The sequence below is a fragment of the Panthera tigris genome, chromosome B1 (genome assembly GCF_018350195.1).
Source record: "Panthera tigris isolate Pti1 chromosome B1, P.tigris_Pti1_mat1.1, whole genome shotgun sequence".
NCBI lineage: Eukaryota > Metazoa > Chordata > Mammalia > Carnivora > Felidae > Panthera > Panthera tigris.
In genome coordinates, this window is record NC_056663.1 from 124,787,547 (window position 1) to 125,776,806 (window position 989,260).

At 37.7% G+C, this 989,260-nt stretch overlaps 2 protein-coding genes and 1 long non-coding RNA gene across 5 annotated transcripts; 2 read left to right on the plus strand and 1 right to left on the minus strand.

The window, feature by feature from the left end:
* The first annotated feature begins 179,342 nt into the window (after positions 1–179,342).
* Positions 179,343–484,986, plus strand: UNC5C (unc-5 netrin receptor C). Its single transcript, XM_015542240.2, has 18 exons — positions 179,343–179,480; positions 312,237–312,339; positions 332,237–332,458; positions 362,010–362,153; positions 385,265–385,368; positions 412,331–412,511; positions 416,094–416,261; positions 418,864–419,028; positions 436,967–437,023; positions 439,040–439,231; positions 439,957–440,301; positions 443,169–443,256; positions 453,378–453,546; positions 457,290–457,523; positions 472,049–472,198; positions 474,428–474,592; positions 480,796–480,974; positions 481,753–484,986. The coding sequence occupies exons 1-18, from the start codon at positions 179,343–179,345 to the stop codon at positions 481,916–481,918; spliced, it is 2,970 nt and encodes a 989-aa protein (XP_015397726.1). The 3' UTR covers positions 481,919–484,986.
* Positions 484,987–491,960: 6,974 nt separating this feature from the next.
* BMPR1B (bone morphogenetic protein receptor type 1B) lies at positions 491,961–903,967 on the minus strand. 3 transcript variants are annotated; one of them, XM_042984157.1, is made up of 13 exons: positions 903,630–903,967; positions 670,532–670,688; positions 651,221–651,315; positions 539,192–539,351; positions 529,841–529,943; positions 528,953–529,055; positions 519,146–519,242; positions 517,909–518,047; positions 513,667–513,859; positions 512,569–512,866; positions 501,181–501,356; positions 497,646–497,776; positions 491,961–495,829 (listed from the first exon to the last, which is right to left on the minus strand). In XM_042984157.1, exons 4-13 carry the CDS (start codon positions 539,332–539,334, stop codon positions 495,704–495,706), a joined length of 1,509 nt encoding a protein of 502 aa, XP_042840091.1. In that variant the 5' UTR covers positions 539,335–539,351; positions 651,221–651,315; positions 670,532–670,688; positions 903,630–903,967; the 3' UTR covers positions 491,961–495,703. The 3 variants fall into 3 exon arrangements, with proteins under 3 accessions (XP_042840091.1, XP_042840089.1, XP_042840092.1); XM_042984155.1 differs by lacking the exon at positions 903,630–903,967 and adding an exon at positions 903,497–903,551; XM_042984158.1 differs by lacking the exons at positions 539,192–539,351; positions 651,221–651,315; positions 670,532–670,688; positions 903,630–903,967 and adding an exon at positions 536,036–536,076.
* Positions 801,749–820,046, plus strand: LOC122237987. Its single transcript, XR_006216845.1, has 3 exons — positions 801,749–801,925; positions 817,675–817,791; positions 819,843–820,046. It is a non-coding gene; the product is annotated as an uncharacterized LOC122237987 (long non-coding RNA).
* Positions 903,968–989,260: the final 85,293 nt, after the last annotated feature.

The following is a 989,260-nucleotide window of genomic DNA, read 5'->3' on the forward strand; positions in this document are numbered from 1 at the left end:
GCTTCAGTATGTGGAAACTCTCCCATCATTGAAACTTAAACTTTCAGAAAAGCAGTAAGTTTTAAAAATAAATAAATATGCCCTGAAATAAAGTCTTATAAATAAAATCTTCCCTATTGTGTCTAATGCCAGGGAACAACTGTAAGTCACTGTGAGTTCTGACCTATGCATAGGAAGAAGAATGGGCACGCAGTCAGCAAATGTCATCATCCTCAGTCAGTTAGTGGAAGCTAACAGCCAGGTATAATGTCAACAAAGGCAGACAGGGTAACAGAGAGGTGAGAGAAAGAGACAGTTAAAGATGGCTTTGGAAACCACTGTTATCCCAAAAACATTGGTCACTTGCCAACATTATTCCACATGCTGAGGAGTAACATCAAAGGCTGCACACTGCAAGGAAAATAGACTCCACCAAAACAGACTAACTAGGTCACTAAATAAATTAAAAGAAAGAATAAAAACAAGTCTCTGACAGGAGAATATGAAAATTATCCACAGTGACTATCGTATCTAAAAGCCCAGTTTTCAACAACAACAACAACAACAACAACAACAAAAATTCCATGATATGCAAAGAACAAGAAAGCACGACCCATACAAAGGGAGGGAGATAGCAAGCAATAGTAAGTATCTCTGAAGAGTTCCAGTAGGTGGACTTAACAAAGACTTCAAAGCAATTATAAATAAGTTTAAAAACTAAAGGAAATCATGTTTAAAGAAGTTATGGAAGTCTGATGACAAGGTTTCATTAAAGAGAGTATTAAGAAAAAGAAATTATTTTTTAAAAGTGAACAAATGGAAATTCTGGAGTTTTTAATTAAAATAACAGAAACAGAAAGTCATTATGGTGATTCAAAATTAGATTGGAGCTGGCAGAAGAAAGAATCTATGAACTTGAAGATAGATCAATAGAAATTATGCAATTTGAAGAACAGAGAGAATAAGACAAAGAAAAGTGAACAGAGCTTCAGAAAATGTGAGACACCATTAAGCATGCTCACATATGCATAACGAGAGTACCGGGGGGAAGGAGAAGGAGACAGAAGAAAAATACTTAAAGAATGGGTAAAATTTTCCCAAATTGGAAGAAAAATTGATGAAAAACAATCCACATATCCAAGAAGCTCAATGAATTCCAAGTAGGATAAACATAAATTGATCTACACCCAGATATATCACAGTAAAAATGTGGAAGTCCAAATACAAAAAGAAAATCTTGAAAGCAGCAGCAAAAAAATTATTCATTACCTCCAAAATAAACCCAATACTATTAATAGCTAACTTGTCAGAAACAATGGAAGTCACAGGCTATAGGAATGATATATTCAAAGTGCTTAGGGGAAAGGGAGTCACCTGTGAATTGGAGACTTTATATCTAGAAAACTATCTTTCAAAATAGAAGGCAAAATAAGGATTTTCTGAGGTACCTGTACGGCTCAGTTGCTTAAGCGTCAAACTTTGGCTCAGGTCATAATTTCATGATTTCGAGTCCCCCATCAGGCTCTCTGCTGTCAACACAGAGTCTGCTTCAGATCCTCTGTCCTCCTCTCTCTCTGTCCCTCCCCTGTTCACTCATTCTTGCTCTCTCTCTCTCTCTCAAAAATAAATTACAGAAACATTAAAAATTACAAAAAAGACTTTCTCAGATAAACAAAAATGGAGAGAATTTGTTGCTAGCAGACCTTCACTAAAAGAAAAACTAAAAGTATTGGACACCTGGGTGGTTCAGTCAGTTGAGCAACCAACTTTGGCTCGGGTCATGATCTCACGGTTTGTAAGTTTGAGCCACGCACTGGGTTCACTACTGTCAGCATGGAGCCTGCTTCAGATCATCTGTCCCCCTCTTTCTCTTTGCCACTCACCTGCTCATGCTCTTTCTCTCTCCCTCTCTCTCTCAAAAATAAATAAACACTTAAAAACAAAAAGGAAAAAGGAAAAGTATACTGTAGTCTGAAGGCAAGCAATTCCAGATAGTAATTAAAATCTGCATGAAAAATTAAAACTGCTATCAAAGGTAATTATGTCATTATAAAAGACAGTATTTATGCATATCCTCCTTGTTTCTCTTAACTGATTTGAAAAGTACTTGTATAAAACAATATATATAAAAATTTGTGGGACCTATAAATATAGAAATATATAACAAAAGTAGCATAAAAATATGGGTAGAAATAAATTTTTAAAAAGTAAGGAAATGACACCAGAAAGCCACTTAAATCACAAGAAAATAAGTAGAACCCACAATGGTAAATAATAAGGTAAATGTAACAATAAATTTAAATATATACTTGCTCTTTTCTTTAATCATCTTCAAAGACATGCAAATACATATGTGTGTATATGTAGTTTTATATAACTAATTATATCAATGCATTTAGGAGTTTGCAACATATAGATATCATTATGTAGATAGATAGATAGATGATAGATGTGCAATCATAACACAAAAAGGGAGAGGAAGAAATAGAACTAGATAGGAGTAGCATTCTATATATTACTGGAATTAAGTTAATGTAAATCTGTAGCAGACTTTGATGAGTGAAGATACTTGTGGTGAGCCTTAGAGCAACCACTAAGAAAATAACTCCCAAGTAATGCAGGTTAAAAAAATCATTAAAGTAAAAAAAATACTATACTACAAAATAATGAGAAGCAAAGCAGTAAAGTAGAAACAGAGGAGCAAAAAACACACAAGACATTGAAAAATATAAAATGGCAAACGTAAATTCAATGTTATTGATAACACTAAATGTGAATTAATTAATCCAATCAAAAGAAAGTTCGTCAGACAATAAAAAATATTAAGATCCATCCCCCTATATGCTGTATAGAAAATACACTTTAGATTCCAAGTTACAAACAGGCTAGAAACAAAAGAAAGCAAAATTATATCATGAAAACAGCAATCATAGGAAAACTAAAGTAGCTACCCTAATCGCAGACAAAGTAAACTATAAGTCAAAAAAGTTAATAAAAATAAAGAGGGAGCATAGATTTAAATGTAAGGGGTAAAGAATGAGTCTGGAACAATGGGAAAAAATATTCATTACCTTGTGCAAGACAAAGTCTTCTTAGATATGATACCAAAAGGATAAGTAACAAAATTAAAAATTAACTAGACTTAACTAAAATTAAAAGTTTGAGGCTCCTAAGAACACCGTCAAGAAAGTGAAAAGATAATCCATAGAATGGGAAAAATTATCGGCAAATTATATAGCTGATAAGTACTCAGAACTAGAAATAAAAATATAATTTCATAATAAAAAGTCAACTCAATTAAAATCGGCCAGTAAGAACGTGAAAAGATACTCAATATCATTGGACAAATGTAAATCAAAACCACGATGCCATTTCACACTCTAGGAGAACTATAATATTTTATTTAAAAAATAGAAAATAGCATGTGTTGGCATTAATATGGAGAAATGATTCCTCATAACTTGCTGGTGGAAACGCAACTTTGTGCAGTTGTTTTAGAAAATTTCCCACCAGTTCCTCAAAATGTTAAGCACAGAGTTACCCTAAGCATAGCAATTCCACTCCTGGGTATATTCACAAGGGAAATGAAAGCATATTTTCATGCAAAACCTTGTACATAAATGTGCAGCTTTATTAATAGCAGCCAAAGAATCGAACGACTTCAAACATCCATCAACTAAAGAATAGATAAATAAAGTTGACATAGCCACACAACATAATATTATTTGGCAATATAGAGGAATAAAGTATTGATAAACAGCACTAAATGCATGAATCTTGAAAACATGTATACATTTATGATTCAATTTCTATTAAGAGTCTACAATAGAAAAACATAAAGAGACAAAGATTAGACTGGAGCAAGGGATAGGAAGATTGCATGGTGCTAGGTAAAGGATACAGAGTTTCCTACTATCGAGGTGATAAAAACGTTTTAAAATTAGATTGTGTTGATCGTTGTACAACTCAATAAAAAATTTTGAATTGTAAACTTGAAAATGGTGAATTATGTCTCAATAAAACTGTTAAAGTCTAAGACAGGGGGAAAAAAAGCAATGAACAGTATGAGATTTCATATTCCTTGTAAGCTAAAAAATTAGCCTGCCATGGTCTCAAGGATGCTGGAAAAGATAGCAGCTTCCTGGGTGAGACACAGAACAGCACTGCTCACAGTGCAGGAAACAGCATGAGCAGCATCATGTTTACTTGGATTCCTTTTGCCCCTGAATCCATGAGGTGACACAGAAAGCCTAGATGGATACCTGCAAATGTGAATTGCTTTACATGAGTGGAATCCTGAACTCAAGAAAATTGAATTTTTTTATAATGGACACTAAACCTGTCTACTTTGCTCTTCGTTTTAGAGGAAGACACTATCTCTATATCCCAAGGCTATAAGCAAACTTGCCCTCTGCTCTGGAGGAAGACACTATCAGAGGCTTCCAAGGAGATTGGCTGTACAAACCTATGCAAAAAGACAGTCCAAAACAAAGGGCACTGGGTGCAATGTTCACCAGACACATAGAAATGGGAAACAACAGTGGAAAATCGTTCCTAAATAATTAGTCCAGAGTTCTCCTTGTCAAGAGACAAAGGTAAAATTTGTGTCTGGAGGGAGACAGAGCAAAAGCCCAAGAGGGCCTATATTTTCATTAAACTGGTGCATAAGGCAGATGGATGGCTGAGGGGTAAGAAGTAGGATGAAGTGAAGAACTGTGAAAGAAAGCAAGAGAGAGGAATAGAAAGTATTGAGCAGAAAACAGAGTGGTTCTGGATATCAATTTGTTTTCATTCATTACATGACCCACTGTGTTATTTGGGAAACTCAGAATGTGGCACTGTGTGATGTTTTTTGGGACCCAAGCCCTGATTAACTGGTTACTCAGGCTGCAGTCACATTTCTACTTGTTTCAAAAATTAGCTCTAATTCTATCACTCCCTGCTTCATAAAGTTCAAACTTCTTATTAACTCTTGAGGTCTTTCCTTATTTCATGGAGCCCCTTCTTTTTTAAAATATTTTTTAAGTTTATTTATTTATTTACGGGGGGGGGGGGTTGCTGAGGGAGCGGCGGGGCAGGGGGGGAGGGAGAGAATCCCAAGCAGGCTCTGCACCTTCAGCTCAGAGCCCGACACAGGGCTCGAACTCATGAACCGTGAGATCATGACCTGAACTGGAATCTAGAGTCAAACGTTTAACCCACTGAGCCACCCAGGCATCCCCATGAAGCACCTTCTTAAAATAAAGGCAGTCCTTCATATCATAAATGCACCAGTCACTCATGCATAGAAGAAATTTATATTATTGTAAAATTTATTTGCCATAAGTTGCCAATATTTTCTGATTTTCCACATTGATAGGCTGCCTGGGAGGCCTAACGAACGTTCAACTAACAAATAAAGATTACGAAAATAGGAATGAATTAAATGAAATCCCAATGCTGCACTTTCTTTGAACATACTAAAGGTGGCCTATTGTTGGCCAGTCTGCCAACTAGTTACATTGTCAAGACAAAAGATTATTGAGGGCAAATGAGGTGAGGTAGTAGGGGAAGAGCTAGAATATAGTTACTTTGGTTTACCTCTGTTTTCCCCCTGTATTCATAAATGACAAAGGGTCTTTAACACTTTTGTGGGTAGAGTATTGTAAGGCTATCTACCCCATCTGTCGCAATGATTCCTAGCTTTCCTCCATCCATAATGAGAGCCTGAACCCATTTATCATAAGCCTGATTTCTATTATTCTAGGGACTTCACTGCTCTTGTATTACAGCCTAAAAACTGTTTAAAAAAAAAAAAAAAAAAAAAACCTCATGATTAAATTAAGTCCCCATCCGACCAAATGTATGTATTTCGCCTAGTTTCATCTTCATGAGAGAGAAGGAAAAATTTTGCATACTGAAAAATGAAAGTCTAAAAAATTGGCCATATAACGAATGAAAATAGCCAACAATAACTTGTTCTTCAATTTCATTAAATTATACTCCTATACATTCTCTGAAAGCAATTTGGATCTCCTTCACAATATTGATAATCAGGGAAGACATTTTCCACTTACCATGAATCAAAGAACTAAAGAAAGTTTCTTTAATTGAGAGTAATTCCTAACCATGTCTTATTTTCTATTTCACCATTGCCCATATATCGGATATCCTATTCACCATGGATATACATTAGAAATGAGAGTACAAAAACCACTGTCTCCATTATGAGTAGTTATTTTGTATCTAATGGTCAATCACCATGCATTCCAATTAACTTCTAATACACAGAGGTAGTAGAATTTAAAACAACATTTCCCAATCTCCCTTGCAGTTAGCAACCTGAGTATAATTTAGGCACTGCCAATCGGATCACATACAGGAAACTTTAATTAAAATTAACAAGAAGATAGAGGCAGGATATATCATGTCTATTTTGTTGTTGTAGATTGTGGTTAAAAGTTTCAGGTTCTTGAATCTGTTGTGGTTCCCTGATTCAACAAGGAGCTTCTAACTTCAGCATCATCTGGCTAAAGGACTGGAGGAGTCAGGGTAGCAAGGTTCTGAGCAGATATGTGTGGTGGAAGTTTCTGTTTTTAAACTTACTGAACGTGGCAGAAACAGTGGCAACTTTAGTGGCTTAGTTCTGTGGTATGGTTTTGGATGTTCACCACAGAATTGTCAGATCTTCACTCCTGAATTCGTTCCTGATATTATGTAAAGTCACAGGCAGCCATGAAGCTAACTGAGGTAAATAAAAGCATTTTTTAAAAGTCAATTATAATTACCTAAATTTCATAATGTACAGAAGTTTCAGAATAATAAAAAAAATAATAATCACAAATAGTGTCACCAAGTAAAAACACCATCCTTAGAAATTTAGAATATTTCCTCTAGTCTCTTCTTTATTCACCAGTGTCTGTTTTACAGCTCTGATTATATTGTAGAAACTATTTCACAAATTGCATTTTTTATAAAACAGTAAGAATTTCTCATGTCATTTAAACTCTTCAAAAATTACATTTAATTGCTGTGTAATATTTTATAAGAGGAAATGCTTCTTTCCACTTACAATATTTTATGCAGTAAGTGGAACAATTTTCCAAAACACTCATGTCATTTTGAAACACCCCTTACTCTTCCCCATGGAGACGAAACAAATTACCTGGCTCATTCCCTCATTCATTCATATCTTCATTGCTTCGGTCGAGAGATATTTTCTGAGGCTCTGTACAGCATCAAGAACTATTGCAAGTGCTAAGGAGAGAGCAACAAAGAGAAGAGAAAAAAACGCTGGCCTCATGACTGCAGGCACTTGGGATAGGGTTTGTGGGTAGCAAGGCAAAAATATATATATAATATAAATAAGTAGAATATGGTAAGTTAGATGATGTCACGTGGTAAGGCAAAAATTAAAGCAGGTTGAGGGGACGGGAAATTCCAAGAATTCCAATTGCAGAGAGGGCAGCTCTATTTGCTTCCTAGGCTGGGACAAAGCACCACAACCCAGATGTCTTAACACAACAGAAATTGATTGTCTCACAGCGCTGGAGACTAGAAGTCTGAAATCGAGGTGTCCGCAGGGCCACATTCCTTCTGAAACCTGTCAGGGAGATTTTCCTTGCCTCTTCATACCTGGCCTCTGGTGCGATGCCGGCCATCTTCCACATTCCTAGGCTTGCGGCTGGATTGCTCCAGCCTCACCTTCATGGTCACATGTTGTCCTCTCTGAGTTCACATGGTTTCCTTGTAAGGACACAAGTCATATCGGATTCTGTGTCCACTCTACTCCAGGATGACCTCACCTCAACTAATTCCATCTATAATGATCCTATTTCCAAATTAGAACACCTTTCTGAGGTACTGAGTATTAGGACTTCCACATGTATTTTTTTTTCCAGAGGACACCATTCGACCCATATAACACTAGCATGAGGGGTCGTGAAGAAAACTGACATTGAATAACAGCTAGGAAAAAAAAAAAAAGGAAGAGAATGAGCCATGGGGGTATCTTGGAGAACAATGTTCCAGGCAGCAAAAATAGGAAATGCAAAAGTCCTGAAGCAGAAGCATTCTGGTACGCTCAGAAAGCAACATGGTGGGCCACAATGACTGAAGAAGAATGAGAAGGAAGGAACCTGGTAGGATACCAGGTCAGGAAGCTAACCAGGGGCAGATGGTCTGCCTTGCAGGCCACAGGAGAAGCTTCAGCTTTTACTGTGAAATAGGTAAAGAGGCATTGGAGGGTTTCATGTAGATGAACAACATGTTCTGAACTAGTTCTAACAGAATCACTGTGGTGGGAAACGACTGAAAAGTGCAGGAGGGATGAAGGGGACCCAGTTCGGATGCAATAGCAATATGCCAGGTGAGAGATGATTGTGCCGGACTGGAACACTAGCTGCGGAGGAGGTATTTAATCCATCTCCTGACATTACACCATCTTTACATTCCTGGGATTCTCCCAGATCACTTATGATAATGAGCTAGGTTATTAGCAAAGCATAAAGTTCCTGTAATCAGACTCAAATTAAAAGCCGCTTCCACACTGAGGCACTTCACTATTTTGAGAAACAGCTTAATGGATATTTGCAATTCTATGGTCATCAATACTAACTGTTTAAGAGGTTGTGTATATAAGCACAAAAATTTTTCCATGTACTAAAGAGTTACATTGAAAAGACTTGCCATGAAAAAGGAGGTGGTTATATGCTCTTAACATCATTTTTATGCATGATTGTTGACAAACATCTAGAAGAATCTATTTGCAAAAATAAGGGAAATAAAATTAATAAACATAATGTGTCAAATAAATGCTGTGAACAAAATAACTAAATGACTCATTTATTCATTTTCTAAACCTGTTTAAATGCTCCTATTAGAAAATGTATGTGAATATGTCTTTTTAAGAATGAGGGTTGTTTTTTTTTTTTCGACATTCTCTAAAATGTGCAGAGATAAAATTTTCTTGATCTAAATTACAGAGATTCAATAATTAATCTCTTTAATATTTTTTATCTGTATAATTTAAGAAAGCTAAATGTAGAGGTGCGTGGGTGGTTCAGTCGTTGAGCATCAGACTTCAGCTCAGGTCGCGATCTCACGCTGGTGAGTTTGAGCCCCACGTCGGGCTCAGTGCTGACAGCTCAGAGCCCGGACCCTGCTTCAGATTCTGTGTCTCCCTCTCTCTCTGCCCTTCCCTGCTCCCTGGATCTCTGCCTCTCAAAAATAAACAAACGTTTAAAAAAATTTTTAAAAAGGAAAGCTAAGTGTAATTCCTAGTTGTGATAGGGAGCAAAAACAATTGACATCACTGAATCTTATTTCATGGGAAATTTGGGTTAGGACTTCTCAGAAAATAATTGCCACTCTGAATATCTGATTTATCAATATATAACTGTTTAAATAGCAGAGTTAATAATACTTGGTAGTAAGGGGACTTAAATTCTTCTTAGCGTGTACCTATTCAGCAGGCTCCAAATACACTCCTCTCTAACTAAAAAAAGCCATATGTCATGCCAATCTTCCCAGTTTTTTCTCTTGAGGATATTAAATCTACAGACAATTTGAAACGTTAGTGCAATGAACACTCATCTACTCTTCAGATATGTTAATCAAACTGTATACGTTTTGCCACATTTGCTTTATCCTTCCCTTTTTTCTCTTGTTATGAACCACTTGACAGAAAGTTGCAGACATCGTGACATTTAAGTGCTACTTCAGCATATAAATCCTAAGAATAAGACAATCAGTACATTACCACAACACCATTACATAGTAGACAAGTCAATATTCATGTAATACTACACAAAATACACTATATAGGTCAATTTTCCCCCAAATAAGTATTGTATAATCTGTTTTATTTTTTCTTATCTAAGAAGAATCAATCACTGCCTTTGATGTTATTTCTTTCAAGGTAGAATGGTGCCTTTTTTCATTTTTTGGAATTTTTGTTCGGTTTTGTTTTTTGTGACATCATGGGATTGGTTTGCATTTTGGTTTCGGTTTTTGGTCTTTGGTTTAGCATCCAGGGTAATTGCAGAGTGCTCTAAATTCTGGATTTGTCATTGTTTCTTCGTGATTAAATTCAGTGCAAGTATTTTGGCACAAATATGACATAAGTGATGTTTTATATTCATTATTATACCATATCAAGGAGCAATACCAGTTATGATGCCAAATTAGATTACTATTTGAGGCTGTGATCTATAGATATCTTCAATATAAAGTACTTAGTAAATTGTATTTAGTAAATTATCTGTTGGATGATACTTTGGCATCCTACCAATATGCTATTCCTAAAAACCTTTCACTCCATGGTCTTAACACCCACTGATCTCCTTTACCCGAATCAGCTATTACAGACAATGACTATTTTAATACAATAAAAATTCTTTTTTTAAAATCCAGGAACAGCCTATGTGTGTAATTATAGCTTTCATTATAGTGCCTCTTTACTCATCATACAACCAATTGCATGGCAACCCACAAATTTATCATACCAGTACCATAGACAAACAACAGACGTTTTGAAATATTTTGTTTCTATTTTGTTTTAATTATAAATATCCTTGTGGATTTCTCTGAACAAAGTGAACTTCATAGAAATGGCTCTGACGTACCAATAATGATTTTCTCTCAAACCATGGCAAAGACGAGTCAACATAATGGTGTACCCTTTTCCTTCAAAGTTCCTCTCCTATCTTGGAGAAAACATTTCCTCCTTCCTGTCTGGGTGGCTTCATCTAGGACATCACTGCTTACATGACTATTTAATTAAACCAATTACCACAAAGTGATCCCAGTTTCTTCATTACTGTCCTTTACTTAGTAGTGCTCAGCATTTACATCCACTTGACAATTAAAGCTCCAAAACAGTTACTAAAGCCCTTTATATCTGGTTTTCATTAGTTCATATTAAACGATTCATTGGCTTGATTTTCACTTCAGTGAGCCCTCACATAAAATCTAGTTAGACATGATGGTGATATAGCACGTGAAAGGAAATGAATTAATACATCAGCAAAAACACTGCCAAGCAGACTATTGTAACACATTTTATTATCTCATGTATATACTTGTCACTCATAGAAGAGATATATCAAAACGAGAAGAGTGAGGACTCTCAGCAGTTTTAAGGTTGAGGGGATGAAACGAAGTACAAGTACTGCTTCCACTTTTGGAAGCAGGTACGTAGTCAGCAAGTCTCTCTGGAGAGACATTATTCAGGGGACAGTTTCCTCCCATTATAGAAGCTCCCATTAATGCCCCTGCAATTAAGGTTTTTATAGCATTTACTATTTGAAGCCATAATTTCAGATTGGTACATAGAACTTGTGTGTGTGTGTGTGTGTGTGTGTGTGTGTGTGTGTGTGTGTGTGATTTATTTAACTTGCAGAAAATACTGACTGCAAACTCAGCTTTATGGTAGAAGAGGAATATGCCTGTCTGTACAGTACATGTGTGTATGTATGTACATGTATGTGTGTTACACAGATGGATGCCTTTCTGTATTTGAAATCACGAACCTAAACAATTTAGGAATTCAGTAATTCTAGAGCACCTGGGTGGCTCAGTCCGTTAAATGCCAAACTCTTGCTTTCAACTCAGGTCACAATCTCAGTTTGTGGGTTTGAGCCCCACTTCGGGTCCATGCTGATGATGTGGAGCCTGCTTGGGATTCTCCATCTCTCCCTCTCTCTCTGCCTCTCCCCTGCACTCACTCTCTCTCTCTCTCTCAAAATAAATAAAGAAATAAACTTAAAAATAATGATAATAAAAAAAGGAGATTCAATAATTCCAAAGAATATATCTTCTTGTTTGTCACAGGAGAATTTGGAGAGCATATCCAAAGCTGTAATTTCTCAAAAAAAAAATTGTGGAGAGTAAAAGAGAATATCTGATGACCTAAATCTAAGTGATTCATTTCTCATAAGCAAAATAGTTAATTATGAATAAAGTTTAAATACTTTTGCTCCTACTTGTTTGGGTCTGAAAATATGTCTGGGTAGTATGGAAAGCAGTAAGAACATAGAAACAAAGGTCCAAGAAACAGCATTCTATAAAAGACAACAACCATATTCATTATCCTGTAATAAAAAAAAATCTGCTTTATGATTATAGGTCTTCAAGTCATCAAAAATACACCGAGGCAAATTTTGCATATCCTAAGAGACAGATATGGTTTTTCGTAAATCCCAAAAAGCTGTGTACGTTTATAAGAATATATATACTGGGGGCTGTACATTAACTCATCAAAGGTAAATTGCTTTCACATTTTCCAATCAAGAATACAAGAGTGGTTTTTATGCCTGTAAATTGAATACAGCATAATAGCAAAAATAAGAGATGCAGCTTCATTTTACAGTGAAGTGAAGGCATACCTCTCTCCCTGTGACTAAATATAATGCGTGGTCATAGTAACTAGATAGTCAAACCAGTTCTCTCATTAATGACTGTTAAAAATCTTCAGCCTATTTCTTTAACATCTCTGGGCCATAAGCTTCTTGATGTAGGCCATTTTTGTCTATTCTTCTTACTCTTTATCTTAGGCTGGTAAGTGGTAGCTATTCAATGAGTAGTTGTTTCGTAGAAGAAAGGAGAATTTGGTTTTTTGTTGGTAGAAGGAAGGAGAATCACGTGGGAAGATAATCTTACTGCAACACAACTCTGTGAAATGTTCGGCAAAGACAGTATGAAAGCCTCAATTCAGAGTCCTCCTGTAGAGGATTTGCACATCTCAAAAGAATAGGCCAGAATTAGTACCCCCATCATGATCCTCATCCAACTGCTTAAGTATTGAACTACAATTTTCATGCGAACTTTCAGGCTACTCTTTTCTCACTAATACTCTTCCCATCAACTCCCATGGAGTCCCCCAAATTTTTTCTTTCTTTCTTTCTTTCTTTCTTTCTTTCTTTCTTTCTTTCTTTCCTTCTTTCTTTTTTTTAATGTTTATTTATTTTTGAGAGAGAGAGACAGAGTGCAAGTGGGGGAGGAAGAGAGTGAGAGGGAGACACAGGCTCCAGGCTCTGAGCTGTCCACAAAGAGCCCAACGTGGGGCTCGAATTCATGAATGGTGAGATCATGACCTGAGCCAAAGTAGGATGCTCCACTGACCGAACCACCCAGGCGCCCCCCCCCCCACAACTTTTCTTTAGACATGGATCCCAAAGAACCATCTTTAACCTTAAATTCTCCCCATAAGTTCTAATATCTCTATTAGCTAACTCACTTTATCTCCATGTCTTTCACAGATTTAAAACTTGGTATGACCATAAAGAGCCAGAGGCCTGGAATTAGAAGATCTGGTCTTAAGTCATGGCTTTGCTATCTATAAACTCAGCTGTAACTAAATTACATCATCTTTCCCTGTCTCTGAACTTTAGTTTCTTTCCTCTTCTACAAAATGGAGATTAAAGAAACTCTCTAAATTTGTGACAAGATTAAATGTATATAAAAACCTTTTTATAAATTCCAGAGGATTGTAGAAATATAAGGATATTACCATTGTCATTATTATTCCTTATGCCAAGGTTGTGCCAATTTTTCCACTGGTTAACAAGCTGGACCTCTTATTTGACTCCCTACTTGACTGGAAGAAACAGGAGACTATAACAGTCTAATTCATACTCTGCATCTGTTATCTCCTAATTCAGCCTGCTGCAGATTACTTTTCCTAAAGTACTACTCAGGTCATGTCACTCCCTTGGACATGGAAAATCTTCCCATGCCTCCCCTTTATCTATTCCGAAGTCCAAACTTTTTTGCTTTGCATTGAAGACCAAAACCTATTTTTCTTGTCTTATTCCTTTGACTCCTCTTCCTATTCATTATGCTCTTGTCAAATTTTGCTCTGCATATGAGTCCTCAAGCTTTCTCTCTTTCAAGACTTTCATTATTTCTGTTGCCTTGAATGCCATTCCTCTTCAAGGTGTTCAAATTCTGCTTTTAAAGGCTCAATACACATGGTGTGTTAGTTCTGTTTTTCTGAGAAACAAACTCCAAGATGTAATTATATATGCAAAACATTTTTTTTTTTGCATTTTTGCAGGAAGGTCTGTGAAAGCTAAAGATGAAAAAGAAGAAGGCAAAGACATGTAAGTCAGAAACATGTGAAGGAAAGGTAGAAGGAAGGAGAATCACATACGAAGAGAAGCTTACTGCAACAGTTTTATGAAAGTTTCTTTGCCTCAGCAGGAGAGGAGTGGTATATTCTCACAGCAACCACACATGGCAACCTCTGTGACATCATCACTCATCTTTCAACCATCATAGTCCTTTACCTCTCAAATTCTCAGGAAATATCACTTTCATCCTCAAATTGATATACATATGCCATAGGTTTCCTACTAAATTATAAGCTTACCTTTTGGGAATAAGCCATTTCTTTTTCATTTTTGTTTTTGTCTAAAGCATATATTGCATTTTGAAATATTTTGGCTTGGTAGCCATGCTATAGGTGCTCTGAAGAACTAAAATCCAGCTATGGAAAAAAACTGGGAAATGCCATATTTTGGTTATTTGGTTCGGTAACAAACTACTCTACAACCCAGTGGGTTAAAATAATAGAAATTTATTATTATTCGTGATTCGTTCTATGGGTTGGTGGATTGACCATGAATTCCCTCTGCTTCATGTTGAAGGAGTTCAGGATATGCCACCCTGAAATATGCCACTTTGGTATACAGATTATTTTCAGCTGAAGGCACTTTCAATAAACAGCAAATGCAGGAAGGACTTTCTGACCTCCCCCTTTTCTGGCTAAAACAACCCATGAAATTTCACATGGAAAAGTGCCCTTTCTTTACCAGCAAGACAATAACATCCTTATCACCAAGACACTTGGAGTCAACACTGAAATGGGTCTGTACAAACAAACTTGCTAAAATATCTCTTATCTTCCAATAGTATCACACCCCACCATGTATCTTCCTAGTTATCACCTCAGAACTTACTTTTCTGAGCCCCAAACCCTTTGTTGTTTCACAAATTTACCATTTCTCTGTCTAAAAGGTATAAAAACTTTCTGCTCCAATCACTTGTTCAGAAGTGAATTTTTGTTCAGAAGGAATTTTTCCTCCCCTACAGTGTGCTATCAGGTAGGCTCCTGGACAAAGTAAGAGGTACAAATGGTTTCATTCACATAGTTGACAACTGAGACAGTCATTCAGGGGCCCCTGTTCTTGTACATGTGGACCACCCCATATGGCTACTTGATACTCCTCATATATTATGGTATCTGGAACCCAATTAAAATATTCCGAGAGGAAAACATAATGCTTAATATTAATGTTTCATTGACCAGGGATAGTCACATGGCCATGCCTGGCATTGTTATGAGAGGGGACTCACAACGCCATAACTATCAAGGGTCCTTTGTCACTGGGGACCCCCAAAATTCAACCTTCCATAACACTAAGATAGTATAGAAGAAAGTGGTTTGTCAAAATTATATTTATGAATTGCAAAGATACAATAAAAAGATAGATGAAATTAAGAAATTTGGGGGAAAAATTGAAAATAGAGGTTAGGCTATATGATTTTGAAGGCCACTACTTTTTTATTATATATAAAAATTTTTTTAATGGATTTTGTACAACAGCGACATAAATCTCAGTCAAGAGGATTTAAACAAACAATACTTCTTTGGGAAATGTTCAGAGTAAAGACAGAGTTTTGTTGAATATCTTTAGTGCGCGCGCACACACACACACACACACACACACACCCTGTACAGTTTTGTCCTTGAGAATCTCATAATACAATAATTACATGCACACAATCCCTACGTATACTATATTTTATTAAAATTTGAAAAAATAGGAATAGTATTTAAAAGTCCACAATATAGTGAAAAGTAGGAAGGGAAAATATAAGACAGATATTGACACGAGCAATTTTAGAGTTGTAGAGCCTGTGTCCAATCACATTCCCTGGAGGACTTAGGCAAATACGGCATCTATGTAACAAAACAAATATAGAACAGATCAAGATAAAATTCTGTCAAATTATATAACTGTTTAAAATCAGCAGAGCTTTGGGGCACCTGGGTGGCTCAGTCGGTTAAGCGTTTGACTTTGGCTCAGATAGTGATCTTGTGGTTTGTGATTTCTAACCCCACAGTAGGCTCTGTGCAGACAACTCAGAGCCTGGAGCCTGCTTCAGATTCTGTGTCTGTGTCTTCCTCTCCCTCTGCCCCTCCTCTGCTCACATTCTCTCTCTCTCTCTCTCTCTCTCTCTCTCTCTCTCTCTCTCTCTCTCAGAAATAAACAAACATTAAAATTTTAAAAATAAAAATCAACAGAGTTTCAAGCTACAAGGCAACTGCATCACAGGTATACTCTATTCTCATCAGGTTCTGGACTTACTAATGAAAGGACATTGGGCTATTTTCAAAATTTAGAAACATAAGATATACAAGCTAAAGAAGGAAAGCAAGACACCAATATATTTTGCTTTTGCTTGTGTTATATAAAGCCATTATAATAACCTTGGTTTTTATTCGATAACCAGAAACTCAGTTAGAAATTTGCTTATATTTTTATTACTATGAAATGAGAAAATATGTTTAGCTCCAGGAAAAGAACTGTGTCTGCAGGAACTAGAAGAGTGTTTGGTTTATGGTAGGCAATCGACATTATTTGTTTAATAAATAAATGTCTGCAAGTTCATCTGGTGATTTGCTAGAGAAAATATCTTCAAACACAAGATTCATGAGGCCAAAAATACAAATGAAGTCTCTGTTGTTGAGAAGTAAAGAGTTTTATATCATCTCCATACTGAAATATCCCTTGCAATATCACTAGAGATGTGACTAAATATGAATCGGAGGTAAAATCAAATGGCATTCCTCAACAGTTCTAGAATATGACACCTTATACATTCCCAAACAAATGACCTGATACCTAGTGATAGACTCTAAATGTTAATTTGGGTATTGCTGGACCATGAACAGCTATAGTTCTCATATGCAACATGATTTTAGGCATCATTTTTGATGTATTGATGTTTTGGAAGTTGAGGCAGAGGCTCCCTGTATTGCAACTTCTACATTAACTGGCCTGTGTTGGATATATCTCCCACCTCATTACTGCTATCAGAACAGAATTGTACTGCTTCTGTCCCCACACATGGTGACTGAATCCCTGAAGACTATCTTAGATGTGAGAGCATATATTTCCTTTTCCTCCAGAAATCTTAATCACTTAAAAACATGATTCCCCAAGGTGCCTCGGTTGCTCAGTCAGTTAAGGGTCCAACTCTTGATTTCAGCTCAGGTCATGATCTCACGATTTGTAAGATGGAGTTCCTCACTGGGCTGTGCACTGACAGTACAGAGCCTGCTTGGGATTCTCTCTCTCCCGCTCTCTGCCCCTCCCCCGCTTGTGTGGGCTTGCCTCCCTCTCCCTCTCTCTCTCTCTCTCTCTCTCTCTCTCTCTCAAAATAAATAAATAATAAAAAAATTTTAAAGAATATAATTCCCTGTATTTTATAATATTCATTTTTTAAGGCATGCATAATGCTTTTGAGACAACAACATGTGTTTTTGAAAGTGAGAGGTCCCATACCAGGGTCCTCATACAGCTCTAAGGAATAATCTGATGATGGCAGTAAGTCAGTCATGGAACTGGGCTGAGAACAAAGCTTGCTGGTCATAATTCTATACCACCTCCTTTAGCACAACTATCAAAACCTCAGAGTATTTAAAGTACTGAAAAGCATTGCACACGTAAATTTTTTACTCATTTTAACGAATGCATTAATTGAAAATGTGTACATTTGAAGTATCACATCAGACAATTTGTATAGGCAAACAAAATAACCAAAATATTTCTTCTGATACCTAATATGTTTATAAAAGATTTAATTGCTTAAATACATTTTCCTATATTTAAGAAATATCAAATATTTTATATCAAATATCAAATATTTGTCCTATATTTACATGAAGACCTAGAACAGCTCTGTCAGGACTATAAGAGTACCTATGCTAAATAATACTACAAATTCAAAAAATATATTTGTACACATTACCAGGAGGCAACTGTTATGCATAAAATAACTTTCAAAAGTCTGCATAATAATCTATTAGTCTAAGTCTTAAATATGTGAGAATGTATTACACCTTTTTTTAAATTATGTGCAATTTTTAGGGATATCCAAAAATCTTAAAAACATGTAAGTGATTCATGAACACATGTTTGAAACATCTTAAACATCTTTGTAACAGTGTGAAAATGCCTGCAGTATCAGGCATAAAGTCTTCTGATAAACAAGTCCATTCATTCACATGTAATATTAACTCTAGTAGAACATGATTAAACATCATTGAATCCTCTAAACAGCATAAGCCCTGAATAATCCTTATCATTTCTTTCAAATTGTTGAAACATTTGAAAGATTAAATATTGTAATGAATTATTTTCAAGTTTTGAATCTTACTTTTAGTATTAAGACTTTATTATTGAGTAGGAAAACTAATTAAATGAGAATCACTCCTTATCTGGGAAGAACAGTTACCAAATTAATAAACCAGAATTTTACTGTAAAAGGTCATTATTTTTATGTCAACTAAGATTCTTTAACTTGATTAGCTATTAGATTACAGACCTTTTTAAATAAATATGTATACTGAATGGAAATGCAACATTTGGGGGCTGAAGAAGCTGGCACCCAGAAAGGCCAAAAGATACAGACAAAAAAAAAAAGCCCAAGAAAAGACTTCTCTCTCCAGCCAAAGAATCAAGAAAACAGCAACCTGGAAGATAGAAACCTTCTTCAGCCAACACCACGAGGAAAAACATGCTGTCACCACCTCACCATCACCACCCCTCCCTTCTCTCAGAGCTCCTCCCCTCCCCTTGGGATGTCATCAGGGGCCAATTGGAGAGCCTGGGCTGACAATCCTTGCCCAGCCTTAGCAGGTGGCATTACACTACCCCAATCATGCTTGTATCAGTGGAGGCCAAAGGGAGGACCTATACCACCACCCTGCACTGGCAGGAGAAACTCCCTCCCATCCCAACTAGAGTGTTGAGAGAGGGAGCTCGTGAAAGTGATTCTTTAAACCTATATGTGAAGTCCTAGGCTGATGTCTGAGGAATTCATATGAGAAACTGACCAGATTTAGCATTATAAAATATTCAAGAGCTGGGCAACTGTTCAGAAAAGCACTGAGGCTTTCTGACTAGCCCCTGAGTACCACACAAACAAAACAGAACAGATTAACACTGCAAAGATGGAAAACTAAATTACCATTGGAACCACAAACGTAGGCCAGAACTTTTATGTTGAACCTAAACACAGTGACTTCCTGATAAGACAGAAGATTTAAATATGATCCAAGGCCTAATACCATAATGCCCAAAATGTCCAGGGTATATTTGAAAAACACTTGGCATACCAACAACCAGGAAAATCACAACTGGCATACAAAAACATAATAGACATCAACCCCAAGGCAAATCAACTGTCAGAATCATCTGACAAGGATTTCAATGTAGCCACGTAAAAATACTTCAATGAGCAATTACAAACACTATTGAAACAAGGATAAAGAATAGAAAATTTCAACAAAACATTAGAAGGTTAAAAATATAAAGAAGAACCAAATGGAAATTAGAATAAAAAAACACAAAAAACAAAATAAAAATTTCACTGGATATGCAGTTTAGTAGAATAGAGATGACAGAAGAAAGAATCAATCAATTTGAAGACTAATCAATAAAAATTACCCAATCTGAACAACAGAAAGAAAATAGATTGAAAATTAAAAAATGAACAAATCTTCAGGGACATGTAGACAATAAAAAAGAACTAAAAGTTATGTTATTAATGTCCCAGAAAAAGAGAAAAATGTGTCCATCCCAAAAAATATTTGAAGTCATGACTGAAAATATCCAAATTTGGCAAGAGGTACAAACCTTCATTTTCAAGAAGATTAATAAATTTTAAAAACTAGAACATCAAGGCGCCTGGGTGGCTCAGTTGGTTAGTGTCCGACCTCAGCTAAGGTCATAATCTTGGGGTCCTGAGTTCGATCCCTGCATCAGGCTCTGTGCTGATAGCTCGAAGCCTGGAGCCTCCTTTGGAGTCTGTGTCTCCCTCTCTCTCTCTCTGCCCCTCTCGTGCTCACACTCTGCCTCTGTCTCTCGAAAGTGAATAAATGTTAAAAAAAATTTTTTTAACTAGAAAACCACACCAAACAGCATCATAATCTGATTTTTGAAAACTAAAAATAAAGAAAAATAATCTTGAAAACAGCTAATACAATATGACACATTACCTATAAAGGAACAACAAATACAATGATAGTGGACTTCTCATCTGAAACCGTGAAGGCCAGAAGGAACTGGCAAAACATTTTCAAGTGCTGAAAGAATTTCAACTCAGAACAAATTTCTGTATACCTCAGGAATGAAGAGGAAATAAAGACATTTCAGGTTAAGATAACTAAAATGATTTACTGCCAGCAAACCAGACTAACTGTGTGGCTAATGGAAGTTCTTTGATCAGAAAGGAAATAACAGAGGGAAACTTAGAATATCAGGGAAGGAGAAAGAGCAATCGAATGTTCTTTGTTCAGTAGAGTGTAATAATAGGCATATATATGAGACTGTTCTCATTTTAGGTATTTAAAATTAAGGCCTTTTGAAGACGTAGAACTGCTCTGTCCAATACACACACATATCGTATGTGGCTATCAGGCACTTGAAATCTACTCTGCGTGGACATGTGCTACATGTATACAATGCACCTTGAATCTCAAAGACCTAGTAAAAAAAAGTGTAAAATATTCCATTAACATTTTTGTTACCTATATGTTGAAATGATAGTATTTTGGATATATTGGATTAAATAAAATAAAATATTAAAATTGAAATTAATTTCATCTTTTGTTTAGTGTGGCTACTACAAAATAGAAGATTACATATGGGGCTCCCATTTGTGGTTTGTATTGTATTTTTATTGTCTGATGCTAACCTAAAGGGCTCGACATTCACATTCTTTCATGAAAAACTACTAGAAGATGCCATTAGTAAGACAAATTTGAAACTAGCAGAATCCAGTAAACCACCATCTTTTGTTCAAACATATTGTTGTATTTAAATAAATCTTGGTACAACATTTTAGGAGAGTATAAATTTAGGAGAATGTGATAAAGGACTGTTCACTAGGCATGTAAATTTTCTTAAATTAGGTGTATTATTCAGGAGAAAGAGTTACTAATTAAATATAGGCCTTGTTTAAAAGAAATTTTGGTGAAGATTTTATATTAGGATAACCTCTAAAAGAACAACTACAGTCTATAGCTGAAGACAGTCAAGGATTAAAGGAGGGGAAACAAAAAAAGCTTTCTCAAGCCAAAAGAAGTAAAAGATACGTAGACAAATAGAAAAGAAAGGAAAAGGATTACAACCAGAAGTTATAAAATGACATGTTAAAAGTCAATATAGATATAAAACTAATGGAAAATAAACCCACCTGTTAAGAGACACAGCATATCAAATAGGGAAAAAGAAAAATAATCATGCAAAAACATTTCAATTTCACTTAAATAAATGCAAATGGAAAAATCAATAAAATACCATTTTTACATATTAAATTGAAAAAAAAAATGTGGTCAAGCTTATCAAAAATGAACTTTCTTAAGTAGTACCGGTGAGAATATAAATTTTTATACCCTTTTAGAAAGAAAAGTTGACAAAATCATGTTCATTATAATGTAATACATAATACTAAAAATCAGATTTCATGTGGATGTCCTACAATGGAAGATTATTGAATAATTGATAGTATATTTGTGCTATTAAATAGTATACAGCTGTTAAAATTCTGTTTTCAAATAACATGTAGAAAATGGCAAGTGTTTAGAACTTAATCAAATAAAGCATGATACACAATTCAACCACAAGATTGTTAAGAAAACTATACATTTAATTAGTACACATAAATGTGCTTTTTTTTAAGTTTATTTATTTATTTTGAGAGAAAGAGAGGGGAGAGCATGAGAGCAGGGCAGGGGCAGAAAGAGAGGGAGGGAGAGAATCCCAAGCAGGCTCCCTGCTAGAAGCACGGAGCCCGAGGTCAGGCTTGATCCCAAGAACCGTGAGATCATTGACCTGAGCTGAGATCAAGAGTCAGACACTCAGTCAACTGAGCCACCCAGGCACCCCTGTTCATTTTTTAAAGCTCGTGTAATACAATATTAAAATAAAAATATTTTATTTTCTGCCAAGCTTCAAGAAAATAGATGCTACATTCCCAAATGAACTGTGAAACCATCATGTAGAACTTGCAAAAGGAGGTTGTGGAAAACCACTTGTTTCAACCCTCTCATTCACATCAAGAGAGAAAGTAGAAGATGGAAAGAGTTGGCTGGAGCATTTGGTGTGCTGCTGTGCTTGGCATTCATCCACTCTCTTCCCCAAGAAAGGAAAATGAGTGCAAGTTTCCCTTCACCTCAACTAAAGACAGAGGACAAAGAGAAAACTAACCAAGGAGGTTAATACTTGTCACCTGCAGTTGGTGTACATGGTGGACAGATGTCTGAATGAGTCTGAGAAATTTGAGGATGAGTAATTTTCTAACAAGTTTATCTTCTAAGGGAAGAAGTGCTTCTGCACTGCTGTCTGCTTGCTTCCCCAAGATTGTCCTGACAAAGTATTTCTAAGGAACCACACTTGGGTCTCAAGTGAGAGATAGCCTGTTGGGCTTGCATTGATCTTGCCAAGGATTGCCACCCAGAGGGACAATGGAATCCCAACAGTGAGAGAGAGCTTATGTAGCAGTAAAACACTGAAAACCAGGCAAAGAAAGCAAGAGGGAGAGGCCATAACCAGGTCAAGGAAACTGCATATGACGACTCCCATTAGGCAGAGGTGTGATGCAAAGCAGTCTCCAAAGAACACAAAACAGTAGCCCATGAGAGAATAGTTTTAAACATCTCCATGCTCAATGAGCACATTTCAGCTCTGAACAGTATTAGTCAAATAAAAAAGTGCCTAACTCCCTTCATTTCTTCTTGCCTCTCCCACTCCCCTGCAGGGGTCAAATATTGTGATTGACAAGATGAAGAAGGATGGACAAAGATATCAGTCAGGGACAAAGAAGAAAGCACCTCTCTCTCCTCCTGCAGTTGCCTAACCTACAGTGAGCCCAAGCTGAGAAGGGTGAAATACCTAGTATTTTGAATGAGGTTAAAATATTGAATACCACATCAGTGAAAATATTAATTACTATTTGGAGAATATTTTGTTATCTGAAAGTGACTAGATAAGCCTGGGGACTTGTCCTAAATTCCACCTAGGAAAAGAACTAGGACTAGGAGAAGAATGAGTCGACAGAATAAATGCAAAAAGACAGGAGAAGACAAGAATAAATACGTTTTGTGATTATATCCCACAAGATATGCTTGATCCACATGGCAGCTACATTGGGAAGAAAGAGGAACAACTAGAAGGAAATCTGTCCTTATTAGAAGTAGTATTTAGGGAGATAATAACAGAATTACTAGTGACTTTTCTTTTTCTTTTCTTTCTTTTTGATTTTTATAAAATCAACAAATTTTTCTTATCCTGTAACCAAATGGGATTCATAGTACATGGTTGCCTGGCTCCCCAGATCATAATTAAATGCCTTTTTTTAGTTACTACGTAAGTTTCTTTTAAAAAGATGGGATGATTTCTCTCAGAAGAGCTACTGCAGTCCTTCTAGAAAAATGCTAAGATGTGTTCAAGTTATAGTTTGTTCCTTAAAATCTCAACATAATACATTAAACATATATTTTTTGCTATTATATATATTTTTTAATTTTAATTTGCACTTAAACAACAATACATTAAAGAGGTTTATTTTTAGTCTGGAGTTAATATAGTTGGATCAGAAAACAAGACTAGGAGCTGGGGAAGGGAATCTATCATAATTGCACAGAACTAATGCTTCATAGAGCCTCATTCATATTTTCTAACTGCACTTAAAAATTTTATACACACACACATTTACACACAGTATTTTACATATTCTTTAACTTCTTTCTACTCATAAATTTATCACATTTTTTAATAAATTTAGTATAGAAATATATTTTATAGTATTACTTATTATCTTCTAGGGAAAAAATTTTAGTAATTTTCCCTGTAAGAAATCTTTAATTTGGGAGGCATGTATTCCTGGACAATGAGAATGACTTGATTTAAGACTTTTGCTGTAATATTTCTCATTTATAAAAATACCCAGTCTCCTTCATAAGAGTGTTAAGGTTTAATTAATCACTTGACTCACTGAGAATATAAAGTGCTATATCGGTGTGAAGTTTTTTCAGTTACAGTTTTTTCTGTCACCAGAAATGGGGAGCTATGAATTAATCTTTAGTTAATTCTCTAGGATAAAAAAATTCTTTATTTTTTTATTTTTTTTTATTTTTTAATATATGAAATTTACTGTCAAATTGGTTTCCATACAACACCCAGTGCTCATCCCAAAAGGTGCCCTCCTCAATACCCATCACCCACCCTGCCCTCCCTCCCACCCCCCATCAACCCTCAGTTTGTTCTCAGTTTTTAACAGTCTCTTATGCTTTGGCTCTCTCCCACTCTAACCTCCTTTTTTTTTTTTTCCTTCCCCTCCCCCATGGGTTTCTGTTATGTTTCTCAGGATCCACATAAGAGTGAAACCATATGGTATCTGTCTTTCTCTGTATGGCTTATTTCACTTAGCATCACACTCTCCAGTTCCATCCATGTTGCTACAAAAGGCCATATTTCATTTTTTCTCATTGCCACGTAGTATTCCATTGTGTATATAAACCACAATTTCTTTATCCATTCATCAGTTGATGGACATTTAGGCTCTTTCCATAATTTGGCTATTGTTGAGAGTGCCGCTATAAACATTGGGGTACAGGTGCCCCTATGCATCAGTACTCCTGTATCCCTTGGATAAATTCCTAGCAGTGCTATTGCTGGGTCATAGGGTAGGTCTATTTTTAATTTTCTGAGGAACCTCCACACTGCTTTCCAGAGCGGCTGCACCAATTTGCATTCCCACCAACAGTGCAAGAGGGTTCCTGTTTCTCCACATCCTCTCCAGCATCTATAGTCTCCTGATTTCTTCATTTTGGCCACTCTGACTGGCGTGAGGTGGTATCTGAGTGTGGTTTTGATTTGTATTTCCCTGATAAGGAGCGACGTTGAACATCTTTTCATGTGCCTGTTGGCCATCCGGATGTCTTCTTTAGAGAAGTGTCTATTCATGTTTTCTGCCCATTTCTTCACTGGGTTATTTGTTTTTCGGGTGTGGAGTTTGATGAGCTCTTTATAGATTTTGGATACTAGCCCTTTGTCCGATGTGTCATTTGCAAATATCTTTTCCCATTCCGTTGGTTGCCTTTTAGTTTTGTTGGTTGTTTCCTTTGCTGTGCAGAAGCTTTTTATCTTCATAAGGTCCCAGTAATTCACTTTTGCTTTTAATTCCCTTGCCTTTGGGGATGTGCCGAGTAAGAGATTGCTACGGCTGAGGTCAGAGAGGTCTTTTCCTGCTTTCTCCTCGAAGGTTTTGATGCTTTCCTGTCTCACATTCAGGTCCTTTATCCATTTTGAGTTTATTTTTGTGAATGGTGTGAGAAAGTGGTCTAGTTTCAACCTTCTGCATGTTGCTGTCCAGTTCTCCCAGCACCATTTGTTAAAGAGACTGTCTTTTTTCCATTGGATGTTCTTTCCTGCTTTGTCAAAGATGAGTTGGCCATACGTTTGTGGGTCTAGTTCTGGGGTTTCTATTCTATTCCATTGGTCTATGTGTCTGTTTTTATGCCAATACCATGCTGTCTTGATGATGACAGCTTTGTAGTAGAGGCTAAAGTCTGGGATTGTGATGCCTCCTGCTTTGGTCTTCTTCTTCAAAATTACTTTGGCTATTCGGGGCCTTTTGTGGTTCCATATGAATTTTAGGATTGCTTGTTCTAGTTTTGAGAAGAATGCTGGTGCAATTTTGATTGGGATTGCATTGAATGTGTAGATAGCTTTGGGTAGTATTGACATTTTGACAATATTTATTCTTCCAATCCATGAGCAGGGAATGTCTTTCCATTTCTTTATATCTTCTTCAATTACCTGCATAAGCTTTCTATAGTTTTCAGCATACAGATCTTTTACATCTTTGGTTAGATTTATTCCTAGGTATTTTATGCTTCTTGGTGCAATTGTGAATGGGATCAGTTTCTTCATTTGTCTTTCTGTTGCTTCATTGTTAGTGTATAAGAATGCAACTGATTTCTGCACATTGATTTTGTATCCTGCAACTTTGCTGAATTCATGTATCAGTTGTAGCAGACTTTTGGTGGAGTCTATCGGATTTTCCATGTATAATATCATGTCATCTGCAAAAAGCGAAAGCTTGACTTCATCTTTGCCAATTTTGATGCCTTTGATTTCCTTTTGTTGTCTGATTGCTGATGCTAGAACTTCCAGCACTATATTAAACAACAGCGGTGACAGTGGGCATCCCTGTCGTGTTCCTGATCTCAGGGAAAAAGCTCTCAGTTTTTCCCCATTGAGGATGATGTTAGCTGTGGGCTTTTCATAAATGGCCTTTATGATCTTTAAGTATGTTCCTTCTATCCCGACTTTCTCGAGGGTTTTTATTAAGAAAGGGTGCTGGATTTTGTCAAAGGCCTTTTCTGCATCGATTGACAGGATCATATGGTTCTTCTCTTTTTTTTTGTTAATGTGATGTATCACGTTGATCGATTTGCGAATGTTGAACCAGCCCTGCATCCCAGGAATGAATCCCACTTGATCATGGTGAATAATTCTTTTTATATGCTGTTGAATTCGATTTGCTAGTATCTTATTAAGAATTTTTGCATCCATATTCATCAGGGATATTGGCCTGTAGTTCTCTTTTTTTACTGGGTCTCTGTCTGGTTTAGGAATCAAAGTAATACTGGCTTCATAGAATGAGTCTGGAAGTTTTCCTTCCCTTTCTATTTCTTGGAATAGCTTGAGAAGGATAGGTATTATCTCTGCTTTAAATGTCTGGTAGAACTCCCCTGGGAAGCCATCTGGTCCTGGACTCTTATTTGTTGGGAGATTTTTGATAACCGATTCAATTTCTTCGCTGGTTATGGGTCTGTTCAAGCTTTCTATTTCCTCCTGATTGAGTTTTGGAAGAGTGTGGGTGTTTAGAAATTTGTCCATTTCTTCCAGGTTGTCCAATTTGCTGGCATATAATTTTTCATAGTATTCCCTGATAATTGTTTGTATCTCTGAGGGATTGGTTGTAATCATTCCATTTTCATTCATGATTTTATCTATTTGGGTCATCTCCCTTTTCTTTTTGAGAAGCCTGGCTAGTGGTTTGTCAATTTTGTTTATTTTTTCAAAAAACCAACTCTTGGTTTCGTTGATCTGCTCTACCGTTTTTTTAGATTCTATATTGTTTATTTCTGCTCTGATCTTTATTATTTCTCTTCTTCTGCTGGGTTTAGGCTGCCTTTGCTGTTCTGCTTCTATTTCCTTTAGGTATGCTGTTAGATTTTGTATTTGGGATTTTTCTTGTTTCTTGAGATAGGCCTGGATTGCAATGTATTTTCCTCTCAGGACTGCCTTCGCTGCATCCCAAAGCGTTTGGATTGTTGTATTTTCATTTTCGTTTGTTTCCATATATATTTTAATTTCTTCTCTAATTGCCTGGTTGACCCACTCATTCGTTAGTAGGGTGTTCTTTAACCTCCATGCTTTTGGAGGTTTTCCAGACTTTTTCCTGTGGTTGATTTCAAGCTTCATAGCATTGTGGTCTGAAAGTATGCATGGTATAATTTCAATTCTTGTAAACTTATGAAGGGCTGTTTTGTGACCCAGTATATGATCTATCTTGGAGAATGTTCCATGTGCACTCGAGAAGAAAGTATATTCTGTTGCTTTGGGATGCAGAGTTCTAAATATATCTGTCAAGTCCATCTGATCCAATGTATCATTCAGGGCCCTTGTTTCTTTATTGACTGTGTGTCTAGATGATCTATCCATTTCTGTAAGTGGGGTGTTAAAGTCCCCTGCAATGACCACATTCTTATCAATAAGGTTGCTTATGTTTATGAGTAATTGTTTTATATATCTGGGGGCTCCGGTATTTGGCGCATAGACATTTATAATAGTTAGCTCTTCCTGGTGGATAGACCCTGTGATTATTATATAATGCCCTTCTTCATCTCTTGTTACAGCCTTTAATTTAAAGTCTAGTTTGTCTGATATAAGTATGGCTACTCCAGCTTTCTTTTGGCTTCCAGGAGCATGATAAATAGTTCTCCATCCCCTCACTCTCAATCTAAAGGTGTCCTCAGATCTAAAATGAGTCTCTTGTAGACAGCAAATAGATGGGTCTTGTTTTTTTATCCATTCTGATACCCTATGTCTTTTAGTTGGCGCATTTAATCCATTTACATTCAGTGTTATTATAGAAAGATACGGGTTTAGAGTCATTGTGATGTCTGTATGTTTTATGCTTGTAGTGATGTCTCTGGTACTTTGTCTCACAGGATCCCCCTTAGGATCTCTTGTAGGGCTGGTTTCGTGGTGACAAATTCCTTCAGTTTTTGTTTGTTTGGGAAGACCTTTATCTCTCCTTCTATTCTAAATGACAGACTTGCTGGATAAAGGATTCTCGGCTGCATATTTTTTCTGTTTAGCACACTGTAGATATCGTGCCAAGCCTTTCTGGCCTGCCAAGTTTCAAAGGAGAGATCAGTCACGAGTCTTATAGGTCTCCCTTTATATGTGAGGGCACGTTTATCCCTTGCTGCTTTCAGAATTTTCTCTTTATCCTTGTATTTTGCCAGTTTCACTATGATATGTCGTGCAGAAGATCGATTCAAGTTACGTCTGAAGGGAGTTCTCTGTGCCTCTTGGATTTCAATGCCTTTTTCCTTCCCCAGTTCAGGGAAGTTCTCAGCTATAATTTGTTCAAGTACCCCTTCAGCACCTTTCCCTCTCTCTTCCTCCTCTGGGATACCAAGTATGCGTATATTATTTTTTTTTAGTGTATCACTTAGTTCTCTAATTTTCCCCTCATACTCCTGGATTTTTTTATCTCTCTTTCTTTCAGCTTCCTCTTTCTCCATAACTTTATCTTCTAGTTCACCTATTCTCTCCTCTGCCTCTTCAAGCCGAGCCATCGTGGTTTCCATTTTGTTTTGCATTTCGTTTAAAGCGTTTTTCAACTCCTCGTGACTGTTCCTTAGTCCCTCGATCTTTGTGGCAAGAGATTCTCTGCTGTCCTGTATACTGTTTTCAAGCCCAGCGATTAATTTTATGACTATTATTCTAAATTCACTTTCTGTTATATTATTTAAATCCTTTTTGATCAGTTCATTAGCTGTTGTTATTTCCTGGAGATTCTTCTGAGGGGAATTCTTCCGTTTGGTCATTTTGGAGAGTCCCTGGCGTGGTGAGGACCTGCAGTGCACTTCCCCTGTGCTGTGGTGTATAACTGGAGTTAGTGGGCGGGGCCGCAGTCCGACCCGATGTCTGCCCCCAGCCCACTGCTGGGGGCACAGTCAGACTGGTGTGTGCCTTCTCTTCCCCTCTCCTAGGGGCGGGATTCACTGTGGGGTGGCGTGTCCCGTCTGGGCTACTTGCACACTGCCAGGCTTGTGTTGCTGGGGATCTGGCGTATTAGCTGGGGTGGGTAGGCAAGGTGCACGGGGGCTGGAGGGGCAGGCTTAGCTCGCTTCTCCTTAGGTGATCCACTTCAGGAGGAGCCCTGTGGCAGCGGGAGGGAGTCAGATCCGCTGCAGGAGGTTTGGCTCCGCAGAAGCAGAGAGCTGGGTTTTTGCGCGGAGCGAGCAAGTTCCCTGGCAGGAACTGGTTCCCTTTGGGATTTTGGCTGGGGGATGGGCGGGGGAGATGGCACTGGCGCCTTTGTTCCCCGCCAAGCTGAGCTCTGCCGTCCGGGGGCTCAGCAGCTCTCCCTCCCTTTGTCCTCCAGCCTTCCCGCTTTCCGAGCAGAGCTGTTAACTTATGACCTCCCAGACGCTAAGTCGCGCTTGCTGTCGGAACACAGTCTGTCCGGCCCCTCCACTTTTGCCAGCCAGACTCGGGGGCTCTGCTTGGCCGGCGAGCCGCCCCTCCGCCCCGGCTCCCTCCCGCCAGTCCGTGGAGCGCGCACCGCCTCGCCGCCCTTCCTACCCTCTTCCGTGGGCCTCTAGTCTGCTCTTGACTCCGGAGACTCCCTTCTGCTAATCCTCTGGCGGTTTTCTGGGTTCTTTAGGCAGGTGTAGGTGGAATCTAAGTGATCGGCAGGACGCGCTGTGAGCCCCGCGTCCTCCTACGCCGCCATCTTCCGGAACCCTCTAAAAAAATTCTTTAATGTAAATAAATATTAAAAGTGATGATCTGAACTGTTAGTGTTAATAATCGTATGGTTTGGTGATGGTGGGCATAAAATTGAATGTCATAGAGAGGATCAATTTCCTACTTTTTCTAGCTTCTAGAGACCACCTAAATTCCTTAGCTAGTGGCCACTTTCTCCACCTTCAAAACCAGAAACGGTGAGTCAAGTCCTTCTTACATAGAATCACTCTGACCTCCTCTTCTAGTTCCCTCCTCCACATTTAAAAATATTTGTGATTACACTGGACACAATCCAATCCAATAATCCAGGGTGCATTACCCAGGTTAACGTCAGCTGATTAGTAACTTTAATCCAATCCATGACTTTTATTTTCCTTTGCCAAATAATGCAACATACTCAAAAGTTCCAAAGATTTGTGTGTGGACATCTCTGGGGACAATTGTTTTGGTTATCAAATATCTCAACAAAAAATAGGTATGAGAACTGTGAAAGAATGACCACACAAACATTTCAATTTTAGGGGCTTATTCTAAAATCTTAATCACACTACTGGGATGAATATTAAGAAAAATTTGTAACTTACTAAAACACACCAAAACTAAACATTTTTAGATGTATGCTAATTCTCCTGCAATGTATAGTGTTTAATAAGTTAAATCAATATTATAAACAAAAATGTTAATGTAAACTTTACTATAGATGAAATATATTTAAAACTCAGGTAGTGTTTATTAATTTTATTATCTTCCAATTGATTGTGTACCTTAGTAATAGAACCAAAAGCCTCTCTTTATTACTTGGGATAATCAGGAATATTGACAGGTTCATGTTTTATTAAAAGCTTCCCCTTTGTCATTGAAAATTAATAAATACCACTATTATATAATAAGATTATTACTTAGCTATCTAAATGAAAAGCCAAATTAACCTTTCAGGTAAAGGTTTAAGATAAAATATTTATGGTAAAATGAGTAGAAATTAAACTGATAGCTTCACTTTATTATTCCAAAAACCCCTCTCCAATAAAAAAGTTAATCCTGCTTAAAATTATCATTAATGATATTCATCATTTTGCAAACGATAAACCTATAGTTTCCAAGGCCTGGTAGAAAATTATTATTTATTCAACATTATTGAATCCATGTTCATGATCTGTTAAAACTTGGCTCGTCTGTCTATCTCTGTCCACTATGTTCATAATACATCATGGGCAACACTTGCTCTAGTTCAGAGAATTTTCCATAATAAAAATGCCCATGAAATAAGCAAATAAATCCCTTGATGAAAGCAATTTGTACAATGGGGACTTTCTGCTCCAAATGGGGAAAAGTAGGTGTTATCTCAAGGAAATAAATATATACTATCATCAAAACAAATCCCTAGCCATAGGCAAACAAGAATTATCTATCAACCTTTAGGGATATCTAAATAAAATATAATATTATCAAACAAATGAAATTTACTTAAGATTTTACATTCCAAACTAGGTGAAGGGAGGGAAGAAATGGTATGAGACCATTATAATTTAAAATACACAAGTACTCTCTCAGGGGAAGATAGATCTGTACACTAAGACTGACATCATTATAATGAGCACTCTTGTTCGCAATTTCTGATAAATGTGGCATAGATTTTTGTTTGCATATCTGTTTGGTTGCCTTTTTATTTATTTTTAATACTGAATTATGTCTTTTTGCTGTATTAAGGCAGATTTGGAATTTAAAATTACCTTAAGACATTATATCAAAGGCACTTTAAGTCTACAGCATGGCCAGATTAAACAGTCAAGTAGAGTTATAGTTCTCAGAGCAATTACTACTATAGCCCTTCCTTCAACAAGTATTAGGTTTTGAGTAGTGTATTGAAGATTGTAGGATTAGTAAGCAAGTTTCCCTACTGCTACTCCTCCCTCAGAATGGATGGGTTTATCATGGCAATTAAAGGCAAATATTCTCTTAAGATTGTGTGTACATAGGTATACAGTTCTTAAATAAAGATTGTTGGCAAATCCTAAATCAGGTAGTCCTTTTCAGAGTTCCCAAGAAATTTCGTTATCCATAAATTCAAAGTGTTCCTCTAGTCCTCTGTAAGTCCCAGACTTATATAATAATATCCCAATTATAAGCAAGTTCCTTGGCTTAGAGTTCTCAAGAAATCCCTGAGACTAAAATAAAATAAAATAAAATAAAATAAAATAAAAGTCATGTTTTATTACATCTTACTCATTGGGTTCCCATGATTGGAAGTGGTTTCCCAAAGACAATTTTTAATCCCACTTAAATTTATAAAGTGGTATTAGCTTATCATGTGCATTCAGTGATTAGTGGGTACCAAAAATGACTAGCTTGTAGCTATTGTAAACAATGGTTATTGAATAAATGCTGTGAATTTAAACCGAAATGTACTATAAACATAGAACATTTCATACATATATATAAAACTGCTTTCACATATTTCACAATGACATGTATTGACATGTATTTGTGTTAAAATGCTTAGCCACAAAATCACTGAAATCATAAAATATCATCACCATTACATAAAATATGTTTAAAATTTGCTGTGGACTGAATCTTGTCTTCTCAAAATTCAAATGTTGAAGCCTTAACTCCCAGTGTGACTGTATTTGGAAATAAGGCCTAGAAGGAGGTAAGTAACTTTAAATGAAGCCATGGGGTAGAGGCCCTGATCCAATGGGATTAGTGTCCTTATCAAAAGAGACTCCAGAGCACTCTCTCTGTCTCTCTGTTTCTCTGTTTCTCTGTGTACACTTGGAGGAATGGCCACACAAGGATACAACAAGAAGGTAGCTGCCTGCAAGCCAGCAAGAGAGCTTTCAACAGAAACTGAACCCACCCTGCTAGACCTCAGTCTAGAACATCTAGCCTCCAAAAGTACTAGAAATATATTTCTGTTGTTTAAACCACCTAGTCTGTGCTATTTTATTATGGCAACCTGAGCTAATACAGGTTGCAACTCATTACTTGGTTCTTGAGACTACACGCACACACGCACACACACTCACTCACATATGCCTATTTCTAATTTTGCCTAATTATAATTTTTCTTTGTGAGTTAATTCTTTGTTTAATTTCATTTAAAAAATGATTTCCTTATTACTACTTTGTGGGCTTTTTCCTACCCTTTTCATAGGATTTCCCATTTTCTGTTGTAGATGTATGGGTGATATCACTGGTTTTTTATTGCCTCTACTCTAGTTTGTTTTCCCAAAGCAGCCCTACAGCTTTTTCCAACAATGTCAAATACCTTTAGAGACAGTTTTTATAAAATTCTTTTGACTCAGCCAAAATCATCTTGAGGCTTCTCAGAAACTTTGTCAAATCCACAGACTATTTCTTTGTTATTCTTTATGACTTCCCAGTGCCTACTAGACATAGTAGATCTTACGTGTTACTGGCCAAATCAATGAACAAATAAAAGGATACTTCTTCAGCTTCTCTTGCCATCTAGGCACTGATGGGCTCAGACTCACTGGCTCTCACCAGGCACTTTCCTGGCCCATGATGCTCATTTACAGAGGTATCAAAACTTTGTGGCAAAGATAGCATCAACTGACTCTAGTTTCCAAAGGCAGCTGAAGTCAAGTTTCCTTCAGTAGTATCCAGTGTCGGATCTACACACCCTAAATGAGCAACAATGATCTGTAGTGTGTTTAAGGCATTGTTCTGGATTGCATAGCCCCCAAGCTTAATTTTCTGACCCACCTAAAGATTCAGTGAGTTCCCTGTAATCCTTTAGTAAATCATGTTTCTGCATGAGCCACCCAGAGTTGACTTAGTTGTTTTCAGTGAGGACCCTTGATTGACACTGAGTTTTACCCAGGCAGAGGAATCACTACTTTCAATGGATACCAGACCGGATCAGTGATCCAATAAAGGGTAAAAGCTACAATTTAGAGGAAAACAACTCTCTTGAGAAAATTGTGGTTGAAATTTCTTCCAATTAAATTGGGCTTTAAAATTTTGAATGTGAAAAATTTCAGAAAAAGAGGCTGTAGAGACGTAATGGCAGGCTATAATAAAAAGAGTAATACTGATATATCTTTTTTTTTTAATTTTTACCAAATGCTTTGCTCTTTTAATCACATAACATTAAAAGTGTGAATAATTTTATTTTATATTAACTTTCTTATTCATCATGGAACTCTTGCCTATACTGTATAATAAATACTTTCCCTTATGTTTGAACCTGAGTGGAGTTTAGAGTTCTGTATAGTGCAAACACAAAATGCAATATACTTAAAGTTTTATAATATAATGGAGTAAAAGAAATTCTTGATCTTTACATTTTTAGTCATTTACAAATGAAGGGGTGGGCAGAGAGAAAGGAAGAGAGACTCCCAAGCAGGCTCTACTGATAGTCTGGACGGTCCAAACTGGGGCTGGATCTCACAGTTCGTGAGATCATGACCTAAGCCGAAACCAAGAGTCAGACACATAACTGACTGAGATAGGCGCCCCTTATTATCCCCATTTTAATGTTGGTGTATTTAACTGAAGGACCAAAAAATTCAACACTACTCCAAAGTCACACACACACACACACACACACACACACACACACACGTACTGCCAAAAATTATATCCACTTCTCTTAAATCCAAGCTCTTGAAGAAGAAAAGAATTTAAAAAAATGAACTCTTTCTTCAACAACATCTTCAGTTAGTATGAGAATACATAATGGTAGTAGAAGTGAAAATTATCTTCTCTAAAGACCTAAATTTTATTTTGTTGAAGTTTCATCTTGATGATTGAATTATGAAACTACTCAGAACATGACTACCTTGCTGTTATTTTTCTGCTTCTTGAAGTAACAAACTGTTAATGGGTTTTCTCATCATCTTGCCCCATAATTTCTCTCCCATCCACCCATGAAGAATAGAAATTAACAAATAGCTTAATAGCCTTCAGAGATTCTGATCTGGTTTCCTATCTTTTTGATTATCCTAAAAGATGTGACAGCTAGCCCACAAAGCTAAGTCTGCTTTAAGCATGAGGAAACGTGTATGGCACAGTGATTTGCACGCAGTTAGATTTTCTTTATTTTCCCTTAAATCGACAACCACTTCTGATGGTTAGCTCTTCATTTTATTTTAATTTGGTCTACCCCAGATAAAAAGATGAAAGTATCCCACCTTGCACTACTTAAGAATGAAAATAAGAAAGGAAAATACATGCTTGTTTGCTTTTTAAAGTCCCGAAGCCTCAATTAACAGCTCAAGCAAATTCAGGAAATTCAGCTGGAAATTTCAGGAGGGCCACGCATGTGGTTGATGAGGCTTGACGGCAGAAAGAAAAGTGAAGGAGAAGAGAAGAAGCAGGTCTGTGATGGGAGGAACTTTTTAAGATCTCTTCTGACAGTTTTCATCACACTGAGAAGTAAAAAGCGAGTTAGTTCTGAATGAGGATAAGGTCATTCCAACAATTTTAGCTTAAACCTCAAGAAGGAGCGAAGGGAGCTGCCTTGTTTCCAGAGTTGGACAGAGTCCCTCAGTGTCTACTAAATGTGACAGATGAGCAAACCCCTTACAGAGGAGGGAAGCAGAAAGAACAGAACCCTGTGTCCCAGGTCTGAGGATCATGGGCAGTAGTGTGGGGGGCAGGGATTGTGGACAAGGACAGGACATAAGAGTAGTTTGCACACTTAACAAATTTCATAAGCATAAACCAAAATTAGTCATCCTTCCATTAATGGAAAATCTTAGAAGTGGACATGGTAAAATTTTACAATGTTTATGCTATAAACATTTATGCTATAGCAAAACAAATATAGGTATGAATCAATCTTTCACAATTTTACATGGCCAATTTTTGAAATATTAGTATTTATTTTCTTCTTCAGAAAGAGTCCATATGTAATCCTGGGAAGATGAATTGGAGAGAGACCGAAAGAATAAAATTGTGATATGCAGATGACACCAGGACTTTAATTAAGAAATTGTAGTAAATTTGCTATTCCTAAGGAGATACAGGAATGGCGTGTCAACCAAAGTACTTAAAAACAGCTCTCTAACTCCTGAAGCAGTTACATTCCCTAAGCATCTTGAATAGTCACTGGACTCCACTGAATACCAACAGAAGGATCTCATTTATCACTTCCTAACCCAAGCCATAATTCACCCTTGCAGTGCTATAACCCCTTCCTAGACTCATCTTCTTGGACAAAGGACTTCTTTCCTTGAGGCTAGTCCATTTAGTGATCACCCCCACATCACTTGTGACTCCCATAATCAATCATATCAAGAATGGAGGAGTCACTCATCACTAGGTTTTTTATGTTTCTGTTCATTATCGAATGTAGAAGCTTTATGCTGGTTTCAAGGCTTTGCAAGTCAACATCAATTACTTGTTCTTTGAAAGACCCCGTAGCCATTTTGGCATGGCATATACTGGCAACCTTTGCCCAAAGAATCACATCTAAGTAATTAGAAAGAGGTATAAACATACTGGTCACTTAAACCTACAGAAATGCAAGGTCAATTCTCAATTTTTACCACATTTTTTAGTCACTCTTTTTCTTTTTCACCACACAGATGCCTAGATTTCTCCACACAGACAGAATGAGTCTAGTCAGCTTGCCTCAGACGTTCCTTAACCTACTCTCATTGAAATGGGAGATGTGTGGTTTCTTCACATGGGATGATAAATGTATTGGGAAATACTTCATGTCTAATCCTGAATTGAGATAGCAGAACTATATAGAAAGAAGGAACAAAGCTTTGAAATACTATAAAATTGTTTGGATCTTTGCTCTGTCATTTATTTCCTGTGCGTCTGTGGACAAGATCTTCACCTCTCTGAGTCTCACTTTCTTTAATTTGGGGATTATAATACCCAATTTTCAGAGTACTGAGAATTCTGTGAGACAATGTATATGAAGTATCTATCTTATATTTTTTTAGTTTTAAAGTTTATTAATTATTATTATTATTATTAATGATTCATGTTTTAGAGTTACCTTTTTCCCTATGTGATATTCTAAAAATTCAGTGTTCCCAAAGCCCAGTCTCTCATTAAAAGGACAGTGGTCATAGGGGTGCCTGGGTGGCTCAATGGGTTAAGCAGCCGACTTCGGCTCAGGTCATGATCTCACAGTCCATGAGTTGGAGCCCCACATGTCAGCTGTGCTGACAGCTCAGAGCCTGGAGCCTGCTTTGGATCCTGTGTCTCCCTCTCTCTCTGCCCCTCCCCTGCTTGCACTCTGTCTCTCTCTCTCTCTGTCTCTCTGTTTCTCTCACTCTCTTAAAAATAAAATAAAAACATTAAAAAAATTAAAAGCATAGTAGCCATATAATAAGAAAAACTATTTATACATATGTATAATGCATACATGTACAAATGAATATATGTATATAAATGTATATAATGTATATAAAATATATATAAATTCTATACATGTGTAAATATGTATAGAATATGATATATAAATATATGGGATATCCATAGGCATATATGTATATGCTTTTATATATATATATATATATATATATATATATATATATGTGCAGACCTAATGGAATCATTCTTGCAGCCACAGAGCAAACCCTGCTGAATATAAGACCCAACATGTAATTATGCAATTGAAAAAGTACATATAAGTTGAACTTACAGATTTCTAACTGAAAGTTAGAGCACTGATTGGAAAAGATTGGGACACTGGGATTTGGAATGGAAACACATGGGTGAATTTGATTAATGCCGAACATCCTGAATTCACTAGTTTTTCTAAGTCTTCTTTACCAGCAAAAGCTTCACTTCCTCTGGTGTCTGAGAAAAGCAGCTCTCCTCACTTGAAGACCATGCAATACACTTACTGAGGCAGTAACATGGAAAGAAATGCTGTGCACTTCAATACCCACCCAAACCACCCATTAATGCCTCTAGATTTATATTTCATGTCAGAGTTAGTAGGCTTGAAGGAAACAAGAGTGAAGTCTAAGAAGATGGTTTATACTCAAAGTGATTATAACATTTTGTTAATTTATATCACCAGAAACTTTGGGAAATATATGAGGGTGATAATGAATTCTATGAGTGTTAAACCACAGAGGACAGAATTTAATTTTTGATCATGGCAAAAATTAGCAAAAATTGATTGATATGGATGCACATCTTATCGCAGACTGGATTTCATATGGTGGCTCCAGCAATAAAAGCAGCTCTAGCAAGTGGCTTTAAACTAAAGCATGGATTTGAGAGTAGCCTATATTGAACAAAGTTGATTTCCTTTTGTATAATGTGGAAGGGGGAATCAGAAGGCTTACGAAGACACATGTGAAAGTAGATCTATTATATGCAACTGCACACTAACACTCCATTACTTGAGAGGGCCCAAAGGATGCACCCTTTAACAAAGAATTGAGAAATGCATTAGACATGGTGGTTGGTTTCTCCCCATGAGTGATTCAAAAGATGAAGGCTGAAGCCACAATGTCTTTTATGACCTATCCTTAGAAGTCACACATCATCACTTTCAAAGTATGTTATTGGTCATACTGATTAACCTTGGGTAACTATACAAGGGCATGAATACCAGGAAGCAAAGATCTTTAAGGGCCATTTTGGAGACTAATCACTACATCTTGTTTGTGAATGTGATTTTAAAATAATGAAAATAATTTAAATAATTATGATGGAAAATTTAAATGACATAGAAATATCTTGAAATCTGAGGTTTAATTTTAAATATTTACATATTCTAATTATTTACTGCATTTCTGGCATAACCAAAGAGAGGAACTATTTCAAATTACTAAACATAAAAATTTGGCTATATATTCCTGAGTGACATATATTTTAAACACTGAAAAAAATAATTTCAAACTTTTATATGTGATCAAATTGTTGGTGGCAGTGCTGACAGGGTTTTACTGATATAGTATTGGTAGTGTTAAATGTTTCATGTAGAATAAAGCCGAAGAGTAATTATGTTGGAGTCATAGGGAAAGTGAATTTTCAGTATTGGTTGATAGAAGATGCAGATACAAGATCTATAAAATTATGTATCCAATTCTAATTCAGTTGGTCCTAAATTTGAATTCAAAAAGCCTAAATGAAGTCATTAAGTATCACATATGTATTTGTTAGCTCTCCCATTGAAAAGGCCTAGAAACTATGGTGAACTTCCTTGCCACCAGTGCTTAGACTCTAATATAATTTCCCATACAAAGGTGTCAGGGGCTCCTTGAAGAAGTATCTGATTCCATTTCTAGGGAAGAAAATGTACAAGATAAGTCTATAATATTTGTTAACCAGAAAGTAAAAGAAGGTATCAAAGACTATTGGTGTTTAATTAAAAGGACTCAATAGCCAGTTTGAAAGATCTCCCACTGGGGCGCCTGGGTAGGTCAGTTGGTTGAGCATTGACTTCGGTTTAGGCCATGATCTCACGGTTTGTGGGTTTGAACCCCGAGTCAGGCTCTGTGCTGACAGCTTGGAGCCTAGAGCCTGCTTTGGATTCTGTGTCTACCTCTCTCTCTGCCCCTCCCCCACTCACGCACTGCCTCACTCCTCTCTCAAAAAAAAATAAATGAAAAAAAAAGATCTCCCGTTGACCAATGAATTAAAATACATAAAATATGATTAAATATGTAGGTCATTAAGGTTCTTAAAAAAAAAGAGAGAGAATACAAAGGGGGAAAAGAAAGAAAAGTCATTGTTCACCTTTGGAAGATGCAAGGTTACCAATTCATTATTTTGAAAGCTGGTTAATACAGAATGAATTTATCCACCTTGTCCTATACCAACGGAATCCCAGGGTAACCAAATATGTCTTGAGAAGTTTTTCCTCATAATTATGTTTTAGCTTGTTACCAAGTGAAAGAGATATAATTAGAATACCACCATTTTGCAGTCCTTAATGAGTTGATGGATTTAGACAATTAATACATGTTAGAGAGGCATCAGTGCTTCCTCATGGAAATACATAAAACTACCCTGAAGTATTTTTGCAAGGAAATATAATCTAAATATGATTAGATCCATAGATCTAAACCTCCAGGTTTCAGGAAATACAAGAGTCAGAGAGATACGCTGTATGATTCCACAGCAAAATTCAAAATGTCATGAACTCAAACAAATGACTCTGTTTTTTAACATATAAATTTCAAAGGAAAGAAAAACAATCATTTAAAACTGAGAGACATAAAAAACATATCTACCAATTACAATGTGTGAAATCTTTTTGTCTTTTGATTTAAACAATTTGAGACAACTGGCAATATTTGAACACAAACTATGGAGTTTGCTAATATTAAGAAGTTTATTTTTTTAGTGTGGTAATGGTATTGTTTTTAAGACTTTGTCTTTTAGGTATATGTACTGATTATTTCTGGATAAAATTATATACTGACTGGGATTTGCTTCAAAATGAAATCTAGAAAGATAAATATGGATATAGATAGAACGAAATGGTCCTTAAATTGATAATTATTGAGTCTGGGTTAAAAGGCATATGGCATTAAATTATATTATTTTTATAGAAATATCATAATTTTATTTAAAATTATTACATGTTATATAATATACATTATAATTTTATATAATCCCTTTGTATTAGTCTTTATAATAAAAGATTTTAATTAAAATATTAATCTGTATGTTTTAGATGTGATATTAAAAGTATGACATTTAGTATTAATAGTTATGCCATCACATCTCACATAATGCCAGTTTCTTCCTGGCAACTCCCATGATTAAAGTATCTTTACTAAAGTATCCGGTTTTTTTCCATGCACTTCAGACACCAACAGCCTTACAGATTTGCACATGGCTTTTTGCCCAGGCTTTAGGACATGAGGCTAGAGCCAACAATAAAAGTAATGACTAAGCACTGTCTATTATTATTTAGATGCTCAAAGGGCTTTGAATTCAACAATTAACAAAATTATACTTGGCTGCAGATAGTCGCTTAATTTTATAGCCTATTGATTTTGATAGTCATAAGAGAGCATGGATTGTAGAGAGAAAATTGACAGGGATTGTAGAGATAAAGATAAAGTGATTGGGTTAAGGCCTCATTATCCTTGCATCTCCAGTTCTTTGCATAGTGCTTAGCACACAGCATATGATGAATAAATTTTAATTTATACTGAAGGAAGGAAGAATGAAGGATAGAGAAAAGGAGGAAAAGAGCATGGAAAGAAGCTACATCATTTATCTACTGCTGCTATAATGCTGTATAAAAAGAACCATAAATCCTCAGTGGCAAGCAACAATAAACTTTCAATGCCCAAGTGCCTGGGTTGCTTTCCAGTTGGATCCGCTGAATTTTGTTGTACTCACTTTATTGACATTGGACTTACCTAGGCAGGCCTCAGATGAGACAACTGGGATAATTTGACTCTACTACACATTTCTTACATGCCAGCACTTTCTAGACCAGGCATGGTGATGGCAACAAGGTAAGAGAGAGGTCAAGCTTGTTCCTTCAAGCACTTTTCCAGCTTCTGTTTGGTCATGTTTGCTATGTCCTACTGACCCAAACAGGCCACATGGTCAGCCCCAGAACACTGCAAAATTAGATGACAAAGACTGGATACAGGAAGCAGGGAAGAGTTGAGGCCATTTTTTGCCATCTACTGCAAAAGTAATGAAGATATTAAATACATAACAAGGCAAATTGGAGATCTGAATATTGCTTGTTTTCTTTTTCATTTTCTTTTTCCAACCCCTAAACAAAGATAACTGGAATTGGTACCAAATTAACTCAATTTACTTTGACTTTGATTTTTATGTATAGTTGGAACATTTATTTCATTCTTTTATTAATTATACAATTATTTATTGAGCTCCAGCTCTGTATAAAGCACACATCTGTTTAAAGCATTATCCTTTGCTCATGAGAATTCCTTGACTGATTAAAGGAGCAATTGATTAAAATTGCAATTTTAGTCACAAATTCATTGTCTACCATTTTTTCTTTGGCTCCGTAATTCCATACCCGATATGTTTTAGGTGGAGCGAGGGTTAGCCTGTTTATCCTCATATTTCATTGCATGTGGAGACAGCCTTCACTGGCTAATATTCTTGCCCTCTCTATCAAAATTCTGACTCCATCTCAGGTGGAATGATTTTTCTAACAGGCATGAACTAAGGAGATACTGAGTACTTGCAATTCCATCTTTCTGTTTCTCTTTCTCATAGGGGAACAAACTCATACCAAGAATATTTTCACTCCACTCTGCTCTTCTGAGAAGTCCCTATGGGAAGAATCCCACCTAATTGGGGGTTAAATATTAAGAAGTCCTCGGGGTGCCTGGGTGGCTCAGTTGGTTGGGTGGCTGACTTCAGCTCAGGCCGTGATCTCACGGCTAGTGGGTTCGGGCCCTGCGTTGGGCTCTGTGCTGAGAGCTCAGAGCTCGGATCCTGGGGCCTGCTTCAGATTCTGTGACTCCCTCTCTCTCTGCCCCTCCCCCATTCTCTCTCTCTCTCTCTCTCTCTCTCTCTCTCTCTCTCAAAAATAAACATTAAAAAATTTTTAGGAAGTCCTCTTGCCTTCAAATATAAGCCAAGTCCTCCTATATCCACTGCATCAATAAATAATGTATTTTGGGTTCTATATGCCTGATTCTGCCTCAGAAATTATAGGTGGAAAATGTATGGTATTTATGGCTCTCTGCCTCCAGAACACTTCCAACAAGTCATATTTTAATATTCTCCAGTGATATGTTGTATTTGTTATTAGGATGTTGGTAGTTTGTGAGTTTGATGTAATCCATAGGAAAATATGTCCAAACCACATTGTCAGTGGCCTCAGTACAAATTTTTCCAGGATAGCAAGCCATGCACAATACCAGTCATTTGATAGAAAGTAAAAAATATGATTAATTATCTAACCCATAAAATGTTTAATATCCAGAACCTAAAAATATTAAAATGACTACCTTTTTGTGTTTCTTACAGTGTCAAATTTTGTCTGCAGAGGTTAATTCAAAGTCACAGTCAGACTGAAAACTTCAATAACCTCCATTTCTAATAATATCTTTCTTTTTATTTCCCAAGTAACCTACTAACTTTAGTTTTGTATAATGTATTTTTACAAGTACTTTGCCACGCCAATTTTATAATACATATAAGAAAAAATCAAAGATGGCCAGCTAATCTTGGGGAAAAAAATGCTGGATATAAAGAGTTAAAGTGACATTAGCTCTGCCCCATGCTTGGAAACAAAGAATAGTTAATTTCTGTGATTCAATATGATTTACATTTGTTTGCTAACAACTTACATTAAAGTTTGTTTTTAAACATCAAAGAAGTATTTCCCTGTATGCAATACAAGGATTTGTTTAAGAGTAATGAAATTATTGTGATTGTCTTCAGAGATTACTTATTTGGTGCCACACAGAATGAGGAGTACTAATAAAGTGAATTAAACATTATGAGTTGTGCTGTACTTTTTCATGACCTATGGCACCTTCAAATGGTAAGCAAGGTCATAAGAAAGATAAAGATCTATCACATGTTATGCTTCACAAACTCTCTCCATAGTAATACAGAGTTCATTTTCTTTCCTGGTCAAAAAGTGTTTGGTTAAGGTTCACTACTGATTTGAAATTTAAATAAAATTTTTCTCATGAATGAGAGGATTTCGTTAGTCATGCGTGCACTGTCTTTTTTCAGATATGACCTCTGTTTTCAAATGAATGTCTTACTCCTCTTCAAAAGCTGATGGATTTGTGAGGACGAAAAAAGGTACTATAGCTTGAAAGATAACTATTTGCCTTAAGTGCTTATTTCAATATTTTTGATGCAAAAGCTAAGATGCATCAGAAACAATTTTCCTGGCTTTATTTGTATCCAGTTTACCATTTTGGAAATGGACTATGTATAGAAATGTCATGGAAGAATTGCGGCTTTTTATGCAGTCTTAAACATGGCTCTTAATTTAATTTAAATATACTAAAAGATGTGATAATGTGCGATCAAAAGTAACATCATTTTGCCTGTGTTATACTATGTAGTGTGTCTCTGTATTCAACCTACATGGCTGAGTAGCAAAATAAACGTGGAATACTTATATTGTATTCTTTTCATGTTACCTCTTTTGCAGTAGGAAATTGATTGATGTTTTTGATTAAGTCAAATTCAGCATAAAAGGAGGCATGGCTTATTTTACTCTATCTACAAATGATTTGAATCGCCAGCTCCAATCTAGTATGTAAATAGCTGTTACCTAGGTACCAGGGATGTCGTTCACTGGCATCAAAATTAAAACCTTCCTGTGTAGCACAAGGAAATAGACTCATTCGTTTTGCAAAAGAACACTCTTCCATGCCCCCAGGGGAGCCTTGAGGTTAACAAAAATAACTGCAGATTTAATGTTAACATTTATTTTTGTTCATAGAAACTTATATTTACAGAGCAAAGATTTAACATTTTAATCAGTGTTGTTAATAAGACTGGTTTTGTTTTCCATTCACAGTTGCTGCTGTGCTCAGATTATTTTATAGCTCAGATAATTCGAAATAGAAGCATAAATTTAAAAGGCTTAACCAAGGTTTACCATAAAAATATTCTGTTTTTGTATAATGGGTGAAACAGTAAAACAAAAACCACTTCTCAGAAAATAATTTATTGTTCTTTTATTTAATCGTTGAACACATATTAAGGGCCCACTCATTATATGCTGGCTACCACATTAAGTCTATGAGAAACAAACAAATGTTCAAGCACATTTGAACTTTGTACATATTTGAGGACACAGACGTGGGTTATAATCTCAATTTTATAGATGAACACACTTAAGTTTAGCAATTTTAAGTATTTTTTCCAGGCCACACAACTGGAAAGTGACAGAGAATGAATCTGGACTCATATTTTGGGCATTATATTATAGACGTCTCTTTTATTTACTGGATGCTTTATCCGTTCATCTCCTCCACTTGACTCTAATTTCCTTGAATTTTGAGTTCGTATTTCTACATTTTTTTTCCTTCTCTTGCAAGTGCCTTATGGCGACATTTTGTGACACATTAAATGTGATATTCACAGTAAATGCTCGGCCAGTCTCAGTCAAAAAGTCATTTTTTTTCAGTGGGACTTTCCTGATCATCCTAATTTAAAATTATACCTCCAGGGAAACCCCAGTTTTCCTTAAATTTCAACCCTGCTTATTTTCCTCATTCTGCTTATGACTATCCAACACAGATATATTTTCCTGGTTTATTATAATCTTTTTTTCTTCACTGGAATCTAAGCTCCATAAAAAAAAAAGTGGTTTCTTTTTTCCATTTTGTTCATTTTTATATCTGCTGAGGCAAAATAGTGCTTGGAAAATCCTAGACTTAATAACTATTTATTGAATGAATGAATGAATGAATGATCACCCTGTTCTTGGAAGGCAGAATAGACATCACAAAAACCAACTTGGAAGCCAATGAAAAAGTCCAGATGCTTAGTTTCACAAATAAAATGATAGAAATGGCAAGAAGGGAGTACTAAGAAACATTTAATTGTATAGGAACTGTTGGTCTTGTTTACCTAGAGACACCTCTTATATTAGATACCTTTCTTTTAAATGTGCGGACTTGGGGCGCCTGGGTGGCGCAGTCGGTCAAGCGTCCGACTTCAGCCAGGTCACGATCTCGCGGTCCGTGAGTTCGAGCCCCGCGTCGGGCTCTGGGCTGATGGCTCGAAGCCTGGAGCCTGTTTCCGATTCTGTGTCTCCCTCTCTCTCTGCCCCTCCCCCGTTCATGCTCTGTCTCTCTCTGTCCCAAAAATAAATAAAAAACGTTGAAAAAAAAATTAAAAAAAAATAAAAAATAAAAAATAAAAAAATAAATGTGCGGACTTAATGTGACTTCTAATGAATCCATGCAATCTTAGAGTCAGGGAAACTTAGACTGCAAAGTCATCTCATTTATTTCCTCAATGTACAGAAGAAGAGACTAAGAGTCTGGTTGGCTAAGTAACATATACAAGGTGCTCCAGTCCAAGATTTCTCCCCATATGACTTGGTTCTGTGGTAGACAGCAGCCGATAGATTTATAATATATCTACTATGATTTTTAAGGTAAAATTTAATTGGAAGCTTTGGTTGATTTTGGTGTGCATCAGAATCAATTGTGAACTAATGACTACTCCTGATTAAATCTTACATGTTACTAGCCATGTAACAAATGCCTCTCTAATCCAAATATCAATATACTGAGTATAGAAACCATGGAAAAACAAAGTCTAACCTTGAACAACATTCTTACCGGGCAATGAGAAAATAAAATTAAAAGCTATAAAATGCAGGGAAATTCCATATCAAGAGTTTGATGAGAATATGCCTTTTGTACTTGCAATACATCTATTAAATGTTACAGATTGATCTTTAGAGCCCACGGAGTATGAAGGCTTTTCTAATACTTAAAAATGTTACAAGAGAAAAAGTCTCATTTTAACACAATTGTAAATGAAATAAAAAAAGGTCATAGAGTACAAATTTAAGACATAATACAGTAGATAAATACTCTAGCATTTAAAAAATTTCCTCTTGTCCATAAAATTTACTTAAAAGAGTGGTTGAAGCACCATGCTGTTCCAATTCTCGAGTTGTGACACTATAAAGCCACAATGATGATAAAAGTATTTGTAGATAAAACTAAGCATACGTTTAATTTCTACATCCATGTCTTAAGAATATAACTGAACAACCAACAATGAAGTGGTGATGTTAACCAGGAGGCATTTAATACATTTCCATTAATTTTGCAAAACCCCAGGCAAATTATTAACATGGGTCCCAGACAGATGACTAGACTGGGTCTAGAAAGCTTAACTGTAAAACCAATTAAAGTAAGAAGTTTCACGGAAGTACTAAGATCTTACTTGGTCGCCCTAAATTCTTTTGTTTTACAGGATTTGATGCTCCATTTAAGTAACACAGGAAATGTAAGGCTTGAAAGATAATCAATTACTTACCACCTACATATTTTTCCCCACGCTCTTCACACTGCTGCCAGTGTTCATACCCCCGGGTTCAATCCTCATAAAGAAGAAGACAGTAAAATTGACCGACTTCCATGCGTTACAGGAATCAACAACCACTCCAGACTCACAGGTGTTGTTCTGAGGCCTTTCGAAATCGGCATAGGTGCTATTTTCTAGTATTCAATGGAGAACTGAGGTTGCATAAAAATGTTCATGCTTGTCCATGTTTGCCTAGTTCATTCTGTAGCATCACCCAAATCTGAAGCTTAATGGTGGTCTGACGCCTCATGACAGGAGTAACACCTTTGGGCTTCTGCTCTACGTTGCCTGTAGAACTATAGCCTCATAAGCAGCTACCATGGCCTGTCTCCTGACCTGGCCCCAGCTTTCAACCTGGACTTTACCTAGCTCACAGTTGTTCTGCAGTCACTCTGGGAGACTGCAGTATTTTCTCTCCCATCCTCTTTCTTCGTAGATGACCTTGGTTCCTATTTCACTGAGAAAATAGAAGCAATCAGAAGAGTTTCCACCCACTCTTACTGCCACATTTTATAGTCTAGCTATATTTCTCATTTTGTCATGGAGGCACCCTCCATGCACTTCTCACAGGTCAATCCCTTCCATGTGTGGGTACCATGTATTCAGAGACACCATTCCAGCCACTGTCCCCTTTTTTTTCCACTTTTTAAGATACTTCCTTTACTACTCATTGCCATCAGCATCTAAATGTACTAAAATATCTTTCTTTAAAACTGTTGCCCTTGAAGATATTTGCCTTCTAGTTGCTAGCCAAGTTCTCTTATGACACTTCATCATAAAATTCCTTTAAAGAGTAATTTACTCAGGAAAGGAGTTGGCTCTACACTCTCTTCTCTCACTCTCTGTTGAACCAATCCCATCTTCCCCCTTCTCCACCAAAGGTTATTGTGTCTGCTACATTGCTAAAGCCAACGTTCATTTTACTCCATATTAAGAGAACTTGACAGTATCAGTCATACTTATTCTCTTCACAGTTTCTGACACCTACATCTGTTTTCTTCTTCCACTACTGGCTGCTCCTTCTCAGTCTCTTCTATTTCTTCCTCTACATCCTCTATATCTACAACCCATAGGTGGGTTCTCTGATATGTACTCTTCTCTAAAGATACTGAGTCACTGGGGGAACTCATTCCATTCCGTGTCTTTAAGTATAAAGTATAAAACAACAATCCTTAACTACGTATCCCTAGCCTAGACCTCTCTCCGACGTATACATCCATCTGTTTCTTCCACATCTCCACTTACGTGTCCAATAGGTATCTCAAAATTAGCAAATCCTGAAGCAAACTTCTGATTTATCCCACTAAACCTTCTTTATCGACTCAGCAAATGTCAACTTTATCATTCCACTTGTTCTGAACAAAATCTCTGAAGTCATTGTTGACTCTTTCTTTCTCTCATACCTTGTAGCCAATCCATCAAAAAACATATCAGCTATAGCTTCAAAATATAGTATGTTTCTAACCATTCCTTACTGACTACTGCCACCACACTTGTCCTGACCTTCATCATTTCTGGGAATACCGAAATGGCCTTTGAGCTAAAATCCCAGTATTTATCTTGCCCTCTCCCCAGATGTATTCTCCAAAGAGATAAGTCTCAACCATTCTTTTAAAATCTAAATCAGATCATTCCATTCCCATGCTAAAAGCTCCCAGTCACTTCCTATCATATTCAGAATAAAAGGCAATAAGATCCTTCAGATGTGGTTCCCTGCTTTCCTCTCTGACTTTGCTTTCTCCACCCTCCCCTTCTTCCTCTGCTCCGTGACACTGACATCCTTTCTATTCTCTGAACAAGACCAACCTCGCCACCACCTTAGTGTCTTGGTTTTTGCAGTTCCTTTCACATGAAATTCTTGTCCCAATATCAACTCTCACACTTGCTTCTTCTCTCTGCTCTCTTTCATCTCATCAGTCAGGCTTTTCTTAAACTCTCCATGTAAAAAAGCAACACTCTTTAGAGTGGGAGAGAGCCAAAGCATAAGAGACTCTTAAAAACTGAGAACAAACTGAGGGTTGATGGGGGGGGGGGAGGAGGGGAGGGTGGGTGATGGACATTGAAGAGGGCATCTTTTGGGATGAGCACTGGGTGTTATATGGAAACCAATTTGACAATAAATTTAATATATTTTAAAAAAAGCAACACTCCCTCTCTCTGACTCTTCCTACCTCTCTTATTCTACTTTGCTCACCTTCACAACACCTTCTGCCACTGGACAAATGCCAGTCTACCATGCTAAAAGAATGGGTCAAGATAAAATCATTATTTTGTCACTGTTTGATTTCTGTTATCTAGAATAGAGCCTGGTAAACAGTAGATGTTCAATGAATATTTGTTGAATGGTGCAGGTCACTACTCTGCACCCAAAAGGATACTTCTACACTCTCTAAAGTCAGTAAACTCCTTTTCCAGACCTCCAAAATTCAGTGGAGGTCTACCCAGTTTTGTATTTCTGAAGAATGTGCCTTAGGAAGTTGGCTCTCTTGGTTTTACCATTCTCTTGACTTCCTACCTTGGCCCACTCTTCTAATTGCCAACATGAATTTAGAAAATTATCTCAGTACCATTTATTTTAGTAATCATCTTCTATAAACTCCCTAGTAATCTGATGTGAATAATTGCACCGGGGCCTAAGGTGAAGAGAAGTAAGGTCATAAGCCTGTACTATCAAGTCCAAAGGAGGCCTCAAACTGTCTGGTCTGATTAGAAGAACAGGTACAATACACAATAGGGTTTGCTTACTGTTTGTGAAGCAGCAAATAATACTTGGTCCCCATATTTATATAAGGAAGTCACTTTGAAAAGATTAAATCCCTAATACAGAAGCCAGGGCAGTAGTGCTAATTCCTCCCATAATTAAGGAAATAGCCTTCTTTGAAGGTTAGTTGGCCATATCGGTGCAACCTTTCAGCTGATAGCAAGTGGATCTGTGGGTGTCAGCACCACTGGAGCTGGCTGGATATATTTTAGAGCATGGTTCAGTGATCTTTTCCTGCAAAGGTCCAGATAGCAAATATTTTAGACCTTATTGGCCACATACTGTCTCTATCCTATATTCCTTTTTTTAACAATCCTTTAAAAAAATGTAAAATCTATTCTTAGCCCCAGAAGTATATAAAATAGGCCACATGCTGGATATGACCCATTGCCCATAATTTGCTGATTCTTATTTTAGAGTTTAACATCCTTTTCTAACAAGTGACATGAGTCAACTATAGGATTACCAGGACACGGGGGAGGAAAGTCCTATACAGAAGGGATATTTAATAAGAGACACAATCGGGGCATCTGGGTGGCTCAGTCAGTTGAACATCCAATTCCTGATTTTAGCTCAGGTCACGATCTCAGGGTCATGAGATTGAGCCCTGCTCAGAGTGGACCTGCTTTGGATTCTCAATCTCTCTCTCTCTCTCTCTCTCACTTCCTGTACACTTCTCTTCACCTTGCTCTCTTTCTCTCTCTCTCTCTCTCTCTCAAAAATTTTTGTTAAAACTGGGACACAATTAACAAGCAACTGACGAATGTCCTAGCAGTCAGCAGACAAGGCAAGTAAATTATAAGCATAGACCATAATAAGCTATAGGGAATGTTATTTCAAGTGGTCTTATCAGAGGCAATGGATAAAGATCTAGGTGAGGGGAATATAGATACTGTATAATATAGATCTTACATCAGGAAAATGAAGAGCTGAGAACTGGTATTAAAGACTTTAATATTATATCTGTCTTTGTGAAAAGTATGATGAACATATATTTGCCTGCTGGGAAGAGCCCAGATGAAGTAGTTTACAAGGCAGGTGGCTGCCATTTATTCAGTATTCATATTTTTATTGAAAACCTAGTATATACCAGATACTCTTCTAGGTACTGCAGGTATAGCAATAGATTGAGCAGGCAAGGTCCCTTGAATCATATAGCTTGCACTCAGGTCAGAAATGGAGACAATAAACAAGACCACCAAACAAAGAATATAATTTCAAATAGTGATGAGTTCTTAGTGTCAAGCAGTCAAGTATGGAGGTGGTCAGTTAGGACAAAGAGCCAAACAGAGTAACAATCAAGTCTTTATTCACTTACTGTAACAGTGTAAACAAAAGCCAAAAACAAGCACCAGCCCACCAATGTTCCATTTTTCCCCATATAACAACATATGACAAAGATCAGATGGATGAAGCACAAATGGGGGAATCATCTCACTGAAAAGGGGCCCCATACAAAAGCCTCCTTTCTCTTTATAGATCCATGGACTGAAAGGAGGGAGTAGGAGAAGGGCTGGGGAGAGAAAGATGTTGAGTCAAAATATGTGTGCATGACCCAAGGTCTGCAATAAGAAAGACTTCAAAAGGAGGAGGCTGGGCTAGGAATGCAGAGGTGATATGAGAGGATGATAATGTTTGGCCCATTCAGGCGGGGAGATAAGTCTTGACTACAACTTGCTCTAGAAAATTGCAATGCACTGACTATGGTGTGCAGAAGGCAATCCCCTACCTCTAGTTCATGAAGTTTGTCAGACAATGTTCTGTAACTGTCTGTGGTTTGGCCTGAAAGATCACACAGAGGATTGGGGCCTGGAAAAGACTCTTTGCTTAGGAGGAAGCTGTGTATATATGACTATGACTAAGAAGGTTTCATCAAAGAGGTAGACCATTAACTGGTACCCAAATGGCAAGAAGGAGTCCACCATATGAAGAGCTGAAGGACCAGCATCCTGGCAAAGAAAAGAGTAGCTGTAAAATGATGCAGGAAGGAGCTTGAACGAGGCAAGTAAAAGGGGCAGGCCTGTGTGCGTGGAACATTGTGAACAAGGAGAAGCTATTAGGAGATGAGGCATCTCATCTCCTGAGTTCCTACCATGTTCCAGGCATTTTGAAGATACTGCCTGAAAGAAATCACAGCCTTGGCCACCACCACATATGCATTCAGACCCAGGTACAGTCACGGCAAATAAAAAGAGAAAGCAATAAATAACAAACATTTAGTGAGCTTCACTCTATCAGGGACTGTGTCAGGAGCACTGTAATATTAAGTCTTCAAAGCAACCTTGTAAACTGGATTTTATGAAATGTGGTTTTACCTATAAAACAAACAAGTCTCGGAGAGATTAAGAAAATTGTCAAGTACAACCGCGTAACTGAAACTACAGCCCATGTTCTTCCTTCTATACTACAAGTGACTGGAAGTTTGGAGACTGGTCATTACAAACGAGGGCTCAAAGCCAGAGAAGCCCCAAGGTTTCAAATGACTGCCATTGAGGCTGTATCTCTTCCCTTGGGACTCTTTACCTTTGTCTAAGGAGTGATTTATTTGAGAGTCTTGGATGACGTTGAATATATAGCTACAATCAAAGTGGCTGATGTTACAAATGCTGGCAGCTGCTGACACAAGTTGGTAAGAAGATCATGATGGCAGTGAACCTCACAGCACCACACAAGCAGCCCCCCACCTTTGCCACCGGATATCCTGGTGCCATATGCCTCACATTGTACCGTGACCCAATTTTATACCCGCATAGTTTCAGAAACACTGCTCTGGCTAACATCTTGAACTGAAACACAGTCCTTTTAGAAGAATTCATGGTGAATTAAAAGGAAGAAGCGGTAGGACATGACAGATTAAACAAAACCTGAGACTGAAGAGCTCAAAGTTATTAGCGTGGCTCAGATATTAATTTCTGTGTATTCCTAGGTGATTTATTTCATCTTCTCTTCAATTGGGTTCTATTTTACTGAGAATATTAATGCAACAAGTTATAACAAAGAGAAATGTGAGTCTCAGTGTTTTTATCTTCGAAGTGGGAATAACATACTTACATTAGAGAATCTGAAACAGACGATCTGTGTTGCCTAAGTATGGAGTAGTCTGACTATACAATTATTAAAAAAATTTTAATGTTTATTTATTTTTGAGAGAGAGAGACAGAGCATGGGCAGGGGAAGGCAGAGAGAGAGAGAGAGAGGGAGACACACAATCCGAAGCAGCCTCCAGGCTCTGAGCTGTCAGCACAGAGCCCAACGCAGGGCTCGAACTCACGAACTGTGAGATCATGACCTGAGCCAAAGTCAGATGCCTAAGCAACTGAGCCACCCAGGTGTCCCTGACTATACAATTATTTAAGTCTTTTTCCAGTCCCAATATTTTTCCCCATTGCTTAGAACATTTCCCAAGGCTCAAGTGGAATGCCCCTATTATCACCTGCATTTGCTATAATGTGTCTTCACTTGCATTCCAGCATTGAGGTCTACAAAGAGAATGATTAATATTTGAAAGCAGCAGCACTGAGTGTTGTTATAGACTGTCATCCTAACCAGGGCATTTTAATGCAATTGTGCAATGAGACTGGAGTGGAGACCTCAGGTTAATGTCTACTGTCTTTCACTTTCAATTTAAACAGTAGATTAAAGATGATTTGCTCTTTTTGAACATGACAGAGACCTTTTGAGATGAAATGTCTTTAAGCCAATTTGGTTGCTGAAGTTGTTGGGCCCAAATCCCTGAGGGTAAACATTATGGTGACTGCTGAGAAATGCCTCTCAAGTTCTTAGAAATGCCTGCTTTTCAACTGCAGCAGAGACAGGAGAACCAAACAGCACCCAGAATCATTTCCTCCTTTACCAATTTATCTATTCATATCAAGAGAATACGCGCTGTAGTAAAAGAGATTAGAGCGTTTCTCCCTGACTTTTTTCCTTTTAGTGGTTGGTGCACCAGTGATTCCTTTTTCTTTCCTGAGATTTTGATACACATCCACATTCACCATAGTTTTTAAAGGCTGTATCCCCCAATTCTTAGTGTATTTTCTATTCAATTCAGTGCTACCACAAGCTGTCAAGTATTTCTGATGCAAGAATAGGCAATTAACCCCTCTTTTGTTTTGTGATTTTCCCAATTCTTTCAGTTAAATGAACCAACATAAACTAAAAAAAAAGAAAAAAGAAAGAAGCATGAAGTGAAGTGGATACATTGTGTGCTGGAAACTATAGAAAAATATCATTATTCTACCCATTCATATGCAGATTGACTTTTTTTGCTTCTATTGCAGATCTTTGTACATACTAAAGGCTTAAAAATTATTACATTTTGCTTTATTTCGTTTGTTTTTAGGGAGCATGAATGAATGATGCCTTTTTATCAAAATATTTCTCTGGATTAATTTTAATAAGTCTAAGCATACATATTTGCCAGAAAAATATGTGAGGTTTTAGTTATTATAAGTACAACCCCTTCAGTGACTAAGTCAGTTATATTTCATGATTTAAAATACTTTTAGGAGTTTCAAGTTTCACGATATTCTCTGCAAATCAGCCTTCAAACAAAAATATTGACAGTGTTTAAAACAGCAGAAAAGAGAGTACGACATTAGAGAAAGTACTCTCAAGAATTAAAATGAAGAGGGAAAAAAAAGCTAAATCCACCTAATATCTAAGACTAAGATAATCTCTCCTAATCTTTTCCAACTTGCTCAGTAACAAATGAGAAAGTTCAGCAGAATTTGATTACAAAAGATTCAGCAAGAAAAAAAAAGGAAAATTGTGTTATGTATTTGCATTCTTTCTTAGTTTCCTTCTTGTAATAAGATTAATAGATGGCTAATTGAATTGTAAACACACCAGAATAAAGTAAATTTTATAACTGCTTTTATACTTTTTAAATTTTAATTTGTAAAGATCACTTATTTTAGAGAAAGAAGTGTGCACTAAGAGCTTGCATTAGAGGAAACCTAGACAACGAAAAATAAGCAACGTCTTAAATAACACCCTGGCTTTTTTAAAGTGATAGATGACATTATTTCTCTTAAGTCAATCACACAATCAGATGTACCTCCTTTGCTCCTCCTGTTCTAGTTCTGGAAGCCTTGACTTTTCAGCACCTGCCAGCCAGGAGGATGTCGTGTAGTGCAGTTAGCTGGAGAGGGAACATGGGATTACTCCTTGACCACCTCCACTGGGCATAGCCTTCCTACCAGCCTTTGACTGTAGTACAGTGACAGAAATGACACTGTGACCTTTTTCATCCCAGTTGCTTTGTGATCAGAAAAGAAGATAGGTCAGAGAAACAGCTCTGGACTTCAAAATTCCATACTTCAACTTGATCTCAAAGAGTTTTTTATTTGAAAAGCTGATAATGCTAGTGTGGCATTACAGTACACAGTATTGTATAGTTCAATACCTCAGGCGAGAAAACAAGATCTCTAAATTATCTTTGTTGTGACTGTCTCTTCTACATTCATTGTCTCTCCCCCTCCTCCCTTCCTCCTCCTGTCACCCCTCTTGTTGTTTGAATCCTGAAGGATGCAGAAGGCACACACAGCTGGGCCTAAGAAAGTTGTATGCATATATGGGTTGTGTGTGTTAAACTATTTACACTGGTGTGTAGGAGGAAGGGAAAGATTCTGTTGCCTGATAAAGAGCAAGGATAACACAGGAATGGGAATTGAGAATAATAAACATTAAGAGCCTCACCAGCTGACATTTAAAATGTTTACAAATCACAAAATTTCCATTAGCATAAGCAGTGTTATTATAAAGCAATAAGACACAACATAAAGAGACACGCATACACAAATAATCTCTGTGCATTTCCTGCATTGGGTCAAATGATACTGGATGACCTCTAAGATTCTTATGGGATAAAGCTACCTTAGGCTTGATTCATGTGTAGTGTGGATATTGGTAGAGTTCAGAAAAAGCATAAAGTCTGAGGAAATTTTCTTTTTTCAATTGCAACTAATTTCTTCCACAGAACATTATGTTCCAGTGTTCCCTAACAGCACAGTCAACCCCTATAAAGTATCTATTTATATTAAAAGATTAAGCTCTAATAATGTGTTTAAATTTTTTTCTTAGTTCTCAACAAAGTATATTAGTTCAATGCAGACTCCTTGATTTTTGTAATCATGTTTGCTAATCTACAAAATTCAGTAATTTGCAATGGATCTCCCAGTCATTAGTGTCAATTAGCGAGGCCCTCCCTTGTACCAGATGGTACTGAGAGAACAGAACAAGAGAGTGGGAATAAAATGTGTTTTCTAAAACCCTCCTACATGCCACTTTAAACAAAAACTGTGATTTTTAAGAAAAAATATGCTAAGAGTTGCGAAAATAACGCCTTGTACTCATGGAGCATCTTAAACCCAGGGAATACACACACACACACACACACACACACACAAAAGGATTCACTAACGACACCCTTATGAGCTGAGTGGAAAGTCAGTATGGCAATAATTTCCCTTTACATCTGAAACAAAAATGGTAGTCTAAGCAGGCAAACAGAGCCCCGTTTTAGTTCTGCCCTGTGCTTATTTTTGAAACTTTATTCATGGGGTGCCTAGGTGGCTCAGTCAGTTAGTTAAGTGGCCAAATCTTGATTTCAGCTCAGGTCATGATCTCACAGTTCATGAGTTCGAGCCCCAAATAGGGCTTTGCACTCACACAGTAGAGCCTGCTTTGGATCTTCTGTCTCCCTCTCTCTGCCTCTCTCTCTCTCTTTCTCTCTCTCTCTCTCTATCCAAAAAATAAATATACATTAAAAAAGCTTTATTCACATATAAATGAGGAATTAGCAAATATTCCTTATTCTATCTTGTTAATTTAGGGTTTGGTTCCTGGGACAGGATGAAAAACTTTGAAATAGTCTCAGCCTTTAAAAGGCCTGATATTTCAGTTACTGTAAGCTCCTTACAAATGGAATCCAACTATTATTCATCATTACAAGTCTACCTTGATTGTGGGCACATTGCAGGCTCTCACCAAGTAGATGATGAGTGAATGAATAGGGGAATGGATGAATAACTGAACAAGTGAATATGGTCTACTCTTATCCATAAATTATTCTCTCTGACATTCAATATGGTCTTTCCGATCATACAATAACCACAATGCTTCTATATCTTTTCATGACTCTCTGGCTTAGATTAGTTTCCCTGCGGGAAAAGGGCAGACTAAAATGATTTGAGTGGAATCGTTTATTTGGGAAGTGATCCCAGGAAGCATAAGTACTGAAATAAAGGAGAGGAAGTTTATACAGAATGAGTCGATTATCACGGCCTGATGCACAGTTGGCCTCAGCCCTGTTGGGGACTTCTTGGAGACTTGCCCCAAAAGGGGCGAGGCCAATGGGGTTTTGACCCTTCAACTCTGTCCATCATTGGTTCAGGTCTACTCCTGGAAATGTGAACAACCAGGCACTTCATCTAGACCCACAAAAAGCTGAGAAACCAAACTCAGTGTTCAGAGTCAGAATCCATACAGATTCAGCAAACACAAATGGTGAGTGCTGAAGAAATATGGGCAAGGCATCCATAGTAACTGGCACACTCCCACAGGTCAACAGACTTTGCAGCCTTTTTCCACTACTCTGTGACCAAAAAAATGGCACAGACCTATATTTTGGCAATGCAAACCAATTGTAATTTTACTGTCACTTCGAGACAAATTACCTACACAGGTACAGATATGCATGCAGGTAAATGCAGCCTTCTTTTTCACCTTCATAACCAAACAACCTAAATTTGTGCCTTTCTTAGTTTGTTTTCTATGTATATAAACTGAATCAAGGCCCATGTGTACCTACCATGATGTGTACATATCAAAACAGGTCAAAAAGAAAAAAGAAAGATTATTCATTTTTGCCATCTGTCCTGCTAAAATCCATAGAGTCTATATGGTGAAATGGGCATCGTGTTACAACTCATGCAGGAAGATCACATTCCTAGACTCACCCAATACCAGTAACATTTTCCTAGCTCTTTTTAATTCTACCACTCCAGACGCCCATCCAGCATTTAGGACCTATCATCCCAAAAGACTTCCATAAAATATGCTTGATTAATATTCAAAAGTGAGAAGTTAACTCCACCTTGGCACACAACTGACCAGGACGTTCTGTCCCCATCAGAGTTGTTTACTAGAATAGCATCTGTAATAATTTGATTTCCTCCCAAATTATCCCACATATCTTCATATTTCACCTTCCTATTGAGAAAGTTTGGAGCACTCAGCATGAAATGACTTATGTGCTGTGGTTTGAAGGAGGAATATGCACCAAGTAGGAGTTTTTGGATGGAAGAAATACTTTGAGAAGGTTTCTTAGTATGCTACTCTACTTAAAGTCCACAGGCCCATATGGCCCCAACAGTCTGTGTCTCTGCCCACATAGGAGCTCCTGATGCGTTTCAGAATGTAGTCAAATGTTCCCCCAAAACACACACATATTTAGGGCATTTGTTAAAGTCCAAATAGTAAGAACAACCACAGAAGGGGTAATTAGTATAGTCACTGATGGATGTAACAGCTTTTTTCAGTTACAAAAGCTGCTGCTAAATCTTAAATCTGACTGAAATTCATGTCACTACCTCAAAATTCACTCCTTTTGCTAATTGTCATGAAGGCTATTACTGTGATCACTTTTTTTTTAAATATTTTCTAGTCCCTGCTGTCCAGTCAAGATACATTTGATGATTCCCTATTTCTTATTTTTCTTTATCTCTTGCTCTCTTCTGAATTGAAAAATATATTTTACAGATTATAAATACTAAGGCTTAAAAAGGTTAATCAGGTTGTCCCAGGACACACAGCTAGTAAGTGACAGAATCAGGATGTTCACACATGATTGACAACCAGAGCTTGAGCCATGTCACCACATAGTTCTGGCTCATGTGTCATTCTTGCAGCAGTGACATGACAGGGCACAACAGAGATGAAGGAGAAGATTTGTGATAGCAGTAATAAGAAAATAAGAGGGAACCCATCAAGAGTGGGAATAAAGGAAAAGATCACAAGAAAAAATAATAGTAATAGAGAAACAAACAAGTCAGGGAGATGTAATAATATTCTGCATGTAAGTGGTAATATATTTTCCTCAATCTTATCAAAGCATTTTTGTACATGTAAATTATCCAACATTCATACTATAATATTTGCTAATACCTACTACATTCTAGACACTATTCTAGGTACTGCAAATACCAAAACAAAACCCTAGACTTCATAGATTTTCCATTGTAGTGTGGCAGAGAAACAACAGACAGAGAAACAAATGGATAGGTTATATAACATCAGGCAGTGAAGGATGGATCATGGGGAAGAAGAAACTATTGAATTATGCAAACTGTTGAATTATTTAATTTATTTATCTATTGAATTAAACAACTCAACTAATGCATCTAGTTTACTATCCTAATCCCATTTCCAATGTAAGCATCCAGTTCAAGTATCTAGTTCAGGACTCTCATTTAAGCATCTGCTTCTTTGGTGAATTAATGAATTTGATGCTATTTCGGATAGGCAGGCTTCACTGAAGACAAAACCTTTGAATACCACTTAGTTGTAACTGCCATTTCAAACACTGCTTCTGGGAGGCAGAAAGACAGTATTCACTTTTCTAGGAGGAATTGAAGTCCCAGATCGCTGAAGTGACTTGCCTCCTCTGTCATTATAAAACCCAGAAGGAAATAGAGAAGTTCAGAGATTCAATTCACTGTTAATAATTATGGTGTTTGTTATAAGTATTATTTCATCTGCCCCTATTGGCTAGACAAGGCTTATACCATCATTGCAATTTCTTTTTTAACAGATGAGAAAAGTGTGGAATAGGGCTATTTAGAAACTTACCTCAAACTCAGAGATGGAAAAGTCTGAGCCCAAGTAGAAGTTAGTCTTCACATCTGTTCCTGTGTTCTTATGACACACCCTGTAACTTCCAATAGAGCAACAAGCTTCTAGTGAATATTGATCCAAACTTCTTCCTATAGCAATTTGCAGTAGTGGATATATTTCAACAAGTCTCACCTACTCACCCACTCGGGCTTCTTTAAAAGAGTAGTGTTGTATTACAAAGGAATACATATGAACCCATTTCTTACTAGTTTGTCATGTTCATCATTCTGAATATTTACTGATTTTTCTAGAGTTTTAGGTGTTTAGAAATCACAGGTCCTTGTAAAAATCTGATAAACACTAAGAACACTGCCTCTAAATAAATGTATAAAATTTTAGGATGTTTACAAACACTTTGAAGCATATTTTTGAGCCCACTGTGGGGTTCAGGTGAAGAATTTTTTATAAGGACTAATGGAATTGTAGACCCAAGCCACCCAAGCAAACACACAGATTAGCCAGATCTCTTTAGTTATGTCTCCCAGGTTTTTAAGTAAATGTAATGTTCATCAAGACAAATGTCCATCAAGAGTAAGAGGACTTCAGGCTAAGATGCCCCTAATCTATAGCAGGGTAACATAGACCTCAGCCATGCAGACTTAGCCTGATTCTGTGATCTTTGTAGTTTTAGAAATAATGCTTAATATCTTTGAACTTTGTTTCTTCAGCAATGAAATATGAAAATAATCACCGATCATTTTAAATTAGATAATGTGTATCAAATACCCAGATTGCTGCCTACACTTCTATAAGTATTACATAATTGACCATTCATTCATTAGTTGATTTACTGTTGTTATTACCATGGTGTTATGACAGTGAGTGAGTACCACATCAAGATGTTACTATACTTCAGCGTGATAGAATTTTGACAAAAGCTCGTATCTGAGATGAGAAGTTATTACTAAATAGAAAGTCCCAAAGCTGGCGAAAAGAAAAAACACCAGACATGATCGAACGATGAACCTCTATACATTGTACAGATATTTTGTAAGAACAGAATGCTATTTAGTTGAAACAAGGCATAATGAAACACAAAGCCTATATTGCACCTTTTTTCACATTTTAAATTTTTTTTCTGTGAGTAAAACACATTTATACAGAGGAGAGTTTCCTTGGACACATTTCCCATTAGCAGGATTAGATCTCCAAATTTTGAAACATTACACAATGGTAAAAAGGATTAGCAAAAAGGATCAGCAAAACATCCCCAAAATGTTTTCCATTGCATCTAGGGGATATGCTAAACAACATCTGAACAAAGATAGCTGACTTTTCACTGTCCCCAATGATATGTTTGGATTTATTTACAAGAAAGATGGGACAGTCGGTATTTATATATTTGGATATATTTGCCTTAAATATTTACACTGTGAAAACTGCTTAAGCATATTAAGGATGTTTTGTGAATTCCTCACAAAGTTTCAGTTCAAATGAAGTTTTTGTTGAAAATGTCAGTATAAGTGAAACCATTTGTTGACCAGAATGAGCCTTAAGGGATCAGGGTGACGGGCAGTAGCAAAGTATGCAGGTGTGGATATTCATTCTCACTGACCTCCTTTTTTCTCACTCTTGAAAGGAGATAGAGCAGAGCACATCTAGTCAGTTAGGTGGCGTGTATTTGCTCCACTCTCTCTATTTTCATGTAACCTCCGTATGGCAAAGAGTGCTAACTCCCTAAACTCACACACCATCTCGTTCTATCCTTCTTTCTTGGTAACAGATTCCCAGTTGTCACGGAGAAACCATATTCTTAGTCCCTTTGAAACGAGGTATGACCACTTAATATTTGGCCAACAAGATGTACAAAGAAGTGTTTCCTGGGACTTCTGGGAAATCTTTTTTAATGAGAGGAGGTTTGCGCTTTGCCACCCATTCCATTTCTCTACTGTCCGGTGATGTAGACCTATTGGTAGAATTTGTGTGGCCATCTAAACACAAACAGTGCCATTCTTAGGAAAGCAGGGCAGTAAAACAAATGGCATTTAGGAATCTGATGAGTGTGGAACTGCTATACTAGTCTATAACCACCTACTTCAGGATATGAAAGTGGTAACTTTCTATCTTTGTTTTTTCTGTAATTTACAACTGCCTTCATTTCCAACTTTCATTATCTTTATTACTAAGTTTTAAAACAGATTCTCTTTCCTCAAACTTGACATCTGGCTTTCATATCATTGATTGCCATCCATTTATTCACGTATTCAACAAATTTAAGAAGAATCTACCTTGTGCCAGTCCACTGGGCTAGCAGCTGGTGATTGAGCAAAGAATAGAATTGATACGATAGTGGGGCTTAGAGTCTAGCAGGGGAGCCAATTAGTAAACACATAATCAAATAAATAAATACATCAATTAAAATTGTGGTGTAAAAAAGGAAATGATGTGATGAGAGTTAAAACAAGGTCTGTTTTTTAATGCTAGGTTATTTTTGAGAGAGAGACAGACAGAGTGCTAGTGCGGGAGAATCAGAGAGAGACAGAGACACAGAATCCGATGCAGGCTCCAGCTCTGAGCTGTCAGCACACAGCCTGACTCAGGGCTTGAACTCAATAAGCCATGAGATCATGACCTGAGCTGAAGTCAGACGCTTAACCAACTGAGCCAGAAGCCCCGAAACAAGGTCTTAATTTGACTTGACTGAGATTCAACACAAAATTCTCTAGAAATGATATTAATTGAAACCAAAGGATGTGCAAAAAAAGAGTTGAAAGAGAAGTAAAAATGCCATCATCCAGGAAAAAGTTTAATTCATTTCAGGGACTAGAAGAAAGCCAGAATGGCTGAAGATTAAAAGTAAGAAGAGGCAAGAGATGTCACTGTCATTAACATTGGGATTTTGTTCTAAGGGTGATGAGGATTGATTGAAGGAATTAAGTAAAAAGTGATCTTCCCTTTGTTTTAGAAATATTATTTTATTTTTGTTGCAATTGGCAGAGTGGATTGGAGGAGACAAGAGTGGAAGATGAGAAGGTTAGAGTCAATTGCAGGGATTGGGGGATGGCTGTTGGTGACTTGGACCACAAGTAATGGCAGCAGAGATGAAGAGAAGGGTGCATAATTCAAATTTGTTTTGCTAGAAGTATTGGCAAAATAGAAAAAAAGATTAATATAAAGGGTAACAGAAACAAGGGCATTATGCCAAAAGCACCTACGGGGCAGAGAGTACCTTTTCCTGGAACAAGAAGAGAATATTTGAAACTCAAGAATTTACCCTTAAACTGGTTGAGTTTTACCTGTCTGTGAGACATGAAAGGAGGAATGTCAGATAGGAAATTGGATAAACAGGCGTGGGTCTTAAAAGAGTAACTTATTAAAATGCCAGTAATGTATATCTCTTCCCTACTCAAAACCCTTCAACAGCCTTTTATTGTCTACAGCTACTAAAGCATCCAAACCAATAAGAATAGCATTCTTTTCCATATATGATTAACCACTGACCTACTTTTCTTGTTATATATCCCACTATACCCTCCAAAACTCCTATGCCCCAGTCACACTGGTCCCTGGAAACACCAATAATTTTCACAACTGTGTGTATATTGTCTGCAGCTGGTGTACAGTCTTTATCCCTGCCTCTCTCCCATATTTTTAGCTTAATGTTACTCAAATTATTTCAAGGTTCAACTCAGAACCCAAGTCCTCTGAGAAATTTTCCTTAATTTCTCAATGTAGTATTCCTTCTTTACTATGATGTTGTTCGTCTACTTATCTGGATTAGCAAGAGATATTTAGCTGTTTTATATTTTCCAAACTGAACTTGTGTCGATTTCAAGCCCCTCTCCTACACGATGACAGAAAACTTAATTTAGTCAACTCCAGTTTTTCCCATGCAGTTTCTCAAACACAATAGATTTAACTTAATCACCAAAACATCAGTGGGTTCAAGATTCTACATCTCTTTCTTTCTTTTTTTTTTTTTTTTTCTAATGGGACATACTTAATTTCCTAGGATCTTTACATGGTAATTGGGAAGTCAGTTATTTCTTATCCTAAGACCTCCTCCACATTGAATGAGACTTTTTTATTTCTTCTGACATCTGGTTATCATTCATCTTTCCTGGTCCCTCTGGTTGCTGTCCTTCCATTCTGCATTCTCTTTATCCTTAACTTGAGTCTACTAACTTCAGTCCTAACTTCCACAAGACTCTGTGACAGCACAGGAAAAATGCAGTGTTCTTCCCCATTGACATAATCTCAGGAAATGTGTAAAATTTTCCTCAGACCCTCTACATTTCTGTGAAGACATATTCACTCTAGATGTCCATTTCATTGATACTCCCATTCAATGAGGATCTTCTGAGAAGCTGACAACACCTAGTGTTCCAGCCAAAAAAAAAAAACAACCCTCATTTCTACTATTCTTCAATTTCATAGAAGGATTATCTGAGGCTTCTATCACTTGCTCCCTCCCCCAAGACTTTCAGACCCAGGAGAATAGGTCATAGATCCCTTTTCCAATGTTCTCTCTTACTTCTTTTCAGACTTTCCTTCCCTGTCAAGGCTACTCTACCTAATTCCTGAGTGAGGGATAGACTTGCTCTCATGTCTGCCCTTTTAAATTTACTAAGAACATGAACTTTATTTTAACACTCTTAGGAGCTTAACCATTTGAAATTCAAATACCCTGCCTCTTAAATATCATAATGTCCAGCTCAAAAGTCTAATTACCTTGTTATGAGATTAGAAAGCCAATTTAGATATTCAAAATCCAAAAATGTAACTCATTGTTCTTTGTTTTCTATGTAACCATTGACTTGAAGCAATGCTTTCCTCTTAGGAGTAAGAGGATAGAGAGTGAGGAAATTACCAGGTTAATAAAATTTCAAATTTTAACTCCACCACAGATCTTCATTAAAGAACATTTCATTCTACTTATATTATAGTTCACTATACAAATTTACCCACTCTTTAAGAGACAGTTTTGTGAGGTGGGTAAGAGATCCTCACTCAGCTTTTGTGTCAAATGGCCTAGGTTTAAATCTCAGCTCCACCAATTACTAACAAAAAGCCTTTGGGCACTTTAATTAGTCTTTTGTGTGTCAGTGTCTTTATCTGTGATAGTAATGGTACAAAAATTCAAAGGGCTATTGTGAGGATTAAATTACATAATCCATATTAAGAATTTGTAATAGTCCCTTGAAATGTAACTAGAAGAGCTCAAAAAAGGTTCGTTCTAATAATTTTTGGTCCCCCCAAATACTCCCTTGATTTTCAGAGCCAAATAGACCATATGGATATCAAATCCACTCCTGTCAATCTGCAGAGGAGGAAAACAATTTTGCAGAGGGCAGAAAGCTTGGATACACTCAGTCTCCTGACTCCAGTACTGTACTCTGTCTTCTCTGCTTTATCTAGTATATCATACTGATCACTGCACTTAGTTGAGAGATCATAAAGTCAATTCTCCTTGAAGGATTATAGTATTAGTGACAATCACAACCTAAGATGTATAAAAAGGTCACTTTAATACCGGACATTGGTAATAGAAATATCTGAAAACATTTGGCTAGCTCCAAAATATGCAAGTCCGTGATTGGTCCTCTTTCTCTATATCCATGAGGAAGAAGAGCTCAAAGGACACTCACAGCAAATAAATGCACATTTATTACTGACCAAGCATCAGAGTTAATCTTCTACCTTCTTTTTATATTAAAAATTTTTTCTCAAACTCAAATTTTAGATTCAGGAATCTATGAATTCTTTGAATTTTAAATATATTTTCCTTTTAATGATAATCTGAGAATTAATAGAAATGTATTTGGGGGTCAATCTTATATCTTCCTTATAACAGAGTAAGGCCTCCATTTACAATTTGTGTATCTGGTGCATAGAAAAAGTTGGTGCCATGAGATTACATCGAGGGACACTGTTAATGCATATGTGCTGGTAACATGTTTAATTTTAAAGTGCCCGATGGAAATAAAACTTGAATCATTGCAAAATGGCAAGTTATCATCCCTTTATCATCATGTGTATGTTGTTTGCTTCAGTTGAAAAATATTATATTATGTTTGCAGGTTAGTGGGAATAATCCCTTAATAGGAAAAACTTGGTGATGCAAAAGGGGTGATAAATTTATAAGGGCAGACATCTCTGAGTAGAGGAAAATGAATGGGATCAAACACAAGTATAGTGCCCTCGAAAAGAGTAGAACTATCAGATGCCTTGTAACAGGAAGAAGATAGACTACACAGACACATGTATATGCATCTGGTCAATTTAGTGGCAGGAAGATAAATAAGTTTTCTTCTCATTGTGTGCATATTGTCAATGAAATAAAAAGCAGTCATCAGCTTTGTGAGAGTGAATTGACTGGGAAACACAGTGGTTACTGCCTGAAAGTGCTGACAACACATTTGAAATTTAACCTGAGCCACGGAAATGTTCCTATAATGAATGGAAGTACTCACTAAAGGAAAAAAGAGAGTATGAATAAAAATGTAACCAGTCTATTCGCACTGAAATACACAATGTTGGCAAAAGTAATTTTCATACCTTTATACAGTAATGTGGTAAAGGACGGCTGCAAAACAGCAAAAACACTCAGATTGACACTAGCCTTGCAAAGGTTGTCTGTTGTGAGTTGATGATGTACTTGAGAAAAATGGGGACAGCAAAGTAATCCACGAAATGGCTCAGACAACTGACAAGTATAGGAAGTGGCAGGAATGCCAAACCAGAAAATATAGACAAATGCTTCTAGACATATACTAGAGGCATAAAAGCAAAATCAATGTTTGAAATAGTTGGCAGCAAGTCAAGATCTTGATGTAATTGATATCCATGACATGTTTACTCAATTTCAAAAAAGAGAATCCCCCCCCCCGCAAAAAAACTGTTAAGCATGTATTAAGGGAAAAATGAAGTGTCACTCCGACCATCTAAAGAAAATTTTACAACCAATAGAGAATAGAAAGATGGGTGTGAACATTTAGGTGCCCCTCGTTGCTACTTCTCATGTGGCATACAGTTTGGGAGAAAAATACTCTCCAAATAAATATAAAGCTGGGATCACTGGGGCCATTTTATCTTTATGGTACCAAATTTATGCTCAAGGATGACAAGGAAATAGCAAAGAGTCCATAAACTCTGTTTTGGTATTTATTGAAAAGAGTTTCCTGAGCATTTCAGCCTGAAATAATCTTCTAACAGACAAGAAATAAAGGAGAATAGATACAGACACTGTTGCTGTACATTAGTTGATGAACTAGTAAAAGTATAAAAACTGCATCTCCAACCAAAATTTTGAAAAAACCATAAGTATATATATTGTATAAAACAGATTAATATTCATAACCTTGGTTGTGTAAGTAGCAACTTTCAGAAAACCAGAGGCTTGCCAAGATGTGCCCCAATTCTCAGAAAGCTTCCAGAAAAAGCAACAGATCACATGCAATTAAATTAACTTTATCTCCACAGCAAAGAAGTTACAGGCGTAGTGTTATTTTCAGAAATGCAACCTATTGAGATCAAGACAACGTTAGTTCTCAGTAATCTACTAGAGTTCTTTGGGAAGGACAAACAAATGTTTGAAGATGGAGAAACTTGCAGATAACCATTTTTGGCAGGAAAATTTTTCAAGATGTTATTAAGCCTATAATAGAATAGATTATATAATAGAATCAAATTTTGTTGGCAAGATAAGGAAGAGGTTTAAAAAAAATACTATAAAATAGCAAATTGAACCCAGACTTCTAATTCACCTCTCCTCCAAACCATTTCAGATCCCAAAGGAAATTATCAATAAAATATAAAAATAAGACTCAGCACTTGAAAATATCACCCATATTCCCCCCAAGATTTAAATGAGAAATAACTACTATATATATAGTGCATTTGGGTCCAAGAGGTGCCGTGACTACTTTGCTTGAGAACACAAGGAAGCAATTAGGGGAGATTTTGATCTTTCTAATTTGAAAATATGAGAGCTGGACTTGACAGAAGGCACTAATGCAAATTGGATGCACTCTCCCTTGGTTCATTCTTCCCACTGAAATTCCACAGCAGTGTGCTGGACAGGCAAGTTTTATACAGCCTCACCAAGTGGAAGGACAGCAGGGCATTAAATGTGAGGACAGCCGGCTTGCACCTGACATGAGAGTGAAAGCAACATGAGTAAAGAGGCCAGATATGATTGTGCCATACATTTGTGAAAAAGGACAGGCCAAATAGAAAAGGAGTAGAGATATTTGATCTTTCACATAAAAATTCATTAAACATGAAGTCTTCTGGAATTACACACCCAGATTATGTTCCCTTCCCAATGCACTCTGGCTCCAAGTCTCTCAACTAGTAACAACTAGTACATAAGCTTACATAGACTAGCCCTTCACATAATATTAATAATAATAATTTTTTTTAAGTAGGCTTCATGCCAAGCGCAGAGCCCAATGCAAGACTTGAACTCAGGATCCTGAGATCAAGAACTGAGCTAAGATCAAGAGTCAGATTCATAACAGACTAAGCCACCTAGGTACCCCAATAATAATAACAATAATAATTGTTAATAATTTGAATAAGCATGCATACAAAACACAAGTACACACACAGAGAAACTGTATAGATGACAATCTTCGACCCCTATTCAAGATAGAGATCACAGGAGAAGCAGGTTTGGGTGCAATGTCAGCGGAGTCAGTTCTGGACAGACAGTTTCAAGTGCCTAGGAAATACCGGAAGGAAGTGTTTGGATGGTATGTATGGTAAGCTACGTCTAAGATGGCCCCAGTGCTTCACTTCCTAGTACTCATGGCCTTTAGAAATCCCCTCACTGGAGAGGAACTGGACCAAATGACTGACTTCTAATGATGACAATATACGGCAAAAGTGATGGATTGACATTTCTAAGACTGGGTTATGAAAACGCTGGCTTCTTGCCTGACGTCTTTTTACTCCTCCACTCTGAGAGAAGCCAGCTGCCAAACTGTAAGTTGCCCAGTGGAGAGGCTTACTTATGGGGCAAGAAACTGAGAGACGTCTCAAGCCAACAGCTTGCAAGGAAGTGAATCATCCAAATAATCATGACAGTGCTCTTGCAAACAAATTCTCCTCCAGTTGAGCCTTTAGATGAGGCCATAGTCAAGGCTTATACCTGGATTGCAACCCTGTGAGAGATCATGAGCCACAAGACCCAGCTAAGTGATCCTAGATTCCTGACCCACAGAAAATATGGGATAAAATGTGTCTGCTGTTTTACGTCATTAACTTTGGGGGTAATCTGTCACACAGCAATAGATAACTAAAACAGTATAGTAATTAGATACAGAAGTTTGGAGCTCAAGACAGAGCATGATATAAAATCTTAGCTGGAATTTTGCAGTGTGTAGGTGATGGTTGAAGCCACGGCTAAGAATGAAATAACCCAGGGAACAACTAAAGAGTGGGTAGAAGACCCATGAGAGTAGTTTCCGTGCTACAGCTTCTCAATTAACTTGCTAATAGCCTCAAAAAAGAATGCCTTAGAGTTTCCGTGAGATTTTCTTGTTTCAAAACCAACTCACCACGTATATGAATGCACAGTGATAAATCACCGCAGTGAAATTCCACATGATTAGTAGTGAATTTCTGTTAGCTTGAAATCAAACTTTAAAAAAAAATCACTTTTTCATCTATGTATAATGAACACAAATATCACCCTGGCTGTCTCCTCTTAGAGCCAACTGCGAAACATAAAGGTATTAACTTATTGAGATATATTTATTCTAAGTCAGAGTGCTCACCAAAAATGCCTTTCAGTTGTTTTTAATCAAGGCTGCTTTCTGACAAAAGGCCAAATGTCAGCATCAGCCAGTTAAGCAGAGTTTTTGTTTGTTTTATTTTGTGTGTTTTGGATCTTATATCACACTGGGGAAAACAATGAAGAATAGCTGGAGAAACAATTACAGTTAAAAGTAAATCATTTAACTCAGTGATGGTAGGAACGATAAAACTGCTAATATGAGGAGACTTTAATTATCAACATTTCCATGTCAACATCAGCAGCCTGCTTAGAGCTGCCATAACTATTGACATTTAAATTCCAAAAATAACATAGAAACGATCTCTATGTGATAGATAAAAGCTATTTGTATAATGTACTTATCACTAATATGTCAACAAGAGTGATTATATTGCAACCAAAATTTGAGAAAAGTCTTAAGCCATGCTGAGTGTCCAAACGTCTGTCGTAAAAACTTATTTTTTTCTGAATTTGTTGTTCTTTCTAGATTAGGAAATGGACTGGTATGATCCACCTTCAAAATGTTTACATCTGCAATGAATACCACCATTCTTCACAATTTATGAAGATATATAGAAATTGTCATTTCCATGGGGGTCTCTATTTTGATTCCTATCCATTGTCTAATGTTCCATGTGATCATGTAAGTAGAATATAAAGGAACTAAAGTACAGAGCCTCCCCTCCTTCTCTTATTCAAATGTTATCCCATCCATTCTCCTGTGAACCAATACATAAATAAGCTGGAGTCCTGTGTTCTTTTGTCAAATGCCATCTTCACTCCCCACAGCAACCCCTAAAAGTTCTGCAAATTTCTCAATGTTGAATTTAAAACTTGGTGTTTTCAATGTGTCTAGCTGGCATTTAAAAACCTCAAACTGTGCTATGAACTGCAATGTAAAAATCTCTCTCATACAAAATGTAAAATGCCAAAGTGATATTTACAGAACTGTAAATATCTTCCTCATTGAATTTAGAACTGTTATATGTAAGGGCAAAAAGTCACTCCATAGTAGTCCTGAGAAAAATTAGAACAAAGTCAAATAGGTAAATTTTCAGTCATAGTCCAATCTCACCACCGCAAATGTCTCTGTTGTAAAAAGTCAAAAAGGAAACAAATGTGTCATGTCAAGACCTAAGGAATCATTCTTCCTTTAATACATGGAAACTTGGCCTTGAGATAAAAATTTACTAGAATTTTATCAAAATGGAATTCAAGACACCAGTGGTTATTAGATCTTTCTTGGCCCCCTTATCTATAATTGAAGTGAATGCCATTTCGCATTGCTCTTGAGAAGGTGCCTTGCCTGCTCCATAGGAGTCCCATTAAGTGTTAGTTCTAGTCTCTATCACAATTTAATGGAGCAGAGTTTGAATAGAGTTTAATAGGTGAGATAGGACATGTCCACACAAAACAAATGAAGTAGACTGTATGAAATTTCATAAAAGACATACACCTTCTCTTAAAAGGGAGGGGGTAGTGTCAGATATTGTACTTGAGTGGGACTAGGTAATGGAGAAAGGTGGAAAGACAAAGAGCAGAATTAGATATCACGTGACATTTTTCAAAAACATGTTTAAGAAATGGAAATAGTCTAGCTTATCCGCAGAGTAGTATACTTCAGAAAAAACCAAAAAAAAAAAAAAAAACCAGAAAATGAAGAAACAGACACTGTGGACGACTAGCCTGAAAAGGAAAAGAGTAGCATGCATCAAATTATGAATGATATCAATAGTTTAGAAGAGGCCTCTTAAAATAGTGATATAAAGTTACCAGGTAATACAACTCCATAGTTTCAGTGGGTTGCTTTTGTTGCTTTATAATTTTATCTGAATGATTAGAGATTGGCTCTAGGAAAATCCATTTGGAGGTTTTATATAGATGGGATCAGAAGGAGAGAAGCCAGTAGGTGAGGGAGATCAGTCAAGAGCTGCTGAGGTTAGCCCAGGTAATAATGTTATAAGCCAGAATAGACAGAATGACTAAAAGCAGAGGAGAAGTAGGAAACACACCAGAGGAGGCTATAAAGGCGGGCGTATAACTGGCTAAATAGTAGTCTCAAAGAATAACAGGTAAAAAAAAAAAATTCTTAGGTTTGAATTTCAACTTATTTGGAAAATAACAATATTCCAGCCAGAGGAAGGAATAAGTTTTGAAAGGAAAGATGAGGAGTTTACGTTTCGACATAATGAGTTTGAGGTGTGAAGACATCAAGGCAATTCTCTTCAGTAGGTAGTTGAAAATAAAATAAAATTCAAATTACAAAGACTGGAGATAGAAATTTAAGAATCAGTAAAGATGAACCTGAAAACATAGATGTAGATGAGATTGTAAGACAAGGAATAAAAGGATTAAGGGCAGGGATTTTAGGAAATACCTATAATTAGCAGTAAAAGAAAAGCTATTTGAAGAGTTTCTGGGAGCAGGAAGAAAACAAGATTATACCCTCATATTATGAGATAACATTGCATAACACTGAAGAAATTAGAGATACTAAGGTTCCAATCCCAGCTGTTTTCTGATCTGATAACAGAGATAATAATGGCACATACCTATACATTTGTATGAGATTAAATCCATAACTCAAGACAAGCAGTTAGTGGCATGTTTGGTACTCAGTTGATATTCAATAAACTTTTAGTAAAATTAAGACATAATGAGTAGTTTTTTTTCAAAAAAAAAAATTCTGAACTCATGAGATAAATATCATTACAGTCTCCATTTTACAGACATGGAAAAGAAGGCAACAATGCCCAAAGAGTCATAAAGGATGTCTCTAGGCTCTAACTCAGATCTGTCTGACTCCAGGACACCTATTTACCTGTAGAAATTGTTCTTCAATGAAACTATTTGGATTCAAATTCCTTGGAAAATGAGTTTTAATTATGTGTATTTAAGAGTGTGTATTCCAGCTTGCATTCTGAAACTTCCATTTTTGTTTACACAATCTGAGTTTTACTCAGAAGTCTGGAACAGTAGCTTAAAATAGCATTTATAGTCAAACATAAATGTTTGTATTATTAATACTTACACTTGGCTTCTAGCTCTCCCACATTTTGCCTCTAAAAAGTTGCATAGACAGCTTAAATTTGTTTCATTGTACTGTTCCAGAGTTTACAGGAAAGTACTAGAAATGGTGTTGCTTCTAGTTTATGAAACGTTTATATTCAGGACTTCCATTTTGAGATTAAATTGGGAAGTGGATTAACTAAACTAATACCATTAGGGTTTCCTTGATTAGACACCTGCTTTGCTGAGATATAAAAGTATGTTCAGCAAAGGCTAGTACATCAACCCCAAAGAATAAAGAATAAAGAACACCGAAAAGAATAAATCCTTTTTATTATGTTGTCTATTGACCACTTAAGCTAACACAGGCCAGACTAGAAAACTGAAGATAAATATACGTAAATACACACACAACCATTTGTATACACCTATAAATTGATTAAATCTCTACTCTTAAGTTCTCTAAAAGAGAAAAATCTCTCTTTTTCAAAATCTGACAAATACCAGCCAATGTATTCTTTATAAGAGGCACACCCAGGTCATAAGTAAAAGTATAGGAAAAGATATACATGCAAACACAGTCAGAAAAAAAGTTGATACAGCCCTATTAATATCAAATAAAGGAGGGTTTAAGATAAAGAGTACTTCAGGAGATATTAATCACTATATGAAAATAAAACTTTCAAATCACTGGGAATCTAATAATCCTAAATGTGTATGCCTTTAATAACATGGTTTCAAAATTAAAAATCAACCATTATAGGTAGAGATTTAAATATATCTCGTCCAGTGGCTGATAGATTAAGCAAACAAAAAGAAAATCAACAATGAAAATAAAATAATATTACTTACATCAAAATATATAAATTTCAGAAGCACAGTGATAAGTAAAAAGCAAGTCATAAAGAATATAGACTAGTGATCGCCTAGGGCTGGGGCTCTGAGGAGGTACAGGGAGTACCTGCTTATGGGTACAGGGTTTTCTTGGAGACTGATTAAAATGTTGTGAAATTAGATTGTTCTGATGCTTGAACAATTCTTTTTTTTTTTAATGTTCATTTATTTTTGAGAGATAGAGGGAGATTGTGAGTGCGGGAGGGGCAGAAAGAGAGGGAGACAGAGGATCCAAAGCAGGCTCTGTGCTGACAGCAGAGAGCCTGACACGGGGCTCAAACCCACAAACCGTGATATCATGACCTGAACCGAAGTCAGACACCCAACTGACTGAGCACCCAGACACCTCATGTTTGCACAATCAAACTCACAAACCATGCGATGATGACCTGAGCCAAAATCAAGTCAGACACTCAACCGACTAACCCATCCAGATGCTGCTATTTTATAATTTTAAAACACTGGTAATATAACTGATTTCATATCAGTTACAATAATTTTTCTACTTGAGATGAAATATGATGGCCACTGATACTTTGTAATGTACGTTAGTTGCTTATTTTTACAACTAACTGAGTTGGGGATTCAAATATCATTTCATTCTACAAATAAGGAAGAAAAACAAAGTTCCACTTTAATTGATTTTTAGAGTCACTGAGTGAATCTGTAAATTCTTGCTGGAGTCCAAACTGGCACTCATGTCTTCTGACTTTAGTTCAGTACTTTTTTTTAAATTTTTTTAGTGCCTATTTATTTTCATGAGAGATAGAGAGAGACAGAGTGTGAGCAGGGGAGAGGCGGAGAGAGAGGGAGACACGGAATCCGAAGCAGGCTCCAGGCTCTGAGCTGTCAGCACAGAGCCCAACACGGGGCTCGAACTCACAAACCGCCAGATCATGACCTGAGCTGAAGTCAGATGCTTAACCGACTGAGTCACCCACGCACCCCAGGTTCAGTACATTTTCAAGTACAACTGACATTCTGTTGGTGCTGTTTGCTTGCTTTTCTTTAATTTTCCTCTCTAGAAAAACTCTGTAGGGCTAACAAAAATAATTACAATGATAACTACCACTTATTGAGTCATTACTCTGAGCCAGGGTCTCCACTCTTATTATCTTCTTTAATACTTAACCAACTCTGTGATGCTGGTATTGGTACCTGAAGTTATAAGTGAGGAAATGGCAAAATAGAAAAATTTTTACTTACCCAAGATTATAAAATGAGTAATTGGTAAAGATGCTGTTCTAAAACCCATGTTTACATTGCATTAAAAAACAAAATTTTTAAACACTTTAATATATTGCCTGCTAAAATTCAATGCCAAAGGCCTTACTACAACTTAAAAGGGTGTGAGAAAAGTTACCTAATTTCTTTAAGAATACATGACATGTGTGTAGTTGAAAGTACATAACAACAATATAGGAACTATTACTCTAGAACCTGAAAGTTTTAACTTGTCTTCTGTCTACCTGTCTTTAAGTGAATAATTTAGGTCTCAAAGAGACTACTGCCTGTATCCATTTCCTGATACAAATGAGTAAACTTCCTAAATGTTTAATTCTACATGTCTTTTTTAACGATAAACTTCCTAAACTTCAGTCCTATTCATATCTCCAATGTCTGGAAGAAACGAATGCTTCAGTTGGGGGCTTAAATTGATTAATTTTAAGTTGTAGTTCAATTATTATCCTCAAAGTTGTGTCATGAGTTAGAGCAAGAGAAAATCGACAAAGAACAGATTATGGGCTTCCAAGATGAGCTGGAAACATCGCATCAATGTCACCAGCATGAAGCAAAGCCTTGGCTTATGTGACAGAATTTGTAAAACACATTTATAAAAATATATGTCTGATTTTGAGCCATGAAAGCATACTTTTTGATGTATAGGTGATTTGGATAGAATAGTTGACTTCTTCTTAGGGTTTATTACTATCAGTGTGAGAATATGATACCTGTTATTTCTAAGGTAGGGTCATTATTATCCCTGTCATATGCCCAAATATCAAGTCCAAACTCAGACAACTTTTATTTAAATACATGAGACTTTAAAATCCAATTGTTGATTTTAAAAATAAATGTGAGATACACCAACCAAATGACAACAACATCAGTGATTTTCAACTGTATTGGGGATACGGGTGAAAAGGGAAATTATATTTTCAAATAATATATGTTCCATGTCCTTTAAGTTTCTCCACAGGAAACTTGACTGTTGCATCCACCTTGAGAATAAAGTGATATATTATAGACTTTTCCACATGTGAATAGTGTTTTATCAACAAAATCTTAAAAATTATACTTTGCAATTTTTCTGTGAAGATTTTAAGATGGCTTCAGAATCATCAGACATATTTAACCATTCTGACATAATCAAATGGTACAAAAAATATATGACTACACAAAAGTTAAAAGGAAGCAGCAGTTCGATATTGTTTTTTTTTTTAAATAACGACTCTGATGGAGGATATTGGTATATTCTATTTCAGTGGCTTATTTGCATAAATAAAGATGGTAAGATTTCCTTTGGACTACATTCCATTAAGTTCTATATTATACTGAAAAAAAAATGACTTTGGTAAAATGCCTGGAAAGTATGTGTGTTTGCTCTAGTCTAATATGTGTGCTCAATTTTATATTATTGTTTCCTAATATATTTAACCTAGTATGGTCTTTGCATTAATTAATGCGTTTTAATTCTCTTTGATTAGCCTAGAATATGAAATGTAGACACATCAGAGGATTAATGATGAATAGGTATTAATTTTGGAGTTAGTATACAATGAAAAAGAGGATAAGATTTTGAAGTTTGAAAATAGAAATTATACTACATTTTAGAAATATTTTAATATGATAAAAATTTGGGGGGCACCTGGGTGGATCAGTCAGTTAAGAGGCCAACTCTCAATTGCAGCTCAGGTCATGATCCCAGGGTTGTGAAATCGATTCCCGCGTTGGGCTCAACACTGGGCATGGAGCTTGCTTGATATTATCTCTCTCCCTCTCCCTCTGCCCCTCTCTCCTGCTCAGGTGCGCTCTCTCTCTCTCTCTCTCTCTCTCTCTCTCTCTCTGTCAATAAATACATAAATAAACAAACAAATAAGATAAATATTTTTATGAAAATTAAATATTATCTCTAGGCTAACTCTAGGCCAGAGAGCTCTGACATGAAGTACTACATCACAATAAATACCTGGGCATGCCCAAGACAGAAAGATGACAAGATTTTGGTAATCAGGACATACTCCCTGCCAGGATGTTTTGTCTGAGAAATGGAGAAGAGACTCAGTTATGAGGAAAAATTCAATTTTTTGGCGACTTTTTTTACACTGGATATCTGAGAATCAGGGAATCCTGTTTTCTTTTTGTTGCAAGAGGCCTCCATGACGTGGGAATAAAGAGAATGGAAGACTTCTGTATTTGCTTTCTATTCAGAGGCCACACCACATAGCACGCTCAAACTGAGGAGGCCAGATCCATGGGGTGGGAAGCAAGTAACTATGATGTGACAACAGCTGTAACCTCAAGTTGTCATCACTTTAGGAGTAGACTTTTAACTCTTTTGCACAGTGGAAAGGACCTTGGGGGCCCCTAGTGAAGCCTCAAAATTATCTACTCTACTTAAGGCCAGTACCAAAAACAGTATAATTAATTGTACTTGAGAATTTCAAAGGCTGTGACTCATGGAGAAAACTGATCTTTGAAATACAGACCCTTGAGGAAGAAATCAATCCCAGTAAATACATACTGAGTGTATTGTAAAGTGATCTTTGGAACTGTGAAAACTGCAAATAAGTCATATACTCCTTTGAAAAATGGGTCAACAAAAGAGGACTGCTTGACAAGAATGAAGGGGACTTCTCATGAAAGGTACCTTGTATTGGTTATGTCATGGAAATTTGCAAAAATAAAACCTTCTGGGAGAGAGAAAGAGTAAAATCAAAAAGTAAAGAAAAGTTTGGGAAAGAGAAACGATGCTTGGCAAATAAAGGAGAAATGATTAAATAAAGGTCAAGAAAAGACCAAAAAAGATGATGAGGTCTTAAAAATAAAATCTAGTAAACACTGTAGTATCTCATTATACTACAGATGATCTATAATGTCTTTGGGTCACAGGTAAACACTGCATACTTAATAAAACAAAGCAGAATTATGAGTTTATTGTAAGTCTATCACCTGCAAGCTGGGTAACTCAAGGCTATGGAAGCAATGAGTTCTGAGTTGCTGACAGCCTAAGAGATTTTTTATGAGATAAATATGGAAGTTATTTGGCTTTTTTTTTTCTAACTGGTTGCCTAGTGGTCTTTTTTTTTTCTTATTTAGATCACAGGAACTAAGTCAGGAAAATAAAGATGTTCAAAGATGGCTTGAACAGACTTGCCATTTAGGGATTGGCTTGTGTCCTCTCCTGATTTTTTTAGAAGAGCTGCACATTCCTGTAAGGTTAGTGAAATCAACAGCCCCTGCCAGGGTGCAAAACCATTGCCAGAGAGACTGTGACAGGAAGAGGAAGTAATACCATAAGGGAGTCTAACCCTTCTCCTTCCTCTTGCTTTCCAGTCTTCCTCTAGTTCCCCCAATTGGAAGAGAGTAACAGGGAGCCAACTGGCAATGAAGAAATGTAGTTTTCCAAGGCCTAGTCTCAGTATAACATGGTCTCAGTATAACATAGACAAGGGTGTTTTCGAAGCAGAGAATAAAAAACTTAGTAACTTCCATAATTCATGCCCCTTGACTACTCAACATCTATCTTCTGCATAGGTTTGAACTCCCATGTAACAATAACAACCTTTTTTTTTTTTTTTTTTGCCTACAAAATACATCTCTTCCTTAAACAAAACCATCACTTTAAAAGGTGGACATGTAAACAGTCATTGTTTCTCTATGTATGTACTATGGGAGACTGTGTGACAATTACAGTATCCATCTCTGGGAATTATTAATACCTCCTTAAAAAACAGTCACATTTCTACCTGAATAGTCTGTAATTTAAAGACTAAACTGAAAAATTAAACAACACCAACCAGCCTTATATAAAACAATAAGATGACATACACACATAAAAATCATGGAATAATATGCTTAGAGTTTAAATCCTTCATTTCAATAATTAGCCATAAGGCCACGATTATCCTTTTTTCACTATCCATTATATATCACCTTTGCTCCCCGCCAAAACCTTGACTTGTTGGGGTTCTTTGAATTTGAATACTCAGTGTTCCTACCTCTTTTTTTCCTTTGGTGTAGTTTTTCATTTACTTTTACTATTTGACATGGGAATAATAAAAGGCATCTCAGGGAATTCACAGGGTTCCTGGTCTAGTCCACTATGCTCTCATTATAAAGGAGAATACCAATTTCTTCTTGATCATTATCACCACATCCATTAGAGTGACATCTACCCACATCTTCTTCTTCTATTGATTTAAAGCCATGAAAAGTCCATAATGGCTACATAATAGCCCAATTCAATGGACCTCTTGTCATGGTGTCTGGTTGGAGGCACCCTCTTTTGGAAACTAAAAGCTCCGAACCAACATAACTCCAAGTTGCATGGAATGAAAGTAAAGAAATTCTGTGAGTGGGTTGTAAGATTTAATAATGAGAAGAGGCATTTCCATATGAAGCTTTGATTCCAAGACTAATTATTCTGACTGGCAGAGTAAATAGGTTCAAGTACAGCCTGCTCCCTCTAGGATAGAACTCCATTGTTTCAGGGTACTGTCTCCTAATTGCTACAATCAAATATTATTGACAAAGTAACCAACAAATATATGGGATATAATTTTAACTTTTTGAAATTTAATGTTTACATTTTTGACAAAATATATTCAATTTTGAACTCTTTAAATGCAATTGTGCTATATTTTTTAAACATTTAGATCATTGTGATTTGATTACAAGTCAGGATCATGATAGAAATAGAAGGTATATATGGGGCGCCTGGGTGGCTCAGCTGAGCGGCTGACCTCAGCTTGGGTCATGATCTCCCAGTTCATGAGTTCGCATCCTACGTGGGGCCTTGTGCTGACAGCTCAGAGCCTGGAGCCTGCTTCGGATTCTCTGTCTCCCTATCTCTCTGCCTCTCTCCAGCTCGCACTCTTTCTCTGTCTCTCTCAAAAATAAATTAAAAACAAAAATAAAATAACGTTAAAAAAAAAAAGGAATAGAAGGTAAACAGAACTCAAAAATTTAAAAATGTGAACAGGAGAAAAATAGGAAATGTACAAAGAATTGGTCTGCTTAAATTTTTTTTAAATGCTAACAATAAAAATGAATATACTTCTGTCAAATAAGATATATAAAATCCACATTTGGAATATTACTAAATGTTTAATGATGATTTAATCATTAATCAAAATAATAAAAATAAGCATTACACAAGTATAAAAATTTATTATTTACCTTCTAATTTTCAACTTGAATAGGTCAAATGAAATCGGAAATATTGTATTATTTACTGGATGATGTAATTAATGATCAAAACAATGAGAAAGAAAAAGAGAATTAGTCGTACCTAATTTACCACTCAGAACCAACAAATGCAACTCTGGATTGCCCGTCCGTATACATGCAAAAAACTTATATTAATGAAGTTGGTAAACTGGGCAAGAAAAAACAAAAGTTTTTATCATTTGATATGTTTATTGAATGATAATTCTGGAAAATGGCAATCATATTCATTCTGAGAACATGATAATATTTCTAACAAAACATAGTCCTATTAAATTTATTATCAAAATTTTCCTTCCTATTATCTTGGTAATTTATATTTAAATTTATGCCAAAATTATTTCAAATGAAGAAATAAACTGCAGAAATCAGCTTTTGAAAAATTGGGGTAAAATACACATATTTACCATTTTATGCATTTTGAAGTGGATGGCTCAGGGACATTAAATGCATTCACAATATTGTGCACCCCTCATAACCATCCATCTCCAAAACCTTTTCATCACTCCAGACTGAAGTTCTGTACCTATTAAACCATAGTTCCCCATTCCTTTCTCCTTCCAGAGAAATAGGTTTTCCTATTCTAAATTCAAAAGCAAAATATTTTATTCCCACTATTACCTTTTCACAACCATTTGGAAGATCAACTTTGGGATACATCTATGACTGTAAACATTTAAACTGACAAAAGAATAAAACAGGAAATCTCACTTGCACAGAAATACACAAATACAAGCAATTACCAGAACGAGGGGGGAAAAGAATGACTAACCAGTAAGAAATCAATAGCATTCAACCCAGACAAGTAATTGCCGATATAGAACATGGCAATGTTGTTCTTAAAAGATGCATAATACTTATTCAAAATCTGGCTGAGCACCATAGTGCTTTTGTGGTGAGAGTGGTACAGTATTTTTGGAAAATGACTAGTTTTAACAGAAATTATTGAGAAATATAAAATCATATTGAGAAATATGATAGTAAAATGACCAAATATGAAGACAGATAAAATTATTAAAACAAATGATAACTATCTAGAAGAGATAATTCAAAATGCTATTATTAATGAAAAGGACATGAAAGTGAGAGAATGAGTCATACCTAAAGTAGAAAAGGAATAGTACATAATTCAACTAGTTGGTAAAGAAAAAAAATCATTTTTAACAACCAGTATTTACCATATAAACTATGAAACTACCAGATAAAAATATAGAAGTAAAAGTTAAAGAGATTCACACTGGTTTTCTAAATAATGAAAAAGTATATGTTTTGAATGAAATAAACTGAGAAAACAGCTTTCAGTTTTAGGCTTTGATTTTAAAGATAATTGCACAATGGTTCAAAAGAAAGGACCTATAAACTGGAATAGTTTTGTCTCTATGCCAAACATGGCTTATGGTTTGAAATTGTCACAAGGAAACATGGGTGTAATTATGACAATAGCAACAACCATGTTTTGAACAATTCAAGATTATATATTTTCCAGATCTGCCCAAAGGTGGCAGAACTTGATGAAACATGTATCTTATCTGATCTCACAATGACTCTCAGACACATTAGGGAATGCTGACTAAATTTTATTACTATCGTTAGAAACAATTTAACAAAGATAAAATTTATTAGCAGAGTAAAGGAAATATACTGATGGTCTCAAATCAAGATCAAATCATATTTTCTGGTAGAAATGAAATTTTTAATTTGAGCTACATGCAATTATTTAATATGAACTACTACTAATATTAGTAGTAGCAATAAGTTACAAAAACTAATTTAAACTTGATTATTTTACTTTAAATTTTATTAAGATAAAGGCAAGAAAATAAATTTTTATGGAATAATATATAAAATATATGAACTTTACATGAATCTATTGCTTGTCCAAACTTTGCCAACCTATTAAAAGACTACCTAGTAATGAACAATAATAAGTAAAATTCAATTGTCTTTGGGATTTTACTGACTTCCAGCGATTGTTTCAAAAATAGCCCTACATTTGTTATCAATTTCGTCATTTTGAATTTGTGCTTGCCAAGGTTGAGGGAACTACAGAAGTATCCCCAAGAATCCTCAGATAGCACTGGAAAATAATTACACACATTTGCTAGAACCCCGGACCTTCTACATCTCACTCACCCCACTCTTTTGTAGTTCAGGGAGCAGGTGGTGGGCCAATGCCATTGGACCAAGTACAAAACACGCAGGCCATTGAGTCTGATTTAAGGGCATGGATCTTTCCCACAGCTTTCAGATTATTACAAGCACTGAAACCAGCACATACAAATGAAATGGCTGATGCTTGTCCTTTTCCAGGAATCCCACCAGGAAGCAAACTCATTTGGCCCAGCAAAGGCCCAAGGCCAGGGTTGGGAAAAACTCAGAAAAGTCCCTAGTAGAATTCTCCAGTAATTGATGGAGATAATTAAAATTTTAAATTAATAAGAAATGTGAGAAAGAAAAATGAAAGAAGGAACATTACATCCTTATAGGTATGATTATTTTGATGAAGTTTAGTCTGAGGAGCTCTAGTTCAGGACACTTTTCAAATAACAGTCACAGTTCAATAGAGTTGAGCAGAATGGGATCATCACCCTATCAGACCTTAGTAGACATCAGGGAATTTTTGACCCACAGGGCCATAGAATTTGTCTCCTGAGGACAAAATTCACTGGAGTGAAAAACAGATACCTGGGCTTCCTGGCTTCATTCCTATACCTATATTTCACATCCAGATACCTACATCCATTCTAAGTTTAAATTTTTTTCTTAAATCATGTTTTATGAAATTGCATGTATTTAATCTCTTTTATAAAAGCTGTTTTTTCAGGATAAAATAAACTCTTATTTAGAGACTCTGTGGTTTGCTTTAAAAAGTATTAAGGACATCAGTCAGTATTCAGAAACTGCAGAGTTAACCAGAACAACAACAACAACAAAAAGAAGCTTTTTTTTGGAAACAGAGTTCCATTGTTAAATTTATGGAAGTCCTTGTCCTATGCACTTGTAGTTTGTAACAATTACGTGGTCTGGCTGGCCCGCTGAGTGCTCAGCCATGTTTGTTCTCCATTTTTCCCTTTTCAACAACCCAGGGTATATATTCAACAATGAAATCTTCCAAATGCTATTAAAAACGACACAACTTTTGAGGAAGCTTGGTGTTCAGATTTGCTGGAGAAATATCTAATCTTTGCATAATTAAACTGTTTAAGTCACATGCTTTTTTCCTACTTAAAGTATAATTTTCTGTCTGGGTGAATATTTGTTTTTTATATTAGTGCATCTGTTCCCTTTTGTGAATAGTGGAGAAAAGTAACCCTTTTCACATGTCAGTAAAAAATTTTCCTTGTATTATTTGGGGGACGGGGCATTCTTTTTGCTTTTGAGGAGTAATTTCCATTTCTGTTTCATGGAAGAAGGCTCTTAGCATCAAAAGCAGGCCCTAGTGACCCAGTGAGGTGGATGTCAACCACAGATAAAAAAGACAAGTATATTAAAAAGGCCATGTACCTTCAATGAGTTATTAGGTGAAAGATCTTTGCCTTTGGATTTTTCTCCCTGAAGACATTATCTCTTACTCTGAAAGAAAAGCGAAAAGGAACATCAATTTTCCTCTTTTAGAGAAGGCCAAATATAATTTTTAGAATTTATTATATTCTTAAAGGTTGCAAAGGTATATAGCATAAAGAACAGAAAAACATATCACTCCTTAGTTCAGAGTTTCTTGCTGATGATTCCATCTGAGGTAAACTTTTCTGAGAATGTGATTCTGCTCTGTGGTACCATGTAACTAACACTGAACACAGAGTCCCAGGTAGTAATGTGGCTTTTATACTACATGAAAAAGAAAAGCTGGATGCTCTCACTAAAATATTCAATGCCTGTCATACAATTTGCTCTGAACATCTAGGAAAGATGGGAGGGAGGGAAGGAAACAGGGGTGGGGGAAGGAGGGAGAAAGAAAGGAAAGGGAAAGGGAAAAGGAAAGGGAAAGGGAAAGGCTCAGGTCAAGATCTCTTGGTCCATGAGTTCGAGACCCATGTCGGGCTCTGTGCTGTCAGTTCAGAGCCTGGAGCCTGCATCGGATTCTGCGTCTCCCTCCCTCTCTGCCCCTCCCCCACTCACACTCTGTCTCTGTCTCTCAAAAAATGAATAAGCGTTAAAAAAAATTTATACATGTAGAATGCCTTACTCCATCAAACATATTGAAGCAATAATAAACCAGAAAGTACAGAGCTTTGTGCAGATAATTTATAAACATCAGTTCAAGTTCTTCACATTAAGGGATTCTTGTTTCTCTTCTTCCCTGTCTACCGATACAGTCAAAGAGTTCTGTGTGATCTCAGTCAATCACCAATATGTTATTTCTCAAGAGGCCAGCTATCCCTAGCTAGCTACATTTTGTTTCACCTATACCCTGATCTTTCTTCCCTGCACTATCCTCTATTAAAATTAACCAGGTCTTCCAGGAGGGTTTTTGAAATCAGATTTGGAGGCAGTAAAAAGCTAGAAAAGAGCAGAGAATTCTAATTGCTCTCAGACATATGCAGAAAAAAAATTTTTTTAATTAAAAAAAAAAACAAAACATGAATCGGGGCTACTCTAACTCCCCTGGCAAGACACTGACATACTGGGAGTTAAAATAATAACACAGTAGTCATAAATCTATAATAAATAGAAATTGTTACATAATCATTATTGTAGTGTTTAGGAATATGTTGAGTCTACCAGAAGAGATGTGCATACACACACACACATATATGGATTTTCTGGTATATACATAATTCTCAATGTTTTTATTCAAAAGTCTGTATTTTAATCAAAACAAAGTCTTCATTTATAAAATAAGTTTTACTGCTTTTCTGCTAAATGCCAGGCAATGTTCAGCCGGCAGTACAACAGTATACAAGCAGACATAATATCCCTGCCCTTATCATGCTAACATTTCATTATGCATTTTACTCTCCAGATTGGTCAACACTTATCCTCCAAATTAAGACTGGTTAAGTAAAAGAAGAGAAATAAAATTAAGAAGTGCCTTTAAAACTCATACAGTTATAGTTTATTCATTTTAAGTTGGGAACATAGTGAATAAATACTAGGATGCATGAGGATCATTTAATATTGACACCACTTAACTTCAGTCTCATACAGTTCAGCATGGTTCTAAGCAGTGATAACTTGCGGATCACTGGCAATATCCAAGTCTCTTAAGCTACAAGTTTGGCCCCTGCAGAGCTGATCGGAAAGCTGAGGGTTTGTACAGTTGATGTTGGCTCTATGCACAAGCGGACCTCCAATACCCTGAGCGGTTCTCTACCAACCTACCCACAACAGTCACCCTTTAAAATCAGTTCACTTGGGGTGCTTGGGTGACTTAGTCGATTAAGCATCCAACTCTTGATTTCAGCTCAGGTCATAATCTCACGACTGGTGAGTTCAGGCCCCGTGTTGGGCTCTGCTCTGACAGCACAGAGCCTGCTTGGTATTTTCTCTCTCCCTTTGCCTCTCCCCTGCTTGCTTTCTATATTTATCTTAAAATAAACAAAAATAAACTTAGGAGAGGAGCCAAGATACCGGAACAGCATGGAAGTTTTTTGTGTGTCTTGCGTCAATGAAATACAGCCAGACCAACACTAAACCATCCTGCACACCTAGAAAACTGATTGGAGGATTAACACAACAATCTGCACAACCTGAACCACAGAATTCAGCAGGTACACGGCGTGGAGATGTGAACTTGGGGAGCAAAAAGGTGCAGGGAGGGAGGTGCTTTTGTGAGCAGAGAGAGGATGGAGACTGGGGAGGGGAGAATACAGGAAATGCACCCCACCCCAAAAGCAGCTGGAGAGAAAATGAAAAATTGGAAACAGCTGCAGGGACTAAACTAAAAAGGGAGAAAAGAGAAAGAAGACGGTTTAAATTCCATTAAGACTGTAAACAAGGGGAGCGCAAAGGCTGCAACTCTGCAGCTCGATACCTGGTGGTGCTCTGGTGGGAAGGGCGAACCCCCAGGAACAGAGTGGGTCCGGGAAGTTCTCAGACCACACAGGGAAAAGTGGTTCCACTGCTGGAAGGACATTTGGTAGAGACTGAAGCCACCAGGTCCCAGCAGACCCCAGCAGGCGGCCACATTCACTGGTGCTGGGACAACGTCTTTAAGGGTGAAGCCTGGTGCCAGGTGTGTGTTCTGATTTTCCATAATCCCTGAAACGCTGCTGCTACACTATCTTGCGAACTTTTTCTGGGGCAGGCTGGCACCTGGCTGCAGTCTCGGGGCACCGGCAGCAGCAGGATCCGGACAGCGTTCCTGGGTGCATCAGACATTTGGCCATTGCTCATTCGGCCATTGCTCGGTGAGACCCTCCCGCAGAGGGGCGGAGCGGGTCAAAGCCGCAGTCCTTCCGAAGTAAGGGGCCGGGGAAAACAGCCGCATCTGAGACAAAATTCGGGAGAGAGGTACTGCCTGAGGCCTGGTCCCGGAGAGTGAAAAAGCAGGGAGAGGACGAGAGCTGAAGACAGAGAACAGGTGCACGATTACTGATCAACAACAGACTGGGTAGCTGGGCTGGCGGCATTTTCACCGCTCCCACACATGCGCATATGCACCTGACAAGCGCAGCAACAATCCACCCCAGTAGGCTAGCAGCGCCATCTAGTGGAGAACGGAGCCATTACACTGAGCCCCGCCCAGCTGGGCCTACTTCACTCTCAAGAACACAAGTCTCACCGCTGGCTTAGTTTATGGACTATAAAGTGCTACATAGACTGACTTCTAGGGGAAAACAAGTAATTTCAGTGCTACTTCAATCTGTTAGCAGGTTCCATCTATTCAATTTTCTTTCTTTTTTTTTCCCTCTTTTACACTTCTATTTCTTGAATAAAGAAAGAGAAAAAATTCATTTTTATTTTCAATTTTTATTAAAAATATTTTTCTTTATTACTATATTTTTTTACTTTTGTGTAAATTTTTTCAAATTCTATTTTACTTCCATCATTTTATTTTAGTCTACTTCAGTGTATTCACCTTTTCAAATTTTCAAACTATTTCCCTTTTTTTCTTTTTTCTTTTTCTTTTTTTCTCTTTTTCGTTTATTTTCTTTTTCTTGAATGCAGAAAGAGAAAAACTGCATTTTTACTTTCAATTTCTATTAAAAATATTTTTCTTTAATTTTTTACTATATTTTTTGCTTTTATGTAAATTTTTTCAAATTCTATTTACTTCCATCATTTTATTTTTAGTCTACAACAGTATATTCACTTTTTCAAATTTCCAAATGATTTCCTTTTTTTCTTTATTTTTTTATCTTTTTTCTCTTTTTCATTTCTTTTCTTGAATACAGAAAAAGGAAAGACGCAAATTTATTTTTAATTTTTATTAATTTTCTTTAATTTTTTTTCTACTTTATTCTTTACTTTTGTGTATATTTTTTCAAATTCCATTTTATTCCCATCATCTCATTTTAGTCTACTTCAGTGTATTCATTTTTCAAATTCTCAAACGATTTCCCTTTTTTCTCCCCCCCTTTTTTTTCTCTAATCTGTCAAATCACTTTCAACACCCAGACCAAAACACACCTAGAATCTAGCATCATTTATTTGATTTGTGTGTGTGTGTGTTTACTTTTTTAATTTTAATATTTTTTTAATTTTAATTTTTTTATTTTAATTTTTGTACCTCATTAATTCCTTTCCTCCCTTCAAAATGACAAAATGAAGGAATTCACCCAAAAAGAAAGAGCATGAAGAAACGACAGCCAGGGATTTAACTAACAGAGATACAAGCAAGATGTCTGAACCAGAATTTAGAATCACGACAATAAGAATACTAGCTGGAGTTGAAAATAGATTAGAATCCCTTTCTGCAGAGATAAAAGAAGTAAAAAATAGAATGAAATTAAAAAATTCTATAATTGAGCTGCAATCACAGATGGATGCAGCGGCGGCAAGGATGGATAAGGCAGAACAGAGAATCAGCGATATAGAGAATAATGAAGCAGAAAAAAATAGGGAGATGAAGGCAAAAGAGCATGATTTAAGAATCAGAGAAATCAGTGACTCATTAAAAAGGAACAACATCAGAATCATAGGGGTCCCAGAAGAGGAAGAGAGAAAAATAGGGGTACAAGGGTTATGTGAGCAAATCATAGTGGAAAATTTTCCTAACGTGGGGAAAGACAGACATCAAAATCCAGGAAGCATATTAGACTCAACAAAAAACGACCATCAACAAGGTGTATCATAGTCAAATTCACAAAATACTCAGGCAAGGAGAGAATCATGAAAACAGCAAGAGAAAAAAAGGCCCTAACCTACAAGGGAAGACAGATCAGGTTTGCAGCAGACCTATCCATAGAAACTTGGCAGGCCAGAAAGGAGTGGCAGGATATATTCACTGTGATGAATCAGAAAAATATGCAACCAAGAATTCTTTATCCAGCAAGCCTGTCATTCAAAATAGAATGAGATAAAAGTTTCCCAGACAAACAAAAATTAAAGAAGTTGGTGAACACTAAACCAGCCCTGCAAGAAATTTTAAAGGGGACTGTCTGAGGGGAGAAAAGATGAAATATAAATAAATAAATAGATAGATAGATAATAAAAATACCAAAAGCAACAAAGATTAGGAAGGACCAGAGAACATCACCAGAAACTCCAACTCCACAAGCAACATAATGGCAATAAATTCATATCTTTCAGTACTCACTCTAAATGTCAATAGACTCAATGCTCCAATCAAAACACATAGGGTAACAGAATGGATAAGAAAACAAGATCCATCTATATGCTGTTTACAAGAGACCCACTTTAGACATAAAGACACCTTCAGATTGAAAATAAAGGGATGCAGAACCATCTATCATACTAATGGTCAAAAAAAGAAAGCCAGAGTAGCCATACTTATATCAGACAATCTAGACTTTAAAATAAAGACTGTATCAAAAGATGCAGAAGGACATTATATCATAATCAAGGGGTCTATCCACCAAGAAGAACTAACAATTGTAAACATTTATGTGCCAAATGTGGAGGAACCCAAATATATAAATCGATGAATCACAAACATAAAGAAACTCATTGATAGTAATACCATAATCGTAGGAGACTTCAACACCCCACTCACGGTAAAGGACAGATCATGTAATCAAAGAATCAACTAGGAAACAATGGCTTTGAATGACACACTGGACCAGATGGACTTAACAGATATATTCAGAACATTTCATCCTAAAGCAGCAGAATATACATTCTTCTCCAGTGCACATGGAACATTCCCCAGAATAGACCATATACTGAGACACAATTCAGCCCTAAGTAAGTACAAAAAGATCAAGATCATACTGTGCATATTTTCAGTCCACAACACTATGAAACTCAACATCAACCACAAGAAAAAATTTGGAAAGGTAACAAATACTTGGAGACTAAAGAACATCCTACTAAAGAATGAATGGGCTAACCAAGCAGTTAAAGAGGAAATTAAAAAGTATAGGAAGTCAATGAAAATGATAACACCAAAACCCCAAACCTCTGGGACGCAGCAAAGGCAGTCATAAGAGGAAAGTATATAGCAATACAGGCGTTCCTAAAAAAGGAAGAAAGATCTTAGATACACAACCTAACCTTACACCTTAGAAAGCTGGGAAAAGAACAGTAAATAAAACCCAAAAACAGCAGAAGACAGGACATAACAAAGATTAGAGCAGAAATTAATACTATTGAAACCAAAAAAAAAAAAAAAAAACAGAACAGATCAATGAAACCAGAAGCTGGTTCTTTGAAAGAATTAACCAAATTGATAAACCACTATCCAGTTTGATCAAAAAGAAAAAGGAAAGGACCCAAATAAATAAAATCAAGAATGAAAGAGGAGAGATCACAACCAACACAGAAGAAGTAAAAACAATAATAAAAGAATGTTATGAGCAATTATATGCCAATAAAATGGGCAATCTGGAAGAAATGGACAAATTCCTAGAAACATATACACTACCAAAACTGAAACAGGAAGAAATAGAAAATTTGAACAGACCCATAACAAGTAAGGAAATCGAATTAGTAATCAAAAAATCTGCCAAAAAACAAGAGTCCAGGGCCAGATGGCTTTCCAGGGGAATTCTAGCAAACATTTAAGGAAGAGTTAACACCTATTCTCTTTTAGCTGTTCCCAAAAATAGAAATGGAAGGAAAACTTTCAAACTCTCTATGAAGCCAGCATTACCTTGATTCTAAAACCAGACAAAGACCCCACTAAAAAGGAGAACTATAGACCAATTTTCCTGATGAACATGGAGACAAAAATCCTCAACAAGATATTAGCCAACCGGATCCAACAATACATTAAAAAAATTATTCACCCCACGACCAAGTGGGATTTATACCTGGGATGCAGGGCTGATTCAATATTTGCAAAACAATTAATGTGATTCATTACATCAATAAAAGAAAGGACAGGAACCATATGATCCTCTCAATAGATGCGGAGAAAGCATTTGGCAAAATACAGCATCTTTCTTGATAAGAACCCTCAAGAAAGTAGGGATATAAACCCTGAAGAAAGTAGGGATATAAGGAGCATACCTCGAGATCATAAAAGCCATATATGAATGACCCAACACTAATATCATCCACAATGGTGAAAAACTGAGAGCTTTCCCCCTAAGGTCAGGAAAAAGACAGGGATGTCCACTCTCGCCACTGTTATTCAACATAGTATTGGAAGTCTTAGCCTCTGCAATCAGACAACACAAAGAAACAGTAGGCATCCAAATCGGCGAGGAGGAGGTCAAACTTTCACTCTTCATAGATGACATGATACTCTATATGGAAAACCCAAAAGATTCCACCAAAAAACTGCTAGAATTGATTCATGAATTCAGCAAAGTTGCAGGATATAAAATCAATGCACAGAAACCAGTTGCATTCCTATACACCAACAACGAAGCGACAGAAAGAGAAATCAAGGAATCAATCCCATTTACAGTTGCACAAAAAACATAAAATACGTAGGAATAAATCTAACCAAAGAGGTGAAAAATCTGTACACTGAAAACTATAGAAAGCTTTTGAAAGAAATTGAGGAAGACACAACAAAATGGAAAAAGATTCCATGCTCCTGGATAGGAAGAACAAATATTGTTAAAATGTCAATACTACCCAAAGCAATCTACATATTCAATGCAATCCCTATCAAAATAACACCAGCATTCTTCAAGAGCTAGAGCAAATAATTCTAAAATTTCTATGGAACCAGAAAAGACCCCGAATAGCCAAAGTGATCTTGCAAAAGAAAACCAAAGCAGAAGGCATCACAATCCCAGACTTCAAGCTATACTACAAAGCTGTAATCACAAGACAGTATGGTACTGGCACAAGAAAAGACACTCAGATCAGTGAAACAGAATAGAGAACCCAGAAATGGACCCACAAACGTATGGCCAACTAATCTTTGATAAAGCAGGAAAGAATATCCAATGGAATAAAGACAGTCTCTTCAGCAAGTGGTGCTGGGAAAACTGGACAGTGACATGCAGAAGAATGAACCTGGACCACTTTCTTACACCATACACAAAAATAAACTCAAAATGGATTGAAGACATCAATGTAAGACAGGAAGCCATCAAAATCCTCGAGGAGAAAGCAGGCAAAAACCTCTTTGATCTTGGCTGCAGCGACTTCTTACTCAACACGTCTCCGGAGTCAAGGGAAACAAAAGCAAAAATGAACTACTGGAACCTCATCAAAATAAAAAGCTTCTGCACAGAGAAGGAAACAATCAACAAAACTAAAAGGCAACCAACAGAATGGGAGCAGATATTTGCAAAAGACATATCAGATAAAGGGTTAGTATCCAAAATCTATAAAGAACTTATCAAACTCAACACCCAAAGAACAAATAATCCAGTGAAGAAATGGGCCAAAGACATGAATAGACACTTCTCCAAAGCAGACATCCAGATGGCCAACCGACACATGAAAAAATGCTCCACATCACTCATCATCAGGGAAATACAAATCAAAACCGCAATGAGATACCACTTCACACCTGTCAGAATGGCTAACATTAACAACTTGGGCAACAACAGATGTTGGCGAGGATGTGGAGAAAGAAGATCTCTTTTGCATTGTTGGTGGGAATGCAAGTTGGTGCAGCCACTCTGGAAAACAGTATGGAGGTTCCTCAAAAAACTAAAAATAGAACTACCCTATTACCCAGCAATTGCACTACTAGGCATTTATCCACAGGATACAGGTGTGCTGCTGCGAAGGGACACATGCACCCCCATGTTTATAGCAGCACTATCAACAATAGCCAAAGTATGGAAAGAGCCCAAATGTCCATTGATGGATGAATGCATAAAGAAGACGTGGTATATATATACAATGGAGTATTACTCAGCAATCAAGAAGAATGAAATCTTGCCATTTGCAACTACATGGATGGAACTGGAGGGTATTATGCTAAGTGAAATTAGTCAGAGAAAGACAAAAATCATATGACTTCACTCATATGAGGACTTTAAGAGACAAAATAGATGAACATAAGGGAAGGGAAACAAAAATAATATAAAAACAGGGAGGGGGACAAAACAGAAGACACTCATAAATACGGGGAACAAACTGAGGGTTGCTGGAGGGGTTGTGGGAGGGGAGATGGGCTAAATGGGTAAGGGGCACTAAGGAATCTACTCCTGAAATCATTGTTTCACTATATGCTAACTAATTTGGATGTAAATTTTTAAAAATAAAAAATTAAATTAAAAAAAGAAAAAAAAGAAAAAGAAACTTAAAAAAATAAAATCAGTTCACATAACATTATGTGTATGAAAAGACAATCGAAGGAGGAAATTCAGTCTTACATCCAAAATACAAACTAGATCACACATTAAAAAACTAAATAAAAATTACGGGGTGCCTCGGTGGCTCATTTGGTTCAGCATTCAACTTTGGCTCAGGTCATGATCTCACGATTCCTGAGTTTGAGCCATGTGTTGGGCTCTGTGATGACAGCTCAGAGCCTGGAGCCTGCTTCAGATTCTGTGTCTTCCTCTCTCTCTGCTCCTCCCCCACTCATGGTCTGTCTGTCTCTGTCTCTTAAAAAATTAATAAAGGTTAAAAAAATAATAATAAAACCAAACAAAATTCAAACCAAATCAATTTGAGGTTGTTGATTGGACAGAGAGGACCTGAGGTACTCTCTTAGCTGTCCATTTGAGTTGGTTCTACTGAAAGCATGGGTAGGACTTGATAATACTGATGAGGGAGCATGGGCAAGCTGAGGGCAAAATACAGGCTGGCACAGCACTCCCCCACCCCACCACAGTGGAATATGTGTGATATTCCTGGGACACTCCTGGCTACCCAAGAACAAAGTAAAGGGGTTTAAGTGCTTGCCATGGTGATGTGGGAAACTAAGGCAAGTGAAAAATTAAATTCCCTCACTGCCTACAGCCCACTGACAAGTTTTTGAAACCGGCAGAGTGACCTCCTCTAGGAACTCAGCTGCCTCCATGATACCACTGTGCTGGGGGTAAATGGATTCTTAGCTTAACATTATCCCAACTTTGAGGATCCTGTAAATCCACTTCCTTTATCTCAACTGCCCCAAGATGTATGCTGGCAATCATACTCCAAGCTTATGGCCTTCCGATATACATCCGAAGGGTCTCATGATTGCGGTTTTATTAAACGGTAATAAATGGCAGTTTCCCTAGCAACAGCTGGTCTCTCAAGGTCCTGGAAACCTTGCTTACAAAATTGTTTAGAGACTTACTCTATCTTCGACCCCCTCCCAACCTAAGGGTTTATGAGTTACCCATCACGATCCCAGTGCAGCTCTTACTGCCCATGGGTCCTGTCCCCTAGGCTTTAAAAAAATCACCTTTTTGCACCAAAAATGTCTTCAAGAATTCTTTCCTGGCCGTTGGCTACAGACCTCATGAACCCCTCATCATCCCTAAACTTCAATACCGTGTGGAGATTTCATGACATAAAAAAAAAAAAAGAAGGCAACAAAACATGAATTTTATGACAACCTTTTGATTCTCAAGCAGGAATCAGGCCCTGATCACAAGTGTGAACCCAAAGAAGTCATTCCATGAAGATTCCATGAAGATTTCTGGATTCTGTGAGCTTCAGCATCTCCTTACCACTTGTCTACCTTCTGCCAAGCAAGGCCACCAAGCAGTGGAGATAGAGACTGAGACTTCTCTAAGGTCAAAGGCTTAGATAACTCATTGACACGAACTTAGGAGTTCCCTGGGTTCTCCAAGCTCAAGCCTTGTGGGGCAGTTGTTTTATATTGTAGCTATGAGGTGGTGACAAGAGGAAAGTCAGTGAAACCAGACCTGCAAAACTTAACAAAAAGAATATGACAAATCAGTCCCCCTGACATGTATTAAAATATTTCAGCCAGATACAAATTCCATTTCCAATGATATACATATAAAGAAGCAACTTTTTATAACATCCAGATCTTGTCTTTAATACCTCCCTTCTAATTTTCTCATTCTACTTTCATTGGAGATGATAAGCTGGTCACCATATTATATATATAATGTATACATAGTTTTATATAACATAATACACATATACATAAAATACGTGCACAGCTTAGTATGATCATTGTTACACATGAGCCTTATTTTTTTCACTTTAAATAAAGTCAGTGTCTCCTTCTTATGCTCTTTGAAGCATTTTTATGACTCCTATTTTATCAACAAGTAATTCATTAAAGTTTGCATTTGGAAACGCTTAACACTGATATAAAAATTGTTCAGAGAGACAATGCATGCCATAGGTGAATGCCATATTCTACCTCAATGTTATGAAAAATAAATCTCCATTTCACCTTAATTTTTGCACCTTCTTAATTTTGATTAATACTGATTGCATTTCTTTTTTTTAATTTTTTTTAATGTTTATTTATTTTTGAGAGAGAGACAGAGTATGAGTGGGGGAGGAGCAGAGAGAGAAGGAGACACAGAATCCGAAGCAGGCTCCAGGCTCCGGGCTGTCAGCACAGAGCCCGATGTGAGGCTCAAACTCACGAACCGTGAGATCATGAGCTGAGCTGAAGCTGGACGCTTACAGACTGAGCCACCCAGGTGCCCCATGATTGCATTTCTATTTCAGCTGCTACTCAAATTGAAAACTTTGGGGTTTTCAAGATGGTGCCTTGCTTCTGTATCCTCCCTTCTTTGCTATTTCCTGAAAACTTCCAGCTGTATCTCCTTACTAAATCTTGAGGGAAGTCTTTCTGCCCTCTGAATTCCTTCCCAAGTTTTATCCTGACTCCTGTCAATTTGGACTTGTGTAATGAGATTTGCACCTCCTGCTCACCCCCTTATGTCTGCACTGTTCTATGGGACTGCTTGTTTCTGAGGTGAGAGTTAGTCTTTAAATCCAATATGCTTATCCCTTTCTGCAGCAAAACTCCTAGTCAATCCTTGCATAGTTTACATCTCAAAGGCATGTTTCAGATCCTCTGATTCTTAAGAATTAAACAGGAAACATTGGAGCCTGACCCTCAACTGACATAACGAGTCATAACGCTTTCTTCTTTTTAATGTTAAGCCATGTTCCTCAGCACACCCTTCTAATGGTTATATCCAGGCACATGCCGAACGCCTCTTTAGATGCTCCTTAGGCTCTGGAACCAGAGTGGCTGCGTTGGAAATCCTGGATTTGGCATTCTGGATCTGCTGCTCACTAGATGTATGATGCTGGGTGAGGCAATCAGCATCACGGTGCCTCAGTTTCCTCATCTGTGAAAAGGAACCAAGAGTAGCACCTCCCTCATATAGTTGTTGTGAGGACTGAGTAAGCACAAAGTTTTTATAACCGAGTCTGGAATCTAGCAAGCACTAAACAAATATTAGCAATTATTTTATTTGGAGGATAGATGAAACAGAAACACCTCAACATTATATTTCGGTTGAACCTTCAGTTCCGCCTTAGTGCCCCCCATGCCTCTCCTTTTCCTCTCATGCTCTCTCAAGTACTACTGCACTTTGACATATGGCAACACACCTGCTCCCAGAAATCTTTCCGTACATGCCTAATCTTCCTCTTATTGCTTTATTCTTAGTCATTTAGGAGTATGTATACATTTCATTGCATAATTTGTAACATGCATTACAACTGTCCCAAAATCATTTTTATATTGGTCTTTTTGTCTCCTCAATTAGATTTTAAACTCTATCCACTTTTCTTTCCTATTTAGTGCAGGACTCTGTTCCTCATAATAGCGTAATCATCCATTTTAAAAACTTGTCCTTATATGTGCTGGATACCATCACATGCGATATCACACAATCTTCACGATGGCCCCTGAGGTGAATATAATTATCCCCATATTGATGAGTAAACGGAAACACAGAGACTTAAGTAAAGTGCACAAGCAGGACTTAAACCTGAGATTTCCATGCCCGTAATCATTTCATCTCCTACAGAGAGTTCATTCAGTGCACTTAGAAAGCATTTCCAGGCTACACAAGTGACTCATCTGAATGCTGCCATGAAGTAACGTGAACTTCTCTTGGACAAAGCCTGGAGAATTAAATTGTAGAAGTGTATGTACTGGTAGTGATGCAGGCAGCCTGAGTCTGAGAACCCAGGGGAGAGTCCCACAGGACCAGCCAAGAGGGTTGGGTTCTGCAGGATAGAAATCAAATGTGAGCTGGAGAAAATGAAAACAGATTTTATTGAATAGGGTGACAGAGAATAACAGACGGAGTGTCTGGGAGACTCGGAAAGGAAAGGAGAATGAATCTTCTCGTTGCTTGGGGCTGGGGGTGTATATTGGAAAAGAGTCTAGGGTACATGTTTCTTCAGGAATCCATGGTAGGGTTCAATCAAAGGTGAGTGTCCAGTGAACAGTAGGTGTTATGCCAAAAATTACTGAAGGTAGGGGGTATTGATGCCATTGTCGGCTGAGGTTTGTTTGAAGCTAATGTCCTAGAACATGTTAAGGATCTGGCTCTTCTTAGGTGTTGGCAGATGTTTGGTGCTTAAAACAAAAGTCAGAGAATGATTAACTTTCTGGCTTCCCCCTCGAAGTGGGAAAGTAGCTTCTTTGGTTTATTAAGAGCCAAAATACAGAACATGAGTAAATGAGGCCTAACCAAAAAAACAGCAGAGATGAAGCCTTTCTAAAATGGCATCCCTTTAGCTTTCCTACTTCAGTAAGTGTATAAATTTTAGAGTCTGGCTCACTTGAGGTCAATTCCTGACTTCAACAATTTCTGGTGCATGGGCTTGGGCAATCTAATCTCCCTAAGTCCCAGTTTCCTCATTCATGAAACAGGATATTATCAACCTCAGAGTGTTTTCTAGGGAGTAAATAGATTAACTTTTATAAAGCATGTAGCATCGTGCTTGGCTCTTAAAGAGGGCTCAAAGCATGTGTGGAAAAAAAATTCCATGAAAGATCTAAAGGTGAATTGATGTTTGAAATGAATAATAAAAATAATAAGCATTTGAAGGGGCACAGGAGTAGGGTCTGGGGGGGTAGGGCTGGGTGTGGAAGGGTGAGTAGAGAATTTGTGATGTGGGGGAATTTAACAAAATGAAGCCCCTACCTCAAAAATTCATTTTTACTTCTGTATTAAAAAAAAATAATAATAACATGACCTAGCATTTTAGAAATTCTCAAGGAAACCTAATGATTCATTATATAATTTTGGTTCTGTAGAGTTGTCATAGAAATGTTTGGTTTGGTTTATCTTGCTTATACGTTCTTCCTCTCAGTATTCACGGATCACTGTGCTTATTATCTCTAGGGGACAACCAGCTTTACAACCCACACCAATAGATCTCCTTTCACTTCCTGAAAGTACATACTGATTGAGCCTTGATTTCAATACAATGGGTCTCAGTAAAGAAGGGAGACCAAAATAACAAATTTAAAGTCATGAGGAAGCAAAGACATTCAAGCTTCTGAGCAATTATAAACTTACTTCTGGATATCCTCCTATGACGTGTTTCTTACTGAATTCGTTCTGTGAGTCACCGATGTGGTAGAATACTAGAAAACAAGTTTCATAATCACGTAATCTCATGATCTTTCCCTGCCAGACTCACATTCTGTTTCTTAATTGTTTCTCTGTGCAATATACACTGGAGAGGGATGACATGATTTGATTACGCAAAGACTGCAGCATTCCAGTGCCTTCCCGTGCAATTAGGCAAGTCAACTTCCGCGTGGTTGCCACACAAAGTATTTCACGTTTGAATGAAGGCCACAATAAACAGACTGCTACAGATAACTTTAAACATATTTAATTCAATCAAGAGCAAGATTATTACTTAGTTAGCTTTCACAATATAGAGCTCGGGCCTCACAGAGTTGAGTCATTTTGTTTATGCATCTTCACTTTTGCAAGAGTCCCGAGCATCTCCAAATAGAAAAAGAAGTTACTTTTGGTGGATGTAATATGCTGCTCATAAAAGCATGTTTAATACAAGTTGTTGGTCATCTAAAATTACATAGTAAATCTGGCTTTTAGCAAAACAAATATTAGTACTGTTTCACCATACAAACATGGGCTTTATTGCCCACAAAAGGGAAGTTCCTTTTTGCTCGTTTTCAACCCACAGTAGCAACACTGCTATTCTTAAAAATATTCTTATCTCTTTTCATTAGCTTGCAATATATTTTTTTCATGGGGATAAGACTTTTAGGAAGATAATGTCTCTCTCTTTGTTGTAATATTCAGGAAAAAGGATACTTTGATAGATTTGAATATTCTAAAAGTTTAGTGCAGGCATCAAATTGAATTAAAATATATAAGTACAGGGGTGCCTGGGTGTCTCAGTGAGTTGAGTGTCCGACTCAGTTTTGGTTCAGGTCATGAACTCATGGTTCGTGAGTTCAAGCCCCACCTCGGGTTATGCACTGGCAGTGTGGAGCATAATTGGGATTCTCTCTCTCTCCCTCTCCCACTCTCTCTCTTTCTTAAAATAAGTAAACTTTAAAAATTAAATAAATAAACAAATTAATAAATATAAATAAAAGTTGAGGAAATTTGCTGAATATATATTGACCCTGGATCTTATACTAGAAATATTGTTATCATCATTATTATTATTTAATAAAATTTAATAAATATTATTATTAAAATAGGGTGCAAAAATCTAATTTTCTAAGATCTATTTATTTTTCTGTGCATTCTCCTGAAAAATCAACGTAGATAAAAATCTGATCTATTGAGTATATTTTCTTTGTTTTTTTAATTGAGTATATTTTCATTGAATTTATTCACATGTATATATCTATGTATGTATTTGACAAATATATATTTATATATATTAGTATGGTAACTGACATATAGGAGTGGCTTAGTAATTCTAAATCACTGAATTTGGATTTTTAGAATGTGGGGAGGGGCATTAGTAATGTTTTTATATAATAAAAATATTTAATAATACAACTAAATTGGATCATTAAACAGTTCCTAAAAATTCTACCTGATTGACAGGACATATTTTTCAATATTATTTAAGTAAGAAATATTGGGGGGAAAAGTTTTTTTTTTTGTTTTTTTTTTTAATTTTTTTTTTTTAACGTTTATTTATTTTTGAGACAGAGAGAGGCAAAGCATGAACGGGGGAGGGTCAGAGAGAGGGAGATACAGAATCTGAAACAGGCTCCAGGCTCTGAGCTGTCAGCACAGAGCCCAACGTGGGGCTCGAACTCACGGACGCGAGATCATGACCTGAGCCGAAGTCGGCCGCTTAACCGACTGAGCCACCCTGGCGCCCCTGGGGGGAAAAGTTTTATGCAACTCAAATATTTAGACAAACCTATGGAGTAAAGTTTAAATAATTGAATATACCCTAGTGAATATTTTTATATAAAGCACGATGCAATACATGTGGGGATTGTTGCTTTTATTTTTCCATGACTTGCTAACCAAATTCATGCCCATACTAGATAAACATTGGTAATCCAGAAAATCATCTGTTGTGAATAGAGATGCTTTATAAAGTTTAATATTCAGGTGATAGATATTTTATCCTTTATTTAGGCATTTGGGATTATTTAACCATGAATTTAATGGGCAAGGCAAAACAAAATACACATTTATCCAGTCTATGGTTGTGCCTCACAGATTATTGCTCGTTAGTATCTCACCTATCTTAACCCCATAAGACAATATTTGTACTAGTCAGACTTCACTACTCACACTACCCTTTTAACCCTCAAACCTCCTTTATTAATACCACCTCATTACCATATAATTGATCTATGACCTATTTCATAAAAGGCTGGAAATTGTCAGGAATGAACTACCTCAAATCAATATATTTCCTAAAGTCTCCTTCTAGAAGTCTTATGCTCTCCCTTCACTTTTTTTTTTTTTTTTTTGGTTAAACCAACCAGGATATCCCACATAATTGAAGTTTTTGTATCGTCAGTGATTTTTCTAAAGTACTTGTATTATTTGGTAGTGCATTTTTTTGAAATTTAATTTGCATTTTAAGTAATATTTTTATTAGCTTCTTTTCTTTTCATGGAGTCATTGGAATAACCAAGGACAAAAATAATACAACTTGATTTATTGGTTCACTGGAGATTTAATTTTCTGTGGGTCCCTGCTTTTACATTGGTTAAGGTTTAAGAGCTCAAAGTATTATTCCTTGGGGCACCTGGGTGGCTCAGTTGGTTAAGCATCCAACTTTGGCTCAGGTCATGATCTCATGGCTCATGAGTTCAAGCCCCATGTTGGGCTCTGTGCTGACAGCTCAGAGCCTGGAGCCTGTTTCGTGTTCTATGTCTCCCTCTCTCACTGCCCCTCCCCTGCTCATTCTGTCTCTCAAAAATAAATAAACATTAAAAAAAATTAAAAGAGCTCAAAGTATTATTCCTGCAACATGTTAAATGTTTGAGGTATGGATGTATAATGAAATAATGCAATAAATGTCTTGTGTCCATATTGATTTTGCAGATGAATCTGCTTTGAAGAATCTGGCACCCAGGTCTAATATCATTTAACTGCAGTAACCTTTTAGTTTTTTAAAAGAGTTGGCACCACCATAGTCAGGTATAATCCTTAGCAGACTCTTAGTGACAGAAGGAGAATTGATCCTTGTCTTCCCATGCTGTAAGGTCATTTCAAGGAATCAGGCTCTCAAGGGCTGCACTTCTAGGAAAGCTAGCCAGTGCCAACAAGTGGAGACACAATCTGATGTTTTCTACAATGTCTGGTATTATTCTCTAGAAGAAAGTGTTACTCGTGAATTAAAGAATTACTGAGGCACATGACTCTGAGACATGTGACAAACAAGAAGCAATATTTCATAACTTAACATTAGACTTATTAATATTACATTTTTTATGATACACTTTTTAGAGATTTAGATAAACTTATTGAAACAATTAATGTATTCTCTATTCAGTGAAAGTAGCTGAAAGACCATGAAAATGTGGAAAATCGAGGAAGGTATATAACATGAATGGTAGATGCTTCAGGAATAGTGTAAAAGTGTGATAGGAAAGATACTTTGAAAGGAATGAGCAAGTGAAGAAAGACAGGGGGGATGGGATCTTTCAGGGTCTCCTTTATTTCAAAATCCCTATATTTTCTTGGCCCATATCCTTAGCATCTGTTAAAGTGAGTAGTTCCCCTCAAAAGTCCCTTAAGCCTGTTCAAATCTCAAAATAGATGTTTGAGTCCTTGTATATAGCTTCCATTTGCCTAAGGTTTGACAGAAAGGAAGGAAAGGGGAAAGAAGATGAAAGAAGGGAGAGAGGTGGGAAGGAGAAAAGAAAGGGAAAGAAGGAAGGAAGGAAGGAGGGAAGGAGGGAAGAAGGGAAGGAGGGAGGGAGGGAGGGAGGAAGGAAATGAACAAATTATTCTTTAGCAAGAAATTTTGATGAAAAAATTAAAAACCCCAACTATGTTATATGGTGGTTTTGCTGTGTATTCACTACCTTTTCACTTCTGTCTTTTGCTCACTTTTTCAACCAAGGGGTAATTTTCCAAAACAAAACAAAGCAAAATAATAAACAGCAGTGGTGTGCTCCTTCTATTTTAAAAATATTTTCCTTTATATAATCTTACCATTGAGGATATGAAAGTGATTTTAAGTTCATCTTTCAAGATTTTTTAAAAATTGTTTCTTGTTTTCCTATAGAGATGATGGTAGAAACTATTTGGGAGAATTCTAACATCTTCTATTCGTGTTATATGATCAGTTTAGCAAAACTTTGCTTTCAGCATCCTGAACTCAATTTCACTGAGTTCTATCCAGAATGTTTCCATATTCAGAGTCACATTTTGCTTTCTGTGTTCATTTTCTTGTTGGGACTTTTATCCACACATCCAACAAAACTGTCTTGAGGGTCTATGTGTCTGTTGTGTGTTCACACTTGTCCAGCCCCTGAGACTTTAGCAATGAGCCTCTGCTCCCAGAGACTTAAGAGACTGATCAAATGGCACAGAGTGATTCAAGACATAAATATTCAGTTTATATGAAATCTTTTCAATAACTCGCCTAAATCATTAGGCAGTTAATCACATATACTGTACTCTCCTTAAAGAACCATAAGTAAGCAATTTAGAAAAATAATCCTGCCACTTTCATAAAAAAGAAAAAAATCCCTGATTTTTATAAATTTCTAAGCTTTACTTTTATTACAAATAAATTTTTGTTTCTTTGCTTTTCATTTTTCAACTTGGTAAAATGTCTGTAATGTTAATTGGGCTATTTGTCAATTGTCAGCATGTTAGTTTTTTCAAATTTAAATTCCGTTCTCAGCATTCATTTTTCATATCATTTAATATTACAGAGTGCACCCTTTTAAACTGTGTGCCCTACGTACAAAGCCATCTGGCATAAATAATACCTGAATCCTGGAGTAATGTTAACTTCTTTGACTAATAGGATTGGGCCCTATGAAAACAATATATAGACAAGTGAAAACAAGGTTGTTTTGGCCAACCCCGAACCAAATAAAAAACTTTTTAGACTACAAAAATTATCCGTATCATCCACAGTGGAAATTGACAATAACTTTTTAAATTAGTGTGTCCCCTTGGCCTAAATTTTATTGGATTAAGTGGCATTTAAGGGGAAAAAAACCCCATATATATATATATATATATATATATATATATATATATATCCTATACCCTTTTATCCTATCTCACACCTGATCACAGATTTTAAACTATCAAGTGACCCAAAGAAAAAGCATTACAACTATGAAGGACTCAAAAGCAATTTGGTAAAATGTTATTTGAAGTCTCTGAGGCCGCTAAAGGCCAAATGCATGGAAGTTTATTTTCCATTTTTACTGACTGTAGCTTTATCCAGACCAATGGTCCTTTCATTTCATGGTATTTTCCCAATCCATTGCTCTAAATTCTCAGCTCTCGCCACAATCGGGAGACGGAAGAAAGCAAAGTTACAATTACTGCTGTGAGATCCTATCTGGCAGTTGCCTCCACTGACACAGCTACTTTCCAAGCAGCTATAAATGCATTCAGCTGCCTTTGCCCTTTTTCCTAATCTCGGTGAGCTACAAAGGAGAAACTCGCACTGAGCTGTTATTTTTCCCCTAAGATCCATAACTTGGAGTGCCTTCAAGCCAAGATATCCTGATCGTAAGAGAATATAATCACAATCCAGTGCCCCCAGAAGTTTCCTAAGGATTTCCAGGTCTCTACTTCTACAGTTTGTTTAATACAAAACACTAGTTAGCAGTTATTTCTTACCAGAAATCACAGTCTAGCTAGTGAATTTTATCTGATGTAACATAAATTCATGGCTGTATTGCTTATATCTTGCTGAATAAGGAAATATATTGAAAATAATTGGGGTGAGGAAAAGTTTCTGTGTTTTCTTTTTTATGTTCAATTTTTACTATACTTTGTTGTACTTTGTGGATATACTGCTTCATATTGTTTCATTTATGTTGTCTCTCTAGGTGGACGATGAATTCCTCAGACCAGTGAAGAGGTTTCCTAATTGGTGAAAACCTCCTTTCATGCCTGACACTAAATAAAATGTGATGAAATAAAGGCTTTCTGAAATTACCAATTGGTTAATGAATGACCACTGCTTTGAAAGAAGTAAATTTTATCATTGTTTTCTATAAGATCTTAAGTTTGATTTCTAAAATATTAAAACTAATTTAGAACAAAGTCATTAATACTTTTAAGATAAAATATTAGTTTGCATCCATCCAAGGAGGATAGTATATAGTCTCCTTGTGTTTCCATATATAACATACATAATACATATGCATAAAATATACATGTATAAATATATACATATACTAGTATATTATGAACTAAGCTATGAGATCATAGGACATGAAATGAACCAAGACCTCTATATATTATAAATATAGAGTATTATATGTACAAACAACCATTTTTTATATAATTTTCTATCCAACCTTACATTTATAGGAGTTATTAGAAAAAACCTTAACATTGAAAAATCTGTAAAAATACAGTTATATACCCAGTGAAATAATGATGTTATCTAAGCCTATAGATAATGGCTCAATTTTTTAAGTTGGGTATAAACTAGCAAGAATCATTGTTTATTCTCCCTCAAGGGCAAGTCTCTCTGTTTTCTTAGTTTGTATAATCCAAACACCTAGAATAATACTTGGTGCATAATAAGGGCTTAATATTTGCTGAGCAAATGAATGAATGACCTATGATTGTGTATAAGAAGGCCACATGTGAGTTTATATTTGATGAATTTATCTAGGTGAAGGAAAAGGGGTGAAGAGTTTAGCAAGGAGAGAGAACAGCATGTACCAAGGTCCTGGGGCAGAAGATAATGAGTAATGTTCTGAAAATCCTCAGAGCAGCTGGAATATAGAAAGTGGGGAAAATAATTACAGATACCTTGGAGGTAGAAATAGGCTATAGTATAAAATTTTTTTCAGGCCAAGTTAAAGATGGTAGTATTTAGGGGAACCTGGGTGAGTCAGTCAGTTAAGTGTTTGACTCTTGATTTAGGCTCAGGTCATAATCTAATGGTTTGTGAGTTCAAGCCCCTTGTTGGGCTTTGTGCTGACAGCGTGGAACTTGCTTGGGATTCTCTGTCTCCTGTCTTCCTCTCTCTCTCTGCCCCTACCCCACTGTACTCTCTCTCAAAAATAAATAAATACACTTAAAAAAAAAAAAAGAATGGTATTATTTATCTTTAGAGCAATCAGAAGCATTGCAGGGATTCAGGCAGGGTGGAGTCATGATCTGATATGCATTTTGAGGAAATTATATTTATGGACTGAGAAAGGTTTAGAGGGTATCATGACTGGTAGCAGGGGATTCAGTCAGTAGTCTGTGGTACTCCAGGTAAGAAATTACATGGACTGCCCTAGATGGTAATGGTGAAATGGAAAGAAGCTTATAACTTGTATATAAGGTCACAAAGTACTATCCACTTTCTCCATACCACTTATCAAAGTTTGTAATTGCCATGTGTTTATATGACTATTGAGTGATGTCTGCCCCTACTAATCTCTTGACCTCTGTGAGGCTGGCACTGCGTCTAGTTTGGCTCTCCACTCTACCCCAGGACCTAACACCACACCTGACACAAAGTAACACTTAATAAGCATTTGTTAATTGCATGAATGAAAGTGCATTCAAAATTAAAACTCTCTTGTCACCTCATAAAAGTAAAGAGAGATTTGCTAAATAATCCATGTGTGAAACACTGAATTTTAAACTTTTAAAAATTTATTTATTTTTATTATTTTTATTTATTTTTCCTTTTTTTTTTTTTTTTTTTTTTTTTTTTAGAGAGAGAGAGAGCCTGCAAGAGTGGGAAAGGGGCAGAGGGAGACAGAGAGAGAGACAGAGACAGAGAGTGAGAGAATCTTAAGCAGGCTCCACGCTCAGCACGGAGCATGAGGCAGGGCTCATTCCCATGACCCAGGGATCATGACCTAAGCAGAAACTAAGAGTCAGATGGCCAACCTACTGAGCCATTCAGGCACCCCATTTTTTTTTTAATTTTTAAAAGAAACTTAAGAGTACTGTACAAACCTTAAGTATATAGATATCTTAGGGTTTAATCTGTTTTACAAAGTTTCTACAAGATGATCAGCTTTAGGAAACTCCACCATGAGTAACCCACTATCATGTGAGGCAATTTATTCCATTGCCACAGAAGGCTTTAAAAGTAATTCTATGACAAGATGAAACTCTATATTCTTTTCCTTTCCGCTATTGATCCTAATTCTGATTTCTGGGGCAATATAGGGAAAAAATATATAACCCCTTTATTATTTCAAAGTTGTTTAAATATTTAAAGATAGCTCTGTTGGGTCTACTGTCGAGTATTCAGTTGCTTCCACATGACATGCTTTCTAGACTTTTCCAATCCTAATGCCTTCTCCTGGACGCATCCCACCTTGCCAATTCTTCTCACATATGTACCTCCATTTGGGAAGCACCAGACTGTATAGGTACACAAACATACTATTTTTTTTTTAATGTATCAGGCAAGGAGTCAACGTATTACTACAGTTGTGATTTGACTACAGTTGTGTGCAATGGGTTTGTTGTTTTCCATGATCTGAGCATCATCTTTAAACACGTAAAAAAAGCTAAAACTGACTGGGATCAGTGTCATGTCTAAATTGGGATCTCCTCATTCGCAACTCATGCTTCCATCTGCAGGATTGTGTCCAGCCCCAATATGAACCTCAAGATTTTCATAGTGAAAACATGATCAGAAAAATATATGATATTTGCCATATTATACTTCCATTGATAAAAACCAGCAATTATAAATTTCTAATTTCCAGGCAGGATCTCAAAGCACTTAATTTAAACTCAAATACTTCTAGTCTGATTTTCATATAGAAGTATAGATAATGTTGTAATTGTAAATCAAGTCCTCTTTATATAAAATATGACCCATCCAAAGAATGCACATCTGTTTTCTGAAAAATAATTTGAAATTGAGAACTTTGTCAATTTTAATTAGGATAATAATACAAACCACACTAGGATGGCTATTTTGTCTCATTTAATGAGCACTTCAGTAAAAATCTAACAATGTATTTAAAACATAAAACAAAATCATATCCAATTATTAAGGGCAGCTGCCATTTTCATCTGTTTGTAGTTTTTCAACCAAGATATAAATAATTTGTTCTAGCCATTATATCAGATGTACTAGAGTCTAATTGCTATGGGATAATTGAGTAGGCTGTTAATTATGGAATCTAACCGAATAAGAATCCATTATAATCTATAATATCTACTATTCAATTATAATTACTGCTACAAATATTAACAATGGTATAATAAATATAATTTGAGGAAATGTTAAGAAATTTTTAATTTTGAAATGTATTACTTTGCATCAAGATCTTCTTGGATCTTCTAATAATACACGCATAGAACGTGCATGAATTTTTTAAAGGAACTGATAGGAATAAACACAGAAGACTGCATAGGGAAAATATACATCATTATTTATCATAAAACGAACATTTATTTTACATTGACAATTTTTACTCAGTACCTACTCCACATAAATAATATATTATCCTAACAAGCAATTTAACATCTATTGTATATATGTATCATATAATTTAACAAAAAGCAATGTTTAATAATATACATGTAACATCATAATAATATGTAATAATATAAAAATACTATATATAAGTATATAATATATGTACATTTTCATAGGTGCGTATATTTTTTGAACTGGTAATTATATTTATTCATTTTATGATAGGCTGGACAGTTATTAGTTTTTCAATAGATAAACACTGAATGTAATTAAATTCAGATTCATATTCACAGCAGGTTCTCTCCACATAACACGTCCGTGTGGTAGAACAATTATTAATTTTTACAATAAATAAGTCTCAGCTCATAAAATTCAAGAAAAAGCATACCATCTGCACAGTCACCTAAAAACTGAACTGGATGATCACTTGAGACTCCATCCATTTATACTAATCTTCATTTCTGGGTTGCAATTTTTATTAGTTGAATACATTTTCCTTTTATTGTGGATCAGAAGCATCCTGTAAATATATCGGAACTGGTCCAACAGCATTCAAACTTTTGCTTCAATATTTAAGTACCAGGAATTCTGAAAGCTGATACACTCCTTCACATAATTTTTATCTGATGTTTAATTTCTTCCTAAAAACTTAAATTGTTGCAATTTTCTAGCATGTTGTAATTATTGAAATTAAAGAAGTTTTTGTCATGTTAAAATGTACAAAGGGAATCCAAATATCATCGCAGATTTACCCTTGCTTTTTTAATCACACTTAAAAAATATATGAAAACTTGTAACCAATCAAAAAACATCATGACTTTTCTCTTGAATTCATATATCCATTCCATTCACCCAGAAAATTTTACTAAAGTGTAATAAATCATTAGGTTTTGTTTTTTATTGATCTCACATTATAATTCTCTAGAATAAAATATTTATGCAAATTAAAATTAAATTTAAAAATATTCTCTGTGACTACAAGGCTTTCAAGTGTTGAAAAATTTATTTTAGATTGAGTTACAATTATTTGTAGTACAAACATGAGTAATACCACAGGAATATATTACACGTTTTGTAATAATTATTATACATAGAGAGCAAATTTCTATTAGAACTGCATCTCTTAATGAGATGAATGCAGTTTTATTCCCTAATTAATTTGTGTATCCAGGGATGAACATTATTTATTGCTAGAATAAGATAGGGTTCACTATCAATTCTAATCTATTTGATCTATCATCAAATAGCAAATCAATTAGGTACTCTTTCAATTTTGTTGAAAGCAAAGAATTAGAAACCATATGGTTTGCAAATGGATTTGGTACTGTTATTAGATTCATTTACTTCCTCTGTACAAACACCAGAATTTGTCAATGTCATCTTATTTAGTGCTGTGAGTGGGGCTTCTACACGAAGATAATTCAACAGGGGCTGCAGCAACGCAGAATGGAGGAGAAGTATAACTTCTGTTTGTGAAGTGAGAGAAGGACATTTCCAAAGAAGGGAGTGGCAAAAGAAACCAGATTAGATACAGATATGCTTACTCAAGTTAATCTCTGTTTTTGGTACTTATGAAAGTTTGAAGACCTTGGTATAGTCCAGAATTCCATTAGCAAAACAATCCATTCTAAAACTATCTTGAGAAATATTAATAGCTATTGCTGTTAATGTCTTCCATGTGTGAGACACTCTTCAATCAAGGGTTTAATGTCCAGGATACTCTCATAGTAGAGAAGAGGCAGGAGTGTGGAGAAAGAGATTCTGGAGAGCGGTGTAACTAAGCACAATGGTAACGTGTGCCACACCATCTTGAGGACTCTGCCTCAAATTATTTTATTTTACTCATTTTTTTAATGTTTATTTATTTATTTTGAGAGAGAGGAAGAGATAGAGTGAGCAGGGGAGGGGCAGAGAGAGAAGGAGAGAGAGAATCCCAATTAGGCAGTGCAAAGCCAGATTGGGGGCTCGATCTCATGAACCGTGAGCCTAGATCAAAAGTCTGATGCTAAACTGACTGACCCACCCAGGCACCCCTCTGTCTCAAATGATTTTAACCAGAACTAACATTCTGGAGAAGTAGTCTATATTTTTAAGGCAAGACTTCACTCCTCCCATACCTAAACACAGACCCTTACCATTCCGTGTCAGGAGGATCCAATTCTACAATCACTGGAAACTAACAACATTCGTTGAGTAGATTTTGTTTTTATTAATAACGCTAATCATAATTGTTCTATTTACTTATTATATATGTCACATTTTAACATCTTGTCCAAATCCATATCAGAGAAAAAGAAACCTTATATCTATGGCATTCCCTTAAGCTAATCTGTAACACAACTGTCCAAAAAGAAAAAGGTGTTGATTAAATGTAAAATTTTCTGGTGTGCCTGGGTGGCTCAGTCGGTTAGGTGTCCAACTTCAGCTCAGGTCATGATCTCTCTGTCCATGAGTTTGAGCCCCGCATCGGGCTCTGTGCTGACAGCTCAGAACCTGAAGCCCACTTCTGAGTCTGTGTCTCCCTTTCTCTCTGCCTCTCCCCCACTCGCACTCTCTCTCAAAAAAAAAATAAATAAATAAATAAATAAATAAACATTAAAAAAATGTAAAGTTTTCTTTTTTTTAATTTAATGTTTATTTATTTTAGAGAGAGACAGAGTGTGAGCAGGCGGAAGGGTGGAGAGAGAGACAGAGACAGAGACAGAGACAGAGACAGAGACAGAGAGAGACAGACAACCTGAAGCAGGCTCCAGGCCTGAGCTGTCAGCATAGAGCCCAACAGGGAGCTCAAACTCATTAACCATGAGATCTTGACCTGAGCGGAAGCCAGATGCTTAACCAACTTAGCTGCCCAAACACCCTAAATGCAATGTTTTCTTAAAGACTCATACTAGCCACTAGTAGACCTTACCTTATAAAAAAGCTCATAGATTATCTGACCTGGAATTTTTCCCTGGATTGATATAAGCTTACCACAATGAAATGTGGAATTTATCTTTTTTCTTGTTTGGAAAGTATTGTATCAGTCTTCCAGCCTTATGCCATCTCCACCACTTATATGGATTCACCAACTATCACAAGAGTTTACACATCTATATATGTATATGCATCCTTCCCTGCTTTAGGATTTAATTTGTCTTCACATAGACAGTGCTAATGGAAGGCATCTAGATGATTTATCACCTGTCTTGATTTTAATTTCTTTTAAAAATGTACACTTTTCTATTCTCGCTGCTTTGAAAATATCTTTATTACAGAAAATGAGGAAGCAAGCTATTAATTTTATTAAGTAAATTAGAATGTCTTGCATCTCAGTACTAATTCCAATATTAGAACTTTTTTTATTTTCTTCAATTTGAACAATAATACATTTGAATATGGCATTTTAAATATGGGGCATCATCCACTTAAGCAGACACCGAAGCATGGATGATTAATGTGTGGAGTGCAACATTCCATTTATATCGGCATTTAAGCCACTGGTATGTATTCTGCTAAATGTATTCACTGAGGCTGTTGTTGTCCAAGTACATAATTTCCCTGAGGGCAGTTCTCACTCTAATATGGTCCTTATCACAAAAATTACAGTAGGATTTTTTTCTTCTGTTATCTCTATTTGAGATGTTATCAAAACTCAGCCACATCCTAAAATATTCTATTTTAAATGAGATTTTTTAAAAAATAGCATTCACAAAGGTAAGCTGCTATTTCATATATTTTTTATCAAAAGGAAATATGAAATTATTGCCAATATCCTGATATTTAATAGTTATAAATATTTAATAACTCAGGGTAGACTAAGAGAAAATTGGGAATTTTAAATTGCAGATTCTTAAAAGGTAACAATTTTTCATTTGGTCATTTAAGTAGTTACTGGGTGTCTATTATGTGTCGGGCACTGTGAGAGGCACTATCGAAACAGTGGAGAATAAGACAGAAAGATCCTTGATTTCATGGAGTTTTCATTTAGAGAAGATAGAGAAGTCTTGTGGTGGGGAGTGTGATGAAATAAACAAGAAAATGTGATCCACAGTGGAAATGGAGGTGGGCGCCCTCTTCAGGTAGTTGATGATGGAGGAGGTCTGAGACTTTGGGGGCAAGAAGTTGTAGTGAAAATGAAAGATCCCTGCCAAGCTTGAAATATCTTTGATCTACAGGTTGTTATCCTTTTAATTGACTCGGTCTAATTTTACAAATTGTCTTGCTCTGCTCTTTTTAAAGAAGAGGCAAACCATTTCTTCTTAATGTCCTTCCGTGTTATCTGTTTGCCAGATCCTCATCTTTATCCCTGAGTTAATGGAGGAATACAGTCTCCTAACTCAAGATTTATCTTGGAAGATTATATAAATTGGAAGTCTGGCCAAAATTAGAACTGATAAAATACAGATAGCATTGACTAGTATGCCCAATATGAAAAATCTCTATGGTCAAGGAAGGGGTCTGATACCAGAGCTGCCGTTTTTGTGCGGAGGGTGCATGAGAGTCGAAAGGCCGGAGTTAACACCAGACCCAGGTGATCTAAAATAGAAGAAATACATAATTATATAGGATGAATTGGAGCATGTGATCCTTCTGTTATTAAACGTGTGCAGGTCTCAAATGGGTGGATGTCAGGATTGGTATATATGTAGGCTATCGTATAAATCAAGGACTGTAGTATTTTGGGGGATCCCACTCCGGCAGGAATTGGGCTAGCATCTGAGCATACACAGCTCAAAATCATGAAAGCTATCTTCAGTGTCTTGACACTAATGAAGTGGGCATAGATTCGCAAGTAAATAATATGCCCAGGGAAGGAGTGATTCTCTCTCTCGCTCTCTCTCTCTCTCTCTCTCTCTCCCTTTTTTCTTCTCTCCCTCTCTCTCTCGGGACTGTGATTATTTCAGACATAATAACTAAGCTGATTTAGCAGATGAATAATAATTTAACAGGAAACAATTGGACATTAACAAGCTTTCTTCTGCTCATGTGAGACAAAAAGTTATCTTAAGTAAATCAGAAAAGCATGCAAGGTAGGCTAAACAGATCTTCTGAAGAAAGAGAATGAGATCATACATTGCTTCAAGCCCCACAGTCTGGCCATTAACTATAGAAGTCATAGTTTGGGGACTGGAGGTTTGTACAGAGTTAGATGGTATAAAGAATTCAGGGTGCAGTTTTCTATATGTGAACTTGAATGGAAAGAGATGTCTAGGTGTCCCCACATGCATCAGGAGAAAAGATGGTATCTGATGAATCCGTCAGGGACCCAGGAGGGCATGAAGTTAAACAAGATGCTTACAAAGTCAAAGCAGCACCATCCAGAAGGGATAAAAACCTACAATTTTGAAACACGACTCTTTATCTGCTCTTTGTATTATATTTTGTACTTCCTTATAAAGTAAGCAAAGCTGCTTTCAAAATGTCATACGGTCTCAACTGTTTTGAGGGAAATAGGCCGTTGTCTATGCGTCGGTCAAAATGTTAAACCTATGAGAGGATATAGATGGCAGCCTGAGAAAAAACTCCAGGATGAAGTGGTCTCATGTGGAGGCTGGGAGCAGGGAGGGGAAGACTCAGGAGAAAGTGGTCAGAAATGTCCTGAAAATGTCACCCTCGCCTCTACCCTTAAATCTGACAGAGTCCTTATAAAGGACCGACTACACCTTAGTATCTTGGCCTTTTATGAGGTAAACAGAATGAGGAGGGGCTAGGGAGGTAGCTGGTTCAAGGTATTCAGAGAGCCTGTTGTTCCAAAATTCTATGCAGAAGGGCCCGGAAGTAGAGCACCAGACGCGAGACACTGATTCCTGCGCAGAAACCCTTGTTCTCCACCCTGCTTAGACAGGGATGTGAGGACTTGTATATTCATACAATCACGTATGCCTTTATATATTTTATAAATATTCCCTGGCTACCTGCTAAGCTCTGTGCTTTCTGCCAGTGGCCAGGGAACAGCAGAACTCCTATGATGATGCTACAGGCAAATTTCAAGTCCTGCCTGGGGTTCAGAGACTCCCAACACTTGCAGGAGGGGAACCGCCGCAGCTACGTCACCTCAGCTTTCAGATGTGTAGAAGACCCCAGTAAGGCCTGACGGTACAGGACATTCCATAGGCCAATCTTCAGACAAGCCGGGGCAGATAGGAAGGAAGCTGCCGCTAGCTGATTTGGAAAAGTTTTCTCTAGCTTTGGAATTCTGAGTATAGACACTTGAATGGGACAAAAGCCAGTGAAACAATACAAAATAATAAATAAATAAATAAATAAATAAATAAATAAATAAGAGTAATTTTGCAGAAGAGATAAGAGTGAACTGAAAGGGATATGGCAAGATCATGTGACATAATAAAAAAGCATTGGACTTGGTGGGAAAATCGAATTTATGGTGCGCTTAGCATATTCTGTGCATTATACAGGTCATCTTATAGCCATGCATATAATGATGCTTCATTACAACTCTATTTATTCAGGTTTCATCATTCCCTAGTTAAAGATAAGTAAACCAAAGTTTTCTTTGTCAGGTTAGGTAACTTGCCCAAAATCATATAGCTAGTAAATACCAAAAGTGGAACTTATTAATCATTTATTTCCTATTCCACAATTTTTTCCAATATGGCCAGAAATTAGAAGACATGGTTATTGGTATTGAGTCCATCATTAAATTGTCTTGATTCGGACAGGTTAATTTGACATTCTGGAGCTCAGTTTCCTTATTTGCAAAATTATACTCCCTAGAGTATAGTTCTAATCATGATAGAAAACTCAGTCATGCTTTGGCTCTTTAAAAAGACAGCTGAAAAGGAGGGAAATGTAGAAAGAAAAAGACTGAACTAGTAAGAAAAATGGGCAGTAGAAGGACCCAGTATAAGAGATTAAAAATGTGAGAAGGAAATTGGGAGTCTGTCGGGGTTTGTGTGTGTGTGTGTGTGTGTGTGTGTGTTCACGCATGCATTTGTGTATGTGACCTACTAGGAAGCTAGTGACAGAGAAGCATTTGGCCTGAATCCCAGAAGAATGAGCTGGCTGACACACCCTTTACACATACACACAAACAATTCACCACCATCACCACTGCATACTGACTAGTAACCTTGAAAATCAGGGCAAGTTGCCTCACAAGGCAAACACAAAATGCAGAGATCATTGCTAGACAAGTGGCATTGGGCCTCTCTGCAGGCCTGCCCTCAAAGATGAGCTAGATTTTCTATGCCCCAGGATTCCCATGGATTCTGGCATGGTTCACACTTCGTATTTTTCTCTCTTTACACGTACGGTCCCTGTCCAGGAAATAGGCGAGCTTAGAAATGGGCAAGAAGGGCTCTGGTATCCATTGTCTCATCAAACCCCAACTCCTAACACAACCTTTCCAGGAGCCTACTCATCCAATGCTGACAATTTCTTCTCCTTAGGTCTTCCAAATTCATCTGATTTCAACATTATCTAAACAAAGCAAATGGAGTTATCCTTCCACCCTCCCATGAATGGGAAACTTCAGTGCCTCCTGGGGCACACAAGCAACTCCTTTTGGGTGTAGCAAAGGTTTTTACCCCTGAGGGAGATCAAGGCAACTTTCTGGCACTTCTCCTCAGCATCCATAACTTCTTTGCATTTAATAACCACCTGAAGGTCATAATGGTTTAAATGCTCAGACATCTGCAAACAGACTTTTGCCTCCTTTTCCTTAAGAGTTTAACAAGAAAATCTTGACTTTTAGCATGTGTAGGAATTACTGAGCAAATTCATATACATAAAATATATAGTATTCTTCATGATTGACTTAAGGCTTCTTCAAAGGTAGTTTTAGCTGTAATTATTTTAATTATTCTAAATCTCAAACTTTACTTCAATGGTTCCACTAATAATACTTGTGAATGTCATTGCTTACATTATAATGCCACATATGTGTGATCTGTTTTTATTGTGACCTTTATACATGGAAACTTACCCAAAATAGAAATGCTCTTTGAATGACCACGTGGGACCTGCTATTTAGTACCATCATACAAACGGAAATAATGTAGTATTTGCACTAATCACAAGTTTTAAAATGAGTCAATTTTAAGATATTGTTGGGAGCTTCAGGCTTTGAAAATTATGACATAAAATGCAAAGAAATGCAATCAGACAAGTTTCTACCAGAAAATGAAAAGAGTTCATTTTTTACTCTGCAGCTCAAATCAGCGTTAACATGACATTTATGTATCTTTAAGCTTTAAATCAGTGCTGCACAGTGGGGGCGAGGTGGGAGGCTATCAGAATCACCCAGGAAGCCTTTTCAAACTACACTAGCCCTCCTCTCCCCACAGCCCCTCCTCCCCCTGAGATTCTGCCTAAGATGTGTCTCTGAACTTGAGCAACACCATCTGTTCACTTACAAATAGGCATTTTTATCTCCAAAAGGGCAGGTTTTTACACATGAGCCTCTAACATGTATAGAAGCGCGGGGGGCAGGGGGGGGGGAGGAAGGGGACAGGAGGGACCCTGAAACATACATCAATGACAATCTTTCAACTGAATGCTGACATGTTAAAAAATGAATATGTCTATATTTCCTGTGTGATATATTCACTCAGTTAGCCCCTTATACTAATGAGATGAAAATTGCTACTTTAAATACTCATATAGGTCATACTCATATAGGTCAGTAAGTTTCATTCTGAGGGTTTTTCATAAATTTAAGCTTCATCCGGTGAGATTTTCACAGGTGCAAGCATTTGTAGAAGTAAAAGGGTGTGGCCGACTCAGCTCAAATCAACTACCACTATTAGAAAAGCATGGTGGATAACACTAACTTGGTATCACAAGGAGCACTAAAAGCCATTTATATGATACACACGTTTCCCATTCCTTAAATTCCTATGACAACTGTGTCACATTCCCTCGAGTGTATTTTTTCCCTTTAAAAAACATTGTGAAAATTTGTAGATATTGTTCTATTCTCCACAGAACTGACCTTTGAGGACTCCTTTGCTGCAAGCGTTATCTTGACTTTGTGAACATAAGGTACAAACATAAACACATACGCTGCTCAAGTTTTTATAATAACATAATTGAAACATTTTATTCTAGTATGCTCCTGCCGCGTTTTTGAGTTATGGAATACTGTTGACTTTTTTAACTAAATATTCATAAATTACAATGTTTCATTTTTTTAAAGAAAAATATGCATATGAATGGAGATAACACATTATGGTATTTACGGAATTAAAATATTCTAAATATTACAAAGATATTTAATACATAAGTATTTATATCTGTGAAATGACTGAAAGATTTCTGAAACTTCTTTGACAGCAGATGCTTATTTCCTGAAATATAATAATAATAATTTTTAATAGAGCTAACATTAATGTTTACTCAAACCCACACATGGTTATTAGTGCTTTATGTGAATTAATTTGTTCACCTCTTACAACATTATAAGACAGTTACTATTACTATCCCAATTATAGATAAGAATACTGATGCAATACTTAGGGAATTTTCTTTAAAAAAAACTTTTTTTAATGTTTATCTACTTTTGAGAAAGAGAGACAGATGGACAGACAGAGTGTGAGCTGGGGAGGGGCAGAGAGAGAGGGAGACAGAATCCGAAGTAGGCTCCAGGCTCTGAGCTGTCAGCACAGAGCCCGACACGGGGCTGGAACTCATGAGCCGTGAGATCATGACCTGAGCCAAAGTCAGATGTTTAACCAACTGAGCCACCCAGGTACCCCCTTAGGGAATTTTCTAAGGTCACAAAGTTAGTGAGCGGCACAGCAGGAACCTAGAACCCAGGCACTTTCACTAAAGGGTGAGGGTTCTGAAACACTTGACTGTCAAGGTCCACTGATGCTCTGTGGCTCATCCTCATGTTGAGTCCTGTTGGCTCTGCAGAGCACAATGATTCCCACCATGGCCCATGGCCTCCCAGAATGAGTATCATCGAATTTACCATATCTTTCAAATCAGTGCTATTATGTATTTTTTGTTTTTTGTTTTGTTTTGTTTTGTTTTTGTTTTCATTAAGGGCATCCTGAATGCTTCTCGCACACAAAATTGCCTTCAGAATGAAGTTTCTCTTTTTAAATTTTTTTCCACTGAGGCGTATTACGTTGATGTAAGATGATTGTGCTATATCCTCCTCTTATCCCATAGGATTTCTATACTCTCTTCCCTCATAAGTAGATCTCATGGAAAATGAAAGAAAAAAAATTGCTTGACTTCCTTCCTCTTCCTTTCTGTTTCTGCTTTTTGCCACAATACCTGGAGAAATACATAATGAGAGTTGGTCTTCTGGACTTTTCACTTCTGTGTATTATAACCTCTAAATCATCGAGTTTAATGACCTCCATCTTAATTAGAAGTGGCATCTTTTCTATACTACATAATCTACTTTTTAAACTCATTGTCCACAGACATGGAAATTCTATCTTGGAAATCAAAAACTAAATATGAATTCTTTTTCTTATGTACTTTCTGCCCAAACCATAGATGTGCCCACTACCTTCATCTTTCCCTTCTTCCCTTGTTAAATGAATAGGAAGTCTATTCTGTTCATTGAAAGGCAAAAGAGAAGAGCTCATTAACACATTTAAAAATATTATACTCTTACTATATGTTGACCAAGTTAGCTGTTGTTAAAGAATCCAAAGTGTCTCAGAACCAAACTCAAGTCATACATGCCATATACATTTCTATAAATAGAAATAAGCCATATATTTATAGAGATACTGATAGAAGGTGATATAAAAGTATGCAGGCATCAGAGAAGGGCTAACTACTTCCAACTGTAGGGCTCAGGGAAAACTTTATACCTGGATGAGCATTTGAACTGGACTTTATTTTTTTTTTATTTTTTTTTTAACGTTTACTTATTTTTGAGACAGAGAGAAACAGAGCATGAACGGGGGAGGGTCAGAGAGAGAGGGAGACACAGAATCAGAAGCAGGCTCCAGGCTCTGGGCTATCATCAGCCCACAGCCCGACGCGGGGCTCGAACTCACGGACCGTGAGATCGTGACCTGAGCTGAAGTTGGATGCTTAACCGAGTGAGCCACCCAGGCGCCCCTGAACTGGACTTTAAAGAATGGTTAGTCTACTTGTAAGAAAGGATATTTCAGGTAGAGTAAAGATAATGAGCAATGCAAAGAGACTTGAAGATATCAATTTCCCATGTAATTAGGCTGTGACCAGACAAAAGATTTAATTCTTGGAGCTCTTGGGTGTCTCAGTCAGATAGGTGTCCAACTCTTGATCTGCTCAGGTCACAATCTCACTGTCTTGAGATCAAGCCCTGCATCTAGCCCCATGTCAGGCTCTGTGCTGAGTATGGAGCCTGTTTAAGATTCTCTCTCTTCTTCTCCCTTTGCCCCTCCCTCACTCTCTCAGAAAGAAAGAAAGAAAGAAAGAAAGGGAGAAAGAAAGAAGAAAGAGGAAGGAAGGAAGGAAGGAAGGAAGGAAGGAAGGAAGGAAGGAAGGGAAGGAGGGACAGAGGGAGGGAAGGAGGGAAGGAGGGAAGGAGGGAGGGAGGAAGGGAGATAGATTTAATTCTTGGGAGAACGGAAGTTGACCATGCCAAGGGCATGTGAGTTTCCAGTACCTGTCTCTAGATATCAACACCTCTCCTCAGATAACTTATTTTAAATATTCTTGGGAGATTTCAGCATTCTCAGGTATTCAAATACATTTTCTTCAAGTTAGTTGGCTCTATCTCCAACAATCACAAATTTCTTCAATAGATTCTTCCTAATCTATAACCGCTGCTGTGTGTAGTCTTTGGATGAAGTAGTTAACAAAATGAAAAGTAAACCATTGCCTATAAATGGTCTCGTTGTATTTTTAAAAAGCAACATGTCAGCAGACAAAACCAAAACAAAACAAAAATGAACAAGCAAACAAACAAAAACAATAGATGAAGGATGAGGTCCTCTTTGACCTCACTGGTGTCAGAAATGCAAGGTAAAATTTACCTTTGAAACTCATAATCATCAAGAGATTTTCCTGGTTTCACAAAAATATAAAACAGCAAAAGACAATAAAAATGTCATTTGTTAAATTAAAATACACATACATTTATTGTATCATTTACTCATTTGTTTGTTTATTTATTTTTTTCATTATGCAGCCAGGGTCCTCTAAGAGTTAGGCATTGGAGTAGGTAGTGTTGATGATTCAAATACTACAGTAGAGTAAAATCCTTCGGAGAAGCTCAAAGTCTAGACAAGCAACATATGTCAACAAGCAAGAAAGTAATTTTAAAGGCTTTATTCTTAAGAGTACCTAACTTGTAATTTTCTCATAAATCGTAATGCTTTGTTGCCCACTGATCTTACTCTGTAATACCAGGCTGGTAGACCATATGGGTGATAATCTGAACCATTGTTGCTTCCTCACTGTTAACTTGATCTCATTCTTCTTAACTTTTGTTTCACAGGGTTCTATTTAACATACTTATGGAATACTCTCAAATTGTTTTACTCTTTCTTGCCCTATGTTTTTTTATTTATTTTCCTCAATTCTATAAGACAAAAAATGTATTTCCTTTTCTCTCTTCTTTGTTCAATATATTACTAAAACAAACCAAAGAAAAAAGCAATCATGATTAAGATAAGGCTAGTTAGCACTAATGTAACATCTATGTTAAGGAAAATAAAGTCTCCCTGTTTCCAGTTGAAATTAGACATGAAGTAGAAGGGACGGTTTCATTATTGACAGTTGTTGGAAATATGAGAGTAACAGAAATCTCACTAATATTTTACATTTTCTTCCTCTCTCTCCATAATTTATACAATAAGTATAAATACCACGTTTTGTTTAATTATAAATTGTTTGACTGAATTATATATTCTGTAATATCAGTGTTTTCCTTACACATGTTTAATAGGATTTTGTAGGCTGAATTCTAGACCATAATTATGGCATATTTCTATAAAATAAAGTACTACACATTTCTAACAACGAACTTGCAACTAAATTCAGAAAAAATAGAAAGTAAAAGATTTCTAATCTGTAAGAACTATTTTAGGTTACATATTATAAGAATTTCTTATGTATTTGTTTTTTAACATGTTTGTTGATTACCTTTTCTGTGCCAGACACAATGTTAGGGACTATGGAAAAAATAAATATGGTTATATAAGCAAAATATTGCTGCATCATTACAATATTGCTTGAACAAGCCATTTCAAGTTCCAGTGAACACAAGTAGTCCTAAGAAATTAATGTATCCTCCTCACCCTTTAAATCTTATTTCTAATTCATTAATGCCTTTAATTAAGTTGAAGGTAGTTTACTATTGCAAGTAGCTTTTCAGGGTTACATAGTTTATTTTTAATTATATCATGAATATTTAATACTATAAATTTTTCATCCTGTGTTCTAGAATTAGTAACCACCATCCCACTTGAATGTTGTGTATATGTCCTCTTCACTTGCTATCTGTCTACTACTAGTTATGTTTCCAGTCTCAGTGCTTCTCATCTTGATTTGGGGAATAAATTTTGTGATTTTTCTCCCCTCTTCAGTCAATTTTACACATTGATGCAAGACATTGTCATGGTAGCATCTCATTGCCTAAAACCCTTTGGTAGCTTTTTGGTATCCCCATACTGTAGGCTAATCCACATAGCAAACCATGAAAAGCCTTCCAAAAATTAGTTCTATCTTCCTTTCCAAATTTACCTTGTGGTATTTGCCTGCATCTAAACAAACTTGAATTCAAATCTAAATCTGACACTATTACAGCTAGGTAAGTCACTCAACTCTACTAAGCATTGATTTCCTCACTTGTGCTTAAAATGAAGATAGTAATAATACCTACTTCATGTATACTATTGTGTGTATTAAATGAATGTCTATATCTATATCATATATCTATATCTATATCTATATCTATATCTATATCTATATCTATATCTATCTATCTATCTGCCCAATGAGTGTTCAAAATTGTTAACCGAATTTTTGGTAATTATAATTTGTAGTAGCTTTAAATATAATGCTATACTGCTGTCTGTGCTCCAAAATAAGTCACTCAGTACTTGACATACATGTTCCACTCTTCTTTCCTTCTTTTGCCCCAGTTGTTTCTTCCATCTAGAATGCCATCCTCTGCAACTTAGCTAACGCAAATTCTATTTACCCTTCAAGGTTCAGGCCTGATGTAGTATCATTTAAGACTCTGCTGGTCATTTCAGTTTGAAGTAAGTGCCCTTTCCTCTTATCTCCATCAGCCATGTAGGCATACCTCTCCCGCTGTACTTCTCAGAATCACTCTATGTAGGTCTCTAGTCTGTCTTATACTCTACTAGCTTATTAGCACTACAGGGGAGATTATCATCTGATTTATCTTGAACTTCATCTGAGGACACGATTTCTTACACCATGCATATCAGACACCTCTTGCTGTGATAACGCTGCATTAAAAATCACCCCAGATCTCAGTAGCTGAAGAAACATGCATGGTTTTTTTTTTTTTCTTCTTGCTCATGTGTCATTGGGTCTACTGCAACTCCATTAAGCAGGCACCAGGCTCCAGGCTCCACATCTCTCCACATGTCTCTCATCCACCTTGGACTGATGGTTACCTAGGAAATGTTATTCTAATGACTAGTGACAGGAGCACATGAAAACAAGTAGAAGTAAACAATGAAAGGAATTGGCACACTTTAGTTTCTGCCCACATTCGCTGGCAAAAGCCAGTCTCGTGGCTAAGCCACCATTGGTGAAGCAGGTAAATCCATCCCACCTATGGAGAGTGAGACAGCAAAGGCAAAAGTCAATTCTCTTAACAGGAAAGGAGCAAAGAATCGGAACAATGCAATCCCAGCAACTATGTTTACTCCAGAACTCTGTTTTTTAAGGACAGAAGTTCCCCATAATGGACTTTGGGAAAGAGGGCCTAAGGCAATGAGGAATTAATAAACAGGTTTTTAGGACCGTAAAATGATAATATTTGCATTCTAGAAGGTCATTTTAGGGTGTGCAGAGAGCATGGATTGGATGGAATGTGAGGGCAGAGTAGCTACCAAGGAAGTAATTACAAGAGACCATTGGGGAACTTGCCAATACATTGTGTGTCTGTGGGGCTGGAGATAATGGAGTAGGTCCTGGAGACCTTCAAGTAGTATAATGGGATGGATTTAGTAATTGAATAGGTAATGTGGGCAGAAGGGAGGGACATACTGAGAACAGCTCCAAGTTTACACTAGGGTGGTATAATTCATGTATAGAGAGCCATACCACTAGTGCTGTTCTTTAGATGATTATGCAAATTAAGTACAATAGACAATATTGAACATATCCTATCACAATAATGTCCTAAGCATAGACACATTACAACGCACTTTTACACACATTTCATCTTCAGGACAACTTTATGTGTTCATATTTTTCCCATTTTGTATAACTAAAAAATTAAAGTATAAAGAAGTTACAAGACTATGTGAGCAAATATATTAGATAAATAGAAACTTAAATCCATGTTTCCTGATTCAGAATCTTCCCACCATTCCATAAAGTATCTTATGTTTTCAATCTATAACACAAGAGAAACCACCAGAGTCCAATTTGGTAGATAAATTTAAAATAAAGTGCGGTATTTGAAAGCTCTAATAAGCAATTATTATACCTATCCCTAGTAATCTTCTGAGTTACATATCATATTATTTTCCTTCTAACTTTGAGCCATTCATCGTTTTCTCTTCCTTAGAGCAATTAAAGTACGGGACACAAATGCAGAAATCATACGGGATTTTATTTCCTTCTCTTCATTTATTCTTTGGTTCCCTTTCTTCTTTTCTTTTTGCCTTCCTACTTTTGTTCCTTGTATCCTTATTCTTTCTTTTCTCTCTTTCCTTTCTCCCTTCTCAGTCTTTCATGTTATCTTTCTTCATTTTTTTGTTTCTTTTTTCGTTTGTCTGTTTGTCTCTTGTAAATGTTATCTCTATACCCCAACTATAAACTCCTTGAGGGAAAGATACTATTTCAGTACTATACACTTCTCGAAGCTCAGTAAATACACTCCAGTGGACTAAAGAATAGTCTTCTGGGCAAAATTGACTAGCCATTGACTAGCCATTCTGTTTCCTCATGTATAAAATGGAGATAATAATACAAGTACAATACATATTATTGTGCTTCACTTTATTGTGCTTTGCAGGTATTGCGGGTCTTTTTTTTTTTTCTTAACTGAAGATTTGTGGCAATACTGCGGTAAGCAAAACTATTGGCTCAATTTTTCCAACAGCATTTGCTCATTTCATGTCTCTGTGTCGCATTTTGGTAATTCTTGCAATATTTCAAAATTTTCAGTATTATTATACTTGTTAGTGGTGATCTATGATCAGTGAGTATGACTCACTAAAAGCTCAGATGATGGTTAGTGTTTCTTAGCAATAAAGGATTTTTAAAATTATGGTATATACATTGTTGCTTTTAGACATAATGCTTTTGCACATATAATAGACTATAGTATAATGTAAACATAACTTTTATATGCACTGGGCAACCAAAAAATTCATTCAACTCACTTTATTTCTATATTTGCTTTCTCGCAGTTGTCTAGAACTGAACTCACAATATCTCTGAGGTATGAGGGTTAAATGAGATAGCACACATAAAAGAGCTCAGAATTGAATCTGACACACTAAGTGATCAATAACTGTTAGCCATTACTAATATAGACATTTGTATCCATGGCTTTTGAATTATGAAAGGCAATGACTTCTCCTTTTTGCTTAAGCTGGTTTAAGTTGGGTTTCTACCACTCGCAACCAAAAGGGTCTTATCTAACACAATTACCATAAAGCATAAGGTCCCAGAGTGTATAGGCTTATGGCAGGCCAACTTCCTTTCTGTGGGCTGAGGCAGAGAAGGAGGATTGGCTCAACTGAATCTGGACCATCTGGCTCCTTTTAGTTGATGTCATCAGTAATTTTACCTGAGTATTTTTCCAACTCCTAGTTAAGAAAAGTTTTCTCATCAGCGTCTTATTTATATTCACTAAAATCCTCCTTCTTCTATGTTGCCAGTTAATAATATCTCTGGTATGATTATTTGTTTTTAAATACACATAAAAATACAAAAAGTGGGGAATTACACATGAGAGAACAAAATGAAAGAAAATATTTCTATAATTAAAATATATTTTCTATTGTTTTCAATGTCCCTAAGCCTTAGGCTGGAAACATTCACATACTAGTTTACAGAAAATAATATTATAACTAAGCAGTCTACATGCTAAATAGCATACTTTCTTGGTGTAGATTTCTGGAGGGATATGCAAGGGATTTGCATGTTTAATTCCCATTAGCACCTGTCACTGGGATTTATTATCCCAGAGTTAATTCTCCACTCACTGCAGCCAAGAAAAAGGAAGCCCTTGTACATGGATTTAAATGAAGCTTTTTATTTTTCAAAATGCGATGAATTTCATGTTTGTTCCTCAAACACCTGCAGTAGTCCAACCTGGAAAAAGTCATATTTAAATTCATTTTTGGTAAAAATTTGCCCAAACTTGATTTTATTCAACAATTAGAAAAGCCTGTTCATAATCTGAAATTTTTTCTTGGAGGAAAAAAAGAAGTTTTAATCAAGGACTTAGGTTGGTTTTAAAATTCATTGGCTCTCATTCTTCCATTCAATATTCAATAAACATTTATTGACCACCTATTATGTGCCAGGCAGTTTTCTAGGTTCTGAATATAGAGTGGTTAAAGTACTAGGAAAAAAATTCCTCCCCTTCAGGATCCTCCATTCTGTTGGGGAGTACGCAAACATACATATACACAAAAACATAGGCATACACACAGACACACATATACACACATATGTATACACATAGACACATACACATATATTTATGAAGACATATATACATGTACATATATATGTTTATATAGAAGGACTGCTATGTAGAAAATCAAAGCAAGTGAATTCAATTGAGTGTTAAAAGATATATGCTATTTTAGGTTGTTGGTCAGAGAAGGTCTCTAAGCAGTGACATTTGAGCCCAGATCTAAGTGAAGTAAGTTAATAATCCAATGCTCAGAAGCCTATGAAACACTGCATTATCTATTTCATAAAGAAAAAAAAAACAGGCAGAATGTTGATACACAAGGTAAGTTCCATCTGCAACCATAGATTGTAGAAAACTCACCTGCTTAATAAGGCTGATGCATCTGCTGGTATTTTTCCTGTCCTTGTTCTTATGCTCTTACTCCCCACTCTGTTTTCCATCTCATTTCTACATGCCACGTCTCAAACCATTCTCCTGCCCTCTTTAGGCTGAATTTCAGTATTGAACTACTTTTTCCTTCTTGTCTCTTCCTCTTTCTTTCAAAGAATTAATTCCATGCAGTATCTTTGAGCACTTCAGTGTCCCAAACAGGATTGCATAACAATTTAATTCTATTTAACTAACTAGACTTTGAGGATTCTTCCCTATTGAAACTTTATGACAATCAATCAATCAATCAAACAATATTGATTGAGCACCAACTATACATTGGGCTCTGTGTTAGGAGCCGGGGATGAAATGATGAACAAGGCAAAGTCTCTGCCTTACAAGAGTTAAATGCTAGCTAGAAAAGATAAGCAATAAAATTGTAAATGAGTAAGCAAAAAAACCTTTCAGATGTTACTACAATGATAGTATATGTGAGGATTTCTTAGTATCTAAGCTGCTGTCCTTCCTGGAAAAATTGTAAAGACAGATATGAAATATAATCACAGCTCCTTCTGGTGATATAATCCTCAAAATAAATAATGGGCATAAGCTGCCTAGCTGCACTGTCCATCATAGTTGCCACTAGCCATGTGCCTATTAAAATTAAATTAATAAATTACATTAAAATACCAGATTTGTACTAGCCACATTGCAAGTGCTCAATAGCCACATGTGTCTAATGACTATCATTTTGGAGAGCATAAATATGAACATGTTCCTCACTGAAGAAAGTTCTGTTGGACAGCACTTATCTAGATAGCATGCAGCTGATGAAGCTCTTTCATCAATGGCAAGAATAGTAGCTAACAATTTCGTGTCAGGTGCTTCACATATCTTGAACTCCTTGATTTCTCACAAAGCCCTATAAGAGAGTTACTGGTACTAGACCTATCTTATAGATACAGAAACTGAGGCACCTAGTTTTATTGTTCAATATCTGTCAGCTAGTCATAAGAAATGCTAAGAATTGAATCCAGACAGTCTGGAGTCAGAACCTACCCTCTTACCAAAAGATCCTGGTATCTGGTATGGGTAAGGGAAAGTGAAGAGGGTAAAGGAGAGATTTTAGCATGACGGGCAGCACCTCCACAGGGGGAAAAAATGGCCAGATTTGTCAATGTCTTTGCCAAGTATGACCTTTTCAGATCTATCAGACTCATCCAAGACAGGTCTTACTGGCTAAAGGTTTAGATGGAGGTTGGCAGGCAGAATCATGGAATGCCAGCACTGAAAAGAACTTTAAAGCCATGTAATGAAATATTTCATAGATGAAAAAACTGAGACATGCAGTTTACCTGACCTGTCCAGGATAACAAAGTGAGATCTCAAACTTCCTGCCTGTGTGTGTGTTTACACATTGCCCCCTTGGCACCAAGAGCTTAAAATTTCCATGATATATTATTTATTATTAGTTTAGGAGTGTACTAATCTTAGGAAGAGGTTTCGTTCTCCCCAGAATGTTGGACTTGCCAATGTGTATCGACCTTTTAATTCATCCACTTTTCCTTTTGTCTAGCCTGTCATTTTTTCCACCCATTCTTACATTCTTCCGTCATCATTGCAACAGGGATCCAAAACCTAACTACCCAGGCTAGTCTTTCCAAATAAATAAATAAATAAATAAATGGGGGAAAAGTATAAAAATGCATAGCATCAGTTTGAGTTCTTACACCGTTAGGAATTTGGAAAATATGTCATAGTTTCCACCATCACTTTAAGTGAGTACCTACAAATTTTGTTGTGCATCGTTTCTGGGAGTTTCAGTATCAGGCATCGTCTCACCACCCTTTACATACTCAACATTGCCAGCCACCAGGATGCACGCAAATAAAGCTCTATTGAAGAATGAGTTTTCCTTTAGCTTTTAGTTTCTGTTCCACTACGGAGAAGTCATGGGCACCCAGAACATAAAGCAGTCTGAGTGGCGCTGACAACCCCAGGATTGCAGCGGGGTGGGACGCTGCAAATCTTCTTGCCTTCTTCCCCACCACGCAGCACTTCAACTTGAGCCCGCACCCAGCTTAATCAATCACAAGACCCCAAGTCGTAGAGCGAGTCCAGTCCTGGGGAGTCTGGCTCAGGCTTTGCCGGCGCCGTGGAGAAGCTGGCAGGCGGCAGGCTGAGCTCCAGTGGACACAGCCAAGAGGCTCGGGGCGCGCCCGCTGCGCTCTTGGAGTCCGAGTCTGGCGCACCGCGGGAGGCAGGCGCGCTCCCACTCTCCGCAGCCGCCTCTGCCCTCAGGTTTCTCTCGCCCGGCTTCCGCGGGTGAACCAACAGCCGGTCTCCACCTCCGGCGCTGGGCGCGCATCTCCCTCCAATCCTTGCTTACATAACGCGGGCGGGCGCGCTCCCGCCGCCGCTTACCCCCCAGCGGAGTTGGGCTGCGCCCTCCACGCCTCCGTGGCGAGCGCCTCTGCGCGCCCGTGCGCCCCACGCTAGGAAGTGACTCTCCTTGGCCACCCAGCAGCGGCAGCCTGGACGTCTCTCCGCCGGCGTGAGCTAACTGAGATTGGAGACCAGAGAGCCTCACTGTGCCCAACTCCCTCCCTCAGCTCCCACCTCCTCCCACTTCTCGCTTCCTCTCCCTCCTCCACCTCCCCCCACCCCCTTGCCTGTGTGTGTTCGGCACTGAAGAGGGGACTCGGAGAGCAGTCCAGGCTCGGCGCGCGGCGGAGCTGCGGCTGCTCCTGCTGCTGGGGGCAGCGGCGAGGTGGCCGCCTTGCGCCTCCCCGGACTTCCCAAGTGGGGGCAGAGCAGCCGCTCGCGGAGCCGCCAGTTAGAAGGCACAGGGAAAGAGGGACCGCCAAACTCCTCCTCAGCGTCTCCTCTCCACCCCCTTTTGGCTCCTGCCCTTGGAGAAAGTGGAGTGTGGCTCTTGGTTATCATTATTTCTTCGGACTGCTTCGTGGTGCACGGATTCTCCTGCTTCGCAGTGGGGTTTTCCGCTGTTGGCGCGTCTCTCCGTGTGGTTCCGCCCGGCACACCTCTGTCGACGATGAGGAAAGGTCTCCCGGCGACAGCGGCCCGCTGTGGACTGGGACTGGGATACGTGCTGCAAATGCTCGTGCTACCTGCCCTGGCCCTGCTCAGTGCCAGCGGTACCGGCTCGGCCGCTCAAGGTAAGAGGGTCCGCCAAGCTCTGCGGCCACCTCCCTTCGCTTCTTCCTCCCCTCCTTCCTCTCCTCCTCCCCAGTTCTCCTGGCTTCCTTAAATCGCCTCCTTGCTCCCAACTGGAAATCAGCTTACATTCCACTTTCCCAACTAGTCAAGAAGCTTCATTATTTTTAATCCATCTTCCAAGATGGGCACGGATGGACCAGGGACGCTCGGGGTGTGGACACGCATCAGTCTCTGGGCATGTGGGCGCCTTGCGTATCTTTCGCACTTTCCGCTCCACATTCACACGTTGTGGCATATTGTACACACGGAGGTTTGGAGAGACTCTTGGTGCGGGTGGCTGTGTGGTATGCCATGGGTGCACCGCGATGCGCAGAGGCTCCCTGCGCTGAGCCACATCTGGGGTTGCGGGATCTTCAGGGAGTCTCTGAGCACGCTAGACGCCGAAGGGCGTTCAGCTAAGGAAATGTGTCCATTACCGCCGAGGACCCACCAGCGCCGGTGCCACTCTGCTGCTGCTTGGGGCGCTGTGGACATGCACAGCTCAACCCGGACCCGCCACCCAGCCTGCGGCAGACACCGGGTCGTGCACGCCTCCACACTCTTACCCTTTCCGTGTCTCCCTCCCAGTAAGCTATGGAGAAACTTAAAACCCAAGAGCTCTGGGGGAAACGGACTGGTTGTTCAAACCAAATACGAAACTCCCCCGGGGAAACGGGCCAGTTTATAACTCTGACATTTTAATTTAACGCGTCTGAGCTTTAAAATAAGTGTTCGGGGCCTTGGGCAAAACAGGGGTGGGGAGAGGAGCGGTCAGGAGTTGAGGGTGGATGAAGAAGGAGGGGAGGCGCGGGGGCTGATTGCCAAGCTCCCTTCGTGTCCCCCGGGTTTGAAGTGGTAGCGGCAGCTTCAAGCCTTCCGAGCCCAGGAAGCGGACTGGAAGGGAGACGGAGAGGAAAGAGCCAACGTTTGCCCCCTCTGGGGTGTGTTTCGGGTCACCTGGGCCCCCAACCTTCTGGCCCAGCCGAGCGCCCACCTCGGTCTTTTCGACCAGTTCTCTGGTGGTCGCTGGCTCAGGGGAGGCAGCTGTTTTTCGGTAGGGTGGGGGTGGAGGAAGCGTTTGCAGCATTCGGAGGTGATTCAGGGATCCCATCCTCTCGGTTACACTCCTTTCCAAATTTGGAGAGCAGAGGAGGTGCGGCGTTCGCCTCAACTCCCCCGGCGTTGCTCTGTGGCTCTGACACTCTGGAGGTTCCCGACTGCATGCCCTCTGATCTGCGAAGGCACTGGGGGAGAGGGCGTTGGAGGTGGAGGGGAGCGCTGAGCGTTAGCGAGTGTGGTCCGCACGAGGAGGTAAGTGATTAGCGAGGCTTTGTGAATTAGCGATTGCTACTTGGGGAGTAAATTTTGCCCTTGCCTAGCTAAGTAGCCACGCTCATAAATCCTTCCTTCCCTTCTTACCAGATGCCTCCCATCCCCGAGGTTCTGTCCTGGTTTTCTTATGCAAACTCCCAGAGCCCATCTGTCCATTTTACAAGGGAGTCTTCTGGAGAATCATAGGAACTTGTTGTAGGTTTCTTGAAATTGGTAGGAAGTTCTCTGGGTAGCAGCCAAGGGTGTTTAGAGAGGGGTGTTTGGAAGTTTAAGTGAACAACCTGATGAATAGTCGTGGAATCAACACCGAGACGCCCTTGTGGGATTCGACTACTGTTATTGGGCGCACAAAGGACCCAGCCACGGGGTGGGGCTCAAGGGGCGATGGCGGGGACTGGACGATGGGAGACCTGTTTGGGAAAAGGACAAGTTAAAGTCCCCCAAGATGCCAAACAGGAGATCTAGGATTCTTGCCGAGAGCTTACTACAGCCAAATTAAAAAGACTGGGTCGGAAAAAAAAAGATCAATAAAGATCATCACACAGGAGATTGTAAGTGGATTAATATTGAAAGAAGGGAGAGAGATTAAAAGAAAAAGATGCTCAAGACAGGCTGAGCGGGCATGTGGCACTTGCACTTTTCTGACAGATCAGGCAATCCAAGACTGAACCTGCTCCTCTAATCTTAAATGGGAAAATAAAACGTATCCTCGTGGGTATGTGCATTTCAGTGGTGTTCTCCATGTAGTTTAGTTATTTCGGTGCCTGGTGAACATGCTTATGTTTGAATCTTGTGGTCTAGAAAGACGCTATAGACTACTTTTATCTTTGTCATCCTCCATGTTTCAGGACACCAGCTCTTCCTGTGTTGTCGGTTAGGTATTAAAATGTAGAAAGCACCAAACTCTATCAGCTGCAATCACCATCATTCTAATCCATTTCCCCAGCCTGTTTACTGTTGAACTACTATTACACTTTATTCTCAGAAGCATACTTTTATATTGGTCTGGCAGTCAGACCTCCTTTTCCTTCTAATTTCTTCTTTCGCCTCTGTCTTTGGACTAGAACACCGGGGAAACCTAAGACAATGTTGCTTCCTCAAGGTCTGATTTTCATGTGTTGAACACTTGAAGATGGAAATGAACTATTTTTTTATGAATGGAAGTACATATGCAATTAAGATGAGAGAGTTAATTTAAGTACTTGACAATGTGGATGAGATTTATTCTGTTAGAGAAGTACTAGAAAAATGAGAAGTTTTAGAAAATATGTATGTCTTCACAAATTGCCAAAAAAACAACAGATGTTTAAGATTTAAAGCAAAAAAGCATAATAGGTATTATTTGCAAGTGTCCTGTGTTTTGTAACTGTGGTTTGCATAAAGACAACTGGCATTTTATTTAGATCCTTGGGAGATTCTCCAGGCTTTAGGCCACAACTTTCTCCTTTCTGGCTATGCCTTAATTGTTTCATTCAGGATTGCCGGAAACTCTTAGCTCCAGGGAATTTGTGTCATTTCTGACTTCCAAGAATGAAAGATTTTACTAGGAAAAGTGTGTAAGTGTGTGTGAGTGTGTGTGTGGTGTGTGGTATGTATTTGATCAGTGTACCTCAGAGTTAGTGCCCTCCTGTTATAGAAATGCATTTATTTCTGGATTACATAGCATCGATATTCTGCTTATCTAGCACCAACTAGTGTTATGAGTGTTAACATCACCAAACTCAGAACAGAAAATCAGTGAAGACTCTAATCATATTAGGAATATTTTATATTACTGTCAGTTACTTTATAATGTTTTTTTTTAAAGCAAATACTATACTTCTTCCTACAAAAGGGTAGAAATTACCTTCATGCATTTATGCATATTGGCTTTGGGGAGCTAGACAATTGGCATGAAGGATAACTGAATTTCATTACAGTTAAAAAATGTATTTTCTCCATGTACAGGAGCAGAGTAAATACATAAAATCACATTTGGAATTTTCAAAAAGAATCGCTTCTCGGCCTTTTGGCTAAGATCAAGTGTGGAATTTTCAAAAAGAAAGAGTAGGCTAGTTTACTTTTGTTTAGAAAAAAAACAATTTCGGGCATTCTACCTTAAGAAATGCTTAAAACGCTTCAGAGGACAAACTTTTCAAGTACTTGCAAAGAATGAAGATCTATTAGATTGTTAATATTCATTAATTTCTTTTCCTTCTGTATTCTGGATCCTGGGGATTCAGGGTTCAACAAGACAAGTTCCTGGGATATCTCCCGTTTTAGTCTGGGAGCCCGGAGTCCTGATCAAAATTCATACTGATCTTAAAGCAGACCCTCTAAAAACATAAAGGAGGCGTGAGCTCTATAGAGGCAAACCCTCCTAGCTTATTTAAAATTATTGTTGAGACTTAAAAATAACTGTTCTCTAATGTATGCTACCTTCTCCAATTAGTGCTAACAGCCAGAGTGTGCTCTATTAGGCCTTAACTGCATTTAGCACTTTTCTGATTTAGGTCATGGCTTTGCTGGAGCAGCAGAGGGAGTCACTCTCAGAAGAAACATTAAAATTACAGGCTGCAACCACTTCAAGAAGATAATGGGGAAGACAGTAGGGGTGGGGATTGAGCCATAGCCGCCATGCCTTGCAATTTTAACCTGCTTTTTTTTTTCAGTTTGACTTTTGTATTTGTGGCAGTTAAAAACAAACCTGTTCACATTTCCCCACAAATTAGAAACCTATTAGCTCATTTGGAGAGTGCATGAGAGAGTGCAGTTCTTAACAAACAGTCGTTGTGCCCATATTATGCCCCAGACAGTGCTATTTGTTAGGGAAACAGAGTCAAGAGATACCGTTTCAGCCTTCAAGGAAGACAGACTTATAAGCATATAATTATAACTCACTGTCTGAAAAGTAACAGTGAGCATAGGTATAGTACTTTTTGGAATCAAGTATCAACGATTGCAAACATAAGTCAGGCTAGAGTTCTAGGGGCAGTGGTAGTGGAGTTTCCAAAAATTCTATCCAGAAGAGCTTAAGGATGGCAGTTCGGTTTGAAGTGGGATGTTCTTATGCAAAATGTGCATTGCAGTTGTCTTATTGATATTAAATCTTACTTAGATTTAATGCACGTTTGGTCTGGTTTTGGGGAGGCACAAGCTAAGGGGCTGTTAGTGCTATGTGCCCATTCTTCGGGTTAGCTGATCGACGTCTCCTAATCCTGCTTCTCCCACCCCCTAGTTGTGTGGCCATGGGTGAGTTAATTCCCTTCATCTGTGCCTCAGTTTCCACAGATGTAAAGTGAAGATAATACATACTATAAGTCCTGTTATGATCGAATGAGCCAATACATGTGACTTGTTTAGAGCCATGCCCGGCCCACAGAAAGTATTATTCTTTGGCTTTTAACTCTGTAAACCACTGGCAAAGAAATCTAGAAGTTAAAGAAACTCAAGGCCAATGATTCTGAACTCAGACTGGGGATTGCTGCAGACACTGCTTCCCCAAAAGCAACAAATGAAGCTGTCTGAGGTGATGTTCCAAAATAGATCACTGCAAACTCCTGGACAGTGACGTGCATGGTTCCTTGAACAGTCTGGGGGAAGCTCTCTCCCTTCATAACCCCGTTTCTTCCTTTCTGCTCTCTCTGGGAAAATTAACCTAATGCCAGTTCTAAAAATGACATGTTGAGTCACCGCCTGTTAAGTCCTGGCTGCAAGCTCTACCCCTGACTTTCTATCTTTACAATGAATATGGAAAGATAACTTTTTGTAAATCCATGAATACTTTTGTGGGGAAAAAAAAACATGCCAAGTCCTAGGTTTTTAGATAAGGGTTTAGGGAAAATCAACCCTTTATGCAAATTTCAGTAGGTTTTTTCTTTAAAAAAAATAGGCGAAGGTGAATGGTCTAAAGAACATAATTGAATGCATATTGAAACAACACAAAGAAACATATAGAAAAATAGGTTGACTTGAAGGCAAAGCACATTCACCAGGACTTTTCATATGTTCGAATTGTATTTGCATAGAAAGTTTTGGTATCATAATTTAGAACAACCTGGATAATCTAGATGACATATTTTGAAATTTTACATTTAATTACTTCTCATCATTTAATGGTTATTGCTATTTCTTCATGTTTAGTGGAAATGTTGTTTTCTGACAAACTTTTATGATAACACTAGAGATTTGTGGGGAATTTTGTGTTACTTAGAGTTAAAACAGATCTTTCTCCTATAGTATTTTCATGCTGCTTTTAATTTTTGATTGCCTATTCTACACTTACAGATCCCCAGATTTCTCACTTGCTATCTTTGTTATCCTAACTTCTTAAAGTTATGTATGGACTCTTCTTTGATTTCATATTTTATCTGGATTTGGTATTGCTTTATGTATTTGTGGAAGAGGGCTAGGTGAATCCGACACCTCAGGTATTGTCCCCGTATTGCATAGTTCAGGGATATTTGCAGTAGAACAGAAACTCACAGAAACTCAGTGCTATTTTTATGTGACTTACTTTAAAGTGGAGTAAGTTTGTCTTGAGTAATATTAAAACACTACTCTTTCCTTTTTTCTAGGTCTTAAAAAGAAAATTAATATTTGAATAATTCATAGTTTTTCTTATTTTAAATATTTGTCATCCCCACATTTATGGAGATTGTAATAAAAAACATTTTTGGTAATAATTTTATAAGCTAACAGGATCAGAGATAGTAAACTTTTTTTTTTATCCTCTCTACCTGATTAGAGCTCTCAGGAGAATTTTTGCCTTTTCTTGAAAACCTAATACATCGATTATGTTGACAGTATTTTGATTCTTTATAAACAAAATGTTAGAAAACATTGTGCCATAATTTCAGATCTTTAAAAGGAGTTTTTGGTTGAAGGTGTAATGTGGTTTTTCATTTGGGGGATTCCTGCTGCCACAAAAGTTGCTACCTTAGGATTATATAATGAAGTTTTGAAATACACAGAATGTCTCCAGATGTTAGAGGTACTTAAAACATGTCTAACCTTCTACACGGAGTTCATAGTGTTAAAGTTATGGCAATGTTCATTTAATCGAAGTTACAATTTAGAAAATGAACTATAGCTTTAGAAGTGCCAAATATTCAGCTCTTTACCCTTAATGTCAGTATACCTTTTATTAGCAGTGAGCAAAAGTGCTTTGTGTGGCAAAAGTGATGTCTAATATCTGAAAATTCCAATGTTTGGAGAATGCCCTCTTTTAATTAAATGACAAACCATATCTCCTTGCAGTGTGGTAGGGGAATGTGAGAGTGAGGGGAACCAGGTGTTCTCTCATCCTAAATAGAGTTCTCTCATTCTAAATATGAAGGCCCAAAATAATCATGTTAACAGATGATATTGATTAATCAGATTTAACTCCAGACTCACCAGTCTTATTTATTTTAAAATGCTGTGAAGATAGGAGTGTTACTTTCATTAATCATTGTCATTTGGATCCTGTGGCTAGTTTCATTTCTCAGCAATTATGAAAGCCATAAAAATGCCTCATGTAGATAAACACGTATTATGTTTTCCTCTAAGGTTGTTAAACAACAGAAAGTCCCTCAGCACATTTAACACGTTTATTGATGAATGCTAACATTTCCCAGTTTTAGTCAATGTCTTAATCGATTATTTAATCATGAACTGCCTGAACACAACTATATATTTTTTTGTTTTTTCTGTTCAGACAAAAAACCTTACATATGAGCATTCCTTTCCAATAAAAAAACAGATTAGTGCTGGCATATTAAAATATATCTGCTGCCCAGTTATAAGGGCAAATATGTCCATGAATGGAAATGAAAGTGTTTTTCAAAATTCAAGAAAATTCGTGCGTATAGTAATATAAAAGAGTAGTACAGAAGTATGCCATTTGCATAGAAATGTCATCATTTTAAATTGATTCATAATGTATATTCTCTTAGACCATGGAAGTTTAGTGCAACATGATAGGGTGTGTGGTATAAGAATATCCACTCATAACCATAGGCACAGTGAATTATATTCATGTATAAAAATAAAGCTAAATGGAATAATTTTAGATAATTCCAATTGCTGAGTTGCAAGTGTATTACTTGTAATCAAATTGAATATTTTAAATCTTCTGTCTTAACTTTTTGGAATTTCAGGAGCCTAAAAAAAATCCTTTCTAGAACTAGATCAAAGAGTACTCTTTAACAAGTGGTATCCTCTAACTTTTGCAGGAAAGTGGAAACCCTAGTCAGTGACAAAAGCACTGCTGTTGAGTTCTGTGTGATTTTCAGAGCCCTGTATCATATCTGATCCAAACCAAGTAAATAACCAAATTGCTACCACAACAAAAACTTTATGATTGGGAAGATATAGTAAATAATGGTCATTTCACTTTGAGGATTATGTCTGTATGAAATATGTTGACATTTTAATTTAGCTTTTGATAAAGGGAAAATGATATATTCTGTCTTCCACTGAATAAAGAGTTTACCAGTGACAAACATCGTGGCCACCCAGCGGAAGTGCTCAAGTTGAGCAAGCAGCAATCTTGAAGTCATTCTAAATAAAACGGTAATTACGCCTGTCGTTTTCTTTAGCAACTTTCCTTCTTCCTTCTGGATCTCCATAAGATGATGACAGGATATAAGCTTTAAAATGTATTAGGGATCAAACTCGAGGATTGAAAGAGCCTAAGACATTTCCCTGCCAGACTACCACAGCCATCACTGCAGAGCTTGCAGCTTGGTGGAAAACAGAAGCCCGTTTCAGTAACCACTCTCAGAAGCTGAGGGAAAACAGGCAGGTTCAAATGATTTATTATTTTTGCTATCCGGAATAGAGACCTCAGATCAGTATTTCATCGTAATATTATTCAACAGTCCCCCTGACTTGCAACTTTTATCTAAATAAGCGTCTTGGTCCGCACCCATTTCAGTTAACGTAGCAGAAGAACTTGGAAAGTACTTAAAAGGTGTGTTCTTGAAAAAAGTTATGTTTAGATTTCCTTTGGACCTCTTTGAGCGGGATGTGCTTGCTTGAGAAATCTAGACTTAATTAGTGATATACTGATACATGGCGTCTGGCAGTATATTCTAATGACAGTCGAATATATAATTAATCCTTTAGTGGTCATTATACAATGTGCTCTCATTTCCTGAAACTTTCTGTTAAATATTACCATTAATAAGAATACCAACATTTTGTTTTAACTCTCAGGTACACAAGCCTTTTTAGAATTATGTAGGCATTCTTGAGGACCTCTCTTCCACAGAAGAATTTGCTTAATTGGAATTTTATCTTTAATATCATGATGGTACATTTAAAAGGTATTGCCAGTATATTTCTTTATTTATTGGTGAACGTAGGTATTTATTTTTGTTTAGATTTACATGTACATGCATACATTTATGTAGACTCAGAAAGATCACAGTGAAGAAAGTTATAGCTTACTGACTATAACAGAACTAAAAAAGTAAAGAGGAGTACTAGGAAAAGTGTTAGCAATAGATGTGTTTTCCCAGTAGGGGTGGGGGTAATCAGTTTGTTGGACTTATTCGAAATGACGATAATATGAAAGACACATGTCCCTTTTTATTGAATTATATAACTCTAAAATTATTTCCTGGGAGGTTATTTCCAGGCAGACTCTTAGCGAAATGAAGAGTTACAAGGAATAGACAGATATAGTTCAGTAATTCCCTGTGAGCATATATATAAGCTGGCACAAATTGTGTGTGTGTGTGTGTGTGTGTGTGTGTGTGTGTGTGTATAACTATTTTTGTCTTATGAGAGTGTTTTCGAATAGGCTTGGCAATATCTTTAGAGAGGAAACAGAACCTATCAAACAATGTAAACAAAACTTATTTTGCTTATAAAACAAATTCATAAAGGCAGTCATTGACTAGGGAATCAAATGTAATCACTGCTTTATAACTGAAAAAAAATTACACTCTACTTATCTGCAACAAGTTCCTTCCTCTCTGCCAGGTGCTAAGTCATTTGCATAGTGTCCACTAGAGATGGCTCTCATTTGCTCAGTGGCTTATCCATAGAGACAAGTTGTCTCCTGTCTTCCCCACTTTCACTGGCTTATTTCAACGTGTTGAGAAATTCCCCTTGTTTCTTACTCAGCAGACTATCATTTGTTGACCAAGGGAGGACAATAACTTCTATACACACGTGGGTAAAATCCTTCATCCGCACGCACGAGTCCCTCTCTGGGTACTCTTTAGAAGCGACATCATTTCCGTGGTAAGCACTTTGCCTTGGGTGACCTCTTTTGTGGACTGGTTGAAGGAGAGGTCAGTTATGTGGCCCTTCTCTGAATTCAGTGATGATTTGTTTCAACTTCTTAATCAAATATGGAGTTATGTTTCTAGGCTGCAGAATATTTGATTTTCTTGGATTCTCTTCAAAGCTGTACAGGTGACTTGATTTCCAGGTATCTCCATTATATCCGTTGAAAGTTATTCAAATTAACTGATGGATAAAGAAGATGTGGTTTACATATACAATGGAATACTACTTGGCAATGAGAAAAAATAAAATCATGCCATTTGCAGCAACATAGATGGAACTGAAGGGTATTACGCTAAGTGAAATAAGTCAGTCAGAGAAAGCAGATATCGTATGTTTTCACTCATATGTGAATGTTGAGAAACTTAACAGAAGTCCTTGGGGAAAGGAAGGGGGAAAAAACAGAGGGAGGGAGGCAAACCATAAGAGACTCTTAAATACAGAGAACAAACTGAAGGTTGATGGGGGGTGGGGGAGAGGGGAAAGTGGGTGATGGGCATTGAGGAAGGCACCTGTTGGGATGAGCACTGGGTGTTGTATGGAAGCCAATTTGACAGTAAATTATATTTTTTAAAAAAAGAAAGTTATTCGAATGAACTAAGATAAAGTTAGTTGAGGGGGGGAAGGGTTGTTACTACTGAAAGAATATACAGAATTTCACTCCAGATAGAGGGGTAGTTATGCTTCCTTGCTTATATTCAGTATTGTATTCAATGCAGATTAATATATAAATATTTATATGATGCATCAACATGTGAATACGTAATAATTTGTGCCATACATTTTCACATCACTTGGTGTTTCTGAACTAGAGTTTTAAAAATATAAATAAATGCTAGGGTTCAGAATATTTTTTGTATGACCTCTGTCATACGTATCATACATTCTTGGATGATGTGGGGTTCTCATAGGGAAATATGTAGTATTCTGCTAAGAATGGCAAAATAAATAAGAATGCCTCACAAAGTTTTGTGATTACAAGTCTAAATGCTAATGAGGGTGGTTGCCTGTTTAATGCTGAATTGCAAGGTTAAAAAGAGGGTCTTAAAGATAACAGCAGATTCCAGAGTCCTTGAGTTTGTTTTGCATTCAGTGACAGTCACTAAATTAGGGAAAGGAATGCTCAAACAACACACTTGAGGAAAAGTGATTTTTATAGAAAGGAGCCATTTCTGCTAATAGCCAGTAACTGCACGTAACCCCTCTGACATTAAAAGTCCATTAGCTAAGCCCAGTTTAAATAGCAGCTGATGCACTGTCAGCTAAATGTACATGGGAATTTTTTCATATAATGCAGTAATAGCAGTTCTATATTTTTTTCCCCTAAAACTACATACATTAAGTAAAACAAATGTCATCCGATAGCAGTGGCAGGGCTGCTAATAAACAGGCAAAGATTTGTGATGAAACAAAAGTAACAGTCTATATAACGAGAAGATAATAAATGGTTGGGATGGTTTTAAAAGGAAGTCTGAGAAAATTCATATGGAGAAGCTTAAGCTGACATCCAGAAAGAGTTGTTTCCTTAGAAGCACATATTAACGTGCACTACTTTGAGATATTCATTTTAAGTGAAGTGATTTTTTTTTTAAACTGTTAACCTCAGTGTTTAGTTTTTCAGTGTACTTTGAAACTACAGGAAGCCCCCTCCCTGAGGCACTGTTATGTGTATAAATGGAGCTGGGGAAGACACAAGGTGATTGAGGGAAGAAAACAAGGGAAAAAGTGAAACCAGAGGTATAATTTCCTCTGTGGTAATATTTTAAGGTAATGATTATGGTACTATTTTTAAAAGCAATGTGATGTTGCCTGCCATGAAATCAAAAGTTAAAATGTCCATTTTATACACCCCCTCCCCCATTGTTTCCATCTTTGGGATATCTTCTAATCTCCATTTAAGCATCTGAAAGACAAGAGGTTTTACTGCAAATTATGTTAGAATCCAAGAATCTTTCGCAAGTCATCTTAAGAGAATTTTCCAAGACCGTGTTCTGCAACTGTGAGCCCATTGTGGAGACGAAGCGTGAGGGTTGCTCAGTAATCTAATGTGTGAGTGGAGAACAGGGCAGTGATTATCAGTGGCTGTCATGCTCACACAACTATAAAGTATTACAAGAACCTCCATGCCGAACCCCCATTATCGGACCATTAGTGAAACACTGTGCAGGCAACAATGGAGAGCCCTGATTAAGCTTATAACTTCAATCACTTGAGCATAAGCTTTATGTATATTTTCACATGGTCATTTGGGTTCTCATCAGACTCTTAGTACTCAGAATTATTCACCAATTTGTTTATAAATTTGAGAATTATTTATAAATTTATTTAAGTCTACACTGAGACATTTATTTATAAATTTTAGTCAAACCTGAGGCATCGCATCATTTGTTCATTTATTTTTTTAAAAATGGTCAATTTTTCTCTATATGATTAAAAAAAAATCTCACATCAACCTACATTGCTTGACAATGAAAAGAAACATGAAAAAAAAGAGGACTACTGTTTAATCACGACGGGGTGGCAGAGATCTCTTTTTTATTCACAGATTTTCATATAAGCATTTTTTGTTTTTTATTTTGGAATGTTTATTTATTTTTGAGAAATAGAGAGACAGAGCTCAAGCAGAGGAGGGGCAGAGAGAGAGAGAGAGAGAGGGAGACACAGAATCAGAAGCAGGCTCCAGGCTCTGAGCTGTCAACACAGAGCCTGACGCGGGGCTCGAACCCATGAACCATGAGATCATGACCTGAGCTGAAGTCGGATGCTCAACCCACTGAACCACCCAGGCGCCCCAAGTGTCAGAGAATTAAAACCATGTTAGATGTATGCCTATGTGTGGACTCGGTAATCACCTGACATAGGAAATTAATCAACATCCATCGAAAAAATATTAATGGCTACAACCAAGACTATTCCTGTGGTAACTGTGCTAGGGAAATACTAATGGAAGCTCTTATGTAAATCTTGTGGTAAAGAGGAATGAACTGCTAAACTCTTAAGCTTGAAAATTGCATCCAAGTTAAAAACCTCTTAGTTTCACTCCACATTTGCAAGTAGAATATCAGAATAATAATCTTATTTGCACCATAGAATTGTGAGGATTAACAGTTATCAAAAGCAAAGAACTGACAACAGTGCCTGGGACCTCTTGCATTTTCATGATGTAAGCCTATGCTATCCAACAACTTTCATCTGGCACTACTATGAAAATAATTAAATGTATCACAAGAATGAGAGGATCGCACTCAGTAGGGAGTACCATCAGGAGGAAAAATGCCAGGTGAAGCCACAGAAAAAATGTCACAGGTAAAATTCTTATAAGAAATTGGTAGATTTTGAGGGACACCTGGGTGGCTCAAGCGGTTAAGCGTTCGACTTTGGCTCAGGTCATGATCTCCCATTTTGTGAGTTCGAGCCCCACTTCGGGCTCTGTGCTGACAGTTGGGAGCCTGGAGCCTGCTTCAGATTCTGTGTCTCCCTCTCTCTCTGCCCCTTCCCCACTTGTGCTCTGAAAAAAAAAAAAAAAAAAAAAAGAAAGGAAGAAAGAAAGAAAAAGAAAGAAATCGGTAGATTTTGAAATGAGACTTTTATACTCAGTTATGAAATTTTAATTTTACATGAAAACTTTTTGGAAAGTCAGCACATTTGTTTCAGTTTTATGGACAATCAAGTTAATATGGTATCTTTTTTCCTGTGCAAAATTCTGAATTTAGAATATATTCCATTAAAACTAGTACTGAGTAAACCTCAATGAAAAAACAGTTTATACTTTTTTCCACTATATTGACTTTACTTGTAAAGACAAATATAGGTTAAAAAACCAGAAAAAACAAAAGCAAATTCTTTACTTTTGGCTAACATTTAAATTCTTTCTAGAGGAATAAAAACAATTGTTCTTGTGCTTTATATTCTCTCTTTTTTTTAGTTTACTTATTTTGAGAGAGAGAGAGAGAGAGAGGGAGGGAGAAAGAGAGAGCAAGTGGTAGGGGAGCAGTGAGGGAGAGACAGAATCCCAAGCAGACACAGAGCCCAAGCCTGGGCTCGAAGTCACAAATCGTGACACGAACTGAGCTTAGATCAAGCGTCCGGCTACTTGAGCCACCCAGAAACTCCAATTGTGTTTTATATTCTTTAAAATGCTTCAGTGTTAAACTAAAATAAGACAAAACATAAAAACCCTTTTTTTTTTCATAAAAAAGTGTCAAATTTAACAGGAAGAACATAACCCAAACATAACCCAAAATAATGCAATTGTGGACCTTTCACAAATAGAATGTAATACATGCATTAACTAAACAAACAAGAATAACTCATTCACCACACCAAAATGATACACACACAGTAAACACTTTAGATAGACCCTGTAGAACACTGATTCCTTTGTAATTTTCTTTGACCGAAAAGCAAAGTTTAATACTTTTATTTTTTAACACTAACCATCCTCCCTCACTTTCCCAAGTGCAGTGCTGTAGGAAAACATCCAACTTTGTAAAGGGAAAAATAACAAGAATTCTAGAATCAACAATGTGGTTTAGTCCCTGCATAATTATAAAAACCTTTTATATTTATAGGATCTTATTCCATTTAAAGAACCCAGCAGAAGCAACCTAGAATGTTTTTAATGATTGATTAACCTGCTTATTTGTTTTTGTTTTGTTTTGATGTATGTAGCATTTGGTTTATAGTAGTTTCCTTTAAAGATTTCCAGGGGGACAAATTGCAATCACAAGAAAAGGTGAGACTGTATTTATAACTCCTTCTTCTAGGCTATATCTGTTTTTTTGTTTTGTTTTGTTTTGTTTTTTAATAAACACAAACTGATCTTCAAAACTCTAATTTTCTGAACATTAAACTATCTTAGGAAGTTCTGTTGTGTGAGTAATGAGGGTTTTTTAAGTTTATATGAAAAATATTTTGTGCCAGAATTCGTGTTTCCTTGCTACTGTTTTATTGAGGGGTGGTGGGGATGGGAGCAATTCAGAAAGCCAAGTTGTTATAACAAATTATTATTTTTTTTTTTAAGTTTATTTATTTTTGAGACAGAGAGAGACAGAGCATGAACGGGGGAGGGTCAGAGAAAGAGGGAAACACAGAATCGGAAGCAGGCTCCAGGCTCTGAGCCATCCACCCAGAGCCCGACGCGGGGCTCGAACTCACGGACCGTGAGATCGTGACCTGAGCTGAAGTCGGACGCTTAACCGACTGAGCCACCCAGGCGCCCCAACAAATTATTATTTAACAAAACTTAACTTATTTCACAGAGTCTCCTATATTTAGATATTTACAAACACTTTGACATGTCAACCCTTTAATGATGTTGTAGTATAAAAGATGACATATGTTACCTAAATATATTTCAAATGTGTCCATTTCTCCAACTAGATCACTGGGGTAGGTTCTCCTTGCTTCTTGTCCTACCCCACTCTCAGCTGTCCCCCACATGGGTGCCAGGCAAATCCTAACAAATGTCATCAGTAGAGCTCTTTGTCTTACAATCCTTTGGTGGCTTTTCACTGTGTCTAGAGCCCAATCTGAAGTTTTTAACATGCTGACAGACATATTTGTTCTTAGGCCTCTGCCTTCATTACTGAAATGCCTCCATGGTTATAGTCTCCTCAGGCTGTGCACCTTCCCCAAATCTGGCACAGATGTTGCAGTGCAGCTAGATGAGGGAACATCCTTCAGGGTTTGTTAGCAAGCTGGCAGTGAGTGAGCATCGTGGTTCTTTCCTTTGCTGTCAACAAGTGCTCATTCCTTATGTTCCATTCCTTCCCCTGGCTGATTTTGGTTCCATCTTCATCTCGGTTTAGATCTTTATTCCCTCGTGAAGCTCCCCTTCACATCCCATTGTAGCACTCGTTTCTTTTTCCTGCATCCCCAGCTAGCATGACGGCATGAGGAGGACAGGAACTGCGTTCCTCATGGAATCTCCAACATGTGATCGAGATCTTTTGGATGATGTTGGATGAAGACATATTTTGTCCATGCATAAATAACACATCTTAGAGCGGCTTTTGGTGCCGACTCATGGTGATGGAGTTAGTGGGGGACTTTCCGGGTTCTCTCCATCATCCACTTCTAAGAACTACCGGACAGTGAGCTGAATCTGAAGTCGATAGGTGGAAAGTGAGAAAAGTCTTGTGAGTGAAAGTTCACCATCTCTTAGATGCTACCTGAGAGGCCACACTCCTTACTTATCTTCAGAAGTCCATTCCTACCTTCGTATTGTCCGCCCTATAATTTGGGTCTATTAAGTAGCGAAGAACTTGGATTCTCTTATAGTTGAAGGAAATAAACCTCAGTCAGTTGATGGGTAAGCAGTCTGACTACTTGGTCGCATCAAGTTACCTAAACCTGGAGTGAGGAGTTACAAAGGTCTACGAGCAAAATAGCACCTGAGAACCCCCTGAGAACCTTTCTGATGATTTAATTGTAGAATTCTGGCATAGGGAATACTGCTAAATAAATTGATTGTGCTATCACGTGATGCAGTTGTTTTATGTTAGGATTATTGTTGTGTGGAAAATTACCCTATAGGGTGGTATTTTTTGTTCTTTTCATTATAAAGTGAACAAGCCTCTTGTATGCGTCTTAGTCTGTTCAGGCTGCTAAAGCAAAATACCACACAGACTGCGTGACTTATACACAATATAAATTTATTTCTCACAGTTCTGGAGGCTGGGAATCTAAGATCAAGGCACCATGATGGTCACATGGGTAAGAACCTACCTGCTGGTTCACAGTTGGCTATCTTCTCTCTGTGTCCTCACATGGTGGAAACGGTGAGGAATCTGTGAGGGATCTCTTGTTTAAGAACACTAATCCCGTTCATGAACACTCCACTCTCATAACCAAAGTATCTCTCAAAGGCCCTCACCCGGAATACCATCATCTTTGGGAGTTAGGATTTCAATATAAGAGTTTGAGGCGGGAGATGCAAACATCCAGACAAAGCAGTATAATAGTATGAATATGAGGTGGTGGGGAGGACTTTGTGATGGGGGGTGGGGGTAGAGTGGCCCAGATTCAACAAAAATAAGTCTGTTTTGGAGTGCATATTCAATCTAGCTGTTTCCCTGTAATTGACTATTATCTCACAGTTCTTTTGGTGGGACCACAGCCTATTATCTTTGGCCAGGATATTTTGGTTTTTAGACTAGAAAATAGTATAGTGAAATGTATCATTATATATAGCATTATTGAATCAGATATTCTCGTAGGCACTTTTAAAGGTGACCAAAACATGTTATGGATTATGCTACATTGCCAGCAAAGAGGAAATTATAACAAGTAACTGCTGCTTTTTCGTTAAGACTTTGGTAAACACAGACCCAACTTGTCCTGAATAATTACCGCAGAGAGCTGTTCAGTGGTCTTTAACTGGTAGTTGTTTGCAATCAAGCAGCCTGAATCTTGCCTTGACATAAAGCAGAGGAAGTGGTTAGGAGGCAGACATGTAATTATCAGCAGCAGGTGCCCATAATGGAATGCCACAGAGATGTTTAAAGGGCAAATATGACTTTAGGAAAGACTTCAGGACTGTCAATTTAGACCAAATGACATCTAAATAAAAACGGACTCAAAAGCAGTATTAAAAGAATATTATTTTGTAAACAATAGAAAATGAAATAAATTCCTTTTATGCAAATTAACCTCTTTCATATGCCTGAAACACTTCTTTCATATGCCTAAAGATATGAAGTCTAAATAAGATTTGACTCCATTTTCAGAAAAGGGATGATTTAACATTAGACTTTTTTTATTATTAAAAGGTATATTTAAGTTGTAAACAAAAGCTTTGCTCTTGCTCTCTATTTTATTTTTTTTAAAAACTTTTTTTTAATGTTTATTTATTTTTGAGACAGAGAGACAGAGCATGAATGGGGGAGGGTCAGAGAGAGAGAGACACAGAATCTGAAGCAGGCTCCAGGCTCTGAGCTGTCAGCACAGAGCCCAACGCGGGGCTCGAACTCACGGACCGTGAGATCATGACCTGAGCCGAAGTCGGACGCTTAACCGACCGAGCCACCCAAGCGCCCCTCTTGCTCTCTATTTTAATAAGTAGCACATACTTACTATAATTTATCACATGATGAATGAATGAAAAATTAGTTTCTTTTTAAAACACATTTTCATGGCCTCAAAGGACATCAAATCATTAATTTCATGAAGCTATATAACCAAAAAATTTTATTTCAATTATATAAGCTAACAGTTTTCTCCATTGTCACTTGTAAGTTAAGGAATAAAAACCGAGGAAACTCTGTACTTAATGGAATCCCAAACTTTCAATACACTAATGTTTTACTAGTTTACGGTATATTAATTTATAATACATTTGTAAATTGATACAAATTTCACCTTTCACTGTTAACATTTTTTATTATCACCTGTTTCTAAAAGAAATAAAATATCATCCATTCTAAGTGGTACTTAGAATAATGGCCCATACAATATAATATAGACAATAAAAGCTAGTAATCAAGAGTGGGAGGCCTGGGTGGCTCAGTCGATTAAGTGGCCAACTCTTAATTTTAGCTCAGGTCATGATCTCATGGTTTGTGGGATCGAGCCCTGCCTCGGGCTCTGCACTGACAGCATGGAGTCTGCTTGGGATTCTCTCTCTTCTCTCTCTCTGTCCCCCCAACAAAATAAATAAAAATAAATATTTAAAAAAAATGTAATCAAGTTATAAAAGAAACATTAAGTATGGATTTTTAATGCCAGCTCCCTTTTAAGAAATGTATGTAACTAAGATGTTTTGATAGTGTGCTATTATTTCAATATTTTCTTTCATCTTACCTATGGTTTATATTAACTTACAAGAAATTCTATTTGGAGAGGCATAGATAGACTAAGAAACCCAACAAAACATAATGCCAGCATGGTGGTTTACATTTGTGGAGAGTTTTCTTTTTCTTTCTTTTCCAAGTAAGCATACACTTTGGCTGTGTGTGTGGTTTTGTTGTTGTTGTCGTTTTTCTTTTTTTGTTTTTTTGTTTTGTTTTGTTTTTTTGTTTTTTGTTTTGTTGTTGTAATGGGAGTAAATGAACTTCATGGAACTAAACATCTTCTAATGGAGAGAGAAAATCATGACATATCTTATGAGCCCATTCATTCTCTCATGTGCTTACCACGTATTTTGGGGAATATTTGTTTTCCTGCCCAATGTAACCATATATTTATAACTATAAAAACAAATGGATAAGTCAGTCATTCACTGCCCTTGCCAGAAATGCCTTCAGCTTTCCACAGTTGTTGTATGTCAGGATCTTGCCCTACTTAAAAGGAAGACATAAGATTTATTCTGGAAATTTACCAAGACAGACCAGCCCTCAAAAATGTGAAGGAAAAGATCTCTGTAGCTAAATTGAAATAAATTTAAGTCACATTGGATGCATTATACTTAAGATAACTCCATCTAAAAATATATATGCGAGTTGTAGAGGGTCTCCGTTCTTATTCAGAGTGGACACCAAGTATGGAAGAGAGATTCAAGAATTATTGAAAAACAGATGAATAAAAAAAAGGGACACTGTTTTTATGATCTGTAGTTTATCTTCATACGGTGACTGATTTGGGGTTTTCTTCAGATTATCAGGTAGATTAAACTAAGCCTGATGCAAGGGTCTGCAGTTGATGTAGGTGGAATAATGCATCCAAATGGTTGCCCGCATTCCCACTAGTGAAATTTAAAATTTACATGAAGAGAAAGATGTGACAAGAACTGGTAGAGGCGGAAGTTAGAATATATTTCTATTTTAACATGTAGTGTATTCTCTCACATCATGGTTCAGGTTAGCATTTCTGTGGAGAAAAAAGTGTAGCACATCTGAGAATAAGTCTTCAGTTAGGAAGTATTCATTACTCTATCCCCACAGAGGTAAATGGAATAGATAATATACGGTACCTGTCTTTTATTTTACTATTATTATTTTTAATGTTTATTTATTTTTGAAGGAGAGAGAGAGAGAGAGAGAGCAAGCATGAGCTGGGGAGGGGCAGAGAGAGAGGGAGACACAGAATCCGAAGCAGGTTCCAGTCTCTGAGCTGTCAGCATAGAGCCCTATGTGGGGATGGAACTCATGAACCCAGAGATCATGACCTGAGCCGAAGTCAGACTCTTAACTGACTGAGCCACCCAGGCGCCACAGACATATGGCACCTGTCTTTAAGAAACTTAAAATCTTGTTAGGAAGATAAAATACTGCAGGAAAAGTTGGAAAATTGACATAACAAACTAAATAAAAATATTTTGAAAGAGATAAAAGGAGATACATGTGATTTGGTGCTATAACTTTCTGCTGGGATAAACTTAGCTAATTTTGAGAAAAGAATAAATCAATGTCTCTCATTCCCTTTAAAGTGCTACTCTCACTTAACTTTGAGGCCACAATAACTTACCTTTGTTATTGCTGTACAGGATTCTATTCTCTCTTCCCTTTTTCCCATTTTCTTTCCCTTTCAATTTTGAGAGTTCTTCCCTCTGGCTTCTCCTATGAACAGCACTTGTCTTTGCCTTGAAGTGAGGAGTTACAGAGACCTGGTCTCTGATTTCTTGAGTCCCCCTTTGCCTTTTCTCTCTCAGGGCTACATTACATTTCACAGTGCAAAATGACCCTCCAATCCAAATTTAGCAGTTTTATTACATACTCTGTAGCTAAGCTACTTTAGGCCAGACATTACCGCATCTCTCAGCAAGAGTTTGAGTTTGTCAAGTCGGGCAGGTTTGTTGTCTCCTTTTAAATACAGTTTTACATGTTTCACAACTTGTTTGGATATTGAGTAATGGTCTCCTTGGCGTTCTGATGTTTATGAAATGATGTCAGTGCTTGAAGGTAGAGGATTGCTATGTTAGATATTTCCCCTTCTCTGTAAAGGATACGTGAAGGGGAGGGGGACCTCTCCCAGGAATCCCTCTGGGTGAGATAATGGATAGAATTAAGCATAAGCCCACCTGTACAACTACTTCAAAGACAATTGTAGACATTTCTAAAAGTCTCTAAACTTCATCATGTACCTCCAAATTGGAAGGACCAGAGGGATTTTTATGAACAATAATCAAAGTTAGATTTTAAACTAAAAACATAAAAATGTTTTGCTTTACGTCTTTGACAAATAAATGTGAAACTATAGACAATTAGATAATTGATAGATATGGATTCAAGATTTGATAGTGTCATAAATTTTGGAGCTATAATGTTCTTACTTTGTAGTTCTCCCTTTAGTAAAGGCTTTTTAACTTTTTCTCATGCCTTTTGTCATTTGGAGAGATGAACAGGATTCCTGGGGTAAACAGTGTATGTGATGCCAGTGAATATTTCTGAAGCTCTGGTATTTTCCAGTTTTAGAAATGTGAAAACAGAAAGGTGGGAAGAATGCGAGAAGAGTGCAAAGTGATTTTGCAGGATAGTATTGCAGCCATGCATGTGGTAGGATCTTATTTAGGTTTCCGAAATGATTGGATTAAAAATACATATAAGGAGGGGCGTCTGTGTGGCTCAGTCTGTTAAGCGTCCAACTTGGGCTCAGGTCATGATCTCACAGTTTGTGAGTTCAAGCCCCGCATCCAGCTCTGTGCTGACAGCTCGGAGCCTGGAGCCTGCTTTGGATGCTGTATCTCCCTCCCTCTCTATTGTCTCTCCCACCACCACCCCCAGCTTGTGTTCTCTCTCTCTCAAAAATAAATAAATAAACTTTAAAAAAATACATATAAGGAAACTTCATATTTTAGATTGCTAGGAAAATCACTCCATATTCTCTCAGATGAACTCTTCATATCTTTTAGCAAATGCTGTTCTTCTTGTTTGACCCACTAATTTTAAGTCTATGAAAATAGACAATTCCTTTTTCCTAAAGTATATGACAATTATGTTATATGTTTAATATAATAATATATATGCTTTACTATGTTAAATGTATATATATAAAATATATTGAGATTAATATCTCTGTGTGTGCCAACTTGAAGATCATGAAGAAAGATTTGGCGAGTGAGAGCTACTCCAATATTTAAAAAATCCCAAGGTCTCACCGCTTAAGAAATAAGACTAAGGGGTCTTTCTTTAATTTAAATTTATTAACTCAATTTGGTAACACTGATCAGAAGCCCTATGTGCAATTATATATCTTGGTGATTAAAAGTCACAACATAAGGGTCACCTGGGTGGCTCAGTCGGTGAAGCATCTGATTCTTGATTTCGCTGAAGTCTTGATCTCAGAGTTCATGGGTTTGAGCCCTGTGTGGAGCTCTGTGCTGACAATGCAGAGCCTGCTTAAGATTCTCCCTCTCTCTGGCCCTCCCTTGCATTCGCATGCGTGTACCCCCCCCCCAAAATAAACTTTATAAATAGAAGTTAGTTAACTTATTATTTCTCAATAAATACAAGTTATGTGGTTAGAATAAAACAATGTCAAAGACAAGAAAAATATGTTAAGTCCTAAGTGGTGTAAAATTTAAAAAATACTGCTCTATTTTGTATATTTATGTGAGTGTGATGTGTTTTTATCATTAGTTATTAAAATACTTGGAATTGAAATTGATCACATTGATAGACTTGAGGTTAGCCAGTTTTTGTCATTTGATTTTATTTATTTGAATTTGTAGAGTTTCAATTGATTTTTAAATGTTATTTGATGTGAAACTTTATTCTAAAAAGCTATGATATCGTGCCTGTATTAAAGACATGTTTTGGTTCCTATTCTTGTTTTTTTTAGTACTACATATTCTTTAAAAAAAAAAAAAAACTACAAATGAACTCTCAGCTATTTCTGTTTCTGAGGGAATTAATACAAATAATTATTCTTTTCTTTTTTATTGTTAGTTTGTAATGTTGGTAACATAACTATCTTAGGATCATTTTCCAACCCATATATGTAGTTTCAGAGAGTCTAACAGTGCAAAAATGACATATTGTGAGAATATTCTACTTTGGAGAAGGAGAGGTCCATTTGGGGCTCAAAGTCCACTTTTTTTTTTAACTTGAATTACTCCACTATACAACATTTGGGATTTTGTTCATTAGCGGTGATTATTTACGTCGGGCTTTAATTATGATTTTAACACACAAATTTAAAACTTCATAGATATTTTAAGTAACACATTTGTGCTAGTATCACTGATTAGTTTAGTTATCTTAACCTATTTCTGACCATTCTTCATTAATTTTTTCATTGATTAACAAACCCAAATCTAGAATGTATCTTCACTAAAATTTATGTAGAAGTATATTCATTTATATTTAGTATTATAAACTCTTTTTTTAGAGCATTTCTTCATCAGATTCAGTCTTATCATTGAACCAACTTCTCCATTTATCTGCAGTGTGTTGAACAGAAGATTGGATGCATTATAGTGACCCAGAGATAGGGAGGCCACATAATTATTGCCTAAATTAGGTCATTTTTGTGAGTGAATGGGAAAGCTATTAAGAAGTATTCCTGGATGACAGTCATAAACTGGGTTTGTCCTAAGTAAATGGGATGAATAATCACCCTAGGAAAAGGACTCTGAGATCCTGCAGTACCTTTTAAATCACTAGGAAAAAAAGTGAGTTTGTATTCGCAGTGGTTTTAAGATTAAATATAGTTTACTTTATGTCTTTTAAAAGTTATTATCCTTTGGTGCTAGGTTGAAGAGAATAGCTGAGTAACCCGAACAGCTACTTTGTTGCCCTGTCGAATTCTTGTGCCTCATGCTTACATTCTTTCCTGAAGCCTGTTTGCAAGGTATTGTAGGAAGTGAAACAGTTTGCTTCCAATAAAAGATTAATTATTTGTGAAGGTAGTGGAAGTCAAGATTTTTTTTTAATCCTAGAATATATTTTGCAAGCGTTGATCTTACCCGGTTTTCTGCCATTCTTATTGGTTGTCATTTTACTACTGGGAATTGTCACCAAATGGTCATCCCCTTTGGGAGGCTCTATCAACATGTTCATTATGGGCAGCCCTTAGCTACTCAACAACAGAACACAAAACACAGAAAATCTTGAGAGTAACCTTCTGTAAGTTGATTTACTTGTCTTGGTTGGTTTCTACTTCAGAGCATATAGAAATTCAGCTGAGAGGACTGAAAATGTAATTTTGGACTGAAAAGAAGTAATATTTCCAAACAAGTATTTTGGACATTGGCAAGATATATTTGCTATATGTGTGTTTGTTTTTATAAATGGTTTTAGCTCACCGATAGGAAATTTACATAAGGTTTGTTTTTTTTTTTAAGTGCTTATTTTGGATGAGAATTTTGGTGATACCTTTTTGAGCTACATATATTTCACAAGTTTTTATCTTGGGGAATTTACAGAGGTCATTTTATTAAAATTTTCCATAATAAAAAACACAAAAAGAATAAATAATGATCAAATGCCCATAGTCATTGAGTTTCAAAATGCAGTTTTACAATTGTAAGAGGATAAGGTTGGAATTTTGCTTAAGAAGAAGAATAAAGCAGATCTAATTTATTGCAGTACTTGAACCTGCATCTATATTTTAGCAAGAATAAACTTGGGGAAACAATTAGTTGTATTTACTCAGTCAGAACTAATGCATAAGGCCAGCAACACAGGGGAGGGCATTCTCAAAATTGCTACTATTATGTATATTATACTTCCTTTTGGCATTTGAGCTTCCAAATGTATTCCATCAACTCTGTGTGCAATGTTTCTTTTTTTGACAGGGGCATGTGGAGGGAGGGCTTTCTCTAATTCAGCCAGGCTTCAGTGACCCACTAATTTGGCATCATTTTTAAAAAAAGGAACACATGAGAAGCTGAAACCCAGATGGGGAGCTGACTTGCCTTGTGTTCAGAAACTTGACCTACCCAGAACATATATTTTACAGATGAGGAAACAGACCCCTATAGAGCCCAGAGTTCACACAGGTGTTACTGCAGAACTGGGACTACAACTCATGTCCCCTGGCTCCCGGATCCAGCTGCTTTCCACCACGCAGCACTGCATCTTCAGCTGCCCCCATGCAGATTTATTTTTCATGCCTCTGAGTCTTACTCTTCCTTGGCAAGCCCAACCGCCACCAGCTCCAATGCCTACTGGGACCAGTGAGTTTATGTGCGTATGTGGGCTGAGTGGAGGGTGACAGATACTGCTGGGGACTATGGCAAACCAAGAATAAGTGTCCTGCCTGACATAGAAGGCTCCAGGTCCCTACTGCAGGAGGATGGGCCTGATATGGTAAGAGCTTCCAATGTGTCAAGAAAAGCCAGAAATCTCAGTTTTTATTGGAAATTTCCCAGGCAGGGCAGGCCAAAGAAAACTTGAATGCAGGTGGACATTTGCCAGCTGCCGGCCGGAGTGCAACCTCCACTGCAGTTGCAGTCCTGTCTCCTCTCCCGAAGTGCAGCAATAGCCCTAGGCCCTGTTGCTTACAGCTTGCAAGGTAGTGTTTGTGCATTACCTCTTTTAATCCTCTCAACAGCCCGGAGAAGTGCTGAAGATGAGGAAACTGAGGCTCTACTTGTTGGAAATCATTTACCAAAAGCCCAGCAGCTAAATGCGGAGCTAAGGATTGAAGCCTAAACACCCTCACTCTCGTAAGCCTCTATGATGGTCCAGCCCCATCACCGTTTGAATTAAAGCTACTGGTGAACCTTTCAGTTTTCCAAAGTCCATTGCAGTTCAGCTTTCAAAGGCTTATTGAATTACCGCTGCATAAAAAGCACTGTGTATGTACTCGGGAGGTGAACAGTAGTATTTGAATAAAGCATGATAAGGTCAGCTATATAAACAATGATTATTTTATTTTTCTTTACTTTGTAATTACTTTTTTAATGTTTATTTTTGAGAGAGAGAGAGAAAGCGAGCATGAGCAGGGAAGGGGCAGAGAGACAGAGAGGGAGACACAGAATCTGAAGCAGGCTTCAGGCTCTGAGCTGTCAGCACAGAGCCCAACTCAAGGCTCCAACTCACGGACCGTGAGATCATGATGTGAGCCAAAGTTGGATGCTTAACCGAGTGAGCCACCCAGGTGCCTCCAAACTAACAATTATTTTAAACGATGGAGTGTGATAATTTCAAGACTTTAAGTCAGATCTGTGGTATAATGAATTTTCAACTGCTTATTTGTTTGGCTCCTAGTTGGGTTGACATATATTTCTTGTTATTTTTCTTCTGGAAAAAATGAATTAATTATTTGTATACTTGCAATAGAGATTAAACTAAGGCTTTAAAAAACTTTATTAGGACACTGATACCTTTGACTTTTATTCCTAAAGGGAACATTGTTTCAATTTGATATAGTATGTATTTGGAATTGGAACTCTAATTGACTCTTTTTTAATAGTAATTTGATTTTTTTAATAGTAATCCTTTTATATGCAATTATTAAAATGAATTGTTACTATTTTGTTCCTTCAAATTTGAATACAGGAGGATCTTTTTCAGTTTAGTGAAACTAGTGGGATAATTTTTGAAAAGTAATTTCTTTTTTTTAAGTTTATTTATTTTGAGAGAGAGAGAGAGCACGTGTGCTTGTGTGCAAGTGGGGGAGGGGCAGAGAGTGTTGGAGAGAATCCCAAGCAAGCTCTCCTCACTCTCAGCACAGAGTCTCATGCAGGGCTCGATCTCATGGAACCACAAGATCATGACCTGAGCTGAAATCAAGAATTGGACGCTGAACCGACTGAGCCACCCAGGCACCGCTGAGAATTAATTTCTAATATTTTTATCATTATTCTCTCTGTCACTCTCTCTCTACAGTGTAACCATGCATTCTTTCACAGGTATACCCCAATCCATTGCACAGCCATATTTGATTCCAATTATAATCATAACTTTTCATCTGTCCTAACGTCTGTTTCTGCTACATACAGAGATGATCAGTTATGTCAAATGAGAGGTAATAGGAGATCTCTAAAGAAGGGCCACTGCCTTGGATACTCTTGGTTCTCTCTCTTGATCTCCTTCGCTGGCCCAGTGTGTGCCTCCCCAGCTGCTGTGGTATTGGTAGTTAAATGCTCACAGCTTCCCCTTTTTCCAAAGAATTACCTTTGGCTGAACCAGGAGCTGCCTTGCCTGGTAGGTTTCCTCAAGGTGGGAACAAAACTGTGGGGCAGCTTCTGTTCCCCTTCCAAGAGGCTGAGTCCTGACAATAACTGAGAGCAGATTTTTGCCTAGCTCCTCCTCTACCCTAGTCTGCTTCTCTCACTTGCATAGGATAATCCAGGCAAAGATAGATGTTGAAGTACCCGGCAGTGTTGTTGGACTACATTGCAATTTGCTAGAAAATGTGCCTACAAGTCAGGGCCCTTTTAATTTCTCGCTGTTTGCTCTGGTCCCTGTGGGTTTTCCAAAACCAGAAACTATAGAAGACTTTGGAGTCTTTAAATAGAACAATTATGAGAACATATGGCTAAGAATACAGGATATTCTCACCAGCAGTCTCCAATGTAGACACGAATTCACGGTTAGGAGAAAAAGAAAGAAGAGGTTAAGATGAAAATACTGTAGTGATTTTAAGAACCCTGCTGGGGATTGCAATAGCCCTTTGTATTGAAGGTTAACGTTGATGACAGGATCCACTGAGGTTTTGGAGGTTGACTCTCAACTCTGAACTTTAAGAAACTAATTGAAAACTCAGGACACTTTCTATTCACCATGGGCTAAAAAAATTATTTTTTTAGTAGGTGGTTTTTCATGTTAATGATTTCTTCATAAAGGTTAAATTGTTATAATTTTAATAAAGCCTCTCTTTCTCTCTTCACCCTTTCTTTTCCCTCTTTTCTAGGCTTACTTGGTCTCACCCTCTCCCACTCCTTCCCTCATACACATGGGGATGTTTTTGCTCTCTGTCTCTGTCTGTCTCATCTTCTTTAAGAATGGGTTTTATCCAGCCTTATCTATTTTTATTGAAAGAAATATTAACATTTACTTTAAAAATGATTATTTAAAGCCCCTGGCTATTTGTAGGGTACCAATGTATAACAGTTTAGAGTTGTTTTTGTTTGTTCATTTGTTTTAATTCTTCTATAGAGAAGGTGTTTTCCAAACATTATTTTACATACAACTTAATATTTGGAAATCAAATATGAAAACTATACCTTTATAAAATGCTTAAACAATATCTCTTTTTTACATGTAGCTGCTCAGCTAGGGACATATTTGTAGATGATCTGGGAAAATTGAGTATGATTTAGTATATACTATTAAATCAATCCAGAAATAAATTACTGGAAGGATTTGGTCATTTTTTTCTTCAGGAAAAAAATGCACATTTTTTGACATTTATTTTCAGTTTGATATTCATTAAGTTGAATTACACAATTTGTAACTGCCAGTTTTCTCATTCACCATGCCAAGACCAAATTGAATGATAGAATTAAATAGAAAATTATGTTTGCTTTTTCATAATTTTAATTCATTTTGTTTGCCTTTTACTCTGTGATACATAAAAATGGATAGGAACTTTAAAAAATATGTGTATATTTCTTTCTAGAGCCTATGTTTTTTGTCAGGTATTTTGGAAAATTGATGATGATCTCAGTACCTTTCTTCACATTTTTCCCACCGATGTTTCTACTAGTGGTACAAAGACAGGGGGGAGAATCATTATGTAATAAGGCTATGTAGTTGCACAAAGTACCTAAATTATCAAAAAGGAGCATATACTTCAAAATGTTTCTAAAAAAGTGTTTTAAGTGCAGCTTCCATAGTGAGTCCAGAAATCTGTTTCTTGTTGTTTCATTTTTAGTCACTTATCCAAAGAGATAGTGAAAATCTCTTCAGATCAAAGTATTTATATCAGAGTTCAGGTATAAACTCCTACCATATTTTCACCATTGTGGATTTGGGAGTTTGTTATAGTAACTAATATAACCTCCACAAATAGTGAGTCAATCAATAATAAAGAATGAAAAAGATAAGGCTTGAATTTTTCTCTTGATTTAAGTTTAGATCTAACTTGAGATAAATCCTTTCTTTTTGTCCTGTATTAATAGGAATATCTGAGGAGTGACACAAGAAAACAGTGATACATCCACAAATAAATATATTTTTAAGTTTTTAAAAATGCTTATTTTTGAGAGAGAGAGAGAGAGAGAGAAAGAGAGAGAGAGAGAGAGAGAGAGAGCGAGAGGTAGTGGGGGAGGGGCAGAGAGAAGGGGACAGCGAACCTTGAGATCATGACCTGAGTCAAAGTCGGATGCTTAACCAACTAATGAGCCACCCAGGAGCCCCTACAAATATGTGTCTCATTTTATATGTGGTGGTGGTGTTATCTGAAAAGAGATCTAAAAATGTCTTTCTAGTTTGGGTTATCTTGAGACCCGAGAAGCTCTGTGACTTTGGGAAAGTCATTTTACCTTTTTGAGCCTCAGTTTCTTCATCCCTCTCAATGTTTTGGGGGATTGATAGAGATTCCTGTATACTTCAGCTTGTTTGAAAGGCTAAGAATCCATCCTGGCGTTGCTCAAAGAACAGCTTTGTATGATTCCCAGTGGTGTGGGCACTAGTAATGTCTGGGTTAATGACTCCTCTGGGAGTAGAGCTTCATTATAAAGTCAGCATGTTCCAAAACCTCTTTATAAATCATTTCTATTAAAGATGCAGGCATTCACAGTTATGCACGACAAAAATACCTTCAGCTATGTTTGCAATTTAGTTTTGAAGGTAAGTAGGGCAGACATGGAATAAATGAGAATTCACAAAAAGTCTCCTCTTTTTGTTCCCTTATGCTTTTGGACAATTAAAACATTTAATGAATGCTCCCACAATTAATTCTATCACTTGTATTGACGTAGGCAACCATTTGGTGTGAGGCAGTTGGGTAGGTAAGTTGATTGTACTTCACTACTGTGAGTTCCAGTCAAAATACTGCCTCTGTCAACACTTAAGCCCTCCTCCCCCCCCAAAAAGGAAGTGTGGGTGGGCGTGTATGTATTCATGTTTGCTTTTCTGTTGAGGTTTCCTGAATTAGTAAGTGCAACAATATTTTGGGTTACTGGGTTTTTAAGTAATGGTAATGCTAGTGATGTTGAAATACTCTTAAGTCTATCCTATGGCCTATAATGGGAGACTCTGGAGATCTCCCATTGGAATGGGAGATCATTCCAATCACTCTGGAATGATAGGGTGGTGTGATGGCCTGAAGGGAGATCTCTGATTTCTCCCTCCAAATGGATTCTTATTTCTCTGGGGGATTCAGACCCATGCTGCCCTGCTCTGAATCCACGCACCCAAGCCCACTGCTGAGTGGGTTCAGGTGTCAGTTACCACTCTCCCAGATTTTTTTTTTCCTTAACCAGCTGCTTGCAGCTTAACAATGAACCCAAGCACCATCATCGAATTTTCTTTAACTCCTTTTCCTCTGCGTCCTGAAGCAACATTTCCCAAATGTGGATTTAACTTTGAAGCCATGTTTCCCAAAGTGTGATCCCCTAGAAAATAGGAACTGTTTCTCTAATCAAATTCTCTGTCTCTCTCTTTCTCTCTCTCAGCTTCAAGATGAATTTCAAATAAGGAACTTTTGGAAATAATACCATGAACCAATCTCTCTAATCCTCTGGCACTGAGGGACCCAAGTCAGTGTTTTTTGTGTTGCAAATATATTTTTAAATATTAAATTACATTTCTCCCTAGCTCCTCATTCATACCTCCTTTAAAAAATTACATGAGTTTAGTTTTAAGAACTTATAGCTTAGGAAAGCAACCTCTTTATCAAAGGGAGAGTCATATTTTACTCATTCTTTGACTCAGCAAGTAAACCCTACACAAAATAGGTATTTGATTGCTTGAAACAAATGAAACAGAAATAGAATTGTTAAAGACTAAGTGGCTAAAAAGACATTTTAAAGTGAAGTGATTGTCCTGCCTATTGAACACAACAAACACAGCTCTTCCAAAGTGAACTACTGTCGTTGGAGTTAATTTCCTAGACTTTCCTCCATATTTATATACCTGATGTGGGATCTTCATATAATTTTCTCTACAAACATGCATATTTAAAGTCAAAATATTTTTTAAATATTTTAATTATATTTTGTAGCATAAGTACTAAATCAGGTTTTTCCATGTATGTTATAGTTTGCAGAGTTTAAATCTTATCTTTGTATAAGGAGTCTTGTCTGCAGCGACCTCTTCTTAGGTTAATCAATTAACAGATAAATGGAGTGTGGCTGGAAGAAAGAGGAAAGGATCCCCTTCTTGTTCAGTATAAATATTAGGGGCTGGATAGTCTGTGATTTATTTGGAGTGAGAAAATGGGCCTTGTTTTTTCAGACACTGTCACCAGTGACACGTAAGCCAAACATAAAGGAGATTGTGTAGCCTTAGTTCTGGAAATCTGGTGGGGCAAGGCCTTCTCTCTGGTGCTTTATCAGTTCTGGGACAAGGACTCCAGGGTTATGTTGAGTAACACATACACTATCTCAGTCTTTTCTCCTCATTAGGGGAAAAAACATTCTGCCATAATGTGATCCACGATTAGAGTTAATGCAGTCTCTAACATCTCCCAGATGTTTTAACGTCACTCATGTCACTTGCAGAGTTTATAAATGTGATTTGCCTACTGGTTTATTCTTTTTTGGAGCAAACATTATCTTTCTGCTGGAGGAAAAAAAAAGCTAAATCAGAGACTCAATGAGTTACTTAACATGATTTACAGTATGTTTAGAAACAGTGCTAAAATGCAGAGTATGTAATCAATGGCACATTCTCATAAAGAATGTATTTGCCCTCCGTAGCAGAAATATGATCGTGCCAAAATGACCAGATGTCTCTTCTTAATGGTATCCCTTTTTGTATACTGTGCCTCAATTCCAGCTTCTCAGGACCATAAAATATTTCCCTTGTCCTTTACAAGAATAGAAATAGAATAATCCCAACCTGGAAGAGTGTATCCTTGTGGTACTGAATTTGTAGTTTCATTGTCAAAATTGTTGTCTTTATCATATTTTTAGGAGCACTGTATAATGGCTATCCTTTTTTTTTGTTTTGTTTCAAGTGCCTGTGTTGTTTCAGTGTTTTAGATGTGCGTGTGTGCGTGTGTGTGTGTGTGTGTGAGAGAGAGAGAGAGAGAGAGAGAGAGAGAGAGAGAGAGATGGCTGAAACAACTTCTTTGTCCTTTTTATAGTGCGTTCTAGCCACCCCACCTCAGGTAATCAAATATTCATATCTAGTCAGTGTGACTCCCAATGGAAGGTCATACAGGCTTAGAAACCCCTAATTCACAGGATAAAGCATAAATGAACAAGAGCCTTCAAAGAAGAAAGCATTATATTTGGGAGAAGCAAGAATTTTCTGAGTGAGTTATAAGGAAGAAGATAATAAATAGTGTCTTGCATTATTGTATTTTCATTATATACTTTCGTATTTGCATTATTAATAGTTGTTTGTATCTAGCTCTCCAGTTTATAAAGACATTTATGTGTTATTGCATTTAACCTTCATACTTAGTCTTTGAGTAAGGAGAAAAGGATCTTATCCCCCAATTTGCAGAGGACAAAACTGATCGGCAGTGACTGAGCCGTGAATACATCCTTCCCTTTCTTACATTCTTTCATTACCTCATGCTGCCTCTACACCTCTATCCTGGGCACCTTCAGTTCTCTTTTCGTAGTGCTCTCCATGTGTATGTACCATGGGGAACACAGTCACTTGGCATGCACTGTAGGTCCTTCAGGGCACACAGAAAGTGTCATTCCAAGAAGAGGTTTTTGAAGTGCATGGTTGAAATGAAGCCTTCTGTTGCTTGGCTCTCCAAGATAATAAACACCAGATGCAGACATTGAAGTAACAACGATTATCCAGACTGATGAGCATGCTACTTTGATTACAGGGGCACAGGACTTAGAGGCAATACTTGGGAAGGCTTTGGGAGCAGAGAGAGATTCTGTAAATCCATCCCTCTCTCCACTCCAAGGGGCCATGTGCCTGCTCTGGACAGGGTAGCTGACCACCACTGGGTATTTATACACATTTGTTTCCATACACATTCTGTCTACTGACCAGAGGTCTTGGAAAAAAGACACTGGACCCTATAATCTGAAATATTGGCCCAAGTTTCAGAAGTTTCACTAAAACTAAGGGCCATGTGTGTTTTTACTCTTCATCACATACTCAGTGCTCAGTACCCAACTCAGTTCTCAACCAAAGTTGAATGAATTAAGGATATTCCAAACTATAGAATATTCTAATCCTATCAGTACTGTTTTCATTTGCTTCACATCCAGAACACCCAGTCTAAGATTCACATTCAAGAATTTTCTGTGAGGAGCTATATTTTGGGAACAATTCAAGATGTCATGTTTTAGTCGAGTATCAAATATGTCTCATTTTTAATTTTATTTTAATTCAAATTAAATGACTATAAAAGAATTCTTTTTAAAGATTAGGTTTGAAACTATAAATGTTACTACTATAGTACTGAAAAAAAAAAAAAAAGGAAGATGTTTCTGCATGGGTGATCCAGCAAAAGCATATGTACAGTTACAGTTACTTAATTTTTTACTTGAACAGTCCTATGTGGACACAGTTTACAAACTGTAATATAAAATGTAACATGTGCATATATACATGTACTCTAAAATTAATATGTAAACATGCACAAAACCACATCAATTACAGATTGTTTGGTTAATGTTTATAAAAATTTTGCAACATCTATACATACTGTTTAGACTGCCAAGTTTCACTTGGCTGAAGTCACCATATAGCTCTAGAATAGGAAAATGTGATCTCTAAAAGTAAGAATTGCTGAAATTGATTTTTTTTGAGTGAAAATCGACCTTCACTTTAAGGTGCATTATTTAAAAAAAAAAATCCTATTATATATGTTAAGTGTTTTTTTTTTTTTCCCATTAAATCTGTGTTGAACATCTGTTGACTATTGGCTATGCATAGTAGATGATTAAAGCTACTTAACTGCATTATTCATGCTTAACATTCATTTATTTCTCTATCATAAAGGAAAATTTTAGAAGGTTTCAATTATCCCTTTTATTTGGCTAACAAACACTTCAGCTCACCAAGGAGAACCTAAGATCCGAAGCACAGATATCTTACTTTAAGGGCCAAGCTGTGGAATACTCTTAGAATCCTGTCATTGGATGGGCATTAAGGAGGGCATTTGTTAATATGAGCACTGGGTATTATATGTAAGTGATGGATCACTAAATTCTGTTCCTGGTACCGTTATTACACTATATGTTCACTAACCTGGATTAAAATTAAACAAACAAACAAACAAACAAATAATTCTGTCATTGGGATTTTATTCAGAATATAAGTCTGTGCTTGGGGTGCCTGGGTGGCTCAGTGGGTTGAGCATTGGACTTCAGCTCAGGTCATGATTCACATTGTGAGTTTGAGCCCCGCATGGGGCTCTGAGCTGATAGTGCGGAGCCTGCTTGGGGTTCTCGCTCCCTCTCTGCCCCACAGCCAGGCGCACACATGTTCTCTCTCTCTCTCTCTCTCTCTTTCTCTGTCTCTGTCTCTCACAAAATAAATAAATAAACTGAAAAAAAAAAAAAGAATGTAAGACTGTGCAGATTCCATCCTGCCAGTATCACCTACCAGCTGTTAAAATTTAGGCAGGATCCTTAACATTCTGAAACTCAGTTTGTGTGTCTGTAAAACAAAGGTAATAACTCCTCACCCTAAGACCCTTGTGATAATTTACTGAGATGATGTACGTGGAAGAAACGTGTTCTGTGAATGCACTATGATTAGGGATTGAATTGCAGTTAGTAAATTAATTGCATGTATATTAAAATATATATTGCTTAAGAAGTGAGATATTTTCGATGCTGCTTTTAAATCATTGTTAGCTTTCCATTTTACTTATGTAAAGCAATGGACTATTTTCTTATCATCTATATATTATAAGTTATCTTTTAGTCTTCTATGCAAATCAAAGGAATACCTCAAGAAGTTGTTAGAACCATATAGTTTACATGTACCAATTGCTTGCTTCAGAAACAAGAAATTGGATACATTTAAGATAGTATATTATTAAAAGGGGAAATAATAAGGAATACATTACCATTCATATGTTAATTCATTCTATAAATGTTTATTGAATTCTTACTGTTTGTTTGCCTGCACCTTTCTTATATCTAAAGATTTAGTGTAAATAAAACTGATGTGTGGTTCTTGCCCTCATAGAACATCTAGGCTGGTGTAAGAGAGAAGAATGATACAGAAAATTATTTAATTGTAATTGTGGTAAGCACCTTGAAGGAAAGATACAGTTAATTAGGGAAATGTATGAGAGCTTGTGGAGGTTTTCAAGGAAGGCTTCTTAGGGGAGGTTATTTGACACTTAGAAGACTCTAAGAATTAACCCAGAATAAAAAGAATTCCCATCCACTGCAAAGGCCAATAGAACTAAAACGTTTGGAAATTAGTCAAAGCATACTGAGGTCATGCATATTTTTTTTTCAAAAATTGTTTTTAATGTTTATTTTTGAGAGGGAGAGAGACAGAGTGCAAGCTGGAGAGGTACAGAGAGCGAGGGAGACACAGAATCTGAAGTGGGCTCCAGGCTCTGAGCTGTCAGCACAGAGAACCTGATGCAGGGCTTGAACCCATGAGCCGCAAGATCATGACCTGTGCCAAAGTCGGACACTTAACCGACTGAGCTACCCAGGCACCCCCCCTTTTTTTTTCAAAAATTGTTTTTGATGTTTATTTATTTTTGAGAGGGAGAGAGACAGAGTGCAAGCAGGAGAGGGACAGAGAGAGTGGGAGGCACGCATATTTTTTTTAAGTGTCTGAATTTGTGTTTGTACTTAATTTGGAATACAAATTCTTTTTCTTCTTCCCTTAATACAAATTCCTGTGAGATACAAATTCCTATTTTGTTAGTTGAGTTACTTCTTAGTTAATCAAGCTTATCTGTAACAGATTTGATCTTGAGTTATTATACAGTATCTATAATTTTTGAACAATTATATAAATACTGTCTAGTAAAAGAGACCATGGAAAAATGAAGAAAAGGGTACTGAGACTGGCAATACTGTTACTCTCAGAAAACTCCTTTGGGAAACGGGGAGGAACAAGTTAAGTGGCTTGTCATGATGATTGGCAATACTTGAGTATCCAAGAAAAACATATTAGGCTTGAATTTTCTAACTCCTGGAATATTCCAAAGGGATTTGCTAAGCTGTTCTGAAGCTGTTGCCTTAGTACCCCCACCCAACACTGCCTGTTCCTGTCTTAAATTTAGTGTGATCTAATATATTCAGCTATAAAAATAAAGTATTTTAGGAGATGTACATTTTCATACTTTTGGTTCATGTGTCTTGATAATATATTAAGTTTGAACTTGGTGAGAAATGAACATGAATTGCTATTAAAATTCAACATAATTTGTCTACTTGAGGGAAAAGGAAAACTAGTGTCGATACGTAGCGCTGGCAGATCTTTCAGTATCTAAACGATGTCTATATCCTGAGATGATGTAACAGAAAGGGAAGTTTATCAGAGAATACTGCCCGCTGACTCAGTGGGATCATCATGTATGTGTTGCTGTAACCGTTGCCTTCTTATCACGTTATGAATGGAGGTACCACTTAGCACACTGGACCTGTGTGTGACTGGCATTCTGAACCTTAATCTGACTAATGCCCCCATTGCAGGATGTAAATAGATTACAAAGAAAAATTCAATATTTTTGCCTTTCTCCCACCAGAGGCAGCCCACATTAGTTGTTTCCTGCCATATAATTGCATTACATGCCGGGATGTGATCCATGGTTAATGGCCTCAGAGTCAACTGTCACTTTGCTTTTAGCCTCGGTCATTCAGAGTGATTTACATATTTAGCACCATGACAAGAACTAGGTTTGTCAAACCACTTGTGGAGGCATGATGCTAACCTCTATCAAGAAAATAGTATTTTTCCCCCCCAGAGGGACATGTTTGCTGAGAGTGAAGAACATATATACACCATCTATCAGGTAAATTAATTAATTTGTCAAGGATTTTTATGTCCTTAAAAATGTTGACTATATTACTGGGTCAGCACTTCTGAGAAATGATTTTTATTACCTAAAAAATGGCATTTCTGTTTTGATTTTCCAGTTAACCTAATTTTTTTTTTTAAATTGCTTTTACAAGACCAGTGCTGTGGAGCCCAAAAATTACTTTTAAATAATAGTAGCAAATACCTGAGCTTGTTTCCATGAACCTGACACGAAAGAGTTGAAAATCTAATTTATCATAGTCATTAACTAAACAAATATAATTCAGGTAGAGAATCTTTGAAAATGTGAAATGTGAAAAACGTGAAATGTGAAAAAGGCGAAATTTTGTGAAATGTGCAAAACGGTCAATTTTAGATTTTATTGTTATAGGTAAGCAGGTATCGATTTAAATGTGCTTAAATCATTCAGTTATGTCTGTGAAAGTTTTCTCCCTGGGTGGCTTGAATGACCAAGGATTTTCTGCATGTAAGTTGAAGTTCTCTCACTGCTTTATTTAATACATAAACTCATTTTAGAATGATGCTTAGTTTCCCTTACTAGTTTTGGGGGAAAGAGAGTAAGACGGTTGCTATCTGTGAATGAGAAATTCTCCATGCTTGTTTGAAAATAGTCTATTCTGTTTCTCTGTTTATATCCTGATCTATAAGTGGAGAAGCAACTGCCTGACTCCAAAATCCATTCTTCATCCCTTCATCAGAGTTCTTTTTGGGTTTTGGTTTTTGTTTATTGTTGTGCTTGTTGTTGTTGTTGTTGTTGTTGTTGTTTTTGCAAGTGAAATCCAAAAATAATGATTTTTTCATATATATTTTTAATTTTTTTCACGTGTTCCCTTCTCACGTTCAAGCTTGTCTTTGCTTAAAATCTTTAAATGGTCCCTTATCACCAGCTTTATTATGTCACAGTTCCTGTTGGCATGGGGCATGTTGGGCCCTTCACATTTGGGTCCTGCCTCCTTTCCCCCTCCCTTTTGACATTAAATAATTATTTGCCTTTTGCAAAGGAAAAAAGTGCACAGCAGATATCAAACATTCAGAGCGCCAAGGAAAACTCCAGCAGCACCCGGTCCTTCCAAATAAAAACATGTAACCTCCTCGTCTGAACCTCAAAGCCTCCCAGAGGCTGATAGAGGACTAAAGTAAAACCGTGCGCTGGGCCATCTGGTCCAGTAGGACGGACAAATCGAGAAGTCACAATTCACAAATTCAGTAAACACTCTGTTGGAAATTACAGGATCCATACATTCTTGGGTCTCAGTTTCCCTGTTTGCAAAGAGAAGGGATTCATTCATTTAGCAAGTACCTGAGAAGGCTATAACTAATATCTGGTGCCAGGGTTGGACTAAATGGTCTCTAAGGTCCCTTTCAGTTCTGAAAATCTTAACAATTCTTACCGTCACACTTGGTACACATTCTTTTGGCTCTGACTTGAAAATTTGTCTAGCCTCATTTTTATTTCCACGCTCCGTTTGCGTGCCTGGTGCCTGGCGTGCTGCTGTCCACTTGTCTAACAGATATTCCTCATTCATCCCTCGAATTTCTTCCCAAACAAGGTGATCGTGACAAAGCGATCTTCTTCCAGACAGTGCCCAGGATGTTACCCTGCTCCCAACTCTTAAGAAGAAAACTTCCCTCTCTTCACTTCCCCAGTCATGGCCTATATTTTCTATTTTTATCAGTTTTCCTATTGCATGAATCAACTTTGTGTCTTTGTATCTAGCAGGGACAGTGGAGTTTCTCTTTCTAGAATGTAGACAGGTCTAATTCCTGCTGTACCCGAGGAACCTGAATAGGAGCTCTGCAAATATCTTCTGAAGGTACGAATCAGTATAAATATTATGTGAAGAAACCACTAGTGAAACAGATACAGACTATTGCCAGTTGGTTAAACATCTCTCTACCAATTTCTATATCATGGGCTTTTTTTTCCTCCTATGTGGTTTAATTAGTTAAATGTTTAACACTCGTAACATTAGTTCTGTGTGCCTTATTTGTGGCCCATGGAAGAGAAGTGGCTTCCATTTCCCTTAGTCATTTGGCTGGCGGAGCATACCTGGTGTATCTAGCTTGCCATGAAAGTGTTAAGGTTAGAAAACGTTTTGACCCTGAGATTAACCGTGATGAAAAGCAGTATCCTGTTGCAGAAAACACACACCTACAAACACAATTAAAACTATGTGAGTATGGCTAAAGTCTCCTCTGTGGCATTTGGGTTTGGCTTCTACCATGGAACTCTTAGCTCCTGCTAATTTGACGGGGTCAGCAGTGGCACGCTCTGTCTTGCAATTATCAAAGGTTGTAAGGATTTTCTCTTGGGTGAATCACAAAATCATTAACTTCTCTATCGCTGAAAGCTTCCCAGCTATTCTTTCTGTCTTTCTGGATCAATATCCCCAGGGTATCAGTGTCCTTTTATATTCAACAGAAATTATGAAATCATTCAGCCTGTTTCTCAGGGCACTGGCTAATGGGGACCTGGAGAAGACTTTAATTGTCTCTGACAACTGCCCCACCACTTTTCTCTTTGTGTAACAATGCTGGGCCATCTAATAAAAGAAGGGAAAAACTGAGTTAGGAAAATGCTGAGTCAAATTTTGGACAGGGTTGTAGAACATTCTATGAGCTATAGATTTTATTTATTAGTGTACTTTATATCCAAAGCTGCTCCTTGATTTGATTTTCGCTATTAGAGATGTATAAATGACTCTGCTAAGAGCTTGTCTGGTGAAGTCTCAGTATCTGATTTTGCTATAGCACACTGTATTTATAATACAATTTTAAAGGTAAGAAATTAAGAAGGAAAGAAACACTGAAGGAATTTATAAAAATGATTTTTCAAATATATATGCATATGTGTAGAGGGAGAAAGAGAGACTCAAGGGTAGAGAGAGAGCCATATTTGATTGCTTTAATTCTGGATTCTCAGTGTCTGGCACACAGTAAGCACTGGAAAAAATAGTTGCTGAATGGAAGAGTAAAAGTATAAAAACTAGTTATATACTAGTTACTTTAAGGAGCTATATCCATTTCCTCTTTTATAACTGAGATCAGAGTGTTGCTTGCCCTCTAGTGGTCTGTTTCAGTGAAATCGGAAAATAAAGCCTCAGCCTAGCTTTTAAAAGTGAACATTTGCTTGATAATATAAAGTACGATAAGTGAATGCTAGGGGGATTTTTGTTTTTTGTAAATATATGTCCAATGGAGTTTTCTTCTGTCCGTGTTAGAACTTTTGCAGTGAAACATGTCAGGGAGAATTTGGGAAACCAGAAATAATAGAACTTTACCCTTTGGAAAGATGCATATATTTTATGTGAGACATTGGTATCTTAAACCTGATATTATTAAATTTTAGGTACGCTTCCAATTTATTGTACCTTACATAAAATACAGAGTTTAAATGGTCTTGCAAGAATCAAATATTTCGCAGATGGAAAAACAAATCTATCTAACAGAGCATAGTAATTATAGACATTAAATGCAAAAGCACTCTTCTTTTGTAATATTCTGATTATAACTACTTAAAAAGCTGTGGACCATTTTGATACTCATGTAGATGATTAATATATACTTAGTTTTTTTTCTAATAATTTCTTTTTTATTTAATTTTTTTAATGTTTATTTTTTTGAGAGAGAGAGAGAGAGAGAGAGAGAGAGAGAGAGTGAGTGGGGGAGGGGCAGAGAGAAAGAGAGGGAGACACAGAATCTGAAGCAGCCCCAGGCTCTGAGCTGTGAGCGCAGAGCCTGATGTGGCGCTCGAACCACGAACCGTGAGATCATGACCTGAGCCGAAGTCAGACGCTCAACTGACTGAGCTACTCAGGTGCCCAGAGAAAGAAAGAAAATCTTAAGCAGTCTCCACGCTCAGCCTGACATGGCGCTCCATGCCACAACCCTAGGATCATGACCTGAGCTAAAATCAAGAGTTGGCCACTCAACTGACTGAGCCACCAGGGGCCCCTGAATCAGATATTTAAAATACTGGATGCTAATCCTCAACTTCTTATTAAACCTCTTCCTTTTATTTGTATCAGCATCTTCTTTCCTTTCTTTGCTTCAGTTTATAGTTTATGTAATGAAAAAAAGATTAACTTTCTCTGGCTACAAGGCAGGGCCCACAAATTAGAAGTTGGAGGCTGAAATGTCTGCAAGAAAGCACAGAATTATAGACTAAGAGTCTGTAAGAAATCAATCCACGAATAAGGAAGCTTAAAATAAAACTTTAATCAGCATTGGATTATACTTCTTTGACTAACTGCCATCAGATACAACGTTATAATTACACCAAAAATATGGGTCTTTTTATGATTGCTAAAAAAAAAAAGCCTTTCAAAAAATCTGTCTCTGGGCTTCCAAAGTTTTTAATTGATAATAGTGTCATTAAGTCAAATGTAAACTTAATTTGGTGTTATTAAACATTTTTTATTGTTATTCCAGGGGTATAATATGTGGATTCTTTGACCTGATTGAAAATTAAGTTTCTACACTCTCAGTTCTCTAGGATTTACTTAAATTCACTTTTGAAATTTAGAATAATAGTAAGATATTGGGGATATAACACAGTTTAAAAATTAAGAGATTTTGGGGCAGCTGGATGGCTCAGTTGGTTGAGCATCTGACTTTGGCTCAGGTCATGATCTCATGGTTTGTGAGTTCAAGCCCTCCATCGGGCTCTGTCCTGACAGCTCAGAGCCTGGAGCTGCTTCAGATTCTGTGTCTCCCTCTCTGCCCCTCCCCCGGCTCATGCTCTATCTCTTTCTGTCTATCTCTCTCTCCCTCAAAAATAAATAAACATTTAAAAAATTTTAAAAAAATATGTGACTCCCTCTCTCTCTGCCCCTCGCTCCCTCATACTCTCTTTCTCTCAAAGATGAAGAAACATTAAAAAAAAATAAATAAAAAGTTAAAATTAAAATAAAAAGATTGTCAATTCTGTTCCTGACTCTGGAATATTCATGTCCAGATTTCTAATAGTTTCTAGAAGGAAAATAATTTCATCTTCAAATAAATTGGGAACAGTTAAAAATAGTTGTTTCTCCTAGGACTTTTCAGAGCCAATTAAACATTACTGTGCATTAGTAACGTTATAACATTCCTCTGTGTGAGGAACCCTTTTTTTTAGAAACTTTGGGCTGCAAGAAATTCTATCTGGTCTATCCTCTTTGGGAGCAAACAAGACTTGAGTAAGACATTGAGGAATGAGTAACATGGTAAAGGTGGAGAGAAAAGGAAACACAATAAGGGAAGAGAGGAACACCATGAGTCATAGTAAGAATGGAAACATAATTTCGAAGTATGTTTTATTAGTTTAACTTGACTGGACCAGAGAATTCATATTGGCAAATACTGTCCATTTAATCTCGCCCATTAACCTAGGGCCAGACTACATAGAACCTAACTGCTAAGTTAAGAGATTTGGGCTTTTTCATATAGTGTATAGGAAACTTTTAAAAGTTTTTGATGAGGAAGGTGATAATGGCAAAAAATAAAATCCAAAAAGACAAAAAACAGAGGCCATCATTTATTGAGCTCGTGTCTTGGAAACTTCTCTAAGTGCTCTACTCATATGAACCGATTTATGTCTCTCAACAACCCTATGTTGTAGGAAGATGTAAGGCAACAAAATGTTAAGTAGCTTTCACACGAATAGTAACCTGGTGAAAGTTGGAGCTGGTGTGCATTAATTCCCAAGTGTGATTGCGTTCCCGGTATGATTCCAGAATCTTTGCCTTTAAACCCTTTCCTATGGTAAAAGGCAGCATTGTATAGGGAAATTGGAATCATATGGAGGATGGATCCAAGGAGGAGACTGGAAGAAAAATTGGTCAGGAGGTTCTTGCAGTAAACCTAACATCTTTAACTAATGTGATGGTAGTGGTAATGGACAAGAAGGGGTGAAATTTAAAGATTCTAAGAAGGAAACATTAATGGTAAACATTTTGATTTAATTGATGACTTTACATTGATCCCGGGAAGCGAGGGTACCTGTGTCAGTTACAGCTGATTGCAGCATTTTGAACACAATGGGAAGATGAGAAGAGACTGTGGTACCATTGACAAAACTGAGAAACTCATACAGAAGGAACAGTCATAGGGGAAAATGATGAGCCTGAATTGTAAAGACTTTTAGCTGGGAATTATGTCAGCATCCTAGAATTATGTGATTGCATATTAGGAGGGAGAAAAGAAAAAATAATTATTTTTACAAAAAGAGGGAGAAATGTCTGTACACAGGGAATTGGAGTAATTAGCACCATGGGGAGGGTTGAGACTAGGAGATGGTATGAGTTTTGAAGGCCAAGTATGAGATAAGAAATGCTGAGGTTAGAGAAAGGGGTCTTTAGATATGTTCACTGTTACATGTCCGTGAAAGAAGAAAAAATCAGAGAAGGAAATTAAGAATTTTTAGAAAACGGAAACCCTAATGTTACAGAAGCTAAATAGAAAAAGACATTTGAAGTGAGGACCCTCAACACTGTTAAAGAGGACAAAAGAGAGAGAGAGAAAGAGAGAGCCAGAATGAGGGAGGAAGGGTTAAGTCATTTCATTGGGCTGCTCTGTTTGACTGTCATTAGAAAGATCTCAGTCATTCCAGAGTTACCAGCTGTCCTTTATCTATCCTCATTATCTGTTGGTGTATCATTAGCTCATTTTCTTTAGTCAGCTTAAATAGATAATCACTTTCCTTTGTATCTGTCAATCAATGTGTTCTGTATGACAAGAAGAAAGGAAAATGATGATACTCCAGTATTTTTTGGAATGTTTGATAATCTCAAATTCATGAGAGTAAAAACTTAAAAATGCATCACATTTATTAAGTCGTCAAATATTTATTAAGTTCCTACCCTGGACTTCGAAATAAAATTATGATTTTCAATCTGCTTAGAATGCAGTTTCTAATCATCTAGTGTATATGTATTTTGTATATACATAGACCATTCATTTTTTTAGGTCACTCATATTATACCTTACTTGTATTACACTTAATGGTATACTTGCCTTCAGAATCAAAGAGTGAAGGCATTAGAAGACAATAATCATGGAAGAAAGCCAGATATATGTTGTATACTATTATTGCCATATTCATAAGCAAACATTTTATTCTATTTCATTCTTCTTATTAATATGCTGCAGCTATTTTAAAAACTCAGTTTGGTGATGTGGTTTTTGATTAATTTTTCCTAGATTTACCATCTGTCTAGGCTGACTACATGGTCATTTTGTTAGGTCTTCCTTCCCTCTGTAGCAATTAGCCTTACTCGACATGCTGGATTAAAAAAAAAAAAAATGTAAAGTAACACGTAATATGTTATTACATTGAAGACCATTCAAAATAGCAACTTTAAAGTGTGTGAGTGACAGGATAAATTACTACTGAGTATTATGGTTAACATCACTATCACCTAGGGGCAAAAACCATCATGCAATGTTGGTGGTTTGGTGACATATTTTGACTGGAATGTGCTGTACTATTGGGCCTCAGTCAAATGTAGTAATTTAGGATAATTACTCATCTGAGGCAGATAAAAACAGCATCCTAAATACAAATACTCTCAGAGCACCATTGCTCTGAACTTATTGTCCCAGAGTTGAATATCCTGCAACTACCTTGTGATTTTCCTTCCAAGTTATTTTGTATTATTTTCATATAACAGAGTCTTGACGACTTTGAGTACATTTCCTGGGAAGGTCAAAAAAATAAATTTAGCCTCTTGTTAAAATCAGGATGAATTTATAATGAGGATAAAAATTAGGTGAAGTCAGTAAGTGAAACATACTCTTTATCCTTTTCTTTTTGTCAGATATTAGGAGAAAGGACACATATCAGCACAAACCTTCATCTTCTGTCAGCACTCACCTGAAAATGGCACTTCAGACTTACTCTTCCTTCACCATTGAAATGAATTTAGTCTTATGTTCTTTGAATCCACTCTTGGACTTCCTCAGAGGCAGAGACCAAATCAGAGCTGAGACCTTAGTATTTTCTCTTTTCAGAAGGCATAGTCTCTCACTCTTTGCAGAAGCTATGGTATTGCCTTTTTGACATCCCTTGTATTTCAGATTGAAGGCCAGAAGTTTTGCTTTTAGATATAAGGTTATGCATGCACATATTCCCACCCCCAACAGCATAGTAAGTGATAAATTCATCTGGCGATCACTGAAGTTTCTAGAACAAAAATGCAACGTGCTCCCATAACCTAAATTTGACACGTGTTGAGGAAGAACTTTTCATAATAATGATCAAACTAATTTGCTTTACTTGTTTAAAATATTATGTCACCCAATGACAGAACAAAAAAAAAGTGTTTATAAGGCATACTGCATAATTAGGAAGTAAATTCCTAAGATATATGGCTAATACGGCAGGGTTTGAATAGCACCATTTCTAAAGCTGAATCATGGTCTTTGATGAGAGTGGGCTATAACAATGCAGGCTTTGAGAGCCTTGCAAAATCTCAATTAAGTTGCTGAAATGTTTCCACAGTTTATTTTTCTAGGATCTTTTCCATGACTGCTTGCTCATAAAGACCCGGCTGTGGAAGGAAATTGGGCAGGAGCTCTTGAATTGGCCTCTTGTTTGCCTAGTTCTATTGACCTGTACTAGGGTGGTAACACTTTGGGGGCCTTAAGTTGTTCATTTGCTACTGTTCTTAATCGATAAATTGTTCTCTGTTAATGAATAATTAAAATAAAATTCTGACAATGGACCAATTGAAGGAGAAAGCAAAACCCTGAAATTGAGAAGTGAATATTTGATTTTTGTCTTTGATTTCCTGTCATATCTAACATTGTTATTTTTATTTTTTAAGAGAATAACAGGAATATTTGGATAAATAGGCTAATCCTCTGAGTTTTAGACTAGTTGAATTTGAGTAATTCAAGTAATATAGAAATTATTGGAAGGATTTGTAAACAAGTGAGGATGAGATATCTTAAGATCATGAAGAAACCACCCTGAAATTTAAACGGGAATGTATAATATCATAAGTCAGTGATTCATATAAGTGTGGGTATTGTACACATATGCTCACATATAATATCTTCACACAAAAAAACATTTTTTAAAGAGCCGTTAATTTGATTCTGGCACAAGGTTTGATTTTTCACTCCCTGTTCTAATGTGTCAGCATCTTTTTTGAAACCACAGCTCAGTTTTGTTACTGTTTGTAGACTTCAAGCAATGTATGTTTTTCTCCCATTTAAAAAATTTTCTATTCACCTTTAAATAATAGACAGAATCAGTAATGAACTACTCCCTATGCTATTCAATTTCATGGCCATGATTATAATTCATGCTAATTTTTTTCAAGAGTACTACTAAGAAGTAAGGTATGATTCACAAAGATGTGATTTGTGTAAGAAGTGTGTACATTCTTTATATATATTTGCCACAGTCTTAGGGTCAAGAGGAAATGATAGGTGCCCCAAATGGACAACTGGGGATTTGAAGACAGGAGGCTAAAGAAATGCTAAAAGTTTACAGTTTATTTTGTGCTATATTTGGAACTGAGTGGTAGGGAAATTTGCTCAGAGAGGAATGCTGTTTGCAGTAAGAAAGGGGACTAAGCCCAAGTGCATTAAGGCAGAGAAAAAAGGAGAACCTTTCTCAGGAGCTGAGAACCAGGAAGTGCCATCTTGTATTACCATCCATTGAATGTTCATTATTTCATAGAAAATGTCGGTGGGGCTTCAAGAACAGAAGTCTTGTTTTACTGTATAGTGTGATCAGAGCTAAGATAAAATCACACATTGTAAAAACTGTAGGAAGTAGATTTTCAGGGTTTTTAGCGGTATTGGATAGTGGTGATTGATTAATGACATTAATTTGAAGTTCCTCTTGGGTTGATATGAAGTGATAATCAGGGACTGAGGTGAAAGAGAAGAAAATGCCACAGGTCTCTGAAACTGAAGTGTCTTTGTTACACTGAGGATACCAGTGAAAAATTTCCACCGAGTATAAGCAAAATGAAATGGGAGAGGATAGGAGCAGTGTTAAATGTCTAGCGACAGTAAAGAATTTAGAGGAGTGGTGGGGGGTAAGGGGGGGGTGGTATTTTATGCTTTTTTAAAGCAGTTGGTTAGATGGTTTTGCATATTCTGCAAGTAAAAAGAGCAGAAATAAGAAGTACATAAATCATAGGGCTACTATTCTATTATTTTAGTGTCTCTTAATAAATTTGCTGACATTTTTATTTCATTTGGCTTCTATACTTCAGTAACTTTCAGAAGGTTTGTGTCCTAATAGCAGCCAAACAATATTAGAAAAAAGAAACTGAATTCATTACATTAGAAGAATTATGTCAAATGACTCTAGTAGACAGTAAATTAGAGTAAGTATCAGACTGACTGTCAACTTATTAATGTTAAGAAAGGGAAAAATTAGATATATTATTCAATAATTACAAATTTGAAGATAATTAAAAACATATGAATTAAATTTTTTTTCTCAGTAGGAAGTTAAGATATGGCATATATTGGGGGAATATTAATAAAAGTCAAAAGATTTTTTTTTAAGGAAGAGGGAATGTAAAGCTAGTCATAATCTAGGAAAACATCTTTTGCAAATCTGAGACAGGAGATGTGTGGGAGTCTTGGCAGGGCAGAGATAATAAAGGTTCTGTTAATATTTTCTAACCCCAAATATTCAAAATAACTGCACTAAAGTCTATGCTTTGCCCTAAAAAGAAGTTATAGGGAACAACTTTATTAAGAACTTCATACTCTGTAAATGTCCACTTCTATTTAATAATGATAAAAATGGTGACTGACATCTACCGAGTGCTGTCCATAATATGTCAAGCCTGGGCTGAACATTAGGCTTTGTCGTATAATGGTTCTGTGATTATGCCATGTGACTATAATTATGTGTAAGTGTTAGAAATGCTTATATGAGAATTATTTTTGTTACGTTTCTAACAAAGTTCTAATCCAAAGTTTTCACAAGGTGATCAGGGCTGATGGAAATCCAATGTCATAAAACAACCAACCAAACTAGGAAAAGTACTATTTTCATCAGTAAAATATCAGGTGTAAATGCTCATTAATTTGTGTCAAAACTAGTAACGAAGCATGACTACAACACCATGGTTAGAATTTCAAAATGAATATTCAAACTAATGAACCACATTTTTTGAATTAAAAAAAAATGGCTATTTCTCAGAAACCTGATTAATCCATGTAAGAGCTGGATTCATTTGTAGTCTTTACTTGACATTTTTTATAAATTGAGGGACAATAAATCTTTCTATTTTTACGGTAGCATTTTTCTGTGGCTGCATCACCACAGGCTTCCAATAAAGAAATAAACATTTCCAACATAAGAGGAAAGAAGCTTTGGTAACTGTACGTCTATTTCAAAACCCGTTTTACATGGAAAAGGTCATTCATCACTGTGAGAATATTTTCAAAGGTAGAATCAGATGTGAAATTCAAAACTGCCTCAAAGCTGAATTCTGCAAAAGGGCTTATAATGGACAAAAGGATCCTTGATCCTATGCGTGTTCTTAGGATTCTGATTTACTTTTTCAATATTTATACAAGTGATAGCTTATTATTTTGAAAGCTATTTTACTTCAAAATTATTTTATTTCAGCTATCTATGTATCAAGGAATTTATTAATTCCATATCAATAATTAAGCTTTCTATACTCTTTAGTGTGTAATAATACTAATAGTTGATAGGCTAGAAATGACTTTCCGATATGAAACGGTTTAAACGAATTAGTAATAAGAAGTACATTGCAAATGGGGACGCTTAGCCTTCTTAGCGAACTCCTTTCAACTTTTCTTAAGTAAATAGTAAAATTGTATGTAAATACTCTATTTGTGGAATGACTGATACTGGTTTCTGACAATAAAAGTTCTAAATACTGGTCTGATTCTCAGAATTCTGAGCCAGTGAAATATGCCTCCAGCTAGTCCTTCTTTTAAAGAGAGGCCCACACAGAACAGAGGAAATTGCATATTTATCTATAAAAATTAAAATCTGTGGCACCTGGGTGGCTCAGTCAGTTAAGCATCTGACTTCGGCTTACTCATCGGGCTCTCTGCTGTCAGCACAGAGCCCGCTTCAGATCCTTGTCCCCCTCTCTCTCTGCCCCTCCCCTGCTCGCACTCTCTCTTCTCTTTCTCTGTCTCTCTCTCACACAAATATAAATAAACATTAAAAAAATTAAATCTAATTGTACTGTCATCTATTTCAATATTTCAAACACAAAATGCTTTCTAAGAACTAAAATAAGTACATTAATTTGTACCTCTGTGTCAAAGGCAAAAAATAGAATCACGTCTTTTTTTTAATGCCTATGAGTATGGTACCTAAATTCTACAAATATTTATTGACACATTGGAAATAGTGTTATTCTAAGAGTTCATTTGCCAGTGGTCATGTAATACCATTTATAATTACTGTTAGTGTTAGAAAGCTGGAATATTTATTTTTCCATGTTTTAGCACATGGCTTGCCCAAGGGAGGGTATACCACGCTTATACATAAACCCAATCTAGGTGATATCCGTGGGACTGAATTTTCCCTCCTTAAATAACCAGTAAATGAAAATTGCTCTCTAGTATTTCAAAGAAGAAAGTGCTAAACACTATTAGCTAAAAGAGCTTTCTGCCTGACTGCATTAATTTCCTATTCATTTCATTAAAGAGAAAGTTTTGATAGGGCTTATAAATTACAGCATGTTCCTAGTAGACTAATAGCTTGAGGAAAAACATGTAATGGCTCTCCTTAATCAAAATAAGAGCAAGTTGTTGTTTATCCAGCTGAGGAACCTTGGATCAAGGGTACTCATTACATTATTTCGATGCCAAATCAAAAGTAACCCATAGAAACATGACCAATGAAATAAGCATAGAGAGTTTAGAAAAAAAAAGCTTTAATGTGGCATCCATTCATTAGCCAGCTTCTTTATTTAAGACTTCATATGGGCCAGTCATTGGGCTATAAGCCCCAGATCCACCATAGTAGACCTGATGATGAAGCACTCATCGTCCTTGTCATCATGAAATTTATTATCTGGGAGGAAACTAAATGGGTAGGATGGGACTTGTAGAAACTCCTAAGTCTTTTGCAACTGGAGAACCCTTCACAAATACTCTTCATGGAAAGATAAGGTGCTAAGAATGGAACCAAAATGGAAATTAAATTTATTTTCTATTAAAAAGAAAATTTTATTGCGCTTCCATGAGCCAGCTTTGAAAGGATTGACTGCTCCAGAAACAAAATAAATCTCCAGTGTTTATATCGTTTGTAGTGAGTCTCCATGTTCGCTGGTTTTCCAGACTACCATCAGAGTGCTTCAGCAATTAATGAGTCAGACACGAAAGGTGTATTAAGTGTTCAGAGGATAGGGGGAGTCATGCTCATGTGCCTTCTGGTTTCTGAAATCCAGGTCTGCACTTAATGGCCTAGGATGTAGCCAGTTAACCTTTCTGAAACATGGCCCTGTCTTGTCCTGTTAATCACAGTGAACGGCTGTCCTTTTACTCCTGTTTTTTCCTCCTCAGTGCTCCCACCTTCCATATGTGCACACACATACCACCAACCTCTAACTAGACATCAGTGTAGACTTACCTTAATGGCTTTGGCAAATGTCTGTAGCTGAGGGGAGGGAGCTCACTGGAATGTGTCTAGTCTCCTCATAAGATTTAAAGGAGTTTAGGTTTTCCTGTGATTGAGTGGGGTTCTCCTGCCTTTATCTCTCCACAACTTCACTTCTCTGTCCCAAATCACTGGCAGAAGTTAAGTGAATCAGTTATTTGAAAGCTGTCTGTTGACCTTTCCTTCCTGATTGATTGCATGAAAAGTACGCAGGAGTAAGGTTTCCAGGGAAGAAAACCCCCATGCTGCCTGTTCTTGTAAGCACTCCCAGAGATCACTAGGATTTCCCACAGAGACATAGGCCACTGGTGCAGAAGCAGGACCTGAGAACACTCTCAAGAAACCATAATGAAGCTGAAAGTCACATCCACCCTTCGTCCAGAGTCTGTGGGAATTATTTATAAAGAGAAGACAGTGGTTGAGCGGTTTGTTGGCCTTCAAAACATTCCCGATGGGGACAGCGGCCGGGTCCCCAGTTGCCCAAAGGTATGAAGCCGACTTTTCAACCTCCACCTATTGTATCCATAATATTCCTCCCACTTTGAACTCTGAAAATCACTGGATTTTTTTTTTCATGTTGGAAATAACATAAATGGGATCTAGAAAAAGTGTATTTTATTTTATTTTTTAAAGTTTATGTATTTATTTTGAGAGAGAGCGTGCGCGAGCAGGGGAGGGGCAGAGGGAGACAGGGAATCCCTAGTAGGCTCTGGGCTAATACCACTGTGCTGTTAGCGCGGAGCCTGACACAGGGCCGACACATGAACCATGAGATCATGACCTGAGCCGAAATCAAGAGTTGGATGCCTAACCAATTAAGCCACTCAGGTGCCCCAAGAAGTATATTTGAAAGCTGAATGCCTGAGAATATTTTTCTCGCCTGAGTGTATTTCACCTGGTTCTTGATAAACTTTCCTTTTCTTGATTTCCATGAGGGGAAAGAGGTTTCATTATCAAAACACTCTACGCATATAGAATGTTGTAAATTTGCACTTTTTTCATCTCTAATCATGAAGAAATGCATTTTTATTTGAATGGGACAATAGATACTCTGTAGCAAAAGATAGCAAAGTATCAGCAGTTAAGTAATTATGTTTTTCCCCACCTTAGAGACTTCATGAAGTTCTACATTACATTTCATATAAATCAACTCCAGAATAAAGTATTTAAAGGTAAAATCTGAACTCAGTTACAATAATACATGACCTTTGGGGCTCCTGGGTGGCTCAGTCGGTAAAGCAGCCGACTTCGGCTCAGGTCATGATCTGGCGGTCAGTGAGTTCGAGCCCCGCATCGGGCTCTGTGCTGACAGCTCAGGGCCTGGAGTCTGTTTCGGATTCTGTGTCTCCCTCTCTCTGACCCTCCCCCGTTCATGCTCTGTCTCTCTCTGTCTCAAAAATAAATAAACGTTAAAATTTTTTTTTTAAATAAAAAAAAAACAATAATACATGACCTTCAAAAAATATATTTCCCGATTTGAAAACATTATGGGTGGAATAAAATGATATCACAGAAGGGATTTTCTACCTTTTTTTTTCCTACACATGGAAGAGATTGGCTCAAAGTTTGAGCTACAACCAATCAGTGAATAAAAAATACTATAAGTAAATGATAGTATTAGCTCACATTTGTGTATACATTGAAACTTTTACAGCACTTTGACAAATAGTATCTCATTTGATATTTTTAGAGTAGAATGCTTCTCTTTTTATGATTACATAAAAATACATTTATGAATACATAAAATTACATTGTCATAGCTGAACTTAAAAATGCGCTAGTCTTTCTCTTCTTTGCTTAAGGCTCCTTGAAACATTTTTCCCTTTGCCAAAATAACTACTATAAAGATTCGTGATTTGAGGTTAGAAAATAAGAAATTCAAGGATCATTATAAGTGATAGGCAAAGTTGTGGGTGGAACTGAGGAAATAATCTAAAAGAAATAATTATTCAAAACATTGTCATATAATTCTACAACATTCAGGAAATAATAAACAACAGCTGCCATTTCTTCTCTACAGAGTTGTAGCATCTGCTATAGGTGCTTTCTACGTTAATAGTCTCTCTGATGGTTGGAAAGCCTGAAAGGTACATGTTATCATTCATATGTCACAGATAAGAAAACAGACTAGTGAAATGGTACTGGAACAATTATCTAAATCTTAGCCCAGATTCGCGAGATTTGCAAGATTGTGGTCTTTGCATTATGCACGCCATGATTATGATATAATATCTGCTCACAAAATAGAATATTATGTAACAACTTAAAAGCTTATCATAAAATTATGTGGGACTATATAAAAATGCTTATGAGGGAGTAAATAAAAATGTAGGACACAGTAAAATACATATATTTTAAAAGACTGGGGAAAAACATGGAAGATGAAAATGGTTTCTATATTATGTTTTTTCCCTTTGCTATTCTTTCTAAACTTTCCTCAATACCATTATAATTATATTACTCATAAGTATTATTTTTAAATAATAAATGAATCCAATGGTTGCATGATAAATGAGTGTGAAGAATATTAATTATTATTTGTGTCACATGTATGCCTTTTGTGCTATGAGTTTATACTTATTACATTAAGCCTTACAATTCGTTTACAGCCCTTGGAAACCATTAGTGATTTCCACATGAGTATGGTCTCCCGGATCAAGCACAGTGATTGTCCCATAGTGTTCACTAAATAAATCCCAGTGAATGATTGTTGAATAAATACGGGTCTTTCTTAAAGCCCATTAAATACAGTTTGTGGAATGAGCCTAGAATCAATGAATATAATTTCTAATAAATGCCTACATGAATATGTCAATATGCATTTATATCTTAACATATAATTTTAAATATTATTCCTTGTACTTGTTCTCAATGCCTGTTGTCCTTTAGTGCCCAATATTTATGTCACTTGATCAGATAGGGCTTTCCTGGATATGAAAAATATCTCTATTTTAAAACTAGATCTAAAGATAATTCTTTTGTTAGTAGCACACTTTAAAATATTTTAGGTTAAGGCTTACAAATGGACTGAGGATGGGCAGTTAATAATTCCCCAATAAAATTAAAACAACCTATAACTATTTCTCATTCAGTATTTTTCAGGTAGTTAACATCACAATATTCAGGTATGGTACAGTTTGAAATACAGTCAATACTTTTGATTTCTTACCAGATACTAAAATATCTCTTCTTAGCCAATCTGGATTATTCAGTAGTTTGAAAATGCCCTTAAATCCTAATTTCTGAAGTTCCCTAAATATCTCCTTTGAAAAATCAGGAAAGAACTAAACTCTAGACGTAGCACTAATGCCACATGAATGTCACTCTGCTGCTAAATAGATAAGTAAATATTTATGCAAAAAATTGTGCTGAATGGACAATACTGTTTTTCTCCAGAATAGTATCATCTTCTAGTACTTGGATTTTCAGTTCTCTAGTTGTAATCATTCCCATTAAAAAAACTATTTAACAAGGGTGCCTGGGACTCAGTGGGTTAGGTGTTTGACTCCTGACTTCGATCAGGGCATAATTTCACGCTTCATTATTTGAGCCCCATATCAGGCTCAGTGCTGGGCGTGGAGTCTGCTTAAGATTCTTTCTCTCCCTCTCCCTCTGCCCCTCCCCCAACTTGTGCCCACAGTCTCAAAAAAAAAAGAAAGAAAGAAAAAATTCTTTAGCATTTATTGAATTGCTCTTATGTGCAATATAAACGGGATAATGTATGTAAAATGCCTTGAAAAGTGCAAAGTCCTATACAAATGAAAAGTGTTACTATTACTATTATGTTCCTGAATAATTTCTGATTTCTTCATATGAAGAGAGCATTGCCAGGAATCTGGACCCTTTTCATGTGTTTGAAGTTTGGTTAATCTTTACATTAGAGCTCCTCCTCCTTTTTGGCCTTTTATGTTGTTTTTGTTACTGTGGTCAACAAAGAGATTTCCATTAAATTCATAATTTATAAATGAAGAGACTGATTTGGCCAGTGAAAGAATAGGAGTTTTAGAGTCAAAATTCTGGATTTTAAATCCTAAGTGTGCCATTAACAGCTGTTTAAACTTGGGTAGCCGTTTAATGTGCTGGAATCTCAGCTTCCTGTGCATAAAATACAGATTATAACCTGTATCCTGATTTACTGAGATTGTTGTGAGGGTCCACAGAAGTAATATATGTAAAGCTAGCAGGATCTTTATAAGTACATATCAATTAGTATCTCTTTATTATAAATATGTGGATCTCAACTCAACTCCATATAATATCCACCCTTTTCCTCAAAGGTTTTATCAATGCCAGAAGAAGATCAGTGCTTAATTTCATCTTGAAATTGACAAACTCTTCCCTTCTGGCATTAAAGACAACAGTTTTGTCAATTTCAGGGCAGCCTTTATAGACAACAGAACCTGATCTTTACACTGTCTGTCTTAAATCTGGCAAAGGTTACAGATGATAAAAAGAATATCCTACTGTTAAGAACATCCCTTAGAGAGGGGAGTGGGAAATGTGTTACTGTCTTCTTTTCAGTTAGGCTGAGAGAATAAGGTTTTATGCAGAAAAAGAAGAATTGAGAGCAGTAGCTTTTCTGAAACAAGGAAAATGAAAATGGATATGACACATTGGGGGAAAATAGAAAAACTGTTTCCAGCTTAATGACTAGATGACTTCCATTAAAAATAATTAGAAATGCCTACATAAGTGATATGCACAAGTATATATTACTGAGTCACTTTCATTACGTTTGGACAAACATCCTGTATAAATCCAATTTCCAAATATCTCTATATAAATATTAAATATTCAAATTTATAATGAAGTCAAGTTTTCCCCAATTAATTTTTCCAATCAAATTTAAAGAAAGATAATAATGAAATTACTTCCAGGTGCTAAAATTAATGAAGACATTCATAATAGGTTCTGACTTTAAAAAATTGTATCAGTTCTACATTTTGAGCGTATAAATACATTATATGAACATCTTCATTTTAAATTGGATTTTAAAATAAGTTTTAATTTTAGCTAAAATTTAGTTTAATAAGTTTTAACTTAACATTACCTCTTAGAAACAGAAGACACCCTCCTTCCTCCACCGAATTTGCTTTTATGTATCTAAATTTTACATCTCCAGTTTTGAGAATTCCATTAAATGTAGGAAGGTGTTCTAAACAGACGTACCCTTTGAGGGGCATTCCATACACTTCCTTTGATAAAAGCATTGAATTCTGTTAGCTATACTTAAGGGAGGGTGGCAATGAGATCTGAAAAAAAAAATCTCTAAAGCCCTAAGCAAATTATGGGATTTCTTTGGTTTAATTTTTAACAGCTGGGGGCGCCTGGGTGGCGCAGTCGGTTACGCGTCCGACTTCAGCCAGGTCACGATCTCGCGGTCCGTGAGTTCGAGCCCCGCGTCAGGCTCTGGGCTGATGGCTCGGAGCCTGGAGCCTGTTTCCGGTTCTGTGTCTCCCTCTCTCTCTGCCCCTCCCCCGTTCATGCTCTGTCTCTCTCTGTCCCAAAAATAAAAAAATTAAAAACGCTGAAAAAAAAAAAAAAATTTAATTTTTAACAGCTGAAAAACCTCATCGGTAAGTAATGTTTTTACAGTTTCTGAAATCTTTGAATCAGTCACGAGATGCGATTCTTCTTATACTGGTTGAATATCTTAACATACAGACTCCCCTTGACATTGTCATTAAGTTATAAATGTTTTGCTGTTTTTAAAATGTAAATGGTTTCAAATCATTTGACTTGTGCTTGTACATTCACCAAATAGCACCACTCCTTAAGCCAATGATTTAACGATATAGTCAGCCAATCTTTTTGTTGTTGTTGTTACTCACTGATCACATAACTGATTTTTCTTTCTTGCCCTTTTTAATCTGGGGAACATTTTTAAGAACTGCAGAGTGAGTTGAAATAACTGACTCCTACAGTTTTATATCTCTGTATTGAATTTTCATATCATAGTTTTTATTTAATTGTAAAATGTGCTGGGGCGCCTGGGTGGCTCCGTCGGTTGGGCATCCAACTTCGGCTCAGGTCATGATCTCGCGGTCCGTGAGTTCGAGCCCTGCATTGGGCTCTGGGCTGACAGCACAGAGCCTGGAGCCTGTTTTGGATTCTGTGTCTCCCTCTCTCTCTGACCCTCCCCTGCTCATGCTCTGTCTCTCCCCGTCTCAAAAATAAATAAATGTTAAAAAAAAATTTAATTATAAAATGTGCTACATACTTGACATTTTTGGTAGATTCAGTTTTTAAAACCTAAAGAAATGACATTGTAATTGAAATAAAATATTAACTGGGAATAGTAATGGAGATTTACTATCTATTATTTCCCTTGAGATTGTTTATTAATACTAGGATTGGCCTTTGGGTTGGAATAGTGTTGATTAGCCAGCCATCTTAACTTTGGGTTAACAAATTGATAATTTACAAAGCTCTCTGAAATAAGCAGGAATGTGGAGCAAACTTAACGTCAACATTTTAAAAATTCTTGACCCAGTTACTGGATGCCTAAAAAACCTAGACAACTTTTGTCCAATAGCACATAGTTACAAATGAATAGCTAAGCACAATTTAAAAATTTAAAAGAAAGATTTATTGAAAAACAGGCAATGTATTTATTTTTCACCTTGTACTACTATTGATTTTCCCCCAGATTAAAAAAATTGTTAAGGTTTAATAAAGTTCACTATCTATTGTTTCCACTTACTGACTAAAAAAATGCATTGCTGGATAAAGATTTGAGAAAACCCTCTTTAAAAATAGTGTACATGGTAACACCTTAGTTTGAAATTCAGTCTGTTTCTAACATAATTTCTACCATGTTTCCAGCCATGAATATTGCATTACAATTGGATTGGTATATTCACAGTTTTCCAAAGAGGTCTTGTGATTTCCTCCTTTGAAGATATATCCTTACTCTTGGTGTGGAACTCCTTCCACCTTCTTTTTAACTCTGTTATAGTCTGAGCTTTTAGTTCTGGACACATCTCACCCCTAACAACTCCAGCCTATGATCGTTTCACATTTACTTGAATTTATATTGCAATTATTATCTTTATTCTGATTTGGGATTAAGCTTGTATTACTTTGTAATCATGTTGGTTAATTTAGAGCTGTCCCCCAATATGTCAAATGCACTATAATTTCTCTATGACATATATCCAAACATAAAATAAAAGTTTAATAGTGATTTTTGAGCTATTCTCTAATTGACATGAGTTGTCTGAACTGATTAAAAATCGGGGTTATTTATTAATTTAAAAGCAATGTATTTTAAAAGAAATGCGCACTACCAATAAGTGTGCCTCACTAGCCAAATGTTATCCAATAGGGGACCTTAGACAACTGCTTTAATACATAGATGAGGAGTTAAACCTAAAAATCTCACCTCAATTAGTTGAAAAGTCCATCCTATTAAGCTGAACATTGCATTTGTAAGAATTTACTCTGTTTATCTCATCAGGTAATGAATTTATGTTAGAACAATAGTAGCCTTCACCACAAGCCACTCCACTAGTAGCCTAATCTCCATTAAAGGTGAAGTTGAAATTTTGTGTGTGTGTGAAACAGAGATAAATGATCAAATTTTAGATTTTTTTCTACATGGAATAAAATACATTGTTTAATCTTAACAGGGTTAAAAGTGTTTAATGTGCAAGGAGACATAAAGGCAAAACCTTTAAGCTATCTGATATATATCCTGAGAGAGATTATCATAAAAATAAAGGGCAGATAGTTCAGGTTTGTAATGCTGGAAGAGGATAGCTCAGTAACCATGGATGGTTTCTGCTAAATTGATTACACATTAAACGTAACAGGAAGTAGAAACAGCTTTTTAAGTTATACAACAAAGTGGTGTAAAGTGTTAGTTTGATTTTTTTTAATTGCAATAAATGGGAGAAACATGATAGAAACCAACATAGAGTCTTGAACTATCATCATCTTGGCTATTCAGATAGTGCAAGAAAAGAGTACTTTATTAAAATAGTGTGGCTAAGCATAAAATTAAAGTATAATTCATCCAAAAAACCCTATGCATTCTTATTTCAACAGTCTGTTGAAATGGGAAATCTATCCCATGTTACATTATTTATTTCTGTCATCCATATCCTTTCTCTTCCTCACAATTACAACACTCCCCCTCACACACACAGACACAACCACAGAATCCTATAAAATTTTGCACACTAAATAGTAACTAGAACATTAATATACTAATTTTAAGGGTTTTGGTATATTTTCTTCATCTTAAAGGTACATTTTGAGATAAGCCAAAATTTTCTGGCTAATCTTGATGTTTGCTAATCAGTGCCAGTGACAACCATTTTAGTGTTTGGACACATATTGATATTCAAATGGCAATTTCTGTTTGAGAGTAGAACAAAGCAGTAAATGTCTCAGGAATGTTTTAGTAAAAAAAAACGGAAGAAAACAAAATGCAGAAATAAAATCATCTTATTTGGAACACAACATTAACAAGTTTCAATATTTATGATTTATGGAGCTTTCAAATAAAAAAAAAACCTCATTTGATCTTGGGATCTATCTTATGTAGTAATGATTATCATTTCTAACCCTACAGTTTGGTAAAGGGGTTCACAATGAGTGAATGAATCAGCGTTTGTGTATACATTCTTTGTACCTGGCCAGTGGTCTTCTCTATCATAGCTTTACAGTAAACAGAATGAATTGTCCCAGAAATAGAACGACTATTTTGCTGACTTGTCCATTTACAGGTAGGCAGCTTTCTATATGTAGATCTTTAAAATGTTCATTAAAATAACAAATAATTGGCCGCTTTGCCTAACTCAGTTTCTTATCCTAAATCCTGCATTCTTTATTAGTCAGTGCATATAATCACTTCTACAGAACCCTGTCCCTTTTCTGTCTTTAAAGTGGCAATGCAGTACTGGCTGAAGAGATCGCCATTTGTGCCTGTGATTATTCTGTCAGTCTCCAGTTAAATAATGAACATGTTTACATTTCCTTCCATGTTTCATACACATGACTAATACACTCACCTACACCCCCCCCCCACCTACACCCCCCCCACATACATATGTACATACACATATACATACATACTATACATACACTTTTGGACCAGTCCTTGAAAATGTTTTATTTGCCAATATTAGAAACTTAGAAAGGAGGGAATTTGTGTATTCCTTTTATCTCACTTTTGTGCTACTACCTGCCATTTCATTTGTTCATTTACCAGGGTTTCTACTTAGGTTTCAACTTTATTTCATGAGCTAAGCATTGGAGAATTAAAGTAAACCTAGTCCCTGCCATGAAGACCCTTTCGTCTAGTGAGAAAAACAGAAAACATATAAAAATTACAAGCCTGATCTACTACAGTGAAATGAGACATGCCTGAGTATATACTAAGTCAGTAGGTGTTCAATTTAAAGCACTTTGTATTTGCAGAAAATTTTACCTTGTAAAGTGTTTTGTTATTTACCCTTTAGAACAAATTAAAAACTTCAGAGACTTAATGAATTATTTCTTAGATATTCTCTTAATCAATATGACAAAAGGTTAAATATTTTCAGAAACGAAATTTTTTCTTTCAGTATTACGATTATGGAGAGATAACTACTGAATGGTAATTTTCTTTTCCGTTTATATTTGTGGTTATGCTGACATTTCAGTAAGGTTTTATTGAAGCAGTAAGGTCACTCACTAAAACACAGATGATGAATCCAATATAAGTGTTAGTTACGTTTTATTTCATAGATACAGACATGCAGAATCTGAGTCATAGTCAAAATGTTAATTATTTTATAATGATTAGAATAAATTAATGTAGGGGCTCCTTTTATAAATTAATTAAAAGTTCACAGTGGGATCAGCAAGTCAGATAAGCAATAAAATGTGGTCGAATGCTTATTTTGGTATGAACTTTAGGAAGTTTATTGTCAGGAATGTCTTGAAAAGTTCAAAATATTTAGCATTGTCATGTTTTTAATCCCTTTTTCCTTTTAGTTACTTCTGTAAGGATTATCAGTAACTTGCTCTATATGAATTGGAGCAAGGAACCCTTTTTATCTTCTCAAAATATTTCTTTGACTGATGTGAAATCTTATTTTCCTCCTCCTTTCTTCACCCTGTGCATCCTATCCCCACTTCTCATTTTCCTTTCTTTTTTTTTTTTTTTTTAATATTTATTTATTTTTGGGAGACAGAGAGAGTGTGAGCAGGGGAGGGGCAGAGAGAGAAGGAGACACAGAATCTGAAGCAGGCTCCAAGCTGTCAGCACAGAGCCAGATGTGGGGCGTGAACCTACAAAGCGGGAGATCACAACCTGGGCCGAAGTCAGTTGCCCAACCAACTGAGCCACCCAGACGCCCCTGCACTTCTCATTTTCTGACCGTGTACATCACCATCTCCTATGGAGCTCTGCTTGCATTCATTCTGTCCCTTCAGAATGCCTGTGCACTGTCCACCTTAGAGCTTTGGATTCTTCTACTTGAAATGTCCTGTCACCGGAAATCCAGTGACTATGCTTTCTTAACAGGCATCTGTATTATATCACTCGATTATAACTTCTTAGGTCTTGAAAAGTCTATGTCTTATTATTTCTCCTCTCCCTCCCGCCCTTCCTTTTTTCCCTGACTTCTTTCCTTTCTATTACATTGTTATACCTTTATCCCCTTTGTGCATAAGTCAGTTTTTAACATTGCAGAGAAGAAATAAGCATCTGCCAACCAGCATGGTTTGGTCAAATTCTCATTGCTCTAACTGATCCTTCCCTTTCAGAGGATACCTTGGAAAGCTGGAGAGCAGGCATGCCCATGTGACAACGAGCTACTACTTTCTCTAACGTTATCGTTATCTAAAGTTATCTAAATATTTGAAATATTCTGTGCTAACAACTCTTGCCTTCTCCTGAGACTGTGAATAGAATTATTTCCAGATGGCCCCGGAGTTTCAGAGTATTGCTACAGTTAACAAAAAGCTTTTGTAAATGTTATATTAACCACTAAGGGGCATGTGCTACCATTAATTTGTGTTATGAGTTCCTGTTGTAAATGGTAGAATTTGCCTGTACATGCATTTTTCTCCCTAAATCATATATAATAATTAGAGTATTGGTTGCTATGAATCACAGATACCAAAGAACTGACATTAAAGTACTTAAAAGCATGTTAGGAGTGCCTCTTAACAAAGAACTAACTTTCAGACGCTATGAATGTAGTGCACTGTTTGATCTTAAGAAAAATTTCTTTAAAAATCTGCTAAAACATGGTAGGAAGACCTAGATTAGTGTCGTTAGGGAGCATATAAAATGTAATCCATCTGTCTGTTTCTTTTCTTATATTTATATCAAGTAAACTAATGCAAAATTCTCTTTAGAATATTTTTCCTGTTTAATTGTTATTATAAATAATAATGTTATGAATAATAGTGGTAGTATATTGCATTCAACACAACATTGTTTTCAGACTTCTCTATTTATGTTTACAGAAATACATTTAAGAAGTAAATTTAGCATCAGTATTCCTGCCATTGACTTAATGGTTATTTCCAGAGCATTTCTAGAATAGAGAGTAGAAAAGTCAATTGGGCTCAGTGTAGTTTGACTGAAGGAGGCTAAAGATTGCTTTATTGATTGGACCAGTGTATTAACCAAAGAAAAAAGAAAGGTTATCACCACGGTTAGTCCTAATATAAAACATCCGAAAAGTTTTGAAGAAAATGGGATGGGATTTACTGAAATTGTCTTCAACCTACTTGTAAGCAGTTGACTTAAATGAAAAAGACAAACCTAAAATTATACCACAGCCCAGGAGGAAGGAGTTAACCAATAACGAATTCAGGGTCATAAAGTATACTTCCTTTTTTTTTTTTTTTTTTTTTTTAACAAGGAACCTAAGGCTATAGTTTCTTTTGCTGCTTGCCAACTTATATGTGGTTACCAGGGAAACTTCCTGTTCTAAATTATGCTGTGTGGAACTTATATATATTCTCTTAATTTGGACCCCAAATTTAGATTCCATTTAAAATAACTAAGATGTGGTAGGCGGGAGTTCTCTAATATATCACTTAACATTTGTAGTTTCTTTCTTAAAACCAAAAACTTTGGTGGAACGTAAGTATTTGTAATAGTGTAAATCAATACATAGCACGTTTAACCGTATCATAAATCTAACCAGTCTGGTTTCTTTGTCTAAATAGAATGAATTAGGCAAATGGCAACGTTTTACTTTGAGTGATTTTATGTGTGAATATTAAAAAGTGTACTACAAAGTTTAGTGTTTATATACCATTTCGCTTTTGTATCTCTAGTGGCAAAATATGTGCTAGAGATTTATGGGCATATTTTCAAATGGGAATAAATATTTATAGAGTCTTAGAGAATATGCTACCTCAGTCCTTTAATAAAACCTTGCATTCAGATATTAGAGATGCCTATTCATTCACTCCTTTGTTTATTCAGCAAGCACATACTGTTCACCATTAAGAATAAAGCAATGTACTAAACACAAAGGATCCCAAATCAAAAGTTTTACTTACTTTTAAGGAGCCTAATGGGAAATAGGGCAATAAATCAATCATCATAGTATGCTGCAATAAGTTCTATAAAAAAGAAATGCTTTGGGGCCAAGGTCATGGTGGAGAAGCATCCAAATCAGATGGTGGGATCCAGGACCATCTGGATTCTTCCAAGATCTGGAAGAAGCAATATTTAAACTCTTTTTAAGCCAAGGAGTAACTCATATCATCAGATTTGCATTTGAGAATGATAACTCTGATAGCAACGTGGAAGCTGGTGGGGATGAATCTAGACTGGAGCTAAGAACACCGTATACTTGGGAGCCACTGCGTTATTCAGGTGTAGGATGATGAGAGCCTGAGTGGAGGCAGTGGCAGTAGGAATGTGAAGAAGGCATGTCAAAGAGTGTTGACGTGACAATGATTTGGAGTCAAAGAATGTTAGAGGGGAAAGAAACGGACTGTGGATGATGAATGTTTGTATTTTATAGGTTAGGAAATGATAGCCTAGAAAATGATATTTACGTATAGTCTAAAACTTAGACAAAGGGGATATTGTCAGTGGTGAGTATGCAGTATTTTCAGGAACATTTTGTACATTAAAGTTAAAGTTATAAAAACTTCTGTAATGGCTATAAATTCTGAAATTACACATTTTATTTTTTATGCATATTTGACATATTGAACTTGAACAAGTCAGAAACTTCCTGGAAAGGTAAGCCTGATTTTTTTTTTTTTTAAATCAAAGTTGATTAAATCAGTAAAAATTTTCAGCAAAAGTTGCCCCTTAAATAACCTGATGTTTATCAGAAAGATGCTTTAATTCATTTTAAAATAAATTTATAAAATGATGTTATCTAACGTTCTCTGAACTATCACAATATTCTTAATGGAAAAGATATTGGAGGATGGTATGATTAAATGAATCATTGAACCTGTGATTATTCTGTTACTAGTATTACTCATAAAAGTGACCATCTGGATGCAGCAGAAATATAGTTTACAGAATCCTACCTGATAACCTGGACCCTTTCAAAATCATAGCTGAGATTTAATGTCACAAAAAATTGTAAGAGAAAATGACCAGTTTTGATCAAAATGATATCTTCTTTTCCTTTCCCCTGTAAGAATAACTAAAAATCAAGATTTATTATATATCTGACCAGTATTCATTTAGGACCACATTACAGTCATCAATATGATAATCATTCAGTTTTCAAGCACTGTGTTGTGAAACACACAAAGCAAATATGAAGTATTTTACTAATTTGTGAGGAGGGAGTCTATATTATATAATATGACTCTGTTAATTTATCTTGGGGCCATATGAGGGTCCTTATACATGGTATTTTTAAAAACACTACAGAATGGATTACTTGGGGCAATAGGCATTGATCTTAGAAAAATCAATAATCATTTTAATTTATCATGACACAAGTGCCTAGACAGGTTCTCATACATCTTTGTTTTCTTACTACATGTTTGTGAATAAATAGTTTATGGTATTTAATTTTATGCATATAATTATTTTTTTTAATGTTTATTTATTTACTTTGAGAGAGAAAGAGCACAAGTGGGGGAGGGTCACAGAGAGAGTTGGAAAGAGAGACTCCCAAGCAGGCTCCTCATTGTCAGCGTAGAGCCCAATGCAGGGCTTACTCAAGAACTGTGAGATTATGACCTGAGGCAAAACCGAGAGTCAGACACTCAACCTGCTAAGCCACCCAGGTGCCCCTATGCATATCTTTAACTTGAGATACAATTTTAAGCCTACCTCATTTAGTGTCACTGTAATAGACATTGTCATATTCCATCTTAGTATAATTCCTAGGAATTTCCAATGCAGTTCATAGTGCATGAGCTTTTTTTTAAAATCATATGTCTTTTTATTGGAAATTGTTGGCAAAACATGTAATTAATAAAATAGCATGTTCCGTTACAGAAATTTACATATTTTCTCAAAATATAGGATCATACTAAAGACAGCAAGGCAGAATATAAATGTCATATCTTCACATTGCATTTGTTTTGAGACCATTTTAAAGTCGTTATGTTACATGTCATATCAGCCCAAAGAGATTATATATGCTTAAGTGGTTATATCTGTCATTTGTTAAACAATTTATAACCAAGGACAAAAATTTGGAAAGTGTTTTGAGGTTTAAAAGTAATTTGTTATAAAGATAACAGGAATTTGTCAAATGGTTTGGTTTTTACCGTCAAATTTTATCCAAAATCTCACCTCCTGTCCTTTCACCTTAGTCCAAGCTACTGTCATCCCTGGACTGAGTTACTATAATAGCCTCCTAAGTAGCTGATTTCATCAGAACAGAGTAGGCTTTTGAGTGGTAGCTCTCAGTTCTTCAAACCTCAGGGGCTTAATACCAAAAAACTTGACATATCTTGTTCACACATGTCTACTTTATGCTGGCGAGATTAAAGGGTCTGGGGAGAGCTTCTTGTAGTCCCTCAGATCCAGGCTGCCAGCTGCTGTGCCATTCACAATGTTGCTAGCTGAAAAGTAGAGGAAGAGAGAGACTGGAGAATCCTGAAGCCTCAGCATGGCAGTGACACATGTGTCAATACTGCTCACGTTTCTTCATCCAACACCAGGCCTGTGGCCCCACCTGACTGCAGAGGGGCTGGGAAATGTACCCCTTTGTAAGTCCAGGCAGAAGAAGGGGAAGCAGAAACTGCTGCACACTCATGGTATCTTTCACACAAGTTTAGAAGATTCACACCCCTCCTTGCTACAAGACAGTCTCAACAGAGCAGCAGAAATGATCGTTGTGATGTTTCTGATCATGTTCCTTCTCTTCTGGAAATCAATGAATGGTTCCCTATTTCATTCAGAGGAAAAACCAATATCCTTACTATGAATCACAAACCCAAACATATACCTGCCTGTGTATATACCCTCCTGTATGCCTCTTTACCAGAGAGACCCCTCTTCATCGCCCTGTTTTATTATTCTCCATAGCACTTAACCATTATTTAAAAAAAATTTTTTTTTAATGTTTTATTTGTTTTTGAGAGAGAGAGAGAGAGAGAGAGAGTGAGTGTGAGCAGGGGAGGGACAGAGAGAGGGACTCAAAGAATCCAAAGCTGTCTCCAGGCTCCTAGCTGTTAGCACAGAGCCGAATGCGGGGCTCGAACTCACGAACCGCGAGATCATGACCCAAGCCAAAGTCAGATACTTAACTGAATGAGCCACCCAGACGCCCCTACCATTCTTTAATATACTGGTAAATATACTGTTGATTTTGTCAATTTATTGTCTCTTCATACTAAAATGTAAACTACAAAATGGCAAGTACTGTTTACTCTATCATTTTAACCCCAATGCCTGAAATGGTGCCTGACATGTTAGAACATGAATGAAGGAATGAACTTCACTCCTAAGAACTGTATTGATTCTCATTCCTCTCTATAGTTAACGTGTTCGTCATGTATTATTCTTCAAGAACCATGTTCTCTTTTTATTTTCCTTTCTTTTTTACCTTGTTTCTGAGGTTTTGCTAAAATTAGTCAGACAAGGACTTGCCCCATGTTTAATGAGGTCCAGGTTGGAAATAGTCAAAATGAGAGATTTCAGCCAACCCTGGTTTATAGTTGCTTTATTCAGAGATCGTGTCAAGGAGAAGGAACCTGCAGGTCAGCAGAGGCCTGGTTTAGGGTGATGGTCAGGGTGACTTCTGAGTCACATTGAACTAAAAAATAGAATATAGTACCATACTTGGGTCTGTTTCTTCCTTTCATTTTATTCATTCTTAGAATAGGACCATATCTGATATTTGAATTGAGAAAAGCTTATTTTTTATACTAAAGTCAGATTCTAGCAACTTAAAATTATAATTATGTTTAAGATTTCTAGTGGGCAGTTGCCTTACCAACACGACAAGCAAAGAAAAATACACCTACAATAGGCACGTTTATATTGGTAGAGTTAAAGAGTGGGTATTTATAAAATAAAGAGAAAAAGTTAATAACATAATGGGAAAAGTGGTGATCTGACGTTAATAGTTGCAAAAAGAAGAATATTAATATCCTTTCTAGTTCACTTGACAGGAGATGAACTGTCAAAGAAGGGAAGACAGAACAGAGTCTGGGTGAATTATTTGCTTGTGTGAGACTGATGATTTATTATGCCTGAATGGAACTTGAGTTCTTTGCCAGTGGACAGTCTAATATACCAGAACCAAAACCCAGGAATCTACTATTAGCAGGAGGTCTTGAAAATACGGCAGCGATGGGCTCGTTTGTGGGAACTGCTAGAACTCCCTGCTGCTGTTCAGTGAGTTACATTGTGGTCATCTTAACATCCCCCTCGCCCCTCTTTTTCATCTGAGGCACATCAAGCAGTATGTGTGCAATGGCAGAAAAATGACAGGGGGTGGTCTTTGAGAAAATTCCCAGCGAGCTTCCATCGTATGTGCATGCAAATGATAACATTTATCGTTCATTTCTGAGCATATGGAAACCAGTGTTTTTAGGCAAGTGTTTCCTACAGTAATAAGTATTTCAAAAATAATCAACTGAAGCCCCACTGTATGTCAGAGTTCTCCGGGGAAACAGAACCAATATATATAAAAAGAGATTTATTATAAAGAATTGGCTCATGTGATTATAAAGGCTGAGAAGTCTGCAGATCTGCAGTCAGTAAGCTGGACACCCAGAAGAGCTGATAGTAATATTCCAGTCTGAATCTGAAGGTTTGAAAAGCGAGAAAGTCAGTGATACAAGTTCCAGTCCAAGTCTGAATAGCCTGATGTCCCAGCTCCAAGATGGGCAGAATGGGTGAATTCTCCCTTATTCAGCCTTTTTGTTCTATTCAGGCCTTCACAAGAGTGGATGAGGCCCTCTGACATCAGGGAAGGCTAACCAGTTTAACATTCAGATGTTAATCTCAACCAGAAACACCCTTGAAAACAAATCCAGCATAATATTTAACCAAATAATGGCACTCCTTGGCCCAATCCAGTTGACACATAAAATTAACCTTCATACCCATTAAAGTAAATTACTTTTTTGGAGTGGGGGGGGGGGGGAGCTTCTAGATGAAAAATTCATTTACATTCTTGGGTCCCTTATAAACTAAGTTAACCTATATGAATATGAGGACTTTTATGTCTGTGAAAGATAGTTCGTTTAGCATTTCAGACCTTCCACTGGGTATTGTAGTTATGTTCTGAACCTCTATATTGTTTTAAATACACATTTAGGTAACTGAGGGGAAGAAACTGTTCGCACAAATGATAACACAGTTTCTAACCTTTGCTGTGGTTTACACTATGAGATCTCAATCCTGACAAGACATTAGTATCAGCTAGGAGAGCTTTCAAACATACTCATCCTAGGTCTGCCAGCCAGAATGATTGAATCCGGATTCACTGGGGTGAGCCTGGCATCTGTGTTTGGTGAAAGCCCCCCAGGTGATTCTAACAGGCAGCCAGGATTGAAAACCCCTGATTCCATAAATCACCGTTGAGCTGCCTTTTGCATAGGAAGTGTCCTGTGCTGCCCGATATTGTCCAGAGGCCCCATCTACTGCCTTAGATTGTAGTGTCTGCCCTTTGTCAAGTAAATGCCAATTTCTGGGTCTCTTAGCTGCTCCTCTGGGGTAACTTCTAAGTTTCTTACCTCTACCATTGTTTCACAAAGTCTGTCAGTGGTTGACTGTTTCCTAAACACTCCCTAGGCTGCGATGGTTAGACAACTCAGGGGTCCTCTAAATGTATCACCTCTGAGTTCAGATTGGGCTTGTTGAAAGTTAATTAAAACTCTAGTCTTGCGTGACAACTTCAGGAAGCAGAAGACAGTTTGTTTAAAGGAATTTTCTCCGACCTTATGGAGTTGCATTAGGAAAACAAGCCTGAGGAGTATCTCTGCAAAACATTAATTTCTTTGTCTTATGCCTTGATTATAGGGCTTTGCAGTCATTCATTTTAAGGGTAACTGCCTGTCTTTCCCATATGTAAATATACAAAACATATCTCTTGCTTGTGGCATCATCTTTAATAACACACTAAAGGATCTTTCCAGTGGTCTAAAATTCCATGTCATATAAGCCCACACAGGAACAGTGATCTTAGTTTTTTAACCAAAAATGGAGACATATGGCAAGAAAGAGTGTACATGGAAAGATATTGGGATAGAATATTTAAAATCAAGAATGGCACATGTATGAGAGTTTTAAGCTCCAAATTTAGTAACAAATAATATTTATATAATTAAAGCAAAGGATAAATAAGCCATTGCTGAATCTTCATGACAAATTGAAGTTTACATCTTACTGTTCTTATTTTATGAACAAGGATGTGAGAAAGTTGCCCAAGTTCCCACGAGAAATGTCCTTGTCCTAGAACTTGGTCCTTCTCTTTATATTAGCTCCTTTCAGCTTGTGCAATTTTGATTTCATATGATTTTTTTTTATTTTGGTTAACGTGAGATATACAATTCCTAACAGCATATGAAGAAATTGTAGCATTTTAGAAACTATATCAATGTATGAATTTGTTTTTTAATTTAGAAAAGGCAATGGAGATGAAGGAAATATTCTCTGACAAAATTAACGGACACCCCAGGTCTAAAAAGTTATATTTCACTTGGTTATGTTAGATTTAATGTAATTTGTGTAATGTGTCATTGCCCTCTACCATCATCTTCAGGGGAAAAGAAAATAGCTCACTGTCTGTCATCCCCAACCTGTGACATTCCTTTTTACAACTGCAAAGTACCCTGTGGGGTTGGTAGATGCCAGGCCTTTTAAGACTTTACAAAGAGTGGAGACCAGCAGCTTTCAAACAGAAATATTTACTGAGGAGCTAATCCATGTATCAGAGATCTGAAGAAAGAGAGCATGACTAACAGCTGAAAATAGGGCTCATTACTGGAGCAATCTGCCATGAGCCTAGAGGGAAGGTCTCTAATTCTAGAAAAGATGTGTTTAAAGGGCAAGGCCAAGAAATGGAGTTAGATGGAATGATATATTTGAAGTAAATAGTTGGACACACTGACTCAAGTTACTGAATATTAAAGTTATTACAGTGCCTTACATGTTCTTCATTCAGACGTATTTGCTTACCTGACTAGGAAAGTTGGCCAGTACTTGATAGTGCGTCGTAATGCAGGGAAACGATATGTAGCTGGTATAATTATGTGAATGTTTAAAAGCACTTTTTATTCCTCTGAGGAATGTACTGGGGACTTTCTTGTTATCCTTAGAGAGCTTGCTGCCAAACAGAGAATGAAGAAGCTGGTAATAATTTTGTTTCAGGGTTAAGAAAGAAAGATAAATTTTGTAAAAACTTGTTTTGCTAAAAGACAGGAAAAGCTGACACACGATGGCTAACCATAAGTTCTCAGGTCTCCGGATGGGTTTGTTTTAGTGTGGGAGAACTGATTTTTAAAATTCTTTTGTGAGTTTAAAGGACAGTAAACTTAGTTGCCTTGATCATGCAAAAAGCTTTTATTCATGGCAAAAAGCCATATTTTTTGAAATATTTTGATATCACTGAAAATGAAAAGGCAAACAAAACAAATGGGATGTAGAGAAAATTAAAACAAAAAGATAACTTAATCACATAAAAAATTAATACTGACCATGCAGGTTACCTAGGAGCAAGACATGCTGTATGTTTTCTTGTTTGTTTTTGTTTGTTTGTTTTTTTAGTATTCTGAATGTCACGGAAGTAAAAAGAAAGGACCTAGCAAGTAAAGGAGGTTCATCAACGCCCCTTATGTATTTCCTATATGCCATCACTTAGTTCTCTGAGCAGCCCTTCAAACTGGGTGTCAGTATCACTTCCTCTTTATAGATTAGGAGGTTGGAGTGCAGATGGGAGAATCACTAAAGCAAGAACCCAAGTGCGTCTCTGATTCAGAGTCTATGTTCTCACATGTTGCCTGTGATTGTGGATCCTTCAAGGGGTCCCTAGAGTTTCTCATCTTTAAGTCCGTTTCCAGAGGAGAATATAAAGACACTTCTTAATTTAAAATTAGATTACGCCTTCATCTTCAGGAAAGCAGAGACATTTTCCCTAAGCTGCAAGTATACAGGGCAGGAGGTAGAAACCCAAGATGACTCCCAGATGGAGCTGTGTGTTAAAGTGCAAAGCAGGCTGTGGGAAAGACAAAAAGGTGGAAACTCCCTCATCAGAAATGTGTTTGGTGATATAGGTATACCAACATGCATTAAATATCAAGGCATTGTAAAGCAAACATAAAATGTTACAAACCAGGAAGAGCTAATCTGTGGTGGAAGAAGTCAGAATAGTAGCTACCCTTGGGGCTGATATGTGGTGCTTAGAAAACAGCACAAGGGAGCTGCTGTGATTCCCGTAAGCTTCCCTTTCTTAATCTGGTGCTGGATAGGCAGATGGGGTCAATTTGTGAAATTTATTGAGCTCTATGTTATAATCCATGTATTTCCCCGGGATTTTTTATTATACGTTATTTTTATTTTATACTTTTGCTTACATACCAGGTATTTTTTTTTTGTACATTTCTGGTCTTTAAGGTTTCAGTTTCTTTCCAGTCGTTCCATGTCTTTTTTTTTCTTAACTATATGAACAAAGTGTGTGTGTGCATGTGTGTGCACGCATGTGAGCGTGTGTGTGTGTGTGCGTGTGTGTGCGTGAAGTTCTGTTTGATTGCATCTCAACTTTGTGGCAGAGGGCCAGTCACAGAAGGCAAATCAACTCTGCGGAATGCAAGCACATTTTTGTGCGATATAAACAAAGTGGGAAAAAATAATAACACTAATGGTTTCTGAACGAAAGGAAAACATCGAGTCCAGAAACATTGAAGGAAGAATTTATCGTTGACGACTTAGGTGATATAAGCAAGGAATTTGATTATATGAAATATCACTGTCTTCAACACAGAGAAAATTGAAGGCTGAGGAAAAGTGTGTTGTGTGATTGTAGCCTACCAGGGTTGAAAAACCCTGTGATCTATGTAAAGGAGTTGGACCTTGAAAAGAAACAGATTGTCAGGTGGGAACTATTATCCTAACAAACATTTCCCTTCCAGAATTCTGCCAATCTGAGACTCCATGCTGACCTTACTCTCTCATAATTAAGTCTGTCATGGCTACTGTCTTCCCCCCGTGAAAGTTTTCAATACAAATGATATTAGACGTGGAATATGCCATAGAGGAGCAGAGACTTAATATTTCTTGAGTAATTTCGGCATAGGTCACTGCCTTTGAAAATCTGCGTGTATGTGACCATCTTGATAAGACTTCATCTTTTGATAGCTTTTTTGAAAATGAATACTTAACAATGGGTCACCTCAATTTAATGCAAAGTTACACCTGTATCAGGAAAACATGAAAGAAAATTAAACCTTTGTTAAAGACAGATGAATTCTAAATGGAATTTGCTCTTATCGCAAAATCTGAAGATAAATGCAGGGAAATTTCCCAGTAAAAAGAGAGAAGGATACAACACATTGTTCATAAAGCATAAAGAAGAAACAAGCCCTCAAGAGTCCAAAAGGAAATATAGTGCTCAGCTGTATAATGAAGACTTCAGTATTCACAGATGAACTTCCCATTCACAGATGTAAAAGTAAAACAGAATCCCCGGTTACCACAGATGGAGATAAGGCAGAAATCTTAGGCAAGTGTATCTTTATTAAAATCAGGTTGCAGATATTTGCAGTACAGCAGGTCTCTGATCGCTTGTTCCAAGGGGAAGTTTTAAGGCAAATGAAGTTTTAAGGTGAATAGAAAGTCGAAACACAAAAAATAGAAGATTTGGAACTAATTACCATCAGGTGAGCCTATCATCAGTTTATATTTCGAGGAACATATTAGAAGTTAAATTCCAAATGCTCTGTTCTGATGGCAGCAAAATATATGATATTTGAGTAACGGTTTTCTTATTAAACAATTTATGATCTTTTTATTTCAGTAAAGCGTAAAGGACATGATCAGAATTTGCTACAGATAAACGACAGCTTTGTTGAACAGGAACGTATTTTTTTTTTAATTTTACAACAATAGAATGGGCCAAATATCCCTTGTAAATTACATTAATGAGATAGATTGCTACTTTTAATGGAGGCTCTGTGCTCTACGCACTGCCTTATGCAGATTTGCTAGTTAATAAGCCTGAACAGTGTTTCTGTTCGTGGAAAATGAATCTGAAACGATTGTCAGATTATCTGTTTGGCATGCCTGGCTGGTGTCTGGAATGGCACTTTGCTAATGTGCTATTACTCAGTGTCATTAACCCACACAAATGATTGAAAGGTGAATTTATATGTGTATCATGGGGCTCAGCACAAGGAACAGGCTGCAGTGAAATGATGCTCCAAAGGATAAAATGAGCCATTCATTTTGGACTTCCATTCTTTAGTCTCCATGTCCTCACTCAGACACATACGATATTTAAATATATGGAGAATAATAAGACAAAGCTATCACCTAAAAAACACAACTTGGCATTGCATCCGTAGCTTAAAAGTAATATAGTGGAAACATGAATAGTCGTTTATCCCTCACTATCTGCATATCTGAGGGATCTTGGCAAAAAAAAAAAAAAAAAAAGACAGATAAATACTTTAGAACTTACTTCATATAAGAGTATTTTGGAAACGTTAATTAGAAAAGTAGAACTCATGATGGAAATGTGAAATGAAAGGATTTTCACTCCTTCATCATAGGAATTTAATTTACACTTTTGCGGATTAATTAAAGTACGTTAGCGTGGAAACTATTTTTTTTCTTTAATAACACATCTATGACAGACCGTTACAGCAAAGCCAGTAAGTGGAAGCTACGAAATATTTTCCATTTTGGTTTTTTTATTAAGTCTTGTTTGATATTCCTTCAGCAGATATTTTGATATGTGTGCAGGCTTTCAAATTCCAAGGGCTTTGGAAAGTTTGAATAGGTTTGTAAATAATGAGATGTACACTTATTCTTAAAGAAATAAATAGAAAATATGCAAAATATGCTCTGTGGTTCCTATTTTCTGCAGAGTTAGATTTTTTTAGATTTAACAGACACTTGAGGCCTTTATTTATTTATAGTTATAATATACTTCTATTATTTTTATTCATCCAAATTTAAACCAAAATCACCATTTCCAAGGAAAGTCTTTTTTTCTGCCTTTAATTTCAGCCTCCTCACTCCTGGCTTGCTGTGCGTCCCTCTCCTTCTCTTGGCCTTCATTAAAATAATCAGTTTTAAGTTTCAGTCCTTTTTCCTGTATTTAAATTTAAGAAGTTGTATGATGGATATTTTTAAATTTTCTAGTTTGGGTTTATTTTACTTGGATAATGGTTTCCATCTTTGTATCTCTTCTTTGATAAGAATAAAAATATTATAGTGCTTCCCGACACTCACAATAGATAGCTAGAACTTTTTCAGCACTATTAATCTATCTTGCTGAGAGATTAAATATTTCATACTTGTTTTTTCTTTTTTTTAAGAGTGCATGTCCTTGCAATTTAGAAAGAATAATTAGTAATTTCTGCCTTGCTAAGCAAATAGACCGTAGTGTAATTTGCACTTGGTGGAAATAAGTTTTCTTTATCATCTTCTTAAAATATTTAGCAAACCAGAATGTTGTTTATTTTCCTACTGTAGTAATAAATGTTTATTAAGCATAAAATTTGATAAATATCTGAACCATCTCAAAACCTATTATGAAATTGCCTTCCTTTGTTTTGTGTACTCGCTTATCATGACTTGAGTATCCTAACATGACAACTGGTTTCCACAGAGCAAGTGATCTCACAGAGAGCACGAGGGCAAGCAGGGAACCACACTGCCTTTTACAACCCACTCTGTAAAGATCTACACCTTCCCATCCACCTTATTCTGTTCATTAGAAGTGAGTCACTACATCCAGTCCACACTCAATTAAAATGCAGTTAGGGAGGAGCACCAAGGAACATATCTTAAAACCATTTGTTTATTAAGACAGAAAATATCTCTAGTCGCTGAAATTAACACTATAATGAGATTTATTAATGGCTTTTAAACGTATAAATAGTATGAGTTTCCTTTGAGCGTTGAGATTTTTTTTTAAATCTTATTTACCCTTGTATCCATAGTTCAGCCCAAACATAGATTCTGGCAGGTACTAGTAGGTGCTGAAAATCTATAGAATTAATTAATCAATGTCTCCAAAGGTTGGAATACATTTTCTTTTTTTTTTTAATTTTTTTTTTCAACGTTTTTTTTTATTTTTGGGACAGAGAGAGACAGAGCATGAACGGGGGAGGGGCAGAGAGAGAGGGAGACACAGAATCGGAAACAGGCTCCAGGCTCCGAGCCATCAGCCCAGAGCCTGACGCGGGGCTCGAACTCACGGACCGCGAGATCGTGACCTGGCTGAAGTCGGACGCTTAACCGACTGCGCCACCCAGGCGCCCCTGGAATACATTTTCTAAACATTTAAAGTTTTACTGCCAATATTTTATTCTTCTTGCTCTGTTTTCAATAATGTTACCTAAGGGAAAATAGAATTAAATGGGTTTATTCCTTTTATTTTTATTATTTATTTTTTTAAGTTTATTTATTTTGGGAGAGAAAACACATGCAAGCGGGGGAAGGGTAGAGAGACAGGGAGAGAGAGAATCCCAAACAGGCTTCTCATTGTTCGTGCGGACCTGGATGCAGGGCTCAAACTCATGAACTGTGAGATCATGAAGAGTCAGCCACTTAACTGACTGAGCCGCCAGGCACTCCTGTTCCCTTTAATTTTAAACATTATCTCTAAATGTTTTAAGTGTCCCAATTTTTCTCCTAATTCCTGTCCAACTTATGTGTAGTTTCTGTGTAGTATATTATATGTAGATTATTCTTATATATCTTATTTATTGTCTATTACCTTTACTAGATTTTGAGCTCCATAAAAGCCAAGATTTTTGCCTGTTTTGTTCAAGGCAGTGTCGCCAGCACTAGGCTGTTGTTCAGCATAGCATAGGCACTCTATAGATGTTTATTAAATGAATTAATTAAAATATTCACTGAGCTAAGGATGTCAAAACCTTAACTTATCATTTGCAAAGATTTAGTTTAGACACAGTTATACTTATTTGGAAATCTTCAAAATACCTTTCCTTGTCTCTCAGCTGAAGTTTTCAGTTTATAAGTAAAAATTTATTTTTGAAACACACACTTGTAGCCGTTGCCCTGATACAGACCCATTGGGAATAACCCAGTTTACTTGATTATCTTCTTGGCACCTAAGAAAAGGTAGGGTGAGATTTGGGGAAGTCCAATATTATAGTCAAAATATGGTAAAGAGAAGCCCTGAGTACTTGTGAAGAGGCACCAAGTAGAGGAAGATTGGTACATGCCCTGAAACATGGGAGAAAACACTCATTTGTAGCTCTGGTCCTGAAATTAGAAAGGAAATAAGCTGTGCAAATCCAAACCATTGCTTTTTTTTTTTTTTAATCCTTGGTACTTTGGGTCCATTTATATATATTTGTCACCATTAGGTTTTCTAATTTCTAGGATATAAATTGCTGTAGATCCTAAAATACACTACAGAATATTCTTTATTCATTTTTATCCATCCCACATGTTACCCAAAATGATAGTGCAGATCTACCTTAAAGAACCACTAAATGTGTTCAGAAAGGATGGGTGTAAGAGAAAGACTGTTTGCCTTCCTTTTTACATGGAAGAAAAGGCAGTATATATGATGGAGCTAGAACATTTTTTGTGAAATCCACATGATGGCATGGTGTACCACAATGATTCATATACTTTTATTTTTTTATTTTTATTTTTTAAAATTTATTTATTTATTGTGTGTGTGTGTGTGAGAGAGAGAGAGAGAGAGAGAGAGAGAGAGAGAACAAGCAGGGAGGGGCAGAGAGAGAGAAAGAGAGAGAGAATCCCAAGCAGGCTCTGCACTATCAGCATGGAGCCCAACATGGGGTTCGAACTCATGAACTGTGACATCATGACCCGAGCTGAAACCAAGAGTTGGGTGCTTCACGGACTAAGCCACCCAGGAACCCTGATTCATATAGAGTTCAGAGGTGCTTCAGAGACCAGGTATTCTAATCTCCTGTTACTGCGTCAGAGAATTTGGGTAATTATCTACATTAAAGCGTGTTGATAGACAGTTTTCAGTTCAGCCTCTTCCTTCATTTTTTGGGAGATGGAAGTTTTGGGCTTCAGTGTGGCATGAGAAGCTATCCCCTGACAGAAATGGTTGATGTAGGGACTGACTTCAAAATAACTTATCCATTTCCACTCATGAGTGTTCCTAAGTCTTTGTGGCTGTTCGTTTTAAATTTTTTATTGTTTACTTAACATAGCCTGCTGGTGACCCGTACCATCTTCCTTTGGAACTATGTGTCTTCATAGTAGGATGTCAGGCCATCACATGGTTCTCACTATCGCTGGGGACAGATGCTCAGCCTGGATTATCTCTCTGTGAAAAGCTCTGAAAGAATTTCCTTTTCATTATTTAATACCCAATTATGGTATTTCATTTGAACAGTAGAACTCTTCAGGTTCACTTACTTTGCCCAAGGTTGAAATGTAGCACTTAACCTCATTCAGGAAAGTAGTCAATTTTCTAAGTTCTGAAAATGATTCTTTTATTTATTTATTTTTAATTTTTTTTTTTTTTTTTTTTTTTTTTTTTTTTTTTTTTTTTAGTTTCACAACTTCTACAAAAGATTAGTAGTAAGAAACCCTCAATAGACCCAGGCTGAAACAAAAAACTATTTGGAAATGTTTTCATGCTCATGGTAAGAAAATAAGACAGTAATGTATAAAGAGAAATTCAGGGGCGCCTGGGTGGCTCAGTTGGTTGAGCGTCCGACTTCGCCTCAGGTCATGATCTCACAGTCTGTGAGTTCGAGCCCCATATCGGGCTCTGTGCTGATGTCTCAGAGCCTGGAGCCTGCTTCCAATTCTGTGTCTCCCTCTCTCTCTGCCCCTTCCCTGCTCATGCTCTGTCTCTCTCTGTCTCAAAAATAAATAAAACCATTAAGAAAAAAAATTTTTTTTAAAAAAATTAAAAAAAAGAAATTCAAACAAATAATTCCCATAAATTATTTCAATTACAAAATGATGATGAATTATTTATAATTAAGAAGTGCGTCTTTGACTTTGGTAGTATTATTAGTGAAATGTTACCTTATGTTTAATTATACCTTCTAGTGGAACGTGTGAGCACAGGTGATTATGTTCATAAGTTAAGATTTTAAAATAGCACTATTTTAGATTCTCTTCCTTTCCTAGCTTAAAAAACGCTTTCACATACCATGCAGATCACTGTCAAATAACAATTCCTAAGGTTCGGGAAGAAACTTCTCTAATCAGACTCTTCTTAATGATGCTGTGCTCAATCCTTGTCCTTTTTACCTGTCTTTGACTAATTCTCATGTCTTAAAGGAAGATGGAATGGCTCTCAAATGCTAAGATTAAAATGCCAGATGCAGCACATGAATCAATTGTAAAAAGTGACAAAAACGAAACAGTAACAATTTCATTTCCGTAGGAACCAATTCGTTATTACGCGGTCTGCCACTGCTACCCCTTGTGGCTCCTCTCAGCAGGCTGACCTCGCCTTCACCAAATATTTTTCCTTACAAGTAAACCAACACAGAGCTTGAAAGCTTTTCAGATGAGCCTGATGTTGTAGTTCAGTATCAATCCTTTCCAACTAGATATGACTGGGTCACAAAAATGAGAAGCTTCTTGTCATCCACATATCTAACACTTTTTGATATTTGGTATCAAATTTGGCATATTGGGCAATTTGATAAAAATGGTACCTTATGAATGCTAACTTAATTTGTATTGCTCTCTACATAAGCTTGTATTTTCAGCTTATTTAAGGGTACTTACATTAATATATTTCATCTTGCACTTCTTGAGAAAGCTTATTTACAGTAAGGATTAGCAATCATTTTGTTAAAATGCTCCTTAATCTATTATTAACTGGATATTAATAATTTAATAATATAGTCATAGAGTTTAAAAATACTTAGGATAGAAACCTCCATTTCGTTCACATATCTTTTTTCCTCCCTAGACTGTCCCCAGTGGGTAGGACTTGGTTCTTATTCATCTCTGTGTATGGAGAACCCAACAATGTAGTTTGAAAATGAAGAGTTGGGGGTAGTGGGTGGCTCAGTCGGTTAAGCTTCTGACTTCAGCTCAGGTCATGCTCTTGCAATTCTCGAGTTCAAGTCCCACATCGAGCTCTGTGCTGACAGTGCAAAGCCTGCTTGGGATCTTCTGTCTCCCTCTCTCTCTGCCTCTCTCTCTCTCTCTCTCTCTCTCTCTCTCTCTCTGTCTCTCTCTACATATCAAATAAATAAATATTTGAAAAAAATGAAGAATCAACATAGGTCTGCTGAGTAAATGAATTATAAGTTAAATGCGTGGAAATGTTGCTATAAGGCATAGGCAGAGATTTGCATTTGCAGTAACCTGAGTGTTACCATAGCCCACATTTTCGTAAACCCCTGTACCCTCTCTGCCTCCCAAGCCATGTACATAATGCAGGTTACTCATGGTTTTTACTTGGAGGGTTTTCCAGTACTGTGACTTCTTAGGCTTCCAGCTCTGCCCTCTGCTCTGTGCTTCACTTTCCTGCTTAGAATGGGTGTGTGCATCCTTCCACCTCATGGTTTGTTGTCTGAGCTTCAGCCTCTTCTGGTGCCTTATTCTGTGTTCACCATGGGTGGGCTTCTTGCCTTTTAAGTTAGGAGAGCCCGGTGTCTTCCTAAGCCGAGACCTCTCCTGCCCCTCCATCTTCCTGAGCACCATTCCTCCTGGCAACAGCAGCCGCTTGTTCTCACTTGTTAACGATGCTTCTACACATTTAGCTGCTCCATAGTCCCTGGGACCACTTGTTCCTTGCAAAGGTTGCAGTTTGATCCTGCAGCCTGGTTGGCAATCCAATCACTGACCTGTTTCATCAGCCCTTTCTTTAGCCTCTGGGTGACTGGAAGCCTGGTTTTTCTCCAACATAAAAGCCCAGAGTTTAGCCAGTGGGAGAGCACGGCACATTTGAGGGTGGCGGCTGGAGGACTCCGTGCCTCACCAGAAACACATCAAATGATCATCGGAGATATTTCCGGGTTTCCTTGTTTAAAAGGCAGACAGATCAAAGACGGTGCCACCCTCAAAGAGTTGAAGACTAGCAGAGCAGCCTCAAGCCCTTCACCCCTTCATGACCCCTAACACAGTTTATCAACTGTGTGTTATTTCACGTTCAAGTGCCTGAGTGTGGTGACTTCATGGTGTGTGATTTGACTATCCACCTTAATCGAGTAATAGGGAAAATCAAAGGCTACACTTACATATACACTTAAGTTTCCTGAATATACTCATCAACAAGAGGTGGGCCATTCATTAATTATTTGAATACATTGGAAGAAAATCCTCCGCATGAGTTGTTTTTAAATTTGCCACACAAACCCAGGAAACATGGTAATAATAATTGTAATTTTTTTTCTGGGGAGGATTTAAAATATTACAGATGTTAATTCTCCTCATTTCATCCAGAAAGCTTTCCCTGGCTTTCCTTTAAGACAGAATTGCCTCCCGTGTGTTTCTAGATTACAGAAACTTACCGTTGAACTAGGACTTACTCCTGAGGGTTTCAGTTTTGTATTCAAAGTTGAGTTGACTGTGTTCTCCACTATGATGCTTTTAGGCTGATAAGGGCCTTTATAGGCAGGGAATGGGTCTTGCTTATGATTTCATCGCTAGTGCCCAATATAGTACCTGGAACATATTTATCACTCAATAGATATTTCTTGAATTTATAAATAAATCCATAGTGGGCATTGTACCATTTTGTTCTGGGGCTGGTTGGAATGTCCCATGTTTCCATTTTTCGTTGTCTAAATTTATAATTATTTACTGTGCATCCACTGTGGTGTAATAAGTGTACACATACATATGTCAAACAGAAGGTATTTATGTAGACATGGAGGGAAAACGAGCCACTATTGAGGAAATACTTTGCCCATCCAATAACAGTTAAAATAGCAGCAATAGCTATTTTTGATTGTGGTTCTATTTTATGGTATTACAGCATATCATATTTTTTTCTCTATTCCCTCACCTAAAAAACCCCAAGGTTCTATCAAGTTGATTGAGGAGAGGATTGTGGGAATCAGTAAACAAGTACAAAGGCAATAAATAGTTCCAACTGCCAATCATATAACCACAAGATAAAAACGAGAAAATCAAAAGAAGTGAAGAAATGTTTCTTCTTATTTGGCTAAGTTTCCTCATATGAAAGGGCATCTGGGGCTAGCTGGGGAAGCAGTTTGATTTTACCAGCAGCATTACAGGCATGGTCAGTATTATCCCCCTGCGTCAGCTCTGATTGACATCCCCCTGTGTGGCAGAGCAGGGTCATACAAGGGATTAGAAAAACACCGGGTTTGAGCTGTGCCATGGCATTCGGAAGGTTGACCTGCCCAATTAAAGACCCAGAGTTGTTGTTAGTGATTTCTTTTTTGTAGAAAAAGACTAAGGATAATGTGACGGGAAACAATTCACCTGAGCAGAAAATAGTGAGAATGTATCGTTTTTAACACTACCGTGAATCCCATTTACCACCTTGAGATAATGTTTCAAAGGTAAAACTGAAGTGGTATTTAAGGTAATGTAAATACTGCATTCTCTCTTCTTAATTGTTTTGGATGAGCCAACAATTTATAATTTTGCTTAGGAGAATATTTTTATACCTGCATTTGATGATACTGTATTTATAATACGTATTTTAATCACAAAGAAGGCAATGATTTCTTTGTCTGATTTTTCCTCTTTTGACATCAGTTCAACTCATTCTTGCCTTTAGCTCTATATTGGAAAAGGACTGTACCACATCTTAACTTTATGGGAAGAATGAGTCTGACAGTATGTGAGTTATTATAAATTCATGCCTATGCTATTCTTGGAGGAAGAGATGTTTTACATTAAGAAATCTTCCCTTTAAGTCTTTCTGAAAGAATAAACAGAGGACCTGTTTATGTCATCAGAGGGTACTTAACTAGGTAGAACAGTTAGCCACTGTCAATAATTTAACGTTAAGATTTATGAATATTTTCTGTAATAATAAAATGTGACTTTTCAGAATATGATATAGCAGAATGTGAGAAAATATCTGAAATATTAAAGCCATCCATTGTGCCTACGTAGAAAATATTATGCTGTTCATAATTTTTGTGAATAACAAGCACCTTTTGTCTACATGTAAGGAAAGTAGAAGTCTAAGGTGGCCCACAGGAATACTTCCTTCTGGTGTGAACACCCTGAATAATCCTTTCCCATTGAGTGTGGGTGGGCCCATGAATAGGATGGGATATAACTGCCATCATTATTACATTATTTGGCAAAAGAGATTTTGTAGCTCTAACTAAGATCCATAAACTGTTGACAGTGAGTTGGCCAAAAGAGAAACAATCACGTTTGCTATTTAACTTACTCCACAGAGAAAAGTTATTATTATAAGTGTTTATATATTATATGTTTATAAATATATATTCTAGATATAAATGTTTACTATTATAATATAGAACTGTAATTACTTCAAATTTAATATTTACATATCCATATGTATAAGTAGAACTCTTTAAAAAGCAAGTTTATCACATGGAAATATGACAAATACACTTCATACTTTACAAAAATAGTTTGAATTTTGATACACAGGCAGTTTTAGAAGCAGGTGTGTAAGGTGTAGTTGCCTATGGACAGTCTGGATAAGAGGCTCTCTGGTAACCTGTTACTCTTTCTCCTTTTTAAAAATACAGTTTTCTTACATTTGAACCAAAGAAAAATTCATTTTCACAAGAAACAATGAAATTTTAATTTAGTATCTACCTTAATATATTTTGACTCATTGGCTATTGTGAAAAGTAACTTGAGTTGCTATTTAAAATGATTGGCAAGGTACTTAATGTTATATGAATTGTAGTTCTCACAAATTCCAAATCCATAAATAAGTAATAAATATGTTCCATCCACAGAAAATTATTGAAAAATACTTAGAAAGATATTTGAAAGAGTGCTAATTGCATGCAAAATTGAGAACTGCACTATTTAAAGAAATGAATGTGTTCAACACATTGTATTGCAATAAATACTGCCACAATAAATGATTGCTATTCTATATTGAGTCCTTTAAGGAAATTCTTTTAGGACATCCTGGGATCACATGGTCCACCATCATTGCAATATAATATGAATTAATGCCACATTCAAGTCCCTCATTTACTTCAGAAGGAGTTGGAGCCCACATTAACTACTCTGTCTCCAATTTTATTATCATTGATAAAACTGTGGGCAGAGCCATTCACATGGTTGTTAGCATATTTATAGTTTACAAAGAAGTTTGTCAAATCTATTGCATTGAAGCGACTTGTAATTATAGTCTATTTGTATACATTTATTGTATTTTGTCCTTTTACATTGTGACTTATGGATCTCAAATATTCTCAGTCAATTACATGTGCATAATCATTATTGAACGAAAGTAGACAATGGCAGGTTTGGAGCCAATATAGTCTGATACCCTAATGGGCCTTTAAGGGCTTTTAATACACTGATACTGGAACGATACAGTGTCAGTCTACTGAATTACTGTATGTTTTGATTTTTTAATCTTTAGGTACAAGCCAAAGTCAGTTCTTAAAATAAATTAACAATTACAATGCCTGTGGAAGGACTTGAATTGGATTCCAGGTGCATTTTACTATATTAAATATAGGAAAAGACTAGGGATTTGAAATTCAGGAGTTGAGAGGGACAAGAAAAACACTGAACCAATGTAGTACTTTTGCCTTTAATAGAAGACAAACTTTCAAATAGGACCCCGGTTTCCTTTTATTTATTTATTTTTTATTATTAAAATAGGTGTAGTGAGTAAACAACCCAGGAAAATTCCTACATGGTTCATTGGAGTCTGAGTAAAAAGGTGGTAGGAATGTCCACATAACTTTTCTGGAATTGCAAGATAAGAGAGGTCAGAAATCTTTTTAGAGCTAGCCAAAGGAAATTGTAATTTTAGAATTCATTTATTTATATATTAGTAGATAAAATCTTGGGATAAAAGTTAAACTGATGGTTATACATTGCTGCTATACCATTTACATTTGGGGCCACTGTGAACTTCAGTAAGTATTCTATTAAATAATAGTAATCATAGCACTGATTGAATCATTATGAGGATTAGAGGAATTAACATGTGTATGACTATATAGCAAGAATGCAATAAAAAAAACAAATCATTATAGGGGCACCTATGTGGCTTGGTTGGTTAAACGTCTGACTCTGGATGTCAGCTTAGGTCTTGATCTCTGGATTGTGAGTTTTAAGCCCTGTGTTTGGGCTCCATGCTGGATGTGGAACCTACTTAAAAAAAAAAGTACAAAATAGTAATTATATCTTTATTCATTTAAATCAAAATTATCTGTGTGACAGACAAGGTACATTTTTTATAATCAACCTACCCTGAGAAAATGAGTTTTAACTTTGAAAGGCCTTAGAAGCAATCTCCCTAAAGTTTTTCCCGTCTTCAGTTAGCTCTGGTAAGTGGCTGTATATCTTGAGGTTGAGAGGGAAACAAGGAGTGACAAACTTTGTAATTTTAGAAAGAAAAAGGAAGAAATGGAAAAAGCAGACTACAACTCTGTGTTAGCTTCTGTGAAAAGAGAAACTGATATGTAAAGGACATAATGGAAAATTCTATGTCATGTTTATTTTTCACCTGATTGAAAAATCACATCCAACAAAAAATGCTCTTTACTGGTAGAAAGTTGTGATGTAGACATCCTCTACACCATCTTTTTATTTCAGTGGCCTCTATTTCATGCCCAAAATAGACGCAGAAATGTAATCTTTAATGTAACAAATATTGTGGTACTATTTTCAAATGTAATATTATGAGGCAGGCCTGTTCATTTGTATCCTAGGTTCCATTTTTTGTTAGTTTGAAACAACTAAGCCTCTAAAAACAAAATCTGGCCTAGGTTAATAATGAACATTTGGAGCCTCATTTTCTTGTAAGTTGTATTGAAACAATGTCATTAAAAAGTTATAAGTGAGGGGGTAAAATGCAGACACACCCCACATGTTCGAGTAGAAACAAACATAAAGAAAATATAGATGAAAACACAAAGATATCTTTATCATGAGTAACTATTCTTAGACACCGGATGCTATATCATATATGCTATCTACTTTTTTCTTCCTATTCCTTTTTTTTTTTTAGTTTTTTTTTTAAATTTTTTTAAATGTTTATTTATTTTTGAGACAGAGAGAGACAGAGCATGAACGGGGGAGGGTCAGAGAGAGAGGGAGACACAGAATCTGAAACAGGCTCCAGGCTCTGAGCCATCAGCACAGAGCCTGACGCGGGGCTTGAACTCACGAACCACGAGATCATGACCTGAGCCGAAGTCGGACGCTTAACCAACTGAGCCACCCAGGCGCCCCTCCTATTCCTTATGAAACAAATTGATCCTAGACTGCAGATTTTGGACTCACTACTAAGGATAAATTCCCCTATGTTAGCACCACAAAGAAAGCTGTTCATATTTCTGAGTTCTGTAGGAGAGAACTCCAGAAATGGGTTAGCAAGTTTCTCTGTTCAGAGTCTCCTCAGGCTGAAATGAAGGTGTTAGTCTGTGCTGCAGTCCCATCCGGGGCTCAGACCTAGGTCTAAGGTCTTTTGGTTGTTGGGTAAATTCAATTCCTTCAGTTGTAGGACTGATGTCCCCATTTTCTTGTGGGCTGTCAGCTCTTACAGAGTGAATCTCTTTCTGTCTCTGTCTCACTGTGAATCGCAACCTCTCTCTCTCCAAAGTTTGTGACTGAGGATTCAGAAATAAATAGATAAAAATATCAGTATGACCCTATTACCACATGTGCTAAAATATTAACAGCATTAAATGCACACATAGAAAATGTCAGTGCAGAACAGAAACCTTTAAGCTGTGTGCTATTGTCTTCTTGGTTCCTTAGAGTATTATTTCTTGTGCCTTTTCCAGACAAATGAAAAGGACTCAAGTGGTAAGAATGCTTGATATGGTCACCACTGTTCTTTGACAGCAAAATTTGGCAGATGCATAATAAGAATAAGGCAAAGTTCGTTTGTTCGTTTGTTTATTGAAGAAACATTTTTTCAAAGAGTGTGTCACAAACGTGTGCTCTATATGCAAAGTGGTTCCTTTCTCTACTTATGCAATCCATGTGCATAAAAGGTTTGAAGGGAAATAACAAAATGAGTGTGCTCCTAGTGCTTCTGAATTCAAGTTGAATAAACTCGAAAAACAGTGTCAAGAAGCATGACTTAGATTACTTAGATTACTTTCAAATGTAAGTGGAGACATTTTTCAATTATGTTGAGTGATTTGTAATTCATTCAATAGTATCATGTATATAAAATGCAGAGTATTTTCTTGGCATACTGATGTTAGAGATGAATATAGTATCTTATGGCTTATGTTTACCCATACTAAATATTTTTGGTTTTAAATACGGACTTAGAAAATACTCTCATTTGCTTTTAATTTTCTAAAAAAAATAAATCCCTATCCCATATTTGTACAAGAAATATAATCTTTTAATAGTATTTGTTTAAATATGTTATCAATGAATGTGTTACACCCATTAAATGTAACAGAATATGCAATTATATTTTTAAAAATGAAACCTTCCTCCTTATACATAGGTACATAACTTCACCTTTTTCAAACTACATGAAATTTCTAATGTCCACATTTGGGTAAGTCTTTGAATATTTGTAACTTCCTTAATACATTTTGGCTCCAAGATTTTTTAAAATTAGGCAGTATCTTTTATCTAAAAATCAAGTCTAAGAAAAGCCATTTACTTCATTTTAAGAGGTTGCATTGAACACTAGAACCAAATTTATCTTTTGCATGCAAAAATTAAGAAAGTCACTGATAATGCACAGACTTAATGACAGTTGAGTTTACCTATTAGTCTGTTTCTACATTGCTTTGGTTAAGTTCCTTCAACTCAGTGAGCTCTCTATGCCTACAACTGATTTTCCTGCAATCCTCTGATCCTACTTACACACCTTTTTCCTACCTTGAGAATTTAAATGTAAAACTAATTTACCTTGTAATTTTGTTTAACTTGAGCAGATTTTCACTTTAATTTTGTGATTTTTATCTAGCTTAGATAGTTGGTGGTCTGCCCCATTTGTTAATATTATATTTGAAATTCATGTTTAACTGCCTTGTTATCACCATTGCCATCATACACACAGCAACTGAAGTTGAGGGTAAGGGTACCACTATGTGCAATCACTCAATAATATAGGGGGCTGTATGTTGTCCCCCTGGGATAAAACCCACAACTGTCACCCACAATCCTCATGGAGCAGCAGTCATTCTCTTAGCAAATAAACTAACGTCTAGAGCCTGGCTCTCACACTTGTGATGTCAGATACCAGTGGATTCAGCTATCTCTCATGGGTATACTGGGATATCAAACCCAAATTCCAATTTAAAATGAAAAGCATAATCATTCCATGGAGTAGAATACTTCCCCGGACCCTATAGTCTAGATAGATGGGAAATCAAATCATGTGGAATGCCAAGTTATGCATGTACAGTAAGAACTAATATCTCAAGGACAAGAATATCAAGGTCAGTATGACAAAAGCATTTTCTCTTTGTAGGCAAATGTGCATGGAAAAAGAAGTAATAACATGTTGTTTGGAATCAGGACAAGGAGAATTATATAAATCATATGGCTTTAGGCCATTACACGTAGACACCAAATGCAGTTGAAAAGGTTTTACTAATGGAAAAGGAACAATATAAGCTCCTGCATCTATCTCCTGCCTGGACATGACTTTGCCAATGGGAAGAAATTCTTGAAGTTTATTGCCCAAAGTTCATACTCTCCTGAACAATGTTTGAAAGATATTTTGAATATTGACCTCTGTGACTCCCCTTTTAATGTGATCCCTGAATGATTAATGGTCCTTTACCTTCTCCAGGGATTGAGACACTATTTTTAATACATATATACATTTTGCTACCCCTTTCTTGTTCTATTGCATTTCCATTTTATAGTTTAATGTTAAGAAGGCAATATAATTTCTTGTTATTTTCAGTTTTTTAAGGAAGATGTCATTCTGGACTGCAAATATTGGTATGTATATTTCTTAATGTCCTTCCCATAGATTTAATTATAAAATTATATATAGATGTTTAACAGATATTTGGATACTGGTATGTTGAAATCATTAGGAAATGAATTTTTTAGATATGGACATTTAAAGATATATGTATACGTTATTAATGAGTTGCAACCAGGAAATGATTAATTCGAAGTCAAATTCTATGTTCAAGAACACCAAGATATATTTTGCCAGGTTAAAACGTCAGTCAAGTATACCTGCAGCTAATTACATAGTGCTTCTAATTCACCTCTTCTTCAGTGCATGATTTTCCCTCCTCCACAAATCCCACTTGCTTGTTTTCTTACAAAGCTGCCAAGAAACTGTGAACAAATTTAATGTCTGAATAACTGCTTGCTCTCTTAATGACCTTGAAAAATTACTTGCATCATTAAAAATTCATAGAAAAGAAAGATTTTGAGAAGATTGGCATATGTAATCATAGTACCTTCTGTTATGCTACTATATTATTACAATCTTATGAACTTGAAAAGTATCTCAAAGACGTTAACTTTGCTATGGTTACCCAGTTATATCAAAATTTTCTGATTTTTTTTTCAGAGAATCTGTATATAGAGAGTAAGAAAGAGAAAAACAGAGAGAAGAGACAGAGTGATGCTTTAATTTTTTGTGATATCTCACAATGACTATTTTGAATTGTCCCACAATTTTTCAAATGAAATATTCCAATTGTTTTTTTGTAACTGAGGTGAAGTTCTCAGAGTATACAATTAACCATTTATAAAAAAATGTTTTAATGTTTATTTATTTTTGAAAGACACAGAGACAGAGCTTGAGTGGGGGAGGGGCAGAGAGAGGGAGACACAGAATCCGAAACAGGCTCCAGGCTCTGAGCTGTCAGCACAAAGCCCGACATGGGGCTGGAACTCAGGGACCATGAGATCATGACCTGAGCCGAAGTTGGATGCCCAACCAACTGCGCCACCCAGGCGCCCCTAACCATTTTAAACTGTATAATTTGGTGGCTTTTAGTGCATTCATAATGTGTCTCTCACTCAAAACTTTTCATCTCCCTAGAAGTCTCTGTATCCAATAATAGCTCTCCATTCTCTCCTTCTCCCCACTCCCCTGAGCCACTAATATGCTTCCTGTACCTCTGGTTTTGCTTATTCTGGATTTCAATGCTTTTAATTATAAGTATCTATAAATTTAAAATTCTGTGTATGCGTTGATTTTATACCCCATTTTTCTTGAGTAAAGAAATTTGGAGGGGAAGGATGTACAATTCTAAGAAGTCCTGGAAACTGACAAGATCGTAAAGTGTCATCAGAAGTCTTTTGGTACCTCTCCCACAGCAAGTTCCACACTGTATTGTGTGATATGCTTGCTTGCTTGTCTTCTGAAGTGATTACAGCCTTAAGAGGCTTGTAATCACTATAGCCTAGTGCTTAGCACAGTATCTTCATAATATTTGAGTGTTTGCTGCTCGTTGAAGGGAGAAGAGAAGACATATAGCTCACTGGTAATATTTTACCTAAAATAATAAAGAGGAAATAATTATACCAGATTCCTTTTTGTCTTTTTTTTTCTTCTTTTTGATTTTCCCCCCGTGTGTGTGTGTGTGTGTGTGTGTTGTTTCTGAGGTATGCCTTTTCTGGACTTTGAAAAATAAAAAATTGGCGCCAAAGTGTGTTTATAGAATTAAAATTGACCTTACCTTAGTTTATCCAACATTTAGCTTTATTAGCATATATGCAGTGATGATATGTATATGTGTGTATATATATACACACACATATATATACACATACACACACACACACATATATATGTATCCTATTACATATGTATTATTGTCTATATGTATGTGTATTATTGTCTAATATGAAAAAGAGTTACATTTAATTATCTGGACAAAGCAATCTGATATTATTTTGTCTCTTTTCTTTGTCTAGGCATTCCTTTCTTCTTGGTACATACAACCTCTGTCTTCCACCCTTAGCCCCACTTCCTTGCCCAGAGCATCAGTACTCAGTTGAGTGGGTTCAGTCAATGAATATTCACCCAGTACTCGAGTAAGATCTATCATTAGAATAGGTGCCCTAGGGGCACCTGGGTGGCTTAGTTGGTTAAGCATCTGACTCTTGATTTTGGCTCAGGTCATGATCTCACAGTTCGTGGGTTCGAGCCCCACATCGCGCTCTGCGCTGATGGTGCAAAGCCTGCTTAGGATTCTGTCTCCCTCTCTCTGTGCCCGTCCCTACCTCTCTCTCTCTTTCTCTCTCTCTCAAAATAAAAAGAATAGGTGCCTTATGGAAAGGGGAGCAAAACTGTATCCAAATAACTTCCTCCTGTATATTTTCCCTAAAATACGGTTTTTATTTTGTGTTCTGTAGTGGGAAACAGTATCATTTAAAAACTCCATGTTAACCCCATTCGGTTTCATACAAGACAGCTTGCTTCTTCTAATAGACAAATTGCCTACCATAGTGAGTGGTGGGTATTGTTTCAGCAATGAATAAGACAAGTATTTGCCTTTATCTCACCCTTTTTTTCACTTCATGTTGGGAGATAATTCTTCTTATACTGGCAGATCTGTATGATATGTCTGAAAAAAGTCAATGGGAAATAACAGCCTTTTCCATAATTATTTAAATGTCAGTGTCCATGAGCCTTCATTCTGTGTTGGGTTAGACAGACAGTTCCCTTACAGGTGGGGTATTAGGAGAGTATTTTAATCTTCTGTTTCCAAGGTTCTGTGAAGACAGTGCTACACGTTTGATTTGTGGGCAAGAACAGGTCAATGTTGATTTTACTGAATTCCTAAGGAAATTGTTTTCTGCTCATTTTGAATTTCCTCTGGGTAACACATCACATTATCTTGTATGGGGGTGTCTGCGGCTCACTGCTCAGTGCCATTAACATACATCTGGGCCACCCTTTGTGTGGAACCGTCCCCTGGTGAAACCCTCAGTTGTCTGGGATGGAGAAAGACTGCAATTTACAGAGTCCATTATCACCTCTGGACGTGTAGAATGATAATGGAAGTGACAGAGGTGCAGCTGAAAATTGGCTCTTAATATTTTATGTGTTCAAGCAAAGGATTGGAAATCTCATGCTGCTCTTTAGGGAAAATGAAGAATGTGGGATTTTTTTTTTCTATTAGAAAGTTTTATGCAAAGAGTTGACTGCAGGGTTTCAAAGAAGGTATTACAGCGCATTCATTTTGTGTGAACCAACTTCTTATTAGAGGTTTAGAGGGAAAAGATACTTCTGGGTGACAATTAAAATATGGAAACAAATTATATCCAACATTGAAGCACAGTTTTAGAACTGACAGTTATAAAATGATGCACCACTTTGTCTTCACTGGTGTACCATGTGTAAGAAATCACAGATATTTGCCTAAAGGTATCATTGCCAAATTGTGGAGTTGCTTTTTCTTATTTTCCCCTCAACACATTTTTTTCCTGACTTACAACTGAGAATAATGTTTCAAGAGCTATCAATGTCACATTGGTGTTGAAAACAGAAATTCTGTCAGAATTTTTAAGTGTTTACGACATATAAGATGGAAAATAAATACAGCTTCTGAACTAGTTACATTTCATATTTACCTCAGTGTATTACAATGCTTATCACAGCACTAACGAGATCCTTGTTGAAAGAATTCTTCCTTGAAAAATGTAGTTACTCTCTGGCTTGACTAAGATGAGAAATAATGCAGTACCCTTTTTATAAGTATTTCATTACTTGTCATCGATCTTATTTCAGACAAAAGTGCTAAGATGTTTTCTTAACGTTAAAAAAACAAATATTACTGAAACTTGAGTCCTGTGTGTATTTTCTTGATGTAGATTTATGATTATCAAGAATGTCTAATTCCTCTATCCTACCAATAATGTACATTAGTGATATTAGTGTACCATTATTGCCTTATCATCAGTGTGTCTCAGTTTTGCATTTTGGGGGATTTGGAGAGGATGGGATAAACCTGGTGGGTTTGTTTGTTTCAGTTGCTTTTCAGAAGTAACATCGTTTCTGTCAGCGCTCCTCTTCTGGAAATGAACATCACTTTACTCAACTGTAGGTAGGTAGGGGAAGTTTCAAGTTGCCATGGTGGATTTCAAGCCTCATTGAAATCAGCAACACCTGCCATTTTGAATAAGGTCTCTGTAGATCCATTTATTTAGATGTGTCATTTGATTCAGTTGCCACTGGAAACACCAAAGTCGCAAAATTTACAGACTGAAATTGAAGGAGAATTCTAAATGCTACAAACACCCTGTCAGAGATGCCTAACTAACTGCTTGGATTATAAGTTTCTCATACTTTCATGATACAAATATAGTCTTTATACTGTATTCAGTCACTATTAGTTAATATCATTAAGTTTCATCACTACAAATTTATTATTATGTGTCAAGCAGAATTGTAGGCACTTTTGCATATATTCTTTACACTGCATTTATTTTGGGGGCCTGCCAAGTTTATGAGGAAAAAGATGCTTATCTTAGTCGCTGTTAGCCCCAGATCTAATCCAGCTCCTGGAAATTAATAGGAACTCAATAAATATTTGTTGAATGAAAAAAGGACTTTAGTTCTAAATATGGTAATTAAAATAGCTACATAGACATTTTAAGGGATGGCTTCATAACCATTCTGGGGAAAGGGCAATGCTGCTTTCTTTGTTTTCGGGTACCTACATTGTAAATAAATAGAATTCCAGATATGAAAACTTCATCAAGGTGGGGGCTTAGTTGATTTGCTCATTAGGGGTAGGCCAGGTCACAGTGGTTTTCCCTCTTGTTACCACATACAGTTGCTCCCTCTGGGTCCTGCCGGGTCTAAAGTGTCAGTGTTGAAAATGTCTTTCTTTTTCTTTTTAAATAATATAAATCATAAAATGACCAAATGTTCATCTCCACAGCTTTTCTTTGTAAAAGTGTTATTCCCCAGGCGTTATTACGTCTCATAGTTCTATGTTAAAAATCTGCAGGAATTCTTGGTAGCTGTAATCCATCAAAGGAAATACATAGAAAATTCCGTTGCTGCACACTTGCTCACCCTGTTGAACGTTATGCACCCTTGTAACATGTCTGCATCTGTTGCCACCACTTTCTGTCAGCTCCACACTGAGTTTGAGTGTTTCTTGCACTATGTTTCTGGTCCAGCCAGGCCAGGAAAACAGGCTATGGCATTTTTGACAGTCTTTCCTTAAATAGTTTCATTATATACTATTATTAGAATTCGAAATGTATCTCCTACATACAATTTAATGTTCCTCAAACAATCTCAAGAGGTAGATCGGACAGATAATATTGTTATTATACCTCTTTCACAGATGAGGGAGCTAAGGCTCAACTAGGTCGTATGATTTGTCCTTGGTGACGAGATTTTCAAGTGTTGCATGAGGAGCTACAGCCCCAACTCTGTGTTCTTTCCACACAAGCTATAATACAGTGTTCAGAAATCCAGTTTAGGTCTCTTTTTTGAGTTAGAGAAAATCCTGACGATAGGAGAAATCACACTCGCAATTCTGCATTAGCTGGAAGAGTGCTCACATAAGTGGTTGCTTCCTCTCCTGGCAAAGTCCTTCTTCACCTTAATTTATCAAAGTTGTGTCCATCCTAGAAGGGGCTAACTCCAAGTCCCTTCTTCCTGGAAGAAGCTCATTGTTTCTGAATATTCCTTTACCTCTATTACAACATTCTTTGCAGTTTGCCTTGTGGTAGCCTTTAGTTTTCTACCCTTGTGTCTTAACGAACCTAGAGTTAGGCATACGTGAATTCTAATCTCATAATAACCTATAGCTAGTTGTGTGTCATTGGGCAAGTGGTTACGTTTTCTAGTATAACTTTCTTTGTCTACAGATTAGGTCACCTACCTCATAGGGGAGTTTTCAAGCTTAAAATATGTAAGTAGCTCTGTAAAATGTGCAACACACAGGAAATGCTGAATAAATAGTAACTTATTATTTTTGGCCTTGGTGTCTTACTAGAGTTTAATTCAGATATCCATATTTCAAAGAATCTGGCATGGTAGTTGAATTTTATATGAATATGTATCTATCTATCTATCATCTATCATCTATCTATACCTAATCTCTAATTACTCAGCTATTATTGGATAAACTAGATTCAGAGTAATCTAAGCAAATGTTTCTAGATAAAATATAACATTTTCAACAAGCTAGAGAGGAACTAAGTTGTTTTTTTTAATCTTGCTTCTGTGATTCAAGGTACTATAAATATCTTTAAAAAACAATTTTTATGTAGAGTCCATTCTTGACTAGGTCAAACAGAGAAATAAGCACAGATGATGGTAAACTTCTCCCAGTCTTCTTAACTTTGTGCATTGGACATAATAGAGAAATGCAGTGAGGACCATCCAGTGAAAATGGGTAGCCAAGAAGTAACAGTGGCACCCAAGGCTTATTCAGTCAATAGACATATTTAATGCTTCACCATTTGTACACCGGAAAATGAACTGATTTAAAAAAAAAAAAAATTGTGGTATAATTTACATAGAATGAAAATTACCCTGTTTATAATTCTTTTATTTTATTTATTTAGTTTTGAGAGAGAGAGCACAAATGAGGGAGGGCCAGAGAGAGCAGGAGAGAGAGAATCCCAAGCAGTCTCCGCACTGTCAGCGCATAGCCCGACACGAGTCTCAAACTCACGAGTCGTGAGATCATGACCTGATCCAAAATCAAGAGACAGACGCTTAACTGCCTGAGCCACCCAGGCTCCCCATTTAGGTTACAGTTCTATGAATTTTGAAAAATCCATTCAATTACATAACCACCACAGTTGTGTAGCCAGCACAGTCAAGATATAGAACATTTATCATTGTCAGTGAATCTGGAATTAGGCAGGCCTAAATTTAAACCTATATCTGCCATTCTCAGCCAGCATCCAAAAATATGTTTTCATGTCCACTTTTTGTCAGTTACTTTCCTTGCTCCCAGCTTCCGGCAACACTTGGCTGTTTTCTGTCCCTATAGTGTTTACTGTTCCACAATGTCATATAAGTATAATCATAAACATGTGTAGCTTCTTTTTCTGGTTTCTTTCATTTAGCCTAATTATTGAGATTCAGCCATGGGTTAGTATGTGTCATTTCATTCCTGAGTAGTATTCCATTGCATGGATGTACCATGGTTTGTTTATCCACCCACCAGTGGATAAGGCTGCCTACAGTTTTCAGTAATTATGAATAAAATCACTATAAGTATTTATGTACAGGTTTTTGTATGAATATAAATTTTCATTTCTCTTGGGTAATATCTAAGAGTGGATTGCTGGGTCATATGGTAAATGCTATAAACTTACCAGTTAGTGTATTTTACAAAATACAATGAAAGTCATGTCCTACTGATTTTTTTAATTTAGTAATTCTTGATTTATTCTGACTTCTCATATGAAGCATCATGTAAGATTTTCTTAAATAGGCATCATTTTGAGCATAGCTTATTGAGTAATGAGTAACTACTTATATAAGCATTTGTATTATTATACTATGTAGTCCTTCAGGGTGTATCACCATATGGGGTGCTATTTTTCCCTAAATGGATTCAGACAATGATTTGGGGATTCTAATTTACCATTTTGTAGACTTATTTTTCCTTCTGTCTTTACAACCTTCCAGTTTACCCCCTGGGTACGTCTTCCTGCACTCTAGTCTTCTTATTTACTATGTTTTATCTATTGTACCATACTAAGTTAACGTAAATAACTTGTTAGTTCAATTGCTCTTTACTTAAGGACAGATAGGCTCTGAATGAGAGCATCTGTTTTAGGCACTTTCATAAGTGTATCCTTCCTTCATTCTAGATACTTTATAAAATCTACTTTCCTAAAACCCAACCCGTTTTTTGCAGGTTCTTTTGTTATCTTCCAGAAATTTGATATTCCTGATGAGTGATTTGTATGGTATTATCTTAATGGTAAAATGGATTCACCTCCCAAATGTGCCCTATCCTCCACTCCAGCAGTGAACGCCTGTCCTGTACTAGGTGACTTAAGACTTATTTCCTACCTCTTCGAGAATGTATTCTTGTCTCTAACTCAGATTGCTCAGAAGAGTCATCTATTGCTATATTATACACTTTTTGCTTTATAATGATTTTAGGCTTATCTTAGCAACAAAATTGTCAATAACTTGACACCTTTTGCCCTGAGGTGGTTCCCTTTGTATTAGACATATAATTGCCAAATCAATAAATATTTACAGATTGATTGCTTGATTAGATGGTATAAAGCAGCATTACTAAGAGTATCATCTTACTGAATTTGCATACTTGATGTTCTGAGTCTTCCACAGGGTACTATGAACAACAACATAAAACCTTACATTCTGACTGTTGCTACCACAGGATGATAGAGAAAAGCCCTATTTGATTCCAGATGGAGTAAAACAGAAACCTAAATTTCATTCAGCTGTTCCCCCTCCCTTTTTCACTGTTATTTAATCACCTAAAAGAGAGGAAAAAAAAAAAGATTCATCCCTATAATTTTTTTAAGTTTATTTATTTCTTTTGAGAGAGAGGGAGAAAGGGAGAGAGAGTGAGCCAGCAGAGGAGGGACAGAGAGAGAGAGGCAGAGAGAGAATCCTAAGCAGACTCCACACCCAGCACAGAGCCTGACACAAGGTGCAATCCCACGACCATGAGATCATGACCTGAGCCGAAATCAAGAGTTGGATGCTTACCCCACTGAGCCACCTTGGCACTCCATCCCTATAATCAGTTTACCTAAGAAAATAAGGTGAGGGACGTATGGAATCAAGTAGATAAAAGTAAGGATGAAAGTGATATATATTTGTAAGTGAGGAGGGAAAGCATAACCCTTAGTAATTTCGTTTGCAAAGCATCCCCTGAAAGTTGAGATACACATGATACATGAATTGTCTCTAAACCTTCTCCTTTGCAAAAACAGAAGAGCAAAAGGCAACTAATAATGAAAATAAGTTGAGTGAGGTGACAGCTTTGTCATGTTTTAAATTGGATTCACTCTCTCCTTCCCTTCTGGAGTGACGCACTCAAGGCTCTGCCTCCACAGCTGTCAGTTTAGTTTCCTCCAACGTTATTAAATCCTGCAGTGAAGGTTCCATTAAAACAAATCTACCAACAGTGCCTATTTATATGCTTCTCTGTACATTTCTAAATATAATTGAAGACTGCTTCAATATAATATTTCAGTTAATTTTTTAATGGAAGTGAAATCTTGGATTTGCAGAGTCGTGATAATCCCCCTAAGACACATGAGGAGAGCTGTTCTCCGAGTTCCAGCAGTCAGTGAAGGAAAGAACTATTATTCCACTGCTCCAGTTCTGAGGACCATTCTCCTTAAACCTGTGGTACATTTAATGTGCTCTTGGGTAATTGTACTGGTTCCTAAAGGACTTCCTTGGGCAGTCCATTACGACTACCTGTTTCAGACAGGCAGGTATCCCCATTGTGTAAATGGGGTTGCTGAGGCCCACAGTGGACTTCCCAAGAACATATAGTAAATAAAGGGAAAGGAGGTTAATCAGAGGTAGGTCTCCATATAACCAGTGCTGGTTTCACTGTGGAACTCCATGTTAACAAGGTTGACCTTAATTTGGTTGCTTGTCTCTCCATTTCCAATATGATATATGGAGAAAGTTTTGTTCTATCAAACTTTTAGTAAATTTTCAGCATATATGGAGATGTACTGCTTTAATAGCACCATGATTGAAGACTAAAGAATTCATTTGGTCAGTATTTGAAAAGGGTGATCAAGTCTTAATGGATTAAAATACAATTATATAGGAAATAAAATATTTATGAATTAATTAAAATTTTTCTAAAGTTAGCTTGATTTAATCTTTAGTGAAAGAGTATTTGTATCATACAGTAAGGAATAGACTAAATGTTAACATCACTTAGACTTAAAATTCTGTGATCCCACAGAAATGGCATAAAGAACAATATTAAATCGAGACAACAAATAAACAGGCTACATAAACTTTGCTACACTTTTTTTTAAGTTGGTAGAATTCTCGGGGCAACTGGGTGGCTCAGTGGGTTGAGCATCAGACTTCAGCTCAGGTCATGGTCTCACTGTTCACGAGTACAAGCCCCACGTCGGGCCCTGTGCTGACAGCTTAGAGCCTGGAGCCTGCTTCAGATTCCATGTCTCCTTCTCTCCTGCCCCTCCCCTGCTCTCACTCTGTCTCCCTCTCTCTCTCAAAAATAAATAAACATTAAAAAAAAAGTTGGTAGAATTCTATATAGAAACATCAGTTTCCATGTTGTATCTCTAAAAAAGCATAAACTGAAAATAAAGGAATAAAATAACAAAAGGGAAATATTATTGAGAATCAAGTTTTCAGTGAGTTCCAAAAGGAGAAATTTATTAAATTCTCAAAGATTATGGGTTTTACAGAGGCCCGAGGGAGAAAGGTGACTGGCCAATTGCTTTGATTGTTCCTGTTAAAACCTGAATGTATTTAGGCTAGCAGGTAGATATCATTAGGTCATCCAAAGGAATCTCTTGAGAGTTAAGAAGTCTTTGGAAGTAGTACTTAAAACACTAATTCATACTGTGAGCAGTAAAAATAAGTAGTTTATTACCCTGTAAGTAGCTTCTAATTGAGCTTGAAAAATAACAACAAAAAGGAAGGACTCTGAAGCCCTCCCTAACCTCTCAGTGGCCCCTCTCATCTGGTCATGTACCAAACTCTTCTTGGCCTGTGTGACACTGGCCTCCTTGTTACCTCTTGGCTTATCCAAGCTGATTCTCAGCTCAAGTCTTTTGCTCCCACTCCTTGTAAAATTCCCCTGACAGAATGTTTCCTTATTCTTAACAGGTAGTTCTTTCCTAACCAGTGCCACCGAAATATTACCAGCTTCCTACTCACTCTATCTCCAATTCACATATTTCTTTACATGTTCCCTCCACTGGAGTGTAAGCTCCTTGAGAACAAGGACTGTCATGTTCATCGTTATGTTTTCTAAGCCTAGGAAGCACTTGTCAGACTTACCAGTATAATGTACCAGAAGAAGCTATACATATGTATTTTTGTGTGTGAGTGTGTGTGTGTATGTGTGTACATACTCATGCCTGGGACTCCTAAGAGAAAAATAAAGAACACCCCCACATATGTTTATTATTTAGCAAACTGACCATTACTTAGCAGATGATTTAGAATACATTGTTAATTATTCTTTGTAAGCTTGCTATTATTTTACCTAAATGTTACCTAAGTAACATTTTTCCAAGTGCCAATGACAGAGGCAGAAGAAAATATATATACATTGTTAAAAACAGTAGGGACTTTCAAGACTTTCTAATTCCCTCTCTTTTCGGGAAAGTCATACAGTGGTACAGTTAAGGTAAATGAGACCCAAAAAGGTGACACAGCACACAGGGTCACATGTCTGGTAAACTGTACAAGCCTTTCTCCAAACTGAGCTTTTGAAGGGACTTACCCAGGCTGCCTCTCTTCTCTGTGCTGGATTATCCATTTATCTACCTGCTTGGCATCTGTTGGTCTAGGTGGTTACCTATACTACTTGGCTTCATGTAAGTGTTTTATTCTGAAACAGTGTTGGAGAGTCCACTCTCCTAAGGCAGAATGTCTGCTTTGAATGCTAACAATACCATTAGTAGATCTAGATATATCATTCTAGTTGGGTAAGTTACATAACTGTGCATCATTTAATTCATCCATAACACTGTGATATCAATACTTATTTTTTCTGAGATCATTAAATAAAATAATATATATATGCACAAATATATATATACACAAATATATATATATGTATATATATATATATATATAATGGTAATTATACTTATTTTTAAAGATCTTTAGAACACTGGCTCGCAGTTATTGAAGATAAACAAAAATGAGTAATAACATATTAACAAATACCACCCAGCCAAGGTAATTTAGAAATACCCTTATTAGTTAAGTATTGATTTAAGAAAAAAACACCTTGGACAGATTTCTTAACCACTAACCAAGGAGTTCTCCTGCACTATTAATTAAATGTAAAACAATTTCAGTATTATCTTTGAAACATACAGTTTTAAAAGTTAAATTTACTACAAAGAGTAATAAATTCATTTGAAGTCCATTATGAATGATTTTTATATTATGTCTTGATTTAGCAGTGCTGTTGCTTCCTTTCATTAAGCAGAATAATGATGAGATGGCCATATTTGACTGTTCAGGAAGTGCATAAGAATGAAACACAGAAATGAAGTCTAGTGGCTTTAAATTGAAATTAACCCATTTGTATCCATTTTTGAACCAGTTTCTCAAACACTCTGGAATTTAAACTGTCTTCGTGAAAGAATGCCTCTGTGTGTGTGTGTGTGTGTGTGTGTGTGTGTGGTCTAAAATCAAATTCAGATATCAGGAATTCTAAATTCTAATGTTATATCAAGTGTATTTCCAATGGCCTCACAAGTTTTTCTTAGGGTTTTTCTTCCTCTTCTAATCAACTGAGTATGACTTAAACTTGTGAAATTCTTCTAAGTTCTTCAAAATGAGTGATTCTATATAAATGCAACATAATTCTCAAGAGTGCTAAAAACTACTGATGTTTGTAAAGTACCTTGAAGATGAAAATTGTGATATAAGCACTAAGTGTAGTTTATTAAAGAAAACCATGTTAGAGCTGTTTGCTGATGAGCACTCTTAAAATTTCATTTCACTGAACTCCTTTCAGAAGTTCACTGAGGCATGGTGAAATGTTATTCAAGCACTGCAGGAATCTTTCCCTTCCTTCTTTTTTTTTTTTTTTAATCTTTTTTAGTGTCAGGTGTTAGGAATTCTAATTTTCTCTTCTTAACCATCACCATTACTACCATTTAGAAATATATATATTTATATTTTATTTTATATATATATTATATATTTAAGGTGATATATATATACATATATATATATCACCTTAAATTGCATACAAGTGGGATTCATTATATATGCACTATTGCCTTTTTATTGTAAAGAAATAAGTAGAGCATTCTACTCATATTTACTTAACGAGTTATTTGTCAATTAAAATGAACATAGCAATATTTGAAATAGTTATGAGAGTATTGAATAGGGAAAATCCAATATCCTCCCTTCATGGTAAATGATATGAATTATCCCTACTGACTGACTATTGAAGATTATAAAAATTTGGGCTGTTTTGTTTTAATTTCTCACACTTAGAGACCAAAGTACTTTTTTCAATGTGACTGAATTCATCTGGGCTATCTCTTTTTCGTTTCCATTCCTTTCTCTAGTACAATTTTGTAGGGGAAAAATTTTTAAAGCCAATAAATACACAGATAAGTCATTTCCCACTGAAAATAATTTGACGCCTCCTTTTATCCCATTACATATCTTTCTGGCATCTTTATCCATGTAGAACAACAGTGAGACTATCTGTGATTTTAAAATGTGTGTATAGTAATACCAACAAAAGTAGATGAGGGTAGCTAGCTACCTTGCCAGACAAAGAATCAAAGTGGCAGAACTGCCATTGGAAAACAAGCAGCAACAGATGGCCAAATTTGTGACCATAGAGAGCTGGAAGACAGGAGAGAAATCTGAATAAGAGAAAACAATCAATATTATGGAAATGTACACTCCTGGCTTGTCCTCTCTTCCTGCACACTATCCTCTTTTCTCCCCCTTGGTAACATTCCAGCCTTTACTGGTGGGGAGTTGGTGAAGGAGTATTGCCATGAGATATAAGAGAAAGATTGACATTCCATTTCTTGGTACTTGTGGGGTCACTGCACACTCTAACATATGGGTTTATGTTTCCCACCCAATTAGCCAGTGAAAATTAGAATGTTCATTGTTTTAGGAAAATTCATAGACATCAGCATCTCCTAAATTTATTTGACCTCAGAAGACTTTTTTTTTTCTGAAATACCATTAACATCCCACTTATAAAAACCAGTGTTCCATAGAACACATTTTAAGGAATGATGCTCTAAAAATTTTTTAAAGGTTTAATTGCATTGTCAGCATAACACATTAACAAGGAAACATATGATAGTGCTTTTCCAAGTTTTCCTTCAAAAATAGTTCAAATAAAAATGACTTTGTTTCTGAAAGTATTTCATCTATCAGAAGAATATGTATGACCCCAAGCATATCAGATAACTAAGGGGTTTTCTGTGTTGTGTTAAATAAACTTTTTTCTTAAAACAGAAAGGAGAAGAGGAAAAAAGAATAACAAAAGCTCACATAGCACTTTTCTTTTTGCTAAATGATGTGGATTTTTCCTCTTGAGTTTATGGTTCTAATGGCCTCTGAACCCTTCTTTACGTCACTCTTGCCAGCCATGCTTATAAATCTTTAACATTCTAGAAGCTTAGGATGTTTCATTATTTATCTGTATTTGTTGGGGCCAGCTTTGATGAAGAAGACTATTTATAATGGACTGCTTATTGCAAGGGCCCGTAAAAGAAACATAAGCTGATTGTGGCCTGTGAACTTGAATATGCACCAGAAGTGTAATTTTTCTTGCTACATGACAGGGCAGAAGGAGACTGAAATCTGAGTTTTTGAGGATTTAGATTTTGAGGATAAAAAACATAGCTACCTTGTATCATCCTCATATGAGGAGAAGAAAGGACACGGCATTTAGAGATGACCCCAGTACTACAGGCCCCCAGTTTACTGCTGATTTACTTCACGGTTCATAGATAACATGAAAAGGAGAAGGTATCTGTAGCTCATCCCTAGAAAACTATCTTCAGAAACCAGTGCTACTATTCGTAAATTTTAAAATAAATCCATCAATAACAGCAGCTCATTAGGAAGCGATCCACATGGTAAGCATTTTCTGTTCCCACACATCTCAGATAATGTGTGCTTAGGTTCGTCAGACGCAAAATGCAGATCATAAGAATATATCTATCTTTTTAAGGATGTTTGAGTGGTAACTGCATTTCTGCTATCATTACTTATCAGGGAAAATATAAAAAGCACTTTTCACAAATTATCTTTTGTTTTGAGGAATGTATTTTTGCTCCATACAATACTTTTTAGTATATTTTTTATCATTTCATTTACAGATATTTTTAAAAAGAGATTTTACATGGTTGAATTATTAAGAGGGTACCTGTTCCCAGACAATTATCTTGACTCCAAAGCCATGGAATTCATTTTTCTAACCTGCACGGTTAAATTGTGGTACATGGTTCTTTCGGAGCCTTGTTTTAATAGAAGAGGAGCTATGGTTTTTGATTTTCACTTATATTACTAGCAGTGGGTGTAGAATCTCCAAGTTCAGGTCCAGGACTATCTTTATGAGAAATGTCTTGTGAAAAATAGTGATCTTTAGCAGTACAAATTTGATATTTTAGTTATGTTGATAGACTTCTCCAAAACTCTGATCTACTAGAACAGTGCCAATGTCTGTAAACGGAGTTCCTTTGCTGCAAAGTTTCTTTTACTATGAATTTTGTTACAGTGATAGAAAAGTAAATCCATACAGATTATTAATGAATTTAGAAGCATGAATGTGCAAAGTTTACTCCCAGCTCTGCCTTTATCTTTTCGCCCAAATAAACTACAGCTAAATTGTGAAATTAATCACACTGAAGGCCTGGGCTCTGATAAGGATCCTGCCGTTCTATAATATTTCTTTTGACACTGCAAAACAATTTACAAAGTTTTCCTAGTTGGGCTTTTGCTTTTATTACAGAATCATATGGCATCACGTGAGACCTTGTCATTGATGCTGTTATCATACTAGTGATTGAATACAGTAACATCTTTGCTAAGTTGCAGGGTTGCAGGAAAGCTAATTATAGTTTTACTTTAGACTGGTCCTTATTATCTACTCTACCCACTACAAAATATGGTGATCTGTGCTAATTCAAATTTTTCAGTAGTTTACTTTATAGATTTTTTTGTTTTATCATACCTATATTTGAGAAAAGAGTTATATCCTTTATTACAAGTTATTTAGCATTTCTTAGAAAATTCTAGATTTTTTATTCTTTTACGCTGTGGGTTCCTAATACAGTATGCCGCAGAATACAGACAGGCTTTGATTTCCTAATTTATATAATACTGTGATTTGTGAATTTTCAATAAATAAAAATACTGACCTTAATAATTTAAACTGTCTTGCATTTTTGAGTCCTTGAGAATTTTAGATTATACCAAAAGACTAAGATAATGCAAAACCACTTGTTCCAGTATTCTAAACCACCTAAATATGAAGTTTAGATAATATTTTAGTAAAATATAATGAATGTATTAGAATTGACATGATACACTTATGTAAATTTCACAATTAGAGTTGCATAATTTATTCTCATCAATCTTAGACCTATATTTGATGTTCAGCTATACTTTTATTCATTTTAAAATGGTTTCTGTTCTGCTTAATTGGTTTGGATTTGCTCTGTCAGGTTTTTTTCCCCTTTATTTCCTTAGTGAGAAAGTTAAGACCTGCTGTTTTACATTAAGTCTCTCTTTTTTTTTATAAGAAAGAAAAAGGCAAGCAAAAATCGTAAGTCTGATTAAAGGCAGTTTATTCAGAGTTTATGAGCACTTCAAAAAAATGTTTCCTGCCTTCACTGAACCATTATGAAAATCCCATGATACATCTGTCATAGAAAATAGACACTAGAAAATACATAAACCATGAAATTGCATTAAAGATCATTATTTCCAAGATCATAGTATTGACTGTGTTCTGGAAAAATAGAACATAATGTCATGGGGACACCAGCCCCACACCCTTCTTTAACTGGTTTGCTAATTCTATAGTTCCATTGGTTATGGAGCAGTTAGCACTATTCGAGAATACATTGGTAAAATATTGTTATACCAGTAGTGTTCTTTTAACTCTTGAGTTATTTCTAGAGTTGATTAACAGAAACAGCCTAGGGCCTTTTGTCATGAGTAACCCATTTATACATTTTTAGTAAGATGGCTGACTGGAAACGCTAGAAGAAGAGCTAGACCAATCATCCACAGCTGTTTCTGTACTTAGTTGTGTATCTTTGCACTATTCAGTGTTACAGCTGAATAATCACTGTGGTTCCAGTCCACCTTTAATTTCATAATTGTGTTTTTTTCCCCACCCTCTTATATTGAAGAACCTTTTCTAGCTTCAAAAAAGTTTAAGAGTCTACCTCCAAGAACATAATTCAGGGACTTTTTGAAGATACTATTATGTAATCGAGGAGCATTTTCTCCATTTCAGAGAAACAGACTGTGGGTATTTATTTTTAATCTAGTAGTTAATGATAGCTCCAGTTAGTTTTCTCATTGGATATTTTTTTCATTAAAGAAATGATAATGCTTATATCCCTAGTTTTTATCAATCCTGTAAATGGATAATCACAAGAAATTATTAGAATAAAAATTATTTTAAGTTAAATTTGCATTTAATGTTCTACAGGCCCTTTTAAATTGTGGAGAGGTACTTCATCAAAATCACACATAGCAAGGGGAAACCGTACAATAGGTTCTGCTGTGATACAATAGATGTAATCCTAAAATTCACTTCCCTGTGCAAAACCATGAAATAAAAATCACAAGTCCTTGGGGTACCTTGGTGGTTCTGTCAGTTAAGTGTCCAACTCTTGATCTCAGCTCAGGTCTTGATCTCAGGGTCAGGAGTTCAGGCCCTGCACTGGGCTCTGCACGGGGTGTGAAGCCTACTTAAAAGCAAAGCAAAACAAAACAAAACATCAGAAGTACTCCTGGGAAAAATGAGGTTGAGGCATAACACTCAACATTTGAATTAGGCATGAACACAGATAAACATGGAAACCTAATAATGATAGCATAGTTTTAAACATGTAAATGGTTGAATTGTATACTTAAAATGGTTAAAACTATAATTTCGTTGTGTGTATTTTACTGAAAGAAAGAAAGAAAGAAAGAAAAAGAAAGAAAGAAAGAAAGAAAGAAAGAAGAAAGGAAGAAAGAAAGAAATGCTACAATAAATAGGGACTTTACCTTGAAAGAGACTAGCAGTTTATTTATGGAAGAGTTGAAACTCTTAAGGACAGGAAGCCACAGCACCAGGTGTGGATCCTAACACATGGGGTAAACTGAAGTAGCTGGTAAATGTCTGAAGAGTGTGTGTGTGTGTGCACGTGCACATGGATTTTGTGTATTCCTAGGTGGCTCGGTTCAGTGAGGTACAGTTCTTTGTGTTCATCTCTTGTTTCTTACATGCAAAATAGTGCATAATCAAGTGGGAAATTATGTCATGCTCAAATTACTCCGTGTTGGGGATTTGCATTTTCAAAACAAGAGCTATAGTGGAACTGACTGTGCACTTGAAAGTTCAGCACACTGACTTTTTCATAGAAGACAAGAGCCTCATGGTGAAAAGAGGTGACTGTTCAATTTTGTCACTATCAGCCGTGCAATCAATATGCAACATTTTGATTTTTCCATCTACTGTCTTGCGAGAATAAACTTCGACCTCTCTGTCCAACTTGAGTCCTTCATTAGAATTTGCTTTGCATTGGGAAATAACATCTTACCTGGAAGGGATATCAGAATCAGGAAGACAACTGAGTGTTCATGTAACATTTAAAACTCTCGTTTGTCTGCTCTCTTGTTTTCTATCTCTGGAATCTGTGCTTACCAAACCAGTCAGTACAAACACATGATTCTCTATTCATTTAATGAATGAATGAATTTAAAGGAGTAAGTGAAAATGTGGGACATGCAAAATGTATTCAACCTATCCTATTTCCTGTTGTGTTTTTCTGCAAGACAAAAACCTCCTGTGATGTGTTCCTGTGCTCTGAGAAAAGTTAACAAATATTGGAAGGGAACAGGCTTTGACAGACTTCAGTGCTTCTGTGGCCCTTGCAATGTGCTTTCATATTCTGGAGCTAGACTCCAGTGCACAGAGTAGAAAAATAATAAGTCCTTTGAGCTGAAACTTCATAGTCACTGTGGGATATTCAAGAAGGAGACCATTGGGGAGAAAGATAATATAGTCATAGCTTTGAACTTGTCCTGGATTTTACTTGCCAGAAACCAAGTGAGAGTCACTCTGACACCTTATTATTACTAGTTCTTTCTCAGAGTAGGGAAAAGTGCTCCACAGTCCATGTTGATAAAAGTGAAGGGAGTTCACACATAAGAGAGAAGGTGGTCTTGAATTTAGTGTGAAAAAGAAGTATAGTAAGGCTAAGATCTACTCCAGGTGTCAACTTGGAGGCTACTTTCAATGGTAAGTCTTCCCTACTCTTCTGATCCAAGTTTGGTGTCTCTTCTTGCATTCTGTTTTCTGTTTCCTGTTGTGAGGTGAGGACAGAAACGTTTCTGTCTCATTCCCTATTAAATGCCCCAATGTTTAGTTAGGTCTAGTATAGAGTAGGTGCTTAATTAACATATAGGAATGAATGAATAAGAATTAAAACTCAAAAGCTTATTGTCTATAGGAAGAGATAGAAGATAAACATACAAATTGGCTAAGAAATAATATGGCACGTTATGGTAGAATGAGCAAGTGATATCTAAGAAAGAAGGACACAAAGTGATTGTACTTCATTCAGTTAATCGTTACCTGCTGTATACCTGCTATATTTCACTGTGTTAGAGAAATAGTGAATTAGAAATTAGAGTCCCTGCCATCAGGAGCTCAAGGGTCTAGTGAAGTACACAGACATTACATAAAGAAAGTATGAACAGGGGGTGCCTGGGTGACTCAGTTGGTTAAGCATCCGACTTCGGCTCAGGTTATGATCTCACGGTTCATGAGTTCAAGCCACGCGTCGGTCTTTTGCTGACAGCTCAGAGCCTGGAGCCTGCTTCAGATTCTGTGTCTCCCTCTCTCTCTGCCCCTCCCCTGCTCCTTCTCTGTTTCTCTCTCTCTCTCAAAAATAAATAAACATTTCAAAAAATTTAAAAACAAGAAACTGAGCAAAAGTTTAATTTAAGGTTTGATAAGAACGAATACAGAGCATAACTGGGAAGATATAATCCACAAGGCAAGCAGTAAGGGCATTTTCAAGGAGGTGATATTTAAAAGTGGCAATTGAAGAATGGGGAGGGACAGAAATAGAAGAATTAACCTGTGCTTGGGCTGTGAAGGCAACAGAGGCTCAGTTGTTGAGCAGGAAAGACGGCTTGTTCAACTGGAAACGAGTGAGCTGGGCCTGGGGAACTGGAGTTGCCATTAGAGAAATAGACTGGAACCAGACCATGATCAGTAGAGGGTTTAGATTTCAGTCAGAATGAAGCTGTGCATGTTTGTCCAAACTTTGTGAATTTGGACTTCATGTTTATGAATTCTAATTTGTGTAAATATCATGTTAAAAAAATTAAACAAATAGTAAACCCTGGTGAATGATATTCATATTTAAATACTTAGGGGAAAGTGTACTAGGGTCTGTAATTTACTTTGGAGTGCATCCAAAAAGTGATTGAGTGATACAAAAATGGATAGATGTACAGAAATACTATAAAACAAGTGAAGTTACTAATAAAATGTAGGTGACAGATACATAGATACTCACTATAAAATTCCTTCAACTTTGCTGTTTGTTTGTATTAATATTCATAATAAAATTTTGGAAAAAAATAAGTAAATGCTCAAAAACTGTTAACAAGGAAAGATTTAATAATCATGCAAAATGCCACAACCAAAAGGAAGGATTGTTCTACCACATTACATTTGATTCTTTGTCTATGAATTTTTATTGTAATGGAAACAGTACCTGCTTTCATGATAGTAGGCATATCCCATAGCTTTAAAAACGTTGCAGATTATTTGCATGTTTTTATACCACTTAAACTATCAAATCTTCTGATGAGATACTTCTTTAAATAAGTACAAAGACGAATCTGTGAGACGAGAACTCATCCATCCTCAACTGCCCACCAGCACCTATCAGTGTAGCAGAAAGGAAATCAGCACACTCAGGTCTGTTAGCATGATCAGCTCTCAGCAAAAGATGCTACTTAATTTTTTTTTCAGGTTCGTGGTTGACTTAAATAACATAAAAGAAAGAACTATTGTCTCTCTGAAAGTTACTTAAATGTGCCCAGGAGTCTCGGTCTACTCAGGAGTTTGGCATCTAACCTGATTGTAAAAATTTAAGTAGCATAGTCTGAAGGCTGTGGAACAGAGATCTCTTTTCCTTGATGAGTTGTTACCCACCATGAACAGTCCACTGATAAATTAGTGCATCACAGAATCACATTAGAAACCTTGTGCTTGATCTCCCTATGTTTTCAATGAAAACATTTCCCTTTTATTGATGTTTGTTCTTATTGACCCTTTGAGGTCAGAAGACAGAGTTTCTTTATTAAATCAGTAAATCAGGAGTATTTAATTGGCTCTAGAAACTTCTGAGTGGTCTTGGCCTATCCCAGCCCCAAACAGGGCTCTGACCAACCACTGTGAATTCTGCTTTTCCAAGAAGGTAGGGGGTGAGAGATTATAACAAGCTCTGTGTAAGTAGTCACTCACTCATTGCCTTCAAAGCAGTGATTTTCTTGGTGTAGGCAACATGCCAAAATCAATGTTTTTGACTCACATAAAGAAATAGTTTAGCATTTAGAAAACTATGGTTATTTCCCTTTTTCTGAAAAGCCATCAGACATTAAAAAAATAAAATACATTGTAGGTTTTTACAGAGGAACTTATTTTTATTCTCTGTGTTACATAGAAAATAATTAGATGATTGTTGGCATTAGTGACTGTGCTAAGATCAATGATAAGGCAGAAACGAGGAAAGCAGCCTTTCATAATGAGAGTAAATGGCCTGGAGTCTACAAGAAATTGCTGAGAATCCTCTTAGGGTGGCACCATTGCTAATTAAAACCTGAGAAACAACACTAAAATTGTTCAGGAAACACAGATACTCATTGCAAAACCAACCTTGAGGGTCATTCCAATTTCTAAACTATCTTCATTGGAATGTGAGTTTTAAAAAAAACGTCTCCAGAGCTGCAGAACCTCATTTATATTCATTCCTTTTACATATCTTTCATTTGGTTCCCTAAGTTTTCTGTTCTTATGCTTAACATCATTATTACTTGATATGGGGCAGTGAGAAGTGAGGGAAGCAAGTTGTTCAGAAATCATGCCTGTGGCAAGTATTTCTAGACTGGAGAATGTAGCCTCATTTATCATCATCATTATCACTAAAAAGCTATAGGTCAGGAATGTCTTACATCCCCTGTGTTTCAGCATTGTCTACTAAATTGGGGTTAATTAAAATGTCTCTTTTAAAAGTACTTCTCTTGAATACACACACACACACACACACACACACACACACACACGTTTCTGCTCCTGTATTTTTAAAAGGAGTCATTTTTCTATGTCTTTCAGGAAGGAATGGAATTGACATGTATTAAGATACAATTTCATTTTTTCTAGACTAGAAAAGGAAAACACATCACCTAAAATATTGTGACTTTCAGACATGCAGATGGTTCTACCACCATGGAAAGGCTATGTCCCATTGAAAAACTATTATGTTTGATTGACTCCTTATTCTCTTGAAACTTTTTAAAAAGCAAAAGTAACCTCAATCTCTGTTTTCACTTTCCAAATAATATATTTCCCTCTCTTGTGGTTCTGAAGCTAAGAGGGGTAGGAATTGCCTGTGAAACTTATTTAAATGTTTCTCAACTTCATTAGCAGAGATTTTGATACAGTAGGACCATGAGTGGACCCAGAAATCTAAGTTTTGACAATTCTCCAAAGAGTTTCCAATGTATGTGAACCTTGGACATGTTCTGAAAATGTGTGCTCTGCACTACCACTGCAGAGTGTTACGAAGGTGAGCAAGTGATACGAAACCGCACAGGAAAGGAAAGTAAGTCAACAAGGTGGCAGCCCTGGGATTTGAACTGAGTACTGAAGGTTGAGTGGGAGTTACCTCGTCGGGAAGTTGGGATTAATGGGGATGGGAGAATGAGGACATTGTAGGTAGAAGTAAATTCAAATGCAAAGATGTGGGGACTAGGGGGGAAATGGTGTTTTCCAAGGCCCACAAATGGATCTATCTGGATGTAGAATGATGTGTGAGTGGTTGAGAAGTCATGATACAAAGGTGTGGCTGGAGAAGGGGGTTGAGATTAGAGTATAGAGTCCTTGTAGCCAAGTCAAGGAATTGGGGCAACATCCTGTAAGCCACTGGTAGAACTCCTGTAAGTTGTGTGTCCTTAGCACCATTTCTGTGTTCTTTCATGTCTTGAGCTCTGTATAATCTTGCATCTGTCGTTATCCTAAGAAGACAGCTGCTTTCAATGCAATTACCATTTCCACTACAACTTCCAAGGGTGGAAACCCTGCAGAAATAACAGATCTTAATGTAACATGCACAAAGAATGGCTTTTTGAATATATCTTATTTGATTGTAACTGATGCCTAATAATTCAAACTGCTCTCTTCATTGGCTTTGTCTCATAATTCTTAGGAAGAGAACAGTCACATGGTGGTTAAAATAATGCCATGTGACGGGGCATCTGGGTGGCTCAATCAGTTAAGCGTCCAACTTCAGCTCAAGTCATGAACTCGTGGTTCATGAGTTTGAGGCCCACACTGGGCTCTCCACTGACAGCTCAGAGCCTGGAGCCTGCTTTGGATTTTGTGTCTCCCTTGCACTCTGTTCCTCCCCCACTCGCACTCTGTCTCTCTCTCTTTATCTCAAAAATAAATAAAGATTAAAAAAAAAACAGAATACCATATGACAAAGATAAAAGGAAAAATCTGGTCTAAACTTCTGCCATTTGGGTCCTGTAGCCTGTATTTTTTATACACATTTCTTTTCTACTTGGTAACTGAAAGTAAACCAAGCACTTTTTAATCATTCATTTTGAATACATTTTATCATGAAAACTACTTATTTATGTATGTATTTATTTATTTATTTATTTATTTATATTTATTCTGAGAGACAACAAGAGAGAGAATGAGCAGGGCAGGGGCAGAGAGAGAGGGGAGAGAGTAGATCCCATGCAGGGTCTGAGTTGTCAGCACAGAGCCCCATGTGGGGCTCAATCCCAGGACTGCAAGATCACCACCTGAGTGTAAATCAAGTGTCAGTCGCTCAACTGAATGAGCCACCCAGGCTCAGACTCATTGTATCATGAAATTTAAATAAATAAGTAAATATCACCGTCCTGCTCTACAAATTAATGCTAAGATACACATAGATCTTCAGGCTGAAGAAATCCCATATTCATGTCTTTTGACCATTAGTTTTCCATTAGGTGACTCACACTTATTTTCTCTTCATGGTTAAGTATATGTGTTTGTTTAAATGTGTGCTTGTGTGTCAAAAGTTGCCAGTCAAGAAATGCCAAGAAAATATGTGCTGAAATGTAAGAAAACAGCTAACTTGAGCTTAAACCTGATACGACGACTTCGCTGCTGTGAATATGACTTCTTTGGCCCCTCTCTGATCACATCAGTGTACAAACTAAAACACCTTTAAATGGAAAGCTTAGAGCCTGCCAGGATGCATTTTTTCCCTTTCCTTTTTCTCCACTGAATTTTGAAAATGGGAGGATTTGATTTTTTGATCTGCCAAGTAGCTGTCAACACAGAGCAATGAGATTTTATTTCCTCATGTTTGATTTTTTGTTCTGGATTAAAACTTGAACAAGAAAACAGCTACCAACCTAAATAAGTACTGGGGCACGAAAAATCTTTTGCTTCCTGAGTACTTGATAGAATGCAGACATAACCTCAAGACTGTGTGATAAAAGACAGTAAACTCCAGTTAGGTTTTGTTTGTTTGTTTTTGATCATTATTATTTAAAAGAAAATGCAAAGTGCTCCTTCAAATAGAAATCAAATTCTTAAGACAATATTTAAAGACAGTTTCAGACATGTCATCTAAATGCTATTTTTAAAATGCCCCCTAATGAACTAGAAGAGGCCTTCATTAGCAAATTTACTTGCATTTGGTCTAGGAGTAGTGAAAGGCTTGTTTAGGGTGGGCTCTGCTTTTTCAAATTGCCCTCCTTAAACAAACAGAGCAAGGGAAGAAAGCTTTTAGATGTATAACATGAACCATTACAAGAAGCTGAAAGTCAACCCCTGAAAGAAAGGAGCTGTTTAGTGGGTTTCCAGTTAAGGATCTGGGTGGTGCTGGAAGCAGAATGGAAGATAATAGACTCCTAGTGATGGGGCTGTCAGGGGACAGAAAACTGTAGCAGCTTTGTGGGAAAATAGAATTGCTGGGTTTGCCCACTTGACCTTTACTCTCAATAGATAGGCTTAAGAAGATCACAAAGGGCTTTGCAAAAAAAGTGGTCTGTTCAGTTCTTTTGGTGCCTGAAACTCCTCTTTTATTCTGGAGAGTTTTAAGTTTGTTTCTTGGTATCCTTAAAGGGATTCCTTGAAATCTCTATTATCATACCATAGGTATGTGTTTTAAATGAAGGCATTGCTCACTATATGGCCATCGAGTTCCCAATGCAGCAGCAAGATGGGAGTGTGTCGATGAGGAAGAATTGCTGAATAGGGACCCTATGCTCCACATTATTACTCTTATCAAAGGCAATCATTGAGTTCCCCTTCTGTTTCTGGGTAATTGCATTTAAATCAGAAGCACAATCACCATTTGAAAGCCCAATGTATATCAAATGCATATATGCTGCTATGTAGATGAAAGCCCTGTAGATTAATGGCCAGCATTTTTAGAAAATAGGGCTTGGCAGTAGTGGTTCATGTGAAAAAGATCTGGGAGATTTTTGTTAAGTACCAGTTGAATACATGCCAAGGTTATGATGTGGTAGCCAACAACCCCATTTAATCTTAGCTGCGTTTATGGAATTATAACTCCCTGCCCTAAGATGCATGGATACTGATTGCACATTAAAAAAAAAAAAAAAGTGCCCAGTTGTGAACATCACACTTCCAAACAAAATTGGCAAATTTGAGAACATTCAGAGTAGACTACTACTCAAACCCCTTTCAAAAAAGAAGTTGATCACATTCAACATAGAAAAGACCTGTTATTAGTATGGAAAGGAAATGATAGGCATGATCACAGATTTCAAACATCTAGGGCCTATTATGTAGAAGAATATCATTTGTGAGGTTCCTCAAACCATATAAATATATGCCAGAATAAAAAAAATGGCAGATGGCTTAAAGAGATGACAGAAATATTAAAAAAATAAAATAAAATTTACACACAAAAATAGAAGCAAATATTTAACCTCTTTTGGTATAGAAATGAATGATACCAAATGAAGAAACATAAAGGAAATGTTGGTAGTTATGAGAAGGACTATATAAATTATTCACAGCTTCTTTAAAGTTATAATAAAAAATTAAAAATATAAAGAAGCTGAAGAAATTTTAAAAATTATATTCACCAAGAATAGTTAATGGCATGGGTAAATGTTCACATTATAATGCTGAGTAAAAGATCATTAAATTGGGGTGCCTGGCTGGCTGAGTCGGTAGAGCATGTGACTCTTGAACGTGGGGTGATGAGTTCCAGCCCCACATTGGGCCTCGAGCTTACTTTAAAAAAAAAAAAAAATCACTATATCAAAGTTTAATTTTTAAAGTTGAAATATGTATTAAAATAACTATTAGGTGCATCTGGGTGGCTCAGTCGGTTAAGTATCCAACTCTTGATTTCTGCTCACGTCATGATCTCATGGTTCCTAGGTTCAAGCTCCTCGCAGCGCCTGGTCGGGATTCTCTCTCTCCTTCTCTCTGTGCCCCTCCCCCACTCACACATACTCTCTCTCTCTCAAAATAAATAAATCTGAAAACAAAAATAACTGCTAAGAAATCCTTTTCAGTGGATTTTTGCAGTGGGTGAATTATATGTTTTTTAAATTTATTTGTCATATTCCTATATTTTTAAAAACTTTAAAAATTAATCCTGTTTTATGTTTGTGGAAAGTTCTATAAAAAGCAAAGGGTACAAAAAAGAAAAGAAGTGAGTGAATATTTAGACATTATGGGTAGATAATGTTGACAAAAAGATATTTCTAACAGTTAAACATTTAAGAATATCTCATGACCTATGGGCCATGCCCTTCATTGGAAGACGTTATGAAGAAAAATCACTGTAAATCAGAGATATCATAGAATGGATTTCCTTAATTGGAGGAGGGAGGCTGGATTTGGGGATTTCAAATGCCCTTTCAACACTAAACTTCCCTTGGGAGTGGGGAGGAGGGGTTTCATTTGAAGGATTATGTAGATTGGAGCTGAAAAGTGACATAGAAATCTGAGACTTCAGGTTATTTAGACTTTTTTTTTAATGAAAAAATAGGATTCAGAGGGTCATTATAATGGACAAGAATGCAGCTGATTAAAGTTTTCTGAACAATATTCCACTTCTTCCCTCCCATAGAGATATAATAGTTCCTGGTTGAAAGTGTGTGGCTTTGGATGCCAGTTCGATCCCTTCTAGCTTCTGTACTTTTCATTGCCTCAGTTTCATCATAGGTAGAAGGGTTGTTATCCTTAAGTTGCAGAGAAGACTGAGCACTTTAATATAAACTAAAGCAGTAAGCAGAAGTCCTGACGTATGTGAAAAATTGGTATTACCTAGTCTTCATACATTAAAAATATATATATATTTATATAATAGTTTGGGTATTTCAATTTTGGCTTCTATGGATAGGCATGTATGTATGGGGTGGGTGCAGGAGAGGTATGGTAAGGGCTATTCCAGGGTATTTATTGATTTATTTTAGTACTATGTTAGTACCTTCAGAAGTCACCTGCCAGGTTTATTATCACCCAATATGATTTATTAAGAATTTCATGAATCAGAAAGAGAAGAAAGTAAAGCCCTTTAGAATTTTTCCTTCATGTAAGGGATGACAGTGTTTAACATCTGAATTAATGCTGGCCTTTTTATTTAGTATTTAATGTTTGTAAAGCTGATTGATTTTGTTGTATAGTTAACCTTCTAGCTTAGACCATGAACATAATTCTATTTGTTCTACAATAACTATACAGAAATGCTTGCTTCACTGTTGTTTGTGTTTTCAACTTTAGAAGATTTAGAGGTGTCAGGGAATGTTTACTTTAAAATTACTGGATCCTGGCTCTTAATTGTACCGATACAAATGCTCACATGTACAAATTACATCTTTCTTAGGCATACAGGAATGGGCACAGTTTTCACTTTTGTTTTTTCATTACATAAAACTTTAATTTACACACATTCTTTACATGGTGGAAGTCTTTACAAGTGTGCAGTATGTTGAGGTACTGCACTGACCACATACTAACAACTTACACCATTGGGATCACGCATGGTTGGGACAGGTCTCCCTGTGCCTCCCTCTGCCTCCTGGGACCTTCCCTGGTTCCCTGAAGATGTATGGCAGCTGTCCCAGCTCCTGTCCCTGATGAGGGCAGGAGTTTTCACTTTTTAAAGAAAAAGATGGAGATTACTCATGCCTTTGAATGTCTACTCTCCACTTGAAAGGGCATTTCTCCCTAAAATATTTTTGGAATATATCTGCTTTGTAAAATGTCTTTTGTCATTTATCTTCCCCAATTTCCAAACATATTTTACATATTGAAAACTAAGGCAGAAAAAAATTCAAGTGTATTGTTTGAATGGAAAAGAACAACATAAAACAGACTTTTATGTCTTGTGAATGTATTTTATTGCGAAAGCGTTTTCAGATCTTCTAGTGGTCCATAGATGGAATCTCTTACATGCAATTTTTTGACCTCATGATTCCGTGTTACTTATACCTATTTAAATTTTTCAAATATAACTATGTTGGGAAAGGTGAGCCAGGAGCAGGCACCTTGGTTCCTTTTGCCATATAAAAACACCCATTGGAATAAGCTGCCAGTGAACACAGGTGGAGGTGATGCCCGTGGACTCTGTCTTTAGTGTCGCAGACGTGCAAAATGCAGTTTTGTTTTCTCCAACTCCAAGGGAGATATTTCTATTGAGATATCTGCATGATTTTCAGCTCAGGAAATTCTCTCTAGCAGAAACTGTAATTCTTTCATATAGAAAGTTTCATCATTCCTGTGGGGCTTGTCCAAGGATTTTGTCTGCATTTGTAAATTTTACTCCCTGGAGGGTCGGAGGAAGAAGACTCACTGAGCTGAGACCACCACCACTTTATGTATATATTTCATAATAATGTTCCTGAGGTTTGAAAATCAACAGATTTAAAATTCTGAAATTGCAGACTGATATTTCTGTATTATATGCATGATGCCTATAATCATCTTAGGGATTTGATTTTCAAGAATCCTATTTTCAGTGACTCCCTCATTGTTTTTGTTTGTTGGTGTTGTTCTCATTTTTGTATCTGGGAAAGAAAACACACCTAACCACACACGTGTTAAACACACATATGAGTACAGCAGATTATTCACCCGCAGCCATTATCTGCAAAACTAATTAAAGGGAATAGCATATTAACATGCACACGGTAAAGCAAACTCCATTTTCTCTAGAGTATTCTCTCATCGAGATACAAGAACTTTATCTTTGGCACAGTGGGTCTCAACTAATTGAGATGTCATTAAAACAAAAGAAGTCAGTTAAGAAGGTTAAGGGAGAGGGGTGTTGTTGCAGAATTGTCATTTGCAAGAAGATATTCCTTAGTAAAAATACAGCCCCCAGTTGCAGATCTAATCAGTGGTGGGAATGGGGCTGGGGTGGGGGGGAGGAAAGATAGAGAAAAAGAATATCTCAGAGAGAAAGAAAAAAAAGAGCAAGCCCCTAATTGAAATGGGAAGCACTCTCATTTTAGAAAATGTTTTCTTAACAGATTGCTCTAGCCCTCTGCCTCAAGGTTTTTGATTAAATTAATGATGGTAGTGATAAGCTCCATTAATGTTGCTGTTTCCAGAGGGACATTTTCCACAGCCTTCTCTTTTGCTTCCTTCCCCAAATCTCAGGTATGACAATAGAATTGCTAATTGAGGCCAGAACAAGCCAAGAAGATGAACTTATTATTACTATGCAAATGCAGACAATCCAGGAAATTAATCTTTCATGTGTGCTACCTAAACGAGTAATGTTTCCATTATGGGCTTCATGTCACTCAGCTGGGAAGCTGTTGCTGTGGCTTGTTGTCGTCAGTGAGGTCTTGAACTTCTCTTTTTTGTTGCGTGTTGCCTGCTGTCTTGGGACCAGTCAGCACATCTGACATGTTGTGCTCAGTTGGCCCTTGCTGTTACCACAGATCTTCTACTAGTGCAAATAGATGAACTTGTTATGATCCATAGGACATAATCAACTTGATTTCCTGTCTTGGTAGTGAAGGAAAAGGCAGCCAAATCCTACATAATAAAGAAGGGAAGAAGGATTTCAGTAAAAGGAACCATAAAGTCCATAACAGGGGATATGATAGGGACTCTTACATGAAGCATAACAAGCTTAATGACAGCTTTAGAAAACACAATAAAAAGGGTGTTACTTCGGGGCCTGAAATAGTTACATTAAATTATTCATAAACATTTGTTTGCCGGACACCATTATATTTCATATTCCGATGAAAACTATTATGTTAACAATTAACATTGCGTGCGTGTGTGTGTGTGTGTGAAAGAGGGTATGTGGTAGAAGTGAGTGTGAAGCAATTTCAGTTTTAACTTTCTGATTCTTGTGTTGAGTCAAATATCAAATAATAGATATATTACATAAGAGCAGAAACGCAAAGAACATCTTTTTTGTTAAAACTACCATAGTACCTGAAATGATACTAAGCATTCAAATAGATGTCCAATCAATATGTTGAATTTAATATATTTCCTAAGCTTGTTGAAAAACAGGTAAATCTCAGAAATGGAGGAGGGAGATGAGTAACAGAGACAGGTGGGCTTGTTGAGGACCCCACTGTTGTCTCATTCTGTCTGTCTGCAGTGTTGTTGATTCGGACATTATCTTTCACAGTTTATTAGGTCTTTCGCTACTTTTATGAAGAATACATTACAGTTATAAAGTGGTATTTGATAGTAAAGAGACTTTTTTAGAGTAATTGGGAGTCAGGAAGTTTGTCCCAAAAAGATCCTGGGGAAGTTTGGGGGATGTGGAGTGATTTGGGAAATACATGCCTGATAACTTGGAGAGGGAAAAGGGTTGCTTACATTTGCCTAGGTAGAGTAAAAAGAGACATTACAGAGATTGAGGAGAATTAGATCTTTCAGAGAATTGGCCCCAAATCTGACCATCTCGTAGGTGGTAGACCTGAAGTGAAGTCCTGGGATTTGGCTTGCTAATACCAAGTGTTAATCATAGAATTTTGTAGAATTTCATCAAAGTAGCTTTTGTTCTTCTCCAGTGGAGAATTTTATTCATTTAAACTCTTTTAAAAACATGGCCTGAATTATTTAAATTTTCCTTTTCTAGTCCTTCTTTGGCTCTCCTGAACCCTCTCAATGTTTCTCAGAATGATGGTATATAGATGCCTCCATGAAAGATTAGAATGTTCTCTACTATGTTTATAGGACCTTTGTGTGGAAGCCAATGTTTTCTTGAGATTTTTTAGTATCATAGCTCATTGTAATAAAATCTAAAAGAGACTCTTATTTTAAAAAAGGAAAACAAAAGGAACAAGTAAATGAGCTTAAATCAACTTGAACGTCTGGAAACTAATCAGTAAAATATAGTTGCATAAAGTTTTATTGGGAAATATTTATCAATCCTCTTTTAAAAGATAAAAGTAGACAAGTGCTGGTAGCTAGGACAAATACATTTGTTGACTCTCTAGACTTATGAAAATATTGATTTTTTTGTTGTTTTTATTTGTCCCCTCTGACACAAATATATCTGACATTCTCAGTGAAACTGCTTACAAAATAGACTAAATCAGCTTGGATTTGATATCAGACATCTCCAATCTATGTAACAACAAAGAATAACTGGAATTGGAGCCTGTAGATACAGTCTTGGTACTTGTTTTAGTGAGTTTTCATCATATTCTGGAGGGTATAGATTTATAATATTGTTCAAGTAAGACTTGTCATTTAAACTAATCCATATTTTTTTCAGACACACAGTAACTGCGTAATAAGTGAACAAATTTTTAATGCTTACTAAGGCTTTGTTTTTATGTTTGATTATTTGTAATTATTCTCAGAACCTCTCAAGCAGAAATGTCGAAAATGCCATTTAGTCATAAAAAGACGACCAAATATTATGGAAATACTGTGTTGCATATCAAGTCCTTTTTTTAAAGTTTATTTATTGAGAGAGGGAGAGAGAGAGAGAGAGAGAGAGAGAGAGAGAGAGAGAGAGAGAAAGAAAACAAGCAGGGGAGGGGCAGAGAGGGGTGGGGGGTGGGGGACAAAGGATCCAAAGCAGGCCCTGTGCTGACAGCAGAGAGCCCAATGTGGGGTTGGAACTCATGAACCATGAGATCATGACCTGAGGTGAAGTTGGATGCTTAACTGACTGAGCCACCCAGGCACCCCAAGTCCTTTTAACCTCTTGTAGGCATGATCCATACATAACAATTTCTGTAAGAACTATTAGGCTATTCTGAGCTTATATTTTAGAAATTAAGGTCTAAGGACAAGAGTTCTTGTTTTGGGCTTTTTATATTCTGCAGTATATCCAGTGAAGCATCCAGAGTAGTCAGTATTTCATAAATGTTCAACATGTGTTAGAAAAGCACCATTCTAGGAATGAATTCCCTAGGGGCAGAGCTCTGAACCAGGAAAGTTTGAGGGTCTGCAGAGTAAGGTGTGCCTGCATTACTACATTACTGCAACACTCTGTCTTATGTGCAGTGGCGCTCAATAAATATCAGTTTACTTTAATTGAGTGGGCATAAATAGCATTTACCAGAAATCCTTTGCTGGCAGCCAGCTGCATTAGGCTGCAGAGAACCGTAGCATATTCTCCCTGGAGTTGGAGGGAATACAACCTCCTCTTTTTAGTATCCGCCTTTGTCAAAGAGAAGACTCAAGCTGTAAGATCAATTATGGTTTCATTCTGATCACTGATAAAATGGTTTAATAGAAAAGAAATTCATATTATCATAAGGAATCTGTGGGCAACAAGGCAAATGGAGTAAAGTACTAGATTTTTAGGTAATTATTTGGGTTCTTAGTGGTTTTCATCATCATAAGAAATTAAGAATTACTTTCTCTTTAGCTGTTTATATAATGGCAAGGTTGCTTTGTCATCTGAATTTCCCTGATATAAAACTGGGTGAGCTTGAGGGGTATTTAGAAACCGACCAATAAACCACAGGCATATAGTTCACTCTATCACCATCAATCATTTTTCACAAATTTGATATCTTAATATTTCAGCTGTCAGAATATTGACTTTGAGGAAGTCTAGATTTTTGTTTATATTATCTCAATCCCAAATAGCTCTCTATGAGAAAAAAATAGAGGACGTCCAAAATATCGAGATTATTTTGTCTCACCCAATGAGATGGATCCTCCCAAAACAAACTAAAGGCAGTGATACAGAAAGTGAGCAGTCATAAAACATTCTCAAGTCATGGGAGACAGGGATAGGGCTGGGGGAGAGGGGAAAGGGGAAGGGTAGAGTCAGTCTCAGATATTCTCCTGGTGTTGGCCTACAATTGTGATGCATGGAGACTGTCTTATAATCATTGCCCATTTTTCTAAAGAACTTTACATTTCCTGGGGCGCCTGGGTGGCTCAGTCTTTTGAGGGTCCTACTTTGGTTCTGGTCATGATTTTGTGGTTTGTGAATTTGAGCCCCATATTGGGTTCTCTGCTGTCAGTGCAGAGCCACTTGGGATGCTCTGTCCTCCTCTCTCTCTGCACCTCCCCTGCTCCCACTCTGTCTCTCTCACAAATTAAATAAATAAACAAACAAATAAATAAATAAATAAATAAATAAACAAACAAACATTTAAAAAAGAAAGATTTCCTCCTGTTAACACTGAACTACTATGGCTCCATAATGCTGGCATTATTTGATACCACCTTTTCTTTGTATAAAGAGTCAAGAGTCAAAGCCATGGGCAGCTGGTGCTTGTTCAGTAACAGATATTCATGTTGTAATAGAAGACAGGCCTCAGGTTACTGTGCACACTTCCATCCAGCAGCCTGCTAGCCTTATTCAGGTACACATTTTGAGTCACAGCGTGATTATTTGTAATGCATTTTTTTTTGCATCACTTCTTTCTTCTTTTTGTGTTTCTTGAAATTCCCAACCAGGTTTATTCTAAAAATTGCTTAAAAGATCACATAAAACTCCTCATTTCAAAAACTATCAACAAATCAAAGTGAAAACCTCCTGTTGTGACAATTCTAGTCAAACTTGTATAGTTCTAGAGTTGAATTCTGAAAGAGAACAGTAACCCCCAGACTGATATTTCAGAGGAAGACCCAGTTGTTTTTGAAGCATGTAAGTCATTCACTACAGCAAGACTGAAGCTATAAGACCATGTCTACAATCATGGGCAGGTGGGTTGGGTCCTCACTGCTCCTTCACCTAACTGGAGAAACTGGCTATCAGATGATTTTGGAGGATGCAGCCCATTCAGTACATAGTTCTCTGCTGACTTCTTCATCGTCATTGTCGTCGTCTTCTTCTTCTTCTTCTTCTTCTTCTTCTTCTTCTTCTTCTTCTTCTTTTTTAATTTGAGAGAGAGAGAGAGAGCAGGTGCGAGAGAGTGTGCAAGTGGGGGAGGGGCAGAGGGAAAGAGAGGTGGGGAGAGAGAGAATCTCAAACAAGCTCCACACTCAGTGCAGATCCCAATGTGGAGCTTGATCCCACAACCCTAGGATCATGACCTGAGCTGAAATCAAGAATCAGACCCTCAACTGGCTGAGCCACCCAGGTGTCCTATGTTGACTTCTTGCTCTTTCCTAAATTACCACATCTCCACACTGAAGAAGGAGTAATAATAACGTCTCTAATCACTTTGCATGATCATTAAATATCAGTTAAGTCATTTTCTTTGGGGGAAGAAGCCCCCAGAGACTATCTGGTGCTTGGAGGCAGAGGCAGCCTAGAAGGAGGAGTGCAGTTGCAGACAAGGAAGCAAAGGAAGACAGATGTCAGCTGCTTTAACTGTACCCAAGAATTAACCCCATGGCAAGAATGTAAGTCCATGTTGTGAAATTCTAGAGCATGGAAACATTCTAAGAAGTTTGGAGGAGAGAGAGATGCGTTTAAGTGAAATACTGAGTTAAATAGAAGATTATATAATTCTTGAGGAGCTAAAGCTAAACATACAGATTCACAAAACATTTAGCTAAGATCATAGATAAACCATAATTATTTATTTAGGGTATGTTTGAATGTATATCTCTAACCTGTTACAGTTGATGTTATGGAAGACAAAACAGGTATTGCTTATTCTGACATGTTCACTGTGTACAGAATTCTTTCCATGACATTGTTAGAGCATGCTTGGATTTTTAAGGGCACTCTGTCACATTCGCTTTGCATTTCCTGTGTTCATATTTAGTTGTTTTTATTGTGCTTGATAACAGGTCACAGAAGAGGAAATAACTGGTGTAGCTAGGACAAAATGACAGATATCTTTTAGGGGGAGTTGGGGGGGAGGACTTGGCATAATGCCAGAAGCAAAGACTGAGTCCTATGTATGCATGTTCACCTGTTCCTTCTCTTTGTGCTGTCCCCAGTACCTTCCTGCCTTGGCTCTACTTCTCGAATAATCATCATATGAATGATGAAATACAACTAAGAAATGTTATATCAATTATAGAGACTTCATAGGGTGCTAATTAGCTTAGGAACTGAGGATGCTTACCTTCTTTTTCCTCTAAATTAGTTTTAATCAATCTGAACAACATCCCAAGGAAGCATTTTGAGGGAGAATTACAAAATGGTCATCAAGAGGATGATTTTTCCTGCTCACTAAATGTGAAAATCATTATGCAACAAGTGCAGGATGTCAAACATTGGGAGTTTATTAATAATGAAAATAGCAGAATATAGGTCAAAGAGCTACGTGTGGGGGAGACACATTTAAAACAAATGATTAAACTTTATGCACATTCAGGGCTTACAGTGCTAATTTATGTAAAAAGATGTATTAAATCCCCACCTGGCAAGTCATTTCCATATACAATTTCTCTTCCCGTGTGCCGTTAGAGCTATAGTTTCTTCATACTGGAGAGGTCTTGATGGGGCTCATTGTGAAATGTATAAAGAACAATATGCTAGAGCAGAAGTGTGTGGAGATGACTCAGCTCAGTGGTTTCTGGCATTAAACAGACTCGGGTTTAATTCTTGTTTCTAGTACTTACTTTGGGCAGGTTGCTTGGCCTCAGTTTGTCACCAGTAAGAGAGGTGTCCTAGCATCTACCTCGTAGGGCTCTTCTCAGAAATAAATGAAACAATAGATTAAATGCTTCTTACATTCCTGTTACAGGAGTTTGAGCTATCATAAGCACTCATGTAGTTGTAATAAGTGTGTTCCATACAACTTTATTGAGTGTTTACTTTGTGATAGAAGAGGCATTCCACTAGGTGCTAGGTCCTTTCAAGAAGCTTTACATTGCATAAATGTACGGAGCTCTTTTTCAAGGTGCGAAAGCTATTTAATTATGTCAGATAGTGTGCTCTGTTGCCCTGTGATGTGGATATGGCCTGTGGAAATTTTGATAATAATGTCAAGGAAGTTTTGAAAGTGAAAGTCTATTTTTGAAATGCTAATGTAAGCATATTGAAGCATACTGGACCTTACTGTTCCTATTGTCAGAAAAATCCCATTTATCCTGAATCACATTATATCTCTTTTTAATTTTCATGCCTTTTCTTTCTATCCCCTAGAGCCAGAGAATTTAATAGCACTTATACAGATTTGCATCATAGCTGCATCCTTCTCCACTCATTTTTTGTTTGTTTAAATTATTGTCCCCAAGATAGTCTCTAATTATTTGGTGCTCCACTTGGTTCTTAAAGGCACACACCGTTCAAGGATGGACTGATGATGGACTTCCCTTAAATTAAACTTTCTAGGGGCACCTGGGTGACTCAGTTGGTTAAGCGTCTGATTCTTGATTTCGGCTCAAGTCATGATCTCATGGTTCCTGAGTTCAAGCCCACATGGGGCTCTGGGCTGACAGTGCAGAGCCTGCTTGGGATTCTCTCTCTCCCTCTCTCTCTTCCTCTCCCCTGCTCCTTCTCTCTCTCTAAAATAAATAAGTTAATTAATTAATTAATTAATTAATTTTTTAAAAATAATTAGACTTTGTATTTCTTTAGGGAAATTACAGCGCATACCACCATTTCAGGTGCTTCCTCACTCTAAAAAGTCCTCCTTAGCCTCTAATCTTTCAAACCCCTTAGTCTGAGTGCCACCCACAGAAACACTGACAGATACTTCTCTTGTGTCTGCTGATGAGCTGGTCCATTCCACAAAGTAAGTGCTTAGAGGTTTTTCTTTACATTGAATGAAATCTTTCCAACTTCCATTCTATTTCTGCCCTCTGGGCATTTGCAAACAAATTTATTCCAAATACCCCTTTTCTCTCACTTGATTTATCCTATTTTAATCTTAACTTATATAATCTGATGAAGTTGAATTTGAGGCTGGGGGGGAAAGTGACATTATTATCTTTCAGATACTGCTGGAGAAAAAAACCAACAATTTTAAAGTGATTTTTTTAAATTTTTTTTTTTAATTTTTTTTTAACGTTTATTCATTTTTGAGACAGAGAGAGACAGAGCATGAACGGGGGAGGGTCAGAGAGAGGGAGACACAGAATCTGAAACAGGCTCCAGGCTCTGAGCTGTCAGCACAGAGCCTGATGCAGGGCTCGAACTCGCAGACAGCAAGATCGTGACCTGAGCCGAAGTCGGCCGCTCAACCGACGGAGCCACCCAGGCGCCCCTTAAAGTGATTTTTGAAGCATTTGGAAAGTGGTCTCGAAGTGTCCCTTTTCAGAATGATAAGGTCATACTTAGGGTTGCCTTTGAGCACCTGTACTTCCAGAATTCAGGCAATAAACCCAACATTTTTATCCCATATTTTCTGATTACTCATAATGGACACTGGTCAAAGTTGTTAATCATCAAGTTTGTTTTGGAAATAAGTTATGATACATGTAAAAAGCCTTATTTAAAAAAATAATCTGCTTTGCCTTAAGAAAAATGAACCTATTAAAGTCAGGAAATTGACCTTATGCATAATGTGTAAATAATACCCAGGGACTAGAAAAGTGACCCGCACATAAGAGACCCTCAATAAATATCAACTCAATCAATGAATAATCAGTTTGGCATATTTATTTTGTTTTTCACTGACTTGCTTTTTTTTTTTCATGTTTGGTTTTGTTAGAAATCTGTTTTGGGAGAAAGTCAGGGTGTTTGTTATAAATCATTTGTGCTCTCAGCGCCATCTGAGATTTGGCTTCTAAGACTAGTTAAGATTTGGCTTCTAAGACAGGTTAAGACTAGTGGCTTCAAGTTTAGCAATTTTGGCGATTTTTTTTTTTGCCAAGTAATTTGAGAATCAGTGTTCTAATGTATTTGGGAACTCTGAAGCTGTGACTCAAAGAAGGAGGTAGGGTATAAGGACAGGTAGACGAGCCTGAGACAAATATTAATGGCTAATTAAACTTTTTCATTCCTAGTATTTTAAAACAATTATTTACTGGGTTTCTTTATATTCATGCTTCTGGCACAACCTCTAAGAGTTAATGGGATCTGTCATAAATCAGGATAAAGTAACAGAAAGATAAGAAAAAAAGAGAAATTCTTAGCTGTGGTGGCCAGGGCTCAAATGGATTTATAATCAAGGGAGAGGCTTAAGGTTATATGAATTTAATATGATGAGTAAATATTATTGTACTGAAGATTTGGGCTTTATTTTATTTCCCACTTGCAAAAGAAAGGTCACAATAATCTCCAAAATTCTTTTCTTTATATTTTCAGCATAATTATCCAGATCATTTTTTCTTCATCACTGCACTATATAACCTCCTAGAAGAAAATGTGTTTCAGTTCAAAGGAATTTTACTGCATCTGAAAATAATTACCTTAAAATATTAGGTCAAGAATTTCCACCTGCCCATGTACATCATGTAGATAAGGTCATAAGCATTCATATTCTCATATGAAGAAGTATTAAATTATCTTTTGCATGTTATCATATATTTATTTTATTAGAATAGAATGCAGACTCGGGGTTAGAAAAACTGACATCTCAAAAGTGTTTGCAGTCACATGGTCACACACTAATAAGAGCTACATTCGTGTTTAATACAAAATAGTTGGATCTAAGCACCTTAGTTGCTAGGTATTTTTTTATACTCTGCTTTTTGTCATCATCTGCCAGTAAATTCAAGGAATACCTTCTTTTGCCTCACAGAACTCACATCACTGCTGATGGTGTTCACAGGAAGACAAGTTCCGTACTCAGCTTGTGTAATGGGAAACTCACAAGCAGTCATGGAGGTGTTGGGGGCATAGAGTTGACTTTGTAGGCAGGTTAGATCTTTGGATACTGGCCTAATTTCTTTGTATGACCCTCTGTCTTTACATCTTATGTGCCCCCCCCCTTTTTTTAACTCTGCCTCTCTAAAAAAGACTATATTCTGGAAAAAAGAAAAGGTGCAAACTGGAATAAGGAAATTTGAGGGGATTCTAAAGAAATGATGAAAAAATCTTTCCTTAATTTCAGAATTCTTACCAACCATATCAGAATTCTTACCAACCATATGAGCTCTTCAGTAAGTTAACTTGGTGTGCTATTTGAGGTGATGTGTAGATCTGATCAAAAAGAATTGGCATTTGTCTAATGTGCCTCCACCATTTAATAAGGTACAGAGAAATTTGACAATGCATTTGGGTCTGAGTACAAATTAGAAAACAGCTTTCCTCTGAAGGTGAGGACTCATCTTTCCCACTTGCAGGCTGTGTCTCTTGGATTAAAAAGACAACCAGGGAGACGGGGAGCCACTCTGCGGTTAATCGAACACCTGTACGTTTTCAGGATTTGCAATGGGGAGCTGTGCAGTAGAATGACTCAGGGACAGGAAATTTCTGATTTTCTGCTTCCTTGGATGCTGCATAGACTCATACATAAGCTATGAGGAAAAGTTTGCTACTTTTCAGAGGAAACATGTTTTGAATGCAGAAATTATTATTGTTATAAGAGCAAAAATGGGGTGTATGACAGTGTTAGAAGACACTTTCCCCAAATTTTGTAGCTTTAAAACCTTAGTCCCCACCAATGGGAGAATGAATTCAGTTGTGATTATTCTGCATCTCATTGTCTTCAGTAAAGGTAATAAGACCCTCCACACAAATGTGGTATAATCAGAATAATTAGATGTTAGATCCAATCTGAATGATGAGGTTGATGAATAGCAATTCTGGGAAGGAGTGGAGCCCTCTGTGGGAAAATGGTTGGAGGCCAAACTCCACCATGGGTGGCCCTTGAGAAAGCAGGACTGACGAGGTAGGCAGAGAAATAAAGGGCACAAGCAAAAGCCAGTTAAGTTGCATAAGTGGTGTTATGAGAGATATTAGAAACAGAGGAGAGGCCATACAAAAAAGAACACTGAGCAGGATATTCCTCAGGTGTATCAAAGTAAGTAATAACTCCCCCAAACCAAGGAAGTGTAAGAGCAGGAAGCTACAGTGTTGCAAAGGGCATTTGGATATCAGTGTGGGGGACTGAGTATGGTGAAGGAAGGTGGGTTTATCAGAGGGTCACATGGGATTCTTCCATTCTGTACCAAGATTTGTTGTACTCATGATAGGAAAATGTTCTGCTCGCTTTCGTTCAGTTCCCGTAAGTGAAAGAAATAGGGAGAATCCTGGCTGTGCAGATGGAGGCAAGAGTCAGTGCCAAGGAAAATTATGAAGTGGATAAACATACTTCTGTTCTTCCTCCTCTGCTGCCTGTACAACCTGGCCTCACCCTCTTGCTATTGCCTATTCTCTTACCACCCATATTTTGCAGTCGTATGCTCTCAGGTCTATCTGGTGACAGTGGGTACCTAAACACCTAGTCAAGGTCAGGAGTTGGTGAATCATGTGCTAACTGTCACATGAGTATTCACATTTGAATAATCTCCCAAGAATAAGGCAATAAATCATTTACGGAATAAATCATGAATGATAGATTTTCAGGCTTCAGTAGTTTGGTGTGTGTTTTTTTTTTTTTTTGGAGATGTGTGACTTCCCACTATTTCTCATATTATACCAAATATGGTGACTTTCAGCTCAGTGTACTCTTATTCTATTCATGTATCCAACAGATATTTGTTAAGTGTCTGCTAATGCATGCCAGGCACAACTCTTGGTACTTGAAAAACAACCAGAAGATAAAGGTCAGCTCCTTCAAGGAGTGTACAGTCCAGAAAATGGAGAAAAAGCTAACAAAAGATTACACTAAAGTGTGAGAAAAGCAAAGCAGATCCCATTAGGAACGCTTGATGGGCCGGCTGAGTCAAATAGTGTATAAAGTGATATTAACCTGGTGAAGAGAAGGGCAGTTTTTAGAAGAGGGAAACATATGTATGAATATAAAGAGACTTAAAACAGCACAATACAGGTGAAGAATTGCAAGCCACTGGGCATGACTTAAACATGAGATGTTGGGAGAGGGAAGGGTAATAAGAGATGAGACTGAAGAAGCTCATGCGGGACCCTATGCCAAGCTATGCAGTTGACATCTGCATCCTGAAGGCAATGAGTAAACAGTTAAGACCGGATTAGAATTGTGGCTTAGAGAAGAACATTCCACAGCATTATGGAGAACTGGTGGAAGGGACTGGGGACAAGAGGCCAGGGAAAGCCAAGGAAGGTCTTGCAATTGTAAAGCCTGAAATGGTTAGGCCTTAATGAAGGCAGTAACAGTGGATACAGGCAGGAGGGGACCAGTTGGAAGGAAAATAATGACTGTGTAGGATCCATGATTGCTCTGCTGAAAGCCATCAGAAAAGGTCTAACTCAATAACCAGCTATATTCTGCTAGACATCATTTGGCCAGCTAGGAGGATTTACAACTTCTGAATAAAGAGAAGAGATTGAGATCTGATTTAATGGTGACTTTTTCATTTGCCTAATTTCCTTCAGTGTAATACAAGTTCATGTACGTTATGTGAATTATCTAAAATATATGTATTTTTCGTCTTGTGTGCTAGATTTATGGGTGGATATGAGGGAAGCTAAAGTTAAACATGCGTGTGATGAATTTTTGACAATAAGGAAACTAGAGCGTTACTATTCCTTGCAAGAACTTTGAACAGAAACAAACAACAACAAAAAAGTAATGTGCCAGAAAGCTCAAGGGAATGTATAAAAGTGAATTGCAAGGAAGAGAAACCTGGCCACCCAAAGGAAGATAACTTTCTCTTTAAAATTCTGCCCTATGTGCCCCTAATCAGATAGGCTGAATGACTGACACAGGACCCTTTATGGACATCCAAGTTTCTTTTGCCCCCTAGACCAAAAGCATAAATCTTGTTTCTCTAATAAAGACATTTAAGGCAGAAAGTTATGATAGCATCCTCAATATCTTAAAGTTAGATGTGTCAGGACATTGGAAGACATCCATCTTCCCTGTCCAGCAATTCTCTGGCTTATCCCGAGGGGCCATGGCATGTGTTTTCCTTGAAATTTTCAATAAAAGATAAGAAAATAATTTCTTTTGGATCATCAGTTTTCCCAGCTGAACTCCTGCAAGGTTGACTTGTAGAGACAATTAAACCAAGCATTTGCTCGGTTTACGTGGACATTGTTATTGCCGCATTTGTCGCTTTCCTGACAAATTGCATTATTCCTCTGCCCTCTGAACCATTAGCTGGTCCAGAGGGAACCAGGTGGTGATGAGGAGGGGTGGATCTCACATTTGTCAACCCCGAGGCAGAGCCAGGCTGAACTGAGAACTCCCTTTGATTCTTTACACTGGGTAAAGGAGGTGGGGGCTGAATTAGGGTGGGACACACATTTGAATGCTGTCATTTGCCTCTGAGCAGAAGGCTATCATCTCTTTAGTGTTCAGAGTGAATGTGATGCCCCCAGATTTGTTCAATAATTGCCCTGATTTCTGCCTGAGGCTTGACTTTCTTCTAGCTAAACACAGTCCTGTCCCCTAACACTGTCCCCCATTACTAACAAAGTGGCTCTTTCATGTGCTCTGGGCTGTAGCAGCATCGTTCTGCCTGCGCTTCAGCTGAGGCTGATTCAGCATCACAGACTTCCCTTTGTGAACATCTTGCCTCTCTTCCCTCTTCTTTCCCCTCCTCTAGGAGTTGAAAATATAATGGGGGTGGGGGGTTAGTTAACCCTGAAACATTTATTGAATCCTAAAGAAGCAGTAGAGCTTTTCATGATTGCACAAAAGTAAGAGAACACAGGTAACCCCTTGGATGGAATCTCTTTTTTATCAATGAGACTGTGACCTAGTATGGGCTGTCAGGCATTTGGAGTGAAAACAGGGACAGTACAACCCAGTGGCTTAGGGCTGTGTTTACGAACATGCATATATCATTAAGAGGTGCATTAGCACCTGTTGGTGTAGCCCAGGGTCTAGGGACTGCCTCCTCTGAGAATCAGTTGTGCCATCTGCAAAGTAGGGGGAACAATACCCATCCTGCAGATGAGGAAGCAAATACGAAACATATGGAAGAAACTGACATGACTTGCTAAAAATACCCCAAACCCATCAATGGCGGTCACCATTTTCACTGGCATGGGTGTTTTTGGTTTTTTGTTTGTTTGTTTTGTTTTTTAACTTACGCTGTGATCATCTGCTCTCAGAGGTTAGAGCCACAAGCCAGCTGGGTGTAGCAACATCCCTTCCATAGGAAGTCCCCAGAGCTGGATGGGGCCCCTCTTTGGTTCCAGGCCAAAGCTAGGTGCACACCACAGTAAATAAAAGGGACACTGGCTCACTCCCCAGGGACCACAACTTCCTGTGGCAAGTGAGGGATGGATCAGAGCTGACTCCAGCACAAGTCAAAAGATAAAGGGGACGCTTGTGATGGAAAGCAAAGGGGGCCGAGATAGAGAACAGTGGGGGAGGTGGGCACCTAGTTTAGTTTGGCTGAGCAAGGAGGATCTCTCTGAGAGCAGGATGAGAGCCAGGGGGCTTTCAAACTCTATTCCGACAGGTTTGACCCACTCCACGGAATAAGTACTTGTACTTTTAATTTACATTGATTTAAGACTACACAAAGATAAAAGGCTATTGTGAATTCAGTAAAGAGCTTTTACACAGATGTATGTTTTCTTTACTGGAGTGACACCAATGCACATTTGAAAAATAGAAGTATACAGATGTGTAGTATATGTTATTGATTCTTCTGAAGATAATGCCAGGTTTGCATTTAGACCCAAGGATTTAGACACTTTAAAATTATTCTGAGTCCCTTAGGTATTTTGAGACCAGCAGTTTAGGAATCACCGATGGAGTGGGGGAAAAAAAATTAGTGGAAAAGATAGGAGACCTGAGCCCTATTTTTTTCCTTTTTCAAAAACTAAACAAAGAGCAAAGAAGCTACTTTTTTTTTTTTTTTTGAGTCTGTTTCCTCATTATTGGAATGAGGGTAATAACTTGTGTCATTTAACCCTTTAATGATTGTGTGAGGTTGAACTAATCTGACAAGAAAGTTCTTGCAAAGCATTTTGAACTATGTAAAGATACTAGTATTAGCAATGGCTTGAAATAAGGAATTCTAATAATCTTCAATACAGTTCAGTCGTTTCAAAAAATAATTTGTCAAACTACCCACTTCACCTGCTTTTTCCAGGATTAATGTCCTGAGAAACTCTGCTGGCATCAGCTGCTTTAGCCTGTGTCCATTTCTCCAAATGATGTGAATGTGGGTCAAGTCATGTACCCAAAAAAGAATAAGGATTATTACCCTCAACCCTCTCATCTTTAGGGAGGTTATACCGTGTAGCCTACTTAAACATTATGAAAGAAGATTGTCCCTTTCTCATATTTGAAGTAGCTAGAAATGTCCCATTTTCTTTTTTCTTTTCCTTCTATGTAAACCCTTATATGTGATAGAATCTCAGAGAGACATTTCCAGACAATTGTTTTGTAACGTTTACTTATTTTGGAGAGATAGAGACAGAGAGATAGGGTAAGCAGAGGAGGAGCAGAGAGAGAGGGGGCATAGAGGATCAGAGGATGGAGGGCTCAAACTCAAGAACCATGACTTGAGCTGAAGTCAGATGCTTAACCAACTGAGCTACCCAGGCGCCCCCAGACAATTTTTTTTATATAAGAAATATCTTAATATGCTAAACACTCAGGTTTCACTGTTAAATAGCCAAGCCTGATTCTGCTTTTTATTAAATAGTTCAGTGTTAAATTAGTGTATTTCAAATAATGTGCTTCAAATACTTGGCTTCTTTTTATGTTTGATAACAAATGGTTTGACATGGAGAGAGGCAACCTCTAGAATTCTAACATGCAGAAGATCAGCAGTTCAAAAAAGTTTTTACAGTTTATCCTGTCTTTAATATTTTCAATTGAGAGTGAGTCACTCCAAGGGAAAACATTAATGACAACAGGCTGAATACATTTGTGTGATAAAGAACAGAGAAAGAAGATTACAAGTGAAAATCCTTCGTAGCTTGTATACAGAATATTATCCAGACAACAGGAAACATTTTTATTCTTCAGAAGTCTCAGAAACACCTTAAACCATTAAAAACAAGATTAGAAAATATGCATATTTAAAAGAGTATGAATATTCTATGACTGAAATATTCTTGCTGCAATTTTGCACTCAGATATGAAGTATCTGCTTTGAGATATTTACAGAAATTAACAATTCATTTAACAATAACCACATTCAACAATTCATTTAACAATGTAGAGGCATTTATTTTAATTTGCAGATTAATTAAATATGTGATGCATTTTCATAGTAGTCAAATGTGACATTTTTAAAAGTTAAATAATTCCTTATCCATTTCTCTCAAACCCTTGAGCCAACCACTTTTGACTCTTTTAATTGCTTCTTTTGGTTTTTACATAAATTATTCCTAAACCATTTGTTCTATTATTTCTTAACATCTTTAGCTATCTATGATTGACTTACAACAATTGCCAACTGCAATTTAGCTCTATTGTAACTCCTTTTCCACCTCAGATGCTCCCCTTCTCTGTGTCTCCAGTAGAGGAATGCAACAGTTTTGGGTTAAATTAATATTGTTTACAGCCTTGTGGTTTGTAAATATCATCATATGAATAGATTTATTTTCTTGCACAATTTTCTGTTTTTATTGAAAGTAATCATTGCCTCTCGGCAGCTCTCTCTGTCTCCCTGTTTTTGTTTCTCTGTCTCCTTAGATTTCTAACTACTAACATGGATGTGTCCCCAAGTGCTTCCATCAGATTCTAGAATTCCTTCCAGCAGAGCCAAACACTCATGTAATCTATCTACTGTCCCTTGGACCCAGTTGCTTTGGAGCCTCTGTCCTCTGCCCCAGCTCCAACTTTCTTGGTGCCATGCTGGGCCTGCCGCCCAACTGTCTACCTAAGATTTCCTTGCCCAATGCCCTGGGAATCGCTCTGCTTGTCACTTTCGCTGGGTACTCTGCCTCTTGCAATGCCTCCCATCCCCTCGTATGGTTTACCCCTAGTGTTGGTGAAACACACCCTTCAATGTCTTCCTAAGAATACAGGTGTGAGGGAGACAATTTGGGTGCCCTTTGTTATATCTGAAAATATCTTTTCTCTTCAAATAGTCAACTTATACTGTGTTGCATATAGAATTCCAGATAAGAAGTTTATTATCTAAAACCTTAGCTTTTAATAATTCATCATCTTATTTCCATATTTCATTTCATTTTTTACAACCTTCATTTTCTATTGTCTACTCTCCCATTCTCTTTGTTCTTGTGTAACTTTTCTCTTTCTTTATTGGAATGAGGAGTTTCAGGAGCAAGTTACAGTCATTCACGTATAAACAATGAAACCCCTCAAATATGCCCATTTAACACCATTTTTGTTAAATTTGCCATCTATAATCATTGAGTTATTTTCATTTTAAAAGCAAATGTTTATGGGGCACCTTGGTGGCTCAGTTGGCTGAGTGTCAGACTTTGGCTCAGGTCATGATCTCACGGTTTGTGAGTTTGAGCCCTGCAGCAGGCTCTGTGCTGACCGCTCAGAGCCTGAAGCCTGCTTCGGATTCTGTGTCTCCCTCTCTCTCTGCCCCTCTCCCACTTGCACTCTGTCTCTCGCCTTCAAAAATAAATAAACGTTAAAAAAAATTAAATAAATAAAAGCAAATGTTTACTTTTTTGAATGGGTATATTTTTTAAATAATGAAATTGCTGAAAACATAGTTTGGGGTTAACCAGCTTTTGAACCATATGTAAATTACTTTTACTTAACATGTTAAGCATTATAGTTTGAATTTTACTTTCATTGTTCAGGAGCATATCACTTTATCTCTCAGTGTTTGAGCTGCTCTATACATTATACTCAGAAATTTAAGCATGGAAATAAGGAATGAATAAACTTTGTTAATGAAGTAGGTGGCTTAAAAGACTATGAATAAACAAAGTCAGAAGTTGTGACCTATTTTTTTGGTTACATAACCTATTTCTTTTTTTGCCGCGTTCTGATAAATGTGGACTATGAATCAAGTGTGCTCTATTTGCATCACGTATAAACCATGCCTAAACTAGAGTTGTCAGGTTTCACTTTAGAGAAATGAGATCAGGGCTGCCCTAATGGAATCAAACAATGACTTTTCAGATGATTTCAAGGTCTTTGAAAAGCCTGCCACAGTTCTGGGCCTCATGGCATTGTCTCCAAGAAGCTCATGCTAGTTAATGCAGCAATTTAACTGGAGGCAGGCGAACTTGTTGTCCAGCCTAACATTGATATGCATGATGTATCCCTACTGGTAGGCAGCAGAGTGATGGAATGCAGAGAAATGGGAAGTAGAACTAGCAAATTGTTCATGTAGGAGTAGAGTTAGAAGTCAAGATATTGGGAAGACAGGTAATCTTAGAATCGTACCTTGATCTAGCATGAAAGTAGGGCTGTTTTTGTTTTTCAGACCTCACTATATTAAGATGAGAATCAGTTTTTTGCTAGTTGGCTAGCATATCATAACATTTGCCAATCCACATTTTTAGCAAAGAGAGTCTGCCTTAGGCCCCAGGTTTATGACAATCAAAAACATCGAACTAATGATGAAACATTGCTTTGTGTTCATTTTACACATTACAGTAGCCTTCTATCCATGGCAGTTGATACTGGTTCCCAATTACTGTGATGATGGACAGATTTTCCGTGTAATAAATATACTTAGGTAAAAACATAAATTTATTTCAGTAAAAAAAATCACAAATAATAAATAGTGAACGCATATCAAATTGTGAACATGGGGCACATGCAAATGAGGTTTAGCAAACATTGGCACAGGGCAAGGACACTGGAGGTATGGACTTTGTTTCTATCCACAGCAAAAGTATGACGCAGGCAAGTCATCTAACTTCTCCACCTAAAATGAGGATCTAGGCCAGGTATCTTATTATTAAACCCCTCATATTTCTTAAATTTTGTGATTGCAAGGATTTTTTTTCTGGCACTTGATATGTATATGCAATGTAATTGGGAGGACTGAAAACTTAGGAAGCAGCTAATGGTAATCATCAGTAGCATCCCAGTAAAGAACAGACGAATTCCGGAAGAATAGACTAACTTTGTTTCACGGAATTTTAGAGCTGGGAGTACCCTTAGTAAACATAAAGACAAATTCCCCCTGCTAAACCTTCTTTTAATAAATGAGAAAACTAAAGCGTCCCAGACAACTTAGGAGGCTCATTATCATATGGCTGAGCAGTTAGAGGCACGTAACTCCTTGGATCCCTGGACATTGGACTAGAACCTCGGATCCACTTTGGTCCTCTTCATATGATGTCATTATGGTCTTGTGATATGATTTTCTCAAACTTGTGCATGTAAGAAGTGAAGGTCATACGTGGATGCTGTAATTTCTTATATTTAGCACAGTCAGAAATGAAACAAGGCTTAGCCAAGTGGTCACTTGAAGAATCACGTGAGTTGCTTCATCAATACCAGCAGCTAATAAGAATAACTCAAGGCTACTAATTTTTTTCTGACATAGTCTGGGTAGTTCTGTCCAAAAATATGTATTTTTCCCTATAGTGGTTAGATCTAAATGAAATATGGGGTATAACCAGACCCCTTCCAGGGGAAGCATTATAGAGATTAGCAGACATTATAAACTACTTCAGAATTGTAAACAGTTGCATTATTAATTTGTTTTCCTAGTTGGTGATGCAAAATAAAACTATTCTTAAAAATGGAGGAGGGGAATGTTTATGTGCTGCTTTTTTGTTTTTTCCTCCCAGTCCTTTAGAGTCTATTGACTGTTCATCAATTTAATTATTGTGTTATATATGTCTAATGTACTTGCCACACAGGAGGCTAAGTAGTTTCCTTCCCCCAGGGTAGCTTTCTATGCCTGGAAAGCGATCTATCTGTGAGCCACACTGGCTTCTTTGGAAATATCCTCCTATTGATTACAAGAAAGAACTTTAAAAGCTGACTCAAGAAACACTACTGAGGAAAAACACCAGTGTTTCCACTTTAATTATGACCTAAAGCAAATCATTGAAATCAGGGATCCATAGAGCAGCAAAGAACAGAAGAACAGAATGGTGACACACAGAGATTGAGAGAAATGCAAGGGGATGGACTTGGGCCAGAAGAAAGGAACTTGGGAAATAGTGATTGGTCTGTAGCTTGTTATGCATATGGAAAGCATATACTTATTTTGTTTCCACAATAAAAGTATTATATCTAAAATATTTACCATGGCTCCTGAAGGGAAACAGGACTTCACAAGGTAGTAATTTTAAGAATCTTAGTAAATATTTATTAAGCACTATTGACTTTGCCACGCAGAAGCTTTCAGTGGCTTCCCACTGTCTGTCAAATTAAATGCCTTCTCTTCATCTCCACACCGAGCTTCTCCCCAAGTGTGAATCCCAGTTCCTGCACCAGGGCTGTGTTTCAGCTAAGCTGACATGTTCGAGAACATGCTCACTGTTGCTCAATGAACACATTTTTGCTTAGGTTGTTTCCTCAGATGTCCCCTTCCCAGGTGACTCTTTGGAAATGTTGTTAATATTGGCAGGCATCTTTCAAGGCTTTACTCGGAGAATCCTTATGTGATTCCCTCAACCAGAAGCCACCTTTTCTCTTCTTTTGTCTTTAATACCCACTGCATTTACTCTTCTTCCATTTAGTAATGATTGGCTCACTGTATAAAACTCCCTCTTTCTGCCTCCAAGACTGTACAGTTCTTGACATCCTCCTGTGCAAGTTAAAAGAATTTCCACTCATGACTGTACAGTTCTTGACATCTTCCTGTGCGTAGAAGTAATTTATACTTACCAAATTGAAAAGTTGAAGAATTGAAAATTAAAAAGTTAAAAGTTAAAGAATTTTTATCTAATACATAAAAAAATTGAATAACCCCAAATCTAGAGCAGTGTTAGGACCACAGAAGAAATGTCTCAGAGGCTCTAGATTCTTTTTTAACTTCAGAAAAGAAGAGCAATGTCTTTAGTCTTAGGAATTCTGGAGAAATTGCTGCCAAGGAGCCAGAATTTCGAATAGGTTTAGAAATATTTAGCTAAGTGGAGATAATAAGCTAGAGAAGCTGCCTAACTGAAGTGGAGAGGAGGAAAATACAGGATGGGATCACAAAATAGGTAGTAAATGTTTGTTATACTCTATATTGTGACAGAGGGTTTTTACAGCTTGCAAATCATTCTGTACATATTATTTTTATCCGTAAAAATACCTGCGACACTTAGGTGTTATAACCCTTTAAGGCCTTCTAGATTATCTGTTTATTTCTCTCCCCTATTGGTCTTGTGTGATCAGAAACAGGAGGAACTATTTGCATGCATTTTTATTCCCCTCAAGGCTAAGCAGCTCTTCAAGAAATAAACAAATGGAGAATGATTATGCCTATTATACAAAATAAGTCCCTGAGAGAAGTGTGCTTGATCACAGGGCTCAGACTTAAACATAAGTCTTCTTTGTCCATGCCCAGAGCTCTTTCTTCCATGTCAAAGCCTCTACCATGCCAGGACAGCAGGACCAGGCAGAAGAGAGAAACCTGGAAATGTACATCTGAGGGATGTTATACAGAGGGTAGGAGTCATTTAAAAAATAATAACCAGCTTAGTGAAACATAGATGATGTCTTTAAGTGGCATAATAGTATTGATTAGAAAGAATTCTGGAAAAAAAAATATGTAAGTAGGTAGAAATTAAATTAAATGAAGATGTTGCATTAGTAGCATGACATGTCACAAAATGAATAAAAATACAAATGATAGATTTTTAGGAACAGCTTTAGGGGGGAAAAAACTAGGTAACTGGTACCTGAAATTGCAGAAAGACTGAAGAAGAACTATTTCTCTGGTTCTCTGCTCATAACTGCTGTCTACATCTTGAAGAACCAACATAAGACAACACTTTCAAAAAGCTGTCCTTGACATACACTATCATATTCTGATAGCTTTTGGGCTCTCGGTTAAAAATCAGTATTTCTTGAATGTCAGCTATGGGGGCTCCTGGGTGGCTCAGTCAGTTGAGCGTCCGACTTTGGCTCAGGTCATGATCTCACAGTCGTGAGTTCGAGCCCCGTGTCGGGCTCTGTGCTGACAGCTCAGAGCCTGGAGCCTGCTTCGGATTCTGTGTCTTCCTCTCTCTCTGACCCTCCTCTGTTCATGCTCTGTCTCTGTCTCAAAAATAAATAAAAAAACATTTAAAAAAATTAAAAAAAAAAGAATGTCAGCTATGCATCTAGGGCATACACAGGTGAACAAAATGTTGTTCCTGGCCTGAGAGGGAAGTCTATCAGACACTGTCAATGCCCAGATCCATTCAACAACCTCACTTTTCTTGGGCCCTTGCCTGCTTGTCCTGTCCCTGATACCAGCCAGCAGTTCCATCCAGCCTCTCAGCGTTGAAGGCTAGAATAAAAATCTCATGAAGAGGCACTAAATGTAGATATTGAGTTCTTTGTATTATTATCTGGTCTGTATTGGGTTATTGGACTTTATATTTCATACAGTAGCTTCAATATGCCCCCCAAAAAGAGTTCTCCAACTTATGCATCCTGTAGTGTACATGGTTGGCACTTAGTTTAGGAACAAATTAAAATTCATTAGGTATGTTGAAAAGAAAAGAAATATAAATATGTCTACGATTCTAGCTCAAGGGCGGTGGGGAAGTATTTTATTTAGTAAGAAGACCATCTCTTAAAACAAGAAAAAAAAAAAAGAAGGCAGCATTGATTATCTCACAGTTTCTGCAGGTAAGGAGTCAAAGCACAGTTTACCTGGATTTTCTGCTCAGGGTCTCACCAGGCTGCAGTACAGGTGTGTGTTCTCATCAGAGACTTGATGGGGGCAGTGGGGCGGGGGGTGGGGGGGTGGGGGGGTGGGGGGGTGGGGAATAACCACTTCTTGGCTCCCTCAGGTTGTTGGAATCATTCATTTCCTTATGGCTGTAGCACTGAGGGCCACGTTTTCTTGCTCCTTTTTGTGAGGTCTGCCTTCAGCTCCTATAGTCTCCCCACAGCTATTTGCCATATGCCTCTCTCTGACCATGGCAGCCTCCTTCATCAAAGCCAACATGGGGAGCCTCTATCTGCTAAGACAGAGTCTTACATAACGTAATGTAATCGTGGGAGTGACACTCCATCCCCTTTACCATATGCTGCTAGTTAGAAGCAAGTCACAGGTTTCTTCTGTACTCAAGGAAAGGAGATTACACAAGGGTGTAACTCAGTGGGATCAGTTTAGGGTATGTCTACTGTAACAGTTTTGTCTTGTACAGTTTATTTATATGTAAAAGACTGGTTACTTTCATCTCTTAGGAACCAAAATCAATGACTGAAAAGTTAACTTTTGTTTTAGAAAATATATGAATATATGGAGGCATCATGCTAGGGATAAACAATGGAGGCACAGTCCCTATAGTTGAGGAACATATACTGTAATGGGGAAAGCCAATACATTAAAGACAAATAAAAATCCTGCTCCTATACATAATTTTAGTTCCTGATAAAAACTATGAAGGAGCAGGGTTAAGAAAAAAGATTAATGAGGGAAGCCACTTGGGTGTTAGAGAAGATAACAATAAAAATGTACTCTAGACTTGATGATCATGGCATGCTGCCTAAAGAAATGTCATTTGACCACTCGACAATGCCTAGTAGCTATCCAAGAGGGAAGAAAGGGAACTTCAGATAGGAAGAATGCAAGTTCAAAGGCCCTGTGGCAGGAAAAACTAAGCCTACGTGAGACAGTGGAAGAAGACTAGACTGGTGTACCTGTAAGAAATGCAGCGTGGGTAGATGAACATGGAGAGGTAGAAAGGAGCTTTGGGCCATAGTGAAGATTTTACATTTAACCTAAATGCAGTGGGAATCCATTGAAGGGTTTTCAGCAGGGAAGTGTCATGATCCCCTTTGAAAACACTAATGGCAAAACAATATTTTGCCTCTTTTCTTTCTTATCCTCAGTAACTTAAAAGAGTCCTTGCCTGCTGTATGCAGTACAGTACTTTTTTGTGAAGTCATTCATAAGGTTTCGTTGATAGTCTCTGGGGAAGGCCCTGTTTAAATCAAAGTAGATGGTACTTAATCATGTCTCAGTTAACATTTTTAGAATATTGTTTTTGGCATGGTAATCTCTGTGTCTTGCATTGCTTTTTTTTTCTTTTTTTTTTTTAGTGATTATATTTTTATTTTAGGAACATCGCAGGTGACATACTTCCTTTCATATTTGTTATCCTAATTTTGTCTACAATATTAGAAAGGCCTGTGATATAAATGCCATGTTAAAAGTAAATTGACCTTATTTTGGAAGATTTCAGTGAATTGCTATATTTTTCCCTTTGTTATTCACGGAATTCATGGAGCACGCTAATGTTTTCAGTTTTCGCTCAAGTAATAAACAGTCCTTTGCCTGTGATTTTTATCTAATTAGTTCTAAAGCTGCATTTATATCTGAGCGCCTTCTGCAGCAACCTCATTCCCGCATAGAATTCACTGTTGGCAGAAAAAGGACACACTGCTGAAGTTTTTTGCTACCAATTAAATAGCAAAAACCATCCCACTGAGAAAGCACATACTAAACTTTATCTCATTAAGACAAAGTCCAGATGCCTTGTTTACTCGTGGTTGCAAATCAATACCCTATTGTCTTCTAGAAATACGTAATGTGCAACAGAAACAAGAAACAGGAGGTGTGTATTTATTGCTTTGTCTCAACTACTAATTAAAATGCAAGCTTTTATTTTCAGATGGACAGTTCTAGCAAGTCAACAATAGGGTAATACAAACATTCAATAGGGAGAATTCTCTGCTGTGGTAGAACGTTACTTACTGCCTGGTGCTTAGCTGACACTCAGATAATTGCTGAATGAATGAATAATGAGTGATTAAATTAAGTTAGACTTCTGAATTGCTATTATTCTCACTAATTTGGTAGACAGTTTGCAGAGGATGGCCACCAGAATTGGGCAGGACTGGTATCACTACTGGGGATGATGGTTTCTTCATTGCGACTTGGATAAAATGAAGGATAGATCCAATTACTCACAAGTGCAGGATACCTTTCATTAAAATTCCGGGGAAATAATTTCTTCTGATTAGCCAAGTCATTTTGATGACCCAGGTAAATGGTTTTGATTATAGTCATGAAATTCTTTGTTTCAATTTGCATATGGTTAGCGATATAAATTTCTTCCTGCCCTTTGAGAGCAAGGATGTATGTTATCCACTGTAGCATTTTACATAGGAAGCAAAAAAAAAAAAAAAAAAAGTTACATTTGGCTAGTTCTGATTGGGAAATTGTGTCCCAAGGGTACAATAAAGATGCCAATTTTATGAAACAGATGTAGAAGTGGACACATTGAATTATGAAGATGGAACAGAATGCAGACAATTAATAATACTGCTGCTCTAAAATATAGATGAGAGTTTTAAAGAAATGTTTTTGATAGTTGTCTCGGTGTTGTACGAGGAGATGATCTCTGTTCTGCTTTGCACAGCTAATTTAAATGTGCTTTATTCCCTGAGGTCTATGTCTCAAATTCTGAAGGCCAGTAAAAATTCATACATTAGTTCTTCCCTATGTGGACATTTGTCCAAGGAACTGAGTTTTAAGGATACTGGCCCTATTGGGTACATTTGTGTCCTAGGCATATGATGACACAGACAAAATATATCAAAAGAGCTACTTAAGTTTCTATTTGTTGTATATCCTGACCAATGTACTTTTTTTTCTGCTTGGGAAGAATATATTTGGTATTCATTTGAAACTAATTGTTACTGTACTATCTAATAAAAAAATTAGGGATATAAAGAAATAGGTTCTTTGTCTAGAGCATAATTAACTAAATCCTATAGGTGCCTAAGTGTTTTCTTATTAACTTTTCTCAAATGTTACTATTTAAACATTATTTGGTGGGATGAGATTAACAGAAAAACAAGTGTGAATTCTCATATCCATACTTGTTTAGTTGAAAACATAACAGATTGGCAAAGGTTTAAATATATCATTTGATTAACCTTGGCATTGGTTAGACTTTCTCACTTTGTGTAAAGCACTTGCATTTCTCAGAAACATGAACGGAACCTATTTTATATTCAAGATAATTCTTCTTACTTTCCATGTGTCCAACCCCTACTTTTTCCTTCTGTACTCATTTCCTTCTTGGAGCACCCAGACAACACCCACAAGACTTTGTGCCTTTCTCTTTTCTCTCGCGCACCCAGACAACACCCACAAGACTTTGTGCCTTTCTCTTTTCTCACGCCCGTTCTCTGGCACTCAGCCTCCTGGCTTCCCTGAGTCTGAATGCATTGACCCCATGGGCTCTGCCATAGATCCTAGCACAGGGTAGAAGCTTAGTAAATATCAGTGTCTTTAAGCCCTTTGGCCTCAACTCCCTTACCTGTATAATAGGCATAATTATAGTACCTACCTCATAAAGCGTTTATGAAGATCAGATGAGCTAAATGTAAACTAAATTAGTTGAATGTAATACATAAAGCACTTAGAGCTAGGCACATAATACCATCATCATCATCATCATCATCATCCTTCTATAAAATTAAATGCCCATGGGGCGCCTGGGTGGCTCAGTGTATTAAACGTCTGACTTCAGCTCAGATCACGATTTCGTGGTTCGTGAGTTCGAGCCCTCATTGGGCTCTGGGATGACAGCGTGGAGCCTGCTTTGGATTCTCGCTTTTTTCTCTTCCTCTCTCTCTGTCCCTCCCCTGCTTGTGCTTTATCTCTCTCACTCTCTCAAAAATAAAAAAAAGTAAACACATAAAATTAAATGCCCATCACAAGTAGAGATGTTTCCCTCTTTGAAAAAAGAAAATATAGAGAGAATATAGAGAAAATATAGACAGAATATAAATAAAGAGAACATCTCTCTTTTTTCTCATCTCATACACATAGTAAGTGTTCCGGGGATCCTCAGGATCCTTTATCCAACACCTTTGCTTTACAGTTGAGAAAAAGGGGATGCAGAGAGTTGGAATATCTTACACAAGATCACATAGCCAGTTAACAAGCACTAGATCCTGAATCCAAGTGTTCTGGTAACTGGGATCAGGACGTGTATTCTATGCAGTAGAATCTCTCCTGTCTCTTCCCAAGGTCCTAAAGGCACAGACCCCAAGGTGAATATCCTGTGAGTTTATCCTAAGTTGAAACTCCTTGCCTAGGTATCAGTTGTCTGTCTATAGTAGTCTGCATGTTATTTCCTATGTCTCCTGCCACAGTGGCTCATTATGAAAAATATAGTAGTTGCTTGATGATGAAGTCAGAGAAACTCCTGCTTGGAAAGGAAAGTTACCCCCAGGTTCATTCCAGCTCAGTGAGAAGCAGAGATGGGTTCACAGGTGTGCACCAGGATTCCTTGCCACCCTTAGGAGGCCCCGTGCTTAGTTTAAGGCTCTGCTGCTGCTGTCTTGAAATTTTTAATATTTTTTGAACAAGGAATGCCACGTTTTATGATCTCTTGGCTTTACAGATTTTCTCATCATTCCTCCATAGCTGCAGTCCTTCATCTTTGTGGTAAATCCCTGGGCCTCAGGAAACTTCTGATCTGCTTTGAGTGGGAGGAAGTGAGATTTGTTTTGTTTTCTAAGTTGATTTATTTACTTTTAAAAGAGAGAGAGGGTGTGCATGTGTGCCTGCAAGTGGGAGAGGGGCAGAGAGCCAGGGAGAGAGAGAATCCCAGGCATGCTCCGGATTGTCAGCACAGAGCCCCACATGGGGCTCAATCCCACGGGAATCGTGAGATCATGACCCTAAGCCAAAATCAAGAGTCAGGTGCTTGCCCAGCTGAGTCACCCAGGTGCCCTGGTGAGATGGTTTTAATAGCAAAACTCGGGACTGTGAAACCCTCAATCAGTACTATAGATGAGAATTGTATTTTCTTTAGAACCTCATGCTGCCTTTTATTTAAGAAGAGAGCTCTTCAGCTTTGCTATGCCAGCAAAAGAGAAAAGACCAGCTCTGGGCTAGCTGTACCCTTAGGTCTTCGAGGACACTAAGACTTAGAAGTCTGTAGGTTTAACCTGGACTAATTCTTCTTGAGCTCTGTTTAAAGGAACTTTGTTCTATTTTTTTTTTAAATAAAGAACATTGCTTTATATATAAGTTATATATATATATATAAGTTAATCATACTTTATTTGAATCTGTGCAAAAGTCAAATAGCTTTACCATGACAAAGACCAGCATTTAACCATCCAACCGAATTAATGGCTTTATTGGAAAAGTAAGGTAAAAACATAAAACAAAAATCACAGAAGTATATTGCTAAAAGGTAGATAACTTTGGATCTAATTAGCAGTCAGCATTTCAATGTAGACAACTTGTAGAGCTCACACTATAGTAGTCTACAGGGCTAGGAGCCACTTTTTTTTAAATTTTAATTCCAGTATAGTTAGCATACAGTGTTACATTAGTTTCAGGTGTACAACGTAAGGATGCAACAATTCTGTATATCACTCAGTGCTCATCAAGGTAATCGTACTCTTCATTCCCATCAGCTGTTTCACCCACACCCTCCCCCACCCTCTGGCAACCATCTGTTTATTCTCTATAGTTAAGAGTCACAGGGCCACTTTTATACTGATACAAAGAAAGGCCCGGCCAAAAGACCTGCCCTCCGTGGAGGGCTCCTCCAAACCATTTACCTCCTGGCCAGGGAGGAGGGCTGAAGAAGCAGACTGGTGGGAAATAGGGGGCTCGCTGTGAATCTTTGCCCTTTGAATTAATTCTAGTTGACCTACTTGAGCAACGATTGAGGAATTTTTGATTCAGTTTGCCCCGATCTATCCCCCAGTGAGCATGAGCTTGTTATTTTTTAATGAAACCATTTTCACAGCCTGTTGTTTTAGGTGTCAGTAATAGAAGAGAGTGAGTTTTTTTTTTTTTTTCAGTTCTTATTCCATTTTTTCATCAATTCTTCTAGTGCTGCTTGTGCTGCTGAATTGCTCTGAAACCAGCATTTGCTGCAGAACGTACTTTCTGGCAAATAGTCGGATAACACTAACAAAGGATAAAAATAATCCCAGATAATGACAGATGAGAAAAAAATGTGTACAGAAAATATCTGTTCAGAATGATGACTATATATTTTGTCCTCCCCTCTAATTATATAAAGACATCTATTGGGAGGTACCTCTCTCGCCATTGAACTTTCCAGGCCTAACTCATCACCTATCTCTGGATATCAGAAAAAATATATATCACTTTATTGTTTTTGCTGCTAAAATGAACTCTTTAATTATATTATCAATTTAGTTCTTGTAAGTTACCGTTGTCCTCCTTCGGCAGTCAGGGTAGGTAAAGCTCAATCCTGGTTCTACCACAAGGATCTTTCCAACTAGACTTTTATTCATAGTACAAGAAGGGGTGAATGGCAAGTTAGCTCCCCCAGTTTGTGGGATTTCATTACTGCCTTTCAAAAATTGCTTTCGTAGGATTGAAGTTGCCTTCACAAATTATTCATGAAGCTTCGGGAGTGGAAAGGAGTCTCAGATAGCTAGAAAGCAGCTGGGTACAGAAGTCAAGCTTAGCTAACTGTTAAAATGACACCAATGGAGTCGCAATACTGCAGAAAATAGTAGATTTATTTCACAGGATCACTGTGAGCTTCTGTACATCAGAAGCACCACACCACTAAGGGCAATGCATTAACAGTATCGGTAGAGGTTTGCAGATCAGAGGTCTTTAGCTACTCAGCCAGACATCTGCATTTTTTCTATTTCTATTTCTTTTTTTTTAATGTTTATTTATTTTTGAGAGAGAGAGAGAGAGTGTGTGTGTGAGTGGGGGAGGAGCAGAGAGACAGGGAGACACAGAGTCTAAAGCAGGCTCCAGGCTCCGAGCTGTCAGCCCAGAGCCTGACACGGGGCTCCAACCCGTGAGATCATGACCTGAGCCGAAGTCGGACGCTTAACCAAATGAGCCACCCAGGCGCCCCTGTTTTTTTTCTATTTCTTAATAAAACTATCAGGGAATAGGTTTTAAAAACTGAGTACCATTATAACTTTAATCTCATTTACATTCAAAACTGTCCTCCAGGGTTGATGCCTAGAGGAGAGACATATAGTAAGCTCTCTTGAAAAAAGCGGTTGTATAGAAATTGCTTTTTAAATTTTGTTTTTAAAACAAGCACCTCTGAACTTTATGGAATAGCTGGCTATAATAAAATATCAGAAAAATTACCATTTTAGGTTTTTCATTTCAAATGAGTAAATGATCACAGAGAGGAAACACCAGCATGCTAAATAGTCTTCCCATAAACTTGGTAAAATTACACCCATATCCATATTTCAGAGGTAGGAAGTTGGTAATTAGACCACAGAAATAATATCCTCTTTCAATATTAAGAAGAAAAAAATTAAATATTTGGAAATGTTAATGGTACTCAATAAGACTTCCTAACGAAGTCTAGAGTACCGGTTGGAATGATTCTAATTTGGAAAATATTCCAGGAGAACCTTAAGATACAGTAAATGTCCTGTGGGTTAATAGTCCAGCCCACATAGTGTGTGTACTGTGAGCATTTTACAGGAAGAGTCTCTTGCCTACTTTCTTAATATTTACTCGTTGATTCCTCCAACAGTGCTCAACAGCCAGCTAGTATGATCTGGTCCCAAAAGTGCCATCTTGGAAAATTCACATTATTCACCTTCATTCAAAATTCTCTGTGTTATCCTTTGACCTCTTGAAAATAGTAACTCCTGGTATGTTGGTGGGGAAGGTAACACTGCGGTCCACAGACATGGTCCGCAGTCACAGACGTGACTTTGAGATTCCCCCTGAACCATCTAACTCCTCCATCTGTCCTACTCCTACCTTGCACTGTATCATGGAGTGACACATAACAGAGCGGTATACAATAAATCTCCACCAATGGCTATCATGTTTTCCCCCAAGGGTAGAAAACCCTTCTGTTTCTTTTCTCTTTCGCTTCCAGGTTAGAGGGTGCGTGTGTGGCCATCTAATACTGTGCATGCTTATCTGAAGGAATTTCCCTGGGGGGATGTATAATGTATATATCTTATTTATAGTCTCCTGGGAGATTTTTACTTTTAGATAGTCACAGTTAAATCAATATGGCCTCAGTCCTGTCCTTCTGAACCAGTAATATATGTTTAGCTGAATTGGTTTCTAAAACATCTGATAAATTAAAATTCTCTTATTTTCCATCTTGTGACACTTTAAATCACTTTACAATGATAAGATTTCTATAGTAGAATAGTCTATTAGTAAAGTGTTTAGATAATTCAAACTCTTAAAAATTGCTCTGCCAATTTTATAAATAATGCCAAAAAAGTGTAACATTTTTAGACTAATTAATGGCTAATCATTTTAACTGGAATGAATGCTTTCTCTTAGCCTAGAAATGTTATGTTGTATAATTGTTTTCTACTGACTCGCAGATGATGTTAGAAATAACTATTAATTACTCAATAATGAACCAAGTTTTGGGGGGAGGGGGTCCTTGGATGAAAATTGAATAAATTTTTAAGCTAATTAGTTCTTTTAGGCCTCAAAGATATATTTCTGTAAAAAAAATCTTAATTTATTTTTCAACCTATGTAAACATATTATCAGTACGTATCAAAAATACTTTTTTCCCTACAAAAATAGCATGGCTCATTTCATAATTTGTACAACGTGGTAGTTGAAAAAAGTTAAGAGATTTGTCATCATTAAAATAGTTATGACACTATCTAGTAAATACATTTTGTCTATCTTTAATAGATATTCTCACTGAGTTTTAAGAGTTTACATATAAAATAGGTGCTGTTGACAGTGAAAGACATAGAAAGAGTGAAAGATATATTAGAGAGAAAGAAATGACAGTTATCTGTCTAGCTCATCTTTTGTAAATGATTTAATATCTGAAAATTGTTCAGCATAATCTCTGCAATTGTCAGAAAATGACAATCAGTATAATATATGGGATAATGATTTAGATTAATTGTAGTCCCCGGCTACCAAGCTTCTAAAACTGTGTCGATTTGGAGGTCATTTAGCTTCTTTGCACCTCAGATTTCTCCTTGGCTAAAGGGGGCTAAGAAGCCTGTCACCAGGTTGTTGTGAATTAAATATGGAAGGTGCTATGGAAAATGGAAAGCCTTCTGTAACAGTTAGCTTCTTAGAATCCATTTAGAACCACCAACCTTTAGAGCTAGAAGAAGCCATTGGAGATCATGAATCTCCCCATTTCCATTGGGGAAATAAAGGAACGGGCCCAAGGAGGTAGTGACCTTTGCTTTATGTCACACAGGACTTGGTCCTCTATTCAGATCTCTGGACACACTGAGCCATCTTACTTGTATGTTTGTTTGGTTTGGTTATATTTACCTGTAGAGTATAGTCCAAAGGATAAACACCGTTGGGATCATTAAGAAGTATAGGGCTGTAACTTTATCTCTTTTGAAAATGTAGAAGCCAAGAATGAGAATACTATAGATTTCTGTAGTTGCGAACTCCCCTGATTAGAAGTTCTAGGGAGTTTGCCTGTTTGGAGACATGTTAGAAATGTACCTTGCATAAGGTGCCTGGCTAGTTTTCAGCTAGTTAAAACCAATCCTGGTTTTAACCACCAGTGGTGTCTGGAGAAAAAAAAATGAGTTAGACACCCCAAAGAATCTCTCAGTTTTCTTTTTATTTGAGGTGATTTATCTTTTGCTGAGTCTACTTAATAAAGAATCAAAATGATACTTCTTAATGGGGTGCCTGGGTGGCTCAGTTGGTTAAGCATCCAACTTTGATTTCAGCTCAGGTCATGATCTCGTCATGGTCATGAGATCTAGCTCCTTGTCAGTCTCCATGCTGAGTGTGGGGCCTACTCTCCCTCTCTCTCTCTGACCCCTCTTCTGCTTGCGTTCACTCCCTCTCTGTCAAAATAAATAAACATTGAAAAAAAAAAAGAATGATACTTCCTACTGAAAAAAAAAAAGAATGATACTTCCTACTGGAACTGAGATTATGATTAAGAAATAATGTATTTTTTGGGGTGCCTGGGTGGCTCAGTCGGTTAAGCATCCAACTTCGGCCTAGGTCATGATCTCATGGTCTGTGAGTTCAAGCTCCGCATTGGGCTCTGTGATGACAGCTCTGAACCTGGAGCCTGCTTGAGATTCTACGTCTCCCTCTCTCTGCCCCTACCCTGCTTGCACTTTGTCACTCGCTGTCTCTCAAAAATAAATAAACATTAAAAAATTTTTTTTAAAAAGAAAATAATGTATTTTCATAAGTTTTGGGGAACACCTTTAAAGTATTTTCAAGATAAGCAGTAAACCTGCAAATTCTAAAACAATAGAACTATCTAGAATAATATCCAATAGAACTATAGTGTGCCCTGCATATGTAATTATAAATTTTCTTATAATCACACTTTTTTTTTAATTTTTTTTTTAACGTTTTATTTATTTTTGAGACAGAGAGAGACAGAGCATGAACGGGGGAGGGGCAGAGAGAGAGGGAGACACAGAATTGGAAGCAGGCTCCAGGCTCTGAGCCATCAGCCCAGAGCCTGACGCGGGGCTCAAACTCACGGACCGCGAGATCATGACCTGAGCTGAAGTCGGCCACTTAACCGACTGAGCCACCCAGGCGCCCCTATAATCACACTTTTAAAAAGTAAGAAGAATCAGGTAAAATTAATCTTTTTTTTTTAAAAAATTAATGTTTATTTATTATTGAAAGGCAGAGAGAGTCAGAGCATGAGCAGGGGAGGGGCAGAGGGAGACACAGAATCTGAAGCAGGGTCCACACTCTGAGCTGTCAGCACAGAGCCTGACACCAGGCTGGAACTCACAAACCGGGAGATCATGACCTAAGGCAAAGTCAGACGCTTAACCAACTGAGCCACCCAGGCGCCCCTCAGGTAAAATTAATCTTAACATTTTTAACTCAGTATACCTAAAGTATCATTTTTAAAAGTTTACTATTTATTTATTTATTTATTTATTTATTTATTTATTTATTTATTTTGAGAGAGAGGGAGAGAGCAGGAGAGGGACAGAGAGAGAGATAATCCCAAGCAGATGCTGCACTGTCAGTGCAGAGCCTGACATGGGACTTGAACCCACAAACCATAAGATCATGACCTGAACTGAAATCAAGAGTTGATGGCTTAACCTACTAAGCCGCCCAGGCACCCCTAAAATATCATTTTTAAACTATTTAAAAACTATTAATGAGATATTTAACATTCTCTTTTTAAGTGTCTTTGAAATCCAGTGCATATTTATACTCACAGCACATCTCAACTCAGATGCTAAATTTTCATTGGAAATACATGATCTGTATTTGATTTCATAGAATTTGCATTTGAAAAAGTAAATTTACCTACCTGAGTTGCACCAAAGATACCTAAAAATTTTCTAGTAACTGAATTGAGTATCAATCAGTTTTAAATTTAAATTCATTAATGTAAATACAAATGTAAAATTCACTTAATCATTGTTTAGCCATTTCAAGTGCCTAATAGCCACATGTGGCCAGTGGCTACCATAGAGGATAGCAAAGTTCTAGAAGACTGTGTGTGCTCATGTTTTAGCCCATCCCTGTGTATGTGGGAGTAAAAGGGGGCAAAAATCCATCTAAAAATCTTTTTTATCTCATTTCATTGACTAATGCTTTATTTTGTTATGCAAACATCTTCCACATATGTTCTGTTATAAATACTTAGATTTTCCTTTTCAAATCGAACAGTAAAACATCCCTTATAAGAACTGATGGGAAGATAAGTGTTGGGAAATTGCCTTAACTGTGATGTTAGTATTTGAATTGGCCAGATTTCCTTTCCAACAGCTTTGAGTGCTTTGTGGGTTTGTCTAACCCTGTCCCCAGCTTTATAAGTACTTTCAGTGTAACCTGCTTTGTTTCACTTGATTGCTCTAGTATGGTTAAGGACAAGTGTTTTTGAATAATAACAGGGCTATCAAACTGCCAACTGGGAGATCCATGGAATATGCTTAGGGCAGCTTTTTTCCACATTTCCTTTACCTGACAACAAATTTTTAGAAAAAAAAAAAAAATGTTCAACTGCACAATGGATTCCTAACTGGAAGATTCTAGAAAATACTTATTTATATAACATATATGTCTATTTGTTACCATTATTATTTTTTTTTAGGAAAAAAAAACAAATGTTTTGGGGCCATAGAGAGAAATAATATACCAAAGAAATTGAAAGCATGGTTCAGGAGTCAGATCGGTTGTATTTATATCATGATTTCACCACTTATAAATTATGGGAATTTATGCAAAGCTACTTCGCCTTTTCGAATCTTAGTTTCCTCCTTGTAGAATGGAGATAGGAAGAGGACTTACTTAAAAGGGATATTAAAGAATCAAATGAGAATATATCCTCAGCCCTATGCCTGACAGAGTAAGTGCTCAGAATATGAATTATTCCTATACAAGACTGCTAGAACTATAGAACTGCATTGTCACACTTTAAAGCCATCTGCAAAGGTTAAGAAGAATAGCAAATGCTATACGTGACTGTGGTGAGGTATAGTCAGAGTGTATAAATACTAGATTGTGGAGAGTCACAGTCTTCATTCCCCAATTCAATTGTTTGTTTCTTTTTTTTTTTTTAATTTTTTTAGTAAGCTTTACACCCAACAAGGGGTTAGAACTCATGACCCTGAGATTAAGATTATGGTCTTCTGACTGAGCCATCAAGTCACCACTGTTTTAACCCCTGTGGGCAAGATCTTTCTGTCATGAAGCAAAAGGAATTGTTCATCAGTTTTGTAAGAATTGTGCTTTTCCTACCTGTTCCAAGATAACTCATTTGCATCTGTTTTGAAACAGGACTTTATAAACAAATTCTTTAAAATGATTCTGTGAATAATAGATCAGACTTTTAATCAAGGTATGGTTTTATGTTCTGAAAATTGTAGCAAAGATAAACATCATAAAGTACATTCACTAATTTATGTACTGCCAGATTGGTAAATTACGGTATTTTTTCGCCGTCCTGTTATTGTTGTTGTTGGTTGCTTTTAAATTTACATTATTCTTCATGTTCCTGGGCTCCTATTTCTCAGAGCCCTTTTCTGTATTATTGTTATTAATGTGGCATATGTAATGTTTATAGTGTTTACATAAAAATAGATCATCTCTGGTAGGTAATTTTCAATATTAAAGCAAATGTGCTTACTCATTGAATATGACAAATAACCCTCTGGAACAAATGGAGAACTATTCATCTCTTGAACAGAGTTCTTTACTTATCTACCTAACTGCCTTGGAAATATGACTTGGGAATCTTTACCATACTTTTGAGAAGCAGTCGATCATTTAGGCAATTTCCACTAATCAACAAACTCCTTGAGATAATCAGGTTAATACAAGTAAAAATATTTCAGGAAGGGGGTCTCCAGGTAGTAAAAACCTACATGGAACTGATGTTTAAGATGCATTATTATAGGCAAAAGAAAATCTTACTTTGTTCTTTAACAAAGCTAGTTATAGAAGTTCTTAGTTGGGTCAGCCATGGCAGAAACACAGGGTTTTAGAATGTATTTGACATTATTTTTAAAACCATTAATATTGAGCTGTTAGCTCTGTGTGTGGATGGAATTTCAGAGCACTTATATTTTTACATTTTAAAAGTAGAACTAGGTCAGAAATTGGCACAAAATTTAAAATGCCAGGATATTTAATTTGAGATATGACTGTTTATTCTTAAAGACATCGATTTCAAACAAATAGGACACAGTATCATATAGAACATAAATGCATTTTAAAATATTCTTTCTTTATGAGTTAGAATATATATTTTTTCTTTCAGATTTGAATTTAATTCTTGAAATCTCGTATTTTACTTATATGAGGAGTGAAAGAGAAGTGTAGGTAGAAGACTAGAGTTTATATTAGTTTAAGTATTGCCATACATGCCCAAGCATTGATAATACATATACCCTGTATTTTGTTGACATTTTGTACAGATTTCTTATCTTAGATTATAACCCATATGAATATCCATTAAGATCCACAAGAAGATCGTCCTAGAGAAAAAAAAATACCTTGCCATATTAAATTAAGCGTAAGAGGAACACAGACAAGGGTCTTTTTGGTGGGAAGAGAAAACAGGTCCAGCATCTGTCCTTCCCAGTAAGGCAAGGATGAGGTCATGGTGTCTCCTGCTGTCAACATTCTTGTCCTCAAGACAGATTAGCAAATCACAGCTCTGCAGAAGTTTGTTTGTATTTGTTAGGAAGAACATCATCATCAGAGAGACTGAGAAATCATCTGCATGTCAAAGGATAAGCAGGCATTAGAAAAGAACAGAGGACTTCAGAAAAATCAAAGGCATTGATGTTCAAACTATGCAACAGTGCTAAGTGTGCTCAGAAGAAAGAAATATTTGAAAGATCAGTGTTATGGTAAAGAAGAAGGTAAGACTGACAAAACGTGGACATGTGAATGCTTAGCCAACAGTATATGCAGAAACTGTATCTGAGCATAATAGTGGCGTCAAAGAGACCAGCTAAAAATTGGTTATAATAATACAAGAGTGCAAGGGTGGGGAGGTGGGGGATTAAAAGTTACCTGGAGGGAACATTAGAGAAACTACAGGAGGAGACACTGCAGTTTTTGATGGATGATTAGAAATGAGTCAAGACAAATTTCAGAATGGGTACCAGCAGGAACAATGGCACCATTTTCAGATGCTTTATGTAGAGAGAATGTTAGCTGTTGTTGGAGAGGACTGAGATTTTTTGATGTTTCAACTTTGTATAAATGTGGTTCAGCCCCTGAGCAACTTTTAGGTTTTGGCTTATGCAACAATTGTTATCCTACTAGAGCCTGATTTTTTTTTCTCACCTCATTACTAAAATATAGCCAAATAAAAGAATTCTGGATATACCAGAGCTCAAAAAGATAGATAGAAAACAAAACTGGGAAGGTGCATTTCTTAACATGTGTAATTTGAGGTTCCAAGAAGACATCCACATAAATTGCCTATTAGAAGTTATCATCATGGGATTGGAACTTCAGCCATTGGCCAGCATTGGAGGTAAAGTGTGGATGCCATCCACAAAAATAATAATTTTGCTGTAATATGAAGATTTACAAGTTAATAAGGACATTTTTGTTTCCTCATTTTAATGTGAGAATCATCAACTCAATTCATTGATATCAATAAAAATGGAAACTTCCGACACTTTTAATTGTAGAACCCTAGAATAATACACTGTGCTATTAAAAACCTTGTATGTTTTATAGTTCTGTGAAACATCATTGAAAGTCATTTGGCTTTAGTTCGTACTTATTTAGTGATGATAAAAATGAATTTTAATGAAAATATAATTTTTTGCAGGAATAAAATGAAATTGAGCAGTACAACATTATGTTCTATCATTTTTGCAAATTGTAATCTATGATTTTTTATAGTATGAACAATTCAACGTATCTATTCAATAGGGGAAAATTCATGAATAGCACAGTTGTATGTATTTTCAGAGCATATTTGAAATAAAATGAAGCCTTTATGAGTATGAAAGATTTTTTTTTCTTTAATTACAAAGCACTAAGGGGCACGAAGGGAATAGATGATATAAACAAGCAATCCATAATTGTTCCAATGGTTGAAGACATTTTGCCTCACTCTAGGAGATCTCCCATTGCCAATTCCTAAAGGGCTCCAGTCTTCCATCTGGGCATAGATGTAACATAAGGGAACCCATCTCCATTATCCCCCTTTTTAAACTCTGTCCTTTTCTTACATTCTCTAATTTATTGGTTGTACCAGTCAGCCGATGTCAAAAACTTCATTCTTAACTTTTCCCTCTCCTCCAGTACCCATGTCCAACCAAAGACCTCATCTTCTCAGTTCAACCTTGAAGGATCCTTTTAAATTTTCTTTCTCATTTTCACCCAAACTACACTTTTGGTACAGGCTCCACAATGTCACCAGATTTGCAGTATTCTCCTACTTACTCATCCTCTTTTCTGTCTTCCACCTCTTCTAATTTTTTTTCCACACAGCTATTGGAGTAACTATTTTTAAATGGAAATTAGGACTTGTTACTCTTTCTTAAAAAAATTTTTTTAGCGGCTTCTTGCCAGGATTCATTCAAGTTTCTTGTTTCTACCTGGCAGGCCCTTACCATCTCTCCAGACTTCATCCACACTCAGGTATACCCGGCCTGTGTTCCAGCTCTACCCAACTTCTTGTGCTTCCTCACAATGACTCAGTGAGGGCCCTACCTCTGTAACATGGCAAGGGTATTACCCACTTGCCCACCTAACCAGGTGGTCTTTCAAGATTCTGCTAAAATATATCTCCTCTGACCTCTTCCCTTGCAGACACAATTTGTTCTCTTTGCTTTCTACTTCTGTCTATTATTCCAATATTTGTAATTCTTTTTCAATTTGTCTCTCTGTTATACTGTGCAATCTTTAAGGAAAGAGAATCTACATTGTATTTGTGAGACCAAGCACAGAACCTAGTACATAATAGTTAACTCAGGAAATAATTCCTGGATGAAGTTGAAAAGTAGGCAGAGATGGGCTTAAAGTTAGGGCAACAATCAGTTCTCTTATTAACCCCACCATTGACACATTTTCATATAAAGTCTGTTGAAAAATATATACATACATATATTTCTACATGTACATATATGTGTTACATTTATATTTTAGCTATATCTAATTAGTTATTATAAAATATTTGAGTTTGAAACAGACTGTTCTAGTTACTTAATTTAGAGTAAATCATTTTTCACACCCTTCTAATTTAATTTAATAAATGACACTTTATTTTTTTAAATATTTTTAATGTTTGTTTATTTTTGAGAGAGAGAGAGACAGAGTGTGAGCTGGGGAGGGGCAGAGAGAGAGGGAGACACAGAATCTGAAGCAGGTTCCAGGCTCTGAGCTGTCAGCACAGAGCCTGACACCAGGCTCAAACCCATGAACTGTGAGATCATGATCTAAGCCAAAGTCAGACGCCTAACCTACTGAGCCACCCAGGCCCCCCAATAAATTACGCTTTATGAAGTAAATTAGTTAATGCTATTTGCAAAAGCGTTTAGTGTACTAAAGGAAAATAAGACTTTGAAAGAATCTATTCCTCTTTAAAAAAATAAATGAATAAAAGGGAGGGTGTTGGGGGGAAGAACAAAAAGAGGGAGAGAGACTCCCAAGCAGACTTTGTGCTGTCAACGCAGAGCCCTGCTCAGGGCTCAATCTCACAAACTGCGAGATAATGGCCTGAGCTGAAATCAAGAGTCAGAAGCTCAACTGACTGAGCCACCCAGATGCCCCTGGACCTCTTTTTAAGTGAAAGATGACAGAGAAAAATTTGAGTATCATGATGTGAAGAGGAAATGAGTGGGTTTTATTGAGAAGATGAAAAGGTTACATGTGCAGTTATTTTCCAGAGTAATGAGAATGTCTGTGTCTCAGCTTATTAAAAACTGGGAAGTTTATATTAAAGCTAGTTGTGCTTCAATTAAGTTAGCAAATATGGATGTCAATATTATCACAAATGCAATATTAGAACTGATGTTTGGTCCTGTCTTGAATGCAATGATTAAATTAAGTCTAGTATTCAACTCCCTTCTATTGAATAAGGAGGAAGTAGCCTGGCATTTTCCTTATCATAGAAATCTCCTTGGTATGCTGTTGTTTGGTATTTATATAAATAAGCTGGTAGAAAAGGTAAACAGACTCATCATTAAGTTGTACTGAATCAGTAAAGCGATAATTGAGTCTTAACATTCCCAAACAGAAATCTTGAGGATGACTATTATGGGAATAGTTTTTCAAAAGGAAAAAACATTAAATCACTGAAGGAGATTTATTGGTAACATCCCATTGTTTTTATGTATTTAACAACAACAATAAAGAAAATGCAGGGGCGCCTGGGTGGCGCAGTCGGTTAAGCGTCCGACTTCAGCCAGGTCACGATCTCGCGGTCCGTGAGTTCGAGCCCCGCGTCAGGCTCTGGGCTGATGGCTCGGAGCCTGGAGCCTGTTTCTGATTCTGTGTCTCCCTCTCTCTCTGCCCCTCCCCCGTTCATGCTCTGTCTCTCTCTGTCCCAAAAATAAAAAAATAAAAAATGAAAAAAAAAAAAAAAAAAAAAAAAAAAAAAAAAAAAAAGAAAATGCATGCACATATAGGGAGTACTTATCCATATATAACTGTTTATCAGTTTGGAAAATAAGTCTGGCTAAAAGTATATATATATATATTATATGTGTATATATATATATATGTATATGTATATATAATATGTATATATATGTATACATATATATGTATATATAATATGTATATATATGTATACATATATATGTATATATAATATATATGTATATATAATGTATATATATATGTATGTATATATATGTATGTATATGTATATATGTATATATGTATATGTATATATATGTATATATATGTATATGTAATATATATATACATTGTATAATTTTAATATATTCTAATATACTTTATTTTACTTTCAGTATACTTCTAATATATTATATTATGTTAGATAATGTATCTCAGATAATTTGCATGTCCTTTTTTGGAAGAAGAAAAATATGAGAACATGTTGACAATTTAGCTTCTTTTTCTTCATCCTCTTCTCTTTTTTTATTTCTTATTTTCACGCTTATCTTCAGCTTTGATATTGCATGCAGCTTTGATAGCGTTGCTTACTGTTTATTCTAGGAATGCTTCTGTGTAGGGCCTCTATTATCATATCCTGCTAACAATACAGTAAATGGAAATTTGGGGAAAGCAACAGTAGGAATTGCTGTGTATCTGCAATAAGTTAATCAGAGTTTGATCCTCCAAAACTAACACAGCCCACAAGACTGATAGCCCAATGCTACAGTAAATTGTTTCTTAGCAGGAAATCTACAGTAGAAGTGTAATTTGGACAATGGAGCATTTGACAGCTAACCCATCAAAAGCAGTGCACCCTGAGGAAGTTGCTCACTTCCAGCTTTACATTCAGCCAAGCATTGATAAAGCAGTGGCTAAGTAGGAAAATCAGTTTAGAATCAGATGATGGTAAGGATGTTTATCTAACTGCCAGAAGGGGGCATGGGCAGAAAGGAGATTACTCTACCTGGGGACTCCATACCATGTATTTGCCCAAAGTAGGGGATGGCTCACCTATGCTTTATGAATTGCCTTTGAGTGTCAGTTTGCTCATATATTAATAAGCATGATTAAAAGCTAAGGTATAATCTGTTCACAAAAGACTGATTTATATAAAGTGACACAAGATAGTTGTAAATTTTCTCTCATACAGCATTCTAGAAGTAATCAAATATGAAAGATGGTGTTCATGACTTCAAAGAGAAAAGATCTTTGAAGAACACATACATTATGTTTCTGTGTGGAAGTTTGTTTTGTACAGTGGGCCAGAAAGTGTTAAAAGATTAAAAAGAAATAAACGTACTTGTAATTCCCAAATTAGGAGAGCTCTTTGAATATGAACTTTTAATGTTTTTTCATATTAAGTGAAGGATACAGAGTTATTTCCCATACCCTATGGTTATCACCCATTCTATTCTGTTTTAAAAAAAGATTTCAGGTTCAAGATCACCACTCCATATCACAACTCTCTGTAAGAAAGGCAGAGATGCCAGTGACAGTGAGGCCAGGAAAGGCAGCAAAGCTGTGACAGGGAGAAGCCAGTGGTGACCATGAAACCAAGTTCATTGTCATATGTTCTGGGTAGTATATCACTGTAACAGGTGTACTAACTGGACCAGTGCAGGCATACCATCAAAAGCAGAGCCAAGCACCTGGGCTCAGGAGTAAGAAGCTAAGGGGAAGCAGCACTGAAAAATATTTCGAAGACCAACATGACAATGGATTACGAGCTTGCAATTGTAGGCTGTTATTATAACTCAGGGAAATGAGACACGTCAGATTAACACATACTAAATGCAAGACCTTTGTCACATGGAAAAGCCATAAAGAGTGGGAAGCAAAACAAATGCAAAGAAAAAAAAGCATTATAGAAGTGTGGCGAGCAGTTAAGAAGAAAAAGTGTTACTTTTTTAAAATTTTCTGATGTTTGTAATATTTGTCATATTTTCAGATTTTTAATTTATTATGACTTCTCATTTTAAGTAGAATGCTCACTTTGCATCTAGATTTTTACACATGATTTTGGATGATTCCTTTTAACATGGCCTCCCAAATTCTTTAAGCTTCAGGTGCCACAACACCTGGACATAGAACATATTCCTGCAGGTCAGGGATGATAATGCTGGCAAAGAGGACTTTATGTTTGCCAAGTGCACCCACTGGACTTTGAAACAGGCCACCTGTGACCTGAATCAACTCACGGAGTCAGTTGCAGTGTGGCTGGGAAACCCAGGCACCCGATTCTCACTCAGTTTCATCCGGGGCTCCTGAGTTTGCAGGTGGCTGTTTTAGTACCCTAGCATTTGGGCTTTGCTCTTTTCTTCTAGTAACAGCTGCTCCTGAATAGCTGACTCTCATGCACACATACACTCCCACTTACATTCAGCATTGTGGTCAACAGCCAGTCGCTGTCAAACTGATAATCGTACACTATGAGAAGCCCCCAATGCCTGAATATCTTAACGGCCTTTTAAATTTATGATTTTCATTTAACGTTTTAGCAGGGTTTGTTTTTTTTAAATTTTTTTTATTATTTTTTTTAACGTTTATTTATTTTTGAGACAGAGAGAGACAGAGCATGAATGGGGGAGGGTCAGAGAGAGAGGGAGACACAGAATCCGAAACAGGCTCCAGGCTCTGAGCAGTCAGCACAGAGCCTGACGCGGGGCTTGAACTCAGGGACCGCGAGATCACGACCTGAGCCGAAGTCGGACGCTTAACCGACTGAGCCACCCAGGCGCCCCGCAGCGTTTGTTTTTTAATGTCTAGTCACTTATGTTGTCATTTAGGTCATTGGTAAGTGTGTATGTAACATTTTGTGCAGTATTTCCAAATCCCCATTATTGATAAAACACTCAAGCTTTAGATGTAAAGTATCGAATAATTAAGTTGTACAATTTAATTTGACATTCTAATATCTGAGCTTTAGACATGTTCAAAATTTAGTAATTTTTGTTAGAGTTAATACTACTCAAAGTTAGTGTGTCATAGATAGGCATTTATGGTGGTGGTGGTGATTTCTTTTTGGGGAAGGCTAGAAAAGGCATGTTTATTTAAAAAGAGGAAATAAGAAGATAGAAGAATAGGAATAGTTTTTTTTAAACTCCTTCCATTTCCATTTTCTTTTAGTGTCATGGCACCCACACACAGACACGTATTTTCCTTTCACAGCAGATCTGCTATGAACTTCAAGCACCTTCATGAATAATTTCACAGAAATATACAATCAACACATCCAGCTCCATGATGTAGATCTTCAAAGTGGCTCTCTTAGAATCACTATGGATGTTCAGTAATGATGAGTGTTTCACACTCAGAAGCAAAGCATATGTCTCATTCTGTGCCCATAAGAAATTCACGTTGTTTCCTGTGGTTTGATGATAGTGGAGTAAAATTTTTCAAAAACACAGGACCCTAAAATAAAATGCTCAGTAAGAATCTATTTATGACAGTAATAATATTAGGTATTAGAATTTAAATCTATTTAAGTTATTAGTATCTTCTTTCCTTTTCCGGTATACCGAATAAAATCCTCTTTAGCATACATTGCATACTTAACAAATATTCATTACAATGAAGGCTTTAAATGGGTATGGGAAAATTGAACAAAATACGAACTTTCACATTTCACTTGTCACGTGGTCCCCGAGAGAGCGAGCCTTTCTTTAATGAGGTTAAATTAATTAAAGTGGGCTCAGTGCTATTAGCTACATGCAAAATTTGAAGCTAAATGCTTAATCATAGAAATTAGAGATGATCATTTAATGAATTCTGAATAAATAGTGTGGTTTTACTCCAGGATATTCACAAAAGGGAACTGTTTGTCACCATAGAAAAAAAGATGAGAAAAATAGCGTCACAGCAAAGCTGACGATTTTGTTTGTGAAGGTTTATTTTTTAAATTTATGACTAATTTTAAGAAGTTATGTTAGAGATGGTCACATAAGGAATAAAGAAGTCTTAGTAATTTGTATTTATAATTATATTAGTAATCTTGTGTTCTTTATAATGTATTATTTATATTCCATACAAATATAGCCATGTTCATGAGACAGAAAATCCAAATTGACAACCTTGATTTTTATTTTTAAATAAATTTCAACGTTCTATGTTATTTTAAACACTAAAATCAAAATAATTTTTAAGATACACTGAAAGTACATGGCAAGAAGCTAGGTACGAGAATGTAGCTAAAACAACAATTAAGGCCTGAGAAAACGGGACAAAATATGATTGCTTTCCATCAAAAAGAGTTAAGTCAACATAGAGGGCGTGAAAATAGAGTGAAGAACAAAGAAAAATTTCAAAACAGAAGCTCTAAAGAGGATGTTTCATAAAGCTTTCTAATGGAGAATGAGCAAAGTGATAAAGCGACCAATGCTACAATACCTCGTGCCTTTACGTCATCTAGCCGCTAGCCTTCCAGGGACTATTCCTGGCTCCTATCCCTCTCCTAGCCCCATCTTACAGCCCTGCTGTAGGCATAGTTGACAAAACCAACAAAGGCATGAGACAGCACTGCAGTCTTGTCGCCTCCTTATCGCCTCCTTATCTTAGGCTCTGTGCTCTTCCAAGTTTCCTTATCCTGCCTCAGAAGTGTCAAGGGGTTGTGATTCTGACGGCTACTGAGCACTGATCTACCACCATGTGAAACGAAATCATGTGAAACTGAATCCAAAATTCCACAAGGAATGGGGTCAACCTATCAGTGAAAATAATAGCCCATTTGAGCGCTTCTTCTTTCTCTGACCGGAAGGCAAGCTCTCCAGAGTCCACTGGGGATATTTCCTAAAAACACTTTGAAAGCTCACACATGTGTGCTGTGATTTTTAGAAAGCAGGATACTCCTCTTGGGAAATAGGAAGGCCTCCACCACAATGAAAAATGATAGAATGGAGAAAGATCCATGAGCAGGTTCAGAGAGGATTCTTTATAATTTAATGTGGTTTATGTTTTCTAAAGCTTTGATAACTGCTTATTAAAGACTTCAGCAAGTTTATAGAAATAGTGCTTGCTGCACAGTAGTCACCATATAGCACAAACCTAATTTAGGAAATTTTCCAATAGTGCACAGCACGCATCTGTGACTGAGACAAAAATCAATGCTTATGGATTTAGCAGTGTAATCCTATCACTTGTTCTGTGAGATATGATTTGAAATGTAAAGTACGTTAAGACTTAAGTGAACTTGGAGGCATGGAGTCTCTGGGGTGTTTCTTAGTATCCTATTTATTATTGATCAGACTATTTCTTTATTGTCTCTCTATTCCTTGCCCCAGTTACCTTTTTCCCCCTTGTTCACAAATAGTTTCTAAATTATGTGTCTCAGAACCAATAAATTCCCCTCAGTATGAATATTTATTTCTACTTTCAAAACAAGTAATAATTTTCAAGTTCTTATACCAGGAACATGATCGTGTGGCCAATCAGGGTAAGTCTTAAAATACTAATAAGATATTAGGTGACCATTCTAAGTTTTATGAAGAAAATTTAGGGTTTCTCTAGAAATACGATACAAAGTCAGTAAGTCACCTATTTCTAAGTTACCTTAGATGACCCTAAATTATCATGCTTAGTATCTATAGGAAGTCACTAATGTAAAATTTTTACAAATTCTGGTTTTTAATCTAAGTAAGATTTTAAAATCACATGCTTGCTCTCAAGCTATGGAAGAACAATTAAATGAAGTTTGAAGCAGTCATAGCTACCTGGAGTCATTCATTCATTCATTCGATAAATACTATCAGAGACCTATTGGTGTGCCAGTCATTGACAGGCACTGGGACAAAGTTCTGACTATAATGCTTATATTCCAGTGATCCCTCTTAAGCTCTCTGCAGGAAGCTATTACTAACTGGAATTTACATAAACCATGTTTGTTTGTTCATGCAAAGAGTTTGACTTTTTTTAGCTCCTGAAGTGGTCATCAGCCATAACAGCCTTAAGATATCACGAAAATTGTTGCAGCTACATGGGCTTTTATCAGTACTTTAATGTAGACTGATTTGAGATAAAATTCTGCCCCGCTTAGTAGATGTGCCTCCCATTAGTAGATTACATCTCTGGGAATCTGATTCTTAGTCCCTAACTGCAAGTGGGTTATAGTTTGCATTTACCGTATACTTTTGACATAGATGATGCAGTTGCAAACGAATTTGAATTCTAAAAGCTATATTTCTTCTTAAGTCATTATGCTGTACACCTTAAATATATATCATGCTGTATGTCAATTATAGCTCAATAGAACTGAAGAAGAAAAAACATATAATTTTCATTCCCATCAGCATATTCTTAATTTCGGGAACAGTGAGACCTGCCAATGAAAGGCCACTGTCTCTACAAACTACTAAATCACGTGTTTCTGTGAACGAGGTGGATTTAGACATGACTGAAAATAGTGTGTGACTCTGTGTGTGAAAGTAATTATGGGGTGAGGAGGAAATTTGTTCCCATTGGTGTGAGCACTTCTTGCGTGGATGCATATCTGTATCTTTACAGCTTGTCACTTTATTGAGAAGGAATCCTTCTGAATATCTCTGAGTACTGTGAACACTATAGATAGTATCTGCTTACACAGGCAGTCTGAGTCTTTTAAAAGTTATTTTGTCTTTAAAAGAGCAAATCCACAGAATGACCTTCAGCTACTATTAATCCATCTAAATGTAGGGCATGAATGCAGAACACATCTGCCATCTGTCAGCTGAGAATTCCCCTGCCACTGCCTGACCCCCACTCCCTGCAGAGCCCTCTTGGGGCTGACATAACTTAGGGAGAAGTCTCTCTTTGCTGGCAAGGAAGGAGTACATTTAGACCAATCATTAAAATCCATTACCTAACAAAGTGCATGTTCTTAAGGAACACAGTGATACTTGCCAAAGAATTAATCAGCAAAACAGACTGTGAGGAGGTGAGATTAACAGTCTCAGAAAAGATCAGAATCCATGAGATGCCAAAGCTTAGCCCCATTGGAGGGATTTTCTCAAACAATTCGAATTCTATCTAGATTTGGTCTCTTTGTTGCTCCGCACTGTGTTTTATCTGGGGCTGGAACAATGTCCAAGACTTTTCTTGGAGTTTGATAGGAAGAATCATTTATTTGAATAATTGATCATTCAATTAGTAGAGCAAATGTTGAACAGTTGGACAGCTCTTTTTATCAGTGTTGATGGGAAGTAATTGGCTGCAGTTCATTATAAAGCAGAAAATTGAAAAGTGTGATTTTAAAATAAGAATATTAAAGACAGCCTTCCCACCACAACAAGCCTTACCTACTTTTTGTCATAGCTGTTTGATTGACCTTTTCTTGGGTGCTATTACATTCCAGAATATAATCAAGCAAATGATTAAGCTCCCTGAATATTACGATTCAGTGCTTTGCTTATACAAATTCTGTATAATGTAAAAGAATTGTGCAGAGTTGAGGCCTGAGTAGAGAATGATTAGGACTTCATTGGGTTTAGCCTAAGACACCCTAGAAGAGATAGGCAACTGAAACTGTGGCCTAGGGACACTACGGGTACCCTCTGGCTATGATGACTCTTCCTTTCATTTGTAAAAAGAAACTGCCCTTTCAAGAAAAATGCTTGCTTAAATTATTAAATTTGAATTTCTAGCAATAAAATAATGGATGTATGGTGTATTATAGACAGTAACTTTAATTTATTTGAAAAGAAATCAGAAAATAATTCATCAAGGAAAACCCTGTATAATTGCAGCCTACACTTATTTCACATTAAGTTTAATCTAATGTCAGAAACTGTAATTTGATTCACAATGATATATTCATAACTTAGTTATCATAATAAAAATATAAAAACTCTATTTTATTCTTAAAATAGGAAACTTCTCAAAATATAAATAGATGACTGGTTTTCAAGCTGTCCCTGTTTTAAACTGACATAAATATTGGTACACCAGCATATTCACTTTTTCCTGTAGAACACAGGAACAATTTCAGAATTTATAACCAATCTATTTCCTTTTATTCTCTAGTATCAGATAACCTGTTTCTTGCAGTAGATACTATGAATCACCTTAAAGGTCAACAATACAAGACGCAGCGTAAACATCTCTCTCTGAAAAAGTGTGTGTGTGTGTGTGTGTGTGTGTGTGTGCACATGTTTATGACTTATATCTCAAAGGCAAATTTTTTAAAAAGATATATTTAAATCTCAAGGGCATTAATAAAAATGACTTAATGAATCAAATATCTTTTATGCTTATTCCTTTTATTTTAAAATATTTTTATAAAAGAAATATGAAGCAATGTAATTATTATATACTATATAATATAAAATAATATTAAATAGTGAGCACTCTTATTTTGTTTCTGGATTTAAAGGGACTTTCTTGAGAATTTTGACATTGAGAACACTGTCAAATTGTTCAATGAGAATTGAACAATGAGAATTGCTTTTCATTGTAAAATAGGTACTCTACTATTAGAAAATTGTCCTCCTAATCTTATTTTCAGTGGTTTTATTGGTTTTATTAGGAGTGAGTATTAAAAGTTATCAAATATCTTTTGGCTTGAATTAATTATGTTTGATTTTTGTTCAGATAAGCACATTGTATTGACATATTTTCCTTATAACAATCACCTTTGCATTCCTACTATTGTATCGTTGTGTTTCTTCTTCATTGCAGAAAGATTATCTGTATATTTCTTGACAATGGTTTTATTTAAAATAATCCATTGTTGTTTTTTTCACCCTATGTGGTGGTGTAGAAAATTCATTTTTCTCTGAAATTAAAGAATCTTAAGAGAAAGTACTGTGATTATGGTTTCTTCATATTAATTTTAACTAAGTTTTAAAATGTTTTATTCAATTATGTCCTTAATAACCAATTCTAATTTATTTTTATGTTGATTCAGAACCCCGATTATTTACTTTCTTTGTCTGTCATCTTCTCTCACATGTCTTTAATTTAGTTTTGTATTTGTTCATCTACTTCTTACCCAAATGTTAATTGAGGGTCAACTATGTGACAAGCCACTAGGCAAGGTGGGTGAAGGAAAGACAAATAGGATGAACTGTTCACTTCTTTCTCTATTAATTATTTTCCATATATGTTACTCCGATCTATGTTATTTGCCATGTCATTTCTACTCTTTAATGCTCTAAGTGCTGATTTAAATATTTAGAACTATAATTCAATCTATTATATTATTATAATTTAGCTCTCAAGATATTTTTAACTACCCGAGAATTAATATTGTGATTTTTTTTCCTGAACTCTGTATTTGCTTCATATGACCCACATATTCTGTTTGATTTCCATACTTTTCTCCTTCCTTCTTTTCCTGTTTCATGAGGGAGAGAGACAAATCATAAGAGGCTCTTAAAAACTGAGAATAAACTGAGGGTTGAGGCGCCTGGGTGGCTCAGTCGTTTAAGCGTCCGACTTCAGCTCAGGTCACTATCTCGCGGTCTGTGAGTTCGAGCCCCGCGTCGGGCTCTGGGCTGATGGCTCAGAGCCTGGAGCCTGTTTCAGATTCTGTGTCTCCCTCTCTCTGCCCCTCCCCCGTTCATGCTCTGTCTCTCTCTGTCTCAAAAATAAATAAACGTTAAAAAAAATTAAAAAAAAAATAAACTGAGGGTTGATGGGGAGTGGGAGGGAGGGAAGGTGGGTGATGGGCATTGAGGAGGGCACCTGTTGGGAGGAGCACTGGGTGTTGTATGGAAACCAATTTGACAATAAATTTCATATTAAAAAAAAAAATAGAAAGACTCTGACTGGTACTGACCATACCTCCAACAGGCCTGCTCTAGAGGCTTGCTGTTCTGGGCCTTGCACTCTAGATGGTCCCCACTCTGGCCCTTCCCCAGCTATGCCCCTCCTCACCCACCTGCCAGTCAAGGTTGCACTGAGGGTAACTAGGACTTCAGTATTCTCTGCTCAAATGGTTCTGGCTTGATTCTAAGGCCTCCCATATACCATATCCCTGGGTCTGCCCTCTCAAAAGGCAAACCTTGCGGTCAGTATGTAAATTCCTAGTTCTAAGGGATGGCCAAGTGGCAACTGTCGGTGAGGGTCGTGGACAGACTTCTATAAGTGTATAGGGATGGCCACGTGAGTGCCTGCAAGGCTGCTCATTGCAACGAAGGGATCCGGGGGTGGAAACAGAACACATCTGCTCCTTCCAGGCCCCTGTGGACCTCAGCACGGAACTCAGAGCACTTAAAGAATGATAATGGTAGAATTTAGCCATACAGTAAATCCCTGGAAGGTGTATTTATCAAGATTAGAGGATAACGAATATTTTATTTAATAGTTTGTTAGTTTGATTTATAACCTTGAAATATTTAGACATGTGGTATGTGGGCCTCCATTTGTACTCTTTTTCTGAGTCCCGCAAATGTTAGGGGAAGGTCTGTGTTGAAATATTATTTTCCTTTGTTTTCTTGGCTTAGTTTCCTAATTCATTGAGATGAGTTCTTGAGGCATGCTGCTTTGGCATTCTCTTTCTCTGACTTTTATTTTATTTATTTTATTTTATTTTATTTTATTTTATTTTATTTTATTTTATTTTTTGAGAAAGAGGGGAAGAAGGACAGAGGAAGAGAGAGAGAGAGAAAGAGAAAGAGAGAATCTTATACAGGCTCTGTGCTCAGCACAGATCCCAGTGCGGGGCTCCATTCCACAACCCTGGGATCCCAACTTGAGCTGAAGTCAAGAGTCTGACCTTGAACTGACTGAGCCACAGAGGTGCCTTTCTTTCATCTTAAATTTAGAGTGCACACTTCTCAAGTTTGTTTTGGCTTGTATACCTGCTTATAATATAATTGATGGGCTAATTTGAACCCATTCTTCGGATTTACCGAACAATGAACAATGACAGTTGGAGACAAGCTAGAGATCAGGTCTTATCTATGGTGATTTGATTAGAGATTGTATTCAAAACAACTTCCTTATATTTAGAATTGCTTCACAAACCAAGAGGAAGCAATGTATTTACCCTTGCTTTCTTATTTTGAAGCCTGACAGTTTAACAGCCAAAGAGGAATTAATGGAAGGATTCAACCCTTTTTTCACATTTGTAAAAACAGTCAGGGTCCTTCATTTCCTAGACCATAGACTAACAGCTAAACCATTTATTTCCCAGAAACTAGAGGTCCATTCATTTATTTAGCAGTCGTTTATTGAGTACCTACTATGTGCCTGTCACTGAGCTGGTGCTGAGGACACAGCAGGGAAACACACACTTTTATGATAGTTGGAAGGAGGAATTAGATAAAAATCATAACAGATCAACATATGCCATAGTATTGGGTGAAGATAAAGGCTGCAGAGAATGAAGGAGTAAATAAGGAGACACAGAATGGAGATAGCAGGCTTCTGGGGTAAGTGACTGTAGAGAGGGGTCCTGGATGAGTTGAGAGCGCAGATTGCAAGGAGAAATGTCCCATCTGCTGGAACCACAAATGATCCTAAAGCAAGAGATTGTTGGCAGGTGTCAGAGGAATACCAAATAAGCCTGAGTAGCTGGAACAGAGTGAAAAGGGAAAGTGTGTTAGGAAGGATGGGAAGCTAGTGTCAAGTTGTGTAGATATAGGGCATTCTAGGCCATGGCAAAAGCCAACTGGGGGTTGTAAATGCTATTGTTGCATGTGTCCATTTATATTTTAAAAACATCACTCTGGTGTTGGAGGATGATCATGTTCAGAAGTTTCAAGTCAAAGTAGGGAGAGCTTTAAGGAGGATATTATGGTAGGACTAGACAAAAGGTAATGGCGACTAGTACTTTATCGGTAACAGAGGATGCCACAGGAAACGGTTGAATTGCAGTTGATCTGGTTTTGCAGAAATCAGTTCTTAGCAACTCTTAGCTGACAGAAGTGCTGGCATAATCCTGCTACCCTTTTCTCTTTCCCTGCCCTCTCACGTGCTGGTGTAGCTTCCTCAGGGCCTAGAGGCTGGTGCCATCTCTTCCACTCAACTGTACAGAAATCTAAATGGTGCTCTTTTATTATATTTGTATCCTCTGAGCATCGTAGGTTGATTTCTGGATACTTTGCTTAGAAGCCAAGTGAGGAAGTCTCCCTCGTATTCACGAACCGCCAGCCACACATTAGGCCCAGCTTTATTTTAAGGGCTGTGTTTTATATCCATTTTTACTGTAAGGTGCCTTGGATCTGTTCCTGAATATAGCATGAGTCCTTTAAATAAAAGTGTAGCAGTACCCAAACAAGGGTGAAAAACTTGAATAGCCGGCCGTTCAATCTCGTAAAATATTTTTGAGTGTTTCTCAATTTTGTAGACAAAGGGAGAGGAAAGATGAAGAAATCTCTTTGGAATCAAAGGTACCTGACAGAGCACATCCTTCCTGTTTCAAAATTGTTTTTGTGTATGTGGTTGCAGAGGGAGGACCAGATTCAGTATCTGAAATATCATGGAGACCATTATGTCTGCACTTGTGTCTGTGGGTTCACCTAATTTAGGCCTCAAGTACAGGATGCCAAACGCTTAGAAAGCAGCTGTACTTCTAAATGTATTAAGCAATTTACTTTAGGTAATGTAGCCTATAAAATTTTAATTTTGGATTAAATAAGCCATATCTTTCAGTGTGCCCATTGCACCTTGATATTCACGAGATGAAATATGAGGCATATTTAGTGAATTTCTTCTCAGGATGCTCCACTGGAGGAGGGTCAATAGTTTCCTAATGAAAGTAGTCAATAGCAATTCTTCTTAGAAAGCTCAAGGAAATTAGCATTAAACAACAGGCATGGGTATCTTCGGTTTTACACAATTATGTGATACGGTTGTTACATGTTTTAGGAAATGGTTCGGGAGGCACTGCATTGAAGTAGTAATTGATTAAAAACAGTGTGATTGTCCAGGCTCTAATGCTCGTTGCATTGTAAGCTAGAAACTAGAAAGATGCATACCTTGAGAACCTTTCCCAAGAAATGCGGAACATCGCGTTTAGAACTAAATTGCCAAAGGTTAGTAAGGGTTATTGCATTTTAATGTTTTATTTGGAAGAGAACAGATGTTATGCTGGGTGAAAATCTGAATTAAATACCCATTTGATTTATTGCTTCTCAAGTGTCTGTATGCTGTATGCCATGAGGTTTTGAGCTTGCTTCCTTCTATGAAAAGCTATTGTATTTAACAAATACTATATAGCTCTTGTGTTTCCAGTGCTTTATACATATTAAATCACTTAACCTACATCACAATGCTTTGAAATTGGCAGTAAGATTATCCCCAATTCTCAAATGAAGAGAGGAACAGAGAAGTTAAGTGACCTGCCCAGATTTACACAGACATTAAATAGTGAAGTCGGGCAATCTGGATGTAGACACATGGCTGTTAACCTACAGAGTATGGTACAGCCTCCTTATTTAGAGTAACCAAAGGACTTGATTTTCCCTGACTCTAATACCAATCCCATTCGATTTTATACACACACACACACACACACACACACACACAAATCTTAAGTATTTTTCTTTCTTTCTTTTAACTATAGGTTCGGCAAATGTTGAAGCACAATGACAAGTCTGTCTTATGCAAAGTGTTCGCCTGTTTTTAAGTAGTCTGGATTTTCTCATTTTTTTCCATTTCTTCATTACTTTATGACACTATTTCTGTCAAGATATAACCCATGCACAAAATTTACCAAATGACATTATGGTGAGGAACGTATTGTACCCAGGAAAAAGCTGCTTAACCAAAGCATTACTGAAAACAGACAGACTTTCAGTTCACCTTTGACGATACTCACATTTCCCTGTTAAAACAAGGAAATTGGTTATAAACATCGAGCCAAGAAGGTTTATCTGTTTCCTCTATACCATTTTAATAAATAAAAAGTGAAAAGAAAATCAATGCTTGCCTATTTTCTCATGCCAACTCTGGTTTATTTCATTGTCTAATTAACATTTGACATACCATGTAGTGTCTTCAAGCACACAGAATTCGCTAGTGGCCTGAAGCAAATTCCTCTGCTGTGATTTTGTTAGATCTTTCAAGCTAAGCTGTGATAGACGGAGGGAGTTGGAAAAAAACACCAAGGACTATTTTAATACTCTAGAAGTCTTGCTTACATAGATGGCATGTTTTTTTAGGTCTATCCAAAATTGATGTCAGCTGTTCTAAAGGTATTCGATTAAAATGAGTCTCTAAAGTTCCTGTTATTGGCTTAATACAGGTCATTCAATCTCTCCTAGTTCTTTCTGCCTAAAGAATCAATACAGGTTTAAGCAATAGCACCTTGTCTCCTTTTGTCTTTATGTTTTCCTTGTTCCTTTCCCTATGTTCCTAAAACAATAGCCTTGCCATAACTCCAGCTGATAAATCCATGTTTTATTTACTCAGTTTATGTCTCATCTACAGCTTTGTTTAAGCAATCAGGTTACTGAACATGTATTAAGCTTTTACTGTTTGCAAGGCAGGATGGATGAGAAGATACATGGTTCTCAGAGTGATAACACAGAGATAGCAAACCATAACCCAAGTTAGGCTGGATTGAGTGCTGTGGAATCATGGAATGGGCACTGATTAATATACCTTAAGGAATCAAAACCATCAAAAAGAAGGCAATATCAGGCCCATGAGTTTATGGATAGGTGAGATTTTAGCCAGCTAAATGAGGAACAGTTAGGTGAGGGACATGGGTGCCTTGGAAACAAAATAAGAAACAGTTTCTTTCAGGGAATTTATTCATTCAGTCAGCAGATATTTATTGAATACTTACTAAGTTTAGAAACCGTTCTAGTCATTTTCAATGACAAATACATAGATGAGCAAAACAGACAAAAGTCCTCGTTCTGCCAGGGCCTGAAATCCAGGGAGTTAGAAATTAACAATAAAAAGAGAAATGAGTAAATGTTGGAAGAGAGAGATGTTGTAGGGAGGAAATGTGGAGCAAGTCAGAGGAACTGAAAGTGTGGAATAGGAGAGGGAAGGTTGCCCTTATAAATTCAATGAAGATTAAAGATAAGAATGACAGGCCAAGGATTAAGGATTAAGGCCAAGAATAAAAGTCCTATAGGACCAGAGTAGGGGGAGAGGTGTCAGATGAGGCTGGAAAAGTGGACCAGAGCTATATTATAAAGGACTTTGAATGCAGATAAAAGATAATTGACTTTAATGCCAGGGATAAAGGGGAAACGAAAGGATTTGGGAGAAAGTTGGTAATATGACTAGATTGCATTTTAGAAAAACAAATAAATAAGCAAATGCAGGTAGTATGGTGTTTTGTTCCAGGCAAGAACAGATAGGTGGTCTGAGTGAGGTTGACGAGGAGCCAAATGAAAGCTGGTGGAAAAGGAAAATGGGATGGGATTTGTAAACATGTCCGAGGTACAACTGAATGACTTGAAAATGAAGTAATTGTGAGAAGTAAGGCAGAGGGGAGAATTAAACTTGATTCCTAAGTTTCTAACTTTGTTGACTTAAGAAAAAAAAAAGTTATACTTAATTTTCTATATTTGAGCTAAGAAACACAGGACAGTCAGACTGATGGTTACCAGATCAAACTTGAATGAATATCAATTACCTTGCTCATGGTAAAGACATAAAAATGCCACCTTGGACATGTTGAATTTAGAAATGCAACTTGCATATTTATGTGAGGGCATCTAGCAAGATGGCAACTTGTACTTGAGGTCTAGAGGTACAGATTTATGAGTCCTGGAACTAAGATCAGAGAAGAGAATAAGATTATGCAGGGAAAGAAAAGGAAGTCAACTGTCCTAAGTCAAACAATCACAAAAATTGAAATGTTAATTCAAATTTCAAGTCTTCGATTTGATTAAAGAGATAGCATTGCTTTTCCAACCTTTTCAGTAATTTTCCTTGATAGCCTGTAACATACAGTCTATATTGTGCTATCAAACATTGATGAAGTAGTAAGTTATCCACCTAGGATCCGTCTCACAGTTCTGAGCATTTAACATCCTTTCACTTTGAAACTTTTTTTAAAAATTTCTTCTTTTCAAGCTCATCCATTGTCTGTTCAAATCAATAATTGAGACAGAGAGATAACTACAAAAGTTCACTTTTTTCTTTATCTTAACTTAATAATCTTAAACAAAACTTACTTTTTTCCTTATAATGTCCTCTCATTTTACTTGAAGAGTGTAATATATATGTATAAAATATTATTATAATAGAAGAAATATATACACTTACATATATAGAGAGGCATATGAATTATGAGTTACTGGAAGAATATCCTTTAGAGTGCTATAAATGGAGAATTCAACATTTAGATAGATGGCTACTCACTGAATAGTGTTTTAGTTTGTTATCAGACTGAAGAGATAGCACAGTTGATGTCAGCCATATGCCGTTTCTTGTCTGACTGATTTAAAGATTGTTCTGTTGCATAATTATGATAACCTATTTGCAAATTGCTTAAAATTAGTGTTAACAGTTGGAGGGTGAGTTATGAATAACAATTTCGTTGCTTTATTAAATGTTACTAAAATATAGAACTATTGTGCTCTGTATAACTGAAAACGTGTGGTGGTTTCTTTATTGGTTCTTTTCTTATCCATCTATATTTAGAACATTAGTTAAGCGAAGGGTAATGCCAAGGACTTAGAGATTAAAGACTTTCAGTTATTTGTTGATAAACAGTTACTGTAAATTTATTCAATCTAAAATTTCAGCTCACTAATATCAATCCTAAGTTTAATGAGCGTACTCTCGCAAGCAATTTAAAAAAATTATAGTATCACCAAGTTTGAAAATCCAACCTCAGTGGTCGCTTACGGATAATTGCTACAGTAATGCTAGTCGGTAACAGGCACCCAACTTTAACTCAGGAACATCTTTTTTCAGCTAAAGACAGTCTGTCTGTTAGCTCAGTACAAATGAGTGGTAGAAATGAGTAATGGTAAGTTTAGTGATAGAAGTTAGGACATTAAAAGCTTAGATCAATGTCTGTGATTCTTCATCTTATAAATTCTGGAAAGGAAGTATGAGAAATATACTTTTGTCTATCACCAGAGAGATTTGACATTATTTTCTGTCACCAGGCAACAATTGCCTGAGGGCTTCTGCAGGCAGAATTCCTAGATTAATACTCTGTCCACTGGTAATGAGTAGTAACATATCTCTAAAATTTCATATTTATCATTGCATAATTCCTTTCATGGTAGTGGGGGGAGGGTAGCTTAGTAGAAAGAGCTCAGGCTCTGTTGTCAGGCAGAACAGAATTCAGTTTTCTGTACAGCCACATACAAGTCACGTGACCTTGGGGAACCTGCCCTCACTTACCCTTGGTTTCCTTGTCTATACGTGAAGCTCATACTTGAGTAGTTTACTATTTAAGCATGAAGAAGGCCATGTTGGTTAAGTGCCAAGTACTGGACCTGAACACAGTAGGCTCTCAACAAATGTAACGCTGTGTAATTCAAAGATTTGGAAATTCTTTCTGAGAGGGGAGTGACAGCTAAATGAATGAAAGATATTAGCCATAGCAACAAAGAATGAATATCAAATATGTAATAATGGCAGCTCTATATTATTGAAGTCATGAGTTAATTGACATGTGGTAGGCATAGTCCCTTGAGTGTATTCCTTCTTTTCCTGTCCAGGTCTACCACACTTGCTATTTTTTTATTAGAAAAACAAGTCTATCAAAGCCTTTGGTATTTTGTTCCCAAGAATATGCCTCTTCTATTTATAATTACGATTTCAGGTAAATAATTCTGAGAGAAAAAGGCAGATACTATGCAATTAATATCCTAACTTAACTCTTCCAGAAATTCAGTGGAATTAGTAATTAGAAAACCAATTGTTTTTTAAAACTGGACAATGTGTTGTTATATGCATTTGAAATACACATGGATACCCACACGGGGTGCTAAAGTCAATGTTTACATAAACTGCTGGTCCACTTCTCAGTCTATCAGCAAGATTAACATTTTTTAAAAAGGTGCATTACATTAGGTATTTTTCCATTTTCAGTCATATGAGCAACTTTATTAACCCTTTAAAAGGAAGTGCTGAAGTTGATGGACCTCCACAAGGCAATCATTCCCTAGAACTCAGTCCTTTCATGTTTCCTGTTGGAAGTCTGTGCTTATAAATGGTATTATTAAATGGTGTGTTTTAATAGGGTTTGACTATTTCATATTTGAAGGGCCTTCTTTGTGGGATCCTTAGAGGCACATTACATTACTACAGTGTTACAAGGCAGAACAAAAGTCTGCTCCTCCTTCTATGAGCCACACAAGAGCGTGTTGCATTGGAGCCCAAGAGTTACAGGCTGAATGGTTTTCAGGGACCAAACAGAGCATTTGTGGTGCAAAAGTAGACTTTCTGCATCCATGAGGGTGTCAGAAAAATCACAAAGGACAATGGGAATCCGATGTGGTGTCTCCTCCTCAGCAGACTGAGCAAGCACCCTCGGTGTCACTTTGCATTGAGGAATTGGGGACAGTGCCAAGCTCTAAGAGTGCTGAGGCCAGACATGGTTGAGTTTCCCAAGAAACCTGATAGGATAATTCCACTTTATAGGTTTTCCAAACTGAAGTTTCCAGGTGCCACTACAGTGTGTGTACAAACAACCTAAGCAACACAGGTTCTCACACTCACTTAGCATCTCTTGGTGTAACACTACGGAGACTATTTTTCTGTCCTTCTTGCCACTGAGAGGATAGCATGACTGGCAGCTGCAGAAGTCCAACATCTTTTCAACTTCCCCGAAAGCCTCAGGGCCACACCACGTGTATGATGATCAGGTAGACCATGTAAAGACTAAAACAAATAAAACTACAGTTTTCCTTCCACACACTGCCTGCCTATTAATAAAATGAATGCCCACTTTGAACTTTATGTTCTTTTGAATTACATACTCTTTTGAACAACCTGGGGATTATTTTATTCATACAATTATTCATGTAGTGCTTTTCTTCTAATGCCTTTGTCCTACTGTGATAAAAAGTAAAACTGCACGCGGTATTTGCATGCAGTCGCCCACAATGGGTGGTGTAGTTTGCTACTTTTGCAACTCCTGAGGAATGAAAAGCACAAATCAAGCTGCCAAACATAAGTGAGCAAACGAAGGTTAACAGAACAAAACCGCAATTAGCTGAATATGAGAACAGATAAACCCTCCTTTTCCTGGAGGCCCTGGAGTCCACCCCAACTTGCTTGCAAAAGCGACAGGAAACCAGGTCACAAGGCCCCAGTGTGGCCAAGAATATGCAGCTTTCTCTTAGTAGAATATTGGTAAAGAGCAACTATGAGAATCAGAAATCACATGCTCAGAGTCAACCAAAAACCAAGCAATGCAGCCTCAGGGGTCAACTCTGTGAGCAGACAAATGCAAACTCTCTTTCTAGAGAGTGCTGTCCAATAAAAAAATAATGTGACCACGTATGAAATTTTAAATTTTGAGTAGCTATATTAAAAAATAAAAAGAAATAAGCAAAAGTAACTTTAATAATTTTATAATCTAATACATCCAAAGTAGAATCATTGTAATATGCATTCAATCTTGAAGCATTTTAATAAGACATTTTACCTTTATTTGTACTAAGTCTTTAAAATCCAATATGGGGGCGCCTGGGTGGCTCAGTCGGCTAAGCATCCGACTTCGGCTCAGGTCACGATCTCACTGTCTGTGGGTTTGAGCCCCGCGTCGGGCTCTGTGCTGACGGCTCAGAGCCTGGAGCCTGTTTCAGATTCTGTGTCTCCCTCTCTCTGACCCTCCCCCATTCATGCTCTGTCTCTCTCTGTGTCAAAAATAAATAAATGTTAAAAAAAAAAAAATTTAAATCCAATATGGATTTTTCACTGACATCACTTCTCAGTTTGGACTAGCCGTGTTTTAAGTGCCCAGTAGCCATATGTGGCCAGTGGCCAATGCCTTGGATAGTTCAACTCTAAACTAAACTTTTCTTACTGATAAAAAGCTTTTGAAACGGATGCTCATTGGGTCCATTCTAACCTTAAAACTGTACCCTGTATCCTCTTGTGGACAGCAAATAAACAAATCTCAGGACTATTCTGAAAACCAGAAAAACAATAGAATAACCTTGGACTAATTTTTTTTTTTTTAATTAGGCTTACAAAAGGCAGCCTTATCGGTGCTTACCATTCTACTCGTTTTCTTCCTCTAGAATGCCATCCTCATTTCCTCTTATTATACCTGCTGTTCCAGTTGAAGCTTTGTTGTTTTTTTTTTTTTATGTGTTTAGATTTGTGCTATTTTTTAAGTTTATTGAGAGAGAGAGAGAGAGAGAGAGAGAGAGAGAGAGAGAGAGAGAATCCCAAGCAGGTCCCTCCACTTTCCCAATGCGGGGCTTGACAAGGGGCTCGACATAGGGTCCATCCCATGGGATGGAGCCCCAGGGAATTATGGACCCGTAAGATCATGACCTGAGCTGAAATCAAGAGTGGGATACTCAACCAACTGAGCCACCCAGCCACTGCTAGATTTGTGCTGTTTAATACATAACTCTAGCTATGTTGAATGACCAAGGACTTGAAATATTGCTAGTATGACTGAGGAATTGAATTCTTCATTTTATTTAATTTTAATTAATTTAAATTTAAAACTGGTATTGGATTCAGTTATTAGAAAATGTTTAGGTATGTTTGGAATGCTTTGAATGCTTGATCTTACCATAGTTACTGAACTATATACATTTTATAAATACCAAATTCAAATCAAGTAATTTCAGTGAAAATTTAGCTCTCAAATTGAGATTGCTAAATTGTAAATAAAACATACACTGGATTTCATAGGCTTAGTACAAAAAAAGAATGTGAAATATCAGCAAATTTTTATCTTGGCTATATGTTATGGTGACAATATTTTTCATATATTGGGTTAAATAAAAGATGTTATTAAAATTAATCCCATTTGTTTCTTTTTACTTTTTGTAATATGGCTACTAGAAAATTTTAAATTGCCTATGTGGTTTGCATTGTATTTGTATTGGGTAGTTCTGGCTTAGGTCTTTATACTTACCCAGGCTTTGGGAATGCCTCAGACACCTGGTCTGGAGAATAATGGCTGAGAGTTGAACACATTCCTAAAACCTACAAATCATAGCCAGTTTACAGGTGGCCCTTGGAAAAGTCAAAGGGTTTAATGAAGTGCATCATAAATAAACATTGGCAGCCATCAGAGCTGGCCTACTTTTCAACATATTGCTCTATGAAATGGTTTTGCCTGTTTTGTTTCTGTTTTTTTTCTTAATTTCATGCACTTATATTTTTAAATCAATTCGTAACTCTTACCAATGCCATGAAGTGACCTGAAATGTAGTAGTAAGTCTATAATTTGTAAACAGTTTTGAAATTGACAGTTTAAAAAAAGATACTATAAAAACATAAGTTGTTTTACTTAGATTCCGTGGGTCTAGGGGAATAAACATAGACTTATTATCTTATTGAATTTGCTTTCCAAATACCGCAGTATTCAATTGAACTACTCAGTTATGATATATTATAATTTCATACATGGCAGGTAACTAGATTTAATGTTATTTTAGACGTCAAAATGTTTTTAAATCATGAAAGGGGTATTCATATACTATGTTGAACAGGCTGTCAGCACACCAAAGGCTAATTTAGACTGTGTCTGGGTTATTTTCATGGGCCCTAATGCTTCTGTGAAAGCATCTATTCACTGTACTGTATCTGTCTTTCATCAGAATGAATCTGTCAGCCATTTCTAGAGAAGATAATGTAAAATAATTTTCTGAATATACTATTTGTATTCCTTGCTGACACAGTCTGTAAAGTTCTCCATAGACAGAAGCTGATCAATTCAAAAAGAATTTCTGAAATACCTACTATGGGCTAAATATGATAAGCCATGTAATCCATTTTCCTGAAACAACTAAAATCTGTGAGTCATTCATATTAACCTATGTAAAAAGTGTAAACATCAGAAGAAAGATAAATTAGTATAATAAATAATAATGTTCAAATGTCTGGATATAATCAGGAAGACATAATTAATCTTAATATATTCCATGGGGCACCTGGGTGGCTTAGTCGGTTGAGCATCCAACTTCAGCTCAGGTCATGATCTGCTGGTATATGAGTTCCAGCCCCACACCGGGCTCTGTGCTCACAGCTTAGAGCTTGGGCCTGCTTCAGATTCTGTGTCTTCCTCTCTCTCTGTCCCTCCCTGACTCACTCTCTGTCTCTGTCTCTCAAAAAAATAAAATAAAATAAAATAAAATAAAATAAAATAAAATAAAATAAAATAAAAATGTGTGAATATATATATAATATATATAATGTGTATATATATACATATACAATATAGATACATAATATATATATAATGTGTATATATATACATACATATATATACAATATATATATAATGTGTATATATATGTATGTATATATGTGTATATATATGTATATGTGTGTGTGTGTGTGTATATATATATATACACATTCCAGGAAGAACCAATAAGGTTTGTGAGGAGAGGAGATCAAAATTGTAGAGGATTAAGTATAGATATTTAACATGTAGAATGTTTAGAAAATCGAATATCTAAATTCAAATAAAGTGGCACAAGGCAGTGTTAAAAAGGACAGGAGAAGTGAGAAGACCTGGGTTCTAGTTCTGACCTACCATTGGCCAAAGGTATAACTTGAGGATATGTTATTCAGGTTTCTGAGCCTCAGTATTATTGTATACAAAATGGGGATGAATAAACCCTTCCGTGCCTGATCACCAAAGTCGTAGTGAAGATAGATTAGTAAGTTTGTGAAGGGTTTTCTGAACTTTAAATGACTGGTCAAATGCATGACATTATAGGAACTTAACTTCCTAAACTTAAAATTCCTTTGAAGGCTTGTAATGTTTCTCTGCTTTCTTCAGGCCCTTATAGACTGATATCATTACAAATTATACTTGCATGTAAATAGAAATGTGTTGGCATAAACTGCCTCACAAAGAAAAGTTATTATTATTTAAAAATAACAAACTCAGGGAGCCTGGGTGGCTCAGTCGGTTAAGCATCTGACTTCAGTTCAGGTCATGATCTCATGACGTGGGTTCAAGCCCCACCTGGGGCTCTGTGGTGACAGCTCAAAGCCTGGAGCCTGCTTCGGATTCTGTGTCTCCCTCTGTCTCTGCCCCTCCCTAGTGCAGTCTCTCTCTCTCTCTCTCTCTCAAAAATAAATATATATTTAAAAAAATTTAAATAACAAACTCAATGCTTATTTCTGCTGTTTAATATAACAAAAGTAAGTTTAACAATTAAAAAATACACAATTTTAACTGGATTTAAGACGATCACAGAGGGTTTTAATATGAACTACTTTGCAAATTATTTTACAATAAGGTTTCTGGCTAGCATTTTATATTAACAAAGGTCCTACCAGTAATAGCTCCTTTTTACATTTTACAATGAATTGTATGAGTAGTTCAGTATTTTATTTTTTATTTAAATGGGAGATTTTAGACTATGAAGCGATTTTGCAAGACTTAAAGAATCCAGGGGGAAAAATGTTGTCTTTGTTATTGTTGGATGCTAAGATAGTTTAGATTCTTCAAGAGGTTTAAGATAAAAGGATATAGTGATTCATCTCTTACAATAAATTTTAGGTCAGATGTAATTTGAATGTTGGTTGGTGTTTTCAACATCACGTATATTTTCTCAGTATAAAACAATGCTTACCTTGACTTCATTTCTTAAAAATTATAAACTCATACTTTTCTTTTTGAAAAGTAGGTAATTCCAGGTCTGTTTTGTGATAGGACCAGATAGTGGTTTTGTAGCACATTTGCTCCACGATATTCTGTAGAGCCAAATTTTATTTCTCCTCAAATGGAAAAAGAAAATGTTATCATTTATAGTTAGGATATATATATAAAAAAAAAAATTACTTCTCAGGAAATTCTTTAGAGTGGAGAAATTCCAAGGGGGAAGCTACTTGGAGAAAAGTTAAACCCCGGATAAGAAAGAAGATACTGCTCTGTAGATGAGCCCTGAGGCTCAGATCTCTAGAAATGACCTTATCCCAGACCGCCCAGTCTCATTATCCTGCTTGCCTTTTATTTTGTTTATTCTCAGTAACTTTTCATATGCACTGATATTTAGGCATGTGCAGTTTTAATTCTGTGTATGTTAGAGATTGATCTGTTTGGAAAGATCACTTGACATTCTAGCTCATATTTGAGCGCTGAGAAGAACACTTTTAAATGTGGTATGAGCCATTAGAAGTAGCATTGTGGAGTGAAATCTTTAAACAGTATTACGGAATAAAATTTTCAATGAGGATGTGCTTATAAAAGCAAAGTGGGCCACTAGTTCTGCTAGAAAATTAGAAGAATGAATTATTTATATTCTTTGTTTTGTTTATACTGTGCTGTGCTCGATAAAGAATTTGGCAATGCTTAGAAAAATACATAAGCCACAATGGATAAGATAAATCACTGAGGAAGTTAGGAGGGCAGGAAAATCATCAAGGCAATGATGATAATGAATTTATGATAATGATGGCATGTTTATTCAGTGGGTACTCAATGCCAGGATCTGTTGTAAGCACTGTCCATTTAGAAGCTCAGTTAATCCTCATAGTAACCTTAGTAGTTAGAACAGCTTACAGATGAAGAGAAAGCACTAAGATACATGTCCCAAGTCACAGTGCTAAACCCGTGTTGGAAACCTGCCCCTAGACTCCCGGTCACTGAGCTCCATTAACCTTCTCCATAAAACCAGCATGTGGATTGACTTCGTTTTTACAAGTACTGCAGGTTTGGTTCTAAGCCTTTCAGCATCTAAACCGAGGCTGCAAATACAGTCATAGTGACTATTGGTTAAAAATATCAGTCATCCCGGGGAATTAAGAAGCGGAATACTTGGTAGACATGCTTAAAACTACCTCACTGCACCGTATACTGAATCATACTGAGACTTAAATAATGCCCTTATGCCAATAACACAGTGTAACTCTTGAACGTATCCACACCTCTGAACGTCAGCACATTAGTCAGAGCCAGGGAAGCATGATTGTACTTGGCCAGCTCAACTGAGAGCTAAATCTTTCAGCCTCCAGACATTGGGCATTTTGCGACATGCAGGCCAGAGGGTACTTAAGAAAGTTTCACGTCGTGGGTTAGGACTGCAGCAGCAGGTCGGACTGGGAACAACAGAGACGGGTAATTTCGAACATGCAGCAAGCTAGTGGCAGTCTTAGTAAGCTGATAAATACGGATGTGGATGTATATGGACTTGTCATCCCAATACTTTATTGCAAGAGTTTGGCCAGCATGATTCAAATGCCAGGTTACAGGTTGCTTCTTTCAACCGAGCGAGGTTTCACATCTAATAAAGTAGAGCAATCAACCCAAGCCCGGGGCTGAAGCTCTCTTGTCCTGTGAAGGAGAGGTGGCCCGGTCTGAGTTTGCCTCCGGGCTCACTTAGAGTGGCAGGGGGAGCTGTGGCTGTTATTTCACCAGAAAAGAAAAGCAGCATCTCCCTGAAGATCTCACATTTGTTGTTGGTGGTGTGTGTAGTTGTAACTGAACAATGAACTAAGTACCTTGGCACTGCTTCAGAAGGGGCATTATATCAAAGAACTAGTTTTTTTTCTCTCTCTCTTTTATAACTGAGAACAAGAGAGAAGCAAAACCTCTTTTGTCCAGTGCCTATTAATCACCATCAAAACATGCAGCTGTCGGCTTAATTTGGATACTAATTTACTTATAGTTTGATTTTACCACTTAAAATGAAGTATTATCGCTGAGGCAACAGTGTGAAAGTACGTTGTTGTCAACGACCTTGGAGTCCCAAAAGCTCCACTTGTTTTGCCAAATAATGAATCTGATGTTCAATGAATCTCCCACTGCCCAGAGACCTTTGTAATCCCGAGACACAACATTTTATGTTTACAGATGCTTGATTTAGTGGTGCCTCTGCCAGCTGATCGCTAACAAATGGTAGCACAGCCAAGGAAGACCAGTGAGATTTGCATCTGGCTTGTGGAATGGTAAACCTGTGGTGCCGGCAGTCTGTCACAGACTCTCCTTAAAAACTCAAATATAGTGGCCAATAACCAGTTCATTACAAAATGCACCAGCCAAGAACTATTAGGAAGACTGAAAATACCTGTTGGTGCAAGTGTTTGGCTGGCCCTCTCTACCAGCTGACAGGGGTGTATGGTTGAGCTAGGGTTTCTGTGTATTACTCAGGGGGATGACATTTTCATAAGCCATGGTGTGGATGGCGCCCCCTAGAGTTGTGTGACATGGTAGCTCTGCATTTTATATAGTCCACAGTTTTCACCTTTTTTACAGTAACCTATTCTTGTTTAACATATGTTTGTGTCCTTACTTGCCTGTCAACTCCTACAGAGCTAGTTTTATTTTCTTATTTTTCATATTGCCCAACTGTGGCAGAGTGCCCATGGCATAGGAAACGTTTTTTTTAAGCTTAGTCATTTAATTGAATGAAAGTGAAAATATATTTTGTAAAGCCAAGAATTTTTGCTTGTATATTTAAACAAAAAGGAACTTTTTACAAGTATGATTCATATTGGTATGTCAGCTCAGACTTCACCCTGTAATGTAGTGAGGACTCATCAGGAGACAAGTGAAAGAAGACCAAATCAAACATGTTTAAGGTTGAAAGAAAAAACTGAATTTAGTGGTTCACGTAGCAGAAATCCCAGAGTTAGATGCATCTGACTTCAGCTGCCACCAGATCCACTGACCCTAAAGATGACCTTAAGGGATTTTCGCTGCATCTCTCAGTTCTGCCTTTCTCCGTGTTGGTTTCATTCAAGCTTGCTTTTTCCATCCCACATCAAGGTCACCACTAACAATGCCATACTAGCAAACAGTCCTTTAAGCAATCGTTTTCTTTCCGTACAGCAAAATCCAAGATTCCATCTTGATGACAAGCCTCAAGTCGGGGGCTTGCTTACCTGGGACCAGTAGCTGTGGTCCCAGGATTGGGATCTCTGATGTGCTGGATGGGAAGTGAATGGGAAACTGAACCATAAGGCCTGAGAGTGTAGGAAACGTTTCTGTCACAAAACAAGAAGAAATGGATAATGAGCAAAGAAATGTTTCTACCACATTATCCTCCATTTAACAGGTGATGAAAGTAAGATTCCGAGAGGACATTGTCTTGACAATGTGAGTCTACTGGTACTGAATCCGGTATGTTTTGCATATGACCTTTCACTTATGCAGTCATTCCTGTAACGTATCAGGTTGATAGGTAATCAACGGTAAGGATTTTGTTTTTAGACCTGTAGCATAGGAATTTGAGAAGACAGAAGAACTGGAAGCAGCAAATGTGTAAATTGAACATAAGAGTCATGAGAATATTTTCTTGAGTCTTTAGTTCAGTTGGATTCAACATGATTTCCCAATTTATGAAAAAAGGCAGCTTGATTTTCCCGACAGATCATGCAAGTGGAAGTTTTCCCTAAAGTACTGGCAGTGATTTCAATAGAAACAATCAAGTGCGGATAGCTTCATTTCTCTGTTCTCCTGACTATTGAAAGGATTTATTTGCTTTGATATGGATGTGGTTCTGGTTTTGGTGAGAGTGAAGTGGCACTTTGGCCTGAGGGATGTGTATGTGTTCTAGAGAATCGCAGGCATTGGATCCGACCACAGCCCACACTGCCTTGGAGCCATTTTCATAAATACTGCATGATTCTGCGTCCACATTTGCACAAAACAGCATGTCATTGATGACCACATTTATGTGAGTTTAGTTTTGTTTACTTTTTGATTCACTTTTTATACCAGTCAGCCTGGAAGGTATGAAAAGGATAACGATTTCTCAAGAACTTGAGTTGAACCCATACAGAGGAAGAGGGAGTTAGGGGTCTGCCTTGAAATCAACCTGCTTATTTAAGTAGATTTAAAGAAAAACAGAGCATGAAAACAACAAATCAGCCTGACTTATCTAAGAGGAATGGATAAAATAGTCCCTGCAGGAGGAAACGTGTAACCCAATCCAGTAGTTTATCACATCTTCATGAAGCGCTGAAATAGCTCTATGAATTTATATTGTTTCCGAAAGCTATGTGAGCCGTGATGTCTTGCCCTGCCCCACTGTGAACCCTGAAATCAATCCATTGCTCTCTCAAACTTTGGGAAAATGATATGCTGCTAATGTCAATGAACTAGCTGCATTCACAGAATGGTTTTTCACTCCCTGAGTTTACTGAAGTGGAACACAGAGAGGATATGCCTTCCTGAGAATAACCACATGTGCTCAAAGACTTAGATTTTCCAGGCATGAGTGCATTGCTGATAAAACACCTCCTTAACATGAGGAAACCTTGTTATTCTTCCTTTCCGCAAATCATTTGCCTCCTTTATATTTGTAAAGATTGTCAACTCTTATTTCTTTTTCTGAGGTCTGATAGAACAGAGGCCTTGAACAAAGGAAAATGGATACTGTTCAAAGAATCTACCTCCTGTAACAAAAAAGGCCAGAGCTGTCTCCTCAGAGCCTCTATCTTCCTACAAATCACCCTCCCTTGCCTCAGTTTACATTAGTTCATGATCATTATTTATATGATATTCTGAAGAAGCACTTTATAGGTGGGTAAAATGCAAGTTAAGATATTTCTGACTTGAGAATAACAGCTAGAAGCTAAATTTTGCAGCCAAGTTGCGCTACATATCTTAAAGTATTTTTCTTACATATTTTTACAAATTGTCTTAGCTTGTTACTACTATTTGACAATAAATTTAACAGTGCTAATACATTATTCTGTAGCAGTTAACAATTTTCAGGTTGCTTACACATATTCTGTGCCTATTGTGTTTTATTATTCCTCTCTATGTAGTGGACGATGATTTGCTAAGTCTGTTTCCTTTAACATAGACAATAGTTTTTACAGGTGACTTAAAGCAGTTACATATGTTCGTTGACTAAACTAGAAAGTAAACCAATTAAAAGCATTAAGAACATATCATTGTGGGGGCGCCTGCGTGGCTCAGTTGGTTAAGCGTCCGACTTCGGCTCGGGTCATGATCTCACGGTTTGTGGGTTCAAGCCCCGCGCTGGGCTCTGTGCTGACGGCTGAAAGCCTGGAGCCTGCTTCGGATTCTGTGTCTCCCTCTCTCTCTGCCTCTCCCCTACTCACACTCTGTCTCTCTGTCTCTCAAAAATAAATAAATGTAAAGAAAAAAAATTAAAAAAAAAGAACATATCATTGTGATATATGAAGAGACTAACAGATACAGTATGTATACAATTATATTGAAAAAGTAGCATTTGTTTATTTCTCATTTTGACCTGTAACTAATAAATAGATGTTGGTGCCTTCTTGAGAAGCTGCACAGAGCTGATTATTCATCAGGTGATTCTCTAAGTGTGTGTTGAATGTTAGGCAAAGGAAATTTCTGCTACTTATGAGCTGTGTAGACCTGGGCTAGCTAGTTGACTTCTTTGTGCCTCTGCTTTTTCATCTTTACAATGGAGACAACAATATTATCCATGGTGTTGGGAGACTTACATGAGGGACTAAGTCTAACGTACTTACTGGGGTACCTGGCCTTTGTAAGTGCCTTATAAGAATTTGTTATTTTTATGGTTGTTTTGATGTTGTTACTAACAAGAATGCCGTAAGGGAATCATGGACAGTGATTTGACGAGTCAAAGTTTTCACATTGTGAGAGGCCACACCACTTAAAAGGCACTCAGGCTTACAAAACCCGAAGTACCTGGATTCTTGTCCCAGCTCTCCCATTCACAGATGGATGGTCTTGGGAAAGCCACTCAAACTTTCAAAATCCATGTTTTGTCTATGAGAAACATAAGGAGCTTATTATAAAAGTTATATCCTGTAGGGTAGCTAAAAAATGAGATCATTAAATAACTTAGAAAATAGTTCCATAAAGGAAACTGCCTTTCCATCTTAGACACAGTGTCTGGCTTTAAGCAAGTGATGCTGGAACCCATCATTAAATCTCATTCAGTCCTTTGCCCTAGAGCTGAGTGCCCTGGATCAACAACAAATGGTATGTGTCTGATCTTTATATTTTTAAACAAAATAAAAGTAATATTTTTTGTTTATTTGTAAAATGTATAAGAAGGTTTAAACTAATTCACTACTTGGCAAGTTTTAACTTGATCTTAGTGGAGAAAATACTTTAGCAGTGCTGTATTTCCAGTCTTATCTCCTTCATTCCTTTGATCTTCACTTTTGTTTTCGTCTAAATACATAACAATATTAACAGTGCTGCTTAATTCTGAGGTCCAGTAGGATTCCCAAAACAAACTTACTGGGAGTAAGTTCAACCATACTGGTGAGTTAATCCTTTTCCTCTTTGGTTGAAGAATTTAGTTATAGACCCCAAATAAAAGTACTTCCAAATAAAGTAGTACATTTTTTTTTTAAGCTTAACTCTCTTTAAATGAGACCAGAGTCTTAGGAACTTTTGTTTACTGGTAAACTTCTAAAAGTTTTGAAACATTTGTCATATTTCAAAATCTAGTCTTTATCTGAAACATCAAGGTAGATTTAGGTCTTGAAAGAGTTTTTATTTTATAAAAATAGCTTACCTCTTTCAACTTCATGTAAAGATGGCAGGCTAGGCTAAAGTGACAAAGAATGCCTTCAGGGGAACTTTGAATGAATAACTTTGAAGGAAAACTATTTTCACCAAAGACTTGTCCAGATTTAATTAGTTATGGGGGTTAAAGGCAGAGAGAAAAGGCCAGGAGCCTAAAGGGATTTTAGGAGTAAAGTGTCAAGGAGAAGTGAGGTCTCACATGGAGAAGGAAGTGTTGCTACTTTAAGGTTTAATAATTTTGTGACCCAGTGTCAAGTGTTGTGATTTCCAGTGGCAGGGGAGGTGAAAAAGGGAAACATTAACCAACCCTGTACCTTGCTGGAGGTGATTCATACCCGTACTCTCTTCTTCAGTGTACTGGGTATAATAGCTTTCCAAACAGTAAATTTTGGAAGAATGTCATTTGCTCCATCAAAAGGGATAAAAAGTAGGGATATTGGCTCATAATCAGTACCCTCACACAAGAAGTGAATTAATCCTTTCCTGGTGAAGTGATGAAATGTGAAATGATATCACGTGCCATTTGGAAACTATAATTTTTATAAAGAACGCACACCCGCGTGCACACATGCACAGACACACAGATCCAGAATTCAATTATCTGAGCTAAAGATAACAATGATAGTACTAAAGTCTGTGATGCTTGTTTGCGTTTTAAAACACGTGCAGAAATTTTGGTGTCATGCAGACATTACCAGAACCATAAATGTGCAGTGGTTTTTAGTTGTTGTTGTTTTTATTTTTAACATTGGATGTTAACTTAGCCTAAACATTATAGGTCAGTAGTTGGAGCATAGTTGGCATATGATAGCCCCAACTTTGGTAAGGCAGAGAATTTACTATAAAAAGCCGCAGTCAACACAAAAGACATGGAGCATGAGTCCATATATATTTTTAATATATATATCCACACACATTTGCACGTACATAAATAACTGCATGAAGAAAGGTCCAGAACAAAACACACTAGTGTCAACAGTTGCTAGAATTGGGGAGTGGGAAGGAGCTTGAGGAGTGAATTTCCAGTTTTTTTACGTTTCTCTATTATAGAATTTTAGCAATTGGAATAAATAAAATTTTAAATACGTAATTTTTAATAAAACGGTAGCTCAAAAATAAGAAGATAAAATAAGTTATCAGGTGAATTAGAAGGAGGTATTGGAATGGTGCTACAGAGCTTACATAATCAGAAAATATATGCCAGAGCCATGAAATCTTGATATTGGCCTGGGATGTCTACTCCTGCCAATTAATAGCCATGCAGTCTTAGACAAGTTGCTCAAACTGTCTGGGCCTCAGTTTCCTCTTCTATAAAATGAGACACTTGAACCAAAACTGTATGTGGATATTTAATTATGTGGCAAATTACTTCTCTATAGCCACAAGTGATACTCACCCATGTTTTCCCCACCCCCTGGTTCTGGTATAGCCACCCAGCCAGCGAGAGAGGGCACAAAGAAATGAATTCTCTCTGTATTTTCCCCCACCTCTGTACCCCTGGCCTCCCTCCCACAGTCCTGAACACAGTCATGATGGAAGCATAGACTTCTCGCCTAGAAGACGTCTAGAGTGCTCTCACTCTCGAAGCCCTGCTGTTTATGTGTACGGTGTACTCACACCTTGGATTTTTGTTCACACTGTACAGACCTACCTATCAACCTACCTCCCTACCCACACTTACAAAAAACAATAAATCATCGGGAAAGTGACAAGGACCAACACCTGGTTCCCGACCTGGTGTTCCTTTCACCACCTCCTGATGGCTCTTCCAACTCAGGGCCTGAAAGTGAACGTGTTTTGAGAAGTGATAAAGTAACTGGTGTTTTTATGTAGGGAGATTAGGAATGAGAAAGCAAATTCTGAAATTGCATTTATAAATTATGTCCAGTTTTAAAAGAGGAAAACTACAGTGAGACAAAACTATTTTCTCTACCCACAAGAAAGAATGCAGACTCTTAAGGGAACACTGGTACAAATTCTAAAATTTTTTTTTTTTTAACAAAGCAGGAAATAGAAGAGTGTTCACTTCTACACTTATATGTTTGAAAAAATCTAGAAACTTACAGTTTTAGGAATTTCTGTACCTTTTCATCAGTTTACTCAACAAATACGGTCTTTTAGTCCTGCTATGTACCAAATATGACTGGGTGCTACAGATTCATGAAAGAATTACACATAATTGTATTTAAATAACGCTCTGTGTAATGGGGCACAGAAAAGGTCAGTGTGATCTATCACTGTGCATTAAATGCAATGCTATGGCAATGCATATTGTGCAGTGTTAACACAGGGAGAAGGCAACAAGCCCATACCAAAAGGGTCTAGAATGGCCTCCTGGAGAGGATAAAGCTTAAGGTGAACTAAGAAAAACTAATGTTTACTAGGCACAGGAAAGAAAGGACACTTCAGGAAGACAGATCAGAGAGTGACTAGTGCTCAAGGGCGTTTAGGAGAATTAGACAAGCTTAGTATCCACAACAATAATACAACAAGAAAATAATACAAATAGTTACCATATGTGAAGATCTTATATGTGGTCAGCTCTATGCAAAATCATTCCTATTGCCTTATTTCATGTACCCCACACACTATCACCACATCTCTTTGCCTATATCCATTTGATAGACACAGAAACTGAGATTAGGTAAAATGCCAAAAATCATACACCTAGTAAAAAGTGGTGCTGAGATTCAAATCCAAATCTGTGGGGTCCCAAAGTCTATTTTCATAGCAATTACCGAATTCATAATTATGATAACCCAAAGTCCATGTGTTTTTCCCTGGATACAGAAAGCCCTGCACCCATTTATTCAAAAATTGTATATTCAGTTCCCAAGAGTGTAATAAGCACCACGTGTACAATGATGAATAACATCCAGTTAGTAGTCCCAAAGTTAATTTAAAATGCAGTGTTAGAAATAAATATTTCTCCCCAATAAAGTTGATGGTAGGGTTATGGGAGAGGTGTGTTCTAAGCTGGCAGAAGTAGGAAAGACACAGAAAACTTCCTGGAAGAAATTATGGTTGAGTAGAGCTTAGAGGCTGAGGAGGAGCAGGTAACATAAGAGAGGGGAGTCACTGAAGCAGAAGGTGTAGAAACCGCATGTTGTGTCCAGATGACAGTAGATGGTCTGTGTTTTTATAATGTAGAGGGCAAGGGATGGAGTATTGAGAAAGGAAGGTGGAATGGTGGGCACACATTAGATCATGGAGGAGCTTGTATACCATGTTCATGAGCTTGGATTTGTCTTAAAGGAAACAGAGAAGTGACTTAGATCTTGCCTTTCAGTGGTAGGCCAAGGATACCAACTATGAGACTTTGAAATGTTCTAGCAAGAAATAGTGATGGCAGTGGAATCAGAGATAGAAAAAGAGACAGATGAAAGAAACATGTAGGCCATAAAATCAGTAGGACTCGATCATTTTTATGTTGGCAGTGAGAAAGAGAAAGAGTCAAAGACAATTCTTAGTTTTGTAGCTTGGGGAAATCCTAGGAAAGATAGAGATTTCCTAACATTTTTTTAAATGTTTATTTATTTTTGAGAGAGAGACAGAGACAGAGCGTGACCAAGGGAGGGGCAGAGAGAAAGGGAGACAGACTCTGAAGCAGGCTGCAGGCTCTGAGCTGTCAGCACAGAGCCTGATGTGGGGCTCAAACTCACGAATCATTAGATCATGACCTGAGCCAAAGTTGGATGCTTAACCGAATGAGCCACCCAGGTGCCCCGAGATTTCCTAACTTTGAAGCTTCCTATATTCATGAACTTCATTATCTATGGAGTACTGTGTATATTCGGTGTATTATTAATTATTTCACTAAATTTAAGGGATATGTTCTTCATTCCAAAGTCACTAAAAAGAATTTCTAATTTGCATGAGAAATATAGATTTTTTTTTTTTAATTTTTTTTTCAACGTTTTTTTTTTAATTTATTTTTGGGACAGAGAGAGAGACAGAGCATGAACGGGGGAGGGGCAGAGAGAGAGGGAGACACAGAATCGGAAACAGGCTCCAGGCTCCGAGCCATCAGCCCAGAGCCTGACGCGGGGCTCGAACTCACAGACCGCGAGATCGTGACCTGGCTGAAGTCGGACGCTCAACCGACTGCGCCACCCAGGCGCCCCGAGAAATATAGATTTTTAATGGTTATGTTTTAAAAATATAAAGTATGTGTTATCAGCGATAACTTTTATTTTAGGTCTTAATTTTATGGCTGAACAATGTATGCATATTGCCATAGATTTTATTTTCATAGTTTCCAATATTTTGAATTTAATTCTTATTCTTTTTTTTCCTCAAGTTTATTTGAGAGAGAGTATGTGTGCGAACAGGGGAGGGACAGAGAGAAAAGGAGAGAGAATCCTAAGCACACTCCACACTGTCAGTGCAGAGCCAGATGGGGGACTCCATCTCACGAACCGTGAGATCGTGACCTGAGCCGAAATCAGGGGTTGGAGCCTTAACCAACTGAGCCACCAAGGCACTCCTGTTTAATTCTTATTCTTAATTTGGTGACATTTGTCTTCTTTGCTATCTCAGCCTGACACTCTGATATGTTTAGTTTCCCTTACATGTGAATTCTGAATGCTTACAAAATATTTTTGTGTGTATGAAACAAAATGAGTACACTTGTTAAATTTCTGGAAGTTGGGTTATGGGTGTTTAGGTTCTTTGCTCTATCATTTTTCATATACTTGAAAATATCCATCATAGTTAAAAAACATATATAGATTTTTTGATAAGTGTATAGATATAGACAGATTACATGTAGATAATTTGAATTATCATAATACTTTACTATGGAGAAGTAATTAATATTTTTCATAGTTCTCGAAGCAAGGAATCAATTTTAGGTGTGTTCACTTCAACTGAGTAAAATTTTAGAGCCTACTAGATATATGGTGGAGCTGGGCTATAATAAGGAATACAGAAATTACTGGCACTCACAAATCGCGTTCAAGGATTTGTACAATTGAACACTAAGGAATGGCTATCTCTGGAAGGACTAAGAATAGATCTTTCAGTGGTATTGAGATAGGCATTGAAGAGTCAGTAGGGAATAAGACATCATGTGCACAGCAATACGTGCACGTGGGGAAAAAATTTAAAAACCTACCTTAGTGTGGAATATAGAATCACCAATTTTAGCTGTGGGGGAATGGTGGTAAATAAGCTGAAAATTGAGTGAAGCTTTGGCCTTTTTCTGTTGAACACAATGTTTCCAGCAGAAGCTATTGTGATTCCACCTTCCATTTAGATGCGGTATAGCTGGAATTGAGAGAGGAAGGTCAGGAGCAAGTCCAGAGCAAGGCAAGTCAGTAACATTACTCTTGTAATAATTCATATGAATATAGTAAGGACTTAAATTTGAGCAGTGATAGTGAAAAGGAGAATAAGGATGGATGGTAAGAGAGACAATATAGAGCTGATATTCATTGTACATGTAGATGAATTGGACCTGATGGGGAGATGGGACGCCAAGCTTCTGACTGTTAGAATGATATGGTAGTCAGAAATAAGGAGTTGAGTCAAAAAGAGAAGCTGGTTTTAGAGGGAAGATGTTTATCTGATGTTGATGCTGAGGGTAGAGTGTTGAACAAAACAGATAAAATTTCTAATCCCATAAAGCTTTGACTTTTGTAGTGGGGGAAAAGAAAAGAGGCAACTAACTGAATAAACAAGCTAATTTGAGAGTGATGGGTGGTAAGAAGAAATCAAATAGAATGATGTGTTCTTGAAGAGACACATCAAGAGTTTGAGAGATTGGGTAGTCAAGAATCTCTTTGGCAGAAAATACTGAGACAAAACCTAAATGGCAAGAGGGAGAGAGAGCTTTTCTAAATGAAGAGCTTGTGCAAATGCTCTAGGGTAGGACTGAGTTTGGTGTGTTCAGAGATACAAATACCAGTCTGTCTGTCTCGAGAATGGTGAGGAAAGGACATGAGGACAAGAAATGAGACAGAGAGGCCACCAGCAATCAGTTTGGGTGGGTCCTCATTGGCCTTGGCAAAGAGTCTGATTTCATTCTTGGTCAATACAAAGGCATCAAAGGATTTTAAGAAGCAAGGGGGTGGAGTGGAAGATTGTGTGTGTGACATGATCTGATAATTGAAGCCAGAGTTGTGGATGAGATGCCCAAGGGAGAGACTAAAGGAGAGAAACTTGGTAAGTTTCTGACTGCACTCAAACAGCAAAGCAGAAGGAGAAAGGTCAAAGAGGTAGGATGGGAAGCAATCTAGTGCTAATGTGCAGTCCCCAAGAGAGGAGAAAGTTTCAAAAAGGAGGGAGTTGTGTAATGAAGTCAAGCACCAAATGAGGCCAGGAAGTTGAAGAGGCACAATAATTAGATATATCATTTTCCACACACAAAATGTTTTAGATTCAACTTTGATTATTTAGTGAGGGAATATATTTAGCCCAAGGCTGTTGCACCTCATGATGTATGACATAAATACTTGCATAGAAGATAGATCTAATTTTTTTTTTAATATGGGGAGTGGATCTGTACTTATGAATGCCAAGGGACCACCTGTCAAATACATGTATTTCTGTTGTATTTTGTGTAAGGACTTCTTCCCATTATTTCTGTTGATAGAGTAATTTCTATATTCTCCTATCTTATCATATAGGAACTTTTTACAGGACAATTCAAATGGAAAGGAAATGACAACCTAAAATCCTGTTGTCCATGCCAGGCACTGGACTAGGTATCAGTTATGCAGAAACGAATTAAGATAAGCACTTTCCTAAAGCTCTGAACTTGCTTTCTAGTGGGGAAGAAATAATAAACAAGAAAAGTAGAGAGCGATGGGAGATGATATCAGAGGCTGAGGTCCAGGATTTGGAGGTGAGAGGGCCTTCAGAAGAAGGGATGTCTGATGTCTGAAGAATGAGCAAGAGGTATGAAACCATGGCAATGTTGTGGGAAGTGTGATGGCCAGTTTGGTGTGTCAACTTGGAAAAGCTGTGGTCCCTGGTTATTCAGTCAAACACTCACCTAGGCATTGCGTGCCCTTCCTTCCTACCTTCTTTCCTTCCTTCCATCCGTTCCCAGAAGTGGCATCATTCTATGCAGATTGGCCAAAAACTTGCTTTACTTGCTTAACTAACTAATGGATGCCCTTCTAATTTAATACAGACAAATATGCTTCTTATTTTAATTGGAAAAACAGTTTTCTCTTAGAAGGATATATCATAAATAATTATTTAACCATTCCTCAGTTGATTGTTAGTTGTTCTCATTCAAATAATTCTCATCGAATAGTTAATTCCAGCTGCTTTTGTTGAAATATATCATGTATTTTTTAAAAATTCTTTTAAACATTTATTCATTTTTTGAGAGACAGAGCGTGAATGCGGGAGAGACAGAGAGGGAGACACAGAATCCAAAGCAAGCTCTAGGCTCTGAGCTGCCAGCACAGAGCCCAACATGGGGCTCAAACCCACGAACTGCGAGATCATGACCTGAGCCTCAGGCACATGCTTAACTGACTGAGCCATCCAGGTGCCCGTCGTGTATTTTTTAATAAACAGTACTGCAGTGAACATCTTTGTGTATGTGTGTATTATATATATATGCATACATCCACACACACACACACACACACACACACACACACACACACTTATATACATACATATATGCCATTATGTCTGTAAAATGTAAAGTTCCAAGAAGTGGGATAACCTATTTGGATGTGTGCAGAGATTAAATTTTTATTTATATTGTCAATTTTTCTCTACCATGGTGCAAATTTACACTATAGCCAATATATGCAAATGCACATTTCCTCAACTCCTCATCAGTCATTCACTGTTTTTTTAGCTAATCTGATAAGCAAAAATAAACTTACCACCTGGTTTTATGTTGTCTTTATTAAATTATTTGAAAAAGGGAGTAAAGGTATTTTTGAAAAAATTTTCTACAAGCATGGTATAGACTACATGGCAGAAGTAAAGACTGTAGGCAGGAAAACACTTGGAAAGATTTTATATTAGTAAAATTGAGAGATTATAAAGACTTAAACTGGGGCAGAAGGAGGTGCCTCTGTTTCACAGGTAAGTGTGTCGCCAATATCATGTTGACTTCATGTCACCGTTAATCATATATCAGCATGATTTTGCAAGTATTTCTTTAAAAGAAGAAAAAGGAAAGTTTTTTTTTCTTTTGGAGTTAGAATCGTGCAGTACCTCCAAATTGTGTAATACATTTAAGGCATTATATATTCAGCTACTTAAATTTAAATGATGAATCCATCAATATGTTGCATGAAGTATAGACCGTAGTCTTTGTCTTCCAAAGGATATTTTAATCAAAATATTAAAAATAAGCTGGAGTCTCATTCAGATAGTTAATTTCAGCTGCCTTTTGTTGTAATATATCATGAATTATCTCTCTGATGGATGGGCAGCCAAATGCAGATAAAATTAGCTTTGCAGTCATTCATTTTAAATTGCTCTTGAATCATTTGGAAGTAAATTCCATTTCAGAAGAATACGCTTCAGGTCTCAGACAAAGAGATAATAGTCCTATATTTTATGATATAAGCAATAATAGTTTAAGTCTTATGATTCAGAAATATAGAAACTTATGTATTAAGTTGATGAAAATTAAGGCTTGATACATAGCAATAAAACCAGCAACCTAAGCTTCCTAGATTGATGTTCATAGCATAATATTTTCCTGTCAAGATTTAGGTGGAATGAAAGTCTATAAAAATAATACATGGTACAAAGCTTTCTCTTCTTGTGTATAAATGAAAAAACAAAGGCTATATGAGATAACAGAAAAGGAAATATTGAGATTTACCTGATATCAAGATAAAAATGGTGGTATCATTATTGAGTAATGAGAGAGTGGAAAATTAAGTGTTAGAGAAGGTTAAAATGAATAATAACCTTACATCTAAATCGAAATGGCAATTATAGCTTTAAGTTAATAGTGAATTCAATGTACAGAATAAAAACAACTGTGGAAATTTTATTTTGTTAATTTGAATAAACTGCATGCAGAAAACTTGTTTAGCAATTTTATTAATCAAGTCATATGGCCCAAATTTCATAATGCCGTCAATATCAGCAACTGAGGTGTGCCTTTATACAACCTATCATAATTTGGGATAACTGTGGCATGTTGCCAGAAATAAGTTCATTGTCTGAAGTTGCTATTCACAAATTGAGTTCCCATTATCTCCCTGAAGACTTCAGGGCTCTTTGGATATTTATATTAAAAAAAAAAGTAGTAATAGGATGCACTCACTGATCTGCCTGCTGAAAAGACAAACTGTTCTTTTATAGCTTCCAGTTTTGTAGCATGACCTTAATAGTATCAGAAAGCTAGTTTATTTGTATAGTAAAATGAATTGCATGTCAGCAACTGATCTCAGTAAACAGTCTACCAACTCAAGGTAGAATCTCAAACCTTGTTATCCCCATGTATTAAATTTTAAAATCTCAAACCTTATTTTTCCCTTGTATTAAACAGTCTTCTAGTGCCCTGGAAGATTTAGCTTCAGTGTGGCAGAGATTTGACTTGTTTTGGGTCAGGCCTGTGAATGGGCACTGGAGTAATCCAAAGGGAAAGCCATGAGCAAATACAGTCACATGCTTTCCCTTGTGCTCCATTGCAAACACATTTGCTCGCAGACTTCTTTGGAGACTGAGTTTCTGTCTCTGGAAAGCCGTGATTCTTCTAGAAAACATCTAATCACGATAAGAAGCTGGAAAATAGCAAATGAGTTCTAAAACAAATATCCATTAATAAAGACAAAGTCTTAATTCTCAGATTTTCCCTGAGGTGGAATGCTCAGTTAACTGACATTTGTAGACAAGACCAACTTTGTGGGTATGTGACCTGCGCTGTCACACAGGATTCTTGGTTGGATGCTCATCTGCCATTGTTTCAGAATTCTTAATATATTTTTAATGAGGATCCCCAAATTTCCACTCTGCACCAGGCCACACAAATTTTGTAGCCAGTCCCGTTTGTAGATCTTACTATTGTTACAACCTCTTGTATTGTTAATTAATTTGAGACACTGTAAACTCTAAAATACTTTGTGAATCTGGGGCACCTGGGTGGCTCAGTCGGTTAAGTGTCTGACTTTGGCTCAGGTCATGATCTCATGGTTCATGAGTTTTAGACCCGCGTCAGGCTCTGTGCTGACAGCTCAGAGCCTGGAGCCTGCTTTGGATTCTGTGTCTCCTCTCTCTCTGCTCTTCCCCGTCTTGCACTCTGTCTCCCTCTCTGTCTCAAAAATAAATAAAACAATAAAAAAAATGCCTTGTGAATCTTTTCTGAATGGTCGCAGGTGCCATTTATACAATATTTATGCTTTTATAAGATTTTTATTGACCTCCTACAATGTGCCTGGCATTATGCTAGACTTAATGGAAAATAAAAAATGAAAATGACAATAACTCCTGCCTTCAGAGGAGCTCTCATTCTAGTGTTAAGCATTTGTTATATATTTCTGGCTTTGAAAATTGGTAATAATTGCATAAAACTGGTGGCCAAAACTGAAAAATAGGTTTCTCCATATATGTGCAAGGCAAATGCATACATGATCCAGAGGAGCTAAGTTTTCATGAAGAGGTATTTGTAGATGTTCATTTACCAACGATCATTTTTCCCTTGTAAAATACACATGGTATTTGGAGATGGTCACTTTTTCCTTGTAAAATACACATGGTATTTGAAGATGGTCATTTTTTCCTTATTAAATACACATGATATTTGGAAATGATTACTTTTTTCCTTGTAAAATACACATGGCATTTGAAGATGGTCATTTATTTTTTCCTTGTTAAATACATATAGATGTAACCATGCCGGATATTTAAATAGTCAGAAGTTTTCTTTTATAATTTTGGTTGAAGAAAATTGGCTCACTTGTTTGATTTTCAAAACTTAGTCTAGAAAAATATTTAAAAAGGGATTTCATAAAAAGACAATTTCTGAAATTAATCCTCATACTTGCCATTTTTTGCCTGGACCAAAGAAAGTATTGTCTTAGCATTCTCAACCCAATGCTAGAGAGATTGTTATCTGGACCAATTTCCATGGTTGGGCATGGTATCCAGGCCACTTGCTGCAAATGCAGAAGAGGAGAATTTCCCAGCAGCTTGTGAACCCACAGATAATCAGTCCATTCCCATTTTGTCAAATCTACCCCATTATATATATATCTTACTGGCTCAGAGTCTTGAAAATTATCTTTAGAAATGCCATTCCCATCTCCAGAATTAAGCACTAGGAGTAATGTACTATATTGCCTGATGTGAATTTATCTAGGAATGGACTTAAACACCATATGCGTATTATAAGAAATAGTAACAACCTTATATGATATTGCTGGTTAAGGCATCTCCCTAGGTCAAATTTAAGAGATAGGGTTTATGTAGAAAGTACAATGATACGTAAAAGAAACACTGAATTTAACACATAATGAAAATGTTTCAAATGATGGAAATCTTTCCTATTGCTATAAAATACAATAAGTGTTATGTAACAAACACCTTAAAAAAATCAACACTTTATGAAACTTCAAACCAAGTCATAGGATTATTTCACTTTGTTAGTAGTGATCCTCTTGTCTTAAAACACAGAATTAAGCAAATACAAAATTAGGTTGTCCATACATTTTTTAAATACATCATTACTATTTTTTCCAGCATTTCACAGGGCCCCTTTTGAGTTGAAAACATATGTGTTACTTTCTCAACTTCCATTAGTCTTCCCAGTAGTTTACAATAAAATAATCAGAAGGAAGAAATACACGCTTTTGGCAAGGAAGGGTAATCAATTTTTAGTGCCTATCTTTCTGTAGGATGTGAATACATAAGTACTTTGCTACATGATTGAATAAGGTAAGGTAGTAAACAGTCATCTGATATTTCACAATCATCATTCCTTCTAAAGGAACAATCTCACTTTCTGAAACAATAACTGAATGAAGACCTTTTTGTATTTTGCAAACCTAAATAAAAATATTTCTATAAAATACATATACGTTTTTGCATGTGTATACAGTTTTTTTACTATGTTTGTATGTGTACACAATTAGTTTTTACTATTGGTGTATACATTTTTTGTATTCATCAATAGTAAAAAAAGAAAATGAATTGATCCTCTGCCTTCATGAATAATAATTAAAAACAACAGCTAACATTTTACAGAATTTGAGTTTGATATTTTGTGGCATTCTGTTGATAATCAGAACTGTCCATCATCACATATAACAATAAGATCATTGGGGGAAAAATGAAATAAGAGAATAAGGCCTTCAAGATATCAGCTTTATGTTGATGAATCTGTCAATACCTCAGTTCCCTATTCCTTTGCCTTTCTGAACTGTGTTTATTTAAGCAGTCTTGAGTGTTCTTGCATATTGACTACAGAAGCTGAAATTGATGGAAACAAGTTTATTCTTTAGTTAACTGACAGTTTGGATCCTTGATGTTCAACAATGGAAAAACCAGAAATGATGCCCTGCCAGAAGAAAGCAAATGAAGGCAGTAAAGTGAGAAAGAAAGCTAGCTATAGGATGCATCATTTACATACCAGTGTCAGAAATTTAAAATTGTGAAGAGCTTTGAAAGCTAGTTGTGTCTGTGATGTAAGTGAAGCCAGTTTTCATTGCACAACATATTGGCAGAGATCAAACATGGTTACTATTTGACAGCTACCCATGACCTAGATGAGAAAAGTGCCAGGCCAGGTTTCTTAACAGACAAATGTCCATTTTACTAATGGCCTTCACGCAAAATAGGGCAACACCAGAATGAGTTATAAAATGAGTTTCAAGGTGACATATGAGCAACCATTGGATATATGTACTTTCAAAAACTTTTAATTTTGAGGGGCACCTGGGTGGCTCAGTCAGTTGAGCATCCGACTTCACTTCAGCTCAGGCCATGATCTCACAGTCATGAGTTCGATCCCCATGTTGGGCTCTGTGCTGACAGCTCAGAGCTTGGAGCCTGCTTCAGATTCTGTGTCTCCCTCTTTCTCTGCCCCTCCCCCACTCATTCTCTCTCTCTCTCTCTCTCTCTCTCTCTCTCTCTCTTTCCCTCCCCCCACCCTCTGAAAAAGATAAATATTAAAAGAAAAAAATTTTAAAAACTTTTAATTTTGACCTCACAGTGTTAACCCGACATATTATCCTAGGGTGCTTAATCAACTTATGGAATTAATAATAGTTTTGCTCTCCACTATCTGTCACAGGAAGAAAAATATCAGGTCTGACTTATTTTCAGTGTATTGGAAAGACTCTTTTTACCTTGACTTGTGAACTATGATAATAAGGTTTTTAATGGCACTTTTATTTTTTTCTATTTTTATTTGGAATCATACAGAACCCAAATTATGAAAAACATACCTCAAAGTGGGTAAATATCTTAAGTGGTTTGGGGGTTTTGTTTCTTCAGTGGTGTTGAAATAGCAGGGTGGGAGCAATATATTTAACAATTTTCTGTGCTATAAAAAAAAATGAGACCATTGACTATTGTTCTTCACGATAATAACTCAGTAATATTCTAATGAGGACAGGTTTAGCTAGTCATTTAATACATCTGATACTGGAGGTATAGTTTCTAAATAAGACCAAACAGAATTGCTAGACTCTGGGCTCTACTCTATTGGCTGGGCTCCACTCCGTCAGCCTATTGGCTGCTTTCTGGAGCTGAGAATAATCCTGAGTTCAACAAATAGTTTTGGTTGAATGAATGAATTCATTTGAAAGACTATGTCATGCAGTGGCACCTTTGAATCTGAACTTAAAGATCACTAATTCAGGTTCCTAATATTCCTTCTCAGCTCCTTGCAAAGAATTTTAAGGTTTACCTATGAGCCTTATATTTTTCAATGTTTCAAAAGAAACAAATGTTTCTTTTTTTAAATTTTTTTAATGTTTATTTATATTTAAGAGAGAGAGAGAGAGAGAGAGCACAAGCAGGGGAGGGGCAGAGAGTGAGGGAGACTGAATCTGAAGCAGGCTCCAGGCTCCAACCTGTCAGCACAGAGCCCGACACGGGGCTTGAACTCATGAGCCATGAGATCATGATCTGAGCCGAAGTCGGAGGCTTAACCGACTGAGCCACCCAGGCACCCCAAATGAATTTTTCTAATGCAATTGCTTCTGCTTTTGTCAGCTCTCAAGGAGAAGGAACACTGTGTGATGGGAGGTGTAGTACTACATTGGGAGGATCACATTTTCTGAGTGAGACAAACCTGAGTTCTGATCCCAGTTCTGCTATTTACAAACTACCTGCATGCTCAGGGCATTATATTTACCCTTCCTGATGTTGAGTTTTTTCATGTGTAAAAATTAGAATAATAATCTAAATCATTAATTGAGCAACAAGTCTGTAGGCCTAACATACTGCCTGATGCATAGCAGGCGCTCGGGTACCTAATTATTTATGAGTCACTATTTTTAAATGAATAGCAAGTAAATGGCAAGTGACTACAATGATTTGAATGTTTTCCACTTTCTTCTTGTTTTACCAGATGATGACTTTTTTCATGAACTCCCAGAAACCTTTCCATCCGATCCACCTGAGCCTCTACCACATTTTCTTATTGAGCCCGAAGAAGCTTATATTGTGAAGAATAAGCCTGTGAACCTGTATTGTAAAGCCAGCCCCGCCACCCAGATCTACTTCAAGTGCAATAGTGAATGGGTTCATCAGAAGGACCACATAGTAGATGAGAGAGTAGACGAAACCTCTGGTGAGTTTTCCGCTGCATTTGAACCACTGTTCAGGATGTACTTACTAACTACTTGGGCATGTTGTCATACTGTGCTTTCACTTGTGAGAATGAAAATGGAGTTACTATCCTTTGGCAAAAGTTTTGAATCAGTTTGGGTGGGATTTGGTGGTCTTGTTCCATGCACTGCAAAACAAAAGGGTATGGATACATCTTGACTCGATGCGTAATGGACATAGTTCATGCTTAAAAAGATAAATGAGGAAAACAAGTAGACTGGATGGATGCAAATGCCCTAGCAAAACATGAGTTTTACTTGTGTGTCAATTCTGGTGTCATGTCTAAATATCCCGGGATTGGGGAATATGTTCAACTAAGGATAAGTTTGTAATATTTGTTTACATGACTATCAAGTCTTAATTCACATACATAATTTCCCTTTATATTTTTAAACAACTTGCAAACGTTGCACCTTTGAAGTATCCTGTATCCTTAACTTACATCTAAAAATAAATCCTCAGTCAGTTAAGCATCTGATTCTTGATTTTGGTTCAGGTCATGATTCCAGTGTCGTGGGATCGAGCCCTGCCCTGGGCTCAGTGCTTAGTGTGAAACCTGCTTAAGATTCTCTTTCCCTCTACCCCTCTCCCCTACTCATGCTTGCGCATGTGCTCTCTCTCTCTAAAATACATACATACATAGAAATAAATCCTAATTATCTAACTCTTAGGTAAATTTAAATTGAGAGTGATTGAGAATAGTGATAGTGTGGGATCCAGGAAGAAGTGAAGTGGTAAGGATAGCCACCATCTGGGTGAGTCTTGATTAGAATACCTTTGTTCTTGGCATGGTGAAAACACCTGACTTTGTTGCTCTATAAATGTTATCCCTAACAGTAAAATACTAAAGGCATAGACATGGTAAAGGAGATTTTTAATAACCTGTGGGATTTAGATTGGCTAAAAAGGAAACTTTCTTGATAGCAATTTTTTTTTCTTGATAGCAATTTTTTACTCCACCATGGGTGACTTAAGATAGTTACAGAATCTCCTAGAGTTATTTTAAATTGGAAAGATGTATATCTTTGTACAGTGGTTTAAGTGCTTTTGTTCCCTAGCAGTGAGAATAACAATTTGAACTTTCAGATCCATTCTAGATCTATGATTTTATAATATTAAGACATGCATTTGAAATATTAAGAATTCACTGATCAACATTTCCAAGCCAAATAGTGATAAATATTACAAAAGTGAAACCATTTACATATCTTTATTTTCTTTCATAAATAACTCTACTTACCAAAATGGATACATGTTTTCAAAATCCAAATTGTAATTGATTCATATTTGTGTACAGATGTCAGATTAACCAAGGGCAGGCAGATACCAGCCCTTGAGGGACATCTGTGTTCCCTATCTCTAACAACATGAAGGGATAGTGAGATGATGGGACATAAAGAAATGGAGAAGACTGTGAGAGGACAGAGAAAAGGCATCTTTTAGAAAAGCAGGTTGTGCATATATTGATATAACATAAACGGTCTTAGAAAATCAGGTGGCAGCTTTACATAACTGTTTGTCAATTTGTGAATCAATATGCTTGCCGCATGCCATCTGATGGCTGTAGAAATAACTGGGTATCCAACTGTATGGTGGCTTTACTTCAGGGAATTGTCCCGCCTCTCATTCTAATTACTCAGAAAATAACTCCACCAGATGTCTACAAAATCTCAAGTGAATTAGTTTTATTTGTTTCAGCTCATTTACTTGTAAAGATTTCAAACACACAAGTTTGAATGGTAAGAGGAAAAAGAAAGACATCACAAAAGCTGAGATGAAAGTCACAAACCTGTTTAGGCTTGTCTTTACTAAATTAATGAAAATGCCTCTATAGGAAGAGTAGGAATAAAACCAAAACTGCTCTGATATTGAGCTCTTGTGCCAGCTTCATGCTGTGATGGTGATACATATGTGTGCATGTGTGGGTGTATATATTTTAGTAAGACGTTTCCCTTCTTAAAACATTGTATTTGCTATTATTTCCACATAAAAGTAATTAGTATTGCATATACCAGTTATTAAAAATATCTTCTAAAGCAGTTTATAAATGGAAATGTGTGGCATGTTTTCATTCGAATTCAGGACAGGACAGATGAGAGCTAAAGGCAGAACTGGCAGCTGTGAGGGGTGCCTGGGTGGCTCCGTCGGTTAAGCCTCCGACTTCAGCTCAGGTCACGATCTCACGGTTTGTGGGTTCAAGCCCCGGATCGGGCTCTGTGCTGACAGCTTGGAGCCTGAAGCTGCTTCGGATTCTGTGTCTCCCTCCCTCTTTGTCCCTCCCCTGTGTGCGCTCAGTCTCTCTCACGTGCTTAGAAAAACATAAACATTAAAATAAATTTTTTTAAAAATATGGCAGCTGCTATATCTTTCAGATTGATAGTTGGAATAAAATGCCATAGACCTTGCTGTCTTTCATGTTCATCCAGAACTTTACAAGAAATCCAGCATTGAGACAGTGGATTACCTTTAAAGTTAGGAAAAAGACAAAGATGCCCTCGGACACCGTATTATTTGGCATGCTCTTAACATACGAACCTGTGCAAATAGACAAGACAAATGATTGAAAAATATAAAAATTGTAGAGAAAGTGGGAAAATAATCATTTTTTGACAGATCATCTGGTTTTGTATATCTGGAAAACATGCATTTTTAAATAAAAAATTGAAAAAAACATCAAGAGAATACAGAAAAGCAGCTGATAAAAGATTCATATAACCCTTCAACTTTTCTTAGTACATCTGGCCAGTTCAAATTATAATGGAATAAAAGATAACATTTACAGTAACAACATAAAAGAAAATATGTGTGTATAAAGCTAACAAAAATTTGCGGAGTTTTAGAAAGAAAGCCTTTAAATTCTACTCAGAGTAGGAAAAATACCATGATTAAATAAATGGAAAGACATGTCTTGTTCTTGGATAGAAAAACAATATTTTTAAAATGTTTGCTATTTATAAATGAATCCTAAGATGACCAACGTTGTATGAAAAGTAATTTGTAAAAATAGCTGGAAGAGTTCTGAAATAGTATTATAATGAGGGAACCCCAACTCTTTGCAAATATAAAACTAAAGAAATTAAGAGTTTGAGCTGAACAGAAAATAAGACCTACAGATTAATAGATTAAAATAGAGACCAGGAAATTCTCAGTTAAGGCATTTTACAATGTGTTAACATGTAACACAAGGTGGGCAGTTGGAAACTGAATGAATGAATGAATGCATGCATGCATGAATGAATGAATCTTGGATTTTATCTCATTAATTAGAATACAATAAGTTCTTGATGTTAGGGCTTAATGTTATCATCATCATCACCACCACCACCATCATCGTCATTAACATCATTGGGAGAAAATTTTGGCAATTGTTTGGATGGTTGGTTGGTTGGTTGGTTGGTTTCAGTAGTGGGCAAAAGTCTTTTTAATAAAGGCAAAATTAAGAAATCATATAAGAAAGCTTTCTGATTTTGAATATCCAAAGCAAGAAAAGCACAAAGCTGAGGGACAAGCACACACACTTGATTATATCTGTGGATACACACACACACACACACACACACACATATATATATATATACACACATATATATATATTTTTTTAACGTTTATTTATTTTTGAGACAGAGAGAGACAGAGCATGAACGGGGGAAGGGCAGAGAGTGAGGGAGACACAGAATCCGAAGCGGGCTCCAGGCTCTGAGCCATCAGCCCAGAGCCCGACGCGGGGTCTCGAACTCACGGACCCGGGATCGTGACCTGAGCTGAAGTCGGACGCTTTACCGACTGAGCCACCCAGGCGCCCTGTCTGTGGACATATATTAATCAAAGAGGTAATTTAACTAACATGTTACTGGTTCTTAAAGTATATTTAAGAAAAATATCAGTAACGCAAATGGAAAATTGGGGAGAGGTTGAACAGGAGTATATAGTAAAGGAAATGCAAGTTGGTAAATAAGCATCTAAGATGGTGTCAAGATCAAAACAGTATCGAGTGTTGATAAAGGAATGGGATAGGGAATATTTCATCCTTCATTAATGAGGTTGCAAATTGGTACAGTCTTTTGGATTTTACCAGGCCAATTTGAAGATACCTACCAATATTTAAATGTATATACCCTTTTACTTGCTAATTACAAATTTAGGATTTAAAAATAAAATTCCAAATGAGCACAAAGACTGAAATGCAAGGCTGTTCATTGCACCCCTATTGCAGAGGCATACTGAGAACTGTTCATCCCTACATGGACTACTGTGATGTTTTTTCTCTTAAATAATGAGCTTTCTCCATACGTGAAGCTGTAGAAAAATCTCTCACATAAAATTTGAAGTGAGAACCAGAGTACAGAACACTGTATGTAATATGTCCTCATTATGTAAAGGATGCACATATATTTGTCTATGCATTGGCATGTTTTGGAGAAATATATAATAAGCAGTTGACAGCTCAAAATCTGGGGTGATAGGAGATTTCTTTTATAGTTTGTTTTCTTCAATCCCATGAATGTGTTATTTTCATAATAAATAATGAAACCTGAAAAAAAAACTGCAAACCGTTTTATTGCATCTCTTTGCCTGTTATCATAAATCTCCAATCTGTACAAGTATTGTGGGAATATTTGTAGGCTTCTTATATTAGAGCTCTTTGCTTTTCTGTGAGATCAGAAGCATTATAAATGGAATTGAAATTGAAATGCTTAGTTTGGGGGACTTTTTTCCCTGAAGTTGGATTTACCTGCAACTTTGGTTCTCAAGTCTTCACTTAATGTAGTCTGACTATAGTCTTATGGGGGGGTTAGTGGTGCTTAATAGCAAGAAATGTTAGAATACATCAAGTCTTGAAATATATTACAAATCAGAGAAATGTCTTGGCATTTAAAAGATCAAATTGGTTCTCAGATGATATAAGAGGGAGAGAAGTCACTGCAAATGAGTTTGTTTTTATAGATAACTCTGCCTTAGAATAATAATATTTGGAAGCATGTTTAGTGGAATCAGATACATTGCCTTCCAACTAAGAAAAATCAACCACATTCAATAAAATCCCCATCACAGGTAACTTCACATTGAGAAACTACAAAACAATAATCCTGAAAAAAAGAACAAAATTTCTTCTCCAACTTACAATATTCTTCCTTTTAAATTATGAAGGCATTAAATAGACTCTCCAGTTCTGAAACATGAAGCAAACAATTATTTGTACTTGCTGAGCAAGACTACCCCACTGATGACAAAATGTACTGATTAAAGATCATTTATTATGGTTAATGTTTCCCTTCCTTCACTTAAACCACATTTGCATTTCTTGCAAATATGTAATATAAGAAACAGAAAAGTGGAAAGCAGTATATATTAGGTGGTTTAGAAAATTTCAATAGTCAGAATCTCTTGATTAGTAATAAGTATCTGTTCTATCAGAATTTCTTAGAAATTTTGATCTGCTCAAAATTGTATGGTTACATTTTTAAGAAAAAACCAGGCTTGGATGCTTTCTATTTACTTGAAGTCTTTTCAACCCTTGTTTCCATGGTACCTAAGATATACCATCGAAAAGCAAATATTTCTCCTCTACAAAAAAGCAGGGGAGTTTAGAAAACCTTGCTTGGTTTGAAATTTTAATAATTCCCAAGATTTTCCCTTTTCCTCTTCAATTATATTCTCACATTAGCACAGTATTATCAGCAGGACCAACACAACAATGATAAAAATTTCCAAGCTTTGTATTGAACACCTTACATGTATTACGTTATTTAGATATCACAATAATCTTCTGAGATCATTTGTTGGCTTCTTTTGTAAATGGGAATACTGAGGTTTCGCAAGATAAAGAAACTAATGAGCCTCAAATCACATAGCTAGGAGATGGCAGAGGAAGGATATAAACCCAGGGCTGTCTGATTCCAAGCCTTTGCTCTTGTCCTTGTACCCAGTAGCGTCTCCCTAAATTCTGCCATAACTACCAAACACAGAACAGTTTGTCTAAAAAACATCTGTGAATACATGTTTCCATTTTCTCCAGAAAAGAAAATCCAGTACAGAATGTCCGCTAGACATTTATCTTCCATGCTTTCTCCTGCCTTCCTTGCCCATGTCAGATTTTCTGTATCTAAGACCTTTCTCATTCTTTAATGGAATAACTTGAACCAGTGCTTAGGATTTGATTCTTTTTATTCTTGAAGGTCTTCAATATTTTGCCAGTTAGCAAAAAGGAGAGCCTTAACAGAAAAAAAAGAAACTGATGAAGAGAAGCTATAACAGGGCACTAATTTAAGTGAATTTGTCTTTACTCCAAAAGGAGCTTTTACAAATATGCACTGCTCACTCAGGTCCCCATCTGTTGCAAAAGTGGCACAATTGAATTTTTTTTTCTCCTCTTGTATTCTTATTTCAGATGCCTCTTCTCTCCATCCTGTCACCAAAAATAGAAATGTCAGCTTTATCCCTTACTCCAGCAGCCAAAGTGATCATTAGCTACTGCCAGTTCCTTCTCAGAATTCTCCCACAAAACATCCTTCTGTTTTTAATTCTCACTGTTAACTCTCCCGGTATATATAGACCTTTATCATATACCTCTTAGATTACTTAGGTAACTTCCAACTCCTGTTTGGTTTCAGCCTTTTTCCTCAGCAAACCATTCTTCAGTTCGTCACAGGCCTAAAGCACAGATCCAAGTGATTATACCGTACCATTTCTTAAAATATATGATGGTTTTCCTATGTCCGTGGATTGAAGCTCATCTTCTTTGGTCTTATATTCAAAAAGTTCAGTATAATCAGTCCCCAATCAAACTCTCTACCCTTCTTCTAATAGTTTCTCTTCTACCACATGTCCTAGACACTGGGAAAATTTGACTTTTCCTCTTAAGCTATGTTCAGTGAGCCACCAGTGTCTTATAAGTGCTATTTGGGAAAACAAAAACAAATAAACAACAACCACAACAACACCCAACAAAAACTATGTGGTCAAATACGTTAGGAAACACTACAGTAATTATATGGCCTTTTTGGAGAAAAGTATAAAGTGTATTTTCCTATAAAAGTCCCAGGAAAGCTCTACAGTGGCAAACTTTTTTTAACCTCATCATATTTGGCAACTGAACTGCTTTTCACAGAACCTCTGTTAAAATATCATGAGCCCTTAATGTCCTACCAGGACTTGATTTAGGATATGCTGCTCTTAACATTTTCAGAGGGAAACAAGATGGGGTTTAAGTTGTATTAAATGAATGTAAACACTCTTTCCTTTACATTTTGATGTCTTAGAATCATAGAAACTTTAAGTTGTGAGACTATGGCAGCCATTTAAACCCAAAGCCATTATTGGCTTGCTCTTTATTAAATTGACTATAATCAATTTTCTGTTAATCTTGACTCAGTGGTCCTGCTTAAGTCATGTGGAACTTTAGAAACACATCTGGTCACTTTCTGGCTTCTTAGTAATAATGTTAGATACTTGAAAGGGACAGTTATGTTTCCCTTTCTCAAGTTACCTCTCCTCTTCCATCTGAACGTTATGAGCCCAAGAGTAAGCTCCGTGAAATCAAGGATTATGTCCATCTTTTTCATTATTCTACTTCCATCCTTAACTTGGCATTGGTACTTAGTAGGTGATCAGTAAGTATGTGTGTATGAATTAATGACCATTACCCCATCCTCTCCCCTATCCTACTTCTGTCAAAATCCTACTCATGCTTAAAGAAGTATCCCAAATGCAATATTGTGATGAATCCTTCTGTAAAACTCATGTCATATGTAACATGTCTACGTTTCTTTTATTTGTACTTCTGTTTTTATTATACTCATAAGTGTGAGTTGTGTATGTGTAGTAGGTTAAACCATTAGAGATGATCAATATGCAATCATTTTTGAGGTAAAAAATGTCCATTTCTTATAATACAATGCTATGTTACTTATTAAACAGTTATATATATAAGATATAAACATGTATTTCATATACACGTATAGTGATGTATGTATAAAAACACATGTAGTAATACATATGTACATAATATACATATGTAACTGTGTAGGTGTGTGTATATATCTATATCTGTCTCTTCAATTAGATTGGAATGATATGGTATGGCCTCTGTTTTGTAAAGTTCTGTCTGTTCTGAATTTTATAACACAAGGCACTAAACACAGGAGATAATAAAAGTTTGTTTTGTGGAATTATAGGTATTCATCCTACGAAATTTGAGTACCTGTTCTGAATTTTATAACACAAGGCACTAAGCACAGGAGAGAATAAAAGTTTGTTTCGTGGAATTATAGGTATTCATCCTATGAAATTTGAGTACCTGAAATTTAGTGAGACATACTGATGATGTTTTTATTTGAGAAATTTCATGAATAGGTGATTTGGGAAATTGATAAGATAGCATAATCTTCTGTAAGGAGAGTTATTTTACATATTAAGTATACACACCATACCAATTATTTTTCTCTATGTAAAATAACTCATTAACAGAGTGAACATTTTCAAAATGAAGTTATATGGCCTTTGTTTAAATTTTAGTAAGTAGTGAATAAAATTTGGAAGCTCTACTTGAACTTCATTCTATAATTTTCTATTAAGTCAGTGGGAGTACTGCCTTAGCAAGAATAGAGCCTTATATCTGTAATATATTTGTCTGCCAATGAAGGTAAATGATTCTGGAAAATAAACCAATTATTTATTTGATTTCCTTCCCAGAGGTACTCATTTCAGTACCGGAAACTAGCAACTTTTTTTTTCCATTGTTAGGCTGGCCTCAAAATAAAAATAGAAAATTGGTAAGGATCCATGTAGTACACAAAGGCTTTTCCACGGAGTCAGTCTGATACCCTGGCAAGAGACCTCAATCATCCTGAAATATATATTTTTCCTTACTCTTCATTTGTTTTTGCTCACAGTTGATTCATCCTTATTTCACATTGACTTTAAGTCTTTAAACACCTGAGTTAACATGGCCCACATAATCCCAGCTGCAATTACAAATACATGCTTGGGTCAGAGTTCCAGAACATAGATTCTAGTTGTTGCTTCCACTCCATTCTAGCATGATGATGAGTCTCGGCTGCCTGAATGATTCAGGCTCTCTCACTGTAGAGAAACCTGGGTTTTGTTTCCATTCTTTTCCTAACTTACAAACAGAAGAGAGTGCTTGAAAAATTTCAGACTACCTATTTAGGTTCCTTTTGTGTCTCATCTACTGTTTTTGTGAAGTTCTTAATGTTTGTTCGTTTTAGCCAATTCCAATATTTGCATGTATTGATATTGTAGACCCTTCACATACTTCAGACACCCTGGCTTCATGCGGAACTATGTAATTTTAATTTAATTCTGTCCCGCAGGGAACGTTTTTCTTATTTGAGTTACATACTGTATAGAAAATTTTAATAGCATGTATTTATTGAACAGATATGGCCCCAAACATGATTGCAAAGTAAGAGGCAAGAGCACATTACGTCTTTCAGTGCAGTTTTAGTGAGCTATCATTTCATTAGAGGGAGACAGAAATTTTCTAAAATCATATACAGCAAGAGTTTTTAAAGCAACGAACACAAAAGAATTCTCCTCTGCCAGTTAATGCTTAGGGCAAGGTTACTTGTGATGCATTACTCCTTTGTCCTCCCACAGCTGAAATGAAAGCGTTGATTAATACAATTTAATGAAGAATGTGTGTGTGTGTGTGTGTGTGTGTGTGTGTGTATACATGTAGATATGCATGTATATACATATGTATTTATGTGTGTGTTTGTGTCTGTGTATTTACCCCACTTTAGAAAAAAAAAACTAAATCAAACGCTACCCATCTCCAAGCCCACACAGAGGCTACAATAAGAAGCAGGAGTCCAAGGACCATTCTTCATCTAGATTACTTGCTACCCAATCAGGGCATTTCAGGAGTAAAAGTAGTGATTCTGTTGCTATAGCAGTTTTGCCATGTGCCCAGCAACAATGCATGTGCTGTGGCTTTGAGTTTTCATATGCTCACTTCAAAGTGAGAAGAGCACAAGTGTTAAAACCTGAAGTATATTTTTAACCTCACCTTTGGCTATAATATGTGAGGTGTTTAAGGAGAGTCTCTTATGCTTTATTTTTATAGGAAGAAACTTACTGAACAGAGTTTTGGATTGTTACATGAAATGAATTAAGCATCCTGTTTAAGGAAGTTTAAGAAACAATTTCAGCTTAGAAGAGAGGGTTAGCTTCTAAAAAGCATGGCTTTCACTCAAAATTAAAATACACTTTTTTGGTGTTGGTACCTACTGCGCTAATATAAATAAACCTCGCTGATAATTATGGGATAATGACCCAGGTTGTTGTCCTTTTTATTCTGTGATGTCACACATTGTAATCTGTTGTATTTGAATCTCTGTATCATTAAATCTTACTATCTAATATTAGCTCCAAAATTAGCTCAAAATTCTGATACTGGTTTTTTTGTCTCCTCACCCCAGCATATTTTTTTGGCATCTTCAAAGACACAAGAGAAAACTTTTTAATTAAAAAATGCCACAACCAAGGAAGAATCAAATGCTAAAACTTGAGGGGAGAGGGCTTTCCTCACTATGAACCCTTTAGTCTTCTCTCCCAGGTGTCATCAATCCAGAGTTATCCCTGTTGAAATACTCTTTCCAGTTCCTCCAAAAAGCACCATTTGGAGATACAAAATCAGATACAAAATCAGCATGTATACAATGAAAGCTACAATTAGCAAAATATCAGGGTCTGGCAAAAAAGCAAACACAGCCCATAGGAAGTATAATATCTAGCAATGAAAAACAATTCAGGTTAGGGAAGCCTTGGACTAGTTGCTAATTTCATCAAGGGTTTAACCTGATTTTAAAAATCTGCTTTGGGAGAAATCTCCAAGAACATGAAGGCAAGCGCAACAAGGAAAAATTAGGATGCTAGTTGTGGACCCTGGGTGCATTTGACAATCTCCAGGGGGGATTTTTGAAAACATGTATGTCCTGGCCCCACCTCCCAGAGAATGATTTAATTGGGAGCAGGGCATAGCTTATTCTTTGTTCACTAATTTTAAGCTCTGTAGAAATGCTAATGTACATCCTGGTTGAAGTGGGGCAAGAGGAGACACTACTGTGAACGCACAGCATAGAGGAGGTATAGAGACACATGTTTTGTTCAAAATCCATGCCCCAGATACTTTTCTTGGTGCTGTGAGTAGAGACACAACTAAGACCTGATGCACTTGAAGAGATCACAGTCTGAAAGGGGCAAAAGGGATGAGGAAAAAGAGAGAGAATAAAGAGTATGCTTTACCATTTGCTGGGGTTCTCCTCTCATCACAAGAATAAATTCATGAAACCCCTTGGTAGTTCCATGGTATAGAGTTACACGGTAGAGAGCCCCTGCTTTCTGCAATATCCTTTCGCCTGTCTCTGCCTATTAAACTTCTCGGACTGAGGGATTGCAGCCTCCTGAGGGAAGAGGGGGGGAACTCTAGGCTTGAGTGAATTAAAATTTAGCTGGAAAAACCCAGGGGAATGTTCTGTACAAGGCAATTCCAGGAATGGCAGCGAATGAATGGCATGCCTCTTTTTATAGCTACAGTCTTGATGATCCTAGACAATGATGCCCTCTGTATGAAGTGACGTTAGTGACTAAAAGGCTACCTCCCCATACCCGCTCTGTGGGGCATTTGTGAAACCAGAAAAACACTGCATGGCAGACAGCTTTTCCTCACCTTTTTGCTCCGTCAGATCTTGAATCCATTCTTTGAATGTAGACAGTAAATGCCCTTAGTCACTGTGTTAGTTTCCTAGGGCTGCCACAATAAATTAGCACAAAATTTGGGGCTTAAAACAACAGAAATTTATTCTCTCAGTTTTGGAGGCTAGAAGTCTGAAATGCTGCAGAGCAGCGCCCCCTCTGGTCACTAGAGAAAGGTCTGTTCTTTGTCTCTTCCAGCTTCTGGTGGCTGCCAGGCATTCCTGGGCTTGTGGCAGCATCACTCCAGTCTCTGCCTCCTTCCTCACATCACCTCCCGTTCTGTGTCTCTCTTCTCTGTGTGTCCACTTATTACTGGAACTGGGACCCACCTGGGGTAATTTAGGATCTCGAGATCCTTAATTTAATTGCATCTGCAAAGACTCTTAGCCTAGTAAGGTAATATTCACCTTTGCTAGGGATTCAGATGTGGGCATATCTTTTGGCAGGGGGTGAGGCTACAGTTCAAAAGCACAATGAAGCTTAACAGACATCCCACCAAGAACTGCAAATAAGCATATGTCATTAGGGACATATATGAGATACCACTCTGCCCCTATTAGGAGGGTCAAAATCCAGAACAATGACAACAGCAAACGTTGACAAGGATGTGGAGCAACAGGAACTCTCGTTCATTGTCAGTCAGAATACAAAATAATACATCCACTTGGAAGACATTTTGGCATTTTTAAATCAAAACTAAACATACTCTTTCCACATGATACAGCCATCAGAGCTTGATATTTACCCAGAAAAGTTGAAAACCTATGTCCACACAAAAACATAGATATTTATAGCAGTCCGAGATGTCCTTTAGTAGATGAGTGGGTAAGCAAACTGGTACATCCAGACAATGGAATATAATTCAGTACTTTAAAGAAATGAGCTATCATGGCATGAAAAACTATGGAGGAAACTTAAAATGCATATTACTAAGTGAAAGAAGCCAATCTGAAAGGCTATATACTGTATGGTTCCAACTATATGACATTATGGAAAAGGCAGAACTATGGAGGTGGTAAAAAGATCAGTGGTTGCCTCCCAGGTAGGGGGAGACAGGGACGAGTAGATGGATAGTAGAGGATTTGTAGGATAGTGAAACTACTCTGGATAGCACTATCAAGGTGGATACATCATTACCTTTGTCCAAATCCATAGAATGTACAATATCAAGAGTGAACCTGAATGTAAACTATGGATTTGGGGTGACAATCGCATGTCAGTGGAGGCTCATCAGTTATGTGCCACCCTGGTGGAGGATGTTACTAACAAGGGAGGCTATGCTTGTGTGGAAGCAGATTGTATAGGAGAAATATGCACCTTCTTCTCACTTTTCCTAGGAACCTAAAACTATTCTAAAAATAGTTGATTAAATACCATGAAAAGAAAAGGGTCGTGATGATAGAGACAGCAAATGGGGGTGATGGGAGCTGAAAGTGATGACATTTACCTGGCTGTTTCCCCTCCTTTGGCCAGTATTTCTGAGTTAACTAGAAATGTAACAGGCAACAGAAGCATTCCCTGGTTGTTCTTTCCCGGCTTTCTGCAGCTTCCCCCAATCTGTTGTGTTGTACTGCGGGCCAGATACAGGAAACACAGCACACAGCTAGGCTCCTGCTTTTCACTCCTTTTCCTCATGCCGTAGCATCCTTCCAACCCCCACACTCCAACAGTTCACCCTGTCTCGTGGAGACCTGAACATTCTCATCGCCACATTTTTCATGAAAATTCTTTTCCCTGCACAGTTGCCAAAACCACATGAAAATAGACAATACAATCACAAGAATTTCACCTGATCATTTCCTCTGTGCACGCGCGCACACACACACACACACACACACACACACACACACACACACTTTTGCTTGGCCTAGCAACACAATGGGGATGTAAACATGTTGTTAATGCAGTCGCTCTCAGTTGGCTTCCCAGATGGCTTAAGTTCAATAGATTTTTCCCCCTGATTTCCTCAGCTTCTCCTAGCTGGTGCTAAACAGCCATTATGCCTTTTCCTGCACATTGAGATTCATCTGCAGCTACTAAACTGCTTCCAAAGTGCTTCAATTTTGCATGAGTGCTAAGCTGGGGACTGGGAGACATTACCCAGTGCTGAAGGCCCAGATCATTAGAAAGAGCATGTAAATCCTCTGAACCAGAAATAAAAAGTGCAGAGATTTCCTTTGTAAAGTCCCAACTGCAGCTTTATGTAAAGCATGAACCTTTGGCAAGATTTTATGTGGTCCCTTTTTCCTCCTAAATTTTGTTTTTGCTTTTTTTTTTTTTCTTTACTTGGGCATATGTGTTCTATTTTTTTCAAGCAGAGACAATTATTTCATAGTCAGGAAGATGTGAGATCATAGCCATAAGCTATCATTATTTCTCTTCTTAGGACACCAGATCTGTCTTCACTTTTAATAGGGAAGGCACTTCAAAGTATTGCTGAAGGATCACCCACATAATAGATTTTAAAAACAAATTTGAAACCTGCTGAGTAGCAAGATGCTTTGAGGAAGGATGGGTTGGCATTTATAAGGTATGTGCAGGGGACATAAATCTGTATTATTTGAGTAAGTATAGATGTAGGATGTGTAGACATGCTGGATTGTGGAGAGAGGTTGGGATGGAATCCGAAGGGGATTGTGAAAAGTATTAATGAGAAAGAAGCGATTGTATTCTTCTCATTTGTCAAGAGATACTTCCCCATACATTGTTACCGAAAAGTCTTGTTTGTATTTGTCAAGGTGGACATATTTTTTTTTTAACGTTTATTTATTTTTTGAGACAGAGAGAGACAGACATGAATGGGGGAGGGGCAGAGAGAGAGGGAGACACAGAATCGGAAGCAGGCTCCAGGCTCTGAGCCATCAGCCCAGAGCCCGATGCGGGGCTCGAACTCGCAGACCGCGAGATGGTGACCTGAGCCGAAGTCAGACGCCTAACTGACTGAGCCACCCAGGCGCCCCATGGTGGACATATTTTTTATCTGTACTTGATCCGTATTTCCATCGCTGCTGTCCTCCCATGCTGCCTGTCATACCATCTTGCCGTAAATTGAAAGCGTGCCTGTGGTCACCTGGAGAGGTACCTTCAAGGGGATGACACTTGTAGGGCTGGTACTCTGAGCAGCCCGCCGTTCTGCACACTATGGGGCTGGGCCTGCGTCCCAAGCCCATGGAGACGTGATAAAAAGCACTTATGATGAAAAGGTTGACTCCCTATCCTCATTTGGTATTTCCTTTGCAGTGGAATTTTTTGAACAGTTATGACAACATTTTTTTGGTCTGTAGTGTATCCATTTAGTAAGAGTTAACCAGGCTCCTTTTACATGATTGCCTATAATTATTTCTCTTTTTCCATATATTTATGTAATAGGTCAGGCTATTCTTTGTAGGATTCTGAGAGCAAAAAAAAATGTGCATTTATGATCAGATACAGCAATTCATTATTTATTTCTAAACACATTTTCAAGGACATTTATTAGCCACTGATTTATTCAACACTGAATATGCAAGTGGGATCTGACAGAAATGTGACTAAATGGGCTTATAATAGAGTATGAAGTAAAAGCATTCTAATTTGTAGGTGAAAAGAAAATACTAGATGAAAGATATGCATATAAACATGCACAGTGAATTTAGGTGTATGCGTATACTATCTATATAACATATGCATTTTATGCTGAAACCCAGTTTTGTTTGTCAGCATGTTGTATGTATCTTTCAGACTGGATAGTCCTATCTATTAATTTCCCTTTACTAAAAACATGACTAATCATGAAAATGTCATCATCTTTATTAGTGTTAGTGTCATCACAAAACATTATTTACTATGATTCCACACCTCACGACACTGAACTGTACATATTAGGTAGCTAAATTTCATGTTCTCCCGTGAAGATTGTTTATCCACTAGGGTGTGTATCCTTTGAAGGAAATCATTTATAAAAAAAGGGAAGGGGAATTAAACTTTGCCTGAAGATATGAAAAGATACATGACTGAAGTTCTTTGTTCAGTTGGCAGTGTTAATGCAGTTACATAAATATCTCAGTGAATTGGAGCTCATGGTAGGAAACAATTATTTTTTCTTCTTCCTTTTTCTCTGTGATGCTGGTACAGAATGGACATGAGTACATTACAAGTTACACACAATATTCAGAATCAGGTGCCACTCTCCTGTTCAAGTTTAAGTTTTTCTATCTCTTATGAAAACATCAAAATAAGATTGCCTGTAAAGAAATGATACTGGTAATTAAACATTATAACCTAGTATTTCACACCAATTTGTTCAACATGATGTTAGAAGTGATATTTTGAAAACGATTGCAAGCGTGCCATCCTGAAAATAATATTTTTGTTACATGCTAAGCAAATTGCTCTGGTTTATAGCATTTTGAGCATAATATTAAAATCACACATTCAGATATTTGAAAACTCTCAGAATTAATAGAAGTTCTTCTCTGTATATCCAACAAGATGTTGCCAAATTAAAAAAAAAATTTTTTTAATAATTTGGAGCTAAGCACTGAATCTTGGTTTAAAAAAAAAAAAAGACCCAAAGCATTGTGGGATTAGTATTTTTGGTATCCATTTATCTAGTAGTCATTTAGAAAAACCCACTGTGGGGGTGCCTGGGTGGCTCAGTCTGTTAAGCATCTGACTTTGGCTCAGGTCATGATCTCACGGTCCATGAGTTCAAGCCCCGCGTCGGACTCTCTGCTGACAGCTTGGAGCCTGGAGCCTGCTTCAGATTCTGTGTCTCCCTCACTCTCTGCCCCTGCCCTGCTCATGCTCTGTCTCTCTCTGTCTCAAAAACAAATAAACATTAAAAATTTTTTTAATTAAAAAAAAAAAAGAAAAACCCGCTGTGTGCCAAGCATATTATTCATAGTCTGTATCATTTAAGGCTGTATCATGTAAGCTGCAGTAACAGACCCCACCAAAGATAGAATAGTTCAAAAACAATAGAATGGTACATTTGTTTACCTACCAGGAATGTACCCTTGCTTGTAGGGCAGCTCTGTTCCCTTTGGTCAGTTCTGGACCCAGATTCCTCTCCTCTTGTGGTTCTGTTGTGCTCTCTGGCCTCATGTTCTTCAGTAACCAGCCAGCAGGGAGGGAAAGCCAGCAGGGAGGAGACCCACAAGCTTCTTCACCAGTATGGCCAAGAAAAGGTACATGTATCTTCCACTCACATTCCATTGACCAGAATTGCTTTTGTGGCCCCTTCTAAGACTTTAAAGTTTAAGAAAATGAGAAATTTAATGCCCTACCCAAAGTTACTCATGACGGTAGCCACGCCAGGCCTCAAAACTGTTTTTCTTCCTTTTGGTCTAATCTATTTTTTTCTACATTGAGCTCCCTCTGTCAGTACAGACTTTCATACCACAGAAAACATTTTTTTAAATTTCACTTGACTTGATAATTACTGATATTTCAGTGTGATTGTGATTTCCTAAAAACTCAGCACCTTATTTTTCCTATTGAAGTAGCTTTGTCAATTATAATGTAGTAAGACTTCTAATACTACCATCCCGCTCTCCTGTCCTTCCTGGACATAGGGGAACACTACAAATCCTAGCATCCTTGCGGGTCCGCAGGGCCACGTGATTACTTCTGGCCAATGGTCTATGAGGGAAAGTTATGTTGCCCTGCTGAGCCAAGGTATTTAAGTGCAGGTGGGTGTTCTCTGTGCTCTATTCTCGTGGCTCAGTAGCCATGGTTGAGAGGATATAGATTCAACATGGGTGCAGGCCAGATCACTAAGAAAAGTTAATGTAGGAGAGCAGCCCTGGAGGCTGTTGTGATGGAAAAGTGGACTTATTTTGTAAAGACTCTGACATGAGGAGAGTTATTTAGTAAAAAGCGTAGCATAAATTATTCTAGCTTTGGAAATCTTGTTAGTTAGCTCGCATTAAGGGTAAACTCTGCAAAGAGCTTCACATGTATCACCTCATTTAATCCTTATAAGAACCCATTGAATTAGGAATTTTAATTCCTATTTTCCTGTTGAGGAAAATGACATTTAGTGAGGTAAAAGAATTTTCCCAAGGTCATACATCTAGCTACTTGAGAAAACAGAATTTGAACCATATCTTTTTCTAAAGGTTATCTCTCACTTAACTTAATTGCCAAGGATTAATTAAAAATAAGCTTTGAGGGGAGGCGCCTGAGTGGCTCAGTTAGTTAAGTGTCTGACTTTGGCTCAGGTCATGATCTCATGGTTCATGGGTTTGAGCTCCGCGTCAGGCTCTCTGCTGACAGCTCAGAGCCTGAAGCCTGCTTTGGATTCTGTGCCTCCCTCTCTCTCTGCCCCTCCCCTGTTCACACTCTGTATCTCTCTCTCAAAATCAAATAAACATTAAAAATAAACAAATAAGCTTTTATTGTCAAATCTGGATCAATATTGTTTTCTGGAATTCTACCTATAAGCTTATCAAAAACTAAGCATATGTAACTTGGACTCAACAAAAAAAAACAAGGAGACATTCTGTATTTTAAAAAAAAGGAAAAAAAAATTAAGTGTATTATACTTGGTTTCATTGTTTTTATTAAATCATGTCTCCTTTTGGAATGATAATAGAATGGTTTGAAAAAGGATCTTAGAATATATAGAAATATTTTGAAAATATCAGAACACAGTTATTTCTTAGTTCTTATATAAAGTTAAAATTGAAAATTGGTATTTCAGTGGCAGTTCATTCAAATACCTACTCCTGACTTGAAAATATGAAATGCTAATATTTTTCATTTCTACTTGGAATTTCACAGGTTAAACTTTCTTGTTGTAAATTAATGAGTCACTCTTGCATATTTGAGTTCTTTAAAAGACAAAGAAAAAATATTTTCACTGGTACTTGACCTGTGTTTACTCAGTTATTATAAATAATTTTGAAGAACCTAAAAACCATTATGAAAACTCTGCTCCTCCCACTCCATTCTCAGTGTGACTGCCAACCCAGTTCAAAGTTTAATTCAAAGTTGTGTCTGATGATGTCTTTCCGGCTAGGGAAGGAGGTACAAGTGCCATCATGACTGAAAGTTCCTTTTCTCTAAAATATATTTGGAGAGGTGCCTGGGTGGCTCTGTCAGTTAAGCATCCAACTTCGTCTCAGGTCATGATTGCACGGTCTGTGAGTTCGAGCCCTACGTTGGACTCTGTGCTGATATCTCAGAGCCTGGAGCCTGCTTCAGATTCTGTGTGTCCTTCTCTCTTTGCCCCTCCCTCCCCTCAAAAATAAATGAAAAAATTAAAAAAAAAATATTTTGATATAATCATATATCTTTTAAATAAGTATGTAATAGTGTACTAGGAAAAATCTTCTTTTGTTTATTCAGTAAATACTCATTGTATGCTCACAATGTGAGGCTGAATATTATTCTATGCCACAGGGACAGCATGTAACAGACACAAATCTCTACTCTGATAGAACTCATATTCTGGTTGGTAAGTGAAGAAAGACCTAGAAGGTGTGATTGCACTCATCAATTTTAAATCTTCACTAAAATGTAAAAGTTTGCTTATTCTGCCTCAAATTCGTGCTAACCTACCTGGTAATTTCCATTCAGTTGCTTAATGTCCCTGTCTCACCTGCATAATGCACTATGGATATAAGGAATTTCTAACAGATGAGCCAAGCAAGCATTCTGGTTACCGAAATAAGTAGACTTTTCCACTCATCTTACCAGGATAACTTTACTTTAACTACACTTTAATATAGTGGGAAGCCTAGAGGATTGGTAAAATCCTGGGTCACTTGGCTGAAAGACAAGAAACTTAAAGGCAAATCACCAGAATTCCTTCCTGCTGTTCAAACTTCATTTCTAAATATCAGAGCCAGATCTGTATTGCCCTGGGTGATTGGTGTCCCCACCTAGACCTGACTCTCCCAAATCTACTGAAAAGTTCCAAAACTAGCCATGTCTTTCTCATTTGGGTGTGTGCGTAATATAATTTCCCATCATAGTACTCCTCCCCTCCCTGAATCTATGTTAGTACCTCCAATGGTAATTTTGTGAATAAAATATAGTTATAGTGTCAAAATAATTGTTATTTTTATACTACATGTATACAATTTAACAGATTTGAATTACTTTTATAGCTGTTATTCCATTTCTTTTCTCAATAAGCCAACAAGACAAAAAAGTTATCTTGTTTTATAAGTTGAGAAACCAAGGCCTGATGAATTTAGGACTTTCCAAAAGTCAAATAGTAAATATTGAACAAGAATTTATTTTCTTAATCCAAGTGAATTACTAGGTTGTTGTATGTTAGGTGAATATTTGTCTAATCTCCCGGTTGTAACATTAATTATCCTGGATGAGTTGAATTTTTTTTAATGATCCTTTCTAGTTTGGTTTAAAGGTTTCCTTAAGAACATGAAATATATCAGGGTGCCTGGGTGACTCAGTCGGTTAAGTGTCCAACTTCGGCTTAGGTCGTGGTCTCACAGCTCATGATTTCGAGCCCTGCATCAGGCACTGTGCTGACAGTTCAGAGCCGGGAGCCTTCTTCAGATTCCGTGTCTCCGTCTCTCTCTGCACCTCTCCCACTCATGCTCTGTCTCTCTTTCTCTGTCTCTCAAAAATAAATAAACGTTAAAAAAATTTGTTAAAGAGTATGAAATATATTGCTTTTAAGACAAGTGAACAGCTGTCCTCAGTATACTGTGTGTGAACTGTTGTAAGTGGCAATCTATCCAGAGGTGATTGATCTCAATGTTTGCTTCTAAGTCACATGAGATAAGTACAAAATGAAAGCCCAACAGTATGAGTAATTATTATTTTGGATATATGTGCTAGTTTCCATCGTCAGACAGTGTTTTCAGAGGCTCACCAAGAATATTCCTTTTAAGCTCTTAAGGACTTGATGTAATATCACAGATCTAAGAACAATTTTTGTAATCATAATTAAAATTAAAATGATTAAAATTCCATTAAAAGTCAATCAGATTAGTCTTGTTTACTAGTCAAGACAGATTAGTTTTCCTTAAAGCATATGTCACTTGAATAAACATCATTTTACCAATTTACCATTTTTATAGGTTCCCACTCCATAGAATAAACTTCTCCAGCTGCCAATCAAGGCTCTCCATGAATTTCTCTTCTATCTAATTCCATGGCCTTATTTCTTTAGTTGGTTTCTGTAAACTCTTCTCCCCTGTAGTGCTCCATGCTTTTTCATCTGTGCCCTTTGGCTTTGTGCTATTCTATCCTCCTGAAGTGTCTTTGATTTTTCTCTAAGTCTTTAAACCCAATCCATGCTTCAGCATCAAACTTAAATATTCCACTTCCCCATGTTTACCCTGATCTCTCCATGTGAAACTATTTCACTATAGCTTTATTTAGGGGGGGGGTTCAGAATTTTCCAAATAGTAGATTACTTTTATTTAATAAATAAATATATAGAAAGTGCCAAACTATGTTGAAAGACATGATGATATGGGGCTCTGTGTTTATGTTGACTGTAGGGTTATATGGTTTAATAAATTTGGAGGAAGTGGTGGCAGTCCAAATTAAACATACTTTTTTATGGCAGAACTTCTGACCAATGCCTTTAATATGCTGATTAGCATTTTGAGTTTCTAAGAGGAAGACATAGTAAACAGAAATCCCCAAACTTATTTGACCAAAGAACCCTTTTTTTGAGACACAATTTGGGGAATGTTGGTATAGTGCAAGGAACAGGAACATTGGATTCAGATAAATAATGGATCTAAATCTTGATTTTGGTAATCATTGGATGCATGAAAAATTGTTTAAATTCTGACCTCTGCTCTTTACCTGTATTATAATAATACCCATTCCCAAGGATTATTATGCAGATTAACCAAGACACATGGTAGATGCCCAATAAATTTTAGCTACTTTTACTTTTCTGAGTTACAATTAAATTTACATGTGATTTATGTATAAGACATTTATTCATTTAACGTACATTAACTGGACAAATATGTGTGCCATTTAATGTGCGGATCCATATGCAATGCATATGACAGGGTCACTGTATTCAGTGAACTCCCATTTGTTTCCTGCATTAGACAGTAAACTAATCAGAAAGGATCCATAAAGAGTTCATCTCGATGGCTACGTTGGAAATGACAGTGCATAAAATAGGGGCTCAAGAACTGTCTCCACAATGAATTGTGAAGGACAGAGACCGTATCTGCCTTCTTTACCACTGTGTGCGCAGCACGCAGAACGCACGCAGCACTCTTCCCCACCCTTATGGACAAGATTTTTTTTAATTGTGGTAAAATTACTTCCATTGAAATTACTAGGTGTGCCTGGGTGGCTCACTCAGTTAAATGACCAACTCTTGGTTTTGGCTCAAATTATAATCTCACAGTTTGTGAGTTCAAGCCCTGTGTGGGGCTCTGACAGTGTGGAGCCTGTTGGGATTCTCTCTCTCTCCTTCTCTCTCTGCCCTTCCACTGCTTGCAGTCTCTCCCTCTCTTTCTCTCTCTCCCCCCCTCTCAAAATAAATAAACTTAAAAAACTGTTTTTAGTTGAGAAAAAAAGAAATTACTAATGTTTTGCATGAAATAAAAATAAAAAGTAATGCATGTACTTATGATTTAATTATTAAGAATTATACCTTAAAGAAAAATGTTGGAATATACATTCAAATACATATGTAATAAGTTTCATGTTTCACAAAAAATATTTAGAAGAGTAATGTATCTGCTATCTCTGTGTTCTCCCAAATTAAATTGCTGTCATGTTTTTACAAAATTGATTCTTTGTACTCTAAAGAACATTGACATACAAGGTAGAAGTTAAATTTTAGGGGCGTCGGGGTGGTTCAGTTGTTTGAGCGTCCGACTTCAGCTCAGGTCATGATCTCATGGTTTGTGGGTTCGAGCCCCACGTCAGGCTCTGTGCTGACAGCTCAGAGCCTGGAGACTGCTTCAGATTCTGTATCTCCCTCTCTCTGTGCCCCTCCCCTACTTGTGCTCTGTCTCTCTCTGTCTCTCAAAAATAAATAAATGTAAAAAAAAATTAAAAAAGAAAAAAAAGAGAAAACTTTTCAGCTCCCATTTTGGTCTCAGAAAGACTTCTTGGAAGAGACATTCAACAGGTTTTTTTTTATCACCAAAGTTAAGAATAGTAATTAAATGATCGGGCAGAACTAGTAGAATTAATCTATCAATTTATTACCACTCTGTATGTAAGAAAGAGCATTTTGCATACCCCCCACTCCAGTTACCATTACTCACAGCTCTAAGTTTGATGGTGGTTGGAAAGTCTAATCAAAAATAGGAGGACTGCTTCTCCTGTAACATCTAAAACCTGACACTTCGGCAAAGGAAAGGGAAAGCAGTGCTAATGTTGTCAGAGGAAGTACCATTTATAACTATTTTAATATCATCTTGCAGTTAACATCTCAAGCTTTAAGGTAAGCTGCATTTATCCATGGTTGTCACATAGCTTTCTAAAAGCACCGTAAATCTCCCCACTCCAGACACACCATCCAATAAATATTTTCTTCTCAGTTCTAGACAAAACCAAAACATAGCAAAACAAAACACAGGTCGTCTGGACACGGAATGCCAAACAGAACCAAGTACCTAGAAATTATCATGTAAAAAGGAAGTCAAGTCAATGACCTAGGTATGAAATGCTTCCAAACAAATCCCTTGAACCATTCAGTCCCAGTCATGTTACTCTTTGACTTGTAAATTCATCTTGACCACAAAGATAATAAATGTAACTTTAACAAAATTATAATAAATCTAATATACCAGTAAGTTGTAATTTCCATTTATACAAAGTAATTTTAGTTAATTAGATGGACTGTTTATATATTAAATATTATATTAAAAAGATCCAAGGAACACATTTCAGAGAAAAGTTGATGAATTATGTGTTTACAGTGTCTTCTTTTCCTGATGAAGTTTAAAGATTGTCAGATGACGTCATGTAGCATAAAACTATGTCCTGGTAGTAAAGGTCTGCCTTTCAAGTTATTATATTTTGATTATTTTAGTGAGAATTACAAGCTGATGAAATAATTGTCAGGGTTTTTTGTTGTTGTGTTTGTTTTTTTGTTTTTGTTTTTGTTTTTTGGTGTGACATCCTTTTAAATAATGCTGGTATTTTGTGTGATTTAATTTGTATTAAGACATCTAGAACAGATATGTATCTTAGTTTAGATCATATTAGTGAAAACTAATAGGATTAAGCTCTGGGAGAAAGCATGAAAAAGAGACCACACTAATTCAATAAAGTGTTGTAATATATCCCAGATCATCCCTACCTGTAACTTCATGCGTTTCCCACTACTCTCTGTCCTGTGAATGTACTATAATGAGATTTGGTAGAGTGACCTTTGCAGCTCTTCTCCCAACAGGGAGAGTGTGGAGGAAGCCGAATTGCCAGGTCTATGCAACATGATGTCTCAAACCTTCCCTTTGCTGTATGAAAGAAAAAGTAATTGAGAAGAATGAGAACTACAACTCGGGTATACATAACACCTAAGTCTAATGTGGGGTTAGGATGCTTTTTAGTGAAACATACATGGGGTATCAGAAGGCAAGGATTTGATGGCCACATTTTATTTTGTTGGTTTGTTTGTTTTGTGTGAAACAACTTCTTTATTTCAATTTTATGTTTACAAAAAGACAAAGAGGATAAGGAGTGGGGAGGCAGGAATAATGGTTGGTCACCTCCAGAGATAAAAGGAAGAGGCCTCTTATAGTCAACAAAAATGGATGAAACTGTTCATCCATGCCATTATTAGTAACAGCAATGGCCAAAAAGAAGTCCAAGCAGAGATCAAAGGCTTCTGTTAACAAGGTCAGTCTGTTTTGGGAGAGTCAGATGGTCTGTCCAGTCCATATCCATGAGGAAGAGAAAGCCCAAGTCAGTTTATTGAGGCCTCAGCTGTGGGTGGGATGGGGCCCATTTCTCTGGGAAGAACTGGGCCACTGACTCCAGGGAATATAAGGACCATGAGATACACACCAGGGAAAACCCCTATGAACTACAGGGGCCCACTGCAGGTAGGGTGTGGGGAAACTTGGGCATAAGTGGCTTGGGATCATCTTCAAAGGAAAATCCTGTCTGGGTAGGTGAGGGGACATCTGAATAGAAATAGTTTGAGAGGAACTGATCAGATTGTGATGACCACATCTTAAAAAATCTTTTGAGATGATGCATGATTTTGGAGTATCACCTAATAAATGAGATAAATGAACAGCAGGATGCTGGAGATACTGGAGATAAAAAAGTATTAAATAACATACTTTTTGACAACAGTGGACTTTTAATGTTTGTTGACAGTACTACAGATTATACTTCTGGGGGGGATATAGATACTGTTTTAAATAATTATACAACAGGATTTGTCATGCATTTGTGCTCACTTTATAATAATCTCTAGAAAAACACTATTTGTGCTGCCTGACCACTATTATAAAATTAAAATTATGCTAAAGATAAGGGATACATATAATTTACCAGATTTTATTACATATGCATGTATAGCCTCACAAAGATCCAATAAGAGGGTTGCATTTGCATCTGGATTTCTAAAATCATTTGAAATTCCCTATTAGCAAGTGCATATTCATATTCATTATAAGACTTCTTGATATAGCATGCTAATTACTTGCCTGCACTCTAGCTCCCACACCACAATAAATCCTCTTATAAAAGCAGATCACTGCAAACTTCAAACAGCATGCATCCTTGAGATGCCACTATTAAAGGAAGAATGCTGATGGAAAATCTTTGATCTTATCAGACGTGATGGAAAATACACATTTGTATTTGAGTAAATCTGTAGAAAGAAGCATTCCACCCCCATCCTTAAGTAACCTGAAACCAATTTCAAGTTCCCAAATGCTCTTCAAAGCAACCCGCCTTGGAAGTGATGCTGATGGCATTACAAATTTCAAGGCAGCTTGCTTTTTCCATCTCAAGACTTCAAGCAGATTTCAAATTTTACTTTCAAAGAGAACGGATATTACCTACTTTTAGCCAAACCACTAGCCTCTGGGCCGACGAGCAGAATGTCGTAGGTAAAGAACTTACCTATGGTAATGAAAAGATGGTACATTACCAAGGAACTCAGAGCTTGAATAATGCAGTTGATTGTAGGGAATTCTAAGCTGGAAGTGTTTAGAAGCTTCCTGCTTCAGTTCTTGTTCTAGTGTGGTTGACCAAAAGTTGGAATGTAAACTCTGGGCATGTGGCAGGACAAGTGTACCCAACAAATTAATCCAGCTCCTCCTGAATGGGGCGTCTATCAAGCTGCAGACAAAAATCGGTGTGTGTTTGACTCCTGCACCCACAGGGAGCCTGAGCCACACAATTCAGAACATTCATACTATGAATAATCCCAGTAGCAGGAGGGTCGGTCTGTGGCTTCTTAAAAGGCCTCAGATTTGTGGTCAGCAGAAACATCCATGAGCCTATTTGGGCTGAAGGATACAGTGGCCCTAGTGAAGTTCCCCTAGCATTTAATTAGGTTTCCTGTAATTGCTTTAAGTAAAAGGAGGGGGAATAAAGCCTGATGTTATCATCTTGGGACACAAAATATTTGTATGTGGTTTTAATATCCTGAGCCCATTTGTTGCTGCCCTGCATTTTGGAAAGAGCCGTTATAGTTCTAAGGAAATACACACTACAGGTTTACCAGCCCTTTGGTGACTGTAAATTTACTGCAACAGCTTTTAAAGGAAGAGTTTTCTTTCCAGTAACTGAATTTCTGCATGAAGAGAGAAGGTATAAACAAGTAAAACAGGCAAAAGTATTAAATGCCAGAGAGTGGAATAAAAAAGAAGGGTGGGGCAGAGGTGAGGGGGAAAGCTGTGTGCCATCCTTCCATGAACTCCTAGATATCAGAAAATGAGAATATAATTGCAGTAAGACAGGAAATGAGAGGGCCTAAGCAGAGACTAGGAAAGAGGAAGGGAAGTAGCATTATTCGTTAATAAGTTGGGATTTATGCTGTGGAGATTGTTCTATTATTTAGACATTGACTAAAATAACATACCGATCTTTTCATAGAGGAGTGAGGGACTTAGATATGCCAGTGTCTTGAAAATTCTTTTTAAACTGACCACTGTGGGGGTGCCTGGGTGGCTCAGTCAATTAAGCGTTCGACTTCGGCCAGGTCATGATCTCACAATTTGTGAATTCAAGCCCCATGTCAGGCTCTGTGCTGACAGCTCAGAGCCTGGAGCCTGCTTCAGATCCTGTGTCTCCTTCTCTCTGCCTCTCACCCACTGATGCTCTCTCTCTCTCTCTCAAAAAAATGAATAAACATTAAAAAATTTTTTAAACTGATCTCTGTATAAGCATAAAGGATACTAATTTCCAAGACTTTAAACAATAACTTTAAATATATTTAATACATTTTTGGCCACAGAGTTGCCCCTTCAGGATCTTGCCCTGCCTTGGCTTATAAAATTCACTTTCCTGGGCTTCATTTCAGTTCAGGGGCTCTTGAGTGGATCTAAGGACTTAGTTGTTTCTATGACTCAAGTCCCTGCAGTTCCTGATAGAAAATATTGCTTATTTCCCTAGTGGAACAGCATCCATTCATATTGAGTGTTCCTTATTTTTCCTGAGGGCTTTGACCCATTTGAGCATGGTCTCAGTTTTAGGACAAGTTCTGGAATACTCTTGTACTCTTCATGTCACCTATACCAAGAAGTCATGCAAATAGTTTAATAAATCATAACTTTTAGGAACTAAAAATTCCTAATATTCATATTTTTCATATTCATAACGTAGTCATATATATGTGGATGTGTGTATATATACACAAATATACACATATATGTGTGTGCATATATATTTATATTTACATTCTCATCTGATTACATCATCTGCATGCTTAACACACTTTGATGATGTCCATGACTTTCAGAAAGAAATCCCAAATTCTGAACATGGAGTGCAGCTGCGGTTCTCAAACTGTAGCATGCATCAGAATTCTTGGAGTGCTTGTTAAACCAAAATTGCTGGGCTCAACTCTCAAAGTTTCATACTCAATTTGAGTCTGGAGTGGGACCCAAGAATTTGACTTCCAACAAGTTCCCAGGTGCTGCTGATGAAACTGTTCCGGGGCTACACTTTGAGAACCACCGGTCTACAAGAATATATATTAACTGAACTTTTTCTTCTCCCTAGCTTCATCTCATGCCACCATCTCTGTGTCTGGTGCTCAGTTGTCTTCTCCTGGGTTCTCAATCTCCTCATTCTCTTTCCTGCGTCTTCCCATATCTTCCGACCCTCTCCTTAGATAATTTAACCAAGTTAACTCACATTGGATCCTTCGTACCAAGTTGAGTTCACTTGTTATTCACTCTCATTTTCACTATACTTCTTGTTTGCAGCATTGAACGCAGTTGTAATTAAATAATAAATTGTATAATCTGTAATTAATATGTACCCTCTGCACAATAATATAGGTTCATTGAGGGTAAGGACTATCTTACTCATCAGAGATTCACAAGTGCCTAGGGCAATACCTCTTCCATAATTGATATTAAATATTTGTGCAATGAATGAATGAATGAATGCATGCATGAATAGAAAGTACAAAGACATATATTTAATCTTTCTTACTGTGCTTATACTTAACCCAGTCAAATTCTTCTAGTCCCTCAGGATGCCCCTGCCAATACTCTCCATAGGTACCTCATGCGGAAAGTGTGTGCAGGCAAACTGGCAATTGTCCACGTGCATTGATCAGATGATCCTTCTTGCTCAGTGCAAAGAAGCACATTGCAGAATGACTCTAAGAAATAGGCTTAGGTACATTAAGATAAATACTCTTAAAATGATAATCTCAGATTCTTAGTTCATTTTTTGTTATTTAGGATGATATAATGCTGTAAAATAAAATCCAATTATTTGAGCATTTTAGCTGGAAGCCACTTTCAGAGGATTTTGGTTACATTACAATTATAGAGAAACATTTGGGCTTTCAAAATACTGTGCATGAAAACTTTAAAGTCACACATTCTTTGGATAAAATAGCAGGGATTTGTTAACTTAAGGCTGGTATTTTTTAAAGAAAACAGTGTGCCTTAATAGCTAAAATGCAACTATTAAAATAACTTAGTTTTAAATAATTGCCACATATTTATAAATACTAGCTTATATTATAATAAAACCTGGCATATATATTTTTATATATACATTTATGATTATAGTTTTAGGTCATTCTCATGTCATGTGAAGAGTTAGGGGAAGATTTAGTTACTGTAAAACTATACAAGGTGTTATAAAATGTATATAGCTTTTTGGTACCAGACAATATTATAAAAAAATGTGATATGTGTTTATATATATTTGTGGCTTATATACTTATGATTATAGTTTTAGGTTATTCTCTGTCATTTCATGTGAAGAGTTAGGAAGATTTAGTTATTGTAAGGTTATGTACAGCACACAGATTATCTTTCCACAACCTATATAATTTGGTTACCATCCTTAGGAGAATTGAAATTCAAGTTCATGTTTGAATAAACCAAGGAAGATATCTCAGTGGAGGGTGAATGTTTGTCAGGCTATTTGAGAAAAGGTGTAATTTTGTGGAGTGATAGATCTATTCGACTTTCATCTTCTGATGAAAGCAGATTTGAAATAGCAAATAAGAAAATTAAAAAGTTGAGAGTCCAATAACTGGGGCCAGAGGAAAAATCACAGGTGGACAGGGACAGTATCTGGTGTGTTGATCTATGGCATCAAGACAGATCACTCGGGGGAAATACACGGTATGATGGTTTGAGTTTTGTTAGTACTAGTCTTTTCCTGACTTCAGTCTTCCTTTCTCTTGGCAGGTCTCATTGTCCGGGAAGTGAGCATTGAAATTTCACGCCAGCAAGTGGAAGAACTCTTTGGGCCGGAAGATTACTGGTGCCAGTGTGTGGCCTGGAGCTCGGCGGGCACCACAAAGAGCAGGAAGGCCTATGTGCGCATTGCATGTGAGTCATGGCACACGGGCCACATGGGTTTCAGAAACCAGTGGAATGTGGAAAAATGTATACCGTAACTGCTCTAAATTCAAAGAACCGTAGTCAAAACTCCCAGATTTCTGCATTTGAGCTACACTTTCCCCTTAAGTCCCCAGGATACCATTTTGTTGTGGTTGTTGTTGTTTCAAGACGCTTTTAGTTTGTCTTTAGGGATGTGAAAGAATTAGTGGTACTTTCAAAAGATTCTGAATTTTCTTTTTGAATCTGGTAATAATTAGGCTACAGGAAAACCAAACTGTATTCCTTTAATAAGTTTATTCTGCCAGTGTGTTAAGACAATGTTGATTAGTTTTGTTATTGGAAATAGAAATGACCCATACAAAGCTTCTCTATTCATTTTTGGAACCATTCTAGTGCATCAAAACACAGCACTATTTTCCAAACTGTGTTAAATTCTAGAGTATTCATGTTTAGGGAGAGGTTAGGAAGTGCCTCACAAAAAAGCATTCCATAATCAAATAAATGTGGAAAATAGTTTTTTGGGGGCCAAGTTAAATAGGTTTATTCATTGCAAAATTCTTGGATTTTTAAATATGCTAATACATATTATCCCTAAGAAAAAGATGTAGCCTGCAGCTGTTTTTTGCAGGCCCCTTTTCTGAAGGAGTGCTATTCACATCTTGAGCAGCAATGAATGCTGCTTTAATCTGTCTTAAGGTTCCATACTGAGAAGTTTTCTCAAGTATGAGACCACTGAAATCCATGTCAATTATATGATCTGAACTCTTTTGAATGTCTGCATTTGACTAAATTCTGTTTTGTGGTGGATATCAGTATCACCCCCCAACACGTCACTGAGTCCCAATAGTCTTGGCTCTGAGGGTTCTCCCAGTTCCGTACCTGCCTCTTCCCTTACCTCCTACTTGATCTAGATCCCAACCATTGCAAACACGCCCCAGCTAGTCTCAATGGCTCCACTTATTTCCCTTTTCTAGGCCATCCTCCATATTACCACAGTGCAATCTTCCTGAAACTCAGGTCTCTGCCCAGATCACTTCCCTCCCTGCTAAAATGTTACAGTAGCTTGGAGATAAAGGAAAAATTCCTTACCATTAATGCCATATGCCGTCGTCCGAGTCTGCTAGGGCTGGCATACAGAGTACCACAGCCTGGGTGCCTTAACCAGCCGAAATCTTCTTCTCACAGTTCTGGAAGCTACAGGTCTGAGATCAAGGTGCCAGCAATGCTGTCTCCTCTGAAAGTTTCTCTCCTGGGCTCGTGGATGCTTGTCTCCACATGTTTGCACTGTCTTCCCTCTGCAACCGTCCTGGCCCGCATTTCTCTTCCTATAAAGACAGGAGTCCTATTGGATTAAAGCTACCCTAAAGGCCTCATTGTAACTTCATCACCTCTTTAAAGGCCTTATCTCCAAATAAAGTCACATTCTGGAGTCCTGACGGTTAGGACGTCAACGTGTGAACAGTTCGGCCCCTGACAACTATATTTCATGGTTTATATATGCAACCTGTATTTTCAGTGTCAACCACAAAGAATGTTTCCATTTTAGTCACAGTACATTTGAAATACTTTGATTTCCATGCTTTCCAGCTACTGTTCACAGTGAAGGGTTTCATCCTTCTCTTACTTCCCTTCATTTTTGTAAACATTCATTTATTTAACAATATTTAGTGAGCTTTTACTCTGTTCTTGGGACAGTTGTACCTATTGGGTATGGAGCCAAAAGCAAACATGTAATGATCCCTGCCCTCATGGAGGTTTACTTTCAGGTAAACAAGGGCGAACTCTAAATAAAGCAACTACTAATCAGGCACAGAGCAGATGGTAAGTGCTACAGAGAAAAGTAGGGGCGCCTGGGTGGGTTAAGCACCTGACTTCAGTTCAGGTCATGATCTTGCAGTTTGTGGGTTTGAGCCCCGTGTCAGGCTCTGTGCTGACAGCTCAGAGTCTAGAGCCTGCTTCAGATTCTGTGTCTTCCTGACTCTGTTCCTCCCCCACCATATGCTCTATATCAGAAAAATAAATAAACATTAAAAAAATTGTTTTAAATAGTAAAGCAGGAAAGGGGGGTATATTGTGCTCAGGGAGGGTAGTCATGGAATTCCTCTGGAAGAAGCTGACAGTTGAAGAAACCTGAAGGAGGAGGGGAAGGGGAGTTAGGCAGAGGGAGCCGCAAGTGTCACAAATACAAATACCCTGGGGCAGGAGTGTGCTGGTTATCCTAGGCAGATGGCCCAGGACACTGTAGGTGTAACATCTTTGGTTCTTATTTTGAGAAGAGAACTTTAGAATGTTTTCAGCAGAGGAATTCATGATGTGACTTCCATGTCAGCAGAATCATGACTTGTGCTTAGAATAGATGAAGAGTAGAAGCACAAAGACCAGTTATGAGGCTGTGTCTATGAGGGACCGTAAGCTTGCATAGATAAGCAGCAGTGAAAGTGGCATAACCTGGATCCTAGATACAATAGTCTCCCTTCCCCCGGGGTGGGGGGAGGGGGGAGGGGGAGGGGGAGAGATGTGTTCCAAGAACCTCAGTACATACCTGAAACCGCAGATAGTACCAAACCCTATACGTGTTATGTTTTTTCTATATATACCTATGAGAAAGTTTAATTTATAAACTAGGCATAGTAAGAGATTAACAACAATAAGTAAAGAAAAAAGAGAAAAATTATAAGGGTGCCTGGGTGGCTCAGTCGGTTAAGCGTCCGACTCTTGATTTTGGCTCGTCATTATCTCACAGTTCTTGAGTTCAAGCCCCACATTGGATTCTGTACTGACAGTATGGAACCTGCTTGGGATACTCTCTTTCCCTCTCTCTATGCCCCTCCTCCACTCACACTGTCTCTCTCAAAATAAATGAACATTTTTTTAAAAAAGAAAAATGATAACAATATACTATGGTAAAAGTTATGAGCATGCACTGTCTCAAAATATCTCATTGTGCTGTCCTTCTCCTTCTTGTGATGATGTGAGGTGATAAAATGCCTGCGTCAGGAGATGAACAGCACAGGTGTCGTGATGTGGTATTAGTCTACTGTCAGCCTTCTCATGATAAGTCAGAAAAGGGAACAACCGCTCCTCGACTGAAGTTGACAGTGGGTAACTTAAACCTCAGAAAGCAGAATGGTGGACAGGGAGGACTATTTTACATTTAAAGGCAGAGGTAATAGCTTTTGTTGAAAGATTGGATGTGAGATGTGAGAGAAAGAGAGGAAAGAATGATTCAAGAGATGTTTGAAGAGTTTGTTTCAGACGTCCTCATGAACTCTTTCCTGTCTCCTGGGTCTCCAGAGAGACAGGCATCCCTTTCTCTTATACCTTCAGAACACTTTGCCCATTCTCTTAACACAAGGCTTGTCTCAATTAAATTATATTCACTGGTTGGAATGTCTGTGTTTCATGCCAGCAAGTTCTTTGAGATAAATTCTGCTTAATTCAGTTTTGCTTAACTTTATATCTTTTGTGCTTAGCCTAACGCCTAGAACATCATAGATGTTTAATAAATTTTGTTGAATTAAAACTGTTAATAAAAATCTCCCGGTGAAGTTTATTAAAATGCTATACATTAATCTTTCCTCTCTGAGCATATCTATGGAGATTTTCCTCTGTCTTTTGTGGATTCTCTGTGAAGTAGATTCTGGGATAGGGACATGCACACAGAGAGGGTGTTAAAGAGTACTCTTTGGGACAATACTGGTGGAGATATGTGGGCAGTAGGATTGAGCAGAAGGGGGACTTGAGCTTCAGGACAAAGGATGGCCCCATAGAGAGCTCTGGAGCTCAAATGGCCCTTTAGAGTTGCCCCACCGTGAGATATAGGGGGTCAATGAGGCTTTATTCCTCCACATAGACTAGTCCATGGATGTGGGCCCCTACCCAATTGTGTGTCCTGGGTCAAGTCAGCTTTCAGCAGCTGAGGGCAACACTCCCAATGGGTGGGATCAGTCCTAAAAAGGGGTCTCAGTAGCATACCCCATATCCACTGCAATCATCTGCCACAAATCTTGAATACTTTATTAATCATGAAGAAAAAAGGTAGTTTCAAATATTTTTAAAGGAAATAAGAAACTAATTGTTTTGGTCAAATATTTAAATGAATTCAAAATTAGCTTCTAGGGGCAGCTGGGTGACTCAGTCGGTTGAGTGTCCCACTTTGGCTCAGGTCCTGATCTTGTAGTTCGTGAGTTCGAGCCCTACATCAGGCTCACTGCTGTCAGCTTGTCAGCACAGAGCCCTCTTCAGATCCCCATCTCTCCGCCCAACCCCGCTTGCACTTTCCATAAAATAAATAAATATATATAAAAGAAACCCAACAAAGTTAGCTTCTAATTACAATCAAAAGCAACACAATGATATGACTGTATCTTTATCTTTCATTGCTATGTGTTCATTAATACCAGTTACAATAAATATTTAAAATTGCCAATTTATATTCCATATTAAATTGGCTTGGCTAGAAGCTGAAGTTTAAGGACTGCATAGTTCCAAGTGATGAATATCTTGTGCCAATTTCATATATATATACAAATATATATACGTCATGTCATAGTACACGATATATATATATGTCATATGTATATCACACACACAATCTATATGTATGTCCCTATTCTCCACATAAATATTAAATATCTGTAAGAACCCCATCTTTCTTTGCAACATATTATACAAACTTCACTAAATATAATTTGACATTTTCAAATAATAACCAAAGTAAGAGATTAATTTGCCCATAACACCTTTTCATCTTCATGCAATAAGACTGAAGAGCAGTTTGCCTGTACTTCCATATTTTACTGAATTCATATGTGTGTGGCTGAGGATGACCATCCAACATGTAAAGATTTATTCATGTAGATTTTTATGACGCTAAAAAAGGAGGGGTTAAATTTCGGTGATCTCTGTCAGGGCTGATTCCTACAATGTGAGTTTGTGCTAATGTTGCACAAAGTTGCAAATTTTCTAGTTTGCCCTGTTTCAAGTGAGCTGTGGGGCTTTGCCCAGTAATATTTGACAGATGGCCATCACATAAACTTCAATTAAAGCTTAAATTTATCTCCGACAGAGATAACTGTGATGCTAAGGTTAAATAAATGCAATTACCTCTCACCTAATTAGATGTATACTCACGTATACGATGGAGAGGCTCATCATTCTTTCATTAAAAAGCTCTATTTTCAGAAGTTTCTAAAGCAGGAATGAATATTGGCTCTGTTTATCTGCTTATAATATTTTATTTATTCAAACTATATAAAATATAAAACCAATTTGCGACACAATTAAGACAGAGGGGCAAAAAAAGGAAACCTAAGAGTTAGAATTTAGCCAGGCATGAGCTGAGAACATGACATGCTTGCTCTAGAATCGTGCACATTTTCTGGAGGGCTGGGGTCTTATGTGGGAGCTGTGGCTTCCATTGCAAAGAGAGGACTTTCTTCTGAGAGACCTCAAACGGACACTGTAGTAACTATCCAAGGAGCCTTTATGGTAAGATAGCTACCAGTTTCATTAGGTCGTTTCTTCCAGCCTCTCTTTTTATAAAGCCAATGGGAAAATTCCTAGTATTAAGGTAGGACCATAATTCAGGCAAAATGTTAACAAACACTGTCATTCTTTGGGATATGTCTTGATTTCACTAAGGCTGCTGTTTTGCTGTGGTGATTGTTGGGGATGTGTTTGTTGTTGTTGTTGTTAGTGGGGAGGGATAATAGTGTCAGTAGCACAGTGGACTGGTTAGAGCACAAGTTTTGGACCCAGGCTGACTTACGTTCAAATCCTAGTTCCATCACTTACTAATATGACCTTGGTCACATGACTTAACCTCTCTGAGCCTTAGTTTCATCAACCGTGAAATGCAAATGATAGGGTTATTTCAAGATTAAATTGGATAAACTTGTAAAGCATCTGGAATAGTGCCAGACACAAAACAAATGCTCAGTGAATGATAATAGGTGTTCATAACAACAGACATAATGATTTAAACTTTATTTGTGCATTTTGAAACTTACCAATACTAAGTTAACATCAAAAACTAAACAGTATCTTTTTGTTTTACAACTTCATGTCTCAGGCCTTGGTTCTCAATCCTAGAGGACGAAATTCCCTGCCAATTCACATACAATTAGATTGTAATTTTCCCCCTTGCCTGAGGATGGAGGGACACTCCATATGGTCACCCCTCCCCTACAGTTCAGGAGTTACAGTGGATTTATGTGCACAGAGAATCCGTCTTCCTGGGAGTGGCAGGATGGTTCCTAAGAATGTCTTCTTTATTCTGTGTGCAAACCAATAAATCACAAAGGCCACTGGCTACAGATTGGAATTTGATAGTTCCTGGGAAGAATTAAGGAGGATTAGGTTGGCCCTCTCTGCTGTCTCTCATAGCTCCCTTGTCCTTTTCCCTGAGATCAGAGCCACCTTGTGACCACCTGTGGGGTTTGGACCAAGCCTTGTTCATATTTATGAGTCTGTAGTGTCTAGCATGCTATCCAGAACAGCATTGTCCAAGGATCTTTGAGATCTGATGTGTTTACAATTATAGAACTTCTGCATTAAGACTAGCCCCACATCAATTGCTTGATAGCCCCATGTAACTGGTACTGGACATAAGTACTATAGAATAACGATAAAAATGGTGACACTGTTTCAGTCACCTTATTTTTCTCCTTACATGGTTATCTTTTTTTTTTTTTTAGTGAAAGTACTTAAAGTCGATTCTCTCAGCAAATTTCAAATGCATAATACAATGTGATTAACTGTAGTCACCATGCTGCAGAAAAATATCCCTAGAACGTATTCATTTGTAACCGAAAGTCTATACCTTTTGACCAACACTCACATGGACTAGCTCATTCAGTCCTTGGAACAATCCTATGTGACAGGTATACTAATCACTATTTTACAGATGAGAAAACCGACAACAAAGGGAGATTTAAAAATCCTGCCTGAGTTCACAGCTGGTATATGAAGAAGTTGGTCTGACCAGCTGGACAGAGTCCAGGCTTTAATGAACACTCTGGGTACAAATAGGAGAGGGGAGGACAATAATGTTTATGTCAGGTAGTAGTTCACAAAACTGTCTTTTTTTCCATAGGCATAATGTCAGAAGCTCACTATTATTTAGTGCAGAAGTGTAATAAGGCCTCGGGTTCCTCTCTCTCTCCATTGCTTGGCCTACTCCAACCACACCAGTCTCCTTGTTTCCTGAGTGCAATACATCCATTTCAAATACAAGCTATTTGTAATATCTGTTCCTTACCACCTGGAAGAGTCTTCCTCAACTCTTAAATGGGACCCACTTTCTTCTTTCATTCAGATTTCTCTTCACTGGGGTCAACGCTGACCAATTTACCTAAAATCCACGGACTCCAACTCTGTCACTCTTCGAACCCCAAACCTGCTTTCTTCTTCTTGAGGGTGTTTCTCTTCATCATTATTTGTTTGCTTTGATGTTGACTGTCTCCACCACCAGAATATAAGCTGCACAATATCAGGCACTTTATTTTCTTTAGCACTGTGGCCCCAATGCCTAAAAATAGTGCTTTGCAAATGGTTGGTGCTAAGTAACTGAAGACATAAATAAATGGAATGAAATTGAATTACACTGAAAGCATAAGATGCGACAAAGTGATGATGTTATTCAATGCTAATGACATGTTCTTTTAGTAAAAATGTTTTCTCACCCAAGTAATTCAAGGACATCCGATAGACTGAAGTGATTGCCTCTGTGCTCCCCCTGCAAGCCTCCATCACATTTTTGTACTTAACTTATTTTCTTCATAGCACTTACTGAATTCTCATCTACTATATACTTGCTTATTTATTATGTTAGCGGGTTGTGGTCTATCTCCCTCACCCCCTTAGGAAGTGAGATCCACACAGGCAAAGGTTTTTGTTGGGTTTATTCACTGAGGAATTCAAAATGCCTACAGTGATGCTTGGCACAGTGGAGGAACTCAATATGTCTCTTAAGGGAATTCATTAATTAAAATTTCTATGGTGTGGGGGAGCAGTATCTTTAATTAAATATATGTACTCTTGTGAATTATTGCGTTGGTTTATATACACAGAAGCCATTGCTTGTGTCCTTATATGTTACTTTTCCATTTCCAACCTGTCTCCTCGGCAGAAAACAAAACTAAATTATACTAAATTATAGTTATTTAGCCAAATAACACATGTCTTGAACCAGGTGTTCTGAAAGATTTAGGTTATACCATGACAGAATCTGGTAGCCTAAAACCAAGTATCTTAATAGAGCCCAGCAGGCTTGCCTGCACACCAAAATAAATAGCTTGTTTCCTAACATGCAGTTCTGAACTGTGGTTTGATATGATCCATTGTGCAATCATTTAAGCACCCTAATGAGCCAATGATAAGTCACAGAGGCCAGACTTTGAATTAGAGAAGATTAACTGCACAATTTAGATTTTTTCTAGATAGTGAGAAGGAAATCTTTAACAATAAATTTCTTCTTGTTCCATATAAATCTCAACTGTTTTATTAAATAGTTCATCACGTGGTCCCCATGTGAAGATTAAAAACTATAACACATACCTGATTTCATCAGTCTATGTTTTTCCAAACATACTTTCTATTGTATTTGGACAGAAATTCCCAAGATTCGTAGAGGCCCCACAAATCCATAGACATTCACGGCTCATGTTTATTCTGAGAGGTAGACGACCAGTTGATAGAACACTGTCTCATAAGTTACATTTTGGGAGAAATCAGCTATCTATGTGTTATAGGCAGGGCTGGCAACCCACTGGACTAAAATGTGCCATTAAAGTAATGTTTTATGCTGTATGAAAAGGGAAGTTTACGGCTAAACTGCTTATTTGCAAGAAAAGCTTGTCTGCAATCATTGCATTCATTTCTTTGTACTCTGAGAAAAGAGCCTTAACTTTTTGATATGTCTGGTTCCTCATCCATAAAGTTGGCATGTTTCTTATTATTTATCCCTAAGACATACCTTAAAAAATATTGTGATGGCATATAATCATTTTTTTTCTAAAACTAAAGATGCAGTGTGAATATAAAAGAGTGGCTTGTATGGGTTTTTCCCTTCCTCTTCTCTGTAATGGATGTCATTTGGAGCTCTAGCTCTAAAATATTTATTTTTTAAAAAACCCTTTAGCAAAACTGAATACCAATATGTTTATTCTATAAATGCCCCAAAGCCAAGAAATAAAGAAGAATGGCTGAAATTATGTTTCCCTTCTGCAGGGAATTTGTGCACTTAGGATTTCTCTGTTTAAATGACCTCAGTGCAGTAAGGGATAGCCATCCCTGGGTAAAACTAAAGACATTAAATGACCTCAGTGCAGTAAGGGATAGCCATCCCTGGGTAAAACTAAAGACATTGCCAAGATAATCCTTCAGCTGATTTCCTTAAAGATCATTCCAACCTCTGTCCCTGGATTGAAGTATTATGAAAGTGTTCGTGGTAAATTCCTAAGGGTTGTCAAAAACATCACTTTTTTAAAAAATAGGTTACAAAATAAAACTCTGATATAAGCCCCCAGTAGTCCTATGAGTAGGAAGCCTTAGGTCACTTGACCAAGTCACTTATTTAGGAAATGGTGAATCTGAATTTTAAACACACTTGTGACAATGCTTGACTTTTCAACCCAATTATAGATGAAACTTCATATAGTTTATTTATGTTGGTTTGTTGGTTTTTGTTTGTTTTGTTTTATCTTTTACAATATTTGAGAAGAAAAGGCAAGTGGGAAAGAGAACTTCATCTAATATTTTGTAGACATTGTGTCCCTTACATTTAAAAATCATGGTAAGAGTTGCTAAATATATATATTAAAAAAAATCATGATTTTTTAAAAAATTCTAGCCAAGATAAGATAATCTATTCCTGAAAAAGAAAACCATGGCAAACTTTTTAGGGCTGTATGGCCTTAAGGTTGGCATTTGTTACTTTTAATAAGTGTCCAAAGCTCAGAAGACTAATCTAGTTCTCTCAAAATATGCTGTACTGGTCAGTTCACAGCACTTACTTCCCATTAACAGCCAGAGTTGGTGATTTAAGCATAAGTGGTACTCTACTATGACAACATAATTAGTGCCTTTTATCATTATTGGAAGAAAGATACTTCTTTTCCTTCTAAGAGCATAAGTATTATGACTATATGTGACCACAGAATTATCTTATTCACTAGAGGAGCACTTTGAAAGTACATTAAAACAAATTTTTCAAAAGTAAAAAAAAAAAAAAAAAAAAAGGTTCAGCACCTCTCTGTTCTTTCAGCATGTAAAAGAATTAATTGTATGAAAATGTGAATCATAGTAAATCAGCTATATTTGCTTGATGCGAAGACAGACCTGTGTCAGAAGGTACAAAAGATGGTCAGAAAGTATAACAGGTAACTGCAACATGGACCTCTTCTAAGCACAGAATTTCTCTAGATCGAGAGCTGCTTTGTCAAGACTTGCTCAGTCTGGGAGGCAAGAAGCTTAATTCTGATACTTGGAGTATGGCTTCTTGGTAGAAATAAATAAATACGTAAATAAACAAATCATTATTTAATTAAATATCAGTATAAGCAGGAACTCTATCAAAGTTTGACAGCTGGGGCTGGATGGAATGGATATCTGAGTGAGTACATTTGTAGACGGCTTTTAGGTAATAGCATTGTCCTCTTAAGGGTTTTTATGTGTATTACTTTATTCGATCTTCACAATAACCCTGTGAGATAAGTACTGTAGTTATTCTCATTCTAGGGATGAATAAACAAAAGCACATAAATCTCTGAACACACAGGACCAGGATTAAAGTCAGGCAGGTGGATCCAAGCTGCACACTCATAACCCCTGTGGTAGGCTGGATAATGGTCCCAAAGGCATCAGGGTCCTAGTCCCTGGAACCTGTAAACCTTACCTTACATGGAAAAGGACTCTTTGCAGATGTGCTTAACCATCCTGAAAGGGAGAGGTTATCCAGGATTATCCAGGTGGGCCCTAACTGCCATCACAGAGGTCCCTATAAGAGAAAGATAGAGAAAGATTTGACACAGATAGAAGAGGAGGGGCCATGGGATTGCAGAAGCAGAGACTGGAGCGATGCTGCTACAAACCAAGAATGCTGGCAGCCACAGAATCTGGAAGAGGCAAGCTTTGGAGTCTCCCAGAGAACTTTTGGAGGAAGTACAGCTTTACTGTCTCCTTGATTGTGGCCCAGTGAAACTGATTTCACATTGCTGGCCTCCAGACTATGGGAAAATAAATTTTGGGTATTTTAAGCCAGTAAATTTGTGGTCATTTCTATAAGAAATAAATGCAAGCATTATGTAGTACTCCTCCTTCAACAGACCTACATAATGGGGTAGCCTGCTTATAAATAGCTGCTGAACTTGAACAAGGAAGTTAACCTCTGAGGGTTTTAGATGTATTATCTATAAAGCAAGGGGGTTGAACTGTGTAATTTCAAAGAGTCTGTATAGTTACCATAAGAGAAATTGTTTCCAGATCTTCAGTAAACGGGTTTACCAGATTATTTTGGAAATCGATTTTAATTCAACATTTTTTAAGGATCTCCTATGTACTAAGCACCAAGCACCGAGATATATTTGACCCTAAAGAATTTTTAAAATGAAAAAAAAATAAAATAGCATTTAATTGGCTGGGATTATTTACTTTATCTTCTTAAAGTGAAACTTGGGGCACCTGGGTGGCTCAGTAGGTTAGGCCTCTGGCTCTTGATTTCGGCTCAGGTCATGATCTTAAGGTTTGTGAGATTGAGCCCCGGATCAGGTTCTGAACTCACTGCTCCTCCCCCATTCATGTGCTCTCTCTTTCTCCCTCTCTCAAAATCAATAAATAAATATTAAAAAAAATAAAGTGAGGGGGTCTGGGTGGCTCAGTTAGCTAAGCGACTGACTCCGGCTCAGGTCAGATCTCGTGGTTCGTGAGTTCAAGTCCCACGTCAGGCTCTGTGCTGACAGCTCAGAGCCTGGAGCTTGCTTCAGATTCTGTGTCTCATTCTCTCTCTGCCCCTCCCCCACTCGAGTTCTGTCTCTCTCCCTCTCTAAATAAATGAATAGGGGCGCCTGGGTGGCGCAGTCGGTTAAGCGTCCGACTTCAGCCAGGTCACGATCTCGCGGTCTGTGAGTTCGAGCCCCGCGTCAGGCTCTGGGCTGATGGCTCGGAGCCTGGAGCCTGTTTCCGATTCTGTGTCTCCCTCTCTCTCTGCCCCTCCCCCGTTCATGCTCTGTCTCTCTCTGTCCCAAAAATAAATAAAAAACGTTGAAAAAAAAATTTAAATAAATGAATAAATAAACAAGCAAACATTAAAAAAAACCTTTTTTTTAATAAATAAAAAAATAAAGTGAAATTTAACAGTGATGTAGTATCTGCTAGAAAGATGGCTATAACTATGCAGACACACCCCATATCAGAAAGTTTTGTGTAGTGAACTCTCAGTTGGGAATGCAAATTGCAACATATCTTGAATGGTAACTCCTGCTTAGTTGTAACCTCCCAGGGTTCTGTGCTGGGGAAGCTAAGTGAGGCTAAATCCAGACTCCAGAGAAAAGAATATAATGACTTACACTGTCATGGAAGGCACTGGTGCTGAACGTTTGCTATTTCTACTCCAAAGAACAAGAGCTGAGAAGAAATCATAACCACTCTGGACACATTCCTACTTACCTGAAAGAGATTCAGGGTTTTGTTTACATAGCAACCATAACAATGAAGACACTGGTTCAGAAAAGAATGTGGGAACATATTTATCCTATGTAGTCATCAAAAATTACAGAAATAATTACAAAGTGTCTTTCCAGCCATCAAGAAACCTCTTGTTTCTCCTGACTCATGTGCTAATAGTTTCCATTTATTTAAAATGGAATCGTTTTCATTTATTTAATATTCTGAAATCCTAACATTTATTGCCTAACATTATTTCTGAAAGTACGCAAGGGAACATAAATTAATAATTATACAATGTGAATTCGGAAAATGTTATATATGGAATCCTACTAGCAGAAACAGCTCTGCCCACCAAGGTCTGTTTCTTGGTTAAGCGTCTGAGAGTCAGAAGGAAGAAGAGCTATGGGGAGAAATCCAGAGGATTGTCTCTGAGGTAAGAAAGAAGCCGCAAGAAACATTAAGTTAACTTTGACACACTCACCACTGAATTTGCTAGACCAACGTCTCAAAGTGGCAGTTCATAGGCCCAATATAGCTTACCAACTTCTCGGTTCGGCCCTCAAAATATTGGCCCACGAAAGAATTCTTGATAAATTTTAAGTAGTTAACAACCTATAGGATTAGAAAAAAAGCTCACATAATGACTGGCATTACCAGCTTCTGTTACCAATGAAATATGGAGCCTGTGGGCCCGAGTCTGCATTCCTTATTGGCAACATGCAACTTACTGCTTGAGTAACAAGAGCAAAAAGTAAAGTGGATTGGTTTTGTATTCTTGTCACTATTAAAATTTAGAAATGAAAGATAGCCCGGGTAGGCATCATGTTTCAAGAAAAAAAAAAAATTCTGTGCCTAACTTTCTATCATTTATTGTCACCTGCATGGTCCCTAGATACATGTGAAATTTCAAAAGCTGTGCTAGACGCTGTCAGCCGTCAGCCTATACAAAAGCTTTCTGCTGCTGACACTCTGGAAATACCAGTAGAGGGACCATTAAGAACCAGGTGGTAAGAACCACACTGCAGAAGCAAGTTTGCTTGGTTTCCACAACCTCCCAAAGCCTCCCTCCTGCTGCCTACAAGATCTAGCCCAGCACCATACATATCATGGGTGTTCCATAAATAATCAACAGTCAGTCATTAAGTGGTTCACATATTTAAGTGGTTCACATATTTAAGTGCTGTGTATAAAACACACCTGTGGGACCATTTAAAAGTGTAGATTTCCAAGGCCCAACCTGAGATGAAATCTGCATTGTTATCAAGCACAGAATGGCAGTCCTTGGATTTCTCTTCGTGAAATATCATCTTCAATAATTAGTCCGTCACACTCATAATTTTTTTGTCTCACTTGATTATATTTATTTTGACTAGTAATGATAATACCTAATACCTGTGTAGTGTAATAAATTTGCTAATACAGTGGGGAAAGGTGGGGTGGGGGAATATTATCTTTTGGGCACATATATCCCAGGTACACACAATGTTAAGATTTTATAGGTCTTCCTATATAACCTATAATATAGTAATTATTATGCCCATTTTTCAGCTAAAGAAACTAAGGCAAGGAAAGGTTAAACAGTGTGCTCAAGGTCACACAGCTGGCTCTGAACCCAGTTTTCTCTATGCAAAGACTCTGCTCTTAGCTACAATGTTATCTTGCCTCCCAGAACTTTCAGATTTTCACAGTGACCTACAATAAAAAAATATATTTATATCATGGTCTTCTTACACATAGAAATACACACAGATATATATGTGTGTTTGTGTGTGGTTATATGTATATGTATATACATATATACACACACAATGCTATGTATGATACATCTTGGCATTTTCTGTTCATTCGGTTTCATATCTTTAATGTTGTTTTTCAATCCCCTAAATTGATTTCATAACTCTTTAAGGGGACATGACACATAAGTTTGAAAAACATAGCAATAAACCTTAAATTCCAAAAGACAATAAGGAATATTAGATACTATAGTTTATAGACAATATGGCTAAAGTATGCAAGAAAACGACATGCTGAAAATTTACTCATATGAGTAATAATCTTTCATTCCAGACCTCTCTGAGTATTAATAATAGAAATTGTTATCATTTATTACATGTTCTGTGCTTTATAATCCTTAGAAAACTTCTCACATTCAATATGTCTTTTAATATTCACAAAACTCTATGACGTATAAAACTCTATGAGGTATAAAAGAAATGAAACAACCAACAGTAATAATGCAATATTTCATTTATCTTATTATTATTCTGTGGAATTTAAGAATAGTCTATTGAAGTTTACCCATTGGAGAATTCTTTTTTTTTTTTTTTTTTTTTTAGGTAATGGATGCTTTGTTATTGGAAAATCAGTCATTAGTTTTCCTAATATAAATTAGGAATTCCTGGTGTTTTAAAAAAGCAGGAGATATATATTTCTTTTTTAAACAACTTATTGTCAAGTTAGCTAACATAGAGTGTATACAGTGTAGTCTTGGCTTCGGGAGTAGATTCCGTAATTCATCATTTAAACACAACACCCAGTGCTCATCCCAACAAGTGTCCTCCTCAATGCCCATCTCCCATTTTCCCCACCTCCCCTAACCCCCACCTCCATCAACCCTTAGTTCTCTATATTTAAGAGTCTCTTATGTTTTGCCTCCTTTGTTTGTAACTTATTTTTCCTTACTTTCCCCTATGGTCTTCTGTTAAGTTTCTCAAATTCCACATGTGAGTGAAAACATATGATATCTGTCTTTTTCTGACTGACTTATTTCATTTAGCATAATACCCTCCAGTTTCATCCACATTGTTGAAAATGGCAAGATTTCATTCTTTTTCATTGCCAAGTAGTATTCTATTGTATGTATATGGATAGAAAGATATAGCTATAGATACAGATATAGATGTAGATATGTATCTTCCACATCTTCTTTATCCATCCATCAGTTGATGGACGTTTCATCACATTAATGGAAGAAAGGGTAAGAACCAGATGATCCTGTAAATAGATACAGAAAAAGAACTTGACAAAATATAGCATCCTTTCTTAATAAAAATCCTCAAGAAAGTCGGGATAGAAGGAACATACCTTAACATCATAAAGCCATATATGGAAGGTCCACAGCTAATATCATCCTCAATGGGGAAAAACTGAGAACTTTCTCCCTGAGATTAGGAATATGACAGGGATGTCCACCCTCACCAATATAGTTTAACATAGTGTTTGAAGTCCTAGCCTCAGCAATCAGAAAACAAAGTGAAATAAAATGTATCCAAATTGGTAAAGAAGTCAAACTTGCACTTTTTGCAGATGACATGATACTCTACATGGAAAATCTGAAAGACTCCACCAAAAAACCACTAGAACTTGATGCGTGAAGTCAGCCAAGTCACAGGATGTAAAATCAATGTACAGCAATCAGTTGCATTTTATACACCAATAATGAAGCAACGGAAAGAAATATCAAGGAATCAATCCCATTTACAGTTGCACCAAGAACCATAAAATACCTAGGAATAAATCTAGCCAAAGAGGGAAAAGATCTGTATGCTGAAAACTGTAGAAAGCTTATGAAAGAAATTGAAGACACAAAGAAATGGAAAGTCATTCCATGCTCATGGATTGAAAGAACAAATATTGTTGAAATGTCAGTGCCGCCCAGAGCAATCTATACATTCAATGCTATCCCAATAAAAATAGCACCAGCATTTTTCACAGAGATAGAACAAACAACCCTAAAATTTTCATGGAACCACAAAAGACCCCCAATAGCCAAAGTAATATTGAAAACGAAAGCCAAAGCTGGAGGCATCACAATGCCAGACTACAAAGCTTGTACTATAAAGTTGTAATCATCAACACAGTATGATATTGGCACAAAAACAGACACATAGACCAATGGAATAGAATGGAGAGCCCAGAAATGGACCCTCAAATGTATGGCCAACTAATCTTTGACAAAGCAGGAAAGAATATCCAATGGAAAAAAGACAGTCTCTTTATCAAATGGTGTTGAGAGAACTGGACAGCAACATACAGAAGAATGAACCTGGACCACTTTCTTACACCACACCTTATACAAAAATAAATTCAAAATGAATGAAAGAGCTAAATGTGAGACAGGAAATCATCAAAATCCTACAGGAGAAGACAGGCAACAACCTCTTTGACCTCAGCCGCAGCAACTTCTTACTTGACATGTCTCTGAAGGCAAGGAAAATAAAAGCAAAAATGAACTATTGGGACCTCATCAATATAAAAAGCTTCTGCACAGCAAAGGAAACAATCAACAAAACTAAAAGGCAACCAATGGAATGGAAGAAGATATTTGCAAATGACATATCAGATAAAGGGTTAGTATCAAAAATCTATAAAGAACTTACCTAACTCAACACCTGAAAAACAAATAGTCCAGTGAAGATACGGGAAGAAAATACGAATAGACACTTTTCCAAAGAAGACATCCAGATGGCTAAGAGACACATGAAAAGATACTCAACATCACTCATCATCAGGGAAATACAAATCAAAACCACATTGAGATACCACCTTACACCAGTCAGAGTGACTAAAATTAACAATTCAGGAAGCAACAGGTGTTGGCGAGGATGTAGAGAAAGGACAACCCTCTTGCACTGTTGGTGGGAATGCAAACTGGTGCAGCTACTCTGGAAAACAGTATGGAGGTTCCTCAAAAAATTAAAAATAGAATTACCCTACGACTTAGTAGTACTAAAAATTTATCCAAAGGATACAGGAGTGCTGATTCATAGGGGCACATGTACCCTGTGCTATCCACAATAGCCAAATTATGGAGAACTCTTGACTTCATAGTGTCAGTCTACCACATTGCCAAGATTTGCCTTTTAAAAAATATTTTATTCAAAAATAAATAAATAAATAAATAAATAAATAAATAAATAAATAAAAAATATTTTATTGTAATGAATCTTTCTGTACAACAAAGTAATATTGCTGAGGAAATAAATATTTTTTAATAAATATAAACAATTAAAAAAAACTTAGAGTAAGGACATAGTCATTATCTTTAAAAAAAAAAAAAAAACAGTATCAGCAACCTGCCTACTCAGACACTATAGGGACATCTCTTGCTGATATTTTCTTTAGGTTTCCTTTCAAAATCAGTGGGGCTCACAGGTGTTTAGATGGTAGTGTGATGCATTATACTCAAAAATGGCCTGTGCAGCCTTGACTTTTCAGTCGTAGGCGTTACTCACCCTTTTTGGAGTGTCAGGCAGAGATGCTCAAGGGATGGAGATGTGATTTTCTGCCCCTTCCATAAATATGCACATTGACATGATGGGGCTTTCTTACATGCTATTTTGGGTAGGCGTTCCCCTCCCCATCTCTCCATGGAGACAGAAAATTACTTTTGTCAAAGTTATTCTCAATGCATTTACAATCATCCAAGTTTTAATTTTAGTTGGCTTTTATGATTGCTTCCTTGGATTTGTATAAAGAACTTTCTGGTATTTTTAATACTGAATCATCTGGAACCTATCATTTTCCCTGTTTTCTCTTAGCTATACCTATAGATCCAAGTATCCAAAAATTCCATGAAAATTGTTCTGGGGGAAAATTATAAGCTGTTGTCTTCAAAGATTCGCCAACTCCTTTATTATTTAAAAATGATTTCTCCTATTGTTTCTTTTAGATACTAGTCATTGGTATAGCTCCTTAAAGATCCATCACAACCAAGAAGTATTTTATTCAACACAGGAAAACCTTTTTCCCCTCAAACACATATTTAAAATGTTAATCTAGTCAGTCATTGGCCCTTTTATATAGCAAAAGAGACCTTCAGAAGCATCCAGACATTTATTTTTATTTTAGAAATTAGGAAAGGGAAAGGCCCAGTCTTCGAACTCCCAGTTAGTCTTCATTTCTGTTCACCACATTGCCAAAAAGCAGAGTTCATGTTTGTAGAATGCCATTAATTAGTGTATTCCACTTCATAAATAATTCGTAACCACAGTAGTATTATTTTGCAAAAGAAAAAAAAATCATTGAAAGCGTCAAGATTCTACAATAGAAAATGAGACGTCGTATGTGCCCATGCATGTAGGGGTTCTGAAAGGCTTTCTTTGATTACTGTGTAAATGGTAAATAGAAATCCATATAGTTTCAAGTCTGATTCTACATCTGCTAATTGGATTTTGCTGTATGGATTTAGTAAGCCAATATTCATGCTCTTAAGTAAACATCTCTCAGAATGCATGCATATGACAAAGCTGGTTTTTCTTTTAATCGCTGGAATCAACGACTAAATCGGAGGTAGGCCAAGTTGACTTTGCAAAAGTAATCTAGGTTATAATGAAAGGACTTTATACTTATTTTACTGTCAGCAGAACTAATGGAAAGAAAACAGAAATGTAGAATCCTAAAGGTCTTCCAAGGGCAGAAATTCATCTCTTTTCCTGACAGGAATACCCACATTATTCTGAACCGTTCTGTTTTACATCTAATTCCTGGCTGACAAATGTCCGTTTTTCATGCTTATTCATTCGTCACCCTTGTGTTCTCTCTGCCTGCAAGGCATCCAGCCTGCCTTCTATCACATCTTTGCAAATGATAAAGGATATGCTTAAAACGTTACCCACCCTCCCCTTGCAGAGGCATCCAGAAGTGAGCAGCTGCATTCCTGGACAACCACAATATATTCTATGCTCATTACACAACCTGAGAGCTAGAAAAGAGGGTTTATGGCAGAAATTAAAAGGATTTTGCAGGAAGAAGTATTGCCTCGTGGGGGGTTAAATGCGAGATCATTTTAGAAATTACATAAAATTTATATGGAGTTTAAAGCCAAACCATTAAAATGAAATAATTACAAGGTATTCAACGATGGCTCAGTTAAACCTGTCTCTCGAAGGATGTGCCTCTGATGTGTGGTCACCATTCTCAGTTAGGAAACAGGGATCCTCCTAAGAAGTGCCTTCATATGGCAGGAATTTGAAAACCATGCCAAAAACTACACCATATCCTAAGAATTACAGCATGCTGCATTCAAACCCATTGCCTCTTACTGGTGCTGCTGACTTCTGTCATCATAAAATTTTTGCAAAAGAGCAGTAGGTTCTCATGATGGTCATATTGCCAGTTCCCGTGCACCCCTCAACCCAGCTTGGCTTTCACTTGCCATTCACACCTAAATGTCCCAAACCAGTGGCTTCTTCACCCTTCTGAATCCTTCCCTGCATTTGTCCTGTTGGCCTCTCATCTTGTTAAAACGTTATTCTCCTCTTGGCTCCTCTGACACATGTCTGTTTGGTTTCTCTCTTGCCTCTTTGTTCATGCCATGTCATTTTGCTGGCAGCCTTTTCTTTTGAATGTTGGTGTCCTGTATGTTGAGCACTCAGTCTTTCTCCTGGTGATGTAATCTGTTTCCCATGCTTCGGTCGTCTCCTAGACAACAAAGCACAAATCGCTTACAAGGAGGTTTTTTATAAGTTCTAGTGTTTCTCAACTTGGGATGGATTTTGCCTACTGGGGACATTAGGCATCTGTCTGTGGGCATTTATTTTACCACAGCTGGAAGAGGTGCTCCTTGCTTTTAGTAGGTGACGTCCAAGGATGCTGCTAAGTATCTTGCTATGCACAGGACAACCTGACAACAGAGTATTATCCAGTCCCAAATGTCAGTAGTACTGAGCCTGAGAACACATGATCTGGATTTATTGCACTTTCCATTTGAATATCCTGTACACACCAAACTGAACCTGTACCAAGTACATCGCTATCTTTCTCTTCACTTTCCTTTCTAATTCTGTACTATATCATCTAGTGATGGTACCATCTTAACAATTGCAAGAGCTAAGAATATACTATTATTCTTGCCTCCTGGCACTCTCCAAATACTTGGGTCTTCTGAAATGTATGATCTTTTTATTTCCAGAATCTGCTTCTTCCTTCTCCTCTTCCTCCTCCTGCTTCCTCCTCCGCACTATCACTAGCCGAGTTCAAGACCCCGTCATTCCTCCTACTCTACTCAGATGGGTTCCTAACTACCTTCTGTCTCTTTACCACCACCTCTGTCACGTCTGTCACAATGAGGGGAGTATGATATCTGATCCCCTTCCTTTGCTTAAAAGCTTTTGAGGGCTTGCCATTGCTTAGCATGGCAGAAAGGCTCTCACAAGTAGATGTCAGCTTACCTTTTTAGTCTTGAGTCTTTTTATCTTACACATCATCATCTTAAGCACTTAAGCAAGTGTGTACCAAAGAATATAATACTAAATATTAAAATAATTTGTTTTAGCTATTTGGATGCATATGTACCTCATTCTTATTCTAAGCCCTCATTTTGTGATATGCTTATTAATTTAACCAAGAGAGTCGATAGGTTCTTAAATTTGAGAACTAATTCCAGTCATTATTTTTTCACCCTACCCCACATCAGATGGAAGTTTTTCAGAATGATTTTTTTTATAAACAAGATATATCTGGTCAAGAACATTTTGTCCCATAAAAATTGTCCACCGCTGCTATTATTCTTATTAGTACTTGGCATTTTGCCAAAATTTTTACCTTGATGCAGATCCAAAACAAAGAGAAACTACGTAAGAAAAGAAAGAGTTAAAAAAGAGAATAAAAGAAGAAGAGAGTAACAAGTTTTTAATGTTTGTGTTGGAAGGACACAGATTAACCAAAAGATGTCTGATGAAAGGGATGTCTGTAATAGCAAAATATGTACAAATCAAGTCTCAGAAGTTTCTAATGTAGCATTGGTTATTTTGCTGTAAGGCTTTCGGTAATTTGATAGATATGTTTCTTACATGTAAAATAAAGACATTATTTCCATAACTTATAAGTTCTAATAACTGTGGATTTTAAGTGTTTATTTTTGCAATATACTCAATTTCTTGATAATCAAATCAGAAGTGGCCTTCTGACAGAAATTTTGTCACCGTTTGGCAAGTCTCTTGTCTTACCTCAGATCACATATATCCATAATTTTCTCACAACCCCTAAGCTTTTGAAGGTTTTCTTATGCCGAGAAATTCAACAAATGGCAAGTTTTAACAATGGATTTTTTTTTCTGTCCGTGCTTCCTTCCAGATCGTGCTTTCTGATAGCTCCTTGAAAGACATTAGGAATATACCTCCAGAGTCTTTGGGTTTTCACAAACCACAGTTCAATAGGCTTAAATGGTACTTTTAGATTCTTAAGTCTTTATCAAAGATGTGACATGGAAGGATAGAAGCATTAATTTATAATCAAAATCAACTGGACAAAATTCCAATAACTTTTCATTGGAAGGAGATGAAACTGTATGTGTATGAAATAAAATGTTTAATATATTTTTTTGTTTATATAAATGTTGCTTCAAAGCTCTGTGGCGGAATCATTTATTTTTTAATTTTGGCATTTAAAATAATAAACTGATTTTTTTAATCAATAGTTTGTTTTTTTTAATGTTTATTTATTTTGAGAGAGCATGCACATATGTGCATCTGGGGGAGGGGCAGAGAGAGAGAGAGAGAGAGAGAGAGAGAGGGAGAATCCCAAGTGGGCTCCACGCTGTCAGCACAGAGCCCGATGTGGGGCTCAGTGATCTCACAAACTGTGAGATCATGACCTAAGCCAAAATCCAGAGTCAGATGTTTAACCGACTGAGGTACCCAGGCGCTCTAAAATGATAAACTGATTTCTAACATGTTTATTCCACCTATAACAATTTTTAAAAGTCTAATGCATATTTTAGCAACTATAACTATATAAATGTGTAATTAGACAGTTGGTATATTTGGGGAGAAATGACTATTTAATCTTCTAATTGAAGGATGGCTACATAATTACATATTACATATGTACAATTACATATGGCTACATAATTACATATTCTAGACTCATCCCCATAGTTACTCTTTTCTTTGCCTTGTGTTTGAGACATGTCAAGAAGCTATGTTCATTCTTTCAGGATTCCCGCATTCTGTTTTCGCCTCTGAAACAAAAAACTTCCTTTTGAGTTATTGATGAAAAGATCTGAGTTATTACAACTTTAATAGTATCTATTATGAAGAGAAAAATATGTATGTACATAACAGACTGCGTGTGTGTGAGAATCATGACAATGGGATTCTTTTGATAAAAAATGTGATCACCATATTTGGTTACCAAGCAATACTAGGGAAATGCAATTAATCAGTTTCACTTATTTTGAAAATTAGGTTCTCCAAAGCATTCCATTAAAGATTAAAGTAGAAGCAGTTAATAGCCTCTGAATTTCATGTTTTCCACCACACAGAATATAATAACCCCAACTATGGTATAGCACTAACAACATGTGGTGTGGTTAAAAAAATACAAAGACACATAAAATGCTAAACTGGAACATTTTTATAGCATTTTCCATAAATGGATAAATGTTAATTATTATTAGTTTTGTCATGTATTTTACTACCTGTGCTTTCCAGATCTACGGAAGACATTTGAGCAGGAACCCCTGGGAAAGGAGGTATCCCTGGAACAGGAAGTCTTGCTCCAGTGTCGACCACCTGAAGGGATCCCAGTGGCTGAGGTGAGTAACAAAAATTCTTTGCATTTAGCAAGTGGCATTTAGTTATTCTAACAGAGGCCTAATCCATGGCTAATGGTGCAGTGAATTAGGGTATGGCATGATGAATGTCTGGTAATGGAGTCCTAACTGCCTGCTGCTGGCAAAATAGATTGATTGAGAACTGATTAATGACTCGGGAGTCAATTAGAATGCCCCACTGGACAAAGCCACAGGCAGTTCGGTTTAATTTTGTCATTCTCTTTCAAGAAACCAGAAACATTGCTTTATTTTATCTGGCACTTATCATATGGAGAGGTGATAAGACTTAATAAAGTACCATCGGTTTTATTATTGTTCTTGAAAATATGCAAAAAGTGTAAGAAGAGTGTGTGTGTGTCTGTGAGCCTGTGCACCCCACATATATATTTCCTGTTCTGTGATGTAATCCAAAGGCCATATCTACGTACCATGAATAAAAACATGTCTGAGAAATAACAAGTGTCAATTAGTTTCCCACCATGAGCTTTCTTCCATCAAGCTCTTCTTTTTTTTTTTTTTTTTTTTTTTTGGCTAAAACAAAGCCTATTGACTATTAATAAAGTATTACAAATCAGATATATACCATGTTTTTCATTAGCACCAAATCATATGGTGTCCTTTGAAAATGCCTGTCTATGGGGGATAGGCCTACATGGCCCCAAGGGAGTGCCATGCCCTCCTTGAGACACTCACCATCATAGAGTATACTTGTTGAGGAAAATTGTCTAATACTGTATTTTCATTTGTTAACGAATAACTCTAAGCTCTCGAAAATGTTACCTTTTATGATTATTAGGAGACATCCTAATGGGCATCAAACACTATTGCCCTAGCTAATTGGGTATTCTGTGGGCCCAGAAACACATTCAGTTTGACAGGTGACATACATAGGTGCTAACCTGTTGGTCCTTGTTAACCTCCAAACTACTTTGAGTCCTTTGGAATTCTCACTGTTTTATTGCATGTGTGGAAAGAGGCATTTTTTAGTTGTTGCACCTGGGGCCCGAATATGAGCCAGCTGATTTGTTTTTTGTTTTTAGTTTTTTTGTAAAAATAAGTCTTGAATTCTCCTTTATGTATGAAATTGCAAAATAATATATTGACACAATATAGTTCAAAAAACGTTTCATAGTTAATAGTGTACTTACTATTAGCTTTCTCTTAGTTTTTCAGTCTTGTGAAGGTTGAAGCAAAGGTGGGAGCCAGCTCAGTTAGCTGATCTCACCACCACAAGATTAAACATCTGATTGCTCTTGGCAAATTATTATAAGTAGTAAATTAAGAAATTTAGGCAAAGCTCTTAGAAAACAGCTCCATTTTTTCTCTCACAGCCATTTATATCTCTCCATGTGTCAATGCAAAGACTCAAAGTAGTGTTCTTAAGGAAACTTTTTGTTTTATTTTGCAAGAAGGGAACTATTTTTTGCCCTGTTACTGGCATTCCGTGGTACTTTCTAACACTGCATCAGAGACTTTACATGATTATATCTGTTTTATCTGAGCTCATCAAAACCTTATCTTCCAACACTGATATATAATATGATTTACTGTGATGAAAGGAGGCAACTCTTCTCTATTCAGTATTTTATTTCACTTATTACAATCGTTCATCTGTCTCCTTAATTGTATTTTTAAAATTCTAAATGCAGTCCTCCACCAAACTACCTTAAAGACCAAAACATGTCCTGAGTAACATGTGTGTCCACAGCCTCATTTTTACCCAGCATTTCCTACAGATTGCTGATCCCTGCAAAGACTTTCAGTGAGGAGATCCTAGTAATTTTTTCATTTTTTTTGGTCTCTCCAACAAAGTGGTTCACTTTGTCAAGGAGTAAAGATTCATGACTGAAAACTAATTGGCTGTGAATTTTATTTGTATCATCAGTGGGGAAGAGACCAATTAACACTTGGCAAGCTCAAAAATCATATACCCATTTGACATTCAAAGAACTATATTTAATGCATTTTTTCCTTTTTTTTTTTTTCTGAAGTCAGAACAGACATCAAACGGTCTTGCTCAAGAGCAGGCTAATAAACTCCTAGGTAGATATTTTCCAACACCCTTAGAATCACCAAGATCAGAAAGCTAATAAATACCCTAATGGGACACATTACAATAGTCATTTGCTTAAGAGGAGCAGATAAATGAAAAAAAGAAAGGAATGAAATGTAACCTGGTGAATTAAAGTGTTATTAAATTATTTTGGTTGTATCATAAATGCATTCATTATTTAATATTTAAATTTTTTGAAGAATCTAAAAGCATAAATATAGCTTAGAGTGAAATGCTGATCTTAAAGATCAAACTCTTGCATTTTACCATAAGTAAAATTAATCATGAAGGTATACTGGCAAGGATTTGTGCTGCTTTTGTGTCCAAGACAAGTGATTCTGAAAAACTCAGATGGTAAATGCTCAATGGATACATGGTTTGATCAATTCAGTTGATGTTTGTTTTATATGTGTCTAGCTCCAATGAGCAAGTAGTCAGGTACATTCTTTGTAGAATATGAGGAAACAACTTTCTTCCTTCCCATACAAGTCAATAAATTTCTAAAGAACTCTACCAGTTAAAAAAAAATTTAATGTTTTTGTTTATATTTGAGAGAGAGAGACAGAGCATGAGCAGGGGAGGGGGCAGAGAGAGAGAGATGGAGACAGAATCCAAAGCAGGCTCCAGGCTCTGAGCTCTCAGCACAGAGCCCGACGCAGGGTTCAAACCCACGAAGCTGAGATCATGACCTGAGCCAAAGTTGGACGCTTAACTGACTGAGCCACCCAGGCACCCTGAGAACTCTACCAATCTTAAATTACAGTGGTATCACTTTTGATGCAGATAACATAGGCATTTCTGAGGTCATAAATAGCATTTAATATCATCCCCTATTTTGGCTCTGGTCTCTATTATAGAATGTTAAACTAATTTCCTCATAGAACTCTCGGTGTAAACCATTTTTAACTTTTTGACTTTGGGCAAGGTGTTTCAATTCTCTGTATATATGTTTTCTGAATTATAAAATGGAGATAACAATAATAGTATCTATCCAGAAGATAGTTTTGGAGTTCAGATGAGATGATACACATAAATCACTTGGACCATGTAGAAAGCTCAAGAAACATCAGCCATTTTTAGTATTATTATTATATGATCACTTACTGATTTACAGAAGACAAAATTCAAGCTCTGGAATTCAGAATAGCCACTAAGCACATTGTACCTATGCTGGGTGCTGTGGGGCTGTGAAGCTTCTGTCCTGTGAAAAATCACCAATATGCCCTCTTGTGTTCTCCAGCCAGGGCTTTGGTTAGAGTCCATAAATACTACAAATGAAGATCACATTGTAAGCTTCAAACAAGGAAAAGCCCTTATTTATTGTAAATATCTACTTCACAAATGACTTGTTAATGTAAATACCTACAGCAAGTCATGACATGGCTGCTGTCCTTGCTCTAATTTTTGAAGGTACTGGTGTCCATTTGGCCCTCATGATCCCAAGACATTGGATCAGCCTGCATATTTTATTTCAAAGAAGACATTTGGGCTGAGGCTACTTTTGGTAGTTCTCCTTTTCAGGGATAAAGGAAGGAGGGTGACAAAGTTTCAGAGGAGGAAGAGGCCAATCCAGATTTCTTATACCACATCTCTCTAAATGGTGACGCTTTGGGTAAGAAAAATTATGTTGTGGGCACCCCAGGATACAGCATATGGGTTCCAGAGCTCTAACCTTGGCTCTCCCTCCTCTGGTCTCCTTGCCACATCCTTTCTTTATATCTATTTTATTTAAGATATTTAACAACTGTATGACTTCCTTAGCCCTGAGGCAGAGTCTGAAGGCCTTGTGCTGTATCAGGCGTAAACCCTTCAGCTGCTGAATCATAGGGTGGTCCAGGGAGCCATCCAGTGCTGGGAAGGAGAAGGGGAGCGCTCAGTTCTTTAGCAGCACATACAGAGTTGTTTCAGCCATACCATAACACCTGGTATGGATGAACCAATGTGATTGGCTCCTATATACAATGATGTTTTATAGCTCCAACTACTACTTGCATTGAAATGTATCTGTTTACTCCTCTGCCTGCCTGACTAAACTGTGAAGAAATAAGGAGCAAACGGGTTTTGCTCATGTTTTATCTCTAATACCCACAGACTGAACCTATTTAGTAGATTCTCTAACTATATTTCATTAAATGAAGGAAAGAGTCCCTGTTGGATATGGCTACATTTCAGGAAACGGAGATGGAACTTTCCACAAAAAGGACGTTTGTCACCCCTGAAGTTGCAACCCTATTGAGAGAACTCAGTGTGGGGTGAGGGGTTTCATTAGTCTGAAGCCTGAGAGTGAAGTTCCAACCCACTAGGACCAGAAGGACAAAAAGGGGGGGCAATTGGAAGCTACTTTAGTTCAAGGAGTATAGGGCAGGTTAATAATAATCATATTAAAATTAAGAGTAGACCACATGGGAGAAAGGAAAACAACCACCAGAAACACTCTAAAATGATATTGCCCATGGTATTTTAGTGGTCCGTGCCAGGACCACACCAAAAGTACAATGTTTTTGTTACATTTCTGGGAAGGTATGTTGCCTCCCTTTCAATAGACAAGCCTCCCCATTTCCCTAAACAAGCCAGAAAATTAATACACTGATGAATGGGTGCTGGGTGTCCCAGTGTATCATAGCAGCACTCTGTAAAGTGAATCCCTCTTTCTCATCTTAGTTTATGCCTACAAAATGTTGTGTCACATGGTGAGCCAGAAATATACTCAGAGATACTTTATTTTATCAGATTATCTCTTTTGGAGAGTACTGGGATCAAAACATCAATGCATACAAGATTTGCTGGCATGGCAGAAGGAGCAAAACTGAATTTTTCACTAAAACCTGTGATTTGTATCACCTTTAACAAGGGGATAATTGCTTCTCTAATTATAACTGAGCCATTTCTCATAGGAGTTTAATTGGAGGCACAGGGCGCAATGTTCAACTTATTGACCCAGTTGTGCTTAGAAGCCGTCCTCTTATTTATCAACATTTGCATCTCTAATTAGCAAGTGGGAAAATATGGGTCGAAGTGCAAAAGAATAGCTTATTTTGCTGAGTTTAGTATTGATAAACAGGGAACAGATTTTTTTTTTAAAGCTAATACTGCCAGGGCAAAAAGCTGCTGGCAGCTGGAGGCTATGCCAAATGTGCAGCATCAGGTGCTATGCCATCTAATTGATTATTAATATGGCTGCTGAACATTTTGTTTCATGAGAGGCATGCATGTTTCACTGCCATTCCCTCATAATGGGGACTTCATGTGGCTGCATTTCCATGCAGGTGCATTGTCTTCCAAGCCGTGCTTTCTGTCCTTTGTAGGCGAAAGAGAGAAAAGAAGGGCTTGAATACAAATTTGAAGAGAGAGACTGCTTTCAGCGCTCAGTGATATCTGTTGGAGTTTTCCCCTAGCACGTGTGTAGCAACAAGCTGCTGATTTTTTTTTTTTTTTTTTTTTTTGCGAGCTGATTATATCAGCCTTGCAAAAAGTTTTGCGCAAGTATTAGGCTTCCTGACTACTAGGCAGCTTGCAAGCTTTGTATTGGTTCAATCTACAGTTGCCAGCATCACCTCTTTATTATGGTTACCCCTTAAGTTTTTCTTCCAATATCTGCCTCTAATAGTTATATGCAGAGCTGACCATAAGCCCAGATAACCACGTAAACCAAGTTAAAAATAATAACATTAAACGATGCCAGCATCCATTAAAAAAAAAAAAACAGTAAGAAATTATAAACCTTTTTTGGACTTATAATAGATTGTGGCTTCACTCCGTGCTCATACATAGTGGTTCCTTTGAGCTCTAGCACAGCATGCAGCTTTTGTTTTTTAATCATTCATTCATTCAAGAAATATTTATTGTCTCTTCCCTCTGTGCTGGGTACCCTTCTAGTTGCAGGAGATACAAGTCAGCCAAAGTCCCTAACGGGTTAAAACAAAACAAAAAATGACTACACAAGAATAGAAATAAATGACCAAGGAATTGCCAGATAGTTGCAAGTTAAAAGAAGTAAGACAAGGTCGTATTTCAGAGGTTGATGGTTATTGGGGATTGGAAGTCACTTCAGAGTCCAAGGAGAATCTCTGTGGAGGCACTCTATGAGCTGAGGTCTGAATGACAGGAAAGAACCAGTTTTAAAAATGTTTGGGTCAGGAAGTTCCATGCAGGGGGAGCAAAATACCCTGAGAAAGAGTTGATGTGGCTTTAGATTTAAAAAGAGGCCAGTGTAGGGATAAGGGCGCCTGGGTGGCACAATTGGTTAAGGGTCCCACTTCAGTTTGGGTCATGATCTCATGGTTCCTGAGTTCAAGCCCTGCATCGGGCTCTGTGCTGACACCTCAGAGCTTGGAGACTACTTCGGATTCTGTGTCTCCCTCTCTCTCTGCTCCTCCCCCTGCTCACACTCTGTCTCTCTCTCTCTCTCTCAAAAATAAATAAACATTAACAACACTAAATTAAAAAAAGAAAAGAGGCCAATGTTTCAGAGACACAGTGAAGCCTTGAGGAGGGTTTTGTGGACTTATAGGAGGATGACTTTGTGGAATTACAGAAATGGTGAGTAGTTTAGACTGATCTCTGAATGCATGAAAAACCCCTGGAGATTTTAAGTAAGGAATTGTCATGTTGTGGTATATATATATATATTCTCACTGGTTTTTTTTTTTTTTAATGGATGTTGGCATCGTTTAATGTTATTATTTTTAACTTGGTTTATGTGGTTATCTGGGCTTATGGTCAGCTCTGCATATAACTATGTCTTTCAAAGACATATATATATATATATATATATATATATATATATGTCTTTCAAAGATCATTCCTGCTGCTGCATGGAAAACAGACTTCCGTAGTGTAAGAATGGAAACAGGGACCCATTTAGGGGATCTTGCCTGAACCTAAAGCAAGAGAAAATGGTTGCTTGTCTTAAGGTGGGAGTAAAAGAGATGGAGAGAGACGGTGAAATAAAGGACATATTTTAATTTCTGCCAGAATACAAAATTCTTTTGGGGGGGAATAAAAATTTCTGAACATGATTTTTAAATTTGCTCTTACGAAATGAATAAGATCTAGAAAATGTTTTCAGGAGAAAGTAAAATCTTCCATGCTAAAGTGCAGCTGTTTTCAAACACAGTCTCTCTCTTACTGGCAACAGACAATGACCTAGAATGTATCTTTAATCACAAGGCACAATGATCTTTTATTTCTGTTACCCTTATTTCTTAAGAAAAGTGTATCTGTTTCTTCAGTAAGTTCTTTTGCTTGGAAACTTCTTTCAGTGATTCTCTCTGTAGGTCTATAGGCACTATTTACTGGGGGTAAATTCACTGGGGGTGAGAAATGGCAACCTAGTGACCAGAAAGTGTAGAAATCCCATACTTTTTTTTTTAATTTTTAAAGTGTTTTTTATTATTTTTGAGAGAGAGAGAGACAGAGCACAAGTGGGGGGAGGGACAGAGAAGGAGGGAGACACAGAATCCAAAGCAGGCTCCAGGCTCTGAGCTGTCAGCACAGAGCTCGACACAGGGCTGGAACCCACAAACCATGAGATCATGACCTGAGCTGAAGTTAGACACTTAACCAACTGAGCCACCCAGGCACGCCCCGAAAGCCGGTACTTCTAAAGGTGGCCAGACTTAGTAAGAGTCCCACTCTTATGTGGTAAATAAGAAATGCTGAGAATTCCTTATCCTGAAAGGCAAGTTTGTAGTAAAGACTCGTTAGGAACTATCTATAGACCAGTCAATGTATAGTTGCTTTGCCCTGAAAAAAAATAGCATTTTAAGGACATTTCAGTGCCATTTTGCTCCCTTGGAAGATATTATTAGATATAGTCATTCTACTCTGGGCATTTTGAGTGGTTGTCGCTGTTAGTTAATTTAATAGCTCATTAGGTCAGCGTGCTTTTATCTTCTCATAGTTGAACTTAGGCTTTAGGAATGGAAGTTTTCAGACTTCAAGACAAGTTTGCCTCCGCAGTATGGTCTGTGTACATTCAGCTCTCAAAAGCAATAAGCCAGACATATGTGCAATTAAGGGAGTGTTTCCTCAATAGGAAAACAAATTCCTTTCTTAGCAAATTCTTTCCCTTTGCAGAAGTTACAACTGAGCAAAATGTCACTACATTTTCCACTTGTTTTTTTTTATTCTTTGGCTTTTTTTTTAACAATTGTCTAAGGATAATTTCAACATGCTTGAAAGACCAACACTTTAAAGCATAAAAACACACATACTTTCACAAACCTATTGAAAGGTACAGAGTATTTTGGACAGTAGTCAACCCAGAAGTGAATAAGTTTCTTATTTTATTGCAAATCTGACAAGCCAATGAATGCCTAAACAAAGTAGCCTTCTATTCTTGACCAGAGAGAACATCTAGAACATTGTCTCCACAATAGCTGTGGGGGAGATGTAGGATGGAGGGAGAAAGCTCTCGTCCTTTTACACACTTTTTTTTTTAATGGCTTCTTGCTTCTTGTATTTTAAGGCACTTTTTATGCACAACTTTTATGGGTAAAGAACATAATGAAGATATATAATGAGGCATATGTATATGTATCTGTATCTGTATATGTATATGTATAATGAAGATGTTTTTAGTCATAAGAAGTACCTACAAGAGATGGTGAGAAGGTGTTGCCAGGGTAAGAAATCAGAAGAAAATAATTCTGGGATTGCAAACTCTGGAGCAATTGGAGCCAAACTCTAGGTGGTAAAAGTCTCCAGCAGGATATTACCTATAGTCATCCTTTAGAATTTTCTAGGTCTTGCTACTACTCAAAGTGAGATGCATAGATTATCTGTGTTGATATGACCTTGGAACTTCATAGAAAAGCAGAATTTCAGGCCCCACAGCAGGCTACTTACTCCGAATCTGCATTTTTAGCAAGAACGTTAGAAGCAGTCTGCAGTACTGGTTCTCAAACGAGGGTGCACTTTGGGGTCACCTGGGAATTGGTACATGGTACAGTCTGGCTATCAAGATTTTTTTTTTAATTTTTTTTTTTAAACGTTTATTCATTTTTGAGACAGAGAGACAGAGCATGAACGGGGGAGGGGCAGAGAGAGAGGGAGACAGAATCGGAAGCAGGCTCCAGGCTCTGAGCCATCAACCCAGAGCCCGACGCGGGGCTCGAACTCACGGACAGCGAGATCGTGACCTGAGCCAAAGTTGGCCGCTTAACCGACTGAGCCACCCAGGCGCCCCATGGCTATCAAGATTTTTAATAGCTCCCCACGTGATTCTGCAACCCAACAAAGTTGGAGAACCACTAGTCTAAAGAGCAAGGTTAAAACAAACAAATACAGGAAAACCATCAAACTTGTCACTTCTAAACCAGTCAGTGAAACTTGGCAGACTCTCAGCTTCTAGCTAATGCTCTTTCTAGAAGCTTGGCTTGGCTCAGTGTGCATTTGATAATCACCCCATAATTGCTTTTCCCATTTGTTTGATTAATGTACCTGCATCTAGTGACTCCAGGCTGAATCGCCATCCTCTGAGGTGTACACACTACACACTCTTCACAACTCTGTTGTGTCATTTCCAGTCTCCGTGTTCTGACTCGAGGGGCCCCAGTTTGAGTTCAACGGAGTAACCTTTCTGATAGATGAGGGTTTTTCTAGCTAATAGTTGCTGGAGTCACTTTTCATGTTGGGTGGCATGTGGCAGTTTCTCCCTGTTAATTAGAACAAATGTGCCAATTATGTTAATGTTTCTCCCGATACCAATCAGTGAATAATTAGACACAACACATCTGTCTTTCACAGGGGAGTAGAATAGGAGAGAAAACTGCAAGGTGCTTTGTTCTTTATTATTGACATATATGATTAGACAATTCTTTAGCCAATCACACTGTTAACAAGTTCATGTATCTAAAGGGCAAAGGGTGCCAGTAGCTTCTGGGGGAAAAGCTGAGCACCTCTCATTGTTAGTTTAATTTTGATCAGAAAATTGCTATCTCCAAAAAGAACTCTGTAAACAATTTAAGTGATCCTTCCTTTTTTTTTTTCCTTTGATTTCATTGCCCTATTTGGTAACATTTAGGTATGTCATTTACCCTGAAGTACAAAAAGAAACAAGTTCTTAAGTAGAAGTACTTAAAACTCTCAGAAAGGATTTAGCTTTATTGATATAAAAGCTCACACTGAAAGAAATCACAAAACTCAGCCTATAGGATTATGTTGAAGCTGTTGTAAAGATATGTAAATCATCAGATTTATGATTTGTTATAATTTCTGCTTATTTGTCTCCATGTACCTTAACTTTGCAGCTTTCTGATGAATGGAAAAATTTCCTTTGCTTCTATTGTTGTTCTACTGGCGTTTGGGCTCCATACTTGGCATGGTTTTACAGAGATGGAGTTGTAGCCAAATTATTTCTATTGCAAGCAATGCCTCTACCCTTGTGTTGATTCTGGCAGTATGAAGAAGAGACATATGAAACCAATCCATTAGTCTTCCTGAAGGTAGTCAAAGCATATTCTAGGTATGCTTTTACATAAAGCCTTTTGTTTAGTTCAGAATGTAAAGTGTGTACACTCTAGCGAATATGGCTCACGTTCCTAATGTTTAATAATATCGAACTGTGTACTTTTATTATCTAAAGGTAAAACATCAACATAGTTGTGATAAGGTCTCTACTACTGTGGTTTCAAATATGTTGTCACGATTGTTCTTTTAAAAATGGTTGGAAACTAAGAATGGAATTTAGATTGTAATTTTTTTTTCTTACTGTGGCACTGAATTGCTTAAACAAAACACAGGAACCACTAAAAGAAAACATTTAATCTGTTTGGAAATCGTTGCGATCGCTAATACTAGTTAGTGCCAGGCCTTCCTAAAAAGCCCCTGATGTGTGCATCATCCTGGGATACATTCTCTTTGCCCAGAGGTGTGGAAGGGACAAGGCAACAGGGAGGAGGACACGGCTGTTGATTTGTTTTTATTACATCATTTTGCCCAAATATTTGTGTTTTATTTTTTAATAGTAAAATAAGAATGTGGTTCCATTTTACACAGTTTTAGTAGTAAACCATGAAAAAAAATTACCAAAGATAAATAATGTTTGGAAAATAATTATTTTATGTAAGTGACTCCCCCACTTTGTATACTCTTAACATTAGAAGTTTGGGGACCTGTCTTGGGTAGCTTAGCTTTTATGCTGCTTATTTAGAAAGATAAATAAGGGGAGTGAATAAAGGTGGGGAAATGAGTATGGGAAGTCCAGATTAAACTAGAGATTATAATTTATCCTATATTTAATTATGAGTTATCAATGGATAATCTGTTGGGAATGTTAATCCACTTTTCTCTGTCTTTGCTGATGATAAATCAAAACTTAAATTTAAACTGAAGAATAAAGTTTTTAGGGGGGAGATTTGAAACATGAGGTTGTTGAATGCTTAAATGGCTGTTCAAAAAAGGTTGTAGAAGCCTGAGCCATTGAAAAATGATCCCCATGTTTTGCTGCAAAACCTTTTTTTTTTTTTACCCCCTCACAGCACTTATATAGCCAATAGTTCTGAATTTTATAAAACATCAGTAACAGTAAAGCTATAAAACCGTGCATCTAGGAGCCATAAAAAAAAGTTGATTCTTAAATCACACCACACACAGGAAGGGATGACAGTTTTATACATCTTTTCTGGGAACACACAATATGGGGTCAATATGCTCCAGTCCTGAAACTTATAATCAAATTGGGAATCACTCATATTCATTAATAAAATCATGTCAGGGTTTTGAGAACTCTCTGCCAGACCGAAGGCATCAATAGAACTGAAAGATCTAACTGTTGGAGGGATTTCTAAACATTTTATCCTCTCTAGAAGAGCTGGGAACCAGTTCTCATATAGGAGGGCTAGAAATATGGCCTCTCTTCTGGTACATACACTAGGCAGGATTGAGGCTGTAAATAAGGGGAAACTTTCCTCAGTGGGAGAGTTTTAGTAATGAAGACTCATAAACCAATACCAATAGCCCTATGCAGTGGAAGATTGAAAGATTTCTCTTAGTTTTTTTTTTTTTCTGATTAGTATTATGAATATGAAGATATGTCCTCCTTTTAAAAAAAAAAATAGTGTTTATTTATTTTTGAGAGACAGAGAGAGAGACAGAGCCTGAGCAGAGGAGGGGCAGACAGAGAAGGAGACACAGAATCCAAAGCAGACTCCAGGCTCTGAGCTGTCAGCACAGAGCCCGATGTGTGGCTTAAACCCACAAACTGCAAGATCATGACCTGAGCCAAAGTTGGACACTTAACCAATTGAGCCACCCGGATGCCCCTAAAGATATGTCCTTCTTAATAGAGAATTGAACACTGAATCATCAACATTTAAAAAACATTTATAGAGATATACTTCTGTTTGGGGTAAACTCAGTGAAGAAGCAATTAAATTAAATTTATGACTACCTCCCAATTCCAGGTGCTTTCTCTTCCATATCTCATTAAATCCTCCCACAGCCCTGGGAGGAAGGTCCTTACCTCTGTACATGTGAGGATCGTGCTTCTGGGAGCTTCCAGCCCCACAAGGCTGCAAGCTTGGCAAGTGGGAGGGCCTGGCTACAGAACCAAGTCTGGCAATTCCCAAGTCCGTATCTTTTCCTGTAACAAAAACAAGTTTTATTGGCTATGTTTTGGAAATTTAGTTCGTTAAAATTACACAAATTATGTGTAGGCCTATTCTATTGATTTTCATGAGCTAATCTCAAAATATCCAAATATCCAAAAGATGTCCAAAATATCCAAAATATCCAAAGATGTCTTTTGGGGAAAAGTCATTTATTTAAAAAGTGTTACATCATTCTCATCAATTTTCCAAAGGTAGAATAAGCATGTTGATTTGTGCTATTTGTTATTATTATCTACACACACTTCACAAAAAAATGAAAATTTTAGAATGCAAAAGAGAAATTGAACAAACTTCTGGTCCATTTTGTTAGAATATCTCAATGATTTTTAAACATATTTCATTTGGTGACAGAATTTTTTTCCAAAATTTTCTTCCAAAATATTTTCCTAAAATAGAATTAATTGGTATCTTCTCTCTATATATATGTTCTCAGGTCACTTTTTTTTTTTTGTTTGTTTGTTTGTTTGTTTGTTTGTTTTATCAAAGCACTGCTCTCAGTTCTGTTACAAGCAGTACTTCTCAGTACTTCAAAGTCATATTTATGCTTCTAGAAATCAAATATGTATATGCATTGCTAAGAATCAATAGAATCCAACACTGTGATCATCTTAAACTTTAATAGTCATAATTATTCCACATTTTGTCTAATTTCTAGCACCTGCAATAATCCTCAGTGCATTGTTGCTATTTGATGGATACTCAATGAATAGCTAATTTTCAGTAGATCCTACTGACTTTTATTTTCCTGTGCAGTTATGTCTTTGTTACATCTCTCTGAATGTGGCTACATAGCTCAATTAAGGGACTTCTTCCTTACAAAAATTTGCCACTGACAGTAGTAATTTTACTTTCTATATGGGCACACATTCTTGCCTCTGTTCATGTATTCATTCTTTCTTTTTTTCACCACACTTCAGTCATGAAGGCTTTATTCCTGCTTCACAAACAATGACTTTTATAATTGCTCTTCTGTATACCTGGAACACTCTGGCTCAGGATGACTGGCTGTTTCTAGAAATTCATGTTCTAATGCTGAGTTGGCTCTACCGAGAAGCCTTCCCTATCATCTAAAATGAAAGAGTCAGCAAACTATAGCCTGCAGGCCAAATACAGCCCACCATCTGTTTTTGTAAATAAAGGTTTTATTTACATGCTCATTTACATATTGTCTATGCCAACAGTTTAGAGACCTTGGCCCACAGAGCCTAAAATACTTAGTACATGTCCCTTCACAGAAAATGTTTTCTGACTCTTAATCTAAAGCACTGTATAGCACTCTTTTCTTTCTTTTTTTTTTTTTTCCCAGCCCTAAGGACCACTGAAACTATCCAGTGTATTTATTTGTTCATATATTGTATTCTTTCTTGGGAATCACTTGGAGGGTAGACTTTGTCTTTTTGGTTTATTGATGCATCCCAGGTATCAGAAATAGTGAGGTCACATAGTAGATACTCAACAAATATTCACTGGATAAACAATAAATACATTTTGAACATCTCTGCTAGGGTACTATAATAGATACTCTGAACACAAAAGTAAACATATATATTCAGAGATGTTCAAAATGTATCAGTATTGATCAGTATTGGAGATATCATATACACATGAGTAATCGTGCTCTCAAGAACTCCCAGGCACAAACTTTACACAGATTATTACAGTACAGTATGATAGATGGTTTGAAAAGATTGCTACAGGTGCACACTAAAGGAAGACAGACAAAAAGGGCTTCAGAATGAAAGTGTCTTCTGAGGTGAATATTGAAGAATGAGTAAAGTTCTCTCAGCAGAAAAGGAGGAGAAAAGCATTCTGGGTAGAGTGACAGAAAATACAGTGAGTGGCCACGTTAATGACGCTCACATGCTAAGGAACCTTTAGGAAGTTCAGTATGCCTAGAGAGTGGTACTAAGTGATGAAGGTGAAGCTAGAGCAGTAATTGAGGCCAGCTTGTAAAAGATTTCATATCAAGTTTGGATTTTAACCTGGAAACAATGACACAGTGGAGAACATTTTAATTGAAGCTATTATTTTTAAGATTAACTTTTTAGTAAGAACTGTTGGAATTAAAATAACATCACAGTACTTAAACTTAGGGACATAGAAGAGGGGCCAGGTTTGAAAACCATTTTAGGTAACGTCCATAACTTCATAGAATGGTTTTGAAGAAAGCTATGAGGATTACTGTAAGCTTCGAGTTTAGGATTGAGAGGATAATGGCTCCATATTTGAAAAGAAAACCAGAAGGACCAAGCTTATAGATGGTGTGAGGTGATACTGAGATCAATTCAGCACATGTTTTGTTTTTCATATTTGTTGAGCATTCAGATGGAGTTATCAAGAAAGCCATTGAAAATATGAATGGAGCTTACCAAAAACTGGGATTGAAGGGATTGATTTTTGAGTGAACAGCCATGAGAATGAATGAGATCACCAGTGTATATATAGGCCAGTTGTTTGCAAACCTGGCTGCACATTAACATCACCTGAGGAGCTCGGAGAAACACCAATGCCTGGGCCCCTCATAAGCCCAATTCAGTCAGAATCTCTGCAGGTGGGGCCCAGACGCAAGCAGATCTTAAAACCTCCCCGGGTGATTCTGATGCACAAAGTTGAGGACCACTACCATAAAATTAAAAGGAGGAAAATGAAAGAGAGAACCCTGCGGAGGACTATGTGAAACATAGTGGATGAAATAAAGGGACCCAGGAAAGAGGTTTGAGAAAGAACAGATAATTACGTGGCATGAAAGTAGCAGAGGGAAAGAGTGCTGTCGGACTGGGAAGTTAGGGGGGCTGCTGGTCTGAAAATGCAGTTGGGGTGCTAAGCATGAATCCAGACAGCACTAAAGTGAAAGGTCGGTGGGCAGATGAAGAGCTGAAGACAGTTTAGCCACAAAGGGAAAGAAAATGTGGAAGAATAGCTGGGAAAAGCAGGTATGTCCTAGAGTAATTTCATTGTTGGTTTGTTTTCAGGATGGACTGAAGACATGTGCATGTTTGTGGGTGACCTGATAGAAAAAAGGAAGAGCTTTGAGAGGAGTTCCTATCTTTGGGCCTATTCGGCCTATTAAAAAAGGAAGGAAGGAAGAGGAAGGAAGGAAGGAAGGAAGGAAGGAAGGAAGGAAGGAAGGAAGGAAGGAAGACATCTGCTTAAATTAAGGAAGATCACAAAAATATTGAGTAATATGTTGATGACCTAGGGCCTCAAAAAGTCAAAGAGGTGGAAAAAGTGACCAGTGAGTGCCACTTCTGAACACAGGATTCAGCAAGGCAGAGTTGGGAATAGTCTTGCAAGTGATACAGATGCCTTCTGGGAAACTTGCATGTTTTCCTGTTTGCTAACATTTTTCCCTAAAGTAAGATGACCTTATTTTTGTTTCTCTTTTCTTGGTTGAATGTTGAACAAGATCTCACAATATGAAGATTGCTCTTTACAGAACTATCTCAGTTTGTTCAACATCCTTGCCACAGACCATGTTGCCTAAAAAAATAATAAACCCCAGCGTGTTCAGTTAGGTTTAACACAGGTGAGTCACGGCATATGGATGCGTGCACATAGAATATGTCATTAGGATGGAATTTGATGGAATGCAGTTGGGTAAAAATGTGCACGTTAAAAATATTTTAAAGTATCTTTCGTTTTGTACCAGATGTTCCTTTTGTTTATTAAACTTGAATCTTAATTTGTAAAAGTCTTTTAAACTAGTAAAGACACTAAATCAGATAGTGTTCTATTATCAGCTATTAGGTTCAGTGACCCATTAGCTGGCATATTAGGTCCTCCTTCCTTCAATTTTGATGAATGCCAAGAATTGTGATTACCTCATTTGCAAACGGATTTGTTACCCTGTGATTTTAGTCCCTTACTCTCTCAAATACCACACTAATCTTCCCAACTAGTTTGCACCTAACTTGTGCTACCCTGGAGGCTTTGACACCCCCAACAATGTATCAGGTAAGATTGTGATGCAAGAGATGGCTTCGGTTTGAAAAGCAGGAGACAAGTTTTTAGCACAATGAGTATCAGGACGGAGTGCATATGGGAGTTAAAGATACAAATACAGGTCCGCTTGGGTGGCTGAGTTGGTTAAATGTCCAACTCTTGGTTTCTGCTCAGGTGATGATCTCATAGTCCATGAGTTCCAGCCCCACATTGGGCTCTGCACTGACAGTGCAGAGCCTACTTGGGATTCTCTCTCTCTCTCCCTTTTCTCTGCCCCTCTCCCCCCTCTCCCTCTCCCCCGCCCTCTCTCTCAAATAAACTTTTTTTTAAAAAAGATACAAACACAGATCCCCTTAAACATGTTTTTGTTTGTGTACCCCCATAGAAAATTTTGCATATTGCTGGTTACTTGAATTCCATTTTGAAATCCACGTGCCTTCAAACTCTTCTTTATCCTAACTGAAAAGAGTTTTCCTTTGGTTTATATGCCAAGTTTTGTAATACTTTATATGGTTTAGATCAAGGTGTTATTTCTCAGGTCATTTGCATGTAAAGAGAACCTTCTAATGGTGGGATTACAAACTAGCTTTCCTAAAGACATTTCAAGACACTGCCAAAAATTTGGGCTGCATCTTTTGAGAGCAGGGATGCTTTCCTGATGCCCCTGAAATCAAACTACATCCAGTCCCAATGTTAGCTTTGAAAGTGAACCTGTGTTTGGTCCCAGAAGAGTGAGCAGGGTAGCGATGATAGAGAGGTTAGGTCTGATGGCTCTTTTCTGTGATCACACTGTTTCCCTGTAGAGCACCAGTGAGAGGCCAACCCGGGCCCAGATCCTGGAGTAACTCGGGTGTTTCCGTTCATCATGTCTCACACACACACACACACACACACACACACACACACACACAAATAGGTACCTTGGAATTTCTCAGCGCATACTCAAACAAATTTGGGGGCTTTACAGGTCCAGATAGCAAAAACAAGAACGTATCTTATCACTAAAAAGAGAGGATAGAATGAATATCATGGGGTACTGAGAAAAAATAAGAGTGTTGCCAAAAAAGCCTATTTCATTAAGTCGACATGTGTGAAATTCTTTTCACGTTGCAAGGGCCAAATTGTTCATATAAAATAAACATTTGCCTAAAAAAATCATTTATTTCCTTAGACTCTGTAAGAATCAGTTTACTTTTTTAGAATATTAATATTTAAGACAAAAACTTGAAACCAACCTAGATGTCTATCTGGAGCCACTTAATTTCATAAAGCCGATGTTAAACTATTCTTTGTCTTTTCTCTGTATATCGTGTACTATATTGAGCTGTTGCTGTGGCTTAAAAACAAATGATAAACATTTTGAACGTTAAAAAAAAAGAATGAGTGATGATGACTAACTTGAAGTAGCAGGGAAACAGCATTGGGAAACTTAAAGGAAAAACCAAAACTATAAACATGTGGATGGTCTGGGTCTAGGTAAAAGTAATATATAAATTGCCTGTGATTTATACCTTATTATTAAGTACAGTAATGGGTATTTCTCAAATTAATCTTGGTAAAATTTCTTTTATCAAAAATCTGTTCTTGTTATACCTTTAAAACATTAATGTAGTGTGATGATTTGCTTTTAATCTAAAAGAATTAGAAAATACTAGTTGCACAGACTGATTAAAATGCCATGTTATACTTTCTCTAAAGCACATGCATGCTAATGACATCTCTAGAGTTATGGATTCACAAGGTTTAAATGGAAATATGTATTTAGGTTTAGCATACAAACTAGATTGGCCAATTTAATACTTAATCATTTATATATTTCTAGTACAGTCTTAAAGAGATGTAATCTAATGGTAAGTTGACTTTGTCTCAATAAAAAAGAAAATGTCAGAAAAAGCTAAAGGAATTCAGACATGAAGATATTTTCTTTTTTGTTTTTAAATTTACACCATTTCTCTGCTGTTATTTTAGAGAAGTTTGAGTTTTGTCCTATCTCCTTTAAGTATATCCTTAATTGATATTAATAATAACTTAAGAATTTACCGTACATCAGACACTATGTAATTTGTGTAATTAACTCATTTTTTAAGTTTATTTATTTATTTTGAGAGAAAGCGAGCGAGCATGTGCGGACGCGCAAGCAGGGGAGGGGTATGGAGGGGGAGAGAGATAATTCCAAGCAGGCTCCCCATGTTGTCAGCACAGAGCCTGACATGGGCTGGATCTCGTGAACCATGGGATCATGACCTGGGCTGAAATCCAGAGTGGAACGCCTAACCAACTGAGCCACCCAGGTGCCCCTGTTAACTCATTTGATCTTTATAAACCTTGTGGAATGCATTCGAGGATTATCCTCATCTTGTAAATGAGGACCCTGAGGCACATCTAAGGTAAGAAACTTAAGAGAGACACGAAGTGACAGTTCAATTTTGAACCCACGCAATCTGGTTTGAGAGCAACCCTCTCAGCTGGTACTTTAGAAACTGCTTCTTAAAGTAAGATTTTCAATTGCACACAATGGCATTAATCAACACGAAACATAACAGCAGAATATGCAAATAGGGCATCTAACATTGCCTTGTAAATATTTTTATTACCTGTTAATAAATTCCAATTTCTTTATAAACCCTTGAGTCGATGACTTCAAATGTGCCCCAGATTATTGAAAAGACTGCAGTTACTGAGTCACAAGGACAGAAACACTACTTTGCCTCACTGCAGCCCTGAAGACAAGTTATGGTTTATGGGCAAAGCCTTTTATTGTTTTCTGAACTACAACCTATTTTTCTCTCTTCTTGAATGTTTTATACATAGCTAAAAATAACTTCCAACTCAGAAAGACTTCTCCCATGTATAAATCAGATGGTTTGCTAAATGGGAGGGGTGGGAGGAAGCCACATCTCAGAGTGAAATCAACAAGAAACATTGAAATGCGCAAGATAGGAACAGAATTCAGAGGCCAGACCCAAGTACTGACTCCCAATTAACCAAGCTTAGCTTACAAATAAATAGCATTGCAACAATATAATTAATTACTATTCAATACAATGAAATTCAGCACAACCAGAGATTCTGTACTGTTTCTTGGGATTTCACATACAGTTTATGTAAGGAGGCTCCCTGTGAAATTACTGCAGATGAAGACCATCACTTTATCTGGTGGTGGTGGCTTCTGGAGACACTTCATGAGAAGGATATATTTTGCTAATATAAAGGTATATTTGTAAAGATTTAATTGATATATCTTCCTGACTCAGACAGCCTCTTTCATGATAAACAGAATTATTCTCACACATTGCACTTATCTGACTTGTCCCTTTATCCCCCAGCACTTGCCACCATGCCTAGTACATCGGTACTCAGTGTTTGTGGAATGCATTTGAGAAAAAAACAAGGTGCCTACTACCTCTTTGTTCATTGAAAATTAAAGTTCTTGGGAAGTTGTATTTTAGGCTCAGGTTTACTATGATCACCTAGATGAAGGTATGCAATAATTACTCAAACACCCTCTTTTAATTCTGCAACAGACATACAGGTGTAATGTGGATTAGAGGAGCATGCTACTTTCAAAGATACTTTAGTTAAAACATGCTGGCCACCGGACACTTCCAGACTCATAAACGACAGTGAGACATTGGGGGTCTCCTAGCGTAATTCTAGAGGTCTTCTTCTATCTTAGGACTTCTCCAGTGAGTTTGCTTGGAGGCCAGCACAGCTCTGTAAGATTTCACCTTAGGAAAGAGAAACGTGTGTTCTTAATCCCTACAGAACTTACTTAGAAGGGATGTTTAAAATGACACTCATTTATGGGTGTCTGGGTGGCTCAGTCAGTTGAGTGTCCAACTCTTGATTTTGGCTCAGGCTGTGATCTCATGGTTCATGAGTTCAAGCCCCACTTCAGGCTCTGCACTAACAGTGTGGAGCTTGCTTGGAATTCTCTCTCTCCCTCTCCCTCTGCCCCTCCCCTTCTCACTCACACTCTCTCTCTAAATAAATAAATAAATAAATAAAAATAAATAAACTTAAAAAATTTAATGGCACTCATTGAATATATTTAAGATTAATTTCTCCACTCTATAGAGATTTAAAACTGTATTTAACAGACTTGATCTCACTACATGTGTTAGTTTTGTTCATACATTCAGCAAATACCAACTAAGCACCCACTATATATCATTTAAGGCCACAGGAATGTAACAGTGATCAAAAATCAGATCAAAATTTGTGGAACTTAAGTTCTGGTGGAGGACACAACTGCTACATGAAATAGAGACTGTATGAAATGGTGAGAAGTGCCATGGAGAAAATAAAGAAAAGAGGGTGAGAGATTGGGAGTATAGACAGAGAGAGATGTTGCAGTTTTAAAAGTTGATCAGGAGAGGCACCTGGGTGGCTCCATCGGTTAAGTGTCCAACTTTGGCTCAGGTCGTGATCTCACAGTCTGAGTTCAAGCCCTGCATCAGGCTCTGCGCTGACAGCTCAGAGCCTGGAACCTGCTTCAAGTTCTGTGTCTCCTTCTCTCTCTGTCCCTCTCCCCCCCACCCCTACTCACACTATATCTCTCTCTGTGGTATCTCTCGGTCTCTCTTTCTCTCTCTCTCTCAAAAATAAACATTAAAAAATTTTTTTAAAATGTTGATCAGGAAATGACTCACTGAGAGGGTGACATCTGAAGAACTAAATAAGAGAAGGGAACATATTATGCAGATACCTGGGGAAGGGAAAGATGATTTCAAGCAGATTGACCAGCAGACTCAAAATTCCCAAAGCAGGAGTACCACTGATATGCATGAGGACTAGCAGAGGAGCCAGCGTGCTACAGATAGAGAAAGTGAACAAGGTGATCTCAGAAGGGTCAGGGGTCCTGGTGATGCTGGGCCTAGTGGGTCTTTATAAGAACTTTGGTTTTGACAGCAAACAAGATAGGAGCCTTTGGAGGGTTGGAGATGAGGTGTAGCACGATCGACTTAAGGTTTCAGGCTCATTCACTCTATTGTGTTGAATATTGAATGTTGATGGCCAAGAGGGAAAGCAAAGATAAGACAGGAAATTGTTGCAGTAATCCAAGAAGGAAATGATGAAGGCTTGAACTGGAAGAGGGTGGTGGTGAGGGGACAAGAAGTGGTCAGATCCTGATATACTGCCCTGACTTCCAGTGGGCAAAGAGAGAGGTAGAGAGGAGTCAAGGCCAAGTCTGAGGCTTTGTTTAGGTAACTGGAAGGATAGAGTTGACATGAACTAAGATGAGCAAGGCTGTGGGAGGAGCAGGGTTGGAAGTGCAGTTCAGGAGGTTGTTATTCAGGAGGAAACCAGGATTGAAAGGAGGTTATTAGACAACCCAGTGCAGTTGAAAGAAGTCATTTGGATATATGAGTCTGGAGTTCAAGGCCAGGGTCTAGACTGGAGATAAATTTAGAAGACCTCTGCATGAGACTGGATGAGCTCACCAAGGAAGTGAATATAGATAGAAGACAGAAAAAAAGAAGAGGTCCAAGGACAGAGCCTCCACAAGGGAACAGACCTTCGCTCCAGGAAGCTGTGAGGAATGGAGTGAGATAAGACAAAAACCAGGAAAAGTGCCCTGGCCAAGAAAGCAAGTGAGGAAGAGGGAGAAACCAGTTGGGTCAAACCTGCTGCTGAGTCACCTCACCAGTATATCTAACAAAATGAAAGTAATTGGTGACTTTGAAGAGAGTAGTACCTGCAAAATGGTGGAGGTGAATGCACATTAGAATAGATACAGCAGAGATGAAGAGGACAGGAAATGAAGAGAGTGATTATAAGCAAGTATTCCAAGGCGTTTTGTAAGGTGAGCAAAGACATGGGGGTGACTCCAGGCGGAAACGAGTGGGGAGGGTTCTAAGTGTATGTCTGTATGCTGATGGAGATGGCTCCTGTAGAGGGAATATTAATGATTTAAGAGACAGAGAGGAGAATTGCTGGGGCCTGCCCTTGACCAGGCACGAGGGAATGGAAGGCACAGTACAAATGAGAGGTGACAGGTGGGAGCACAGAGAGCTGACCCAGTAACAAGAGAGAGGGTGCAGAGCAGGGGTGGGGTGGTGAGTAGTGGGAGCTGTGGAAGCTGTCTCGTGATTGTCACTTTTTTTCAGTGAAGTAGAAATCGTGGTCATCAGCTGAAAGTGAGGATAGAGAGGGAGGTGGTGTTTAAGGAGAGTGGAGAAGGTGTGAAATAGCTGTCTAGGAGGATGGGACAGTGAACAGATGATGAAAATATAGTACGATTTTTTGGCAGAATTAAGGGCCCATTTGAGTTCTGTTATCATGAATTTCAGATGAGCCCACTCAACGTGGCTGTGCGCGGCCATATTCCTCGGCAAGTCTGTGAACGTGGTGTCGGGAAGAGTGGCCAAGTGAACGCCTTAGAAAAGGAGAGGGGTGGGAGAGCTGAGCTCCTGATGCAAGGGATTGTTGATAAGGATAAGGTAAACGGTTCGATTTAAAAGTGGTGAAGAGAGAGGAGGGAACGTGAGAGGGATGACAGCCAAGATAGGTCGCTTTGTTTAATAGATTGTAGGGCCCAGTGAAAGTTTGTCAAAATAGGAGTCTGAGAGGGAGTAAGTCAGAAAGATGGAGAATATGGTAAAAGAAACTGCATCGGAGTTTTAGAAGGCTTGCAGTTAATAATCAGTGGTAAGGACAAGAGCTGGCCAGTGGTTCTCTGACTTTAATGTGCATATAAATCCTTGAATTTCTTATTCACATGCACATTTTGACTCAGTAAGTCTGGGTAGGCAGACCTGAGATTCTGCATTTCTGTCAGCCTCCCAGGTGACCTGGGTGCTTCTTGTCCAGGGATCTCATCTGAAAGACAATCTTCTAGAGTGGTATTCCTCAACCCTAGCAGGAAATCACAGCCCCTTGAGGAGTCTCAAAAATACAGATGCTAGACCAGTCTTGACCAGTGAATCAGAGTTGCTCTGGGTCAGATTTAATTTCTCCGGATTGGATGTAAAATTGATATATTATGAATGTCCAAATTACTCTACAGTGAAACCAGGATTGAAAGTCTCTGGCCTATAAGTGTGGGTGTCTTAGAGACCAAGACTGTGGCAGGAAGGAGGGTCATGTAATTGAGAGGCCAAAATGTTGAAAGTGTTTGTGGTTATTAAAATCATTAGAAATTGTGACAGAAAAATTGTGCTGCATAAAATGACTGTGAGCCCAGAGGTCTTTAAATGACCACAAAAAATATAGAAGGTGGGTGACATAATCTGATGGCATGAAATTCAAAGCAATGGTGTTTGGAGAGAATGGTCTAGAAAAGACAGTGCAGAACAAGGAGGGCACTTTCTGATTCCCCGGCCCAGTGTGTGTTGGGTTTAGGAAATCAAATATCCACCACTTGAGAGAACTCCAGGATAAAAAAAAAAAAAAAAAAGCAAAACAGAAGCATCATAAAGAGCTAAGTTTTAGTTAGAGAAAAGTAGAGAAAATAATCTAAACAGAGTTTGAAATTTTGGAGAATTTTGCTTCTGCATTGCAAAGCAGCGTGATAGGGGGTCGATATTTTTTCAGGGTGGGTGATGGGGATGTGCAGGGCAGCATGAGGATTCCAGTGCCGGAGGTGATGACCTGAGCTTCCTGTAGAGATGTGGTCTCAAAGCAGGACATTGTGGCAGCTGCGAGTACTGGAATGTAGGGAACAGGAGGGTAGGCAAGGTACCGGAAGCCGGAGGAGCCCATGGCTCACCTTTTCATTTCTACAGCTATTTTCTAGCAGGAGTGAACTCTCTGTTTCTTTAAACTAGGCATTACAAGTGAGCCCAGTATGGAAAACAGGAAAACAGATCAAAGCAGAGCTTCTCTGGTTAAATCCAGAGTTGGGGAGGAAGGCAGTAACCTCCACAGGGCCCTGGGGGCCTCTCCAGTATGTCTGGGGTTCCTCAGGGGTCATCAAAACCCAGGTCGTACTCACTGTTCCAGCACTGGCAAGAGACTTGAGAAAAATGCAGAGTGATATATTTGCAAGTAAAGTTGGTTTACCCAGTAATCACAGAAGTTGTCTTAGATCTTGTCAACTGTGCAGATTGCTCTTTTTCTTCCATGTAATAAACTTTCAAATATACAAGTAGTTTGCAATATCCCTTGGGATCTCTTTATGTCACTTATGATCAGGGTAACCTCACTGTTGTTAACTGATGTGATTTAAACAGAAGAAACCATAGTTTTGAACAGTCATGGGTTCTCCTGTGAGAATAGTTGGAATCTTCAGAAGCAAACCATGAGACCAAGATTTGAATGCAGAGGGTTTTTTTTTTTTTTTTTTTTTTTAATGGGGCATTCATAGAAGAGAGAACCTTATAGCTGGGTGGAGCCACCAGGAGAGAAAATGAAGCCCAGTAAGTGTGTATAGAGATGGCAGGCGACATCTCAAGGGGACAGCTTCAGCCTAATTTCACAGGGGAACTCTGGAAGGTAGCAGCTCAGATTCTGACCCCAATTGGACACAAAGCATATTTCCATATCTGTGAGACAATGGCTAAGGTGGAGGTTGTGGGACAGGGAGGGGGAGGGGGGTGCTGTGAACCCCTAGGCACTTTCAGAGTCCACGAATGTCAGAGCCATCTTTCAAAGAAAGAGCAATTATGGGTCCTTGGAAGAAAAGCATGAAGAGCATGCTCTCTCTCTCTCTCTCTCTCTCTCTCTCTCTCTCTCTCTCAGGAGGGATCCAAGACCAACTCAGGGGATCCCAACAGTGCCTTCTATAAGTGGAAAGCTTTCTCTAGAATGGCATAGATAAAGATTAGATTAGAAAGTTAATGTCTGCTTTCAATGATCAATGATAATTAATAATTATATGAATTTTGCTCCCTTCCCTCTTGCACTTCTAGTGAGCTCAAACTACCACACACATAGGGCCAGATTTTGAGAAAATCCGAGTCAAGAAGCGTGTGAGTTTCAGATCAGATATATCCAAGCATGGGCCTGACTGAATGTGGTCTCTGTATGTGAAAACAAAATGCATGTTTTAAAACTCCACTGTTTTAGATGGATTTGATTCTATTTCTCACCACCATAGTATAAATACCAAGAGGGTTTTGCCCTTTCAAAATTTATATCACCACAAATAGTTGCTCTTATCTACATCCTCAAATGTTTATTTCAGGATTGTTGTTGGTTTTTAAACGTTTTTCCCTTTAAATTGTGGTCTCTTTCCTAAGGATTAGAGGAGCATTATTTTAGAGTCCCTCTGTTGGATGTAATTTAGAGCTGTGCAAAGTCAAGCCCACTGACAGATTTAGAGATTAATTTCCAGACCTCTTGTGGTGCTGGAGATACTCTTTAAGATTTTGAAAATGGCAACACTATTGACTCTCTACCACTAAAGATTACTTGTATCCATATCCACATGGATGCAAAAGAAAAGTTTAAGGGTGGCAAATATCAGTGTTGTTTTGCTTTATGGAAAATCCTGTGCATAGAAAAAAAACAAAAACAGCAGCAGCAGCACCAATTTATGGAACAAGAAATAGTTCATCCTCCATAAGGACAGTTTATACAGATATATCTCCCTCCTTTCATTCTGTAAGCATAATATTGCTTTTGCTAAACTGATGTGATCTTCATGGAAAAAATAGTCCAGTAGTTCTGAACAGTCATGTCTTAGGTCAGGTTCCCCAGAAGTAAACCATGAGTCAAAGATTTGATGTTAGTGATACAGAAAAGGAGAGCTTTGAGTATGATGTATACGCTCTTTGGATTATATTGAAGGTTGGTACAAAACCTTTTCTTCCTCAAGTATTTTGGCTTAAATGCATCTCCAAATATGTGTTTGCTCCATTTGAAAGTAAGTGCATTTTCGGGGAAATTTAATCCATATGTTTCAGAAAGGTTACACGTAAATCATCCAAATGTTGGTTTATTAGAGCTACATGATGTCGAAGATGCCTTTTGAGCTTTTTTAATAGTCTTTACATTCTTTTGTGAAAAGCAGCAAGTTAGTTGCCAAGAGTAAACAAATCAAATAGCAAAAGGTTTGAGTTCCGTTTGAAATGCTTAGCCTATTATTTTTGATTGGGTTCTGAACTTGGCAGTGCACATTCCCTGTTCTTGCCTGCGGGGCAAAGTGAAAACAATTTGAACATTGTATTTCCCAACTGGTTCATTGACATTTGAGAATAATGTAGTAAAGACAGAATCAGCAAGTTTGGCAGGTGAGTGATACCTCACATGACCTCAGAAAGTTACTTCCTCCAGGATTGCTGAAGTTCATAGCACAGAGCAATGTCATACAAATTCTAAAACACAGGTTAGGACAGACAGCCATCGAGGGATCCATACTGGGTACTTACCTATTTCTTTTGTGCATCTTTAGGTGGAATGGTTGAAAAATGAAGACATAATTGACCCCGTTGAAGATCGGAATTTTTATATTACTATTGATCACAACCTCATCATAAAGCAGGCCCGCCTCTCAGATACTGCAAACTATACTTGTGTTGCCAAAAACATTGTTGCCAAGAGGAAAAGCACGACTGCAACTGTCATAGTCTACGGTGAGTGAGCTGGTGGAGTCTCAATCTAGTCCATGTCAAACTACAGTTTCTCGTTTGAATTTAAACTATCAAGCAAGAGGCCCTTTCTCTTTTCTTTTTCTTTTTTTAAACATAATTTATTGTCAAGTTAGCTAACATATGGTGTATACAGTGTGCTCTTGACTTCGGGAGCAGATTCCCGTGATTCATTGCTTACATACCACACCCAGTGCTCATCCCAACAAGTGCCCTCCTCAGTGCCCATCACCCATTTTCAATCCCTATTGCCAGCTTGCAGCTTCAGCAGTGAGGTTTAACTGCTTCCCTGATAGGCATAGAAAGACCAGACTTGGAAATTCCTAGCCCTTGGTCAGTCAGCTTATGGAAAAGTGAAGGAAATCCACCTGAGTGCCTGCACCAAAGCCAGAAGATGCTCACCCATCTAAGTGTGCCCCCCTCCTCCATACCCTGGACCACCCAGATCTAGAGTGAGTTTGGAGATGAAGATGGTTAAGTCAGCCCACTGACAATTCTGTGGGCTTTGGCTTAGTCAGGTAAATTGTGGCTGACCTATTCCCCAGATACATCAGAGAACAACGTTGACTTCCTGGAACTTGCTTTACACACTCGGGGGGGGGGGGGGGCGGGTAGTTAGAGTGAAGGTGAGCACTGCTATGCAGTGGCCCTAATCCTAACCACATAGCAAGTTCAACATAATGATTTCTTCGGGAAGCCTCCCTTCTGCTCTCTGGCCCTTTCTAGTCCAGCTCATATCCAAGTTGACCTAATATTTCTCCAGAAATACTTAACAGTTTCACACCCAATTTTGCTGTAGCGTCTGATGCTTTTATCTCTTTGCGGTATAGCACTCAGTTGCCTTCCAGTCATTTTATGAGGAGTTTCATCTCCCCAGCTGTGTGTTAAGCTCCACTATAGACCAAGAGACTGCTCTGTGTATTTATGTATTTCTCACAGTGTTGGGCAGACAGTAGGTCCTCACATTCTGGGTGATTTATTGTGTCAGAGGAAACCAAACAACCCTGGGAAGTATTTTGAGGGTATGCCCCGTCTTAAATGAGATGCCTGTGTCTCACCACCACTTGGAACTTAAGGAAGCTTTTCAGGGCTGCGTCAGTGTGAAAGGACATTCCAGGGACTTTCACGTCTGGGTGACTGCAAAGGAGGGGCAGCCCTTGGCAGGTATCTGGCTCGTGGTACTTAGTGTAGATACTGCCATTTGGATGGATGTCCTCATGCTGTGGGGAGTTATGAGAAACAGAAACCACGTGAGGCTCCAGAGGCTGTATATTGTGACACTTTAAATCTTTCCTTTTTATTCCAAGACAGATACATACAATTTTTTAATTCTCTGGATACTCTGAGATTTAATTTCCTCGTCAAGATAATGGCTATGTTAAATTGTAGGTAGTTGCCTCTCTTCAGTCACAGTGAAAGGATTCCTACTTTTTATCTTTTTCTAAACTGGCTGAACAACTTGATTAACAGCATTTAAAGTGCAAAAGATAATGGAGCACATCACAGCACGTAGCAATCATAGATAACTAATGATGATGGACTATCTTTCTATGAGTTATATAGATGTTTAATATACATGCAGATCTCTTCCCCTATATATAACATGCTTTCAATATCTACAAATGCAAGCTGAACATGGTTTTTAGAAAGAATCAAACAGATGGAACTTAGGCACTTTGAGTTCAAAAAACATCATTGGACCCTAGGGGTCAGGAGACTTGTGCTCTAGGACTAGTTCTAGTAACTGAACTTCAGTTGGCCACTTGACCAGGATGCTAGGAACCGTCATGTCCTTGTCTGTAAAATGAGGGTATAAGTCTAGAGCTTTCACATTCCTCTTTTTTTTTTTTTTTTCTCTAGGAGCTTATCATTATTTGTTTCTCATTAAAATCCTACCAGAGCAGTATATGGATACTATAACCCCAAATATTGGCTTGCCAGTATGCTAGGAAGCAGTTTACAATGACAATTCCATGACACTGGGTTTTGTAAAGCTGAGCAGGTTAAGTTGCTTTTTGGAACACTAACTGAAACACAACCTATCAACCATCTGCTTGTCCTTTTCATGGCCTCATAAAGTAAGTCGTCCAAGGCTCATAGATTAGGCTCACCAGAAGTTTATAGCAAAACGTATACATCTAATGAGTATTTCATTTTTGAGTGTGTTGTATATATTTATTTTTGTTAGTATCATTTTGAGATGGCAAATATATATCTGTTATAGAAAATTTAGGAAACACAGAAAAGGTCAGAGAAGAAAATGCCAATAATCCTGTCATCTTGTCATCCAGAAATAGCTTTTAAAAAGATTGATATGCATACTACTGGTATTTTTATGCATAGATAAGGTTTTTTAAGTAAGGGATATAAATATATTTTTTACTTAAATGTGATGTTCAAATATTCATGTATTATTAAATAGACTTCTAGAGCACCATTTTTTAATGGCTGCCTAGATGTCAGTCACATGAACATACGTTTACTTTACCCTTTTCCTATTGTTGAACATTACAGTTGTTTACAATTATTTATCTTTATAGAAAAATAACTCTGCCATGAAAATTCTTTTGTCTGTGTATGTATGTATAACATATTCATAATTTTTCCCATTGTCTTGCATAGGATTCTAGCAGAGGAGATGTCGGGCGTGTGATATGCACATATAAGCTGTGTGCTGCGTCTAGCACTCTCTTTATGATCAGGAGTTCTAGTTACGTCAGGTTTTAACTTCTACTAGTTACGTCAGGTTTTAACTACCAGCAAATAATTTTTGTTAGAAAATGCTTAATTACAATAATGTACTCTAAACTCACATAATGGAAGTCCTAAAATATATTAGAGTATTTTCTACAGGGATATCTCCGGCGGTAAATAGTGAACACAGCAGTAGAATGTAGGTTTTATAATCATACACTGAACTCTCCATCAAACACCATAATTGACTTTTACACACAGAATAGGTGTCCATTTCAATTACATAAACTAAATGCCAATTCAATCAAATAGGTACTCAATTAGTTTAAAATCTAGCAATATTAAGACTTTATTTTTTAACGAGGTTCACCGCATTAATGAAACTGACCAAAAGTCCTTAAAAGGCTGTAAAGTTTACATGTGCTAAAGAAAAATAATCAATCATCTATTAAGAAAAAGCTACATGATTTTATTCAGCTCTTATGCTTCAGATCCACCTGCAACCTTGGCATAAGGATGTAAACATTTATTATTTGAGATAAGCTGTCAAAAATAATTTTTAAAGCTTGATTAGGTAAGAGGAATGTATTTTTTTTAAGAACAGTAGCCAAGAAAAATAGAACACGGTTCTATATACTCTTCTGAGTAGGTGAGTACATTTTGGTAATTCATTTTATTTATCTCTATGCTTAGATTCCTCAGCTATGCAGTAAAACTGAATGAAATGATGCCCAAGGTCTCTTCTATCTTTGAAATTTTAGATTGTTTTATGGTCACTTAGCAGATGACTTTTTGTCTATGTGTTGTGCATGGTTTGTGTGTCTGTGTGCATGAACACACATATGATTCAATTTTATATTTACCTTCTTCCAGTAAATGGTGGCTGGTCCACCTGGACAGAGTGGTCTGTGTGTAATAGCCGCTGTGGACGAGGGTATCAGAAACGCACAAGGACCTGCACCAACCCAGCACCACTCAATGGTGGTGCCTTCTGTGAAGGGCAGAGTGTGCAGAAAATAGCCTGTACCACCTTATGCCCAGGTAAATAAGACAGTGCTCGCGTTCCAAATGTATCCTCCCATTTTAGGATTGTTTTAGGAGATATAAACAAAGCCTTATTCACCTGAATATGTGATAAATGTTATTTCTATCCATCATACCATTGAATGCTTACACTGCTGAGAAATCAAGTATTTTTCTCCCAAACAGTATTTAACTTTATTAGCCAAACATGCAAAATAGAATAAAACATGAGATTAAACACTTACGGACATGATCCCTCTCTATTACTGGACAAAACTGCTGGAGCCAAGATTATAGATTCTATAATTCAAGGGATTTGGAGAGCCCTGAAAGCCACACATTTTAGGAATAACAACTCTTGATCTTCAGACAGCCATGGAAATTATTGGAATTAAAATTTAGAATATGTTTTAGACTGAGATATTTGATATTTGGTGTCAGTTTCTGGGCAAGGGCAAATAAAACATTTGGAATGAATTAAAAAGAAGACAAAGCTTTGTGACACCTGGGCTAATGGGTTTTGAAAATACAATGCAGTCAGCTCTTTATTATCTGTACATGTTGGTTGTGTATTTCTGTGAGTTATTTGCAGTGGCAACTATAGCAAGATTGCATCCCTCTGCTTCTGACCATCTTCTGATGCTGTCTCATGTTGTCACCAGCTTTTATCCTTAGGCAAATTAAAGTTAATATTGCCAAAATCAAAACCAAAATCAACTAAAATGTTTAATTATATGATATATTGAAAATTTAAGCTAAAATTATTTTGAAATAATCCATAAATTTAGTGCATTCCTTGGGTAGCTGTTATATTTCAATTTCATTATTTATTTGTATTTTATTTTATTATTTTTTTGTGCTTTCATGATTTAGAAACAATCTCCTTACGTCCCTTTATCTTGCCTACCTTTTGTCTTATTCATCCCTTAAAGAAACTTTCTCAGAGATGGGTTGTAGAAATGAACTGTAGAAAAATATAATCTATATTTTATACTCCCAAATGTCCACTCTCAAATATCCAAACAGTATCCCATACTGAATCCTTTGAGAGATTTTATTAATGTAACAAATCTTGACACTTAGCTAGGTTTAAAATTTCAATATTTACCTTGTAGTCTCTTATATTTTATCTAGATATTGACTTCCACAATTAAAAATGCACTGAGTATTTTGAGTTGAGATAGAAGTGTGTGTGTGTGTGTGTGTGTGTGTGTGTAAACTTTGGGCTGGTTTATGTCAAAGCAAATGTATTTTCTCCAAATAGCTGGGAGTTGCTTATACAGCCAACTCTGTATAATTGAAATATTGATGCTTTCATCATTTTTTTCATATGGGCATGTTTATATCTCCATACGCATTATACATAATATATTTACACAGTAATTTGAATATGAAATCATATAGATTTTCCAAACTGTGTAGGTTATTATAATTAATGTAATTTTTATGAATATGTAGGTGTAAGATATTATGTATATTAGATGTTCAATAAATGATTTTTGGCATTGTTTTATATTGAATTCTAGATAATCATAATTACTTATGTATTTCAGGAAAACTTTTTATTTAACCACTTTTTAATATTGTTATCTTATTTAAGAATTTCTTAAGAATGAATTTTAAGTGTGACTTTAGTGAGACTTACTATGTATTTATTCAACTTAGGATTTAAGTTGTATATTTTTAAAAGAGATAGCTTAGTATCATTGAAATTACTGACAAGTCAGACACAAAAATTAGAAAGAAAGTTAGTCAGTTATAAATGACTGAGTCACAGCAAAAAATTAGGAATCTGTATAAATATTAATTGTAAAATAGAAATAGAAATATATATATCATCAATAATGGAATGGAATCATCAAATAATAAGTGGAAAATAATATAGTCATTTCAGCAAAGCATTGCAGAACAGCATCAAGCTGCCTGGATGAAAAAATTTAAAAAAAAAAAGTAAGGCATGGATAGAGAATGGATAGATAGATAGATAGATAGATAGATAGATAGATAGATATGGATGGATAAATGGATGGATGGATGGGTGGATGGATGGATGGATGGGTTGGTCATTGGGTGGATATATGTATCCCCATTGTACCAACCTCTTCTCCATATCCTTACACAGGTTTACTTGCACTGACCACATGACACTATGTGCAAAGAAATCTTGGGTTCAAAAAGACGTCCCCTAAGTTTCAGTATAAAATCCAAAAGCTTCCCTTTTAATAGAGAAAAGGGCACCATCATGATCTACCTTTATGTACCTCCTAGTCCTCACCAGCTCCTGGTGACAACTTTGCTTTCTGTGTGTCCCTTTAAGCATTCCTTTGCTTGGTCAGTAAGGAAACAGTCACACACCCAGTAAGAAAAGTTCTCAGAACCCTGACAATGCATGTAGAGCGTGCTTACTTGCCAGCAGGTGACATGAATGCAGGACTCCTTGATGGGACATTTTCTTCAGTTTTCTGTTTTGTTGTTTTGTTTTGTTCTGTTTTGTTTCATTTTATATACTTGAGTTCTACTCCCTTCTCCCCTCAAGCAGCTGCTTCTCCCTCTGACCTTATGCTGGTTTTTGTGTGTGTGTGTGTGTGTGTGTGTGTGTGTGTGTGTGTGTGTGTGACAGTGGATGGCAGGTGGACTTCATGGAGCAAGTGGTCTACTTGTGGGACCGAGTGCACACACTGGCGCAGGAGGGAGTGCACGGCACCAGCCCCCAAGAACGGAGGCAAGGACTGTGATGGCCTCGTCTTGCAATCCAAGAACTGCACTGATGGGCTGTGCATGCAGAGTAAGTCTATTTGAGCAAACAGCAGTTGGGAGGCCTGATATTTAACCATTTGAATTTCTCGGAGGGAAATATTAGAAATTAAGAATTCTGAACAACAACAAAAACAATGCAGTAATATACCAATATAGTAGCTCTGTCTCAGAATTCAAAGAACTAATCTCCCAGGAACTCGAATGAATAATAACTGTCCGGTTAACAAATGACATACACAATATTGCTTTCTCATGAGCAAAGAGTGAGTTAGTCATTTCCATGGGGGAACTATCATTCTTTCCAGACCTGGGAGCCATTACTCAGCTTTATTAGAATGCATAAAAGGGCACCCTAAGCAACTCATAGTAGAATCACATGACTTCAAAAAAGTAAGCTATTTATTCCTAATTCATGGCCGTTACTGAACCAGTGTCCATGAATGTAAAATATATCTAAAGGACAGGAAATGGTCCTGCAATTTACCAATTTACAACAAATGCTTGGTGGGAACATGTCCACAAGCCCTTGAAAATTTGAGGTTTGTGTTAATGTTCGTTCAAAGAAAATAATGTTAATAAAACAAAAATTTTAAAACCAGGTGTAGAGGATTGGCCCAGGAATATAATGGGTGCTATAGGAGAAATATCCCCCAGTTTTCATGGCTTTGTTTCTTAGATTTTCTTAATGAGTTGATAGTTTGATGTCCATACTTGCAAACTCTTACCCCTTTAATGCAGGAGCCCTTAGATGTGCAAAATTTACCATCTTACATGACCATGAAGTAAGGTATTAAGAATTGTTCTGATCTCACGCCTATGCGGCTGAATGGATCAAACAATGTGCTATCCTTGGATCTTAACTAATAGCAGCCAGATGTTGACATTTCTTGTAACACATTACAAATTGCTTGCAGAATACAGGCAACCAAATATATTTGTGTAGATGTATTTGTGTTTGTCGTTTAAGAATAAAATATTTCACTTTCGCCACATTTATGAAATTGTGTTTACCTTCCAGGGTCTATACACACAAGGACCTTTAAAAAGAAACCTTACTTAAAATACAAATAAGTAATTATGTTGCTGACACAGAATAAAAATCCAACAGGCTTCTTCTTTTTCTGTCCACAGTATGTCGCATTCTTTGAGGACTGGCTGCTGCTGAGTATAAAGCACAGCTTCTGGTTATGATTTGCAGACTGCTACCGTGCATCTCACCAAGTTTGTGTTAGAAATACAAGAATGAAAAGAATATAGCTGTTTTCCTAACCATTTATCCAGAGATACAGGGTTTGTTCCTCTAGGCGTGACTTTGAGTTGAGGATTAAAATAAAAACATAGCACACACCACGTCATTCTTTTTTTAAATATTTTTATAATTTAATATCCTTCCTTTAGTGGTGAACAAATTGATTCATGTGATCAAAAGGTGGCAATATTTGAACTCTCTCTCCATGTGTGTCTCTCTCTCATCTCTTTCCTTTTCTCCCTCTCTCAAGTCTATATTTCCACTTTGGGTGATTTAACACCTACTGCTTCTATTGTGCATATTTTTAAATTCCCAAAGCAACCTATTTAACCAGAAATACGATGCTTAAAGATGGAACTTGGGGCCTTTAATTGGTTACACAAAATGACACGTATGAAATTATGACATTTGTCAAATACAAACATGAAACATTCAAATTAAGACTTTCATGACATAGCATCCCTTTAGCATCTAGCTTGTTTCCTATGGCATTTATAGAACCTTCTGTTTAATGATTGGGTATTTGTCAGTAATGATGGCAGTGAAGTGATTATGTAAATCAGGAACAGGAACAAGGCTACATGAGGAGTTTTGTTGTTTGCTTTTTTTTTTTTTTTTTTTTTTTTTATTTTATCAGATCCCTTGTTAGAGTGAAACATTTGAGTGTTTGGGTTAAAATCAGATAAAAAAAACCTGTTTATCTCCTTTTACAATTCTGATTTACTATAGTAACAGCCCCTACTAAGTCAAACTCATCTGCTCTCCTATATCTATCTACTCTAGTGCAACAGAAAATTGCAGTCTGTACTATTGATTTCCTCAGTGATAAAAACCACAAAGATAGTGGTACACTGTGTAATTATAGTATTCTAGAGTGAAAGTTACAGTTTCTACTTACCAGTAAGCTGGGTGTTTCTGGCATAACATTGCACCAAAATCTTGCAAAGAAATAATACTGCTCTTGGCACTCATTTTGAAAAAGAAAGGTTTTCTAATAGTGAAAGTACCAAGCTTGCAAGAGAGACATGGTCTATAATTAAGAAATAGGATGGGGAGCCTGGGTGGCTCAGTTGGTTAAGTGTCCAACTCTTGATTTTAACTCAGGTCATGATCTCCTGGTTCGTGAGATTGAGCCCCGCATGGGGCTCTGTGCTGACAGTGCAGAGCCCTGCTTGAGATTCTCTTTCTCCCTCTCTCTCTCTCTCTCTCTGGTCATCCCCAGTTTGCACATGCACACTTTCTCTCTCTCTCTCAAAATAAATAAACTTAAAAAGAAAGAAAGAGATAGACTGGAAGTAGAAAAGATAGCCAAAAAGTTGTACTTGACAATTAAGAATTATAATTTTGCATTTATTTACTTTAGGAGAATTAGTGTCTTCAATGCATTAATAGCCTTTCAACAATATTGCAATATTATCTCAAAATAAAGCTAGTTACCACTCAACAAAGTATACAATACAACCTCTGAAATTGTATTCCTAGTTGAAGGTGTATACAGATGATTCTGATATATATATATATGTAGACATACACAGCTAGGTGGGAGAAATTCAGACTGCATAATAGAGATCAGTAGAATTCAGAAGCCTAGATAATATAGGGTAGTTTATTTTAAAAGCCAAATTGATACTTAAGAACAATGTGGCATATATACAATATATTACTTTCAATGTTTATTCAGAAATGTGTTCAAAATAGTCATATTCAGTCACATTTCTTCCTTAATCATCTCCATCAATACAAATACCTTTGACTCAAAATATGTAGAAATATTAGGTAAAATATTAAAACTTAAAGGACATACATATACACACATATGGAGTGTCTGTATATGTGTGTGAGAGAGAATGAGTCAAGTTCAAAGGAAAGAGAAATCCTCAAAATAAAGTAGGAACTCAAAATGAGAGGGGTAACTGCATGAGTGGATACCAGAATAATCCAGAAGGACATTGGACAGGGGTGTGGATCCTAAGGATTGGGAGCTAGAGTCTTAGTTTTGGCACAGAGGCAGAGGCCCTGGGTTTGCAAAAGCCAGAGGCCAAGAGTTGAAAGCTAGAGCCCTAAATAAAGCTGGGTCGCATAAATGACTGCTCCCACCATGAAAAATAACTAGATTTTTTTTTACCCACCAGCCCAGGGAAGCCACAGGAAAATTCATGGCAGAGAAAATAAAAATTAAGACTTCACTTAAATAAAACCCATAGTAAAACCACAATCCTACACCCAGATCTGCCACGGAATCTAAGATACAATAGTACTAAAGGACTAAAAAACAAAAGATAAGTAATTAACATAATTGGTGAAATTTCTAGGGTACCAGCAGAAGCAAACAACAAGCCATTCTGTTGAGTTTTTCCCACAACCCAAGTGCATTGGTCTATGACAAAAGTAGCCCAAGCCTGAAAATGAGATTATAATACACAGTTTCACAGCACCCAAGGGAACAGTCTGCTGCAAGAGAGAGCATGCATCAGAGTTAAGTGAGTTAGTGTTCTCATAACATGGACACAGAACAACCTGAATGAGACTATAAAGTAAATAAAAGGAAAAACACAAACTGTATTTTTAAAAGGAATATAAGCACAAATGCAAGAATAGAATATGTAAAAAAGGGTAAACAGATTAGAGGGAAAATCAAAGGGAATGCCTAGAAAGGTAAACATAATTGAAAGTTAAAACTCAGGGGGAGGTTAAAAATCGGATCAGAGGCAACTTTAGATAAAGCTGAAGGGAAAATTAGTAAACTGGAATGAAGAGCTTATGAAACATCTCAGAATACAGGGAAGATAAAGTAAGTGATTTTATAAAAGGGAAGTAAAAACACATGTAAAATAGAATGAGAAAATCCAAATTGCTGAAGAAAACAAAATTAAAAAGCTTTTCAGACAATCAAGATGGAGAAGGCTTACTACTCACAAACTCTCACTGAGTAGACTACTAAAAATATTATAAAACAGAAATTGATTTTTTAAAAACAAGAGAGAGACCAATTAAGGGGCAGAAAATAAAATGAAAATAAGAAACTAAGTTATGGACAACATTAACACAGCATATGGGAAAGTGTGATCAAAGTTAAATGTTTCTAATTTCCATATAGTTAGATTCAAGTTTACCAGTTAAAATATTAATACTGACAGATAAAAGGTGAATTCGTAAATTCAAAATGAGACTTTTAAGGGCAGGAAATGAACAAGAAAAAAGAAAAAATACGGTAAATGAAAACAATAATTAAGATGGTGTCAGGGCGCCTGGGTGGCTCAGCTGGTTAAGCGTCCAACTTTGGCTCAGGTCATGATCTCGAGGTTCTGTGAGTTCAGACCCCACATCAGGCTCTGTGCTGACAGCTCGGGGCCTGTAGCCTGCTTCTGATTCTGTGTCTCCCTCCCCTCAGCTCCTCCCCTGCTCACACTCTGTCTCTCTCTCAAAAATAAATAAAGATTTTTTAAAAAATTTAAAAAGAGACGGTATATACCAAGGATCATCATATATCAAGGGTAGTAATGTAGATGAATTAAATTTACCTGTTAAGGGGGCACCTGTGGCTTAGTTGGTGAAGCGTCCAACATTGGCTCAGGTCATGATCTTGTGGGTTTGTGACTTTGAGCCCTGCCTTGGGCTCTGTGCTGACAGCTCAGAGCCTGGAGCCTGCTTCGGATTCTGTGTCTCTCTCTCTGGCCCTCCCCCACTTGCACACTCTCTCTCTCTCTCTCTCTCTCTCTCTCTCAAAAATAAATAAATAAACAAACATTAAAACAAAGTAAAAATAAATTTACTTGTTAATGGAAGTTCAAAATTGTAGTAGAAAATCTGGTTTTATACTGGATTATACTTAAATTCATAAAGATATGAAAGATAAGAAGTAGAACTTAGAGTATAGTTCAAACTTTATTTTAAAATGTTCAGTTAGGGGCGCCTGGATGGCTCAGTCAGTTAACATCCCGCTCTTGGTTTCAGCTCAGATCATGGTCTCAAAGTTCGTGGGTTTGAGCCCCGCATCAATTCCTCCTGGTGTGGAGCCTGCTTGGGATTCTCTGTCTTCTTCTCTCTCTGCACCTACCCTGCTTGCCCTCTCTCTCTCTCTCTCTCTGAAAATAAATAAATAAACATTAAAAATATATAGATAAATAAAATGTTCAGTCAATAGCTTTGACTATTTAATTGGGCTATTGTTGATTCACTTCCATCTCCCATTATTCCTAAATAATACATATCAGAGATTGGTTTTACTCATAGTTTTAATTTAGGTTTTTGTTTTTCTTAGACTCTATAGTTTTTAGAATGTTTAATTTTCTATTGAATAATTAATCACAAGTTTTCTAAATTGTTTCTCACATTCCTAGTTTTGTGTTTAAGACACTTTAGAAAATACATGTTTCCCCAATGCCAAATGAAACTGTTAATCAAAGTCTTTGAGGTTTCTTATAAGATTATTGAGTATTTTAAAGGTGTAACAATGCTAAATGTTAACAAATGTGTGAAGTGGAGTCTCTTATATTTTGTTAAATGGGAATATAAACTTTTATAATTATTTGGGGAAGCCACTTGACAATATGGGTTAAGAGCTGTTTATACCCTAGGGGGGCCTGGGTGGCTCAGTCGGTTAAGCATCGGACTTCAGGCTCAGGTCATGATCTCACATTTCTGTGGGTTCGAGCCCTGCATCAGGCTCTGTGCTGACAGCTCAGAGCCTGGAGCCTGCTTCAGATTCCATGTTTCCCTCTCTCTCTTCTCCTCTCCTGTTCACGCTCTGTCTCTCTCTCTCTCAAAAATAAGGGTGCCTGGGTGACTCAGTGGTTAAGCGTCCGACTTCAGTTCAGTTCATGATCTCACAGTCCATGAGTTCGAGCCCCGCGTCAGGCTCTGGGCTGACAGCTCAGAGCCTGGAGCCTGCTTCGGATTCTGTGTCTCCCTCTCTCTCTGCCCCTCCCCCGCTCATGCTCTGTCTCTCTCACTCTCAAAAGAGAATAAATGTTAAACAAAAAAATTTTTAAAAATAAAATAAAATAATAAAATAAATATTAAAAAAATATATAAATTGTTTATACCCTTTGTTCCAGTAATCCTACTTTAATGAATACATTTTAAGCAATTAATATGAAAACCTAAGAAGATATATGCCAAATATATCAAATATATTACAAATTCCTTGTAATTTATTGTAAAAAAAAATGCAAAACCTGAAAATCCAGTATTAGAGCACTTACATAACATGGAATATCATACAGCCACTAAAATGTTCATTATGGCTTAACATGGAAAAGCAGAATATGGATTTATACATGCATGTAGTCATAACTATGTAAAAGTTAGCTCAGGAAAAAGATGAATAAAATGTATGCATTTATATTTAGCCAGTGAGATTACAGGTAATTTTTTTCTCTTTCAATGTGCTTTTTATTCACCATTTGCTTTATACTTGGCTTTTCATTATGTTTATAATTATAAATGATTTAAAAAAAAAAAAGAGGTGTTGAAGATTGGCTAGACCAACTGCATGATCCTGGAAGCAGGAATCTTGGGATTTGAGATGTAGCAATATCACTGACTTGTCCTGGAAAATTGGTCCCCTTGCTTCAAATTAGATTCAATTCAAATTTGATTACCAAAATAGTATTTGCATAAAACACTCACATAAAACCCTAGTTGTATAAAACCCTGGGTGGCAAGAATTACTTATAGCCAGTAAATCAATTGCATAAATAAAAGGATTTCAAAGACATGGGGATTTGGAACTGAATTATAGTTTTGCATTATTTCCCAGTTGCCTATTATATACATATCACTCTGTCCTTGCAAGCACACTTATTCGTAAACTGTTTGATGAATTGGATTCATTATGTGATGCTGTGTAATTTCATTTGTGAAACAAGGTCATGGTCTTTAAGCAATTTCAGAAGCCCCACTCAATTTTTTAGGCCATCCATACACATTAGTTGATACTGAAGTGTAACGTATATCATGTATATGTTACACTGGATATACATTCATTGGGATGAAAAAGTAGTTCCTATCCTGGAGACCCTACATTCAAATTAAGAACTTCCAAAAATTGTGTTACTTCACTGGAATAAATTATTAAGGAAGACATCAGAATCAATTATTCCAGAAAGAAGTTGGACCTTTTTGGCTTATAAGCTCATTGTTCATTAAAAATAGATAAAAATTAAAAAAAAAAAAAGAAAAACTGGAGACCTTAGGTCTGCTAAATGGTATGGATCATATCAAACAAGAAAGGGTAGACTTGGTGTGTTTTTCACCATTGAAAAAAACTAAACACACATGCTTCATATGAGAAATTTAACAGATTACACTCATTTTACTTAGTAATGCTATAGAATACTGTATGTTATTCATAAGGCAGTATTGGAAGGTCCATTGTGCTGTCTGCAAATATAGGTTTCTTTATACCATTTCTAAAATTATATAAAAGCAGCCCCTGGTTCTGCAGTACATTTTTGAAATGGAATTCATATAAAATGGTTTCAGACACAGAAAGAGAGACAGAGACAGAGACAGAGAGATTGAGAGAACACTGGACAAAGAGAAAGAAAAAGAAATACAGAAGAAGAAAAAAGCACTTGAAAATCTCCAAAAATGATAAGCCAATGACAATATTTACCTTTTAAGTTGAAATACAATTACTCTTAACTTTTATAATCTCTATAATAAATTTGTAGTAAAATCTACATTGTCATGGTTGGCATATAATACTTTAATCCATGCTTATCTCTTCCTTTAGAAAACAGCACTCCAGGGGCACCTGGGTGGCTCAATCGGCTGAGCCTCTGACTTCTCTCAGATCGTGAACTCATGGTTCTGGGTTAGAGCCCCACATCAGGCTCTGCTCTGACAGCCCAGAGCCTAGAAAGCCTGCTTTTACATCTGTGTCTCCCTCTCTTTCTTTGCCCCTCCCACAATTATTCGCTCTCTCTCTCTCAAAAATACATAAATAAACATTTTAGAAAAGAAAAGAAAACAGCAATCCAAAACTATATATGCAGCTTGGTCCAGAAGTAGTGTTTTATATATCTATATTTATGAACATACTCCGATAATTACATGGCAGGAGCTATGGACTTTAGTTTTTAATCCCATATGAAGATTGGAGTCCCACATCGGGATGTGTAACAGCTCAAATCTGAATTTAGAATTACTTCTTCTTTCTGATGAGAGCTTATGGCACAGTAGACAAATTTAAAATAGCAACTTACAAATAAGAACTGCCTAGAATTGTGTCTGCACCAGTGAACTCCCTGACTTTGGGAAATTAAAATGTTATGCAGTCTGCAAATTTAGCATTTTCTACTCATTAAAAAATTTGCATGTAACACAGCTCTTCCATTAATTCTCACATACAGACAAAGTGGCAGAACTCTGTAAATTGTGGTGTGGACACACTGCATACCAGGACCTTCAGAATCCTAGGTGCATTTATTGTGGGGAAATACTTTACCTTACAAATAGTCTCTTTTTGACTTTAGAATGATGTGTTTATAACCGCCACGGCAGGCATTTGAGAAGGTACTAGTCAGTTTTCAGTGAGATTCTTGTCAACACAGCAATTTGATAGGAAAGCATAATGTGAGTGTCAGACAGTGAGTGCTTTTATCTACAGTTTGGAAGCAGTTGATGTCATAGCTGTGCTTGTATAATCCTTGATACGCGTGGTGTCCCAGCTGGCAAATAAATATTCTGTACGTGGACTAGCTGCCCAGCACAGTGCTCTGCCGTCTCCGGTGTCATGAGTGTGGTTTGCTTTAGCGTTTTTCCTTTCTGGTAAAACATTTTCCTGTTTTTGAAAGCAGGGATGTGGTTAGAAAGTTCAGCCCACAGAAACCTGCTGAACACCTGTGGGGACCCAAACAAATCAGTGGAAGAGGACAAGTGCAAGGTCTTCAGCTTCTAGGATGGAAAGGAAACTCCAAGGGAATCAAGAAGGGTGCCACGTTTCACGACCACAGCAAAGCGTAGATTCCTTCAAGGTCACGAAGGTCCAGAGCCAGGGCTTTTGCTTACGTTTTCCTTTTGCCTAAAAATCCAGCAGATAGAGTGATGTATACTACAGATCAGCCTCTTTGCTTCAGGACTCTTCCTCGTTTTACTTTTTCTGTCAGATGTGTCTCCCCTACCATAGATTACAGACAGCATCATCGCCTTTGAATTTGATAATTTATTCTTCTTCAGAAGCATTGATGAGCATAGGGTCTATTGCGTTAAAAACACTTAGGCAGCTGATCTGTGGGTTTGATTTTACTCAACTGCTGGGTGAAATTTCAGACGTTTCTTCTTCAACTACTGTGAGTCATGAGATAAGGCTTTTACATCCTGAGATGTTAATTCCCTGCTGTTCAATTTCAGAAGGGCGTGGTTGTTACCATAGGAACAGGACTGCAGATGAGTTTCTTGAGGCACTGTCCTGTAAGGCTGGGGGAGGGAATTACCAAGGCAATTTAGATAACTGACATCAGTGATAAGCAAATGTTCTTTTCAATTTTTGTTGTCATGTCCTAGGATTTATGTATTCATTTATTTGGAGTTCCTTAAGCCCCTGTCAATAAATAAACCCTCAGAAGAGTGGTAAATTATAATAAATGACCATGAGTGTCTTTGACAGACCTGACCTCTGACATCATTAGTGCAGTCCTGATGGGCTTGCTAGATAAGAACCAACCTAAAAGGGAAAAAAACAAAATCTGGACATGTTTGTTTTGAATGGCCCTTGAGGTTTTTAATATGAACATTCGCATCAGAAGAAATGTGAGAAAAATCACATATCTTGGCTGTGTGTAAAGCCACTGGCAAAAATAAAGACCAAGCAGCCAGGTCAAGGAGAGGGAAGAACCCATGGGGAAAACAGATTTTTCCAATGCTAGGATCGTAAAAATGAGGACAGAGCTTATGAAATGGTTTGGTATACTTCAGATACATAAATATGCTAAAACTAACCGGAAACTTGATGATTTAAAAACATGTACTTTTATAGAGCACACTTAATGATATTATAAACTACAATTGAGTTGCATCATATTTATAACTTTCATAATAGCCCCCCTGTAAGATATTAATTAATCTTCCATTCTAGTTAATCCTGGTGATGTCATAAAATCTATTTACATGTATTAAGGTCATAGAAGCAGCTCCATACTGAAATATATTGAAAAAATCTTGAGGGCAAGCAAGAACACCTTACAAAACTCCATCTATCTCCTTTTTGGCTAGAGATTTGATAGCAAATCTGAAGACAGAGTTTTAATTCCCAGACATCTACATCTAGGCTTTCCTTTTAGAGTGTTCCTTAAATCCGGCTCAGGGGTTCTCAAACTTTGGAGAGCATAAAAATTACTGAACCATTAAAAAAATTACTGCATCATATATATTTTAACTTCAAGAAATTTCAGAGTTAATTTTAATTTTATTCACTTTCCATCTAATGTACTGACTTCAGGCCCTGGCATAAGTTGCTTCTGACTCCAAGCTACTGGATCTGCTGACCAACCTAAAGCAAAATGACTTGTTTCAATTTAATTAAACTCAACATAAAAATATTTAAAAAATAACAATAACCTTACAAATAATAAAAACCTTACAACAATAACCTTACAAATAATAACCTTACAAATAACCTTACAAACCTTTGCTAATCCTCTAATAAGAACTCTATTTTGCAAAAGAAGAAATCGAGGCATAGAATTGAAACAGCCCACAGGTTAGCATAAGGGCCAAGGTAAGAACCCAAATCTGGCTCTGGTCGTACTAAACCTTTTTTTTCATGTGGGCTCTTGGATGCTGGAAGCAGGTGGTTGTCAGCTTTTGTTGTTTTAAAATATGATTTTCTTCTGATGTGTAGTGTCCCTGCAATTATTGGTGTTTATTCCTTTTTCCTGTTGGCATCTTTTTGAAGGGAATGATGTTTCTTCTTTAAATATTTACTTATTGTAACATTTTGTGCCAAATACAATGTGATTATCATACATTAACAGCTCCATCATTCTAGCATGGTTCTCCAACTACATCAGAGTCAAAACTCCCAAGTTCAGCGTGCCTCTTAGCTTGCCCCACTCTTGAAACAAAAGGTGTAGCCTGGAAGTTGCTTCATTTAGGCATGAAAATCTTATTTTAGCCTTTCCCATGAATATCGATGGTAATGTTTCCAATGAAGAGGTGTTTTAGAGTTTAAATAATTAGCATTACCTCATTCAACAACTGAATTGCAAATTAATCCATGAACATATCAAGCCCTTTTCTATTACATCCTTGTCTCTTCTCATTTGAATTTACTAATTAATGCCTGGACAGTACTTACATAGACTGTTGAGGCTATTGCCGGAGAACTGGGATCTGCCCCTTGCTTTTCTGGTTCACCAGCCTTGTGATGTTAGGCAAGTCCCTTCACCACTTGATGCTCTGGCTCCTTAGTATGCAGATAGAAAGGTGTTAGGATAGGAAATTCTAATCAATGATCTGTTTTAACTCCTGGGAGTTAGAAAGGGCATAGACTTGGGGTGCCTGGGTGGCTCAGTCAGTTGAGCATCCAACTTCGGCTCAGGTCATGATCTCACGGTTTGTGGGTTCGAGCCCTGCGTCGGGCTCTGTGTTGTAGGCTCAGAGCCTGGAGCCTGCTTCAATTCTGTGTCTCCCTCTCTCTCTGCCCCTTCCCCGCTCATGATCTGTCTCTCTCTGTCTCTCAAAAATGAATAAACGTTAAAAAATTTTTTTTAAAAAAGGGCATAGTCTTGATTTTGATGAATTTAAATCTGTCCGGTGATGCTCAGAGGTCCTGACATTTCTCACATCAGCATATTTGCTTGATAATTTTTCTCTTAGGATACTACTTATAAAAACAGTTTATATTATCTTTCTTAAAAAAAACTAATCATAAATTCATCATCATTTTGGCTCTTGTCTATTATCTCGATCACATGAAAAGAAAATTTTTTAAAAGAGTAGAAAAATCAAAGCTGTTGCTGTTTATTTGAGAAATGAAGATTTATGTATAGTTTCTGGCTTTGTTTCTGAAATTTCCCAAATTTAAACACACCAAATAGGCTATGTTCAGACATATTATTACATGATTATGAGCCATGTACTTAAGGATAAGTACTTGATGTTACTTCCTACAGTATAAAACCAAGGAAAGTTCACTTCCTTTTTTAAGATACTTGGGCATGGGTTCTCATCTTTTATAATAGTTGGACATCAGCTGAAAAATATGGGCAACCCCACCTCTAGTCTAGAGGATGAGCTTGTGAGAATTAGAAAAAGTCACTCCTTCCCCAAGTCACTTTACCACCATCAGCTGGAAAACCGTTATATTAACAATCCATATCTACAGCCCACACAGCTGTGAATGGAGCCACGGAGAGTCTTACAATGCATAACTTGCACACTGTCCACATAATTGATGATTGAGTGGAAGCCAAATTTTAATCTCAACACTTCAGCTTACTTTAAAATATCACTTCTCACCTTTGGGACTCAGTTTCCTAATCTGAAAAAGGTTGGACTAGATAACCGCTAAAATGGTGTCTTGAGCAATTACAAGATGTTTCCTAGAATAAGGAGCATTTCATTAACTCTTCAAGACATCTAACTATTGGGACGCTTGGGTGGCTCAGACAGTTAAGCGTCCTGACTTCGGTTCAGGTCATGATCTCACAGCTTGTGGGTTCGAGCTTTGCATCGGGCTCTGTGCTGACACCCCAGAGCCTGGAGCCTGCTTCGGATTCTATGTCTCCTTTCTCTCCGCCCCTCCCCATTTACGCGCTCTCTCTCTCTCTCTCTAACAAAAACAAATAAAAATTAAAAAAAAAAAAAAAGCATCCTACTCTTGCTTCGGTTTTCAAACTGTTTCCAACTTGCTTCAAGTTTCAGAATTCACTTAAAGTTTCTCTCCACAATCAGACTTCTTCTAATCTCTTTTCTCCCAGATCAGGAAAATCTCTCCATTGAAAGATCTATGTTCTTTAAAATTACGTTTAACAAAAAGAAGGTCGTAGATCACGAGCATCTCCCATGGCGGAAGCACTGCTGTGGGGGTGGCTTCCCCTAGGTGCAGTTACTCAGGCTCCCACAACCAGTGGGGCAAGTCCTGCATCCTCCCCTGAGCCCGGGGCCTCTGCTCCATCTTTCAGTCCAAGACAGAAGGTTTTGGAAGTTGTTACCGATGGAGGTGAGTTTTGTTCCAGACAGTTCTTCTTTAGGCTGTTCCTCCCATTGCAGGACATTCAGTATCCTTGGCCCTCACTCACTAAATACCATAAACAACACCCTAATCATTATGACAACCAAAACATACCAGCCCTGCCCCGTTTCCAAACACCGCCCTCCCCCCCACTTTAGAAGTGGCACCACCTCTGGTTGAGAAATTGTTTTAGCATCAAGTTGCACTCTGGCCCTGGAAATTTGCCTCTGAAACATGCCACTGCATGGATGCCAGAAGCCACAAAGGCCATAAACCTCTTTCATAGGAGAGCATGAAAGACTATACACTACTTTAAAAAGTGCATTGCTTATGGTTTCTCACAAAAACTGGGCTCTTTGTCTCTGGAATAACTAGGGAACCTGCAATTCAAACACATTCGCTAACGTCACTCATTAAATAATGGGCTGAGCTGACTCTACAAATAGAATCCCTTTAAGAACCTAGAGTCTTGGGGCACCTGGGTGGCTCAGTCAGTTAAGCATCCAACTTTGGCTCAGGTCATGATCTCACAGTTCGTGGGTTCGAGCCCCACGTCGGACTCTGTGCTGACAGCTCAGAGCCTGGACCCTGCTTCAGATTCTGTGTCTCCCTCTCTCTGCCCCTCCCCCATTTGTGTGTGTGCGCGCGTGCGTGTGTGTGGTCACTTGCTCTCTGTCTCCTGCTCTCTCAAAAATAAATAAAAAATTTTTAAAAAATCTTTCTTAAAAAAAGAACCTAGAGTCTTAGTGTTCCTACAGTGTACATCCTAATGACATTGATAGAGCTGTCATTTATCAATTGCTTGCAGTGTATCAGCCCTTTACAAGTCTCATTTCTCCTTTCCACAGTTCTGTGGGAGTAAGGATCCGTGTCCTCTTCCATGGATTAGAACACTGATACGTAGAGAAGTGAAACAGTTTGACCAAGCTCTCACAGCTAAGGAAACGGCAGAGCGAGGATGTAATCTGAAGTCCATGAGAATGAAAAGCTCCATTTCACTGCCTTGGCCAGCAGCTCCGGTGCCTTTTCAGATGGCCTTACTTTCAAGTAATAGGAAAGTTAACTGAAATCCCTAACTTATGAACCAGGCTGTTGATTGGGACACGAAAAACAATTATTTTGCACTGTGTTCTGCCAGAGATGTTATTTTTCATTATTGCTAGGACCGCTCTCAGCAGGGTCACCTCATTAGCCGAGGAAAATGTCCCCTGTTGCTCCGTGAGAGACGGATCAGATGGAGAAGCATAAAAACAAACTCTAGAAAGTGATTCTGTGTTCCCCTCGTTTAGGGGATGGAACAGTAATCCCCTTCTTTTCTGATTTCCAGCCTCCTAAGTGATGTTTTAGTTCTGTAGCTGCAGAAGTGTTCTGAAAAGGATGGAAAAAGTTTTATAGAGTTGCCTTCCAAAAACTCTTTATCAGTGTTTCCATAACAGAGTAAATTGGGGTGTTGAACCATTAGTGGGTATACTTAATGCTCTGGTCTGTTTTAAATTTCCCCATGTAGGAAAATAACAGTTTGGCTAGATTGGCCCTAAATGGCTATGAGGAATAACTAGTGGTGAGACTTCCATTTTTTTTCTTAATTTCTATTTTATTTTGGAACAACCTCAAAGCAAACACTTTATCAACTATATTGATACACCTATTGATAGACATCTCCCAAGCCACGTGTCATAGAAACCATCCATAAAGCCCTGTCACTTTGCTCCCTTTGCTCTCCATTACCTATAGGAAAACCAAAACAATCTTTTCAAAATTACATTTGATCATGGGATTTGTATTTCATTTAGGATAAAATCAAAATGCCTCATCCTGGCCCACCAGGCCTACAGGACCTGGCTACCCCTCACCCCTCTGAGCCTGCCTCCTCCCTTTTCCTTTCAATCGCTTCCCTCCACCCACTCCATTTTTTTAGTTTACTTATTTTATTTTGAGAGAGAGAGAGAGAGAGAGGAACAGAGAGAGAGGGAGAGAGAGGATCCCAAGCAGGCTGTGCACTGTCAGCACAGATCCCAACATGGGACTCGATCCCACAAACTGTGAGAACATGACCTGAACCGAAATCAAGAATCTGATGGTCAACTGACTGAGCCACCCAGGCACCCCTCCATTTTTATGTCAGGACTTCTGCATTCACGGCCCTTCTTTGAGGAGCATCAGTCCCTCATGATTTCAACTTGGCTGATTCTTTCTCACGTTCAAGTTTCAGCTCAAATCCCATTTCAACAAAAATTGCTCCCTGAAATCCTAAGGTGGTCATCCCTTTATCTCCAATCACATGACATTCTTTTTTTCTATCTCTTAAAATAAATTTTTCAACATTTGAGTTGATCTTATTTATTATTTTTACTTATTTTCCACTAAACTAGAACACAAGCAGGGACATTTCCCATTTTTGTTTGCCATTGTACCCGGTGCCTAGAATAGAACCCAGTATATAATAGGCTTCAAGAGTATTTGTTAGGTGAATGAATGAATGAATGAGTTCCAATTCTGTGCCTAGAATGAAATATAGTCCCAGATGAATGCCATAAATTACCAAAATATTTTTGAGTTGTCCAGCTCTACATTAATATGGGAAAGTTGAGATTAAAAGCAAAATTATAAAGTTCCTTATTTATTATTCCTTGGTCTGCTTTCAAAAACAGGCGTTCTGTTGGGAAGTAGAGGTAAAAGCCAAGGCAAACCCAGAACTGCCTCACAGGGAGAAATTTCAGACCATGTTATATCTCTGTTCTCCCTCTCTCAGATACAATTCTTCTGCGTACTCCAGCAGGCCCATGCTGATTGTGATCAAAATTTTCAAGATGAACAACGGACCATCCCCAGATATCCTATTTTACAGTTGTTGCCAGGCCCTCTAATCTGCAAGAAATGAATATTTTGACACCCCTCTCCTTAATACCTTCCCTACCAGAATGATGACATCAGTTACCTCCTCTCCTCTGCTAGCAGTGAACTCATATTGTCTTACATCTTTAGGTTTCAAAATAAATAACCTTTCTTCTAGTGCCTGTATATGTCCCAGATGTCCTTTTATTGAGTTCACAGAATACAAATGGAAAAAGGTTATTACTAGACAGAAGTGTTTAAAAATGAAAATCAAACCTAATACATGGACTCAGAAACTGGAATAAGAAATATAATATTTATAAAACTGAGTAGGAGGTTGCAATCATTGCTCTAAAATAAAGCATTAAAAATTAATTCAGAGCAAACTTGTCTGTGCTACAGCAAACCTCTCTTTCATTAAGGTAGCACGGCATGTTTCTCCTGAATTACTTCCCCAAATAGGTAAATAGCTTATAAGAGCTGAGTGTTCTGCAAACTACAGAAGATCTACCTAAAGCACGATTTAGAGTTACCTTTGGTATTAGAGCATTACAGACCTTTAATTTTGAGCAAATTAATTGTGATTCTTGCAGATTCTCTACAGTTTTTGCCCTTGAGCATTACTAGGAAGTTTAATTCGTGTCATCTTCATTTGATTAATCCAAATGGCGCTGTATCATTTGATCAATTCATATGTTATAGAATATTAAATATTAGGAAACTGGAGGTACCAGTTATAAGTTATACCTTTAAATTTTTACATATTAAAAGTTTTAAATTTGTATTCCACATTTTTAAAATGTTTCCCCAGCCTTCTTCTTGACATTATTTTTATCATCATCATCATCACCATCATCTTCCTTCATATCTTAGAATATACTCAAAAGAAAGAAAAATAAAAAAGGCTAGTGTTACCTGTGCATTTATTGTTGAGATGAGGTTTTTATTTTTCCCAATTTACACTATTCCTCTGAAGCCCTGAAATAAATAACCTTATAACCTTTAGGCCCTATTGATTTTTGAGTGATTTCAAATAAAAAGCATCCAGTTTCCGTTGCATTGAGAAACTGCTCAGTCCCTGGGCAAAACCTATTGGATTCCTATTAAACGGAGGAACAAGAAACAACCAAAAATCCAAAAGGTGGATTTGAGATGGAGGGAAGAAGGGTGGTCTCAGCTCAGCTCAGCTCAGCTCAGCTCAGCAAATGGGTATTTAACCTTTGACCAATGATGACAGGTCTTCTTTAGTTCTATTAGACCAAGAGCAAGCTGTTATGATTAAATAAAAAAAAAAAAAGAAAAAACTGCTTAGAGCCTTACTGAATATGTCCTGGGAATTAAAGCATATGGCAGGGATAAGGAAAAAAGATTTTCCTTATGCTAATGACCCTTGATGTCTGAAATAAATTAGATCCATTAGAGTTTATGCTCAATAAAAGAAAGACTTTAAGCACTCCAAAGTTAGTGACTCGAGACCAGTTTTGCTCTGAAATTCAATCTGCCTACTTATTAATTCTTGGTAAGGCTCCAGAGCAGACAGGAGATGCAAAATCATAATTCTGTACTGAACCAGAATTTTAAAGGACCACAGGTTTCTTTTCCTTTTCTTTTAATTAAACCATTTTTCATGCTTCTTATTTTGTTTCCCTCATTAATTTGATTTTGTTCCCATTTTTGTTTCATTTTTTTGTTCTTTTCAAGGTTTCCTTTATCCTATCTCAACTGAACAGCGAACCCAGAATGAATATGGATTTTCTTGTAAGTTTGATGTTTAGTTTTTATGTTGCTGAATAATCATTTAACGTTATTGCCCCCAGTTCAAGTTTACCTTTCTTTAGATCACAGATGTGCACACAGGAAATAGGCGCCTAATATATTCTAACATGAAAAACAAATTAGATTTTCACCACCGAGGAGAAGAAAGAAGGGTCATTTCAAGCCTCTGCCAGCTTTAAAATCTATCAGTCTACCATTCAAAGCTTCAGTCCCAATAGCTGACAAACCATATCATGAAATGTGCTGATCTAATAAAGGGCCGGGTTCAAATGCTAAAAAGTAAAGGGTTGAGAAAATGCAGATCTGTTGAGTTAGGAAGCACGAATGTTGGGTAAGTAATTACAGCCTGATAAAGTAAAACCCTAAGGATTTAGATGTAATGTTCTGGCTGGAGTTCAGAATACTGCTGCAGGACCTCAGATATTACCCAGCAGCAACGTCCGGTCAGCCCTTGGAAAGCAGTGCTCATACAACCAAGAGTGTTTGGGCTGTCACTAAAATTCTGGAAAGATCTGTCAATATTGACTTAGTTGATGGAAAAGTTGATATTCTGGAAACTTTGGGAAAGATAATAGTTAAAAAAGAAATGTCTCTCACATAGAGTATATTTAAACACAAAATGCTGAAAGAGAGCAGTTTCTAACAGGGAATCCCTTTAAACTGTCAACGTGTCAAAGAAACCGTGACACAAGAGTTTGGGTGAGCCACTGGCAATCTAAACGATGAGTCATTTCCCCTACATAAACTATGTGGCTGTGAGTCGTAGTGGACAGAATAGGGGCTCTTCAGCTTTTAGGAGGCCATGGGACTCACATATCTGAAAACTCCCTTCCTCCAAACTGCACGTGTATATAAAATTGAGCACAAAAAGGTTGTTCTTGACTATTTGCAATACCAGTGTAAAATCACCTCTTTTATAGTGAGTGGAGAAGCTTTGGTTACCTCTGCTGAAAATTTTTGTGGGTCACAAAATACTAAAAACAGAGACTTAAAGGTGTCTGTGGGGTTCTGGAAAGGTTTAATCTTGTTCGTTTTGTTTCAGTTATCAGCTTCTATCACCTTTTGCAGTTGGAGTGAAGTATGTTCTATGCCCCCAAGGCAAGATGAACATTTACAGGAATTTCCCTCTTGCTTTACCCAGAAACAGATCTCCCGACCGATTGCACACTGTGTTGGTCAAATGCTCAATTGCCTTCTAGGGTAGTCTGACCTTTATGATCACTGAACCAGGCCTTTATCTTACTCTGCACCATACAGACATTTTGATTCGGTAACAAGTGGCTAAATGTAAATCGCTGACCAGAGACCATGAGACCCTCATAGTTCTCAGAGGTAATACTGAATCTGTATCAAAAGTCTGGTGTTATCAACAATGACCTCTGCTCTCCAAATCTTCTGAAAGCACATCTTTAAAATCCAATGTGTTTGCTCCTAGTATTTATTTTGCTTAGTTACATATACCGTTCTCACCCATCTGTTCACTGATTTAGGGGAAAGTGAGAAGAATGTTATTTGTGGGAAGTAACCTTTTGACTTGAATGATACTTAAAAACATATTCTGATTCAATAAATATACAGATTCAGAACATGCCAGATATTTCTAACAGGATATTGATGTTTATTTTTTTAGAGAACTATCAGTGAATTCAAAGCAGCCTTCCAAACTTTTCCACCTGAAATTAGTAATGAACTTTTTTTCCCCTATGGGTTGGGATGGTTTTAGTTCCAGTTTCTTTTTATGCCTTCTAATAAATGGTCTGTTATGCTGCCCAATTTAAGATAGATTAGTGGGTGGGTAGATGCAGAGTGAGAAACGAAAAGAAATCAGAGATAATTTTCCACTGAAAGGCCACAGTCGTTTTATATAGCTTTTGAAATAGATTTGAAATTAACCTATAAAAAAGGCAATAAATGTCGGAAAAAATTACCGACAATATGTATGTGATCTGTGGGAAATTTCTCTAAGCAGTTGGTCCAATGTTTCCTTGTCCTCTCCAGCTGCTCCCGATTCAGATGATGTCGCTCTGTATGTTGGCATTGTGATAGCTGTGATAGTTTGCCTGGCCATTTCTGTAGTTGTGGCCCTATTTGTGTATCGCAAGAATCATCGTGACTTTGAGTCTGATATTATTGACTCTTCGGCGCTCAATGGAGGCTTTCAGCCTGTGAACATCAAGGCAGCGAGACAAGGTCAGTTAACGTTGCACTCCACACCTGTGATGTATGCATGTGACCAGCATCCCTGTGTGGTGCCAAAATCGCGGACTTTCAAGTCATGTAGTTTAGCCAGAGCATTAGCTCCATAAAGACATGGATTTGGGTCAACATTACTTCAGACAAAATCAGGGTCATTACTCTGTTGACTTCATTCATATAACAAACTAGAGGTGACAAGATGCACAAATCATTTTTTTGTCTTAACAGGTTTCTATGTCATACTTTTAAACTTTTACTTTAAAAGAATACACAGATTGGTTGACTGATTTCCTACATCCCCGTCCATTTTTTTTTTTTTTTTTTTTTTTGCCTTTTGACAATACAGCTTGCATAGCTATGAATATAGTGGTCTACAGATGACCTCAAATCCAGTATAGACAAGGAAAACTATTACCTAAGTCATTGAATGCAGATCACTGTCTTCGAATTCAATCTGTTGAAATAGCTAAATACCTTAGAAACAATGAGTAGACTTCAAGGCAAAATACAGAATGAACTCGTCTCCTAATTTGTAGCCAATAAAAAAATGGATTGTAGTTATCTCATTGCCCTGTTTTCAACAGAACCTTAGAGTCTAAACATCTCGAATATTCATTTGTTCATTTGTGTTTGGCTCAGAAAGTACCAAGGTGAGCCTGATTAGTAGAAGTTACCTGAATGGAGAATGCAAATGGACTTCCTTTCTCTTTCTGACTCAGATCTCCTGGTGGTACCCCCAGACCTCACATCAGCTGCCGCCATGTACAGAGGACCTGTCTATGCCTTGCATGATGTCTCAGACAAAATCCCAATGACCAACTCTCCAATTCTGGATCCACTGCCCAACCTGAAAATCAAAGTGTACAACACTTCCGGTGCTGTCACCCCTCAAGATGACCTGTCTGAGTTTGCATCAAAGCTGTCTCCTCAGATGACCCAATCTTTGTTGGAGAATGAGGCGCTCAACGTGAAGAATCAGAGTCTAGCAAGGCAGACGGATCCATCCTGTACTGCATTTGGCACCTTCAACTCTCTCGGGGGTCACCTGATTGTTCCCAATTCAGGTAATTCCTAGAGGTTGAAATCACATAGATCTTGAGAACGTATGTTTGTACCCAAATCTTTTTTTTTATCTATTTGTTTTCATTAGGCCTGAAAAGTTAGTTGGAGCCTAATCTAACCCAAATCTACTTTTGATGTAGATCAACATTACTTCAGACAAAATCAGCGAAACCATTCATCTTCCTCCAGCCAACTCGGAAAACACTTCCTCTAGAAATATTATACTCACAACTTTCTGCCAAGATTTAATTTGGAACTGTCATTGACCTTCTTTTTAATAGAGCTTCAGAAGGCAACGGCAAGCCAGAAGTGCTCACCGTTGTCATCACACTTTAAAAGGACAAATTAATTAGAAAACATATTAGTTGGTTCACTTCCAATTTACTGTAGGAAGCAATACTTCAGAATACTAATTTTGAGATCAGAGAACATCATAGTAGACATCAAATCTTCATTTATTAACTTAACTCTTTATTATACGATCTTCCACCTCAAGGTATTTGTAAGGTACTCGCTCCCTCTTCTGATCAATCTCTCTGGAATCACAGCCTCATTATGTGTAGTGTGTATCTGTAGTATAATTGAGTTTTCAGCTTATTATTTAGTTACCTGCTTCTACAGCATAAGTGCCATAAAGGACTTCAATGGTAAATTTAAGTTAGTGACTGATAATGTTTGATTAATGTTTGATATTCATTTATCGGTATTAGCAATGGGTTTTTATCTATTGGCCATAAGAGGGTTAAGGGATTCCTCTGTGACTCTACCTTAGCTCTTTTGACAATACAGCAATAAGAAACAATTTGATTGACCTGAAGTCCTCATGTGGCATAAGAAAATAATATAATGTAAAAATAGCCATACAGCCAAATAATGTACAGAACCGATTGGTCTGCAGATCTGAATATGAACTCATCTTTGATTCTTTCTCTTATTCAGTCCCTTATTTCAATGCCTTGCCAGTTTGTCACACCATACCTTTAAAAGTATATTTTAATAAATTAAAATACTTACGGGAATCTCATTTTTCCTTTTATCTATACATTTTACGTAGCTGAGATTATACGTTATATATGCTTTTTTTTTCGCCTTTTTCTCTTTAATTCTCATGCTATTGTATACTCTTTAAAATCATGATTTAAAATATATTTCTAAAAGTCTATCAGATGGATAGATCAAAATATGCTCTATTGTTTTTTATTGTTTAAACATTATATATTCTCAAGGCAGTTTTTTTTCATGATATTTGTTGGATTCTACCTTTCCTTCCCACTTTCACACCTGTCACTTTTTCATATATGAATTATTATAAAGGCTTCTTAAGTGGAAAGGAGGGAGGTTGCATGTATTAAATACTTTCTATGTCCTAAGCATTGGTGATTTACATACATTACTTTATAACAAGCTACCTAACTTGCATCAGGCATTATTCTTATCACTTTACATTCATAGCTTTATTTCATCCCTGTAACATAAAGGTACATTTTATTGCTCCCATTAGGAAAAATAAAAAACTACCAAGGGTTGGTAACCTCACATGTGGCCCTCCTGCTTCCACTGTGTGCTTCAGCAAACCATCCTGTCCCCTATTGTGACATTGTGCTTCCCACAGCACTGAGGTTTTATGTGACTTTCCTTCTCGAGAAGGCCGTGACTCAACATTTCCAACCGGTTACACAAACGCCTCTGAGTAACGATTCCTCCTGAACTCTCCATTCTTCATTCTTGAGACTTTCCAACATGGTCGGGCAAGTTTCCTTACTGCCCTGTGCTCATTTGGCATATTCCATTCCCTTGCTAATTAAAGTATAAATTACTCAAAGACAGGAACACTGTCTTTTACTTCGTGGCATTCACAGTACTGCCAAACACCATACTCACAGCGATGCTCCGTCAGTTTTTAGTGAGCTGAAAGTAAACTGCATTTATTGGAATAAAATCACAAAGACGGGTGTCTACAGGTTGTTGCCCACCCGGAATTATTCTTTGTGATGATCCCGCAGTGATGCAGGCCGGTGGTTCTTACAGTGTGTCCACGGGCATCTTACAGTGTGTCCACGGGCATCATGTCATTGGCATCACCCTACAGCTTTCTGGAAGTACAACTTCGGTAGGCCCTATAAGTCAAAAATGCCAGGATCCAGTAATCTGTGTTTTAGCAAGCACTGCAGGTGATTCTGATACAAGCTCAAATGGGAAAGAACTGCGATAGGCCCAGTGAATTTAGAACAAAGCGTGATCCCCTAGTCCTACAAAATGGTGTCCATTAGCAACTGAGTAAACACCCTCCTGACCTGCGTTGACTAAAAACTAGTCGTAGTTTGTCTGTTTGTTCGTTTTCTAGAGTTATGTGTGATGAAAGAGGTTCTCCACCAATTATTATTCTGTTACGGAAAAACACTGATGCCGGCCAGATATTTCAGAAATAAGTGTTTTTTGATATTATTGAGGTTAGCATTTCCCTGACTTTGAATTTCGTGGGGATTTTTTTTTTCTTAAATTAGAAACGATGCATCATTACAGCTGTTTGAAATTTTAAGAGCGGTTGTTGGTTTTCCCCTCATTTTACAAGGAAAACAACAGTGAAACCATCTGTCTATTCCTTAAATAAAACAAGAGTTTAAAAAATTACATCATTCCTTTGAGTAATTCCAGAACAGTTCAGAGGGAGCTGTGGTAACAAATAAGACCAATAAGGACGGAAAGCAGGGCAGCTATGAATATTTACATGTCTTTAGAGAAAAAGCAGGCTTGTAGCTGCATGGCCACAAAATCTCCTCATTCCCTTTCACTTGCTTCAAAGGCATTCTGTGAAGTTTCCTTTTGATTCATAGGTCTTATGTGACTGCTTTTCTCTTTTGCTATTCAGGAGTAAGCTTGCTGATTCCCGCTGGGGCCATTCCCCAAGGGAGAGTCTACGAAATGTATGTGACTGTACACAGGAAAGAAAATATGAGGTAAATATGCTTTTTCTGGTGCGCTTGACTTTATCAATGTCTGACCTGGAGGAGAATTGTGCAATAGAAAGAATAAACCCAACATGTCTCGAGTGCCCTGCTTCTAGCATACCCTTTTTTCCCTAGACCCATAAAACGTCGGCTTCTCTTTATCTTTGAAGCTTCAGACACTTGTGCAGATCTTGAGTATGGGCCGAAGGCCAGAGATCTTTTCTCAAGTGGACATGTGGCCATTATAGCTGGAAAAATGGCCAGAAATGTGATCCTTAGATTGTCTGGAGAGATGTGTGGATAGACACAGAGAATCAGCTTCATGTGGCCTGGCTCAGGAATCCACCCCATCCCCATTACAGGGTTAAAGGTCACAAAGATTAGAAAGTCCCTTAACCTCTGGCCTGTCACCCCCACGTCAGCCTAGCATTTTATTCTAACCTGCGGGTTCTTCTTTTTGTAACTCTCCCTAACTTAAGCCTTATCAGCCTCCTTTTTAGGTTTACCCTTATAAACTCCATATTGAGCCTTTCTAAATGCATCTAGGATTGACAGAAATTAGATTGAGTCAAAAGGCTTTGTTTTGAATGTATCATAGTCATAAAGATGAAGTTACTTTAAGTAAAAAATAACAAGAGGACTTTAAATGTCCTAAATTCAATTTTCAGTCTGGGCCTCTAACAAATCTAAGAATGGTCTCTCTTGGTTAGTTCCCACATAAAACGTATGTATTAAATAGTGCTTTAAGGTCTGACTGATTAATGCTTCTGAAGTACACTGAGATCTTAAAATAAGACTTTGTTGAAATGAAGATCCTTACATGTAATTATCATTGTTTTTCCCAAGGGGAAAGGCATCGGCTCTCCAGCCCTGAGCTCCAGATACAAAGCATGAGTGATAAATGTTGAACTAGTTTATCATTATAACACATTATACCTTTTGTCTTCCCTCTCTCATCCTCAGAAAAACACCCATTTTTAGTCTTGTTCTTCAAAAGCCGAAAAGCTCTTTTATCATGCTCTCAGGTAGAGATACTGGCGTTTATAATCCGGAGGACCCCCAACATTTTTTTCCTTGGGTGGTGTCCTTTCACCTACACAAGCACTAACCTAAGAAAATGATAAAGTTCCTTGAGCATTATTCATGCCTTAAATTTGAGCAACAGAAAATTACTAAAAGGCTTGTATTTACTCACATCAAATATTCATTTTTTTTCATTCTCCATGCCAAGTAACATTCACAGACCCTGAGAGCGCCCTTCTGTTGCAACAGGAGAAATAAAGATCAGCAAACTCTAAGATCCCTTTATGTACTTTTTTCTTCTTTCTCTTGTCCTAAGTCAAGGTTTGCACTAAGTACATCCATCACTCAAGGCCTTTGCCAACATGGACATTTTGTTTAAACAGAAATGAGGGATGGCTTGTGCTGTATCCTCCGAAGCAGTGAGGTGTCTGGGTCTCTTATTGTCCATGTAATCACCGCTATCTTCAGCTGCAAATCAGGCCTTAAGGGGTGCTGCAGGGACGCGCTGAGGCTGAAAGATGTGTGCATTGTGTGACTTGTGTGGTTTTCCTTCCCATGGTGTGGTCAGCACCCTGGCAAGAATAATTGTGCATATGAGATGAAAGAAAAAGAAAACAAAAAATTGATAAAGCTAGACACTTCTGCTTTGAGTTTTCCTTTTCCTTCGACTCAAAAGAAAAGGAAAAACTATAAATCATTTCTTGCCACCCGTACTGCCTGAAGTTAGGTGCAGAGAGAATTACTCTGTTCAACTTGGTGTGCATCAGAGAAGTTCTGTTTATATAAATGAAGCTAGAGAAACCTCAAGATCTCAAAAGAAAACATGCACGAGAGACCATGAAACAAGGAACAAACACAAGAAGATGACTGTGTCAAATAATGAGCAGTTCTTCTCGTCACTTATTTTCCGTCGTTTAGGATATATTAATAATAGACTACATGGTACCATTTATTCACCATACTTTAACTTTCATTTATTTCTGCACTGCAACCCTGTGATGAGTTCCAATTTAAAGATCGAAAAACTAGGGCTCGGGGAAATCAAGTCACAGAGCCAATTTTTTCCCAGTCAAAAGCCGAGGGACGGCCGAATTCTCAGGCAGGTGATCTCACCGCGAAGCTTTTCTGCTCTGTCCCATGCCATCCCTCTTTTACAGATAGCACCAAGACACTGCACCGGGCCTCTGCTTCTTACTGTGGTACAGTCTCACACACAGTTTCTTTCTCCTGCTCCCTGAAGGCCCTTTCTGCCCTCACACGATCGGAGACAGAACTTCTAACAGGGAAGACATTGGGAGGGCACCAGGAGCTATGAATGTTCCTTCAAGTCATTTATAGGACAAGTTTGATCATTTTTCTCCATTTTCTTTCTCCCTGATTTCCCTTTATTGCATCCCAAACTGGGGATTTTTCCAGCTGGATGTTTTCCAGCTGGTCATCTGCTGATGTGAACTGTCTAAAGGGAGGCGTGAACTTAATTACGTGTGGCAGAGTGGATATGACAAGGGGGCCTTATCATTACTGAATGTGCTCTAAGAGAAAACCCTGAATGGCAGATGAGCAGCCCAAATGAGCTGCAGCAATGGGACATGCTGTCTCTGACAAGGGAGCAAAGCTGTAAGGGCGTGCTCATGATTTCTACCTCTCCAGCTTTACACATCTCAGAAGACGCCACAAAGCGTCTGTTTCCCCTGTGGATACAATTTCCATGATTAATGGCACTAATGTGGACCTTTTTGCCTTATTTCCAGTAGTAGTTAAAAAAAAAAAAATAAGTCTGACTCAGACTGAAATTTTGCTCTTTGTCATTTCTTATTGAAAAATAATTGGAATTAAAAATATCAATGTTAATTGCCCTTTTCTCTGTATTCTGCCCTTGCTTAGCAATACTCTCAAAAGGCCAGAAAGTCAACTTAGACATTCCACATATGAAGGTAAAAAGAACTTTTTTGGGAAACCGTGGGGAGCCATGGAAGGTCTCTGAGCAGCCAAGCAATAAGAGAATAACAGTGCGTTTTAAAGATTGATCTGGTGAGGTAGGCTGGATGAGTTAGTTGGTGGAGGGAACAGGAAGACTCCCCGTAGGCCGGCTGCCTGGTTGGGCTATGGCAATAAACTAGGTGTGAAGGGGGAAGGGAAGAACCAGGCCTGAGTCTGGAGGATGGAAAGTGAAATATATTTCAGAAAGAAGATTTCACCACCGGTTAGAAGTGTCACAAAAGAGTAATGAAACACAAAGGATAGGTGTAGGAACCAAGCCTTGGGCACTGGGAAAATTGTGAGTGCAAGTGGTTCAAGGAGGAAGGACAAATTCTGAGCTAAATGTGGGCAGTGTGCGCGGGTAGGGATATGGGATTCACGCCGGAGATGTGGATGGGGAGTCACCAGTGGGTGGATCCTCTGAGGGTTAAAAATGCAGAGGCAGAAAGTAGAGACCAGGGGAAAGAACTTCAGGAAATATTCCTATTAAAGTTTGGATGTGATGAGCAAAACAAAATAGAACGTGGAAGGAAAAGGCAGATCAACACAGAGTTTACATCTGGTGTGGTGCTTCTACTGAGTGGCTATGCAATGAATATTTTTCAATGAAAGAATGAATGACTGGAAGTATTATAGAACAATCAAACGTAAAGAGATGTTCAAGATGAAAGAAGTGGTTGACATAGGTATACGTAAAATTAAAATGTACAGAAAAAGAAGAATAAAAGAAATCATTGGGGCGCCTGGGTGGTTCAGTCAGTTAAGCGTCTGACTCTTGGTTTCAGCTCAGGTCATGATCTCACAGTTCAGTTCGTAGGTTCAAGCCCCACATCAGGTTCTGCCCTGAAAGTGTGGAGCCTCCTTGGGATTTCTCTCTCGCTCTCTCTCCCTGCCCCTCCCCAGCTTGCTCTCTCTCTTTCTCATAAATAAATAAATAAACAAACAAACAAAAAGTTTAAAAAAAAGAAGAAGAAATCATTGGATTTGTCAACTGCAGGACGTTGGCGTAAGAAGAGTTCAAGGTGCGAGTTAGTGGTGAGGCAATGTAAACTATCTATCATATATAGGTACTGAATATAAATAATAAAGTAGTATGTTAGGATAGCGGGCCAAAATTCTCTTATGTAAGTAACCATATAGCAGAAAGTTTTGATTTATTTTAACATGTTTTTGGAAGTTGGTAAAACAGTATTTGACATTATTATTTCTCAGTGGAACTCAATGACATTCCTCTTTTGAGTCCTCAAGTCCTTATTTGAGCATACAGCCGTATAAAAGGCTACAGGTATAGGGGGAAGAGAGTGGAGTGCAGGCATATGTAAATTTTATTTTCTCACTGCTCTCCACGGTGTTCATATACTGCAATCTTACTTATAAAGAAATGATTTCAGGTGATTTATGAAAATACAGTCTTTTCAACGGGAGGGAAAAAAAAACTTGTAAATAAGTAGATTGAGAAAATGAGAAAAATTAAGATTTGAAAAGATAACAAAGTCAGGTAAGCAGTTAAAGTATAAAACATTTGGTGCAATTCCCAGCATATTTCCTGGTAATAGGTCATGAATTTACTATTCCAAACCTTTCAAGAGGGGAATGTGGTAAGTGATAAAATCCATGTGTCCATGAGGAAAAAATATGCCCAAGAGAAGCTCAATTATTTCTCCCTTCATTCCACATAAAGAAGACATTTTTTGTTAATACAATTAACAACATCCTTAAATGGAAATAGCAGTGAGTTTTCATAGGACTCCTGGTAGTGTCCCTCAATGTAAGTAGATGGTATAAGGCCCAACTATAAATTCAGTAAAATAATTCCACAAGGACTCATCAATTCAGTCAGAGCACGATACTTAGCTGTTGTGGCTTAATCCAGGGATAGATTCTGGCTTGTCTGGGGAAATGGTGGCACGCCCTTCAGAGTGGCTTCCATAAATATTTTTTTTTGCTCAATTGAGCTTTTGATAGCAAGTGAGTTAGATATTCCCTGTCAGATACCTAGAGTGCAAATATTTCAAGTTGCCAGTTATATGTGAAACCGTGTGCTTCAAAAGGCAGCTGAGCCTCGGGGGGGGGGGGGGGCGGGGAGGGGAGGGTGGCGGTGGGATTGTCATCCTGAGGGACCTGACAAAAGACATGCATATTACTAGAAAGCATCTTGTCTCCACACAGAGGTGGATGGAGACAGATTCTCTTCAAGAAGTAATTTTAGGCTTGCTCTTGCAAATAGACCAAAAAAAGTCTCAAGGCCCTGAACCCTGATAAGTAACCCAAAATATACCACTGTGTGAAAGAAACCAAATCACTTGTGTTTGAAATCTAGCTTTGCCTGTTACTAGTTTTGAGGCCGTAGGCAAGTGTGTGAATGTCTCTAGATTTCAATTTTTCTCTTGTGGAAAAAGAAGTAATACACATACTTATCCTGATTCCCTTGCAGGTGTGCCATGAGCAGCAAATGCAATTGCTTTTATGAAAGTTTTCTAAATTGTGCACTTCTGTGTAGGAGAAGTTCTCCTCACGGATAACAGCAAGCAAATCATGAGAAAATCTCTCTGACAGGAAACTAAAACACTTCTCTGAGGGCTTTGTCCTAGAGGCTTCAGAACCCATCCAGCATTTCCTATGATAGTATCCTCACTGGACTTTGAAAAGCCTTTGAAACTTTAATTATTGTTCATTACTAAATTTCTACTTAATTGCTGCTTCTGCAGCTAATTTTTGCTTTGTGCTCATTTCCATGTCATCTGCTGTTAATATTTACGGAATGTTTACTAAATATCTCAGATAACTCACGAGACATATAGGAGCGAAGCCCATTGCAAAAAAACATGGATCAGGCTTATTTATATTTAATTTCTACTAGCTTTGTTTTATGTATTGTAATATTCGTGCTTAATGTGGATTTAAACACTCTGACCTTTGGTTTCACAGAGTTAAATCTTAATCTTCCCTCAATCACTCCACAGAGTTAAATCTTAATCTTCCCTCAATCACTCCTTCCATATAGGCTTGGAAATGTTTCCAATTTCAACACCACTTCTTTCATCTTGAAAACGAAAAGATTCTTATCATTATTTCTTCTTTGTTTTTCATTCCCTGTTATGGATTCCGCTTCACCACTTCCCTATTCATTACATTCTTGCACCTCACTGGGTTAATAAATTCTTTTGACACCTACTGCCCCTTCCTTCCCTTGCTATCCCTCCCTCAAGAATGGTGCCCATCAATATTGCATGCCAGGGGTGTGCTTAGAGAGTACAGGTCTGACAGCTCCCCAACCCAGCAGGGAGGCTTCTCCCTTCTGTTCCAACTCAGTGATGAGAAGAACCCCTCCTCTTTCTGCCTCAAGCACCGGCTGCTAACAGCAGACTGAGGGGCAGATGTTTCCAATCTCCAACTATACAGCAAGGACCACTTGAAATGGATTCCACTTAAGTCTCCTTCCTTAAAAGTTTAATGCCCACTTCTCAAGGTACACTTGTGACCAAAAGGTAAGAGTTGTGCTCACGAAAATGTAGTCACTGTTTTTTGTTTTGGTTGTGTTTTGTTGCCATGGTAGGAAAAGTAGAATTAGCAAGCATAAGGTTATCGCTTAGGACCGATAGTATAATATCAGCTATGCCACAATGAAACCAAAATGTCACTCATGTACTAAGAAAATGAATTTCAGACTGGAATGAAGGAAGAAAAACTGGATTAAGAGGAAATGAAAACTAAGGGATGAAGCGGATGATAAAGACTTCTCAAGCTGCCAATAACCTTATTATTCCCAAAAGTACATTTCCAAGTACTTGGATAACTTTAGATTCAATAAAAATGTGCTGTTATTCAGTGAGGATGGAGATGATGTTAAAAGACAAAGGAGATAAAAGTTGCTTTTACTTTCTAAATAGGAAGAAAGAAAACCCTTAAGTTGGTGAGATCCTAATGACATTTTAGAATGAGAGGAGGGAGGGATAGCCCAGTTTTATTAAGGAGAAAATATGTCAAACTATAATTGAGTTCTTAGAACTGAGGATAATACTTGTCAGGAGCTAAGGACTCTAAGATTTGACGTTACCTTGGCTGCCACAGTCTGGTGGATGTTGATAGATGACACAGTACTTCTGGGCCAGAGACAAAGGACAGTTTGTTACAGCAATAACACTGTCCAGAGTTTTGTCGTTTTTGTGCCAGTTCACAAAACCCCAGTGCCAGAAGGGAGATGCAGAGAGGGTCAGATGATCTGTACACACTCAGTGGGTGCCTTCCAGGAAGGACCTCTGAGCTTAGAGAACATGGGTTTTTTTATAATGGGAAGTGGATGTGGTTGCCTTGTACTCCAGAGACCAGCACTATCGTTGCCTTCCAAGGTGATTGCTATACAATCGCCTTGAAGAGACATGCAGAAACATGAAAGATCCATGGAGAACTGTCTTCCAACAGTATATAAAATGTGTATATTATAAATTAAAGATGTATATATATTTATATATAAAAATATCAAGCAGCTCTTGTCATTCATTGAGTGTTAAATTAGGGTAGGCCATAGATTTAAGCTAACTTCTAGATTGTGTAGTATATAACCATAGATGAGGAAAAAAATCCTAAAGGAAAATCCTTCTCAAGTGGCCATCACAATTATACAGGAATTTGATATGTCCCTTATAATAGCCACGTGAATGAATGGAAAGATGTGAACTGGACAATGTATATTTTAATTGGTTTATATTTGACTAAACCAGAAAATTCAAATTATTGATGTCAGACTAGAAAGAGGTTTCAAGTAGTATGTTTAAAAAGGTCTTTATCTTTGCCCTATTCTTGTGCTACAATGTCAACAGTGATTGGAACGAGAAGATAAGTGGCAGGCAAATCAGTTCTACAGAGGATGAAAGACTAGAAGAGATAGCCTATACTTGGAGAAAAGACAGTGTTAAGAAATACATACCCTGAAATTTTCTCTGCAACTGTTAAGGTGAAATTAAATAACCAAATGTAAATTTCTGTACATATGTTCAAAAGCCATTGCTGCAACCACAAAACTGTAGAGACTTAGCCTAAGAGCCTTTCATGTTATGAATACACAGGGTAGTTAGCTTTAACAAATAACTTACCCTCCTTGGGGCTTCATTGCCTCATTTTATAAAGGAAATGCTTTATATTATCTCCATCTTCCTCTGTAACTCAAGCCTGCAATAACATTTATAAATAATTATTTGATTGAGAACAACCTAAGGCAACAATTTTGTTAGGCATTGATATAACTATGTATTCCAAATCAAGGAAAATAGGAGCCCCGCTATGCTGCCTACTTGCGTATGATATTCACTTCCAGATGCCTTACTTTAGTGAAGACATAGGAACACCAATGGACATCTATATAACGACAAAGGTAGAAATATAGGGAGATATCTGGAAACCATGCTTTTCTAGTTAAAAAACTGAGAATGTTTGGTCTAAAATAAAGAAGACTTTCTAGAGGCATCATAGCAATCTCTAAATATTTGAAAGGCTCTCATGCTGAAGTGGAGAGAAAGCAGGCCAAAGATATGTGGAAAGAAGGATCAGGAAGGCAAATTGTATTTCTCCTAAGAACGTTTTGTAGGTTTGAATCGATAATATGTGAGGTGACCCTCAATAGTAGTGGAGCACCATTTTGGATGTGTCTACAGCACCAGCCACAAGCCAGCATATTGTAGAGAGGCTCCTACTTTGTATGGAAGGTGGTGCTTGTTGACCCCAGGTGTCCTGCCTCCTCTGAAACACTCAGCTCATGATCTCTTATCCACACTATTCTGACAGAGTAGTTTTGAGTATTGTGTTGAGAAGGCATTGGCGTTAGTCCCCATGCTAACACTTGTTAGTTTTAAGACTTTGGGCAGTCTGCCCCATGCTTTGGGACTACTTGCTCACATATCAGCTTTGGGTTAATTTATCCGTTTATTTGTTGATTACAATCTTGTTAGGGAAATGACTGAAGAAAGTTAAAAAAAAAAAAAAAACATGTGGAAATAAAGAATTTGGATCTTTGGGGCACCTGGGTGGCTCAGTCAGCTAAGAGTCGAACTTCAGCTCAGGTCATGATCTCACAGTCTGTGAGCTCGAGCCCCGCGTTGAGCTCTGTGCTGACAGCTCAGACCCTGGAGCCTGCTTCAGATTCTGTGTCTCCCTCTCTCTGCCCCTCCCTTGCTCTCACTCTGTCTCTTTCTCAAAAATAAATAAACATTAAAAAAAAATTAGATCTTTGAGGTTCTTTCCACCCCGATTCTCTGAGTATGAAGTATACAAGTAGAAATATTTCATTTTAAATTCTAGAACTATAGAACACAGTTCTGTATTCTGCCTGGTCATATGTGAAACAATGAATCTGCTTTACTAGCCTGAATTATCCCTGAAAGTCATCTGGAAGAAATTTAGCTCTAGGGTGTCCTTACTCTGAAGTGATTTTTTTTTTTTGAAGTATTTTTCAAGTTAGGTCCTAAAAATAAATTAAAGGTATTTAAAACCCTGTGAGAGTAATGGCAAGTATTATCAGAAAAGATGGTTGTGGGGTCATCAGGCTGGCTCAGTCAGTTGAGCATCTGACTCTTGATTTCAGCTCATGTCATGATCTCACAGTTCATGGTATTGAGCCCCACATTGGACTTTGAGCTGACAGCACAGAGCCTGCTTGGGCTTCTCTCTCTCCCCTTCTCTCTGGCCCTGCCTCTCTTTCTCTCTCAATAAATAAATTGCTCCTTCTCTCTCTCAAATAAATAAATAAAGTTAATTTTTTAATTAAAAAAAAAAAAGAAAGGATGGTTGTGTAACCTCATAAGGACTCTATTCCTTCCTGTTCCATCCTGAAGGTATCTGCACATGAATTCAAAGAAAATTACCAAAGGCAGGTCTGTCTGTGTCTGGGGGAAGGGGATCAAAGAGACACTGGCAAATTCACTGTTATCATAAATTTCTCCAGTCTTGAAGATGAAAGTATTGGTATAAAGGACATATCTTCCCATATAATTCTGCCTCTGCACCCTCCCCCACCCCCGCAAAAATCCCAAGAAGAAATAATTTGCACAACTTCAGATCTAAAATCTCAATGAATACATAGTACATACATGCTATGGAAATGTCACTCATGCCAATCTCTGCTCTTCTTCTAGGCCACCCATGGAAGACACTCAGACACTCTTGACCCCTGTGGTGAGCTGTGGGCCTCCGGGAGCCCTGCTGACCCGCCCCGTCATCCTCACTATGCATCACTGTGCAGATCCCAATACTGAGGACTGGAAGATACAGCTCAAGAACCAGGCAGCACAGGGGCAGTGGGAGGTGAGCTTCTGTTGGGATAAAGATGGAACACAAGAGCAATTCATTTAGATAAACTGGAGTAATTATGGGAAAGTTTTTGTTTTTAAAGCAGAACATGAATGGAATTTTAGCTTATACTCAAAAAGACAGAGAGAGGCAGAGAGTGTGAGAAGGAAGGAAGAAGGAAAGACTAGTTCTTGAATGCTTTAGCTACTGATGGGTAGTCCCAGTGAAAATGATGGTCAAGCATTGGCTAACTTCTAAGGAAAGTACACTTGAGAGTCTTGCACAAGTCCCCCTTGGACCATACATACAGGGTATTGGGAAGGGAAACATATATATATATATATATATATATATATATATATATATATATATTTAAATTTGCAGGTAAAGAAACATTGCAACTGGGTCAGAAAATGGTAGGCATTGTAGACATATACCCGGAATATAGTTCTTCTAAACTTAACTTGGGGAAACAGAAAAACAATGCATTCCTGAAGCTCCACTAGAATGAAGAACACCTGTGACATCTTGGCTATGTGTGTCTGTTGCCATCACAACCTGTTAAGGACAGTGCCTTAAACAGATCCTGTTCTTTTCAGCAGAATCCTTCCATCAGCACCTGAAGTTACATGCAAAAGAATTTGTTATACCATGACCACTTTATACCTAATACCTTAAAAAAAAAAAAAAGCTTGCATGTTTTCATTATTATCCCTTGGAAAGACAGTACCTGTTGTTTAAATGGAAAATAGCCACATTAAAAATCACATTTGAGAGTATTCTTGAGAAAGCATATTTCAGGAATATATCAAAAAATGTCTAATAGTTTTGAAAGCTACCACTGTATTTTGTGTCACCATTACAAAATATCCAATCCATAAATATTATATACATTGTGATTACTTATGGTATTTTTCTTTTAGGAAAGAAGTTTTCAGAAAAAAATGTATGTGAAGATTCAGATTCAAGCCTTCAGTATTTTAGGGAAAAGTAGTGTTTGAGTTAGAAGGGTATCCCAGGGATACCCTTTCTGTGGTCATGTTCCCTTGGCCACATGATGGGATCACTCCTTGCCAGAGGGCTGAAAGTCCAGGACTGAAGTCTAGGGGTAAACTTTATGTTGAGTTATGACCAGACTTAACCAGATTTAACCTCAATTCCATTTAAGCTTGAAATGATTTATCTCAAAAACATCCCAACGTCTTAATCTCAAGTGATCCTAAACTGTGTGCACAATTCTCTGTTTAATGCCCTAATACGATGTCTATTTATGGACTTGAGTAATGATAACAGTAGCAAGAACAATAAAATGAAATAAAGAGACAAGAAGAGTAAAAGAGGGCAATGCTTAAGAATACACTCTTACACTGGTGAGGTTGTGGAGAAACAGGAACCCTCTTGCACTCTTGGTGGGAATACAAACTGGTGCAGCCGCTCTGGAAAACAGTGTGGAGGCTCCTCAAAAAAATAAAAATAGAACTACCCTATGACCCAGCAATAGCACTGCTATGAATCTCCCCAAGGGATACAGGAGTGCTGATGCATAGGGGCACATGTACCCCAATGTTTATGGCAGCACTTTCAACAATAGCCAAATTATAGAAAGAGCCTAAATGTCCATCAACTGATGAATGGTAAAGAAGATGTGGTTTACATATACAATGGAATACTACTTGGCAATGAGAAAGAATGAAATCTGGCCATTTGCAGCAATGTGGATGGAACTGGAGAGTATTATGCTAAGTGAAATAAGCCAGGCAGAGCAAGACAGATACCATATGTTTTCACTCATATGTGGATCTTGAGAAACGTAACAAAAGACCATGGGGGAGGGGGAGGGGGAGGGGGGGAGGGAGGGGGGGAGGGGTTACAGAGAGGGAGGGAGGCAAACCATAAGAGACTCTTAAGGACTGAAAACAAACCAAGGGTAGATGGGGGGGGGGGGGAGGGGAAAGTGGATGATGGGCAGGGAGGAGGGCACTTGTTGGGATGAGCACTGGGTGTTGTATGGAAACCAATTTGACAATAAATTATGCTTAAAAAAAAAAAAGAATACACTCTTATACCTGTGGCAGGGACGTGGAGCATCTTTATTCCTGACTGTATCTTACTGGAGGCTTTCTGTAACATGCTCATTGGATGATATTTGAGGCTTACCCTCACCTTGCTGGGGGGTGGGGGGGAGCACTTCTTTCCATGTGTCCTTTCGGGGCTAAAATAAACCTGAAGGTGCTGAATTTCTCTCTTTGCCAGTTCAGTGTAAGTTTTATCTTGGAGTACAGGTTCAGTTGAAGAAATAATTTCATGAATGGTATTCAACCCAACTCCTACTATAGCTCAGTTGATGTTGTAAGATCTAACTAATAAACAACCACCCCAGGCAGCTACTTCTTTCATATCGTTGAGACTCAATTTATGATGACACAGCCATTCATTTTTTGGACAAAAACCCATTTGCTCACCATGAGCCAGGCCCACTGAGCTATAGTGGGAATCAAGCAGACACAGTTCCTGCCTCTGTGAAGATTAAGTAGCCTAGTGCAGAGGCAGAATCATGCCCACATATGTATTTTATCTCACTCATATGAAGTTTTCTTTTAAATTTGAATTAATTAAAAGTTGGAAAATTTCACATAAAACTTTGAACTTCCAGTGTGTCTTGAAAGATTCCAGGCTGTTTTCTCACTGGGCCTACATTCCTGCATAGCTGTGATGAGCTGAAACAAGTGGGAACCGAGCTCTTTAGACAGACTTGTGCTCTGCTTTACCAGAATCTCCTCCACTCCCTATTGTCTTCTGCCTTACTTGCCGCACTTATTCCTAATACCTGGCTGCCCTGGGAGGCATGCGGAATTATGACCCTTAGGTTATGAGTCCTACACTTGGTCTTTCAGATGATTTCTTCCGTGGCCTCAGTCATTCAGATAAATCAAAACTTGGTTGAGTTAGTAACTGCTTTAACAATACTCATCACTTGTATTTATTTTTACTTCTTGCTAAATATTTTCAAAAACTAAAAGGATAGGCTCTGTAACCAGAGAGATGTGTCTTAAAGGCATTGAGTTTACTATGTTGTACTTTCCGTGGAGTCCAGTAACCCAGGTTATTGAGGAAAAGCAGTGTATCTTTTTGAAAAGTAATTGGTGGGTGAGTTTGGAAGAACACGGTAGAATGGTATTGTGTAATTCTTTAATCTCTCTAAATCTTTTCCAACCCCTAGATTTTGGGGGGAAAACCTATTACACTATCATGACATTGAAATAAAACAGTACTTTTGGAAACAATAAGAAACTTAGAGATTAAAACATTACATTCTCAATAAATAAATAATAAATAAAACATTAAATTCTCAGACATAAGTAATAAACTCAGGTACACTGAAATTAGGAGGATAACTAATGGATTTCTTTTGGAATTTTATGTTGATTCCAGTGAGGTAGATTCTCAGATCAAAAATGCTAACTAGAGGGCCATCGAAATAAAGAATATTGGCAGTATGAAGGCAAGGGGACGTAAGGGAGAGAATGATTAAGAATGGAAAAAGAGCTACATTAAAGCCTGAGGGTGACAAAAACTCCCCCCCCCAAAAAAAAAACAAAAAAAAACCCAAAAAAACAAAAAAACAAAAAAAAAACAAGAAAAGGATGAGCAAACCTTAGCAGAAGAGGTCCTGTTCTATCTGCCATACTGGCCACCATCATGGCGGCCAGCAGAACCCACAGTAGCTCAACCACAGCTCCTTCCTTCTTGTCCTGCAGGATGTGGTTGTGGTTGGGGAGGAAAACTTCACTACCCCCTGCTACATTCAGCTGGATGCAGAAGCTTGCCACCTCCTCACAGAGAACCTAAGCACCTACGCCCTGGTGGGGCAGTCCACCACCAAAGCTGCCGCAAAGCGCCTGAAGCTAGCCATCTTTGGACCACTCTGCTGCTCGTCTCTGGAGTACAGTGTTCGAGTCTACTGTCTGGATGACACCCAGGATGCCCTGAAGGTAAATCTCTCCTGACTGACCCTCCTTCTTTCCCTTCGCACTGAAGCCAAGGTTTGGTGTGGCGGCGCCCACCCAGAGACCATGTGTATGTGTTTGTGCACCTCAGTGCGCAGACACAAGTATCCGGCCCCAAAAGATGCAGTTTAAAAAAAATAATAAACATTTCTCTGAGGCCATGCTGATAAATGAGTGGTTTTCCATTGTGCTGATTCCTCCCAAGGGCTACTTTTGTTTACCTTCCTTGATTTCCTTTAATGAAAAATTTAGAAGAAGTAGGAGAATTTGGCAACGAGACGTGGATGGTAAATAATCTGCTTCCATGTTTATCTCAGCTGTGTGCTTCCTAGAAAAGGAATTGGCGTAATTGCTCACACTGTATGTTCCTCTTGTGTGCCACTTCATTTATATGCTTTCCCATTCTTTTTATGAGGACTGTGAGAAAGAGGGTTAGCATTTGACAACAGGCTGCTGCTTTGCAGAATAAATGAGCTTAATTCCTGGTGCTATTATTGCAATTCATTTTATCCCATTTGAAGCTTTAAAGGATATCGTAAGTGCCTTTGAAGAAGTTATGATCTGGAAGGAGGCATAAAAGAAGTCTGCCAAGGACTGGGAGACAAGTCTGAGTCTGATAAATGCTATAGATGAATGCAGGTTCTGTGGGAGTTCAGGAGGGGGGAGGGGATTATATTATTTTGAGGAGATCTGACAAGGAGCTAACATTTGAATTGGGCCCAAATGAAAGGTAGAGTTTCACCAGCATAGTGGGAAAAAATACAAACTTTCTAGGTGAAGGGAACAGCACGAAGAAACACAGGACAGTAAATACAGGTTCCATACTAGCATATTATTTCCAGTAAGCCTCAAATGACAGGTAAGAGTTTTATTGAGATGGACTTCAACTTCCAGAGAGAGGAGTTGCGATTCAGTGTCTTGAGTTATTGGAGAGGAAGTGGAGAGATTGAAACCAACAAAAGACATGATCAGAAATATATGTTAGAAATATTAGTGCGAAGGGTCACCTGGACGGCTCAGTCCATTTAGCATCTAACTCTTGATTTCCACTCTGGTCATGATCTCACCAACCATGAGATCGAGCCCCAGGTCAGGCTCTGTGATGACAGTGTGGAGCCTACTAGCGATTCTCTGTCTCTCCCCTTCCTTCCCCCACTGTCCCTCTCTCACTCTCTCTCTCAAAATAGATAAATAAAACTTAAAAAAAAAAAAGAAATATTAGTCTGACATCAGCAGAAAGATAGAGTCAAGAAGAAAAGCATGGTAGATCTGGGCTGATAGCAGAAGAGTGAGGAGAGGGGAACAGGTGTGGAAGGTCCTGTTCAAGTAACTCCTGTCGGACCTGGTGACCAGCAATGAATGGAGCAGAAGATCCAGTCTGCCTCTCAGTAATAGTAACACACCTAGGGGGCAGGTAGCTTTGGGGTGTGGCTCTGGTGACTTTACTTTTGGAATATTGAGTTAGAGGTATGAATTAGACATCAGGACAAAGATGCCCAAGGGACAGTTAGAAATGTGTGTGTGACTCTCTGGACAGAGAGCAGATCCTGAAGTAGAGACTCAGGAACCGACTCTACAATACTCATATTTGTCATCCCTGTGATCAGGGAGACTATCAAGGGAGAGCAGAGAGATACGTTAAACGACATTGTTAAAAATAACACGCATTACTGACAACTTCCTATGTGCTGGGCATGGTTCTAAATGTTTATTAACTCATTTAATCTTCACACAACCCTGTATGATACCATTAACCCCATTTTTTCAGACGTTCAATTGAGGGCACAGAAAAATTAAGCGATTTGCTCTAGGTCACACAGCTGTTGAGTGGAGAGAGCAGGCTTCACACCTGAGCAGGGGACTGCAGTCTAGGCTTCGCCCCTAATGTGGGTTGTTGGAGGAGCCACACCCTAGAAAACAGAGACCAAGGGGGGCCCTGCCATTGCCGGGGGTGAGGAAGGGAAGCCAGCAGAGGAGCTATTGAAGGATGAGCACCCAGGGGAGGAAAAGAGAAGTGGGAGAAAATGTGTCAAGGAAAAAACCAGGGGAAGAATTTTTGTTGTTGATGAAATTTCAAAGTATTTCCTTCTGGAGTTTCCATCCAGAAAGTAGTTCTGGGTCATGAAACCTGAGTGTTGCAGGTTGGGTCCATGGAGGGGATGAGACACAGGATATGTTTTTGATGGCTGACCTTGTAGGAGTTTCTGATGCTGAATAAATGATGTGAACATGCAGCTGTAGTGTGAAACTTATGGTTCTTTTATATTCCTTGCAGATGTGATACTTCTGACGCACTGTCAGGGTGGAAATCATCCTAGGCTTAAATTCTTTCACAGGGAAAACTATTTGTAGGGAGCCATGGGATCTGATTAAGGCACGTCTTGTAACAATTCTCGGAAAAACCATTGTCAAAAGCATGCCATAGAAGATCTACATCATACTTGAAATGTTTGATACACATATTTTATATTCATACACATAGTTCTTAGGACCTTTCTTGACCTTTCTTCCCAACAGAGACATGCAAATCCATGCCAAAAAAGTAATAATTCAGTAAAACTATTTTAATTGTTTTAATTAGTGGAAAGAGATGCAAATGGTCAACACTGAGAAAGATTGACAAACAGGATTAAGCAGTAAAAACAACCCAAGAGCAGTTTGAATCATGGTCAGTGCTTTCCAAATAGACATTTATGAATTCTCAGTAGCTGGGGATCCAGCACTTAGCCTGAAACAAATATGAATAATGGATAAGGCTTTCTTGCACCTCATGGCCTTTTAATAATGCAGAAATACCAAAATCCTAGTTATAGGTAAAGGGTCTATCCAACATACTGAAGAGACAATTAGTTCAGTCCCAGCAACACTGCCTAACACCCACGCTTGAATTGGAACCTTGGGGCTCATTTTCAGAAAGGCCCTTTGTTACCTGAATTCTGCCTTCTTGGCACCCTGCCTGCTGGTGTTCCCCAGCAGTCTCTGCCCTCTCCCTGCTTCTGTAACCATTGTTGCCCATAAATACTCTCTTCTGCATCGCCCTTTCCAAACACCTCCTCCTGCTGCTGGCCCACCTGCTCCCCGCTCACACCCTTCCTAAGTCAGTAGTTCTGCATCCCACATATATAGGAATCAGTTGGGGAGCTTTAAAAAAAGACTTGCTCCGGGGGTGCCTGGTGGTTCAGTTGGTTAAGCGTCCGACTCTTGATTTGGGCTCAGGTTATGATCTCATGATTTGTGAGCCCCACATCAGGCTCCATCCTGGCAGTGCGGAGCCTGCTTGGGATACTCTCTGTCCCTCTCTCTCTGCCCCTCCAGTGCTCGCTCTCTCTCTCGAAATAAATAAACTTAAAAAAAAAAAAAAAAAAAGACTCGCTCTGGGGTCCCAACCCAAAGGCTCTGATCTAATTGGTCTGGGTATTGGGGTTTTTCTTTCAATACTCCCTGGGTTATTCTGTTGTGCAGCCAAGATTAAGAACTATTATCCTAAACACTTCCATGGATCTTTTTGGAACTTTAATCCTCCTAAGAACAAACTCTCCTACACCCTTTGAATCATCCTCTCCACTCTTCCTTCACCTACTCACATTAAGGGCAACTGGATCTTCCCCATCACATGGCATCCCTCATATTCTCCATGGTGAAGACCACACCCTCTAAGTAACCACAAGGCATAAAGGAAGAGTTCCAGTACTTCTCCTACCCCATGATCACTTCTGGGGCATTGTTCTGCTCGTAGGGTTGACTTTTTCTACTGCTATTCTCATTCTGTTACTCTGTTACTCATGACCTATTTCTGTTCCTTAGCCCCCAATCTCCTGGTACCTATCTCCAGCCTAGCAGTACCTGCCTCATGGTCTTTCTTCCCATTCATTTTATTCCTATCAATCTCTCAGATTCAAAGTCACCACTAATCACAGTTTTTTGCCCAAAGTTATTCTGGTAACCTTGACATCATCCCACATTATCTGTCCGCCGGTTTAGGCATGCTGTGGATTTCACCCTCATTAACATCTCCACCTGCCAAGATCCCCACCTGCGAAGCTCCATGTTTCTGACCACAATATCTGACCTTCCATCTCTCGAACACAAAGGGCATGCAGGCCACCTTTGGTTCTTAAGGAAGACCTCCCTCAAACTCCTCTGGTGGCCTGGTTCACAGACCCTCCTCTGTTCTTACCCAGATCTCCAGGGAACTCACCTCCACTCTAAATCTCTTGCCAACTGGAGCTACAGTAGATTTTTCTGATTCCACAGCTAAAGATGACTGCCCCTGAACAAGCCCTCCCATTCTCCCTCCAGGTTGTTGAGTTGCTCTGAAAATGATAGATTTCTGCTTGAGTCTCTGCTGCTCTCAAGATGGCTGCCCTAAGCTTTCCCTTTCTGCTTGTCCACACTCCTTTCATTTATCCCTTCTTGACTCACCACTTTTCACATAGCGCTTCTTCCAAGTCTTCCCTGCTCTCTCCAAGTCCCTGATTATATGGCAACCCTTCCGTCCTTTGCAGTGACCCGACTCCTACTGCACCACTCAAGGGACACTCCCTTAGCTCCTGTCCTTTACTCTTCAAACCTTTTATTTCAACCTCCCTTTATCCCATCTGGGCTCTGATGAAAAGGAGCTCTGCTTCCTTGTTTGTGCTTTAATCCAACTCCTCTACCCCTGTCCATCTCCAGCACAGCAAATGGTGCCCTAAAGTGGGTCTCCCCAGACTTGATATTTTCTTATAGCTACCACTGTGTGCTGGGGATTTCTCCTGAATGGCAGAAGCCCTCCCAGAATGTTGGACTGGGTCAGAGAGGGAGCTCAGCAGAGGACATTCTCAGGGGTTCAGAACTCTACAGTCTGGAGAGCTATTAGAGAAAACTGTAGCTGGATGTCTGGAAGTGAACATATCTAGAATATTAGTTCCCACTCTTTTATCATATGTGCTTATACTGTCTATGTGGATGGGGAGCAAAAAAAAAAAAAAAAAGGAGACCACCACATCAGTCAGTCTCAAGCAACCCTGATGCATCCTTTCATGTCCCCACCTAGCTCTTTGAGTTCGGTAGCCTTGGTGACAATTTCCCTGAGTTTTGTTAAGCCCACAGCAGAAATGGTCACCTGAAGCTTAAAAGCTGTGTTTAACAATTCAGAAGCATTGCTGAGAATCAGGATGCTAGAGGTGAGTCCCAGAGTAAAAGTCAAGGCTGCTGGGAGACAGGGGGTTCTTTCATGTACCTTTCAGGTGGATTTTTCTCCCATGCAAGTGCTCAAAGGAACAGGGAGAGCAATGTGCAGGTTGAATTCATGTAGAGAGACAAAGATGCTATGAACTGTGAAAATGGCTTAGAGGCAATTCTGTGCCCACACAGAGAGGTCCCGTCTATTGTAAAGATTGAGTTGGGCCACAGATCAGTTTTTCTGTTTCCCTCCTCTTCACGTGATTAAAGTAATGATATTGGTGTTTTCCTCCCATTATTTACAAAGACTTAAATCCTCATATCAAAAGACCAGAAATTAGGGGCACCTGAGTGGCTTAGTCTGTTAACCATCTGACTCTGGCTCAGGTCATGATCTCACGGTTTGTGGGTTCGAGCCCCATGTCAGGCTCTGTGCTGACAGCTCAGAGCCTAGAGCTGCTTCAGATTCTGTGTCTCCCTCTCTTTCTGCCCCTCCCCCATTTACACTCTCTCTTTCTCAAATATAAATAAACATTAAAATTTTTTTCTTAAAAGACCAGAAAATAATAGAGAACAAGATGATATTTGGGTAAGTTTTAAAACACGGAGAAGTCCACAACTATGTGGAAATAAATCATTTCTGTCCCACTGTCCTGAATTACAATTCTGAAAATACAATTTCTGAGAGATTTATACTAAACCCTGAGATTCAGAACCTAAAAGAAGAGTTATTTGTATACACTATGGGCCACATATGATGCTTCTGGAATTTCTGACAAATGTATTTGACAAATGAATTTCTGACCAAATATGTAAATTAACATAAGCTGCTCGCTTCATGTAGTCATTTGGCATAGACTCTTGGGATTTCTTCAGCTTTCACATACCCCGATTCGGGCTGCAGTCTAGTATAGAAACTCTGTGAACTCTCATATTATGTGGAAAAGAAGAGAAAATGAAAGAAATACTGAAAATGAAAGGAAGTAGGAAATCTAGTCAAGGGCTATGCGATACTCAGTATCTTGGGCTGCAGTTGGAGACACTATCCTGGAAAAGCTTTTGTTTTCATCCTGGAACCTGGTGCCTTCCACTGTCCTTCTGACGCCCCCTCCACTGCAGCTGTGACCCCACACAACCCAGAACACCTCAAGCCTGTCTCTTCTGGGCTTATGAAGGCTGGCCCTCTGTTGAATTGGCCCCATTAGCCTTCTCTTTTCTTTCGGTTCCCTCAAACAACCTCAAAACTAACATGACCCATGTTTATACTTTCAGGATGCTGGCCTATGCAATTAAATTAACATATTTGTACATGTAACACAAATATTAGATAATACCAGAAAATGTAATAAGGTTACAAATGTGTTTTTCCTTTTTTCTTTTTTTTTTTTTCTTTCTGCTAAGTGTATGGAAGGAAATGTGGTGTGGTAGGGAAACTTGGGTGAGGCTGGCTAAGTCTCTTGGTTCTGCCCCTCCTCAGGTCTGTGGCTCTGGTCATTGAACTTGACCTCTTTAACAGTCATTTGCTGTACATCAGGCACCTTTACAAGATTCAAGGAGATCAAAGTTATTAAATTTCCTAGCACAAAACAGATATTTGATGATGTTCATTATCCCTAGATGGGCATCTGGATATAACGGTATTTTAAAGATAATGGCTCAGTGAAGATATTAAATCTAATCATGATGTAATTGTGGGGTGAGTTTCAGGTTTGTCATCAAGCTATTTGGCCAGCCATTAGGGACAGGGATCTTTTGGGTGAATCTAAATTTACTGAATCTTAATTACCTTCTCATGAGACTGGGCCCTGGCCCTATCATATATTTTAGAAATGACCTGCCACATTGAATTTATTTTTTGAGAAAGAGAAAGAAAAGAGAGAGAAGATGAAGTCATTATAGGCAGTATAAAGGCCCCCAAAGATACCTGTACACAATATTCAGAACCTATAAATATGTTACCTTACATGGCTAAAGGGACGTCACAAATATGATTAAGGGTATGAACTTCAAGATGAAGAGATTATCCTGGATTTTCTGGGTGGGTCTAATCTAATTACATGGTGCTTAAAAGTGGGGAACTTCAGGGGGCACCTGAATGAATGGCTTGGTCAGTTGAGTGTCCGACTTCGACTCAGGTCATGATCTCAAGATTTGTGAGTTAGGTTTGTGAGTTTGAGCCCAGCTGGGCTTGCCGCTCTCAGCACAGAGCCTGCTTAGGATCTTTTGTTTCCATCTCTCTGCCCCTCCCCCACTCGTGCTCTCTCTCCCTCAAAAAATAATAAACCATTAAAATTTTTTAAATGGTTTATTTATTATTGACAGAGAGAGAGAGAGACGGAGCATGAACAAGGGAGGGGCAGAATTCACACAGAATTCACACAGAATGTGAAGCAGGCTCCAAGCTCTGAGTTGTCAGCACAGAGCTTGACATGGGACTTGGACCCACCAACCGTGAGATCATGACCTGAGCCCAAGTAAGATGCCTAACCGACTGAGACACCCAGGTGCTCCAATAAATAAAATATTTTTAAAAAAAAAATTTTTTTTTTAAGTGGAAAACTTCTCTCAGCTACAGTTGAAGGGAACTATAACCATGAAGGAGAGACCAGAGAAATGTTCCAGTGGTGACTTTGAAGATGGAGGAAGAGGATCCTGAGCCCAAGAATGTAGTCAGTCTCTGGAAGGTAGAAAAGACAAAAAAGCAAATTCTCCCCTAGAGCTTCCAAAAAGGAAGGCAGCCTTACCAACACCTTGACTTTTTAGCTCAGTGGGTCTGGTGGTCAGACTTTGGATCTACACAACTGTAAAGTAATAAATGTGCGTTGTTTAGAGTCATTTAGGTTTATGGTAATTTCTTACTACAAAAATAGGAACTAATGTAGAAATCAAAGAATAACATGTTCAGTGGTGCAAAGGAATACAAGATGACTTCAGAAGCTCTAGAACAACCTAAAAAGTTCTATTGCTAATTACGGAGATGTGAGAGATCACCTTTTCCTTAGAAGTATGCCCAGAGGTGGACAAGGGACACCATCACTTCCTCGAGTGCCACACTCTGGCGTTTTGCTTTAAAAGTGTCACAAGGTGCCCTGACTGGGCAGGCTGGAAGTGGCAGCTCAGACCAAGCGTCCGTGGCAGCGGCAGCTGCGGGAGCAGCAAGCAGAGCCCTGAAAACCAAGTGACTTGACGGGAAATGTTTGCACATGGTCATGGGAGTCCAGCCTCGTTATTATGAGGGATGAAGTACGGCAGACAAACTCAGTGGGGGGAGCGCAGCACCCTGGTGTGAGCGCAGGAAGAATAGGTGGCAAAGTGAGGCAGTGGTGACCCGAGCAGGTGGGAGAGGTGGCCGACACTTGGATGTGCCCCACTGGGCTCCGCAGCCAGAGGCCCGCAGGCCAGAGGAGCAGTCAGCACGTGGGAACAGAGAGCAGCTTGGCCGAAAAGCTGGCAGGGCACAGCAGAGAAGGACAGCCGCTCTCTGTGGCCTCTGCCTGGGAAGCACGCAAGCCCACAGCTGTGGGGGCGACCGTGGATAAAGCCTCAGTAGCAAAAAGAGGAATTTCTCATCCCCGATGACAAGGGCAGGTCTTCACAAGGAATTCAAGAATTAACAGGAGCAAGGCAGGTTCCACGAAGTCTGAACGGAGATGTGATTTTTTTCTCAAACACAAGCCAGCACGACCCTTGAGGGTTGGTCTTCTGAGGTTTAGCGCATGGGCAGGCTGCAGGTCTGCTGGGTTTGGGCCTCGAGACCCCTGGCCCACGTGGTGCAAACGTGGTGAAGGCGGGGCACGGGTCTTGAACTGCACAACACAGTCTCCAGTGCTTGGTCGGGTGCTGGGGACAGAACGTGGAGTGCGGGTCCCTGTCTGCAGAGTGGCACGGCCAACCAGGGCTGAAAACCTGGGGAGTAGAAGGCTCACGTGCTCCGGTTCCCAGCGCCGCCGTCCCCGGGCTTCCTCCGCAGCACTAAGCACAGCCAATTCAAGGCTTTCTGTTTCCAAGAGTAAAGAGTGCACAGACAAATCACAGCCCCACAATACAGAGAACAAAGCCAGACAACATAAAACAAAGCCTTGATTTAACCTCCTTCCAACCTTCTTTCTTCCAGAAGAAATGTTAATGCCTTATAGGAGCTTCGAGTTTAATCACTTGCTTCCTCCTTTCTCTAGCTGATAAGATTTCTAATAAGAAAAGGAAAGGAGGGCCAGGAGGGCAAGGTGGGAAAACAGAGAGGGGTGGGGGAGCTAATGGCTAATGGCACTTCTTGAGGAACTGGAAGCTAAAACAAGTGTCTCCAACAAAGGAGGGGGTATGGATGGTTGGGAGCCTTGGGGAGAGAAGAGGCAGGTTTCTGAGTGAGAGGAGGGTGAGCACAGAGTGTGGGGAGCAGAGCCAGGGCCCCAGCACTGCACACAGTTCCTGGCAAAAAGTCCCCTCGGGCAGAGACTTCTCACATTCTTAAACAAGTGCTTCAAGTATCTCCAGTGCCAGCAGCTCTGTTGCCTGGGGGCTCTCCTGTGAGCTCCTTGAGAGACTGACACTCAAGTGGCCTGGAGGCAGATGTGGTCTAGCCCCAGCAATAATGCCGCACAAAAAATTCTGGGGTTAGGAAAACCAGAGTGTGGGAGCTGTAAGGCTCCTTCCACTCCCCTTGCCCAGTGAGGCCTTAATGAGAACCGATCCTCAAGGCTAAGAGCCTGGGAGAGCTCTGGGTACAGGCCAAAGATGCTCCCTTTGTACGTACGCACAGGCCTTTAAAACAGCTTAGATTTATTGTGGCTCTTAAGTGGCCCAGGCTAATAGCTTGGCATGGATAATGTCTTGGTTTAATTGGTTATTGTGCAAGCCGCTTGTTTCCACTGTGGAATCTCGTGTCCCTGCCTTTCGAGCGATCCCTCACGGGCCCCCTGAATCAATAGAGCCCTCACTCAGGGCCACTGAAGAGCCTGCGCTGGGCAGCCACGGAGCTGAGGAAGCAGCCATGCTGCAGGACTGCTCAGATCCCGGTGGGCACGGACTCACACGCACAGGGGCCTGCTCCTGGTGCCTTTACGACTGGGGTCTTGCGTGTGTTCCCGCAGAGAGATGGGCTAGAGACACCTCTGCCAATAACTGACTCCTGAGAGAGTCTTTTCAAGTTGCAGGGTGGAGACAGAAGTGACAAAGAAGTCAGAAAGTGACCTCTTCTCTTAGAAGCAGAGCAAGCTCATTAGAGCAACAGGTGGTCACCCAGGGCCAAAATAAGGCCCCGAGGTGGGGTGCTGCTAAGAGGGGGGGACGACCTTTGCAAAAGAAGATGACATTTAGATCTCTGAGAGCAAAGAGCCTAGATGATCCTAATTCCTAGTATGGCATTTCTTTCCAAGGTCACTGTATTTTTCTTAAGTCTAACTAAATCTTTTGACCTTAAATATATTTTGTTCTTGCTCTCTTTTAAGGTGGGTGAAATACCCTAACCTGTGATCCAAAGGCAACCTGTGGTCCAAATACCCTAACCTGTGATCCAGTCTGGAAGCTGTCTTAGAGCTAAGCAACAGCCATTAGGGTTACACAATTACATAGCAGTCTCCCCGCCGTGAGTGGTATAAGGCAGGGTCGGGGACTGGCTCAGCTGTGTGCCCCAGAGCCTGACATGCTTCCCGGCAGGGCATGTGTGTTTGACTGATGTTGAATGAATGCTCTCAGGAAGATTAAGGAGAGGAAAGCATTTAACTCTAAAGCTATATCTTATTGATTCGTACATTTGTTATTTTTATGTCATCTTACTTATGTGTATCATATATATAACAAAATGATTTCATGCAGAAGGAATACAGAAAATCAAGCTTTTTGAAATACAAGTTACAGCATATTTTTAACTGCGATCTGCTAAGTCATACATCTGAAATTATAACACTTAAGACCTTAACAATAGGAACACAAGCCTGACCATTGTATCAAGTGGGCTTGCTTCTTCCTCTGATACAAAATTTATGTAGTTGACCCTTGAACAATAATGAGAGCAATGGGCAACAACCCCCGTGCAACTGAAAATCTGCATATAACTTTTGACTCCCCCGAAAGTTAACTACTGTTGACTGGAAACCTTACCAGTAACGTGAATGGCGATTAACACATATTTTGTATGTTATGTGCTTTCCATACTGTATTCTTACAATAAAGTGAGCTAGAGAAAAGAAAATGTTATTAAGAAAATCATAAGAGAAAATACATTTACAGTACTGTTCATCATTTGTCCCCCCAAAAATCGGTAAGAGAACACCTGAAGTTCAAATCTGTGTTGCTCAAGGGTCAGCTGTATATGGGATTTGCTCTATGTGTTAAGTCATCTCTGACTCATGTAGTTGTAGATGATTTTAGTTTCCAAAGACTTGTTTTATTTATTGAATACAATATCTTTAATTCACATTTTAATATTTTCAATTTGTGCTTTGGTTCTTGAGTCTTCTCCTTTATTTTGTTATGTTTCCTTGAAGTCAAACATGCTGAGTGTGATATCAGTTGCTACGTTTCAGGGAACATTAAATTTAAGGTTGGTAAGGATATTCCTTACTGAATCATTTATTCCAGGGCCAATTTCTCCCAGAGGTAGCAGTGAAGAGCCAGCGGTCTCTTGTCAGAGAGGCCTCTGCTTTAAGCATGAGTACATTGCGATGGGTAGTTTATCTTTCACCAGGGTTCATGCCGAATCAAAGAGGGCAAAAAAGTTAGGTTCCTCCCAGAGAGGTCAGCAGCTTTGTTTGTATCAGAGAGCTTAAGAATGTAGAGATGTGTTCTTTGGCTCTGTTATCTTTAAAATGGCATTTTACTTGGTACTTTCTCTCAAAAAAGAAGAAGAAGAAGAGGAAGGAGGAGGAGGGGGAAAGGCTCAAGCCAGCCCAGTCTTTTCCCACAGTGAGAATGCTAAACATGACTTTTGAGATCAAGGCCAAAGAAACCAAGGACTGAGCCTTATTCTTGGGCTGACTCCAACCCAGACTTTGCATTCAAATGTGGTATTAGATTTCTTGACTCCAAGGTCATGGCCAATAGGCAGTTGAGGTTTTTTTCAATGGTCCTCCCCGCCAAGAAAACTGATAATGTTCTCCATATCCTCTGGCAATCTATGTTGATTGTAGGAATGGGGTGTGGATTATACATTGTTGGGTATAATTTCCTCCCAGAATACAATGCATCTTCTTTTAGACATCCCAGGGAGATAATTTGGACATAATGAAGATCTATAGTAATCAGATAATTACTATCGATTGCTCTTTAGACGTCTTGATGAGGTAATTAGGGTGTACTGGAAAGAAGCTAGAACTGATTGATTGGCATGACTGTAATCTCAAAGATTTCTAATTATGTTTCTTTTCTTCTAACGGCTTATAAACAAACATCATTTTAGCTTTAGAATTTGTCAGGTGCCAGGTTCACTGGGAACATCAGCTTTCCCTATTATGCTAACTAGACACCGAACATGATCAACATAAGCTCATTATGCCTTGCTGCCGAAGCAGAAGAAACTGCAATTAACCCTCACTTTTCTCATTCGTCTTCATTTCCACATGGCCAGATTCTTGTGGAGGAATGGAGGGTGAAGTGTTCCACGAGGAACGTGTGTGCAGTGCTGGGTTGGGTAGGTTGGTGTGGCTCAGTGGGGACCCTCGGAGCCCGCCGAGCTGTGGGTGCAGCAGACCCAGGGCACAACATATGTGTCCTGGTAGAAGTTTGACCGGTTGAGAGTTGGCCGACTGCTCAGACTCCTGTCACAAGTAATAGCTACTCATCAGTCAGCAAGGTGGAATACTCTAAATGTAAATATTTTGAAGCAGCTGGACCATGCTCGTCTCTCTGTCAACGTGCTGTTGCCTCTTCTCTTCCATTAAACACTAATTAGAGGAACCCATGTCTGAGACCATTTTCCACATGATCCTAGTATTTCCTACATCTTAGAGGACCTTTCAGCAGCTTGCATTGTTCAGAATAGTGGCCTGGCTCAAAGATGATGGATGCTAAGAACCACGAAGAAGCAGCTAGAAATGAGCTATTTACAGCTAATCAATGATGTTGGTAAGCTCTGCACTTATGGGGCTCCATGTGCATGGGTTAGAATTCATTCAACAAATGCAACGTGGATGTATTTCCGGGCAATCTGGTTCCCATCCTCACAATTTTCCACTGTGACCCATCTGTGCTCGGTACCCCAGTAGGTGCCTGATAGGTGCGTGTAGAAGGACCTGAATGAGCGCCTGTGTTCTTGAACCCCATGCTTTCAACTGAAATGTCACCAAAAAAATAAGTTAGTGGTTTGCATTTATATTTTTATAAAATCCATTATTTTCCTGAACGCTGAAAGAAAGGAAGGAAGAAAGAAAGATCACAAATTGCCTACATATGTGTGTCACTAAAACTTTTAAAGCGTGAGAGAAGCAAAGTACACAGGATGGTTCCAACCACAGAGACTCGGGATATTTTGTTCATTGGTAACTTATGGTTTGCTGCTGTTTGGATAATTGCAGCTGTACTTGGAAATGCTTCGTTAACTCCCATTAGCTTGTTTGAGGAATGGAAGTAGATTTAGAATTTGTCTTCATGTTACATCTTTATAGCATAAGTAAAGTTACATAGCAAATTTTTTGATCAGCTGTGGTTCTTGAAAGATGAGGCAATTGTTTTTCAACTTTGAGTAACTCTTTAGTTCAATATTCGGTGCTGACAGACTTTCCTAATTTGTATTAGTATATTTTCCTCTAATAGGACATATAATGAGTATATATATTTTTGATGATCAAGAAGTGTGCAATGGATAATTTTAAGCAAAAAATGTTATTATTTCTGTACGTAAAGAAACTATAAAAAATTGAAAAAATGCCCAAAATGAATTCCAGGTCTTTACTTGTTGGCTGGTTTTACCAGGTCCAAGACATGGGTTTGTTTTCTAGGGGGTTGCCCTTTAGGTTGCCCTAAAAGTTTATTGAAAATCTCCTTACTTCAACTGTTTATCTATATTCCTACCTCTTTTTTTCTTTCATTTGGAGTTCTTCCCATTTGGGGCTCTGATTGTTGTTTTCCAGGATTTGATTAAATCTTCCACTCATCCATTGGGAAATGCAGCCTGTACTGAATTTACTTCACAGCATATGATGTAGATTGTTGATGGTCAGGTGGATCCAGTCACATACAAACTGGCAGGGGCTTCAATTGGAGGGTCTCCAGGCTGCAGAAGAGGGAGTCTGTACCAGTTGGTTGTGGTGTGGGGGCGGCCCGGTGAGGAAACATTACACATTTGATGAGACGGCCGGCCAGCAGAAGACATACGATTCAGTGATTTGCTTTTGACTTTGGGCATGTCATTGTAGGAGGTATTGCAGCTTGAGAGACAGATGGGAGGACAGCTCCTAGAAGAACCTAAGGCTCTTCATTTTAAAGGCAGCACCCACAACCTGCGCCTGTCGATTCACGATATCACCCATTCCCTCTGGAAAAGCAAATTGCTGGCAAAATATCAGGTAAGGTTCCCAGGCTGAACCAAAGGACTGGAGACAGCTCCAAGAAAGAAGCCTAGGGGTGCCTGGGTGGCTCAGTTGGTTGTGTCTGACTCTTGGTTTGGGTTCAGGTCATGATCTCATGGTTCATGAGTTCAAGCCCGCATTGGGCTCAGTGCTGACAGTGCTGAGCCTGCTTGGGGTTCGTTCTCTCCCATTCTCTCTCTCCCTTCCTCTATCTCTCAAAAATACATAAGTAAACATTTTTAAAAAAGGAAAAAGGTCTAAAGTTATTTAGAAATCAGATATTACTCTCCTTGAAATTAATCCTGCATCGGTAGTTGTTTCTCTAAAATGGTGTTGAGTTTAGGATTTTTGAAAAATATTATAGAATATTTGAAAGAATTCTTTTCATATTTCTCCTTCAAATAATTGTACTGTTATTGTTTTATTTTTAGTAAAAAGGACTTCCAAGTCCATCATTTCATTTTCAGAATAAATGCTAATATCGAATTGACCAGAACAGCCTCAAAAATGCCTTCATAAGGAAAACCAGAAGAACCGTGTTATCACATGTGACACAAATTAGGCCTCAGCCTTGCTAGGAAAATACATTTACATTGAAAACTTGGAAGGAACACCAATTTGGAAGTGGAAATAGCACCTGAAAATAAAATGTGGTCAGGATTTTATTAAATAAGAGCATAAAAATACTGGTCCAAAATCTCACTGCATGGATACATGGGGAAAGCAGAGGCCTCTCCAAGGGTTGTCCATTGCCCCCCTACCCCCGCATCTCTGAGCCCGAGCTCCCAGGAGGCTGTGCAACGCAATCTCTAGCCTCATTCCCAGTCCCAGGAGATGCAGGCACACTTGGATAATCTGTGAATCCGTGTCTACATGCACGCAAATCCAATCCCACACCCCAGCACTGCAGCTAAGCTGGGTGCGACTTCCTGATATAAGTCAGTGAACATACTAAGAGTGAAGGGAAGGTTTCTAGTTCATTCTTAGTCTCATGTATCTAGTACTTAAATATAAACTGTGGGAAACAAACTTCTTAGCTTGCCAACAGTCTGAAGCTTTCATAAGGGGTGCATACCAGGCCCTTCTGTATAACTCAGCACTTGGTAGAGGGATCAGGCTTTTGACTTTCTCATTAAATATCTTCCTTTGCTTTCTTCTCTCTCTTATTTTGCAACTGCCATAAGACCCCAGAAATATTTCCCTTTTATGACCTGTATCCTTTGTGCAATCATAATGGAAAATACTATTTTAATAATAATGATAATCTGCTATTAGTTCAAGCTAAGCCTTGAACTGGCTGAATTTGTAACATCTTCCAGACACTCCTGCACTTTGGTTTATCTCATTCAACCCCAGTAGGTCTATGATTAGGCTACTCTTTCACTTACCTTTTCACAGATAAGGAAACTGAGGCACGGAAAGATTATCTCACCCCACGTCACCAAATAGGCAAGGGGAGAGTGTTCGCATTTGTACTGAATTTGGCTCCAGAGCCTTAGTTCTTAACCACCATTGTTCTCCCCCCACCCCCACCCCACCTTTTTTTTTTTTTTTTTAAACATATCAACCTTTTCTTTCCTTTATGGGAACAAGATTCTAGGATGGGCTCTTTAAGGTGGTCTAGAATTTTAGAAAATTTATGTCTGTTAGAGGCTTGGCGCTTTTTAGGCCAAGGATTTTCTGTGGCAGCTAATCGGCAGCCCACAGTTTCCCACTTGCAGTGAGTTCTGACTTTCCCCCCTGTCCTGTGCAGAGGGGGCATATAGGCATGAAAGCGAACTAGATCAGTGGTTTACCCTTTAGACTTTCTTTGCTTTTCTCCAGAATACCACGGCAGGGATTCCTTTTAATGAGCAATGACTGGAGTGTGTAGGTTTTATTTTGGGAATTGCTAAACTTTTGAAAAATCACTTACAATGGCTTCTTTTGTAAATGACAGAGAAGTGCAGACTGGTTAGGTAAATGGATTCTGGAGGCTGACCCCCTGGGTTCATATCTCAACTCTGTCACTTACTAGCTGTGGGATTGGAGGGTGGTAGATTTAACATCTCTGGGCCTCAGTTTTTTCATCTGAAAAGCGGGTTGGAGTGTCCCTACCCCTAAGCCTGTTGTGAGGGTGAAATAAGGTCACTTGTAATCCTGAGAAAAGGACTTGGCCATGCAGTGTCTGAGAGTCGCTTTTGGTATTAGCCCCTCATTGGTGGTTAACGTTTGTATACCCTTTAGGAAATTCCTTTTTATCATATATGGAGTGGGTCTCAAAGAAACCTCCACTGCACTTTCACCTTGGAAAGATTCAGCCTGAACACAGTGGAACTGGTTTGCAAACTCTGCGTGCGACAGGTGGAAGGAGAAGGGCAGATCTTCCAGCTAAACTGCACCGTGTCAGAGGTAAGAAGCTTTCTTGGCTGCTTCTGAAATCAGGGGAAAGAACGACCTTGGGAGGGAGAGGGGGTGTGGAGGATAAAGGTATCTCAGCATAGGCCATGTGGGAAGTCCTGAGAAGCTTCCTGTAGGTCCTATTTATTAATAGAATACTATTTTTAATGAACACAGGGAGCCAGATATATAAAAGAATATAATAGGAAATCCTTTTGGAGAAAGAAGGCTTTTATATTTAGTGACATGCATTTAAGGATCGTGTTCTAACTTTTTACAACAGATCTGAATTTCAAGTGTAAGGTTTAATTTAAGCAGCGTGTACACGGAGTAACTTTTCCCAGAGCGTCCCCTCGGAGCGCCATACTCTCCCCGTCCTCCTTTTGAACAGTAGAAACCCTGCACCCTGGAGGAACAAAGGAAAAGGAATCAGGCAAATGGTCAGAAGGCAACATTTCCTGGGGCCTCGAGGAGCCCAGCTCAGCGCTGCTTGCTGAACCACAAAGCGCAGGACTGTCGTATTTTTAAAACTACAGCGGGACGGCCTGTGATTTAAAAGACGGCTTCTCCCTCGCGGTGTCACGCGCGGTGACGAATGAAATGTGGCCCTGCGCCGTGTGGCGCGCTCCATGTTGCATTTGAGGGCTGTCTTCCATAGCAAACCAAGGAGGGGGGAGCCCGTCCGCTCCGGGATGCTCCAGCCTCCTTTCCCACAGCCTGCCCGGCCTCGGCCATCACTTCCTGCTGTAGTTTCGGGAGACTTTTGACTCATAAACAACTTTAGTCACAGACCCCGGTGACATTCATAAGGAATGATCTCGGTGTCAGGGCGCCATGGCAACCGCCCGGCCCTCCGGTGCGCAGGCCCGATCTCCCAGGCACACAGCACCACCCCTGCTGGCTCCGGAGGGTGTTTTCACTTTCTGGGCCCAGCGGGTCTGCAGAGTTCAATAACCGCCCAGCTCCAGGGACAACAAAGGCCGCGGAATTTGGGAGGGGGGCGAGGAGGTCTGCTCCTTTGATGCCTGCTTTCAGTTCAGTGCGAACGTTCGCGGCCTGATGAAAAGCTGGACGAGGCGCGGCCGCCAGTGAAAGAGAGCTGTTGGCGCGCCCCTCCCCCAGGGCCGCCAGCCCCACGCTGGGAAAAGAGTTTTGCATAGTGTAAGCCCAATTTAAGGACTTCCCTTGTCGTGCCAACGTAGAGGAAAGGTGATTTCTTTTGCAACTTGGTGGCGGTCAGCTCAGAGAGGCCATCCCTTCTGTGGCCTCGGAGGCCTTTGCCCGCGCGTGACGCACAAGCTCACATAACCAAGGGAGGGTCAGAAATGACTGGAGTCAGATGACTTTGGGTATTATGGGGCACTCTGCTGCTTTTACTTCTGGGTCACTGAGTCCCACCGTCGTGGTTAGCATTTGAATGCGGGTGCATGCGGCCCACAGAGGGGGACAGACGCGTGGGGCTGGGTACTGATGTTGAGGAGCAAGGCTCGGCTCTGAACAATTGATCTGGAGAGCCCTGAGCCCCCTATCCTCATCAAAAGCTCCAAGTAGGGGTACACTGTGACTGACAAACCGTAACCAAACAGAGAAAAGGCGCCATTTGTGGTGCCTTTCTCCCGCACAGCGCTGCTTCCTAGGGTCACACAGCTAGCTGGCAGGTGGGCTGGGGTTGCAGTTCCAAAGTGCTATCTTCCAAGAATGAGCTGACTTGCCAGGAATGTGCTGCCCCCGCCCCCCAGCCACCCACCACTCAAGGCAGTCACCAGCAGTCATTTATAAAGCCATAGCCCTTGGCCTCTCTAGTCAGGAAGGACCTGTTGCCCCCCAGGGAGACCAGGCTGTGCTTGACATAGACCATGGTGATGTCAAGAGCCAGACAGTTGTTCTTCACTGAGTGCTTTGGCCAGAGATTCCTGAAGGAGAGACAAAGCCTTTAGTCTCACAGAGATGGGGTTTAATAATGAAAATGTCTGAAAGAGTAAAAGTAGGGGCATGAATGCATGCCCAAATGTAAGTAATTAAAGGTTTTACTTTTTTTTTTTTTTTTTTTTTTTTTAAGAGGGATATAGGCAGAGTAAGAACAGGGAAGCTATTCATCAACACCAGAGGAAAAAGTAGTGTAGAGAAGAGAGGGAAATTTAAAGGCTCTTCAGACCTTCCATTTAGTTGTAGCTATATGCAAAGACCTCTGGTAGGAAATTCCCAAATGGACAGTCCCATGGGGATATGGGCCATTACTTAATCCCTCTTGCCTCAGTTTCCTCCTGTGTAAATTGATATAATAATAGCATGAAGTTTTGGGTCTGTTGTGAGAATGGAATGAGTGAATGGTAGTAAGTGCACTGAACAGAACTTGGCTTACAGCACATGTTCAGTTGATGTTCACCATTACTGCTCCCACCGATGCTATTAGGATCGCTGAATTCTTGAGTAAACTCTGCCTCTGCAAGCTGTGGCATCTGTCATCAAATTAAACTTTAGATTCCCTTTTTATCAAAATAATAAAATAAAACCTCTGCCAGCCACTGTAAAAAGAAATGAATGGAAAATAAATCTCAATAAGTAAATAAATAAATATTAGTCCTCAGGGTAAAGGAGATAGCTTTTATTCCCAGGCTGGTTTTTCATACCTTGCTTTAGTTCATAGCTTTCAACCCTGAAAAAGGTAGAACTTGAGGAGGCAGTATTAGTCAATTGTTTTACTAACAGATTTCCAGATAATAATAACAGTTATAATTTCCTACATTTGCTAGAATAATCTTTGTGTACATCAGTCTGCTGTACTCATCTCATGCACTTACTCTTCAGTTTTCTAGAACCCGTTTAAACAATCTTTAGGAAAATCTAGTTGCTGTTGTTTTGTTTTGTTTTGTTTTAAGAAAGAGAGGGCACAAATGGGGGAGGGGGCAGAGGGAGAGAGAGTATGTCAAGCAGGCTCCATGCTCAGTGTGGAGCCCGACACGGGGCTCAATCCCACGCCCCTGGGATTGTGACCTGGGCTGAAATCAAGAGCCGGATGCTCAACTGACTGAGCCAGCCAGGCACCCCAGGAAAACATTTTTTTTTTAAGTGGCTTTAGGAAGAAGAGTCAGAGTATGGGAGTGGAACGTTATTTCCACTGCCCAGTACTGAAAATGTGTGCCGTCACCCACAGCAGCTGTTCGGCTAATGTTGAAAAATCGTATGTCTAACTAAGGGAATCATAACATCAGAGACAGATGGTACCAATATCATAAACGATTATTGTAATAAGCATTCCATAAGAGTAAACTCTACTGTTACCTGGAAGTAAAGGAAGAACTAATATCTGAAGTTACTAGAAGAAATGGAAATGGAAGTATAGATGTATATTTTTCTTTTACCTCCAAGGCTGGTGTCAGCCATCTGGTAAGAGACGCAAAAAAGTTGTGCCCTATTGGGCTAATTTCATCCATGCAGAAATAAATAGGCACAGCAGACAGGGCTGGTGACTCAGACTTGGAAGGCCCACATGAAGTGGTAACGGTTTTTACTCATCAGGAAAAGGTTGACAACAAGAATACATGAACAAACCCTCCCGAGAGGCATGCCTGCCTTTACCTGGCCTTTACTTCAGGATTTAATGGTGAGAAGAGCCGTATTATTAGCCACATTTACCTGGAAGGATGCATAACACACTACTCTGTGGGTTGGGCCTCTGTCGGGATCTCTGTGGGATGGGCCTTTATCCCCTTTCTGTACGAGGAAAGATGTTTTCTTTCATTTCACCAAATTTGAATTGAGGAGCATCTGTGTGCAGGGCACTGTGCTGAGTACCAGGGGGATTCTGAGGATGACAAAAATACCCTCATCTCCAAGAAATTTAAGGAATCAAAAGAAATAACACATAAATATGGCCAACCTGCCCAGAGCAGATGTGTGGACCGGGAAAGGTGCTGCAAGAGGTCCCAGGTTGGTGACTTTCGGTGGGTTTGTTCAGGGGAGGTACCCCAACATGTGTTTGGGTCCAGACTTTGAGGGATTTACCCAGCAAAGAGTAAGGGAAAGGGCAGAACTATCAGAGGTCCATCCTTTAAAAAGGCACTAGGAAGAGTGAGTGGTCCAGTCTGAGGAGAGTTTGAGTTCTGTCCAGGCAACATGAGACCGGGTCAGACTGTGAAGTGGTGGGAGAACGGGAGGATGGGCCCCTACTGCATGTCAGGCCTGGACCCGTACTATGCAGGCATCGCCCCTCAGGCCTCATACCACCCAAGGGGGCAGGTGGCACAGGTATCCCTCACTGCGGGACTCCATGTGGTAGGAGGAGCATTTAAGGCTTTTTAATAAGAAAGAAAAGGGAGAAACATCAGCGTGGAACTTTGGGAAGATTAGTCTGGCATAGACCACAGGTAGTCAGTAAGGAGATGTGGCCAACAGCAAGCATACTCTCTGGGGAAGCAAGTCTGAGCTACACAAAGCATACTCCTTGTTGCTTCAGGCGCAAATTTAATCTTCACTGCCAGCAAGGGATAGTCATACCTGGGGATATGCGGCATTTCCTTCTAGGCTCTGTTGTTACTGTCCAGATAGGAAGCAAGCAGGATCTCAGCACGGGTGATGGCACTAAGCTGTGGAAATACCACGTGATTTCTCTTCCCCTCCACCTCCCAACCCATACATACATCATTTTTGCCTAATATGAGTGTTGAAGTCCTTTGGTTCAGAAATCCCCAACACAAATGCATTGATAAACACCATCACCTGCCCCTGGGTCATTCTTCTGCTCTCCTTTAAGTCCTGTGCCCTTGAGGTCAGGATTCCTCTGTCTTCAGGGTCCCTTGGAAGGAACTCTGTCAGATGTGGGGAAAGATCTACAAGTCGTGTCTTCACTGGGGGACCCCAAATCCCACATGTTGCTAATGTGTTTCATTCATACCAGTCTTTTAACTGGCATGTGCTGGAATGAGCACAGAGGAGCAAATGGAATCCTCAGTCTCCGTTTGTCAGTTTTGGGGTTTTGAGGCCAAATACTGTGATGGCGGCCAACCCCATCGTGTGTATTATGGCAAAAAAAAAAAAAAAAAAAAAAAAAAAGTTTTGCTCTAATGTGCCCTCCCGGCCCCTGGATGGACCCTGTGCAGTGGGATTGCACAAGCCGAGCCGTGAGCCTTGGCAGTTGGCCCCAGAATACAGAACGTACTGTCACTGAACACTGGGACACAGACAGCAGTGATCCCCACCGGGCAGGAGCAGTTTGGGGGGCTCTGGACAGTGGTGGCACTGACCCCCTGAGCCAAGCACTCTGCAAGACACCAGAGACTTCATGATGACTGAAACTGTGTCTAGTTTATCCTCCAGCAACTAATTATGTACACCAAGGAGTTACCTGCTCTGAGAGAGAGAGGGAGAGAGAGATGACATTTAAAGTAGATTAAGTGGATTTTCTTTTATTGCTTTAATAGTTCCCAGGCAACATTTGCTTTTGCTTTCCTAACCAGCAGAAGTGATCAGAAAATGATTAGAGTTTCTCCTGCAGATGAAATTCAGATTTTGCATTTGTGCTGTTTTATGAGCTGAAACTATTTTAAGAGCCAATTTATGATTTTCTCCCCTAAAATTAGATTGAACAAAAATAAGGGTGTACAGCAATTGGAGGATGCCATTAGCAGCTTGCCCTAAGGCAATCTACTGTGTTCACCATTTTCTGTAAAAAATTAGTCTTAATTTGATATCATTTGGAGGAGAGCTGTGTTCCATTTCATTCAACAAAAGCAGAACTGACTCTTCTTCTGCAGAGGTTAGAGAGAGAATTTACTTGGGCATTTGCCCAGGGCATTCCCCTCAGGGTCAAGACAGTTTCTAGAAGCTCTGAACTCCCAGCCTTCTAATCTCAGATCTGTTCATTCACAAAGAACTGCCCTTTCGAACATTTCTCCCCTCTTGAAATCTAAACCTTTAGGAGGATTGATAGTCCTCTCCCCTCTTTCATCCTGAACGGGATGAGAGAAAAGCTGCTATCGAATCCCACCAGAACTTCCACCAAGCCCAGCCCAGAGCGAAAACCTATACATTCAAGGCTATGCAAAGTCAGCACAGAAGTTACCTCTTCTTCTCGGCCAGGTCAGGTCCCGGCTTTCGGACAGGAAGAGGCCATTCTCTTCTTATTGCGCAAAGCAAGGCATTATGTCGATTGGTTCAATAGAGATTGCTTTTGTCTTTGGAAATAATGCTGTGTTGTTCCTGTGCCCAAACTACAGGAGCCTACTGGCATCGATCTGCCTCTGCTGGACCCAGCGAGCACCATCACCACCGTGACGGGACCCAGCGCTTTCAGCATCCCTCCACCTATCAGACAGAAGCTCTGTAGCAGCCTGGACGCCCCGCAGACGAGAGGTCATGACTGGCGGATGCTGGCCCATAAGCTGAACCTGGACAGGTGGGTATGGCTGGGCTCCTGTTTCTGTTAGACACAGAGCACCCGGGCTGATGCCCGTGAGACTTAGGGCAACCTTTGTTGTTTTCTACCCATACACCTGTTTACTTTTATTTTTACCTATTTACTTTTTGTCATTCTGCAAACCCGTATTAAGTGGCTTCTTTGCATCTTGCATCTTGGTCTCACAGACACCTTGTTGAGAGATATCCTGGGCTTATCTGACAAGACAAGGATCAGGTTTTGTGATCCACTTTGCAAAGCTGATGGGCTAAATGGCCCTAAATAATATATCCATTCACTTAAAGTAATTGTTATTCCTCAACTCCGGTTGAACAAGAGCTGATGCTTGATGGTTAATTAACATGCTAATCACCGCATTGATACTGAGTTATAAAGAGACCTCAGGAGCCCTTCTTCGTGGAATGTTGCCATCACCACCAAGCACAAGACATGGCATGATCTGTCAAAGATGATCAGAGCCTGGGTTGGAAAGAAAACATAAGTGTTTTGATTTCCTGTTTAGGATATGACCCGTAGACATCTCGCCTCTTAAATTATCTTACTCAGAGTTGAGGTTAACAAAGTTAAACATCACATCTGTCTGGGGCTGATCTAATTAAGCATGTGCTAGTTATTTAGGATGGCTCCCTGTAAACCACAGCTTCTCCAGTGGGACCCGGATACTTAAAAGACAAATGGAGAGACGGAAGGGTTTAGTACAGAGAAAATAGGTCTGTAAATCTCACCCTTCAGCACACTCTCCCATTCCCAATTACAGGTACTTGAATTACTTTGCTACCAAATCGAGCCCGACTGGCGTAATCCTGGATCTCTGGGAAGCACAGAACTTCCCAGATGGAAATTTGAGCATGCTGGCGGCTGTCCTGGAAGAAATGGGAAGGCATGAGACAGTGGTGTCTTTAGCAGCGGAAGGGCAGTACTGACTCGTGCTGGGACTGGAAATGAAGGACGGCAATGCACAGGGAGTCTGTGGCCGTCCAGGCCATCGCAGTTGAGAAGGAAATCCAGAATGGACCCAGACCGATGAGTTTCAAAGGCAAGACTGCAAGCGGGAGAGAGAAGGAAAACATAACACAACTGCTGATACACGTGCCCAATTTACTCGGACATCATCACAGGAGTTAAGAACAATTGTGTAAATTTGTACCTTGAATTTAGAAATCGACCTAATTTTCCTCTTAGTTGGGCTGTATGCTGTGTGGTACAGGATCTTACAGTTTCCTAGGAAACGCTTTTTATTGCTATCCAGGTATATGGATAAACTTTCTTAACAAACCCAATTTCTACAAACGTTGTTTACATCAAATTGGACAGGGATGCGGACACTGTCCATGGCTCGTTCTATTTTTGTTTAAATCATTTGAAGTTGAAGCTGTGGACGGTTTGTTGTGTCTATTTCAGATTAGTAATTTACAGAGAAATCACAGACTTTTGCTACAAACTGTGTGCATCAAGTGTCTCAGATAATCCTTCCATTGGTGTTCCGTTTCTAGAACTTGTAGAACCAGTGTTACTGTTTGTATCAGGGAGGTGGAGAATCTAAGTGTAAAGGAGAAATAACTAAGACTCTTTATTCCTTGAGGGCACCCATCTGGTGCCCTCCGGGAACAAAGCTGTAGCAATGCAGGGAAGACAGTGATTCATGTTCAGCCACACAAACAAGCATTTCTTCACCACGTGTGTGTTTGTAATACGCAATTTGAGGTGTTTTTTTAAAGGTATCATTATTATCATTATTATTATTAATGAGTATTTACAGGTATTCTAGTAAAAGGATTTTCTTTTAGCTTCTGTTTTTGTTAGCAGTACTGTTAGTATTTAGATATTGACTAGACCTGCTTCACTCTTCTCACATAAGGTGGGCGTGGTCACCAGTTTAATTAAAAGGCTTTGCTTCCTTGACCTTTTATCTTTCTTGCATCCTTCTGCACCAGAAAGATAGTCAGTGCTCACTGGCTTTGTCAGTCTCTTCTTTCAGCTCGCTCAGGCAAGGTCTTTCTCCTCCGAGTCTTGTTGGAAGAAGCGTTCTCTATTAAAGTTCACTGAATATTGTAGTTATGTGATTGCACACTGACTCCCCCAGGGTACTCTGTCTACTTTAGAGGCAGTGTGCATAGAGGAACAGCCTCCGAACTGGCAATCGGAAAACCAGTTCACATTCTGGCTTTGTCATTGTCTAGCTGTGCTACCTTGGGAAAGTCATTGAACCTCCCTGGACCTCAGTTTCCTCACGTGTCCAATGAAAGGGTGGAAGCATTAGATATTCTCAAGGTTCTAAAATGCTAGACTTCTGTGATGTCTCCAGTCTCATTCATCAGTCTGAGGCCCACACTGGACGCTGACCTGGATCAATAAAGAGCTAGCTAGTCTCTTGCCCAGGCTACAGTATGCCTTCCAAATGGTTCCAGCTTTGAAGAGGATGATCCTTACCTGTAACCTATTTGTCATGCTTCCCAGCCTCGTCTTTGTGCTGCTCACCAAGAGGTGGCATCCCTTTATTATCATTTTCTTTCCTCTTTGGGGACCACTTGCCTTCCTGACTCGTTGCAAGTTATGTTCTATTATTGTCTTAATCAAACGTTTTTAAAATTAAAAAAAAAATTAACCAAAAAGTAGTCAAACGACTACTTTGTGTAAACTATGGTATTTCCTGAGAATTATCACAGGCCCTTGGTTTTAACCCAGGGACTCCATTCATTCAACAGGTGGGAAATAAAGGGTCAATAGCCCAGAAGCCAAGCCACGACTGAACAACAAGCACCCATGTGTATGAATCAGAACCTTCAAAACATGGCCTTGGTTCACTTTTGGGCTAGAGGTATAGAGGTTACTGACTGGCATTGAACGAGAAATCATTTTAGATATTTTCCTCCTTCTTTACCCATATATTTCCTCTTCTATTTTGGTGACTTCTTAGTACGCCCAAGATTCCTCAAGGCATCCTCATCATTGAGGAACTACTGATACCTTGTTATGGAGCCTCTTCTCTCACCGTTTTTGTTTCTTATCTTCTGTTTGGGGCCTATTTTCCATAACCTGTCTCTCTCAGGCCACCCCTGCACCATAGATAAAAACATGTTACACTTATCGTGAAAGGAAGGGATTGCAGTAATAAATAAGTTCAGTGGATAATGTTTGTACCAATGCGTATTTGACCAAAAGATAGTAACACTGTATGCTACGTAAAAAGATTTTTAAATAGATATTTTTTTACAAAGAGGAGGACAAAAAATTGCTATTGTCCATTACTTCAGTTTGAAATAACTTCTCAAGATTGCTCATCAATACTGGTTTGGGGAGCTGTCATCTGTGGAAATCAAGAATTAGAAATCTGAAGGATGTTCAAAGGAACTTCCATGCCTAGTGGAAAGGAAAGAGTGGTTGATTCCTTGTAAGTGAGGTACTCATCTGTCATGGAACCTGTTATGTTCCCCATCAAGTGAATGGCAACTCCCTTACGTACAACACACCATTCATGTCCAATAATTTTCCCTACGAATTCTGATTTCCTTTTCCTTTGGAGTAAAATAATAGCAGTTAGGTTGCTCTCAAACTTAGAAGGTCCAGATTCAACAGTTCATTTCATAGAGAGCCACTCCATCATTCTATGTGACATGTCCTGCCTTTGATTCCTAGGGTTTCTATATAGCTTGTGAGGAAGGACGCGCTTATTACTTCTTTGGGATGGGGAAAGAAACTTATCATTTGTGCATAGTGCCATCTAGTGGTGCACAACGCAATCTATCCTAGTGTCACATAAAAATTCACGTAAAGTTGTTTGACAAAGGGAATTAATGGCTAAAGAGTCAGGATCTTTAGGACACACGTGGGTAAATTTTCACTTCAAATCTATAGTTTTCTTATTGTCACACTTCTTTACTTAAATCACCCATAAAAATTCCATGTCACTATGAGGCTAGTACACCAACTCTTTCACACACAGTATGTATCAAGTTGGTTTGGGGTAATAGGAATGATAGAAATAAATCTGTGTATAAAACAGTTTTTGAAGAGTTGTCATGTTTAACATTTACATTTTTTATTGAGATTTGGATGTTTTAAATCTCCTACATTTAGTTTTCTAATATTTATTTTTGGAAATGTAAGAAGAATCCACTTACAAATAAGTTTTATATATGCAAATGACAGAACTGTGTCTAAGGAAGGGAGATTTGTGATTGGTAACCAGGACTGGAAGGAAGATTCCTTTCTGCTGAATGTGGGTGTCTAAAGGCAGAGGTCTCATCCCATTTTCATTTTATTCTCACCACATTCATTCAGATTTCCTTAGTCTGATCTGGAAGGAATAAAAACTGGATTCAGTACTGGTAACTGGACACAGGGTGATGACAAACATGTAACAGAGAACAGCCTTTTCACAAACTGTGTGGACACCAATGTGGACACTCACCTCCGCTACAAGGAAAAAATCCCCATCCTCAGATGAGTTCTTCAAAGGCAGGGCAATATTTTGGGTGAGGTGTCCAATACTCAACTGTAAAACCATTGCCCATTTTCATATGTACTATTATTTTAGAGATATTACTCTCTTAACCTTTAAACAGTAGAGCCATTCTTTAGGAAGAAGTCATGGAGACTGAGTTTAGGACACTCTGGAAATTAGATACTCTGTAATTTTTTTTTTAAGATATTTATTTCTCATGTAAGTTAGATACCTTCAAAGTAAGCATTCAGATGGTGGAATCAAGACTTTTTACTTCTGGAGAGAAGCAAACGAGGCTCTCGTCCTTTGTATCCCCGTGTGTATGACTGTCAGGAACACGGCGGATATGCTTTCGGTCCACTTCTGTCATCCACGTATGAGGAAGGGAGCCAATAAGGTGATCACTAACTTCCTAGAATTCACAAGCCTTTGCCAGTATATGGTCTGCCCCCATGGGGTCAAGCAAATAAAAACTATATAAGGACCTGCAAGAGAGTGTAAAGAATGTAGAAGAAGTTTACATGTTGAATTTTCAGTCTTGAAGTTGAATGTGAGTTTTCTTTAGCTTTTGCTGAGCAGTTGCTCTGGACAAGTTATCTGTTTCACATAGAGACCTCAGTACAAGTCCAAGGGCCAATGAGGGAATGACCATGGAAACAGCTGAAATGAAACTGGGTTTTATCCATCTTCTTTGAGAATAGAGGAGCTTTTGTGAATCAGAATGTTGTTGCTTAAAGCCAATTATTTGTAAAGATGATAGTGGTCAATGAGCATTAGATTTTATAGATCCAATAAGGAAAATATTTTTATTATTATCTCAAGGTAATAAGACATTTTTTTTACCTTCCGAGTGCCTCATAGGACCAACTATTACACTTTGGGTTTTTTGTTTTTGTGTGGTTTTTTTTAACCTTGTTGAACTAATGTTGAATGAAATCCTTAGAACTTTGACTCTGTGCAATGAAGTGCTGTTTCTCTACCCTAAGAAATATATTTGTATAATCTCTGGCTGTAATGATCACTTTCAAAGATTTCCCTTGCATTCTCTAACGATTTTTTTTCAATGGAATAAGTCATAAGGGGAATAAATATATTGCAACCAATGTTAATTTAAACCTGTGTCCATACAGGTTAAGTTAGCTAAATGGAGTCATAAGTATTTCCAGAATTCATGCCTAAAACCTGCTATTTTCAAAAGGCAGGGGTGGGGGGAGGGGGGAATGGCAACGTATGTCACTGGGTAGGTTTTCCCTGTGAACTAAGACTAACAACTTTCTGATCCTTCAGGCTTACTGGCCTTGTGCTTGCCCCCATTTTCAGAAACCCTACTTAAAAAAAAAATCTGTCTTCAGAAGAGTTCAGGGCTCCCAGCTTTTCCAGTAGGCTTGTCCCCTCCTCCTATTGATTTGTGGTGGGATTACTAATGAGCTCATTCAACCAAATGTAACATATGCTCCTCGACCGATTTTAGAATGGCTGAGGGAGGCATCACCAAGACAAACCACTAGGAACTCCACAAATGTGCTGGTACACAAACCCCAGCAGCCGTCAGAACGCACTGTTGGTAAGAGGCTGTTTCCCAGCCAGCCATACACTTAGACTCGCGGGGATTGAAGAGATCTTCCAGAATCCAAAGTTGGGAATCTCTGCAGAATGTCGCAAGAGTTGTGGCCGGTACACCAGTTGTTCAGAAGACAACGAGGAAGCTGCCCTGAGACACAGTCAGCTGCCCACCAGCCAAAGTATTTGGCACTGTATACCAGCCTCTTAACATGCCATTTGAGATTTGTGCCTCGGCAATATTGTAAATTGCCGAAGGCCATCACACTTCAGGGCCCATTATAAATATTCTCAAATTCTATGTGTCATCCTTCAATTCCAAAGATCTGTTGGAATTGGGGCTATCAGAGCTGCTGTTGAGCCTGATGGCGCTGACCCAGGGTGCAGTAACCCTCATTTCTGGAGTTCAGAATGTGAATCATAGGCCGGTATCTCTGAGTGGTAGCCTAGGAGTTGATGAGCCATTGACCTCTGCACCTCGGCACGATGGTGAGGCAATATCCAAGAATCGTGACGTGAGCTATCTTCTCCAGGCTAAAACAAACCTGTTTTAGAACAGCTTAAAAGAGCAAGAAATCTACAGCCAGTGGAAAATGCCTTTGCCTTTTTATACTCTTAAGGTCTCATATGACGCCTGTAATCCTAGGGGCTTAAGTTCAAGTGCGTACCCCTCCAGGCCTTGGGAAAGAAAGAGGACAGCAATCAGAACAAGCTGAGTGGTTTGCGTTCTCCCCCTCACTCTTCCCTCAATCTGCTATTGGTACCGAATCCCTCGCCCTCCAGACAGAATGCATTCAGCCAATTGCAGGGAATATCATCAGTGTGTGTGTGTTGGGTGTCAGTGTTGTACATGTTCACCGAGTTTAACGTTGAGCTGTAGCAAGTTGGTGACCTTCCGCTTCGCTCTTTCTAAAGAAGACAGGCAGTGTTTGTCAGAGAGAAATCCCCAGCAGTCTGTGTTGAAGAGCCTGTGTCATCCACCTGCTGTTCCCTTTGGAACAGTTCAACTGCAGAAGTGTCGGATTGAGATTTTGTGCTTTGTCATTTTTCTTTTGGAAACACGACAACACAACTTTGGCTTTTCAGATACGGAACACTTCTTTTGTTGTTGTGGAGTTCCCTCTTGCTGTATCTTCTATGCAATTCCTTTTCTAGAAAACCCCTGGTGGAGGAGTGCTCTCTGGGCATCCCGTCCACCATGCCGCTGTGTGGTGAAGGTGAGGGATGCCGGCTCTGGGTGTGCCTCTTCTCTCTCCCTGCTGCCTCTCCCCATTTTTCCTGCAGTCCCTTGGTTTGTAAATTGCCTGCATTTATTCTGTCAGCCAACATGTACAAAATGTAAGAAAGAATTTTTAAACAGGTAATAAATTATATTTATAAGCAACAGAGTGCTACCTCCTTTGTTTCTTCATAACAAAACACTCCTGTGTGAAGGGTCACCCTGCGTTTCTTTCGGACACAAAAGCCCTTGGAGTCCACAAATATGGTAATCACAGCCTCCCTTGGGGACAGGATGAAGGTTCTGGAATCAGTGTTTCTCAAACCTCTCTGCACATTATAATCACCTGAGTAGCTTTAAAAACCACTAGTGCCTGGAGGTGCCTGGGTGGCTCAGTTGATTAAGTGCCATACTCTTGATTTCAGCTCAGGTCATGATACCACAGTCATGAGACCGAGCCCCGTGTTGGGCTCCGCGCTGAGTGTGGAGCCCGCTTAAGATTTATATTCCCTCTCTCTCGCTCTCTCCCTCTCTCTTCTCCTCCCCGTCTCAAGCTCACTCTCAAAATACACAAACACACCACTAGTACCTGGCTCCCAACCCTAGAGGTTCTGATTTTATAGGTCTAGGGGGTAGCCTGGTTGTCGAGAGCTTTTTAATGGCCCCCAGGTGATAGTGGTGAGCAGTAAATGGGGAGAACCAGTCTTAGAGCAGCATCAGAAGGTCCTGGGGACCTTGTGGATAAAAAGAATATGGGGCTCTACCCCAAGAGACCTGATTTTAAATGAAATCAGTTGTTTGCAAACAACTACGCTAATCGGTAGGGCATGAAAGATGAGCCCGGTAACACAGGATGCCCAGAGCTATGGCAAATGCCACCGGTACAGGACACCCCGTCACCCCTTTAGAGCGAGCCAGCAGAAGGTTCCAAGCGTGCGGTGGATGATGGCCATGAAACGAGTGGAATCAAAGGCGGCTCCTCCCTTAGTGAGAGAACTACTTGGAGCCGTGTCCTTGGACGGATTGCAATCTGCCCACCCCTGCTCAGCTGGGATCACAGGAGTGGATGACAATTGTACCAATGCTGAGAAAATGCCCCCTCCTGAGGCTTGGGAGACAGTGACTTCAGACAGATTTAAAGCTGGGGTCACAAACTCAAATGTTTGTCAGACTAAGGAAGTAGTGACTGTGTGTAAAACTGGAACCTCGGGAAAAGAAAAGGCAGAAGTGGGTTCTATGGCTGGACTAGAGATTTCAACTCCATCCAAAAAGATGAAAATACAGGGCCACCCGGGTGGCTCAGTCGGTTGAGCGTCTGACTTCAGCTCAGGTTCATGAGTTCGAGCCCCACATCGGGCTCGCTGCTGTCAGCGCAGGGCCCGCTTCGGATCCTCTGTTCCCCCCTCTCTATGCCCCTCCCCCGCTTGCACTTCCTCAAAAATAAACAGACACTTAAAAAACAAAGATGAAAATACAATTAAAGAATCAAACGGTACTTCTCAAAGAAAGCACAGGGTGGTAAGACTCCCCCATGCCGTCCACTGACCCCTACTCTGGAGCGTTGGCAGCTGGGATCCCTGTTGGGAAAGCTGAACCTATGAGAGCTACCAAATGAGTCTGTGAGGGCGCTGACATGCGACCTGGGCTGGGGACACTACGGAGCTCTCTAAGGCCTGGCCTCCCACTGTATCTGTCCTTCTGGGCCAGCACACAGGCACCAGGCAAAGAACCTTCTTCTGTCCCAGAGGTCCTGCAGCTCAGAACCTAGGGTAGAAATTACTTTCCAGAAACAAAAGTCCTTCTAAGAGTGGGGTTGTAACAAATGACTTGTGCCAAGAGAAGGTTCTGTTCTCCTGAGCTGGGATTTACTACCCATCTCCCTTCAAGTCCCATGCATGGCCATAGCATATAGAAGTGGGGCACAGAGAGGGGCGAAGAGGTGTGCCCACAGTGAACTGTGAATTCTTTAAACATCGCTAGCTTATATCCTGTTGAACTCACGTCGGTGAGGAAAAGCTTCTGCTACGTGCTGGGTGGGGCCTTCACGTACTTCACAAATTCATCTCATGTGCTTCTCATGAGAGCCCTAAGCAGATGGGTATTTTTATCCCATATACAGGGGAGAAAACGGTGCTCAGATTCTATACTTCCACAGAAGTGAGAAAGTGAAAACCACGGAACGTGAGCCAAGTCGATCTGAATCCCAGTGCTGGGATGAATTCCCTTGGCCCAAGTGCAGCTGGCTAAATGCAGCCAGTCACACGAACACTTTGGGGTCCCTGGTAACTAAGGGAGTATTCTTATACTGTCTGTGCCCAAACGATCCCGGGCTTCTCTCCTGACCCAGTCTCCAACGGATCCCTCAAAACTAAACTTTCTACCTTACCTGCCAAGATTCACAATCCAAGCAGAAATAACCCAATCCTTTCCCTCTCCCTTTGCAGAGGGCTTTCTCTGGTCCAAGGGGACACCGTTTCCAGGGCAAAGGCAATAGCCTCCTTCTTCCATACCCCACGTGTCACGGCTGGGAGGAAAGATGGGGTGTTTGTCATTCGCGGCCCTTGCATGGAACCCACTGCTTTGTGCTTCAGCCTACCAGGCCCGACCGGCCTCTGTCCGGACTCACTGCCCTCATAGACCATCCCCCATTTTCCTGTGGCCCTGGAGAACTTGGCCTCACAGGCTTCCTTTCCTTAGACTGCTACCATCCTCAGGGGCCCCAGGATCCATGAAGACCTATCCAAAAGCCTTACTGTTGGGTTCTTCTTTCGGTATCGATAATCTTGTCCACTAGCTAAATCCCTGCACTCCTGTGACCGCACCCTCCTGCCCGTCCTTAGCCTTGCTGCTCTCTCTCTGAAGCGTCATGTGGACTGCAGCCCCTGTCACTGCTGGTACACCACCCCAACCCCGGAAGGGTTCTCTGTCCTTGGACCTAGTTTCCCTCCACCCACCAGCTGCCTCCTCTTCAATCCCTTCTCTGGGCCACGTCAGCCATCTCCCTGGATGGTGGTGATCCGCGTTTTGCATGATCCATGACTACATGTGCCCGAAAACCTTCAACCCTGAGTGAATGTTTGTTGCAGGCCCCAGGCCTACGCTTCGGGACTGACAGAAACCACACAGGAAAGTGGCACCATGACTTTGTACCGCCAGCTAATATTCAGCAATGGCTGAGCGCTGACTTCATGCCGGATGCGTGGAGGGCTTCGTCTTCAGGATGGCGTCACACATTAGGTAATATTATTCTCAACTCGAAGGGACAGAAAAGGAGTCTCTGTGAGGTGCACACAGGTCTGTTGTCACACAACTGAGGGTATGAGAGGCTCCACACAGGCCGCCTGGCAATCCACAGCCCACCCTCTCGGCCGCTAAGCCACACGGTCAGTCCCATCCGCGAACCGGGCCCTCAGCGCTGCCTGTAACCATCTGGCTGCAATTTTCCACGGCGCAATTTTAAACTGTCTCACTTGTCCTAAACCCCTCACTTCCCTACCTTGCCTCTCGCTCTCAACAGATGACTGTGCCTCCTAATTACAGAGAAGACAGAAGCCATCAGACCATTTATCTCGCTCTCCCGCCACCAAACACATAAGCTTACCTGCATCATTTTCTTCCACGGCTGCCTTCCCGCCTGTTACAATGTGACATTTTCAAAGATGGAAAACAGGCACAAGTATAAGATAACAGACATGTTCTTTCCAAGGGGATAAAGAATCCATTTTATTTCAGTGGGGGGGGGGGGGGGAGGGGGGAATGTTAAAACAAAGCCATATACAATTTGTAACAAATACAATTGTTTGTTCCCTAGTCCTGAATAATTACAGTATATACAAATTCAATAAGGCACTGGTTCCCCAAAAGAACACAAATGAATCTTCTTTTGAAACAGACAGACAACAAAACCCCTTATATATTGCCAACTTTTCTCCAAAAAATATGGCATTGTTCTTTGTTTTGTTTTACAAGAGGAATCATAATTGCTAAATTAAACCACTTCTGATGCCACTTCTTTCATTTCCACTGCTATGCGACCGAGTTTTCTAAAGAGATGTAACTGCAGAACTATTCAAGTTTAAAAAAAAAAATTGCCTTCAGTGCCTTCCCGCTCACAAACAAAGAGGAACCAGAACAGACCAACGGCGTAAACCTCCGTAACATCTAATGACTATGCATGACTCTAGGAACACGAAATTCTGTCGTTATTCAGTATTTCCTGTACCTGAGTACACAACAATCGAAATGTGTCAAGGAATTCCCTGGAAACAAAATCTTGGCATGTTTTCTAAGAAGCTTTATGTTTGAAGAATAAACAGAACAGTCTCTAGTGGCCTGTGAGCGGTGCTGTCTGGCAAGGCCAAGCCCTGTCTCCTCATACACGACGTTCATAGCACTGTCACTTGTGACTTAACCAACTACATGCTTTCATAAATAAATATTATGTTTCATTTAGTACTTTATCATCCATAATATTTTACTCTCTAATCCACATAATGGAGTTGTGCCAGACTCCAAACTGAACATAATATTTATATATACATATATATTTATATACTATATACACACATACATAAACTATAAACCTGAACATCTTAGCATACAAAACTCACATTAGCTAGCAACTAATATTTTAGGATTCCCTTGGAGGGGAGGGAGTGATTAGAAGAAAATCTTAGTCTTTGAAATAGTCTTGAAAGGAAACAACTGACTACAGTAATTTTCAGGTTCCCACTTATTCTATTGAAAGACAAAAGAAAAAAACAAAATTCACTTCTGAGCTACTAAAAATTTAAAAATCAGAAAGTATGATTTGGAAGTGAGTAGGTAGTCCCTTTAAGAACAATTTAGTATTCCCTAAATAAGGTGGGTTTGGGTAAGATACAAAGAATAGTCTACTCATAAATAAATGCCTATCTCATTGAAAGACACTAACAACTAAATGGGTCTTTTTAAATATATCAAGACTAATTTTTAAATGTTCATAGTGAGTAAATCAGGTTGAGGATTAGAAAGCAAGCTATAGATTTTTCCAAAACAACTAAACAAATAATATAGAAGAAATTTGGATACTATTTTAATTTCTTCCCATTCTTCATTGGAACCAAGTCCCCCCTACAAATCTAGTTTACTTTCAAATCATCACCTCCCCACAAAGTATTTTGATTGAAGTTACCTATGTATAAAAATTTACCAAAAATAACACACATTTTTATCTAAGAGGTAAGCCCAACCTCGCTTAAATTTAGGGAAAATCAAGAAACACAACTGCGTCCCCACTCAACGGGCATCAATGTTTGCTTATTTGTTTGTAGATTATCTAATTTAGAGGCACTGAAGTTTCTCTCCAAGGCTCAGATGATTATCACACTTCATTGTACGCACGCATTCCTTCCAAGCTATCACAGGGGATACAATGTGACCCAAGGGAAAGGAACCTTTGGGTTGCGATTCAGGTGATTTTAATCTCACTAAAAGCAGCCTTCTGATTACAATTCTATTTGGAAATGAGTGTTTTTAATCTGGCAGAAACAAACATTGTTCCTATTCAAGGGTTAAGAAAATCTTCGTTACACACAAAACGCGGCTCTAAAGCACTGGGAAGAGAATGCTGACTACAGAACACTCTTTCTCCTGATGTTCTCCCCAACTGTAAGCACAGCTCACAACCACTCTGTGCTCTAAGACGTTTTCAGGTTGAACAAGTCACCAGCTGCAGGCCTACTCCAGAAGTGAGGAGAACATTTTCTCATTTTTCATGCAGCTGTCACATTTTCAAACACCCTCCATCCTTCAGGCACCAACTGGTGAAAATGTGTTATAAAACACTGCCCCCTGGAGTATTCTGGAAGGAACGTCGTGTTTAAAAAGACCAAGAAGTACTTCCCCAACTCTTTACTAAACACTGCAGAATCTCTAAGAAACAAAAGAAAACCACAGTAAGGAAACGTAGACGGATACAGGTGAGAGGGGTGTGCACAATTTTAAGCTTTATGTTCCTGTTGCTGAGGAATATTGGCCCTGTCAATGATCTGACTCACGTTCCTCAAAAGTTCAAACCCCACAGAGCCGAGTAGGTGAGGAGATGCTTTGCACAAGTGCCACAGAGAAGAAAAATAAATAAATTAATTAACAAGTGAACTGAACATCATGAAAATAAAATAAACTGAGTCAGCACTCTTAAGACGTGAAATTATCATTTAGGGTGAGTATGCTCGATCCATATCTATCTTAGAATAATAAATCACAGCAGCCATAATATTTTGTGCCCTCCACTTGCTCTCTTCTGCTGTCCCCTCTGGAGGTTATATTTCTACTTTTAAATTAAAATTTAGTTAAATTAATATGACATGCTTTCTCTCCTTCCCTTCACTCAGACACAAAAGAGACAGACAACAACAAAAAGAAACTGTCATTATCTATATACAAAATAAGACAGGCATACTTTCCCTTGTGCTTCTAAGGCGGGCTTTCCTGCACAGATAAGAGACAAGCCATTTGCACCCCCAAGCCTCATCTTCTACCTTACTGACATATTTTTCTTACAACACAGGAGCAAAATTAGCTCTATTTTAAAGAGGCTTGTTTACAACAAAACTGATGGCAATTTTATGTAATATCGATCCTTTCGTTTGAGAGATCAAAAACATGCATGGGTCAGTTCTCTGCACCTAAAAACAGCTCTGTTTGTGTTTAATGAAAAGGAAAGGATTTTACCGTGACAGAAACGCCTTAAAAGAACCAGAAACACAAAGTGGTTCTAAAGAAAAGCATCAACACTTACTACTTCTCACAGAGTCACATGAAACCTTCATTTGTTCCATATTGTCTGAAGCTACGAAGGGTCACCTGCAGGAACCCCCAAACGAGGTCCCAGACAGGTGGCATCTGTACCCAGGTGCATTCACATTGCTGTGGCGGCCCCTAAATTCAGGGCTGGCCAAAGTGGTCTGAGGAGGCAGAACCGGGGAGATTTTCAGAGGAGTTCCACTCTGTGTTCTCCAACTTCACAGACTGTCTCTTGGTTTGAAGAGTGCAACAAAATTATACTAATGGAAAAAGGTATTTTAAAACTTGCCTTCCGGCAGAATTTCTGGGAAGACCTTTTGTTGTTATTAAACTATAATAGTAAAAACCTTAAAACATCTACATTATTTGTTCTATTTTGGCAAAATTAAAGCATCTTTTGAAGAAAAAAAAAAAGGGCAATCCCAAAATACAGGGCTTTCTTAGAAAGCAACACGCGTCATATCTTGAACAAGTTACCCAAGCGGTTTCTCCCTCCTACAAACAGACACGGTAAGAACGTGTTTCTGGGAACTTCTCTTTGTCCAGGCTGCTCCCTGAGAGGTGAGGCTGAACCCACTGGGAAGCAGGATGGTGTTCAAGGCTTGTACTCTGGATGCTTCTGGAACAGCTTTTGCTCTGCCCACAAACAGAAGAGTATCTACTGGCTTTCTCAAGAGATGCTTGTTTTTTCCCCTCAAATCAGAGTTTAATGTCCTGGGACTCTGACATTTTGGCTAGTGTTTTCTTGACGCGCAGGGCGGTCAGTCGTGATGCAGGATTGTGAGCCCAGCATTCCATCATGAGCTTTCCCATCTGCCTCAGACACTGTGGGAAGGGAAAGGAAAGCTGGAGTAACACGAGACACAGGGATTATCAGCAAGGTGGCCATTTCATATCTGGCTTTTGGTCTGAGGCTTCAGAAGTTTGAATATATATTTTTTTATTTTTTTAATGTTTATTTTTGAGAAAAAGAGAGAGAGAGCGAGTGCAAGGGGGCAGGGGCAGAGAGAGAGGGAGACACAGAATCCGAGGCAGGCTCCAGGTTCTGAACTGTCAGCACAGAGCCCAACTCGGGGCTTGAACCCACGAACCGTGAGATCATGACCTGAGCCAAATTCAGGTGCTTAACCAACTGAGCCACCCAGGCACCCTGTAAATATAGTTTCAAAAGATACTCCTAAAAGCATGTAGACAAAATTCCATAAAAAATTCTTTTTTCATACAAATTCTAAATGACTAAAACACATTTTTCATGTATTCCTTATGACAGTAGCAAGCAGGTGGTTTTGCTGATTGTAGAAGAGTGTCTTTGAAGTCCGTATTAAACAAATACAAAAATACCCAGGGAGTCTGTGTTCCACTCCACACTCCTACATTGTTTATAACACTCGATGAGCTTAAATCTTTTATCTAATTCCATACTATTCAAACAAACATGGTTATTCCTAAATCACAGCTGTCTGCTACAATAAGAGCATCGCACTGTACCATTTAACAAGATTAATGACCTGTGCACAGCCTCGCTAAAACTTTCTCCTGTGTTCTCCTGTGCCACATCAATTATTGGTCTTCCTGTTGAAAAGCACAATTTCACTTCATTAGAAATCTTCAGTGAAGGGATTCTGAATAATACCAATGCCTGTAACCACCTTCAAAATAACAGAACTCCAGGATCTCATAAAGTTTTCTGCATAGCTCATTGGAAAACATCTGCATTATTTAGCATTTCAGTAATGAGACACAAAAACAATGAACCAAGGATTATTTTTAAATGCATTTAACATTCAAGAATTAGTTTATATACAGTGCTCTTTCCATTTGTTGGCACTGGCTTTGGTACATGTTTGGTGGGGTGGGTTTTGGGAGGGTTACTTTTTATTTCCCCCCTGGGGATGCTTCAAACTCCTCTCTGAATGTTCCAGCCTGCCTGAGCACTCCAGGACTTGGTGAATTTACAAGCTTGGAGCATGGATGGAGAGGAAGCGGAGGAGGAGATGAGTCAGGAAATGCAAGGCCACCTAACTTGCTTCCTCCTTCTGAAGAGCTGCCTTCCAGACCTGCTCAGGTCTCATCACTGTCCTCAGAGCCAGGCTGAATATGGGTTTGTTCAGACTGCATCATATCATGGCCTGTTAACAAAGGTCCGTGGCACAGTTGGGCAGCTCAACTAAGTCAACTAGTATCCCTTCAGTGTAAAGAAAACTAGATTCAGCAGATGCCTATCTTTTCTCTCCTCATGATGAGAGACTGTTGCAGGCTGGTTTGTCATGGAGAAAATCATGATGCTTTAAAGACACACACACACACACACACACACACACACACACACACACACAGAAAGAACATCCTTTATGCAAATGTCAGGACATCACAAACAAGTGAAATAATGTGTACCCACTGTGCAGGCTAAGTGTTAACCCAGTCAATATAGTTTAGAAGTAGCAAAAGCAAATTGGAGAAAAGAAACAGGTAATTTAACATACTACACTTAGCTCCACATAAATGACTGCAGTGAAGCACCATTTCTGTCGCCATCAAAACAAAGAAGGAGGATTCCTGCAGTGAATATACAGAATTTCAGCAAAAAGAGAAGAGTCTATTTAGAAGTTGGTCATAGCCACCTGTTTACCTCAAGCCTTACCTCATCACTGCTCCACCGGTTGGGGAATGAGGGACGTAGCTTCTTGATGCACACGATCTCTCTCATGTCCTCGTAAGAGGGGTCACTGGGCACCAGATCGTGATAGGGAAGCTGGTATTCTTCCACTATACCTGACAATATGAGTTGTTTTTGAACTATTATTATCGTCACTTTCTATGAGGTAGACCTAAACGGCCAACATGCAAACCGTTCTCAAAAAGTTCTGTCAGTACTAAAGACAAGTGTAGGCTGAAAAACTGCAAAATAAGTCTTGAAAAACTACATGTGCCCCAATGACACTTAATCTAATTAAAAACATAAATAGAAAACCTAATGAAACATATTATTACAGGTTTTTTCTAATTTCCCAAAGCTAAGTAAAACAAGCATCTCAAATTTATTTCCAATTTCATAAAGGGTCTTGTGTGCCAAATTAAAAAAAGAATCTATATTAAATCTCAATGCAAACTTGGCAGGCACCTCCCAAACTCATACCGCATAATATGGGACTGTTTCTATTATTGCAATATGAGATTATGAATCTCATAATACATTTGGCAGTGTGTCCTACTCGAACAAAATGGGAGATTTACATTTTTCTGCTTAATCATAAGAATGCACTTTTCCGCACTTAAAATTCAAAAAATTATACACACCTAAAAATACTAGCCATGATTTTTTAGGTGCAAGAACTGTCTGATTTTTAATTATTTTCTCCTTTAAATTTTCTGTGTTTCACCCAACTTTCTCTAAGAAATGCATTACTTTGAGAAAAAAAGAGGTATTGCATAAAGGAGGGTTAAGATACAAATCTATGTCATCTTAGGAAAATGGCACTTAGCGTGAGAAATTCTGTTTCATTTTTCCTGGTATCTACTTTCTACCTTATTCCTTTTGTCCTTTAGAAAAGCAGGCTACTTATATCTTCTTTTCAGTCCTATCTGATTAACTCCTCACAATAATTACCAGCAGCCTCTGTCCTTAGAGGATACTGCTCTGAACACTCTATGTGGAGCACCTTTCCTCCCCATCCTGAATCATCTATCACAGAAGCGTAATTGCTTTTATCTGAACAAGATGATACCGCCAGGTTGGCAGGTTATCCAGTGCATCATTAAATTCGCTGGGGTTTACTCTGACAAAAGCAGGAGTCTGTGTTAGGCCCTTTCTTGCAAACTCAAACCCATATATAAACCTAAAGGACGAGAAGGTTCAGCAGTTTCCTCAGACCATTCCAACTCACTGTCTTGTTCCTCGCTGAGACCACAGAGCATGACTGTATGTGTCGTCTACATTAACAGTTCCTTCCATTGTGTTTCATCTCTATAGGAGATACTGAAAGCACAGGGTCTAAAGCATAGGGGATACTCACACTTCATTTGAGTTCTTCCTCTTTTTCTAATTCTTAAGACAATGGCTCTGGCAACACCTTGAGGGCAAGGGCCACGTCTGTCTTATTCATCTCATATTTTCCTCAATGCCTAATGTTGGTGTCGTTATCAACATGGTGGTAAGCAAGTATATGTACCACAGCAAACTCAGAGCCAACCACATAAAATTATGAATTAATCAAAGTCTATCTTTGAACTATAGGCCTTCCTTCTTTCTCCTTATATGCAATTAAGTTATCAAAACTTCCGTATTAGCTGCCATTTAATGGTGTCTGAAACCTCAAAAATTCTTTTTCTTCCCAGGTTTAGAAGACCTACATCCAGATGTATCTAGGTCACCCAATAGTCCCTAGACTAGAAAGACAAGACCAAAACTTCCACCATCTTCATAAAGGAAAGTGTTGGAGAACAGAGTTTTGTGTGTGTTTGCCTTTCTGGAAAGAGAAAACAAACTCACTTATTAGGAACCCACTAGATATCAGGCATGTAGGTAAGTATGCTGTATAACTTATTAAATTTTTATAAACATGTTTGTGAGGTAGCATTATTACCCACATTATCCAGATGAGAAAAGTCGGTTTTGAGGGATTCAGTACCTTGCCCAAGGCCATACAGTTGGTATGGGGCAGAGCTGGGACTGGAATGTCTCTGACAAACATATGTCAATCTCATAAAGAGAAAAGGCAACATTTTAGTACCTCTCAAATCTCCATAGGCAAAGACAGACCTAGTAAAGCAATTAATACCGTGCTGTTTTTATAAGGCTAACTTGTTTTTAAGCTGAGAATCATTTCTCCTGTGTTCCAGCTCACAGGCTTCCAAATACAGGTTTCCCGTGGACCTGTTTGCTTTAGATGTTCAGGAAAACATAATTAGAGAAGTAGTCTTGTAGTCTACTTACCACTCCTCCAACTTCTACAAACCTATCATAAGTGTAAGCATAGTATTCAAAAATAGGCTCATCTACTCTTTATACATCATGAACCAAGGCACAGTTAGTTAACTTCTATTTTGGTTTGCTCTTTTCTTCTTCGTATATAATGTTAGGAAACATTTCCTATGTCAACTTTCCTTTTTGCAGTTCTCTCACTTTAGAGGGAACGTGTTCTATTTTAAATTAAGCTTCTAATAGGCTCAGAATTCCCAGAGTGATGAGAAGGCATTGCATCGTGATCTTTCCACCAAAATCTAAATGCCTGTTGATTAACTGTTTCTCCTCTATATTTAAATATGAATCCAAATAGAAGTTAAGCCCCTACCCACCAAAATGAAAATTTTAAATAAGAGCTAACATGTATTGAAAGCTACTGATGTACCAGGAAGTTTTAATTCTCTTTAATTCACCTCCTTCTTAAGAAGAGAGAACTGGAATCAAGCTGAGTAACTTGTCAAAGGTTCACAGATAGTAAACAGCAGGTTTGAGAATGAACCCCAGCCCCAGTGAAGTGTTCTCCACACTTTCAGAAGCATGGGCAAACTCAGGGTTTCACAAAAGTGAGTTTAAATTGGCTGTGATGAGCAGCAGCACGGTCTCTTACCAAGCACAGCCATGAGAGTAACCATAAACAGGGTACTTGATCATGAAGAGCCTAAGATTCAGCTTCTCGCCTAAAAAGTGGTGGAATCTATTTAAAGACAGATGATGCAGCAGTAAGCGAGATACTACACGCATTAATAATGCCTCTGAATATTTAGCAATGTCTTGTGTTGTTTTACTAGGGAATCCTTGTTTGTAGGAAACTTATCATGACCAGTAGTAATACTCTTATGCTTTCATTTCCTTTTGATAAAAACTGATGTTTTCAAACTGCTTTATGAAGAAGAACTATAGAAAGTCAAGTGTGGGGGGAGGTTAAGAATGGGTGTCCCACCCCACATTTCTGTCTGTACCTTAATCTGCGTAGAGGAAGCCACAAGGAATGGGGTATTGGAGTTGGGGATGGGGTCCAGCAGGTTGGTGACAAGAAGCTGGAAGGAGGCAGTCCGAGATGATTCTAAGACGTCAGATATCACTTACTGGGGGGACTGTGACTGTATCAACCGAAACAAGGTAGAAAATAAAAGGCAATCGTGGACAATATGCTAACTCCGATCTCTGATCAGAAAGGATCTGTAGTAGATCCAACAGCATCACTGTTACTTACCTCCTGATACACATCTCCTAGCAACCTCCCAGAGGATGAGTCCAAAACTGTACATGTCAGCCATAATGTAAGACTGAAAGTGATTTCTATTTAAGCTCTCGTCCAACACTTCTGGGGGCATATAGCGTTTGGTGCCAACTCGGGTGTTGGGTGGTATGTCAACTTCATTGGTATCACTGAGGAAAAAGGAAAGCAAAGCCCTATCAGCACTGAGCAGGACCAACAAATGACAAGTTGAAGGGATTCCTGAACAGGGTTTTAGCGAAAGGTGGGAAGGGATAGCCTTTCACAGAATAACGTTTCCCTGAAACTTATGTTTTGCCAGGAGTTGTATTATATATTCACACGTAAAAACCCAACGAAGATGGCAGAGTGAAGCTACGACATACAAGGCTGCGTTGCCACTGGATCAAATATACACTCAGAATAATTGCTATATATCTATTAAAAATGCCTAAAATATCTTCTTCCCCTTCATATTTTAATAGCTTTGCTCTGAAAATTGGCATGAGCACATGCCAAGGTGGTTCGTTTGAGACAGTATTTTTAAAACCAAGTGTCGCGAGGTTTTTAGAGGTGCAAACAAGTTAAAAAATGAGGGAGGAAGAGAACCAACAAAGACCTGAAAATGTTTTACTCTGATAAGCAGGATCTACAACATGTACTTCTTAATAAAAGGAGGAAAGGAATAACTGAACATAGTATCAGTAGGTGAATGAAAATTTCAGGACGCGATCCATTCACCATGATGTCCCATAGACTGGGAGAAAATTCACGATGGGTGGACACCAATCTGTAGAATGGCACTTGGGAACCACTGCCTCAGTGCTGCGAGCTGCAGCCGGAGTTCTGAATGGAGATGTGTAAAGTCAAACTACTGTTGCTCGATAGGCTGACAACTAACCAAGACGAGGTATGTAAAATCGCGACCAGCACAGTCCGAAGCATGTATCAGAGGTTAACTAGTATTCTCTCAGCAGACACTAGTGGAGCTAGGAAGAGCAATAAACCCCAGTTTTGGTGAAGAAACTATTAAACAGAAAAGACACAAAAAGTCATTGTTAAAACTGCCATTTGCGGGGGATCGTGGCTAAACCCGGCTATCTCCTAATTCCTAGGGAACGTGTTCTCCTTTTCATCACACTCCACTGACTCTCTAGCAGCTACGTGTTATTTCTATTCCATGAGGAAGTTACACAGAGCAAATATCACATTTATCAGGCTGGGTCACAGGCAATAACCCCAAACTTGCCCGAACACTACTGGCTTTCAGAAAGAACCTGTGGCTTTGATCTCCCTGCCTCCATCTTTACTGTCTACAACAGAAACTATGCAGTGTCACTTGGGAAAATTTAAAGGGTGGCAGATGTCTCTCTGCAGATCTCCAAACTGTTAACATTTACTAAAACGCATAAAGCTTCATCCTTAGAACCATTTTAAATTCATTTCCAGCTAAAAGCCTTAATATAAAGCTATTGCAACAGATGGGCCACCAGTATTCTCATTAGGCCCCTCAGGATCTTCTAGGAGCTACTGCTCTGAGAAAGCCTGTTTGTTTTTAAAATAAAAGTTAAAGTGTAAATTTTTAAAAATGAAAATAAATAAATTTACATATACATGCATATATATATATATGTGTATATATATATATATATATGTTATATAATATATATTAGTCTGTAATATAGACTTGGAAGAAAGTGAGCCAAGAAGCAGCTTAATGATAAAATGAAAAATATCAGATTTCAAAGATGCCACAAAAATTCCACTTTTAATTATACTGACATCTCTTCTGTGAGCACATAGTAGGTACTTCATTAATGTGTTCTAATTTATGATTTTGAATCATTAGAGGAAGACAGTGGTGGGCCTGGGTAGAGAATTCTGGTTTCTATACAAAGAAACAAACATGGGGGCTTGCAGATGGAAAGAAACTGGTAAAGGGCCTAAATTATATTCCAGAACGTGGACTGGGAGACGAAATCAAGACCAGTCTTATCATGGGCCCCACAAGAGTGTATCTGGGCCAAAGATATAGTGACCACACTTGATAAAGATTTTAGGCAACTCCTTCCCATTCTTACTCTTAGCTTCTTATGCTTTATTTGGATTTGCTAGGTCAGGAAGGGCTAACAGAATGTCTGACATGGAGACAATCTATTGTAAACTGAAAGGTAATAGTCACTTGATGACAGAATTAAGATTTCTGATAGGTAGACTACACAGAGTTCATCTCTACACTCTCATTCCCTCAAACACTGAACAAACATACAATCAAGGATTTGGTTGGTCCGTCAGATTCCCAAAAAATGTGCAGGCTTGGCACGACTGTCCCCTCTCTTCCTTCCTTTCCCCACCCTTCATGTTTCCCTAGTAGTATGTGAATAGATACCCTCCCTCAGAATATCTGAATAAGTATCTGTCTTCCAACCTAAAAGTGTAAACTCCTTGAGCCCTAACTATCTACCATAATCATTTCATAGCCCTAAAGAGAATTGTCCTGATCCCTCTCCATTCACAATGGGCTGTGCACATGGTTGGTAAATAATACACTTTAACTGAAAGAAAGAAAAGGCCAGTCCACAGTAAACTTTGCTATAGATACTTTAAAGAGAAATATAAAAAAATCTCTGGGGCACCTGGGTGGCTCAGTCGGTTGAGCGTCCGACTTCAGCTCAGGTCATGATCTCACGGACCATGAGTTCAAGCCCTGCATTGAGCTCTGTTCTGACAGCTCGGAGCCTGGAGCCTGCTTCACATTCTGGGTCTTCCTCTCTCTCTCTCTGCCCTCCCCTGCTCATGCTCTCTCTCTCTCTCTCTCTCTCTCTCTCTCTCTCTCTCTCAAAAATAAATAAACATTAAAAATATTTTTAAAAAATCTCTGTTGTATATAGACCATAAAATGAGACATTACCAATATCTAAGAGGTTAAATAAAATTTTGTTAAGCAAAGTAACGTTGCAAAAGATTACTGTTAACCTAATGGCAAATGCCTTCAGCACTACACTTAAATGACAAACACGCCAATTATAAGTACTTCATATCAAACATTATAAAGGGGCAGACCCTCCAAGACATATATAGCTCCAGCCCCTCTTCACTCAGGAGTGTTTCTATATTGGAAAGTAATTAAACTGCAGCTCTCTCTCAGGTTTTCAGTAACGTTATCTTAGCTGCTCCCAAATTAGGGAAGAGAAAAAGTAAGTTTGTTCATCTTCAAGACCAAAAATAGAAGCCAGGGATATTGACACTGGGGGAACGAGAATAAAGGAAGAAAAAGAGGCCGTAAGTAGAGATTCTTACATGCAGAGCATGTAAGAATAGGGGATAAAGTAACTGAAGGAAGGGGTCAAGGAGGAAGAAGGAAACAGGAAAGGTCAGGGCTCCTTCAGCTTTCCCTGGCTTCCTTTTCCATGAAGGGGCAGTTCATGAGAAAAGACAGATACTGTACAAGGAGGGCAGAGTCGGAGAAACGAACTCTAAATGCACAAAAGAATCCTCTGTGCTGCAGCGGCCACACGTACTTGTGGTCAAATCACAAAATCACTCAGAGCAAAGATAAATACCAACTTCAGGATACTAGCTACTTCCGGGTCGGGTAAAGGGGAACAAAATAGGGAGCAGAATGAAAAGGGCTATCTTCAACATTGCATTAAAAAAAAACAAAAAGACTAGATAAAAATAAGGCAACTTGTTAACTTTGTTAACATTATAACAATTGTTACATGAGTGCCTTATTATTTTTTATACTTTTCTGTATATATAAATATATTTTAATTAAATATATTATAAAGGAAAAGAATTCAGCAGGGTAAGGAACAAGAAAAATGTACCTTTCAAGGATTAAGGGATAGGCTGGAAACATAAGGCTCTGAAGAGCAAAAGTGGACCAAAGTAGAGAAGATGAGTTTCTACCAGGAAAAACCAAAAACATTCCATCAAAAACATGGGTGCCACATTCACTGTAGAGGAAAACATGATCTCTCCTGCCTTCCAATGGAGAAGAGTTAGAAATATTTGCACAAAGGGCTCATAACTGAAAAACTGGGTTTAGAGAACTACAGGGGTAGATATTTTTACTTACACTTTAATAATTAATCCTTCTACTAGATCCAACATTGGCTTTCATCCCTGTTAATGTACCAGTATGATACAGGCTTAAGTAGAATGTGAAAAAACATAAAAATATAATTTGAATGAGGCACCTGGGTGGCTCAGTGGGTTAAGCATCCTACTCTTGATTTTGGCTCAGGTCATGATCTCACAGTTCATGGGATCGAGCCCCACATCCGGCTCTGCACTGACAGCTCAGAGCCTGTTTGGGATTCTTTCTCTCCCTCTCGCTCAGCCCCTCCCCCAGTTATGTGTGCACACGCTGTCTCTCTCCTTCTCTCTCTCAAAATAAATAAACTTAAAAAAATATATCTAAATATAAATATATAAATATAAATATATATATTTATATTTATATCTTTTTTGAACAAAATAAATTAAGGGTTGTCAGGCAACTTCCTCCCCAGGAAAAAAAAAATTGTTTTAGAATCTTACATTACTGGGTACTTTTCTTTATGAACTTTAGGGACAGTGGGCTGGGACAGGATTAAATAAAAACACCTAAAATTTTCTGAATAAAAAATAAACAGTAATTTGGGAGGTTGGGGGTAAAGAGGCAAGTCAATTAGGGAGAAAAAGGGTTCTCCCCTCTGACCTAGAGTCATGACAAGATGTTAAGCTTCTGTAGGAAACAAAGATCAGGAAAATGTTCTGGTGGCATGAATTTCATGACTAAATTTTACACAGTGCCCTACAACATATCTCAGCAAAGCTCTCTTCAACCTTGAGTTGACAGTAAAGTGTCGTCAAGTGTCGTCAGTGAGTTGAGTGTTCGGCAAAGAAAAGAATCAGCCACTATATTATGTGGAGGTATAGCAAACATATATATAGAACATATATCAAAGATATAAGGCTGATAGGACAGAGAGGAAAACAGTTCCTTAGGGTCCCCAGATGCACTGTGAATGAAACCGAGTTCCCTAGTGTATTAAGTAGGATTAGGGCTGATGAAGTGTAATTTTATTTGATTCTCAAAATGTAGGATGCCCTCAGCTAGGACTACATAAAGAGGCATGAAAACAAACTTCCTATTTCTGACCAAAATCATTTGGATGACAGTGGTAGGATAAAGAAAGTGGCAGCATGGTGGTGTAAGAGGTCTACAGAGGAGACCAAACCTTCCAGCATTCAAACACTCTCAGTGGCTCCTTCTTGTCCAACGGGGATACAAAGTGATCGAGGGTCCTCAAGGCAACTGCTTTAGGCAGGGAGAGGGCAGCAAGGCACACTGACACTGTGAGACAATGGCAGCAGAGAAGGGAAGAGAAGGCAATGAAAGGATACAATACTAAGATTTTCCTCTTCTGAAGGTGACAAGGAGGGCTGATGAAGTAGGCACACGGGAGAAGCAATAGGACCTGCTGGAAGACAGATTTCATTACTGACGTGGTTTAGAACCTTGGGCGCACAGTGACAATTTTAATCGGTTTTATTGTCTATGGACAGTGCCACTCCCTACTGCGTATGTGGCCCCCTGGGTCTGGCCCTGGTACCCAGAGTGGCACGTGCACACTGCAGTTCTTAAAGTAACCAGCAGAGGGAACCGTGGAGCTCCTGTGAATGCAGAGAGGCTCAAAGTGGACACTCCAGCAAGGAGCCAGAGAGAGCTGGAGGATGAGCCTGGGCAAAGCATGGGACTGCGGAATAGGGCACGACTTACACTGTCAGCCATGATGCACCAGAGCAGGGGCAGGCAAAAGATTTTTATTTTGGTGGCAGAATATAATAAAGCAGATTTTTAAAAACACAGTCTTCGCCTTAACCTTGTTTTGGGTTAACTATTTTTCAGGTTCATTAAACCTCCCAATTATAAACACATAGCAGGAATTCTTGCAAGAAGAGTTGCGTAAAGGAAAAAGCCACAGGTTCGGCACAGTGCACATTCACCCTGTACCATCGGCTGAAGGGAGAGGTGCACGAAAGACATGAAGATCCCACTGTGGCCATGAGAAACCAGCTTGGGGAATCAAGATGTTAGCTCCAACCAGGTGGCTGTGGCTCATGAAGCCTTTGGTCACACGCAGGTGGTCTTCTGCTGGGTGTTGCTGGTGTCTAAAACAGAGAGATGAAAGAAGGAGAGAGGGAGAAGGGAGATAAAAAGGTAATAGGGAAGGAAGAGAAGCAAACATCGCATACCTTTAATAATCTAAAAAGGGGTTTAAAAAATAAGAATTCAGTGATCAAAAAAGAATGAAATCTTGCCATTTGCAAAACATGGATGGAACTAGAGTGTATTATGCTAAGTGAAATAAGTCAGCCAGAGAAAGATAAATACCGTAGGACTTCACTCATATGTGGAATTCAGGAAACAAAACAGATGAACAAAAGGGAAGGGAAGCAAAAATAAGATAAAAACAGAGAGAGAGGCAAACCATAAGAGACTCTTAAATACAGAGAACAAACTGAGGGTTGCTGGGGGGGGTGCGGTGGGGGAAGATGGGCTAGATGGGTGATGGGCATGAAGGAGGGCACTTGTGGGGATGAGCACTGCGTGTTGCATGTAAGTGATAAATGACTAAAGGCTACTCCTGAAATCATTATTGTACTATATGTTAACTAACTTGGATCTGAATTCAAAAGAAAAAAGAAAAAGAAAATAAACTACTCCAAAACAATAAATAAACAAGAAGAACTGAACTTCCAAGAACAATGAAAGAAGGACAGGAGGCATAAGACTTGTAAGGGAAGCCAATGGTTTGCTTGAGGCTTGCAAATGACATCTGAAATTAACCACTCGGGAAACATAGTAGAGCCTCCAGAACCTCCTGGTAGGAAGACAGAAGCAGCCTCCCAACGCATGAAAGACCCTCCTGAGCCTTCAGAGGAAGGGACTGTGCACATCCCTGGGTGTTTCCTACAGCATCTGGTAGGTAACAGTGGTGCTGGCCGGCCACGCTGAACTCTGCCCAGTCAGATGCTAACCAATGAGGACAGTTTTCTGCTGCACTTTCAAAAAGACTCAATGCTTCTACAATTAAATCCTGAGACATCTCAGGATTTCTGAGCAACAGAACTTTCAAGCTAAAAACCCTTCAAAAGAGGGTGGACATGGCTGCAAAACCCTGACAGAGAGCGGGGATTCTGCCACTAATCAGCGGAGTTCTCGGACTCCGACGAGTCATTTAGGCATGCCACTTTTTAAATATACCACTAAGTACACAAACCAGAGGCAGGGTTAGTGCTAATGGCATCAGAAGGACGCAGAGGAAATGCAGTGCCCCCTGGGCTGGGTCACTCCACCTCCTTTGCATTTGGACAAGTTGACAAATATCAGCTGGGAGATCCGTGTTACAGACTGATCTCCATTGTAGTTTTTCTATTTAAAATTTAATAGCAGAGAAGTTCTAAACCAGGATTTGTTTTCCCCTAAGAAAATATATTATTCTGACACTGAAGGACCAGTGGGGTTGCTTGATCCTCCAAAGTAAAAAGTGAAAAGATTGATAAGTTCCTTTAAGGGATTTCACATGTCATTGTTTTGTCCTCCCAAGAGAGATTTGGGGTTACGATGATGTCTGCTTCAGCATCACCTGGATTAAGTCTCTGTTGGGCAAGAAATACATCAGCACTTACGTCATTTTCAAGAGAGTGCATGAAAAAAAAAATGAAGACAGCCTAAAAAAAATTATACGAGCAGGAAATCTCTGAAGCATAGTCCACTCTCTCTGTGGCTCTCAACTTCCTTGGGAACCTCCCAGAAATTACTTAAAAGCCTGAGAGAACACTTACCATGTAGAGACCATGGTAAAGATTAAATTCTCACAGGAAGTTCACTTATGAAGTCTGAGAACTCCACACTGGGTTACCTCTGACCCCACTTGTAATAAGATCTCTAACGATTTCTGTGTGTGCACGTGCCCCAAAATAGGAAAATCAGGAAAAGAGCAGAAACCAAAGAAATATATAAAACAAGGTTTAAAAGTAAAGCTCAAAAATTGAGAAAAGCAAAGTTCCTTTGAAACACAGAAAATAAAATGTGAAAAGGACCTCTGAAATTATCAAATGCAGCCTCCATTTAATGGAAGGAAACTGAGGTCCAGAAAAGTAAATGGGCCCACAACTGCTCTAGCCATGAGATTTGTGCCTCCAACAGCCACGGTTTCACAGCTGAGCCAGTGTCCTCAAGCCTTCCTCTCTTGATGAACAAGTCAATATATGCCAAACAGAGCTCTGAATTATCCCTTAAAGCACTCCCCTCTGCTTCCTGGAATCAGGGTTCACATGAAATTTGAAAGATCATTTAGTTTATTCTCCTTATATTAGCAGAGCTGAGTTTCAGAAATATAACACTCGCTTTTCTTGCCTATTTTAAGATCTTCAGAGAAGAAAAGTCCTCAATTACTCTGATATTGCCAAGATGTATTGCTTCAAAACAATGTTGGAATACCTATAACAAATAATTCACTATGTCATGTCAAATGGGAAATACATTAATGAATCTGGCACGGATCCTGCTCTCAAGATGCCCAGTGACAAATAGGCAAGATGAGGCAGGTACTAATATACTTATACTATCAGGCAGACAAGGGCTGGGAAATTACCAGGGAGTAGAAAAGATGATGTCATTATTCCTAGCTAGAGGATGGTTAAAGTGACTTAAAGGCAGCTCTGAGACCGGATTAAGGTACACGAAGAAGCAGGGGCATTTCAGACTGGAAACTATGCAAGGCACAGTAAACATGCAGTACATATGGAGAAAACAAATACATCAGTTTTGCAAAAGCACACATACAAACTGGAGGGTTTGTAGGACGTAAAACAAGGAAGGTAGGGGCACCCGGGTGGCTCATTGGGTTGAGCATCCGACTTTGGCTCAGGTTATGATCTCATGGTTCATGAGTTCAAGACCCACATCAGGCTCCATACTGATAGCACAGAGCCCATTTCAGATCCTCTACCCCCCTCTCCCTTTGTCCCTCCCCCATTCTATCTCTCTCTCTCTCTCTCTCAAAAATAAATAAACATTAAAAAAAAAAACAACAACCAGGAAAGTAGATTTAATCCAGAGTGTGTAGGACCTCTGGAGCTAAGAACAGATGCTTTTTTTCTTCAACCTGTAGTTCACAAGGGATTGTGTATCTGTCCATTAATACAAAATTTGGGAGCAGCACCTGTGTAATGGGCACCAAGGAAAGGCAGGAGGGATGTAAATTTGAGGAAAAAAAACATGGTATCTACCTTCATGGAGCTTAGTCTTCATTGGGAATAACAGACAAGCAGTCCATGAGTATTGCACAAGAGTATGAGAAATGTCATGACAGCGTGCACAGGGTCACACGGAGGGCAGAAGACTAACTAAAAGTCAGACTTAAAAGGGAATAATAAAAGGTGTCCCAAAGAAATAAACTGCAAAGATAAGTAGTAGTTATGCAAACAAAAGAGGAGATGCTGGGCACTCAGGTAAAGATAAAAACATGTTAAAACACCTGAAGGTGTGAGAAAGAATGAAGCATTCAGAATATATACTACAGTTGAACCCAAAGCTATAGGAAACCATGAAATTATTATGCTGTCCAAAATTATGTTTCAAGAAAATAAATCTGGCAGCAGCATGTAGGGAAAAAAAATGGAAAAATAGAAAAGACAAAGACTACAAAAACTACAAAGTGCTTCACTCCAGAATCTAGAAAAATGGTAGAGGACCCAAACGGGATTCAGTCCTAGTGGGAATATCATGGAGAGAGAATCCATTCAACTGAGCAAACCAAAAACTGAAGGAACAAAGGAAATGTCAGGCACCACACATTTTAGAATGGATCAACCACAACTGAGAACTAGAAAGGAAAGCAGGTATCAGCAGGAAATCTAGCAGTAGGGAAATATGTAAGAGACAGACCAAGAACAGAACCCACAGACAAAGAAAATGAACGTGGAATAAAGGCACATCAAGAAAATAGCAGGAAGAAAGGTTTGCACACTGTGGACAGTGGAATGACAATAAGAAAGGCTTCTGGTGACAAAGATCAATGGTACCCCTTAAAACAGGAGCTCAGGAGAGAAGGGAGAAGACACAAAATCACACAAGACATTGTGAATTACTGGATTCTGCAAGCAGATTACTCTATGGAACTCAAGAAATTTAACAGGGGAGGACCGAAGAGAGGCCGGGAATTTGAGAAGCATCATAGGATTGATTGATTGATTGACTGATTGATTGATTGATTTGGTAGAGGAGACTTAAAAAAGGCTGTAGATTAGAAAAAAGAATTCAGAAGAGAGAAGGGATTTTTTTCATGTTGTCAGGAGGTTCTTAATTTCCTCCTGCTTTGATTTTAAAGGTGAGAACTTCAATACCATCCTCTAAATGGTGGAGACCTTCCCGTATTGGGGGCCTATTAGTAAGTCACACCTCAGTCTTTACAAAAATACCAATCTATTAGTCTTTTCTCATGAGTTTTATTGTCCAAACATTTCATCATCTCCATGGCTTTTCCACTGTGCCCTTCTCCATATTCTATCAAGTCTTCTTTGGGGGAAAAAAAATCCATGAGAGGATCCAACGAATTAATAAAGGCTAAACCTAGATTAAGTTTTTAAAAGGGTAGTTAGTTCTATGATGACCCCTCTACGCCAGCAGTTTGCAAACTCATTCTGTTTTGTATTCAAAGCAAAGGAATCATTTCTTCTAACTAAATCATCTGCAAGATAAAAGGGGCTGCACTGATTAGGGGCAAAATAGAGCCCCACTTACTGGGTACTCTTCCTCCCCACTCTGTACAAGCTGCTGCTGTCACTCCAAGGAGCCCCAGCGGTCTGAAACCACTGTGTTATGACACATGTTGGTTTATGTGTTAGTCACTTTAAGTCATGGTACAGTAGTGCTGAACGCTGACCGTGCTTTGTTAGTTTCTAACATTTCTCATGGAATAGCTATGCAAACAATCTTTCTTCCATAAGATAAAAAAAAACCACGGCCTTTATCACCACATAACATGTAGATCTTTACTAAAACCTTTTCCTACCTACAAACGTATGCAGAATGCTCACCAAATCATCCCAGACATTAGGTACTCTTTTCTAAAGAGCTTCATGACAGCTACAAACCTAATGTAAACACTGTCTAGAAGCCAGGTCACCGAGGAGCAGAGAAACAACAGGACACAAATACGTGTTTCTTCAAATTAATGTTTCTACTTTTTCTCTCCAAAGAAACATCAAAATTAAGAAGGTTCCTCCTCTAAATTTCTTAGCAGCACCAAATGCCAGAATGTACAATCTATAAAAAAGGGATAGAAGAGAATCATAAAAAGTGTATTCATTCACTTTAATACTAACCTAATAAATTTGACGGCCAGGCCCAGGTCAGCTATACAGCACGTTCCGTTTTTCTTCACCAGGATGTTCTTACTTTTCAGATCTCGGTGGGCGATTGCCGGTTTGCCTTGGGTACTAAAGATTTCAGTGTGTAAATGACATAAGCCACTGACAGCAGAATAGGCTAACTTCAGCATTGATTTTGTATCTAGAGTGGTGGACTTCAGATAGTCATAGAGGGAACCGTTTTCATGATAGTCTGTAATTAGGTACAACTGGGTCCAAGACCCTGTCCCTTTGATATCTGCAGCAATGAACCCTAAAAGGAAGAAAGACAAAAAGGTTTGAAGCCAAGTGTTTTCTGAATACTATCAAGAATAATTCATATTCCCAAATACCATTCCTTGTCACAGAGGTGTCTTTGTTTAGTATTTCGTTCAGCTTTATGGTTATGCCTATGACAGTATTAAATTATGAATACCAACCAGAGGCCATCAAAACAGTAGAGGTAGAGGAACATTAAGCGTTTGTACCTGAAAACATGAGCCCTTTCTAGTCAGTCATTGATATTTACGTTATTATATTACAGTAAATAGTATACATAAGCCACGGTTTACAAAACAGGTCTGGAGTCAGGGCTTACACTCCATATTAAATTATACTCTTTCCAACTTGGATGATGCAGGTACATTACTTCTAACTTGAGAAAATGTTTTAAAAATCAATTCTCAATATAAACTCTGGATACGCGCACACACACACACACACACACACACCCTACAGATAAAACTTCTCTAACTTTTCACAACATTTAAACATGTGCTCCTTCAAATCCCTAAGAAACCCTAAGAAATTCTGGTATTACATTTGCATTTCCTGTCCCTGAAGAAAAAATTATTGGAGAGTATTCCATTTCCAGCCCACTATTCATTCACAGAAGTGGCTTAGTCATTCCTCCTGTGAGGTCTCCCAGTAGAAACTTATGACGTTCTTGGGCTCAGGCCAAGAAGAAAATGTCTATATATTTCATCATAGGTCTAGACAGATGAGTTAATAGGCAGATGTTAACAGAAAATAGAGGAAATCTAGGAAACCCTGAATACCGCTGTACCGACTCACCCAAAATGTTTTCATGCCTCATCAACACTGTCTGATATATTTCTGTCTCTCGGAACCAGCTGGCCTCCTCCGTGGTGAAGAACACTTTCACAGCTACCTTTTCGCCACGCCACTTTCCCATCCAAACTTCCCCATAGCGACCTTTTCCAATCTGTTTCACCATCTGAATCTGCTTAGCTATAGTCCTTTGGACCTGTTAAATCCCAAAACACACTGTTAGTGTATTCGCAGCACTACAGATTTGTTTAATCTTTTTTTTTTTCCTCCTCCAGAGAAGAAACAATTACTGCATGCAAAATATATTTAGCCAGTAGTTTTTCTTTACATAGACACATTATTTATATTTATTTATTATTTTATACTCTCCCCTTTTAAATGTTTTTGAGATTGATTATGGATTCTGAATTTTTGAATTATTGCTTCTACATTATTAAATATTTCATTCTACCTATTATCATTCTCATAGAGGAAAAAAACCTGAATGGTTCACCGTCACTAGCAGAATAAAAACACTTTTCACTCCCACTACTGTAGCGGGATACTGGACACTCTGAAAGGACTCACCCACCATACACTTGATCTTGGATAAATTACAATGAAACACAATTGCAATGCATTGTTGGACACAAAGAAATAAAGGAAATCTCCAAGTAAGAAGGTCAGGGTAGAGGGAGGAGGGTGGGGAGGAGGAGGGAGGGAAGAGCTGAGACCAGAGCAGGGAACAGTAACCATTAGCACATACAAAAGCCAAGCTGCTGTCTGGGTGAAGAATAACATGAGCACTGCGATCTGGAATCTAAACTCTGACCCCTTTAAAAGTAGAGAAACTGAACCTAGGGCTTTGGCATTAAGTTGGGACCACTGAGTGACAGTAAATTTGCCTGAGGTTGGTAGCACCCCATGGCTTCCAGCAAGAACAAACAGAAATACTCTCCAGAGAAAATCACTTGCAGAATATTTTTCATCCCACCACTACAGCCAGCTGTTAGATACCTTGAAGGAACACTTGCCACCATACAACTTGATCGTGGTAAGATGTAAGAAATAAAAAACTATAATGAGTTATTGGCCTCGCAAAGAAATACAGGAAATTCCCAAGACGAGGCAGGTAGGGAAGAAAGAAAATGAAGGGGGAGAAGGAAGGGAGACAGGAAAAGAAGATCCCACAGAATAAATTCCTTAAAACCAAAAGAAACAGCCACTATAAATAAGAGTCAAGAAAAACAACCCAAGTAGATTGAACCCCTTCAGATTTCAGATACAGGAATTTTCAGACGTACAATGCCACGGAACACTGTATGAAATATGTAAAGAAACAGAAGACAAATGAAAAAGAAGGAAGCAGCAAATAATTGTTGAAAATTACACTCTGAAGTGGAACCGTTAATTGTCACAGTCGAAAATGTAAAATGGACAGGTAGAAGAAAAAGAGCAGGTTAGATCTGGAGAGGAAGTTAAGCTTGAAGAGAGCTCTAAAGAACTAGAGAGAGCAGTAGAAACAAAGAGAAAGAAAATATGAGAGGAAAGTGGTCTAAGGGTTAAATGTCTCTTTACATATGATCTGCGGCCCATCTGTACTCACATGAAAATACTGTAAGAACTCCATGCACTGAAATGGCTAAGTATTGATGATAATTTACATAATTTGGGAGGCATATATAAAGAACCTAATACAAAACTCTCACAAGATCTGACCAGAAAACTGGAATGAATTCTTAGCAGAAATGTGCTTTGAATCAAGTAAAGTTGAAATGTTTCTTTATACGTTTACACTTTTAAGGACCAATACAACTGAGTCCACCCAGATAATCCAGAATAATCTCATCTCAAGGTGACTTGATTAGCAACCTTAAGTCCCCTTTGCCACGTAAAATAACAGATTCCAGGGATTAGGACATTTTGGGGGGCATTATGCCTACCAGAGATGTCTACCAACTAGGGTCGGTTCTGTTTTTGCATCATGGATGATTTTATTAATTCAAGAGGTCATGCTAACCATTGCCAGAGGCATTAACAGCACCCATATCAGACTAGAAGCTTTTAGGAAAAAAGATAAAATCTGTTTTTTAATGCTGTTTTCTAAACGAAGGATTGAAAAATTAAAGCATTGCTGACATGCAATTAAGCCACTCAGCCTGAAGTAAATAAGGAACTCTCCAGAAGAGTTCAAACATGCTATTCAAGGAAATGTTCAATGTATTTCCACTTCTAAATGGGGGAACAGCGGCACCAAGGGCACTAAGCAGCTGAGAGACAAATCCGCAAATAGTTAAATTACTGACTAGGGAGGACACTTCCCACATTTATTACAGAAATTTTGTATTTAATTTACAGATGTTACAGAGCACTGTGTATGGAAATCTACAGAACATTTTCTGACATAAACAGTTTTGCATGCACTTCTTTTCTAACAATAATATAGCTTCTCGTAATTTAATAAATGTACTAATGGAATTGGCAATGCTTGAAAGAATAGGAACTTATCTCAAAGATAAAAAGTGTCACTAAATTATACTCAGAAATTTAAAATGTACTTTAGTTTTGAGATTTATTATAACTTCTAAGGAGGAAAACACTGGAAAACAAATAGGTTTCAGTTCCAAGAGCATAAACATCTGATTCATTAATACTGAAGGGGATTTTCATATTTGTACTTTTCTTTTAAAAAATTATAATATACAGATTTTAAAATATAAGAACCGTATCTGCTACATATTAAATTCTAACAATTAAAAAAACAGTAAATTTGATAATAAAAACCTCTACAGTAAAATAAATATTTACATCCTAAGTAGTATCAGTTTGGTCATAATGACTACCTCACAAGTTATCTTCTGTCTGGTCTATTACCTGCAGAGGACATATTAATCAAAGAGAAAAGTGTTTCAGTTATGCAAAATAAGTAAGCCCTGGAGATCTGTTGCACAGCACAATGCCTACAATTAACAGTAGTGTATTGTATTCTTAAAAATTTGCTAAGAGGGTGCCTGGCTGGCTCAGTCAGTTAAGCCATGATCTGACTTAGCCTCAGATCATGATCTCATGGTTTTTGGGTTCGAGCCCCGCATCGGGCTCTGTGCAGACAGCTCAGAGCCTGGAGCCTGCTTCAGATTCTGTGTGTGTCTCTCTCTCTTCTCTTCCTCTACTTGTGCTTGCACTCTTTCTTCTCAAAAATAAATAAACATTAAAAAAAAATTTAATTTGCTAAGAGAGTAGTTCTTACATTATATGTTCTTACATTAAAAAAAATAACAACAAATAAACAAGACAAAATAACAAGAACAAAATAACAAGAGGGCAGGAGGAAACTTTTGGAGATGATGAATAGGCTCATGGCATAAATTAGGGTTATGGTTTCACAGATGTATACTTATCCCCAAACTCTTCAAATCGTATACATGAAATATATACTTTTATACATTAAGTACATATAGCTTTTATATCTCAAAAAAGTTATAATTCTTGACTTGAGATTAAAAAAAAACTTTTAGTACTACAATAAGAGGTCATGAAAACAATCAAGTAAATATGATATCCAAAGTCAGAACCAGACAATAAAGATTAGGTAAATCAATCTTAAGAGTTTGTTAAATATATACATACATATATATATATATATATATATATATATATATATATATATATATATATAAATATAATTGTTATTTTCTATCCCAACAATCTTTTTTGCATGGTCTATAAAGGAATCAAATGTTTTCTCATTAAAACAAATGCCTTGGATTCACTGTATGTTTTCTTCAAGTTTGGCGATGTTGACTATCAGAAAATTATACCTCTCATGAATGGAAAAGCCAGGACTTCATCCTGAAACATAAGTCCTCCAGCTGAAATGCAGTCTTCTTCCCCTGGAGAAGTACTCAGATCCCAGTTCGTTGTAATACTTTTGCCTTCAAAAGCCAGGCCAAAGTTCAGTAACACTATCCTTACTGAAAGCAGAGGGAAGATGGCTCCATACTTAAATGTTTTCTAATCTTCTCCTTATCAGAATGTCTAAGGGTCTGGATTGTAACCATACACTTACACTGAAAAACAATCACCTTACCCCCAATATGTCAAAATGTTATCAGAAAGCCCTTCATCTGAGATCTGATGTCTAACTGATAGTGTAGAGCTTCTCTTTGTCCACTACCCTATCTGTTTCAGTAAAATGAAACCCCATACTTATTGACATTTCCTCTCAGAAGACATTTCCTTTAAATTCAGGATATGTTCTTCTCATACCAGCAGAGGGAGGCCTGATCCACTTCCTGAGCTTTGAGACTGCTCAATTAAGTCTCTCAGGGATTCTCCAGGAGGAATGTACGTTTCGTCCTGTTCTAACCCAATGCTGTACCGAGGCCTGGTTTCTTGTCTTTTATACCTAAAGATGCACAGAGGAAGATAATTTAAGATACTGAATTGCAATGATGGGTAAAACACTGCAAACAAAACAGTCATCACAGCAGATTTCATTTTAGCACAAGAGAAGATAAATTTTAGTATTTATTATCCTTACATGATAAATGCTAGTACTTCTTTACCAATACAAGATACATGCTTACTATTTATTACCCTTAGTTATGATTTTCAAAATATAAATCATAATTATTTTGCTAACCTATTTTTTAAGTAAGCTACATGTTTTTACTTGGTCTCAACCATCTATAATTCTTCTTCTCCATTCAACTGCCTATTTCCCAGCAGGGGTTCAATATTTTTCTGTGGTTCCACTACTCATTGCCTAAAATTTCTCCCCTTAAGGTCCCTAATTAAAGCTGAAAATTTGGGGTTTACAAAAGACATAACAGAAAACTACTTCATCTAAGATAATGTATAAAGCAATAATACAGACAAATGAAAGAAATTTAAACTTTAGAAACATCTTGTCAATAATTATGCCTCCAATTAGAAATGAATTTACTTGAATCAACTCCTATTTGCAGAACAGTATCATAAATGAGTGTTACAAAAAGCAAATGATAAAAATTTAAAGGTCCTTGATATCTCACAAAGTAGAAAATAAGTTCTTAGTGAACAAAAAGTAACTCTCACTTAACTTTAATAACTGAGCTTATTTTAGCTGAATCACTAATAAAAATGTGGTTTAAAATTTTTCAGTATTAAGGGAAAATTGTTAACTTGGGAAATAAGGAATTACTAGAATGATTCTAGGTTCAACATGGCCATTTCTTCACTTATGATCAAACCTTAGTAACAAGTAGCTCCTGAATTCCCTAACTATCCTAAATTCCCTAAGGGTGAAATTTATCTGGGTGGCTTTGATGTCTGAAACAGAAATGAGAAGGTATCTATTAACAGCTTCATTAGGACAAATATTTTCAAAAGTAACTGATAGTATCAGGGAAATCTAAGATTTAATTCGGTCAAAGAAAGCTACGGCGAAAAATAACAGGTGGAACAGTCGTATGAGGATCATATTTCAAACTCAGAATTCTACATCCACGTGTCAGAAACTTACCTGAAGTAACAGAACAAAATAATAAGGACCAATAGCAAACTACAGACAGTTACAGATATAAGTAAGGCCTTGTGGTGTATAGGTCCATCAACAAAATCTGAAATTAAAAAGAAAGAGAGCCATAATATGGAGAATATTTTTTACTTAAAAATTAGGAAGCAACTCTTTCCTAAAAGCATTTGCTAAGCCCCATATACAAGATATAAAAGATCCTTTTAATCTGCCAATTGATAAGAATACTGTATATTGTATAGTAAATATATATGTGTGTATTAATATATATCTGTATTTGTATTAATATGTTTGTATATTTGTATATATTAATATATATAAATATATAATTGTATAGTAAATACATATATATATATATATATATATATATATATATATATACGTATTCCAAATTAAATAAGTTCAACTACTGTGAATCATTGTTCACCTAGGCATTTATTTCAAGAGCGTGAATTTCCTCCTCTCTGGAAGGAATAGGCTTGACACAGAATAGAAGTATAGAGTATGAATGAATGTAAATGGATCAATACCCCCAAAATAGAAGTAGGTAGTTCAACTTTATTTCAGATCCAGCTGATGGGTTTACAGGCTTTTCTCGTGTGATTTCTGGAGTGTTCCATATCATGAATTTGGATAAAAAAACTGGTCTATATTCTTTGTACATGAAAAACACGGTCATCTTATGATGGATACGAGGGAACAGGATTCCTCAAAAGTTGCCAAATACAGAAGATATGATGTGCACCACTTCAAACAAAGATGCCTTTCAAAACCACATTGCTAAATTTTCCATAAATTGCATCATATTTTAAAATAATGGGTATGTTCTACTCAAAGAATTATTGTGTGATCCTTTTATAGAACAAATTATTAAATATTATTCATGTTGTTTTAACTGCAGTTCTTGACAAATCAGATTTACTTACAGCATGATTTCTTAAACTTGGAAAGCTTTATACAAATGCATATTTACTGACTGTAACCTCAGAGATTTTTGTTCCAAGTATTTTATTTTTTTACAATCATCCCAGATGATTTATATGCAAGTAGTCTCTGAAACATATTTTGAGAAAACTGACCTAAAACCAGGTGCACTTATGTAGTAACAGAATTAGCAGTGTTCTTACTATGGGGACCATACTCCCTTGAGAGAGTGATTACTTTTATTTAATTTTTAAGGGTATTATTGTAATTTATGACTTTGGTTGCTATGAACAAGAGGTTTTCCAACTGCACTCTATACTTTTAACTGTATGGCTACCTAAATGTTTTGCCTGGGGACCCTATCTCACCCAATGTAACATTTTTTTTTCACTTAAAAATATTACATAGTCCATGAATAAAAACTAAAAAGCACCAACTAATGAAATAACTAAAATCGCCATCATCTCACTACTTAGGAAAATTACTATTAGCATTTAACACATGCTTTTGCAGTATCATTTCAATGAATAGAAAAAAAAAGCTTATGAGCAAACTATTTCACAAGAAGGCATTATATACACCCTTGTCCGTGGCAGCATTATTCACAATAGCTAAAATGTGGAAGAAACCCAACTGTCCACTGACAGGTGAAAAGATGAGCAAACTGTGGTACATGCTTACATACACGGAATATTATTCGACCTTATTGTGTTACGATATATGCTACAATTTGCTGACTCGTAAGGACATTATACCAAGTGAAATAAGCCAGTAACTTAAAGACAAACATTGTGTATGATTCCACTTCTACGAGATACTTAGAGGAGTCAAAATCATAAAGAGAAAGAGTAGAATGGTGGTGGTTGCCAGGAGCTGGGGGAAGCTGATGTTTAATACGTACAGAGTTTCAGTTTTACAAGATGAACAGAGCTATGGAGATGGATGAGGTTGATAGTTGTACAACATTACAAAAATATTTAGTACCACTGGATTGTATACTGAAAAGCAGTTACAATGGTAAATTCTATGGTGTATTTTACCATAGAGAAAAATTGGAGAAAAACAAAACAAAACACTGTTGCTTCAGAACTAGATTGTTTTCGTTAATAATACTGTGAATATTTTCAAAAACAATAAAAATTTTCTCCACATAAGTTTTAAACACTGCATGGTATATATGCAGGCACATCCTGATTAGAAAGTCAGTCTTCTGGGGCACCTGGGTGGCTCAGTCAGTTAAGCGTCCGACTTTAGCTCAGGTCATGATCTCACAGCTCGTGGGTTCAAGCCCCGCGTCGGGCTCTGTGCTGACAGCTCAGCCAGGAGCCTGCTTCAGACTCTCTGTCTCCCTCTCCCTCTGCCCCCCCCCTCCCTGTTTGTGCTCTGTCTCTCTCTGTGTGTCTGAAAAATAAATAAACTTTAAAAAAATCTTAAAAGAAAAAAATTTTTTGACGAAGTCAATCTTCTGATGTTGTATATTTAGAAGACCATGAAGATTTTGCTCTAATACACCTTTGCTGAAATACACAAAACCCTGTGAACACTCTTACAAGTACATCATGACAGATGTCAATGGTGATTTCTTTAATCTAGATTCCCAGAAGTAGAGTTATTAATTCAACCAATATATATTTCAAGGCTTTGCAAATACATTGTCAAAATGTCCTTTAAAAAATATTACAAAGCTTTATATTTCACCATCAGTGTGACCATATGTTTTAATTATTTTGAAGTAATTTCAGTCTTATATAAAACCTGTAAGGACAAAGAAGTCGAATATGTTCTTCACAGAGATTTCCCATTTTTAAAATTTTACCATACCTGTTTTATAATTGTCTTGCTCTCTCAGTACGGGTGTCTGTGTGTCCATCTTTATATATATATATATATATATATATATATATATATATATATACACACACACACATATATATATACACATATATATATGCATATATATACATAATATGTATATATAAATATGTATATATATTTGTATTCATATTTATGTTTATTTACTCATATGTATGTATAATGCAAAGATCATCTAAAGTTACAGACATAATGCCCTACCCATAAACACTTCAGAATGCACTTCCTAAGGACAAGGACAAGGTCTTACAAAATGGTAATAAAATTGTCAAAATGAGGAAATTAACATGAATACAGAAATTGAAAATAAATCTTACTTTGAAATATTTGGATTTTTGTTATAAACTATAATCCACAGGTCTTCATACTAGGCTGATAATCTTGTCATCAGCCTAAAATACGCTGAACAATTATTCATGATCTATACTACTTATAAAGTATTAATGGAAGCAGTCTGCATCTGAAAAGACTAAATAAGAGACCATTAAAGAAATGCAGTTTTGTATTTACAACTTCAGAGACACTGCCAACGGTCCAGAGAGTAAGATGTTCAGGAACCTGACCCACACTGCAGGACAGGTCCAAAAAGCCATTTAGGCTTTAACACCAGCAGAAATTATACAAAGTAGCACATGCACTGTCTGGCAAGTGGTGCTTAGGAAATCTTGAAAATAACTTGAGGACTTTTCAAATCAAAGAGGCCAAGGTTTTTACACAATGAATTGCATAGCAAATTTCCCTCCACCAGGTTACGGGCAAAGTCAACAATAAACCCAAGGTGAGCACAACACTACTCCAGTGAGAGCACAATTCACTGTGTTTATACATACGCAGAGGTACAAATGCCATGGTACATATACATGCAAACACTGTCCCTGGAAAGTTAGTTTAAAATGTGTTTCCAATTTTACGGATAACAAGAGCAAAAAGCCTGAGCTTGCAGAAAACCAAGAGAATGCCTGATACTCAATTAAAACGAGAAGAACCAACTACTTAAGCACAATGTATTATCAGTATATGCACACAGAACACTTTTTCATTCCAGTGATTAATTGTACTGAAACTCAGCCTCGCTGCCTTTTGCTTTCCATGCAAATGCAGAGTACACTCTGAACTGTAAGAACATTGTATTTATTACCCATCTTATTAGATTTCTGATTTATGAGAGCAATGAGACTAGAAAGGATCTAAGGGATTTTTTCCTTAACCATCAAGTGCTTTCTTTCTAAGGCTAGCATTACTCCCATTTTCCTTTTCTTTGCCCCAATAACCCCATCCCCTGCAGCCTCCTTGTCTTCTGTCACGAACAGGTGATCCTTATCAATAAACCTTTTGTTTCTGTTGGTCATGCTGGTCATGTTTGAATCTGCCATTACCTGTGCTCAGAGCATTAACAATGTAAACATTCAAGTCACTGCCAGGGTCTTGGAAAGCGAACACTTCCAGATTCCTATCAGGAAAGGAACAGAGCACACAGTTCTCTCTAGGGCAGCAGAGTTTTACCTGTGCTGTCACTTCAACTGCTCAAGGAAGTAGAACGGAGAACCCTCCAGGGAAGTCTGGTTCACTCTTAGAAGCAAGTAAGAATCACCAGTGGTTTCTTAACAAAATAGCATTCTGTCACTGCTTGTTTTTTCTCTGATAAGTAAGCAGTTTGCAACTGTTTAAAACAGCAGGACCTTTTTTTTTTTTTTTTTTTTTTTTTTTTTTTTTTTTTTTTTTAAGTCCAAAGGATGGTTCCTAATTGCAATAAGACATAGAAGAAAAAACCAGGTCGCTAGGAAAGATCTTGGAAATAAGACTGCCCAAAGATATCTCTGCCGGGGCTCTCAAAATTATAATCATGGATAAATTAAAGACAGCTTTCTATTCATAGAGCACAAAGCGCCTGAAAAGTATATTTTTTCAGAGGATTTTGGTCAACAAGGGATACTGCAAAAGTATCTTACTTACATCTCACATTGGGATTCTCTCTTATAGTAACATTTAGAAATAAATGGACTATAATGACAAAGATATAATTTACTAGTTATTTTCCTGAATAAAAATAGTTACGATTACACTTCTTGGTAGCACAACAGGTTAAGACAGATTTTTGTTAATGGTAATTTTATTATTTTTTTTTTAATTTAAGTACAGTTGACATGCAATGTTCCAGTAGTTTCAGGTGTACAACATAGTGATGCAGCAGTTCTATATATTAAGCTATGCTTACAAGGACAGGTGTATTACCATGCACACAATACATTATTACAGTATTATTGACTAAATTTCCCATGCTGTACTTTTCATGCCCCTGACTTATATATTTCATAGCTGGAAGTTTGTGCCTCTTAATCTTGGTCAGCTATTCTGCCCACCCTCCCAACTCCCTCCCCCTGTAGCAACCCCCAGTTTATTCTCTATATTTTAGATTCTGAAGACATCATTTTTATATCCAGATTACTGTGTTCAATGAGAAAGAAAAGGACTAATTATTTCTAAATTCCTTTCATCTGTCTCATATACAAAGCTACCTAGAAACAGTTAGGAGCTGAACACTTCGAGAGATGTTAGAGCTACTCCCTAGCAAGAAATTTAGCTCAGACTCATGCATTGGATCATACTGCCATGGGCATAATATATGTATTAGAAGGAAAATTCTGAAACTCATCTTTGCATTCTTGACACTATTATATATTCAATCTATCTGTGATGTGGAGAACAAAGGAGATGTTCCATTGGTTAAATATCTGTTACCTACAGACTTTGATTTGTAATTGGCAGTATCTAACCTATGCAATAGCTTTTTTTTAAGTTTTTTTTTCAATGTTTATTTATTTTTGACAGAGAGAGAGAGGGAGACAGAGTGTAAGTAGAGGAGGACAGAGAGAGAGGAAGACACAGAATCTGAAGCAGGTTCCAGGTTCTGAGCTGTCAGCACAGAGCCTGATGCAGGACCCAGGAACCATGAGATCATGACTTAAGTTGAAGCTGACACTTAACAAACTGAGCCACCCAGGTGCCCCAGCAATAGCATTTTAAAACAAATCTGTAAACTTCTCAGAATATATTTTTTAACTAAGAAAAGAAATACGATACATTTTAACTCTGAAAATTGTGTAGTATAATTTGACTTAAACTACATTGAGATTACCATATGTCAAAACAAAATGTTATTTCTGAGACATTTTCTATGAGGTATACATGTAGTATATATGAGGAATTACTATATTTAGACACATGAACATATCTATTTCAAAAAATTATATAACTTTGATTTTATAGAAGCAAAATTAAAGGATCCCATTTAAAAAAGGAACAGCTTCTGCTCATTTCAACACCATTCACTTCTTTAAGTGCTCATTTAAAGGAATTAAAAAATAAGTAACTATAGTAAGTAATTTGGAGTAAGGGTAAAAAACCTCATCAATTTCTCCTGCCTTCACACAATTGCAAGAGAGCATTTTACTCCCAATATCTTGGTCAAACCATCTGATGCTGTGAGTCTGGACACACATCATTCCTCTCAGCATCCTGGTGCCCTGATCACCAATTCTGCAGACAGGGAGCCAGACAGCAGGGCACCACGACCTCTCCCTTTAAGCCTCTCCATCAAAACAGACATCTCTTCCTACCCTTAGCACCAGCTGCAGTGTTACTGGGCTTCCCAGATCATATTTTAGTGTTTATGATACAGGTGCTGCATTTGATCTAGTTACTTCCCATATTTCCTCCTTCCAGAGAAAGAATGTTATCCTGGGGTGTTCTGCTTTTCTGGGGCTGAAAGCGAATAAACAAAGCAAAAGGAAACCCAGCATTCATTAAAGAATTTAGCTGTATTCTGGCTGTCCTTCATCTTCCTTTTTGAAAGAGAAGATGACAAATAAAATTTCGAGGACATAAATAAACATTGATAAATATTATTGCATGGGATTGTGTATCTCTAATATCCTGCTGAATGTATCTAAGTTAAAAAAAAAAAGAGCCTGAGAAACCTCTGGATAGGTAGGAAAGATTTTCTTGTTTGTTTTTAGTAAGGACAATTTATTTGTAGGTTTTTACCCCTATGCTCAGTACTTCTCTAATCTCTAATAACAGAACCTTGCCTAAGCTTGTTATTATGTAGCACCCAGTAATACAGGTCTTTTGCGATGAGGTTAATCATTTAACTTTTTTGGAAGAGCAGTTATATAAGAAGCAAGAACAACAACAACGAAAATGGTCAGCTCGATATTTTAGCCTTCTAGTCTTTTGATAACATAGCCTCTGCTTTCTAGCAATTTGACATAAAGATTTATAATAAATCTACTATATATGGATTCAGTAGTTATGTATATGTAAAGTACTTAGAAAAGAGCCAAAGTAAGTGTTCCATTCTCATTAGCAAATATCACAATCATGAGGATGATTCCCATGGCTTTTAGGCCAGAAAATCAGCCTGGGCTCTGAGCTTTCAAGGGTCCTACTCTGGCTCCCTCCAACCATGACCCTTCCCATTAAGCAATGAGTCTCCAGGACCCGGGGGATGTGTCCACTCAGAACCTGTCCCATCCCATTCTTCTTTTAAACCACTGGCCATGGCCAGTGTATGGTGGAGGTTAAAAAAAAAAAAAAAAAAAAAAAGGCAGCAGCTCTATGGCATAGCTATGTTACAAATGCTAGTGCTCTCAGACCACTACCTACAGTGACTTTTACTAGACCCCAGAATGACTGCACCAGAAGGGTAAGATGGAATCTGCCCAGAACTCACCTAGGTACTACCGGGGATCCTCAAATTTCAAGCAATAAACTCCACACAAGCCTATCACTTTACATAATTTTCAGTATTATGCACCAACCATTCCTGAATCCTCTTTCCCATTCTGCTCTAAAACAAGGATTTGTCTTCTCAATGCTGCTGCCTTTCTACTCAAAGCCGTTTCACTCAGTTCTCCAGAGATTTATTCCACTATTTTAAAAGTCTCAGCCTCCTCAGAGAAAATTCCCTCATCTGCCTAGTGCTAACTAGAATCTGGCTCCATCTACAGGACGATACATGCACTGCAGCCCTTTCAGCAATAGAAGGGTTGGAATTTTCCTAAACTTATTGCAAGTTCTAAGACACATTGCTTCCACTTGCACGTGAAAAGCCTTTCCTCCTTGGGGGAAGAGATTCTGAAATCTAGCACCACTGCCTTCATTTCCAGCCATTTCTCACCCTCCTCCCTCCCTTGTCCCCAGTACATAAGCCGCTATACCAGGGCTATTCAAAATGTTGTCTATAGACTGCCAACTTTCTGCAACTGGTTCACAAGGAAATAGCTACAAAAACCAGAAAGCAAACATTTAGAACTTGACCACAATTTGATATCAGCAGACTTCTCTTTGAAGGTGTTGTCAAAGGCATGCTGAGACACAAGCGGTGTTTTTTCTACCAAAAGTATTACCCAAACTTTAATGTGCATACAAATCATTTGAGGAATATTGTTTAAAAATACATTTTGTAGTCTGGGGTGGGGTCAGAGATTCCACACGCGTAATGAGTTCTGACGGACACTGATGAGCTGATCTACAGACCTATTTTCAATAACAAAGCTTTAGAAAACTTAATTATGAGATTTTCTCCAACCAACCACATTGTTTGCTATGCCTGCATTTTGCAAATGCTTCTCAAGCCTTACAAACAAAAACTCTGTGTTTACTACTGCCTCTATTTAGTCACTGCTCCTAACAGGCAGTGCAACCTTGGGAAAGTTAGGTGACCCCTCTGTGCTGCAATGTCCTTATCTTTACACAAGGAGTAAGTCTAAGTACCTCATAGGATTGTTGTGGGACTCAAATGGGTTAAATGATGTGATACTGAACATGCCTGGCTCATGTTAGCCATTATAATATTTTTAAAATTTTTATTCCTGTCTTATCCATCCAGTGATCTCCTATTCATCCTTACAGTCTTGTTCAAGTGTCACTTCTATGAAGGTCTTTTGACATCCTCCTACCCCACAATAAACCACTCACTTGTTTGTGTCCTTAATACACTTTACAATCTGACTCCACTAAAACATTCCTGACTGAATACAATTTAATTATTTACATATTTCTCTCTCACAGGCCAGTGTGCACGTCTTGAGAGCAAGAATTTTCTTCATCCATTTCTGTATCCCTAACACCTAGCATGTTGACTGGCAATCTATATAAAAAATCTGTCTGTGAATGTTTTATGTGAATGATTATGAATAATCCTTTAAAGCTTTCTAGGCTTTAGCAGAAACAAGCGTTATAAAATGTTATCATCAAAGCCATGAAATGTCAGTATATTTTGTTAGGAAGATTTTCTCAAGAAGTAAAATCAATCATGAGAAATCATTTTAAACCACTGATATAAGACTTAGGCTTTAGGACACGGTGACAATTCCAATTATCTATTTTGTGGTGAGAGTAAAGAGGAGAAAGGAAACATGGGAGCAGTTTTTAACAAAAAGCCCTTCCAGCTGCAGTATTTGTCTTTTGCAACGAGCGACACTTAAATGTGGAAGTTTTGAAATTAAATTTTCTAGATATCTCCTCCATTCTATCAATATATTGATATATGATTTGGCTAAAAACTAGCTGCTCTAGGACAGATAAAAGGAAATTTTCCAGCAAATAATCCAATTCAATCTTTTATTTTTTTTAATGCATGTTAGCCTAATGGCAGTTTTCGAGTGAAGTATAACTTCTGATTAACACTTCAAGGTAGGCATAGAACCCTGTCTCCCTCCTCTATGCTTCTAAAACACACTGCAAGCTCTGGAACCCCTAGATTTCACAGGGAAGTGGGGACAAGTGAAAGAAACGAGATTCTCAAGCATGAAGCCCCATACGACTACTTTTCCAAGAACTACTTGCCCCTGTCTTTGAATTACGTCATCTTGCCTTGGTCCCCTACCCCAGCCGTGGAATGATCAGGTACACTAATTTAGGAAAGGCAGAGTAATTCTCGTCTTTATTTTCTTTGTGGCTAAAGCTCTTCCAGCCCCAAAGCTTTCTTCTCCTTACCTCTACTCTTCAGTGGAGGCAGCGTAGGGTGCAGGTCTTTGTTACACTCGTTCCGCTCTGTGCAGCACTCAATGGATCTTCTCTGATGAGGAATGGGGGTGTCCTAAAGTTGAGCCCAAACAGCTATGAGTGGGGTTCCCCTAAATTTCAAAGTCACATAATCTAAATTTTTTTTAGCTTATTTGTTTATTTGGAGAGAGAGAGAGAGAGAGAGAGAGAGAGAGACAGAGACAGACAGCTCGAGCAGGGGAGGGGCAGAGAGAGAGGAAGACAGAGAATACCAAGCAGGCTCCACACTGTCAGCACAGAGCCTGAAACAGGGCTCGAACCCACAAACTGTGAGATCGTGACCTGAGCCGAAATCAAGAGTCAGACGCTTAACCAACTGAGCCACCCAGGCACCCCCTCAAAGTCACATAATCTAAAACTTGAGACACTAACACCATTCAGGGAATTCACTTAAAATTCTGATAATTTTCCTGAAACATTCTGAAAATGTTTTTTTATATTAGAAAATTTCTCTCAAATTTCCATATATTATCTTACTGCGGCTTTTGCATTTCAACAAAACTACTACTGCATTTGTAATAACCAGGGTGCATAGTTATAAACTGAGGAAGATGGCTTGCATTAATGCAATTAACTAAACTGGAATCTGAGCAGGATGATCTAAAGAGTCATTAAGCAAGAAGCTAACAGCAAAAATAAAAATAATACTTGCTTCTGAAACGAAAGGAGGATTGGCCCAATGAGACAATTTTCAGATTATTTTCCAACTTACTAAAAACAGGGTGGGCAAGAAAAACAATTCTTTTATATAGCTTGAAACCTAACTGTTTGAAAGCTAGCAATGAAAGTTACAAGGCAGAAGCATGTGATCTTCCTTACCCGGCACTGAAAATCTGAGCCTTCTAGTCCTAGGCATCCAGAAGTGACCACAGGCATCCCAGAATCATCTTCTTCTATCATTGTGAAACAATATCCATCTGTGCTGAAGACCAAACAGGCAAAGTAAGTGTGTGTGTGTGTGTGTGTGTGTGTGTGTGTGTGTGTGTGTCTAGGGGAAAAGGAAAGGAACATGTTAATCATTTGTTTTACTACACACAAGGAGAAAGTCAATGATCATTACAAGTTACAACCTGTTAAGAAAATTCCAAAACTTTCTTTTATGAAACTGGATTTAATAATCATAAAACATTTGGTAATATCTTCTCTGTCTAGAAACTTGTGAGAAAGAAGGAAATAAACTTGCCATATAACATATACTATTAGTAACCATATACCCCAATTACTACACACTCATTTTGGTCCTCCATCGCCTGCACAAATCCAAAAACACAACTATTTTTCTCACCTTCTATATGAAGGAACTGAGGCTCAGAGAGCTTGAGCAATTTCTCAAAGGCCTTACAGACAGTGAGAGGCAAGGCAGAGGTTTGACCCCACGCAGGTGAACATTTATGTTGGTTCTATTTGCTCTAAATGAAACAAACTTGTCTCTCACTAAGGCACCAAAAGAAAGACAGGTAGAAGCTGGGATCAGCACAACATAACCAAGGTGATTGAGACTGTGCCACTGGGTCCCTCTGCTTTGGGACTGATCTGTCATGAGAAACATCAGGCTTTGTTGTAAGCAGGTGGGGCTTAGATCGGGGGTACGGTGAGGGTGGACAACAGAAAGAAGGGCTGTTAACAAGATCATGGAAACCAAAGAAACAAAAACTAAATTTCTGCATGGTTTTCTACATTAAAGGCGACATTCACTTATTCTACTTCATGCAATCCTCTCAACAACAATGGAAAATAATACTATTTCTATTTACAGATGAGAAATTAAAGGTAGAGAGTTTAATAAACTTGTACAAGGTTGCAGAACAAACAGTAACAGAATCAGGCCTTGCATCAAGGACCTCTTGGTAAATCCCCACACGTTTTCCACTATCCTCTCCTGGGACCAAATCTGAAAAACAAGAACTATTATATACAGAACTATTTACAAACAGACTTTACTGTCTTCACAAGTTAGGGTGACTCCTAATATATGTCATCAACCACTATTGCGTGTGTTAAGAAATGAAGTACTAAACTATATCTCCATCTTTTTCTCATACATATGCTTGCTCAGCGCCCAAGACAGATATGGCAGTGTAGTCCTGAAAGGTCACAGGAAGAATGCTCTGAGAACAGCATTAGCCATGATTTGTGGATTTGTCTATTCTATATTAGTGGTAGCAGCATTCTGCCATACATTAGCCCTTCAGTTATCATCAACACCCTTAGAACTGTTTACTTGGTTTATAACCCTCGTGATCCAAAATACTTCAGTTTATAAGAACTAGAACAGCAAAGTTCAAATATACTAATGAATGGCTAGGAAGGGCCGATGGTAAATCTCTTTGTTTGACTAAGGTCAAATGCATGAAAATTATTGTGGAATACAGACTCTGCCTCTGAACAACCCTTGCTCTCAATTCTTTGGGGCTTTTTAGCCAATTTGCTGAAATTGCTATGAAAATCTAAAGCATGTAATCACTGAAGGCAATAAATAAAAGAGCTGTCCCTTAGAAATGTAAGCAATATGAGCAAACAATACCCAGATGATTTTTTTTATTCCTTTCCTTCCCATTTAGACCATATGTGTGACTTAGTTTTCTCATCACAAGTAAAATTCAGGAATTATCAGAAATAAAGTCATCTTAATTTTCTGACATTAGGAATTCACAGGGCTAGAAAGAGTGATACAATATGTTAAATCTAAACAAAAAAAAAAAATTCTCCTTATTTATGACTTCCCCTTACTCAAAATCTGAATATATGGAAAGGCACTCATCAGAATCAAAAAAAAAAAAAAAAAAAAAAGAATAAGAAATGCTGGTTAAGCTGTTAGCGAGTTATTCTTACAATGTCCTGGGAAATGTAAAGAAACATCAGGGAGAGTAAATTCAAGCTTTAAAAATATACTCCCTTGTCTGCAAGAGAGTAGAACTAAAAATATAAACAGGGTGTGGAGAAGGAGAGAAACCCTGGAGAAAAGTCAGTGTCCCCTAAGTCATAAATTCAGACAGAAATCAAATATTTAGTTGGAGGACAAGCAAAAAGGTTAGAGAACCATTTCAAGTGCATATTATCTGCAACAAAGCAAAATTTATAAGCTTCTCATTGACATTACCAGCTAGTTAGGAACACTAACTGGAAATGAGCAGTACAATTACAGAAACTTCAGAATCACTTGAGAACTTTCAATTCTTGAGCAAACACAAACGTAAACAAAGCTATGTTCCAGAGTCAAAGCTGTTCAACTCCCTCTGCTGAGAGAGGGCTGCAGAATGTCACAAAAGGCAATTAAGTCCTCCCATGGGCTTACTTGAACATTCTGCTGCCTGGCTGCCATGTTTAGGCTTAGTTTTTAAAGGTTGCATACTGATTATTATTATTATCTCATCATTCCCACAGTGTTTAAGAAGAAATGAAGACTCATGAAGAAAACAAAAGTAGGAATAATTTTAAACAAAACTGAAAGTACTGAGATGTATACAGGGATATAGGATGAATCATTTAGTTACAGTAATGATTATGAATTTAACAAAAAGGCTCCTGGGTGGCTCAGTCAGCTGAGCTTCCGACTTCGGCTCAGTTCATGATCGTGTGGTCCATGGGTTCGAGCCTTACATTAGGCTCTGTGCTGACAGCTCAGAGCCTGGAGCCTACTTCAGATTCTGTGTCTCCCTGTTTCTCTGCCCCTCCCCCACTCACATTCTATCCCTCTCAAAAATAAATAAACATTAAAGAAAAGTTTTAAAAAAGACCATTGATGTAATATTTTAAAAATGCTGTCCCTGTGTTATAGGTAAAGACGAGCAATGAACAAAATAAAACAGCTGCGTACAAAGGCGATCAGTTGTCAATACTGACTGCTTCTCCATATTTATGCCATTTTTTTTAATTTGAGGGAGAGAGAGAGAGCACGAGTGGGAGAGACAGGCAGAGGGAGAGTGAAAGAGAGAGATTATGAGTGGAAGAGAGGGACAGGGGGAGGAAAGAAGGGAGGGAGGGAGGGAGGGAGGGAGGGAGAGAGGGAGAGAGAGAGAGAGAGAGAGAGAGAGAGAGAGAGAGAGAGAGAGAAAGAATCTTAAACAGGCTCCACACTCAGCATGGAGCTCAGTGTGGGACTCGATTCCATGACCCTGGGGATCATGACCTGAGCCGAAATCAAGAGTTGGGATGCTCAACTGACTGAGCCATGCAGGTGCCCCAATATTTATGCCAATTTTATGTCAGTATGGGAGAAATACTAGAATTCCTAAATTTAAGTTTCAGTTAGAATTGATTAGAAAGACTGTTTGGTTTTAGTCCATTTTAAATCAGTCCTTGAGAACATTCCATCTTCTAAAATACCTATTTCACATTCATGAGAATAAAGAGAAGTTTTCAAAGTTTTCTGTCACAGATAAACTCAAAGATACATACAAATTTTAAAGCGGCTATTTAAATCATGCAAATTTTAGTTAATTAGAACAGCTGAAAGCTGCTTACAACTTTGTTAACAGTAGTTCACTTGACAAACATTTATTGAGCGTACGATGATCCAGGCAGAGTTGGATATCCAGAACTCAGGGTGAGGAAGATGTAGCCTTTGCTTTGAAGGAGCTCATAGTCTATGAATGCCACAATCCTAGGAGAAGCCAAGTGATTCAAATTCTAGCAGTAAAGACAGAAATCAAAAGCTAGAAGTGTTTCCTACTGAATTGGGGAAAAAAAGCAAAGAAGGATGTTGAACGGTGGTAATTATCAAAGTAATGGAATCCTAAAGTTTATATGTTTTCTCCTTACCACCTTAGACAGATGGATTCCCATAGTAGTAAGGGATAAAGGGTAAAATATATATGGCTACTACTGGTCCCCTGCTATGATTTTTCCTCCGAGATGTCACTGAACTGGAGGAAGGTGAAGTTACATTAATGATAAAGTTGCAATGTGAGAAATGACTTTTACTTTATCTTCAGAAATGGGTAACTATCGGGGCACCTGGGTGGCTCAGTCCGTTAGTGTTCGACTCAGTTTCAGCTCAGGTCATGATCTCACAGTTCTTGAGTTCAAGCCCCGCATCAAGCTCTGTGCTGACTGTGCACAGCCTGCTTGGGATTCTCTCTCTCCTTTTCTCTCTGCCCCTCCCCTCCTCGCTCGTATGTGCACTCTTTCTCCCTCCCTCTCAAAATAAATAAACTTAAAAAATTTTAATAAACAAAAGGATGTGTAATGATCTTACATCCTTCTCTAGCAGCCATACCGAGTGATTTGGCATTTTGTTTATTTTCTTCTATGAGGTACAAGATCTTCTGAATTTGTCTCTATTTTTGTATGAACCGAGCATTTGTATATTCTCACCTGTGCAGATGCTCTTCGTCTCTCACTTAGATTTGTCTGATTGCCTTCCAGCAGGCCTGCCCATCCCCTCCCTCTGGACTCTAAACAGTTCTGTACAGCACTTCCTGATAAATCTTACATTTTCCTTCTCTGCTTTAAAATCATCAACAGTTCTCTATGTAGAAGTTTAAAGAGCTCCGAGCTATTCATTTTCCATTAACTCCAACAACAAATGGGCCCATTTAACAGTCTCATTTATGACTAAGAAGCACAAAAGCAGAATTATTCCTTATAAAAATCTTCATAAGTGCATCTGAAATCATTGCCTTTACCAACTAAATTATAAATTCTAAGGAAGAACGTATTCTCATAAGTGTGATGGTTTTAACTGACATCTACTGAAAATTTTTTTAAAGATCATAAAACTCAATATTCAGATGGTCTGAGCAATGGTGGAATAAACTGGATGCAATGGAAGATGTATAAACAAACGAGAACAACTTGCACTTTAAACACTCTGAGATCTTAGGTCAGGAGCGCCTGTCGGAAAACTCACACCATCACATTCAGCAAGAGGTCTGAAAGTCCTGGGTTGATGCAAACTTTATAAAAAGGCTCACAAGCCCCTAACCTTTCCCTTCTTCCCGTTGTGACTCCGCAAGGCACGGTTGGGGTCTTATCTAATTCCTCATTTAGGCAGCCTGGTGTCATTTGCACATCCTTTGTGCAAACATCCAATTACTTACTACACCTGTAAACCCTGAAAACTGTCCAGGCAGAATTCTCGGTCAAACCTAACAAGTAAGTATTTAACTATGGTGAAGTCTTTAAAATCATCTCTGAAAAAGAGTGGAAAATAACTTTTACAAATGGATACACTTGTGTGAGCGCCTGGATGAACTTGAGAGAGGTGGTAAGTAGTAACAAAAATGACTATCTGAGGCAAAAAGACAGGTAAAACAAGAAAGGATGTGTAAAGCAGGATCAGATTATATAGAGAAAAAAACAGACAAACAAGGCTGGAAAATGATACAAAACTTTTGCAGGGTGAAAGTCAGGTAAAAAAGAGTTATTCCAGGAGACTTTGAAGCATTCAAGGCATACAGTGATTATCTAAGATCCCGGGAATAAATCTGGAAATGGAATGAGAAGGATTAACAATGTACCATAACAGCTGGAAAGATATTTAGAAGATAGGTATTATCTTGAGGGAGATAAAATAACAGCTTCCCTTCTTGAGTTATGGATATAAAAAAAGGTTCTAATACTTTATTTAGCTTATTTGCACAACATCCTCTAACATGTATGCTGTGAAGCAATGGAAAGGGCATGGATTTTGGAAGTAGATACACCCACACATGATGGGAATCAAGGCCAAGAATGACTCTGTGTTTGGCGGGTAACGTGATTGATGCTACTCACAGAGAGATTAAAAACTCTCTAAACTTAACACATATTTTCTGAATTATTATGTGGGATTTCAAAATCTCTTTTAAGTATGATATACTTCTGATCTGGGCCACTTTTTATATTATTCTGTCCAGGAATATGGGAGTGGTAATGAGCAGGAGACCTCCCTAGGATACCCAAATTGGCTAAGAACTGCCTACAAGACCTCAGACCACACAGTTTTGACAAGCCCTTATCTAAGCTCAAGAAAGCATATCCTTGTCTTTAGAACTCCTTTACCTAGGAGTGCAAGATTTAATGCAATATTACCCCAAGTATGTTCCCTTCCAGGTCAGCAAACTGCTTGCTACTGGTCTGTGAGGAGGTTAATACAGAAATGGAAACTTGCAGAGTAATACATTTAGCTCTCTTGAATCTAAATAACAGAAAAATAGGAAAAATTGAGCATGCAAGGTGCAAATATTTTTATATTTATTTTTCTAGTAATTCATTTTTATTGTACTCTAGAAAAATACCAGTGCAACTTATGGGGTTGGGTGGGGAGCATCTTTCACCAGAGATAGTGTGAGAAGTACTGATTTGGAAGTCCAAGAGTAGATAGTGGGAATGGAGGAATGGAGGCCCGAATTTATTCTAGGTCTTAGGACTCAGGAATAAAAGCAGCCCCTGTGATTCACATGATTGATCTCAGTTCACAGGAGACTCAACTGGAGTTAACATCCTGTTAGCAAAAAGGATGTGCATTTTGCCCAAGAGTGAATATTCGCTCCTCTGAGATCCAGTTCAGGGGTTGGCTGCTGGTCAAGAATTCAGGACTTTGGAATGAGTATTTCTAAACTGCAGTTATCAAGGTCAATAAATCTGACCTCCATGTTTTAGTTCTTACCCTCTTGACCTCTGACAGCTTCTAACATGGCTGACCTTACTTCCTCCCTCGGTAAACTTGGCTTCAATGACACCATACTCACTGTTTCATGTTCATTCTGGATCTTGTGGGGAGAGCCTCCTTGACCCAACCATTAAACATCTCAAGGCTCAGTCCTACTCTGTTCGATCGGATTGTTTTACTACCGTACTCAATTCTTCACGCTCCACTCTACCCATAGCTTCTCTCTGACATTGAGCTTGACTGTGTCACTTGATTTGGTAAATGGAATGTTAGAGGACAAGCAGAAGTTTTAAGAGGTTGCTCCCTCACAGTCAAGTGAAAAAGAATATGCTCTGGTTAGCTTCTGGTCCAAGAAGGATGAACAAACATGTAGAGCAGGCGGGAAGTGAAGCAGCAGCCCAATGCCAAGTCCACCTAATCCAGCAGGTCCCAGCACAGCTGCAGCCCATTTGTAGACCCAGGAATGAAAAGACAAATGTCTTTAGTTGTAAGTTACTATGATTCTGAGCTCACTTATTTCACAGCAAAAACTGCCTCACATTCTACTCACTCACTCTAGACTCTCCCCAAACCCTATCTTCACTCCAAATCCATATCCCATGGCCTACTCTCTGATGTCTCCATTTTGTAGCTATCAAAAACCTTAAACTCAGCATGTCCAGATTAGAACTTGATTATTTCCCTCTGTCCTCTTTCATTAAAAGCCTACACCGTGTATATAAATGTACATCCAGACTGGTGAAGCCTCTCTGGGCCCCTTCCTAGATCCAATTCATCAACATAAAACTTTCCTTCTAAATATTTCCCCAATACATGTACCTCATTCTTGCACCAGCATCAACCTAGTCCAAGATCATTCTCTCTCACATGAACTGTCCTTCCTAAATCCACATCAATACCCACTGCCACACCTGCTTAAACAAATCCCCCTCAATGGCTTCCCAACGCTTCCAGGAATAAGACGAACATCCTTAATAGAGCCAACCAGGCCATGGGTAATCTCTCCCGGGTCCACACTCAACTACTGCCACACCTCCTTCTGCTCCCTGCACTTTAGGAAAACCAGTCTTCTTCGAACATGCCAAGTTGCTCCTTCCCACACAGAGAATCTGGAAGAAATCTTCCAAATGAACTTTCTTCCAAATCAACTTAGGACACTTCATTGATGTATAAGGAAAATAGGACAAAATATTTAAAGTTGGAATAACTGTGGAAAGCCTGCCCATATAATCACCAGAGCTACATCTCCAATGACACACACAGATTTACTCTTAATTACTACAGACCCAGGCAAAATAGTAAAGTATCCCCCTAATATGTTTTCTCCTAATAATTTTCTTTTCTTCAGAAAACTCTGACATTTTCCTGATACTTTTTCCACTTACTACAAAGAGGTAGTGTTTCCCAGGAAATACTGTCTGAGCTCTGGAATCATTTTATCATGGCACAAGACTCGGTAATCCAAGTTTGTTCTATCGTGTAAGAGCCAAGTTAACAGACCTCCCTGGGTCCTGAATTCTTTATACCTAATGGTAAGAAATAAGCATCCCCTACCATGCTGAGTTGTTCTGATAATTAAAGGAGATATATATTTATGAGCATACCAAACTTTCCTCTCTGTCATTCAGTTAGTAGATACTTCTTGAGCTGCATATCTCAGGATACACTTTCTTCCTCAGGAAGAAAAAAAAAAAGCATCCAGCTCATCTTCATGTTCTTTCCTGGGTAATGAGGCCCCAAATGATTACTTAGGTATTCTGCCTGGACTTCAAACCTAGGAGTCCATTTTCCCATTTGGTCCATTACCCTTCTCAAGGGATATTCTGCTTCTCTGGCATTTTAACTCTTGAGATCAGTACTTGTCTGGTTACTCTGCCACATCTTCCTAGGCATACTGGCCTCATTAGCTATGCCTCTCCACCCACTGTTGTCCTCACGAGGGGTGTAAATGCAGGCTATGGTGTTTGGAAAAATGGATGTGGCTGCATAAGGATGCGTAAGAAAGACAAAGCTAGAGTCCAGTTCCAAATAAGGTTTTGTTACAAACATGATTATCCACTAAGGAGTTTAGTTCTCCAATACTCTTACAATGTCTTTCCTGACATCTGGTAGACTCATGTAAGCTCTATCACTATACTGCTTCCCAGAGTCTGTGAATATTCCTAATGACGCAGGTGTTCTTTCCATAAGACCAACCACCACTGACATGATGAATGGTTAAAGAAAAATCATCAGACAGTTGACACCCTCTGCTATTGAATTTATTTGGGGGACAAGGTCTTTTGAAGGCAAACAATTGGCTTTTGCTGCTTGACACTTGTCCCAAGCCTGGGATCTATGCTCTATGTTTATGTGCATATGTGATGTTTGCAGCAAGGGAGAAGAATCCCAGAACACCATTTCGGGTCAAGATGCAATTTGATATTTTTTTCTAAACACAGGCACTGCCCTGTAAGTTAATGGAGTCAGGCACTATTCCTCAAAATGTGTTCTTAGAAAACACCAGCCTACAATTCTGTAGTTTAAAAAGTATGACTCTCCGTTAAAACTACATTTAAATAATTTATATGACCAACCTGCAAATATTGTTGACTGAGTCTTCTGGACAATGGTGGTGACATTTGCAACGCAAGATCTTTGGACGAGGGGTGGGGGCTGTACTCTCACCATCCTCTTTCTTGGTGCCCACATTTAACTTTCCTGAACTTCGCAAAAGCATGTTATCAAGTAAGTTTGCTGAAAAGAAGAAAGAATAAGAGTTTAAGTATCTGTGGGATAGACCAAAGTCTGCTATCCAAAGAACAATGAGATTAAACAAAATATTCCCTATTTATGATACTTACAGATTTAAACATAAAACAGATGTTTTTTTTTTTGTTTTTTGTTTTTTTTTTTAATATTTTTTTTTAAGTTTATTTATTTTTGAGACAGAGAGAGACAGAGCATGAACGGGGGAGGGTCAGAGAGAGAGGGAGACACAGAATCGGAAGCAGGCTCCAGGCTCTGAGCCATCAGCCCAGAGCCCGACGCGGGGCTCGAACCCACGGACCGCGAGATCGTGACCTGAGCCGAAGTCGGACGCTAACCGACTGAGCCACCCAGGCGCCCTAAAACAGATGTTTTAATGATTTCGACATTAGAAATCATATAATTATTACAATTATATATGTCTCATATAAAATACAGAAATTCTCATAACCCTTTCAAGATAGCATCCTACACATTAAATTAGAATAGTCGTCTTTGAGTGCAAAGAGCTCAATGAGACACTAGCATATATATTATCTCTACTCCGTATGGTAACAGTATGGGTAAATATTATCATTCCCATCTGCAGAGGAGAAAATTAAGACTTTAAGTGATCTGAACACACCTAATAAATCATCAGGTAAGCATTTAAACCCAGATTGTCTGGTCCCTAAAACTGCCTTCCTACCCATCTCTTTACTTTAGGTATATCATGTATTTTTTAAATAAATTATTAGAAATATTTAACATTCAAAATTGGGTAGGATGGTGAAAACTTAGTTATCTCTAATATATATCAAATGATACCTCTTCCCTATCAGCTTTTACATGGAAAGTGTCTTCCTATTAGAGTAGCGATGGTTGTACATCTTTGATGGAAGACATAATAGTAGACATGATCTCTAGAGACAGATTTTCTGAGGTCAAAATTAGGCTTTACTATTTACCAGTTGGTTGACCTTGGACAACTTTATAAATAATCTCGTTGTGCTCCACTTATCATTAAAGTGGAGGTTATTACAACCACCTACCTCATGTTAGCAGCTTAGAGTGTATATGTCACGTAGTAACATATTACTGTTAGCTAATATTATTGGAAGGATCTATTTTTTTTTTTAAATAGTAAGACGGTTCATTAATACAGGGTGACCTATGACTAAGATGGTTTTCATATTTTTCCTCTTTACCACCACTTTTGAAAAGTAATGAAGCTCCAAAAGGAGGCATGCATTAACTGATACCTATGATATTTTAGCCATTGTGGCAGGAGCTCTCATACATGCTACGTCACTGCATAAATGGTCAACCTGAGCAATGTTTGATTTAAAATCTCTCTCACCACAAATTGAGCTTGCTTATAATTAAAACAAATCAAATTAGAACAAATTATCTAAAAGATGCTGGGTTAAAACACTGAAATTCTAGGCCAAAGATGCAATATACTCAATAGCATACTATCTCTATTCTGTTTAGCAATAATACACATGCATACATATGCAAATGTTAATTTCTTAAACCACAAACTAATGCCTCTAGCCACTGGTTCCATCAGAAAATGAGAGTTTTAAAAGAAGATGGGATAATTTTTGCATGGTAAGATAATTAGTTGAATGCTTAGTGAAAATTGAAGGGGAAAGCAATAAAGTATGTTAAATCAGTTTACCAGCAATTCCTCCAATCATTAATTCTAAATTCATTAGATTCTTCAAATTTATATAAAATGTGCACCTAACTTTCTCCAACAGTTTCTTATATTTTAGCCTAGAGAAGACCTGTAGATGGCCACGTGTATATGAGGAGTTTGTTACATACCAAATCCTCATTCCATAGGTCTCAGGTGAGCCAAGGGAAGTGAATATTCAAGATCCCATGTGATTCTGAGACAGATCATGTGCAGACTCCACTCTGAGAAACCCGGGACTAGATTAAGCAAATAATATTTACTTAATCCAACCATATAATTTACCGCAAGAGATGTATACTTTCTCTATACAATAGGACACTTATCTTTAAATACTAAAATAAATCAAACATATTGTATGTTAGTATCTTATATTTAAAGTCCTTTGTTACAAGTTCGCCTGCATAAATGCCTCAGTACTGCTTGCAATCCAGGTGCACTGGGTGCAGATAAGCCTATATATCACCCTGCCACGCTGGCTTCCTTCTTTTTAAACCTGGTTCTCAATCTTCCTACTTTATGACCTGAGCAACCGCAAAGTAACTCAAAGTGATGAACATAAGATATTTAAAACTTATTACACCCTGCTGCCTTCATACCAGACCTCTTCTCCTTGAAGTTATAAAACAAAATAATTAAAATTAATTTATTATGCATATGTCTAATTAGCAAGCATGTATCAGGTGCCTTTCCTGATCCAGGCACAGACTGAGAATACAGGGTGAACTAAACATAGGCAGGATTTCCCATTTGGTGGCAAAAGTGGCTAAATGGAATCTTTACACTGAATGGTCTTCATTAGAAAAGGAGACATCTTCATACTACTGGCAATAAGATGTCATTTGGTAAGAAACATTTCAAGAAAGGATTCAGAATTTCCTCACATTTTAAATTTATTTAAAGACTGATATGAATTTTAGCTAGAAGGAGGTTCTTTGCAATATTGCTTATAACAGCCCATATTTACAACAGGGGATAAGATAGACCTCTAAAAAGAGAGTCACTAAAATGCTGATGTGGAGTATATTTATCGGCAAGAAAAATATTAAAATGTTATCTTTTGTTGGAAAGGGCAGATGACACAGAGTATTTTATTTAAAAAAAATTGAACATTTATTTATATTTGAGACAGAGAGAGACAGAGAATGCACGGGGGTTGGGTCAGAGAGAGAGGGAGACACAGAATCTGAAACAGGCTCCAGGCTCTGAGCTGTCAGCACAGACCCCGACGCGGGCCTTGAACTCACGGACCGTGAGATCATGACCTGAGCTGAAGTCAGACGCTTAACCAACTGAGCCACCCAGGAGCCCCACACAGAGTATTTTAATTATGACATCCCACTAGAATAACAAGAAAAAAGGCTAAAAAATTGAGCCTACAATATAAAAGAGACCAGTACAAGACTGGTAAGCAGAAGGAAAGCAGTAACTGATCTGACAAAGCTAAAAATGCTGATTCCTAAGCCTAAGGTGGAGAAAAACCAAGAAGCAAAACAATTTTACCACTTAAGCTCAAAAAGGCTCAAGAGTGGTACCACCAGTTGCTTTTAGAGGTAGAGTTCAGCTGGGGCACCTGGGTGGCTCAGTTGGTTAAGCGTCCAACCTTGGCTCAGGTCATGATCTCACAGTCCATGAGTTCGAGTCCCGCATCAGGCTCTCTGCTGACAGCTCAGAGCCTGGAGCCTGTTTCAGATTCTGTGTATCCCTCTCTCTCTGCCCCTTCCCTGCTCTTACTCTGTGTCTTTCTCTCTCTCTCTCAAAAATAAATAAAAATTTAAAAAGAAAGAAAGAAGTAGAGTTCAGTTACCCTCTCTAATTCCCAAAGGCTGGTAACAACATCTCCACCCATCCCACCCCCACATCCCCAACAAAGACTGAAAGAGTAAATCTATTACGCATATCACCGAGATGCCTTATTTTTGTGTTTTATCATCAAGGTGAGGAACTGTAAGTATGGAAAGAGCCCATATGTTCACTATATATATATACACACACACACATATGTATACATATATGTGTGTATATATATATATGTATATATGATGGAGTGTTTCATATATATATACATATATATATATGTGTGTGTATATATATATATGTGTGTATATATATATATATATACACACATATATATATATATGACGGAGTGTTACTCAGCAATCAAAAAGAATGAAATCTTGCCATTTGCAATGTGGATGGAACTAGAGGGTATATGCTAAGCAAAATTAGTCAGAGAAAGACAAATATATTACTTCACTCATGTGGAATTTAAGATACAAAAGAGATGAACATAGGGGAAGGGAAGCAAAAATAATTTAAAAAAACAGGGAAGGGAACAAAACATAAGAGACTCTTAAATACAGAGAACAAACAGGGTTGCTGGAGGGGTTGTGGGTGGGGGGATGGGCTAAATGGGCAAAGAGCATTAAGGAGAACACTTGTTGGGATGAGCACTGGGTGTTATACATAGAGGATGAATCACTCACTGGATTCTACTCTTGAAATCATTATTGCACTATACGTTAACTAACTTGGATGTAAATTAAAAAACTAGAAAATTTAAAAACAAAAAAAAAATTTTAAAGGTGAGGGACTGTAGAAGACTAAGCACAGGGGAGGGGAGGGGTGCCACTTTACTGCAAACATTCAGTGAACGTTTACACTGGCTATGGACTCCTCCCGTCCTTTCCCTCTACATGGCTTCCAGAACATGATGCAGCCTGGCTTATCTCTTCTTTACTCAGGAATTTGGCCAGGTCAAAAACAAGAAAATACCTAAAGACAGGGATATTAGAAGTTTCTCAGCAAAACAGCCCTGCAATATTGTCTTATGGTGAGGCCCACTGGTGACAAAATCTACCCAACGAACAGAGTTGGCAGTCAGCATTTATAGTGATCCATTCTCATATGCATATGCCACTAATTCAGGGTCACCAGATATATGAAGAAAACCTCAAACATCAAAAATTGAAAAAACACACACAGAAGAAAGCCACTTGGAAGAAACATACAGTGGAAGAAAAAAACTTTAAAAACCTTTAATTAATACTGTCATCTTTATAAAAAAAAATACATTGCATCAGTGAAACAAGAATGTGTTGCTACAAAAAGGAAGTAACAAACAAGGAACTCTAAAAATGATTGCCTAAATAAAAATCTCAGTCGGTGAGCTGAGATAAGATCAGGAAATTTCCCGCAATACAAGGCAAAACACAGAGATGGAAGAGCTCCCTAAATTAAAGCATCGATCCAGGAGATTCAAAACCTGAATATATCTAGAAAGAGAGGCTTGAGAAAATAAAGGGGAGGAAATCATCAAATAAATAAGTCAGGTACAGTTCCCATTAACTGAAAATCACGATTTTCTAGTTTGAAAGGAACCATAGAGCATACATATAGACCTACACCAAGGTATGTTATCATAAAATTTTATAACGCCAGAGACAAAGGGAGGGTTTGTATATCACATATTGTATATATACAAAAGGTAAAAATAAAAGAGATGAAAAATAAGCGTGGCATTGAACTTTCTACAGCAAAACTGGAAACTAGGGTAAAAAATAGGGTGATGTCTTCAAAATTCTGAGGGAAAAGTGTTTCAAATCCAGAAATCAATACCTGGGAAAATTATAAATCAAATACGAGTAAAGGAAAATGGCATCGGAAGATTTTTCAAAGTCTCAAAGATTCCACCTCTCACCCACCTTTCTCAAGAAGCTATTGGAGGAGATGCTCTGCCCAAATTAAAGTGTGAAACGAGAAAACAGAAAAAAAAAGAATTTCTGCGATAGGAGACGATCCCACCCAAGAGAACAGAGAAGCATACTCTCAAAATAAAGGTAAAGGTGGAGAGTAAAAGAAAAGATCTATGACTGGACAGAAGGAACAACCAGGTCTGACTAAACTCGGGTCAAAAAATTCTGGGAGACAGAGATCCAAAAAGTTAAAATTAACAGAGTAACTCAGGTATTTTAAATTTAAACTGAGAATTTGGAAATGAATTTGTGATGGAGACACAGGAATATAAAGAAACAACTAACATTTAACCCCTATATATATATATAGCATAGGGGATGGAAATATGTATGTAATGGGGGAGAGAGTGGTAAACCTTCCAAAGTGGAAAGTCAAAGGTAATGCCTAAAATTGAATAATCAAGAGGTAGTAGTACAATTATTTATTTAGGGATATGAGAAAAATACCAAAAGAAAAAAATGTAAAAAGGAATAGGTGTAGTCCCTACTAAACAGGAGAAGTTGGGAGGATGCTTCAAGAAAAAAGAAGGCAGTCTCTTTATGTTAAAAGAAAAAAACAGCAGGTTTTGAAATAACGTATCTCATATGAGTCAGACACTTAACCGACTGAACCACCCAGGCGCCCCAGTAGTTGGAGCTATTTAAAAGCATTTGCAATTTGCTTCTCAGTTCAAAATAGGGAAGTAATTAGTCTTCTCTCCTGATGTGGAATAAAGAAATCAGTGAACAAGGAAAAACCAAAAAATCAAAACCAAAAAAAAAATCCACTAACAAGAAATATCCCTAGAAAAATTTCATTAATGGCTATACCACTGGACCTATGAACATTGGCTTGGTAGTAACACTAAATCCACTACGGTTGACCGTATTTTATGTGTTTTTTATACACATGTGTGCTTCATTCTCTATTGCAAGCTATCAACAATCCATTTTGAGGTATTTTGTAGAACATCCTAAGTTAACTACTTCAGTTATGAATATGGAAGGATACCTGAATCACTAGCTCCAAGCAAGTTTCATAGTCAAATCCTGGCTCTCAAACACTGGACAAATCAGTTAAGAAACATACTTTCTATAAAAATTGTGAAAATGAAATACTGCTGCAAAATCTTTCTAAAATATTTAACACTAACATGCAGTCAGAATATATGCCATCTTACCAGAAACACATTCCACAAGAACAAAAAAAAAAGGAGAAAAGAAGTATTGCTAGTTCACAATAAAGTTACCATTTCTATAAAGTGAGTTAACAGGGGTGCCTGGGTGGCTCAGTTGGTTAAGCAGCAAACTCTTGATTTTGGCTCAGGTCATGATCTCACTGTTCATGAGTTTGAACCCCGAATAGGGCTCTGCCCTGACAGTGCAGAGCCTGTTTGGGATCTCTCTCTCACCTTCTCTCTCTGCCCCTCCTGCATTCTCTCTCTCTCTCTCTCTCTCTCTCTCTCTCAAATGGATTTTTTTAAAAGTGAGTTAATAGATAAGCTCCTGAATAAGCATATATGGTTGCATTCATACAATGTAACCTGAACAAGTAAAAATGGTAAGATGATAAAATGATTTCTTTAATTAGCATTATTAAATAAATTAATAGTTAAATGCAAATGAGACAAGTGGAGAGTTCTTCACTTACTTTTGCCAAAATAATCAAATCAAGGGAGGAATTTATGTCAAAGTATGCAAGTGCTACGTAGGAGTCAATTAATCTATGTGTGTTTAACTCCCTGTGAAATGAAATTCATTATCACACAATTAATAATATTTCCAATTGTGAGATAAAATTAAAATAGTTGAGTGATAATTTGCAGGTTAATAGGAGACAAGGGGGTAGAGAAGCAGCAGCAGCAGCAGAATGATCAAATCTGATTAGACTCATTTTAAAATCTAAGAACACTGTTAAAAAGAACAATCATAAGATCTTTTTCTTGAGGTAAAATTGACATTCAACATTATATAAGTTCCAGGTGTACAACCTAATGATTCGATATTTGTATATATTGCAAAAAGATCATCACAGTAAGTCGAATTAACATCTGTCACCATACATTTGTTAGTTTGTTTTTCTTGTGATGAAAACGTTTAGGATCTCCTCTCTTAGCAATTTTCAAATATTATTAACTACCGTTGCCATGCCGCACATTAAATCCCCAGGACTTATTTATTTTATAACTGGAAGTTTGTGCCTTTCGACTCCCTTCACCCCTTTTGCCCACCCCCACCCCCTGCCTCTAGCAACCACCATTCTGTTATCAGTGAGTCTGGCTGTATTTTGTATTGTTTTATAAGCTTTTACATATAAGTGAGATCATCTGTTATTTGTCTTTCTCTGTCTTATTGCACTTAATATAATGGCCTCACTCAATATAATGGACCCATAAAAATCCATCCATGCTGCCACAAATGGCAAGATTTCCTTTTTTTATGGCTGAATAATGTTCCAGTGTGTATTTATCTACCACATATTCTTTATCCATTCATCTATCGATGGACACTTAGGTTGTTTCCATATCTGGGCTATTGTAAATAATGCTGCTATGAACATGGGGGTGCAGATATCTTCCAAGTTAAGTATTTTCATTTTCTTTGGGTAAATATCCAGAAGTGAAATTGCAGGGTCATATGGTAGTTCTTTATTACATTTTTTGAGGGGGCTCCATACTGTTTTCCATAGTGGCTGTACCAATTTACATTCCTAACAACAGGCACAAGGGTTCCCTTTCCCCCACATCCTCGCCAGCATTTATCTGTTTGTTTCATAACAACCAGTCTAACAGGTGTGAGGTTAAATCTCATTTCGAGTTGCATTTCCCTGATGACTAATAATGTTGAACATCTTTTCATGTACCTGTTGGGCACCTATATGTCTTCTTTGGAAAAGCATCTATTCAGATCTTCTGCTCATTTTCAAGTCAGATTTTTGTTTTTTACTATTGAGTTGTATGAGTTCATTATGTTTTGAATATTAACGCCTTATCAGATATATGATTTGCAAATATTTTCTCCCACTCAGCAAGTTGCCTTTTTTTAATGTTCATTTATTCACTGAGGGAGGGTGGGCAGAGAGGAGAATCCTAAGCAGGCTCTGCACTGTCAGCACAGAGCCCAATGCTGGGCTTGAATTCACAAACCATGAGATCATGACCTGAACCTAAATCAAGAGTCTGAAGCTTAACTGACTGAGCCAACAGTCAGGTGCCCCAATATGTTTCCTTTTTTTATTTTGTCAATGATTTCCTTTTGTGTGAAGGAGCTTTTCAGTTTGATATAGTCCCACTTGTTTATTTTTGGCTTTAGCTGCCTTTGCTTTTGGGGTCAGATCCAAAAAATCATTGCCAAGACTAAAGTCAAGGAGCCTATGCCTAGGTTTTCTTCTAGGGGTTTTATGGTTATAGGTCTTAAGTTAAAGGTTTCAATCCATTTTGAGTTAATTTTTGCATATAAGACAATGGTCCATTTTCATTCTTTTGCATGTGGCTGTCCATTTTCCCCAACAGCATTAATTGAAGAAATCATCTTTCCCAATTGTATATTCTTAGTTCCTTTGTCATAAGTTAATTGACCATGTATGCATGCATGCGTTTATTTCTAGGCTCTCTATTCTGTTCTATTGATCTATGTGTCTGTTTTTATGCCCAGTACCATACTGTTTTGATTACTATAATTTGTGATATACAGTTGGCCCTTGAACAACATTAGTGTGAACTGTGCAGATTTCACATGTAGATTTTTTCAATAAATACAGTACAGTATTATAAATGTATTTTCTCTTATTTATGATTTTAATAATATTTACTTTTCTCTAGCTTACTTTATTATGAGAATATAGTATATAATACATATAAAATACAGATACGTGTTAATCAACTGTTTATGTTATCACTAAGGCTTCTAATCAACAGCAGGCTATTAGTTTGGGTGGAGTAAAAAGTTATACATGAATTTTTTGCTCTATCGGGGGGGTAGGTGGGGAGAGGGTCAGCACCCCTAAGCCCCACATTGTGCAAGGACCAACTGTAGTTTGAAATCAGGGAGCATGATACCTCCAGCTTTGTTCTTCTTTCTCAAGACTGCTTTGGCTATTTCGAGTCTTTCATGGTTCCATAAATACTTTAGAATTGTATGTTCTATTTCTATGAAACATGCCATTGGAATTTTGATGAGGATTGCAATGAATCTGTAAATTGATTTGGGTAGCATGAACATTTTTACAATATCAATTCTTCCAATCCATGAACATGAAATATCTTTCCATTTGTTTGTGTCTTCAATTCTTCCATCCAATGTCTTACAGTTTTTAGTATATAGATCTTTCACCTCTTCGGTTAAATTTATTCCTAGTTATTTTACTCCTTTCGATGAAATTGTAAATGAGATTGTTTTCTTAATTTTTCTTTCTGGTATTTCATTACTAATGTATAGAAATACACCAGATTTCTGTATATTGAATTTATATCCTGCAACTTTACTGGAATTCATTTATTAGTTCTAATGTTTTTTAATTGAGCTCTTAGAGTGTTCTACATACAATATCATCTGCAAATTGTGGCGTCTTTACTTCTTTCTTTCCAATTTGGATGTCTTTTATTTCTTTTTCTTGTCTAACCACTCTGGCTAGGAGTTCCAATACTATGTTGAATAGAAGAGGTGAGAGTGGGCATCCTTGTCTCATTCCTGATCTTAGAAGAAAAACTATCAGCTTTTCAATTACTGAATATAATTTTAGCTATGGGCTTCTTGTATATGGTCCTTATTATTTGAGGTAAGTTCTCTCTATACCTTCTTTACCAAGAGGTTTTTTATTGATGCATTTGTTGATGCAATCAACAAATGGATGTTGATTTTTGTCAAGTGCTTTTCCTGCATCAATATTGAGTTGATCATATGATCTTTATTCCTCCTTTTGTTAATGTGGTGTACCACACTGATTAACTTGTGGACGTTGAGCCATCTTTGTATCCCTGAAATAAATTCCACTCAATCACGGTGAATTATCCTTTTAATGTATTGTTGTATTCAGTTTGTAAGTATTTTGTTGAGGATTTTTGCATCTGTGTTCATCAGGGATATTGGTTCATAATTTTCTTTTCTTGTGGTGTCCTTGTCTGGTTTTAGTATCAGGGTACTGCCTGCCTCATAAAATTAGTTTGAAAGTGTTCCCTCCTCTTCTGTTTTTTTGGAAGAATTTGAGAAGAATTGATAATAATTCTTCTTTAATTGTCTGACAGAATTCACTAATGAAGTCATCTAGTCTTGGACTTTTGTATGCTGGGAGGTTTTTATTTACTGATTAAGATCTTCTTAATAGCAAGTTCCCATTTGAGAAAAAGGGATAGTAATAAACTGGACTGTTTTATCTACTGTTATCATTATGAAAAAAATTATTTAAAAAATCACTTTCATATAAAGCCATTCTAAATTTGCTCAAAATCAAACCAGCCTCACAAACATAAGCCAGACATTTTCAAACATCTGAAGCAGCAACTAAGGCATAAAAAGCACAATTATATGTATATAAAGAATAATGATTTTATAAAACCATGAATTTAGCCAGATAATAATAATGCTAAAATAAGAATTAGAAGAAAAGACAAAGATATGTGTGTGTGTGTGTGTGTGTGTACACACATACACACACACACACACACACACACACACATATATATATATGATAAATGTGAGCATTTAGATGAACAAAGGAATAGCAATAATGGAGATTTATCCCAAATATTAGATGTCTGATTAAGACAACTGTCAAATTTTATTTTACATATTTTATTATATTTATTATATTTTTAGTATCTCTCCACTTGAAAAAGGAGAAAGGCAGACTTTAAGAGACAACAGTGTTTGATTTAGTCAGCTAATTCAAATAATGTAAGATCTTTATTAATTAGGCCCTCATTTTACTTGATTATGTGTTAAATTTTATATAAAAGATAATCAATGAAAACAACTGAAAGATGATCATTAAAGAAACATTAAGTACAATTTAGTACATCATATTTTCTAAATCAACAGGTGAAACCATTAAAAATTTTTTTCTACTAAGGAAAGCTAAATAGTGAATGACTTCTACTTAAGTTGAATAAAATTTCAACAAAAGTGATGATTTCTTCTCAGTAGATTTCCAGTCAATTATGGCTTTCATAGTTAGTAACAGAATTATAAATAAACCTGACAGGAAAATGTAGGGGTAGGGGGGCAAATGGAAAAGCCTGACTTCTAGAAATTTCTTAGAAGTAAATACCTCACTGAATAAATTACTCTTTAGAAGCTCATTCCATTTTTCACTTTCCTTCCTCCCTCCTACCCTCCCCTCTCCTCTGTGTCTGTCTCTCTAATACCAAATCTTTGCCTTAACAGTATGAATCCAGACACTTCAGATGTTGTCTGCTTGACATAGCTGGTTACATTACAGTTACTAAGGTAGTTAACTATCCAAATTATGATGGTAATAAAAAGTAGGGCTGTAAAAACCAATCTAAAATTAGTTCTCATTTTTTCAGAGGACCACGAGATCTTTAGAGAGCAAATGAACCACAAGATCAGTTCAAGACATGTTTGTGTGTGTGTTCTTAATGAATTACAACTAAATTATATTTATAATCCTTACGATTTTCATACCTAAGAGAGATTTATTCCTTGCAAATTAATTCCTTGCAAATCAATCAAACTTCATGAAGTAACCTAATGATCATCATATAATAATGTGATTTCCATTGAATTACAAAGTTTAAATAGGAAGTTATTTTTCTTGAGTATCTTGATACATATATGTATATATATATACATATATAATAGGTATATAACATATTACAGTTATATATGTTTTCAGCTACTTTATAGATTTATATATAGCTATATACAAGTTTTCTGTGGTATCTCTTCTTGTATAAGTTAGGAAATAAGGCAGTGTTATAAAGAGTTTCTTTGAGGTACTTATTTGGAATCAGTGGACAATTAGTTTGTAGCTTGGTATAAACACCATAAAATAACTCATTTTTGATGTATATGCTTAACAAATCAATTATTTAAAAATATTTCTATATTATTTTATATTATTGTGTACTCTTCCACATGATTTTTATAGAAAAATGAAACAAGATTTTCACAAAAACTCAGAAAACACAGAAAAATAAAAGTAAATGTAAAAAATGAATGTACAATAGAACAACTTTCCAAGAGATAAATTTTAACTTCCATATTCATCCATTATATTTTGAAGTATATTTTATATTAAATTTTTTTTCTTAGTAACATTCTTATCACTTCAAAATTATCATAAATAAAACCATTTTAAGTTTGTGATATAAAAGATGGTTTCATACGTCATAGTGAAGAGAATAGCAGAATCCACTGTCACATGAAACCATAGAACAATCTTTATGAACAACATAGATAATTAAGGACACTTAAGTTGCAAAACACAAGGCACTGAGAATTGGATTAGATTCTTCCAAATTCACTGTCAGATGACATCTGATTATTTTGTGCCACAGAATCTACTAGTAATTTGTTCTTCTTTCTTCATTTCTTTTTCTTTTTTAGCTTTCTGCATATTTCAAAAATTAACAAAATTTTAAGTGTCTTCACTGTTAATACCCCATCTTCACCAGAGGGCAGGCAGGAGCAAGAAGAGAAACTGAAATTCCTATCAAACAAGTTTACACTTCAAGTATCTTGGGTGAAAAGATTAGTGAAGAAACATTTGAAAGCACTGAACTGGCCAGTATTGCTTTGGGAATGACCTATTCTATTCCTTTCATGTTGTTATGATAATAAATAATGTGAACTAATGTCCATTCCCTTTCTCAAACAAAAATACATTGGTTAAAAACAAAAGCTTACGATAAGCAGGGATAAAATTTGAATCAGAGCTTACAAATAATATTAATCTTTAAAATTCGCCTGGGTGGCTCGGTCGGTTAAGCGTCCGACTTCGGCTCAGGTCATGATCTCACTGCCCGTGAGTTCGAGCCCCGCATCGGGCTCTGTGCTGAACGCTCAGAGCCTGGAGCCTGTTTCAGATTCTGTGTCTCCCTCTCTCTGCCCCTCCCCTGTTCATGCTCTGTCTCTCTCTGTCTCAAAAATAAATAAACGTTGAAAAAAAAATTTAAAATAACTTTAGTGATCTCAAATAATAGGTTTAAATAGATAACTAATTTTTATTAATTTTTATTGTCTTCATTCAAACCTTGAATCCTTTAACTCAGTTCAGTGACTTAATTTACTGTCTAATAAGCTAATTCAGTTCAAAGGCCCGACCTCACTATTCATTGCCAAACCCTCTTTTATTGTACGAAGCCATTTTCAAATAAATTTTCTATGTTGTCTGCAACAAGGACTTAGGAAAAATATATAGGAACAAAACGAAACCCAGTCATCAACAAAAGGGATATGTGCCTAAACTCTTAAAAGTAATCAAATACAAATACAGTTCTGATTCAAAAATACCAAAGCAAAATCATATATTTTAAGGGAAGAGTAGACTTTCTCTTATTAGCTGTAATGTTATCTGCACATGGAAGCCTTTCTCCTTCAAGAGTCTCAGAAGTCAGAGGAGAGAGGGACAAGGTAAGATTCCGTGGTGAGTTCCTGAGAATACTATAGAGGGGGATGCAATGTCAGATGAAAAATCGGTATCAGGTATGGTCAGCAGGCAGCGGGCCCAGCCTTGACCAAGACAGAGGATGAAACAGTCAAAACAGTTCAAACCCAGATCCACTATTCCCTCGCTCTCTGCCCTTTGCTAGTCACTTCGCCTTCATGGAGGAGCAGCGGCACTCACTGGTTTGCCATAAAGACTCGATGAGATATTCCCAGGAAAGACCTGCCATAGTTCCTTGCAAGTAGAAAGAGCGAATAATAGTACATCACTGTCATTTGCTGTGCTGCGTAAGCTTATTTTTCAATTTTTATGTTCATTCTTCACCTTCTTCTTTCTCTACCTCAATTCTTTTGTTCCTTTTCCCCACTCCTTCATCTCCTACATTTTTATTTTCTATTTTTCTTTCTTTTTCTTCTCTCCCCATCTTCTTTATCTCATCCTGCATTTCCCTTTCTCTTCAATTCTCCTCTCTTTTGCTTCATCTTACTTACTTTTAGTTTCCCTTTCTTTCTAGACTCATCCTTGTGAGCAAAAAGTCTTTAAAATACAGAGTTTTGGGTTCAAGAAACATCGAGAATTTGTGCAAAGCTAACTACTATATTATTTATTTTCCTTTTTCCTGTTGTGCATTAATTATTTAGCAAATAATCATTAAATCCATTCCATCGTAACACAATGGCCCAGAACCCTTGAAAAGCCCCCAACAAAATGACAATCTTGCTGCTGAGACAAATCGACTACATGTGGAACATGGTGAGACAAATCAACTACATATGGAAAACCATAAAACAGTATATGAAAACAATCAAATAGATGTCATAATGCCACATATAATTGTCAAATATAAGTAAGTCCTAGGAAGGAGTGCATAGGAGGGAAGATTACTATGGGTGGCAGTAATGAACCAATATCTCTTACAGAAAACATAAGCACAAAAACCAGGGATACTGACAGGTTTTCGTTTCAGTGGTTTATTGTTGACACTGCTGAGTAGGTTAAGAAAACATATTAGTTTAAAAACGTTAGCGATGTGCTGGTTCTCTACAGGAACTAGGGCTTTTATCACAAAATATTTCTACATGTTTCCATTTACTGGCAATTGTTTCTGTTTTCACCATACTCACACATCCACATTACCACATCACTCAGGTTCTGTAGGATAATCATGTTTTCAACATTTTACATCATAAAAGCCCTACCAAGAAATCCCAAAACATCTGGATAAAAAGTGAAAGCGTCAATCACATAAGTATTTTATTTTATGGGATGCTAGATTATGATTTGAGCAAATCACGAAAAGATTAAATATTACATAAATGTGAACAGACAACATACATATTTATATTTATGTGTTTTGTAGGTAACTAATGCAGAGTTATGAGCCTGAGTAAACACAATAATTGATGTAACAGAATACACCTCTTTGGACGTCACATGTATACTTTTTGAACAACAGTTAACCTTTCCCTCAGTTTTTAGTATGTTTTTGAACTTAGAGACACTCAACCAAATGTTCACATAAATTAAAAATCTTTGAAAACAGTCAAAAATACAACATGGTGATAGGTATCTTAATAAAAGTATCAATATAAGAAATAACGAACTTGACAAGCAAGTGACCACTGTGTTTACAAATTAAATGTCAATCTATATCCGTAAAATAGCATAATCACTGCTGATGGGATGAGGTAAAAATTAAAAGCGTCTCTGTATTTTATCTCTGTTCAAAACCAGATTGTTGGAAAAGAAACCGAACCACAGCCCCCGTGACAACAATGTCAAAGAATCAACGTGGACTTGGCAGATTTCCACACCAGGCATTACAGTTTTATTCAGTGACTCCTCTCCGTGCTCTGCTACAGCAAATGCTGAAGCTTATCAAAGTAGATGTTCAACTTGCCACCCCACCAACACTTATTCTGCAGCCTCATCAAGGCCAAGACTGCTTGATGTATAAAACTACTCTGAACAGACTCCTATAGAGGAGACAAGTGACAGAGTAAGTTTTAAAGTTTTAAAGGCAGACAGATCAGAAACCAAAACACCATGTTCATGCTATTCTTTTTCCCCAAAGGAAAAAACCTGGAAAGCATTTAGGATCTCTTTGTTTCTAATCATTTCTATAACCTCTAATTGGGTAATTGCTAAGGATACATTAATTAAGGTTCATATTGACCTAAAAATACAAATATATTGCTATTTCAAATGTTTAAATATTTGAGGCATGAAACATAGAGACTATACATACACATTTTTTTTTAATCTTAACTTAAAATTCACTATTATCAACTACTATCATCACCAATAACTTTAAAGGTTTCTCCCTGGTGAAACAATATGGAATAATGGTAACCAACAACAGAATGTATTAAGACAAAATCTGAGTACTATAAAGCCATCATAGTTTTCAGACAAAAACTGTAAGGAAACAATTGTTCAAAATCTACAATGCTATCTACATGACTTTGTTCACATATATGTGTTATGCTGCATAAAAAGGCTTTCTTAGATACCAAAACTGACACGAATACTAAAACATACTTGCCCTCATTTCTGAGTGCGTATTTACCTCGCTAAAATAATTCATAACCTACTTGATCAAAAGGAAGTGATTTAGTAACTACAGTTTCGAAACATTCATTTGTTCCAATATTTAAATCATACTTTTAACACAGTTTTGCATTTTCTAAAAACCCAACTTGGAAGAAAGCAACCTTGACCTTTATAATCTATGAATTTAGAGTTACATGTCGGAGCAAACAGAAGAATTCACGATGTCACAACTACGAACAACTAAATTACACCACAAGGTGTTAACACAGCCACAACACTGGATTTTAACCATGACAGTGTTGGAAAGTGTGGAAGGATAAACACACACCCCCACTGCAACACATATACTGCACAAAATAGTTGTAAAAATTTTAGGAGTTTAGAAGTATCCTAAATTATATACACTGCTGGGACGGCTAAGCCAAACCGCATTTTCTTGACATGTGATTTTTGTGCATAAAATTTTTGAACCCCTTGAACTGCTCTATTCCACCGTCTATGCCAAGAAAGAATAAGTCCTATCATTTTTTAAATTTTTTTGTGTGTGCCGGCATTGGCTTAACTGGTCTTGCTAACACTTTTTGGAGGGCAAAAACAGGCTCTGCAAGATATAAAGCTTCTCCCACTACTCACTTTTGATTTCTGTACGCTTGATAGATCGTTGCCAGGTTCCCTGGGATGAGACATGAGGAGGAGGCACAGAATTGCTAGGGGTTTCCACTAAAAAGACCAGCACCGTAGGCAGCACTAATCCTGCACCTGTGATGTGTTATTCAGCAGTTAAGAAATGCAGTCCAGACTGTGGCTGCCTAATACAGCTCAGCTGTTTTTTCAGTCCTCCCTTTGATTATAAGCTGGCAAGACAGATTATTCCAGTCAGGCATTGAGCTATGTTCAGGATACATGGCATATGACAGTGGAAAGGTAAAAGAGAAAGGAAACCTTAGAATCAAAAAAATAAATAAAAAGAAAAGAAAAAAAAGCCACTGACCACAGTGTATTATATATCATTTCCAGATGGTTAAAAGCTGCCTCTGATTATAAGCAAGGCAGAAAAATATAGGACATTTAAATATCTAGAAATCTATTTTTGATACTACCCTTCTGACACTCAGAATGGCACCTAAATGTGCAACCCTTAAATTTATTTTAAAATAAGCACAGCTTCACAGATTCATCAGCTATGTAAACATTTTTAAGTCTTTCTTTAAAGAGGTTTACCAATCCTAGAAGTCAAATTCCTCTTATAATTTGGAACCTTTCAAAATGTTGGGAAAACTGAAATCCAAATGCATGCCCTTAAGTTTTTCTTTTTATTAAACCCACCATATCATTTGGCTTATTAAAATGTTTGATATAAAATCTGCATTTGAGACACAACTGGCTTATTCATCGTCTATGGCTAAATGAGCATAAAATATTTATTTTAACCAGCATGAAATTACTAGTGAGTCCAAATTGATTTAAGAGACATGTATTGTCTGCAAGGCACTTTGATTTCACCGAGATGAAGAAAAACATGGCCGCTATGCTCAGGAGCCATAAAATCTAGTAGCGAACAGTGGAATGGAAGTTACTTTCTGTTGTTGTTCTGGTGCTTTAGTCATAAAAGGGCTGCTGACCATTCACTCACACCAACGCTCACACTCCATTTCCTTTTACACTTTATATAAACACAAAACCATCTGGCCCCCAGGCTACTATCTGTGCCATTTTAAATAAATAATCTAAAAAACTTATCCAAAAAACAGATACCCTTTCCTAATAGCAGATGGTTAAAAAATAAAAACAAAAAATTCATTTATATACACGAGAAGAGATGAAATGAAGAAAATATACCAATTTTAAAATGTAAATGAAATTTAAATATATGCATTAAAGAAAATGTTTAATATTTTATTTTTTTCATTGATTAAATACTTACTACCTGCTAAGCCAAGCAGTTTACAAAAAAAAAAAAAATTTCAAACTCTCTATGATATATATTAGGAACAGCAGAGTAAAAAAAAAAAATTCATGTGTCCATAAAAACATTCCCTCTAATCATAATTTGACAAGTCATAGAACTTATATTCAGAGTGTGTGTTAGAGATAATAGTGCATTTAGAGTTCCAAGTAACACTCTGAGGCCAGCTGAAGGAGGACCAAAATTTAGGAGGTATGCCACAACATGTTCTATTAACCTTCTCCTAAACTATTCCCATAATCCAGTTTGTGCATCCAAAATAAAATAAGATGGTTCAATTGGGTCCTGGGTATGTACATGACTAGCAACATACAGATGATATTTTAAGGTGGAAAATTTTTTTTGCTGAAATTACACTTAATTGGCCATTAAAATAATGCTGAGATTTTGAACCACCATCCCCTTTGCTTTGATTTATAGGAATAAGGTTGCCAAAGGACAATCTTGTTGACTTTTGGGCAGAAACACTGAAAAAAGATCTGAACTGAGGCTATGTTATTACAATGATTGTGTTATCTTAAATCTGAGTATGGCACACATTGGAACATTCCGGCCTGATACTGCTCAAGCTGTCCCTCTTTTGATAAACAAATGGCTTAAGTTTTCAAAACATTCTCCAAAAGCAATTTTATTATTTTTATTTTTTAATTGTATAAAGCCTAGTAGACTCAGTGGCCCAGACTTTGAAAACGCTTACTGATCTTACCTTTAAATTTTCTTCCTTTGCACTTCTTTATCCAATTTGTATCTCCTCATTTATGCTAATAATGTATGTACCCACATATTATATTCTAAGCCCACAACGTTTCCTTCCTCCTCTTTAAAATAGTTATCAGTATGAGATCTTATGATACACAACCAAAAAAAAAGAACAAAAAAATCTGAATACACAGATGCTAGATGAAATATAATTACCTCTCATAAACTCTTTCTTCAGATGTTTCTGTATTATAAATTACATCAACAACAAGGGAGACATATCTATGTGTGTTATATGTTTTTGCTCTGAAATATTTTGATAAATTGGGTATATGATCTTAAAGTTCAGAATCAGACTAAGGAGGTAAGAAATATATACTTACTCATGTTCTATTTAAACTACCAAAGTGCTCCCAGAGACTAGTGATACTAGTATGGAAGCAAAGGACAGTGGCCCTCTCTTAGTTTAGTTAGAAAGTTGTCCACATTCACAAAGAACATATGAGATCAAACAAAATATTTCGCCAAAATGTAAGAGTTGGTATTTCAGCTATTACGGAACCATTCTCAATGTTTACCTATGCAATGCCCTATTCTCTAACTAAAAACCCAGAAAATAAGTCAGTATGGAAGTTCTAGCAAGAATTATTATTGTTTAATGAATTAGAGATTGGTAAAATTTATCAACTTGAACTAGTATGGCCAGCAGGCCTGTTGATCCTCACTAGGAGCAAAGTCTCATAGAAGTTCTTTGTTTTGTTTTGTTCTTTTCCCTAAGGAAAGAGCGTGATGTTCTTCCAGAATGAATAGGCTGCATTTATGATAAATGATTACTTAATAATTAAAGTTATTTATTTTCTTTCCATCTTTCTTGGCAGACAAAAAAATATTTGCTTTAATCATTAAAACCACAGTAGCTACTTGGTAGTAATATGAAAATTTGCTGATGACTCCCATTCTCTATCATGTCAAACAGCCTGACCAGAATAGGATTCAACTTGTGCTAATTATTAATTAGATAGATGATCTAGAATAAAACAAATCCCTCTAACAGATACTTCTGAAATATTTTCACCCCAGTCTTTAGAACACAGCACTTTGTGACAGCTTTCATGCATGCTAAAATTGTGGTCAAGGTAACATAGTTCTCTTCCAATTTCATACCAATAAGCACCAATAGGGTTATCCAATAGGCACCATCCCAAACAATCCCCCCACCCCCCAGCTCTGCCAGGCTCTTGCCTTTGTTGAGTTCAGTGTCTCCTCACTAGCAAGAAAGTCTAAGCAGACAGATCATTAGTTATGACATGTAGACGCTAGCAGATAATGTTGACTCACTTCAGGAACTATTAAACTATAAACAGTGTGCTGAAAGCCATTTATCTGCATTTTAGGATAAACAGCAGAAGCTACTTAATTAAATGGATTTCAAGGAATAAGCTGCTAATGCCAAACCAAGTGACCTTAATTTTGAAAAGAAAAAGCTGTGAACTTTAAGAAAAATCAATCTAGGGTCCCAGGGACACTGACATAAAAAACATTAAACATTTTATTTTATACCTTGAATAGTAAAGATATATATCATAATGTATTGTAAAATGCCAACTGCTTCAGTTACCAAAGTTATCACAGTGTGGTTCAAGTTCAAAGCAAATTTACTGATAAATTGATCTTTTCCCTTAAGTGGCATTTATAGTAATATTAATGTTGAATAAATGTATGTTTATCTAGGGGAGCTTTACCCATCACTATATAAAGGGTAAAGTTGAATTAGATGAGTTTTCTTCGTCAGCACTATTCCTACTCACAAAAAATTTAACTATTTGGAGAGGTAATTTCTAAATGATTCCTTCTGAGAAAAAGGAATACAACCTGGGTGCCATTTTACATTTATTTACATTTCTTATGTAAATATATATATATATATCTACCTCCAGCACATTAAAATGCTTTAAGAAAAAAATCCATCACAGAACCTTGGAGGTTTTATTCTTCAGTTGTCTAGAAGGACAGAAGATAAATCAAGGCCCTCACTGCAAGTACCATACACAGGTAAAACACTACACTTAGAACTTACTTTTCCTACTTGCCAGAAAACAAATCAAAATCTGCTCTTTTTCACACTCCCAGATGTCAGAAGCTTTTCAAAACAGTTCTGAGGTCAGGGAAGAGAACACACAGGTGTGCATTATGTCAACTACTGAAAGCAACCGAAGGTTAGCCTGGAATCTGATCCCTCCACCAACACATTCTTGTGGGCATTACAAATGCTCCCTGCAGGAATATTACACTAATGCTGACTAATTTTTAAAAACATCCCAAATCTCATTAGATCGATTCCTTAGCAGTATTGTTCACAAGCTTCTCTGCTAGTAACAGCAAACTCACCACCGCCTCTTCGTAAACCTTTAATGTTTTCTCCAATATCGCTTCCTCTGTTCCACTCTCACTGACCATAAAACAGGTTCAACAACAATAAAATGTCCAATATCAATAGACGTAAGTTCATGTCATATCATGATACTTATGACAAGCCACAAAAAACTTGATTGAATGTTAGGATATCGGTGACAAATGCTTACGAATAACTGGTTCACATTAATGGCCATTTTTGCATTGGGAAAACCATTCTATATTTTGACTGTGGATGTAACAAGACAGAAAGAGAAAGATGGCAGTAGTGTTTCAGATCTGAAATTACCAGTGCTTATGCTAAAAAAAAAATGTGTGCCTGGCGGTTCACAACCTCTATTAAAGACAAACAGCAACTTAAACATGACACATTCTTAATTTCTTACAAAAAGGAGTGGCCAGAAGGATATTGTTGCCATTAAATGACTAGGTTCCAATCAAGATTGGAAAAATTCTACCTCCCAGTAAAATGACCTAACAGCCACAGATTTCTGATTATGTTTATTAACGACCCAGAAAAATCACATCAATTTCGACTTAAAAATTCACTGTCAGTCAAATTAACAGTCACTCAAAAGATTCAGTATTTATGTAACCCTTCGTCTTCCCTCTCTCTCACACACCCAACCCACACGTGTCCATAGTGAGGATCCACAAGTAACAAATTATTGCCACAAAACCTGTCTCTTCCTGCCAAAATTCCTGGAATTTTCCAAACCTCAAAAATGTCTCACTACTGAATAAACTCCCCCAGCTAAGGATCAAAAAACCAAAACATTTAAAACATTTTTTTTCTTTTTCCCCTTCTCAAGACCATCATCAAATGCCTAAATGCTGATGCCCCAAACGAGAGCTAATGCTCAGAGCAGGATGCTCCATGGCACACTCAACTTCTGCCACAGTGTTGACAGCGGTCGATATACTTAGAAATTTCATGTCTACACACGTCAAGTTTCTCGGCTTGACTTTTCTTCTTAGTAGCAGCAAACTCAGAGGCCTTCATGAACAATATTCTACAATGCATGGGGAAACCAGGAGCAGGGCTCTCTCTACTCGAGTGTATGTGCAGAATATGCTTTTTTTTTTCCTTTTCAAATTCACTTACAGTACAACGTACTGCAATACTGGTTTCAGAAGCAGAATCCACTGATTCATCACTTGCATATAACACCTGTGCGCATCATAACCAGAATATGCTTTTTGATCTGAGATCCTTTTCTGTTTTCCTTTCTCAATTTTTTTTTTGGTCTCCCAACCCCCAATGGCTTCTCAAAAACTTCAACATTCGTAAAGACCCAGATGTCTCTTTTCTTCCTTCCCACTCTCACGGTGAGATAAAAAACACCAGGTGTAAAATGTCCCTGTTTGTCCCCCTCCACTCAACACACCCCCCTCCCTGCTCGTGAGCTTTCATCCTTGCTTGTCATCCCAGGGGAGCCACCCCAGCGTGTCTGTTGGGTCCTCACCTCTTCTCACAGCCCCAGATGCACAGCCAGGATGACAGTCTCTCTCACGGAGGATGGTTTGCCATCATACGTGCCTGCCTGGGTTATAAGCAAAGAGTAATTTGCTCAGTCTAGATCAGCCCAGCTGAAGAAAGGTCTTGGGACAAAGAGAAAACGAGTGTACGAAAGAAAGGGCAAAAAACCCTGAAAGGAAAACCTGATGTGCTTATCTTGTGCCTTTAAATCAAAATGTAGTAACTTATATACAAAACACGTAACCAAGCACCAATTCTTACAATAGGCCAAGTCACACGTGTAACAGGATAACTAGACTCCAAACAGGTGTAAGAATCATGAGTTCTAGCCCAGGCTATGCTACTGACTTGGAAATCTCCATAATGTCCAGAGAGGTTTATTTAAAACACCAGCACAGTGATGATTCACCAAGAAGGCGTCGGCAGTAAACACAGGTTCTCAGGACATGTTTGTGTAAGGAAGACCGATGAATGAACTACATCACTAGCAAAGACTCAGCCAAACATACCTGTCTAGATTAGAAATTTAGTGTGAAGGAAATGACCCTGAGTCAACACCATAATATGGTAGTGCCACACACTGACTGCTTTTCCCATAATTGCATTCCCCGGATGAGTAACAGAGAGTGATAACAGGTGTTTCTAAAGAAAAGAATCATATGCAGCAAGAAGCAGTGGTTGCTCTGGTAACCAAAATACTGCAGACCCTATAACAGGTCTCACTACTTCCACCTCTATCCTGACTTAATAAAGAATTTGGGAAAAGGACATATAACCTCCCATTGCCTAAGATCGTAACTAGTCATGGACATGAAGAGTAAAAATGAATCCAAGTTGCCCAGCTACAAACACAGGAAACCATTCACACACACACACACACACACACACACACACACACACACACACACAGAGAAAGAATCGGGGTATGGATGTAAATAGGGATATTCCTGACTTCACCCACCTAATTTCAGGCAGATTTTAAGGATGACATTTACTTTTACATATTGAGGGAATATCACATACATATAAAGTTATTTATGCTTGTGAGTCTGCAAAAAGTGAGTTTACTGACACAGGGATCTGAAGAGACTGACAGGAGGCTATGCTGTATTAGAGACAGCGGGAGTGGGGGCGGAATGACGGGACAAACAGCCAACAATGAAGAGCGGTCGTGAATTTCCAAAATTAAACTAACAGAGTAGTCTGGAAACAACTTTCATTTCTCTTGAGCTTAGTATTTACACAAACTCTGTTTAAATAAACGTTGAATTTTATTCTGACACAGCCTATTAACTCAATCGATTAAGTTTGTTTTAAATTCTACTTAGGAATAATAAAATGGGGGCTGTAAAGCAAGGCAAAAAGGAATACACATAACAGAGTGATGGTACCAAACCTTAATTCCATCCTCTGTAAGGTATCTTTGGGTTGTAGGTGAAAAGCAGAAGCGTCAGCATGCACAGTACAGTACCATACACCCTCCTCTCCACGAGTCACCAAAACCAGGAGTGTTATCCTGAAATCTTATTAGTCTGCTCTGAGGAGATGGGTGGTCTGGTCTTGATCATAAGCGCTTTCCTGTTTCAAACACCTTCAGTTCTTTTTGCTTTAACACAGTATCAGGTCTGCCCTCATACACCCATTTTAAATCACTTCTGCTAAATTTCTAACATGCACAGAGTTCCTCCAGCCTGAAAAAAAAAATGCATTGGTAATTTTGTTGCAACAGAAGTAATGAGTATTAGCCAGTGTCATAGAGGGTTATGGTCATTTACCATAAGCTGTCTTTCTCACCTGTTTTTGTGTTTGTTTTCATTAGCATCTATGTGACATGGGTAAGCATAATTCTTGCCAAAGATACTTGAGTTCTTTGGGTCTGGCCAAACAAAGAAGAATAAAAAAAGACTAAGTAAGAACGACAATAATTATGTTAAAATGCTGCCAGGCTCAAAGCAATTTCGGGGTCCCAACACTGTACTTGATACACCCTAAATTACTTTACCAGGAAAATAAGATGGTAAGAAGAGGGGTACCTGGATGGCTCAATCAGTAGAGCATGCAACCTCTTGATCTCAGGGTTGTGAGTTCGAGCCCCACACTGGTTGTAGAGATCACTTAATAAAATCTTAAAAAAAAAAAAAAAAGACGGTAGGATGATACGTTCTCTAACCTCCCTTCTTCTTCAAGCACGTTCTAGTTCTACGTAACTTCTACTTTGCTTCATTCTTTTTTCATATCTACAGCATGAAAAGAGGGTACTAAATATCATATTAATAAAATATAAGAATTCCTGTTCCGCCATGTATTAGTTATGCCCTTAGGCAAATTCTTAATTTCTTTTGGTCTCAAATACTTCATAATAATAATATTTACACTTCAAGGAGGTTTTGAGAGGATTAAATAAGATGTAATCATTTATCTACACCCCATTATTTATAAATCTCATATAATGTATTCTTCAAAATGCTCATTTTATGAGTAAGAGACCTGGAGATGGGAGAGGTGATCTGCCTGAAAACAAACAAGTGAGAAACAGACCAATGTGAGAGAGAAGCTCTGGTCTCCAAGAGCAAGAAGGACTCCTCCAGATGGCAGTTCTCGAATGTCTTGTTATCAGGACCCCTTTCACTATTAAAAATTATTGAAGACACCAAATTTTTTGTTCATGTAATTACAGTTTTCAATATTAACCATATTAGAAATTAAAACTGAATAGTTTTTAAATATATGTAATTCATTTTAAAATAATGAACCCATTTTATTTTACAACAGTCAAGATGCTTACAACCTAAGTGTCCATCAATTGATGGATGGATTAAAAAGACATATGATGGAATATTACTCAGCCATAGAAAAGGATGAGCACTTCTTATTTGTGACATGGATGGACCTAGATGGTATTTTGCTAAGTAACACAAGTCAGACAGAGAGAGACAAATATCACATGATTCCACCTATAAGTAGAATCTAAAACATAAATGCACAAGTTTTAAAAAAGTAGAAGACAGACCCACAAATATGGAGAACACACTTATGGTTGCAAGAGAGGAAGGGTGTGAGGAGACGGGGAAATCGGGTGAAGGGGAGTGGGTGACATAGGCTTCCAGTTATGGGATGAGTAAGTCACAGCATATGGATGAAAGGCACAGCACAGGGAATATAGTCAATGGTATTGTAATAGCGTCATATGATGACAGATGGTAGCTGCACTTGTGGTAAGCACAGCATAACATATTGGGTTGTCGAATCACTATGTTGTACACCTGAAACTAGTGTAACATTGTGTGTCAGCTGCAATTAAAGAAATTGTTTTATAATAATCTGTTTTGACATTTTTGAGAGAGAGAGAGAGAGAGAGAGAGAGAGAGAGAGAGAACGAACAAGGGAGAGGGGCGGAAGGAGCAAAAGAATCTTAAGCAGGCTCCATGCTCAGCGCAGAGCCCAACATGACCCTGGGATCATGACCTGAGCTAGTATCAACCAACTAAGCCACCCAGGCACCCCTTAACATGTATATATTTTTTAAACAGTGACAAAAAGTGGCACTGTTTTACATTTTTTCAAATCTCTTGAATGTTTAACTTAATAGAAGAAGTTGGATATCTGCCTTCTGCATTAAATAAGTCACAATATGTTGTTGTGGTGGAAATATATGAAGACTATATAGCCAGAAACACATAGCTGGAAAAGGAGGGATATTTTAATAGCCTTTTCACATAATAGTGGTTATTCTTTGATACTACATAAAAACTGGACAAGTAGGAGTCTTCTAAAAGTTAGATGCAATGTGGAATCTGAAACCTTATGAAATTTTCATATTCTGATAAATTAAAGTCTACTTTCTATTGTGCACTTTGAATGGATTTTTTACACATGTATGAATATAAAACATGGACACTGATTGGAGAAAAATCTTGGTTCACTCAGCTAGGCAGATCAGTTCTGCAGATACAAGCTTTCCAAAGTCCTTTTTTTTTTTGAAAGTTTGAGTTTTATCATTAGGAATAAATACTGTTCATTGTTTTCCTTGAAGTAACAGGCTTATTTCCCTTCATTTCTGAGACTATGTCTGTAAATACTCATAACTAAATAACCACAGTTTGTCATTCTTTCTAGTAAAAATTGTGTTTCATGAAAGAAGTCTCAAAGTCACCATTAATGTTCGGTATGCTGAAACATTTCATTATGTATACCTCACATTTGGTCACACAGAATATAAAAAGACATTTACTCAGAGGTTGGAATTTAATAAAATTAATAATTTTTATGACTTAATTCAGGATATTATTAGATGAAGCTAGCGTTTTCTGTTTGGTGTTTGGTTGGTTGGGTAGCTGTTTATTTGGTTGGCTGATTTGGTGTTTCATTGGCTGGACAGTTTGGTGGCTTGTTTTTACTGTGAGTACATGGCAGTGAAGAATATAAAATACAGTTTGGTGCCCTGTCTTGATTTGTGCTAAGATTCTACCAGCAGCTCTGCCCAGCATTTCTTTTGTATCATCATTGCAAATGTCAATAATACACATTATTATTATGCTTGAAAATCATACTTTGATAACTGCCACACTGGATGAGCAACTACTGGTCATCAGAATTAGATGTAAAATTATATATATCTTAAGATAAGTTAGGAGATTTTAAGGATGGTGGAAGAGAAGGGGGTATAAGATGATTTTTAAAAGAAAAACAATTACGAAAACATGGATAAACACTGGACTCTTTTGAGATCGAAACAGAGATGTTTACTTGGAAACACATTGCTCACAAAAAGTATTATGTACATCAAATACCCGTGAAAGAAATTATTACTGTCAATTTATGCTTTAACGTTCTTCACTGGTCTCTAAATGGCACAGAGTACAGAACCTTAACTGACCTAGCACCACTGACATGCTTCCAGTTATGAAACGCTGACAAACTCTTCTGAAGAAATGATTCACTAATATGAGTGTGAAACAAACACATACAGAAAGTTCACATCCTCAGGAAAGTAATCAAAAAGAGAAAACAAGTGTTCCAAATGTGGCACTAATCGGTCCTGGTTTATTTTTGTGTGTTTGCTTTGATTTGGGGTTGTAAGCCATCACAGGCAGCATTTTTCTGTTTCTGCCGTGTGTGATTTTTGTCTTTTTCATAGGTGAACACTGAAAGGTTGACTACAGGAAGACCAGCTTTTCTCTAATTTTCACTACATCTGTCTGTGTGTTGATTTGAACTCAGTTTAAGTCTGATTTCCAAACATAGATCAGTTTTACTTTACTTCTGCAGAAAACAACCAATTCTGAATTAAGAAAAGTCAGATTTTATATCATATAAAGGTTTTAAAGAAGGGATACACCTAGCAGAACTTTTTCCCCCTTGCCTACAAATACTATATGGAGACAGTCTCAAAGTATCTTTTCAGTACGAGGTCTGAAATGTGCTATTGTTTCACACTCAGGTGAAATATTTAGAATATTCCATCCAGAATATAAACTGCGTAAGAGTAGGAGTTATATCTCATTGGTTAACCACAATATCCTCACCGTCTAGTATAGAGTGTGGCTCCTCCCAAACATGCAATAAATTCTGTTGGCTGGGTCTGGAGAAAAACTACTCTATCACAGAAGTTTGAAGGATCACCTAATATGAGAGAACATACAAACACAATTATCTCATATATATTTATAATTACGATGTTATCTCAGGTGTGTGTGTGTGTGTGTGTGTGTGTGTATGCGCTACTGTGATTGCTATTTGGTAAAATCGGAAACAAAATGTAAAAATTCGGCTGAATTTTTGACACTCCTTCTGCTCCCTATCCATACAATTTCAAAACTCAAATACACACTTTGACAGAGCCAATTCAACTACATTATATTTTGGGTGAATGAGGAGTATAACATTGGAACTTGGGTTTGAGAGGAAGATTCTGAACACTGTCTCTAATTCCAGTGTAACCTGGGGGGCATTTGCGGAAGGGAGCACATGGCTTGAGACCACGCCCAGCTCAACTAAGTAGCTCTATGTCTGTGGGAAAATACATTAGTTCCTCTAGACCTTCGTGTCTCCATCTTAAAAACAGAAGTAATAATGTGTACTTCTCACATGACTGTTGGTCAGATTAAATGAAGTACTGTATAAAGCGCTTAGCACAAAAAGCCAGTGACTGAGACAAAGTAAATGCCCAATAAGTGTTAGTTCACTTCATTTTATTGAAATCCAGGCTTCAAACATGACAGAAAAGACTGCGACGTTTGCAATACAGAAAAGGATACACCTTTCACTCCAATTACATAAGGTATAAAGCCACTACCAAAACTCACCACCAATTTAAAGGTATACACTAGTTAAGAAATAGTCTTAAAAACACCTACGTCTGTTTTCCCGAGCATGATCAATGAGCTACTGGTATTCGTTACTGGTAATAACTACTGGTACTAAGTCATACTTCCAATTTGGAGTCAATTTTAGCCACTCTCTAATTGTTTTATAAAAGGATTTCACTGTTTAAAAGGAAAGACATGTGGAAATTGCACTACCATGGCATGGCTCCTGCGGGTGCTGATAAACATGGCGCCGTTCAAAGGAACGACCCTACAGAAACATATGCGTCGCATGAAGAATACCAATATCACTTACTCATAGTTGGGGTTGTTCAGTATGTCAGACCAACTTTGCCTCAGAGAACTTTCCATAAACGTATCTTTTTTTTTTTAACGTTTATTTATTTTTGAGACAGAGAGAGACAGAGCATGAACAGGGGAGGGGCAGAGAGAGAGGGAGACACAGAATCTGAAACAGGCTCCAGGCTCTGAGCTGTCAGCACAGACCCCGACGGGGAGCTCGAACTCACGGACCGTGAGATCATGACCTGAGTCGAAGTCGGACGCTTAACCGACCGAGCCACCCAGGCGCCCCTTATAAACGTATCTTGAAAACAGTCTGGCTCGTATGCCACATTCAGTTCACTTTACATGTTATTACTAACTGCTAAGTAACAATAGCTACTACTTTCTAACGATATTTCATATCTTCGTAACATCTTCAACTTTGCCAGACGCTCGCATGAGCATATGTGTGTGTTAAACAGATCCAGAAATTACACACCTATGCATTCAGTGACATCCACATAAAGGGTTAATGAAGTTTTACGACTGGCCCACATTTAATCTAGCCCTTCCACTGATAGAGAATCATGCAAGGCTGGTTACATAACTTCACTGGACTCTAAGTTCCTCTTTTGTAATAGGAATAGAGTTAAAAGAATATACATGTAATATGCACACTCACTTTAAAATGTATGAAGACAATCTGAAAACTGTAGAAAATGGCTTATCAATTAACCCTTTCCTGTCTGCAAAGGCAATAATAATGTACTTTGTATGCTTCACGCAAATAAATAATGGCTGAAATAATTAACAAATGAAAGAAATACAACTATTCTTTACAGAGTACTTACCAGAGGTGAAACACTGTTCCAAGAGCTTTCACCTGTTTTCATACAATTCTTACCACAGCCCAGCAAGGCAGGTACAGTTATTCTCATGTTTATAAATGCCTAAGGCTTGGAATTAAGGTCTTCGGGTGGAGCTGAGATTTTTCACTATTCCTCATAACTGCTTAAACCAAATCACTCAATAATAATGATACTACCTAATAATAATGAGGAGGAGGAGAAGAAGGATCAGTCATCATCACCCTCAGCACCTGTGTGTAGCTTTGGTTTCTTTTCCCCCCATAGCAAGGACGGGTTTTCCTATTTCTGCCATGTTCCCTTATGGCAAAATATGAGCTATTGGCTGGAGTCCCTCCTTTCTATCCTCTTTATCCCTGTCCCTAATCAGTACTACTGCAGTACTCTCTGATCTCTCTCCCACTTCTATGATCCGTTATTTGCACTGCTGCCTTCTAAAAATAACAACACACATGCATGAACTTGCAAAACCAAAAAGCTAAGCAAAAAACTCTAATGGTTCTAAAGTTCTTAAGAAGGCATTCAAGGTTCTTCATGAATTGATTCAACCTATCTTCCCAGCTTTCTCTCCTCCCATGGTCTGCTCCCTGTCCATACCTTACTCTCATTATGTTCACCATGTTATTCATAATCCCATGCCTTTGCTCATAATAATCTTCCAGCCTGTAACAGCATCCATCTCCTTCACCATCTATGTTACATTGCCCAAACAGAAATATGAGTCGCTGTGTAACCTCACAATATACCTCCAAGAATCTCCATTTCCTCATCAGTAAAATGAGGATAACAACAGTATTTGCTTATTCATCTACATAAAATGGTTACAACAGTTCCTTGAGCAGAGTTTGCCCCATATAAGTGTGAACAATTTCTAGATTATTATTAGCTGAAATTTGTGACCAAGAATTTCATTATCTGGGGCACCTGGTTGGCTCAGTCGGTTGGGTGTCTGTCTGACTTTGGCTCAGGTCATGATCTCACTGTTTCCAAGTTCGAGCCCCACATTGGGCTCTGTTCTGATAGCTCAGAGCCTGGAGCCTGATTCAGATTCTGTGTCTCCCCCTGTTTCCCTGCCCACCTCCCGCTGGTGTTCTGTCTCTCTCTGTGTGTCTCCAAAATAAATAAAACATTAAAATTTTTTTTTTAAAAAAGAATTTCATTATTTGATCCGAACTGGCTCATATATTCATCCAACTCTGATTTCAGCTTTTGTGAATCTTTGAAGGAAAAGTTTTCAAGTATAAAATCCTATTTAAAAAAACAAACAAAAAACTAGGGGCGCCTGGGTGGCTCAGTCAGTTAAGCATCTGACTTCGGCTTAGGTCATGATTTCCCGGTTTGTGAGTTTGAGCCCTGCATCGGGCTCTGTGCTGACAGCTCAGAGCCTGGAGCCTGCTTTGGATTCTGTGTCTCCCTCTCTCTCTGCCCCTTCCCTGCTCATGCTCTGTCTCTCACTCTCTCTCAAAAGTGAATAAACATTAAAAAAATTTTTTTAACTAGATTACTTTCTAACTTTTCAAAGTAGTTTATATGAGCAAATATAACCATTATAATAATGGACTAAAAGGCAAGCTAACTGTAAGACCTTCTTGAGTACACTACTAATGAAGTCAAACTGGATTCCTGCAAAGCACAAAATAAGCTAGTCCCTCCATGCAAAGCACCAGTTCATCCCAAAATTTTACTACATATACAATGAAATGAGTGTTATAAATTAAGTTAGGACTCTTGGGAAGAGACAAGCCCATTCGCTGAACATTTTCATTTCTGCATACAACTTAGGAAACCTTTCTGCATGCTCTCTGAACATTCTGCTATTCACACACACACACACACACACACACACACACACACAAATTAAGCCTGTTTTACAGTCACAGAACATTCACAGTTCAGCATCTGTGTCTGCTCTTCATTCTCTCTTTGCATTAGCCAACTTAACATCTTGGATGCTGTGGCTCTTGTGGTCTTCAACTGGAAAGCAAATGGACATCGGGGTTCTGACAGCAGCTGGGAGAAGCAACCTATGGACTACACTGAGCCGGGAGACAGAAGCCTTATTATGGCATACACCAAGAAGCAGACTCATCAGTACCAATGCGCTGAGTGCCTACCTGGAAAATACAGAAATAATGAGTCGTGCTCGCTAAGCTAAAGACTTTGCACTCCAAAATGAGGACTGGATTGCTAAGAACTGTAAAGGCAAATTTAACATCAATCAAAACTAGGGGTAAATACCCAATGTATACAACAGCCATTAAATGGTAAAAGGATTATAATATAATATCAGGGTCGTTACTAATACTGTATCACGCGCACATAACAAGGGAAAATAAAGCCTCCCTATGATGCATCTGAAACACTGAAGAATAAGTCACAGAAGATTCATCAGCATCTTCTCAAAAATCATAAATCTACCAATCACTTCTCCAACAGAGAATAATTATTAGAAGTGAAAGTTTACGCAGTTGCTGTGAAATAGATCTAACGCCTTGCATACACTGAGAGAAGAGCAGTAAAAATTCCAGTGGAAATAATGACTAATTATTATTAAATGTGTGAAGCTTGTTTTAAAGATAAGTTTTGGACTTAAACAACAGCAACTCAGTACTTCACAAAGACAAATGTAATCTTATGACCAACCCATAGTGAGTAAAGTAGGATGCTAAATTACTTAAGAATAAGTGGGGATATTCTTTAGATGAATATATTTATCAACAGAACTACCAAGGTTTGGTTTCCAGGTCAGTGCTTATATCTGCCAAATGTTAAGCCCACAGAAAGAGAAATACACAAATTGATGCTTTAGTACTTCTCTGCTCATCACAACACATACTTCTATTTCAGACCAGATCTGGCATGTTCAGGGTCACATACTTCTATTTCATATTCAAAATAATGATTAGGGGTGCCTGGGTGGCTCAGTTAGCTAAGCGTCCGACTTCGGCTCAGGTCATGATCTTGCAGTTTGTGAATTTGAGCCCCGCATCGGGCTCTGTGCTGACAGCTCGGAGCCTGGAGCCTACTTCGGATTCTGTTTCCCTCTCTCTCTCTGCCCCTCTCCTGCTCTCTCTCTCTCTCTCTCTCTCTCTCTCTCAAAAATAAATAAACATTAAAAAACAATTTTAAAAACAATGATGAACAGGCATGTCTAGGCCACTATTTGATTCTATGCCCACATATTTATTTCCATTACCAAATAACAATGACTTATATGGAGTAACAGCAAAAGTGGTATAATTGCTCTTGCTTCAAAAAGCTCGACTTCAGCAATTTCTCATTCATAAAAGCCTATGTTTTTGAAAGTGATCGAAGGCATTCTTATATTCTGTGGGTCATCTTTGGACCAAGAGAACAACTGCAGCCCAAGGTACCTGGAAGTGGCAGGACACAGGGACTTGCGGTGCTGGGAATAAAGAATGGAGAAAAATTGAAAAAAAAAAAAAAGTAAACTAAAACACTACCCATCAGAAGTAAAGATTCATTCACAAACTATTCTTTTGCACCACCTCAGCCAGGGGGAAACAAAGACCTTTCCGAAGGGCCAAAGAAGTGTAAAGTGAAAGGAAAAAATTCTCAAGGCCAAGAAAACCAGTGTGTCAGGCACGATCCTAAGTGTTTTTCATGTATTAACTCAGGTGATTTGTCTAACGAGCTTATGAGTCATGTAGCACCATTTCCCCCTAAATTACAATGCAGAAACTGAGGCACTGAGAACTTGCTCAAGGTCATAAAGCTAGAAAGAGTTGAAACTGAAATTTAAACACAAAAAATCTGACTCGGGGAGCGCCTGGGTGGCTCAGTCGGTTAAATGCCCAACTTTGGCTCCTGTCATGATCTCAAGGTCCATGAATTCCAGTCCTGCATTGGGTTCTGTGCTGACAGCTCAAAGCCTGGAACCTGCTTCAGATTCTGTGTCTCCCACTCTGTCTTCCCCTCCCCTGCTCATGCTCTCTCTCTCTCTCAAAAGTAAACATTAAAACAATAAATAAAAATAAAATAAAATGAAATAAAATAAAATAAAATAAAATAAAATAAAATAAAATAATAAATTTGACTCTGAAATCTGATCTACACATTAGGTGACATATAAAAGCAGGGTTTCCTAGTATCTTCAGAAAACAAAACAAAACAACACTCACCAAGACAATAGTCCATACAAAAGTAAAGTCATCATGTAAAAAAGCAAACATGTCTATTATATTCAAACTACTATCTAGATTCATTTTTTAAAGACCAAATCTCAGTTGATTTGCAGAGCATTTCTGACTTACAGTTCACAAAAATGAAACAGAAATGTGAGTTTCTACTTGCCACAATATTCTGCTTTGGCCTTAGAAGTGTTCTTAACTCTTTTCCTTTAAAATGAATGTTAATGAGTCCTTAATAGTCAAAGGACTTCATAAATATTCATTAAACATCAAGAGAAGTTGTGTTTCCTTTCCCTAAAAGCTCAAAAAGAAAATAGTTAAGACTCCATAATGGAATAAGCATGAAGAAAGATTAAGTGGAACTGTAAGTATTCAGTTTTGTGTTAGACGTTTATCGGAATGGTTCACATCATTAGAAAACTTAAAAAAAAATTCTTAGTGTGGAGATACTTTTATTTTTGCTCCTATAAGAGGTTCTCCATAGTATCACCTCGGTTGGAGATATTTCCATTTTTATCCTTCATCCAATTCTGAATGATTCAAAGCATTTCACCAAATCTTCACGATGCCTTCTGCACCACTGAACAGTAAAATGGCTATGATGATGTGAGGAAATGATTTGGATCTAAATCAACAGGGCAGGTCCAGCTATTATGAAAGTGCCACAAACCTTCTTTATTTAAAAAAAAAAATGTTTTCACACTGGATTTGAGTCTTCAAAGAATGCATTCGCCAAACTGTTACATTTTACATCAATCCTATACAGCAGTCAGGGAATATTATCACACAGATAGATTTCTCCTGATGAAAACCATAGCCTTAAATGTTTCCTAGGTGCCAAAGCAGGGAGATGGCCATAAGACACCATGGCAATGCCAGTGTCCCCAGGGTCATCTTAGGAAATACAAATGGCCTGGCAAGTCCAGTATTAACTCACTGAGAACAAATCTCTCCAAAACCCACCACAGCTGATTCACTGAATCAGGCTAAAAAATGCACCTAGAAAAGAGGAAAAAATGTATTTGCTACTTGCAGATATACAGCAACAATTTTTCCACTTTTCTCTTAGTATTTTTATGTCTTCAACCAAAAAAGATAAATATACAGTTTTCTATAAAGGTATCCCCACAAAGTCTAGGAATTATGAAAGTAGCTACCTTGCCATTATCAGGCAACCATAAATAAGAAACACATCCATCATATTTGGAGAAGGTAGGACATAAATATTAAGTTGAGAAAATTGGTATGCTTTTTAATAGGATCCCTAGTCTGTAATTTCCAATATGAGCCAAATTCAGAATTATTAAATCATTTAAATGCTTTTTAATAAATAATCAGATAATTTTCATGTTTTTTTAAAGTTTATTTCTCTATCTTGAGACAGACAGAGGCAGCACAAGTGGGGAAGGGGCAGAGAGAGAGGAGAGAAAGAGAGAATCCCAAGCAGGCTCAGAACTACCAGCACAGACCCTGAGGCAGGGCTCAAACCCATGAAGCTGCAAGATCATGATCTAAGCTGAAACCAAGAGTCAGATGTTTAACTGACTGAGCCACCCAGGCACTCCAGATAATTTTTGTTTTGTACTTGACTCTAAAATGTCAAAATAATCCAAATTACACTTTTAAATTCTTAAAATCATTTCCCCAATTGCCTTGTACTTCTCACTTGCTGAAATGTGCATGGGACTGGGTATAGGTGGGATAAAGAGAGTCCTTAGATGCTTGTAAGGACTATTTAATAGGCTACACTTTGTGGCTAAATAATTGTGTTTATAAGGACACTCGTGCTTTTTCAAATAAAAACTGAAACCAAAATTTTGCTTACCTACCATGCCCAATAAACAAAAACATTTTACATTGCTGGAATTCAGAAACACATAGCACAAAACAGTGGCTTACAATTATGAGAGAAGAATAAAATAATGCAACTCAGAGGCAAAAAATGCTAAAGATTTTTTTGTGATTATCTACCAGATAATGACTGTTTTAAAGATTAAGTTTATACTGGTTCATGACTTTACGATTATTATACTACCACCTTCATGATGAATATACATTGTGAAATAAATGTTAAAAAGGAAAGAAAAATAAAAAGAAAGTATATGCTTCTCTTAATTTCTGCTTACTAATTTAAAGTTCAGAATAAGAAACTCAATTTTAGTCTCACATAGTTTGCTTCACTATACATGAGAAATGTCTTTGTGGATGTTAACATCAAAAAAACTTGGCTTTCAAAGCATAAGAGACTGTTAAAAACTGAGAACAAACTGAGGGTTGATGGGGGGTGGGAGGGAGGGGAGGGTGGGGGATGGGTATTGAGGAGGGCACCTTTTGGGATGAGCACTGGGTGTTGTATGGAAACCAATTTGACAATAAATTTCATATATTAAAAAATAAATAAATAAGAAAGTATTAAAAAAACTTGGCTTTTCTTGATTTGATAATACTTTATTTTGGTCTTATTAGGGGTTATCTGCCTCCTATCTTCTATTTTAGATACTCAAAATGTCTTACCTTATGCTGAATCCACAAAGCATGTTTAAAATGTTTACTGATTAAATGAATTTGTACAGATTTAAAATAAATTCTTGCAATGGTTAATTTTATGTGCCAACATGACACAGTTATAGGGTACCCAGATACTTGGTCAAACATTATTCTGGTATTTCCATGGGTGGGGGGTGTTTTGTGATGAGCTTAACATTGACACTGATAGACTGTGTAAAAAGCAGATTGCCGTCTCTAATACAAATGGGCCTCACCCAATCAGCTGAAGACCTCAATAGGACAAAAAAAACTGACTCTTCCCCAGATAACAGAGAATTCTCCCTGCCTTCAAGCTGAGACATCAGGTTTTTCCTGCATGCAAACTCAAGTGAAACATCAGCTCTTTCCAGGTCTCAAGCCTGCCCAGTTGCTCAGATGGGAACTACACCACTGGCTCTACTGGGTCTCCAACTTGCCGACTACAGATCTTGGGCTTGGCTCTCTTTCTACAGAGAACCCTAATACAGCTATTTCTAGTTTTCAAAGCTTCCTTAAATACTGAGGCTTCTTTTAAGTAAAGTGTTTTTTTTAAAGTTTATTTATCTTTGAGAGGGAGGGAGTGAGGGAGAGGGAGAGGGAGAGAGGGGGAGAGAGAGAGAGAGAGAGAGCAAGCAGGGGAAGGGCAGAGAAACAGAGAATCCCAAGCAGGCTCTGCGCCGAGAGTAGAGTAGAGCTCTACCTGGGGCTTGAACTCACAAACTGAGATCATGACCTGGTCTGAAAGCAAGAGTCAGACATTTAACCAAATGACTGAGTCATCCAGGCACCCCAAATGTTCTTTTAATTAAATACCAAGTGTCTTGGGCCCCTGAATTGTGGTTCTCAGAATTTCCTCCAGCTAATGAAGAATCATAATTTCACTGTCAGCGATAGATCTCATGCATGTATCTATTGACAGTTACAGGCAATGTAGCCCATAATGTCTCGGCACCCTGGTGAGTATCCAATGCAAGCTAAGACTGTGAGATCATTAACATCTTATTAGTGTAATGCAAAGTGTCAACATGAGATTAAATACCAAGGATTAAATTCAAATAACAAGATTTCCTCCAAAGCTAAGGTGCACTCACCAACTATGAGAAGATCTCAGATCAGACAACATGATTTTGTTTGCATTTCTATAAATTTCCTTGGGCAGTATCTTTCCCCTCTCTTATCCTCTACTGGCCTAGAGATTTGTATATAGTAATCTTTTCCAACAGTGTTGGCCCCTTGGGAAATCAAATTGTTTAATAAATTTCTAGGTTAAAGACCAGTTCAAAACACTCAACTCTCCACTAAGTAAGGTAATAAAAATCACCAGAGGTATAAAAGCTATTGGCAAAAATCTAAGCTTCAAAATACATGAAAAAATGTTGGTGACGAGCACAACCACTTAAAATTTATATTACTAAACAGATAAATATATGCCAGAAATCTTACTTGAAACATTTAGACATTTTTTTATTACATGCATTCTGGATGTTTTACTAAAGAACTTACTCATTTCCGGTGAATAAAGAGGGGAAAAAAGTACTTCAACATGTTTTCAATAAAAGAAGATGGCTGTGAAAGTAAAACACAGAGTCTGAGGCTGGCCAGAAGAAGCTAAAGGTAAATTCTTTGTACTCCAGAGGTACTCAGACACTTCATCCTAAGATAAATGCCTTTTTCATTCTTTCAAAATGTGCCAACAAAAATGAATCAAGGATATATTTTTTTCTTTTGTTTTTTTCAAGGTTTTCTCTTCCTAAGTCTTTCTAAAATAGTCAAGGAAAGAAATAGAGACAACAGTTAAGAACTCCTATGCTCGTATAGCAACACAGAGTAATATATGGTTTTTCCTGGTTTGATTTTTGTGAGGTCACTACCTCAAGGCACAACTGCCTTACAAGGCACTAGTGATCCCCAAGTACCCTTTTCTGAGCTGTAGTCTTGCACAGTCAGTGGACTCCTGGATCTCTCTCATTTCCTGCTAAGCGGTCTTGCCGATTCACCAAACTAAACATATTTAAATCCTAAGTCCTTCCTCCTTCCTGAAGTTTCTCCATCGTATCGCCTTCCCATCTACACCTGTTCCATCTTTGGCATCTCTCTGACAAATATAACCATGAAATCCCAGCTGCCAAAGCCAAAATCCTGAGACTCTGCTTACAGGTCTCCCTCTCTCTGATCCATCATACCCAATCCATCAACAACACAATCATTTTACTCTCCTACAGCTTCTGTAATCCTTCCTTAACTCTCCACTGATGCCGTTAAAAGATGACAAATGTGGCCTTCTTCATTTTTTACCTGGTTGCCTACACTAAGCTCCTAATTTCTGTTCTCTAGCCCCACCGTGTTCTTTCAACCATCTTTACGCTACATCCAGAATTACATTTTCTAAAATACACATTCGTTCACTTGCTTAACTCAGCAGTTATTTACTGGGCACCTACCAGGTATCAAGGCTCTGTGGGCCCAACGATGGAAGAGTGGAGAGAAGCAGACACAATTCTCTGCCCTGACACAGTTTATAGCTACTGGAGTAAAGGAGAGAGAATCAAAATAAACCTGAAAGCATCTTAATTATGCTAGGTGCTATGGAGAGAAATGCAGCAGGGAAGGGGGAGAGAATATGCTAGGGGTGGTTGTTATTTTAAAATGGATGGTCAGAAATACCTCAGTGCAGAAGTAATTTTTGAGAAGGGAAAGGTGAAGAGAGTGACCTATGGAGAGGAAGAGTGCTCCAAACAGAGCAAAGAACAAGCAAGAGCCCTGAGGTGAAAGTGCCCCTGGAGTCCTTGAGGAACAGAGAGTACCAGCTTATCCAACACCAGGAACAGTAGTAGGAAGTGAAGGTAGGGTCAGATCCTAGAGCCTCTTGTTGGATGAAACTTTAACTCCACTTGCTATCCCACGATCAGACTACATAGGGCACAAATAAAAGTAGTGAGCCAGGGGCACCTGGGTGGCTCAGTCGGTTAAGCATCCGACATCCGCTCAGGTCATGATCTCATGGTTCATGAGTTTGGGCCCTGCGTCAGGCTCTGTGCTGACAGCTCAGAGCCTGGATGGAGCCTGCTTCAGATTCTGTGTCTCCCGTTCTCTCTGCCTCTCCCCTTCTTATGCTGTCTGTCTGTCTGTCTCTCTCGCTCTCAAAAATAAATAAACATTGAAAAAAAAGTAGCAAACCAGTTAGAAAATTGCTGTGGTAATTAAGGCAGGCATTGATGGAGGTTTGATGGCTGGTAGTAGTAGAGGTGATGGGAAGTGGTCCAACTGAAGATATAATTTGAAGGTACTGTCACAACCTTAGGTTCCCAGGAAGGTAGAGCCTAAGACAACTGCGTGCATAGAAGTAGTTTATTTGGGAAGGTCATCCCAGGAAGCAGGAGTGCAGGACCAAGGCTATGAAACAGGGAAGGGGAAAATGGCAATCTGAGGATGAGTTATCTAGTTCACTCCCACTAAAGGTATTGTGACATGAGTTTCAGTGTATCCGTCCTGAGGAACAAAGAAGTGCTCATCTCTCAGTTCCTATCCCCCCCACCGGTCATGTCTGGCCCATGGTAGCTAGCTGCCCCTTCCTTGCAAGCTGTGCAGAATGGCTCCTGCCAGAGTCCCCCATGCTACATCAGAGAGGCTGCAAGGCAAGAGGCTGAGAGGTAAGACAGTATCAAAATCCACCATCAGAAAGCAGGGCCACGCCTCCACGGAACTGGTTGCTACAACTGTGGCAGTGGTAAGGGGTGGTTCCAAGAGGATTCTGAAGTGGTACCCAGGGGTGCACAGTATAGACAGTGTGAAAATAATCTCCAAATGGACTGTATGTTTTATGTGAGAGATAAAGAAAAGCTAAGAATAATACCACAGGTTTAATCCTAATCAACTACAAGGATGGAACCGCAATTAACTGAAAGGGAAGACCACAGGAAATAGGATTGTGTTACTTCCTCCTTAAATGTCAGTCATGGAGCTATATGATCCACTGGAAGAGTATGTGCTTCCTAGCTTGGGTCCACACACACCTTCAGCTTCCATCCCCTGCTTACAACCTCCAATTAGCCACACACTACCTCTAGTCTCCAACCCAGCAGTTATGCTCAACTTGGCAATCCTCTGGCCGCACCACACTCTCTCAGGTGTCTCTGGGATTTTGGTCATGTTAGTTCCTCCGTCTACAATCTGTTTACTTCTTTTCTTTTCCCAGATAACTTCTTAGTTGCCAACTCAGCTGATCCCTCCTTTTAAGTCAGATACATATCTATCTGTTCCCAAAGTATTCTTTGTATTTTTCTGCCTCCCCTCCAGAATGCGACCAGGGAATATTTTCCTTGAGTTCACAGGGCACATTACAACATTGGAAGACACTAGGTGTGTAATAGAAGTATGATAAATGAAGGAATAAATTAATGGCTTCTCCAAGTCACTATATGTTTATTTTAGAGATACAATATCCATGCCCCAAACCATCTTTCCATACTATTTCAATATTTTAATACACCACCTCATCCTCTGACACACTGAAAGTTACGTGTAAAGTCACATCAGTATTTAGTAGCAGGCCAACAATTAAAACTTAATTTTTCTGATTCCTATCAGAAAAGGCTACTGCTTTTTCCCAGATAGCTAACTCCTGGACAATAAGCCTAATAAGCTCTAGGATATATTATAGGATTAGGTTGCTAAAGAGTAAAAAAATTCCTGTGGCATTTTAATACCAATTTTCCATTTAAACTTACAAATAAGACCATCTAGAAGTAAAAGAAAATTGTCCTTGAGAATTTTAAATCTTAATGACTCTTAAGGAGAGGTATGATATAATCTGATTTTATGTAGTTGGTCCCATCCCATCTCAGACATACAGGTAAAAGATCTTTTTCAACATGTCTATTACCTACAAAACTAAATGACATATTTAGTTAATGCTATTGATACAGGGAAGAGACCAGTGAACTTCTCATAGTACTTTCTTGGCTTCATCTCATTTGACTTCTGATGGAAAATATGAGCACATTAGTTTTAGATTCCATATAGGTGTCTGTCGGGTAAACTTCTTGGCCGACTGGATTTTCTAAACCTAGTCCTTTTCACTTGGAACAAATGTGTTATTCCAGAAGATGCCAATACATCATGTGTTGCTGATACATAACAAGATTAAGGAGAAAAATGAAAACACTTAAAATGCAAAACATAGTTGGGAAAAGAATTACACAGTAAAGTGACCAGGGGAATGCCCTCAGCCATTTTCTACAATTATGTGGATAATATCTTCAGGATTTAAGAGTACACCTACGTCCTATTAAATCTGCAAAATGTTGTAAGTTTAGGGATTAAAATGGCATACAAAAGAAAGCATCATTTTATAATTTTCAGTGAATAATAACCACTTGTTTGAAACTTCCAAAGTCCTATTAAATGATTAAACGACTCTCATGTTTAGTCACAAGAAAGTACAAACTAATATACTCTTCTGACGTGTGGATCAAATCAGATCACCAGACACTGGCATTTTTATACTTTCCTGACCTAAAATTCCTTTACTAGAAAAGTAAGGCAGAAGATTCTGCTATCTAACTAAAACACTCATCATTCCAGAACTCTGCTCACAAATCTTCCATGAATTCCCACTGCATATGGGATAAAGTTCAAGTTTACTCACCTGGCATTGAAAAAGCAACATAATTCAGTCCAGTGGTTCTCAAACTTCAGCCCCATGTCAGTATAACCTGGAGGGCTTGTCAGAACACAGATTTCTGGACCGATCCCCAGAGGTTTTTGTTCAGTAAATCTGGGGTAGGACACCAAAATTTACTTTCAATAGGTTCCCATGTAATGCTGATACAGGTCCACAATGTGAAAACCACTGCCCAGTCACAATCTAGTTTTTGGATGCTAATTTCCACTCCCCCACACAAACTTCCCATCCTTTGATTTTGTTTAAACTATTCCTGTTGCTCTTATATCTATGGGCTCTAAAGTTAAAAGACAGAACTTTTAGTTAACCTGTACTCTCCAGGGCAACTGTATTTCAACTGTACTTGAATGCTGCCCCAACTATAGTCCAGCTTTAGCATCACTTGTTATTAATACTCTGATGTACAAACCTCAAGGCCCTGAGGTCATTTTCCCGCCTTAACAATGGTCATGGCCCTGAGTGGGAGAAGCATGAAACAATATTCTGGGAAAATGTTTTTGTTATGACTGTGAGCTCCTCCTATCTGAGAAGGGCTTGTCAGTGCGGGCAATTTCCCAACCACTCTAACCCCATGACAGGAAAGGCGATTCTGCTACATTAACAAGTAGAAAAGTAATGGGCACCTCTGATTCAGACATGAGCCCTCCTGGATCATAGACATGCTCTCTTTCCCCCAAGACAATCTTGTAATCTGCGGAGGGAAAGTTCATGATAAAGGTTCAGAAGCAAATCAGCAGATTCCCAGAAGGCCCAGACTCAGGATTATGAACAGCAGCTGTCCCAAGAAGAAAGCTTTTCCCCCTTAATTGAGCAAGCAAGGTTGCAGGTGGACTACCCTGCAAAGTTTTTAGCAAAGGAAAAATCATCTGATTTCAACCAGAATGAATGGTACCTCTTCATCACAAAGAATTTTCTCATAAACCAACTAATAAAATGACTAAACTGCCTCACTAAAATTTGGATTTCAGAGAGAATATATGATTATAATTGATACCAGAAAAAGCAAACAATAATCAGTATGGGAGCCCTAATTCAATATTTCATTTGTAAAGAGTCTTTTCTGGAGCCAAAGGCTTTAATTATTAGGGAAAAAGGAAAACCCATTATGCTTTCTAGCTACGAGGGGACGGAGTGGATATGTACTTAATTTTGTTTCTGGTTATGTCTTTTGTTATATAAAATTCCACAAATATACAAAAAAAGTTAGAGAATACTATGTTCTTACAACTGAGTTTTATAAAATCTTAAAGATTTTATCACTAAAGAATAAAATATTATGGAAGAAAGCCACATGAGTATCAATCCCTTTTTTCCCTTATTCCCCGTTATCCTAATTTTGCTACTTCTCACTTCTAGGAATACTTTGGAGCTTTATAGAAATATAATCCACATGCCAAAAAATTCACCCATGCAACATCTTCAATTCAATGCTTTTTAGTATAGGTACAAAGTTGTGCAACCGTATCACAAGCTGGTATTAGAACACTTTCATTACCCCCAAAATAAGCACCATACCCATTAACAATCACTCCCCATTCCTGTCCCCAGCCCCCACCCCAGACAAATTATGGCTACCAATCTGCTTTCCATCTGTATAGCTTTACCTATTCTGGACTTTTCATATAAATAAAACAATATATATATGGTCTTTGCTTCTGGCTTCTTTCATTTAGCATAATGTTTTCAAAGTTTATTCATACTATAGCACATAGCATGTATCAGTTCTTCATTTGGTTTTACTGCTGAGTAATAATATTCTATTATACAGATAAACAACACTCTATCTACTCACCAGCTGATGGACAGTTGGGTTGTTTTCACTTTCCGTCTATTATTAATGATACTATTATGAACATCTACATACAAGTTTTTTTGTGGACACTAGGTTCTCATTTTGTTTAAGATATATACCTAGGAGTGAAACTTCTGGGTCTCAGGGTAACTAAATGTTTAACCCTTTGAGGAAATGCCAGACTGTTTTCCAAAATGGCTGTATCATTTTACATCCCAGAAGTAGTATACGAGGGTTCCAATTTCTCCACAGCCTCACCAACACTTGTTATTATCTTTTGCTTAGAGCCATCTGAGTGGAAGCACAATCCCCTGTGGTTTTGATTTGAGTTTCACTGATAACTAGTTGTATTTAGCATCATTTAACGGGATTATTGGTCATTTGTATATATTCTTGTGTGTGTGTGTGTGTGTGTGTGTGTGTGTGTGTGTGTATGAAATATCTGTCCAGATCCTGGCCCATTTTTAAGTGCAGCTAATGATCTTTTTACCATTAATTTGTAAGAGTTTTTATATAATCTGGACTCAAGTCCATTATCAGATACATAATTTGCAAATGTATTCTGCCATTCTGTAGGCTCTTTTTTCACTTTGTTGATGATACACTTGGAAGCACGAAATTTAATTGATGAGATCAATTTTATTATCTTTTTATTGCTTATGCTCTTGATGTTACATCTTAAACTATTGCTTAATCTTATTAATATTTCTATATAATTACTACCTAGATCATTAAGTGACATTCATTCTTCAATATGATTAAAACTATGTTCCAACATAGTGATAAGGGTTCCCGTTTCTCCACATCTTTGCCAAAGGTTGATAATCTCAACATGTCAATTATTTTGCCGGGTTCCCATTTCTCCACATCTTTGCCAAAGGTTGATAATGTCAACGTATTAATTATTTTGCCGGTTGACTATAACCTGGCATACTATTTTAACTTGAATTTCTCCATTTACTTAGCTTCTTTTCTTATGTTTCCATCTTCTTCTTTGTGGATGGCCTGCTCATGTCTTCTGCCACTTTTTTTGTATTTTTCTCATTTTTGAAGACATTCTTTACATAAAATTGACAGTAAGTATTTCTCAGTGACACATCTTGCAACATGCTTTCCCAGTGTATGGGAGATCCTTTTGCTTGTTGGTGATTTGCTTTGTTGAACTAGAATCTTTTTTTTTTCTTTAAATCATACAAACATTTTCTCCTAAGAGATGTGGCATTATATAGCTGCTAATGGAAACGGACACAAAAAAACCAGGCTGTCTTGACTTGAATCTCGATTCCCCCATGCATGAACTTTGTAATCTGAAACAAAATATTTCACTTCTCTGAACCTGCTTCCTTCTTTATAGAATGAGGATAATGAAAGTACCTATCTCCCATTGTGTGGACTTCAAATGAGTTAATATATGTGAAGTGTTTCAAACAATACTTGGAACAGCTATTCTTATTTTCTTCCACACATTTTCCATTTTTGAATTTTCCATTTAGCTTTCTGACACACTTAGGATGATTTTTATAGGTGGTACAGGTGAGGTTTTCATACCTTTTCCCACTGGTTTTCCATGTGTCCCTTTACCTACATCGTTTCCTTATATGTACGTCTTTCTATTATGCTGCATCAGCTATGCCGACCCTAGGCCATAACCACACTGTAATGACTATAGCCCTAAAACTGTAAAACCTTAGTAAGTTTTCATATCTAGAACAACAAGTATCTCTATCTTGCTCTTTGCTTAACATCTACAGAAGGAGACATTCACAAGTTAAAACATAAGAGTGCTGACATTTGTATTCTTGGATTTGTGAATTATAAAATCACAGATGAAATATGTTAGTGATTGTCTATTAGATGATTAGTATTTAAGGTAACTATAACTATGCCACTCTCTTCTTTAGCCCTAAACACTTTCATTTTGTAGATAAGCCACAGGAATAAGAAACAAAGAATCCAGACTAAGAAGTAAACATTACAGAACTTTTGAAGGGTAATTTTGCTCAAGTATCTTGGAAATACAAAAGGTGATATGAACTCCTCAGCAGATCTTTAAAATCCCTTAAGAAGCAAATACAAGAATCAAAACAAAGCCACAGGACAAATGATCAGACATTCCCATTCAGTTTGCAAAAACCCAGTCTGGATTCACAATTACTGGAGAAACAGCCAATGGAGAGGTAGAAAAATTAGGATAAACGCTACAGAAATTTTACCTGGTAAAGACAGTTCATCTATTATTCTAAAACATTCTATAGCAACTACCCAAAACCATAAAACCAAATGTGTAAATCTAAAGGATCCCAGTACAAATGACATCCTACAATGGAAAGGAACAATAACCTTGTAATTTTAGCTTTAAGAAATAAATCTGTAGAGGTGTTAGCACTCACTCTCAGGGTGTAAAGCTGGAGATCACATTTCTTGTTTGCAGTACTAGCTACTCAGGATATTTTACAAGTAATCTCTAGCTTAACATTTGCAGGAAATCTTAGGAAGAGGGGGAAAAAGATGCTCCATTCTTCAATGCAGGATGCAAATTTTTTCTAAAAGCCTACACAAATATATTCCTAACTTTGTCTTCTTCTCACCTCAGATGGTAAGGTACCGTAGCTCAGAACTGAGTAAAATTTGCATTTTCATAAGCACTAAATTGGGACAGCCTAAATGTGGTTGAGTATAGAGTACCTCTCACATACTAGCATTCCTATTAGAATAAATAGGAAAACCAAAGCAGAAGTTATCAGTTCTGAGTTTCATTCATACACTGAAATATTTATTCATGGTGATGGTGGTGTGTGTTTTCATAACCTGTTTCTTAAATAAAATGTGCATGTGGCAAAGACTCTGTTTCAACTTTCTAAACATTCAGCCTAAATAGCAATCCTAAAGTCAGATTTAAATGACATTCCTAAAAGAACACAAACTAAAACTGGAATCCTAAATTCTGGTTCCGGCTCTAGAAGTCATAGTGAGACTTTAGCTAAGTCGTCTCACAACCATGCACCTCATTTTCCTCACTTGCAAAAATGAGAAAACACAAGTAGATCATTAAAATTAACTGGGTCTTTTTAAAATGTAGGTGCCTGCATCACATATTTCTGCTGGGTTTACTTTAGGTCATATAGATGTTTGTTTATATAACGGCACTTTATTTTCTGTTAAAGGAAACCTTCAGCTCCATCATCCCACACACAAACTACTTCCGTTCTTACTTGAAAGGAAATTCCTTTTCAAGGTTCACAGTACATTAGAGACAGCTGCATTATTGAGCTTCCTGCAGAAACTTTAAAACGCTGCAGATGTAGCCCATGCATGACAGGGATCATGGAATGAGACGATCTGAAGCATTTGGATTGCCCCTTCTCTTACCCTCTTTTAATGTTGTATTTGCTAGGGTGTTGCTTGCCTACCTCAAGTGGGAGTGTGTGTGTGGGAGTGTGTGTGTGTGTGTGTGTGTGTGTGTGTGTGTGTGTCTATGTGTTTATTTTAAATCAAGTCCCTGAGACAAGGCAGAGCTCTCTAAAGTGACTATCTTGAGTGCTAATTTCCAAAGCAAGATAAGGTAAAAAGAACATTTCCAGTTAACGACATTTTAACAACAGACCGTCACTACCTATTAACTTCCAAAGAGGCAATCCTCCCATCAACCACACATTCCCTGGCTATGTTTCCATATTAACCTGGAACTCACAAGTGTTTGTCTGGAAAACTCAATTCTGAACTAATAACCAGCAAAACAAGAATACTGAACTATGGTCATAAGAATGCTGGCAGAGAACTTTTTTTAGCAGAAGCAAAGAAGAGGGTAATGACTTAGTTTATGTTCAGAATAAACAGTCCCCCAAGCCACTATATGGGCCACAAAGACAAACTATTTTCATTGGGAATAACATAGTGAATGTAACTGGAGGCAGGTATAGGCTCCAAGAGCATCCAAACAACAATATGGTGGTTTCTGAGGGGAGTTCACAGAACCAAACTCAAAAGATTTCTGGGAAATTATCAGGTGTCCAGTGACTTTTTAGAGACAGAGATTAATTAACATATCTGAGAAAGAAATAGGAAATTTGGTATTCTCGTGTCTGCTTCACTCTCCCAGAAATCCTTCAGTTCATACTTGCATTGTTCCAAGTAAATTAAGTCTTACTGGCCCTTCTTCATCATTAGGGGCAATATTTTAATAGTGCTAGAATAACTGTTTTATTAAGCAATAGGTCACAGTAATACAGCATTTCATGAAAGAACATCTAAACTGGGTATGTAGTTAAGCCACTTTTGAAACAAATTCTGATAATTCCTTTTAAATGGACATTAATAAAAGAGTTCTTCTAATAAAATAGGTTTGTCTTTGGGTCAGAAAAGCGAATGTAGAGGTTCTACCTGAGGGTAAAGAATGAACTGAAGTTTATTAACTCCAATCCAGTCTGTTCCAAACCCCTTGGGGTAGCTCAATCAATTGCAGCTTTCTGGGCTCAGTTCTGAAATATGTGGGTTAGCAGATTTGGGATGGGGTAGAGGGAACAGCATCTTAAAAGTGACTTAGTGGTTCTGATGTAGGAAATACACTGAACCATGCTGTCAAGAAAACTGCACACTCCTTGTTTCTCAAATGGATGAGTGCACATCGCTCACCCACTGATTCCTCTTCAACAGCCACTGAGCAAGCCTTCAGCCAGCGCTCCCTGAAACACCTGCATAAACCCTCAAGTCTTGCCAGTTAAGCCAGAAAGAGGCAGAATATCACCTGATCCTGAATTCGGGTCTCTTCTACCATACTGCACCAAGCTGCCACAAAGAAAACACACTGGCCAACTGCTCTATTATTGTTGGCAAGCACCAAAATTTGCTCAAAACCTTTACAAATGAAACCCAGCTGCTTAAGCTCAATACCAGATGTCTTCTACAATGTGTGGCTTTGATAGATTAAATTGAGCATAAGAAAGAGATGAAATATATGAAAATCTAATTTGCAAGATGTTTGTCATTAAGTCCGTGGAACAATAAAAGACAGAAAATTATATTTTTCAATGGAAGAGGTTAAGTAGGGTAGATTAATAATATTCATAATAGCTACTAAAATGCATGTTATGAATAAACTGTTAGTATTATGTTCATAAAATCCACGCCAAAAACAATCTCCAGAAATGCCTACTGGAAGAATGTCATGTGTCTGTGAAATCACATGATTTCGCACAAGGGTCCTTTTCCTTTAGACCCACTACTCCCCAGTTTGAACACGTTTTCACTCAGGGCATAGGAAATTAAGTAGGAAATATTTAGTGATATTCTCTGATTTCAATAAACTGTAATAATCCTATGAAAACATACATATAAGAAACATATGTGTGTGTGTGTGTGTGTGTGTGTGTGTGTGTGTAAGTAAAAAGGCAATTTGTTGAGCAGCCTCAATTAAGTGGCACCCACCCTTCCTCTGTTACCATGTCACACGGAACTCTTTGTTGTTGTTGTTTTCCAGGCCACTGCACAGGTCTCAATAGCTTCGGCTGATGTCAGAGCTGAAGTTAAACTCAGAGAGCCGCTCAAATATTCCTCCAATGAGCCGCTGCACATGCCCTCACTCAAATGGGCTAATGGTTCAAGGGTAAATACAGCATATTACTTTTACAACATTAACCTTTTTTTTCTTTTTCAAAATAGAAACATAAAAAAGACTTTGCAAACGGAATGTGAAAACAATACTCAATTGAGCTTATTAACTCTAACCAAGGCAAACATGCTGTGGGGATTTAGCTCCATAAGAAAGTGCATGATTGTTAAAATGATACGCAGTTACAACTGGCAAGTCATTATTTTTTCATAGTTGAGAAAAATATTGTCTTAGTTTTCTTTAGAGAGAAAGCAAAATAAAGCTAAACACTTCAGCAAAGACATAGTTTGATGATGAATATTTCTACAAACATAGTAACAGAAGGATAATTTCATGCCGAGTTTGCAAAACAAACTTGGCCCCAGATTTTCTGAAGCTCCATTGCTATTGGCCTTGGCATAGCTTATATTTGAAGGAATGAAGGAACGTAAGATGCCTTGTTATATTAAATTGTCTCCCACTCAACTGGTATCTCATCAATGAAGTTCCCACATCACAGAAGATCCGTAGATGATACATAAGTGACGTAAGTCACTGTTTCCTTATATGTAAAACCCCCGTTAAAATTGTGAAGATACCAACATAAATATAGGACATTATGTACTACAGGATACTATGAACCAAAAATCTATGAACCAAAGTCAGTTTTCTGCATGTACTTGTGAGGTTTAGAAAAACCTCATGAATTAGATATGTATGTCAATTTTCCTTTAGACACCAGATGGGATCAAAAGCATAATTTCAGACACTAAATTCTCAGAATCTGAACAAAAAAAATGTATACCACTAGCCTACAATTTGTGGTCTGTTTAGGGATCATTATGCAAAATTTACAAGAGGTTCTTTGTGAGACATAAGGTTTACCAAGTACCTTTTTCAATAAAGGAGTGAAAATTATATATAACAATCTGACAGAACTAGTCTTCCAAGTGATGACACTACTTGTTTTATGTATTATTTTTGCCACCACCTGTATCTTAAATTTTCTATGGCATCTTTTTTTTAAAGAGCAAAAATAAAAATGTTATACCCCTTCATTTACTGTTAAAATAAGTCTGTAAAAACTACAGAAATATATGATCATTATTTTTGGTAGTACCATTTCCTGGATACCAAAGTTCATATGAAAATATTAAGGTGTTTCTTTTTTTTAATATGCTTTTTTAAATATTCATTTATTTTTGAGAGAGAGACAGAGTATGAGTGGGGGAGGAGGAGGGCGAGAGGGAGACACAGAATCCGAAGCAGGCTCCAGGCTCCGAGCTGTCAGCACAGAGCCCGACACGGGACTTGAACTCACCAATGGTGAGACTGTGACCTGAGCTGAAGTCAGACACTTACCCAACTGAGCCACCCAGGCGCCCCACTATACAGTGTTTCTTATAATTTTTCTAAACATACAGCTAATTCATTTAGTAGCCAACAGGAATTCCTTATAAGCGAAAAAGCACTATTCTATTAAAAATGACAGTAGCAGCTATATTAACTGTTTTTGATTGTCAAACTAATCTAAAACTTCTTCTAGAAAAACTTCTCCTGCTCTGTTGGAAGCAGGGTCTGGGTCTGGGTCTGTTGTCTGGTGCCCATCTTGGTATTGCTACACACACCCCAGCTGGGTTACATTTGATTACTGCAAGGATCAGCTGCCAATCAAATTGTCTCTCCAAAAAGAAACTGGAAATAAGAGACAGTGAAACATTGATCAGCTAGTTAACTCTACAGAACTCAACAACAACAAAAAGGCCTTGGAATATCAAGGACACCATTTAGGGTCATGTGCAAAACAATGAGTATACCTAGGACAGTGGTACCCTCTATGTGCTAAGCATTGTGCTATGCACTGGAAACAAAGCAACAAATAAAAAGGGCATAGCTTTTTCCTCCCAGAAATGGAGCTTCCAGCAGGAGAGTGACATGTAATAAGTCATGATATGTACTGTAAAGGAAAAATAAAACTTACAGTGAGGGGTTATATCAAGGAGCTCTCATCTATTTTGGATTGCTAAGGAAACCTTAATGGCATTTTAAGAGAATGGATAAGCAGAGCAGAGAAGCAAAGAACTTTCCAGGTTGTGGAAAAACTCTATGTGAAGCACCTGCAAAGATGAAAGGTTTGGATGATTGGGACAGTGTTAAGATGGTGGCCAATGACTAGGGAGATGAGCTGGGAGTTAGGGGCCCACTGATACCAAGTCTTGCCAGCTATGTAAAGATCTGGTCTTCACCCTAAATGCAAGACGTCACCATGGAAGAATTCTAAACAGAAAGAAGGAAAGAGACACACAGAGGAAAGAAGAAGGTAAATGTCCATGAGACCACCTCAGTCACAGATGAATAGAGGCTCAGACCCTCATGGACTCTGGGTCCCACGAGGCCTGTGTTTGCCTTAGCTTTTCTCTGTATCTCCACTCAACTTCTCTACTTAAGTTTCCGTTCTTTGTGACCCAAATATCAATGCTAATAACATGATTTTATATGAAAAATTAACTAATTACTGAAGGAATGTGACAGAGATGACATAAAGCAGAGAAATTAGTTAATCCAAAAGCCACAGCTTCTGTAATATTAGAAGAAAAATGGCAGGATCTAAAAACAAGACTAAGGTTATCCTGAGTGCACAGTCACAAAATTTCCTTTAGGTATTTTAATGTTAACATTTCCACAAAAAATCCACCAAAATGGGAAAAGTAACTACTTTACAAATGGAAAAAAGTATAATAATCAAGACCCTAAGAGTTCGTCTGAACCTAAAATGTTGCAAAAGAAAGCTTGATAGGCAATTTAACTGATAAGGATAATTTTCCTATAATTCAATTGTCAATATACTTTCTCTTATTTAAGGATTTGCCCAATGTCCTGCATGGATTGTAAAATTAGATCTGCATTTGTAAAATTAGGGGACAAAAAACACATTCATGGGACACCTGAATGGCTCAATTGGTTAAGTGTCTGACTCTTGATTTCAGCTCAGGTCATCATCTCAGGGTTCATGGGATTAAGCCCCATGTCAAACTCTGCTCTGACAGGAAGGAGCCTGCTTGGGATTCTCTCTTCCTCTCTGCCCCTCCCCCACTTGTGCGTGCTCTCTCACCCTCTCTCAAAATAAATAAATTTAAATATATATATATCTATATATTTTATATATCCCATATATATTATATATCCCATATATATATATAATATATCCCATATATATGTTATATATATCCTGTTATATATATATATGTCATATATATTATATATATCCCATATATACATTATATATCCCATATATATGTTATATATATCCCATTATATATATATAATATATGTCATATATATTATATATGTGTCATATATATAATATATATAAATATATATTATATATATATATATATTATATATATATCTCTCTCTCCTGGCAGTTCTAAGACAATAAAAGATTTGTAAAATGTTATTTCAGAACAAAAAAGTGTCATTTCAGAGTCAACTGGCTTATAGAGACAAAACAAAAAAAAACAAAAAAAAACCCCGCCTAATTTGAGTTACTCTGATCTCTGATCTAATACTATTATTCTTCCAGAAGCCTTCATGTATTTGCAAGTTAAAAATTAAAATTATATACACACACCCAAGACTTACCTATGTATATGGTTGCCACCACTGGTGAGCATAAATTCCCATAACAAAGGTAAAGCCAAAGGATTTGAGTTTACACTCAATAGCTGTGTGAATATCTATTATCCAATATACTCTGCAGAATTTCAGTTGAGAACTGTAGTTTAGCCACTTTCCTCCAGGTAAGTTACAGAGATCAAATTTCTTACATCTGTGATGCTCACCACTTGCAGTTACTGCCGATTAATAGCCTGAGATTAATTGTTGGACGTGCTGCATAATAGCTGTAGTAGAAAACATTTTAAACACAGACCCACATTGATGCATTTAACAGCTGTGTTGGTCTAACAGTTCAGATTTTCACTGTATTTTGCCATATGGTAACAAGGATCATTTTTCACTTAAAAATATTACCAAAAATTGATGCCCTACAGTAATATTACCATTCTAATTTTTAAACCGCACATTCACAGCCATGTTTGTTAGCCTCCCATTACTGTATTCTCTACGTGCCTTAAGTTTGGTTCAAATACTTAATAACATAATTTTTTTTTATTTTAAGTTAATGCCAACCAGATCAAATGTAAATATTATAATAGGAAACCTATGGAAAATGACCTGGCTATGAAAAGGCAGAATGTAAAATCTGGTTATATAAAGCCATAGGAGCCGTGAAGACTGGGACTTATTTCTGTGCACTAGGTTTGGGGATTTTCCCGTATTCAAAACCAACTGATTACTACCTTCCTATCTCACCTTTTTTTCCTGTAACTCATTATTGATGTAGAATTACTCCTAAAGACAAAAAGTTGGCTGCCAATTTTGATTTTAACCTAACTGCTATAATAATCTATTACCATGATTTTATGAAGGGGGAAGGGGGACACGTAGAAATGTTCACATACATAACAGGAAGCTAAATAAAAATCTCACCTTTTTTAATGCCAGAACATGAGACCCATCCACATCAGGAAAGGCACACTGTTGCCACCAATGTGTTAGAACAATAAACAGAAAGAGTCCTTTAGTTTTTAGGTCAATTTATCACGTTTATAACCTCACTAAATTCCTTTGGCAGAACTTAAAAAGAGTAGTAGTGACCAAAATGACACATTGCACTGCGTTCATTACAATTGCCTGTAATTTTCTCCTGTGTTTTGAAAATAAAGGGGCAGGTTGGGATAGACAGTGCAATCCTCAAAATAAAACATTTCAACCAGGAGTGAACACTGCTGACTTTTACCACTACAGGTGATAATTGCACTTTTAGAAAAAAGACAATTCTACATTCATGATCCTAGCTTTAAAAAATCCATTCCTAAAGCAATCACAACATGCCAATATAAAAAACACAAAGTTCAAAACTTCTACCAAGATGTACTTTTGTTTCCCTTTTTCTCAAGCCTGTGTCTCCTCAAGTTAAAACATTCAGGTAAGATTTAAGCAATGATAAGATTTCGGCTAATGAGTTACACTAGCTACTCTGGTCCAGTAAGAAGAATTCTCCTTTCCGCCTACTGTGACTCTACAGAGCTTTGTTCCATTTATGGTAGAACTGGAGTACTGTACATATTCCTTCCACAAAAAACTTTCACGTTTCCGTGTGTTTAATTAACAAAATGTTTTTAGTAGCCAGTAGCTCACATTCTCCAAAAGTCTCAAGTTGTCATTTTGAAATACATTTACTTTTAACAAGAATTTAAGGTCTCAGAACAGTAACTTTGGCTTTGTCATTCATTTAAGAATCATGACCACTTCATTTGTCTGTATTTTGTGTTTACCAATTTTGTGATCATCATTCCCACTGAAGGACATGCACAATTAATGATCATAAGGCATTACAAGCCATCAATGAATATTTAACTTGGATAGTCAAAGTTGCTTACTCTTGGTTGAACTAATAGTCCCTGTCTGTAGCACATTCTTTCTTCATTGGAGCAAAATCATAAAAACCATGAAGCTTATTGTTTGTAAAACTGTTATCAAATGTTACGGGTAGAGAAATTCTTTTTAAAAAAATTAAAAGTTCATTGGTGACAAAGGTGGGAATACAAATTGGGGTTTAGTATGTTAATTACACTAAGATGGGTTATCAGATTCTTTTTAGATCATGTCTCAATTTACATTTCCAGCTTGGTTGTCCCCTATTCCTACATAAACTATTATTATAATATGAATAATAACAGATACTCCCAAAATATTAGGTATTACAGACACTGTTCTAAGTGCTTTACATGTACTTACTCATTTAGTAACCAAATCAACCCTATGGTAAGTATTACTCTTATCCCCATTTTACAGTTGAGAAAACTGAGGTACTAATAAGATACCTCATTTGAGTGGCAGAGCTAAGATACAAACACAGACATTCTGGGTCCAGAGTTAATATTCTTAACCACTGTGCTGTAGAAGAAATCAGTAGAAGCGCGCACACACAGACACACACACACACACACACACACACACACACACACACACACAAAAGAGCTGTGCATAGAGAATTTAAAAGACTCTGTTACCTAGAGGAAGGCAAGGAATGTCCCTGGGCTTCAATCCCCTCACAAGAAAAGTAAGACAGTTATACAGTATTATTTTAAGATGTATTCTAAGCCTAGTATTTATGATTCAAAAATTCACACTGTAGCATATGGCCTCTGCTTTTTATTGACATAAGCCAATAATGCATTAAGGTATTCACATTTTTCAAGGAAAATGCAAAAAGATAGTGAAAAATTACCCTCAGGCAATCAAGAGATAGTAGTAGATTGAATAAAGGAATAAGAATTTCACCTCACAAGTATCATACCTTGAGCTTCCTGAAACATTCTTAAGAAACAGTGTCCCTGGGGCTTTTCTATTCCTTTCTGGAAGGTGCCATATTATAACAATTTTCAGAAAATAAATTAACAAATCTGGCAAGTGAACTACCTACTGTTCCTTCACAGCAATACATAAAACTCCTTGGGATTACACTTATCCAGAAATTAAAAGCTTTTTTTCATAGAGCCGACACAGCATATATTTTCATAGTGCCATGGAATATTTGAGATCATGAAAACACCAGTCGTATAAACGCCAATCAAAAGCACATGCCAATTGATAATACATACTTCTCCAATAAATAGTATTGCCAAACTGGCTCCATAAAATGCATTCACAAGGACGTGAGGTTGAACTGTAAATGCATTTCCATCTCATACATATTCCCTTTGTTGCCTGGCTTCATATTCAATAGCCACTTTCTCCTCATTTCCCACCTCATGACTCCCTCATTGCAAATCACTATCACAGACAGTTGTTTCATTACGTTACCTTTCCTCTGTCTTGAAAACAGTTCATCTACTTTTATAACCACTCTTTTGTTTCAATTCTTTTAAGTAACGTTTAAAAATTGCCATCCTTTGGTCAACTTCATACAGGAATAATTCTCCACAAAATAATCACTGAGCAAGCCCCCATTCTTCAATGTGGATAAACATCTGACATAGTCACAATTTATAACTATTGCTATTATAAACCCAGAGATTTACTCAATGCTTCTACATAAAAGTTGTAATGAACTTCAAAGTTAATTAGCTAAACCTATAAAAATCTAACAGCATCCAAATTAAAATGAACAAAACAAAGTTTACTGGAATCATTTTCTTAAATTCTTCACATATAAACTGCCTCAGTATGTTGACAATCAACTTCATATTCAAAGTTCCAAACTGGACTGGATTTCATTCTTAATTACTAGAGAAAACAGAAACTTTAAATGCCTTTAAAAGCCTCCTAATACACTATCTAGAGAGCTTTTGCCCAGACAGAAAAAGTAGTAAAATTACAGAGCAGTTGGAGGATGGGGACTGGGAATGTTTAGCCACTTCTGCCCTAAACTTTCCCTTCTGTGATAAAAGCCACAAAACCTGACATTAACGCAGCCCCCTGTCTGCACTGTACCGTGGGGCACTGATCTTCTTACCCCTCGTGTGCATAGACAGAAGAATGAGCAAGAAAATGTGAAGCTGCCAGTTTAGTTCTTCCAGCCAACCCACTGCAGCAGGAGAGCAGTAAATGTGACCCGCCTGTTTCAGCCTCCTGTTTCTTGCCTTCGCTCCTTTCACGGAGGCTTCTCTGCTGCCACTCTTGTCAGAGCTTCGGCAAGCCTGCCAGCAAGCCTGAGACAGGACCGTGAAAGACAAGCCTGTTACAAACTGGTTCTGTCACCACAGAGACTTCAACTGATCACCTCGTGGGGAGGACAACAAAGGGCGGTGAGGGACCCTGAGCTGGCTTGTTTTCTTAAGAAAGGAGCCCCACCCGGCTGCCCGCACATGCGGGGGATCTGCTCTGCGCTGGCCGCACCAGGGCCCCCCAGGTCTCGCAGGCAGTTAGGACGGGACTGCAAAGCAACACACATCTAGACTTTGCTGTCATGAAATAGTGTATTTCTTGTGTCAAGGCTGTTTGTCTTGCTTACAGTGTTAACTGGGAATTGCAGAAACACGGGGGGAAAAATGTTTTCTTTGGTGAAATGATACAGATATTGCAACACACGTATGGCAGTTTGCTCACCTGGCTGTTTAAAGGATGAAGCAGATGGCTTTGAATCAAGGGCACAGGTACGAAAAAAGCGTCCCATGTGAAGAGTATCTTTAGTGAATATTTCAAGTTAAAATACTTCAGTTAAGCTATTCATTAATCAGCTACTTTTAATGACTATACTTTGACGTTTCCTATGTAGGAAAAAAGTACTGTGAACCTAACCGATCTTATTAACGTGAGTTATTTGTTTTAAGATTTTAACTATAATTGTGTCTCATCGTCAGCTATGAACAGTTTGTAAAATTTCACCTTCGATGACACTTTGAGTGACCTTTTAACACTAAAACTGTTTTAAAGGCCATTTTGTTTTCTCTGACTCTGGGAACTGTCAACACTGAAAGAACAGCAAGAAATACAAATGAATGGACAGTATGTGTAGAAAATACAATGTCACCATAGATACAAACAGAAGTAGTTATTAAATCCCATTTATCCCATTACATGATAAAGAATTTATGATTATGAAAACAGACACATTTATTTTTTTATTTTTTTAATGTTTACTTATTTTTGAGAGAGACCGAGACAGAGACAAAGACAGAGTGTGAGCGGGGGAGGGGCAGAAAGAGAGAGGGAGACACAGAATCTGGAGCAGGCTCCAGGCTCTGAGCTGGCAGCACAGAGCCCGATTCGGGGCTTGAACTCACGAACCATGAGATCATGACCCAAACCGAGTCGGAAGCTTAACGGACTGAGTCACCCAGGCACCCCAATCGAGACATATGTCAATGCTTATATCTCAGACATCATCAGAATGTGTTTACTTGGTATTTTAAGAATTATTTTCTTGGAAAAAAATCTCTATCTTCTCATTTTTAAGAGACACCGCAGCCCTCTACACATAGGAGTACGTCCCAGCACTAGCTTTCTAGGTGCCATTCAAATCTATTCTCTAGTTCGGAAAACCAACAACTGCTCTTTTATGAATTTACAAATACTACTATCAATCCAACACCTTCAATGCGCACTTTCGAGAAATAAAACATAACAGAAATATAGTACTTTTAACCATATATGTAACCTTGGGATATCCTAAATTTAAGAAACTACACATTCTGCATTTCACAGAAACCATGCAACTTACGTGCCAGGAAACTGTAAGTCGAGGGTAGTAGTCTTTCAGTATCATTTATCCACATCCCTTGGAGCGAAGAAGGGAGACTGAGGCATACTAAAATGAACAGGAGTGATCAGGAGCAGAGAGTAATATGTGGGAAAAGAAGACAAAAATCAAGCAACAGAATCTCTTGCTCAAACCTTTGCTATTCGGCTCAGAGCCACATCACAACATGGTTCCACCGCCAACTTGGAACCCAGCCTTGAGCTTTGGGAGGACGGGCGAATGGCTGAAATGTGGGACAGCTCCCACTGCCACTCCATTTCCCCAATATGAGCGTCCAAAAATGGTTCCAAGCCTAAAGAGAGAGCTCTCACCTTAGAATCCTAATTCAGTTCAAACAATTCATTTCAGCGACCATTTCTTACTCTATGGTATGTGCCCGCTGAAATCAATGTAATAAGGAAGTTTACAATGCCACAAAAAAAAGCAACCTATATAATAGAGAACCGTAAAAAGGGTAGCATATTTTAAGAAGTGTCCTCAAATGGAATAAAGATGGAAAATCAGGGTAAGGCATGGATTAGACTGGGCCAAAAACTGAAGGGAGAGCTGGACGCTGAAATAAGAATTGAATTTATATAGCAACAGAGGAGACGGAAAGGAAGAAATTATATGAGCAAGGATTAGAGGTAGGATTAAATATTTCATTTGTGTAATAGCATGAGAAGAAAAATCCTACTGGCGCAGACAGTTCCTATTAGCAAATGGCTGGAGAGAAACCTAGACAGAGTGGAACCGGACTGTGCAGGACTCTGAACGTAGATTATGGAGTTTAGACTATATATTACATAAATAACTAAAGGCTTTTTGAACACTGACTGGCTTGATGAAGTAAAAAAAAAAAAAGTGTAAAATTTCAGCCTATAGGATGAGTCTCCGAACCTGAATTTCCAACTTTGTGAGAAGTGAAAATGAGAAGTGTGAGGAGAGGTTTCTATTTAGTCAAACCTTGTGAAAATACAGATTTCTTCCTTCCATTGATAATATTAAGAAATTCAAAATGTATCCCTCTTAATTCTCTCCAGTTTGCCTTTATTGTTTAATATACGCTGGCTGCATGTTTTATAAAATGCATAATTAGGTTCCAGGCAACCCGGCTCAAAAGATCTAATGAAACTCTTATAACGTAGATCAGAAATCTGGTTTAGGGAAACCACCCAGACTTGCATATGACTTAACCCACTCACATACAGTACACACCCAAGGAGGTTTCAAAGAAAGCTCTCCGAGAGAGTGCTAAAAGAAAGGTATCAATTTGAAGATCTGTACCCGAGAGAAGACCAAGGAAAGAGAAAAGGAGGACTACCCGCATGAGTACAATTTGCACTGCTGTCAACTATAGAATTCTTTTGTTTAAGTTTATTTATTTATTTTTGAGAGAGTGAGTGAGCAGGGGAGAGGCAGAGAGAGAGGGAAAGAGAGAATCCCAAGCAGGCTGTGTACTATCAGCACAGAGCCCAACACGGGGCACAAATGTGAGATCGTGACCTGAGCCGAAATCGAGAGTTGGACGCTTAACTGAGCCACCCAGATGCCCCTCAACTGTACAATTCCTAAACAGACCCACCCTTTCTAGATTCATGGAGCCTGTGCTGTGATGTAGACACCCTAGTTGTGCTGTGATGTAGACACCCTACATCCTAGTTATACGGATGTAGACAATCCGTATAACCGTGGCCAAATCATGCAAACTCTCTTCTACAGTTTGGTCATTACCTGACTTAAGACTGTTATATAAATTAGACAAGTAAATGAATATTAGTTACTGAATACGGTGCCCAGAACATAAGAGGATATCAGAAAGTGGTCAATTTCCAAAAAACTCACTAATCACTCCCCTGCCTCCTGACAAAAAAAAAAAAAATCCCTGTTAACAACGTTATTTAACGTAACATTTTGCCACACTGTTCTCATCATAAACACTGTGCTCCCTTAAAACAAAAATACAAAATATGTCTCATGTTAAATCTGGTTTTAAAAATTCAAATTATATCTGCAAAGGCAAGTTTTTAGTCAATTTACTTTTACTTCATTCATTGACTATTCATATAATTGCAGCAGAGGTATATGAATTCATTTTAAATTTTGAGATTACTGTTCTAACAGTTTCAATTTGTGACTTATTTTTACATAGAAACTACCCAAACCTCCTGATTTTTATGTATATAAACAGTTTTGAACTGAATTTGGGGAATTGGATCTAGTAAATGGGATATAAGAACATTTCTTAAAAGACAGTACCTGCCTTCAGGACACAACTGACCCTGTAGGTTGAGGACAAACATACAATTAAATAATGACAATGCAGTACAGTAACCGCCTGGGGAACTGCAGGAACACGGAAAGTACAGTGGACAAAGATGAATTCTGACCAGGGGTGGGGACTGAACTTGTGGGGGAGAGGCATTCGAACGAGGTCTTCAAAGACAAGTAGGAATTCACTGAGTGAAGGGAGGGCAAAGGAATCCTAAGCAAAGAGAAAGGGCAGTACAGAGACTCACGAGTAAGAAAAAGAGCAGTGTTTGCAGAGAACATGGGAACCTGGAAACGCCTGGAGAACAGAGACGTTAGGATGGAAAAGTAGATGGCAGAGGTGGGAAGGGCCTCATATCTCATATTGTGATTTCTGTCCTGTATACACGGGAAGCCATGCCTTCATTTCTGGAGGAGGTATCTTCACAGTTTATTTTTCCATTATGTGTACTGGCTACAACTGCTCCTTGCGGCTGATTACATTTCCAAAGAAACGAGTAAAGATTTCAATGATACGATGAAAAATACATTCCTTTGTATCTAAGAAAATGTAACAATATCCTCATTATTCCTGATGAGAACAATAAGGTGAGTGTTATTTTCTTTATTATTTGAATATCCCTGCTAATACTGTTTGGAAGGACATTAACTTTTTAATTAAACTTCTGTTCAAACACACAGGCACATAAAAACAAGCTATTTCCTTCTTCCTTTTGTAAGCTATAGCAATTTAGGTCCCTACCATTCCAGTGAGTTTTGCCTGAAAACATGTTTTAAACTTTTGTACTAGTTGTACCCAAACGAGAAAAGTACACTCAGAACTGTACTGGCTAAAGCATCTTACTACTCTGATTTTCAGCACATTCGCACATTGTGTGATACATTCACACAATGGTATAAAAAGTGACTCCATTATGGGGGAAAACGTGGACAATAGAACCCAAGTGTACAAAAACATTTCTCCTGACTCCGGGGTTTATAAAGACCACAACTTCGGCCGCTTTCAGGCTGCCTGCCTCCCCACCCTGTTCTCCTGTGCACATTCCACATCACTGGTCACTGAAGCTCCCTTCAGCTGCACAGTGAAAGACCAGCACATCATTACAAATAAACAATCCCTTCCTCCCTCCAACAAGTGACACATTATTCTGAGCACGTCTTCTCTCTGCTTTCATTGCTCTGCCAAGGTCCCCCGTGAGTGGGAAGGGGTAAAAAGAGAGAAAAAATATCCCACAACTTGTCTAAAGCATGTAGAGGATGATTTGTGTTCTTACTTACGGGATATGACTGTCACTGTTGATCTGCTTTCAGGCCTAGATTACATGTGATAAGGGCTGACCTTCTTTAAGTATTCACACATTATGCACTCATGGAGAGCAGGCAGGACACAAAAGTCCTTCAGATGTTCTGGACATCAATCAAGTGCACAGCATGGAGCCTGCCAAACTTTTCTTCCATTTACTCAGGGAGAGGAAGGGGATTGCAAGACAGACTTAATAAAGTTTAAAGCTATGCCACAGTATATTTGGGGAGACCATTGTTATTAAAAGGGTGCTGTTTGAAAAAAAAATTCTCTACAGTTACCACTAGCAACAAAAAAATTCACACACAAGTATAAAGAGACAACTAGATCTCCCTTCGGCTTTAAAATTTCAAAACTTTTGTTATAATCCAGGTTTCAATGGCTTTAGCAAGCTGCTATTTTTTTTCCTGAAATAATTGTTCATTAAGGATATATTTCAAAAATTAAAAATATAACTTTTTATGACAATCATATATAAAAGGTACCTTTTTGAGGCATTTATAAAGGTAGTAGAGGAAACACATTGCTACAAAATACTCTGAACATATCTTAATATAATTTAAGCACTAATCAACAACACAAACCATTTTTCACCTAATACAAATATGATTATTAACAGGCTAGAGCCCCAATATTACATGATAGACATGACAATATCTTCTGATACAAGCTTTCAGTTGATGGTCTTTTATTCTTGCCACTCCCAACAGCTCATTAAGGGGATTTGAGATGGCTTTTGAAAAAGAACAACTAAGTCCCCAACTGGATTCTCCTAAAACACTGTTACACTGTGTACTTGAAGGGTATAATTTGACCATCAGTACAACCAAACCCATCAAAGCAAAATGCTTTGTGGAATTTTAGAATAGAATGATATCTTAAATCTATGACAATATCATTTACTTAGTGATTGCAGAGTTCTTTTTAAAAGCTCATGTCAGACCATGAATATAACGAGGATATGCGCAGCCTGCATACAAAATAAGAAGACTAGACACAAAAAGCAATTAACATTTTTTCATATGAAATTTATTGTCAAATTGGATTCCATACAACACCCAGTGCTCATCCCAACAGGTGCCCTCCTTAATGCCCATCACCCACTTTCCCCTCCCTCCCACCCCCCATCAACCCTCAGTTTGTTCTCAGTTTTTAAGAGTCTCTTATGGTTTGCCTCCCTCCCTTTTTTTCCCTTCCCCTCCCCCATGGTCTTCTGTTAAGTTTCTCAGGATCCACATAAGAGTGAAAACATATGGTATCTGTCTTTCTCTGTATGATTTATTTCACTTAGCATGACACTCTCCAGTTCCATCCATGTTGCTACAAAAGGCCATATTTCATTCCTTCTCATTGCCAAGTAGTATTCCATTGTGTATATAAACCACAATTTCAAAAAACAATTAACATTAAAGAATAAGAAGAGAACAAAAGTCAACTTGCATGATTAAAGCACCAATGAAAACTAACGCAGTGAATTTGCTAACTTCTACAGTTAAAATAAAAACAAAATGAAACAAACTTCCAGACCACCCCAGGACTCCAAAACCCCATATATGCATAACTCTGTCCAGTTTATTATCTGGTTTCAGTATTATTCAACTAAAGGCTAATAAGGTCAAAATTGTACCCTGGTATTAAGGAATCAGGTGATACATAGAATATGAGGTTATTCTTTACATGAATCACTACAGAGTAATTCATCACCTGATCAAATATGATTATCTCAGACAAGGAACTAAAACTGAACAGGAGGAAAATGTCTTGGCAGGAGCTGGCATTCAAGAAACTCAGGGAAGACAAATATAGTTATTTCTGGAGGGAATATGGAATGACGATAATAATACATACCACTTGGTGAGCTTTTACAGTTTGTTAGACACTACACTATGTACCTAACATACATTAACTCATTTAATCCTCACTACCTTCCTGTGTGGTAGGCGATATTGTTCCCATTTACAGATAAATATATACTGCATGTGCCTGAGCCAAAAAGGTCTGAAACTCGCTAAGTCTTGATAGGATCAGACACCAGTACTTCACTAGCACCCATATGTTTTTGCTCTGAAAGAAATGACTAGGGCAGAAATAGTCCATTCAGTAGATGGAAGCCTCAGAGGCTCGGGGGGGCCCGCGGTGGCTGATGAGATTCACTCAGGGAACATAACTGCCAGAAATTCTGAGCACTGGAGCAAAAGAAGGATTAGATACCCTGAATCCCAAACCTGTGAGTTCAGAGGAAGGAACACCAGACAGTCTGGAAGCCACAGCAACGTATTTAGTGGTCAGCAGTTTCAGATCCAATGAGATGGACCTCTCCTTTAGAACATGTATATTCTTTATTGATAAGAATAATTATAATCATAAGTAAAACAGATGTATTATCATCAATTTAAAGCACTGTCTTGTAGGCATTCTTTTTAACTCTTGCAGCAGCCCTTCAACGCATGTATTATCAACCGTATTTTACAAGTGATGTTACAAAGATGACTTGAGGTGCCTTGGGACTAAGGAAGGACGTTTTATTTCCCTTGAGCTCCCTGTGCCTCAGGAGATAAGAGTGAGGCAACTCTGCAGCCTCAGAAAGAAAAAGTCGATGTGTGAAGTCACCAGAACCACATGATGTGGTCCTCTCCTTGTCAGATGAGTCTGAGTCTGTTTCCACAAAAGAGGCTATTTTCTTCACACCATGAGAAGGCAGTTCCAGAAGATCTACTCTGCCCCATTTATAAGCAACTATGTGAGAAAGGAGTTTTGTTGTCTGTTTAAATAACTACAGATACACCCTAGTAATGTAATTATTAAGACTGTGACCATGAACTCCTCAGAATTAGAGTCACACACTATGAAAATCATGAACCACGGAAGCTACCAACCTGACTTACCCAAGGGTCTATCCCAAAGGTGTTTGAAGGACATTTTCTTCTTTATCAAACTAGAGCTAAAGCATTCCTGAGTGGAAAATCAAAATCTCAAATAACTATTTGAAATTCATACTAGCCACTATAAAAAATCAATTTCTTAAAAAGGATTACTATTACTCTTATTTCATCCTAAAGTCAACTATACCCTAAATTAATCCAAATCCAACTTGAAGTGACATTAAATAAGTAAATGGAAAATAAATTTTAAATAGAAATGATAACATCAATTTTTTTTTGTGTATGTTTCCTCGTAACTCCCTCTGAATATACTTTAGAAATGAGGAAGGTACACATTAGTATACACCTAAAAGAAATATAAAAAGAGTTAAAGTATAGCTCTTATTTAAACACTTGAATAGTCTATGCTTAAGTGAATACATCATATGAAGATAGCTCTTAGAAAATCTATTTTCCACTCTTTGGAAAATACTTAACTATGTATAGGAGGAATCAAATGAGAAAAAGTTTCTTAAAGTAAAAGAGAAGACATTCATAACAGAAAAACAGTTTGCTTTTACTTAGCATATACTAGCTTTTCCATAGAAAACCTCAACAATAGTGTTGCCAGTATAGGATTTACATACTGAGTAGACTTTGCTCTTGATTTTTAAAAAGTTGATGATAGGAAAACTACAAAGATTACAGAAAGCCAATTTCTTACTTAATGTGACATCTAAAATCTATGTGCATGTGAAAGTATTTTTAATAAAAGAAAAAATAATGCCATGATATTCAGTTTAGATTCATGACATGTTAAACCTTTCCTCTCTTCTACCAGCCAGAAGTCAACTGTGTATATTGAAATATTTTCCTAATGACAGATGGTTGATACCAAAAGGATGCCTGAAACATACTGTGTTTGTGTGTGTGCGTGTGTGTGCGTGTGTGTGTGTGTGTTTCCCTTCTCTTCCTTCACCTGTCCGCAGATATAAAGCACAGCTGCTTAGTGTTTTAATTTTTTTTATGAGAAGCAGCAGTTTTTGATAATCTCAGGAAGCCCTTTATAACAGACTTCATACATGGAGAATTTTCACAAGACAAAGGGTTGGTGTGAATGTTCACACAACTAGTCTGTAAAAATAAATAAATACAATGAAACTCCACGTATAGACACTGTTTTATCAGCAAATGTCACAGTACAGTGAAATCAGACTGTACTCTTACTGAAACCCTTTCCTTTTGTGTGCTCTATCTAGAGTATTACAGCAAAATCAGAGGATACTAAATGTGCATGGCATGACAGAAGATGCTTAAATTATGGAAGTAAAGAGGATGAGCTTTAGTGATCATAGAAGATGAAACCAATGACATATTTAGACACAGAAACAATTCTCTACTAGTCCAACGGAAATATATGAAATTGTAACACTCTTCCTGTGTAACATAAAAAGCCTTAGTTACAGAGGCATTCTTTCATCTGATCATCTCATTCTACATGTCTTATTATAGTCACCCCTTATGATAGTGGTTAGGTCTGCAACTACCAAATATCCTGAAAAGTGAAAAATTTGAGCAAATTGTGAGTTACCTTAAGGATTATGCCAAATGAAACATTCAAATTCAACCTTAACCAAAATTACAAAACTTATGCTTATCCAGATGACTTAAAGCTCATTAAGAGGACCAATCAGCAGGGCACCTGGGTGGCTCAGTTGGTTGAGCAGCCGACTTCGGCTCAGGTCACGATCTCACTGTTCCTGGGTTCGAGCCCCATGTCAGGCTCTGTGCTGACAGCTCAGAGCCTGGAGCCTGTTTCAGATTCTATATCTCCCTCTCTGTCTCTGCCCCTCCCCCATTCATGCTCACTCACACTCTCTCTCTCTCTCAAATAAATTTTTTTTAATTTTAATAAAAAAAAATAGGACCAATAGGATTCAAAGAGTCACCATCATTTTTACCCTGAGGTCTCCCAAAAGTTTATAGTGGAAGCACTTCAAAGTCCTCAATACATCTCATGAGCACCTCTACCAAAGATGTGTAGGAAAAAGGAAGAGAGAGGAAGTTCAAAAGAAGTAGGTATTCTTTTAGAAACACTTGTTTAAAAAAAAGATTTTCAATTTTTTGTTAAAATGGTATATGTATATATATATAATCAGAAATTGACAACACCAAATGTTTACATCACTCTAGGAATTTAGGCAAAAAAAAAGTTATAAAATTATTCATGATACTTTACCTTCTGCCCCTTGAATAAAAAAAAATCCTGCTTCACTTTACACTGGTTATAGAACATTATCCCTTTTTGTGGGTTTCTACGTTATCTCTTTCTGAAGTTGATACAAATAGAAATAGCTTGTGCGAAGTAAGCTTGAAGTTTTTCTGAACTGTGTAAGAACCTGTAGATTACCTCATTTTAGTAATCTATAGAAAATATCAAAGAGCTATCAATCCTAGAGTAGGTGCTTATGATGTCCTTACAAAGTCCTTACAGTAGTGTATAATTCTTAGTGTTCCTTTAAGAACTGGCTTCTAATTATCTCATTGGGCTGTTTTCCTACTATTCTCCCGTGTCCTCATCCTGTTCCTCAACATGCCTCACGTGTTCCAGGTCAGAGCTTTGTATCTCCTATTCGTCTGCCTAAAATATTCTTCCCTTAGATGTCCTCCTTCATCTCCTTTTAGACCTGTCTCAAGTCTCAGCTCAGCAAAGCCTACCCTGCTGCTCTATTTACCACCACAACCACCCTACCTGACCCGACTGGACATCCACTTCCCACCATTCTAATGAGATGTTTCTTGCGAAGTTTAATAAATCCAGTCAATTTTTCTTACTCTGCTTTTTTTCACCCCACAGCACTTATCACCTTCTAACTACTTATAATTAACTTATTTACTATGTTCATTAACAACCTGGTGCCCCTCCTCCCTGCAGAACATAAAGATCCCAAGGGCACTGATCTTTGTCCATTTTGCTGACTTCCATACTCAAAGCATTTAAAACAGTTACTATGTAGTAGGTGTTCAATAAATCTTTTTTTGAAAGTAGTTCCTTTCACAAGTCCTACCTTTCTCTTCCGAAAGCAACTGACCCTTGATGTCACCAATTATTGTCATCCCAGTTACATCTTCCTTGTAAATCTCTAGCTGCCCTCTGGATTCTACCCCCAGCATTCTAATAAAATTCTTCTTTCAAAGATTAACAAATTCAAAGAAATGTTCTTAGCCTTCATTCATTCCATCCTAAGCAACACTGAGCACTGCAGCCACTCCCTTCTTAAGGGCCTCATTCAGTTAGAAGTAAACTGAATAAATACAATTTACTAGGAACTCACTGGAAGCTTTTCTTTTGGTTTTCATGATGAGGGCCTATACATCCAAGTTTCTTCCTTTTGTGTTCCCACAAATATAGGTGATGATTCTTCCCCGAAGATCTCTTCTTCAAACATGTTCCCTTATAATGTCAGGGCTTCAGCTAATACCACTTTGACTACCAAGCTAAATCTTTTTCTGAACCTCCACCCCATATGTCCAACTGCCACTGCCTGTTTAACTATTACTAGGTCTCCTACAGCAGTGCAAATCTTGCCTCTCTCAACTCTGCAGATATTACAATACTTTGCAGCCAACTAGCCTTAACCCCTTCTCACTTCCTGTATATTGGCACTTCCCATTTGTTTGAGGCAGAATTCTCCAAAACAGAAGTTTAAAAACTCAGATTTTCACTTTCTTTGCCCATCCTGTAGCAAGGACACGGGTATGTGATTGAAGCCCTCTCAATAGCTATACCTGTCCCAAACTTTACATGGAGCGAAGGACCTCAGGGCATTCACTGTGACCAGTGATGGGAGCAGGGGCAGCCACACGGCCAGTACTAGTGGCAACATCCAGATCCAGCATTGATGGGAACAGCCTAAGTCAGCAACTACCCTAAGGTGTGGTGGCAATGGTGTCCTTATTACAGGATAAATCCTAAGATGAAATTTTAATTCTTGTTCTAGGCTGTGTCTCTTCAAGACCTGGTTCCCATATCTTCCTGGAGCGATATTTGCTATGAACTAGCAAAGAGCCCCTTAATAACTGTGTTTTCTATGTAAATGAATCACAATTGGTTTCTGTTGCTTTCAAATGAGAAATCTGGATGACTATACCCAGCAAGACCCAACTGGCCCTCTCAGAAGAAATAACTGTTTTCTCCTCTAAATGTCCACAGCATCTTATCAGTATTACTTCTATGACATTTATTCTTTCCCCTGTATTTGAATCATTTATGCATGCTATCATCCCCACTACATGTTACATTTCCTTGAGGTAAGGTGCCTGTCATTTATCTTTGTCCATGCTTTTAACACCTGCTTTCTTGTCCGTTTCAGCTATCCTTCAAAAACAAACAAAAATATTGCAGGCATGTTCTTTCTGGCTGAGGGATGTGCGTGAGATTTCTCTTTCTTTGCTCTTAATCTGACAGCGTCCCACCATTCTATTCCTCCATGACTTTTAGGTCTCTAGTGTCTCCCCAAGATTCTTTTAGGTCATTCCCTCATCTCTATGTGGAAAGGTCCCCCTTTCTCTTTGCTTCAGCAGCACGTATAGATCATCACCAAGGTTGACAAGACCATTCGATGGGGAAAGGACGGTATTTCAACAAATCGTGTTAAGAAAACCGGGTATCCACATTTAAAAAAAAAATGGACCCTTATTTTACAACATATACAACAATGAACTCAAAATGGATAAAAAAACTAAATGTAAGAACTAAAACCATAAAACTCTTACAAACAAACAAACACACATAGAAAAGAAGCTTTATGTTATTGCATTTAGTAGTGATTTATTGGATATGACACCAAAAGTACAGGCAATAAATCAAGGAGATAAATTGGGTCACATCAAAATTTAAAACTTGTATGCAAAGGATTCAATCAACAACATGAAAAGGCAATCTCTGAAATGAGAGAAAATTTGCAAATCATATACCTAATAAGGGATTATCCAGAATATATAAAGAATAGCTTTAACTAGACAACTACAAAAACAAACAACCCAATTAAGAAATAGACAAAGGACATGAACAGCCCTTTCTTCAAAGAACATATACAAAAGGCCAATAAGACATGAAAAGACACTCAAAATCAATTATCCGCTAGGGAAATACAAATCAAAATCACAACAAGATATCTCACACCCAATTGGATGACTACTACCAAAACAACAACATCATCAAGTATTGGCAAGGTTGTGGAGAAATTGAAACTTTGTGCACCGTTGGTGGGAAGGTAAAAGGATACAGCTGCTATGGAAAACAGTAGGAAGTCTACTCAAAAGATTAAAAATAGAATTACCATGTAATCTAGCAATTCTACTTCTGGGTGTATGTCCAAATGAATTGAAAGCACAGTTTTGAAAAAATATTTATACTCTCATGTGCACAGCAACATTATTCACAATAGCCAACAGCTGGGAGCAACTCAAATGTTCTTCAAAAGATGAAAGGATAAACAAAATGTGGTATATACATACAATGAAATATTAGTCAGCCTTGAATAGGAAGGAAATTCTGATACATACTATAAAATGGATGAATCTTAAAGACATTATGTTAAATGAATTAAGTCAGTAACAAAAAAATAAGTATTGTTGTGATATTCTTATGTTGAAGCCATAACCCCCAGTGTGATGACATTTGGAAGTGGGGCCTTTGGAAGATAATTAGGTTTAGGTGAAGTCATGAGGCCATAAAGTGCGGTCTCCAAAATGGGATTAGTGGCCTCACAAGAAGAGAAAAAGAGGAGAAGAGTGAGCTCTCTTATGTTCTCTTTTTCATCTGCCATGTAAGGATAATAAGAAGGCAGCTGTCTACCAGTTAGGAAGAGAGCCCTTACCAGAAACTAAATCTTCCTGCACCCAGATCTTGGACTTCCTGGTCTCCTGAACTCTGTAAAATAAATGGCCATTATTGAAGCCATTCAGTCTACTGTATTATTATAGCTGCCTCAGCACACTATGAGTTTCAGCTTTGCAAAGACAAAGAGGTCTAGAGATTGACTGGCCAACAATGTGAATGTACTTAAAACTACTGAACTGTAACACTTAAAAATGATTAAAACAATTAAGTTTTGTGTTGTGTATAGTTTCTCACAAAGTTTCTTGTAAGAATTGTGTTTTCCTTAAAAAACAATAAGACCTTTGTGCAAACCAGGCTTCAAGGATACCATATCCCAGCATGGACAAATCAGAGTTGGTTTCTTATTCCTGCCCCATTCCCATCCACTCCCATGCTCTCAGTGTGATTCGCTGCTTAAAATCCTGCAAGTGCCCCATAACATCCTCTGTGTATGATCCAAGCCCTGGGAACAGAAGCATCTTCCCCACCTAATTTTCGAATTCCATCTCTTGCCACCATTCTCCATGCATTCCATGTTCCAGACATAACTCTCCACTTCCAACTACAACCCTCTTATATGCCATCTTTTGTCTCAGCTCTCTTCAGTTCAATAAAACCTCATTGAACAAGACCCATGTGCTGAACACTATGAGACAAGATACATTAAGAAAATGCTTCTATTATCAAGAACGTAAAAGTCTAGGGGAAGGACACTCATAAAGAGAGTGTTATATACTTTAGCACTGACACATAGTTAAATGTTGATTAATGTATATATGGATGAATGTTGATAAATATATATATATATACTTTATATGCATACTTCTTGAATTCTGCTTCTTAAATTTCTTTCATATTTTCAAAAGTTTTCAAATCAATGCACCATGCTTGGATATTTTTAACTTCGTATTAGTAAGTTCAATTTTTCTTAATATTTGGTCTATAAATGGATTTCCTAAAGTAGAAATAATGGATATCTAGTATCTTTTTACATAAAAACACAATTTTGGAAGCACAGATTTACTACCAAGCAGTATGTCTTCAAATTTTTTTTAAAGGTTAGGATTATGATGAGTTTCCTTGAGAGTACAGATAACATTTTTACAGCAAAGGGGAAAAACTGCAGGTACATTTCTTAATAGCCCATTTACCATTTTAAAACTTAGGTAATTTTGCTTCTTTTATGGTTTCATAATTAAAGTTTCTCCTGCCATTTAGAGTAAACACAATTCCAGCCATGGGAGACAAGAATGACCAGTTCAAGTTCAAGGGTTCACTGCACATGAATATCCATAAATGCCCTTGACAGTCTTGGTGGTATAATGAACCTTGCAATTACTCAGCAGGCCATCACCACAATACATGAACATAATGCCTCCAACGTCAAACGACAAAACATTATACAAATAATACCAACCAACTGTTATAGTTCACATAGGGCTTTTGGAAACTAATTAAATTGCAACAGTTCCTCTTAAATCTTTTTCAGTTTGCAGGGAGTTTTGGTTTACTGAGCTATGTTTATGGCAAATAATTAATAGAAAAAGGTGTTGGCATTTTATACAATTGGGAGATGCCAATTAGCAAAACCCTCCTTCAAAATGACACCAGTTAATTCCAGCATGAGCCCTCAGAGGGAAATAGCCTTTCTCTTAAACAAATGCTAGTGCCTCATTGTCTTTGGGAATGTCTCCAATCATCCTATATATAACCTCCTGGGGTAAATGCTTCTGGCCCTGCTTTCCTATTGCCTCTGCAGTGAAGAAATGATCTTCATTAAGTTAGTTCATTTGAATAATAGTGTGCTTTCCTTTCCTCTGGTGGCTCTCCAACTGTGGAAAGTTTGTCTCTGCAAGAGAATCTCTCTGACACAGTAAAAAGTACCATGAAGTAAAAAGTAATACACAGATAAAAGATCATTAATTATTAGCACCCCTAATAAAAAGCATAGAACATACTAGACAATATATGTGTATGTGCACATAAAGCAGGCATCTCATTACCAATTTAATTATATGAGCAGTCTGGGAATGAAAGTACAAGACAAAGTGAAAATATGTACATTCTAGTTATGGTAATTATTTTAACTCAGGTTTTCCCAATATATAAGCTGATGATGGCTGATGTTAAAGTACACTGGAATATAGATAAGTAAGTTCATGATGTTTAACTTGGTAAATAGCTACCCTGTGCTAGTTTCATCACAAAGGGTTTATTGTTATTCCAGACATCTTCAGAATAGGCTTGACATGATGGTTCAGCATTTATCATTCAGTTCAAAGGAAATATGAATAGTAAAGCAAGCTGGGTTTCCCTCTCAGAATCACATACTGAGGAAAAAGCAGGTAAGATTTGGTCATGAGAAATGGAGAAATTTTTTTTTTCCCCTCCTCTGTTTTTAATCCGATAACTTCAGGTAACTAAATTAGCATTTAGGACTCCAATAAATTAACCCATGAATCAAATGGTATTTCTACTTCTAACTTTACTTTTGATTTTTTAACAAAGCAAAACATAAAAAAATAAGTTAACCGGAAAACAGATTTTTCTGGTCTTAGAAACAAGTATTTCTTTTTATGTTTTACAAACAAATCAAGCTGATCTTCTGACCTTAAAAAAGTCCTGCTCTTTTTTTAATTGGCCACAGAAAAAGAAGCAAGAACCTGAACTACTGAAAACTTTAAGTATTAAGAAAAATCTGACATCCATATTTAAAAAGCACAGACTTTTTTATATCTATAACTACAGTACACTGTACTAGATTTTAGACAAACGAGATTCAGAATAATTATGATAATTACCATTTTTCTTTAAAATAATACAGACATTCTGGGGAAAACTCCTAATGCTATCTAACAGTTATATGAACATTAAAGGGAAATTTTTTCAGGAAAACAAAAAATCCTCATAACGATACTGAGAACATCAGATATAAAATACCTGGAGTAAGAGATGGTGAGAAATCATGCTTAAAGTGGACAGAGTCAGTATGGACAGAAAGTTCCTTTGTAACTTGATAAAGGTCCAGTTTCACAACTGTGTTCTGAAGTCCATACTTTCCTGTAATATTAGGATTGTTCCTAATATTATAATTTGGGTCTGAATTTCTGATTAAAATTACAGAATCAAATAGGTCATCTATATGACAAAAATGTTACACAAGATTCATATATTTACCTCCATATAATACATAAAGTTATGTTCTATAAAATGAGCTAAGATATACCATACATAATGACTATACAAGGCACATAAAAATGCAATCATAAATCTGTGCTGGTTATAATAAAACCTAAACAAATATTTAACAATTGTGTCTGCTATCTTAAAACAGGTTATTAAGACTGCTTCAAATTCACAGCACAAATTTGAGCAGTTTCCTTTCTCTTGATAAACCATGGTAAACCAAGATACTAAAAGACCATTCCAGTGAGCTGAGATTTTGAGTATAGTTCTACAACAGATATTTAAAAAGTGATTCCTAATGAAGATGGCATTTCTGAACATCACTTTGAAATTTAAAAATCCACTCCGAAATTCATCCCACTTCCTCTCCTCTGATTAAGTGGATTTGAACCCACTGAAGAAGCAACTTCTGGAAACAATTAATATGCATAATGCAGAGCGTATCAGGATACCTCACACTTGCACAAAAATGAATGAATGAATCAATGAAAGAAAGCAACCAAGCCAGTCAGTAAGGCAAGCCATTAACCATTTTTAATCCTTACAAGAAATATTTTCTGTTCCCAAATCATTAAGCCTTTCTTAATTCCTCTCTCTCTCTCAGGTCTCATATCCATTTCATTATATCATGACCTGGAAGTACCATATCCAAAATATATCCCAAATAGAACCACTCTCACCACTACCACTGCAAAAACTCTAGACCCAGTTACCATCACGTATCTTGCAGAAAGCTGTGTAACAGTTTCCTCTTTAACTCATTGATTCCACTATGTCCTGCCACAAACTGAGCTCTCCAATCAGCAACCAAAGTGACATCTACGGAGGTGTAAATCACATATTACTTCTCTGCTTAAAACTTCCATTTATAAACAAAACCATACTCATTACTCTGGCTTTCATAATTTGGCCTCTGCCTCTTCTTTGACCTCACTTCCTTATCTTTTCCCCCTTTTTCCAAAATGTGCCCTGAATGCTGGTTTTCTGTCTATCCCTCAAACACACCACTAATTTCCTTTCACAGTCCTTATACCTGTTCCTCTATCTTATTCCCATTATTTAGATTTCAGTTCCATGACCATTCTAAGAAAAGTAACCACCAACTTTTCTAACTCATTTTTTCTTCAGATCATTTCTTTCTATCTAGTTGGATAATCTTTCTCTACATATTGATGTATTTGTTGTCTACCTCCTCTTGAATGTGGATACTTTGAAAGCAGATATTTTGTTATGCTCAGTTGCAATGTCCAAAGCATCTATAACTATGCCTAGAACACATGAGGCACAGTTGACATTTATGGAATGAACAAAGGAAGCTGGATTATCTGTGTTCATATTGTATTCACAGATACAATAAACCTTTGTGTTCTGGAATGGCTTGGACCACAGACTGAGTAACCAGGCAGGCAACCTTCATAGCAGCAGAAACAGTGGGTTACAGAGGAAGGAGGCCGAAGGGCTACCCCTCTCCCATTACCATGAGGCTTCTTAAGCATTCCCTCACACTGACCTGAGAAAGAGATGGTTGGTAGAATCCTAGGAGTGGGAGAAACCTCAAAAGGCTGAGACATTCACCCAGCGGATAAAATTTTCATCTGAAACGTATAAAATATTTTTAATTGTCAAGATCAATCATCTCTCATCAAAAAGAAAAAGAAAGTTTTCTAAAAACAAGATGGATAAGTTGGACCCTGAATAGCCAAAGCAATCTTGAAAAAGAAAACCAAAGCAGGAGGCATCACAATCCCAGACATCAAGCTATACTACAAAGCTGTAATCATCAAGACAGTATGGTATTGGCACAGGAACAGACACTCAGGTCAATGGAATAGAATAGAGAACCCACAAATGGATCCACAAACATATGGCCAACTAATCTTTGACAAAGCACAAAAGAATATCCAACGGAATAAAGACAGACTCTTCAACAAGTGGTGCTGGGAAAACTGGACAGCGACATGCAGAAGAATGAACCTAGACCACTTTCTTACACCATACACAAAAATAAACTCAAAATGGATGAAAGACCTCAGTGTAAGACAGGAAGCCATCAATATCCTTGAGAAGAAAGCAGGCAAAAACGTCTTTGATCTTGCCCGCAGCAACTTCTTACTCAACATGTCTCCGGAGGCAAGGGAAACAAAAGCAAAAATGAACTACTGGGACCTCATCAAAATAAAAAGCTGCTGCACAGTGAAGAAAACAATCAGCAAAACTAAAAGGCAACCGACAGAATGGGAGAAGATATTTGCAAATGACATATCAGATAAAGGATTAGTATCCTGAATCTATAAGAACTTATCAAAATCAACCCCCAAACAACAAATAATCCAGTGAGGAAATGGGCAAAAGACATGAATAGACAATTCTCCAAAGAAGACATCCAGATGGCTAACCGACACATGAAAAAATGCTCAACATCACTCATCATCAGGGAAATGCAAATCAAAACCACAATGAGATACCACCTCACACCTGTCAGAATGGCTAACATTAACAACTCAGGCAACAACAGATGTTGGCGAGGTTGTGGAGAAAGAGGATCTCTTTGCATTGTTGGTGGGAATGCAAGCTGGTGCAGCCACTCTGGAAAACAGTATGGAGGTTCTTCAAAAGAGTAAAAATAGAACCACCCTATGACCCAGCAGTTGCACTACTAGGCATTTACCCATGGGATACAGGTGTGCTGTTTCGAAGGGACACATGCACCCCCATGTAATAAACATAGCAGCACTATCCACAATAGCCAAAGTATGGAAAGAGCCCACATGTCCATCGATGGATGAATGGATAAAGAAGATGTGATATACACACACACACACACACACACACACACACACTGGAGTATTACTTGGCAATCAAAAAGAATGAAATCTTGCCATTTACAACTACATGGATGGAACTGGAGGGTATTATGCTGAGTGAAATTAGTCAGAGAAAGACAAAAATCATATGACTTCACTCATATGAGGACTTTAAGAGACAAAATAGATGAACATAAGGGAAGGGAAACAAAAATAATATAAAAACAGGGAGGGGGACAAAACAGAAGACACTCATAAATACGGAGAACAAACTGAGGGTTGCTGGAGGGGTTGTGGGAGGGGGGATAGGCTACATGGGTAACGGGCATTAAGGAATCTACTCCTGAAATCATTGTTTCACTATATGCTAATTTGGATGTAAATTTTAAAAAATAAAAAATAAAATTTTAAAAAAGATGGATACGTTGTTACATATTCCTTAATTACACAAAAAATATGCAGTATGCAAATACGGACTCTAAAATATTAGCTACTATAAGAATCATTATTATTCAAGTAGCTAAGAGTGTTGGCCCCGTGGGCTAAATTATAGACAGTTTCAGCAATTCTGAATTCAACAGTACTATTAATAAGTTGTGTCATTTTGCTGGATTTTAAAATAGAATTTTTAGTATGGTCTGAGGGAAAGTGCCTCAGATTAAGGGTCACAGATCTCCCCCAGATTAAGGGTCACAGATCTCCCCCCTCCTGCAATTAACCCTGCTTAGTATTGGTTCTTTTTTTTTCAACGTTTTTTTTTTTTTTTTTTTTTTTTTTTTTTGGCACAGAGAGAGACAGAGCATGAACGGGGGAGGGGCAGAGAGAGGAGACACAGAATCGGAAACAGGCTCCAGGCTCTGAGCCATCAGCCCAGAGCCTGACGCGGGGCTCGAACTCACGGACCGCGAGATCGTGACCTGGCTGAAGTCGGACGCTTAGCCGACTGCGCCACCCAGGCGCCCCTAGTATTGGTTCTTGCCATAAAATGGAAATCCCCTTATGCCACACAATATTGTCCCACTGAATAAATGACATATCACATGTGAAAGATACTGCACAAAATTAAAGTCCTTACATTAGAACCTCTTGTAAATATACTTCTCATTCATGTGTATAAACATGCATCTATTACAGTACATTTTGTGTGAGAGGTATGTTTCATTTACGGCATATGTTTCAAAGCCAGGGAACCCGAAAATGTATTACACAAATGCATATAAACACATTTTAAAAGAAGTAAGTGTTGAAGGTTGCCATCACTGCTTCTAGAACGGAAGTTAAGTTCAAGGGTCCCTGACATAAGAGCTGGAAAGAACATATAAATTTAAAACATTTTACCATACTAGAAGTTTTGCTGGCAGTCATATGCTGTATAGGAGAAGGCAGAGGTCTCTAAGGAGAGAGAAGAAAGAGTATGGAGGAAAGTTTTGGGTGTGTGTGTGTGTGTGTGTGTGTGTGTGTGTGTATTTAAACGGAAACATGGTAGGTTTCATTTATTTTGAGCCCTATGGGCTTTTCATTGGAAATGGGAAATACTCTCACATTAAGGAGAATGAAGTTAGTAGCAATTTTACTATAAAGATACACTGTGCTCATGGAAGGAAAGAAAGCATTTCAAGTTTTCCTCAATTATAACCTCAGAGTATGACCAGTTAACAGGGTAGTTTCCACTCACTCTCTCTCTCTCTATATATATATGTGTATATATATATATATTTAACCTGAGCTCCAAGACATTATTGGTGATCCAGAACCCAGTCCTTCCTGGAATAAATCAGGTTGTTTTCTTTCCCTCTATCATACTGAAAACAGACTTTGTATTACATCTTTCCAATTCATTTAAACTAACAGTGGTAGTTGTATGACATATACTATTTTAGTATCGGTTTCATAAAGTCACATTTAGAACTTAATTCTCAAAGTATTTTTATAAACTCAGATTTCAGAAATTGCATTGCTGCCTCAGAAATGGACTCCATAGGGGCACGTGCTTATAAACATCACAGAAATAAACATATTTTCCTGTCAGAGAATAGAACATTAAAACTCTGGACTGGGCATATCACATGATTTTTTAAAGACTAAATAAAAGTTCATCTGGAACTTTAGTACAGTTTTCTTCAATTTCATATTTTGTTTCAAATAGTAAACATCTGCCAAAATTCAGAGGAAAAAAACCCCTGCTCAATGATTATATATGATTGCTACTATCATTCAGAAAAAAGAAAAAAAAAAGTACACTGTAACAGAATCTGAGAAATGTCAATTAAGGTAGTTTTTTAATCAATGTGGTTAGAAAACACATCTGTTTTGAAATACTTACCTACTACTAACAGTGCACAGAAAGACATTTTCTAACAGTCACTACTAAGACTTGCTTCCAAATGGGGAGTTTTCATATTTTCTTTCCAATAAAACAAAGTGGCCCTTTAACAACCATATGGCCCTGTGCTCTAAAAGAAGTTTCATTCAGCATCTATTTTTAGACATAGGTTTCCTTATAAAATATACTGCAGTCACCAAGCTGAATGAGCCCTCATGTTTCTGTGGACAAAGCCTCCTGCCATCCAACAAGTTCCCTACAGCACTGCGGGCCTCAGCGCTGGTCCCATTTCTCCTCTCCCAGGGAATAAGACATTAAAAAAAACTACTAAATTATGTGCCAAACAAGTTACTTTTCATTTCTTTAGAAAGCTATTTTGGGGGAATATATAGGTTAACCGAAATCTTTCTCACTTCTCACATATTTAGTATATATTAATTTTCTGTTGAGCTCTTTAAATACAACATGCTTTGCCAATAATACCTAAGAACAGATCAGCTCAAAATGCAAACATGTCTATTTCAGCCAATGTTCAAACAGCACTAACAATGTTAATGTTAAATTTCTTAGGTACAGTGGTGAGTTCAGAAACATTTTTACACGCCATCATTTACATATGCTTTACATATATTACATAAAGTATTATATAACTTTAAATTTTTTACATTGTATATCTTCCCTATGATATAAGGAAGTCAACAAGAACTGATTTAGCAACTTTTGAACAGCAGAACACCAAAAAAGGACACTTGGTATATACTACTCATCATATATTTAGTTGCATTCTTATCATTAAAGAAAAACAATAATGAGCCAATAAAATTTAAACTGTTTAATTTGGAATCAAGCTCTTGTTTTGATAATAAATAAATGCCTGGTTTAAATCTTTCTCTACTTATCACAGGTTGACAAAAATCACATAGGAATAAAAGAAGAGGAAAAACTTTTCAAATCAGATGAACTGAGGCCTGAATTTAGCTGCTAGGTTAAAATCTTTCTGAAAATTTCTAGGGGCGCCTGGTGGCTCAGTCAGTTGAGCATGTGACTCTTGGTTTCGGCTTAGGTCTTGATCTCGGGGTTTGCAAGTTTGAGTCCTGCATCGGTCTCCACACTGACAGTGCAAAGCCCACCTGGGATTCTCTCTCTCTCTCTGCCTCTCCCCTCCTTGTGCTCTCTCTCTCTCTCTCTCTCTCTGTGAAGAAGAAGGAGAAGGAGGAGGAGGAGGAAGAAAAAGAAGAAGAGGAGGAGGAGAAGGAGGAGGAGGAGGAGGAAGAAAAAGAAGAAGAGGAGGAGAAGAAGGAGAAGGAGGAGGAGAAGGGGAAGAAGGAAGAAGAAAAAGAAGAGGAGGAGGAGGAGGAGGAGGAGGAGGAGGAGGAGGAGGAGGAGGAAGAAGTCATCTAACAAACAGCTATTCCACACCAAGGAAGTTGCAGGCTATATAAGCACAGCAGCATGCGATCTGGCATATATCATTCCTGGCCACACTGCATTCCTTTCAGGCCAAGTAAGCACTGCGCTTTCTTCTATCTTGAATATATATAGTCAATACTGAGAGAAAAACCTACAACACATGTGTAACTGCTCTTTCCCCTGAGATTTCAGATTATTTCCCCCATGAGACACTTTTGTTCCCCATTTCACTGAGCTATAATTGATACAGCATTGTACTAGTTTAAGGTGTACAACATAACACTTCTGATATATGTACATATTGCAAAATGATTACCATGATTTTGTTAACCGTTTAGTTTACTAACCATCGCTCCTCATAGTGAATCACTTACTGCAGGACAAAAATGTCATTTGAAAGGGAGAGAACAAAATAAAATTAGGAAGGTGTTATATATTAGTTAATCCCATACAACCCAATACTTACATACCTACATATGATTGTTTCCTTCAATGTAGCATTTCTTCAGGTAATTTCCAGTATCTTCACAATCCACAGATTACAAATCAGTAGTGTTTCATCAGTAGAAAGCATCATTTAGGTAGGGCAGGTCTCTCAATCTCAGCAATATTAATATTTTGGGCCAGATAATTCTTTTTGTGGGGGGCTGTCCTGTGCATTTTAGGATGTTTAACAGCATCCATCATTTTCTCTCATTAAATGCCAGTAGCACCTCCTCCCAGTCGTAAAAATCAAACACGTCTCCAGACATGGATATATGTCCCTGGGTGGGGAGAGGGAAGAAATCTGCCTCTAGGTGGAGAACCACCTATTTAGGTGAAGACCACAGATCTGGATTTTAATTTTAACTGTAAATTTAAATTAAGTCAAGATTCTCTGATTAGACACAAAAATATTATATACCAAAACACTGTTATCATTATTAAACCGTAAGTATATAATTAACATCCAAGTTCATAAAAATTTACACTTTGAAATAGTACATGAAATGTTATCAAGGTACCAATAGCGAAATAACGATTTCTGATTTTCCAAAAATATCACCCAATTAAAATGTTTCCCTATACCATTTGAGGAAGATTTATTTTGGTTTTGGTCTGGCCCATAATGGGTAGGAGTAAGTACAGGAAGTTTTATCTGAAAAATGAACATGGACCAAGTCTTATAAATTGGCCCTGGTGCTATTTCCCATCATAGCTCCTGTTTGTTTACATTGGAGTTCGTATAAATTGGGTGTTATTTCCTTTCCACTAAGTTTCAAGGTATTAACAGCCAAGGAGGTGTTTTTTGACTTCTTCCTCCCTCCTTTTCTCCCACTTCCCCCAAATAAATAATGCATTGCTTGGAACACAATTTTAAGACTTGTCCCCAAACTTCAAAACTACTCTGAATTTATTTTTACCTAAACCCATCTTTATACCTGAAAGCAAGAACAGTCTCTTTAAAATGGAAATGAGCAAAATATGCATTTTCTAACAGCTATCCACTCTCCAAGAGAATCATTTATCTGGTCATTTCACAGCTAAAACTTGCAAATTCTTAAGTAAATCAGTTCCATTTATTTTGACTTCCTGCCTCAGCTCTTCCTTCCAGAGAAAACATTACTCTAATATTTTTATCCATTAAGTACTCTTAAAATTAAATGTCCCTATTTAAACAAAATTTCTTACCCTCACTCCAAACACACACACACACACACACACACACACACACACACACACAATTAAAAGAAGCACAGATTTCTTTAATTTCTCTGGCTAGAGTTATTCCCGTCTAGTTTTTAAAAAGCACACAGCCCCTCCATTTAGTGACTGCCACTTGTGTGAATTAACAACTAAAAAGCTAAAACAAGTGTCTTTGTTTGCAATACGTAGTAGCATCTGACAGTTGCAAAACTGTCCTTGACCAGTGAACTTCCAGTGAAAAAAAGCTGTTAAAAGTTCACGCACCCCAAATGCACATTCATTATAATTAAACAAGAAGATTACATGGACATTGATGACAAGGATTATCAAAATAAAACGGCGCCACCTGCCCCATGCTCTCCCATTAATTAGTAGGGAGTCTGAGGCGCCAATTAACAAGAAGCAGAAAAGGATCAGCACACACAGCTCAAGCTGAACTTAAAGATTAACTCTTCTAGTTCGGGCCCCATTTCTTCACCACACTATGTTAATTTGTCTATGGAAGCCAAAACTGAATCCTAGGCTATTCCTTTTTAGAAAAGAAACAGTATCATTAGGAAGACATTTCAGTTGTATGAAATAATTCCCAAAATAGCTGCCCAAAAAGTTCATACGATTCCAGGAACAAGCGGCCATTCAGTATTTCACAGAGATGCAAAATACTAAATAATCCAGGTAATCCCAGGGACTAAACTGCTTTCACATTATAAATTACAAATCTGCAGTAGTTAATATTAACTATGGGAAACAACTAGAGTACTGTATGGTTAGCAGTAACTAGCTCCACCCTCTCACCCCTGCTACTAAATAGCACTTTCTAGGCGTGAGACCACAATTTTTTTTTAAGTTAGTAAATGACTTCATTATTGGTTTCACAGGACTATTATTAGTTACTTCTAAATTTGACCATTCACTCCTTTTAAACAATACTTTCCAAAAACAATATAGGTGTTTTTATACAATTCCCAACTTGATCCATAACTTCTCTGTAGACAGTATTATTTTTTGAGAGAGAGAGAGCACACGTACCCGAGCTGGGGAGGGGCAAAAGGAGACAGGAAGAGAGAGTTGGAGAGAGGGAGCGAGAGAGAGAAAGAGAGGAAGAGAGAGAGAGAGAGAAAGAGTCTTAAACAGGCTTCCTGCCCAGCGTGGAGCCTGACACAGAGCTCCATCCCATGACCCTGGGATCATGACCTGAGCCGAAATCAAGAGTGGATGCTCAACCTAACTAAGCCAATCAGGCACCCCTGTAGACAATATTGTTATTCTAGAAACCGAAAATTATTTTTTGAAAAAGCACTGCAAATGCAAATTATCAACAACACTATAATGCACATGTGATGATATTGTTACATGCACACAAAGTTACTAACATGCATTTTTAGTAACTACTTTATAAGTCGTCATTAAATATTCAGGTTTAACTTGCATAATAAAATTCATTCTGCTTAATGTGAATTCATTTTATTAAAAAGATAGTATTTTCTTCAAAATTCAGAAGGGATTTCCCCTCCTAGGCCTTCAATATTCGCCTAACATTTCACAAAACGTATTTTCCTTTTTGATGTAGACATAAGTATATTTAATCCATAACATTATTAATTGCACATACTGGTGAAAAATACGTAGGAACTTGGCATTAGAGAAGGAATATCCTAAGGCCATTTCAAGATTCAAATTCCCCAATGGCATTACAGAATACATTCTGAAACATGGGAATAAAAACCTCAAAGAGTTGCTAAGAGAATTAAATTAGATCAAATGTTTAGAAAGACATTTTTAACAGCCACAGTGAAATAACTGATGCTAAGCAGAAACTCATATATCTGCCCCAAAAAATCCCTCAAAACATAACCTATGACTATTGACACTCATAACACCTACCTTTGCACCATATTGCTCTCTATTCATTCAGGTCTGGGATGGGGTCTACAAAATTGCATTTTTAAGAAGCACTGCTGGAGATTCTAATATAAGTAATATATGGCCCATACCAGTCTTGCCCTTAGACATGGACAAACAAGGTCCTAGTCTTGAGGTATGCACTTTAAAGGTATCCCCTCCAATCCCTTTTTGGCTGCATGCCTCACCACTACAAGGAATCCAAGGTAACAAAGGACAGGCCTCTCTGGACCTTACCATCCCTCCTTTCACATGACCATGACCTCAGAACTCTTTTCCCAAAGAACCAGAGTGTGCAATCCTAGGTCCAAAGGATGGCTAAGAGCAATTAGCAAATAGCATATGTGCCTAATTTAGAACTTTTAAATAGATTACATATGCTGTGCAGTTGTCTGTACTCTTGCCTTGCCCCTGCAAAAGTGAGGGATAGATCTGGAAAACACTCTGCAGATACCTTGTTAAAGACTTTCATCTCTCTCTCTTTCCCATGCCCTTCTTGTCTCTCATCCCTACCATTTGTATAAAATTGCACATACACAAAATGCTGAAAGGTATTTACCTCTTCCATGATTTCAAACGTACTAGAAAGAAAGGGAAGTGGATAAATGGTGTACTTGTTTAAATATTAGCCAAATTCTGTCCTAGTAACAAATGGCAAAAACATGAAAACAAATACCAAGCCACATTTCCATATCTATAAAGTTGAAAAGAGGAAAGAGAAAACCAATATTAAATAACTTTACCGTAATTAGGGAAATAAAAAGAACTATAGCACTCAGACCTGGCTTTAGAGAAGCTTAAAAATAAGCAGGGGATAGAATCTTTTCTTGAAATAATTCCCATGACCTAATAGGACAGAAGGTACACAGTAATTACGTGTTGAATATATCAACAAATGAAAAAATGAAATGGTAACAACTGTACTGAGACAATACTAACATATTAAGCAATATCACTCTATAGGTAGAGAGGCACCTGTTCTAATCTAGAGTTGAGAGAAGTGTCATTAAACATTTTGGTCTCATCATTCCTTTACATTCTTAAAAAATATTAAGGACCCAAAAGAACTTTTGTTTATTTTTGTTAACATCTATTTTGTTTTTTATTTACCTTATTAAAATTAAAATGAGGGGCACCTGCGATGTTCAGTCAGTTAAGTGTCCGACTCATGATTTCTGCTCAGGTCATGAACTCACTGTGGTGAGATCAAGCCCACATCAGGCTCTGTGCTGTGTGTGGAGTCTCCTTAGGATTCTCCCTCTCCTTCCCCCTCTCAGTCTGCCCCTCCCCACCTGAGCACAAGTGTGCTCTCTCAAAAAAAAAAATTTAATGAGATGTATATTCATTTAAAAATAATATTAATAAATCCACTATGTTACTGTAACACAAAAATAGCTTTCATGAAAATCATGTTTCTTCAAATAAAAATAATTTGGTGGTAAGTATCTAGCTTAAAGGAAAATAAGATTCTCAACTCTGCCTCTGCATTCAATATATTATGATATGTTATTTCGTTTGATGTGAAGGCATTCCTGTCTCCCACAGATAAAGAGAAAGGAAAAGGGGGAAATACTTTAATAGCCTTTTCAGATAATGTGGATATAAGTCTTCCTTAGTACTACACCAAAACTCAACATGTAGTAGGTTTTTTCAAGAGTGCACCCATGGGCACACATTGGGGAGGGGCAGAGAGAGAGGGAGGCGAATGATTGGATAAGGGTTCTGGGCTGACAGCAGAGATCCCCATGTGGGGCTCTAACCCATGAAACACAAGATCTTGACTTGAACCAAAGTTGGACATTTAACTGACTGAGCCACGCAGGCACCCCCCAACATATCGTAGTTTCTTAAGTTTCGTTGCAATGTAGAATCTGAATCATAACAATGAAATATTTGTATTCTGTTACATTAAAATACATTTTACTACCTTTTACTTTGACTAGATCTTTTATCCATATATAATTGTATAAAATCATGCATTAATCATTTGGAAAATATAAATATCAGTTCATTGACCCCCACAGAGTTTGAAATGTTAACACATTTCCTTACGAAATGACAAAAACAAAAAAATCACATCTGCTAATATCCACACCAGTGTCATGAAAAAAAGCTTTTAAATAGTTGGATACTCTCAAGGCTCATGGCAGCAATCACAAGGTTTCCAAAATTTAAGTTTTTATTTGAATTTTTACTTAACAGTTCATATTTTATCAGCAGCTCAAATACTGTCCATTATTGTCCTCAACAGGCTCACTTTCTTTTCAAAAAAATTTTCCACCAAATGTCCAAATCTGAATTGTCACAGTTTGTTGGTCACTCTTTCAATTAAAGATGCTGATCCATCAAAAAGGAACTCATTTAACTACAACTCCTGAGTAAAACCACTGCCCTTCAGTGCACGATGGCAGGCACAGAGCATACTTCCATTTCATCACACAGAATATTGAAAAGGCATGTACACAAGGGTTGAGATTTAATAACTGGAAATTTTTTACCTTTTTATCAAGGACATTTTTAAGTTAAATGTTCACTTTTCTTTTTTACTTCAAGGATGTGACAATGGAGAACACAATGGTAAAATGCCTGTTGCCACCACCTTTGGTTGGTGCTAAGGTACCAGCCATTTTCCCTACTATTGTCTTTTGAACCACTAAAGCAAATGTCAGCACAGCAAAAAAGACAAATAATGTCTTAGTATTATTATAAAACAGTTTTGAATTTGCAAATGTCCAATAGTTTCTTAGAGACCTCCCAAGGGTCCTTGGGGCATACTTTGAGGACCATTATTCTCCCTGCTCCTTCGCCTCATGTATCAAGAAGCCCATTGGGTCAAACGAACATCCTCCCACTCCCACCCCACCCCATGCCCTTCTGGATGATACTCCATGTAGTACAGAATCATTTTGTTCTTGGCAGAGTCTCTTCTTTCACTAATATTGAGGGGGAAAATCATTGATAAATACTAACATTTCAAAAAGGCATCAATATGAAACCAGGAGATCTGAATATTGATTAAACCTGGTAGTAAAAATCTACAATTCTTATCACTTACTTTCCAGGAATCCATTTTATATGAAAGATTGAGTTTAAAGAGGCATAAAATCCCTTTTAGAATTTTGATGTCATGATGATAAGATCAGATAATCAGATAAATGGTCCAGTATGATCTTACCCTTACCATAAAACAGAATTCAATCATCCCCACACCTATTCCAGAGCCAGGTTAATTAACTTTCACTCTACATAAACTGAAATATAAATTGAAGAGGAATGCCACTCAATTAACTAATTGAATATTAATAGGAGTTTAGCATAATATTAAACTTTACACAGACTTGTCAAGTTAATATAGGTGAGGTTTTTTTCATTGTTTCTTAAATCAGGGTAGTTGAACCCCTATTTTTATTAAGTTAATTATTATTAACAGGTTTGACTGTATATCTCTTGCATAGATTCTACAATTATAAGATAGTGCAGCTTCTGAATTTGGATTCCGATATAATATCTGCTAAATTTACAAATATTAATACTAATCACAGATTAGAATTAGAAGAGATTTTAGAGTTAATTTAGTAACAGAATAGCAAATACACTTCCATTCTTACTTGCTCTCTCAAGTATTGCAGAATGATTTACTCATTCACTGAAAAAATATTTATTTAGTACTCCCAACCTGTCAAGCACCATTCTAAGCTCCAGATATATAGCAATATATAAAACAGAGACCCCGGCCTAATTTATCACTCTAGTTTTTCTTCTCCTGACACAGACACAGCCTCATAATCCTCAAAACACTGCATGAAGGAACCACTACTCATCAGACTTGCCACTCATATCCAGTTAAATATCTTCAGGCTTACAGTGTCTCACATGATGCCAGATGCTATAGGAGAGTCCAAAAGAGTAAAGGATAGTAGTTTCCATAAAAACAAACAAACAACAACAACAACAACTATAATCTCATTAGGAAAGAGAATACATACATACATAAAACAAATATATAAACAGCACAATAAAATGCTAGTTTTAGACAATCAAATAACAGGTAAAACAGATGAGATAACTTCACACAATGTTTTTTGTAGTTCATCACTTCTTTACCCTCACTACTTTCTTTTCTCCCCATGTGTCAGCAGTACTGTTCCAGAAGTCTACATTTTTAAAAATTTTCTTCGTCTTTCAGAACACTGTTCGCTCCCATGTATATTATAGGGGAAACCAATCCGTAAATCCTAAGGAGCAGAGGAGTCTCCATACCTGTTTTCCCAGTCAGCCTCTTCCAGAACACAAATACTAGCCTGGGAGGCATCTCTGCATGGGGCAGCTGTCTTACTTGTGAAGCCTATTCACGTGGGTCCTTTAGTACCCTCCCCCCCCAACCCCCGGACCTGTAAGTCAGCCAAGGAAGCAAATATCCATATTTTCTCAAAGGAAAATCAGATAAAAATAATTTTATCCAAAATTAAATCAGTTGGAGGAAATACATGAGGAACTAGCCTTGCAGGGCTCAAACTAAAGAATTAACTATAAAAACACTATGACTTTTACATAATCAAATTGGAGAGATACAGAGTTTGGTGGAGAGATACTGTTTGGTGGGAAAAATAACTTTTCAAAGTCATAGATTTACTAAATCTGTTTCTCTATTCTGTACATCCTCTTAATTTACCTTAAAGACCACACAATGTTTTCCCAGTTAAAGAACTTGTTATTTAATGAAAATGTTGCATCATTTTTAAATCAAGACAAAGGCACTTAAAAACAACATAAATCTCCCCCTTAAAAAAAACTAATTTCAACATTTTTGATATTATGATAAAGTTTAACCTTCCAGGAGGTCTTTTAAAAATGCTTTCTTACTTATTTCTGATCGGCTCCCCTTTGTTTTTGTGGGAGACAGACACCATTAACAAACCCAAACTGTGTTAATTTTTAAACTCTTTTCTCAGAAATTTGCTCCTTCTTCCAAGCACTATTATGTTATGGCGTCTTTGCGTAAATACTTATAATTTGGCGTGTGTTATAAAAGTTTATATTTAAGATATAGTAAATGAAGGACAGATGTTTAAGACATTGGGTCCACAATGAAGTTGTAAATACTGCCAGCACAGTAAATTCTGTGATTAAATTTAGTCTGTTTATGCAATAAGGGTATTTACACAGCTGGAAAAGCACCAAAAATAACTGTCCTGGGATAATATTAATTCAAAATCAATACTAATTAGAAGCAGCATAGGTACAGTCATATCAAAGTACCTAGAGGCTCTGTCAAATAGTTATGCTTAAGACTAGGAATGACTCAAATATATCAAGAATCCATTTCCTTTGAATTAATAATACTGTAAATTATTGAAATAATTCAGGTTATTCACTTGTGACCTTAGACAAATTACTGCCTCACTTTCTCCTTTTGTCTAAAATATACCTTTCCTCTGACAGACCTAATGTTCTAGATATATTTGTACATCCAGACACAGACTTCTGTAGTCAAACCCGTACGTTCCTCAATTGTCTAACATATTCCTGGGAATAATTATTAAATTTCTCATGAAGCCATGCATCTTAATTTGTTATGAGAATAACAAAATGGCAGGGTTTTTGTTTTTGTTTTCATTTTTAAATGGCTAGAAAACATTAAAGGTCTCCATCAGGGCCATTCAGAGTGGGGTAACTGCACCAAAAAATCTTTGACTAAGGAGTAATGTTCATTGTTCTACTTATTTATGAAATACTTCGATCAGTATCTTAACATCTTATGTAGTACATGAGGCAGAGAAGGCTAGTCATCACCCATTATCCAATCTTCCCTTCTTGTGGCAACAGAATCCTGGTTTCTCAGGGCAGCAATATATCCAGCTAAAAAACCATGATGTGGTCATCTGATTAAAAGCTAGTCGTGAAATGTAACCAGAGATGAGATATCGTGAATTGCTACTTACAAGAAGGTACCTGACTAGGAGATTTGTCCATATGATCTGTCCCTTTCTCCTGCTGCCTAGAAATTGGACGTGACAGCTAGAACAATACTAGCCACCAAAAGTCATGACGTGTCTTTGAAGTCACAATGTAGGTTAGTGGGGCAGAAAATCAAAAAGAGACTAGAACCTTGATGTCTATGGAACTGCTATGCCCTCCCTGGATTGCCTACCTCTGCACTTCTTTATATGAAAAAAATTCATACACTTCTCTTTTTCTGCCATTAATTCTAGTGTCTGTTACTTGCATCCAAATGTAATTCCTAAAAGATAGAAAGCATATATCCAGAATATGAGAAACTGAACATACATACTATGTCCTGATGCCTGATGAGGGTGACTCTAGCACTTATATCACATAATATGTAATAAACCTAACATGGCTTTGATCTATGTGGCCACCAAAGCTCATCTGGAATAAATCTTCCTTAAGCTATCACTGAACATTGAGTGGTTTTCTTACCATAAGACATTTAAGGTAAAGGTACACCATTGCTCTGAATTAAATGGTTCTAGAACTCTTGGTTGCCTAATTAGATTATCCCAATTTCCTGGAGATTAGAGCTGGTCTAAGAAAGGAGTCAAAAGACTATTCACATGACCAAGCAGTTTCTGTGGAGCTGAGACCCCCGAGCCCATTGTCTTTGAAATTCAAGATATTGGATTTGTTTTGCATACACTGGGATGATTCTGAGAGCAAAGGACACCAAGACACTAAAAAGAAAGGGGAAAATCATCAAAATCAGGTCCTAGCTGATGGAGTTAGTTGTTAAACAGAACTGGTTTCAAAATATTGGATACTGGGGCGCCTGGGTGGCTCAGTCGGTTGGGCGTCCGACTTCAGCTCAGGTCACGATCTCACGGTCCGTGGGTTCGAGCCCCGCGTCGGGCTCTGGGCTGATGGCCCGGAGCCTGGAGCCTGCTTCCGATTCTGTGTCTCCCTCTGTCTCTGCTCCTCCCCCATTCATGCTCTGTCTCTCTCTGTCTCAAAAATAAATAAACGTTAAAAAAAAAATATTGGATACTGAGGATGGAACAGAATGGGGACCACTTCAGGGCAAGCAAGGACCTACTCCAGCAGGAGCAGAAAAAACACCAATGAACGAACATCCACTGGAATGTATGTCAACAGTTCTAAGTAGTGATGGATCCGGAGAGACAGCTACAAAGCAGTAGCTTTAAGAAAGTTGAGGAGTTTAAACAAAAAAAAGGAAAAAGGGACGCCTGGGTGGTTCAGTCGGTTAAGCATCCGACTTCGGCTAAGGTGATGATCTTATTGGTTCGGGGGTTCAAGCCCACGCTGAATTCTCTGTGCTAACAGCTCAGAGCCTGGAGCCTGCTTCAGATTCTGTGTCTCCCTCTCTCTCTGCCCTCCCCAGCTCATGCTGTGTCTCTCTGTGTCTCTCAAAAATAAATAAATGTTAAAAAAAATTTTTAAAGAAAAAAGAAAGTTGAGGAGAATTTCTCTGTCTGACATGACTACAGTTATGCATGGAGATGTAACGTACCCATCCTTCCTCTAAAGCGGTCTTCCTACATTTTCTATTTTGATAAACTGTTCCAGTATCCATCCATTTGGCCAGGTAAGCCAACATGAAAATAGCTATCACCATTCCTTCTCTCTGCCCCTCAAACCTGTTTGATTTACATTTTTTAAGTCTTAAAAAGTTGCCCCCATTTCCCAGCCCTGTGCCTCTGTCTTAAGTTCATTAGGTCTCAATCCTCATCAGATCTCCGTCAGCTATAGTACACCCTCCCTGTGACTAGGCTGCTCAGCTCTAGTTCACCCATTCTCCATATTGAGAGAGGGACTCCTCATAAGTGAAAAATCCCACTTGAAAAATGAGGAAATTGAAGACCCAGAAGGTTAACAAATTTGTTACAGTTCATACAGTTCCTTGGAGGTGAAGACAGGCTCAGAGCTCAGGCTCTCTAACTTCAGAGCCCATCGTTATCAAACTACTAAACCTCCCTCATTAAATTATCTAAGTACAGAACAGGATTATCCTGGAAACTGATGCTTGAACCGGCCACATACTCTATGAATGCTTCTTAAGTATCATATTTTTTTCAATTCCATGAAGTCAACTTCAATCTACTATATGCTCTCCTTTGGGAAGAAAAAACTCTACCTCATTAAACATACGTATATGCTTTATAAGATAAACAGTAATATGTGAAAGAAAATTCACCTTAAAATGAAAGAAAATGCAGTTGTCAACAATAGCAACTAAAGCTACAAGTATAACAATGTGTTCTTGTACAAAAGCTGGACTGTTTGGGAATATTCAAGTAATTAGGTCACAGAGGAAAAATGTGACACATAACTAAATACATACTTCACTAAAACAGCAGTCTAGATAGCTTTCAATCAAATAGTATGCTAGCTGACAAACGATTTTTTTTAAAAACCCATACTAACTTAATGAAGACGAGCAAAATGAGCTTGGTTCCACTGTGATATGAAGGTTTGTTGCAAATTCAAGTTTTATTGGGTAGGTAGCAATTGTTCCAGCAAGAGTTTGGGAAAAGATAATTTATTCTTTGTTAATTTATATTCATACACATATGTAATATTAATGCATTACATCTATTGGAATCTTAAAATGCATATATATCATTGTAATGCATGTATGTATTTTTAATACAGTAGAATTTCTCCTTCTCCTTCTCCAAAAAGCTAATAATACACTGACGTTGGCTTCAGGGAACTGAGAAAATATGACATTTCAGAAGCTATTTGTGGAGTATGCAGCAGCATAATGGAGTATAATAGAAAGGGAAAAGCACGTGATCCACATTTTTTCTCTTCTTCCTACTTTTGTCTTCTGTTACATTTTTTTCACAAAATAAAAAAATAGAGTTATTTTTAAAAAACTAAGTGCCCCATCAACACCTTTTTTAAGGAGCACATTGATTTTTCTGTACTATCCCAAAGTCAAAATTTTATTTGCTCAGGTTTTTTATGATTAAATATTTCAGTAATGCCAAAAGGACAGAGAACATGTAATGAGCATCACATAGATATCATCAAGATTAAGGAAGCAAACATTATTGATACAACTCCCATGCACCCAATCCCAACAGAATTGCCCTGCTCCTACTTTTACAGATGATCACTACCCCGATTGTGCTATTTATCACTGTCAGGTATACTTTAATGTGTGTGTGTGTGTGTGTGTGTGTGTGTGTGTGCGTGCGTGCGTGTGTGTCCCCACAAGCCACATATACCATTTTATAGAATTTTTACACATTTTCTATAAATATTGTATATTCGTATGTCCATCACTAACTTGTGTTCAATGTTTTAACGATTAACCCATGTTGATAAACCCAGCTCAAGTTCATTTAATACATTCATTTCAATGCATAACTATTCAGTTATTTATGTATATAGTTATTTATATATTCTACTGTGGATAAACATCCAGGTGATTTCTTTTTTTTCTATTACAATGTGACAATAAAGATTCATCTTTCTTCTCATAGAATCCTGAACAGTCTCATTATTCCCCAAATCAATCTACAAAACAATCCACACTCAAAAAATAAAACTACTTATTATCCAGAAGCATATCCAACTTACAATTCAGGGGGAGAAATTATGGAAATATTGCACTTAATCACAATATTTCATGAAAGCCTAACACTCTTCTTGATGACAAAGTAATTCAACGTTAACTAAAGAGATTTTACTGGTCAGGGAAAGACTACAGCCTCAGCCTCTGAGGATTCCAGTTTAGCAGACAAGATATCCAATTTCTACAGAATGGATTCTCAGGTATATAGTACTATCAAACTCAGTAGAGTATCATCAAATTAAACATTTCTCGGGGCGCCTGGGTGGCTCAGTCAGTTAAGCATCCGACTTCAGCTCAGGTCATGATCTTGCGGTCCGTTGAGTTCAAGCCCCGCGTCGGGCTCTGTGCTGACAGCTCAGAGCCTGGAGCCTGTTTCAGATTCTGTGTCTCCCTCTCTCTCTGACCCTCCCCCGTTCATGCTCTGTCTCTCTCTGTCTCAAAAATAAATAAATATTAACAAATTTTTTTAAATTGAACATTTCTCATTAAAATAAATTACACCACAAAGCGATTATTTTCAACCAATTATATTTTTGCAAAAAAATACATAATTATGTCAGTGATATATTCAGAATAAGAAGCTGTTTCTGAAATCACATTTTAAAGAAGGTAGTGAAATTAATCTGTGTTATGAAACATTCTATCTAATTTAGTGATTAAGAGCACAGGCTTTCAAATCAGGTGGCCCTATTTTGTGGCAGAGCTCTACTTGTTACCATCTATGTGTATTTTGGTTATTTATGCAATCTGAGCCTCAGTTTCATCACCCATACAATGGAGATGCAAAACCTACCTCATAGATTTTAATGAAATTTAAATTCAATAATGTATACATTGTACTTACCCTTACTGAGGCTTTCTGCAGTTACTGTTGCTATTTAATAAGATCCAGGCTGGGTTCAGTTTAGATGCTGACACATGTGGGTACACATACGTTAGGGCCACTGATTCTCTCCAGCTACACAGTACACCAGCAGACTTTCCTGGGGCCTGAGGAACCACCTCAGAAATAGTGCAAACCCAATCCACAGAAAGAGTCCTGTTATGTGTAAGCGTGTCTGAATGCCTGCGAATCTACAGTTGTATGATATCTGTGTATGAGAAAGAGAAGGGGGGATGGGAAGAAGGAAAGATGAGAATAATTGATTGATCGGTTGATCTCAGGGCTGAAGCTAAAACAGAACTGCAGAATTTCTAAAAGCAAATTTTCAGGACCTTTAAGAGAGAATGGATTGTTAGGGAAAGAATGAGGTGGCAAGTTAGACTTGGCAAGAAGACCAGAGATTCGGAGGAGAACTGGTTATAACTGGATGCATGGGAATGCAACCCCTAGTAATCCATGGGCACACCACTAGCATAGAGGGAAAACCAGAAAACATGATCCCTTAAGACCTGTAATACCTTAGGGCCCAAGCAGACATGCTGTATGTCCTCAGAACAAGAGCAATTAACAATTAACAGCAGGAAGGCAGTTATCCCTCTTCCCAATTTGCAGAAGAGTGTAGTACACTATCAGGGACCCAGCAGTAATGAGGACTGGTGGGTCTAGAACAAGCAGACAATCAGTCTGGAGAGGAGGAAATACCAGAGGTCAGGGACAGATCACCTTTATGAATGAACAAAAATATCTGGAGCATAGTGATAAACAGCAATGATTGGGAGTAACACCTTCCAACTGAAGGGGCCTATGTCAGCTGAGAGTGGGAAGGCACTCAAGATAATGGTGGTCCTAGAGAATGGCAGCCTGGATTCAGAAAAGGCAGCCATGGAGAAAGCCAAAGTGTTGGCTCACAGAGGCAGCCTGTTCTGTGTGTAAACAAATGTGGGAACCCCTGTGGAATTCCAGTAATACTATGGGAAGAAAGAAACCTGAGAGGGGGATTCAAAGTCCTGTCACTGATATGTCTCCTCAGGCAAGGGAGACAAAAGCAAAAATAAACTATGGGGACTACACCAAAATAAAAACCTTTTTCACAGTGAAGGAAACCATCAACAAAACAAAAAGGCAACCTACTGAATGGGAGAAGATATCTGCAAAAAATATATCTAAAAATGGGCTAATAGCCACAACACGTAAGAACTTGTACAACTCAACACATACATACATACATACATACATACATACCCCAAACAATCTGACTAAAAACTGGGCAGAGGAACTGAACAGACATTTTTCTAAAGAAGACATACATATAGCCAAAAGACACATGAAAAGATATTCAACATCACTAAACATCAGGGAAATGCAAATCAAAACCAGGAGCTATCACCTCACATCTGTCAGAATGGCTAGAATCAAAAAGACAAGAAATAGCAAGTGTTGGCAAGGATGTGAAGAAAAAAGAACCTTCGTGCACTGTCGGTGGGAATGTAAATTGGTACAGCCACTATGAAAACCGTATGGAGGTTCCTCAAAAAATTAAAAACCACACTACCTACCATACAATAAAATATACAGAAATGCCACTACTGGGTGTTTACTCAAACAAAATGAAAATACTAATTCAAAAACATATATATGCACTCCTATGCTTATTGCAGCATTATTTACAATAACCAAGATATGAAAGCAACACGTGTCCAGAGATGAACAGATAAAAAAGATGTGAGATATATATATACATATATATATGTATATATATGTATATATGTATATATATATACATATATACATACACACACACACACACACACACACACACACACACTGGAACATTATTCAGCCATAAAAAAGAAAGAGAACTTGCCATTTGCAACAATACAAATGGACCTAGAAGGTATTATTTAAATGTAATAAGAGAAAGACAAATACCATATGACTTCACTTATACGTGGAATCTGAAAAACAGAACAAATAGCAGAAACACAACCATAAACACAGAGAACTGACAGTTTCCAGAGGGGAGGGGAGCTGGGGATGGGCAAATTGGTGAAGGGGAGTGGGAAATACAGGCTTCCACTCATAGAATGAGTAAGTCACAGGGATAGAAGGTACAGCGTATGCAATGAAAAATAATACACATAATTGTTAATAATGATACTTTTAATATTTTTAATGATCATCCACTTATCCACTTATATATCACCCGAGCTCTCTGGGCTCCTTCCTGAACCCAACTCCTTCCCTCCAACTAGAAACACTCAACATCCTCAATTTTGTTTTAATCTTCCACCTTGGTATTCATTCATATTCTCTCTCTCTCTCTCTCTCTCTCTCTCTCTCTCTCCCCCCCTCCCACTCTCACTCTTGCTCTTTCAAAGTAAATAAAATTAAAAAAAATATTTCCCCTTGGTTTTCCTATAGCTTGATCACATAAATAAGGATTCCACAAAAATATATTAGTTTTGCCTCTGATCAAAGTTTACATAATTGAAATCATGCTCTTTGCAATTTGTGACTTGCTTTTTTTTTTCCATTCAACATTATGATTTGGGGTTTCAGGCAGGTAGGGTGAGATGCACTCATTTTCATTATTACGGTAACTCTTCTATATACAAATAATGCCTAAATTATCCAGTCTGCTCTCTGTTGGGTTGTTTCCAGATTTGTTTCTATGTTTTTGCTATTATGCTATTTGTTTGTTTCCTCTACAAGGCTACAGTACGAAGTCTTGCACCTATTTTCCGAGGCATACAAGCAAGACTTTGTCTAGGGCATACTTGTAGGTGCTGAGCAAAAGAGTGTACTTGGTTCAATTCCAACTTCCCAATTTACTGTACCAACTCACATTCCCATTACAATGTATGAGCATTCCTGTTGCTTCATATCCACACTGTTTAGGATATTTCAGACTTCTATATTTTTAAGAACACGGTGGCCATAAAATATTACTCTAGCTTTAACTTATATTTCCCTAATTATTAAGGAGGCTCAGCAAATTTTCATGTTTATTTGGATTTTAACTCCTGTTCATGTTTATACTGGCTGATTTTACTTCTCTTATTGATTCACAGGATCTTTAATATATTCTATGCACTAAACCAATTTTCAGCCTTTCTTACTCTTTTACAGTGTCCTTTGATTAACACGTCTTCTTTTGAGTTTAATGCTGTTGAATTTATTAATCTTCTCTAAGGTTTGCACTGTTTATACCAAGTCAAAGAAATTCCCCGTCTTACTGTAAGATAAAAAACATATCCGTTTCCAAATATTTTAAAGTATTGTTTTTCACAGTTGAGTCTTTCTTCCACACAGAATTTGTTTCTGTTTATGAAATGAGGGGAGTAGGGATCAATCTTAATTTTCCATATGGACAGCTTATCGCAGATTATGTTGGCAGCTAGGATTCATGGCTCACTGAGACTCAAAGGAAGAGAGGATCGATGGCTGGTGGTGTGTGTCATGTATGGAGGCATTAAGAAGCTGAAGCCTACAGTCTATCATTACAGATGATGAGAGATGGAAGAAACAGAGAGAGTTCAGGGAAAATAAAACCGATTTGATCAATTCACTCCACTCAAATTTTTATGACTTTCTCATAGTTTACATAACTCTCCATAGTCATGCTGTCATCACTTTACCCCATACGGTGTGAGACAACATTCAGTAGTTTATTTAAACTGGTCTGTGTTCCTTATAAACCCTTTATTGACATACCAACACAGCTTATGAAAACCTTTAGGAAAATATTACTATTACACTCTATACTGATTGAGAACTTTTTTGTGTGATAATTCAGTGGTTCTCAACTAGATTCCCACGTAACACCACAAGCTCACTACAGGTGCTCTGCCACTAAAATCATATTAAATTCTTTTCTCAATCTCGGCAACAACTAAATTAACTTCATAACATTTTCTCAATATTAACACTCTCATATTTTTTTTTCCTTAAATGACCTGCACCTGCTCCTCATTGATGTCTGGGATGGGTTATCACATAATGTTATGTTTATTTCTTCACATTTTCATATGCTATAAGCTAATCAAGTTTAATAACTACTCTGATAAGGTCAAAATACTCGCCTTTTCAGTCTGGGTCTTCAACTCACCCTCACATATTATTAATGTCTCCATTCATAAAATGCATATACTTGCTTCAAAGCATCTGAGGGAGCAAACGTCAAAAGAAAGACTGGGTGTGGAAATGTTTTTAATATGTAAGACATTTTACAAACATGAATTAAAATTTATTATAATCTTAAATTATATCTTACAAATATGGGGCTAAGAGAGTCATGGAAAAAATCAACAGATAATTCCCAAAGGTCAGTTTGATCCACAGTTTTTATTTCTTCCATTTCTTCTTTAAAAAAAAAAAACAGAATCCTTAACTTGACTAAAAATAAAATGTATTTGTTTAAGTGCCATTTCCTGCCTCACATAGTTTCTAAGAAAACTCCTGAGAAGCAAGCAGGCAAGACAAAGGTAAGAAGTTACTCTACAAGTAACTCATCTCCAAACAATACGAAAATATCTATTTTTTTAAGAGTGTGATCTAAAACTTCATGCCGTCCCAATGTGATTTATAACTAATGAGAAAGTCTGTTAGAGTCAAACTGAAATCAAAGAATGTATAGATTACAGCTGAAGATGTAACCAGCCTCAAAAACATTTTGGAGCACGACATGGATTTATTTGGAAGAATGTATTTTCCTAAGTATTTGTTTTGTCATTTGGTTGTCTCTTTGCAGAAAGAAACTTTGACAGAATTACAAAAGTAAGAGACGTGAAGGAAATGAGAGTAATATATTAAAATTAAGATTTAATCTTTTGGTTTGTAAATATCAACAGAGCCTTGCCTGGTCTGGACTGCTGTCATATTGGGGAACAGCTTGCACTGCTGTGCTACTTCTCCAACTTCTAGAAAACTGTAGGAGTAGAAAACTGAAGTTACCTATTTTGACAGAGAGAGAATGAGAGCATGCGCACAGAGGAGGGGCAGAGAGAGAGGAAGAGAGAGAATCCCAAGCTAACTCCATGCTCAGTGCAGAGCCTGATGGTGGGACTCGATCCCACAAACTGTGAGATCATGACCTGAGCTGAAATCAAGAATCAGACGCTTAATTGACGAAGTCACCTAGGCGCCCCAGAAATTACCTATTTTAAAAGAAAGTCATACACTATATCATAAGATGTTCAGAGTCAGAAAGAGCTGGGTTCCAGTCACACATCTCCTACTTTCCAAGCTGTGTAATCTTAGGCATGCTTATTTAATTTCTCTGAATTTCCATTTCCTCATCGTTAAAACAAGGATAATAAAAACCATCTCACAGAGTTATGGTTAAATAAGATTTAATAACAAGGTTAAATAAGACTGTTATCATATGTACAAATATCCAACGTACAATATTGACCAAGTTACCATTAGTTATAAAATGAGAGAATAAATGACTTTACAGAAATTGTGAAACATACTGACTGAACTTTGACATTTTATGATGGAAGTTTCTCTTACTTCCCAGCATTTAATATTGCTGTTAAGACTAGAAAATATTTCCTTGAAATTGCACCAAAAAAGGAGTTTTCTGACATAATTGAGTGACAGATGAAAGACCACAGATAAAGAAACTGTTGAAGTTTAAAGAAAAACCAGTAACATCTTGGTATAGATAGATGGCTAACTGGCTGAGATGCAATAGACACTTATGAACAAGATAAAAAATAACGAGGAAACAAAGGAAGGGGAGAGGGGAGAAAAAAGAGTGGGAAAATGGTAACAAGGGGTGAGGGTGGAGGGTTGGGTGGAGGGACAAGGAGGGAAGCAGAGAGGGGACTGATTGCATGATTGACTCCTGGCTGTATGATGATTCTGTGCTGGCCACCAGGTCATCCCAGGTCAGCCTGTTTGAACTGCCCCCCATGTAGAAATGAGCAACCTTTCAGTAAGTATGAGATAGAGGCACAAAGGACAATTGGCCATCTGTGTGTTCCACATGCCTTATAGGGTTTGTAGACAAACGTTTGATGGTATATTCTATGTCTCTAAAAGCATTAATTAATGCCACTGATAATATATAGTTAATAAACAGAAACGTATACCATATGTTAACATATAAACATATTTGGTTATTAAATATTTCATTATTAAAATCTAACCAAAATTTTAAAAATTGATTTTCAACCTCTGGACAGATCATATGCACTTTGGACTATTAAGAAATTGAAATCATATTAGTATAAATATCAAATTTATTTTATACTAGAGGGACCATATAGTATAAGGACAGCTTCAAAATGATCACAAAACCAGCTCCCTTACTTAAGAATACACGGTTTCAGCAGACTTATTTTAAGCTCACATTGTGCTTTGGAAGCCGTACTAGTCTGCTTTAGACTACAACAGTACAAAAAAAAAAAATCATTCTAAATAATTGTCTATTTCCACCAATAATAATTTTAAAAGATTACATGTAGAGTATTAATGAGTAACTCAAAAGGCTATATGCATTGTATGTTGGCTAGTTTAAAACAAATAAAAAAAAATTGACACATTCAAAGAACCGTAGATCATTTCAGTAGAACAGTGTGTCCTAGGTCATTATGCTTTCCTTCTCTATTATTGTCGAGTTCGATTTGCCAACAAGCCTCTGACAATAAACACAGAAATAAATTTCAAGGTTAGTAAGCTAAACTACCACTGTGAATGATGACAAATTTACTGGTGAAGTTGAAACTGGCATAGAGAGTAATGTAAAAGAGAGACTCCTAGTGACGTCAATTTTACATACAAAAAGAGCAAACATTTATCTGGGGAATTAAAGTATGAAATTATATATGGAATTATGTTCCAACTATACAATGTGCAGTTCTAACCAACTTTATAGTAAAAGCAGAAAAATTATTGAAAAAAGGAGGGATACTGTGAATGACCTATTTAAATTTTTTAACACTATTCATTAATACAAATACTAACTCATGCATAATTTTCCAAGTAATAATACAATTAATTTACTTTCAACTGTTCCCAGACAGGGCTATAAACAGAATTCCAATGAAGTTTATGTATATCTGACCACAGACATGCCAATGTATCAACAAAAGGACAGAGTAATCCAAGGCAAAAAAAAAAAAAAAAAAAAAAAAATCCTATATCATTGTTAGGCAAAATTGTTTGCCTTGGGTTAAAGAAGAAAACAAAACAAATTACTTCATGGTTCCCAAATGTATAATAAACAATTAAGATTTCAAATGATGTCTTTATATAAACTTTTATGTATGGATTGACATACACAAACATCTATAAACACAAACCATATGTATGAGGTATGTCCATCCATAGGAAAGTAAGCTATACTCTTTTACATCAATCCAGGTAATCATTTAGTATACAAGCACAAAGTTCTAATGATGCCAAAATATCTAGAATTTCCTTTCCCGCTTTAAATACCGAAGCTTTATACCACAGCAACAACTGTGAGTCTCTTAACTGAGCAACTTAAAATAGAGATGATAGCAAAGGATGCCAGTTAGGTAGACTCATTTCTCCCCTGAATGAAGCTTATAGTTAAGGAAACGGGAACCCAGACAGAACAGTCGTTTCCTGCTGAACTGGCGGCTCCTTGCCATTTTGCCTGCTAAGGTCATGAGCAGGTATGTGAGGGAGGGAATAGTGCTATGTCTTCAGCATATGATGGACAGCTGAAGTATAAATTGGCTTGCGATGGAATAAAATAATAAAACCATTAGAAATACTAACATTTGAAGAAGTTAAAAGACTTTTTTAGCTGCTTCCAAACTGGTTTAAAACTATAAGATTATTTCTGTCTGTCCTACAACTTTGGTATCCTCAATGCTAATCCCAAATAATAAAAGGCTCCTCATATCACTGATTTCATTGACTTATCTCTATACTTTGAAAATCACTGTTCCTAAGCTAATTTTTCAAAAAATGGATGCAAGTTGGGAAGGTTCTTGCTATCTGACCCCTATAGATTCACATCTATTACCATATATGGCAAAAAGCATAATTTCTCTATTTGAGAATGCCTTCTTGAAAGGTGGACTTTGGCCCAATCTGACCAAAGTCAGATTGTGACCCTATCAGTTATTAGCTAGGTGAGTATCAAGCTACTTTACACTTCGGGGTCTCAGTTTCTTTACCCTGAAAAGAGATGAGAATGTGTCATTCAAAGGTGTGTTAAAAGGATTAAATGAAATCATATTAGTTAAAAAGTCTTGGTAGAATGCCAGATATATATCAAGAAACCACTTGATAAATGGTAAATATTATTAATGCATAATTTCTCCTCACATAGAATCATAACTTATTAGATCTGCTTTAATATAAGTAATATATTTAAAGCTTCTTTTCTACAATAATTTCAGGGAGCATGCAACTTAAATCCGACAACATTCTGACATGTTCTAATGCTTAAATCACATTTAACAAAAGGAACCTTCATGCACTGTTGGTGGGAATATAAATTGGTGCAGCCACTGTGGAAAACAGTGTGGAGGTTCCTCAAAAAATTAAAAGTAGAAATATCAAATGACCCAATAATTCCAATACTACATATTTACCCAAAGAACACAAGAACACTAATTTGAAAAGATAACATGCTTCTGTACATTTACTGCAGCATTATTTACAATAGCTAAATTATGAAAGTAACACAAGTGTCCATAGACAGATGAACACACACATATGCACATAGGTACATATGATGGAATATTACTCAGCCATAAAAAAGAATGAAATCTTGCCATTCGTGATAACATGGATAGATCTAGAGAGTATAATGCTAAACAAAATAAATCAGAGAAAGACAAATACCGTATAATTTCACTCATGTATGGAATTTAAGAAACAAAACAAGTGAACAAAGAAAAAAAAGAGACACTAAAAAACAGATTGTTAACTATCAAGAACAAACTCATGGTTATCAGAGGGAAGGTTGATTGGGGGGGCAGGGGAGGCGGGAATGAGTGAAATAGGTGAAGAGGATTAAGAGTACACTTATCTTGATGAGCAATGAGCAATATATAGAATTGCTGAATCACTATATTGTATACCTGAAACTAATATAACACTGTATGCTAACTATACTAAAATAAAAATAAAAATCTAAATTTAAAATAAATAAAATAGCCAAGATATGGAAATAACCTACACGTTCATTGATAGATGAATGCTTAAGGAAAATGTCTGTCTACAGAAAATATATGTCTACACACACACACGCACACACACACACACACACACACACACACATGAATATTACACGGCCATGAGATCTAGGTGCACCTGGGTGGCTCAGTCAGTTAAGCATCTGACTTCAGCTTGGGTTTATGGGTTTGAGCCCCATGTCAGGCTCTGTGCTGACAGCTCAGAGCCTGGAAGCTGCATCAGATTCTGTGTGTCAGGCTCAAATTAGATTTGAGTCCGTGTCATCAGATTCTGTGTCTCCCTGTCTCTCTGCCCCTTCCCTGCTCATGCTCTGTCTCTGTGTCTCTCAAAAAATAAACATTAAAAAAAATTTTTTTAAAGGATGTAATCTTGTCATTTACAACAACATGGATGGACCTAGAGGGTATTATGCTGACATATATCAGACCGAGAAACACAAAATCATGTGATTTTACTCATCTGTGGAATGTAAAAAACAAAATGAACAAACAAACAAAAAGCAGAATCAGACCTATAGATACAGAGAACAAACTGTCGGCTGCCAGAGGGAAAGTGTTTAAGGTATGGGCAAAATGGGTGAAGGGGAGTGGAGGACACAGGCTCCCAGTTATCGAATGAAGAAGTCACAGGAATAAAAGATAAAATGCACAGTGTAGAGAACACAGTCAATGATACTGTAAGAGCGTTATATGGTGACAAATGGTAACTACACTTGTGGTGAGCAAAACATAAAGCATAGAGAAGTTTAATCATTATGTTACACATCTGAAATGTAATGTAACACTATGTGTCAACTATACTCAAAAATTTAAAAAAAAACATGAACTTTTATTCAATATAAATTAAGAGGTAATACAAAGATTTAAATGTGAACCACAAAAGTGTAAGATAAAGGTGACTTCACAAAAAGTGGTAAAGGGGAATAATGAGTCAACAAAAATACTGAAGTACTTGTTTAGTAAATTCCTCGTGAATCACAGTATTAACAGTTAAACAAATTAAACCAAAATATCTAGAAAAATACTTTTCCTACTTCTAGATAAAAAAGAGTTTTCTAAGTCTCAAAGGAGATGGAAAAATACTCATTAGATTGAATATATATTTCAAAACATAAGAAAATCAAAAGGTAATCAAACGCCTGTGAAAACAGTAACAACTAATAACTTTAAAAGAGCAAGATCCTTTGATTTAAAAAAAAAAATAAAAAAACAAAACCAAAACCAAACCAAAAAAAACCCTCTTCTAAACCAGTAAGAGAAATACAGCCTCTGAAAAAAAGAATAAGTATATAAATGGGTTAATGATAAAGAATAAAATGTTAATAACTAATGATTCCTTCAGCTTCTAGTTCACTAGTAATTAAAAATATAAAGTATCGCTTTTTCATTTTAGAAAAGACTTAAAAATTATAAATCTCTTAGCAAGCAAGAGTTTGAAAAGAGAGATAATATTGATTTTGCCATGAAGGAGGTGGAAAGAGAAACCACAGGCTGAGGATGGGAACAGCCTTTAGGTATTTGCCCCCAAACTCTTTCATCTTAAAATATACTAGTGATTTTTTCCCAGGAACTAATTATGAATAAGAAGGAAAGGACCCAAAAAGCCCCAACTTCTCTGCAAGTGCAGGGGACAGAACAGAGGAGCAAGTCTTACTGCAAGACGACAGGTACAACACAGCCTATTTGCCCGTCCCTTTAATAGGGTTTACATAGTTAAGAGAGTCCCAGATAAAAGTCAATGTAATGTGGAAAATCACACCTGGTTCTTTTGTTTTAATCAAGATTTTTCCACCTTTAAATTAGAATAAGCAACTTAAAAACAAAGTTATAAAACAAAATATAGCCATATATTCCCTATTAGAAACCTTTTAGATACAATCAAAGTATAAAAATTTGTTTTTGCAGTTTCTGTCTTTTGTCTCAGAATTGTCTGCCATGTTGTACTGAAAAGGAGAAGAGTTATGGAGCTTAAATCTAGTGGCACAACCAAAGAGAATAGGGAAAATCAGGAAAACTAGAAAGGACACCTACATGCTATGGTTAGGAGTGGAAAAGTACTACATCCCACCAATAGTTATTAGCTTTAACTTTAAGGAGTCATGCAGTAATTCAAAGGAGTCTAACACAATACAATACAAAACAAAACACAGAGATATGACAACTTGGGCTTTAGATGCAATGTACAAATAAAAATAGAGCAATTATAAGCAGATTGGAAGGCCACAGTGATAAAATACTGGCCTTATAAGTGTGCATTTCTTTTTTCTTTTTATAAAATATTTATTTATTTATTTTGAGAGAGAGAGAGAGAGAGGGAGCATGCCTGTGCCAGTAGGGGAGGGTCAGAGAGAGAGGGAGAGAAAGAATCCCAAGCAGCCTCCACACTTAGTGCAGAGCCCAACACAGCATTCGATCTCACAAACTGATCTTATGAACTGTGAGATCATGACCTGGGCCAAAATCAAGAGTCAGACGTTTAACCGACTGAGCCACCCAGGTGCCCCTCCTTTTTTTCTTTTTAATAAAAATCTTAACTAGCCACTTTAAAAGGTGATGTTTGACAAATCACATGACCTCTTTGTACCACAACTGCTCATATCTATAAAATGAAATAGGTGAAGTAGAAGAACTTTAAGGTTCAGCTTCCATGATTAATCTATTCTTCTGCTCTCACACTCTATGGATCCTATGCCATGTGTACCTACAGAAAAACTCCGATTGGAAAGTAAAGCTGCTAATAATAATACAGTAAGACTTTAACATACTGGCAAAATCCTTTATGCCTCACTCGGACCTCAAAGTTGTTCAATCTCTTAGAGGGGTGGGAGTATTTTCTGCTTCTATTGGTTTGTTTTGCCATAATCTTATAATACTGAGACAAGCTTGGCTTTCTCTCATCACTGTCTGATGGGCACTAAATATATTTCTGTGTCTATGACCAAAAAACAAAACAAAACAAAACAAGAAAATAAAAAACAATCCCACCCTTCCAGTGTTACAATATGAAGATCACTTGATATACCAGTGAGACGTATAACTTACAACCATTACTCCCGAGACACCTCCTCTACCGATTTAACTACTCTATACATGTGTGGGCAAAATACATCTGACAAGAAATTCCACATTGAATTATGGTCCATTTCAAGCAAATTAAAAGGCTTCCAAACTTTCCTATGAAAATATCAATCTTATTTTCATTCCTGAGACAGATACAATTCAAGGTTAAACAAACAAAAGAGTCCCATGTGATGTGTGGAAGAGGTTTGTGAGATTTCAACGCAGTGAAAACTTAAAACTGCCTGTTGAGTATACTAAGAAGTGAAAATCAAAATAAGAAAAGTTGTGAATTACTCTAAATTGTGCATAAAACTCTGTATTTGTTTCGATAATACAAAATATTTCACACACAAAGTAAGTTTTCTATCTATGGTGGAGAAGTAAAATACAAAGACAAAATAAATTCTATTTCTGTTGAGTATCGAAAGTAAAAGAAACAGCTGCTATTTCTCTACTACTTTTTTAAACATTGACATCCTTTTCTTTCAACATTTCTATTTCGAGGAGCAAATTCTTCTGTCTGAAATGGAATATCACCCTTCAGTTTTGAAACTTTTTAAGCCACTATTTTCTGTTATTTCCTTAAATCCCTAACTATCTCTACAACAGAAGATAAAAGTAGGGAAGTATACCTTTCTCAGTCATACTGGGAGCCATTCCACTCTGTAATTTTCCACGGTACATGAGGATGGACCCAACCTCTCCAAATATTCTCTCTGGGCCTTTTGGAAGGGATAACACTGCCTTCAGTTTGCTAGGGCATAATTTAACTTATCACGCATGTAAGAGCAGCAATTAGCTGATTTTGTTGACAGATTTCATCAAATTCAACAGTATCTTTGAGCTATATATCCTGAATTTGTATGTGCTAACCAATATGATTTTGAACTTTATTATTCAAATACAACTCTATGGGTCCAACAGGTATCTACTTGCTGGATAAACACACATACACACATTATTGTGATGGTGCACTTAGAGAAACAAAATAACCTTTTAACACATTGTTATTCTTTAAAAAGCATTTATCATTTACTTGAGGGGTTTTTCTTCAATGCTGTCCATCAAAGTTGTGAAATACATTAAAATAAGAAGTCTATAAAGAAAAGTGGGCTTAAAATAAATACAATAAAGGTTTTCTTTGGTTCAAGTTCTTGAGTGTCTATTGAATGCTATGTCTTAGAGGAACACGAAAGAATAAAGTTTAAAACTTGGCTACGAGTAGCTTACAACTTCATGTGCAAAAAAGAAGCACAAAACGTTTTATAAGGCTTTGCAAAGTTCTGTGACAGAGTTCTATACAAGAGGCCAAACCAAAGAAGCTGACAGTGGACCACCAGCAAGGTGCCTGGAGCTGAAAGGCAAAGACCAGGAAGAAGGTTTTCAAGATAGAAACAACATAAACAACTCCAGAAAGGAGTAAAATAGTGCAGATTGTTTTGAGAAATACACAGTGTTCAATATTGCTGGAGCATGAAACAGAGGGAAAGGGAAGACTCATGGGTGAGCAAGAGAGTCCGAAAAACAATCCAGAAAGAATAGCAGAAGATCAATACAGAACAAAAGTAGCAGGTAGATCAAGAAGAGAGTCTTTGTGCCAAGAAGACTGTATTGAGCAATAGAGAGCCAAGGAAGAAAGGGCTTTAGTAGGAAGTAAAGTGTTCACTGGGGTGGGAGATTGATCCTTCTAAGGGTAATGTAGCAGATAGACTGGTAGTAAAAGAGGTTAATAGTCATCTTTCAAATAAATTCACTAATCTTACTTCAACAGACAGTTAACACAGGATATGAAAGGTCTTACAGTCTTTCTTTATGATATGCCTATATTTAAAATGTTGTTTACAAATATGATAAATAACCAGTATCAGGATTGACATTAAAGCCAAAATTAATATTGAGAAGGTATTTCAAGTCTTAAAATACTCAATTAGGCTTCAACCAAAATATATTCCATTTTAGACACTGTCAACCAATGTCACAATTTTTCTATTTGCTTTCTTGGTTAAAAGGACGATTTTCTTTGGTTTCTTTTTATTGTGCTAATTTTATTTGGCTTGTTTTCTGCCCAAAGTTTCTACAGGGTACTTCAGAACAAAATACTAAAAGGAATTAAAATAAAACCAGTAAAAAAAAATACTGTAAGAAAGTAATATCATGTATTTACACAATATATAAAGTGAAAAAATAAAAGATATTGAATAAAAAACTGAAATTATAATCTTGATCATAAGATACTGCCCAAAGGCAGTAGCAAAGAAAATTTTAATTGAGAAATGCCCACTCTAGATCAACAGTGGTTGCAATTTCAAAATAAACATACTGTTGTCCAAACTGAAATCAAACCCATCAAGAAACTGGTAGGCAGAACTTGAAAAGGACATAGGAAAAGCTTGATTCAGATGCTAAAACAAGCATTAAATGAATGTTATAATACAGTTTAAATTTAGGTATGAGATTACCCTTAAAATATTTCTGAATTCAGAGAACTGATTTTGAAACATTCTGCATTACTTTAGAAATTATAGGAGATTCAATAAAAGTAATATTCCACAACGACTGGCCTCATCTTAAAATAGATTTACTTTACATTTAGACCTTTTCCACCTGCTGTTCTGGATGTGGTTTATTCTATGTTAGAATTAGCTGGTTCCTGAATATTAGCCCTAACACGAAATCTGTGCCAGAGTATTAGTTTGTCCTTCTATCTTGTTTGGCCTATAGTTTCAGCCCTGCAAGAAAATTTAGTTTTATCTTTGTTTTGAACTTAAATATGTAACACAGAAAACCCTTTGGAGCTATAATCAGCATCTATAACCTAACCTGAAAATTTTAAATATCATGCTAATATGCTTATAGTCCCATAATTTAAAAACCAACGACAGGGAAGCTTTCACTAGGTCAGTAGATAAGCTTCCCCTAGTTAATGCCATACTTCCAGTGAAGCAACATATTTATTTTCCATGCCCTGCGTAGTAGACATAAAACATACAAGTTTATAAATTGCATGGGTGTTCTAAATCAGAAAATAATAGAAAACAATTTATTTCTGTCCTCTTGAGCACCACTGCCCTTAATGTTAATCTGGGATACACAACACAATGACAAATAAATGAACATCCCACGGCACTCTGAACACACGGAGAAACGTGTCAAAGTGCTAAACGTGCTGAAAGGAAAACAAACTACCAGTGTGTAGCAAAACATGTTAATTTAATGACTTTAATAGGGAATCACTTTTTTGTAAGGAACCAACTAACAAGTCGACTGGACAGATAAACCCCGCCAAACACGGAGTCTTTTGCATCTTGGATTAAGAAGGCTGTTCTCAACTTTTCATCATTCCCTGTTCTCTCTGCTCCCAAAGGTGGTCCTCAATTCACTTTTGTGCACTGTCATATGGACGTGGGCGTGCTTTTAGAAAAGACCCATGTTGTTCGTTCACATTCACTGATGATACACTGACACGTCTACTTCTGCACATGTTCATGTGAGTTTTTCCCCTATTCCACCTCTAGACCACTCATCACTATAACCTCACTCACAGTCCTGTTTTAATGCTGATACGAAAGCAAACAGGACTTTACCAATCAGAAGACTTCAAGTTTGGCAGAACGAGGAAACAGAAACTTGCTGATAGGACACGACATGAGATCAGCGGTGGAGAACCTTTCCCACAACCCCCGTACTTGCGTGTATTCTGATCGTCCACAGCCTCCTTAAGGGCCATACACAAAACTGCACTGCCACTGAGAACATTCTTAAGCAGCTGGCAGCCCCTCCTTACTGGCTTTAGCATGCCACACAGCCCTTTGCCTACTGATGCAGGGCAGCCAACAGGGAGAGGGAGTTTACGAGTCAAAGCGAGACTGAACTGGCTAATTACTTACCTCCTCACTTATGGCAGGCTTGCTCCTTTAACTTTTTGTTTCCTCTCTTGTCATTGCTCAGCGGTGAAGGGTTGTGATTCAGCAAAAGTCTGAACCTGACAGTTAAAAAGAATCCTTTTAGGAAAAAATACTGGAAGTGAATGTCCCCTCCCCCCACCACTGTAGTCTTTCTTCCCTTGCCCTCCGTGTGCGTGTTTCTCTCTCGCTTTCTCTCTCTGCAAGGCAACTACGTAGTGGTCTATAAATATTGACCCTGACACTTGCTCAGTACGCTAGCTGCTCATGGCACAGGTCTGTGTTACTGAACACCGTGGTAATACTCCGGCAAAGTTCTCAGCTGCTCAGACAAAGCTGTGGATTGGCTCACTACCCGGCAACCCTGTGCCTGCCTGGAAATACCATTTTGCTGCCAGCTTTACAGATGCTATGGGCCTTTCCTGAGGCCCAAATCAGGCACAGAAGGGCAATTATGAGGTTTGTCTGAAGAAACAGTTTTCCTCAAGCAGGTGAAGAAAGCGGGGAGGGAGAGCTGGGTGAAGTGAAAGACAAGAAAGGAAATACTGCCTTTGTTTTGGCCAAACAACATCACCTTGATCCCTTCATAAAACTTACACCTAAATGTCATTTAATCAAGCTTTATGAAACTGAATTACTACATACTATGAACGACCAAAACACAGGAAAGCATTTTTTAATTGTTTTTAATATTGCTTCTCATTGAGTAAGGCTGCTATGATGGAGTAATTAGTCACAAAAAAAAATGTTTCAACACAGGTAAGTTCACTTCCAGAATGATAAAAATGCACTGAAAACCATCATTTTAATCAGATTGAATAATATATCTGGTGAAAGAAGCGAAAATATAATCTGACAATTATATGACTCAATGTATTATATTAACTACCCTTAAATGTTCAATCATGACAACTTGAATTATTTTACTTTATTTTTATAGATTAAGGACAAAATCGAAGCCATGACACTACATAGTTTGCAGGTGATATGAATGAGGTCAGCATTATCTATCTATATCACACATAATGTCCACAGTATGAACAATTAGAAACTAAAGTCCGTATTTTCTATTCTTCTTGCCTAGAATAATTATATGTTTGCTTTACTGCAAATTTGTTTCTTGAGTAAATCAAGAGAAAAGAAAATTTTAGAAATAATCTGGTCACTGACTCATCTAACAGATGAGAAAACCGACCCCCCACGCTGGTTAACTTATCCATGGTCACATGACAAGTTTGCCGCAGGGCCAAAACCAGAGTCCTTGTCTTACTGCTCCTAAGCTGTGCTCCTTCTATTACAAGAGTGACTGTTAAACTCATTTTTATGTTCAAAATCCTATCTTCATGTGAAGTTTTACTGAAAACCTTACCAGGAAGGGCAAATATTAAAGCCAGAAAAATAACCAGCATGAAACAAAAATGACCTTTTACAATTTGACTCCCCGCAAAAAGTTATGTGCAAGAATTAACTTTGTAACGACTGAAATCCACCTCTGTTCCATCCAATAATTAGTATTTGCCCAGTAAATTAACTTACTCTCAGGAGAGGTACATAGCTAGCTGTTGGGGAGGCAAAGATAAAACACAGTTCCTACTCTCAAGGACCTTACAGTCCAAGTTCAGAGAAAAACAAGCTAATGACAAAACAGTGCATTTGTGACGATGAAGACCAGTAGAGGCGGTGAGGGGTACTGGAGCACGCGCACCTCATCCCATGTGAAGATTGAAAATGTATTTATTTGTTTATTAAGCCAACCATGTATGCATTCAAAAACCGTTCTTCCTGTACCTAGCTGGGACCTCAGAGAGCCTTCAGTCTCCAGTCTGGGCTGGGGTATGTGGTGGGATAGATGGAGGGATGGGGGCTAGGAGAGTATAGAAAGGAGAAACTACAGTTTTGTCTGAGCAGGAGGCATTGGTTGGCGGCTCCCGGGCAGACAAAGTCAGTTCCACGGGGGGGGGGGTTCAATGGGGGATTTCTCAATCAAGGTCTCTGCATATTATAGCAGGGGTGGGAGGCAGTGAAGCAAAGACAGAAAGAATAACACGATAAAGACAAAGAGGCAGGAAAAAACATGATCCAGAACTTCAAGTAGTCTTTCTTGCTGGAGCACACAAGGTGAAACAGGAAATGGTATATTTTTTTTAAAAGGATGAGAAGGATAAGAGCAATGAAAAGTTTTATACACCAGGTTTAAAACTTGGGTTTTATACATCGTGCTAGCAGTCTTCAACTGTTTTTGCTTACAGACCTTTAAAAGACTTTTAAACTATGGAACTACTCACACATTAGCAAGTTAACATGAACAATTTTTCATCTGTGCTGATATAGGTACATGCAGAGGATTTAATTTCTACTCTGGTGAAATACGGACATTTTAAAGTAAAAGTTATAAGGATATTAAATGGAATATAAATCCATAGTAATTTAATGAAACCATTATCCATTTAAATAATAAATTTATAAAATCTTCTAACAGCTGAAAATTTTACATTACTGTTTCATTTTTTTACTTTTATTTCAATTTCACCACCACATAGAATTTTTATGCAATATATTTTATAATTAAAAGTCTTTTATTGTTTACTCTATCATACTTCTCTGTGAGAAGAATTTAAGGCATTAACTGAAATTTTAAAATTGTTAAGTTTTCTATGACACCAGGGCAATGCATCACAGTAAAGGTTGGGATAGATGAAAGTGTGACTTTAAGAGAAAGATTGTTATGAAGAAACCACTGCTCTTAGCCAGATCAATATTAATAAAGAGTTTATGTACAAGCTGAAAATCTGGACAATGACTCCATCAAACCATATATTAAAATGTTAAGTGAAGGAAACCGGTCTGAAAAGGCTATATACTGTGTGATTCCAACCATATGACACTACTCTGGACAAGGCAAAAACTACAGAGACAATAAAAAGATCAGTGGTCACCAGAAGTTTGGGGTGGGTGCAGGATGAGTCAATGAAGCACAGGAGATTTCAGGGCAGTGAAACCATTCCGGACAACATGTAACAGTAGATGCATGGCATTATGCACGTGACAAAACCCATAAAACTGTACAACACAAAGACAAAGCCCTAATAAAAACTGTGGACTTTAGTTTAAATCTCTTCCCTTGTCTTCCTGAAAGCCATGTGTTCTAGAAAAAGTACTATTATTTATTAAGCAATTACCATCAGTAGGGGGGCTTAGAAATATTAACTTTAACACTTAAAAACAACCCTAATAGATGAGTATGCTTTTGCCTTTTTTTAAGATAAAGAACATGAGTTATTAAGTGGATGGTCTGAAGTCATCTAACTAATAGATAGATCCGGGATTCAGCCCAAATCTGTCTGACCAGACTCCAGTACCACATACTGGCTTTATATCAGTCACTTGAAAACTGGGTAGACACTGCCCAGGTCAGGCAAGGAAGCGGACTAAGCAGGACCTTCAGAAAGTCAGAAAGGAATGAAAGAATTGTATGCTGCATTTCTCTCAAGGAACTGCTAGATATTGAGTATTATAGGGTAGCAAAAAGAAGAGATTAACAAAGTAATCAGTGGAAGTCAATGGAGAAAATTAAAATAACTGTTATGTGCTATTAAGAAGAACTTAAAGGGTTTTATCTTCAATTTGGTGGGTAAGGAACACATGAAGAATTAAGGATGAGAAGACTCAATACTGACAAAGTATTCTTCCCAACTTTACGGATTCAATGCAACCCCAATCAGGACATTATTTTGTAGATATGGCCAACCCAATATTAAAGTTTATATGGAGAGGCAAAAAACCCAGAATAGTCAACACCAACATTGAAGGAGAACAAAGTTGAAGGGCTGACACTACCCACTATCAAGACTTACTATAAAGCTACCGTAATCAAGACAACGTACTGTTAGAGAAAGAACAGACAAACAGATCGATGGAAAAAAATAGAAAACCCAGAAACAGACTCACACAAATATAGTCAACTGATCTTTGACAGAGGGACAAAGTCAATAAATGTGGCAAAGACACTTTTTTCTTTTCTTTTTTTTTTTAATATGAAATTTATTGTCAAATTGATTTCCATACAACACCCAGTGCTTATCCCAACAGGTGCCCTCCTCAATGCCCATCACCCACTTTCCCCTCCCTCCCACCCTCCATCAACCCTCAGTTTGTTCTCAGTTTTTAAGAGTCTCTTATGTTTAGGCTCCCTCCCTCTCTAACCTTTTTTTTTTCCTTCCCCTCCCCCATGGTCTTCTGTTAAGTTTCTCAGGATCCACTAAGAGTGAAAACATATGGTATCTGTCTTTCTCTGTATGACTTATTTCAACAAATAGCGCTAGAACAATTGGACATCCATGTGCCAAAAAAAAAAAAAAAAAAAAAGAATCAAAACAAAAGCCTTATACCCACCACAAAAATTACCTCAGACCTAAATGTTAATGCAAAATTATAAAATTCATAGAACATAACATAGGAGAAAATCTAGATTACTTTGGGTATGTCAGCGACTTTTAGACATAACACCAGAAGTACAGTCCATGAAAAAAATAACCCATAAACTGGATTTCATTAAAATTAACAACTCTCTGGGGTGCCTGAGTGGCTCAGTCAGTTAAACATCTGACTCTTGGTTTCGGCCCAGGTCATGATCTCATAGTTTCATGAGTTTGGTCCCCACATCAGGCTCTGTGTTGAGGGTGCAGAGCCTGCATGGGATTCTCCCTCTCCCTCTCTTTCTGCCCCTCCCCTGATTACGCTGTCTCTGTCTCTCTCAAAATAAATAAATAAACTAAAAAAAATTTTTCTAATAAATAAAATTGAATAAAATTAATAACTCTATAGAAGACAATGTCAAGACAATGGAAGATAAGCCATAGGCTAGGAGAAAATATTTTCAACACACATCTGATAAAGGATTGTTAACCAAAGTTTACAAAAACTCCAAAATTCAGCAATAGGAAAATAAGCACATTTTTAAAAATGGCCCAAAGACCATAACAGATACCTCACTGAAGAAGACACGCAGTTTGCAAAAAAACACATAAAAAAGATGTTCCACGCTGTATGTCATCAAGGAGATGCAAATTAAAACAACAATCAGATACCACTATACATCTATTAGAATGCTGCAAGATCTGGAACACTTGACAACACCAAATGCTAATGAGGATGCAGAACAAAAGGAACTTTCATTCATTGCTGGAGAAAATGCAAAATGGCACAGCCACTTTGGCAGACAGTTTGGTGGCTTCTTATAAAACTAAACATACTCTTATCACAACACCCAGCAATCCCACTTATTGGTATTCACCCACAAGAGTTAAAAATGTCCACACAAAAATCTTCACAGGACGTTTTTGGAGATTTATAATTACCAAAACTTGGAAAAAATCAGGATGTCCTTCAGTAGACAAGTAAATAAACTGTGGTATATCCAGACAAAGGAACACTATTCAGTGATAAAGAGAAGTGACCTATCAAGACATGTAAAGACAAATAGGAACCTTAAATGCATATCACTACATATTTCCACCCATATGACATTCTGGAGAAGGCCAAACTATGGAGATAGAAAAATCTACATGGTGGGGGGGGGGGGAGGTGGGGTGGAGGAAGGATGAATAGGTGAAGCGCAAAGGATTTTTAGGGAAAAAAAAACTCTGTATGACTTTATACTAGTGGATACATGTCATTATACATGTGTTGTTCAAGTCCAACACCAAGACCGAATTATAAACTACAGACTTTGGTGATTATGATATGTCAATGTAGATTCATCAGTTTAACAAAGGACCAATCTGGTGGGGACTTGATAATGGGCAAGGTTACACATGCACAGAGGCAGAGGGTATACGGAAAAATCTCTGTTCCTTCCGTTTTGCAATGAACCTTATTCTGCTATTAAAAAGCCAAGTCCTGAAAAAGTCAAAGGTGGCTCCTCCCTCAGGGAGTTGGGTCTTTGTCAAGGCAGAGGTTACAGAAAGAACAGGGAGCTAAGAAAAGAAGATGCATTTAGTCTTTGAACATGATGAACTGTGTTATAGCCAAGTGAATACAGTCAGTAAGCACTTAAATATATTAATCTATAATATAGGAAAGATGAAGATTGCAGCAATTCAGTAACCTTCTATTCATGTTTTCCTGCTTGAAACTTTTTTTCACCATTAACCTATTCTCAACACAGAAGCCAAAGCAGTCACTTAAAGATATCAGAGGCGCCTGGGTGGCCCAGTCAGTTGAGCATCCGACTTCGGCTCAGGTCACGATCTCGTGGTTTGTGGGTTCGAGCCCTGTGTTGGGCTCTGTGCTGACGGTTCAGAGCTCGGAGCCTGGAGCCTGCTTTGGATTCTGTGTCTCCCTCTCTCTCTGTCCCTCCCCCACTCATGCTCTGTCTCTCTCTCGCTGTCAAAAATAAACATTAAAATTTTTTTTTTAAAAAATCAGATAATACTCGTCTTCTATAGAAAACAGAATAAAAGTCCAAGTTCTTATAATGATCCATAAATCCCTACTTCATCTGCCTCTCATTCGGTCTCTGACAACACTGACTACAGTCCCCCTCGTTTTCTCAGCTCCAGCCACTTGTTCCCCTATTATTCCTTAAATGTACCTGACAAGTTTGCCCTTGGTGTCCTCCTATTTGCTGTTCCCACCCTGGTATGTTCTTGCAAACAGCTTCATGGCGAACACCTCCTTCACATCTCTTTTCAAATGGCACCCTCTCAGTGAAGCCTACTACCACCATACTATTTAACACTGCAAACTTCCTTATTGTCACTGCCTGTTTCTTCCCAATAGAATTTAAGTTCAATAACATAGATTTCATGTGCCTAAAATGAATCTCACACAGAATAAATGCACAGTAAACAGGCATTATATAAATAAATAAAACATAAATCTGTGAGACATATACCAACATAAGTGGCTCCTGAAGTCAGTAATAGTAAGTAACTCCAAACCAACATTTAAAAGGCAGGTCAAGGGGCGCCTGGGTGGCTCAGTCGGTTAAGAGTCCGACTTCGGCTCAGGTCATGATCTCACGGTCCGTGAGTTCAAGCCCCGCGTCGGGCTCTGTGCTGACAGCTCAGAGCCTGGAGCCTGTTTCAGATTCTCTGTCTCCCTCTCTCTCTGACCCTCCCCCGTTCATGCTCTGTCTCTCTCTGTCTCAAAAATAAATAAACATTAAAAAAAAATTAAAAAAAAAAAAAGGCAGGTCAAGGGGTGCCTGGGTGGCTTAGTCAGTTAAGCGTCCAACTTTAGCTCAGGTCACAATCTCAAGGTTCGTGAGTTTGAGCCCCGCGTCAAGCTCTGTGCCGACAGCTCAGAGCCTGGAGCCTGCTTCCGATTCTGTGTCTTCCTCTCTCTCTGCCCCTTCCCAAGTCATGCTCTGTCTCTCAAAAATAAATAAAAACATTACCAAAAAAATATTTAAAAATAAATAAAAGGTAGATCAAGGAAGAGAAGTCCATGAAGCTTGTAAAACAATGATGAATGTAAATAGAACAATGAGAAAATGAGAAAAAGGGTGATGAGGATGAAGTAGTAGAGAGGGAGTGGTTGACAATGTCACCTGCCATGGGAAGATCAAATATGAAGGGATTGAAAGAGCCTATTACACACAACATTCAGAAAGTACTCTAATACTAAAGATCTCTGAATGGTACATCCTCAAAGGGTGAATTTTATGGTGTATGAATTATATTTCAGCAAAGCAGGCATGAAAAAAAAAGTACTAGTGGCTGAGCTATCTCCATTGGAGGCAGAAGGTAAGCAAGGGAGGTGAGACATGAAATAGAAACTCTCTTTCAAAAATCTGGCTATTAAGAAAAGAAAGATGAGGGTGATGATTTAACACCACAAACAATCAAACAACTCGTTACGGCATAAAAGTGAGTGTTTTGAAGTCAAGCTGACTTGAATTTTCGTCTTTCTCAAGTTACATTGTAAGTTATGCAACTTTAGTATCCTCATTAATAAAATGAGTTTAAAATTAGTACCTGTGTGACTGGATATCAGTATTTCATTTCTCTGCCTCGCAGAACAATATTTCATTGCACAGATACACATTTTACTTATCCATTCATCAGCTGGTGAACATTTGCACTGTTTCCACTTTTGAGTTATTACGAATAATGCTATGAACTTTCATGCATAAGCTTCCGCATAAACATATGTTTTCATTATCTTTGGATAAATACCTAGAAGTGAAATTTCTAAGTAATGTGGTAATTTTATATCTAACATTTTAAAGAACTGTCAAATTGTTTTCCAAAGTGGTTACACCATTTTATATCCCCAACAGCAATGGTGAGGGTTCCAAATATCTGGGTTTTTTTTATTACAGTAATACTTGTAAATATAAAGCAGAATCTCATTGTGATTTTAATTTGTATTTCCCTAATGACTACTAATTGAGTATCTTTTCTTGTGATTATTGGCTTTTTGGATATTTACTCTTTACTTCCAGTAAATATAATTTCAGAAAACACTAGGACCAAATAAAACTTAAAACTTATTTTCAAGTGCTCGGCAAAGTTGTACGTGGCACAGGCATAACAAGTAACTTATTAGCTAAAGAAATGAATATTCTAATAAACAAATGAAAGATTAGGAATTAAAAATACTTGATTTAGTGGTATATCATTTCAATTTTCAAATAACTTAGTTTGAATTCCTATAAAATCTAATAGAATTTTCAGTGAAGAAAAAACTTTTTAAAAAATGCAATTACAAAGCAAATGTACTAATCCTCTGTTTAGTATTATGATAAATACCTACATTAATATTTTTAGTTTGGTCATAATAATGTACTCCATCAGATCAATAATAAAGTACTCCATCAGAAACTGGACTTATAATCCAATCATATTAATGCTTTAATTTCATACTTCTTTGAAGACAGAAGTAAAAAAGCAAAAAATTGATTAAGTAGCAAATGACTTAAAAGTATGTGTTGATAAGCTTAATCAGATATGAATACTACAAATATATCCAACACTATAAAGAATGAGACACTCCTCAAGGACAAATGTCTACAAGGAAAATATTAGTAATCCAAGTTTGTTGTCATTTTTCAAAAAGACCTGTGGGAATATGTGCCTTTCAATGTAAATGACTCTGGAGAAAGGAAATTGACTCTACATTGTGCCTAGTGAGTAGCTAAGGATGGGCTGTTTTCTCCTTTATAGGCCCTACTGTGAGTCCCATCACACAGAGTCACTTACCTTTAACTGTAAGGTTCTTTGTTCCCAAGTAATAAATACTTTAGGCCCCCAGGAGCCCACAGGAAAGTCACACAACCTACTAACCTACTAACCCTACAACCAAGTCTACTAACCTTTACTGCTGCTAGTTTAAGTACTTATCTATCATTAGTTTTGAGAAGTATCGACTGCACAATTAATAAACAGATCATTTGTTCTTTTCAACTAGAACAATGTTGTATATAAATTGCAAAGAAGCAAACTAAACAAGGAAACCACAGCAAAGAATGCATGTCCTTTTTAACTTTCATTTGGTATCACACCAACTAGTGCCCAACTAAACTAAAACATTTTATCATTTATAAATAGAAATTGTTTTGAAATTCATAGTGTATAGAACGCATATAACCAGAGTAAATAATAAAGCTCAATTATATTTCATAAAATAAGGTAATAACAAAGAGCTGAAAAGCATCAGGGATATAAACTAATTTTTATACTATCATTGTTGCTAATTGGACCTATGTTAAAACTATATTAATGTTTCTTCATGCTTAATAATAATAGCTTAGCTCATAACTATGTATCAGTATTTCTGTTTTTCTCTTAAAACCACATGTATATTTTTTATAATACTGAGGAAAATCTCAAACGTGATTTTTAACATAATATTTGTAATATAATTTCAGTAATTTTCTACTTTTAAAATGTGTACAGTTCTTAAAACCATATCTTTAATATTTATTTTCTAAAACTAGAGAACTAATTCACAGTAATTCAAAGTTTTCTACTATCACTCCAAAATGGAAACTTAAGAATGTCAATAAGAATCTTCATGATGATGAGAATTTTTAATTCCATTAATCTCTGAATTGCTCTAACATCCAAATGACAGATATTATCCCACATCTGAAACAACGGTTTTTCTTTCATCATAAAGATGTAGCTATCTCTCGATATTCATAGTTTTTTCAAGAACAACCCATTCAGTAGACCTTTTCATTCATGCAGATACCTATAATTATCAACATGATATTAATGTAACAGAAGAACACTTATTTCTGGAAAAAAATACAGTATATTTTGTTGGGCAGTGGAAATGGAATCTCAAGAAAGCCGTAAGTGTCCTCTGCAGGGAAGGAGCAGGGAAGGTGGTCGTGAAATCACCCACACCAGAGGGATTTCAGTCAGCTGAAAGGAGAGAGTAGGAAAGATTGGGGTCAGGGTTCCATAAAACAAGCTAATGCCATACATTCCTTACGATAGAGAGTGAAAAACCCCAGCCAGGAAGGATTCAGAAAAAACTCACTCAATGGGAGAGGGAACCACCTGTCAACCACAATTAAGCTGACCTTTTTTATTATTCATTAATCATACGGCAATAGCCTATAAAAATACCACTGAAAGATTAAATTTAACAGGCAATGAAAATAGCCAGTCACATTAAGTCTGATCATCCATAAAAGAAAAGAAAAACAATACTGGTTTATTTTAGTGCTCTATGATGAATCTGCTTTCATATGGAAGATATAAACTATGAAACTAAGGAATATAATTATTCATGTTAAGGCCACATCTTTTTCTAGTCAAAATATATTTCAAAAAAATGAGAGAAAATAAAAAGAAAACAATAAAGCAAACTAATTTCATTTTTTTATTTTATTTTTTTTTAATTGTTTAATGTTTATTTATAATTGAGAGACAGAGACAGAGCACAAGCAGAGGAGGGGCAGAGAGAGAGGGAGACGCAGAATCCGAAGCAGGCTCCAGGCTCTGAGCTGTCAGCACAGAGCCTGATGCAGGGCTCAAACCCACAGACAGTGAGATCATGACCTGAGCCGAAGTCAGACACTTAACCAACTGAGCCACCCAGGCGCCCCGAAAGCAAACTAATTTTAAACAAGAAATGAATGAGGTATCTACTACTCTAGTGTGAGTCATATAAAATGTGCTTCCTTCTGTTGGCTATCCTGCTTGACAGGACCTGAAATTTCCTTGAAAAGTGGTATCAAAAATAACTAAGGAAAAAAAAAGACTAAAAATGAAAAAATATTAATTTTACTTCTGAATTTGAAAGGATCTGAATATTGTCATATACATTCCTTTTTTTTTTTAAGTTTTTTGTGTATTTATTTATTTAGAGACAGTGTGAGTAGGAGGAGGGGCAGAGAGAGAGTGAGAAGAGAGAGAATCCCAAGCAGGCTCTGCACCATCAGCACAGAGCCTGGATGTAGGGTCCAACTCATGAAACTGTGAGATCATGACTTGAGCTGAAACTGAGAGTCAGATGCTTAACCAACTGAGCCACCCAGTAGCCCCTATTTCTGAGAGAGAATTAAATCACACTCTGACCTGGACTAAGGCAGTCTTTCTAGTTTTTGTCAGCTTTCATTTCATTAAACTACCGTGGAACAGGTAAATACTGTACAGGAGAACACTTTGAGGTGATTTTCCCCCTTCCTGTAATTTGCTTCCTTCTGGGTATTTGGCCTATGCTGACCTAGAACAGGGCTGGAACTGAGCTGAGGATAGGTGGATGGTAAAAGTAGGAAAGGTAAGAATAAAGAATATCCTTATAGTTTTCTTTTCATCATCCAATAAAGAGATGAAATAATGCAAATAAGACATCAATTTAATAATCAACCTGCTTACATTTTTATTTTGAAAATAATCATACTGAACCATGGAATCAAAAAAATGGCTTTGTATAAATATTTGTGCTTAGAAAAGCATATACAAACTGCTACTAATACCTGATGCTTAAGTAACTCAGTGGAGAACATGAAGGAGAGTAAAGGAACATCAAAGCATGTCCTCGGGATGAAGGGATCCCTGCTGATGAAGTAAAACCTCTTACTGTCCAACTCTTAATAGTACGTACAAAACTAACAACTCATACTTATGTAGCACTTCAGGTTTTTGTTTTTGTTTTTTTTTTACTTTTCTTTTTATTATTTTTTTGTCTTTTAGAGAGAAAGCACGTGTGCACAGACACACACATGCACGTGCAAGAGTGGAGGGTTCAGAGGGAGGGAGGAAGGGAAGGAGAGACAGAGAGAGACAGAGAGAGACAGAGAGAGAAGGAGAGAGAGAATCTTAAGCAGGCTCCATGCCTACGATGGAGCCCAACATGGGGCTTGATCCCATGACTCTGAGATCTTGACCTGAGCTGAAATCAAGAGTTGGTCATTCAACCAACTATGCCACCCTGGTGCCCAGCACTTCAGATTTTTAAAACGTGTTTTCACATGTTATCTCATTTGTTCATTAAGATGAGCCAATTAGAAAGTATCCCTACTTTACATATAAGGAAGCTAAGTGCAAAGCTGGTAAAGGAAGAGTCCAACACGTTAAAGTTTGAAAGAAGTGAAGACAGAAACTTAATTTGGTCTTTTCACATTTAACCCTTGACCCTTACTACTGTACTTTTCAATAATACCAGAGGGGCCATATCCTAGTGGAAATTACTTTTCTGTGGAAAAAACATGAATTCCTAGAGGAAATACTGAAGTCTTCCTGTTTGGGGCATATATGTTTTTGACGATAATGGCAAACACACACATACACAGTACATACACGGTAATAACAGTCATCCAAACTTAAAATTTCAAAATTCCACTTCTGGTCTCCCCCAATTCCGTTTAGTTACTAAAACTCAAGACTATATCTTTGTTTTTTGCTATTTTGTTTTTCAGATTTTTATTTAAGTTCTAGTCAGTTAACATATAGTATAATATTAGTTTCAGGACTAGAACTCAGTAATTCATTACTTACATGCAACACCCAGTGCTCATCACAAGTGCCCTCTTGAATACCCATCACCCATTTAGCTCACCACCACCCCCGCCCACCTCCTTCCATTAACCCTGCTTGTTCTCTGTAGTTAAGTCTCTTATGGTTTGCTTCCCTCCCTTTATTTCCCTTCCTCTATGAAGAGCCCATCTTTGAAATCTCTGTCTTTTCCCTTCCCTCTGTTCCCACCAAAATTCAGATTTAGCTTTTATATAACCTTAAATACTGAAATCTAGTCATGTCACCACTCTCCTTCCTCCTCCAACAACTTTCTGCACTGCCACAAAAAAGAAAAAGTCAACATGCACTCTTGCCAACAACAGAGGGTTTGAACTTTTCTGCACAGAATACAGTCCTCTCTGCCATCTCGAACCGACCTTATTACCCTTTCGGTTTCATTTCTCCTTTGCCCACAACACAAATCCTGTATTACACGCTCCTAATACACCAAACCATATGCTCACCCACTGGAAATGTTATGTGTGTACTTCCACACTTCTGTGTATTTTCTTGGGATGACCTCTAAATCTTTATTTCTAGGAAGTAACATTTAAACTGGTGAAGAACTGGATCTATTCGAGAATGCAGATTAAAAGGGAAACTGGGGGGCACCTGGGTGGCTTGGTCAGTTAAGCGTCTTACTCTTGATGTCCGTTCAGGTCATGATTTCACAGTCGTTAAGATCAAACCCCGTGTCAGGCTCTGTGCTCGGCACAGAGCCTGCTTAAGATTCTCTCTCTTTAAAAAAAAAAAAAAAACTTAATAGGAAAATTTCATTGCATGCTGTGACTCTGGTATTAACTCCTTCCTCTCCTTGCTTGTTGTGTTTCCTTCCTAGAAAGATGACAAATTGCTTGGCTTGCACTTGATAATGCTAAAACTATAAGGGAAAAGTGCATACCAGTTCCCAGGCTGCGAGCCAGTAAAGCAGTGATATGCTGCGCATTTCAGGAAGATCTGAGGGACCTGATAAGCACTTATGTCCTGAGTATTCACTCCTCTTTCTCTGTTTTATCTCCTTTGTCACAGAAAATGAGGCAATAACTAATTCCACAATATTAATGAAAATACATTCAACTACATGACTTACCTTTTGAAAGACCTACTAATCTAGACTTTAGCTAAACTATGCACAGTAGTTACGTAGAGATTTGAAGCAGGATACTACCTGAAACAGCAATCCTAAGGAGTATTTAAGTGCTAAAATTATGACAGTAGTATCCATGGAACTAACAGGGCCTCTACACAGAGAATTTTAAATATTTATATGCCCAAAAGATTGCTGCCATTTTCTTTTGGGCAGAACAACAAAGTTCAAAGTACAGTAATGAAAGTTATCACTGGGCTTACTGGCAATCAATACCAATTAAAAGCTACATTTTAAAAATGCATATCAGGTGTTACTGGAAAATGCATCCATCTGAATAGCAGCTATTGAAAAAAAGTTTATCAAAAAGGGTAAATAATGTATAAAAAGTCCCAAGTGAGTGATGAAAACCTTGTTCAGATGACAAGCCACATATCAGTTGGAAGCCAGTGCTCAGACTTATTGGCACCAACAATGTTTTCTTAATTTCCTAAGTGTGCATAACATCACACCACCCAGTTGGCCTAGAGTACCCTTATTTATTGCTTTATTCTATGAAAGACTACTTCAACTTACTTATATTGCTGACAAATCCATTTTATAATTTTCATTAGCAGTTCTAATGGTTCTTATGCAATATTTCATATTTATTTATGCTTTCATTCAGCAAAACAGTTGCTGAGTACCTGTTATGGGTTTGGCACTATAGACACAATCCCTATTCTCAGAAAGGCTAGAAGCTGGTGACAGTAGAGAGAAGACTAGTGAACGGCAATGACTGTGATATAAACAAGCCAAGCACAGTAAACCTAACTCTTCCTGGAGACTGAGCTCAGGGAAGGCATCTAGAGGAAGAAATGATATCTGAATTCTTAAAAGAAATTAACCAGAACATACAGGAAGATTTCAAATATATGGCACTTTGGGATGACGGTAAGACCCAAGGTATGGCCATGGAGTGAAGGCCTCAAGTGGTGTAACTATTCCTGTCCTAATACCACTGACCTTCAGTCCTCAGTACTGGGGGCTGCTACATTGCTAGGTTTCCTTTTTCCTGCCTGGTGACATTTTCAACTCATTTCATCCTATGGCTTTATTCTAATTTTTAAAATGTGACCCCATGTTTTGAGGTTTTTAAGAGAAAAAAAGATATAATTTTGTATATTCCCATAAGAATTTTTCTATCGGCATTTTCAGCCATTTATTAAAAAAATATTTATGGAGCAATAATAATTATTGAGCTATATGACAGGCTTGGCTTTAGGTGCTAGGAATATGATGGTGAAGCAGGTATGCCACACATGCCCTTATAGACTTTACATTCTAGTGGCGGGGGGGCGGGGGGACCTAACAAACAAATATGGTATCATCTCATAAGAAAAAAAAGGCAATAATAAAAGTGAAACAAAATAATGTGATTAATACTGGGGGGAAAAAAGTTTAGGCAAGGGGGACTAAGAAAAGCCTTGCCTGAAGCAGAATCCTTTGAGCTGAAGCCTTAATGAAGAGAAGGAGACAGCCTAGAAAGATCTGAAGGAAGAGTATTCCAGGCAGAAGGAATTGCTAATGAAAAGATACTTGAATAAAAAGAATCCTTGGTATTCAACTGACCAAAAAAAAAAAAAAAAAAAAGCCCAATAATTAGACAATGACTGGATGATGTAGTGTTTCAGATCAGTGGTTCCTAAACTGTGCTGCACACTGGAATTATCTGAGATGCTTTTAAAAATCCAGATATCCTGCAATATCCCAGACCAATTAAACCAGAATCACTGGAGTAGAAGCCAGAGATCAGTATTCTTTAAAACTCTCCATGTGATTCTGATATGCAGTCCCAGTGGAGAAGCACTAATTTAGGCCATGGTGAAGAATTTAAATTTTAGTCTAATTACATAAACAGCTACTGAAAGATTAAAATTTCAACTGAAATTTGTCATGTACCTAGACTGTTTCATTTCAACCTGGATATTTCGTTAAAAGGAGCAATACACCTTAGACATGTTAGTTCCTGAAGCAAATTCTTTTGAACAACAAAAATGAAGGCAATTATTGAAACACTTCCCTTTAAAAATGTGGGGCACCTGGATGGCTCAGTCAGTTGGGTATCTAAGTTTGGCTCAGGTCATGATCTCGTGGCTCACGAGTTCAAGCCCTACGTCAGGCTCTGTGCTGACAGCTCAGAGCCTGGAGCCTGCTTTGGATTCCCCCCCACCCCACCCCCCGCCTCTTCTTCACTCATTTTCCCTCTCTCCCTCTTTCAAAAATAAGTAAACATTAAAAAATGTTAAAAAGTAAAAATTAAATAAAAATTAAATTTAGCTGAAAATTAGTTATTTTGGAAATGCCTACTGTATTCATTTTATGCACCTCCCTGTAAATTCTAGAATATATTTGCTTATATTTTGTGAATGACTTATCTCTTGTGAGGAAAACAAATACACAAACCTTTGAAACAGTATCTGAATTTTGCTGACATTATTCTTTTTGATGAGCTGTAAGACTGACCATGGGATTCCTCTAGTGTGGGTCACATGAGCACATGATCCACTCTGCTGTAAATGGTACAGCATTTTGTGGCACGTAATTCTGTAAGATTTCACCTACTAGAGCTGAGTTAAGAAACAATCTTTAAGGAGAAATGCGGTTGATTCACCAGCACTGCTGCGACCTGAGAAACTCATCACATTAAAATGTTTAGATACATTTATCAGATATAGATGACATTTCTATTGTTCAAATAAACACACCCGAATACCTTTTGTTGTACTGCACTGAGTAGAAAATAAAGCCCCTAATGGTAGTAAAACGTTTCATTTCCCAACTCTTGTGGTCAATTTAAATTCTTATTTTTTTTAACAATAACTGTGCCTAAATTAAGGAACCTAAATTAAACTGTAAGAAAAGCAAAAGCAAGGAAGTCCCGGTCACATTCCAGGAGAGCAAACCAAGCAGCTAAAAACTGATTGAACTATCATGTGGTGCTACAGTCCTAAGATTTCCACTGATACAGCATCTTCTCCAGTTTCAATTAACATATTAATATAGGCTAACCAGCTGAAGGAGTTCTACTTAAAAATCCAACCACTCCACAGAAGGTAAACTTAGGATATTCCTTTACTTATCTACCCAAAACAAAACTTCATCAGAATTGTGTAAGTAGGGGCGCCTGGGTGGCTCAGTCAGTTAAGCGGCCGACTTCGGCTCAGGTCATGATCTTGCGGTCTGTGAGTTCAAGCCCCGTGTCGGGCTCTGTGCTGACAGCCCAGAGCCTGGAGCCTGTTTCAGATTCTGTGTCTCCCTCTCTCTGACCCTCCCCCATTCATGCTCTGTCTCTCTCTGTCTCAAAAATAAAATAAATGTTAAAAAAAAAAATTAAAAAAAAAAAGAATTGCATAAGTAAAAAAAAAAAAAGTGCATATGTAAATATTATACTACCCCCAATTTTCCTCTAAAGGACAAATTTTCTACACAGTCTACTTGTCCTGGAATTCACAGAATGTAAGTAAAAAGGGTTGACAACTTCTACTAAAACTTTTCTTCGGAAAGCTCTATCTGATAAAGCCAGCCAAGGTAATCTCTCTATCTCAGAACAGCCTTTGCATTCTTTCTGTCCCTTTATGAAAACCCACAGCAATCCCAACTTGCATTACATACTTGTTTCCCTTTTCTTGTAGACAGTATCTGAACTGAAATCAGGAGCTATATTTTATGCATTTTTGCATATTCACACAACCTTTGTGGGGTTAAGCAAACATCTAATTAAGGAATGAATAATGAAAACTTATCAACCTCCCAAGGCTGAAGATAAGACAGAACAGCTCAGTGCTGGTATGACCTTCTGCAAATATACATCGCCACTTCCAAGCCCTGACTACCATTCTCTCCCTCCTTGGTAAACTAAAAGAGAAGTAAAAAAAAAAATACATGAAAATGTGAAATGAGAGGCGCCCTTATGTTCCAAACAAGAAGGGTGGATCAATGAGAAAGAGGATTTGATGATTAAAGACTGCAGACTCAAATGAAAAATAAAATAGAACCATAAATCCATTCAATCACTTGTTCCTTCCGCAAACAATTTTGAATACCTAAAATATTCCAGGCACCTATAACATACAAAAGTAAATGAAACGCAACTCATGCCTCCAGGTAGCACACAGTTAAATGCTATAATGCACAGTAATAAAAGCAACGCAAGAGCTATGCCTAAGTGATACAGAGATACAAGTACCTCATTCAATGGTACTGATGGTAGTGGAACTAAGGTTTGTTTGTTTTTTACAACGTTTATTCATTTATTTTTGAGAGAGAAAGAGAGTGTGAGTGGAGAGGGACAGAGAGAGACACAGAATCTGAAGCAGGTTCCAAGCTCCGAGCTGTCAGCACAGAGCCCAACATGGGGCTCGAACCCACAAACCGTGAGATCATATCTGAGCCACAGTCAGATGCTTAACTGACTGAGCCACCCAGGCACCCTGATAGTGGAACTAAATCTTAATAGGGTGAGTAGAAATTATTCTAGGATAAGAGGCAAAGGGGGATCCATTCCAGAAAGAGGCAGAACAAAGGCATAAAAAGCAAATAAATAAATAGGACATTTTAATTCCTTCATAAAGTGAACGACAAGTACAACTGTCATGAATAAACACGCTAAATAAACTGTTACTACCTTTCACAGCACAATTAAAATGCGAAGTCAACTGGGATAATCTGAAAATATTTTTATCAAAATCTGGCATTCCAATTACCTACTCACCTCATGTTACTTTTGTTACTTTATGATCCAGTTTTCCAATTATTTTATCATTTGCCACTTTTATAGGTTTGCCATGTACCTATGATGAAACTTCCTTTGTTCCAAAGACAGTTCAATAGTCTTAAAATCAGGTTATAATTAAATGAACAAGCCTACTGCCAATTTCACTAGGCTCCTTGCTGGAAATCAGACTGCATTGCAGAGAAATTTCCCTGAGGGCAAACTGTTGAGGCAAAATTATGACTATGACACGGACTAAGCAACCCTATGTTGCAACTTATTATATTCTAGCTACACTTTGCAAATATTTTAAAAGATCATTCAAAGTATGGTTAATAAATCACTAAGTAACACTGCCTTCAATCTTGTGAAGACTGAATTTTCATCATCAGTGGGCCAGGCTGATGGCTAAAAAGTGATGTACTCTCCTACGTACAGTAATTGCAATCAACTGTGACGATCCATTCATTTTATATCACCTTTGACCCTTTTAAGAGGGCTGAATGGAGCCTGGTCCTCGATAGCCCTGTGAAGATACGGTCGTGTTTCACGTAGGCAGTGGTTTTCTGGTCGCTGGCTTTCACAGGCTGCCGCGTGTCTGGCTCTCCCACAAAAACCAGCTGGATAGTGTTGTTGCTGAAAGCAGAGGAGAAACCGAAGTGAAAAGATGCAGTGAACAGGGTCCAGCGCAGGCAGACAAAATATCTGAAACTGTCGAAAAATTTTCCAAAGCGCACATGGCTCACTTATCTAGTGACACAGGACAAACTGAACTGCTGTGGCCAACAAGAAAGGAGACGCCAGCAGCTGCACACTCATCACCTTTAATGAAGCCTTCGCTCTTCACAGTTGTGAAGCTCAACCATATGGTTCTTGATATTTGAAAAGATCCATTTTAAGAATCACTGGGAAAATCTGTCAGTACTTATGCAGAGTTAGATTTTAGGAAGAGATGGGATTTCTCTTCACTTTTACAGAACATTTTTCCTCTTTTGCTACAAAAACACAAGGTTTCAATAGCTGGCCAGTTAAAACTATTACCATTCATAAATTCTGCATGTCTGAGAACTTGATATACCCTAAAACATGTACCACCCACAATCATAAGTTTGGCCCAGCCAAGAGAAAAACACCAAATTTAGAATCCCATTACATGCTATCACTGGAAATTCACTGAATGTTTAATTAGTAAAACTAGAAGATGAACCCGAGGATGTTCAGCTCAAGTGTTTTTGTTCTTTTTTTTTTTTAACACAAAAGGTTTTATCTTCATCTCTAACAACGTCTATTTCCACATTCTATAACTTTAGAATTCACCTCTAAAGGCTGGGTACAAAGGAGTGTGGTAGATTTTATTTTCCAAAAATGCCCACAACAGTATCGCCCACAGCAAATGCTCTTCTTACATCCATTTGAGAGGTGAAGTCTAAACTCTTTCTCCTTAACTCTGGATAAGCTTATGACTATGGTAAAAGTGAACCTCTGTGCTTCAAGGCCAGGGGATAACATGTGATTCAACTCCCCCCTTACTCCTAAGAACCTGTGTTCTTGAAGTCTTTAGTTGCCATTTTAGCAGTCTCACCATGCAGAGGACAGACACAGTGCCGTAAAAGAGAGACCCAAGTTCCCCATAGTGGGGAAATCAGAGAGGCCTCCAGACTAAGTGAGCACAGACGTGCATGGACAGCTCCTAGCTGCTTCAGTCCCCCTGCTGTTCCTGCTCCAGACCCCATCTGACTGCAAAGGCATGAAACACTCTGTGCCAGAACCACCTAGTGGAGCTCTGCCCAAATGCTGACACACACATACCAGGCAAGACAGGTAAGAACACTGTTTTTTGCTATTTTAAGTTGCTAAGTTATATAGTTATAAAGCTACAGTTTTGTCAAAACGCAACACATAACTGGAACACACTTTAATATCAGGTGTGAAGTGGGATAATAAAAAATTGGATAAACCCAGAGGTGCCTGGGTAGCTCAGTGGGTTGAGAGTCTGACTCTTGGTTTTGGTTCAGGTCCCGAACTCACGATTCTGTGAGTTTGAGGTCCACAGCACAGGGCCTGCCTGGGATTCTCTGTCTCCTTCTCTCTCTGCCCCTCCCCCACTCATTCTGTCTCTCTGTCTCAACAATATATAAACAAACATTTTAAAAATTTTAAATAAACCCAAACATACGGTATTGGTCTTTGGACCAGACCGTAGATGGAAGCTGAAGGAGACTATTAGTGGAAGACTAATAGTCCTCAAAGAGTTGGACTGTGAGAGTTCCAGAGAAATAAGTGTTTTGTTTTTGGAAGAGGCAGAAAAGGAGACTCTTGTTACATGGCTGCAGTACATTTAGCAATATTGCTGCCCACAGTGATGTGGAAAATAAAAAAAGCACCTAATGATATCCAAAGATCTGGCTAAGGAGATTTTCAAGCAGAATAGTGAAAGAAACGCCTGCCTTCCTTTTGCTACTTAGCATGAGATGTACAGAGATGTACAGAGAATGGTGAGTTAAAAATTTTTTTGCTTTTCAGCAAAATTTGGAGGGTCTATAAAGAGACAGGATTTGCTGGGTTTCCAAAACAAAACTGTTTTTCATTCCCTATCACTTCAGAGAGCAAAAGAGTCTCAAAGTAATGGCAAGGCTCAAGGAAAAGCAAAATGCAGGTGTAGTCAGAAAGATCTGGTCCACAAATAAAGGTAAGTGTGTGATTAAAAGTACTCTTTATTAACACCTCAGGAATATTAAGGTGGTGCCTTATAAGTCCTGTAAGACAGAAAAAAAGGCCTTATAAGGATCTTCTAGGCATATGTAGCCAACTTCCTTTGATGAACAACTGGACACAGGGAATCTTAAGGGTGTTTATCCAACTGCAGCCTGATAGGGAAGCCCTGAAAAAGGAGAGATTATATGCAAAATTTTAGGGGTGTGGCTTTTGCTAACAGTGGATTACTTTTTTTTAAGATTTTATTTAAATTACAGTTAATTAACATATAGTGTAATATTAGTTTCAGGAGTAGAATTTTGTGATTCTTCACTGACATACAACACCCAGTGCTCATCACAAGTGCCCTCCTTAATACCCATCTAGCCCATCCCCCCCCACTCACTTCCCCTCCAGAAATCCCCATTTTGTTCTCTATAGTTAAGAAGAAGCTGTTTTATGGTTTCCCTCTCTTTTTCCCATGTTCATCAGTTTCATTTCTTAAATTTCACATATGAGTGAAATCATATAGTATTTGTCTTTCTGACTTATTTCACTTAGCGTAATATACTCTAGCTCCATCCACATCATTGCAAATGGCAAGATTTCATTCTTTTATGGCTGGATATTATTCCACTGTATGTATGTACTACTTCTTTATCCACTTACAAGTCAATGGACATTTGGGCTCTTTCCATAATTTGGCTATTGTCGGATGTGCAGGGGTGCAGGGGCTCCTGGGTGGCTCAGTCGGTTAAGCATCCAACTCTGGACTTCAGTTCAGGTCATGAGCTCATGGTTTGTGAGCTCATGGTCTGCACCATCAGAGCCTGCTTGGGATTCTTTGTCCCAGAGCCTGCTTGGGATTCTTTGTCTCCCACTCTCTGCCCCTCCCCTGCTTGTTCTCTCTCTCTCTCTCTCTCTCTCTCTCAAAATCAATAAATGTTAAATACATACATACATACATACATACATACATACATACATACATACATACACTGGGATGAATGTGTCCCTTTGGATCAGTATTTTTGTGTCCTTTGGGTAAATACCTAGTAGTGCAATTGCTGGATCATAGGGTAGTTCTATTTTTAACTTTTTGAGGAACCTCCATACTGTTTTCCAGAGTGGCTGCACCAGTTTACATTCCCACCAACAGTGTAAGAGCATTCCCCCTTCTCCTCATCCTCACCAACAGTTGTTATTTCCTGTGTTGTTAACTTTGGCCATTCTGACAGGTGTGAGGTACTATCTCCTCATGGTTTCAATTTGTACTTCTCTGATGATCAGTGATGTTGAGCATCTTTTCATGTGTCAGCTGGCCATCTGTATGTCTTCAGAAAAATGTCTATTCATGTCTTCTGCCCATTTCTTAAATAGATTATTTGGTTTTGGGGTGTTGAGTTTGATACGTTTTTTATAGATTTTGGATACTAACTCTTTATCAGATTCTGTCATTTGGAAATATCTTCTCCCATTCTGTAGGCTGCCTTTTAGTTTTGTTGATTGTTTCCTTCACTGTGCAGAAGCTTTTACCTTGATGAAGTCTCCATACTTCAGTTTTGCTTTTGTCTCCCTTGCCTCTGGAGGCATATCTAATAAGACACTGCTATGGCTGACATCAAAGAGGTTGCTGCCTGTGTTCTCCTCCAGGATTTTGATGGTTTACTGTCTCACATTTAGATCTTTCATCTATTTTGAATTTGTTTTTGTGTATGGTGTAAGAAAGTAGCCCAGTTTCATTCTTTTGCATGTTTCTGTCCAGTTTTCCCAACACCATGATTTGAAAAGACTGTCTTTTTTCCACTGGATTATCTTTTCTGCTTTCTTGAAGTTGACCGTATAGTTGTGAGTTCATTTCTGGGTTTTCTATTCTGTTCCGCTGATGTCATATTGTGCTAATGCCATATTGTCTTGATCATGACAGCTTTGTAATATAACTTGGAGTCTGGAATTGTGATGCCTCCTGCTTTGCTTTTCTTTTTCAAGACTGCTTTGGCTATTTAGAGTCTTCTGTGGTTCTATACACATTTTAGGATTGTTTGTGCTAGCTCTGTAAAACATGCTGGTATTATTTTGATAGGGATTGCATTAAATGTGCAGACTGCCTTCAGTAATATAGACATTTTAACAATATTTGTTCTTCGAATCCATGAGCCATGGGATGTTTTTCCATTTCTTTGTGTCATATTCAATTTATTTCATAAGTTCTATAGCTTTCAGCATACAGATCTTTTACATCTTTGGTTACTTTTAATCCTAAGTATCTTATGGCTTTGATGGAATTGAAAATGGGATCAATTCCTTAATTTCTCTTTCTGCTGCTTCATAATTGGTATATAGAAATGCGACAGATTCCTGTACAATTATTTTGTATCCTGAAACTTTACTGATTCCATGTATCACCTTGAGCAATTTTCGAGGGAGTCTTTTGGGTTTCCACATAGAGTATCATGTCTTCTGAGAATATTGAAAGTTCAACTTCGAGGCGCACCTAGGTGGCTCAGTTGGTTGAGCACCCAACTTCACCTCAGGTCATGATCTCACAGTTCATGAGTTCAATCCCTGGGCTGGGCTCTGGGCTGACAGCTCAGAGCCTGAAGCCTGGCTCAGATTCTGTCTCCCTCTCTGCCCCTCTCTCACTCATGCTTTGTCTCTCTCTCTCACTCAAAAAATGAATAAACTTAAAAACATTTTTTTATAAAGATGTTCAACTTCTTTGCTGATTTGGATGTCTTTTATTTCTTTTTGTTGTCTGATTTTCTGAGGTTAGGATTTCTAGTTCTATGTTAAAAAACAATGGTAAGAGTAGATATCCCTGACTTGTTCCTGACCATAGTGGAAAAGCTCACAGTTTTTCCCCACTGAGGATTATATTAGCTGGGGGTCTTTCATATATGGTCTTTCTGAGGTTAGGTTCCCTCTATCCCTACTTTGTTAAAGGTTTTTATCAAGAATCGGTGCTGTCCTTTGTCAAATGCTTTTTCTGCATCTATTGAGAGGATAATATCATATGATTCTTATCATTTCTTTTCTTAGTGTAGTTAGATGCTGACTGAACTGTGAATATTGAACCACCCTTGCAGCCCAGGAATAAATCTCACTTGATCATGTGGTAAATAATTATTTCAATGTACTCTTGGATTTGATTTGCTAGTACCTACCTGAGAATATCTGCACCCATATTCATCAGAAATATTGGCCTGTAATTGTCCTTTGTAGTGCAGTCTTTGTCTGGTTTTGAAATCAAGGTTATGCTGGCCTCAGAGAATGAATTTGGAAGTTTTTCATTCCATTTCTATTCTTTGAAACAGTTTGAGAGAAACAGGTATTAACTCTTCTCTAAATGTTTGGTAGATTTCTCCCAGGAAGGCATCTGGTCTAAGACCTTTGTTGGGAGATTTTTGATAACTGATTCAATTCCTTTGCTGGTTATTGGTCTGTTCAAATTTTCTGTTCCTTCCTGATTCACTTTTAGTAGTTTATATGTTTCTAGGCATTTACCCATTTCTTCCAGATTGCCCAATTTGTTGGCATATAATTTTTTATAATACTCTCTTAGAATTGTTTATATTTCTGTGGTGTTGGTTGGATCTCTCCTCTCTCATTCATGATTTTATTTATTTGGGTCCTTTCTCCTTCCTTTTTGGTAAGTTTGGTTATCAATTGTATTAATTCTTTCAAAGAACCAACTCATTGATCTGTCCCACTGTGGGATTTTGTTTGTTTATATATCATTTATTTCTGCTCTAATCTTTGTTTTTAATTTTTTTAATGTTTATTTATTTTTGAGAAGGAGAGAGAGAGAGTGCACATGCAGGTGAGCAGCAGAGAGAGAGGGAGATAGAGAATCTAAAGCAGGTTCTGCACTGTCAGTGCAAAGCCTGATGTGAGGCTCAAACCCACGAACTATGAGGTCATGACCTAAGCTGAAGTCGGATGCTCAACCAAGTCACCCAAGTGCCCCTGCTCTAATCTTTATTATTTTTCTTCTGCTGCTGGCTTTAATTTTCATTTGCTCTTCTTTTTCTAGCCCCTTTAGGTGTAAGGTTAGGTTTTGAATTCGTGATTTTTCTTGCTTCTAGAAGTACGCTTGTATTGCTATATACTTCCCTCTTATGACTGCTTTGGCTGCATCCCAAAGGTTTTGGACACGTGTTTTCATTACGATTTGTTCCATGTATTTTTTAACTTCTTCTTTAATTTCCTGGTTTGCCTTTTCATTTTTTAGTAGGATATTCTTTAAACTCCATGTATTTATGGCCTTTCCAAATTTTTTTCTTGTGGTTGACTTCAAGTTTTATAGTGTTGTGGTCAGAAAATCAGCATGGTATGATCTCAATCTTTTTGTACTCACTGAGGTCTGACTTATGACCCAGTATGTGACCTATTCTGGAGATTGTGCTATGTGAACTCGAAAAGAACGTGTATTCTGCTGCTTTAGGATGAAATGTTCTGAATATATCTGTTAACTCCATCTGGTCTAGTGTGTCATTCAAAGCCAATGTTTCCTTGTTAATTTTCTGAGTAGATAATCTGTCTATTGCTGTAAGTGGGGTGTTAGAGCCCCCTACTATTATGGTACTATTATCAATGAGTTTCTTTATGTTTGTTATGAATTGATTTATATATTTGAATGCTCTCAAGTTTGGGGCAGAAATATTCACAACTGTTAGATCTTGTTATTATGATGTAACACCCTTCTTCATCTCTTGTTACAATCTTTGGCTTAAAATCTAGTTTGTCTAATATAAGTATGGCCACTCTGGCTTTCTTTTGACATCCATTAGCATTATAGATGGTTCTCCAATCCTTCACTTCCCATCTGCAGGTGTCTTTAGGTCTAAAATGAGTCTCTTATGGGTAGTATACAGATGGGCCTTGTTTTCTTTTGTTTTTTCCCATTCTGATAGCCTATGTCTTTTGATTGGAGCATTGAGCCCATTTGCATTCAGAATGATTACTAACAGATATGAATTTAGTGCCATTGTGTTACCTGTTATTTAATTGTTTCTGGAGATTTTCTCTGTTTCTTTCTTGTCTTTGTTGCTTTTGTCTTTCCCACTTAAAAAGTCCCATTTAACATTTCTTGCAGGGCTATTTTAGTGGTCATGAACCTGCAAGCTTTTGTTTGTCTATGAAAATCTTTATCTCCCCTTTTATTCTGAATGACAGCATTTATGGATAGAATACTCTATCCAGAGTATTCTGCATATTTTTCCTATTTAGCATGTTGAATATATCATGCCACTCCCTTCTGTCCTGTCAAGTCTCTGTGGCAATATCTGCTGCTAACTTTGCCCTTGTAAGTTAGGGATATTTATTTTACTATTTACTATTTACTATTTATTTAGTATTTACTAAATACTATTAGTATTTTTTTTTTTTAATTTTTTTTTTTCAACGTTTTTTATTTATTTTTGGGACAGAGAGAGACAGAGCATGAACGGGGGAGGGGCAGAGAGAGAGGGAGACACAGAATCGGAAACAGGCTCCAGGCTCCGAGCCATCAGCCCAGAGCCCGACGCGGGGCTCGAACTCACGGAGCGCGAGATCGTGACCTGGCTGAAGTCGGACGCTTAACCGACTGCGCCACCCAGGCGCCCCAGTATTTTTTCTTTATCTATATATTTTGTAAATTTAACTATGGTATGTTTTGGTGTTGGCCTGCTTTTGTTGATTTTGATCAACAAGTTGATCAAGTTCTCTGTGCCTCCTAGATTTGGATTTTTTTTTTCCTTCCCTAGACTAGGGAAGTTTTCAGCTATAATTTGCTCAATTAAACTTTCTGCCCCTTTTCCCCTCTCCTTCTGGTGACTCCTATGATATGAATGCTATTATGCTTTATGGAGTTGCCGGGTTCTCCAAGTCTACATTCATGATCCAATATTTTTATTTCCCTCTTCTTTCAGCTTCATTATTTTCCATAATTTTAGCTTCTATATAACTTATTCATTCCTTCACTTCTTCCATCCTTGTGCCCATTACCTCCAGTCAGTTTTATATCTCAGTTATAACATTTTTTTAAATTTCAGCCTGACTGGTTTTTAGGTCTTTTATCTCCATGGTAAGGGACTCCCTGGGGTCTTCTATGTTTTTCTCAAGGGCCAGCTACTATACTAATGATTGTTGCTTTAAATTCTTGATCAAGCACATTACTTATACCTGTTTCAATGAGATTCCTGGCCATGACCTTTCCTTGTTCTTCCTTTTGAGATGAATTCCTCTAATTTGGCAGTTTGTCTACATCTCTGTCTTCTTCTGTGTGTTAGAAAAGCCTGCTATGTTTCCTGATCCTGAGAGTAATGGCTTTATAAACAAGAGGTCATACACTGTTCAGGGCCTGGCACTTTGGGAAGTGTCTCTGGTGTATGCTCTGTGCACTCTGCTACTGTGTTTTGGATGCTCCTTCCTCCTCAGGTCAGTCCTCTGAAGAGTTTCCCCCTGTCTGCAGTGGGGAGTGTTTTGACCCTGTCCAGGGTATGGTGAGTTTTGACTAGGTGTGCTCTGCTCTTGTTAAGAGAGAACTGATGATGCTGGAGCACCTGGGTGGCTCAGTCAGTTAAGCATCCAACTCTTGACTTCAGCTCAGGTCATGATCTCACGGTTTGTGAGTTCAAGCCCCACATCAGGTTTCATGTTGACAGTGTGGAACTTGCTTGGGATTCTCTCTCTCTTCCCCCTTTTCTCTGCCCCTCCCCTGCTCTCTGTCTCTCAAAGTAAATAAACAAACTTCAAAAAAAATAAAAAAGAGATGTATACTATTTCCACTAGAACCGAAGCTTTGCAGACTCTATGCTCAGTAGATGTGGTGTATGTGGTGGGGGAGGGGGGTACTGGTCGTCTGGGGACAGGCCCACTGCTCTAGTTCTCAGGTACACTTGCCTGGGAAAAGCAGCACCTGCAGAGCTCAAGGGGGGCGGGGCTCGGTGTAAGCAGTTTACATCGCCACTGTTGGCACTGTGTTGCTTACTGAGGTTAGTTTATGCTGAGGGGTCGGGGAGAGAAACGGTGCCTGCCAGCTCCTTTGTCTCTGGAAAGGCAATGCCACTTTTCAGATGTGCTCCAAGAAGGGGAACCAGCTCTTTCTGTGCAGCCCAGGATCTTCTGCCCCTTGGCTACCTTCCCTCTTCCTCCATAGCGGCGCTGCAGCACCCACCAGGCTCCACACCTGCCACATCATGGACCTCTAAAACTCCAGTATTTGAGCCCTTTGGTTGTAAAAACTCACGAAAATCAACGTCTCTCACTTTCCCAGTCAACAGCTTTGGGGAAGTGTCTTCCCTGTATGATTCCCTGTGTACTCTCTCTCCTCTCTTAATGACCAGGGCTCCCTCCCCTGAGTGGCACTCGCAATCTACTTCCCTGCAAATAACATCTCTGCACCTCTTACCTTCCACAAGGTGACCTCTTCTCTCCCTGTAATTGTGCAGTTTGTTCTGTCAGTCCTCAGATCGATTTATTGGGTATTCAGGATGACTGGATATTTATCTAGGTGAGTTGGACAGATCAGGCAAGCCTACTACTCCACCATCTTAGCTCCTCTAACAGAATGGATTATAAACTGATACATAAGAAAACCTAAAGATTTTTAAGAATTATATCAGCTAGAGCTAAAATGTTACATGGGTTTCAGGTACACAGCACAGTGATTCTCTAAGCTTATACATTATGCTACATTCATCACAAGGTAGCTACCATCTGCCACCATACCACACAACATCATTACAACACCATTGACTATATTCCCTATGCTGTGTCTTTCATCCCGTGACTTATTCATTCCGTAACTGGAAGTCTGTACCTCCCACTCCCCTTCACCCATCCTGCTCACTCCCCTCGCTTCTGGCAACCGTCGGCGTGTTCTCTGGCAGTACTCTCTTGAAGCATTCAGCCACCATGATAGCAGTGTAACTGCCTTGAAGCTACCATGCTGTGAAGAAGCCTGGATTAGCCTATGTGGACAGACCACACAGACAGGCCCTTAAAAGCACATGAAAAGAAGGAGATGCTGGACTAGCCCCCAGGTGCTCCAGCTGCCCCCTGTCCCAACTCCAGTCCTTATCTGACTGCAAATGCATGAAAAGAGCCTGAGCCAGGAGCAAAGAACCATACCATATACAAATTCCTGACCCACAAAAACTGTGATGGATAATAGTTGTAGTTTTAAGCCACAATGGATGGGAATGATTATATGGCTAAAGGTAATAATAATGAAAACCACAAATTATTGTGTCTTATTTTGGTCATATATGGGTAGTGTCATTACAGTTGCTAAAAACAGGAATAGATACTTTGAATAAAACAAAGACTTTTTATAGACATTGTCAATCTTTAGGTGAAATAATTAAATAAAACTGAAGAGGTGAGATATAACCTCAAGGTATTAAATAAACAAAGGCAAATTAAAAGATGCACATATTCAGTAATCAAACTACCCAAGTCTCTAACAAAGACTTGAATCTCAGAGAACCTTTGAGGATGATTCTTGGACAACAGTAGCTCTGCACTTTTTCACAACAAAGCAATATTCTGGGTCCTATCTGCAATGTTGGCCAAGGACATATTTGACTCCTAACCTGGCTGTTTGCCAGAGCCCACATACTAAGGAGACCCTGGAGCCTGCAGTACCCCAACACCCTTTATAACACCTTAAAGAGCAATCTGGAAGCTTTCTCCCTGTGTAGTCTGCTGGCTTTTCAGAGTCAGTGAAGTATTTTTTGATATATATGGGATCTCTATGAACGAGAGCACAACTGAGAAAACAATGCACCAAACTCTAAAATATTTGTCCCAAACTGTTTGTAGTTCATTTATCTTAGCTCCTCTATCAATAGGTAAAAATAAATGCATATTTGGGGAAGCAGGAGGTAGAGGAAGAAGGCAATTGTCTGCAGTTCTATAAATTAGCAAGTGTTTGCTAAGTGCTTAGTGTGTTCCCTGCCTATGCTAGGAGATTTGGGGACATACAAAAGTATAAACCACAAATCCTATTCTGAAGAAAGTTTTAATGCAGCTGGGAATACTGATCTCATTAGGGAAGGAAGGAAGGGAAGGAGGGAAGGAAGGAAGGGAAGGAAGGAGGGAAGGAGGGAAGGAAGGAAGGGAAGGAAGGAGGGAAGGAAGGAAGGGAAGGAAGGAAGGGAGGGAGGGAGGGAGGGAGGGAGGGAGGAAGGAAGGAAGGAAGGAAGGAAGGAAGGAAGGAAGGGGAAAGAGAGAGAGATGAGGGAGTGAGGGAGGAAACAAAGAAAAGAATTTATAAAATAAAATAACAAAACACAAAACTGTGGTATAATATTAGACATAAGAGCCTAGCTTAGGCTTCAGAGAAGAGGTACAAAACAAAAGAGACACAGCAAAGATATGATATGAACATAAATGGAATCTGCAGTGGCAGATAATGGGTCTATCTGACTGCATCAGGGATTTGGGGGCAGAGTTGGAAAAGGGAGAAGGGATTCATGAGAAGACCAGAAAATAGGGAACCCTGAATAATAATCTAAAAAAGGCTAGATAAAGTTGGTAAAAGCTGTTGAATAAAGATTCAAATGGAAAAAAATCATTCCACCTACAGAAACTGCATGCTAAGAATTTTTAGTAAATAAAATGAAGGATAAGTATTAGAATAAGAATAGTTATCTTTTTAGAAATACAATGGAGGTACCTGGGTGGCTAAGTAGGTTAAGCGTCCTACTCTTGATTCAGTTCAGGTCATGATCTCATGGTTTGTGAGATTGAGTCTCACATCAGGCTCTGCACTAACAATGCAGAGCCTGCTTAGGATTCTCTTTCCCTTTCTCTCTGCCCCTCCCCAACTCATGCATGCTCTTTCAAATAAACATTAAAAGAAATAGAAATATAATGAAGTTTTAATAGCCCTAATATATTTTAGAGTACACACAACTTGATTAGAAAAACACTAAATAATAGGCAAAATCACACAGAGATAACTCATAGAAGAGAACCATAACCGTGAAAATAATTGAACTTCACTGGTGATAAAACAAATGAAATTTAAAACAACACTAAGAGTTTCCAGCTAAGTCAATCAGTATAAGTTTTGATAAAATTCAATAATGGCAAGGATGTGGAGAGAAAGGCACACTTGTACACCTATATCTCTAAATATGAATTAATACAAACATTCTGGAAAGCAACTTGGATATATGACTGCAGTTTAAAATGTCAATGCTTACTTTTTGGTAGGAATTTTTAGAAGTTGATCATAAGGAAAAGTCATAAATTCAAAGACTGAATTTAATTCAGTAAGTGAATTCTGAGTAATCTTGAAAGAGTAGTAATTATCAGTTATTACTGTAACACTGATATTTATTTAGCAGTTACTATGAACTGTGTCTTATGAAAATGCTTTTACTATACTACTTATAATATTTAAATACTTCAAGGTCAGCATGATCTCCATCTTCTAAATGGTAAAACTAAATAATGTAAAGTCACAAATCCAAAAATAATTATACCTAGAACTGAAATCTGCATATGTCTAACTCCAAAATTTGGCTCCCTCTACTATGTCTTTATACTAAAAAATAATTACATTTATTAATACAAAGAAACAAAAGAAACCTAAGTGACCAGTGATGTAACATCATGCATTATTGAAAGTATATTTTCAGGGGAGCCTATGTGGCTTAGTTGGTTGAGCATTCAACTTTGGCTCAGGTTGTGATATCATGGCTCATGAGTTTGAGCCCCACGTTGGGCTCTGTGCTAACAGCTCAGAGCCTGGAGCCTGCTTCAGATTCTGTGTCTCCCTCTCTCTCCATCCCTCCCCTGCTCACATTGTCTCTCTCAAAATAAATAAACACTTTTTAATAAAAAAAAAAGAAAGTATATTTTCAAACAAAATTTAGTAACTTGAGACATGCTCAAGGTACATTTGAATATTACCAAAAAGCTAAGTTAATGAAAACATTTATGCAATATACTTATTATGAACATGCATGTATGTGTAACTGTAGAATAAGTAATGGAACTGGAACCAATATGTTATTCGTGGTCATGTGAGGTGATGGATAATGAATAGATCTATTTTCTTCTTTTTATTGTCTACATTTCCCAAATATTCTTACAATGTGCAGATATTATTTTTCTATTCAAAAAGATCATAATAAAGTTACCTTTTTATTTTTTTATTTTTTTTAACGTTGATTTATTTTTGAGACAGAGAGAAACAGAGCACGAACAGGGGAGGGTCAGAGAGAGGGAGACACAGAATCTGAAACAGGCTCCAGGCTCTGAGCTGTCAGCACAGAGCCTGATGCGGGGCTCGAACTCACGGACTGTGAGATCATGACCTGAGCCGAAGTCAGAAGCTCAACTGACTGAGCCACCCAGACGCCTCTAAAGTTACCTTTTTAAAGAAAAAGTAAACAAGCAACTTATCTAAAGTCACAGCAAGAGGAGAAAAGACATTAAATACAAATTATATGTTTTAAGTGGACCTAATTCTACCCAAAATATGTTGTAAAGAGGACTCAAAGTTTCTTCAAAGACTTCACGCTATCCATAACTTACTGCAGGAGAAAAAAGGCAGAATTTTAAAGAGTTAATAGAACACTGTTCATACTATATTACATTTCACAGTGACAGTGTTCATTTGAATACTTCTTTTAATTTCTTAAATAATTCTGAGGATAAATTTATAATTAATGATCACCAAACTATCACTACAAATAAAATACACTGTCAAAGAAAATCAAATGATATTAAAATCATTTAGGAACCTTATTTTTTTTTAATTATTATTTTTAAATAAGAACATATTCTATGTCTTTTATTTATAGCACATTTGTCTAGGACATGAACTATTTTAAGTACAGAACCTACCTATATTAATTTAAAACTATAGGGTTTTAGAAGAGATTAATTGGATCCTGGCATACAATTTTATCGCAGCAAGTGCTTTTAATTAGATTATATTTTATTGCTAATAAAATTTATGTTAGTCTCATTATTAGAATTTACATAAAAAGTTATTAGAGGCCTTGAAAACTTGACTTTTGTTGGATTAAACAATCCAAAATATTCCATAACATTAAATATTGAAAGTAGTAAGTCTATTGATAAATAAGCAATAAGAGAAAAATGGTAACGAAATCTGATCTTTGTGGTGCCAGTCTCAATGAGACCAGAAAGCTCAACAGATACGAAGCTGATGCCTGCAGTTGAGGCATCTCTGAATTAAATTAGAATAGTACATGCTTATCCATCATGTTTTGTCATGTGAAACTTAACACTGCAGTTAACTGACACAGAGGATAGAGGGGAGGGCTAAATTGTTTTTCCCTAAATTGACAAGTAGAATAACAAACCACCTTGGTAAGATTTAGATTCTAGCAGTGACTAATTCGGTTACATGTTGAGTTAAAACACCAATGTAATCATTCTACTTTGACCAACAGACACTCAAATAATTTTTTTTTTTCTTACATCAAACAACCTTTCTATAAAACACATCCATTCCTAAAGGGAAAACAGTTATTTTTATTTATCATATTCCATGGCCCAGTTCTTTCACTTCACAAGTACTCAAACTAAGGCCCAAAGGGGTTTGGTGACTTTCCACAAAGTCAATCAGTGATCAGAAACACCAAATAGTTTCTCCAAAACCTCACAACTCTACACAGTTTCTCTGACAATGTTTTCAAGTCCCTTGCCTCCCTACCTATGGGATATATCTAGATTCCCCACAAATACTTGTTTAACATACGATTCTAACCAGCTATCAAGAACTGACTAGGCCTCCAGAGGGCACCTCCGTTTTATTTAAAAGATGATAAATGTACCATACACAGCAGGTCATGCATTAGGAAACACCTGGGTCGATGTTCAAGTCTGTCTACACTCTCAGCATCAGAGCCCCTTAATCCAGAAGCTCTTGGAGAACCAATTTCTTCAGCAATCTGCCATGTTGAGTTCTAAAACTCTGAATCTCTGCAACTAAGCTGGTTCCAATTGTCAAATTGCAAATAGAAAAATTTCTGTTATATGTGAAGTCAGCAATACCACCTTGAAATCACTGCTGGGTGATTAATCATGACCTTTAATCCAATATTAAGTAATACCAAAGCCCCTCCAAAATCTTACTTTGTTAGGGTAACTGAGTTATATGAAGTATATGAAGGAACACTATAAAGTGTTTTTATGAAGGTTTTTCAGTAGCTTTGTGGTCCAAATGGGAACAAATTACTCTAACAATTACACTTCGGTGATACTCAAAATTATCCAAAACTTCAAAACCTAACTACAATATTTCATCAAATATAAAACATCATTTATATGATGTGCAACACCATCATTCTATGTAGCACTGAGGAAAAAAAATACTGTGGTTGTCATATAATGACACTATGATATATCCCAAATTAGGTAATTCTAAAATATGTTAACACAGTATGTCTTCAGATCAATTAATGAGGTATGGTTTATTTCAACGGGTTTACAAACTGAAATAAAACAAAACACCTGAATTTAAGGGACTATAAAAAATAAAACAACATATATAACAAAAACATAATCCTGGTCTGCAAGTAACTAAAAAGTTAATTTATAATTATAATTCTTAAGTAAATAATGAAACATTTAAAAGTATAATAAATATTTAAAAACTCATGAAAGCTTTTAAATATCACAACTCTTTATATATATAAACCACAAAGCAACCAGAACACGGAGACCATTAACTCCTTAGCTGACTTCTAAACTTGAAGACTTAATTATTTGACAAAGTCAGAATTTTAGTCTATGAATATTTATTGAGCATACATTGGGTGCCAGGCACTGTTATAAGACCTGCAGATACAGAGGGGAACAAAGCAGACAAAATTCCCTGACCAGATGGCACCCACATTCTGGCAGGGAAAACAAATAATAAACAAGATTCAAAAGTGAAATGTATCGTATGTTAGTAATAAGTGCAAAGGAGAGAACTAAAGCAGAAAAGGAATATTTCTGCTCTGCTTATCCTGCTATTCCAGCAACAACATAGCCTCCCAACCCTAAACAGCAAATAGGTGCTTTAAAAATAATCAGGACTTTGTCAGGATAAAATAGGAAAAAAAAAAGGCTTTATGATGGGCTATGAGTTTTCTCAGAGTATCACCCAATGTTAAAACAATGGCTTTCAGGCTTTGAACAGAATGGACAGCCTAGTCTAGCAGCCTGGGAACTGTAGGCTTCTAAACAAGCTTCTCAGCGTCAGAACTTAGTCTCAAGGACTGATGGAATGTAGTCGGCGAAGGAGACCTGGGATGTACAGATGAACCATGACTGCCAGGAACAACTGCTGGAAAATCCACGAAGCAAGTAACAGAGGGAAGCTGAGAAAAAATGTAGAACATCAGGGAAATTTGGCAGCAGAAACTGGGGTACAGGGTAGAGGTGGGGCCCAAAGAATACAGCAAAGGCCTAATTACTTGGGAACACAGAACAAAGGGACAAGAACAGAATGTGCCAGAGGTAAAACTCACTAACCAGGAAAGATCTAGAATTCTCACTGACTGCACACAGGATGGATCCTAGAGCTACCTCAACACCAGAGGCCCACCGGCCTTGTGCCTGCCCCCTGCCCAACAACATAAGTTGCCTTCAAGTTTTAGCATAAAATTTTAACATTAAAGTTGAAACTAAAAGAATATAAAGTTACATGAGGCTGCCACTCCTCAAAGATTCCCCCATGCTAGCATTTCAGTGTCTGAACAGGCAGTGCAAATTTCCTCAGTAACATTCTTCTATCTGATAAAGTAGGATATCTAATTTCTAAATAAATGTATTTTGCTCAGAACTCAATAGAGCATTTCCACTTTTTCATTTCAGTGCAACCCATAAAAAAAAAACAGCTTTTAAAACCAACTCTTATTAATTACTCACCATATCCTAGAGCTTAGCATTAGCATTATAATGTTCTTCCTCCCAGTTGCAGAGATCTTGTCATGAGAAATAAGGGAGACGTGAGACATGAAGAGCCATCATTACTAGCAAGGTGTAATCACTCTGGTCTCTAGGTACCTCTTCCTTTCTAAACAAAGCATAATGAGCCATGCACATATTACTAAGTAATGATGTCTGGAGAGCTGCCAGGCAAGTTCAAAGATGACAAAAAGGGGAAAAAAAAAGATTCCCTTGGATGTGAAGTAACAAGCATAGCTAATACTGATAGAGCTAATGGGAAAATTTATTAAACTACTAAAATTTTATTATCGCTACATTTACAGAGACTCTCCCCAAATAAGATGAAGAATATGGTCTTTATTGCATTACATGTGATGTCACAAGTTCTCTAATAATTTCTGGATCAGATTTATTTTGAGCTCTTACACTACTACAATCAGAATTTTGAATGTTCTTATTACTTTATTAAATAGTTAAACGAAAATCCCTTTGACATAGATAAAACACTTGCAAATAGAAGTTATCTCTTCTAGGGGAGGAGCCAAGATTGCGGAACAGCATGGAAGTTTTTTTTGCATTTTGTGTCCAAGACATAAAGCCACACCAACACTAAACCATCTTGCACACCTAGAAAACTGATTTGAGGATTAACACAACAATCTGCACAACCTGAACCACAGAACTCGGCAGGTATGTGGCATGGAGACGTAAATGGGGGAGAAAGAAGCCATGGAAGGCAGGGAGCTGGTTTTGCTTGAGGAGAAAGGGCACAGATGGGGAGAGAGTATGGGAAAAGCACCCCCCCAAAAGCAGCTGGAGAGAAAGTGGAAAGTGGAAACAGCTACAGGGACTGAACTAAAAAGGGAGAAAAGAGAAAGGAAAGGGTTTAAATTCCAATAAGACTCTATAAACACAGGTAGCACAGAGTCTGAAAATCCGCAGCTTGATATCTGGCAGTGCTCTGGTGGGAAGGGCGAATCCTCAGGAGCAGAGTGAAGTCCGGGGGGGTCCTCGGGCCACGTGGGAAGAGGCAGTTCCCAGGCTGGGAGGACATTTGGTAGAGGTGGTACAGCCTCCCCACAGACAAAGTTCCCAGCAGACCTCGGAGAAGGGCCATATCCACTGGGGTGGGAGCAAGGACATTAAGGGTGAAGCCTGGCGCCAGATGTGTGTTGTGATTTGCCATAATCACCGAAACGCTGCTGCTACACGACTGCGTGAGCCTTTTCTGGGGCCAGCTGGCACCCAGCCACAGTCTCTGGGCATTGGCAACAGCAAGGTCCCGCAAACATTCCTGGGTGTGGCTGGCACCCAGCCATTGTTCAGTGAGACCCTCCCATAGAGGGTCAGAACGGGTCAAAGCTGCAGTCCCTCAGAAATGAGGGGTTGGGAAAGACAGCTGCATCTGAGATAAAACTCAGGAGGGAGGTGTTGCTTAGCAACCTGACGGCTTGGTCACCGACAGTGTAAAAGCGGGGAGTGGATGGAAGCCGGAGACAAAGGATGGGGGTGCAATTGCCGATCAGGGAGAACAGAGTTCCCATACTAGAGACTGTGTAGCTGGGTGACTCCATTTTCATTCCTCCCATGCATGCACATACACACCTACAAGCTCCACAACAATCCACCCCAGTAAGCTAAGCAGCACCATCTAGTGGAGAATGGAGCCCTTACACTAAGCCCCGCCCAACCGAGCCAACCTCACTCTTCAGGAACACCACAGATCTCTCGCCTGCTTAGTTTATGGACTATAAAGTGCTTCATTGTTTGACTTCTAGGGTAGAATGATGTAATTTCAATCCTATTTCAGTCTGTTCACTGGGACATCTATTCAAATTTTTTTTTGTTTCTTCTCTTTTTCTTGAATGCAGAAAGAGAAAAACTTTATTTTTATTTTCAATTTTTATTAAAAATATTTCTTTAATTTTTTCTACTATTTTTTTTACTTTGTAAATTTTTCTTTTTTTTTCAATATATGAAGTTTATTGTCAAATTGGTTTCCACACAACACCCAGTGCTCATCCCAAAAGGAGCCCTCCTCAATACCCATCACCCACCCTCCTCTCCCTCCCACCCCCCACCAACCCTCAGTTTGTTCTCAGTAAATTTTTCAAATTCTATTTCATTTTCATCATTTTATTCTATTTCATTGCATTCATTTTTTTCAAATTTTCAAATGTTTTCCTTTTTTTCTTTTTCTTTTTCCCCCTTTTTTCTCGAATCTATCAAGCTCTTTCAACACCCAGACCAAAAGACCTAGAATCTAGCATCATTTATTTCATTTTTGTGTGTGTTGTTTTTAATTTTTTAATTTTTTTTACCTTATTAATTCCTTTTCTTCCTTTAAAGTGACGAAACGAAGGAACTGACCCCAAAAGAAAGAGCAGGAAGAAACGACAGCCAGGGACCTAATCAAACACAGATACAAGCAAAATGTCTCAACCAGAATTTAGAATCACAGTAACAAGAATACTAGCTGGAGTCAGAAATAGATTAGAATCCCTCTATGCAGAGATAAAAGAAGTAAAATCTAGTCAGGATGAAATTTAAAAAATGCTATAACTGAGCTGCAATCTCAAATGAAGGCCACGGCAGCAAGGATGGATAGGCAGAGCAGCTAATCAGTGATATAGAGGACAAACTTATGGAAAATAATGAATCAGAAAAAAAGAGGGAGACTAAAGCAAAAGAGCACAATTTAAGAATTAGAGAAATCAGTGGCTCATTAAAAAGGAACAACATCAGAATCAAAGGGGTCCCAGAAGATGAAGAGGGAGAAAAAGGGGTAGAAGGGTTATGTGAGCAAATCATAGCGGAAAACTTTCCTAACCTGGAGAAAGACACAGACATCAAAATCCCAGAAGCACAGAGGACTCCCATTAGATTCAACACACTGACCGTCAACAAGGCATATCATAGTCAAATTAACAAAATACTCAGGCAAGGAAATAATCATGAAAGCAGCAAGGGAAGGAAAAAGTCCTTAACTACAAGGGAAGACAGATCAAGTTTGCAAGCAGACCTATCCACAGAAACTTGGCAAGCCAGAAAGGAGTGGCAGGACATATTCAGCGTATTGAATCAGAAAAATATGCAGCCAAAAATTCTTTATCCAGCAAGGCCGTCATTCAAAATAGTAGGAGAGATTAAAAATTTCCCAGACAGGGGCGCCTGGGTGGCTCAGTCGGTTAAGCGGCGGACTTCGGCTCAGGTCATGATCTCACGGTCCGTGAGTTCGAGCCCCACGTCGGGCTCTGTCCTGACAGCTCAGAGCCTGGAGCCTGTTTCAGATTCTGTGTCTCCCTCTCTCTGCCCCTCCCCCGTTCATGCTCTGTCTCTCTCTGTCTCAAAAATAAATAAACGTTAAAAAAAAATTAAAAAAAAAAAATTTCCCAAACAAAAATTAAAGTTCATGACCACTAAACCAGCCCTGCAAGAAATTTTAAGGGGGACTCTATGAGGGAAGAAAAGATGAAGGAAAAACAAAAAAAAAGACCGAAAGCAAGAAAGACTGAAAAGGACCAGAGAACACCACCAGAAATTCCAACTCTATAAGAAACATAATGGCAATAAATTAATATTTTTCAGTACTCACTCTAAACATCAATGGACTCAATGCTCCAATCAAAAGACATAGGGTAACACAATGGATAAGAAAACAAGATCCATCTATATGCTGTTTACAAGAGACACACTTTAGACCTAAAGACACCTTCAGATTGAAAGTAGGGGGATGTAGAACCATCTATCATGCTAATGGTTGCCAAAAGAAAGCTGGAGTAGCCATACTTATATCAGACAATCTAGACTTTAAAATAAAGACTGTAACAAGAGATGAAGAAGGGCATTATATCATAATTAAGGGGTCTATCTACCAAGAAGACCTAACAATTGTAAACATTTATGCTCCAAATGTGGCACACCTAAATACAGAAATCAATTGATCACAAATGTAAAGAAACTCATTGATAATAACACCATAATAGTAGGGGACTTCAACACCCCACTTACAACAATGGACAGATCATCTAAACAGAAAATCAACAAGGAAATAATGGCTTTGAATGACACACTGGACCAGATGGACTTAACAAATATATTCAGAACATTTCATCCTAAAGTAGTGGAATATACATTCTTCTCCAGTGAACATAGAACGTTCTCCAGAAAAGATCACATACTAGAACACAAATCATCCCTCAACAAGTACAAAAAGATTGAGATCATACCATGCATATTTTCAGATCACAACACTATGAAACTCGAAATCAACCACAAGAAAAAATTTGGAAAGGTACAAATACTTGGAGACTAATGAACATCCTAGTAAAGAATGGATGGGTAACCAAGAAGTTAAAGAAGAAACTAAAAAGTATATGGAAGCCAATGAAAATGATTAACACCACAGCCCAAAACCTCTGGGATGCAGCAAAGGCGATCATAAGAGGAAAGTATATAGCAATCCAGGCCTTCCTAAAAAAGGAAGAAAGGTCTTAGATACACAACCTAACCTTACACCTTAAAAAGCTGGAAAAAAAAACAGCAAATAAAACCCCAAAACAGCAGAAGACAGGAAATAATAAATATTAGAGTAGAAATAAATGCTATTGAAACCAAAACAAAAACAAAAACAAAAAAAAACACAGTAGAACAGATCAATGAAACCAGAAGCTGGGTCTTTGAAAGAATTAACAAAATTGATAAACCACTGGCCAATTTGATCAAAAAGAAAAAGGAAAGGACCCAAATAAATAAAATCAAGAATGAAAGAGGAGAAATCTCAACCAACACAGCAGAAATAAAAACAATAATAAGAGAATATTATAAGCAATTATATGCCAATAAAATAAACTACCAAAACTGAAACTAGGAGAAATAGAAATTTTGAACAGACCCATAACCAGTAAAGAAATTGGATTAGTAATTAAAAATCTCCCAAAAAACAAGAGTCCAGGGCCAGATGGCTTTCCAGGGGAATTCTACCAAACATTTAAGGAAGAGTTAACACCTATTCCCTTGAAGCTGTTCCAAAAAATAGAAATGGAAGGAAAACTTCCAAACTCTTTCTATGAAGCCAGCATTACCTTGATTCCAAAACCAGACAAAGACCCCACTAAAAAGGAAAACTATAGACCAATTTCCCTGATGAACATGGATGCAAAATCCTCATCAAGATATTAGCCAACTGGATCCAACAATACATTAAAAAAATTATTCACCATTACCAACTGGGATTTATATCTGGGATTCAGGGCTGGTTCAATATCCACAAAACAATCAATGTAATTCATCACACCAATAAAAGAAAGGACAAGAACCATATGATCCTCTCAACAGATGCAGAGAAAGCATCTGACAAAATGCAGCATCCTTTCTTGATAAAAACCCTCAAGAAAGTAGAGATATAAGGAGCATACCTCGAGATCATAAAAGCCATATATGAAAGACCCAACGTTAATATCATCCTCAATGGGGAAAACTGAGAGCTTTCCCCTCTAAGGTCAGGCACAAGACAGGGATCTCCACTCTTGCCACTGTTATTCAACATAGTATTGGAAGTCTTAGCCTCTGCAATAAGACAACATAAAGAAATAAATGGCATCCAAATAGCCAGGAGGAGGTCAACTTTCATTCTTTGCAGATGACATGATACTCTATATGGAAAACCCAAGACTCCACCAAAAAACTGCTAGAATTGATTCATGAATTCAGCAAAGTTGCAGGATATAAAATCAATGCACAGAAATTGGTTGCATTCCTATACGCCAACAATGAGTCAACAGAAAAAGAAATCAAGGAATCGATCCCATTTACAATTGCACCAAAAACCATAAAATACCCAGGAATAAATCTAACTCAGATCAATGGAACAGAATAGAGAACCCAGAAATGGATCCACAAAAGTATGGCCAACTAATCTTGGACAAAGCAGGAAAGAATATCCAATGGAATAAAGACAGTCTCTTCAGCAAGTGGTGCTAGGAGGACTGGTCAGCAACATGCAAGAAGATGAACCTGGGCTACTTTCTTACAGTATACACAAAAATAAACTCAAAATGGATGAAAGACCTAAATGTATGACAGGAAGCCATCAAAATCCTTGAGGAGAAAGCAGGCAAAAACCTCTTTGATCTTGGCCACAGCAACTTCTTACGCAACACGTCTCCAGAGGCAAGGGAAACAAAAGCAAAAATGCACCACTAGGACCTCATCAAAATAAAAAGCTTCTGCACAGCGAAGGAAACAATCAGCAAAACTAAAAGGCAACCGACAGAATGGGAGAAGATATATGCAAATGACATAGCAGATAAAGGGTATCCAAATCTATACAGAACTTATCAAACTCAACACCCAAAAAAACAATTCAGTAAAAAAATGGGCAAAAGACATGAATAGACACTTCTCCAAAGAAGACATCCAGATGGCCATCCAACACATGAAAAAATGCTCAACATCACTCATCATCAGGGAAATACAAATCAAAACCACAATGAGATACCACCTCACACCTGTCAGAATGGCTAACATTAACAACTCAGGAAACAACAGATGTTGGCAAGGATGTGGAGAAAGAGGATCCCTTTTGCACTGCTGGTGGGAATGCAAACTGTGCAGCCACTCTGGAAAACGGTATGGAGATTCCTCAAAAAATTAAAAATAGAACTACCCTACAACCCATCAATTGTACTACTAGGTATTTATCCAAGGAATACAACTGTTTCGAAGGGGCACATGCACTCCAATGTTTATAGCAGCACTATCAACAACATTCAAAGTATGGAAAGAGTCTAAATGTCCATCAATGGATGAATGGAGAAAGAAGATGTGGTATATATATACAATGGAGTATTACTTGGCAATCAAAAAGAATGAAATCTTGCCATTTGCAACTATGTGGATGGAACTAGAGGGTATTATATTAAGCAAAATTAGTCAGAGAAAGACAAATATCATATGACTTCACTGATAGGAGGACTTTAAGATATAAAACAGATGAACATAAGGGAAGGGAAGCAAAAATAATATAAAAACAGGGAGGGGGACAAAACATAAGAAACTCTCAAATATGGAGAACAAACAGAGGGTTACTGGAGGGGTTTTGGGAGGGGGGATAGGCTAAATGGGTAAGGGGCACTAAGGAATCTACTCCTGAAATCATTGTTGCACTATATGCAACTAACTGGATGTAAATTTAAAAAATAAAATGGTAAAAAAAAAAAGTAACCTATTCTATAAAAGAAGTTAAAAAGTAAATGGAAAGCAATTGCAGACAATTACTTTCCAGTAAACGTGATTGATGTACATAATCAGTAACAATAAGGTTGAATTTATCATGGTCCCTACTTTCTGAATGGCTCTGACTCTAGGCAGCCTTCTCAATTCAAATACGATTAACTACTGTGCCTGAGAACGATGCTAAAGGTGTTTATGTGTCTACTTAACATAGACAAAGAGTGGAGGGAAGGTCTAAAAAGGTTTGGTCTTAGTCGAAAACATCAGGAAACTATCCCTTAAATCTATGGTCTTATTTTTCTGTCAACTTACAAAGCTTGAATATATCTCCACTTCCGAGACATTTTGTCACGGATTCCTATCTCCTTCCTACTTAATAGTTTCATATAAGAATATCTCACATACTTGGTTTTTCTGCCTCTATGCATCACCCCCCAAGATAAATAATTGTTTCATTACAGACTGACTAACATTTCCCCAAGGGCCCTCATTCCCTTCATGGAACTTCTGGAATTGCCTCCTTAACTTCCTCACACCATCTCTTAGGATACAGTGGTTGTATTCATGAAACCTTTCCAATATAAACCTGCCATATAAAATACTTGTCAATGATGGTATATAATATAAATTTAGGCAACAAACTTGAGGTTTTCAACTCCTATGTGTACCTTAAGTTAAAGCTAATAAGATGCAAAAAATTTCTTGGGCATGACAATTAAGTCAAACTCTCTTGAGAACATTTATGCCATATACACAGAGCCACAAAAAGGTTCTTGAATACCCAGTTACTGAGAGATTTTCCATATACCTCAGTGAAAAGAGTTCTTCACTTAAAGAATATCCACTATGTACTGGATTGCTCGTTGGAAAAAACTATTGTGACCACTTCAAAAGTTTACATTTTTTCTTTATAGTATATTATATTCTTTGTCCTTTGAATAGTAGACACGTGTGGTTTCTCATACAGCAAAACTCACACTAGGCTTTTCTCATGCACACTTAAGTGTTCTAAACTGAACTATTTTCATCGTAATTACTCCTGATGCTGTTTTTGTTTCTTTGCTTATATTTTTTATTCTTTTGATAATTTCTTTGAGAATAGTAATTAAATCTATATATTTAAACACCATTTTAAAATCTAAATATTTATAAGTTGGTTATATGAGAAGAGTTCACTTTTATGTAGGTAGGTTTGAAGCTAATTTTAGCTTCAACATGTGTTCTCATGCAATGTATTCCTAGAACAAGAAAAATGACCATGGCTGTAAATCAGAAACAACAGAGTACTAGCTATCCAACAAGGCTGTGTTACTGCCACTTAACATGTGGTGAGAAAGATATTGCAACATGGCATATATTAACTTCCATCCCACTTCAAATGTCAATATTTAAACTTAGGGAGTCCAAAGCCAAGACTTTGTGTTGAGAGAATCAAAATCTCTTTTCTACAGCTGTGTGGCCATGTGTCCATTCTAAGTGTTTGGCTAGCTAATGCTTTCCCTGTGTGCCAGTGAACTTACTTTTCCAACGTTTCTTTGTCTTTTCCAATTCCACAAATGTTCCCTTGTTGGATCACAAGGTTGTTGTTTTAAATATTGCTTTAAATACTGTTCAGAGCTGCTGAGTGCCTAAAGATGTGTTCATCATATCACTACTCCTGGGCATATATGCAAATACGAGAACGCAAACACAATTAACCCTTTCACTATGAATCAAACTGTATTTTCTTCGAAACATATTCACCAAGAAGAACACTTCTTCAGTATACCACCAAATAAATTCAGAAGGAAAAAAGTCAGTCTTTAATTTGGACATTCTTTAATCAAAGTTAGTAATTCTCTGTATTTTCTGCAATTTCTTTCAGCATTTTTGAACTGGGAGAAAATTAGCCTGTATAAAAAAAAAAAAAAAAAAAAAAAAAAACACCTGTAACTCCAATTTGAAATACCTTACATAACCAGGCCAGAAAATAAATGGAACTGCATGGACTCTCTTGAATACCCAGATTTTTTTCTTTGGCCATAGGGATCTTATCTCAGATTTCCCCAGTGATAAGGAATCCCATAAACAGTTAAACCTTGGTGGAGTGTCTACTCAACCAGTCTTCACAACAACCTTGAGAAAGCAAGCATTACCCCATTTAAAAGTAGGAATCTAAAGTCAGGTAGGTTTTAATTTGACTTAAGGTGGACAAATCTCTGATTCAAATTCAGATCTGTCTGAATACAGAGCAGGTCTTCTCTTCCGTTCTGCTCTGTTACCTAGTAAGAAATGGATGGTGAAGACTTTAATGAATTCTCCCCCTTGTGTAAGTAAATACAATTTCATCTGAATTACAATGGGACCAAATAAATGTCCAAAGCACATTTTCCTCTATTTCTCTTAACTTGAGCAACTAAACAAGTATGTCATTTTCAAATGATCAATCAATAAGCAGATAGTAAGTGGTTAAGAGGTACATAGAAATGTAAGATAAGGTCCTTTAGATTAAGCAGACAAAGCTAACTGAAGTGACTGATCAATAAAAACACACTACAAGTGTTTCAATCAATAGGTAAATAACTTACATCTGGAAAGAATATGCCTTGATAGTCTGAAAATATTAGGTGGTTTAAGATAAGCAAATATCTTGCCAGTCTACTAGCTAAAACATGCTTGTGCATGGAAACTCTGTACTGGGAAAATTCTGTATGTTAAGTTCTAGTTTATGTGCTGTAGACAGTGAGTGTGGCAGGTGCAATAAGCAAAGGAGTAGCCAAAGAAGTTGGCATGATCTTGAGAAATTTAGCATTAGGGACAGCCGTGCTCTAATTAGTGAATATATATCTAAGTGAGAACCAAAGGCTAGAATAAACCTGAAACTTTCAAACACACAGTGGGAAAGAAACACCAAGGACATTAGGACAAACCCTTCATTTTCGAAGAAAACCAAGTCTCAGAGTAGTTAAATGGTCTGCCCAGTCACACAGCTACAGCCAGGGCTTGATCAAAAACACTGCACACCTGCCATGACAGCCAATGCTATTTCCACTCCAACAGTGGTTCCCCATCCATTGTCTAACGGTGAGGTGATGCCCAGGGATTCTGTGGAGTTACTTCAGGAGCCCAGCGGGGAACTAGAGCAAGGGTATTTAAACACGGCAGTTCTATTTTTATTTTTATCTCTTTTATATATTGGAATTCCGGTAAGATTCATTTGAAGAAAAGAGCCTTTTCTGTGTTTAAAAAAAAAAAAGCACTCTTCAAGGCTTCATTAGTGATTAGTTGACATTGTTGAGTTCTGTGCTACGTGACACAGACACACACATGAAAGAAAAAAAAAAGGCTTTGCCCTCAACAAATTAATGTACTCATTCAACAATCAAGTACTGAGTGCGTGTCGTATGCCAGGTACTTAGCTATACGTCGAGAAATTCAATGGTGAGCAAAAAAGCTGCACGTCTGGCCTCGGGTCAGGTGGTGGTGAACTAGGACATTAATCAAACAACACAAAGGAATACAAAACACAACCATGATATCCGGCATGACAAAAAGTTGTAAGACGCAAGGAGAACATATGACCGGGAAACCTCAGTCTAAGGAGTCACTGTCTAGTACAGAAGTGATGGTGTGAGCCAACAACTACTGCAAATATAAGTGGTCAATAAAAAGTAGGCACAAGGCTCGAGGTACCACAGAAAAGGCAGTGATGAACTCCACAGGAGGGGGCAGGAACACCTCACAGTGAAAGTGGCATGTGTGCTTCACCTAGCAAGGGTTAATAAGGACCCTTTATTGCAGGACAAGGGAGGAAAGAAGAATACTTTAGACAGACACCGTGTGTGCAAAAGGAATCGAAACTGGGAAGAAATTTAAAAATGGCAAGTCTTCCTGAAGGATAAAGTAAAAGGTGGCTGTCACAAAGAGGAAATGGGAGTTGCACCTCCATGCAAGGGCCAAACCAGGCAAGGCCCTGTATACCATGCTACAAACTGAGATTTAACCTGCACAGCCGGCCACGGAGGCGATGGGGAGTTACTGCAAGTTGTAATCAGGAGTGTGACTTGATCAGAACTGCATTCCAGAAAACTCACCCAGAAAGCAATGTGGAAGAAAGACCAGAATAGAGAAGACTAGAGGCAAAAAGAGCAATCAGAAGCTGCTGCGATTTTTACAAGCAAAAGACAGCTAGAACTATGGGTTTGTATTAGGTTTCCCAGCACATGGTGGCATTTAAAAAGTTATGTAGAATGAATTAACAAATGAATAGGAAATAATGTTGGCATGCTAGCATAGGGCAAGAATATAAAGAATCATAAAAGACCAGCAAAAATATTATGACCTGATGCTACAAGAAACAGAAAGTCACTGAGAGTTTTTGATTAGAGAAGCAACATAATGTGAACTATGTTTAAGAAAGCATAATTACCATGTTACGGTGTATCTGATGGAATGGTTAAGTAACAACTTTACAAACAATTTAAAGAAGTTTACAATAAGACAGCCAAAGTAGTTCAGGTAGGAGGTGAAAATGTGTCTAGCCTGGTAAAGGACCCATACAAATCAGTAAAGAAGAAAAATAAAAGTGATACTTTCAAAGAAAAATAAATGCAGCCAAATGATTAATAGACTGGATAAGAGATGAGCCATTCTTTTTCTAAAAAGGGTCAGGTCATAAATACTTTAGGCTTTGTGGGCTACATGGTCTCTAATACAGCTACCCAGTTCTGTCACTGTAGCAGAAAAGCAGCCACTGCCTGTCATTGTCATAAACTGTATATAAGTGAATGGGTGTGTCTGTGTCCCAATAAAACTTAGTAACATAACAGGTAGTGGGTCTCCATGTGGCCTACAGATCATAGTTTACTGACTCGGAGACAGCTGGGGAGAGTATATCAGTCATGAGCATGTTCAGCCATGAGTGACAGAAAGCCTAAAATAACAGTAGCTTAGGGATGCCTGGGTGGCTCAGTCAGTTAAGGGTACAACTTCGGCTAGGGTCATGATCTCATGGTTTGTGGGTTCGAGCCCCGTGTTGGACTCTGTGCTGACAGCTCGGAGACTGGAGCCTGCTTCGGATTCTGTGTCTCCCTCTCTCTCTCTCTGTCCTCCCCTACTTGTGCTCTCTCTCTCTCTCTCTCTCTCAAAAATAAATAAAATGTAAAAAAAAAAAAATTTTTTTAAATAGCAGTAGCTTAAACAAGACAGAAGTTTATTTCTCTCTCACAAACGAGATCCCCAAGTAACAGAGAGGTTTGGTAGGGCAACCTCACACCCCTAAAAGACCCAGTAGCCTTCTACATCATTTTTCCGCCATCCTCCACATGTGACTTCGATTCAAGATATCTGCTAGAGTTCCAGCCATCAAATGACCAAGAGTAAAAGAGGGCATGCCCCTTCACTTTAAGGACAATTCTGTAACCCACAAAACCTTTCTACTTGGCTAGCTCTACACTATCACATGAAAGCCAACAGAGATCACACTTGTTTCAAAGTGAATGGCTAAGTATCTTAAGTCCTTTTCATTCATTCTCCCTAAACCAGAAAATATTTTCTGTTCATCTCTTGATTGTTGGCCTGTATAAAATTTCTTATTGGCTGAAAGTTACTCAATAAACTGTTTTCCTTCTGTCTGAGGTAATAAAACTATACAACACTATAAACATTTTCCATGTTTAACTCCAACATATTTAGTTTTCTGGACAGAAACAGTAGAGCTTTGTTTTTAAAATTAAAGCAGACCCTTAGACCTAATTTGCCTTAGAATGCCAAAGAGTTTTCTCTTGTTATGTTCTAACATTAGAACCTACTCACCTATTCCAAAAACACATGAATATAGAAGAAACTGACCCCACTTAACTCTGGTGTCCCTGCAAATGGTTCATGGACATAAAGAGTCGGAAAAACAACGTCCGAGGAAAAAGATCTCTTAAAGAGTCTAGTATATGGGACATTTATGCTGTAGAAATTATGTTCAAGGTAAGCAAGAGTCTTACTACTACTGCTATAATAAAGAGGTATTTCACTTAGAGATGGTAATATAGGTATAATATTTCCTTTTGTTAAGATATAATTTGACTCTCCTTAGAAGATTAATATTTATGACTCAAACTGCCTTCATGAACCAAAAAAGTGCATTAAGTGTCTGGCCCTTCATATTAGCAAAAAGAGATAAAAATTCAGCCTCCCGGACAATTTTAACAAGTTCAGAGGGGTTGGTCCTTAGGATCATGCAGTAAATCAACATGTGTTGACACTAACTCTCAACTTAAACAATAATTCAAGAGCTGTCAAGCTTCTACTTCAATGCTGAAAACATGCAAACAACTCAGTTAACATTTAAATCTATGAAAACTAATTTTTACATTATCTGTCATATTGATCTTTTTATTTTTTCTCTTAAGGGGATTTCAAAAACAATAAATAATGCACAAAACTTTCCAAGTTGCAAATAAAGTCATACTCTCCATCCTAGATTTTCTTTCAGATATATCTCAACTCACATAATATTTTTATTACCTGACATTTTAATCAAAGATCAAAAACTTCACTAGCCAAAGCATTTCCAAAGCTCTGTGAAGTAAATTAACTTTATGAAATGGAACCCAACTACATATTTTGTAATGAAATTTTATATTACATTCCAAGAAAGAATGCTATCCTTATAAAGATAGCCAATGTGGCTCAGACAATAATAATGGTAAAAATATTTAAAAGAAATGTGAGAAGTAAGAAATATTTTAATAATCCAAAGCAATATTCAACTTTCAGTTTCTGTAAAATGCTTATTGACTCTCTCAAGGATTACCATGAGTCCAACCTAATTGTTCTCGGAAGGGTCCTCATACCTCACAATGTTCTCACAGAGACTGGGGGAGGGGAGAGCACTTGAACACACTGTTTCGGGATGCTCCACATGCATTATGGGAAGGCTAACTGTCTTAACTACTATCGTGGACTGCTAACAAGATCATTACAAATGCTTTTACAAAGGGATTTGTTTTAAGTACATGAGTAATACATGAATATATGCTGACTTTTCACTTTAAAAATATACAGAAATTGGGATGCCTGAGTGGCTCAGTTGGTTGAGCATCCGACTTGAGCTCAGGTCACGATCTCACGGTTCATGAATTCAAGTCCAACATCGGGCTCACTGCTGTCAGCAGTGAGCCTGCTTTGGATCTTCTGTCCCCTGTCTCTCTGCCCCTCCCCCAATTATGCTCTCTCAAAAGATAAACATTAAAAAATGGTTTTTAATTTTAAAAAATACAGAAATTTATAGTGTAAAAAACTGTTTATGACCATCCTAAGTTTTTTTCATGTCACCCTTCAGTTCAATAACATTTAATATGAGTTAAAAAAAAAAAATCACAGCCTGGTTTTCAAGCAACTCTAAAATCTATTCTCTCCTTATCTTGCAGGCACTTAACCTCTCATGACTTCCAAATGTGAAGCTCTTTTCCTGCCAAATCAGCTTCCTCACATATTTCCAACTATACCATGCGCATTCCAAAATCAGTATTTTAAACATTATTTAAATGTTTAAAACATCTTTTATTTATTTTTTATTTTTTTAATGTTTATTTATTTTTGAGAGAGAGAGAGACAGAGAGAAAGAGAGATAGGGGCGAGGCGGGAGGGGCAGAGGAGAGAGAGACACAGAATCCGAAGCAGGCTCCAGGCTCTGAGCTGTCAGCACAGAGCCGGACGCGGGGCCTGAACCCACAAACCGTGAGATCATGACCTGAGCCGAAGTCAGATGCTAAACTGACCGAGCCACCCAGGCGCCCCTAAAACATATTTTAAGTGACCCTTTGCTTAAACCCACACTACCATCCTCACCATCTAGTTAAAACTCTAATGTTCTCATGTGACCTATCCTAACCACGACAAACTGAGCCAAGTCCTCTTATTTCACTCCGCTAGTGTGGCTCCTTTGAACAGCAGATACCACCTGAGAATCCTTATATAAGCAAAAAACATTTTTAATAACAATTAACATGTGGACCTGCTAGAACGGTCAGAATTTCATTCCCCCACAAATGAATATGTCTAAGCCCGAAGCGCTTCAGGATGTGACTGTATTTGGAGATAAGGCCTTTAAAGAAGTAACTAAGTTTAAAGAAGGCTCTTGCCGGGTGGTCCCTAAGCCAATATGACTGCTGGTTTTACAAGAAGAGATTAGGACACCAGAGAGAGCGACATCAAGGATGCACGCCCACAGAGGGATAAGCGCGTGAAGAAGCAGCAAGAGGGAGGCCATCTGCGAGTGCAGGAAAAGAGGCCTCCAAGAAACCCGTCCCTGCCAGCACCGTGACCTTGGATTTTCAGCCTCCAAAACTATGAGAAAATCGATTTCTGCTTCTAAGCACCCAGTGTGTTGTTATGTTGCTATGGCGGCCCCAGCAAACAAATAGCTGCCATATGCCCAGACATGGTGTACAGGGTCTTCCTCATATTCACGATTCAATCATCAACACAGACTTATGAAGAAAGTGCGGTCATTATCTGACAAAACTGAAAGAAATGAAGTCATGAGCTCTGAGTCTCAAAGCAGACCCTAGCACAAACTTGAGCCACGGCCCGTTTTCCTCCACGGCTCCTGATATTGAACACCATGTTTGACTGACCATGTGTGAATGATCCAAAGATAACATTATTACTGCTAGTCCTACTTCTTCAGTAGAATGCTGACGGATGATGAAGTGATGGACTGAGAAATAGAAAGCTTCTTTTGTTTTCTTTTTCCTTTCCTTTCATATGTATTTTAAGAACGCATGTAGTTATCGAGTTCCACAACTAATAATGGCCTATTTAAAAGAGTTGTTTTCAGAAATGCTCCAAGAATGGATTCTGGCACACATGTTTGTCTTGGCTCTATCCGTGATATACTTCTGACTTCATATCAGATGTGAGTGATAAACCCACAGTAGCCAGGACCCAATATTTCAATGATGCAAAAATCCGTTTGTGTTTTTACATTTCAGCAACCTTGCAAAAAAATGTATCTTATGATAGTAACATTTTGCCATCACTACAGGCACGTTTTCACACTTACATCTCTGAAATCAGAACAACATACCTTATATCTTAGAGTTGATGAAATTAATTCACTAACTGGAAGTTATATATCACCTCCTGAGTATAATATGATCACAAGATCATCCACGAAGCATCTCTGTGATGAGCTAAAGAAAAAGAAGAAAGGCAGACCGAAGAAAAACATTTCTCATCTGAAGTTTCAGTGCGGACAATGGAGGGGTAAGAGGGGGAGAGCAAGTGAAACAGCAAGCTTAGCAGGGCAGGTATAAGAGCTCATTTCAAACATCCTGCCATCTTGTAAGAAAAAGGAAAAAAAGAAGAGCCAAAAAAGAATTCCTATACACATTCTCCCACCAACACATTGCAAAAGGAAAAAAACACCCAGCAGAGGCAGACTGTATGTGCACAGTGTGTCCATAAAGTGGAAACCAGTCTCACACTTTATAATCACACCTCATATACCGCCATGGAAGGCAGGCCTCCTACATGAGGCATCGAGTTTCACAGCCGTGCTCAAACATAGGATTGTTAACACTAATCCACAGCAAGATCTGTGAACGAGAAGGAAGAAAGATAGGTAAATACCCACATGAAATAGAGCCCCAATTAGAGGACTCAACAACACTTGCCCTACTGATGGCTTATCTGTTATTTTGGCAAATGAATAAGCCAAAAGTAATCACTGAATGACGTGTGCGTAGACACAGTAATGCACAATTTGGAAGACTTTTTATCACAATCAAGCCTGTTCATCTTTAGCTATCTCTTAGATAATTTCTATTTCTATTAGAAACTGAACAATTTTCTTTGATGTCACAAGGAATACAGCCTACATCTCACAAGAAAAAGAGCTAGCTACAAACAAGTCCAACTGCAAGAGTCCCTTTGATGAGTGAAAAAAATGATAGATTCATTTAAATTATTTTTTCCCTTAAACAACACAATAAAAATCAAAGTCTATTTCCATCAAAGGGCTTCCAAAAAACTACTGATGAGATCTGTCAATGATCTACCATTTATGTTACAAAGTTTGACAAGAGCACAGTAACTCTATCAAAGTTGCTAAAAAACAAATTCTAGTAGGTTACTGGCACCCAAGTAGCTAGAAATTAAATCCAGAACTCTACCGCCATAAATATTTTGCAAACTCAATACTCTGTTATTTTTCTCTCTGGAAATGAGGATCTTTACCAGTTGTTTTTAATTAGACAAATAAGAAACCATTAAAATCTGATGTCCTGACCTAAATTATAGAATTAGTTATAAAATTACAAAATAAGCTACCCCACATTCCAAAACATAAAAGCCTTTTATCTGTTTGTGTTGTTGTTGATAATTATGTTTTTATGAGGAGGGGACTATCATAAAAAGTATCTTTTATTTAAGAAGAAAGACTATAAGCCAAGATTAAAAAAAATATGATGGAACATAACTGCAAAACATCGGATCTTGAGGAACTGTAAAAGCTTTCACTTACTGTGAAATAAAGAAAAGAAGTTGTAATCATGATCACAATTAAATAAAATCTGTTGGCACATCAAATTCTTTATTTTTAACAGGGGGATAAAAGTTGTTCCCGTCTTACAGATTCACTGTAAGAATTAAACGTGTTAACACGTGTAGAGCACTAAGAGCAATGCCAAGCACAGCATGCTGTGTTAATGACTGCTCTTAGGATTAATATTAGTATTAGCTCTTAGTATTAACACAAGCATCAAAATTATCAGTACTGCCTGAAGGCCCAGTCCAGCCTGATGTACTCACAGACAACTCCACTGACGCTACACCCCCCGCAGAAAGCCTTCTTCTTCCTGACCCAGTTCTTACAGACATGGCTCTCTTCTCAACTCCTGCTGCCTTCTAGTAGTCGGAACATATGACCTAGAATTTAATTACGTTTTCAGTTGTTCACTGTTGTCTATGCTAGCCTTATATAATCAAAGGAGACACCATGAATCCACCAATTCTGCTGTCCTTTCTAATTCTCAAGCCTCAAGCTCTGAGGACAGTGACTCACTTCGGGGAAAAGGGTAGACAATGGACGATCTTCAACTGACACCAGTCCCAGGCAAGGCAGAGGTGCTAAAAGCTGACAACACATTAAAGGTACAGATCAGGGTCTCAGCCCTCAAGTACCTTCCGCTTAAACTAGAAAGAGAAATATACATACTATAAAGTAGCATAAAGTTCCAAGCTAAATCACATACCTAATATAATTCCTGCTGCATGAAACTCTAAAGAAGGAAAGATAAGGATGAAGGAGGTTAGGAAAGGCCTAATGGAGAAAGACCACAAGTGTGAAGAATAAGCCTTACATAATGATTAAAAACTACCAAAGAGCATCAACACCAGAGTAAATAATTTTCACACAGTACGAAAAACAGCTAACATATATTGGACGTTCACTATATGCTGGAAACTATTCTAAGTGCTTTATAAATATTAACATACTTGATCTTCAAAATATCCTTGTGAGGCAAACACTGTTGTTTCTATTTTAAAGATAAGGAAAGTGAGGCTTAGTAAAAGTTAAATGACTTTCCCAGGATCATACAGCTAATAAGTAGAAGGGCTGAGTTGTAATTCCAGGAACTTAGGCTCTTGAGTCCATACTCTTTATCATTATGTTAAGCTACACTCCTTATTGTTTTTAAGTTTATGTATTTATTTTTGAAAGAGCACGCAGGCATGCACTTGCACATTAGCGAAGGAAGGGCAGAGACAGAGGAAGAGAGAATCACAAGCAGGCTCCACACTGTCAGCACAGAGCCTGATGCAGGGTTCAAACCCACAAACTGTGAGATCATGACCTGAGCTGAAATCAAGAGTCAGATACCTAACCAACTGAGTCACCCAGGTGCCCCTAAACTATGCACTTTATGAGATCATATAATTCTCATAACAGTCCTGTAAAGGAAGTCATACATTTCACATGCTGTAACGTATGTGACTACAGTTCCCGGAGTTGTGCAGAGCACAGTCTGAGCAGTGATATGTGGCAACCATATGATCTGTACTATATGGGTAGAAAGCTTAATAGCTAAGCCCAAACTGCACAGTCTGTACAGTCAAATGTGAAATACAGTCTCTTTTCACTTACACACGGAATCAGAAAAGTCAAGATCTGGTAACGAACAAGATTTGTCCTGAGATCCGAGGAGTAAACTAGTTTGTTCTGATAAGAGAAAAAAAGAAAGAGAAAGGATGAGGGAACTTAGTTCATCTTAGCTCATTTCCCATTTAATTCCATGTTCTGGATGGGAAAAGAAGCCACTGGATATTCCTGAAAACCAGAGCATATAGAACAGTTTCAAAGAGCCAAGCCCACCAATAGTTTATTACAAGAAAAAGGGATCCTCTTCTCCAGGAAAGAAAAATTAAAGAAGCAGCAAAGAGAAGAACAATGGAAGGTTCAACATCAGGAATGGATGGGGTCTAAACTGTACGCAGAAATGCCTAAAATAGAACTGTAATAGGATGAAATTCATTAATAGATATAAAAGTACTCTGTAAATAGAAAATCCCTTACATACACAAAATGTTAGAGCCCATAACTGTGGGGAAGCAAGGAATATGGAATAAAGGGTGGGATGAGAGTGCCTTATAGTTTTCTAGGTCACATGGAGTCCATTTTAAACAGTGTGGTTTCATTTTTGCATTTGTAATATTGTAAATTCCCTGAATAATATTTAGAAAAACAAAGGAACAATGAATTACTAAGTAAAATAAAATTGACTGTACTAATCACTTTTACATTTGTACTATTTAAATCCCTCTCAAATAACTAGGAAAAAAAGAATCAAGAATATAAAACATTTTATAAGCAATTAAGATGTTCTTCAACAGGTAGACAGATAAATAAACTGTGATACATCCAGACAATGGAGTATTACTCACTGCTAAAAAAGAAAAGAACTCTCAAACATGAAAAGACATGGAGGAAAATTAAGTGCATATTAAGTGAAAGAAACCAATTTGAAAATGTTACAGACTATGATTTCAACTATGTGGTATCCTAGAAAAGACAAAACTATGGAGACAGTCAAAAGATTAGTGACTGTCAGACATCGGGGGAGGAGGGGCAGTGACAGTGAGGGGAAGGGATGAATAGGTAGAGCACAGGGGATTTTTAGGGCAGTGAAAACACTCAGTACAATACTATACGTGTCATTATACATTTGTCCCAAACCCACAGGATATGCAACATCAGGAGTTAACTGCAATGTGAACTACGAACTTTGGCGATTATACATATCAACGTAGATTCATCAGTTGTAACAAACGTACCACTCTTTTGGTAGTGGGTGTTTTGCATGTGTGGGAGCAGGTGTATATAGGACATCTTTGTATTATTCCTTCAATTTGGCTGTGAATCTAAAACTGCTCTTCAAACAAACAAACAAACAAACAAACAAAAACCTAGAAGAACTTTTTGGCTTCATGATAGGCACATGCTCCTATACAGAGGCTGGAAACCTCAGGGGGGAAATAACATTTATTAAGATTCAATACTTTAAGTCTGATACTTACCTATCAGAAGTCACTTTCTCCTCAGTAACTCCATCAGACAGGAATAAATACATCAATTTTCATAAATGAGAAAAGTGAGTCTTGGTTAAGAAATTTACTTACGTAAATTGTTAAGGTGAAGGTCTAGTAATCTGTAAGCCTCTTGGAGACAGGATAACAAATCCAGAACTGCTTCCCACCCCCCCCCCCCCAACTAAACCACCCTGTCTCAAGCCTGCAAATATCAATCAATTCAGTAAAAATTTCATAAATCTGAGGCTTACCCTGGTGACCTCGGATTTTTATGAAAGCCAATTAACTGAAAGTCCACAGAAGGCACTCTTTTCTATCACCTGCTAGTAAAAACTGAACTAGCTTCAGATGCCTCTACCTTACTGTAAAAATATGTTCCATAATGGGAATCCCAACTAATATTTTAGCAATGAGGAAAGGAATGTAATGGCAAATACTAAAACCACAGTCTACATGAGACTTGTTTGTTCCCCATAACAAGATTTCTGGAAAAGAAATGCACCCTGTTCCAAATATTCCTACCCAGCAGGAATTGGGAGACTAGACCCAAAAACTGCAAAAGTGATATTAAGAAGTGTGTGGCACATTCTTCTGCCCTTGATAATGAAACCAAATGTTTCTCTTTTAAAAGGTTAATATAATTTTTATTTTTATAAAAATTACAGTTCTATTTCAATGCCAATATATGAGGAATGTATAAATGAGAGGCAGAGATAGTTAATGCATATTTCTCTTCTATCAGTTAAAAAAATCCTGGGGTGCCTGGGTGGCTCAGTCAGTTAAGCGTCCGACTTCGGCTCAGGTCATGATCTCGCGGTCCATGAGTTCGAGCCCCGCGTTGGGCTCTGAGCTGACGGCTCAGAGCCTGGAGCCTGTTTCAGATTCTGTGTATCCCTCTCTCTCTGTCCCTCCCCTATTCACGCTCTGTCTCTCTCTGTCTCAAAAATAAATAAATGTTAAAAAAAATTTTTTTAATAAAAAATCCTAACCTAGCTAGGCTCCTTTTCCTGATTCAAAATAACCTGTTTCAATTATTCTACATAGAGGCAGCACCTCCACAAGATTAAATTATTTTCTCTGAGGAAGTAACATAATTTCTGCCTGGCACACAATTCACATTCCTGAATGAATGAACTTTCATTTGCAGACAAATGAGAAATATAAATCTATCCTTGAAAAAAAAAAAAAGGCTAGTCTCTTAGCTGACTTCAGCTTTTATTCTTTTCAGAATACAATTCATTCACAAATACATTTAATCTATTTCAAAAATAAAAGCAGGTTTAATCACCTGTTTGATGGCATCCGTTTTGCCTACCTTTCATTCACTGTTGTCAGAGAACACTAACAAACTGCTTAAAGACTTGCACGGTATCCCTACTGACTAAAAGCAACTCCTGCATCCTTAGCAAGGTCTGCTACTGCCTACCTCCCCGCACAGCTCACCTCCCGATCTCTACACAAGCCTGAACAGGGACTGTGAGTTAGCAAATCTGGGCTGAAACCCAGACACCTGTAGAAGAAAGAAAAGAAAGAAAGAAGGCAGAGCAGGAGATTCTATTGTGCAGCCTGGATTCTGTAACTTTCCAACTTACAAATGATGGAATTTAAGCTCTGAGTGTTCTGTGAGTTGCCCAATACTACATAGTTAGCTAAGAAAGAAGTCAGGTTATATGGACCTTTGAACTTTTAAAATAAAGGCCAGGAGCTCCTCAAGGAAAGGAACTACAAAGCCACATCTCTTCTTTATGCTCCTCATTCTTCTCCTTTTTGTTTTTAGCTTCTAAGTGAGAAGGACCAGGTACCTCAAAAGCCCTACTTCCTCATTTAGTTTCAACAGAAAAACTGGTTTTGTGCCTAAGTACAATATTTGACTTAGAAACCTGAGAACTTCTGGGCAGAGACTGAAGGCATGGTGAGTGTCCTCTTGCTTTCTCTCTAGCATTGCTCTGGTCTTTCCTCCATATTCCTCATTTCAGGTCTTGTCTATGCTCCTCGACATGCGTGTTTTCTAGGGCCTTTCAGCGTGATTCTGGTGCTGTCACTGTGGAAACTACCACCTTACGTGGACAAAGGCACTTTAGAAGGGTTTGAACTATAGGCGCACAACTACAGTGAAGGAGTGCAAGTGCCTGGTTTGGTGGGGGAAATAAGCTATGAGCAGAAAGAGGCCAAGAGCAGAAGTGTGGAATCCGAAAGCCATGGGTGAACATCGTGTCTATACTCACTTCTTCCCAAATATAAAATCCATATAGGAGTGGGAGACTTGAATAATTTATACAGATAAAGGACTTAATACATACGGGCAGTGAATAAACTGCAGCCAGCAGTAGTAACAATTACAACAGTAGACCTGAATTTTAAGTACTGGAAGAAGAAAGCGAAGCCTGGGAAGGGCAAGTACGTTTCAGGACAAAGGCCCTGAAGAGCCAGAGTGGCGCAGGTCGGAGGAGGCCTCTTTCCCAGGAACAGAATGAAATTGCAAGAAGGACTGAGACTGAAGGAGCCAATACAGGCCAGAAGATAAAGTCTTACTACACCACCCTTGGCTACTTATCCAGTTGGTCCTATCACACAAAGGGAGGTGACCTAATGCCAAAACCTTGGTTGGTTGGCTAACAAGTACACTCCTTCAGTTAACACATCTGTAGTAAACACACCCAGTCTGCTCCTGATCACGGAGGGCTGCAAGTAAACAAATGCTCCAGCCCTCAAGGACCTTACAATCTAACAGGAAAAACATGAATACACATGAATGATAGTCACTAATTAGCCCAGAGAAGCAGGCATCTGGAAAGAACTGTGACTCTTTGTTAAGATGGGCCTATTCCCTATCAGTACTTCTAATCTTGCACTGGCAAATCTTTCACTTTTCCAGTTAAAGCTACCTTCACTACGAGATCAGCACATAAGTAGTATTTAGCCAACTGAGGAGGGATAACTAAAACTTTCTTAACTAAAGTGTATCACTTGTTAAGGGAGTTCACAAAATGGCTGTGTTTAGAGTTTCTTTCCAGACTTATTCAATATACACACCATTAAATCTCTCATCTTTGAGTGATGGTAATCAATCTCAAGTTAATCATAAGTATTATGGCCCCACAACTTTCCTACTAAGTCAGTCAGGTCCTCTTGAATTTACCGTTTTGAAAATATGATGACATAAACTATGAATTCTAATTTCAAAATACAGAATTTGAAAGGGAAAGGCATATTTATTTCATGCTGGTTTTTCTGTTTGGCTGAATAAAGTAATCTAATGAATGAAGCTAAAACTATAAATTTATCAATCATCTATAACTCATAATTTTGACCTATTATTAACAGTACATACCACAGGTTCAATTCTTGCCACTGAAAAATCAATTATATGTAGCTTATTTCAAATTTGCTCTAGTGCCTTCTGTAAGAAGCTATATTAACAGGAACTTTCCTCACAGCCATTTTTTCCCCTCTGTGTATGAGATGCCTCACCCACAAAACCCTCACTTCAAACAAAGTGATATATGAAAACAATGGCTTTGTTTTCACTAGCAATCTGAAAAAGAAAAATAAATATTTTATATAGAGAGCAAGCAGGGGAGGGGCTGGGAGAGAGGGTGACAGAATCCCAAGCAGGCTCAGCGCTGTCAGCACAGAGCCAGATGCGGGGCTCAACCTCATGAACAGTGAGATCATGACCCAAGCCAAAGTCCCGAGCTAGATGCTTAACCAACTGAGCCACCCAGGCAACCCCTCCCCACCAAAAAATAAACATTTTATAGTCTAACACTGCTGAACAAGAAGCAACTAATCCCCACTCAAAGGAAAAGTAGGGATGACAACAACCATATAGGAAATTAGAGTTTGCTGCTCCAAGCAAAAACTCAGATATACTCGTTAATATTCCATGGCAGCACTATGTTTAGCAAGGATTGTACATGAATATTTGTGAGACAATGTTATTCTGAGTCTAGATTTATAATGAAATAGGGAATTATAAAATATATCCTCCTAAAAATGTCCCCATCTCAGGAATTTTTATCTCACGTACTTAAAATACTCTGCAGAAATTTCAATATCCCAGGAAAAGATATTCTTTCAAAGTTATTAGCTATTGTTTTACTGCAGAAGACAGAAACAGGGAAGGCATAGAGTTTGTCACTACAAATCATAATAATAAATTATTATTAAAGAAGAAAAAGTCTAACGAGGTGTATAGCATATAAAGTACTTTTTAGGTAGGCTTTGAGTAAACTTCTCTGAACTGGAAGTATTATGCTGAGTGAAAGAAGTCAGTCGGAGAAAGACAGATACCACATGTTTTCACTCATATGTGGATCCTGAGAAACTTAACAGAAGACCATGGGGGAAGGGAAGGGGAAAAAAATAGTTACAAACAGAGAGGGAGGGAGACTAACCATAAGAGACTCTTAAATACAGAGAACAAACTGAGGGTTGATGGCAGGTGGGTGAGAGGGGAAACGGGTGATGGGTACTGAGGAGGACACTTGTTGGGATGAGCACTGGGTGTTGTATGGAAGCAATGAACCACGGGAATCTACTCCTAACACCAAGAGCACACTTTATACACTGTATGTTAGCCAATTTGACAATAAATTATATTAGAAAAAAATAAGTAGACTTCTCTGCTAAAATGATTTCTGCTTTACTTAGAATGATTAGAAATAGATATAGGTATTTTTCTAAACTTAAAAAAACCATAGATGTTTAATCAAGAGATCTTTTTCCCCATCACATTACATTAGATTCTTAACTTTATGGTAAGAATAAGCATTTTTATTGTTAATCTTCAAGGACCAAGAATCCATGCTTTTCTATTTAAAGGCTGGAAAATGGAATACTCATATGATGGAAAATCTGATAAAGTTTCAAAATAAAATTCAACTGAAGATATGCCACATCTACTGGCACAAATTTCAATTCCGTACTGATTCTGCGCAGTTGTTACACTGAATAAGAGGTAAAGAAAAACCTTTTAGCCGATGTGCTAAATGACAGTCACCCGTTTTCCCCTGTTGTGTTATGAAACGTTCCACACACGGGGCCCATGTCATTACTAGATCTGTTAACAGTTTCACAGCTCAGAGTTTGGCTTCATTTGTTAGCATCAAGCAGCCCTATCACTTGTATAGAGCTGAAAAGGTTGTTATGGTTCATAATGTAAAACTCACAAAAGTGCACAGCTGCTGTTCATATTCTCAAAGAAGTCTGTTATAATAATGATGTCACGGAAAAAGGCTGGAATCTATTACATGTCCAGACAGCCAGGCCATTCAATCTCTCCAGTCAATGCAGGTATACGGGTTGCACCATAAACATTATGGTAGGTAGCGGTACGATAAGGCAAAAAGTTCATTAAAACAAAACAATCACTGAGGGTAGGTAATTAGGGGCTCTTTATAGTTCTGCCTTCAGGAAGTATCACACTACTGTAACTACAGAAAAAGCACATCCTCATCTCACTGTCTGATACTCTATTGTGAGCCACAAAGCTCTGCAAAAATTACAATATAAATCATTAGGCCCTCAAAGGAAACTACACAAGGTCATCTAAACAAATAAAACAATTTCTCTTCAGTTATCATACATATCTACTTAGCATGATGAATTGAATCCTGGTCCCCAGTAAAATACAAAGCAATAATGCATTATTAATTTTAAGAGCTTATCTGTATTAAGAAACGGCTATCACTTGTTAGGGCACAAAATGTGAAGGTGTTTCACACTCTAGCAGATATGGAAGAGGAGTCTAGTTTCCCTATTTTGGTATTTAAAAAAAATTTTTTTTCTTACATTTATTTATTTTTGAGAAACAGAGTGAGACAAAGCGTGAGTGGGGAAGGAGCAGAGAGAGAAGGAGACACAGAATCCAAAGCAGGCTCCAGACTCTGAGCTGTCAGCACAGAGCCTGATGCGGAGCTCGAACCCACGAACTGTGTGATCATGACCTGAGCCGAAGTCGGACGCTCAACCGACTGAGCCACCCAGGTGCCCCTGGTATTTTTTTTATAACAAAACATACAAACCACTTTGCAAGTGAGAATTTTTAAAGTGATTTTATTAATGTATGAATATTAAATAGTTTCTACTCTATACATTTGGAGCATTTTAACTATTTGAGTGAAATTCTGAATCAGAGAGGAGAGATATTCTGGACGTCAGATCAGATGTATAATTTACAGCTACTGAAATTATTTGAATACTCTTGAGACTAAAACAGAGCAGATGCAGGACACTGAAAAAGGCCTAAATTCTAGTCCCAAATCTGCCATTAAGTAGTTGTTTAATCTTGAACAAGTCATTTAACAACACTCAATTTCCGTTTCCTTAACTTTAAAATGAGGACCATGAGACAAGATGACATGGGAAGTTCCATTTTCCCACAACAGCATTTCTCAACCTACAGTCATCAGATATGGGAGAACCAAGCATCCAAGGATGACAGCAAAGCCCCCCTGGCTCAAGGCAGGGCACTGTCCTAAGCACCGTACACACATTATTTCACTTAACCTTTAAACAAACCTGGATAGTAGGTACTCTTACTATCCTCACTTCGAGTTGAAGACATGGAGAAACGGACAAGTAGTTTGACCAATGTCACACACGAAGTGAATGAAGAACAAGAATTCACATCCAGGCTGATTGGCTCCAGGGCCAGCTCTTTCCACCACCGTGCCAGACTGCATCTATTGGCATCTATTCTTTGAGATGGAGATGGTTGTTTTCAAGTTTCAAGTAAAAGGGACGAGTCAGAATTCGGGAGTGGAAGGTTTGATGACGGAGGATGATACTACAGGGCCTTAGATGACAGCAATTCTACAGTACAGGACCGTGTGGATGCAAACAAAGTATTAGGTATTTCCGCAGCTTGTAATCTGTTTCATTTTGCCCACAGAAGGCAAATATATTCTCAACATTACCAATAAGGCCATTTTATGTGCATGGACATACTCTATCCTATGTGTGAAACTTTAAGGCGACATTTCTTAGCATTTGCTTATTTCTTCAGTTGTGCTCTAAAGCTAGAACTCAGTCCAAGAACAGTACACCACATAGTGACAGCGACAGTTCGATTTGATATCAGCTATAAGATGACATTTAAACATGGTATCAGTTACGTATAACTAAAGTTTGGAAATAAGATATTTCAACCATGATTATTTACAGCTGAAAGCAAACCCTAAACAGCATGAGAAATGGCTTTGCTTAATTTACTGCCTATTGAGACTTATTTGATTAATAATAAGTAAACAAAAACTAGTTTAATCTCAGTTGCATGAAGCACATAAATATTCAGAAGTTCTAAGTTTGCTTCATATCTTGATAAAAGTGTGAGTATTCATGAAATGTCTGAAATGTTTCCAATAAGTCATTTACGATCACTAACCAGATAACTTTATAGCTAGAAAAGACCTTACATATCTTTACTTCTGCATTGAATGGGCAAAATAGAGATATCTTTTCCCCCATTTAAGAAGGCCACATGGCTCTAAAATTTCTGGGAATTCAAGCTCTTTCACTGTATCTTCATACAGCTATAAAATTAAAAATATCCTGATGCCATTTAAATTCATTAAATTCCATTTAAATTAAATGCCATTTAAATGCCATTTAAATGTAAATATACATGCCAAAATACACGAGGCTAAAAGAAAAACCCATTTACCAGAACCAGTGCTACACATAAAACAATCCCAGTCCTTCCACTTCTTGCTTCTTCTGAAGCAATGACCACATGCAGGTAGACCTCAAATTAGACTTGCTTTTCTGTCCTCGGGCCTCCTGCCTGTGCCTAGGAACTGTGTAATCAGAGAACCCACTTTACAGTAAACAGCCACACTACAAGGTAAGTGTGGAAATAGATTCTAAATCACTTGAAACATTCTGGGCCCAGCTGGCAGAACACCTGTTGGAAATGGATGAGTGATGTTTGAACACACAACAAAAGAAGCATATTCTGTTCACATAACTTTCACTGCACACTCTTCTGCATCAACAACTGTAAGTTTACTGAAAGACTTTGATGAAAATGCAACAGCTAGAACTAGATTGCGTTTTATTCTTCTTCTTGAAAATGCAGCGCAATCCACTGAATAAGACCCCCACAACGAATCATTACCACTTCAACTATCTCACAGATAATGTGAAAAGTTCTATAAAATGCTAATTTTCTCCTGTTTATTTTGTCCACACCACCTGCTAACTTTCACCATTTTATCTTTTTAAATGTCTAAATATATTTCATAAATAAAAATAGAAAAGATCTATAAAGAAAATAATAATTTTGGCTTTACTATTTTGAACTACCAAGTAGTACTCACTCAAAGTAAGTAATGAGCCCTTTTTTCTTTCATTTATCACCTATAGGAAAGCCACAGTGCAAGTTGTAAACTAAGATGCAGAAAGTGCATGGAGAAAGAACCTAGTTAAACCTCCTAAGACTTTCCACCAAACAAATAGGGTTTCATTATTAAAAGTCCCAATACTCAAATGAAGCTATCTGACTTTCTACTTCTGAGAATTCATTCCCAACCAACCCATAAGCATTTACCACATCCTTATACTGTACCTACTATCGTGTACCTCAAAATTCAGAGCAACTTTTCTGCAGGGGGTTGAAAAAAACCTGAAGCAGAGAAATCAGTTCAAAGTCTGTGCCCAAACCCAGTCACTGAAGGATGAAAACAAAGCCTTCAAGAGGGTTCTAAAAGTGAAAATGAACTTTAGGGGTGAATTGTGGAGACAACAGAGGATGAAGTCATAGTGTTTGGTAATATGTTCAATTCAGCATAACAGGGAGGAACAAATTCAGTGCAGCCACAGTGGCCTGAGTCCACAGCTGACAATACGTAACGAAATGTTAAAGTGAGTAATAATCTAAATTAACTAGCCACCCAGCAACCCCATAAGACAGATTGTATGCTTTATACTACTCAGTAAATATTATTTCTTCACATGTTCAACAATCATGATAAAAACAAACAAACAAAAAAGGCTTTAAAAAGTTAAAGCTCTAGTAAGACCACAGAATTTTTTATCTCCAGGGACTAGGACATGTTAAAAAAAATCCCCTAAGCAATATTGCAAATGCCTGAACTTATAAAGAGTCAGATTGGAAAAATTAACCAGACCCAGTATCTTACTGTATCCTGAACAATTCTTGCTTTGTTATTTCATAAATGTTTGATTTTTATATCACCATAATAATAACACACAAATGTATTAGTATTCTTGGCCTTTTTCCTAGACCAAAAAAGGGGGGAGGGCAGTATTAGATTAATTTGTAATAGTATCTGATTCAAAACAAATAATTCAAGTTAAAGCACTGACCGCACTGACTAACAAGAATACTGTTGAAATTCGCCAGGTACTTTCATGATTGTTGGCTTCCTTCAACTAAGGCAAAGATATCCTAAAATGGCTTTGGCTTTAAAATGTGTCAAACCAAAACAAGACATTTTGAGGTTAAGATTTGGAAAAAGTTACATCAAACCATAAAAATCAGAAAATATAACCACTCGCCTAAAGGCTCTAAAATAACAAATGAGATTTTCTGCTACATATGACCAAATTGCACTAGTGATATTCCACTTCTACACAATTGTTTCTATCAAGGAATTAAGAAAAAAATAAGAAAACGACACCTAGATATCAAATTTTAGTTACCAGGTTGCTTCGGACCCAACTTTAAGTACCAAAGTTGTGGATTTCACAAACCTGACAAAACCAAGCACAAACGCGTACCACATTAGTCTAGGAACATTTCCAAATATGCAAGTACGATGGGCACTCAAGCCCACTTTCAAATTGTAGTTTTTAAGTTTTCATGACAACCCAATAACATCACAGACCACCACAATGTCAAGAACTATTAGATTTACGTTGAAGAGTTTGGTTATTACCCTGGTGTTAACTCATAGTGTTGGGTTACTCTGTAATTACAGAAGCTGTAAAATTAATTCTAGAGTAAAAAGACCAATGTGGGAAAAATTTAAATTTCTAGTCATAGTTCTTTTTGGCTCACATCCAGAATTCTCTTAAGAATCTATCACTTTAAACATTTAGTTCCATCACCAATTTCCTTAATCCTTTGCTGAAAGTTGGTGATCCCCAAAGTACAATGTCAAGGCCTTAAAGAAAAACTGTATTTGTCAAGTGGTAGAAGGGACACAGTGATTCAAAGTTTGGATTATGGTATCAGATTGTCTCAAGTCTTGGGCCAAGCTCACAAACCGCTCTTTGCCCTAGTTTCCATGCTACATAGGGCTGTCACAGAAATAGGGTATTCCTGGGACGCCTGGGTGGCTTACTTGGTGAAGCGTCCAACTTTTGATTTCAGCTCAGGTCATGATGTCAGGATTGTGAGATCAAGCCCCACCCACGTCGGCCTCATATCAGGCCCATGTCAGGCCCATGTCAGGCTGCATGATGGGCTCCACTCTGGGCATGGAGCCTGCTTAAGATTTTCTCTCTCTCTTCCCCTTGTCTCCTCCCCCTGCTCATGCACACACATGGTCACACTTACTCTCTTCTCTCTCTCTCTCAAAAAAACAAATAAATAAAATAGAAATTAAAAAAAAGAAATAAAGTATTACTGAAATTATACTTTTAAAGAGGTTTTGGTATATTGAAAATGTAGTTATTATTATCATTATTTTCTTTGGTGTCTCAGAATCCACAGCATGTTGAAGTTACTATCTCCCCAAATTTAAAAAGCTATCAACTCAACATGCTCCTATCCTAAATTTCTAAGGACCTGATAGGGACTTTTAAAAATCGAAGTGATTCTGGACAAGGATGGAGTGTAAGTACTTCTTCTTATCTCTCCTGGCAATAGAACTAAAAACTCTGGACATCACCTACAGAACACACATTAGATGACTATGGAAAGTGCAGAGAAGCTGACCAGAGAGAGACCTCTGGAACTGAGAGGAGTGACACGACTGTGAGTTCCCCACATTCTCTTTCTGCCTCACATATCCTAGATGGGTCAGCATTAACTTCAGGGCCATCAGGGAACTGATATGCAAGGGAGAAATGTAGAGTTGCATATCGTGGCTATAGATCCCAGCCTCTGTAGACATGCTAATCATGTGTTTCTGCACATTATCACTGGTTTTCTCTTCTATCAAACAGTCCTGCGCTATTCAATTTAAACCTTTTCTCACCATTGATCTGAAAACTAATGAATCTGGTCTACATGGTTTTGTTTTTATTTCTGGTTTTCTTTTCATTTTCCTCACTAGGGTGAACAGTGTACTAGCCATAACATCTTTGATCCCAATAAATACTGTTTACAACTACTGCTTCAAGCACAGCCAAAGAGAAGTCTTCTCTTACTCTCACAGTACGATTCTTCTAACCATCAATCATTCCACTTTATACCAAGACATCTGCACTAAGACTTCATTATTCACTCCAGATCTCACTTCATATGGATTCATCACTTTCCAACACATACCCAGTACCCACATCAGCTTTCATTCATTGCTCTCCTTTCTCTTATTTGATATTTGGCCCTTTGCAAACAAAAATGACAGTTTTTCCTTTATACTAAACCTATATAAATTAAGACTTACTAAAAATAAGCTAAACAAAACATGTGCAGGAAAAGGACTCACCAATCCAATAGCCACACCACTGTTCATGCCTCAGATCCCATGAGTGGCACCATGGTGCCATTTCCAACCCCAGCTCGCTCACTATCCCATGAAACTCTTATCTAGTCAATGAGGCCTATCCCATAACTTGCCCTTTGCCCACTCAGTATGTAAATGTACGTGTGTATGTATATGCATAAATATTTAGACTTTAAAATATAAATAATTCATTTATATACTATTCTTTATCTTGTGTTCCCTAATTACTTAATGTATTTACTATACATTGCCCACCAAATAAAGTCAAAACTTCACTGAGGACAGGACCTAAATCGTATTTTTACAATTGTTTTCACCTCTAAGTAGCATAGTGCCAAAATACTGAGCAGGTATCAATTTATTCACTCACCACATGACAAGTCAACCCCTCCTAGTTAGTGTGCTGAGGGCTGGGGATAAAAAGAAATCAGAAGACAGTATCTGTCTGTGATAGGTCTATAGAGCATTATGAGAGAGCCACAAAAAACATTTTAAGATGTAAACTGAGAATCAAATCAGAGATGTAGTCAAAGCATTATGGAAGGACAGAAAGGAAGTAGCTACCTCTTCCAGGGAAAGTATCACAAAAAAAGAAATATTTCCTTTAAATAGAATCATAAAGGATACATAAAAATTTGCCTATTAAACAAGAAAAGAGGTAGGGATGGCATTCAAGAAAGAGAGGACAGCAAGTGTGAAGGAACAGAATCATGAATGAAGGAGCAAACTGATGAATTGAGGAGCTATAGAAAATTCATAGGCCATAAGTATAGGTAGAGAAAGGGTAGCAATTAGTGACAAGGCCAGAATGGCAGGCAAGAACTTGACGTGAAAGAACCCAATAAGCCACAAGATATAATCCTGGAGGTACTAGGGGCCACTGAAGATAGAATGGTAGGATCAGATATCCCTTCTGCTAATGAAATGGTAGACAGTCTGGAAAGAAGAAAAAATGGGCAGATGTCAGGAAGCTGTTTTTGATTATAACTGAGAAATGATAAGGATGTGAGCTAAGGGATACAGGGAATGGAATCGTGACACCTGAAAGCACAGGTATGGGTGAAAACAAACTGAATGGGAAGAGACAAGGACCAAGGATAGAACTCTGAGCAAAATTAACACTTGACATGAATCTTTACTGCAAGTCAAATCCATTCTTAGTTCAGGAATAAATTAAATATTTTTTCTACCTTTAAAACTGCAGTTCTCAATGTATAAGCAAGAAGAAACAGGTCAAGATTAATATTTTAAAGCCTAAACTGGAAACCATGTTTATCTACCTACTCATCTTGGAATGTCTTTCAAACACTATGTGTTCAGAGATAACAGAATTCCATCTCCCCTGCCCACCCCCAACCTGTCAAAGTGAAGGGGCTGCAAACATACCTGTTCATCAGGTTTTCTTTTGAAAATGGGTACAAGTAAAATTCACTTAAAGGCATTAAATACCGTCTACATTTGCTTCTTTCTGTTTGGCTCCTATGCCATTTGACTTCATGCCTTCATTAGTACCGCCCCTCCACCCCCTCCAGGAATTCGAATTACTGCTTTAACGCTCTAACTAACCTTTATATGACCTGGTTCGACATATGGTGAATTGCCTCAATGTAACTTGACACACAAAATAATTTTATGGTTTTTCCCTTAATATCAATGATTTAATTTCTATGAGGTATACCATCATGGCAAATCTGACTTGCTTTAGACTATCAACCACTAAATATGCTGCTGCTATTTGTAGTATACAATGCGCTTGATGATTTACACATGGTACATCCACTTCAGATACATTCACTCACTTGACCACTTTGAAACCTATAAAGTAAGAGAAATAATAAATAACTGCCAGAAAAAAAAATTCAACGTGAGGCTCATGTTACATTTTAACAACAGAAAAAGCACACCGAACCTAAATCTTTCGCTCCACTACTGGAGGCAACATAACTTTGGAAGGGTAGAGCATTTTCCACTTAAATCATGTGCCAATCTCTATTTATTTTGTTTATCCTGGCAATATCCTCTGAGGATCTACTATGTCCACACATTGTGCCTATACAAGAAGACTATGAAACCTTGCATCTTCCTTCAGGAAATGACTGCCAATAACAGCATCTACCCAAAGGCTACTGACTCATCATGTACTGCTCAGCTGTAATCCAGCCTCCCTGAAAGTCATTCCCTAAATACTCTGGCTAATATAGCACCTCACACACATTCCAGTCACTCTCTATCCTCTTACCCTGTTCCACTATGTGTATAAGAAGGAGCCTTGTCTTGAGTTATATTATTACTCTCTGTGTTTACTTTATGTTTACTTTATGTGTTTACTGATCCGGGAACCATCAGTCTTGTTCCCCACTTTATCACCAGTGCCCAGAAGATTACCTGCCATGTGCTCAACTGACATTTGGTGGCCTAGTAAACGCTTCCAAATCCACAAACTACCAAATTATCAAAACTCTGTTCTAAACATAATCCTAACAGGAAAGAGTTTATTTGGTACCTCGGTGAGCTCACAAGATCCAGAGAGATGCATAAGCCTTACAATGACAAGCAAATATGAACAGATGCAATTCAGCTTGTATCCAGCGCATTCATTCAGTGACAGTCAAACGTTAACTGCTCTTGAAGTATATTTAAACTGCCTTTAAAATGAAGAAGCAGCAAGAAAAGGAATATAAAAGGCAACAAAACCAATCTTCTTACTGAAAGGAGAATGACTACCATAGTCAGGAATTCATAATGCAAACACTCTTTAAACTGTCATCGAAGCTTCAAGTTCAGATTTTTTTTCCTAAGAGTCACTGTGGTCATTATGAGAACAGCTACATCGGAATAGATAAAACAGAAACTGTGGTGTTCCATGTAACTGGGCTCCTCTGGAGGTCAGCAGCATATGTGGATCAAATCATTGTGAGGGCTTTGTTTAGAACTACTATAAAATGTAAGAGAAGAAAACTGAAACAAAAACGTACACAGAATTGTGCAGTATCGCATTTGCAAAACATGTGACAGAATAAAGTCCCATTTTCAAAATCTATTTTCTAAAGAGAACCCTGTACTAATTGCATGTTGAGGTATAAAGCACACAAAACTTCCATTTTCTCCACTCTGGATCCCAGACCCTTGATTCCGTAAGTATAGCCCATTGTACGTAATTCCCAGGTCAGGGGTGCAGGAGACAAATTAATTAGTCTATTAAGTCTCCGTCGTATCCTGGCACTAATGTTTAGGTTAGCACCTTCAGCAACAAGTTTCTAATGCCTAACTATGTGGCCATTTGTTCCTGAGAGAAATTAGGAATGAAAGGGAAAAAGAAAACATGCTGGGAAAAGTTCCCACTGACCTAAAGGCAGAAACACGCACGTGAGTCAGGAGTAGATTGGCGTATTCATAAAAAGGAGAAAAACTCCAGTTGATTAGTTCTTGCTATTTTAAGTGATTAGGAGAAAAATAAATGGCTTCATATCTAGGGAAACTTAAATAGCATTTAACACTCTACAAAATCAACCTACGAAGATGATAATTTGCTATGACTTAGCACTAAAGGGAAACCAATGATTTCATATGACGAATCTCTGAAGCATTTCATGGGAAGATTAAACACTTGACTAAATATGTGTGGATGCTACAAATAACTTAAATGAACCAAATCACATATTTGAAAAAAAATCAAACGTGTAAGTATGCATGTGCATGTGCACACACACACGTAGAGGGGAAAAGGTAGGGGTGGGAGAAGGAGAGGGAAAACTATCTGGTTTTTTCACCTTATAACCATTAGCTACTGCAAGGTGTATCTAAAAGGATCAAATACCATACACGGTTTTAAATTCAATAAAAGCAAACTCCGTTGACCGTACAGAACGATAGAATACCTATGCATTGTGCAGAAGTCTTCTTTTCTCTTAAATTTTTCCTTTTCTTTTTGTTCATTAGGGTCATGGCACAGTGGAATGTTTTTATAGCATCAATGATCCAGAAGTGTGTAAAAGCTGTTTTATGCGTAAGTACTGGGTGTTGAGATTGTCTCAGATGTCTGAAAATAGTAATGAGAAATGAATAACTTCATTTCCAATGACATTATTTGTCATAGCAAACATCTGTTACACACTGGATAACTGAACCATGTTAGAACCTTGATATACCTACACTAAAGTGACGTTAAAGTCCAGGCCACTGAAAATCCATCCAGAATGCTGGATTACTGAAAAGGCAATCACAGAGACTCTGTCTTACTGGTTCTCTTGAATATCCTATCGTTTGGGCTCTATAAAAGCTTAAGTTCATCAAATTTTCCCCAAATATGGTGCCGCTAAATTGAGGATTGTTAAAATATAATTATACTTCTTGGACTTTTTCTTCAGGAAATAATCAGATATACTGAAACAGGAAAATAAAGAGGTAAAAAGATAATGACTTAGTATTATTTATGACAGCAAAAAACCAGAAACAATGTAAATGTCTAATAAAAAGATAGTCAAATAAATTATGATATAATGGAATATGAAGTTACTAAATGTCACGCTTTCAAGGAATATTTAACAGGATAGAAAATCCCTAGATTAGGCCAGGCACGCAATGAATTGTTAAATGAATGAAATAAAAATGCAGTGACAAAACCATTTGTATAGTTTGATTCCAATTTATATATATATACATTATTGAAAAAAGGTATCATACAGACATCTTTTGTACATAATGTGCATACTCACACACACAAAAAATACACCAAAGTGTCCAGAGAGATTATCTCTGGGTTGAAGAACTAAACACAATTCTAATTATGAATACATACTACTTTTATAACTAGAAATGAAGCTACTGTAGCAACTACAATAGTTTGAATCAAGTGAAGTTTCCACTATGGAAGGCCATGCTCCATGCAGAATCATTAGCAGAAGAAAGGGTGAGGCAGACCCTTATGAGTGATGTTCTCATCAACCACTTACTAAGACCCCCAACCCTACCAAGTCCAGCAAATCACAATAACCTCCAATACTTTTTGCCCAAGGTATGATTAATCTCTGTTCTTAAATTACTAATATGGGTATTAATAAAATGTCTACTTATCTGTAAACCATGTTGTAAAAATGCACAATATGTCTTTATCGATGGCCCTGGAATTTCTCCTCTGGGGCCAAAACCAGGGTGTGTACGTATATATTTGACAAACTCATCTATTTATGATAAACTGCCCTAACCTGCTTCACATATGGCAATGGATATTTTTATAAGCTCTGTTGAAAAGAATCCCATCCTTCAAATTGACAGTTGTAGTTTCCCCCAAAATGTCATTTTGAAAGTTTTTAAATAGCATTTTGAATCCACACTGCCAACTTTTCAGAGTGTTTAAAAAGATGCAGTTACTCCCTAGATTCTGCTTCTTTATGACACAAATTATTTTATGGGCAAAGTCCATTCCAACCCATCTCTTACAGACATGCTTTTGTACCACTGTCTATGCCACCTATAAGCATCTCCATGGGTAGTTTTCCTTCCCCCACCACAAAACTAAAGCAAACAGCACTCCTTTGTGTTCTATTTGTGTGGTTACTATGGTAGTGACCTGGATTTCGCACCTAGGATAACCCTATTTGGGGCAGGGGAGAGAAAGAGGGACCAAAAGAATGAAGAATAAGTTAGGTCAATGGTCAACACCTTTAAACATTTACTTTTCCCTTGGAACAGGCTTTGGCCAAAATCTATAAAATTCTGACCTGATCCTTCAGTTTCCTGGCACAAAAGTACTTAGCATTATGATGTGAACACCATGACACTGGCAACATCAGCAACTCTTTCCCTGCTCTTAAGAAGCATTACAATTCTGTTTCCCACCATCCCCCAAATTTCCACCTCACACTCCCCCTTAAACCGATTCAGGCCCTGGTTCACAGGTTCTAACGACCATACAATGGAAATACCATGTGGTGACTGAAAGTCTTTGATGGAAAACAGATGAGACAGAACCCTCTGCTTGTCTAGCACTTTTAAATGTACAGGGGCGCCTGGGTGGCTCAGTCAGCTGAGCGTCCGACTTCAGCTCAGGTCATGATCTCGCCGTCCGTGAGTTCAGGCCCCGCATTGGGTTCTGTGCTGACAGATCAGGGCCTGGAGCCTGTTTCGGATTCTGTGTCTTCCTCTCTCTCTGCCCCTCCCCCACTCACGCTCTGTCTCTCTGTCTCTGAAAAATGAATAAACCTTAAAAAAAAAATTAAATGTACAGTTTTCCCCCAGTGTCTTTGAGAATGTCACTGTAGATGATACATGGAAACAGTAGTTAGTGAAAGAAATGTTGCACATTTTCTACATTCATGGATTTTCTCAAGTGTCAACAAGGTGATTTCCTTGAATAGCTGCCTCAAGTGAACCAATGGTTTTCAAGGTATTTCAGAAATATTTCCACCCTTAAATATTATGTTAATAAAAACACCAACAGGTGACAGATAAAAGCAGCTGACATGACAGGAGTGCGGAAAATGCAAGAAAGGGCTGCAGAGCTTCACCAACGGCCCGCCCAGCTGCTCCTTAGAGCCCCCACACAGCACTTCAGACAACCTTCACAATTCTAGAACCCTGAGGGATGTGATTCGAACACAAATGAAACAGAGCCTGCCCTTGCAATCACAGAGTTAATATGCACTATGTTGACTCTTCCAAGCAATATAAAGTCTCTGACATGCGGTCACTTATAACTTGAAAAGTCAGAAGGGTCACTAATTTTTTTTCAACAATATTTTGCTCCGTTATGATGATGAAAATTATGTCACAATGGCTTTTTAAAATTGGAAAGTTCATAAAAGTAATAGGTCCAAGTTCTTAAAAAATGTATTAAGCCCTCTTAAATTGTTTTAGACAGAGAAAAAAGCACTGTATTTCTTGTAATTAGTGAATAATTAGAAAGCATAAAGTCAGGGGCCAGAATCATGTGAAATCTTATTAGATAATTGAAATTATAGTAATTTCAGAAAGGAAAAGAAAAATATGCAATGATCCTCATGCTTCCTAGCTAGCCAAACAGATGTCCAGAAATTTAACACATCCTGCCTCACTTTTTTCAAGTCCTCATAAAATTGACAAAACAAAAGACAGGGTAAAGTTTTAGAGTCAATAAAAATGTTTTCTAAGTACTCTGAATGCCTTAAGTGTTACAATAAGACCTCATTTAAAAGAAACACGATTAAATGGCATGAAATTTTCTTTGTAATTCTATTATATATCCTCAAAAGACAGTCTCTTGAGATATTATCATTTAATCATTTCCTAATTGAAAACATGAATTTTAATAGCTCATACCACACTATCTTTTTGTTGATGGCTGTTTTAAAAAATTATTGGTACTTGTAAATCTTCTCACCTATACAGTGACCTACTTGAGAGTAAAATGTAGGGTTTATTGATCTTAGTCTGGTTACCCATTAATTAATTCAACATTCCCACTGTATATATACTAGCTATACGCTAAATACTCGTTAGTAAAAGTATATATGGAAAAATGTCATGGTCTCTTATACCTAAATACTAAAAGTAAAATAACAATAAGAAAGAATAAGAAAACAAATTATTGCAATGCACTGCCTTAGAGTTCAACAGACTGTGCCACAGGAGCACCAAGAAGTGACAGAGCCCATCTGGAAGAGTACGGAACAGGACAGATCCGAGCTTCAGTGGAAGCTTCAGCTAGGTATCAAAATCACACAACAGGTGATGAAATATAAGATCTGAGGATTTAAGCAGAACCATATATTCAAGAGCCTCATATGCCATACTAAGGATTTTGTACTTTAATCTGAGGAACCATTTAAAAATGAATTTTTGCAAAAGTCACTTTGACTTTAAGACAGAGCCTAGAATGGAAGGAACAAAATGGGTACCAGGGAGACCGGTTAAGAGAATGTATAGTGATTCAGGTCCTAAACTAAGGCTACAGTAATCAAAATAAAGAATGATGTGGATGCCTGGGTGGCTCAGTCAATTAAGCATCCGACTTCAGTTCAGGTCATGATCTCGCAGTTCATGAGTTTGAGTCCTGCGTCAGGCTCTGTACTGACAGCTCAGAGCCTGGAGCCTATTTCAAATTCTGTATTTCCCTCTATCTCTGCCCCTCCCCTGCTCTCTCTCTCTCTCAAAAATAAACATTGAATGAAAGAATGAATGAATGAAAGAAAGAAAGAAAGAAAGAAAGAAAGAAAGAAAGAATATATTTGAGAAGTACTAAGAAGACAGAACCAGCAAGATTTAAAAACTGAGTTGAGAAAACAGACAGTAGTCAGGATATTCTGGACAATTCCTCAGTTTCTAGTTTTGGCAACAGGGAGAATAATGGTGAAGTTCACTAAGAGAGAGGACACTGAAAGAGAAGCAAGTCTGTTGGGGGAAGGGAAGATGTGTTTGGTTTAGGATCTGGGCATGTCAAACTCGGAGCTTCTGTTTACTTTCCAAGTAGAGACGAGCAGAAATCTCACAAGAGGGTCTGGTATGGTGAGGAGAGACCTGTTCTGGGGATACAAGCTATGAGAACAATCAGTATTTCAGTACTGGTCAATGAAGTCATGAAATTGAATGGAATGAACCAGGCTGAAAGGACCAGAGAAGAAAGCCCCAGACTAAACTACTGACAGCATCCACAGAGAGAGACAGGAAGCAGAGAAACCTGCAAAAGACTCTGAGAAGCAGCAGCACAGGGGGCAAGAAGTAGGTTAGGAAAATGAAGAGAACCCCTCAGTTTCAAACGATCCTGAGATACAGCAAAAGTACTAAAAAGCAGCCAAGAGATTTTGTGAAAAAGACCTTTGCAAAAAACAGTTTCAGCAGTGAGACCATAACAGAGTGATACAGAGGTTACTGACGAGCAAATGTGATGTGAGAATAGAGAAAATAGTTCTGCATAGCTCCTGGCACATATTATTAAATGTCCCAAATGTTTCTAATTTACTTTTCTCTACTGAATATCACCCTGTCCAAGTTTTTAAAATATGCCACAGCACCCCCAAAGCAGTACTAAATAAATGTTTAATGATGGCTTGGACTACAACTGAAACCTTCATGGGAAGGAAGGTAAGCACTCCAGGACACTCATTGTAGTAAAGCATCTAGGAATCTGTTAAAGCATTGTCTTAGCCAAGTTTCATGTTTCTCAGTTCGAAATTAGTAGACAGCACTGGTTTTGGTTGGTTTTAAGTATATGTGTTATGAAAACTACTCACTGAGTTGTGTCACAAATCATTTTGGCATTTTTTTAATGAATCTAAAGGAAATACTTATCCCTATCTAAAATATTTAGAAAATGTATCAAGTGTAAATCTCATAAAATACAAACATAATATCAAACTAGGTTATACCATAGATTTTGTGTGACTTAGTAAGTAATCACTGAACGTTAACTGCGGTACAGGAAATATTTACTATGAGTTCACCTGTCTCCTTATATCACCCATTAAAAATTTTTTTAATGTTTATTTATTTTGTTGAGAAAGAGAGAGCACATGAGTGAGCACAAGCGGTGGGGGGGGGGGGGGGGGGACAGAGAGAGAGAGGGAGACACAGAATCTGAAGCAGGCTCCAGGCTCTGAGCTTTCAGTACAGAGCCCTACATGGGGCTTGAAACCACGAATTGTGAAATCGTGACCTGAGTTGAAGTTGGATGCTTAACCGTCTGAGCTGCCCAGGTGCTCCTTGCCCATTAAATATTTTAATGAAATGTAACAGCTTATAAAAATTAAAGAATTGCATGTTACTATTTGCAAAGAACACTGGTACATAAAAATGCTAAAAAAAAAGACATAAGCAGATGAAATAACTGGTATGAACCAAAAAACAAAAAGCAAAAGTAGAGACCTGTTTTACACATCCTCCAAACATGTTTTAACATCTAAGGCAAAAAAGGCCGTAGTAACAGCCAGTTGTTTATTTACACAGCATCTAGCCAAACAGTATTTTCTTCCTGTCTTTCAGTAGGACTTCTAGAAAAAAATTCAGGCTTTACACTTCATTTGCATGACAACACAGTAAGAGGTAGACCCACGAAGTGTTGTCTCAGAAGAATCAATCAGAAATTAGATTGTGATCTCAACTCTTTGTTTTTAGTTTGCCAAAATTAAAATATAATTGGTCTTGGGGGCATCTGGGCGTCTTGGTTAAGTGTCTGACTCTTGATTTCAGCTCAGGTGGTGATCTCACAGTTCGTGGGGATCAAACCCTACGTCTGGCTCCTTGCTGACAGTGCAGAACCTGTGTAGGATTTTCTCCCTCTTTCTCTGCCCCTCCCCTGCTTATGTGAACATGTACTGGCTCTCTCTCTCCCTCTCTCTCTCTCTCTCTCAAAAATAAATAAGCTTAAAAAATAAATTACTAAATAAAATAAAATATAATTGGTCTTCCATCTTGCACAGTATTACAGGTTTCTGCATATAACTCTAAGAAATTTATAAAAGAACTCCATGTACCAATCACAATGACTGACTTGCAGATGTCTATACACACACACCACATCTAATTACCAGATGAGACTTTTTCTGCTGGGGCGATGGAAACAAAGCACACGTGAAGTCCATTTTATCGAATTCCTATGTTTTCCATCCATAAACAGCTCCTCCTTCTGACTTCCCAATCTCTGTTAATAAAATCACCAAAATTCCAGAGACACACAGCCCCAAAACGATGGCTGGAATTATCCTTAATGCCAACCTCCCTCATCCTCTCTGTCTAAACAGTTGCCAAATACAACAGATTCCACATAGTCGAATGTGCCAGGAATTCGCGTCTTTCCATTACTTTTGCCACGATGCAGTTCAGCCCTTTACTATCTGTGCAACTTCTGGATTGCATGCTAGTTCTTCCTAAGTAGAATTCTAACTGCTGGCATTTAAGACCCCTTGCATGGCAGTTTTCTTCACACGCAACCTATTTAAAGCTTATTACTCTGAAACGTCACTTCTCCAACATTTATTACCTTACCTCCCTATCTTTACTCATGCCATTTCTGCCAACTGAATCCCCTTTCACCACATCTCACACCAAAAAGGCTGCTTAATGCTTCAGGAATAATCTCAAACATCAAATCCTTTATGATGATTTTATTTCTCCCCACCCACCTCTGACCCAGCCCTTCCATGAGGCCTCACAGAATGCCTATATCTTGTAGAGTTACTAAATACATCTTGAATGTTGTTTGTTTTTGCTTCTGTGTTTTGTCACTAGTAATCCGTTGGCTCCTTGACAAACAAGAAATGTTCCACAACTATTTCTCATCTAGAGGCACCTAATGATCTGACTGTAACAACACTGTCAGTAGTTGCTGAATTTAATTGCAAATATTAATGCACTGATGCAGATTTGAAAGCAAATTAATTCATCAGTGATCCACAAGGAATGAATAAACTCATCTGTCCACTAGAGCTCTTACTGTCCTTTTCTAGTGTATCAAGTCTGTGACTGGGGCTGGCTGGGTGCAAATCATCCAAGTTTACCAGTTATTGTCAGTGAAACTTAAGAACTTTAAATGAATGGATTACATGCAAATAACTCTCAAGCAAAGAAAGTAAATACTAGGTCAATTTTGAGACAGAAAATTTCTTTTTTAAAATAACTCCTATTATTCTACCACAGGGAAAATTACCCCTTTAAGTTTGAAAATAAAATGAAGTGCTTTAAATTAAGCATGTTTTTTAAAAGCCAATACTTAAGTTAATTTGAGGTCATCTGTTTTCTGAATTTTATCTACTAAATTTTCACCTGATGAACACCATTCAAAGGTACTATTTTAAACTATTTTTTTAACTGCAAAAAGCAAATGTAGCCAACACACACACACACACACACACACACACACACACACACAAACTATAAATCAATATAACACTGTAAGAGTCAATGAAAATAGTGACAACTTAAAAAAAAAATGTAACCCAATGTATAGCCAAATAACTCACGAAACTCAGCATGCATTGCTGACTTTGGACATGATCACCAAATTTAACAAGGTGTTCTTGAGAGAAACAAAATAAGACAGGTCCCCAGAGCATCCATTCAAAATGGCAGATGCATCTGAACCCCAGGGCAAACTCCTCTAGGCTAATATTATGGTTGGCCTTAAATAAAAATTATAAAATTTAGATATCTTTAAGTTAATACTTTAGAATGTAGGAAATCTTGTTGCTAAAGTCTCACCAGCAAGCAAAACAGAAAAATTAGAGCAATATAAGACTTAAATATAATCACGTATTTTTTTTTCTTCATGGAGAAGACCAAGAAGAGTTTGATAGAAAATTTGCAAAATCTGTAAAACATCTGTTCAGAAGAAAAGACATTAAATGTCCTGCAGTGCAATCTGGGGGAGCATGCTTATTTTTTATAAGTAGTATTTCACGAAGTCATTCATCATTGAGTCACACATATCAAAGCTGTCATTTTCAAAAAAACAAAACAAAGAAAGAAAGAAAGAAAAAGAAATTTAAATTTGTGCCTTGCAGGTAATCTTCGCTGCATGAAACTGGATTGCTGCAAATTACCATTCACTGAATTCTTATAAAGCCCTGATTGCTTCCTGTCACCATTTGGCACGATCCAATAAAAGTTATTTCCCACCACCACCATACCCCCAACCAACCACCTTCGGCACCCATTCAGCTTTAAAAATCTACATGATTCTTAGCTTACCTTTTTGAATAGATGGTTAAAGTCATCATGAATATCCAAACTCTTATTAAAATCCCCCCAGTAACCTGTCCATGTCTTGAAGCACTTCTGTGCTTATCCTTACATGTCAATTTGACATCAACTTAGCATATCTTTAAGGCAACTGCTTGGAGTTGTTTTTCTACCGCTAAGTCAAAGGTTTGAACTGATCTGTGAAACTATTCTCAAATAATTATTTTAACTACTGACGACTGATGGTTGGCTACAGTTGGGAAGCCAGCATGTTATTTAAATAAAAACAGAAAAATTAACTGATTTATAATGAGGCAGACCACTTATCTTTGGCATCATTAATTATTAGCTTTGCTACAGTCATGTGTTATTTCTCAATTATAGACTAACAGGAAGATAGTCACTCTTCCTCAGTCCTATTTCCATCTCTTCCTCAAAATTTGCATCTCTGAAAAAATTATTTCTGAGGTAAAAAAGAAGAGAGGTAATCAGATTGTGAAACTGATTAAAAGAATGCCATTTATGCTATTCTATGCATGGTATTAGAAGATCCACACTCCTAAGGTCTGGATGGTAGCAGGATAAATTTTGCTAAATAGGAAGAGGAAAGTCAACAAATTTCTGATACAACAGACTTGAGTTATGCTTTTTAGAAGCAGAGAGAAAAAATTATATATTTTGTATAGTTCAATATAACTCTTCACTTAATAGGTGAGGGAACTAAGGTCTAAACAGGCAGGAGATTTTACTTCTAAGGAAAGTAAATGAAATTAGGAAGATCCAGGCAAAAGTACCAAAGGCTTTGATGTATCAGGCAAAACTCATTCACTGGCAGTGATTTATTCAAACTAACTTACACATAAAGGAGCCTTACTGGCTCCCATAACTGAAAAGTTAAGAAGTAGTATAAGCTTCAGGTTAGGCTTGATCCAATGGGTCAATGAAATAACCAAGGACCCATTTCCCCACTATACCATTTCAGCTCATTATCCAAAACAGCGGGCAGCAATTATGGAGGCACAATACCTGCCTTGCTCAAAATCACCAAGAAAGAAAGCACTGTTGTTCTAAAATGCTGAACCATAGCCCTGTGATTCACTTTGATTGAACTGGCTTAGGTCACACACCCAACCCGTATACATCACTACAGCCAGAAGGATGAAATGCATTGATTGTCTTAATGGAAACTACATACAGGAAATAAAGTCAGCTCTCCTGGAAATTCATGGATACTCAAAAGGAAATTGCGGGCTGTCGGTAGAAGTGGCAAATGAATGCTGAGGAGGCAGCCAAATAGTTCACCCCACCACCCAAGTCTGGGACACATTCTGATTCTGTATCTCAGACTTTTGCCTCCCCCCTATTTTATAGTCAATGTTCTGAGAGATTACAGTATGCAAAACAAGAATATATTTACCATGAAAAGAAGCAAACTGCCACAAAGTGCCCCTATTCCAAATTAAGGTAGTAGAGGCACAGGTCTCCCAATAAACTCTTATACTTTCCCCACCTCCTCCAAATTTTATAATGTTGAGAAAGCAAAATGTAAAGCAAAAAAACTAAAATTTTTCTCCAATTTAGCAGCTCAAGACGTTTTGCCTAGAAACATAAGAACAAGAAATCATCATACATTATCAGCTGACATAGGTCAGCTGAGAGGGTCATTTCAGCAATTTTCAAATTCAACTTTCCTCACTAGTCCCAGAAGTAACAAGTGAGTAAGTACTGTTCCAAATAGGAGTAATACAGATGTGTCAAGTAAATGCTTTAAAAGCCTAAGGGAAGGGTAGAAAAGGAAAATCATTCTCAGAAGGAAGAGGAATTTCTCCCAAAAATTAAAGAGTCCCCAAAACGGCATATGCTAGTGAAGACATAACATCTTTAAAGTGGATCCTACAATAATTGGAAACAACTGAGTGCTGACAGCAACTCCCCCTCGGGAGTAGTTTATTCATGTTTTTTAGCTCCATACTATTTTTTAAGACCCAGTCCAAGTGTAAGCCAAACCTTTGAGAAGATCATGGTCAAAGAGATTTAGAACCCAAATTATCTCTGAGTTGAAAGATCACCTAATCTAGTGCATATCAAACTGCCCAGGGGTAGGGGCAAACAGAGCAAAGTAAGTTTTATCACCACTCCCTCCTTCCACTGTTACATCTCCAAGAACATGTCTGATTTTATCTATTCTATAAAAACAGCTTCTGAAAAAGACTTCATTTGAACAAACGGCTCTGTGTCTGAAAGAACAGTTAATGTAAACATGTTATTTTTCTCTAGGTTCATATTCTTTTTCTTTTTTTAATGCATGTCATTTTGGTAAAAACACTTCATGTGAGATTTACCCTCTTGAATTTTAAGTGTATTTCACAGTATTGTTGACTACTGGGATAATATTGTAAAACTGATCTCCAGGGCTTATTCACCTTGCTTAACTGAAACTTTATACCTGCTGATTAGCAACTCCCCATTTCCTTTACTCCAGCCCTGGCAGCCACCATTCCATTCTTTGATCCTATGCTTTTGACTATTTCAGAGTTTATTTTTGTGTATGTAAGTGGAATAATGCAGTATTAGTCTTTCTGGGAGTGGCTTACTTCACTAAGCATAATGTCCTCAAGATTCATCCATCGAGTCACATGCTGCAGAGGGCCCTTCCTTTTTTAGGACTGAATTGTATGTATATATAATCCATTGTATGTGTATACCACATTCCATTGTATGTATATACCACATTTTCTGTATCTTTCATCTGTTGATGGATATTCAGGTTGTTCCCACATCTTGGTAATTATGAGTAGTGCCCACAATGAACATGAAAATGCTAATAACTCTTTGAGATCCTCTTTGCAATTCAGAAGTGAGATGGCTGGATCATATGGCAGTTCTCTTTTTAATTTTTTGAGGAGCCTCCATATGGTTTTCCATAGCAGCTGCACCATTTTGCATTCTCACCAACATGCAAGCCTTCCAATTTCTCCACATCCTTGCCAACACCATGTGTGTGTGTGTGTGTGTGTGTGTGTGTGTGTGTGGTTTACGTTGGTAATATTCATCCTGACCAGTGTGAGGTGACAGCTCATTGTGGCTTTGATTTGCATTTCCATGACTAATGACATGGAGCATTTTTTCATATATTTTTTGGGCCATGTGTATGTCTTCTTTAGAGTAATGTCTATTCAAGTACTTAGCTCATTTTTTCACTGGGTTATTAGGTTTTTTTGATATTGAGCTGCAAAAGTTTTTATATATTTTGGGGATTAACTCTTATCAGATATATAGTTTACACATATTTTCTCTTGATCCACAGGTTATCTTTTACCTCTGTTGTTTCCTTTGCTGTGCAGAAACCTTTCAGTTTGATGTAGTCTCACTTGTTTACTTTTGGTTTTGCTGCCTGTGCATTTTGTGTCCTGTCCATGAAATCACTATCAATATTAATTTCATGAAGCCTTTCCCCTGTATCTTCTCTTCTAGGAGTTTTACAGTTTCAGGGTTGTAAGTCAAATCAATCTGAGCTGATTTTTGTGTATGGTATAAGATAAAGCGTCCGATTTCATTCTTCTGCATGTGAATAGCCAGTTTTCCCAACACCTAAATTCATTATTTTTCTATCTGAAAAGCTTAAGTCCAAGAAGTTTCAATAATTTATCAGCGTCCAGTTGAAATGCCAGAACTTGAATTGAGGGCTTTGGAATTTATTCAACAATTACTATACATCTACTATCAGTAGTTACCTAAGGTAATATCTGCAAACCAGACGCCAATTACCAAAAGGTAAATTGGAAAATCTAAACAATCCCTTTTATTTCAATACTGCTTTCATAAACATAAAATTGCAGAGTACATAAGCCTACTGCATTCATATCCCAACCCTGCTTACTTGCAGAATAATTCCTTTAATATTTTATTTTTCTCCATACTAACCAATTATTTATTAAAATATAATTACCACACAGTGTTATACTAGTTTCAGGTGTACAATATAAAGATCCAACAATTCTGTACATCGCTCGGTACTCATCAAGATAAGTATAATAGTAATCCCCTTTATCTATTTTACCCATCCCCCTATCCACCTCCCCTCTGGCAACCACCAGTTTGTTCCCTGTACTTGAGTTTTGTTTTTTGTTTTTTGGTTTTTTTTAAGTTTATTTTTGAGAGAGAGACAGACAGAGCACGGGCAGTGGGGAGACAGAGAGAGAGGGAGACACAGAATCTAAAACAGGCTCCAGGCTCTGTGAGCTGTCAGCACAGAGCCCTATGTGGGGTCTGAACCCATAGACCACAAGACAATGACCTGAGCCAAAGTCAGACACCCAAGTGACTGAGCCACCCAGGCACCCTTAAGAGTTTATGTGTGTCTTTTTTGTTTTGTTTCTTAAATTCCACACATGAGTAAAATTATATGGTATCTTTCTCTGACTTATTTTGCTTACCATTAAAACTTCTAGGTCCATCCACATTGCTGCAAATGGCAGGGTCTCATTCTTTTTTATGGCTAATAGTCCATTGTATATAAGTACCAGATCTTCTTTACACATTCATCTATGGACAGACACTTGGGTTGCTTCCATATGTTGGCTATTGTAAATAATGTTGTAATAAACAGAGAAGTGTATGTATCTTTTCAAATCAATGTTTTCATTTCCTCTGGGTAAATACCCAGTAGTAAAATTACTGGATCTTACAGTATTTCTGTTTTTAATATTCTGAGGAAACTCCATACTGTTTTCCACAGTGGCTGTACCAATTTGCATTCCCGTCAATAGCACATGAGGATTCCTTTTTCTCCACATCCTCACCAACACTTGTTGTCTTTTTGATTTTAGCCATTCTGACAGGTGGAAAATGGTATCTCACTGTAGTTTTGATTTACATTTCCCTGATGATTAATAATGTTGAGAATCTTTTCATGTGTCTTATGGTCATCTGTAGGTCTTCTTCGGAAAAATGTCTATTTAGGTCCTCTACCCATTTTTAATCAGATGTTTTTTGGTGTTGTCTAGGTTCTTTATATATTTTGGATATGAACTTCTTATCAGATATATCATTTGAAAAAAAAATGTCTTCTCCCATTTAGTAGGTTGCATTTTTGATTTATTGATGGTTTCTTTTGCTTTGCAAAAGCTGTTTATCTTGGTATAGTCCCAATAGTTTAATTTTGCTTCTTTGTTTCCCTTGCCTGAGGAGACATATCTAGAAAAATGTTTCTATGGCTAATGTCAAAGAAATTACTGCCTGTGTTTTCTTCTAGGAGTTTGATGATTTCAGATTTCACATTTAGGTCCTTAATCCATTTTGAGTTTATTTTTGTGTATGGTGTAAGAAAGTGGTCCAGTTTCAATCTTTTGCATGTAACTGTCCAGTTTTCCCAATATCATTTGTTGAATGGTATTTTCCATTGTATATTCTTTTTTCCATTCTATATTCTTACTTCCTTTGTCATATATTTATTGACCATATATGCATAAGTTTATTTCTGGGCTCTCTATTCTGTTCCATTCTTCTATGGGACTATTTTTGTACCAGTGCCATAATGTTCTGATTACTACAGCTTTGTAGTATACCCTGAAATCTAAGATTGTGATAATTCCAGGTTCGTTCTTTTTTCTCAAGACTGTGTTAGCTATTCAGAGTCTTTTGTGAGTTCCACACAAAATTAAGGATTATCTGCTCCTATTCTGTTGGTATTTTAACAGGAATTGCATTAAATCTGAGGGCTGATTTAGGGAGTATGGGCATTTTTAACAATATTGGTTCTTCCAATCCATGAACATGGATTCCAGTTGCTTGTGTCCTCTTCAGTTTTTTTCATCAGTGATTTACAGTTTTCAGAGTATAGGTTTTTCACCTCCTTGGTTAAGTTTAATCCTAGGTACTTTATTATTTTTGGTTCAATTATGAATGGGACTGTTCTCAATTTCTCTTTTTGCTACTTATTAGTGTATAAAAATGCACAAATTTCTTTCTACTAATTTTGTATCATGCAATTTATCTCATTTATCACTTGTAGTATTATTTTGTGGAGTTTTCAGGGTTTTCTTTTTTTTTTAATGTTTGTTTATTTTTGAGACAGAGAGAGACAAAGCATGAACGGGGGAGGGTGAGACAGAGAAGGAGACACAGAATCCGAAACAGGCTCCGGGCTCTGAGCTGTCAGGACAGAGACTGATGCAGGGCTCGAACTCACGGACCGCGAGATCATGACCCGAGCTGAAGTCGGATGCTTAACCAACTGAGCCACCTAGGCACCACTTCAGGGTTTTCCATATAGAGAATTATGTCATCTGCACATAGTGAAAGTTTTACTTCTTTGCCAATTTGGGTATCTTTAATTTCTTTTTCTTGTCTGATTGCTGTAGCTAGGACCTCAGTTCTTCATCATTGTCAGGTGTGGGTTTTTCATATACAGCCTATATTATACTGAGGTATGCTCCCTCTAAACCTACTTTATTGAGTTTTTATCATGGAATGGATGTTTTATTTTGTCAAATGTTTTTTCTGCATCTATTGAGATGATCATATTTTTTTATCCTTTTTCTTGTTATCGTGATGTATCACATTGATTTACAAATAATGAACCACCCTTGCACCCCTAGAATAAATTCCACTTGATTGATGACTTCTATAATGTATTGTTAGATGTGGTTTGCTAATATTTTGTTGACGATTTTTGCATGTATGTTCATCAGAGATATTGGCTCATAGTTGTCTTTTTTTCTAGTGTGTTTATCTGGTTTTGGTATCAGGGTAATGCTGACCTCATAGGATGAATTTGGATGCTTTCCTTCTTCTTCTCTTTTTTGGAACAGCTTGAGAAGAGTAAGTATTAACTCTTCTTTAAATGTTTGGTAGAATTCACCTGTGAAGCCATCTGTCCTAGACTTTTGGTTGTTGGAAGCTTTTTGATTCTTAATTCAATTTCATTGATAGTAACTATAGGATAGTTTCTTAACTCTCCCAAGACTTGATATCATCATCTAGAAAAAGGAATAATAATGCTAATGCTAAAAGATTCAGGTAAAAACTATGAAGTGCATGTGGAACTGAGAAAATATTAAGTACAGTAAAACCTCGGTTTGCGAGCATAATTTGTTCTGGAAACATGCTTGTAATCTAAAGCACTCATATATCAAAGTGAATTTCAAGAACCATTGGCTCAGTTGTGATCATATGTTAAAATTTATTGGAAATATTTGCTCATCTTGTAGCACATTTGCAGAACAAGTTACTCACAATCCAAGTTTTCACTATGTATGCTAATTGCTAATATTAACTCATGGGGCACCAGGCATCCCAAGTCTTGATTTCAGCTCTGGTCATCTCATGGTTCATGGGATTGAGCCCCGCATCAGGCTCTGTGCTGACAGGATGGATCTTGCTTGGGCTTCTCTCTCTCCCTCTCTCTCTCTGCCCATACCCCATATTCAATCCCTCTCTCTCTCTCACTCCCCCTTTCTCTCTCTCTTTCTCTCAAAATAAATAAACATTAAAAAAATAATTCAGAACACTACTATGTATTCTATATTCTAAATAGTGAATTGGCATTGTTTTTGTTTTTTGGGTTTCTTTTTTCATTTTAAAGTTTTACCACCACATCTATAATAAATGCAGAGAAGGATCTTCAAGGGAATAATTACAACCTAAGATGTCTGATGAAGAAAAGCTGTATAAAGATGGGTTTACACATAAAGACATCTTGCATGATTATAAGTAGTTGAGACACATTAGAGAAGGAGTCAATGAAATAGCACTTTTGATGTGAGTTCTATTGGAATGTAAGAATATAATGGCAGCACAGAAGCAGAGACAAGTACTCTATGCAACTGGTCTTTCAGATCTCAAACTAAAGGGAAAAGTTTAGTACAACCTAGAGAATAAATGTTGGCAATGGTTAAAAGATTATATAATTTGGTGTCTAAATAACAAAGACAAACTTAAGCTCATGAGAGGAAGCTGCAAGGGTAGCTTAACAATTATGTTTAATAGATAGTAGTAAGGTTAGTTTTATATAGATCATAATATTAAACTGATTCTTACTCAAAATGAAGACATACCGAGGGACCATCCAGAGATAAAATCTGGCTTTAAGGAATAGTTTCCCACAAAGTAATAGCAGGCTGACTAAATTATTTTATATAGAAAGGTAATCATGTATTAAAGTTGAGATAAAAATGTCCTGGAGTCACAGTGATGAGGAAATTTCCACAAAGGGTCCCTCTGTGCTTGAGATTTGCAATCTTGTAACCAGCTTTGAAGAAAACAACAACAACAACAACAACAACAAAACAGTTTTATTAATAAAAGACAATTAACAGACTACTGAAATTCTTTTTGTAGTTTGCATAAATGAACTAATTTTGCTTTTATACATAATGGTTTACTTGTGGTTTACACATTACAATAGCATAATAAGTAAAACATACACACACACTCCACACACAGAAGAAATATCCATGTTGGAGATATATACAAGAAACATGATAATAAAAGGAAAATGATAAATGTTTTTCATAAAGAATTGCTAATCTAAGACTATTTAGGTGAAACACAAGAACCTTTTTTTAAAAGATGAGCATATTTTGGTTACTAAAAGGGAACTCTACTTATTTTTCTCCTTCACCAACTTCAAAAAGAAAATTCAAAATTTACAAAAAAAAAATCTCAATATACTATTTCATTTTAACACTGTCAACCTGCAAGGAGACAGGTAATACTTATCTTCCTGCAGAATACAGTATTTCTATTCCAGGCCTACTGAAGTGTGGCTCTAATAACTCTGTTCACATGTCAACATTAAACAAGCTAACAGCACTCTCTGAGGTCATACCGTACTTCAAAAATATCTTGTTTCAGCCTCTAGAGAAAAGACAGGTTCAGAATGCCAAGTAGATTGCTTGAGACAAAAAAAAAAAAAAAAAAAAACAATGTCAGGGCCTGGTGAAGAAGTAAGAGTTTCAACTCTGCCACTACAATCCTTTATAATTTAGAAGTTGCTTTTTTTAGTGTAGATATATGCAAATTAATGGTTAACAGTGGGTAAAACATACTACCTTAACCCTTTTAGAGGGAAACAAAACGAAGCACACAACTCTGAACACATTACTCCAAGACTAAATGTTCACCGATAACCATGATGAGTTATCTCCCCTCAAAGAATACGTAAAAATATTTAGTTGTATTTTTTTTTACCACTTGGAAAACAATAATTTACTGGTGCCAAACTGAAATGAGCACTCAAATTAATTATGGAGCTATTAGTGATTTGATTTTCTCCCAAAAATGTAATGAAGTGAGTATTCTCTGAAACAGGGGTCACTGTTTAAAATCAGTCAGCATTTGGCATGTTTTGTGCTCTGCTTATGCTCCTTGGCAACAACAGCACAGCTAACCAGGAGTTTTTTCAGAGCTCTTTCTGGGTACGTTTGACAACTCCTCACTCCCACAGTCCTTTAACAGGGGCTTCCCCAGTCAGGGATGCAAATCCCACACAGGGCCCATAAAACAATTAGTGGGAGGCCTTGGCATTGCATCCAAGTCCTTTATAAAAAGCCAACACAGCCGGCTATGTGAAATTTGACGTGTGGGGAGCCCCCATAAAACCCTTTAGTGGAAACTGGGGGCTTCTTCTGGAAAAAGTTGAGAAGCTAGGCCCTACCTATATAATTAATGTAGTTATTTAACAAGAGACAATAAGCATTTCAATAAAAATAATCAAAAAGCAATAAAAAAAACTTTAAAACTCTGGGTTGTATTTTACATTTATAAAAAAAAAGTTGTAACAACTGCTCTTTAGAAAGAGGGGTTTATTGTCACATTTAAAATAATTTGTCAGAATGCCTTTTAACTAATATAGAAAACACAATTAACATCTTTTTTCCTCTATTTTCACTGTACCCACCATATCTGATTTTATGATTCTGCTTTTTAATGGAGATATAACGGACATACAATGTATTAGTTTTAGACAGACAATATAATTATGGATTTAATATATGTATACATTGCAAAATGACTACCACAACTAAGTTTAGTTAATATCCACCACCATATACAGTTACTAACTTTTTTTTCTTGTCATAATAACTTTTAAGATCTAGTCTCTTTTAAGCTTGCAAATACGTAATATTGTTAACTATAGTCACTATGCTAAACATTATACCCCCAGGACTTAGAAAAAACAAACTCATAGATGCAAAAAATATACTGATGACTCCCAGAGGCAGGGAGTTGGTAGTGAGCAAAGGGAGTCAAAAGGCACAAATTTCTAATTATAAGATACATAAATCTACCACATATGTTTTTAACCTCATATAAAATTGTGTTTGAAGAGTCTTCTGGAAATTCCGAACCCAAAGACAGGGAAAATTTGCAATAACACACTTTTTCTACTAGTGGCACAATAATCCAATACAGAGTTTAAAGAATTATTAATATTCATAAACAATTGAAAGACAATTCTCTCCAAGAACAGCCTAAAGAATTTGACAGCAAAATGACAGTATCATCCCAGTTTTATAAACCAGCTTTTTCCACTGTAGAAAAAAATGACTCAAAGTATCTCCTAGTGTAATAACATGGTCCTAATCATGGTCTGGGGGTCACAGTTTTAGAAAACTAAAACAATCTATTTTTATTGGTAATCTCCATTCCCATATCAAGGGCTGAATGACTGGATCATAGAGTTTAATAATAATATAGAATGGCTCAGCCTATGATACAAGGGGAAGTCCCCAACATACAGAAAGAAGGAGACTGCCTCTTTTGGCCACAGGAGAGGATGGGAAGGAAACAGATGGTGAGCAAGAAGATACTATGTAAGTGACCTCCATAAAATCCGACTATCTGGCCTAAGCCTTTGGAAGGGGGCAAAGGAGATGGTGGTGAGTAAATAAAAAAGTGTCTGTTAAAACATCCAGTAAGCTATAAGGCAACCAAAGACTATCTTACCTAGAGACTCACATCTCAGACATAACCTGGGGAAGGCTGCAGTCCTCTAAAATGTTTACCAAACATCAGTGAAGACATATTAGATTACAAATCCATTAACCACATCACAGGTAGCATTTTAAAAACTTTATTAGAATAATATAGAAAAGAAATTGTATCAAAAAGCAAGGGTAAGTGTTGGTTTGTGGAACTTTTGCTTCCGTGCTGGATTCTAGTTTTAAATTTCTTTTTTTAAGAGCTTTTTATTTTTTAATATTTATTTATATTTGAGAGAGTGAGAGAGAGTGAGCGTGAGCATGAGCATGTGGGGGGGGAGGGGCAGAGAGACAGAAACAGAATCTGAAGCAGGCTCCAGGCTCTGAGCTGTCCGCACAGAGCCCGACACAGGCCTCAAACTCAGAAACTGAGAGATCATGACCTGAGCCAAAGTTGGACACTTAACCAACTGAGCCACCCAGGTGCCCCTAAATCTATTTCTTATTATAGTTCATAGCATAACAGTGTGAAATCAATTGCCCTAAGAGAAGACCAACTATCAGTTCAACTCCATAACCTACATGACATGGGAATATTTATTCAGCTTAGAAGAAGGTGATGACAGTTAACTCTGCCTAAGACAGTGCTTCTGGGTAACCATAGTCTGGGCATGGCTTACAGGGATTCAGAACTTCCCACAGGTCTTATTAAGAGGTACATCCATCTGAGAGTGTTGGTGGGCTAGCAGAGGCCTAGGATCAGGATACAGGATTGTTGTACATGAGGTTTTCAAAACTAAAAGTAAATAGATAAAATAAAATTAAGAAGCAGATAAAATTAAGAATTCAGTTCCCAAGTTGCTTCCGTGGTACAAGTCTACCTGCTGACCCAGAAGTCCAGAAAGAACTAGTTACCCCTCTATACATGTCTAGACTCAAATCAAATCAGGCTCCCAATAGCAGAGAACTGATGATGGAGAGATTACTGAGTGGAATCATTGTCTCAGGAGAAGTAAATTCCCTGTGACAGGTACAGATACCACGTTACTGAGTAACATGGTAAGTGTTAAGAGAAAATAAAAGATGGACTATTTTATACCAAACAGAATAAGTCAACCAGAAGTGGCTTAATCCAGAAGAGGCTAAAATACTACTGACTGGAAAGGACATATTTTTAATAGCCAGGTACTCAGCAAAGAGTAAGCTCATGAGGATGTCCATTTTATTAAAGATATAAGTGGCATTGATTTGTGAATAATAATAAAACTAACCTTTTGCTATATCCACCATGTAAGATGAGGCTAACATAAGAATAAAGAACTTACTTTCTTACTAATGCACTACGATATATACAGACACACACACACACACACACACACACACACAGGTATAATTTTAATAGAACTGTCTCAACAGAAATCTGAGCAAAATTAAATACTATCTTTCATTCTAGAATAAATTTAAATGGAAAAAAAACCTTTTGTTATTATTTGTGGAGTAGTTGATAAGACGATCAAATGTAACTGCATATATACACAAACAAGTGACAACTGTGAAGTAACAGAAATAATCAAATAAAATCATAACTGAAAGTTGGTATCTTCCTTTATACCATCATTTATATCATTTCTTTATACTGGTGTCTTTAATATACTAATAGATGTGCCTTGATTTCAAAAATGTTTATTTATAGTCAAGAGAAGATGTAACGTTTGTCAAACTGGACAATTATAGCCAAATTATTTTTAAAATAATTTTAGAGTTATATTTCACAACTTAGCCCAAACTAGAAAGGTCAATTTAAGTGTACTTTTTGCAAGAATGGGGGAAGGGGTGAGTACTGGTTCAGAGAGAGTGATTCAAAATGGTGTTGATAACTACCAATCTCTCTGAAGGTATTAAAACGTAGGCATTTGTTTTCAAAGAAGGATTCAAATAACTCATGTTCTTTGCAAGTTGTGGTTTTAATTAATTATAAAATGGAAGGAAAAAAGTAAAGGGCAGCTAACAAAATGGAAGGAAAGAATTAAAGGGCAGCTAGCAACAGTCAATGCCAATGACAGATGAATGATCAAATACTCAGTTTTAAAGATTTCAAAGCATGGGCAGGTGACTTAATTTACCATAATACTTTCAAAGCTACAAATGCAAAATTCAAGGCATTTTATTATTGGTACCTGCCAACATTGAGGAGGTCACATAATTTTTTTAAATAATGGAATAAAGTATCTCTAATCATTCTGAAGTTACCCTCAAGAGCAAACCTTCAAATTTAAATGATCAAAACCTAAGTGATATTATGGGATCATTAGCTTTATTATATACCATAACAAATGAGTTTCACATAATATATGTATTACTACTTAAATATATGCACATTATGAAATACATGTTAACAATCTTAATAAGAGTTTTAGACAGCTTTTTTACTCAAAATGAAATTAAGTGAGTTTTAGACAGCTTCTTTACTCAAAATGAGATTAAATGTGTTTTGACTTTAATTAATATGCACAGTCTCTTTTTCCCTTAATCCCCATGACCACCTCTCTCTTGTTTATTATCATCTTCCCCAAATTTTATCTCAAGAATCACTTATTCAAACCTCTTAAACCATCAGCTTCTCTCCTCCAAGCCTACTATGCAACTATATCCACAAAGATAATTCTTAGGTTGCATTGGAACCTCAAGTTCATTGACTCTTCAATTCTCTCAGAATCCATCGTCCTTCTTCCTTATATGCTTACCCCACCATTAAGCACTGGAGTTCCTCATTTCAGTCCTGTGTCCTCTCATCATCTCAATTAATGCTCTCTTTCTAAGTGAGCACATTCCTGCTCATAACTTCAAGCACCAAAGGTATTTGTCCAGCCCAAACCTCTATTCTGTGTTTCAGGCCTATATATTCAACCCAATATTACAAAACTAAGCTCATTTGCTTTACCTACAAACCTGGTCCTTTCTCAATGTTCTCTCTCTTAATGAATAACACCCGTATCTTCCGTTGTATAAGCAAGAAATCTGGAAATAATTTTGAAACCACCTACCTTTACCCATTTTCCCAACCACCAGATCCTGTCCATTTTATACCCTACTCATCCTTCAAATTTTTCCACTTCTCTTCACCTCTATCAGCAAAACTTAAGTCTTAATGACTTGCTTCTATAAGCCAAATAAACCTCCATATGTCTGAAAGCATCATACATGTCTCCTTCACACTACTTATTAGTATTGCATTTTTACATTTTGTGGTGTGACTGTTCAAATAATGTATATTTTCCTCTAAATTTGCACTGTCCAATAAGATAGCCAGTAGACAGCACATGTAGCTATTTAAATTTAAATTAATTATAATTAAATAAAAGAACTCAGTTCCTCAGTTGTACTAACTGCATTTCAAATGCTCAGTGGTCACATGTGCCTAGTGGCTACCACACTGAACAGCACAGACATGCACTCCCAAAGTCACAGAAAATTCTATTGAACAGTATTACACTAAAATGTAGTGTAATAACGTAAACCCCACGAGAGCACTTGTACCCACCATCCACCACCTATCACAGGACCTAAAACATACTTAGCTATTAACACACACACACACACACACACACACACACACACACACACACAGAACCAATTAGTGAGAATGAAGGTAAGACTATTGTTTGGCACATCTCTTTACCACTCTTTAACAGAGCCTCGGGAGAAAGCAAAGTCTACACATTTAAATCAAATGATTCTCTGAGGACTGGAAACATGGTTCAAACCTGTCTCACCACGAATCTCATTTACTGCTGCGGCCCCGATCCTTGTAAAGGTAACAAAAGGAAGTGAGTTTTTCCAAATAAAAAATTATCAGCAGTGACAGAAATTCTGCATCTCTTTCCAAGAGTTTTTTGTTACTGCTGTTGTTACTAATCTGAAGAGTCATTAGTACCTCTTAGATAAGTAAATCTGTAAGTTAGTAATGGAAATCACAGTATCTGTTGTTGAAACGAAGATAGGAAGCAGAAAGAACACTCAATCTCTGCTTATGAGTTAAATGATACATGTATATTGTCTACTTGCAAATTATTACTTAATGGAATCTTTACTAACTGCAACTAAGATTATGTTCAAATAAAAAATTGAATCAAATCCTCATGAATCCAAGGATTTGCAGCTCTCCCAAGAGCCATACATATATATTTCTGAGTGTATTTAAAAGTGATTTTTCCTAAGAGTCATGAAAATTCTGAACAATTTTAAGGAAAACTGGGAGGAAAAGCAAATAAATAAACATGCACATAATGAAAAATCAAAGGAAAAAGAAAAATCAAAATCAGAATGACATGCATGAAATACTAAATCAAAATTCAATATTTAACACTAAGACTTATCTTCCCTGAATTTCAGGAGCCTTATCTGCATTGGAAGACATTTGGCTGGTACTGGAATAAGGTGAGGAGAGAAAAATGCCTTTAGACGACATACCAGAATCACCTGCAGGGCTTTCTCAAGCTGCATATTTTTCTCAAATCCTCTTACTGCCCCCAGAAATTTTAATACATCCTGACCACAGAGACCACTGGCTATCCACCAAAGACGTGTGGTTATCTTCAATAGCACTGAGTGACTGAGAAGCAGTGGTCCCGCAGGCGACTACACTCCCCATCCTGTGCATTTAGGTGGGGCCCTGTGGCTACTTCTCCCCAAGGGAACATAAGCAGAGGTTGTGCATGCCACTTCAGGGCTTACGTGGATATCAATCTGATAGAGTTCCTCCACATTGTCACTTCTCCCATATGGCACTTGGTTGGAGATACCAAAGACAAATTTGGAAACCAAAAGCTGAAAAGATTCAAGCATTCATCAGCCTAGATCCCTGAGCAACTATATGGAGCCAAGCCCACTCCCTCTCACCTAACCTCCCACCCAATACCTTGTTACCAGTCAAAAACTCTTTTTATTTATTTATAATCTCTATGCCCAACATGGGGCTTGAACCCCCACCCCAAGATCAAAAGTCACACACCCTGTCAACTGAGCCAGCCAGGTGCCCCACCAGTCAAAAACTCTTACTCTGTACTTTACATAGGTGAGAAACAAAAAATAGAGTGTTAATCCATTTGTCTTTGGAAATTTATTTGCTACAAGAACCAGACTGACCTTGGCAAATATACCCTTCTATGTGAACATCCCCTCCTACCACTGCCAAGACCAAGAGTTATTGCCACAGTGAGCTACCATTCATTATTAATAGTAATATGTCACTACACAGATGTACCAGGAGGACTAAAGGGAGATGAAAATACCATGACTGTAGCATTATCTAATAGTTTTTAAATCTTTAATATTGGGATATCAGTTATCAGGTCTTAATCTCCATTCACTTCTGCAAATATTAAATAATTTGATATTATGTTATCTGAACAAATGATTTGGTATCATGAGGTCAATAAAATTTTCTGAATTTCTACAAACTACACCAAAGACCACAGCTACTAGAAACTGAACCATGCACCATAAACTCTAGCAAAACCAAACTGCCCGTAGTTTTTAAACATACCATGAGATTTTACAATGAATGGCACATTCTTCGTTCCTATCAGCCAACAAGCTTCATGTTTCAAAACACAGCTCCTGTTAGCAACCTTCTCATCCTTGTTCCTAGATCGAGTTAACCATTGCCATCTCTTGCCCTTTTCACACTATATTGTAATTTAATGGTCTACACATCCATTCTCTCTTCTAGATTCACTATGCAAAAGTTTGAGTCTCAGAGGCTGGCACCAAGCCAGTGAAAAATTTACACTTTAAATAACCACTGATGAATGAGTAATTTTCTCAGCTCTTCCCAATGTACAAAGCAACTAGTCTATTTTTAATAAATGAGAATGTATAAAATATCCAAAAACAAGTCAGGAGACAGTATATGTGATTGTTGTTAAGTACTAGATTAGTCAATGTAGTGGGTGGTCTTCTTCAACAATAAATTTTTAAAGTGTATTCTATTTTAACTTCAACATATAACAGAAATAAGCAATTACATCTAAAAAACATATATTTACAAGCAAAACTAAATAACCTGAGCTTACATATATAAATTACTTGACTGGATTATGTTGTTTTGTTTTGTTTTGTTTCATTTTGTTTTTGCCACTGGGTCTCTGATGACAGAAAAGAATTCAAAAGACTTGAATTTACCTCAACTAATGTATCTGGAGTCCCAATGTAAGCCTGGACCACTGCCACCACCTGAGATACTTGGTGTGTTTAATTTTAAGAGAAAAAAAATACTGCAGAGAATAATATAAAAAGAAGCATGCTTTGAAGTGAAATCACTTCTATTGAGGCCAGAAGGTTCTCAGAGGCAAGACGAGAGTACCTTCCCTTACCTCAGGGTCCCTTAGGTGCCATGAAAGTATCTCAGCCTTGTATGGCTAAAGTGACCCCAGAATCTTTAATGTGAATATGTTACCAAAGATCCAGTGCTTGACCTGGGAGCAGATTTTCAACTACCTTTGTGAACCTAGAATACCTTTTACAGGCTCTTAAAACTGACAAGAATGCTTCAAATACAGTCTCCTCTGAGGGTGTCAGTGAATGAGAATGCCACTTTGGGACTCAGCTCAGAAATGCTTTGTTCCAGCTACAGAAGCAACTTAAAGGGAAATATGAAAATTAATTAACATTCCAGGGATCCCACGCAACCACAGGCATCTGGAGGCACAATGGGGCCCCCAACCTCCAGTCATTCAGCCGTGCAGGGGGTCCTGAGTGCGCTGGTCCACCAGTGACCCTGAAAGTGTGCAAAGGCTGTCTGTTCTATCGTATCCCTCTTGCAACACCTCACAAATGGTTACGGTGAGAAGGAGAAACAACTAAATAATATGTAAGATCAGGCAGAGGGAGATGGAGGAATACAGCTGGGAGAGAGTTTTCTGGAAAGCACCTTCACAGGCCTATGAAGCAAGAAGACCCTGACAGCAGCTACTGCTCAAATCCGCTAGGCGTTACTCCAAGCACCTTAAGTACACTGACTATTTTAATCATTACAACGGTTTCATGAGACAGACACTATTATCTCACTTCACACATGCGGAGACTGAGGCACACAGAAATTAAGTACCTTGCCCAAAGCCACACACACCTAAGTGGCAGAGAGTCTGGCGGTCATCTTCCAGATTTTGCACTCTATGTGACAGCTGCCTCTCATGTTGGATATTTGGTATGGATAAACCTATAGTGATGGGTGGGTTTTGTTTTTGGTTTTTTTTGTTTTTGTTTTTGTTTTTTTGCTCTTCCCTAAAACTTCATGTCCTCTCAGAACGTTAGAAATAGGGCCTTTGCAGAAAGAATTAAGATTAGGTCATAGTGGATTATGGTGGGCCAAAATCCAATTGTGTGTATCCTTCTAAGAAGAGGAGGGGACACCCAGACAGTCACAGAGAAAAAGCCCATATGTAGATGGCGACAGAGCCTGGAGTGCCACAGCTATAAACCAAAGGATGCCAAGGTTGGCCAGGAGCCAGGAGAAGCCAGGAAAAGGCAACAAAGGATTCTTTCCTAGACCTTCAGAAGGAGGCATGGCCCTACCTACATCTTGATTTCAGACTTCTGGAATCCAGAACTATGAGAAAATTAATTTTGCCCTTTAAGCCACCAATTTAGCAGTAATGTTTTATAAGCAGCCGTACAAAACCAATACAAAGAGTAAGATTATGAGAAGATAAGAACTATAAACATGGAGAAATTGACAAAACAAATAGAGGTTTTTCATAATTCTTTTCAAGAAGATATCTGACATGAATGCATTAATAAGGCACCATTAAATTTGATGAAAAGTCCTGTCTTCATCTGCAGATATCCATCAGTCTACCCTTTACTCATGACTGAGCTACTGAAATGAATTACTACCTACAATAAGAAGATTATAGCTGAAGATAAAATTTGGGGATCATTGACAACAGATGGTAGAGAGAGCCTTGAGAAAGGGTGCTATCATTACAGATAATGGGGTGTGTGTGTGTGTGTGTGTGTGTGTGTGTGTGTGTGAGAGAGAGAGAGAGAGAGAGAGAGAGAAAGTTGATCTGAATAAACCTTAAGGAGGTTTAGTATGAGAAGCAAGCAAGAGAGCCTGAGGAGCTGAGAGCAGAAAGATGAGCAGGAGAGAAGAGCATCCCAGAAGACATGAGATACTAATGTTCTACAAAAAAGACTGAAATGATTCTTGTTGCATGAATTAACAAGTGACCAAAAGCCAAATTCAAATGTAGTATTTAAAATACAAGACACACCAAATAGTATGTTAGATTTACCCTTACAAATTTCAGGAATTCCAATAAACTGCCGAATCTTCCGATTCAGTCTATAAAATGCAATTTTCACTACAAATATCTCTGGTTCAAGGTTTACGGGTGCAACTTCCCTGGAGTACTGCCAGGGGCACACTTTCAGGGGTTCCAATCAATGTCTCTTCATCACAGGACTGCATCGCAATACACGGTGAGGTTTCCCAAACTGCACATGCCCAGCTGCAACCACCAACATTCTAAAGCAGTACATCTAGGTAGGACACATCTAGGTTGTTCATTCTGAAAAACCTCCCCAGGTGAATGATTCTATCACATATCCCATTGTTACTGATTGGAAACTGAGGGCTATGGCATGAACATTATGCAGAGAGGAACTCACAGGTGGCAGCAGGTGAAACACTGAGATACCTTACTTCTTATGGCTGGGATAATCCTGGCAGAGATTATAATTCATAATCTCTGTTGTTCCATAAAACCCATTAATTGACTAAATTACAACACAAAAGACCTTGTTTGTATTAAGAAGCCAAAAAGTGAGCTATCCTCTAAAAACTGCAAATAAAAGATATATGATTGTCCTCAAGTGTTTAATTTAACCTTAATAGATCCAGGCCAGAGATGTAAAATGAAAGGATCTGTCTTTCTTGGATGAACAGTCAGGAAGACTAATAGTGAGTCATGAAATGTTTTTGCTTTTGGCTGTTGCCCCTCAAGTGTGAGTATTTTATGTGATTTTTGCCCATATAAAACGCAAATGTCTGGTCTGAAATGCACTGGTATTTGAACTGGGCTTTCTGACATAACAAAAATAACAAAAATCAAGCAAAACCAAAAAAAAAGTTTCCATTTTAATTTGGTCTGTGGAGGCGTTTTCAAGGCATTTACCCATGTGGGTTCCCAAATCAACTACACTTGCCTCGAAACTGATTGATTTATCAAGATATCTATAGAAAGAAAATATCAATCTGAAAGGGTCACCCAGCTTTAGCAGCCAGGAAAAAGCAGGGTCACTGAAGATAAAGTGAATCACATCCAAACACTATTCAGAAGAGAAAAATTTTGGCCTCACAGAAACTAAGTCCCCATGTCACAAACAAATCTTAACTGTGAAATACTTCTCTGAAATCACCAAAATTACTTTGTTAATTTTATTATCTATTAGTATTCCTTTGTAGCTCAATACTTCCCCAAAGGGAAGTAAATTTGTTATTAGCGACAAAGCAGGGGTGAATAGTTAAAACTAAATAAATAAATGAACTCTACCACTTAAATTGCAAAACGTATCATCGTTCTCAGTAAATACCAAAATTGCAAACTTTCCATCATGACAGGTGAGTAAATGCCAAGAAAATCAGAGACACATTGCTGCCCTGCCCATGCACCTATACCTGGCTGTGATTTAAAAAAAAAAATCAGCCCTTAGGTAATGAGCTGTAGCAGCCAGAGGTAGGTAGGCAGTCTGTGCAGGTAGCCCTGGGCATCACAGGTGCCAGGAATGTAAAGGAATGCAGAACGTGCAACATGATCACATCAGCTACCTTTTGGGTACATATACAAAGGAGGTAATTAAAGGGGGAAAATTGAAGGAAGGTTATGTAAATATAAGATCTGATTAGTTAGAAGAAGCCTGATTTTCATAAAATCCAAGTCAACAGAAAATATATTCCATTTTCACTTATGAACCTATGTAAACTATATTTTTAGTTATTGAGCATTGTTTTTAAACCATAAGCTTATTTTAAGAGCTACAGTTTTTAAAGTCTTAACTGCTCTGCATTAGCAATCCAGTGCCCTCTCTACAGAAGTAATACTAAATGGTGTAATAAAGTCTATATATTCTAAAGAGGATTAAAAACGGGAAACTTGCTATGTCTGTTTAAAGCAGTCCAATGAAAAATATAATTTGCTATTTAATGAATAAAAATGAGAAAATTCATTTAAATTAACTCATGCTATTAGGTTAGATGAGAAATTCATGACATTCTAACAACCATGACCTCTTAATCAGTGGAAATAATGTCCCCATCCTTGGACAATGTTTGTAAAGGAATTCACAAATAGTACACCAGTTAAGTAAAGAAGTCTATTTTAAAATAATTTATCCAAAATAATTCTTACAGTGTCTACTGAAAATAGGGATTAAAGATTCCAAAACTTTTAGAGCTGAGTTAATAAAAACAGAGTACCCAAAACCGAGGGTAGACTATTTTATACAAGATACTGCTTTTATTTTCTTGTAGCATTTGAAGTATACACAGAGAATTTTAAAGGATGATTGGAGAAAAAAACACAGGAATGCAATAATCCCAGGTGGCCCTTCTTGATATTTACCATGTTGTAAAATAAAAGCAAACCAATGCTAAAAAGTGAGTAGGTTCAAAATCTTTTTCATACTGAAGTTTCATAATCTATCTTAAAACATCATAGAACTTACCTCCGTGCTTACTACGAAAGAAAATAATGTCTGCATTACTGATTATCACATCATTCATGTGAGAAGCAAAAGAATGCTCACCACTGATCAAAATGTTATAATCTTTGATTTCTCTTACTACCAATTCACAAATCACTTGGGTGGCTAAACTAAAACCAGCACAACTACTCACAACAAAGCCAATGGTAAATAGTATGTACCAGTTAACTGAAACAAGGAATGAGATATTTGAGCTAATCTGATATTCTAAATTCCTGTTTGCTACCATATTAAGATACATTTTCACCACTTCCTAGAACATGAGAATAAATTAACATTAAATCTGAGAAGCCAAAGTGCCTGAGGGTACTAGTCACAATGTCACTATTATAGACACTAATTACAACAGTGTATCTATAAGTCATATGGCCATGTATATACTGAAATGTTGCCAGGCACTGGAATGTATTTTAAAGCAAGTCACTAAGTGCAGATTACTATCAAATGAGAAGACGTATGACATTGTATTTAAAGTATAAAGAACTAGGTAAACAAAATATCATTGTACAGAATATACACATGACCTCCTTTAATTTCTTCATTATAAGGATTCCATATTCCCATTAGATATAAATGACAGGTTATTATGTATTAAAATTTAGGTTTACGAAATAAACGATAATACCAAGTGCATTAGTTTTCAAGTTTTCTGCCATGAGAAATACTACATACTGAGTGGCTTCAACAACAGAAATGTATTTTCTCACAATCTAGGTGCTAGAAGTCCAAGATCAAGGTGTCAGCAGGGTTGATTTCTTCTGAGGCCTCCCTCCTTGGCTTTTAGATGGCCACCATCTCCCTGTGTCTTCACATAGTGTTCCTTCTGTAGTGTGTCTTAATCTCTTCTTAAAAAGACAGTCATGTTGGATTAAGGATCACCTTTAGGACCTTATTTTAACTTAAACAGCCCTCTAAAGACTTTATCTCCAAATACAGTCACATTCTGAGGTAATAGGAGTGAGTACTTGAAAACGGGAATTTGGGGGGATACAATTCATCCCATAACACTAAATAAGTATTTGCTTCATAAAATTCACAACTGAATTCTGTTAAAAACATTGGGCACCAGGTATGTTTTTAATGAATACATTAAAAAAAAAAGTGAGCAAAATACAACTTTACAGAAATTTAATTTTCTATGGAAATAATATGTCATCCTAATTTTTTTAAAAAAAAACTTTGAGGCAGTTTATACTGTTAGGACTATATGAAACATGATAATAGAATAGCAACTATACAAAAAAAAACAAACACAGAAAGTGGAAATCACAAGACACTGTAGAGATACAGGTATAAACAAACATCTTACTGTGTCCAGATGGACAGTAAGTTTAACCAGGAATTTATCAGAAAGGCATAAAAAAGGTATAAAGGCATAAAATGGGGTAAGAGGTATAATAAGGGGGTAAAGGTGGGAGTAACTGGGTCCTTATCTTTCACAGACGGGTAGCTGACAAGCTGATCCTGAGAAAGAAACTGACAAGTTCCAAGAGGCAAGTAAAGAATGAATTAATATGGAAGCATCTCATAATGTCTCTTCTAGTAAATTCACTAGGCACGTAACATGCCCCAGTCATGTTACATGCTTAAACTAACAGGCTGTGAAAAAGCACTCACAGCTGGAGATTCATCATTTATCCTTTTATTCATTCGTGCACCAAACCTTACTGAACCCTACTGTGTGCCAGACATTAACTATTATAGATGCTTGAGAGCCAGAGACCAAAATCCCAGCCCTCACAGAGTTTCCATTCTAGTGAACATACAATGAGAAAGCAAAGAATGAATTAAACAGTTTGCAGAGACTGAATTGAGAATAAGCAAGAAGAAAAAGTCAAAGCCTTTCAGGTTACTGCTAACCATGCCTTCACTGAAATGAAGCCTAGGGTAGCAATGATGACCAAATGAGACCACTGAGATAAACAAACAGCTTAGCTTCCTTCAAAATGTTAAATTACATGTGAATGTATACAGAATTACCACAAATTTCTTAATCTACAACTCAAAGATTCAAGGATTCCACCTTTTAAAAATAAAATAGACAATTTAAATTAATATTTCAAAGAGAAAAGTTGAAAAAATCTGTAACACCCATATGTGTACCAGCCACATTTACCAAATTTTCATATTTTGCACATTTTGCTTCAGAATCTTTATTTTTTCTTCAGATAAAACACTACAGATAACAGCTAAAATACCATCATCAAGTACCACAAAGTATCATCCCTTCTCTCTCTCTCAAATTAATCTTCAGAGTATTATTTTCATTTAGGTTTTCTTATTTTAATGAGTATGGATGCCTGGATATAATAGATACTATCATATTTTGTGGGTCAAAGTTTTACATAAATAGCATTAAACTATATAAATTCTTTGCAGTTTGTTTCTATCTTCCCTGTTTGTTTTTTGTTTTGTTTTTTTTGTTTTTTTTTTTTTGTATTCTTGTTTTTTGGATGCATTTCATTGGTACAGAAAGATCTAACTCATTCACTCCAAATGCCATACAGTGTATACGGCATAAATATACTTCATTTTGGTTTTGGTTTCTCAACAGGGGAATGAATGTCAGGTTGTTTTCTTTGTACACACACACACGCATGCACACGCATGCACACACATACAGTTGCAGACAGTAAACTGAGAATGAGCAAGAAAAAAAGTATCAAAGAATTTCAGGTTATCCTCTTAACCATTCCATTGTTGAAATGAAACAAGAGTAGAGCAGAGATCATATTTCTATATTATATTCATATATATGTATATAGCTAGATTGAGAATAAAGTCTGCCTATATCCATCCATCCATCCATCCATCCACCCATCCACCCATCCATCCATCCATCCAACCATCTGAATGGTGCGATGAACACCATGGCACAAGTGTTCTTGTGCACAGGCAGGAAAGTTCCTTCCTCTAGAGTAGACACACAGGCAGGTGCAAGGTCAAAGATACACACATCTTCAACTTTACCAAGATTTGTCAAATTGCTTCCCAAAATAATAGAAAATAATTCCTCTCTTGCCACACTCCGGCCAGTGTTAAAAATATCAGATGTTATTTTTTGTCAATTTGATGGTATAAAGCTGTATTCTGTTGCTGTTTTAGTTTCTACTTCCTAGATTATACACAACTTTTTTGAGTTGACCGAGTCCATAAATTTTAGGAGAGTGAAACTGGTCAAGAATATTAGGAAAAATCTCCTCATCATATTAAACACACTGTATTTCTGCTCCCACCCCATTTATCTATGAGCAACAATAAGCTGCCATACAGTCTCCACCCCTCCCAATATCTGAACACAAAACTCTGGCAGTATGTTACACACTTCATCCCTACCAATGAGAGAGATCTAAGAACAGTTTATCAGAAGATTTATACATTATGTTGCAGAATAGAAACACAAAAGCCACAAAAACAATGCTCATCCTTATGAGGAAGTGAAGCACTGACATTTTCTATTTTTTAAAGTTTATTTATTTTGAGAAAAGAGCATGTGTGTGAGTAAGGGAGGGGCAGACAGTTGAGTGGGGGGGAGGGAGTCCCAGGCAGGCTCCTTGCTGTCAGCGTGGAGCCTGACGTGGGGCTCAGTCCCACGAACTGTGAGTTCATGACCTGAGTGGAAACAGAGTCAGGCACTTAGCCAACTGAGCCACCCAGGCACCCCTGATATTTTCTATTTTAATTGATAGTTGAGACCCATTAAATTGATGTCATATAACCACTTCAATGGGCCACACGTTCAATTTAAAAAACATTATATCTTTTCCCAGCCCAATGTACCTAGGAAGAAGAGAATACTCTTGTGAGTTTCAAGCTATAGTGAACCTAACCACTCCACATAGACACGGATAGGAAAGTATACCTAACTGGCATTGGGCCCAAGGGATTCCAGGCTCTCAGACCCTTGGTGTTGTAAGATCTCATTATACTTTTCATATGGATGTGCCCTGGACAAGATCTTGGGGGGGATGTGACACTATTGGAACATATATTTAAGGGCTACTTTAGCTATTCTGGGCTTTTGTTGATTTGTTTTGTTTTGTTTGTTTGTTTCTTTATAAATTATCTTTCAGATACCAGAGATGTGGACCAGGAGCATCTTTTGAATTGCCTAAAAGCATTCTCTACTTTCTAAACTGAATTCCAAGATTTACCCTAACAATGTAACAAAATTGTTTCCATTCCCTAGGAAGCGAACGACTTAATACTTTTACTATTCGAATAATACAAACAGCTTCCTTGCTGTCCCAACTATTGCCTCAATACAGGAATACAGACATTTGCATTCTTGAACAAAATAGTAAGGTTGAGGATATCAGGATAGTTAAATTTTTTTTGTTAACTTTTCTTTTTCTCAGAACTCCACTCTTGCTTTTAACAACATGTCCGTTATATTCAGCTGATACTAAGCAATGAAAATATCTAAATATTCGTACATACATGTGAAAATTTGAATTGTGTTTTTATGATTCTGTATTACAAATATAGGACCTAACATTCTGATTAACATGTAAAATGTTCTTAAAACTTAATACTGCAATGCTGACTATATTTTGCTGGCTATTTTACCTTTTCTTTCCATTTTACTGGATGCAATATAAAAATACACCATCTAGCCAATTGACGTCTGAAGTTTAAGTTATACACAAAGCCAGTACTGAAGCAGATTTGGGGACCTAGTGCATTACGGTGTGGTGTCTTTCTAAAAGTGTACATGTACTCAGCATGGAATGTTATGATTGGATATGTTACAGGTTTCCAAATTTTTTTAAAAAACACTGTTTTCATTCCAATCTTGTTTATGCAAAGGTTCTAAAGATTAGAACTGGCAGGTTATTTCTAACCCTTGCTTTTTCTCCCACTTTCCCTGAGCTTCTCTCTCATACTGGGAGTCTACAAGTGACAACCTGCTATTTTCTGGAACTGTACAGTAGCAATTTGAGTAGAAAGCTCTGTGCCTGCTATAGATCGTCAGAAATGTACACCTGCAACCTTAACTGCACCAGGTGGAGATAAACAGGGGAACTTAAGTTGACATCAAAGGCACTGATAGGAGGAAAAATGCCCTATTATTCCAGTACAAACATTCCCATGTCAGAAGGAGAAGTTTTAACACCTTTATTAACTTTGATAGTGACCACAGTAAGTTTTCTCAATTTTTCATAAATTTGAGTTAGGAAATTTCACGTTGATTTCAAATCAAAAGTTTGCAAAATGCCCATCACAAAACATCAAGTCTTCTTTTATCTTAGTAAATACCAATATACCACCGTTGCTAGTAGGTCACATAATACTACTGAAAGATAACACTACGGGGGCTCTCTTCACATCATTATATTCATAGTTACACTTCATATTCAACCATATCATTTCCCAGCAAGTATCAGTTGCTTTGTTCTAAATAATACAGAAGATTTAAAGAAAAACCCAAATAACTATTCCAAAACCTTACCGATCTTAGGAACGAATCACCGGAGGGGCCTAAATGGTGCCCCCCCCAAAAGATATCAGGTCTCATTACCTAGAACCTGTGAACATTACTTTACATGGTAAGAAATGATTATCCTGGATTACCCAGGTAGACCCTAAATGCCACCACAAGTGTCCTTATAAGACAGAGGGAGAGGGAGACTTCACATACACAGAAAAGCAGGAGGTGATGTGACCATGGAGGCAGACATCAGAGTGAGGCAGCCACAAGTCCAGGAATGCCAGCAGATCTGGAAGCCGGCAGAGCAAAGAAAGGATTCTCTCTGGGAACATCTGGAGGAAATGCAGCCCTGCTGAGTCCTTGATTTCAACTTAGGACACTGATTTTGGATTTCTGCTCTCCAGAACTGTGGGTAAATAAATTTCGGTTGTTTTAAGCCACCAAAATATGGTAATTTACTGCAGCAGCCTCAGGAAACTATAAACTATGTTTGCTATCATCTCAGAGGGTAATATATTGAATTTTCAAATTAAATTAATGGAGCGGGGATGAGGGGTTCCCCACCACTTGGGGAAAATGAGAGTTCCTCTTCAAGTGTGCTGGGGGGAATCTGAGAAAGGGTTGTTGAAAGGACAAGGCCTTAGAGAAAGGAAGAGTGTTTCAAGTGCAAAAAGCCAAGAGAAAGCCTAGCCCAGGAGGCAACTTTAAACTATATTTAAAGTCTCCCAAGAAAGTAATTTCTCAGTAATTCTGAAGAGCGTTAAAGTACTCTTACCCCTAGATTCAGGAATCCCACTGCTAAGAATGAGGATTAGGAACACATGACAAAATCAGATCAAATCTTATAGATTCAGATGTTCCTTACAGCACTTATCTATGATGTAAAAAACTAGAAACAACCTAAACATCCAAATGTAGAAGAAGAGGTAAGTAAACCACATTGTATCACCTTGGCTGGATATCTTATACATCCATCCAAAATAATGATCACAAAGAATTTGGGGGGCGCCTGGGTGGCTCAGTTGGCTGAGCGCCCGAGTTAGGCTCAGGTCATGATCTCGCCATTCATGAGCTCAAGCCCCACACTGGGCTTGCTGCTGTCAGCACAGAGCCTGCTTCAGATCCTCTGTTCCCCTCTCTTCCCATTCCTCTACTTGTGCTCTCTCAAAAATAAACAAACATTAAAAAAAAAAGAATTTGGAAAAAACCTTACAACAATATATGCAAAAAGCAACAAGCAAAATACTATACACATTACTGCTCTTCTTATTTAAAATGCATAGAAAAAAGACCAGAAAAAAACATAGAAGATTATAGCTGACTTTTTCCTTCTTTCAATCTTGCTGAACAGTTTTACTAAAACACACAAGACACTTTGAAGGTGGGGGCTGCTGAAAAAGGGATCGTTGGCAGGTACAAATGTTCCAGTTTTCTGGATGTTTAGAAGATACAAGAATAATACCTTACCAGGCAAAACTCCCAAATGCCTTCAAATGCATCACAATCATCTACAATGACTTTGAATCTCTGTGAGTCATGCTGGGAAAGATATTACTATCACTTATTTACACTTGGAAGTGCAAAGTTTTGAGTCCACTGAAGGTCATCCTACATAAGCAGGAAGAGCTGGGACAAAAGCCACATCGTGCCATTTCAGACGGGAGCTAAATCTCCCCCCTCCAGACAATGTTGCAGCAGCAGAGTGAAGCCTAGCCATGGGGAGTGGATAGTTCTCCTTTTCAGGAAGCTTTAAAAAATAAGACTGAGGCCTCAAAACCTTCTGACTGTCTGATATGTAAGTATGGAAATCCTATCAGGTAAAATATCTCAGGTTTCCCTATAACCTTTTCAGATTCATGAGCAAGGTATAAATAAATCCAACTTTTATAAATATATTGCCTACTACACATAACCCAAAATATGCAAGAGACACCCAAACTTTCAAGTCGGTACCATCTCTTTATCTCACTTGTATTTGATTCAGTATATAATTTATATTAATTTCTTGGCCCAAGCATCTCCATACAATAGTATCTTGGTTTTGGTGTTTAATCATTGCACAGTATATTCTAATAGTCGAAAAGCCAACACTTTTGCCAAATATTTGTTTACAGCTATAATTTCACTTATTGGGACAAATGGAAAAATAACTCCTGCAAAATTCTGAAAACAATATAACCTAAAGTATGCCAAAAAGTGTACTGTAGTTACAAAGTTATGGTTTTCTTCTAGATTGTAGAATCAATTCATAGGCATTTTATATGTGGAAATACACTCAAGAGAGGTGTTTTTTTTTTTTTAGCAGTTTTGAGCTTTATAAATTCCTAAAATAGAATATAGTCAAATAAATGATAATCATAACTGGTAGGAAAAAAAAAGATCATGCTCAAATTAGAGCTAATTCTAAACTTTCAGATTTGGATACAGCAAACTCAGAACATCAAAAGGTCAATCACATAAAACTATCAAATGTCAATTAAAACTACTCCACTCCCAAACTAGAACAGATGTTTTGATTATCAAGTCTAGATTTAACTGTCAAAAATACTGTACTCATGGGCTATATATACATATGACTATATATGTGTGTGTGTGTATATATATATATATATATATATAGGCGTGTGTGTGTGTGTGTGTGTATATATATACACAAACATATCACTAATTTGAAAAAGATAAACATTTTTTCAAACCTCTAAAGATAGACAAAATATTCATTTTTATTCCTTCAGTATTAGTGAAGATATATTTTTTTACAAATCCCCAAAGAGCTTTTAACCAGGACTAGATAAAAATCTCTACAAGTTGAGGGGTGCCTGGATGGTTCAGTTGGTTGAGCATCCACCTTTGACGTAGATCATGATTTCACAGTTCATGAGTTCTAGCCCCACATCGGGCTCACTGCTGTCAGGATACAGCCTGCTTTGGATCCTCTGTCTGTCTGTCTGTCTGTCTGTCTCTCTCTCTCTGCCCCTCCCCCACTCACAGTCTCTCTCAAAAATGAATAAACATTAAAAGAAAATCTCTACAAGTTCAAAGTCTCTAATGCTATCCTTCTTAAAAGATTGCTAGTTACAGGGGCGCCTGGGTGGCTCAGTCGGTTGAGCATCTGACTTCGGCTCAGGTCATAATCTCGCAGGCAGTAAGTTGGAGCCCTGCATTGGGCTCTGTGCTAACAGCTCAGAGCCTGGAGCCCGCTTCAGATTCTGTGTCTCCCTCTCTCTGTCCCTCCCCCACTCATGCTCTGTCTCTCTCTCAAAAATAAATAGACATTAAAAAAAATTTTTTTAATAAAAACAAGATTGCTAGTTACATCTAAAAAGTTACACTAGTGAGAGTGGTCACAAAACACCTTATGAAAAATACATTTAGGTCACCAATAGAACTCAACTCACAGGCCAACTAGAAGCGTTCTCAAGAAACCCTACAGATAACCACATGTAAGTTAATTTCCTTTCCTTTTATGATTGGTATGCTTGTAATTAAGCATACAATTAATTAAGCATATAATGCAATTGGTATGATGATTGGCATGCTTGTAATTAAGCATACAATGCAACCACTTTTGCCTATTTTAGAATGTTCATATGATAATTTCTAGTAACTGAGCACAAAAGAAACATAAAGGTTTAGGGGAATATTCTGATTGCTTTATTTAAAAATTAAGTGCTATATAGAGCATATTTTTGATACCCTTGAAAAAAGACAAAAGTCATATACCTCATAAATACCAGGATATTTTTTAATGATTACTTTGAAGTACCCTGTGTTCAAATTTAACCAATGGATTAGATATATATATATCTGCAAACTGCCTCTAAGATACCAAAATCAAGATAATTTCCCTTGATCCAGCCACCTCATGGAGCACCGCTTGAAAGAACCTGAATATATGATTTAACATCGAAACTGAAGTATATAGCAGGCTGAGCCTTCTTCATGAATTGATTTTTAGAATTAACAATCTAAACTCTATTTTTGCTTAAAAAAAGAAAAATAGAGACAAAACATTTCAATTTTCTCATTGATTACAAGTCAAAGAAAAACTGAAGGCACTACATAAGCACCCACAGGCTGCATCTGTTGTGTCTGACACAATGATCTCTAATGTAGAGCATTTAGCCTATTCAGGTCTCTGCTGCCATCTTTGAATAAACAGGTCTTGAAGCAGTCTTACTCTAAGCTAAGAGGGATATTTTTCTTTCAAGAACAAACATATTTTCAGTTTTGGACCAACTATACACCTGGCAAAACCAAGAGAAAAAAAAAAGAATTTTAGGATGCTTGTTTACATTAACAGTTGGACATGATACTACCAAATCTCTCCAATGAGAAGTTGCATTAAAGGATTTATGACATTAATATTAACTATTTTCAACTATTACTCTTCTGTATCATGGCACTTACAGAACAACTGTTCTGCCTAATCCTTAGAGAACAAAGAGAAGGAAATCAGTAGTTTCATCATGGACTTAACAAAATTTTTAAAACTCAGTAATGATCAAAACTCCCTTTTTTATACAGCCATTTTAAGAAAAATGATAAAATGTTCAGTACAAAAGCACACAAGACCTGGCATCGTCTCTCAGTATTCAGTGCTGAAGATTACCAAGTTTGAAGAAATACGACAAGTTTACTTTCTTCAAATAATTCCCAAATAACCAAAAGTCAAAACAACAACTCTTCCCCATTAGAAAAATGATAAAAAGATATGTCAAAGAAAATACACATCTTGTTTTATAAATCTCTTTTACACTATTTCACTGGGGGCACCAAGCAATATAAATTATTCTCAAAAGGAAATCCTTAAAGAGTTAATCCTTTAAAATAAAAAAAAGGAACAAATGTGAACCAAAATCAGGTACCACAACATTGCCCTGAGACTATATGGAAATTTCTATGTAAATGATAGAATTTATCTCTCCATCTGTCTCTCTCTCTCAATGCCTTTCACTTTTATAAAGGCCATCATGGCTATGTTTGGTGAGGAAAAAGAGTTGAAAAAGAGGTATAAATGCTTATTGCTTGAGAAGAGCTGGTCTGTGCTCAATACATTGGAGAAACTTTTCAACTACAGTTGACCCATGTGAAAATGTAATCCCTGAAATGTCGCCAAGGTCACAGAGACCCAGGGTGATCCCTGACACACAAGGAGCACCTTTTGCACATTTGTAAAGAGAACTTGGTACTGGCTTATTTTTACATTATGCATCTCATCGCAAGCAAGTTGGGAAAAGAAAATGCAGATCGGCTGTGCTTTTCCAGTATTTCATTTCACTATCCTTCTTGTGGGGTTACTAAAATATTGGCAATGCCCTGCTTATGAGATATATGTGCGCCCTTTCAAGGTGGGAGTTAGGAGCACTGTTTTAAAGTGAAATATGAGAGTAACATTACAATTTCCAAATTCAATTTCAGTAACTACATTAACATGACAAGGTTCTCAAGAACTGCCAAAGACAACAAAAATGGACTGTTTACCTTGAGAAGCACATTTCACTGAGGGACTCAAATTTTGTACCTCAGCCCACTTTATGTTGTTATCCACTCCCGACTATGCCACACAGCAGTAGGCTCTCTCCCTCATTCTCACCTTTCTTCAGATTAATACCTTCCATTTACATTTCGCCTTCTACTGGTGGTTCTCAGATGGCCATTTTATAGGAATGGAAAGGCACCAAAAATGTTTGCCTGAAGTCATGTGAGACTCCAGCTATGGAACAGCAAGTGAACCAAGTTCCTGAGCACTGAATAAAGAACATCTCTTCCTCGCCAATTAGAGAAAGCCACTTTAAACTTCTGTTTATGTGAGAAAGTCTCAACTGCTCTTTATTAGCTTGGTACTTCAATGTGTTTCCCAAACTTGTGGAAAAAAAAAAAAAAAAAAGAAGAAGAAGAAGAGAAGTCATATTTTCTCTAAGAACATATGCATGTATTTCTTCTTTGGACGCCCACTCATAACATGATGAAGAGTCTAATTCACACAAATGGACTATTCAAGTATTTAAAAAGCATTGGGGAAAGCTTCATTAAGGACTGAAACGGCCCAGTACTACAGATAGAGGGATCCTATGCTCGAATTGATCATAAACACCAAAGTGCAGTTTCTAAAGCCAAAGAAGAATGTTAAGTTTCCAAGTTTCCTTTTCAAGGTGAAAATATTTTTTTTTCCAGTTTTTGGCAATTATGACTCATTATTTCTCATTTTTTAATCTTTTCATGTCTTAGATGAGAAAGAGGATTATTATTTCTTATAGAGGAATATTTTTATTTTAAGCATATCACACTGCTGTATTTTCCTTTTGGTAACATAAATTGGCAACATGTCAAGAAAAAATAAACCATTCTTATCATCATTAATACTTACAACCTATCAGACTCCATAAGTGCTAAATTTTTTGTACACATAACCTCATCAAAATCTTTGCAGAACTAACATTCCCACTTGGCAGATGAAAAACTTGAGGCTCATAGTGTAAAATTACTCAACAATGAACTCCAATACTCATTATATTGTATCTCCTTAAGAAAGAGTACACTCAGGGGCGCCTGGGTGGCTCAGTCAGTTAAGCATCCGACTTCGGCTCAGGTCACGATCTCATGGTCCATGAGTTCGAGCCCCGAGTCGGGCTCTGTGCTGACAGCTCAGAGCCTGGAGCCTGTTTCAGATTCTGTGTCTCCCTCTCTCTCTGTTCCTCCCTCTGCTCTCTCTCTCTCTCTCAAAAATAAAGATTAAAAAAAATTTTTTAAGCTTTCAATAACCTATTTCTAGTAATTCACCTACTCAAAGTTGACAGATAAATGAAATCTGAGAAAAGAATCTACCTCTTCTCTGGGACAAATCCTTGCGTATCATTTAAGATCCAGTTCAGACATCATGTGTTATTTAAAGCTTCTTTACTCTCTATATTGACGTAATTACTTCTTTAATAGGTCATATAATTTATTTAACTATTAGCTGTGGTTAAAAATTACATTTTTTTTTTTGTCCTCAGCAACCAATGCAGTACCTGGTACATGTTCGATAAGTCCTTGTGTTCATGAAATGCTCGTTCAAAGAACGCACAGGCAAATAAAAGAGCTCAGCTTTGAGACCATATAAAATTTGATGTTACACAACTACGAGTATGAGTCAAACCTTGTACTGAAGGTTCCCAAACTTCAACAGGTACATGAATCACGTGGATAGCTTATTAAAATGTATGCTCAGATTCAACAGGTCTGGAGTGGGGCCTAAGATTCCGCCTTTCCAGTAATCTCTCTCAGGTAATGACATCGCTGCTGTTTCTCAGACCACCCTATGGGCAGCAACTACTTAACTACTGGGCTAACACACACCAGCCTTGGTGAATGGTTTAGAAAGCCATATGTTCCTCTTGAATGTTAACCTCTATTTAGACCTGGCTCCAAACCTCAAGTTATTAAACTTAATAACTAAGAGCAATTATGTGTTTATGTGCATTTCCCTAGATGAGACACAAGCTTTTTTGAAAAGGACCATTCTTAATGATGTGTGTTTTTTCAGTCCCAAGTGGCAGGACAGTGCTGTATACGTAGAAGAGACTCAATTTCGTATTAGTTAAGTAAATACAAAATTAAGTACTTGAAGGTACAAGCTATCAGCGATCTGTCTATCCTCTGTCACAGTGCTTGGCATAATGCCTCAAACACAGGGGAGCCTCAGTAAATCAATGCCGAATGAGTGAACGAACAAGCAAACAAACCACTCCTTTTCTGTAAATCATCGGGTTTTTATCACCCTGATCAATGCCAAGTTCTGGCACTTGATAAAAATTCAAACTGATCTGGTAAGCCCTAGACATTAATGAATTTGCAGTACTACAGGCATCATGCAAATAATCTCCTTGCTGTTCTATTTCTGAATGTTACTTTTCTCCCCCCTACATGCTACAAACACTTTCATTTCAAATTTCCTTACTGCTGCACCAGGACTGAAATTGGTGGCCACTACTGTTTTGTTTTAAACTCGGGATTACTGCCACTTCAAAACCCACTAGAACCTAAAAAAGATCAGCATTAGCCATGTGATGGAAGCCATAATATAATCATTCCCTTTACTTTTCAAGTATCAGGGTCCTACCTTGACATGCACACAAAAATTACTATAATCTAGGAAGATATGAATAAAACTTTACATTTACTTTCTAAATGTACCTGGTTAACTGGTTTTTGCTATCAAAAGGGAAGAGAGTTATCTGCTGGAAAATGTTTCTCATATTATTCAAGAAAGGTTTCATTGAACAGGGCTTAACTGGCTTATCTCTATACATGTCAGTAAATTAAGATGTAGGTGGTATGTACATTGGGAAAATGTTAAAAGCGTTCATCTTTTTAATGTACCAAACAAGTATTAAGCACCTACTATGCACAGTGCATCCATTAGGGTGCTACGAGCAGCATAAAAATAAGTATCTCAAAAGCTTTACAAAAATTCATACAACGAAACTTCACGAAAATAGGAAAGGATAAAAGATATTCAATTTTAACTTCTGAATTATTCAAGTGTTACTTTTAAACCAAATTTAAAAACAAATAATGCTTTAAAAGACATGCACTGAGCTTAAAAAGATGCAATATTTGTCTATTCCTTTAAATACTTCTGGTATGGCCTTAATTGTGCCCCCCCCCAATTCATATGTTGAACCCCTAACCCTCAATGTGATAGTATTTGGAGATGGAGCTTTTGGGGGGTACTTATGTTTAGATGAAGCCATAGCCAGTGGCCCCTTATGATGGGATTAATACTCTTACAAAGAGGTACCAGAAAGTTCTCCCACCTCCTCTCCTTCCATCGGCCCAACTTGCTGCCCACCTCAACCACCAAAATTAGGACACAGTAAAAAAACAGCCATTTGCAACCCAGAAAGAAAGCCCTCACGAGACTAACCATTCTGGCACCCTCATCTCAGACTTTGAGCCTCCAGAACTATGAGAAAATAAATTTCTGTTGTTTAAGCCACCAACTCTATGGTATCTTGGTATGGCCCACTGAGCTAATACTTCTCTGGCTGCCTTTTATACCTTTCCATAAGAATGATTCTAGGTGATAATCAGGTTATTTTAACTGATGTGTTTTTTATGATATATTAAGAGTTTCAGAAGTGGAGTTAGGGTTAATAAATATTCATTCTTCAACTGCCAATTGTTGAGAGAGAGAAGGAGGGAGGGAACTCTGCATTTATTTTAACAAGTAACTCAGAAATACACTTTGGGTGAGGGGTTACCTCATTAGCAATAAGCGCAGACATGCAGACATTCCCCTACACAAAACCTCTTTCAGCAGCATCAGAGAGAGAATGCTTTTTGCATGTGTCACTTCTCAGGTCCAAGCCTCTAGCACGCTTCTTGTTATATGCAATTAGCTCCATGCCAAGATTTAGTACATTTCATAATAAATCCCTTGACCGCATTAACTGCAGGCTTGGCAAAGATGGAAAGGCTCTATTCACGAAGGCAGAAAACAAGCCACAGGACTTACCCCACAGCAAAACTCACTTGCTGGATGCCAACACACTACAAATTTCAACAGCCTGCCATGCCCTCCCCTCATTCCTCCCCCTCTGTTTGGGGTGGAGGAGGGGGCAGAAAAATACAACCTGCCATGGGACTGTGATTAAAGAGTATGTAAGAGTGAAAAACGCTACAGACAAACTGGGTTTGTTTACTTCTTCCTCCTCCTCCTCCTAAATCTTGTTATGAGCTTGTTCCCTTGACTAGCCCTCCAAACCCACCCACCCCACAAAAACCTAAAGTCACTTCACAGATGAGATCCAGAGTTTACCCTCATTTAAACAGTAACCATCTGTTGCTTACAGAAGACTGCGGCTCCTACTCAGGTTTCCCCTTCTGGAACATGAAGGCTGTGGAACATTATGGTTATTCTGTATGGGAAAGCTCTCTGCAGGACAGCAGCATCACACGAAAACTGGGGGAGGCTCAGGACTATCCTCTCTTCCCAGCAGAACAAAGAGTAAAACTTTTTGTTTTCCAATAACCACTTTTTGCACTGAAAGAACCAGAACGTTGGCACTGCAGAGTATGTATGCATGGGCTTCAGATGAGCTGCAACCTGAATTTCAATCATAACTTGTTTTCATTTTAGTAACCTGAGTCTCAATTTCCTCATCTGGAAAACGGAGATAATGACGAGTTGTGGTAAGGCTTAGAATGTTTGGGTCAGTACATGGAGTGCCTGGGTGGCTCAGTTGGTTACGCATCCAACTTCAGCCCAGGTCACGACCTCACAGTTTGTGAGTTCAAGCCCCATGTCAGGCTCTGTGCTGACAGCTCTAGAGCCTGGAGCCTGCTTCCGATTCTGTGTGTCCCTCTCTCTGCTCCTCCCCTACTCAAACTCTGTCTTTCACTCTCTCTCTCAAAAATAAACATTTTAAAAAAATAAGAAAGAAATGACTATCATGTATAAGGTATTTATAAATTCTAGATATATAATGTTATTTTTAAAAATTTAATCACAGTCAAAGATAAAAATATAGGAAGGTAGGGCACCTGGGTGGCTCAGTCGGTTGAGCATCGGACTCTTGATTTTAGCTACGGTTATGATCCCAGGGTCATGGGATGAAGCCCAGGGTCGGGCTCCTGCGCTGAGCTTGGAGCCTGCTTAAGATATTCTCTCTCTCTCTCTCTCTCTCTCTCTCTCTCTCTCTCTCTCTCTCCCCCTTTCCCTCTCCCTCTGTACCTCTCCCCTGCTCGTACGCTGTCTCTCTCTCTCTCTCAAATAAATAAAAATATGTATTTATATAGGAAGGCAAGAGATATAGTATCTTTATTAAAACTCTATTAAGTTCCCTTTTGGATAACACATTTGGAACATCAGCCTTGTTTACTATTTACAATAAAAACTCATAAGGAGGGAGGTCTCTCTCGGATCTCACACAAGTACTTCTGATACTGACATAATTAAAGGACTTCCTTATAAATTTCTTTCTCATTCACTGAGGTTCCAATATACACTTGAAATAAGGAAAATGAGGCTTCTGGAGAGCCTGGGTGGCTCAGTCCATTAGGCGTCCAACTCTTGATTTAGGTTCAGGTCATGATCTCCCGGTTCATGAGATCAAGTCCTTCCCCTGCTCTGTGCTGACAGCACAAGGCCTGCTTGGGATTCTCTCTCTCTGCCTCCCCACACCCCTCCCCCTCCCACTCATGCCTCCCCTGTGGGCGCAGTCTTTTTCTCTCTCAAAATAAACAAGATTTTAAAATTTTTTTCAAAAAACAGGAGTGCCTGGGTGGCTCAGTCAGTTGGGCATCCAACTCTTCTTGATTTCAGCTCGGGTCATGGTCTCATGGTTTATGAGTTCCCCACATCAGGGTCTATGCTAGTAGCACAGAGCCTGCTTGGGATTCTCTCTCTCCCTCCCTCCCTCCTTCTCTCTCTCTCTCTCTCTGCCTTTCTCAAAACAAATAAGTAAACTTTTTTTAAAAAATTTTTTCAAAGAAAAATAAAAAGAAGGCTCCTAAAGCCTATTTTTGATGTTTTTAAAACTAATTCTATTTCAATTTTGTACTGTGTATGATAAAATTTCAATGGTTTTAATACTGATAAAATGTCAAGTTTTCAGCATAAGAAAATTAGAGTAAGCGGTTTCCTTAAAGATCTGTCATTGATAGCTTTTCTAATAATAAAATCCAAAAAAAACCAATTCAGTTTCATGTAAATAAACTGCCAAGAAAATATCTGAAACTGGGTCTAGTTTAGAAATACTGGGTCACTGTCACTTTACTTAGGGACGCAAGCACAAACTTACAGTCAGCCCTCCTCTGTCTTGATCCCAGCTTTATCACTTACTTGTTTGGGACCAACTTACTACTAATCTATGCTTTAGTTTCCTTATCTGTAACATAATTCATAATGCAATGTGGAAAAGTAAACGTTTACAAGTGCTTAGAACAGTGCCTGATCCATAGAAAGCACTTAGTATCATCAGTGTTATTTACACTAATTATGAGGATGAACAACCATATAGTCACAACCACTTGCATTGGCCAAACACAGCCTATGTTTTCCTGCTCCTGGGTCGTTAGTAAGAGATTTTACCCTGCCATCATCGTCTTCCCCGTTTTTGCCATCTAAAATCCTCCCCAGTCATCTCAGGCCTAGCTCAGAAATCGCATCTCCAAGAAGGCCATTCTCAACCCTCCCACCCATAACTTATCATCACTTCTGGTACCACCATCACAATGTGTAAAAGTAGATACACAAAATATTTTTAATTACGTACATGTACAGGGTGCAAATGAAATATGAGGAGGCAAGAAAGGAGCTAAGGAGGGCTGGAAAGATGGGAAGGAGAGAAAGAACAAGAAGAATATAAGACCAAAGTATGAAAAGGGCTCATCTGTGTGACAGAATTAATGAAAATATTTTCTTCTTTTTGCATTTTATACTTTCTAAGTGGTCTAAAATAAACAAATCTAACTCATGTAATTAAAAGAAGTGGAAGTTACAATGATAAACAAAAACAAGACTTAAGTGACCACCTCAGTGCTAGCCCAAAATGAGTCACAGAAGGGATCGCCGTGAGGAGGCATTTAGAAAAGATCTATTCAGGCGAAGGTCTTCACAAAACTCTATGAAGTGGGGTTCCAATCTCTTCTTTATTTAAAGGATGGGAAAAAAGTATAAATAATAAAATGATACAAAGTACTTATAAACTACAAAAAGAGACCAAGGAAAATCATTAGTCAGGTTTTAACTATACTGAATGCCTACTGTGTAGTCTATAAAACAAGACTTGCATCATCCAAGACACAAGGTGTAGAAGAAAAATAGCACAGGGTCTGGGGACCTTCTGCCTACTATGAACACCCAGCTCCTCCACAAGCAAAAAATCTGTACAAATATTAATTTAGACATCAAGTATTTTCCCATAGTACTTCATCAATTCTGCCACTATACTAATGATCATAACTACCCACCTCCACTGGGAGTTTCTCCAAGACAAGAAAGAGTTTCTTTTTCACCTCCAAAGAGCTAGCATTTGGCACATATGAGGAAAAATGGGAAATCAATTTGTTGAATTTAGCATTTGGAGTGGTAAATTATTTTTTTTTCCTTCTAAGTGATAGGGTTTCTCTTAAACCCAACTGTATTGTCTCAAAAGCCATGAAGATGCACCCTGCATCATTCTACAAACTTCGTGCGTACACACCTGGCCTCCTCTCTATAAGTTCAACATTTCTATTTCCTTCACAGCTCATGTGTTTTTGGTTTTGTTAAGAAACTCTAGGTTTAATGCATAGTGAGCAGAAAATGCTATTTGCCATTTTTCTATTTTGTGGAAGCAACCGATGTCTTCTTTCTCACTGATGGGTGATCAATTTTATGAACGTGTCACAGGCCACTTGAGAAGAATGTGTCATCCCTATTCTCATGGTGTACAGTTTACACACACACACACACACACACACACACACCTCCATGAATCCCACCCTACTGATGATATTGTTTAGAACGTCTATCTCCTATCTCCTACTAATCTTTTGTCTACTGGATCTGTCTTGTGCTGAGTGTAGTGTTTTGAAGTCACCCATTAGCAATGGACTCTGTCTTCTTGCATCTCTCGTGATTTTTATCTCATAAAGGCTGTTGCCACTGAGTTATTTGGAAAATACATACTTCATTGTGGACTGTGTCTGTTAGCACTGGAATGTATCTTCTGTGATGCCTAATACTTTGAGGCTGGGGCTCTGCTTCGTCTATCAGGAGGCCTGCTCTCTTTCTGTGTCTCTATTCTCAATGTACTTTCGTCGATCCTTTATTTTTGACCTTTCTGAATCACACTTTTTTAGGTGTGTCTATAGTCGGGTTTTGTTTTAGTTGCCAAAATGAAATTTTTTTTCTTCTACTCGGTGAGTTAACCCCACTCACATCTATCATTATGGCTGATATATTTGGTCTTGAATGTATCATACTCTTGTGTAATTATGTGTACTTTATTTGCTGTTTGTTCTTTTATTTTAAAACATTTGGGGGTAGGGGCGCCTGGGTGGCTCAGTCGGTTGAGCGTCCAACTTTGGCTCAGATCATGATCTCACGATCTGTGAGTTCGAGCCCTGTGTCGGGTTCTGTGCTAACAGCTCAGAGCCTGGAGCCTGCCTCAGATTCTGTGTCTCCCTCTCTCTGCCTCTTCCCCTCTCATGCTCTGTCTCTGTCTCTCAAAAATGAATAAACGTTAAAAAAAAATTTTTTTAACATTTGGGCATAGATTTGCAAAGGACTGTAGTTTTGTTAGAGTGGCTACCTTTGTACTTGCACAATTTTAATGTCCTGAAGTCTTGTTTTTTTGTTTAACCTTTTACAGTATGCTGGGTTTTTTCACTACCTTTAATACCAGCTATTGCTATTGCCCACATGACAAAGAGCTTAATTTCCTAGCATCATCTTTTCCTTTCCTCTAATTTTTTTTTAGCTGTGATATCTCACCTCTACCTTTGTTTTAGTCTTACATGTATATTTGCTTATTTTAAAATAATCACTACCAGTCCTCTAGCTCATCATTTGGTTCTATACAGTTCATCCTCTGGTAGACATCCTCAGGTAGAGCCTATGGGTACAAAATTCCCCACTGCTTTTCTAAAGCCTTGATATTTGAAGGATAGTTTGGCTATAAAATTCTTGCTTCATACTTTTTCTATCAGTTAGTTTAGTGTAATAAAAACTGTACCTTGGCTGCCTTGCTTTCTTTATATATGTTGGTTCTGAAAGTCTAATGCCTAATTATTTTGCTTTTGTAGATTACTTGCTCTTTTTGCCTACTGGCCTTAGGAATTTTATCATTATCTTTGAGACAGGATAAATCTCAGATCTAATTGTTCGGGGCTAATTTTCCCATGTAAGCATTTTCAATGTCATTTCCTATCTGTGAAAGATTTTCTTAGATTTCAGTTTTAAATATTGGTTTTGTACATTATTTTTCTTCTTAAGCAGACAATGCAGGTATTTTTCCTTCATTGCCTGTCTTCCACTTCCACTACGTCCTCTCTGATCCACTTTGCTGCTTTGTGTCATTTGTATTCTCTTGGCATTTTCCCCTGTATTTCCCTGATGCCTCTTACTAACTTCCATTTGAGTCCATTTTCCCTTGGGCGCTTTGCAATGTATCTTTATTTTTTACATAATTTGCCTTTTTCTCTCATTTATTTCTTGAGTTCCATACATACATACTTTTTCATTTTTGTTTTTTTCATTTCTGCTTTTGGTTCTTAAATTTCTGATTAAAGGTGGGTTTTCATATACTTAAATACTTGCTAAATATATTTAATTGTATATATATTTATTTAACTGTATATATTTAACTAAATATATTTAACTTGCTAAATATATTTAACTGTTGGGAGGGCAGACGTAGATTTTTTTTTTTTTCTGCTTCCTGGTGGTTTTTCAGAACGGGGTGGAATACTACCAGATTTTGTTGTTGATTTCCATGAAAATTCATTTCCTGATTGTCTTCAATAGATCTGTATAGATGCTAGTTCCCTTTTGTTCACTTTTTGTTACTGGAATATTTTCTGATGCTCTTTTCGGTCAGGCTGGCAAGGTCCAGGTACTTTAGCTGTTTTACATGGATCATTTATTTATTTGATTTGGTGATAAGGGGAAAGTGTGGGATCCCCCAAGATTATGGTTTTCTTTTGCTTTCTAAAAGAGCCCCAAACCTACCCCTTTCCCTTCTTTTCTCCTACACCATCTAATTACCAAAGGACTCTTGTTTCCTTTTTACTTTTTCTCCCTGAAAAACTATACATTTGGAAGCCTGTTCCATCAAATTGTTGGTCTGACCCTTCAAATAATATTCTCTGAAATCCTTTTCCTACAGTCTTGCTCTGATCTGCCCAGTTTCTTTTTCAGTGTTCTTGGATTTGGGCTGTATTTAATCTCTGTGGTGGTGGTCTCTCCAACGTTTCCTTATGGTCCAGGCCCGTACCCCTTTCCTTCCTCTCCACGGCTTTACTCAGTCTGCATTTGTACGCTGCAAACCTGCAACACGAGCACGACGAGAGGGACAGCACTGTGTCGGGCTTCCAGGCTCACAATTACTTTGCCATCTCAGCATCCCCTGCCTTCAAGTAATATTGAGGGTATACTTCTGCAAAGAGGTTTAATGGTTGTAAATTTAAATCATTCGGTGACGAGATCTGGGGAAGTTATTTACATAACACCCTCCCTTGTGCTTAGCCACCTGGAAGGTCTATGGCCATTTTTAAAACGTTTTCCTTGACTTGGAAAAAAAAATGTGTATTCAACAGCTTTGCTGTGCAGTATACAGCACAGAGCCATTATATTCAAATGTAGTATTTGGGTAGCTCCACTCTCTTGTATGCTCGCTGATTTGGGATCTGATTTGGTCGACCTACAGCAAAGACCATTACATTCACATCTCCTCAACTTTGGCATTTGCCAACTTCTACCTGCAGCTCAGTTAATTTTTTTAGCTTCAAAAAAATGAAGCCATGCATTTAGATCCATACAATGAAGAATTACTGTATGTTTCAGGATATTTGAATCCCATACCAAAATGTAGTGACCTTGTTTTATGAGTAGTAATGCTTTTTCATCTTAGAGTGTTATTTCTTCTTACAGCGTTGGGTCACCAGGGCTGTCAGACCCAGAGCTCTGTTATTTTTCCAGATTTAAGTTTTCCTTATTTTTGGTCTCTAAAGATTTTCGTTTGTATCTTGCCAGCTTAGCAATGCATTTAAAAATTATATTTACTATTAGTTTATGCTTTTTATATATTTTAAATGTCTTGATTTTTCAAAATATTTATTCTGTCATAATGGAAGTCAAGTGTCCCTTTTCTATATGAATTTAACATTTCCTTCAAAAACTACAGAACAGACATTTTGGCAATTTTCTCTGTACAATATTCTTCTCCAGTAATAAATTTGTTAGCTCCAATAGCTCCAGTTAAAAAAAGAGATACTTTGTATTCCTTATGGTTTTAAAAACATATCAGAATAGAAAAATATTCAAACATGGGGCGCCTGGGTGGCTCAGTTAGTTGAGCGTCCGACTTCGGCTCAGGTCATGATCTCACAGCTCGTGAGATTGAGCCCCTCATCAGGCTCTGTGCTGACAGCTTGGAGCCTGGAGCCTGCTTCAGATTCTGTGCTTCCCTCTCTCTCTGTCCTAACCCACTCACATTCTGTCTCTGTCTCTCTCAAAAATAAACATTTAAAAAAAATTTTTTAAGAAAAATATTCAAACTCTATCTTTTTATGCAAATCCTTAAGAATAGGTAGATGTGGAGGTGCCTGGGTGGCTCAGTCGGTTAAGCGTCCGACTTCAGCTCAGGTCATGATCTCGTGGTCCATGAGTTCGAGCCCCACATCGAGCTCTGTGCTGACAGCTCAGAACCTGGAGCCTGTTTCAGATTCTGTGTCTCCCTCTCTCTCTCTGACCCTCCCCCGTTCATGCTCTGTCTCCCTCTGTCTCAAAAATAAATAAACGTTAAAAAAAAAAAAAAGAATATGTAGATGTGTTTGTCAGATCCTTCTAAACATCACTAATGATTTTCTTTAAAAAAAAACATGCAATGTTTTCAATTTGATTCTTTTTACTGAGTCTTCTTGTCAGTGACTGGATGGAAAAGGCACTGGTATCTGTGTGTATCTGTCGTTATTGCTAAAAAAATAAACTACCCTCAAACTCAGTAGCTCCAAACACTAATTACTGGTCATGAGTCTACACGTCAGCTGGGAGATTCTTCAGGTCTCCACTGGACCACTCACTCAAGTGCATGTCAAGGCACACGGATAGGTGGCTCTGCTTGTCTCCTACCAGGGCTCTCCCTACATGTGTCAGGGTCAGCTGGTTGGTGGCTAGTCTAGAATGGCTAGCCTCAAATTTTTAACAATTTGGCTGTGCTCCACATGGCAGTCCATCTTCCACCACTCCAGGTCCTGCTGTCATGGCAGTGGCAGAGTTCCAAAAGAGAAGAGAAAGCAAGCAAGGGCTCTTGAGACTTAATCTGGGAATTGGCACACCCATATTTCTACTACACTCTATTAGGTGAGGCAAATCACAAGGCCAGCCCAGGTTCAAGAGGTGGGGAAAGACTCTACCTACTTAAAAGGAAACACTGAAAAATCACATGGCAGAGGATATAGATACAAGGAGCAGGGAGGGACTGGGATCATTTTTGTCATCAATAAGCCACAATCTGTACATATAAAACTTAAGTCTGCAGTTGATATTTCATGAGATGTTATTTTATGAATGTCTAAAAATTCTGTTATGCCTGAATAAGGTTATGTAAAATTCTGACACCTACCTAGAGTGGCCACAACTCTTATCTGTTTTAAGGAGATCCTCTATTTAGTTGGTTTAAGGTCAGTTTTTATATGAGGCTAGAAGAGTAAGCAGCTAGTTAAGACTCTACTCAAGGGCACTGGAAGTCTATTAAAGGCTTTTAACTGGGGGAGTTGTATCACTAGTTCTGAATCCTTGGAAGGATCACTGGCTTCATTGTGGACAACAGATGGACATGGATAAGACTAGAATCAGAAAATAGGTCATAATTTATAGCACTGGTTTAGGAAAGGCAGCGCCCTACATCTGGGTATCAATGGTGGAGATACATAGCAGTAGTCAGATTTAAGGAATAATTATAGCATGACTATACTGCTAAGTATGTTTTCAACACACCTACTATATGCGAAATATTCTGACAGATTCCGGAGACTCATTAGCCCATCTACTCATGGAACTTTCAGCTCAATGAAGAACAGAGATAAGGATCAAAAAGCACATGCTCCTCAAAGTATGACTGAAAAATCATTTGCTTCTTCCTACCACAGTTTCATTTGTTTAATGTTTTTTTTTTTGTTTTTTTTTTTTTGAGGAGAAAGAGAGGGGGGAGGGGCAGAGAGAGAGGGAGACACAGAATCCGAAGCAGGCTCCAGGCTCTGAGCTGTCAACACAGAGCCTGACGCGGGGCTTGAACTCACGAACCACGAGATCATGACCTGAGCTGAAGTCAAAGACTGAGCCACCCAGGCTCCCTTTTGCTACCATTGTTTAACTGCGAATGTACCCAATTTATTGACACATGTTTAGTCCTACAAAGAGAGTAGAACAGGGGTCACACATATCTATCCTTGTCCATATCTGTTTATCAGAATTTTTCCTACAATGTGAATGTAAATATTTTGGCAGTACAATTAGTCTCGGTTTTGTCACAGTTTTTCTAATTCCTGTTGTTCTACCCTCAACCCACTCGATTCCCATCCAGCCTCAAGGCATTCAAAGTTTTAACCTCTGGATTCAAAACATGGTAACGAATTAAAACTTGGCACAGTAATGACAATGACACAAAAATAACTTATAAAGAAAATAAATACAGTGTAAATAGGTATTCTATGTTCTGTACCTTAAATTTTCTGGGTTTTATATATACTGACTAGACCTCAATGAAGAATCCTACATCTGGAAATCATTTTTAAGTACATTAAATGAAATTCTTACGAAGTGTATTAAGGAATACATTACATGTATTAGGAAAATACATAAATACATATTACGTGTATTCTGCTTGGATAGAAATACAATTACTAATAAGTTAATGTTTTACATGAACAATCCCAAATACTTTGTAAAAACAGAAGAAAGTTGTAAACAAATAAATGAGCATGTGTGTCACTATGAATAAGAAACCCCTGAGGAATGAGCTATCATAGTAATATTTGATTAGGTGCAAGAGATAGAAAGTATGAGATAAGGCTACCTAGAATGTCAACATGATGGAATTTGTGAATACTTTGTTCTGTCTTGTTTTTTGGACACGGACTCCCTAGAGACTCTGATGAAGTTATGGACCAGAAAACATATATACAGACAGGGCATATAGTTTCAGAATTCACAGACACTGTCTCCCAAAAAGCTACCTCAGATTCACAATCACCTTATAAAAGAAAGAGCTCTGGACTGGAATCCAGCTGACACAGTTCCTTTTTCTTCGGTGGAAGAAGGGAGGTGAACTAGGACACAGTTACTTTTCTAAGTCTCTTTTCCAAGTTTCTCAGCATCTCTATGCAACATTTCCAGGAAGGGCTGACTGGAAGACAGAATCCCACACTGGGAACTGGGTGCTGCCTAAAAACCCAAGGGAACTAGAAGAATGGGGAGGAGAAAGGAGGAAAGAGGAAGGCAAAGAGAAAGACAAAGGAGGAGAAGAGGACAGAGGAGGGAAAAGATGAAGAAGACAAGATGGGAGGGGGCAGGGAGGGAGGAAGGCAGGATGACAGGAAGGGCAAGGAGGTCAAAGAAAAGGAGGAAAGAGCCCACTGTGTCTCACAATTTTGCCTGGTGCCAGTTGTGATTCTACCTGTAAGCAAATCTGAAGGTGAGGATCTATACACTCAAACTGCATTGCCAACCAAATCACAGCAAAAATGTTAACTTTTTAAACGTATGAATTCCTATATTTATAATTACCATATCTGATAAGTGCTGTTTAAAAAAAAAACCAGTTTATTTTGTGAAATATTCATTTATTTTGAGTGGGGGAGTAGCAGAGAGAGAGGGAGAAAGAGAATCCCAAGCAGGTTCCATGCTAAGAGCTCAAAGACCAATGTGGGGCTTGATCTCATGTCGGGTCATGATATCATCACCTGAGCTGAAATCAAGAATCCGACGCTTAACTGACTGAGCCACCCAGGTGCCCCCAGTTTATTTTACTTCTAATCCTTGAAGCTTGTGGTCTGAAAATCCCTTTTTGAAAACCACAGACACTATATCTTTTAAAGTATTCGAAGTCAAAATGACTTAAATTCAAATCCCCACCCTGATTCTAGTAAAGTTATCCTGGAACAGGTAAAGTCTCTGATTCTGATCTTCTCCATCTGTAAAAGGAACAAATTAAAATATCAATTCTACAGGGGCTCCTGGATGGTTCAGTCGGTTAAGCGTTCGACTTTAGCTCACAGCTTGTGGGTTCAAGTCCTGCATCAGGCTCTGTGCTAACAGCTTGGAGCCTGGAGCCTGCTTCAGATTCTTTGTCTCCCTTTCTCTGCCTCTCCCCTATTCATGTTCTGTCTCTCTTTTTCTATCTCTCTCTCAAAAAGAAACATTTAAAAAAATATCAACTCTTCTGTAAAGAGTTGTTGACAAGATAAAATGAAACAATGTATGCTAAGTGCGTTCTACCTAACATGTAGAAAGCAAACTGTGACAAACAACAACAATGAAGGGGAAAGGAAAATTGGCAAAGCTCCAGCTAAATCTTAGTACATCTCTACTCCTATTCTCCACCCTGAAACTAAACTCTGATGAAGACAACTAAACTTATTTTCAAGATAAAGCAGAGCTATATGTGTTCCCATATGAAAACATGTATCTGATGATACAATAGTTCTTGCTTGTCAGAAAAGACTATCATACTTCCCATTGCATGCTATTAAGAAAATTTCCTCTATAACAAAAATTTTTTTAAATTAAACATTCCATGGAAAGAGGTCCTCCTCCTCAATCCTTCAAAGGAGAAAGAACAGTGAGAGACAGCAACACAGGACCCTTTTCATGACAGCAGTTCAAACCTATCCAATGGCTTCACATAGCAACTTTTTAAAAATACACTGTCCAGGGGTGCCTGGGTGGCTCAGTCAGTTAGGCATCCGACTTCAGCTCAGGTAATGATCTCACAGTTCATGAGTTTGAGCCCCACATCGGGTTCTGTGCTATCAGCACAGCCTGCTTTGGATTCTGTGTCTCCCTCTCTTTCTGCCCCTCCCCTGGCACATGCCCCGTCCCTCTCTCTCTCTCTCTCAAAAATAAAATACATATTAAACAAAAAATACACAGTCCATGGACACCTGGATGGCTCAGTCGGTTAAGCGGCTGACTTTGGCTCAGGTCATGATCTCATAGTTGGTAGGTTCCAGCCCTGCACTGGGCTCTGTGATGATGGCGCAAAGCCTGCTTGGGACTCTCTCTCCCTCTCTCTCTCTGCCCCTTCCCCATGTGCATGCATTCTCTCTCTTGTGCTCTCTCTCTCAAAATAAAAAAACAAACTTAAAACAATAAAACAAAATAAAAATACACAGTTTTGAGTCTGGAATATCCAGAGTTCTGAACTGTAATCTTTTAGAAAAGAGAAGAGCATTTTTCAGAGCCTCACAAATTTGGTCAGGAGCAGAGCCAAGGCTGAGACACTTTCTTACCCTTAAGAGTCCTTCACTGCGCTTACAAACTACTCAGGGTATCTTGATCTATTTTACAAAGATTATTTTTAGTGCTGGAAGGGACCGCAGCCATTGCTGAGGTGAAATAAATGACTTATGTTACTGCCGAAGAAAAGGAGGCCTAGAGAGATTAAAATATTTGCCTGAGCCTATAACTAGAACCCAGCTCCTTTCGCTGCCAAATTCTTGTGTTGCATCTTTTTCACCCACAAGCCTGTAAAAGAAAAAAAGGGTGGTCTTCTATCTTCAAAAGTTGATTAAAGTATCATTTTGAGGGGCACCTGGGTGGCTCAGTCGGTTGAGCACCTGACTCTTGACTCTGGCTCAAGTCATGATCCCAGGGTTGTGGGATCGAGCCCCACACTGGGCTCCACACTGAGCATAGAGCCTGGTTGGGATTCTCTCTCCCTCTCCCCCTCTGCCCATCCTCCCCCACCCCCAACTTACTCACTCTCTCTCTCTCTAATAATAAAAATTTAAAAATAAAACATTATTTTGATTCATTGTATTGACAGCAAATTGGCTGTTCTGCCTTGAATTTATAGGCACATCTCAGAGATACTGGAGATTCAGCTCTAGACCACCACAATAAAGCAAGCCAGATGAATCTGTTGGTTCCACAGTGCATATCAAAGCTATGTGTCCATAATACTGCAGTCTATTAAGTGTGCAACAGCATTGCTTCTTAAAAATGTGCTAACTTAATTAAAAATACTTTATTGTTAAAATATGGTAGCCATCCTCTGAGCTTTCAGTAAGCTGTAATCTTTTTTCTGGTGAAGGATTTTGCCTCAATTTGATGGAAGCTGGCTGATCGGAGTGGTGGTTGTTGAAGGCTGGAACAGCTATGGCAGTTTCTTATGATGACAACAAAGTGTGCTGCATCTAATGACTCTTCCTTTCGCAAAAAATCTCTCTGTAGCACGTGATACTATCTTACCCACAGTAAAACTTCTTTCAAAAGTGGAGTCATCTTCTCAAACCCTGCTGCTGCTTTATCAACTAAGTTTATGTAATATACTAAATCCTTTGTTGTCATTTCAACAATCTTCACCAGGAGTAGGTACCATCTCAAGAAACCACTCTTTGCTCATCCGTAACAAGCAAATCCTCATCCATTCAAGCTTTATGATGAGACTGTAGCAATTCAGTCCCATCTTCAAGCCCCACTTCTAATTCTAGTTCTCTTGCTATTTCTACCACATCTGCAGTTACTTCCTCCACTCAAGTACTGAGCCCCCCAGAATCATTCATAAGGGTTAGAATAAGCTTCTTCCAAATTCTCCTTAATATTGACATTTTTACCCGTCTCCCATTTCTTTTTCCTTGACCCAAGTCTTGGTAGTAGCATTTTAATAGCTTTTGTTGGCGGCAGCAGCAGCAAGAGGAGGGGGAGAATTTGCCTGCCAACAGCATGTCTAGCCACACTCTTCCCATTGGACTGAAACCAGGAAGATGCAGATTTCCATGGGCTCCAGTGTGACGGCAGGAGGGTCCAGCCAAGAGGAAGAGGGCTGAGGTGTGGGGCCCGGGCCCTTGTTTGGTGTCCACTTAAGCCTGGAGGCACTGGTCTAGAGCTGGTTGGCTGCCAGGATGGTCTCCTGAAAGTAGGTGACAGTGAAGGTGGAGAATAGGTCTCTCCAATCCAAGGTCACCAAGGAGCTCAGGTTGCTGGAATCCTCCCCTACAGAGAACTGGTGCTCTAAGCAAAGCAGCGATATTTTCTGGTCCCAGTGTGCCAGTGTGAGTAGACATACGGAGGAAAGCAGCTCCCAGTGCAGCCCTGACAACTGCTGGTGTGGGGTAACTTCCAGATGGTAGGGGGTGCCAGCAGGGGGCCACAGGTGCCACAGGGGGCCACCTGTGGGGCCAGGACCTCTTTCTCTGCCTGAAACCAGTGCCCAGTGGCCATGGTCTAGACCTTGTCCAGAGGCACAAGGTGGTGCCCTTGCACCCACATCTCCAACCCCTCCTCCAGCAGCAGCACCCCACTCCATGTCCATCGTCCATCATCTTTCAGAAGACTTTGGTGCACCATGAGCTCTATGGAGCCATCCCTCAGGCCGATGCCCCCCCTAGGAGAAGGGTGAATCCCTTCAAGAAACACTCTGTGGACATTGCTCAGATCCATCAAAGGAATCACTATCTATGGCAATCATAACCTTATGAAATGCATTTCTTAAATACTAAGACCCAAATTCAAAAGGACTCCTAGATCCATGGCCTACAGAACAGATGCTGTGTTAGCAGGGATGAAAACTACATCCATCTCATTGTACATCTCCATCAGAGCACTTGAACCAGTTACATGATCAATAAGCAGTAATATTTTGAAAGGAATCTCTTTCTCTGAGCAGTAGGCCTCAGTAGGCTTAAAATATTCAGTAAATCATGTTGCAAACTAATGTGCAGGTTCTATTGTTCCATTCACAGAACACAAGTAGAGTAGATTTAATATAATTCTTCAGGGTCATAAAATTTTCATAATGGTAAATGAACACTGGCTTCACCTTAAGGTCATCAGCTGCATTAGCCCCTAACAAGGGCCAGCCTGGTCTTTGAAGCTTTGAAGGCAAGCACTGACTTCTCTCTAGCTATGAAAGTCCTAGATGGCACCTTCTTCCAATGAAGGCTGTTTTGTCTACACTGAAAATCTGTTCTTTCGTGTAGCCACGTTCCTGAATGAGGTAGATCTTCTGGATAACTTGCTGCGGCTTCTACATCAGCACTTGCTGCTTCATCTTGCACTTGTATGTTATAGGGACAGCTTCTTTCCTTAAACCTTATGAACCAACTTCTGCTAGCTTCCAACTTTTCTCCTGAAGCTTCCTCACCTCTTCCAGTCTTCAGAGAATTGAAGGGAGTTAGGATGTTGCCCTGGATCAAGCCTCAGTTTTTAAGGGAATGTTGGGGCTGGTTCAATTTTCTATCCAAACCACTAAAACTTTCTCTGTATCAGCAATAAGGCTGTTTTGCTTTCGTATCATTTCTGCGTTCACTGGAGTAGCACTTTGAATTTCCTTCAAAAACTTGACCTCTGCATTCACAGCTTGGTTAACTTTGGTGTAAGAGGCTTAGTTTTTAGCCTATCTTGGCTTTTGACATGCCTTCCTAAGATGAATCATTTCTAGCTTTTGATTTAAAGTGCGAGACCTGTGACTCCTCCTTTCACTTGAACACTTGGAAAGCTTTGCAGGGTTATTTACCAGCCTAATTTCTATATTGCTCTGTCTCACAGAATAGGAAGGTCATGGAAAGGAAGAGAGACAGGAAATGGCCGATAGGTGGAACAGAGAGAACACACACGTTTATAGATTACTGTACCATCTTATATGGGTGTAGTTCATGATGCCCTGATACAACTACAGTAGTTATAACAAAGATCACCGCCCACAGGTCACCATAACAAATAGTCAAAAAGTTGGAAATACTTCGACAAGTACCAAAATGTGACACAGACACAAAGTGAGCAAATGCTATTGGAAAAATGTCACTGATAGACTTGCTCCACACAGGGTTGTCACAAACCTTCAATTTGTAAAAACACAATATCCGTCCACAAAACGCAATAAAAAGAGGTGTGCCTAAATAGAGATGACCATGATTTAAAAAGTAGTCTCTGATGAGCGCCTGGGTGGCTCAGTCAGCTGAGTGTCCGACTTCAGCTCGGGTCATGGTCTCGCAGTTCATGTGTCCGAGCCCCACATCAGGCTCTATGTTAATAAACAGCTCGGAGCCTGGAGCCTGCTTTGGATTCTGTGTCTCCCTCTCTTACCCACCCCACCCCCCCGCCCCCAGCTCATGCTCCATCGCTCTGTCTCTCAAAAGTAAATAAATGTTACAAAAAATTTTTTTAAGTAGTGTCTGAAATTCTGCCAGTTACTGAATGAGAACCTATCACACCTATACACAGAGTGCAACTGTTTTAAAGAAAGGCTTTCCTTCTAGGAAAATTCTATTTTTTTAGCAACTGAAAAATACACATACTTTAACAGCATCTTGCATGCTTTGAAAAAAAATAGTTTAAGGGCACCTGGGTGGCTCAGTCTGTTAAGCATCTGACTTCAGCTCAGGTCACGATCTCTTGGTTTCTGGGTTCAAGCCCTGCATTGGGCTCTCTGCCATCAGCACAGAGCTCACTTCAGATCCTCTGTTCCCCTCTCTCTCTGCCCCTCCCCTGTTCGCTCACTCTCTCTCTCAAAAATAAAACAAACATTAAAAAAAATGCTAATATTGAGGTGGTAGAATTACCTTCTGCTAACTCTACCGTAAGCATGGATTGTTTTCACTAATAAAATATTGCTTTAATTGTCCTATTAAATATTATATTTCTAGAAAATATGTGAAATTCAATACATTTGATAGTTGGTATCTCTGGAAATATATGTATGCCTTTCAGTTTCTACTTTTCTTGATATCACTGTTTTATGAATGAAGTTAAAACTTCAATTTTTACAGACTAACCCACTCTGATTGTTCTGGCATATCTTGACAAAACCAGACAGTTAAAAGCATTCCATACTGGGGGTGGGCTCTAGATTAATCATATATTTCATTTCTAAGGCAAGAAGCCTATAGGCACCCTCTCTGTCAGCAGAATTATGGGAACCTAGTCCACAGGCTGGGGTTCTCCTGGCTTTTCTGATTTATTCTGTTTCAGTGACTAGCAGCAAATTCCAACCCGGAAGCCAATCCATCTGATTAGTTCTCTGATCTCAACCCAAGTCCTAGTAAAAGACCCCTCTCCTTTGGGGTCTGAAATCTGAATCCGTCAACAACTGTGAGCATGAATCAAAAAATGGATGAAACATTTCCAGACTATTCACTCTGGTACTGCAGATGTGTGACACCATACCCCAAGCCCCTGATACTAACCTCTGGAAAGAGACAGTCACCAGATCGAGACCAGGTTTCTGACTTCCTCCCCCACCATTTCTCCCCATGAGGAAAATCCCATGATTCAGATATCCAAGTCAATGAAGGTTGTCAAGTACCAGGACATAATGTATGGTTCTAGACTTTACCATGTTGAAAATTTAACCTTAAAACACTGAACCCAGGAGAAAAAAAGTTGTATCGATAGGACAAAAAACAGTGATAATAATACTTCTCCTACTGCATTGTTTCTGCGTTCTTACTTAAAATTATGTTGTCTTTTAAAATGATCATTTTCAAGCAAGCAATGGAACCTCATAAATATGAAATAAGTTTCTGAAAACATTACTAACATATTTAGTAATGATTTAAAGAATTAAAAATTTTGATAAAGTAAATTAAAGTCAAACATATTAGGAAGTGTAACTTTTACTCTATCAACTCATTTGTTATGTAAAAAGATTTAAGAAAAATACAGTATATCTTTGAATTGTTATTATCAAGCAGTTTATCTTGCAATGTTCACAACCCTCTCTGATCTAAGGTTTTATTTTCTTCACACGGAAAATAAACTGGCTCAATCTCACTATGGCACACAGTAAAAAATTATTTTCCTCTTTTCAAGTTGCATTAAGATATCACTTTCTCTACACTGCCTTGCAAATTCTCTGACCCCCAGATCCTTAAGAGTTGTTAATTCATTTTAAACTGTCCTTTTTCCTCATCTAACACTTTGTCTCACATTAGAGAGGTGTTTCTTCACTTTGGGTGCAATTGGTGAGAGGTCTGAAAGCTTCTAGAGCCTTATTTCCTCCCTGTACTCGGTCTATCATTCAGTTAATTGCCACCAAATAGATGGTGCCATCTTTGGAAACAGAGCAGACAGAAGGGAGCTTACCTTTAGCAGAGTATAATTTTACAGAAAACTATAAAAACATAACAATTAAACAATTACTGGCATCTCTGAGCCTTTAAATAGAAGCATAATATAAAGCAATCTTGAAAATTACAAAGCCCTTACATACAGGTTTTCAGAGCTCTGTGGCCTCCTATATTCTCCATTCAGAAGATTTAGGACCAACATTTCCTGCCTGTATAACAAGCCATGTTGTGAAAATGAGCTTCATCACTCCAACAAGTATCTAATTCATGTTCCTAAATATTTCACTTTCAAAGAAATATGCAGTGATTTCCCCTCATTGAACTCACCATTAATCTTATAATACTGAGCAAATATTCTAGGAAATATGAAGTAATGACACAAATATTCTCCAGAACAATTTTTTAAAAGGAAACAAGGAACTATGATCGATCATTAATCAAAAGGTTAAAATTACATTCTCTTATTGGATATTATCTTTACCTGTCATTACAACAATTTAAATCTCTACAAACATGAACAGAACTGCGGACATTAAATTGGAGAAGAGTCATTACACTGATATTTCCAAAGACATAATTTTTATGTATTTGTTTTTGACTGAAAAGGTTGTCAAGAATCGTGGGATGTGTGTGAAATACAGAATTTTACATAAAGGTAGGATTTGGCCACAAATGTGGATCTGTAGCTAGAGCTCTGAGTTGATGTGTGATAACCAAGGGACTGCCAAAGAGTAATGTCCAAATAGTGTTGTATGTCTTCAGTACAGGATAGCGATTAAGAGCACGGGGTCATGATTTAATCGCAGCCCTACCGTCTACTAGCCACATAATCTTGGGCAGCTTTCTTAACCTCCTAGTGCTCAGTTTTATCATCTATAAAACGGGAATATTCACAGAGCAGTCCTCAAAGAATCATGTTAAAGAATAAACTAAATATATATGAAGCATTTGTGACATGGCTTGAACACCCTAGCACATTATATGAAGTAGCTATGCATACAGGACAAACCGGTTAGAAAAGGGTTTCCAAGTGAACAGTCACCAAGGTCTGTGGCAATCTACTCAGGGTTGAGGCCTCTGAAGTCCACACCACCTGTTTCCCATTTGTCCTCTCAAATGAGTGAAGCCAACTAGAACTATCAGCCCAAAAGTATAATGGATTGGATTTGCTGGAAAACAGCATAATTTTGTAATCTAGTTTGCATTAACCTGAAAAATGTTATCATGATGATATCAGCAATATTTGGGGAAAGGTTATTACCAAATGTGTAAATGTTTGATGAAAAGACTAAGAGTGTCGGCCAACATTTCAAAGGAAAGGCACAAGTTACTTTCTCATTATGTAACAAATCCACATCCACTCTGTCATGTTGATTTATACCAGTTTCCTTATCTTATGTGTTTTTACTGATAATTAAAGGAACAATTGCACATTCCATTCATCGTATAAAATATATTATCTTTCTGTTAACTTCAGCATACCACAAAGTCAGAATGTCAAAAAGTAAAAATGATCCCTAACAAACATCCAAACTCCTTAATAATTACTATGACCTTACTTTTATCAACAAAGCATGAAATGACCTTCCCTTGCTTTCACATCTAAGAAAGAGTTAGCTCAATTCCACCCTGCCAACAAAGGGGATAAAACTGACTTGCTCTTTGTTTTAATCTACTGGCTTGAGAAAAGTGAGAAAAGTGTGAGTGATCTTTTACCAATTCAATGCAGTCAATGATAACACATAACAAAACTGGGAGGGGTACAGTGTATTTGTACTATAACATCTCAAAACCCTAACTTTGGAGCTCTTAGTTTATAAACAGGAGAAAATATAGTACTATATGTAACAGAATTACAGACAGCATATGAAGTATGTCTGACATCTTTCCAAAAAGAAGCAAGGATTAACTCTCAGTCAGCTTACAGTTTGGGGATATTATTTAAAGCAAAAATTTTACTTAAATAAAAGGGTAGCCACAGATTTCTAAGAGTAAATATAAAAGCTGCACGAACCATAACATTTTTCTAACCAAGTTCATTTTCTAAAAAACAGCCAGATTGTCATAGTCTTTTGTGAGTATTTATATTACCAATATACCATTCTAGGAAAAACTGTATAAACTACAATTAGACTAGTTAGGTATGAAACATGTTTTTTCAGCTAAACCACATAAACAAGAGAGACACAGAACAAGAAAGATGACTAGAAGCAAAATGTTTGCGTGGTCCAATAAGGTCAAAAATAAGATAACAGTATCTTCCATTCGAATGTTATCAGATTATGTAGGCAAACAAATTAATATATAAATTAAATTAACAAAGTGACTTGACCGCCAGAATTAGTACCAGATTCCCATAACCCCAAAGCAAAATAAAACCCATTTCATACATAAAGTTACCATAGAATTTTATTAGAATACAACTATGTTTAAGTCAAAATCAAGAGACCTTGATTTACATTCACAAAATAGTACATTTTAATAGTTTGAAAACAAAATCATATGAGATGATGATGCCATATACGAAATTAGCTGATTTACTTTCTACTAACCCTGTGTTTTAAAGTTACCGCAAGTTTAAGAACATTCAAATCACATACGAAACTCATTAATAAATGGCACAATCAACATAAATCACATGACTCCAGAAAGAACATCAAATTGAAACGCTGACATACTGTAGGCAGTCTTGCCTGAAATGCCTACGTGAGACCAGTTCACCTAGAAACATATTTTTAGTACACAGTAAACTTTGTAAGTAACTGGTAACTGATGAACTGATAAACAGGTTTCATCCTGGCCTTAGATGACTTACTTAATTTCCTCTGCACTTCAAGCCCCTCACTTGTAAAAAGTCAGAGTGTTTCAAAAATGCCTAATACTCAATGATGAATGTTAGCCTCAGTGTGATTAATGAAGCAGATTAGATAATTCTCAAGGTCTAATTTACATTTAAAATGTATTTGTTGTACAAACAAATACTGAGTGCCTACTATATGCCAGGAATTTTGATTTGGAGTGGATTACCCAATCTTACAACTTCCAAAAAGCAAATTATTATTTCCTTTCATTTGTATCTTCCCACAATAATCCCTTTTTCTAAAAAGCACACTGTCCCTTGTGTCTGTCAAAGAATACAAGTAGTATATTTAATTTGTCAAAGCCTTAAAATCAAGCACAAATATCCAAATCATAAGATGCTTTTTTTTTTTTTTTTTGCTCTCTCCCCCTAAAAAGAGAATCCAGGAAAAAATCATTTTTGACTGTGAAAAACTAGTTACCTTCCCTGAAACTGAAAGGAAGAGAACACGGCTTAGATTAGTATGCCCAGTGTCTTTCAGACATTTTCCCTTTTTTTTTTAATGTTTATTTATTTATTTTTGAGAGGGTGGGGAGGGGCAGAGAGAGAAAGAGAGATAGAGAATCTCAAGCAGGCTCCACCCTGCCAGCACAGAGCCGGATGCAGGGCTTGAACCCACAAACCTTGAGATCATGACCTGAGCAGAAATCAAGAGGGGAACAATTAACCAACTGAGCCACCCAGGTACCCCCAGCCATTTTCATATAAACCTAAACCTCATCAAAGAATGGAGGCTAAACAGTAACAGTAAATCAAAAGAATAGCAGTTCTGATCAAACAAAACTGTTAGGCTGAAGACTGCATGCTTGATCCCAGGAACTTTTCAGTTTTAGTAATGTGATGGAGTGACAGCTCCCACCATCAACACTGAGTCCTCAGAGAAACTCCATGCCTTAGTCCCAAATGGTAATCTGCCCTCTCTAGGAACAGAATGCTCATGACCCAGTGACGGACACGAGAACAAAAACCAAGTCTCCAGATGGAAATGTCCGTGACTATATCATAAGAATATATCTAATAGCAACCAATGTCAATTTCAGGAATTTTAAACCACTATACAACACCAATGATCTAGAATTGACAATGACAAGGAGCACTACAGGTATGCAATTTGAAGAAAGTGAACGTCAACCATTCATTCATTAACTTACCTATTTATGTTGAAATGATTTAAAACATGAAATATTCTCCTTGCTTAGAGAACTGAATTCATAGACAGCCAAAACAAAATATTCATATTTCCTTCCATTCAGCAGGGTTTTCAGAAATGTTAAAAAACACATCTTTTACTGAGTAAGGCCTTAAAAATATGCTATGCTCTTACATTTTAGAATCTAGATCACTAATTTTTTTAAAAAATTCACCGAAGAAAAGCTTGTGTGAAATTGGTTAAACATCTTAATTCATACCATATCTGAATAGGTCTTATCCTCTTTAAGGAATCTTTATTTATATTCTTAGAGAAAAATCTCTAAGAATTTTTATTTTGTATTTTTATTATGACAAGTTTTCTGACTTGCTTGAATTAGTTTTCTTCACTTGCTTATTTGGTAGTGAAAATTCATTTTCACTATTCAGCTATATTCCTTTAATTCCAACACAGACAGAATATAGATTTTGTAGGATTCAACTACCCCAGAATATCAGCCAGCTGAGCCTCTTGATAGTAAGTACAGTTGGTCTTTGAACAACACAAGTTTGAACTGTGTGGGTCCACGTATATGTGGATTTTTTTTAATAAACACAATACAATACTACAAATGTACACAGACAGACATATCAACTAATGGAACAGAATGAAGAGCTCAGCAGGTCATGATCTCATCGTAAGATTGAGCCCAGCATCAGGCTCTGTGCAGAGCAGAGCACTAAGCCTGCTTGGGATTCTCTCTCTCTCTTCCTCTGTCTGCCCCACCCCACTCATGCTCACACTCACTTGCTCTCTGTCTCTCACAAAATAAGTAAAATTTAAAAAAATAATAATAATAAAGAGCTCAGAAATAAACCTTCACATATGTAGTCAAATGATCTTCAACAAAGGATCCAACACTACTCAGTAAGGAAAAGACAGTCTCTTCAAATGGTGCTGAGGAAACTGCATATGTGCACGTGAAAGAATGAAGTGGGACCTTTACACAAAAATTAACTCAAAATGGATTAAAGGCCTAAATGTAAGAAAAACAAGAAATCCTGGAAAAAATATAGGGGCAAAGCTTCGTGATATGATTTGGCAATGAATTTTTTGATACGATACCACAAGCACAGGCAACAAAAGCATAGACAAATCGAACCATACCAAAATTACAAATCTTTTGCACAAGATATAACACAATCAGCATTGTGGAAAGACACACTGAAATGGGAGGAAATATTTGCAAATTATTTATCTGACAAGGGTTTAGTATTCAGAATATTAAAATTCCTACATGTCAGCAATAAAAAATAAAAAAAAAACAATTAAAAGATGGGCAGAAGACTTGAATAACCATTTCCCCAAAGATAGTAAGACTTGGCCAACAAGCACATGAAAAGATGTTCAACATCACTAATCATTAGGGAAATGCAAGTTGAAACCACACTGATAGATCACCTCACACCCACTGGAATGGTTGCTATTAAAACAAAGCAGGGGTGGGGGAAAGAGAGGTGTCCCAAGATGGAGGCATAGGAAGATCCTGAATTTACCTCCTCCTACAGATACACTGAATCTATATCTATATATGGAAAAATTCCCTCTGAAAAACACCTGAAAACTAGCTACAGCTTCTTCACAACAAACAATAAAAGGGCTACACTGAGAAAGGTAGGAGAAGCAGAGATGCAGTCTCACCAAAACCCCAACACCAGCAGAGCAACCCACACTTGAGAAGGATCTCACATATCCAGAGCTTCTCCCTATGGAGTGAGGGGTTTGTGCTCCACATGAGGAACCCCAACCCTTGGGACCTTCACTGGGGACATCAGCCCTCAAAATGACTCTCTCTGAAAACCAACAAGGCTTATGTCCAGAAGGCTGTAGCGAACTAAGATCCTGCTCTTAAAGAGCTCACACACAGATTCACTTGCCGTAGGGCCCAGGATAAAAGCAGCAGTTTGAAAATCACCTGGACCATATGTGAAGGAAATTCATTTGCTAATCTTAAAGCATATGCCAGAAGCACTGGTGGGTGCCATTTTTGCTCTCTCCATCTACCTTGTTAGTGCTGGGGGCACACACAGTCCCTGCACCCTTCCATTGCCCTGTTAAAGCCAGCAGGCACATTCTAGTGTTCTTCCTCTGCCTTGCTAAAGCCAGCGGGGCACACATAGTCCATATGAGGGACACTCTGATCACCTGGCTCTAGTGGCCAGGAGGGCTGGATTCCCTGGGACTGTAACAATCATAGAGACAGTTCTTTGCAGGCTTCCACCCCCAGGGCAGTGCACAGATGGCAGACTGACACATGTCCCCAGTGTATCTGTGAAAAAGGACTACTTACTCGTCCTGGAATTTCAGCCTAAGGAGCAGGCCTCAGTTTTACCAGATATCTAGAGACTATGAAGATGCTCTCAGGGAAAGTAGGCCAGGAGACACTGTCTGTGTTTTCCCTTGGTTTCACTATATGTCATCAGTATCTCCCAGAAAGGAACTTACACACTCATCCGATGCCCTGATTTTTCCAACTGTTGCTCAGCAGACATCTCCACATCACCTGGTCTGGAAGACAGTAGGGTTCACAACTGTGGCCCCACAGGACTTTATGTATTTGAACACTTTAAAAGCTGCTAGCTGAGAGGGTCTGGCTTCTAATCAGCTTAAAAGTGACTGAGATCCTGAACTTTGGAAAACTGACAGGTCACTCAACAACTGGGACCTATCAAGAATAAATCTGGCTGCTGTGACAATCACCAAGTCAGGGCAAAGTTGAATGACAATGTTAATCTACACAAGGCAACCCCTTCAAGACTGGGGGAGGTAGCTATTTCACTGAATACATAGAAGCAAACACAGAGCGTCAAGTAAAATGAGGCAACAGAGAAATATGTTCCAAACAAAAGAACAAGATAAAAACCTCAGAAGAAAATCTTAACAAAACAGACATAAGCAATTTACCTGATAAAAAGTTCAAAACAATGATCATAAAAGATGCTCACCAAACTGGAGAGAAGAATAGATTAACACAGTGAGAACTTAAAGAGATAGAAAATATAAGAAAGTACCAGACAAAAATCATAGACTGAAGAATACAATAACTGAAATGAAAAATAAACTAGAGGGGTTCAACAACAGACCAGATGAAGCACAGAAAAGGATCAGAGACCTAGAACACAGGGCAGTAGAACTCACCCAGACAGGGCAACAAAAGGAAAGGTAACTTTAAAAGTGAAACTATCCTAAGGGACCTATGAGACATGAAGCAGAATAACATTCACATTACAGGGGTCCAAGAAGGAAAATGGAGAAAGAACAGAAAACTTATTTGAATAAATAATGGCTGAAAACTTCCCTATCCTGAGGATGGAAACAGACATCCAGATCCAAGAATCCCATAAAGTTCCAAAAGAGATGAATCCAAACAGATCCACACCAACATACATTATAATTAAAATGTCAAAAGTCAGAGAGAGAATCCTACTAGCAGCTAGAGAAAAACAACTTGTTATAGATAAGGGAACCCCCGTAAAATCATCAACAGATTTTTAAGCAGAAACTTTACAGTCCAGAAGAAAGTGGCACGATATATTCAAAGTACTAAAAGGAAAAAACTTCCAAACAATAATACTCTACCTGACAAGGTTATCATTCAGGTTTAAAGGACAGATAAAAGAGTTTTCCAGATAAGCAAAAGATAAAAGAGTTTATCGCCACTAAACTGGCCTTATAAGAGATGCTAAAGGGACATCTTTAAGATAGGAAAAAGGCATTAATTAGTAACCAGAAAACATGAAAGTATAAACTTTCATGGTGGAAGGAGGAGTAAAAATGCAGAGTTTTAGAATGAATTCAAACTTAAGTTGCTATCAACTTAAAATAGACTACTATATAAATAGCTGTTATATGTGAGCTGCATGGTAACCACTAAGCAAAAACTTATAGTAGATAGTACAAAAGATAATGAGAAAGGAATCTAAACATAACACTAAAGAGTCACCAAATCACAAGGAAAGAGAGCAAGGGAAAAAGAAAGGAACAGAGAAGAACTACAAAACAAGAAAACTATTCCCAAAATGGCAATAAGTGCATACCTATCAATAATCACATTAAAGGTAAATGAACTATAAGAGACTCACTTTAGAGATAAGGACACATACAGACTGAAAGCAAAGTAATAGAAAAAAAATTTAATGCAAATAGAAACCAGAAGAAAGCTGAGGTATCTTACTTATAACAGACAAAATAGGCTTTAAAATAAAGACTGCTGGAGCACCTCGGTGGTTTAGTCAGTTAAGGTTCCGACTCTTAATCTCAGCTCAGGTCTTGATCTCACGGTCATGAGTTCAAGCCCCACATTGGGCTCCATGCTAGCCGTGAAGTCTATTTAAAAAATACAAACAAACTAAAGACTACAATGAAAGACAAAGAAGGGTCTTTGATGATGAAGTGCCCAGCCCCACAAGAGGATATAATATTTATAAATACTTACGCACCCAACATAGGAGTACCTAAACATATATAGCAAATATTAACAGATCTAAAGAAAGAAACTGACAGACATACAATAGTAAGGGAGTTAATACCCACTTAAATCATTGAATAAATCACCCAGACAGAAAATTAATAAGGAAAAATTGGCCTTAAACAACACGATACCAGATAAACTTAATATGTACAGCATGTTCCAACCAAAAGCAACAGAATAAACATTCTTCTCAAGTACATGTGGAATAATTTCCAAGACAGATCATATGTTAGGCCACAAAACAAGTCTCAATAAATTTAAGACTGAACTTATATCAAGCATCTTTTCCAACCACAATGTTGTGAAACTAGAAATCGATTACAATAGGAAAAATGAGAAGTCACAAATATGTGGAGGTTAAACAACATACTACTGAACAACAAATGAGTCAATAAAGAAATCAAAGGAGAAATTAAAAAATACCTTGAGATGAATGAAAATGGAAATACAACATACCAAACTCTATGGAAAGCAGTAAAAATAGTTCTGAGAGGGAAGTTCATAGCAATACAAGCCTATATCAAGAAACAAACATCTCAAATAAACAATCTTAACTTTCCACTAAAGAAACTATAAAAACAACAAATGAAATCAAAAGTTAGTAAAAGGAAGGAAATAACAAAGATCAGAGTGAAACTAAGTGAAATAGAGACTATCCAGGAGACTGAATCAGTAAATCAAAAACCTCCCAACCTCCCAACATACAGAAGTCCAGAACCAGACAATTCCCTGATGAAGTCTACTGAACATTCAAAGAAAATGTAATATCTATCCTTCTCAAACTCTTCCAAAAACAGAAGAGGAGGGAATGCTTCCAAACTCATGTTATAAGACTAGCATTACCCTAGGACCCAAACCAGACAAGGACACCCCCCACCAAAACACACACACACACACACACAACAACAACAACAACAAAAACAAAAACACAAGCCAATATACCTGATGAACACAGATGTAAAAAATTCCTAACAAAATATTAGCAAACCAAACTCCACAATACATTAAAGAAGATTCAACAATACACGATAATCCAGTGGGATTCATTCAGGGATACAAGGATGGTTCAACATCTGCAAATCTATTAATACATTAACTATACATACTACACTAAGTGATATACTACATTAACAAAATAAAGGATAAAAATCACATGATCATATCAACAAATGCAGAAAAAGCACTGACAAAACCGAACATCCATTTATGACAAAAACTCTCATCACAGTGGGTATAGAGGGTACATACCTCAACATAATAAAAGCCATCTAATAAGCCCACAGCTAACATCATATTCAACAAGATAAAAGTCTTTCCTCTAAGATCAGAAATGAGCCAAGGATGCCCACTCTCACCACTACTGTTCAATATAGAATCAGAAGTCCTAGCCAAAACAATTAGGCAAGAAAAAGAAATAAAAGGCACCAAAATAAAAAAGAAGTAAATCTATCACTGTTTGTGAACAACATGGTTTCATATATAGAAAACCCTAAAGACTCCACCAAAAAGTAGAATGTAAATTGATATAGCCATTATGTCAAACAGCATAGGGGTTCCTGAAGAATTAAAAATAGAACTATTATATGACCCAGCAAATTCCACTCTTGAGTATATATACCAAGAAAACATGGGACGCCTGGGTGGCTCAGTTGGTTGAACCTCTGACTATGACTCAGGTCATGATCTCATGGTTCATGAGTTCAAGCCCCGTGTTGGACTCTGTGCTGACAGCTCGAGGCTGAAGCCTGCTTTGGATTCTGTGTCTCCCTCTCTCTTGCCCCTCCCATGCTCACACACTGTCTCTCTCTCCTTCTCTAATCTCAAAAATACATATTAAAAAAATTAAAAAAACAAAACAAAAAAACAAAAACACTACTTATAAAACATATATGTACCCCTTTGTTCCCTGCAGCATTATCTACAACAGCCAAGATATGGAAGCAACCTAAGTATTCATCTACAGATAAATGGACAAAGAAGATGCAATGTACATTACATAATATACATTATATATCATACACACCCATGTCTCACACACACACACACACACACACACACACACACACACAGTGAAATACTATTCAGCCTTAAAAAATGAATGAAATCTTCCCATTTGTAGCAATATGTATGGACCTTGAGGATATTATGCTAAGTGAAATAAGACAGAGCAAGTCAAATACCATATGATTTAACCTATATGTAGAATTTTTAAAAAAACAAACAAAACACGGGCGCCTGAGTGGCTCAGTCAGTTAAGCATTTGACTTCAGTTCAGGTCATGATCTCATGGTTCGTGAGTTGGAGCCCCATGTCTGGCTCTCTGCTCTCAGTGTAGAGCCCGCTTCAGATCCTCTGTCTCCCTCTCTCTCTGCCTCTCCCCCATTCATGCTCCCTTTCTCAAAAATAAAAAATAAACATTAAAAAAAAAAACCTTATAGACAGAGGTGATAGAATGGTGGTTGCCAGCAGGAAGGGCAAATGGGGAGATGGATGAAATGGATGAAGAGGCGAAAAGGTACAAACTTCCAGGTATAAAATAAGTCATGGGGACGTAATATACAGCATGGTGACTCTAGTCAATAATGTCATAGTGTATTTCTGAAAGTTGCCAAAAGAGTAAATCTTAAAGGTTCTCATCACTAGGGGAAAAAAAAAAACTTGTGTAACTTTGTATGGTGATGGATAGTAACTAGGTTTCTTGTCATCATTTCATAGCATATACAAATATCAAATCATCATACTGTACACCTGAAACTAATATAATGTAATATGTCAATTATACTTCAATTAAAAAAAACAACTAAAACTAAATGTTAGAGAGGATGTGGAGAAACTTGAACACCTGATATAAAATAGTCCAGCCACTATAGAAAACAATATGGCAGGTCCCCCAAAAATTTAATATTGAGTTACCAGGGGTGCCTGGGTGGTTCAGTCGGTTAAATGTCCAAGTCTTTTTTTTCTTTTTTAATGTTTATTTATTTTTGAGAGAGACAGAGACAGAGTGCCAGCTGGGGAGGAGCAGAGAGAGAGGGAGACACAGAATCCAAAGCAGGCTCCAGGCTCTGAGATGTCAGCACAGGGCCTGACACAGGACTCGAACTCATGAACTGTGAGATCATGACCTGAGCTGGCTGGCCACTGAACTGACAACCACGCAGGTGCCCCAATTGAGCATCCAACCTCTTGATTTTGCCTTAGGTTTTGATCTCATGATTCATGAGATCAAGTCCCGCCATCAGGCTCTAAGCTGACAGTTGTAGAGCCTACTTGGGATTCTCTCTCCCCCTCCTCTCTCTCTCTCTCTCTCTTTCTCTGCCTCAAAATAAATAAATAAAACATTAAAAATTAAGATAGAACAGAACTGCCATATGAGCAGTAATCTTACTTCTGGGTGTATATCCAAAAGAACTGAAAGCAGGATCTCAAAGAATTATCTGCATATGCATGTTCACAATAGCAGCATTTTCCACAATAGCCATGTAAGTGAAAGCAACCCAAATGCCCACAGAAAAATGAAGGGATAAATGAAATTTGGTATATACCGACAATGGAATATTTTCAGCCTTAAAAAAGAAGGAAATGCTGTCACGTGCTACAACATGGGTGAACCTTGAAGATATTATACAAAGTGACATAAGCCAGTCACAAAAAGACAAATCCTGTATGGTTCCACTTAGATGAGTTATTGAAAGTAGTCAAACGCATAAAATCGAACGGTGGTTGTTAGCGCGTTGACAGGACAGAGATGGGCGCTGTTTAGTAAGTACAGTGTCAGTTGTGCAACATGACAAAGTTGTGACGATCTGCTGCAAAACAATGTAAATATACTTAACACTACTGAATGGCACACTTAAAAATGGTTACAATGGTAAATTTTATGTTGTGTTTTCTATTACAATTTTTAAGGCAATAAGGCATAGACAATAAGTGACATACATGAGGTTATGAAGTCAGAATTCAGTCATGAAGTACAGATAAGATTCAGAAAAGCAAAAGAGAGGAAAGTTCAGGTAGAAGATCCAACCTATTCAAAGGTGTTTGGAGAATAGAAAATACTCAGGTGAAAAGGCAAAGAAGAGTAGAGTGGCCCAGATGAAACTAGAAAAGTAGATTGAGGATCATTTGGTAAGGTGGTCAGAACTCAAGGACAAGTCTCTGGTAACAGAATAAAGCTCTGGCTGGACTGACCAGAGGTGACAGGATGTCATCAGGAACAACTGTTACAAGACTGCTCAATGCTAACCACAGAAGGCTGGCTTAAGGCAAATAAAATGCAGATAGAATATTTCTAGACACAGTCTAGGCACACGTGAGTTGGGTCAAAGGGAGCCCATGGGCGACCTAATCAGTTGAGGTTCCCATAAATGAAGACATATCCTAGAAAACCTTTGACCTACAAAACCTAGAAAATGAAGATATAACCTAGAAAAGCCAGTATGGACTTACATTACCTTTGAATTGTATCAAGGTAAAATTTTTTCACTCCAAATGTTTTAGGAAGAGAAATTAGAAATTATCTCTTGGGGCTCCTGGGTGGTTCAGTCAGTTGAGTGTCCGACTTTGGCCCAGGTCATGATCTCCCAGTTTGTGAGTTCGAGCCCCGTGTCAGGCTCTGTGCTGACCGCTCAGATCCTGGAGCCTGCTTCTGATTCTGTGTCTCCCTCTCTCTTTGCCCCTATCCTGCTTGTTCTCTGTCTCTCTCTCTCAAAAATAAAAATAAACATTAAAAAAAATTTTTAAAGAAAATTATCTCTTACATCCTTCCTCCAAAGTTCAGTTTTTTGCTCACAGAAAGCATATATAAGTAATTATCTAGGCAACCAATAATCATCATTTATTGCTGAATATTTACATGAGGCTATGTGAAACACTTAACTGTTAATAAAAGATAAATCTTAAATATGATAAGAAAGCAGATTCACAAATTCATACTAATTATGAAAGACAAAGGAGAAATTTCTGTATTTCCCATCTGAAAAGTAAGGTTAATACAGTGACATACTTCAACTTTAATCAAAAAATAGAATTTCAAAACTTATATTTCAAACAAACACTTGTAACCATTACTAAATGTGTGATATTGATAGAGACTTTTCATACTATACTGATGTTAGTTGTAAAGAATAATTTTGAAAAAACTCTTGATACTTTTAGAAGATATTTCAACTAGCTTAGACCTGAAGGCTTTGTCTACAAATATTTACATTCAGTTTTACTTAAATTATCAGTTTTGAATTCCCAAACCATAACCTACAGCTTTGCCTTCAAAGCTACTAGAGGTTAAAAGATTTTTTTAAACGCCCTTGTGAGGTCACAGAGGCTGCCAAGAGGCCAGTAAGAGAAAGCAGACCTCACTGCCTGAATGTCAATTATCCAGCCCCTGGGCACTCGCTCACAGAGTGCCACAGCTTAAAATCATTATAAAGATAGCATTAAGACAATTAAACAAATTACTTGGAATCAAGAGTACTTAAAATCTATCCCTAACGTGAATAAAAGGTACCAGAGGACAACCTCAGAAATTGAGGGAAATTACAGAAAAGTGTTACAACATGAGTAAGTACTCATTGGTTTTCTCCTTGCAATTTAAAGTTTTTCAAGCATTCCAGGATCAAACCTTTGGGTATTTCAGTAATGCATACAAACTAGAGAAGGTCTTAAAGTATTTCAGTAATTCACAACACTCAAAATAGCTTGTGTATACAGTAAACCAAGTTGTTTGAAAAGTTTTTGACTATTCAGTGTCCTTACTAAAGCAATCAATCTTTTTTTTATATGTGTTTACCTTGTACTATTTTTTTAAAACAGTGGAGTGTTAAAGATCCTATTCTCCAGCATGCAATTATAAGTGAGTAATATAATAAATGATTAAATCCTGAAGTCCAGAAAATCCTAAAAAGAAGACTCTGAGGTAAAACTTTTTTTTTTTTCAGAAAAAAACAAATCCACGGCACAAAGGGAAGAACATAGATTCTCTTCCCTTTTTAGAAGTGTATGTGTGTATACATATATATTTATATATGTTTACATATATGAATAATATATATACATCATAAATCAACAAGCAGAACACTGACAAATATTAATAAGCTTGAAGGTGAAAATATTTACATATAGAATTATGAAGTCAATGCCAATCCTTGAAATAGCAGAAAAAAACCAACAGTTCCAAGTTCCATATATATATATATATATATATACACACACACACACACATATATTACACATATATTCATTCCCTATCAGGAATAACAGCTTTACAAAGACATACACATTAATTTATTTAATCTTCACAATAAGCACATGGTCCTTTACATGGAACACAGTGCAGGCCAGTGAAGAGCCAAATCTTGTAGTCAAAATAGTCCCCGGGTATGAATGCCAGCTCTGTATTTACTGACCTTATGATCTTGGGCAAGCTGCTTACTTCTCCAAGCCTTGGTTTCCTCATTTGTAAAATGGGGATAATACCTAGCTCATATGTACTGTAATAGATAACAGAATACCTCTGTCACACACACACAGATCATCACTATTTACAGATAAGTGTCTGAAACTCCTTGTAAACTAGAGTCTACTTGAGGACTGTGGCTATCCATCCCCTCATCTAAGGCTATTTCCACTGTCCCTAACTGCTCTTCAAGAGCCTACCACAGGACACCTTCCAGCGCTGACATGGGAAATCCCAAACTGAGTCATGTTACCCTTCTTTGCATCATCTCAGTTTTAGAGAAAAAAGTTCCCAGAGTAAGGTCAGAATCCAATGCAAGACCTTTAAGTATGGTGGAACAATTATCAACTTGCTATGCTAACAGAGGATAATGTTTGCTGGAAGAATATCAAATGCAAAGGTAACACAAAAGTCTCATTGTAACAAAAACTGAAATTTACTCTCACATACTCAAGAAAAGTTTAATTAAATGATAAAACATTAAATCATTTCTTTTCCTTCCCTAACAAGACAAGCCAAGGCACTGAGAAGAGAAAAAAATACTAAGGATGCTATTAATCCAAAACATGCACAAGCTTAAAGTTAACGGTTCCTATTATAACAGTAATTCCATAATCATCACGCAGCAAATAGCATAACCAAGTAAAGATGTTCTCTATCACAAATGGTAACACTGTAGTTTTTTGTTTGGTTGAAACATTTCAAAACATCTTGGCTGGAAACAGAGAGAAAAGGAAGTCAATACACTGAGAGCAACATCAGCAAGACACTACACAGACACAGTGATTAAGAACTAGTGTTTGACTGTGATGGCCCTTGAAAGCCAAAAACCTATTCCTCAAGACAGCATTCCAAGTTTAGTGGAAGAAAATCACAAAAACAAGCCCAAATACGGCACTAAGTTCATGCTGCAGGAATCCACATAACATGAATTTTTATCCAAAGGTTTAAAAGAAAAATTTAGTTAAGACTGGTCATAGTTTATAAAAATAGAATTTTAAAAGGCTATTATTTTTTTTTTCAACGTTTTTTTATTTATTTTTGGGACAGAGAGAGACATAGCATGAACGGGGGAGGGGCAGAGAGAGAGGGAGACACAGAATCGGAAACAGGCTCCAGGCTCCGAGCCATCAGCCCAGAGCCTGACGCGGGGCTCGAACTCACGGACCGCAAGATCATGACCTGGCTGAAGTCGGACGCTTAACCGACTGCGCCACCCAGGCGCCCCTAAAAGGCTATTATTAAGGACAATAAGATAAATTTCTTTTCCTTAAAATCTAAATTTCTCTGTAGCTTCTATAAGTAACGTAACTTTTGAAACACACAATACATGTTTTCAACCCTATTACCCACAAGGCTTGCTAAATATCACTTGAAAGTACTACTAATAATTTATTCAATCTGAAAGATATTCTGCTTTACACAAATACTGATCAGAACTCAAAGAGAAAGAGGTGCTACTATTCTTTACAATCACTCATTCAGCTTTGCACCTTTAGAAAAAATAAAGGCTGACAATAATATATAAAACATGTACCATTCTATAAAAACTAAACTTTTTTTTTTTAAGTTATTTAGAGAATCAGAGAGAGTGAAAGCAGGGGAGGGGCAGAGAGAGAGGGAGAGAGAGAATCCCAAGCAGGCAATCAGGCTCTGCACTGTCAGCACAGAGTCCGACCCAGGGCTCAAACCCATGAAGTGTGAGATCATGACCTGAGCCAAAATCAAGAGTCGAATGCTCAACTCACTGAGCCACCCAGGCACCCCTAAAAACTAAACTTTTAAAAGAAACGCTTACATGAGGTCAAGGAAAATAACAAATTAAAATGTTATTTGTTAGGAAAAGGTTTTGTACTTAGAAAAACAGTCACAATTTATTTTATAATGAGTGAAAGTGAGTATTTCAAAATCAAACGGGCCTTTTGAACCCACACAATATATATGGAACACGCTTCTAATTTCAGTCAAATCTAAAAGAGTAAGAAAAATATATCTATTTTATACCTGTTGAAGTATAGCCCAGATGCAAAGCTGAACACTGAAGATACATGCTATCTGAACAGCACAGATTTAGACAAAGTAGTTCAGATTAAAGAGCTGGCCATATATACTTAAAAGTCTACATTTGATCACTTAAGAAAGGCCTCAAAGAAAAAAGGAAAGGGTACTCCAACATGTGATCTGGAAGAAATTTTAGCATCACAGGAAAAGTTTGACTTTCTTCTGGTGCTTAGTTATATAAAGGAAAAAGGTTTGAAGAAAAAAAGTGTAAAATTGTTTTCATACAATATATGAATAATGAATCCAGACTTTAAAAGAAAAGCTGTGGAGGTTTTATCTTTTACAGTATGGAAAAAATAAAATTAAATTCACAAATTATCATTCCCAGTTTCTAAGATAGTAAGAAATTAACTTAGACAAATTACAGCTTTTTTAATTAAAAGAGGTTCTAGAGAAATTTAAGATACAGTCTCTGATTTTTAGCATACTCCTCAGAGTGCTCTAACATTTAACTTTTAAATAATCACTCCATGGCAAATCATACCACTATGTAAACAAGCAGAACAAGAAATTAGAAGTTACAGAAGAAATTCAAGTCCAGCATTCAATCCATCATGTCCAGTCTGCCAAGTCAGGAATCCCTAAAATGAAATATTTGTCTGAATAAACTATAAAGTCACTAGTTGAACATAAATACCTTCTTATCCAATACTTTTGGTTAATAATAAGTCATATGTATTCTCATAAATTCAAACATTGATTCTCATGCTCCAAGAATATTTTTACCCTGCCTATTACTATCATGGCATTAAGCATTGTGGGTTTTGTTGTTGTTGTTGTTTGTTTTTTGGGGGTTTGTGGGTTTTTTTCGGTTGTTGTTGTTGGGTTTTTTGTTTTTGTTTTTGTTTCTGTTTTTGTTTTTGTGTTTGGTCTTCCCTCTGCCTAGAATGGTCTTTCTCTCAAGTACAACTGTTAAAGTCACGCTTATCCTTCAACACTGAAAACAAAGAATACTTCTTGGTCCCTTCCAAGGAAACGTGATCCTGTTAGATCATGATCCTGTTAAATTATGATCTCAATATGCAACTAGAACTAGTCTTCCAAACTACAATGATTATACCTAAACCATAAACATGTATTGAGCAATGTGTCAATCACTTTCTGAAGGTTATGAAAAATTTTGTGTCCCAAAGGGTTCATAAACAAGTATTTTCAATTTGCCCCAAAACAAAACAAAACAAAACAAAAATAACAAAATATAGATAGCCAAAGCCTGAGAGGCAGGCAGGGAGGCTACACTAAGGCTATTCTTGGTGAAAACTGAGATGATATTTAGGCAAGACATAAAATGTAGGAATAAAGAGAAGACTCAAGATTAAGATACTACAGGCAGCAAGAATTAGAGATTTGTTCCCAGATTCCTGGTTTCAGTGTTTGTATATCTGGTAATGTCCTGTGTAGGGATGTCACTTATAGGTAATAAATAACAACAACAACAAAAAAAAGACTAAATTTTACGGAACTGATCATGAGTTCAAATTGGGCATACTGAGTTTGGGAGGTATTATGAAATAAACAAAAAGACTGAAGCCTTTAATGAGGGTCAAGACTTAAGGTGGGAAACCTGTTCTGTGTTTTGAGGCGTGCTTGTGAATGGGGCATCAGTCCAAAGAGTAAATCATGCTGGAGTAAGAGATAAAGCAGTTTCTCTGAACCTCAGTGAACACATTTACAAGGCATGTGGAAGAGCCAGGAAAAGAACCTAGCAAAGGGGAAGCCATATAAATAAATGAGGAGAGGATAATATTAATAAAAAGTGTCATTTTCATTGGATACAGGGAATATGCCAGCACCTGAAACAAGTGTTTGGGGAATCTGGCAAATCAGTAGTCATTAGTGATTTGGTGAAAGCAATTCCAGCTTCAGACAGTGAAATAAACAATGAATGGGTGGTCAGGAACACACACAAGTTCTTTCCAGAAGGAGAGTTAGGGCAGCAGTTAGAAGCTGACAATGGGTCAAAGAAGGGTTTTGCTAAGGGAAAAGAGTTTATAAAAAAAAAAAAAAAAAAGGAGTTAGCAGAGAAAGAGGGAAAGGGAGAGTGAAAGTAGAAAATCATTGAATATTATTTCAATTTGGAGAGGAGGCTTACACTCAGAAAGAAGGGAAGGCAATATGACTATATGGGAATATAGGTGGATGTTAATATGAAGCAGAAAGCTGGTGGCCCATGACCTGTATTCATGCAGTTGAAGAAAAGAAATGGTCAGCCTTTGAAAAGCTACAAGGATATTCAGATGTAGAGAGCTTGAGTTGATAGAGAGTGACGTAATCCTTATTAGAAATGGGAGAGGGAGCAGACGAGGGGAAAACACAAGCTCTGTAAACGAATGAAGATGAGGCTTCAAAGACAGATACTGGATGTCATCTTGAAGACAATGGGAACCATTGAAAGATATTAAGAAACAGCATGAGCAGATTCATGTGTTGAACTATATGCTGCATGTTTATACTAGCTTTAACAAATAAAAATCTACATTTTTCTGAATTGATAGAGAATATACACATAAAACCTGATCATTCCTTAAAATTCCCCACTATAGGGGGTGCCTGGGTTGCTCAGTCGGTTAAGCAATCGACTTCAGCTCAGGTCACAATCTCACAGTTGCAGGTTCAAGCCCCGTGATGGGCTCTGTGCAGACCTCAGAACCTGGAGCTTGCTTCAGATTCTGTGACTCCCCCTCTCTCTGCCCCTCCCCCACTCACACTCTGTCTCTCTCAAAAATGAACATTAAAAAAAATTTTTAAAAATAAAACTCCACATTGTATTCAAATGTAATGTTTGTAAATCATAAAACAAACCTCAAATACCACTAAACTATTTTCTCATGTATAATGTAAAAATATGTATTTAAATAGAAAAAAGTAGTAAGTTGATTTCTTACATGTTGACCTTATTTATAATTTTAAGCATGATTTAAGTAAACTGGCTAAAAGGGAATCAGGCAAGTTTGAGTTTTTGTTGACATTTATCCTCTTGCCCTAATATTTTCAAAACAAAAAGGCACCTTGAGCTTATACCTCTTTTGTCAAATGCAGTAATAGAGAAGTCAAGTCCCTAATACACCTTGAAGAAATTCTAAGAAATTATCTGCATAAGTGCAATTTAAGTCCTTTAATAAGACTCTGACTCTTAATAAAGGATCCATTTCTAAAAAACACACAAAAAACTAAAATGGCTCAGAAACAGTAGCTAATAAGCACTTCCTTCCTATGGGATTCAGGTCACCTTAATATCCAAAATGATTTCCCAATCCTCCATCTCTATTCTTCCCCACACCTCAAATCCTTTAAAGGGTACCTTGCTGTTGACTTTTTTTTAAATAATTGCAATCTTCCTTAATTCTGATTTTTATTCTGACATCTTCCCACCTGCCACCATTTATTCTCAACCTGCCATAAGGAGATGCAAAATGGGAGAAGGTCTTCTGAAAACTGGATTCCAGTAATTACAGTGGTAGGCACCTGAACCACAGACAATTGTTTCTTTGCAGTATTGCTACTGCAGCACATATTCCTTGAATTTTGCCCATTAAAAATGTTGAAAACTAAAAACATAACCTGACCTACTATCTTTCTTTACTTTTCTTTGTTTTATAAATACCAATAGGATATTAACTAAAATCTATAATATGTATAGAAACAATTCAAATATACAATTCATCATGTATATTTGAATCTACCTTCCATTACCTTTAACCTCATTACCATGTACTGAAATCTCATTCTGCCTGACAACCACCCATTACTGTGTAGTCGTGTAATTAAATACAACTTCTAATGGGCAAGTATGAAATACATACCAATATTAGAAGATGCTGTATGATTATTTAGAAACGGTTTCATGAATGTAATATGGAGCAACTCTGAAATGTGTAGATGAATCAAAAAGATATCTGCCCCTTTTATTTGTATAATTAACAAAATTTCTGAAATAAGTTTGAGTCTGGTTCTCATCACAAATGATTCGAGTAAATAAAACACAGCCACGTTGTCTCCTAGAACTTGAGAAAAATTATATCATAAAATGTTTCTCTGCAAGAAAAGTCCATGTTAAAATATATTATGTCAAAATGAAACATTAAAGGAGAATACACAACCTAAACTAGAAACCAAATAGCAACTGCAAAGTAAATTCTGAGTACTACTATTTTCTTCACGTTTCACTGTGAATAGCCTGAACATCCTAGAATGTTTGTGGAAAAGAAAATCCTAATACTGTTATTCACCATTCCATGTTGCCAAGAACAGGGTCCTTCACTGTCCTGCTTCACTTCTTGTGGTCACCAGCACCAAATAATATCCTCCAGAGCCTGAGAGAGTCGGTCAACTATCTAGAAGCACCATTTCTACACTAAAATCTTGCATTAAAAAAATGTGTCTGAAATTTACAATGTTCTAAGTCCTCTTTTTTTTTTTTTTTTTAAGCCTTTTTCAGCCATGATGAAGTACTGGTCGATAGGTATTACGTGGACACAGGCACTACACAGTTACCACTATTACTATCTCCACTGAAATATATAGTTTCCTCATAACTAAAGTCTAACAAGCAGTAAATACAAACTGCTTACCTACCTGCCTGACACTTGGCTTAAGATAATCCTATTTTATTCAAACAACAGGCTCAGGGAATACACGATGTGAAACGACCTCGGATTACTCCTAACACACGAATGAAACTGTAAATCGCTGAAGTCTGCTCACTTATATCAATTTAGATCATTTCTAAATTTCTCATTCAGAAAATAGATTAGCTGCAATTTTACAACTGGCATGGGTTTACCGGGTAACTTTTTTGCTCTGTGCAGTAACAAAGAGTACTTATGGAATATCAAAAATCATTATTTGTCTACAGTCACAAAGTTTGCAATCTAGGTTGGTGATATGTGTTTTGTGAGTTCAAGCACCATGTCTTTACCTCGGTAATAAGAAAAAGGTAGAACAGGAGGCTTGACAAGGTAGACAGAATTCAGGTGGTTGTGTGGAGAGTACCCAAGACTTCAAAGGGCGCAGGTGAGGCATACCAAAGGATAAGTTCAACCTTGGTTGAAGTGGAATACGAACACCAAACTGGGTCAGAAAATACTCTGGGGTGAAGCAGGTGATATCAAGTTCAAATCAGCCTTCAAAGATAGACAAAGAATTCAGTTACACACCACACACTGTTCTAAGCACCTCGTATGTATTATCACATTTAATCGTCTAACAGCTCTGAGAGGTAAGTTATTCTGTTATCCCAACTTTACACATCAGGAAACTGAGACACAGAGGTATTAAACAACTTAACCCTAGATCATCCAGCTAGTAAAGAGCAGAACCAGGATTTGAACCCACTTTATTTGCAGCACCTTTTCCCATAATCACTGCACCATACTATCTATAACTCTCAAGCCAGAAGTGAAAAACATACACTTATGTGAAGGAATAAAGAACAGAATGGAATGAAACAGAATGGGATCTATGAAACAGACAGACGTATGAACTTGGTCTTTAGGTAGACTTGGTCCAAGAACTTCTTGTTGCATGGAATGGCACCAGAAATGCCTACAATCAAGAAGATCCAGGTCTGCCAAATTCCAAAGTTGGTTTGAACTATTATAAAACCAAATCTGCTGTAACCTAAATGCTTAACAGGAAGAAGAGCAAACTCCTCTGAAAATTAAAAAAAGAAAGTAAGATCGATAAGTAGCAGACAACTTCTTAAACTAAAAAAAAAAAAAAAGGCATATGCCTGGTTACACTGAGACTGATAGATATAAACAATTCAATTAATCAAATGAATACTTATGCCTCAGTTTTTAAATTTTCTTGATCTAAATTAAAGCAAACCTATTATGTGAACCTGATATTCAAAAGCTAGGCATTAAAACAACAAATAAGAAATGGCCCTTGTCTTCAAGAACTGCCCTGAGATTATGTATATGTCATTCTATAATATCTGATGACTATTTTGGAAATAATATTTGCTCATCATCTGAATATTTCTGGATCTCCAAATGCTTCTAGATATACAGCTTTGGCTCTTCAAGTTTGTAGCATTTATCAGCTAATTCTCAGACCGTACTTTATTTCCTCCGTACCCAAAAGAAACCAAAGATTTCCCCGTGGTGAAAAACATCTATATACAAAATGAAATAACTGCCTCGTTAATTAAATTCTTTCAACCTTCAATTTCTACCTTCATCAGAAGTACTTCCACTTAGTTTAGGAAGTGTTAGGGAATCATTTGTAAAGGGAGAAAAGGGGCAAAAAAAAAAAAAGTGCTTCTCTTAGCCCAATTAGGAAGTTTAACCAAGGAGGTGGAATTTCAAATCAAAAAACCAAGTTCTAATTAGTTACAGATGAAAATCCCCAAAACCACCCTGATCACAATACAAATCATTAACCAAGAGCCTGGAAACCCAGAAAGAGAAGGATTTTTCATGATAAAATGGAAATGATTTGCTTTTGAAATCCTAACCACAACACCCTTATTAAATAATTTGCTCACAGACTGGGCCAAAATAACTAAAAAATGTTTTGTTATTTTCACAGATATCTTAAGTATTAGTACTGAGTATTGCTGCATATTAACTCTACAAAAAAATGTATACTGAACCCAGTTGTTTTAAGGTTTATCATCTTTATGCCACCTGGTTTGAGATGCGTCTGCAAAACTGCCACACTACACTGATCAAAGTGTTCACCAAATCAAGAATGCAGGAGTTGACCATATGAGTATTCCAGTACTTTCTATCTTTGAATGTTCCACAAATAAATATGTACAGGTATTTTGAAATTATGTCTCACCTAGCAAATTAATGTGGGGGTGTTCTTAAACACACAACAGTCCATAAAATAAGGCTGCTTTATGGACTTGTCAGTATAAAAGTATCCCTCATGGGAAGGGCATTAACAGTGTGCGCTATGGTCTTCGGTTTAAATCAAAACAGTGAACCTGAATAATTGAGAAATATAAAAGCCGTTTTTTTAATAAAAAGATTAACCAGAACATGCATTTCTTTCAACTTTACAACTTACAGTGAATACTACCCATTCCAACAAAGTATAGCCTCTTGATGCTTACTTCTCACACCTCCCAATGTAACTTGCTCTAGACAGTCTGATGGGGGCACAATTCAAATTCTTCAAAAAGGCCATGATCTAAATCACTTCCAGATTTGCTTCTGTTAGTCTAAAATTCTTGCATTAATAAAATAATATGATTATGGCAATAGCCAACTATGTGAACATGCTTATCTATTAACATAGCCACAAAAGAAAGGTAGTCATCTCTATAAGAAAAACAAAGAAGAGAAACAGGACAACAACGAACAAAAATTCTTTTGGACTTAATCTCATCTGTGAATAATTAGAAGAATTTAGGTTGATTTGGGAGAGGTGGAAGAAAGATTCTGAAGAGATAGGATTACAGTGTCTTTTACTTTGATGTATTAAAAAATGAAGAAAATGAGGAGGAAGAAAGATTAAACACACATACATGTGTGTGCATGCATACAGGCTCGCACACACACACACTTTCAACCATCACAGGGACTAACCTCCCTGTCCCATTTTTCACTTGGTTGGGGTTAATGACAAGTAAGATAAGGGTTGTATTCAGTTCTTTGATTAAAACAAAATAAAGAAACAACAACTATTTTCACTCTACTTTGGCTCAGGATAACTTACTTTTTTTGGTCTATTGGAACTCATTCACAATAAAGGAGGAACTAATTCTGTGCAAGATGGAATACTTGGTCAAAATATCTCCTTACACCTTAAAAACTAAATGCCGGGGTGCCTGGGTGGCTCAGTCGGTTAGACGTCCAACTTCAGCTCAGATCGTGATCTTGCAGTTCATGGGTTCGAGCGCTGCACAGGGCTCTGTGCTGACAGCTCAGAGCCTGGAGCCTGCTTTCAGATCCTGTGTCCTCCCTCCTCTCTCTATGCCTCTCCCACACTCGTACTCTCTCAAATATAAATAAACATTAAAATATATACATACATAAAAATAAATGTCTATTCTAAAATCCTGTAACAGCATACAATCATGACATGAATTCCATCACAATGGCTCTATTTTATGCCCTCTAATGACTATTGAATTTTATGGGCAGAATTCTTCAAATTTCTCCTTTTTAAATACATTTGCTGTACGTTCTATTAAAAAAAAGGTATTGCATTCTTATTAAAGAAATTCCTGTTGAAGAAAAATTTAGGAGTGACATATAAGTATATAACAATTTCACCATTCAGAGATCATTTTAAATTATTTGGTGTATTTACTTCAATTTCACATATATATTTTTTTTTTATTTAACATATTGTTTCCCAAACTGGTATTGAAATAACATTTTTCTGGTAGATGTTAATATAATGTTAATATCTGTTCCACTAAAAGCAATGTTCTGTGATATTTAAAACAGTATAAAAAGGTTTAGGCAATGTTAGCAGAAATCTATGGCAGCTTTCTCAGACCTATAAGGTGCTAACATTTACTAGGACTTAATTCATAAGAAATGATTTGGGAAGTAAGTCATATGGAGAGCAAACATATTTCCACATTTACTTCCCACTAAATACATCTTCCTTCTTCATTATTAGCTCTCAGCTTGGGATACACTGAAACTACATTATATTGGAAGGATATTTCCATATCATTAGTTTCAAAACCATGATTTTAGGGCTATAAATTATCACTAACTGTCTCATAGTTTATCAAAATTTTTCCTATTTGTTATCCTTATAAGCAAATCTTATCACATATCCATGATTGTAACCTTTAGATAAAGCACTAACCTTTTTAAGAAAATGTTACCAAACTATCGAAATGACTATACATTTCAAACAGGACTTTTCCACTGAGCTTCTATCAAAAGGGTATTTTGGGCGTGCCTGGGTGGCTCAGTCAGTTGAACGTCCAGCTCTTGATTTTGGCTTAGGTCATGATCTCACAGTTGTGGGATCAAGACCCATGTTGCACTCCGTACTGAGCGTGGAGCCTGCTTGGATTGATTCTCTCTCTCCCTCTCTGTCTGCTGCTCACATGTGCCCTCTTTCTCTCTCTCAAAACCAATTAAGTAAACTTAAAAAAAACGGGGGGGTTCACTTGTTTAATATATGTTAGTTAATTTGATTGGCATAAAGTGAAAACTCATTTTTATTTCCATTTCTTTGCAAAACAGGCTGATTTTTTTTTCTTATTTTTATCAGCCACTTGTATTTATCTTTCCTAGACTGGACTTCAGTTCTCCTTCCCCATATTTATTATCTTTTATCTGTTTTTTATTCTTGATCTTTCTTTGAAATCTAAGTTCCTGAAGCTGGTTCTTCACATCATTGATTTAGTTCTTCAAAACATGAATTCTTCCTTCTTGCCTCCTCTGCAGAGTTGAATCCCACTTTCCCAGTTTTTTGTTTCCTGCAATCTTGCCTGAAATATGAGTTAGTTCTCTCCTTGCAGCTGTCTGCAGCAGGTTCACAGATACCCTACCTACTACCTTATGTTATGTTAAACTGTTTTCTAAATGTTCTAGTTTTGTAAATACTCCCTAAAATGTGCTTTTCTCATGCATTTTCAGAAAGATAGGCCCTTACCCTGAAGTACAGTATCAGTTAACAAATCAAATGGTGTTCAGGTTTTCTGTTGCCTCTTCCTGTGCTGGTGACAGTGTCCACCATCCAAAGAAGGCTTGGCCTGGCTCACTGTGCTCTTGGATGGTTATAGAAATCCCTTCACAGTGCTGTAGCAGAGATATAGATTCATAGGAAGAGTCAAAAGTCCAATTCTCAGTGGCCATCAGGCATTAATATAAAGCTTGTCTTCTGGATGGCAAAGGAACCTTCTCCTAACAGATTGCCAATCTGAAAAAGGATCACCTGAAATCTAAAAGGCCTACCATTCGGTTCTCCACTCCCACTTTGAGTCCATTACCTGGGAGACATCTTCCTTTCAGGATGCAGTGGTCTGCAGCTCCCACTAACCTAATCTTTAATGTTCTTGCTGTTTTCTTTGTTCTTAAAGCTGCTGGACAGACAGAAAAACTACGAGAACAGAAGCATAAATGATGGTAATATTATAGCTTCCTCAGAAAAACAGCCGCCCTTGCAGCAGATGGAGAGCTGCCCCATTTCCTCGATGTTTCAAGATCGTGGGTGTCTGAGCAAGCAGATGATGTTACAAAAGGAGCAAACTACATTTGCTACTTTATACTGATTAGTTTCATTAGATAATCCTGTTTTTCCTAGTCTAGTTCCTTGTAGATGGGGGAAATGCATCAAAATTTCTAGCAATTGAGTATCAGTCTTTTTTTCCCCCCATTACTGAGTTTGTTTCTAGGTCTTCATTAATCTCTTAGCAGAAAATTAGAAGAGGCTATGTCAGCAAATGCAACCAAATGCTATTTTTAATGGGAAGCCTCTCCAAATTTTAAATATAAGTTCGAATCTGATTATTTCACTGCCAAGCACAAGAACTCATTTGATCCATTAACATAACTTTATTTTAAATAAATTTATTAATGCTGAAAAGAACACAACACACAGGAGACCAGAAGGCAATGTTGATCTCAAAGTCACAAGTATCACCAATGCAGAAATGCAAATTCCTCTTCTTCACTGGTAACTGGCACCCGGAGAATAAAAGTAGACTTTCCTGTTAGTTGAAGTTGAAGGTGGTTACCAAAAAAATTAGCATTACCCTCTACTTTCTGGGTGTTATTACTCATACAGTTTTTGCTAAGTACATGACAGTGTTTTTGTATTTTCTATCATTCTAGAGCACACAGGCTAACCACGCTCATTTGCTTATTACTGATGAACATCATGATACTGGCAAGTCTGAAGTACTTGGCCCCATCAATTTCTCATTACCATGTTGACATTTAAATAACACCAAGTAGAGATTCTACATATGGCTCACTTTCACATCCCACACATCTAGCTAACTCTAAAGAATGGAAAATAAAGAGGAAATGCAGATAAATATGTTATTAGAAAAGAGATAGGGAGAGCTTCTCTGAAGGTCTGTCCTGGACACATTTTAATGGTTATAATCCACCTTTGAAAAGATTCATGTGAACACCAGTGAAACTTAACAGCAATTGCTGTAAAGTCAAAGAAACCTGATATAAAATATGGGCTCTACTACCTAATCGTTGTGTGACCTTAAGCAAGGTAATTCACCTCTCTATGGCTCTGATTTCTGTTTTGTAAAATAAAGGTATGAATAATGTGTGCTTCCTCAGATGGTTAAAAGACTTAAAAATAAAAGATAAGGCAAGTAACGTAACTGCTAGATAAGTGCTCTATAAATGTTTGGCATGATCACCGCCCCCCCCCCACCATGTATTCTAAAATAACACAATCTTTACATGATATGGGATTCCACTTAAAGAAGATGAAGAAAGGATGTCTTTGGTAGTCACCCACAATGATTTGCTAGCAACGGATAATTTGCTTAGATTTATTTTCTCACTGAGATTATTTTAGCTTGCACCATTCAAGACACCTTAGATGGATTCTGAGAAACAACTGAATCGCTTGTCCTTATCAATTACATTAAAGTATAAGAAAAACTGAATAGACAGAGGAAAAAAACAACAACAAAAAAAAAGCAAACAAACAAAAAAAAACAGACACAAAAACTACTGATGCATCAGAAAACAGGCCCTATATTTAAAAGCTTAGCTTAGGGGCACCTGGGTGGCTCAGTCGGTTGGGCATCTGACTTCGGCTCAGGTCATGATCTCGCGGTCTGTGAGTTCGAGCCCCGAGTCAGGCTCTGTGCTGACAGTTCAGAGCCTGGAGCCTGTTTCGGATTCTGTGTCCCCCTCTCTCTCTGACCTTCCCCCATTCATGCTCTGTCTCTCTCTGTCTCAAAAAATGAATAAACGTTAAAAAAAGAAAAAAAAAAAGCTTAGCTTGGAGCAAAGGTTCTCAAGAAAAGCACCTAGGACTGTCCTCTTTTTCAAAATAAGTGATCACATTTTTGGCTTGCACATGCTTTTTATGGGCTGAGAAACTTATGTCAACTGCAACACAAAGGAGAGTTCCAAACAAAGCATTTCCCTGGGTCCCTCACACCTTTTGAATGAATGACTAGAGACTCATGAGGGTGAAGTACACATTTATAATTATATGAGTCTAGAACCTTATTCCATTTTACATAAATACATAGCATTTTAGGAAAAAAATTAATATGCAATGAATTCTTCAAGAACACACAACTATGTTAACATGTTGATTGCTTCTGACAAAGCTCCAAGCAAAACAAAACTTTGTCAAAAGCAATCAACATGTTAAGAAAAGACACATAGGGTACATGAGTGGTTCAGTTGGTTAAGCATCTGACTCTTGGTTTCAGCTCAAGCTATGATCTCGCAGTTCATGAGTTCGAGCTCCACATCGGGCCCCACGTCAAGCCCCACGCTGACAGCATGGAGTCTACTTGGGATTCTCTTCATCTCTCTCTGCCCTTCCCCTTGTTATCTCTCTTAAATAAATAAATAAGAACTTTTTTAAAACAGTCACACCCATTATCTTAAAAGCACTTATTTTTGAATTGCTAATACAAATATTTTTAACTTGTATTTGTAGCTGTGGTCTTCCTAGTGATGCCACATGTCTGTACAAGAATCTACCATTTCACTATTCCTGGTACAGTCATGCCTAAGCATTTCCATATTGAAATTGTTATTTTTGAAAATGTGGCTGTTAAAGTCTTTCATAAAAAACTTTCATATAACTTCTCCTTCATAAGAGACTTACAGTAGGGTAACATAATAATTTTTTTTTTTTTTTATCATTTCAGGATACTCAAGGACTGTTATAGACGAGGCAGCATGGGGTTTGAAGGAAGACAGCACTAGCATGAAAAGAACTTCACAGATGACCCCAAACATATGAATGCAGCCCAGAGGAAACACAAGTAACTCAGTTACTTTCCTTCAAGTACACAATGAATAAGAAAGAGTAACTTGAACTTGCATTAAGAAAAATTTAGGTTAGGTATTTTAAACACCATCCCGCAAAAAAGGGCTGTAAATCGCCACAATGACTGAGAAATTTCTTATCAGCATACTTCAGCCATTTAAGAATGTGATAAACAAAAGCTTTGTTAAAAACTAAGTTGTACCATAAACTGTGGCAATTCTATAGTAATTCATTTAATACTTTAATGGTTCAAAATGTTTCAAAATGAACTTGTACAAAATTCAGTCTTCAGGTAACAACTTGGGAGCTTTTACAGTGATGTGAAAGAAATGGTGGGCGGGGTGTGCTATCTGTTCAGAATGTTTCAAGTTTGATGGCGGCCTGTGCTGCTGGTCTAACCATGACCTCTCCTCCCCACACCATCCAAAGTCGGGGAGAAAAACAGGAAAAAAAGAAAAAATAACACTGGCACTGAAAACAGCAGAGCTTATTTTGGGTACCTCTTAATCTAAATACAATGAAAGTTACTTTAAGAAATACGGATTCAGGGGCGCCTGGGTGGCTCAGTCGGTTGAACAGCCGACTTCGGCTCAGGTCATGATCTCGCGGTCTGTGGGTTCAGGCCCCGCGTCGGGCTCTGTGCTGACCGCTCAGAGCCTGGAGCCTGTTTCAGATTCTGTGTCTCCCTCTCTCTCTCTGCCCCTCCCCTGTTCATGCTCTGTCTCTCTCTGTCTCAAAAATAAATAAACGTTAAAAAAAAAAAAAAAGAAAGAAATACGGATTCAGCATCACACATCCATATATATGTAAGCTACACCAGCCCCCACAGATATTCTCGTCATAGAAGTATCATAAAACCACTTGCACCTTTCATCCAAAAATGTAATGTGGGATGAAAAGTAGTTTACCAAACTTTGAGATTCACCATAAGGTAAAATTCAGCTATTAAGTATTTTGAATTCTTAGATTTACAACTGAATTTATTAATTCAATCAATAAAAATCTCTGGAGTTATCAATCTCACATATGTGACAGTTGTATCGGTGAGGCTTCAAGTTGGCATGAATCTCTCCGAAGGGGACTTTCTGTTACTTTTACTCCATGAATTCCAAGTTTGGTAAAGTAAACAAATTACCCTTTTTAGGTAACAAACATTTGCTCGTTTTTAATAAATCAATCATACACTACTTTAAATCAGTACTTATGACCAGGGTAATATGACTATTGGTACCAATCTGCATTGCAGGTCCCTAGGAGTCTGAAAACTCCAGACTGGGGACCATGGGTCTATAATGTATTAAGCTCTAAAAACAAAATAGAACTATTAAAAGCAAACCGATTTTTCACAAATGGACTCTCAATTTTAAACCACCCAATATTTCTTTGTCTAAAACCCAGAATTTTCCCTGTAGCTGAAATTCCACACATGGTCTCCATATCCCCAAAGAAATGCCCTTTCCAGATGAGTTCCTAAGAACAGAAGTATGTTTCTTCGAAGTCAGCAAGCTATTTATAAAAAGTACAGTAGCCCCCAAGGGAAGATCAATTGGCAAGTATAAAATTACCTTTATATAGTGTAGTAGCTGCTATGCCCTTTCTTTTAAGGAGGACAAATACAACAATGATCAAAAAAATAAGGCATGTGGAACGTGATAATTTTAATATGGTGCCTGTCATTACAAGAGGAAAATACTACTGATTTTCATGACCCTGTAAAATATTTGAATTACCAACTAAACTTGCAAGTAGATAAATATCATAAAGCCAAATAATGTACTTTCATTACCACACCTATCATTTGAAACTAGAAAAAGCAACATCTTAAATGTTAAGATATCTTATTTTTAGTAATGTTAAAACATAGCATACTGATTTATGTAAGTTCTTCAACATGTAAATGGTTTAAATTGAATATATGCTAAAATTTCCGTCATTGCTTAAAATTAGACATAGTAATGTTCATATATATATATCTGTGTGTGTGTGTACATATTTTTGTCTATACAGCTTAATTTGAATTACTTTTCTTCCAAACACTCACTGAAGACCACAGATGATATTTAAAACACTGTCCAACTGATGTGGCCTGCACATACCCAGGAAGAATGGAAAATGGCCAAAAAGAACCAAGACAGCCATGCCAGTGCATCTGGACTAAATTCTGTACCTCCCTACACTTGATCTACCTGTAAGAACCATACTCCCTTGGTATTTGTAAGAAATGCTAATGTCACCGTGCATAAATAGGTAACAGGGGGGAAATGCGTTCACTCTTAACACAAGTTACTGAAATAATCTCTACTTTCTTCATCTTTGTCCCCAATCTATATGACCCACCACAACAAGTTTTTATTAATAACCTACTATAGGCCAGACTCTGTGCTAGGCACTGGGGAGAAGAAGATGTACAAGACAAACAAGATCCCATGTTCACAGAGTTATTAACACAAAGTTTATAATCTAGTTGGAGAAAATAATTGTGTTTATGTATGTTTGTGGCTCCTTCTTTTATTGTAGAGTGCTTATCATATGCCAAGCACTAATGTGACAGCTTTAGGTTACCTCAATTGACTCAGTATCTGCATAAACACATACATAAAAATTCAAGTAACCATTCTTTAATGAAAAAAATAAAAGAATAAGCATTAAAAGATAAAATATGATGAACAGCTATATAAATTAGAGGTATGTGTTCAAAGAATATCAGTTACTGCATGAGGAAAATAAATTAATTCAGGAAATGATAGAATAAAAGTAAATTCAGATTAAATATAAGAAATATGTTCTAACACTAACATTGAATACTTCCCCAAAACTAAATTCTATTGTCACTCAATTCTATCCTTTTAATCTAAAATACTGTGTGTCCATGTTAATCTAATGCAAAATTCAAACCAGAAGTATATTTTTAAACATGCAACTTAAAGAATTTATGTTAACCATATTACTAAATCGTAAAGTTCAGCAAATTATAGATCATTTCTTTTTAAGATTTATTTATTTTTGAGAGAGAGGATGCACATGAGCACAAGTGGGGAAGGGGCAGAGAGAGGGGGAGAGAGAGAGACTCCCAAGCAGGCTCTGAGCTATCAACGCAGAGCCCAACTCGGGGCTCAAACTGACCAACAGTGAGATCATGACCTGAGCCAAAATCAAGAGTTGGATGCTTAACTGAGCCACTCAGACACCCCTATAAATCATTTTAAATTATCATCCTTATCAGACTTCATGGAGACCAATGAACCTGTTTGACCAAGTGCCAATTTGAACCATCCTTATCAAAATTGTCTAAATATGGAAATCTAGCATATCCCTCTATGAGGATGTTAACTTTTGCATGGACTGCCAGATGAATTTTCTTACTCTACCAGTTTACCAATGGGGTTTGCACTATGTTCATTAGTCCTATGAGGATCATCCTTTCACCAGCCAGAGACAGCTGTAATATTTACTAATACAAAAGTCTATGAATTTCCAAACAGAAGCATCTATTTATTTAACAAACTTTTAGTGATCACCTTCTACAGCAGTTAATATTTTTTAATACTATCCTCAAAATTGTTTTTATTTTTATTTTTTTAAATATATGAAATTTATTGTCAAATTGGTTTCCATACAACATCCAGTGCTCATCCCAAAAGATGCCCTCTTCAATGCCCATCACCCACCCTCCCCTCCCTCCCACCCTCCATCAACCCTCAGTTTGTTCTCAGTTTTTAAGAGTCTCTTATGCTTTAGCTCTCTCCACTCTAACCTCTTTTTTTTTCCTTCCCCTCCCCCATGGGTTTCTGTTAGGTTTCTCAGGATCCACATAAGAGTGAAAACATATGGTATCTGTCTTTCTCTGTATGGCTCATTTCACTTAGCATCACATTCTCTAGTTCCATCCACGTTGCTACAAAGGGCCATATTTCGTTCTTTCTCATTGTCACGTAGTACTCCATTGTGTATATAAACCACAATTTCTTTATCCATTCATCAGTTGATGGACATTTAGGCTCTTTCCATAATTTGGCTATTGTTGAAGAGTGCTACAGCAGTTAATATTTAAAGAGAGTGTCCTAGGGCACCTGGGTGGCTCAGTTGGTTAAGCGTCTGAATCTTCATTTCAGCTCAGGTCATGATGTCCCAGTTCATGGGTTCAAGGCCCACGTCGGGCTCTGTGCTGAGCGCAGAGTTGGCTTGGGATTCTGTCTCCCTCTCTCTCTCTGCTTCTCTCTCTCTCTCTCTCTCTCTCTCTTCAAAATAAATAAATAAACATTAAAAAAATAAAATAAAAAATAAAGAGAGTATGCTAGTCACTGGGTTGGCCACACCCAGGAAGGTAAGTCTATCTATTACTCTCACAGGAAATGAAAGATAGAGGAAAGGCAAGTATATTCCAAGAAAAAAGGGAAACACCCATGAGCAGAAAAAGAGATGAGGATATAAAAGCAATCTGGGATATGTGTTTGGAGTAAGTCTCAGAGAAAATGGGGATAAAAGGCTAGATTGTGGATGGTGGGGTCAGCCTTAGACAAAAGAGGAGCACTACTCTCTGCACCCTTCCTCAGACCCACGGAGGGTGAACACACAGAAAGCAGGCTACAACTTGGATGGGGAAGAGATTTCATCTCTGTGTCTATAAACCTCTAGCAAAAGGATATTTAGCATTTCCTTTCATTATGAAGGTAGGCAACAAATCACAGTGCCAATACCGGTAACCTTGTCACCAGTGGAAATCACAAACATTTTCATATCATATGTCAGTTATTATAGATATCTCTAAAAATGCTGTTTACATTACTAACTACTTTGAAATTAAGGTAGTTACATGACCTGCCACTGGAGCTTATTTCATGCACAATAAAGACTCACAAATAATATCAGAAGTGTTTTTTTATATTTTGAAAACTATCTCATTAACCAAAGGGATCCAAGGCCCAGAAAAGGAAGAGCAACCACTCTGAAGCATAAGAGACAAAATAAAGATGGGACGAATTATGTTGTCATTTCCTTCCATCGCCTCAACTCTTTGGTCAAAGTCTGCAGCACACAAGAGCCCTTGTGTTCATGATGCTGGGCGACCCTGAAGGAATGGTTATCAAGAACTAAGAGGAAGGAAAAGCAGCAACCCAGGGGACAATCCTCTATGTACTATAGGTTTTGACTGAAGGGTTAGAACAAACACAAAGAGAACAAACACAATATACCCTGAGACAGGCAACAGCTGCTGTAAAACTCCAGTGACCGAAGACCTTTTACTATGTTTCTAGGACTGCTTTCTCTCTCCAGCCCTTCCTCACTTCTCATTCCTATACCTTTCAATCTTTTACCTAGCATAGCCCACAGAAACTAAATAACTAAAAACTTTATTATGCACCACCACACCTAACTGCCCACTCCATCTGTGCCCCAACACTCCACTGCCTTTCCTCCAATCTGAATAAACAGTCTGTGCACTCACGTAAGCACCCATCTCCCTGCCCCACAGTCCCATCTTGGCACCCGATCCCATCTTGTGTGGCTAACTCAGTAACAGCACTACAGCCGTTCCCCACCTAACCTCAACCCGTCCCCTGCCTTGTATCTCTCCACTAAAGCACTCCCAGGCTTGAATTACTTTCATTAAAAAAAAAAAAAAATCAAAAGCAAGAACTTCTCTTGGACTAATTTCCTACTTCAAATACCATTCATTTCTCAGCTCGTTTTTTCCTCAAGAATACTGTCTACACTTGCTACCTCCAATTCCAACCCTTCAGGCTTTCCATCAACTCCCGCCTGCTTCTTGACCACCCCATATGTTGCTGAACTTTAAACAGGATTTAATAAGGTTATCAACTCCTTCTCCTTGAAATATTTTCATCACATGGCTGCCTGGTACACATAATCTCCTGAATGCCCTTCTACCTCACTATTTCCCAATCCTCCTTTTGCTGGTTCCTCTCTTCATATCCCCAACTTCCAAACATCAGAGTGCTCTAGGAACAGTCTTCAAGTTTCTTTTCTATGTACACTCAATCTCTAAATGTCTCATTCCGTCTATTGGTTTTAGGCAAAACCTCTATGCTAATGAAACCCAAAATTTCTATCTCCATCCAGGTCCCTTCCTGAACTCCCCACCTCACATACCCATTTTAATCGAAATCTCAACATGTCCAAAGATGAACTTCTGGTTTCACCCACACTTTCACATCTCAGTCTCCCTCGGCCCCATAAATGGGAACTTCATCCTTTAATCTGGGAAATTCCTTGTACTTTCTCTTGATGTCTATTTATCTCCCACACATAATTCAAATTCTTCCACCTCTCCCTTTATAATACATTCTGAATTTTACTTTTTCTCATCAGTTCTACCACTGCCACCCTGGCTCACCTGGGGCTGCTGTAATAGACTCCACAAGTCTCTGTCTTGTCCTATCTTTTGTCCTAACATTACTCTCCATGCAGCAGCCAGAACGATCTTTTTAAAGCCAATGACAACTCATGTTACTTACTTGATTAAAACATTCCAATGACTTTCCATATCACTAAAAATACAAGCTAAAGTCCTTACGAATGCCTGCAAGCCCGAACATGATCTGTTACCTCTCTGAATACCCACTTAGAACCCTCCCTTTGGATCAGTCCACTCCAGGCTCACTGGCTTCCTCACTGGTCTTCAAGCACACTGGTCACATTGCTGCCTTGAGTTATCTGCCCTTTGTTCTTCACTCTGTCAGGACTGTCTTCTCCCAAAATAAAATAAAACGTACCTCACTCTTAATATATGAAAACCACTGCAGTGATTATTTCTTTAAAATAACATCTTCCCCCTTTTTTGTACTTCCATGACTGAAAACTGTCTCCATTGGGTATTTTGGGGAATTAATCATGAAGAATTGTTATATACAGAAGTTCAATTCAATTAATTTTAATTCCCCCTTTAAAATGGCTTTCAGGGGCACCTGGGTGGCTCAGTCGGTTGAGCGTCCAACCTCGGCTCAGGTCATGATCTCGTGGTCTGTGAGTTCGAGCCCCGCATCGGGCTCTGTGCTGACAGCTCGGAGCCTGGAGCCTGCTTCCGATTCTGTGTCTCCCTCTCTCTCTGCCTCTCCCCCGCTCATGCTCTGTCTCTGTCTCTCTCTGTCAAAAATAAATAAACATTAATTTTTTTTAAATAATAAAAAATAATAAAATGGCTTTCATAGACTCCCTGAAAGAGTTTAACTGAAATTTATCTTCACATTTCTTTGAATTCCTGAAAGGTTTGGACAGATAGACTAGAAGTGTATTTATTTACCAAATACTTCACCTATATATATATTTTTTTTACTTCAACTATATTAAATATTTTTATTCTTACTTCCCCTGCAATTTGCAAGACACTTTCTAATATACTTCATAAAGTAACCAAGATTTAAGCACAGATTCCTAGAGGGAAATAATTCTTCCAAATCCCTTGCCTATATCCTGGGCTTCTATTAAATCCAGATAATAACACTCAGTATTTCTTCTTACAATTTCATGTAAATGGACTAGATCCCAACTTTTTGCTTATACCTAAGTAGAATTTTATTAAAAATTGTTTTTATAGAGGCATCTGGGTGGCTCAGTCAGTTAAGCGTTTGACTCCTGATGTCAGCTCAGGTCATGATCGCACAGTTCGTGGGTTCAAGCCCTATGTCAGGGCTCCACACCATTAGTGCAGAGTGTGCTTGGGATTCTCTCTCTCTCTCTCTCTCTCTCCCTCTCTCTCTCTCTGCACCTCTCTCTCTCCCCCTCAAAATAAATAAACTTTAAGAAATTGGTTTTATAAAGCTTAAACAGTGGATATAAAGTAGAAACTTTAGACTGTTATTGAAACAAATAGGAGTCTGCCTCTAAGTTTTGAAATAGCCTTTCCTAAAATAAGAACTTCCTACTTATTTTCAGTCTCACCTTTTCTAACTTAACAATTTATGATGAACTGCCTTAAAATTCAACTTTCTGAGGCTGAAGTGAAATTATTAAAAGATATAAGTTCAAATATATTAAATAGCCAAGACATGGAGATAATTCAAGGGTCCATTAGTAGATGAATGAGTAAAGAGGAGGCATATATACATGAAACATTACTGAGCCATAAAAAACATGAGATCTTGTCATTTGCAACAACATGAATGGAACTAGAGGGTATAACGCTAAGTGAAGTAAGTCAGAGAAAAACAAATACCCTATGACTTCAGTCATATGCCGATGCAAGAAATAAAACAAATGAGCAAACCAAAAACAGACTCTTAAATACAGAGAACAAACTGATGGCTGCCAGAGGGAAGGTGGGTGGGGGGAAACAGAGAAAGGGGTTAAGAGTACAATTACCATGATGAGCAATGAGTAACGTATAGAATAACTGAATCATTATATTGTACACCTAAAACTAATATAACACTCTATGTTAACTATACTTCAATAAAAATCAATAAGCAACTACTTGTAAGTATTCACAAGGTACTTAATTACCACCAGATTCTGAACAAGATATAAAGTTAAGTGAGGCAATTTTCTGCCCTCCAAGATTTTATAATCTAGCCAGGAATTAAAAGGAAATGAAAGGGACCAAATATTTGTCTCAAACTATCATGTGCCAAGCACTGAGTAGGGCAGGAGACATGAACTATATCAGTTAATCCATGTAACCACTCAGGGAAGAAGAAAAAAAGTATAGAGAGAGAGAGAGAGAAAGAAAGAGTGAACGAGCCTAGAAAAAATATTCCCCCATAACTTTCTACCCATTTACTCCTTAAATTATGTAGTTAAATCCCCTAAAAAAATATGTCATCTGTGATATATTATTTTATAAAATTTCTAATTATCAACATTCTGCAATGATTTTCTCTCTCTCATCCCTTAGTGCTAACATTCTATTTTGCTATATTTTAATTGGTGACAGCAGAGAAGTCTTGCAAGAAGCTAACCCAAAAGAACAGTACAATTACTAATCTAATTCTTCCTCTTTCTTCCTCTCTTGATCTTCTCTAAAGAAGGGCATAGGTGAAGTACATGCCTTCTAAATTCTGGCCCACTATTATCTCAGCCACAAGAAATAATCTTATCAATTTGCACTCCTGATTACTGAAAAACATGTCTCACTGAGAATTATCCAGCGATCAATATGAAATTGATTTGGAATCCAGAGCCATTACTTCTTCCTTTTTTCAGCACATCCTTCTTCCCTAGAGCAAAATCCTGTATCAAATTAGACTGCCTATGTCTGAGAGTGTGCAGAGAATCCAGAGGGAGAGAGACAGGGGACAGCAGAGAGGGAGAGACCTGGCCAACACCCCCATCCCCACAGTCTTTTGAGGCAAGTTCTTCTATACAGTACACCCCATCCCTCTGTCCCAGAGATGGGTCAGGTGGGGAACTAACTTGGGTCCTCTCCCACACTTTCTCCCAGACACTGTAATTGTGAACAGAGAATGTGGCCAGAGAGAAGTCATCCACTTGAAGGATGTCTAGACATAGGTCAACTGGCAAGTGGCTCCAATTCTAAAGCCTTGCTGTTCAATTCTTTCTTTGGACCACCCCCAAATCCTCTCACTAAGCCTATTGTCCTTACAATTAGCTTATGTTTCCTATAACTGTAGCACAGGTGGCTGGGCTGGGGTGACAATGGGACAGGGCAAGAAAAAGCCACAAAGGAAGATGAGTGGAATTAAACAATCCACAATGAAATTATTCAAATAATTATTCAAATAATTTGTGATTATTCAAATCATACTAATGATTCAAAATGGAAAGGTATGTTTATATTTAATATTTCTTCAAAGTTTCTGGTCTTAGGGTTACAATCCCAGCTCCTTCTTCACTATCCCAACAAGACTGGAAATCCATCATGGAACTGACAGAAGCATAAAGTAAGTCCCCAAAATAAAAAGGGTGAAGGTAAGTTGCATGCATCTCAATGAGGCTCAGAGAGAAAATAAATCTTAAGGCTTTCACCCAGTTGTTGATTACCAACACAAAAATGAAACTCATTCACCACACTTCTTTTGAACAGCAGCTGGTGTTTCCAAAAACATTTTTTGGAAGTTTCCAATTTATCACTGAACGGACAGGCACAGAAAATAATAACCAAAAGATGAACCTTATAATTCAATATTCTGATTAGTTAAAATAAACTTCTCTAACAATACACCATATTATGACCAACATAACAACAAGGATAAAAGAACCCTAGTTCTATTTTATTGGTAAAGAATGGCCCCATTAACCATTCATTTGAAGTTAGACACCTGAAAGCAACCTGGAAGAAGAAACACATCAAAGACCCAGTGAAGCATGACTTCAAAAGGTATTGCACAGATGTGAGCTTCCAGGAAACAGCCCACTCTGAGGCCAGAACTCAAACACAGGGTTGGCCGTTCACTTTCAAACTAGGAAAGACTCTGAATGGTATCACCACAAACTGCTTTCACAGTAAACTTCCCTAGATACAACTGGAAAAGTTTCCTTTTTAATTAATTTTAAAAAACTAGAATTTAACACTGTAAAGATCATGATCCCTAGAATCTAGTTCCCTGGGTTCTCCTGCTTGACTCTTTACTAGCTGCATGCATAAGGCTGGGCAAGTTATTTAATCACCCTAGAACTTGACTTTCTCAGGGTTAATATAAGCAGTGAATGTGATTATATTTTAAACATTAAAACGGTGGCTGGCACATAGTAAGCCCTATTCCTGCCTGAAAATAATTAAGAGTTTTTCTTTACTATCCAAGTCTCATACAAGATCCAGGTATCAGAGTAAATGGATAACTCTACTTCCTAAAAATAGATCAGCACAAGTGTGTATTTATGTTTGTGTATGTGTGTGTGCGTAAAATGCAAGTATCATTAAATTTAAAAGGTATTGAACAGTACCGTGAGACACTTTCATTAATGATGATAAATAGATTTTTTTTTCTTAGTTATTTTTCATCCTATAATTACCTCAGAGAAAACTGGGGTGAAGAGTTCAATTCTGGTTTTTAAAATGTCCTACAATTATAGCTACAAAACACATTCACAGACTAAGTTTAATGACCCCAAGCACAAAGCATGTTTTTAAAATAAGTATCTATTTTTACTATGGTTATTAATACCTAAGAAGGAGTTAATTCCAGTGATTATATGTAGTTGTACATAAAGATGAATTGTGGAAAACTTATCCTTAAAATGGACAATATTTTCACGGCTTAAAATAGATCTAGAATACGGTATTTAATATCTTTCAGTGTTCTCTTTCCACATCAAATGTGTGTTTACATTGAAGACAGTTAGCTTAGGATTATGTAAGACTTGTTTACAAACACCTACTGATACCAAAGGAGGTTTGAACACAGGTCAAACAATAGCTTAGAATCATTCATTTTACTCAAGGATTTTAAGAAAATTTTTGATTTATACTAAAGCATGTTATGGAAGACAATGTAAAATTATAATTAATATTTAATATAAAACAGGAGACATTAAAAGTTGTGCTTCAGGCTACTTGTCCAAGGCCCCAGGGGTGTGTGTTTGCTCTCCCTTCCCATTAGCCAGTGGGAACTCCTGACTGTATCATCAGTCTGTTTTCTTACTTCCCAGTAAGGGCTAGTTTCCAATGGGGCTACATGTAATCGTGGGGCCAGGGATGGAATTTGCAATCTAGCTGCAGTCTAATCAGAGTGAGTCTTAGCATTCTCACTAGAATTTCTGGAGTAAATGCACATGGCTGTAACTCTGGACAACACGGAATGAAGATGTGAAGCAATGAGGACATCCCACCTGGGGATGGTACAAATGTGGAGCAGGGCAGAGGCCAGAGTATTTTAGGAAACAAAGTTGGATCCCAATGACATCCTGAGCCTCTGGATCAAACCTTGCCTGAAGCTGATATCCCTGAACCTTTTTTTATTTTGTGAGCCAGTACATTTCTTCCACTGTTTAAGAGAGTCTGAGATGCACTTTCTATAACATAGTATTTTTTTTGTGTAAAAGTTGAAAAAACATTGAGAGAAAAAGAGCAGAGATTTTATTACCCATTGATCTTTTCTATTACTCAAGTCAATGCCTCTGTCTCACCCCACATACTATTCTTTCTCCTCTCCCTCACTATTCCTTTGTACTTGACGTTATGAATTTCCATCAATCTGTGTCTATCCCTTTCTTTATGAATTCGCTTAAATTTCCAAGCCCCTCTCTATGGCAGTCAGTCCTGAATCATCAAACCAAAATTTAAATGAATCTGCACTGGTTTCTTTCATGCCATTTTTGACATCTATATACTATGAACCTGAGAACCCTAGCCCATTTCTTCAGTGTGAAAAACTAATTATTATTATAAACGGGGAAAAGTGAATAGAGGTATCCATTCATACATAAAGTTTCATTTTTGTTACTGAAAAGGTATACTTGAAAATGCGTTGTTAATCTTCCTACACTTCCAAACTTTCAACAAGACACAGATCTTTATCTGCCCTTCTCCTCCTCCTCCTGCTAGTTTCATAGGAAATGTTCTCCTTTCTGCCCATCAAGACCAATCTCTCTCTCTACACTCCCCCAGTTGGTCTGCTACATTTTGAATTATTTTGTTCTTCCGTATCTTTCCTTATAGCTTAAAGCATTTTTAAGTCTCTTCTTTCCCAAATCGAAAATAAATACATAAAACCACATCATACAACCTCTGCCCCAAAGCCCATCTAATTTTTCTTTTCTGTATAAAATAAAATTAACTTTGTGTCTTTTTTTTTAACCTTTTGTAATATTCCACCAAAAGTTTGAAATCATATACACCGCTCACGTTATGTTTCTACTTCACGACCTTGTTCCAAGGCAACCAATTTCACCTCTTACTTGTGTTTTTCCTGCCCTTCGGCCACACCAAACCCCAGCATAGCCTCTCAGACACATAATGCATAGCAGCTTCTGTGTGTGTCTCCTTATTTGTGTCGTGCCGCTTCCTCCTCGTCTTTCAAGATTTAGCACAGGCACCGTTTCATCCACAAAGCCTTTTCCCACCTGCCTCTGTGACTCCCCACACAATTTCCTGATTTCTATCGCAGTAGAAAACTTGCCTACAGCAAATGATACTGTTTTTGAGACAGCAAAAAAATTTTTAAGTGCAAGCATGTAAAAAAAAAGCAGGTGTTTTTTTTAAACATTTTTTTTTACATTTAAGACAGAAAACAACTAACTGTTCACAAAAGGTCTTTTGGTCAATCATAAGATTATTCCAGGGCACCTGGGTGGCTCAGTTGGTTAAGCGTCCAACTTCGGCTCACGTCATGATCTCACGGTTCATGGGTTCAAGCCTCGCGTTGGGCTCTGTGCTGAGCATGGAGCCTGCTTCGGATTCTGTGTCTCCCTCTCTCTCTGCCCCTCCCCCGCTCACATTCTCTCTCTCTCTCTCTCTCTCTCTCTCTCTCTCTCTCTCTCTCAAAATAAATAAACATTAAAATAACAATAATAATAACAATAATAATAATAATAGGCTTATCCAGAAAAAAATAATAGAGATCTAAGGTATTTAATAGCCTGTGGCCTTTTTGCCCATCTTTCTGAAGTTGGGAACCCCATAAAAACATGATTCCATATCTATGTGTCGCATTCTGCCGTAGGGTTCTGCTATGCCAAAAATATTTCTAATAGTCCAACATTTACACCTCACCTAAAATCCAATCACAATAAGTATTCCTCTTTTTTTCTGTCTGAAAAAGAGAAATCAAAATGTACTGTTTGTAAACATCACCTTTTGGATATCAGTTTCTTTTTTTAAGTTTTTATTTATTATTTTTTAGTAATATTTACACCCAACATGAGGCTCAAACTCACAACCCTGAGATCAAGAGTTGCATGCTTTTCTGACTGAGCTAGCCAAGTGACCCAGTATCATTTTCTTTCATGCCTAATATTCCTTTCATCAAATATATAAGCTGAAGTATACAATGTTTTTCTAACCTTAAGAACATATAATTGTTGATTTTACTTTACAGTATTAAATCAGTATTTCTATTTGGGAAAAAAACTATAATTAAAATTGATACCTACTAATCATCACTGTCCCATTTCAAAACGAAGAAATCGTGTAAGTTAGAATTTTTTGAAAAATTATCACAAACATTACATTTTTGGCCCGTAAGAAAAACAGATTTTAGCAGTATAATAGTTTAGAACGTGGGCCTTGGTTCAGACTACCTAAGCTCAACGTAGCTATGAGATTTTGAGCACTTAACTCCTCATGGTTTTTACTTTTAATTTTTGAGGATTAAATAAATTAATGAGAACAAATTAAAGGGTTTTAAAGAGTGCTTGGCACAGAGTAAATGCCAAAAAAAAAAAAAGAAAGAAAAAGTTACCTATGCTTCTATGTCAAAAGAAAAACCTCATATATCAAATTAAAATACAAATATAATAAGCTCCTAAAAAAAAAAACAAGAACAAAGATGAACTGATGAAAACTAGTCACAATCAACACAAATGAAGATTTGACCAAAAAATAAAAATCAAATCAAATCAAACATAAATGGTTTCTATATGAAAAGATGCCGAACTCTCCTAAGAAAAATGCAAAACAAACATCAGAGAGACAGAATCTTTTCTTTGCCAGCTTCGTAAAAGTTTAAGAGCATGCTGAGACAGCCACCGGTGGCATCTATGGACACAGACGTGACCACATACTGTACTGAGCGTGGAAATCAGCACAAGTGCTGTGGCGTACAAAGTCTCCATGCTCCAGGAGACGTTCCCGCCGTTCTATGCATGTGTCGTCTGTAAATAAAAATTACCGGAAAACCCAAACACTTTATATCCATACAGTACACTTAAAAGAACTATATGCAGCATTTAAAGGAATTATGCTGGGGTGCCTAGGTGGCTCAGTCTGTTAAGCATCCCACTTCAGCTCAGGGGCTCAGGTCACGATCTGGCAGTTTGTGAGTTTGGGCCCCACAGCAGGCTCTGTGCTGACAGCTCAGAGCCTGCTAGAGATCTTCTGTCTTCCTCTCTCTCTGCCCCTCCCCTGCTCATTCTTTCTCTCCCCCCCGCCCACTCTCAAAAATAAATAAATATTTAAAAATCAGGGCACCTGGGTGGCTTAAGCATCTGACTTCGGCTCGGGTCATGATCTCACGGTTCGTGGGTTCCGGCCCCGTGTTGGGCTCTGTGCTGACAGCTCAGAGCCTGGAGCCTGCTTCGGATTCTGTGTCTCCTTCTCTACCCCACCCCGACTCATACTCTGTCCCTCTCTCTCTCTCTCTCTCTCAAAAAATGAACATTCAAAAAATATTTTTAATAGAAAAAATAAAGGAACTATGCAGCTTTGTATGTATTAATATGGAATACCCGACAACACTTACCGTCAACTGAAAGCAAAGTGTATACAGCTACTCTAAGTTGTATTTAAATGACACGTATGTTATATGTGGTATGTATGCTCTATACACTGTTGTACAGCACGGATATGTGTATATGCATGCACATATATAATATACATAAATACACATACACTCTGGAAGAAGAACAAGAATCTGGTCACAGCAATCGTCTCTGGGAAGGGCACCTGAGTGGTTGGGAGACAGGAACAAGGAGAAAGCTTGGTTTTGCAGCTTTTCAGTTTTGTACCAAGTACAAAAACCTAAAAATCCTATTCACCCAGTAAATTAAATCGTTTTATTTTAAATCAAGTTGCTAAATATTTTTTATATTCTGTTGTACTAAGCCCCTAAAAAAGCATCTATCCATGCTCAAGGACCACATGTAGGTGATAATCTCCTTCAATTTTTCCAGCGGTCATTTCCTTTAAGTGACTCATTATGGAAGATTTCCACAAAGATTAGAATGTATACCAAGAAACATTACTGAAAATGACTTCACGTACAGTTAGTTCCATCACTACCCAATTAACTACCAACAATAGGAACCATGATAGCTTTTAAGTGGTTGGTAGTCTTGCTTTTTAAATAATTAGTAGGTATTAGGAGATAAAATCTTGAAATAGTACAGTTTTACAAAAGTTATACTTGAATATCTTCAATATAACTTGGCATCTAAAAGAAGGTTACTGCATCTTTCTGACCGTAACCACCAAAGACATTATCACTATGACAATGTAAAATATTTTGCCAACTGATGTAATTTACTGCAATTCTGAAAACTTGTTAACATCACTAGAAGATCATTCCACTTTTAAAAGTCATTTCTTTTAGAAAATAATTTCAGGCAAAGTGTCAGCATGCATAGGGAATAACTTTGTAGTTGAACATCTTGTGTGCAACTGCTGCGAAGAAAAAATGTCAACAAAGTATGTCTTACATTTTAAAAACTGCTGTAAAGATAACCCCCACTGTTCTATGGAACATTAAAATGCTCCACAAAAAGATCTTTACAAGTGTCTACATAATCAAAGGGGACTCAGACAACCAATAAAATCCACATGTCTTCCAAAACAGGCCGGGAAACTGCAAAAGTGAATGCCTGTCAAATAGACAATGCCTCATCAAGGTGAGAAAAAGCTATTCCCTATTCCCTATTCCCTATATCCCATTTTCAAAAAACAAAAAACAAAACAAACAAAAAACCCTAACAAACGGCACAGAGTCCTCTGTGATTTTAATGACAGCCTCACTCTTAAGAAATGTTGGGGTTCAGTCAGGTGGGAAGACGAGCTCCCCTTACCATCAAACTATCTGAAGTAGGCACTGCCCCTTCCCCTTCTGAATTAAGATGTGGAAGGGCTGCAAACTGCTGGTGATGCTGAACGCTCTGTACTGGATAATCAGTGATCTGGAAAGTATAAAACACACCCATTCTGGTGAGCCATTTTATTGGTTCTGGTTCATAAGGTTCTACACGATAGAATTTCACGTCCTACACTAAACCTTAAGCTCCAGGTGAAACAGAAGTTTAACGTCTTTAAATGGGTTTAATTTTGATCAGGTTTTCAGTGCCAAGGCCTTCACTGTAGAGGCCTTCAGAGATTCACACAAAATCTTGGGAGTTGCAAAGATAGGTGGTTGGTTACCCTCAGCTTTTCAAAGAGGAGGTAAAGGGGAGAAAAAAGAATGGTTTTCCAGTGTGCAATGTTGCAGGGAAGCTGCAGGAAGGCGGGAAAAAGAAAGGAGAAACATACTAAGAGTAGGGAGACAGTAGGACAAGTATAAGGAAAAACAGCGACAGGAGAAAAGGAAGATCCACACAGACCTTGATTACAACCTAAGGAACTGGTCTGTCCCCTGAAACAAATCTGTACTTGTAAGACTCATGCGGGAGCCTTGGAGTCCAACCTGTTCTGATTCTCAATGACTTCCTGCAAGCAACTGCCTCGGGGTGCTCACCTGCAGATGCACAGCCAGGGACACAACTGTGCCTCTTGCAGCCCCGTAAGCAGTAGCCGGTGAGATTTACATCCCAAAACCAAACATTATACTCTGTACGGGAAGTTCTCAAGTACACTTGCATACAGTGAAGCATGTACTTTCTCAACTTTCAAGAACAATGACAGATGTCTAATCTCTTGGATCAGGATTATGTGGTGCCTGTGTTTATAATACCCAAATATACTTAGTTCCCAAGTGTATACAGGGCAATGTATTCATTCATAATTCACTCACTCCCTCACATGCACACTCCCCATATTTTTTCTGTGCCTAAAGAACACTTCTGGGTCCGTAACATGCTACAGAATAGACAACAAATAACCCAGATATATCATTATAAAGTGTAAAATTCTATATGGAACATAGCTAGTAACGGGACAGCATGTAACCTGGGGTGTGGAGGGCTGGTAGGAATACCAGCAAAGGTTAGGCTAAGGATGTGCCTTTTGAATTCAAATTGGAAGCATGAGAAAACAATCAGTTGTCCAAGGGAAGATGACGAAGAAAGCATTTTAGGAGAGCAAATAACAAGCAGGTACAAAATCTCCCAAATTTGATGAGGAGCTTAGAAAGTGTAGGGGCCAAAAGCGTGGAGAATGGATAGCGGCCAGGTAACAAGACTATTTTATGGACCTTGTTAAGGATATTTTCTATATCCTGAGAAAGGTTACTGATAGTCAAATGAAGCATGATAATTACTAGTATTTACTGATCATCTACTATGTGTTAGGAACTATTCCAAAGACTTCGTATTAATTTTTTTAATCCTCATAAAAAACTATGAAGCAGGTGCTACTGGTACCTACATTTAAAGATGACAAACCTCTATTAACACAAAGAAAAGTTAAAAATGATGGGCTCAGTGTAAGTGCAGAGTAGGATGTGACCCATACAGTATGACTTTTATACTTCCTTTATTTTTGAGACCAACCTAATCAAATAAATAAGTCCTCTGCTCCATGGTGTAGATAAACCTTCCTCTATTGACTCAAGGGACTCAAGTTAATTGGAATAATAACAGTGCCTGGAGTAGATGATCATTTACCTCCAGTAGTAAATCAAAAAAAAAAAAAAAAAGTAATTCACACTTATATTGACATCATTAATATCCACCTCTATTATTTTAGACATTATGGCAATATCTATATAGAGGTAAACTCTCCAAAAGGAAGCCCCAGTAATAACAGTACCTGAAAAAGTTTTTAAAAGGAAAGGAAGAAGAATCTAAAATTATAAACTATACAGAATCAAATCCTACCTATGATGCTGATAATTAATAGGTAATTAATAGTGACTCAAAAATATTTTAAACATTAGAATTTTAAAATCAAGTCTAGCTTTTTTGACACAGTATGAATAGCTTATTCATCTGAAGAGACATAATTATATTCACTGAAGCACATAGATGTAAACACATATATGGATAGAATTATAGAGTCACACATGGTTTTTACACACTAACATTTCTGAAAAGGGTTTGAAGTCATAAATATGTGTAATACTATTTTCTTTAAATTTGGCATTTTCCCTTTTAAAGATGTTCAAATAATTTATTATTGGTTTCTAAGGAAATTCATGATAACTCAAAAATATGCAAATTTATTTAATAGAAATATTTTCTTATGATAGTCTAAACATATTTATCAGAACAGGACTGGACAAGTCCATCATGACATATTTATTTAATTAAGTTTCACTTCCTATCATTTTAAAATTCAGGATAATTACAGTCTTTGTTTTTTCTACAATTCAATGCACAAAAGATAAATGCACTGAATTTTATGTACATGATGAACTGCCTACAGCTTAAAGAGATGCTTCCAAACTGAGTACTGTTTTCTCCTCCAAAATTTAGAAATATTCAAAAATAGAGGTGCCTGGGTGGCTCAGTGGATTAAGCACCTGACACTTGATCTCGGCTCAGGTCATGATCTCACAGTTTGTGAGCTCGAGTCCCGTGTTGGGCTCTGTGCTGACAGCTCAGAGCCCACTTCAGATCCTCTGTCGCTCTCTCTCTCTGCCCCTCCCCTACTTGCACTCTCTCAAAAATAAACATTTTAAAAAATATATTCATAGAATATTCCTGCACTATTTTTCAAGTTAATCACCATGCAATATAATAAACTGCAACTATCACATCACAATGTTTTATTCTACATTTCCTCTGAAAAACTTCCCTTAATTCCCAAGGCCCAGAATGTGTGCCCCTCCTTTTCCTCAGCATCTTGAACTTCCTTACCAGAGCACTTCACTCTTTAGGCAGTACTTGCTTCCTTGCCTCTACCTTCCCATACATTAGAAGCTCTGTGATGATCAGCACTGCATGTACCTATGTATGTTCGGCACTTAGCACAGTGCCTACCAAGCCCCTACTATCCAGCCAAGAAGTTAACTGTCGAGGTAATTTCCTAAGAGCAGAATCATAAGGAAATCAAAAGCAACATAACGACCTGCTAGAATAAACTGAGAGAAACATGATGCTTTATTAAAAAATAATAATAAAGGCATAGCACCTTATGAAAATGAAAATCCTGAGGAATTGTACTTTCTAATCCACGATGTGCAAGTATGCACTTCTTCAACTTACAGAAGCATAAATCTGAAGCAGTCAGGGTGTGGTATATAAAGTCAGATACATACTCTAAAGCTAATCCAACTCCACTTTTACTAAATACTGAATCATTAACTTTCAACACCTTTTACATTCTACCACACCTATTCTACTTGGCAAGAATGCACTTACTTTTTTTTTCTTTGATGAATTCTTTCACATACACACACACACACCCTTGCATGACAACCTGAGACCTAAACATCACTACTCAGAAAAGAATAGTGACTTTCTTGTAAAAGCATGAGTATTTTAAGTTCATTAGCTTTTATTTTCCAGAGTATGTTCCAGGAACTCAGTTCAGTGGTTCTAACATGCATCAAAATCACCTGGAAGGCTTGTTAAACTACAGACTGCTGGGCCCCACCATCAGTGAATCTGATTTTTTCAAAAGGTTTGGGTTGGGGCCCGGGTGATGGTGATGTTGCTGATCTTGGGACCACACAACATCTAACGCCCTAGTGTGCTGTGAAGAGATGTTTCATGAGGGGAAAATATCCGTTCTCAAATACTGTTGGAAAATGCTACACATTCTGTATACCTCTTAAGATCTCACTATACCAGGGCACTTGGGTGGCTTAGTTGGTTGAGCATCCAACTCTTGATTTTGGTTCAGGTCAAGATCCCAGGGTCACGGGATGGAGCCCTGCGTCAGCATGGAGCCTGCCTGAGATTCTCCCTCTCTTTCTTTCTCTCTCCCTCTCTCTCTCAAATTAATACATTTTTAAAAAGATTTCACTATACACATTAGCATATTAAAATCTCTGAAAAGTTCTGCAGTAAATTAACTGTTTTTACTTTAACAAAAAAACTATTTAAACCTGGAATCTTTTAATCAGAGAGAAATCATTAACATCTCACTATACTCTGTAGAATACACTGAAAAAAATCTTCATTTGACTCTTTTTAGCTGTTTCCTTAAAATATATTTTAGCAGAAAATAATTTTGCCCTTGGAAATAATCCAACTTCTTACTAAGGATCCCTATCCAAATAAAACAGTCTCTCAATCTCAGATCAGGCAGTTCAACCAATCACGTGCACCATTTCTGGCCGTGCTACTTTTGTAGCTCTTGGTGTGAAGTAAATATCAAGATCACACCATGCTTCAACCATTAATCCAATTAACTACATATAATGCATAATTTAACATCATTCTGAATCTGAATTACTGAAAGCCACAAATGCAACTTATCTGTTCACATTTACTAATAAAATGCTTAAAACAATGGAATAAAAGACTTTAAGTATGTTCAGGTCAAAATATCCTCTCACACACGATCTTATCTGGTGTTTAGAAACACCTTGAGTGGAGCTGATACGGGAGGCATTTCACTCTTACCCTGTTGTCTTACTGAGAAAAGGAGCAGCAAAGTGAGTCACCGATTCGTGGAACTGGGTGACGACATGTCTTTTGACTAACGTTCCAGTCGTCTCTCATTACACTGCACCGCCTTGCTGTAACTTTCATACTCATCCTGTTCACTTTAGGGAGGAACTTTTCTCTTTCTCCTTTTCATCCCAAAAATTGCATGGGAAATACAGATTTTAAATCTTCCACGTTACAGTACAGATGGGTACATTCAAATACTGCTATATTAGAAGCCAAGCACTGCTGGCTGCCATGAGAACTGCAAAAATGAATTACTAGAAAAACAAAATGAAAGAAAAGAGTCCATTCTAAATGAACATATCAGTGAATGTTTAACAGGATTTAAAGAATTTAAGCTCCATCAGGAAAAAGATTTTTGGCAGTTCTGGTACCTAACCCAGTGACTGGCACCGTGTAGGTGTTCCACGTGTATTTACTGAACTAGTGGATCAGCGACTGAGAGGCAGCAATTTGGAAACAGCACAGAAACAAACAGTATGTTTAAAAGAGTTTAATCCTTGGGGCACCTGGGTGGCTCATTCAGGACTTTGGCTCAGGTCATGATCTCACAGTTGGTGAGTTTGAGACCCGTGTCGGGCTCTGTGCTGACCGCTCAGGGGCTGGAGCCTGCTTCAGATTCTGTGTCTCCCTCTCTCTCTGCCCTGCGTTCGTGCTCTCTCTCTCTCTCTCTCTCTCTCTCTCTCAAAAAATAAACATTAAAGAATATTTTTAACAATAAAAGAGTTTAATCCTTTATACAAACTTTAATTTAAAAGGATCACCAATATTTCCACAGGGTAATATAAACCTTATATAACATAATCATAATGTGTTACATCAAGAACAGAGGTTCTACCACTTAAAACTTTCCCTACCAAAGGAGATGCTTTTGCTACTCGGAGAAACACAGCAGGAGACTGCGGATAGGGTAAAGAGAACACCTATTACACAGAATGCCATTTGAGGAATAGTACTCATTTAATGAGCTAAACTAGATCGTATTTCATGCCAGAAAAATTACTTCCTAAAAAACTCACAGATTTCTTTAGAATTCAATATTTTGGGCTTATTTTTATAATTATATCATTTTCAAAACAGTAATATGCTACATTTTAATCCCATAAATTATTTTAGTTAAAGAATTTACATCTGTTTGGCAAGTCATATCAAAGTTACTGTATTTTAATTCCTCTATTTTATTGGCAAAATTGTTACTCTTGGAAATATAACATCTTTCACTGAAATCTCTTAAGACTAAATAAAATTATTCATTTCAGTTTCAACAATATTATGAGTATATATTTACCTTTCCTTGGGGGTAGGTAGAATAAAATTTTTCCTAAATTACTAATAACAGAGACTTCTGACAGAAGTCAGGGTAGCAATTATGCATCTGTTTCCATTTTTATTATTGTACAGAACTTTCCAGATGTTTCTCCATTGGTAAGTCCCCGAAGAATACATTTACTAGGTTCCCTTTATAATCACCTTACTAATGGTAACAGCAATTGAATAGAAAAAGAAAAAACATGTTCATAGGAATCTCTATGATTCCATAATTTTTATATAACAAGAAAATCTGAAATCCACAAGAGCAACTTTCCCTCCAAAAAAGGTTTAAACAAATGAGAGCAAGGACATGGCAGAAAAGCACAGTGGGAAAGAGAACAAAGTAAGCAGGAAGTAAATCTGGAAGCAGTCTGGCCCCTAGTGAGTTTTTATGCATGTTGAAAGAAGAGCCCAGTGCCGCAGGTGTGCAAATGACTGCCCTTGACTGAGAGGAGTAACATCTGCAATATTCCTTCAACCCTTAGTTAACCTTAACATTCCTCCCAAACTATGAACTACACCACCAACAGACTGCAGCCAAAAATCCAATGTAAGACTTCTAGTTAGTCCACAACTACTTAACTGACATTTCATTTATGCCTCACAACGTACCTTCAAAAACCTAAGTTCTACATTCAGTACTCCTTCCTGTCAATTCATTTATCAAAGAAAATAAGAAACAAAATATGATTTCATTTTTTTTCATGTAACTAATTTTAAAACTCATTTTTACACAACTAAAAATAAACTTCTAAATCCTGTCCCAGTAACTAATGGCATGGGAAAAAATAATATCCGTAATGCAAAGGCCTGAAACAAATAAGAAATGTTATCACATGCCTGGCTTTGAACTTTAGAAAACCAGAAAAAAATTCCTTTGTTGTGGTGTTTCTTTTTGAATTCTCCACAAATGTAATGTGTCTTTTTGACAATTTTTTTTTTATTTTCCCACAGAACTATTTTCATTCAAATGCAATGAAATCCATTTTGCTTCCATATTCAGCAAAGCACTCTGACATTTGTACACAGATTTATGTATTACGGTAGCAGCTCTGATTTCAACACAAATAAGCCTAAACCAGTCATTATCGTCCATTTCCCTTGTCAACGGTGGTTTAGGAACAGGCAAGTGGCCTAATTCTTGCCAATGAGAAGACAGGGCAAGACTGCTGCGGGGCCTCTGGAGAAGGTTTCTTCCTTCCATACTAGGAAAGAGACCTAATAAAAGATGGTATCTATTCTTCCGGAAATGTTCTCATATCTGAAGGTGGAGTGTGGTGCTAAGAGTCAGAGGATGAGGCCAACACAGAATGTCAGACACTGCAGACGAACAACAGCAAACAAAAAACAAAACAAACAAACAAAAACTCTGTGATGACATTGAGCCTCTAGTCTGAATCAGTCAGCTTTGACACCACCCTACCTAGACATCCACCTCAGAGATTGTAAACCCAAGACTGGCCTAGGATTTTGCCATAGCCTGCTTATCCTGCCTTGTAAGTTTCTACAATTCTTGAATAAACTCATTTTTGCTGATAAAAGAGAGAGAGAGAGAGAGAGAGAGATTATAAACTCATTTCTTGTTCATGTCAGTTTGAATTGGAATTTTCCATTTGTATGCAAAATTACTCTGATAAGCCAATGAAATAAAATGTCAATTTACATTAGTTTAGCTGACTCAAGGACTCCTACCTACAACATTCAATGACTAAAATTTTGTAGAAAACGGAAACTGGAGAGTAATCTAGCATTGCACATAATAAAGTGCTACTCCAGAGCAGTATACCAGCACAGAGGAGGGAGGAACCTCACTGAGAAGTTCATGAGGAAGGAAAAAAATGATAGTGAGGAAGGTTTCCTTAGTTTCCTCCTGAACAGAGGCAGGGCAAAACGCTGGCAAGGATCAGGCTAAGTACGTGCTAAATTAATGCATCAAAGTCCAAACAAAAATGGTTTAAACTGTTAAACCCTTGAATTCAGAGCTCAATTATACATTTGATTTTACTTCACTATAATTCTGAAAGAAATGTAAACACAAATGAGACTTTAAAAACTAAAAGGACATTAAGATACACTGTCCTTCAATCTATAGGCTGCTCAGATATGCAAATCTAACCTTTTCTCTGTTCCATATCTGAGGCAGAAACCAACTGCAAGAAATAAACGTAGGGCCAATACTCTGCCATAAAGAGAAGTGGGGCTGTGTGCACGCAGTAAAGGGCTCTTGGTATGTAACCTCAGGTCTTTTTATTTTTTTCTTCATCATCTGTGACCGCCATTTCTTTCTCCTCTCCTAGCTGCTCTACGAATCACTTTTCGGCCACTGGCTCCCCAAAGCACAGGTCTAAAAACCAGCCCCCAACTTTTCCCCACAGCTCACACACATCCACCCCAGAACCCGGCAGCCCTTCAGGAGAGAAGCACGGACGTGAAGGGAACCAAAGCTGATTTTCCATTATGTCAGTTCTCCCATCAGCCCGTCAGCAGGAAGGGACCCCTTCCCCTTTGCCCACTCCACTCCAAATTTTGAAAATGTGAGCTGAGTGAGAAAGGGCACCACAACCTCAATAACAATATAACTTCCAAATATTTGAACTAAGCATTTCAAACAGTTCCTGGTTAACAGGAAAGCCTGTGGTTTGGCATAAACAGGGGCAGCCTGTGGAAAAGTTTGCCAACGTTGATACCAGAAATTAACTTGAAAACATTTCTTTTTTGACACAAATGCTTTTTAACTAGGAGGCAAAAATATAATTTCATCTAAAGCACGCATCTTAGGAATATCATTTCCCATCCAAAGGCAACCATCATCCAAAGCTGAGCTGAGAGGGAAGTCATCATGGCATTGTGGAAAGAACACTGGTCTAGAAAGTATTAGTATCCTTCACACTGGCTGAGTAGCTGATGAGGTAACGCTGCTGTTCAGGACATTAAGTAAAGGAAAAACAGGTCCCCCACCTGCCTACCTTGAAGTCCATTCCTGAAATGCGCCCAAACTAGTCATCTAGGTACGGATCTACAGTAAGTGACGTTTCTGTAAGTCTTAGAAACTCACCTCAGCCCAAAGCAGGCTCTAATGCCACTGCCATCATGCCCTCCCCTCCGCCCCAGGGACAGATGTGTCACTGCCTGTGACTCCAGCTAGTCTCATCTGAGGAGAACTGGAGAGAAGTGGCCAGCCATCCCCTGTTCTCTCTTACATTTCCTCTTCTCATTCTCTTCTACCGTATCCATTTTCCTCCTTACTCTTTCCTGTCTCTTCTCTCATTTCCCCCTTTCCTTCCAACTTATAAATTTACCCATGTATCCAAACACAGTTAAATATGCTCAATGTGGTGGGGAGTTCTAAACTGGAAATATAAAAGTGGTCTCTGCTCTCTTGGAGCTCACAGTCCAGTAAAAAATGTAGACAGATAAGCAATCACCACACAGTCAAATAGGTGCTACCACAGAGCTCCGCACCAGCACACAGAAAGGAGTAGCTCATCAGTTGGAGAGGGGGAGGGGAGAGGGTTGAAGATCCACTTACCTAACACCTAAATAGATGCGTGTGACATGAATCCACCAAAAGCAACCCAGATGGGTTTTGGGGTTTTGTTTTGTTTTTAACTGGCTGCTGATACACAGTCCCACCCAGGCCACAAGAAGAAAACATTTATAAGCCTTGTCCTTATTACACTTCTAACTAAATCCATACAATTTAGCACATATGTCTTGGTCATTCCTATATCCATAATGCCCAGCCTCGCACAATGCCTAGCACATAGTAAGTACTCGAATGTTTTACATAATTGACTTCAACAGCTTATGTATACTGCTATTTTACTGAATTCTCATTAATTTTGACTGTTTTAAGATCCTTACAGGAAGCAACCCCATCCAACGTTATCTGAAACCATACCTTCACTCTTTCGCATGAGTTCTGTTTGAGATTAGAGCTTAGATTTGTTTTAAGTTTAAAAAATTGTTATATATGTATATATTCTAAATAAAATTATTCTGAGAAAACTTGCCAATAATATTTTTAAATCATTTTTGTATTAAACTTCAAAAATCCTAAATAATGCCTACCTCTTTAGTGCTTACTAATGCTTACTAGTTACAGAATACATGTTTTCAATTAGAAGATTGCAACACCTTTTGGCTTTATTTTCGCCACAATTTTCTGTGGCAATAAATTTAATTTCAAAAGAAAGTAGCTATAGATTATGGAACCCACTATAGCTGTGTAACACATAAATAAGTCTCAGACAGCTTTAAAGCATATTAAAGAGAGTTGTGAAATATATGTGTAAACATGAAATTCTGAAGTGTTAATCCAGTGACACTTAAGTATTGGTTCCAGTTTATAAACAGATTCTTTTAAAGCTGCTAGGCAAAATCTGAGGAATAGCAAGGGCCTGCCCTGTCACAGCTGGTAAGAGTTAAAGCACATTGTGAGCTCTAATGATCTCTCTTAGAATCCATTATTCTAATTATTGTGAATACCACATTTTTTTAACACTCCAATTTTAGCAGCATATGTAACTTGGTTGAAGTTAGTGCTAAAAGTACAATCAATCAGGTTCCTTTTTCTAGTCTGTTCACATGTAACTCTTTTAATTCATAAAATTTCTGAGTATAACTTAGATTAGGTATCTCTGTGATTCTGTCAACACCTATAAGAACTGAAAATACATCTACTAGATTTGTGACTCTCTTATTTGTATTTTACAACATGAGTTAAGAATCCTATGTACCACTGCTCCTTAAGAGTAAGTTAGTATCCTTTCAAAAGGCTTGGACCTCCTTTCAAGTACTGAGAGAAAAGGCTTCTGTTGTGTTGATGCACATCATTACTGTACCTTTATAAGAAAAAATGTTTTAATCATAAGGCATTAAAAGATTTAAAACATATGTTCATGGAACACTCTGTATAGTCCTGACAATGAATAAACAAAGCACCTCTCCCTGCCCCTGAGAAGCTTACAGTCCCACTGGAAAGACAGCAATCAGGTTACAGCAACTCGTCAATCACAGGTCATAAGCTCTATAATGCTCCCTAAGAAAACAAAGGGTTTTTGTGGGTGGTATTTATTCCAGTGGCTTTTAATTCATTTAATAACTGGGTTTTGGTGAAAAAGATGTGTGATACACATACACACACAATGGAATATTACTTGGCCATAAAAAAAGAATGAAATATTGCCATTTGCAACATGTAGGGATCTAGGGGATATAAGTCAGAGAAAGACAAACACCATACATCATTATTCATGTGGAATTTAAGAAAACAAAACAAAAGAAAAAAAGTAGACAAACCAAAAAACAGACTCTTAAATGTAGAGAAAAAACAGATGGTTACCAGAGGGGAGGTTGGAGGGGGGAATGAGTGAAACAGGTGAAGGGGATTCAGAGTACACTTACCACAACGAGCACTGAGTTATGTATAGAATTACTGAATTATAAACATTTTGATTTTTTGATAAAGTTTAACTATAAACTTTGAATAGAACCACCTGGGTTAAAATTCCTGTTCCACACGGTCAAGGTCTAACAACACCCCAGAAAAATCCTTTCTTGCTTCGCTTACCTTTCCACAGGTATATAATGAGGGTCTGGATGGACTCACTGTGGCAGGTATGGAAAAATACACTGAACAGGATGGGCTTCCCTGGCTTCAAGGATCTTACAGTTTTGTAATAAAGACCGATAATAAATCTAGGCAATTTAGATTTGTTTAACTACCCGCTACTCATGAATGAGAACTAGGAGAATGAGCAGGAAAGAGTAAAAGGTCAGAATGCCAGACTCTTTCAGGAACTGTTCCTTTTGGCAGAAAAGCACCCCTCTAACTACAACTGAATGAAATGTTTTCAAGACAACCTTTCAAAAAACACAATTTTATGAGGTGAATTCTCTTCCACTGTTAGGGTACTACCAACTGTGTCCAAAGGAACAGTACTGGGTGACCTCCTTGTTAAAAGGTTTTATTCTCACCATGAACCAGATACTGATATATTCCCATAAAATCTCTGTCAGCATGTACTTGAGAATCTCAAGAGCATCCAGATTAGAGTAAAAGGTCACAACCGATGCTATATTTGTGAAGGACTGAATAAGGGTCTCAAATCAAGGTCCTTGGGGAGAAGGGAGAAGAACTTGTTTACACACACATGGAGTAAGCAGCTGTTTAAGTGGCATGACTGGAGGGGGTGATGAAAGGGCCCCCGGGCTAAAAATACTTGCAGTGGCTGTGCCACGGAGCCCGGGATTCCCACATCGTTCCTTCTGTGGAGCTCACACGGAAACTCCTGCCAAATGCAGCTGGTATCAAAACGGGCAGCTCCTTGGCTATTACTAGTCAGCAGTATTTTAGCTCAAATTAGCTTCGTTCTTCAGCCACTTGTATCATTTCACAGGGCTCAGACAGAATGAGACGGCCACAATGAGAAGTCGTAAAGGTGAAGGAGTGCTAATAACATTCTGGATACTGGAGATTTTCTAATGAGGGGAAAAAGAGGCAAAAATATATAAGGACCCCTTACTCTGAGAGAACTCAGAGAGCTCAACCTGTAAGATTTTACCCTCTGGCCCCAGGCCAACTCGATTTAAGAGAAAACTAGAAAAAATTAAATAGACCTAAGAAAGGCTAGAGAATGGGCATGGAATTTTTCTTCAATAAACGTCCACTTATTCATCCCCCCTCCCCAGATCAGTCAAGATTAATAAAACATTTCTTGAAGTAAGGATATTATGTATTTTCAACTATGCTATGTATTCCAACTATGTATTTCAATTATTTCAACAACTATAGTTATCAGTAATTATATAAGGTGAGGGAAACAGCTTCGTGGTAAAGCATGTCCTAAAACATGACCCTGACTAAAGTTAAGAGCACACTTACGAATTTCCACCTCACTGTATGTTCCACCAAGAATAGGATTTCTATCTGTTCTGTTCACTGCTTTAGTCATAGCAAGTCTCTGGTATATAACAAGTGTTAAACTACAGAGACACAATGGCCTAGAAGCCAAAAGCTTAGACTCCATCAATGAAATCAAGCTCTTCCTCTAACTAGCCATATAGTGCTGGGAAAACTATTTAGCATCTCTGTGCCTCCAGTTCCTCATGTGTAAAATGGGGGTGATAACCATACCTATCCCAGTAGTTGTCATAGTAATCAAATGAGTTACATACATAAAGGATTTAGAGCAGTGCCTGGCACAGGTTAGCAGTATATTAACTATTAGATATTGTTATTTGTTGAATAAATGAGGAGGCCTAGAAGACTAACCTAAAAACTTAGGAGTATAAACAAAAAAACCCCGACAAAGGTACTGCAATGAAGCAACTACAGGGATAGACATAAAAGTCCTTATAAACAGAAAAGACTATGAATACAAAGAACAGTACTGGTTTTATTACAGAGAAATAATCCAGAGTATATGTCCTCAAACCAAGGTTAACAATAGAATCATCAGCGGAGCTTTTGAAAAAGTTAATGCCTGGGGGTGCCTGGGTGGCTCAGTCAGTCAAGTGTCTGACTCTTGGTTTCAATCAGGTCATGATCTCGCGGTTTGTGAGTTCGAGCCCCACATCAGGCTCTGTGCTGACAGCCCAGAGCTGGAACGTGCTTTGGATTGATTCTATGTCTCTCTCTCTCTCTGCCTCTCCCCTGCTTGCTCACTCTCTCTCTGTCCCTCTCAAAAATAAACATTTAAAAAAAATTTTTTTTTAATATTGAAAAAGCTAATGCCTAAGACCCATTTCAGTTTCTGATTTAATTTTTAAAGTTTCTCAAGTGATCCTGAGAAGAGTTAAGAACCACCTACGTAGGGGCACCTGGGTGGCTCAGTCAGTTAAGCCTCCAACTTCAGCTCAGGGTATGATATCATGGTTCCTGAGTTCGAACCCCGCATCAGGCTCCATACTGACAGCTCGGAGCCTGGAGCCTGCTGCAGATACTGTGTCTCCCTCCGCCCTGCCCCTACCCTGCTCACACTCTCTCTCTAAAAAAAATAAATAAATAAACATTAAAGAAAAAAAATTAAAAAAAGAACCACCTACCTAGAATTATGGCTTTAGTCTTTTCCATCTCAATGCATTTGAGGCATATAACACATTCCATCAGTAGGAGAAGCTCCCCAGTGGAAGGAGTTAGAAGAGGGAAACGGGTGGATCCATCCGAGAAGTTTTTCTGTATGAACCTGATACCTTCTCTTGAGGGGCATCTATCTCCCATCACCATCCCCCTGACCCAGGAACATACAGCAGACACAATCTCTCATCCTCACAGTAACCCTAGAAACTGGAAGATTTTTCAAATGTTGGCAACCAAGTACGCATTGATCAATCAGAATGAAGACCAGCTGAATGCAACAAAAGTTTATGGCTAATTAACAGCCCTACCTACAAGGGAGACATTCCTATTCCCATTCTGCAGACCAGGAACAGAACCTGAGGCCTTAAGGCCAATATCTCAAAGGCCACAAACCTAACAAACGGTGGAGTCAGAATCTGAACTCATCAAAGAACGAAAAGAGGAAATTTCTGAAACTGTGAATGAAAGTGACACGTGATATTTGAAAAGTTCAGTATCTGAAAACAAATTTTCTGGGGATTTTGTGGTACATTCTTCTCAGAATTAAATTGTTTTCTTCCCTATCAGCCAGTCACTCAAAAAGGCTTTACAGGTGTGAAAGTGCTATCTTTACACAGACACACACATACACGGAGAAAGAAAATTACCTTCACTTTTTTTTCTTTTCAAACTAAAGACTTTAAGAACGGAATGAGCCTGAACTACTTTGTTTTCCTTAAAAACAGAGTCTTCAAAGCTACATAACTGTTAACTTCCGCAAAATTCACCTTTTAGAAGATTAACTATACAGCAAGCAATGCGATAACTATTTTTATTAAGAGGCACTTCAAATTATCTTTTTTTTATTTCCACAGAAAATAGATTGAGCTATTGAAAAATGATGGCAGAGTGAAGAATAATGATCCAAAATTTAGGAATATTAATTTAGATCCATATTTTACATTTTATACCAAGGTCCAAACAGAAGGAAGAGTTCTATAACACAGTTCAAATTATATAAATACCATCATCAACTAGAACTATTTATCAGATATATGAGGAGCTGCAATGACATATTTACTGTTAAATAATATGTAAGTAAAAGAAAGGAAAACCAATACACCAAAGAAAACTATACAATGCCAAAAGAACAGAAAATATGTCAACACATATACTACACTCTATGAAAAACATACTAATGGTTTAGGATAAAACAGGCTAAGGCCTCTGAAAAGACAATACACATGTGTGAGCGTGCACGCACACACACGTAAATAAACATTAAAACTGCTTAACATGGGGCGTCTGGGTGGCTCAGTTGGTTGAAAATACAACTTTGGCTCAGGTCATGATCTTGCGGTTCATGGGTTCAACCCCTGTGTTGGGCTCTGTGCTATCTCTCTGTCTCTCAAAAATAAAGTTTTTTTAAAAAGTTTTTTTCTTTAATTTTTTTAAATATTTATTTTTATTTTTGAGACAGAGAGAGACAGAGCATGAACGGGGGAGAGTCAGAGAGAGAGGGAGACACAGAATCTGAAACAGGCTCCAGGTTCTGAGCTGTCAGCACAGAGCCCGACGTGGGGCTCAAACTCACGGACCGCGAGATCATGACCTGAGCCGAAGTCGGATGCTTAACCGACTGAGCCACCCAGACACCCCCCGCAAAAGAAAGTTTAAAAAAAAAAACTTTTTAACATAACTGATCATACCAGCAGTCAAAAGTACTACAAGAAGAAAATTCAGTGTAATATTAATAACCTTATAAAATATCAGACACTATGCTCTTTTTATCCACATCGTCTAACTTATTCTTTATAATAACCACATTAAGCAGGCATTTTTCACACTTTGCAGACCAGTACACTGATGCTTAGAATAAGTAACTTTTCCAAGCTTGCACATCTAGTCAAGTGTGATTCCAGGATATGAACTATTTGCAGCATCCATGTTCTTTACCACAAGGTTCCCTCAAATTAGCAGAGTGAAAAATCATATCGCCAAAAGTACCAATAACCACCAAATTAGAAAAATAAAAAATATTTGCAAGGGGCACCTGGGTGGCTCAGTCAGTTAAGCATCCGACTTTGGCTCAGGTCATGACCTTACAGTTTGTAGGTTCAGACCCTACATCGGGATCTGTGCTGACATCTCGGAGCCTGGAGCCTGCTTCAGCTTCTGTGTCTCCCTCTCTCTCTGCCCCTCCCCCGTGTCTCTCTCTCAAAAATAAATAAACATTAAAAAAACCTTTTTTAATTAAAAAATATATTAGCAATATTGACTATGCATCAATAGGATAGGATGTACAGTTTTGAAAGAAATTTAGCAACCTGTTTCTAAACCAGAAAGCATATATTCCTTTTCCTAGTAATTCCCAGTTTTAGGAATATAACCTCAGGAAATATGTAAAATTAAGTGAAGTAAGTCAAATAAAGGAGAAGTATTTGCTGGAAAATATGCAGAATTCATATTATAAGAGTATTTATGATTATAACATTCCAAATATCCATCAATAAGAGGTATAACCAAGTACTTCTGTTACATCAAAATGTACAATCATTATGACCACATATTACAACATGGAAAAATGACAAGAGGGTATGGTAAGTATGCAAGGTGACAGATCTGAAAAGAAGTAAAACAGAAATGAAGACACCTCATTAATTTGAGGTGGCAGAGTTCACATGAATTGTTTTAATTTAGTTTCCCACTAATGCTATTATTTCGTTCAGTAAATACAATCCATGCAGAAAATAGAGTTTAAATATATACAATATATGGAATGCCCCGTATAAGTACTAGCTTAGAGTAATCATTTAATTAATAGCAGATAATAACAGCTAGCATTATGCACTTACTATATACCTCACACTGTTCTAAGGACTTTATATGTATTAACATCTTTAATCCTCATAATAATCCTTTACTTGTGTTATCTCCCGTTTACTAATAAGGAAAACAAGGCAGAGGGGTAGTAAGTAATTTGCCTAAGCTCAGCCAGCTAATAAAGTGCAGAGCCAAAATGTGTTCCAGAGCCCATGCTCTTAACAACGAAGCAATTCTGCTCTTTGGCACTCACTGTGTGATCCTGTCAAAAACTCTTATTACTGGAAAGCAGAATAAGGACATAGGTAAACAATTTGTAAGCATAATGTTTATGTATGGCAGTAACATGCTGTGGATTTAGGAAACCTTACTTTCTGAACCCAAATTAAAGGTAAACCATCTCTTAAGTTCTCTTTTATAAATTGTGGATTTATAAACGTGAAAATCTGTTAAAAAATAATTTTAAGATACTATGAATAAAACAGAAAAAGGTCACCGAGAAATACATTCTCGTAAAAACAATCTATTTTTTCTTCTCAGAACATATTTATTCATTTTTTAATGCTATACTCTTTTTAAATATTTACGAACAGGTATTTGGATTATTTGCAGTTTTATTTTTTTTAATATTTATTTATTCTTGAGAAAAAGAGACAGAGGACAGAGCATGAGTGGGGGAGGGGCAGACAGAAAGGGAGACAGAATCTGAAGCAGGCTCCAGGCTCTGAGCTGTCAGCACAAAGCCCAAAGCGTGGCTCGAGCTCACAGACCACAAGATCATGACCTGAGCCAAAGTCAGACACTTAACCAACTGAGCTACCCAGGCGCCCCTACCTGCAACCAGTTTCAAATGAACTCTATTTCTGCTCCAGATATAATCACAATATATTCTACCCTTACTTCTACCCTGACCCTCAGACGTCCACGGTAGTCTATACTTGGCAACTCCCTTTTTGGCATTTCCACCTGCATGTATATATACAGACACAGCACTTAGAAATCTCCCAAATTAAACTCCTCATATTTACACCCCACATTCTTGCTTTCCTCACCTTGGCGTCACCAACTCCATTCTTCCAGTTGTAAAGGCCAAAAACTCTGGCATCCCCCTTGACTCCTCTCTCTCATCCCACACATACAATCTGTCAGCATGCACGCTTTGCATGTGACTTCTCACTTCCACCTCCTCCACCCCTAGTCTAAGCCACTGCTTCTGTCTTCACCATACCACGGAACTATCTCCTCACTGCCCCCCACCTTGGCTTACTACAGTCTACTCTCAACACAACACCCGATACACTATCCCTTTAAAACTTGAGCCAGATGATGCCACATCTCTACTCAAAATTCTCCATCCTGTTTAATTCTGAGAAAATGGCAAAATCCCAACAAGAGCCTACAAGTTTCCAGGGATCTGGCGTCCGCCTCCCTCTCAGACCTCATCTCCTTCCCCGTGTCAAACCCCTCCAGCCACACTGCCAAGCCCAGTGTTTCCCAGCTGTAGGCCTGGTGGGTTTTCAGCTCAGTCTTAGCACTGGCTGCTCCCACTACTTGGAAATCTTCCCCCTAGGAATCCAGATAGCTTGCTTCCTCGTGTTACCTTCTCTGAGCGGCCCTCCTTGACTACCCCCGGTAAATAAGAGACCCTTCAACTGCTACCACATCCCTTCTCCTGCTTTATTTTTTCTCGATAGCTATTATGATCACATGCCATTGTACATATTTTCTTGTTTATTTAACATATTATCTGTCTCCCTTAACAGAATTTAAATCTCACATAGGCAGGAGTTCTATAATTTATCTTCACAACCAAGATCATCTCTGAGTACATGTAGGTGCTCCCTAAATATGTGTGTAATTAACAAATCAGTTAATAAAATTAGAACGATGGTTAAAATCCTTGGGGCGCCTGCGTGGCTCAGTCGGTTAAGTGGCCAACTTCGGCTCAGGTCATGATCTCGCGGTCCGTGAGTTCGAGCCCCGCGTCGGGCTCTGTGCTGACAGCTCAGAACCTGGAGCCTGTTTCAGATTCTGTGTCTCCCTCTCTCTGACCCTCCCCCGTTCATGCTCTGTCTCTCTCTGTCTCAAAAATAAACGTTAAAAAAAAATTTTTTTTTAAATCCTTATGTGAGATGAAGCAAGGTTCCGAGGAAGCCTTAGAATAAATCATCAGATATTGTCCCAATAAGAAGCAATAAAGGTTGTCTTCAACTTTTTGTTTACTTTTGTTTCCCTGGATGTGACACATGATACAAAGTCTATAAACTGCATTTGCAAGAAATTTATTAAAGTTTGGGTTGAATATGCCACTCAGTTCTACCTATCATTATCTTTTCAATTTTTCATGACCAGCCAAACCACCACTTTCAAAAACTACCTGATGACAAGCTTCTGGCAATTCTACCTGTGGACCATCTCTCCTTGCTGTGCTGGCCTCTCCACTTCCAATGACTGCCCTCATTCTCTCTCCACTGCCTCTGGTCTTCTTAACGTTAACACATCATTTGCAGAGCCAACAGAGCTATCTTTCTAAAATAGACATCTGATTATATTATTGCCCAAATTAAAAACTTGCATACCGACCCAATACCACTGAAAGAAAAGCAGAAGCCTCAGTATGATCTGTAATACCAGTCCAACCTACTGGGAAAGGCACACACCCCACAATCCCTCCCCAAACTGCCCAAATTTCTAGCATTTTGGAACTAATCCCAGCATCCTAATCACATCATGAATCTCCAAAACTTTCATCATTTTGGCCATGCCATTCTTTGCCTGAAATACTCTAATTCCTTTCCATTCTAAGCAAATACCAATTGATTACCCAAAGCCAAGATGGTATCTTCTCTATGAAAACTGTACAAACTCTCGTCAAAAACATGAGTCTCCTCCTCCTTCACCAATTCCTCTCTAACAGAATGGATCACATGTTAGAGTTTATGGAGTCACAGCTTCTCTCCCCTCATTGACTTTAAATTCTTAAGGACCAGGGACTCAGTGTGCGCCCATCACACAGCACACAGTTGGTGCCCATTAAATGTTTAATGAATGATAGTATAAAACAATATCCTCCAGCAAGCAAATATTGTGATTATTACCACATACCTGGAAGAAAAGAGCTTTAAATGTCCTCTAGATAATGTTTCTATCATTTCTACATTAATTTTTGAACTTTAAAAATTAAATAACTTCCAAGATTTCAAACTGTACAAGAACTTTATGAGGACCCTTTACCTCTCAAAACCTATAAATTCTATGGAAAAAAATAAATTTCCACATCTCTGAATATGGTAAAATTGTGTTTATATGGAAACACTGGCACCGTATTTCAGTCGAAAACTTTTTTTGGCACTCATTCACAGGGAGCAATAAATCATTTCCTTCTGCAAATGAATGCTATTGTGGGTGGGCCTTTTATACAGAAAAAATATTTGGATTCAAAGGTTCCCTCCTTGGCACTGGAGAAAGTTGTCATGACCAAGGTATCAAAGCTAAGCAGTTCTTGAATTTAGGAATTCTGTACTCCAATATTCAGTAAAAGTCTTATTTTCTAAAAAGCCATCAATTCTTTTAATAATCAGCCGGAATAATAAGTACCATAGTCATATTAAAGTCATTTTATTCACAAACGAAAACAAACAGTGATTTAAGAAAACGAGGGTGTAGGTAATTATCTGTAGTCTGGCACAGACTACAGAGTATCCTCAACCCTTGCAGGTAGGTGAGGACCTAGGCACGAGTCCCAGCCAATGGGCTGTGAACAGAAGTACGAGCAGCACCTCCAGGCCTGACCCATGAGATCCTCCAACGTGCAGCAATCCCCCTGCTCTCTCCCTTCCGCTGGCTTGGCACACATAAGCACCACGAAAGCTATACATGACAAATGATGGAGCCATGCAATGAGATCAGCATGGGTTGTTGAAACACTAATTACAGAGGCATCCGCTGGTCACCAAACCTGTTTGGGACTTTATGTGAGTAAGAAAAACTTACATCTCTTCTAATGGTTAAGTACTATCCATTTGGAGATAACGTTGTTATGCAAAGTTAGCATTATCATATCTAACTACCCTCACTGAGTCTGAAAATTAACAAATTGAGAACTTTAATAAGTATTCAACCATCTCTATTATGATCTCTTTTTCTCATTTCATAATCATATAAACATCTGACTTTTCCTTGTAACTATAATCAACCCAATTTTCCTAACACTATATTATGCACTCTAAAAGGATTTCACATATACATTATATACATAATTTTTATATGTAAGATATTTGATCTCTGCTTTATATATACATACGTAAAGCATATAAAAATATATAAAGCCTATAAAACACAATTTATATACAATTTATAAAAGAAACATAACTGGGGGCGCCTGGGTGGCGCAGTCGGTTAAGCGTCCGACTTCAGCCAGGTCACGATCTCGCGGTCCGTGAGTTCGAGCCCCGCGTCAGGCTCTGGGCTGATGGCTTGGAGCCTGGAGCCTGTTTCCGATTCTGTGTCTCCCTCTCTCTCTGCCCCTCCCCCATTCATGCTCTGTCTCTCTCTGTCCCAAAAATAAATAAATAAATAAAAAAACAAAAAACGTTGGGAAAAAAAAAAGAAACATAATTGTATGCTAATAAATATAATTTGACCCCTGCTTGAAAGAATCATGCCAAACTAATTCAATTAGCAGCAGTTAACTACCCTACTATGTGCCTGGCACTGAGGTAGCCACTCAACACACAAGGGTAAAAAGGACACAATGCCCCCTCAGTAGGATTGCATACTTTGCAAGTAAAACCAGAGAAGAAATATGCCATCAACAGTTTCAAGACACACAGTTTAGGTTCTATCTTTATAGAAGAGATTTAGTTGTGAAGTACACTATATACATTTTGAGAATAGGCTTTTTTTTTTTTTAATTTGGCTCTACATCTCATAAAATACAAATCAAATTGCATTTGCTTTGTCCCTGTGATGAAATGTGTGATGTAGGTTTGCGTCCCAATCTTGCTGTATTCCTGACCTTGGGACAATAACACAACACAATTTACTGCTAGTTCCCATTCACACACCAAATTTATACTTCCTCCCCTTACGCTCATGTGCTAATCTCGGAACCAGATACTGCTTACTCCAAGAGACAGGAACAAAACGACTTCTTCAACTACTGGCAGTATTTGGTTATATACCTATATATAGTGTTGTAAGTTAACATGTTTTTCAAATTTCCATGTATTGCTTAGCATTCTGAATATAATCAAGTTAATATGGTCCTCATTAAAGACAGTATGTGCCCAACAACTGTTGAAAAAATTATAGCAGTTCTTTAACACAAAGCAGTAAAAATACTTTGGCTTGGAATCAAATAAATGCCAACATGTAGAATGACAAGGGGACACGGCTCAAAAAGCTCTATTTCTTGAGAGTCAATAGATAGCAACAGCCTACATAATTCTCTCTCTATATTCCTTTAGAGTTTTATTTTAAAGGCACAGAAGACAGAAAAGACTGTCCATTGGGATCTTAGTCCACTGCCAATCTGTTCCAGGGTCAAAGCAGCTACAAATTCACCTGCTCCTCTGTGGTTTTACACAATTACAAGAGAACTGAGAGGTGGCACAGACACACAAAGTTCAAGAATTCAGGTTCTAGAGTAAAATAAACAACTGCTACCTGAGTCTCTCCCTGTCTTTATGGGTAAACAAACGTTAGCTATACTTTTGCCTCAAATCTTGGCCATTGGCAGGGACCAGATGGGTATTTAGCATTATGCATAAACTCATTTCCACTGGTGTTCTTCAGTCCTTCAGATTTGTGGCCAGGTTTCTGAAGAGTAAAACAAATTTGTTTCAGAGAGAGAAGGATAAAATTATTCATGCAAAATACTGTTTCCCTTTTCTACATTTTGGCAAAGAGGAACTGTGCAGTGTGTACACAAAAGGGAAGGAAATACACGAATGGGGAAAAGCACGTGAGAATATTTAGTACCAGAGAAGAGAACAGTTGTATTGGGTATTTGTCGTCTGCACTCGGACTACAGTTAGCACGATCCTTGGAGACGCGAAAGGGAGATCACTTGAAGCTTATACATTATGAAAGAACTGATGGGCTGTACACTTCACAGGGTAATAGTAACCTCATTACACACGAACTCGTAGGGTTTTTAAAAATTATAATGGTGCAAAGGGGAAACCAGAAAGTGTTTACTAAGGACAGTTTTATATGATGTTCTACCTATATACTCAAGCAACAAGCATCTATTAAGCTCTTCTCACGAGCCGACAGCATACTGCTACTCTAAAATTTTATTTAAAAATGTGATAAAAAGTAAAATGAACAAAAGAAGTCAGTGGCCAAATGCATTTATAAAGTTTCAACCAGAGTAGTAACCAAAGAAATGTAAAACTTCACATTTTTTAAATTATCAAATAAGCAAAAACTTCTGAAATGGTGGAACAAAACAGGAACTCTCAGTGCCAGTGTCGACAAAAGTAAGCACAACCCTTTCAGACAGTAATTTTGAAAATATCTACCTAGGATCTTATAATGTATAGTGTATATATTTCTTTGGATTATTGAAATTCTACCTTTAGTAAAAAGCCCAAAGCAAAATGACTATATAAAAAGCCATATGCCAAAACTGCTCATCTCGACATTACTTCTAATTAAAAGTTGCGATTAAAGTAAATGTCTCAAAGTACCAGACTGGCTGAGTAAACTGCTGCACACCAACAGGATATAACATTAAGTTGCCACTAAAATTATAATTATGTGGGTTCGAGACCCACATCGGGCTCTGTGCTGACAGCTCAGAGCCTGGAGCCTGCTTCCGATTCTGTGCCTTCCCCTCCCTCTACCCCTCCCCTGCTCACTGTCTCTCTCTGTCTCTCAAAAATAAATAAATGTTTTAAAATTTTTTAAATTATAATTATGTACTGTTGCCATATTAGAAAATAATATAATAATCGTGACTCATCTAGAATACGTATACAGAAAAAGATGAAAACTAAAATACCAAAAAGATGCCAATAGTTTTCTTTGGGTAAGGAGTCTAATTTTCTTTGAATTCCAAGTTTTTAATATTGAGTATACAATGGTTGTATAGGAAAGAAAATGCAAAAACTTTTAAAATAGCACTGGGAATGAGTATGATGTTCACTTAACTTTAGAAATGCTACAAAGCGACAATCACGAATTACCACAAAATAGAAAACGACAAATGTTATTAGTACAAGATTGGAATGAAAAAATTTAAGTTTTCTTTATTATTTACTATTCAAATGCTGAAGTAATATACAAAAATCCATTGAACATAATGGTAGCTATAGATTGAATTTGCTTTCTATTCTCCACATATTACAAAACATCATATGTTATTCTCTCCAGTCACAACGTCCCAGGCATGGCTACCATGTTCCAGGGATTTGCTATTCCCACATTTCACTCCTTGAAGTCAAATTAAATTATTCTCAATTACCTAAGTGTGATTTGTTTCATTACTTAATTATGAACAAAAGTACATTCACGATTTCTATTTGGATTCTCACCTTTCTCTTTCTCTCAATGGTTTTTTAATTCAGGAATTAAGACACATTTATTTATAATAAAGTGCATACCAAATTTTTATGTCAAATCTGATTATTTTAATGTACATGACTATAACACTGTAATGCACAAATAACTAGCAACTCCACATTTACTATTCATTACAAAGTTATTTAACAGTAATGTCCTTAATGTAACAAGGAAAAGGAGTATCAATTGCTAATAAAGCAAAATTCAACATGTAGTAATCAAGTTGCCAGATATAGCAAATAAAAATACAAGATACTCAGTTAAATCCGAATTTCAGGTAAATACAAATAATTTTTAGTGCAAAGATGTCCCATGTACTATTTGAGATAAGCTATTTATATTAAAAAATTATTCATTGTTTATTAGAGATACAAGTTTAACTAGTTGTCCTGTATATTATCTGGCAACTCTAGAACTAATAAAGGGCATATTAAAAGCACTGGAAACACAACCAACTCAATTGTTTCCATTTTGTCCTACAATGTAGTAACATAATAGAAAAGAAGGTAAATGAGGAAGAAATGACTAGTTACTGGTCCAGTAACTTCCTCATATGCTGTGCTAGGCAGGTAACATATCAAATGATCCATTTCATCCTCATCAAAACCCTGTGAGACAGGTATTAAGATCATTTTACTATTGAGGAAAGAATCTCTATAAGCTTAACTAGTTTTTTTTTTACCTATTCTTTTTTTTAATTTTTTTATTTTTTTTATTTTTTATGAAGTTTATTGTCAAATTGGTTTCCATACAACACCCAGTGCTCATCCCAAAAGGTGCCCTCCTCAATACCCATCACCCACCCTCCCCTCCCTCCCACCCCCCTAAGCTTAACTAGTTTAAAGTTCTGCAACTAATAGAATGTTACAAACAACGGAGTACATAGTCAAAGTAAATGACTGAGCCAACTAATTAATTCTGTTCAGCCTCCCAGTTAGGATAAAAAATAAAACTTTTAAAAAAGGGAATGTTAACTCTGGACCTGACTTATATAAACTCACTGTCAACACTGACTGAATTCATTGAATATTGCTAAAAAAAAAAAAAAAAAAAAAAAAAGTGCTGTAACTCAGCATGAGTTTACATTTTACACACACTCTCTTAAGATCAACTCGACACAATAAAGAGAAAGTTTCATCTATGTAATAAGAGATTGGTTTTCTTGAATAAAGCTAAATTGAATTGCATTTACAAGTCACCTCAAAAAATGTATTTCTTGCAAAAATAGAAGAGGAAGGAAAGCTTACAAATTCACTGTATGAGGCCAGCATTCCCCTGATACCAAAACCAAAGACTCTAAAAAAAGAGAGCTACAGGCCAATACCTCTGATGAATACAGATGCAAAAAACCTCAAAAAAATACTATCAAATTGAACCCAACAATACATTTTAAAAAAATCATTCACTGTGATCAAGTAGGATTTATTCCTGGAATGCAAGGGTGCTTGAACATTTGCAAAACAATCAACATAAGAGACAGCACGTAAGAGAAAGGATAAAAAACACATGGTCATCTCAACAGATGCAGAAAAAGCATTCACCAAAAAGTACAACACCCATTCATATAAAAACCCTCAACAAAGTAGGTTAAGAGGGAACATACCTCAACATAATAAAGGCCATGTATGAAAAACCCACACTTAACATCATACTCACTGGCGAAAAACAGAGAGCTTTTCCCCTAAGATCAGGAATGAGACAAGGATGTCCACTTCCAGTACATTTATTCAACATTGTATTAAAAATCTTAGACGCAGAAACCAGACAAGGAAAAGAAATAAAAAGCATCCAAATTGGTAAGGAAGAAGTAAAACTGTCTCTATTTGCAGATGACATGATACTATATACAGAAAACCCTAAAGACTCCACCAAAAAACTATTAGAACTGCTAAACGAATTCAGTAAGGTTACAGAATACAAAATAAACAGAAATCCAGTGCATGTCTATACACATCATTAATGAACAGCAGAAAGACAAATTAAGAAAACAATCTCATTTACAACTGCACCAAAAATATAAAATACTTAGGAATAAACATAACCAAGAAAAGGAAAGGCTTGTGTTCCGAAAACCATAAAACACTGATGAAAGAAACTGAAGACGACACAAACAAATGGAAAGATATTCCATGCTCATGGACTGGAAGAACAAATATTGCTAAAATAGCCATATTACCCAAAGCAATCTACTAATTTAATGCAATCTCTTTCAAAATACCAATAGCATTTTGCACAGAACTAGAAAAAATAATCCTAAAATCTGTATGGAACCACAAAAGACCCAGAATAGCCAAAGCAATCCTGAAAAGGAAGAATAAAACTGGAGGTATCACAATCCCAGATATCGAGATACATTACAAGGCTGCAGTAACCAAAACACTATGGTACTGCCACAAAAACAGACACATAGATGCCAAGTAGAACAAAGAGCCCAGAAATAAACCCATGAAGAAGGAACCCTCACTTACTGTTGATGGGAATGCACACTGGTGCAGCCACTGTGGAAAGCAGAATGGAGGTTCCTTAGAAAAGTAAAAATGTAATTACCATATGATCTAGTAATTCCATTATTGGGTATTTACCCAAGGAATACAGAAACACTAATTTGAAGAGATATATGCACCTCTATGTTTATTGCAGCATTATTTACAATAGCCAAACTATGGAAGCAACACAAGTGTCCACTAATAGATAAATGGATAAAGAAAATGTACTATGTGTGTGTGTGTGTGTGTGTGTGTGTGTGTGTGTGTGTGTATTCAGTGGACTTTCAGTTGGCCATAAAAATGAATGAAATCTTGCCATCTGCAACAACACCAATGGATCTAGGGGGTATAATGCTAAGTGAAATCAGTCAGTCAGAGAAAGACAGATACTATATGATTTCACTCATACGTGGAATTTAAGAAACAAATGAACAAAGTAAAAAAAAGACTCTTCTTTAACAAAAAGAACAGACTGTTAACTATAGAGAACAAAATGATGGTTGCCACGGGGGAGATGCATAGGGAGATGGGAAATAGGTGAAGGGGATTAAGAGTTCATTTATCATGATGAGCAAGGAGTAAGGAATGGAATTGCTGAATCACTATATTACACACCTGAAACTACTGTAACACTGTAAGTTAACTATGCTGGAGTTAAACTTTTTTCAATATTTTAAATGCTATAAAAGTGGAAAAGATGTGGAAAAATATTTGTTGACTTGCAGTGAATTCCAATATATATTACCACTATATCTAGACAATGAAAATTTTTACATAAATGTTACTGTAAGAAAATGAGAGTGTTTAATTGTATGGAAAATTTCTATTACACTATTATCGGCTATTTTCCAGCTCTATTTTTTTTTTCATTCATTCTATATGTAACTTTTCAGTTGCTACTATGTATTAGGATATGGAAATTTAAAAATAAAAAATAAATTTTAAGACAAAATATAACAGATTTATTCATTCCCAGGGCATTTTAGGTTAAAAGCCATGTTTTTCCAGGGGTGCCTGGATGGCTCAGTCGGTTAAGCGTCTGGACTCTTGATTTCAGCTCAAGTCATGATCTCACGGTTCACGAGCCCCACGTTAGGTTCTGTGCTGACTGTGCAGAGCCTGCTTAGGATTCTTTCTCTCACCCTCGCTCTCTGCCCCTCCCCGCTCACACTCTAAGTAAATATTTAAAAGAAGAAAAAAAAAAAAAGAAAAGAATTCCTAACAGCATAACTATGATTTCTAACTACATTATAAACATGTTCCATTGTAGCTCGTTACAAACCATTCCAACTGAAGAATAAAAAACTTCTGCAACAAAGTTGCAGCTTTCATTTACCCCGAACAAAACACTCCCATTTTCAAAATAAATTAACACCCAAGGCTGTTTCTTCACATATTTATGAAGTTTTGCAAATACACTTCCTTGTAGGAAATCAAATAGATAAAGACAATGGGAGACTTGGCATCCATAATGTGCATTTGGTTTTAAGATCTTAAAAGGAATCAGATTCCTTGAGTTTAAGTGTCATATTTTATCCGAAAATAAAGTTACCTCTTAAATGTTAAATGATTGTTCACCTTACCAAACAAAGGTAATATTATATTTTAGTGGACACTACAGAATCTTAAAATCATTATTTAACTTCTCTGGGCCTCATTTCTCTACTTAGTTTCTTGGGGCTCCAAAGTTCTGCATATCTTTAATTCTATAATTCTAAGTCAACCTATTCCTTTAACAGGCACATGTTTATTTCATTTTGTAGATTACAGAAAATGCCTAAATAAGAACTATTAGTTGGCATATTGCCTCATACAAGTATACATCCTGGCTATTTCTGTCTATGTGAATTGTAGAACTTTATAAAACAGAAATATTGTTAGTATTATACTCTTCTTCTGCAGAAAGTTGACACAGACGAGATCCCAAGTGAATCTGTTTGCCTACAGCCAAGTGAAACGACATTTCAGAGTCACACTGAATGGGAAGAGAAAACTAGCTGGATCTAACTAGCTGGTCTAAAAGACCTACCGCTTGGGCATATGTGTTACAAAATCATTTCCACATCATATAAACTACTTAACCAAAAAAGAGCTCCAAAGAAAATGATTTCTACCTGGAGTTCAATTCAAAGTAAATACTAGATGAAAAGGTTTGAACTATATGTTTACCTTGAAAAATGCCTTCATTAGAAGCTCTCTTAGTAATGGTCCTTGGCAAAATCAATCAATCAATCAATCAATCAATCAATCATTCCAAAGCAAGCTATACAAACAGCCATTCAGATCTCTGATTTCTCTTTGCTTTTCGGCTCTAACTGGCACGGCTATGATCCTGCCCTGTATTTAGGTCAGCCGTGGTTAAAAACTGTTTTCCACTAAGAATTGGTAGGTATTTAACATTTTTAGGCCTCATAGTCAAATTTTAAGATACTTTTTTCTTTTTTTTAATTTACCTAATTCCAATATAATTAATATTCAGGGTTATATTAATTTCAGGTGTACAACACAGTGATTCAACAATTCAATACATTGTTCACTGCTCACCACAATATAGGTACTCTTAATTCCCTTCACCTTAAGATTTTTTTTTTTTATGCAGGACTTTTCAGAACCTTTAATAAGCTAATATTTGTTGTGAATATCCAAGATGCATTATCCATGCATCCCTTTTGGAAGGAATCATTTTAAACATGCTATTAATTGACTTTGTGGTACACAGTTTGGAAAATCTGATTTTAAAAGCCTAGGTCAATTTTCTGAGTCACTTTTTAGCACTTCCGCCAAACACACTCTGAAGTGTTAATGTCGTTTTTTTACCTTTATAGACTTTTGAGCACATGACCTTTTCCCGTATCTGCCCCAAACTTCCATCTTGGAGAGATTAAGATTTATCACAGAAGAACAGCAAATGCAAGGATCAAAACAGAAGAAATACACTAACATTCAGATAATACAAATTGTATCAAGACAAGAGTTTTGTAAATTAAATTATCTTGAGAGAAGATTTCATAAGGCCCTTATCTTTCCTTTGCCATCTTTGCTGAGCTAAACCACAGAATCCTATATAAAGAAAATCCAAAAGGAAAAGGAAGGTGGAATTCTGCCTATTTCTGAGACTGGGAAGAAGAATAGAAAAGAAAAAAAAAACAGGAGAGAAGCAAGAAACAGAGAGGAGTAGATACATGTCAATTCTGCTTAACTTCTCACAGGTCCACTCTGATCACAAGCTCCTTAGGATACTCTACTTGGGGTAGAGCCACATCAAAATAATCTATAGTTCACGGGCAGGCAGGGGAGTCACTGATGTTCAGCACTCCTGAACATGCCAGATTATTGTGTGGTGTAGACCATCCCACACTAGCTAAGGGTCTGGCCAAGAAGCTTCTCAGAGGAGGATCACTGCCATAGACTGAGGTAGCTCTGGAACAAGGTCTACAGTGTGGACTGCTCAGGACATGACCAAATGGATGTCACAGCCAGACCTCTAAGGATTTCATGGTCCAGCACAAGTCAAGCAGAAGTTTGGAGTTAGCCAGGGAGTACTCAATAAGAAAAATGAAAATGAATGGACCATGAGTTCATGACTCACAAGTATGAGCACTGGAGGTCATTAGGGCACTGAGCAACCAGGGAAGCAGAGATGTGGCCCCAGGGACAAAGGCAGTGGACAACGGACAGAAGGTCAAGAACTCCGCCCTACCTATCTGCTATCCTGTACATCTCATACATCTCGTCACATCTTGGAAAAGCACTAAGAAAAAGGGTGAGAGGTCTGAGAGATAAGCAATGTTTGCTAGAGAGAAATATTATTACCCAAGGAGACTGTTTAAATTATAGACTCAAACACCTTTTAATCTAGATTAGCTTAATAGTTTATCCCCTTCTTAAGCAATGAGTCAATGAACCAAACTAGACAGTACAGATCAAGTATACAAGAAGTACATATATCTCTATACATCTACACACACACACTATTGCAACAGAAGTGAATTTTATGACCCCATGAACATTCTCCTCTACTCCTATCAAAACTTCCACTAAGACCCTCGATACGGTGCCAGTTCTAGGTATACACTCATGCGCTATGTGCAACACAACCTAAGTAAATCCTACCATCCCACAAAGTGCAGCTCAAATTCCGCATTTGCCGCAAAGTCTTTTATTTTTACCTCATTGATCTCTCTCTTCACTGACCTCCAGGGGCAAAGATAATTTTAGGCTAGATGACTGAACTCCTGGGATGACAAAGATCTCTTTAAAAAACAAAACACAGGGGCACCTGAGTGACTCATTCGAAGTTGAGCATTCAACTTCGGCTGAGGACGTGATCTCACAGGTCATGAGTTCGAGCCCCACATGGAACTCTCTGTTGTCTGTGTAGAGCCGGCTTCGGATCCTCTGTCCCCGTCTCCTTGCCCCTCCCCCACTTGCACGCTCTCACACTCTCTCTCAAAAAGATACATAGACAGACAGACAGACAGATAGACAGCAAAACAATACTGAGGAGCTTCCCAAAGTGACACAGCTCACCTGGCTCCTGGAGCCCCCTGGCCTCTCACAAGCTGTGCTGCCAAGGGAAACAGTTCTTGCGTCAGAGCTCTAGGCCAGACCAACCTCAACACAAATACATGGGGTTCAGCCAGAACAACAACACAGAAAAGGGAGAAAGTGAAAAACCCAGTAAAAGCAATGACTACCGCACCTGTCTCTCAACACAATTACAGCAGGAGACTACAATGCTACAACCAAACACAAAACATTCCTTGCCCCCAGGGAAAGTGTTCCTCCCAGCCAGAAATAAACAAAATCACTTTGAAACAATTAATCTACCTGCCTTGGTATATATTAATTCATTCATAAATTATATGAAATAACAGAATCCTATAAGCAGAATAAAGAATTCTTTGGGCTTACATAATATAAAATTTCACATGGTGAAAAGAGAAAACACTTGAAAACCCAAGTCAGTTATAATTAACTTTTAATGATCTCAACACATCATTTATCTCTATTCATTTAATCATCAAGTTCATTTTACCAGCAAAATCCAGTAGGGAAAAAAATAATAGGGAAAGTTTCCAAATTCAATTTTTGTCTCATGTTTTCTCTACATGCAAAAACTTCTTAAAATCGAGCATTTAAAAATTATCTTTCAGGGCTCCTGGATGGTGTAGTTGGTTAAGCATCCAACTCTTGATTTCAGCTCGGGTCACCACCTCACCGTTCATGAGTTCGAGCCCTGCATTAGGCATCTGCACTAATGACTTGGAGCCTGCTTGGGATTCCGTCTCTCCTTCTCTCTGCCCTTCCCCCACTTGCAAGCTCTCGCTCTCTCTCTCTCTCTCTCAAAATAAATAAATAAACTTAAAAATCTTTTAAAACAGTATCTTTCTATTTTCCATCACTGGGAAGAAGAGGTACATAGGCTTAGTTCAAGAGGTACATAGTCTTGTTAACTTGAGGTCCTTGGACAAATTATTTGGATTTCCAGAGACTCACAGATTTTTATTATTTATAAAATGGGGATAATAATAGTAATACCTAACTTGAGGAGCTGTTATAATGACAAAATGAAATGATACATTTAAACCACATGGCACCATATCTAACACTAGCTAATGCTAAGTGTCATAAGTAATGGAGTCCTCCAGAAGGCACTAGGAAGGCAGAGGAGAGCAAGCTTACCTATGCAGCAGGGGAACCAGGATGGTGATACTTCATCAGTCAGGAGATACAGAACACTGGATTGGAGGGTGAAGAAAGAATTCCATGAAGAGGAACTATTATGTGAAAAGTAGTAAGCTGAGTCCCAGATACCATGGGGATCCACTATGTAGAGCTTTGGATGACATATGAAGGCAGACAATTTCCAATTCCACAGCACCTGAATGAAATCAGGTTGATAAGCTTCCCTACTTCCTTCCTTCCAACATGATCACACTCTGCCCTATCTACACTTAAACATCCAGATGAAACCCCATCTTCTGCTGCAAACCTCCTCTGACTAATCTACCTACATGCATCTCTCCTTTTCCTGATCTCCTTATAAACACAGAATTGCTAAAGAAGAACTGTATGTGGTTATATCCTATTTTACACTATCCTCTTTTTTATCCGTTTTATACAAATGCTATTCGTACAAACTGTAAGTTCCTCAAGGACATGGAATTGAGATATCAAATATATTTTGATATATCAAAACACAAGAGTAATTAATACTACCAATTAATTTTAAGTCATTACTTTATAGTTTAAAATAAAACAGCTTCTCTTGATCCTGAAAACAACCCAGTTAGGAAGCAAATTGTGTCCACGATATGATAGTTCTATTTGATAGCTGAGGACTGGCCTGAGGTCACAGAGATAATAAGTGGCAGGGCCAACCCAACTATCTAGGCACGCTGACTTCACTCCTTCACGGCTCCCTGTATATATGCTAACAAAGTGTTGGATTCCTATTAGATGCTTAATAGTTCCTGTCTTGTTTTACTAAAAGGCCATTTGCTGACCAAAGGAAATAGTAAAACAACTAAAAAACCTTAAAATAGTTTTGTTTCCCACCACAAGAAAATGCCTAAATAATCCTTAAAGTTTTATGCTTGGACTATTTCCTAATCCCTGAAATGGCATATAATAAATCATCTCCCACAATACTCTTCAAATATAAACTCTAACTACTATAAAATCTCACATCTGGATCCAAAAACTCTTCCTACACAAAGAGTATCTGTGATTATAAATGTGTAAAACCTTGGTAAAAGGACGATTCCTGACTTAACATAGCCAATGAGGTACTGAAAAAGTCTGGAATTTCTTTCTGTAGACACAGCAATGAAACAATGCCTTTTGCTGAAGATGACCAAAAGGCAAATGACAAGAGAAATCTGGGATCATCCTCCAGTTGTACCTAAACAGAAAATACTTATTCCAATCATAAATACTACACTATTCTACTGAATTCCACTTAGAAAAAGTGACACCCATTGAATCAAATGGACTCAAAACAGCAGACGCAAAGAAATCATAAATTTAAAAACATACATTTTATTTTTTTTTCAAGTTTGTAGGTGAATTTATTTATTTATTTTTTTTCCAATATATGAAATTTATTGTCAAATTGGTTTCCATACAACACCCAGTGCTCATCCCAAAAGGTGCCCTCCTCAATACCCATCACCCACCCTCCCCTCCCTCCCACCCCATCAACCCTCAGTTTGTTCTCAGTTTTTAAGAGTCTCTTATGCTTTGGCTCTCTCCCACTTTTTTTTTCCTTCCCCTCCCCCCCATACAGTCATTTTAAATCACATAAAAGTGAGATTCTTTTTTTTTTTAACTTGGCTCTCATTTCCCCTTTGTCTAAAAAGTCTAAACAAATACCCCAAAGTCATCTCTCCTTGGAGGCAAAAGGATGGGTCAGAATTACTATCCAAAGTAGCCAGTGTGAATACTATCCAGCATGGCATCTCAAAGATAAGTTCTTTTCAGCTGTGAAAAGAACAACCAAGAACAAGTTCTCACCTGGTATGAATGTGGGGAGGCTGCATTGAAAAAGCGTGTTCTAGAAATATATTATGAGTGCTAGCCATTGTTCCTCTTTTGTTTCAAACTGGATTGGAGAAAAGCTTTATTAGGAGTTGTCTGAGAAGCTACACTAAAACATGCCTGGGATACTTGATGGGAAATTTTATATGAAAACCGCAGTGACTCACATCAGCCAAATACCTTACTGAAGATACTGCCTAGCTTCTCTCTTCCTGCCTGGATGCAACATGAGTGAACAGATTCTCATAACTAAGGTGAATCAATCTGGTGGGTTTTTTTATTTGCTTGTTTGTTTTTTTTTTGAGTACAGCTGACGCACAATGTTACATTAGTTTCAGGCATACAGCATAATGATTCCAGAAGTTGACACATTATGCTGGTTTCAAACATGGAGGGGGTAGATGAGGGAAGAGGAACCTTCAGTAGTTATAATCCTAAGGACTCAAAGGGTAACCTACACTCTGCAATTCTTGCCCTCCCCCAGTCAACACCTCAGATTATCAGCACCCTGATTAAGCTCCCCACTCTGCAACTCTGACAGGCAGATGTCACCTAAGTTATCACTTAGGACTGAGGCACCTAACCTGCCAAAGGTCTGTCAGTAAGTAAAAACACTTGTCAAGGATTCAGCTGCCTATCCTTGAGAAAACACGTGGGAGCCCTGATGGGAGATTCTTTTGGGGGGTAATGGCGGTGTGTTGGTTTTATGTGCAACTCTAAGCTGTTATTTGGAAACTTGTAAGAATGGGGGATGCTCTAGGACCATGTCAGGCTACTTGCAACTCTCTGTGTACTAAAGCCTTCCTTGAGAGCTGTAGGGCACATTTCACTGGGAAGAGCAATAGTCCCTTCACAAAACTCCCAATAGTTAACACTGATTCTTACCAGAACTGCTTTCTTATTACAGGGATGCTGGGGTTAAGGATCTCAGAACTGTAAACTCTTATCAAAGAAAAGGGAATCAAAGCATACAATGCACCTAATCTTTGGTTCAGAATACTAACTCTGGGGCGCCTGGGTGGCTCAGTCGGTCAAGCATCGGACTCTTGATCTCAGCTCAGGTCATGATCTCAGGTTCCTGAGACTGAGCCCTGCGTCAGGCTCTGTGTTAACCACACAGAGCCTGCTTGGGATTCTCTCTCAACCTCTCTGCCCCTTCCTCTCTCTCTCTCTCAAGATAAATAAATAAGCTTAAAAAAAAAAAGATTACCAACTCTGGCAACTGGACTGCCTGAGTTTAAATCATACCATGCCCACTCAATTGGGCCCTAGTCAAGTCACAGCTCTCAGATTCCTCATCTCAGAAAGGAGATAAAATTAGATGAGATATATCAAATAATAATCACAAACGCTGTGATAAACAAACAATACCTGCCGTATCTTAAATACTAAAAAAGTACTAGCTACTATGATGAAGGAACAATGCAGGTATACGGCTAGAGTTGTTTCTCACCATCAATATTATAAATTCACCCACTAACATGGCAAACAGTCCTCAAACAGTAGAATTACTGCTCTGTGTGTGGCAGCTGCAACTCAACACACACTACCTGCCAGTTTAACTCTTTAACTCCTGTGAGGATTTGCCAAACACGCTTGGTGAGAAAGAACCATCTAGGGTACTTGTTAAGAACACAAACTCACGGACTCCATCCCAACCCTACTCAATCAGGATCTCTTCAGAAAGGACCCAGAAATGTGTTTTAAGGTACACACATCCTCCCTCCACCACTCAGGAAAGACTGGCTATTAAGCAAATTTGGGAAATACTACATAGTCCACCCCAGACCAAAGTGAATCCACCTCACTGTTTATCACCAAGCCCAAAGTTGATCACAATTTTTGCTTCAATTATTTCCAACAACTTTTGAATTCATATTTAATATTGTTGTATCATTTCTTCTGTATAACACATTTTGCAGTCACACCACTTCAGCTAGCAAAATAAATACTTTCAGGGGCACTTGGGTGGCTCAGTCAGTTAGCGTCTGACTTCGGCTCAGGCCATTATCCCGCAGTCCACGAGTTCAAGTCCCGCATCGGGCTCTGTGCTGACAGCCCAGAGCCTGGAGCCTGCTTCGGATTCTGTGTCTCCCTCTCCCTCTGCCCCTCCCCTCCTTGCGCTCTGTCTCTCTCTCTCAAAAATAAACATTAAAAAAAATTTTTTAAACATTAAAAAGAATAAATACTTTCAGAAATGTTATGTTTCTGAAAATTCTCAGCACTTTTAAAGTAAATATTCTAGAAATAGAGAAATAATGGCTCCAACTAAATTATATTTACTTCTTACAAAAAATAAAATACATATATATATGTTATATATAGATTATATATATATATCTTGAACTCTAAGTACTCCGACAAAGACCAAACTACACTTTATACAGTTTCACACTACATTTAATATTTAATAAACAGGCAAATCTTATTAAACTGATTGTAATTACAAGGTTTAAGATAAATGAGAAGCAAAAATTACTTTGGAGGCTATTTTTTGTTATTACTTTTCACAGCACACATCACAATTTCAAGAAGCACTGGAAAATAATTATCGTAACTATGTAATCAGTAGAAACTCAAGGAAACCTAATAAAGACACATGGACCACATAAGAACCAAAACCACAGAAAGGTACCCTATTTGGGGAAAATTTCTGTTACCTTAAAGCCTGTCTTTAATAAGATTAAAGAGCAACTAAAGGGATGTTTAAATAGCATCCCTTATTCCATTCATTCAGTCCTAATCTTCAGTCAACCTAAAACAAACATCTTCTAAAACCTCTTCTGAAAGGCTTGAATTATTTCCTATTTGTATACAACCTGAGAAAAGTTCAGAACATGGATTTCTTTAACATATATTAATTCTAGTTGTTCAGTATATTCAGAAACATGATGATGCCACAAACATCAGTCACAAGTCTCCAATTTTACCAAACTTACTGTTCAGTAGAATCAGGGTCAGACCTACTGTTCCAAACATGACTTCACCTACGTACTATTCACTACATAGCATGTCTACAGAAGAGCACATTTTTAAAAGCTCATGTAAACTTAGCCTAGCAATTTACTGACCACCTCCAAATATGTGAAGTAATATCACTGCTTCCACAAATGCAACGTGAATTTCCTAAACATAAAATTCAAATAGCACAATTTGAGTCTAAAATGTTCTATAGTTCTGCTCATTGTCATCTAAGTCCCCAAATGTTTTAGTGCACTCAGATGTGGTATACCTTTTTTTACTTCTTTTAAATGTTAATTGAGATGCAAACTGGTTTTTTTAATGTCTCAATAAGGTTTCTATCTTTCCATCAGAAATTAGTTATACCATGTTTTCCCTTTTTTGTGACTCTCTAAACAATGTCATTGCTTTTAGACAGTGATTTTCTAAAGGGTAAATGCAGAATTGACTTGTAGACAGTTGTATATTCTTGCATATGCTTCCATAACCAATTTTGCTTCAAAATTTATACGTAACTATCTAAAAGCTGTATTTTTACAGTAGTATCTCAAGTAGTTATGTTTAATTAGAAAATTCAACTAACAGGGGCGCCTGGGTGGCTCAGTTGATTAAGCATCCAACTTCCGCTCAGGTCATGATCTTGCAGTCCGTGAGTTCAAGTCCCACATCAGGATTTGTGCTGACAGCTCGGAACCTGGAGCCTGCTTTGGATTCCGGGTCTCCCTCTCTCTCTGCCCCTCCCCTGGTTGTGCTCCGTGTCTCTCTCTCTCTCTCTCAAAAATAAATAAACATTAAAAAATTTAAAAAAAAAGGAAGAAAATTCAACTAACATAGCCTAGACTAAAAAGCAAACACCACCACTAACCAGTTAACAGAGATATCAGATGATAAATATGAGATTTAGATACTTTACTCATGATAGACTCTCTTGGCTTCAGATTAAAGCCCTATTTCAGTTGGTCAATTATGGGATGCCCTTTCCCATCTTAATAATACCACAGAGTCTCCTGCCCTCTGTTTGGAAGAGCAGGTATCTCTCCTCCCGCCTCAGTTACCTGCTGAATTCAGCTTTATCCTTCACAGCACAGAAAGTCTGATGGGACCACTGCATCTTAGAACCATCTGTTGAAGGAAAGAAAGATGAGCAACTGTCTCCTACCCATCTCCCAGCTCTCACTAGGCAAAGTTTGCCACCCCGGGGTGTTATCTCTGTCATGCTTCCAGGATGTGCTTCCTGGTGCCTGTGGGCAGCTTTCCAGGCAGCCACGGCCTCTGTGTTCAGGTGGCACCTCAGCGCTGGAGCTACTGACACTCCTGCCCCATTGGGACTGATGGAGGTAGGCATATGGGGGCCCTCATCTCCTCAGAGGAGGCTAAGACAAGAAGTGATAAAGATGAGGTGATGGCAGAGACAGGCCACCACAGTTGCGACAGGAGAGATCTTGGGGCTGCACTGCAGAGGTAGAAGAGCAAGCTGCTGAGACGTGGGCAGGAGGCACCCAGGAGACCTGAAGGCACATAAATTGGATTTAATACAGTCCTCCCCTTGTGCCACTAAGGCGACTTGCACTCTCCTAAGATACACAGATCCATATGAGAAGAAGGCTGCCATTACCTCTTCTTCAACAGAAGATGTGCAAGTCCAATTCTTCATGTAGTGACTTGACAATCACTGAAAAGGTGTTTTTAATAAACTGAGTTATAGCCTATGCCATTTGTAGCTGGTTCTGTACGTTTATATTTTATCATCTCTCCTCTACCTCCCATTTTAGTTTTCCTTCACCCCTGACCAGTGTTCAGGGTAGTCTGGGGTTTGGGTTTATGGGGTGACCCATGTGTTTATTCCCAAGGGGCTTGGGCCTCTAATTGCCTTACCTTTTTGGGCTGTGGTTGTTTAAACTGTCCATTTACAGCTACCACAGGACATGGAAACAGCAGAAGATGACTCAGAGCATTCCCTAAGTCTAGGGTTCCCTCCTTGTACCCAATAGATGGTAGTAATGTTAATTTCTCCTTGTGTTCAAAATTGGTCCACCCGATAATTCTTTTATGTCCATTGGTGCACTGTCATAAGCCCAAAGTTAACAGATGGCAGCCGCAGCTTCCTGTCAGTTGTGTCCTCTGTCTAAAGTGTTCCTCATCCCACCCTCCAGGAATCAGACCCTGTTACCCAGTAGCAGAGCCTAAGACTGCAGACACAGAAGACCCCAAGTCTGCACGTAGGTCATTGTGACTGAGAGCAAAAGGAACATCTAACTTCCACTCCTTCACTTATCTTCATCTGTTACCAACTCAGCACTATCAAATCAGCACCATATACACAGTACATCCAACCCCAGAGCTGTCCACGACCTGTTGCCCTCACTGAACCTTTCCTCCATTTCACAGGCTACTCCATCCTTCTATCCAGATGCTTTGCGGTGTTGGAAAACTTGGTAAGACCAGTGAATCCTGTGAACATGCACTCAAGTATAAAACAGGTCCCTTAGTTCAAGGAAATGTAGCAAGAGGTACCATGCTAACTTAACAGGCATTCAGCCAGTGGATTCAACACTCAGATGGTGATATTGGCCAGGTCTCTGAAGGCAGAGGAATTAAAAAAACCTCTATATGGTGTGTGTGTGTGTGTGTGTGCATGTGTGTGTGTGTGTGTGTGTGTATAAATAAATTCCGTGAAGAACAATTTGCTACCCTTTCCAATTTCAAAGCTGTCCATGATAATCCATCTGCCACCAATGGTTGTCTGGATAGTGCCATTTCAAGAGCTCAGTGCCTAACTCTACTTAGAGTTGGATCGGCATTCAGTAGAAAGTTCAACAATGCATTCCTTGCTGTCCTGGTGAAAGGAACGTCCCAGAGAATATAAATGGTGACTTCTTAAGTCTTACAGAGCAAATCTTTTCTAATATTCCTGCCCACTAAGACTTTTGACCCATTCCTCAACCACATGCCAGGAAATTCTGACATTTCCACATGTCCTGGTCAGAATACTTCCTCCCAAGTCACAGTTAAGTGCCTATAAAATAATGAATTCTCACTCATTAGTGCTCTATATTCCACATCTTACCATTTTTTAACATCTTCAAGATCTATTCCCACAAATGCTCACATAATCCCTGAAAGTACACACTTCCGGTAAGAATTGCACAGACTCCAAAGGGAGGGCTACTTTCCCCTAAGAAATATAGGGAAATTTGAGGGTTCAATACTGTCAGACACATCTACCCAACGTCTTCATTCCTGGTCTGTCACAGAGTCCTACTATGTCTCTACCAAAGTCCTGAATTTGACACAGGGGGCCAGTCAAAATATACACTTAGTCTACTTAATAGCCCTACCTTATAATTATATCATGAGCCTGGTTTTCAACACAGTATAGTCTGTGCATATAGAAATGAATCCTTTTTTTTAATGTTTTTTTTTAATTTTTTTAAGTGTATTTATTTATTTTGAGAGAGAAACAGAGAGAGCAGGGGAGGGACAGAGAGAAAGAGAGGGAGAGAGAATCCCAAGCAGGCGCCATGCTGTCAGTGCAAAGCCCGACATGGGGCTTGATCTCAGATCATGACCTAACGCAAAACCAAGAGTCAGATGCTTATTAACCAACTGAAACACCCCGGTGCCCCTAAATGAGTCTCTTAAACCAACTAGAGAGGCCCTCTGGCTCTCATGGTGAGCCTTAAGTTCCCTTTCAGGTGCCCTGGGCCTATCCTTTTCTTTTTCAAGGGCTCTAATGCTGCCCAAACATCAAAATCCTTATACTTATCCTTGCCCATGTGTCAAGTGCAACAGCCACATATTTTTCCTTTCACACACACCTCACACCAAATAGTCACAGCTGAAAGCTGCAGTCCCTGTGATGCCACTGCATGCTGGGGGTCTCTGCTGGCTTCCTGACAACCAGCAGTCGTTATAGCCCCCCAAGAAGTAAGCAAACTGTAGACCCCCTTTCAAGTACCTACTTCTACTTCTGTTCCTTAGAAGTCAGAGTTTAAGACCAAGCTTACATGCCAATTATTTTTTTCTAGTGAGTAGAGGAAAGGAAGAGGGAGGGTAAAGAAAATGATACAGGACACAAAGGAAAATAACATTAACAAACTAGCCAAAGCTTTCTAAGAAATCACAGTTGGCTGAATGTCACTTCAAACATCTCCAGATAAAATGGAAGCATTTTATCTCCCATCTTCTTCCTATCTCCCATCACTCATTAGTCAGCGTCTCTTATACTGCATGATAATTCCCATGTGTCCAGGCTATGTTATGTGGCCCCTCCTAAGCAGCTGCCGGGGAAGGCTGACCTAGTACACATAGACCTAGTCTTGAATTTGTTGTGGCTCCCACCCCAAAGGTTATACAGAGTCTACTCCAAAGCACAGAAGAGGAGGCTAAGATGATCTATGGCATCAAAGATGAGGTTATGATGAAAACAGCCAGAGCTTTACAATCATGGGAATAGTGTGAGCTGCTATTCAAAGTAAGGCAAACAGCTGAGGTCCAAGGGGTTCATGGAACCAAATGAATCTAGGGAGACACAAACTAGAGCCAATACAGGCATACCTGGCTTTATTGCATTTCACAGATGTTGTGTTTTTTGTTTTTTGTTTTTTTGTTTTTTTTTTTTACAAATTGAAGTCTTGTGGTATTCTTGCATTAAGCAAATACATCAGCATCATTTTTCCAACAGTATTTGCTCACTTCATATCTGTGTCACACTCTGGTAATTCTCACAATAGTTCAAATTTTCTCATTATTATTATATTTGTTATAGGTATCTGTGATCCATAATTATGACTCTGAAAGCTCAGATTGTGGTTAGCATTTTTTTAGCAGTAACATTTTTAATTAAGGTATACGCATTGGTGTTTTAGACTTAATGCTGTTATACACTTAATAGACTACAGTATAGTATAACTTTTATATGCAATGGAAACCAAATTTTTCATCTGACTTGCTTCATTGCAGTGGTCTGGAAAAGAACCTACAATATCTCCAAGGTATGCCTGTAAAAAGTTTATGCCAATATATATTCAAATTTAGACAAAAGAGCAAATTCCTAAAAAAAAAAAAAAAAAATTCTAAGTTTGAAAAACTAACTCAATACAAAATAGAAGACCTCCTACCACATATATAATCAGTAGTTTGGAGAGTAGTTTGGTAGGAGAAAACTCCTACCACATATATAATCAGTAGTTTGAAACTAATCCCACAGGTTCAGATGATTCATACAGTTCTATAAAACTGTCAAGGAACATAAGATTCTAATCTTATACAAGTGTCTCAGTTCGGGCTAGTGTAACAAAGTACCATAGACTAGGTGGCTTAGAAGCAACAGAAATTCATCTCGGGGTCCTGGAGGCTGGATTTCCAGCACTGCTGAGTTCTGGTAAGAGCCCTCCTTCAGGCTGCTATCAACTTCTTTATAGTCTCACCTGTCAGAGAGAGGAAGCAAGCTCTCTTGTGAGGTTTCTAAGGGCACCAATCTCATTCTCAAGGGCTCTTCCCTCATGTTCTCATCTAATCCGGATCACTGCCCAAAGGCCCCACCCTCCCACCCTACTAATACCATCACACCAGGGGGTAAGGTTTCAACATATGAATTTCAAGGGGACACATTCATTCCATAACAGTAAGTTCATCCAAAGAACAGAAAAATAAGTTGCATTTTCCATCTCACCCAACAGGCTAATAGTATACCTTTGATACCAAAATTTCTCATGGAAAATAAAAGTAAAAAAATCAAAAACAATTTCACAATAATCCACTTCCAGAACAGTAACATGAGGAGCTCTGCAAACCTACTTCCCTGTCAAAACCATAACTGGTGAAATTACTTAAAAATCAAAAATTTTTAAAAACCATTTAAAGTCTCTGGAAATTGTCAAAAGGGTACAATGCATTCAGGAAACATTTATTCAAAAAAACATACCAAGCCTTGGTAAGAACACTGACAGCCTGTGGCACCTGAGCCACAATCTGCCCCCTCTCTCTCCACCTCCAGCTCAATTTGAGGGAAGCTCCACTCCATGTGGATATGGCCAAGAAAACAGGGATCCCCTTCCCCTCAGCCCTCACTCAAGGCATTCTATCTCACTGGAAGGGAGAGGCCACCAGCATTTGTCATCCCCCCCGCTCTCAGGTGCAATAGCTGAATTCCTTATGTAAGTAGCTAAGAGATTGGTGCTTCCTTCCTTCACCAACCCCCACTCACAGGGTGAAGGCTCTACACTGAGCATGGCAGGTAGAGGATCTTGGGGCTCCGAAGGCCCTCACACCAGCTCACTCACGGTGCAATGGTTCCATACCAGGAAAGGCAAGATGTGAAGAACAGAGGTTACCACCTCAGCCCAGCACCATGCTTGCAAAATAGTGGTATCACACCAAGAGAAGCGGACCATCGTCCCCTCCCACACCCCACATTAATAGCTCAGAGATTTTGCCAATCCATAAAGCAGTCCATAAAAACAGAGCTTCAAAACTCTTACCACACACACTAAGTTTAGCTGAAACCATAGAGTGTAGTAGGAAAGTTCAAGCGATGCTCTAGAAAGAAACAAAAAACATTCTGGTGGTAAGCAATTAAGAGGAGGCTGGTAGCTCCATGAGAGATATAAGCTAAACTACTAGCCAGCTAGTTTACCAAAGAGAACTAGGGAAAGAGCAAAGAGCCCTTCCAGAGGCAGAAAAAATATCAATCACTGGCCTCAAAAACTAAAAAGCTAAAAAGTAGTTTGAAATGTATTACACCAACCTGTGAAGAAATTTATGCTCCAGAGCACCATCATCATAAACAACAGAATTATCATTCAAAAATTAGTAGAGCCTAACAGCTAGGTGTGATAACAGAGGCACACAAATTAATCTAAGAAAGAGACAGTAAAGAAAGACCTGCCCAAACCACTGTAATCCCAGGGCCCAGGGCCACCCAGGCACTCCTGTAAAATAACTTTTTTAATGGAAGTTATGGAGATAATCAGTACAGTTACTGTTATGGAAAACTGAATAGAGGGGCTTAACAGACTCAAACTGGCAGAAGAAAGGGTAAGCAAACTAAGACACAGCAAAGATTACACAACCTGAAAAACACATTTAAAAAATGAAAATTAAGTAGAGCTTTAGAGAAATGTGGGACACTATTCAATCTACCTAAAACCAATAACCAAAAAAACTCAAATTCCAGGCAGTTGGGTGGCTAAGTCAGTTAAGCATCCGACCTCAGCTCAGGTCGTGATCTCACTGTTCGTGAGTTCGAGCCCCACATCAGGGTCTCTGCTGACAGCTCAGGGCCCAGAGCCTGCTTCAGATTCTGTGTCTCCTTCTCTCTCTGCCCCTCCCCCCCCCCACTTGCACTCTGTCTCTATCAAAAATGAATAAACGTTAAAAAAAAACTTTAAAAAAATAAAAAGAACCTCAAATTCCAAGTAGAATAAACATAAAGAGGTCTACACCCAGATACATCATAGTAAAAATAATTAAAAACTATTCTGAAAGCAAATAAACAAGAATGACCTAGCATGCACAAGAGAACTGCAATCACATTAACTTCTCATCAGAGACAATGGAAGCCAAAGGCACTGGAATGATAATATTCACATGCTTTTTAAAAATGTCAACCAAGAGGCACCTGGGTGGCCAGTCAGTTAAGCATCTGACTCTTGATTTCAGCTCAGGTCATGTGATCAAGCCCCACTGGCAAGCCCCACTGTCCGACTCTGCACTGGGTGTGTAGCCTATTTAACATTCCCTTTCTCCCTCTCCTTCTGCCCCTCCCCAGCTCACATGCACATGCACACACATGCACAATCTCTCTCTCTCTCTCAAAAAAAAAAAGTCAATCATTAATCTTATATCCACCAAAGCCATCTTTCAAATACAAGGGTGAAACTCTTTTAAGAAAACATAGATGGAAATACTTATGATCTTGGATTAGGCAATGGTCTCTTAATATGACGCCAAAAAGCACAAACAACAAAAGAAAAAATAGACAAACTGGACATTGAAATGTAAAACATTTCTGCTTCTAAGGACACCATCAAGAAAGTGAAAATAACAACCCAGAGACTGGGAGAAAATATTTGCAAATGCAATATGTACCTAGAACATACAAAGAGCACTTATCACTAAGTAAATAACCCAATTTAAAAAAGAGGCCAACGATCTGCATAGGCATTTCTGCAAATAAGATGCACAAATGGCAGATAAGTGCATGAGAAGATTCTTGAAATCAGTAGCCATCAAGAAGATGCAAAACAAAACCACAATGAGATACCACTTCACACCCATGAGGATGGCTATACCCAAAAAGATAATAAATGTTGATGAAGAGGTGCAGAAACTAGAACTCTCATACACTTATGGTGGGTATATAAAATGCTGAGATCACCTTGAGGAACTTCCTGGAAGTTCCTCAAAATGTTAAACACTGCATTACCTATGACCCAGCAACTCCGCTCCTATGTATATACCCAAGAAAAATGAAAATACATACCCACACAAGACCTTGGACATGCATGTTAATAGCAGTATTACAAATATTAGCCTAAAAGTGCAAATAACCCAAATGTCCATCAACTACTGAATGGGCTATATCCATACAATGGAATATTATCTAGCTATAAAAGGAAACTAAGTATTGATAAATGCCACAATATGGATGAACCCTGAAAACATTATGCTAAATAAAAGAAGCCAGTCACAAAAGATCACATATTGCATAACTGCATTTATACAGACTGCCTAAAAGAGAAAACCAAAGAGCTAGAAATTAGATTAGTGGCTGCTTGGGAATAAAAAAGATGATAGGAGAAAAAAACTAATCTTACTAATCTTACTATGAACACATATGCAAAAATCCTAAATGGGATTATCTAGCAGTTTATTAAGACAGTAATTATATATCACAATGAAATTAGTCTATCCTAAGAAGGTAAGAACAGTTTTACATTATAAAGTAAATGAATGTAGTTCATCATATAAAGAGACTGAAGGGAGGAAAGCTCACAGTTTCAAGGATGCAGAAAAATAATCTGATAAAATTTAATACTGACTTATAATGAATACACAAAAATAAAATACTCAGCATATCAGAAATGTAAGAGAATTTAATGTGGTAAGTATACATATAAAACCTAGATTAACTAGTAACAGTGACAAACTTAGGCCCTATAAGAAAAAGAAAAGTACAATCACTATCACTACTATTCTATATTATATTCTAGTTCTCAGCCAGTACACTAAGACAAGAAAAAGAAATCAAATATCTAAGACTGGAAAGCAGGAATCAAAACTGTAATAATTCGTAAGGAATATAATTTCACCAAGGAATATATTCAACAAAAAATTAAAAAACATAATTAACAATTAATACTATTTACAGTAGCAAAAAAGAATAAATAAATAAGGTACCTAGGAACAAACCTAACAAAATATGTGCCAGATCTCAATAAAGAATATATCATATCCTAAGTGAGATGCTATAAAAAAGCTATCTAAAAAATAGTGAAATATGCCATATCTCTTAGTAAAAAGACTATCATAAAGATGACATCTCCCCAAATTCATATTTAAATTAACTGTAATTTCAATCAAAAACTTGCAAAATTATAAAGTTTATACAGAAGAGCAAAGCACAGGGCCAAGATTCTCATAAAGAAGAAAAAGAGGAAGGGACACACCCAAACAGGTATCAAGACACACAATAAACTTTCATAACTAAGACAGTGTAGTATTGTCACAAGAAAAAACAGAGCAATGGAACAAAATTTTAACGTTCAGAAATGAAGATATACATATATACTTGTGTGTGCATACGCAACAGAGCTGACGTAAGTGGACAATCACTCTGGAATGAGTGACAGTTTAAACATACAGAAATAAAATTACACTGGACCTTAACTCACACCTCACAAACAAAATTCAAGTGCAGACAGAATAAGGGTGTAAGAGAGTATCATTATGACCTTGGGATGGGCAAGGGTGATTTAAACAAAAGACTAAAAAATATAAACCATAAAGGAAAATGTTGACCACATTAAAATTGAAAACTCTGTCATTAAAAACTACCATACAAAGATAAAAAAAATTACAAGTCAGGAGATGTTTGCAATTCATTTAACTGATTAAGGAATTAATATTCACAATAAACAGTAAACAGTAAGAACAAAATCAGTACAAATCACTAAGAAAAGAGCAAGCAACATAACAGATAATAAGCAAAAAACATCAACAGGCATTTCACACTGTTGGCAGTGGCGTGAGGGGAAGAGAACAAATGGACAAAGAAAAGGCATGAAAATATGTTCGTCGTTATCAATTAAGAAAAAATCAATTATGATCTTTATATCATGTTATATATGGATCAGTAAATATTTAATAAACTGATAACTTCAAGAATAGGTTAGGAGGTACCACAACAGGAAATAGCATATGCTGCTAGGGGGGAGGATGAAAACAATGTGGCAGGATCTCATAACTGTGCAATGCGCCTTTTCTGTGGCCAAGCAATCACCAAGTACGTTATAGCTGTGCACCACAACACAAGAGACTCATAACATCATTCCTTATAATAGCAAAAATCCAGAAACAACCCATCAAAAAGCAAATGAGAAACTAAGTTGTGGTCTATTCACCTCAGAATAATACAACATAATAAAAGTAAGTGAAATGCAGCTTCAGGCAACATGGATGTATCTTAGAAACATAAATTTGAGAGTGGGGGGAGGGGGAGTAAACACACAGAATACTAATTACAGAATGATCCTCTTACAAACCTCAAAAATTCAGTTTAGAAATACACATGCATATGGAAAAATTATTTTGAAAAATAAACGAATAGGGTGCCTGGGTGACCCAGTGGTTAAGCGTCCAACTCTGAATTTCAGCTCAGGTCATGCTCTCATGATTGGTGGGATGGAGCCCTACATCAGGCTCTGTGCTGACAGCGCAGAACCTGCTTGGGGTTCTCTCTCTTTGTCTTCTGCCCCTGCTCCCACTTTCTCTCTCTCAAAAAATAAATAAACTCTAAAAAAATGAACAATAAACACAAGGCTCAGGGTGGTGTTTACTCAAATGGGAAGGAAAGGAGCGAAATGTGACTGAGGAGTACATAGGAGGCTTAAAAGGATTACTTTCTTTCAAAAGCTGACTAGCAGATGTAAAAGCATTCATTCTTATTCCTTAAAATGTACATATAGGTTTGTGCCCTTTAATATGGAAGAAATGTTTCATTTAAAAACATACATTTTGGGGGCCCCTGGGTGGCTCGGTTAAGCACCAGACTTTGACTCAGGTCATGTTCTTGTGCTTGGTGACTTCAAGCCCCACAGTGATCTCAGTACTGTCAGCGGGGAGCCTGCTTTCAGATCCTGTCTCACTGTTTCTCTGCACCTCCCCCACTTATGTTCTTTCTCTCTCAAAAATAAATAATCATTAAAAAAATAAGTAAATAAAAACATACATTTTTTTCAAGCAAGAAAAGAGCAGGGCTCAGACAACTTAGTTTCTGTAGCTCTGCTATAATATGTAAGCACTTCCGCAAAGCACAAAACCATCTTATATTTTGCATATCAATTAAGAATTTGGGTTAAATTTTTTTCCTGAGGTAACTGCTGCCTTTGACTTCAGGGATCTGTGTACGAATTAATAGCCTTTTCCTTAAATCATTCCTATGGTTACAAATTAATGCTCAAACATAATAATAATAATAATTGGAGTTAATTTACATTTTTTAAATAAATTTTATGAAATTATGTATCAAAAGTAATGGTCGGTATTGGTATTAGTAAAAACTTGTGCTTTTTCTCTTTTTAATAAAAATAAGAAGAAGCATGTTCCCACATATCCCAACTACCTTATTGTTTGGGTCTTTCACATTTTGTTTTGACTTTTTCTGAGTGTTACGGAGATTTCACAGATATAACTGAAATATGTATTAACACATCTAAATCTATGGGTAAAATTAAATACCCTGCTGGTAAGATTATAAATTAGAATGACTTCATTGGAAAGCAATTTGGTGTTACACGTAACATTCATAATATTCATATATTTAAAAATCTATTCACAAAGATATTCATTGCAGCATTATTTATGATGAGAAATTAAAAAATAAACAAATGAATTATTTTCTAGTTATTAGAATACTTGGAAGCATACTTAATAACATGAGAAGAACTCCACAGCATAATTTTAAGCAAAAATAAAATACAAAATTAAGATGGTAATTTCCCGATTTTTTAAAATCCAAAAATACATAAGAACAAAGAAAATATGTTAAAAAGGCAACAAATGGACTCCAAGTAATACAATTTCCTTTTTGACCTCTTCCTATTTTATTTTACAAAGTTTCCATCAAAAGTGTTCATGTAATTATCAGTTCTTGCTGACTGACATAGCAATATAGCAATATAGTAAATGAATGGATTCTGAACTTTGGGATATCACAAGCTTTGTTTCCTCCCATTTTGGTGAGCATGGTTTAATAGGAAATTAAATTCTGCTGTTCTTTCTCTAAATAGCATTAAGTGTTATCTGAGTGAAATATGAGTTCAAGATTTCTTTCCAGAACTGAGGGTAAAACACATATACAATAATTAGCTGAAGATATGCAATTGGTGAAGAATTTTCTGTCATTGAGGCAAAGAAAGGAAAAAAGAAAGTGATGGCTCTTTATCCTGAGCAAAACGACACCAAAATTTACTGAGAATTAGCTCTCACTTCATAAAGAACAAAAGCAAGAGAGGGAGGGACAGAGCACAAAGGTCCTCAATCAAGAAAGCCCTCGTAAGTGCTTCTGATGCATCACTATAGAAATCTGCTTTCAACATAAAACAAAGAGGAGTCTTGTTTTATTGTTCTTAGATGAAATACTTCTAAACACTTTCCTGCTTTTCCTTAGTACAGATATTACAAAGACTATGAATGTGATTTTTAAAATAACCTTAACATCTCGAAAATATGTTAACATAGAGGGAATAGTGAGACAGAAACAAGTTTCAAAAGGGAAACATTCAGACTTTCAGAGAAAAAAGCTATTAATTTCTAACTGTAGTAATAATATTTGAAACAGATGTCTATCTACTTTCAAATCCAAACTGGATCATGGTTTACACAGTTTAATAAAACTTTAATTAAGGTTCTGGATCAGGGTAAACTGATCATGTCATGCAACTAAACACGTGCCCAATATTAACATCTCTTCAAGTTCCACTAATACTAAACTTAGCCAGACTTTTCATAATTCATCCAAGGGAAAACATCATTCAAATTAATAAAAACACACAATTCATCCTCTTATTTCATTATATGAACTCCTTGTTAGAAGCAAGCATTTGAAATAGAAATGGAAGAATCCCAAATTGAATAAAAAGGGAAGGAAATAACTTTGTTTCTGAGAGCTTCTTGTTTCTAACTAGACACATATTTTAATATGAATATCTGTGACCTTAAAATTTTGCATTTGAAAACATTTTGTAAGAAAGCTTTCTCTTAAATATTGATCAATTGACTTTGTAAATTTTCCTCATTCTATTTTTAGCGGAACAATCTTATATAAAGTAAGCTACTGTGCCAATGCCACTTAAAGACCTCTAAAATAAAGAAGAATGAACACTTGCTGAACAACTATTGTATGCCAGGCAGATTTCTAGGTTCTCCATTTACTTCCCCCAGCATCCTTATTTAGTAGGTACTCTTACTATCCCCATTTTACAGATGAGGATGCTGAGTGGGACAGCCAGCCTACAAACCCAGGTATCTACTTCCAAAATTCAGCGTCGAACATCTACACTGGCTTTAATTAAAATAGAGAAGAGAATTTTTTTCCTATATCATGTTCCAGAATGTGTTTTTAAAACAAATGACATTTTTTAAAAATCCCAAGCTTCTCACGTATTCTCAAAGTGAAATTTTCCACAATTACAAAGAAATAAAGATTAGAACCATATAAAAACAGAGAATTCAGTCACTCAACACTAAACAAGCAACTCCATATTTGAGAAATATGGAGGAAAGAGAGGAACAGAACACACTTTTTGGCAATCAGTACAGTAAAAATGATGCCACTTACACTAACAATTCACGAAATTAGTTAATTAGCAACAGGGTGCAAGCAGAGAGAAGGAAGAAAATGAGTCCAGTTGAATGGGATAAATACAATGTCTTGTAAAAACTCTGAATCAGGTTTCAAAAGAAGGGAACAACACAAGAGTAGTACCAGTATGAGAAACTGATAAGTGATCCATGTAGGGTGTAAAGGTAGTTAGATTTTTTTTTCAAACCAACTTCTAAGAAAAGAGTCCATACAAGGGGGATTTGCCTTACTCTGTTTCATATTCATTCTCACTTCTGATTTAAGAGTTTTAGGATCGTGAACCCTCACTCATTTCACAATGTTCATTCACTATGAACATTTTCAGCACTTGTTAAGAATTCAACTTTTTCTTTATCTTGTTTCCCTTAAGAACCAATAATTCATGTAAAACAACCAACTCTATAGTTTTCAGTGGAGGCTTCCTGCTTTAGATTAACAGCAAATGCTCCAAGATGAATTTCCAGTGTCTCTCTTTGTTTTCTCAATTTTATTTTACTTAGCTTGATAAGTGTAATGAACCTGTTACTACAGGGTCTTTCAATACATACTGACATACTATAGGGAAAGGTTTCAGAGAGGCATGCTGGGATTAAAAATTTGATATGGATAATATAGAAAATACCACGGAAACCTTAACACATATAAAAATAATAGAGTTGATTGCTGATGAAAATACAGTTTTTAAAAGGAAATTACTAATCGACTTGAAAATAACACTATATCAAGTTGCTTAAATGTTCTAAAGGAATGTGAACATTAAATCAATCCTAGAACAATATAAAAAAAGAGTATTATAGGAATAGAATGGGCACTAAATTCTCATACAACCAGCATAACTGTAGAACACCTCAACCTATTCAGTCTCTGTTTCTATTAAAAATCATTTTAAAAGACAATACTTAGTACAGGGAGTCACAGAAACAAGGGTAACCAATAAAGCACACAAATCATCTCATTGATTAGTGAAGTTACAATCACAAAAACGAACTTACATTGCTGGCATGCTCTGCATATTTTATCTCTAGTAAAATTAGCCATTATAATCCAACACAGTCAAAACATGGAACTGAATCTGACTTCTGAACAAAACCTTTTCAACAAATGCCTTAAAGTTCTTAGAAAATAATTCAAAAGAAGGAGTAAGATATTGATTGTAGAGTTACTTCCTACTCACCAAAATTATATGGAACCCCTGAGGAAAGGAATTATAGAAGCATGTAAAATGGTGCACAGTATTATCATATGAGTTTTAAATATCAGTCTCTCATGCAAAGAACTATAAAATCTCAGACATGATAACATTTGGAAAGGACTTAATCTGTGAACATTCTCTTTTGTCTCTGAAATTCCAAATACCACCTGGGGCAGGGGGGAATACAAACACGCCACAGTTATGGTGCCTTGCTCTAAAGAAACTAATGCCATACTACCATTATTAAGTATGATAAGATTTGCCCATTTAGGTTACAGAATCACAGCATTTCAGAGCCAGAAAGACCGTACGGAGTTTGACCAGTCTTTTATTTAAGTGATTAGTCTAAGGTTCCAAAACTAATTATGGCCTTTCCTGCCTCCCAGTCGTGTGCTCTTTTCGACATACTACTTGTTTTCCTCCCCTAGAAGAGAGAACAGATGTAAAATGCTAAAATGAGAACAATAAATGTACTGAAACATATTAGTGTATCCCATCCATTACTGTGATGAGAAATTGCAAAACAAGAATTATTTGACCTGAGAAATGAGAACACAAAGAAGACTGGAATTATATGAGATTATGAAAGTTAAAGTAAAAAATAATCAACTGGTCCTTCCTTATTATATGGCTTCATAATAAAATTATGAAGGGTCATTCAATAATTTAAATGGCAGGTAAAATTAAAACAAATAAAAGGAAATACCCTTGACATGTACAACAAGCCTCCAGAAATACACAAGGTCACAGAACAGAGGTCATGTCGTTAAATCCAGTAACATGATTTTAAAATAATCTGGATCATTAGGGAAGCAAATATCTGATTATTTATGTTCAACATAAATATAATTTTCCATAATGGGAAAATTGTATTTTAGAATATAAGGAGTCACTAAGGAAGATTTCTATTTGTTACAAATCATACTATAGCTTAGTATGTTTGTTATAAATCATACTATAGCTTACTATGTTTTTGTGTTATTTATACTCCATACTCCTTATAAAAATCAAATGGTGATTACTGACTAGCAAAAATGTATTCATTTAACACATATATAGTACTTATAATAATAAATTTTTAAATTTAATTTTACTTATAATTACTTATAATGCCTCTTAATCAATTTTAAATTTTGCTTTCCTCATAGCACTGTCTTCATGCAAAATACATGTTCGATCTGGTTTATTTTGGAAACTAAAGATTTCTTTTTTACTTTAAAAACTATCTTAGCTAAACTCCATGGACACAGCCAAGAGACCCCGTTGCATTTTGCCGTAAAACACACACTATTATGCTACAAATAAGGAAGGTTTTATGATTCTTTCTAGAAAAGATGTGTGTGAACATAGAAAGCAAGCATGTCACATAACGTCCATTCTGGCAGGTTGCAAACCAGTCTGGAGAAACACTGTAGGAATTTCATTTCACTCTAGTGCATTCTGACAGATCAAAATAGAAGTGATAAAATATAGGTGATACCTCTTTATAGATGATGATCTAGAGTCCATTTCAATATTTTAAAAAATGATATACTTGAGTTTCAATACCAAACTCTCCTTGAAGGTTTTTGGTTTTGTTTTTGAGAGAGTGGGAGGAACAGAGACAGAGGGAGAAAGAGAGTCTTAACCAGGCTTCACACTTAGTGCAGAATCCATGCAGGGCTCAATCCCATGACCCTGGGATCTTGACCTGAGCCAAAATCAAGAGTCGATGTTTAACGGACTAAGCCACCCAGGCGCACCCCCCGCCTTGAAGATTTTTATTGTGTTTTTAGTATGTATACCTTCTGTTCCCTCGCAACAACTGAACTTTTGCCAAACCCCAGAGTCCAGTTTACTATTAGGTATACGTTATGGTGCCTCCTTCAAAATCAGGTTTTGAATTTAACCAATCATTTCAGATAAACTGGTGATTTTTAAATGATTTTTCATCATTTGCATCTCTATATTCTCAGCAAATTATTTGAGGTATTTGATTTCCCAAATTCACTAATATGTCACTGTATTTAACCCATGTTAAATGCCCCTCATCTATTTCTCTCTCTCACACACACACACATGTACACAAATATGTGTGGATCAAATCAAAGTCAATTTTACTAAAGAGGTGGTAACTTTGCTCTAAAAAGCAGTGTCCATACTCTCTGTATAGAAATGTTCCATAACTTAAAGGAGGAAAAAAGGAGATTATACCATTTAAGGTTCAAAATGTTTTCCCAAAGATTTTCAAAATTTTCTCTTTATCAATCTCTCTTCTCAAAACGCAATCAAGAACCGAAGTCTCGGGGCGCCTGGGTGGCTCAGTCGGTTAAGCGTCCGACTTCAGCTCAGGTCACGATCTCACGGTTCGTGAGTTCGAGCCCCGTGTCAGGCTCTGGGCTGATGGCTCAGAGCCTGGATCCTGCTTCCGATTCTGTGTCTCCCTCTCTCTCTGCCCCTCCCCCGTTCATGCTCTGTCTCTCTCTGTCTCAAAAATAAATAAAAACGTTAAAAAAAAAATCTCTAAAAAGAACCGAAGTCTCTATCTTGAAAACTCCTTAACAATCAGCCTTTTCCTATGCTCTCACAGCACCTACCACAGACAATTACCATCTCAAAGAGTTTTTATGCATAGGCTTCTTCCATCCTCAGGAGTCTTTCCAAGTTCTCCAAGGCTCTTTCCAAGACCACCAGGACGGAGTGACGGTAATTTTGTAGTATCAATAACCAACACAACATCCGGCTCTAAGAGGTTTTCAACATTTAAGCAAGGATTTAGAATCAGGTGGTCCTATGCTAGGTATAGATTAGGATCTAGATTAAGTCCTACACCTGAACTTCACTGTGCCTTAAATTCCTTCACCTGTAACATGGAGATGACAATCACTACTATCTTAAACAGGATGGACTTATTTAGAACATGGTCTAGAGCTTAAGAAAGACTCAGACACAATAACCCCCCACCTTTTTTAATTAATTATTTTTGAGACAGAGACAACCCAAGCAGGGGAGGAGGGGCAAAGAGACAGAGAGAAGCTCAAGCAGGATCCCCACTGCCAGCACAGAGCCCAACTCAGGCTCGATCCCACCAACCATGAGATCATGACCTAAGCCAAAACCAAGAGCTTGACACTTAACTGACTGAGCCACCCAGGCGCCCTAGTAACCCCCTTTTTTGCTTATATATAATTTTTGTTTATATATAATTGCATTTCAACCATCCCTATTAACGCTAAGTTTCATCTCTTTTATCCACCGTCTTTCAAATTTCTCTAAATTAGTGTTATAATTATTTCTTGGTAATTTGGCAATGTTGTGAGGTCTACATATGCTAAAGCATTCTTCACTGAAGAATTCAGCAAACAATGGAGGGGGCGCTAGCTCTGAATTTTTTCAACAGTAATTATGTCTTAGCAAATTAAAAGATGTGTGCAGCCTCAAGGGAAAAACCAGTGGATACAATCCATGTATTTTTTTTAGAATCCCTTGACAAGGTACTACCACAAAAGTTATTTAAAAAAAAAAAAAAGTGTCCCCAGAGGATTTCATGAACTTCTGCTGGAGAAACAAAGAAAGTGAAAAAAAAAAAAAAAAGGCATTGCTTTGGCTGGAAAGCTATAAATAGGGAAGGTGCTGGAAGTGGTCTTATTTAACATCTTTATAAATGATGTAAAAGAGGAAATGTAGATTAAATTTTCCAGGTCTGCAAAAGACACTAACTTTTTCCAGTACATGAAATGCCAAGTCAGTGGGATAACCTACAAGATTTCCAAAACTTTATGAGTTACTAGGGGGAAAACATCAAATAAAAGTCAAAGTGGAAAACTATAGGGTTAGGCATGTAGGGTAAGAAGTAACAGACCATACTTCTCAGGATAATGGGCCTTAGTTATCATAAAAAGGAGCTTAAAAGACTGCATGAATGTGTTCCGATGGCCAACAAAGCTAACAATGGCACCAATATCACTCAAGAACAAAAATCATGGTACTCATCCCATTTAAAACTACAGCTCATCTTTACAGTTCATCTTTACTTGAAATACCACAAGCAGTTCTAGTCTACTACAGCCTAGCACTCCAAAAATATCAGTTGCTGAATGAAGAAATTATAACTCTAATTTCACCAAAAAGAGAAGAGAAAAAAATATTTAGAAGCTAAGGAAAATCCAAGCAAATAAAAATAAATGATCAGGTTGACCACAGGAGAGTCTTGTGGAAAAAAAAACAAAAAAAACAAGGAAGATCAGCATTCTGTCAGCCAACAAAGGTGAAGACTACAAGGGAGCATTACAGATGTCAAGGCTCTCTACAATGTCAAAGCTCTCTACAATGACGGAAAGTAGGAACATGGCAAAAATGGAGCTAAGGAACTGCTGCCATACTTCAACGAGAATTCATAATCTGGTTGAGAAATGAAATATAAATATAATCCAGGAAGTTAAGCTAAAAAAATTCTAAGCATTTTCAAAAAGAGGGGAATTTAATTGAGAAAAACTAAGGTATTTGAAGGATAGAAGTCTGAATTTTAAGCCTGAAATCATGGAACACCAACCCAGCCTTCCCAAAACACACCCCCTGATGCATCATCTAAAGACAGAATAATAGACTGAGTCAACATGGCACTTCATAGATGTTCTCATCAACTTCTCATTTTGTCTTTCCCATACTCTGTCTACTTGTGCTCAGCATTTATTTTGTGGTAATGTATCATCTGTAATTTTAAACATCTTTCCCCTCAGAGCAAGACTCAATTATCTCTTTGACACATAACGCATCAAGTTCTTTCACACTGCATAAACATTTAATAATTCCAGCTGTAAGAAAGACATTATTCACAAACTGAAGATATAAAATATTATTGTTAAACTGCATTATACCTTCCAGGTTTAGGAGAGATGAGCCAAAAAAGGAATTTACAGTCTCATGGTAAGTCAAGCTGCATACTAGTTGAGTTGTAAGAAAAATGTTTAATATATAACAATAACTTTCAAATCACAATTATAAATACGTGAAATTTCAAAAAATATATAAGCTAGAGAGTATCTGGAGAAAGTCTATATAATGCAATTACAGATTTTTGTATATCAAAGAGATTGTATAAAGGAATAAAAACTGTCTAGATATAAGAACACCTACAATATATTTTGTATAATATGTCCATGCCATGTTTAGTTTTAGCTGTAAGAATGCACTTTTTAAAATGTTTAAAACATGGATATTTCATAAAAACACCGAGTGGAATTATAGTTAAATAAGTGATTTCATAACAAGATAGAAATTTCTCTTGCTGCTATTATCAGTCTATGATATTAAAGTATTTTAAGATTAGGTCTGAAGAATATCAAATCGTCATGTCAATTATGCTTAGTCAAAACTCCAATCAGTCAGAGGATGTGAAGCTAGTAAGGACCTTGGGAATACTCTACAGGTTCAGAATCCTAGAAATGAGCAAGTTTTAACCTCTCTGGCTCAGAAAAAGTAATCCGAAGAAATGATGCTTTCAAAATAAGAGCAAAACTGAGAGAAAAAACAGAAGGGGAGAGGGAGGGAAAGCAGGATGGTACAGACAGTATACAGAACACAAAACAAACGAGCATTCGTGTATGCACAGAAGAACTGCAAGTCTCACATCCAGACTGTGGCAGATTCAGCAAAAGTTTTTTGAAAAGCTAAATATGTTTTTAATACTTCTAAAGTGCTATACACATGAAGTATCAAGCAATAAAGGCATTAAGTTATAGTCCTCGTACCAAGTATATAAAACATGTCCCCATAATGCTGATCACACAGGATAAATTTTACAACTAAAACACTTGAACACTGAGTTTTTCTAAGGAGTTTTCAATTTCCACATGGCTTTGGAAAACAACAGATTACAACATTAAGAGAAGGCAGAAAATGTAGTATACAAAATCTTTGATGTGCCTGAAATACACAAGGTTTCAAGGAAATAGATTTTTTAAGAACTTTTGGATCATCTGCCATTTTTACAAAACAACAGCACCTGCTTTTATTAGTAAAGAGGTCAAAACTTACATTCTATGAAACATTTTTCAGGAGAAGTTTATATATGACTTAGCCTTAACATACTCTACAGAATGCTAAAATGACAAAATTTAAATAAGTTTAAGTTCTAGAATTAACAATTTCTTACACCATCTGTATCTAAAGAAGAAGCACACATTATTCCATAAATATGCATAATTATTGGGTAGGAAATGCCTAATTTGCCTACAAAACTCACAAGGGTTTGATGACTGAAGCAAGGAGTGAATCAGGTCCACTGAGAATTACTAAGAAAAACATAATCAGACATAAATGCCACAGAATACAAAGATCATTTTCCAAATTGGTTCCAGAAACAGCTCCTAGGTAAATTTCCATGAAAAGCTAATTTAATTCAATTAAACAGTGTAGCATGGTTTTCCTCTTTAAAAAAGAGTTTAAATATTTTCATTTGCTAAAGATATTAAAGATAAGTGTTTTAAAGAGTGACTGATTTAATCTTGAGTCAGATGAGGATTCAAAATTGTGGAAGGACTTCTGAATGAAAAAGGACTTGGCGAGCAAGATGCACTTTAATCACTACAGCATAAATCCATCATTTACGAAGTACACCGAGTAAAACTTACAATAGTTAGAATTGTTCAAGTCTCTATACACTGCCATATAAATACAAAATTATTTCCCACTCAAAATTGTAAGACAAGAAAAAATACTGAGAGACACTGTCCTCTGTATTAGTATATTATGAGAGCCCTACCTCCAACATGAAATGAAAGAAACAGAGTTATCATCTTAAAATTAAATAAATTTGTTTTGGATAACTCAGGTTTCCCTGGATAACATTTCCTAGTTAACCTCAAGATTATATAAGTTCACTCACAGTCCACTTGGGATGAGTAAGTAATGCCTCCGAAGCAGTCTGGTCACGGACTCTTCTGCGTCCATCTGGCTGCTGGCTGGAACACTGGAATGACTCATAAAAATGAAGCAACCTGAGGTCACCTACTCCAGGTCTTTTAAAAAGAATTGCCAACTGCTTACCAGGTGGTTCCAATTTCCGAATGAGAGAGAAACTCATTCTAGATACACCATTTTATTTTCATATTGTCTCTGGCCACAGAATTTGGGGAGAAAGGAAGGAAGCTCTTTTGAAATGTAGATTACCAATCATCTGAAAGCCAGAAATCACCAAGTTTCTTGGATTAAGAATATTACATAAAGTCAAGTGAAAAAGAAAGGCAAGACACAAAACTCTATTATATTATGCTCCGAACTTTATAAAGAAAAAAAAAGACCCAAAATGTCAAGAGTGGCTATTTCCGTGTAGTAGAAGCCTGAGTGAGTTTTATTTTGTTAGTTTCCTGCATTCCCCAAGTTCACATCAACGAATACATATTCTCTGCTGTTAGAAAAAAAATAACAGTAAGTAGCTTTCTAGAAAATATTATAGACTGTAAACTTTGGGCTCAGTAAGTCCCAGAGGTCCAGAGTATACTCACAAGTATACTGGCAAAAATTCTTTCTCTGGGTAAAAAAAAATATTCATTTTACTTTTATTTTTTTTTTTAACGTTTATTTATTTTTGAGACAGAGAGAGACAGAGCATGAACAGGGGAGGAGCAGAGAGAGAGGGAGACACAGAATCCGAAGCAGGCTCCAGGCTCTGAGCTGTCAGCACAGAGCCCGACGCGGGGCTCGAACTCACGGACCATGAGATCGTGACCTGAGCCGAAGTCAGCCGCTTAACCGACTGAGCCACTCAGGTGCCCCTCATTTTACTTTTAAAAAGAAAAAGGAAAAGAAAAAAAAAAAAAACCAAGAATGATGTGTGTGACAGACAGAGGAAAATTATCCCGGCAACAAGAATGGTTCCTTTCTTTCAGGAGACAATAAATAGACTGGTGAAATGTTTAGTAAATTATTTATATCAATTTTTCCCAAAGTATGTTCTAAGGAATACTAATTCAATACTAGCATTGAATATATGCAAGGAAAAATACAAGTCCCGTGCTCAAATACCCCCTGGGGGACTGCCACAAGGCACAGGAGCATAATACAGGTTCACAGAAGTATTGCAGTTGGAAAATAGCAATTCCCTCATTTCTTTGATCATTTGTTTACTTATCAAATGCTTCTGTGGTGTTTACTGCCTGCCTGGCATTGTTCTAAACCCTTTACAAATATTCACTATTCTAAACCTCAAACAAACCTATGAAGTAATCACTGTTATTGTCATCCCCATTTTACAGATCATGCAGAGACAAACAAGGTTCAGTAATTTGCCCAAAGTTAGACAGCTAATAAGCAATAGAGCCAAGATTCAAAGCCAGTCAAACTCCAGAGTCCCCACAGTTAGCAATGGGACGCTGCCACCCGTGGGATCCTTCTTGAGTTAAACACCTGACATTCACAAAACCATGGTTCCATGGGATACACTGAGGAAAGAAATGAAATAAAGTAAAACCTACTGTTATACGTAAGTTGCTTTCCTAAATTAGTCATATAGCCCACACTTCTTCAAACTCCAATTTTTCATTTAATATGTGATAAGATAGAGATAACTAGCAATGATGTTAGGCCTAAAAATTTCTGGAATATAATTACTAGATAAAAGAGGTTTGATTACATTGTTTTCCCTCTCTGTTGTCATTTGGTTTTGTCAGACATAATTCAAAGGAGTTTTGATGAAATAAAAATCTGTATAACTTAAGCCATTTCTTTTTAAGTTTATTTATTTATTTCGAGAGAGAGAGAGAGAGAAAGCACGAGTCAGAAAGGGGCAGAGGGAGAGGGAGAGAGAGAGAATCCCAAGCAGGCTCCACACTGTCAGCACAGAGCCCAATGTGGGGTTCAAACCCATGAACCGTGATATCATAATCTCAGTTGAAGGCAGATGCTTAACCCACTGAGCCACCCAGTCACCCCTGACTGAAGCCATTTCTATACCCTCAAGTACCAAGAGACTCCTAATTTCGAGAGACTATTTTTGTGGTAGGATTATTAGTCATTTTCATTTTCTTCATGCTTATCTAACTTTTCAAAAATCCTAATAAATATAACCAACAGTGATCATTAACTATCAGGTTATACATTAAATGTTATGTTTTAAAATGATAGATTGATGTACAATGGTATTGTCAATGTCTGGTTAGGTGAAAAATGCAAGTAACAAGATAATCTATGTGACCTTGGTTTTATTTAAAAATACATAAAAATGCACAAAAAAATTCTTAAAGAGGATATAGATGTATACCATAATACTAAGTTTAAGTAATGGTATAAAGCAACTGTAGGTTTACCTACAATTTCTACTTATCCTACCAAGATTTATTATTTGTGACTTTAGGAAAATCTTCTAAAATTCATACATAAAGAGCCTGAATAACAGATGCAGGTCAGCAAAAGCCCCTGACCATTGCTTGTGATCTCAAGCAAAGTGAGAGTTCTTCCTACTACTCTCTCCCACTACACCCTTCTAATTTCCTTCACAGCCTTAATCACAACTTCATTTCTAAATATTGTTTAGGGATTTTTTTTGTTTTTTGGGTTTTTTTTTCCTGCCCCTTCCAATCCTCATCCCACATAAGGGTAAACATCTGCCTTTTGGTATCCACAATGCCTTGCATACTGCCTGGCCCTAAATACTGACTCTGTAAATATGTACTGTACTAATGAATGAGTAAGAGTGAATGAAACAAATTACATATAGAGGAGGTAAACAGATGACTGTCAATTAAAGTGTTTAAACCAATAAATTTGTTGACAGATTTATATAACAACAACTTAGGTTTTCTATGCCACTGTTGCATGAATAGAAGAATAAAAATCGGGGTGAAAAGCAGATGTCCAATACAGGTAAGGGTGGCCAACTCTTCTTATCAGTCCAAGAAGCCTCCAAAAAGGAGGCTTTCAGAAGCTGAATCAACAGAAAATGACACCGTAACTGTTACAACTTCTGATAAGTTGATAAGAGGATTTATCTAAGGTACAGACAGGAGTTTAGAAGAACCCTGAAGGATAGTACAGTAAAGCAGGACAGTAAAAGCAGAGATTCTGAGATTACTGGAAGGAAGCCTACCTTAAGAAAAGTAGTGCCTTTCAGTGCAGGGACCCAGACAGCCCAAGTTGATCTAGCAGAGAAGGAGCCAAGAAAATTAAGAGCCTCTTCTCCACTCTCCCCTTAATCTCCTGCTGGGGTTCCCCAATGACCTAAGCCATCTGGAAATCAGAAAAGCTCACCCAGATATTGTCCTAGGCAGAGAGCATAAGGGAGAAGGGTTCAAAGTGGATCTGGAGAGGCAAACAGAACACTCCTGACACAGAAGGCAATGGGATACTGCAGGAGGTTTTATTAACAAAATAGAGGTGGGGCGCCTGGGTGGCTTGGTCGGTTAAGCGTCCAACTTCGGCTCAGGTCATGATCTCACGGTCCGTGAGTTCGAGCCCCGCGTCGGGCTCTGTGCTGACAGCTCAGAGCCTGGAGCCTGTTTCAGATTCTGTGTCTCCCTCTCTCTCTGCCCCTCCCCTGTTCATGCTCTGTCTCTCTCTGTCTCAAAAATAAATAAACGTTAAAAAAAAAAATTTAACAAAATAGAGGTAAGGAAACAGAGTTAAGGAAAAGAAGATGTGGCCTCTTGACTAACAGAAAAGGATTAAAACAGTGAAAAGAACTGCTAGATACAGTAAGATGATTCCAAGTTGTTTGCAACCCCATTTGAATAGAGCACTACATTCAGTAGTAAGAGGAAGGATTTGGGGATAATCCCTCATTATATGTACTATTATGGCTCAATGTCTATTGGACAACAGAACTGATAATTTCGTATCTTTTAAGATGGCTGTAAAATATATTAGTTAGATAAAAGTCACTGATTTCTGTTGATAGGTTAATTTAGACAAAGGCACCATCATTACAGACTTCCTTGGGAGTCATTTTAGGTTCATAAATCAACAAATTAACTAGTGACAGATGTGTCTGTACTTGTTTAAGTCCCTGTCTATGCAACTGCTATAAAAATGACTAAAATGTTTATCTCAAGAGAGCCAGGCAAGAAAAGGTTATGAAGAGATACCCTGAATTGTTTCTTTCTTCTTTAGCCAATAAGGAAATACAACCTTCAGAAAAATCATTTCCAAACTTGCCACTTAGTACCTTCTAAAGCTGCAGGCACATGCAGCCATATACTTGCTGAAACACAAGAGAACTGAAGTGAGCTGAGTGAAAACTATAGGTCCTCTAGAAGACTGCATCCAGCAGCATTCCACAAATATGTACTGAATGCCTCCTATGTACTGATTCTTTGCAAAGGGCTGAGATACAAGGATGGGTGAGATCCATGTCTAACAACGTGGACTTCGCAGTGAAGTTCTTACAGAAGCATTGCTGTTTTCAAAGCTGAGAGCTAGAGAAAAATGCCACTGAAGCCTGATTAAAGGAATTCTAACTTACTTGCTTCCTTTCCTCTGTAACCAGAACACAAATTGTATGTAAAATGAAGTGATGTTAGTTGAAACTGTCCAGCATCCCTGCATAGTCCAGAGTCTGCCCTGAAGAACCTTGCCAGGATATACTGCACCCTCTGAGTCAAGGCGCTTATAGCCCAGGAGATATTTGAAGGAAGGTAAGGAGGTGACATGTGGGAAATGAAATGTGGATGTAAGAGTAAAAGCAAGTATTGAGCCAGTGGGTTGCTGCAATGTTGATCAAGATGGGGGAAATGATTCAACTCAGTGACTCTTATTCAGTAATAAGAACAACATCTGATCAATTTCTCTGGGTTCCACCCTTGGCCAAACCACCGAACTATCAGCGAGATCCTTCTCATAGCCTCCCTCATCATCTTACTTGAGACATCCCCGCTCACACTACAGACATGCTAAGTCATACTTATTGACTCCTCTGTATAAAATCTTCCAGGGTGGTTCAATAAAATACTCCATAACATGGGCCTGGCTATCTCTCTGACCTCATTCTTACCATTTCCTTTAATTGCCTGAGTCCAACCACACTGACAAGCGTGTGCCCAACTTGCTGCTGCTTTAGAGACAGCTTTGATATTCCCTCTTCCAGGAAGTTCTCCTGGATTTCCACTGTGCTGGCTTTCTTGGTATTCAGGGACACCCTCAGAAAGGACTTCCATGGCTACCCCATATAAAGAACAGCCCCAGTCACGTGCTGTCATACCTCCCTGTCTTATTTTCCGAATGTCAATCTTCACTCCTGGAAATGGTCTTACTCATGTGCTTGCTCCTGGTTGTTTTCTCTTTCTAGAATGCAAGTTCAACGACAGCAGAAGCCTGGGGTCTCTTATGGCTACAGTATCCCTGAGGTGTATAACAACACCAGGCAGAGAGGAGGCACTCAAACATTTAAGTAAAATGAATGTAATTAAGATTACCAGGATGTAAAGTAGATACTCTAAAAATCGTGAAAACAGTTTATTGCCTGATGTGCATTATTATATAATACCCTACTTTTGTCTCAATACTATAGACCTTAATAAATACTCAGAAGTAACAAAATGCCCCTCTTGTCCACTCCCAAACCTTCATTTATTTATCTATCTCTAATAAGTCTTAGTTTTCTTCAATTTTAATTATAAATTCAGTAGGAGTACGTATTTCTAGCCCTATCCCCTCCCTCCTGGGAATACTGGGTGCCTCTATATAGTCCAACATTTCCACTTAAATTTCTACCATCACATCAAATTCAGCATATGAGAACTTGAAATTAGTATCTCTCAGGCAAAATCAGCTCCTCCTGGGGCGTCTGGGTGGCTCAGCCAGTTGAGTCTGACTTCGGCTCAGGTCATGATGTCATGGTTCCTGAGTTCCAGCCTTGCACCGGGCTCTCTGCTGCCCACTAGAGCCTGCTTTGGATTCTCTGTCCCCTCTCTCTCTGCCCCACCCCCACTCATGCTCCCTCTCTCTCTTTCTCAAAAATAAACTTTTTTTTAAAAATCAGCTTCTCCTTCTATTCTGATAACTTTATCAACCATCCTCCAAATACCCAGATTTAAAAGCTAGGAATTATCTTGATTATGAAATTCAAGAATCACAAGAGAGACTGGAAAAGTAAGTGGTCGTGAAGCTTTCTTTAAACTGTGTTAGCCTTTTTTCAAACAAAAGTTCACAGGGAAGTCTGATATGTAAAACAGATGAATATGCAGTTGTTCTGGGAGTTAAACTGGTGGTCTCTGAAGAAAAACTTCAAAAAGTGCTCCTAATCTGGTCCAAACTTCCTTTCTTTTTTCCCTACCCCCACTCAACACATGCACAGAAATTTACAGAGGAGAAAATTTCATCCAGAGAATGTGAATCTTCTATTCAGGTAGAAGTAAGTAGTCTGCCCAAGATGACACAGCACAATGCTTCGCATAAATGCACTTAGAAGTCAATGTTCGAAAGACAACTATTACCTCCATGATTACGTATAACCAATGATTATCAGTTGTTGCAAGATGGTCAGTTTCATGCATGACTGTCACTGGTCAGCATGAGAAGAAATCTTCAGAGGTTAGATAGTAAATGTTAGCTCCTGGTAATGGATTTACTTCTAGCGAATGAAGGCAAGCAGGAGTCCAGGGGAAAGGACTGTGGCTTCATTGTCTATTGTTGAACAAGGTTTTCAAATTGTTTAGGCCTCATCCTCTTCATCTTTAATATTAATGTGTGTGAGGAGATGCTTTCTGAGACTGTCTCATCCCTCCGTCTGTGATCTATTACACCACACTATAGCATTTCCTTTGAGCTACTGCACCTACAGAGAATTAGCATCACAAGTTAAAGACAAATCACCCTTCAAGGATTTTTTGACTATCGTAGGGCAGGTACTTCACTGGGCTTCTGAAATTCAGGGAAGGAAAGAAAAGACACACCATTTTATTTCAATGAAAAGACAGCCCAGTGAGGAAGAGCCCAGCAAGGAACCAGACGGCGGAGAGGGAAACAATGAGAGGTGTGCCCAGAAACGGAGCAGCAGAGATGAGGAGGCTTAGGAAAATTAGGAAGGGATTTGCCAGGTTGGAGTGGGTGACAACTGACTTTAGATTTGGATGATAAACACGAGTTGACTGCTGGAAGCTGCTATATGCACCAAAAGAGATCACATTTTAAATTACCTTACACTGTTAAATAATAAAATCAGTATTTACTGTATAAAAATGTTTTATCAGGCCATCTCACACAGTTTTCAAAGTTTACGAGGAAAAAATTAAGTCAATTTCCTCTTAATAAATATTATTTAATGACTGGAACATTCTGAGGGACATATGTGAACACACCCCAAGTAGAGGCAGCACGTCACTGAGGGACAATAATCTAACAGGGAATTCAGACAACCCTGCCTGGGCTAAACACCATGCAGCACCTGGCAGACAAGGTGGCAAAGCCCCTATAAATACTGATGATTCACTGACGTGACATAAATCAGGATTTTAACTCACCAAAAGCTAACATTTTGATTTAAAATCACAAATCAGTGCCATTAAAACTCATCAGCAGACCCTAGCACATGAGTAATGAGATCATATCAACTTCTATCTCGTGAGCAAAAGGAAAAGGTGGTTTTCTAAATGGTAATTCAGATTGGACAAATAACACACTGTATCAAGTTTTGTAGCCCTCGGCCATATTTTGCTAAAAACAAAGGTACATTATGCATGACTAAAGAAAACAGTGAAAATCAGAGCAATTAATTTCCCAGCTATGTTTCCCATAAAAAACCATCACTACTATGATTTGCTTACAGCACACAACCTGGTTTTGCATCACACAATGATCTAAGTGTGTAATAACTTGCATATTTCACTAAGATGTAATATCCTTCAAAACGTCCTTACAGTGAGAGTTTTCCAAAGAAATTATTGATCTCTGGAAGGTCTCATGTTTTAAAATTACTGACAAATCCTTTCCTATTTTCTTTGCAGTTAAAAATAATTCTTCTTGATCACTGGAGTGTAAAGAGGTATAAGAGTACAAAGAGGGAATATTTTCTCAAAAACAAATGTCCCAGTTGACACAGGACATTTCTCATAATTTTCCCAAAACAATAATTAGGAGAGTTGTCACTAGGATCCTAAAAATATATGCAAGAAACACAGATAATTCGTTGGCATCAGTTTAGTACAGCAAGACATTTCCATAAATACTTTTCAAATTATTTTCAAATACTTTTTAGCTGACTCCTCTCATGATTGGAGGCTTTGTGTTTCTTTCCACAATTCAGAAACGTTTCTCAGGTGGTTCTGCTTCACTGCAGATACGTTTGGTACATTCTCTTTATATGTTGGAGGCAATTAAGCGGCTCTCTTCTTCTGTTTTCTTTCACTGGCACCTCTGTGGCTGCTCAGTCACTGACCTCACCTTGGTGGAAAGGTGACTAAGAAAAGAGCAATTCCTAATAACTCACGGAAACTACAGAGTTCCCATTCTATGGAGAACAAATGCGAAGGACCGAGGATCCAGCTGAAGTGGTGCAGCTCAAAAGGAATAAGACACTGGACAACTTCCGGAGGATCCTCTCTAATGTCTGAAACCCTAACCCCGCAAGGGACAGACAGAAATATGGGGCCCTGACAGACACGGTCACGAGTGGATTGATGAGCGCTGAGAGCGAGAGTCAGACAGAAGTAGAGACAGACGAGCAGCAGAAAGCCTGCAAACGAGAAAGACTGACAAGAGTGTAGGAGACAGAGAGGGAAGAAGATAAGGAGACAGAGAAGGAGGGACACAGAGACTGAAAAGGGGGTGGGGAGAGGGAGACACACACAAACAGGCCCAGGGAGAGACAGAGAGAGGAGGTGGGGAGAGGGCGAGAGGCAGAGATAGAGAACGGGAGAGAGAGAAACATTTGAGAACGCAACAGACACAGTAAGAGACGGAGGGAAAGAGGCAACAGCGGCAGACACCGAGAGCCGAGTCCGCGACACCAGACCAGCCCGCTGCGCACTTTCTCCCGCCGCAGAGCGCAGTCCCGGGAGGCTTCCGAGGCAGGTGGCTCGGCCGAGCTGGGTGTCTGCGGGTCCTGCCTCCCAGGCTGCCGGACTCGCGCCCATTTCCCCCGTTCCCGGGCTGCCCTCCGCTCGCCCTCCCGCCCCATCCCTGGGTGCGCAGGTCCCGACTCCCCGCCTCGGCGCGTCCTTCCTTCCCCCGGTCCGGAGCACGTGTCCCGCCCGCAGCTGCCTCTGCCCCCAACTCCCCGCCAGCGCCGGCACGAGGTTTCGGGGTCCCGGCAGCGCCGCCCGCGCACAAAGCCCAGGCGGCCACCTTGTGACCCGCTGCCCGCCGCCGCGCCGCCCCACGGCCGCGCTGCACGTTCTCCTCCTCTCCCCCTGCGCGCTGGCTCCTTACCGCAGCGCCGCCACCGGCTCCGCGCCGCCCCCCTGCCCACGCCGGCTCCGCTGCCTCCCGCTCGCTTGCAGGGACGAGCCCCGCGCGCAAGCCCCCCCCCCCCCCCCCCGGCGCCCCCCCCCCCGCGCCTTACCCGCCGCTGAGCTCCCGGCACCGGCGTCCTGAGCGCCGCTGTCCCCGCGGCCCCCCAACTGTCCGGGCGCCCCGCGCAGGCCCCACGCCAACTCCGCGCCCCGCGCCCCGCCGCACCGTCAACTTCTGGCCGCCGCGGCCGCTCTGCCGCCGCCGCGGGCCTTTTTTTTTTTTTCCTCTCGCTCCTCGGCTGCCTCTGGATTTTTTTTTTTTTTTTTTTTTTTTTCACTTGCCCTCTCCAGCTCCCACTAGTGATTGGAGACTGAGAGCCAAGTACTTAGCGGAGGGATTACACTTCTCGGCGCACTTGGAGCTGCCCCAGCCCCGCTGCCTGTGTAAGGAGTGGTGAGCGGACTCCGGGAGCTGCGCTGTTCATGCCCTTCCCCAGCCCCGGGTCCAGGGGGAACTTCCACAGTTTAGCCCGCTTCGCAGAGCATCACTTGGATGGCAGTCCTAGATGTGTGGAAGAAGGGGTTTCAAAACAGGCTAGGTTACAAGAACAAAGATTCGTGGGATTACGGTACATTGAGAGCTGAAAGGGACTCCCAAAGACAATCTAGTGCCGGGAATTTGAACTTCTCAGGGCCACTGACACTTTTGAGAAGTTGATAAAATGCTGACGCACCTCGCAGAAAATACGCACACACATCCGATTATGTCTGCTTTTCTGGGCCGGGGTGTAGGAACTCTGAAACACACAGTTGGACCTCCTAGGGAAATGAATTATTTCCTTTCCTCAAATATTTTGAAACGTGAAAGAAAGAAAGAAAGAAAGAAAGAAAGAAAGAAAGAAAGAAAGAAAGAAAGAAAGAAAGAAAGAAAGAAAGAAAAGAAAGAAACAAAGAAAGAAAGAAAAAAGAAAAGAAAACGCCCTCCATTTATATTTGATGAAATTTTATAATTAGTAGTGTTTATTTTGGAAAAGTATGTAACCGCTTTACTTTGTGGTCTCCTTGCGAAAACTTTGTGTTGAAACATTTTCTACGGAAGTAAATATAAATTAAGCTAGTCCACAGTCTTTCGGGAGACTTGGGGAGAAGAGTTAACTTTTTTAAATCAGCGGTTTTCCAGTTCTGTCTCCCAGGGAGATATCTTGTGACTTATAATTTTTTTTTTTTTTAACTTCCAAGGCCTTTTCAGCTGCCTATCCTCAGAATTAATTTCCTTTTTTTGAAAAACTTTTCTATCTTGTAAATATACCGATAATTCCTCCTTCATCACCAAATGTGTGATTTAAATGACTTAATGACATTTCACCATGACCTAGCTTTTTTCCAATTTTCTTCATCTGTCTCTATTGCCTATTTATTACCCTGTCTTGGCAAACCTTTTTCTTTCAACTCCTCCCTTTTCTAAAATTATTCCCATTGGTTGTTGTTGTTGTTGTTAGACATTAAGTATCTTTTTAACTCATCAATAACTCAATTGTATATAAATTTATTTTATACAGCTCCCAAGTTAGGAACAGGTGGTACTCCAGGCATTTACTGATGAGTCTGTGAAATACACACACATTTCCCCCAAAGAAATTTTAGGATCCCTGTGAAAGTATATTTGCCCCCTAACGTACCTGAACCATACATAATATTATCAGGACTAAACTGAATTCTGGTGCCTGATGCTGGACTGGAAGAAGAAAGGTCTGTTTAGTATAACACTAGAAAATTTTCAGAACAGGTAGCGTTTGCCATTGACATCATCTTGCCTTCCTGATTCAACCTTCATAATCTAGTCCTTGGTACCCAAGAATCGTAAAATAGAAACCATTCAATTCACCCTCACTTTAAGTCCTCTGTGCTCCTAAATTACTTTGCTGGTCTTCAGTCGAATTTCCTATCATTTCCATCCTGATATTAACTAGGTTTAAAGAGAAAAGAAATCTAAATGAATGTATCCCCTGTACTGTGTGAATTACTGATAACTTTTATTTGGCAAACGTATTTTTTTCTCTTAGAATTTCTGTCCTCAGAAACCACAATGAAACCAGACATTGTGGAGCAGTGTTTGGGTCATGCATATCTTTTCAGAAGATGTGCTAAGGATTGGCTTTTCTTGGCTTAACTCTATTCAGCAAATATCCTAAGCATCTACTGGACATAAGACACAGATCCAGGGAATACAGGCATCTCTGGACACAATTCTATTTCAGCTAACTTATAAATAAGGAGATATTTTTAATTATAAGGTATAGAAAAAACTCTCCAACAGGAATAAAGAAATTTGTATAGTTTTTCATGAAAGGAAAAAAAGCGCTCTGCATGGGAGAGAATCAGAGCACCATAAAGGAAACTGTGAAGTGGACCTGAGAAGGTAGCATTGAAATTAGCAGGGATGGGGAATCTGAGGTATAAGCCATTCAACAATCAACATTTATTGAGTACCTATGGCATGCCACACACTGGTGTTTGAGATTCAAACCCTGTTGATTCCTTTTTGAAACTTATAGAACAGACAAAAAACAAATTATATATATATATATATATTTTTTTTTTTTTAGAACATTCTGTGAAGCACAGTGATCAATACATGCACACACAACTACTAGAGCACAGAAAAAGCAGCTATTCTGCCTGGGAATGACAGAGTGGTCACATCAGGGTCCTGAAGGGTCTTTAGAGATGAAAGGGCAGCTGCAAACAGAATAAGCACTTTAAGCAGAGGGGAACAACATGGAAAACAGCAGAGTGCATCCAGGGAACAGCTGGTAGCTCAGTGCTGCTACCCAAGTTAGGAGGAGAAGGTGCAGCAGATTGAATCTCAGGTTCAGCAAGGTTCAGGAATGACCTTGTCAGATATGCTGACGACGTAGATATTTCCTTGTTTGGCGATAGGGAAGCATTAGTGATTTTTAAAACAAAGAGTTAATTGCTGGAATGGAGTTTTCAGAAGGTCATTTAGAGGTACCTAGAGAGGGAGAAATGGAAACACAGAACCAGTTAGGAGTCAATCGTGTAGAGTGAAGATCTGAACCAACATAGTGACATGGCTACCAAGATCAATAGCAGACTTGAAAGACACTTCAGGTAGAGTTGTAGACGTTGCTTCCCTGCTTTGCAGCCTGGGATGGTGGTGCTTTTAAAGGCACGAGGGACGACAGGGTAGGGGAAGCTATTGAAAAGAAGAGGAGAGAGGGTTTCCGTTTGGTGGAATGACAAAATTTGAACAAAAACACAATGTCTTTTTTTTTTCATCTAATTGTAAAAATAAATCCTATAAAAGTTCCAGATATCTCAGGAGAGAATACCAGGTCAGCAAAGGTGAGGACTCTCAAAGAATTCACAGGCTTATTTCCCATTAAGGTAGACATTTGCCCACCTCTGCTAGACTCAAACTACTTGGGGAATTTACATGCAGCTAAATAGGACAGGCCTGAGGAACAAAGTAATACAGTGAGCGTGCTTCTGGGCTTTCCGCTCCCCTTCTCCAACTGTTTCCTCTTCATTGGTATCCTTACTCCCACATCTTTCCCTTTTCTGCCTCCCCTCTTTCAAAACTATAAAGGACTGACAACCATTAATATATTATCCTAAATTAATGTATACTATGTTAAGTAACATTCTAGAGCATGTGCTTTTAAATTGCTTCTCTCTAAATGTGGAATAAAAACTTGTCTCTTTTTTGAGGTATTTTGGGAATCAGATTAAAGAAATATTTCAGCAGAAGCAAGAAATCTTTCTTTCCCTACAATTCACACAGCTGTGGCTGCCTTTTAACCCACTGCTAATGCGTTGACTCTGCATACACAAAATAAGAGATTAAATCTCTCAACAACTGGAATATTTAAATCCTCACTTGTTAATATAAGAAGGTATAAGTATTGGTGAAATATGTAGCTTCTATAATAAGAGCCATATTGAGTGATCACCATGTGTTAGGCATGCTGCTGAACACTTCACACATATTAATGTACTGAGGTCTCATAATAAAGAAGGTACTATTTCATTCCCATTTTACAGATGAGGAAACCAAGGAACAGAGAAGTTAGATAATATGTTCAAAGCCATACTGTGAAGTAGAAGAGGCAGGATATGAACATTAGGCAAGACCTCAGTCTTATTCAGTGCACTAAACTACTCTATACCAGTGAGAACATTTTTTAAGTACCCAGTGAACAGACACTAGACAAAAATACCTGAAGATTTTTAATCTAAGATAATACATGAGCCTGATCCTAGAAAGTGTGAAAAGACAAAATACTTGTGTCCTTTATATTTTTTTTCATGTTTCCTGAGCTCCTTGGAAAGGTAGCAGCTGGGGGAAGATCTGGCCATGCCAGGAACATGGGAAGCAATAGGGTTTGTGGCTTTTAAAATTTCCCTCTCTGGTCAGCATTTAATGCCCTTGGCTAGCCCTCTGCCAAGTTGTGAACTTCCTGAGGATCCTTTCCCTGTCTTTTACTACTCCCCCAGCCACTTTTTTTTTTTAACACAACCACTTTTACTAGATTGGAATGGGTGAGTTTAGCTCAAAAATCAGATTTTTTCATGTTGTATAGTGGATTGCATCATAAAGAAGTGAGATTCTCATCACAAGTATCCAAGCAGAGGTAAAGGGTGACTATTACAGAAGGTGTTTCTACAGTGGGTGAGCGGACAGACTAAAAAAATCTCTAAGACCCCTTACTACTCTCCGCATCTATATTTAAATAGTTAATGTGAATAATTCAAAATATTAACACAAATATCAACATTAATATAATTCATTTAAATATAGATATTAATATGTATAATTAAATAAATTCAACAAATAAATGTGAACATATTTCTATCCATTCACTCTGATACATGTCAGTCATAGTCTCACAATTAAAATACGCATCAAATTACTCCCAAACTCATGGCCTAAAACTTCTACTCTGTTTTCTGGTGTCCTCTATTTATACAAAACAACTGTAATTATATACAGGAAAAAATAACACAGATTCCAATTCAATAACAAATTAATTTTGTTCACTATGTAAGCTCAAGAGAAACAGAATTCCTCAACTGAAATGGGAACAGTCATGAAAAAAACCTGAAGTAAAAATGCTGAAATGATTTTGCTTTCTTTTGCTGTCAACATTATTCAGTTTTTCTTAATAAAACAGATATTAAGCAGATATCTGTTAAACAGATATTAAGCAGATATTATTAATATCCACCTATTTATATGTTGCCAAATTATCCAGGGCCTGATATAAATTAATCCCGTTGAAATTGGAAGGCAACGTCATTTCAATATTTAAATTTTTTTCTAAATTTCTAAAGTCCAAGTATCTTTTTTTCTGAACCATCCTGATCCATACACGTACATATTTTCTAAAACTGGGAGATTAGGAAAAAATTCTGCAACACAACTTATAAAAAGTAATTCTTACATCTGTTTCTTTGGAGTCTCATGTTCCTGATGACTTTTTCCTTCTAAAATGATTTGCCAACCTTGGAACTTTTCTGTGTTTTCCTGACTCACAGTATATTTACAGTGTGTGCCTCAGGAAGAAATATACAGCAACTATTTCCTTCTGTGCTAGAAAAAAGAACAGAAAAGTTAAAGAGCAAAAACACATGAAGAACAAATCTCCAATGAAACTACCTGGAAAAAAAAAAAATGGGTTTTGGCTCTTATTAATAGCCTATTCTTTCCATCATATGTTCTTAAATTATAGAATTGTTTTATGCTCGTGGAGAAAAGTAATTTAACTTCTGTTTCATGAATTCAGAGATTATGCCTTTTATAAATTACAGAGATTTAACACTGTTAATGTTAGAAATAATATTGACTATAACTACATTAAAAGAAGACATTTTAGAATTCCCTGTTGACATTTCTAATTATAAATATATCATAGGTATTGAAACAATATATTGTGAAAATATTCATACTAGAACATTGAAACGATATAGATTTCCATACTACAAAAATAGCTTAATTGATGATCTCTGGGGCATACTGCTGAATAAAGCCACAGCCTTCCTTGGCACTATTGAACAAATCCTGCAAATTTCACGCTACTATTAGTGGAAAGGAAAGGACAGAATTGAAATCTCAAGAGGAAAGAACCAAAAGAGAAAACAAGTCCGCCAAGTACCAAAAAATAGCAGGAACGAGGAAGCAAAAAGATCAAGGAGGAAATTTAAGGAAATTATCTTCAAAAATGTATTTTTTTCTCTCTGGTAGCAGAATTGTTTAACACAGATCGGATTTGCGATTTTGTTAAGTAACACTATTCATTAAATTGAGCTGGATATTTATATAGTAAGTCAGAATACATGAAATATTGAAGATGTAATTACAACTCATCTGCTTAAAAAAAATTGTAGGGTTCTCGTTTGCCTACAGAATAAATCCATGTATCCCAGTGGGACCTTAGGGGCCCATGATAATCTGGCCTCAACATCCCTTTCCAGCCAATCTGCCAAACACTCCAGACTGACAGACTGCTTGCCAAACATCTTGACAACTTCTCCTGGCTACTTTACCATCTGGCCCCCTGACCAATATCCCTTCATCATCTGACATTCACCTTCTAGACCCTAGTCAAAGGTCTTTCCTTTCATAAAACATTTCATTTCTCCAGGCATATTAGTCACTCCTTCCCACACTTCTGCATTACCACTCTTCTATTTTATAATTTTTAATATTCTTAACACATAACACAATGCCCAGCACATAATAGGTGCTCTAAATATCTTTGCTGTTAGAATAATGAGGCCAATTTTAGAACCATCTTTAAATTCTCAACTGAAATGACCACTCAAAAAAAAGGTCTCTTGAAACAACAATTAACATTCTATAAATAGGATGTATAGGCAGCAGGAGACACGGGGGTTTGTTGAAAATTTACAGAAACAACAAAAAAAAACCTTTTTAAACAGAAAAAAAAAAACAAAAAAACACCTTAATGAAGGAAAAAGCCACACAAGTTTATTTACTATACTATCAGGGCAAGCAAGAGTCTAGCACAAAATGGCCAGACCAACCTGAGTAGTAATTTGGGTTGGGTATGGGATGGGAAGGGCCCAGATGATAGAATTGCGGTCAGGTACTGGGAGTTACTGGCTCGGGGGTAAAATTGCTTTGCAACAACTCAGGAATTCCAAAGGCTATTGTCATAGTCCATGCGGCTGCTCTAACGCAAATACAATAGAGTGGATAGCTTAAACAATACATTTATTTCTCATACTTCTAGAGACTGGGAGTCAGGGATCGGGATGCCAGCATGATCCAGTTCTGGTGAGGACCCTTTTCCAGGTTGCAGACGACTGAATTCTTCTTGTATCCTCATATGGCAGAAAAAGCAAGCTCTGATTACTTCATCCCCTTATAAGGGCACTGATCCCATTCATGACCTAATTATCTCCCCAAGGCCCAACTGTTTAGTACTATCACATGAGGGGTTAAGATTTCAATGTCTGGATTTGAGAGGTGGGGTGTTGGACACAAACATCCAGTCCACAACAACTATCATCTCTAAATGATAGAAAACGATCGTCAATTATATACTGCTAAGATTACTGGTCAGATTTTCAGGGCATCCATATCTGAATACTGAGTATTTCAAGATGTTTTCTGATGCAAATGAAAGCTTCTTGAGAACAAAAACACAAAATTAATAACTGGCACCTGGCGCTTACTAAGAATTTGATAAATCTATGAGGAATGAATGAATAATGTTTAACATGACTCTCTATCAATTTCATAACATTACTGTTTCACCCACGACGTGTTCTTAAAACAGAATAAGGACAGACTGATTTTTCTCACACACACTCCTATTATAGATCAGATTAAATAAAATTTAGGGTGAACTGAAATAACAAGAACAATAATATCCTAGAAATCATGACTGTTAATTGTTCATTGCTTATCATGTACCAGGTACTATAGCATTTACTTTGTTATCTAATTTAATCACAGATACTATTAATGCCATCATTTTACAGATGCAAAACAATGAGGTTTTGAGATATTAAGTAACTTGGTAAGGTACAGAGCTAGTACATGATGGAGTGGATATTTAAACCCAGGATATTAGCTCACATTCTTAACCAGACCATCCCCCTAGATCTTCTGAATACTACCATATGTTTATCTATAGTTAACAGTGCAATCTAATGCATGAATTCACTTACATACTTCTAGCTGAATTTATCATTTTGTTCTCGTCACTGTTAGTGATAGATCTTTCTAGAACCATGAACTTACCTTATAAGATTGTTCTTTTGTGAAACAAAAAAAGATATACAATTAGTGATTAAAAATACTTCACCATTTGTTTCACTGTCTTAAAGTTACTTCATTGCTATGGATGTAACGATGCCCCAGACTGAAATGTTAATGACAAAGCCATCACGCAGATACCACAGAGGACTTTCAATATCATTTGATATTAAAGATAAAATGTTTGTGCCTGATTGAAATTGCAACATCACCAGGGAGTGAGGAAATATTTTAATTAGCATCCTCCTTTCCTTCTGTTGAAGGTTTTAAAGCACTGAAATTACATTGAATTTTAAGTTTTTATTTAATCTTTCTCTTCTCCTTGTTGCTAAACTTCTTTAGGTTGAAACTACCCCAGCATTCAGCACACTCTGTAGCATATTAATTGACATTCATACATGTTTAACAGATAGATAAATCATGTGATTTGAATCCCATTTTAGTTCATACTATGTTTTCTGACCTGTACGTATTAGAGATAGATAGATATCAGAATTAAGGAATACATGAAATTAAACTACGCTGATACTCTAATGTGATTCCTGAAATAGGGGCAGATCATCCTTCAGATTCCAGCCCTGTTAAAAGAGAGAGGTCTCAAAGCTAACAAGAAGCCTGGTACATTGGTGACTATAGTCTACTGTGTATGTTATACAGAAACCACTGGCAGTATTTTGAATGGTGCTAACAAGTCACAAGACAGTGATCAAGCATGAAGAATATTATCTGGGGGTATCTGGGTGGCTCAGTCAGTTTAACCATCTGACTCTTGATTTCAGTTCAGGTTGTGATCTCAGTTTGTGAATTCGACCCCCACGTTGAGCTCTGTGCTGACAGTAAGCAGTCTGCTTGGGATTCTCTCTCTCCCTCTCTCTCTCTGCCCCTCCCTATTCACACTCTCTCTGTCTCAAAATAAATTAAAAAAAAAAAAAACAAATTAAGGGCCCCCCCCCGGGGTGGCTCAGTTGGCTAAGTGTCTGGCTTCGGCTCAGGTCATGATCTAACGGTTCATGGGTTCCAACCCCATGTCAGACTGACTGCTCAGAGCCTGGAGACTGTTTCGGATTCTGTGTCTCCTCCCCTCTCTCCCCTTCACCCACTTGTGCCCCTCCCCTCTCTCAAAAATGAATAAACTTTAATAAATAAATAAATAAACAAATGAACTTTTAAAAAAGGCATGAAGAGGGGCGCCTGGGTGGCGCAGTCGGTTAAGCGTCCGACTTCAGCCAGGTCACGATCTCGCGGTCCGTGAGTTCGAGCCCCGCGTCAGGCTCTGGGCTGATGGCTCGGAGCCTGGAGCCTGTTTCCGATTCTGTGTCTCCCTCTCTCTCTGCCCCTCCCCCGTTCATGCTCTGTCTCTCTCTGTCCCAAAAATAAATAAAAAACGTTGAAAAAAAAATTAAAAAAAAAAAAAAAAAAGGCATGAAGAATAAATATCTGGGCAGTGAGAAATCGACTTGGAGAAAGGCAACTTTCATGTTTGAACACTCATTAATGAGGTTGCTGCCTTAGGCTGCCCACATCATTGTACTCTTTTGAGGGGAAAGAAATTGAGACAACTAACCAAAAAGTTAATGACTATGAGGGCTTTTAGTGATTTTCAAATCATTCAATAGAACATTTCACATGAATTATCACTGTATCTGCAACTCAAATTCAAAATTACTGATAATTGTACTTTTACACTTAGCAACCTGACAATGTTGCATTTAGAACGCAATACTTGTGAAAACAGAGAAGTGTGTAATATATATGAAATTAACATAGAGGTGTCCAAGGTATTAACCAAGATACCTTTTTTGTGGCTGCTGCCATTGTTTTAATGACCTTCACACTTCAGGATGACGTCCGCTTAGGAGAGGATAGAATGATGAGCGTGTATGATGCTCACAGGGAGCTGGCAAAGTTAGTGAGTCAGCTTTACTCTCAATTACACCAAGATGCCATTAACCTCAGAATTCCTTGCCATGCTATTACCACTTTACTTCCCGATTAATGAATAGCCGTTTGAAGACTTCATCTCGGTATACTCATGAGTGAATAGAGCTCTGAATTGAAGACTCCCAAGTTTTGCTATGTCATTAAAAAGCAGCATTCACTTCTATATAACCATGACCAGGTTCTATTCAAGTATGTTCCATACATATAATCTAGGTCATGATACAGTAGCAGATGGAAAGGCCTGATACCAAGATCTCCATTTCTTTAAAATTAACTCTGATCGGGGCACCTGGGTGGCTCAGTCAGTTGAGACTCCGACTTCCACTCAGGTCACGATCTCCTGGTTTACAGGTTCGAGCCCCGCATCGGGCTCTGTGCTGACAGCTCAGAGCCTGGAGCCTGCTTCGGATTCTGTGTCTCCCTCTGTCTCTGCCCCCCCGCCTTACACTCTTTCTCTCTCTCCTTCCAAAATAAATAAACATCAAAAATAAATAAATAAATAAATAAATAAATAAAATAAAATTAACTCCGATATTATTTAGGTCCTTTGACTAGTTTATGTAATCCAGAAGTAGAATATGTCAACATAAATATAACAGATTTGGAAGCAAAAGAAGATTCAGATAGCAGACATCCCCATAGTGTAGTGTAGCTCCATGAGTATAGGAAACTCATGAAACAGCAATTCACAGGACTTCCGTAATGTTGTATCTGTTTTTGTTTTCTTGTAAAGCATAGTCTTACCAAATCCTTTAGTTATGGTCTATTTTGTTGCAGTCATATGGGTGTTACTGGTAAGGTGTAAAACTAATGGCTGCAGCAGGAAAAAGGATTGATGTGTCATGAATTATGGCCCTGTTTACACTTCTACTTTAGCCATAATCATTTGTTTAAACAAAAAGTCCTGCATTTGAACCTCTACAATTGTGTGCTTATTATAAACATCTCGTCTTTCATCCAGGCTCAGCCAACACTTGAATGTGTTGACACTCGTAGAGAAATAAAGTCTTCTACTAACAAATAATAATTCATCCTAAAAGAATGTAAACAAACCTTTATTCATTAACTTGCTAATTAACACTTTCGGTTGCATTTATTAACTAACATTTTTGTTAAAATAAGTAAAACTTTGGACGTGCTAATCATCTAAAACTTTCTCCTCTATCTCTCAAAGGATTATCTTCTCACGTTTAGCTGAAGTGGCTAATACTATTGATTTTATCTTTAAAAAATGTTCTTATCGCTCTCCTGTGGCATGCCAATATAGCCATTAATACACAGTACATGTCTTTTCCTAGATCGTACTCTAGTGCATGTCATTTTCTCCTCCATGTTTTTTTCCTCAAAGGGATTTATAAGATTTAGGATTCACTTTAATGTACAGCATATTCTTTCACTTTGGTTTTCCTATTGAAACCAGTGTATTTTCATAGAAAACACATTAGTAACTCTACCTTGCTATGTACTACATCTGGATTGCAGCCTCCTTCTGAACGAGGACCATAATTACTTCATTCCCTGGACTTTATCAGAATTCATGAGCAAGCAGAACTGTTAAATGCAGCTCTCCCAGTAATCAAGCCTAACAGCATAAAAAGCAAGAATTTTTAAAGGAAATCAGAGTGTTTTTCTCATTCTCTAATAATGATAATTTATTCACATCCTTTATTATTCGCTTAACCTCTGAATCTTTTAAAGAAGTTGCAGTTTTACTGTGGTGTCACTAAAACCAGAAAGAATAACCTAGAATTTCATGGCATAAATTTACTTTAGTAACTGTGCCTGAAGAGATGAACAGAGAAGAGTGATTAACGAGGCTCATGAACTGAGCTGAAGAATATTCATTCCCGAGTTAATTCTGACAAGGTCTTTGTCTACCTAATTTACCAGGTAAAGAACACATTCAATTGATTATCTAAATGTTAAGCTTTTCTCAATATTTTTGGCCTCATTAATTCAGCATATCTTATATAGACATTATGATATAGACGGAGGATGTATTAGGTAAGACAAACCTCCTTGTCTCAACTGAGTTTATAGTCCCAAGAGGGAGTTAAACAACTTACTAAACCTTGTGGTTATTTATGATTTATTAGCCACCGTGTGAGGTGTTGGTTATACAACAGCGAGCAAGAGCAGCAAGCTTCTGCCCAGATAGAGGGTGGCTGTTGAGTCCTAAGATAGCATCAAACATCAGATCCTATCACACAGAAGCGCTTAAACCAGGCTTTAGGGGATAAGAAAGTCATTCTGGAGGCAGTAACAGCTTAGTTGAGACCAAAAAGGTAAATAACAGTCAGCCAGACAAAGAATGAGGAAAGGCAGGGTTCCAGTGCACTTGCACAAAAGTCAGAGAGGCCACCTCATAGCCAGAGCCCTAGCGGTGGTTTAGTAGAGGGAGAGGATGCAGCACAGAAATCAAGAAGGCAGAGGTGAGCAAAGGAATCAGGAGCCAAATCATGAAGGTATAATAAGGTAAGCCATTATAGAACCAGAGGCAAAATCCTGTTTGCACTTACAAGCTGTGTCTTGATGACTTTAGGTGTGCTGAATCATCCCATTAGCACCTTGGTTATCTTGAGAAGCATATTTCATACCCTCTTCCCTGGATTGTTCTGTTGGCATTGGCCAGATAAGGAAATTGTGCAAGATTTAGTAGGTGGAAGTAAAGCGGCGGCCATTACCCTCTCAAGGTGACCTTGGTCGAAAGTGATGGAAAGACCCAGAGCTGCCTGGAGGGAATCAGGTTGTCCTTTTCTTCTCCTCAACTTTGGCTCTTCTGACCCAAAGCAGCCCTGGACAATCACTGGATGTCTTGACTACAGATTCACAGAGACAATACCCCCCAGAAACTTAGCTACCAGTCACCCTCACAGTCCCACTTGCGTAGCTGGACCTGCTTGGCTTTTCTTACTGACTTGCTGGTGATTCTTCTAATCTTCTGGTTTCTCATTTAGGACCTTCTTTCCCATATCTCATAATACTACATATATATACTACTATTATAATAAATCCCTTATCCTGTAATTCACACTGGTTCTGTTTCCCTAATACATTGGACATGTTATATAACCTCTCTACACCTTGGTTTATCTTTAAAAAAGATGATTTGGTTCTAATAGTATCTGCTTTATGGAAATCATGTATGTTCACAAAATTATAATTATCTCGGGGACTTTATACTTTACTTTGAGATAAGTGAGAAGTCAATAAAAGAGTTTTAGTGAGGAAGTGACATGACCAGACTTGTTTCAGAACATTCAATCCAAGTGAGATTTGTAGTACAGATTTGAGAGGAGCAAAGAGACACTTGGAAGACACTCAAATCAGAGTCTGAGATGTTGGTATTCTTAATTAAGGTAGTGACACTGGGGCTGGAGATCAGTAGACAGATTCCAGAGCCACTAAGAAATTAGCAATATTCCTCTTTGGCTTATTCACCAGCATAATATCCCCAAGCTCCATCCATGTTGTCACAAATGGCAAGATTTCTAGTATATGACATCACTTATATGTGGAATTAAAAAAAAAAAAAAAAAATGAACCCATAAAAACAATAAAATGGTGGTTACCAGGAGCTGAGGTGGGGGGACTGGGATAGGAGAGATGCTATTTTAGGATACAAATTTGCAACTAGTAGATAAGTCCTAGAGATCTCACGTATAGTACAATACAGTGATTATAGACAACAATATTCTAAACATCAAACTTGCTAAGAGCCTAGATCTTAATTATTCCCAACATAAAGAAAGAAATGCTAATGATGTGAAATGAGTTTTTAGCTAATGGTACAAGGGCAATCACATTGCAGTCCTGTATATAAATCAAACAAATCAACCTGCCTTATACCTTAAACTTACACAGTATTATGTATCAAAAATAAATTTAAGTTACAATAAAAATTTTAATTAAAAAATGTGAACACCAAAAAGCAAGATACATGACAAATGCATCAAATGACAAAACCTGGTAAATTGTTAAGAGGAAAGAAAGGCAAGGATTACTTTCAAGCTTTCAGCTTAAGACATTGGGTGGATCATGATACCATTTTTGTGAAGCAGTAAAAGTGGAGGAAGAACTTGTTTGATGAGGAAGTGGTGAGATTTTGCTTTGACATGATAAGCCTAAAGGGCCCATGACACATCTAATTGGAAATATGAAGAAGGAAGTTGCTACCATCTGTCACCATACAACGCTATTACAATACCATTGACTATATTGCCTGTGCTGTACCTTGGTAGCTACACTTGCGGGAAGCATAGCATAGTGTGTGGAGTTGTTGAGTTATTACGTCATACATCTGAAACTAAGGTACATTCAATTTTTAAAATCTACATATATAAACAGAAAAAAACGAGGAAATAAGCATAAGCATAAGCATGCTGGACAGTTGAACGTGGAGATCAGACATGAACGGTTGCCCCTTGTTCCTCCACTATTCTTACAGGGCAAAGATGCCTTCAATAAAGGCAAGGAAGGGGCATCTGGGTGGCTCAGTTGGTTAAGCATCCGACTTCAGCTCAGGGCAGATCTTGTGGTTCATGAGTTCAAGCCCCACATCAGGCTCGTTGCTGTCAGCACGGACCCAGATTTGGATCCTCTGTCCCTCTCTCTTTCTGCCCCTCCCTACTCTCTCAAAAATAAAAAACCTTTAAAAATATGATAAAAATAAAGGCAAGGAACTAGAGGCTGAGATATCGTATTTTTGTTTTTGTTTCCCTCAGCATTTCTAAAGCTGTTTGGTCCCAGGAGACCTTTACACTCTTAAACGCTGAAGTCCCTAAAAAAGATTTTTGTTCATATATATATCCACTGTGTGAGAAGTTTAAATTCAGAAATTTTAAATTACAAGATATATATTAATTCATTTCAAAATAATAAACCATTACATGTTAACATAAAGAACATATCCTGATGAAAGAATATCTTTTCTAAAACAAAATTAGACATAAAAGTACCACCATTTACCTATTATGAACCTCTAAAGGCTGCTTGATAGGAGACAGCTGGATTCTCATCTGTTTCTGCATTCAATCTGTTACAATATCACACATCACGTAGCCTCTTGGAAACTCTACCACATACGTGTGACAGTGAAAAGGAAAAATAACATCTTAGATTTATTACAAAAGTACTTTTGACTTCATGGACCCCCTGGAAAAGTTAAGTCCCTGAGAACCTCAGGAACACTGGACCGCACTTTGAAAACCACGCTTTGTTGTGCACGCACATTAAGTTAGAAGATACCGTGCTCAGGATGCGAGTGGAGAGGAAGACTCAGAAACTCAAGTCTTTAGCGACTTGAGCACAGGGATTAGGAGTTTGGCAGCTGACAGTTTCTGAGAGGAAGTATAATGTAATTGAATAGTGCATGGCTAAGTGGACAACGTGTCTTAGAAGAAAAGGGAGAATTAATGACTGGTCTTGAAATAGTTCTGGGAAATCAGAGCAGTTCAGGTCACACCTCCTGAACTACCTCAGTGGGTGGTCTTTGGGACAGAAAGCCAGCATTTATGTGAGAATATTGTTGGGGAAGCAGTGTCTTTTAGAAGAGCCAAGTTTCAGCTAACAAGTAATAGAAACATCGGGGCGGTGGGTGGCTCGGCAGAGTATCTGCCTCTTGATTTCGGCTGGAATCATGATCCCAGGGTCGTGGGATCGAGCCCTGCATCAGGCTCTGTGTTGAGCATGGAGCCTGCTTAATATTCTCTCTCTCCTCTGCTCCTCTCCCCAGTCTTCTCTCTCAAAAAAACAAAACAAAACAAAAAAAACATAAATGTCATGTTAATGAGGAAAGGGAATTTAGCACATGTCACAAGTGCTAGTAGTTACATACAAATATCTAACCTCTCTTTCTTCCTCAGAAACAAAATTCCAGTTCCTACCTGGGCATACTGCACCACTCAGAGAAAGCCTGTATCTTCCAGGTTCCCATAAGATGGGACTAATTCCTGGCCACTGGGGTAGATAGAAGCAGAAGTGTTGTGTGAGGCTAGAGAGAGCTGAATTTGGAGAAACCCTTTTTTTACTTTCCTCCTTCCTACTGCCTGGAATACATGACCACCTGAAAGCATGATCTGATAAACATATATAGAACGTTGCACTCAACAAATGTAGCATATACATTATTTGCAAGCACACAGCAAAGATTGCCAACGTTCTACCACTTAATGCAAACATTAATTCATTTCAAAAGACTGGTATCACACAGACCGAGCTGAGCTTGAACTCACTGTCTGCCAAATATTTCCAGCATTTTCTTGGTGAAAAAAAGGAAGGAAATTTTTCAGGCCTCTCTAAAAAGATCATCTACATCCTGGATTGATTGTGTTCCTGAAGGAAATCCTTGTCCTTTGAGCAGGAAAACAAAAGATTTACCTAACTCCCAGGACATTCAGCATGTATTAGCAACAGCTGAGCAATTGAATGCAGCAGGATTTTCAAGTCTTTTAGAATCAGGCAGAGCCTAAGAAGTCTTAAACTTCTGAAAGGATCCTAAATCAGGTAACCCCTCAGGCATCGTGGAGAGCAAGTCTTCCCACAGGAATGTGCACTCACATCACCTGAGGAGTCTTGTTAAAATGCAAATTCAGTAGTTCTGAGTTCTTGAGAGTCTGCATTTCTACAAGCTCCAAGATGATAGTGATACTGTTGACTCAGGGACTTCATTTTGAGGTGCACGGATAAAAACAATCAGGGTGAAATAAATCTATGGCATTAACGGAGGTCACGAAGCCTAAAGTCTAATTATCAACTTCGAAACGACTTCTTGCATGCATTACTTTATCCACTTAATGAATACTTATTAGATGTTTATTATGTGCCAGATATATATGCTAGACCCTACCACTCAAGGAGCTTAAGGTTTGTTAGGGAAGCCAACAATTAAAGAATTACACAATTAGGTATTTACTTCCCAAACATATGTGCTAGAACAGCACACAGTAATTCCTCAATAAAGATTTGAGTCAACAATAAAGATTTGCGTCAACTCTGGAGAACAGATTTCCATGACTGCATATAATCTGGAGACCAGTGAAGGTTTCTCATATGAAGTGATGGTAAAGCAGATACCTACCTCTGGGATACATAAAAGTTCTAAATGAAGAGGTGATAAGCAGCAATAATGGGAAGCAAGGGAGAAGAGTCCTCTTAGAGGAAAAGCAATTGAAAATTCCAGAAATATGGAACAACAGAAGAATTCAAGGAGCATATTGCTTTTTCAAAATATATTAAAGACATATTTTAGTCAAGTGAATTTCATTAGAAATGAGTTTTAAATTATGTCAACTTTCCTACATTCACAAAAGATAGGAGTTTATGTGGGTTTTTTGAGCTATATCCGATTTGATTTACCATTGTCTCTTTAGATAGGGACCTCCAGGGGCGCCTGGGTGGCTCAGTCGGTTGGGCATCCGACTTCGGCTCAGGTCATGATCTCTCGGTCCGTGAGTTTGAGCCCCGCATCGGACTCTGGGCTGACAGCTCAGAGCCTGGAACCTGTTTCGGATTCTGTGTCTCCCTCTCTCTCTGACCCTCCTCTGCTCATGCTCTGTCTCTCTCTGTCTCAAAAATAAATAAATGTTAAAAAAAAAATTTTTTTTAGATAGGGACCTCCAAATTAATAGGATAATTCTGAATCAATCAGATTCCGAAATCAGAAATCATGGTTCAGTGATTTTGTGTTAATCATACCCTAAATTTTAGGTATTTATAGGAAAAGTAATTTTTTTTTAATTTTTAAAGTTAAAAAAATGCACACTGCTAAGAGGTCTACGGCAGTAGAATAAAGCAAGAGAAAAGATTAAAAGAATGAGAATTGAAAAGAAAGAAAAACATAGTGATTCACAGATGCTATGATTACCTATTTTAAAAAATGCAAAAGAATCTTCAGATTAGTAATTAGAAGTTTTAGATTAGTAAGGCTGGTGGATACATGGATACAAAGTAAATATGTAAAAGTCAATTATTATATTTCTATATGCCAGCAACAAATAGAAATGTGATATTTATAAAGTTTTTATTTATTTATTTTGAGAGAGAGAGAAAGCATGAGCAGGGGATGAGCAGAGAGAGAGGGAAAGAGAGAGAATTCCAAGCAGGCTCCACACTGCCAGTACAGAGAGCCCAACGTGGGACTTGAACTCATGAACCATGAGATCATGACCTGAGCCTAAGTCCAAAGCTTAACCGACTGAGTCACCCAGGTGCTCCTAGAAATGTAATTTTTTAAAGTGTTTATTTATTTTTGAGAGAGAGAAAGAAAACACAAGCAGGGGAGGGGCAGAGAGAGAGGGAGACACAGAATCAGAAGCAGGCTCCAGGCTCTGAGCTGCCAGCACAGAGCCTGATGTAGGGCTGGAACCCACCAACTATAAGATTGTGACCTGAGCTGAAGTCAGACACTTAACTGACTGAGCCACCCAGGTGCCCTTAGAAATGTAATTTTTTAAAGAATCCAATTATAATACCATCATAAAAATATAAAGTATCTGGAAATAAATCCTGAAATAATCTTTACAAAGTAGACTATAAAGTTTCAAAAAAAAAAAAAAAGATTTAAAAATAAACCATGATCATGGATTGCTTCAGTATCATAAAAATGTTAATTTCTCCCAAGATGATCTATAGATTAAATACAACTCTAATCAAGACTTAAAATATTACAGGGTACATAGAACTTGACATGCCATTTCTAAATGTATATGAATGTGAAAAAGGCCAAGTCACTGTAAAGAAGAAAGAACAAGTGAAAGAGCGGGGGTGTGGGGGTAGTCCACCAAGTAGCATTAATAGAGTTACACTAACTAGTATTGTCTGGTAGTGATGAAAATGTAGACCAACTAACCTGTGGAACATAACGAAAAATCCATATTGTGGAAACTTGATTTCTAATAGAACTTGCATTGAAAACAGTGGGGAAAAGATGGACTTTACAATAAGTGCTGGTAAAACCATAGATTAGCCATATGAAAAGAAAGAGGGGGGGATGGTGAGCAGGAAGGTAGAGGAAAGAAGGAAAAAAATAGGCTTAGTTACAAAAATACACACAGATTAAAGATTAAAAGTGAAGAAAAGACACAGAGCATATTTTCAGGATCCCATGATTGGTAGTGATATCTTTAAGAAAACATAGAAAGAGCAAACTGTAACAATAATCTTGAAAATTTTCATGCCCTTCTAGCACACCAATTCTATAAAATAAAATAAAATAAAATAAAATAAAATAAAATAAAATAAAATAAAATAAAATAAAGTAAAGTAAAATAAAATAAAGTAAAGTAAAATAAAATAAAATAAAATAAAATAAAATAAAATAAAATAAAATAAAATAAAATAAAATAAAATAAAACAATATGTTCTTAATTTCTGGTTGTAAAAAACTAGACATACCCAATGTTTACCTGCAGTGACCACAATCATGGGCACTCACACACACACTGTTATCTAGAGTATCAGGTGTAGAAGGACCACAGCCTCAGTGAAGACTGGTTGAAAGTCCGCTTAAGGAGCAGTCTGACTGGGGCACCTGAGTGGCTCAATCTGTTAAGCACCTGACTCTTGATTTCAGCTCAGTCATGATCTCACGTTTGTGGAATCGAGCCCCGAGTCAGTCTCCCAGTTGACAGCGCAGAGCCTGCTTGGGATTCTCTCTCACCCTCTTTCTACCCTCCCCCACTCTTTCTTCCTTTCTCAAAATAAATGAACTTAAAAAATAGATAAATGAAAGGAACAGTCTGACTCCCAGTTTCCCTCCCCTACCCACTTATTTAGGCAACTGTTCTTTCTTCACCTTGCAAAACCAAATAAAAAACTAAACTAAAAACAAAAATGGTAACTTGCTCTGTGGAAAGGACAAAAACACAGGATCTCCGGATGAAGGGAGGACAACTGCTGGCTTATATGAATGTTCACACTCTGGAGGCAGAGACCACTGGCTCTCTTCACTACTCAGGTGCCTAGTGCTGACCTGAAGATTGAACCCTCTGGGAAGGACATTGAAGGAGCTGAGTGCCCTTGGCTATTTACCCGTCCTCCAGAAGATCCCTCCCCCACCCTTAAAAATCTTGTTGTTTGCAATGAGTGTGGATGGAGCTAAAGTGTATTGTGTTTTGCTCAAAACAAATCAGTCAGAGAAAGACAAATACCATATGATTTCACTCATATGTGGGATTTAAGAAACAAAACAGATGAACATAGGGAAAAGGGGGAAAAAGAAAGGAAGGCAAACCATGAAAGACTCTTAAAGATAGAAAACAAACTGAGTGTTGATGGAGGGAGGTGGGTAGGAGATGGGCTAGATGGGGGATGGGTATTAAGGAGGGCACTTGTTGGGATGAGCTCTGGGTGTTGTATGTAAGTGATGAATCACTGAATTCTGCTCCTGAAACCAGTATTGCACTGTGTGTTGACTAATTAGAATTTAAATAAAAACTTGAAACAAAAAAATGAGGGTAACAGTAACTACTTAGGGAGTTTTGGTGAAGACATAATGAGGTTGTATGAATGGCAGCAAAGTGCCTGGAATGCGCAGTAATTAACTGAATGGGTAATAAAAAATGTTTCCTATAATAATTTTATAATAAAGTAAAATTTAGTAATTGTTCCATTTACATATCTATATTGGCTTCTACTCCAAGTTTCATTAAAGTAGGGTACGTTTGCCATTCACTATTTTATCCCCAGTGTTTAGGAGAGTTCCTGACATACAATAGGAGTGCATTAAGTATTTATTTACTGTTGAACAAGTGAATGCTCATCAGATGATTTCAAAATCCATGGGACCAGTATTAGGTATTAGAAAGTGAAGTGAACTAGAATGCGGGAGTCCTAAATTCTAGATCTGGTTGGCTAGATAACTTTGAACAAATCACAACCTCTCTGGACCTCAGTTTCATTTTCTATTAACTGTTCGTGTTGAGCAGATCTAAAGCCTCTCCTGGCAATAACTCTTACCTCCATTTTGGAAGAGCTGCCCTCAATGTGCCTAATGACCAGTCTTGAAATAACGCCCAACAGAGTATTTTGTTCACCTGTAGTCAGTGTACAGGCATTAATTGATAGCTAGCATTCTAGTAAGGCTAGGAAAACAAATACGTAAGATATATAGTTCTGTTACTGAAAAAATAAACACGGGAGATTCCAATGAACCAGTAACTTAGCACATGATACATCATTTATGGTCCTACATTACTTTAGCATGTTATATCTAAAATCTTATTACTATAAATTTTTGGAAAGACCCAATAAATCATTTTATCTTATTATTAGCAGAACTTCAAATACCGGGATTAACTAATACTCTAGAAAACCAAATTTAGTTGCTCTTGTATATTAAAAGCTTTCAAGATCTATTCCCATAGTTGATTATTTTCACTACATATCTCTTTGTATTTCCAAACCAAATGACATGATTTTTAAGTGATATTATCTGTAGCCATAATATAAAGTTAATATTTAGGGTTTGACAACTTAAGAAAATAAATATACAAATTTGCTTATTGAAATCACTCTCACTCCAACCCTCCGAAGATAAAAGATAATCACATCTGAAGGAGTCTTCTTACTCCAGACTTCATATCATTAATGCGGAATTTCTTCCCGTGTTAACATGGCTGATTAAAATGGCCGTGTGTCGTTATTTGGGACTGTAATACAATACACTGTTTCTACTCCCTTGTACTTTATGGATATGGACCGTATCCATGTTCAGTGCTATTGAAGTTCATTTTCCTAGAAATTTTGTAAGTCATGTTTAAAATTAATATTAAAAATTAATCAAAAGGAGCAGAGAGGAAATAGTAAATCAATTAAAGAAACATTGATCCCAAGTTGTTATATTATCTTGCTCGAACCAGAAACTTAATCTTTCTGCAATGCAGGACCTAATTGTACTATGAGATTCCCTTTCTAGTGGTAGAAAAGTCATCTCAGTATCCCATTGTGATTAAAATGTATTATAGGGAGCTTCTTTTCCATTTCTCTAAGAGTGGAAACTATTTCTTAATCAACTTTATTGAAGAATTCACATACAATAAAATTTACCTATTTAAATACAGAATGCAGTAAGTTTTGACAAATATATATAGCAATGTAACAACTATCACAATCATGTTATAGAATATCTTCAGGAACTATCAGAAATATCCATTGTCGGGCACCTGGGTGGTGGCTCAGTCGCTTGAATGTCAAGTTTCCGCTCAGGCCATGATCTCACAGTTCGTGAGTTCAAACCCCGCATTGGGCTCTGTGCTGACAGCTCAGAGCCTGGAGCCTGCTTCGGATTCTGTGTCTCCCTCTCTCTCTGCGTCTCCCCCACTCATGCTGTGCGTGGGGGGGGGGGGTCTCTCTCAAAAATAAACGTTAAAAAATAAAATAAAATAAAATAAAATAAAATAAAATAAAATAAAATAAAATAAAAGTTAGAGACCATCCTTGGCAGAATGTAAAGAAAGAGGTTCAGCTCCTGCAGCCAGAGGGCAGAAAAAGCTGAGGATCAGGCTTTAAACTTAGAGAGTGAAGTCCAGAAGCTTGTATCCTCAAATATGACAAGTCAGCTTGATTTTAGGGCCCTGAGAGGCAAGGCCCATTAGGAACATCTCAGTCAGTGAACCTTGGAAATCTCAGATTCTGCTGTACTCCTAACCTTACTTAAAGATGACACAGAGGTCTCTGCTGTGCAAGATGCATATACTTCAGAGGGTAGGAGACAATCCCTATGAAGCTCCAGGAGTACGCAACATCAGGGACATTTTTTTTTTTTAAAGCATGCAGGGAAATCTAAAAAATAAAGGACAAATTGTTGCCTTTATCTGCCGCCATTGAGAAAGAAGCACGAGGCTTTGTGGGCCTTTTTGAAATGTGGAGACAGCTTGCTAAATCTCTCAGTCCCAGTGCCCCTTGTTATAACATATATCATCTGATGTCCCATTTATGAGCCTGAAGTTAAATTAATTGGTAATGTATCTATACAACACGTGTTCAAAATATTCAGTAAAAAATTCTAGTATGAGAAGAGGATAATTTATAGTTAGTACATATTTCACTTTAAATATTTGTATTCAACTACACTAAAAGACAACGTGGGCGCCTGGGTGGCTCAGTCAGATAAGCGTCCGACTTCGTCTCAGGTCATGATCTCACAGTTCGTGAGTTTGAGCCCTGCATCAGGCTCTGTGCTGACAGCTCAGAGCCTGGAGCCTGTTTTGGATTTTGTGTCTCCCTTGCTCTCTGCCCCTCCCCTGCTCACGCTCTGTCTCTCTCAGTCTCTCAAAAATAAATAAATGTTCAAAAAAAATTTTAAATAGACAACATTCAGTAATCAGATTCTCGAACCCCTATTTCTAACTACCAATGTGATGATTACAATGTAAATTGATACTAATTATGTAACTCAAATATCATGATGTTGTCATCAACAGTATAATTTTATTTTTATTATTTTATTATATTTTATTTTATTTTAGAGAGAGAAAGCACGTGCAGGGGGGAGGGGCAGAGGGAGAGAAAGAGAGAGAGAGAGAGAGAGAGAGAGAGAGAGAGAGAGAGAATCTCAAGCAGGCTCCACACTCAGCATGAGCCTGACACAGAGCTCAATCCCATGACCCTAGATTAGGACCTGAGCCAAAATCAAGAGTTAGACACTCAACCAAGTGAGCCCCCCAGGTGCCCCGAATGTATGATTTTCTAAAGTAGTAAGCGATTCTTGGTAAAGTTTCAAACATAAGACAGTGCAATTATTTATCAGGCAGTTCTATTTTGGGGGGAAAAGGTCAATGTATATTGAAACCATGAAAACAAAACCTTCTGTTTAAAATGGAGTCAGGTTCTGGACATAGAAGAAGCTTTTACATGCATCAGTGTCCAGCAGGATAGTCAAAAGTCATATGGAATGTAATTCTTTATTGTGTAGAACTGTCCTTTCATTGTAGGACACTAAATGCCTACAGGATTTCCAATTACTGTGATGACTAAAAACATCCCGCTTTGAGGCAGTATCTCCCTTCACCCTTGATGGGAACTATGGTCTACTGTATATTTGAATTTCTCCAATATCCTCTGCCACTCTTTACATGCTGGCAACTCCAAATCCATATCTCCGACATAGATCTCTCTTAGGCTCAGACTTGTATCTTCAACTTTCTGCAGGATACAGATATCCCAGGATATCCCACCTATATCTCTATAGACCCCTGGATATCCTACCCATGTCTCAAATTCAACATATCCAAATCATTCTGTCACCTTTCATCTAAACGTTTTGCTCTTCCTGTGGTCTCAATCTGTGGCACTATCATATATTCAATCACACAAACTAGCATATGGGTGTCATCTCTGACTCTTCCCTTCCCTTCCTCCCACATCCATCCAATCACTTAGACCTTCCGATTTTACCTCCTTTCTATTCTATGACCATTGCACAAGGTCAGGCCCTCATTGTACAAAAACAGCCATCTTACAACCAGAGTGAAAAAGCTGGATTGTGAATGTGACATTCCATTCTCCTGATTTATACTCTTCAAGTTGATCTAATGCTTTTGTGTTCATGAATAATGCCCTGCATGTACCTCAATCATGGCCTATACTACACTGTGTTTCAATTACCTGTTTATACCTCTGTTTGACTAGGCTATTAGATCCCTGGTGTTAGGGATTGCCATTTATTTATGTCTGTGTTCCCCAGTGTTTAGCACAGTACTAGACACAGCACAGTCAATACATATTTCCTGAGGAATAAAATATTCATATGCAACCACAATATTAACTGATTAACTAATATTAATGATTAACTTAATGTGAGTGAAATAAGATAACTCGATTAGATGCAGATTTTGGTACCGATATTTCAAAATTATTAACAAAATGACTGAGTTTTATCCTTTGGATTTTTTTCTTGGACAAAATGGACATTTAAACAAATTTAATATGTTCTTGGCTTTAAATGGGCAAAAAAAAAAATGCATGGCCTGATAATGAGTTTATTTTCTCTGAACAAAGGAGCCATTAAAAACAAACAAACAAAAAAACCTCCTTTAATCATAAGAGGCAAGTGGGTTTCCTGCTATCCATTTTCTCATTTAAAAAACTCATTAAATATCAACCATATGCCAAGCAATATGCCAGAAAATGGGAACGTGTGGAAGGCAGGAGAAGATAATAATGGGGACTAGGATACGGTCTTTCCCTTGGGGTGTTCAAAGTATGACAGAGAAAAGAGTCACGTAAACAAAACTACCTGCACTGTGGGTAGTGTAACAATCACGTACAAAGCATTATGGAAGCACTAGCATTGTTGTGATTAATCTGTCTTTGCAGGAGACGTGTGGAACAGGTTCTAGATACTGAACCCACTTCAAACATTCGTTTATCAGTCAGAGAGGGTAAGCCATGGTAGCAAAGTCCCCTGAAATTTCTGTCAATTTGGCACCGACACAAAAGTTTCTATCTTTCGCGCATTATACACCTAGTTCTGGCTAGCAGAGAACTGGTGCTGAGCATAGTCACTAGGTAATCAGATGAGAGACTGCTTCTCAATTCATGCCTTCCTGATAGATGAGCAGGGGAGGGAACACAAGAACTCTCTTCCCTTTCAATATCTCTGCCAGGGAATTTCTGCTGATACATAGCACATGTGCTCACATGCATTAGAAAAGGCAAGTCACATGACTTCATCTAAAATGGGATGAGTAATCCTACCAAGTGTTTCCCTGGAAGCAGGAGAAAGGGACATCTGTAAACAGCCCCAAAGATTGTCAATTACTAAGAATGAGTGAGATTATGTTACATGGAGAAGAGCAGATGGTTCTACATGGCAGAAGGTTCTAGAAGGTTTTAGATGGCAGAAGGTTCTAGAAGGAATGGCAAGCATGAGGTCACAGAAGTGTGCTGTATGCAGTATATGAGCAATAATGTTAAGTTTAATGTTGGCTGGGGCATAGGCTATACAGCCAGAGAGGTTAGAAAACAGTGGCAATGGTAGGTTGGGGCCACATTGTTAAGGCCTTGTTAACAGGTTAAGGAGTTTAGACTTGTCAGTAATAGTACTTTTCAAAAGCTTTCAATCAGCTCCACTGGTGTACCCCACAGTAAACTGGGAGACATTAAAGAAACGGTAGACTGGTTAGAACCACTATGCTTAAAAGAGAGCCTACATGAGAGAGCAAAATCCCTTCAGATCCTCCATAACCTGCGTCTACAGACTTTCTGGATGCAAGACCTTAGGCTCAGTAGGTGTGTGCATATATATAGATCACTGCATTCTGGCTTGAGGCTCTGATACTTCCCATCAGGGAGTTATAGCTTCTGGAAACAAGTTGTTTTGAACTGTTAATTCACCCTTGAGTAAAAACAAAACAAAACAAAACAAAAAAACAACACTGGGGTGTGGGGAGCTGGCTGCTTCAGTCAGTGGAGTTTGTGACTCTTGATCTTGGGGTAGTAAGTTCCAGTCCCATGTTGGGTGTAGAGATTACTTAAAAATAAAGTCTTGGGGAGCCTGGGTGGCTCAGTTGGTTAAGCATCCAACTTCAGCTCGGGTCATGATCTCACAGTTTGTGGGTTTGAGCCCCTCATCAGGCTCTGTGCTAACAGCTCAGAGCCTAGAGCCTGCTTCGGATTCTGTCTCCCTCCCTGCCCTCCCCCCTCCTCCACCCTTCCCTGCTCACACTCACTCACTCTGTCTCAAAAAAATAAAAATAAATTAAAAATAAAAAATAAAATCTTAAAAAATAAAACAATACCACAGTTCTCCCTGTAGTTTAAAGATAACCAAGGTTTTGTTTTAAAAATAAAACTAATTTTAATTTTATGTTAAAGATGCCTTAAAAACCATTAGGTAACCATCATTTAAAGCAAGCCAAACAGAACACTGAAATTATTAGAATTCCTCTACAGAGTATGTTTAGTTGTCTTCTATTGTCCTTTTAATGGCCTATCCGTTAGCAACTTGTGGGAATTCTATATCAAACTCAAAGCTTTTTCCATTCAATCATATAGAGAAGGTCTAAATAAATAGAAAACACAGGAATAATTAACTTATCTTTCCAACAGACATTAATAGGAGATCTCAGGTTCGAACTCCACTGTAGCAACTAACACCACATACAGGCTTTATTATTTTTCCATCACAAACTAATTTTAATAAATAAATAGAAATATATATAGGAAAAGATAGACCCAAAACCCAGTCCCTCACCCATTTTTTCATTTACTTGAATTCTAGCAAGGGTCCAAGCTTGGTCCCAAAGAAGAAATTGAGCATGCCAAACTTGCCTAATAATTTGATGTGCTAGGGTCCTTAAGAGTTGCATGAAAGTTTTTCATGGGAACACGGGGTTAGAACTAGGAAAAGAGGTCAGCAGTCCACCCTTCTCACATCTTAGTCCCACTGCACCTGTTTGGGCCTTGTGCCTGAAGAGTCTGTATGCAGAAGCTGAAGCTGCTGTTTTTGGAAAGGACAGGATGCAAGCAGTACTACTCAGTGGTTAGGTGTTCCAGTGAGTCAGGGCACAGAGGAAAGAGCACTTTGCCCATTTCTGCATAAAAATACTTGCCATCAGCACATGATAGACTCAGGGAATACAGCACCATTTGTTCATATCCAAGAGATGTGTAAGCAAAGCCCACCTTGAAGCACAATTCCAGCAAGAGCCATTCACACTGGAGTCATGGAGAGAGTGCTCCCTCACGTGGTGCCAGGCATCGCCTATATGGTCCTCCATGGACTTACCGGCAGCCATGTTCAGAAGGTCAGTAGACTACAGTTCAGCAAAATTATGAGCGTTGTCATTTTGAGCCCCTCAAGCAGTTTCTAATCAGCAGAAATCAAGAAGGGGGCTGGAGTAGAGACCGTGAGAGACCTACTCAAATAAGATGTTCCTTTCAAACTTCTGGAGATCACTCCAAAGACAAAAAGTCAATGCAATTCACCCTGGAGCTTTGTAATCATAGACAAACGTACCCTCTATACAACATCCTATCCTGTGCTTACCTCATTCTGTAAAACCTCCACTTCTAGAGGGTTGAGGGCATTGTTCACACACAGAGTGATATACATTCAGGTTTTTCTTGCTCTATTCATATTTTAATTTAAACACAAATACTAAAATCCCCATGGGTGCTCTCTTCGTTCCTGACTACATTCAGCATTAAGTCATAAAACAGAAAAGATTGTCTCTTTTCCCTTCCAAATCCCGAGTGGTATTAAAAAAAAGAAAAAAGCTCCCATAAACATTGGTTGTATGGCCAGGTTTGGTAGAGGCATGATCTTTCCTTTCGTGTTCCAGTTTATTGCCTACCTCTAATTTGGTCTACCCACAGGATGTTACTGCCAAAAAGGTGATGTTGAGAATGGAAGAACTGCCTCAGATACATTTTGCCCTCAAAACGACTTCACTTTAAATATTAAGATCATTTAATAAAGTGTCATCTCCCCTTAAAATATTCTTGTTTTGCCCTCGGACGCTGATCTCTTATACGAATATAACAAAACCTGTGAACATGCCTCATAGAAATGATTTCCTCTCCACATATATAAAATCTCCACTTAGTGCTCGCTTCGGCAGCACATATACTAAAATCTCCACTTCACGCTGATGTTCAGTTTCAGGGCTACAAACCAAGACAACCTAAAAACAGCAAGAAAAAGAAAACCCCAGGAAACTCTGCCAGCAAAGTCAACTTTCCCCCACAAGATCCAAATATTCCAGGTTCACAGTACACATGAAACCTTTCACACTATTGCATTGGAAAGGCTATTTCCAGTGTTCTGCTCATTGATTTTTTTTTTTTTTAACCTTTAAATATCTGAATCCCTTGGATCATGCCTCACACTGTAGTTCTCACTCTGGACATGAGACCGTTAAGCTCTAAGTGACAGACTTTTATTTAAGAAAACGCAGCTCGCTACTTTAAACAAAATAAATTCACTTCCTCATACAGATTAAAGTTTGAAGACCGCCCCTCCCTCCCCAAGGCTCGGTCTTTAGACTCAGCTAAATGCTTAAGGAGCAGTTTACCTGGTATTCTGACAAAAGTTACATCAGAGGCCCTTTGTTAAATGTCTTTTCAGAGGTGATAAATGAGAAAGCACTTTACCAGAAATTGATTTCAGCAAAACTCTTGGCCCACTTAAAGCTTTTTCTCACACTGTTCTCTCTACTGATGTAAAGTCCAGGTTTACAACTGAGGACAGGCACATCTTAGAGTCAGAAATACTACTTACAATATAATAACGATGATCATGAGAATTGAGACTTCCACTAAAATTAAAATAGATTCGCTTAATCTAATGATCACAGGGGACTATTTCAGAATGGATTCTAAGCCATTAGTAAGCTTTCTGTTTTAGTTGTATTAGAAGTTATTCCCTTCATGAAAATTACTTAATTCAAATATCTATTGGAGCTAACCATATATTTTTATGAGTGAGCTGGCTTTTCCACTTTTGAGATAGTGGAAATCATTTTTATTTGTCTGATATAAAGATATATTTTATATGTCAGTGACTTTGCCACCTCTTTTTAAAATTCAATGCATATTTGATACCTGGAAAAGTAGACCCTCAGTTTTAAATTTTCTGATGGAAAAGCAATTACATTTCAAGTAATATTTCAATTATACTTTCCATGACTCCCGTGGCACTAAATCTGAGCTGAAGGCTTCTTCTTTTTTTTTTTTTTTAATTGTTTTAAATGTTTATTTTTCAGAGAAAGAGAGAGAGAGAGCATGAGCTGGGGAGGGGCAGAGAGAAAGAGAGGGAGACACAGGATCCGAAGCAGGTTCCAGGCTCTGAGCTGTCAGCACAGGCTTGAACTCACGATCATGACCTGAGTTGGACATTTAACTGATTGAGCCATCCAGGCACCCCTCTTCTGGCTTCTTAATACCTGCCACCAAGTACAGATTTAATGAGGAACTGAATATGATAATATTGTACCTAAATTTTGGAGGTGAAAAACAGTAACTATGTTTCTGGATTCAACTATGCTAACCACATAAATAGTTTTACTGTTTATGATTAAACTGAATGGTTGATTTAATACAAAAAACAACTGTGATCAGATCACTTAAAACAGTTGTCTAACAATATCGTCAACATTTATATTAGTTAAGGTTCTAAAACTTTAAAATCTTTCTTTTACCACTTAATAAACAAAACTTTCAATCTTAACAAGACATGAAATGAATGGTAATTAAAAGTAACAGCCAAAAATTACCAAGAAACTGATGCTTGATGTTGTACGAGAACAAAGGGGGTTGTATGACAATGGATGATAATTATAGCCCGGTTTACGCAGCACAAAAAAACATAATTTGAATATTTTAAATAGAAAACATGTGAATAGGTTGTGTATTTTTATGTAAACTGACATAAATATGCTTGTATATTTTATGAAGTATAAGTGCCAGGATCCAAATGACAAATTGTAGCAGGTATAAGATTCATAGCTGGGTTTGTAGTTTATCCCATCTCCCCTTACAGGAAATGAAGATGGGGCGGGGTCAGGGCAGAGACTGTCGATTTGGTCAAGGGCAATTGATGCTTATAAGTACGTACTTAACTTTCCTGGTTAGCATTTTACAATCTTGCTTGCATCATAACAAACTGGAAAACCACTTCTACGACAATTTTGTCATAATATGGTGACATAGTCCTATCCTTATTTACGAGGGTGGCTAGACAGGGCAAGCAGGGATAAGAAATCCAGCCCAGGGGTGCCTGGGTGGCTCAGTCACGTGAGCATCTGACTCTTGATTTCAGCTCAGAGCAAGATCTCATGGTTTGTGAAATCGAGACTGCACCTGGCTCTGGAATGATAGCGCAAAGCCTGTTTGGGATTCTCTCCCTCTCTGCCGCTCTCTTTCTCTCTTTCTCTTTCTCTCTCTCTCTCTCAAAATATGTAAACTTAAAAACAAAAAAAAGAGGGACGCCTGGGTGGCTCAGTTGGTGGAGTGTCCGACTTCAGCTCAGGTCACGATCTCACGGTCTGTGAGTTCGAGCCCCGCAACGGGCTCTGGGCTGATGGCCCAGAGCCTGGAGCCTGCTTCCGATTCTGTGTCTCCCTCTCTCTCTGCTCCTCCCTCATTCATGCTCTGTCTCTCTCTGTCTCAAAAATAAATAAATGTTAAAAAAAAAATAAAAAACAAACAAAAAAAAAGAAAGAAAAGAAAAAAGAAAAGACACCCAGCCCAAATGAATAAAATGTGTGTAGATTAGTTAAGGAAGTAAGGTGTTTGGGTTTTTTTTAAGTTTATTTTTTTTATTTTGAGAGAGCCAGAGACAGTGCAAGTTGGGGAGAGGCAGAGAGAGAGGGAGACAGAGAATCCCAAGCAGGCTCCACGCTGCCACCACAGAGCCCAACATGGGGGTCTAACTCATGAAACTGTGAGATCGTGACCTGAGCAAAAACCAAGAGTCAGTCACTTAACCAACTGACCCACTCAGGTGCCCTAAGGTGGCAAAGTTTTTAAACCCCGGGTATGTATGATAAATTTAAACCCAAAATTAGACAAGGTCATTCTTCAATGATCAGAATGAGAAAAAACAATCAAATACGCTTTAATGAGCAGGAAAAGATAGAGCTGTAGTTTAGTTCAGGAAAACAACAAGAACAACAACAACAACCAGCCCTCTCAACAGGGCCAGAGATTTTGATTGTAAAGCTTGTGGCTTGCACAAGGTCTACCAGCCCAGAAGGCCAGGGAGAGCTCAAGTCTAGCTGCACTCTTCTTGCCTAGCTGTTTTACATTGGTAGGGGTCAGTGCCTGCTCAAAGAAGGGGCACTTTTTTCTAATTTTGACAATGGCAACCTTTGGACAAACAGAGGGCCTGTTTTAAAGAAAATGCTAAATTTTTTGTAGTGCTCGGGAAGATAAAAATCACATATACTGCTATAGGAGTAAAATTAGTGCAAGTTACCTGAAAGGAAAATTCAGGAATATGTGTAAACCTGAGCATGTTCCATAGCCCTTCAAGTCCCATCTTTGGGAATTTATCCTAAGGTCAGTTGTGGTGGTTTTTAAAATGTATCCACAGAACCTTGTAACACTCCACCCTTCAAAAGATGAAGCCTAATTCCTTGCCTTGAATGTGAACCAGATGTAGTGAGGATTCACTTCTAACAGACACAGCATTCCAAGAGAACCGGTATGTGAATTCTAAGTCTAAACCATAAGAAGAACAGCTTCTTTCTCTATCTATCTGACTTTAGAAAGTCTTGCTTCTTCTCTCAATCACTTTGGGATGGAAGCCAGCTGCCATTTTGTAAGAACGCTCAAGCAGCCTGTAGAGGGGCCCATGTGAGGAGGGACTGAGGCCTACTGCCATATTCCAACACTAAAATTTGCCAGCCATGAGAGTCAGCCATTGAAATCAAGCGTTCAGCCTCTGACAAGACTTCAGATGACTCTTCAATAAATGGTGTTGGGGAAACTGGAAAGCCACATGCAAAAAACAAAAAGTAACTGGACCTCTATCTGACACCACACACAACAGTCAAGTCAAAATGAGTTAAAGACCTGAACATAAGAATTGAAACCATAAACCTAGAAGAAAACATAGTGGGTAAGCTCCTTGACGTCACTCATGGTGATGATTTTGTGGATTGACACCCAGAGCAAAGGCAACAAAAGGAAAAATAACTAAGTGGGACTATATTAAACTAAAAAGCTTCAGCGCAAAGTAAATGGTCAACAAAATAACCTACCAAATGAAAGAAAATATTTGTCAGGCATATATCTGATAAGGAGTTAATATCCAAAATATATAAAGAACTCATACACCTCGATAGCAAAAACAAATACTCTAATTTAAAAATGGGCAGAGAATCTGAATAGATGTTTTTCTAAAGGAGACACAAAAATGGCCAATGGCTACATAAAAAGGTGTTCGACATTACTAATCATCAGGGAAATGCAAATCAAAATCAAAACCATAATGAGATATCACCTCACACCTATTAGGATGGCTATCATCAAAAGACAAGCAGTAAGTGTTGGTGAGCATGCAGAGAAAATACAATGCTTGTGCACTTTTGATGGGAATGTATCTGGTACGGCCCCTATGGAAGTCAGTACAGAGTTTCCTCAAAAAGTTAAAAACAGAGCTACCATATGATCCAGAAGTCCCACTTCTGGGTACATATCCAAAGGTTCACAAAGAGATACATCTGCCTTTCCATGTTTATTGAATCAAGATAGAAGAAACTTAAGTGTCTGTCAGTGGATGACTAAGTAAAGAAAATGTATGTACATTCACAATGGAATATTATTTAACCATGAGAAAGATGGACATTTTGCCATTTGTGATAGCATGGATAGACCTTGAGGACATTATGCTGAGGGAAGTCAGATAGAGAAAGACAAATACCATATGATCTCACTTATATGTGGAATCTGAAAAGGCCAAACTCAGACTAGAATGGTGGTTGCCAGGGATGAGAGGTGTGAGGGAAACGAGGAGATATTTATCAAAGAGTACATACTTCTGGTTATAAGATGAATAAGTTCTGGAGACCTAATGTATAGCATAGTGATTATAGGTAATATTTTATTATATATTTATATATTAATATAATATATAATACAGTAATACATATACATATATAATACATATATATAATACAGTAAAAGACATCTTTTTTTTAATGTTTATTTATTTTTGAGAGAGAGAGAGACAGAGCACAAGCAGGGGAGGGCAAAGAGAGAGGGAGACACAAAATCTGAAGCAGGCTCCAGGCTCTGAGCTGTTAGCACAGAGCCTGACACAGAGCTCAAACTCACAAACCTTGAGATCATGACCTGAACAGAAATTGGACACTTAATTGACTGAGACACATAGGTACCCCTTCCTGGCTGACATCTTGCCTGCTACCTATGTAAGACGCCAAGCCAGAGCCACCCAGCCATGCCTCTAAAATCTCACAGAAAATGTGAGGATTAGTAAGTATTTGTTGTTATTTAAAGTCACTAAGTGTCAGATAATTTGTTAATGCAGCAATAGACAATACAGATATATACAAAGCTTCAATAATCATCAAAAGAAAGCTGGGGTAGCCATACTTATATCAGACAAACCAGATTTTAAGATAAAAACTGTAACAAGAGATGAAGAAGGGCATTATATCATAGTTAAGGGGTCTATCCACCAAGAAGATCTAATAATTGTAAATATTTATGCCCTCAATGTAAGGGATCCCAAATATACAAATCAATTAATCACAAACATAAAGAAACTCATTCGTAATAATACCATAATAGTAGGGGATTTCAACATCCCACTTACAACAATGGACAGATCATCTAAGCAGAAAACCAACAAGGAAATAATGGCTCTGAATGACACACTGGAGTGCATGGACTTAACAGATATATTCAGAACATTTCACCCTAAAGCAGCAGAATACACATTCTTCTCGAGTACACATGGAATATTCTCCAGAATAGATGAATACTGGATCACAAATCAGCTTTCAACAAGCACAAAAAGAACAAGAGCATACCTTCCATATTTTCAGACCACAACACTATGAAATTGGAAGGAACCACAAGGAAAAATTTGGAAAGACCACGAAAACTTGGAGATTAAAAAACTTCCTACTAAAGAATGAATGGGTTAACCAAAAATTAAAGAGAAAATTAAAAAGTACATAGAAGCCAATGAAAATGAAAACACAGCAATCCAAAACCTCTGGGATGCAGCAAAGGCAGTCATAAAAGGGAAGTATATAGCAATCCTAGTCTTCTTAAAGAAGGAAGAAAGGTCTCAAATACACAACCTAACCTTACACCTAAAGGAGCTGGAAAAAGAACAGCAAATAAAGCCCAAACCAGCAAAATTATATTATGAGCAATTATACACCAACACATTGGGCAGTCTGGAAGAAGTGGACAAATTCCTAGAAACATGTAAACTACTCAAACTGAAACAGGAAGAAATAGAAAATTTGAACACGCCATAACCAGTTAAGAAATTGAATCAGTTATCAAAAGTCTCCCAACAGGAACGCTCTCGCACTGTTGTTGGGAATGCAAACTGGTGCAGCTGCTCTGGAAAACAGTGTGGAGGTTCCTCAGAAAATTAAAAATAGAACTACCCTATGACCCAGCAATAGCACTACTGGGAATTTATCCAAAGGATACAGGAGTGCTGATTCATAGGGGCACATGTCCTCCAATGTTTATACCAGTGCTTTCAGAAATAGCCAAATTATGGAAAGAGCACAGATATCCATCAACTGATGAATGGATAAAGAAGATGTGATTTATATATACAATGGAATACTACTTGGCAATGAGAAAGAATGAAATCCTGCCATTTGCAGCAATGTGGATGGAACTGGAGGGTATGATGCTAAGTGAAATCAGTCAGTCAGAGAAAGACAGATATCATATGTTTTCACTCATATGTGGAAGTTGAGAAACTTAACAGAAGACCATGGGGGAAGGGAAGGAGAAAAAAAATAGTTACAAACAGAGAGGGAGGGAGGCAAACCATAAGAGACTCTTAAATACAGAGAACAAACTGAGGGTTGAAGGGGGTAAGTGCAGGGGAGAGGCGAAAATGGGTGATGGGCTTTGAGGAGGGCACTTGTTGGGATGAGCACTGGATGTTGTATGTAAGCAATGAATCATGGGAATCTACCTCCAAAACCAAGAGTATACTGTTTACACTGTATGTTAGCCAACTTGGCAATAAATTATATATATAAAAAAAACCTCCCAACAAACTGGAGTCTATGGCCAGATGACTTTCCAGGGAAATTCTACCAAACATTTAAAGAAGAGTTAACAGCCATTCTTTTGAAGCTCTTCCAAAAAATGGAAATGGAAAGAAAACTTCCAAACTCTTTCTATGAGGCCAGCATTATCCTGATTCCAAAACCAGACAAAGACCCCACCAAAAAGGAGAACTAGAGACCAATTTCCCTGATGAACATGGATGAAAAGATTCTCAACAAGATACTAGCAAACTGGATCCAACAATACATTAACAGAATTATTCACCACAATCAAGTGGGATTTGTTCCTGGGATGCAGGGCTGGTTCAATATCCATAAAACAATCAATGTGATACATCACATTAATAAAAGAAAGGATAAGAACCACATGATCCTTTCAAGAGACGCAGAGAAAGCATTTGACAAAATACAGCATCCTTTCTTGATAAAAACCCTCAAGAAAGTAGGGACAGAAGGAACATACCTCAAGATCATAAAGGCCATATATGAAAGGCGCACAGCTAATATCATCCTCAATGGGGAAAAACTGACAGCTTTCCCCCCAAGGTCAGGAACACGACAGGGATGTCCACTCTCACCACTGTTATTCAACACAGTGTCGGAAGTCCTAGCCTCAGCAATCAAACAAAAAGAAATAAAAGGCATCCAAATCGGCAAAGAGGAAGTCAAACTTTCACTCTTTATAGACATGATACTCTATGTGGAAAACCCAAAAGACTCCACCAAAAAAACAGCTAGAACTGATTCATGAATTCAGCAAAGTTGCAGGATATATAATTAATGTACAGAAATCGGTTGCATTTCCATACACCAATAAGGAAGCAACAGGTGATCAAAAAGAATGAGATCTTGCCGTTTACAACAACGTGGATGAAACTAGAGTTTACTATGCTAAGCAAAATAATTTAGCCAGAGAAAGACAAATATCATATGACTTCACTCATATGTGGAATTTAAGATACAAAACAGATGAACATAGAGGAAGGGAAGCAAAAATAAGATAAAAACACAGAGGGAGACAAACCATAAGAGACTCTTAAATACAGAGAATAAACTGAAGGTTGCTGGAGGGGTGTTGGGTGGGGGGATGGGCTAACTGGGTGATGGGCAGTAAGGAGGGCACTTGTTGGGATGAGCACTGGGTGTCATATGTAAGTGATGATGAATCACTAAATTCTATTCCTGAAATCATTATTACACTATATGTTACCTAACTTGGATTTAAATTAAGAAAAAAGATATATACAAAGCTTCAACTATGTGATATTGTCTATAATAACAAAGAATATGAAAAAAGTTAAACATTTACTATCAGAGAATAATTAGGCTACTCTCATATGACTACCCATAAGATGAAATAAGAGGTGGACATTGAAATTGTATTCTAAGTAAGATTTACTAACATTGAATATTTTTATTAATATTAGGTGAAAAGGCAATTTATAAACTATTAGGTTAATTTCACAAAATTTTGTGGAAAAAAATCTATATATTTATATGTGTATAAGAAAGATTGGAAGACTCAAATAGAATGTTAGAGGCAATAAACTATGAATGGCATAGAGTTAAAGTTGTTTCATCCTTTTTTCTGCCTGCTGATCTATATTTTTCAAATGTTCTGCAATAAGTCTGTGTGACTTTTGTCAAATAAAAACATTTTTTAAAATTGGGGTGGAAGGGCAAGTTAAATTATTATAATGGCAGAATCCCGATACTCCTGATGTTTGGATTCCCTCTACAGTCTTCCTGGAAGTGAGTCGGCCCCTTATGTTCAACCCCTCTCATGAGATGCAAACCCTTCTCCAAAAATGACCCATTCCATCATTAAGCAGATTTGAGAGAAAGTTATTCTTTATATGATCTGAAATTAGTTTTTCTGTAACTTCCATTCAAGGTTTCTGAGAGGGAACATATGCCTCTACCTGATATAATTTGTGAAGAATGAAAGGAAATTTATATCGCTCATTCTACATATACACTTAGTGAAGCATGAGACCTTATTAACTTCTGGTCAACTCTACATTATCATTGCAGTCAGAGCTTACTGTCAAACACAAACCATGACGTTTTTTCAATTTTTCCACAAGCACTTCCCCTAAGCTGACCTTAAAAATAACTGACATGTGTCCAGAAAACAATTTCAAATATTTTGTACACAAGGAAAGGATTTTACGTTAGTTATTTTAAAGGAATTAATATTCAGTAAGAGGGGTCCAGGGAATCTACACTTCTAATAATACTCTTGTCAGGTGATTCTGAATCTCAAATTACACTTTAGAAAACATTGTTTTTGAGGCTTTTGTAAAAGTTACAGAGCCTAGCCTCAAATACACACTCACCAACTCTGCACACAATTTCAGGGGTTTTGTGGGCCTTTTAAAACCCATCACTTGTCTTCTGGGCTGACGGTGAATGGGTCCATCTAGCGTTTCCTCCTTTTCACCACAATTTACCCCCTCTGACTGCATAGATTCACCCTCTCCAACTTACTCGATACCATGGCGTACCCCCAAAAATGGTAATTGTTGCAGGGCGAAGCAGAGAAGGCCAGAGAGCAGGCCGTTTTAGCTTTCCGGACCTGGCCCTGCCGCTAGGAGGCATCCATATCACCGCCTCTGTGGAAATGGGTTGTGGCACACTGGCAGGGCCTACTATTTAGGAATCATTGGCAGAGGGCAGGTACTTTGAAATATAGAGCCAAGATAACTATTTCAAAATATATCATGTTAACTTATGCCACAATAAAAGACGGTGTCTAGATGACTAAACTGGTTCTTTCAGCATGCACAATACATAAAAAAATAGCAAGGAGCCTCGAATGACACTTAGAGGAGCATAAAACAGCCCAGTGTGAGGTAATTCTTAGATACCTTTATTCATTAAACATGGATTGGTTCCCACTATAACCCAGTTACTGTTAAGTGCTTCATAAACTCCTAAAAGACAGAGATTTCTTCACTCTTAACACTTGACAAAATTTTTGAGAAAAGGACAAGACAAAATAAAAAATGGGCATATGATTTGAGTTGGTATCTACAAAACGTAGGCCAGTTGATAGGATCTCCGAGTCACCCCACTGAGCGATTTGGTCAGGCTATAGATGTGTCAGAGACTTAAAAAGATTAGGAAATGATGACCTAAAGTATAGGATCAAAAACTGCTGGTTGAAGATGGAGATTGAAAAGAATTTTCCACTGCTGAGTACTCAATACAGTTAGCCATAAAGAAATAAACAGATTACCTGACATTCATTATGTGTTTAGCACATGCCAGAGAATGTTCTACAAGCTCTACATGCATTAACTGATTAAAGTGAATAACAACCCTTTTAGAAAGGTACTTGACACATTGGGAAGCCAACACCACTGAAGCAAACATCTGACCCCAAGTCTCAGAGCAAGCAAGTGGCAGACACTTGAAGCCAGGCAGTGTAGCTCAGGAGTTCACGCCTTTATCCATTCTACTCAAGCTTGCCTTCGTACTTTAAGACAAATGGAAAGAGTCAACAGAAAGAAAAACTCATCAAGCCACCAAATAAGGAAAGAGGCATGATCTATTGCAATAAGAAACAGCTGATTTTGGAATGAGGCGATGAGAAAAGACATAGCTTGGCTCAGAATCCAGCCATCAGCTTTCCAGAAACCATGATGGTAGGTTCACAAACATCTGAGAATTCCCACAAAAACTTCCAAATATGGAAGAAAGGAAATTGAGTTGGTTTTATTATCTGATTCCTCTTCTGACCCAGGAATAGTAGAAAAGGGCCTGAAAAGGAGGAAAGGGTGAAACAGAAAACAAATCAAAGCCCAGGAGTACTCCCCAGTGTGAATGGTACTGAGTCCTGATTAGTTGGAGTGAACTCTTCTGTACAGGATATGTAAGAAAATCTTAGGACCTCAGGTCATCTAATCCAGCCCGCACATGTCTCCCATTTCCCACCATCCCTTTAGGTTACAGAAGGAAAGGGTGAGAACATAGAGAACCTCAACCTGTAGGTGGGATGTGGAAAAAAAAAAAAAACAGGTAAGAAATCCCTCATATATTATCAGAGCAAATAGAGTGGAGAGCATCACTGAAGCATGAACAATACAAAAAGAAACAGCACAGTAACTCTGCAACATACAGACATTAAAAAGGAAGAAAGCCAAACATCAACAAAATGAAGGAAAAGGAAAGGAACAAACACCCAAAAGAGAAAAACAAAATGAGGGGTGGTTCAGTCTGTTGAGCTGCAGACTCTTGATTTCAGCTCAGGCCATGATCCTAGGGCCATGGGATCCAGCCCCGCCTTGGGCTGGGCTCCACACTGCACCTGGATCCTGCTTAGGATTCTCTCTCTGCCCCCTCCCCCGCTCATGCTCTCTCCCAAATTAAAACACACACACACACACACACACACACACACACACACACGAAACAAACAAAAAAACACTCAGCCAGAAAAACAGTTTTTCAAAATACAAAATTCAAAAACACACCAAAAAAAAAAAAAATCCTCCTAAGTGCTTTATATTGTCTACCTTAATAAGAATATCAAACTAATAATTAAAAAGACCTCAAGGATGTGATTGTACAACAAAGTGAGATAAAAAGAAACATGGCAGCTACAAATGAGACAAAATTAATATCTTGGGAAAATGAAGCCAATTTCAGAATAAGGATGATTGAGGTCTCTGAAGCGGTACCCACAAAAAGAATAGAAGATCTCCTCAATGTAATATAATACAAGAAAATTTCTCTAAAATAAAGGAAAAACGGTATTTGCAGGATACAGACTGAATTTCAGGAAAGTTTGACACAGAAATCTTTTTTTCTTAATTTTTTTTTAACGTTTATTTATTTTTGAGACAGAGAGAGACAGGGCATGAACAGGGGAGGGGCAGAGAGAGAGGGAGACACAGAATCTGAAACGGGCTCCAGGCTCTGAGCCGTCAGCACAGAGCCCAATGCGGGGCTCGAACTCAGGGACCGTGAGATCATGACCTGAGCCGAAGTCAGACGCTTAACCAACCAAGCCACCCAGGCGCCCGACACAGAAATCTTAAGCCTGATCCACACCCCAGTTACGTTATAGAGCCTCAGGTTACAGACCACCTCTCTCCCCAAAAAACACACAAATTTCAGAAAATCCAGCTAGATTCCATCTAATTTACAGCAAAATTCAATGTTACAAGTCAGCAAAGCAATGTTTGCCAAGTTCTGAGGAAAAGGAAGGCATGACATAATTATTACAGGCAGTCAAGACCTTCAACTTAAGAATACAGCCATATGTGCCCTTCTGAAAAAGATTACTTGACAATGAAATTAGCCTTTTAAGAGTTAACTCAAAATACAGAATATAGAGATAAGAAAGTTGTGATAAGATAGCACTAAGTAAATGTAAATCCAGAATATGTAAGAATAGGCATGTGTTAAAAACAAAAATAATAGGCACGTGTTCTATAGCACAGAATGTTGACATCAGAAACCCAGGCAATGTAAAAATAATAAAATAAATAATAAAAATCAGGATGTGAAGAGGGAAAAAGAGGTCCTGTGGGGGCGCTCATGTTCCATCTTTTGTAACCAAGGATCGGTTCCTACTATTTAAAAAGGATTTTTTTAAAAATCATTCTTTTCAATTTTTTTAAATGTTTATTTATTTCTGACAGGGAGAGAGAATGTGAACAGGGGAGGGATAGAGACAGAGAGGGGAAGAGAGAATCTGAAGCGGACTCTGTGCTGACAGCAGAGAGCCTGATGTGGGACTTGAACCCACAAACCGTGAGATCATGACCTGAGCTGAAGTCAGACACTCAAACAACTGAGCCACCCAGGTACTCCTAAAAAAGATTTTTAAAAAATCATGACCACGTCAACTTTTAGAAAGTTATTTGCAAATTATTTTTTAGACTTAGCATAGTTTACAAAATAAGATCTCCTGAGAGGTGTGTGTGTGTGTGTGTGTGTGTGTATACTGTGTGTGCGTGCATTGAATGGTTCGTTCCCTTCCATTTCAGCTTTTCTTTCTTATTTTACATTCAAGTAAAATTAACTGCTTTTATGTTACTAACAGCATCTTTGGGATGATTCCAGTTTTATAAAAGGATTTCTACATACCCACATGCATAGGGATATATGGCAACTAATGTTCAACTAACGTTAATAATGGATGTTTCTGGGTGTGTGGGGTTGGACTTTTTTACTTTCACTTGTGTACTTTTTCATGCCGTTTGAGTTCCTTATAATGAATTGTAAATCAGTTTTATGAAACAGGAATAATGAAGATAAAGAAAGAAAAATTGGGATGAAAGAAAGAAGAAAATATGTGAGGATTTGTTAATCCTGGATGGCAGAAATGTGAAACGATATATTCTTGTGTGCTTTTATCTTTCTTAAATTACCAATAAAAAGTAAAAGAGGGAAGCAGAACCATAAGTAAAACTGAGGTTCTCTCACCTACACATAAAATCAAAGGATTATGTGTAATACTTACTTGGTTGGAATTAACTGATTTCACTTTTAGAATGTCAGGGACTGAAGACCTAATTCAATCCCGATGCTTTTACATATTGTTATTCAATCATCCCCACACAACTGCCTCTTCTTCTACCACCCCTCATGGCTCCATGCCCCCCACAAATACCCCTAGAAAGTACTAAAACTTTGACCCTACGGAATCCTTCCTTTCAAGGTACTTGGAATGAAACAAAACCTTGAAACCCTCGATTCCTTTGCTGTTGTCTCTGAGTCAATTGACCAATGCAAACGGCAAGAATATATTCTATTATACTAAAATCAGACACATACGGGCTAAATGGGTAAGGGGCATTAAGGAATATACTCCTGAAATCACTGTTGCACTGTATGCTAACTAATTTGGATGTAAAAAAATAAATAAATAAAATTGAAAAAAGGAAAAAAAAATCAGACACATAAATAAATCAAAAAAGAAACAAAACCACCGAGCTCATCAACATTTCTCTTTCCCCAGTCTGGCTGGGGTTGAAAGTCACAAGTGGTGTTTGAGACCAGATTTTTTTCCTCCATTCTCCCTTCCTGGAGATTTGTAAGATGCATATCATTGCCCCCTCATGTAAGGTGCTGCTATCAACACAGTTATTTTAATATCTGTTGGGAAACTCTCGAGACAACTCAGCAGGCAGGGCAATTACCCTAAAGCTAACAGTTCATCCTTAAGTGGAGAGTCACAGAGTCAAGATATAGATTGAGTGAACCACTTCCGGTCTCCTAACATTTTTTTCTTTCGGACTATTCATCATGTGCCTTTGATATTCCTATAGCACTTGCAGAGGCTGTAACTCCATGCTACATTGTGCTCAGTGGGACCACAAAGGCAGAATAATGAGCCACAACAAGACCTGCTTGTTTCTTTTTTAAACATGTCAGTAACAAAGTCATACTTTGGTTTGGTTGAACATACTTTTCAGTGAGAATACTTTCGCTTACTAAAAATTGATAATCGGGCAGTATGCTATTCTCTGACGCTAGATATTTAACAATTGTAGATGCACAGTTAAAAACAGTCATGATTAGAAGGTTGGACTTGGACAAAATACTCCATTTTATTTGCTACTACATGTTCTTACCTTCTATCTACAACTGTCCTCATTATCCAGTTAGTGGAAGTTAGTTCACTGCCTGAGACTAGAAATAATTATCTAACAAATGAAGAGAAACTATATTATATTTCAAAGATACATGTCCTGAGAATCAAAAGAGGCTCTGTGGAGAACGGACTCCTATTGAATGAGCGACATGTGCAAATTTTTCCCTCTTCTCACTGAGTGGAAAAGAGTAGTAAATATCCTTTCTTTCATTCGTTCAATAAATATATATTGAGGACTAGTACATCTCTGGGTTTTTTTTTCTTTTTTTCCTCTCTGCCTTTTCTAATAACAGCAGCTATATGTTCCTTTAGGGAACAATCTCTTTCCTCTTGTCTACTTGGTTCCATTGGCATATTTCCTTTCCTGGCACATTACCCAAGATTGGTCTGTTAGTATTTTCTATCCCTTTGGCAATCATGATTGGCTCAAGGATGTCACAGACCCAAAGACAGGTCCATGGGGCTTTTACTGGAAATATTGGCAAAGAGAACTTTTTTCCATTGGGTTGGCTAGGTTGAAAATAATTATGAGGGGCACCTGGGTGGCTCAGTCAGTTGGGCTTCCAACTCTTGATTTCAGCTCAAGTCATGATCCCAGGGTCGTGAGATGGAGTCCCACGATGGGTTCCTCACTGAGCCTGGAGGTTGCTTGAGATTCTCTCTCTCTCTCTCTCTCTCTCTCTCTCTCTCTCTCTCTCCTGCTGCCCCTCTCCCCTGCTCTCTCTCTCTCTCAAAAAAGAAAAGAAAAGAGAAGAGAAGAGAAGAGAAGAGAAGAAAAAAGAAAAGAAAAGACAAGAAAAGAAAAGAATTATGAATCTGAGGCCACCAGCAACCATCTATCTACCTCAGTTTCATTCAGTTGGCAGCTAGGACCCCTTGAACTTGTGAAGTTAGGCTCTTTCTTAAGGGATCATGATTACTGTTTTAGGTAATAGTTGTCAACCTTGGCTGTGCATTAGAATCACCTGGGAAACTTAAATTTGATGACTGGGCCATACCCCAGAACAATTCATCAGCATCTCTGGAGGGGAGACTCAGGCATCAGTATTTAAGTCTCCCAGGGTGATTTCAAGGTGTGGTGAAATTGGAGACATGTTGGCCTGGGTCAGTCATGGTAATGGTAACCCCTTTCCTTTTCCTAGAGAGTGGTCTGGCATAGGCATGTGGCCCAGCTTTGGCTAATATAAATGGACCCAGTTCTAGCTAAAGGGATGTCAGAGGTAGCTCATTGCTTCTGGAAAGCAGGTTTTCTTCTCAGGTGAAAAGACTGAGCCTCATGAAACAAAGGCCTTCTATAGCCACCGTCTTATCCTGCTTTGAACCAGCTGAATGAGGAACAGTGACAGCCAAATTGTTGCCAGGATAGAAGACGGTAGAACAGAAAGGGAGGAAGAACCAGGGTCTTTGATGATATAGCCACATTATCATGGAAATTGCAACTGCCCACTGTCACTTTTCCTGTTGTGTGAAATAATCAAATGTCTTTACTGCTTAAGCCATGGCTAGCTGGGTACCTGTTACTTCCTGTTGCAAGATTCCTAACAAAACCAATTAATAATTTTTATAAGGGAAAGAGGTCTTGGAAACAGTCAAAAAGGGCTTAGGACATAGTCTTTGTATCTATCAAGCGTTTATAGCATGTGAAAGGTAGGAATGAGAAGCAAATTTGGAAGATCTGTGGAATGCAATGCTAAGAAACATGAAGGCATTTACATAAGAGAATGGGATCACCAAAGCAGGACTTTTCTGATTCTTGTGTGACCTCCAATACCCGTGGCTTTCTTAGCCACCTTCCCTAAATAATCCGCCCAGTTCACACCCTTAATTCGAAGATCAATCCAGATTTGAGGCAGACAGTAAGTGCTTAAACAGCCTTAGCCAGCTTCTGCCTCCCCCTTTGATGAAGCTTAATATTGAGGTGCTTCCCCTTTTTCACCTGAAGCAGGGCCTGTGTCCCTGGGTCAGAGCTCTGTGCCACATTCTTCCCTCAGTGTGATCATTGTGCTCCTTTGACTCTCCACTTTTACTCTTTGCCAAATCAAGTTACAAAAAAAAAAAAAAAATTAACTCCTTTGTCTAGTATTTTACCACATTGTTCAGCCTCATTTATTTTTCTCCCTTGTGTGATTTTTCCTTCCTCTGCATGCCTTAGTCCATGTAACTGGGGTTTTCTCATGGTCTCTCTGTAAGTAATTTCTGACACCCTATGTAGTATTTCAGTACATTCCTAGTACTGAAGTCCTATCTTGATCTTATCAATCATCTTCCCAAATACAAAATTCTGTCCTTATAGCCCTGACCAGGGTCTGATTTCTCCTTCGTATGGTTGGCCCTTTCTTATATAAACTTCCAAGAATCCCTTATCTTGAGTCAGTGTTACCAGGAATTCACCTCTTACAATATTTCATTTCTTATTAGATCTCTACTCACTGCACAGTTCATCAGTAAGTCTAGACCTCTTGTCAAGAACTGTGATGGGTCTGATGTTTTGCCCTACTTGCAAGCTACCAAGTTAGCCTGCCTCCATTTTGTGGATGCTAGTAGGAGACATGAGAACTTTGAGTTGGAGACCAAGGAGTTTATTGCTCAATAACTATAGCTAGAATATTAGCACTTTCTTATATCAACACCTCAAGCTATAATTCCTATAGAGCAATACAGTGAAGGCCAGGTAACACTTGCATACACAGTGGGTTACTTTCCAGGAAAGAAACTTGAACTTGGAGAACTCAAATCTTCTATAATGGCCAGTCAGCATGCCTGCCCTTTGCTCCAGAGGAAGACACTACCTCTGTTTTCCAAGATTGTTCCCTATTCAGAGGGATAATAGTCTAGAAAAGATAGTCCAAAACAAAAACTATCAGTGACCCTTCTTACAAGACATGCAGAAATATGAGACACCTGTAGAGAAGTGTGTTCCAATACCCGACCATAAATCACATATTCAAGTATTTATCTTCTACACTGATCACTACTACCCTCCTCTCTCACTGACTCTATTGCAATAGAATCGTAAAAGGTCTTCCTGTTTCCACTATCATCCCCTTATAATCCAATCTACCCACAGTATAGTAGAAAACTATTCTTTTTTTTTTTTTTCAACGTTTTTAATTTATTTTTGGGACAGAGAGAGACAGAGCATGAACGGGGGAGGGGCAGAGAGAGAGGGAGACACAGAATCGGAAACAGGCTCCAGGCTCTGAGCCATCAGCCCAGAGCCTGATGCGGGGCTCAAACTCACGGACCGGGAGATCGTGACCTGGCTGAAGTCGGACGCTTAACCGACTGCGCCACCCAGGCGCCCCAGAAAACTATTCTTAAAATGTAATTCAGACTCTGTCATAAAGTCTCTTCTCCAGTGGTTCCCATCACGTTGTTTATAATATCCATCTCCATAGAGCAGGACTTTGTCTGGACACCCAAAGTCTTATGTATTCTGGGCTCTACCTCCTTCTCTGGCTTTGGCTTCTCCCACCTTCTCTCTCCCTTTCACTATGCTCCAAACCCCTGGCCTTCTTTCTGTCCTCTAACACAAAAGCGTATTCCCTTCTCAGTTCCTTGCTCTTCTATTCTATTCCATCTGCCTGAAATACCCTTCTCCTAGATCTTTGCAAACTCTGGCTCTTACTAAGGCCCTCCTTGACCCCTAACTTTACTAATTCTGTCATCAACTGTGGATGCAGTTAAAGCTCTCTATTGAGCTTGTAGTTCCAACTATAATTTGTCTAGTTCTGTTTGGTTCATTGTAAAATCTGCTAAGACATTTAAAACATAGTTTTGTTCCCTGCAGGCATTTTCAAGTTTGTCTTTTCTTTCCTCAAATTGGATTTGTTTTAAACATAAATCTGTACTCATATTTACACTAAAATATGCATCTCATATCAACATTTGAAGGGTGTTTTTGTTGCCTGTTGTTTCGCATTTCTGCCCATGGTAACTTGTTTCCTGTGAACCTGATTATCTTTGACTGTGAACTACCTCTTTTTTCCCCCCTTGAAAGATTCTATGTGGGAAATCTGTGAAGCCTAGGATGTAGGGGGGTTGCTCATAGGGAACTTGCATCTACTTCTGCCAGGTATATAGGGTGCTGCCGGTCCTGGAACACTTCAGGTTAAAATCAAGGCTTGAACTCTTGGGGGCCTCCCATAAGATGTGAATTTTGCCTATAAATTCTTTTAGAACAAGGCTGTGGTCGCAACTTCTCGGGGATTGCCTTATTATTTTTCCCCATATCCTGCTTTGCTCAATGACTTTCTATGCAATTCTTACAATCTCCTGAGGTTGGGGAAATGGAAGGAGCAGAGTGAGCTTGCTATTAGTTGCCTCATACATCCTTATACATTTGGCATGATCCTTTGAGAGCCCAAGTATATTGGGAATTTACTTGTTAGAGTGCCTGGCTTTATATTAGAAAGGCTCTGTCTTCTGCCCTTCACCCTGCACAAAGTGTTGATAAATTAGCTAGGTTCAGCATAACAACTCTGCTTACCTTCCTGGTTACTGCCTTCTAGGTAGATTTTGGCCTGATATTTCCTTACCATTTTTTTCAATATTTTGATTCTTAAAGAAACACAGACACATGCACAACATTTTGTAGTTCTTTCCAGTGAGAAGGTTAGTATAAATACTTTGATAGCCATCGTATGGATGTGGAACTCCTAGAGGCTACCATAGTTCCAGACTATGTATAGAATCCCTTCATTTCTCTCCATTCCTATGGATCCTGCCCTAGTTGAAATCACTGCTTCTCCCCTGCATCTCTTAAGTGTCTTTTATACTGTTTTCTCAGCCACCAATCATTCCCCATTCATTTCATTTTCTACTTAGCTAACAAATACTTTGTAAAACTTTGGCCCATCATGTGACTGTTTTACTTAAAAATGTTCAATGTCTCCCTGTTGCCCACAGAGGTTAAACTCTAGTCTTGTTCCAACTTGACTTGTATTCAACCACTTTGCTCTTCACACACCAAAGCATAATGCTCACCCCGAAACCACCACACACTTCTATACCTTCATGCCTTTGTTCAAACCAACTCTTCTACCTGCGGCGTACTATTCCCTGCTCAGTAAGTTTCTTCTCACTCTTCTTGGACCAGGTCTCATATCTTCAGTTCTCTGAGGCCAGCCTTTACTCACACAGAGAAAACTATCCCTCTCTTGAACTATCCTACTTTATCACATATTCATAGTTTGCTTACATGGTCATCTGTCAAAACAGAATATAAGGCTGACGTACGTCCAGCGGTGAGTGCTGTATATTTAGTTTAAAAATAGCTAGCCTTTGGGGCCCCTGGGTGGCTCAGTTGGTTAAGCATCTAATTCTTGGTCTTGACTCAGGTCTTGACCTCAGGCTTGTGAGTTCAAGCCTTGCATTGGGCTTCATGCTGGTCATGAAGCCTACTTAGGAAAAAAAAAAAAATTCTAGCCTTAGGGTGCCTGGCTGGCTCAGTTGGGGTGGAGTGTGTGACTCTTGATCTCAGGGTTGTGAGTTCAAGCATCACATTGGGTGTAGAGGTTACTTAAGAATAAAATCATTAGGGGAACTTGGGTGGCTCAGCTAAGCATCTGACTTTGGCTCAGGTCATGACCTCATGGTACATGGGTTCAAGTCTTGCATTGGTCTTCGAGCTGACAGTGTGAGCCTACTTAGGATTCTCGCTCTCTTTCTCTCCCTCTGCCCCTCCCCCACTCGTGCTTTCTCTCTCTCTCTCAAAAATAAATAAATAATAAATAAATAAATAAAATCTTAAAAAAAAATTTTCTAGCCTCTAGCATAGTTTCTAGCCTGCTACATAGCCAGTGTTTAATACATAAATGAAGGCAGCTGGGTCAGCCTTTATAAAAATCCAATGTGCAGGGTTTTTTTTTTTTTTTAAATTCCCCGCCTGTGGCAATGTAGTCACAGCATTTCAGTTAAAAGGCACTTCAGAAGTCATTAGTATAATTGCTTTTATGAGTATAAAAAACTGAGGCCCAAAATGGTTAAGTGTAAACTCCATGAAGACTCAATGGATGTTTGTTGTGAAATGAATACTATTTATTCACTGTTTACTGGATACCAGCCATCACTAAGTGGGTTTTATTTTATTTCATTTTCCCCATGACCCTATAAATTAGGAATATTTTCTTCATTTTATGTACAGTGTTTATCAGTCATACCAACTAAACTTTGTGATCTGAAATAATGCCATAGGTTCAAGTTATTGGACCTTTTCATGGCCCCTGGCACCTTCTCCTTCAGCCAGTTGCTGGCTGCCATGTAGAGGAAAAGGTTTTATTGCCTCCTTAACACCTTCTGGTTACTCTAGGCTCTTAATTTTTCTCCCCCAGGGCTGTTCCTTACTTAGAGGCTAGAGCTCAGAGCCTCTGTGCACTTTCTGCTTTTATCAAAATGGTGGCAAATCATTTCATAAGGCTCCCCCCATGCCCACTGAAAGCCACTTCTTCTGGAACAATTCCTGTATTTGGCACTCTGGTTTCTTAAAGGGACCCTATTTTTTAACATGTATTTAATTCTTTTTTCCAACACCATGTCAACCAACCTGAACAATTAACTGACTTAAACAAGCATCATCTGATTCAGTCAAGATTCTCTCACTTATAACAGTTTTCTAATTCTGTAGTTTTTATCTCATCATACCAAATTACACTAGCCATGCAAGTCTTTTAACTGTCATAAAATAGTTTTCTAATTTTTCCAGCTTCTGTATGATTTTTAAATGAAATTTCATAAGGCTAAAACAGTTGGATGTGTTCAGTAAATTAGTAGATTAGACACTAATTGGGGGGCAATTAACTGTAGGAAGCCTCAGTAATTCAGCCTGGATTTCCATAACCAAATTGTTGTTTTTAGTAAAAATATTTTCCTAAACATGGTATCATTATCACTCCTAGGCCAAGTATTGATTGAGAAATTATGACTTCTTAATAAATGGAGACGGAATAAGACAAATAGAAAATCACCACCAGGCAAACATTGTCCTAAGGCAAGAACCGTCAACGGATATCCAATTTAGTGAGCAAATGCACAATGAGAAACAACGTATTTGCATTGTCTGAAAGTGTATCTTCACAAGATAGGTTTTTAATAACAAGGAGAAAAACAGTAACTTTATAGTGGAGAATCCACATTAATCAAATGAGCAAAATTAGCATCACTAGTAAGAAGATAAACTGACGTTATGTAAATGGACACGATGCACCTAGAAAGTACATCACTTCTGTGGTGTCTTTGCCAAAAAAGCATAACCTCAAGCTAATCCCAGAAAGTGTCAGACAAGCCCAAATTGGGAAACATTCCACAAAATCATTGACCATTATTCTTTAAAAGTGTCAAGGTCACAAAAGACAAGGATGAACTGAGGAAACGTGGCAGATTGACAGAGACTGAGGAGACATGACCATGTGTGCATTGTAGACGAGGAAAAAACACATTAGTGAGAAAACTAGTGAAACCCAAAGAAGGTCTGAAGTTTGGTTGACAGCATTGCACTAATGTCAATTTCTTGCTTTTGAAAATTGCACTTGAGCTATAGAAGATGGTTATATGAGGGGAGGCTGAGTGAAGGCTACATGGAAACCCTCTGTACTAACTGAGCAACTTTTCTGTCAGTCTAAATTATTTCAAAATAAAAAGTTAAAAGAAACAATGACATTCCAACAAGTAAGATCTCTGGGCTGTTTCTTCTTTTCCATTTATTCCAGGCAGGAAGAAATAAAAGCTTGCACTGGGCCCATTCCCTGCACTTCAACCACCTCGATGGGTGCCCTGAAGAGACTCTCCAGTCATTGCTGCAACCCAAGTATGATCCTTGTTTTTTCTTAAATCTTTGTGAGTTGTTCAATATCTTTCCAATAAATTATTTTTCAAGATTGCCAGACGTGTATTTAAAAATTTTTTTTAATGTTTATTTTTGAGAGAGAGAGAGAGAGAGAGAGAGCGCAGGGGAGGGACAGAGAGAGAGGGAGACACAGAATCTGAAGTAGGCTCCAGGCTCTGAGCTGTCAGCACAGAGCCTCACAAGGGGCTCGAACCCACCCAACCTGAGATCATGACCTAAGCCAAATTCGGTTGCTTAACCAACCGAGCCACCCAGATGCCCAGAAAAATTTTGCTTTTAAAAGTACATTTGTATACATTCTTTGATCATGCCCTGTGATTTTCTCTGTGTTCAGATAAAGAAATTGAGTCCCAAAGACCCCAACTGACTGGTCAAAGGAGCAAATAAAGATTGGAGGCTCCTGACCACTGAGCCCCTGCAGTTTTGAGACTCCAAGGGTACCAGTAGCATGGAAGGAGGGGGAGGTCATTTCCTAGAAGATGGGGGCACTTGAGGGGCCAGAGTCCCCAGTGTAATGCACACATGGGGAATGCTGTGTAGGAGCCCAGCAAGATGCCTCTCCATGTTCTCCCAGAATTCTACCTGGCTGCTAGGACCCTCAGGCTACAGAGGCCTGGGAGCCTCAGGACCATGAGGAACAGGGACCTGTGTCTTTCTTTTGCTTTCCTAATGAAAAGGCACAGCTTCAGAGCCCTCCCCCAAATTTCTCTTTCCAACACAGAGAATTTCCACAACTGTCTTAGTTCCTATTTTTCAAAATATAAAAATAAAGGAAAAAAGTTTCGTTATTGCAGTGCATTTGCTTTCAAAATATACAGTGATTAGAGTGAGCTATGTCATTTGGCAATGAATGTTGGACCACCCTTTGGTTTTGTCTGTTCCATTCTTGAAGGCCATGGGAATTCTTGGCGCTCAACTTTCTGTTTTCACAGCTTTGCCCCAGCACCTGTTCCAAAAGCAATTGAAAGGACTTGACTGGATCCTGATTCTTAATTTTCAGCTCACAAGCAAGAATGTTTAGGATTTAAGGTATAATACCATATTTTACAGTGTAAGAACTGAAGCTTTTATGTGGAATTACACCATAAAACACTTTTCACAATTTAGTGAAAACAACATATTTAAAAGGAATTTTGTCCTTACTGCAAGAATACAAATATAAGTATATATAATAACTGCATAAAGGGGGAAAAATACATATTTGTATGAACCTGTATTATTTTGAGCTATTCATTAGATTACAAACTTTCCCCTTATGGAATCCTATCGAGCATAAATGCCTTATATGTTTCATCAAACAATGAAAGAACAGATTAAGGCATAGTTATTCCAATATGTTCAGATGTTTGCCCACCTACATGAATCCTTTCATCTTACAATTGTACGAATTAAGGCATCAAGAATAAAAATTTTAAGTACTAATTAATTCAGTATATACACAAAACAAGTTCCAAAACTGTTACCTAAGCTTGGTCAGATTCATCCAAATGATCATGGAAAAGCAAGCTTTTATAGTATTTTAGTGGATTTGGAAACCAGCAGGAAAAGAAAGAAAATAATCTTAAGGGGGTTTCTTTTCTTCTTTAGACGAAAAGGATTCTTGCCTAAACCAATATAAAATGACTGTAAAATACAAACTGATTTCTCATTTATAATTCATTCAGCTTGAAAAAAAATGTCATAATTATAGTGGTGCTGATTCAGTGGGACGCTGGACTTCCATAGGGACTCCTTTCCTGTGTAGGATGCTGGCAGGGGCATGGAGCTGTTTCTCCCAGGGTCAGGTCAAGGGCAATACAATGGTCAGGAGGCCTGAGCAAGTCTAGGCTGGGCCAAAGCTGGGGCCTGTGGAGCATCACTCAAAACAAAGCAAGGAACCAGAGTAGGCCTGAAATGTCCAGCGCAAAAGAGTAGGTACCAAAAACTTAAAAATTGTGCTCAAAATAGAGAACTGGAGAGGGGAGTACAGAGGTTTATGAGTGAAATCCTGAATAGATCTCCCAGGCAATCTGCACTTGGTTGAGGGAGCTGTTCCCTGAGAGAGAGGGCAGCCCCAGGGCCTCCTGCTGGGAGTGGCTTCAGGCAGGTGGAGGCTGGGGCTAGGTTGCCAAAAAGGAAGTACCCAGTGACATAAGTGAGTGCTGGTCACAACTGCACTGCAGAGAGTGAGAACAAAAAGATAAAGTGGACATTCACACTCTGCTTTTCTGTAACATAACAGAATGTCATTCTGTCTCTTAAAAGTAGGTTCTGAATTATGCATGAAACGGCTTGTCTGAAGTCAACTGTGATACGCAGTCAGGTTCCTCCCAAGCGTTTCCCAAAGGACCAAAAGAAGAAATGGAAATGAACTTTCTCATGTACGGAATTTAAGAAAAATATTCGTGTTTGCTCACAAAGTCTAAATGCCAGATTAAAAGCCCTTTTACAGTATCACCACTCAGGATTATTCTCATTTAAAGTATGAACTTTTGAACACTGCCCGTTTCAGAACGTTCACTAAACTATTAACATAAATATCAATAGAAATGACAATGGTTACCCAGACCCATTGAAAGCTTTCACAAATCTATCTGTGGAATTAAAGTTACTTCCTAAGCTCATGATTTCTGTGCTTGTAAATTAAATAGTCATGAAATGCAAACTAGTTATCTCAAACAATTGAAAAGTCTCTCTCCAGTTTCATGAGGATTTACTTGCTTCATCAAGAAAACTGTGTATCCTAAAATCGTAAATTAACTAAATAAAAATCATGTATTCCACCCTTTTCCAGATGGTGTGTTCTGATTTTCATATTGTAAGATTTTGTGTAAACAGAGTGTTCGCCTTAAGAAATTTGGAAATCTCTGACCTCGTCCAAACTGAGGCTTAGGATCACAGAGCATCTAAACGAAAGGCAGTGTTATGACTAGAACCTGAATTTCCTGCCTTCCTCCCTGGTGCCATTTCCATTAGGACATACTTAGGCAAGTAAAACAAAGTTGATCAAACCGGTGTTGAACTTTAAAAACTTACAATAAAATGCAGTTTCAGATTTTGCCAGTGCATTTGTAATATATATTTGACAATATATTTGACAAGTAAAAGGAACCTACAATCTTATTAGTTTAATAAAAAAAAAAGTTTAATTTGTAATCGTGATCTAAATATAAACTTTATGGATCAAGGCCATGTTGTCCTGTTAAGTTCATATTTTAGCCCCTAGACATCAGAGTATAGTGGAACTATATACTGCAACTGTGGAGGAAAATTGTGCCAATGTCATAAAATTCAATAGCATAAGTTTTCAATTTTATACCAAAAATATAAAAAAGTAAACAAATAAGAAATTGAGAAATTATGCGGCAAACCTATTAAATGTTTAAGGGGCAATAAAACTGCCACCAACCCATTAAATATTCTCTTGTAAGCATTAGATCAGGAGTCAATAGTACCAAAGTTCCCAAAATTAAAACAAGAAAATTCTAAAGGACAGACTTACTGAAAAATTATAAAAATAGCTCAGTTATGGATCAGAAAATAAACGTATTTAAATTCCAAACATGATACCTACCTGCACTGGTGTGCGTTATAAGCAAAATAAATGTTGCGAGATGAGGGTTGAAGATAGGATGTTTTAATTCAGGATAAAATTAACAATTGGGAAAAAAACCTTCAAATTCCTTAACAGAAACCTAAGAATACAGAAGCCTAAAAATATGATGCACAGTTTATTTGCTTTGAACAAAGCTAGAAAGGGAACACATATTGTGCCCTTAATGAGGCAAAGAAAATGAAATCACTTTCAAATACAGCACATTGCATAGAATATAAATATACTTGGTGAATCAAATAATGTTAATTTGTGACATATTTATGTAATGTTAAAGAGACCACATCATTTGTTCAAATATTTACTGACAATATGAAATATTTCTCTAATATTTATGAGTTGTTTTAATCAGGCTTGATTTTCAAAAAAGAGAATTCAACCAAGGAGGGCTTTATTGTTAGGATGGATGTAGAATCTTGGCTTTCTAACCGGTGTTCCCAGAAGGGCACATGCTATTTAGAAATAGAACCATGTTCTACCATCAGGAGGGGGAAGTCTTACTTTGATTAACTTTCCTTTGTATCCATCCAACTTACCTAAGCTCTGGAGTCAGGCTCTCGGAATTTGAATCCGGAGCTCACCACATGCTAGTGATACAAAATATTTTTATTAAAAGATTGTGTAGCTGTAATTAGGAAACCTAGCACTTATACTCATTGGTTTTGTCAGCTACTCCATTGTTGTGTCAGTTACTCTTCCAACTACTTTCAAATGAAAGTCACAACTTACTTAAGTAGCATAGAAGACTAAAAAGCACTTCAACATCTGTATAGTTTTGGGAATATGGCTAGTGCCTCTTCCTTTAAGAGTTTCATGTCTGCCAACGTTTCTTTAGTGGCCTTGCCAGACAAAGGGAATAAATCAGAGAACTGGGTCCACACAGGGTAAAGAATCATTCATAGGAAATCCTCCCCACAACAAGCTGGGGAGTAAATGGGCAACATCTTCAGGATAAATTGAACAACAGGTAAACCAACACTTGTATGGATTTGCAGTCCAAATTCACACCACCTGGGTTATATAGGGAAATTAAGGTGGCTCTGTATTTGCAGTGTATCCAAGATGGTGTAACTGTACTACGGAGGAAGGGGAGGAGGCAGAGGAAGGGGGGGGAGGGGAAGGGGAAGGGAAAGGAGAAAGGGAAGCGGAAGGGGAAGGGGAAGGGGAAGGGGAGGGGAAGGGGAGGGGAGGGGAAGGGGAAGGGGAAGGGGAAGGGGAAGAGAAAGAGAGAGAGAGAGAGAAAGAAAGAAAGAAAGAAAGAAAGAAAGAAAGAAAGAAAGAAAGAAGTACTAGAAGTAAAGATAATAATTTCATAAAGATAAAATATTTAATTCCCCTGGAAGATTAACAGTTTTAATTTATAGGTACCACATAATATAGCCTCAATATACGTAAAGCAAAATGACAGAATTAAAAGGGGAAATAAAGTAAAAATGACAGTTTTATGAGTAATTTGACAGAATAAATGAACAAAAACTAAAGATTAAAAGAGATTATACAACCCAATTAACAAATTTGACCTAGTAGAGATCACATATCATATGTATATCATATCACACATCATATACATATACATATACATATATATGTATACACACACACACTGTAAGAACTTGTAGAATATATATCTTTTTCAATGATACATGGCACATTTACAAATGTTAAGTATATCTTGGCCATAAGACAAGTCTCAACAAATTTCAATGAATTGAAATCATACAGAATAGGTTCTCAAACCATAAATTCTAGCAATTAAGCTAGAAATAAATAGCACAAAGATAATTTGAAATCTACAGTGTTTGAAAATAAATCACTTAGAAGCAAATTTCTTAAAGAGTCAAAGAATAAATCAAACTGGGGAGTATCTTGAATGCCCACAGCTAACATCATACTCAACACTGAAAAGCTGAAACCTTTTCCCTCTAAGATCAGGGTTAAGACAAGGATGCCTACTCTTACCACACTTATTCCACAAAGTATTTGAAGTCCTAATCAGAGCAATTAGGCAAAAAAATAAAAACTTCCAAATCAGAAAGGAAGAAGTAAAACTGACATGATACTATATACCAAAAACCCTAAAGACTCCACCAAGAACCTGTTAGAGTAAGTAAATTCAGTAAAGTTGCAGGATACAAAAATCAATTGCATTTCTATATACTAACAATAAACTAGCAGAAAAAGAAATTAATTGCATTTGCAATTGCATTAAGAATAACTAGGAAAAGGAGCATCTGGGTGGCTCCCTCAGTTGAGCACCCAACTCTTGATTTTGGCTCAGGTCATGATCCCAGGGTCATGGGATCAAGCCCCATGTTGGAGGGGAGCCTGCTTAAGATTCTCTCTCTCTCCCTCTGCCCCTCTCACCCACTCACTCTCTGTCTCTCTCTAGCAATAATAATAATAATAATAAAAAGAATAATAATAAAAAGAGTAAGTAGGAATAAATTTAACCAAAGACATGACGGATCTGTGAAAACTATAAGACATTGATAAAATAAACTGAAGATGACACAAATGGAAAGATTCTGTGCTTGTGGATTGGAAAGTGTTGTTAAAAGGTTCATACAACCCAAAGCAATCTACAGGTTCAGTGCAATCCCTATCAAAATTCTAGTGAAATTTTTTACATAAATAGAACAATCCTAAAATGTGTACAGGACCACAATAGACCCCAAATAGTGAAAGCAATCTTGAAAAATAACAACAAAGCTGGGAGCATCACACTTCCTGATTTCAAATTATATCACAAAGCTATAGTAATCCAAACCAATATGGCACTGGCAGAAAACAGACACATAGATCAATGGAACAGAATAGAGAGCCCAGAAGTAAACTTGTGCATATATGGCCAATCAATTTACAATAAAGGAGTCAAAAACCTACAGTGGAAAAAGAACAGGCTCTGCAATAAATGGTATTGGGAAAACTGCACAGCTACATGCAAAAGAATGAAACTAGACTTGGACCCACTGTCTTACATGATACACAAAAATCAACTCAAAAATGAATTAAAAACCTGAACATAAGACTTGAAACCACAAAACTCTTAGAAGAAAGCATGTAGAATAGACTCTTCAACATCCGTCATGGCAATGAGTTTTTGGATTAACATCAAAAGCAAAGGCAAGAAAAGCAAAGCAAGCAAGTGGAGCCGCATGACACTAAAAAAATCTGCTGCACAGCAAAGAAACCATCAGCGTAATGAACAGGCATCTCACCAAATGGAAGAAAATATTTGCAAATCATATCTGATAAGGAGTGAAGATCCAAAATATATAAAGAACCCATAATTCAATAACAACAACAACAACAATCTAATTTAATAATGGGCAGAAGATAGGGCACCTGGGTGGCTTAGTCAGTTAAGCATCTGACCTGGGCTCAGGTCATGATCTTACTTTAAAAGCAGTTTGTGGGTCTGAGCCCTGCAGCAGGCTCACAGTTTGGAGCCTGCTTAGGATTCTCACTCTCTCCCTCTCTCTCTCTGCCCTTCCCTACTCATGCTTTCTCTCTCTCTCTCTCTCTCTCTCTCTCTCAAAATAAATAAATAAACATAAATAAATAAATAAATAAATAAATAAATATGAGCAGAGGAACAGAATAGAGACTTTTCCAAAGAAGAAATATAGATGACTGATGGATAGATGAAAAAGTGCTCAACATCACTAATCAAGTAAATGCAAATCAAAAATCACAATGACATATTACCTCACCCTGTTAGTATGAGTTATCATCAAAAAGGCAAAATAATAACAAGGATGTGGAGAAAAGGGAACACTTGTGGATTGATGGTGGCCACCTCTATGGAAAACTTTGGAGATTCCTCCAAAAAATTAACAATAGAACTATGAGCTAGCAATTCTACTTCTGGGTACAAATATGGGTACAAAAACACTAACTTGAAAAGATATCTTCATCCCATGCTTATGGCAGTATTATTTACACAGTAGCAAAGGCATGGAAACAAGCTAAGGGCCCACTAATGAATGAATGGATAATAAATAGTATGTATATATATACATGTAACATATAATATATTTAATAAAATTATATATAATAAAATATATTTTATATAATATGTAATATATTATAAATATATATATATAATAAAATATTTAGCCATCAAGGAAATCCTGCCATTTGTGACAACATGAACAGAACTTGAGGGTATTACACTAAGTGAAATAAGTCAGAAAAAGACAAATACTCTTTGAGTATATGATGTCACTTATATGTGGAATCTAAAAAACAAAAACCACATTTACAGGGAAAAAAAAAGGTATTTTGAATGGGAAAATCATTAAGACACTCAGATTTTGAAGACAGATATAGATGGATAAAACAAGGAAATATGGGATTCAAATATATATATGTATATATATACACACACACACACACACACACACACATATATATATATATTAGAAAAAAATACGAACTAAAAATTAATAAGATAAATATGCATCTCCGGAAGTTAGAAAACAAGTAACTAAATAAATCCAAAAGAAGTCACAGAGAGAAAAGCAAAAGCAAAAACCAATTAAATAGAAAAGTATATAATAGATTCAACAAAGACAAAAGCCTGTTCTTTAAAAACCATGGTAGTGATACAACTGGTGAGATTTTGATCAACGAAAGTGAGAGAAGACACAACTTACAGACTATGAGGAATCAAAATGGGATATTACCACCTAATCTGCAAACAAAAACAAATGAAAGAATATTAAAAACAACTTTATGGGGTGCCTGGGTGGTCCAGTTGGTTGAGCGTCCAACTCTTGATTTTGGCTCAGGCCATGATCCTACGGTTATGGGATTGAGCTCCATGTTGGGCTCTGTACTGAATATAGACCCTCCTTAAGACTCTCTCTCTCTCTCTCTCTCTCTCTCTCTCTCTCTCTCTCTCCCTCTGCCCCTATCTTCTGATTGAGTTCTCTCTCACTCTCTCTCTAAAAAAAAGCAAAAAAAACAAAAACAAAAACAAACAAACAAACCCTTTATGACAAGAACCTAAAACTACATATGAAATGAATGCATTTATGGAAAAATGTAGCCCACCAAAATTTACTCAGGAGAAAAAAAGTTACCTGACGTATTCTATAATGCTAAGAAATCAAATTATCAAAAATTCTTTCCCAAAGATAAGAAAAAAAAGGAAAACCTCTAGGTCCATCTAGCTTAACCAGAAACACCTACCAAACATTTAATAAAGAAATCACCCTATATTCCAACAGAAAAAGAATAACACTCTAATCATTTTATCCTTTTTCACTAGTAAAAACAAAACAAAAGCCCCAAAATAGTAAGAAAATGTAATTTTAAAGACATCCTATAAAATAATGGTAAACATATTAAGGTCTGGAAATGTGTATATAACACAAGCTATATAGGGATTTTATGTGGAAATCTATAAAACTACTAAAAGACTTTTAAAGAGGCCTAAATAATTGGAGAAGTATACTATGATCATAGATTGGTTTGCATTGACTTGCGTATTGACGAAGCACAGTAATATGTACCTGAGAAGGTAAGTGATGAGAAATACACAGCAGTGTAAGTCGTTGGCCTCCATATACCACTCTCAGACCCATTAAGTCCAGGAGAGAAACTTAATCCTTGGAGCTCAAGCAGAATATGTTACCAATAGCCCCAGGAGTATTTGGGAACTGAAAACTGGGAGTCTAGAGAGGCTTTGATATTCTGAGGTGATTTGTATCTGGGAACCAGTGCAGGAGGGAGGGATTGCATCCACACAATTGCTACCAGGAACATATACAGGAACAACTCTCTTGCTGCTTAAAGAGAGTTCATGGAATCCAGTGCTGGTAGGCTGTCCAGAAAACTTAAGCTTTATTGCACTGTTAAATAAGTTTAGTCCTGGCCACTTGAGGCAGGGAAAGTCATCTGACATCATAATAAGAACTAAAATCTGGGACGCCTGGGTGGCTCAGTGGGTTGAGCATCCGACTCTTGATTTCAGCTCAGGTCGTGATCTCATGGTTATTGGGATGGAGCCCCAAGTTTGGCTCTGTGCTGGCAGCACAGATCCTGCTTGGGATTCTCTCTCTCTTTCTCTCTCTGCCTTTCCCCCATTTGTTCTCTCTCTCTCTCTCTCAAAATAAAACTTAAAAAAAAAAAACTAAAATCTGCTGGATATTCTTGAAATTATATTCTTCACACTTTAAAAAAATTGACACTACTTTTTAAAAAGCAATCCTCTTTCTTGAATAAAAAAATTCTCTGTGGATATTAGTAGTCAGGGTTCTCCAGAAAAATAGAACCAATAGGATATATTGGAGAGAGAGAGAGAAATCTATTTTAAGGAACTGGCTCACTCAATTGTGGGGGGGGGGTCCAATCTCAAATCTGCAAGGCAGGTTAATAGGCCGGAAATTCTGGCTACAGTTGATGCAGTCTTGAGTCAGAAGGCAAACTGGATGCAGAATTCCTTCCTCTGCAGGGGACCCAGACTTTTCTTTTAAGGCCTTCAACTGATTGGGTGAGGTATTTCCACAACATGGAGGTGGCACACTCAAAGTCTGCTGATTTAACTGTTAATCACATCTAAAACATACCTTCACAACAATATCTGGACTGTTATTTGGGGCCTAGCCAAATTGACACATAAAATTACATAACACAGTAAATGAGTGTTTTCATTCACTTGTGAGACTGGGGACCATTAGAACCTATTAGAACTTTCATTCAGTAGTTTTGTCTGCAATAAGTGGCCCCTGTCATCCTAGAATACCACTCCTTCTTCTGTTAGAGCTGATTCATTTCTGTTTTATTGTAGAGACGCCTTACTAAAAAAAAAAAAAAAAAGATGATTACACCATAAGAGGTGAAGACAGGAAACTGAGGAATTTCCATAACAACACGGTCTATGATCATCTTACAAAAGTAGTGAAAGGATTATTGTCTCGGCACATGAAACGATGCTCAACATCACTCATCATCAGGAAAATACAAATCAAAACCACATCGAGATACCACTTCACAGAGTGGCTAAAATGAACAAATCAGGAGACTATAGATGCTGGAGAGGATGTGGAGAAACAGGAACCCTCTTGCATTGTTGGTGGGAATGCAAACTGGTGCAGCCTCTCTGGAAAACAGTGTGGAGATTCCTCAAAAAATTAAAAATAGAACTACCCTATGACCCAGCACTAGCACTGCTAGGAATCTCCCCAAGGGATACAGGAGTGCTGATGCATAGGGGCACTTGTATCCCAATGTTTATGGCAGCACTTTCAAAAATAGCCAAATTAGGGAAAGAACCTAAATGCCCATCAACTGACGAATGGATAAAGAAGATGTGGTTTATACATACAATGGAATACTACTTGGCAATGAGAAAGAATGAAATCCTGCCATTTGCAGCAACGTGGATGGAACTGGAGAGTGTGATGCTAAGTGAAATAAGTCAGAGAAAGATAGATACCATATGTTTTCACTCATCTGTGGATCTTGAGAAACTTAACAGATGGCCATGAGGGAAGGGAAGGGGGGAAAATGTTACAAACAGAGAGGGAGGGAGGCAAACCATAAGAGACTCTTAAATACAGAGAACAAACTGAGGGTTGGTGGGGGTTGGGGGAGAGGGGAAAGTGGGTGATGGGCATTGAGGAAGGCACCTGTTGGGATGAGCACTGGGTGTTGTATGGAAACCAATCTGACAATAAATTATATTAATAAATTAAATAAATAAATAAATAAATAAATAAATAAAAGAATTATTGTCTGGGTACAGCACAGAGGTATAACTTTGTATACTAGCAAATCGTGTCTTTCCAAGTAAGATAAATCAGTTGAGCTAACAATAAAGATCCTGCTTCTGAATGGGTCATAGGAAGAAATAGGGCAATGAAAGGAGCCCCACTTCTGAACTGCCTTAGTCAATGGAGATGCACGAGTGGGAAACAGGAATCTTAACTATGAAGTAAGTCTTGGTGACTGTGCGGTAGCAATGTATGAGAACGCCACATTTATTTCTTTATATAGTCATTAATTTCTACTTCAAACCTACAGTTAGCTCCTTTGAATCAATCACCAAATGTAGGGGATTTAAGATCAAGAATGGGAGAGGCAGGGGGGCTGATCAACATATATATTTAACAATTCATGGGCACCAAGTGATCGGAATAGATGCTGATGGTAGCTCAGGATCAAGGATTCAGTATACGTACCTTGCTGTGCCAGTCCTCAACCCTTAGGCTGCTTTTCGTAGAAAGGTTCAGGGGGCCCACACAGGTGGGGTTAGGCTTCTGGGTAACAGAGGGCACTGGGCTGAAGGGGCAACGGGCCTTAGGGCAGTGATTATTTCCCAACCAGTATGAACTAGTCTCAATAACTTAGGAACAGGTGCCACCACTTGGAGTAGTATATGAGCTAAGCCTCACTTCAGGAGAGAACACATGGAAAATGGGAGGCACATGGCACCTCATTCTTCTGCATCTAGTATGCCTCATTAAATGAGCCTCTTTTCCTTTGTGAAATTCCTGGTGTTAAAAGAGGTCAATTTGATTGCCCACCTGAGGAAGTCAGGGAAGAGCAGAACAAGCCATTATCCTTTGCCCTTTTTTGTGGTCGACACGAAATTTCTGTAGGAGCTCATCGGTTCATTATTAGTAATTTGAAATTAGAAAGCATTACTTTTTTAAAAAGTAAGTAAAACAAAGCTGTAAACTAGAAATTCAATGTGTCTCGCGGCCGATCAGCAGTTTTGCAAAGACACTAAATCAAATCAAGCAAACGAATGTATCTGAGGAGGCAACAGTTAGCTGCTGTTCTTGCTTCCTTCACTTTAAGCTATCAGAGAATGCAATGATGGGAGTTTATACTCTCCAAGACTAAACTTGTTTAAAAAATAAAACTTACTAGACATCTAATTGCAAGCAAATTATTTAGTTTCTGAGTTTCAGTTTTTCCATCAGTAAAGTGGGGTTGTTAAAAATAGTGACAATCTCCTAGGTTTGCAAGAAATAAAAGGGATAATCCATACGAAATGCTTAGCACAATGCTAAGCACATAGAAAGTGATTAAAAATAGTTTTTATAGCTCTTTATGGTAAAATTGGGGTTTTGAGAATCCTGAATCAGCTTTGTTCAATCTCACACTCAGAAATCTGTAGGAAGGAAAAGAGGAAGCCCTGTGTCAGCAGTAGAAATAATTTAAGCTTACATGGACAAAACAGTGAGAGGTAGTAGCAACTATTAGAATGAATTTTTGATTTTTCTATCCAGTAAATTTGAATTAAATCTTTATTATAAATTGCTTCTCACAACCACAATTGAAAATATTCTTTTTTTTTAAATATTATGTTTATTTATTTTGAGAGAGAGAGAAAGAGAAAGAGAGAGACAGAGTGCAAGTGGGGCAGGAGACAGAATCTGAAGCAGACTCCAGGCTCTTAGTTATCAGTGCAGAACCGATGCGGGGCTCGAACCCACGAGTGTGAGATCATTACCTGAGCCGAAGTCAATCACTCAACCGACTGAGCCACCCAGGCACCCCGAAAATATTATTTCATGTGTAATGGATCAACAAGATTTATATCTCATTTAATTCATATATAAATCAATTTAAAAAGAACTTTAATACCTATAACCTCTTTGAAAAATATTTAGCCCCTAAAATTGTATTTTTATAGTATTATATGCATGTTTCTTTCCCATTACATACCTACTATGTATAAAATATAATATTTTTTCTAGTTGATTTGTTGACTTATGTTTTGCAAGCGTTTTCTCCTAGATTATGGCTTATCTTTTTACTTTTAAAAATGTTCTCTGAGGGGCGCCTGGGTGGCTCAGTCGGTTAAGCGGCTGACTTCGGGTCAGGTCATGATCTCGCGGTCTGTGAGTTCGAGCCCCGCGTCGGGCTCTGTGCTGACAGCTCAGAGCCTGGAGCCTGTTTCAGATTCTGTGTCTCCCTCTCTCTGACCCTCCCCCGTTCATACTCTGTCTCTCTCTGTCTCAAAAATAAATAAACGTTAAAAAAAAAAATTTTAAAAAAAGGTCTCTGATAAACCTAGTTTTTATTTAATTTTAATAAAAATATATCTCAATATTTTCTTTTGTGTGATATTTTAAACCACTCATGGTTTAACTTAGAGTAATAAAAAAAAACTCTTCCTATATTTTATACTAGTGTTTTTGAAGGTGTACTTTTCACATTTACATCTTTATACACTTGAAATAAATTTTTGTGTATGAAATACAAATCTAATTTTCCCCCTATATAGGCAACCAATAATAGCAGTGCCATGTACTGAAAAGATGATTTTCTCCAGCTGATCAGCAAAGCCACTTTGATATAGATCAAATTTTCATGTGTTCTTGGACTTGAATCTGGACCTTCTGTTTGTTTCCATTAATCTGTTGTGTACCCTTGTGTCAATACTTCCATTTTAGAACATCCTGGTTATACAAAAAGATTTACTGCAAGGAGAATTAAATGATTAAATCCTGTAGGGCATTAACAACTTAACTGTAAAAAAAATCTAACTCATGTCATATTTCAGGAACCATTTATTCTGTAAAATCAGTAAGCTACGTTACTGTGTGGTTATAGTGTTTAACATTTACTTCCCATGGGTGAAAACTCTGGTCATGTAACAATATCTATTGAACTCAATACCTATACGTGCAGTGAATGAATGGATGACCAACCATCATTGGATGTAGAATTTCTGGCATGTTTGTTCACAACAACTTCATTACTCAAGTGTACTTTATGTTTGTAGTTCTTGTGGCAAAGGTGTGCAAGCTTATCCAAAGCTCAGAGCTTCTAGGAATGAATGCCCTCAAAGGCATTAATCCTTTTGCCCTGGCATTTCACTTCTGCACTGAGCTTCAAGGAATTCTTCATATATTTGTGTGTGTGTGTGTGTGTGTGTGTGTGTGTGAGAGAGAGAGAGAGAGAGAGAGACAGAGACAGCGACAGAAACAGAGACAGACACAGAGAGTGTGTGAACAGGTGTGCTAAGGGGTGAGGGTGAGGGTAAGGTTAAGTTGCATTGATCATTCTCAAATTTTTTTCCTATTCAAGTTTTTCAAAATATGCACATAGACCTAAGTGTTTGTGTTGAGACACTCAGTGCTGGTTGTCAGCAACAGAGCTCTTACTGCAGGAGGCAGACTTCTCCAATAAGGAGAAGAAAGGAAATGAAAGGCTGTAATAGAACCTAGCCCTAAGGCAAGTTCAGGCAGCTGTGAAGGATCTTTTAAAAATTTTTATGGCAAATTGGCATCTCATTTTGAATTTATGGGAAATTGATTATTCAAAAGTCAGTTGGGAAAGAAGCAGCAGGAAATGAGTCTTATTCTATGGGAATTTAGTTGTAGAGGGGAGAATAGGGTGTGTGCAGTCTCATTTACAATGTGAGCCCTAAATATATCATGATGATTACTAGTAAGAGTCCCAAAGCAATTTCTGCCAAGGCTCAAAGGGAGAGGAAAGTAGATTTGGATAAAAACCACAAGCACCCGAGGCTGATGGGATCCTCGAACTCACTGAAATTGGAGCAGTGTACTTTTTAAGTATTTCCAAGGGCACACCCAGTCCCTAAGTTAAATTAAATTCTGTTGGAATTAAAAGATATGTTTGAAAATGTGTGTGCTCTCAGATACTATTTATAAATTTACTTTTATTAAGCAGTTTATAATTTCCTTTTATGAAAACTATAAAATTTCAGGCTAACAAAAATCTTAAAGAAAAATCTTTAAAGAAAATTTTAGATAAAATTAGATAAAATAATTTTAGATAAAATAAAGATAAAATTTTAGAGATTGACTATCTGCTCCTGATTAATTCAGAACCTGATTCAATGTCTGGAAATACATGTTCTGAGCAAGTGTTTGTTGAATCGACAAGGTCCAATGTGTAATCTGGTATGAAACCTAAAACATAAGATGTAAAGTGATGCTAAGATATTCTGGGTTGTGAGAGCCCCAGTTCCAGGGTCCTCCCAAACTTAGGATGTGGGGCACCCCTCTGCCAAAGCCCTAGTTTTCAGTCGTTGATGAGTATCTCTAATAATGTCTACTTTGTTCATAGTGAGGCTGTGAATGGATAGAGACTCTGTAAAAGGAACTACAATAACAATATAATGTCAGTCTCTGGGAAGGCTACATTAAATCGTTTTAACTGTACATCCGGAAAGCCTGGTGTGAACTCTCATTCGGTGACATGGATTTCACAGTTCATGCCTTCGTTTCAAGCTTTCAAGGACTATCTGCTGGGAAGCTGCTAGATATCAGGGAGTAGCATAGCCATTAGCCAGGGACATTCATTCATTCAACAAATATTTATTAAATATTTACTATGTGAGTGAACAAGGCAATGCCCTGTCTATACAGAGCTTACATTCAGAGTGTGGAGCCAGCAAATAAAACATCACAGAAATAAATATGTCACAAATGGAATTGTGCAAAACGCTGTGAAGAAGAAGAGTGGTGGGTCAAATTGACTCTGGACACCCAGAGTAAGTCACTTAAGTGTTAGTGGAAGGTTAGAACTTGTTTTTGAAAATGACTTGAAATTATTAAAAGCCAGGTAAGATCTTATACAATATGACTGCAAAGCAAAGGCAAAGTTCTAAAATCATGAAAACATGACTACATGAACATACAGGATTGTTGTTTTAGAGGGTAAGTTTTCCAAAAGGCAAACCTGAGAGAGAACCATGTTTTCGCTCAAAACCATTCAATGGGGAGCCTGGGTGGCTCAGTCGGTTGAGTGTCTGACTCTTGATTTCAGCTCAGGTCATGATCCCAGGGTCATGGGATCAAGCCCCATGTCAGGCTCCACGGTGAGCATGAAGCCTACTTAAGAATCTCCCTCTCTCCCTCTGCCTCAATCGCCCACTTATTCTCTGTCTCTTTCTAAAATTAAAACAAAACAACAACCAAAACATTCATTCAGTGGTCTCTCTTAGCCCTAGGATAATGTCCAATTGTTTTTGATGTAACCCACAACGTCCTTCACCATCTAGATCTGCACCCTGCTTCCCTCCATGGCCCCCTCTGCCATCTCCATCATACCCTCCCGCTCACACCCTTCTCTCTGTTAGCTCCTTCTTCTTCCAGTTACCAGTTTAGCCATGGCCGCCCTTGAAGTCTTCTCAGATACTGAGTCTGGGTCCAGTGCCCTGCCCTGTGTGCTTGTGGTTTCTTTTATGTTCCCTCTACGAGCACTTCCTGTGGGCATCAACTGCTTATTCAATTGCTTGCGAACGTGTGATGTCTTCAGAACGTGACTTCTAGGAAGGCAGGGTTCAGGGTATGTATGCATACATGGGGATATAAATGCATATGTGGCTCAGCTAGACAGAATGGTGGTGGGAAGGAGGAGGAAGCAAGGCTGTGCTCCTTGGCACAGATGCCAGAGATACCTGCCCATTGGGCTGACCTGGGTATTAAAGATGAGTGAGAATCACACCAGACCTGTGCTTCTAGAGTCACCATGCCCGGGCTTGACTCCCAGGCTCTTTGTGCCACATGACCAACCCAGGGCAGCTCTTGTCATGCATCAAGGCCACGGGGGGGGGGGGGGGGGGGGCAGGTAAGCAAGAACTGGACTTAAAACTCGTCCCACTGCTCATCAAACCTTATGCCTGGCATAGGGCTCTTCCTGCTCTGAAGAAGAGGCACCACTTTCTTGACAAAGATGAAATCTATACTCTAAGAGGCCCTGGTGGCCGAGCTCCCCTGGGGGCTATAGGGACACAGAGGGGCACGTATCTTTTTATAACTCCTTTGCCCAGTGGGGCCCATTTCTGTAATTTGTCTACCCTTAGTGCCTTTTCTGGATTTGATACAAGGGCCAGATACAGGCTACCTTGCCAGGCTGAGATCTTGGGCACGTTACCAATCTCTCAATAAACATCAGCTTTCTCAGTATCTACACCTCATGTAGGACACAGGCTTCTCGGAAGCCTGTGTCAGATAATCCGCATAAGACACTTAAGCACAGAGAAAGTGTTCAAAACTGGTAGCAGTTTTAAGTGTTTAAAACATTCAGGATCTTCTGCCACCATTTTGTCTTAAAAAACAACAACAAAAAATCTCTTCAGGAAATGTGCCCTTTCCTCAAACTGGGTAGGAGGTGCCAGAAGCTCCAGAGATGCCTTCTAATTTGCCTATTCTGCTTACATTTCTTGTTAAATCTCTCTTTGTGTATTATTCCCTTCTAGGCTCACTTGTAAAACTGCAGGATGCTGATTTCCTTACACATAATATAATTCTCACAATGGATATTTAAAATTTATGGCCAAATCTCCCACATGAAGGTGGTCTGGCAGCCATAATTTTTTCCTTCTGTACATAAATGACTATTAACTTGTTGGCGTTTTGCAGACAGGTTTTGACGAACTATGATATTTTGCTTAAAATCATTCCAAGAATAATGTCAGACTTCGTAATTGCCTTACCCGTGACCACCAGCCAGCAGAATTCACCTCCACTGCACAGCTTGTATTAAAAGGAATCAAACTACAGCCACAGACAGAACCGTGAATTCGAGAACCCAGGGCAGACAGCAACTTGACTCTAAGGTTTTGGGAATGTATTCAAAAGGGGCAAAGCTCAGACTATAAATATCTGTAAGTTGATTTCTACAAGCAAAGAAATATGCTGTGAGAATGGCTTTCGTGGCCTCTTTCAGATGAAAAACCTTGGCAGATGGTTTAACGTGAAAACAAAGCAATAATCAAAATTCAGTCACAGTGGCGATAAAAGTATTTCAGTTTGTAGTTGGGTGCTGTTTAGAACAAATGTTCCCAGATACCAGACAACGTTAAAATGTTCATTTGTTCGGAGCGGGATCAGACAAATGTATATATGTAACATTTATATATATAAAAACAAATGCATATATTTATGTCAGAGCTACATTGGCAACCATCTTTACTCAGGAAAAATGGTCAGTTATTTTGAGATTGTGTCCTTTCAACTTCTTTGATGTTAAAGCGTTCTTTCTTTATGTAATGATTTCCATAGCAAATGATAGTTGTCAATCTGTGGAAAGTTTAAAAATTGGCAGCCTCTAAATTTTGCTTTTTTTGGAAATGTTAATGCTACAGAAAATCCAAAAGCCTCAGAACCAAAAGACTGACTGTATTTTCTATTTTCTAGACCACTGGTTTGCTCTCATATAGACTAAGCTAACTTATCCTCCGTCAAAGAATTGCAGGGGTAGGGGTGGGAGGGGGTGCTGAAACCTTCTACAAATTCTCAGACACAACCTCAAGGCAAACAGGTTTGCGTGGAGAGCCCACCATGTAGAAATCCACCGAGGAGGGATTATGAGATTTTCATGTTTCTTGAATGGAAAATAAAGAGGGAAAATAATTTAGGGGCGCCTGGGTGGTTCAGTCGGCTAAGCGTTCAACTTCGGCTCAGGTCATGATCTCACTGTTCGTGGGTTTGAGCCCCACATTGGGTTCTGTGCTGACAGCTCAGAGCCCGGAGCCTGTTTCAGATTCTGTGTCTCCCTCTCTCTCTGTCCCTCCCCTGCTCGAGCTCTGTCTCTCTCTCTCAAAAATAAACATTAAAAAAATAAATTAAAAAAAAATTTTAGAAAGAGGAAAAAGAATTTTTAAAAAATCAAGCTCACCTATGCAATATATAGTTCCATTAGGACCTTCGCTCAAAACCTGACACTTTTACATTATTTTGTACCATTACCAACAAACGAACTTTCTCACATGTATTCAACAGGGAACAGCTCTATGCCTCGCAACCCTGGATAAAATTGCTTTTCCTAGAGGGGCCTTTCTGTCCTCAACTTAAGACAAGGTTTGGCCTCAATTGCTAAATTCCCTCCCAACAGTAATATTACACACTCACTCGCTACTTCAGCTGTCAAATACTACTCCACTCCCTGGAATAGCTTGCTTGATGGGAAGGTTTGAATGGAGGTGAGGGAACAGCAAGGGTTATTAACAATTGCAAAAAGTGCCGTATGTGGCCAGTTTAAAGATCTACGTTCATGTATCACTGTGTCCTTTTTCTTGCTTCTTAACATTCTTATTTAATCCTATTCTCCTACTAAGAACCCACTGTCGCTCTTCATTATTCAATCAGGGACGTGTCACCAGAGCATTTGCTGGGCCAGCAGGTGATGAAGAGGAGGGACAGGCCTGCTGTGCTCAAGAGTAAGTCTGTGCCCGTGAAAAGAGGATGGGGCTGCTCAGCTCCGGTACCTTAGGGCCACACTGGGAAATCTTTGAGACAAGACAGAATTCTGACTTTTTGAGTGTATAATCTCTAGGATGTTTTAAATAAATTTTTTATGTTTATTTTTGAGAGAGAGAGAAAGAGAGAGTGGGAGAAGGAAGAGAGAGAGGGAGACAGAGGATCTGAAGCAGGCTGTGTGCTGACAGCCGCGAACCTGATGTGGGACTCGAACTCACAAACCATGAGATCATGACCTGAGCTTAAGTCACATGCTCAGGCGCCCCTAGAATTTTTATAGTTGGCAACACTTAAAATTTTGACAACTTGATGACCATACAACTATTCCAGCTGACAGGCAGGCCGCTGGATAAAAGTTCTGATAGTCAAGATTCTGTCACATAGCTCTGACTTATTTCAGGGTCCCCAAACACATTTTTCTTTTCGTCATGTTCTTGGAATCAGCAGCTGAGTCCAACACTCTTGATTTCAAGATGAGGGCATAAGAACACAGGCTTTGAAGAAAGACAGATCTTGATACAAGTTCTGATTCCGTCACTTGCTACCTTGTAAAAGTTACTTAACTATTTTGTACCTCAGTTCCCCTAGCTTTAAAATAAAGTCACTAGTTCCTACCTTCCAGTTGTTAAAGGGTTGGTTCCCCTCCTTTCCCCTATTCCTTCCAGGTGGAGGGTATCTTTGGGCACATCTTTGTGTTCCACCAGTGTCTCTTTCTCTGCAGGCCACTCTCCTGGATTCTGCAGAAACTTCAAGGTCTGACTTCTGTCTAACTCTCTGATGCCCCCCTTCCAGACCAGTTCAGTGTGAAGGGACCTCTCGGCCTTACCCTCTGTAAGCATTTGTTTTTGCTTTCAACAGGACTCTTTTTTCTTTTCTCTTTCCTTCCTTCTCTCCTTCCTTCCTTTCTCTTTCTTTCTTTCTGTCTTTCTTTATCTTTCTTTTTCTTTCTTTCTTTCATCTTCTTTTTCTTTCTTCTCTTTCTTTCTCTCTCTCTCTCCCTCTCTATTTCTCTCTTGTTCCTTATCTCATTCTGGATTTCAGAGAATGTATTAAAAACGATCAACTCCCATTTTCCAATTCTAACCTCAACTAGAAAGAGTGAAATTTTTTTGAAAAGAGACCATGCTCAGAAATTATACAGGGTTCAAATTTTGATCCGGTTTAAGCATCATGCCATGGATGGAGCTATAGAGTCCCCCTGCAGGATACAAAAGTTACACACAGGAGAAGTCAAGGAGATTGGGTGCTTGGGAGCACCTGGGTGGCTCAGTTGGTTAAGCATCTGACTCTTGATCTCAGTTCAGGTCTTGATCTTAGGGTTGTGAGTTCAAGCCCCATGTTGGGCCCTGCTTTGGGTGTGAAGCCTACCTTGAAAAAAAAAAAAAGGAAGAAAGGTATGTTTTCAATGATGGCTTTTTTAATACCAACATGGAACGATTTTAATAGCCACAACCAGGAACCTCTTTTTCTTCTACCCTGATGGTTAAATAACAACAATAACATCAATGATAACAGCTAGGATGTATTGTCACGGCTGCTTCCTCTTGTACCCCAAAACATGGCCCTAGTTCTGAATTGCTAATAAGATCTTGCTCTGGGCTGTGTCCAAATTTGATGGTGAAATGCAGTAGATACACCAAGGTACGAGGAAGCCCCAGGAGTGTTTTTTGTCAAAGCCTTGCTTCAGTGATAAAGCTTGCCCTCTAAGGAGATAAGTAATGCCCTCCTGCAACAATCCATTTCAATATCTGTCCAGTACAGGTTTCTCTGGAGATTTATTTGCGCTAAGTTCCCATGATGTCACATAGAGGCAGTGATCTGGAAACAGAGAGAAGTGTTTGGGGGATTATTTCGATGACTAATTGGTCAGGGCCAGTGGGAATAGAGGACACAAAAGCAGTGAGCTTTTCTTATTTGGGATAAATGATCGGCTGTTAATTATTCATCTGGCTTCTGCAGCCATCAGAACCGGCCATACACGCACACGATGTGCCCTGAGTCCAGAAGGAACAAATACTGTCATGAGAATAAAACGTTCTTGTGTGTGCTTAGAGGGAACTGTCTGTAAAACTTTGAAAACTTGGTTATGTGGCCAGAAAAAAAGTTTGAAGAACAAAGTGAATGTTGTCCTGCTGGACAGTAACTTAAGAAGACAAGCAAAGGGCTGGATGGAGGAGGGCGGCCAAGGAAGTCATTTTATTGATGCTACTAGACTAGGTCTGAGGGCTCTCGCCACACTGTCAGTTCACACCCCCCACTACCAGCAACGAACTCCCCAACACCAGGACAAAGTCTTTGAATCCCTACACCATTTTTTTCTTAACTTTTAAAAACTTTAAAAAGTTTATTCATTTATTTTGAAAGAAGGAGAGCACCAGTGGGAAAGGGCAGAGAGAGAGAGAGAGAGAGAGAGAGAGAATCCCAAGAAGATTTAGTGTGGAACCCGATGTAGGACTGAAACTCACAAACCGTGAGATCATGACCTGAGCTGAAACCAACAACCAGACACTTAACTGTCTGAGCCACGCACATTTGACACACACACCTTCCACCATAGGTTTTAGAGACTCCCTGTTACTTCTAAACTTTCCTTGTGGTTATTTTTCCAGGACAAAAAGGTTTGGGGTGGGCTTTAAAATATGATTTCCCCAAAGTTTTGCAGGTCTCTAGAATAGTGGTCAGAATCACTTTAAGTCGATCAGTGAAACAAATAAAATACAAGAGTCTCAGATTTAAAGTTTCAAGTGAAATGTCACACTTTTTTTTCAGGGGCTTGTAGGAAGGAGGCAGGGGTTATTCCGGTCACCTGTGGCTGTAGATACCTCTACTTAACCTGTGCCTTCAGCAACTGAACGTCTGGTCATTTCACCTACTGCCCACCCATTCTGGCCCTTGAGAATTCTTCTTGAGAGAAGCCTCTCCCAGTGCCTCATAGCTGATTCGAGGATAGGGTTGTGAAGCGCTTATCTCATAGTATGGCTGGTCCTGTGAGAATGAGCTTCCTCTGGGCCCAGAAACTATAAGAAAGAAACAAGGAAAGGAAAATTGGAGACTACTCAATTTTGTCTTACGGAAATTAGAGGAGTCCAGAGGTGAAATTTCATCAAGATGAGAACTATATAATTTCCCTTATAAGCCGAAAATAGAGTGTTAAGGAAGCCCTGCCCTGTGGGCAAATCACAGTAAAAGTCAAAGGTGGTTAGTAACGCTACTGACACACTCAAGCCTTCCTTCCTTCATTCACACATGGCAATGTGGTCCACCAGTTTTTGGAGACCTGCCTCTGAGTGGGGATTGAGAGAGAGGCGGGTGGGGGGAGAGAATTATATACACCAACATGAAGAACTTGTTAATATTTGTCATTAAAGTAAAAGCCAAAGTCCTTCAAAAGACCTACCAGGACCTCTGGGGCCTGGCCTATCCCCTCCTTTCGTGCTCCCTACTTTCTCTCTCTCACTTACTCTAGCCACACTCTTGGCTATTCTTTGAACGTGCCAGGCTTTTCCTTTCCCTGGAACAGCCTTCTCCTGAATATCCACCTGGCTCCTTCGTCCCAGCCCTTCCTGTCTGGGTTTCACCCACACCTACATTCCCTTTTTCTCACCCTCTGTATTGCACTCCACTTTCCATCTGGTAGTCTCTATATTCAATTCCTACCTTATTCATTGTGTCTCTCCTGACTACAATGTAAGCTTTCCGAGGGTAGAGACTTGTGCTAAATCTCTGGTGACTAAAATGGTGCATGGTAAATTCTAGGCACTCCAGTACATATTTTCTTAGTAAATAAATGTATGAAAGAGTGGATGGGGCCCCAACATATGTGGACCATGTTCATTCAACACCCCTGCAGAAATGTCTTCTGGGATGAGATTTGATATTTTATTTTATTTTATTTTATTTTATCTTAATTTTATTTTATTTTTAAAGTTTTTTTTTTATTTTGAGAGAGAGAGAGCATGAGTGGGCAAGATTCAGAGAGAGAGGGAAAGAGAAAGAGAACCTCAAGCAGGCTCGGTGCTGACAGCGGGCTCAGGGCTCTATCTAACAAACTGTGGGATCATGACCTGAGTTGAAAACAACAGTCAGATGCTTAACCAACTGAGCCACCCAGGAGTCCTGAGATTTGATGTTTTAGGAAGAACTTATATAAAACATGACTTTATACAAATGACGGTCTTTCCCACCTGTTCAGAGTTTAAAAACATGGGCCATTTTGTTACCCAAGGTCTTTCACACAAGCATCAACACAATAAATTCCTTCAAGAATCCAGGGCCAGGAGTCTCTTCCACAGTGACACTTATTTGCATCTTTTAAAACTTACATACAGACCCCACAGCCCCTTTCTCTTAGCTTCCAGGAAAATAACTTGATATCATTGTTGTTACATAGGAAGACTGTGTGTGTACTGCGTGCACACGCACAGGAGGCTGTTCTAATTAAAATGATCTGCTTTCACGGTCCATGAGTTCAAGCCCTGCATTGGGCTCTGTGCTGACAGCTCAGAGCCTGGAGCCTGCTTCAGATTCTGTGCCTCCCTCTCTCTCTGTCCGCCCCCCCACCCCCCACTCTCTCAAAAAGTAAATAAACATAAAATTTTTTTTTTTTAAGTGTCATCAGTAGGGGTGCCTGGGTGGCTCAGTCGGTTGAGCGTCCGGCTTCGGCTCAGGTCATGATATCATGGTTTGTGAGTTCGAGCCCCGCGTCGGGCTGTGTGCTGACAGCTCAGAGCCTGGAGCCTGCTTCAGATTCTGTGTCTCCCTCTCTGCCCCTCCCCCCTCATGCTCTGGCTCTCTCAAATAAATAAATGTTTTTAAAAAGTTAAAAATAAAATAATCTGCTTACAAAAGTAAACTTTTCCATTTTCACTTGCTAATTCTATTTTCTACTGACACAAGCATGTGTATGTATTTTCTAACTCCTTATTATGTTGCATGGAGTTAGAAGTGATGTTATTTTACTGTCTCCTGGGAGAACTCCTGGCCCTTAAAATTGCTTCTGAGTCCTCCGAAATGGACGGAACTCTAAAAGAGCTCAAATACCATTGTACTAGAATAAACCAAAAGGAGAGTCGTCTCCCAGAACACTGGCGGAGGGGGGCAAGGGGAGATGGGAAGCTGAAGGAGAAGGACGACCCTGATAGGAGAGGGGGAATACTGTGCCACACTGCCTCCAAACCAACCCGAAGGTATCCTGGAATCTCCATTAGTCTGTTGAGAGCAGCATTCACGTTGGCCTCCATCCAAGCAGGTTTAGTGGGAAAAGTATTAACGCCTGCAAGGTGGTCCCACAGCAAAGTCCCTGAGGATAGAGGTTCCAGTATAGCCAGGGAAGAGCTATAGGAACAGGCCGATTCCAACACCAAGGTGTCTGTTAAGTGAAAAGGCACCATATCATATACCAAAGTGCAGAGTTAGTATGGCAGCCGGCAGAGAAATGGTGGAAACCTCTTCAGCCCACCGATGGACACAAAATGAGCGAGCAGGGCTGTCCTCGGAGAACGTAATCTACATACCAGAACAGGCATGGGTTTGTTTGGGTCTAAGCCATGGCAACAAATTTTAGCTTTGCAGCTCTCAGAACAGCTGTACCGAGGGGCCTTGGGCAAGGCCGGGCCATGGGTTCCTGGACTCCCTACTCTGGGCTCTGTTGTATTATATCTTCAAACAACACCTAAGTGTTAAACCTTCAGTTCATTTGCACAGCGCAGCTAAGAAAACAAAGCAACTCCCAGACCTCCCTGTGTGGCTGCAGACAACCTTTCCCCTTACCTTCCCCCTCCCAGACTGAAGTAGTTTTCAATAGTTTGAAACGGTGGGGGGTGGGGTGGGGGTGGGGAACAAACAAACTTGCTCCTTACTTTCAGAGTGGAAAGCATTGAAGGAATGAATTATGATTAAACACAAAAACAAAAACCAAACTATTGTTTAGGGAGGCCGAAGTCATTGCAGGGGGTGTGAATGGATGTATATCCATCAGCACAGACCTTCAATCCCCACAGGTGGTTTCATGTCAGACTGGAAGAAATTTAGGCGGCCTTCCAGTTAAATGATTTACAAATCTCGCTCTTGAAAACCCGAGGAATCCAGAGTCTCTCTGATGGTTTTGCAAATTAGGAGTATTTCTGCTAAAAAATTAAGTTCAAGTGCCCAGTGCTCGCCTCTTGCCTGTTTTATGCGTGAGGTTCTGAAGATGTTTCAAAAGAGAGTTACCAAAACAAAGTGTACAAACCACTGATCCAGTTAATTTTTATAGAGAAGGAAGGTCTGGTTAGGATTGGTTAAGTGCCATTTCCAGGGTCAGAGAAATAATTAGTAATCAACCTGGCTAAACACCCAAATCCCTTACTCCTGACTCAGGGCAGCAAATCTCCAACTTACTCCCGCCACACACCCGCCACCCCACATTGGAGTTTATTTTGAAAGTTCAGGAAAATTAACACTCCTAATCTGGAATGATGGGGAAAAAAACATGAACTTACCATTTGAGATTTACTCACTCCGTTTGTAAGCGTGCCCAGCCAGTGCCGGCATTCGGTGCTCCAGCTCAGGCACCAGCCACATCTGTGTGGGACACTGTGTCTGCTCAGCTTTCCATGAGCGCCAGACCAATCCTGGAGAGGAAGAAGGATGAAAGAAATCAGCAAAACTCCCCACGTAGATATATTTTCATGCATCTAATTTTCAGAAACTGAAGCATGAGTCTCTGATTTCAGACCCAAGAAGAAGTGAGAAAAATGTTGGTTTCTACCAGTAGTCTCTGAAGCCTCACCTCCCCTCCTCCAAAGTATGTTGGTCTGGGGACCAACGGCGTCAGTGGCATCCACCGGAAGCTTATCAAAACTGCATGTTCACCGGCTCCATTTCAGTCCTACCAAATCATAATCTCAAGATCCTCAGGTCACTTGCAGATTAAGGTCAGAAGCACTGATCTAGAACCAGAACAGATGCTTCCCCCAAGGTGGTCTCCAGACCAGCAGGATCAGCTTCACCTAGGAACTTGGCCGAAATGCAGATTTTTTGCCCTGCTCCAGACCAACTAAATCGGAAACTGTGGGTTTGGGCTCAACAATCTAGTTTCAACAGCCCTCCAGAAGATTCTGATGCTCAGTAAAGTTTGAAAACCAACGGGCTAAAATACGAAGACAAGCACAACTCAGGACATTTACTCTAAAAAAAAAAGAGAAAGGGTAAACCAGTATTTCCCAAATTGTATTCTGTAGAATAAGGTTTAAAGAATAGATTTTCTTTAAATAAAACGGTCAGACATATTTAGGAAGTACATAGTTAAAACTTAATTGTTTTTATTTTTCATGGCAAGACTACTCAGCTTAAATGTGCATCGCAAATTTCTGAGACAGTTCATAGAGATTCTCAAATTTATTTTGGATGGCTGAAAATTTAAGCTAATCACTCATTCACATGTTGATAATAGGTCTCATTTTCTGAACCAAGGATTAACAATTTGAATCCGTTTTTTGAGTAATATTTCTTACTGTCTCCTAGAGAAGAGGCTGGATAGGTTGTTTGTAGGGCTGGATGTTCGCATACACAATCTCATTTAAGCATTGTGACAATTCTCTAACACATTGGAGAACTATCCTAGAGGGTGAAAGGGCACACTGATGAAAAAACAACAACACAGGCTCCAACGAGTTCTGTCGCTTCTCTAAGATTAGAAGGTTCTTAAGTGAGGGAACACCAGTCAAAGAAGTTGGTCTACTGGTCAATTGCCCTAGGTGCTGCCAATCCACGAGAAGCTCTAAAACATTGTAGGAAACATTATGAGAGAAAGTGATAATTTACTAGGGCAATTCTTGAGGACAGGACTTCATGGGGATTGATGGGATACTTTGCTACCCAGCTTAGAGTCAGGGATGGAGACTCCTAAGGGAGATTCTGGAGTAACACCGGCTGACTCCAGGCTCAGGACTTCTTTGCTGAGTGGGGTGGATGAGTATGAGCGAGAGCTAAATGGGTCAGAGCATTTAAATGGGTCTGCTTCCAAGGATTCTACATCTCTTCCTTTCCTGCCAAAATGCTCAGCCTTCCCTCTGCATTAAGTGTTGAATAAAAATAACAAAAAATGGGAAGCCTGGGTATCTCAGTTGGTCAAGTATCCAACTCTGGATATTGGCTCAGGTCATGATCTCATGGTTCCTGAGTTTGAGCCCCTCATCGGGTTCTGTGCTGACAGCCAGCCAGGAGCCTGCTTGGGATTCTCTCTCCCCCCTCTCTCTCTGCCCCTTCCCTGCTCTCTCTCTCTCTTTCCCCTCGCCCCTCTGTCTCTCAAAATAAATAAACTAAAAAAAAATGCAACACCACTGATTTGGAGGTGATCCAAATGACTAGCCTGCCTGTATTGCAAGTTCAACCTTAGCGTATTGATATTGACACTCACATAGGTCTGTCAATGCCAGTGCCTGTGCACCACCTAAGCAGTCTTCTCTCTTTAAGCACTTGACACGTACACTTTGCTCAGGTTGGTCTTGAGATGAACTGAACTCACACAGTTCCCATTGGCTTCCCATTGTAATTTGTGTGAGAGTGAATTTTATTACAATCCTTTCAAGATGCTTTAGTAACTTTCCCCCCCTCTTGTTTGCTTTCAGAACACTTCGTTGCAACCTGGAACTCAAGCGAGCCCTGTAACCAAGTTATACTTCCCAAAGAATCTGAAAGTTAAGTCACACAGGTTTCTGCTGTGTAATAAATGTAATCGTTACAAGTCTAAAAGACGCTATTTCATCAACGTTATTTTAGTTTGAACCAGTTTAAGAGCCTAAACGCTTAAGTCTTAAACCATAAAAGTCCATTCACATATTTCATAATATGTCTCATTTTCTGAACAAAGGATTAACAACTTGAATGTAAGAAGCAGGTGTGAGCACTCTTGATAGGTCAAAACCTTAACACCACCCAGACAAGTCTATAATTTCTGGGCACGTCGCATGGCATGCGTGAATTTTGTTTCAATATGTTTTCCATAGTGATAGCCTAGAAAGTCACAGAGCCATATCCTACCCAGACTTCCACTCCTAGTGGCACAAGTATTTGCTGATGATTGAAAGGTCATGCAAAACAGATGTGAGGGCAGTTGGATTTTTCAGCTATGCTTTAGTGGACTTAGCAGTGGTGCCTGCCATTACCAAAGAGCAGAGAGATTTTATTTCAATTGAGCCAAAAAAAAAAAAAAAAAAAAGAATCTTAGGCAACCTTGTCAGCATAATTGGACATATGTACAGTTGCTCACCAAGGTCTCACCTTTTCCACTCTTCACGCTCCACACTCACAGCCTGGAACTAACTTTGTCACACAGAGAACTGGGTGCCGGCCATCCTGACTCGCTTTCCAACATCTTATAAATAGGTATTGTCGACCTTTGTGTGTCGAAGCCATCTGAACTGCATTCCCGACGGCCTTCTCATTTGTTTGGTACCACGTTGGGTGTTACCTACACCTCAGACCCACTCTCATTATTCTTGTGCTTCTTGGAAACGTAGCCAAAGCACAAAGAACAGCAAAAGGCCCATTGCAGAGAGGGCTGCCATAGCCCAAATACCTTTGAAAAGCAGATGGTCCAATCGCAAACCTCCCAAATATTTGCATCTGTGTGGCGGGCAAGTGTACAAGTCAGACTGATGTGGCTTTGAAGTTTTACATATTCTATCTAAGTTAAGTAACACTTAAACCCACCTTTTACCAACTGTATATATGAGAATTGCCCCTTATTGATAAGAGGGACTCTAAGACAATGTGGATGAAATAGTAAATGTTCTCTCTAACCTAGTCGAAAGTCTAAGTGTGAGATTTGTCACTTAGTAACTGCTTATTTTTAGAGAATTATTTCTCTGAGTGTTCATTTTCCCTTCTCTAGTACTTGGGTTAAAAAGACTTGATTCTCAGTTTCTCCAGTTATTAGAATCTTGGAGTGAATTAGCGTAACCCAGTATAACAGGTACAAAGTACAAAAATTATATGGTTCGGTTGGTTAAGCATCTGACTCTTGGTTTCAGCTCAGGTCCTGATCTTACTGTTTGTGAGATCAAGCCGTGCACCAGGTTCTGTGCTGACAGCATGGAGCCTGCTTTGGATTCTCTCTCTCTCTCTCTCTCTCTCTCTCTCTCTCCCACTCAGCTCTTTCAGTCTCTGTTAACAATAAAATAAACATTTTTTAAAAAGAATGTTTTAGTCACTTTTAACTGTAGGAAACAAAAAAAATCCCTTGGTTATATCTTAGTATACATCCAACAAATCTCTTAAATATTCAGAGCGTCCATTACATTGGATGTTTAGGGGTAGGCTTTGAAAAACACAATCAATGCTACATTATATTTACTTTGCATATTTAATTCTCGTAAGATTTTTGACAATAAGGGATGAAAAGTTTGTTGTTTAGGTTTCCAGTTCAGCAAGAATATACAATTCAGGTTCTGGATAATGGAGGTTTGGGTTTAGTGAAGAACATAAAGTTTTAATTTGTACCCAGATGTGCCTATTATCAATTTGTTTTCAGTTCCAAATTCAGCTTTCAGATCCCGTTCTATGACAGTGAACTGGACTCTCTAAGCATTGTTCCTTCACGGCGAGCAGTGTTAAGCTTTGTCAACTGTCAGCCAAGGAAACTACAGGAATATTGCAGAAGCCAGGGGCTTGTCTCTCTGGTTCCAAGTGCTGCGTGTTGCTTTTCCTTGCTGCAGCTGCATGCTTCATCCACGGTGCGTGTGTGTGGGGACATCTGCTGGAGCTCTGCCCCGGCTGTGCTTCCAGAATGCACAGTCTTTCGGTGACTTCACATCCCTGGCCCAGGCCCAGCCACCACCTTGCTGCCACCCTCTTGATTTGGGTACTGTGTATTCTAGGCCACCGCAGCCCTCAGCTCTCTGCGCACACCCACGCACTAAACCGTGGAAAGCTAACCTTGGCTTTCCTGCATTCTGGAGGATTTTTTTCTTGCTCCTGGCAACCTAGGAACAGCGTTGGTTGGCTTCAGCAACCAGAGAATTTATCTGCCATTCAGTGGTCTGCGACCACACTTTCTTCAACAAAATCTGATGTCCAGCCATGGGGAAGGGTGCTCATTGGAAATCTGTTCTTCCTCGGGTCCTCTCTATGTTGGGATACCCTTGGAGTTCTCTCTCCTGCTAAGTTAGGTGTGATTTCAGTCTTCTGATTGGACCCAGTCTGATCCACCAGGCGTAATCAACACACTTTCCCCTCAAGCACGAACTTATACTCTCCACAATGTATACTTTGTTGATATTGTTAAAGATCATCCAGAACCTCCTTGGATATTGAGGCACAAGCAAACTCATAGAGTCACATCATTGATTTATATCTTTCCTTGGGGCAGAAGTCCTGGGTTCACTTTGGTGCCTCTCAACTTGTTTGTGGAGCTCATTTTTATCTAAAGCATTTATTATGGTACCAGAGAACTATTAAGCAGGAGTGTAATAACTTAACAGGGCAGAATAAATGATAGGTTTCAGTTGATAAAGCTAGAATTACTTTAACTTATATTTCTAAGTTCATACTTGGAAAGCTCCATGGGTTTGTCTGCTCTCCACTTCATTCAACTAAGGAGGCTTGAGATTGTAAGGATTCTCAAGCAGACAGGAATAAGAGACAACTTCTGGGATCAGATGACATCAATAATGGTCACCTAAGCAAAGACTTCTATTTACACAAAAACTAATATTGGTATGATGGGTCACCGGAGTTCAAGTTACTACTTTCCTATTTACCAAGGGAAGTTTGGCTTATCAGTGATACACTGGGGTGGGGGTGGGGGGGGGTGTAATCAAAAGACAGCTCTGAAGATATTATAGTCTACTAAAATTCTTTAAACAAACAATGGTATTTTTTAGTAAGTGCTTAGAATGGCACCAGCTATGTGTGCTGTACAAGCAGAGAAAAATAAGAGGGCGGGGGGAGAAAAAATAAACCTAAGTATATTTGAACTAGAAAGCGAATGTGACAATTAGAACATGAAAAACTAATTTGAAACCCAATTATTAACCAGAAACTTTTTCCTTTGAAACACAGATGCATTAGAGACCATGTCAATCAATCCACGGACCCGGCACAGAAGTCATTTTCCCTGGGAACTATACTGCCTGAAGAGAAATTGAAAACTCTACTCTCTGTGAATTACAAATTGTTTTATTTTTCTCCCTGAGGTCAGTGATCAGGTTTTCTGACATGGAAATGCTTTATTCTTCTACACTAAGCAATGGCTCCAAGCTTTATTGTATGTGATTACACGCAGTTACAAGCACAGGGAAAAGAATGGCCTTCTTGGCCAACTTTCATTTACCAGGGCTCCCCCAGTGCTCTGCCCTTAGTGCCGATCACTAAACACACCTTGTTTCTCCTCAACTCTGGGTTCAAGGTGTGGAAGCCACACCTTTCTTATTAATCATTGATGTAATCTTGCCACCTACTCAGCCTCTAAATCATGGAATAAAGAGTAAATGTTCAGTAATATAATACCGTAGACAAATGGTTTGTTCCAGATTTTCCTCGTAAAGCAAACAGTTGAGTAATCAGATGCTTGCCACACTAAAAATACCTTTGCATATCTCCTTAGGAGAAGAAACACACAGGCTACTTCTGACTTTTGGAGGGGAAGGGAGTCTTTGACAAACTTTCGGGCTTGGCGCTTCCTGAGTTAAATGCTCTCATTCATAAGTACGACACAAAACCGTATCGGTCTGAGATTTCTGTTGGGTAGCCATGTGTCCTAGCCCCTTTCCTCTTTTAAATTTTAAATACTGCAAAGGAACCGTTTTCCCCGGGAGGCTCCCACCCTTGGGATGAGACCCCCTCTGCGGAATTTTGGCACCCTATTAATTAGTGGTTACGAGTGGGAGCTGCTCTCTCTCAGCAACTCCTATTCTGCCATCAGTCAAGTGTGATTCTGTAATAAATTCCCACGAAGCAAACTATTTCTGGTAATTCTCCCTAATTAACACCAGGCCCGCTAATAATACATCAGTACCTATGTGTTTCTGATAGAACCAAGATCTTGTCTGAGAATACTCAAAAAGGGAAGCCGCCAACCTAAATTAAGCTTTTGCTGGCAAAAAGGATTTTATACGTAGTTCTGGAAGAAAACCTTTGATAATCTTATATTGGGGACATTTTGAACAGAAAACACCGAACGACAGGGAGGCTTGTTTCTGGTTTGAGCACTGAATGGGGATTTATTGTGAACACACACTGTTGAGTCTTAAGCCTATAAATCTTGTACTGGATTACTGTTTCTTAACGAAGGAATGACAGATCTCTTATTTTGTTGGTGCATTTTAATGTGCAATGACGTGATTGATAGAAACCAAACAGCAGCTATTAAAATGTCAAATGCAGACTTGATGCCCTTATAAGTTTGGCTTCTGGAGTTTAATATACTGTGAGCAAATAGACTTGAATTTGCCTTTTATTTCCAATATACAGCCTGCAACAGAAACATTCCTCTTAACTTTATACACTTGGAAAAAAAAATCTGACTCAAATCAATAAACAAATGAGGAATAGATGAGCCTATCTAGTTATAGAAAAGTTAACTAATGAGATTGGGATGAGTTAACCCTGAACGTACCGGTTGATTAAAGCGTGAAAATGTAGACGACGACTTACATTGTTTAAATAGGATATGTGATACAAATAGTGCTTGATAGGACAGGTTATTCCAATAAACGGTTTCAGCAATGAGTATTTTTTTAAAACAATGGAACTTATTTGTTAATTTACAACCATGCTATGTGTACTTGCTACATGCACAGCATAAACATGGATCGAGACAGAATAAATGTGACACTTTTCAAATGTTTTGTTTCTGGGACATTTTGATAGGCAAATGTCATAAAAGAGGGATTCTCCTGGGAATTGTCATTTCTCTTCCGATCCTGCAAACCCTGTTATCCCCATGATCACTTTGATGGGACCCACGTGCCACCCACAAAAAGAAAAACCAGGAGAGCCTGTTTACATCACTGCGGCCATTTATTTATTATGTGCACATTAAGGTGTAACTATGCTGATTATATTTCTCATGTGGTGTTTATTCGAAAATATAGCCAAAAGCAAAACAGTACAGACATATACAAACCGAAAAATGTAAAGCAACAGAAAATACAGATTAACAGAAAGGCAAATGATATTTTGAAAATCCAAAGCCAGTATCTTAAAACATGCAGAGGATTAGGGATGACAGTGATGCCACGTTAGATCCGTGTAAAATTATTCAGTGTTTCCCCCTCTCTTATGTCTGAAAGGCCTCTCCTTTCGACAGGGATGATTGAAAAACTCTAAACATTACAAAAATGTTAATACAACACTAGATTCCTACTTGAACAAGGGAGAGGAAGGAATTATTTTCTATGAAAGTGTCCTAGTACACTACCCTGTGAAAATGGCACCATGAAAACATTTTTGTTGTAGATGACTTTTAACCGTAAGGTTTCAACTGACAGTTGGAAGATTGCAACTCTTATCTGTCTTAACACTGTGAC

Coding starts and splice junctions, on each gene's coding strand:
- UNC5C (XM_015542240.2), top strand. CDS start 179,343: ATGAAGCTGAAAGTCACATCCACCCTTCGTCCAGAGTCTGTGGGAATT. Junction 440,302..443,168: donor CCTGATTGTTCCCAATTCAG/GTAATTCCTAGA, acceptor TTTGCTATTCAG/GAGTAAGCTTGCTGATTCCC. Junction 443,257..453,377: donor CACAGGAAAGAAAATATGAG/GTAAATATGCTT, acceptor CTCTTCTTCTAG/GCCACCCATGGAAGACACTC.
- BMPR1B (XM_042984157.1), bottom strand. CDS start 539,334: ATGCTTTTGCGAAGTTCAGGAAAGTTAAATGTGGGCACCAAGAAAGAG. Junction 529,944..539,191: donor TCAGTCAACAATATTTGCAG/GTTGGTCATATA, acceptor TTTGGTCTTCAG/CACAGATGGATATTGTTTCA. Junction 529,056..529,840: donor GCTCAGATTTTCAGTGCCGG/GTAAGGAAGATC, acceptor GCTCAACTTTAG/GACACCCCCATTCCTCATCA.